The sequence below is a fragment of the Schistocerca piceifrons genome, chromosome 11, assembly GCF_021461385.2.
Source record: "Schistocerca piceifrons isolate TAMUIC-IGC-003096 chromosome 11, iqSchPice1.1, whole genome shotgun sequence".
Lineage (NCBI taxonomy): Eukaryota > Metazoa > Arthropoda > Insecta > Orthoptera > Acrididae > Schistocerca > Schistocerca piceifrons.
The window spans coordinates 41,141,686-42,146,322 of record NC_060148.1 but is presented as its reverse complement, the minus strand read 5'-3'; the positions used below and the strand labels follow the sequence as shown (position 1 = coordinate 42,146,322).

At 42.9% G+C, this 1,004,637-nt stretch overlaps 4 protein-coding genes, 4 long non-coding RNA genes, 1 other non-coding gene and 1 pseudogene across 13 annotated transcripts; 4 read left to right on the top strand and 6 right to left on the bottom strand.

The window, feature by feature from the left end:
• Positions 1–64,429: 64,429 nt before the first annotated feature.
• LOC124719648 lies at positions 64,430–111,048 on the bottom strand. The gene is made up of 5 exons (XM_047244861.1): positions 111,025–111,048; positions 95,147–95,260; positions 86,557–86,736; positions 81,653–81,841; positions 64,430–64,640 (listed from the first exon to the last, which is right to left on the bottom strand). Exons 1-5 carry the CDS (start codon positions 111,046–111,048, stop codon positions 64,473–64,475), a joined length of 675 nt encoding a protein of 224 aa, XP_047100817.1. The 3' UTR covers positions 64,430–64,472.
• A 19,915-nt stretch (positions 111,049–130,963) lies between these two features.
• On the top strand, positions 130,964–669,747 carry LOC124719941 (serine/threonine-protein kinase OSR1). 5 transcript variants are annotated; one of them, XM_047245141.1, is made up of 13 exons: positions 130,964–131,868; positions 315,831–315,944; positions 550,907–551,121; positions 552,037–552,149; positions 566,151–566,398; positions 581,997–582,162; positions 595,789–595,890; positions 601,463–601,596; positions 613,863–613,977; positions 639,244–639,348; positions 654,703–655,028; positions 662,048–662,261; positions 669,203–669,747. In XM_047245141.1, exons 1-13 carry the CDS (start codon positions 131,825–131,827, stop codon positions 669,278–669,280), a joined length of 1,974 nt encoding a protein of 657 aa, XP_047101097.1. In that variant the 5' UTR covers positions 130,964–131,824; the 3' UTR covers positions 669,281–669,747. The 5 variants fall into 5 exon arrangements, with proteins under 5 accessions (XP_047101097.1, XP_047101095.1, XP_047101098.1 ...); XM_047245139.1 differs by having other exon boundaries at positions 130,970–131,868; positions 566,148–566,398; XM_047245140.1 differs by lacking the exon at positions 130,964–131,868 and adding an exon at positions 265,051–265,249 and having other exon boundaries at positions 566,148–566,398.
• On the bottom strand, positions 189,235–189,353 carry LOC124720693 (annotated as a pseudogene).
• On the top strand, positions 400,055–400,126 carry Trnad-guc. The gene has a single exon. It is a non-coding gene; the product is annotated as a tRNA-Asp (tRNA).
• Positions 669,748–699,153: 29,406 nt separating the features above from the next.
• LOC124720455 lies at positions 699,154–700,533 on the top strand. Its single transcript, XR_007006161.1, has 2 exons — positions 699,154–700,169; positions 700,329–700,533. It is a non-coding gene; the product is annotated as an uncharacterized LOC124720455 (long non-coding RNA).
• Positions 700,534–757,267: 56,734 nt separating this feature from the next.
• On the top strand, positions 757,268–760,006 carry LOC124720456. The gene is made up of 2 exons (XR_007006162.1): positions 757,268–757,504; positions 757,575–760,006. It is a non-coding gene; the product is annotated as an uncharacterized LOC124720456 (long non-coding RNA).
• A 1,527-nt stretch (positions 760,007–761,533) lies between these two features.
• LOC124719646 (piggyBac transposable element-derived protein 2-like) lies at positions 761,534–764,299 on the bottom strand. The gene is made up of 2 exons (XM_047244860.1): positions 763,109–764,299; positions 761,534–761,656 (listed from the first exon to the last, which is right to left on the bottom strand). The coding sequence occupies exons 1-2, from the start codon at positions 764,297–764,299 to the stop codon at positions 761,534–761,536; spliced, it is 1,314 nt and encodes a 437-aa protein (XP_047100816.1).
• Positions 764,300–814,022: 49,723 nt separating this feature from the next.
• LOC124720261 lies at positions 814,023–824,977 on the bottom strand. Its single transcript, XR_007006099.1, has 3 exons — positions 824,821–824,977; positions 824,086–824,659; positions 814,023–814,049 (listed from the first exon to the last, which is right to left on the bottom strand). It is a non-coding gene; the product is annotated as an uncharacterized LOC124720261 (long non-coding RNA).
• A 17,303-nt stretch (positions 824,978–842,280) lies between these two features.
• On the bottom strand, positions 842,281–853,844 carry LOC124720487. Its single transcript, XR_007006172.1, has 3 exons — positions 853,682–853,844; positions 853,412–853,571; positions 842,281–842,846 (listed from the first exon to the last, which is right to left on the bottom strand). It is a non-coding gene; the product is annotated as an uncharacterized LOC124720487 (long non-coding RNA).
• Positions 853,845–958,484: 104,640 nt separating this feature from the next.
• LOC124719966 lies at positions 958,485–986,091 on the bottom strand. The gene is made up of 3 exons (XM_047245184.1): positions 985,854–986,091; positions 974,442–974,595; positions 958,485–959,541 (listed from the first exon to the last, which is right to left on the bottom strand). The coding sequence occupies exons 2-3, from the start codon at positions 974,449–974,451 to the stop codon at positions 959,135–959,137; spliced, it is 417 nt and encodes a 138-aa protein (XP_047101140.1). The 5' UTR covers positions 974,452–974,595; positions 985,854–986,091; the 3' UTR covers positions 958,485–959,134.
• Positions 986,092–1,004,637: the final 18,546 nt, after the last annotated feature.

Sequence of the window (1,004,637 nt, the reverse complement as noted above, 5' to 3'; positions counted from 1 at the left end):
TGAAATTTACATTAACGCCCAGGGCAGGTAACCGAAATGTTAATGGCCACAAGGCACAAGATTCCGCTGGTGCACTTCAGTTCAAACAACCAAATACAGTGAAACTCCAGCGGAGGTTGGCTAGAATTTTCCACCTTGAAAACCACGTTTTTGCTCGCGGGAATATCCCAACAGCCGACAACGAACTCCGAACGACACAATGTGAACAGTCGTGACTTGCTGGTAAGTTAAGTCAAAACTCAACTTTCGTGTCCAGAATCGGTGAGCCACGAACCTCGTAGCAATGGGAACAGCACCACACACTCCGACTCTGCGCAGAAGCCGCCAGCGGCCTCGGCCAAACTACGCGTCGGGGACATTTCCTCGCTGCTCGACGCCAACCGACCAACTGCCCAGGCCCGGAAACGGTGAAAGAACCCAATATATGTCGGCCGATGAGACGACCAACCAACAGTCGTCGCACTCTAGTCTTCCTCTGTTGGACACTTCATGTGTGTCGCCAGCGGTCGGCGAGCACTGGCTGTCGGCGCCTCGCCGGCGCTCCGTCCAAGACTTCACTGCTGCTGCATCCCTACTGCACAGCTGGTCCGTCCCGAACTGACTGCCAGACACACGACGACCCGGAAACACTATCGGTGACTCCAGAGATGTACCATCGGCACTGTTGTACCGACAGTGCACTTATCGATACGCGCTGCTGCTGCCACTCACGGGCAAGTAAGGCAGGAAGTTAGTGACGCCAGTAAATGGAATAAGAAAACGAGGTGGCACTACCGTAGTATAAGATGACAAACAATAAATGGCATACTAAAATGTAGACTTTCACGGCCGGAAATATCATGTGCATTATAATTATCCGAGCTGTTATGCCGTGGTCGGTTGATGAATTCTGTGTCAATTCCCAACGTTTCGTCTCCGACTGCGGGAGACATCTTCAAGGGGGTCCGTAGCTCGATAGAAGTCCAACACACCTACTGGCTCGCTACTGACTGCCGCTAAATTCCGTGTCCGCGCGCTCCCGCGCCGCGGCGTGACGTCACGTGTTTTGGAAACGTCAGTGCAATTGGCCGCTGTCCGTCGCCGTCGATCGCCGTTGCCATCAGCCAGTAGTGGACGGGTGGTACACATCTTCTGTAACACCGGCATCCGTATACCGTTTAATTTCACAGCCTCCTCCATTCGGTTGAAATTATTTGGGTGTCTGGCGATTTCGGTTGCCTCCCTGTAGAGCCTTTCGTAATATCCGCTTGTGGCCGCTAGTACTTGCGTCTCCTCGAAACGAATGTGGTGGTTCCCTGGCTGGAAAGCATGCTCCGCAACAGCTGAACGTTCCGTTTCTCCTCTTCTACAATTGCCCTTGTGCTCTTCCAAACGTTTAGAAACAGTTCTTTTAAGTGGTACCCACATAAACATCTCCACAGCTGCATGGGATCCTATACACTCCAGCTTTTTCCGCTTTTTCCAATGGTTTGCGAGCGTCCTTGGCAGGCTTAAGGAATGCCTGTATCTTCCCGGTGGGCTTGTAAATTACGGTAATATTCCGCTTCGTCAAGATCCTCCCTATTCTTTCCCTTACATTTTTAACAAACGGCAGGAAAACCTTAGATTTTGCAGTAGCCTGTACGTCACTATGGTTTCTGCGTGGCTGTCTCAACGCACGTTTTATTTCGGCGGACGAATATATTCATTAGTGCATTGTGGAGATGTTCCATCTCAGCGTCGAGCAACTCAGGTTCGCAAATATTTCTAGCTCTGACCGCTAACGTCTTGATAACCCCCCGCTTCTGTTGTGGGTGGTGGTTCGAATCCCGGTGCAAATAACGGTCCGTGTGCGTGGGTTTGCGGTATACTGAGTGACCCAGACTACCATTTTCGTTTCTAAAAGCAAGCACATCGAGGAAATGTAATTTGTCGTCTACCTCCTCCTCCACTGTAAACTGAAAATGGCTCGAATGGCTCTGAGTACTATGGGACTTAACTTCTGAGGTCATCAGTCCCCTAGAACTTAGAACTACTTAAACCTAACTAACCTAAGGACAGCCCACACATCCATGCGGGCAGGATTCGAACCTGCGACCGTAGCGGTCGCGCGGTTCCAGACTGTAGCACCTAGAACCGCTCGGCTACCCTGGCCGGCTTGTAAACTGAATTCTCGAGTTTATACTATTCAGATGTTTGTGGAACCGGCTCAGTTCCTCCCTTTGACGTCACGCCGCGGAGTGGGAGCGCGCGGACACGGAATTTGGTGGCAGTCAATAGCGAGCCAGTGGGTGTGTTGGACCTACCATCGAGCTACGGACTCCCTTGAAGATGTCTCCCGCAGTCAGAGACGAAACGATGGGAATTGAGACAAAATTCATCAATCGACCACGGCATAACAGCCCGGATAATTATAATGGACAATAAACGGGATAAACGTGAGCCGTGCTCGGCTCAGTTACAGTCTGGGACTCGATTTCGAATGGCGGCACAAGCACTCTTGTGCTTATCCCGTGCACCTTACTGCAGAACTGTATGTCAACTTGGTGATTCGGCCTGTTGTGCTGCTGTACATGAAAAACATTCCAGGGTGTTTTTTCTAGCAGGATGAAGCTTTCCCACATACCGCTGTTGAAACCCAATGTACTCCATAGAGTGACAACGTGTTGCCCTGGTCTGCTCGACCACCAGATCTGTCTCTGGTCAAGCAAATATGGGACATCATCGGGCAACACCTCCAGCATCATCCACAACCAGCGTTAACTGTCCCCGTATTGACCAACCGAATGCAACAGGCGGTGAACTCCATCCCACCAACTGACATCGGGCACCTGTACAACACAATATTTGCACGTTTGCATTCAACATTCAGGTAGTTAAAGTGGTTATTAATATACCAGCATTTCACATTTGGAATGGCTTATCTTGCACTTACACTACTGGCCATTAAAATTGCTACCCCAAGAAGAAATGCAGATGATAAACGGGTATTCATTAGACAAATATATTATACTAGAACTGACATGTGATTACATTTTCACGCAATTTGGGGGCGTAGATCCTGACAAATCAGTACCCAGAACAACCACCTCTGGCCGTAATAACGGCCTCGACACGCCTGGGCATTGAGTCAAACAGAGCTCGGATGGCGTGTACAGGTACAGCTGCCCGTGCAGCTTCAACACGACACCTCAGTTCATCAAGAGTAGTGACTGGCGTATTGTGACGAGCCAGTTGCTCAGCCACCATTAACCAGACGTTTTCAATTGGTGAGAGATCTGGAGAATGTGCTGGCCAGGGCACCAGTTGAACATTTTCTGTATCCAGAAAGGCCCGTACAGGACCTGCGACGTGCGGTCGTGCATTATCCTGCTGAAATGTAGAGTTTCGCGGGGATCAAATGAAGGGTAGATTGGTTCAAATGGCTCTGAGTACTATGGGACTTAACATCTATGGTCATCAGTCCCCTAGAACTTAGAACTACTTAAACCTAACTAACCTAAGGACATCATACAACACCCAGTCATCACGAGGCAGAGAAAATCCCTGACCCTGATGGCAATCGAACCCGGGATCCCGGGCGTGGGAAGCGAGAACGCTACCGCACGACCACAAGCTGCAGACGAATGAATGAAGGGTAGAGCGACGGGTCGTAACACATCTGAAATGTAACGTCCACTGTTCAAAGTGCCGTCAATGCGAACAAGAGGTGACCGAGACGTGTAACCGATGGCACCCCATATCATCACGCTGGGTGATACGCCAGTACGGCGATGACGAATACACGCTTCCAATGTGCGTTCACCGCGATGTCGCCAAACACGGATGCGACCATCGTGATGCTGTAAACAGAACCTGGATTCATCCGAAAAAATGACGTTTTGCCATTCGTGCACCCAGGTTCGTCGTCGAGTACACCATCGCAAGCGCTCCTGTCTGTGCTGCAGCGTCAAGGGTAACCGGATCCACGGTCTCCGGGCTGATAGTCCGTGCTGCTGCAAACGTCGTCGAACTGTTCGTGCAGATGGTTGTTGTCTTGCAAACGTCCCCATCTGTTGACTCAGGGATCGAGACGTGGCTGCACGATCCGTTACAGCCGTGCGGATAAGATGCCTGTCATCTCGACTGCTAGTGATACGTGGTGGTTGGGATCCAGCACGGCGTTCCGTATTACCCTCCTGAACCCACCGATTTTATATTCTGCTAACAGTCATTGCATCTCGACCAACGCGAGCAGCAATGTCGCGATACGATAAGCCGCAATCGCTATAGGCTACAATCCGACCTTTATCAAAGTCGGAAACTGGATGGTACGCGTTTCTCCCCGTTACACGAGGCATCACAACAACGTTTCACCAGGCAACGCCGGTCAACTGCTGTTTGTGTATGAGAAATCGGTTGGAAACTTTCCTCGTGTCAGCACGTTGTAGGTGTCGCCACCGGCGCCAACCTTGTGTGAATGCTCTGTAAAGCTAATTATTTGCATATCACAGCATCATCTTCCTGTCGGTTAAATTTCGCGTCTGTAGCACGTCATCTTCGTGGTGTAGCAATTTTAATGGCCAGTAGTGTACATTAAGCTGTGATCTTTTAATGTTGATCACTTAAATATGTTACCTAGACAAATGTATTCCTGAAATTACACTACATTAATTATTCTCTTTTTATTGGCATTTTTTTCTATCAGTGTAATACTGTCTCAGGTCTTCAGTAGTTGCTGTGCAGTTAGAACATATTTTACACACGATGTCCAGGGTCAGCGGTGCAAGTCTGAACCTGTTTATTTTTATTGGAAAACACTCCATGCAGATCTGATTGTAATATGCTTCTCACATTCACAGTTATTTCTGTTTTTCAGTCACAAGGCGTGTTTGCACGGTTGCAATACACTACAGATTTTGCTGCATCCCAAAGAACGAAGTCTGGTGGAGTAAGACCTGGCGAGCGAGGGGGCCGTAGCCTTTTGGAAGTGAGACTTTCCCCAAAAAACTCTCCCAGAAGATGCGTAGTGTTGTTATCTGTGTGTGCAGTAGAGCCGTCTTCTTGAAACCGTGATTCCTTCCGCCTTTAGCTGGCCAATGAGAGTGTGGAACATTAGACAATAACACTGACTGTTCATGGCTTCTTCAAAATAATAGAGATCCATTACTGAAAAATTTGGGAATTGCCACCCACCCACACTCCAGTTTTCTGATCACAAAGTGGCATTTTGAGAACAGCATGATGTTTCTCCGTTGATTGTAATCGTGTATCTTGTGTGTTAACATGACCAGATAGGTGAGAGCAGGCCTCATCTGTAAAGAAGATGGCATCAAGAGTAACAGTGGCATTCCTCCCACTAAAAGATGTAAACCATTTGCAGTAAACGGGTTCACTGTTCATGGTCCGCATCTTTCAATTTTTTCACAATTGCAGTGTTTGCCTAACCGCTGTATGTGCTTTTGGAAGCTCAATATCTTATCCTCGTGCCAGCTTGCATAGTGAATTTGCTGGGTTCTGTTGCATACAGTCAGAAATAGCCAACAACTTCTGTCTGTTTAGATAGTCTTCCACTTCATTCAGCATCTGACACTGATCCCATCTCTCAAAATGTCTCAATAAGTCGACGTTCGGCATTACAATAAGGTACAGCTGTTTTTGAGAATTTTTCAGCAAATGCCTGCTGCAGTAAATGTATGCATTTGTCGCCATGTCTAAATGCACGTTGACCAAGAAAAATACACTCCTCAGTTGATCATCATCATCATAAACTAAAGGCTACGCCTTGTCGATTTAGCCACGTCCCTCTCTCCACTGTCATCCTCTTCAATTCTTCATACGATTTTATCCCCATATCTTCATTGACTTTATTAAAATACATTGCTCTTGGCCTGCCTCTTTGTTTTTTCCCTAAAACTTTTCCTTCAAATACATTATTTAGGAACTGGTTGTGTCTCATTATGTGTCCTATCATTTTTGATTTTTTTCTTCCTACATAATTTAGCAGCGTTCTGTTCTCATTCACTTCTGTTAAGAGTTGATCATTACTTTTTCTATCTACCCAGCTTGTTTTCGTCATTCTCCTACATATCCACATTTCCATTGCTTCCAGTCTCTCTCTTCCTCTGCCTTTCCCAGAGTCCACGCTTCACATCCGTATGTTAAGACACTCCAGACAAAAGTTTTGACAAACTTTTTCCTACTTTCTAGGCTTACATTATTGTCTGTTCGTAAACTCCTTTTATTTTGGAAAGCTTGCTTTCTTCTCTTTATCTCTCTCATACATTTATTGTCGTCAGTGATTGTGCGCCTCAAATAACAGAAGTTCTCAACCTGCTCTAGAACCTCATCTTCTAGTTTAATATTAACTTCACCATTTTCTTTTGTCTTCACTACTACTATAGTTTGTGTTTTTTTCTTATTTATTTTTAGATTAAATTCTCTTAGGATTTTGGCAAATTTTAGCACCTTCATACTGTAGGTGACGTTACTGTCCTTCCAGCTATCTGTTGATATCGTCGCTATTGGCCATCGAATTTGGCTCCTCCACGCATGCGCACTTCCTGCCTAAAACTGGCATAAATAGGGGGCCCTGGTCCTACCTTAGCAGTGTGTTCGTCGCACCTGAAGATGTAGGCCAGTTGCGCTGACGAAATATTGTGGAGTTTTCACTATGACATCTGACATCTCGCCCGAGAACCATACATACAACATGTCCATCAGGAAAGCCTCAAGCAACACAACATAAAGTCCATTTTCTTTACTGAGTCAGCAAGTACTACTATATCATCTGCAAAACGGATACAGTATATTCGTTCCCCATTAATTTTAATTCCTGTGGTTATTCTTTTCAATTTTTCAATTTTTTTTAATTCTCAGTCGAAACTACCATAATTTAAAAACAAATTGAATGTGTAAATGCTACACATTGCATGCAATTGCTTTCATTGACTAAACCAAACAGTTAAATTGTACACAATAGTAGAACAAATTAAAAACAATATTGTATCTATGAAATAATAGTCCTGCCAGTTTTTGTTCTGATGGCTTTGTTTTTAACTTCCGTCGTAATTTTCGTCCATAGTTCAGCGTACAGTTGACTTTCCGAATGTACTGTATCTCCGTGGACATGTTCTGATAGTAGAGCCAAATAATGTTCACAAATATACACCACTGCCATCAGCACTCTTCTGGTTTGTATGTCGGAATTACAATTAATTTTTTTTTATTTATTGTGATTTCATTCCCCTGCCCCATATGGGCAGGGGAGGGCTGTCAATGGCACAATCCGCCGCTCTTCAGCCGAGTGACATGACAACTAAAACAAGAATAAAATAATACATACATAAGGAGGTAAAAAAGGGGAACATAAAACAGAGTAAGGGGAGAAAATGGAGGTAAAAATACACTGACATGTAGACATTCATGGGGGACAGTTAAAAAAGTCACCAGAAAGTTAAAAAACACAGTTGGCGATTCTTAAAACACAGAGAAGACACTGGATGCGCATGCACAGGTTAAAAGTTGGCCACAGTATTAAAAATACGCTGAAACAACACACTTAAAATCCACTCGGAGCACACGACGAAGAATAAAACTACCAGGTGGGACCTGCCGAGGGAAAGGTCAGAGAGGATAGAAAAGGAGGGGAGAGCATGGGGCAGCTGGGGAAGCGGCAGGATGAAGAGAGGAGGGGCAACTGCGGGTTCACGAAGAGGCAGGAGACACGTGGGGCGATAGACGAAGAGGGAAGGTAGGGCAGGAGGGAGCGCAGAGACACTGAAAGGAGGCACAAGAGAGGGAGGGGGAGTAGGAGGGGGAAGCCGCTCATGAGGAGGCAGCAAGATGGGGTTAGACTTGGTAGGAAGGGTAGACGTCAGGGTGAAGCTCATCATCCGGGAGGGGTAGATGGTGGAAGTTGTGTTGGGAAAGGAGGTGGATGGTGTGGAGATGGAGAGAGGGAGGGACACAACGGTAAAGGCGCGGCAACTGGTTGGGAGTGGAGAGGAAGGGAGACACCAGGGGGTGAGGGGGATCAAGGCGGCGGACTATATATAGTGTGCGGATGTGTTCAAGGAAAAGGAGAAGGTGGGGGAAGGGGATGAGGTCGTAGAGGATGCGCGTGGGGGACGGAAGGCGGATGCGGAAGGCGAGGCGGAGTGCATGGCGTTCGAGGATTTGGAGGGCGTTATAGAACCGGGGAGGGGCGGAAATCCAAGCGATGCTGGCATAACAAAGGATGGGACAGATCATGGATTTGTAGGTGTGAAGCATGGTGGAAGGATGCAGACCCCACGTCCGGCCGGACAGGAGTTTGAGGAGGTGGAGGCGGTTGTGAGCTTTGTTTTGGATGGTAAGGAGATGGGGAGTCCAGGTGAGGTGGCGGTCGAGTGTGAGGCCAAGGTATTTGAGGGTAGGAGTGAGGTGGATAGGACGGCCATAAATGGTGAGGTAGAAATCATGGAGGTGGAAGGAGCGGGTGGTGCGGCCTATGATGATCGCCTGGGTCTTGGAGGGAATAACACGGAGGAACCACTGGTTGCACCAAGCGGTGAATTACAATTAATTTAGAATACCTTATTATATGCTCTCAACCGACTCGTGATAATATCTGTACTAAAGCTGAGAAGCAGCCATAGTTGTATACTGATATAGCTTACACATCAATACTGTGGAAGCAGTACCTAAGGATAGTTTCACTCTCACATTGTGAAACCCTCTGTATCTAACAACACATCACATACGAGGGGGGACCCAAAAGTAGCCGGAATCGTAATGCTGCACTTCGTGTACTTGTAGTAGCAGGTTGCGCCGTCAGAGGGTTGTTGTAGGAGCTCTGCCGAGTCACTCTGCCACGCGGCGGCCAACAGTGAGAGGTGTGGTTTCTTTGGCAGTTCTTTGAGTGTGTGTACAGTGCAGACGTGAAACGAGGAAATGGCTCGTTCTTACGAACAACGTGCGGCAGTGGAGTTTTGTTTCTTGCTCGGCAAGAACGCAGCAGAAACTGTTGCGATGATTCGGACAGCCTACAAATACCGTGCTCTTAGTGAAACGCAAGTGTACGAATGGTTTAAAAAGTGAGAAATGGTGGTCGAAGATCAGCCCCGTTCTGGTCGACCTTCAACTTCTCGAAGCAAAGACGACGTCGACAAAATCCGTGATCTCATCGGTGTAGATCGACGCAGGACAATCGACCGACTCGAGAACTTGTCCGGGTTGTCCTGGAGCTCAGTTCAGCGCATCTCGACCGTCGATTTGGGGATGTGAAGAGTGGCAGCAAAATTCGTGCCGAAGCTTCTTACCAGAGATCAAAGGGATCGTCGTGTTCGAGCCTGTCTCAAAATGAAGAACGCGTTCAAAGATGATCCACATTTTTTCGATAAAATCATTACAGGTGACGAGTCACGGTGCTACGGGTACGATCCAGAAAGTAAACAACAGTCATCACAATGGAAGTCACCTGGCTCATCTCGACCAAAAAAAAGCTCGACAAGTGAAATCGAATGTGAAAACGATGTTGATCTGTTTTTTGACATCAATGGGATGGTACACTCCGAATTTGTCCCTAAAAACCAGACACTAAACCAACAATTCTATGTGGAGGTTATGAAACGGGTTCGCAGAAGTTTGTCGCAAAAACGTCCGGCTTTATAGGACTCTGGCATGTGGTTCCTGCATCACGACAACGCTACCGCGGACACGGCTCTCAGCGTTCGCCAGTTTTTGGCCTCAACGAAGACGACTATCTTGATCCACGCGCCCTATTCGCCGGATTTAGCACCCTCGGACTTCTTTCTGTTCCCGAGGATGAAAAGAGACTTCAGAGGGAAGCGTTTTGCGCATGTGCAAGACGTAAAATGCAATGTCACGAAAGTGCTAGCAGGTATCAAAGAGGACGAATTTAAAAGGTGCTTCGAACACTGGACTGAACGTTTGGACAAGTGTATTAATGCTAATGGAGAGTACTTCGAAGGAGATTAAGGCTGTATTTGAAAACAATAAAGTATATGCTTTTTAGAAAGAAATTCCAGTTATTTTTCGGTTCCTCCTCGTGTTAGATGTGTAAATAAAACAATGAGACTGATAGCATTGTGTTCGATACGGTGACACCAGACTTGTAAGGGAGGCAAGTGAACACGTGATCTGCCAGCAATGCCCGTTGGACTGTGCTATAGTCCGATCCACGAACGATGGCAGTTCGCGCAGGTCTAGACAAGTACAGGGATTGCATTGTTGCAGGTTCCAAGCGACTGTTGTGGTATGTGCATACATGTGCTTCACTCTTGGAGAAAGCATGTATCCCAAAAATTGCCCCTCCCTTGCTTGTGTAGAAATTGTCACTGACCACCGCCATCAGCTACGACAACTCACAACAAATGGATTATATGAGGCGTGTTTTTTGAGTAAGTACTGTTTTGAAATTAAAAAAATACGTGCTAAGATATCTTAATAATTTTATTTTTACATGAAAGCCTGTACCTTAATCTACGCACTGACGCCATTACAGTCTGACTCTTCCTTGTTTACGTTGTGTACTGAGTGTTTAAGGTGCCTCCGATTATCGTGAGTCCCGCCGACTGTGAAGTACGGGCTGTTATAAGATTTCTCAGTGGTAAAGGCCTAAAAGCGATCGATATTCATCGTGAGATCTATGCAATTTACGGACAAAGAAAATATGAGTGATGGAATGTTAAGAAAGTAGGTGAGAGCATTTAAAGATGGCCGCACAAATGTGCACGATGAACAACAGAGTGGACGACCTTCGGTCTTTAATGAAAGTTTGGTGCAGAAAGTGGACAATAAGGTGAGAGAAAACAGACGCTTTACGATTTTCTCCTTGCGGGATGACTTTCCTAATGTTTCTCGCAGTGTTTTGTATGGCAGTGTGACCGAACACTTGAATTATCGAAAATTGTGTGCACGTTGGGTACCGAAAATGTTGACGGATGTGCACAAAACCAAACGTTTAGACAGTGCATTGACTTTCCTTGAGCGGTACCACAACGGCGGTGATGATTTCTCAAGCCAAATCTCTACGGGCGATGAAACATGCGTGGCCTACGTCACACCGGAATCAAAGCAACAGTCCGTGGAAGTTGAGCAAGGACATCGTTTTGCTGCAAGACAATGCCCATCCGCATGTGGCGAATCAGGCCAAAGATGTCATCACATCTTTTCGATGGGAAACTCTAGATCATCCTCCGTACAGCCCCGATCTTGCGCCCAGTGCCTACCATCTGTTCCTGCACTTGAAGAAACACCTGGGCAGTCAGCGTCTTCGAGACGATGACGAAGTCAAAACAGTGGGGATGCAGTGGTAACAAGACAGGCGGCAGACTTCTATGAGGAGGATATTCAAAAACTGGGTCAACGTTATGACAAGTGCCTCAATATTGACGGAAATTATGTAGAAAAGTAGATTAAGGTACAAGGTTTCACGTAAAAATAAAATTGTTTAGATATCTTAGCACTTCTTTTTTTTTTAATTTCAAAACGGTAATTACTTAGAAAACACGTCTCGTAAATCCACTAAATAACTAACTACAATCACATACATTGCGTACGAAATTCACAGCACAGTGCTGAGAATACTACTGAATGGCCATTGGCTGTCGGAGAATGCGTGACGTAGGCATGTAGAACACGCCAAAACTCGACCGCCATGGTTCATGACTCCAGCTATAGAGCCACATTGGTTGACAGTAGCACTTTTTAGTGAAGAAGGTATTTGCTTGTGTGTTCAGACAATGAGCAACATGAATTTCAGGCAAAGGTGAGCAATCAGATTTCAGTTCACACTTGGACTCTGTGTAGTGAAACACGACAGGCAACAGACAGTATTTTGTCGAGGGCTCGAGTGTTTGGTGGTTTCAGGCATTTGCAGACAGCAGATGGACAGCTGAAAATGAACATTACAGTGGAAGGGGTTCAGTTTCCAAAAACTGATGGAAATGTTGAAAGAGACCAGGATGTTGTGCATGCAGATCATTCGTTGACAGAATGATTGGGGCAGAGTTGAATTTGAGTCATACCACTGTTCATCAGATACTGACCTGTGAATTGGAAACGAGAAAACTCAAAACTGGTTCTGAGAAACTTTACACTTGACCAACAGAATATGAGGAGGGACAGGTGTGTTGAATTTTTGGAAGCAATTCAAAATGGTGCCGTTGTTTGGATCATATAGGCCCAGTTGTGGGTAAAGCAGGTGGTGGACTTCAGTTTATTGATAGAATATTGGAGACATGCGATCAGTTTGCAGAGAAGATGCTTGCAAATCACTCGTGTGACCCAGTCTCAGAATATTGCTCAAGTGTGTGGGACCCATACCAGGTAGGGCTAACAGGGGATACTGAATGTATACAGAGAAGGGCAGCACGAATGGTCAGAGGTTGTTCAGACCATGGGAGAGTGTCACAGAGTATCAAATGGTTCAAATGGCTCTGAGCACTATGGGACTCAACTGCGAAGGTCATTAGTCCCCTAGAACTTAGAACTAGTTAAACCTAACTAACCTAAGGACATCACAAACATCCATGCCCGAGGCAGGATTCGAACCTGCGACCGTAGCGGTCTTGCGGTTCCAGACTGCAGCGCCTTTAACCGCACGGCCACTTCGGCCGGCCACAGAGTATCGAAGGAACTGAACTGGCAGACTTAAAGACAGACATAAGCTCTGGTGAGAAAGTCTATTAACAAAGTTTCAAGAACTAGCTTAAAATGGTGTCTCTAGGAATATACTACAACCCCTTGGTTACCACCATTTTGGGGTAACTCCACAACAGAGAAAAAAATTTTAGGGTGCAGAAGCGTATAATAAGAGTAACAAGTTGAGTAAATCCAAGAACACCATGTCGAAACCTATTCAAAGAATTGGGCATATTAACCACAGCTTCTCAGTATATTTATGCCTTAATGAAGTTTGTTGTAAATAATACATCTCTTTTTCCAACTAACTGCTTAGTACATAGTATCAATACTAGGAATAAGAACAATATACATAAAGATTTAAAATCACGTACTCTTGCCCAGAAAGGAGTCCAGTATTCAGCAACCATTAAGAGTTTAGTTTCAGACAAGGCCCAATTTAAACATAATTTAAAAGAATTTTTGGTGGCCAACTTCTTCTATTCCATCCATGAGTTTCTCAACAAATGCAGTAGACCATTTTAATGAAAATTTATTATACTTTAATTTTTGGTAATACTTGGTTGTAACAGCCAAGTAACTACCTACTGTGTGAATGATGGATGTATGGAAAGCAGATGTATGTCTTAAGTCTGTAAATAGTGGAAGTTTAATTTTAAATCTTGTACAAAATCTGACTGTTCCTAATTGAGGATCATCCAAATGAATCATTTACTTTAATTTTTGACAATACTTGGTTGTCATAGCCAAGAAACTAGCAAATGTCTGATTGATGGATTTAATGAAAGCAGATGTAAGTATTAAACCTGTAAATGTTAGAAGTTTAATTTTAATTCATGTACATAATTTTACTGTTTATTGACTGAGGATCATTAAAATTAATGAAACTTAAGTTTTTCTAATTACGTTTTTGTAATGTTTTTATCTGACACGTTCCACACCCAGGAGGATTCCCCCTTTTATGGGTCTATGGAATGAATAATTAATCTAATTTAATCTGATCTAATCTAACCAACATAGGGACAGTGAGGGCAAGATAAGAATAATTACAGCACGCACAGAAGCATTGAAACAACGATTCTTCACATGCTCCGTGCACGAACGGAACGGGAAGAAACCGTAGTACATGGTAGAGCTGGAGGTATCCACTGCAGTGCGCTTCATAGTGGTTTACAAAGTATGGATGATGTAGATCAAAAATTGTTGGTGGTTGTATGGTGAGTTCTTCGGTAACGAAGCAAGCCAAAGTGTTTGGTGTTTAAAGAGGCTATCGGAGATTTATACCGCAGACAGGTGATGCGGAAAAACATCATAGGCAAAGTCAGAACGCGGACGAAAATGCGTGTCGAGTTATCGAGACAGACGGTCACTGAAGAGGACTGTGACGAAAAATAAAAGGACGATAGCTGCAAAAGCCACTGCAGAAATGCATGTCGCGCTCGTGAATTCTGCCAGCACCAAAGCAACACGAAGGGACCTCCACAAGAATGGATATGGAGGAAAGTGATTCTGTCGGATTACAGTTTGATTTAAAGTAGTTGTCACTTGTTTGCGGCGTTGTCACGTCAAGTACTCAGCGCATGGCCACCCCCGGCGATAGAAAATCGTTTGAAAGCCTGCACCTTCTACAAAAAGTAAGTAAAAATTTCAAACCCACATATGATGTACATCTCTGCAATGTCTCTCAATCTGTCAAATATCTATTCTTAATTTTAATTAGGACAAGAGTTACGTTAATTTGTTTGAAACCATTTAAATTCTCGATTTCGGAAACAGCTTCTAACTTATCACGTCATTACTAAAAAACTATTCGTTTTTCGTAGTGCATTACGTTTCCTGTATATAAATTTCTGAGAACAGCGTTTTTAAGCAATCCTATCAGTACTAAACTCGAAACAAGTATGACGTTTAAAATCTCTATCTCCTATAAATATTTTGCCGCGCGGGATTAGCCGAGCGGTTTAAGGCGCTGCAGTCATGGACTGTGTGGCTGGTCCCGGCGGAGGTTCGAGTCCTCCCTCGGGCATGGGTGTGTGTGTTTGTCCGTAGGATAATTTAAGTTAAGTAGTGTGTAAGCTTAGGGACTGATAACCTTAGCAGTTACGTCCCATAACATTTCACACATATTTGAACTTTTTTTTTATAAATATTTTGTAAATATTTTGAAATTTACGTAGAGTATCGATCTCAGTGGTATCGATAAGCATATCAAATATCTTTTCTTAATTTTAATTAGGGCCGTTGTTACATTAACTATTGAAGTGTCAGAAATTTCCGCGTGCGGAAAAGTTTTCTTCTTTAGATTGCAAATCTCGAGAACTATTACACACATTGAATAACATCTTGGTGTATATACAAAATGAAATAGAATTAAAATTCATCTCTGCGTCGTAGTCGCAGATCTTATTTGAACTGAATAGCAGCAGACAATTTGAAATGAAACCTTTTGAATTTCCGGCATGTGCAACAATTACCCTTTTTCCTCTGCCGATCAAAGCTGCCATACTACCGCTGATGGGTCCGTCTGTCCAGCCTTTCTTTAAACTGTGTCTTGCATTTCATCTACATCTACATGATTACTCTGCAATTCACATTTAAGTGCTTGGCAGAGGATTCATCGAACCACAATCATACTATCTCTCTACCATTCCACTCCCGAACAGCGCGCGGGAAAAGCGAACACCTAAACCTTTCTGTTCGAGTTCTGATTTCTCTTATTTTATTTTGATGATCATTCCTACCTATGTAGGTTGGGTTCGACAAAATATTTTCGCATTCGGAAGAGAAAGTTGGTGACTGAAATTCCTAAATAGATCTCGCCGCGACGAAAAACGTCTTTGCTGTAATGACTTCCATCCCAACTCGCGTATCATATCTGCCACACTCTCTCCCCTATTGCGTGATAATACAAAAGGAGCTGCCCTTTTTTGCACCCTTTCGATGTCCTCCGTCAATCCCACCTGGTAAGGATCCCACACCGCGCAGCAATATTCTAACAGAGGACGAACGAGTGTAGTGTAAGCTGTCTCTTTAGTTGACTTGTTGGATCTTCTAAGTGTCCTGCCAATGAAACGCAACCTTTGGCTCGCCTTCCCCACAATATTATCTATGTGGTCTTTCCAACTGAAGTTGTTCGTAATTTTAACACCCAGGTACTTAGTTGAATTGACAGCCTCGAGAATTGTACTATTTATCGAGTAATCGAATTCCAACGGATTTCTTTTGGAACTCGTGTGGATCACCTCACACTTTTCGTTATTTAGCGTCAACTGTCACCTGCCACACCATACAGCAATCTTTTCTAAATCGCTTTGCAACTGATACTGGTTTTCGGATGACCTTACTAGACGGTAAATCACAGCATCATCTGCGAACAACCTAAGAGAACTGCTCAGATTGTCACCCAGGTCATTTATACAGACCGGGAACAGCAGAGGTCCCAGGACGCTTCCCTGGGGAACACCTGATATCACTTCAGTTTAACTCGATGATTTGCCGTCTACTACTACGAACTGCGACCTTCCTGACAGGAAATCACGAATCCAGTCGCACAACTGAGACGATACCCCGTAGGCACGCAGCTTGATTAGAAGTCGCTTGTGAGGAACGGTGTCTAAAGCTTTCCGGAAATCTAGAAATACGGAATCAACTTGAGATCCCACGTTTCATCAAGCCAAACGATATCATCAGAATTTCTTCCCACTAATTCTCTAAGAAAGCGGCAACGCCAGGCTGCAGTATCTTGGCGTTCCATTAGTAACTTTCCGCCAGAGATGGATTTACAGCGGAATCCTAACATTTTCACGACTCGTAACACAGACGATTTACTACCCTGAAACAGGTCAGCAGCTGTGAGGGTAGCATGTAGTTTTTTGAGTGTCGGATACTCCTTCCTCGAATAAAATGCGTATATTTGACGACGAATGGCATCTTCCTGAAAAGAGTCAAGTTTTGTGACCCTCTTCTCTAGTCGCCTCTTTTTCCCAGGTGTCTCCAATTTAGACGATTCACTTGAGCCTTCTTTCGCGAACTTCTCCTTGCAGATTCTTATTACTGATCGTTCGCTACCTTGCAGAGCAGCTGCAGTTCGCTCCACCACCTTATCCACAGGAACGAGAGGCCCTCCTGCATCCCCCCCTCTCTCAAAATACTCCTTCAAGAGACACACGTATTCACGCGCCTGGCTGCGTACAACGACGCCATGTCCGCCACTTTTTGGAGGTTTCCGAGGAGTGGTCAGCCTCGGCCTCCCTCTCTCGCGACTGCTTTCGTCAGACATCGTAAACACGCGAAGCTACAAGCCACTCAAATCTCTCACCCGCACGTCTACAACGGCTCGCTGACGACCGGCTGGCACAATGCCTCAGTCAGCTCAGCAGAGCCAGGGGGGGCCCAAATGGCCTGCGCAGATCGGCGAATATTTCGTCGTTCTGCGCATGACGTCAGCATAGAAGCACGTTGTGTCGAAACGCCAAAAGAGCTGTTTTACCGGTGTTGTTGTTTTGCTTTGGTGTGTGGTGTTGTTGCGGTGATTTGTAAAAGTGTTGCGTTAAAATGCCCGGGTGTGCTGTAACAGGGTGTCTGTCGTACAGCCGAAAGACAAAAGGCACGGATATAATTTATGATTCGTTCCCAAAAGACGTTAAAGTGCAGAAGGCCTGGCTTATGAAGTGCCACCGAAAAGATCGCTTCAACGTTGCGACGTCAACTGTTTGTTCATTGCATTTCACATCCGATGATTATCTACGTGACTTGCGAGCAGAACTTCTCAATCTACCGCCGAAGAAAACACTTAAACCAGACGCAGTGCCGAGTGTGAATATACCAGGAAGTGTTCCCAGTGTTAGTGGAAATTCAGGCCCTGATGGCACAGTTTCTCCGAATAGGGCAGACAGGTTGCAGGCAAGAAAGACTACGAAAAATGCAATTGAGCACCTGGTTAGTGTGTCTCCGAAAAAAAAGAAAAATAGACCAGTCAACAGCGACAGATGACTGTGGCACTGATAGTAAACAGATCAGCGAACTCTGTAAACGTGTAGAAGAATTAGAATACAGGAACCGCAGACTGACAGCTATGTGTGCAAATCTCAGGTGTTGTGAGAAGCGTTTGAAACTCAAAGTGAAAGCTTGTGGTGAGGAAATAAAATATCAACAAAAGTGTGAAAAGAAGCAAGTGCAGGAGAAGAGTGACTCAAATATTAGGCAAATGGTTTTCAAAAGCACAGATAAACTGTTTGTTGAGCGGAAAGAAACGAGCAAAATGGCAAAGGGAAGATATTTGTAAAGCGGTTACACTTCGTGCTGTGTCTAGGAAGTGTTATTTGTTTTTAAGAAATCAGGTCGGTTTCCCACTTCCAGGACTGTAAACACTCAAGAGATGGACGTCACGCTCTTTCAGATGCTTTCCTGGTGTGCTGACAGATGTTTTGCAACTAATGAAAGCCCGCTCGTCAGTATTGACAAAAACTGAACGTGTGTGTGTGTGTGTGTGTGCTATCATTCGACGAAATGAATGTAGACAGCAATATTATTTATGATCCTGTTGAAGATCGTGTTGTAGGGCCACACAGTACTATTTGTTATGGTACGTGGTTTGTTTTCTGGGTGGAAGCAACCCATTTACTATGATTTTGACACACAAATAACAGCTGATAGGTTAAACAGTATTATCTGCTCTGTACAAGATGTTGGTTACGATGTTGTTGCGGTAGTGTGCGACCTTGGAACAAAAAAATCGATCTGTGTGGAAAGATTTTAATGTGACAGAAACAAATTCCTGCTTTTCCAATCCGCAGTATGAAAATAAACGAATCTGGGTGTTTTCAGATGTTCCGCATTTGTTTAAATTAATGAGGAACCACTTTCTGGATGACGGACTAAAGCTTCCAAGTGGGAAAATTGTTAATAAATCTATTGTAGAAAGACTGCTCGCATTAGATAGGAGTGAAATGAAGTTGTGTCCTAAACTGTCACAGCTTCATCTCAGTGTCAAGGGGAGAGAGCGTCAAAGGGTTTATTTGGCAATGGAACTTCTTTCGAGTACCACAGCTAAAGCCATAAAGTACTTAATGCCTGAGGAAGAGGAAGCAGCAAATTTTTTTTCAGTTAGCAAACGACGCATTTGACATTCTGAATGCTCGGAGGTACAATAAGAATGTGTTATCATGTGGTTATGGGATACATAAGGATGTTCAAGAAAGAATATTGAGAGAACTGTATACGTGTGCCGAAAAAATGCTCGTAGGCAATGCAAATCACTTGCTCCCATTCCAGAAAGGCATTATGACAACTGTTCGGTCATTATTTGTACTGTTTTCAGATCGTCAGCCACTACAAATAACATATATTTTAACTGCAAGATTGAACCAGGATGCACCGGAAACTTTTTTCTCACAGATCAGAGGAATTGGTCATTTCCATTCGAACCCTTCTCCAACAGAAGTAAAATATCGATTACGGTTGTTACTGCTGGGACACAATGCTCATGACATTCCTCTGTCAAGTGACACATCAGTAGAGGCAGGTGAGTCTGACGGATTTTTGACGTCACATCTGTTCACAGGAATTTTGCCTGACATGAGCGAAGCACTGCAAATGATAGATGGTGAAAAAGAGCTACGAGATATTGACTTTCCTGTTCAACCTGCACCAGATGAATCTGCTGTCAAAGAGGGATGTGACTGCTCTGCAGAAGGATTCCGTTACCTGGCTGGCTACATTGCATATCGTGCAAAGAACTGTGACGAAACACTGGGAACGCCGTCTGCTGATATTTTAAGTCCTCCAACAAATGAAAATTATGCTTGGATTGAATTTCTATCTCGCGGTTGGCTTACAGTTCCAACAGATGAGTGGCTACATAAGGTGTCTCAGTTTGAACTAATTTTTAATGAATTTAATGGATTGGATAGTATTTCCAAGGGAAAAAATATAGTGAAAACAAACTAAATATCCGGCATTTTCGTCACACGTTATAAAACTATATGTCAGAACACGACTTTTCATTCGTATGCGGTACCTCAATAAGAAGCATAAAATGCAGAAAGCAGCAGCAGCACAGAAGCGGAAATCAAGACAGTGGCACTCTTCTTCTACTACAAAAATCTAAACAGGTAAATCAATTGCTTTAAATAATTTCCTGAGAACTTATTGGTATTATAAGTAGTTGCTTGTCCTTACAAGGGAACCTCCCATCGCACCCCCCTCAGATTTAGTAATAAGTTGGCACAGTGGATAGGCCTTGAAAAACTGAACACAGATCAATCGAGAAAACAGGAAGAAGTTGTGTGCAACTATGAAAAAAATAAGCAAAATATACAAACTGAGTAGTCCATGCGCAAGATAGGCAACATCAAGGATAGTGTGACATTAGGAGCACCGTCGTCCCGTGGTTAGCGTGAGCAGCTGCGGAACGAGAGATCCCTGATTCAAGTCTTCCCTCGAGTGAAAAGTTTACTTTGTTTATTTTCCCAAAGTTATGATCTGTCCGTTCGTTCATTGACGTCTCTGTTCACTGTAATAAGTTTAGTGTCTGTGTTTTGCGACCGCACCGCAAAACCGTGCGATTAGTAGACGAAAGGACGTGCCTCTCCAATGGGAACCGAAAACATTTGATCGCAAGGTCGTAGGTTAACCGATTCCTCCACAGGAAAACACGTCTGATATATTCTATACGACACTGGTGACGGCATGTGCGTCACATGACAGGAATATGTTGTCGACCCACCTAGCTTGTACACTTGGCGAATGGGTAAAAAGATTCTTCTACCTTGCCCGATTTAGATTTTCTTGTGGATGTGATAATCACCCCCAAAAAAGTGATGAAAACATAAGAGTTTGTCACATAAACTGCAACAAATGAATGCAACAGTTTCACAGTCGCGCGGTTTTCCCTGTGCTCTGTCAAAACATATGTTTTTACGTTTTCAAATTTTTCGGTGTGTAGATCGTCAAACCCTGCATATGTCCAAGCAAATCTGAACATGTCCTGGAATTTTCCAGAGCGGCTGCTCACGCTAACCACGGGACCATGGCGCTCCTGGGCTCGCATTATCTTTGATGTTGCCTATCTTGCCCATGGACTACTCAGTTTGTATATTTTGCTTATTTTTTTCATAGTTCCACACAACTTCTTCCTGTTTTCTCGACTCATCTGTGTTCAGTTTTTCAAGGCCTATCCACTGTGCCAACTTATAACTAAACCTGAGGGGGCTGCGATGGGGAGGTTCCCTTGTCAGTAAGAGTCGCTTGCTGCGCTAGCCGCTGCCTCGCTTTGCCCCTACAGTGACGTCACTGCGCCAGCCAATCACAGCCGACTTAGCTTCGGGCCCAACCTCCCTTTTAAATAACCTTGAGCAGAGCGAAGTGGCAACACAGTGGCAGCCGACAGGGTAGCATTCATCTCACGCTAGGTGAGGAGAACCTTACGTCATAATGACGAAACGCTACGTCATCGTGACGTAAATAATCTAAATCGGCTAAATGAGTACGTATATCGATCTTTGCAGTTGTACCGATAACGCCAAAGCTAAATGTAAATACGTGTGTACAATCGAAGTGGCAGGAGTTGTGTGACATGCTCATCCCAGCTGAATGAATTGTTAAATGTAATCCCAACAATTTGCGATGTTATTGTGTATTTCACGAACATAATTAATGTCTGAGCGCAGAAGCCATAACGAAATAAAAAAAAGGCTTGTCATTCTTTTTAAATTCGAGGAATCGTGCATAAAACGTGTGGACAGAAAAGTGAAGTAATTAATTATTAAGCTGCAATCCAAAGAATGTGGGATGTTATTGTGTGTTTCGTGAACGTAACGAATATCTGAATGAAGGAATCATAACCACAACGAAAGTTAAAAAAGTGTCTAGTCATTTTTTCAGTCCGATTAATATTGAATAAATCATGTCGATAAAAACGTGAAATAGGAAGAAATTAAAGTGTTTCGTATTTTTACAAAATCCAATGAATTGTACATAATTCATGTCGGCAGAACGTTAAACTTAGAAATTGAAGTGGTTCTAAAGATAATTCCGAATGTTGCTAGAAACATTAAACCATCTAGTTCCATTTAATTTTGACTTTGTGTTGTAAATCAACTAAGAAAGATAGTGAAATCTTCCAGACTATCTTCATGCATCTGCTCGAAAGTTATCTCATCTCCGTTAGAGCCCATGTTCAGAACGACGTACACGCTAGCAACACCGGAGAATAGGACAATGAAAGCACATAAACCAATAACAATGCAGATTCAAGACGCGCACAACAGTCGATATATATTCAGAATGCACACAACAGTCGATAGGACAACTCGTCAAACTCATGATGACGCGTGCGTACGTCACTATGACGTAGGACTTTCCTCAGCTGCCGTGAGATGAATGCTACCCCAGCCGACAGCGCCGGCTGCCATTGGTTTATTGGTGGCGGGAGCCCTGCAGCCCGTTGCCTGTCAAGTGACAGCTAAATAATAGTATAGTCTCGTTTCATACTGTTTCCGACTTCTGGCCGAATTTACTTACCAAGAGTGAAACACAGTGGGGGTTTGTGATATAACAGGGTGTATACGGCCCGGGAGATCCGGGAAAAACCCGGGAATTTTTTCATCCGGGACAAACCCGGGAATTTCTTACAATTCCGAGATTTTTCATTGTTTTCGATTTCAGTTAAAGTTTTGTAGGTTTGACGTGTAAGATCTGATACTCTGACAAAGAACTTGAGTCCAGTACTGCTGAATAATACTGCAGCAGTGAAACATAAATCAGGGAATAACACCAAAATAAAGGTTTAGTTGCATAGAAAATGGGTAATTTATAGAATGCACAGACCAGTTTGCCGACACCGTAAAGTGTCAAAGGCTTTAGATCGAAGATTATGCTGTACGTCCGTAACAACTAACGTGCATTCAATGTGCGTGACGTCACAATTGTTTACATTTCTAACAGATCACCAGAAAATATTACGAATAGTGGCTTGAGATGTGTTACTTTTGTAGAAATGCACTTTGCCGAGTTGAGCGAGTTCGGCCTACCTTCGTAACGTATGCGCCGCGGCCCGTCTTTCTCGTAGGCCTCGTGCTCTGGTTAACTGCCGTCATTCGCTAGCGAGATCACGTGACATGAACTATGACTGGCTGACAAAAGTGCATCGCTCAACGCAATCTCTATTTCAGAGTTTCCGAAGCTACCGTGCTGTAATTTGTGTAAATACTTTCGCAATACGAAAATAAACTCTGTGCATATTGTCTTGCATCAAACATCTTTCCAAACGTTATTGTTTTTCCTGGATTTCGTTTTCTTAAGTGCTGGGACGTCCTCCGCCGGTATAAGACCTTTACGATTCAAAGGACTGATAGGTTTTACAGCCCCGAGGGAAAGTATACTGTTGCTTAACACGGATGTATTTTCACCCGCTTTATACGTAATTTCATCCGGGAGAAATCGTGTTTTTAACCGGGAAATCCGGGTATTTTTTTTCTTGTCCACGTAGACACCCTGGTGATGATTTGGGCAGTCATTTCGTGGTAATACATCGGCCCCGTGGTTACCCTGCCCAGGATTCCGTGACCATTTTGGCTGAGCAGGTACATCCCATGCTAAAATGCTTGCTCCCTGAGTGGTGCTGTTGTGTTCCGAGACGGCAGGTGCCCCGTTCGCAAAGCTCGCGTTGTCCAGGCCTGCTTTCGTGAGTACGAGAACGAGCAGTCGCATTTCCCTTGGCAATCACAGTCACCAGGCCTCAGTATCATTGAGCCCTTGGAGAGGAGGGTATGTACTCACAACCCACCTGCCCCATCGTTGCCTGGACTGGCCAGTATTTTGTAGGAAGAACGGTAAAAGACTCCCTTGAAAACCAAGCAGGACCCATACTTATCCATTATGAAACGACTGAAAGTTGTTTGAATGCCATCAGGTTTCCTACACCGTATCAGGCACGGCAGTGTGTTTTGTTCAAATGGTGTTCCCATAGTTTTGTCCAATCCCTGTACTTCGCTATCAATGCTAGACGACAATTTTACCATTCTATTTCTCTTCCTCTAACATATCTACCTCTTCTATATCTCTTTCAACCCATTCTATCGTCTTATGTCTCTGCTTGATGAGAATAGCTCACAAGCTGCAAGAATATAACGAGAAAATTCCCAACTAGCAATAGGACTGACATTCATAGAAGAAAAATATGTTTACTTTCATATACATAGTCATTACTATTATTATTATTATTCTTGATTGTTATAATTATTTTTTGATTGTTATAATTATCTTTGTACTACTTTTATAATCTCTATTTTTTTCTTTAACATTAATACTGTATAACATGTTATATGTCCTTAATGTTCTGTAGAAACTGAAATTTGTTGGATCTGAGTATGCCTGGTTAGGTGTAAGAGAGGGCCTGAAGGCCCTAATCTTGCCGGGTAAAATAAATGCATAAATAAATAAATAAACGCGAACTACAAGTCAACACTGAATTAGAACTATACAGAGTGGTCCATTGATCGTGACCGGGCCAAATATCTCACGAAATAAGCGTCAAACGAGAAAACTACAAAGAACGAAACTTATGTAGCTTGAAGGGGGAAACCAGATGGTATTATGGTTGGCCCGCTAGATGGCGCTGCCATACGTCAAACAGGTATCAACTGCGTTTTTCTTTTAATATGAAGCACCATTTTTTATTACATATTCGTGCAGTACGTAAAGAAATATCAGTGTTTTAGTTGGACCACTTTTTTCGCTTTGTGATAGATGGCTGTATAATAGTCAGAAACATATGGCTCACAATTTTAGACGAACAGGTAAGTTTTTTAAATTAAAATACAGAACGTAGGTACGTTTGAACATTTTATTTCGGTTGTTCCAATGTGATACATGTACCTTTGTGCACTTATCATTCCTGAGAACGCATGCTGTTACAGTGCGATTGCCTGTAAATACCACATTAATGCAATAAATACTCAAAATTATGTCTGTCAACCTCAATGCATTTGGTAATACGTGTAACGACATTCCTCTTAACAGCGAGTAGTTCGCCTTCCGTAATGCATTCACAATGCGCTGACGCATGTTTTCAGGCGTTGTCGCTGGGTAACGATAGCAAATATCCTTCAACTTTCCCCACAGAAAGAAATCCGGGGACGTCAGATCCGGTGAACGTGCGGGCCACGGTATGGTGCTTCGACGACCAATCCACCTGTCATGAAGTATGCTATTCAATACCGCTACAACCGCACGCGAGCTATGTGCCGGACATCCATGATGTTGGAAGTACATCGCCATTCTGTCATGCAGTCAAACATCTTGTAATAACATCGGTATAACATTCGGTAGGAAATCAGCATACATTGCACCATGTAGATTGCCATCGATAAAATGGCGGCCAATTATCATTCCTCCCATAATGCCGCACCATACATTAACCCGCCAAGGTCGTTGATGTTCCACTTGTCGCAGCCATCGTGGATTTTCCGTTGCCCAATAGTGTATATTATGCCGGTTTACGTTACCGCTGATGGTGAATGACGCTTCGTCGCTAAAATCTGTCATCGTCCTGTAGTTTCTCTTGTGCCCAGTGGCAGAACTGTACACGACGTTCAAAGTCGTCGCCATGCAATTCCTGGTGCATACAAATACGGCACGGGTGCAATCGATGTTGATGTAGCATTCTCAACACCGACGTTTTTGAGATTCCCGATTCTCGCGCAATTTGTCTGCTACTGATGTGCGGATTAGCCGCGACAGCAACTAAAACGCCTACTTGGAGATCATCATTTGCTGCAGGTCGTGGTTGACGTTTCACAAGTGGCCTGAACACTTCCTGTTTGCTTAAATAACGTAACTATCCGGCGAACGGTCCGGACAAAAAATGGTTCAAATAGCTCTGAGCACTATGGGACTCAACTGCTGCGGTCATTAGTCCCCTAGAACTTAGAACTAGTTAAACCTAACTAACCTAAGGACATCACAAACATCCATGCCCGAGGCAGGATTCGAACCTGCGACCGTAGCGGTCTTGCGGTTCCAGACTGCAGCGCCTTTAACCGCACGGCCACTTCGGCCGGCCGGTCCGGACACTTGGATGATGTCGTCCAGGATACCGAGCAGCATACATAGCACATGCCGTTGGGCATTTTGATCACAATAGCCATACATCAACACGATGTCGACCTTTTTCCGCAATTGGTAAACGGTCCATTTTAACACGGGTATTGTATCACGAAGCAAATACCGTCCACACTGGCGGAATGTTACGTGATACCACGTACTTATACGTTTGTGACTATTACAGCGCCATGTATGACAAAGCAAAGGAAGTGGCCCAACTAAAACATTCATATTCCTTTACGTACTACACGAATACGTAATAAAAATGGGGGTTCCCATTTAAAATAACGCAGTTGATATCCGTTTGACCTATGGCAGCGCCATCTAGCGGGCCAACCATAGCGCCATCTGGTTTTCCCCTTCAAGCTAGACGAGTTTCGTTCTTTGTAGTTTTTCCGTTTGATGCTTAATTTGTGAGATATTTGGCCCGGTCACGATCAATGGACCGCCCTGTATAGTGCAGCGGGCTACGGCACAGGAGTCGGCATGGCTCCGTAGCCCTGTCGGTACCTACCACAACCTCTCTGATTCCCTTCCTGCTCGCCACGCGGGATTAGCCGAGCGGTCTGAGGCGCTGCAGTCGTGGACTGTGCGGCTGGTCCCGGCGGAGGTTCGAGTCCTTCCTCGGGCATAGGTGTGTGTGTGTTTGTCCGTAGGATAATTTAGGTTAAGTAGTGTGTAAGCTCAGAGACTGACGACCTTACCAGTTAAGTCTCATAAGATTTCACACACATTGTTTTGAGAATGTTTGGAGAATTACGGATCTATATCCAACGCGGGATTCTGATGATCTGACACGCCAGCTGTATAGAATTTGACACTATGTATCTGAGGAGGATGTCCAACAACTGTGTCAATCAGTGCCAACCTGCTTCCATAAGGGCCAGAGGTGGACCAATGCGTTATTGACTTGATCAATTTGTCAAGCTCTTTCTCTTGAATAACTCGTCCTATTTTCTGAAATTATAATCATTTGTTTGTATGTACATCACATCTACTGATTCCCGTCCCGTTTGGGGATACAGGGCAGGTTGTACTGAGACATAAACGTTAAGAAGGAAATTGGATACGTTGCTCCGTTTGCGAGTTATTTAGCACAGAATTCAGCCAATCGGGGCGCCGCTCGCTCACACTCAAGCGGCCTGCCAGGGGCGGTGTCGGCCAACGAGTGCTTAGTCTCGTTAGCTGGGACTTGAATTTACGCGCGCCACGATCTGATTGGCTAACTTCAATGCTAAATAACTCGGAAACGGCGCAACGTATCGAACTGCTTTCTTAACATTCACGTCTCAGTACAACCTACCCTGTAACATTCCTACAAGCATTTCACACATTTTCTGACCACCCTGTATTCGCTGAAGTACATGTTGTGCCCCGATTTGCGAGGGCATGCTAGAAAGAAATGCCTCCGAACTTTTTTGTTCTGTTCACAATGTCACCCGTAAAATTAAGTCGACTTTCTTGTTTCGCTGATGCAAGTTGAAACCCTCCGCCACTAGAGGGCTACGCTTTGCAGTGGCCAACATTGGTGGCCTGTACTGTAATTATGTCGTTGCGTGAGAAACAACGTGTTGTACTCGCGCCCACACTTGCAGCACCGTCTCCTTCCCTATGACTATGGGAGACCACATACACTCCTGGAAATTGAAATAAGAACACCGTGAATTCATTGTCCCAAGAAGCGGAAACTTTATTGACACATTCCTGGGGTCAGATACATCACATGATCACACTGACAGAACCACAGGCACACAGACACAGGCAACAGAGCATGCACAATGTCGGCACTAGTACAGTGTATATCCACCTTTCGCAGCAATGCAGGCTGCTATTCTCCCATGGAGACGATCGTAGAGATGCTGGATGTAGTCCTGTGGAACGGCTTGCCATGCCATTTCCACCTGGCGCCTCAGTTGGACCAGCGTTCGTGCTGGACGTGCAGACCGCGTGAGACGACGCTTCATCCAGTCCCAAACATGCTCAATGGGGGACAGATCCGGAGATCTTGCTGGCCAGGGTAGTTGACCTACACCTTCTAGAGCACGTTGGGTGGCACGGGATACATGCGGACGTGCATTGTCCTGTTGGAACAGCAAGTTCCCTTGCCGGTCTAGGAATGGTAGAACGATGGGTTCGATGACGGTTTGGATGTACCGTGCACTATTCAGTGTCCCCTCGACGATCACCAGTGGTGTACGGCCAGTGTAGGAGATCGCTCCCCACACCATGATGCCGGGTGTTGGCCCTGTGTGCCTCGGTCGTATGCAGTCCTGATTGTGGCGCTCACCTGCACGGCGCCAAACACGCATACGACCATCATTGGCACCAAGGCAGAAGCGACTCTCATCGCTGACGACGACATGTCTCCATTCGTCCCTCCATTCACGCCTGTCGCGACACCACTGGAGGCGGGCTGCACGATGTTGGGGCGTGAGCGGAAGACGGCCTAACGGTGTGCGGGACCGTAGCCCAGCTTCATGGAGACGGTTGCGAATGGTCCTCGCCGATACCCCAGGAGCAACAGTGTCCCTAATTTGCTGGGAAGTGGCGGTGCGGTCCCCTACGGCACTGCGTAGGATCCTACGGTCTTGGCGTGCATCCGTGCGTCGCTGCGGTCCGGTCCCAGGTCGACGGGCACGTGCACCTTCCGCCGACCACTGGCGACAACATCGATGTACTGTGGAGACCTCACGCCCCACGTGTTGAGCAATTCGGCGGTACGTCCACCCGGCCTCCCGCATGCCCACTATACGCCCTCGCTCAAAGTCCGTCAACTGCACATACGGTTCACGTCCACGCTGTCGCGGCATGCTACCAGTGTTAAAGACTGCGATGGAGCTCCGTATGCCACGGCAAACTGGCTGACACTGACGGCGGCGGTGCACAAATGCTGCGCAGCTAGCGCCATTCGACGGCCAACACCGCGGTTCCTGGTGTGTCCGCTGTGCCGTGCGTGTGATCATTGCTTGTACAGCCCTCTCGCAGTGTCCGGAGCAAGTATGGTGGGTCTGACACACCGGTGTCAATGTGTTCTTTTTTCCATTTCCAGGAGTGTATAAACACTGCGACGTCTGTAAGAATCCGACATCACTTTCATCGACTATTTTGCATACGACCGACTTGGCCCCATCTGATTTTCACATCTTTCCAAAAGTTAAAGAACACCTTCGAGGACTTCACCAGCATAGTGATGAAGCGGAGGTGAGGTATGGCTCCGTCAACAAACATTCTGCAGTGACGGTATCAACAAACTAGTCTCTTGTTGGGAGAAATATGTTCGTCACCAGTGTAACTATTTTGCGAAATAAATATGTAGGCATGTAGAATAAAGATGTAGAACGTTAATGAACTTCGTTTTATTTAAAAAGTTTTAATAGTTTTAACATAAAACTTTCGAAGGCATTAATTTTCAGCACGTCATCATACCTACACTCTTTCCTGATTACCGGCCGAAGTGGCCGAGCGGTTCTAGGCGCTACAGTCTGGACCCGCGCAGGTTCGAATCCTGCCTCGGGCATGGATGTGTGTGGTGTCCTTAGGTTAGTTAGGTTTAAGTAGTTCTAAGTTCTAGGGGACTGATGACCTCAGATGTTAAGTCCCATAGTGCTCAGAGCCATTTTTTTTCTTGATTAAAAAAAAAATTCTACAAGGTGTACAGCTTTGCTTCCGCGGCTTTTTCCCCAACATTTGAGGCCTTAATGAAACAAATTGGTTCCGCATGTATCATTCAAAGTATTTCCCATCGCTGGCCACTACTTTCTCCCTTCTTTCGGGCAGTGTACGAATCCCGCGTCGAAAAAATTGTTTATCTTTCGAAATGATCCACGAATCGATCCAATTTGTGACTTCTTCATGAGATCGAAAGTGTTGGTCAGCCAGGCCATGCGTCGTTGATCTAAACAGGTAATAGTCAGAGGGAGCAATCTCTGGAGAATACGGCGGTGGAGCAGCACTTCCCATCTTAACATTTCCAAGTACCTTTTGACCTCTTTTGCAACGTGCGGTCGAGCGTTGTCGTGCTGAAAAGTCACTTTATCCGGCCTGTCAGTATATTGCGGCCGTTTGTCTTTTAATGCTCCGCTCAAACGCATTGATTGCGTTCGATAACGAGAACCTGTGATTGTTTTACTCGGTTTCAACATCTCATAGTACACGACGCCGAGCTGGTCCCACCAATTGCAGAGCATGATCTCGGAGCCGTGAATATCCGGTTTGGACGCCGACGTGGAAGCATGGCCGGGATATCCCCATGATTTTTTGCCTTTAGGGTTATCGTAATGAACCCATTTTTCGTGCGCAGTCACAATGTGATGCAGAAATCGCTTCTGTTTTTGCCTCTCAAGCAACTGTTCAGCTTACACGGGACCCAAGCTCCTCCTTTCTGAATCATGCCCATAGCCTTGAGACGTTTTGAAATGGCTTGCTGTGTCACTCTCACTAATCGTGCCAATTCTTCTCGAGTTTGACGCGAGTGTTCACTTAGCAATGTCTCCAGTTCTTCAAAATGTTCAAATGTGTGTGAAATCATATGGGACTTAACTGCTAAGGTCATCAGTCCCTAAGCTTACACACTAGTTAAACTAAATTATCCTAAGGACTCAAACCTCCGCCGAGACCAGCCACACAGTCGATGACTGCAGCGCCTTACACCGTTTCCAGTTCTCCATCTTCAAAAACATTCTCTCTTCCACCACTATCCGGTCTATGACGTTAAAATCACCGATCCTGAAGCACTGAAAGCACTCACGGCACGTTCTTTCACTAATAGTGTCCTTACCGTACGTTCTTCAGAGCATTCGATGAGACTCAGCTGCTGTTTCCTTCATATTCAAACAAAACAGTAACACCTCCCGCAAATGACGAGAATTAGGCTCGTAAACTGGCATTTTCAATCAGGAGATGCAGACACATATCGAGTAACGTTTGAATGTGGTTATGTTGACCGAGGTCCAAGCTAACTGTCTGACGTCTGCGATCTGTTTCTTTCGACCGCTACTTACCGTCGTCGCCACCTATCGGCAAATGGCGGAAGCAAAGTTGTAAACCTTGTAGATTTATATAAATAATGTATTAAAAAGTTTTCACTTTCTATTTCATCCCCATAGGATTAAATTTCCAAAAATGCTGAAATACGTATTTCTGGCCCAGAAAGCATTTACCAATTTTAGCTGGCCTAGCTTCAAAATTGTCTTATTTCCAACATTTTCAAAAAATCATGCTCTATTTCACTCCCTTAGGGTTGGGATTTCGAAAAATCCCTTCTTAAACGATGCCTACAGGGTAAGGTCATCGCCCGCTGCAAAATTCAAGTTTCTGTCTCTGACGGTTTTGCCTGCACGATGATGAGTCAGTAAGTCAGGATGTTGCCGTTTATACATAGAGATTAATTAATTTCCGTAAAAGATGTTGGTGCTCCTTGTGGTGACTTAAACTTTTGTGGGATGACATTTTTAATGGATTGTCTTGCTACTTCAGCTGAACCATTCAATCCTACATTTGTTGCTACGTTTAGAAAGTGATTGTTAAAAGTACTTGCAACTGGTGGCTTGTCATTCACAGCTTTATCATTTAGTTTAATTGTTATGGAATGTTGTACACCGACTGGCTGGCCTTGTCTCGCCTCTCATAATTTCCAATATACACTACTGGCCATTAAAATTGCTACACCAAGAAGAAATGCAGATGATAAACGGGAATTCATTGGGCAAATATATTATAGTAGAACTGACATGTGATTACATTTTCACGCAATTTGGGTGCATAGAACCTGAGAAATCAGTACCCAGAACAACCACCTCTGGCCGTAACAACGGCCTTGATACGCCTGGGCATTGAGTCAAACAGAGCTTGGATGGCGTGCACAGGTACAGCTGCCCATGCAGCTTCAACACGATGCCACAGTTCATCGAGAGTAGTGACTGGCGTATTGTGACGAGCCAGTTGCTCGGCCACCATTGACCAGACGTCTTCAATTGGTGAGAGATCTGGAGAATGTGCTGGCCAGGGCAGCAGTCGAACATTTTCTGTATCCAGAAAGGCCCGTACAGGACCTGAAACATGCGGTCGTACATTATCCTGCCGAAATGTAGGGTTTCACAGGGATCGAATGAACGGTAGAGCCACGGGTCGTACACATCTGAAATGTAACGTCCACTGTTGAAAGTGCCGTCAATGCGAACAACAGGTGATCGAGACGTGTAACCAATGGCACCCCATACCATCACGCCAGGTGATACGCCAGTATGGCGATGACGATTACACGCTTCCAATGTGCGTTCACCGCGATGTCGTCAAACACGTATGCGACCATCATGATGCTGTAAACAGAACCTGGATTCATCCGAAAAAATGACGTTTTGCCATACGAACACCCAGGTTCGTCGTCGAGTACAGTATGGCAGGCGCTCCTGTCTGTGATGCAGTGTCAATGGTAACCGCAACCACGGTCTCCGAGCTGATAGTCCGTGCTGCTGCAAACGTCGTCCAACTGTTCTTTGTCTTGCAAACGTCCCCATCTGTTGACTCAGGGATCGAGACGTGGCTGCACGATCCGTTACAGCCATGCGGATAAGATACCTGTCATCTCGACTGCTAGTGATACGAGGCCGTTGGGATCCAGCATGGCGTTTCGTATTACCCTCCTGAACCCACCGATTCCATATTCTGCTAACAGTCATTGGATCTCGACGAACGCGGGCAGCAATGTCGCGATACGATAAACCGCAATCGCGACAGGCTACAATCCGACCTTTATCAAAGTCGGAAACGTGATGGTACGCATTTCTCCTCCTTACACGTGGCATCACAAACAACGTTTCACCAGGCAACGCCGGTCAACTGCTGTTTGTGTATGAGAAATCGGTTGGAAACTTTCCTCATGTCATCACGTTGTAGGTGTCGCCACCGGCGCCAACCTCGTGTGAATGCTCCGAAAATCTAATCATTTGCATATCACTGCATCTTCTTCCTTTCAGTTAAATTTCACTTCTGTAGCACGTCATCTTCGTGGTGTAGGATTTTTAATTGTCAGTAGTGTAGAAGAAGGAAACAAGTGACGACAGAAGAGTGGGAAATTAATGTTCTCATTGCTGTTGCAGTTGATCTGCACATTAGCTCTGTGCAACTGCACGACAAAGTGGCTCTGGCCGTACGTGGGCTCTGGACCCCTCCACCATCCTCCACACCTATAAATCCCTCATCCGCCCTATCCTTTGTTACGCCCATCTGGCCTGGATCTCTGCCCCCCCCCTACCTTTTATAAATCCCTCCAAATCCTTGAACGCCATGCTCTCCGCCTCGCCTATCGCATCCGTGTCCCCTCCCCCACGCGGATCCTGTACGATCTCATCCCCTTCCCCCACCTCCTCTTCTGCCTTGAAAGGATACGGATCCTGTACACCTCCCACAAACTCGATCCTCCTCACCCGCTCGTCTCACTTGTCCTCTCCCACCCCCGCCCCTCTGCCGCGCCTGTACTCCCACGTCCCACCCGGTCTCCATCTCTCCACCCTCCTTACCCTCTCCCAACGTGGCTTCCGCCAGCTCCCCCTCCCTGATGATGTCCTCCTCCCCTCCATCTACCCCTCCTACCAACTGATCCTCCCCCCCACTTCCTGTGTCCTTTCCTTTAGGCACCCTCCCTCCCTTCTCTTCCCTTCCCTTCTCTTTCCTTTTCCCCCGTCCCCTCCCTCCAGCCCTCTTGTCCCGGGCTTCCCCTCCCCCTTCCTCCCTCCCCCTATCTCCCCTGCCCATGGCATCTGCTCTCCCCTCTCGCTCTCCCACTCCCCTTCCCCCTCCTCCTCTCTTGGCCGGTCCCCAGACTTGCACACGCTCAGTGAACATTAGCGCGCCAGAGATCTTCGCCATCACTGTTTCCTGTGTGTGCCTTCGTTTGTGTTTAGTGTTTGTTCGCCATCACGCCACCACTGTTCACGTGTGCCGTCGCCGTCATCCGTGTTATGTGTGCCATGTCAACTAGTGTTAGTGATGTTTCTCGTCCAGCATGAACGGCTCCATGTTTTTTTGTTTTTTGTTTTTTTTAGTGTCTACATTTTTTTCTCCCGTCGTTTCGATTGTATTCTCTGTGCCACCTATATGTACTACTTATTGTCAACTCAAGGCTGAAGAGCGGCGTACTGTGCTGCTGACAGACCGCCTTTGTATAAGGTGTTTAAAATCACAATAAAGAGAAAAAAAAACGACAAAGTTGGATGAGTCAGGCAAACATCCTATGCATTCTCAATCGATATCTATACCGTCCCTATCACGTCTCTCTCTATCAAGAGCTGCACGGAAACAATTATGAGAATCATGTTAACTTGTCTATATGGGTATTAAATGCTGGATACGGTGTTTAGTGGTGAATCCATATTTGCTAATTATGGCCAGGTAAACAGTCGAAACGTGCACTATTGGTCTCTAGACAATCCCCACTGCCCTCATCAAGTGTAATGTCAGCATGCAAGGAGTGCAAACGTGTGGTGTTGCAAAGTGAACCATCAGCTCATGGGCCTGTTTTCCATAAATGGATCAGTGAACGTGCACAAGTATCGGTCTTCTAACAGACCATCTTCCACAGATGCCAGAAGACGATCCTCTGCAGACTAGGAGGAATGTGTGGTACCAACATGACGGCTGTCCAGCCCATAGTGCACAAAGTACTACAGCATGTATTCATGAACTATTTTCAGTTCGTTGTATTGGACGCAGAGGACCTGTATGTTGGCCATCCCATCCCCCATATTTGACGCCTGTAGACGATTTTCTGTGGGGAAGCTGAAACATGCTCTTTACAAGGATATGTCAACAACACCTGATGATATATAACGATGTTTTACTGCAGTCTGCTGGCAAATCTCCGCTGAATAGCTAGCTCGTGTCCAGCAGCCGTTGCACACCAGACTGGAAGCGCACACTGCTGCAGCCGTTGGTCATTTTGGACACAACCTGTGAGGGGCAGTTGTCTCGTTACTGTTCAAAATTCACGTTAACTAGTTTATGCACTTGTGGTGTTCTTTAGTGTGTGCTGCCAGAGGTCTTGTTCAAGTATCAGTGTGGGAACGTTTCAGGGTGTATCAAAAAGAATCATCTGATTTAAGAAAATCATAACTATTATTATGCTGGCCGGCCGAAGTGGCCGTGCGGTTAAAGGCGCTGCAGTCTGGAATCGCAAGACCGCTACGGTCGCAGGTTCGAATCCTGCCTCGGGCATGGATGTTTGTGATGTCCTTAGGTTAGTTAGGTTTAACTAGTTCTAAGTTCTAGGGGACTAATGACCTCAGCAGTTGAGTCCCATAGTGCTCAGAGCCATTTGAACCATTTTTTTTATTATTATGTTGTTTGGGATATGTGCACTGACCCGTGGTCGGCTCGTGTTAATGCCATTTTTCCTTTTGGGCATTTTGTCTCCATCGAGTGGTGTCTCATTCCTCCTTCAGTTACTACCTGAACGAGTTGCTCACTTGCCTCTGTCAGTGGCGGCAGCAGAGTTTATCTATACTGGTACTGCTGTAACTTCTTTGGTATGGCAGTTATATTTCTGTGTCACTGTGCGTGTGGGGGTTGGTCAGTTGCGACAGAGCAGCGAGGAAGTCTCTGCGGCATGTGATCGGGCTGGGGCTGCTGGCGGCGTGCAACAACGGTCGGAGTTTTGTGGCACCAGCTGCTAGAACTGCTGAGTTCGTCGCCCACCGCACCTGCATACTGGAGTTGAGTCATGAAAGCTCAACCGTTGTGACATCTCTCATCTCTTCCTTGATTCCTGGTTGTTGCATCCTGGGCTGTCCCCGCAAGCAGCAACGGGCCGGTGTGTTGGACTCGGCAAAATTTTGCAGCCGTCTTCCTGTATGGTGTTTAACCTTCCAAATGATTATAATTTACTAGTGAAGTGCACCAACGGTATCTTCTGTCTTGTGGCTGTTAACGTTCCAGTTACCTGCCCTGCCCATTAGCATGAGATAGTGTGCTTTCCTCGCCATGTTGATTGTTGTCCAGCACGGCGTGTATTTCAACAGCTTGGTGTTGTTCTCTTTCTCTCTTTGGGTGTTTATTCTGCCTTGACTGTGTTTATACGCCAATCCTACTGTGATCCTCGCCTTCGCTGGTACCTTTGGTTGTCGTTCTGTTGGTCGGGTGGAAGGGAATTGAGTAGGTAGTTGGTTGGTTCGTCAGCCATCCGCAGGTTGTGCTGCAACCCGATTCTTTAGTGTTATGCTTGGCGATCTGCCTCACCTACACTCTGGTTAGAGTTTCCTCCCCAGGCCGACCCTTGGAACACTTCTGATCACCACTGTTTGTTGTTTGTGTTGTCATTTTATTTGGTCACAGGTACTGTGCCAGGCCTTTAGCCTTTTAAATTAGGTCTTCAGCCGTGTCTCATTAACAATTCTTGTTGCTCTGTATTTAGGCCTTCAGCCGTGTCTGTTTTAGAATCTGTGGCTTTAATATGTAAAGTAAGGTTTCTCTTTAATTATTCTGAATTCTTGAAATGCCCTTCAGCCATGTTCTGTAAATTTTTATCTTAAGGTTTGTAAGGGGTCTGTAGGCCCTTACTATAAGTTTGCACTCGGCACAGGTCGATAGGGTCGTGTTGCGGGAGTGAGTGTGAGTTGAGCCAGTGCCATGTTGCGGGTAGAGATGTGTGGAGGTCGTTGTTGTAATGCAAGGCTTTAACGACAAAGGGAGTTGCCATCGCCGTGGTTTAACCCCTTTGTACTAGAATAATACCGGGAAAGTGAAGAAGTATAATTACGAGAGTGATTAGTGATATTCTAGGGTCGATATTTTGGTTTCGCGTCTACCACGCCGTCGTCTCTTTGGATTGCAGTGTTGGATTAACGTGTGACAATAATGAAAAATGAAGAAGCCTGTGCTGAGATTAGCCGTAATTAGATATGTATGACGAAGGCAGTGGCTCTCTCCTCCTTTTTGTGTTTTTGAGACGAATATAGGTTCGTAATTAGTGAAGCTGCGTTGGTGTTTTTCTTGTTACCAGACATTTCATTATTACAGCGTTTGAGAAGGACGAACTGGAAAGTAACAACTTCTGTAGCAGTCAATTCCGATTGCCAGCCCCATTAGGTACACGGTCACATTAATAATAACTATTGGGCTGCTATTCGACCAGATCAGATCAGGTCGGGATAAATAAACGGAGGTGTTACACCTTGGCTTACCGTGAAAGGACAAGTGCAATCTTTGGACGAATAGTAAGAACAATAGGTAATTTTATCTTGCTTAACTCGAGAAAATATTTTTCAATTTCGGATCAAGACGGAGCATAAACTTTAAAATCGCGACAAGAAACAGTGCATTTTGAACAATACGAAGTAATAGCATCTTATGATTGTGAATAAACTGTTTTTCCGCCATATTAGATGAGAGTAGCAGTGTCGATAAACTGTGTTATAATGTGCAAACGCGTAAATCCGCGCGAAAAACTGTGAAAAGTGAACACCAAAGAAAGACACGTGTGAACATTACCACAGCAAAATGAGCTAAGAATTCGTCACGGGAGCTTTTAAATAAGTGTTTAGTAGTAATATTATGACCGAAATTGCTTTTTGAGTAGTGAAAATCGAGCAACTTCATGTGGACCCATAAACTGTTATGCAGGCGACAATATATGTGGCGACGCAATTGTTGAGTGACGTCATGCACACCCGTGTAGCAGCTGCGCCAAAGAGCTTCGATCCACGAGGTGATTCCACACGTCATCCCAACTACCTGTGCAAGGAGTAGGTCAGGCGCAGACGCACTACACTGACACCGAGCGCCAACCCGGCATCTAGCGGCCGAACTACAAACTACGCCCGCCTGCAGCGCCACGGAGCGGCCGGCTGAGAACTACGATGACTCGCCACAAATCTTCAGCGCGACATCGAGACACCGAGCGCCAACCCGGCATCTAGCAGCCGAACTACAAACTACGCCCGCCTGCAGCGCCACGGAGCGGCCGACTGAGAACTACGACGACTCGCCACAGATCTTCAGCGCGACTTCACGTGGCTCCGGCGGCAGTACAGCGCCACGCCCACTTCAAACATCAAAACATCGCGAGTCGTGGTAATGTCAGTTGGTGAGTGAAGACAACTGGTTAGCATAACATTAAATTGCAGTGTACTGTTTTCAGGATAAATAAACAGTTTTGAACTGTGTTTTACCTTAGGACAAGTGCCCAATTACAGTAATTTCCAAAAAGTTTGCGAAACATACTCTGAAATATAGCATACTTATTGATGCATGCTGCGCTGTCTAAATGGTGATTATACAGATATGCTAATTGTTTTTGGGGATTTTACATTTATAGATTTAATGAATGGTGTGATTTATCTTATTTAAAACATTTTACATAAATTGTGTATGTGAAAATTGATATTTGAAACTATTAGGTTTTGAGGTTCGTTATGTTCAGTATTCATACGTATTGTATCAATTTTGGAATTAACTGAAGATACTGCAGTTACTGTTTGATTAGTTTCGCGGTAATTAGGATTGTTTTGGGTTACTAGAGGTTATTTTATATTACTTGCCTGTGCATTAAAAATAAACCAAACATGTCTACTGAAGATAAGCAGGTTTGTGAGGCAGTAGTTGAAAGGAAAGGGATAGGACAGGAAGACAGAGATGATTCAGGAATCAGTGATTATGGATTGTCATTAGAAAGCCCATTAGCACATTCAACTAGTTACCCCGAAACGCCGGGACAAACGACGAGAAATAAGTCAGCTTCAGAGGGTGCAGATATGTGGTCGATGTTGGCAGATTTGCTAAAGGAAACCACGGCAACATTAGAGAAAGGTTTACAAGAAACTAGAGAATCATTAAAGGAAGATTTACAAGAAACTAGAGAAAGGGAAGAAATATTCCGCAAATCAGTAGAGGAAGGTTTACAAGAAGCTAGAGAAAGGGAAGAAATATTCCGCAAATTAGTAGAGGAAGGTTTACAAGAAGCTAGAGAAAGGGAAGAAATATTCCGCAGATCAGTAGAGGAAGGTTTACAAGAAACTAGAGAAAGGGAAGAAATATTCCGCAAATCATTAAAGGAAGATTTACAAGAAACTAGAGAAAGGGATGAAATATTCCGCAAATCATTAAAGGAAGATTTACAAGAAACCAAAGAAAGCTTAGAAAAATCAGTTAAGGAAACTATAGCACAAGAGATCAAAACGTCGCAAATGAAGATAGAATGTAATCTGAAGAAGGAAATGCAGGAGTTACAAGAACGATTGAAGATGGACATCAACGAGAGAGAGAGTAAGCTACAGAAGAGCATAGACCAAGTCCAGGGAGACGTGGAGAAGGTGGAAAGAAAGTTAACAAAAAAGATAGAAGACGATATTGAAGAAACTAAAGCCGAATTGGGAGAAAGGATCACCGAGGTGGAAACAAATTGCAGTCATCGAATCGCCGAGGTGACGCAGATGCAGAAACAATGCAGTGATGCAGTTAGGGGGATAGGAGATAGGCAAAACCAACTGGCTGTCAATCTGAGAAATGCTATAGCCGTGCAACGAGAAGAGGATAACAACAGGGTTGCAATGGAGGTCAGGCAATTACAACAATTACAACAATTGGAGAGCAAGACAGAACAAATTGATAAACGAATTAGCAGTGCCACTTTAACCTTGGGGAAGGTAGAGTTGTTACCTTGATGACCGGTGATAATCGGTACGTCCAAAGTAATGCAGGGCAGAAATTTAAACCGAAAAGAGGGTTGCACCCAATGATATTTATGAAATGGTTAAAAAGGAGTTTTCCCAGCACATTTTAAAGACGCAGACAAGATTCAATTTGCAATAGGTAGGATGGAAGGTGAGGCCTTCACTTGGGGAGTCAGGAAGAAGGAAGAGACTACTAGTTATGATCAGTTTGAAGGGGAATTCTTGAAGAAATACTGGTCCAAAAGTCATCAGTGTGCAGCAATTGAGGACCTACTACACCGCAAGTCACTTACTACATGGAGAGGAACGTTGAGAGAGTTTGCCGAACATTTGTGGGAATTGAACGAGACCTTGGAACAACCCCTGAGTGATGACATAATGATATCAGCGATAAAAAGAAGATTGAGCCGGAGAATGCAAGAAACTGTATCCGGGAGCCTAATTAAAGATAGGGAGGCCTTGATGAAGGTACTATCAAGGTCAAAGGAATGGACAGAGATGCTAAATGAACACAAAATAGAGCAAATTGCCATTTCTAGATATAGGCCAGCTTCTAACCCTGCAGAACGAACAATGAAGGAATTGAACCGTTTATGCCGAACATACTGTCATAGGAAGCATGGTTCATGGAAATCTGGGAGAATTTGAGCAGGTCAGGAATCACCTCCCGCATGATTCTACAGGGTTTGCACCATGTGAAGTATTGCTCAATCAAGAACCCGACAGTATTTTTTGCGAGTTGCTAGTCTACCCACCAGGAAGTTCATTGACCTGCGAAAGGAAATTGGAGCTAGTGGAATTAAGTATGAAGGAGAAAGCTAGGAAAAGACAGGAGAGACACGACAAGCTAGTGAAACCGATAACTTACCGAGTGGGAGACTCGGTACTAGTAAAAGTTCAAGCAAAATCAAGGAAAATAAACTCTGAAATACACAAATTCAACCACGTTTATAAGGGACCATACAGGATTATACAAATTGGTCATCCTAACATGGTGGAGTTGGAATATGCACGGACAAAGAGAGTGCATGGTAAGGAGCATGTGGAAACATAAAGAGGGACTACTCACATGAGAACAGGGATAACCCAGATGAGGAAGAGGAACTCGATTAGGGCGAATGTCTGAAATGAGAGTGTTCAAGCTCCTTGATGTAGTTGGGTAAGACATGTTTAGAACATTTAGTTGTTAAACGGACATTTGAAAAAGGGGAATGTTCATTTGCATTGTATTCTCTGATGTCTTATAACTAGAACTTCATATTTCATATCGACGATTACCTGAGAATGGGTGTAAAACCTGTAACAACTAATTTGTAATATAATAATTCATATGTCCTGTGTTCATGTAATAATTTTTTGATTGTATATTGTGTGTTACATTCAATATGGACTATAGAGGATTATTGCTATTTGATAAAAAAATTGTGATTTGGACAATGCCATGTTTGTGAGATGTAATAACCTTTTGTAGAATATTATTGTGGAGGCAGCCCACTACCGGAGTCGAGGGATTATTTGGTGAATTGTAATTTCATTATTTACACTATGTGTTTTGTTCAGATGTAATGATATCTAATTTTCCTTGCTGATTCTTTCTCACCAAAGGCTCCAAAGAAGTTTTCGAGGGCGGGGATGTAAGGGGTCCGTAGGCCCTTACTATAAGTTTGCACTCGGCACAGGTCGATAGGGCGAACAATCGATTGTGTCGTGTTGCGGGAGTGAGTGTGAGTTGAGCCAGTGCCATGTTGCGGGTAGAGGTGTGCGGAGGTCAGTTGTTGTAATGCAAGGCTTTAACGACAAAGGGAGTTGCCATCGCCGTGGTTTAACCCCTTTGTACTAGAATAATACCGGGAAAGTGAAGAAGTATAATTACGAGAGTGATTAGTGATATTCTAGGGCCGATATTTTGGTTTCGCGTCTACCACGCCGGCGTCTCTTTGGATTGCAGTGTTGGATTGCAGTGTTGGATTAACGTGTGACGATAATGAAAAATGAAGAAGCCTGTGCTGAGATTAGCCGTAATTAGATATGTACGACGAAGGCAGTGGCTCTCTCCTCCTTTTTGTGTTTTTGAGACGAATATAGGTTCGTAATTAGTGAAACTGTGTTGGTGTTTTTCTTGTTACCAGACATTTCATTATTACAGTGTTTGAGAAGGACGAACTGGAAAGTAACAACTTCCATAGCAGTCAATTCCGATTGCCAGCCCCATTAGGTACACGGTCACATTAATAATAATTATTGGGCTGCTATTCGACCAGATCAGATCAGGTCGGGATAAATAAACGGAGGTGTTGCAGGTTGCCTTTAATTATTGTTGAGTAAGTGCTTGGGCCTTCAGCCGACAAGTTTTCTTACAATGTTTTTCGGTTGTACAGTGTAAAGGCTTATCTTTAAAGTCTCTCTTTTATTATGCAAAGAAAATTTTTTTAATTGGGCTTTCAGCCGAAGAATTAACTTGAATTTTGGCCTTTAGCCAGAATTTCTAGATGCTTTGCTTTTAAGGAATTTCCTTAGCTGAACTGAAATATTATTTCGATGGTTGGTTGGTTGTTTTGGGGAAGGAGACCAGACAGCGAGGTCATCGGTCTCATCGGATTAGGGAAGGACGAGGAAGGAAGTCGGCTGTGCCCTTTGAAAGGAACCATCCCGGCATTTGCCTGGAGCGATTTAGGGAAATTACGGAAAACCTAAATCAGGATGGCCGGACGCGGGATTGATCCGTCGTCCTCCCGAATGCGAGTCCAGTGTCTAACCACTGCGAAATATTATTTCGGTCTTTAGCCGAGAAGATATTGTGATTTTACTTATGTAAGGCCTTAAGCCGATACTCTAAATCCTGTTGTTTCAAAAGCAATCATTTACACTTATTCTGGAGATGTTACTTGGGCCCACATCTGTGAATTGATCTTTGTTGTTTTAAAGAGAAACCTGTGTATTTGTTTCGAGGAATAAAGTTGTGTGCGTTCTTGTGTAACTACCAGTAATTGACCTTGGCCCCTTTCCACAACCTGATCCGCTCTGTCCTGCGGCACCAGATTTCATGCATGAACAACACGCTGTTGGAAAGAGCCAGCTCTCGACTTTTACACGCTTCCCGCTAGGTAGCAGCAGTGTGCGCCACTTCAGTTGTAGTAAAAATGATGTCGGGACAACAGCGTGTTGTGGTCTACGTTTCGCGCAGTGCGGGTCAGTGATAACTGTTCAGGATGACTTTCGTACTACACTGCTGGCCATTAAAATTCCTACACCGACAAGAAATGCAGATGATAAACGGGTATTCATTGCACAAATATATTATATTAGAACTGACGTGTGATTACATTTCCAAGCAATTTGGGTGCACAGATCCTGAGAAATCAGTACCCAGAACAACAACCCTGGCGGTAATAACGGCCTCGATACGCCTGGGCATTGAGTCAAACAGGGCTTGGATAGCGTGTACAGGTACAGCTGCCCATGCAGCTTCAACACGGTACCACAGTTCATCGAGAGTAGTGACTGGCGTATTGGGACGAGCCAGTTGCTCGGCCACCATTGATCACGTTTTCAATTGGTGAGAGATCTGAAGAATGTGCTGGCCAGGGCAGCAGTCGAACATTTTCTGTATCCAGAAAGGCCCGTACAGGACCTGCAACATGTGGTCGTGCATTATCCTACTGAAATGTAGGGTTTCGCAGGGATAGAGTGAAGGGTAGAGCCACGTGTCGTAAGACATCTGAAATGTAACGTCCACTGTTCAAAGCGCCGTCAATGCGAACAAGAGGTGACCGAGACGTGTAATCGATGGCACCCCATACCATCTCGCCGGGTGATACGCCAGTATGGCGATGACGAATACACGCTTCCAATGTGCGTTCACCGCGACGGCGCCAAACACGGACGCGACCATCACCATGCTGTAAACAGAACCTGCATTCATCCGAAAAAATGACGTTTTGCCATTCATGCACCCAGCTTCGTCGTCGAGTACACCATCACAGGTGCTCCTGTCTGATGCAGCGTCAAGGGTAACCGCAGCCACGGTCTCCGAGCTGATAGTCCACGCTGCTGCAAACGTCGTCGAACTGTTCGTGCAGATGGTTGTTGTCTTGCAAACGTCCCCATCTGTTGACTCAGGGATCGAGACGTGGCTGCGCGGTGCGTTACAGCCGTGCGGATAAGATGCCTGTCATCTCGACTGCTAGTGATACGTGGCCGTTGGGATCCAGCACGGCGTTCCGTATTACCCTCCTGAACCCACCGATTACATATTCTGCTAACAGTCATTGGATCTCGACCGACGCGAGCAGCAATGTCGCGATACGATAAACCGCAATCGCGATAGGCTACAATCCGACCTTTATCAAAGTCGGAAACGTGATGGTACGCGTTTCTCCTCCTTACACGAGACATCACAACAACATTTCACCAGGCAACGCCGGTCAACTGCTGTTTGTGTATGAGAAATCGGTTGGAAACTTTTCTCATGTCAGCACGTTGTAGGTGCCGCCACCGGCGCCAACCTTGTGTGAATGCTCTGAAAAGCTAATCATTTCCATATCACAGCGTCTTCTTGCTGTCGGTTAAATTTTGTGTCTGTAGCACGTCATCTTCGTGATGTAGCAATTTTAATGGCCAGTAGTCTAATACACTCCTGGAAATTGAAATAAGAACACCGTGAATTCATTGTCCCAGGAAGGGGAAACTTTATTGACACATTCCTGGGGTCAGATACATCACATGATCACACTGACAGAACCACAGGCACATAGACACAGGCAACAGAGCATGCACAATGTCGGCACTAGTACAGTGTATATCCACCTTTCGCAGCAATGCAGGCTGCTATTCTCCCATAGAGACGATCGTAGAGATGCTGGATGTAGTCCTGTGGAACGGCTTGCCATGCCATTTCCACCTGGCGCCTCAGTTGGACCAGCGTTCGTGCTGGACGTGCAGACCGCGTGAGACGACGCTTCATCCAGTCCCAAACATGCTCAATGGGGGACAGACCCGGAGATCTTGCTGGCCAGGGTAGTTGACTTACACCTACTAGAGCACGTTGGGTGGCACGGGATACATGCGGACGTGCATTGTCCTGTTGGAACAGCAAGTTCCCTTGCCGGTCTAGGAATGGTAGAACGATGGGTTCGATGACGGTTTGGATGTACCGTGCACTATTCAGTGTCCCCTCGACGATCACCAGTGGTGTACGGCCAGTGTAGGAGATCGCTCCCCACACCATGATGCCGGGTGTTGGCCCTGTGTGCCTCGGTCGTATGCAGTCCTGATTGTGGCGCTCACCTGCACGGCGCCAAACACGCATACGACCATCATTGGCACCAAGGCAGAAGCGACTCTCATCGCTGAAGACGACACGTCTCCATTCGTCCCTCCATTCACGCCTGTCGCGACACCACTGGAGGCGGGCTGCACGATGTTGGGGCGTGAGCGGAAGACGGCCTAACGGTGTGCGGGACCGTAGCCCAGCTTCATGGAGACGGTTGCGAATGGTCCTCGCCGATACCCCAGGAGCAACAGTGTCCCTAATTTGCTGGGAAGTGGCGGTGCGGTCCCCTACGGCACTGCGTAGGATCCTACGGTCTTGGCGTGCATCCGTGCGTCGCTGCGGTCCGGTCCCAGGTCGACGGGCACGTGCACCTTCCACCGACCACTGGCGACAACATCGATGTACTGTGGAGACCTCACGCCCCACGTGTTGAGCAATTCGGCGGTACGTCCACCCGGCCTCCCGCATGCCCACTATACGCCCTCGCTCAAAGTCCGTCAACTGCACATACGGTTCACGTCCACGCTGTCGCGGCATGCTACCAGTGTTAAAGACTGCGATGGAGCTCCGTATGCCACGGCAAACTGGCTGACACTGACGGCGGCGGTGCACAAATGCTGCGCAGCTAGCGCCATTCGACGGCCAACACCGCGGTTCCTGGTGTGTCCGCTGTGCCGTGCGTGTGATCATTGCTTGTACAGCGCTCTCGCAGTGTCCGGAGCAAGTATGGTGGGTCTGACACACCGGTGTCAATGTGTTCTTTTTTCCATTTCCAGGAGTGTACATTACAACGTAACCCTGCGAAGAACAAAGATTTGGCCACAACTCTAGAAACACCAAATTTTCTGTCTTAATGATAAAGACATTTAATAACAGCTTGAAAATTCCAGATACACGAATTTTGTAGTTGGCGTTACTCCGACCAACCTGCCGGGCAAGTACTAATTTCATCTAATGAGGCAAAAAGTAAATGTTAGTTTTGGATAATAAGTCTATATGAACATATTTCCAGTGTTGAAATAAGAAGCTTTACAGAGATGCATTTGTTAAAATACCGGGTGACAATTACTGAACTATATGAAAAAAAGGAAATTAGTTACAATCTACGGCGCATGCACAATTTATTCAACATGTAAACGTCACTACACATATTCGGATTTCGGTTATGACATGTTCGATATGCCTCCCACTATTGGCGATGATGTGGCGCAAACGAGTAGCGATATTCTGCATGACCCGCTGAAGTGTCGGAGTATCGATGCTGTCGACGACATCCTGAATGGCTGTTTCCAGCTCAGCAATGCTTTTGGGTTTATTGCCGTACATCTTGTCTTTAGTATGGCTCCACGGAAAGAAGTCACAAGTGTTCAGATCCAGAGTATATGGCGGCCAATCGAGGCCCATGCCAGTGGCCTCTGGGTACCCCAGAGCCAGAATGCGGTCCCCAAAGTGCTCCTCCAGGACATCGAACACTCTCCTGCTTCGACGGGGTCGAGCTCCATCTTGCATGAACCACATATTGACGAAATCAGAGTCACTTTGGATGATGGAGGTGAAATCATCTTCCAAAACCTTCACGTACTGTTCGGTCACCGTGAGATTGAGGAATATTGAACAGATTATTCCGTGACTGGACACTGCACACCACGCAATCGCCCGTTGAGGATGAAGAGACTTCTCGATCTCCAAATGCGGATTCTCAGTCCCCCCCAAATGCGCCAATTTTGCTTATTGACGAACCCATCCAAATAAGAGAGGGCTGGTCCCGGCGGAGGTTCGAGTCCTCCCTCGGGCATGGGTGTGTGTGTTTGTTCTTAGGATAATGTAGGTTAAGTAGTGTGTAAGCTTAGGGACTGTTGACCTTAGCAGTTAAGTCCCATAACATTTCGCACACATCTGAACATTTTTTGAAAGTCGGCTTCATCGCTAAACCAAACCGTACATGCGCGTACTAATTCCCATCATGCACCGCAACCAACCGTGCAGTGTGAATGTGCTAACGCAAACCGTTCGGAACTTATGACGATTTTATTTCATGTATTTCAATAATTGTAACCCTGTATGTATTTTAAGATTAGAAAAGGACCGCCACTTCTGCAAGTGCCTATATACGGGCAAAAATTAATAAATAGGTACCGATTTTTTCTGTGTAACACCCATCTTTGAAGACACTGCTACCGAATTCTTCATTAAATACATATACATACACGAAAACTGTAACTGGCAGCCGGCCGGAGTGGCCGAGCGGCCCTAGGCGCTACAGTCTAGAACCGCGCGACCGCTAGGGTCTCAGGTTCGAATCCTGCCTCGGGTGTGGATGTGTGTGATCTCCTTAGGTTAGTTAGGTTTAAGTAGTTCTGAGTTCTAGGGGACTGATGACCTCAGATGTTAAGTCCCATAGTGCTCAGAGACTTTTTTTTTTTCCTTGTAACTGGCAGATGTCTGTACATAGGACATATTTAATAAAACTGTATAGGAGGGGTCGTTACAACAGCAATAGAGGTCAAAACAAATATTTTCAGAATTTTTATTAGTTTGTTTGTCTGTCTGTCCATTTGTATGAGCTTCACCCAAAATCTACTCCACGAAATTGAATATAGTTATCACAGCGGTGCTGTTGGAGGTCTAATATAAAATCTGGTACATGTTTTATCTTGATACGCCGCCTAGAAGGAGATTTATCTGTGTACATTGAAGCGTTAAAGAAACAGATATAGGTATACGTATTCAAATGCAGAGGTGTATAAACAGGCAGAATACGGTGCTGCGGTCGGCGCCGTCTATATAAGACACCAAGTGTCTGGCGCAGTTGTTAGATCGGTTACTGCAGCTACAATAGCAGGTTATCAAGATTTAAGTGAGTTTGAGCGTGGTGTTACAGTCGATGCACGAGCGATGGGACACAGAACCTCCAAGGCAGCGAGGAAGTGGGGATTTTCCCGTACCACCATTTTACGAGTGTTCCGTGAGTATCAGGAATCCGGAAAAATTTCAAATCTCCGATATAGCTGCGGCCGAAAAAAGATCCTGCAAGAACAGGACCGACGACGACTGACGAGAATCGTTCAGCGTGACAGAAGTGCAACCCTTCCGCAAATTGCTGCAGATTTCAGTACTGGCCCATCAACAAGTGTCAGCGTGCGAACGATTCAACGAAACATCATCGATATGGGCTTTCGAAGCCAAAGGCCCAGTTGTGTACCCATGATGACTATGAAACAAAGCGTTATGCCTCGCTAGGGTCCGTCAACACCGACATTGGACTGTTGATGATTGGAAACCTGTTTCCTGGTCAGACGAGTTTAGTTTCGTATTGTATCGAGCGGATGGACGTGTGCAGGTGTCGAGACAACGTCATGAATCCATGGACACTGCATGTCAGCAAGGGACTGATGAAGTTGGTAGAGGCTGTGTAATGGTGTGGGCCGATGCTGTTGGAGTACTATGGGACCCCTAATATGTCTAGATACGACTCTGAGAAGCGACAGGTGCGTAAGCATCCTGTCTGATCACCTGCATCCTTTCATGTCCATTGTGCATTCTGACGGACTTGGGCAGTTCCAGCAGGACAATGCGACACCCCACACATCCAAAATTGCTACAGAATTGCTCCAGGAACACTGTTCTGAGTTTAAACACTTCCGCTGGCCGTCAAACTTCCTAGACGTGAACATTATCGAGCAAATCTGACGCCGGCCGCTGTGGCCGAGCGGTTCTAGACGCTTCAGTCTGGAACTGCGTTGCTGCTACGGTCTCAGGTTCGAATACTGCCTTGAGCATGGATGTGTGTGATGTGCTTAGGTTAGTTAGGTTTAAGTTGTTCTAAGTCTAGGGGACTGATGACCTCAGATGTTACGGCTCATAATACTTAGAGCCATTAGAACCATTTTTGGGCAAATCTCAGAGGCCTTGCAACGTGCTGTTCAGAAGAGATCTCCACCCCACGTAGTGCTACAGACAGCCCTGCAGGATTCACGGCGTCAGTTCCCTTTAGCACTAGTTCAGACATTGGCAATTCCAGCAGGACAATGCAACACCCCACACATCCAAAACTGCTACAGAATTGCTCCAGGAACACTGTTCTGAGTTTAAACACTTCCGCTGGCCGTCAAACTTCCTAGACGTGAACATTATCGAGCAAATCTGACGCCGGCCGCTGTGGCCGAGCGTTTCTAGACGCTTCAGTCTGGAACTGCGTTGCTGCTACGGTCTCAGGTTCGAATACTGCCTTGAGCATGGATGTGTGTGATGTGCTTAGGTTAGTTAGGTTTAAGTTGTTCTAAGTCTAGGGGACTGATGACCTCAGATGTTACGGCTCATAATACTTACTTAGCACTAGTTCAGACATTGGCAATTCCAGCAGGACAATGCGACACCCCACACATCCAAAATTGCTACAGAGTTGCTCCAGGAACACTCTTCTCAGTTTAAACACTTCCGCTGGCCGTCAAACCTCCTAGACGTGAACATTATCGAGCAAATCTGACGCCGGCCGCTGTGGCCGAGCGTTTCTAGACGCTTCAGTCTGGAACTGCGTTGCTGCTACGGTCTCAGGTTCGAATACTTCCTTGGGCATGGATGTGTGTGATGTGCTTAGGTTAGTTAGGTTTAAGTTGTTCTAAGTCTAGGGGACTGATGACCTCAGATGTTACGGCTCATAATACTTAGAGTCATTAGAACCATTTTTGGGCAAATCTCAGAGGCCTTGCAACGTGCTGTTCAGAAGAGATCTCCACCCCACGTAGTGCTACAGACAGCCCTGCAGGATTCACGGCGTCAGTTCCCTTTAGCACTAGTTCAGACATTGGCAATTCCAGCAGGACAATGCGACACCCCACACATCCAAAATTGCTACAGAGTTGCTCCAGGAACACTCTTCTCAGTTTAAACACTTCCGCTGGCCGTCAAACCTCCTAGACGTGAACATTATCGAGCAAATCTGACGCCGGCCGCTGTGGCCGAGCGTTTCTAGACGCTTCAGTCTGGAACTGCGTTGCTGCTACGGTCTCAGGTTCGAATACTGCCTTGGGCATGGATGTGTGTGATGTGCTTAGGTTAGTTAGGTTTAAGTTGTTCTAAGTCTAGGGGACTGATGACCTCAGATGTTACGGCTCATAATACTTAGAGCCATTAGAACCATTTTTGGGCAAATCTCAGAGGCCTTGCAACGTGCTGTTCAGAAGAGATCTCCACCCCACATAGTGCTACAGACAGCCCTGCAGGATTCACGGCGTCAGTTCCCTTTAGCACTAGTTCAGACATTGGCAATTCCAGCAGGACAATGCAACACCCCACACATCCAAAACTGCTACAGAATTGCTCCAGGAACACTGTTCTGAGTTTAAACACTTCCGCTGGCCGTCAAACTTCCTAGACGTGAACATTATCGAGCAAATCTGACGCCGGCCGCTGTGGCCGAGCGTTTCTAGACGCTTCAGTCTGGAACTGCGTTGCTGCTACGGTCTCAGGTTCGAATACTGCCTTGAGCATGGATGTGTGTGATGTGCTTAGGTTAGTTAGGTTTAAGTTGTTCTAAGTCTAGGGGACTGATGACCTCAGATGTTACGGCTCATAATACTTAGAGCCATTAGAACCATTTTTGGGCAAATCTCAGAGGCCTTGCAACGTGCTGTTCAGAAGAGATCTCCACCCCACGTAGTGCTACAGACAGCCCTGCAGGATTCACGGCGTCAGTTCCCTTTAGCACTAGTTCAGACATTGGCAATTCCAGCAGGACAATGCGACACCCCACACATCCAAAATTGCTACAGAGTTGCTCCAGGAACACTCTTCTCAGTTTAAACACTTCCGCTGGCCGTCAAACCTCCTAGACGTGAACATTATCGAGCAAATCTGACGCCGGCCGCTGTGGCCGAGCGTTTCTAGACGCTTCAGTCTGGAACTGCGTTGCTGCTACGGTCTCAGGTTCGAATACTGCCTTGGGCATGGATGTGTGTGATGTGCTTAGGTTAGTTAGGTTTAAGTTGTTCTAAGTCTAGGGGACTGATGACCTCAGATGTTACGGCTCATAATACTTAGAGTCATTAGAACCATTTTTGGGCAAATCTCAGAGGCCTTGCAACGTGCTGTTCAGAAGAGATCTCCACCCCACGTAGTGCTACAGACAGCCCTGCAGGATTCACGGCGTCAGTTCCCTTTAGCACTAGTTCAGACATTGGCAATTCCAGCAGGACAATGCGACACCCCACACATCCAAAATTGCTACAGAGTTGCTCCAGGAACACTCTTCTCAGTTTAAACACTTCCGCTGGCCGTCAAACCTCCTAGACGTGAACATTATCGAGCAAATCTGACGCCGGCCGCTGTGGCCGAGCGTTTCTAGACGCTTCAGTCTGGAACTGCGTTGCTGCTACGGTCTCAGGTTCGAATACTGCCTTGGGCATGGATGTGTGTGATGTGCTTAGGTTAGTTAGGTTTAAGTTGTTCTAAGTCTAGGGGACTGATGACCTCAGATGTTACGGCTCATAATACTTAGAGCCATTAGAACCATTTTTGGGCAAATCTCAGAGGCCTTGCAACGTGCTGTTCAGAAGAGATCTCCACCCCACATAGTGCTACAGACAGCCCTGCAGGATTCACGGCGTCAGTTCCCTTTAGCACTAGTTCAGACATTGGCAATTCCAGCAGGACAATGCAACACCCCACACATCCAAAACTGCTACAGAATTGCTCCAGGAACACTGTTCTGAGTTTAAACACTTCCGCTGGCCGTCAAACTTCCTATACGTGAACATTATCGAGCAAATCTGACGCCGGCCGCTGTGGCCGAGCGTTTCTAGACGCTTCAGTCTGGAACTGCGTTGCTGCTACGGTCTCAGGTTCGAATACTGCCTTGAGCATGGATGTGTGTGATGTGCTTAGGTTAGTTAGGTTTAAGTTGTTCTAAGTCTAGGGGACTGATGACCTCAGATGTTACGGCTCATAATACTTAGAGCCATTAGAACCATTTTTGGGCAAATCTCAGAGGCCTTGCAACGTGCTGTTCAGAAGAGATCTCCACCCCACATAGTGCTACAGACAGCCCTGCAGGATTCACGGCGTCAGTTCCCTTTAGCACTAGTTCAGACATTGGCAATTCCAGCAGGACAATGCAACACCCCACACATCCAAAACTGCTACAGAATTGCTCCAGGAACACTGTTCTGAGTTTAAACACTTCCGCTGGCCGTCAAACTTCCTATACGTGAACATTATCGAGCAAATCTGACGCCGGCCGCTGTGGCCGAGCGTTTCTAGACGCTTCAGTCTGGAACTGCGTTGCTGCTACGGTCTCAGGTTCGAATACTGCCTTGAGCATGGATGTGTGTGATGTGCTTAGGTTAGTTAGGTTTAAGTTGTTCTAAGTCTAGGGGACTGATGACCTCAGATGTTACGGCTCATAATACTTAGAGCCATTAGAAGCATTTTTGGGCAAATCTCAGCGGCCTTGCAACGTGCTGTTCAGAAGAGATCTCCACCCCACGTAGTGCTACAGACAGCCCTGCAGGATTCACGGCGTCAGTTCCCTTTAGCACTAGTTCAGACATTGGCAATTCCAGCAGGACAATGCGACACCCCACACATCCAAAATTGCTACAGAGTTGCTCCAGGAACACTCTTCTCAGTTTAAACACTTCCGCTGGCCGTCAAACCTCCTAGACGTGAACATTATCGAGCAAATCTGACGCCGGCCGCTGTGGCCGAGCGTTTCTAGACGCTTCAGTCTGGAACTGCGTTGCTGCTACGGTCTCAGGTTCGAATACTGCCTTGGGCATGGATGTGTGTGATGTGCTTAGGTTAGTTAGGTTTAAGTTGTTCTAAGTCTAGGGGACTGATGACCTCAGATGTTACGGCTCATAATACTTAGAGCCATTAGAACCATTTTTGGGCAAATCTCAGAGGCCTTGCAACGTGCTGTTCAGAAGAGATCTCCACCCCACATAGTGCTACAGACAGCCCTGCAGGATTCACGGCGTCAGTTCCCTTTAGCACTAGTTCAGACATTGGCAATTCCAGCAGGACAATGCAACACCCCACACATCCAAAACTGCTACAGAATTGCTCCAGGAACACTGTTCTGAGTTTAAACACTTCCGCTGGCCGTCAAACTTCCTATACGTGAACATTATCGAGCAAATCTGACGCCGGCCGCTGTGGCCGAGCGTTTCTAGACGCTTCAGTCTGGAACTGCGTTGCTGCTACGGTCTCAGGTTCGAATACTGCCTTGAGCATGGATGTGTGTGATGTGCTTAGGTTAGTTAGGTTTAAGTTGTTCTAAGTCTAGGGGACTGATGACCTCAGATGTTACGGCTCATAATACTTAGAGCCATTAGAACCATTTTTGGGCAAATCTCAGAGGCCTTGCAACGTGCTGTTCAGAAGAGATCTCCACCCCACATAGTGCTACAGACAGCCCTGCAGGATTCACGGCGTCAGTTCCCTTTAGCACTAGTTCAGACATTGGCAATTCCAGCAGGACAATGCAACACCCCACACATCCAAAACTGCTACAGAATTGCTCCAGGAACACTGTTCTGAGTTTAAACACTTCCGCTGGCCGTCAAACTTCCTATACGTGAACATTATCGAGCAAATCTGACGCCGGCCGCTGTGGCCGAGCGTTTCTAGACGCTTCAGTCTGGAACTGCGTTGCTGCTACGGTCTCAGGTTCGAATACTGCCTTGAGCATGGATGTGTGTGATGTGCTTAGGTTAGTTAGGTTTAAGTTGTTCTAAGTCTAGGGGACTGATGACCTCAGATGTTACGGCTCATAATACTTAGAGCCATTAGAAGCATTTTTGGGCAAATCTCAGCGGCCTTGCAACGTGCTGTTCAGAAGAGATCTCCACCCCACGTAGTCCTACAGACAGCCCTGCAGGATTCACGGCGTCGGTTCCCTCCAGCACTACTTGAGACATTGGCAATTCCAGCAGGACAATGCAACACCCCACACATCCAAAATTGCTACAGAGTGGCTACACGGGTTGGAGCAGGAGTGAGGTTCGCACAGCCATGACTCGCCCGACCGTTGCTATCAGACCATGGCTCCAGTGGGGACGGTACACTATATTAGGCAGGCGTACCAGTTTCTTTGCTCTTCAGTGTGTAACAAAATTGTAACTGGCAGACGTCTGCACGTGGGAAATATTTAAGAAATCTTCATATGAGTGGTCGTTATAACAGCAGTGAGCTGTGCGTAGCTTGTGTTGGAGCCATCTCTTATTTAACATCCTGTATTTGCATACTGCCACCTCATTGTGCTAGTTTGAATTACTTGTGTCACTGAGTTGCTTCTTTGCCTCCCCGTGAGTGGCAGCAGCAGCGCTTATCGATATAAGCCATGCCTTATTATCTTTGCGGCAGTGCTATTACTTCCCGGTCGTCGTGTGTCACGACGTAAGTTGGAACGCGCCAGCAGTGGGATTCGGACCCGGCAGTCGGACAGTTGGGACGCGGCAGAAGTCGGTCGGGTTGGAGCGGCAGTGAGGTTTGGATAGCCGTGACTCCCCCGACCGTTGCTGGAGGACACGGCTTCAGTGGGGGCGGTCTCTGCTGAATGTCAGCAGGTCGTCTTCCCGGACAACATGAATTTGCTCGTTGATCACTTATGGGACGGCTGTGTGTGTCTCACCTCGTGGTTCGTTGTGCAGCCTCTTCTTTAGTATTGGTCACGTTCTGTGTCCAAGTGTTTGTCAAATTGTGTGTGGCCTGTGATGTCGAGTGCCCAGTTATTTTAGTGCTGTCTCCGTGCTTATGTACAGCAGTCGGTCGGTTGCCTTGGAGCAGTGAGGAATTCTCGGCGGGGCGTAATTTGGCTGGGCCCGCTGGTGGTCTCCACGCGGTGTCGGAGTGTGTTCCCATTGCTACGAGGTCCGTGGCTCACCGATCCTGGACACGAAAGTTCAGTTTTGATTTAACCTACCAGCAGGTCAAAACTGTTGACATTGTGTCGTTTGGAGTTCGTATGGCTGTTGGAGTATTCCCGCGAGCAATAACGTGGTTTTCAAGTTGGAAAATTCTAGCGACCCTCCGGTGGAGTTTCACTGTATTTGGTTGTTTGAACCGAAGTACACCAGCAGAATCTTCTACCTTGTGGCCGTTAACATTTCGGTTACCTGCCCTGGACGTTGACGTAAATTTCAGGCAGTGTAGTTTCCTGATCGTGTTGTTGCTGTCCAGCACGGTGAGTAGTTTGACAGCTCCGTGTATGGTTGGTTGTGGGCGCCAATATCTTCTACGTTGTTCCGTTGAACTCCCTGTTGTGCACTGTTCGGGTGCAGTGGAAGTTATCTTGTCGGTGGGTCCGCTGACTGTCGATCGGTTGGGTTGTCGTCAGATCGTGAATGGTTGGCCCGACTGCCTGCCTCACCTAAGCGAGCGTTAGTGTTTGAATTACAGGCCGGGCTGGCCGGGGTGGCCGACCGATTGTAGGCGCTACAGTCTGGAACCGCGCGACCGCTACGGTCGCAGGTTCGAATCCTGCCTCGGGCATGGATGTGTGTGATGTCCTTACGTCACTTAGGTTTAAGCAGTTCTAAGTTCTAGGGGGCTGATGACCTCAGAAGTTAAGACCCATAGTGCTCAGAGCCATTTGAACCATTTGAATTACAGGCCGACCCTCGAACATCTGAGCAGCCTTGGGTATACTCCCCTATTTTTTTAAATTTGTTCTTGTTGTTTGTACTTGTATGGCCTCTAGCCGATGTTTTTTTGAGTTGTTTTGCTCTTAAGGCCTTCAACCTAATTTAAAGTACTGTTTCACGTAAGCCCTTTGGCATTTTAAAAAATTTTAGTGTTGTTGAATTTTTAAGTCTTGGAGCCTTCAGACGATTTTGAGTTTGAGTTGCTGTGGTCTTAAGGCCTTCAGCCTAGTTCAAAGAACTGTCTCACATAAGGCATTAGGCATTTAAAAAATTTTAATGTTTTTGAATTTTAGGTCTTGGGCCTTCAGCCGATTTTGAGTTTGAGTTGTTGTGCTCTTAAGGCTTTCAGCCTAGTTCAAAGAACTGTTTCATGTAAGGCCTTTGGTGTTTAAAAAAATTAGTGTTATGCAGTTTTAAGTCTTAGGCCTTCAGCCGATTTGAATTTAACTTGTTTACTTCAGCCTAACTAAAGAAGTCTTTTAAGAGAAGGCTTGCCTTTTAAATTTCTGATTATGCTTGCGTTTTAGGTTATTGGCCTTCAGCCGTTTTTAAATTAAAAGGCTTCCAGCCGGTAATTAAGTACCAAAGATTAAAACTGTGTGTTTAAGAAAAAAAAATTTTTTTTGGGCTCCTGTAATGTTTGATCAAATAATAAAGTTGTTTGTTCGGTGTAACTGACAGTCCCTCACTTTGGCCCCTTTGCACAATTTATATTGTCTATCCTGTCCTGCGGGTTCAAAATGGTTCAAATGGCTCTGAGCACTATGGGACTTAACATCTGAGGTCATCAGTCCCATAGAACTTAGAATTACATAAAACTGTCTAACCTAAGGACATCACACACACCCATGCCCGAGGCAGGATTCGAACCTGCGACCGTAGCGGTCACGCGGTTCCAGACTGTAGCGCCTAGAACCGCTCGGTCACTGTCCTGCGGGGTTAGAGGGGCATCTCAAGCAGTAGAACTCAAAAGAATTATTTTTAAAGTTTTGTTAGTTTGTTTGTTTGTTTGTCCGTATGCGCATCACACAAAAAGTACTGCACGAAACTGTGCGTGATTATCACTGTGAGTGTGGCGGTTGCATTGTGGCCGGCCGAGCAGCCGAACTGGAGATGCTGCTGTGACTCGCTGTCAGAAAGTTCCTTCTGTTTACGAGTTCAACCTTCCTCACGCTGGTGTTACTCTGGCCATTACCTTATTAGCGGCATTTGCATTAATATTGTTAAAGGTGAGGTGTTAGTTTGGTGCTTCTTCATCTGGTGGAGGTACAGCGAGACTTGTTTCTGCCGTATTCTGGCTTGTGCTGCTGAGCAGTGAGTGTTCCCACGTCGCGTGTCGAAATACTGACTCGTGCCCAGGTTGATTTACGCATCAACTGGAGTGCTTATGTGGGCGTGTTTGTTTAAATTGTTGATGAAGTGTTTCACAATACCCTTACTCGAGTGTCTTTAAATTGCATTTCAGTTTGTTACTGAAGTTATGTCAGCTAACGGACGCCCAAATTGTCACGCTAGTCAAGTAAAGTTTAAGTCTACTGTGACACCACTGTTTACCTGTTGAATTAAAATTAGTTCAATCTTAACCACAGCCAGGAATAATTCAAGGGCAATTGTAAATGCCGTGTGTGTTTGTTTTTTGTCCTTTTCTCTTACTCACTACTGTTGAGTGTTAAACTGTTTTGGAAACCCCTTTGACGTCATTTCACGGTGTGGTTTTAGAAACAGTTCTGTGTGTACTGTTGTTAACGGCTCCTGTTGCAACGGGGTTTCTGGCCCACACATCTATCGCACGCCAGGGGTTTACTGCCAACCTCCAACAGTGCGGTAACTTGAAACTTCCTGGCAGATTAAAACTGTGTGCCAGACCGAGACTCGAACTCGGGACCTTTGCCTTTCGCGGGCAAGTGCTCTACCAACTGAGCTACCCAAGCACGACTCACGCCCCGTCCTCACAGCTTTACTTTTGCCAGTACCTCGTCTCCCACTCCGCTGCAGAGTGAAAATCTCATTCTGGAAATATCCCCCAGGCTGTGGCTAAGCCATGTCTCCGCAATATCCTTTCTTTCAGGAGCGCTAGTTCTGCAAGGTTCGCAGGAGAGCTTCTGTAAAGTTTGAAAGGTAGGAGACGAGGTACTGGCGGAATTAAAGCTGTGAGGACGAGGCGTGAGTCGTGCTTGGGTAGCTCAGTCGGTAGAGCACTTGCCCGCGAAAGGCAAAGGTCCCGAGTTTGAGTCTCGGTCTGGCACACAGTTTTAATCTGCCAGGAAGTTTCATATCAGCGCACACTCCGCTACAGAGCGAAAATCTCATTCTGTAGTGCGGTAACTTGTTATCGTCCCTCTTCGAATCACCGTCTGGCCTACGACTATTCATGGATTTCTGTGGTAAAACTCTTGTTAACTTGTCTGAACTGGATGTGCTTGCCTCGTAAAACCGTCCATTACTGATTCTGAGTAGTTTAACCAGTGGTAGGGCACTCGTTGCTCTGGACCAGACTGTACTTGGCATTAATTGTATTGTGTCATAATTATCTGGGCCGTTATGCCGTGGTCTGTTGATGAATTCTGTTGTCAATTTCCAACGTTTCGTCTCCGACTGCGGGAGACATCTTCAAGGGGGTGTGTAGTTCGATTGAAGGTCCAACACACCCACTCGCTCGCTACTGACTGCCGCTAAATTCCGTGTCCGCGCGCCCCCGCGCCGAGGCGTGACGTCACAGGGAGGAACTGACCCGGTTCCACAAACATCTGAATAGTATAAACTCGAGAATTCAGTTTACAAGCCGGCCAGGGTAGCCGAGCGGTTCTAGGTGCTACAGTCTGGAACCGCGCGACCGCTACGGTCGCAGGTTCGAATCCTGCCTCGGGCGTGGATGTGTGTGATGTTCTTAGGTTAGTTAGGTTTAAGTAGTTCTAAGTTCTAGGGGACTGATGACCTCAGAAGTTAAGTCCCATAGTACTCAGAGCCATTTGAGCCATTTTCAGTTTACAATGGAGGAGGAGGTAGACGACAAATTACATTTCCTCGATGTGCTTGTTTTTAGAAACGAAAATGGTAGTTTGGGCCACTCAGTATACCGCAGACCCACGCACACGGACCGTTATTTGCACCGGGATTCGAACCACCACCCACAACAGAAGCGGGGTGTTATCAAGACGTTAGCGGAAACAGCTAGAAATTTTTGTGAACCTGAGTTGCTCGACGCTGAGATGGAACATCTGCACAATGCACTTATGAAGAACGGATATTCGTCCGCCGAAATAAAACGTGCGTTGAGACAGCCACGCAGAAACCATAGTGACGTACAGGCTACTGCAAAATCTAAGGTTTTGGTTCAAAATGGCTCAAATGGCTCTGAGCACTATGCGACTTAACTTCTGAGGTCATCAGTCGCTTAGAACTAATTAAACCTAACTAACCTAAGGACAGCACACACATCCATGCCCGAGGCAGGATTCGAACCTGCGACCGTAGCGGTCGCTCGGTTCCAGACTGTAGACTTAGAACCGCTCGGCCACCCAGGTCGGCTCTAAGGTTTTCCTGCCGTTTGTTGATAATGTAACGGAAAGAATAGGGAGGATCTTGACGAAGCGGAATATTACCGTAATTTACAAGCCCACCAGGAAGATACAGGAATACCCTAAGCCTGCCAAGGACGCTCGCAAACCATTGGAAAAAGCTGGTGTGTATAGGATCCCATGCAGCTGTGGAGATGTTTATGTGGGTACCACCAAAAGAACTGTTTCGAAACGTTTGGAAGAGCACGAGGGCAATTGTAGAAGAGGAGAAACGGAACGATCAGCTGTTGCGGAGCATGCTTTCCAGCCAGGGAACCACCATATTCGTTTTGAGGAGACGCAAGTACTAGCGGCCACAAACGGATATTACGAAAGGCTCTACAGGGAGGCAATCGAAATAGCTAAACACCCAAATAATTTCAACCGAAAGGAGGGGGTCGTGAAATTAAACAGTATACGGATGCCGGTGTTACAGAAGATGTGTACCACCCGTCCACTACTGGGTGATGGCAACGGCGATCGACGGCGACGGACAGCGGCCAATTGTACTGACGTTTTCAAAACACGTGACGTCACGCCTCGGACACGGAATTTATCGGCAGTCAGTAGCGAGCCAGTGTGTGTGTTGGACCTTCCATCGAGCTACGGGCCCCCTTGAAGATGCCTCCCGCAGTCGGAGACGAAACGTTGGGAATCACCACAGAATTCAGCAACAGACCACGGCATAACAGCCCGGTTAATTTAATGGACATGATATTTCCGGCCGTGAAAGTCTACATTTTAGTATTAATTGCATTGTTTTACTAAATCGGTATGCTACGTAAGATTATAACGCAAGCGTCATTGTGGGTAATATTTACCGTCTATCTACATGAGTTGGCTCTGTGAATCATTGTGGCACACAAGGTCACGTAAGACACTGCTGTAGTGGGCAGATATTGCTATTCGTCTGTGACATTATTTCCCGTAACCCATTGTGTCCATTAGGTTACGTAAGGCTTAAATACAGTGACCAGTTTGGTAATTTTCTGTGTTTCGTAATAGTAATTTACAAGCATTAAAATGTTGGGAAAGGTTTAAATCTCACATTTGCAGATTGTTTGATGTTAGATAACTTGTTGATGATTCATGTTAAATCAGCGGATGTACCAGGTGATCAAAAAGTAGTATAAATATGAAAACTTAATAAACCACGGAATAATGTAGATAGAGAGGTAAAAATTGACACGCATGCTTGGAATGGCATGGGGTTTTATTAGAACAGAAAAAAAACATATTGCTAGACGCGTGAAAGAATTCTTGCGCATGTCGTTTCGTGATGCATGTGTGCTCAGCCGTCACTTTCGTCACGCTTGGCCTCCCAGGTCCCCAGACCTCAGTCCGTGCGATTATTGGCTTTGGGGTTACCTGAAGTCGCAAGTGTATCGTGATCGACCGACATCTCTAGGGATGCTGGAAGACAACATCCGACGCCAATGCCTCATCATAACTCCGGACATGCTTTACAGTGCTGTTCACAACATTATCCCTCGACTACAGCTATTGTCGAGGAATGATGGTGGACATATTGAGCATTTCCTGTAAAGAACATCATCTTTGCTTTGTCTTACTTTGTTATGCTAATTACTGCTATTCTGATCAGATGAAGCGCCATCTGTCGGACTTTGTTTGTACTTTTGTATTTGTTTGTTCTAATAAAGGCCCATGTCATTCGAAGCATGTGTGTCAATTTGTACCTCTCTATCTACATTATTCCGTGATTTAGTCAGTTTTCAAATTTATACTGACTTTTTGATCACACGGTACATTTAAAATGAACAAGTTATATGTCAATATGTTGTTACCAGTCCCTTGCATGAATTTCCTTGAGTAATCAATTAAATTTTCATATTCTATCCTCAATTTGTTGCTCAGCCCCTGTATCCTGCTGCCAACCATATCAATCAGAGTTGTGCTGTTGGAGGTCTGACTGAAAATCTGGTACATGTTTCATCTTCATATACCGCCTAGAAGCAGAGTTATACAGGGTGTTACAAAAAGGTACAGCCAAACTTTCAGGAAACATTCCTCACACACAAAGAAAAGATGTTATGTGGACATGTGTCCGGAAACGTTTAATTTCCATGTTAGAGCTCATTTTAGTTTCGTCAGTATGTACTGTACTTCCTCGATTCACCGCCATGATTTCATACGGGATACTCTACCTGTGCTGCTAGAATATGTGCCTTTACAAGTACGACACAACATGTGGTTCATGCACAACGGAGCTCCTGTACATTACAGTCGAAGTTTTCGTACGCTTCTCGACAGCAGATTCGGTGACCGATGGATTGGTAGAGGCGGACCAATTCCGTGGCCTCCACGCTCTCCTGACCTCAACCCTCTTGACTTTCATTTACGGGGGCATTTGAAAGCTCTCGTCTACGCAACCCCGGTACCAAATGTAGAGACTCTTCGTGCTCGTATTGTGGACGGCTGTGATACAATACGCCATTCTCCAGGGCTGCATCAGCGCATCAGGGATTCCATGCGACGGAGGGTGGATGCACGTATCCTCGCTAACGGAGGACATTTCGAACATTTCCTGTAACAAAGTGTTTGAAGTCACGCTGGTACGTTCCGTTGCTGTGTGTTTCCATTCCATGATTAATGTGATTTGAAGAGAAGTAATAAAATGAGCTGTAACATGGAAAGTAAGCGATTCCGGACACATGTCCACATAACATTCGAAAGTAAAATTCTGTGTACCGACTTGACAGAAAATCCTAGGAAGTTCTAGTCTTACGTTAAATCAGTAAGTGGCTCGAAACAGCATATCCAGACACTCCGGGATGATGATGGCATTGAAACAGAGGATGACACGCGTAAAGCTGAAATACTAAACATCTTTTTCCAAAGCTGTTTCACAGAGGAAGACCGCACTGCAGTTTCTTCTCTAAATCCTCGCACAAACTAAAAAATGGCTGACATCGAAATAAGTGTCCAAGGAATAGAAAAGCAACTGGAATCACTCAACAGAGGAAAGTCCACTGGACCTGACGGGATACCAATTCGATTCTACACAGAGTACGCGAAAAAACTTGCCCCCCTTCTAACAGCCGTGTACCGCAAGTCTGTAGAGAAACGGAAGGTTCCAAATGATTGGAAAAGAGCACAGGTAGTCCCAGTCTTCAAGAAGGGTCGTCGAGCAGATGCGCAAAACTATAGACCTATATCTCTGACGTCGATCTGTTGTAGAATTTTAGAACATGTTTTTTGCTCGAGTATCATGTCGTTTTTGGAAACCCAGAATCTACTCTGTAGGAATCAACACGGATTCCGGAAACAGCGATCGTGTGAGACCCAGCTCGCTTTATTTGTTCGTGAGACCCAGAAAATATTGGATACAGGCTCCCAGGTAGATGCTATTTTGCTTGACTTCCGGAAGGCGTTCGATACAGTTCCGCACTGTCGCCTGATAAACAAAGTAAGAGCCTACGGAATATCAGACCACCTGTGTGGCTGGATTGAAGAGTTTTTAGCAAACAGAACACAGCATGTTGTTATCAATGGAGAGACGTCTACAGACGTTAAAGTAACCTCTGGTGTGCCACAGGGGAGTGTTATGGGACCATTAATTTTCACAATATATATAAATGACCTAGTAGATAGTGTCGGAAGTTCCGTGCGGCTTTTCGCGGATGATGCTGTAGTATACAGAGAAGTTGCAGCATTAGAAAATTGTAGCGAAATGCAGGAAGATCTGCAGCGGATAGGCACTTGGTGCAGGGAGTGGCAACTGACCCTTAACATAGACAAATGTAATGTATTGCGAATACATAGAAAGAAGGATCCTTTATTGTATGATTATATGATAGCGGAACAAACACTGGTAGCAGTTACTTCTGTAAAATGTCTGGGAGTATGCGTGCGGAACGATTTGAAGTGGAATGATCATATAAAATTAATTGTTGGTAAGGCGGGTACCAGGTTGAGATTCATTGGGAGAGTGCTTAGAAAATGTAGTCCATCAACAAAGGAGGTGGCTTACAAAACACTCGGTCGACCTATACTTGAGTATTGCTCATCAGTGTGGGATCCGTACCAGATCGGGTTGACGGAGGAGATAGAGAAGATCCAAAGAAGAGCGGCGCGTTTCGTCACAGGGTTATTTGGAGAGCGTGATAGCGTCATGGAGATGTTTAGCAAACTCAAGTGGCAGACTCTGCAAGAGAGGTGCTCTGCATCACGGTGTAGCTTGCTGTCCAAGTTTCGATAGGGTGCGTTTCTGGATGAGGTATCGAATATATTGCTTCCCCCTACTTATACCTCCCGGGGAGGTCACGAATGTAAAATCAGAGAGATTCGAGCGCGCACGGAGGCTTTCCGGCAGTCGTTCTTCCCGCGAACCGTACGCGACTGGAACAGAAAAGGGAGGTAATGACAGTGGCACGTAAAGTGCCCTCCGCCACACACTGTTGGGTGGCTTGCGGAGTATAAATGTAGATGTAGATGTAGATATAGAAAATATTTTCTTTGAAACTTCCTGGCAGGTTAAAACTGTGTGCCCGACCGAGACTCGAACTCGGGACCTTTGCCTTTCGCGGGCAAGTGATCTACCATCTGAGCTACCGAAGCACGACTCACGCCCGGTCTCACAACTTTACTTCTGCCAGTATCTCGTCTCCTACCTTCCAAACTTTACAGAAGCTCTCCTGCGAATTGTAAATAGCCTTTCGCTCCCTGTATTTCGCAGAACACTTTCACACGAACTATATTATGCTATGCTGGAAAAGTGTCACTGTCAAAGTGTAAACTAATATAGTTCGTGTGAAAGTGTTCTGGACATCAAAACGGAGGCAGACAGATCCGAAGAAAGCTGCCTATACTGTCGCAGTAAGTAAAAACTAAATTTACATCCAGATCGACAGATGATCTATAGTCATGGCGATACATTAAAGTGTGACCCATCTGCAGTAATGGTTCGCAGGAGAGCTTCTGTAAAGTTTGGAAGGTAGGAGACGAGATACTGGCAGAAGTGAAGCTATGAGTAGCGGGCGTGAGTCGTGCTTGGGTAGCTCAGGTGGTAGAGCACTTGCCCGCGAAAGGCAAAGGTCCCGAGTTCGAGTCTCCGTCCGGCACACAGTTTTAATGTGCCAGGAAGTTTCATATCAGCGCACACTCCGCTGCAGAGTGAAAATCTCATTCTGGCATATTTTCTTTCTTTGTGTGTGAGGAATGTTTCCTGAAAGTTTGGCCGTACCTTTTTGTAACACCCCTGTATACAGTGTTTTGTTTAACTCGGTCGGTACGGGGAAATCGGAATCCGTAGGAGATACAGTGAAACTGTTTTAGGAACCCTCAGGTGGTTTCTTGTGGAAAGAATTCTGCCACAATCAAATTTTTGGTGAAGCACGATTTGTCCAGATTCGTGCCTCGTACCGCAACACGCTCCTTACCACTTACCGCGTCCCTCCGGTCTGCAGTCTGCGCCGAGGGAGTTTGTCTCGTACGAAACAGGACGTGAGGGAGTGGAGGGAGGTGGGGGAAGAGAGAGACTAGTCGCGCCCAGTTGAGCTTGCACGGAGTTTATTGAGACTAGCGGATACAGTGCAGCGGCGCTACGTGAGCAGAGTGTCCCGGGACACGCTCAGCGCCCGGCGAGTCCGGAGCGGCGTCCACGTCGGCGTCAGTAGTGGCGCGAGATGTCGCCGAAGCGGTTCTCGGGCCACATGCACTCGCAGCCGGAGGGCACGGTGCGCGTCACCATCTCCCAGCAGCTGGACTCGTAGCGGCGGCGCGTCAGCCACACCTTCTGGTAGCGCTGCACGCACGTGAAGCCCGGGTGCACGCACATCTGCAACACCGACCACAACAACCGCGTCACCTTCACCCTCGAGACCGGGGCCGTCGACAAAATACCTGCACTGGAGCGCCCAAGAAACTGGCATAGGCACGCGTATTCAGCGGGATGGACGTGTACAGCCTCATCAATCCGTGGACCCTGCATGTCAGCAGGGGACTGTTGGAGCTGGTGGAGGCTCTGTAATGGTGTGGGGCGTGTGCAGTTGGAGTGATATGGGACCCCTTATACATCTACACAAAACTCTACCATCTGGGCCGGCAGACTTGTTCAGCGGGATGGACGTGTACAGCCTCATCAATCTGTGGACCCTGCATGTCAGCAGGGGACTGTTGGAGCTGGTGGAGGCTCTGTAATGGTGTGGGGCGTGTGCAGTTGGAGTGATATGGGACCCCTTATACATCTACACAAAACTCTACCATCTGCGCCGGCAGACTTATTCAGTGGGATGGACGTGTACAGCCTCATCAATCCGTGGACCCTGCATGTCAGCACGGGACTGTTGGGGCTGGTGGAGGCTCTGTAATGGTGTGGGGCGTGTGCAGTTGGAGTGATATGGGACCCCTTATACATCTACACAAAACTCTACCATCTGGGCCGGCAGACTTATTCAGCGGGATGGACGTGTACAGCCTCATCAATCCGTGGACCCTGCATGTCAGCACGGGACTGTTGGAGCTGGTGGAGGCTCTGTAATGGTGTGGGGCGTGTGCAGTTGGACTGATATGGGACCCCTTATACATCTACACAAAACTCTACCATCTGGGCCGGCAGCCTTATTCAGCGGGATGGACGTGTACAACCTCATCAATCCGTGGACCCTGCATGTCAGCAGGGGACTGTTGGAGCTGGTGGAGGCTCTGTAATGGTGTGGGGCGTGTGCAGCTGGATTGATATGGGACCCCTTATACATCTACACAAAACTCTACCATCTGCGCCGGCCGGAGTGGCCGTGCGGTTATAGGCGCTACAGTCTGGAATCGCGTGACCGCTACGGTCGCAGGTTCGAATCCTGCCTCGGGCATGGATGTGTGTGATGTCCTTAGGTTAGTTAGGTTTAAAGTAGTTCTAAGTTCTAGGGGACTGATGACCACAGTAGTTAAGTCCCTTAGTACTCAAAGCCATTTGAACCTTTTTTTTTCTACCATCTGGTGAGAAAGATATATGAGTCAGGCGAAATACCCTCAGACTTCAAGAAGAATATAATATAATTGCGTAGGCTTCCGCGGCCAGAGTCAGTCGACATAAAAGTTTTCTGGGTTTGGTACCGCGTCATAATGTAAAAACTACTGCTGCTATAGAAAAGCCAACGTTTCGGCCACGATTGCAGCGGCCTTCTTCTGGGTCTAATGGTGCGTTCTAGCTATGCAGTGTCCTTTATATTTTGTTGTTAGTGTTCACTGCGCATGCCATTACGTCATAATTTTAAAAAGGTAGTTGGTTTATTGGTCACTTAAGGAAGAAGGAGAGGGAAGTTTATTTTAATAGGTTATTGCGGTGGAGGGAGAACATGACCTCTGTTGTCCATTGGCTCTTGTGTTATGTGCCATGATTGGTGGCCACCGTCGAATGAGAAGTTTGCTGTGTGTTTACCAGCTGCTGGACGTCGGCCGCGCGGCGGCAGTTACTCGCCGGTAGTGCTCGTGCCTCGTGTTGACAGTGCGGTCTGTTGGGCTCTGATTGCTGGCAGCCAAGATGGGGCAAGCCTGAGTCCATCCTCCCTGTTCATGTTGTTAGGGTGTTTGAGAATTTCGATGGCCTCTCTGATTTTGCGTTTCGTCTTAGTTGGCTGCTTGGCCAACACACAGGCTTCGCTGAATTTTATTTCTTTTCCGCAGTCAAGGTGATGTTCTGCCACTGCGGATTTATTGTGTTGCCCTAGACGAATGTAACGCTCGTGCTCCCGAATGCGCGTTGCTATTGGCCTACCAGTCTCGCCGATGTATGCCTCTCCACATTCGCATTCCACCTTGTAAACACCCAAAGAAAGCAGGTGTTGGCAGATGAGAAAATTACCGAACTATCAGTTTAATAAGTCACAGGCTGCAAAATACTAACGCGAATTCTTTACAGACGAATGGAAAAACTCATAGAAGCCGACCTCGGGGAAGATCAGTTTGGATTCCGTAGAAATGTTGGAACGCGTGAGGCAATACTGACCTTACGACTTATCTTAAAAGATAGATTAAGGAAAGGCAAACCTACGTTTCTAGCATTTGTAGACTTAGAGAAAGCTTTTGACAATGTTGACTGGAATACTCTCCTTCAAATTCTAAAGGTGGCAGGGGTAAAATACAGGGAGCGAAAGGCTATTTACAATTTGTACAGAAACCAGATGGCAGTTATAAGAGTCGAGGGGCACAAAAGGAATGCAGTGGTTGGGAAGGGAGTGAGGCAGGGTTGTAGCCTCTCCCTGATGTTATTCAATCTGTATATTGAGCAAGCAGTAAAGCAAACAAAACAAAAATTCGGATTAGGTATTAAAATCCGTGGAGAAGAAATAAAAACTTTCAGGTTCGCCGATGACATTGTAATTCTATCAGAGACAGCAAAGGACCTGGGAGAGCAGTTGAACGGAATGGACAGTGTCTTGAAAGGAGGATATAAGATGAACATCAACAAAAGCAAAACGAGGATAATGGAATGTAGTCGAATTAAGTCGGGTGATGCTGAGGGAATTAGATTAGGAAATGAGACACTTAAAGTAGTACAGGAGTTTTGCTATTTGGGGAGCAAAATAACTGATGATGATTGCAGTAGAGAGGATATAAAATGTAGACTGGCAATGGCAAGGAAAGCGTTTCTGAAGAAGATTAATTAGTTAACATCCAGTATTGATGTAAGTGTCAGGAAGTCGTTTCTGAAAGTATTTGTATGGAGTGTAGCCATGTATGGACAAGAAGAGAATAGAAGCTTTCGAAATGTGGTGCTACAGAAGAATGCTGAAGATTAGATGGATAGATCACATAACTAATGATTGAATAGAATTGGGGAGAAGAGCAGTTTGTGGCACAACTTGACAAGAAGAAGGGACCGGTTGGTAGGACATGCTCTGAGGCATCAAGGGATCACAAATTTAGCATTGGAGGGCAGCGTGGGGGGTAAAAATCGTAGAGGGAGACCAAGATATGAATACACTAAGCAGATTCAGAAGGATGTGGGTTGCAGTAAGTACTGGGAGATGAAGAAGCTTGCACAGGATAGGGTAGTATGGAGAGCTGCATCAAACCAGTCTCAGGACTAAAGACCACAACAACAAACATACTTCTACATGTGATAATGCTTATCCATTACGGATATTTCAGAACCATGACCGTATATTGAATGTAAATAAGTTATACACAACTGCAACCAGTCACTTTTTTGAATAATAATGCTTTATTCCATGAACCGGTTCTCGAACCTTTTCAGGTTCCTCTTCAGATGGTTTTGGGAGGATCAGGGAAGTTACATCATTACTGGTAGTAGCATAATGCTGGGTGCTGGTTCTATGGCAGAAAGATGGGTCATACTTTAATGTATCGCCATGACTATAGCTCATCTGTCGATCTGGATGTAAATTTAGTTTTTACTTACTGCGACAGTATAGGCGGCTTTCTTAGGATCTGTCTGCCTCCATTTTGATGTCCAGAACACTTTCACACAAACTATATTATGCTATGCTGGAAAAGTGTCACTGTCAAAGTGTGAACTAATATAGTTCGTGTGAAAGTGTTCTGGACATCAAAATGGAGGCAGACAGATCCTAAGAAAGCCGCCTATACTGTCGCAGTAAGTAAAAACTAAATTTACATCCAGATCGACAGATGAGCTAACTATTTGTAGTGTCGTTCCCAGAACCGATCGCGGTCCTCTGGTTTGGAGCCGAGTGGAAGGCTTAAACCAGAGGCTCAGACGATTCTGCGGAGATCTGGGGTGCAAATTTCTCGACCTCCGCTATCGGGTGGAGAAACGTAGGGTCCCCCTGAATAGGCCAGGCGTGGACTACACGCCGGAAGCGGCTACAAGGGTAGCGGAGTACGTGTGGAGTGCATATGTCGGTTTTTTAGGTTAGAGAATTCCCTCCCTAGGCCCGACAAGACACCTCCTGAGACGTGGCAAGGTAGTAGTAGGCAAAATGCAACAGGGAATAACAATATTAATGTGCTAATAGTAAACTGCAGGAGCGTCTATAGAAAGGTCCCAGAACTGCTCTCATTAATAAACGGTCACAACACGCATATAGTACTAGGGACAGAAAGTTGGCTGAAACCAGACGTAAACAGTAATGAAATCCTGAACTCAGATTGGAATGTATACCGCAGAGACAGGCTGGACAGTGAAGGGGGAGGCGTGTTTATAGCGATAAGAAATGCAATAGAACGGAAGGAAATTGACGGAGATCCGAAATGTGAAATGATTTGGGTGAAGGTCACGGTTAAAGCAGGCTCAGACATGGTAATTGGATGTCTCTATAGGCCCCCTGGCTCAGCAGCTGTTCTGGCTGAGCACCTGAAGGATAATTTGCAAAATATTTCGAGTAGATTTCCCGACCGTATTATAGTTCTGGGTGGAGATTTTAATTTGCCGGATATAGACTGGGAGACTCAAAGGTTCATAATGGGTGGCAGGGACAAAGAACCCAGTGAAATTTTTTGAAGTGCTTTATCTGAAAACTACCTTGAGCAGTTCAACAGAGAACCGACTCGTGGCGATAACATATTAGACCTTCTGGTGACAACCAGAACCGAACTATTTGAAACAGTTAACGCAGAACAGGGAATCAGCGATCATAAAGCGGTTACGGCATCGATGATTTCAGCCATAAATAGGAATATTAAAAAGGGTAGGAAGATTTTTCTGTTTAGAAAAAGTGACAAAAAGCAGATTTCAGAGTACCTGTTGGCTCAACACAAAAGTTTTGTCTCAAGCACAGATAGTGTTGAGAATCAGTGGACGAAGTTCAAAACCATCGTACAATATGCGTTAGATGAGTATGTGCCAAGCAAGATCGTAAGAGATGGAAAAGAGCCACCGTGGTACAACAACCGAGTTAGAAAACTGCTGCGGAAGCAAAGGGAACTTCACAGCAAACATAAACATAGCCAGAGCCTTGCAGACAAACAAAAATTACGCGAAGCCAAATGTAGTGTGAGGAGGGCTATGCGAGAGGCGTTCAATGAATTCGAAAGTAAAGTTCTATGTACTGACTTGGCAGAAAATCCTAAGAAATTTTGGTCTTATGTCAAAGCGGTAGGTGGATCAAAACAAAATGTCCAGACACTCTGTGACTAAAATGGTACTGAAACAGAGGATGACAGACTAAAGGCCGAAATACTAAATGTCTTTTTCCAAAGCTGTGCCACAGAGGAAGACTGCACTGTAGTTCCTTCTCTAGATTGTCGCACAGATGACAAACTGGTAGATATCGAAATAGACGACAGAGGGATAGAGAAACAATTAAAATCGCTCAAAAGAGGAAAGGCCGCTGGACTTGATGGGATACCAGTTCGATTTTACACAGAGTACGCGAAGGAACTTGCCCCCCTTCTTGCAGCGGTGTACCGTAGGTCTCTAGAAGAGCGTAGCGTTCCAAAGGCTTGGAAAAGGGCACAGGGCATCCCCGTTTTCAAGAAGGGACGTCGAACAGATGTGCCGAACTATAGACCTATATCTCTAACGTCGATCAGTTGTAGAATTTTGGAACACGTATTATGTTGGAGTGTAATGACTTTTCTGGAGACTACAAATCTACTCTGTAGCAATCAGCACGGGTTTCGAAAAAGACGGTCGTGTGAAACCCAGCTAGCGCTATTCGTCCACGAGACTCAGAGGGCCATAGACACGGGTTCCCAGGTAGATGCCGTGTTTCTTGACTTCCGCAAGGCGTTCGGTACAGTTCCCCACAGTCGTTTAATGAACAAAGTAAGAGCATATGGACTATCAGACCAATTGTGTGACTGGATTGAGGAGTTCCTAGATAACAGAACGCAGCATGTCATTCTCAATGGAGAGAAGTCTTCCGAAGTAAGAGTGATTTCAGGTGTGCCGCAGGGGAGTGTCATAGGACAGTTGCTATTCACAATATACATAAATGACCTTGTGGATGACATCGGAAGTTCACTGAGGCTTTTTGCGGATGATACTGTGGTATATCGAGAGGTTGTAACAATGGAAAATTGTACTGAAATGCAGGATGATCTGCAGCGAATTGACGCACGGTGCAGGGAATGGCAATTCAATATCAATGTAGACAAGTGTAATGTGCTGCGAATACATAGAAAGATAGATCCCTTATCATTTAGCTACAAAATAGCAGGTCAGCAACTGGAAGCAGTTAATTCCATAAATTATCTGGGAGAACGCATTAGGATCGATTTAAAATGGAATGATCATATAAAGTTGATCGTCGGTAAAGCAGATGCCAGACTGAGATTCATTGGAAGAATCCTAAGGAAATGCAATCCGAAAACAAAGGAAGTAGGTTACAGTACGCTTGTTCGCCCACTGCTTGAATACTGCTCAGCAGTGTGGGATCCGTACCAGATAGGGTTTATAGAAGAGATAGAGAAGATCCAACGGAGAGCAGCGCGCTTCGTTACAGGGTCATTTAGTAATCGCGAAAGCGTTACGGAGATGATAGATAAATTCCAGTGGAAGACTCTGCAAGAGAGACGCTCAGTAGCTCGGTACGGGCTTTTGTTGAAGTTTCGAGAACATACCTTCACCGAAGAGTCAAGCAGTATATTGCTCCCTCCTACGTATATCTCGCGAAGCGACCATGAGGATAAAATCAGAGAGATTAGAGCCCACACAGAAGCATACCGACAATCCTTCTTTCCACGAACAATACGAGACTGGAATAGAAGGGAGAACCGATAGAGGTACTCCGCCACACACCGTCAGGTGGCTTGCGGAGTATGGATGTAGATATAGATTTAGATGCAGATATTTTAGAACCGTGACTGTATATTGAATGTAAATAAGTTATACAAAAGTGCAACCAGTAACTTTTTTGAATAATAATGCTTTATTCCATGAACCGGTTTTCGAACCTTTTCAGGTTCATCTTCAGATGGTTTCGGAAGGATCCGGGAAGTTACATCATTACTGGTAGTAGCATAATGCTGGGTGCTGGTTTTATGGCAGAAAGATGCGTCACACTTTAATGTATCGCCATGACTATAGCTCATCTGTCGATCTGGATGTAAATTTAGTTTTTACTTACTGCGACAGTATAGGCGGCTTTTTTCGGATCTGTCTGCCTCCATTTTGATGTCCAGAACACTTTCACACAAACTATATTATGCTATGCTGGAAAAGTGTCACTGTCAAAGTGTAAACAGCATGTTAGCAGCGGACTGTTCAAACCGGTGAAGGCTCTCTAATGGTGTGGGGTACATCTACATCTACATCTACATGCCTACTCTGCAATTCACATTTAAGTGCTTGGCAGAGGGTTCATCGAACCACAATCATACTATCTCTCTACCATTCCACTCCCGAACAGCGCGCGGGAAAAACGAACACCTAAACCTTTCTGTTTGAACTCCGATTTCTCTTATTTTATTTTGATGGTCATTCTTACCTATGTATGTTGGGCTTGACAAAATATTTTCGCATTCGGAAGAGAAAGTTGGTGATCGAATTTCGTAAATAGATCTCGCCGCGACGAAAAACGTCCTTGCTTTAATGACTTCCATCCCAACTCGCGTATCGTATCTGACACACTCTCTCCCCTATTACATGATAATACAAAACGAGCTGCCCATTTTCGCACCCTTTCGATGTTTTCCGTCAATCCCACCTGACAAGGATCCCACACCGCGCAGCAATATTCTAACAGAGGACGAACGAGTGTAGTGTAAGCTGTCTCTTTAGTGGACTTGTTGCATCTTCCAAGTGTCCTGCCAATGAAACGCAACCTTTGGCTCGCCTTCCCCCACAATATTATCTATGTGGTCTTTCCAACTGAAGTTGTTCGTAATTTTAACACCCAGGTACTTAGTTGAACTGACAGACTCGAGAATTGTACTATTTATCGAGTAATCGAATTCCGACGGATTTCTTTCGGAACTCGTGTGGATCACCTCACACTTTTCGTTATTTAGCGTCAACTGCACCTGCCACACCATACAGCAATCTTTTCTAAATCGCTTTGCAACTGATACTGGTCTTCGGATGACCTTACTAGACGGTAAATTACAGCATCATCTGCGAACAACCTAAGAGAACTGCTCAGATTGTCACCCAGGTCATTTATATAGATCAGGAGCAGCAGAGGTCCCGGGACGCTTCCCTGGGGAACACCTGATATCACTTCAGTTTTACTCGATGATTTGCCGTCTATTACTACGAACTGCGACCTTCCAGACAGGAAATCACGAATCCAGTCGCACAACTGAGACGATACCCCATAGGCCCGCAGCTTGATTAGAAGTTGCTTGTGAGGAACGGTGTCAAAAGCTTTCCGGAAATCTAGAGATACGGAATCAACTTGAGATCCCCTGTCGATAGCTGCGTTGCACAGGAACGATGTTTTCTGAAACCGTGCTGATTTCGTATCAATAGATCGTTCCCTTCGAGGTGATTCATAATGTTTGAATACAGTATATGCTGCAAAACCCTACTGGAAACCGATGTCAATGTTATAGGTCTGTAGTTCGATGGATTACTCCTACTACCCTTCTTAAACACTGGTGCGACCTGCGCAATTTTCCAATCTGCAGGTACAGATCTATCGGTGAGGGAGCGGTTGTATATGATTGCTAAGTAGGGCGCTATTGTATCAGCGTAATCTGACCAGGGCCGTCGATAAAATATCTGCACTGGAGCGCCGAAGAAACTGGTATAGGCATACGTATTAAAATACAGAGATACGTAAACAGGCAGGATTCGGCGCTGCGGTCGACAAAGCCTATGTTTTACAGGAAGTGTCTGGTGCAGTTGTTGCATCAGTTACTACTGCTACAATGGCAGGTTATCAAGATTTAGGTGAGTCTGAACGTGGTGTTATATTCGGCGTCGCAGTGGTAGCGATGAAGTGGGGATTTTCCCTGTGCAACCATTTCACGAGCGTACTCTGAATACAAGGAATCTGGTAAAACATCAATCGCTGCGGCTGCAGATGGATCCAGGAAGAATGGGACTGACGACAACTGAAGAGAATCGTTGAGCGTGACAGAAGTGCAACCCTTCCTCAGATTGCTGCAGATTTCAATGCTGGGTCAGCAACAAGTGTCAGTGTGCGAACCATTCTACGAAAACTTTTAACATAGCTGCTAAGGTTCAGTGACCGTGTCAGAATTATATTGGAACAAATAAGGCCTCGGTCACAAATATTAAGTCAAAATTGACCTGGTTTCGACGCTGCTATGAGCGTCGTCTTCAGAATTAGACTAACTGTTGTAAAATATATTAGGTATATAGTACATTAATGAAATTAAAGTTTGTACTGAGTGGGAAAGATGCAGTACTTACAAGTCACATATTCAAAAAGATCTGAGCCGGAAAGGCGACGTCATGAACAGTTGTGAGTCTTGCTGTGCTTGTTCACAGTACGAGCAGCCCTTAGCGGCTCGCCATGCCACAATTCTGAAGACGACGCTCATAGTAGCTTCGAAACCAGGTCAATTTTGACTTAATATTTCTGACCGAGGGCTTATTTGTTCCAATAACATTCTACGAAACATCGTCGATATGGGCTTTTGGAGCCGAAGGCACCACTCGTGTACCCTTGATGACTGCACGACACGAAGCTTTACACCTCGCCTGTGCCTGTCAACACTGACATTGGACTGTTGACTGGAAACATGTTGCCTGGTCGGACGGTCTCGTTCGCTTTCGTAGTCCATTCTCGTATTCACAGGCCCTTCGCTTCTGTATCCGTAATGACATCATCATTCCATCTTGTCTGTGGCATTCCTCGGCCCATTCTGCCCTCCACGGATCCTGAGAGTGCTACTCAGGCATAGGTGAACTCAAAAATCAAAACAACCTTTGGTGAAATTCAAAGCAAACGTTGGTAACATTATGAGTCTCGTTTCAAATTGTATCGAGCGGCTGGGCATGTACGGGTGTGGAGAGGATCTCATGAATCCATGGACCCAGCATGTCAGCAGGGGTCTGTTCAAGCCGGTGAAGGCTTTGTAATGGTGTGGGGCGTGTGTAATTGGAGTGATATGGGGCATCTGATACGTCTAGATACGACTCTGACAGGTGACGCGTACGTAACCATCCTGTCTGATCACTGAGTCCATTCATGTCCATTGTGCATTCCAACAGGACGTGGGCAGCTCCAGCAGGACAATGTGACACTCCACACGTCCATTACTGCTACAGAGTGGCTCCAGCAACACTCTTCTGAGTTTAAACACTTCCGCTGGCCATGAACATTATTGAGCATATCTGGGGTGTCTCGGAATGTGCTGTTCAGAAGAGATCTCCACCCCTTCATACTCTTATGGGTTTATGGAGAGCCCTATGGCATTCATGGTGTCAGTTCCCTCCGGCACCACTTCAGACTTAGTCGAGTCCATGCCAGGTGCACTCGCGCTGCCCCTACACGATATTAGCCAGGTGTACCAGTTTCTTTGGCTCTTCTGTGTATGTAGGTGATGGTTTTTTTCACCGCTGTATCGATATCCGATTTCGAGATGGAAATATCGGTTGCCAATATTTTAAGTTTAATTTTGTTCTCAATTTAGACAAATATTTGAAACTGAGGTAGAACATGATTTTACTTTCACTGCAGGAAGGAGTCTTACCTCTTTTTGAGCTTGCATCACGTCCAATATTTCTCTTTGACTATATGATGCAAGTATAGGTGACACAGACAAGAAGTCCCCATAGCACTGAGGGGGCTGGTGGTGTCAATGAAATAACAAGGTTGCGGATCTGTAGAAACAGCACACCAGATGCGTTAAAAAAATTGGCTCAACCATTGAGCTATTTCTTCACATCGGCATTCTTAAAAAACAGTCGCTGAGACTGGTCAACAAAAATCTAAATGATAAGATTAGTCTTTCCAGTGGGTGGAGACTTGTGAGGGCAAATGCAGATGTAATCGGAGCTCCTACCTCCATGAACCATGGACGTTGCCGTCGGTGGGGAGGCTTGCGTGTCTCAGCGATACAGATGGCCGTACCGTAGGTGCAACCACAACAGAGGGGTATCTGTTGAGAGGCCAGACAAACGTGTGGTTCCTGAAGAGGGGCAGCAGCCTTTTCAGTAGTTGCAGGGGCAACAGTCTGGATGATTGACTAATCTGGCCTTGCAACACTAACCAAAACGGCCTTGCTGTGCTGGTACTGCGAACGGCTGAAAGCAAGGGGAAACTACGGCCGTAATTTTTCCCGAGGACATGCAGCATTACTGTATGGCATGGAGAGGTGCATGAAACCAGTCTCAGGACTGAAGACAACAACAACAATCGGAGCTCGGTGCTACCCACAAAAACAACAGGATTTCGACCAAACAGAAGCTGCACAGGGCAACTTCTGAATCTCACTCAGTTTATAGAGGATGGCTTTGAAACCCGACAAGTAATGGACGTGGTCCTCGTGGATGTCACAGCAGCGTATGATACTGTCCAGCATCGGTTACTCCGTGCAAAACTATACAATATGATCAAGAACGCCCACCTCGTAAATCAGCACCTTCCTCTAAAACCGCAGGTTTTTTGTTGAATTTCAAGGACAGCGCAGAAAAATATTCTGTCTCAGGGAAGCGTCTTGCCTCCACTTCTCTTCAACATTTATACCAACGACCAGCCACTCACCCTGATCAGAAAGAGATTCTTATATGCAGATGACCTAGCCCTTGCTACACAGAGCTCGTGCTTTGAAACAGTGTAGAGAAACCTGACAACTGCGCTTAGAACACTGTCACGCTGCTACAATCGGAACCAACAGACCAAACCCTTCAGAGAGCAAGTTTGTGCCTTTAATTTAAGGACCAGCGGGGCTAATTGTGAGCTACATATTCAATGGTCAGGCATCCAACTCCAGCATCATCATTTCCCTAAATACTTCAGAGTCACTCTCGACAGAGCTCTGATATTCAAAACTCACTGAAAGAACACCAAAATGAAATTCTCCACGCGAAACAACCTAATTCGCAAACTAGCGGGTACACAGTGGGGCTCATATCCACGAACTATTCGCTCCTCTTCAATGGCACTGTGCTTTTCTACTGCCGAATATGCTTCCCCAGTCTGGTGCAGGTCACCTCATGCCAGACAAGTAGACACTGCTCTCAACGAAACCTGCAGGTCGATCACAGGTTGCTTAAGACCTACCCCAACTGATAAGCTCTACCACCTGGCTGGAAAAGCTCCAGCAGAGCAGTGGCTGCCAACAAGGAGAGACTGAAAGTGGAACAGGACAGTGCCCACCCACTGCACGGACATGATCCACCATAGCAAAGGCTGAGCTCGCCAAAGAATTTCCTGAGGACATCCGAGAAGCTCACCATTTCACCAGAGAAGTTAAGGCTGGAGTTAAGGAAGAAGTCGACGCCTCACCAGTACAAATGGATGCCAGAAGCTGAAGAACTACCACCTGAGCACAATGAGAGCTGACTGGCGTGGAAACCTTTCTACAGATTACGATCAGGAGTTAGACGACCCAGAGACAGCCTGAAGAGATGGGACTTCATAGCAGAAGGTACGTCCTGTGATTGTGGACAAGGACAAACCACAAGCCACATGCTTCAGTGCCCATTGTGCCCTACATCCTGTACGAAGAATGATCTCCTGAAAGCCACTCCAAGCGCCTTGGAAGATGCAAAGTACCGGGCACATGTAATATAAATACAATTAGTGTATATATACGGGGTGGCCCATTGATCGTGACCAGCCGGCCGGAGTGGCTGCGCGGTTCTGGGCGCTACAGTCTGGAGCCGAGCGACCGCTACGGTCGCAGGTTCGAATCCTGCCTTGGGCATGGATGTGCGTGATGTCCGTAGGTTAGTTAGGTTTAATTAGTTCTAAGTTCTAGGCGACTGATGACCTCAGCAGTTAAGTCGCATAGTGCTCAGAGCCATTTGAACCATTTTTGATCGTGACCGGGCCAAATATCTCACAAAATACGCGTCAAACGAAAAACTACAAAGAACGAAACTTGTCTAACTTGAAGGGGGAAACCAGATGGCGCTACGGTTGGCCTGCTAGATGGCGCTGCCATAGGTCAAACGGATATCAACTGCGTTTTTTAAATAGGAACCCCCATTTTTTATTACATATTAGTGTAGTACGTAAAGAAATATGAATGTTTTAGTTGGACCACTTGTTTCGCTTTGTGATAGATGGCGCTATAATAGTCACAAACATATGGCTCACAATTTTAGACGAACAATTGCTAACACGTAGCTTTTTTAATTAAAACACAGAACGTACATTTGAACATTTTATTTCGGTTGTTCCAATGTGATACACGTACCATTGTGAACATATCATTTCTGAGAACGCATCGTGTTACAGCGTGATTACCTGTAAATACCACATTAATGCAATAAATGCTCAAAATGATGTCTATCAGCCTCAATGCATTTGGCAATACGTGTAACGGCATTCCTCTCAACAGCGAGTAGTTCGCCTTCTATATTGTTCGCACATGCATTGACAATGTGCTGTTGGTGAATGACGCTTCGTCGCTAAATAGAACGCGTGCAAAAAATCTGTCATCGTCCCGTAATTTCTCTTGTGCCCAGTGGCAGAACTGTACACGACGTTCAAAGTCGTCGCCATGCAATTCCTGGTGCATAGAAATGTGGTACGGGTGTTATCGATGTTGACGTAGCATTCTCAACACCGACGTTTTTGAGATTCCCGATTCTCGCGCAATTTGTCTGCCACTGATGTGCGGATTAGCCGCGACAGCAGCTAAAACACCTACTTGGGCATCATCATTTGTTGCAGGTCGTGGTTGATATTTCACACGTGGCTGAACACTTCCTGTTTCCTTAAATAACGTAACTATCCGGCGAACGGTCCGGACACTTGGATGATGTCGTCCAGGATACCGAACAGCATACATACCACACGCCCGTTGGGCATTTTGATCATATTAGCCATACATCAACACGAAATGGACCTTTTCCGCAATTAGTAAACGGTCCATTTTAATACAGGTAATGTATCACGAAGCAAATACCGTCCGCACTGGCGGAATGTTACGTGATACCACGTACTTATACATTTGTGACTATTACAGCGCCATCTATCACAAAGCTAAAAAAGGGGTCATACTAAAACATTCATATTTCCTTGCATATTACACGAATATGTAATAAAAATGGGGGTTCCTATTTTAAAAAGAAACGCAGTTGATATCCGTTTGTTCTATGGCAGCACGATCTAGCGGGCCAACCATAGCGCTATCTGGTTTCCCCCTTTGAAGTTAGGCGAGTTTCGTCCTGTGTAGTTTTTCCGTTGGACGCTTATTTCGTGAGATATTTGGCCCAGTCACTATCAATGGACCACCCTGTATATTAGGGATGGGAGGTGTTAGATTACAGAGAGATTTGAGACCCGAGGAATGTAAAGAAAACAACCTGTTGTCTGTCATGTTCCATCCTTGAGAATGTGAGAGCCAGACTGGCCCACAACCAGCTTGCTGACTGTAGAGCTGGATCACTGAAGAAGTCTACAGCCTGGTGGCGCCCCATTATGGAACCCATTTTAAGAATGGGAAAGTTCAGATCAGAGCAGTGTAGAGGTCCACTGGAGCACCACAGAAACTTGGCACCCGGTGCATTACCTGCTTGCTGACTGTGGAGCTGAGCCACTGAGGATGTCTACAGCCTGGTGGTCCCCCATTATGAAACCCACTTTAAGAATGGGAGAGTTCAGGTGAGAGCAGTGTAGAGGTCCACTGGAATGCCACAGAGACTTGGCGCCCGGTGCATTACCTGTTTACTGACTGTGGAGCTGGGCCACTGAGGATGTCTAAAACCTGGTGGTGCCCTGTTATGAAACCCACTTAAAGAATGGGAGGGTTCAGATGAGAGCAGTACAGATGCCCACTGGAACATGACAGAACCTTGATGCCTGGTGCATTGCCTTCTTGCTGACTATGGAGATGGACCTCTGAGGATGTCTACAGCCTGGTGGTGCCCTGTTACGAAAACCACTTTAAGGATGGGAAAGTTTAGATGAGAGCAGTGTGGACGTCCACTGGAACACCACAGAGACTTGGCACCCAATGCATTACCTGCTTGCTTACTGTGAGGATGAGTCATTGAGGATGTCTACAGCCTGGTGTTCACCCTTATGAAACCCACTTTAAAAATGGGAGAGTTCAGGTGAGAGCAGTGTAGAGGTTGACTGGAACACCCCAGAGACTTTGGGCCCAGTGCGTTGCCTGCTTGCTGACTGTGCAGCTGGGCCACTGAGAATGTCTAGAGCCCGGTGGTGCCCCCTTATGAAACCCGCTTAAAGAATGGGAGAGTTCAGATGAGAGCAGTGTAGAGGTCCACTGGAACACCACAGAAACTTGGCACCCAATGCATTACCTGCTTGCTGACTGTGGAGATAGGCCACTTAGGATGTCTACAGCCTGGTGGTGCCCCGTTATGAAATCCTCTTTAAGAATGGGAGGATTCAGATGAGAGCAGTGTAGATGCCCACTGGAACACCACAGAAACTTGGCACCTGGTGCATTACCTGCTTGCTGACTGTGGAGCTGAGCCATTGAAGATGCCTACAGCCTGGTGGTGCCCCATTATGAAACACACTTTAAGAATGGGGGAGTTCAGATGAGAGCAGTGTAGATGCCCACTGGAACACCACAGAAACTTGGCGCCCAGTGCATTACCTGTTTGCTGACTGTGGAGCTGCGCCACTGAGGATGTCTACAATCTGGTGGTGCCCCGTTATGAAACCCACTTTAAGAATGGGAGAGTTCAGATGAGAACAGTGTAGAGGTCCACTGGAAAACCACAGAGACTTGGCGCCCAGTGCATTACCTGCCTGCTGACTGTGGAGATGAGCCACTGAGGATGTCTACAGCCCAGTGTGTTGCCTGCTTGCTGACTATAGAGCTGGACCACTGAGCATGTCTACAACCTGATGGGCTCCTCATTATGAAACCCACTTTAAGAATGGGAGAGTTCAGATGAGAGCAGTGTAGATGTCCTCTGGAACACCCCAGAGACTTGGCACCCAGTGCATTGCCTGCTTGCTGACTGTGGAGCTGAGCCACTGAGGAAGTCTACAGTCCGTTGGTGCCACAATATGGAACCCACTTTAAGAATGGGAGAGTTCATATGAGAGCAGTGTAGATGCCCACTTGAACATCACAGACTTGGCACCCAGTGCATTACCTGTTTTCTGACTGGAGCTGACCCACTGAGGATGTCTACAGCCTGGTGTTCCCCCCCTTATGAAACCCACTTTAAGAATGGATGAGTTCAGATGAGAGCAGTGTAGAGGACCACTGGAACACTCCAGAGACTTGGCACCTAGTGCATTGCCTTCTTGCTGGCTGTGGAGCTGGACCACAGAGAATGTGTACAGTCTTATGAAACCCACATGGGAGAGTTCAAATGAGAACAGTGTAGAGGTCCCCTGGATCACCCCAGAGACTTGGTGCCCAGTGTGTTGCCTGCTTGGTGACTGTGGAGATGGACCACTGAGGATGTGTACAGCCTGGTGTTCCCTCCCTTATGAAACCCACTTTAAGAATGGATGAGTTCAAATGAGAGCAGTGTAGAGGTCGGCCGGGGCACCACAGAGACCCGGCTCCCAGTCCATTACCTGCCTGCTGTGGAGATGAGCCACTGAGAATGTCTACAGCATGGTGTGCCCCCATACGAAACCCACTTTAAGAATGGGAGAGTTCAGATGAGAGCAGTGTAGAGGTCCACTGGAACACCACAGAGACTCGGCGCCCAGTGCATTATCTGCTTGCTGACTGTGGAGCTGAGCCACTGAGGATGTCTAGAGCCCGATGGTGCCCCCTTATGGAACCCACTTTAAGAATGGGAGCAGTGTAGTGGCCACAGAGACTGGGCGGCCGGTGCGTTACCTGCTTGGTGACGACGGAGCTGGTGCGCAGGCTGAGCACGTCCGCGGCCTCGCGGTCCTGCTGCTGCTCCTGGCTGGCGGCCGCGGCCTGCCGGCACAGCACCTCGTGGTAGTGCGGCGGCCGGTACTCGTACACGCCGTCGTTCAGCTCCACCCGGTTCCTCTGCGTCTGGCAAAGCGGCTGGTAGCTCTGCAACACGCGACAGCGCACCGTACACATACTGTTGTGGGATGGCAGGCTAGCTTCACAAACAGACACTCCTTACTCAGTCAACATTACAATATGCATTCCACACTATGTGGACACCCCCTATTTAAAGTGAAATTGGCCACTAGATGTCATGAGCGGTGGACCCACAGGTATAAAATGGGTGGGGAGTATTGTGATCTCAATAGAGAAGCAGCAACAGCAGAATCGGTTAGAACAGCACAGTCACTTCAAATGTTGACTAGTCATGGGACGCCACCTGAGTAATAGATCCATCAGGGACATTCCATCCCTTCCAAACCTGCTGAAGTGACTGTGAACTGGAAATGTGAAGAAACAAGCACAGCTACACTATGTGATCAAAAGTATCCAAACACATGGCTGAAAATGACTTACAAGTTTGTGGCGCCCTCCATCGGTAATGCTAGAATTCAGCGTGGTGTTGGCCCATCCTTAGCCTTGATGACAGCTTCCACTCGCGCAGGCATACGTTCAATCTGGTCCTGGAAGGTTTCCTGGGGAACGGCAGCCCATTCTCCACGGAGTGCTGCACTGAGGAGAATTATCAATGTCGGTCGGTGAGGCCTAGCACGAAGTCGCCGTTCCAAAGCATCCCCAAGGGTTTGTATAGGATTCAGGTCAGGACTCTGTGCAGGCCAGTCCATTACATGGATGTTATTGTCGTGTAACCACTTCACCACTGGCCGTACATTACGAACAGGTGCTCGATCGTCTCGAAAGATGCAATCTCCAGCCCCAAATTGCTCTTCAACAGCAGAAAGCAAGAATGTGCGTAAACGATCAATGTATGCTTTGCTGTGATAGTGTCACGCAAAACAACAAGGGGTGCAAGCCCCCTCCACGAATTAAACGACCACACCGTAACACCACCGCCTCCGAATTTTACTGTTGGCACTACACACGCTGGCAGATGACGTTGACTGAGCATTCGCCATGCCCACACCCGACCCTCAGATCGCCACATTGTGTACCGTGATTCGTCAGTCCACACAATGTTTTTCCACTGTTCAGTCGTCCAATGTTTACGCTCCTTGCACCATGCGAGGCGTCGTTTGGCATTTACCGGTGTGATGTGTGACTTATGAGCAGCAGCTCAACCGTGAAATCCAAGTTTTCGCGCCTCCTGCCTAACTGTCATAGTACTTGCAGTGGATCGTTATGCAGTTTAGAATTCCTGTGTGATGGTCTGGATAGATGTCTGCCTATTACACATTACGACCCTCTTCAACTGTCGGCGGTCTCTGTCAGTCAACAGACAAGGTCAGCCTGTACGCTTTTGTGGCTGTACGTGTCCCTTCACGTTTCCACTGCAGTATCACATCGAAAACATTGGACATAGGGATGTTTATGAGTGTGGAAATCTCACGTACAGACGTATGACACAAGTGACACCCAATCACCTGACCACATTGGAAGTCTGTGTGTTCCACGTAGTGCCCCATTCTTCTCTCTCACGATTTCTAATGACTACCGAGGTCGCTGATATGGAGTACCTGGCAGTAGGTGGCAGCACAATGCACCTAATATGAAAAACGTGTGTTTTGGGGGGTGGTCGGATACTTTTGATCACATAGTGTAGGTCTCTCTAAGTCCATCTTTATATAGATGGTTGAAGGACCTCGGACGTTGAGTACAGAATGTCGAATCAAAACACCTTCCAGTTGTCAAAATTTTCAATTGTTATTTTATTCAGTAACCAGTTTCAGCGATATATTACGCCACCTTCAGGCCCCTAACCGACGTGTAGAAAGATTCCCACCTCTGGTCCAATCAAAACAGAGACCAGCATTCATTGCTTGGTATCCATAGATTTTTGCCGCAGAAATCTCTCGGATCCAAGGGATTGCTACGAATGTATATCTCCTTCCCCGCGATAACACACACGTGTCTCTGCGCCTGAGAGGAGAACACAAACTTGGTTGCACTGCTCTTCCTGATCCACCCTACACCCCAGATTTCGCACATACTGACTTGCATCACTGAAGTATGGATTCCACAAGAAGCACTACGGCAATAATGGCGGAGTTACTGATGCGGCAAGAATTTGGCTTTGACAGACACCTGCAAAGTGCTATCAAGCCAGTGTACAGGCTCTCACCTTAAGATGGTGAAAGGCTGCAGAAATTAAAGGAGATTTACGTAGAATAATCTCTGAATATAAAAGCCAATGACCCCACAGACAAAGTCACCTAGCCCAAACCGCCAAGGACAAGAAATTTGGTGAGGGTGTTGATCTTATACAGTAGGCATCGTTTAAGAAGGGACTCTCGAAATAGGGGAGGATAGGTGTTTTAAAAAAAATTAATGACTATTAAGGCAAATTTGAAGCTAGACCTACAAAAACTGGTATTTGTGTTCTCAATAAGAAATAAAGAAATATGTGTTTCAACAATTTTGAAAATTTAACCCCTATGGGGTGAAATAGTGGGTGAAAGCTTTTTTTTAAATGTAAATAATTATACAAGAACTGCTAAATAGTTTTTATTGCTACATCTTTGAATACTAGTGTTTGACTTACAAATAAAAAATATGTGATTCATTGTTTTGGAAATTCAACTCCTAAGAGGGGTGCGAAAGGGGATAAATCTTTTACAAAAATATTTCATTATGATAGCGTTTGTAAAAGCTAAATCTATGGAAATTTGAATTTGGCTTCTCAGTTGGAAATAAAAAAATGCGCGTTCCACTGTTTTGGAAATTCAACCCCTCACGTGGTGAAATATGGAATGGAAGTTTTTATGGGAATATTTCATTATGAAGCCTTTATGAAGTATATCTATGAAAATTTGTATTTGGCTTTTTTGTTAGAAGCGAAAAAATACACATTTAACTATTTTTTGAATGTCAACTCCAAAAGGTTTGAAACAGGGGTTGTAATGTATTATGAAAATATTTCATAGCTAAATCTTTGAAAACTCGTATTTCGCTTCTGAATTAGAAAGAAAAAAATACATGTTTCATACTTTTTGGAAATCGGACCCCTAAGGGGGTGATATGGAGCATGAAAATTTTCAAGAAAATATTTAAATTTTTAAAGCAATGAAAATTTTTATTTCACTTCTCGGTTACATACCAAGAAATGCGTGTTAGGGGATAAAATTTTCTATGGAAATATCGCCAAAAGAATGAAAAGGCATGATTAACAATAACACAAGATACCAGAATCGCTTTCTGGTCAGAATGCACCATGCTTCTGTGGATTAGTTTACGTGAGAAGCTTAGATACTGTTGCTGTTTGTCAATAACATAAGAATTGGATTAAATAAAAAATAATCTGCGCAGACCGTACAGTCTACGTGTGTAAAGCAGTGGTTTCTAAGCTTAAGGGTTCTGTATTCAAAGACTCGAGGAACGATACGGTGTATTCAGATTATGAATATACAAGGTGTCCGAAAAGTCTTTCCCTGATTACATAAATTGATAACTCAGGCTGGGAGATACAAATATGAAACTGGTTTCTAATTGTTTACAAATTACCAAAGTTTTTTTCACACAAGAGTAAACTTCCACATGAGCACCCTTGGTAGCACGTAGCACATCTAGGCGAAATTCAATTTCCTTCCATACATTAGCCAACATCACTGGAGGGATCGATTCAGCGACTGTGGTTATCTGTTGCCGCAGGGTTTCAAGGTCTGGTACACGTGTTCGGTAGAACTCGTCCTTGACATAACCCCATAAAAAGAAGTCTAATGGGGTTATGTCAGGAGAGCGTGGAGGTCATACCGTTGGCCCATCACGACCGATCCATCGCTCAGGAAAGGTCATATCAAGATGGGCTCGCACGTTCAAACTCCAATGAGGCGGTGCACCGTCTTGCTGAAACAAGACATCGGGGTGATACTGAAGCAGCCGAGGAACAGCATACAGCTGCAACATGTCCAGATACACAGCAGATGTGACGGTAGCCTCAGCGAAGAAGAATGGCCCGATAATTCGACCGTGCAATAGCGCGCATCAAACGTTCACCTTTGGACTGCCTATGGTGCACTCCATGACCTCGCCAGGGGGTTGTGAACCCCAAATGCGCACATTGTGGCGATTCACTACTCCACAGACAAAAAAAGGTCGCTTCGTCGGAAAAGGCAATTCGTCTGAGATAACCATCATTGTCCTCTATACGTGATAGCATTTTGACCGCAAAGTCATATCGACGTGTACTGTCATTGGGCAACAATGGAAGTGGAAGTTTACTGATGTGTGAAAAAAACTTTGATAGTTTATAAACAATTAGACACCAGTTTCATATTTGTATCTTACTTCTAGCCTGAGTTATCGATCTATGTAATCAGGGAAAGACTTTTCGGACACCCTGTAGTTGCCTGCTTTGAGGAAAGGATGTGTTCCATTACTTACTGAACTATCCTATAGCTGAGGAGACCAGAGAGGTGTCTCAGAGTTGATGAGTCAGGAACCAGAAGTGATGGTACGTTCTAATGGGACCAGACTGCTGAGATCATCAATTCCTAGGCTTACACACTACTTAATCTAACTTAAACGAACCTACGCGAAGGACGACACACACACCCACACCTGATGGAGGACTCGAACCTCCGACAGGGGAGCTGCGTGATCCGTGGCGAGGCACCTCAGACCACTCGGCTACCCTGTGTGGCTCGCGTGACAGGAGCAGCACGTCTGGCAGACAATGAGAGTAAGTGGCGGAGGGTACTCACGACGCCCGAGTCGCGGTCCTGGCGGGAGGTTCCTGCGACGGGCAGCCCACCGCCGTAGGGCTCGACCAGGTCGCCCTCCAGAGCCGAGTCGTCGGGGAGGAACAGCTCGTCCCACGGGAGCACCGCCGGCGGACCGCCGGGCTCCTCGTTCCTGAGGCTCCGGGCCGGCTGCAGCTGCAACTGCGCAGAGACAGAGCACGCTAAAGGTCAGCCCGGTCTGGGGACACCGACACTGGGCACCGCGTCAGGTCACGACAGGTCAGTCCAGTCTGAGGAAACGAATACTACACAACATGTCTCACTACAAGAGGTCAGCCCTGTCTGGGGATACCGACACCATATCATGTCACCATAAAAAAGGGGTCAACCCAGTCTGGGGACACCAAAACCGTGCCACATCATGTTACAAGATGTCATCCCAGTCTGGGGACACCAGAACCATGCAATGTCATGTTACACGAGGTCAGCCCAGTGGGCGAACACCAAAACCATGCAATGTCATGTTACAAGAGATCAGCCCAGTCTGGGGACACCAAAACCATGCTAAATCATGTTACGTCATCCCAGTCTGGGGACACCAGAACCATAGAGTGTCATGTTACAAGAGGTCAGCCCCCTCTGTGATCACCAAAACCATGCCAAATCATGTTAAAGACATCATCCCAGTGTGGGGACACCACAACCATGCAATGTCATGTTACAAGAGGTAATCCCAGTCTTTGAACACCAAAACCATGCCAAATCATGTTACAAGACATCATCCCAGTTGGGAACATCACAACCATGCAATGTCATGTTACAAGAGGTCAGCCCAGTCTGCTAACACCTAAATCATGCCAAATCATGTTACAAGACGTCATCCCAGTGTGGGGACACCAGAACCAAGCAATGTCATGTTACAAGAGATCAACCCAGTCTGGGGACACCAAAACCATGCTAAATCATGTTACGTCATCCCAGTCTGGGGACATCAGAACCATAGAGTGTCATGTTACAAGAGGCCAGCACAGTCTGCGATCACCAAAACCATGCCAAATCATGTTAAAGACGTCATCCCAGTGTGGGGACACCACAACCATGCAATGTCATGTTACAAGAGGTCAGCCCAGTGTGCGAACACCAAAACCATGCCAAATCATGTTACAAGACGTCATCCCAGTCTGGGGACACCAGAACCATGCAATGTCATGTTACACGAGGTCAGCCCATCCGGCGAACACCAAAACCATGCAATGTCATGTTACAAGAGATCAGCCCAGTCTGGAGACACCAAAACCATGCTAAATCATGTTACGTCATCCCAGTCTGGGGACATCAGAACCATAGAGTGTCATGTTACAAGAGGTCAGCCCAGTCTGCGATCACCAAAACCATGCCAAATCATGTTAAAGACGTCATCCCAGTGTGGGGACACCACAACCATGCAATGTCATGTTACAAGAGGTCAGCCCAGTCTGCGAACACCAAAACCATGCCAAATCATGTTACAAGACGTCATCCCAGTCTGGGGACACCAGAACCATGCAATGTCATGTTACCCGAGGTCAGCCCATCCGGCGAACACCAAAACCATGCAATGTCATGTTACAAGAGATCAGCCCAGTCTGGGGACACCAAAACCATGCTAAATCATGTTACGTCATCCCAGTCTGGGGACATCAGAACCATAGAATGTCATGTTACAAGAGGTCAGCCCAGTCTGCGATCACCAAAACCATGCCAAATCATGTTAAAGACATCATCCCAGTGTGGGGACACCACAACCATGCAATGTCATGTTACAAGAGGTCAGCCCAGTCTGCGAACACCAAAACCATGCCAAATCATGTTACAAGACGTCATCCCAGTCTCGGGACACCAGAACCATGCAATGTCGTGTTACACGAGGTCAGCCCAGTGTGCGAACACCAAAACCGTGCCACATCATGTTACAAGACGTCATCCCAGTCTGGGGACACCAGAACCATCCAATGTCATGTTACAAGAGGTCAGCCCAGTCTGCTAACACCAAAACCGTGCCACATCATGTTACAAGACGTCATCCCAGTCTGGGGACACCAGAACCATGCAATGTCATGTTACAAGAGGTCGGGCCAGTCTGGGAACACTAAAACCATGCCAAATCAAGTTACAAGACGTCATCCCAGTCTGGGGACACCAGAACCATGCAATGTCATGTTACACGAGGTCAGCCCAGTGTGCGAACACCAAAACCGTGCCACATCATGTTACAAGACGTCATCCCAGTCTGGGGACACCAGAACCATGCGATGTCATGTTACAAGAGATCAGCCCAGTCTGGGGACACCAGAACCATGCAATGTCATGTTACAAGAGGTCAGCCCAGTCTGGTGACACTAAAACCATGGCAAATCATGTAACAAGGCGTCATCCCAGTCTGGGGACACCAGAACAATGCAATGTCATGTTGCACGAGGTCAGCCCAGTATGGCGACACCAACACCGCACCATGTCATCTTCCAACAGGACAGCCTAGCCTGGGGACACCAACACCGCACTGTGTCACATCACAAACGGTCAGCGATGTTTGCAGACAAGTTAAACTGGCACCAACAGTACACTGTGTCACATCACATGCGGTCAGGCGAAACTGGACACTGATCAAGTTCTGAGAGTGGTGCCTCATTCCCTCACCACAAACGAATTCGAATATTTTCATTAATTTATTGATCTATTTACTTAATCTTGCAATATGCGCAACATCGCCACTGTTTGAAACGAGGCAAACGTCTATATTTGTGTACAGTTGCTGACAGGAATAGTACCTGACAAGTTGTGACAACAGCCCACTTTGAAAATTTGGCCATCACGAATTGGTGAACGCATGTGTGGGTGCATTTAAAATGCCTAGGTGCCTACATGACGTCCATCGGTGAACACTACATAATATTCTTACTGCTCGCTTTTGTGCAATCAATACTTTCTTGTCAAGTGACGAGTTACCCCAAAAAATTATTCCCCAAGACATTATTGAGTACAAATGTGCAAAATATGTCAGGAGGTTGATTCTTTTGTTTCCAGTATTAACAACTGTACGAAGAGCAGCACTAACTGATCTTAGTTGTTTGAGAAGCTCAGTAATATGCTTCTCCAATTCAAGTTTTCATCAATTTGTACACCCAAAAATTTGGAGCATTCTACCCTATTTACTGACTCCTGCTCGTGTGCTACATCAATGGTTGGTATGATCCTGCTTATTGTACAGAACTGTGTGTCTGTTTTCTAATTTAAGGGAGTCCATTTTCAGAGAACAACTTAATAATTCTTTGGAGAACATTATTTACCATCTCTTCTTTTGTTTTCCCTCTAAGGGGATTTATTATGGTAGTAGTATCGTCTGCAGAAAGTACCAACTTTGCTTGTTGAATGTTAAGTGGGAAGTCATTAGATAAAAACGGAATAGGTATGGTCCAAAAATTGAACCCTGTGAGACTCCTTTGGTGATTTATCTCCGCAGTCACTAACGTTTCCTACGTTTCCGACACTGTGTGACTTATTCAGCAAAACTTTTTGAATTCTGCTTGTTAAATATGACTCAAACCATCAGTTCCATAAAAGTTGAGTTTCTCCATGAAAGTTAATCAAACACTTTGGGAAGATCACAAAAATACTAACTGGCGATATACTATTATTTAAGGCTTGTACTCTTTGACGAGTGAACGTATAAATAGCATTCTCACTCGATCAGCTCTTCTGGAAGGGCATCACTTATTAAGTTTGAACAACTTTTCGGAATTCTGTTTGAAATTTCATCAGTCTCCCACAACCTTTTCCTTTTTAGAAAATTGGTAATTGTATTACTTTTAGTGAAGGATGTTGGTGCTACTTCTAGCTCCTTTGTTTTGTGGAATTACATTTTTTAATATATTCTCTCGCTTCTTCAACTGAACCATTTAATCTTTCCTGTATCTGCTGCTATGTCTAGAAAGTCACCATTAAAAGTGCTCGTAATTTGTGAATTATCAACCACAGTAGTGTCACTTACTTTAATTGTTGTGAAGTTTTGTATACTGACTGGCTGTCCTGTTCGACAATGTCCAAAATGGGCATTATTTATTTATTTCTAAACAAACATATTTTTGGATATTTTAATGACTTTCCCTAAAATACTACAGTAATCTTTTTAGAAAGCAACTTTCAAATACAGACACGAAATTTACTACGGAATAAACGGAATTTGACATTAGCACCCTTTCTACATATAGCTCACCCCATGCTACACTACTGGCCATTAAAATTGCTACACCACGAAGATGACGTGCTACAGACGCGAAATTTAACCGACAGGAAGAAGATGCTGTGATATGCAAATGATTAGCTTTTCAGAGCATTCACACAAGGCTGGCGCCGGTGGCGACACCTACAACGTGCTGACATGAGGAAAGTTTCCAACAGATTTCTCATACACAAACAGCAGTTGACCGGCGTTGCCTGGTGAAACGTTTTTGTGATGCCTCGTGTAAGGAGGAGAAATGCGTACCATCACGTTTCCGACTTTGATAAAGGTCGGATTGTAGCCTATCGCGATTGTGGTTTATCGTATCGCGACATTGCTGCTCGCGTTGGTCGAGATCCAATGACTGTTAGCAGAATATGGAATCGGTGGGTTCGGCAAGGTAATACGGAACGCCGTGCTGGATCCCAACGGCCTCGTATCACTAGCAGTCGAGATGACAGGCATCTTATCCGCATGGCTGTAACGGATCGTGCATCCACGTCTCAATCCCCGAATCAACAGATGGGGACGTTTGCAAGACAACAATCATCTGCACGAACGGTTCGACGACGTTTGCAGCAGCATGGACTATCAACTCGGAGACAATGGCTGTGGTTACCCTTGACGCTGCATCACAGACAGGAGCGCCTGCGATGCTGTACTCGACGACGAACCTGGGTGCCCGAATGGCAAAACGTCATTTTTTCGGATGAATCCAGGTTCTGTTTACAGCTTCATGATGGTCGCATCCGTGTTTGGCGACATCGCGGTGAACGCACATTGGAAGCGTGTATTCGTCATCGCCATACTGGCGTATCATCCGTCGTGATGGTACAGGGTGCTATTGGTTACACGTCTCGGTCACCTCTTGCTCGCATTGACGGCACTTTGAACAGTGGACGTTACATTTCAGATGTGTTACGACCCGTGGCTCTACCATTCATTCGATCCCTGCGAAACCCTACATTTCAGTAGGATAATGCACAACCGCATGTTGCAGATCCTGTGCGGGCCTTTCTGGATACAGAGAACGTTCGACTGCTGCCCTGGTCAGCACATTCTCCAGATCTCTCTTCAATTGAAATCATCTGGTCAATGTTGGCCGAGCAACTGGCTCGTCACAATACGCCAGTCACTACTCTTGATGAACTGTGGTACCGTGTTGAAGCTGCACGGGCAGCTGTACCTGTACACGCTGTCCAAGCTCTGTTTGACTCAATGCCCAGGCGTATTGAGGCCGTTATTACGGCCAGAGGTGGTTGTTCTGGGTACTGATTTCTCAGTATCTATGCATCCAAATTGCGTGAAAATGTAATCACATGTCAGTTGTAGTATAATAAATTTGTCCAATGAATACCCGTTTATCATCTGCATTTCTTCTTGGTGTAGCAATTGTAATGGCCAGTAGTGCAGTATTCCCAGCACACTCTTGACACTGTGAATCTCGGAATATTGAATCCCCTAACGACCTCCAGTATGGAATGTCCCACTCTTCTAGCTTCAACTACCATTCCGTGATCAAAGTCTGTTAATTACCAACGTGCAGCCATCATTTCGGAAGCCTTTTCACATGAATCACCTGAGCTCAAGTGACAACTCTGTCAATGCACTGCCCTTTTATACATTATGTTCGCGATACTACCGTCATCTGTACATGTGCATATCGCTGTCCCACGACTTTTGTCCCCTCACTGTACTACGTTTTACATAGAGCCGTGCAAAGGGCTGATCCTCCTTGGTTCACAAAACGGGTTAGAACACTGTTGCAGACACAACGAAACAAACATGCCAAATTTAAACAGACGCAAAATCCCCAAGATTGGCGATCTTTTACAGAAGCTCGAAATTTAGCGCGGGCTTCAAAAAAAATGGTTCAAATGGCTCTGAGCACTATGGGACTCAACTGCTGAGGTCATTAGTCCCCTAGAACTTAGAACTAGTTAAACCTAACTAACCTAAGGACATCACAAACATCCATGCCCGAGGCAGGATTCGAACCTGCGACCGTAGCGGGCTTGCGGTTCCAGACTGCAGCGCCTTTAACCGCACGGCCACTTCGGCCGGCGCGCGGGCTTCAATGCGAGACGCCTATAACAGTTTCCACAACGAAACTTTGTCTCGAAACCTGGCATAAAATCCAAAGAGATTCTGGTCGTATGTGAAGCATGTTAGCGGCAAGAAACAATCGATGCCTTCTGTGCACGATAGCAATGGAGATACTATCGAAGACAGTGCTCCTAAAGCAGAGTTACTAAACACAGCCTTCCGAAATGCCTTCACAAAGGAAGACGAAGTAAATATTCCAGAATTCGAATCGACAACAGCTGCCAACATGTGTAACGTAGAAGTAAATATCCTCGGAGTAGTGAAGCAACTTAAAAATCACTTGATAAAAGCAAGTCTTCTGCTCCAGACCGTATACCAATTAGGTTCCTTTCGGAGTACGCTGATGCATTAGCTCCATACTTAACAATCTTATACAACTGTTCGCTCGACGCAAGATCCGTATCAAAAAAATGGTTCAAACTGCTTAACATCTGAGGTCATCAGTCTCCTAGAACTTAGAACTACTTAAACCTAACTAACCTAAGGACATCACACACATCCATGCCCGAGGCAGGATTCGAACCTGCGACCGTAGCAGCAGCGTGGTTCCAGACTGAAGGGCCTAGAACCGCTCGGCTACAGAATCCGTATCCAAAGACTGGAAAGCTGCACAGGTCACACCAGTATTCAAGGAAGGTAATAGGAGTAATCCACTAAATTACAGACACATACCGTTAACGTCGATATGCAGCAGGATTTTAGAACATATATTGTGTTCGAACATAATGAATTACCTAGAAGAAATCGGTCTATTGACATACAGTCAACATGGATTTAGAAGACACCGTTCCTGTGAAACACAACAAGCTCTTTATTCACATGAAGTGTTGAGTGCTATTGACAAGGGATTTCGGATCGATTCCGTATTTATGGATTTCCGGAAGGCTTTTGACACTGTACCACACAAGCAGCTCGTAGTGAAATTGCGTGCTTATGGAATATCGTCTCAGTTATGTGACTGGATGTGTCATTTCCTGTCAGAGAGGTCACAGTAATTGACGGAAAGTCTTCGAGTAAAACAGAAGTGATTTCTGGAGTTCCCCAAGGTAGCGTGATAGGCCCTTTCTGATCCTTATCTATATAAATGATTTGGGAGACAATCTGAGCAGCCGTCTTCGGTTGTTCGCAGACGACGCTGTCGTTTATCGACTAATAAAGTCATCAGAAGATCACAACAAAATGCAAAACTATTTAGAAGAAATATCGGAATGGTGCGAAAATCTTAAATAACGAAAAGTGAGGTCATCCACATGAGTGCTAAAAGGAACTCGTTAAACTGCGGTTACACGATAAATCAGTCTAATCTAAAAGCCGTAAATTCAACTAGATACCTAGCAATTACAATTACGAACAATTTAAATTGGAAGGAACACATAGAAAATGTAGTGGGGAAGGCTAACCAAAGACTGCGTTTTCTTGGCAGGACATTTAGAAAATGTAACAGACCTACTAAGGAGACTGCCTACACTACGCTTGTCCGCCCTCTTTTTGAATACTGCTGCGCGGTGTTGGATCCTTACCAGATAGGACGGACGGAGTACATCGAAAAAGTTCAAAGAAAGGCAGCACGTTTTGTATTATCACGAAATATGCGAGAGAGTGTCACAGAAATGATACCGGATTTGCGATGGGCATCATTAAAAGAAAGGCGTTTTTTGTTGCGACACAATCTTCTCACGAAATTCCAATCTCCAGCTTTCTCCTCCGAACGCGAAAGAATTTTGTTGACACCGACCTAGATAGGGAGGAACGATGACCAATATAAAATAAGGGAAATCAGAGCTCGTACGGAAAAATATAGGTGTTCATTCTTTCAGCGCGCTGTACGAGATTGAAATAATAGAGAATTGTGAAGGCGATTCGATGAATCCTCTGCCCGGCACTTAAATGTGATTTGCAGAGTATCCATGTAGATGCAGATGTAGACGTAGATGAACAGGCTTGTACAAATTGTTTAAGGAAGGAAAGACGTTCTGCAATGAAACAACGAGAAAAAGGGACCAATATGCAACACAATGAAGAGACATCACGACTGGGCGATTATTACGACATGAGTCGTTGCTGAAGAATGTATTTCAAGAGATGGTACAGAGAAATAATGTTAGAGTACATAAGACTGATGGTTGATGTTGCGGTATCCAGCATTGAAATCAAGAGTATACCTGGCAAGTCATAGGAACGCAAAATTGTATCAAACCAACTGTAGCTTTCATGACCAATATAAGCACAGCGCAGGCGGGTACCTACCTGCGATCTGTTATAGCGGCGCAAGAATCCCAGCTCCATGGCATCTCCTCCTCCTCCCATGGTCATCATGGTCGCCACCGTCGAGAAGACGACGAACTTCCACAGCCGGCACCACTGCACACACAAGAAACGCAAAAAGTTAAAATGGCGTACGTCATGCAGAAAATGGAAATATTCACGTATATCCACGGAACAGAAACACTATGATGGCTTTCAAGACCAGTTGTTTCAGTCACTGCTGAATCTTGCAGATTTTATGGTAGTGTTCGGTGAAGCTTTTCCATTTTGTGACGTTTCATCCAGAACTGTACACGACGCATTTGGAGATTGCTCCTGGTTCGGCCGAGTTTTGCCGACTGGTGGATGTAGCATTAGAAAGGGAAATGTTGTTGTTCTGGTCTTCAGTCCTGAGACTGGTTTGATGCAGCTCTCCATGCTACTCTATCCTGTGCAAGCTTCTTCATCTCCCAGTACCTACTGCAACCTACATCCTTCTGAATCTGCTTAGTGTATTCATCTCTTGGTTTCCCCCTATGATTTTTACCCTCCACGCTGCCCTCCAATACTAAATTGGTGATCCCTTGATGCCTCAGAACATGTCCTACCAACCGATCCCTTCTTCTGGTCAAGTTGTGCCACAAACTTCTCTTCTCCCCAATCCTGTTCAATACTTCATCATTAGTTATGTGATCTACCCATCTAATCTTCAGCATTCTTCTGTAGCACCCCATTTCAAAAGCTTCTATTCTCTTCTTGTCCAAACTATTTACCGTCCATGTTTCACTTCCATACATGGCTACACTCCATACAAATACTTTCAGAAATAACTTCCTGACACTTAAATCTATACTCGATGTTAACAAATTTCTCTTCTTCAGAAACGCTTTCCTTGCCATTGCCAGTCTACATTTTATATCCTCTCTACTTCGTCCATCATCAGTTATTTTGCTCCCCAAATAGCAAAACTCCTTTACTACTTTAAGTGTCTCATTTCCTAATCTAATACCCTCAGCATCACCTGACTTAATTCGACTACATTCCATTATCCTCGTTTTGCTTTAGTTGATGTTCATCTTATATCCTCCCTTCAAGACACCATCCATTCCGTTCAACTGCTCTTCCAAGTCCTTTGCTGTCTCTGACAGAATTACAATGTCATCGGCGAACCTCAAACTTTTTATTTCTTCTCCATGGATTTTAATACCTACTCCGAATTTTTCTTTTGTTTCCTTTACTGCTTGCTCAATATAGAGATTGAATAACATCGGGGAGAGGCTACAACCGTGTCTTACTCCCTTCCCAACCACTGCTTCCCTTTCATGTCCCTCAACTCTTATAACTGCCATCTGGTTTCTGTACAAGTTGTAAATAGCCTTTCGCTCCCTGTATTTTACCCCTGCCACATTTAGAATTTGAAAGAGAGTATTCCAGTCAACATTGTCAAAAGCTTTCTCTAAGTCTACAAATGCTAAAAACGTAGGTTTGCCTTTCCTTAATCTTTCTTCTAAGATAAGTCGTAAGGTCAGTATTGCCTCACGTGTTCCAGTGTTTCTACGGAATCCAAACTGATCTTCCCCGAGGTTGGCTTCTACTAGTTTTTCCATTCCTCTGTAAAGAATAATAGGAAAGGGAAATAAATGCTGTGAAAAGAGGCATGGTAGGAGTTTATGTGTGATCAGCAGAAGTACAGGGATCAGCAGAAGTACAGGAGATAGGCAAAATAATATGAACAGCGGTAGTAATGGGATGCTTTTGTTTGCCGGTCAACAACGCAGGTAAGACACGTGTCGCACTGGACTGTGCGTGTTGCGTGTTCAGCATGGACTAGGAACCAGTGCAGCTTGTTCACGAGTAGTGCACGCTTCGTATTTGCATTCAGAGGCCGAGGTCGACGTGCAGTGAAAGACCTAACAAGAGTTCCAAAGAGGGCAGATTGTGGGAGCCCGATCAGCTGGAGGATCAGTAACCAAGACAGCCAACTTATTGAATGTTTCGAGAGCACCTGTTTCAATAGTCATGACAGCCTGGACAAAACATCATCGTGTAAAAGTAATAGTGGACTATATGACAGAGATCGTCGTACGCTAACATGAATTGTGTGAAAATAAAACAAAACTATGCCGGTAAAAGTGACTGCAGAGCTCAATAGCCATCTTCGAGGCCCAATATCTATCGACACTGTCCGCCGAGAACCCCATAAAGCGAATATTCGTGGACGAGCTGTCCGAAACCATTAGTGGCGAAAACCAACGCAAAGAAGCGTAATAAATGGTGTCTAGAGCACAAATCCTGTGCGGCTGATCATTGGAAACACATCAGACGGCCCAATGAGTCAGCGTTTTCGTCATTTCCAATATCGGGCCGGGTTTATGTCTGGAGAACGCCAAAAGAAACCTACAATCCTGGCTGCTTGGTTCTGACAGTTAAGCATGGAGGTGGAAGTGTGATGGTGTGGGCAGCCATATCATGGTATTCTGCTGGTCCCATCATGACTGTCAAAGGCCTAGTTAGAGCCAACGATTATATGAATATTTTAGGTGATCAGGTGCACCCCATGATTCAAATGTTGTTCCCCAACGATGGTGCCATATTTCAAGGCGACAATGGACCCATTCACACAGCCAGGACAGTACAGTCTTAGTATGAGGAGCATGCAGCTGAAGTGCAGCGTCTTCCCTGGCCAGCACAGCCCCCAGACTTAAACATTATCGAACCCTTGTTGGCAGTATTGGAGCACAGACTCCGGAGCAGATTTCCGCCTCCCTCGTCACTACAGGAGTTCTGATCGAAGAGTGGCATAACATTCCACAGGAGACAATACAATCATTACGTGCCAGTATTTGAAGAAGAATCGCAGCTGTATTATGGGCAAATGGGGGCCCAACCCCTTATTAATAAACCATTCCCAGGTAAGTACAGGTGTTCACATTATTTTGCTATCCCCTGTTGTTGTTGTTGTGGTCTTCAGTTCTGAGACTGGTTTGATGCGGCTCTCCATGCTACTCTATCCTGTGCAAGTACCTACTGCAACATACATCCTTCTGAATCTGCTTAGTGTATTCATCTCTTGGTCTCCCTCTACGTATTTTACCCACCACGCTGCCATCCAATGCTAAATTTGTGATCCCTTGATGCCTCAGAACATGCCCTACCAACCGGTCCCTTCTTCTAATCAAGTGCCACAAACTCCTCTTCTCCCCTATTCTATTTAATACCTCCTCAATAGTTACGTGATCTACCCATCTAATCTTCAGCATTCTTCTGTAGCACCACATTTCGAAAGCTTCTATTCTCTTCTTGTCCAAACTATTTATCGTCCACGTTTCACTTCCATACATGGCTACACTCCACACAAATACTTTCAGAAACGACTTCCTGACACTTAAATCTATACCCGATGTTAACAAATTCCTCTTCATCAGGAACGCTTTCCTTGCCATTGCCAGTCTATATTTTATATCCTACTTCGACCATCATCAGGCTCCTGGATAAAATATGACCTTGAACTCCCCACCTTGCTCCTTTGCTCTACCCCCTCCCATCCCCTTGTATGCCACACCACATTCTCAGAAATAGGTTAATCAGAGAATTAGCTGATCGAGGTACAGCACACCTCTTCTGGGATTCACTTCATACTGCCAGCCGGCCGATGCTGGCCGAGCGGTTCTAGGCGCTTCAGTCTGGAACCGCGCGACCGCTACGGTCGCAGGTTCGAGTCCTGCCTCGGGCAGGATGTGTGTGATGTCCTTAGGTTAGTTAGGTTTAAGTAGTTCTAAGTTCTAGGGGACTGATGACCTCAGATGTTAAGTCCCATAGTGCTCAGAGCCATTTGAACCATTTTTTTGACTCTGACAGGTGGACTGATGACGAGGGGCAGTCCGGTTTCTAGGCTGTTTCCCGCATCACAGTAGGTGACTACTGGACTGGTACCCAAGTCCCATCTCAGTTGCATGGGTTGGAAACATTTTGAAATATGCTCTATCACTTTCACATGGACAACACTAGACCCAAACAGCCTGGGTTCATAATTTCCATCCTAGGGGAATGGACGGTAGGGGTAGAGGGAAAATGAGGGGATGGTGACAGGAATGGTATCTGACCACCCCATACTACTAACATTGCCAAATCCAGGTTAACATGCTGATGGTGTCTAGATATAGGGTAAAGGTAAGGGAAAAAAGAAGAAGGCCAATCATAGAGTTTCTAAGGGAACACGCACATATTTCACTCTTTCAATAAGAATCTGTTATTTTACCACCATAAAAAATGAAACAACAAATCGGTACATAAGTTAGACCTGGCATCTTGTTCTTATCGATCGATCTCTGTCCCCCACCGGCTGCAAAACGTGACCAAAAGTGCACCAAAAGTAAAACAACACTTTTAAGAAACCAAGAATTGTCTCTATTACTTGTCAAAATATATAAAGATTTATTCAATAAGAGTACGAAAGACACGTGGCACTACTGATGTAAATTTCAGGATAAGATACACTTGGGGCCAATTATGGTACAGAGACCAAATTATGAGTACAATATGGCGGATCTAGGGTACATGCTGACTTGCTGCTTCATTTTTTGTGGCAGTATAACTCAGGGCCATGACTGGGAGAGCAAAATATGGGTGCATTGTCTTAGAATCTCTCTGATTGGCACATTTCCAAGAAAGTGGCGTCGCTTAAATGAGAGACAAGGAGTGCGGATGGCAGAGGTGGAGGTGACTTCGAGGCCATATTTTACCCAGAATGCCTATTGCACACCCACTGACACAGATAAAACCTTATCGGAGATGTAACTTTACTGACAAAGATATACCGAGCGAGGTGGCGCAGTGGTTAGCACACTGGACTCGCATTCGGGAGGACAACGGTTCAATCCCGCGTCCGGCCATCCTGATTTAGGTTTTCCGTGATTTCCCTAAATCTCTCCCGGCAAATGCCGGGATGGTTCCTTTGAAAGGGCACGGCCGACTTCCTTCCCCATCCTTCCCTAGTCCGATGAGACCGATGACCTCGCAGTTTGGTCTCTTCCCCCAAACAACCAACCAACCAACCAACTGACAAAGATAGAAATTATTCCTCGAGTCAGCAGAGTTACTACCAATATATCGACAAGTTTAAGTTAAAACCTAAAATTCCAGTTTAGCTTGGAAATGAGAAATGATAATGTAATATCCTTTCTGGATATTTTGATAGGAGACAGACTGATGGAGGGCTAGAACATAAGATTTTTGAAAGTCACTCATACAAATGATTGATCTAGCGTATCCCAAATAGGGTGAAACGAAAGAAGAACAAACTTCTAATACTTTACTGATCTGTAGAATTCGTTGTATACATATGAGCAGCACATCCTGCTGTAGCACGGAAATGAAGTGAACCAGTGAAGAAATGCTCCTGTCGGAGCACGAAAATGGCGAACATGTTCCTCTTTAAAAGACTCTGACAAAAATGTCGGGAACCAGCTTCGTAAATCTCAATCCGCCTCCTTCAGCAAAAATTTTGGCATGCGAACTTATTGGGGCTCTTTTACCACAGAACGTTCTAAATCCTTTTTCCGCTAGTATTTGTATCACTAAACAGCTAACACTCCACACAGCTCCGGTTGCAATTTGCACGTCTAACAGGTTCCAGAGCAACAAAATATTGATTTCCAATATTTAATCTAATTATTTACCAAACTTAAAGACTTAAAATGCTGTCATAATGTCATAATGCACTTGTTAAGAGGTAGAGTCTCACATTAAAGGTTTAACACATTAAAGCTGGAAACTGCGTATATGGGTCCAGACAGGGTGACTCGTATACATGGTGTTACAAAAAGGTACGGCCAACATTCCTCACACACAAATAAACAAAAGATGTTATGTGCACATGTGACCGGAAAGGCTTAATTTCCATGTTAGACCTCATTTTAGTTGCGTCCACCTACGCTCAATGGAGCACGTTATCACGATTTCATACGGGATACTCTACCTGTGCTGCTAGAACATGTGCCTTTACAAGTACGAAGCAACATGTGGTTCGTGCACGATGGAGCTCCTGCACATTTCAGTCGAAGTGTTCGTACGCTTCTCAGCAACAGATTCGGTGACCGACGGATTGGTAGAGGCGGACCAATTCCGTGGCCTCCACGCTCCCCTGACCTCAACCCTCTCGACTTTCATTTATGGGGGCATTTGAAAGCTCTCGTCTACGCAACCCCGGTACCAAATGTAGAGACTCTTCGTGCTCGTATTGTGGACGGCTGTGATACAATACGCCATTCTCCAGGGCTGCATCAGCGCATCAGGGATTCCGTGCGACGGAGGGTGGATGCACGTATCCTCGCTAACGGAGGACATTTTGAACATTTCCTGTAACAAAGTGTTTGAAGTCACGCTGGTACGTTCTGTTGCTGTGTGTTTCCATTCCACGATTAACGTGATTTGAAGAGAAGTAATGAAATGAGCTCTAACATGGAAAGTAAGCGTTTCCGGACACATGTCCACATAACATATTTTCTTTGTTTGTGTGTGAGGAATGTTTCCTGAAAGTTTGGCCGTACCTTTTTGTAACACCCTGTATATTCCACTGCATATTTGTATCAAGTACAAAGTCCAACTAGCATCCACAACAGGAGAGGGGTGTCAAAAGTCTTTGCCAACAGAGGCAAAGAATTTCCACACCAATACATCTGCATGCTGAAGTAAATTATCTGAGGAAGGCTTTCGAAAAAAAGAAATGGCTGTTTAACGAAAGAAGTAAATAAGAGTTCCACGACCAAATAATAGCAGTGCGAAAGGCAAGAATAAAACACAACAATGAAGGAACACAGTTCCTTTCTCTGTTATTTAAAAAGTAGCTCACCAGATCGGGTAGATTTTACAGAAACATCAGACCAGTTTTCAGACCAACAAAGAAAATATGTCAACTACTCCGTCGACGGTTGGCATGCGAGGTATTTAAAATTCCGTGTGTGTGTGTGTGTGTGTGTGTGTGTGTGTGTGTGTAGTGAAGGTCTATATTTAACTACCAGGAGAAGCATGAATACACGGCTGAAGGAACATAAAAGTCTATGCCGACTGGGGAAAATAGAAAAATCATTTGTAGCATAATGACTGTGGAAGTCATGAAGTGTTTCAGAACCATTATTTTTTTTAAAATGACGAACTCTTATCCACGATTACAGACAAAAGCCACAGAAATAGATAAACATGGGGATAGTTTTAAAACAAGAGAAGAAGCCATGGAATATGCCGACAAAAGTGCATATACAGGGTGAGTCACCTAACGTTACCGCTGGATATATTTCGTAAACCACATCAAATACTGACGAACCGATTCCACAGACCGAACGTGAGGAGAGGGGCTAGTGTTATTGCTTAATACAAACCATACAAAAATGCACCGAAGTATGTTTCTTAACACAAACCTACGTTTTTTAAATGTTTTGTTAGCACATCTGAAAAATAAACAAATACGTAATCAGTGCCGTTTGTTGCATTGTAAAATGTTAATTACATCCGGAGATATTGTAACCTAAAGTTGACGCTTGAGTACCACTCCTCCGCTGTTCGATCGTGTGTATCGGAGAGCACCGAATTACGTAGGGATCCAAAGGGAACGGTGATGGTCCTTAGGTACAGAACAGACTGGAACAGCACATTACGTCCACATGCTAACACCTTTTTATTGGTCTTTTTCACTGACGCGCATGTACATTACCATGAGGGGTGAGGTACATGTACACACGTGGTTTCCGTTTTCAATTACGGAGTGGAATAGAGTGTGTCCCGACATGTCAGGCCAATAGATGTTCAATTTGGTGGCCATCATTTGCTGCACACAATTGCAATCTCTGGCGTAATGAATGTCGTACACGCCGCAGTACATCTGGTGTAATGTCGCCGCAGGCTGCCACAATAGGTTGTTTCATATCCTCTGGGTTGTAGGCACATCACGGTACACATTCTCCTTTAACGTACCCCACAGAAAGAAGTCCAGAGGTGTAAGATCAGGAGAACGGGCTGGCCAATTTATGCGTCCTCCACGTCCTACGAAACGACCGTCGAACATCCTGTCAAGGGTCAGCCTAGTGTTAATTGCGGAATGTGCAGGTGCACCATCATGCTGATACCACATACGTCGACGCGTTTCCAGTGGGACATTTTCGAGCAACGTTGGCAGATCATTCTGTAGAAACGCGGTGTATGTTGCAGTGCTCTCCGATACACACGATCGGACAGCGGATGAGTGGTACTCAAGCGTCAACTTTAGGTTACAATATCTCCGGATGTAATTAACAGTTTACAATGCAACAAACGGCACTGATTACGTATTTGTTTATATGTTCAGATGTGTTAACAAAACTAACGTGGTTCCATTTAAAAAAACGTAAGTTTGTGTTAAGAAACTTACTTGCATGTATTTTTGTATGGTTTGTATTAAACAATTACACTAGCCCCTCTCCTCACGTTCGGTCTGTGGAATCGGTTCGTCAGTATTTGATGTGATTTACGAAATGTATCCAGCGGTAACGTTAGGTGACTCACCCTGTATATATGAAGACAGTAACTTGTTCTCGAAAGAACAGAATACTGTTGATGACCGTGCAGCTTTTCCCTGGAATAAATGATGACTAACTGACAACCTCAGCTGCCGACAGGTGTTGTTGATATACCTCGATGGGGACAGCCGAAAATGTGTGCCCCGACCAAGACTCGAACCCGGGATCACCTGCTTCATGGCAGACGCTCTATCCATCTGAACCACCGAGGACACAAGTGAATAGCGCGACTGCAGGGACTTATCCCTTGCACGCTTCCCGTGAGACTCACATTCCCAACTGTCCACAATTCTACATATGTAATGTACCTTATTTTCAGCTGTCCACATCGAGGTATATCAACAACACCTGTCGGCAGCTGAGGGTTTCAGTTAGTCAAAAGTACAATAGCTCTACAGAATCAACGGATAAGTTCTATGTAAGCATGGGTTTTCGTGGCCGTTATCACTGTCAATAAAATTCTTCAGGAATGCGACCGCATTGCCAATGTGTAAAATTCTGCGACGTTTCAGTCACTGTTGCAAATGGCCATCCTCATGGTGTTTGCCGACTCAGTCCGCCGCAATAGCCGAAACGTCGGTGAATTTTACATATTGGCAATGCTATCACATCCTGGAGGTAAAAAAAGAAGGAAGTTGTTTGTCACAAACTTAAAGCCGACGTCCGCCATATTAAGTAGCCCAAAAGTCCGCCCCCGGTAGCTGACTGACGCACGGTCGCTCAGCGTGTTCGGTCAGAGGGTTCGCTGCCTTCTGTAATAAAAAAAATACCTGAGTGACTGGATCAATAATGAACTTCAACGGGCGTCTTGCGACGTCCGCCCCGAGCAGATGCAACCAACAAAAATGAGATTAAAAAAGAAAAGAAAAAGTGGTTAGCGCAGTATAATGCAATCCTAAGGGCCCAGGTTCGATACCCGGTTGGGTCGGAGATTTTCTCCGCTCAGGGACTGGGTGTTGTGTTGTCCTAATCATCATCATTTCGTCCCCATCGACTGGCAAGTCGCCCAAATGGCGTCAACTCAAAAGACCTGCACCGGGCGGACGGTGTACCCGACGGGAGGCCCTAGTCACATGACATTTACATTTTGTTTTAGTAGCCCGCATTCACACCTCCTTGGTTTACCGCAATGATACCACACCTGCGCTTATTGCCAAAAGAACGATCATATGGGGCGTCAAGTGAAATGCCCTCTAGTGTTACGGGTAACTCTAAAATATTTCTGTTTGCTGATGACACTAGCTTGGTAGTAAAGGATGTTGTGTGCAACATTGACTCGGTTTCAAGCAGAGCAGTACATGACCTCGGTTCATGGCTTGTAGAAAATAAACTAACGTTAAGTCACAGTAAGATTCAGTTTTTAAAGTTTCTAACACACAATTCAACAAAACCTGAACGGGCATATGATTAGTGAAACTGAACAGTTCAAATTCCTAGGTGTTCAGATAGATAGTAAGCTGTCGTGGAAAGCCCACGTTCAGGATCTTGTTCAAAGACTTAATACTGCCATTTTCACTATTCGAACGGTATCGAATGTGAGTGATACTTCGACACGTAAATTAGTCTACTTTGCTTATTTTCATTCACTTATATCGTATGATGTATTGTTTTGGGGTAACTCTTCCCATTCTAGAAGGATATTTTTGGCTCAGAAACGGGCGGTTCGGGCAGTAAGTGGTGTGAATTCACGAACCTCTTGTCGACCTCTGTTCACGAGTCTGGGCATTTTGACATTGGCCTCTCAATACGTATATTCCTTATTGTCGTTTCTTGTTACCAATATTAGTTTATTTCCAACAATAAGCAGCTTTCACTCGGTTAATACTCGGCAGAAATCAAACTTGCATTTGGATAGCACTTCCTTAACTCTTGTGCAAAAAGGTGTGCAGTATACTGATGCATCCATTTTCAATAAGCTGCCACTCGAATTCAAAAATCTTAGCAGTAATCCACTCGCTTTCAAATCGAAACTGAAGAGTTTCCTCATGAGTCACTCCTTCTATTCTGTCGAGAAGTTCCTTGAACAATTAACCTGATTCTTATTGTATTGCTGATAGCGTTTGCTTAAACTTATGGACTGATTTTCTTTCAGGTTCATGAACATTTATTTTTATCTGTTATTACTTTTTATGTTGTAAGTTCATGTACTGACACGTTCCATGACCTTGGAGATTTGCTCCTCAATTTGGTCCTACGGAACTTGTTGTGTAAATAAAATAAAAATAAATGGAGTGAGGACTTTTTGGTAGGGACGACACAGCATGTTATCTTCGATGCAGTCATCGTCAGATGAAGTAAATTCAGTTGTGCCCCATAGAAGTGTGTTGGGACCCCCTTCTGTTCATGTTGTATATTAAATACCTTGCAGACAATATTAGTAGTAAAACCCTGCTTTTTGCAGCTGATGCAGTCACAGTTGAAATATGCCAACTCATACAAATAACTGGGTTTAACAGTTTATATGGATATGAAGTGGAACGATCTCATAGGTTCAGTCATGGGTAAAGCAGGTGGTAGAATTCGGTTGATTAGTAGAATACTGGGGAAGTACAATCAGTCTACAAAGGAGATTGTTTACAAATCACTCGTGTGATCCATCCTAGAATATTGCTCAAGTGTGTGGGACCCATACCACACAGGACTAACAACGGATATTGAACGCATACAGAGAGGGGCAGCACGAATGGTCACAGGTTTGTTTAATCCGTGCGAGAGTATCACAGAGATACTGAAGCAACTGAACTGGCAGACTCTTGAAGACACAGGTAAACTATCCCGAGAAAGTCTGTTAACGAAGTTTCAAGAACCGGCTTTAAATGTCTACTCTAGGGATATACTACAACCCTTTATGTAACATACTGTGCATACATAGGAAAAGGAATCCACTACCGCACAGCTACACTATTGATGACAAACAGCTGGAGACAGCGTCTGCCGTAAAATATCTAGGCGTAACTATCCAGAGTTCAAATGGCTCTGAGCGCTATGGGACTTAACTTCTGAGGTCATCAGTCCCCTCGAATTCAGAACTACTTAAACCTAACTAACCTAAGGACATCACACACAGCCATGCCCAAGGCAGGATTCGAACCTGCGACCGCAGCGGTCGCGCGGTTTCGGACTGCAGCGCCTAGAACCGCTCGGCCACTCCGGCCGGCGCGACCTCAAGTGGGAAAAGCAGATACCAGACTCAGATTCATAGGAAAAATCTTAAGCAAATGTAACTTATCCACGGAAGAAGTGACTTGTGAGGAGCTCGTTCGCTCGATTCTTGAGTACTGTTCATCTGTCTGGGATCTCTGTCACGTAGGACTGACGGAGGAGATAGAGAAGACCGAACGAAGAGCGGCGCGTTTCTTCATGGGATCGTTTAGCTGGGGAGAGAGCGCTACGGAGACCCTAAACAAACTCCACTGGCAGACGTTACAAGAGAGGTGTTGTGCATCACGGAGAGATTTACTATTGAAATTTCGGGACAGCACTTTTCAGGAGGAGTCGGACAACATATTACTTCCCGCAACATACATCTCGCACAAGCACGAGGAGAAAATGCGAGAAATAAGAGCCAACACAGTGGCTTACCGACAATCATTCTTCCCACGCACTCTTCGCGAGTGGGACAGGGTTAGAGGGATCAGTAGTGGAACCCGAACAACCCTCCTCCACATACCATTAGGTGGCTTGCGCAGTATGCTGTAGATGTAGATGTATCACACGGGGCTAAGTTTAGAATAATTACTGCTCACACAGTTGCATTTGAACAATCATTCTCCCCACGCTCCATACGTGAATGGAACAGGAAGAAACCCTAATAACTGATACAATGGGGCGTACCCTCACGGTGTATGCAGAGTATAGATGTAGATGCATATGTGGATGTAGACTTCCCCGTGACGTGTCTGTGACGTACCTGTGCCCAGTTTCCAAAGAGTTGGGTGCTTTGATTTTGTGGGGACGTAGTTGTTTCATCAAATATGCCAGCTTGCGTTGTTTACTGGTGTACTTACCGATCCGACCGTAATCTACAGGGTATCCGAACAGTCTTTCCCTGATTACATAGCCGGCTGGAGTGACCGAGCGGTTCTAGGCGCTACAGTCTGGAACCGCGCGGCCGCAGGTTCGAGTCCGGCCTCGGGCGTGGATGTGTGTGATGTCCTTAGGTTAGTTAGGTTTAAGTAGATCTAAGTTCTAGGGGACTGATGACCACAGATGTTAAGTCCCATAGTGCTCAGAGCCATTTGAACCTTTTTTGAGGAACAGCACACAGTGGCAACATGTCCAGATACACTGCAGATGCGACGGTAGCCTCAGCGAAGAAGAATGGCCCGATAATTCGATCGTGCAATAGCGCGCACCAAACATTCACCTTTGGACTGCCTCTGGTGCACTCCATGACCTCGCCAGTGGGTTGTGAATCCCAAATGCGCAAATTATGGCAATTCACTACTTCACTGACAAAAAAGGTCGCTTCGTCGAAAAAGGCAATACGTCTGAGATAACCATCATCGTCCTCCATACGTGATAGCATTTCGACCGCAAAGTCATATCACGTGTATTGTCACTGGGCAACAATGGAAGTGGAAGTTTACTGATATGTGAAAAAAACTTTGGTAGTCTGTAAACAATTAGACACCAGTTTCATATTTGTATCTTATTTCTAGCCTGAGTTATCAATTTATGTAATCAGGGAAAGACTTTTCGGACACCCTGTACAATTTAAAGGAATCACATTTCATTCGTAAATGGAGCCGTTCGAGCTATATTTTCTTTTGTATACACGAAATACGGTAGTACTGTTGACTTTTATTGTAGTGGTTTTATTTCTGTCATTTCACTTTACTCTTTCTCTTTTTTCCTGTGTTTTTCATTGCTTTGCAAATCGCAAACGTTCCGACATCCGGGTTACACTGTACCAACGGTCTCGTCCCCGTACAACACACGATCACGCAACAGCGCTAATTGTTGGTGCAACATCTCACGCCTTAAATTATTCTTTGTTCACATTTCCCCCACCCTACCGCAACAAAGGTCAGCATTTAATAACGATTGTGGTGTTGCTCACGCTGCTAAATACTGCATTTTCGGGCAACAACAAAGGTATTGTGTGGCAGGTGACATTAGAACACACTTAATAATCAAAAAACTAGGCACTCATCTTTTTGTGTTTCCCACACTGGTTTCGTCGTAAAATCATGGCTCAATCGTTGAAAATCTAGGTGGTTATGATTCCAAGCTCGGATGCAAAAAGGCCTAGGTTTTATTCTGCTATATTCAAAAGTTATGTAGATGCGCTTCTCAAACCATTCTTGGAGATTAAACCTTTCAAAGTTAGCACAATAGTGATGTACAAAAAAAAAAATAATCAGCACTCTGAATTTAAGTTATACTTCCTTCTAATTGCAATATCACGTAAACACAAAACATCACTTCACAATACAAAACATACTTGAAAACATCTTCGTCACATTTTATAAGCCAACTGCAATATGCATCTTTCCAACATGATGTCCAAGACTTGACTCTCTAACAAGTTAACAACTAACTAACTATCGCTTATGCGCCCAGAAATCAGAGTTACAAGTACGTCAAAGATCATAGTGACAAAAGAAATAATACACATAAGAATAATATCATTGCAATATAAACATATCGATGTATCAAAATACCACTACATTAATGAAATCAAATCTGAATGTTGTCTCAGAAATATGGTAAGTAGTTAACAGAAATACGGTAGAATATTGCTGGTATCGAGAGGTTCAGGTGAGGTGCCGTAATGGTTGCGTAATTCAAGTACCATTACAACCTTCAAGAAAGATTCTGACTAAAACAGCCGGAGACAGCGTTCATCTGAGTGTGAGTTTTGTGTACATAATTGTATGAATGAGTGTGTGTGCTCTTTGTTTCCTTTCTGAAGAAAGCTTTGGTTGAAAAATTACGGGATCACTCCTTTCGTCGTGCCTGCTACTGCTCGGCGCGTGAGTAGCAATCTATCCGTTTCAACGTATAGTTATTCCCCGATGAAGTTTGTTGTAAATAATCCACTGCACTTCAACAGGAACAATGATGCACATAATTACAATACCAGAAGAAAAATGACATTTGTTACGCTGCTTTAAGGTCGTCGGTAGTACAAACAGTGGTTCAGAATGCTGTAGCCAAAACTTTGGTCACGTACCCTTTGATATAAAATACCTGACAGACAGCAAAGTAAAATTTGAAACTAAACTGAAAACGTTTATCTCTGACAGCTCCTCCTATTCCGCAGAATATTATCTATTACTGTAATGTGTAAATGTTGATGGCTACGAGTTACTAACATCCGTCTGTCCTTAATTAAAAAACGAAAAAAGTAATAAATGATCAGCATGAAGGCATATTTGCAAAAAGAATGTTAATATACAGGGTCATTCAGAAGATACGCAAATATTTTAATATGTTATTCTGCAAGGAAACTAAAGAAAAAAGTTCATATAAACGTAGGTCCGCGAATGCTAGTTACGGATAACAAAAGATTTTGCGTGAAATTTAGCAACTTAGCTAATATGAAACCATCGCAAAACTGTAAGAGGGTAAAGTAAAGCACGATTTTCATTCATTTTGTTGTTATTGGTCTGGTGAATCTAATAAAACACGTCCCAGACCTATATCTGCATAGTTTTCCAGAACATCTAGAGAAGCAAAGAATTAATTTCGTAAAATTTTGAATTTATTAACTACTTGGCCCAATTTGTTTTTTAAATTCCAGACAATTGCACAAAGTTCTTAACATAAGTTGTAGAGAATTTAATTTTGGAAAAATGTTAGTAACAACGTAAACTGAAACTGTATGAATGTGTCAGATAATCTGCTTTTATTAATACAATAGCACACGTGAATTCACTTAAATACGGTGTTGTTATTATGTTATTTCACTGAACAATACAGAAAACTCGTTTCAAGGTTAGGAAGCGACTGAAATAACACACTAACTGTTGCCAACAATGACATAAAAGTTTCTACATTCTTAAAGGAAACAAAAGAAATTTACTTGTATCATAATCTTTGCTTCTCTGGATGTTCTGGAAAACTACTGCAGATACACGTCTGTGTCATGTTTTATTAGATTTGCCAGATCAATAACAACAAAATAAATGAAAATCATGCTTTACTTCAACCTCGTACAGTTTTGCGATGGCTTCATATTAGCAAAGTTGCTAATTTTCAGGCAAAATCTTTTATTAGTTGTAACTCCGTGACTAAACATTCGCGGACCTATGTTTATATGAACTTTTTCTTTAGTTTTACTTGTAGAATAACATATCAAAATGTTTGCATATCTTCCTGACTCACCTTGTATAATGACTCGTTCATCATTACGACTTCTGACGCAAACGAACATGGGACATGAAATCAACTAAGTATCTAACTACTGGTATATCACAATGCGGGGCATACGCTTATACAATTTGAAGACCTCAAAATGAAATTTAAAAGTAGAACAAAATAGACGATGAAGTAGACGTAAATTTCAGTTGTGCTATATTTGGTTACTCCTGAAAAACTGACGGAGTTACTGGCGAGAAATATTTCGGGGAAAGAAGCAAACAGGCTACTGTTGGAAAGGCAGCTCTACATCTTACACAGGTAAGGCTATAATTACTAAAAAAATTACTTACATACAACTTGAAGAAAATTCCCATTTTAGGGGTCTTCAGCGCTTGATACCATTCCTTATAGCATTCCACAATGCTGGAATTGTGGAATATATATATATATATATATATATATATATATATATATATATATATATATATATACGTAGCCTGTAAATTGCTATTATCATCACGCATCATAGGTCAGATTTCAAAGTGAGAAGATATGTAAACTATAGTGAGACTAATGCACTGACAATCTAAAAAAAAAAGAACTCTATTCCGCATGGAGGTATATTTCAGTGCATTTCCATTTCTATGACATTTCAATAATCGTTCACTTTGATCACATGCAGATGATGCAATAGCATGTTTTGCTTCTTTGCTCATTGAACACGTTTATGATTTAACAAAAGCACGCGTAGATCAGTTTTTTGCACATGTGGACAGTAAAAATGTTGTGCTTACGAGTTGAAAATGTGACGAACAAGAAGCGGTACCAATAAACAAACAAGCCTTGGTTTCAGGGTTACAGCTTCTTTTGCTATCGACACAAATACTGTAGAAATGGAAATAAGTGGATTATGAATCATGCTTTTGACATCACTTCCTTCTCTTCTTCGTTATTCGAAATATATCAGCATAAATCAGGTTACGTTAACGAGGACAAATGTGACGTATTACTACAGCAAATACGCATCAGAAAGAAAATCACGCGTACAGGCGACACATCAGTTGATCATTGATGCACGTCTTCTCGAAAGTGTGTGTGAATAAGCGATGAGGGGATCGAATCTGTAAAATGGAAGAAGGGTCACATGTCAGCCGCCCTTTTCACCGATGATCCAGGTGCGAGGGGAGTCGTTGAAAGCGCTCCGGAGAAAGTTCGAGAAATATTGTTGGTACTGCACAATGTCTGCCGTTAAGGTACAGCCAGAAATCGAGAGCCGATTTGTCACCGCCACCAAACAGGTATTGGGCTAGAATGAGATTTTTACTCTGCAGCGGAGTGTGCACTGATGTGAAACTTCCTGGCAGATTAAAACTGTGTGCCGGACCGAGACTCGAACTCGGGACCTATGCCTTTCGCAGGCAAGTGCTCTACCAACTCGGCTACCCAAGCGCAACTCACGCCCCGGCCTCACAACGTATTGGCAGAAGTAAAGCTGTGAGGACAGGGCGTGAGTCGTGCTTGGGTAGCTCAGTTGGTAGAGCACTTGCCCGCGAAAGGCATAGGTCCCGAGTTCGAGTCTCGGTCCGGCACACAGTTTTAATCTGCCAGGAAGTTACAGGTATTGGGCTGCATGCCCTCTAATCCAAGTCACTGAGGTCTTTGCACGCAGAAAATAGTCTACGTCTGGGAATAGAATGATTTTTGGGGTGATGCTGTCAGGAGTTACACCACTTGACCATTATGAACTCTAATGTCTAACACCTACACACAGGTACATCAGTTTCTTAATAGACGCGTAAAACTTCTCTTGCTGCTGTGTACATAGTTCCGCGTAGCCAGCGGGTTCACAACTTTCCCACTAGAGCGCGCCCCGCTAAGGACAACAGCGCAGGCGCTGCGCTCGACCATCTCCTCACTACGAGATGGCGCTGCCACAGAGACGGACCAAATTCTGTTTCCGCCGATCCGCATATTAATATGTAACGCAGCCAATGTAGATTGCTGCTAACGTAGAACCTTTTCTCCTCGCGGATCACACTCGGCAGTGATACCTGAACGCTCGAGGTATTATAACGAGTGTACAGACCTCCGATTAGTCAGTCTGCATTTGTCTGCGCCAGTCCGCCTTGGTCTGCATTAGTCTGTACCAGTCTATAGTCAAGTTTCAGTCTGCGCTTAATAAGCTTACCATATTCCTGCACATAGCCATGAAGAGAAATGTACAGATATGTTGTCAAGTATCAGAGATATGTGAGAATAAGATTAAGGTACCAAGACCAAAGGAACTTCAGATTGTCCATTGCAAACAGCATCCAGAATCAAGTTACGTAATATCTATGATTTTTATTATTTTAATAAATGTGTGTGAAAATTAATCAATTTCTGTTTAAAGTTGGTCACCGTCAATCTGCTACTCTAAGCGTGCAAGTGGCATTTCTATCGTCTGACCTAACGGCAGAAGATAAACACACCACGATAAGACCACGAGACATATTGCTGAGACTCGCCTACTTCGCTAGAGCAACAAGTGAAATAATCTGATGGTGTGTGTACCGAAGGTCTTACAGTACGCACACCGCACTTGCTATTTTTTTTCGGAATTGCCAGAGCAGTATACCTTAGTCCTTGCACATTGTGTTGTTTTAATCGCCTACGAAATGTGTACAAAGTTTGAAGCAAATCTTGTAAGTAGGCTGTTTAGGTTTTTTTATTGGTAAAGCCACGTAGCGCTCTGTACGAAAATCACTGGCTGTGCTGTGTGCAGTCTGTGGCTGGTTTGCATTGTTGTTGGCTATTGTAGTGTTGGGCAGTTGGCTGTTAACAGCGCGTAGCGTTGCGCAGTTGGAGGTGAGCCGCCAGCAGTGGTGGATGTGGGGAGAGAGATGGCGGAGTTTTGAGAGCGGATGATCTGGACGTGTGTCCATCACAGACAGTAAATTTGTAATATTGGATGTCATGAACTGCTATATATATTATGACTTATGAACACTATTAAGGTAAATACATTCTTTGTTCTCTATCACAATCTTTCTTTCGCTAACTATGCCTATCAGTAGTTGGTGCCTTCAGTAGTCTGAATCTTTTATTTAGCTGGCAGTAGTGGCGCTCGCTGTATTGCAGCAGTTCGAGTAATGAAGATTTTTGTGAGGTAAGTGATTTGTGAAAGGTATAGGTTAATGTTAGTCAGGGCCATTCTTTTGCAGGGATTTTTGAAAGTCAGATTGCGTTGCACTAAAAAAATATTGTGTGTCAGTTTAAGCCCAGTCACGTATAATTTTTCTAAGGGGATGTTTCAATGTGTGTTCAAAGAATCGCGGCCTTCCCCTGTTAGCTCCACAACGGACAGACGACGCAGACAGGTGAGTGCGCGATGGCGCGTCACATACTGTGCTACGTAAAAAGCGGCGACTGACACTGGCGTACGAGCTCTCCGTCCGAAACGTGCCACGCATCACACACTTGCTGCACGTTCTCGATAACGGCTCGTCTTTGAGCAAGCAGTCTGGAACGCTCTCCCGGAACTGGTTCGTAACCTCACAAGTCACTCCCTCGGACATACTGGGATGAAATTACAATGAAATGAACACCCTTAGCCGCTTACAGGCGTTGATGTACGTCAACGGGGACAGATGAAAATGTGTGCCCCGACTGGGACTCGAACCCAGGATCTCCTGCTTACAGGGTAGGCGCTCTATCCATTTTTTTTAAAGCCTAATGCTCTACCAACTTTTTTTTAAACTGTTTTTTTTGCTCTACCAACTTTTTTTTAGAAAGCCCCTTAATAAAAAAAAACCTAAGTGCCACCGCCACTTTTCATCCTATAACAAAAAAATCTGGTCCACTTCAGGCGTTGGCTCCTGGCTAAACCTACTCCAGAGAGCTGCCTATATACCAGGGGAAATCAAGGCTACGGCTATCCTTACAAACAACAAAACCTTCTTTTTTTTAATTTTATTTTTATTTTTTTATTTTGTTTTGTGTAGTTTTGTTGTGTATTTGATCAGAGGCCTTCTGCGCCCCGCTGGTAATATGTTCGAGTCACGTCTTCTCGAAATTGATGTGTTCCGTTAAATTGTTCAGAAATGTTCATTGGTTCAAACAGGAAACCTTCTTCTCTCTTGCCTTAACACATTCCAGCTGCGAGGTTCGAGAAAAATTGTCTGTATTTTGGGTGATGGACAACGACATAATGACGGTCATTGAAGTATGTCCAAAAATCGAGTGCAGAGTCTACAGTTTGTCCAACCAGGTAGTGAATGGCATGTCCGCGAATCCAATTCACAGCATTGGTCTTTGTCCGAGGAAAATAGTCACGTTCCGGAAATAATAATGAAAGGGGAGTAATCCGATCCGGAATGTCCCGCGTTAGAAGAGCCGCAATACGTCGAACCTAGTGCCAAACCTCCGCCGCCGGTCCGCAAACAAACCGATGTTCATCATTGTCTGGCACTCCACACGTGGAACATAGAGGTGATGTCCATGTGAGCCACCGAGCACACAGAGGATAGCGCGACTGCAGGGATTTATCTCTGGCGCGCCTCCCGCGAAACCCACATTCTCAACGTATTGTCCCGCACTACATGCTTAGTGCCCCCGCCCATTATACTCATTACTCGCGGCGCGTTGCCGATTCCCGTAAGTGTTCGGGCACTGTTCGTGCATTCGCACACAAGAAGAAGATGGTCAAGTGGCCGGTGAGCCTTAACTATATACATACTACGATGAGTCAAATGAAAAGCTTAAATATTTTTTTAAATATTATTTATTGTGCAGAAGTGGTACAAAGCTGTATCACTTTTCAACATAGATTTCCCCCACGCTCAATGCAAGTCCTCCAGCGCTTACAAAGTGCATAAATTCCTTTAGAAAAAAATTCTTCCGGTAGTCCGCGCAACCACTCGCGCACCGCGTGACGTACCTCTTCATCAGAACGGAACTTCTTCCCTCCCACTGCGTCTCTGAGTGGTCCAGACTCTAACAACCCCACCACAACAAAGGTCAAAATTTAATCATGATTGTGGTGTTGCTCACGCTGCTAAATACTGCATTTTCGGGCAACAACACTCATATTATGTGGCAGGTGACATTAGAGCACAGTTAATAAAGTCATTTCATGTAATAATGAATAAACTAGGCACTCATATTTTCGTGTTTCCCACGCTGGTCTCGTTGTAAAATCGTGGCTCAATCGTCGAAAATCTAAGTGGTGATGATTCCAAGCTCGGTTGCAAAGAGGCCTAGGTTTTATTCTGCTATATTCTAAAGTTTTCTAGATGCGCTTCACAAACCATTCTTCAAGATTAAACCTTTGAAAGTTAGCACAATGGTGATGTAAAAAATAATCAGCACTCCGAATTTAAGTTACACTTCCTTTTTATTGCTTTTGTTTGCAATATCGCATAACACACAAAACATCACTTCACAATACAAAACGTACTTGAAAATATCTTCTTTACTGTGAAAGTTCACATTTTATAAGCTGACGACAATATGCGTCTTTCCAACATGACGTCCAAGACTCAAGGTCCGACTCTCTAACTAACTAAAAATCGGTTACGCGCCCAAAAATCAAGAGTTACAAGTACGTCAAAGATCATAGTGATAAAAGAAAGAATATACAAAAGAATAATATCATTGCAACATAAACGTATCGATGTATCAAAATACCTCTACATTAATGAAATCAAATCTGAATGTTGTCTCATAAATATGTTAACTACTTTACAGAAAGTGAGGTGCCATAATGGTTGCGTAATTCAAGTACCATTACAAGATATATTGAAATCACTTGGGGCAAGGTCTGGTGAGTATGGTGGATGAGGAAGACACTCAAAATGCAGGTCTGTGATTGTTGTAACTGTTGTACGGGCAGTGTGGGGCCTTGCACTGTCATGTTGCAAAGGGACACCTGCTGACAGCAATCCACGTCGCTTTGAGTTGATTGCAGGCCGCAGATGATTTTTTTAGGAGATCTTTGTACGATGCACTGGTGACAATGGTCCCTCTAGGCATGTAATGCTCCAAAATGACGTCTCTTTCGTCCCAAAAGAGTCAGCATAACCTTCCCTGCTGATGGTTCTGTTCGAAACTTCTTTGGTTTTGGTGATGAGGAATGGCGCCATTCCTTGCTCGCTCTCTTCCTTTGCGGTTGGTGGAAGTGAATCCAGGTTTCGTCCCCAGTTGCAAGGAAGCCATCACCTTCTCGTTTAAAGCGCCGAAGAAATTCTTCACAAGCATCAACACGTCGTTCTCTCATTTCAGGAGCCAGCTGGCGTGGCACCCATCTTGCAGACACCTTGTGAAACTGCAGCACATCATCCACAATGTGGCGTGCTGACCCATGACTAAACTGTAAACATGCTGCAGTGTCATTCAGTGCCACTCGGCGGTTTTCCTTCACTATGGCTTCAACTGCTGCCATGTTCTGTGGAGTCACAACTCGTTGTGCCTGACCTGGACGAGGAGCATCTTCCACTGAAGTCTCACCATTTGCCAACTTCCTACTCCATTCGTAGACCTGCTGCCGTGACAAACATGCATCACCGTACTGAACCTTCATTCGTCGATGAATTTCAATAGGTTTCACACCTTCACTACGCAAAAGCCGAATAACAAAACGTTGTTCTTCCCTGGTGCAAGTCGCAAGTGGGGCGGCCATCTTTATACTGATATTGCCACGGTATGCGTGCATCTGCACTATGCTGCCACCTACAGGCCATACTGCAGTGTTTGTAGCACGCTTCCCAACTTACAGGATAACGGCACGAAATTTCGATTTGTTATTACAAATTTAAGATTTTCCTTTGAGTCACCCTCGTATGCACCTGCGGGGTGGCTCAAAAGGTCAGCTCCAGGATCTACATCTATATACACACACATATATATATATATATATATATATATATACTCTGCAAACCCCTGGAACTGCATGCCAGAGGGTACGTCCCATTGCAGCAATAGTTCGGCCTTTCCTATTCCATATCGACCTTGAGAAAAATTATTAACGTCTCCATGCGTGCTGCAGCTAATCCACGAGATGTGCAAGAAAGGCAGTGACGCTAATTTTTTATCTACCAAAGTTTTTATACACCAGCGGAATCTTTTTTTTGCCAATTATGGCAGTAGTGTTGATAGGCTTCAACTGGTAGGGCAACATTCTTATTAATTTTCTTCAGAGTCTCAAGATGATGTCTTCCTAAGATATTTTTCATCTTCGAGTAAACAAAACAGACACAATGACTCAGATCAGGTGAATGGGGGGGGGGGGGGGGCTTTGGAACAACGACGGGAATGCCTTCTGACAAGGGAACCTCCCCATCGCACCCCCTCAGATTTAGTTATAAGTTGGCACAGTGGATAGGCGTTGATAAGCTGAACACAGATCAATTGAGAAAACAGGAAGAAGTTGTGTGGAACTGTGAAAAAATAAGCAAAATATACAAACTGAGTAGTCCATGGGCGACATATGCAATATCATGGACAATGTACGCTCAGGAGCGCCGTGGTACGGTGGTAGCGTGAGCAGCTGCAGAACGAGAGGTCCTTGGTTCAAGTCTTCCCTCGAGTGAAAATTTTAGTTTCTTTATTTTTGCATAGTTATTATCTGTCCGCTCGTTCATTGACGTCTCTGTTCACTGTAATAAGTTTAGTTTCTGTGTTTTGCGACCGCATCGCAAAACCGTGCGATTAGTAGACGAAAGGACGTGCCTCTCCAATGGGAACCGAAAACATTTGATCGCAAGGTCATAGGTCAACCGATTCCTCCACAGGAAAACACGTCTGATATATTCTATACGACACTGGTGACGGCATGTGCGTCACATGACAGGAATATGTTGTCGACCCACCTAACTTGTACACTTGGCGAATGGGTAAAATGATTCTTCTACCTTGCCCGATTTAGGTTTTCTTGTGGATGTGATAATCACTCCCAAAAAAGTGATGAAAACATAAGAGTTTGTCACATAAACTGAAAATAAGAAGTTAAAGTTTTCACTCGATGGAGGATTTGAACTAAGGACCTTTCGTTCGGCAGCTGCTCACGTTACCACGAGACCACGGCGCTCCTGCGTTTTCAGTCTCCTTGATGTTGCGTATCTTCCCATAAACTACTCAGTTTGTATATTTTGTTTACTTTTTCACAGTTCCACACAACTTCTTCCTGTTTTCTCGATTGATCTGTGTTCAGTTTTTCAAGGCCTATCCACTGTGCCAACTTATAACTAAATCTGAGGGGGGTGCGATGGGGAGGTTCCGTTGTGAGGTCAAAAATACGTTGATGTAAATGGCCATGTAACATTGGGTGTTGTCATGTCCACACGTCTACAATGTCCAGTCTCACTTGATTCACGCTTTTCCTGAGACTTTCAGGGACATCTATGTAAAACACTTCAGTGACAGTTTGTCGTCGAGGAACAAATTCTTTGTGCACAATACCCCTACTGTTAAAAAAGCAAATCAGCATTGTTTTGATTTGCTTATTCGAGTTTTTTTCGGCCGAGAAAATGTATCAGTGTGCCAGCCCTCACTTTGACTTTTCCATCGGTTTTTGAAATCTCTGGCAGAGGTTCATTTTCAACGAGTTCTCGGCCTCTCGAAAACGATTTGTGCCAGGGAAAAAACTTGTGTCCTTGACAAAGGATGATCCCCACTGGCCATTCTCTCCGAGTTTAACACAAAAATTGATAGCCTAACGCTGCTCTAACTTCCGCTGTTACATTTTCGTAGCATACAACGAAAACTTCACTGATGACGCTCTCAAAAATCACGTGGTGGCTGTATGGAGCGTTAGAGACGATGAACCCACTGTCTACACAGGTAGAGAAACACAGCATTGCAAGATGCCTTGCAGTGTTGTCAGTCTCATTACTTTCCTCACACACATCCTAACCTTGTCCTCACGATCACTATGTGAGTGATGTTTAGGGTGTCGTATTATAGCCGGCCGAAGTGGCCGTGCGGTTAAAGGCGCAGCCGGCGCGGTATCTCAGCGTGTTCGGTCAGAGGGTTAGCAGCCCCCTGTAACAAAAAAACTGAGTTAATCGATCAACAACGAACTTAAAACGGATGTCGTACGACGTCCGCCCCGAGCAGACGCAACGAACGAAGTCGAACAAAATGAGATTTTAAAAAAAAAAAAAAAAAAAAGAAAAGGCGCTGCAGCCTGAAACCGCGAGACCGCTACGGTCGCAGGTTCGAATCCTGCCTGGGGCATGGATGTTTGTGATGTCCTTAGGTTAGTTAGGTTTAACTAGTTCTAAGTTCTAGGGGACTAATGACCTCAGCGGTTGAGTCCCATAGTGCTCAGAGCCATTTGAATTTTTTGTTGTATTATATTCCTGTTATCGTACAATGAAGAGCCAAAGAAACTGGTACATCTGCCTAACATCGTGTACGGCTCCCGCAAGTGCTGCAACACGACGTTGCATGGACTCAACTAATGTCTGAAGTAGTGCTGAAGGGAACTGACACCATGAATCCTGCAAAATGGTTCAAATGGCTCTGAGCTCTATGGGATTTAACATCTGAGGTCATCAGTCCCCTAGAACTTAGAACTACTTAAACCTAACTAACCTAAGGACATCACACTCATCCATTCCCGAGGCACGATTCGAACTTGCGACCGTAGCAGTCGCGCGGTTCCGGACTGAAGTACCTACAGCCGCTCGTCCACCGCGGCCGGCATGAATCCTGCGGGACTGTCCATAAATTCGTAAGAGTACGACGCGTGGAGACCTCTTCTGAACAGCACGTTGCAAGGCACTCTAGATATACTCAATAATGTCCATGTCTGGGGAGTCCGGAGGGCAGTGTTTAAACTCACAATTGAAAGAAAATCAGCTCTCGGTCACTATTTTTAACAAATTAACCTGGTTTCGACACTGCTAGGAGTGTCTTCCTCAGAATTTAAATCAAAGAATGGTCTAAATTCTATAACTTGGGCACAGAGTTATGACTAAAAACGTATGATAGAATGTAAGTAAGGAATCGTCGTCAAATACTGGCAGTTCGATTCCGTACTTATATTCTATCATACGTTTTTAGTCATAACTCTCTGACCCTGTTATAGAATATAGACCATTCTTTGATTTAAATTCTGAGGAAGACACTCCTAGCAGTGTCGAAACCAGGTTAATTTGTTGAAAATAGTGACCGAGGGCTGATTTTCTTTCAATTGTAACTATTCACGGTCTCTGAACGTGCAGCCATGTACAAGATTCCGTTTAAACTCAGAAGAGTGTTCCCGGAGCCACTCCGTAGCAATTCTGGTGTGTCCTGCTGAAATTACCCAAGTCCGCCGGAATGCACAATGGACACGAATGCATGCAGGTGATCAGACAGAATGCTGTCAGAGTCGTATCTAGACCTATCAGGGGTCCCCATAACTGCACACGCCCCACACCATTACAGAGCCTCCACCAGCTTGAACAGTCCGCTGCCCACATGCAGGGACCATGGATTTATGAGGTTGTCTCCATACCCGTACGCGTCCATCCGCTCCATACAATTTGAAACGAAGCTCGTCCGACCAGTCATGAACAATGTCAGTGTTGACGGGTCCAGGTGATGCGCAAAGCTTTGTGTCGTGCAGTCATAAAGGGTACACGAGTAGGCCTTCGGCTCCGAAAGCCCATATCGATGATGTTTCGTTGAATGGTTCGCTCACTGACACTTGCTGATTGCCCAGCACAGAAATCTGCAGCAGTTTGCGGAAGGGTTGCACTTCTGTCACGTTGAACGATTCTCTTCAGTCGTCGTTGGTCCCTTTCTTGCAGGATCCTTTTCCGGCCGCAGCGATGTCGGAGATTTGATGTTTTACCAGATTCCTGATATCTACGGTACACTCGTGAAATGGTCGTACGGGAAAATCCCCACTTCATCGCTACTTCGGAGATGCTGTGTCCCATCGGTCGTCCGCCGACTGTAACACCACGTTCAAAGTCAGCTACGTTAGGCCGCCCTGGCAGCTGAGTGGTTAGCGCAACAGAATGTCAAGCCTAAGGGCCTGGGTTCGATTCCCGGCTCAGCGACTGGGTGTTGTGTTGTCCCAATCATCATCATTTCATCCCCATCGACGCGCAACTCGCCGAAGTGGCGACAAATCGAAAGACTTGCACCTTGCGAACGGTCTACCCGACGGGAGGCCCTAGTCACTCGACATTTACTTATAGCTCACTTAAATCCTGATACCCTGCCATTGCAGGAGCAGAAAGCGATCTAACAACTGCGCCAGACACTTGTACACAGGCGTTGCCGACCGCAGCGCCGTATTCTGCCTGTTTACATATCTCTGTATTTGAATACACGCCTACACCAGTTTCTTTGTCGCCTCAGTGTAGAACGTGCATCCATTTCGGGAACCGACGATATTCCGGTAATCGAATACCCACATTTAGCCGGCCGGAGTGGCCGAGCGGTTCTACGCGCTTCAGTCTGGAACCGCGCGACCGCTACGGTCGCAGGTTCGAACCCTGCCTCGGGCATGGATGTGTCTGATGTCCTTAAGTTTAAGTTGTTGTAAGCGTAGGGGACTGATGACATCAGATGTTGAGTCCCATAGTGCTCAGAGCCATTATCCACATTTATTCTGGCGAGATATCGCTCCTAGGGATTGCAAAACTTTCGAGTATATTTTAATTTCAAGTGTGAAGTCGGACAACAAACGACAAAAGTATCTTTTTCGTGTGATTTAATTATAAATTAACACTTTTCAGACTTTTTTCTTTTTCATATACTGTGAAACCTTACTTCTTGCCAAATTTCATGATTCTTTGTCAAGGGGAAGTAGCCCATAGGTTTTAAATGAGTGTGTTTGCGAGTATCAAAACATGTGACATAAATGACCGTCTCTTTTGACTGACTTGTAAGCTTAACATTTTTACATCTCCAAAGACTTAGGTGCGTGACATAAATGTGAACTTGACACGTGTATCATTTCCTGAGAAAAAGGAGGCTTAAGGAGACCACCCTGTGGTTCAGGGCCAAAAAAATCGATTTTCTGATTTCATCATATTTCGATAAATTAAGGTTTTATTTAAGTACTCTGAAGAGGATTCTGATGCAAAAATTTTTTTAGTGCATTTAAAGAGCATTTTCCTACCCCGTGTGTTTATGTTCCACGCCCACTTTTCTGTCACCCACTTTTCTGCATATATTTTAGATCTTTATATCCCCTGGTGCTACAGAAGAGTGCTGAAGATTAGATGGGTCGATCACATAACTAATGAGGAGGTATTCAATAGAATTGGGTAGAAGAGGAGTTTGTGGCACAACTTGACTAGAAGAAGGGATCGGTTGGTAGGACATGTTTTGAGGCATCGAGGGATCACATATTTAGCATTGGAGGGCAGCGTGGAGGGTAAAAATCGTAGAGGGAGGTGAATACACTAAGCAGATTCAGGAGGATGTAGGCTGCAGTACGTACTGGGAGATGAAGAAGCTTGCACAGGATAGAGTAGCATGGAGAGCTGCATCAAACCAGTCTCAGGACTGAAGACCACAACAACAACAATCCCTGCATTCCACGTTAGGGATTTTATTTTTACTCCCGAGTGTGTTGGCTATCCTTGGAATTCAACGGTCGGCATTCTTTTGTTTCTGCTGTTCGTAAACAACACGCTTTCAAACACGCAGTTAGTTTTGTTCAAGTGTGATTGCGAGTAGTTGTTATAGAAAACTTGCAGATATACTATGGGCAGGCAATTAGGAGAAATTAAGAAAACCTGGAGGCAATGAACAGAGATGTTTGGGCCATATTCTTCCATAAGCCTGGTCATGGATTGTGTCCATCAGGAGAAAATTCGTGGTGCAAATACAATAGGGCTCAGGCAACTGGAGAATCTTATTCTCACCAGTATTCTCTTCCTGCTGCTGTTATTACAGCAATTAAACCTATTTTCAGAGACTTGGCTCGTCCTGCTCTTCTAAGGAAATGTCTGCATGGGCAGACACAGAACCCAAAATGAATGTTCCAACAGCATAATTGTAACTGCCTTACTAAAACTGTATTTGTAGGCATGCATACAATGAAGCTAGGAGTTCATGACGCTGTTATTACATTCAGTTGTGGTAATATTGGAAAATGTTGGGTACTGAGAAAGCTGGGAATTAATCCTAGTGAAAATATGATCACTGGGCTGCAACATTGCGATAAAATGATGATAGCCGATGCAGACAGGTCTGCATCTAATCTGGCCAATAAAGCAAGACAAACATCCAGGAAGGTGAAAAAGAAGCTGGAATATCTGCTAGAGGCCAAAGAAGGGCCATCATATGTAGCAGGACAGTTTTAATTAACTGTAACTAACAAATTTCAAAACCTTTTTCCTTTAAAGTCAATTTTCCGCAAACTAAAATTTTCAGTACATATGCCCCATTATATCAGAAACTATCTATGATAGTTTCTGAAATGAATGAAATTTTCAGAGATTCTGCAGAACATAAAAAGCCACCTCCGGCACAACATTACATACCCATTAGAAAGTTCACAAAAAAAAATTCTGCAGAAAACTTAATAATTTTTGTTGATAAATTTAAAAAAGTATTTCTTAAAAACTATAAAATGGATAAAGTAGATTTTAGTACAGTTGACTCTATTAGCTTCATGTAATATACAGTAAAAATATTAAGGTCCTGCATCAAATACCTTTTTCAGAAATGGGTAAAATACTTGCCTAGATTAACATGGGTTAGATAGGCAGGGTGTTGTCCCCTTAACAGACGGACGGACACTTGGTGACTCAGATAACAATTTTTTTCGTGTGATATAATTACAAATCAACAATTTCGTAGTTTTCCCTTTATTCGTACTGCAAAACCTTCTTGCCAAATTTCATGATTCTAGACCAACGAGAAGTGCACTGTACCTTTTGATGAGTGGGTTTGCGAGTATCAAGATATGTGACATAAGTGGCTATGTCTTTTGATTAGATTGACTTAAAGTTTCCCCCTTTTCTACATCCCCAAGGGATCGTAGACCTTAACATGTGGCATAAACTTCAACATATTTTTGAACAGTCGGAAAGGTAGACAGACGGACAGACAAACAGACATCAAAAGTGATCCTGTAACCTTTCCGTGTTTACCGACTGCGATGCGGAACCTTAAAACAGATACTATTGAGCGAAAATTTATTACTTGCAACTTTCATATTATGACAAGTGGAGCAGATTTCGAATATTTAAAATTTGTATCCTGCGTTGCATCTCGTACACTGGACGACATTACGGAAATATGTGAAGCAACAGATGAAACATTAACAAACAATATTACTTTTTCGAACTCTCGCTTGTACGAGGCGTGTTTTTTAAGTAAGCACCGTTTTGAAATTTAAAAAAGACGTGCTAAGATATCTCAATAATTTTATTTTTACATGAAAGCCTGTACCTCACCCTACTTTTCTACATAATTTCCGTCAATATTGAGGCACTTGTCACAACGTTGTACCAGTCTGCATAGAAGTCTGCCGCCTGACTTGTTAACCACTGCATCACCATCGTTTTGACTTCGTCATCGTCTCGAAGACGCTGACCGCCCAGGTGTTTCTTCAAGTGCAGGAACAGATGGTAGTCACTGGGCGCAAGATCGGGGCTGTACGGAGGATGATCTAGAGTTTCCCATCGGAAAGATGTGATGAGATCTTTGGTGTGATTGGCCACATGCGGACGGGCATTGTCTTGCAGCAAAACGATGTCCTTGCTCAACTGCCACGGACTATTGTTTTGATTCTGGTGTGGCGTAGCCACCCGTGTTTCATCGCCCGTAACAATTTGGCTTAAGAAATCGTCACCATCGTTGTGGTACCGCTCAAGGAAAGTCAAAGCAATGTCTCAACGTTTGGTTTTGTGCACATCCGTCAACATTTTCGGTATCCAACGTGCGCACAATTTTCGGTAATTCAAGTGCTCGGTCACAATGCCACACAAAACACTACGAGAAACATTAGGAAAGTCATCCCGCAAGGTGGAAATCGTATAGCGTCTGTTTTCTCTCACGTTATTGTCCACTTCCTGGACCAAACTTTCATTAACAACGGAAGGACGCCCACTCCGTTGTTCATTGTGCACATTTGTGCGGCCATCTTTAAGTGCTCTCACCCACATTCTTAACATTCCATCACTCATATTTTCTTTGTCCGTAAACTGCATAGATCTCACGATGAATATCGATTGCTTTTAGGCCTTTACCACTGAGAAATCTTATAACAGCCCGTACTTCACAGCCGGCAGGACTCACGATAATCGGAGGCACCTTAAACACTCAGTACACAAAGTAAACAAGGAAGAGTCAGACTGTAATGGTGTCAGTGTGTAGATTAAGGTACAGGCTTTCATGTAAAAATAAAATTATTAAGATATCTTAGCACGTCTTTTTTAAATTTCAAAACGGTGCTTACTTAAAAAACGCCTTGTACGTCGTACGTAGAATATTGATTTTATTGTTTGTATAGGAAAGACTAACACCCCTCTGATTTTGGCAATGGCTTGTGATCTTTTTTCTTTTTCTTTATATAATTCTTTTATCTTAGTTTCTACAATTGTGGAACCTCGCGATACGAATAGATAACTACAATAAGAAGTCGGTTTTCGTCATAATGTGGAGCGAAAGACTAACATTCGTAGAATCAGTCATCTTCCAAATTTGTCACGCTATTGATTTCTGTTTGTGACTCGCTTGCTGAAACGGACAAACGGTTTGTCAAATCGGCCGTCATTCTAAATTCTCTCAAACACCTCACACACGGCTTTAATTGACAAACGCGACAAACAGAGCTACATTCTATAAAATAATTTGACAAACACACGATGTTTGACAAACTGTATCATCATCTACGAGAATGTTTAGAATGCAGGTTGCTCAAGAGTCGCCAGATGAAGTTAAACAGGGTTCCAGAACTACTCAAACTTGTCACAACAGGTGATGAAATATGGGTTTTGGGGAAAGACAAGACAAAGACAAACTCCCGTGCGGTAAAAGGTAGGAACCTTCACTAGCAATAATAATCTCAGAAACACGTATAGTACGGTAAGCTAGGATTTCCCTAGTTTCAAAGGATTCCAAACCTGCTCTTCCTGCATTGTTACAAGCAACGAAAGCTACAGTTATCCATCCGTTACCCAAACTGGAAGAAGAAGAAACTTTCATTAAAGAAAAATTTAACTTGGCACCACAAAAGAAAGTAGGTCCATGAATAAGAACAAATTGAGTAGTTTTACCTACTCCTCCTACTTCATTCTTTTTACCCTTCGCAGAAGATGTCGAAGCACCAAGAGTGCCGTCCACATTGACAAGTGATTTGTAAACCAGCATTCGCCGGCGACGACGAAAACAACGTTTACGCGCATTCGCTCGGTTTGAGTGAATAGCCACTGAGGCACTGCTTCTTACAATGATGCGTTTGACGTCGAAACTAAGGCTCCACCGTCCAAGTAGAAGTATTCTGTATCGCCAGGTGCGGTCAAATGTGAAGGATACGCTCATTGTATTAAGTGATTTTAACGGTATAGTACACCAGGAGTTCTTGCCACATCGTCGAGCGATCAGTAAGAAGTACTGCATACAAACTCAATGCCGTTTGCGTGAAGCAATCAGAAGAAAAAGCCCGGATTCGTGGCGAAACAATTCATGGCTTTTGCAGAACGATAACACACCTACTGACATTTCGTTGCTTGTACGCGATGTTTCTGCCGAAAACAATTCTTTAATGATGCTCCAGCCTCCATATTCGCCAGACATCGTCCCATGTCATTTCTCACCTCCCATAAATAACGAAAATCTTAAAGAGCGTACACAACATTAAAAACTTATCACCGAGAGAGTTACAAATTATATAAAAGATGAAGTTCCGGAAGTTTTTCAGTATAAGAAAAGTGCTGGCCTCTAATGGGGACCGTTTTGAAGTGGGTGACACTGAGGTAGCCGAATAAATGAAGTTCTTTCCAAAAAACGCAGATATTTCCCTTATCTATCCAACACACCTCATTCGAAAGAGGACCCAACAACTAATGTAAACAACACCACTTATATAAATGGTGATTGACTCATGGTAACTTTGAGGCAGGACCTACGAAAATTGGTATTTGGTTCCTCGATCAGAATCAAAAAAAATCGTATTTCAGCATTTTTTTTAAATTTAATCCTTATGAGAGCGAAATAATGGGTGAAAGTTTTTTTAACATACCATTATTGCAGAACTGCTAAAATCTACATCTATGAAAATTGTTATTCGACTTTTCGGTTACAAATAAAAATAATACGTATTTCAGTGTTTTTGGAAATTCATCCGCTAAGGATGAACGTTTTTATGGAATTATTTCATTACGCAAGCAATTTTGAAGCTAAATCAATGAAAATTTGTGTTTGGCTTCTCTGTTAGAAATTCATTGTTCATGGAATTTCAATCCCTAAGGGGGTGAATCAGGACAAGAACGATTCATTGAATTATCATCGCCAAAGCCTAACCGCTAAGGACAGGAACTTGAAATCTGAAGAGGGTGCAGGCATCGTTTAAGAAGGATTTGTTCGAAATACCGCTCCCAAGAGAGTAAACAGGTTACATATAGAGAAACATATGTTAGCGGATGAAAGTTTATATGTAAATGTCGTCTCAAGAAGGCAAAAGACATGATTAACAAAAAAAGTTGGACTCATTCTATCAGAATCGCTTTTTTGGGCAGAAGTACATTCGGAGGAGACCATGCTTCTATGGCCATAATTAGCGTGAATAGTTTAGAAAGTGTTGTAATTTGTGAACGACATAAAAATTCCATTAAAGAAAAACAAAATAAGCCTGTGCTGAACATATACTGTATTCTACGAGCCTCAAGCATCAGGCGCTAAGCTAGTACAATATAAACGTGAATAACATTCTGAAGATGTGCCTTTCGGTTCGAAACCGATAACGGCGCTATTCGTGTGAATAAATATCATTATTGACTGTGGCCTTGCAAGAATCAGCTTGTGTTTTCTATACAACGGCGATGTCAAAAAGATCTATTTTCGACAGAATAGCGCGAAGACAGTTTTTGTTCAAAGCGCAATCAGTTCTTAGGTACTATATTTTATTTGTGAGAATAATGTACAGAAATACTGTATGAAGTTTTTAGTTAGTACAACTATAACCAACAAATACCGCTTCACGTATCTTTGAAATTTTGGAACTGTAGAGGTAAGCACGTCTGGGCACAAAGATCAAGCGCTATCTCCAAATGCATGTTTGAAAAGACTGGGTCAAGTCTAGGGACATGAAACAGAGTACCGAGAATGCAATGGCTCTGAAAAAGTGTTTCGTGAAAAAATGGCACTTACGTTTTTCTACTTCCACTCCTTAGTCCTTGTGCGCTCATAGTTACGTGTGTGTGTGTGTGTGAGTGAGTGTGTGTGTGTTTGTGGGTGTGTGTGTGTATGTTTGTGCGCGCACGAGGTTGTGTGTGTGTGAGAGAGAGAGTGAATGAGGTTGTGTATAATAATAACAAGTTAATAATATGCTGTTTAACAATATGTGTTTAGTAAGTTGTTAAAGAAAAAGAGTTACTCCTCAAGTGCCATTTAACACTGGCAATAAGAACGCATTTCCTATAACGAGTACTGCCAAGCGAGGAGGTGAGTACGTGGCGATCATAAAAAATTTTAAAAAGCAAATTTTACTAATTATTATGAATTTTTGTTAACAGAATCTTTTTTAAATAGTTACTTATGTATAAGAAGGGTCCTGCACCTGAAAATATCTTTTAGTATAATCTTAACTGTACTAACACATTCTCCGTAATGTGTACTCGATGACCACCATAAATAAATTTTAAAAAATACAAATTTCATTCACTGCAATTGATTTTTACTCACAACATACTTCTTAATGATATATAGATATGTAAGAAGGATCTTGAACATGATAACAAGAAAATGACATTTGTTGCAAAAAGTCACATTCACTACTAAGACCAAAGTTTTTGAGCTACGTTTTACCGAAAAATTCAAAACAGTAATGGAGACTGGTAGAACAAACAATTTTTTTTCAGAATTTGAAAATAATAAAACACATCACCAGATTACTACGTTTCCAAAAGGTGATCTTGCGAGGGTTAATATTCGGGAGAAAAAAAAAAAATCCACGAAGATAGCGAGGTGCAATTGTTCTCGCCGTGGCCTTGTGGAACTTACTAGATCTAAAAAGCCGTCGCCGAGGTGCCACACACGGCTTCCTCTACTTCAGGCAATTAACCGACGTTGACCCTGAAGGTCAGTTGAATGGGGCCCTCCGTCAGTGTATGTGCTCCGTAGCCAGTGCGAGGGGACCGGGCGGCCGTGGTGGGGGCAGACAAAACACTCACGCCGACCGGCGCGCCGTCAGTTGTCTTCCGTCCGCGGTTGTAGACAAGTGACGGTTTGCCTGAGCGTCTACTGCAGTTCGCGAACAATCACGTCGCTGTCTCCCCGAGGGTTCAAGTCATATGCGCGAAGCCGTGTGTGACAGAAGTCGTTCTAAACTTTTGCCTTCGTAGCTCCTACCGGAAAAAAAGTGCTGGAAATTCAGAATATATCTTAATTAAAATTGCCGCAGGATCAACTACAATAATCTCCCTCCTCATTTTTTATTTAAAAATTTAGACGATAATTTTTTTTCAGATATCTGTTTTAATACATTCAAAGTAAGACATTTTTGTTCATTTCCTCAGAGTGGACCGGCAAAGAAAAACATAGTGTGTAAACATACTGCCACAGATGTATCTTTTCCCACGACTTCAAGAAAATTTTCTCTTGCCCCACTTAAATACGAAAATTACGTGTGTGGATTTGCAACCTTCTTTTTTTATCTTTTTGTTTTAAAGATTCTTGTGCAACAGCACTGCCGGCAGAGTACGAGTTCTTTTTTTTTTTTTTTTTTTTTTTTGCGCGAACTAATTATCACCGCTTATAAAGTCGATCTCTGAAGAGAAAAACAGAGTAGAATTTATTCCTTGTTATCGCAAGGAGGAACTTACCGCATGGAAAGAGGAAAAACTTTTATAGTGAGGGCACTGAATTGCAGAAGTAGCTGTTTCAAACAGACAAACATTGCTTCTTCGTGCGCTTTCCTCTACACGCTCACGTGAATCCAGTGATCAGAGACGTATTTTTAGCATACGCTGACATATTTCCATAAATTCAGTAATATGCATTCAATAGAGTAATAATCTCCGCGGCTTTGTTAACGCTACCCACATTTATTCGCCAGGGCGTATATTTGACACAAACAATTTTACGTAGGTAAATTTCTTCTGTCTTGATTGAATAACGTTATTCAAACAGAGGAAACTGACATACGAATGACAATCTGGCGGCAGTAAAAGTGAATAACGATCGAAACGGTTTTGTAATTGCCGTTCCAAATTTCGGCCTCTTCTTAACGATAAAGTTGCAGTCGTTATTTTGTAGCTGCTCGGTTACTTCCCCACAGACATTAGCTTTTTAATAAGGCTCAAAGAGTTTACCAGTTCGCCGCTGCAGATATACAGGTGCGAACTATTAAGTTCCTTGACCTAATATCGCAGTCACAGGACACATCATTATCTCTGCTTCCCATCCCCTCCACGTGTGGACCAATCAGAGAGGAAACCTCTGGTGACAGAGGGGCCAAAGAATTTCTCGTGGGAGTTGCTTGCTGGACGTCATCTCAAGCGCATTGTCCCAGGACAGATTTTTATTTTTCGGTCTTCTGCTTTAGTTTCGGTAACAGTGCGGTTAACATTTGCTTCTCTGGGGGCACCCACTGGAAGGCAAACTGGTGTTATCTCTGGTTAATGTTATACCGAGAAAATTGGCGGAAAACGACAAGGAGAAGAAGAAAATGTCAACAACAGACATCGTGAAGATGCCCTTCCTCGCCACAAGGTAAGACAATGACAACAAAAATAAATATAGAAAATGAAAAACACTAATTTTTTTCTCCTGTATAGTATGCCAGCTTTATTTCCAGTTAGAAAGTTATTCGAGACCTACTAATTTTTCTAGTTTCTCTTATGTACCACTTGAGGAATGGAGCAGACACATATAAGACAAACATTAACGATTAACGAGATTGCCTTAATAATCTACTTAGTTTCTGTATAGTCAAAATGACACTTAAAATTTTTCTGGTAGATTTGAAAGCTTTTTTTTCTCCTCTAACATCTACCTTATACAGGTAAAATTGACAAAGTTATTTAGAAAAATTCATTTGCTTTCCAGAAACCATACAATTTTAGTCTCTTTCTGTCTCTCAATAATTTTCCAAACTTGTTTGACTATCCAGCTTTTACTCAGTCAGCGCTATTCCTTATCGTTTCTGCAAAGTGTGCATTAATATTGCAGCAGTTAAACTTCACGGATAGGGACTATCTCAAACACATTTCTGTTCAAATCAAACATTTTCCAGAAATATTGAACTAGTACATTATCTTTTCAGTTCTTTGAATTTATGCGAAAATCTGCACCAAAAATTAGTACAGTGCCAGATTTTAAAATCAGCTGTAATTTATTTGTTTATTCAATTCATAAACTTGAAGAAACGTGTGTATTCTATAGGGCTTCGTTTTGGTGAATAAATTGAGCTACATCTCACACTTGTAATATGTTTTTCTTCATTCTTTCCTCTCAGCTTATTTTTAGACAACTGAATGAAAAGATGTACCATATTGTCACTACCACAACTACAGTGTTCCATTTTATGTAGTTATGTTTCCTTCTGGTCGAATGTTAAGTGACTGATCAAAACTATATGGATACAGAAAGTGTGTGATTAGTTTAAAAAAAAAACACCTCTGGAGGTAAAACATAGAATGAGGGGAGTGACATACAGGCATGTTGAAAGAAATGTTTGATAATCTTATAATTCTTCTTTGAAAATGGCAGTCACAGATTTTAGGAGAACAATTGTAATATTACTTTTTCTTTTATCTTTGATTTAATAAATATTGCTATAATACACATATTACAGAAGGTAATTCGAAATTCTGCATAGACAAACTAGTACAAAAATCTGTTGTATGAGGATAAACATAAACTATAACAGCTAATAGTAAAATCAGCATCATAAAGTCGTGTAACAGTGGGTATAGCAGTAACTGTGTGTGACTGAAGTTAAAACACTCGCAATGTACGTTACGGCAGGGGTGAAACACAACTCAAACTGCCGTGAATATGTCATGTCTGATAGAATATTTAGTAACATCAGTCAGATTTACTAAATACCTCCAAATTCAAAGATGCTTATATGTGAATAATCGGAGGTAGTATCACATAGGATAATGATAAAATGCCCCATTTTGCAATATTGAGTTTGATAAAACAATAAATTTGATAAAACAGAATTGTTTGTCATCACTGTTTTAAGCTTCTAGTGCTAATATGTGGTTGCTTTTGTACTGTGGCCGAGATACGATACTCATATCCACCATAACGTACATCTACATATTTTTGTAACTTTGGGAATAGACTAGCACTTGCAAATGATAATACTACCATGAATATGTCACACCTGATTGAATATTTAGTAATATCAAAAGAAATCTTAAAAAATTCTCGTCTGACTGAAGACAAGCAGAGAAGTATAAAATTACGCTCTTACTGAATCGTAAAATGTCGTACCTTTTGACTGCTGGATTAATGAGCTACATCTAGAGTCAATTGTGGCATGCAAAAATTTTGGACCTACAGTGTGTACATATACAAAGTGGAATGACTACGTAGTCTCCATTGTAGGTCAAGAAAATAGCAGGCTGTGGTTCATCGGTGAGATATTGGCAAACTGGAATTTGCTATAAAAGCTATTACATGAAAAATACTTCCCTGGCCCATACTTAAATGCTGGTCAAGTGTATGTGAACTAAACCAGATCAAGTTAACAAGGGGCATTGGGTATGCACAACAAAGGATGGAGTGAATGCTGCTACTGTTGTTTGATTCTTAAGAATGCCATTATAATAAGTATAAGTGAAATTTATTTGTATTTGACGACTAGTTTCTTATGTTTTGCAAGCTGATTGTCATGTTGTTTCATTGATTTGCTCCAATAGTTCGTTAATTGCCATAATTTAAAGATTTTTTATGCGCCAAGAAATGAATTTGACGAGAGAACACATCCTGGCTGTGATTTTTTCGAGATTTTAAATCGTCATTAACGCATAAACAGTGCAAAGATAGGCTTTGAAATGCATTTGACGAAGAATTCCGACTAAGACAACGATATATAATTGGTACAGCGAATTTAAAAGAGATCGGTTTTTTCTTTGTGATGAATTTCGTGAATAATGTCCAATGACTGCTGTTATCGATGAAAATATTGCCTCTGTTTGAGCAATGCCTGAAGGGCATCGATGAAAATTTTATGAATTTATTAGGATCACATTGGAAATTGGCACGAGTCAAAACTAAGACAATAACGGAAATGAGCAAAATTTGTTGTCGATGGATTCCATATAAAGCAACTCTCATTCCGAAACAATGACGCGTTGACTGGTGGAGAATACTGGAAAAAATTCCAAGACGGCAATTCAGATTTGATTTGGTGATCATTCTTGGATTAATTGTTATGGTCCTGAAAAGAAAAGTCAACTGGTTCAATGAATTATTCGACAGAACCTAGGACTGCAAAAGTCCGACAAATTCGCAGAGCTGGCAAAAAGACGTTTGCTAGTTTTTTTTCTGAAACAGGCTAGATTGTTACTATAGCGTTAGAAGACAGACAGACCATTACAACCGATTAGTACACAGATGGGCGTTTACCGCTTACCGCAAGTTGTTGAAAAAGTTCGCAAAAAAATTATTTTCCATCACGACAACGCATCATCGCATACTGCAAAAATAACTGACTGTTTGGATGCTCTAGAGATCAACACCATGGTCCCTCCACCATACAGCCCTGACCTAGCACATATTTTCTTTTTTTCTGAAATTAATGAATAAATAGGTGGAATCACTTTTTCATCACCAGATGAAGCAGTGGAACATTATAGAAACCTGGTTTGTGAAGTGCGTCATGAATAGTGGCATCATTACTCTACGGACTGGTTTCATCAACTGCAAAAATGTGTTGACCTTGAAGTGTGATATTTTGAAAAAAAAAAAGTCCGCCCCAGTTAGCTGAGTGGTCAGCGCGATGGAATGCCACGCCAAGGGGCCCGGGTTCGATTCCCGGCTGGGGGGAGGAGATTTTCTCCGGTCTGGGACTGGGTATTGTGTTGACCTCATCATCATTTCATCTCCATCTCCGACACGTAAGTCGCCCAATGTGGCGTCGAATGCAATAAAGGTCAGGTCCTGCAGAAAGTGTCGTCACTTCTGTCTCTATGCTGGTCATTTTTGGAACACAACCTACGTCCAGCTTAGAGACAGAAATGATGACACTGTCTGCAGGACCTGACCATCATTTTGCAGGACAATGCTCAAGCACATACAGTGCAAAGCTGTTACTGATTTGTTTGGCTGACGGGGCTGCTAAGTGCACTCCCCTGACTTAAGCCCTCGTTGAGTTCAACTCGATTTCTACACTGAAGGAAACACTTCACGGCATTCGCTTCAGAACTGCTACAAATTCGTCGGGCAATAGACCGCGCCGCTCGAACTGTCAACACAATTGGCACTGCTAAGAGCATCCTACGACTTCCACATCGCCAGCAACGCGTTATACACAACGCTGGTGACTACTTTGAAGGTCGATGCACTTGAGGACAATATTATGGAAATGGCAGAGGATGTAGATGAAGATGAAATGGGAGATACGATACTGCGTGAAGAGTTTGACAGAGCACTGAAGGACCTGAGTCGAAACAAGGCCCCCGGAGTAGACAACATTCCATTGGAACTACTGACGGCCTTGGGAGAACCAGTCCTGACAAAACTCTACCATCTGGTGAGCAAGATGTATGAAACAGGCGAAATACCCTCAGACTTCAAGAAGAATGTAATAATTCCAATCCCAAAGAAAGCAGGTGTTGACAGATGTGAAAATTACCGAACAATCAGTTTAATAAGCCACAGCTGCAAAGTACTAACACGAATTCTTTACAGACGAATGGAAAAACTAGTAGAAGCCGACCTCGGGGAAGATCAGTTTGGATTCCGTAGAAATACTGGAACACGTGAGGCAATACTGACCATACAACTTATCTTAGAAGAAAGATTAAGGAAAGGCAAACCTACGTTTCTAGCATTTGTAGACTTAGAGAAAGCTTTTGACAATGTTGACTGGAATACTCTCTTTCAAATTCTAAAGGTGGCAGGGGTAAAATACAGGGAAAGAAAGGCTATTTACAACTAGTACAGAAACCAGATGGCAGTTATAAGAGTTGAGGGACATGAAAGGGAAGCAGTGGTTGGGAAGGGAGTAAGACAGGGTTGTAGCCTCTCCCCGATGTTATTCAATCTCTATATTGAGCAAGCAGTAGAGGAAACAAAAGAAAAATTTGGAGTAGGTATTAAAATACACGGAGAAGAAATAAAAACTTTGAGGTTCGACGATGACATTGTAATTCTGTCACAGACAGCAAAGGACTTGGAAGAGCAGTTGAACGGAATGGATGGTGTCTTGAAGGGAGGATATAAGATGAACATCAACAAAAGCAAAACGAGGGTAATGGAATGTAGTCGAATTAAGTCGGGTGATGCTGAGGGAATTAGATTAGGAAATGAGACACTTAAAGTAGTAAAGGAGTTTTGCTATTTGGGGAGCAAAATAACTGATGATGGTCGAAGTAGAGAGGATATAAAATGTAGACTGGCAATGGCAAGGAAAGCGTTTCTGAAGAAGAGGAATTTGTTAACATCGAGTATAGATTTAAGTGTCAGGAAGTCGTTTCTGAAAGTATTTGTATGGAGTGTAGCCATGTATGGAAGTGAAACATGGACGATAAATAGTTTGGACAAGAAGAGAATAGAAGCTTTCGAAATGTGGTGCGACAGAAGAATGCTGAAGATTAGATGGGTAGATCACATAAATAATGAGAAAGTATTGAATAGGATTGGGGAGAAGAAAAGTTTGTGGCACAACTTGACCAGAAGAAGGGATCGGTTGGTAGGACATGTTCTGAGGCATCAAGGGATCACCAATTTAGTATTGGAGGGCAGCGTGGAGGGTAAAAATCGTAGAGGGAGACCAAGAGATGAATACACTAAGCAGATTCAGAAGGATGTAGGTTGCAGTAGGTACTGGGAGATGAAGAAGCTTGCACAGGATAGAGTAGCATGGAGAGCTGCATCAAACCAGTCTCAGGACTGAAGACCACAACAACAACAACAACTTTGAAGGTCAGTAAAGCTTTGAAACACGTGTCTATTTTGTACGAGCTGTAAACAAGTAATTGCCACTATTGAAATTCCAACCCTCGTATACAGCCTCCCTCCATTTGCGTACACTGCACAGAACGTTGATAACCCTACTGCGGCATCCAGAATGAGATTTTCACTCTGCAGCGGAGTGTGCGCTGATATGAAACTTCCTGGCAGATTAAAACTGTGTGCCCGACCGAGACTCGAACTCGGGACCTTTGCCTTTCGCGTTCGCCGGAGAGCTTCTGTAAAGTTTGGAAGGTAGGAGACGAGGTACTGGCAGAAGTAAAGCTGTGAGGACCGGGTGTGAGTCGTGCTTCGGTAGCTCAGATGGTAGAGCACTTGCCCGCGAAAGGCAAAGGACCCGAGTTCGAGTCTCGGTCGGGCACGCAGTTTTAATCTCCCAGAAAGCTTCTACTGTGGCATGTTGTTCAACTCGAGCAGTACACACGTCCCTTCTCCCGCCTTGGCGAACAATGTGACATACATTCTGCACTTTGTCGTTTTGTGGTAGGCTCCTATTGACAACATCACCTCCTGCAATCCGAGTTGATTTTTTCCAAGAAGGAATTTTGCGCTTTTTTTCATTTCAATCAAGTCGCGGCAGTCGTCCTCGCGTAGTTGTTTTTGATCAAGTGTCAAGGTGTGCGGGACAAACATTGCACACACTTCCCTCTCCAGGGAATGTCTTCGACTCTTGACTTAGGCATGTTGCTCCATTGCAATTTGCGATACGCAATGTTGACGCACCAGGGCCGCACGTTGACTGCTTAAACGTTGTCTGCCTACAACTCACTGCACAAATGCACATCTTTTGTTTTTAGCTGTCGTTCAGGTAGCCAAGGAAGTTAACTGCGTGACGTCATTATTCGCAAGGAATAAAATCGCTCTCGGAATTTTTTGGGCGGTAGTGCGTGTATTGTGGAAAGTAAGTTACATCTACACGATTACTCTGCAATTCACAATTATATCACACCAAAACACACACACACACACACACAGCACAAAAAATAAAATAAAATTAATATCACACCAAAACACACACACACACACACACACACAGCCAAGAAAAAAAAATATTTATATCACACCAAAATACAGACAGACACACACACACACACACACACACAGCGCAAAAAAAATTATATCTCACCAAAACACACCCACCCACCCACACACACACACACACACACAGCACAAAAAAATTAATAACACACACACATACATACACAAACGCACACACAAATACATACACGAACAGACCAAGGATACTTCAGTAGTTACACTCGTAAGTTTGGCAATAACCTTCGATCTTTGGCAAAAACATTTGAAAGTCGGCAACAGAAACCGAAACATTGCATTAAAACAAGCGTTCAGTTCATAGTGCTGTGGAATGTGGGGAAAAAAACCGCAAATTGGCGTTCATAAGAAGAAGACCAACACCAAATATGCAACAGGAGCGTAACATGTAAGAAATTGTCCACGCGACCTGTAAGTACAGTTCAAAACGTTACTACTTAATAGGAAATACCAACCACCAGAACTGTTTATAACCTATAGGCACAGTGACAAATATGTAAATTAAATACCTAAGGTAAGTACATAGCCGGCCGCGGTGGTCTCGCGGTTCTAGGCGCTCAGTCCGGAATTGCGCGACTGCTACGGTCGCAGGTTCGAATCCTGCCTCGGGCATGGATGTGTGTGATGTCCTTAGGTTAGTTAGGTTTAAGTAGTTCTAAGTTCTAGGGGACTGATGACCACAGATGTTAAGTCCCATAGTGCTCAGAGCCATTTGAACCATTTTTTTTTTGTATGTACATATTCCAGGCCACAGATGATGCCTTGCAGAAAATAAAGGCGAAACGCGTGTGGCACTAAAATTGTGTTTTATTCAGTTGCTGTCAGACGGTCCATAAGTAAAAATTGTCAATAAACCGTAATATCACAATTAAGTGCCTGACAGAGGCTGCATCGAACCATCTTCAAACCATTTCTCTGGCGTTCCGCACTCGAACAGTGAGCGGGAAAAAGGAACACCTAAACCTTTCTCTTATTTTATTATGATGATCATTCGAGGTAACCGATTTGTAACAGTTCGTTGTGTCACTCCGGTGCCAACTGCTGCTCAAATTGCTGCTGCAGATGCAGAACTATGCGCCAGAACCATACCGTCCGAAGTCTGCAAGCGACCGAACATTATTGGCCGGCCGATGTGGCCGAGCGGTTCTAGGCGCTTCAGTCTGGAACCGCGGTGCTGCTACGGTCGCAGGTTCGAATCCTGCCTTGGGCATGGATATGTGTGATGTCCTTAGGTTAGTTAGGTTTAAGTAGTTCTAAGTTCTAGGGGACTGATGACCTCAGATGTTAAGTCCTATAGTGCTCAGAGCCATTTGAACCATTTTGAACGTTATCATGACCACCACGGCCAACTGATCGTGTACAGCGACTGCATTCCTACCAAGTCTTTCTGCAATAGGGGAGGAGGAGAATCCAGCTTCTCGTAGCCCGATTACACAGCCTCGTTCAAATTCAGTCAAGTGCTGACAACGGCGTTTTTGTCGCCCTAAAGGCATTCTTGACTAACATCAACTCACCACGTCCAATCTCAAAGACGACTAACACTCCTGAGTGTTACAGCGTGTTTTTAAAGCAAACCTTTTTTGCTTCCTCATAATGCCCACTCTTATACGACTGGCGCCAAATTTGAACAGATCTCCTCTTTCAGGTTGTAATGGTACTTGAATTACGTAACCATTACGGCAGCTCACCTGAACCTCTCGATACCAGTAATATTATACTGTTTCCGTAAAGTAGTTAACATATTTCTGACACAATCTTCACATTTGATTTCATTAATGTAGAGGTACTTTGATACATCGATATGTTTATGTTGCAATGATATTATTCTTATGTGAATTCTTTCTTTTGTCACTATGATCTTTGACGTACTTGTAACTCTTGATTTTTGGGCGCGTAAGCGATTATTAGTTAGTTAGAGAGTCGCACCTTGAGAAAGTCAAGTCTTGGACGTCATGTTGGAAAGACGCGTATTGTATCCAGTTTATAAAATGTGAACTTTAACAGTGAGGAAGATGTTTTCAAGTATGTTTTGTATTCTGAAGTGATGTTTTGTGTGTTACGTGATATTGCAATAAAAGCAATTAAAAGGAAGTGTAACTTAAATTCGGAGTGCTGATTATTACAACACCATTGTCCTGCCAAAGTGTAATCTTCAAGAATGGTTTGTGAAGCGCATCTAGAAAACTTTTGAATATAGCACAATAAAACCTAGGCATCTTTGCATCCGAGCTTGGAATCATCACCACCTAGATTTTCGACGATTGAGCCACGATTTTACAACGAGACCAGCGTGGGAAACACGAAAAGATGAGTGCCTAGTTTATTCATTATTACATGAAATGACTTTATTAACTGTGCTCTAATGTCACCTGCCACATAATAACTTTGTTGTTGCCTGAAAATGCAGTATTTAGCAGTGTGAGCAACACTACAACCATAATGATTGGCCTTTGTGTGATAGGGTTGTTAGAAGGTGCAGAAACACGCCTACCAACTTTTGTTTATGTCGCACGTCTCCTGCTTGGTGTTGCGATCTTTTTCCAGTAGTGTCTATTATACAGGGCTATTACAAATGTTTGAAGCGATTTCATAAATTCACTGTAGCTCCATTCATTGACATATGGTCACGACACACTACAGATACGCAGAAAAACTCATAAAGTTTTGTTCGGCTGAAGCCGCACTTCAGGTTTCTGCCGCCAGAGCGTTCGAGAGCGCAGTGAGACAAAATGGCGACAGGAGCCGAGAAAGCGTATGTCGTGTTTGAAATGCACTCACATCAGTCAGTCATAACAGTGCAACGACACTTCAGGACGAAGTTCAACAAAGATCCACCAACTGCTAACTCCATTCGGCGATGGTATGCGCAGTTTGAAGCTTCTGGATGCCTCTGTAAGGGGAAATCGACGGGTCGGCCTGCAGTGAGCGAAGAAACGGTTGAACGCGTGCGGGCAAGTTTCACGCGTAGCCCGCGGAGGTCGACGAATAAAGTAAGCAGGGAGCTAAACGTACCACAGCCGACGGTTTGGAAAATCTTACGGAAAAGGCTAAAGCAGAAGCCTTACCGTTTACAATTGCTACAAGCCCTGACACCCGATGACAAAGTCAAACGCTTTGAATTTTCGGCGCGGTTGCAACAGCTCGTGGGAGAGGATGCGTTCAGTGCGAAACTTGTTTTCCGTGATGAAGCAACATTTTTTCTTGATGGTGAACAGACACAATGTGCGAATCTGGGCGGTAGAGAATCCTCACGCATTCGTGCAGCAAATTCGCAATTCACCAAAAGTTAACGTGTTTTGTGCAATCTCACGGTTTAAAGTTTACGGCCCCTTTTTCTTCTGCGAAAAAAACGTTACAGGACACGTGTATCTGGACATGCTGGAAAATTGGCTCATGCCACAACTGAAGACCGACAGCGCCGACTTCATCTTTCAACAGGATGGTGCTCCACCGCACTTCCATCATGATGTTCGGCATTTCTTAAACAGGAGGTTGGAAAACCGATGGATCGGTCGTGGTGGAGATCACGATCAGCAATTCGTGTCACGGCCTCCACGCTCTCCCGACTTAACCCCATGCGATTTATTTCTGTGGGGTTATGTGAAAGATTCAGCGTTTAAACCTCCTCTACCGAGAAACGTGCCAGAACAGCGAGCTCGCATCAACGATGCTTTCGAACTCATTGATGGGGACATGCTGCGCCGAGTGTGGGAGGAACTAGATTATCGGCTTGATGTCTGCTGAATCACTAAAGGGGCACATATCGAACATTTGTGAATGCCAAAAAAAACTTTTTGAGTTTTTGTATGTGTGTGCAAAGCATTGTGAAAATATCTCAAATAATAAAGTTATTGTAGAGCTGTGAAATCGCTTCAATCATTTGTAATAACCCTGTATATATATATATTACAGATATATATATATTACAGATATTAAAAAAGAAACTTAGGTCTATATGAATGTTCATAATAGTATAGTGTAAAAATCTGAAGCAAATCGGTAAAGAACTTTTCAAGATTCTTCGTAACAACTTTTCGTCGTTATATGATGTATATATATTTGTATAACATATATATTAGGAAAAGATACAGCCTATATCCTTCTGAATCTCCTTTAGAGTGTTGTGTAATAATTAGAAGTAAATTCATAATAATTTTTGAGCCTTTGGTATATAGGGTGTAAATTTTAAGTTGACAAACCAGAATAACTCGAAAAATAAGCTTCACACGAAAAAATGTGTAGAATCCCAAGTTGATTATTTTCGAGGGGGACATCTGCTGGAGCTAAAATTAGCCCACCACCCTAGCCAGCCCCCTGGCGGTGGGGCGGGAGGCAACTTTAAAATTTCAAATGGGAACCCCCATTTTTTATTGCATAATCAGATTGTACATAAAAAACAACATACATCTTGTCGTAAACATATGTTTTGCTTCTCGGTAGTTGGCGCTGTAATTCTAGAAAATCCATGTTCTCATTTTTGCGTGGAAAATGGTTACGGATAAACAAAAAACACTTATTTACTTCGTAAATTTTGATTCGCTAAAACTAAAACTCTCCCTCTCTCCCCATAGGGTGGAGTTCGAGAGAGAGGAATTCGAGTTTTACAAATGTCGACTTATCCGAATCTGCGGAAAAAATTAATATTTGGGTCAACGACCTCAGGTCAAATGCACCGCATGGTTATGCCCCGAAGTGATTTAAACCCACAAACCGGCCACCAGAGCGTGTTTCATCACGTATCAGCACTACTCTTAATTTATGAGCATGAGTGTATGTGACCTGTGCATAGACATCAAACGCCACATACCACTGCAAGCCTACCAACAGGCTGTCGGATCCCACATCCGCAGAATCAGTGACTTATTTAGTTCCAAAGACGGACAAACAATCCATTAAGCAAGAGGTCATAATGTTTTGGCGCATTATTGTGTAAGGTTTACACAAAGCAGTTAGCTTTATATTTTTCTTGTGTGTGTGTGTGCTTTGCTCATGGATCGCAATCATCAAAAACGACCGAATATGATTTCTACCTGAAAAGAGCAAAACTGTTACTATAAATATTTTACTGAATTTGCAGTCTTTCCAGTTTCACATAATTTTTGGCAGTCAAATGGCTCTGAGCACTATGGGACTTACAATCTGAGGTCATCAGTCCCCAAGACTTAGAACTACTTAACCCTAACTAACCTAAGGACATCACTCACATCCGTGCCCGAGGCAGGATTCGAACCTGCGACCGTAGCAGCAGTGCGGTTTCGGACTGAAGTGCCTAAAACTGCTCGGCCACAACGGCCGGCCCATTGGCAGTCATTTGAAGTTCTTTTCAGGTATGTTAAGACACTTTTTAGTCCACTTTGATGTCACAGCAGTAGCAATTTGGACATCCCTGTACAGGTGCGAAGCACGCACTACACAGACACAGGGCTTCATAAAGTTTTATTGGAGAAAATAGCTGACTGACAACATGGTGTGGTAACCTCAGAACCGCTTCGATGAACCCAGAAATCTTACCATGTGGTCGCTTCGTCATTTAAAACCACATTTACGGCTCAAACCGGATTTTACGTGCATTAAGTACAGTATATTTGAACCCCTGGGCATCGGTAAAGGATAATGATATCGAAAAAATTTCCAAGGCTCCCCAAGAACATCATCTTATAATATACGGTAAAAATTTCGACGACTTGCCATGAATAAGCAACTGTAGAAGTGACCGTCGTCACAATCGGTGCTTTCGGTACCCAAAAATCGTGGTCTTTCGGGTGTGTCTTGATAACAACACGAAAATGGTGTTTCTAGATGAATGTCTAAAGAATGTACAGCTAAAATTTCAGCCATTTGTTGTGTTTATTTATTTAGATAATTGCGGCCTACGGTGCTAAAAAACACATTTTGCAGTTTTCTGCCCATGTATTGTAAATTTGAACCTCTGGATCTCGGCAAAGAGTAATTATACAGAAAAAAATTTGGAAGTTTCCCCGCGAGAATATTATTTCAAGAAAATACGGTAGAAATTTCGAGGATGTGACGTGAATAGAAATTATAGAAGTAACTGTTCCCACAGTCGGTACTTTTCGAACCCGAAAATCATGGTTTTTCCTTGTTTTCTAAATAACTGCTCATGAACAAATGGTGGTTTCGCAACCCAAACGAGGCCCATCGTAGACCACACCTCATGCTAAAGAACCAACCAATGTGATCAGTTTGCTTGGGCTGGAGGAAGTGTGTAATTTTGACCCTGTGCTGTAAACTTGAAGAACTGAAGAAAGCAATTCCTCTGGAACTCGTTCGGATTGACAGAGCAATGTTGGAGAGAGTGGAAGCCAACTTTCGAGAGTGGCTTGAGAAGTACGTAGCCGAAACGGCCGTCACCTGGGAGATGCTATTTTCACGCAATAAATTTGTACACTGTCAACACCGTTTGAGTATTACTCTGTAAATAAAAATTTTTTTGAAGCACAAGTAACGATATATTTTTTTAAAGCGTCCGTCCTATTCCAGTGACGTTACTTTCAAAACTTTTAGGAGTTTAATATTGAATTTTCCGTATACTGCAATTATTTTAATTTTTTTCTGTCATTAATAACATTCACTTTGAATATCTGCTAAAATTTTTAAGAACCATACCAATTTTTTAATTTTTGTAATTCAGTCGTATTTTGCCCAAGAACAATGCAATGAACAACAACATAAAGTTTTCATTGATAAAATCTAAGCTGAGGACCGAAGAGGACGCGTCAGCTACACGAGAGCCTCGCTCTCCTGTACAGCGGCGCAGGTCTGGGTAGCTGCTAGGCATACGACCTTCCTCCATCCTACTGCATCCCTTACAAGGGCGCCGGACCTGCCTGATACACGAGACGCAGACACTTGTGGTCGGTGGCCGGCTGTGGGGATCGTCCACCGCAGCTTCGCCGCAGAAACCTCGGGCACAAGTCCACAGTTATCACCCAGGTAGCGTGTCCTTGCTGGCTCACCGGATTCATGTTCACCTTGTCGGCTGTGCACGTAAGTACACAGCAGCTACGCACGAAAAAGCCGACTTTTTAGGAGGCCATATCTCAGGTTCTATTAATCACGCAGATAAGGGGCCAAGTGTTTTCGATAGCCCCTGGACTAACGACCATTTGTACACCTATCGGGACAAGGTGCATACTGTAGCTGTCCTACACGGTCAGTTAAAATTTCAGCCAATTGTTGCGTTTAATTATTTAGATAATTGTGGCCGACGGTGCTAAAAACCACATTTTGCAGTTTTCTGCGCATGTATCGTAAATTTGAGCGTCTGGACCTCGTTAACGAGTAATGACATAGAAAAAAATTTTAGAAGTTCCCCCTCGAGAATATTATTTCAAGAAAATACGGTAGAAATATCGAGGGTATGACGTGAATATAAATTACATAAGTGACTGTTCCGACAGTCGGTACTTTTTGTACCCAAAAATCATGGTTACGTTGTTCTTGGGAAAAATGAGACTGAATTACTAAAATTAAAAAATTGGTATGGTTCTTAAAAATTTCAGAACATATTCAGAGTGAATATTATTAATGATAGAAAAAAATTAGAATAATTGCAGTATACGGAAAATTCAATATTAAACTCCTAAAAGTTATGAAAGTAACGTCACTGGAATGTGGCGGACGCTTTAAAAAAAAATATCGTTACTTGTGCTTCAAAAAAATTTTTATTTACAGAATAATACTCAGATGGTGTTGACAGTTTACAAAATTATTGCGTAAAAATAGCATCTCCCAGGTGACGGCCGTTTCGGCAACGTACTTCTCAAGCCACTCTCGGAAGTTGACTTTCACTCTCTCCAACATTGCTCTGTCAATCCGAATGAATTCCACAGGAATTGCTTCCTTCAGTTCATCAAGTGTACTTGATTTATGCTCGTATACACATAATTTGAGGTAACACACGGGGTGGTGGTAAGTTCCTATGGGACCAAAAGCACTCCGTCTTCAGGCGACAAGTGGCCCATCGGGACCATCCGACCGCCGTGTCATCCTCAGCTGAGGATGCAGATAGGAGGGGCGTGTGGTCAGCACACCCAGTCGTTATGATGGTTTTCTTTGACCAGAGCCACTACTGTTCGGTCGAGTAGCTCCTCAATTGGCATCACGAGGCTGAGTGCACCCCGAAAATTGGCAACAGCGCATGGCGTGCCGCCCACGCCCGACAGCGCTTACATTCGGTGATCTGACGGGAACCGGTGTATCCACTGCGGCAAGGCCGTTGCCTATGGGATCAAACTGCTGAGGAAACTGTCCTAGGCTTACACACTACTTAATCTAACTTACACTAAGGCTAAGCACAACAGATACACCCATGCCCGAGGGAGGGCTCGAACCGTCGACGGGGCGGAGCCGCGCGAACCGTGACAAAGCGCCTAAGACCACGCGGCTGCCCCGGACGGCAGTCGTACATGGACAGGTCTAGGGAACGAAGAGACCAACTAATGTCACCAAACCGGGAAATAACCACGAGAAACAGTCCGAACAGCTTCCACTGGCATTTTTGCTGTGTGAGCTGTCGTCCCATCGTGCTGAAACCAAACTCGCCAAATAGGAATACGTTTTTTTTTTTCTTAGTTCAGCTAGGAAGAATTCTCTGATTGTCTGTTTATAGCATTCCGAGGTTACAGTCACAGTGGTCCCGTTGTCATCCTGGAACAAGTATGGACCAATAACATCTGTACTGTTTACAGCACACCGAACACTCACCTTGGGACTATGTAATGGTCTCTCGTGCATTAGTTTTGGATTTTTAGTGGCCCAATAACGACAGTTCAGCTGGTTTACCATGCCTTTCAAATCAAGATGAGCTTCATCACTCATAAACAAAATAACATTGTCATTTTGTTCAAGTTGTGTTGTTGTGGTCTTCAGTCCAGATACTGGTGTGATGCATCTCTCCAGGCTACTCTATGCTGTGCAAGCTTCTTCATCTCCCAGTACTTACTGCAACCTACATCCTTCTGAATCTGCTTAATGTATTCATCTCTTGGTCTCCCTCTACAATTTTTACCCTCCACGCTGCCTTCCAAAACTAAATTGGTGATCCCTTGATGGCTCAGAACATATCCTACCAACCGATCCCTTCTTCTAGTCATACTGTGCCACAAATTTCTCTTCTCCCCAATTCTATTCAATACCTCCTCTTTAGTTATGTGATCTACCCATCTAATCTTCAGCATTCTTCTGTAGCACCACATTTCGAAAGCTTCTATTCTCTTCAAGTATGTCGTCCATTTCTCGAGCAAAATTTAGCTGTTGTACATGATCTGCAGGGTTCAATTGTTGCACCATGGCCATTTTGTAGCTATGAAATCGTAGATAAATACGCAAAATACGCCTTACTCAACGATTACTGAGGCGCACTTCAGCAGAATGCCTCCTAGCATATTGACCAGGATTACGGAGTATGATTTTCCGAACTCTTTCAACAATCTCTGCAGTGCGTACTGTAATCTCCCGGCACCTTCCTAGTTGCAGCTATTCTCCACAATAAGCAAAGTCTTTTATGAAAAACTTGAGCGGAGTGAAGATTACGATACACTTTCTAGTTTATTTAGCTTTTCGTGTGGAGTTGGCTCCAGTTCTTCTTGTCTAGGGGTCTGTTTCTTGAAGCAGAAATTCTCACATTTTAGGTCCTCATTGTTCAATTGATCTAAATAAATTCGAAGATTGTTGTAGCAGAATATTTTTCTTACGTTAATATATCTTGTCACATTTTAGTATATCATAGAATCTTTCGAATTTGCACATTAACAAAGTCGAAATTGCATTGTTCGTCCAAAATACAGAAATACATCCGATCACATCAAAGGCATGCTTACTACTCCTTCACTCTTCGGTAATAACCATATTCCCAAGGGTTTACAATTTTTCTTGGCAAATGAATATCCATTAATTTCGATTACTATTTCATAAGTGAATCCAGAAATAAACATAGTAAACAGTACTAGATTGCGTAATTAATAATAGAAATTTTAAACATGGCAAATAATTCGTAATTTCAAATGTTTCAAAAAATATAATTTTTACTGTGCATTCAGTGCAGCACAAAGTAATTCCTTTTCATAAACTTCAACTTGAAATATAACATATTCTGAGTGAAATTATATGAAAGTTTTCAAAAATGCAGCTGAGATAGTACCGACCAGCCCAAAATTCGAAAAATAATACTGGTATCGACAACTGCTGTTGAGGAAAAACAGCGCTAGAGGAGGATGTCCCGTTACAATACTGAGAGAGGAGTCCCTGGCGGGTTTCCATTCATCACTGTTCCTCGTACGTGAAATGATTTGGTGCGATGTAAAATGGTGTTAGGAGTGGGAACGATTGGTTCAAATGGCTCTGAGCACTATGGGACTTAACATCTGAGGTCATCAGCCCCGTAGAACTTAGAACTAGTTAAAACTAACTAACCTAAGGACATCACACACATCCATGCCCGAGGCAAGATTCGAACCTGCGACCGTAGCGGTCGCGAACCGCTCAGCCACTGCTGGCGGCGCGCAAGATTGAAATGGTGACAAAACTGACGCTGAACTGCAACGATAAACTCATTATTATGCAAAAAAACTATCTTAAGGAATCACACGATGTTGCACAGTCTATGAGTAAACAAAACAGCAGGAGCTACAGAGCACGTGACCACATCAGTGCCCGCATCTCGTGGTCTTGCGGTAGCGTTCTCGCTTCCCACGCCCGGGTTCCCGGGTTCGATTCCCGGTGGGGGCAGGGATTTTCTCTGCCTCGTGATGGCTGGGTGTTGTGTGCTGTCCTTAGGTTAGTTAGGTTTAAGTAGTTCTAGGGGACTGATGACCATCGATGTTAAGTCCCATAGTGCTCAGAGCCATTTGAACCATTTGAACCACATCAGTCCCCCACTGAGCCTAAATACTATCTGTTCAAAATACGTTCTTCCTATCTGCCTGATCCTGTATAAGAAGTTGCCAAATGTGGTCCCAGTGCTACATCGAAAACAAAACATCGCTATGTTGTAGTGATGAAATTAACAATCACTTATTCGATAGTGTATGGTCTATTAGCACATTACAGCAGGGTCTAAACGCATTCTAGTACAAACTTAGTAAAAACAAACAGAAATTAGGTTTATTTTTCCAAGCTGTGCTGGCACCGCAATGAGCATCTTTTTTAAGCGTCGGTGCGAGCTACTGGGAACATGCAGAGAAGGAAATCAAGTAATGCAGCGAAATCACATGGTCTACAGTATATGTTACAATTAGGCGTAGCAGGTTTGTTTTATTCCCTGAGCTAGAAAGAAATAAAATTTCAATGTACCATATACGATACATAGGGACTGAAGAGGCTGTGTTGCCACTGCCCGCTGCTCTCTACATTCTAGTGTATCATGAAGGACACTAGGTGTAGTGACCACGAAGTCCTTGTAGCGAGACGAAATACCGTAACATCCAAACTCACCAAAAATAAACCCAAAGTACAGCTCTTTAAAAAAAGCAGGTAAGAATTCGCTTGACGTCTTCATAAGACACAGTCTCCATTCCTTCCAAACTACGAGTAACTAAATGAGCTGAACCAAATGTACGTTGTTGTTTTTGTTGTGGGCTTCAGTCCTGAGACTGGTTCGATGCAGCTCTCCATGCTACTTAATCCTGCTTTATCTCCCAGTATGTACTGCAGCCTACGTCCTTCTGAATCTGCTTAGTGTATTCATCTCTTGGTCTCCCTCTACGATTTTTACCCTCCACACCTCCCTCCAATACTAAACTGCTGATCCCTTGATGCCTCAGAACATGTCCTACCAACTGATCTCTTCTTCTTGTCATGTTGTGCCACAAACTCCTCTTCTCGCCAATCCTATTCAATACCTCCTCATTAGTTATGTGATCTACCCATCTAATCTTCAGCATTCTTCTGTAGCACCACATTTCGAAAGCTTCCATTCTATTCTTGTCCAACCTATTTATCGTCCATGTTTCACTTCCGTACATGGCTACACTCCATGCAAATACACTCCTGGAAATTGAAATAAGAACACCGTGAATTCATTGTCCCAGGAAGGGGAAACTTTATTGACACATTCCTGGGGTCAGATACATCACATGATCACACTGACAGAACCACAGGCACATAGACACAGGCAACAGAGCATGCACAATGTCGGCACTAGTACAGTGTATATCCACCTTTCGCAGCAATGCAGGCTGCTATTCTCCCATGGAGACGATCGTAGAGATGCTGGATGTAGTCCTGTGGAACGGCTTGCCATGCCATTTCCACCTGGCGCCTCAGTTGGACCAGCGTTCGTGCTGGACGTGCAGACCGCGTGAGACGACGCTTCATCCAGTCCCAAACATGCTCAATGGGGGACAGATCCGGAGATCTTGCTGGCCAGGGTAGTTGACTTACACCTTCTAGAGCACGTTGGGTGGCACGGGATACATGCGGACGTGCATTGTCCTGTTGGAACAGCAAGTTCCCTTGCCGGTCTGGGAATGGTAGAACGATGGGTTCGATGACGGTTTGGATGTACCGTGCACTATTCAGTGTGCCCTCGACGATCACCAGTGGTGTACGGCCAGTGTAGGAGATCGCTCCCCACACCATGATGCCGGGTGTTGGCCCTGTGTGTCTCGGTCGTATGCAGTCCTGATTGTGGCGCTCACCTGCACGGCGCCAAACACGCATACGACCATCATTGGCACCAAGGCAGAAGCGACTCTCATCGCTGCAGACGACACGTCTCCATTCGTCCCTCCATTCACGCCTGTCGCGACACCACTGGAGGCGGGCTGCACGATGTTGGGGCGTGAGCGGAAGACGGCCTAACGGTGTGCGGGACCGTAGCCCAGCTTCATGGAGACGGTTGCGAATGGTCCTCGCCGATACCCCAGGAGCAACAGTGTCCCTAATTTGCTGGGAAGTGGCGGTGCGGTCCCCTACGGCACTGCGTAGGATCCTACGGTCTTGGCGTGCATCCGTGCGTCGCTGCGGTCCGGTCCCAGGTCGACGGGCACGTGCACCTTCCGCCGACCACTGGCGACAACATCGATGTACTGTGGAGACCTCACGCCCCACGTGTTGAGCAATTCGGCGGTACGTCCACCCGGCCTCCCGCATGCCCACTATACGCCCTCGCTCAAAGTCCGTCAACTGCACATACGGTTCACGTCCACGCTGTCGCGGCATGCTACCAGTGTTAAAGACTGCGATGGAGCTCCGTATGCCACGGCAAACTGGCTGACACTGACGGCGGCGGTGCACAAATGCTGCGCAGTTAGCGCCATTCGACGGCCAACACCGCGGTTCCTGGTGTGTCCGCTGTGCCGTGCGTGTGATCATTGCTTGTACAGCCCTCTCGCAGTGTCCGGAGCAAGTATGGTGGGTCTGACACACCGGTGTCAATGTGTTCTTTTTTCCATTTCCAGGAGTGTACTTTCAGAAACGACTTCCTGACACTTAAATCTATACTCGATGTTAACAAATTTCTCTTCTTCAGAAACGCTTTCCTTGCCATTGCCAGTCTACATTTTATATCCTCTCTACTTCGACCATCATCAGTTATTTTGCTCCCCGAATAGCAAAATCCTTTACTACTTTAAGTGTCTCATTTCCTAATCTAATTCCCTCAGCATCATCCCACTTAATTCGACTACATTCCATTATCCTCGTTTGGCTTTTGTTGATGTTCATCTTATATCCTCCTTTCAAGACACTATCCATTCCGTTCAACTGCTCTTCCAAGTCCTTTGCTGTCTCTGACAAAATTACAATGTCATCGGCGAACCTCAAAGTTTTTATTTCTTCTCCATGGATTTTAATACCTACTACGAATTTTTCTTTTGTTTCCTTCACTGCTTGCTCAATATAGAGATTGAATAGCATCGGGGATAGACTACAACCCTGTCTCACTCCCTTCTCAACCACTGTTTCCCCTTCATGCCCCTGGACTCTTGTAACTGCTGTCTGCTTTCTGCACAAATTGTAAATAGCCTTTCGCTCCCTGTATTTTACCACTGCCACCTTCAGAATTTGAAAGAGAGTATTCCAGTCAACATTGTCAAAAACTTTCTCTACGTCTACAAATGCTAGAAACGTAGGATTGCACTTCCTTAATCTAGCTTCTAAGATGAGTCGTAGGGTCAGTATTGCCTCACGTGTTCCAACATTTCTACAGAATCCAAACTGATCTTCCCCGAGGTCAGCTTCTACTAGTTTTTCCATTCTTCTGTAAAGAATTCGCGTTAGCATTTTGCAGCTGTGACTTATTAAACTGATAGTTCGGTAATTTTCACATCTGTCAACACCTGCTTTCTTTGGGATTGGAATTATTATATTCTTCTTGAAGTCTGTGGGTATTTCGCCTGTCTCATACATCTTGCTCACCGGATGGTAGAGTTTTGTCTGGACTGGCTCTCCCGAGGCCGTCAGTAGTTCCAATGGAATGTTGTCTACTCCGGGGCCCTTGTTTCGACTCAGGTCTTTCAGTGCTCTGTCAAACTCTTCACGCAGTATTGTATCTCCCATTTCATCTTCATAAACATCCTCTTCCATTTCCATAATATTGTCCTCAAGTACATCGCCCTTGTATAGACCTTCTATATACTCCTTCCACCTTTCTGCTTTCCCTTCTTGGCTTAGAACTGGGTTTCCATCTGAGCTTTTAATATTCATACAAGTGGTTCTCTTATCTCCAAAGGCAGTGGTGTAGGCAGTATCTATCTTACCCCTAGTGAGACAAGCCTCTACATCCTTACATTTGTCTCCTAGCCATTCGTGCTTAGCCATTTTGCACTTCCTGTCGATCGCATTTTTGAGACGTTTGTATTCCATTTTGCCTGCTTCATTTACTGCATTTTTATATTTTCTCCTTTCATCAATTAAATTCAATATATCTTCTGTCACCCAAGGATTTCTACTAGCCCTCGTCTTTTTACCGACTTGATCCTCTGCTGCCTTCACTACTTCATCCCTCAAAGCTACCCATTCTTCTTCTACTGTATTTCTTTCCCCCATTCCTGTCAATTGTTTCCTTATGCTCTCCCTGAAACTCCGTACAACCTCTGGTTTAGTCAGTTTATCCAGGTCCCATCGCCTTAAATTCCCACCTTTTTGCAGTTTCTTCAGTTTTAATCTATAGGCCATAACCAATAGATTGTGGTCAGAGTCCACATCTGCCCCTGGAAATGTCTTACAATTTAAAACCTGGTTCCTAAATCTCTGTCTTACCATTAGATAATCTATCTGAAACCTGTCAGTATCTCCAGGCTTCTTGCATGTATACAACCTTCTTTTATTATTCTTGAACCAAGTGTTAGCTATGATTAAGTTATGCTCTGTGCAAAATTCTACCAGGCGGCTCCCTCTTTCATTTCTTCCCCCCAATCCATATTCACCTACTACGTTTCCTTCTCACCCTTTTCCTACTACCGAATTCCAGTCACCCATGACTATTAAATTTTCGTCCCCCGTCACTATCTGAATAATTTCTTTTATCTCACCATACATTTCTTCAATTTCTTCGTCATCTGCAGAGCTAGTTGGCATATAAACTTGTACTACTGTAGTAGGCGTGGGCTTCGTATCTATCTTAGCCACAATAATGCGTTCAGTATGCTGTTTGTAGTAGCTTATCCGCATTCCTATTTTCCTATTCGTTATTAAACCTACTCCTGCATTACCTCTATTTGATTTTGTGTTTATAACCCTGCTGTCACCTGACCAGAAGTCTTGTTCCTCCTGCCATCGAACTTCACTAATTCCTACTATATCTAACTTTAACCTATCCATTTCGCTTTTTAAATTTTCTAATCTACCTGCCCGATTAAGAGATCTGACATTCCACGCTCCGATCCGTAGAACGCCAGTTTTCTTTCTCCCGATAATGACATCGTCTTGAGTAGTCCCCGCTCGGAGATCCGAATAGGGGACTATTTTACCTCCGGAATATTTTACCCAAGAGGACGCCATCATCATTTAACCATACAGTAAAGCTGCATGCCCTCGGGAAAAATTACGGCTGTAGTTTCCCCTGGCTTTCAGCCGTTCGCAGTACCACAACAGCAAGGCTGTTTTGGTTAGTGTTACAAGGCCAGATCAGTCAATCATCAGACTGTTGCCCCTGCAACTACTGAAAAGGCTACTGCCCCTCTTCAGGAACCATACGTTTGTATGGCCTCTCAACAGATACCCCTCCGTTGTGGCTGTACCTACGGTACGGCTATCTGTATCGCTGAGGCACGCAAGCCTCCCCACCAACGGCAAGGTCCATGGTTCATGGGGGGGACATCATATATATACGTGAATAAAAGTAGTTATAAATGTGAAACAAGTTCTATGGGGTGTACCAAAAGTATCATCCGATCTGGCACATCTATATTTCTGAAGATAATAGACTTATACAACGAATTTTGTTTTATGATGAATGGCAAACTCAAAAGGTTTTCTTTCATACCTTTTCACACATCTTCAATAGGCCCCGCTTGAGATGCACAGCATACGTCGATGCGCTATTCAAATTGTTCCCACACTGCAGCGAGCATGTCTTGAGTTACAGCTTCCACAGCTGCTGTTATGCGATGTCTCAGTTCATTGATTGTGGTCGGTAATGCAGACACACAAAGAAAGTCTTTTATAACACCCACAAGAAATAACCACATACAGTCAGGTCCGGTGACATTGGAGGCCAGTAATGTAAGGCTGAACCATTTGGTCCAGAGCGACCGATTCATGGTTCAGTAATCTTCCGATTTAAAAGTTCCTGCACTTCCAGATCAAGTCTTTTGAATCAGTCTCCAACTGTAGGAAAACAAAGTTCTCCAGCATATCGAGATATTTGTTTCCTGTAGCAGTGTTCTCGGCAAAGAAAAATGGACGATACACCTTTTCCCGTGAAACTTCACAAAACAAATTAAATTTTGGAGAGACCCACTCAAGTTGTACAACTTTATGTGGTTGTTGGGTACCTCATATTCTCACATTATTACAGTTCAGCCGGCCGTGTTGGCCGAGCGGTTCTAGGCGCTACAGTCTGGAACTGCGCGACCGCTACGGTCGCAGGTTCGAATCCTGCCTCGGGCATGGATGTGTGTAATGTCCTTAGGTTAGTTAGGTTTAAGTAGTTCTAAGTTCTAGGGGACTGATGACCTTAGAAGTTAAGTCCCATAGTGCTCAGAGCCATTTGAACTTTTTTTTTTCTTTTTTTTTCTTTTTTTTTTTTTTTTTTTTTGACAGTTCACCTTTCCATTTAAATGCAACATTGCCTCGTCACTAAACAGTAAGTGTGGAAGAAAACTTTCGTCCTCCATCTTGCCAAGAACGAAATTACAGAACTCCACACGTTGTTTGTCACCTTCGCAAAGAGCTTGCAGTAGCTGAATTTTGTACGGTTTCGTGTGTAATCGTCGACGCAACACACGCCAGACGGACATTGGGGGCGTGTTGAACTGTCGAGCTGCACGGCGCAGGGATTTCTGTGGACTCCTCGTGAAACTATGGCGGATGCTCTGGCGATTTGCCTTTACACAAACAACCTGTTTCTCGGAATTGTTCATGGCTCGTCCAATGCTCTGTGCTGTAGACGGATCCACACCATACCTATTGCGGAAGTCAGGTTCAACAGTTATTACTGACCCGCACTGTGCAAAACGTAGAACTGCAGCCCGGTCCATTAACGATGGCAGTTGGCGCATGTCCAGGCACCACTGTTGACGATTTCAAGCGACAGTCACGGTATGCGCATGCGCGTGCTTCCCGCTTGAAGAAAGTGCATATTCTGTAACTTCTGTCTGTCGCTTGTTTTTGCAGAATTTATCACTTTTCGCCACAATCAGCGATGACAACGCGCAACAAATGAAACCGAAAGTCACAAAACAACTCGCTCCAGTCATGTTTAATGCTCTCATTAATTACGACATTCACAACACAGCGCTCAGAACACTACTGTACGCTCATTGGCTGTCGCAGAACACGTGACGTAGCTGCGCAAAACAAGCCTAAACTCAACCGCCATCGTTCGTGATTCCAACTACAGAACTAAAGTGGGTGCATACTGCTGCTACCTAGCGGAAACCGTGTAAAACTCGAGAGTTTGCTCTTTGTAACAGTACGTTGCTCACGGACATATCTCAAATAACATTATAGTTACGATTTTTAAAAACTGGATGGTTCTTTCTGATACGCCCAGTATAATGATCTCAAACCTTCCGTAAACTTTATCTCGCTTACATGCTAAAGGGTAAATGTGTAACAGATTAACTCATTTGGTAAAGTAATCGGATGTTTGGAGCTATTTTCTACATCTACATGGATACTCTGGAAATCACATTCAAGTGCCTGGCAGACGGTTCATCAAACCACCTTCACAATTCTCTATTATTCCAATCTCGTATAGCGCGCGAAAAGAAGGAACATTTATATCTTTCTGTGCGAGCTCTGATTTCCCTTATTTTATCGTGGTGATTGTTCCTCCCTATGTAGGTCGGCGTCAGCAAATTAATTTCCATTCGGACGAGAAAGATGGTAATTGGAATTTCGTGAGAAGATTCCGTAGCAACGAAAAACGCCTCTCTTTTAATGATGTCCAGCCCAAATCCCATATCATTTCAGTGACACTCTCTCCCATATTTCGCGATAATACAAAACGTGCTGCCTTTCTTTGAACTTTTTCGATGTACTCCGTCAGTCCTATCTGGTAAGGATCCCACACCGCGCAGCAGTATTATAAAAGAGGACGGACAAGCGTAGTGTAGGCAGTCTCCTTAGTAGGTCTGTTACATTTTCTAAATGTCCTACCAAAAAAACGCAGTCTTTGGTTAGCCTTCCCCACTACATTTTCTGTGTGTTCCTTCCAATTTAAATTGTTCGTAATTGTAATTGCTAGGTATTTAGTTGAATTTACGGCTTTTAGATTAGACTGATTTATCGTGTAACCGCAGTTTAACGGGTTCCTTTTAGCACTCATGTGGATGACCTCAGTCTTTTCGTTATTTAAGGTTTTCGCACCATTCCGATATTTCTTCTAAATCGTTTTGCAGTTTGTTTTGATCTTCTGATGACTTTATTAGTCGATAAACGACAGCGTCATCTGCAAACAACTGAAAACGGCTGCTCAGATAGTCTCCCAAATCATTTATATAGATAAGGATCAGAAAGGGCCTATAACGCTACCTTGGGAACGCCAGAAATCGCTTCTGTTTTACTCGATGACTTTCCGTCAATTACTGTGACCTCTCTGACAGGAAATCAAGAATCCGCTCACATGGCTGAGACGATATTCCACAAGCATGCAATTTCACCATAAGCCGCTTGTGTGGTACAGTGTCAAAAGCCTTCCAGAAATCCAGAAATACGGAATCCATTTGAAATGCCTTGTCAATAGCACTCGAAACTTCGTGCGAGTAAAGAGCTAGTTGTGTTTCAGAGCCGGCCGTTGTGGCCGAGCGGTTCTAGGCGCTTCAGTACGGAACCGCGCTGCTGCTACGGTCGCAGGTTCGAATCCTGCCTCGGGCATGGATGTGTGTGATGTCCTTAGGTAAGTTAGGTTTAAGTAGTTCTAAGTCTAGGGGACTGATGAACTAAGATGTTAAGTCCCATAGTGCTCAGAGCCATTTGAACCATTTGTGTTCCAGAAGAACGATGTTTTCTAAATCCGTGTTGACTACGTGTCAATAGACCATTTCCTTCGAGGTAATTTACAATGTTCGAACACATTATATGTTACAAAATCCTGCTGCATATAGACGTTACTGATACAGGCCTGTAATTTAGTGGATTAGTCCTATGACCTTTCTAGAATATTGGTGTGACCTGTGCAATTTTGCAGTCTTTGGGTACGTATCTTTCGTCGAGCGAACGGTTGCAGATGATTAAGTATGGAGCTAATACATCAGCATACTCTGAAAGGAACCTAACTGGTATACAGTCTGGACCAGAAGACTTGCTTTCATTAAGTAAATGTAAATGTCGTGTGACGACTGCCTGCCGTCAGGTAGACCGCTCGACTGGTGCAAGTCTTTCGATTTGACGCCACTTCGGCGACTTGCGCGTCGGTGGGGATGAAATGACGATGGTTAGGACAACACAACACCCAGAAAATCTCCGACCCAGCCGGTAATCGAACTCAGGCCCCCAGAATTGACATTCTGTCGCGCTGACCACTTTTTTTTTCCGGTATTGATCGTTGTGTTCGGTCGTTCCGGAAGTCACATGAATGACATCCGTTCATGTTCGTTTTGTTGAGCCTTCTACTCAGTTTTTTATTACAGAGGCAAAGCAACTCTGTGACCGATCACGCTGAGCTACCGTGCGGGCAAGCCAATCATCTACTGGGGGCGGACTTTTATTAAATGATTTAAGTTGCTTCACTACAGCGAGGTTATCTTCTTCTATGTTACACATGTTCGCAGCTGTTCTTGATTCGAATGTGAGCTCGAATGTTTAGAGAATCGATGGTGGGGCGCCGACCTTGTTGGCCGAGCGGTTCTAGGCGCTACAGTCTGGAACCGCGCGACTTCTACGGTCGCAGGTTCGAATCCTGCCTCGGGCATTGATGTGTGTGATATCCTTAGATTAGATAGGTTTAAGTAGTTCTAAGTCTAGGGCACTGATGACATCAGATGTTGAGCCGCATAGTGCTTAGAGCCATTTGAACCATTTGTGTTTCAGAAGAACGATGTTTTCTAAATCCGTGTTGACTACGTGTCAATAGACCGTTTCCTTCGAGGTAATTCACAATGTTCGAACACATTATATGTTACAAAATCCTGCTGCATATAGACGTTACTGATACGGGCCTGTAATTTAGTGGATTAGTCCTATGACCTTTCTAGAATATTGGTGTGACCTTTGCAATTTTGCAGTCTTTGGGTACGTATCTTTCGTGGAGCGAATGGTTCGATATGATTAAGTATGGAGCTAATGCATCAGCATACTCCGAGAGGGACCTAACTGGTATACAGTCTGGACCAGGAGACTTGCTTTTATTAAGTAAATGTAAATGTCGTGTGACTAGGGCCTGCCGTCAGGTAGACCGCTCGACTGGTGCAAGTCTTTCGATATGACGCCACTTCGGCGACTTGCGCGTCGATGGGGATGAAATGACGATGGTTAGGACAACACAACACCCAGAAAATCTCCGACCCAGCCGGTAATCGAACTCGGGCCCTCAGAATTGACATTCTGTCGCGCTGAACACTTTTTTTTCCGGTATTGATCGTTGTGTTCGGTCGTTCCGGAAGTCACATGAATGACATCCGTTCATGTTCGTTTTGTTGAGCCTTCCACTCAGTTTTTTGTTACAGAGGCAAAGCAACTCTGTGACCGATCACGCTGAGCTACCGTGCGGGCAAGCCAATCATCTACCGGGGGCGGACTTTTATTAAATGATTTAAGTTGCTTCACTACAGCAAGGTTATCTTCTTCTATGTTACTCATGTTGGCAGCTGTTCTTGATTCGAATGTGAGCTCGAATGTTTAGAGAATCGATGGTGGGGCGCCGACCTTGTTGGCCGAGCGGTTCTAGGCGCTACAGTCTGGAACCGCGCGACTTCTACGGTCGCAGGTTCGAATCCTGCCTCGGGTATGTATGTGTGTGATGTCCTTAGGTTAGTTAGGTTTGTTCTAAGTTGTAGGGGACTGATGACCTCAGAAGTTAAGTCCCATAGTGCTCAGGGCCATTTGAACCATTTTTTTGATGGTGGGGCTATATTCTGAGATTTTGCAGAGGACATGTTCGGTTGCAGAGGAGACAAGCAGAAGATCCTCTTGCCCCGTTCGGTTGCACAACGGCCAGCGTAGCTACTGCGAACTCGCCTAAACAGACGTGAGGACAGCATGTCGGTTCCGCCTCGTTCGTCTTGTAATGGACGGCCGTTTTGAGTCCTCACATACCGCACAGCGCACGGCTGGCTGGCTGTAACTCCGTCCGCTGCGTCGAGGTGACGGCCACAATCCACCACCCTTCAGGGCCAGCACTATATTTTCCTGCAGCAGTCGAAATAAGTTTAAAGGCAAGTTGCCTACGAAAGTGATAGTAGAATGTCTGAAGCGCACTGTATCGAATTTACTACGAAAGCAGTTGATACATTTTAGACGTAAACGATCATTATGGTACGAGGGGCGTTTGAAAAGTCCGTGCAAAGCCCGAGAGATGGCACCACCGGGGCGTATCGAGGTCGTGTTTAGTTAGTAGTAGAGATGGGCAAACTGAAACAGGTAACTGTTTCGAAACAAATGAAACAGTACAATGTAATGTTTAGATACGCTGTTTCGAAACAGTGAAACAGTTTGTGTTTTGTAATCTAATAAACCTACACATTTTATCATCTTTTTTTTTCCTTTATTGAGTTTCGATTCCCCCTAAAGGGGGCGGGCTGGCAGCAGCTTATTACGCCGCTCTTCAGCCTACAGAATCCCCCTCCCGGATGGTGCCCTCTCTCCCTCCATTTACCTCTCCTATCAACTCTGATCCTCACTCCCCCTCCTTTCCTCTGTCCTTTTCCCGGGCTCCTTCTCCTCCCCCTTCCATCCTCTTTCTTCCCCACCTCCCCTCTCTTTGCCCCCTTCTCTCCCCCGAGTCCTTTTACATTTCCCTCCTCAGTCCTTTTACATTTCCCTCCTCGGCCTCCTCTCATTCCCTCTCGCGTCTGCCCTTCTCCCCCTTTATTAGTCCTCTCCCTCCTTGGTTCCCCCCCCCCTTTTCGTTTTTTGCTCTCCTCCCTCCTTGTTTTTCCCCCTACTCCAGGTCCCCCCCACCATCTGCCTTGGATCGGGAGTGCCATCTTTGTGCCGCCTTTTTCGTGCAGTGTTTTACAGTGTGTTTTTCCAGTGCGTGCTACGTGTTGTGTCTTTTGGGAAGTGTAGCGAACAGCCATCATACTCCAGAATGAGATTTTCACTGGCAGAAGTAAAGCTGTGAGTACCGGGCGGGAGTCGTGCTTCGGTAGCTCAGTTGGTAGAGCACTTGCCCGCGAAAGGCAAAGGTCCCGAGTTCGAGTCTCGGTCGGGCACACAGTTTTAATCTGCCAGGAAGTTTCAGCCATCATACCGTCGCTGGGTGTGCTTTTTTTTTATCACTTGTGAACAGAAACCAGACTGTCGCCATGTTTTTTAATTGTGTGTCTACTATGTTACTTGTCTGATTCCTGTGTCTTTTATCTACATTGCCAACCCCTTTTGCTTTCTGTTTTAACTTTCCGCCATTTTACGCCCTTTTACACTTTAAATCGCCATTTTATCGCCTGTTTTTCCTTGTTTCTTTCTTCTTCCTTTATTTAAAAAAAGTCTGTAGGCTTTAGAGCAGCGTAGTAAGCTGCTGCCAGCCCGCCCCCTTCGAGGGGAGTTGAAAATCAATAAAGAAAAAAAACCTACATAATTTGTTTTAAAAAGATGAAGATAATAAAAAAATAATAAACGTTGGCGATAAAATCGGTGACTTAAAGGTAAAATGGCAGAAAATTCTGGAGCTTAAAACTTAAAACACACGGTGGATGATGCTAATAAAATACACAGGAAGCAGAAAAATAATAGACAGACAATTAAAAAACGCGGCGACAGTCTGGGTTCTGTTCGCAAGAGATATAAAAAGCACACCCAGCGACAGTATGATTTCTGTTCGCAACACTGTGGAAGGACGCACAACACTGAACACTCACTTAAACACTGCGCTAAGAGTTGGCACAAATATGGCATGCCACACCCGAGAGGAGGTGGGGGGAAACTGGTCAGATGACGGGAAAAAGGGGGGGGGGGGGGAAGGAGAGGAAAAGTGAAGGGGGAGTGGGGGAAAGGAGCCAATGGAAGAGGAGGATCCATAAGAGGGGTGGGGGTTTATCATCTTGAATGTCTACTGTATAAGTATGTCCATATAAACACAAATGAGGTGCGAGAGCGCTAATCATATCGCAGAAAGTATGAAACTATCACCTGGGCGTCTTGGCAGTTTCGTATTTCCTGCAGCAAATGCGCTGCTTTCGTGTCGTGTGGCTTTCATACTTTTCAATTGGCTGAAGACAGCCATAGCTGAAGACAGAAGAACCACCACGAACGGAACTGGAGGTGGGAGCAAACTGCAGAAACAACGGATATGCTACTGGGATTCCCACATTCCGTTAGTATGGGTAATATACCCATCCTGCTAATTTCCATGCACACAAAGGGAATCATTGTGGATAATAGGCACAGTGACTATAGACTCACAAATAACGCCAAATAATTCGAATAAATAACAAAATATAACAGAAAAAAATTTTGTCTTTCAAGATGTTTCGAACCGTTACTATAAATTCACCATGCTTCCCAGCCCTTCCCGTTCACCATGACACTATCAGTGTTTTGTGAAACAGATTGCTTGCAATTATACCTACATCAAATTTATGTCTCTGTCTAATAACTGTCACTCCACGCCTTTTTGTATTCAAAATGTTGTAGGCTTCCTTGCGTTTCTTAATATGATTACTGTACATGAACAGAGAAGCGTATGTTATAAAAAAGTGTAATTTAACTGAATGATTTTCACATATTTATTATTTTGAATGTGAATAGTATGCGTTGTTTTATTGCTTGGTTAGTGTTTACAAAGCAGATAATACGCCATTTCGGAATATGACAGTCAGCTAGAAACGAAGCTTTATTTTCGGATATCTTAAGCTTCATACTATTGTTTGTCACAAAGATTTTGACACTCTTGAAAGTGTTTCACGAAGTGTTATGCTGTGTTTCAGTACCTGCGCCGAGCCCGAATCTCGTCCGACACAGAGCGGAATGAAACATCACTGTTTCGATTCAATTAGTCGGTTCCAAGCACAGGTGGACTGAAACAGCCTTATTTTGAAGCAACGATACAGTTTCTGTGTCTGGCTCGAGATCGAATCTGGTCCGGTTATCCGAGACAGGGGCGGAATGAAACACCACTGTTTCGAAACAGTGAACCACAGCCGTTCCGAAACACTGAAACAGTTCCACGTATCGATACACTGTATCGAAACATAGAAACAGTGGCCAAGTCTAGTTAGTAGCACCTTTGGAAAGAACGCACACCAAGTTTCAGCCATATTGGTCTATTTCTTTGTGTTTGGCATTCGTGTGAATCAAGGAAGTAGAGTGATTGTCAAAAAATGGACGAAAAAGAATTTCGTACGGTGATTAAACATTACTTTATGAAAGGCAAAACGGCTCAGGACAGCTTGATAAACATTACGGTGATTCTGCACCTTCGGTTAGAACAGTTTATAAGTGAAACTTCCTGGCAAATTAAATCTGTGCGCCGGACCGAGACTCGAACTAGGGACCTTTGCCTATCGCGGGCAACTGCTCTGTGAGGACGGGGCGTGAGTCGTGCTTGGGTAGCTCAGATGGTAGAACACTTGCCCGCGAAAGCGACACAGCATCTCCGAGGTAGCGATGAGGTGTGGATTTTTCCCGTATGTCCGTTGCAAGAGTGTACAGCGAATATTAGGAATCCGGTAAAACACCAGATCTCCGACATCGCTGCGGCCGGAAAAAGATCCTGCAAGAACGGGACCAACGAGACTGAAGATAATCGTTAGACGTGACAGAAGTGCAACCCTTCCGCAAATCGCTGCAGATTTCAATGCTCGGCCATCAACGAACCATTCAACGAAACATCATCGATATGAAACTTCCTCGCAGATTGAAACTGTGTGCCCGACCGAGACTCGAACTCGGGACCTTCGCCTTTCGCGGGCAAGTGCTCTACCAACTGAGCTAACGAAGTACGACTCACGTCCGGTACTCACAGCTTTACTTCTGCCAGTACCTCGTCTCCTACCTTCCAAACTTCACAGAAGCTCTCCTGCGAACCCTGCAGAACTAGCACTCCTGAAGGAAGGGATATTGCGGAGACATGGCTTAGCCACAGCTTGGGGGATGTTTCCAGAATGAGATTTTCACTCTGCAGCGGAGTGTGCGCTGATATGAAACTTCCTAGCAGATTAAAACTGTGTGCTAGGCCGAGACTCGAACTCGGGACCTTTGCGTTTTGTGGGTAAGTGCTCTACCAACTGAGCTACCTAAGCACGACTCACGCCCGGTCTCACAGGTTTACTTCTGCCAGTACCTCGTCTCCTACCTTCCAAACTTTACAGAAGCTCTCCTGCGAATCTTGCAGAACACTCCGCTGCAGAGTGAAAATCTCATTCAGGAAACATCCCCCAGGCTGTGGCTAAGCCATATCTCCGCAATATCCTTTCTTTCAGGAGTGGTAGTTCTGCAAGGTTCGCAGGAGAGCTTCTGGCAAGTTTGGAAGGTAGGAGACGAGATACTGGCAGAAGTAAAGCTGTAAGTACCGGGCGTGAGTCGTGCTTCGGTAGCTCAGTTGGTTCAAATGGCTCTGAGCACTATGGGACTTAACATCTTAGGTCATCAGTCCCCTAGAACTTAGAACTACTTAAACCTAACTAACCTAAGGACATCACACAACACCCAGCCATCACGAGGCAGAGAAAATCCCTGGCCCCGCCGGGAATCGAACCCGGGAACCCGGGCGTGGGAAGCGAGAACGCTACCGCACGACCACGAGATACGGGCAGCTCAGTTGGTAGAGCACTTGCCCGCGAAAGGCAAAGGTCCCGAGTTCGAGTCTCGGTCAGGCACACAGTTTTAATCTGCCAAGAAGTTTCATATCAGCGCACACTCCGCTGCAGAGTGAAAATCTCATTCTGGATCATCGATATGGGCTTTCGAAGCCGAAGGCCCAGATGACAGCACGACACAAAGCTTTACACCATGCCTCGTCCGTCAACACCGACAATGGACTGTTGATGACTGGAAACATGTTCCCTAGTCGGCCGAGTCTCGTTTAAAATTGCCGCCCGCAGTGGCCGAGCGGTTCTAGGCGCTTCAGTCTGGAACCGCGCGACCGCTACGGTCGCAGGTTCGAATCCTGACTCGGGCATGGTTGTGTGTGATGTCCTTAGGTTAGTTAGGTTTAAGTAGTTCTAAGTTCTAGGGGACTGATGACCTCAGATGTTAAGTTCCTTAGTGCTCAGAGCCATTTGAACCACTTTTTTTTCGTTTCAAATGCTATCGATAGCGGATGGATGTGTATGGATATGGAGAGAACCTCGTGAATCCATGGACCTGCATATCAGCAGGTGACTGTTAGGTTGCGTGAAGGAAGGCTCTCTAATGGTGTGGGGCGTGTGCAGTTGGAGTGATATGGGACCGACGATCTGTCTAGATGCGACTCTGACAGGTGACACGTACGAGGCCTGTTCAGAAAGTAAGCTCCGATTGATTGCCAAATTGAAACCACAGTGAACATCAGAAATGTTTTACTTGTAACAATTAGCTACACCTTTCAGCTACTTCTCTACGTAGTCGCCGTTCTGACTTAGACTTTTGTCATAGCGTTGTACCAACTTTTCAATAGCCTCATCATAGTAGGCAGCCGCCAGTGCTTTCCGCCAATTCTCCACGCTGGCCTACACCTCGTTGTCTGTGTCAAAATGTTGTCTTCAAAGACAGCGGTTCATGTGACCAGAGATGAAACTCAGGGGGAGACAATTGCGGACTGTATTATGGGTAATCTAACATTTCCATTTGAAAACGATGCAGGAGCATCTTCATTGCCCCTGCAGAATGCGGCTGAGAATTGTCGTGAAGACGAAACAGCACGACAGTTATGTAATGTTAGCTGCATAGCTTCAGGCGAAATTTCTCACCAGGCCCTCGTACTCGGCGGCAGACACTATTTTCTAGACATCTTTACGCACTCACTGCGAGCTCCGAAATGAGAAGAGCGACGTGATGCTAACTGGGGTTATACTAGAGACACTACCCAACACATCTGTGCAAAGCTTTATCGGATTTTCATAGTCGTTTCCATTTCGCGACCGATCGGAGCTTACTTTCTGAACGCCCCTCGTACATATGCATCCTATCCGGTCGGCTGCATTCATTCATGTCCATTGTGCATTCCCATGGACTTGGGCAATTCCAGCAGGATAATGCGACACCCCACACGTCTAGAATTGCTACTGAGTGGCTCCAGGAACACTCTTCTGAGTTTAAACACTTCCGCTGGCCACCAAACTCCCCAGACATGAACATTATTGAGCATATCTGGGATGCCTTGCAGCGTGCTGTTCAGAAGAGATCTCCACCCCCTCTTACGGATTTATGGACAGCCCTGCAGGATTCCTGGAGTGATTTCCCTCCAGTACTACTTCACACATTAGTCCATACCACGCATACCACGTCGTGTTGCTGCAGTTTGGCGAGCTCGGGGCCTTTGACGATATTAGGCAGGTGTACCAGTTTCTTTGGCTCTTCAGGCAAGACAGCCAAGTCACAATGAGAGGAAGCCGAAAGGCACGCGCTTAAGCTCACGCAGGCTGGCGCGAGGTCTGGAACAGTTAAGGGAATTACATTCCTGGAAATTGAAATAAGAACACCGTGAATTCATTGTCCCAGGAAGGGGAAACTTTATTGACACATTCCTGGGGTCAGATACATCACATGATCACACTGACAGAACCACAGGCACATAGACACAGGCAACAGAGCATGCACAATGTCGGCACTAGTACAGTGTATATCCACCTTTCGCAGCAATGCAGGCTGCTATTCTCCCATGGAGACGATCGTAGAGATGCTGGATGTAGTCCTGTGGAACGGCTTGCCATGCCATTTCCACCTGGCGCCTCAGTTGGACCAGCGTTCGTGCTGGACGTGCAGACCGCGTGAGACGACGCTTCATCCAGTCCCAAACATGCTCAATGGGGGACAGATCCGGAGATCTTGCTGGCCAGGGTAGTTGACTTACACCTTCTAGAGCACGTTGGGTGGCACGGGATACATGCGGACGTGCATTGTCCTGTTGGAACAGCAAGTTCCCTTGCCGGTCTAGGAATGGTAGAACGACGGGTTCGATGACGGTTCGGATGTACCGTGCACTATTCAGTGTCCCCTCGACGATCACCAGTGGTGTACGGCCAGTGTAGGAGATCGCTCCCCACACCATGATGCCGGGTGTTGGCCCTGTGTGCCTCGGTCGTATGCAGTCCCGATTGTGGCGCTCACCTGCACGGCGCCAAACACGCATACGACCATCATTGGCACCAAGGCAGAAGCGACTCTCATCGCTGAAGACGACACGTCTCCATTCGTCCCTCCATTCACGCCTGTCGCGACACCACTGAAGGCGGGCTGCACGATGTTGGGGCGTGAGCGGAAGACGGCCTAACGGTGTGCGGGACCGTAGCCCAGCTTCATGGAGACGGTTGCGAATGGTCCTCGCCGATACCCCAGGAGCAACAGTGTCCCTAATTTGCTGGGAAGTGGCGGTGCGGTCCCCTACGGCACTGCGTAGGATCCTACGGTCTTGGCGTGCATCCGTGCGTCGCAGCGGTCCGGTCCCAGGTCGACGGGCACGTGCACCTTCCGCCGACCACTGGCGACAACATCGATGTACTGTGGAGACCTCACGCCCCACGTGTTGAGCAATTCGGCGGTACGTCCACCCGGCCTCCCGCCTGCCCACTATACGCCCCCGCTCAAAGTCCGTCAACTGCACATACGGTTCACGTCCACGCTGTCGCGGCATGCTACCAGTGTTAAAGACTGCGATGGAGCTCCGTATGCCACGGCAAACTGGCTGACACTGACGGCGGCGGTGCACAAATGCTGCGCAGCTAGCGCCATTCGACGGCCAACACCGCGGTTCCTGGTGTGTCCGCTACAAATTGGTAATGGCGCCTTGCTAGGTCGTAGCAAATGACGTAGCTGAAGGCTATGCTAACTAACGTCTCGGGCAATGAGAGCGTATTTGTCAGTGTAGCATCTGTAGCAAAGTCGGCTGTACAACTGGGGCGAGTGCTAGGACGTCTCTCTAGACCTGCCGTGTGGTGGCGCTCGGTCTGCAATCACTGACAGTGGCGACACGCGGGTCCGAAGTATACTAATGGACCGCGGCCGATTTAAAGGCTACCACCGAGCAAGTGTGGTGTCTGGCGGTGACACCACATATTTTATGTTTATTTATTCAATTTTTAGGGGCTCTTGGTGAAGTGCGCAATTCGCCGAGGCGCCATGCCGCGACCTCGGAATTCAGATCGGTTTTTACGTAACGGCTGGGAGTAACCGCAGGAGAGCAGGGAAGCGGCGGCACTGAGATCCAAGGCTGTCGCGTGAAATGTGATACTGGGGCGAGACCGCCAGCCTGTCTGCGGCGCGGTCGAGTTTAGCGCCGGGTATCGATACTAGGAAAGGCGATAGGCGAGCAAAACGGCGGCGTCACCTCGATCACGGCCCCAAGGGGACTCCCCGAACACTGACTCACAGGCCCACATTTGAGAGATCTGGAGAATGTGCTGGCCAGGGCAGCAGTCGAACATTTTCTGTATCCAGAATGGCGCGTACAGGACCTGCAACGTGCGGTCGTGCATTATCTACATCTACATCTACAGTTGTACTCCGCAGGCCACCCAACGGTGTGTGGCGGAGGGCACTTTACGTGCCACTGTCATTACCTCCCTTTCCTGTTCCAGTCGCGTATGGTTCGCGGGAAGAACGACTGTCTGAAAGCCTCCGTGCGCGCTCTAATCTCTCTAATTTTACATTCGTGATCTCCTCGGGAGGTATAAGTAGGGGGAAGCAATATATTCGATACCTCATCCAGAAACGCACCCTCTCGAAACCTGGACAGCAAGCTACACCGCGATGCAGAGCGCCTCTCTTGCAGAGTCTGCCACTCGAGTTTGCTAAACATCTCCGTAACGCTATCACGCTTACCAAATAACCCTGTGACGAAACCCGCCGCTCTTCTTTGGATCTTCTCTGTCTCCTCCGTCAGACCGATCTGGTACGGATCCCACACTGATGGGCAATACTCAAGTATAGGTCGAACGAGTGTTTTGTAAGCCACCTCCTTTGTTGATGGACTACATTTTCTAAGGACTCTCCCAATGAATCTCAACCTGGTACCCGCCTTACCAACAATTAATTTTATATGATCATTCCACTTCAAATCGTTCCGCACGCATACTCCCAGATATTTTACAGAAGTAATTGCTACCAGTGTTTGTTCCGCTATCATATAATCATACAATAAAGGATCCTTCTTTCTACGTATTCGCAATACATAGGGTTTCGCAGGGATCAAATGAAGGGTAGAGCCACGGGTCGTAACACGTCTGAAATGTAACGTCCACTGTTCAAAATGGCGTTAGTGCGAACAAGAGGTGACCGAGACGTGTAACCAATGTCACCCGATACCATCACGCCGGGTGATACGCCAGTATGGCGATGACGAATACACGCTTCCAATGTCGCCAAACACGGATGCCACCATCATGATGCTGTAAACAGAACCTGGATTCATCCGAAAAAAATGACGTTTTGCCATTCGTGCGCCCAGGTTCGTCGTCGAGTACACCATCGCAAGCGCTCCTGTCTGTGATGCAGCGTCAAGGGTAACCGCAGCCACGGTCGCCGAGCTGATAGTACGTGCTGCTGCAAACGTCGTCGAACTGTTCGTGCAGATGGTTGTTGTGTTGCAAACGTCCCCATATGTTGACTCAGGGATGGACACGTGGTTGCACGATCCGTTACAGCCACGCAGATAAGATGCCTGTCATCTCGACTGCTATTGATACGAGGCTGTTGGGATCCAGCACGGCGTTCCCTATTACCCTCCTGAACCCACCGATTCCATATTCTGCCAACAGTTATTGGATCTCGACCAACGCGAGCAGCAATGTCGCGATACGGTAAACCGCAATCGCGATAGGCTACAATCCGACCTTTATCAAAGTCGGAAACGTGATGGTACGCATTTCTCCTCCTTACACGAGGCATTACAACAACGTTTCACCAGGAAACGCCGGACAACTGCTGTTTGTGTATGAGAAATGGGTTGGAAACTTTCCTCATGTCAGCACGTTGTAGGTGTCGCCACCGGCGCCAACCTTGTGTGAATGCTCTGAAAAGCTAATCATTTGCATATCACAGCATCTTCTTCCTGTCGGTTAAATTCCGCGTCTGTAGCACGTCATCTTCGTGGTGTAGCAGTTTTAATGGCCAGTACTGTAAATGTCTTTTTCCAAAGCTCTTTCACAGAGGAAGACTGCACTGTAGTTCCTCATTCTCTAGATTCTCGCACAGACGACTACATGGTAGACATCGAAGTAGACGACAGAGAGATAGAGAAACAATTAAAATCGCTCAAAAGAGGAAAGGCCGCAGGACCTGATGGGATACCAGTTCGATTTTACACAGAGTACGCGAAGGAACTTGCCCCCCTTCTTGCAGCGGTGTCCCGTAGGTCTCTAGAAGAGCGTAGCGTTCCAAAGGATTGGAAAAGGGCACAGGTCATCCCCGTTTTCAAGAAGGGACGTCGAACAGATGTGCAGAACTATAGACCTATATCTCTAACGTCGATCAGTTGTAGAATTTTGGAACACGTATTATGTTCGAGTATAATGACTTTTCTGGAGACTAGAAATCTACTCTGTAGAAATTAGCACGGGTTTCGAAAAAGACGATCGTGTGAAACCCAGCTCGCGCTATTCGTCCACGAGACTCAGAGGGCCATAGACACGGGTTCACAGATAGATGCCGTGTTTCTTGACTTCCGCAAGGCGTTCGATACAGTTCCCCACAGTCGTTTAATGAACAATGTAAGAGCATATGGACTATCAGACCAATTGTGTGATTGGATTGAAGAGTTCCTAGATAACAGAACGCAGCATGTCATTCTCAATGGAGAGAAGTCTTCCGAAGTAAGAGTGATTTCAGGTGTGCCGCAGGGGAGTGTCGTAGGACCGTTGCTATTCACAATATACATAAATGACCTTGTGGATGACATCGGAAGTTCACTGAGGCTTTTTGCGGATGACACTGTGGTATATCGAGAGGTTGTAACAATGGAAAATTGTACTGAAGTGCAGGACGATCTGCAACGAATTGACGCATGGTGCAGGGAATGGCAAATGAATCTCAATGTAGACAAGTGTAATGTGCTGCGAATACATAGAAAGAAAGATCCCTTATCATTTAGCTACAAAATAGCAGGTCAGCAACTGGAAGCAGTTAATTCTATAAATTATCTGGGAGTAGGCAGTAGGAGTGATTTAAAATGGAATGACCATATAAAATTAATCGTCGGTAAAGCAGATGCCAGACTTAGATGTCATGTTGCAAAATACTAACGCGAATTCCTTACAGACGAATGGAAAAACTAGTAGAAGCCGACCTCGGGGAAGATCAGTTTGGATTCCGTAGAAATGTTGGAACACGTGAAACAATACTGACCCTACGACTTATCTTAGAAGAAAGATTAAGGAAAGGCAAACCTACGTTTCTAGCATTTGTAGACGTAGAGAAAGCTTTTGACAATGTTGACTGGAATATTCTCATTCAAAATCTGAAGGAGGCAGGGGTAAAATGCAGGGAGCGAAAGGCTATTTACAATTTCTACAGAAACCAGATGGCAGTTATAAGAGTCGAGGGGCACAAAAGGAATGCAGTGGTTGGGAAGGGAGTGAGACAGGGTTGTAGCCTATCCCCGATGTTATTCAATCTGTGTATTGAGGAAGCAGTGAAGGAAACCAAAGAAAAATTTGGAATAGGTATTAAAACCCTTGGAGAAGAAATAAAAACTTTGAGGTTCGCCGATGACATTGTAATTCTGTCAGAGACAGCAGAGGACCTGGAAGAGCAGTTGAACGGAATGGACAGTGTCTTGAAAGGATGATATAAGATGAACATCAACAAAAGCAAAACGAGGATAATGGAATGTAGTCGAATTAAGTCGGGTGATGCTGAGGGAATTAGATTAGGAAATGAGACACTTAAAGTAGTAAAGGAGTTTTGCTATTTAGGGACTAAAATAACTGATGATGGTCGAAGTAGAGAGGATATAAAATGTCGACTGGCAATGGCAAGGAAAGCGTTTCTGAAGAAGAGAAATTTGTTAACATCGAGTATAGATTTAAGCGTCAGGAAGTCGTTTCTGAAAGTATTTGTATGGAGTGTAGCCATGTATGGAAGTGAAACATGGACGATAAATAGTTTAGGCAAGAAGAGAATAGAAGCTTTCGAAATGTGGTGCTAGAGAAGAATACTGAAGATTAGATGGGTAGATCACATAACTAATGAGGAGATATTGAATAGAATTGGGGAGAAGAGGAGTTTGTGGCACAACTTGACCAGAAGAAGGGATCGGTTGGTAGGACATGTTCCGCGGCATCAAGGGATCACCAATATATTATTATTGGAGGGCAGCGCGGAGGGTAAAAATCGGAGGGGGACACCACGAGATGAATACCGATTTCCGTCCCGTTGTGGTGAGTCGCTTCCTTTGTCTCCGTGCTATTCTGCGAAATTTCGGGGTCCAGGTCGTACGATTGAGCTCTTAGCACTGTCCTAGTGTTCAGAAGTGGTAGCTGTTTCTTGATGCAGAGAACTGCAAACAAAGCTGTCGCCAGTAGCCGGCTGTAGACACAGGTTTGCGCCAGACCGACGTGGAGCCCCAGCGCGTGTTTGTGTTTGTCTGACCCCGTGTATCGACCGTCGCGTGCAGACGTTCCCCCGCTAAACCAGGCGTCACGACCGGCCGCCGTATGAGCGACACCAGGAGCCGAGACAAACTGAAACTCGGCTCCGGCGATATTCTCTGCCCGCGCCGTCAACACGGCGTGCTCCCGCGGTTAGCACTGCGCTGCCGGCTCCGCTGACACAAATAATCTCTCAGGCCGCAGCGCGCGAGGTCACGTGTCCACGCCGTCGGTGGCGTGCTGCAGACACGTAGCACGTACGGGCACCGACCTCAGCTACACAATAGAGATGGGTAGTTCGCGAACGAACGGGTGCAAAGGAGCGGTTCACCAAGATGAACGAAAGCACCGAAGAACGAATTCCAAGGAACGATCGGTTCACAGTTCACTTCGGTCGCGGCGGTCTACTTATAGTTCCCGGGAACGAGGAACGATCGGTTCATAGTTCACTAGTTCACTTCGGTCGCGGCGGTCACTTCGCCAGTTCTCGTTCCAGCCTCGGTCGCCTGCTCGTCTCAGTCTCACAAGGGGAGGCCGCCAATTGTGAAATTCAGATTCGATTCATACTGCGCATAATAAAAGCTCATGGCCAGAGGTGTAATGTGGCAAAGCACCAAGATGCACTTCTCAGCCGTTGTAGAGAAAATCGACTGTTAAAAGAAACCGTTTCGATGAAATACTCTCTACGATTAATAATTTTGCACAGCGTCGTGGCGCAGCGGTAAGCTGGCTGGCTGGCTCTGAGCACTATGGGACTCAACTGCTGTGGTCATAAGTCCCCTAGAACTTAGAACTACTTAAACCTAACTAACCTAAGGACATCACACACATCCATGCCCGAGGCAAGATTCGAACCTGCGACCGTAGCGGTCGTGCGGTTCCAGACTGTAGCGCCTTTAACCGCTCGGCCACTCTGGCCGGCGCAGCGGTAAGCGCTCGGGTTCGTAATGCGAAGGTTGCCGGATCGAATCTCGCGCCATGCAACCTTTTTTTTTTAGTATTTGTAGTATATATATATATAAAATTCCCGGCAATCAGTTGCAACAATTATGCATATAATAAGTTGTTGAAAGTCGTTTGTCGTGGAAAAACTGGCGACTTCGAACATCATTATGTTTTGCGTAAACAAAGTTGTATTTCACAAATGTTGTTAATTGTCTTCATAATGTTAACCACGTATAGTTAACGGAAGACGTAGAAACGATATTCCGAAACGAATACGTATAGCGTAAGTCAAACGTTCGAATTAGAATAGAGATCCCACGAACACAAATTTGCTGTGGCAGGTATGAAATATAAACTCCGTTACTCGCTCGTTGCACTTGAAGGACAGATGTTGAATGGGCCGAAAAGAGTCGCCGCATAACAGCGTAGTTGCCTGCTAACTTCGAAAGAAGGTAGATGCGGTCCCTAGCGCAACTTACAACATCGTCGAAATTTGTGATATTGTGTTTTATTTCAAGTATTATTTTTCCACGACAAACGACTTTCAACAACTTATTATATGCATAATTGTTGCAACTGATTGCCGAGAATTATATATATATATATATATATATATATATATATATATATATATATATATATATATATATATACTTAGGAAAATATTTGGCGCAACTAACAACAATGGAATACGGATCAAGAAACGTACAGAGGAACTGTACAAACATACAGTTGGCTCTGAGCACTATGGGACTTAACTGCTGTGGTCATCAGTCCCCTAGAACTTAGAACTACTTAAACCTAACTAACCTAAGGACATCACACACATCCATGCCCGAGGCAGGATTCGAACCTGCGTCCGTAGCAGTCGCGCGGTTCCGGACTGCGCGCCTAGGACCACGAGACCACCGCGGCCGGCAAACATACGGAGACAATCACAGAAAAGATTAGAAAACGCAGACTACAATTCTATGGACACCTATACAGAATGCCATCACACAGGCTGACCAAACAGATCTTTGACTGGGTAACCACTAGAAACAACAAATGGGTGGCAGAGGTAGAAAACGACCTGAACCAACTCAACATAACAGCAGACACAATAAACGACAGAATAAAATTCAGAACCATCATTAAGAAAAGTAAACTACATGAGATACAATGTGACAAACGAACAGGCATAAAATGGACCGAAGAACGCAAGCAAGATCACAGCCAGAAGATGAAAGAAATATGGGCAACCAAAAAGGCAATCAAGATGAAGCCGAAGACACAAAGCCGACAAAAAGCATGGACAGAGGACCGTAAACAGAAACACAGCGAGCGAATGAGGGACGTTTGGGCAGCAAGGAAGGCACCAAAAGGAACTGGACATGTAGTTTAGTCCAAATGCGCTCTTTAAGGGCAAAACACTATTTGAATTACAAAAAACAAATAATGAAAAAAAAAAGTTGCATAGCGCGAGATTCGATCCGGCGACCTTTGGATTATGTACCCGAGCGCATGCCGCTGCGCTACGACGCTGTAGGGAACTATTAATCGTAGAGAGTATTTCACCGCAACGGTTTCTTTTAACTGTCGATTTTTTCGACAACGGCTGAGAAGTGCATCTTGGTGCTTTGCCACATTACACCTCTGGCCATGAGCTTTTGTTATGCGCAGTATGAATCGAATCTGAATTTCACAATTGGCGGCCTCCCCTTGTCAATCTCTGTCTCCCTCGGCCGCCCTCGTCGTTCTTCGCATGACCGCCTGTCTCAGTTCCACTGCCGGCTGCTCCTAGTTAGTCCAGTATCCAGTTGCTCGTTTCGTTCACTGCGCTCGCCTGTTTCACATATGTTCCTAACTGTTCTTGCACCTGGCTCTGGCTATTCAGCGTCCACGGCCGTTAATCAAAAAGTATTTTATAGTTACGTAAATTACATAAAAATTACGTTGTATGTAATAGGCACATCTTTTCAGGTAACAAAACGGCATATCAGCTCACTTCATTATATCGATGAACAGGAGAAGACATACTTATAACAAGGCGTTTTTTTTTGTTATTCATATATTTTTTGGTTTCATCGACTTGATTTAGCAGCTAACTTTCAACAATTTGCTTCATTTTTAGTGTAAGAAAATTCATATAAGACGATTTTCGTGTTTCTTTCATATACGAAACATTGCATTTAGAAAGGCTCTAATTATTTTTAAGTTTGGTTGTTTCCAATTTGCATTACCTGCTAGTTTGGTTTCCTTGAAAAAAAATAAAAAATAAGGTGGTTGTGAATCATTTCGGCTCAGTAGGAAAAACGGTGCCTCTGTCTGAAAAGACATAGATTGCCATAAAATCGTATTTACTTAATATCTCAAAAACATTTGTTCAGAAGGAGCTTTCAGACCAAAAACTTTATTACTGCGAACTTATTATTATTATTATTATTATTGCTATCTTAACTTTAATAATGCAACATAACAACCTAATTTTTACTAAGCGTGTGACACAAGTATTAGAAAACCACATTTTATTTTATGCTTCCATAAAGTCTCTACTTCGCCTGCGAACTTACAGAGACAACGTGAAGTATATATAGGGTGTCAACGATTATTGTTTACAATGTAGCATAGCTATTTAGTGGAAGTCGAAACGAAGAATTTTATACAAGACACTTGTGGTCTATTAAGGTGGGAAACAGCCACCAACAGGTTTACAAGACTACATGAGCTATAGCCCATGCGCGTCGCGTGAGATTTTCATGATCTCTTCTCCAACTCTCTACACATCGTCATCGATTGTTTCGCAGTTGTTGCTTGCATTAGCTTGTTATTTCTTCGCTGCCTAATTATTACATGTCTGTCTGTTTGTTGTATCTGCTCGTAACGGGCAACACATCGTCCGTAATTGGCGAGCAGTCTGTACTCGGGGCCGGTTTTCCGTGCGACACCCTATATTATTTCCCTGCCATCAGCCACACAACGCTACGGCTGGCTGAACGAGAGGTTCTGCAGAATCACAGAAATTACTTCTAAAAGTGTGTAAGAATTCTGTAATGAATAAAAACTCTATACTCCAGGGGGGGAGGCAAGTGCCTCTTGGTGCCCTCCATCCTTCAGTCACCTACACTACTATAGTTCAACTCTTTTATCTTGGCGGCTCGCGCATGCCCGCCCACACGCGGGACATTCCTGCGTTGCCAGTTGTACGCGCCAAGAGAAGCAGCGCCATAGTATAGTATAGTTCGCAAACTTACGTTTAGGGGGGAGCGCGCAGTTTACGAAGTAAAGCCGCCACGGCCGCATTGACCCTTTCGCTGCTACAGAGACGTGCTCCCCGCATTCCGTGCTGTGTCATCACTGCACTGCTCGCCTGTGCAGACACATTGTGTTTCGACTGCTTCGACACACTTCATTCGATTTCATAACAACTATTTGGCCCAAAAATTTGATTTTTACACATCTTCTTGACTGATACCTTCCCCCCATAAATGACTTAATTTTGTTTCGATGTTCAACGCAGTTATTGTGCAGCATTAGATGTCGTAAACCGTTGCACGAAATTTTGAACAGTTTGCAGAGGTAAAAGTCCATAGCGTATACTTTCCATATGGTCGATTTTAGTTGCTACTAGAAATTTCAAAAAATTACATTCAAACGAAAAAAATTTATGAAGTACGACAAGTGTCTTGTTTTTAAATAAATAATTTTAAGCACTGACCAAGGTTTGAACTCGCAACCACTCGCTTAGCAGCCATACACTCTGCCGATTACGCTAACGTAACTCGTCGTTTGAGGCTTCTCCCAGATGACTTTAAAACATCACGCAAAATACCGACAAACACTGTTGATATGATTATGAATTACAACACGTTTCGTCGAAGTACAATAGGAAATAAACAATTACCGCTGTTCTTTATTGCTCAAAAGCGGTTATTGAGAATGATACAAACACGTTTCCTTGCTATCGCCTGAATTAGGAGGCTTATTGCTTGTTTGGTTTAATTAATTAATAGAATATGAAGCAATTGGTATAAAGAATGGTTTTTCCAAACTTTCTATAAGAGCAAGTCTGCTATCAAGACATTGCTTTTGTTCAATTCCTTTATTTATGACTGAACGTTTCTAAAACTGAAGACACTCGTCCGTGCTCTGCACTGCAGTCGAGTTCTGGCAACGTCGTTCTCTGTTCATTGGCTGCCTGTGTTTAATGACGTCAGATGCGCAGAACGAACCTAAACTCGGCCGCCGTCATAAATGACGCGCACTTTAGTTTTCAGTTTTTCATAAGAACCATATACCAAGCACAAATGAACGGTGAACGAGTAAAAATGAACGGTTCCCAAAAAAAGAACGATCAGCAGTGAACTAGTTCCCAAGGACGAACGAGTTTGCCCGTCTCTAGTACACAACGCCGTGTGGCATTCTACACCGAACAGCGAAATAAACTGGTACACCTGGTTAATATCGTGTAGGGCCCCCGCCACCAAGCAGAAGTGTCGCAACACGACGCGGCATGGACTCAACTGATGTGTGAAGTAGTGCTGGAGGGAACTGACACCATTAATCCTGCAGGGCTGTTCATAAATCCATAAGAGTACGAGGGGGTGGAGATCTCGTCTGAACAGCACTTTGCAAGGCATCCCAGATATGCCCGATAATGGTCATGTCTGGGGAGTTTGGTGCCCATCAGAAGTGTTTAAACTCAGAAGAGTGTTCCTGGAGCCACTCAGCAGCAATTCTGGACGTATAGGATGTCGCATTGTCCTGCTGGAATTGCCCAAGTCCGTCGTAATACACAATTGACATGAGTGGATGGCAGGTGATCAGACAGGATGCTTACGTATGAGTCACCTGTCAGAGTCGTATTTACACCTATCAGTGGTCCCGTATCATATCAACTGCGCACGACCCACACCAGTTTGAACAGCCCCCTACTGACATGCAGGGTCCATGGATTCATAAGGTTGTCTCCATACCCGTACACGTCCATCTGCTCGATGCAATTTGAAACGAAACCCGTCCGACCAGGCAACAAATGGTTCAAATGGCTCTAACAAGGGAACCTCCCTATCGCACCCCCCTCAGATTTAGTTATAAGTTGGCACAGTGGATAGGCCTTGAAAAACTGAACACAGATCAATCGAGAAAACAGGAAGAAGTTGTGTGGAACTATGAAAAAACAAGCAAAATATACAAACTGAGTAGTCCATGCGCAAGATAGGCAATATCAAGGATAGCGTGAGATCAGGAGCGCCGTGGTCCCGTGGTTAGCGTGAGCAGCTGCGGAGCGAGAAGTCCCTGGTTCAAATCTTCCCTCGAGTGAAAAGTTTAATTTTTTTTCAGACAATTATTATCTGACAAACTATTATGTTTTATAACTTTTTTGGGAGTGATTATCACATCCACAAGAAAACCTAAATCAGGCAAGGTAGAAGAATCTATTTACCCATTCGCCAAGTGTAAAAGGAAGGTGGGTCGACAGCATATTCCTGTCATGTGACGCACATGCCCCCACCAGTGTCGTATAGAATATATCAGACGTGTTTACCTGTGGAGGAATCGGTTGACCTATGACATTGCGATCAAATGTTTTCGGTTCCCATTGGAGAGGCACGTCCTTTCCTCTACTAATCGCACGGCGCTCTTGAGCTCACATTGTCCTTGATGTTGCCTATGTTGCGCATTGACTATTCAGTTTGTATATTTTGCTTATTTTTTTCATAGTTCCACACAACTTCTTCCTGTTTTCTCGATTGATCTGTGTTCAGTTTTTTAAGGCCTATCCACTGTGCCAACTTATAACTAAATCTGAGGGGGTGCGATGGGGAGGTTCCCTTGTAAGCACTATGGGACTTAACATCTGAGGTCATCAGTCCCCTAGAACTTAGAACTACTTAAACCTAACTAACCTAAGGACATCACACACATCCATGCGCGAGGCAGGATTCGAACCTGCGACCGTAGCAGTCGCGCGGCTCCGGACTGAAGCGCCTAGAACCGCTCGGCCACCCCGGCTGGCCTTCATGGATTATTTTGGTGCCTAAGTACAAGAATTCCTTAATTTCATCTGCTTCGAGACCATCAATCCTGATGTTAAGTTTCTCGCTGTTCTCATTTCCGCTACTTCTCATTAATTTCGTCTCTCTTCTATTTACTCTCAGTCCACATTCTGTACTCATTACATTGTTAATCCCATTCAGCAGGTCCTGGAACTCTTCTTCACTTTCATTCAGGACAGCAACGTCATCAGCGAATTGTATCACTGATATCTTTTCACCTTCAATTTTAATTCTATTTTTGATCCATTTTTTTTATTTCCGTCAATGCTTCTTCGATGTATAGGTTGAAAAGCAGGAGTGAAAGACTACATCCCTGACTTACACGCTTTTTAATCCGAGCTCTTCATTCTTTTTGTTGCAGTCTTATTGTTCCCTCTTGGCTCTTGTACATATTGAATATTACCCGTCTGTCCCTATAGCTTATCCCTATTTTTCTCAGAATTTCGAACATCTTCCACCATTTTACATTGTCGAACGCTTTCTCCCGGTCGACAAATCCAATGAACGTGTCTTGATTTTTATTTAGACTTGCTTCCATTATCAACCTTTACGTCGGAATTGCCTCTCTGGTGCCTGTTTACCTTTCCTAAAGCCAAACTGACCGTCCATCTTGTACATCCTCATTTTTTTCTTCTGTTCTTCTGCATACTTTTCTTGTTGGCAACTTGCATGCATAAGCTGTTACGTTGACTGTAGGTTAATGCCCTTGTCGGCTCTTGAGAATTGTGAGGATAAATTTTCTTCCGAAATATGTATGGCCAGACTCACACATACTGCACATCAAAGTGAATAGTCACCCCCTGATTTAGCATACTGTGATGGAATGTTATCTGTCCGTTTTGCCTTATTCGATTGTAAGCTCCAAACCTCTATCAAATTCTGATCCTAACACTGGATATCCTATTTCTCATAAATCGACTCGTTTTCCTTCTCTTATGACATCAGACAATTCTTCCTGCTGATAGACGCCTTCAGTGTCCTCTTATTACATATCCCTTCTCTCCTCTGCATTTAACAGTCGGGTTCGGATTGCACTCCTAATGTTACCGCCCTTGCTTTGAATTTCACCGAAGGTTGTTTTGATCGTTCAGTTGACCTATGCCTGAGTAGCACTCTCAGGATCCGTGGAGAGCAGAATGGGCCGAGGAATGCCACAGACAAGATGGAGTGATGATGTCATTACGGATGCGAAGGGCCTGCGAAAAGGAGAATGGGCTACGAAAGCCGGGAAAAGTAATGACTAGTGGAGGAATGTACGTCAGAGGAAAATGAGCTTCGTCTGTCCGTAGGATGGTCCAGGGCCAGCCATCGACAGGTTCAACCATTGCGACAAAGTGGAGAGCGAAGTCAACAGGTGGTTGTGCGTCCTGTGGTGCAGGCTGCTGTACCATTTGAGAATGGTTCGAAGCACCTCGCGCACTGCATGACGACCGAGAATTGCGCGCAGTGTTTACTGCCATGTTGTTGTGGTTGTTGTTGTTGTGCTCTTCAGTCCTGAGACTGCTTTGATGCAGCTCTCCATGCTACTCTATCCTGTGCAAGCTGCTTCATCTCCCACTACCTACTGCAGCCTACATCCTTCTGACTCTGTTTAGTGGCCGGCCGCGGTGGTCTAGCGGTTCTGGCGCTGCAGTCCGGAACCGCGGGACTGCTACGGTCGCAGGTTCGAATCCTGCCTCGGGCATGGGTGTGTGTGATGTCCTTAGGTTAGTTAGGTTTAAGTAGTTCTAAGTTCTAGGGGACTTATGACCTAAGATGTTGAGTCCCATAGTGCTCAGAGCCATTTGAACCATTTCTGTTTAGTGTATTCATCTCTTGGTCTCCCTCTACGATTTTTACCCTCCACGCTGCCCTCCAATACTAAATTGGTGCTCCATTGACGCCTCAGAACATGTCCTACCAACCGATCCCACAAACTCCTCTTCTCCCAATTCCATTCAACACCTCATCATTAGTTATGTGATCTACAAATCTAATCTTCAGCATTCTTCTGTAGCACCACATTTCGAAAACTTCTATGCTCTTCTTGTCTAAACTATTTATCGCCCACGTTTCACTTCCATACATGGCTACACTCCATACAAATACTTTCAGAAACGACTTCCTGACACTCAAATCTATACTCGATGATAACAAATTTCTCTTCTTCAGAAACGCTTTCCTTGCCATTGCCAGTCTACATTTTATATCCTCTCTACTTCGACCATCATCAGTTATTTTGCTCCCCAAATATCAATACTCCTTTACTACTTTAAGGGTCTCATTTCCTAATCTAATTCCCTCAGCATCACCTCATTTAATTCGACTACATTCCATTATCCTCGTTTTGCTTTTGTTGATGTTCATCTTATATCCTCCTTTCAAGACACTGTCCATTCCGTTCAACTGCTCTTCCAAGTCCTTTGCTGTCTCTGCCAGAATTACAATGTCATAGGCGAACCTCAAAGTTTTCATTTTTTCCATGGATTTTAATCCCTACTCCGAATTTTTCTTTTGTTTCCTTTACGGCTTGCTCAATATAACATCGGGAATAGGCAACAACCCTGTCTCACTCCCTTCCCAACCACTGCTTCCCTTTCATGTCCCTCGTCTCTTATAACTGCCATCTGTTTTCTGTACAAATTGTAAATAGCCTTTCGCTACCTGTATTTTACCCCTGCCAGCTTCCGAATTACACTATCATATTTCTTTGACAAAGAAATATGATCAAATATTCGTCAAATTTCTTTGAGAAAGCTTTTTCATGTGGCGCTAAAAAAGGGTATAACACTATCGTCATATTTTTCGTCAGATTTCAAGATGGCCGACAACTTGTTATTGTGCGGTGCTCTTGCTAGTACCACAATTGCGTTGTGTGTGTACTTGGAAGAAAAGCGGCGGAAAAAAGGAAACGTACTTGGATGAAGCCATAGGTATTAGTAGAGATAATAAAAACATTCATCAAAATTTGTTACAAGAGCTGCAAGTGGAGCAAGTCCAAGCTGAGTATATAAATTACTTACGAAGGGATGAGAATGTCTTTCAGTATTTTCTCGGTAAAGTGGCTTCTCATATTACAAAACACAATACTCTGTTGAGCAATGCTATATGTGCAGAATACAGGCCAACTCTGGCACTGTGATTTCTTGATAGGGGAGAGAGCTACTCTAGTTTACAACAGAGCACTCGAATGTTACATAGCACATTGACGAAAATACGTGTGAGGCGATTTATAAAGCACTGAAGGGGGAATATGTGAAGGTAAATAAATGTTTAATACCATATACGAGCAATAAAAACTAGTTCTAGTTTGAATAATTTAATTACTTGAATAAGTGTTCCAATGACTACACAATTAATAAAAAGTACGAAACAGGTGAAGCGCTTTTTAACTTGTTGCGTCCAGAATTCAAAAATTGGCAAAGTAGAATGGAAAGCTAAGAAAGAATTTTTTATTTTATTTTAGAGTGTGACCACATCGTCTGTTCCGTCTTGCTGAAAAGCTGCCTGGATGTTTCCACATGTAGAGGTGGATGGCTATAGCTGTGACTGTGGACGTGGAGTCGCCTGCAGCATATCCCACCCCCGTCAACACACTACTTAGCAGGCACTGTGCTCCCTCGCTCACCTCCCACCCAAGCCGAAACAAGTTTATTAAAAAAAGAAGAGTCGAAGGAAGACACCAACTTTGAAGCCATGTTTACAAGCACACTACAGTGACGCCAGCGCTCCAAGCGGTTACATTGCACATTGCGATCAACAGAAAACGAACGACTTTTATGATCAAATCTACGGTGAGGCCCTAGATTTGATCATACACTACTGGCCATTAAAATTGCTACACCAAGAAGAAATGCAGATGATAAACTGGTATTCATTGGACAAAATTATTATACTAGAACTGACATGTGATTACATTATCACGCAATTTGGGTGCATAGATCCTGAGAAATCAGTACCCAGAACAACCACCTCTGACCGTAATAACAGCCTCGATACGCCTGGGCATTGACTCAAACAGACCTTGGATGGCGTGTACAGGTACAGATGCCCATGCAGTTTCAACACGATACCAAAGTTCATCGAGAGTAGTGACTGGCGTATTGTGACGAGCCAGTTGCTCGGCCACCATTGACCAGACGTTTTCAGTTGGCGAGAGATCTGGAGAATGTGCTGGCCAGGGCAGCAGTCGAACATTTTCTGTTTCCAGAAAGGCCTGTACAGGACCTGCAACATGTGGTCGTGCATTATCCTGCTGAAATGTAGGGTTTCGCAGGGATCGAATGAAGGATAGAGTCACGGATCGTAACACGTCTGAAATGTAACGTCCACTGTTCAAAGTGCCGTCAATCCGAACAAGAGGTGACCGAGACGTGTAACCAATGGCACCCCATAACATCACGCCGGATGATACGCCAGTATGGCGATGACGAATACACGCTTCCGATGTGCGTTCACCGCGATGTCGCCAAACACGGATGCGACCATCACGATGCTGTAAACAGAACCTGGATTCATCCGAAAAAATGACGTTTTGGCATTCGTGCACCCAGGTTTGTCGTCGAATACACCATCGCTGGCGCTCCTGTCTGTGATGCAGCGTCGAGGGTAACCGCAGCCACAGTCTCCGAGCTGATAGTACGTGCTGCTGCAAACGTCGTCGAACTGTTCGTGCAGATGGTTGTTGTCTCTCAAACGTCCCCATCTGTTGACTCAGGGATCGAGACGTGGCTGCACGATCCGTTACAGCCATTCTGATGAGATTCCTGTCATCTCGACTGCTAGTGATACGTGGCCGTTGGGATCCAGCACGGCGTTCCGTATTACCCTCCTGAACCCATCGATTCCATATTCTGCTAACAGTCATTGGATGTCGACCAACGCGAGCAGCAATGTCGCGATACGATAAACCGCAATCGCGACAGGCTACAATCCGACGTTTATCAAAGTCGGATGGTACGCATTTCTCCTCCTTACACGAGGCATCACAACAACGTTTCACCAGGCAACGCCGGTCAACTGCTGTTTGTGTATGAGAAATCGGCTGGAGACTTTCCTCATGTCGGCACCAGCCTTGTGTGAATGCTCTGAAAAGCTAATCATTTGCATATCACAGCGTCTTCTTCCTGTTGGTTAAATTTCGTGTCTGCAACACGTCATCTTCGTGATGTAGCAATTTTAATGGCCAGTAGTGTATTTATTTGACGACAGGCGAAATTTGACAATGTTCCCCATTACATCGTCAAATTTCTTTGACACAAATATTTGACATATCAGCTTTGACAAAGAAGTATGACAGTGTAATTAATCAGAGCATATTAATGCCTACTAAATGGGGTCCGGATACTTCTGAGTAAATAATGTACATCAGACGGATTTTTCGCCAGTGTCACCTTGTATATGCAGCGCCGCCGCTGATACAGAAGGTGATATATATCGGTGGACGTGCGGGCAGCTGCTGGTAAACGCAGGCCAGATGCGGTCGCAGTCGTCAATACAGCTTGTTTAGGCCGATTTGCGCCTTGTGTATACACACCTCCTGCAGCGCCTTGACGTCACGCCTCGTGTGTAAGTGTGTGTGTGTGTGTGTGTGTGTGTGTGTGTCTTATAGACACAAGTGGCTGTCGCTTTGGCGCCTCCCAGCCTGTGTTTGCATTCCACAGGTGGCAGCAGCTCTGCGGCAACCTGTTGCATCGTCGATGTGCCAAAATGGTAGACCTAGCAATTCTAGAGCAGCACCAACATCCTCTTACCAACAAAAACCGCCATTTGAATCTGCTTTCAGTATTCATGGCTTGATCTCCCTCTACAACATCAACACCTGCCGCTGTCAACGATTTCTTCCTGCCTCAAGGTGTATCCTATCAATCAATGCCTTCTTTTGGTCAACAATTTTTCCTCCAATTCACTTCAGTAACTCCTCACTACTTACTCTATCTACCGAACTAGTCTCCGTCATTCTTTCGTAACACCACTTTTTCTCTATTTGCCTCAACTGTCTAGAGTCCATGTTGCATTTTCGTACAAGCAAATACCATCAGAAAATAATTCCCAATACCTAACATGTCTTGGGGATAGTCAAGGTTCAAAAAAGATGTTATATGGGATGATTAAAAAAAGTAAGAGGACGAACGGTACGAGACAGATTATGTTCGAATGGTGAACAAAAGTGGACAAGATGTAGAGAATAAGGAGGAACTGAAATTAAGTGGAAGGAGTATTTTGAACTACTCCTGAACCCGAATGGAGACCTGAATGAGGAGGAAAAAGCCGAGGAGAAGAAAAGAGGAACAGCAAATAGAAAAAGACCTTGGAAAAGTGGAAGAGGCATTGGGATGGTAAGAGCAACAGGAGAGGTGGGGATACAATGGCTATATCGAGTAATGAAAGTTGTGTGCAGACAGAAGATGATGGTTCAAATGGCTCTGAGCACTATGGGACTTAACATGTGAGGTCATCAGTCCCCTAGACTTAGAACTGCATAAACCTAACTAACCTAAGGACATCACAAACATTTATGCCTGAGGCAGGATTCGAACCTGCGACCGTAGCAGCAGTGCGGTTCCCGACTGAAGCGCCCAGAACCGCTCAGCCACAGCGACTGGCACAGAAGATGATCCCAGAAGACTGGAAGAAGGGAATAATTGTCCAGATCTTTAAGAAGGGATATAGAAGAGAGTGCAAGAACTATTGGGGGATAACACTGATGAGCCATTGTGCAAAGATTTTTGAGAAAATTTTGGAAGTACGAATTTGGGCAAAACTAGAAGGAAGAATGACAGATGAGCAACATGGCTTCAGAACAGGAAGGTCCAAGGTGGATCTAATTTTTGCTGTAAGACAAGTGCAGGAACAGGACTATGAATATGGAATAGATCTGCTAATGACCTTCCTGGACATTGAAAAAGCGTATAATGTGTACATAGAAGCAAAGTGTGGAAAGCCCTGGAGAACAGAGGAGTAGCAAAACAGATTATTTGGAGGATAAGGGAAATGTATCATGGAAGCTTGAGCTGTGAGAAAATGGGAGGGGAGAGATCAGCTTGGATTGAAGAGAGGAATGGCTTGAGACAGGGAAGTGCTCTTCCACCATTACTCTTCATTGTAGTGGTGGATGATATAATGAGTACAGTACAAAGTTATGGGATGAAATGTATTATAAGTAAGAGTGAGATGATTATCATAACGGAGTTGCCGAGCGGTTCTAGGCGCTACAGTCTGGAACCGCGCGACCGCTACGGTCGCAGGTTCGAATCCTGCTGCGGGCATGGATGTGTGTGATGTCCTTAGGTTAGTTAGGTTTAAGTAGTTCTAAGTTCTAGGGGACTGGTGACCTCAGAAGTTAAGTCCCATAGTGCTCAGACCCATTTGAACCATTTTGATTATCACAACAAGAAAGAAGGAGAGAGGAACAAATGGAATAACAATTGGTGGGGAACGATTAAGGAGAGTGGATGCCTGATGCAGTAAGATGGAAAAACGACAGAGAAACAAACGAGTGGAGGAGAAAAGCATAAGCATTTCGGAAGAGTGCCAGAAGCCTGATATGGAGCAAGGATGCACCCCCAAATCAGAAATAAAGGTTATATACCGGTCATACTATGTCCCGATCCTGACATAAGCATCAGAAACCTGGGTTATGAAAGGAAGAGAGAAAAGCAAAGTACAAGCTAGTGACGTGAAATTCTTGAGAAACAGTATTGGAGTGACAGGTTAAGAAATGAGAGGATCAGAGAGTTAATGAAGGTGGAACCATGACAGGAGAAACAGTATTGGAGTGACAGGTTAAGAAATGAGAGGATCAGACAGTTAATGAAGGTGGAACCATTACAGGAGAAATCAAGGCTGAGATGGTATGGACACGTTAAGAGAATGGCAGAGGATTCCCAGGAGGATACACGAGATGAAACTAGAAGGAAAGAGACGACGAGGAAGACCGAGAGACAGATGGCTGAAAGGAATAGAGGAATGCGTCCAGAGGAAAGGAGAAGATTGTGGCTAGACAGAGCACGATGGAGAGGCCTATGTTCCATACAGACCCAGCCAGAGGCTGGAAAGTGTCCAAGATGATGATGATGATGACCTAACACGTATTAGATGCTAACATTTTCCTCTTTCCCATATCTATGTTGTCGCTGTAGGCAATCTAAACTGTATACCAGAAACAATTATACTAACAGAAAAAAAATCACAACACCAAAAAGTAATTACTGTAGAGTAACGAAATTTCGGGAATACGTCTGTCTGCGTAACATATTTAAGTGTACCGAGCGAGGTGGCGCAGTGGCTAGCACACTGGACTGGCATTCGGGAGGACGACGGTTCAATCCCGCGTCCGGCCATCCTGATTTCCCTAAATCGCTCCAGGCAAATGCCGGGATGGTTCCTTTGAAAGGGCACGGCCGACTTCCTTCCCCGTCCTTCCCTAATCCGATGAGACCGTGACCTCGCTGTCTGGTCTTCTCCCCGAAACAACCCAACCCAACATATTTAAGTGATTAACAATCCAAGATGACAGGTTAATGTAAGTGCGAGATATACTATTGCAAATGTGAAGTGCTGGTACATTAATAAAAGGTTTAGCCCGGCAGAATGTTGTATGCAAGCATGCAAACGTGCATGCATTTTCTTGTACAGATGCCAGATGTCTGTCTATAAGGTGGAGTTGCACGCTTGTTGTGCTTGGTCGGTAAGTACACGGTCGGTTAATGTAGTTTGTGGGTGACGCTGGAGTTGTTGTCCGATGATGGCCCTCGATTGCAGACAGGTCTGGTGATGGAGCAGGCTGAGGCAACATGTCAGCACTCTGCAGAGCATGTTAGCTTACTGCAGCGATAGGTAGGCGAGTGTTATCCTGTTGGAAAATACCCCCTGTAATGTTGTTCACGAATGGCAGCACAACAGGTGGAATCGCCAGACTGACGTACAAATTTGTGCAGTCAGGGCATGCGTGATAACCGTGAGAGTGCTCCTGCTGTCATAGGAAATCCCACCCCAGAGCGTAACTCGGGGTGTATGTCCAGTCAGTCTAACACGCAGACAGGTCGGTTGCAGGGCCTCATCGTAACCACCGAGGGCCGGCCGGTGTGGCCGTGCGGTTCTAAGCGCGTCAGTTTGGAACCGCGTGACAGCTACGGTCGCAGGTTCGAATCCTGCCTCGGGCATGGATGTGTGTGATGTCCTTAGGTCAGTTAGGTTTAAAGCACTCCATCTCCAGGCCACAAGTGGCCCATCGGGACCATCCGACCGCCGTGTCATCCTCAGCTGAGGATGCGGATAGGAGGGGCATGTGGTCAGCACACCGCTCTCCTGGTCGTTACGATGGTTTTCTTCGACCGGAGCCGCTACTATTCGGTCGAGTAGCTCCTCAATTGGCATCACGAGGCTGAGTGCACCCCGAAAAATGGCAACAGCGCACGGCGGCCTGGGCGGTCACCCATCCAAGTACCGGCCATGCCCGACAGCGCCTTAACTACGGTGATCTGACGGGAACCGGTGTATCCACTGCGAAAAGGCCGTTGCCATAGTTAGGTTTAAGTAGTTCTAAGTTCTAGGGGACTGATGACCTCAGATGTTAAGTCCCATAATGCTTACGAGGGGACGTTCTGGGAGGTGCATCGAGCTATGAGTTCCCACTTCGCCTGCTTATAGTGTGGGTAGGCACCTATCAGACCCTAAAATTGTAGGTACCAATGCGGTCTCGTTTTTGAAATATATGCAGAAAAGTTTCACTATTGTGGCAAGTGAGCGAGTAGCCGAGTGGGGGAAAAAAATGGCAAGCGAGCGAGACCCCCGTCCAGGCGACCCTGGTTCAATACCTGTCTATGCTACTTTTGTTTTTTTTAATGCTTATTTTTATTTGTAATTACTCATGAAAATTTTGCAAGGAATTGATTAAAAAGGATTACAAGCCTCTATAAATCAAAATCACAAATTGAATGTCACACTTTGTTTCAATCTTTTGCGTTTATTTTTATTTTAACAGGAAATTAACCGTAACTAAAACGTTGGCATACATACATTTGCCTATTTACCTGAAAACTGAGAAAAGTTGTTAAAATATTTCTTCGAAAATAGTCATAAACCCGTCGTACAAATGTTGGGACAGGGTCCTAGAAAATTTTATAGCTGTCAGATCGTTGACGCGCCGTCGCGCCTAATCCAGTTCATTGCCTGTGACCGTTGGCGTTCCACTATTTGTACCTGCCGTTCCACGAATAAAGGGACTCTACTGTCTGTGTACGTGAGTAGCGACGGTTATAACTGGCGAATAAACGTTTCTCGTCAGTTGAAAGCTTGGCTTTGAAGTGTGCAGACGTTTATCCTTTAAAATGGAGCAAAGTGCAAGTTGTTCACGAGTTGTCGATGTGCGCAATTTTGACAACATTGAACATTTGGTGGAAGACCAAGGAGGTTCAAAAAATGTTCAAATGTGTCTGAGATCATATGCGACTTAACTGGTTAGGTCATCAGTCCCTAAGCTTACACACTACTTAACCCAAATTATCCTAAGGACAAACACACACACCCATGCCTGAGGGAGGACTCGAACCTCCGCCGGGACCAGCCGCACAGTCCGTGACTGAAGCGCCTGAGACCAAGCAGGTCTCTTGTGGGCTGCAGCTAACTATGAAGAACGGCAGGAGTTAACAAATTTTGACAAAATTTGACATTCAATGTGTAATTGTGATTCGTAGAGTCTTGTAATTCTTTTTAGTCAATTCCTTGCTGAATTTTGATGATAAATTATGAATTAAAAAAGGCATTTGAAATAAAAAAGGAAACAAAAGTAGCATAGACGGGTCTCGAACCAGGGTCGCCTGGACGGGAGTCTCGCTCCCTTGTCACTTTTTTTATTTATTTTTATTTATATAGATATCAATGTGCGAAGAGTCATAGTAAATGAAGCCTGGAAAACTAAAACAGAATTAAGACACCATCCAAGATAGTAAACATAAATAACATGAAAATAAAGCTACCACTTCGTAGTTAGGCTTCCCAGCGACTGCGCCCACTGATAAAGATAGTTCAATATGTGATCGTTTGCAGTTCGTTCTGACCTCATCTGCCACTGCCTGGAACATTCCAGCTGCACGGCGGGCTGTGAAAGGCACTCCAGAGGTGGTTTGCGAAGCATTGTCGATATCTGGTATGCCCGGAAATAGCGTGATGCCTTTCTTGCAAATAGAGCCAGAAGTCAAGGAAATTCTTGTGTCCGTCTCGATAGAGGTAATGGACCGCATGACCACGTATCAAAGTGACGGAGTTGGTCCGAGTCTTGGGGTAGAATGTCTCATCCGGAAACAATAACGTGCGTGCAGATGTATGCTCCGGCGTAACTCGCAAGAGACAAGCCAGCATCTGCCGCACTAGGTGCCAAACCGCTTCCGCCTCTGTACAGGAGAAGGGGTGCTCGTCAGAATCTACTGTATTGCAACCCACACAATTGGGAGATTCTGTCAAGTGGCTACTCGGCTACTCGCTCACTTGCCACAATAGTGAAACTTTTCTGTATATAAAGAGCTGCCCTAACTTTAACAGGCAATATTTGAAAAACGAGGCCGCATTGGCACCTATAGTTTTAGGGTCTGACAGGTGCCTACCCACACTGTAAGCAGCCGAACTGGGAGCTCGTAACGCGATGCACCGCTCACAAGTATTATTGTTCCCAATCGCTACAAACACAAAAACAGAACTAATTTCAAATCTATCGCAAAGACACGCGAATTAACTGTCTACACCATATCTACTTACGTTTTCAAAATAAAAAAGTAATTTTCAAACCCACAAATCCGTGCACAAACACCATAAAAACCTCTCTACTTTCCGCCAAAACACACGCGCGGCAGTACATCCATACGGCTGATTGTCGAACTGGTTCAGTTCATCCTGTCATTTACGATCGCTGTGAAGAACTACTACGAGCTTAACAGCAGCAGTAGAGTGTACACACTTAACTAAATAACAAATTTCGTACGAAATGTTGCTCAGTATAGGATACATCGAAGGAATGAAGTCTGTAGCTGATCAGCTGCACTATGCGTTAAAGGGTTAAGTACTTCTACACTACTGGTCATTAAAATTGCTACACCAAGAAGAAATGCAAATGATAAGCGGGTATTCTTTGGACAAATATATTATACTACAACTGACATGTTATTACATTTTCACGCAATTTGGGTGCATAGATCCTGAGAAATCAGTACCCAGAACAACCACCTCTGGCCGTAATAACGGTCTTGATACGCCTGGGCATTGAGTCAAACAGGTGTGTACAGGTACAGCTGCTCGTGCAGCTTCAACACGATACCACAGTTCAAGAGTAGTGACTGGCATATTGTGACAAGCCAGTTGCTCGGCCACCATTGACCAGACGTTTCCAATTGGTGAGAGACCTGGAGAATGTGCTAGCCGGGGCAGCAGTCGAACATTTTCTGTATCCAGAAAGGCCCGTACAGGACCTGCAACATGCGGTCGTGCATTATCCTGCTGAAATGTAGGGTTTAGCAGGGATCGAATGAAGGGTAGAACCACGGGTCGTAACACGTCTGAAATGTAACGTCCACTGTTCAAAGTGCCGTCAATGCGAACAAGAGGTGACCGAGACGTGTAATCAATGGCACCCCAAACCATCACGCCGGCTGATACGCCAGTATGGCAATGACGAATACACGCTTCCAATGTGCGTTCACCGCGATGTCGCCAAACACGGATGCTGTAAACAGATCCTCGATTCATCCGAAAAAATGACGTTTTGACATTCGTGCACCCAGGTTCGTCGCCGAGTGCACCATCGCAGGCGCTCCTGCCTGTGATGCAGCGTCAAGGGTAACCGCAGCCACGGTCTCCGAGCTGATAGTACGTGCTGCTGCAAACGTCGTCGAACTGTTCGTGCAGATGGTTGTTGTCTTGCAAACGTCTCAATCTGTTGACTCGGGGATCGAGACGTGGCTGCACGATCCGTTACAGCCGTGCGGATAAGATGCCTGTCATCTCGACTGCTAGTGATACGAGGCCGTCGGGATCCAGCACGGCGTTCCGTATTGCCCTCCTGAACCGACCGATTCCATATTCTGCCAACAGTCATTGGATCTCGACCAACGCCAGCAGCAATGTCGCGATACGGTAAACCGCAATCGCGATGGGCTACAATCGAACCTTTATCAAAGTCGGAAACGTGATGGTAGGCAATACTCCTCCTTACACGAGACATCACAACAACGTTTCACCAGGCAACGACAGTCATCTTCGTGGTGTAGCAATTTTAGTGGCCAGTTGTGTATATGTATGAGGCACTGTGAAGAATTAAGTCAGTGATTGGTGTATGGGTCGTGTTTGTTAACTGCTGTAATTGTCACAAATAAACAATTACCTCAATGAGTGACATTCTTCCTGTTGCACTGTAACGCAATAGGCTGCTCAACCTTCTTTCACTTGTCCACTGTAGAGTTAGACAATGTTTACATTGTTTGGCTAGAACCAATTTAGCCTCCGCCATACACCGTACGGAGCCTTGAACAAGAGATTGGATGGTACGCGGTGTTAATCACTGCACCACAGGGGGGCTTTTGATAAATTTGCGGATTTTACGACTGGACCTCGTACTGAGCCTTGCGGGATCTTCCCCTTTTCGCTGCCCCAGGCAGAACGCCAAATCCTCCGGCCGCCGAATCTCGCACGCAGCGGCCTGTGGTCCACTTAGGCCGCCCCACCTCCGCTTGGCTCTGCCCACACTTTATGTCCAGTGGCCGCCCACAAGCGGCTTCTCAGAATTCGCACATTAGACAACACAGGCGCTGCTCGTAGCGCGAGAGTGCCACCTCAACCACACGCATCACCGTCCCTGGAAACTGCCACACTGTGGAAGCAACTTACATGACATCCACCCCACGTTGCGACCACTACTGCTTCACCAAATCCTCTTGCACAGTTCTCCAGCATTCCAGTCTCCAGCGACATACATCCCTGTAGCTCCAGCACGTGTTCTGACGTCGCCGCCCCAACTCCAATCGGGGCACAGTCCAGCGGAGAGCTCCCGTGGCCCTTCTGCTCGCTCGATACCGAGCTGGTCCACCTTCAGAACGCAATACAAGAGAGATTCTGCATGCCACAGATTCTACCTCGGTAGGTTTCCAGAAGGAGGTGGCACGTGTCACACAATTCCCGTAAATTATGGGTCGGTGGTTTGGAGACGGAGGGCTGGCGCCAGACAGTGATCGAGATGTGTTCCATTGAATCCACATTAGAAGGCCTTTGTGGCCGAGACATCGACATGAGTCCACTAGAATGCCCCCCAAACCACTGTGGGCTAGTGCGTGCACATTGTCCTGCCGGAAGGTATCACCACTGTCGGCAACTACATCGAGCGTGAAAGGACGCAGGCGATCTGTAGTAATGTTTGTGCAGCTCACAGCTGTCATCCTGCCTTCGATTTATTTATTATTTACTAGCTGTATGAGGCCACACTTGCTGTTCCTCAGTCTGTTTAAATGGAAAAGAAACAAAAGAGAAAGCACACCTTTGTAATATGTATCGGAACTGGACATACTGTACATCCTAATCTGCTGCTCTCCCCCCTCACGCTTTCTTTGTGCATGTCCTCCTCCTTCCTTTGTCCATCACCTCCTACCCTTCACTCTGACCTTCTCCTCTCTCTCTCTCTCTCCATCCCCTCCTGTGACCTCTCTGTCACTCCGTTTCTGTCGATCACCTCCAACTACTCACTCTCTCCATCTTCTCCTCCCTCCCCTCTCTCGCCGCCTCCTTTTGCCGCATCTCAACCTCTCTTTGTCCTCACCTCCTCCCCCTTTCTCTGTCTAACTTGTCCTCCCTCCCCTCTCCATCATCTCCTGCCCCCCCCCCCCCGTGCTTCTCTTCCATCACCTAGTCCCCCCTTTCTCTATCCATCTTCCTCCCGCCCCCCCCCCCATCTTTCTCCATCTACTCCTGCCCCCCTCACTCTCTCCATCTCCTTTTTTTCCACTTCTGTGTTCATTTCCTCCCACCCCTTTGTGCGTTTCCTGTTCCCCATTCTGTCATGACCTTCAGCCTTATCTATTGTTATTGCAAATCCATATTCTGTAATACTTTTCTAGTCAACAATCGATAAGCCATAAAGGTAAATCTCCTAAGACACTGCGGGAAAAACGGTTTATGTCCATTTCATTCGGAGATTAGTTTATGGCACATTCTGATGGCCAGCTGTCGGTGTTCGAAGGCAGTTAAAACGACTATCAAATATCGTGGCAAGTCACCAAAATACAAAGAATTTTGAAGCCAGTCTTCTCACAGAAAGAGTGGTGCAAGTCCAAGGTCCCCTTACACTGTTTCCCTTACACCTGATGGGTCAGTTGGCTAGGTGATCGGTTGAATTTCTTACTCTGTGGTTCAAAATGGTTCAGATGGCTCTGAGCACTACGGTACTTAGCATCTGAGGTCATCATTCCCCTAGTCTTAGAACTACTTAAACCTAAATAACCTAAGGACAGCACACACATCCATGTCCGAGGCAGGATTCGAAACTGCGACCGTAGCAGCAGCGCGGTTCCGGACTGAAGCGCCTAGAACCGCTCGGCCACAGTGGCCGGCTTTACTTTCTGTTGTGTTCTTTAGCAACATTGTTTACTTTGAAGTGTGATTACTGTGTGATCCTCTTAGGATCTTTAAAATGTGTGGATCAACAAAAGATAAAGGTGAGAAGCTACCTATTAATCAGTCTGCTAAACAGAGACAACGTCGTGGCAGAGTGAGTAATAATTTTGGAAACTTTATGACAATGTCTCATGAGTTAGGCAGTGGCCGAAATTGCCCACTGAGTTTTTCAAAGAAATCAGACCTCATGAAAGGGAACAGATTCTCAGGATATATGAAGTCTTCACGAGTTGTCAGCCAAGTGGCGTCGCCGTCTCGTAGCAACGATTCGCTGGAATGCGTCTCCATCATCTTCAGGCGAGACGATGGAATTCGCCGAGAAACCATGCGCTCACATACATGTTCTCAGGAATTTTAATTTGTTAGGTAACTGTAATAATCCACGTTCTTATAGAGTGAAGCGCCAAAGAAACTGGTATAGCCATGCGTATTCGAATACAGAGATATGCAAACAGGCAGAATACGGCGCTGCGGTCGGCAACGCCTATATAAGACAGGAAGTGTCTGGCGCAGTTCTTAGATCGGCTACTGCTGCTACAATGGCAGCTTATCAAGATTTAAGTGAGTCTGAACGTGGTGTTACAGTCGGTGCAAGAGCGGTTGGACATAGCATCTCCGAAGTAGCGATGAAGTGGGCATTTTCCCGTACAACCATTTCACGACAGTACCGTGAATATCAGGAATCCGGTAAAACATCAAATCTCCGACATCGCTGCGGCCAAAAAAAGATCCTGCAAGAACGGGACCAACGACGACTGAAGAGACTCGTTCAACGTGACAAGAAGTGCAGTCCTTCCGCAAACTGCTGCAGATTTCGTTTTGCGGCACTTCTGCGTGCTCGCGGGGGCCCTAAACGATATTAGGCAGTTGTGCCAGTTTATTTGGCTCTTCAGTGTATTTGTGTACTACACATATTTAAAAAATATAGCCTACGTCCATCTGAAAGTTCATTAGAGTATCATGTAGAAACTTGAAGGAAGTTGGTCAAGCCCTTTTGAGATATTGGGTACTAACGTTTCCTTTTATAAACTGCAGATTCACTTATATATAACATATAAATATATTAGATATAAATATATTACATATAAATACACTCCTGGAAATGGAAAAAAGAACACATTGACACCGGTGTGTCAGACCCACCATACTTGCTCCGGACACTGCGAGAGGGCTGTACAAGCAATGATCACACGCACGGCACAGCGGACACACCAGGAACCGCGGTGTTGGCCGTCGAATGGCGCTAGCTGCGCAGCATTTGTGCACCGCCGCCGTCAGTGTCAGCCAGTTTGCCGTGGCATACGGAGCTCCATCGCAGTCTTTAACACCGGTAGCATGCCGCGACAGCGTGGACGTGAACCGTATGTGCAGTTGACGGACTTTGAGCGAGGGCGTATAGTGGGCATGCGGGAGGCCGGGTGGACGTACCGCCGAATTGCTCAACACGTGGGGCGTGAGGTCTCCACAGTACATCGATGTTGTCGCCAGTGGTCGGCGGAAGGTGCACGTGCCCGTCGACCTGGGACCGGACCGCAGCGACGCACGGATGCACGCCAAGACCGTAGGATCCTACGCAGTGCCGTAGGGGACCGCACCGCCACTTCCCAGCAAATTAGGGACACTGTTGCTCCTGGGGTATCGGCGAGGACCATTCGCAACCGTCTCCATGAAGCTGGGCTACGGTCCCGCACACCGTTAGGCCGTCTTCCGCTCACGCCCCAACATCGTGCAGCCCGCCTCCAGTGGTGTCGCGACAGGCGTGAATGGAGGGACGAATGGAGACGTGTCGTCTTCAGCGATGAGAGTCGCTTCTGCCTTGGTGCCAATGATGGTCGTATGCGTGTTTGGCGCCGTGCAGGTGAGCGCCACAATCAGGACTGCATACGACCGAGGCACACAGGGCCAACACCCGGCATCATGGTGTGGGGAGCGATCTCCTACACTGGCCGTACACCACTGGTGATCGTCGAGGGGACACTGAATAGTGCACGGTACATCCAAACCGTCATCGAACCCATCGTTCTACCATTCCTAGACCGGCAAGGGAACTTGCTGTTCCAACAGGACAATGCACGTCCGCATGTATCCCGTGCCACCCAACGTGTTCTAGAAGGTGTAAGTCAACTACCCTGGCCAGCAAGATCTCCGGATCTGTCCCCCATTGAGCATGTTTGGGACTGGATGAAGCGTCGTCTCACGCGGTCTGCACGTCCAGCACGAACGCTGGTCCAACTGAGGCGCCAGGTGGAAATGGCATGGCAAGCCGTTCCACAGGACTACATCCAGCATCTCTACGATCGTCTCCATGGGAGAATAGCAGCCTGCATTGCTGCGAAAGGTGGATATACACTGTACTAGTGCCGACATTGTGCATGCTCTGTTGCCTGTGTCTATGTGCCTGTGGTTCTGTCAGTGTGATCATGTGATGTATCTGACCCCAGGAATGTGTCAATAAAGTTTCCCCTTCCTGGGACAATGAATTCACGGTGTTCTTATTTCAATTTCCAGGAGTGTATAAATAGGTACGAAAACGTCGCGCGTATGCTAATATGACGTTGTGTCAAAATGTCAAGTCAAGTCAGTCAACTGACTGCTTTTCGAGTTTTGCCAGCTAAAAAGAAAATAAAAAAATAAAGGCTAAGTTATATATATATATATATATATACCTAAAGATTTTTTTCCAGTCTGTATTTTATACAGTCTCTGCTTCGCCCAGCGTGGGTTATATTGCTACTCCAGACAGGAAAACTCGTCTACTTATTCCAACACCTAATTTCTTAGGCTAGTGTTTCAGCATCGATTGATTTGATTCGACAATACTCCACCACCCATGTTTTACTCTCATTGACCGTCTTTTGAAGACACTACCCATACCGTTCAACTGCTCTTTAAAACCCCTTGCTGTCACCGATAGAACTGCAGCGTCATCAACAAATCTCACAGATTTTATTTCATTCCCCTGAATTTTAATTTTCCTTGGTTTTCTTTTACTGCCTGCACAGTGCAGAGACTGAATAATACCGGGGACAGGCTACAACGCTGTCTCATTCCCTTGTCAACCGCTGCTTTCCTGTCGTGTCTTTCGACTATTATGACAGCAACCTGCTCTCTGTACAAGTTGTAGGCAACTTTGACTACCTGTAATTTGTCACTGGAACTAAGCCGAAAAACAAATACCTTGGGTAGTCATAAAGGTCGAATTACCAGCACAAAAAAGTTACGTAACACATTTTATGTGGGGGAGTTTGTAATAGTCGGAATCGATATTTGTATTTTACGCCGCAGAAGTTCAATATATCAATATAACACGCACGTGTTACAAGAGCGATGTTCTTGAGGATAATATTATAGAAATGGAAGGGAATGTAGATGAAGATGAAATGGGAGATACGATACTGCGTGAAGAGTTTTACAGAGCACTGAAAGACCAGAGTCGAAACAAGGCCCCGGGAGAAGACAACATTCCATTAGAGCTACGCACAGCTTTGCGAGAACCAGTCCTGACAAAACTCTACCATCTGGTGAGCAAGATGTATGAGACAGGCGAAATACCCTCAGACTTCAAGAAGAATATAATAATTCCAATCCCAAAGAAAGCAGGTGTTCACAGATGTGAAAATTACCGAACTATCAGTTTAATAAGCCACGGCTGCAAAATACTAACGCGAATTCTTTACAGACGACTGGAAAAACTGGTAGAAGCCGACCCCGGGGAAGATCAGTTTGGATTCCGTAGAAATGTTGGAACACGTTAGGCAATACTGACCTTACGACTTATCTTAGAAGAAAGACTAAGGAAAGGCAAACCTACGTTTCTAGCATTTGCAGACTTAGAGAAAGCTTTTTACAGTGTTGACTGGAATACTCTCTTTCAAATTTTGAGGATGGCAGGAGTAAAGTACAAGGAGCGAAAGGCTATTTACAATTTGTGCAGAAACCAGATGGCAGTTATAAGAGTCGAGGGGCATGAATGGGAAGCAGTGGTTGGGAAGGGAGTGAGACAGGGTTGTAGCCTATCCCCGATGTTATTCAATGTGTATATTGAGCAAGCAGTAAAGGAAACAAAAGAAACATTCGGAGTAGGTATTAAAGTCCACGGAGAAGAAATAAAAACGTTGAGGTTCGCCGATGACATTGTAATTATGTCAGAGACAGCAAAGGACTTGGAAGAGCAGTTGAACGGAATGGACAGTCTCTTGAAAGTAGGATGTAAGGTGAACATCAACAAAAGCAAAACGAGGATAATGGAATGTAGTCGAGTTAACTATGGTGATGATGAGAGAATTAGATTAGGAAATGACACGCTTAAAGTAGTAAATGAGTTTTGCTATTTGGGGAGCAAAATAACTGACGATGGTCGAAGTAGAGAGGATATAAAATGTAGGCTGGCAATGGCAAGGAAAGCGTTTCTGAAGAAGAGAAATTTGTTAACGTCGAGTATAGATTTAAGTGTCAGGAAATCGTTTCTGAAAGTATTTCTATGGAGCGTAGCCACGTATGGAAGTGAAACATGGATGATAGATAGTTTAGACAAGAAGAGAATAGAAGCTTTCGAAATGTGGTGCTACAGAAGAATGCTGAAGATTGGATGGGTAGATCACATAACTAATGAGGAGGTATTGAATAGAATTGGGGAGAAATTTGTGGCACAACTTGACTAGAAGAAGGGACCGATTGGTAGGAATGTTCTGAGGCATCAAGGGATCACCAATTTAGTATTGGAGGGCAGCGTGGAGGGTAAAAATCGTAGAGGGAGAGCAAGAGATGAATACACTAAGTAGATTCAGAAGGATGTACGCTGCAGTAGGTACTGGGAGATGAAGAAGCTTGCACAGGATAGAGTAGCATGGAGAGCTGCATCAAACCAGTCTCAGGACTGAAGACCACAACAACAACACGCGCGTAGGTAACTTTGGCGCCTTCTGTACTGCCACGCGCGGGCCTTTCACCGTCGGAGGACGACTTCCAGCGTGCGTGACGTCACGATTGAGGGAGGAGCTATAAATAGCCTGTCCGCCCCCACAGGATGGTGTTAACAGGACAGGTCCGGGACACCAGAATGGACCGCCGCGGACCCGTGTCTGGCGAGGGAGCGGCCAGTTCCCGGAGCGGTAAATTCGACCGCGTGAGGTTGGTAATGGTCCAGTTCCTCATTAGGGCGACTCGCGCCCAGAGACGGGCCGCGATCAGAAACGCAGCCCGGCGCGCGACCTGCTGTTAACAGCCGAACATGTGTCTTCGTCTACGTCTACATGGATACTCTGCAAATCACACTTGGAGCATTATGAATCACCTCGAAGGGAACGATCTATTGATACGTAATCAGCACGGTTTCAGAAAACATCGTTCCTGTGTTATTCGCACGAAGTAATGGCCGCTATCGACAGGGGATCTCAAGTTGATTCCGTATTTCTAGATTTCCGGAAAGCTTTTGACACCGTTCCTCACAAGCGACTTTTAATCGAGCTGCGGGCCTACGGGGTATCGTCTCAGTTGTGCGACTGAATTCGTGATTTCCTGTCAGGAAGGTCGCAGTTCGTAGTAATAGACGGCAAATCATCGAGTAAAACTGAAGTGACATCAGTTGTTCCCCAGGGAAGCGTCCTGGGACCTCTGCTGTTCCTGATCTATATAAATGACCTGGGTGACAATCTGAGCAGTTCTCTTAGGTTGTTCGCAGATGATGCTGTAATTTACCGTCTAGTAAGGTCATCCGAAGACCAGTATCAGTTGCAAAGCGATTTAGAAAAGATTGCTGTATGGTGTGGCAGGTGGCAGTTGACGCTAAATAACGAAAAGTGTGAGGTGATCGACACGAGTTCCAAAAGAAATCCGTCGGAATTCGATTACTCGATAAATAGTACAATTTTCGAGCCTGTCAATTCAACTAAGTACCTGGGAGTTAAAATTGCGAACAACTTCAGTTGGAAAGACCACATAGATAATATTGTGGGGAAGGCGAGCCAAAGGTTGCGTTTCATTGACAGGACACTTGGAAGATGTAACAAGTCCACTAAAGAGACAGCTTACACTACACTCGTTCGTCCTCTGTTAGAATATTGCTGTGCGGTGTGGGATCCTTACCAAGTGGGATTGACGGAGGACATCGGAAGGGTGCAAAAAAGGGCAGCTCGTTTTGTATTATCAGGTAATAGGGGAGAGAGTGTGGCAGATATGATACGCGAGTTGGGATGGAAGTCATTAAAGCAAAGACGTTTTTCGTCGCGGCGGAATCTATTTACGAAATTTCAGTCACCAACTTTCTTTTCCGAATCCGAAAATATTTTGTTGAGCCCAACCTACATAGGTAGGAATGCTCATCATAATAAAATAAGAGCTCGAACAGAAAGGTTTAGGTGTTCGTTTTTCCCGCGCGTTGTTCGGGAGTGGAATGGTAGAGAGATAGTATGATTGTGGTTCGATGAACCCTCTGCCAAGCACTTAAATGTGAATTGCAGAGTTATCATGTAGATGTAGATGTAGATATAGAAGTGGCTGCCAGAGGGTTCATATAACTGCCTTCACACTAGTTGTGTATTATTCCAGACTCGAACAGCCAGCGGAAAAAACAAACACCAATATCTTTCCTTGCGAGCTCTGATTTCGCTTATTTTACTATGATGATCGTTTCTCCCTACGTAGGTCGGTGTCAACAAAATGTCTTCGCATTCGGAGGAGAAATTTGGTGATTGGAATTTCGTGAGAAGATTCCACCGCAACGAAAAACGCCTTTGTTTTAATGGTGTCCAGCCCAAATCCTGCATCATGTCCGTGACACTCTCTCCCATATTTCGCGATAATACAGAACGTTCTGCCCTTCTTTGAACTTTTTCGATGTACTCCGTCAGTCCTATCTGGTAAGGATCCCACACCGCGCAGCAGTATTCTAAAAGAGGGCGGACAAGCGTAGTGTAGGCAGTCTCCTTAGTAGGTCTGTTACATTTTCTAAATGTCCTGCCAAAAAAACGCAGTCTTTGGTTAGCCTTCCCCACTACATTTTCTATATGTTCCTTCCAATTTCAATTGTTCTTAACTACAATTCTTAGTATTTACTTGAATTTACAGCTTCAGATTTGACTGATTAATTGTGCAACCGAAGTTAACGGATTACTTTTAGCACTCGTGTGGGTTTCCTCACACTTTTCTTATTTGTGGTCAATTGCAATTTTTCCACCTTGCAGATATCTTTTCTAAGTCGTTTTGCAGTTTGTTTTGATCTTCTGATGACTTTACTAGTCGATAAACGACAGCATCATCTGCGAATGACCTAAGACGGCTGGTCAGATTGTCTCCCAAATCGTTTATATAGATAAGGAACAGCAAAGGGCCTATATCACTACCTTGGGGAACACCAGAAATCACCTCTGTTTTACTCTATGACTTTCCGTCAGTTACTACGAACTGTGACCTCTCTGACAGGATATCGCAAATCCAGTCACATAACTGAGACGATATTCCATAAGCACGCAAATTCACTACGAGCCGCTTCCGGAAATCCAAAAATACGGAATTGATCTGAAATCCCTTGTCAATAGCAGTCAACACTTCATGTGAATAAAGAGCTAGTTGTGTTTCACAGGAACGGTGTGTTCTAAAACCATGTTGACTGTGTGCCAATAGACCGTTCCTTCGACGTAATTCATAATGTTCGAGCGCAATATATGTTCTAAAATCCTGCTGCTTATCTGTGTGCCCTCGGTGTCTCATATGGATAGAGCGTCTGCCACGTAAGCAGGAGATCCCGGGTTGTAGTCCCGGTCGGGGCACACATTTTCACCTGTGCCCGTTGATATATATCAACGCCCGTCAGGAGCTGAAGGTATTTATACAGGGCTATTACAAATGACTGAAGCGATTTCATAAATTCACTGTACCTCCATTCATTGACATATGGTCACGACACACTACAGATACGTAGAAAAACTCATAAAGTTTTGTTCGTCTGAAGCCGCACTTCAGGTTTCTGCCGCCAGAGCGCTCGAGAGCGCAGTGAGACAAAATGGCGACAGGAGCCGAGAAAGCGTATGTCGTGCTTGAAATGCACTCACATCAGTCAGTCATAACAGTGCAACGACACTTCAGGACGAAGTTCAACAAAGATCCACCAACTGCTAACTCCATTCGGCGACGGTATGCGCAGTTTAAAGCTTCTGGATGCCTCTGTAAGGGGAAATCAACGGGTCGGCCTGCACTGAGCGAAGAAACGGTTGAACGCGTGCGGGCAAGTTTCACGCGCAGCCCGCGGAAAATTGTCTCATGCCGCAACTGGAGACCGACAGCGCCGACTCCATCTTTCAACAGGATGGTGCTCCACCGCACTTCCATCATGATGTTCGGCATTTCTTAAACAGGAGATTGGAAAACCGATGGATCGGTCGTGGTGGAGATCATGATCAGCAATTCGTGTCATGGCCTCCACACTCTCCCGACTTAACCTCACGCGATTTATTTCTGTGGGGTTATGTGAAAGATTCAGTGTTTAAACCTCCTCTACCAAGAAACGTGCCAGAACTGCGAACTCGCATCAACGATGCTTTCGAACTCATTGACGGGGACATGCTGCGCCGAGTGTGGGAGGAACTTGATTATCGGCTTGATGTCTGCCGAATCACTAAAGGGGCACATATCGAACATTTGTCAATGCCTAAAAAAACTTTTTGAGTTTTTGTATGTGTGTGCAAAGCATTGTGAAAATATCTCAAATAATAAAGTTATTGTAGAGCTGTGAAATCGCTTCAATCATTTGTAATAACCCTGTACATAATTCTAAGGACAACAAGTGTGTGGCGGAGTTGTTAGATCGCTTACTGCTGCTACAATGTCAGGTTATCAAGTTTGAACGTGGTGTTGTAGTTGGCACACGTGCGATGGGACACACCACCAGTGAGGAAGCGATTAAGTGGGGATTTTCCCGAACAACCATTTCACGAGTGTACCGTGAATATCAGGAATCTGGTAAAACATCAAATCTCTGACATCGCTGCGGCCGGAAAAAGATCGTGCGTGACCGACGACGATCATTCAGCGTGACAGAAGTCAACCCTTCCGCAAACTTCAGCAGATTTCAATCCTGGGCCAGCAACAATTGTCGGCGTGAGAACCATTCAAGGAAACATCATCGATATGGGCTTTCGGAGGCGATGGCCCACTCGTGTACCCTTGATGACTGCACGACACAAAGCTTGGGCCCATCAACACTGGCAGTGGACTGTTGATGACTGGAAACATGTTGCCTGGTCGGACGAGTCTCGTTTCTAATTGCATCGAGTGAATGAACGTGTACGGGTGTGGAGACAACCTCATGAATCCATGGACCCTGCACGTCAACAGGGGACTGTTCAAGCTGGTGGAGGCTCTGTAATGGTGTGCAGTTGGAGTGATGTGCGACCCCTGATACGTCTAGATACGACTCTGACAGGTGACATGTGGGTAACCATCCTTTCTGTACACCTGGATCCATTCGTGTCCAGCCGACCGCGGCGGCCGAGCGGCTCTAGGCGCTCAGTCCAGAACCGCGCTGCTGCTACGGTCGCAGGTTGAAATCCTGATTACTACGGATGTTAAGTCCCACAGTTCTCAGAGCCATTTGAACCATTCATGTCCATTGTGCATTCCGATGCACATGGGCAATTCCAACAGGACAACGCTACACCCACACAGTTCAAACTCTTCCGCTGGCCACCAAACTCCCCAGACAGATCATTATTGAGGATATCTGGGACGTGCTGTCCAGAAGAGATCTCCGCTCTTATAAATTTATGAGCAGCCCTGCAGGATTGATGGTGTCAGTTCCCTCCAGCACTACTTCAGACTTCAGTCGAGTTCACGCTACGTCTTGTTTCGGCACTTCTGCGCGGTCGCGGGGGCCCTACACGATATTAGACAGGTGCACCAGTTTCTTTGACTTTTCAGTGCATACTGGTTCCGAAGTCGCGGGACGAGCGTCAAGCTAGAGAGAGTCGAGATAACGTTGAGGCGTAGCGAAAACCGTCCTTCCCGCGAAGCATACCCGACTGGAACAGGAAAAGTGGAGGAGTGACACAGGTACGCTTAGTACCCTCCGCCCCACACCGTAAGGTGGCTTGCAGAATAAGACGTAAATGTGGATGTAAACGGTTATTGGACGTGCAAGCGGGAAGGGCGGAATTTTTAGACAACATAGTTGTGTGGAGATAATAGCGATTACTTGCTTGTAATCAATTATTCAAAATGACAGTCACAATCGCATTATTTATTTTGCCGCCAACCGGTTTCAACCCACGATGGGGTCATCTTCAGGGCAATTTAACTAGTTACAAACCGTGCACAGGTAGGGTGACGACTCCAGCGAGCGACCAAATTGGCCTGAAGATGACCCCATCGTGGGTTGAAACCGGTTGGCAGCAAAATAAATAATGCGATTGTGACTGTCACTTTGAATAATTGGGAAGGGCGGAATTCAAATCCCAGTCGGACAGTCTGCCGTGCGGGCATGGGTGTGTGTGTTTGTCCTTAGGATAATTTAGGTTAAGTAGTGTGTAAGCTTAGGGACTGATGACCTTAGCGGTGGACGAGCTGTTCTAGGCGCTCAGTCCGGAACCGCGCGACTGCTACGGTCGCAGATTCAAATCCTGCCTCGGGTATGGATGTGTGTGATGTCCTTAGGTTTAAGTAGTTCTAAGTTCTAGGGGACTGATGACCTCAGAAGTTAAGTCCCATAGTGCTCAGAGCCATTTGATGACATTAGCGGTTAAGTCCCATAAGATTTCACACACATTTGAACATTTTGATTCGGACAGTCTGGACTTCAGTGTTCCACCGTTTCCCTACAATCACGAAGGGTCAAGCTAAGAGCTGTTCTTTTTATAAAAACAAGGCCGGTTCGCAACCCGTTCGCTGTCCATAACGATGCGGCCGTCGACAGGGCGCCGAACGCTCACCTTCCTTCGTCCCTCGAATGGCGCGGATGCTTGCTCAAGTAGCGACCCGGACAGAACCGGTCGCTGTCGGTCAGCGAGGCAGTGTGTCGGGTCCATAAAGCCGTGTTTACGTCCCACAGTAAACAGGTGCAGCGTGCAGCTGAGCGGGCAGTACGTCCGGTTACGCAGCAGTCGTGCAGCAGACGGCAGCCACACTGTTTGAGGCAATGGCTGTTGCACGTTACAGTCGACGCGTCCCAAGCACACGTCTGTAGTTTGCACTACTTGTCAGAGAAGAACTGTCCCATGTTCTTACATCAGTTAGTACTGGTCGAAACTAGAACGAAACTCATGTAAACAAACGCCCAGAAACAATTTGTTAAGATACTATAGTACGCTGCTGGCCATTAAAATTGCTACATCACGAAGATGACGTGCTACAGACGCGAAATTTAAGCGACAGGAAGAAGATGCTGTGATATGCAAATGATTAGCTTTTCAGAGCATTCACACAAGGTTGGCGCCGGTGGCGACACCTACAACGTGCTGACATGAGGAAAGTTTCCAAACGATTTCTCATACACAAACAGCAGTTGTCCGGCGTTGTCTGGTGAAACGTTGTTGTGATGCCTCGTGTAAGGAGGAGAAATGCGTACCGTCACATCTCCGACTTTGATAAAGGTCGGATTGTAGCCTATCGCGATTGCGGTTTATCGTATCGCGACATTGCTGCTCGCGTTGGTCGAGATCCAATAACTGTTAGCAGAATATGGAATCGGTGGGTTCTGGAGGGTAATAGGGAACGCCGTGCTGGATCCCAACAGCCTCGTATCACTAGCAGTCGAGATGACAGGCATCTTATCTGCGTGGCTATAACGGATCTTGCAGCCACGTGTCCATCCCTGAGTCAACAGATGCGGACGTTTGCGAGACAACAACCATCTGCACGAACAGTTCGACGACGTTTGCAGCAGCACGGACTATCAGCTCGGAGACCGTGGCTGCGGTTACCCTTGACGCTGCATCACAGACAGGAGCACCTGCGATGGTGTACTCGACGACGAACCTGGGCGCACGAATGGCAAAACGTCATTTTTTCGGATGAACCCAGGTTCTGTTTACAGCATCATGATGGTCGCATCCCTGTTTGGCGACATCGCGGTGAACGCACATTGGAAGCGTGTATTCGTCATCGCCATACCGGCGTATCACCTGGCGTGATGGTATGGGGTGCCATTGGTTACACGTCTCGGTGACCTCTTGTTCCCATTGACGGCACTTTGAACAGTGGACGTTACATTTCAGATGTGTTACGACCCGTGGCTCTACCCTTCATTCGATCCCTGCGAAACCCTACATTTCAGCAGGATAATGCACGACCGCATGTTGCAGGTCCTGTACGGGCCTTTCCGGATACAGAAAATGTTCGACTGCTGCCCTGGCCAGCACATTCTCCAGATCTCTCACCAACTGAAAACGTCTGGTCAATGGTGGCCGAGCAACTGGCTCGTCACAATACGCCAGTCACTACACTTGATGAACTGTGGTATCGTGTTGAACCTGCATGGGCAGCTGTACCTGTACACGCCATCCAAGCTCTGTTTGACTCAATGCCCAGGCGTATCGAGGCCGTTATTACGGCCAGAGGTGGTTGTTCTGGGTACTGATTCCTCAGGATCTATGCACCCAAATTGCGTGAAAATGTAATCACATGTCAATTCTAGTATAATATATTTGTCCAATGAATGCCCGTTTATCATATGTATTTCTTCTTGGTGTAGCAATTTTAATGGCCAATAGTGTATAAATTATCTTTCAGAAAGCGTCGGATGCTCTTTAATGCTATTCGTTGATGACGCAGTTGTCTATGCCAAAGTAGCAACGCCGGAAGATAGTAAGAATTTGCAGAACGACCTGCAGGGAATTGATGAATGGTGCAGGCTCTCGCAGTTCACCCTGAACGTAAATAAATGCAACTTGTTTCGCATACACAGGAAAAGCAATTCACTACTGTACAGCTGCACTATTGATGACCAACAGCGTCTGCCGTAAAATATCTAGGCGTAAGTATGCGGAGTGATCTTAAGTGGAATGACCGTATAAAACAGATAGTGGGAAAAGCAGACACAAGACTCAGATTCATAGGAAGAGTGTTCAGGAAATGTAACTCATCCACAAAAGAGGTGACGTGTAAGGCGCTTGTTCGCCCGATTCTTGAGTATTGTTCGTCTATCTGGGATCCCTATCAAGTAGGACTGATAGAGGAGATAGAGAAGATCCAATGAAGAGCGGCGCGTTTCGTCACGGGATCGTTTAGCTGGCGAGAGAGCGCTACGGAGATGCTAAACAAACTCCACTGGCAGACGTTACAAGAGAGGCGTTGTGCGTTCGGAGAGATTTACTACTGAAATTTAGCGACAGATCTTTACAGGAGGAGCCGGACAATATATTACTTCCCACCCCCCTCTCCCATACACACACACACACACACACACACACACACAATTACGCCTATTGACCACGAGGAGAAATTTAGAGCCAATACAGAGGCTTACAGACAATCATTCATCCCACGCGCTATTCGCGAGTGGAACAAGGTTGGAGGGATCAGATAGTGGTACCGAAGTACCCTCCGCCACACACCATTAAGTGGCTTGCGGAGTAGGAGGAGCCGGACAATATATTACTTCCCACCCCCCTCTCCCATACACACACACACACACACACACACACACACACACACACACAATTACGCCTATTGACCACGAGGAGAAATTTAGAGCCAATACAGAGGCTTACAGACAATCATTCATCCCACGCGCTATTCGCGAGTGGAACAAGGTTGGAGGGATCAGATAGTGGTACCGAAGTACCCTCCGCCACACACCATTAAGTGGCTTGCGGAGTAAGATGTAGATGTAGAAAGTTTCACTAGCTGCGAGATCGTCGCGATTAAAACAGTGACCCGTACATACAATAAGTTTTCTTTAATTTAACGTCTATGGTCACAGACTTTTTATTAACAGGTTACCGGTTTCGGTGTATAATGATCATCATCAGATCTGTTTTATAAAAACAAAGTGCTAATGTATGGCTGCAGTACATTAGGACTTTGTTTTTATAGAACAGATCTGATGATGGTCATTATAGATCGAAACAGGTAATCTGTTAACAAAAAGTTTGTGAGCATAGACGTTAAATTAAAGAAAACTTATGTAGAAAGTTGATGCAATCGTCAGGTTCTGAGAGTAATATTTCCATTAGCGGATTTTAATCCATTCACTAGAGCAGCGTCTTTTTTTCTTGGTCTTCTACATCTACATCTACCTACATACTCCGCAATCCACCATACGGTGCGTGGCGGAGGGTACCTCGTACCACAACTAGCATCTTCTCTCCCTGTTCCACTCCCAAATAGAACGAGGAAAAATGCTTATATGCCTGTGTACGACCCCTAATCTCTCTTATCTGATCTTTTCGCTCTTTCCACGAAATATAAGTTGGCGGCAGTAAAATTGTACTGCAGTCAGCCTCAAATGCTGGTTCTCTGAATTTCCTCAGTAGCGATTCACGAAAAGAACGCCTCCTTTCCTCCAGAGACTCCCAGCCGGGTTCCTGAAGCATTTATGTAACACCCGCGGGATGATCAAACCTACCAGTAACAAACCTAGCAGCCCGCCTCTGAATTGCTTCTATGTCCTCCCTCAATCCGACCAGATAGGGATCCCAAACGCTCGAGCAGTGCTCGAGAACACGTCGTATTACTGTTTTATAAGCGGTCTCCTTCACAAATGAACCACATCTTCCCAAAATTCTACCAATGAACCGAAGACGACTATCCGCCTTCCCCACAACTGCCATTACATGCTTGTCCCACTTCATATTGCTCTCCAGTGTTACGCCCAAATATTTAATCGACGTGACTGTGTCAAGCGCTACACTACTAGTGGAGTATTCGAACATTACGGGATTCTTTTTCATATTCATCTGCATTAATTTACATTTATCTATATTTAGAGTTAGCTGCCATTCTTTGCACCAATCACAAATCCTGTCCAAGTCATCTCGTATCCTCCTACAGTCACTCAACGACGACACCTTCCCGTACACCACAGCATCGTCAGCAAACAGCCGCACATTGCTATCCACCCTATCCAAAAGGTCATTTATGTAGGTAGAGAACAACAGCGGACCTACCACACTTTCCTGGTGCACTCCAGATGATACCCTCACCTCCGATGAACACTCACCATCGAGGACAACGTACTGGGTTCTATTACTTAAGAAGTCTTCGAGCCACTGACATACTTGGGAACCAATCCCATATGCTCGTACCTTAGTCAGGAGTCTGCAGTGGGGCACCGAGTCAAACGCTTTCCGGAAGTCAGGGAATATGGCATCCGTCTGATACCCTTCATCCATGGTTCGCAAGATATCATGTGAAAAAAGGGCGAGTTGCGTTTCGCAGGAGCGATGCTTTCTACAGCCGTGCTGATGCATGGACAGCAACTTCTCTGTCTCAAGGAAATTCATTATATTCGAACTGAGAATATGTTCGAGAATCCTGCAACAAACCGATGTTAAGGATATTGGTCTGTAATTTTGAGGATCCGTCCTTCCACCCTTATTATACAAAGGCGTCACCTGCGCTTTTTTCCAGTCGCTCGGGACTTTACGTTGGGCAAGAGATTCGCGATAAATGCAAGCTAAGTAAGGAGCCAATGCAGTAGAGTACTCTCTGTAAAACCGAATTGGAATCCCATCAGGACCTGGCGATTTATTTATTTTCTTCTCTGAACACAGTGCCAGAAATGCTTTGTCTGCATTTGTGGCCGTTCTCAGTACTGTCAAAATACTCAACGCACACGAATAGCCGGCCGAAGTGGCCGTGCGGTTAAAGTCTGGAACCGCAAGACCGCTACGGTCGCAGGTTCGAATCCTGCCTCGGGCATGGATGTTTGTGATGTCCTTGGGTTAGTTAGGTTTAAGTAGTTCTAAGTTCTAGGGGACTAATGACCTCAGCAGTTGAGTCCCATAGTGCTCAGAACCATTTGAACCATTTGAACACGAATACCGTCTGCTTCTAATGGGGTTAAACCAACACCGACTCAAAGGAAGGCCTCGGCGCTTGCTGGTGACGTCACGTCAGCTAGGCACGGCGAACGACAGGTCTGTTGCAGGCAGAAACGCCTCGGCGTGGTCATCACTATAAATCTCTTATTTTTGGACAAAATGTTTGGTACTGTTTTGGATTCTGCAGTTTTTATTTGTATTGAGTGACTTGTGCAACCAGTGAAATCCATAATTCATCACACTTCTTAGCAAAGCATATACTGCTGTACTTGAATGTCAGTTAACTTTTAGTTTGTTGCACAGTCAGTGTATATTCTACAGTTCTTTTATCACTGAGTGATCTGAAAACGTGTTACATGCATTGCGGGTTTCATAACTACGCTTTCTTATTAGTGAAAGTGTTGTGGATTGGCAAGACAGCCAGCCCACTATGAGAGGAAGCCGAAAGGCACGCGTTTTAGCTCACGCAGGCTGGCGTGAGGTCTGGAACAGGCCAAGGAAATGAGACTAGCAAAAAAGGACGCAGCTGTGGAATACTTAACTTTAATCCATAATTGGTGAACATCGCTCTTGACGGTACATGTTTCACAGCATCAATAAACTGGTAATGGCGCCTTGCTAGGTCGTAGCAAATGACGTAGCTGAAGGCTATGCTATCGTCTCGGCAAATGAGAGCGTATGTAGACAGTGAACCATCGCTAGCAAAGTCGGCTGTACGACTGGGGCGAGTGCTAGGAAGTCTCTCTAGACCTGCCGTGTGGTGGCGCTCGGTCTGCAATCACTGACAGTGGCGACACGCAGGTCCGACGTATACTAATGGACCGCGGCCGATTTAAAGGCTACCACCTAGCAAGTGTGGTGTCTGGCGGTGACACCACAGAAAGAGATATATGTCAAAACTTTAAATGTGTATGGAGTGTTGGCACCGGGGACTATTTTTATTATACTCATAATGGTGGTGTCTCCGTGAAACAGGAAAATGTGAAACTATTAGCGGTACTTGTCCAACACACATTGTTCTGAGAGATTTCTGCAATCAATTAATTGTGCAGTTCATTACACTTCTTAACAAATAGTGTACTCCTGAACTTAAATTTCCACCTGTTTTAAGGATTGACATACAAAAGCAACTTCATGGTCCAGCTGCAACAGAATTCGTGTTTCCTTACCTTATTTGTAAATCTGAGGAAGTTACGTTTGTACTGGGTTGCTTTTACAAGAAACTGTGAACATATTGGTGCTCTTCTTTAGGTATCTCAGTTGACTATGGGGTGAGGAGCACTGAATGGTAATGAAATATCTTGCGATTTTACACGCTGGAGGAGGGGGTGGGGGACAGAAGAATAGGCAAGAGAGATACTTGTTTTATCAAATAAAATTTTTTTATCTTATAAAGTTTCTCCTTTCAGTTGCAAGAGGGGAATATTTATCTTTTGTAATGTGCATGTTTAAAAAAGTTTAAGCTCAGCAGTATTTTCGATGTATAAAGCTGTTTTGGTTCCTGTTTAGAATTCCTTTCGTTAAAAACGATTGTAATCTAATGACTGGCAACAGTTGGACATTTACACATGTAAATTAGTAAACATTTCCAGTGACGCTGTCAAACGAAAATAAATAAATAAAAGAAACGAATTCATTGTTAAGGGGGTTGGGGTAAGTTTCGATAGCAAAATGGATCAAGTAAATATAGTTACTTGAATGTAAAATTTCCGAAGCTTGCGATGGAGCAAAGCATCTTCTCATATTGATCTACGTTTGTTTCGACAGGATTCAGTAATACAGAACTATGGTCTTCATTTGTAGCTTTACGATAGTAAGAAAATCTTTCACCTAAATAAAACTGCAGAATCCAAAACAATACCAAACATTTTGTCCAAAAATAAGAGATTTATAGTGATAAGCACGGCCAGGCGTTTCTGCCTGCAACAGACCTGGCGTTCGCCGTGCCTAGCTGACGTGACGTCACCGACAAGCGCCGAGGCCTTCCTTTGAGTCGGTGTTGGTTAAACTGACGAACTTGTTCGGCAAATCTGGCTACAAGGTGGCGAATTTGACAAACACGTTTGTTCGCTTACGGCGGCCTCGGTGAGTAAACGTGGGGGCCAACCCGTGTCGCAGACCGTGGCTGGGCTTTCGGAAACTAGACCGTACAGTGTCCGAGATAAGCCGGGAGGTTGGAGGTTGCGCAACGCAGACATAGCAGCTGTGGCAGGAAGCGGACGATTATCCAATAGCGGCCCGCCGTACTCTGGGTAGCCAGTGGTGGGGGTAAGTAGAGAAGGCGCAAGGTGGGAGGGGGAGAAGGGGGGGGGGGGGAGCAGAGGTCTGCATACGACACGTCCCTCGCCGGCTCCGTCACCGGCTGTATCTAGCCCCGTGCAGTTCACCTCTCTCCATCTACACATCTGATCAAACTTAACCGGACACTATTTAGTGGACATTAACATCGTCTTTCGCATTTGCCATGGCCTGTATTCTGCTGGGGACTCTGTCAATTAGGTGTTTGGATGTCTGTGGACCTCAACACCAGAACCACGGCGTGGTAAGGTGCGGGGTCCAAAGGTTGTCACCTTAGTGCGAGGGAGCCTTGAAAAGTTCTCGAGACAGAACAGTAAACAAGTACTTGCATCACTGAAACTTTATTTATTTTTCAATGTAGGTTAATGCACGATGTTCCTGTGCCTTCATCCCATCTCGAAAATGAGTCTCCTCCAGGCCTACAAAATATCAACATCTACATCTAAATCCGTACTCCGCAAGCCACCCGACGGTGTGAGGCAGAGGGTACTTTGAGTACCTCTATCGCCTCTCCCTTCTATTCCAGTCTCGTATTGCTCGTGGAAAGAAGGATTGTCGGTATGCGTCTGTGTGGGCTCTAATCTCTCTGATTTTATCCTCATGGTCTCTTCGCGAGATATACGTAGGAGGGAACAATATACTGCTTCACTCCTAGGTGAAGGTATGTTCTCGAAACTGCAGCAAAAGCCCGTACCGAGCTATTGAGAGTCTCTCTTGCGCAGTCTTCCACTGGAGTTTATCTATCACCTCCGTAACGCTTTCGCGATTACTAAATGATCCTGTAACGAAGCGCGCTGCTCTCCGTTGGATCTTCTCTATCTCTTCTGTCAACCCTATCTGGTACGGATCCCACACTGCTGAGCAGTATTCAAGCAGTGGGCGAACAAGCGTACTGTAACCTACTTCCTTTATTTTCGGACTGCATTTCCTTAGGATTCTTCCAATGAATCTCAGTCTGGCATCTCCTTTACCGACGATTAATTTTATATGGTCATTCCATTTTAAATCACTCCTACTGCCTACTCCCAGATAATTTATGGAATTAACTGCTTCCAGTTGCTGACCTGCTATATTATAGCTAAATGATAACGGATCTTTCTTTCTACGTATTCGCAGAACATTACACTTGACTACATTGAGATTGCCATTCCCTGCACCAGGTGTTAATTCTCCGCAGATTCTTCTGCATTTCAGTACAATTTTCCATTGCTACAACCTCTCGATGTACTACAGCATCATCTGCAAAAAGCCTCAGTGAACTTCCGATGTCATCCACAAGGTCATTTATACATATTGTGAATAGCAACGGTCCTATGACACTCCCCTGCGGCACACCTGAAATCACTCTTACTTCGGAAGACTTCTCTCCATTGAGAATGACATGCTGCGTTCTGTTATCTAGGAACTCTTCAATCCAATCACACAATTGGTCTGATAGTCCATATGCTCTTACTTTGTTCATTAAACGACTGTGGGGATCTGTATCGAACGCGTTGCGGAAGTCAAGAAATACGGCATCTACCTGGGAACCCGTGTCTATGGCCCTCTGAGTCTCGTGGACGAATAGCGCGAGCTGGGTTTCACACGGTCGTCTATTTCGAAACGCATCCTGATTCCTACAGAGTAGATTTCTAGTTTCCAGAAAAGTCATTATACTCGAACATAGTATGTGTTCCAAAATTCTACAACTGATCGACGTTAGAGATATAGGTCTATAGTTCTGCACATCTGTTCGACGTCCCTTCTTGAAAACGGGGATGACCTCTGCCCTTATCAATCTCTTGTTGTCAACTCCGGCAGTCAGTTCTTCGTTTGAAGTGAATCTTCGTCCACCAAGAAAAATTTTCGGTTTTGCAAAGAGATGGAAGTCTGACGGAGCTGTATCAGGTGGATAAGGCGGGCGTGGCAACAATTCATACTTTAGTTTGTATAATTTTTCCATGGCGACGGCACACGTGTGCGGCTGCACATTGTCTTGATGGAAGATGACTCTCTTTCTTTCTAAACCTGGCCTATTTTCGCATAATTTTTGTTGCACTTTTGTGTAGGAGGTTAGTATAATATTCTCCAGTAATTGTTTGCCCAGTGGGAAGATAATCTAGAAACAGAATCCCCTTCGCATCCCAGAACACTGATGCCACGACCTTTCCCGCAGAAGGAATTGTGTTTGCTTTATTTGGTGGCGGACAACCAGCATGTTTCCACTGCATGGACCGTTGTTTTGTCTCCGGGGAATAGTAGCGCTCTCAAGTTTGATCTGCAGTCACAAACCGGCGCAAAAAATCTTGTTCTTTCCCCCTAAAACGGACCAAACATTTGCCCGCATCTCGTGGTCGTGCGTAGCGTTCTCGCTTCCCACACCCGGGTTCCCGGGTTCGATTCCCGGCGGGGTCAGGGATTTTCTCTGCCTCGTGATGGCTGGGTGTTGTGTGCTGTCCTTAGGTTAGTTAGGTTTAAGTAGTTCTAAGTTCTAGGGGACTGATGACCATAGATGTTAAGTCCCATAGTGCTCAGAGCCATTTGAACCATTTTTTTGGACCAAACATTTTTCTGATATGTCCGTTCTCACGCGTTTTTGATTCAGCGTCAGGATTCGCGTTACCCATCTTGCAGATAATTTTTTAATTTTTAATTTTTCAGTTAAAATGTGATACACCCTTCCAGGTGACATCTGGCAAGCGTGAGCAATTTCACGCACTTTCAATCGGCGATCCTCCGTGGCCGTTTTGTACACTTTTGCAATGATTTCTGGAGTAGTCACACATCTACATCTACATCTACATCTACGTCCATACTCCGCAAGCCACCTGACGGTGTGTGGCGGAGGGTACCTTCAGTACCTCTATCGGTTCTCCCTTCTATTCCAGTCTCGTATTGTTCGTGGAAAGAAGGACTGTCGGTATGCCTCTGTGTGGGCTCTAATCTCTCTGGTTTTATCCTCATGGTCTCTTCGCGAGATATACGTAGGAGGGAGCAATATACTGCTTGACTCTTCGGTGAAGGTATGTTCTCGAAACTTCAATAAAAGCCCGTACCGAGCTACTGAGCGTCTCTCCTGCAGAGTCTTCCACTGGAGTTTATCTATCATCTCCGTAACGCTTTCGCGATTACTAAATGATCCTGTAACGAAGCGCGCTGCTCTCCGTTGGATCTTCTCTATCTCTTCTATCAACCCTATCTGGTACGGATCCCACACTGCTGAGCAGTATTCAAGCAGTGGGCGAACAAGCGTACTGTAACCTACTTCCTTTGTTTTCGGATTGCATTTCCTTAGGATTCTTCCAATGAATCTCAGTCTGGCATCTGCTTTACCGACGATCAACATTATATGATCATTCCATTTTAAATCACTCCTAATGCGTACTCCCAGATAATTTATGGTATTAACTGCTTCCAGTTGCTGACCTGCTATTTTGTAGCTAAATGATAAGGGATCTTTCTTTCTGTGTATTCGCAGCACATTACACTTGTCTACATTGAGATTCAATTGCCATTCCCTGCACCATGCGTCAATTCGCTGCAGATCCTCCTGCATTTCAATACAATTTTCCATTGTTACAACCTCTCGGTACACCACAGCATCATCTGCAAAAAGCCTCAGTGAACTTCCGATGTCATCCACCAGGTCATTTATGTATATTGTGAATAGCAACGGTCCTATGACACTCCCCTGCGGCACACCTGAAATCACTCTTACTTCGGAAGACTTCTCTCCATTGAGAATAACATGCTGCGTCCTGTTATCTAGGAACTCCTCAATCCAATCACACAATTGGTCTGATAGTCCATATGCTCTTACTTTGTTCATTAAACGACTGTGGGGAACTGTATCGAACGCCTTGCGGAAGTCAAGAAACACGGCATCTACCTGGGAACCCGTGTCTACAGCCCTCTGAGTCTCGTGGACGAATAGCGCGAGCTGGGTTTCACACGACCGTCTTTTTCGAAACCCGTGCTGATTGCTACAGAGTAGATTTCTAGTCTCCAGAAAAGTCATTATACTCGAACACAATACGTGTTCCAAAATTCTGCAACTGATCGACGTTAGAGATATAGGTCTATAGTTCTGCACATCTGTTCGACGTCCCTTCTTGAAAACGGGGATGACCTGTGCCCTTTTCCAATCCTTTGGAACGCTACGCTCTTCTAGAGACCTACGGTACACCGCTGCATGAAGGGGGGCAAGTTCCTTCGCGTACTCTGTGTAAAATTGAACTGGTATCCCATCAGGTCCAGAGGCCTTTCCTCTTTTGAGCGATTTTAATTGTTTCTCTATCCCTCTGTCGTCTATTTCGATATCTACCATTTTGTCATCTGTGCGACAATCTAGAGAAGGAACTACAGTGCAATCTTCCTCTGTGAAACAACTTTGGAAAAAGACATTTAGTATTTCGGCCTTTAGTCTGTCATCCTCTGTTTCAGTACCATTTTGGTCACAGAGTGTCTGGACATTTTGTTTTGATCCACCTACCGCTTTGACATAAGACCAAAATTTCTTAGGATTTTCTGCCAAGTCAGTACATAGAACTTTACTTTCGAATTCATTGAACGCCTCTCGCATAGCCCTCCTCACACTACATTTCGCTTCGCGTAATTTTTGTTTGTCTGCAAGGCTTTGGGTATATTTTATGTTTGCTGTGAAGTTCCCTTTTCTTCCGCAGCTGTTTTCTAACTCGGTTGCTGTACCACGGTGGCTCTTTCCCATCTCTTACGATCTTGCTTGGCACATACTCATCTAATGCATATTGTACGACGGTTTTGAACTTTGTCTACTGATCCTCAACACTGTCTGTACTTGAGACAAAACTTTTGTGTTGAGCCAACAGGTACTCTGAAATCTGCTTTTTGTCACTTTTTCTAAACAGAAAAATCTTCCTACCCTTTTTAATATTCCTATTTACGGCTGAAATCATCGATGCCGTAACCGCTTTATGATCGCTGATTCCCTGTTCTGCGTTAACTTTTTCAAATAGTTCGGGTCTGTTTGTCACCAGAAGGTCTAATATGTTATCCCCACGAGTCGGTTCTCTGTTTAACTGCTCAAGGTACTTTTCAGATCAAGCACTTAAAAAAATTTCACAGGATTCTTTGTCCCTGCCACCCGTTATGAACGTTTGAGTCTCCCAGTCTATATCTGGCAAATTAAAATCTCCACCCAGAACTATAACATGGTGGGGAAATCTACTCGAAATATTTTCCAAATTATCCTTCAGGTGCTCAGCCAGAACAGCTGCTGAGCCAGGGGGCCTATAGAGACATCCAATTACCATGTCTGAGCCTGCTTTAAGCGTGACCTTCACCCAAATCATTTCACATTTCGGATCTCCGTCAATTTCCTTCCGTTCTATTGCACTTCTTATCGCTATAAACACGCCTCCCCCTTCACTGTCCAGCCTGTCTCTGCGGTATACATTCCAATCTGAGTTTAGGATTTCATTACTGTTTACGTCTGGTTTCAGCCAACTTTCTGTCCCTAGTACTATGTGGACATTGTGACCGTTTATTAATGAGAGCATTTCTGGGACCTTTCTATAGACGCTCCTGCAGTTTACTATTAACAGATTAATATTGTTATTCCCTGTTGCATTTTGCCTACTACTACCTTGCCACGTCTCAGGAGGCGTCTTGTCGGGCCTAGGGAGGGGATTCTCTAACCTAAAAAACCCCCATGTGCACTCCACACGTACTCCGCTACCCTTGTAGCCGCTTCCGGCGTGTAGTGCACGCCTGACCTATTCAGGGGGTCCCTACATTTCTCCACCCGATAGCGGAGGTCGGGAAATTTGCACCCCAGATCTCCGCAGAATCGTCTGAGCCTCTGGTTTAAGCCTTCCACTCGGCTCCAAACCAGAGGACCGCGATCGGTTCTGGGAACGATACTACAAATTGTTAGCTCTGATTCCACCCCGCGAGCGAGGCTTTCCGCCTTCACCAATTCCGCCAACCGCCTGTACGAACTGAGGATGACCTCTGAACCCAGACGGCAGGAGTCATTGGTGCCGACATGAGCAACAATTTGCAGTCGGGTGCACCCAGTGCTCTCTATCGCCGCCGGTAGGGCCTCCTCCACATCTCGGATGAGGCCCCCCGGCAAGCAGACAGAGTGAACACTGGCCTTCTTCCCCGACCTTCCCGCTATTTCCCTAAGGGGCTCCATCACCCGCCTAACGTTGGAGCTCCCAATAACTAATAAACCCCTCCCCCCCTGTGCCTGCTCGGACCTTGCTGAAGGAGCAGCCACAAGTCCACTCACAGGCAGAGCGGGCGATACCACACGGCCAGCCTCCACATTGACCCTCCGCCTCGTGCGCCGCGAACGCCGCTGAACCCGCCACTCCCCTTGGGGAGAGGGTGGCCCAACCGCGCGTACCTTCAGCTAATTCATTTGTCCACTTGGCAACAGTTGAATATGCAGGAGCAAAGTCCCCCAGTGTGTTCTGGAAATCGGCATGAATGTAGTTTGCTTTCATACCGTTGTTTGCTCTTGCCCGCGAAAGACTAAGGTCCCGAGTTCGAGTCTCGGTCCGCCACACAGTTTTAATGTGTCAGAAAGTTTCATATCAGCGCACACTCCGCTGCTAAGTGAAAATCTCATTCGGGAGACATTATCAAATGGTTGGCTCTGAGCACTATGGGACTCAACATCTCAGGTCCTAAGTCGCCTAGAACTTAGAACTACGTAAACCTAACTAACCTAAGGACATCACACACACCCCTGCCCGAGGCAGGATTCGAACCTGCGACCGTAGCAGTCCCGCGGTTCCGGACCGCAGCGCCAGAACCGCACGGCCACCGCGGCCGGCAGACATTATCACTGTATTCCTAATCATGCAATTACGCTCAAAAACAATTGTTTTCGCTGGCTACCGCTTCTTAAGGGGGATACGACGTCAAACGGGGCGACTTGGAGCGGGAGAGGAATCACAGCACATTTTAATTTCTACTGTCTATACTTTTACAAACAAATTCATAAAACTTTGTCATCATGACCAGGAAGGATTGAGGACTCACATTCATCGCAGGGGAAGTTCAAAAACGTAGCAAAATACGTTTTTTTACATGTGAAATGTCATCATTTTTTTCACTTATTTCTGGCTGCATTTGTTGCTATAGGCACACTTTTCTTCCTAAGTAAGAGAGATTCCTCGATGAATTTTGCATAGCATACAAACAGTAGTTACAGGTGTATGAAACTCTAGAATTTTCCAAATCTATTAAAAAACTGTGGAAAAAATTGAGATAATTAACTACAAAACTGGAGTTTTTTTCTAAACATTAAGTTTAAAATGTAACAGTTCATTCATTTTTTCATTCATTAAATAACTTCTAGAGTTTCATACACCTGAAACTATGGTTTGTATGCTGTGCAAAAGTCATCGAAGAATCTCTCTAACTTAGGAAGAAAAGTATACCTATTGCAACAAATGCAGCCAGTAGTAAATGAAAAAATGATGAAAGTTCACGTGTAAAAAAAAGTGTTTTGTTACGTTCTTGAGCTTTTACTGCGATGTGTGTGAGTCCTCAATTCTTCCTGGTCATGGTGACAAAGTTTTATGAATTTATTTGTAAAAGTAGAGACAATGGAAATGAAAATGTCCTGTGGTGCTTCTCCTGCTCCAAGTCGGCCCGTTTGACGTCCAACCCCCCCCCCCCCCCCTCCCCACCATTAAGTAGAAATTCGTCAATGGAATAGAAGGAAGTGACCAGGAAAAGATTTTAAATAGGATTTAAAACTTGCTTCGCTATCTGTCAGACATTTTATATTGTTGGACAAACGATTAAAAAATTTTATTGTTGCGTATTGATCTCCTCTGAGCCACTGACAACTTTAACCACAGGTAATAAAGGTCACTTAGTATTGTACGTATATACATCACTCTTCTTCTAAAATTATGGTGGATTACTTATGACGAGTTTTACTAGCGAAAATACGTACTGTGACGGCGCAGTTAAAATGCCTAGCTCCTTGAAGAGTACGTCCGTGGATGAACACCACATATTACTCTTACGGCTCTCATTTGTGCAATCAATACTTTCTTTGTAAGAGATGAGTTACCCCTGAAAATTATTTGGTGAGGCATTATTGAGTGGAAATATGCAAAATATGTCAAGAGGTTGACACGTTTGTTTGCAAGATTAGCAGTTATACGAAGAGTGAAAGTTCCAAGTTTTCATCAATATGTTCACTCAAAATTTGTAGCATTCTGCTCTACTTAGTCCTGCTCATGTCCTACATCAGTTGTTGATATGACTCTATTTGTTATACAGAACTAAATGTAATGTATATTTTTGAGAATTTAGGAAGAGTCCATTCCCACAAAACCAGTTATCAATGTTCTGGAAAATATCATTTACCAACTCTTCTGTTGCTTTCTCTCTATTGGGATTTATTGTAACACTGCAAAATGTTCCAAATTTGTTCGTTGCATGTTAAGTGGACGATCATTCGCATGTATAAGGAACAGACGTGGACCCAACACTGAACACTGTGCGACTCTTTTGTGATTTTTTTTATCCTAGCCACTAAAATTTTCTACGTTTCCGACAGTGTCTGAATTTTTCAGCACAACCTTTTACATTCTGTTTGTCAAGTGTGATTCAGAATAGGTGTGTGTAAAGCCGCCAATTCCATAAAACTTGAGTTTTTCTAAGAGGGTATCACGATCTATACAGTCGAACGACTCGGAGAGATCGCGAAAAATACCAACAGTCGATGTATTATTATTTAACTATTTGCTGAGTAAATTATAAATTGCATTCTCAGTGGAACAATCTTTCTAGAATTCAAACTGTGATATGCTAAGTAAATTGTTTCCACTTAAATGTGCGACTGACTACTCTTGATTACAGTACTTTTTCGACTGTTTTGGAGGAAGATGTAAGGAAACTGGTCGACAGTCGTCACTGAGGACATTACTTATTAATTGAAAGAAATTTTCAGAATTCTGTTTGAAATTCCATCAACTCCACTAGAGTTTTTGTTTTTCAAAATTTTTATTATGTGGAAATATAACTGTTGTTATGAAATGCCTTTGAACGTGATTTACACTACTGGCCGTTAAAATTGCTACACCAAGTAGAAATGCCGATGATAAACGGGTATTCATCGGACAAATACACTCCTGGAAATGGAAAAAAGAACACATTGACACCGGTGTGTCAGACCCACCATACTTGCTCCGGACACTGCGAGAGGGCTGTACAAGCAATGATCACACGCACGGCACAGCGGACACACCAGGAACCGCGGTGTTGGCCGTCGAATGGCGCTAGCTGCGCAGCATTTGTGCACCGCCGCCGTCAGTGTCAGCCAGTTTGCCGTGGCATACGGAGCTCCATCGCAGTCTTTAACACTGGTAGCATGCCGCGACAGCGTGGGCGTGAACCGTATGTGCAGTTGACGGACTTTGAGCGAGGGCGTATAGTGGGCATGCGGGAGGCCGGGTGGACGTACCGCCGAATTGCTCAACACGTGGGGCGTGAGGTCTCCACAGTACATCGATGTTGTCGCCAGTGGTCGGCGGAAGGTGCACGTGCCCGTCGACCTGGGACCGGACCGCAGCGACGCACGGATGCACGCCAAGACCGTAGGATCCTACGCAGTGCCGTAGGGGACCGCACCGCCACTTCCCAGCAAATTAGGGACACTGTTGCTCCTGGGGTATCGGCGAGGACCATTCGCAACCGTCTCCATGAAGCTGGGCTACGGTCCCGCACACGCCCCAACATCGTGCAGCCCGCCTCCAGTGGTGTCGCGACAGGCGTGAATGGAGGGACGAATGGAGACGTGTCGTCTTCAGCGATGAGAGTCGCTTCTGCCTTGGTGCCAATGATGGTCGTATGCGTGTTTGGCGCCGTGCAGGTGAGCGTCACAATCAGGACTGCATACGACCGAGGCACACAGGGCCAACACCCGGCATCATGGTGTGGGGAGCGATCTCCTACACTGGCCGTACACCACTGGTGATCGTCGAGGGGACACTGAATAGTGCACGGTACATCCAAACCGTCATCGAACCCATCGTTCTACCATTCCTAGACCGGCACGGGAACTTGCTGTTCCAACAGGACAATGCACGTCCGCATGTATCCCGTGCCACCCAACGTGCTCTAGAAGGTGTAAGTCAACTACCCCGGCCAGCAAGATCTCCGGATCTGTCCCCCATTGAGCATGTTTGGGACTGGATGAAGCGTCGTCTCACGCGGTCTGCACGTCCAGCACGAACGCTGGTCCAACTGAGGCGCCAGGTGGAAATGGCATGGCAAGCCGTTCCACAGGACTACATCCAGCATCTCTACGATCGTCTCCATGGGAGAATAGCAGCCTGCATTGCTGCGAAAGGTGGATATACACTGTACTAGTGCCGACATTGTGCATGCTCTGTTGCCTGTGTCTATGTGCCTGTGGTTCTGTCAGTGTGATCATGTGATGTATCTGACCCCAGGAATGTGTCAATAAAGTTTCCCCTTCCTGGGACAATGAATTCACGGTGTTCTTATTTCAATTTCCAGGAGTGTATATTATACTAGAACTGACATGTGATTACGTTTTCACGCAATTTGGGTGCATAGATCCTGAGAAATCAGTACCCAGAACAACCACCTCTGGCCGTAATAACGGCCTTGATACGCCTGGAGTGTACAGGTACAGCTGCCCATGCAGCTTCAACACGATACCACAGTTCATCAAGAGTAGTGACTGGCGTATTCTGAAGAGCCAGTTGCTCGACCACCATTGACCAGAAGTTTTCAATTGGTGAGAGACCTGGAGATTGTGCTGGCCAGGGAAGCAGTCGAACATTTTCTATAGCCAGAACGTACATTACCTCCAACATGCGGTCGTGCATTATCCTGCTGAAATGTAGGGTTTCGCAGGGATCGAATGAAGGGTAGAGCCACGGGTCGTAACACATCTGAAATGTAACGTGCACTGTTCAAAGTGCCGTCAGTGCGAACAAGAGGTGACCGAGACGTGTAACCAATGGCACCCCATACCATCACGCCGGGTGATACGCCAGTATGGCGCTGACGAATACACGCTTCCAATGTGTGTTCGACGCGATGTCGCCAAAAACGGATGCGACCATCATCATGCTGTAAGTAGAACCTGGATTCATCCGAAAAAAATGACGTTTTGCCATTCGTGCACCCAGGTACGTCGTCGAGTACACCATCGCAGGCGCTCCTGTCTGTGATGCAGCGTCAAGGGTAACCGCAGCCACGGTGTCCGAGCTGATAGTCCGTGCTGCTGCAGATGGTTGTTGTCTTGCAAACGTCCCCATCTGTTGACTCAGGGATCGAGACGTCGCTGCACGATCCGTTACAGCTGTGCGGATAAGATGCCTGTCATCTCGACTGCTAGTGATACGAGGCCGTTGGGATCCAGCACGGCGTTCCGATTACCTCCTGAACCGACCGATTCCATATTCTGCTAACAGTCATTGGATCTCGACCAACGCGAGCAGCAATGTCGCGATACGATAAACCGCAATCGCGATAGGCTACAATCCGACCTTTATCAAAGTCGGAAACCTGATGGTCCGCATTTCTCCTCCTTACACGAGGCATCACAACAGCGTTTCACCAGGCAACGCCGGTCAACTGCTAATTGTGTATGAGAAATCGGTTGGAAACTTTCCTCATATCAGCACGTTGTAGGTGTCGCCATCGGCGCCAACCTTATGTGAATGCTCTGAAAAGCTAATCATTTGCATATCACAGCATCTTCTTCCTGTCGGTTAAATTTCGCGTCTGTAGCACGTCATCTGCGTAGTGCGGCAATTTTAATGGGCAGTAGTGTAGGAGTTGAACAGTATCATCTGCTGATGTGACTGGGTGAGCTGCCTGATGTGTTACATCATGGTTTTCTAGTGCCCTTCTGATGAATTTACTGGTGGTAATTTAGTCAGTGATTTTATTAGCAACTGTATTTGATTTATTTTGCGAACGTGAAGTATTCCTCAATTTTCGTGAAATTTTCCTCGCTTGTGGTTAAAACGTTAAGTTTTCTTCTTTTGATTAGTCAGAATTAGTGAGGGCCTCTTCACGATTACCAAAAACTCGCTTACGTGAAGGGGATTGCATGCTTTTAGTAGCTTACCAGCGTAGCCCCTGATCTGTGTGGGTTCGCGTCACCCCCTCCCCCAAACCCCCCACCCCCCGAGGTAGTAGTCAATGAAGCCCTCAGGTTTCAAGAAATTCGAACGGTGGAGAAACACATACTCCCGAAGCAAAACAAAGACTGACTCATACGGGAATCGTCATAGCGCATTAGATGAAAGATTTCATTTTCGTTCTTGGTTTCCATTCTTAATGCCCCGCAAAACAGGGCTAATTTGAGTATTGCACTAGTATTGTTGCTCGGCCTACGATGTTTGTCATTTTACACTCAATTTGAGTATTGCACTAGTATTGTTGCTCGGCCTACGATGTTTGTCATTTTACACTCATGCTCATAAATTAAGGATAATGCTCATTGATACATGGTGAAACAATGCTCTGCCGGCCGGAGTGGCCGAGCGGTTCGAGGCGCTACAGTCTGGAACCGCGTGACTGCTACGGTCGCAGGTTGGAATCCTGCCTCGGGCATGGATGTGTGTGATGTCCTTAGCTTAGTTAGGTTTAAGTAGTTCTGAGTTCCAGGGGACTGATGACCTCAGAAGTCCCATAGTGATCAGAGCCATTTTAACCAAACAATGCTCTGGTGGGCTTAAATTACTCCGGTGTACGACCATGCGGTGCATTTGAACTGCAGTCGTCGCACGGTGGCGCTGGCAGCAGTCCACATACGCAGAGGTGTGTTGGTGCTGTCAGAGTACGGTGCAGCGAGTAAGTGTGCAGACGTTTCCAGACGTCCTAATGGTGACTGTGTGTTGAAAACGGCTCAAAGAACACATATTGATGACGCTATGAGGGGTAGAATACTAGGGCGACTGGAGGCTGGTCAAACACAGCAGGTCGTAGCACGGGCCCTCCGTGAGCCAGAAAGTGTGATATCCAGATTATGGCAACGATTCCAGCAGACAGGAAACGTGTCCAGGCGTTACAGTACGGGACGTCCACAGTGTACAGCACCAGAAGAAGACCGATATCTGACCATCAGTGCCCGCAGACGGCCACGGAGTACTGCAGGTAGCCTCGCTCGGGACCTTACCGCAGCCACTGGAACAGTTGTCTCCAGACACACAGTCTACAGACGACTCAACAGACATGCTGTATTCGCCCAGAGACCTGGAAGGTACATTCCACTGATCCCTGGTCACAGGAGAGCCCGTAAAGCCTGGTGTCGAGAACACAGTACACGGTCATTGGAACAGTGGTCCCAGGTTACGTTCACAGACGAGTCCAGGTATAGTCTCAACAAGTGATTCTCGGCGGGTTTTCATCTGGCGTGAACCAGGAACCAGATACCAACCCCTTAACGTCCTCGAAAGGGACCTGTATCTAGGTTGTGGTTTGATGGTGTGGGATGCGATTATGATTGGTGCACGTCTTTGACAGAGGAACTGTAACAGGTCAGGTGTATCGGGACGTCATTTTGCACCAGTATGTCCGCCTTTTCAGGGGTGCAGTGGGTCCCACCTTCCTCCTGGTGGATGATAACGCACAGCCCCACCGAGCTGCCATCGTGGAGGAGTACCTTGAAACAGAAGATATCAGGCGAATGGAGTGGCCTGCCTGTTCTCCAGACCTAAACCCCATCGAGCACGTCTGGGATGCTCTCGGTCGACGTATCGCTGCACGTCTTCAAACCCCTACCACACTTCAGGAGCTCCGACAGGCACTGGTGCAAGAATGGGAGGCTATACCCCAGCAGCTGCTCGACCACCTGATCCAGAGTATACCAACCTGTTGTGCGGCCTGTGTACGTGTGCACGGTGATCATATGCCGTACCGAGCGAGGTGGCGCAGTGGCTAGCACACTGGACTCGCATTCGGGAGGACAACGGTTCAATCCCGCGTCCGGCCATCCTGATTTACGTTTTCCGTGACTTCCCTAAATGGCCCCAGGCAAATGCCGGGACGGCTCCTTTGAAAGGGCACGGCCGACTTCCTTCCCCATCCTTCCCTAATCCGATGAGACCGATGACCACGCTGCCTAGTCTCCTTCCCCCCCCCCCAAAAAAAAAAAATAAAAGAAGTGAAAGAAGTGTTTCGGGACGGTTTTCTGAACTTATCACCAATACCGTGGACTTACAGATCTGTGTCGTGTGTGTTCCCTATGTGCCTATGCTGTTAGCGCCAGTTTTGTGTAGTGCCACGGTGTATGGCACCACATTCTGCAATTGTCCTCAATTTATTAGCATTAGTGCAGCATTACTCTTTTCCAGCACATTACAACTAACATTTGTACAAGTTTACACGTACTGTACTGTTTATTTACATGTACACTCTTCATTCCCTGGAAGGAAACAAGGAGGACAAGCCTGTTTACTGGGAAGTCATGATTACTGGGAAGTCACTACTCGTCCATAATGTGGCTCTGTTCTGTCATACTTACGTTGTCCCTGCTGGCTGTTCGTGAGACAGAGCACATCCTCACTTTAGTGTCGATGTCCTCAACCATCTCAATGCTATATTTCCTGGTCGCCGGATTGGAAGCGGAGGTCCTATTCCATGGCCTGCGACGTCATCTGACCTGATTCGCCTTGATCATTTCCTATGGGGATATCTAAAGCCACTTATGTTTGAGACCTCAGTGGAAACAGAGACGAAATTAGTTGCCAGAATTGTAGCTGCCTGCGATTCGAAACACACCAGGGATATTTGTCAGCGTGCGTCAGAATCTTGTTCGCCAATGTCATGCTTGCAATGAGGATGATGGCCGCAGTTTCAGCACATTTGGAAGATTCAGTATAAATGATAAGGTTTTTAACATGGCTGTCAGTTGGCGACTGCTGTATAATACAAAATTTTGAAAAACAGAGCCCTCAGTCGCGAACACAATCAGTTTGTAACCTAGGTTTCGGTGTCACAAGGGATACCTTCTTCGGACAAAATTAAAACTGAATGTTATACCATGACGTACCAAAAAAATACGAAAGCTGCGGTTATACCTGACAACGTCAGATAGAATTAAAATAAAATACAACAGCGGTGCAAGCCACTAGGGGCTGCCACGTGTCCTCTGCTACAGTCAACACATAACTGAAACATCGTGTGGCTTGTGCGCCACGGCAACTCAAGACAATACCGCCATCTGGTGGCTAATTGGTAAAACAAGCTATTTTGTAAACATCTCTCGTAACTGTAGAGGGGCAAATAAACAAACAGCTGAACGGTGTACGTGAAGTAATTACAATACCGGGATACTGCATGATTTTTTTAAATTTTTATTTATATGTCAAGTTTCGTAGGACCAAATTGAAGAGCAAATCTCCAAGGTCATAGAACGTGTCAGCACGTGAACGTACAACATAAAAGTAATAACAGATAAAAATAAATGTTCATAAACCTGAAAAAAAGTCAGTCCATATGTTTAAGTAAACGCTATCAGCAATACAATAAGAATCAGCTTAATTGTTCAAGGAACTCCTCGACAGAATAGAAGGAATGACCCATGAGGAAACTCTTCAGTTTCGATTTGAAAGCGCGTGGATTACTGCTGAGATTTTTGAATTCGAGTGGCAGCTTATTGAAAATGGATGCAGCAGTATACTGCACACCTTTTTGTAAAGGAAGTCCGATCGAAATGCAGGTTTGATTTCTGCCGAGTATTAACCGAGTGAAAGCTGCTTATTCTTTGGAATAAACTAGTATTGGTAACAAGAAAAGGAATATACGTATTGAGAGGCCAATGTCAAAATACCCAGACTCGTGGACAGAGGTCGACAAGAGGTTCGTAAACTTACACCACTTATTGCCCGAACCGCCCCTTTCTGAGTCAAAAATATTCTTCTAGAATGGGAAGAGTTACCCCAAAACATAATACCGTATGACATAAGTGATCGAAAATAAGCAAAGTAGTCTAATTTACGTCTCGAAGTATCACTCACTTTTGATACCGTTCGAATAGTAAAAATGGCAGTATTAAGTCTTTCAACAAGATCCTGAACGTGGGCTTTCCACGACAGCTTTCTATCTAACTGAACACCTAGAAATTTGAACTGTTCAGTTTCACTAATCATATCCCCGTTCTGTGAGATTAAAACGTCAGGTTTTGTTGAATTGTGTGTTAGAAACTGTAAAAACTGAGTCTTACTGTGATTTAACGTTAGTTTATTTTCTACAAGCCATGAACTGAGGTCATGTACTGCTCTACTTGAAAGCGAGTCAATGTTGCACACAACATCCTTTACTGCCAAGCTAGTGTCATCAGCAAGCAGATGTATTTTAGAGTTATCCGTAATACGAGGTGCATTCAAGTTCTAAGGCCTCCGATTTTTTTTTCTAATTAACTACTCACCCGAAAGCGATGAAACTGGCGTTACTTCTCGACGTAATCGCCCTGCAGACGTACACATTTTTCACAACGCTGACGCCATGATTCCATGGCAGCGGCGAAGGCTTCTTACGAGTCTGTTTTGACCACTGGAAAATCGCTGAAGCAATAGCAGCACGGCTGGTGAATGTGCGGCCACGGAGAATGTCTTTCATTGTTGGAAAAAGCCAAAAGTCACTAGGAGCCAGGTCAGGTGAGTAGGGAGCATGAGGAATCACTTCAAAGTTATCACAAAGAAACTGTTGCGTAACGTTAGCTCGATGTGCGGGTGCGTTGTCTCGGTGAAACAGCACACGCGCAGCCCTTCCCGGACGTTTTTGTTGCAGTGCAGGAAGGAATTTGTTCCTCAAAACATTTTCGTAGGATGCACCTGTTACCGTAGTGCCCTTTGGAACGCAATGGGTAAGGATTACGCTCGCTGTCCCAGAACATGGACACCATTATTTTTTCAGCACTGGCGGTTACCCGAAATTTTTTTGGTGGCGGTGAATCTGTGTGCTTCCATTGAGCTGACTGGCCCTTTGTTTCTGGATTGAAAAATGGCATCCACATCTCATCCATTGTCACAACCGACGAAAAGAAAGTCCCATTCGTGCTGTCATTGCGCGTCAACATTGCTCGGCAACGTGCCACACGAGCCGCCGTGTGGTCATCCGTCAGCATTCGTGGCACCCACCTGGATGACACTTTTCGCATTTTCAGGTCGTCATGCAGGATTGTGTGCACAGAACCCACAGAAATGCCAACTCTGGAGGCGATCTGTTCAACAGTCATTCGGCGATTCCCCAAAACAATTCTCTCCACTTTCTCGATCGTGTCGTCAGACCGGCTTGTGCGAGCCCGAGGTTGTTTCGGTTTGTTGTCACATGATGTTCTGCCTTCATTAAAATGTCGCACCCACGAACGCACTTTCGACACATCCGTAACTCCATCACCACATGTCTCCTTCAACTGTCGACGAATTTCAATTGGTTTCACACCACGCAAATTCAGAAAACGAATGATTGCACACTGTTCAAGTAAGGAAAACGTCGCCATTTTAAGTATTTAAGACAGTTCTCATTCTCGCCGCTGGTGGTAAAATTCCATCTGCCATACGGTGCTGCCATCTCTGGGACGTATTGACAATGAACGCGGCCTCATTTTAAAACAATGCGCACGTTTCTATCTCTTTCCAGACCAGAGAAAAAAAATCGGAGGCCTTAGAACTTGAATGCACCTCGTACTAGACGGCATATACCTTTTGTATAAATAAGGAACAGGAGCGGCCCCAACACTAATCCCTGGGGCACCCCCCACTTAACAGTACCCCACTCACATCCCACATCACAGCCGTTATCAACATTGTGAATAATGAGCTTTTCCTGCCTGTTGCTAAAGTAAGACGTGAACCAACTGTGAGCTATTCCCCTTATTCCGTAATGGTTCAGCTTCTGGAGCAATGTTGTGAGATCAACACAGTCAAATGCCTTAGTTAAATTAAAAATACGCCAAGCGTTCGAAACTTTTTGTTTAGCCCTTCCAGTACCTCACAGAGAAAAGAGAATATAGCATTTTCAGTTGTTAAACGATTTCTAAAGCCGAACTGTACGTTTGATAGCAAATCGTGTGATATAAAATGATCAATTAACCTTACATACACAGCCTTTTCGATAACTTTTGCAAACACTGATGGCATTGAAATAGGTCTAAAATTATCTACATTATCCCTTTCTCCCTTTCTATAAAGCGGCTTTACTACTGAGTACTTTCATCGCTCAGGAAACTGACTATTCCTAAAGGAAAAATCACAAATATGGCTAAATTCAGGGCTAGTATGTGCAGCACAGTACTTTAATATTCTTCTAGACACTCCATCATAACCATCAGAGTCCTTAGTCTTCAGTGATTTAATTATTGACTCAATCTCCCTCTTGTCTGTATCACAGACGAGTATTTCAGACATCAATCTTGGAAAGACGTTTGCTAAGAAATGCAAATGATTTCCTGTAGAAACTAAATCTTTATTTAATTCACCAGCAATGCTCAGAAAATGGTTGTTAAATACTGTACATATATCTGATTTATCAGTAACAGAAATATTATTACTGCGAACTGACTTTATATTGTCAACCTTGTGCTTCTGACCAGACGCTTCCTTCACAATTTACCATACGGCTTTAATTTTATCCTGTGAATTAGCTATTCTATTTGCATACCACATACTCTTTGCCTTGCTACTAACATTTTTAAGCACCTTACAATACTGTTTGTAATGGGCTCCTGTAGCTTGATTGTGGCTACTTCTAACATAAAATACAACTAATGCATGAGGGTTGTTCAGTATAAATGGTACGTTCAATGTGTCCATGACAGTATTTGCAGTTAACTGTCACTAACGTAAATTAAAAAGTAGACAGTAGTGTAATTTTATTCCTGTCATAAGATGGCTTCTCCGACCCCAGGTTCCCTGCCTCAAATTGGTCAACGGAGCATCCTCTATGTCCTGTTAAATTTTTTCATGTTCTTACCAAATCACGCTGTGGAGCGTTGTGACTATACCGCAATTTATCCTATGTTTGTAGTACATTTTTATGAATGAATATCGAGTTTTGAAATCGGGTTATTCTTTTTGAATTTGAAAATTGTCCTTATCCCACAGGTGTAAAAACAATCTACAGGGTATTTCAAAAATGACCGGTATATTTGAAACGGCAATAAAAACTAAACGAGCAGCGATAGAAATACACCGTTTGTTGCAATATGCTTGGGACAACAGTACATTTTCAGGCAGACGTTGGCGTCATTTGGACCGCAGCTGCAACACGGCGAACGGAAACCCGAGGCCGCTGTTGGATCGCCTGCTGCACTAGCTGCGCGTTGCCCTCTGTGGTTGCCGTATGCGGTCGCCCTACCTTTCCAGGACGTTCATCCGTCACGTTCCCAGTCCGTTGAAATTTTTCAAACAGATCCTTTATTGTATCGCTTTTCGGTCCTTTGGTTACATTAAACCTCCGTTGAAAACTTCGTCTTGTTGCAACAACACTGTGTTCTAGGCGGTGGAATTCCAACACCAGAAAAATTTTCTGTTCTAAGGAATAAACCATGTTGTCTACAGCACACTTGCACGCTGTGAACAGCACACGCTTACAGCAGAAAGACGACGTACAGAATGGCGCACCCACAGACTGCGTTGTCTTCTACATCTTTCACATCACTTGCAGCGCCATCTGTTGTTGAAAATTGTAACTACTGTAATTTCGAAAGTTTGTCCGCCTGAAAATGTACTGTTGTCCCAAGCATATTGCAACAAACGGTGTATTTCTATCGCTGCTTGTTTAGTTTTTATTGCCGTTTCAAATATACCGGTCATTTTTGAAACACCCTGTACTTTCGAATATTGACCGGTTAACTATCGAACGCGTGAGATAATTTAGTTCTGTATATTTCCTGTTACGATTGTCAAAAGTGGCAGTTTTGGAATCTTGCTGCGTCTAGGTACAATGTTTGCAGACGCCCATGTAAGCTTTCGCCTTTTCTAACTTGTCAGAATACTTTTAATCCACGCGCCTGTTTGCATCCTGATCCCAACTTTAGGGAGCCTGTATAGGCTCTCTACCCAACTTCAGTTTGCAATGCCATCTGTCGGTCGCTGCATGAACTGTCCAGTGCAAGCTAGCGCAGTTAGCGCTCTCGCCGCTAGGGTACACTACACGACGACAGCCGTCGACTATTGATGCTTTCGCATACAAAACGAAACGGGTCTAGGTTGTAGTCTGTTGGGCTCGTAATTTACATCTGCGCCGACATAAATACTTTGCAAACCACCGGAATGTGCCTGGCAGAGTGTACATCCTATTGTACCTGTTATTAGGTTTCTTCCAGTTCCTATCACGTGTGGAACGCGGAAAGGATGATTGTTTGAATGGTTCCGTGCGTGCCGTAATTATTCTAACCTTATCCGCACAATCCCTATGCAGTGGCTCCCGCAGGAAGAAGGGGGAGGGGGGGGGGTCAGGGGGGTGCGATTGCCCCTAGTGAGAATTCATTCAGTTTACGAATATAAAAAAATACCTGTAACTTCAGGGCTCAGTTATGTATGATTTAAAATACCTTTAAAATTACCACTAAAATAACCGGAATATATCAATGGAACTACGTAAAAATGATATTAAAACATATGTAAACAGAATTAAAGGATGAACTAGAGCAATGAAAAACTTTAAAGGAGAATCGAACTAAAATTAAAAAATGATGATAAATTTAAAAATTGAGTGTTTTTCTTTAAGAAATCTCGCTCGTTGAAAATGTGCAAAATTGTTATACAGGGTGTTACAAAAAGGTACGGCCAAACTTTCAGGAAACATTCCTCACACACATTTAAAGAAAAGATGTTATGTGGACATGTGTCCGGAAACGCTTAATTTCCATGTTAGAGCTCATTTTAGCTTCGTCAGTATGTACTGTACTTCCTCGATTCTGATGATCAAATTGTAAATTTTCAACAGCGGATTGTGCGCTGATATGAAACTTCCTGGCGGATTAAAACTGTGTGCTGGACCGAGACTCGAACTCGGGACCTTTGCCTTTTGCGGGCGGCACACAATTTTAATCTGCCAGGAAGTTTCAATCCTGTGACCTTTCGTGCAGTTAGACCTGTCTGGTACGGGTCCCACATACTTGAGCAATAATCTAGAATCGGTCGCATGAGTGATTTGTAAACAGTCTCCTTTGTAGACGTATCACACTTCCCCAGCATTCTACCCACAAACCGAAGTCTGCCACCTGCTTGATCCATGACTGAGCGTATGTGAACATTCCGCTTCATATCCTTACAAAGTGTTACCCCCAGGTGCGACTCACTGATATTATAGTCATTGGATACTACTTTTTTTCGTTTGTAAAGTGCACAATTTTACATTTCTAAACATTTAAAACAAGTTGCCAGTCTGTGCGCCACTTTGAAATCTTATCAACATCTGACTGCGCGTATGTGTACCAAGTTACATCGACTTTCGACCATGTCTGCTCGTTACTTTATTTCCTTGTCATGCGGTGTAGACCGCTGTGGCCGAGCGGTTCTAGGCGCTTCAGTCCGGAACCACGCGGCTGCTACGGTCGCAGGTTCGAATCCTGCCTCTGGCATGACAAAATGGTAGATATCGAAATAGACGACAGAGGGATAGAGAAACAATTAAAATCGCTCAAAAGAGAAAAGGCCGCTGGACCTGATGGGATACCAGTTCGATTTTACACAGAGTACGCGAAGGAACTTGCCCCCCTTCTTGCAGCGGTGTACCGTAGGTCTCTAGAAGAGCGTAGCGTTCCAAAGGATTGGAAAAGGGCACAGGTCATCCCCGTTCTCAAGAAGGGACGTCGAACAGATGTGCAGAACTATAGACCTATATTTGTAATATCGATTACTAGTACAATTTTGGAACATGTATTATGTTCGAGTATAATGACTTTTCTGGAGACTAGAAATATACTCTCCAGGAATCAGCATGGGTTTCGAAAAAGACGGTCGTGTGAAACCCAGCTCGCGCTATTCGACCAGCAGACTCAGAGCGCCATAGACACGGGTTCACAGGTAGATGCCGTGTTTCTTGACTTCCGCAAGGCGTTCGATACAGTTGCCCACAGTCGTTTAATGAACAAAGTAAGAGCATATGTACTATCAGACCAATTGTGTGACTGGATTGAAGAGTTCCTAGATAACAGAACGCAGCATGTCATTCTCAATGGAGAGAAGTCTTCCGAAGTAAGAGTGATTTCAGGTGTGCCGCAGGGGAGTGTCATAGGACCGTTGCTATTCACAATATACACTCCTGGAAATTGAAATAAGAACACCGTGAATTCATTGTCCCAGGAAGGGGAAACTTTATTGACACATTCCTGGGGTCAGATACATCACATGATCACACTGACAGAACCACAGGCACATAGACACAGGCAACAGAGCATGCACAATGTCGGCACTAGTACAGTGTATATCCACCTTTCGCAGCAATGCAGGCTGCTATTCTCCCATGGAGACGATCGTAGAGATGCTGGATGCAGTCCTGTGGAACGGCTTGCCATGCCATTTCCACCTGGCGCCTCAGTTGGACCAGCGTTCGTGCTGGACGTGCAGACCGCGTGAGACGACGCTTCATCCAGTCCCAAACATGCTCAATGGGGGACAGATCCGGAGATCTTGCTGGCCAGGGTAGTTGACTTACACCTTCTAGAGCACGTTGGGTGGCACGGGATACATGCGGACGTGCATTGTCCTGTTGGAACAGCAAGTTCCCTTGCCGGTCTGGGAATGGTAGAACGATGGGTTCGATGATGGTTTGGATGTACCGTGCACTATTCAGTGTCCCCTCGACGATCACCAGTGGTGTACGGCCAGTGTAGGAGATCGCTCCCCACACCATGATGCCGGGTGTTGGCCCTGTGTGCCTCGGTCGTATGCAGTCCTGATTGTGGCGCTCACCTGCACGGCGCCAAACACGCATACGACCATCATTGGCACCAAGGCAGAAGCGACTCTCATCGCTGAAGACGACACGTCTCCATTCGTCCCTCCATTCACGCCTGTCGCGACACCACTGGAGGCGGGCTGCACGATGTTGGGGCGTGAGCGGAAGACGGCCTAACGGTGTGCGGGACCGTAGCCCAGCTTCATGGAGACGGTTGCGAATGGTCCTCGCCGATATCCCAGGAGCAACAGTGTCCCTAATTTGCTGGGAAGTGGCGGTGCGGTCCCCTACGGCACTGCGTAGGATCCTACGGTCTTGGCGTGCATCCGTGCGTCGCTGCGGTCCGGTCCCAGGTCGACGGGCACGTGCACCTTCCGCCGACCACTGGCGACAACATCGATGTACTGTGGAGACCTCACGCCCCACGTGTTGAGCAATTCGGCGGTACGTCCACCCGGCCTCCCGCATGCCCACTATACGCCCTCGCTCAAAGTCCGTCAACTGCACATACGGTTCACGTCCACGCTGTCGCGGCATGCTACCAGTGTTAAAGACTGCGATGGAGCTCCGTATGCCACGGCAAACTGGCTGACACTGACGGCGGCGGTGCACAAATGCTGCGCAGCTAGCGCCATTCGACGGCCAACACCGCGGTTCCTGGTGTGTCCGCTGTGCCGTGCGTGTGATCAATGCTTGTACAGCCCTCTCGCAGTGTCCGGAGCAAGTATGGTGGGTCTGACACACCGGTGTCAATGTGTTCTTTTTTCCATTTCCAGGAGTGTACATAAATGACCTTGTGGATGATATCGGAAGTTCACTGAGGCTTTTTGCCGATGATGCTGTAGTATCTCGAGAGGTTGTAACAATGGAAAATTGTACTGAAATGCAGGAGAATCTGCAGCGAATTGACGCATGGTGCTGGGAATGGCAATTGAATCTCAATGTAGACAAGTGTAATGTGCTGCGAATACATAGAAAGAAAGATCCTTTATCATTTAGCTACAATATAGCAGGTCAGCAACTGGAAGGAGATGCAATCCGAAAACAAAGGAAGTAGGTTACAGTACGCTTGTTCGCCCACTGCTCGAATACTGCTCACCGGTGTGGGATCCGTACCAGATAGGGTCGATAGAAGAGAGAGAGAAGATCCAACGGAGAGCAGCGCGCTTCGTTACAGGATCATTTAGTAATCGCGAAAGCGTTACGGAGGTGATAGATAAACTCCAGTGGAAGACTCTGCAGGAGAGACGCTCAGTAGCTCGGTACGGGCTTTTGTTAAAGTTTCGAGAACATACCTTCACCGAAGAGTCAAGCAGTATATTACTCCCTCCCACGTATATCTCGCGAAGAGACCATGAGGATAAAATCAGAGAGATTAGAGCCCACACAGAAGCATACCGACAATCCTTCTTTCCACGAACAATACGAGACTGGAATAGAAGGGAGAACCGATAGAGGTACTCAAGGTACCCTCTGCCACACACCGTCGGGTGGCCTGCGGAGTATGGATGTAGATGTAGATGTAGATGGATGTATGTGATGTCCTTAGGTTAGTTAGTTCTAAGTGCTAAGGGCCTGATGACATCGGATGTTGAGTTCCATAGTGCTTAAAGGCATTTGAACCATTTTTTGGACCATGCGGTGTACAAAGATCCATCTGAGAATGTTCACTCCTTACCGGTACGGTGAATTAATAAGTTCTTCCTCTGTTACAGGTACGAATCGTCGTAATCGCGAAAGGTGACCTCGCAACTCGCCCACAGTGGCAGGTTTATTGGTAAGATGTGTTCTCTGTCAGTAGTCGCTGCCATATTGTTGTTCTCAGAATTGTATAAAGAAATATAATATATATGTTGCATTTCTTCAAGTGTACACACATCAGGCATTCATCAAGATGGTTCAAATGGCTCTGAGCACTATGGGACTTAACATCTGTGGTCATCAGTCCCCTAGAACTTAGAACTACTTAAACCTAACTAACCTAAAGACATCACACACATCCATTCCCGAGGCAGGATTCGAACCTGCGACCGCAGCAGTCGCGCGGTTTCGGACTGAGCGCCTAGAACCGCTAGACCAACGCGGCCGGCATTCATGAAAAAGAACTCACGCTTCCCAACAGGGTGGACAGTATGTACATAAGATACTTTACCACTTTGGCTAACTTCAAGGTAAATGTCATTTTCAAGCATATCTCCTAACCATAAAACATGGAGTGATTTGTGCCACGGCACTGTCTCATTTCCGTCCCTCCCTCTCACCAACTCAAATACGAGGGTGGTTTGAAAGGCCTGGTAAGAAAGCAAGAAAAATGTATATTTCGTAAACATGTTACATCTCCACACCGTCTTCTTTGAGGGATATACCCTCGGTCCAGCGATCCACCAGTTTTTTCATCCCATCGAAAAAACAGATTCTCTCAAACTCTGCCAAATAGCCGTTTGCTGCAGCTATCACTTCTTTGATGAAAATTTCTTCCCACAAAGCCAAAGTTTCAAGTTAGGGAACAGGGAGGAGTTACTTTGGGTTACGTCTGGTGAACACAGTAAATGAGGAACCAATTTAAAGCCCAGTTCATGCACTTTCGATATTTTTGTTGTTGTTGTGGTCTTCAGTCCTGAGACTGGTTTGATGCAGCTCTCCATGCTACTCTATCCTGTTCAAGCTTCTTCATCTCCCACTACCTACTGCAGCCTACATCCTTCTGACTCTGTTTAGTGTATTGATCTCTTGGTCTCCCTCTACGATTTTTACTCTCCACACTACCCTCCAATACTAAACTGGTGATCCCCTGATGCCTCAGAACATGTCCTACCAACCGATCCCTTCTTCTAGTCAAGTTGTGCCACAAACTCCTCTTCTCCCCAATTCTATTCATTACCTCCTCATTAGTTACGTCATCTACCCACCTAATCTTCAGCATTCTTCTGTAGCACCAAAGTTCGAAAGCTTCTATTCTCTTCTTGTCTAAACTATTTATCGTCCATGTTTCATTTCCATACATGGCTACACTCCATACAAATACTTTCAGAAACGACTTCCTGACGCTTAAATCTATACTCGATGTTAACAAATTTCTCTTCTTCAGAAACACTTTCCTTGCCATTGCCAGTCTACATTTTATATCCTCACTACTTCGACCATCATCAGTTATTTTGCTCCCCTAATACCAAAACCTCTTTACTACTTTAAGTGTCTCATTTCCTAATCTAATTCCCTCAGTATCAAACGATTTAATTCGACTACTTTCCATTATCCTCGTTTTGCTTTTGTTGATGTTCATCTTATATCCTCCTTTCAAGACACTGTCTATTCCGTTCAACTGCTCTTCCAAGTCCTTTGCTGTCTCTGACAGAATTACAATGTCATCGTCGAACCTCAAACTTTTTATTTCTTCTCCGTGTATTTTAATACCTACTCCGAATTTTTCTTTTGTTTCCTTTACTGCTTCCTCAATATACAGATTGAATAACATTGGGGATAGGCTACAACCCTGTCTCACTCCCTTCCCAACCACTGCTTCCCTTTCATGTCCCTCGACTCTTATAACTGCCATCTGGTTTCTGTACAAATTGTAAATAGCCTTTCGCTCCCTGTATTTTACCGCTGCCTCCTTCATAATTTGAAAGAGAGTATTCCAGTCAACATTGTCAAAAGCTTTCTCTAAGTCTACAAATGTTAGAAACGTAGGTTTGCCTTTCCTTAATCTATTTTCTAAGATAAGTCGTAGGGTCAGTACTGGCTCGTGTGTTCCAGCATTTTTAGAGAATACAAACTGATCTTCCCCGAGGTCCGCTTCTACCAGTTTTTCCATTTGTCTGTAAAGAATTCGTGTTAGTATTTTCCAATCATGACTTATTAAACTGATAGTTCGGCAATTTTAACACCTGTTGACACCTGATTTCTTTGGGATTGGAATTATTACATTCTTCTTGAAGTCTGAGGGTATTTCGCCTGTCTCATACATCTTGCTCACCAGATGGTAGAGTTTTGTCATGACTGGCTCTCCCAAGGCCGTCAGTAGTTCTAATGGAATCTTGTCTACTCCAGGGGCCTTGTTTCGACTTAGGTATTTTAGTTCTCTGTCAAACGCTTCACGCAGTATCGTATCTCCCATTTCATCTTCATCTACATCCTCTTCCATTTCCATAATATTGTCCTCAAGTACATCGCCCTTGTATAAACCCTCTATATACTCCTTCCACCTTTCTGCCTTCCCTTCTTTGCTTAGAACTGGGTTGCCGTCTGAGCTCTTGATATTCATACAAGTGGTTCTCTTCTCTCCAAAGGTCTCTTTAATTTTCCTGTAGGCAGTATCTATCTTACCCCTAGTGAGACAAGCCTCTACATCCTTACATTTGTCCTCTAGCCATCCCTGCTTAGCCATTTTGCACTTCCTGTCGATCTCATTTTTGAGACATTTGTATTCCTTTTTGCCTGCTTCATTTACTGCATTTTTATATTTTCTCCTTTCATCAATTAAATTCAATATTTCTTCTGTTACCCAAGGATTTCTATTAGCCCTCGTCTTTTTACCTACTTGATCCTCTGCTGCCTTCACTACTTCATCCCTCAGAGCTACCCATTCTTCTTCTACTGTATTTCTTTCCCCCACTCCTGTCAGTTGTTCCCTTATGCTCTCCCTGAAACTCTCTACAACCTCTGGTTCCTTCAGTTTATCCAGGTCCCATCTCCTTAAATTCCCGCCTTTTTGCAGTTTCTTCAGTTTTAATCTGCAGTTCATAACCAATAGATTGTGGTCAGAATCCACATCTGCCCCTGGAAATGTCTTACAATTTAAAACCTGGCTCCTAAATCTCTGTCTTACCATTACGTAATCTATCTGATACCTTTTAGTATCTCCAGGATTCTTCCAGGTATACAACCTTCTTTCATGATTCTTGAACCAAGTGTTAGCTATGATTAAGTTATGCTCTGTGCAAAATTCTACAAGACGGCTTCCTCTTTCATTTCTTCCCCCCAATCCATATTCACCTACTATGTTTCCTTCTCTCCCTTTTCCTACTGACGAATTCCAGTCACCCATGACTATTAAATTTTCGTCTCCCTTCACTACCTAAATAACTTCTTTTATCTCGTCATACATTTCATCAATTTCTTCATCATCTGCAGAGCTAGTTGGCATATAAACTTGTACTACTGTAGTAGACATGGGCTTTGTGTCTATCTTGGCCACAATAATGCGTTCACTATGCTGTTTGTAGTAGCTAACCCGCACTCCTATTTTTTTATTCATTATTAAACCTACTCCTGCATTACCCCTATTTGATTTTGTGTTTATAACCCTGCTGTCACCTGACCAGAAGTCTTGTTCCTCCTGCCATCGAACTTCACTAATTCCTACTATATCTAACTTTAACCTATCCATTTCGCTTTTTAAATTTTCTAATCTCCCTGCCCGATTAAGAGATCTGACATTCCACGCTCCGATCCGTAGAACGCCAGTTTTCTTTCTCCCGATAATGACATCGTCTTGAGTAGTCCCCGCCCGGAGATCCGAATAGGGGACTATTTTACCTCCGGAATATTTTACCCAAGAGGACGCCATCATCATTTAATCATACAGTAAAGCTGCATGTCCTCGGGAGAAATTACAGCTGTAGTTTCCCCTCGCTTTCAGCCGTTCGCAGTACCAGCACAGCAAGGCCGTTTTGGTTATTGTTAGAAAGCCAGATCAGTCAATCATCCAGACTGTTGCCCCTGCAACTACTGAAAAGGCTGCTGCCCCTCTTCAGGAACCACACGTTTGTCTGGCCTCTCAACAGATACCCCTCCGTTGTGGTTGCACCTACGGTACGGCTATCTGTATCGCTGAGGCACGCAATCTTCCCCATCAACGGCAAGGTCCATGGTTCATGGGTGGTGATAACTCATATGATCGTACTTTTGACAATAACAGTCGGTGGTACCGAGTGAAATGCCTTTAGGAAGTAAAGAGATACAGCATTCACCTGACCGCCCTGAAGCAAAGCGCACAGCATGTCACGTGAGAAAAGGGCGAGTTCGGCTTCGCATGGTCGATGCGTTCGAAAGACATTATGGTTGGCATTGTTCTGCCAACGCTTTTTTTGTGTTTATTAATGAAAAGAAGAGAATTGTATGTTACATTTTCGTGTCACACACGCCCTAGGGACAGGTGAGCAGTCTACTCTGCAGCCCGCACCTGCCATCTGTCGGTGACCGTCCGCACCACACCAGTCGGGCTATTCTCCACTGCAGGCAGCTGCTGCCCTCACGCGTCACTCCTCTACACTACTTACAGCTGGCTTGCTTGCCTGGATTTCCAACTCTGGACGCAGCGGACAGCATGACGCCGTAGACGAAAGAAAAATTTATTGTCATTTCAATACTGGAGCGAGGGAAGACTAATGCCGAACCAGTTGGTACGAAAGACGATATATTCATGGCATTTAACCAGCACTTTTCGTCATAATTCACGCGTTCCACTGGGTGAGACGAAATGCGGGATTAATTTTTACGTGAAGCACCTTGCTTTTTGGCTGACGGCATTTTGCTGTTTACATCTAGTCCACATAAACCCGGAGGACAGTCGATGAAAGAACCTAATGTAGCAAGTTTGAAATTATGCTTGGAATGCGATACAAAAAACTAAACTAACATACAACGAACAAATCGATAAAAGATACAGGTTGGGCCGAGAAGAAAGATAAACAGGAAAATAAAAGTTCAGCTGTTTCACTGTAAACTCAATATATGCTTTCCAAAACAAATTTTCCAACTTGTTTGAAAGACGAAGCTTGGAAATACAACCAGTTTTGACTTTTAGTACCGGAATTATCGCGTTGTGACTTGACCCTGATACGCGATGTCTAAATTGCACATTTTGACATAATTTATGGACTTGGAAGTATATCACTCAAGCCCTCCAAAAAATTTTCTATACTTTGTAACTGGTAATCATTTTGTAGGAAGTTACCATATGTAAGGAATACCTTACCAAGAAAGTTTGTGGGTATGAAACTCATTCTTCTCAGATAATAAAAAGACTTGGGCCTTTATTGCTATTTTTTAGCCAATTAGAAAAAAGCAATTGTTGTAGCAGCGGAGATGTTTGTTACTTCCAATATTTTCGTGCTAAACTTGAAGTAAAATAAACAACGCTTGAATACTTCAGTGTTGCTCGGTGGTGCCAACAGATGTCAGCTCGAGACGCTGCCTCAGAAATTATGGCGATCCTTTTAGCCCCGTCTTTTATCCGCGTCTACAGTTAGTGTTTGGCTGAACACGAATCGCATTGGCGGCGTAAGTTAGGTTCGTTTAAGCAGTTGCAGGCGGGCTCATGCGCAGAGCCGACGTTTCGTACGAGCAGCGCTTCCTGCCGCTCCCGACTGTTTGCGGTGTGCCTGTCACCTGTGCGAGCAGCGACAGCAAGCAGCCAGATTCGCGCATATGCAGAGTGGTCTCACTTGTCGTTCGGGCTGGTCTTCACGTCACCCTGTTTATGTTTCGTGAATTCGTTTTTGACTCGCTACCGCAATAACGGCAAATAAACAACTGCATCATAATGTATGTACAGGGTAATCCATTAATCGGGACCGGGCCAAATATCTCACGAAATAAGCGTCAAACGAAAAAACTACAAAGAACGAAACTTGTCTAGCTTGAAGGGGGAAACCAGATGGCGCTATGGTTGGCCCGCTAGATGGCGCTGCTATAGGTCAAACGGATATCAACTGCGTTTTGTTTTTGTTTTTTTTAAATAGGAACCCCCATTTTTTATTAGATATTCGTGTAGTACGTAAAGAAATATGAATGTTTCATTCAGTTGGACCACTTTTTTCGCTTTGTGATAGATGGTGCTGTAATAGTCACAGACATATGGCTCACAATCTTTGACGAACAGTTGCTAACATGTAGGTTTTTTAAACTACAATACAGAACTTTGGTACGTTTGAACATCTTTTTTCGGTTGTTCCAATGTGATACAGGAACCTTTGTGAACTTGTCATTTATGAAAACACATACTGTTACAGTGCGATTGCCTGTAAATACCACATTAATGCAATAAATGCTCAAAATGATGTCCGTCAACCTCAATGCATTTGGCAATACGTGTAACGACATTCCTCTCAACAGCGAGTAGTTCGCCTTCCGTAATGTTCGCACATGCATTGACAATGCGCTGACGCATGTTGTCAGGCGTTGTCGGTGGATCACCATAGCAAATATCCTTCAACTTTCCCCACAGAAAGAAATCCGGGGACTTCAGATCCGGTGAACGTGCGGGCCACGGTATGGTGCTTCGACGACCAGTCCACCTGTCATGAAATATGCTGTTCAATACCCCTACAACCGCACGCGAGCTATGTGCCGTTATCCATCATGTTGGAAGTACATCGCCATTCTGCCATGCAGTGACACATCTTGTACTATCATCGCTAGAAAATTACGTAGGAAATCAGCATACACTGCACCATTTAGATAAAATGGGGGGCCAATTATCCTTCCTCCCATAGTGCCGCAGCATTCATTAACCCGCCAAGGTCGCTGATGTTCCACTTGTCGCGACCATCGTGGATTTTCCGTTCCCCAATAGTGCATATTATGCCGGTTTACGTTACCGCTGTTAGTGAATGACGTATCGTCGACTAAATAGAACGCGTGCAAAAAATCTGTCATCGTCCTGTAATTTCTCTTGTGCCCAGTGGCAGAACTGTACACGACGTTCAAAGTCGTTGCCATGCAATTCCTGGCGCATAGAAATATGGCACGGGTGTTATCGATGTTGATGTAGCATTCTCAACACCGACGTTTTTGAGATTCCCGCTTCTCGTGCAGTTTGTCTGCTACTGATGTGCGGATTAGCCGAGACAGCAGGTAAAACACTTACTTGGGCATCATCATTTGTTGCAGGTCGTGGTTGACGTTTCACACGTGGCTGAACTTTTCCTGTTTCCTTAAATAACGTAAGTATCCGGCGAACGGTCCGGACACTTGGATGATGTCGTCCAGGATACCAAGCAGCATACACAGCACACGGCCGATGGGCAGTTTGATCACAATAACCATACATCAACACGATATCGACCTTTTCCGCAATTAGTAAACGGTCCATTTTAACACGGGTAATGTATTACGAAGCAAATACCGTCGGCACTGGCGGAATGTTACGTGATTTCACGTACTTTTACGTTTGTGACTATTACAGCGCCATCTATCACAAAGCGAAAAAAGTGGTCCAACTAAAACATCCATATTCCTTTACGTACTACACGAATATGTTATAAAAAAATGGGGGTTCCTATTTAAAAAAAACGCAGTTGATATCCGTTTTACCTATGGCAGCGCCATCTAGCGGGGCAACCATAGCGCCATCTGGTTTCCCCCTTCAAGCTAGACGAGTTTCGTTCTTTGTAGTTTTTTCGTTTGATGTTTATTTCGTGAGCTACTTGGCCCGGTCACTATCGATGGAACACCCGGTATAATATAACAGAGCACACGATTTCAATAACGGAGATTATTTTTATAAGCATTTGATGATGACCGATATCAAATGGCTCTGAGCACTATGGGATTTAACATCTATGGTCATCAGTCCCCTAGAACTTAGAACTACTTAAACCTAACTAACCTAAGGACAGCACACAACACCCAGCCATCACGAGGCAGAGAAAATCCCTGACCCCGCCGGGAATCGAACCCGGGAACCCGGGCGTGGGAAGCGAGAACGCTACCGCACGACCAGGAGATGCGGGCGTGACCGATATCGTGAACACAATACGGTAAACAGTTTACAACATAAGTTGTAACAGAAACTGTGACTTCTCGCTATACGTCTTATATAGAAGACGATGATGAAGCAATAAATAACTGATATTCGTACCTTTTCGCTCACCATTTTACGCCGACGATTGCGCAGTTCCATACAGCCCCCCATCATTACTGTGTCGGGCTCAGCACCAAAACCGTCTTCATGGTCGTCATCTCAAACACAAATCATGAGCCATAACAACACGCTCATTTTCCAACAGGACTCTGCTTTCGCCTAGCGCTTTGTAACGGTAATCTGTACTTTTCAGCACACTTTTTTGTTACGTTTTCCCAACCTTGAAAAGTTCACTCTCTTTTAGCGACACAATTAGCTTTGCCGCTCTAGGATGCTCATTCCTGCTGTTGTACGCATAAATATGCCTCTGAACGTCACCAGTCTTGAAATAATCCATGTCAGGCTGAAGCTGCTTTTTCTTCTTTCCAAGAGTCGCTAAAAATATAGTATCTGATCCAGACAGTTCCGAATTCTTGAAACTCACGTTTACATCTTTCAACTTTTGCAATAACACACTGTCCCTTACTACTGCTCTTGCACTAATTCCAAGAACTTTTGATATTCGCCCCACAACTTTATGTATGTGTCATACAATGCCGTAATTTTGCAGGTGCATTCAGTCATATATTCTTCTTCTTTCGTTTCACTCTCTTTGGGGTACGCTGGCTCCATCATTTCTTTGTGCGTTGTCCTTTTCTTAGGGCCCAGTATTTCTTCATTCTTTCTGATCTTCTTTTCCTCTCTTCTTCCGAGATGAAGGGTTTGGACTTTTGTATAGATTTGTCTCGGAACCTTATGTTTTCATCTTTAGTAATTAATTTAGCTGTTCGATCAATAAGTGAATTTTCTGAAATCTTTAATTCTGCTAGGTCCTTCTCAGTTTCTTTATACCAGGTATCTTTCGTTTTGCGGTTTCGCAAAAAGTCAAAGATTTGTTTAGTTAATCTGTTGGAATTCATTCTGAGAAGTTGACCATAAAAATTTATTCCCCTTTTTCGCATAGTATCTGAAAGTTTTTTATTTTTCTTGTAGACTGTTTCATTTTTTATGTATATAATCTTATTGTCTTGAAATTTTGGCCCTATGATTTTTCTTACAATTTTTCTGTCCTTTAGCTCAAGTTTCTGCATTTGGCCTTTGAAATTCTTGTTTCTCTTTCTGCTACATACAGTGCTTCTGGCTTAACCACTGTCTTGTAATGTGTGATTTTGGACCCCCATGAAAGGGATTTTTTGTTGTATGTATTTTTTGTTAGTTGGAAGCCCAATTCCAGTTTATTTTTTCTGGATTCCATTGCTTTGCTTTCCCCAGCATTCCAACTATGCCATTCTCCGACATATCTGAATTTTTTTACTATTTCAATCTTTTGTTCTTGAACTTTGAGGTATTTACACGAGTGCTTGATGTTTGTCAATATCTTAGTTTTTACAAAGGAGATGAGAAGACCTATTTTAGCTGCTTGTTTCTTTAGTTCAAGGATTCGCTCCCGTGCTTCTGTCATTGTTTCAACAAACAGGGCCATATCATCTGTAAAAGCAGTGCAATTTACTTTAAGGTTCATCTTACACCACTCTTAATATTTCTGTTCCATTCTCTGACTACTTTCTCAAGCGCACAATTGAAAAGCAACGGTGAGAGCCCATCCCTCTGTCGCACTCCCGTTTTTATTTCAAAGGGTTCCGATAATTCACCCGTAAATTTAACTTTTGAAAATGGGGGGTCGCTTTTACACTAGTGGCCATTAAAATTGCTACACCAAGAAGAAATGCAGATGATAAACGGATAGTCATTGGACAAATATATTACACTAGAACTGTCATTGGACTACATTATCATGCAATTTGGGTGCATAGATCCTGAGAAATCAGTACCCAGAACAACCACCTCTGGCCGTAATAACGGCTTTGATACGCCTGGGCATTGAGTCAAACAGAGCTTGGATGGCGTGTACAGGTACAGCTGCCCATGCAGCTTCAACACGATACCACAGTTCATCAAGAGTAGTGACTGGCGTATTGTGACGAGCCAGTTGCTCGGCCACCATTGACCAGACGTTTTCAATTGGTGAGAGATCTGGAGAATGTGGTGGCCAGGGCAGCAGTCGAACATTTTCTGTATCCAGAAAGGCCCGTACAGGACCTGCAACATGGGGTTGTGCATTATCCTGCTGAAATGTAGGGTTTCGCAGGGACTGAATGAAGGTAGAGCCACGGGTCGTAACACATCTGAAATGTAACGTCCACTGTTCAAAGTGCCGACAATGCGAACAAGAGGTGACCGAGACGTGTAACCAATGGCACCCCGTACCATCACGCCGGGTGATACGCCAGTATGGCGATGACGAATACACGCTTCCAGTGTGTGTTCGACGCGATGTCGCCAAAAACGGATGCGACTATCATCATGCTGTAAGTAGAACCTGGATTCATCCGAAAAAATGACGTTTTGCCAATCGTGCACCCAGGTTCGTCGTCGAGTAGACCATCGCAGGCGCTCCTGTCTGTCATGCAGCGTCAAAGGCAACCGCAGCCACGGTGTCCGAGCTGATAGTCCGTGCTGCTGCAGACGTCGTCGAACCGTTCGTGCAGATGGTTGTTGTCTTGCAAACGTCCCCATCTGTTGACTCAGGGATCGAGACGTGGCTGCACGATCCGTTACAGCTGTGCGGATAAGATGCCTGTCATCTCGACTGCTAGTGATACGAGGCCGTTGGGATCCAGCACTGCGTTCCGTATTATTCTCCTGAACCCATCGAGTCCATATTCTGCTAACAGTCATTGGATCTCGACTAACGCGAGCAGCAATGTCGCGATACGATAAATCGCAATCGCGATAGCCTACAATCCGACCTTTATCAAAGTCGGAAACCTGATGGTCCGCATTTCTCCTCCTTACACGAGGCATCACAACAACGTTTCACCAGGCAACGCCTGTCAACTGCTGTTTGTGTATGAGAAATCGGTTGGGAACTTTCCTCATTTCAGCACGTTGTAGGTGTCACCACCGGCGCCAACCTTGTGTGAATGCTCTGAAAAGCTAATCATTTGCATATCACAGCATCTTCTTCCTGTCGGTTAAATTTCGCGACTGTAGCACGTCATCTTCGTGGTGTGGCAATTTTAATGGCGAGTAGTTGTTTTCTTATCCAAACCCATTTCTTCCAGGACTAATAGTAGAGATTCTCTATCAATCGAATCATATCTTTTTTTTTAAATCAATGAAGGAGATTACGTACGTCTTTGCCCTCATTTTTACAATGCCATAATGTTTTTGAGGTTTAGTATTTGTTCCGAACATGATCTACCCTTTCTAAAACCTCCTGGTATTCCCCGATTTGATGGGTCCAATTGCGGCTCTGCCCTGTTTATTAAAGGAAAAGAAAAAAATCAAACACCCTCCGAATAGGCCTTGAAGTCCCGAGGGATACCGACCGGCCGCCGTGTCATCCTCATATATTGGCGTCAGTGGATGGGGATACGGAGGAGCATGTGGTCAGCACACCGCTCTCCCGGCCGTACGTCAGTTTCCGAGACCGGAGCCGCTACTTCTCAGTCAAGTAGCTCCTCAGTTTGCCTCAGAAGGGCTGAGAGCACCCCGCTTGCCAACACATCTCGGCCGACCCAGGCGGTCACCCATCCAAGTGCCAGCCAAGCCCAGCAGCGCTTAACTTTGGTGATCTGTCGGGGACCGGTGTCGCCCTGTGGTAAGGCTGTTGGCGGTATGTGCACATAATGTCTGCAGAGGGTAACGCCAGTATAATTAGTTACAAAAAAAGGAAAAAGTTTAAACATCGTGTCTGATGTTTTACGGTACGCCATTTTAATAAGAGGCAACTTACTACATCTACATTTACATCTACATGGGTACTCTGCAAATCACATTTAAGTGCCTGGCAGAGGGTTCATCTAACCACATTTCTCTATTATTCCAATCTCGTATAGCGCGCGGAAGGAATCAACACCTATATCTCTATGTACGAGCTCTGATTTCCCTTATTTCATCTTGGTTATCGTTCATCCCTATGTAGGTCGGTGTCAACAAAATATTTTCGCATTCGGCAGAGAAATATGGTGATTGGAATTTCTTGAGAAGATTCTGTCGCAACGAAAAACGCCTTTCTTTTAATGATGTCCAGTCCAAATCGTGTATCAGTTCCGTGACACTGTCTTCCATATTTCGCGATAACACAAAACGTGCTGCCTTTCTGTGAACTTTTTCGAAGTACTCCGTCAGTCCTAAGGATCCCACACCGCGCAGCAGTATTCTAAAAGAGGACGGACAAGCGTAGTGTAGGCAGTCTCCTTAGTAGGTCTGTTACATTTTCTGTGGGTCCTGGCAATAAAACGCAGTCTTTGGTTAGCCTTCCCCACAACATTTTCTATGTGTTCTTCCCAATTTAAGTTGTTCGTAATTGTAATACCTAGGTATTTAGTTGGATTTAGATTAGATTGATTTATCGTGTAACCGAAGTTTAACGAGTTCCTTGTAGCACTCATGTGGATGATCTCACACTTTTCGTTATTTAGGGTCAACTGCCAGTTTTCGCAGCATCAGATATCTTTTCTAAATCGTTTTGCAGTTTGTTTTGATCTTATAATGACTTTATTAGTCGATAAACGACAGCGTGTTCTGCAAACAACCGAACATGGCTGCTCAGATTGTCTCCCAAATCGTTTATATAGATAAGGAACAGCAAAGGGCCTATAGCACTACCTTGGGGAACGCCAGAAATCACTTCTGTTTTACTCGATGACTTTCCGTCAGTTAGTACGAACTGTGACCTCTCTGACAGGAAAGCACAAATCCAGTCACATAACTGAGACGATATTCCACAAGCACGCAATTTCACTACGAGCCGCTTGTGTGGTACAGTGTCAAAAGCCGTCCGGAAATCCAGAAATACGGAATCAATTTGAAACCCCTTGTCAACACTTCATGTGTATAAAGAGCTAGTTGTATTTCACATGAGCGATGTTTTCTAAACCCATCTTGACTCTGTAATTCATAATGTTCGAACACAATATATGTTCCAAAATCCTGCTACACATCGACGTTAACGATATGGGCCTGTAATTTAGTGGATTACTCCTACTACCTTTGTTGAAAATTGCTGTGACCTGTGCAACTTTCCAGTGTTTGAGTACGGATCTTTCCTCGAGCGAACGGTTGTAAATGATTGTTAAGTATGGAGCTAATGCATCAGCATGCTCCGAAAGGAACCTAATTGGTATACAGTCTGGACCAGAAAACTTGCTTTTATTAAGTGATCTGAGTTGCTTCACTACTCCGAGGATATCTACTTCTACAGTACTCATGTTGGCAGCTGTTCTCGATTCGAATTCTGGAATATTTACTTCATCTTCTTTTGTGAAGGCATTTCGGAAGGCTGCGTTTAGTAACTCTGCTTTGGCAGCACTGTCTTCGATAGTATCTCCATTTTTATCGCGCAGAGAAGGCATTGATTGTTTCTTGCCGCTAACATACTTCACATACGATCAGAATCTCTTTGGATTTTCTGCCAGGTTTCGAGACAAAGTTTCGTTGTGGAAATTATTATAGGCATCTCGGATTGAAGCCCGCGCTAAATTTCGAGCTTCTATAAAGGATCGAAAATCTTGGGGATTATGCGTCTGTTTGAATTTGGCATGTTTGTTTCGTTGTTTCTGCAACAGTGTTCTAACCCGTTCTGTGTGCCAAGGAGGATCAGCTTCGTCGTTTGCTAGTTTATTTGGTATAAACCCGTCAGTTGCTGCCGATACTATTTTTTTGAATTTAAGCCACATCTGGTCTACACTTGTATTTTAACCTGGAATGAGTGGAGATTGTCTCTCAGGAAGGCGTCAAGTGAATTTTTATCTGCCTTTTTGAATAGGTGCTTTTCACGTATATAAATACACTCCTGGAAATTGAAATAAGAACACCGTGAATTCATTGTCCCAGGAAGGGGAAACTTTATTGACACATTCCTGGGGTCAGATACATCACATGATCACACTGACAGAACCACAGGCACATAGACACAGGCAACAGAGCATGCACAATGTCGGCACTAGTACAGTGTATATCCACCTTTCGCAGCAATGCAGGCTGCTATTCTCCCATGGAGACGATCGTAGAGATGCTGGATGTAGTCCTGTGGAACGGCTTGCCATGCCATTTCCACCTGGCGCCTCAGTTGGACCAGCGTTCGTGCTGGACGTGCAGACCGCGTGAGACGACGCTTCATCCAGTCCCAAACATGCTCAATGGGGGACAGATCCGGAGATCTTGCTGGCCAGGGTAGTTGACTTACACCTTCTAGAGCACGTTGGGTGGCACGGGATACATGCGGACGTGCATTGTCCTGTTGGAACAGCAAGTTCCCTTGCCGGTCTGGGAATGGTAGAACGATGGGTTCGATGATGGTTTGGATGTACCGTGCACTATTCAGTGTCCCCTCGACGATCACCAGTGGTGTACGGCCAGTGTAGGAGATCGCTCCCCACACCATGATGCCGGGTGTTGGCCCTGTGTGCCTCGGTCGTATGCAGTCCTGATTGTGGCGCTCACCTGCACGGCGCCAAACACGCATACGACCATCATTGGCACCAAGGCAGAAGCGACTCTCATCGCTGAAGACGACACGTCTCCATTCGTCCCTCCATTCACGCCTGTCGCGACACCACTGGAGGCGGGCTGCACGATGTTGGGGCGTGAGCGGAAGACGGCCTAACGGTGTGCGGGACCGTAGCCCAGCTTCATGGAGACGGTTGCGAATGGTCCTCGCCGATACCCCAGGAGCAACAGTGTCCCTAATTTGCTGGGAAGTGGCGGTGCGGTCCCCTACGGCACTGCGTAGGATCCTACGGTCTTGGCGTGCATCCGTGCGTCGCTGCGGTCCGGTCCCAGGTCGACGGGCACGTGCACCTTCCGCCGACCACTGGCGACAACATCGATGTACTGTGGAGACCTCACGCCCCACGTGTTGAGCAATTCGGCGGTACGTCCACCCGGCCTCCCGCATGCCCACTATACGCCCTCGCTCAAAGTCCGTCAACTGCACATACGGTTCACGTCCACGCTGTTGCGGCATGCTACCAGTGTTAAAGACTGCGATGGAGCTCCGTATGCCACGGCAAACTGGCTGACACTGACGGCGGCGGTGCACAAATGCTGCGCAGCTAGCGCCATTCGACGGCCAACACCGCGGTTCCTGGTGTATCCGCTGTGCCGTGCGTGTGATCATTGCTTGTACAGCCCTCTCGCAGTGTCCGGAGCAAGTATGGTGGGTCTGACACACCGGTGTCAATGTGTTCTTTTTTCCATTTCCAGGAGTGTATTTATGGCGTCGTATGTGATGAGCTCTGTCGTACAAATTCTGCGGGTACCTCCACTGATATGTGTAGTAGAGGCGTGCATTAAGTAATGCAACGTAAGTTTTTCTACACTGCTGGCCACCGTAAATGCCACACCCTGAAGGAAGCATGCGAATCAAGTGAAATTTACACCATGGGTTTGCAGCGATGAGATATGCAACTGATTAGAATTTCAGCGCAGACGCACATCACGCACGCCTGTGGCGCCACCTCATAGCGCCATTTAAGGCTTGGCGATTTCGACGAGTGTACGTTCGGCACGTGTGTTTACCTTGTGGTTGTTTCACAAGACGATCAGTTATGCCTCGTAGACAACAGCGAACTTCGTTTGATCAAGTATCCGAGTTCGACAGAGGAAGGATAGTGGCTTACCGAGATTGTGGATTATCATACAGAGAAATCGCTAGTCGTGTTGGACGAAACCAAACAACTGTAATGCGGATATGTGACCGTTGGATGCAGGAGGGTACGACGGACCGACGTGGTCGATCGCATTCACCTCGGTGCACCACTGCACGTGCTGATAGGCAAATTGTGCGCATGGCAGTGACGGATCGCTCAGTGACATCCCGGACCATAGCACAGCACATTGCGTCTGTAACGCATCATCCAGTGTCTGCGCGTACCATTCGACGCCGTTTGCAGCAGAGTGGTCTGTCCGCAAGACGTCCATTGCTTCGTCTACCATTGACGCAGAACCACAGACGTCTCCGTCGCCAATGGTGTGATGACAGACGGATGTGGACGGCAGAATGGAATGACGTCGTCTTTACTGACGAGGCACGCTTCTGTCTGCAGCACCACGATGGTCGGATTCGAGTGTGGAGACACCGTGGAGAGAGGACGCTGAACAGCTGCATTATGCACCGCCACACTGGTCTTGCACCGGGTATTAAGGTATGGGGCGGTATTGGATATTACTATCGCACGCCTCTAGTACGCATTGCCGGCACTTTAAATAGCCGGCGCTACGTATCCGAGGTGCTGGAGCCAGTTGTCCTTCCTTACCTTCAGGGCTCGGCCACAGCCATATTTCAACAGGATAATGCGCGACCACACGTGGCACGCATTGTCCAAAGGTTCTTCGTCAATAACCAGATTGAAGTGCTTCCCTGGCCGGCTCGCTCTCCGGATCTTTCGCCGATAGAAAACATGTGGTCCACGGTTGCTCAACGAGTGACCCAGATTACATCCCCAGCTGCCACACCAGATGATCTTTGGCAACGTGTGGAAGCTGCTTGGGCTGCTGTACCCCAGGAACACATCCAACGTCTCTTTGACTCAATGCCGAGACGTGTGGCAGCGGTGATCTCCAACAATGGCGGCTACTCTGGCTACTGATTCTGGCAGGAACCACATGTCACAGACGTCTGTAAACGTAATCATTTGATACTTGGTCAACATGTTATCTACAAAATAAATCTTGTTGTGCTACCTCTTGTCTTTCTTGGTGTTGCATTTACGGTGGCCAGCAGTGTAGAATCACGTTGGTTTTCTTTAGGATTCCATTACTCCACACTATTCTTCATTCTTGTGGCAATGAAAACCCTACTTTTCAACATACTCTCCGTTCAACGCGACGGTCTTGCGCCCCTACCCATCACCCACGTGTTACTTCTCGCAGAGTGTATCCTTCATTGGGCCAAACCGATGGAAGTCGGAAGGTGCGAGATCCGGGCTGTAGGGTGGGTGAGGAAGAACAGTCCAGTGAAGTTTTGTTATCTCCTCTCCGGTGTGTAGACTTGTGCGAGGCCTTGCACTGTCATGGAGAGGGAGGAGTTCGTTTGCAATTTTGCGGCGATGATTATCTCGAATGAGAGTGTCCGCACGTTCCGACATTGCAGGATTCACAGTTGCGTGCAGCCGGTCGCTACGCGGGAGATACGAGAGGTTTGCGCGGCCTCGTTGCGATGATGACAGCCTGCTCGCACAACGACTTTTTGTTCACTGCCAGGCCCCGTAGACATTCTGCGAGCGCCTACGAATATCTATGATGCTCTCGTTTCCCGCCAAAAGAAACCCAATGACAGCCGTCTGCTTGGATCGTACATCTACATCTACATTTAAAGCCCGCAAGCCACCCAACGGTGTGTGGCCGAGGGCACTTTACGTGCCACTGTCGTTACCTCCCTTTCCTGTTCCAGTCGCGTACGGTTCGCGGGAAGAACGACTGCCGGACAGTCGATGTAAGAACCTGAAGTACAAATTTTGGAAGTATGCTTGGAACTCGATCCAAAAAAACTAAACTAACATGCAACGAACAAATCGATAAAACGTACAGGTTGGGCAGAGAGGAAAAATATACAGGAAAATAAAAGGTCACCTGCTTTACTGTAAACTCTATATAGACTTTCTAAAACAAAGTTAGGAACTTGTTCGAAAGACGAAGCTTGGAAACACTACCAGTTTTGATTTTTAATACCGACGTTATCACGTTTCTAACATAAAATGCACATTTTCACAAAATTTATGGACTCGGATTATATCATCCAAGCCCTTCAAAAATTTTCGGTTAGTTTGTATGAACAATTAGCAATTAAAGTGTAGGGAGTTACCGTATCTAAGGAACACCTTACCAAGAAAGTTTCTGGGTTAGAAACACGTTCTTTACAGATAATCAAAATACATGGGCTCTTATTGCTATTTTGCTAGCAAACTTGAAATAAGCAATTGTTGTAGCAGCGGAGATGTTGTCACTTTCAATATTTTCGTGCTAAACTTGTAAATACGAAATAAAATAAGCAGCGCTTGAATACTACGGCGTTGCTCGGTGTTGTCAACAGATGTCAGCTCGAGACGCTGCCTCAGAAAATATGGCGATCGTTTTAGCCCCGTCTTTTGTCCCCGTCCTCAGTTTGAGATTAGCTGAACACGAGCCGCATTGGCGGTGTAATGTTAGTTTCGTTTAAGCAGTTGCAGATGTATTCATGCGCATGCGCAGAGCCGACGTTTCGTACGAGCAGCGCTTTTTGCCGCTCCCGACTGTTTGCGGTGTGCGTGTCACGTATGCGAGCAGCGGCAGCAAGCAGCCAGATTCGCGCATGCGCGAATTGCTGTTTTCTCTTCGTTTACAGCTCTCCCGCCAAATGAAAACATCACGGATTTCTGTGACTAGATGCTGTCAACTGAATTAAAATATTTTTACACAATCACCGAAGACTGAAATATGCTATTATACATGCGGCGAAACATTGCAGTCGACATTTCGCATTGCGTCAAATTCGGTTGGCTACACTGCAATAACGATGTTACAACAGCAGCCTCTACACACATAGCAGACCGTAAGCTATGAGGAATAACTGTATATATAAGAATCCGTTTATGACTTGCTATCGCAATAACGGAAAATAAACAGTTGCATAACGATGTATATATAATCATAAGGAAGCACACGATTTCGATAACGGATATTACCTAAAGACTGGAAAGTTGCACAAGCCACACCAATATTCAAGAAAGGTAGTAGGAGTAATGCACTAAATTACAGGCCCATATCGTTAACGTCGATATGCAGCAGGATTTTGGAACATATATTGTGTTTGAACATTATCAATTATCTCGAAGGAAACGGTCTATTGACACACAGTCAACATGGGTTTAGAGAACATCGTTCCTGTGAAACACAACTAGCTTTTTATTCACGTGAAGTGTTGAGTGCTATTGACAAGGGATTTCAGATCAATTCCGTATTTTTGGATTTCCGGAATCGGCTCGTAGTGAATTTGCGTGCTTGTGGAATATCGTCTCAGTTATGTGACTGGATTTGGGATATCCTGTCAGAGAGGTCACAGTTCGTAGTGACTGAGGCAAAGCCATCGAGTAAAACAGAAGTGATTTCTGGCGTTCCCCAAGGTTGTGCTATAGGCTCTTTGCTGTTCCTTATCTATACAAACGATTTGGGAGACAATCTGAGCAGCCGTCTTCGGTTGTTTGCAGATGACGCTGTCGTTTATCGACTAATGAAGCCATTATAAGATCAAAACAAAGTGCAAAACGATTTAGAAAAGATATCTGAATGCTGCGAAAAGTGGCAGTTGGCCCTAAATACGGAAAAGTGTGAGGTCATCCACATGAGTGGTAAAAGGACCTTGTTAAAGTTCGGTTACACGATAAATCAGGCTAATCTAAAAGCCGTAAATTCAACTAGGTATTACGATTACGAACAACTTAAATTGGAAGGAACATATAGAAAATGTTGTGGGAAAGACTAACCAGAGACTGCGTTTTATTGGCAGGATACTTAGAAAATGTAACAGACCTACTAAGGAGACTGCCTACACTACGCTTGTCCGTCCTCTTAGAATACTGCTGCGCGGTGTTGGATCCTTACCAGGTAGGACAGACGGAGTACATCGAAAAAAGTCCAAAGAAAGGGAGCATGTTTTGTATTATCGCGAATTATGGGAGAGAGTGTCACAGAAATGATACAGCATTTGGGCTGGACATCATTAAAAGAAAGGCGTTTTTCGTTGCGACGGAATCTTTCTCACGAAACTCCAATCAGCAACTTTCACCTCCGAATGCGAAAATATTTTGTTGACACCGACCTACATAGGGCGCAACGATCACCACGACAAAATAAGGGAAGTCGGAGAGATATAGGTTTTAGTTCTTCCCGCGCGCTATACGAGAATGGAATAATGGAGAATTATGAATGTGGTTCGATGAACCCTCTGCCAGGCACTTAAATGTGATTTACAGAGTATCCATGTAGATGTAGATTATTTTCATAAGCATTTGATGATGACCAATATCGTGAACACAATACGGTAAACAGTTTACAACATAAGTTATAACAGAAACTGTGACTTCTCGCTCTACGTCTTATAATGATGATGATGAAGCAATAAATAGCTGATATTCGTACCTTTTCGCTCACCATTTTACGGCGACGTTTGCGCAGTTCCATACAGCCGCCCATTATTACTCTGTCGGGCTCAGCACCAAAACCGTCTCCATGGTCGTCATCACAAACACAAATCATGAGCCATAACAACACGTACATTTTTCAACAGGACTCTGCGTTCGTCCAGCGCTTTGTAACGGTAATTTGTACTTTTCAGCACAATTTTTAGTTACGTTTTCCCAGCCTTGAAAAGTTCACTTTCTTCTAGCGACAGAATTACCTTTGCCGCTCTAGGATGCTCTTTCCCGCTGTTGTACGCATAAATATGCCTCCGAGCGTCACCAGTCTTGAAATAATCCATGTCAGTGACAGACTGAAGCTGCTTTTACTTCTTTCCAAGAGTCGCTAATAATATATTATCTGATCCAGACGGCTCCGAATTGTTGCAACTGACGTTTACATCTTTCAACTTTTGTAATAACACTCCGTCGCTTACTACTGTTATTTACACTAATTGCAAGAACTTTTGATGTTCGTTCCACAACTTTATGTACACTACGTGAATTTTTGTTAGTTAATTAGTTTGTCTGTTTATGTGCACGTCACGCAAAAACTGCTGTACAAAACTGATTTTCATTATGAAAGTTGTGTTTTTGGAGATCTAACTTAAAATCTGGTACGTCTCATCTTGATACGCGGCCCAGAAGCAGAGTTATCTATGTACACTATGTGATCAAAAATACCCGGACACCTGGCTGAAAATGACTTACAAGTTCGTGGCGCCGTCCATCGGTAATGCTGGAATTCGATATAGTGTTGGCCCACCCTTAGCTTTGATGACAGCTTCGACTCTCTCGGGCTTACGTTCAATCAGGTGCTGGAACGTTTCTTGGCGAACGGCAACCCGTTCTTCAGGGACTGCTGCACTGAGGAGAGGTATTGAGGTCGGTCGGTGAGGCCTGGCACGAAGTCGGCGGTCACAAAACATCCCAGAGGTGTTCTATAGGATTCAGTCGGGACTCTGTGCAGGCCAGTCCATTACAGGGGTGTTACTGTCGTGTGACCACTCCGTCGCGGATCGCCATCCCGGAATTGCTCTTCAGCCAATGTATGCCTGTGCTATGATAGTGTCCCGCAAAACAAGGGGTGGAAGCCCCCTTCGCGAAACACACGACCACACCATAACACCACCGCCACCGAATTTTACTGTTGGCTCTACACACGCTGGAAGATGACTTTCAGCGGGCATTCGCCATAGCCACACCCTGCCATCGGATCGCCACATTGTGTACCGTGATTCGTCACTCCACACAACGTTTCTCCACTGTTCAGTCGTCCAATGTTTACGCTCCTTACACCAAGCGAGGCGTCGTTTGGCATTTACCGGCGTGATGTGTGGCTTATGAGCAGCCGCTCGACCACGAAATCCAAGTTTTCTCGCCTCCCGCCTGTCACAGTACTTGGAGTGGATCCTGGTGCAGTTTGGAATTCCTGTGTGATGGTCTGGATAGATGTCTGCCTCTTAACGCATTACGACCCTTTTCAACTGTCGGCGGTCTCTGTCAGTGGGGCTGTACGCTAATGTGCTGTACGTGTCCCTTCACGTTTCCATTTCACTATCACCTCGGAAATAGTGGACCTAGGGATGTTTAGGAGTGTGGAAATCTATGTCTACGAGTGTGGAAATCTCGCTACAGACGTATGACACATGTTGTTGTTGTTGGTGGTGGTGTTGTGGTCTTCAGTCCTGAGACTGGTCTGATGCAGCTCTCCATGCTACTCTATCCTGTGCAAGCTTCTTCATCTCCCAGTACCTACTGCAACCTACATCCTTCTGAATCTGGTTAGTGTATTCATCTCTTGGTCTCCATCTACAATTTTCACCCTCCACGCTGCCCTCCAATACTAAATTGGTCATCCCTTGATGACTCAGAATATGCCCTACCAACCGATCCCTTCTTCTAGTCAAGTTGTGCCACAAACTCCTCTTCTCCACAATTCTGTTCAGTACCTCCTCATTAGTTATGTGATCTACCCATCTAATCTTCAGCATTCTTCTGTACGACCACATTTCAAAAGCTTCTATTCTCTTATTGTCCAAACTATTTATCGTCCACGTTTCACTTCCATACATGGCTACACTCCATACAAATACTTTCAGAAACGACTTCCTGACACTTAAATCTATACTCGATGTTAACAAATTTCTATTCTTCAGCAACGCTTTCCTTGCCATTGCCAGTCTACATTTTATATCCTCCCTATTCGACCATCATCAGTTATTTTGTTCCACAAATAGCAAAACTCCTTTCCTACTTTAAGTGTCTCATTTCGTAATCTAATTCCCTCAGCATCACCCGAATTAATTCGACTACATTCCATTATCTTCGTTTGGCTTTTGTTGATGTTCATCTCATATCCTCCTTTCAAGACACTGCCCATTCCGTGCAACTGCTCTTCCAAGTCCTTTGCTGCCTCTGACAAAATTATAATGTCATCGGCGAACCTGAAAGTCTTTATTTCTCCTCCATAGATTTTAATCCCTACTCCGAACTTTTCTTTTGACTCCTTTATTGCCTGCTCAATATACAGATTGAATAGCATCGGGGAGAGGCTACAACCCTGTCTCACTCCCTTCCCAACCACTGCCTCCCTTTCATGCCCCTCGACTCTTATAACTGCCATCTGGTTTCTGTACAAGTTGTAAATAGCCTTTCGCTCCCTGTATTTTACCCCTGCCACCTTTAGAATTTGAAAGAGACACATGCGACACCGAATCACCTGACCACGTTCGAAGTCCGCAGAGCGCCCCATTCTGCTCTCTCGTGATGTCTAATGACTACTGAGATCGCTGATTCGGAGTACCTGGCAGTAGGTGGCAGCACAATGCACCTAATATGAAAAACGTATGTTTTTGGGGGTATCTGGATACTTTTGACGACATGGTGTACGTGTCATACAATGCCGTAATTTCGCAGGTGCGTTCAGTCATATATGTTGATAAATAGAAAAGAGAAAAAAACAAAGACCGTCTGAACTGGTCTTGAAGGCCCACCGGTACCGACCAACCGCTGTGTCATCCTGAGGCTGTTGACGTCTCCAGATGGGCATATGGAGGGTCATGTGGTCAGCACACCGCTCTCCCGGCCGTATGTCAGTTCAGGAGACCGGAGCCGCTTCTTCTCAGTCAAGCAGCTCCTCAGTTTGCCTCCTGAGGGCTGGGTGCATCCTGCTTGCCAACAGCGCTCGGCAGACCGGATGGTTACCCATCCAAGTGGCTGCCAAGCCAGCGCGTAATTTTGCTGATCTGCCGGGAACTGGTGTTGCCACTGCAGCAAGGGCGTTGGCGGTATGTGCACGTAATGTCCCCAAAGCATATGGCGAATAGAAATATTTATAAAAAAAAAGTAAAAAATTAATAATTTGTGTCTGATGTTGAATTTTTAGGGCACGCCATTTTAAAAAGAGGCGAGTTCACGTATCTACATACTTATACCGACCAACATCTCATGAACTGTGTCGTACAAACAATATAATATTGCGGATACCTTCAGTGATATACAGGGTTATTACAAATGATCCAAGCGATTTCACAGCTCTACAATAACTTTATTATTTGAGATATTTTCACGCTTTGTACACACATACAAAAACTCAACAAGTTGTTTTTAGGCATTCACAAATGTTCGATATGTGCCCCTTTAGTGATTCGGCAGACATCAAGCCGATAATCAAGTTCCTCCCACACTCGGCGCAGCATGTCCCCATCGATGAGTTCGAAAGCATCGTTGATGCGAGCTCGCAGTTCTGGCACGTTTCTCGGTAGAGGAGGTTTAAACACTGAATCATTCACATAACCTCACAGAAAGAAATTGCATGGGGTTAAGTCGGGAGAGCGTGGAGGCCATGACACGAATTGCTCATCATGATCTCCACCACGACCGATCCATCGGTTTTCCAATCTCCTGTTTAAGAAATACCGAACATCGTGATGGAAGTGCGGTGGAGCACCATCCTGTTGAAAGATGGAGTCGGCGCTGTCGGTCTCCAGTTGTGGCATGAGCCAATTTTCCGCGGGCTACGCGTGAAACTTGCCCGCATGCGTTCAACAGTTTCTTCGCTCACTGCAGGCCGACCCGTTGATTTCCCCTTACAGAGGCATCCAGAAGCTTTAAACTGCGCATACCATCGCCGAATGGAGTTAGCAGTTGGTGGATCTTTGTTGAACTTCGTCCTGAAGTGTCGTTGCACTGTTATGACTGACTGATGTGAGTGCATTTTTAGCACGACATACGCTTTCTCGGCTCCTGTCGCCATTTTGTCTCACTGCGCTCTCGAGCGCTCTGGCGGCAGAAACCTGAAGTGCGGCTTCAGCCGAACAAAACTTTATGAGTTTTTCTACGTATCTGTAGTGTGTCGTGACCATATGTCAATGAATGGAGCTACAGTGAATTTATGAAATCGCTTCAGTCATTTGTAATAGCCCTGTATATACGAGTGGCGAGCAATAAGTAATGCAATGCGTTTTTTTTTTCTACAATTAGGTTGGTTTTCTTCAGGATTCCAATACACATTATTCTTCATTCTTTTGGCTGCAAAACCCTATTTTTCAACATGCACTCCGTTCAATGCGACGGCCTTACGCCACCTTATTCAGCGAGCCTACGAGGGTTGATTGAAAAGTAATGCCTCCACCTTCGTTAATTGGGTTTGGATGGGAATTTTTTTAATAAATCAAACGCACGAATAATCCTTAGAGCGTGATGTTTAATTACCAATATTCACTTTTCCACATAATCACCAACCAGTTGGATACATATCTGCCAACGATGAACGACTTTTGTGAAGCTGTCACGGAAGAAATCGACACTCTGCTTCCGCATCCACAGTGTCACGTTTCGTCTCCGGGTCGTAAAGGTGTACCCACGTTTCTTCTCCTTTTACAGTTGAACGGAGGAAGGCGTCACCTTCATTCTCGTAACGCGAGAGCAGTTCCTGGCAAATTTCAAGTCTGTGCGCCTTCATTTCAGGAGTCAGCATCCGAGGTGCCCATTGTGCACAGATCTTCCGATAGCCAGGCAAAGCAATAATGTGACCCACGCGTTCTTGTGAAATGCCTATTGTGCTTGCAAATTCTCTCTGAGTGATACAACGATCGTCCTGAATCAATCTGTCAACATTTTGCTTGTGAAACTCGGTGGTTGCTGTCACAGGACGTCCAACTCTTTGTTTGTCACGCACCTTTTGAAAATATTGTAATCTAGCCAGTTACTTTACATTTGAAAATTTTGAAAAAAAAATATTAATTCTTTTTAATGAATTTTTCTACCGGATTCCATATATGTTTAAAATTTTTCATTTAAACGTAATATAAAAATTTAAGTCTCAGTAGCAGATGTCACTTGCCCAGCGAATGTCATATTCAGTACTGTCAGGTTCACGCCCTTACTTGCACATCAGTAGTTCTTTAAAAAGTGCGCTGAGAGTTAAAATCAACAGCAACGAAGGAAATTTGCATTTTTTTTTTTTTTTGTGGTGGTCATAAAGTCCGTAGCAGACGTTATTGGAACAGCGTTGATATTGATGAGAGTGTGTTAAAAAGTCATTTTCAGGTGCTACTCGCGCATCAGTAGCTTTTCAAAAAGTATGTTGTTAAAATGATTCTCGTACAACTAACGAATTTTGTATTTTTATTTTTGTATTGTGGGCGCAAAGTAATCCCTCCCTTCAGTAATGCGCGTTGTGGAAAATGCTGTGGTACTGATAGAATTACTGAGTAGCTTATGACAGAATCCAGGATTTTTGAATTACGTTCATAATTTCATGAGATACTGAAATCCAAAATTTTGATGCTGCTAGCAACGTTTAGATTGACAGCCTTCAAATGGGATCATGCTCTGTTTTAGTTCAGTAATACAGATTTCTTCATTCACAGGGAGACTACCCCTTGGTATCATCTTGGTACCGCAATTTGTGTGTATGTTTTATGTTTGTATGTATGTGTCAGAGGGGGGGAACGCCAACCTTGGAGTCCTGAGATTGCGAAGGCGCTGGCGCCAGCAGAGTTAGATTCCGCGAATTTGGAAGCGAACCGAAACGCACTCACAGCGAGACATGGCAGATTTCGCGACGCGGCGGAACAGATAAATTTGTAGACAAGCAAAGAAGTTGGGAAAACACAGGCGGTTGTGGCGCCACCGTGTTGCGTCACTCCCGATGAAACGGAAGCCGAAAATTTGTAGGAGCGGTGGCAAATAGGCGGTTTAATGGGGCAGTCAGCTAGTGGGAGCATTTGACTCTGGGCCTGCTCTGGACGTAGCATCTCTGGTAGGGATTGTTGGCTGCCGCGAGCCGCTCGATCATTATCTCTGTTCGCGTTGCTTAGTTGATTGTTGTCGTGGCTCTGTCGCTTTTTTCGTTGTGTGAAGGGACTGTTACAGATCTTTTGTTGTCGCGATTTCATTCATACGCTTTTTGAGAAATACGTGTACGCATTTTACAGAGACTCATTAAAACATAGTGTTGGTGGTACGGCTGCAGGACAGTTAGATCAGAAGAAATTATGTGTTTGTGTGGAATCGTCGCTGCTTACTTTCAGGAGAAAAGGTACGTTCAAGACAAATAGCATCCATTTGTAGACTTTGTACCAGATAATTTTTATTTGCCCACTAGTTTCCATCAACTGTGATTGTGAAAGCTTGACATGGTGCCAAGTGGAACTGAATCTGTGGGAAATGAATTAATATTGCTATTTTTTATAGCTATAAAGAGCTTCTCTTGGCCTGTATTTTCATTTTTGTTTTCTGACAATACTCCAAACCATTCGAGAAACTCGACAACATCGTGAAAATTAACAGACTAAACTTGCATTTAACACACAGTTCACTACCTTAAACAAATCACTTTCACTTTAAGGGGGGTAGGACGTCAGACAGGCCGACTTCGAGCAGGAGAGGCACCACAGGACATTTTAATTTCCACTGTCTATACTTTTACAAGTAAATTCATAAAACTTTGAAAGCATGACCAGGAAGGATTCAGGATTGATACTCATAGCAGTGGAAACTCAAAAACGTAACACAATACATTTTTTTTACATGTGAAATTTCATCATTTTTTCACTTACTACTGACTGCATTTGTTGCTATAGGTACACTTTTCCTCCTGAGTAAGAGAGACTGTTCGATGAACTTTGCACAGCATACAAACTATAGTTACATGTGCATGAAACTCTAGAGTTTATTTAATTTATGAAAAAAATGAATGAACTGTTACATTTGGAACTTCTTGTTTAGAAAAAACTAAAATTTTATAGTTAATCATCTCAATTTTTACCACAGTTTTTAATAGATTTGGAAAATTCTAGGGTTTCATACACCTGTAAGTACTGCTTGTATGCTGTGCAAAATTCATCGAAGAATCTCTCTTACTTACAGAAACAAATGCAGCCAGTAGTAAGTGAAAAAATGATGAAATTTCATATGTAAAAAAAAAGGTATTTTGCTACGTTTTTGAACTTTCACTGCAATGTGTGTGAGTCCTCAATCCTTCTTGGTCATGCTGACAAAGTTTTATGAATTTATTTGTAAAAGTATAGACAGTAGAAATTAAAATGTGCTGTGATTCCTCTCCCGCTCCAAGTCGGCCCGTTTGACGTCCTACCCCCCTTAATTTATTTCATTTTCTATAACATTAACCTTTCCTTGATGCTATCTAACTGATTTAGAATTGTATACCGACACATGCATCGGTAATTTACAAGAATGATTGCCTATCGAAGTCGCGGAGTCCAAACGATACATATCGAACGTTCGATCCTAAATCGATCACGCGATCTGGTGGCGGGCATTATGAGTATCTTTACGGTGGTCACTACAGGAGCGACAAAAGAAGAGCTTTACAAACATACTTGTAATTACAAAGGAGACGACTTACCTTACTCGTCGTCATGTGAAAGTCCGTGTAATGTGTACGCTACGGGAACAATTCCCTGTTTGGCATAGCGTGGGTAAACTCTGCCAATATCATGCAAACGCAAGTTGTGGAAATAGAGGTACTGAAACAAGTGTAGTCGGTCTCTATCTCCTGGACGACCTTCTCTTTTAAGCAAACAATTAAAATCGCTCAAAAGACTGGACGTGATCGGATACCAGTTCGATTTTACACAGAGTACGCGAAGGAACTTGCCCCCCCTGCTTGCAGCGGTGTACCCTAGGTCTCTAGAAGAGCGTAGCGTTCCAAAGGATTGGAAAAGGGCACACGTCATCCCCTTTTTCAAGAAGGGACATCGAACAGATGTGCAGACCTATAGACCTATATCTCTAACGTCGATCAGTTGTAGAATTTTGGAACGCGTATTATCTTCGAGTATAATGACTTTTCTGGAGACTAGAAATCTACTCTGTAGGAATCAGCACGGGTTTCGAAAAAGACGATCGTGTGAAATCCAGCTCGCGCTATTCGTCCCCGAGACTCACACGGCCATAGACACGGGTTCCCAGGAGGAATCGTTAGCGCTAGGATTTCACCCGGAACAAGTCCCGCCCACTCACTCCGGTTTTCCCAGTCTTTGTTCGGCGCCTGGGCATCGTTTCAGTTGACGCATGTCATTTACAGCGTTCGGCTGCACTTGGAGTGAATGTTAAATTAATATCTTGCTAGGTCTTAAATTTTGCCAGATAGTTAAGAGACACGTTACAAAAAACGTGCACAATTGGCTTCAGCTGTGCCAGGTACTTCCACAGCAAACATAAGAGATAACAGTTTAGCAGTAAATTCTTTAAATGCGAGAACTCAGTATTCAGATGAATAGCCTATGAAGAAACATACTTCTATGTGAGAAAAAGCACCCAAAGCTAAAACAGGATAAACCTCCCCTCAAAGAATAATTTGCTTGGAGAAAGAGGAACCACCAACACTTAAGTTTCAGAACTCAGACAGTATATGTGAAACAAGGACCAACATTCACTATACTTCCAGAGGGCATCAAAACTACTTTGTTCTTGCTAGATCGATCCAAGCTGTTTTTGCGTGTTATTCTCTGAATAGTTTGCTGAAAAGTTTAGGGGGTGGAAGAAGAACTAGCACAGCGTGAATGGCCGGCCGGAGTGGCCGTGCGGTTCTAGACGCTACAGTCTGGAACCGAGCGACCACTACTGTCGCAGGTTCGAATCCTGCCTCGGGCATGGATGTGTGTGATGTCCTTAGGTTAGTTAGGTTTAACTAGTTCTAAGTACTAGGCGACTGATGACCTCAGAAATTACGTCGCATAGTGCTCAGAGCCATTTGAACTATTTTGAACCAGCGTGAAGGACGTTTTACAGCCGTGAAACACTGCAGCATTTATTTCCTCCATAACTCCTCTATGACAAACATATACATCATCATTATTATTATTTTTAAAAAATGGTTTGAATGATATTTACGAAATTAATAAATCTTTTGGTTAAAAGCACAGGGCAAAGAATAACGACAGATTATTTTCCTGAGACGTTTGCAACAGCATATAGGACACTAATCACACAGAAACAGCCACAATTCTTTATAACCTCGTTTATAATGCGCAGGTATGGCATTGGAAGAATTTAGAAGTTAAAATTCACCCATTACCCATGCGAATTCTAACGAAATATGTCATATAAGCCAATACCTTACTGCTTTCATTAGGCGTTTCTACTTTATGGCATTCTTATATTCTTTAATTTTCTTGAGCTACTATGAGGGCCCACACAAACAAAACGACTTTCACTTATTTCTATATAACGTTGATTTTAGACAACAGAGTGAGTCGACTGGATCCGTGGTTTTACTACCGACATAACAGATTCAAGACCATTGTTTTCGCACTGTATGTTTGCTCTGCTGTTTCCCTCAAACGTATTATTATAAGTGAATTAGTTAATGAAAATTTGTCCTTATTACCCTTAAATAACATCACGTTATTTTTTGTTTTCTATTGTTGGCGATGCTTTCAATTCTCTATAAATACTTTTATTTTTTTAATAATGCACATTCATATTATATTACTGTCCAGAAAAACTTAATTTCTTATCAATACTGAATCTCATCACAGTGTAACATGTGTTGGACTGTGTCGATAACAACTTTGATGTAGCTTCCAGTTTGTCGAACTGGCGGCTGTTTAGAGGAGGGCCTTACACTATGGATAGGCGTGGAGGGGGGTGAATGGGCGGGACTTGTCCCGTGTGAAATCCTAGCGCTAAAGCACGTGTTCACAGGTAGATGCCGTGTTTCTTGACTTCCGCAAGGCGTTCGATACAGTTCCCCACAGTCGTTTAATGAACAAAGTAAGAGCATATGTACTATCAGACCAATTGTGTGACTGGATTGAAGAGTTCCTAGATAACAGAACGCAGCACGTCATTCTCAATGGAGAGAAGTCTTCCGAATTAAGAGTGATTTCAGGTGTGCCGCAGGGGAGTGTCGTAGGACCGTTGCTATTCACAATATACATAAATGACCTTGTGGATAACATCGGAAGTTCACTGAGGCTTTTTGCAGATGATGCTGTGGTGTATCGAGAGGTTGCAACAATGGGAAATTGTACTGAAATGCAGGAGGATCTGCAACGAATTGACGCATGGTGCAAGGACTGGCAATTCAATGTAGAAAAGTGCAATGTGCTGCGAATACATAGAGAAAGATGGTTCAAATGGCTCTGAGCACTATGGGACTTAGCTGCTGTGGTCACGAGTCCCCTAGAACTTAGAACTACTTAAACCTAACTAACCTAAGGACATCACACGCATCCATGCCCGAGGCAGGATTCGAACCTGCGACCGTAGCGGTTGCGCGGTTCCAAACTGTAGCGCCTAGAACCGCTCGGCCACTACATAGAAAGAAAGATCCCTTATCATTTAGCTGCAATATAACAGGTCAGCAACTGGAAGCACTTAATTCCATAAATTATCTAGGAGTAGGCATTAGGAGTGATTTAAAATGGAATGACCATATAAAATTAATCGTCGGTAAAGCAGATGCCAGACTGAGATTCATTGGAAGAATCCTAAGGAAATGCAGTTTAAAACAAAGGAAGTAGGTTACAGTACGCTTGTTCGCCCACTGTTCGAATACTGCTCACCGGTGTGGGATCCGTACCAGATAGGATTGATAGAAGAGATAGAGAAGATCCAACGGAGAGCAGCGCGCTTCGTTACAGGATCATTTAGTAATGGCGAAAGCGTTACGGAGATGATAGATAAACTCCAGTGGAAGACTCTGCAGGAGAGACGCTCAGTAGCTCGGTACGGTCGTTTGTTGAAGTTTCGAGAACATACCTTCACCGAAGAGTCCAGCAGTATATTGCTCCCTCCTACGTATATCTCGCGAAGAGACCATGAGGATAAAATCAGAGAGATTAGAGCCCACACAGAGGCATACCGACAATCCTTCTTTCCACGAACAATACGAGACTGGAATAGAAGGGAGAACCGATAGAGGAACTCAAGGCACCCTCCGCCACACACCGTCAGGTGGCTTGCCGAGTATCGATGTAGATGTAGATATAATGGAAGACTTCACACATTCCCACAGCCGCCCGATATTCTGCGTGTGCACACTGGGGCCATCCAAAGACACCAAGTCTACAGAGTGGTTGACGACCTCGTGGTGGAATCCTTCTGCTTTGAGTGTCATGTTGGACTGGAACCCGTCGGTAATGACTTTACTACCAGGCAATATAAAGTGCTGTATCAGAGCCACTAAAGTGACCTTGTCCGTGGACAATATTGTGGCAACGAAACACTTCCGGAACTCTCTTTCTATTCCACCAAATAGCCTAATATGTTCGAATTCACTCTTTGAAGGTCGTCCTCTATGGTTCTTCCTTCTTGCTATGTAAGATTCGTCCACTTCAACAACTTTACTCGGACCACCAATAGCTCCACTGTCGTTCGTGACTACCACATAACACACTTCTCTGCAAATCCGGTAATAGTAGCACACGGTAGCAGCAGAGAAGTCAGTTTCCGATGCTGTTGCTTGCGAGGTGTAATCTCGAATCCAGCAAGATAGAAGAATTACTTTGGTCTGGATGGATAATTGGTAAGAGTCGAACCATGTGTTCTTCCTGGTACTCAAATGGTTCAAATGGCTCTGAGCACTATGCGACTTAACTTCTGAGGTCATCAGTCGCCTAGAACTTAGAACTAATTAAAGCTAACTAACCTAAGGACATCACACACATCCATGTCCGAGGCAGGATTCGAACCTGCGACCGTAGCGGTCGCTCGGCTCCAGACTGTAGTGCCTAGCCGGCCGGGGTGGCCGAACAGATCTAGGCGCTACAGTCTGGAACCGCGCGACCTACTGCGGTCGCAGGTTCGAATCCTGCCTCGGACATGGATGTGTGTGATGTCCTTAGGTTAGTTAGGTTTAATTAGTTCTAAGTTCTAGGGAACTGATGACCTCAGAAGTTAAGTCCCATAGTGCTCAGAACATTTTATTTTATTTTATTTATTTATTTATTTTTTTTTTTTTTTTTGAACGATCAGATTACACAAGTAACGGGTAAGGCGATCTCTAGAGTGCGGTTTATTGGTAGAGTCCTGAAGCGATGCAGTCCTTCAACAAAGGAAATAGCTTACAATACGTTAGTTCGTCCAGTCTTGGAGTACTGTTCGTCTGTATGGGACCCTTACCAGTTGGGTCTGATTCTAGAGATTGAGAAGGTATAAAGAAGAGCGGCAAGGTTCGTGACTGGTACATTTAGCCATCGCGAGAACATCTCATAGAAAGTTTGAAGTGGGACACACTTGCAGATAGACGGCGCGCTAAATGGAAGGGGCCGATCACTAAATTCCGAAATCCGATCTTCGCCGAGGATGTAAAGCATATATTATTACCACCAACTTTCAAATCGCGCAATGATCACCATTCAAAGATAAGGGAAATAAGAGCTCGTACTGAGGCATTCAGACAGTCGTTTTTCCCTCGCGCGATCCGCGAGTGGAACAGTGGGGCGGGGGGGGGGGGGGGGGGGGGGCGGAGGGTGAGGGGGAGGGGGGAATATGACTTTGGCGCGAATTGCGCCCTCCGCCACGCACCGCTTGGTGGCTATCGGAGTATATATGTAGGTGTAGATATGTGGAACTATAAGGCGATCGTTCACGACTAGCGGAAAATCGAGTTCGAGTCCCAGTCCGACACTAACTTTTACTGTCGTCGTTCCATTATACAGTTGATGGTTGTCCATACACGCAACTGCGAATAGATTTCGTAACTGTCAACATATGCCGCTAAATGCACCTCCAAAATTATATCGTGGTGGCACACGCAGTTAAGGAGATATGACGTCATAAACACTAAGAAGTTTGAAAAGCTGCCGCATTGTACATGACGTTTAAATTTGTTACTTCGTTGCTACTAACTCTGTTCGCAACACATTTTATGGAAGGCATTCACATATGCCGCTGCCGGCCGGAGTGGCCGAGCGGTTCTAGGCGCTACAGTCTGGAACCGCGCGGCCGCTACGGTCGCAGGTTCGAATCCTGCCTCGGGCATGGATGTGTGTGATGTCCTTAGGTTAGTTAGGTTTAAGTAGTTCTAGGTTCTAAGGGACTGATGACCTCAGATGTTAAGTTCCATAGTGCTCAGAGCCATTTGAACCATTTTTCAGTTATTTTGCTCCTCAAATAGCAAAACTCCTTTACTACTTTAAGTGACTCATTTCCTAATCTGATTCCCTCAGCATCACCCGACTTAATTCGACTACATTCCATGATCCTCGTTTTGCTTTTGTTGGTGTTCATCTTATATCTTCCTTTCAAGACACTGTCCATTCCGTTCAACTGTTCTTCCAAGTCCTTTGCTGTCTCTGACAGAATTACAATGTCATCGGCGAACCCGAAAGTTTTTATTTCTTCTCCATGGATTTTAATACCTACTCCGAACTTTTCTTTTGTTTCCTTTATTGCCTGCTCAATATACAGATTGAATAACATCGGGGAAAGGCTACAACCCTGTCTCACTCCCTTCCCAACCACTACTTCCCTTTCATGTCCCTTGACTCTTGTAACTGCCATCTGCTTTCTGTACAAATTGTAAATAGCCTTTCGCTCCCTGTATTTTACCCCTGCCACCTTCAGAATTTGAAAGAGAGCATTGTCAAAAGCTTTCTCTAAGTCTACAAATGCTAGAAACGTAGGTTTGCCTTTCCTAGGAAAGGCGCAAAGCTATTTAATAGTATACAATAATTAGCGTCTATTGTCACATTGTCTTACAAAGATAACTGCATCCATTACTATTCTTAACATGTTCACATTTGTTAAAATAAGTAAGAGATGTTAGGTTTATCTACATAACTAGTCATGAACAAATATAATGATAAAATGTAGTACACCTACATCCACACCCACATGGATACTCTGAAAATAACACTTAAGTGTCTGGCAGAGGGGTCATCGAACTACCTTCACAACATTCTCTATTATTACAATCTCGAACAGTGAACAGCAAAAACTAGCATTCATATCTTCCCTTGCGATCCCTGTGTACATCAGCATCAACAAAATATTCGCATTCGGAGCAGAAAGTTGATGATTGAAATTTCGTGGGAAGATTCCTCCGCAATGAAAAACGCCTTTCTTTTAATGATATCCACCCCAAATCCAGTATTATATCAGTGACACTTTCTCCCCTATTTCGCGATAATATAAAACGTGCTGCCGTTCTTTGAACTCTCTCGATGTACTCCGTCAGTCCTATCTGGTAAGGAACCCACACCGCGCAGCAGTATTCTAAAAGAGGACGGACAAGCATAGTGTAGGCAGTCTCCTTAGTAGGTCTGTTACATTTTCTAAGTGTCCTGCCAATAGAACGCAGTCTTTGGTTAGCCTTCCCCACAACATTTTCTGTGTTCTTTCTAACGTAAGTTGTTCGTAATTGTAATTCCTAGGTACTTAGTGGAATTTATGATCTTTGGATTTGACTGATTTATCGTGTAACCGAAGTTTAACGGATTCCTTTTAGCTCTCATGTGGATGACCTCACACTTTTCATTATTTAGGACCAATTGCCAATTTTCGCACCATACAGATATCTTTTCTAAATCGTTTCGCAATTTGTTTCCATCTTCTAATAACTTTACTTGACGATAAACAAGAACATCATCTGTAAACAACCTAAGACTGCTGCTCAGATTGTCTCCCAAATCGTTTATATAGATAAGGAACAGCATTGGGCCTCGATGGAGCCAGAAATCACTTCTGTTTTACTCGATGACTTTCCGTCAATTTGTACGAACTGTGCCCTCACTGACAGGAAGTTACGAATCCAGTCACATAACATACGATATTCCATAAGCACGCAATTTTACTACGAGCCGCTTGGGTGGTACAGTGTCAAAAGTCTTCTGGAAATCTAGATATACGGAATTAATTTGAAATCCCTTGTCAATAGCACTCAACACTTCGTGTGAGTAAAGAGCTAGTTGTGTTTCACAAGAACGATGTTTTCTACATCCGTGTTGACTGTTTGTCAATAGACCGTTCCCTTCGAGGTATTTTATAATGTTCGGATACAATATGAGGGGCGTTTGACAAAATAAAAATTACTTATGTATTTGGGGTAAACCTTTTATTTATTTTTCGACATAGTCTCCTTATAGACTTACACACTTCATCCAACGCTGTTCTAGTTCGATGATCTCTTCCGAATAATAAGAATTGTCCAAGTCTGCAAAATAGCTATTAGCTGCTGCAATAACCTCCTCATCTGAATAAAATCTTTGTGCCGCTAGCCATTTATTCAAATTGGAAACAAATAGTAGTCCAAGGGAGCCACGTCTGGAGAATAGGGGGGATGTGAAACGAGTTGGAGTCCTATTTCCGTTAATTTTGCGACCACAACTGCTGAGGTGTGTGCTGGTGCATTGTCGTGATGTAAAATGACTTTTTTGCGGTCCAATCGCCGGGGCTTTTCTCGCAACTCGGTTTTCAAACGGTCCAATAACGATGAATAATATGCACCTGTAATAGTTTTACCCTTTTCCAGATAGTCGATGAGGATTATCCCTTGCAAATCCCAAAAGACAGTAGCCATAAGCTTGCCAGCGGAAGGAATGGTCTTCGCCTTTTTTGGTGCAGATTCTCCCTTGGTACCCATTGCTTAGATTGTTGTTTGGTCTCAGGAGTATAGTAATGCATCCATGTTTCATCCACTGTGGCGAAACGACGCTTAAAGTCCTGCGGATTCTTCCTGAACAGCTGAAAACCATCCTTGCAACACTTCACACGATTTAGTTTTTGGTCAGGCGTGAGTAATCGAGGAACCCATCTTGCGGTTAGCTTTCTCATGCCCAAATGTTTGTGCAAAATATTATGTACCCATTCATTCGAGATTCCCACAGCACTAGCAATCTCACGCACCTTAACTCTTCTGTCATCCATCACCGTATCATGGATTTTATCAATGATTTCTGGAGTCGTAACATCCACAGGGCGTCCAGAACATTCAACATCACTTGTGCCCATATGGCCCCTCCGAAAATTTTGAAACTACTTATAAACTGTTCTAATCGAAGGTGCAGAGTCAGCGTAATGTTTATCAAGCTTCTCTGTAGTCTCCTGAGGCGTTTTGCGTTTCATAAAGTAATGTTAAATCACCGCACGAAATTATCTTTCGTCCATTTTTTTTTACAATCACTCGACTTCCTTGATTCACACGAATGCCAAACACAAAGAAATAGACCATTATGGCTGAAACTTGGTGTGCGTTCTTTCCAAAGATGCTACTAACTGAAAATGACAGCGATACGCGCTGGTGGTGTCATCTCTCGGACTTTGCACGGACTTCTCAAATGCCCCTCGTATATGTTCCAAAATCCTGCTGCATAGTTGTGTATACTTGTCAGTTTTATGTGTTTTGTGCAGCCTCCATGAGTTACTCATGTACACCAGTTTTAATGTCGGGAATTATGAAGCCGTGTGGGCAAGCATATATGTCTCCATCTGTGTGTGGTACGACTGAATGACAAACACATATACTGGAAGAACTTGAAATTTATGCTCGTCACTTGAAAAAGCCACGCAGATTGCTCAGTGAAATTACACTACTGGCCATTAAAATTGCTACACCAAGAAGAAATGCAGATGATAAACGGGTATTCATTGGACACATATATTATACTAGAACTGACATGTGTTTTCACGCAGTTTGGGTGCATAGATCGTGTGAAATCAGTACCCAGAACAACCACCTCTGGCCGTAATAACGGCCTTGATACACCTGGGCATTGAGTCAAACAGAGCTCGGATGGCGTGTACAGGTACAGCTGCCCATGCAGCTTCAACACGATACCACACTTCATCAAGAGTAGTGACTGGCGTATTGTGACGAGCCAGTTGCTCGGCCACCGTTGACCAGACGTTTTCAATTGGTGAGATATCTGGAGAATGTGGTGGCCAGGGCAGCAGTCGAACATTTTCTGTATCCGGAAAGGCCCGCACAGGACCTGCAACATGCGGTCGTGCATTATCCTGCTGAAATGTAGGGTTTCGCAGGGATCGAATGAAGGGTAGAGCCACGGGTCGTAACACATCTGAAATGTAACGTCCACAGTTCAAAGTGCCGTCCATGCGAACAAGAGGTGACCGAGACGAGTAACCAATGGCACCCCATACCATCACGCCGGGTGATACGCCGGTTTGGCGATGACGAATACACGCTTCCACTGTGCGTTCGCCGCGATGTCGCCAAACACGGATGCGACCATCACGATGCTGTAAACAGAACCTGGAGTCATCCGAAAAAATGACGTTTTGCCATTCGTGCACCCAGGTTCGTCATCCAGTACGCCATCGCAGGCGCTCCCGTCTGTGATGCAGCGTCAAGGGTAACCGCAGCGACGGTCTCCGAGCTGATAGTCCACGCTGCTGCAAACGTCTTCGAACTGTTCGTGCAGATGGTTGTTGTCTTGCAAACGTCCCCATCTGCTGACTCAGGGATCGAGACGTGGCTGCAGTATCCGTTACAGCCATGCGGATAAGATGCCTGTCATCTCGACAGCTAGTGATTCGAGGCAGTCGGGATCCAGCACGGCGTTCCGTATTACCCTCCTGAACCCACCGATTCCATATTCTGCTAACAGTCATTGGATCTCGACCGACGCGAGCAGCAATGTCGCGATACGATAAACCGCAATCGCGATAGGCTACAATCCGACCTTTATCAAAGACGGAAACGTGATGGTACGCATTCCTCCTCCTTACACGAGGCATCACAACAACGTTTCACCAGGCAACGCCGGTCAACTGCTGTTTGTGTACGAGAAATCGGTTGGAAACTTTCCTCATGTCGGCACGTTGTAGGTGTCCAAACTTGTGTTAATGCTCTGAAAAGAAAATCATTTGCATATCACAGCACCTACTTCCTGTTGGTTAAATTTCGCGTCTCTAGCACGTCATCTTCGTGGTGTAGCAATTTTAATGGCCGGTAACGTACTTGATAACGGTGTCGTGTACGCGAAGTTGACGCTGTTGCACGATGATTGGAGAACATAGAATGACTTGATCAGAATTTCTATTTGGTATGAGGAATGGAAGGTTGCTCTTAATGTGGGAAAATGTACGTTAATGCAGACGAGTAGAGAAAAAAAACGTATAATGCTTGAATAAAGTATTAGCTGTGTGCTGCTAGACTCTATCACGTTGATTAAATGCACAGGCTTAACGTAGCAAAGCGATATGCAGCGAAAAATGCACGCAAGGCACTGGCGAAGAGGAATCGTTGACTTGAGTTTGATGGGAGAATTCTAGGAAAGTTTAGCTCGTCTATAAAGAAGACCGCGTATGAAAAAATTGTGCAACCAATGCACGAGCACTGCTGGAATGATCCGGATCCCCACCAGGTCGGACTAAAGGAAGACACAGATGCAATTTAGAAGCAGCAATTTAGAACCAGCAGTTTTTGCGACACATATTAGAACGGTTGTGGTACATCAAATGCCTCCATTACTTCCAAAGGAAGAGAATGTTTATGTGTAAATCCATGCAGGGTGCCAGAAAATTCAGCTTGCCTATATTTACGCCGAGTGTTTGGTGGCGGTGGACATAAAGCATGACATGGCGTTTCAGCGGTTGATATTCTATGAAAGAAAGTGCTCCACACAACTCTTTTCATCTTCTCTAAATTGTCACAGTTGTCTCTAATGGCCTTCCCATAATATTCCTGTAAGTCGACAAATCCTATGAAGACTGACGACACAAAAAAAGAAAAAAAAATACAAGAGAAGCGAAGGCTATTGTTTATTCGTAATGCCAACTTCTGTGACGTAGCAGTAGGCACAAAACAAAGCAATTAACAGCCTTCTAGACTGTGAAGTTCCCAAGACATGACTGCTCAACTGTGGCAGTATATGCGTGGCCGCGAAATTTGACAGTCACCCGTCAACATTCAAAATATTATTTGATGGTGTCACAATTGCCTCATTTTAATCTATTATATACCAAAATGTTAAGGAAAGTCCAAAGTACACTATGGAGTAGAAAAAACAAAATGTCAAATTTCAATGAATTTCACGTACAATGTCCCCATAAGGGTATCCTTAACATTTTTCAAAAAGTGGTAATTCAGATCTTAGTATGATAAACTGAACCAATTTGGACCTCCTAAATTTGTATTTTTTAGAAGTTTCACAGCACTGTTTCGTTAAGTCGCCCGGATGTAAACAGTGGTGACCAACTTATGCAATAAACATCGAAAAACCGTCGAAGTTGCAATGTTAAACTTTACATGTGTTTAAATAAAACGAACAAGCGTATGGCTGTCATAATTAATGGTGTTGCATAGCGTAGTGGATGATTTGATTATGAAAGCAGGGCTCGAAACTCGTCATCAATAAATTAAATTAATATTGCAACGTCGACGGTTTTTTGCAGTTTATTGTATAATTTGATAAACCATAGGTTCGTTGACGTAATATTTTCCAAAATCCTGAAATTAGTTAACAGTGGTGAGCCAGCGGCAATTGATGTTAACCACACTCAGCTTTGCAAAAAAGCAATGGTAAGTAACCATTTATTTTACAAGGTGTACAACTTTGGAATGGGGGAAATAAATACAGTAGAAGAAGAATGGGTAGCTTTGAGGGATGAAATAGTGAAGGCAGCAGAGGATGAAGTAGGTAAAAAGACGAGGGCTAGTAGAAATCCTTGGGAAACAGAAGAGATACTCAATTTAATTGATGAAAGGAGAAAATATAAAAATGCAGTAAATGAAGCAGGCAAAAAGGAATACAAACGTCTCAAAAATGAGATCGACAGGAAGTGCAAAATGGCTAAGCAGGGATGGCTAGAGGGCAAATGTAAGGATGTAGAGGCTTACCTCACTAGGGGTAAGATAGATACTGCCTACAGGAAAATTAAAGAGACCTTTGGAGAAAAGAGAACCACTCGTATGAATCTCAAGAGACAGGAGCGATGTTCTTCAGGACAATATTATGGAAATCGAAGAGGATGTAGATGAAGATGAAATGGGAGATACGATACTGCGTGAAGAGTTTGACAGAGCACTGAAAGACCTAAGTCGAAACAAGGCCCCGGGAGTAGACAACATTCCATTAGAACTACTGATGGCCTTGGGAGACCCAGTCCTGACAAAACTCTACCATCTGGTGAGCAAGATGTATGAGACAGGCGAAATACCCTCCGACTTCAAGAAGAATATAATAATTCCAGTCCCAAAGAAAGCAGGTGCTGACAGATGTGTAGATTACCGAACTATCAGTTTAATAAGTCACAGCTGCAAAATACTAACGTGAATTCTTTACAGACGAATGGAAAAACTGGTAGAAGCCGACCTCGGGGAAGATCAGTTTGGATTCCGTAGGAATATTGGAACACGTGAAGCAAAACTGACCATACGACTTATCTTAGAAGAAAGATTAAGGAAAGGAAACCTACGTTTCTATCATTTGTAGACTTATAGAAAGCTTTTGACAATGTTGACTGGAATACTCTCTTTCAAATTCTGAAGGTGGCCGCGATAAAATACAGGGAGCGAAAGGCTATTTACAATTTGTACAGAAAGCAGATGGCAGTTATAAGAGTCGAGGGACATGAAAGGGAAGCAGTGGTTGGGAAGGCAGTGAGACAGGGTTGTAGCCTCTCCCCGATGTAACCAGTCTCTATATTGAGCAAGTAGTAAAGGAAACAAAAGAAAAGTTCGGAGTAGGTATTAAAATCCATGGAGAAGAAATAAAAACTTTCAGGTTCGCCGATGACATTGTAATTCTGTCAGAGACAGCAAAGCACTTGGAAGAGCAGTTGAACGGAATGGACAGTGTCTTGAAAGGAGGATATAAGATGAACATCAACAAAAGCAAAACGAGGATAATGGAATGTAGTCAAATTAAATCGGGTGATGCTGAGGGGATTAAATTAGGAAATGAGACACTTAAAGTAGTAAATGAGTTTTGCTATTTGGGGAGCAAAATGACTGATGATGGTCGAAGTAGAGAAGATATAAAATGTAGACTGGCAATGGGAAGGAAAGCGTTTCTGAAGAAGAGAGATTTGTTAACATCGAGTATAGATTTAAGTGTCAGGAAGCCGTTTCTGAAAGTATTTGTATGGAGCGTAGCCATGTATGGAAGTGAAACGTGAATGATAAATAGTTTAGAGAAGAAGAGAATAGAAGCTTTCGAAATGTGGTGCTACAGAAGAATGCTGAAGAATAAATGGATAGATCACATAACTAATAGGAGGTATTGAATAGAATTGGGGAGAAGAGGAGTCTGTGGCACAACTTGACTAGAAGAAGGGACCGGTTGGTAGGACATGTTCTGAGGCATCAAGGGATCACCAATTTAGTATTGGAGGGCAGCGTGGAGGGTAAAAATCGTAGAGGGAGACCAAGAGATGAATACACTAAGCAGATTCAGAAGGATGTAGGTTGCAGTAGGTACTGGGAGATGAAGAAGTTAGCACAGGACAAAGTAGTATGAAGAGCTGCATCAAACCAGTCTCTGGACTGAAGACCACAACAACAACAACAACAACAACAACAACTTTGCTTCTACCGTTTGCCGATAGGTGGCGACAACGGTAAGTAGCCGTCGAAAGAAACAGATGGCAGACGTCAGTCAGTTAGCTTGGACCTCGGTCAACATAACCTCTTTCAAACATTATTCGGTTTGTGTCTGCATCATAAAGTTGTTCTTGAATGAAAATGTCAGTTTACGAGCCTAATTCTCGTCATTTGCGGGAGGTGTTACTGTATTGTTTCAGTACGACGAAAACAGCGGCTGAGTCTCATCGAATGCTCTTAAGTACGTACGGTAAGGATGCTGTTAGGGAAAGAACGTGTGGTGAGTGGTTTCAACGTTTCAGGAATGGTGATTTTAACGTCTTAGACCGCATAGCGGTGGAAGAGAGAGTGTTTTCGGAGATGCAAAATTTAAGAGATTACTGAGTGAAGACTCGAATCAAACTCGAGAAGAATTGGCACGATTAGTAGGAGTGACACAGCAAGCCATTTCAAAACGTCTCAAGGTGATTCAGAAAGAAGGAACTTGGTTCCTGTGTGAGATGAAACCGAGATACGTTGAACGGCGTTTGTGAACCGTTGCTTCAGAGGCAAAAGCGGAAGGGATTTCTGCATCGCATTGTGACCAGGGACGGAAAATGGGTTCATTACGATAACCCTGAACGCAAAAAATCGTGGTGATATCCCGGCCATGCTTCCGCGACGATGGCCAAACCGGATATTCACGGCTCCTAGATCGTGCTCTGCATTTGGTGGGACCAGCTCGGCGTCGTGTACTATGAGATGTTAAAACCGAGCGAAACAATCACAGGTGTTCGTTATCGAACGCCATTAATGCGTCTGAGCACAGCATTAAAAGACAAACGGCCGCAATACAGCGAGAGGCACGATACAGTGACTCTTCAGCACGACAACGCTCGACCCCACGTTGCAAAAGAGGTCAAAAGGTACTTGGGAACGTTAAAATGGGAAGTCCTACCCCAGCCGCCGCATTCTCCAGACATTGCTCCCTCTGACTATCACCTGTTTAGATCAATGGCGCATGGCCTGGCTGACCAACACTTCCGATCTCATGAAGAACTCACAAATTCGATCGATTCAAAAAATGGTTCAAATGGCTCTGAGCACTATGTGACTGAACATCTGAGGTCATCAGTCCCCTAGAACTTAGAACTACTTAAACCTAACTAACCTAAGGACATCGCACACATTCATGCCCGAGGCAGAATTCGAACCTGCGACCGCAGTAGTCGCACGGTTCCAGACTGTAGCGCCTAGAACCGCTCGGCCACTCCAGCCGGCCGATCAATTCGAGAATCGCTTCCAAAGACGAACAATTTTTTCGATGCGGGATCGAACACTGCCTGAAAGACGGGAGAAAGTAGTGGCCAGCGACGGAAAATACTTTGAATGATACATGTGTAACCAATTTGTTTCATTAAAGCCTCAAATGTTGGGCAAAAACGGCGGAAGCAAAGTTGTACACCTTGTAGGAATAAAATTTTACAATTTTGAAATTTTAAAAATACGTCTTTGCAGCAGATATATTTGAAAACGATGACTTACCTGAGTAAAAAAAATTACATTTTGTGTATGTGAAGTAACTCAATTGTGACATTTTATTAAAACTTCAATGCACATTTTTCAAACTAACATGTCTCTTACAATCGATAACAACCGACGTCTTCAGATGATTGTTGTTGTTGTGGTCTTCAGTCCTGAGACTGGTTTGATGCAGCTCTCCATGCTACTCTATCCTGTGCAAGCTTCTTCATCTCCCAGTACCTACTGCAACCTACATCCTTCTGAATCTGCTTAGTGTATTCATCCCTTGATCTCCCTCCACGCTGCCCTCCGATACTAAATTGGTGATCCCTTGATGCCTCAGCACATGTCCTACCAACCGATCCCTTCTTCTACTTAAGTTGTGCCACAAACTCCTCTTCTCCCCAATTCTGTTCAATACCTCCTCATTAGTTACGTGATCTAACCATCTAATCTTCAGCATTCTTCTGTAGCACCACATTTCGAAAGCTTATATTCTCTTCTTGTCTAAACTATTTATCGTCCACGTGTCACTTCCATACATGGCTACACTCCATACGAACACTTTCAGAAATGACTTCCTGACACTTAAATCAGCTGATTATGCGTTGCATAAATAACTAAGAACGTAGCGTATTACAGAATCAGAATTTTAAACCGAGTTCTTGGAGATCTCCTAGAGTCACTACGATCCTTCCAATTGGACGTTGGGACGGGAGATTTTTTTTTTTATTTGACAAAAGGTCATTCGGGGCTAATAATATCAGTTTCCAGATAGGGTGACTGTAAGGTCTTATTACGCTGAGGCCAAAATAGTGATTAAAATGCAGAAATAACAGCGACTGCGGACGTTTCGTGTCGAGGTCGCGGCCTTTACATTGAGCGTGTCCGCATGAATGGAGTGTGGCTATTGCATCAGCTGGAGTTGTTTGTAAACAAAACGGCATTGCGTGCCAGCTGCAACGGTTCGCTAATAATTGCCAGCGACCCTTGTAAAAGGCGAGCTGTCACTGCAACACACACACACACACACACACACACACACACACACACACACAAACGTCACTCGCCAGGGAGCGCCTCAAGGGCAGCTACACCCTGTTTCGCAAGTCTGGTGCCGGTTCAGTGTGAAACACAAATATTCGTCGTCAAACCAATTCGGTCGACTTCTGTTGATATTTTTGGGATCTATGCCTCACTCGGCAAGAAAGAAACCCGTATAGGATCACAGTGTTAATTGTCTGTCTGTCTGCCCGACTGTTAAAAATCCTTTTTCTCAGGAGTGGGTAGACATGTAGTTTTGAAATTTATGTGACATACTGACTTCTACTGTCCCTTAGCGGCGTAAAAAAACTGAAGCTTCTAATTCAATCGAGTAAAAAGATACGGGCATTTATGTCACATATTTTGATACTCACAGACTGACTCATCAAAACCTACTGTGTACATCCCGTTGACCTAGAATCATGACATTTGACAAGAAGCAAGGTTTCACTGTAAAACCACAGGCTAATCCGACAATTGTTAATTTGTCATTTTATTACACAAAAAAAAAATTTTTTCTCATTTGTCAACTGACTGTCTATTTGTCCGTCCATCTGTTAAGGGGACCACAAGGTGGTTCAGGTCGAAAAAAATTTTCGGTTTTCATCATATTTCGATAGATTAAGGTTTTATTTAAGTACTCTGAAAAGGATTTTGACGAAAAAAAATTTTTTCGAGCATGTGTTTATGTGCCACACCCACTTTTCTGTCACCCACTGCCAACTCTAAGCCATGTGGAGATGCCATTATTAACAAAACAGAATGTATAGGCCATGTTCAAAAACGTCTGGGAACAAGGCTGAGAAAACTAACTGCTGATATGAGAGGAAAAAAATTAGAACATGGAAAATTGTTGACCAGACAGGGACGGTTAACTAAAACTGAAATAGAAAACTTGCAGGTACACTATGGGCAGGCAAGTAGGACGAATAAAGAAAATCTGGAGGCAATGAAGAGAGATGTTTGGGCCATATTTTTCCACAAGTCCTCTACTGATGTCATGGATTGTGTCCATCAGGAGAAAATTCGTGGTGCAAATACAATAGGGCTCAGGCAACTGGAGAATCTTATTCTTACCAGCATTCTCTTCCTGCTGCTGTTATTACAGCAATTAAAGCTATTTTCAGAGACTTGGCTCGTCCTGCCCTTCTAAGGAAATGTCTTCATGGGCAGACACAGAACCCAAAATGAATGTTTCAACAGCATAATTGGAACTGCCTTCCTAAAACTGCATTTGTAGGGACGCATACAATGAACCTACGAGTTCATTATGCTGTTATTACATTCATTTGTGGTAATATTGGAAAGTGTTGGGTACTGAAAAAGTTGGAAATTAATGCTGGTAAAAATACGATCACTGCCTGCAACATTGCGATAAAATTAGGATAGCCGATGTAGACAGGTCTGCACCTAATATGGCCAAGAAACCAAGACAAACATCCAGGAAGGTGAAAAAGAAGCTGGAAGCCCTGGTAGAGGCCAAAGAAGGGCCATCACATGCAGCAGGACAGTTTTAATTAATTGTAAGATACAAATTTCAAAAATTTTTTCTTTAAAGTCAATTAACGACCAACTAAAATGTTCAGTACATATGCCCCATTATATATCAGAAACTATCATAGATAAATAAATGAAATTATCAGAGACTCTGCATAACATAAAAAGCCACCTCTGGTAATACATTCATTAATATTCCCCCATTAGGAAGTTCACAAAAAAATATTTTCTGCAGAAAAAAATTAATATTTTTCTTAATAAATTTAAAAAAGGATTTCTTAAAAACTATAACATGGATAAAGTAGATTTTCGTACAGTTGACTCCATTAGCATCATGTAATATACAGTAAAAATATTAAAGTCCTGCATCAAATAGTTTTTTTTCACAAATGGGTCAAATACTTGCCTAAATTAACATGGGTTACATGGGCAGGGTGTGGTCCCCTTAACACTCCATTTTCTCAGGAATGGGAGGACGTATTATGTTGAAATTTATGTCACATACTATGTCTATGGTCTCTGCTGAGACAATGCAATCAAAATATACGGGCATTTGTGTCAATTTTGATAGTCCCAAACTCACTCAGCAAAAGCTATAGGGTTCTTCCGGCAGATCTAGCATCATGAAATGTGGCTCGAAGCAAGGTTTCACAATACAAACAAAGGAGAAACCGAAAATTGTGAATTTGACATTACATCACACAAAAAAAGGTCATTTATTAACTGATTAACTGTCTGTCCGTCCATGTTTTAAGACTCCTTTTTGGCAAGAATGGGTTGACGTATCAACATAATGGGGTCTATAGTCCCGCAGTGGTGCAAGCTCCTAAGCTAATGCAATCAAAAGATAAGGCCATTTGTGTCACATACTTTGATATTCGTAAGCTCAGTCATTAAAATCTATAAGGTACTTCCCGTTCACCTAGAAACATGAAATGTGGAAGGAAGCAGCGTTTTACGGTACAACCAAAGGAAAAAGTCCGAAAATTGTGAATCTGTAATTGTTGTTGTTGTGGTCTTCAGTCCAGAGACTGGTTTGATGCAGCTCTCCATGCTACTCTATCCTGTGCAAGCTTCTTCATCTCCCAGTAGCTACTGCAGCCTACATCCTTCTGAATCTGCTTAGTGTATTCATCTCTTGGTCTCCCTCTACGATTTTTACTCTCCACGCTGCCCTCCAATGCTAAATTTGTGATCCCTTGATGCCTCAGAACATGTCCTACCAACCGATCCCTTCTTCTAGTCAAGTTGTGCCACAAACTCCTCTTCTCCCCGATTCTGTTCAACACCTCCTCATTAGTTATGTGATCTATCCATCTAATCTTCAACATTCTTGTGTAGCACCACATTTCAAAAGCTTCTATTCTCTTCTTGTCTAAACTATTTATCGTCCACATTTCACTTCCGTACATGGCTACACTCCATACAAATACTTTCAGAAAATACTTCTTTACACTTAAATCTATACTCCATATTAACAAGTTTCTCTTCTTCAGAAACGCTTTCCTTGCTATCGCCAGTTTACATTTTATATCCTCTCTAGTTCGACCATCATCAGTTATTTTGCTCCCCAAATAGCAAAACTCCTTTACTACTTTAAGTGTCTCATTTTCTAATCCAATTCCCTCAGCATCGCCTGACTTAATTCGACTACATTCCATTATCCTCGTTTTGCTTTTGTTGATGTTCATCTTATGTCCTCCTGTCAAGACACTGTCCATTCCGTTCAACTGCTCTTCCATGTCCTTTGCTGTCTCTGATAGAATTACAATGTCATCGGCAAACCTCAGACTTTATTTCTTCTCCATGGACTTTGATTCCTATTGCATATTTTTCCTTTTGTTTTCTCTACTCCTTGCTCAATATACAGATTGAACAACATCGGGGATAGGCTACAACCCTGTCTCACTCCCTTCCCAACCTCTGCTTCACTTTCGTACCCCTCGACTCTTATAACTGCCATCTGGTTTCTGTTCAAATTGTAAATAGCCTTTCGCGACCTTCATAATTTGAAAGAGAGTATTCCAGTCATCATTGTCAAAAGCTTTCTCTAAGTCTACACCTTTGAAATTAAAATTATTTGTGGTCACTAAAACAATCAGAAGCGTACATTCGCAGCGGGAGAGAAATTACATAACATTGATAATAATCGAAACATTTTAGATATTAAATTCCTATTGAGACATATTACCGTATATTGATAATTTTTACTTGTGGACCGTAATATTACGCGCAACTGAGGAATACAGGACTAGAAAAGTTGTAGATGTCCTATTGAGACAGTTTACTGTGTATAAAAATGCCTGTTGTGCACTGTGTACAACTACAATGCGGAAGAAAGATTTCATCTTCTTTAGCATTTCTTAAATAGAGCGCCATGCTAATTGCAGTTTACGCCTAAAGCCGGTTTCACACACGCAACGAAAGTATCGCCACAAGTCAAGTCATTCTGGAGTGGCGGTGTGAGCTACCGTTCACACAGGACGCCACAAATTCTTCGTCATTGCGCAGTTTGCAGCCGTCCCAGCTGATTAAACGGCTGTACATGTTACTAAATAAGATGTTTTGGAATCATAATAAATGTAAAATATTACTTACCCAAAGTGTTTCTCGTCTCGCTTGTCTCGACTGTATGTTTTAAGAACCGGTCTGCAGCTTCAAACCAAGCGAGGCTGGTTTATAAATACCGTCTGTAGACGCACCTCTCTTAAGTGATTTCAGTACTTTTTTATGTTCATTCACGTAAGCATTTCGAATGCTTCGAATTTTTAATTTTGTTGTAGTTACATCAATTCCAGGTACATATTCACGCATACTGTTTCCTATTTCAATTAATGCAGCATCTCTGAAATTTCTGTCTTTGTATGATTCGCTTTTGTGGTTCCAAAGGCATTCTCGTTCTTGATACACCTCCAAGAATCTCATAATTGTCGCTGTTGACCACTTTTTCGACATATTAATAGCAAAAGCACGAACAAAAGCACTATCTGCGAACGAATACGCACTAGATAGGTTTGAATCCAGCCGCGAGGTAGCAATCGAATGACGTTATTCGATTGTGGAGAAGGCAAAATGGCGCAACAAAGTAGAGCCAAGTTCAACTTTTTGTGGCGTGACAAAAGTTGCGCTTCTTAAATGGTGCCACCGAAAACTAGGAGTTCACAGATGCAACTACAAAGCGACTGCAGTTCGCCATTAGCAGTGGCGATACTTTAGTTGCCTGTGTGAACCCGGCTTAACAGAAGGCGCAGCCATAAGGCAGGTCAAGCAGTTTTCCTCTGTTCAAGTAGTTTTCCTCTGTTTCACAGTACGCTATCTGTCTGCGCAAATGTCTGCGCACATCACATCTGCGCAGAGAGATCGTTGCGTGTGGACAGAAGATTTTCACCGACCTGAGGTGTGTGCAAACCTGGAAGTTGGAGTTGGAGGTTTGAGCGAAACCTCTCAAATCTGTGGGTTCAAACCACATCTGCGCAGACAAGTTGGAGCGTGTGGACCGGAGATCGCCGCAAATCTGGCGCGAAACAGCTGTTTGCTCAGTCTAGTGTTTGTATTTGTGGCTGATACTCGTCAGTGTTCTCGAGAGTTTGTAAGTGAATTCATTGAAATATATAGAAACCACCCATGTCTGTGAAACACCTCCTGCAGTATGCCGATGACACCGCATTCCTTGCCCTCGCTCCTACCCTCCAACGGTCCCAAGTCTTCTCCAGAATCACCTTGACCTTTTTGCTGCACGGTGTAACCAGTGGCTCCTGAAAATCAATCCTTCCGACACCCAGGCAATCGTCGTAGTTCATACCACTCGCTCCTTCCGGCTCCTGGATTTCTCCCTTACCGTCGGTGTCTGTCCTGTCCGCCTCACCCCCACTCTCACCTACCTCGGCCTCACCATTGACCGTCACCTCACCTGGATACCTCATCTCCGCTCCATCCAGCCCAAAGCCCACAACCGCCTCCGTCTCCTCAAACTCCTCTCTGGCCGGACATGGGGGTTGCACCCCTCTACTATCCTCCACACCTACAAATCCTTAATCTGCCCCATCCTCTGTTATGCCAGTCCTGCCTGAATATCTGCCCCCCCAAATTCTATAAGTCCCTCCAGATCCTCAAGCGTCACGCACTCCGCCTCACGTTCCGTATACGCCTCCCGTCCTCCACGCGGATCCTCTACGATCTCATTCCTTTCCCCCATCTGCCCCTGTTCCTCGAACATATCCGCATCCTCTACACCTCCCGCCGTCTTGAACCCCCTCACACCCTGGTTGCTCCTCTCCTCTCCCATCCCCGCCCCCTGCCACGGCTTCACTGTTGTGTCCCCCCTACCCTCCACCTCTACACCCTTCATCTCCTTTCCCAAGGTGGCTTCCATCAACTCCCCCTCCCGGATGATGCCCTCTCTCCCTCCTTTCCTCTGTCCTTTTCCCGGGCTCCCTCTCCCCCCTTCCATCCTCTTTTTTCCCCACCTCCCCTCTCACTGCCCCCTTCTCTCCCCCAAGTCCTTTCGCATTTCCCTCCACTGCCTCCTCCCATTCCCTCTCGCGTCTGCCCTTCTCCCCCTTTATTAGTCCTCTCCCTCCTTGGTTCCCCCCCCTTTTTCGTTTTTTTCCTTCCTCCCTCCTTGTTCTTCCCCCTCCTGCAGGTCCCCCCCCCCCCATCTGCCTTTGGCTCGGGAGTGTCATCTTTGTGCTGCCACTTTCGTGCAGTGTTCTACAGTCAGTGTTCTACAGTGAGTGTCTTACAGTGGGTGTTCCGTGTTGTGTTTTTTGGGAAGTGTTGCGAACGGCCATCATACTGTCGCTGGGTGTGCTTTTTATCTCTTGCGAACAGAAACCAGTCTGTCGCCGTGTTTTTTTAATTGCGTGTGTGCTATATTACTTGTCTGATTCCTGTGTCTTTTATTAACGTTGCCAACACCTTTTGCTTTCTGTTTTAACTTTCCGCATTTTTCCGCCATTTTACAATTGACATCACCGTTTTATCGCCTGTTTTTCTTGTTTCTTTTCTTCATCCGTTTTTTAAAATAAAAGTCTGTAGGCTGTAGAGCAGCGTACTAAGCTGCTGCCAGCCCGCCCCCTTTGGGAGGAATTGAAAATCAATGAAGAAAAAAAAAAGTTTGTGGAAGACTAAAGTAAAGAATACAGTGACTGAGACAAAAAGACAGCAGCATACAATGCTCTAATTGAAAAATTGCGGGTATTATTTTACTCAACGCTTGTTTCGATATTGCAGTTGAAAATTCCAAATCCTTGTAGCTCCTCCCTGTTGCTAGGAATCTAAATGTTACCGCCAGCCGTTCGTGAGGAGAAATTGCCCTCCTCTATACAAGTATTTTTTCTCATAATATGAGGGGTTACAAGGATATGAGATGAACATCAACAAAAGTAAAACGAGGATAATGGAATGTAGTCGAAGTCGGGTGATGTTGAGGGAATTAGATTAGGAAATGAGACACTGAAAGTAGTAAAGGAGTTTTGCTATTTGGGGAGCAAAATAACTGATGATGGTCGAAGTAGAGAGGACATAAAATGTAGACTGGCAATGGCAAGGAAAGCGTTTCTGAAGAAGAGAAATTTGTTAACATCGAGTGTAGATTTAAGTGTCAGGAAGTCGTTTCTGATAGTATATGTATGGAGTGTAGCCATGTATGGAAATGAAACATGGACGATAACTAGTTTGGACAAGAAGAGAATAGAAGCTTCGAAATGTGGTGCTACAGAAGAATGCTGGAGAGTAGATGGGTAGATCACATAACTAATGACGAGGCATTGAATAGGATTGGGGAGAAGAGGTGTTTGTGGCACAACTTGACTAGAAGAAGGGATCGGTTGGTAGGACATGTTCTGAGGCATCAAGGGATCACCAATTTAGTATTGGAGGGCAGCGTGGAGGGTAAAAATCGTAGAGGGAGACCAAGAGATGAATACACTAAGCAGTTTCAGAAGGATGTAGGCTGCAGTATGTACTGAGAGATGAAGAAGCTTGCACAGTATAGAGTAGCATCAAAGCAGTCTCTGGACTGACGACCACCACAGCAACAAGCTTTAAGAGATAATTGTAAGTTTCGACATCCATCCACAAATAATTTCGCCAGTCATTAGGTTCGCCCTGGAACTCTCGCAGTAAATTTACGTGAGAAAACTGCTTTCGCTTTAGCAACCACTGTCTACACCATTTTGACCGCTTTCTCTATTTCCTGCGGTTGGTCTGAATGTTTTTTGCAACACAAGTTGCCAACACAGACCACAACAGAACTTCCTCCATTTCTATACTTAAAAATAACTGAATTAAATTTTTGACGTTTACAGGTAGTCGCTTGCCACTGATATTTCTTTGCTATACCGACAGATGGCGGGCAATTAGTAAATTGGGATTTGTGTCGTGTGAACACACCACATACGCAACGATCGTTTGCACGTACAGACATCTGAGCCGATGTCTGCGCAGACACATCGTTGCGTGTGGACCGTGCTTAAGAAATGGCAGAACGTGTCACGTGAACGGTATTTATCCACGCCGTCGTAGTTGCAGTGGCACCTCAATAGATGGCAGAGCTACGTCGAATGTCACTGCAGCACTGGCGTAGCCGCCCGGCCTTTTTAGTTTGAGCGGTAAGCCACCAGGTGGCAGGCTATGAAACATGAACAGCATCCTTCACCGTAGTTGCTGCGCGTGGCCCATAGATGGCAGAGCCACATCGAGAGGTGAGTCGTGCTGTTCCTCTGCCGCTAGATGGTACTGGCGTCGGTCTCTCTGTTTTTGTTTTCTTTATTGCATTCGGCTGCCGCGAGTTCACGTGTACTCTACAGCGCAGCGGGACAATAAAAGAAAAAGGAAGGCGAAGAAAGCATTTGTGTTCCTCCGTGAGGAGGCAATTCAAGTAGTCGGCGGCGCATATTAATGTCGGTAATTGAGGCAACGAGCTGGAAGCACGCGGACGAGTTTGTTGACGCGCTTCGGCCCTGTGAGCAAGAGGAGGGTCGCAGGAACGCCAGCTCTAGTGGAGAGGCTCAGAGGACCCTTCTTCCACCTCCAGCCCACTTCGCCGGCTCTGCCGCTCGCTGCGACGCAGTTCTGCCACGGGACGCGTGTGCAGCCAACAGTGTCTTTTTCTTCCCTGACTATGCAAATGTAGACGAGATGTGGCTCAAATTCAAAGATATAGTAGCAACAGCAATTGAGAGATTCATACCTCATAAACTGGTAAGAGATGGAACTGATCCCCCATGGTACACAAAACAGGTCCGAACGCTGTTGCAGAGGCAACGGAAAAAGCATGCGAAATTCAGAAGAACGCGAAATACCGAAGATTGGCTAAAATTTACAGACGCGCGAAATTCGGCACGGACTTCAATGCGAGATGCCTTTAATAGGTTCCACAACGAAACATTGTCTCGAAATTTGGTAGAAAATCCGAAGAAATTCTGCTCGTATGTAAAGTACACAAGCGGCAAGACGCAGTCAAATACCTTCGCTGCGCAGTGCCGATGGTACTGTTACCGACGACTGCGCCGCTAAAGCGGAGTTATTGAACGCAGTTTTCCGAAATTCCTTCACCAGGGAAGACGAATGGAATATTCCAGAATTTGAAACACGAACAGCTTCTAGCATGAGTTTCTTAGAAGTAGATACGTTAGGGGTTGCGAAGCAACTCAAATCGCTTGATACGAGCAAGTCTTCAGGTCCAGATTGTATACCGATTAGGTTCCTTTCAGATTACGCTGATACAATAGCTCCCTTCTTAGCAATCATATACAACCGCTCGCTCACCGATAGATCTGTACCTACAGATTGGAAAATTGCGCAGGTCGCACCAGTGTTTAAGAGGGGAAGTACGAGTAATCCATCGAACTACAGACCCATATCGAAGGGAACGATCTATTGATACGTAATCAGCACGGTTTCAGAAAACATCGTTCTTGTGCAACGCCGCTATCGACAGGGGATCTCAAGTTGATTCCGTATCTCTAGATTTCCGGAAAGCTTTTGACACCGTTCCTCACAAGCGACTTCTAATCAAGCTGCGGGCCTACGGGGTATCGTCTCAGTTGTGCGACTGGATTCGTGATTTCCTGTCAGGAAGGTCGCAGTTCGTAGCAATAGACGGCAAATCATCGAGTAAAACTGAAGTGATATCAGGTGTTCCCCAGGGAAGCGTCCTGGGACCTCTGCTGTTCCTGATCTATATAAATGACCTGGGTGACAATCTGAGCAGTTCTCTTAGGTTGTTCGCAGATGACGCTGTAATTTACCGTGTAGTAAGGTCATCCGAAGACCAGTATCAGTTGCAAAGCGATTTAGAAAAGATTGCTGTATGGTGTGGCAGGTGGCAGTTGACGCTAAATAACGAAAAGTGGGAGGTGATCCACACGAGTTCCAAAAGAAATCCGTTGGAATTCGATTACTCGATAAATAGTACAATTCTCCAGGCTGTCAATCAACTAAGTACCTGGGTGTTAAAATTACGAACAACTTTAGTTGGAAAGACCACATAGATAATATTGTGGAGAAGGCGAGCCAAAAGTTGCGTTTCATTGGCAGGACACTTAGAAGATGCAACAAGTCCATTAAAGAGACAGAATACACTACACTCGTTCGTCCCCTGTTAGAATATCGCTGCGCGGTGTGGGATCCTTGCCAGGTGGGATTGACGGAGGACATCGAAAGGGTGCAAAAAAGGGCAGCTCGTTTTGTATTGTCACGTAATAGGGGAGAGAGTGTGGCAGATACGATACGCGAGGTGGGATGGAAGTCATTAAAGCAAAGACGTTTTTCGTCGAGGCGAGATCTACACTCCTGGAAATTGAAATAAGAACACCGTGAATTCATTGTCCCAGGAAGGGGAAACTTTATTGACACATTCCTGGGGTCAGATACATCACATGATCACACTGACAGAACCACAGGCACATAGACACAGGCAACAGAGCATGCACAATGTCGGCAATAGTACAGTGTATATCCACCTTTCGCAGCAATGCAGGCTGCTATTCTCCCATGGAGACGATCGTAGAGATGCTGGATGTAGTCCTGTGGAACGGCTTGCCATGCCATTTCCACCTGGCGCCTCAGTTGGACCAGCGTTCGTGCTGGACGTGCAGACCGCGTGAGACGACGCTTCATCCAGTCCCAAACATGCTCAATGGGGGACAGATCCGGAGATCTTGCTGGCCAGGGCAGTTGACTTACACCTTCTAGAGCACGTTGGGTGGCACGGGATACATGCGGACGTGCATTGTCCTGTTGGAACAGCAAGTTCCCTTGCCGGTCTAGGAATGGTAGAACGATGGGTTCGATGACGGTTTGGATGTACCGTGCACTATTCAGTGTCCCCTCGACGATCACCAGTGGTGTACGGCCAGCGTAGGAGATCGCTCCCCACACCATGACACCGGGTGTTGGCCCTGTGTGCCTCGGTCGCATGCAGTCCTGATTGTGGCGCTCACCTGCACGGCGCCAAACACGCATACGACCATCATTGGCACCAAGGCAGAAGCGACTCTCATCGCTGAAGACGACACGTCTCCATTCGTCCCTCCATTCACGCCTGTCGCGACACCACTGGAGGCGGGCTGCACGATGATGGGGCGTGAGCGGAAGACGGCCTAACGGTGTGCGGGACCGTAGCCCAGCTTCATGGAGACGGTTGCGAATGGTCCTCGCCGATACCCCAGGAGCAACAGTGTCCCTAATTTGCTGGGAAGTGGCGGTGCGGTCCCCTACGGCACTGCGTAGGATCCTATGGTCTTGGCGTGCATCCGTGCGTCGCTGCGGTCCGGTCCCAGGTCGACGGGCACGTGCACCTTCCGCCGACCACTGGCGACAACATCGATGTACTGTGGAGACCTCACGCCCCACGTGTTGAGCAATTCGGCGGTACGTCCACCCGGCCTCCCGCATGCCCACTATACGCCCTCGCTCAAAGTCCGTCAACTGCACATACGGTTCACGTCCACGCTGTCGCGGCATGCTACCAGTGTTAAAGACTGCGATGGAGCTCCGTATGCCACGGCAAACTGGCTGACACTGACGGCGGCGGTGCACAAATGCTGCGCAGCTAGCGCCATTCGACGGCCAACACCGCGGTTCCTGGTGTGTCCGCTGTGCCGTGCGTGTGATCATTGCTTGTACAGCCCTCTCGCAGTGTCCGGAGCAAGTATGGTGGGTCTGACACACCGGTGTCAATGTGTTCTTTTTTCCATTTCCAGGAGTGTATTTACGAAATTTCAGTCACCAACTTTTTCTTCCGAATGCGAAAATATTTTGTTGAGCCCAACCTGCATAGGTAGGAATGATCATCAAAATAAAATAAGAGAAATCAGAGCTCGAACAGAAAGGTTTAGGTGTTCGTTTTTCCCGCGCGTTGTTCGGGAGTGGAATGGTAGAGACATAGTACGATTGTGGTTACATGAACCCTCTGCCAAGCACTTAAATGTGAATTGCAGAGTAGTCATGTAGATGGTTATTTCATTCAGCCTGCACCATTTGGGCACAGGGTGGGCTGTCAGAGGCAACAATTTACCGCTCTTCAGCCACAGGAGAGAAAAATTTTAAAAACTTAATATAAAAACTAGACATGGCGTTTTGTACAATTAAAAGACAGACTTCAGTTGGATAAGTTAATATATAAATTTAATAACTTGCATTCAACGTATTAATGTCCCACAATAATATTTATTAGTTCGTTATGTACCAGCTTTCGGCTTCTTAGCCCATCGTCAGATACATCTATACCACTGGCCATTAAAATTGCTTCACCAAGCGGAAATGCAGATGATAAACGGCTATTCATTGGACAAATATATACTAGAGCTGACATGTGATTACATATTGACGCAATTTGGGTGCATAGATCCTGAGAAATCAGTACCCAGAACAACCACCTATGGCCGTAATAACGGCCTCGATACGCCTGGGCATTGAGTCAAACACAGCTTGGATGGCGTGTACAGGTACAGCTGCCCATGCAGCTTCAACACGATACCGCAGTTCATCAAGAGTAGTGACTGGCGTATTGTGACGAGCCAGTTGCTCGGCCTCCATTGACCAGACGTTTTCAGTTGGTGAGAGATCTGGAGAATGTGCTGGTCAGGGCAGCAGTCGAACATTTTCTGTATCCAGAAAGGCCCGTGCAGGAGCTGCAACATGGGGTCGTGCATTATCCTGCTGAAATGTAGGGTTTCGTATTGAAGGGTAGAGCCACGGGTCGTAACACATCTGAAGTGTAACGTCCACTGTTCAAAGTAACGTCAGTGCGAACAAGAGGTGACCGAGACGAGTAACCAATGGCACCCCATACCATCACGCCGGGTGATACACCAGTATGGCGATGACGAATACACGCTTCCAATGTGCGTTCACCGCGATGTCGCCAAACATGGATGCGACCATCACGATGCTGTACACAGAACCTGGATTCATCCGAAAAAAATGACGTTTTGCCATCGTGCACCCAGGTTCGTCGTTAAGTGCACCATAGCAGGCGCTCCTGTCTGTGATGCAGCGTCAAGGGTAACCGCAGTTGTGGTCTCAGAGCTGATAGTCCGTGCTGCTGCAAACGTCGTCGAACTGTTCGTGCAGATGGTTGTTGTCTCGCAAACGTCCCCATCTGCTGACTCAGGGATCGAGACGTGGCTGCAGTATCCGTTACAGCCATGCGGATAATATGCCTGTCATCTCGACTGCTAGTGATACGTGGTGGTTGGGATCCAGCACGGCGTTCCGTATTACCCTCCTGAACCCACCGATTCTATATTCTGATAACAGTCATTGGATCTCCACCAAAGCGAGCAGCAATGTCGCGATATGATAAACCGGAATCGCGATTGGCTACAATCCGACCTTTATCAAAGTCGGAAACTTGATGGTACGCATTTCTCCTCCTTACACGAGGCATCACAACAACGTTTCACCAGGCAACGCCGGTCAACTGCTGTTTGTGTATGAGAAATCGGTTGGGAACTTTCCTCATCTCAACACGTTGTAGGTGTCTCCACCGGCGCCAACCTTGTGTGAATGCTCTGAAAAGCTAATCATTTGCATATCACAGCATCTTCTTCCTGTCGGTTAAATTTCGCGTGTGTAGCATGTCATCTTCGTGGTGTAGCAATTTTAATGGCCAGTAGTGTGCATCTACATGGTTACTCTGAAATTCACACTTAAGTGCCTGGCAGAGGGTTCGTCGATCCATTTTCATACAACTTCTCTTCCATTCCTCTCTCGAATGGCACGCGGGAAACAGGAACACCGAAATCTTTTCGTTCGATTTCTCTTATTTTATTATGATGATCATTTCTCCCTACGTAGGTGGGTGTCAACGAAGTATTTACGCTTTCAGAAGAGAAAGTTGGTGATTGAAATTTTGTAAACAGATCTCGCCGCAAAGAAAACCGCCTTTGTTTCTGTGACTGCCACCGCAACTCGCGTATCATATCAGTGATTCTCTCATCCCTATTGCGCGATGAGACGAAGCGAGCTGGCCTTCCTTGAACTTTTTCCATGTCCTCCGTCAGTCCTACCTGGTAAGGATCCCATAGCACGCAGCAATATTCCAGCAGAGGACGAACGTGTAATGGGTTTGTCGCATCTTCTAAGTGTTCAGCCGACAAAGCGCAGTCTTTGTTTCGCGCTCCCCTCAATATTATCTATGTGATCTTTCCAATTTAAGCTGCTCGTATTTGTAATTCCTACGTATTTAGTCGATTTGTGCGATTATCGTATACCCAAAATTTGTCGGATTTCTTTTATTACCCATGTGAATGGCCTCTCACTTTTCTTTGTTTAGTGCTAATTGCCACTTTTCGCACCGTAGAGAAATTCTCTGTAGATCATTTTATAATTGGAATTGACCGTCTGATGATTTTACTAGACGGTAAATTACAGCGTCACCAATCCAAGGGGACTGCTCAGATTATCACCTAGATCATTTATATAAATCAGGAACAGCAGAGGGCCTATGACACTACCTTGCGGAACGCCAGATATCACTTCTGTTCTACTCGATGACTTTCCGTCAATTTCTACGAACTGTGACCTCTCTGACAGGAAATCACGAATCCAGTCAACCAACTGAGACGATACTCCATATGCACACAATTTGATTAATAGTAGCTTGTGAGGAACGGTATCAAACGCCTTCTGGAACTCTAGGAATATGGAATCGATCTGAGATCCCTTGTCGACAACACTCATTACTTCATGGGAATAAAGAGCTAGCTGTGTTGCACAAGAAAGATATTTTCTGAATCCGTGTTGGTTATGCATCAATAAGTCATTTTCTTCAAGGTGATTCATAATGTTCGAGTACAGATATGCTCCAAAATCCTACTGCAAATTGAGGTCAGTGATATGGGTCTGTAATTCAATGGGTTACTCCTATTTTGTTTCTTGAATATTGGTGTGACCTGTGCTACTATCCAGTCTTTAAGAACAGACCCTTTCGTCAAGTGAGCGGTTGTATATGATTGCTAAGAAAGGCGCTATTGTGTCTGCATACTCTGAGAGGAACCTGTCTGGTATACCATCTGGATCGAAGACTTGCATTTCTTAAGTGATTTCAGTTGTTTCGCAACACCTGTGATATCTACTTTTATGTCACTCAAGCTAACAGCTGTTCTGGTTTCGAATTCTGGAATATTTACATCGTCTTCTTTCGTGAAGAAATTGCGGAAAACTGTATTCAGTAACTCCGCTTCAGTGGCACCATCATCGGTAACATTTCCATCACTATCGCGCAGTGGCGGTATTGACTGTTTCTTGCCACTGGTGTACTTTACATACGACCAGAATCTCTCTGGGTTTTCTACCATATTTTGAGACAATATTTGATTGTGGAAACTATTAGAAGCATCTCGCATTGACGTCCGCACTAAATTTCGAGTTTCCGTGAAACTTGGCCAGTATTGGCGATTTTGCGTTCTTTTGAATTTGGCATGCTTTTTTCGTTGATTCTGCAACAGTCTTCTGACGTGTTTTGTGTACCATGGTGGAGCAGTCCCGTCTCTTATTAACTTACGCGGTATGAATCTATCTGTTGCTGTCGTTACTGTATCTTTGAATCTTAGCCATATCTGGTCTACACTTACATAATTAACTTGGAAGGAATGGAGACTCTCTCTCTTAGGAAGGCATCAAGCGAATTTTTATATGCTGTTTTAAATAGATATATTTTGCGTTTATTTTTAGTGGTTTTGGTTGATACGGTTTTGAACTTAACGCTCAACAGATAGTCAATAAGGAAGGGCTATAACCACCAGACTGACTTAGAATGGAGACAATAACCGGTCCGGCACAAATTTTCATTGTCGTCATTCCACTCTACAGCTGATGGTAGTCATTAATCGCAATTGCGAATTCATCTGATATGAGCGCGATTGGAGTTGGTGACCAAGGAAGAAACTACTGAACATGCTCTGAATATACATCTATCTACATCTACATGGATACTCTGGAAATCACATTCAAGTGCTTAGCAGAGGGTTCATCTCTTTTATTCCAAATTCGTATAGGGCGCGGAAAGAATGAACACCTGTATCTTTCCGTACGAGCTCTGGTTTCCCTTATTTTATCGTGGTGATCGTTCCTCCCTATGCAGATCGGTGTCAACAAAATATTTTCGCATTCGGCGGAGAAAGTTGGTGACTGGAATTTCGTCAGAAGATTCTGTCGCAACGAAAAACGCCCTTCTTTTAATGATGCCCAGCCCAAATCCTGTATCATTTCAGTGACACTCTCTCCCATATTTCGCGATAATAACAAAACGTGCTGTCTTTCTTTGAACTTTTTCGATGTTCTCCGTCAGTCCTATCTGGTGAGGATCCCACACCGCGCAGTAGTATTCTAAAAGAGGACGGGCAAGCGTACTGTAGGCAGTCTTTTTAGTAGATCTGTTGCATTTTCTAAGTGTCCTGCCAATAAAACGCAGTCTTTGGTTAGGCTTTCCCACAACATTTTCTATGTGTTCCTTCCAATTTAAGTTGACCGTAATTGTAATTGACAGGTATTTACTTGAATTTCCGGCCTTTAGATTAGACTGATTTATCGTGGAACTTGTTTTGATCTTCTGATGACTTTATTAGTCGATAAACGACAGCGACATCTGCAAATAGCCTAAGACGGCTGCTCAGATAGTCTTCCAAATCGTTTATACAGATAAAGAACAGCAAAGGGCCTTTAACATTACCTTGGGGAGCGCCAGAAACCACTTCTGTTTTACTCGATGACTTTCCGTCAATTACTACGAACTGTGACCTCTCTGACAGGAAATCACAAATCCAGTCACATAACTGAGACGATATTCCATAAGCACGCAATTTCACTACGAGCCGCGTGTGTGGTGCAGTGTGAAAAGCCTTCCGGAAATCCAGAAATGCGGAATCGATCTGAAATCCCTTGTCAATAGCACTCAGCACTTCATGTGAATAAGGAGCTAATAGTTGCGTTTCACAGGAACGATGTTTTCTAAATCCGTGTTTACCGTATTTCATTATACCGTTTTGTTCGAGGTAGGTGATAATGTTCGAACACAATATACACTCCTGGAAATGGAAAGAAGAACACATTGACACCGGTGTGTCAGACCCACCATACTTGCTCCGGACACTGCGAGAGGGCTGCACAAGCAATGATCACACGCACGGCACAGCGGACACACCAGGAACCGCGGTGTTGGCCGTCGAATGGCGCTAGCTGCACAGCATTTGTGCACCGCCGCCGTCAGTGTCAGCCAGTTTGCCGTGGCATACGGAGCTCCATCGCAGTCTTTAACACTGGTAGCGTGCCGCGACAGCGTGGACGTGAACCGTATGTGCAGTTGACGGACTTTGAGCGAGGGCGTATAGTGGGCATGCGGGAGGCCGGGTGGACGTACCGCCGAGTTGCTCAACACGTGGGGCGTGAGGTCTCCACAGTACATCGATGTTGTCGCCAGTGGTCGGCGGAAGGTGCACGTGCCCGTCGACCTGGGACCGGACCGCAGCGACGCACGGATGCACGCCAAGACCGTAGGATCCTACGCAGTGCCGTAGGGGACCGCACCGCCACTTCCCAGCAAATTAGGGACACTGTTGCTCCTGGGGTATCGGCGAGGACCATTCGCAACCATCTCCATGAAGCTGGGCTACGGTCCCGCACACCGTTAGGCCGTCTTCCGCTCACGCCCCAACATCGTGCAGCCCGCCTCCAGTGGTGTCGCGACAGGCGTGAATGGAGGGACGAATGGAGACGTGTCGTCTTCAGCGATGAGAGTCGCTTCTGCCTTGGTGCCAATGATGGTCGTATGCGTGTTTGGCGCCGTGCAGGTGAGCGCCACAATCAGGACTGCATACGACCGAGGCACACAGGGCCAACACCCGGCATCATGGTGTGGGGAGCGATCTCCTACACTGGCCGTACACCACTGGTGATCGTCGAGGGGACACTGAATAGTGCACGGTACATCCAAACCGTCATCGAACCCATCGTTCTACCATTCCTAGACCGGCAAGGGAACTTGCTGTTCCAACAGGACAATGCACGTCCGCATGTATCCCGTGCCACCCAACGTGCTCTAGAAGGTGTAAGTCAACTACCCTGGCCAGCAAGATCTCCGGATCTGTCCCCCATTGAGCATGTTTGGGACTGGATGAAGCGTCGTCTCACGCGGTCTGCACGTCCAGCACGAACGCTGGTCCAACTGAGGCGCCAGGTGGAAATGGCATGGCAAGCCGTTCCACAGGACTACATCCAGCATCTCTACGATCGTCTCCATGGGAGAATAGCAGCCTGCATTGCTGCGAAAGGTGGATATACACTGTACTAGTGCCGACATTGTGCATGCTCTGTTGCCTGTGTCTATGTGCCTGTGGTTCTGTCAGTGTGGTCATGTGATGTATCTGACCCCAGGAATGTGTCAATAAAGTTTCCCCTTCCTGGGACAATGAATTCACGGTGTTCTTATTTCAATTTCCAGGAGTGTATATTCCAAAATCATGCTGAATATCGGCGTTAATGATATGGGCCTGCAATTTAGTGGATTACTCCTGCTACCTTTTTTGAATATTGGTGTGACCTGTGCAACTTTCCAGTCTTCGGGTACGGATCTTTCGTCGAGCGAACGTTTGTATATGATTGTAAAGAATGCATGAGCATACTCTGAAAGGAACCTAATTGGTATACAGTCTGGACCAGAAGATTTGCGTTTATTAAGTGATTTAAGTTGCTTCACTACTGTGAGGGTATTTACTTCTACGTTACTCATGTTGGCAGCTGTTCTTGTTTCGAATTCTGGAATATTTAGTTCGTCTTCTTTGGTGAAGGTATTTAGAAATCTGTGTTTAGTAACTCTGCTTTGGCAGCACTGTCTTCGAGAGTATCTCCATTGCTATCGCGCAGAGAAGGCATCGATTGTGTCTTGCCGCTAGCATACTTCACATACGTACAGAATCTCTTTGGCTTTTCTGCCAGGTTTCGAGACAAAGTTTCGTTGTAGAAACTATTATAAGCATCTCGCATTGAAGTTCGCGTTAAATTTAAGCTTCTGTGAAAGATGACCAATCTTGGAGATTTTGCGTCTGTTTCAGTTTGGTCCTTTTTTTTTCCGTGGGGGAGCCTAGCAGAATATGGGCCGGATTAGGGCTTTATTGATGTGGAGGGTTGTGGAAGGATGCGATCTCCATGTTCGGCCGGTTACTACTTTTAGTATTAACAGAGAGTTTCTATGTCTACGTTTATACTGCGCAAGTGTTTGGCGGAGGGTACTTCTTGTACCAGTGTCACCTCGCCGTTTGCTCTTCCAGTCGCGAAAGGTTCGCGCGAAGAAAGATTCTTGGTAAGTCTCTGTGTGAGCTGGGTTTCCTCTAATTTTATCTTTACGGTCTTCCGTGGGATATACGTCCCAGGAAGCAATACGTTGGTCGACACTTCTAGGAACCTACGTTCTCGGGAACTTCAGCAGTAGATGATACTGCGATGCAGAACGCCCCTCACAGATCGTTTGCCATTGGATTCAGGTGAGCAAGACTGACACGTACCCGCTTAGTTTTATTTATTTATTTATTTATCCGACTTCACTGAGGTGCTAAACGTCTTGGGATAGCGATGTATATAGGGTATCACAAAAAGGTACGGCCAAACTTTCAGGAAACATTCCTCACACACAAAGAAAGAAAATATGTTATGTGGACATGTGTCCGGAAACGCTTACTTTCCATGTTAGAGCTCATTTTATTACTTCTCTTCAAATCACATTAATCGTGGAACGGAAACACACAGCAACAGAACGTACCAGCGTGACTTCAAACACTTTGCTACAGGAAATGTTCAAAATGTTCTCCGTTAGCGAGGATATGTGCATCCACCCTCCGTAGCACGGAATCCCTGACGCGCTGATGCAGCCCTGGAGAATGGTGTATTGTATCACAGCCGTCCACAATACGAGCACGAAGAGTCTCTACATTTGGTACCGGGGTTGCGCAGACGAGAGCTCTCAAATGCCCCCATAAATGAAAGTCAAGAGGGTTGAGGTCAGGAGAGCGTGGAGGCCACGGAATTGGTCCGCCTCTACCAATCCGTCAGTCACCGAATCTGTTGTTGTTGAGAAGCGTACGAACACTTGGACTGAAATGTGCAGGAGCTCCATCGTGCACGAACCACATGTTGTGTCGTACTTGTAAAGGCACGTGTTCTAGCAGCACAGGTAGAGTATCCCGTATGAAATCCTGATAACGTGCTCCACTGAGTGTAGGTGGAAGAACATGGGGCCCAATCGAGACATCACCAACAATGCCTGCCCAAACGTTCACAGAAACTCTGTGTTGATGACGTGATTGCACAATTGCGTGCGGATTCTCGTCAGCCCACACGTGTTGATTGTCAAAATTTACAAGTACGTAATGTACATACTGAAGTACAGTACATACTGACGAAACTAAAATGAGCTCTAACATGGAAATTAAGTGTTTCCGGACACATGTCCACATAACATCTTTTCTTTATTTGTGTGTGAAGAATGTTTCCTGAAAGTTTGGCCGTACCTTTTTGTAACACCCTGTATATATATATAAATCGTCGAGTAAAATTGAAGTGATATCAGGGAAGCGTCCTGGGACCTCTGCTGTTCCTGATCTATATAAATGACCTGGGTGACAATCTGAGCAGTTCTCTTAGGTTGTTCGCAGATGATGCTGTTATTTACCGTCTAGTAAGGTCACCCGAAGACCAGTATCAGTCGCAAAGCGATTTAGAAAAGATTGCTGTACGGTGTGGCAAGTGGCAGTTGACGCTAAATAACGAAAAGTGTGAGGTGATCCACACGAGTTCCAAAAGACATCCGTCGGAATTCGATTACTCGATAAATAGTACAATTCTCAAGGCTGTCAATTCAACTAAGTACCTGGGTGTTAAAATTACGAACAACTTCAGTTGGAAAGGCCACATAGATAATATTGTGGGGAAGGCGAGCCAAAGGTTGCGTTTCATTGGCAGGACACTTGGAAGATGCAACAAGTCCACTAAAGAGACAGCTTACACTACACTCGTTCGTCCTCTGTTAGAATATTACTGCGCGGTGTGGGATCCTTACCAGGTGGGATTGACGGAGGACATCGAAAGGGTGCAGAAAAGGGCAGCTCGTTATGCATTATCACGTAATAGGGGAGAGAGTGTGGCAGATACGATACGCGATTTGGGATGGAAGTCATTAAAGCAAGGACGTTTTTCGTCGCGGCGAAATCTATCTACGAAACCTCAGTCACCAACTTTCTCTTCCAAATGCGAAAATATTTTGTTAAGCCCAACCTACATAGGTAGGAATGATCATCAGAATAAAATAAGGGAAATCGGAGCTCGAACAGAAAGGTTTAGGTGTTCGTTTTTCCCGCGCGCTGTTCGGGAGTGGAATGGTAGGGAGATAGTATGATTGTGGTTCGATGAACTCTCTGCCAAGCACTTAAATGTGAATTGCAGAGTAATCACGTAGATGTAGATGTAGACAGTAGTGGTGCCTGCATAGAGTTGTCAGTGCTAACAGACAAGCAAGACTGCGTGAAATAACCACAGAAACCAATGTGGGACATATGACTGACATATCCGCTGGGACAGTGCGACGAAATCTGCCTTAAATCGGCTACGGCAGCAGACGAGAGAAAAATGGTTCAAATGGCTCTGAGCACTATGGGACTTAACATCTGAGGTCATCAGTCCCCTAGAACTTAGAACTACTTAAACCTAACTAACCTAAGGACATCACACACATCCATGCCCGAGGCAGGACTCGAACCTGCGACCGTAGCAGCAGCAGCGTGGTTCCGGACTGAAGCGCGTAGAACCGCTCGGCCACAGCGGGCGGGCGTGCATTGCTAACAGCACGACTTCGCCTGCAGCGCCTCTTCTGGACCCTAGATGTCTCGAAAACCGTAGCCTGCTCAGATGAGTCCCGATTTCAGTTGGTAAGAGCTGATGGTGGTGTTCGCAGATCCCCCAAACACATGGTCCCAAGTCTCTGCATGTCCATCTTTTCACAGATGATAGCGGGACGTCCACTGTTCAGTACACAATGTGAGATCAAACACGTTTCAATCTCTACGTTTCGAGGCGAAATACCCTCAGATTTCGAGAAGAATATAATAATTGCAATTCCAAAGAAAACAGGTGGTGACAGGTGTGAAAACTACCAAACTATCAGTTCGATAAGTCACAGCTGCAAAATATGTACTAATACGAGTCCTTAGAATGGAAAACCCGGTCGAAGCCGACCTCGGGGAAGATCAGTTTGGATTCCGGAGAAATGTAGGAACACGTGAGGCAATACTGACCCTACGGCTTATCTTAGGAGCTAGATTAAGGCAAACCTACGTCTCTAGCATTTGTAGACTTAGAGAAAGCTTTTGACAATGTTGGCTGGAATACTCTCTTTCAAATTCTGCGGGTGGCAGGGGTAAAATACAGGGAACGAAAGGCTATTTACAATTTGTACACAAACTAGATGGCAGTTATAAGAATCGAGGGACATGAAAGGGAAGCAGTGGTTGGGAAGGGAGTGAGACAGGGTTGTAGCCTATCCCCGATGTTATTCACTCTGTATATTGAGCAAGCAGTAAAGGAAACAAAAGAAAAGTTCGGACTAGGGATTAAAATCCGTGGAGAAGAAATAAAATCTTTGAGGTTCGCCGATGTCATTGTAATTCTGTCAGAGACAGCAAAGGACCTGGAAGAGCAGTTGAACGGAATGGACAGTGTCTTCAAAGGAGGATATAAGATGAACATCAACAAAAGCAAAACGAGGATAATGGAATGTAGTCGAATTAAGTCGGGTGATGCTGATGGAATTAGATTAGGAAATGAGACACTTAAAGTAGTAAAGGAGTTTTGCTATTTGGGAGCAAAATAACTGATGATTGTCGAAGTAAAGAGAATATAAAATGTAAACTGACGATAGCAAGGAAAGCGCTTCTGAAGAAGAGAAACTTGTTGATATCGAATATAGATTTAAGTGTAAAGGAGTCTTTTCTGAAAGTATTTGTATGGAGTGTAGCTATGTATGGAAGTGAAGCATGGACTATAAACAATTTAGAAAACAAGAGAATAGAAGCATTCAAAATGTTGTGCTACAGGAAAATACTGAAGATTAGATGGGTAGAAAACAAACTAATGGGGGGGGTATTGAATGGAATTGGGGAGAAGAGGAGTTTGTGGCACGACTTGAGTAGAAGAAGGGATCGGTTGGTAGGACATGTTCAGAGATATCGGAGGATCACCAATTTAGTATTAGAGGGCAGCGTGGAGGGTAAAAATCGTAGAGAGAGACCAAGAGATGAATACACTAAACAGATTCAGAAGGATGTAGGCTGCAGTAGGTACTGGGAGATGAAGAAGCTTGCACAGGATAGAGTAGCATGGAGAGCTGCATCAAACCAGTCTCAGGACTGAAGACCACAACAACAACAACAACAACAGGTGATAATCTGAGTAGCTCCCTTAGATTGTTTGCAGATGACGCTGTAATCTACCGTCTGATGAGACGATCAATTCCAATTAGAAACTGATCTAGAGAGACGTTTTTATAATTTAGGATGTCATGATGTTGTCCCGTCGAAACAAGCAATAAAATGTTTATATAATAACTTTGAGGAGACTGGATCTGCCATCAAGAAGAAACGCAACAGGACGACCAAGAAATGTGCGTTCTGCATCTACATCTACATCTACATGGTTACAATTCACAGTTAAGTCCCTCGGAGAGGGTTCATCGAACCATTTTCATACAGCTTCTCTTCCGTTCCTCTCTCGAATGGAGCATGGGAAAAAGGGACACCTAAATCTTTCCGTTCGAGCTCTGATTTCTCTTATTTTATTATGATGATCATTTCTCCCTACTTAGGTGCGTGTCAACAAAATATTTTCGCATTCGGAAGAGAAATTTGGTGATTGAAATTTCGTAAATAGATCTCGCCGCAAAGAAAACCGCCTTTGTTTCCGTGACTGCCACCCCAACTCGCGTATCAGTGACACTCTCACCCCTATTGTGCGATAACAGGAAACGGGCTGTCCTTCTTTGCACTTTTTCGATGTCCTCCGTCAATGCTACGTGGTAAGGATCCCACACCGTTGAGCAATATTCCAGCAGAGGACGGACAAGTGTAATGTAGGCTGCCTCTTTAGTGGATTTGTCGCATCTTCTACGTGTTCTGCCAACAAAGCGTAGTATTTGTTTCGCCGTCCTCACAATGTATAAATGTCGCTGTAGATGTAGGATTCATGGTGTCAGGTCCCTCCAGCACTACGTCAGACATTAGTCGATCCCCTGCCACGTCGCGCTGCGGCACTTCTGTGTGCTGGCGGGGGCCCTTACGCGATATTAGGCAGGAGTACCAGTTTCTTTGGCTCTTCAGTGTCTCTCGTTGGCCCCATCGTAACTTGGGGCTGAGACGTACTCGCCGCAGCCTGTCTTCCTCGTGTGCCTCGCCGCAGCTACAGGCGAGACGGGCTTCGCTTAAAACGCGACACCGCCCGCCGTTATGGCTGAACAATGGGGCGTGACGGAATGCCGTCAGCTTTTGTGGCGCTTCGCTTCACAATGGCGCAGCCGAGTAGACTACCAGCCTCTGGAGCCAAATGCCAGTTGTAACTGCCCATCGCGCTGTGTGCGGCCGCAGCAGAGTGCACGGCGGAGGGCTCTTTGTACAAAAACAGAAGCCGTTCCCCGTCCCACTCCGGTCGACTTCTCTTACAGCACACTAAAACCCATCCGCCACTGTTTCTTTAACATTCTCAGTACAAGTGAGACAGAGGGATGCGTAAAACACATTACCAAGCCTGACACGGTGTAGGAAAACAGTTAGCATTCAAATAGGGCGACCAACATGAAGTTTTCACTCTGCAGCGGAGTGTGCGTATGAAACGTCCTCTCAGATTAAAACTGTGTGCCGGACCGTGACTCGAACTCGGGACCTTTGCCTTTCGCAGGCAAGTGCTCTACCAACTGGGCTACCCAAGCACGACTCACGCTCCGTCCTCACAGCTTTACTTCTGCCAGTACCTCGTCTCCTACCATCCAGACTTTAGAGAAGCTCTCCTGCGAACCTTGCAGAACTAGCACTCCTGAAAGAAAGGATACTGCAGAGACATGGCTTAGTCACAGCCTTGGGGATGTTTCCAGAATGAGATTTTCACTCTGCAGCGGAGTGTGCGCTAATTTGAAACTTCCTGGCAGATTAAAACTGTGTGTTCGACCGAGACTCGAACTCGGGAGTCGATACAGTACTTGCCCGCGAAAGGCAAAGGTCCCGAGTTTGAGTCTCGGTCCGGCACACTGTTTTAATCTGCCAGGAAGTTTCATATCAGCGCAGACTCCGCTGCAGAGTGAAAATTTCATTCTGGAAACATTCCCCAAGGCTGTGGCTAAGCCATGTGTCCATAATATCATTTCTTCCAGGACTGCTAGTTCTGCAGGACTGCTAGTTCTGCAAGGTTCGCAGGAGAGCTTCTGTGGCGTTTGTAAGGTAGGAGACGAAGTACTGGCAGAAGTAAAGCTGTGAGGACGGGGCGTGAGTCGTGCTTGGGTAGCCCAGGTGGCAGAGCACTTGCCCAGGAAAGCCAAAGGTCCCGAGTTCGAGTCTCGGTCCGGCACACCGTTTTAATCTGCCAGGAAGTTTCAGGGTGACCAACATTTGATCATGATTTTAAGGGCCTCCCATCGGGTAGACCGTTCGCCTGGTGCAAGTCTTTCGATTTGACGCCACTTCGGTGACGTGCGCGTCGATGGGGATGAAATGATGATGATTAGGACAACACAACACCCAGCCCCTGAGCGGAGATAATCTCCGACCCAGCCGGGAATCGAACCCGGGCTCTTAGGATTGACATTTTGTCGCGCTGACCACCCAGCTACTGGGGGTGGACACCATGATTTTAAGGGAGGTTTAAGAGAAGTCTGGTAGGAATAAATTTCAGCAGCACAACTACGCCACATTTTCTTGGAATGGGAGACAGTGGAGAATTCCTTGAAAAATTCAGCTAATGCCTGTCTTGCATTGTTGATTGCATCTATATAAATTTATCTCTTTAAGATTCATAAACATTTCATTTTATCTATCATTTCTCTTCTGTTATAATTTCATGTACTGACACGTCCTATGAGCGTTTTCTTGTTTGAACTGCACAGTAGAGTTGATTGTGATGTCTTTTAAATGTCCTTTTCAAATTTATAAACAGCAATGGATGTCACTTAAATCACTGCAAGAAGACAGGGATTGCATATGAACAAACTGAATGATCATTAAAAAAATTATATGTGAACAGCAGACTAACAAACAAAATAAATATTCTTTAATGTTACGTTAACCATCACATCCTCCACAGTACATGTGAATACTATAAAGAACATCCTTAACATCTGTACGTACTTTGGTTAAATGTTATTTCCATTACGACCTGAAGATGACGTTTCTGCCTGGAAACATGTTGTGTTATTAAATAATTTAAGTAAATCAACAGAAATGTGTGAGTGGCAACGTTATCTGCATTTCTTATTTTTGGAACAGTCATGCACAATTTTCACTGAATATGACTTTAAATGATATTACAGGATTGGAACTCATCTCAGACTTTCGCCTGTAGCCAGCCCTGCAGTAGAAGTTTAATACCTATACTTATTCTAGTTTGAAGTGATTGCATTCACTTTGTGTCTGCTACAGCCTTTTACGAAATTACGAAAATTACGCTAGAAATGTAAGGTTTTCCAAACGTGAAAAAATATTCCAAGGTACGAGATTCAAATTTAAAAGTGCTGACATCGAGAAAAATCTTGTCAAAACTGTATTTAATATTCTTGGTGTTACAGCATTATCCCTTCTACACACCAGTAATCAGCAATTGAAATCAAGTTAAGAAGAAGTATTATCAAAAACCAGCTATAAGTTAAGAACCTTTTTAAATAGAAGTTATTGTCATCTGACACAGATTTGCATTTTGAAGACAAGGAAAATTGTTAAGACTTTAAAGAAGCTCAGTTCACTTGCACATATCACGTGTTCTATGGTAGAAGACCTCATTGCCTTTCAAGGTACAAGATGGCGGATGGCCAAAAAAGTATCGCTCAACCTTTCACACGTTATGTAACTAATGTTAAAAATGTACAGAATTTTACCCCCAGCATAAGACACTGTAACTGAATGATTGAGAATATGCTCGAAATAGCTTCAATGCATTACACAGCACTTACATGGAGGGGTCCCTAGCAGTGGAACTGCCATTTTGAAGCTGTCGTGTATGGTGATGTAGGTTAAGGTTCCATATATGACACACTGCAGCCATTCACCATGCTGGACCCTCATTTGCAAGTAGTCGACAAAAAAATAATTCCGAAATTTCGCGTGATACTCTATCGCTTTAAAAAAGACACATTTTTGGAATATGACTGGCAACAGCCATTAAGTAATGTACAAAATACATATTTGAATTATCAGCTGTTATTATTTTAAACCCAAATTTCGGTTTCGGTCATGGATCATCTTCACAGATGAAGGGTTAAAATGTTTTAAGCCGCCATTACTTAAATTGTGTAGTGCAAGCCATGAATATAAATATATGATATAAGACTTTAAAAGCAAACATCCGAATTAGTATTCAGATGTTTACTTTTAAAGTCCTGTGTCATACATTTACATTCATATTCAGATGTTTACTTTTAAAGTCCTGTGTCATACATTTACATTCATGGCATGCTCTACACATTTTAAGTAATGACTAATGCTATATGGTTGCTAAACCATTTTAACGCTTCATCCATGAAGATGGTCCAAGACCAAAAGTGGTAGAATTTGGGCTTAAAATAAAAACAGCTGATGGTTCAAATATGCACTTTATACATTAAAAAAGAAAGATTACACAAGCTGCTTCTGTAGCGTAATAGTTCAAATGGCTCTCAGCACTATCTGATGTCATCAGTCCCCTAGACTTACAGGTACTTAAACCTACCTGACCTAAGGACATCAGACACGTCCATGCCCGAGGCAGGATTCGAACCTGCGACCGTAGCAGCAGCGCGGTTTCGGACTGAAGCGCCTAGAACCGCTCGGTCACAAAGACTGACTTAGCGTAATGGATATATTACAAGTCTGCTATGCAAGAGGTTGTTGTATTGGATCGCGTGAGATACTTTGCAATTCTTTATATTTAAATCGTTATGAAAATGTCTGTGATCATTGTTTTAATTCAGTTAATGAGTTTAAATGTATTTTTTTATTTCTGTTCCTTTGTCACATCATTTTTAATGAATATATTAAATTTTTCAATTGCTCTCTTTTTTTCCTTCCTGTCATTCTTTTTCTAGTTTGATTTTTATTTCTGTATCACAATATTTAAACATTTGGAAATGTCGGTCTATCAGTTAAATAAAAACGAAATAATGTATTTATATGTGCAATGGTGTGAAAAATGTAATTGTCGTTACAAAATGTAAGTTTTCTTGGATTGTGATCGTCATATAAACACGTAAAACATAAATTCTTATTGCACTAAGGACAAAAGAATATAGATGAAGGTTTAAGCGAAAGAAGAGGTTATATGCAAAATGAAATACAAACAAAATGAGGAATAGAAATGATGGATAATGAATGTTGTAACAAAAATACGGATGATGAAATGGAAGTAATTAAATCGACATTAATTCATGCAATAATGAAAGTCATGTATTCGAAGTTTTGTACTGGAAAAAGCATTAGGGGAAGAAAAATTAGAGGAACTGAAGAAGTTAATGCAGTGATTAAAAATTTCGTGACAAAGAAATAGAAATAAAAAATTACATTTGAACCCTTTAGTTGAAATAAAATAATTATTAAAGTAATTTTGATAAAGATTTAAAAATTAAAATTTTCAAAGAACCTAACGAGACTTGAACCCAAAATCTCTTGCATAGGAGAGTTATAATATATATATGACGCGATGCAACCATCCTGTAAATTGTTACCAGCTTTAAGTCTATAGAGCATCACGTGGAATTCCGAAACTACACTACTGGCCATTAAAATTGCTACACCACGAAGATGACGCGCTACAGATGCGAAATTTAACCGACAGGAAGAAGATGCTGTGATATGCAAATGATTAGCTTTTCAGAGCATTCACACAAGGCTGGCGCCGGTGGCGACACCTACAACGTGCTGACACGAGGAAATTTTCCATCCGATTTCTCATACACAAACAGCAGTTGACCGGCGTTGCCTGGTGAAACGTTTTTGTGATGCCTCGTGTAATGAGGAGAAATGTGTACCATCACGATTACGACTTTGATAAAGGTCGGATGGTAGCCAATCGCGTTTGCGGTTTATCGTATCGCAACATTGCTGCTCGCATTGGTCGAGATTCAGTGACTATTAGCAGAATATGGAATCGGTGGGTTCAGGAGGGTAATACGGAACACCGTGCTGGATCCCAACGGCCTCGTATCACTAGCAGTCGAGATGACAGGCATCTTATCTGAATGGCTGTAACGGATCGTGCAGCCACGTCTCGATCCCTGAGTCAGCAGATGGGGACGTTGGCAAGACAACAACCATCTGCAAGAACAGTTCGACGACGTTTGAATCAGCACGGACTATCAGCTCGGAGACCACGGCTGCGGTTAGCCTTGACGCTGCATCACAGACAGGAGCGCTTGCGATGGTGTACTCGACGACGAACCTGGGTGCACGAATGGCAAAACGTCATTTTTTCGGATTAATCCAGGTTCTGTTTACAGCATCGTGATGGTCGCATCCGTGTTTGGCGACATCGCGGTGAACGCACATTGGAAGCGTGTATTCGTCATCGCCATACTGGCGGTATCACCCGGCGTGACGGTATTGGGTGCCATTGGTTACACGTCTCGGACACCTCTTGTTCGCATTGACGGCACTTTGAACAGTGGACGTTACATATCAGATGTGTTACGACCCGTGGCTCTACCCTTCATTCGATTCCTGCGAAACTCTACATTTCAGCAGGATAATGCACGACCGCATGTTGCAGGTCCCGTACGGGCCTTTCTGGATACAGAACATGTTCGACTGCTGCCCTGGCCAGCACATTCTCCAGATCTCTCACCAACTGAACACGTCTGGTCAATGGTGGCCGATCAACTGGCTCGTCACAATACGCCAGTCACTACTCTTGATGAACTGTGGTATCGTGTTGAAGCCGCATGGGCAGCTGTACCTGTACACGCCATCCGAGCTCTGTTTGACTCGATGCCCAGGCGTATCGAGGCCATTATTACGGCCAGAGGTGGTTGTTCTGGGTACTGATTTCTCAGGATCTATGCACCCAAATTGCGTGAAAATGTAATCACATGTCAGTTCTAGTATAATATATTTGTCCAATGGATACCCATTTATCATCCGCATTTCTTCTTGGTATAGCAATTTTAATGGCCAGTAGTGTATTTTTCCGTAGATTACTTGCAAATGAGGGTTCATCAGGATGAATTGCTCCAGGAGACCTTAACATACCTCACCGTATAAATAGCTTCAAAATGTCGATCCCACTGCTGGGGGCGTCTGCTGGTTAAACATGTAGAACTTATAATATTTACAAATGCTGCAGGAATCACAGCCTTATGTCTAGAACAAAATAAAAATGCTGAAAGCGGTATATGGGTGTTTCTAGTCCACATTCCTTCATATCTAACAGCAACGAAAACAATATAAAATGCTGCAAGGTATTTATAGGGTTTCTAATGCACATTTCTTCGTGTGGCTCTAAAAGTGGCCGCTAGATTGAAAAACCAACATGGAAGCATCATGGCTTGTGCTCCTAGGTATACTATGCTCCAGATACGACACACTCCCTCCCACCGTAGATTCACTGCAGCCGACGGCCATCACAGACAAGCGTATACACCATAGAGTAAATATCTCTGGAGTGAGCATTGTGTTCTGGGCATGTTGTCAACATTAAACCAGGATTGTCACGTGTTTTCGGTACTTCGCTGTGCGTGTGTGCTTTCCTCAGAGTTTGAAGTTTATATTATCAAGAGTTTTCGTTGTGTTTTCACCGTTTGTTGATAGTGTAACAGCGATGCTGAATTACTGTTGTTGCTACGGATGCAAATAAAAATATGTGAAAGGAGGGATCGTAACTTTTCATGGGTACTATGTTTAAAAATTTCGAGACGCTTTATAATTAAGGCTCGATTCTGTAGACCTATTTTTCTACGATTTTATGACTTTATAAAAGATATTACGGCTCGTGCAAAAGCTTACAAACAATCGCTTCCTCTCGTAAATTTTCTAGTGGAACAGGAAAGGGAATGGCTAGTTGTTTAAGCAAATACTATCCTCCATGCATTTATCAGTGACTTGTCGATTATGTATATAGATTTGAAAGATGGGAGACAGATAAATTCAAAAGAGTGAGAGACTGTAATTGTCATCGTATAATATGTGTGGCCAAACCTATTTGTTTACTACAAGGTTACAGTAGGAGACCATGTTAAGTGTGTCAAGGACATGGAGAATGATTATGTGTGATTTATATTTTAGTTTCCCGAAGTATGAACAACGAGTAAAGATGTGGCTCCAGAAAATAAGGAGGAGTAATTTTGTCCCCACAAAATATTCCAAGGTATGTTCAAAACACTTTGAAGAGGAATGTCTAGACAGAGAAAAATTTGGACGTGTGTGGCTGAAGGTAGCTAATCAAAGTACACGTTCATCTTCTTTGGTGTATTTTGCCTTCAGTTTATTTTCTTCACCATTTGGTTAAGAAGCGTAAAATGTTAGTGAACATGTCCCCAAATTCTTTGATTTGTGTCACTTTCCACTTCCCTTAATGGTGTTATACGGGTTGACTGTTACATGACCAACTGTATTTGCTTTACCGTATATTTATTCTCCGATCGCTTTTTTCCCCCCTTCTTACTCAGTCTACTATTTATTTAATAAACTGGGAGCAAGTACGTAAAATGAGTTAAATAAACACTTCAAAGTGTTACCAGTAAGAAAAATTGTGCTTTAGGTAGCAAGAAACGAGAAAATAAATACGCAGAAATAGCAGAAAAAAGGACGAATTAGCAGGGATATAATGGCTAATATGTGGCAAATTCGATGTTTTTCGGACACTTGTAAAAGTACTAGCGTACTGTCAAGTCGTTTTGCAGGACTATCACCGCAAAAATGTACGTCAGGCTCTGTAATACTATAAAGTGCCGTATCAGACCGTAAACTACCAAAAATCGAGTGCATCTGAACTGTGACACCTATCGCAAAGAAGCAGAATGCAATATCACTTGCCCTTAAAAGTTACGTAGCTGGTTTATTCACGGTATCAAATGGATATTGTTAAAGTGTCTGCGCAACATATATAAATAATCCACGACACGTACGAAAAGAATCCGTCTGTAGTAGGGATGTAGTGACATTCGAAATATACAGGACGCTATACGGACAAACACACGACGTCCCGAAATCACGTGACCAGGCCGGCAATGTATGTTGGCAACACAAAATCTGTTCTGCACATGTGAATGCTCACTCCAGAGATATTTACTCTATGGTTTACACGTCAGTTCAAGACTGAAGCGTGAAGAAGAGAGCACGGAGACAGCGGATGTGTTGACACGTGATGGAGGTGCTGGATCTTTTTGCAGAACCGTGCCCGACGTTCGCCGCCGGAGAACTGGAGCTGTGATTGGGCCCGACGCGCCAATCATATTCCAGCACGACTCGGGCGGTTTCCTCGGTCACGTGATGGGCCGCTGCAGGTAAACATCCCCACCGTTCTCCAGCTGGTACCGTCAGCATGGCTTACCACCACCCAGCGCGGCTTGTGCACCACACACTGCTTCCGCTATGCAACCCGACAACTGTTGACACCATTTTCTTTATTTTAGGCCATCACTCGCCAGCCTGTCAAGGCTTCTTCTCCTGCGCCAGTGTCATCTTCTGACAACAGTGTTGCCACACGACGTCCTCAATTATTCCTTTCATACACGGCAACTTGATAATAAGATATCTCTGATTTCAGCACACTTCTGTAGCAACATATCCCAAACGCCTTGGTTCTCTTCTGTTCCAGTTTGCTCACAGTCCATGATTCACCACCATTATTTTGGGTCATCAGTCTTCTGACTGGTTTGACGTGGCCCACCAATAATTCCTCTCCTACACTAACCTCTTCTTCTCAGAGTGGCACTTGCAACCTCCATTGCCAATTATTTGCTGGATATTCTCTGTCTTCTTCTATAGTTTTTACTCTCTACAGCTCCCTCTAGTACCACAGAAGTTGTTCCTTGATCTCTTCAGAGATGTCCTATGATCGTGTCCCTTCTTCTTGTCTGTGTTTTCCGTATATTCTTTTCCTCCTCAATTCTGTGGAGAGTCCCTCTTTCTTACCTCATCAGTCCATACAATTTTAATTATTCTTCTGTAGCACCACATCTCAAATGCTTTGATTCTCTTCCATCCTAGTTTTCCCACTGACGATGTTTCACTACTATACAATGCTGTACTCCTAATCTACATTCTCAAAAATGTCTTCCTCAAATTAAGGCCGAACTCTGATACTAACAGACTTCTTTTTTCGAGAAATTTCCTTTTTGCCTTGTGCTATTTTGCCTTTTATATCTTCCTTTCTTCACCCATTACGTGTTAATTTGCTTCTGAGGTAGCACGATTTCTTAATTTTCTCTTTCATGGTCCCAAATTTTGATATTAAGCTTTCTTGTAATCTCATTTCTACCACTCCTCATTTCTTTCACCTTTCTTTGATTGGCTCTCAGTCCAAATTCAGTGCTCATCAGGCTGTTCATTCCATTCACCAGGTCCTTCAGTTCTCCCTCTCTTTCACTGAACAATTCATCAGTGATTCTTATTACTGATATCCTTTCACCCTGAATTTTAGTCCTAACCCTGAACCATTCCGCTATTTCCTCCGATCGATGCTCGATATGCAGGTTGAACAACACATGTCAAACACTGTATCGTAACCTTATGCCCTTTCTAATCAGCGCCCTTCAGTTCTTGGTCTTCCATTCTTCTTGATTCTCATACAGATTTACATTACCCCCATTTTCTATTTTTCTGATTATTTCAAAGATTCTTACTGTACTCTGTTGATTCTCGTGCAGATTTACATTACCCTTCCCACTTTCCTATTTTTCTGATTATTTCAGTCATCTTGCACGAGTTGCGTTTTCAGAACCCCTTTCGATTTCGACAAATCAGTATAAAATTTCAGCAAGTTGCGACAGTGAAGATCTCAGCACATTCACCCAGTGCATTGAATAGACCACTTGCATCCATACACTGATACTGCCTGCTAAACTTGCATGCATATTTTGGGCTCCATACTTTTTTTTCGCATTCTATCTGATTAATTTGAGGAACCACAAAACTTTTATTTTTGCACATTCTGCTTTATATCACGTTAGCACGTAGGAATCCATTTGCACATTTGGCGCAGACGATAGTAGCATATGGAACATACACCAATGCATGACTTTAATTTTAAGGAGACAGTTTCTTCTGGAAAACATAGTAAGCAGCCAGAGGAAAGCGACACAAAGTTTCTAGATTAGCGACTAATTTAATAATCAGAGTTGTTAAACACTCTGTCAATGATCTGTTTTCCTCCAATTCCTAATTTTTACAATCAAACAAAAAAATAATTTGCCTTTTATGAGCAACTTCTCTGATTTGTCAACAAACTAAACAACACTTGCAACAAACAGAGGACTGAATGAATTTTTGAAACAGCCTCCTGTGGGGTGTGTGGTTTCAAGAAACTGATTAAGGCAAATAAAACATGCTGCAGTGTGAGTGATTCCAGGTGATAATACAACGAACTTCTGAACGGCAAATAACAACGGAAATTCTTAAATTAATCTGCATCGACGTGGATACTCTGGAAATCGCATTTCATGTGTATCCTGGCGAACAATATACTCGAGCTTCGTCTCTCTATGGCATTTTTCATTTACTTGATCACATGGATGTTCCAACAAATCATTTTAAACATAGTAACAACGCATGTTGTTCTCTACACCTTCAGATGTGTAGTAGGTATATATGTAGGCACAGTGAATATATATACAGGGTGGTCCATTGATCTTGACTGGACCAAATATCTCACGAAATAAACGTCAAACGAAAAAACTAAAAAGAACGTAACTTATTTAGCTTGAAGGGGGAAACCAAATGGCGCTATGGTTGGCCCGCTAGATGGCGCTGCCATACGTCAAACGGTTATCAACTGCGTTTTTTAAAATAGGAACCCCCATTTTTATTACATATTCGTGTAGTACGTAAAGAAATATGAGTGTTTCAGTTGGACCACTTTTTTCGCTTTGTGATAGATGGCGCTGAATAGTCACAAACACATGGCCCACAATTCTAGAAGAAACAGTTGCTAACAGGTAGATTTTTTAAATTAAAATACAGAACGTAGGTACGTTTGAACATTTTATTTCGGTTGTTGCCATGTGATACGTGTACCTTTGTGAACTTATCATTTCTGAGAACGCATGCTGTTACAGCGTCATTACCTGTAAATATCACATTAATACAATAAATGCTCAAAATGATGTCCGTCAACCTCAATGCATTTGGCAATACGTGTAACGACATTCCTCTCAACACCGAGTAGTTCGCCTTCCGTAATGTTCGCACATGCATTGACAATGCGCTGACGCATGTTGTCAGGCGTTGTCGGTGGATCACGATAGCAAATATCCTTCAACTTTCCCCACAGAAAGAAATCCGGAGACGTCAGATCCGGTGAACGTGCGGGCCACGGTATGGTGCTTCGACGACCAATCCACCTGCCATGAAATATGCTATTCAATACCGCTTCAACCGCACGCGAGCTATGTGACGGACATGCATCATGTTGGAAGTACATCGCCATTCTGTCATGCTGCGAAACATCTTGTAGCAACATCGGTAGAACATTACGTAGGAAATCGGCATACACTGCGCCATTTAGATAAAATGGGGGCCAATTATCCTTCCTCCCATAATGCCGCACCATACATTAACCCGCCAATGTCGCTGCTGTTCCACTTGTCGCAGCCATCGTGGTTTTCCGTTGCCCAGTAGCGCATATTATGCCGTTTTACGTTACCGCTGTTGGTGAATGACGCTTCGTCGCAAAATAGAACGCGTGCAAAAAAATCTGTCATCGTCCCGTAATTTCTCTCGTGCCCAGTGGCAGAACTGTACACGACGTTCAAAGTCGTCGCCATGCAACTCCTGGTGCATAGAAACATGGTACGGGTGCAATCGATGTTGTTGTAGCATTCTCAACACCGACGTTTTTGAGATTCCCGATTCTCGCGCAATTTGTCTGTTACTGATGTGCGGATTAGCCGCGACAGCAGCTAAAACCCCTACTTGGGCATCATGATTTGCTGCAGGTCGTGGTTGACGTTTCACATGTGTCTGAACACTTCCTGTTTCCTTAAATAACGTAAGTATCCGGCGAAGGGTCCGGAAACTTGGATGATGTCGTCCAGGATACCGAGCAGCATACATAGCACACGCCCGTTGGGCATTTTGATCACAATAGCCGTACATCAACACGATACCGACCTTTTCCGCAATTGGTAAACGGTCCATTTTTACACGGGTAATACCGTCCGCACTGGCGGAATGTTACGTGATACCACGTACTTATACGTTTGTGGCTATTACAGCGCCATGTATCACAAAGCGAAAAAAGTGGTCCAACTAAAACATTCATATTTCTTTACGTACTATCCGGATATGTAATAAAAATGGGGGCTCCTATTTAAAAAAACGCAGTTGATATCCGTTTGACCTATGGCAGCGCCATCTAGCGGGACAGCCATAGCGCCATCTGGTTTCCCCCTTCAAGCTGGACGAGTTTCGTTCTTTGTAGTTTTTTCGTTTGACGCTTATTTCGTGAGATATTTGGCCCGGTCACAATCAATGGACCACCCCGTATATGGTGAAGCGAAATTCGTGCACTCGGGCATCGCTGCGCAACTTCCCACATGCCAGGGATAAAAAAAAAAATGTCTCTCGCAAAATTTCTTCTGGCGAGTTCACCCGCCAGAAAAAGGACGTTAAAGAGTGGCAATCCGGCAACACTGTAACCACATGTATGGTAAGTACTTCTGTCAGTACACAAGAGCTATGAGAACTTGTTCATCTTCGATACTGTGAAACCAAATTCTTTTACTGCAAGCGGTTTGCTTTCCATATTTTGGGAGGCGTTAGTACGGACCAAACCAACAAAAAACGTCCAGCTAAACATGGGTCTAAAATGCCAACTTTAAGATTTATGAGCACTTGTTGATTTTCGCTAGTGTGAAACGCATTTCTTCTACTGAACAAATGCTCATTGCTCTTAAGGTATGGATTTTAGGGCTCATGATCGCTATACTTTTTTTATTATTTTTGTGTAGGGGACCTGCCCCTAAAGCATTTTTTTGGGGGGGGGGGAAACCCTGTCGTATTTGTGTCTACACTAGAGGGTGACAATTACTACACTATACGAAAAAAAAGTAACTTAGTTACAAACTACGGCGTGCGCACACTTTATTCAACATGTAAACGTCACTACAGATACTTAGATTTAGGGACCGAGCGAGGTGGCGCGCAGTGGTTGCACACTGGACTCGTATTCGGAAGGACGACAGTTCAATCCCGCGTCCGGCCATCCTGATTTAGGTTTTCCGTGATTTCCCTAAATCGCTCCAGGCAAATACTGGGATGGTTCCTTTCAATGGGCACGGCCGACTTCCTTCCCCATCCTTCCCTAATGCGATGAGACCGATGACCTCGCTGTTTGGTCTCTTTCCCCAAACAGCCCAACCCAACCCAACTCAGATTTAGGTTATGACACTTTCGATGTGCCTACCATCATTGGCGATGATGTGGCACACATGAATAGCGAAATTCTGCATGACCCGCTGAAGTGTTGGAACATCGATGCTGTCGACGACATCCTGAATGGCTGTTTCCAGCTCAGCAATGGTTTTGGGCTTATTGCTGTACACCTTATCTTTAACATAGCCCCATAAAAGGCAGTCCCACGTGTTCAGGTCCGGAGAATATGGCGGCCAATCGAGGCCCAGGGCAGTGGCCTCTGGGTACCCCAGAGCCAGAATGCGGTCCCCAAAGTGCTCCTCCAGGACATCGAACACTCTCCTGCTTCGATGGGGCCGAGCTCCGTCTTGCATGAACCACATCTTTTAGAAATCAGGGTCACTTTGGATAATGGGGATGAAATCATTTTCCAAAACCTTCACGTACCGTTCGGAAGTCACAATGCCGTCGAGGAACATCGTACCGATTACTCAGTGACTGGACGTTGCCCTTCACACAGCCACCAGTTGAGGGTGAAGAGACTTCTCGATCACCAAATGCGGATTCTCAATCCCCCAAATGCGCCAATTTTGCTTACTGACCAACCCATCCAAATGAAAGTGGGCTTCGTCGCTAAACCAAAGCATATTCACATCAAAAGTTCCCATCATGCCTCGCGGTACAGTTTGAACGTCCTAACGCAAAATGTTCAGAAGTTATGACGATTCTATTATAAATAGTTCAATAATTGTCGCGCTATATTTTACTTTACACACTAAACACTGTACTTTCACGTTGGAAACGGTTCTGGAACTTTCCACTTTCTATATTACGTTACAGAAATTCAGAAACTGTTTCTAGCGCTGAACTACAGTGTCTGGCATGTAAAGCAAAGTAGTATACACGGAAATACCTATATACAGGGTGATTCAAAAAGAATACCACAACTTTAGGAATTCAAAACTCTGCAACGACAAAAGGCAGAGCTAAGCACTGTCTGTCGGCGAATTAAGGGCGCTATAAAGTTTCATTTAGTTGTACATTTGTTCGCTTGAGGCGCTGTTGACTAGGCGTCAGCGTCAGTTGATGCTAAGATGGCGACCGCTCAACAGAAAGCTTTTTGTGTTATTGAGTATGGCAGAAGTGAATCGACGACAGTTGTTCAGCGTGCATTTCGAACAAAGTATGGTGTTAAACCTCCTGATAGGTGGTGTATTAAACGTTGGTATAAACAGTTTACAGAGAATGGGTGTTTGTGCAAAGGAAAAAGTTCTGCACGGCCGAGAACGAGTGATGAAAATGTAGCACGCATCCAGCAAGCATTTGTTCGCAGCCCAGGAAAATCGACTCGCAGAGCTAGCAGAGAGCTGCAAATTCCACAATCAACTGTATGGAGAGTCCTACGAAAAAGGTTAGTTATGAAACCTTATCCCGAGGCGATGGATCGGCCGCCAGGCAGCCCGTGACAGAGCCCTTCATCACTGGCCTCCAAGAAGCCCTGATCTTACCCCCTGCGATTTTTTCTTATGGGGGTATGTTAAGGATATGGTGTTTCGGCCACCTCTCCCAGCCACCATTGATGATTTGAAACGAGAAATAACAGCAGCTATCCAAACTGTTACGCCTGATATGCTACAGAGAGTGTGGAACGAGTTGGAGTATCGGGTTGATATTGCTCGAGTGTCTGGAGGGGGCCATATTGAACATCTCTGAACTTGTTTTTGAGTGAAAAAAAAACCTTTTTAAATGCTCTTTGTAATGATGTATAACAGAAGGTTATATTATGTTTCTTTCATTAAATACACATTTTTAAAGTTGTGGTATTCTTTTTGAATCACCCTGTATTTCAGGTAATCGATGATGCTCTTCAAAAAATAAAGCCTAAACGCATTCAAAAAATAAAGCCTAAACGCATTCAAAAAACAAAGCCTAAACGCATTCAAAAAATAAAGCCTAAACGCATTCAAAAACTAAAGCCTAAACGCATTCAAAAAATAAAGCCTAAACGCATTCAAAAAATAAAGCCTAAACCAATTCAAAAAATAAAGCCTAAACGCATTCAAAAAATAAAGCCTAAACGCATTCAAAAAATAAAGCCTAAACGCATATGGTACAATATATCAGTGAAAAAGACCAATAAAAAGGTGTTAGCATGTGGACGTAATGTGCTGTTGCAGTCTCTTCTGTACCTAAGGTCCATCACCGTTCCCTTTGGATCCCTACGTAATTCGGTGCTCTCCGATACACACGATCGAACCGCGGAGGAGTGGTACTCAAGCGTCAACTTTAGGTTACAATATCTCCGGATGTAATTAACATTTTACAATGCAACAAACGGCACTGATTACGTATTTGTCTATATGTTCAGATGTGCTAACAAAACTAAAGCGGTTCCATTTAAAAAAACGTAGGTTTGTGTTAAAAAACATACTTCCGTGCATTTTTTTAATGGTTTGTATTAACCAGTTACACTAGCCCCTCTCCTCACGTTCGGTCTGTGGAATCGATTCGTCAGTATTTGATGTGGTTTACGAAATATATCCAGCGGTAATGTTAGGTGACTCACCCTGTATAGCAGTATCGCAATTAGTGAGAGCTCAAATGGGATCGCATGGAGAAACAAGCAAGGTGGACTTGTAGCAAAGCGAGCGCGCATGATGTTGAGGACTTGAGTATCAAATTGATAGGTCCTACAATGTCGGAGCAGCAAAATACCACACCAGACCTGAAATCTGCAGCACATCCTCGGTAGGTAACTTTCTGATGATGTAGGCGCCGATTTCTGCCATGCAGCAACTCTATATGTCAACCCCTGGCCTCGAAGGCTGTCCGAGAATTCTAAGTTCTGCGACCAAGCCGTAAGACCGTCCGACTCCGACGAAGATCAGAACCCGAATACCTACCGCCCGCGCAACGCAAGAGCGAAGCAAACATTGCTCAATTCCCTACTCTCCTCGAAAACCGCGAATCAGCATTCTGTTCTGACTCCAATATTCCCCCCACAGTGTCTCAGAACATCATTCGCGCCAATAAGCGACCGTTCCCTCCAATTCTGAGCAGGGCGTTATGACGTGAACTAGCCTCGGTTTAAGTTGACCAATCATGCCTCTGCTATTCAGCTGAGGGCACTGAACTTGCCGTTTGACCAGCTACAGAAACAACCTGCCTAGACCACCGGCCATCTGGTGCCGGACAGTTGCACCTAGCAGAGCACAGTCCACAAGTATTCTCAGAATCAAGAGGACAATGCAGTCAGTCGGCGTAAGGTATCTTCGTTCTGATCGCGCCAGAACGGTAAACACACTCAGACGTCTCGGAGGTTGTTTCCCCCTGCATACAATAGGCGAAACTCGACCGATGTCAGTCGTTCCGGCTGGCGCTTAACCCCATTGTACGAAACCCTCAGAACTCAGTAAAGTGCAGCCCGAAATGCAGTGTGCCGCGTCCTCCAATGCTAGTAGCCTCGCACAGACCAGGGAACTAACCCAATATGCATAGGAATCAAGTGAAAAGTATTTTTGAGCTCTCAGTACAAATACTCTCATTACAACAACCTAATTCGGTCTGTTACTACAGTGCAATGACACAGAACATTAATAAAATTCATCAAAATGAGAGGCGGCATGCGAAAGAGGGCTTGGAACCTCTCAGCCTATTAGCTGAGATAGAGCACTTTTCCTGAGCAGGAATTATTTTTGAACTGCAGGCACATAGCTAACGTTTCCAACAAACTGGATACATTTGGAATTTACTTCAGTGTACTATAAAGTAGCTGATCCGACGCTTTCGTCGGCTGTGTCGACAAAAGTTTATTCTCCGAGAAAAAAGTGGGAGGTCCTACCTGGTGCATGAAAGTCGGCCCTGAAGCCATTCTACAGTCGGTGTTGTCTTGCGACGTCGCTCGACACAAGTAACATCCCCGGCGCTGTCGCCGTTCCCTTATATAGCGCTCTCCCGCGCCTGTTAATCTCCCCCTTGCTGATACCACAATTTTGTTTTGCGAAATTCCATCTCCAAACAGATAAACGCCTCCATACTTTCTCCTACTTCCTAACCCTACCCTTTCTTCCTATTCCTCCCGCCTCCTCCTCCTCTCAAAAACAAAAAAAAAAAAAAATCAAAAAAAATTCGCGTCCTCGGGCGACCATAGTTACAAGAATATCACAGACAGAAAAGTAATTAAAGATTAGTCTGTTTCGCAGTATATTTCCACGAAGCCGGAATGAGCCGCCGCCATTTTGTCCCCGTCAGGGAGATTAAAACAATAGAAAGCGTGTGGGAGGAGTGGAGGAAGGGGGGAGAAAAAAAAAAAAAAAGCACCCAACGGTCGCGCAGACATTTGACGATCGTGTTCCGGTCTGGGCGCATTTTTTTTTGACCGCTGGTGCGCGAGCCACTCAGAGATAATTAAATGTTAGCGGTCGAGCGGCACGGCTTGCCCCATTTGACAGATGACAGTCGTGGCGACGAGGCTCCACCATTATTGAGCCAGCCGGGATGAATCACGGTGGTGCCGGCGTGCGATATTACAATTCTCTCGCGTAGGATTTGCCCGTCCGTGCCGTTCGACACGCTGCGATCCGAGTTATCGCCAATCAGGGCTGCGCTTAGCCAGGGATTTCGCCTCCGATTAGTTCGTCCTATTGCCGAGGTGTCAGTCTTGCGGCTGCGAAATCGCGGCGGTGTGACATGCAGAAATTAATCAGACTGCGTGAGTCAGCCTTAATGAAATGTGTCACATTAGTCCTGGGTTCTGCCTCAGGTAAAACACCCACACACAAATACATGTACAAATCTGTATTGCTAAATGGCTAAAACCGTTCAACACCCACGTTCCAGATTGTCTGTATAACGGTTTCCAAAGACAACGAAAATTTTATTTTCGGCACGTCATGTAATTACTGATTGAATTTAAAATTTTAAAATGCTGCCATAACCTATTCAATAAGAGGTACTAATATCGTCTGCGCTCGAAATTTGATCGCTAAATGGCTAAAACCGTTCAACACCCACGTTCCAGGTTGTCTGTCCAACGGTTTCCAAAGGCAACGAAAATTTTATTTCCAGTACTTCATGTAATTATTGATTGTATTAAAAATTTTAAAATGCTTTCATAATCTACTCATGAAGAGGTACTAGTATTGCTTGCCGTCGAAATTCGACCAGTTACGTCAGTGGACCTGATCTGTGATAGCAAATGTCACGTATCGTAGAATTGTCTGAAATTTTTGCCGCGGAACTGATCCGTGACAAATGCTGCATTATAGGTACGTGTATTCGTAAAATAATTCTTTGATTTTTCTTTAATTGCTCGATCATTTGAAGGGAGTTTTTGATATACTGCGTTGAAAAATAAATTTTGTGGAAATGTTGTCAAGCAAAGTTTTCCCTTTATGACAACACAATGTGAACGCCGTTGTATGGCGTAAATTCACCTCAGACGCGAAATGATTTGCATTACAAAAACTGCACTGTAAATTCATCAAACTGCAATTACAGTTCTCAAAATTGTTTAGAATTATGTTCAGCGCAAACTTAAATGTATCACAACGACAACAGAATGATAGCTATAAGATCTGCATTATTCCTATCACTTTCTCTGTACAAAAATTGTATCTCTCTAGCTCTTCGTCTTTCACTCCAACCTGTTAACGTTATTCTTTGAGGCATAGCTTAAAACAAATATGCGAGGAACATTCAATAATTAAAGAGACAAATTGGTCTGGGGGAAAAAGCGTTTATTTTTACAAAACAATACTTTTTCTACTTTTCAATATAATCCTCTTGAACATTTATGCACTTGATCCAACGGGCTACAAGCTACAAGCTTTTTTATTCCGGCTGCAAAGAACTCTTTATCTTGATGTTTGAACCAATTTCCCACAAACTTTTTCACGTCCTCGTTGTCCTGGAACCTCTTCCCATATAATGCCTCCGTCAGTTCACCAAACAAACGGAAATCACTAGGTGCTAAATCAGGGCTGTAAGGGGAATTAGCAGCACTTCCCAGCCCATTTTGTCGATGGTTTCACAGGTTACTTGAGCAATATGAGGACGTGCGTTGTCTTGCTGGAGAATGACACCTCTCCTCTGAGATCTACATCTACACCTACATTTATACTTCGCAAGCCACACAACGGTGTGTGGCGGAGGGCACTTTACGTGCCACTGTCATTACCTCCCTTTCCTGTTCCTGTCGCGTACGGTTCGCGAGAAGAACGACTGCCGGAAAGCCTCCGAGCGCGCTCGAATCTCTCTCATTTTACGTTCGTGATCTCCTCGGGTGGTATAAGCTAGGGGGAAGCAATATATTCGATACCTAATCCAGAAACGCACCCTCTCGAAACCTGGCGAGCAAGCTACACCGCGATGCAGAGCGCCTCTCTTGCAGAGTCTGCCACTCGAGTTTGCTAAACATCTCCGTAACGCTATCACGCTTACCAAATAACCCTGTGACGAAACGCGCCGCTGTTCTTTGGATCTTCTCTACTCCTCTGTCAACTCGACCTGATACGGATCCCACTCTGATGAGCAATACTCAAGTATAGATCGAACGAGTGTTTTGTAAGCCATCTCCTTCGTTTATGGACTACATTTTCTAAGGACTCTCCCAATGAATCTCAACCTGCTACCTGCCTTACCAACAATTAATTTTATACGATCATTCCACTTCAAATCGCTCCGTACGCATACTCCCAAATATTTTACAGAAGAAACTGCTACCAGTGTTTGTTCCGCTATCATATAATCGTACAATAAAGGATCCTTCTTTCTACGTATTCGCAATACATTACATTTGTCTGTGTTAAGGGTCAGTTGCCACTCCCTGCACCAAGTGCCTATCCGCTGCATTTCGTTTCTAATGCTGCAACTTCTCTGTAAACTACAGCATCATCCCCGAAAAGCCACATGGATCTTCCGACACTATCTACTAGGTCATTTATACATATTGTGAAAAGCAATGGTCCCATAACACTCTCCTGTGGCACACCAGAGGTTACTTTAACGTCTGTAGACGTCTCTCCATTGATAACAACATGCTGTGTTCTGTTTGCTAAAACCTCTTCAATCCAGCCACACAGCTGGTCTGATATTCCGTAGGCTCTTACTTTGTTTATCAGGCGACAGTACGGAACTGTATAGAACGCCTTCCGGAAGTCAAGGAAAATGGCATCTACATGGGAGCCTGTATCCAATATTTTCTGGGTCTCACGAACAAATACAGCAAGATGGGTCTCACACGATCGCTGTTTCCGGAATCCGTGTTGATTCCTACGGAGTAGATTCTGGGTTTCGAGAAATGACATGATACGCGAGCAAAAAAACGTGTTCTATAATTCTACAACAGATCGATGTATAGTTTTGCGCATCTGCTCGACGACCCTTCTTAAAATCTGGGACTACCTTTCCTCTTTTCCAATCATTTGGAACCTTCCGTTTCTCTAGAGACTTGCGGTACACGGCTGTTAGAAGCGGGGCAAGTTCTTTCGCGTACTCTGTGTAGAATCGAATTGGTATCCCGTCAGGTGCAGTGGACTTTCCTCTGTTGAGTGGTTTCAGTTGCTTTTCTATTCCTTGGCCACTTATTTCGATGTCAGCCATTTTTTCGTTCGTGCGAGGATTTAGAGAAGGAACTGCAGTGCGGTCTTCCTCTGTGAAACAGCTTTGGAAAAAGGTATTTAGTATTTCAGCTTTACGGCGTCTCTCTCCCATAGCTGGCTTGACCTTGTTTAAAAGCAAACGCGAGTAGTTCATTGTATGCTGCTCTCCGAGATAATCATACAAACTGGACCTTCAGCAACCCAAAACACCGTCAACATGACTTTTCCTGCTGATGCTTGGGTTTCGAATTTTTTCTTGACAGGTGGGCTGGTGTGCTTCCGATCCACGCTTTGTCTTTCTGATTTTGGCTCGTAACAGTGAACCCAAGTTTCATCACAAATTAAATTTTTGTTGAGGAAGTGCTCACCTTCTCTTGCATAACGTTCCTTTATCTCTGTGCACACTCTCAACCTTGTTTCCTTGTGTAGCCGCGTCAACTCCTTTGGGACTCATCTTGCACATGTTTCGCGGTACTTCAGCTTGTTACAGATAATGTTATGAACTGTACCATTACTAACTTGAACCTTAGCAACTATCATTTCCACAACAACACTGAGGTCTGCACGAATAATGTCATCAAATCGATTTTCAAGTGAGGGAGTTGAAACTGCAACTGGTCGGCCAGAACGGTGTTCATCAAGTCACTGAGCCGCGACCATTTTGAACTGCTCTACCCAATTGTAAAAATTTGCACGATTCACACAACCTTCACCATAAACTTCAGACATACTACAGTATATACAGTATTCACTGGTTTCTCGCCTTCAGCAAGTAAAAAACGAATAACAGAACGTTTCCAGAAAGAGATTTTCACTCTGCAGCGGAGTGTGCGCTGATATGAAACTTCCTGGCAGATTAAATCTGTGTGTCGAACCGAGACTCGAACTCGGGACCTTTGCCTTTCGCGGGCAAGTGCTCTACCATCTGAGCTACCGAAGCACGACTCACGGCCGGTACTCACAGCTTTACTTCTGGCAGTGTCTCGTCTCCTACCTTCCAAAGTTTACAAAAGCTCTCCTGCGAACCTTGCAGAACTAGCACTCCTGAAAGAAAGGATACTGCGGAGACATGGCTTAGCCACAGCCTGGGGGATGTTTCCAGAATGAGATTTTCATTCTGCACCGGAGTGTGCGCTGATATGAAACTTTCTGGCAGATTAAATCTGTGTGTCGGACCGAGACTCGAACTCGGGACCTTTGCCTTTCGCGGGCAAGTGCTCTACCACCTTATTTTGTTTTCTTTTTACTTTTTTATTTATTTTTTCGCTAACCACATTTTATTACACAGTAAATTAATTGACAAATAACGACAACATTGTTTCAACATAAATTGGAATAAACATTCGTAGATAATTCAGAGAGTGAGGGGGACAAAAAAAAAGAACAAACTTATTTTTTTACAAAGAAAATAAAAATCTCTGGTGTTCTAAAATAAATGACGGCCTTCGGCATAAAACAAAATAAAAATATTTCTTGAAAATGTAAATATACCCGAAGTGGCCATGCGGTTAAAGGCGCTACAGTCTGGAACCGCAGGACCGCTACGGTCGCAGGTTCGAATCCTGCCTCGGGCATGGATGTTTGTGATGTCCTTAGGTTAGTTAGGTTTAACTAGTTCTAAGTTCTAGGGGACTAATGACCTCAGCAGTTGAGTCCCATAGTGCTCAGAGCCATTTTTTTTGTAAATATACCTTTTCGATATCAGGTTTGTGTTTTCTGATAGTAACTGAGCTACCCAAGCACAACTCACGCCCCGTCCTCACAGTTTTACTTCTGCCAGTACCTCGCCTCCTACCTTCCAAACTTTACAAAAGCTCTCCTGCGAATCCAGCAGAACTAGCACACCTGAAACAAAGGATATTGCGGAGACATGGCTTAGCCACAGTCTTGTGGATGTTTCCAGAATGATATTTTCACTCTGTAGCGGAGTGTGCGCTGATATGAAACTTCCTGGCAGATTAAAACTGTGTGCAGGACCGAGACTCGAACTCGGGACCTTTGCCTTTGCGGGCAAGTGCTCCTCCAACTGGGCTACCCAAGCACGACTCACGGCCGGTCCTCAAGCTTTACTTCTGCCAGTATCTCGTCTCCTACCTTCCAAACTTCACAGAAGCTCTTCTGCGAACCTTGGAGAACTAGCACTCCTGCAAGAAAGGATATCTCGGGGACATGGCTTAGCCACAGCCACACAGTGGTAGAGCACTTGCCAGCGAAAGGCAAAGGTCCCGAGTTCGAGTCTCGCTCCGACACACAGTTTTAATCTGCCAGGAAGTTCCAACAGAACGTTGTTCAACTAATGTGGACGTTTCAAGCGAAGTCTCCATCTTGAAATGTATTTTTGAGGTTATAAACAAAATAATGTTGATACATCAGCTGATTTGGGCTCATACCAGTGATGCCAACTTAAAGCCATAAAAGCACCAAACTTGTCCTACTAACAGTTTTTCCCCATACAAATTTCTCTCTTTAAGTATTGACTTATCTTCGTAGTTTCCTTATATTAAAGGACGTTGTAGCTACTCAAACTGAAGATACGGAAAAATAGGTTCAAATGGCTCTAAGCACTATGGGACTTAACATCTGAGGTCATCAGTCCCCTAGACTTAGAACTGCTTAAACCTAACTAACCTGAGGACATCACACATGCCCGAAGCAGGACTCGAACCTGCGACCACAGCAGCTTGGCGGTTGCTGACTGAAGTGCCTAGAACCTCTCGGCCACAGCGGCCGGCCGGAAAATTAGGAACACTCTCAATTTTGTGGTGACGGAGGCAAACGAACACAAAGTTAGTTCCGTTTACTCTTAGGCCAAAGTAAGTGAGAACATGACGCTAATAAACGTTTGTTGTTGCCAAAGGCTTCGTTACTACCTTTCGTTTTCCACTGTTACCAACGTCAACAAATTGGCATTTGCGGCTTTTTAGCTGTCCGGTATGCATGTGTTACTTCAAATGAACTATCTGCAACAATGGAACGTGAACGTCACTAGAACGCAACTTCACGAAACGTTATTACCTTCGTGTGTCGTTTCTGCTATAGTACCCGATCGTTACGCGTGGCAGAAGTTGGTAGCAATGCCAGAGACGAAGGAAAACTTTTCTCATGTGTTTGTCTGCTTCCTTTTACCTCTCCTAACGGCTATGTATACATATGATTCTCTTCTGTTATGCACGTCAAAGCGAAGTTCCTTTTCATTGGCCTCATCGCATAATTAATTTTAAAAATCGGTACTTCAATTTTCGATTTTCACGTATTAATATTATGATCGTTAAATAAAAGATGCGCATTATCATTAAGAATATCCACATGGATAATACTTTCTCTTTGCAGAAATTGTGTCTCTCTAGCTCTGCGTCTTTCATTCTGACCCGCTGGATTTCTCCTTTTAGGCAACCCTAAAACAAATTTAGTTTCCGCATAACAAGGGAAGTTAGAAGTCGTAATTATTCAAAATGCACAAAATAAATATTAGGAACATCCTTCAAATTCCCTGGTAACGGCGGCAAATGACCACACATTTACTCTTACCAAAAAGTACAGACTTTGTTACAACGATATGTTAATTTTCACTGCTGACAACAACATCGACCAAGCACTTGTCTCATTGAAGGTGCATGTTGTAGTATTTCGTGCACTATGCCATGGAGAGCCATCATTTCAGTACCACAGGTTCCTCCTAATCTACAGAGGTACATCTTCTAACCATCCGTGGAAGATGGTCTGTTAGAAGGCTGGGATGCTTGTGCGCGTCCAGTTTTCCATCTATAAAAAACGGGCTTATGAGCTGATGGTTCACTATCCCACACCACACGTTTACACTCCATGGAGGCTAAAGTTCCATCTGACTAAGCCAATGGGAATCGTCAATAGACCAATAATGCATGCTTCGGTGTTTTACGTGACTACGATTGGTAAATATGGCTTCATCACTAAACAAGATACATGATGCATCTGGAGTATCCTGTGTTAATGCATATGCACAGAAGTTATCACGATTCTCATAACCGATAAAAAAAAATGGCTCCAATCACTATGGGACTTAACATCTTACCAGGTGTACCGGTATGAAATGAGCGTTTTTTTGTGAAAATGAAAGACAAATTTTGAATTGAAAAGCAAAAAAAAGTATTCAAAGTACTGACCATTGCTTTCTATAGATTTTGACCACCATTCTGGCAATTTGTGGACAGCACGCCAATAGAAATGTTCGTCGTTTGAAGAAAACCAATCAGACACCCAATTTTCGACTTCTTCGTAGGAATCGAAATGTTCCTCAGTCAAAGCGTGTCCCATTGATGAAAACAAATCGTAGTCGGAAGAGGCCAAGTCTGGTGAATACGGCGGGCGGGGTAGCAGCTCGCAGCCAAGTGTTTTGATTGTATCCTGAACCAGTTTTGCTTTGTGAGCAGGTGCATTGTCGTGTAAAAAAATTACTTTGCCATGTCTTCTGGCCCATTATGGTCTTTTTTCGATCAATGCGTAGTTCAAATTGATCATTTGTTGTCTGTAGCGATTAGTATTCACAGATTCACCGGGTTTTAGAAGCTCATGATACACCACACCTTTCTGATCCCACCAAACACAGAGCATTGCCTTTATGCCAAATTAATCTCGTTTCGCAGTCGATGTTGATGGTTGTGTCGGATTAACCACTGATTTTTCCCATTTAGGATTCTTAAAATAAATCCATTTTTCATCGCTAGTAACAATTCGATGCAAAATTGATTTTCTTTCGTGTCTTCGAAGCAAAATTTGACAAATGGTTTTTCGGTTTTCCATCTTTCATTCAATTCATTTTCCAACTTTTGGATCTTTCCCATAGCTTTCAAACGGTCAGAAATTGTTTGTTGTGCAACATTTAGCATTGCTGCCATTTGCTTCTGACTCAAAGTATCATCTTCATCCAATATTCCTTGCAATTCAGTGTCTTCGAACTTTTTTGGTGGTCTTCCACATTCTTCATTTCTTACATCAAAATCATCATTTCTGAACCGTTGAAACCATCTTTAGCATGTCGCTTCTGATAGAGCACGATCGCCATATGCCTCAACAAGCATTCGATGCGACTCTGCAGCACTTTTTTTTTTTTCAAATGAAAAAAAAAATTAATGCTTTCCGCAAATCGTCACTTTCTAGTACAAAATTCTACACTGTTAACACGATGAAAACATATGAAGTTGTTTGTCCCATGACTTGATGTATACCAAATATCTTTGACAGAAGATATACCAACCAAAAAAAAATTAAGGCTCGTTCACAACTACTGTTCCCTATCGACACATTTGTATCTTAACGTTCATTTCATACCGGTACACCTGGTAGGTCATCAGTCCCCTAGAACTTAGAACTACTTAAACCTAACTAACCTAAGGACATCACACACACCCATGCCCGAGGCAGGATTCGAACCTGCGACCGTAGCAGCAGCGCGGTTCCGGACTGAAGCGCCTGGAACCGCTCGGTCACAGCGGCCGGCTCATAATCGCTTCCATGCAGCTCTTGAAGGAGAGAGTTGCGAAAGAGATGGAACCTTTGTCAATGGAAAATGCGCAGGAGACCTGCGTGACTCATGCCACTTCCTGGTGCGATTGCGCGGGAACCAACTTGCGGATCAGTTGCAACTGCAGCAGGAAAATTAATTTCCCCCTTTCTGTCATCACGTGTTTCCTTCTGTTACGCTGTCTAAGTGTTACACTACCACTTTCACGTAACTGGTTGAAGACGTTGATAAATAACTGCCGAAATGGTTGATGTCTATTGGGATATCTTGCCAATACACTGTACGACAAGGAACTGCATTCTTCCTAGACTCTCCATACACCATGAACATGTCGTCCTTTTATGCACTGGTAAATCTCATCGTTCACTCCGAACCTATTGTTTGGACTGTCACACGCTAACTACACTACTGGCCATTAAAATTGCTACACCAAGAAGAAATGCAGATGATAAAAGGGTATTCATTGGATAAATATGTATATTACACTAGAACTGACATGTGATTATATTTCCACGCAATTTGGGTGCATAGATCCTGAGAAATCAGTACCCAGAACAACCACCTCTGGCCGTAATAACGGCCTTCATACGCCTGGGCATTGGGTCAAACAGAGCTCGGATGGCGTGTACAGGTACAGCTGCCCGTGCAGCTTCAACACGATACCACAGTTCATTGAGAGTAGTGACTGGCGTGTTGTGACGAGCCATTGAGCAGACGTTTCCAATTGGTGAGAGATCTGGAGAATGTGCTGGCCAGTCCAGCAGTCGAACATTTTCTGTATCCACAAAGGCCCGTACAGGACCTGCAACATGCGGTCGTGCATTATCCTGCTGAAATGTAGAGTTTCGCAGGAATCGAATGAAGGGTAGAGCCACGGGTCGTAACACATCTGATATGTAACGTCCACTGCTCAAAGTGCCGTCAGTTCGAACATTTATCAGGTGACCGAGACGTGTAACCAATGTCACCCCATACCATCACCCCGGGTGACACGCCAGTATGGCGATGACGAATACACACTTCCAATGTCCATTCACCGCGATGTCGCCAAACACGGATGTGACCATCGGGATGCTGTAAACAGAATCTGGACTCATCCGAAAAAATGACGTTTTGCCATTCGTGCACCCAGGTTCGTCGTCGAGTACACCATCGCAGGCGCTCCTGTCTGTGATGCAGCGTCAAGGGTAACCGCAGCCGTGGTCTCCGAGCTGATAGTCCGTGCTGCTGCAAGCGTCATCGAACTGTTCGTGCAGATGGTTGTTGTCTTCCCAACGTCCCCATCTGTTGACTCGGGGATCGAGACGTGGCTGCACGATCCGTTACAGCCATGTGGTTAAGATGCCTGTCATCTCGACTGCTAGTGATACGAGGCCATTGGGATCCAGCACCGCGTTCCGTATTACCCTCCTGAACCCACCGATTCCGTATTCTGCTAACAGTCATTGGATCTCGACCGACGCGAGCAGCAATGTCGCGATACGATAAACCGCAATCGCTATAGGCTACAATCCGTGTTTATCAAAGTCGGAAACGTGACGGTACGCATTTCTCCGCCTTACACGAGGCATCACAACAACGTTTCAGCAGGCAACGCCGGTCAACTGCTGTTTGTGTATGAGAAATCGGTTGGAAACTTTCCTCATGTGAGCACGTTGTAGGTGTCGGCACCGGCGCCAACCTTGTGTGCATGCTCTGAAAAGCTAATCATTTGAATATCACAGCATCTTCTTCCTGTCGGTTAAATTTCGCGTCTGTAGCACGTCATCTTCGTGATGTAGCAATTTTAATGGCCAGTAGTGTACGTGTGCAAAATACATTCCATTGACAAAAAGTTATGTCTTCAGTATGATGAATGAATATAAGTACATACTTCATTTTTTATTGAAAGTCATTGTTTATTTTTTAGTTTACTTAGATGATCATTACTAGATATCAAAATTTGCTTCTGAACGTTGTTGAAGTACATTTTCTTTTCTTTTTTTTTTTAGTTAATTCCAAAACCTCTGTTTACGTGGCCCTCGTATGTTGAAAAATAGGGTTTTGCAGCCAAAACAGTGTGAAGATGTTGTTCGAATGGAGATAGTGTAATGATCAGAGTGCTTTTCGTCAATATGTATGAAGGTAAAAAAAAAAATTCCTTTTTTTTATTATTTCAATGTCTTAAACAAAGCTTTGTCACAGGTTCAGTCAACAAAGCATCTGGCTCGTGTTCTTGTATTAGAGTGTAATTCTGGTTTTCTTGCGCAATTATAGTATTTCTAATTTTTTTTTTTTTTACCTTCATATATATGACGAAAAGCACTCTGATCATTACACATCTCCATTCGAACAACATCTGCTGTCTAGCCCATCAAACAACTGCATACAACATGGAACAAGCACTCCCTACTACAACATCTCAACACCGACTGACTACTGCTACTTCTCAACAAGCACTCTCTACTGCCACATCTCGACAAACACTTCCAGTGGAGGCGGCGCAATAAAACTCTTTGGCGCAATCTCTGGCGCTGTGGCTCAGTGTAGTCACCTTTCAGTAGTGCCAGGCTAAACTGCGGACGTTGAAGCGAAGCGACCACTACGTAGTGACCGTTGTATTTCAATAACCGGAAAATGCAGAGTGAATCGAGGAAACGGAGAAGTGGAGATTTGCTACCTTTTAAAAAGGAATGGGAGAATCATTTTTTCTCTGTGCAAAAACGTGAAAATTGGAAATGTATAATATGTGACAGTATTCTCGCTGGTCAGCGGAAGTTTAATATTGAACGCCATTATAATAAATTTCAGTATGTTGCCGTTCTTAGTGCAATAAAAGAGGAATTTCTCAAGCCATTTGGGGGTATATCTTACTTATCCCAAGGTTTTGAATAGTTCTCGAGACAATCTGCTGTTTCTGTAGATGATATTCATCCCAGTTTGCAAATGGAATTAATAGGTCTACAACGTAATTCTCGTCTGAGAGACAGGTTCCTTTTGGCAAGACGTGTGATAGATTTTTATCACGACTTCCCACAACAAGTATCCTCGTCTCCATCGTGAAGCCGCGAAGATAATGTCAATGTTTGGCTCGACATACGTTTGTGAGATATTTTTTTCTGTTATGTAAATTAATAAGTCTCGGTTAACAGCAAACATCAGTAATGAAAATTTACGTAACTGTTTGCATTTGTCTGTATGTAGAAATTTTGTTCCAGACATTAAACGTATTGTAAACTCCACCTGTGATAATTAAATAAAACGTATCGTAGGTAATAGGTACCCTTTCAAACGATGATTAGTTTCAAGCACTCCTACTAAACTTATTCCTTCATTCAAGGCCAGGAAACAAAACGCATTACAGAGGAAGAAGCGGAGAGACGGTATGGTGGGGAGGGGAGAGAAGCGGGTGGCCAGCTTGGCCCTGTGTGAACGGAGAACACCTGTTAACTGCACACGTGCATGTGCACCCCACACGTGCAGGATTCCTGCCTGCCCCTGACTTAGGTGATTATTTTTTGGTTGTGATCTTCCGCAAGCTGATCGATGTCATTGTTATCGACATGTAGTCCAGTGCTCTCAGTCAAAGACACAATGTCGTTGACTACAGGCTCCACACTACCGACTCAAGTGCCTCAGAGTCACATTTGATAACGCACTCCAGCCAAAAGCTTCTTCGCAACAGAAGCTTGTGTTCTCTTGCTAAGTCCTTCCCACGCCTTTTCGATGATCTTGACACAGGCAACGCTGTTGAAATGATATTTCCAAAACTCTGTGAGAGTGAGACTGGTAGCTTCAGTCAACTCAAAGCAAAACTCGCAGAGTGCTTTAGTGCAGAGCTTCGTAAAGTTAGAAATAGTCTGCTGGTCCATAGTCCGGAGTAACATACTGGTGTTGGGAGGCGGAAATGGGATCTTGATGAGCTGAAATTCTTCAAGGAGGTAGTCTTGTAGGCCTGGAGAATGGGCAGCAACACGTGGAGTGGCAGATTCAATCCGAGAAAGTGATTTTTCACTGAAGGACCAAATAGTTCATTGATCCAATCACAAAAAAGAGCACGTATCATCCAAGCCTTGTTGTTGGACCTCCACATCGTGTTTAACCTGCTCTTCTGGACTTTACACTCCTTTAAGGTTCGTGTACTTTCTGAATGGTAAACAAGCAGGGGCTTAAGTTTCAAACCGCTGCTTACATTTGTCAGAATACCAGAGTAAGATCATCTTTCATCTGCTTGTGGCCGGGAAATGCATTCTCCTCTGCTGTTACAGGTACGCTTCGGCATCTTTTTCCAGAATAGACCCGTCTCGTCGCAATTAAAAACCTGTTGCGGCAGATAATTCTCAGAAGCTTCGAGCATCTTGAAGTTGCGGATGAAGTCCTCTGCTGCCTTTGTGTCGGAGCTGGCTGCTTCGCCGTGCCTGACAATGCAGTGGATGTCGGCTCTCGTCTTAAACTTCTCGAACCACCCACAGCTTCCCTTAAACACTTCTTCGGGCGCTGACGATGTTGGCGTGTTCTTGACCATAATCCGTTCATCATAAGAATAAACCTGCTGTAAACATTGCACGATGTATTCTTCCGCGTTTGCTGGAACCTCATTGGATTTCCGTTTCACGCGGGACTGCTGCCAGCCTGCCTCGAGTACTATCAAGTACGATAATAACGGTACGCTTTGTGCTGTGCGTTACGCGCATATCGACTCACCCAAGGTTACTAAATAATAAGGTTGGGCAGTAAGCGCTCTGCTCTGCCTTTGGCTGGCCTAGTGACGTCAGCGTGGAAGCAAGCGCTCACAAGCAGACGAGACGGCATGCGCGGTTTACGTCAAGTTTTTGGCGGAAGATTTTGTTTATACCAGAATTGAGATGTCTAAACTGCTTTTCTGCTGCTAAAATATTACAGTAAAAACTGATGAGTTATATTCTTTCGCAGCTTATGCCTCACACATCGGTAAAATCTCAGATTACAACCACACTGACACACACTTGAAATTCGAAACCTCTGGTCAAATAAATCAGAAACTATTCATTTAATCGCATTGAAATGAATTTACTTAAGAAAATGGTTCAAATGGCTCTGAGCACTATGGGACTCAACATCTTAGGTCATCAGTCCCCTAGAACTACTTAAACCTAACTAACCTAAGGACATCACACACACCCATGCCCGAGGCAGGATTCGAACCTGCGACCGTAGCAGTCCCGCGGTTCCGGACTGCAGCGCCAGAACCGCACGGCCACCGCGGCCGGCAATATACTTAAGAGCTCGAAGTTGCAGACACTTGTTTGTAAGAACAGCATTCCTTCTTTCTAAAGCCACTATAGTATTCATCAAAGTAACTTTATCTGTGTCTGAAAAAAAAAAAACTGTCATCTGTACATGTGCTCTTATTATGATGTTTCTAATTTGGTGACAGCTTTTCCAGAGATCTTTTATGTAGTTCTCGTTCTTTATACCGTTTGGTTCTGTCTTCTGTTGCGGGTGACACATTGACAGTCGCACCACTGCACGGCAAATTGCACGAAGGAACTGCATCTGGCTTGAGCATTCTTTTTCGGGGAGAATTAAGCAATTCAGACTGTAAATCCCTTAAGTAATCTGTTTCTGCGAAATGGCGAGAGCATATTCGTGCATGCGCAACATTTACACTGTCTTTCCTACAACATTTCGACAGCCATAGTTTTTGTAATGTTTCATTACGCTGGAAACTGTGATACATTACGTCAGTTCCCTTTGTGCTCCGGTTGTAGGAAGAACAGCCCGTAACAGCACAGCGTGGCATTGTAAAAATTAATTTTCTCACTCACTTGTAGATTCTCCAATAAGAATTTCACAGGACGGACCATAAACTGTAGAGCTGGCGAACACAATGTTGATCCCGCTGTCCACTATCGCTAACTATTTCGGTTCCGAATCAAATATCACTTACAGCAAAAACCGTTAACACTCCCGAATTCCGAATGTTTCCGCTGTTGACTGGGTACCTCAGAAGAAAGAACCCAATCAAAATACTCCTTCAAACACAAAACAACACAAGAAAAACAATCACACACAATTCGAACTGTGTACTGTTTGGCACAGCTGCTTCTACCGTGACGTCATGCGCACAACTGAGAAAACACGTTGCTTTCTACGCATAGCTTTCTGCGCCCCCCTGGACTTAGCGGGGGTACGGGACAACAGCTTTAGCGGCGCATTTGACTTGGGACAGCTCTGGCCGGTCAGCTGGTACAGCTAGCCTGCAGTGGCGTGGTCAGCTGCAGTTCACACGTAAAAGTTGACGAGCAGAGGAGCAATACAGCTTCGCATGTAATGTTTAAGCAGAATGAAATAATACACTGCAAATCTCCCACAATACGCTCCTTAGACGACTAGACGAAAACCGCAACACGTTATGGTTTTTATCTAACTTACTATTATAATTAAAAACAAGAATGATGAAAATTCCTTACTTACCTACAGAGTAATTTTTCTGCATAAGCTGTGTGTGACGTAAGAGAGCACTGAAGGATTTCACCATATAGTTAAATATTGAAGCCGCCGAAGGTATTACTCACAGTCAGTCGTCTGGTAATCTCTTAGCTCCTTCCTTACCCGAATCCGATAAATACATTTCAGTTCTGGGAGTGTCACCTGCTGCGTTGATAACGAACCTATCATCATCAGAATCCAGGAAGCCAACCAGGCGCAGTATTTTCTCTTCTTCTTTTATGACGAGCCGTTCTATATCCCACCAGCGTGAAAAAGCATTGCGTAAGTCTTGGTACTTCTCGGACCAAATCCCGGAACTTGGCTCCAGATCAGTTCTGATGGGTTCATATCGTAACGGTACAGCAGCAAACGTAAAAATGCAGCATTTGTATGATGTGCTCGATGCGGTGAAAATGATCGTTTTTCGTGTTCCTACGATACTTATCTACTTCTGTGGTAGAAACCGGTGGACATAGTCCAAATATAGAGGATTTGATTTTTCGTTTTTCCCTTAAAAAATTAAATTCTTATGATTTCTAAAAAAAAAAAAAACTTTTATTAAGAGTCTTTCATAAAAAGAAAAATGGTTCAAATGGCTCTGAGCACTACGGGACTTAACATCTGTAACATCTGACGTCATCAGTCCCGTAGACGCACAACTGCTTAAACCTAACTAACCTAAGGACCTCACACACATCCATGCCCGGGGCAGGATTCGAACCTGCGACCGTAGCGGTCGCGCGGTTCCAGACTGAAGAGCCTAGAACCACTCGGCCACACCGGCCGGCATTTTTTCACAAAACATCGATAGTTAAGAATTTGTATTTGAAATGCAGACTGGACTATCGCGTCCAATATGTAATTAGAAACAAGAAGACGTGGATTATTCATAAAAAATAATGATGAGTTTTATAATTACGAGATGCAGGTAATTCAAATTGAACGAGAAAAAAAATGATAGAGGGGAGCTTTGAACCAACTCGTGCGTAACCGCATATTTTTGAGAGTTTATTAATTTACCAAATACGCTACACGTTTAACTTAAATCTTTTCATTAAGTGCAATATATACAGCACTGGGAAAACTTCAAAGCCGATTATCTCCGTAACTTTATGACAAACATTAAGAACAGTCTATTTCTCGGTACTTTTTAACCGTGTTCGACGCGCATGTTTCACTAGGAACAGAAAGCAGCCTCAGGCATTTTCATACAGTTCGATAATCAGAGCACAACCTGCAGAGATGTGACTGTACACGATTTTTGAAATAAAAACCACGTAGCTAAAGCGTGATTAAGAAAAACGTTGATGACTCTTAATACATGTGAATATCTTAAAGTTTCATTTAATGTAACTTAGTAATTATATACCGGGTGATCAAAAAGTCAGTATAAATTTGAAAACTTAATAAACCACGTAATAATGTAGATAGAGAGGTAAAAATTGACACACATGCTTGGAATGACATGGGGTTTTATTAGAACCGAAAAAAAAACAAAGTTCACAAAATGTCCGATAGATCTCTTGCGCGCGACGTTTGGTGCTGATCGTGTGCTCAGCCGTCACTTTCGTCATGCTTGGCCTCCCAGGTCCCCAGACCTCAGTCCGTGCGATTATTCGCTTTTGGGTTACCTGAAGTCGCAAGTGTATAGTGATCGACCGACATCTCTACGGATGCTGAAAGACAACATCCGACGCCAATACGTCACCACAACTCCGGACATGCTTTACAGTGCTGTTCACAACATTATTCCTCGACTACAGCTATTGTTGAGGAATGATGGTGGACATATTGAGCATTTCCTGTAAAGAACATCATCTTTGCTTTGTCTTACTTTGTTATGGTAATTATTGCTATTCTGATCAGATGAAGCGCCATCTGCCGGACATTTTTTGAATTTTTTTTTTCTCTCTCTAATGAAACCCGATGTCATTCCAAGCATGTGTGTCAATTTGTACCTCTCTATCTACATTATTCCGTGATTTATTTATTTTTCAAATTTATACCGACTTTTTGATCACCCAGTATATATAATACATAAGTGGGACCTACTTACAAGAGCGTAACAACACCAGTGTACGTGTGCTACGGCTTCTGACCAACCATTGCGTTTGTGTTTGTTTACATCAGGTTTATTCTTATGATGAACGCATTATAGGTCGGCGAAAATCATTCTCACTTCTCACAAATGATGTCCCGTTAATAGTGTCGTCTTGCAATTGCTTTTCATTTATGCATATAAGGAGCAATTTTTCCTACATCTTCCAGAATCCGAAACAGTTGTTCAGGTACGCCTGAAGCATCTATCTCTTAAATTTATCCCTGTTCATGAGGTCATTGCAAATAGTATATGTAGACCGATTTTATGTGCGTGCTAAATCAGCAACGCTTACACCACCTTCGTGTTTTTCAATGATTCTGTGTTTAATTTGTAAGGAGTTTTGTTTCTCTTATGGTTATCTTCTTGCGGCGTTATCTTCGGGGACGTATCAACGAAGATTATTACAATTTTACAACAAAAATACACTGCGTGACCACAAGTTTAGAAGAATGTGTGACCACAAGCTGCACTAAGATGGTAGCAGAAAGAGCGCTAAAACCCGACTGCAGTACGTACTAAACACATTTTCATATGCCGCTGCCGAAAACGAAAGGTGTTAATATTGTTGAACGTTTACGCCGGCGCGCACTAACAGCTGGTGACGTCACGCTAAACGGTCGTCACCTGTTACGCGAAACATCCTCGTTAAGCGAGTCATCTTTTTACAGTTCGTGTTACTCGTTATGTGAATTGCGTTTTACGGCAGGTACTCTTTAAGCGGCGTTGCGCTGTACCTTTAAAAAGGCACCAATCCGTTGTGTGGTGGTTTTGGGTTTGCCGTCTGCTTCAGATACTGCATACGTAACTGCACAGTACGGATGGCGATTGGCGCGAAGATGGCAAAAGTGAAGGAGACGGGCGCTGATAAGGCGAGAGTGGCAGATCGCAAGTTGATCACATTCCTTCATCCTTACTTTCGGATGCCATCAATTTTTCCAACTCGAGCAAACACAAAATTATGTGTTGTGCTCTACGAGGTGCATTCAAGTTATAAGGCCCCCGATTTTTTTTCTAATTAATTACTTACCCGAAATCGATGAAACTGGCGTTACTTCTCGACGTAATCGCCCTGCAGACGTACACATTTTTCACAACGCTGACGCCATGATTCCATGGCAGCGGCGAAGGCTTCGTTAGGAGTCTGTTTTGACCACTGGAAAATCGCTGAGGCAATAGCAGCATGGCTGGTGAATGTGCGGTCACGGAGAGTGTCTTTCATTGTTGGAAAAAGCCAAAAGTCACTAGGAGCCAGGTCAGGTGAGTAGGGAGCATGAGGAATCACTTCAAAGTTGTTAACACGAAGAAACTGTTGCGTAACGTTAGCTCGATGTGCGGGTGCGTTGTCTCGGTGAAACAGCACACGCGCAGCCCTTCCCGGACGTTTTTGTTGCAGTGCAGGAAGGAATTTGTTGTTCAAAACATTTTCGTAGGATGCACCTGTTACTGTAGTGTCCTTTGGAACGCAATGGGTAAGGATTACGCCCTCGCTGTCCCAGAACGTGGACACCATCATTTTTTCGGCACTGGCGGCTACCCGAAATTTTTTTGGTGGCGGTGAATCTGTGTGCTTCCATTGAGCTGACTGGCGCTTTGTTTCTGCATTGAAAAATGGCATCCACGTCTCATCCATTGTCACAACCGACGAAAAGAAAGTCCCATTCGTGCTGTCGTTGCACGTCAACATTGCTCGGCAACGTGCCACACGGGCAGCCGTGTGGTCGTCCGTCAGCATTCGTGGCACCCACCTGGATGACACTTTTCGCATTTTCAGGTCGTCATGCAGGATTGTGTGCACAGAACCCACAGAAATGCCAACTCTGGAGGCGATCTGTTCAACAGTCATTCGGCGATCCCCCAAAACAATTCTCTCCACTTTCTCGATCGTGTCGTCAGACCAGCTCGTGCGAGCCCGAGGTTGTTTCGGTTTGTCGTCACACGATGTTCTGCCTTCATTAGAATGTCGCACCCACGAACGCACTTTCGACACATCCGTAACACCATCACCGCATGTCTCCTTCAACTGTTGATGAATTTCAATTAGGTTTCACACCACGCAAATTCAGAAAACGAATGATTGCACGCTGTTCAAGTAAGGAAAACGTCGCCATTTTAAGTATTTAAAACAGTTCTCATTCTAGCCGCTGGCGGTAAAATTCCATGTGCCGTACGGTGCTGCATCTCTGGGACGTATTGACAATGAACGCGGCCTCATTTTAAGACAATGCACATGTTTCTATCTCATTCCAGTCCGGAGAAAAAAAATCGGAGGCCTTAGAAATTGAATGCACCTCGTACATCCACAAATGGTTCAAATGGGTCTGAGCACAATGGGACTTACTATCTGAGGTCATCAGTCCCCTAGAACTTGGAACTACTTACACCTAACAAACACAAGGACATCACATCATCCATGCCCGAGACAGGATTCGAACCTGCGACCACAGCGGTCTCGCGGTTCCAGACTGAAGCGCGTAGCCTAGAACCGCTTGGCCTCTACATCTATATCTACATGGTTACTCTGCAATTCACACTTAAGTGCCTGGCAGAGGGTTCATCAAACCATTTTCATACTACTTCTCTACCTTTCCACGCTCGAAAGGAGCGTGGGAAAAAGGGACACCTAAATCTTTTCGTTCGAACTCTGAATTCTCTTATATTACTGTGATGATGATTTCTCCCTACGTAGATGGATGTCAAAAAAGTATTTCCGCATTCGGAAGAGAAAGTTGGTGATTGAAATTTCGTAAATAGATCTCGCCGCAAAGAAAACTGCCTTTGATTCAGTGATTGCCACCCCAACTCGCGTATCATATCAGTGACACTCTCACCCGTATTGCGCGATAAGATGAAACGAGCTGCCCTTCTTTGCACTTTTTCCATGTCCTCCATCAATCCTACGTGATAAGGATCCCGTACCGCGCAGCAGTATTCCAGCAAAGGACGGAAAAGTCTAATGTAGGCTGTGTCTTCAGTGCGTTTCTCGCATCTTCTAAGTGTTCTGCCAACAAAGCGCAGTCTTTGTTTCGCCTTCCCCACAATGTTATCTATATGGTCTTTCCAATTTACACTACTGGCCATTAAAATTGCTACACCAAGAAGAAATACAGATGATAAATGGGTATTCATTGGACAAATATACTAGAACTGGCGTGTGATTACATTTTCACGCAATTTGGGTGGATAGATCCTGAGAAATCAGTACCCAGAACAACCACATCTGGCCGTAATAACGGCCTTGATACGCCTGGGCATTGAGTCAAACAGAGCTCGGATGCCGTGTACAGGTACAGTTGCCCGTTCAGCTTCAACACGATACCACAGTTCATCAAGAGTAGTGACTGGCGTATTGTGATGAGCCAGTTGCTCGGCCACCATTGACCAGACGTTTTCAATTGGTGAGAGGTCTGGAGAATGTGCTGGCCAGGGCAGCAGTCGAACATTTTCTGTGTCCAGAAAGGCCCGTACAGGACCTGCAACAGGCGGTCGTGCATTATCCTGCCGAAATGTAGGGTCGTAACACATCTGAAATGTAACGTCCACTGTTCAAAGTGCCGTCAATGCGAACAAGAGGTGACCGAGACGTGTAACCGATGGCACCCCGCACCATCACGCCGGGTGAGACGCCAGTATGGCGATGACGAATACACACTTCCAATGTCCATTCACCGCGATGTCGCCAAACACGGATGTGACCATCGGGATGCTGTAAACAGAATCTGGACTCATCCGAAAAAATGACGTTTTGCCATTCGTGCACCCAGGTTCGTCGTCGAGTACACCATTGCGGGCGCTCCTGTCTGTGATGCAGCGTCAAGGGTAACCGCAGCCGTGGTCTCCGAGCTGATAGTCCGTGCTGCTGCAGGCGTCATCGAACTGTTCGTGCAGATGGTTGTTGTCTTCCCAACGTCCCCATCTGTTGACTCGGGGATCGAGACGTGGCTGCACGATCCGTTACAGCCATGCGGTTAAGATGCCTGTCATCTCGACTGCTAGTGATACGAGGCCGTTGGGATCCAGCACCGCGTTCCGTATTACCCTCCTGAACCCACCGATTCCGTATTCTGCTAACAGTCATTGGATCTCGACCGACGCGAGCAGCAATGTCGCGATACGATAAACCGCAATCGCTATAGGCTACAATCCGAGTTTATCAAAGTCGGAAACGTGATGGTACGCATTTCTCCTCCTTACACGAGGCATCACAACGTTTCACCAGGCAACGCCGGTCAATTGCTGTTTCTGTATGAGAAATCTGTTGGAAACTTTCCTCATGTTAGCACGTTGTAGGTGTCGCCACCGGCGCCCGTCTTGTGTGAATTCTCGAAAAGCTAATAATTTGCATATCACAGCATCTTGTTCCTGTCGGTTAAATTTTGCGCCTGTAGCACGTCACCTTCGTGGTGTAGCAATTTTAATGGCCAGTAGTGTAAGTTGCTAGAAATTTTAATGCCTAGGTATTTGTGCGATTTATCGTATACTTAAAATTTCTTTTAGTACCCATGTGGATGACCTCGCACTTTTCTTTGTTTAGTGCTAATTGCCACTTTTCGCACCATACAGAAATTCTCTCTAGATCATTTTGTAATTGGAATTGATCGTTTGACGAGTTTACTGGATGGTAAATTACAGCGTCATCTGCAAACAACCTAAGGGGCTGCTCAGATTATCTCCTAGATCATTTATGTAAATCAGGAACAGCAGAGGGCCTATGACACTACTTTGCGGAATGCCAGAGGAAGTTGTGCTCGAAGATTTACCGTCCATCACTACGAACTGTGACCTCTCTGAGAGGAAATCACAAATCGTGTCTCATTCTCCCAAGTTTACAGCATGTCACGAAAACTATATGTATATCTGTCACATTTACCTTCTCTTCCAAGAAACATTTTGGATGTTTTCTCCTCGTATGACGTCGCAAGTTTGTTGTGAGTCGTCTCGTTTTTAATTTTTTAAACCAAATACAACACAGTGCTTGATCGCTACCGCGCATCGTAAAATACCTTAGGTTGGTGGATAAGGTCGTAGCGTTTTTGTTTCGCATGTTGGTAATCCGGTTGCTATAGATTTATTTATCGATTTATTTATAGATTTGTTTGTAGTTCACTGTTACTATTTGAGTTTACATAATGTCATTTTGTCATTTGGCGATAGTGAGAAGAGCTGTGGGCGCTGTAATATGGAGTGCCAAATGTTTGAGTTCAGTAGAAGGGGAACTGGAGCGGAGGCAGGCAGGCACATCTGCGCCGTGTGTGGGAATAATGCCACTGGACAGAGCACGGCAAGGAAATGGTTATGTCGTTATTTTTTTATTTATTGATTTATTTAACCGGCAAGATTAGGGCCATGAGGCCCTCTCTTACATCTAACCAGGCATTCTACTTATTTTACATTCATATGTTTTAGTAGGCATGTTAAACTACATCTAGTACAAAAAGTGAAACAAACAATTAGAAAGGTACACCTGGAAAAATACATACATATAGAGTTTATATTCGTAGATCATAAGTACTGTCATAATTAGACATTATTGAAGAGACGGATTTTAGATAGGAGTGCTAGCAGCAGGGAGTATGAGGGAGACTCATGGTGAATGGAGGAGAAGAATAGAGAGACATGATGAAACATAATCAAGGAAATTTAAAGGAAAAGAAGATTGCGTGGCTAATATAGATCTCGGGAGCAAGATAGGAGACGCCAGCTTTGCTATTTGACAGATGAGAGGATGGTTCAACTTCTTCTTAAAAGCAGCAGAAGATTGAATTTTGCGCAAGGTAAGGGGCAGTTTGTTCCAGAGGCGGACAGCGGCAACTGAGAAGGACTTTGCAAAAATTTTTGTTTTGTGAGTGGGCACAGTTAGGATACCAAATAAGAGTGACCTCGTGTTTCCATTATGATGGCATAACAGGTTTTTAATCTCTGAGACAAGGTACTGGGGTTCTTGCGCGACGAGGAGTCGGTGGAGTAGACATAGGGTGTGGTAGTCACGCAATTTGTCCGGCCGCAGCCACCCTAGCTGGGAGTATGAAGCACTAACGTGACCGTATCGGCGAATGTTGCAGGTGTGACGCACACAGGCAATCTTTTGTTTTCACTACTCGTGCCTTGTTGAATCACATCACAATAGTGAAGGATCGGTAGAACGAGTGCTTGCACGAGCTGGCGTTTCAAGTCCTGTGGAAATATGTTCCGAAACTTTTTTAGGAGAATCATTTTGACATTAGTGGCTCTGCACGTTCAGAAACATCTTCAGAGTTTAATGAGGATCGTTGAAAGGTATTAATCCGCAATGATGCACGCCAGTGTACTCGAGAACTGGTAAACGTGATGAACTGTGCACATTCCACCGGTGTGCAACCAGTGGGGAAAGTTCAAATGCCGTGTATATCGGTATCGCAGGCTCTACGGCAGAATGACAAAAATCACGCCATATGCGCATCTCTGGTTGCTCGTGAATAATTGCCTCGTGAACAAAACCGATCGTTCTATTCCTGTATGGTTACTGATGACGAGAAATGGTGTCTTTACGCTAATACGCTGAAGAGCCAAAGAAATAGGTACACCTGCGCAATATGTACATCTACATCTACATTTATACTCCGCAAGCCACCCAATGGTGTGTGGTGGAGGGCACTTTACGTGCCACTCTCATTACCTCCCTTTCCTGTTCCAGTCGCGTATGGTTCGCGGGAAGAACGACTGCCGGAAAGCCTCCGTGCGCCCTCCAATCTCTCTAATTTTACATTCGTGATCTCCTCGGGAGGTATAAGTACGGGGAAGCAATACATTCGATAACTCATCCAGAAACGCACCCTCTCGAAATCTGGACAGCAAGCTACACCGCGATGCAGAGCGCCTCTCTTGCAGAGTCTGCCACTCGAGTTTGCTAAACATCTCCGTAACGCTATCACGCTTACCAAATAACCGTGTGACGAAACGCGCCGCTCTTCTTTGGATCTTCTCTATCTCCTCCGTCAACCCGACCTGGTACGGATCCCACACTGACGAGCAGTACTCGAGTATAGATCGAACGTGTGTTTCGTAAGCCACCTTCTTTGTTGATGGACTACACTTTCTAAGGACTCTCCCAATGAATCTGAACCTGGCACCCGCCTTACCAACAATTAATTTTATACGATCATTCCACTTCAAATCGTTCCGCACGCATACTCCCAGATATTTTACAGAAGTAACTGCTACCAGTGTTTGTTCCGCTATCATATAATCATACAATAAAGGATCCTTCTTTCTATGTATTCGCGATACATTACATTTGTCTATGCTAACGGTCAGATGCCACTCCCTGCACCAAGTGCCTATCCGCTGCAGATCTTGCTGCTACGTAAACATCGCACAGGGCTCCCGCGAGCAAGCAGAAGTGCCGGAACACGATGTGGCATGGACTCGACTAATGTCTGGAGTAGGGCTGTAGGGAATTGAGACTACGAATCCTGCAGGCTGTCCATAAATCCGTAAAAGCACGAGAGGGTGGAGATATGTTCTGGACAGCACGTTGCGAGGCATAGTAGTATGCTGAATAATGTTCGTGTCTGGGGAGTCTGGTGGCCAGCGGAAGTGTTTAAACTCAGATGAGTGTTCCTGGAGCCACTCTGTACCAATTCTGGTCGTGTGGGGCGTCGCATTGTCTTGCTGGAATTGCCCAAGTCCATCGGAATGCGCAATGGACATGAATGGATGCATCTGATCAGACAGGAGTCTTATGTACGCGTCACCTCTCACAGTCGAATGTAGACGTATCAGCGGTTCCATGTTACTGCAACTGCACACGCTCCACACCATTACACTGCCTCCACCAGCTTGAACAGTCCCCTGCTGATACACAGGGTCCATGTATTCACGAGATTGTCTCCATACCTGCACACGTCCATTCTGTCGATACAATAGAAACTAGAAGGCAACATGTTTCCAGTCATCAACAGTGCAGTCTCGGTGTTGACGGGTCCAGGTCAGGCGTAAAGCTTTGTGTCGCGCAGTCATCAAGTGTACACGAGTGTGCCTTCAGCCCAAAGGTCCGTATCTATTGTGTTTAATTGAATTGTACTTCTGTCACGTTGAACCATTCTCCTAGTCGTCGTCTGTCTCGTTCTTGCAGTACCTTTTTCCAGCACCAGCGATGTGGGAGATTTGATGTTTTACCGGTACTCTCGTGAAATGGTCGTATGGAAAAATCCCCACGTCATCGTTACCTCAGAGATCCTGTGTTCCATCGCTCGTGAGCGAATTTTAACACCACGTTCAAACTCACTGAAATTTTGATAACCCGCCATTGCAGGAGCATCTAACAACTGCACGAGGCACTTGTTGTTCTGATACAGGCGTTGCCGACCGCAGCGCCTTATTCTGCCTGTTTACGTATCTCAGTACAGGGTTATTACAAATGATTGAAGCGATTTCACAGTTCTACAATAACTTTATTATTTGAGATATTTTCACAATGCTTTGTACACACATACAAAAACTCAAATAGTTTTTTGAGGCATTCACAAATGTTCGATATGTGCCCCTTTAGTGATTCGGCAGACACCGAGCCGAAAATCAAGTTCCTCCCACACTCGGCGCAGCATGTCCCCATCGATGAGTTCGAAAGCATCGTTGATGCGAGCTCGCTGTTCTGGCAAGTTTCTCGGTAGAGGAGGTTTAAACACTGAATCTTTCACATAACCCCACAGAAAGAAATTGCATGGGGTTAAGTCGGGAGAGCATGGTGGCCATGACACGAATTGCTGATCATGATCTCCACCACGACCGATCCATCGGTTTTCCAATCTCCTGTTTAGGAAATGCCGAACATCATGATGGAAGTGCGGTGGAGCACCATCCTGTTGAAAGATGAAGTTGGTGCTGTCGGTCTCCAGTTGTGGCATGAGCCAATTTTCCAGCATGTCCAGATACACGTGTCCTGTAACGTTTTTTTTGCAGAAGAAAAAGGGGCCGTAAACTTTAAACCGTGAGATTAACTTCTGGTGAATTGCGAATTTGCTGCACGAATGCGTGAGGATTCTCTACCGCCCAGATTCGCACATTGTGTCTGTTCACTTCACCATTAAGAAAAAATGTTGCTTCATCACTGAAAACAAGTTTCGCACTGAACGCATCCTCTTCCACGAGCTGTTGCAACCGCGCCAAAAATTCAAAGCGTGTGAATTTGTCATCGGGTGTCAGGGCTTGTAGCAATTGTAAACGGTAAGGCTTCTGCTTTAGCCTTTTCCGTAAGATTTTCCAAACCGTCGGCTGTGGTACGTTTAGCTCCCTGCTTGCTTTATTCGTCGACTTCCGCGGGCTACGCGTGAAACTTGCCCGCACGCGTTCAACCGTTTCTTCGCTCACTGCAGGCCGACCCGTTGATTTCCCCTTACAGAGGCATCCAGAAGCTTTAAACTGCGCATACCGTCGCCGAATGGAGTTAGCAGTTGGTGGATCTTTGTTGAACTTCGTCCTGAAGGGTCGTTGCACTGTTATGACTGACTGATGTGAGTGCGTTTGAAGCACGACATACGCTTTCTCGGCTCCTGTCGCCATTTTGTCTCACTGCGCTCTCGAGCGCTCTGGCGGCAGAAACCTGAAGTGCGGCTTCAGCCGAACAAAACTTTATAAGTTTTGCTACGTATCTGTAGTGTGTCGTGACCATATGTCAATGAATGGAGTTGCAGTGAATTTATAAAATCGCTTCAATCATTTGCAATAGCCCTCTATTTGAATACACACGCCTGTATCAGTTTCTCTGGCGCTTCGGCCGGCCGAAGTGGCCGTGCGGTTAAAGGCGCTGCAGTCTGGAACCGCAAGACCGCTACGGTCGCAGGTTCGAATCCTGCCTCGGGCATGGGTGTTTGTGATGTCCTTAGGTTAGTTAGGTTTAACTAGTTCTAAGTTCTAGGGGACTAATGACCTCAGCAGTTGAGTCCCATAGTGCTCAGAGCCATTTGAACCATTTTGAATCTGGCGCTTCAGTGTATATGCCGCTCGTTGCTGCCCTGAGTGTGTAATGCTTGCGTCGGTTTTTCATTGACAGGTAGCAGCGCTTGTGCATCAAATTTTGACAGAAATTTGGCGACAGCCAGGTGGAATCCGTTCGGAAGAATCAAACGGCTATTGGTGACGACGCTATTGGCACCACACCAGATTAAGGAGTGGTGCAGCTAGTTTAGAGATGCCTGCACATCGGTGGAGAGGGAACCACGCTCTGATGGGCCATCAACATGTACATTTACATCATACGCCGCTAGCTACCTAATGGTGTGTGGTCGAGGGTACTTTCGATACCACTATCTGATCCCTGCAACCCTGTTCCACTCGCGAATCGCGCTTGGGAGGAAGCCTCTGTATTGCCTCTAATTTCTCGTATTTTCTCCTCGCCGTCAATACGCGAAATGTACCTGGAGGGAAGTAATATGTTGTCCGACTCCTCCTTAAAAAGTGCTGTCCCGAAATTTCAATAGTAAACCTCTCCGTGATGTACAACGCGTCTCTTGTAACGTCTGGCAGTGGAGTTTGTTTAGCGACTCCGTGACGCTCTCTCGCCAGCTAAGCGTTCCCGTGACGAAGCGCGCCGCTCTTCGTTGGATCTTCTCTATCTCCTCTCTCAGCCTACCTGATAGGGATCTACATCTACATCTACATCTACATCTACATGATTACTCTGCAATTCACATTTAAGTGCTTGGCAGAGGGTTCATCGAACCACAATCATCTACCTGTGTAGGTTGGGCTCAACAAAATATTTTCGCATTCGGAAGAGAAAGTTGGTGACTGAAATTTCGTAAATAGATCTCGCCGCGACGAAAAACGTCTTTGCTTTAATGACTTCCATCCCGACTCGCGTACCATATCTGCCACACCCTCTCCCCTATTACGTGATAATACAAAACGAGCTACCCTTTTTTGCACCCTTTCGATGTCCTCCGTCAATCCCACCTGGTAAGGATCCCACACCGCGCAGCAATATTCTAACAGAGGACGAACGAGTGTAGTATAAGCTGTCTCTTTAGTGGACTTGTTGCATCTTCCAAGTGTCCTGCCAATGAAACGCAACCTTTGGCTCGCCTTCCCCACAATATTATCTATGAGGTCTTTCCGACTGAAGTTGTTCGTAATTTTAACACCCAGGTACTTAGTTGAATTGACAGCCTCGAGAATTGTACTATTTATCGAGTAATCGAATTCCAACGGATTTCTTTTGGAACTCGTGTGGATCACCTCACACTTTTCGTTAATTAGCGTCAACTGCCACCTGCCACACCGTACGGCAATCTTTTCTAAATCGCTTTGCAACTGATACTGGCCTTCGGATGACCTTACTCAACGGTATATTACAGCATCGTCTGCGAACAACCTAAGAGAACTGCTCAGATTGTCACCCAGGTCATCCCAGATGGATGAACAATACTCAAAAATCGGTCTAAGAAGCGCATTATAACCCACTTTTTCTGTGGATGAGTTACATTTCCTTAAGATTCTTCCCATGAATTTCTGGATAGTTACGCCTAGAAATTTTACAGCAGAAGATGTCTCCAGCTGTTTGTCATCAATTGTGTAGCTATGAGACCTTAACTTTTCCCGGCAGAATGAATGTTCAAACAAGTTACGGGTTTGCTGCCGGGTGACGTCGTCGACCATCGCCGATATTTCGACAGGAGCACACCCTGCCATTCTCGAGGCACAACTTCAGGGTGTGCTCCTGTCGAAATATCGGCGGTGGTCGGACGTCACCCGGCAGCAAACCCGTAACTTATTTGAACAATCGTGTAGCTGTACAGTAGTGGATTTCTTAGATTTATTTACGTCCAGGTCAACTAAAAATGGTTCAAATGGCTCTGAGCACTATGGGACTTAACATCTTAGGTCATCAGTCCCCTAGAACATAGAGCTAGTTAAACCTATCTAAGGACATCACACACATCCATGCCCTAGGCAGGATTCGAACCTGCGACCGTAGCAGTCGCGCGGTTCCGGACTGCGCGCCTAGAACCGCGAGACCACCGCGGCCGGCCCAGGTCAACTGATAGAGCCTACACCATTCATCAATTCTCTGAAGATCGTCCTGGAAATTCTTACTATCTTCTGGCGTTGCTACTGTGTTATAAACTGCATCATCTGCGAGTAGCCTTAAAGAGCATCCGACGCTTTTTACTATCGGACATGCCGAAATGACAGGGTCGCTGCTAAAGTGAATGTTGCGGGCAGTGGACTGTGTGTAACAGTCAGAGGAATTGCGGAAGAGGTGGGCATCAGCACTTTTTCGGCACACTCCACTGTGACCGAAGATTTGGCCGCGAAGAGTGTGTCGGCGAAATTCGAGCCGAAGCTGGTGACGGCGGAGCAGAAGTACGTCTCAGAGGAGATGCTGGACTCCACAAACAGTGACCCCGACTTCGTGAACACCGTAATCACTCGTGACGAGTCGTGGATGTACGGGTACAACCCGGAAACCAATTTTATAATTTAATAATAATAATTTAATAATAATTTAATAATAATAATTTAATAACTTTAATAATTTAATAAATTTAATAATAATAATTTTATAATTTTAAATTCCTTCCTTTTTCATTATTTTTATTTGCTTATAAGACTGGCATATAACTTGAGGAATAGCAATGCCTTTAAAAATTGTCACATGTAATCCACATACCAACTTCATAGACAATATTTCATATATACAGACAACTACTTCATATCGTATTTGTGCAGCATGTAGTGTACATGTCAACTACAGATAATTGCAGCCTACTCATTGAAAATCGTTTCAATAAAGACATGTTTCTGCTCAATAATACATCGTCTGACGCGACAGTCTTCGCAGTTTCACTTTCGCAACAACTTCGTTGGAAAGAAGCCTGCTGCCACATCCTTGCACTGGCGTTTGTCCTCGCCATGGTGACCACTAGTTCGCCTATCGACTTCACAACAACTTCAGCGGAAAGAAGGCTGCTGCCTCATCTTTGCAACGGCGTCCAACCTCACCATGGCAACCAGTGGTTCCAAATGGTTCACTGACAGGCCTAGAGAGGGCAACCCATGTACTGTCAAAACCGAAGTTCATTTTTCCTACATATTTAAATACTTTTAACGCATCTTAATTGACAATAGCTGTTTAATAAGCTAAGTTTAGTGTGTATTTATTTTTAATCCTTGATAATGTTCTTTTAACTAAGAAATTTTAAATTGTAATTCGACTTATAACTCATTGGTTAGTAATGACATCATGCAGTCATGAAGTGGGTGGAGCCTCCATTATATATAGTAAGACGTGCTCTGGTTTCTCCAGTAGTGATTCTCCAACAGAGAGAGGTTCCTACTCAATGGCAATTCATCGTTTTATAGCTTTATAACTTTATGTATTTTCTTTAATGTATCCTTACCCTCTCCCAAGGTGGCTTCCGCCAGCTCCCCCTCCCTGATGCTGCCCTCCTCCCCTCCATCTACCCATCAACTTTGATCCTCCCCTCCCGACTTCCTGTGTCCTTTCCTTTAGGCACCCTCCCTCCCTTCTCTTTCCTTTTCCCCCGTCCTCTCCCTCCACCCCTTTCCCCCCCGGGCTACCCCTCCCCCTTCCTCCCTGCCCGCTATCTCCTCAGCCCGTGGCATCTGCCCTCCCTGCTCCCTCTCCTACCCCCCCTCCTCCTCTCTTGGCAGGTCCCCAGACTCGTACACGGTTATTGAACATTCGCGCGCCAGAGGTCAATGCCTCGTGTTCTGTGTGTGCCGTCGTTTTGTGCTTAAGTGATTCAGTGTTATTCGTTTTGTGCACCTAAATTAACGTGTGACAATTTTCGTCTCTGTCTGTGTCCAAGTGTCTGAACAATTTTATCTTGGACTCTACGCCCGTGACCGGCACCTTGTATTTTAAAAAGTGTTTCTCTCCGTTTATATGTCCACCATCTTTTTTATCTGTAATTGTCTTCATTTGTATCTTTGCGTTTCTCTGCGGCCAAAGAGCGGCGTAGTATGCTGCTGCAGGCTTGCCTGTAAACAGGTTTCAAAATAACAATAAAGAAAGAAAAACTTTAATGTATGTAGCCCTCTAATTCAAGCTTTGTATACAACTTGTAGGTCTGAAGATGAGCACAGTAGTGGTCGAAACCGGTCACCTTGATAAATAAATCTTGATCAAGACTGTTTTTAATAATAAACAAATCTCAGTCGTCACACATACCGATCACTGCCATCTTGGATCGTCACTGGTGACGAGAATTGCTGATATAAAGGAGAGAAAGGAATGATTGAACCCAAACAAGGCAGCAACTCCCTGCACAAAGACCCACGCAGACCCAAAAAAGGTGATGTTGTGCATCTGGTGGAACAGTGACGCTGCGGTGTACTACGAATCGCTTCCTCGAGGAGTAACCATCACGGCTGACGTTTGTTGTCACCAACAGAGACGTCTTGCAGACGCAGTCCAAGAACAACGAGCAGGAAGATTGCGTGATGTGTTACCACTCCACGATAACTCCCGCCCGCATTATGATAGACTGACAAAAAACACTATATTGGAGTTGGTTTTTGGGAAGTCATTCTGCACCCACCTTACCCACCAGATCTTGCACCCTCAGATATTCACCTTGTCTGCTGTCTATCGAACGACCTTCACCGAATATCCTTTCCACATGAAAACGACCTCCGAACGTCTCTCGCCGAGTTCTTCGCCTCAGAATCATCATCTACACTTGGCAGAGTTTATCACTGAAGAATTTCATGTGTATCTGTTGTGTTTATTAAGCTTGTCCCCACGGTGCCTGCCTGCAACTTAAGGCCGGTATTGCACTATCAAATTTCTTTGTCAAAATTGATATGTCAAATATTTGTGTCACAGAAATTTGATAATGTAACAGGGAACTTTGTCAGATCTCGCCTGTCGTCAAATAAATACACTACTGGCCATTAGAATTGCTACACCACAAAGATGACGTGCTGCAGACGCGAAATTTAACCGACAGGAAGAAGATGCTGTGATATGCAAAGGATTAGCTTTTCAGACCATTCACACAAGGTTGGCGACGGTGGCGGCACCTACAACGTGATGACATGACGCAAGTTTCCAACCGATTTCTCATACACAAACAGCAGTTGACCGGCGTTGCCTGGTGAAACGTTGTTGTGATGCCTCGTGTAAGGAGGAGAAATGCATACCATCACATTTCCGACTTTGATAAAGGTCGGATTGTAGCCTATTGCGATTCCGGTTTATCGTATCGCGACATTGCTGCTCGCGTTGGTCGAGATCCAGTGACTGTTAGCAGAATATGGAATCGGTTGGTTCAGGAGAGTAATACGGAACGCCATGCTGGATCCTAACGGCCTCGTATCACTAGCAGTCGAGATGACAGGCATCTTATCAGCAAGGCTGTAGCGGATCGTGCAGCCACGTCTCGATCCCTGAGTCAACAGATGGGGACGTTGGCAAGACAACAACCATCTGCACGAACAGTTCGACGACGTTTGCAGCAGCACGGACTATCAGCCCGGAGACCGTGGCTGCGGTTACCCTTGACAGGAGCGCCTGCGATGGTGTACCCGACGACGAACCTGGGTGCACGAATAGCAAAACGTCATTTTTTCGGACGAATCAAGGTTCTGTTCATAGCATCCTGACGGTCGCGTCCGTGTTTGGCGACATCACGGTGAACGCACATTGGAAGCGTGTATTCGTCATCGCCATACTGCCGTATCACTCGGCGTGATGGTATGGGGTGCCATCGGTTATACGTCTCGATCAACTCTTGTTCGCATTGACGGCACTTTGAACAGTGGACGTTACATTTCAGATGTGTTACGACCCGTGGCTCTACCCTTCATTCGATCCTTGCGAAACCCTGCATTTCAGCAGGATAATGCACGACCGCATGATGCAGTTCCTGTACGGGCCTTTCTGGATGCAGAAAATGTTCGACTGCTGCCCTGGCCAGCGCATTCTCCAGATCTCTCACCAATTGAAAACGTCTGGTCAATGGTGGCCGAGAAACTGGCTCGTCACAATACACCAGTCACTACTCTTGATGAACTGTGGTATCGTGTTGAAGCTGCATGGGCAGCTGTACCTGTACACGCCATCCGAGCTGTGTTTGACTCAATGCCCAGGCACATCGAGGCCGTTATTACGGCCAGAGCTGGTTGGTCTGGCTAATGATTTGTCGGGATCTATGCACCCAAACTGCCTGAAAATGTAATCACATGTCAGTTTTAGTATAATATATTTCTTCTTGGAGTAGCAATTTTAATGGCCAGTAGTGTATGATCAAATCTAGGCCCTCGCTGTAGATTTGATCATAAAAGTCGTTTGTCTTCTGTTCACTGCGATGTGAAATGTAACCGCTTGGAGCGCTGGCGTCGCTACTGCTATTTGACGTCTCTGTAGTGTATATGTAAATATGGCTTCAAATTTGATGTGTTCCTTCGACTCTTTTTTTTATATTTTTAATAAACTTGCCTCGACAAGGTTGGGGGTGAGCAAGGGGCACGGTGCATGCTATTAATTGTGTGTTGATGAACTAGTGGAATATGCTGCAGGCGACTTCACGTCCACAATTACAGCTATAGCCATCCACCTCTACATCTGAAAACATCCAGGCCGCTTTTCAGCAAACCGGAATAGGGAATAGAAAATAATAATGTTGTTTCTTGACTTTCCATTCTCCTTTGTTTATCCTTGAACTCTAGATGCCACAAGTTAAAATGCGCTTCATCTCTTTCGTAATTTTTATTAATTTTGTAGTTTTTGGAACACTAATTCCATTATTCAAAAATAAAAATAGTTCTTATCATACAACGAAGGAATTAAATAACAAAAGAATTCCTCTCTATTTAAATAGCATAAACCAAAAAATCCAGTTTACCATGGAAATGGAGAAAGACAATGCAATATCCTTCTTGGATGTCTTCGTCACTAGACAGACTGATGGCAGCTTGAAACATAAAGTCTTTCGGAAGGTTACACATACCGACAGATACTTGCTATAAGGATTCCAATCATCATCCACAACAGAAAAGAGGCCTAGTGGATAGAGCTAAAAGGATTTGTACGCCGGAACACCTGGAAGCCGAGTTAAAATATCTAGAGCAGGCTTTTGAGAAGAATTCGTACTCTCGTAAGGAAATAAATAGAGAATAACAGGAGGCCTGAGGACAACGATAGGACACAGCGATGGAAGAACACGGTTTCTCTACCATTCATCAAAAAAGTAACGGATGAAATCGGCAAGATTGTAAGGAAACATGACGTTCGGCCGATTTTCAGACCAACTAAGAAAATAGGCCAAGCACTTCTTTCCGTTAAGAATAAACGTCCCCCTCTGTCTGCAAGTGGTGTATATAAGATTCCGTGTACGTGTGGCAAGATCTACATTGGAACTACAAAGTGAAGTATGAATACACGGTTGAAGAACATAACAGTCTTTGCCGACCTGGGGAAAACAGGCAAATCCGATGTAGCGGAATATGCTCTTCAGTCAGGTGATCACGTAGTGCAATTTTCAGAAACTGAAGTTTTATGTACTATGACGAACTATTATCCACGGCTATGTAGGAAGCCATCGGAATATATAAACATGGGGATAATTTTGAAAGCAAAAAAGAAGCCATGAAACTCAGTGATATATGGACTGTGGCGCTACAGAATCGATGAGACGTTTTTACCTTTGATGTGCTATAATCGATAGTTAAAAAATTTATCTTTGACAAGGTTTATCTGTGCTATCACGTGAAATCCCGACCACGCCCACTTTCCACAGTATTTAGGCCGCTCTTCGACGTCCGACTCGTCAGTCGGGAAGACTCAGCACAACCAGGGGCACCTCCGAAGATGTCCAACGTAGCTTGGGACGAAACGTCAGGGACTGAAGAGTTCCGTGGACCACGGCCATACAGCTCGGAAAAATTCTCAGCAGCCAATAATAGCTCTTATTGCCCATGTTGTTGTTGTTGTGGTCTTCAGTCCTGAGACTCGTTTGATGCAGCTCTCCATGCTACTCTATCCTGTGCAAGCTTCTTCATCTCCCAGTACCTACTGCAACCTACATCCTTCAGAATCTGCTTAATGTATTGATCTCTTGGTCTCCCTCTACGATTTTTACTCTCCACGCTGCCCTCCAATGCTAAATTTGTGATCCCTTGATGCCTCAAAACATGTCCTACCAACCGATCCCTTCTTCTAGTCAAGTTGTGCCACAAACTTCTCTTCTCCCCAATTCTATTCAATACCTCCTCATTAGTTATGTGATCTACCCACCTTATCTTCTGCATTCTTCTGTAGCACCACATTTCGAAAGCTTCTATTCTCTTCTTGTCCATACTATTTATCGTCCATGTTTCACTTCCATACATGGCTACACTCCATACAAATACTTTCAGAAATGACTTCCTGACACTTAAATCTATACTTGATGTTAACAAATTCCTCTTCTTCAGAAACGCTTTCCTTGCCACTGCCAGTCTACATTTTATATCCTCTCTACCTTGACCATCATCAGTTATTTTACTCCCTAAATAGCAAAACTCCTTTACTACTTTAAGTGTCTCATTTCCTAATCTAATTCCCTCAGCATCGCCCGACTTAATTCGACTACATTCCATTATCCTCGTTTTGCTTTTCTTGATGTTCATCTTATATCCTCCTTTGAAGACACTGTCCATTCCGTTCAACTGCTCTTCCAAGTCCTTTGCTGTCTCTGACAGAATTACAATGTCATCGGCGAACCTCAAAGTCTTTACTTCTTTTCCATGAATTTTAATACCTACTCCGAATTTTTCTTTTGTTTCCTTTACTGCTTGCTCAATATACAGATTGAATAACATCGGGGAGAGGCTACAACCCTGTCTCACTCCCTTCCCAACCACTGCTTCCCTTTCATGCCCCTCGACTCTTATAACTGCCATCTGGTTTCTGTACAAATTGTAAATAGCCTTTCGCTCCCTGTATTTTACCCCTGCCACCTTTAGAATGTGAAAGAGACTATTCCAGTCAACATTGTCAAAAGCTTTCTCTAAGTCTACAAATGCTAGAAACGTAGGTTTGCCTTTTCTTAATCTTTCTTCTGAGATAAGTCGTAAGGTTAGTATTGCCTCACGTGTTCCAACATTTCTACGGAATCCAAACTGATCTTCCCCGAGGTCCGCTTCTATCAGTTTTTCCATTCGTCTGTAAGAATTCACGTTAATATTTTGCAGCTGTGACTTATTAAACTGATAGTTCGGTAATTTTCACATCTGTCAACACCTACTTTCTTTGGCATTGGAATTATTATATTCTTCTTGAAGTCTGAGGGTATTTCGCCTGTTTCATACATCTTGCTCACCAGATGGTAGAGTTTTGTCAGGACTGGCTCTCCCACGGCCGTCAGTAGTTCTAATGGAATGTTGTCTACTCCCGGGGCCTTGTTTCGACTCAGGTCTTTCAGTGCTCTGTCAAACTCTTCACGCAGTATCGTATCTCCCATTTCATCTTCATCTGCATCCTCTTCCATTTCCATAATATTGTCCTCAAGTACATCGCCCTTGTATAGACCCTCTATATACTCCTTCCACCTTTCTGCTTTCCCTTCTTTGCTTAGAACTGGGTTTCCATCTGAGCTCTTGATATTCATACAAGTCGTTCTCTTATCTCCAAAGGTCTCTTTAATTTTCCTGTAGGCGGTTTCTATCTTACCCCTAGTGAGATAAGCCTCTACATCCTTACATTTGTCCTCTAGCCATCCCTGCTTAGCCGTTTTGCACTTCCTGTCGATCTCATTTTTGAGACGTTTGTATTCCTTTTTGCCTGCTTCATTTACTGCATTTTTATATTTTCTCCTTTCATCAATTAAATTCAATATTTCTTCTGTTACCCAAGGATTTCTATTAGTCCTCGTCTTTTTACCTACTTGATCGTCTGCTGCCTTCACTACTTCATCCCTCAGAGCTACCCATTCTTCTTCTACTGTATTTCTTTCCCCCACTCCTGTCAGTTGTTCCCTTATGCTTTCCCTGAAACTCTCTACAACCTCTGGTTCCTTCAGTTTATCCAGGTCCCATCTCCTTAAATTCCAACCTTTTTGCAGTTTCTTCAGTTTCAATCTGCAGTTCATAACCAAGAGATTGTGGTCAGAATCCATATCTGCCCCTGGAAATGTCTTACATTTTAAAACCTGGTTCCTAAATCTCTGTCTTACCATTATATAATCTATCTGATACCTTTTAGTATCTCCAGGATTCTTCCAGGTATACAACCTTCTTTTATGATTCTTGAACCAAGTGTTAGCTATGATTAAGTTATGCTCTGTGCAAAATTCTACAAGGCGGCTTCCTCTTTCATTTCTTCCCCCCAACCCATATTCACCTACTATGTTTCCTTCTCTCCCTTTTCCTACTGACGAATTCCAGTCACCCATGACTATTAAATTTTCGTCTCCCTTCACTACCTGAATAATTTCTTTTATCTCGTCATACATTTCATCAATTTCTTCATCATCTGCAGAGCTAGTTGGCATATAAACTTGTACTACTGTAGTAGGCATGGGCTTTGTGTCTATCTTGGCCACAGTAATGCGTTCACTATGCTGTTTGTAGTAGCTAACCCTCACTCCTATTTTTTTATTCATTATTAAACCTACTCCTGCATTACGTCTATTTGATTTTGTATTTAGAACCCTGTAATCACCTGACCAAAAGTCTTGTTCCTCCTGCCACCGAACTTCACTAATTCCCACTATATCTAACTTTAACCTATCCATTTCCCTTTTAAAATTTTCTAACCTACCTGCCCGATTAAGGGATCTGACATTCCACGCTCCGATCCGTAGAACGCCAGTTTTCTTTCTCCTGATAACGACGTCCTCTTGAGTAGTCCCCGCCCGGAGATCCGAATGGGGGACTATTTTACCTCCGGAATATTTTACCCAAGAGGACGCCATCATCATTTAATCATACAGTAAAGCTGCATGTCCTCGGGAAAAATTACAGCTGTAGTTTCCCCTTGCTTTCAGCCGTTCGCAGTACCAGCACAGCAAGGCCGTTTTGGTTAGTGTTACAAGGCCAGATCAGTCAATCATCCAGACTGTTGCCCCTGCAACTACTGAAAAGGCTGCTGCCCCTCTTCAGGAACCACACGTTTGTCTGGCCTCTCAACAGATACCCCTCCGCTGTGGTTGCACCTACGGTACGGCCATCTGTATCGCTGAGGCACGCAAGCCTCCCCACCAACGGCAAGGTCCATGGTTCATGGGGGGTATTGCCCATATAGTGTACTAAACTTATTGCTCCTTCAGTGCTTTATAAATCGGTTCACACCTTTCTGGAATAATTTTGGTTGTTGTGCAATGTGATATTCGAGTGCTGTGTTGTAAACTAGAGTAGCTCTCTCCTGTGTCAAGAAATCCCAGTGTCACAGTTTGCCTGTCTTCTGCACGTGAAGCATTTCTGAAATGAGTATTCTCTTTTGTAATATGAGAAGGCACTTTACTGAGCAACTACTGAAATACACTCTCACCCATTCGTAAGTAATTTACGTCCACCATTGGCAACTGTCGTAACACATTTTCCTGAATGTTTTTAGTGTCTCGACATAATACCAATGGCTTCATCCAAGTATGCTTTTTTTTTTCGCCGCTTTTCTTCCAAATACACACACAATGCAATTGTGGTACTAGCAACTGCAGCGCATAATAAGAGGTTGTTGTCTACCGTCTTGAAATTTGATGAGAAATATGATGACAGTGTAATATCCCTCTCCAGGGCGACGTCAAATGTCTTTGTCAAACAGCTTTGACGAATATTTGATCATATATTTGATCAAACCTTTGCCACAGAAATATGATAACGTAATACCGGCCTAACCGACGTCGTGGGACAGAAGTTAGAATGTACCCTACATAAGACGTGGCGGGCAGTCTTACACACGTACCGTCTAATGGGCCACGCCACAAGGCAACAGTTACGTCACTGCCTCTGCAGTGCTATACCGCTTCCTGTCAGGAAGGTCGCAGTTCGTAGTAATAGACGGCAAATCGTCGAGTAAAACTGAAGTGATGTCAGGCGTTCCCCAGGGAAGCGTCCTGGGACCTCTGCTGTTCCTGATCAATATAAATGACCTGGGTGACAATCTGAGCAGTTCTCTTAGGTTGTTCGAAGATGATGCTAGTAAGGTTATCCGAAACCAGTATCAGTTGCAAAGCGATTTAGAAAAGATTGCTGTACGGTGTGGCAGGTGGCAGTTGACGCTAAATAACGAAAAGTGTGAGGTGATCCACACGACTTCCAAAAGAAATCCGTTGGAATTCGATTACTCGATAAATAGTACAATTCTCGAGGCTGTCAATTCAACTAAGTACCTGGGTGTTAAAATTACGAACAACTTCAGTTGGAAAGACCACATAGATAATATTGTGGAGAAGGCGAGCCAAAAGTTGCGTTTCATTGGCAGGACACTTAGAAGATACAACAAGTCCATTAAAGAGACAGAATACACTACACTCGTTCGTCCTCTGTTAGAATATTGCTGCGCGGTGTGGGATCCTTGCCAGGTGGGATTGACGGAGGACATCGAAAGGGTGCAAAAAAGGGCAGCTCGTTTTGTATTATCACGTAATATGGGAGAGAGTGTGGCAGATATGACACGCGAGGTGGGATGGAAGTCATTAAAGCAAAGACGTTTTTCGTCGAGGCGAGATCTATTTACGAAATTTCAGTCACCAACTTTTTCTTCCGAATGCGAAAATATTTTGTTGAGCCCAACCTGCATAGGTAGGAATGATCATCAAAATAAAATAAGAGAAATCGGAGCTCGAACAGAAAGGTTTAGGTGTTCGTTTTTCCCGCGCGGTGTTCGGGAGTGGAATGGTAGAGAGATAGTATGATTGTGGTTCGATGAACCCTCTGCCAAGCACTTAAATGTGAATTGCAGAGTAGTCATGTAGATGTAGGTGTCACGTCTTTCTTGTTCCTAACTGTCGTCGTTGTTATTAAAATAGCACAGATCGCTTTTCGCAGTATTAAAAAAAAAATGGAAATTTACGAATAAACATTACTCGTCGTTTAAGAAAAGTTCATTTAAGAACGAATAATTTTAGCGGTGATGCCTGTGGCAGTTTGGTATGCCAATTTTCTTTAGCCAGTTATTAGTAAAAAATGAAAAAAGCCTCTTATAACCTAGACGAAACAAATGCCGAAAGACACCAATTACTCAGAAGTATCGCTTTTAAGCGGTTGGTTTTTTTTTCTATTCGTACTGCACAAACTGACACCAAATTGATACCTGTCGGTCAGTATACGTTCTGTAGGGTTCCGAAAAACAATGTTATTTTTATAGACCCATCAGTCAACGACTCATCCCCGTTTTAAATGTAGAGAAGCATCAGTCGTGACTCGTGCAGCTTCGAAAATAAAAGTTGGTGGAGCTCTCTGTGTATGTAACGTAGAAGTAAATACCCTCTGAGTAATGAAGCAACTTAAATCGCTTAATAAAAGCAAGTCTTCTGGTCCAGACTGTACACGAATTAGGTTCCTTTTGGAGTACGCTGATGCAATAGCTCCACACTTAACAATCATATACAACCTTTCGCTCGGCGAAAGATCCGTACCCAAAGACTGTAAACTTGCACAGGTCACACCAATATTCAAGAAAGGAGTAGGAGTAATCCACTAAATTACAGGCACATATCGTTAACGTCGATATGCAGCAGGATTTTAGAACATAAATTGTGTTCGAACATTATGAATTACCTCGAAGCAAACGGTCTATTGACACACAGTCAACATGGGTTTAGAAAACATCGTTTCTGTGATACACAACTAGCTCTTTATTCAGATGAGTGCTATTTCAGATCGATTCCGTATTTATGGATTTTCAGAAGCCTTTTGACACTATGCCACACAAGCGGCTCGTAGTGAAATTGCGTGCTTATGGAATATCGTCTCAGTTATGTGACTGGATTTGTGATTTCCTGTCAGAGAGGTCACAGTTCGTAGTAACTGACGGAAAGTCATCAAGTAAAACAGAAGTGATTTCTGGCGTTCCGCAAGGTAGTGTTATAGGGCCTCTGCTGTTCCTTATCTATATAAAAGATTTGGGAGACAATCTGAGCAGCCGTCTTCGGTTGTTTGCAGATGACGCTGTCGTTTATCGACTAATAAAGTCATCAGAAGACCAAAACAAACTGCAAAACGATTTAGGAAATATATCTGAATGGTGTGAATAGTGGCAGTTGACCCTAAATAACAAAAAGTGTGAGGTCATCCACAGGAGTGCTAAAAGGAACTCGTTAAAGTTCGGCTAAACGATAAAACAGTCTAATCTAAAAGCCGTAAATTCAACTAAATACCTAGGTATTACAATTACGAACAACTTAAATTGGAAGGAACACATAGAAAATGTTGTGGGGAAGGCTAACCAAAGGCTGCGTTTTATTGGCATGACACTTAGAAAATGTAACAGATCTACTAAGGAGACTGCCTACACTACGCTTGTCCGTCCTCTTTTTGAATACTGCTGCGTGGTGTGGGATCCTTACCAGATAGGACTGACGGAGTACATCGAAAAAGTTCAAAGAAAGGCAGCACGTTTTGCATTATCGGGAAATATGGGAGAGAGTGTCACAAAAATGACAAAGGATTTGGGCTGTAAATCATTAAAAAAGGCGTTTTCCGTTGCGACAGAATCTTCTCACGAGATTCCAGTCACCAACTTTCTCCTCCGAATGCGAAAATATTTTGTTGACATATAAGATATAGGTGTTCATTCCTTCCGCGCGCTATACGAGATTGGAATAATAGAGAATTGTGATGGTGATTCGATGAACACTCTGCCAGGCACTTAAATGTGATTTGCAGTGTCCATGTAGATGTAGATGTAGATTATCAGTGAAAGGGTAGAACAGGCGTGGAAAATCAGTATCAATACTTAGAGAGAGAGGAGAAGGGGGAAAGAGGGAAGGTAAGACAGGTTCTAAGCTGCTTACTCTCTATCCACACACCGAGCTGATGACACGTGCATTCTGGTGGTGGAAGATTTGTTTTCTTTCGATAGCTGTGCGATGTTATTACTGTGTTTTGCTTCCCGTAGAACCAGGGCTGGGATGCACTTGCAGCATAACATAGACGGTGCCATTGCTATTTTTTTTTAAAATGTAGTTGTTCTAGTTGTTTGGAGTAGGAATTAAAATCCATGGAGAAAGAATGAAATCTTTGAGGTTTGCCGACGACATTGTAATTCTGTCAGGGACAGCAAAGGACCTGGAAGAGCAGCTGAACGGAATGGATATAGTAAGATGAACGTACAACAAAACAAAACAAGGATAGACCGCGCCGGGTAGCCGCCCGTTCTTAGGCGTCTTGTCATGGACAGCGCGGCTCTTCCCCCCCCCCCCCCCCCGTCCCTCCCTCGGGCATGGGTATGTGTGTAGTTTAAGTTAAGAGTAAGTAGCGTGTAAGCTTAGGGACCGATGACAAATTATAATTAATTAAAACAAGGATAATGGAATGTAGTTGAATGAAATCAGGTGATGCTGAGGGAATTAGATTAGGAAATGAGACACTTAATGTAGTTAATGAGTTCTGCTATTTGCGAAGCAAAATAACTGATGATGGTCCGATTAGGGAGGATATAAAATGAAGACTGGCTGCAGCAAGGAAAGCGTTTCTGAAGAAGAGAAATTTGTCACCATCGATTATAGATTTAAGTGTTAGGAAGTCTTTTCTGAAAGTATTTGTATGGAATGTAGCCATGTATGGAAGTGAGACGTGGACGATAAATAGTTTATACAAGAAGAGAATAGAAGCTTTCGAAATGTGTTGCTACAGAAGAATGCTGAAGATTAGATGATTAGATCACATAGCTAATGAGGAGGTATTGAATAGAATTGGGGAGAAGAGAAGTTTGTGGCTCAACTTGACTAGAAGAAGGGATCGGTTGGTAGGACACGTTCTGAGACATCAAGGGATCACCAATTTAGTATTTGAGGGGAGCGTGGAGGGTAAGAATCGTAGAGGGAGACCAAGAGATGAATACACTAAGCAGATTCAGAAGGATGTAGGTTGCAGTGGGTACTGGGAGATGAAGAAGCTTGCACAAGATAGAGTAGCATGGAGAGCTGCATCAACCCAGACTTTGGACTGAAGACCATAACAACAGTTGTTATCTCCTCCCTAGACACACTGGTACCACTCACAAGAAACATGTTTGACCATCCCGGAATGTTCGCTCAATATTGATTATCGTGTTGTTTGGTCCTACCAGCATTATGTTATTGGTGAAGTCTTCTACTCACCATAGTATGTCGGACTTGTTAACTGAATGTATGTTTACCGGCAGTTGGATTGTGTTAAGTGCTTATTTTGTAGTATACTAAACGAAGATTCAACATTCTCGGTTTATATACACGCTATTTACAATTTTGCCGCCACAGTATTCGTTTCAAAGGCGTAATTCTACTCCCTTTACACGAAGTGAGGTGAAGCCTGTCGGTACAGTATTCGTTGTAGCAAGCATAAGAATCATACCAGGAGAATGCACGGTGCTGATAGTTCAGTCTGTGGGAAGCCCCTAGAAGCGTCACAGAAACATCTGTAATGGTTACCCGGCGAGTGTTACCCGACTGCAGGAAAAAAATTACTCACCATGCAAAGGGACACTCATGAACAATGTAATTAATTAGTCAATCAGTTTGATATCGGTGACTGGCGCCGCGTGGGTGGAAGCGAGGGCGAGAGAACCACAGATATGATTCGCGAGTTGGAGTGGTAATCAGACGTTTTTTCGTCGCGGCGCGGCGAGATCTTTTAATGAAATTTAAGTCTCCCACCTGAAAAGGCAGAGACGGTCGTCCTAATAAAATAAGCTATATCATCGAATTTATAACGTGATACGAGGTATAAACCTGATTCTTACAACTCCACTGTGCTGCTAACTTAAGAGAAATTTTAGGTGCAGAGTCATGTGGCTATCTTGTGGACCACACCGTGTTTCAGGTCGAAAAAAATCGATTTCCGGTTTTCATCATATTTCGATAGATTAAGTGCTCTGAAAAGGATTTTGCTGGAAAAAATGTTTTTCGAGCATTTAAAGAGCATTTTCCTACCACGTGTGTTTATGTGCCACGCCCACTTTTCTGTCACCCACTTTTCTGCATATATTTTAGATCTTTACGTCTCCTACATTGCATGTTAGCGATTTTTATTACTCCCGAGTGTGTTGACTATCCTTGGAATGCAACGATTGGTATTCTTTTGTTTCTGCTGTTCGTAAACAACACGCTTTCAAACCATAGAGTAAATATCTCTGGAGTGAGCATTCAAATGGGCAGAACAGATTTTGTGTTGTCAACATACATTGCCGGCCTGGTCAGGTGATCTCAGGACGTCGTGTGTATGTCCGCATAGCGCCCTGTATATTTAGAATGTCACTACATCCCTAGTACAGACGGATTCTTTTCGTACGTGTCGTGGATTATTTATATATGTTGTGCAGACATTTTAACAGAATCCATTTGATACCGGGAATAAACCAGCTACGTAACTTTTAAGGGCAAGTGATATTGCATTCTGCTTCTTTGCGATAGGTGTCACAGTTCAGATGCACTCGATTTTTGATATTTTTCGGTATGGTACGGCACTTTATAATATTACAGAGCCTGACGTACATTTTTGCAGTGATAGTCTTGAAAAACGACTTGACAGTACGCTAGTACTCTTGCAAGTGTCCGAAAAACACCGAATATGCCACACATTAGCGATTATATCCCTGCTAATTCGTCCTTTGTTCGGCTATTTCTGCGTATTTATTTTCTCGTTTTTACGACCTAAAGCACAATTTTTCCTACTGGTGGCACTTTGAAGTATTTATTTAACGCATTTTACGTACTTGCTCCCAGTTTCTTAAATAAATACTAGACTGAGTAAGAAGGGGGAAAAAAAGGCGATCGGAGAATAAATGTACTGTAAAGCAAATACAGTTGGTCATGTAACAGTCAACCCATATAACACCATTAAGGGAAGTGGAAAGTGACACAAGTGAAAGCGTTTGGGGACATGTTAACTAATATTTTATGCTTCTTAATCAAATGGTGACTCCCACTCTATTGAATTTATCTGTCTCCCGTCTTTCAAATCTATATAGATAATCGACAAGTCACTGATAAATGCATGGAGGATAGTATTTGCTGAAACAACTAACCATTCCCTTTCCTGTTCCACTAGCAAATTTACGAGAGGAAGCAATTTTTTGTAAGCTTTTGTACGAGCCGTAATATCTATTATATAGTTATAAAATCGTAGAAAAATAGGTCCGCTATTACACTATCAACAAACGGTGAAAACACAACAAAAACTCTTGGTATTATAAACTTCAAACGTTGCAGAAAGCACACACGCACAGCGAAGTCCCGAAAACACGTGACAATCCTGGTTTAATGATGACAACATGGGCAGAACGCAATGCTCACTCCAGAGATATTTACTCTATGTTTCAAACACGTGGTTAGTTTTGTTCAAGTGTGATTGCGATTAGTTGTTATAGTTACTTTTGCAGTGCTTGTTTACTTGTGTTTTGTTGTCTTTATTGATGATGACGAAACGTAACGTATTTTCAAGAAACGACAATTTAGAGGAAATAGGTTTAGAAAGCTTTCTGTACAAGAGGTTATGTCGCCCGGCAACGATGTTTCTGACTGTAATTCTTCAACAAGTGCATCATCGAAGAAGCTCTCACCATTTCAAGAGAGTTACAACGAATTTACTGTAAGTGACAAGGGGTGCAGTAACATTATTATAAATTTGAGAATATATCAGATGTAATTTCTAAATTAGTACAATGTAGACAGTGTGGTGAGTCACAGAGTGTGAAAATTTTTGAGAGTGCCAGTGGGAGAAAAGGCCTAGCAATTGCTTTGGATTTAATTTGCACTAAATACTCAGCTGTGATTTCGTTTATGAGTTCTTCAAAGATGCAAGTGGCCCTTATGAAATCGATACTAGCTTAGTCTACGCCTTACGATCCATTGGCAAGGGCATGGCTGCAGGGAGAACATTTTGTTCAGTAATGAACTTACATCAACCACCAAATAAATTTGAAAAACTGACTGCAATATTAGAGAAAGCTGTATGTGAGGTCAGTGAGGAAATCATGAAACATACTGCTAGGGAAGCAGTGGAAGAAAATGATGGATGTTCGGATATTGCAGTTGCAGTTGATGGAAGTTGGCAGAAAAGAGGACATACTTCTCTGAATGGAGTAGTGACTGCCACGAGTGCAGACACCGGTAAAGTGTTAGATGTGGAGATAATGTCTAAATATTGCAAATGTTGTAAAGTCAGTGAACATAAAGAACACAACTGTGAGGCTAAGTTTAGAGGAACAAGTGGTGGTATGGGAGTTCATGGAGTACAACAAATATTTCATCACTCCGTAGAAACAAGAGGTGTACGGTACACCAAATATTTGGGCGATGGTGACAGTAAGGCATATAACAATGTGGTGAACTCTAAGCCATATGTAGATGCCATTATTAGCAAAATAGAATGTGCAGGCCATGTTCAAAAACGTTTGGGAACAAGGCTGAGAAAACTAACTGTTGATACGAGAGGGAAAAAATTAGAAGATGGAAAATTGTTGACCGGACAGGGTCGGTTAATTAAAACTGAAGTAGAAAACATGCAGGTATACTATGGGCAGGCAATTAGGAGGAATAAAGAAAACCTGGAGGCAATGAAGACAGATGTTTGGGCCATATTCTTTCATAAGTCCTCTACTGATAACAAGTCATGTCATGGATTGCGTCCATCAGGAGAAAATTCGTGGTGCAAGGGCTCAGGCAGAATCTTTTTCTCACCAGCATTCTCTTCCTGCTGCTGTTATTACAGCAATTTAACCTATCTTCAGAGACTTGGCTCATCCTGACCTTCTTAGATGTCTGCATGGGCAGGCACAGAACCCAAATGAATATTTCAACAGCATAATTTGGAACCGCCTTCCTAAAACTGTATTTGTAGGCATGCATACAATGAAACTAGGAGTTCGTGATGCTGTTATTACATTCAATTGTGGTAATATTGGAAAGTGTTGGGTACTGAAAAAGCTGGGAATTAATCCTGGTGAAAATATGACCACTGGGCTGCAACATTGCGATAAAATGAGGCGAGCCGATGCAGACAGGTCTGCATCTAATATGGCCAAGAAAGCAAGACAAACATGCAGGAAGGTGAAAAAGAAGCTGGAATACCTGATAGAGGCCAAAGAAGGGTCATCATTTGCAGCAGGACAGTTTTAATTAACTGTAAGTAACAAATTTCGAAATTTTTTTCTTTAAAGTCGATTCCCCGCAAACTAAAATTTTCAGTACATATTCCCCATTATATCAGAAACTATCACAGATAAATTAATGATATTTTCAGAGACTCTGCACAACATAAAAAGCCACCTCTGGTACTACATTCATTAATATTCCCCCATTAGGAAGTTCACAAAAAAATATTTTCTGCAGAAAAAACTTAATATTTTTCTTAAGAAATTTAAAAAAGTATTTCTTAAAAACTATAAAATGGATAAAGTAGATTTTAGTACAGTTGACTCTATTAGCATCATCTAACATACAGTACAAATATTAAGGTCCTGCATCAAATATTTTTTTCAGAAATGGGTCAAATACTAGCCTAAATTAACGTGGGTTTGATAGGCAGGGTGTGGTCCCCTTAAGAAAGTGCGAAGTTGAGGAATGTGATAAACCTTTTGCTTTTCTTTCATGTTTTCGTCTTCTTTAAAGGCAAAGAGACAAGATGAAACGGTAGCCCATCACAGAACCTATGCCTACCGTCAGGTATTTTTGATTTTCATTTGTTAAAAAAGAGAGGAGTTTCTCTTGTACCAGTATGAGGAAGGGAGGATTCGCGCTCAGCTAGTGAACGAGTGAGAACCACGCCATTTTAAGCGAGTAATTGTAGACCGCCATTTTGGGGCCGCTATGAATAAGTTAGGAGGATGTATTTCAAATGTGCACCGTTTAGAAAAATAGAGTATTGTTTTATTAACAGAAAGTTCGTGTGAGTTTTTATTTCAAATAGTACGATAATTACAAGAACTGAAGCCCACCTGTATACTTTGGAAAATTACGAACATCCGAAAAGCTTAATGGGAACACGGTCAAGACCTCAAAGGTGAAAACGGCGACCAAACGTAGAATGGTAAGCACAAATCTACAGCGGAGAAAGAAACTACTTCGCCCTCCAAAATAGTGTGAACCAATACGAACTTATTTCCAGGCATAGCTCAGCTTATTGTGCTTGTCATTCATGCCGAAAAATTAATCTCATTAATTCAATACATTTTAAAAAGCTACGCATTTCAACATTTTATTATCATCTATTCCATTATTTATTATATTATAGGAGGCATCCCGTGACAGAGATGGAGTATGCTCTTAGCACTTCTTCATGAGCCAAAAATGAGTTGAATATGTTACTCTTATGATGTAGAATGTAACAGTTATTAATCTGATGAGAGAATACTTGGAGGAAATACAGCCAATGTTATACTGTTGTACAGGATTTGCACAATAAGTAACTATACCTTACCGATGTGAAAATGCATGTATGCTCCGATTTTTTCTGTCTTCGAAAATAACTCGTATAAAAGGGAGGTATTTAAATTTCGCGTGGTAAATTCGAGGTGTATTGATAAGAACATCTACGTTTCAGATTCGATAAAGTGGACTTTCTAAACTGGGCAGAATCTATGATGGTGGTGGAATTGCAGTTAGGCCCTAAGTATGGGCTAAACTGCGATTTTTTGATATCAGTGATTTCTGTGTATGCTACTTTTCTGTAACTGCGATTTGTCGCAGTTAAGAATCGCAGTTTACCGAATTCACAACTTGTTTCCCTCTGCGATTTTTGCTACTCCTTCGATTTACCCGATTTCTGCGGCTTACGCGATTTCTGTGACTTCTGCGATTTCTGCGTTTTACGCGATTTCTGCGATTTATCACCGTAAATGGTACACTGTCATTAGGCGCAAGTAAGAAACGGACTGTGTTGATGCAACCGAGAAATACGTTCTGCCTGTAAAGGCGATTATTTATGAGGGCCTAATGTAACATCCAGTAACCCAGCTGACAAAAGGTTACCTGAAATGGTTTTACTAATATTTCCAACGATTCTTCCTCAATTATACGATATACGAAAGGTACGCTTGCCCACAGAAAAAATTTCGTCTCAACAAAACAGTCAATATTAAGAATGTTTTACTTATCTTCTTCCTTTGGCTTTAGTTTTATATTAATGGAACAAGTGTGAAAATATTGATAGTGTGGTGTTGAGACTCATAACACAAATGCCACATAGTACGACAGGAGTGCTTGTTTAGAGTAAGGATTCCACCAGTGTTGTTATGTTCACAAGTATCTGAACCACATTGCCGGTCCAATATAGCGATAATTCAGAATATCAGTGACGGCAGAACTGGAAAAGTTGCCACAGTGTTTTTATACCGTCTTCGTCAGAAGTAAGGTCAGTTTCTGAAAAATGGTTCAGTGGCTTTGAGCACTATGGGACTTAACATCTGAGGTCATCAGTCCCCTACACTTAGAACAATTCAAACCTAACTAACCTAAGGACATCACACACATCCATGTCCGAGGCAGGATTCGAACCTGCGACCGTAGCAGCAGCGCGGTTCCGGACGGTTAGCTTCTGAGTTTGTGAATGAACGTAGGGGCATCGTTTATGCGAAGTGTGAAACCTCCCCATACTCAAGTGCTTTCGTTACCAGAAATATTAGCAGTTGTGTAATATGAATTATATCGCTAGTAATTAGCAGCAGTATAAAAGTTTAACAATCCTCGTGATTTTCCAGACACAGTTCTCATTTCGATTACTGGCAGCTCTATGTACCCATCCACATCTAGAAGAGACAATCGTAAAGATTCAAAACTACTCTTGAAAGATTCCCAGCCCAAAAGAGCCATAATTGAAAACTTAAGTGTGCAAAATCAGTGTTGGTACAGTGCGTCATTGAAGTCAGTATGTGATTTGAAGAGGATAATAAGTAAATCTGAAGTTCACTGTGCGTGAACTGTGAAAATTCTATTCTCACCTTTCATCCCATACCGCAAAATTTTCTGCCGCGTACTCACAAGGGAACCTCCCCATCGCACCCCCCTCAGATTTAGTTATAAGTTGGCACAGTGGATAGGCCTTGAAAAACTGAACACAGATCAATCGAGAAAACAGGAAGAAGTTGTGTGGAAGTATGAAAAAAAATGAGCAAAATATACAAAGTGAGTAGTCCATGCGTGACATAGGCAACATCAAGGATAAAGTGACCCAAAGAGCGCCGTGGTTCCGTGGTTAGCGTGAGCAGCTGCGGAACGAGAGGTACTTGGTTCAAGTCTTCCCTCAAGTGAAAAGTTTAATTCTTTATTTTCAGACAATTATCAAAGTTCATGCACTCAAACATAATCAATTTAGCTCTCCAAAATACCAGGACATGTTCAGATTTGCTTGGACATATGCAGGATTTGACTGTCTACACACGGAAAAATTTGAAAACGTTAAAAACATATGTTTTGACTGAGCACGGGGAAAACTGAGACTGTGAAACTGTTGTATTCATTTGTTGCAGTTTATGTGACAAACTCTTATGTTTTCATCAATTTTTTGGGAGTGATTATCACATCCACAAGAAAACCTAAATCGGGCAAGGTAGAAGAACCATTTTACCCATTCGCCAAGTGTGGAAGTTAGGTGGGTCGACAACATATTCCTGTCATGTGACGCACATGCCGTCACCAGTGTCGTATAGAATATATCAGACGTGTTTTCCTGTGAAGGAATCGGTTGACCTATGACCTTGCGATCAAATGTTTTCGGTTCCCATTGGAGAGGCACGTCCTTTCGTCTACAAATAGCACGGTTTTGCGGTGCAGTCGCAAAACAAGGGCACTAAACTTATTATAATGAACAGAGACGTCCAAGGACCTCTCATTCCGCAGCTGCCCACGCTAACCACGGGACCACGGCATTCCTGAGCTTACACTATCCTTGATGTGGCTTACATTACGCATGGACTACTCAGTTTGTATATTTTGCTTTTTTTTTTCACAGTTCCACACAACTTCTTCCTGTTTTCTCGATTGATCTGTGTTCAGTTTTCCAAGGCCTATCCACTGTGTCAACTTATAACTAAATCTGAGGGGGGTGCGATGGGGGGGTTCCCTTGTCAGTAATAAAGACTTGCTAGAGTGTGACACAGATCCGTCCATCCCTCGCGCCTTGAATGTTAGTTCTGATAACAAGACTGACCTGCAGCGTAGCCCAGGGTCTAGGTTAGGATGGAAGGTTGCGTGTTACAGGGTTGATGATGTGCAAGTGAAAACAGTGGAAAGTACTGATCTCACAGGCAAAAGTTGACAGTGGGAATATTATTAATGTAATATTTGAAAATCAGGCAAAAGTTTAACTGCGTATTGTACTGTCGGAAAAAATATCCATCTTGTGAATACAGTAGCTAAACATTTGGTAAAACTTACGTTAGTAGACACCCGATTGCATTTTTAGTACTTTATGTGCTATACAGGGTGTTACAAAAAGGTGCGGCCAAACTTTCAGCAAGCATTCCTCACACATAAATAAAGAAAAGATGTTACGTGGACATGTGTCCGGAAACTCTTAATTTCCATGTTAGAGCTCACTTTAGTTTCCTTCTTCCACCTACGCTCAATGGAGCACGTTATCACGATTTCATACAGGATACTCTACCTGAGCTGCTAGAACATGTGCCTTTACAAGCACGACACAACATGTGGTTCATGCACGATGGAGCTCCTGCACATTTCAGTCGAAGTGTTCGTACGCTTCTCAACAACAGATTCGGTGACCGACGGATTGGTAGAGGCGGACCAATTCCGTGGCCTCCACGCTCTCCTGACCTCAACCCTCTCGATTTTCATTTATGGGGGCATTTGAAAGCTCTGGTCTACGCAACCCCGGTACCAAATGTAGAGACTGTTCGTGCTCGTATTGTGGACGGCTGTGATACAATACGCCATTCTCCAGGGCTGCATCAGCGCGTCAGGGATTCCGTGCGACGGAGGGTGGATGCACGTATCCTCGCTAACGGAGGACATTTTGAACATTTCCTGTAACAAAGTGTTTGAAGTCACGCTGGTACGTTCTGCTGCTGTGTGTTGCCATTCCATGATTAATGTGATTTGAAGAGAAGTAATAAAATGAGCTCTAACATGGAAAGTAAGCGTTTCCGGACACATGTCCACATACCATATTTTCTTTCTTTGTGTGTGAGGAATGTTTCCTGAAAGTTTAGCCGTACCTTTTTGTAACACCCTGTATATGTGTGTAATATGCATCAAAATTCTCAGCGGGGCCTTATCCACAATATTTTTCTTGAAATTACCCTATTGTTTTAGGTTTTATGATCAGTGTGCTTAAATATGCCACGAAAATTTCAGCCTACGCTATAGGTCGACTATTTAGCACGACTTATATTCCGCCTTCGCATTCCTCGACTCCACCAGTTCTTAACCGAGTATAAAGTTTTTTTCAAAATAAATTGGCATAGATCGCATGGGGCATTATATGTTACCTGCGGTTTTTAGTTGCTACTTGCGACTTCTAGTTGTGACTTGTCATAGAAATCGCAGCTAGACTCGATAACGTGTCACAAGGAAAAACAGTAGTACGAACTTAGGCCGTCAGATGGCACTCGGCGTTCATTGTTAAGTGCGCTTTTTAGTTGAGACTTGTCACTGAATTAACAAATAGACAAGAGGTTAACAGGAAGAAGTACGAAATTCTGCCAACTGATGGCACACACCGTTGAATGTTAACTGCGCATTTTAGTTGCTACTTGTGACTTGTCATTGAAATCGCAGCTCAGATAAAAGGTTCAAAGGAAGAAGTACGAAACGCTGCCAACAGATGGCACACAACGTTGAATGTTAACTGCGCATTTTAGTTGCTACTTGTGACTTGTCACTGAAATCGCAGCTAGACAGAAGGTTAACAGGAAGAAGTACGAAATTCGACCAACAGATGGCAAACGGCGTTGCATGTTAAATGCTACTTGCGACTCCTACTTGTGACTGAAATCGCAGTCAGATTTTGTAAAGTTGTTATTGTGATGTCTGTGACTTCTCAGTCACTGTGATTTGTATTGTTGTTGTTGTTGTGGTCGTCAGTCCTGAGACTGGTTTGATGCAGCTCTCCATACTACTCTAGCCTGTGCAAGCTGAATCATCTCCCAGTACCTACTGCAACCTACATCCTTTTGAATCTGCTTAGAGTATTCATCTCTTGGTCACTCTCTACGATTTGTACCCTCCACGCTGCCCTCCAATGCTAAATTTGTGATCTCTTGATGCCTCAGGACATGTCCTACCAATCGATCCCTTCTTCTAGTCAAGTTGTGCCACAAACTTCTCCCCAATCCTATTCAATACCTCCTCATTAGTTATGTGATCTACCCATCTAATCTTCAGCATTCTTCTGTAGCACCACATTTCGAAAGCTTCTATTCTCTTCTTGTCCAAACTATTTATCGTCCATGTTTCACTTCCATACATGGCCAAACTCCATACAAATACTTTCACAAACGACTTCCTGACGCTTAAATCTATATTCGATGTTAACAAATTTCTCTTCTTCAGAAACGCTTTCCTTGCCATTGCCAGTCTACATTTTATATCCTCTCTACTTCGACCATCGTCAGTTATTTTTCTCCCCAAATAGCAAAACTCCTTTACTACTTTAAGTGTCTCATTTCCTAATCTAATTCCCTCAGCATCACCTGACTTAATTCGACTACAGACCATTATCCTCGTTTTGGTTCTGTTGATGTTCATCTTATATCATCCTTTCAAGACACTATCCATTTCGTTCAACTGCTCTTCCAAGTCCTTTGCTGTCTCTGACAGAATTACAATGTCATCGGCAAACCTCAAAGTTTTTATTACTTCTCCTTGGATTTTATTACCTACACCGAATTTTTCTTTTGTTTCTTTCACTGCTTGCTCAATATAAAGATTAAGTAACATTGGGGATAGGCTACAACCCTGTCTCACTCCCTTCCCAACCATTGCTTCCCTTTCATGCCCCTCGACTCTTATAACTGCCATTTGGTTTTTGTACAAATTGTAAATAGCCTTTCGCTCCCTGTATTTTACCCCTGCCACCTTCAGAATTTGAAAGAGAGTATTCCACTCAACATTGTCAAACGCTTTCTCTAAGTCTATAAATGCTAGAAACGTAGGTTTGCCTTTTCTTAATCTTTCTTCTAAGATAAGTTGTAAGGTCAGTATTGCCTCACGTGTTCCAACATTTCTACGGAATCCAAACTGATCTTCCCCGAGGTCGGCTTCTACTAGTTTTACCATTCGTCTGTAAAGAATTCGCGTTAGTATTTTGCAGCTGTGGCTTATTAAACAGATTGTTCGGTAATTTTCACATCTGTCTACACCTGCCTTCTTTGGGATTGGAATTATTATATTCTTCTTGAAGTCTGGAGGTATTTCGCCTGTTTCATACATCTTGTTCACCAGATGGTAGAGTTTTGTCAGGACCGGCTCTCCCAAGGCCGTCAGTAGTTCTAATAGAATTTTGTCTACTCCTGGGGCCTTGTTTCGACTCAGATCTTTCAGTGCTCTGTCAAACTCTTCACGCAGTATCATATCTCCCATTTCATCTTCATCTACATCCTCTTCCATTTCCATAATATTGTCCTCAAGTACATCGCACTTGTATAGACCCTCTATATATATATATATATATATATATATATATATATATATGTGTGTGTGTGTGTGTGTGTGTGTGTCATTTGTAATCGATACGCTATTTCTTGCTCACCCCATTGCGCCCAAAATGCCGGGCCGCTAGATGCGCAGTCGGCTGGGGAAGCGTGGGGAGAGCGGCTCGCTCACAGGGCTTTAGGGAAAATAAGTGCCGCTCTGAACTAAAGCCTACGCTCACATACTTTGTAAATATTAAGTGCGGCCCCTCCACGCCCACCATGGTGACCATTCAAAAAGATCTACTGTCACCTCTGCTTTCATTAGTATTTAGAAAGAATTCCGCCGAAAATGCAGCGATTTATTTTCGCCTGGCGCGTTAACCATTTGTAACTTTCAGAGAAGCGTCATGAGTGGCGAATATTGAATAAAACCTACACATTTATCTGGTTGCTAAGTCAACACTTGCTTCTTTCGCCAAAACACAGTGCTGTTTACACTGTCTCACCTCACTAATATTTTGTGTAGGCGCAAGTGCGAGAGAATTCTGAAACAGAAGTTTATTGAGTTTATTAAGCGAAGAACTGAGGAAAAAAGTCAGTAGCATACGAAAAAGCACATCATCGGCACAGAAAAAACGTGTAATGTGTTCACTTGCGTTGTTCCAAAACCCATAGCAATTCTCGTTTCACCAGCTATCGATGGCCCTTAAAAATTACGTTTTTTCACCGAAAAAGTCTGTAGTTATTAGAATAAAACGGTAGATAGTGAGGTTTTACACAATAACAATATAGTAAAATACTCTCCTCTTTGCTTGCTATTATTTCCTAAAATCTCATTTCGATATCTGAAACAGTTTATGAAATATGAGCAATGCTGCGGATATTTCACCTGGCTTTATCGCTGGCGCGGCGCGATCGCAAATGAGTGTGTTACGTCAGATCAATTTTCTCGAGGTTGTTGACAGATAGAGACCTCTACTCAAGTCTAAAGAAAAATCCCAACATGTTAGCTAAATTTCTTACGCAACATTATGTAATTCGCAGCAAACGCAAAATCATAGTGACCTTTATTTTTCATTGCACACTTTTCCGAAATCATGTAGTGTCTTACGAAATGAAGGGCACATCATCCCGAACCTGACATATAAAGCTGTAAGTAAAGCAAAAATGAATTTCTTTTTTTTTGCCGAATAGTTTCTGTGAAAGTAGGTAAAAAGACGAGGGCCAGTAGAAATCCTTGCCTGACAGAAGAAATATTGAATTTAATTGATGATAGGAGAAAATATAAAAATGAAATAAATGAAGCAGCCAAAAGGGAACCCCTCAAAAATGAGATCGACAGGAAGTGCAAAATGGCTAAGCAGCCATGGCTAGAGGACAAATGTAAGGATGTAGAGGCTTATCTCACAAGGGTTAAGATAGATACTGCCTACAGGAAAATTAAAGAGACCTTTGGAGAAAAGAGAGCCACTTGTATGAATATCAAGAGCTCAGATGGAAACCCAGTTCTAAGCAAAGAAGGCAAAGCAGAAAGGTGGAAGGAGTATATAGAGGGTCTATACAAGGGCGATGTACTTGAGGACAATATTATGGAAATGGAAGAGGATGTAGATGAAGATGAAATGGGAGATATGATACTGCGTGAAGAGTTTGACAGAGCACTGAAAGACCTGAGTGGAAACAAGGCCCAGGGAGTCGACAACATTCCATTAGAACCACTGACAGCCTTGGGAGAGCCAGCCCTGACAAAACTCTACCATCTGGTGAGCAAGATGTATGAGACAGGCGAAATACCCTCAGACTTCGAGAAAAATATAATAATTCCAGTCCCAAAGAAAGGAGGCGTTGACAGATGTGAAAATTACCGAACTATCACTTCTTTACAGACGAATGGAAAAACTGGTAGAAGCCGACCTCGGGGAAGATTAGTTTGGATCCCGTAGAAATATTGGAACACGTGAGGGTCACCCTACGACTTATCTTAGAAGCTAGATTAAGGAAAGGCAAGCCTACATTTCTAGCATCTGTAGAGAAAGCTTTTGACAATGTTGACTGGAATACTCTCTTTCAAATTCTGAAGGTGGCAGGCGTAAAATACAGGGGGCGAAAGGGTATTTACAATTTGTACAGAAACCAGATGTCAGTTATAAGAGTCGAGGGACATGAAAGGGAAGCAGTGGTTGGGAAGGGAGTGATACAGGGTTGTAGCCTCTCCCCGATGTTATTCCATCTGTGTATTGACCAAGCAGTAAAGGAAACAAAAGAAAAATTCGGAGGAGGTATTAAACTGCATGGAGAAGAAATAGAAACTTTGAGGTTCGCCGATGACATTGTAATTATGTCAGAGACAGCAAAAGACTTGGAAGAGCAGTTGAACGGAATGGATAGTGTCTTGCAAGAAGGATATAAGATGAACATCAACAAAAGCATAACGAGGATAATGGAATGTAGTCGAATTAAGTCGGGTGATGCTGAGGGAATTGGATTAGGAAATGAGACACTTAAAGTAGTAAAGGAGTTTTGCTATTTGGGGAGCAAAATAACTGATGATGGTCGAAGTAGAGAGGATATAAAGTGTAGACTGGCAATGGCATGGTATGCGTTTCTGAAGATGAGAAATTTGTTAGCATCGAGTATAGATTTAAGGTTCAGGAAGTCGTTTCTGAAAGTATTTGTATGGAGTGTAGCCATGTATGGAAGTGAAACGTGGACGATACATAGTTTGGACGAGAAGAGAATAGAAGCTTTCGAAATGTGGTGCTACAGAAGAATGCTGAGGATTAGATGGGTAGATCACATAACTAATGAGGAGGTATTGAACAGGATTGGAGACATGAGAAATTTGTGGCACAGCTTGACTAGAAGAAGGGATCGGTTGCTAGGACATGTTCTGAGACATCGAGGGATCACCAGTTTAGTACTGGAGGGCAGCGTGGAGCGTAAAAATCGTAGAGGGAGACCAAGGGATGAATACACTAAGCAGATTCAGAAGGATGTAGGTTGCAGTAGGTACTGGGAGATGAAGAAGCTTGCACAGGATAGAGTAACATGGAGAGCTGCATCAAACCAGTCTCAGGACTGAAGTCCACAACAACAACAGTTTCTGTAAAATCGTTTGGGGAAGATTGCAGTGTGTGCGCCTCGATTCTGCCCTCGTTGACCGTTTCCGTAACAGTTGCCACTCACAGTGACGACAGCTCTCTCATCATTTTCAAAAAAGGACCGGCCGATCTCTCGGCCCCCCCCAGAACCCACATCACAGAGTCGTGAGTTGTGGACGCATCTCGTCTTCCTCAGTCAATCGCGGATTTTCACTATCCCAAATTCTGCAGTTCTCCGTATTGACGTACTCACCATGGAGGTTGAACGGCTCATCTGAGAAAATTATTCTTTTTGTGAAGTTCTCGTTCTCCGATTGTCGAGCCAAAACGCACCGAGCAGATCGATGTCTCTTTCCATGATCTGAAGCCTTCTACAAGTTAAATCTCGTACGCATGAATTTTCAGATCTTTCGAAAGGATTTCATGCAGTGAACATGGTGCTAAATTCAACTGTTGAGCTCGTCGGCGAACCGATTTTCTGGCCCTTACGGTCAGAATGTCAAGGACAACAACGATGTTTTCTTGTGTTGGAACAGAACGCCGTCGTCCTGGTTTCTTAACGTGTGAAACAGAACCCGTGGTCTCAACTTCCGGATCAACTTCGGAACTCATGATTCGGTTGGACCTGGTGGGACTTTCACTGTTTTTGTAATAACGTTTTATCTCTCGGGTACGTTGCTCAGTTGTTATATACTCCGGCCGGCCGGTGTGGCCGAGTGGTTCTAGGCGCTTCAGTCTGGAACCGCGCGACCACTACGGTCGCAGGTTCGAATCCTGCCTCGGGCATGGATGTGTGTGATGTCCCTAGGTTAGTTAGCTTTAAGTAGTTCTAAGTTCTAGGGGATTGATGACATCAGAAGTTAAGTCCCATAGTGCTCAGTCATTTGAACCATTTCTTATATACTCCATGATGAAAATGAACATCAAACAACAATGCTCGACACGCAAAAGATATTAGGCTACCAGTGGCAAAGATCGCAGATAACACTGCAAGTTTATAAAGAGAGAGTGAGAGGGAGAGATTGAGAAGGCGGTAAGGGGTGTTCAAAAAGTCTCTCCGCAGTGCCGTATGATTGTTCGCCTGCCTGGGTTACTTCCCTTCGAGTGGACTCTCCCAACATTCCACTGTTTCCTTTATCTCTGCCAGCGTCAGTAGTATCGTTGGTGTGTGTGTGTGTGTGTGTGTGTGTGTGTGTGTGTGTGTGTGTGTTGACGTCAACGTTTAACTTTAGTTCCTTTGTTCGTTTGGTTCGTTTTCGTCACTGTTAAAATGCCAACCATTAAAGAACGTGTGTTTTTAGTCGAATAAGTGTTCAAAGCTGTCGGTAAATACACAGTTTGTCCGTCAAACATTTAATTCAGTTTTCCCGTAGACAACACTCCCACATCGCGATACTGTGCGAGATCTGATTAGCAAATTTCGAAGTACGGGTTCAGTGACAGATGCACCGAGAAGTGGTCGGCCTAGCGTTTTCTCCGAGGATAAACTACTCTATATATCCGATAAAATTTCCACGAGTCCGAACAAGTCCGTAAGAAAAACCGCCCAGGAAATCGATGTTAGTGTCGGAACGGCCCACACAGCTGTAAGGAAAAAATTTGAACTTTTCCCATACAAAGTGACAGTCGTGCAAGAACTGAAAAATACTGATCAAGGCAAGAGACTGCATTATTGCCAAAGGTTCAAAAATTTCGTTCAACAAAATGGAAAGGATATTCTTAATGAAACGTTTTTCACTGATGAGGTGTGGTTTCATTTATCTGGGTACATGAACTCGCAAAATTCTCGTGTGTGGAGTGCTGCAAATCCATTGTGTATTCATGAGGAACCACTTCATTCTGTGAAAATAGGGGTTCGGATTGCAATTTCCAGACGTCGTATTGTCGGTCCCATATTTTTCAGCGAAACAATAAACGCGCAAAGATACTGCAGTGACATTCTGTACCCATTCATAGGAGAACTCGTGTTAAGTGAAAGACTGAACGGTTACTTTCAACAAGATGGTGCAACTGCGGATACAGCTCGCGTTTCAATGTCACTGCTTGCTGATGTTTTTGGTGATCGCATAACTTCACAGGGACTTTGGCCTCCACTATCGCCTGACCTAACACCACCTGGCTTTTTCTTCTGGGGTGCAGCGAAAGCAACTGTCTATAAAAACCGTCCAAAATCCATCTACGAAGTGAAAACTGCAATCTCCACTTTCACTGCTTCTGTTAGAGAAGAAATGTTACAGCTTGTGTTTGTAAACATGACTAGACGAATTGAATTGTGTATTCAACAACAGGGGGGACACTTTCAACATTTAATGTGAAAATTTGTAAGTAAAAATGAATATTGAATTAATTAGTAACTTGTATTTCACTGCGTTTCATTTCGGTATATTCACTGCGACATACGGGACGCGCGCCTAACAAGCATACGGCACTGCGGAGAGACATTTTGAATACCCCGTTCATGCGTGCGTATGAAAACCCCTTCTCTCAAAAAGAAAACTTCCCTCTCCTTCATACCTCCTCTGTGTTACCACAGATGACGTGTCACTGATCTCATTTGTACACAGATTGCAGCACAAGCAAGATGGCTCTGCGCTTCCAACGTCCTCAGGGGACGCTACAGTTCTAATAAGTGTTCACCAACCTGCAATCTTCTCTATCTGCTGTTCCCTGCGCAGAAAACATCACGTACGTCGTGAATCCGTTATGTTGGGGCTGTACGAAATTCTTGTCGAGAAACTGTTATTTTAGAAATAATGAAATTTCAAATCACTTTGATTATATGGAATGCCACACCCATTTTATTACACTACTGGCCATTAAAACTGCTACACCACGAAGATGATGTAATACGGACGCGAAATTTAACCGACAGGAAGAAGATGCTGTGATATGCAAATGATTAGCTTTTCAGAGCATTCACACAAGGTTGGCGCCGGTGGCGACACCTACAACGTGCTGACATGAGGAAAGTTTCCAACCGATTTCTCATACACAAACAGCAGTTGACCGGCGTTGTCTAATCAAACGTTGTTGTAATGCCTCGTGTAAGGAGGAGAAATGCGTACCATCACGTTACCGACTTTGATAAAGGTCGGATTGTAGCCAATCGCGATTGCGGTTTATCGTATCGCGACATTGCTGCTCGCGCTGGTCGAGATCCAATAACTGTTAGCAGAATATGGAATCGGTGGGTTCAGGAGGGTAATACGGAACGCCGTGCTGGATCCCAACGGCCTCGTATCACTAGCAGTCGAGATGACAGGCATCTTATCCGCATGGCTGTAACGGATCGTGCAGCCACGTCTCGTTCCCTGAGTCAACAGATGGGGGCGTTGGCAAGACAACAACCATCTGCACGAACAGTTCGACGACGTTTGAATCAGCATGGACTATCAGCTCGGAGATCACGGCTGCGGTTACCCTTGACGCTGCATCACAGACAGGAGCGCCTGTGATGGTGTACTCGACGACGAACCTTGGTGCACGAATGGCAAAACGTCATTTTTTTGGATGAATCCAGGTTCTGTTTACAGCATCATGATGGTCGCATCCGTGTTTGGCGACATCGCGGTGAACGCACATTGGAAGCGTGTATTCGCCATCGCCATACTGGCGTATCATCCGGCGTGATGGTATGGGGTGCCATTGGTTACACGTCTCGGTCACCTCTTGTTCACATTGACGGCACTTTAAACAGTGGACGTTACATTTCAGATGTGTTACGACCCGTGGCTCTACCCTTCATTCGATCCCTGCGAAACCCTACATTTCAGCAGGATAATGCACGACCGCGTGTTGCAGGTCCTGTACGGGCCTTTCTGAATACAGAAAATGTTCTACTACTGCCAGCACAATCTCCAGATCTCTCACCAATTGGAAACGTCTGGTCAATGGTGGCCGAGCAACTGGCTCGTCACAAAACGCCAGTCGCTACTCTTGATGAACTGTGGTATTGTGTTAAAGCTGCACGGGCAGCTGTACCTGTACACGCCATCCAAGCTCTGTTTGACTCAATGCCCAGGCGTATCGAGGCCGTTCTGGGTAGTGATTTCTCAGGATCTATGCACCCAAACTGCGTGAAAATGTAATCACATGTCAGTTCTAGTATAATATATTTGTCCAATGAATACCCGTGTATAATCTGGATCTATTCATGGTGTAGCAATTTTAATGGCCAGTAGTGTACATATACACCCAATTCGTGAAGATTCGTTTCGCTGTCTACTTCCTGCGTGCTTCGCTGTCTTGTCGGGGTGTGTACGTTTGCACATTTCCCGCGTTATGATAACCGTCCAAGTGCCAAATCGTGAAGATAAGTTAAAGCTGTGAACGAAGGCGAGCAGAAGCACACGGTGTGTCTACGCCGCTGGTTTCACGACTTCCTGGAAGGTCTGGCACGGCAGATAAGGACAGCGGCCGGGGTTTCCAGGAAGAAGTCTTTTCCCGGCGCTCCGTGGCTACCTGCAGGGTATAATTAAGCAGGCGTGATGCAGAGAGCTTCTGCTGCGGCAGCACTGCCGAGGTGCGGCCGGCAGACTCCACCGATAAGCCGGCCCCTTCTCGGCTCCCCGGCGTGGGCGGCCATTACTGCTGATTGCCACGGCCCAGGCGCCAAGTCTGCCGCGCAGCGCATGAATACACTGCAGAGCCGAACAAACTGCCACCTACATCTACATCTACGTGATTACTCTGCTATTCACAATAAAGAGCCTGGCAGAGGGTGGAATGAACCACCCGCCTGCCTCCCTGGTTGCTCCAGAGGCCCAGCGTCCTTTTAGACTTGTCAGAGTACCGGAGGAGCTGCACTCGTGCGTTTGTTTGTACCTCCTTATTTTACGATATTTTAAACCAGCATCCCGGCCGCGTACCAGTATTTACGGATGGCTCTAAACTGGGGGACCGAGCGGGGTGGCGCAGTGGTTAGACGCTGGACTCGCATTCGGGAGGACGACGGTTCAATCCCGCGTCCGGCCATCCTGATTTAGGTTTTCCGTGATTTGCCTAAATCGCTTCAGGCAAATGCCGGGATGGTTCCTTTCAAAAGGGCACGGCCGATTTCCTTCCCACTCCTTCCCTAACCCGAGCTTGCGCTCCGTCTCTAATGATCTCGTTGTCTACATCTACATCTACATCTGTACTCCGCAACCCATCCAACGGTGTGTGGCGGAGGGCACTTTACGTGCCACTGTCATTACCTCCCTTTTCTGTTCCAGTCGCGTATGGTTCGCGGAAAGAACGACTGTCTGAAAGCCTCCGTGCGCGCTCGAATCTCTCTAATTTTACATTCGTGATGTCCTCGGGAGGAAGCAATATATTCGATACCTCATCCAGAAACGCACCCTCTCGAAACCTGGCGAGCAAACTACACCCGATACGAGCACGAAGAATCTCTACATTTGGTACCGGGGTTGCGTAGACGAGAACTTTCAAATGTCCCCATAAATGAAAGTCAAGAGGGTTGAGGTCAGGAGAGCGTGGAGGCCACGGAATTGGTCCGCCTCTACCAATCCGTCGGTCACCTAATCTGTTGTTAAGAAGCGTACGAACACTTGGAGTGAAATGTGCAGGAGCTCCATCGTGCACGAACCACATGTTGTGTCGTACTTGTAAAGGCACATGTTCTAGCAGCACAGGTAGAGTATCCCGTAATAAATCGTGATAACGTGCTCCATTGAGCGTAGGTGGAAGAACATGGGGCCCAATCGAGACATCAGCAACAAACCGCGACGCAGAGCCCGCTGACGCCGTTTCCATGGCAACCACGCCGCTGACGCGCGGTTTTGACGCGCGGCAGCCCTAGTGGGAACCGGCCTTAAGTCAGAGGTTGCACATTAAGCGGAAGAAAAAACGAGCGGTAAATCTGACGTGAGGAGAGGAAAAAGTACAAACTGGATCAGACTAGAGAAAGGAGTAAGACAAGGATGCTGTTTATCACCTACTCTTTTCAACCTGTTCTTGGAAAATATGATTGACCAATGCTCATTAGATGACAAAGGAGTAGAAATTGGAGGAAGAAGAGTAGGGTGCTTGAGATTTGATGATGACACGGTTCTTCTAGCCACAGTGGAAAAAGAATTACAGGATTTGGTGGACACCATTGCAACTAACGGAAAAAGATATGGAATGAAATGGTTCAAATGGCTCTGAGCACTATGGGACTCAACTGCTGAGGTCATTAGTCCCCTAGAACTTAGAACTAGTTAAACCTAACTAACCTAAGGACATCACAAACATCCATGCCCGAGGCAGGATTCGAACCTGCGACCGTAGCGGTCTTGCGGTTCCAGACTGCAGCGCCTTTAACCGCACGGCCACTTCGGCCGGCATATGGAATGAAAATTAACACAAATAAAACAAAAGTATTGGCAATAGGAGGATATAAGGAAATAAAAATTGTCCTGAATGGAGAAACACTAGAACAGATGCAAAATTTTAAGTATCTTGGAAGCAGGATAGACACCGACTGGAAGTGCACCATAGAAATTAAAACAAGGATAGCAATGGCAAAAGAGGCGTTTTATACGAAAAGGAGAATCTTCTGCAGCGGTCTGGACAGAGAACTCAGAAAGAGACTCATACAGTGTCTTGTATGGAGTGTTCTTCTATATGGCGCTGAAACATGGACTATTAGGAAAAAAGACAGAGAAAGGCTGGAGGCTTTTGAGATCTGGACATGGCGGAAGATGGAAAGAATAAGTTGGATGGACAGAGTAAAAAATGAAGAGGTACTGAGAAGAGTGGGAGAGAAAAGACAGTTACTAGATGCAATAAAGAGAAGAAAAAGAAATTGGATTGGGCATATATTAAGAAAGAATGACGGACTGATAAAAACAGTTTTAGAAGGTTATGTAGAAGGGAAAAGGAAGCGAGGAAGGAAGAGATTCCAGATACTGGATGACATGATGGACGGTATAACATACAGCAGCCTTAAGAAGGAAGCAATGGGTCGCAGAAAATGGATAGGCAAAGGACCTGCTAATATAGCAGATAACGGATGATGGTGAAATCTGACGTCGGCGGTAGGTGTGTGACCGCCGGCTGTCACTGGCGCCGACGGCAACTCTACCTCCACGGTCAAAGTAGTGGAACACTTGACCAAATGCACGCTTACACACGTAGCGGTTTTTCTACCATCGACAGCGGTTTTGTACAGTGTGAACAGAGTCGAGTCGTGATGGTCACAGTTGTTAACTGGTCTCTTCTTTCAGACATGAGTAAGCTAGACATAGATAATGAATTCGTCGACTACAATGGACATCAATTTCTAATACTACACTCCTGGAAATTGAAATAAGAACACCGTGAATTCATTGTCCCAGGAAGGGGAAACTTTATTGACACATTCCTGGGGTCAGATACATCACATGATCACACTGACAGAACCACAGGCACATAGACACAGGCAACAGAGCATGCACAATGTCGGCACTAGTACAGTGTATATCCACCTTTCGCAGCAATGCAGGCTGCTATTCTCCCATGGAGACGATCGTAGAGATGCTGGATGTAGTCCTGTGGAACGGCTTGCCATGCCATTTCCACCTGGCGCCTCAGTTGGACCAGCGTTCGTGCTGGACGTGCAGACCGCGTGAGACGACGCTTCATCCAGTCCCAAACATGCTCAATGGGGGACAGATCCGGAGATCTTGCTGGCCAGGGTAGTTGACTTACACCTTCTAGAGCACGTTGGGTGGCACGGGATACATGCGGACGTGCATTGTCCTGTTGGAACAGCAAGTTCCCTTGCCGGTCTAGGAATGGTAGAACGATGGGTTCGATGACGGTTTGGATGTACCGTGCACTATTCAGTGTCCTCTCGACGATCACCAGTGGTGTACGGCCAGTGTAGGAGATCGCTCCCCACACCATGATGCCGGGTGTTGGCCCTGTGTGCCTCGGTCGTATGCAGTCCTGATTGTGGCGCTCACCTGCACGGCGCCAAACACGCATACGACCATCATTGGCACCAAGGCAGAAGCGACTCTCATCGCTGAAGACGACACGTCTCCATTCGTCCCTCCATTCACGCCTGTCGCGACACCACTGGAGGCGGGCTGCACGATGTTGGGGCGTGTGCGGGACCGTAGCCCAGCTTCATGGAGACGGTTGCGAATGGTCCTCGCCGATACCCCAGGAGCAACAGTGTCCCTAATTTGCTGGGAAGTGGCGGTGCGGTCCCCTACGGCACTGCGTAGGATCCTACGGTCTTGGCGTGCATCCGTGCGTCGCTGCGGTCCGGTCCCAGGTCGACGGGCACGTGCACCTTCCGCCGACCACTGGCGACAACATCGATGTACTGTGGAGACCTCACGCCCCACGTGTTGAGCAATTCGGCGGTACGTCCACCCGGCCTCCCGCATGCCCACTATACGACCTCGCTCAAAGTCCGTCAACTGCACATACGGTTCACGTCCACGCTGTCGCGGCATGCTACCAGTGTTAAAGACTGCGATGGAGCTCCGTATGCCACGGCAAACTGGCTGACACTGACGGCGGCGGTGCACAAATGCTGCGCAGCTAGCGCCATTCGACGGCCAACACCGCGGTTCCTGGTGTGTCCGCTGTGCCGTGCGTGTGATCATTGCTTGTACAGCCCTCTCGCAGTGTCCTGAGCAAGTATGGTGGGTCTGACACACCGGTGTCAATGTGTTCTTTTTTCCATTTCCAGGAGTGTATATTGTGTACTAATGTGTGTTTGTTTATTTAAAGTTTTGGTAATGTAGATATTTTGTATCTTTCTTCGGAATTTTATCATTAAATACCGTTACTTTAAAACTACTTTGAAAATGATTATCCCAAACTTACCTCAGTGTTGTTGCCAGCATTTCTACAGCCTGAATACAATTCCTCATTTTGGTATTTTTCCGCTGAATAGTATCTTTCAGCCGCCCATGGAGCCTATCAAAGGTAGACACCGACATTCTGAAATAATTGAAGAATTTCGCGCCGTCCTGCCTCAACTCTTCAAACAACGTGCAGAAAGCTCCAGCCTCCCTTCATCTTTCATTAATTGGATGCACCCAAATTAATCGATTATTTCTTCTCCTTTTCATTCGTCGACGTAATAACAATAAACTTATAATTCGCACTCTGTTCCTTTCAGACGACACCGTGTGCTTAAAAGCAACAAATACTTCAAATAAAGTAGTAAACTTGTGTCAACTGGTTTGATCATGAACGAGCACTGCCAGTAAAAAACTGCCTGTCTCGTTTAGGCCGGTATTACACTATCAAACTTCTTTGTCAAACATTTGATCAAAGATGTGATCATATATGCCGTCAAATATATTTGACAAAGATCTTTGACGTAGTGCTAGAAGCTACACTGTCATCAAATTTATCGTCAAAGTTCAATATGGCTGACAACAACTTGTTATTAACCGCAGCAGTTCCACGTACCGCAATTGCATTGTGTGCACAGGCGGAAAAGACGTGGGGGAAAAAAAGGAACCATACATACGAGGTTGACACTCTTAAATTCCTGGGATTACAACTTGATAATAAATTCAGTTGGGAGGAGCACACCACAGAACTGCAGAAACGCCTTAACAAATCTGTATTTGCAATTCGAGTGTTAGCAGACATAGGCAACATAAAAATGAAAAAGCTTGCATACTTTGCCTGCTTTCATTCCATAATGTCATGTGGTATAATATTTTGGGGTAACGCTTCAAGTCAAACAAAAGTTTTCGAGTCCAAAAGCGTGTAATACGTATTATTTGTGGAGTGAATTCACGGACGTCCTACAGAAACCTCTTCAAAGAACTGGATATATTAACTATTGCCTCTCAGTATATTTACTTCTTAATGAAATTTGTCGTAAATAATATATCTCTTTTTCCAACAAACAACTCAGTTCATACATACAATACCAGGAACAAAAATGATCTGCACAAGGACTTAAAAGCACTTACTTTAGTTCAAAAAGGGGTCCACTACTCAGGAACACTCAGCTTCAATAATTTGCCAGCAAACATAAAAAAATGTAGTTACAAATAAAGATCAGTTTAAAAGGAGCCTGAAAGACTTACTACTGGCCAACTCCTCCTACTCCATTGACGAAATTTTTAATATAAACAAATGATGTATTTATTCATACTATTAGTATTGTTATTTCAGCTTTAAAAAAAATTGACATGTTCCACATCCACGAGGATCTCCTCAGCACGGATCTATGGAATGAAAAACTAATCTAATCTGGGTGAAGCCGTGGGTTTCACGACGACACGATAAAAGCATTCAACAAAAGTTGTTACGTGAGCTTACAATGGAAGACGTCAAGTCATATATCGGTTACTTAAGAACGGATGAGCATACATTTCTGTATGTGTTCAGTGAGGTGTATCCTCGTATCACAAAGCACAATATTCACTTAAGAACTGCTACATGTGCAGAAGACAGGCTCACTGTAACACTCCGATTCCTTGCTACAGGAGAGGGTTAGGTTAGGTTAGGTTAGGTCAGGTCTGCAATCTTCTTAATCTATTTTTGTATTCGGGGTGCCTCACGTTGTAAAGCGCCTCGTCAGCTTCATACATCTCTATTAATTTTGTAGTTGTCGGCACACACCGATTGTATTTACCGGCAATGCTTATAAAAACACTACAGACGACAGAACGCTGCAGCGATGCTAGCGCTCCATGTGGTAACATGTCACATTGCAGTGAACAGAAGACAAGCGACTTCTTTGAACAGATCTACAGCGAGGCCTTAGATTTGATCAAATATTGGACGACATTTGACAAAGTTCCTATTACACCATCAAATATCTTTGACAAAGATATTGGACAAAGAAATTTGATAGTGTAATACTGGCCTTAGATGCCCAGGCGCACCGCAAAGCAACACGTGACCTGCTGACGACGGAGTTTTTACCGCCGTGTGTGTAGACGCCAGAGTTCTGCGAGTGGCGGCGGTCAACTGACCGCGGCGGAAAAAATCCGCCGTGTGTGCAGCCGGCCGTACTGTGCTACACGCGCAATTTGGCTGAGCGGTAATACAGGACAACAGCTTCAGCGGCGCATTTAACTACGGAGCAAAAAAGGCAACCAGCTGGTCCCACTGACCTGCATGGTCTGGGCAGTTGCAGTTCACACGTAAAAAGAGACGATGCGAGAAACAATATAGTTTCGAATGTCATTTAATTTTTAAAGAGAGTGAAGTAATATTCGGAAAAACTCCTGCACTACCTCACGCTTCTTATGTGACCAGACGGAAAGCGTAAAATTCTCTACTCCTCACTAAACATAGTACTATAATTACAAACAAGAGTGGTGAAAATTCGTAACTTAAACAGAGGGTAATTTATCTGAGGGAGCCGTGTGTGACTCAGAAGCGTATTTCAGGGATTTCACCGTATTGTTGAGTACCGACGCCACTGAAGGTATTAATTACAGTCAGTCGTCTGGTAATCTCTTAGGTCCTTCCTTATCTGAATCCTAGAAATACGTTTCAGTTCTGGAACTGTCATCTACTACGTTGATAAGGAGTCGAAAAACAACACAGTCCACGAAGCCACACAGCCGTCCCATTTTCCCCGCTTTTTTCGTCACATGCCGTTCTATGACCCGCCAGCGTTCGGCAGTGACGTGTGAAGAAGCTGCGTGCGTTGGTTCCAGTGCGTCTGACAGCTTAACAGTATCGTCATTTCTCGCGACAAATTCCGGAACGCGGCTCTAGATCAGTTCTGTTGGATTTATATATAATCGTACACTGACAAACGTAAAAATGCAGCATTTGTATGGTGTGATCAATGCTGTGAAAATAACTGTTTGTCATGTTTATACGACACTTTATCACTCTCCTTCGTGTGAGACTACATCTGAGGTATGAAACAATGGACAAAGGCAAAGTTTTTTCATTTTTGTCCTAAAAAATTAAACTGTTTTGTTTTCTTAATTTGTTGTTCTTGTTGTGGTCTTCAGTCCAGAGACTCGTTTCACGCAGCTCTCCATGCTACTCTGTCCTATGCAAGTTTCTTCATCTCCCAGTACCTGCTGCAACCTACATCCTTCTGAATCTGCTTAGTGTATTCATCTCTTGGTCTCCCTCTACGATTTTTTTCAATACTATATTGGTCACCCCTTGATGCCTCAGAACATGTCCTACCAACCAATCTCTTCTTCTAGTGAAGCTGTGCCACAAATTTCTCTTCTCTCCAATTCTATTCAATACCTCCTCATTAGTTATGTGATCTACCCATCTAATCTTCAGCATTCTTCTGTAGCACCACATTTCCAAAGCTTCTATTCTCTTCTTGTCCAAAGTATTTATCGTCCATGTTTCACTTCCATCTTAGAGGAAGCTTTTGACAATGTTGCCTGGAATACTCTCTTTCAAATTCTGAGGGTGGTAGGGGTCAAATACAGGGAGCGAAAGGCTATTTACAATTTGTACAGAAAACAGATGGCAGTTATAAGAGACGAGGGACATGAAAAGGAAGCAGTGGTTGGGAAGGGAGTGAGCCTCCCTGTTATTCAATCTGTATATTGAGCAAGCAGTAAAGGAAACAAAAGGAAAATTCGGAGTAGGTATTAAAATCCATGGAGAAGAAATAAAAACTTTGGGTTTTGCCGATGACATTGTAATTCTGTCAGAGACAGCAAAGGACTTGGAAGAGCATTTGCATGGAATGGACAGTGTCTTGAAAGGAGGATATAAGATGAACATCAACAAAAGGAAAATGAGGATAATGGAATGTAGTCGAATTAAGTCGGGTGATGCTGCGGGAATTAGATTAGGAAATGAGACACTTAAAGTAGTAAAGGAGTTTTGCTATTTGGGGAGCAAAATAACTCATGCTGGTCGAAGTAGAGAGGATATAAAATGTAGACTGGCAATGGCAAGGAAAGCGTTTCTGAAGAAGAGAAATTTGTAAACATCGAGTATATATTTAAGTGTCAGGAAGTCGTTTCTGAAAGTATTTGTATGGAATGTAGCCATGTATGGAAGTGAAACATGGACGATAAATAGTTTGGACAAGAAGAGAATAGAAGCTTTCGAAATGTTGCGCTACAGGAGAATGCTGAAGATTAGATGGGTAGATCACATAACTAATGAGGAGGTATGAATAGAATTGGGGAGAAGAGGAGTTTGTGACACAACTTGACTAGAAGAAGGGATCGGTTGGTATGACATGTTCTGAGGCATCAAGGGATCACCAATTTAGTATTGGAGGGCAGTGTGGAGGGTAAAAATCGTAGAGGGAGACCAAGAGATGAATACACCAAGCAGATTCAGAAGGATGTAGGCTGCAGTAGGTAGTGGGAGATGATGAAGCTTGCACAGGATAGAGTAGCGTGGAGAGCTGCATCAAACCAGTCTCAGGACTGAAGACCACAACAACAACAACAGATTCAAGATACATGGAATCAAAATATTGAATAAAAGGAAACTTGGTCCGTCCACTGTTCGCTGCTCTTCTCGAAGAGTGAGAAGTGGTTGAAAATATTACAAAAGTTGTATACTACGTAAAATCAACGGCGTTCTCCTATTGATTCTAGTTTTTTGATACTCTGCACGAAAATCATGTTGTAATGGGGGATGATACCACTATTTGAGCATTACGAACAATCAGTGCGAAGAGTTGAAATCTGACGTTGAAGGACTCTGTTTTTCGTGTTAATTTGTCCGTTTTTAAGGGCTATAAGCAGACAAAAGTATGTTAGGTACACAGAGACAGCATGTCAGCTACTTTCTAGTTTTATTGCATGCTGTCAATGAACACGTGTTCAATTATTTTAGTTTATTACTGTTAGCACCATCTCCTTCGTCTTTTATTATTTCATAGAAACGGCAGGCAAATCTTTAATTTCTTGAAACAAATCAACAAGTATAATTGCGTAGGCTTCCGCGGCCAGAGTCAGTGGACATAAAAGTTTACTGGAGGGGGGGGGGGGGGGGGGGATTGGGCTGGGTTGTTTAGGGGAGACCAGACAGCGAGGTCATCGGTCTCATAAGGGAAGGAAGGGTAAGGAAGTCGGCCGTGCCCTTTGAAAGGAACCATCCCGGCATTCGCCTGGAGCGATTTAGGGAAATCACGGGAAACCTAAATCAGGATGGCCGGATGCGGGATTGAACCATCGTCCTCCCGGATGCGAGTCCAGTGTCTTAAGTTTTCTGGATATGGTACCGCGTCGTAATGTATAAAACTATAGACCCCAAAGAAGGTCGCTGCAACCGTGGCCGAAACGTTGTTTTTTATTTTTTTTTATTTCTCCAGCAGGAGTAGTTTTATACATTATGACGCGATACCGTACCCAGAAAACTTTTATGTCGAAATCAAGAAGTGTATTTCACTGCTACGCCATTTCTTAAAAATATTTCCAGACTAGGTTTGGTGCCATTCTGCAATGTACAATGTCCGGCAAACTCAGCGAGAAACCCACGTACAGAACAGGTGGCGGTAAGTCTGGCGTCATCGTACGTCACGCCCATAGAGTAAATATCTCTGGAGTGAGCATTCACATGCGCAGAACAGATTTTGTGTTTTCAACATACATTGGTCACGTGTTCTCGGGACGTCGTGTGTTTGTCCGTATAGCGTCCTGTATATTTCGAATGTCACTACATCCCTAGTACAGACGGATTCTTTTCGTACGTGTCGTGGATTATTTATATATGTTGCGCAGCCATTTTAACAGTATCCATTTGATACCGGGAATAAACCAGCTACGTAACTTTTAAGGGCAAGTGATATTGCATTCTGCTTCTTTGCGATAGGTGTCACAGTTCAGATGCACTCGATTTTTGGTAGTTTTCGGTATAATACGACACTTTGTAGTATTACAGAGCCTTTTGCGGTGATAGTCTTGAAAAACGACTTGACAGTACGCTAGTACTTTTGCAAGTGTCCGAAAAACACCGAATGGCCACACATTAGCGATTATATCCCTGCTAATTCGTCCTCTTTTCTGCTATTTCTGCGTATTTATTTCCTCGTTTTTGCGACCTAAAGCACAATTTTTTCCTACTGGTGACACTTTGAAGTAGGCTATTTATTTAAGGCATTTTACGTACTTGCTCCCAGTTTATTAAATAAATACTAGACTGAGTAAGAAGGGGTGGAGGGGGGGGGGGGGGGAAGGCGATAGGAGAATAAATATAAATGTACTGTAAAGCAAATACAGTTGCTCACGTAACAGTCAATTCATATAACACCATTAAGGGAAGTGGAAAGTGACACAACTGAAAGAGTTTGGGGACATGTTTACTAATATTTTAGGCTTCTTAACCAAATGGTGAAGAAAATAAACTGAAGGCAAAATACACCAAAGAAGATGAATGTGTACTTTGATTAGCTACCTTCAGCCACACACGTCCAAATTTTTCTCTGTCTAAACATTCCTCTTCAAAGTGTTTTGAACATACCTTGGAATATTTTGTGGGGACAAAATTACTCCTCCTTATTTTCGGGAGCCACATCTTTACTCGTTGTTCATCCTTCGGGAAACTAAAATATAAATCACACATAATCATTCTCCGTGTCCTAGACACACTTAACATGGTCTCCTACTGTAACCTTATAGTAAACAAAAAGGTTTGGGCTCACATATTATACGAAGACAATTACAAACTCCCATTCTATTCAATTTATCTGTCTCCCGTCTTTCAAGTCTATATAAATAATCGACAAGTCACTGATAAATGCATGAAGGATAGTATTTGCTGAAACAACTAACCATTCCCTTTCCTGTTCCACTAGCAAATTTACGAGAGGAAGCAATTTTTTGTAAGCTTTTGTACGAGTAGTTATATCTATTATATAGTTATAAAATCGTAGAAAAATAGGTCTACAGAATCAAGTCTTAATTATAATACGTCTCGAAATTTTTAAACATGTACAGTGTCTCTTACTAATATGATAACTATAATTAGAGCTACATGGTATGTACCCATAAAAGTTACTACCACTCCTTTCACATATTTGTCTTTACACCCTTAGCAACAACAGTAATTCACCATCGCTATTACACTACCAACAAACGGTGAAAACACAACAAAAACTCTTGATATTATAAACCTCAAACTCTGCGGAAAGCACACACGCACAGCGAAGTCCCGAAAACACGTGACAATCCTGGTTTAATGTTGACAACATGCGCATTACGCAATGCTCACTCGAGAGATATGTACTTTATGGTCACGCCACATGATGACAGGGACATTATTGTCGCAGCATGCCATCTGTTTGTTGCTGTTGTAATGGAGACCAAACAGATACCAATAAATATCTGTTATTCAGAACTAAAATGCCGGTATCGCCTTTAATCGGTCGGTTCTTCCCATCCTTATCTTGTAGAAAATTGTATGTGCGACTATCCACAGAGGTGCATTGCCGCATCAGCTCGCGAAAGTTCCTACAGCGTGCCTTCGTCTTATTAATGACGATTAGCCGCTGACTGAGAAAATTGCACCCTTCCCGCGCTGACCCACAAACATATCTCCGCGTGAGTGAGTCGAGATTCCGCATTTGTGGCAGCCGATTGTTACTGTAACGAATATCAATGGTTATCGTCTTATCACTAGTCGAATTTACTCTTTTTGTATGTAGGAGAAAGCATTGGATACAGCGCATCCTCGGTAGTATAGTGGTCAGTATCCCCGCCTGTCACGCGGGAGACCGGGGTTCGATTCCCCGCCGGGGAGATGCGATTTTTATACCGCAAGATTTCCCTGGTATTACAGGAATGACACGATTGCTGCACGATCTTAAGTGGATGCGGCTTTTTTGCACTTAAATTGTTGTTTGTTTAACATTTTGTTGGTCTGGCAAGTTTCGGATTTTAAGTCATCGTCCACTGTTTTTAGCTCTAAGCAACAGCATACCACATTACAGCTGTTACCATAACACGGGAAGAACTGCGAAATTATAGTAATATACTAAACTAAAGAGACAAAACTTTTTTAAATAAAAAATCAGTATTGGATTTTTCACTGAAGACCATGTATTAAATCTATTGTAATAACTATACAAGGGTGAGACAGCAGGAAAGCTACAGGCTTTGATAGGTGATAGTATTAGTGATTCTGAGCAAAAAAACTTCATATGGACGTATGACCTATTCCGAATGGCTACCGAGATAGAACACATTTTATATCACTTTTATACGTTTTTCTTGAATAACTCGACAACCGCAACCACCAGCGAAAACGTGTCCCAGTACAAAATTAAACTATATTAAATTTCTTTGCAAAAAAGGTCCTACTCATTTTTTTCTCTAGAACCAATGGGGTGTGCGAAGAGAGAGCGAGAATGTTGAAAAACTCGCTCGACGCGCATGCGCTGTAGCTTACGTAGTTTTCGTAGGACAATTTGAGGTAGCGTATCGAGGTACCAAGTTGAACAGTTTGATACGGGACACCTGTGGTCTATCAAGTCGGGAAACTACCTCAAATTGGCCTGTTCTACTGATTTTTGTTCATTTCGAGCTATTTTTCGGCTTATTAGGCCATCTTCAACTGGCTCTGAGCACTATGGGACTTAGCATCTTAGGTCATCAGTCCCCTAGAACTTAGAACTAGTTAAACCTAACTTACCTAAGGACATCACACACATCCATGCCCGAGGCAGGATTCGAACCTGCGACCGTAGCAGTCGCGCGGTTCCGGACTGCGCGCCTAGAACCGCGAGACCACCGCGGCCGGCCCATCTTCAGCAAACAACTGAAGATAGCCAAATAATTCGAAAACTAGTTCGAAATAACGAAAACTCAGCACAACAAAAATTGTGTACCTGCTACTTAACTGCAAATATTAAACTGTTCTACCAAGAAGTAGCTGTAGAATCCATAAATAATATTCTAATGCATTAACAGCCATCAACGTTTTTCTTAATAATACTTTAGCTATCTAACTTTTATTTCAAAAATCATGTACAGTCGTAGTCTCTGTACTCACTACGTTTGCGTCTTCCGAAAGACGAAAACCGAATTTCGTAAACCGTTTTTAGTTGTCGTTCTTACATGGTAAGGTCGAAGCTGATTTTTGTAAGCCAGTTAAATATTGCGCCTGGGAAGGACGTGTTCCAGTTTCTGATACAGTCAGCACAATTGCTGTATCTCTTCACTTAAATATTAACCCATTAACTACCAGTGTCCTATTTTGAGGGCAGAGCACATATCTATTTATAAATACACAATAAATTATTAATTTGCAACTATTACTGTTATACGTCATTTGTTGATGCCTTTTATAACAAATGTATGCTTACAGGAAATTAAAAGCAATAAATCCTACCATTAATTGATTATTGAATACTAAGGCACACTTTTCGTTATTACAGGTATTTACTTCATCGACAATTTAGTAATATTTGAAATATTTTGCAAAGATCTTTTTCTGATTATTTATAGTCAACAATGTGTCTTTTAAACTACTTGCATTGTTAGCTCAATTGGAGCTATATTCATTTTTTTTTCCATTGTTATAAAATTTGGTGTACTCGAAATAGGACACAGGGACTTGGTGTTATCATTTCTGTTATTTGTATTTCTGCACGTTCGAATATGAAACTCTGCTACTGCGGATGTATTTTCTATTTAGAACGTGGTAATTTTACCAGATTTTGTTGCTGGGGTAAGTAACGACCCCTCTTTTATAAATATATATTACAGGATATGAAGTTACTCTGAAATTTACAGCGTATTATGTAAGTATATTTATGAATTCGTTACCCATTAGTAAATAATACAGTTCCAGATGGACAGAGGTATTTACACATCCCCTTTTCGGTAGTTTGTGATAATGTATTATTCTTTCATTTCACTTTATTTTATTACATTTTATTTCATTTCATTTTATATAAATTATAATGGCCTCCAGACGAAATTGATACCTCACTAACGAAGAAATAGAAGAAATAATAAACAGTGACGCATTCTATAATGTGGTGTCAGATGATCAGGACCATATTGATATCACCGTATGTCCTCCTGAAGTAGACTATATGACCAGCGAAGAAGAAGGTCCAGACGATGTTACTGGAACCGGGAAAGTCTCAGATGTGACAGGGGCTATTGAATTACATTATGTTGCATCAGAGAATAATGAAGAAACTGTATGTAAAACTTCACTGCCAAGCACATCCCAAGTTTCCAGAAGTAAATCGAAGAATGGCCCTCGTAAATGTCTGGCTCTTTTACAGACTAGTACGTGGGAAAAATTCACTGGATTTACTTGATTTCAGACGTGCTGTTACAGTTACATACCTGAAATTGGACACTGGAAGACCGAATATTGGATGTCCAATGGAATACCCATCAAGTCATTTGAGAGTGATACCAGACATCAGGTTTGGTGGAACTGATCATATGATTGACAAAAGAAGCATGCAAAGATGATGTGTAAGACGTAAATGCAACGGGAAACCAAAAACATATTGTGTTAAATGCCGTGTAACACTGTGTGTGAAGTGTTGTGTAACATTTCACAAGAAATAAATAGTTAAGACTTGAATAAAGTTTAGTATGCTATATGATACTGTTAGATCCCAGTGTCCTATTTTGAGGACGGCCATTATATCAGAATGTATAATTATTATTAGGCTACTTTTGTACTTATTGTGGTTCATACACTATGTACATTATAATTCAGGAATAAAAATTCAGTTTTGAAAAGAAATTAATTTGGACTTATTGGGTTAAAGGCAGACAGTTTCATTCTCAGTGTAATATGTGTGCATCTCCTTCGTTGCACAGTAAGGTCACTCCGTCCATATTAGGCGAATATTTTGAAAACAAGACATAATTTGATTCCCAAACACGTTTCAGAAACGGTTGTGTGTTCAATTCGTAGCGAAGAGCTATTGCAGAAGTAGAAAACTGGCAACCATATGCGGAATTTCAGAATCGATTTTGGAGTGTTTAGATGACAACCAGAAGCGGTATTGGTAAATCGGTTTACGAAATCCGGTTTTGAGAGCGCATGCAAACATAGTGACTGTTGTGCTCTGATTGTCACGCTGTTGATTTATTAGTGTGAAAATGGCTTCCGCTGCTCCCTGGAACGCTGTTAAAAAGTGGCAACAAATAGATTGTTTTTCGCAAGTCTACAGAAAAAATTCGGTTTTCAAGTAATCCAAGTACATTATCTACGAAATCTACTCTGTAGGAATCAGCATGGGTTTCGAAAAAGACGGTCATGTGAAACCCAGCTCGCGCTATTCGTCCACGAGACTCAGAGGGCCATAGGTACGGGTTCCCAGGTAGATGCCGTGTTTCTTGACTTCCGCAAGGCGTTCGATACAGTTCCCCACAGTCGTTTAATGAACAAAGTAAGAGCATATGGACTATCAGACCAATTGTGTGATTGGATTGAGGAGTTCCTAGATAACAGGACGCAGCATGTCATTCTCAATGGAGAGAAGTCTTCCGAAGTAAGAATGATTTCAGGTGTGCCGCAGGGGAGTGTCATAGGACCGCTGCTATTCACAATATACATAAATGACCTTGTGGATGACATCGGAAGTTCACTGAGGCTTTTTGCGGATGATGCTGTGGTGTATCGAGAGGTTGTAACAATGGAAAATTGTACTGAAATGCAGGAGGATCTGCAGCGAATTGACGCATGGTGCAGGGAATGGCAATTGAATCTCAATGTAGACAAGTGTAATGTGCTGCGAATACACAGAAAGATAGATTCTTTATCATTTAGCTACAAAATAGCAGGTCAGCAACTGGAAGCAGTTAATACCATAAATTATCTGGGAGTAGGCATTAGGAGTGATTTAAAATGGAATGATCATATAATGTTGATCGTCGGTAAAGCAGATGCCAGACTGAGATTCATTGGAAGAATCCTAAGGAAATGCAATCCGAAAACAAAGGAAGTAGGGTACAGTACGCTTGTTCGCCCACTGCTTGAATACTGCTCAGCAGTGTGCGATCCGTACCAGATAGGGTTGATAGAAGATATAGAGAAGATCCAACGGAGAGCAGCGCGCTTCGTCACAGGATCATTTAGTAATCGCGAAAGCGTTACGGAGATGATAGATAAACTCCAGTGAAAGACTCTGCAGGAGAGACGCTCAGTAGCTCGGTACGGGCTTTGGTCAAAGTTTCGAGAACATACCTTCACCGAAGAGTCAAGCAGTATATTGCTCCCTCCTACGTATATCTCGCGAAGAGACCATGTGGATAAAATCAGAGAGATTAGAGCCCACACAGAGGCATACCGACAATCCTTCTTTCCACGAACAATACGAGAATGGAATAGAAGGGAGAACCGATAGAGGTACTCAAGGTACCCTCCGCCACACACCGTCAGGTGGCTTGCGGAGTAAGGATGTAGATGTAGATGTAGAATTTGTAAATGGGGTGCGTAGTTGAATTGGGGCGTTGTAGAACTTCGATTTTCTGTTTTTCGTTCAATTTGAAATACCTACATATTTTAAATATTAAAGTCATCAAATATATGTTAATTAACACATATTGAATGATCTTTTCTACGAAAAATGCATGTATTCTTTTTTCTAATGACATATTACATAAAAAGTTCCAGTTTTCATCGCAAAAATAAATTCTTAACTATCCAAGATCGTATAAATTAAGAAGACTCATCATCATCATCATCGTCATTTAAGCCTGATTATGCCTTTTAGCGTTCAGTCTGGAGCATAGCCCCCCTTATAAAATTCCTCCATGATCCCTTATTCAGTGCTAACATTGGTGCCTCTTCTGATGACTTCAAAGTCATTCTCAACCGAATCCAGGTACCTTCTCCTCGGTCTGCCCCGACTCCTCCTACCCTCTACTGCTGAACCCATGAGTCTCTTGGGTAACCTTGCTTCTCCCATGCGTGTAACATGGCCCTACCATCTAAGCCTGTTCGCCCTGACTGCTACATCTATAGAGTTCATTCCCAGTTTTTCTTTGAGTTCCTCATTGTGGACACCTAGCAAATTAAATTATAGGACAAAAATGAAATGTATCAAACACTCTTAACTTGGATTATAGCCGTTGTTTTATATCACAGATGTGCTATGACATGAGCCAGAGTGATAACCGTCGTGGAAACATGGAGCACACTAATTTTCACAGCATCGAGCGCACGGTGCAAATGCTGCATATTTACATTTGCCACCGCACCACTGCAATATCACCAAAACAGAGCTGATGTGGAGCCAAGTTAAGGGACTTGCCGCGATAAATAACGAGGCATTTAACCCACCAGACGTACTGAAACTAAAGAACGCAGCTTCGTCACACGTTAGTGCCAAAACCTGGTGGGATACGGAAGGGCAGGTCGTAAAAGAAGAGGAGAAAATGTGGCGCTTCGCTAGCTCCCTGGATTCTGTAGTTGGTCGACTCTTCATCAACGTAGCAGATGGCCGTTTCAGTACTGAACTGTATTTCTCGGATTCGTCAACCTTCAGAGGCTTCAGTACTTAACTATACGGTCAAATCCCGTCAAAAACGCCTTTGAGTCACACATAGGTCGAGCTGAAAAATTCCGAGATTAAGTTAGAAATTTTCAACACTCTTGTTTTTAATTTCAAAACTGTGGTATCTGAGAACGAGAGAATGTTACACTCTCCTTCTGGTTGCAGGAATTTTCCCGACCATTACTTCATTCTGTTCAAAAATTAAATGACATTCGATGCTCTATTGTTTCTCTGCTCGCCTCTTTTCACGTCTTACCTGCAGCTACAAACATTAGTGCAGGTTAACTGTATGAAACGTCCCATTAGAAAAATTAATGAATTACTGTGCCGATAAACCTCTTACATTATTTGATTTCCAAACAGCTGAGCAGAACTCAACGTACTCAGACATTTCGCTCTTTACCTATTCTGATCAACACTAAACTGACACACAATATTTTTTTAGCGCAACGCAGTCTGACTTTCAATAATCCCTAAAAAACAATGGCCCTGACTAACATTAACCTATACCTTTCACAAATCACTTACCTCACAAAAATCCTCGTTACTCGAACTATTGCAATACAGCGAGCGCCACTACTGCCAGCTAAATAAAAGATTCTAACTACTGAAGGCACTAACTACTGATAGGCATAGTTAGCAAATGAAAGATTTTGATAGAGAACAAACAAGGTATTTACCTTAATAGTGTTCAAAAGTCATAATATATATAGCAGTTCATGATATACAGTATTACAAATTTACTCTTCCTGATGGACCCACGTCCAGATCATCCGCTCTCAAAACTCCGCCATCTCTCTCCCGACATCCACCACTGCTGGCGGCTCACCTCCAACTGCACAACGCTAAGCGCTGTTAACATCCAGCTGCCCAACACTACAATGGCGATATTACTCCAAGAATGCAAACCAGCCACAGACTGCACACAGCCAGTGATTTTCATACAGAGCGTTAGGTGACGTTACCAACATAAAAACCTAAACAGCCTACTTACAACTGGACCAGCTGGTTCATTTTTTTGCTTCATAGTTAAATGGGCCGGTGAAGCTGTTGCCCCGTATTACCGCTCAGACGGCGTGCGCATCACGCACAGCATACAGCGTATCCGTATTATCGTGCTTGACTGTACTCTAGACACCTTGGTTTCCGCTCTGCGTGGAACGAAATCCAATTACACTCCTGGCCATTAAAATTGCTACACCAAGAAGATGACGTGCTACAGACGCGAAATTTAACCGACAGCAAGAGGATGCTGAGATACGTAAATGATTAGGTTTTCAGAGCATTCACACAAGGCTGGCGCCGGTGGTTACACCTACAACGTGCTGACATGAGGAAAGTTCCCAACCGATTTCTCATACACAAACAGCAGTTAACCGGCGTTGCCTGGTGAAACGTTGTTGTGATGTCTCGTGTAAGGAGGAGAAATGCGTACCATCACGTTTCCGACTCTGATAAAGAACGGATTGTAGCCTATCGCGATTGCGGTTTGTCGTATCGCGACATTGCTGCTCGCGTTGGTCGAGATCCAATGACTGTTAGCAGAATACGGAATCGGTGGGTTCAGGGGGGTAGTACGGAACGCCGTGCTGGATCCCAACGGCCTCGTGTCACTACCAGTCGAGATGACAGGCATCTTATCCGCACGGCTGTAACGGATCGTGCAGCCACGTCTCGATCCCCGAGTCAACAGATGGGGACGTTTGCAAGACAACAACCATCTGCACGAACAGTTCGACGACGTTTGCAGCAGCACGGACTATCAGCTCGGAGACCGTGGCTGCGGTTACCCTTGACAGGAGCGCCTGCGATGGTGTACTCGACGACGAACCTGGGTGCACGAATAGCAAAACGTCATTTTTTTGGATGAATCCATGTTCTGTTTACAGCATCACAATGGTCGCATCCGTGTTAGCCGACATCACGGTGAACGCACATTGGAAATGTGTATTCGTCATCGCCATACTGGCGTATCACCCGCCGTGATGGTATGGGGTGCCAGTGGTTACAGGTCTCGGTCACCTCTTGTTCGCATTGATGGCACTTTGAACAGTAGACGTTACATTTCAGATGCGTTACGACCCGTAGCTCTACCCTTCGTTCGATGCCTGCGAAACCCTACATTTCAGCAGGATAATGCACGACCGCATGTTGCAGGTCCTGTACGGGCCTTTGTGGATACAGAAAATGTTCGACTGCTGCACTGGCCAATATATTCTCCAAAGCTCTCACCGATTGAAAACGTCTGGTCAATGGTGGCCGAGCGACTGGCTCGTCACAATACTTGGTGAACTGTGGTATCGTGTTGAAGCTGCACGGGCAGCTGTACCTGTACACGCCATCCGAGCTCTGTTTGACTCAATTCCCAGGCATATCAAGGCCGTTATTATGGCCAGAGGTGGTTGTTCTGGGTACTGGTTTCTCAGGATCTATGCACCCAAATTGCGTGAAAATGTAATCACATGTCAGTTCTAGTATATTTGGCTAATTAATATCCGTTTATCGTCTGCATTTCTTCTTGGTGTAGAAATTTTAATGGTCAGTAGTGTAGGTTCCAGCAAACTGGGGAGAATACATACGGTGATGTTGCCATCAGGTTCATTCTTACGATGAACACAAGTTAGAGTGTCTCGCAGTGGGGCATGTTGACGAGCGCCTTTTTTAGCCGAGACGGCCGGAAGAATGCGGCGCACCTCTGCCACAAGAATTCCAGCGCCGCCTGCCGTTGCTGCGACACGTCACCGCCATTCCAGCTCCAGTCCGGCTCCAGAGTTTACAGGTTCCCTTCGAGAATTGTGATTGGAGGAATTCTGATAATGAGGCAGCAAATGTCGCTCCATCTACAGAGCTTGTGGAGTTTTTATTAATGGCTCACGACTGCTGTATTTAGTTGGTGTGGCGATGTTTTGCCTGCTTGGGCAACGTCTGACCTATTACTCCATGCAACTACACCTAACACCGCCGCCTTAAAAATCCCTTAACAGATTCGTGTAAAGATTCAGCCTTGCAACTTTTGTGACTTATCTCAGGGTCCAGCTGTGCTGTTCCCTGTCGTAATTGGCATCTAACTTCTTTCTTCCGTGCCGATTTCTGTAAGTGAAGTGGCTATAAAACAAAACAGTGCTTCTTTGCTTAAACAAAGTGTACATTGGTTCTAATTCTCTCTGTATATTGTCACACACTTTCATATGTGCTTACACGGTACATGGGAATTTACCATTCCGTGAACGAACTAACAATTTTTTATGTAGCTGAGCAACAGTCGTACAGTATTCTTTGAAGGAACATACCGCCATTTCACTGTTTTATTGTTTATTTAACCACAGTTCAGCTTTTATGCCATTTTCAAGTATTGATTTTGCATCTTCAACATATTGCCAAGCTCAAAGTTGGCCATTGTTGTTGTTGTTGGTATTGTTGAGACTGGTTTGATGCAGCTCTCCATTCTACTCTATCCTGTGCAAGTTTCTTCATCTCCCAGTACCTACTGCAACCTACATCCTTTTGAATCTGTGTAGTGTATTCATCTCTTCGTCTCCCTCTACGATTTTTACCCTCCACGCTGCCCTCCAATACCAAATTTGTGATCCCCTGATGCCTCAGAACATGCCCTACCAACCGATCCCTTTTTCTAGTCAAGTTGTGCCACAAACTCCTCTTCTCCCCAATTCCATTCAATACCTCCTCATTAGTTATGTGATCTACCCATTTAATCTTCAGCATTCTCCTGTAGCACCACATTTCGAAAGCTTCTATTTTCTTCTTGTCTATACTATTTTTCGTCCACGTTTCACTTCCATACATGGCTACATTCCATACAAATATTTTCAGAAACGACTTCCTGACGCTTAAATCTATACTCGATGTTAACAAATTTCTCTTCTTCAGAAACGCTTTCCTTGCCATCGCCATTCTACATTTTATATCCTCTCTCATCATCAGTAATTTTGCTCCCCAAATAACAAACCTCCTTTACTACTTGAAGTGTCTCATTTCCTAATCTAATTCCCGCAGCCTCACTCGATTTAAATCGACTACATTCCATTATTCTCGTTTTGCTTTTTTTGATGTTCGTCTTATATCCTCCTTTCAAGACACTGTCCATTCCGTTCAGCTGCTCTTCCAGGTCCTTTGCTGTCTCTGACAGAATTACAATGTCATCGGCGAAAAGAAAAATATTGGCACCGCACGAAATGCGAGATGTAAACTCGCCATCTTGTAACAAATCAGTAAATAACCGTGGGATCGCTTCGAATTTAGTGAAAACAGGCTTACGCTGGTTGATGAAAGATGAGCACATGTCTTTAAAACAATGATAGTCATTACGTTTCTAAGGACATTTGCCTATCTTTCAAAGCAAAGTGATGTTGTTCGGACATGGAGGAGATACAGAGAGACAGGAGCTGCCGAAGACATGCCTCGCTCAGGCCGCGCAGGGGCTACTACTGCAGTGGATGACCGCTACCTACTGTGACGTCCCGTCTCTCCTTTTGTTGTCGCTGCTGATGTTGAGCCGCTACTACTACAGGTCGGTCGGTGGAATGGAGACGCGACACGCAATGATGGTCGTCCCCGTCGGATAACGTGGAACAGCACCTAAAAGTCTCTAACGAAAATCGTTCATCGCGTAATGTATGAAAGTCCGTTTGCAGGACCGCACAGTCTTCTCAGCGATGCTAGCTGCTGCTGTTGATTGTCTGCTATGGTTTTGTGATGATTTGCTATGCCCGGTTAGTTAGTTATTGCAGTATTGACTGAACCATTCATCACCGGCGTCGTTTCACGCCACTGAAGAGAGGAAAAATTCATTTCCGGTTCACTATGAGTAGTTGCTAGGCAGAATTGTTCACTACGGACGACGCAAATCCAGAGACAATTTATAATGCGAGCTTGCTTTCGTGCGTCGTGATATTATTTCGGCAAAACACTCTTTCCAATGCTCAATGTTCATCAAGTCACTCTTTCAATTAAAATGTTCACAGTTAATTAATTTTGATTATCAACTATCACACATCCAATTAATGATGGAGCCAACACGTGAGAGTTCCATTATTAATTTTGTTGTTCCTTCTTAGCAATTAGTTTATAATCATCACTCCACACGCACACCGATGGATCAGATCAATCACGATTCTTTTCAGTTCGGTGATCGTGACAATTACGAAACTTTTACAATCGGCGTGTTTGTATTATCTTCGTGTGGTCGTATTAATGTTTCCTACTCCGGGCTAATCAGGTATTGCAGTCTTCGACACTATGTCCATTCTCCGTTGTAACTGTTCACTTTGAAGAAGGTTGAGTCCAACAATAATACCTCCTATAATTAAGGTTCATTAACTCGTGGTACACTATCAGAATATCACTTCAGTTCAAGTCCTCAAGTCAGAATAACTGAGAACAAAGTCCGCGCATCTCTATCACGCGATAGTACTTTTTTTTTTTTTTTTTTAAGAAACAATCTCGTAGCGTTCCGTTTGTAGTACTATAACAAACGGTGCTCTCTCTCGACTTGATACCAAGCAAGCTAGCAAGCGACTAACATTTCCACGATGTAGCGTTGTAGACGCATTGAATTTCCTATTCGCGGCATTTGCAACTCTCTCTCACAATAAATGTTATCTCTGACCGACATATTACTTTGGACTTAACTTTCGTCGTACTGATTTGCAGTTATTACTGAGATATTTGACAGCTAATTAAAAATAACCTTACTTTCTTTCCAGCTTTATATCATGACAGACTTAGTAATTATTGAAATTGGTGTTCATCAAAACTTTAAGGTGTTATATTGTTGTCAAAGTTGTCGCACCTGTCAGGCTAACACTATTCCCTACTTTAATTATGATGGCATTCTTATTTGGGTTTTCGGGTTTCTTAGGGTGTTACGCTACGGATTATGGCTCGGAGGAACCCCGACAGGTACGCCACCATGTTCAATAATGCTTTTCGTACAGCCACAGGACGTCGTGTTGCGACTCAAAGTGTGCGCAATAGGTTGCATGATGCGCAACATCACTCCCGACATCCGTGGCGATGTCCATCTTTGCAACGAGGACACCGTGCAGCGCGGTACAGATGGGCCCAGCAACATGCCGAATGGACCGCTCAGGATTGGCATCACGTTCTCTTCACCGATGAGTGTCGCATATGCCTTCAGCCAGATAATCGTCTGAGAGGTGTTTGGAGGCAACCCGGTCAGGTTGAACGCCTTAGACACACAGTCCAGCGAGTGCAGCAAGGTGGAGGTACCCTTCTGTTTTGGGGAGGCATTATGTGGGGCCGACGTCCGCCGCTGTTGGTCTGGAAGGCACCGTAACGCCTGTACGATACCTGAATGCCATCCACCGACCGACAGTGCAACAATATCGGCGGCATATTGGGGAGTCATTCGTCTTCGTGGACGACAATTCGCGCCCCCATCGTACACATCTCGTGAATGACTCCCTTCAGCATAACGACATCGCTCGACTAGAGTGGCCAGCATGTTCTCCAGACATGAACCCTATCGAACATGTCTGGGATAAATTGAAAAGGACTGTTTATGGACGACGTGGCCCACCAACCACTCTGAGGGATCTACGCCGAATCGCCGTTGACGAGTTGGACAATCTGGACCGACAGCGCCTTGACGAACTTGTGGACAGTATGCCACGATGAATACAGGCATGCATCAATGCAAGAGGACGTGCTACTGCGTATTAGAGGTACCGGTGTGTACAGCAGTCTGGACCACGACCTCTGAAGATCTCGCTGTATGGTGGTACAACATGCAATGTTTGCTTCTCATGAGCAATAAAAAGGGCGAAATGATGTTTATGTTGACCTCTATTCCAATTTCTGTACAGGTTCCAGAACTCTTGGAACCGAGGTCATGCAAAACTTTTTTTGATATGTGTAAATTGTTTTTTAAACCCCGAAGGATATCGCTATCTATCGCCAATGTAGCGAAAATGGAATGTATCTAAAGAGATCTGTCACGAACGTAGTCGCCAGTGAAAAAGCCAGAATGAAATAATCATTAATCTCTCGTATCTCATATAAGGTCTGAGGTATCGAAACAAGATTTATGCTAATTATAGCACGCAAAAGGAACGGTATTTTGCCATATGATTTATATGCGGAACTTCCATATCTACGGCGATCTCCAAGCAACTAAATATTTTTGTAAATGAAATAATGTAATTTTTAAGGACCATCAATAGACTGTGAAACGAGAATTGCTGCGGGTTTTTGCAATAATATAAGTGAAGAAGCAGCACATTTATTTTTATACTGACAACGAGCTTTCTCATAACTATTGATAAGTCTCGCCTTTAGTTACCAGTTCAATAATACGCTATTTTAAGATTCTGCAACAATTTCAATTGCATTACATTGTTAGTGGGATGTACACCTATAAACGCTGCTGCCTTTAGGCAACAGAAACAGATGTTAAGACAGCAGCAAGAAAAGTAACGTATTACTCAAAACTCGACACAGTCCTTCATGAATCCCTGTCTCCTCAACTACAATCTTGGTATGGCTGACAACTTGAGACCAGCCCTGTGTCATAACATATGCAATCGCTTCTTTTGCCAGCATTTCAGTCTCGCTGAGCGTAAATTTCTTGATGTTTTTTGCCATATTACTTTTCAACTATGCCCCGGCTTTAATGAACATGATGCGGTGGAAACGTGTTTAAACTATGCTCTTTAGGGTAAACCATTTCCACGACCTGATAGCTTGGAGTATTTAGCTTGTACTGTAGTACAAGTTCCATTAACTTCACCTTACACAAGCTAGGTTCAACATTATCCCGTCGAACATTTCTTTTTACCCTAAAAAAAATAACCGCTTTCCTCCGCTGCATTGTTGGAGCTTAATCCATCACAATTCACAGCCGAGTGGTATTGCGCATTTTCTATTATTATTGCCGAATTCGGACGAATGTTTTGCAACGGAACATTATCTTCCTAGCCCGTGAACGTGTTCTCGGACACCCACTTATACTGCGAATCTCGTGTTCATATATGCTGCAACGAATACCTCACGACTGTAGGAGACTTCAACGCCAGAAAATATCACTTTACAACGAGAGTTAATGAACGTAGTGCCCCTAATGCGTGACACCACATGGTACTGTTTAGACATGGGGGATCCGCTCTTGAACTAATTCATAGAGTTAAATCTTTCAAAGGAGTGAACAATCAGTGATTCAGAAAAAAAGAACGGTAGCTCCAAACGTTTCCCACGGCAGAGAGAGAGAGAGAGAGAGAGAGAGAGAGAGAGCATATCAGCAGCGCCTCTGCTGGTCACAGCACAGTGCACGCCACACAACACACCCAGCGCCGGCCTCTGCCCTGCTTCTACCTTGGCTGCCTGCATTGTGCAGTGCCCCATTGGATTTTGTGTTTCACATATGCCGTGCCGTCTCTGTGCGTCGTCTGGCGCAGCTTAACTTCGCATCGCACTCTGTCGGCGATCGTTTCAGTCGCAAGTCCTGCCCTCTGGGCAGTTGATGTGAGCAACAGGACAGAGAGCCACCTAGCGGATAACATAGGAACTACTTGCAACAACCTGCTGGCAAGGGAACGGACGATTTGTCTCGGAGCGGGTGAGTTCACCGCTCCCCCCACCCTCGGAACTCGCCCGCTCAACGCTCACCCCACCGTCTCGACTCTAGCCAGAGCGCTGAGCAAAGCGACTCAGGTGTCACTCTGGTCTCTGCGGTCTCGGCTCACGCAGTAATACAGCTCGCGGCTCGACCTGCTCGACTCAGCGCCTCTGCATCAGAGTTCGTCCCTACTGGATATTGTTCTTCGTAGTAATACCGCTATGTATATTACATTATTATGTTATGTATACATCAATTGTTTTTATTTTATTTTTATTTGTTTAAACTGATTAGATTAGGTTCCTGATGACTCCTCTTACTATAGGATTTTTATTATGGACACTTGAATTTACGCTTTAATTACGAGCGAAACGATAAACGTATCACAAAATGTGAAACACCAATATTTTCCTTGTTTTATTCTGTGTAAGGCTATATGCAGCACTTTCGTTTTACAGTCAAATTTATATTTTTTTTTCTTATTCTGGTACAGATTTTGCGATTTTAGGCGTCTTCGGAAAGAAACGTTCACTTTAAAAATATATGGCTTGCGATGTATTTGTATGAGGTTAATGAAATTTTAATACATTATAGCCAAATATATTGTTAATGTAAATCTCAAGTTACAACATTTCCCGATCACCCAAAAAATCACGATAGTGCAAAATAAATCAATAATCAAAAACTTTGTCATATCGTGGAAATTTCAATAAACAATATAAAATTCTTACTCATTATCTGTGTTACTTCAAAATAGGATCAAATAAGATCAAAATACAGGTATAGTACTGGAATAAACCAAGTTTAAAGTGCAATGTGCCTTCCATTTATTTTCTATTGTAAATGAGTGGTGAGTCATGAAAAAGAGCTAATTCATTTCAGGGAGTGAACAGATCTGATCCAATCTCTGAAAGGAACGGTTTTGCCCATCTCTAGTACTGTTTATCCACGGCGTGGCAACAGGGCCGCTTTACCTAGCGAACCGCTAGGGTAAGCTGGCTCGCCATTGACGTTACCCGGGCAATGGCGACATGCCACCTACGCTGAGCCAAACGTCAAAAGTCGCAACTAATTTTAAACGCACTATAGTCGAAGAGAGTTTATTAAAAAAAAAAGGAACAAACCAAGTTTTAAGCCTTGTTTGCAAACACACTACAGGGACGTCTAATATCTGTAGCGACGCCAGCGCTCGAAGCGGTTACGTTTCATATTGCAGTGAACAGAAGACGAACGCCGTTTGTGATCGAATATAGGGCGAGACTTCCCTCTTACACCATGAAATTTCTATGACATAAATATTTGACAGGAATCGTATCGAAGATTTACCTGCATACCAAGCACTCTGTCTTCAGGCCACAAGTGACCCATAGGGACCATCCGACCGCCGTGTCGTCCTCAGCTGAGGATGCGGATAGGAGGGGCGTGTGGTCAGCACACCGCTCTCCCGGTCGTTATTAGGGTTTTATTTGACGGGTCGAGTGGCTCCTTAATTGGCATCACGAGGCTGAGTGCAGCCCAAAAAATGGCAACAGCGCATGGCGGGCAGGATGGTCACCCATCCAAGTGACGGCCACGCCCGACAGCGCTTAACTTCGGTGATCTCACGGGAACCGGTGTATCCACTGCAGCGGCAAGGCCGTTGCTACAGGGATACCAGGAAAGCGGAAAAGCAGCATCCACTAATACACAACACGGACATAAGTGTGTGTTCCTGATCTATATAAATGACCTGGGTGACAATCTGAGCAGTTCTCTTACGTTGTTCGCAGATGATGCTGTAATTTACCGTCTAGTAAGGTCATCCGAAGACCAGTATCAGTTGCAAAGCGATTTAGAAAAGATTGCTGTACGCTGTGGCAGGTGGCAGTTGACGCTAAATAAGGAAAAGTGTCAGGTGATCCACACGAGTTCCAAAAGAAATCCGTTGGAATTCGATTACCCGATAAATAGTACAATTCTCAAGGCTGTCAATTCAACTAAGTACCTGGGTGTTAAAATTACGAACAACTTCAGTTGGAAAGACCACACAGATAATATTGTGGGGAAGGCGAGCCAAAGGTTGCGATTCATTGGCACATGCAACAAGTCCACTAAAGAGACAGCTTACACTACACTCGTTCGTCCTCTGTTAGAATATTGCTGCGCGGTGTGGGATCCTTACCAGGTGGGATTGACGGAGGACATCGAAAGGGTGCAGAAAAGGGCAGCTCGTTTTGTATTATCACGTAATAGGGGAGAGAGTGTGGCAGATATGGTACGCGAGTTGGGATGGAAGTCATTAAAGCAAAGACGTTTTTCGTCGCGGCGAGATCTTTTTACGAAATTTCAGTCACCAACTTTCTCTTCCGAATGCGAAAATATTTTGTTGAGCCCAACCTGCATAGGTAGGAATGATCATCAAAATAAAACAAGAGAAATCAGAGCTCGAACAGAAAGGTTTAGGTGTTCGTTTTTCCCGCGCGCTGTTCGGGAGTGGAATGGTAAAGAGATAGTATGATTGTGGTTCGATGAACCCTCTGCCAAGCACTTAAATGTGAATTGCAGAGTAATCATGTAGATGTAGATGTAGATGTTGATGTTGAGTCATCGTGCCGGCCGCGGTGACCGAGCGCTTCAAGGCGCTTCAGTCCGGAACTGCACTGCTGCTACGGTCGCAGGTTCGAATCCTGCCTCGGGCAAGGATGTGTGTGATGTCCTCAGTTTAGGTGAGGTTTCGGTAGTTCTAAGTTCTAGGGGACTGATGACAGATCTTAAGGCCCATAGTGCTCAGAGTCATTTGAGCCATGTAGGGGGCCTGATGACCTCCATTGTTAAGTCCCATTGTGTTCAGAGCCATTTGAACCAGTCTGTATTTGAGTACGCATACCTATAACAGTTTCTTTGGCGGTTCAGTGTAAATAGATGTTTGGTTCGGACTGTATCGACTCACAACTTTTGTATTGATAAGAGTGTCTGACATCTGGTTCAAAAATGGCACTGAGCACTATGGGACTTAACATCTGAGGTCATCAGTCCCCTAGAACTTAGAACTACTTAAACCTAACTAACCTAAGGACATCACACACATCCATGCCCCAAGCAGGATTCGAATTTGCGACCGTAGTAGTAGGGCGGTGCCGAACTGAAGCGCCAAGAACCGCTCGGCCACCGCGGCCGGCTCTGACATCTGCACGTGAGAATGCAGGGACAAGATGAGATGAGACAAATCAGGTCTCGTACGAGGGCTTTCAGACAGTCGTTTTTACCTCGGTCTATTTGCGAGTGGAGTAGGAAGTAACTAGCCGTGGTATAAGATCCTCCCTCCGCTATACACCACTAGATGAGTGGAGGAGTATCTACATACATGCACAGTGAGGTGACAAAAGACGTGGGACACCAGCTAATATTGTGTCTGATATTCTTGTGGCCTATGTAGCGCGTCGTTGAAAGTCCCCTGCAAAAATACTGAAGCATGAAGCCTCTAGCCTGCCGGTGTGGCCGAGCGGTTCGAGGCGCTTCAGTCTGGAACCGCGTGACTGCTACGGTCGCAGGTTCGACTCCTGCCTCGGGAATGGATGTGAGTGATGTCTGTAGGTAAGTTAGGTTTAAGTAGCTCTAAGTTCTAGGGAACTGATGAGCTCAGAAGTGCCGTAGTGCTCAGAGCCATCTTTTTTTATGCCTCTACAGCCGCCTGTAACTGCGAAGGTGTTGCCGATGCAGAATTTTGTGCACGAACGTACCTCTCGACTGCAGAATGAGATTTTCACTCTGCAGCGGAGTGTGCGCTGATATGAAACGTCGTGTCAGATTAAAACTGTGTGCCGGACCGAGACTTGAACTCGGGACCTTTGCCTTTCGCTAGCACGTCTCACGCCCGGCACTCACAGCTTTACTTCTGCCAGTATCTCGTCTCCTACCTTCCAAACTTTACAGAAGCTCTCCTGCGAAACTTGCAGAACTAGCACTCCTGAAAGAAAGGATATTGTGGAGACATGGCTTAGCCACAGCCTTGGGGGATGTTTCCAGAATGAGATTCTCACTCTGCAGCGGAGTGTGCGCTGATATGAAGCTTCTGTGAAGTTTGGAATGTAGGAGACGAGGTACTGGCAGAAGTAAAGCTGTGAGGACGGGGCGTGAGTCGTGCTTGGGTAGCTCAGTTGGTAGAGCACTTGCCCGCGAAAGGCAAAGGTCCCGAGCCCAAGTCTCGGTCCGGCACACAGTTTTAATCTGCCAGGAAGTTTGGTACCTGTCGATTACGTCTCGTAAATGATCGATGGGATTCATGTCGGGCGATCTTGGTGACCAAATCATTGCTCGAATTGTCCAGAACGTTCTAACACGGCGCATTGTCGTCCATAAAAATTCCATCGTTGTTTGAGGACATGAAGTCCGTGAATGGCTGCAAATGGTCTCCCTGTAGCCGAACATAACCATTTGCAGTCAATGGTTTTTTCAATTGGACAGAGGACCCAGTCCACTCCATACAGACGCAGCCCACGCCATTAAGGACCCACCACCAGCTTGCACAGAGCCTCGCTGACAACTTGGATCCACGGCTTTGAGGGTTTTGTGCCGCACTCAAACCTCGGCATCAGATCTTACCATCTGAAACCGGGACTCATGTGAGCACGGTTTTTCAGTCGTCTGGGGTCCAACCGATACGGTCACGAGCCCACAACAGGCGCTACACGCGATGTCGAGCTGTTAGCAAAGGGCCTCACATCGGTCGTCTGATGCCATGGCCCATTAACGCCAAATTTCGCCGCGCTGTCCTAAGGAATACGTTCGTTGCACGTCCCACACTGATTTCTGCGCTTACTTCGCAGACTGTTGCTTGTCTGTTAGCACCGACAATTCTACGCAAACGCTGCTGCCTCTGTCGTTAAGTGAAGGCTGTCGGCCACTACTTTGTCCGGGGGAGGGGGGTTACGCCGGCATTACATTATCACACTTCTTTTTGACAAAAAATATGATCACATATTCGTCAGATTTCTTCGACAAGGATATTTTGATGTGGCGCTAAAAATGGGTACTACATTATCTCATATTTTTCGTCAAATCCCAAGATGGCCGACAACAACTTGTTATTATGCGCTCCAGTTGCTAGAACCACAACATTGTGTGTGTACACTACTGGCCATTAAAATTCCTACACCAAGAAGAAATGCAGATGATAGATGGGCATTCATTGCACATATTTGTGCAATATATATTATACTAGAACTGTCATTTTCATGCCGTTTGGGTGCAAAGATCCTGACAAATCAGTACCCAGAACAACCACCTCTGGCCGTAATAACGGCCTCGATACGCCTGGGCATTGAGTCAGACAGAGCTCGGACGGCGTGTACAGGTACAGCTGCCCATTCAGCTTCAACACGATACCACAGTTCATCGAGAGTAGTGGCTGGCGTATTGTGACGAGCCAGTTGCTCGGCCACCATTGACCAGACGTTTTCAATTGGTGAGAGATCTGGAGAATGTGCTGGCCAGGGCAGCAGTCGAACATTTTCTGTATCCACAAAGGCCCGTACAGGACCTGCAACATGCGGTCGTGCATTGCCCTAGTGAAATGTAAGGTTTCGCAAGGATCGAATGAAGGGTAGTGCCACGGATCGTAACATATCTGAAATGTAACGTCCACTGTTCAAAGTGCCGTCCATGCGAACAAGAGGTGACCGAGACGTGTAACCAATGGCACCCCGTACCATCACGCCGGGTGATACACCAGTATGGCGATGACGAATACACGCTTCCAATGTGCGTTCACCGCGATGTCGCCAAACACGGATGCGACCATCGTGATGCTGTAAACAGAACCTGGATTCATCCGAAAAAATGACGTTTTGCCATTCGTGCACCCAGGTTTTTCGTGGAGTACACCATCGCAGGCGCTCCTGTCTGTGTTGCAGTGTCAAGGGTAACCGCAGCCACGGTCTCCGAGCTGATAGTCCGCGCTACTGCCAACGTCGTCGAACAGTTCGTGCAGATGGTTGTTCTCTTGCAAACGTCCCCATCTGGTGACTCAGGGATCGAGACGTGGCTGCACGATCCATTACAGCCGTGCGGATAAGATGCCTGTCATCTCGACTGCTAGTGATACGAGGCCGTTGGGATCCAGCACGGCGTTCCGTATTACCCTCCTGAACCCACCGATTCCATATTCTGCTAACAGTCATTGGATCTCGACCAACGCGAGCTGCAATGTCGCGATACGATAAAGCGCAATCTCGATAGGCTACAATGCGACCTTTATGAAAGTCGGAAACGTGATGGTACGGATTTCTCCTCCTTACACGAGGCATCACAACAACGTTTCACCAGGCAACGCCGGTCAACTGCTGTTTGTGTATGAGAAATCGGTTGGAAACTTTCCTCATGTCAGTACGTTGTAGGTGTCGCCACCAGCGCCAACCTTGTGTGAATGCTCTGAAAACCTAATCATTTGCATATCACAGCATCTTCTACTTGTCGGTTAAATTTCGCGTCTGTGCACGCCTTCTTGGTGGTGTAGCAATTTTAATGGCCCTTAGTGTATTTTTCGTCAAATCTCAAGACGGCCGACAACAACTTGTTATTATGCGCTCCAGTTGCTGGTACCACAACATTGTGTGTGTATGTGGGACGATGCGGTGGGGAGAAAGGAAACATACTTGGATGAAGCCAAAGTTACCACAAATGACAGTAAAAGCATTCAGCAAAATTTGTTACGAGAGCTGCAAGTGGAGGAAGTCAGCTCGAAATGTACAAATTACTTACAATTGGAGGACAGTGTATTTCAGTATTTTCTCAGTAAAGTGGCTTCTTATATTACAAAGGGAGTACTCTCTTGAGAAATGAGAAATGCTATTTGTGCAGAAGACAGGCAAACTGCGACATTGGTATTTCTTGATAGGGGAGAGAGCTACTCTAGTTTGCAACAGAGCACTCGAATAGCACGTTGCCCATTAACCAAAATAATTGTAGAAACGGATGAAGCGATTTATAAAGCACTGAAGGGGGAATATGTGAAGATAAATTAAGGTTTAGAACACTATACGAACAATAAGAACTATTTCTATTTTTGAATAATTTAATTCATGGAATTAGTGTTGCAAAAAATACAAAATTAATAAAAAGTACGGAACAGATGAAGCGCGTTTTAACTGGTAGCATCCAGAGTTAGAAACAGAGAAAGTAGAATGTAGAGCTAAGAAATAATTTTTTTTATTTTAGAGTGTGGCCACATCCTCTATTCCGGCTCGCTGAAAAGCTGCCTGGATGTTTCCACATGTAGAGGTGGATAGCTGTAGTGGTGACTGTGGACATGGAGTCGCCTGCAGCATACTCCACCTGCCCGTCAACACACAATATCATTTTCTTGCTCACTCCCAACCCCGGACGGTGCAAGTTTATTATATATAACAAAAGGAGAGTCGGAAGAACCATGTTTACAAACACACTTCAGAGTGAACAGACGACGAACGACTTTTATGATCAAAACTGCGTCGAGGCCCTAGATTTGATCATATTTATTTGACGACAGGCGGGATTTTATAAACTTCCCTACTACACCATCAAATTTCTTTGACATAAGTATTTGACATACCTTGACAAACAAATATGATACTGTAGCACCGGTCTTATATGTGAAACTTGGCATTCTCGACACGCTATTGACTCTGTGCATCTCGGAATACTGATTTCGCTAACGATTTCAGAAATGAAATGTCCCATGCTCCAAACTCCAACTACCATTTCGCGTTCAAAATCTGTTAATTGCTATCGTGTGTCTACAATCATGTAGGAAACCTCATGCACTGCCCTTTTTACACCTTGTGTTCGCGATGCTGCTGCCATCTGTGTGCATATACGTATCCTTTAACTCAGCGCAGATGGCAGAACTGCTTCGCCGGTGCCTTTACATCTACACGGATACTCTGCAAATCGCATTTAAGTGTCTGGCAGAGAGTTCGTCGAACCACCTTCACAATTCTCTATTATTCCAATCTCGTATACCGCATGAAAAAAATGAACCCCTATAGCTTTCCGTACAAACTCTGATTTCCCTTATTTTATCGTGGTGATCGTTCCTCCCTATCTAAGTCGGTGTCAACAAAATATTTTCGCATTCGGAGGAGAAAGCTGGTGATTGGAATTTCGTAAGAAGATACCGTCGCAACGAAAAACGCCTTTCTTTTAATGATTTCCAGCCCAAATCCTGTTTCATTTCTGTGACACTCTCTCCCATATTTCGCGATAATACAAAACGTGCTGCCTTTCTGTGGACTTTTCTCGATGTACTCCGTCAGTCCTATCTGGTAAGGATCCCACACCGCGCAGCAGTATTCTAAAACAGGACAGACAAGCGTAGTGTAGGCAGTCTCCTTAGTAGGTCTGTTACATTTTCTAAGTGTCATGCCAATAAAACGCAGTCTTTGGTTAGCCTTCCCCTCAACATTTTCTATGTGTTCCTCCCTATTTAAGTTGTTCGTAATTGTAATACCTAGGTATTTAGTTGAATTTACGGCTTTTACATTAGACTGATTTATCGTGTAACCGAAGTTTAACGAATTCCTTTTAGCACTCATGTGGATGACCTCACACTTTTCGTTATTTAGGGCCAACTGCCACTTTTCGCACCATTCCGATATTTCTTCTAAATCGTTTTGCACTTTGTTTTGATCTTCTGATGACTTTATAAACGACAGCGTCATCTGCAAACAACCGAAGAAGTCTGCTCAGATTGTCTCCCAAATTGTTTATATGATAAGGAAGAGCAAAGGGCCTATAGCGCTACCTTGAGGAGCGCCAGAAATCACTTCTGTTTTACTCTATGACTTTCCGTCAATTTCTACGAACTGTGACCTCTCTGACACGAAAGCACAAATCCAGTCACATAACTGGGACGATATTCCATAAGCACGCAATTTTACTACGAGCCACTTGTGTGGTACAGTGTCAAAAGCCTTCCGGAAATCCAGAAATACGCAATCGATCTGAAATCCGTTGTAATAGCACTCAACACTTCATGTGAATAAAGACCCAGTTGTGTTTCACAGGAATGATGTTTTCTAAACTCATGTTGACTGTGTGTCAATAGACTGTTTTCTTCGAGGTAATTCATGATGTTCGAACACAATATATGTTCTAAAATCCTGCTGCATATCGACGTTACCGATATGGGCCTGTAATTTAGTGGATTACTCCTACTACCTTTCTTGAATATTCGTGTGACCTGTGCAACTTTCCAGTGTTTGAGTACGGATCTTTGGTCGAGCGAACGGTTGTATATGATTGTTAAGTATGGAGCTAATGCAACAGCATACTGCGAAAGGAACCTAACTGGTATACAGTCTGGACCAGAAAACTTGCTTTTATTAAGTGATTTGAGTTGCTTCACTACTCCGAGGATATCTACTTCTACAGTACTCATGTTGGCAGCTGTTCTCGATTCGAATTCTGGAATATTTACTTCATCTTCTTTTGTGAAGGCATTTCGGAAGGCTGCGTTTAGTAACTCTGCTTTGGCAGCACTGTCTTCGATAGTATCTCCATTGCTATCGCGCAGAGAAGGCATTGATTGTTTCTTGCCGCTAACATGCTTCACATACGATCAGAATCTCTTTGGATTTTCTGCCAAGTTTCGCGACAAAGTTTCGTTGTGGAAACTGTTATAGGCGTCTCGCATTGAAGTTCGCGCTAAATTTCGAGCTTCTGTAAAAGATTGCCAATCTTGGGGATTTTGCGTCTCTTTAAATTTGGCATGTTTGTTTCGTTGTTTCTGTAACAGTGTTCTGACCCGTTTTGTGTACCAAGGAGGACCAACTCCGTCGTTTGTTAATTTATTTGGTGTAAATCTCTCAATCGATGTCGTACCATTTCTTTGAATTTAAGCCACATGTGGTCTACTCTTATATTATTAATTTGGAATGAGTGGAGATTGTCTGTCAGGAAGGCGCAAGTGAATTTTTATCTGCTTTTTTGAATAGGTACATTTTTCGTTTATTTTTTGAGGATTTGGGGATTACAATATTCAATCTTGCTATGACAGCCCTGTGTTCACTAATCCCTGAATCGGTTTTGATGCTCGTTATTAACTCAGGATTATTTGTTGCTAAGAGGTCAAGTGTGTTTTCACAACCGTTTACTATTCGCGTGGGCTCATGAACTAACTGCTCGAAATAATTTTCAGAGAATGCGTTTAGAACAATTTCGGATGGTATTTTATGCGTACCTACGGAAGTAAACATGTATTTTCGCCAACATATCGAGTGTAAATTAAAGTCACCACCAACTATTATCGTATGAGTCGGGTACGTGTTCGAAATCAAACTCCAGTTTTCTTTGAACCTTTCAGCAACTGAATCATCTGAATTGGGAGGTTCGGAAAGCCGAACTACCAGATCTTTTCCACACTTTCATGTACTATTCTTGCGCCTTCTTAGCCGTCCTTCCTTATCTGCCCCATCTGTGACGCACGCTTTGTTCTTCAGTCTGGCAATATTTGCGCCAGTTCCGGAGATAGTATATTGTGTGGGGAGCAACACGCAGCGTGGCGTTTGCCTAGTGCGCTCACACTGACCTATGGCTACAGCGCAAACTCCACGCGGGGTGTATCTCGTCTTATCTCACGTAGCAGAGCGAGATTTGGGATCCTAACAGAAGGCTGGCAAAACAGCAACCACAGGGAGAAAAAAGGTGGCAAAATTCAAACTTTACACGGATCTGAGTACATTTACATTCGCAGTCGGTCAATCAGTGTGAAGCGCATGGGGCAGAAAGTACTCGTACACATGGGCTATGGAGGCTTTAGCCCCCCCCCCCCCCCCCCGGTGGAGTATCATATTACACTGGATAAAATGACTACAGAAATCAGGGAATATATTACTACAACAGATTCAATCATTTTTTTATATTTATGTAGCAATATAGGTTTGAGTGTATTTCTAACACATTTTAACAAAATAGTAAGAGTATTTCTAAACCAGTTAATATGATTTAATCTTAGTATTTACTAATACACATTTTTGTCCCGAACTCCAAAACAGTTACCAAAAACTATTTTGAGTAACACCAAATTTTACCAATTTGTCGGTAGAGGCCCCCAACTCTCCTTTTGTTAAGCGATGTTTCAGTCCCTCAACCCCCCCCCCCCCCCCATTATCCCCCACCCCCCTTGACCGACTTCTAGAATCGCGCCTGACTCAGTAGGCAGTACAGTTGAAGAGGAATGCACATCTCTAAAAACGGCACTCGCTGAAGTTGGAAAGAAAAAGATAAGTACAAAAGTAACTGTGAAAAAACCCTGCTTAACAAAAGAAATACTTCAGGTGACCGATGAAAGGAGGAAGTGCAAAAATGTTCAGGGAAATTCAGGAATATAGAAATACAAGTCGCTGAGGAATGAAATAAATACGAAGTGCAAGGAAGCTGAGACGACATGGCTGCATGAAAAATGTGAAGAAATCGAAAAAGAAATGATTGTCGGTAGGACTGACTCATCGTATGGGAAAGTGCAACGGGAATCCCACTGTTAAATGCAGAAGAGAGACCGGATAGGTGGAAAGAATACATTGAAAGCCTCTATGAGGGGGAAGATTTGTCTGATGTGATAGAAGAAGGCACAAGATAGAGTTGCATGGAGTAGCATGGAGAGCTGCATCAAACCAGTCTCTGGACTGAAGACTACAACAACAACAACGATAGAAAAAGAAACAAGAGACGATCTAAAAAAGATAGGGATGCAGTATTGGAATCGGAGGACTGAAGATCAAATAAGGTAGAAGGGGTAGATAACATTCCATCAGAATTTATAAAATCATTGGGGGAAGTGGCAACAAAAGAATTAATCACGTTGGTTTGTAGAATATATGAGTCTGGCGTCATACCATCTGACTTTCGGAAAAGCATCAGCCACACAATTCCGAAGACGGCAAGAGCTGACAAGTGCGAGAATTATCGCACAATCAGCTTAACAGCTCATGCGTCCAACTTACTTACAATATATAGAAGAATGGAAAATAAAATTGAGGATGCACTAGATGACGATCAGTTTGGCTTTAGAAAAGGTAAAGGCACCCGAGAGGCAATTCTGACGCTTCGTTTGATAACAGAAACAAGATTAAAGAAAAATCAAGACAGTTTCTTAGGATTTGTCGCCCTGGAAAAAGCGTTTGGCAATCTAAAATGGTGCAAGATGTTCGAAATTCTGAGAAAAATAGGGTAAGCTATAGGGAGAGACGAGTAATTTACAATACGTAGAAGAGGCAAGAGGGAATAATAAGAGTGGACGACCAAGAACGAAGCACTCGGATTAAAAAGGGTGTAAGACAGGGATGTAGTCTGTCACCCCCACTGTTCAATCTGTACAACGGAAAAGTAATGAAAAATGTTGAAATGTGTGTGAAATCTTATGGGACTTAACTGCTAAGGTCATCAGTCGCCTGGAACGTAGAACTACTTAAACCTAACTAACCTAAAGACAAACACACACACCCATGCCCGAGGGAGGACTCGAACCTCCGCCGGGACCAGCCGCACAGTCCATGACTGCAGCGCCCAAGACCGCTCGGCTAATCCCGCGCGGCAAAAGTAATGACGGAAATAAAAGAAAGGTTCAGGAGTGGAATTAAAATACATGGTGAAAGAATATCAATGATACGATTCGCTGATGACATTGCTATCCTGAGTGAAAGTTAAGAAGAATTACATGATCTGCTGAACGGAATGAACAGACTAATGAGTACACAGTATGGTTTGAGAGTAAATCGGAGAAAGACGAAGGTAATGAGACGTAGTGGAAATGATAACAGCGACAAACTTAATATCAGGATCGATGGTCACGAAGTAGAGGAAGCTAAGAAATTCTGCTACCTAGGCAGTAAAATAATCAATGACAGACGGAGCAAGGAGGACATCAAAAGCAGACTAGAAATGGCAAAAAGGGCATTCCTGGCCGAGAAAGTCTACTAATATCAAATATCAGCCTTAATTTGAAAAAGACATTTCTGAGAATGTACGTCTGGGGTGCAGCATTGGATAATAGTGAAACGAGGACTGTGGGGAAAACGGGAACAGAAGAGAATCGAAGCATTTGAGATGTGGTGCTACAGACGAATGTTGAAAACTAGGTGGACTGATAAGGTAAGGAATGAGGAGGTTCTACGCAGAATCGGAGAGGAAAGGAATATGTGGAAAACACTGATAAGGAGAAGGGACAGGATGATAGGACATCTGCTAAGACATGAGGGAATGACTTCTATGGTACTAGAGGGAGCCGTAGAGGGCAAAAACTGTAGAGGAAGACAGAGACTGGAATACGTCAAGCAAATAATTGAGGACGTAGGTTGCAAATGTGAGATGAGGAGGTTGGCACGGGGGACAAATTCGTGGCTGGCCGCATCAAGTCAGCCAGAAAAAAAGAACGAATTTAAAAATTTAAAACGCTATCATAATCTACTCATCAAGAAGTACAATAACGCAATAAGGCAGTTACTACAGTTAGAAACTGTGTATATCTATTGCGGCAGCATACCTCACTGCGCGGAAATTGCACAGACTGCATACATTCAGTATCCAAGAATGAGAGCAGTTAGCGACTTCCAACAATCCTTACACGTAATTTGAAAAAATTCGGAACTCTTTCTCGCTGACAACCCCCCAACAAAATAATGAAAGGAACAAATAATTATCGCTTATTACACTACTGACCATTAACATTGCTACACCAAGAAGAAATTGAACAAATATATTATACTAGAAACGACATGTGATTACATTTTCAAGCAATTTGGGTGCATAGATCCTGAGAAATCAGTACCCTGAACAACAACCTCTGGCCGTAATAACGGCCTTGATACGTCTGGGCATTGAGTCAAACAGAGCTCGGATGGCGTGTACAGGTACAGCTGCCCATGCAGCTTCAACACGATACACCAGTTCATCAAGAGTACTGACTGGCCTATTGTGACGAGCCAGTTGATCGGCCACCATTGACCAGACGTGTTCAGTTGGTGAGAGATCTGGAGAATGTGCTGGCCAGGGCAGCAGTCGAACATTTTCTGTATCCAGAAAGGCCCGTACAGGACCTGCAACATACGGTCGTGCATTATCCTTCTGAAATGTAGAGTTTCGCAGGGATCGAACGGAGGGTAGAGCCACGGGTCGTAACATATCTGAAATGCAACGTCCACTGTTCAAAGTGCCGACAATGCGGACAAGAGGTAACCGAGACGTGTAACCAATGGCACCCCATACCACCACGCCGGGTGATACGCCAGTATGGCGATGACGAATACACGCTTCCAATGTGCGTTGACCGCGATGTCGCCAAACACGGATGCGACCATCGTGATGCTGTAAACAGAACCTGGATTCATCCGAAAAAATGACGTTTAGCCATCCGTGCACCCAGGTTCGTCGTTGAGTACACCATCGCAGGCGCTCCTGTATGTGATGCAGCGTCAAGGGTAACCGGATCCACGGTCTCCGAGCTGATAGTCCGTGCTGCTGCAAACGTCGTCGAACTGTTCGTGCATATGGTTGTTGTCTTGCAAACGTCCGCATCTATTGACTCAGGGATGGAGACGTGGCTGCACGATCCGTTACAGCCGTGCGGATAAGATGCCTGTCATCTCGACTGCTAGTGATACGAGGCCGTTGGGATCCAGCACGGCGTTCCGTATTACCCTCCTGAACCCACCGATTCCATATTCTGCTAACAGTCATTGGATCTCGACCGACGCGAGCAGCAATGTCACGAGACGATAAACCACAATCGCGATAGGCTACAATCCGACCTTTATCAACGTCGGAAACGTGATGGTACGCATTTCTCCTGCTTACACTAGGCATCACAACAACGTTTCACCAGGCAACGCCGGTCAACTGCTGTTTGTGTATGAGAAATCGGCTGGGAACTTTCCTCATGTCAGCACATTGTAGGTGTCGCCACCGGCGCCAACCTTGTGTGAATGCTCTGAAAAGCTAATCATTTGCATATCACAGCATCTTCTTCCTGTCGGTTAAATTTCGCTTCTGTAGCACGTCATCTTCGTGGTGTAGCAATTTTAATGGGCAGTAGTGTACATTTCCGCTGTTTGTTAAGGGAAACTTCACCATCAGGCATGAGGTTTTCATCTGTTACTTCTTCACTGCAAAGTGTATTCGCAACACATTTTGCAGGCGGTATACACGTATTGGTATATAGCTGCAAAATTATTCCGTTGTGTGGGACATAGGAGAGGAAATGTGACGTCATAAACACTGAGGCGACTCAAAAGTTAAAACGGAGCAGTTTTATACACGGGAATCAGGTTCTTTAAGGTATAGGGAATGGAGATTGGACGTTACTGGTTGAACTCTTAACTTTCCAGAAACACAGATTTATCGAGATGTTCGAATCGGTTGAGCGAAGATCGTGTTCCGAAGATTCGTGTTTAAAAACATTCAACTGCCGCATTTCTAAGACAGTTTAGCGGGCAGCTATCTGCTCTTTCTCTATGAACAACAATTTTGTGGAACAATCTTTAGGGCAAAATACACGACAGGTTCAATCGAATACTGTATTCATCGTACCAATAAACCTGATGTAAACATTACAGCTTGTATTCTTTCGCGTTTACTGGAATCTCATTGCATATCTTTTCACGTGGAGTGGAAGCCAAGCTGTCTCGAGTACACTCAAGTACGATAACAGAGTTACGTTTTACGCTATGCTTTCCGCGCACATCGACTCAGCGATAATGCGGGACAACAGCTTTACCGGCGCATTTGACTAGGAAGCAAAAACTCAACCAGCTGGTCCAACTAACCTGCAGCGATGTGAACTGTTGCACTCAAGACGTAAAAAAGAGACAAGCGGAGAAACAACGTAGTGTCGAGTGTCATTTAATTTTTGAACAGAACGAAATAATATTCGGCAAAATTCCGGTAATACTGCACGCTTCTTAGGCGACAAGACGGAAAGTCTAACACGCTCTCGGTTAGACACTGGACTCGCATTCGGGAGGACGACGGTTCAATCCCGCGTCCGGCCATCCTGATTTAGGTTTTCCGTGATTTCCCTAAGTCGCTCCAGGCAAATGCCGGGATGGTTCCCGTCAAAGGGCACGGCCGACTTCCTTCCCTAATCCGATGAGACCGATGACCACGCTGTCTGGTCTCCTTCCCCAAAACAACCAACCAACCATCTAACACGCTCTCGTCATGCGCGCCGGCTATGGGGAAGCGCCGGGGTTCCAGCGCCCACATACATATTCTTGTGGATGCGCTGCACGCGCAAAATTTTTAGTTCGATAAAATCAAAATAAAATAGTTCTTACTTGCCTTTATTAAAAAAAAGTGATCAACTATTGAAATGAAATGATCGTATGGCATTGTTGGCCGTATTATCAAGTCCTTTTTACTTGACGCCACTTCGGCGACTTGCGAGTCAATGATGACACACATCATCACCCAGTCATCACGAGGCAGAGAAAATCCCTGACCCCGCCGGGAATCGAACCCGGCACCCAGAGCGCGAGAAGCGAGAACGCTACCGCAACACCACCAGCTCCGTACAATCAACTAGCAAAAAATGAGATAGAAGTTAAAATTTTTGAGTTCTAACACACATCTGTTTGTTCTCGATGTCTTTGTGCAAAGGCAACCAAGCAATACGCTACCCCCGTTCTTTGCCTTTCTCTGGCCAAGTCAAAAGCAGTCGCATTATACTATGAACGGAATCACGTTTTTTTTTTTTTTTTGCCTGCTTTAATTCTTTTTTTTTCTAGAGATCCGCTACAGTGCGCCCACGCCATACGTCAACAATTGTTTTAATGTATCTGCTTGCAAATACTGAGCAATAATAAAGAGTAATTCAAGATACATGAACGCCGATTATTAAAGACGACGTCAACAGCATTTTTTAAACATAACAGCGGAGTGATTTAAGATTTCAGTGAAACTGTTTTCGCGTAATCTGGATTGTTCTAGTTTTGTTTGTTGAGAGAATGGCTTTGGGATTTGCGGGACCTTATATTGTACACTGAGGGGACAGTAGATGAAAATGCATTTTCTGGCATATTAGCGAAGTTTCGACATGCGGGAAACTTTTTTGTTACTGAACCTAGGTGGGCACATTATGCGGCGAAATCTTGAGAATGAATCATATTTTCATCTACTCCAAACCGGAATCTGTCAAGAGTTTTCTATTACGTGATAATTTTCGTTATATGTGACCCATAATGTTCCACTCGCTAGTCAAGTACTTTGAACGGCCGCCCGCGCGGTTTCGTTACGAGAAACAGATCGCTAAGTTTGTAGTAATGAAAGAACAGGGGCCAAACTTTCAGGCGAACCGAAAATGAAAATATTTTTGTGCTATACAGCAGACGCAGGTATTCAGTCTGGTGTAGAAGACTCAGGACTTAGATACACTGCAGCCAACTGTGTTACTAACATTTTTAGATGCTTATCAATCATCATTATGTTTCCTCACAGCATATATCTTAGATTTTGCTACGTTAGAAATAGGCGGATCGGAAAATATAATACTTTGAATATAGTAAACGAATGGTGTCTTTGATTATATCACATTCGATTTTGCAACACACTCCATTAAACTTCTGCTTCTACCCGCTGTAATGAAAGTTGCGTTAGGTAATTATAGGTTATACATTTTTGTTTTTTCGTGCGTACGTGATGCCTCAGGGTCTGTGGGTTCGTCCAAGTACGTTTGAGCCCGACCTTGACCTCATTTCTGTTGCTTTTAAGTCAGCTGTATTACCACCTGAGCTAAGGCAGTCTCAACGTACGCTTATAGTAGCGGCATATTTTTTGGAAATTTGTGGTAAGTTCCTGTGGGACTAAACTGCTGAGGTCGCTGGTCCGTAGACTTACTCACTACTACTTGATCTAACTTAACCTTAAGTTACGCTAAGGACGACGACACACACACACACACACCCATGCCCAAGAAAGGGCTCAAACCTCCGACGGAGAGGGTGGGGGGGAGGGGAACGCGCGAACTTTGGCAAGGAGTCCTGGACCACGCGGCGGTATATTTTATTTTTATCACAGCACAGTTCTTCATGACACAGGCAGTGTTCATAACATATTATGAATGAAAGACAATCTTTATATAAAAAAAAAAAAATGCCGAGAGTCCTCAGAAAACATATACTACATTCCGCCATCGATATGAACCCACAGAAATTTTGACAAGTCGTTGGCCTATGCTTTCGTTGTTAGATAACACAGCTTTGTAATTAAATAAGAAACATATATATGTTTGCAGGTACATTCGTCGGTGTACGTGGATATTGTCTCCAGAACGTATTGCCACTGGAGTTGTTAGTACAGAAGTGGTAAACCAAAACGTCGTGTCTGATGTCGAAGTTTTACTGCGGGAAGAGCGAAAATCTAAGTGGAAAATCAAAGGTACTTTAGTCCTTTTCTTTTAGGAAGTCAGTTAATTTTTCCAGATATCGTCTGTGTTTTAATTCCGTCTGTTCGTACGAAGATCGTGACAAAGTTTAGATCGGGAAACAGGTAGGAACTTCGCAGTTAGGTTGATGGGACACACATGAATAGGTCAAAGAACGGACGCAAAATTGTGGAAGCAATGAAACTTACGTTTCGTATACACTTACGCAACCAAAAACACAAAGCAGAAGGAACAGAAACTGCAATGAAAGTTCTACAACGTCCACCCAAAGGGTCGGCCGTTGTGACCGGGCGGTTCTAGGCGCTTCAGTCCGGAACCGCGCTGCGGCTACGGTCGCGGGTTCGAATCCTGCCTCGGGCATGGATGTGTGTGATCCCCTTAAGTTAGTTAAGTTCAAGTAGTTGTAAGTCTAAGTGACTAATGACCTCACATGTTAAGTCCCGTGGCACTTAGAGTCATTTGAACCATTTGAACGACCCAAAGGAACTCCAAAGGATTCCCTGGAAGAACTTGAAACCTAAATGGTAATGTGGTGAAAATGTTACAAACTTTCAGGTTTGATGACGAAGGGTAGATGTATCAATTTGATATGACAGACGCTGATCCAGAAACGACAGAATCGAGAGTTAAAAGCGAAAATTGTTCTAATACCTCTCACAGTCGAATACATGTACCGGTACTGTTGTTGCTAAGATTGTAGGGTAGGCAACTTTCAGAGGAGGCAGTATGGACCAAAACAAGGAAAAGAGTCCAGTAAACACGCGCATTAGAATGCATAGCTTAAGGACTACGAGCAGTTGTTCATCTTCGATACTGTCAAACACACGTTTTCCGCTGCAAGCTTTCTGCTTTCCACAATTTCGAACGGGATGGTATGCAGCAAAACAAGAAATATCTGTCTAGTATACACGAACAAGGAGCGAAAGGCTATTTACAATTTGCACAGAAACGAGATGGCAGTTATAAGAGCTGAGGGGCATGAAAGGGAAGCAGCGGTTGGAAAGGGAGTGAGACAGGGTTGTAGCCTCTCCCCGATGTTATTCAATCTGTGTATTGAGCAAGCAGTAAAGGAAACAAAACAAAAATTCGGAGTACGTATTAAAATCCATGGAGAAGAAATAAAAACTTTGAGGTTCGCGGATGACATTGTAATTCTGTCAGAGACAGCAAAGGACTTGGAAGAGCAGTTGAACGGAATGGATAGTGTCTTGAAAGGAAGATATAAGATGAACATCAACAAAAGCAAAACGAGGATAACGGAATGTAGCCGAATTAAGTCGGGTGATGCTGAGGGAATTAGATTAGGAAATGAGACACTTAAAGTAGTAAAGGAGTTTTGCTATTTGGGGAGCAAAATAACTTATGGTGGTCGAAGTAGAGAGGATATAAAATGTAGACTGGCAATGGCAAGGAAAGCGATTCTGAAGAAGAGAAATTTGTTAACATCGAGTATAGATTTAAGTGTCAGGAAGTCGTTTCTGAAAGTAATTATATGGAGTGTAGCCATGTATGGAAGTGAAACATGGACGATAAATAGTTTGGACAAGAAGAGAATAGAAGCTTTCGAAATGTGGTGCTTCAGAAGAATGCTGAATATTAGATGGGTAGATCACATAACTAATGAGGAGGTATTGAATAGAATTGGCGAGAAGAGGAGTTTGTGGCACAACTTGACTAGAAGAAGGGATCGGTTGGTAGGACATGTTCTGAGGCATCAAGAGATCACCAATTTAGTATTGGAGGGCAGCGTGGAGGGTAAAAATCGTAGAGGGAGACAGAGAGATGAATACACTAAGCAGATTCAGAAGGATGTAGGCTGCAGTAGGTACTGGGAGATGAAGCAGCTTGCACAGGATAGAGTAGCATGGAGAGCTGCATCAAACCAGTCTCAGGACTGAACAACAACATCAGTAAGGAATGAGATTTTCACTCTGCAGCGGAGTGTGCGCTGATATGAAACTTCCTGGCAGATTAAAACTGTGTGCCCGACCGAGACTCGAACTCGGGACCTTTGCCTTTCTCGGGCGAGTGCTCTACCAACTCAGCTACCCAAGCACGACTCACGCCCGCTCCTCACTGCTTTACTTATGCCAGTATCTCGTCTCCTACCTTCCAAACTTTACGGAAGCTCTCCTCAGATGGTAGAGCACTTGCCCGCGAAAGGCAAAGGTCCCGAGTTCGAGTCTCGGTCGGGCACACAGTTTTAATCTGCCAGGAAGTTTCATATCAGTAAGGAAGCCTGTCGTATTTTTTTGGTTAACTTTAAATTACGTCTGCGCATTGAATTCACATGAGAACGAATTAGCTTGACTTTAATACATCGTACCTGAGAACAGATCAAGATTATTGGCTAAAAAACTTATTTTTTACTTTTATCCAGTTATCTACTACCTTCGTGCCAAAGTTTGAGCTGATTCGAACACTATACTTTATAGAAGGGGTGCACGGTAAAGACCTCCCAGAAAAACGTGCTATTTTGGATGTAAAATCCAAACGCAGCAAGATTTAGTGAAACGGTTAGAAGTCCTCTTAGTCCAGGGTCCTATACACCGGTGAGCCAAATTTGAAGCATCATTGTCGCTCTAGTCATGAGATTTAAAGGTGACTGTCATTACACGTAAACGAGGGTGAGTCTTTTGCACGTAAAATATGAACGGTGCCCATACAAATGGTGTCATTTGCTGAACAATAATTTCAGCTCAATTAAAATCTTTCACAAAAGGAATTAATCGATTTGCACAATTTGCCTTGGCGCCAAAAATGTTCAAATGTATGTGAAATCTTATGGGACTTAACTGCTAAGTTAAGCTTACACACTACTTAACCTAAATTGTCGTAAGGACAAACACACAAACCCCCATGCCCGAGGGAGGACTCGAACCTCCGCCGGGACCAGCTGGACAGTCCATGACTGCAGCGCCCAAGACCGCTCGGCTAATCCCACGCGGCTTGGCGCAAATTCCGGTTTGTCGTTCAAACATTGTAACGTAGCTACAGTAAGACTGATGTCCGAATGGCTGTACCGGTGGCCCCTGGTTTGCGTTCCGAACACCGAGACCTCTCTCGCCGTCGAACAACGATTTTGCGCGCAGTCTTCCGCGCTGTAACGATACTAAAAGCCATAGAACATTAGAAATGCTAAGTCAGGCCGTGGAGATAATACCAGTAAAGTCTTTAGATCGGCGGCCTATCGAGATATAGGGCAGGACGAGAAGTTTGTCGAGCTCTGACGTAGACAGCTGGCGGCGCGGCGCGACTTGCGGGGCCCCCTGTGCCGTGGCGCCTCGTCGCGCCGTGACGTCACGCGCGGCACGTGACTCCCGGCATGCAGTGCGTCAGCCGCCGGCGTTCCACAGGTGGCAGTCTGGCTGCTGCAGTGCTGAGCGTTTGTAACAAGCACAGCTCAGCCGCGCTCACGCGGAGCCACGAAAATACGGCAGGACGTTCGATGGACTCGCGTGGCCTGCGATAAATACAGGCCCGAGCGCACGTCCGTGTGACGTCAGTAATGTGTGTTAGTGCTGGCCGACACTAACACATGAAGCCTGAGGCGCGTATTAAACTGTAGAAGATCTTTTGCATCGATCTTTGTCAAAGCTTTCACTGAGGCCGGTATTACACTATCAAATTTCTTTGTCAAAGATTTGATCAAAGATGTGATCAAATATTCCGTCAAATATATTTGACAAAGATCTTTGACGTATCGCTAGAAGGGGTATTACACTGTCAACATATTTTTTGTCAAAGTTCAAGATGGCTGACAACAACAACTTGTTATTAACCGTAGCAGTTGCATGTACCAAGTGCACTGTGTGCACATGCGGAAGACAAGCGGGAAAAAAAAGAAACATACCTGGGTGAAGCCGTGGGTTTTACGACGACACGATAAAAGATGTCAACAAAACTTGTTACGTGAGCTTACACCGTCAAGGGCGTACCCAGGATCTGAACTGGGGGGAGGGGGCGGGGGCAGGTCATACTAGTCTCAGGAAACAAGGACTCGAGACAACATACAGCACTTCTTATTAAATAAAACAGTAAACCAGTGAAAACTGCTTTTAATAAACGTTTTAAATACAAGAATGCACTTGTACAATCCGAGAAAACATGCAGCATTTCTTATCAAATAAAACAGTAAACTAGAGAAAAACTGCGAATATCTTCTAGGGGGGGGTGGCAGTTGCCCCCCCCCCCCCCCCCGTGTCCCTCGCTGGGTACGCCCATGGAGGACGTCAAGTCGTACATCAATTACTTAACAATGGATGAGCATACATTTCTGTATGTGCTCAATGAAGTGTATCCTCACATCACAAAGCACAATATTCACTTAAGAACTGCTACACCTGCAGAAGACAGGCTCACTGTAACACTCCGATTCCTTGCTACAGGAGAGGGTTAGGTTAGGTTAGGTCAGGTCTCCAATCTTCTTAATCTATTTTTGTATTCAGCGTGCCTCACGTTGTAAAGCGCCTCATCAGCTTCAGACATCTCTATTAATTTTGTAGTTGTCGGCACACACCAATTGCATTTACCCGCAATGTTTATAAAAATTCTACGGACGGCACTATGCAGCGATGCATGTGGTGACATGTCACATTGCAGTGAACAGAAAAGCGATTTCTTTGATCAAATCTACAGCGAGGCCCTAGACTTGATCAAATATTGGACGACATTTGACAAAGTTCCCTATTACACCATCAAATATCATTGACAAACATATTGGACAAAGATATTTGACAAAGAAATTTGATAGTGTAATACCGGCCTTAGCGAGGTGGCGCAGTGGTTAGCACACTGGACTGGCATTCGCGAGGGAAACAGTTCAAACCCGTGTCCGGCCATACAGATTTAGGCGAAAGAGTACTGATAACTGGTCCAGTATTTCATTATTTACATCGTGAATGCTACCGGTACTGCTCCTACAGATGCTTTCGTGGTAAGGTGAAGACTCTTAGCAACAGGGGAAAGGCATTCCAGCTCGCAATGAATTCACTGCACTCAAATTCCACAGTGTACCAGTTTACATATTATTTCAGAAGCGTGCGAACCAATGTGTACAAATCACCTAGGCAGAATTTATGAAGGCTAAGTTGAGTTATTTAGATATACAATTATGTAATTTACGTACAGTTTGAACACGCTGCGCTTCTCACATCTCCATCTACTTCCACATCGTTTGTTTTTATAACTATGTAAGCTTAACATCATTCACAGAGCAGCCACTTCGAATGCAAAAAATTGGTGCAGCTATTCCAACCGCTTATTACGGTTTTTGTAGTTAGCATGGTTTGTGTTTCGAATAATTTCGTATTCTCCACGCTTCCCAATGATCACTGTGGTAGCTTAAATGCGCTAAAGCAAGCGAATCGACATGTAATCAATGGCAAACTTTGTTTGTTGTAGAGTTGTGGCGATTCGTGAATGAGTCGTTCATTTGAACGACTCTAAATAAAGAATCGTAAGAATCGAATCGTCATACGGACGAATCGTCGTTCAAAAGAATCGTAAGAACGATTACGTGTTTCCGAGTCGTGACGATTCCAAGTTTCTTCGATTCTTGGTATGCTATGCTTCGAAGGGAACTTCCGAATCATGCCGAGTCGTGCCGAATGATTACGACCGCCAGATGGCAGTTAAGTGGAGGATACGCGTGAACAGAGGAAGCTCGGAACGAACAAACCAAGCTGACACTTGGCGGTGGCTGACGGGAACGAGCGTAAAGGCATTTCCCATTTACTGTCGCTACCATCAGCCACCGCGCCGACGTCAGCTTAGTTTTCGCGAGTAGTACACGAACTAGTGATGACAGAAACGATATACAGCGAGTACACAGCTCCCAATACACACGATTAAAGTCAAGAAATCCAAGTATGATGAATAAATACGTACCTCTAATTGTTGCAGATGCAATGCAAAACACACACACCTTCTTTACACACGAGCTATAGCACTTGGATTATGTATTATATTTCGCGTATCTCGAAAACGGCCCTAACGATTTGGATGAAATTTTGTACTTAGATTGGTTTTTGCTTTTTGAGTTCACCTACATAGTTCCATTCTTTCGTAAAAAGTCAATTTTACAATATATATATCCTACATTGTTAGTACGTATTGAATGTAGTTAAGGTTTTGGTTTTCATGTTTATCTGTATATAGGTGTCTTTCCTTACAGCATGCGATTTTACACAAAAGAGTTTTTTAAACAAAAACGCGAATTTCGTGTTTCTTGGGAACAGCTTTAACAGTTTGGATGAAATTTTATATTTAGATACGGATTTTGATTTTTAAGTTTATCTATATTGGCGTGTTTCCTGAAAAACTAGATTTTACGCAATAAGTATTTTATACCGCAATTCCGTAAATCTTTGTTACTGTTGGGTGTTACAGTAGAGGTGTATCAAAATTTTGTGAGATGGCGGTATAACATTATCCGAATACGAACACGTTGGACTTACCGTACATCCAATAGTAACAATCATCCTAGATATGTTTTAGGTTAGACATGGTGTCCTTTCATCCATTAAGGCATTACACGTATAAATCGAGAATCACACTTGTAACGTCATATGCATGTTTACTTATAAATAAACTATTTATGGCATATCTCGTCATGACACAGTTCGATTCTAACCCCATTGACAATTTCAGACATGTGCTGCCATCTGTGAGTAAGATGTAGAACTTTTTGCATTCCGTAAGAATCGTGCCATCGCAGACTAGAATGAATCGTGAAAGAATCGTGAACGAATCGTAGGAATCGATTCGCTATGTGAGATTGAATCGTAGGAATCGAATCGGGAAAAAGAATCGTGTTGCCCAACCCTAGTTTGTTGCGTTGGTTAGACCCTCGCTTTAACTTTTATCAAAGATCTTGGCTAACAGCTTGCCTTCTACACTGTCAAAGATTTGACCTAAGGGCTTTGATAAATATTAATCGTTGACCACGGAAACGATATTGCTATTGTCACACAGACGTGCGCTTAGGGCAGGGTATAGTGTTCGTGCCCAACGATTAATACTAGCCAAAGACCAAAGTTGTCAGTATGTCTGCGGGAAAACCCTTATATCAGTTATGTGACAGTGTAGCAGCGCAGCTTTTAGCAAAGATCGTTGATAAAAGTTACATGTCGTTTCGCTTGCTTTCGTTAGTTTAAGCTATAAAATGGCAAAGTATAATTTGGTGCTTGGCTGGCACCACAGTGATCGTTGCAAAGTATGAAAACTACGAAATTCTTCAGACCAAATAGCAGGCTGGTTAGAAAAAACCGTAATAAGCGGTTGGAATAGCTGCAGCAATCAGCTGATTCTGAATTTGCTGCACTGTGGATGATATCAAGCTTACATATTTAAACGAATGAAATAGAAGGAGACAGATGTGTGAAAAGCCAATTATGTTCAAAGTGTACGTAAGTGGAACGAATGTGTTTTTATACACTCCAAATAACGTAACGTAACCTTCATAAATTCCTCATTGGGTGATTTATATATTGGTTTACAGGTTTCTGGAATAATACGTAAAATGGTACATTCTGGGATTCGTGTACTATATTGAAAGCTGGAATAGCTTTCGCCTGTTACTATAAACCTTAAATTAGACATGAGACCATCTTTAGCAGATGTAACATTCATGATTTAAACAATGGAACACTCTATCAATTATGTACTTGTTTCAAGATTTGCACAATGCTTTGCGAGAATTTATTCTCATGATCAAGTACAAATATTTACAAAGGTATTTTATGTGATGTTTCGAAGAAACGTCAAAAAAAAAATTTGGTCGATTGGAGTTGATCATAATAACTGAAGGCGAGAGAGGCAGAACAAAACACATACAAACACTACATAAAATATCTATGTAGATATTACCTTTTGATTACGAGAATAAATGCTCGAAAAGCGTCATATTAAACATGAAAAAATACGTAACTAGTGTAGCGTTTCATAATTTAAATTATGAATGATACTGTTGCACGCTTTCGAAAAACATCGATTGTTGTTGTTGTGGTCTTCAGTCCTGAGACCGGTTTGATGCAGCTCTCCATGTTACTCTATCCTGTGCAAGCTTCTTCATCTCCCAACACGAACTGCAACCTACATCCTTCTGAATCTGTTTAGTGTATTCACCTCTTGGTCTCCCTCTACGATTTTTACCCTCTGCGCTGCCATCGAATACTAAATTGCTGATCCCTTGATGCCTCAGAACATGTCCTACCAACCGATCCCTTCTTCTGGTCAAGTTGTGCCACAAACTCCTCTTCTCCCCAATCCTATTCAATACTTCCTCATTAGTTATGTGATCTACCCATCTAATCTTCAACATTCTTCTGTAGCACCACATTTCCAAAGCTTCTATTCTCTTCTTGTCTAAACTATTTATCGTCCATGTTTCACTTCCATACATGGCTACACTCCATACAAATACTTTCAGAAACGACTTCCTGACACTTACATCAATACTGGATGTTAACAAATTAATCTTCTTCAGAAACGCTTTCCTTGCCATTGCCAGTCTACATTTTATATCCTCTCTACTGCAATCATCATCAGTTATTTTGCTCCCCAAATAGCAAAACTCCTGTACTACTTTAAGTGTCTCATTTCCTAATCTAATTCCCTCAGCATCACCCGACTTAATTCGACTACATTCCATTATCCTCGTTTTGCTTTTGTTGATGTTCATCTTATATCCTCCTTTCAAGACACTGTCCATTCCGTTCAACTGCTCTTCCAAGTCCTTTGCTGTCTCTGACAGAATTACAATGTCATCCGCGAACCTCAAAGTTTTTACTTCTTCTCCATGAATTTTAATACCTACTCCGAATTTTTCTTTTGTTTCCTTTACAGCTTGCTCAATATGAAGATTGAATAACATCGGGGAGAGGCTGCAACCCTGTCTCACTCGCTTTCCAACCGCTGCTTCCCTTTCATGGCCCTCAGCTCTTATAACTGCCATCTCGTTTCTGTGCAAATTGTAAATAGCCTTTCGCTCCCTGTATTTTACCCCTGCCACCTTCAGAATTTGAAAGAGAGTATTCCAGTCAACATTGTCAAACGCTTTCTCTAAGTCTACAAATGCTAGAAACGTAGGTTTGCCTTTCCTTAATCTTTCTTCTAAGATAAGTCGTAGGGTCAGTATTGCCTCACGTGTTCCAGTATTTCTACGGAATCCAAACGTATCTCCCCCGAGGTCGGCTTCTACCAGTTTTCCACTCATCTTTAAAGAATTCGCGTTAATGTTCTATTGAAGTGATATGGTCGAAGTAGCTGCACGAAACCTTCGAGAAAGCACGGGTTTGTGTCGGCCGGCTGTTAACGCTACCTTGCTGACGTCACATAGACGTGAGGTTAGGCCTGTATTTATCGTAGCCCACCCTTACTGGGGAGGCGCACGAGAAAGACACGGCGTGGTGCGTACGTCACAGCACGTGACACTGCTCGCGTGACGAGTGCCAGAAACCGTCTCTGGCGGCGGGTGAGTGACTATTTCAGACGAGTTTAATAACTCTTGACGGCGCGTTTAAATGCATACAAGCTATTGACGGCATACGAAAAAATCAAGGCCTTGCCGTAGATAGGCTACCTTCTCGGTTACATATCGATATCCCGTGGGCCCTGCAAGGAGCCGAGCGTTCGCGAAGTGTGACGTCACAAGTTCGTTGCGAGGCCCGTATTTCTCGTGGGTCCCGCCTATTCGGAAGTGACGTCAGAATGAGTTGTCTGTCGCTGCGACCACCAAACTCGACATGAGTATTGTAGAAGTAGATATCATCGGAATAGTGAAGCAACTTAAATCACTTAATAAAAGTAAGCCTTCTGGACCATACTGTACACCAATTAGGTTCCTTTCGGAGTATGCTGTTGCATTAGCTCTATACTTAACAATCATATACAACCTTTCGCTCGGCGAAAGATCCGTACCCCAAGACTGGAAAGTTGCGCAGTTCACACCAATATTCAAGAAAGGCAGTAGGAGTAATCCACTAAATTACAGGCCCATATCGTTAACGTCGATATGCGACAGGATTTTAGAACATATATTGTGTTCGAACATTATGAATTACCTCGAAGCAAACGGTCTATTGACACACAGTCAATACGTATTTACAAAACATTGTTCTTGTGAAACACAACTGTCTCTTCACTCGCATGAAATGTTGAGTGCAATTGACAAGAGATTTCAGACTTATTTCGTATTTCTGCATTTCCTGAAGGCTTTGGACACTGCACCACACAAGCGGCTCGTACTGATATTGCGTGCTTATGGAATATGGTCTCAGTTATGTGACTGGATTTGTGATTTCCTGCGAGTGAGTTCACAGTTCGTAGTAATTGACGGAAAGTCATCGAGTAAAACAGAAGTGATTTCTGGCGTTCCGCAAGGTAGTGTTATAGGGCCGTTGCTGTTCCTATATAAACGATTTGGGAGACAATATGAGCAGCCGTCTTAGCTTGTTTACAGATGACGCTGTCGTTTATCGACCTGTGGTCATCAGAAGATCAAAAGAAACGGCAAAACTATTTAGAAAAGAAATCTGTATCGTGCGAAAATTGGCAATTCTCCCTAAATAACGGTCGGCCACTGTGACAGACCGGTTCTAGGCGCTTCAGTCCGGAACCGCGGGACCGCTACGGTCGTAGGTTCGAATCCTGCCTTGGGGTCCGCAGCTCGTGGTCGTGTGGTAGCGTTCTCGCTTCCCACGACCGGGTTCCCGGATTCGATTCCCGGCGGTGTCAGGGATTTTCTCTGCCTCGTGATGACTGGGTGTTGTGTGATGTCCTTAGGTTAGGTTAGGTTTAAGTAGTTCTAAGTTCTAGGGGACTGATGACCTCAGACGTTAAGTCTCATAGTGCTCAGAGCCATTTGAACCATTTTTTTTTTTTTTTATGAAGGCAGATTGTAATGTTTGTTCCGCCACAGAGCCAAAGCAAATTTTGGTGAACACTCTGGTCTTCTCTTCTCGCTATTTCACCCACAAAAACTGTTCGACATCCATTTCCGTACAACTATGACGAAATATTTTACGATCGTGTAACAGCTCCAGGGCTGTAGTCTGATCAAAGAAGTTCGACGAAAGCTTTGGAAGAATGAAGGAAGGAAGACTGGGTTTCATGGCCCGTCGACATCGAGGTCATTAGCGACGGAGGGGCCCACCGCTGTGGCCGTGCGGTTCTAGGCGCTTCAGTCCGGAACTGCGCTGCTGCTACGGTCGCAGCTTCGAATCCTGCCTGGATGTATGTGATGTCCTTAGGTTAGTTGGGTTTAAGTAGTTCTAAGTACTAGGGGACTGATGACCTCCCATAGTGCTTAGAGCCATTTTTATACGTCAATAATAGAATTTATGTTACGAAACAACTACTGATTTCACCCTATAACAAAAGATAACTAGGCATAGTCAAATTGTTGTTGTTGTTGTGGTCTTCAGTCCTGAGACTGGTTTGATGCAGCTCTCCATGCTACTCTATCCTGTGCAAGCTTCTTCATCTCCCAGTACCTACTGCAGCCTACATCCTTCTGAATCTGTTTAGTGTATTCATATCTTGGTCTCCCACTACGATTTTTACCCTCCGCGCTGCCCTCCAGCACTAAATTGGCGATCCGTTGATGCCTCAGAACATGTCCTACCAACCGATCCCTTCTTCTAGTCAAGTTGTGCCACAAACTCCTCTTCTCCCCAATTCTATTCAATACCTCCTCATTAGTTATGTGATCTACCCATCTAATCTTCAGCATTCTTCTGTAGCACCACATTTCGAAAGCTTCTATTCTCTTCTTGTCTAAACTATTTATCGTCCATGTTTCACTTTCATACATGGCTACACTCCATACAAATACTTTCAGAAACGACTTCCTAACACTGAACTCTATACTCGATGTTAACAAATTTCTCTTCTTCAGAAACGCTTTCCTTGCCATTGCCAGTCTACATTTTGAATGATTGTCGGTAAGCCTCTGTACAGGCTGCAATTTGTTGAATTTTCTCGTCGTGGTTCCGCGAGACGTAAACTGCTCTACCAGAACATTACGACCACCTTCCTAATAGCCGGTATGTCCACCATTGGCAGGGGTGACAGCAGGGACGTGTCGTGCCATGGAAGCACTGAGCCATTTACCGGCGTGATGTGTGGCTTACGAGCAGCTGCTCGACCATGAAATGCAAGTTTTCTAACCTCCAGCCTAACTGTCACAGTATTTGCATAGTACCGATGTAATTTGAAATTCCTGTGTGATGGTCTGGATAGATGCCTGCCTATTACACGTTAAGACACTCTTCAACTGTCGGCGCTCTCTGTCAGTCAACAGACGAGGTCGGCCTGTACGCTTTTGTGCTGTACGTGTCCATTCACGTTTCCGTTTCACAATCACATCGGAAACAGTGGACATAGGGATGTTTAGGAGTGTGGAAATTTCTCGTACAAACGTATGACACAAGTGACACCCAGTCACCTGACCACGTTCGAAGTCCTTGAGTTCCACGCAGAGCCCCATTCTGCTCTCTCACGATGTCTAATGACTACTGAGGTCGCTGATCTGGCAGTAGGTGGCAGCACAGTGCACCTAATATGAAATACCTATGGTTTTTGGGGTGTCCGGATACGTTTAATGAACGAAGTAAGAGCATATGGACTATCAGACCAATTGTGTGATGGGTTTGAGGAGTTCCTAGATAACAGGACGCAGCATGTCATTCTCAATGGAGAGAAGTCTTCCGAAGTAAGAGTGATTTCAGGTGTGCCGCAGGGGAGTGTCGTAGGACCGTTGCTATTCACAATATATATAAATGACCTTGTGGATAACATCGAAAGTTCACTGAGCCTTTTTGCGGATGATGCTGTGGTATATCGAGAGGTTGTAACAATGGAAAATTGTACTGAAATGCAGGAGGATCTGCAGCGAATTGACGCATGGTGCAGGGAATGGCAATTGAATCTCAATGTAGACAAGTGTAATGTGCTGCCGATACATAGAAAGATAGATCCCTTATCATTTAGCTACAAAATAGCAGGTCAGCAACTGGAGGCAGTTAATTCCATAAATTATCTGGGAGTAGGCATTAAGAGTGATTTAAAATGGAATGATCGTATAAAATTAATCATCGGTAAAGCAGATGCCAGACTGAGATTCATTGGAAGACTCCTAAGGAAGTGCAATCCGAAAACAAAGGAAGTTGGTTACAGTACACTTGTTCGCCCACTGCTTGAATACTGCTCAGCAGTGTGGGATCCGTACCAGATAGGGTTGATAGAAGAGATAGGGAAGATCCAAGGGAGAGCAGCGCGCTTCGTTACAGGATCATTTAGTAATCGCGAAAGCGTTACGGAGATGATAGATAAACTCCAGTGGAAGACTCTGCAGGAGAGACGCTCAGTAGCTCGGTACGGGCTTTTGTCAAAGTTTCGAGAACATACCTTCACCGAAGAGTCAAGCAGTATATTACTCCCTCCTACGTATATCTCGCGAAGAGACCATGAGGATAAAATGAGAGAAGCATACAGACAATCCTTCTTTCCACTAACAATACGAGACTGGAATAGAAGGCAGAACCTACAGAGGTACTCATGGTACCCTCCGCCACACAGCGTCAGGTGGCTTGCGGAGTATGCATGTAGATGTAGATGTAGATAGTGTACGTATTCTGCTACAGACGATAATCTTTCTGTAAATTGCTCTTGCACTACTATTCAGACTATATAATAAAATTTTTTGATCACAGGATGCCCTGAATGTGGTACTGAGTACCCAAACCGGTAGGCGGCCGGTAAAAGAAGCTGCAACTATAGACTAGAAGATGCACTTTTTCATTATAGTTATTGATAGTATAAACAGTAATGGTAAAGCGAGCTAGCACTATGTAGGAGATAATAATGAACACTGCAACTATAGACTAGAAGATGCACTTTTTCATTATAGTTATTGATAGTATAAACAGTAATGGTAAAGCGAGCTAGCACTATGTAGGAGATAATAATGAACACTGCATAATTTGGGTAAGAATCTGTGCGACAACTAGTAGAGCCTGCTTGTAAATTATAGGTACCAAACTAGACGGAAACAATTCCATAGAACATCGACGCCGCCGAGGGCGCACAGCCTGGAGCGACCTGTACCCGTTAACAAGTGACGCAGCTCGCTTCATTGATCCAACGACACACGGCTGTCTGACGCTACATCTACATCTACATCTACATGCCTACCCTGCAATTCACATTTAAGTGCTTGGCAGGGGGTTCATCGAACCACAATCATACTATCTCTCTACCATTCCACTCCCGAACAGCGTGCGGGAAAAACGAACACCTAAACCTTTCTGTTCGAGCTATGACTTCTCTTATTTTATTTTTATGATCATTCCTACCTATGTAGGTTGGGCTCGACAAAATATTTTCGCATTCGGAAGAGAAAGTTGGTGACTGAAATTTCGTAAATAGATCTCGCCGCGACGAAAAACGTCTTTGCTTTAATGACTTCCATCCCAACTCGCGTACCATATCTGCCACACTCTCTCTCCTATTACGTGATAATACAAAACGAGTTACCCTTTTTTTGCACCCTTTCGATGTCCTCCGTCAATCCCACCTGGTAAGGATCCCACACCGCGCAGCAATATTCTAACAGAGGACGAACGAGTGTAGTGTAAGCTGTCTCTTTAGTGGACTTGTTGCATCTTCTAAGTGTCCTGTCAATGAAACGCAACCTTTGGCTCGCCTTCCACACAATATTATCTATGTGGTCTTTCCAACTGAAGATGTTCGTAATTTTAACACCCAGGTACTTAGTTGAATTGACAGCCTCGAGAATTGTACTATTTATCGAGTAATCGAATTCCGACGGATTTCTTTTGGAACTCGTGTGGATCATCTAACACTTTTGGTTATTTAGCGTCAACTGCCACCTGCCACACCGTACAGCAATCTTTTCTAAATCACTTTGCAACTGATACTGGTCTTCGGATGACCTTACTAGACGGTAAATTACAGCATCATCTGCGAACAACCTAAGAGAACTGCTCAGATTGTCACCCAGGTCATTTATATAGATCAGGAACAGCAGAGGTCCCAGGACGCTTCCCTGGGGAACACCTGATATCACTTCAGTTTTACTCGATGATTTGCCGTCTATTACTACGAACTGCGACCTTCCTGACAGGAAATCACGAATCCAGTCGCACAACTGAGACGATACCCCGTAGGCCCGCAGCTCGATTAGAAGTCGCTTGTGAGGAACGGTGTCAAAAGCTTTCCGGAAATCCAGAAACACGGAATCAACCTGAGATCCCCTGTCGGTAGCGGCCATTACTTCGTGCGAATAAAGAGCTAGCTGCGTTGCAAAAGAACGATGTTTTCTGAAACCGTGCTGATTACGTATCAATAGATCGTTCCCTTCGAGGTGATTCAAACACTGGTGCGACCTGCGCAATTTTCCAATCTGTAGGTACAGATCTATCGGTGAGCGAGCGGTTGTATATGATTGCTAAGTAGGGAGCTATTGTATCAGCGTAATCTGAAAGGAAGCTAATCGGTATAAAATCTGGAGGGACAGTTGCTCCCCATATTCGGTTTTACAAAACTACCGTCCAATATCCTCGACATCGATTTGTCACAGGACCTTGGGACATATTCTGAGCTCAAACCTAATGAGGCATGTTGAACAGAATGACCTCCTCCATGCCAACCAGCATGCATTCCGTAAAACATCGATCAGCTGAAACTCAGTTCACGCTTTCCTCATATGACATACTCAAACCTTTGGATCAAGGCAACCAGATAGATGCAGTGTTTCTTGATTTCCGAAAAGCATTTGACTCAGTACTGAACCTACGCCTATTGTCATACTATCATATGGGTTCATATGGGGTATCAAGTGAAATCTGTGGCTGGACTGAGGACTTTTGGTAGGGAGGACACAGCATGTTATCTCGGATGGAGAGTCATCGTCAGATGTAGAAGTAAGTTCAGGTGTGGCCCAGGGAAGTGTGTTGAGACCCTCGCTGTTCATGTTGTATATTAATGGCCTTGCAGACAGTGTTAAAAGTAACGTCAGGTTTTTTTGCCGTTATCTACACACTGCATCTCCTCGGTTCAAAGAGTTCCGGAACCTGTACATAAAATTGGAATAGAGATCAACATAAACATCATTTCCACCCTTTTTATTGTTCATGAAAACCACAGAATGCATGTTGTACCACCACTTTGTATACAGGGTGTTACAAAAAGGTACGGCCAAACTTTCAGGAAACATTCCTCACACACAAAGAAAGAAAAGATGTTATGTGGACATGTGTCCGGAAACGCTTACTTTCCATGTTAGAGCTCATTTTATTACTTCTCTTCAAATCACATTAATCGTGGAATGGAAACACACAGCAACAGAACGTACCAGCGTGACTTCAAACACTTCGTTACAGGAAATGTTCGAAATGTCCTCCGTTAGCGAGGATACGTGCATCCACCCTCCGTCGCATGGAATCCCTGATGCGCTGATGCAGCCCTGGAGAATGGCGTATTGTATCACAGCCGTCCACAATACGAGCACGAAGAGTCTCTACATTTGGTACCGGGGTTGCGTAGACGAGAGCTTTCAAATGCCCCCATAAATGAAAGTCGAGAGGGTTGAGGGCAGGAGAGCGTGGAGGCCACGGAATTGGTCCGCCTCTACCAATCCGTCGGTGACCGAATCTGTTGTCGAGAAGCGTACGAACACTTCGACTGAAATGTGCAGGAGCTCCATCGTGCATGAACCACATGTTGTGTCGTACTTGTAAAGGCACATGTTCTACCAGCACAGGTAGAGTATCCCGTGTGAAATCATGGCGGTGAATCGAGGAAGTACGGTAGATACTGACGAAACTAAAATGAGCTCCAACAAGGAAATTAAGCGTTTCCGGACACATGTCCACATAACATCTTTATTTGTGTGTGAGGAATGTTTCCTGAAAGTTTGGCCGTACCTTTTTGTAACACCCTGTATTAATGACCCTGCTGGCAATATTAACAGTAAAGTCAGTCTTTATCCAGATGATGCAGTTATCTATAGTGAAGTACCGACTGAAAGAAGCTGCATAAATACTCAGTCAGATCTTGATAAGATTTCAAAGTGGTGCAGAAATTGGCAACTTGCTGTAAATGTTCAGAAATGTAAAGTTGTGAGCTTCAGAAAATGAAAAAGAAAAAAAAAAAAAGAAAGTTTTGTGTCCTATTACTCACACAAACACCTGGGCGTAACACTTTGTGGGGATATGGAATGGAATGATCACAAAGGCTGACTCGTTGGTAAAGCAGGTGAGAGACTTTGGTTTAGTGGTAGAATACTAGGATACGCAATCCGTCTTCAAAGAAGATTGCTTAAAAGATAACTCATGTGACCAGTTCTAGAATATTGCTCAAGTGTGTTGGGTCCATACCAGATAGGACTAACAGGGGATATTGAACGTATACAGAGAAGGGCAGTACGAATGGCCACAGGTTTTTTTTATCCGTGGGAGAGTGTCACAGAGATACTGAAGAAAAAAAATGGTTCAAATGGCTCTGAGCACTACGGGACTTAATATCTGAGGTCATCAGTCCCCTAGACTTAGAACTACTTAAACCTAACTAACCTAAGGATATCACACACATCCATGCCCGAGGCAGGATTCGAACCTGCGACCGCAGCGGTCGCTCGGTTCCAGGCTGTAGCGCCTAGAACCGCACGGCCACTCAGGTCTGCGATACTGAAGAAACTGAACTGCAAGACTATTGGACGTACATGTAAAGTATCCCGCGAAAGTCTGTTAACAAACTTAAAACATATTATTTACATAAGCTTTTAAAAATGAAAAACGTCTTAGCCCATGGGCTACGTCACAATCAATAAAATAAAATAAGTCCAACAGACATTTTATTTTATTGATTGTGACGCTGGGCAAACACATTTTTCATTTTTAAAAGCTTATGTAAGTAATATGTTATCACATACGCAATTTTAGTAGTTTACATATAGATTGTATTACTAGTCTACATGTTATTTTGATCATTTTTTAGGACTTCTGAAGAAGGCTATATTATTATACTTGAAACCATGATCAAGATGTTGTTGTTGTTGTTGTTGTGGTCTTCAGTCCTGAGACTGGTTTGATGCAGCTCTCGATGCTACTCTATCCTGTGCAAGCTTCTTCATCTCCCAGTACCTACTGCAACCTACATCCTTCTGAATCTGCTCAGTGTATTCATCTCTTGGTCTCCCTCTACGATTTTTACCCTCCACGCTGCCCTCCAATACTAAACTGGTGATCCCTTGATGCCTCAGAACATGTCCTGCCAACCGATCCCTTCTTCTAGTCATGTTGTGCCACAAACTCCTCTTCTCCCCAATCCTATTCAATACCTCCTCATTAGTTATGTGATCTACCCATCTAATCTTCAGCATTCTTCTGTAGCACCACATTTCGAAAGCTTCTATTCTCTTCTTATCTAAACTATTTATCGTCCATATTTCTCTTCCATACATGGCTACACTCCATACAAATACTTTCAGAAACGACTTCCTGACACTTAAATCTATACTCGATGTTAACAAATTTCTCTTCTTCAGAAACGTTTGCCTTGCCATTGCCAGTCTACATTTTATATCCTCTCTACTTCGACCATCATCAGTTATTTTGATCCCCAAATATCAAAACTCCTTTACTACTTTAAGTGTCTCATTTCATAATCTAATTCCCTCAGCATCACCCGACTTAATTCGACTATATTCCATTATCCTCGTTTTGCTTTTGTTGATGTTCATCTTATATCTTCCTTTCAAGACACTATCCATTCCGTTCAACTGCTCTTCCAAGTCCTTTGCTGTCTCTGACAGAATTACAATGTCATCGGCGAACCTCAAAGTTTTTATTTCTTCTCCATGGATTTTAATACCTACTCCGAATTTTTCTTTTGTTTCCTTCACTGCTTGCTCAATATACAGATTGAATAACATTGGGGATAGGCTACAACCCTGTCTCACTCCCTCCCCAACCACTGCTTCCCTTTCATGTCCCTCGACTCTTTATAACTGCCATCTGCTTTCTGTACAAATTGTAAATAGCCTTTCGCTCCCTGTATTTTACCCCTGCCACCTTTAGAATTCGGAAGAGAGTATTCCAGTCAACATTGTCAAAAGCTTTCTCTAAGTCTACTGATGCTAGAAATGTAGGTTTGCCTTTCCTTAATCTAGCTTCTAAGATATGTGGTAGGGTCAGTATTGCCTCACGTGTTCCAACATTTCTACGGAATCCAAACTGATCTTCCCCGATGTCAGCTTCTACTAGTTTTTCCATTCGTCTGTAAAGAATTCGCGTTAGTATTTTGCAGCCGTGATGTAGCCAAGATGTAGTATAAACATAATTAGTGCAACTGTGGGGTGTTTTTCGTTCGAAACAGTATGGGTCTGCCTTTCTTAAAAACTTTTTTCCAGTCGTTAGGTATATTTCGTTGCTCAAGCGATGTACGATAATTTACTGCTGGAAGGGAGAAAGTTCTTTCGCGTAATGTTTATAGGATTTTGTAGGTATCTCATGTGGTCGTGACGCGTTTCCACTACTAACAAGGGGAGGCCGCCAATTGTAAAATTCAGGTTCGATTCATACTGCGCATAATAAAAGCTCATGGCCAGAGGCAAAGCACCAAGATGCACTTCTCAGCCGTTGTCGAGAAAATCGACAGTTAAAAGAAATCGTTTCGATGAAATACCTTCTACGATTTATAATTTTGCTCAGCGTCGTGGCGCAGCGGTAAGCGCTGGGGTTTGTAATCCAAAGGTTGCCAGATCGAATCTCTCGCTATGCACCTTTTTTTTATTATTTGTTTTCTGTAATTCATATATATATATATATATATATATATATATATATATATATATATATATATATATAATTCTCGGCAATCAGTTGCAACAATTATGCATATAATAAGTTGTTGAAAGTCGTTTGTCGTGGAAAAATAATACTTGAAATAAAACACAATATCACAAATTTCGACGATGTTATAAATTGCGCTAGGGACCGCATCTAACTTCTTTCGAAGTTAGCAGGCAACTACGCTGTTATGCAGCGGCTCGTTTCGGCCCATTCAACATTTGTCCTTCAAGTGTAACGAGCGAGTAAGGGAGTTTATATTTCATACCTGCCACAGCAAATTTGTGTTCGTGGGGTCTCTGTTCTAATTCGAACGTTTGACTTACACTACACGTATTCGTTTCGGAATATCGTTTCTACGTCTTCCGTTAACTATACGTGGTAAACATTATGAAGACAATTAATAACATTTGTGAAATACAACTTTGTTTGCGGAAAACATAATGATCTTCGAAGTCGCCAGTTTTTCCACGACAAACGACTTTCAACAACTTATTATACGCATAATTGTTGCAAATGATTGCCGAGAATTATATATATATAATAGTACAAATACTAAAAAAAAGGTTGCATGGCGCGAGATTCGATCCAGCAACCTTCGCATTACGAACCCGAGGGCTTACCGCTGCGCCACGACGCTGTGCAAAATTGTAAATCGTAGAGAGTATTTCATCGAAACGATTTCTTTTAACTGTCCATTTTCTCGACAACGGCTGAGAAGTGCATCTTGGTGCTTTGCCACATTACACCTCTTTCCATGAGCTTTTATTATGCGCAGTATGAATCGAATCTGAATTTCACAATTGGCGGCCTCCCCTTGTAAGCGATTGTAGCTGCTTTTCAATTCCGCGATTAGTGATCTCAATATCTGCTATTTCGACGTTCGCACGACGATTGAAAGGAGGGACAGTACTACGATCTTCTGCGGTGACGCAACTTCGGAAGACCGAATTCAGCATTTCAGCCTTCTCTCTGTTATCTTCCGTTTCGGTGGCGGTGTGGTCGCTGAGACAATGAATAGATGATGGTGACCCACCTACTGATTTTTACATACGACCAAGATTTCTTAAGGTTTTTACTCAGGTCGGTTGACAACGTCTTACTTTCAAAATCATTCAACGCTTCTCTCATTGCTCTCCTTACGCCAGGGTGCGATGTGTGCTTTTACCAGTGGGGGGGGATGTCTTAGGGGGCTAGTAGAACTATATATGTTACTAGCTTGGACCGTGGCGTTACGCATAGTTAAACAGTTATTTATAAATAGATGTTAATGCTGAAACTCACTATTGGCGCATATACACTGTCAGAAAATCCATCCCTTGTTATATCTTTAAAAGTAAATTATAGGTAAAGCTTATTTACAAAATCATCTACATACGGGTAGAGATATACGAGGGGAATTCAAAAAGCAGACGCACATTTGTGAAAAGTTGTACTTATTCTGATGATAGAAAACTGAAACATATTAATAGTATTAATACTAAGACTTAGTAAAAACTTCCAATGTTCGGCTCCACAAATTTAAATTATATGTAAAGTTTTGCTCCAGTGCGTGGGAAATAAACATCCCAGGTTGGCATGCATAAACTAAAACCAGAGGAGGCGGAGGTCTGATGCAGAGGGGGGGGGGGGGGGGGGAAATCCCCCCCTTCCTCCCCTGCAAATCGCACACTACCTTACGCTCACTTTCACTTCGTTCAGGTCTTCTGTCTGCCTCTCTCGCACCTACGTGTGAGTCGGCTGTAGAAATTGCGGTCGCTATTTTTTTGGCAGAAGCAGCTCCGAAAATATTTCCACGTACATTGTGTCATCTTCAGTTTCGGGCCCAACCGGTTTCAGGATTTCTTCACGAGTCAGCAGCTGAGCTCACGCTTGCGACTCACTAAACACTTCTCACATACCTCTGCTTGTGCTCCATCACATTGATTTTATTTTTTTCGATTGAACGTATTATGTAGCTCTGAAAATATCGACGTCTGCAGGAAATAGGTTGACGATGATGATCTGAGGTGAGGGACGCTCAACACCGTTGTCATCGGCGCCCTGACGAAAAGTCAGCACACCAGTCTCACAGGTGGGGACGGAGGCTGCCGCCACATGCGGAGCACTTGGTAACGCATTTAAGTCTGCCTCCCTTCCCCGCCAGTTGAGGTGTAAGGCCTCACGGTTCACAACATGTCGCCACTCTTGTAATGCTGGGATCAGTAACGGCAAGGATGGTGGCTGAGACTGAGAGCTGCCCTAATATCAGTATACAGGGTGATTCAAAAACAATACCACAACTTTAGGAATTTAAAACTCTGCAACGACAAAAGGCAGAGCTAAGCACTATCTGTCGGTGAATTAAGGGAGCTATAAAGTTTCATTTAGTTGTACATTTGTTCGCTTGAGGCGCTGTTGACTAGGCGTCAGCGTCAGTTGATGCTAAGATGGCGACCGCTCAACAGAAAGCTTTTTGTGTTATTGAGTATGGCAGAAGTGAATCGACGACAGTTGCTCAGCGTGCATTTCGAACGAAGTATGGTGTTAAACCTCCTGATAGGTGGTGTATTAAACGTTGGTATAAACAGTTTACAGAGAATGGGTGTTTGTGCAAAGGGAAAAGTTTCAGCCAATAAAGTTTTTGGTCCCTTTTTCTTCGAAGGTGCTACTGTAACTGGACTACAGTATCTGGAGATGTTAGAGAATTGGCTGTTCCCTCAGCTCGAACAAGAAGCACAACAATTCATATTTCAGCAGGATCGAGCGCCACCACATTGGCACTTATCTGTCCGTAACTACCTGAACGTCAACTACCCGAGGCGATGGATCGGCCGCCAGGCAGCCCGTGACAGAGCACTTCATCACTGGCCTCCAAGAAGCCCTGGGATTTTTTCTTATGGGGGTATCTTAAGGATATGGTGTTTCGGCCACCTCTCCCAGCCACCATTGATGATTTGAAACGAGAAATAACAGCAGCTATCCAAACTGTTACGCCTGATATGCTACAGAGAGTGTGGAACGAGTTGGAGTATCGGGTTGGTATTGCTCGAGTGTCTGGAGGGGGCCATATTGAACATCTCTGAACTTGTTTTTGAGTGAAAAAAAACCTTTTTAAATACTCTTTGTAATGATGTATAACAGAAGGTTATATTATGTTTCTTTCATTAAATACACATTTTTAAAGTTGTGGTATTCTTTTTGGATCACCCTGTATAACAGGTCACACGTTGCCAAAATATGCTGAACTGGGAGTGGCACAGCACAAACTTCGCAGAGTGGTGGATCCTCCCGCCGGAGGAGGAAACCGTGTGTTAAAAGGGCTGTGTCCGAGGCGCAGCACCTTCCGACGGTGAGGCTCACACGAATTCCGCCATGCCTGTGTTGTCAACCGCAGTTTGTTTTCTGTTACGTTGATTTCTCAAACTCGTGCAATTATTCTGCTGCTTTCCATACAGCGATACATGTGGCGTCGTTCCGCACCCATATCCAATTGCGAAACAAAACGACACAAGTGCTTTTGTTAACAACACATTGCCAAAGTACAGGGCTATTACAAATGATTGAAGCGATTTCATAAATTCACTGTAGCTCCATTCATTGACATATGGTCACGACACACTACAGATACGTAGAAAAACTTATAAAGTTTTGTTCGGCTGAAGCCGCACTTCAGGTTTCTGCCGCCAGAGCGCTCGAGAGCGCAGTGAGACAAAATGGCGGCAGGAGCCGAGAAAGCGTATGTCGTGCTTCAAACGCACTCACATCAGTCAGTCATAACAGTGCAACGACACTTCAGGACGAAGTTCAACAAAGATCCACCAACTGCTAACTCCATTCGGCGATGGTGTGCGCAGTTTAAAGCTTCTGGATGCCTCTGTAAGGGGAAATCGACGGGTCGGCCTGCAGTGAGCGAAGAAACGGTTGAACGCGTGCGGGCAAGTTTCACGCGTAGCCCGCGGAAGTCGACGAATAAAGCGAGCAGGGAGCTAAACGTACCACAGCCGACGGTTTGGAAAATCTTACGGAAAAGGCTAAAGCAGAAGCCTTACCGTTTACAATTGCTACAAGCCCTGACACCCGATGACAAAGTCAAACGCTTTGAATTTTCGGCGCGGTTGCAACAGCTCAAGGAAGAGGATGCGTTCAGTGCGAAACTTGTTTTCAGTGATGAAGCAACATTTTTTCTTAATGGTGAAGTGAACAGACACAATGTGCGAATCTGGGCGGTAGAGAATCCTCACGCATTCGTGCAGCAAATTCGCAATTCACCAAAAGTTAACGTGTTTTGTGCAATCTCACGGTTTAAAGTTTACGGCCCCTTTTTCTTCTGCGAAAAAAACGTTACAGGACACGTGTATCTGGACATGCTGGAAAATTGGCTCCTGCCACAACTGGAGACCGACAGCGCCGACTTCATCTTTCAACAGGATGGTGCTCCACCGCACTTCCATCGTGATGTTCGGCATTTCTTAAACAGGAAATTGGAAAACCGATGGATCGGTCGTGGTGGAGATCACGATCAGCAATTCATGTCATGGCCTCCACGCTCTCCCGACTTAACCCCATGCGATTTCTTTCTGTGGGGTTATATGAAAGATTCAGTGTTTAAGCCTCCTCTACCAATAAACGTGTCAGAACTGCGAGCTCGCATCAATGATGCTTTCGAACTCATCGATGGGGACATGCTGCGCCGAGTGTGGGAGGAACTTGATGATCGGCTTGATGTCTGCCGAATCACTAAAGGGGCACATATCGAACATTTGTGAATGCCTAAAAAAACTTTTTGAGTTTTTGTATGTGTGTGCAAACCATTGTGAAAATATCTCAAATAATAAAGTTATTGTAGAGCTGTGAAATCGCTTCAATCATTTGTAATAACCCTGTACATACTTGTAAAGCGACTACTATACTTTACTACTGCCCGGTGAGTTTCAGACTTCCTTTCTAATACCACACCTACAGGAAAATATGTAGATGTAGAAATTGATTTTGAGAATTCTGACTGGGCAAGTGTTTGAAATTCTGAATGTAGCTAGAATAAACTACGGGGAGCCCAAGGCTATTCACAACGTATACAGAAACTAGACTGCAGCGATAACAGTCGAAGGGCATGAAGGGGAAGCGGTAGTTGAGAAGGAAGTGAGACAGGTTTGTTGTGTATCCGTGACGTTATTCATTCTGGAGTGTGCGAGTAGAACAAAATGTGAAACAAACTATAGAGATTTTTGCGAAGGAATTAAGATTCAAGGAGAAGAAATAAATACTTTGATTTTGGCCGATGACACTGTAATAATGTCAGAGACGGAAAAGATAAAAAAATGGAGAAAGTGACCATCAACAAATGTAAAACAAGGTAATGGAATGTACACTACTGGCCATTAAAATTGCTACACCACGAAGATGACGTGCTACAGACGCGAAATTTAACCGACAGGAAGATGATGCTGTGATATGCAAATGATTTGCTTTTCAGAGCATTCACACAAAGTTGGCACCGATGGCGACACCTTCAACGTGCTGAAATGCGGAAAGTTTCCAACCGATTTCTCATGCACAAACAGCAGGTAACCGGCGTTGCCTGGTGAAACGTTGTTGTGACAATCGTGTAAGGAGGAGAAATGCGTACCATCACGATTCCGACTTTGATAAAGGTCGCATTGTAGCCTATCGAGATTGCGCTTTATCGTATCGCGACATTGCAGCTCGCGTTGGTCGAGATCCAATGACTGTTAGCAGAATATGGAATCGGTGGGTTCAGGAGGGTAATACGGAACGCCGTGCTGGATCCCAACGGCCTCGTATCACTAGCAGTCGAGATGACAGGCATCTTATCCCCACGGCTGTAACGGATCGTGCAGCCACGTCTCGATCCCTGAGTCAACAGATGGGGACGTTTGCAAGACAACAACCATCTGCACGAACACTTCGACGACGTTTGCTGCAGCACGAACCATCAGCTTGGAGACCACGGCTGCGGTTACCCTTGACGCTGCATCACAGACAGGAGCGCCTGCGATGGTGTTCTCGACGACGAACCTGGGTGCACGAATGGCAAAACGTCATTTTTTCGGATGAATCCAGGTTCTGTTTACAGCATCACGATGGTCGCATCCGTGTTTGGCGACATCGCGGTGAACGCACATTGGAAGCGTGTATTCTTCATCGCCATACTGGTGTATCACCCGGCGTGATGGTACGGGGTGCCATTGGTTACACGTCTCGGTCACCTCTTGTCCGCATTGTCGGCACTTTGAACAGTGGACGTTACATTTCAGATGTGTTACGACCGGGGCTCTACCCCTCATTCGATCCCTGCGAAACCCTATATTTCAGCAGGATAATGCACGACCGCGTGTTGCAGGTCCTGTACGGGCCTTTCTGGGTACAGAAAATGTTCGACTGCTGCCCTGGCCAGCACATTCTTCAGATCTCTAACCAACTGAAAACGTCTGGTCAATGGTGGCCGATCAACTGTCTCGTCACAATACGCCAGTCAGTACTCTTGATGAACTGTGGTGTCGTGTTGAAGCTGCTTGGGCAGCTGTACCTGTACACGCCATCCAAGCTCTGTTTGAGTCAATGCCCAGGCGAATCAAGGCCAGAGGTGGTTGTTCTTGGTACTGATTTCTCAGGATCTATGCACCCAAATTGCGTGAAAATGTAATCACGTCAGTTCTAGTATAATATATATGTCCAATGAATACCCGTTTATCATCTGCATTTCTTCTTGGTGTAGCAATTTTAATGGCCAGTAGCGTAGTTGAATTAAATCATGTGATGGTGAGGGAATGAGACTAGGAAATAAGACGCTATACCTAGCAGATGAGATTTGCTATTTGTGCAGAAAAATAACTAGTGATGGCTGAAGTAGAGAGGATATAAAATGCAGACTGGCCAAGGTTAAAAAAGTCGTTTCTGAAGGAGAGGAGTTTGTTATTATCGTATTTGGATTTAAGGGCTTGGACTACTTTTTTTTTTTTTTTTTTTTAAGTATTTGTCTGGAGCGTAGCCATGTATGGAAGTGAAACATTAGCAGTAAACGGTTTAGACTTGAAGAGAATAGAAGAATGCTGAAGATTAGATGGATAGATCACGAAGCAAATGAGGAGGTACTGAACAGAATCGAGCAGACAAGAAATTTGTGGCAGAACTTTATAAAAGAAGGAATCGGGTCACAGGACATTCTGAGGCATCACCAGTTTAGTATTGGATGGAAGCGTGGGAGGGAAAATCGTTGAGGGAGACCAAGGAATCAATAAAGTAAGCTGGTAGCAGGTTCAGAGGATGTAGTTTTGCAGAGATCAAGAGGCTTTCACAGGACAGACTAACATGAAGGGCTGCAGCGGACCAGTCTACCAGTTAATGAGCACATCAGCATTGTGAAGACTTGTAATATTGTTCTAACATGGACTGTGGGAAAACAAGAACAGAAGAGAATCGAAGTATTTGAGATGTGGTGCTGCAGACGAATGTTGAGAATTAGGTGGTCTGATAAGGTACGGAATGAGGAGGTTCTACGCAGAATCGGAGAGGAAAGGAATATGTGGAAAACACTGACAAGGAGAAGGGACGGCTAGATAGAACATCTGTCAAGAGATGAGGGAATTACTTGCATGGTACTAGAGGGAGCTGCAGAGGGCAAAAACTACAGAGGAAGACAGACTGGGATACATCCAGCGAATAATGTTGAGGACGTAGGTTGCAAATGTGAGATGAAGAGGTTGGCACGGGAGAGGAATTCGTGGCGGGCCTCATCAAACCAGTCAGAAGACTGATGGCACAAAAAAAAATTGTCTTAACTTTTCCGCAAAAGGAGAAGGCCGAGTAGAGTTAAACGCCATCGACATCGATGTCATTAGAAATCCGAGGAGCAGGCGCCAAGGGAGCGAGGGGGGGGGGGCAACGAGGATGGGGGGGGGGGGGGAGGATGGAGGATGAGAGATGAAATTGACGATGTCCTTTTAAAGGAATCATCCCAGGATTTCCCTTTCGTGAGCTGGGGAAATCACAGAAAACCTTAATCTGGTAGGCCAGACACGCTTTGAACGTGCCGAATACACTCGAGTCCAGGGATTGTCGATAGTATTGCCTTATACACAGAAGAGCCAAAGAAACTGGTAGACCTGCCTAATATTGTGAATGCACAATAGACGTGAATGGATGCAGGTGATCAGACAGGGGGCTTACAGACGTGTGACCTGTCAGTCGTATCTAGGCGTATCAGCGTTCCCATATTACTCCAACTGCACACGCTCCACACCATTACAGAGCCTCCTGCAGCTTGAACAGTCCCCTGTTGACATTCAGGGTCCATGGATTCATGAGATTGTCTCCATACCCGTACACGTCCATTCTGTCGATACAATAGAAACCAGAAGGCAACATGTTTCCAGTCATCAACAGTCCAATGTCGGTGTTGACGGTCCCAGGCGAGCCAGTAAAGCTTTGTGTTGTGCAGTCATCAAGGGTACACGACTGGACCTTGGAAAGCCCGTATCGATGATGTTTTGTTGAATGGTTCGCACGCTGCCACTTGCTGATGGCCCAGCATTGTAATCTGCAGCAATTTGGTGAAGGGTTGTACTTCTGTCACGCTGAACTGTTCTCTTCAGTCGCCGTTGGTCTTGTTCTTGCAGAATCTTTTTCCGGCGGCTGCGATGTCGGAGATATTCACTGTACACTCGTGAAATGGTCGTACGGGAAAATCCCCACTTCATCGCTACCTCCGAGATGCAGTGTCCTATACAGGGTGGTCCATTGATCGTGACCGGGCCAAATATCTCACGAAATAAGCGTCAAACGAAAAAACTGCAAAGAACGAAACTTGTCTAGCTTGAAGGAGGAAACCATATGATGTCGTCCAGGATGCCGAGCAGCACACATAGCACACGCCCGTTGGGCATTTTGATCACAATAGCCATACATCAACACGATATCGACCTTTTCCGCAATTGGTGAACGGTCCATTTTAACACGGGTAATGTATCACGAAGCAAATACCGTCCGCACTGGCGGAATGTTACGCGATACCACGTACTTATACGTTTGTGACTATTACAGCGCCATCTATCACAAAGCGAAAAAAGTGGTCCAACTAGAACATTCATATTTCTTTACGTACTATACGAATATGTAATAAAAATGGGGGTTCGCATTTAAAAAAAAACACACAGTTGACATCCGTTTGACCTATGGCAGCGCCATCTAGCGGGCCAACCATAGCGCCATCTGCTTTCCCCCTTCAAGCTAGACGAGTTTCGTTCTTTGTAGTTTTTTCGTTTGTTGCTTATTTCGTGAGATATTTGGCCCGGTCACGATCAATGGACCACCCTGTATAGGCGTCGTCGGCCGCAGCCCGGTATTCTGCCTGTTTACATATCTCTGTATTTGAATACGCCTGCGTACACCAGTTCTTTGGCGCTTCAGTGTAGAAACGTACTGTCCCTGTACGCTGGCGAGGAGGGGGATGTTGTCTGAGGCGCGCTCAACATCGTGGTCATCAGCGCCCATACACGTTCCAAATCTTTCCATTTCCAGTCTCGGCACTCCCCGAATGATGATATGGTGAGGACAACACAAACACGCAGTCCCCTGGCGGAGAAAATCCCCGCTCCGGCCGGCAATCGAACCCGGGACCCTGTGATCCAGAGGCAGCAACGCTAGCCACTAGACCAGGAGCTGCGGGCCGTGTACGCTGGGTGCAGATCCTTCAGCTGTCTACAACGCGATTTCGCAACGGGGCTGTGGCAACGCCTCTTCACAGCTCTATAGACTGCTGTCGTTTTTGCCTTCGGGCGTTTACGCTTTGCGGTTGAAAGCTGTCAAAATCGCTACTATGCGTCAGAGATTTTTCTTACGTTGACTCATCGGTACGAGTGTGTTAGTAATAAAGAACAAATGCATCAAATCTTCGCGCTTGATGCGGCATTTTCTCGCTGCTCTCAGTGTTTATTGTGTCATATCTCTGTGTCGTACTATGATGTATTTGTCTAGGTACATTCAGCGGCATATTGGGTACTGCCTGCGAAATTTAGTACGAATAGAGTTAATATCACTGAAGTAATACAATTAAACATCATGCATGAGACGGCAGTTTTTCACACATCTTATTGGTTATAGCATCAACACCGACATTGGACTGTTGATGACTGGAAGCATGTTGCCTGGTGGGGCGAGTCTCGTTTCAAATTGTATGTAGCGGATGGACGTGTACGGGTATGGAGACAACCTCATGAATCTATGTACTGTGCTTGTCAGCAGGGGACTGTTCAAGCTGGTGGAGGCTCTGTAATGGTGTGGGGCGTGTGTAGTTGGAGTGATATGGGGCATCTGATACGCCTAGATAAGATTCTGACAGGTGACACGGACGTAAGCATGCTGTCTGATGACCCGAATCCATCCATGTCCGTTGCGCATTTTGATTGACATGGACAATTCCAGCAGGACAATGCGACACGCCACACTCCCAGAATTGCTATAGAGTGGCTCCAGGAACGCTCTTCTGAGTTTAAACACTTCCGCTTCTCACCAAAATCCCCAGACATGAACATTATCGAGCATATCGGGATTCCTCGCAACGTGCTGTTCATAAGAGATCTACATCTACATCCACATCTACACATCTACATGATTACTCTGCAATTCACATTTAAGTGCTTGGCAGAGGGTTCATCGAACTACAATCATACTATCTCTCTACCATTCCACTCCCGAACAGCGCGCGGGAAAAACGAACACCTAAACCTTTCTGTTCGAGCTCTGATTTCTCTTATTTTATTTTGATGATCATTCCTACCTATGTAGGTTGGGCTCAACAAAATATTTTCGCATTCGGAAGAGAAAGTTGGTGACTGAAATTTCGTAAAGAGATCTCGCCACGACGAAAAACGTCTTCGCTTTAATGACTTCAATCCCAACTCGCGTATCGTATCTGCCACACTCTCTCCCCTATTACGTGATAATACAAAACGAGCTGCCCTTTTTTGCACCCTTTCGATGTCCTCCGTCAATCCCACCTGGTAAGGATCCCACACCGCGCAGCAATATTCTAACAGAGGACGAACGAGTGTAGTGTAAGCTGTCTCTTTAGTGGACTTGTTGCATCTTCTAAGTGTCCTGTCAATGAAACGCAACCTTTGGCTCGCCTTCCCCACAATATTATCTATGTGGTCTTTCCAACTGAAGTTGTTCGTAATTTTAACACCCAGGTACTTAGTTGAATTGACAGCCTCGAGAATTGTACTATTTATCGAGTAATCGAATTCCGACGGATTTCTTTCGGAACTCGTGTGGATCACCTCACACTTTTCGTTATTTAGCGTCAACTGCACCTGCCACACCATACAGCAATCTTTTCTAAATCGCTTTGCAACTGATACTGGTCTTCGGATGACCTTACTAGACGGTAAATTACAGCATCATCTGCGAACAACCTAAGAGAACTGCTCAGATTGTCACCCAGGTCATTTATATAGATCAGGAACAGCAGAGGTCCCAGGACGCTTCCCTGGGGAACACCTGATATCACTTCAATTTTACTCGATGATTTGCCATCTATTAGTACGAACTGCGACCTTCCTGACAGGAAATCACGAATCCAGTCGCACAACTGAGACGATACCCCATAGACCCGCAGCTCGATTAGAAGTCGCTTGTGAGGAACGGTGTCAAAAGCTTTCCGGAAATCTTGAAATACGGAATCAACCCCCTCGTAATCTTACGGATTTATGGACAGGCCTATAGGATTCATGATATCAGTTCCCTACAGCACTATTTCAGACATTATTCGAGTCCATACCAGGAAAGTGTTGCGGCACGCCGGCCGAAGTGGCCGCGCGGTTCTGGCGCTGCAGTCTGGAACCGCGAGACCGCTACGGTCGCAGGTTCGAATCCTGCCTCGGGCATGGATGTGTGTGATGTCCTTAGGTTAGTTAGGTTTAACTAGTTCTAAGTTCTAGGGGACTAATGACCTCAGCAGTTGAGTCCCATACTGCTCAGAGCCATTTTTTTTGTTGCGGCACTTCTGCGTGCTCGCGGAGGCCCTACGTGATATTAGGCAGGTGTTCCAGTTTCTTTGGCTCTTCAGTGTATTTCACAAAGCGTAAATACGAATTATCACGCCATATGTTCACTGTCAGGCCACTTGGCCTATTACTATCAGTCCCTGCTTCCATATCGTGACACGGGCCTTGTACTTCTGATTATTTTGGTGTTCTGTGGCTTCCATACAGAGAACGCAATACGCTCTGGCTCCTTTTATAGTGGCGTGGCCACCTCCTGCGACAATTCTGCATTATTGTTGATAATTCTTCCGGGTTATATGGCCGTGGTCCATGAAATTCTTCTAACGTTTCGTCCAATACTACGTTGGACATCTTCAGAGGTATGGGTGGTCCTGCTGAGTCCTGCCGACTGACATACGTCTGAAGATGTCCAACGTAGTATTGGACGAAACGTTAGGAATAGAAGAATTCCATGGACCGCGGCCATATAACCCGGAAGAATCATCAACACCAGTACCATCCGGTCGTGAAAGCCTTCATTGTATAATTCTGAATTACATAGGGCTGTCCGCATCCTTATGATCGGGTAGATTACGTGCCGTCTGTGGTGACGCAGATAAGGACGGCCGATTCTCTTCATATTCGGTGGTGACCAATGTAAGGTGTCAGGCAAATCGAACACCTTCCGTGAAAACCTATGTAAGGTGTCAGGCAAATCCAACACCTTCCATGAAAACCCTGACATGATAAGCAAATCCAGCAATATGTCACATAGCTCCGAATAAATCGTGACATTAAATTAACCAAAGTAATACGAGTAACGAGTGAGCAAATGGAATACCACAGACTAACACAAGAATGCCTAAATGCATGTCATACCTTCTCATCGTGAGACAGACGCAGTTCCGAGGGGAGAAACGAGAACAGAAGCCGAGAGGAGAACCGTGTTAAGCTGGAAGGCCCTGCGATAAGGGACGGACACCCACGTGGCCAGCTAACCGCTAGGACCACCCCCCAGCCCATGTTAAAAGATAGAGCCCTCCAGAAGAACAGTATAGATCTTACGATAACACTAAAAGGACCACACCAGCTGCAAGTTTTAGCGTGAGACTCTGTTACGTTGCAAACTTTAAAAACATTGCCCCACCACGAAATGTATAACGTTTCTCATTGGATAGACAGAATTTTTGTAGGTGGAGCTTAAGGTTAACATTGAGACCCTGATTGGTCAGATGAAAACACAGCCAGATAGTTTTTTTAAACCAGCTTCGGTAAATTGTAGTAAGGAGAAGTTAGGAGAGAGTTGCTTCCGAGACGGCGAGGTGCGTGGAGCTGTGCTGGCTGCCACCCCCTGACGAACACCGACAAGGTAATGAACGCACGCGATGCCGCATAACAGCGCATAAAGCTTCACTCAGAACTGCAGAAGTATCATCTGTTACACCCCCTTTTTGCGTAATACTAGTGTCGATCGTCAATTAAAGCTCATGGTGTTCACATTTGCCACTTGAAGTAAAAATCTGAAACGCGATGATTTTTCTGTTATATAGTTATTGAGAAGCCACATCAGCCACTGTAATTTACGACAAGTTAAATAAATAAATATAATTGAGGGTCACTGTAGACCATCTTGATAGTTTTCTCTTATGTGAAACTTATTTAAACCTAGATTATAGATGTGATATGGCATGGGTCATCCTTCGATGAATTATAGAACTTGGAAACCAATTCAGGGAATATTCGTTCACATTTTTGTTGAACGTAGTTGGTTTTTACCATCCTGTATTAAAACATTTCCTTTTATCAATAGTGCAATTTATAAACAATGTTTTGTGAGTAGAATAAAATTTCCAATGGTAAACTTAACTGCTTTTTCGACGTTATTTTACCAGCTAACTAAAAATAGGAAAGCCTTGAACCCCTTCCACTAAATTTAGTTAGTATTAAGATTCTTTTACAGGGAGTGCAGTGGAGCTGACGCTGAAATCATTAAGTATTTGGTTATATCATCGTTAGTCTCACTGAACTCTTCTGAATTCTACATGCCATGTGTGGTCTGGCGTCTCCTTACAAGCAACAGGTCCCACGTTCAAACTAGTCAATTCCCTAAAAAACACGCTTAGAGCGTCGTTGCGCGAAAGTGGTAGGGAGACAGGATGTAGAACAGTCGCAGAAACCACGCAGAATGTTAGACCAATTTCTTTTTACTGAGGATCGCCGCAGAAGAGGGACGAGAGAAGTGGAGTCTGGTTTCACGGTCCAGTGAGCGGACGCTAGACAGACGGGTAGTCGGGTGCAGCCGGCGCCATAGTAAACCTCGGCGATTTACGAGGTGCATTCAAGTTCTAAGGCCTCCGATTTTTTTTCTAATTAACTACTCACCCGAAATCGATGAAACTGGCGTTACTTCTCGACGTAATCGCCCTGCAGACGCACACATTTTTTACAACGCTGACGCCATGATTCCATGGCAGCGGCGAAGGCTTCTTTAGGAGTCTGTTTTGACCACTGGAAAATCTCTGAGGCAATAGCAGCACGGCTGGTGAATGTGCGGCCACGGAGAGTGTCTTTCATTGTTGGAAAAAGCCAAAAGTCACTAGGAGCAAGGTCAGGTGAGTAGGGAGCATGAGGAATCACTTCAAAGTTGTTATCACGAAGAAACTGTTGTGTAACGTTAGCTCGATGTGCGGGTGCGTTGTCTCGGTGAAACAGCACACGCGCAGCCCTTCCCGGACGTTTTTGTTGCAGTGCAGGAAGGAATTTGTTCTTCAAAACATTTTCGTAGGATGCACCTGTTACCGTAGTGCCCTTTGGAACGCAATGGGTAAGGATTACGCCCTCGCTGTCCCAGAACGTGGACACCATCATTTTGTCAGCACTGGCGGTTACCCGAAATTTTTTTGGTGGCGGTGAATCTGTGTGCTTCCATTTAGCTGACTTGCGCTTTGTTTCTGGATTGAAAAATGGCATCCACGTCTCATCCATTGTCACAACCGACGAAAAGAAAGTCTCATTCGTGCTGTCATTGCGCGTCAACATTGCTCGGCAACGTGCCTCACGGGCAGCCGTGTGGTCGTCCGTCAGCATTCGTGGAACCCACCTGGATGACATTTTTCGCATTTTCAGGTCGTCATGCAGGATTGTGTGCACAGAACCCACAGAAGTGCCAACTCTGGAGGCGATCTGTTCGACAGTCATTCGGCGATCCCGGAAAACAATTCTCTCCACTTTCTCGATCGTGTCGTCAGACCGGCTCGTGCGAGCCCGAGGTTGTTTCGGTTTGTCGTCACACGATGTTCTGCCTTCATTAAACTGCCGCACCCACGAACGCACTTTCGACACATCCATAACTCCGTCACCACATGTCTCCTTCAACTGTCGATGAATTTCAATTGGTTTCACACCACGCAAATTCAGAAAACGAATGAGTGCACGCTGTTCAAGTCAGTAAAACGTCGCCATTTTAAGTATTTAAAACAGTTCTCATTCTCGCCGCTGGCGGTAAAATTCCATCTGCCGTACGGTGCTGCCGTCTCTGGGACGTATTGACAATAAACGCGGCCTCATTTTAAAACAATGCGCATGTTTCTATCTCTTTCCAGTCCGGAGAAAAAAAATCGGTGGCCTTAGAACTTGAATGCTCCTCGTACGGCAGCTTACGGCCGCGCGCCGCGGAACAGTACCGCAGTCATGCAGGGCTGTGAAGGTCGCGACAGAAACGACGGGGAAAAACGGCGGACTCGCGGAAATGTGGCGCAACGGCGCTGCAAACTGCCCAGAGGCGACGTTCTTCCTTACCTGAGCAGCGAACCACACAGCAGGAATGCCTGTCCGCGGAACACAGCGTCCTGATAACTATTTTCGCTAACAAATTGGTTTGCGTTCCCATCATCGGCAGCGTCCGCACCACCCAACCCCAATCCACCCACTTGTCCATGAACCCTTGCATAAAGCATTTAAGTCATATCAGCTCAACATCGAGACTTTCAGCCTGTCTCTCACAGCTATTACACTCATATTCAACATTCCATACTTCGCACTGAATAACCAGCCGACACACACTACCCACTGACACACACACACACACACACACACACACACACACTAAAAAAATGTGTATACTCTCTCTCTCTCTCTCCCTTACACACACACAAAATACTAATACATACGTATATACGCTCTCTCTATATATACACTATGTGATCAAAAGTATCCGGACAGCTAGCTGAAAATGACTTATGATTTCGTAGCGCCCTCCATCGGTAATACTGGAATTCAGTATGGCGTTGGCCCACCCTTAGCCCTAATGATAACTTCCACTCTCGCAGGCATACGTTCAATCAGGTGCTGATAGGTTTCTTGGGGAATGGCAGCCCATTCTTCACGGAGTGCTGCACTGAGGAGAGGTATCGATGTCGGTCGGTGATGCCTGGCACGAAGTCGGCGTTCCAAAACATCCCAAAGGACTTCTATAGGATTCAGGTCAGGATTCCGTGCAGGCCAGTCCATTACAGGGATGTTATTGTCGTGTAACCACTCCGACACAGGCCGTGCATTATGAACAGGTGCTCGATCGCGTTGAAAGATGGAATCGTCAGCCCCGAATTGCTCTTCAACAGTAGGAAACAAGAAGATGCTTGAAACATCAATGTAGGCCTGAGCTGTGATAGTGCCACAGGAAACAACAAAGGGTACAAGCCCCCTCCATTAAAAACACGGTCACACCGCAACACCACCGCCTCCGAATTTTACTGTTGGCACTACATACGGTGGCAGATGACGTTCACCGGGCAATCGCCATACCCACACCCTGCCAGCGGATCGCCACATTGTGTACCGTGATTCGTCACTCCACAGAACGTTTTTCCACTGTTCAATCGTCCAATGTTTACGCTCCTTACACCAAGCGAGGCGTGGTTTGGCATATACCGGCATGATGTTTGGCTTATGAGCAGCCGCTCGACCATGAAATCCAAGTTTTCTCAACTCCCGCCTGACTTAGTACTTGCAGTGGATCCTGATGCAGTTTGGAATTCCTGTGTGATGGTCTGGATAGATGTCTGCCTTTTACACGTTACGATCCTCTTCAACTGTCGGCGCTCTCTGTCAGTTAACAGTGGAGGTCGGCCTGTACGCTTTTGTGCTATACGTGTCCCTTCACGTTTCCGTTTCACTATCATTTCGGAAACAGTGGACCTAGTGATGTTTAGGAGTGTGGAAATCTCGCGCACAGACGTATGACACAAGTGACACGCAGTCACCTTACTACGTTCGAAGTCCTTGAGTTCCACGTAGAGCCCCATTTTGCTCTCTCACGATGTCTAATGACTACTGAGGTCGCTGATATGGAGTACCTGGCAGTAGGTGGCAGCACAATGCACCTAATATGAGAATCGTAAGTTTTTGGGGGTTTCGGGTACTTTTTATTGCGTAGCGTGTATAGGGATTAGTGTTGAAAAGTAGGGTTTTGCAGCCAAATGAGTGTGAAATAATATGGTGTACAGGAATCGTGAATAAGTCAGCTTGCTTCCAGAAAAAAAGTGTTGCATTAGTTATTCCACTCCCCACGTAGATCCAGATGCGAGTGTGCAACGTAGCGACTGAGGCGCTGCAGCCGGCAGTGAGGTAAGTTTCCACCGGCTGTTATCAGCAGGGTGCAATGGCTGACCCTGCAGGCGGCTCCACACGGACGCAGAATTAGGAGAGCGTAAACACGGCACAGGCGGTCGACAGCGCGCTTAATTTACGGCGCGTCGCCCGCACATCCCGGCTTAACGCGTCGCAGAGATGCGATGCGGGGCAGTCTACACAGCAGGCGCCCAACAACTCGGCCCGACTACAGACTTCTTTGCGAGCGGGCATCTAGGGCAAGCGTAAGCGCACTGCAGCAAAAACAGTTATCACCACTGTCCCGTGCGGGTTGAATGGCGCCGGGCGGCGTGGTGGGCCAAGCACGCTGCAAGAAAAGGGTACACCGAGATGACAATAGTCTTGGGATAAGTTTCCATATATTTACGTCTATGGTCACAAACTTTTTGTTAACAGGTTACCGGTTTCGGTCTATAATGACCATCATCAGATCTGCAGCAAAAAATGAAAAAACATAAATACACTCGCAGACTGTCTACAGCTTAAAAACAATACATAGACCATAATGAAAAGTACTACTGACAATATATGCATTTGTGCGCTTTAAGTATGAAGAACCATACCTGTTCGATAAAAACAAACTCCTAATGTACTGCAGCCATAGTGGCATCGTCAAATGTTAAATGCAGAATCAGCTCCAGCATCGTCAAATATATATAAATAACACTACTGTTTAAAACAAGCTACCGTACAGTAGCCACAAGATGTTTGTGTTGTAAGCTCACCAGATGTCGCTAATGTCGGCATACACTAGTTTTCAGTATTTAACTGAACAGCGAAAATAAAGGGGGATACAATAGTTGAAGTCTGGAATAAACTTATAACGTATAAAAGGCATTACAGTAATAAAAAGCAATAAAAAGAATACGGCAAAAGTAATATTGTTAAAAAGAGGAAGAGTTAAGAAACAGTAGTTGACATACGCTCTAGTGCCAATATTCTAGACAATGACGTAAAGATTGAACACCTTTGATAGAGCAGCGGATAATATTAAACAACCATAAAACAAATCGCTAAAGAAGCCACAAATGAAAGAAAACATAGTGCTGCACATAATCAGCGGCCTCTGTTAGCGCTAACGCTTGAATTCCGTTATACAGGGCTATTACAAATGATTGAAGCGATTTCATAAATTCACTGCAACTCCATTCATTGACATATGGTCACGACACACTACAGATACGTAGCAAAACTTATAAAGTTTTGTTCGGCTGAAGCCGCACTTCAGGTTTCTGCCGCCAGAGCACTGGAGAGCGCAGTGAGACAAAATGGCGACAGGAGCCGAGAAAGCGTATGTCGTGCTTGAAATGCACTCACATCAGTCAGTCATAACAGTGCAACGACACTTCAGGACGAACTTCAGCAAAGATCCACCAACTGCTAACTCCATTCGGCGATGGTATGCGCAGTTTAAAGCTTCTGGATGCCTCTGTAAGGGGAAATCAACGGGTCGGCCTGCAGTGAGCGAAGAAACGGTTGAACGCGTGCGGGCAAGTTTCACGCGTAGCCCGCGGAAGTCGACGAATAAAGCGAGCAGGGAGCTAAACGTACCACAGCCGACGGTTTGGAAAATCTTACGGAAAAGGCTAAAGCAGAAGCCTTACCGTTTACAACTGCTACAAGCCCTGACACCCGATGACAAAGTCAAACGCTTTGAATTTTCGGCGCGGTTGCAACAGCTCAAGGAAGAGGATGCGTTCAGTGCGAAACTTGTTTTCAGTGATGAAGCAACATTTTTTCTTAATGGTGAAGTGAACAGACACAATGTGCGAATCTGGGCGGTAGAGAATCCTCACGCATTCGTGCAGCAAATTCGCAATTCACCAAAAGTTAACGTGTTTTGTGCAATCTCACGGTTTAAAGTTTACGGCCCCTTTTTCTTCTGCGAAAAAAACGTTACACGACACGTGTATCTGGACATGCTGGAAAATTGGCTCATGCCACAACTGGAGACCGACAGCGCCGACTTCATCTTTCACCAGGATGGTGCTCCACCGCACTTCCATCACGATGTTCGGCATTTCTTAAACAGGAGATTGGAAAACCGATGGATCGGTCGTGGTGGAGATCATGATCAGCAATTCATGTCATGGCCTCCACGCTCTCCCGACTTAACCCCATGCGATTTCTTTCTGTGGGGTTATGTGAAAGATTCAGTGTTTAAACCTCCTCTACCAAGAAACGTGCCAGAACTGCAAGCTCGCATCAAGGATGCTTTCGAACTCATTGATGGGGACATGCTGCGCCGAGTGTGGCAGGAACTTGATTATTGGCTTGATGTCTGCCGAATCACTAAAGGGGCACATATCGAACATTTGTGAATTCCTGAAAAAACTTTTTGAGTTTTTGTATGTGTGTGTGTAAAGCATTGTGAAAATATCTCAAATAATAAAGTTATTGTAGAGCTGTGAAATCGCTTCAATCATTTGTAATAACCCTATATATATATATATATATATATATATATATATATATATATATATAGGGTTATATATATATATATATATATATATATATATATAGGGTTATTACAAATGATATATATTGTTGATTGTGTTTATTTATGGATTGATATATATGACGATGCTGGAGCAGATTCTGTGTTTAACATTTGACGATGCCACTGTGGCTGCAGTACATTTGGAGTTTGTTTTTATCGAACAGGTATGCTTCTTCATACTTAAAGCGCACAAATGCATATATTGTCAGTAGTACATTTCAATATGGCCGATGTATTGTTTTTAAGCTGTAGACAATCTGCGAGTGTATTTATGTTTCTCCCATTTTTTTGCTGCAGATCTGTTGATGGTCATTATAGACCGAAACCGGTAATATCTTAACAAAAAATTTGTGACCATAGACGTAAATTAAAGGAAACTTATTGTATATACGGGTCACCCTTTTATTCGCGACAATGGTACAGCTTGTGAAAATAGTCTTGCGATTGCGAAATGCACACACACAAATGGTGACAGCACCGCGTACACAAGGTGTAATAGGGCAGCACAGTGGCGGAGCTGTCATTTGTCATCTGGTGATTCACGTGGAAAGGTTTCCGACGTGACTGCTCACACGACGGGAATAAACAGACTTTCAAAGCTGAATGGTTTGTTTATTTATTTACACATCAAGTTCCATAGGACCAAACTGAGGAGCAAATCTCCAAGGTCATGGAACGTGTCAGTACATGAAATTACAACATAAAAGTAATAACTGATGAAAACAAAATGTTTATGAACCCAGAAAAAATCAATCCATAAATAAACACAATCAACAATATAACATAAGAATGAGCTTAATTTTTCAAGGAACTCTTCAACAGAATAGAAGCAGTGACCCATGAAGAAACTTCAGTTTCGATTTGAAAGCGCGTGGACTACTGCTAAGATTTTTTGAATTCTTGTGGTAGCTTATTAAAAGTGAATTTGAAGCCATTTTGACTATTTTCGACCGTGACTGTCTCAAGAAATATGCAAAGGTTTTTTAAATTACCGATACTAGTCACAAACTTCGTCAACTATTGTATTATTTATTTATTTAGCGACATGGTTCGAGGTTTGAACCTCATCTTCAGGCTAAATGGCATTACAAAAACAACTTTGCAATAAGGCCATAGTGATGTTGCATTGTCTTTTCGTAAATGCTGTGGTCATCTTTCTTCTTCTGGCGTGGCAGTCTCATTGTGATGTGTTGCGGTGCTTCCATTTCCGTGGCTCTCTTGACTACTGTTCACAAATTGTCACTAACGTAGCAGTTAACTTGGAAACACCTGTTCAGAATGCACGGCCTGTGGCGGAGTAGTTACACGACAGTATGTAACCTCCCCCTCACTTATCGACCTTAATGACAGTGAAAGATTAAACCGTGTGTACCTAATGGAAATTGGGAAAAGCAATCGTCACCGAAGATAATCTGTCGGTAAAGAGGGAGGAAAGGGTTACATCTAAATGAAAGGAAAAATGCAAATGAAACTGGTGGATATTAATTTTGAAAAGGGGTAAAGTTAATAAAGAAAGTAAATGTGCGGCCGACAATTAACTAGCGGTAATTAGATATTAGAGATTTGGGGGAAATTACGGTTCCAGTCCTATGGACAATTACTATAGTAACTGAAAAAGAAAGGTTATTACACATATAATTAGCACTAGAAGTGTGGCAACTGATGGTTGACACGTGTAGTGTGAAAACTGAAAGATTGTCAGAAGTAATAAATTTCGCTACACTCTGACTTAATTTAACAAAAGAATTAATAAAACCGGAAAATTGAAAGTTAATTTAGTGACTGAAATTAATAGTGAGCTATGTTTCTGAAGCACATCGAAATTCAGTAAAATACGGTTAGTCTTGGGCTACCTCAACAATCATTTCAAAAGCTACTTGAATCTACGCAATTTAGAAATAAGAGATTTAACTTTGAACTTGAATTAAATGATTCTGAACAATTAACAATAGTAAAATTTAGTACGTACCAAGCTGAGCTGCAGTCACAGGTAAGATAAAATACGGTAACAAAACTCGCACTCCTAATTTGTGCTTGAGTAATCTAAATATTGCAGCCAGCTATGAATACTTTAACTGAACTTTGAAATTAAAGCAGTGAAATGGAATGATATTACTTTAATGCTGGCGTTTGAATTTCAACGACACTCGGGATCATATCGGAAAAGGAAGGGACCCTGCTTGGTAATGCAATTGGGACAATGAGCAACAAAGGTTCATGCTAAGTTGCTGTAATTTTGTGATGCAACAATTTTAAAAGTTTGAAAAGCTGAGGTCTGCCATACTTTTCTAAAACTTTACGTGCTTTTAGTATTCCTTGTTGGTTGATTGAAGGTTTGCAGTCGTCGATCGGGGAGGTGGCGACAGTCACTCATTGTCGGCCGTCGCTGTTGCAGAAGCTGGATGTTGGCGCGCCTTCTTCTCGACACGGTCACCAGGCGAAACGGGCTCTTGATGTGCGCCAGCTGATGGTCCCCGTCCGCGACACCGTGTCAGAAACTACCATAGCAAGTCGAGCGCAATGACATGCTGCCAAACCCCGAAAGCGCGGCAACTCGCGGGAGCGTCACACAACACAACTGCTCCACCGCCCTACTCCAGCCAGACTCTGCTCTGCCCGCGCTCCATGCGCCAGAGTTAACACTACCCAAGATCCTAAACACTTTGGATCTCCACACGACCTATCGATGTAATCGTTCAATAGCATAGTTTTCCCTAGGCAAGACCCAGCGTAAAAATGCAAATACTATTTACAGACAAATCAATTATACATCGACATAAATGCATATATACATATACAAGTAGTAAAACAATTACAATGTATAAAGACACAGAAATGTCATAAAAAATGGCTCTGAGCACTATGCGACTTAACTTCTGAGGTCACCAGTCGCCTAGAACTTAGAACTAATTAAACCTAACCAACCTAAGGACACCACACACATCCATGCCCGAGGCAGGATTCGAACCCGCGGCCGTAGCAGTCGCTCGGTTCCAGACTGTAGCGGCTAGAACCGCACGGCCACTGCGGCCGGCAGAAATGTCATATCTTCAGGTAACAAAATAAGGAAAAAAATTTATAGTACAATAGATGGAAATAGGAGGATATGCATTTCCGGCGTTACAAGTAACATCTCTGCAATGGACTGGCCTGCACAGAGTCCTGACCTGAATCCTATAGAACACCTTTGGGATGTTTTGGAACGCTGACTTCGTGCGAGGCATCACCGACCGACATCGATACCTCTCCTTAGTGCAGCGGTCCTTAAAGAATGGACTGCCATTCCCCAGCACCCTGATTGACCGTATGCCTTCGAGAGTGGAAGCTGTCATCAAGGCTAAGAGTGGGCAAACACCATATTGAATTCCAGCATTACCGACGGACGGCACCACAAACTTGTAAGCCATTGTCAGCCAGGTGTCGGATACTTTTGATCACATAGTGTATTACGAGGACATGAGCTGTGCGTGTCTGACTAGCAGTCATTCCACCCCAGGTGACGCTGCTATCGCCTGGGCGGGTTCATATCGTAATTAGGTCTGTGATTATAATGTTCTGGTTAATCAGCGTATATTCTCCACTGCTAGTCGTACCACTGGCTGTCTGTGAGTGTTTATCGCACGTTGGCATTGAACTTAGTTGTTGGTCTCGTTAATCTGACTGGAGCGCGTACATTTATCCGACCGTGAAACAGGACGTCAATGCCTTCATGGAAAAATGTTTGTGGTTGCCTACGGAACTATGATTGTACCCTAACGTGGACATCTTCGTCCCAAGGAATCGGCTGCCACAAACAATATGGAAATCTCATGTGGAGAGGTCGTCACTGTATGGACTATATATAAGGGCTTAGAAACTTTTGCAGCGTTGTCGACACAACCTTCGCAACATGTAGCCCGTAACATGATGCCATCAGTCAATATTCCTGGGCGTTTGGACTTGATGGCTCGCTCGCGAACTGTCCACGTAGCGTTGTGAGTTAATTGTGGCACTGTGTACCAGAAAGTCAAAGAGCAGCGTGTTTAAGCAACACCGACTCAAAGGAAGGCCTCGGCGCTTGCCCGCATCTCGTGGTCGTGCGGTAGCGTTCTCGGTTCCCACGCCCGGGTTCGATTCCCGGCGGGGTCAGGGATTTTCTCTGCCTCGTGATGGCAGGGTGTTGTGTGATGTCCTTAGGTTAGTTAGGTTTAAGTAGTTCTAAGTTCTAGGGGACTGATGACCATGGATGTTAAGTCCCATAGTGCTCAGAGCTATTTGAACCAGCCTCGGTGCTTGTTGGTGACGTCACGTCAGCTAGGCACGGCGAACGCCAGGTCTGTTGCAGGCAGAAACGCCTGGGCGTGCCTCTTATTTTTGGACAAAATGTTGGGTATTGTTTTGGATTCTGCAGTTTTATTTAGATGAAAGTTTTCCTTACTATCGTAAAGCTACATATGAAGATCATAGTTCTGTATTACTGAAGCCTGTAGAAAAAAACGTAGATCAATATGAGTAGATGCTTCGCCCCATTGCAAACTTCGGAAATTTTACATTCAAGTAACTATATTTACTTGATCCATTTTGCTATCGAAACTTACCCCAACCCCCTTACAATGAACTCGTTTCTTTTATTTATTTATTTATTTTCGTTTGACATCGTCACTGGAAATGTGAACTAATTTACATGTGTAAATGTCCATCTGTTGCCAGTCATTAGATTACAGTCGTTTTCAACGAAAGGAATTCTAAACAGGAAACAAAATAGCTTCATACATGGAAAATACTGCTGAGCTTAAACTTTTTTAAACATGCACATTACAAAAGATAAATATTCCCCTCTTGCAACTGAAAGGAGAAACTTTATAAGATAAAAAAATTTTATTTGATAAAACAAGTATCTCTCTTGCCTCTTCTTCTGTCCCCCACCCCCTCCTCCAGCGTGTAAAATCGCAAGATATTTCATTACCATTCAGTGCTCCTCACCCCATAGTCAACTGAGATACCTAAAGAAGAGCACCAATATGTTCACAGTTTCGTGTAAAAGCAACCCAGTACAAACGTAACTTCCTCAGATTTACAAATAAGGTAAGGAAACACGAATTCTGTTGCAGCTGGACCATGAAGTTGCTTTTGTATGTCAATCCTTAAAACAAGTGGAAATTTAAGTTCAGGAGTACACTATTTGTTAAGAAGTGTAATGAATTGCACAATTAATTGATTGCAGAAATCTCTCAGAACAATGTGTGTTGGTCAGCTACCGGCAACAGTTTCACATTTTCCTGTGTCAGAGAGGGAGACACCACCATTATGAGTATGCCTGCAACAGACCTGGCGTTCGCCGTGCCTAGCTGACGTGACGTCACCAACAAGCGCCGAGGCCTTCCTTTGAGTCGGTGTTGGTTGAAGGCGCCTTCGTTCTCCTGCTTCTTAGTGCTCGCCCATATGTTGTCAAGGCTGTTTCGACTACGCTGAAGAAATTTCCAAGTCATTAGATGTACTCCATACAGTGCCGACCTATGCGCATGCGATTTCCATATTTTTGGAAACCTGAAGAAAGACATTAGCGGCCATCGGTTTGCTTCAAACGAAGAGGGCACGCTTGCTTACAATCATAGCTCCACAGGCAAGCCAGAAGATATTTCATTTTATTCTCGCTTATGGATGCATTAATTGATATTCCGACACCAAGCGTGCCTCTAAATTACGTAAACATGCATGTAATGAAACGTCCCCTTAGAAATATTATACATGACTGTGTTTAAACTGACACACAATATTTTTAGCGCAACGCAATCTGACTTTCAAAAATCCCTACAAGAGAATGGCCCTGACTAACATTAACCTATCCCTTTCACAAATCACTTACCTCACAAAAATCTTCATTACTCGAACTACTGCAATACAGCGAGCGCCACTACTGCCAGCTAAATAAAAGATTCAGACTACTGAAGGCACTAACTACTGATAGGCATAGTTAGCAAATGAAAGATTTTGATAGAGAACAAACAATGTATTTACCTTACTAGTGTTCAACAGTCATAATATATATAGCAGTTCATGACATCCAGTCTTACAAATTTCAAAACTCCGCCATTTGTCTCCCCACATCCACCACCGTTGGCGGCTCACCTCCAACTGCGCAACGCTACGCGCTGTTAACATCCAGCTGCCTAACACTACAATGGCAGACAACAATGCAAACTAGCCACAGACTGCACACAGCACAGCCAGTAATTTTCATACAGAGCACTACGTGGCGTTACCAATATAAAAACCTAAACAGCCTACTTACAGTAATAAAGGTCAGACTTCCGTAGGCAAGTCAGTGAAACAAGAATATGTAAAGAGAATAAAATACTGTGTCTGCAATTACCTTCTGTTGATGGGTTCACTTTTATCATACAAGGCGCCTAAACAGTTTATATATCTTAATATTCTTTTATTCGTAGTCAAGGCCAAAACTGCTGTATCTGCCTTAGATCTAATATTTTGTAGATACTGACACTGTAATAAAATAAACCATAAACTATGCAAGCTGTTATTAAGTGAGATAGTTTGAACCGGTTTGTGGGTGCTACTGTGGAAAAAGACAAGAAATATTTTGTGATGTTAGAAATCGCCGCGTAATGGCGGAAAATTGTTGCACACCAGCAGTGTTCTGTTTCCTGCCGGCGCGGCAGCTACAAATTGTTAGAAATTGTTTTAACATTCAAAACATTGATACAAGAGATCGGAAGGTTACTTTCAATAATAACAAGGCTAACATTTCATACACTGCAAAACCAAAGAAACTGGTACACCTGCCAAATATGGTGTAGCGCCCCCGCGACCACGCAAAAGTGCCGCAACAGGACGTGGCATGGACTGGACTAATGTCTGGAGTAGTGCTGGAGGGAGCTGACACCATGAATCCTGCACGGCTGTCCATAAATCCGTGAGAGTACGAGGGGTGGAGATCTCTTCTGAACAGCACGTTGTAAGGCATCCCAGATATGCTCAACAATGTTCATCAGTGGTGAGTTTTGTGGCCAGCAGAAGTGTTTAAACTCGGAAGAGTGTTCCTGGAGCCACCCTGTAGCAGTTCAGGATATGTGGGATGTCGCATTGTCCTGCTGGATCTGTTCAAGTCCATCGGAATGTACAATGGACATGAACAGATGCAGGTGAGCAGACAGGATGCTTACGTACGTGTCACGCGTCAGAGTCGTATCTCGAAGTGTCAGTGGTCCCATATCACTCCAACTGCACCCGCACCACACAATTACAGAGCCTTCACCAGCTTGAACAGTCCCCTGATGGCATGCAGGGTCCATGGATTCGTGAGGTTGTCTCCATACCCGCACACGTCCATCCACTAGATGCAATTTGAAACGAGACTCGCCCGACCAGGCAACATGTTTCCAGCCATCAACAGTCCAAAGTGTTGACGGGCCCAGGGGATGCGTGAAGCTTTGTGTCATGCAGTCATCCAGGGTACACGACTGGGCCTTCGGCTCCGAAAGCCCGTACTGATGATATTTCATTGAATAGTTCGCACGCTGACACTCGTTGACGGCCCAGCATTGAAATCTGCAGCAGTTTGCGGAAGTCCTGCACCTCTGTCACGTTGAAGGATTTTCTTCAGTCGTCGTTGGTCTCGTTCTTGCAGGAAGATTTTCCGGCCGCAGCGATGTCGGAGATTTGTTGCTTTACCGGACTCCTGATATTCACGGTACACTCGTGAAAGCCCGCATCTCGTGGTCGTGCGGTAGCATTCTCGCTTCCCACGCCCGGGTTCCCGGGTTCGATTCCCGGCGGGGTCAGGGATTTTCTCTGCCTCGTGATGGCTGGGTGTTGTGTGCTGTCCTTAGGTTAGTTAGGTTTAATTAGTTCTAAGTTCTAGGGGACTGATGACCATAGATGTTAAGTCCCATAGTGCTCAGAGCCATTTGAACCATTTGAACACTCGTGAAATGACCGTACTGAAAAATCCCCACTTCATCGCTACCTCGGCGATGCTGTATCCCATCGCTCGTGCGCCGACTATAACGCCACGTTCAAACTCACTTAAATCTTGATAACCTGCTATTGTAGCAGCAGCAACCGATCTAACAACTGCCCCAGGCACTTGTCTTCTATAGGCGTTTCCGACCGCAGCGCCGTATTCTGCCTGTCTACATATCTCTGTATTTGAATTCGCATGCCTATACCAGTGTCTTTGGCGCTCCAGTGTAACTGATTCCAAATTCCTCAAATATATTTTAGCAAACGCGCAATTCGTTCTTCTTATTATGATAATCTAAAGAGTGCATTGCTGAAATAAGAAGTTTAGCTGGCCGCTGTGGCCGTGCGGTTCTAGGCACCTCAGTCGGGAACCGCGCTGCTGCTACAGTCGCAGGTTCGAATCCTGCCTCGGGCATGGATGTCTGTGATGTCCTTAGGTTAGTTAGGTTTAAGTAGTTCTAAGTTCTAGGCGACTGATGACCTCAGATGTTGAGTCCCATAGCGCTCAGAGCCATTTAGAGCCAATAAGAAGTTTTTGTTTCATACTGCATACCATCAGAATCTGATTTTCGAAATCCACAGAGCCATATTTTTTTGCTATTTCATTTAATGTTTGCCCTAAATTTAGGAAGCCTGTATCTGCTAAGTGATCTCAAGTCATTAGCACTTGTTTACAGACAATTGTAAGCCAGTAAGACTTTGTCCTCTTTCAAAATGTTAAGGGAGTGAGGAAGCTGCTGGTCAGATTTACAAACATGTAGTAACATACTCCAGGACCCGGAATGAGTGTTCAGTAACTTTTTAACTAGTTCGCGTTGCGAGACACCTACTTATATTTTTGAAGCTGCCTCATAAACAGACTAAAACGTTTCGCTTGTCGGAGCTGGGCTCATTTTCGTAACTAAAGTGCGCGTCATTTACGACGGCGACCGAGTTTAGGTTCGTTCTGCGCATCTGACGTCACAAACCACAGCCAGCCAATCAACAGAGAGCGACGTTGCCAGAGCTCGACTGCAGTGCAGAGCACGGACGAGTGTCTTCAGTTTTAGAAACGTTCAGTCATAAATAAAGTGATTGAACGAAAGCAATTTCTTGATAGCAGACTTTCTTTTATAGAGAGTTTGGCAAAAGCATTCATTATACTAATTGCTTCATATTCTACTAATTAACTAAACCAAAAAGCAATAAGCTTCCTAATTCAGGCGATAGCAAGGAAAGGTGTTTGTATCATTCTCACTAACCGCTTTTTCGGGATAAAGAACAGCGGTAATTATTATTTCCTATTGTACTTCGACGAAACGTGAATAATTCATGCCGGCCGCGGTGGTCTAGCGGTTCTAGGCGTTTCAATCTGGAACCGCGCTGCAGCTACTGTCGCAGGTTCGAATCCTGCCTCGGGCATGGATGTGTGTGATGTCCTTAGGTTAGTTAGGTTTAAGTAGTTCTAAGTTCTAGGGGACTGATGACCACCGATGTTAAGTCCCATAGTGCTCAGAGCCATTTGAATAATTCATAGTCATACCAACAGTGTTTGTCGGTATTTTGCGTGATATTTTAAAGTCCTCCGTTAGATGCATCGAATGACGAGCTGCGTTAGTGTAATGGTTAAAGTGTAAGGCTGCTTAGTGAGAAGTTCTGAGTTCAAACCTTGTTCGGTGCTTAATATTTTCTTTATTTAAAAACAATATCGAAGTGTCTTACTTCATGAATTTTATTCGTTTGAATGTAATTTTTTGAAATTTCTAGTGGCAACTAAAATCGACCATATGGAAAGTATACGCTACCTCTGCAAACTCTTCAAAATTTCGTGCAATGGTTTACTACATCTAATGCTGCACAATAACTGCTTTGAATATCGAAAGAAAATTAAGTCATTTATGGGGGGAAGGTATCAGTCAAGAAGATGTGTAAAAATCAAATTTTTGGGCCAAATAGTTTTTATGAAATCGAATGTTAAAGTATGTCAAAGCAGTCGAAACACAATGTGTCTGCACAGGCGAGCAGTGCAGTGATGACAAAATCGCGCACAGCGCGGAATGCGGGGAGCACGTCTCTGTATCAGCGAAAGGCTTAATGCGGCCGTGCCGGCTTTGCTTCATAAACTGCTCGCTCCCTCCTAAATGTAAGTTTGTTGCGAACTATACTGTACTATGGCGCTGCTTCTCTTGGCGCGTACAACTGGCAACGCAGCAATCTCCCGCGTCTGGGTGGGCATGCGCGAACCCGCCAAGATAAAAGAATTGAACTATAGTGTACATTCCTCAATTCTTAATTTGTCCTCAGTCGCCTTTAAGTTCGGTTAGTTCATTTTGCCGCTCCCGACTTTGAGAGAAATGAGCTGCAGTGAAACTGCCTACGAAAACGTGTACCTGGCTATTCTCTAGTCACTTTTGATTGAGAGCGCAGGTGCAGTGGTTGAACAGGCCCAGTGGAGCTTGCCAGGCCTGTGGGAACCCCAGGTGGCCCGCTTTGACCGCCGTCGTTCACTGCACGCGCGCGCGCTCTCGTTGGCTCCATTGCGGCAGGTTGAGCTGCTGCAGTGGTTGCGGCGGAGATGGGGGCAGGCAAGCTGGAAGGAGGACCTGTACTGTACCCCATTCACCGAAACAAGAGACGTACTGTAAACACGGCAAGGCGCGTGACCACAGCGCTGCCGCCGAGGGGTGTACAAGGCAGGGGCGTCAGAAATTAAAAAATTAAAGTCGTGTTTTTCTACAATTTGGCGCCTGAACATGATAAAGTGATCCGAGAACTACCTTCCGACACCTTTTTTACATTACATTAAAATTTATTGTCACTGAAAAAGAGAAATATTTCAGCTTTCGGGAAAAGTTGTTTCTTCGCGTTATTTATCACACCGTATCTCCTAAACTGTGTGTCGCACAGCAAAATAATTTTGTAATTGCGTTCAGTAGTATATGTTGATGACATCTGCAAATACGAGAGCTATCCACAAAGTACATTACGTTTTCGTTTGTGTCCGTTAGGGGCGGGGCTAGCGCGGCCATCTTGGTGTCATGGCATTCCGCCGCTCAGTCGGCATCCTGCCGTGCCAGTGAGAGGTTCGTGCTGTACTCCGTCGAGTTACTGTCACAGTTTGAAATGTCAGCGTTAATTGAAAATGCCGCGAAGTGCGTGCTGTAATAAGGTTTATGACTGCAAAAAACTGTACACCGACAGAAATCTATCGGCAGCTTTGTGAAGTGTATGGGGACAACATAATCACTGAAGGTGGAGTGCGTCAATGGGTCATAAAATTTAAAAACGGCCGAACTGACGTTCACGACGAAGAGCGAAGTGGAAGACTCAGCATAGTGACTGCCGAACTTGTCGAAAAAGTCGATGCCGCGGTCCGTGAAAACCGTAATTTCACAATAACGGAACTCTCTACGAGTTTTCCACAAATTTCACGAAGTTTGTTGCACGAAATCATTACCGAAAAGCTCGGTTACCACAAGTTTTGTGCAAGATGGATACCAAAAATCTCGACAGAGATTCACAAAAATCAGCGAATGGCTGCAGCGTTAACGTTTTTGGACGCTTACGAGAAAGATGGCGACTCATTACTGGATCGCATCGTTACTGGTGACGAAAAGTGGGTAAACATGTGAACTGCGAGACAAAATTGCAGTCAATGCAGTGGGGGCACACAAATTACCCCCCCCCCCCCCCAAAAAAAAAAACCCAAGAGACGCATGCAGACAATGTCGGCAAGGAAGGTGATGGCGACTGTCTTTTGGGACAGAAAAGGTGTGATTTTTGTGGATTTCCTGGAAAGAGGCACTACAATAAACTCTCAAAGGTATTGCCAAACTCTGCACAACCTCAGAAGAGCAATACAAAACGAGCGCAGGGGAAAGTTGGGCTCAAAGATCTTGCCAATTCACGACAACGCATGGGCCCACACAGCAAATGCCACTCGTGAAGTTCTCGAATCTTTTAAGTGGGAGTCGTTTCCTCATTCGCCGTACAGTCCCGACCTGGCACCGAGCGACTTCCACTTATTCCCAGCAATGAAGAAGTGGTTGGCTGTGCAGCGTTTTGATGACGACGCACAGCTTCGAGAAGAGGTAGCCACGTGGTTGAAGGCGCAGGCGGTCGAATTTTACGACGAAGGAATTTCCGAGCTCGTCCATCGCTACGATAAGTGCCTTAATTTAAATGGCAACTATGTAGAAAAGTATTATTTAAGTGTGGCTTTCATCTGTATATAATTAAAAAATTTCCAATACTTTATTTATTTTTAATTCCAAAACGTAATGCACTTTGTGGATAGCCCTCATATTCTGCCCAATAGTCAGTAAGAGTGAAGTAATAAATTAAAACCTCACGTCTGATGCAGAACTTTTACCAAATCATCATCTGAAATTTTTTTGTGCGGGTGTAAGCGAGAAAAGTTTCAGAAAGGTTTGAATTTAATTTTGTAGTTTTTTCGAATGCGATGGGTGCAACCGTTTGTCCTTTATGGGCGATGCATTGTGCGGTTCGCAGGCGCGGCGCTCTGTCAGTGTGGCCGTCTCAGTTGCAGGTGTGAGCTCGTTAGCGGGTGTTGTACAGCGGCGATTTCAGGATATCTTAAGTTCGTCTGTAAAGACGCCTAAAAGATTAATTGCTGATTATTAGAGTAAGTATATCTGTTTGTAGTCACGCTGAGCATTCACTGTTTATGTGCGCATCCAATAGCATCACATGGTTTCTTATTTTATATATTCACTTATTTCATTAGCATCACATACAGCTGTCCTCATTATGTCATCCAGGGATTCAGCGAGCGAGGTCGACGTGTCAGTTCTGAGTCTACCAAAGAAGCGAGCAAAGAAGAAATCATTAAGTTCTCCTGAGAAGCACATGGTGCTTAGTGTGTATAAAACGGAACTGTTACATCCAGACCAGTCGATGAGTGACATTGTTTCGAAAACAGCTGCAGCTACAGGTGCTGGCCGTTCTTCAGTGTATCGTGTGATAAGCGAGTACAAGGCCACACACTCTTCGAAGTCTTCCAAGAAAGGAAAATTACGACAGAAACTTTCTGAAAGTGTTGATGACTTCGATAGAAATGCGATACGAAGGAAAGTACACGAATTTTTTTTTCGTAACAAATTGCCAACAACTGATAAAGTGCTTACAGTCGTGAACGAAGATGCAGATCTGGGCAATTTTCGGAGAACTACATTTTATAAGTTATTGAGAGAAATGAATTTCAAATATGTCCGGCGTGGGCGCGAAAGCATGCTAATAGACAGGGATGACGTCATTTTATGGGGGCGGCGTTATCTTCGAACCATTAAACGGTTGAGAGATGAAGGCAGACCCACTTACTATTTGGACGAGACGTGGGTGAACGCAGGACATACCCGAAGTTACGTCTGGGTAGATGACACAATAAATTCCCCAAAACAAACGTTTCTGTCCGGATTACCCACCGGAAGCAAGGTCCCATCAGGTAAAGGGAAATGTCTGATTATCGCACACATTGGCAGCAAAGCAGGGTTCGTTGAAGGATGTTTGTGGACTTTCGAATCCAAGAAAAGTGGGGAGTATCATGAGGAGATGTGCGCCGAAACCTTCGAGAAGTTGTTTCAAGATGTTCTTCCTCGGCTTCAGGAAAATGTAGTTATTGTTCTCGATAACGCGCCATACCATTCTCGGAGAAAAGAAAAAGTTCCCAATGCGAATTCCAATAAGCACGAAATATCAGAGTGGCTAAAATCTAAAAACAGCGATTTCGAAGACGTTATGTTGAAGAAAGAACTTTTAGATATAGTTAAAAATCACAGAACAGCGCACAGCAAATACCCAATAGATGAAATGGCGAAGAATGCAGGGAAAACTGTTCTCCGAATTCCTCCGTACCACTGTGAATTAAACGCCATCGAGTTAGTCTGGGCCAGAATCAAAGACTATGTTGCAGCGAAAAACAAAACATTCAAAATGCCAGAGGTTAAAGTACTGCTAAAAGAAGCAGTAAGAACAGTGACTGCAGAGGAATGGAACAAGTGCGTCCTCCATGTCGTAGAAAAAGTGGAAACTCAAATGTGGAAATTAGACTGCATTTTAGAGGAGAGAGAGGAGCGATTTGTAGCCGGCCGGTGTGGCCGTGCGGTTATAGGCGCTTCAGTCTGAAACCGCGTGACCGCTACGATCGCAGGTTCGAATCCTGCCTAGGGCATGGATGTGTGTGATGTCCTTAGGTTAGTTAGGTTTAAGTAATTCTGAGTTCTAGAGGACTGATGACCACAGATGTTAAGTCCCATAGTGCTCAGAGCCATTTGAGGAGCGATTTGTGATAAACCTCAATGTAAACAGTTCAAGTTCGACTGAGTGAACCTTGTTTCGTCCTTTATCATTATTATTACTGGCATTGTTAATAAAATTAACAATTAATTGTGTTTGAATGGAGCGTTTTGTTAGCAACCTGAATGAAAATGAATCTGCTTCGACAGAATGAACTCAGTTTAACGTTATTGTTAAATTTATTTCGTACACTGTTGCCCAGGTTACTCACGGTTCGCTGTGACTGCTCGGCAGCCAGCCGAACGCCGCCAGCTGCAAAGCGTGCGCCAAGGATTTTCCACACTCCTACGTATCACGTGAACACCGAAAGCTTTCTCTGGAACGAGCGTAGTCGCTCACGTGACACTGTTTATGTTTCGTCCGAGCTCTCGGTGAATACACTTTAGAGCTGTCGAAAAAACATAAGTATATCGATAGTTTGCATTAAATATTGATATCTATCGGCGTTATTTTTGTCATCGATATCGAAATGACAGTACCGAGTGCCGATATTTTTATTTTATATAACATTTTATCGCAATTTTGTAGTAGAACATAATTTTACTTTCAATGTGTGAAGGAGTCTTGCTAGTTTTTGAGCTTTCATCCCGTCCAGGAATTTTTAGATATAAATTAAGAAAAAAAAGAAAAAAAGAAACACAAAAATATTAAAAAAATAAAAAAATTAAAATAAAAATAAAAAATAAAGAAAACAAGAAAACACAAAAAAATAAAGTTGTTATATTAACTCAAGTATGTTGTTAAATTAACCTAATTATGTCATGTATTGGAAAAGTCGACTCGTTCCACATCATTACGAAATATCGTATTCATGATCCATGGAACTAGTATTAATCTAATCTAATCTAATCTAATCCTCTTTGGCTGTGTGGAGCAAGTATAGCTGGCACAAAGATAGGGTTGCCATAATCGAAGTACGAAAATCAAGGACAAAATTCGGTGATTATAAAGATGTGGTTGAAACACGGACCGATATGTTGTGCAAGTGACCATTGGTTTGCATTTCAGTCGAATCTTCATCATTAGTTTACAGTCGTAATTGTGAAGACGTGGTTGAAACCTGGAATCACACAATGTCCTTTCACCTTTCTGCACGTCAGCCAAATCTTCATAATTACCATAATTCAAACAGTAATTCTGTCAGCAAAGAAGTTGTAACTAACAAGGAAAATTATTCCAAGCATTAATGGTGTTTATGAAGGAGTGGTCAATGACGAAGAAAATTAATTGCAATTGACATTAAATAACTTTTTAATTAAAGCTCTGAACACAAATTATTAACATGTATACAATCATGCTCCTACAATTGATATATATCTTTCACTTTATGCTTTAAACCAGTCATATTTCTCTGAGCCCTGGACAGAAGAAAGAAACTCGCTCCGATTCTGAATCAGTCTATGAAAATCTGTGCAATTTGTGTTTTTCATGTTATATTGGATGTGGAGCATTGCATTTACTGATGTTAAAGCTAGCCTGTTTCTTTCTTCTGTCCATTGTGCATTCGCTAGGGAAAATACTCTCTCCACATTGGCATTATGTCCTGGAATGGAGAAATAGTACTGCACAATAGCAAGCAGTTCTGAATACTGCTCTTTAGAAACACAATCCTCAAAAAATTTCACCCACTTTTTATGAGGCACCATCCCCAAATTCTGGTTATCTTCATGTGTAAGAAAACATTTCAGTTTCACTATCTCGTCAAATAGCAAACTCTCATCCACTTTCCATCAATATATTCTTCTCGAAAATGTACTTTTCGTTTCGACATTTTAAATTTCAAATTCTGAGCAATAACAACACCAGAAGTACACTTCGCACAGCTGAATGTTAACTTTACACGACCAAAGAATATCAGACACCGACAGCAGAGACGTTGTAAACCAACAGCGGACAACTGAAACAATCGCAAACAATCGATTATTGCACTGCTTCCACAGTCTGTTCTGAAAACAGCCGAGCGATTCTGAAGTGACACGGAATATCAGCACAGGTTTCAACGGCTACCGTCAAGTCTGCACGAGTTATGGAAACACTTGATCGGTGGCCAGTGGCAAAAGTGACGTAAATTTTTTTTTCTTAATAGCCACTTTTTTCGCGAACATTTTCCTCTTCGTCCAGGACACCCGTCTTCGAGCATAATATCGCGGACTGTCCGCGAAATCCGTGACGTATGGCAACCCTACACAGAGAAGTCCGATTGGGGGTGGCAGAATGAATAGAATAACACGATATCCGATGTGAAGAAATAGCACACCAGCTGCGTTAGAAGACAATTTTTAACGCAACTAGTATGCTACGTATTTCTTCACGTCGGCATTCGTCAGAAAAAGTGGGTGAAGCTGATGAACAAAAATCTAAATGACAGGATCGGTCTTTGTGGTGGGCGGAGAGGTGTGAGGGGAAATGGTGACGTAATCGGCGCTCGGCGCTAACAACACAAACTGCTGCGTTTAACTTCACCACTCAATTTTGACACAACTGCTAATTCGCTGGCGATTCCAGAAATGAAAAAAAACAGGGAAGTCGACATGAAGCGTTTCAGACAAATCCGATATGTGACGAAACCGAACGACAGACCTTTTATTGTGCAGTCAGCATTGTTAGTAAAGCGTTAACGTGCGGCGTGTTTCTTTCAATTATTGTTCTAAAGGGGATAAGCACGCTGCTGCGTACAGAATATCCAATAATAAATCACTAATAAATATACAGATCTAAAATTGGCAGTATATTTACAATGTGCAGCCGATATATTTTTTGACCGGTACGTCGTTATTTTTCCGTCCAAATATCCACAATATACAGGGGGTCCAAAAAATGTATCCACTGTTTAAAAGACCATAACTTGCAAAGTAATTGACGGAGCTGTCTCATTTTTGGTGAAAGTGTAGCTTAAAGTCCAACTTAAAGACATCACTGTAGGTGTTCGAAATGGTCACCATTAACATCCACACACAAACGATGCCGCCGAAATGCAGCACGAACTACTGACTGCAACGTGTTCAGTTGGATATTTGCACATGAATGTACGATGGATTCTCGAAGTTCATCCCATGTGCGTGGCTTTTGTCGATAATCGACGTCCTTTAGTGTTCCCCACAGGTAAAAGTCCAGAGGAGTGAGGTCTGGGGACCGTGGCGGATACTCCACAGCACCTCTACGGCCTATCCATCTTCCTGGTAGATTTTCGTCGAGATACGCCTTAACACGATTTTGGTAGTGGGTTGGGGCACCATCTTGTTGAAAGTAAGCTCTTCCGTCTCCATACAAGTCTCGGATGGCAGGTAAAATGGATGTCTGAAGCTTCTGAAGGTACACCTCACCGGTAACTGTGCCGTCGAAGAAGAATGGCCCCATCGAGCACCGGTAAGACAACCCACACCACACATTTACTCCTGGCAAATTCACGGCCTTGTCTACATGGACGTTCGGATTTTCTGCGGCCCAGTGGATGCAATTGTGGCGATTTACTGTACCATGGAGTTTGAACTGTGCCTCATCAGACCACACAAACATTTCTGCAAACTCTTCATCGTTGCGCACCATGTTAGTAAACCACTCGCAATACTGCATTCTACGATCTGGGTCGTCCTCATTCATTGTGTGTAGCAGTCGTGGGATGTGGCACTTCCACTTTGCTTTCTTCAAAATTCGCCGAACACTTGAGCGACTCACTCCAGTTTCACGGGCACATTTCTGTGGCGAGCGAGTGAGTTGTTCTTAACACACGACAAGAGTTAGCTGGACTTGTTACTGTTACAGGTTGTCCAGATCACAGTTTGTGTATATCTTTAACACAGCCTTCGGCTTCAAATTTGTCTCGAATGGGACGAATCGTTAAACGTTTGATACTCATTTCGCCACTGCCATTGAACCTCATTAATGTTTTCGTACTTGAAATACCATTTCAAAACTGACTTCGTTTCATCGAATGTAAGCCTCGCGCCAGCCGTGTTTACTCGAATAACTAGGCGCAACTAAGAACAAAACAGTGACTATGTGGCGACTGTCATCTGACAAAACAAAACAACGCAATACAACACTTGTGTGGCGATTGCCGGAACTACAAACTATTACACTACCAAAGATAAGACAGTTCTGTCAGTTAGTTTGCTAGTTATGGACTCTTAAACAGTGAATACATTTTTTGGACCCCTCTGTATTTCGGTACATCGAGGGCCGATATAGATATTTTTTAAATATCGGTATATTGGATTCCCGATATTTTTAAAAATAGCAACAGTCATAATTCGTATACCTCCATGTGGACACAACTTTTAGCGATCCCTAACTTTGGTCGTGGATGTAATGCATTTACGAAATTCATAGCTCTGTCACTGCGCTGGCGGACCACACTTAAATATTGACACAAACATTCCATTGTTATTTCAGACTAATTTAATGAATTAATGTAATGAAACCTCTGGTACCACCGGCATTGACACTCTGGTGCAAAACTTAGGCACGAAAATAACTTCCCCTTGTCGCGTCACTGCCAAGTTACATAGCTCGGTGAAACTTGGACCACACATACAAAGAACCGCTATAGTATGGTACAGAAAGTAACTGCAGGAAACTGGCAGAGAGACGAAGAGAAATGATACTTTTATTTAACGAGAATAATTCCAATGACCTACCCCCATGAACCATGGACCTTGCCGTTGGTGGGGAGGCTTGCGTGCCTCAGCGATACAGATGGCCGTACCGTAGGTGCAACCACAACGGAGGGATATCTGTTGAGAGGCCAGACAAACGTGTGGTTCCTGAAGAGGGGCAGCAGCTTTTTCAGTAGTTGCAGGGGCAACAGTCTGGATGATTGACTGATCTGGCCTTGCAACACTAACCAAAACAGCCTTGCTGTGCTGGTACTGCGAACGGCTGAAAGCAAGGGGAAACTACGGCCGTAATTTTTCCTGAGGGCATGAAGCTTAGCTTTATTGTATGGTTAAACATCAACAAAAGCAAAACGAGGATAATGGAATGTAGTCGAATTAAGTCGGGTGATGCTGAGGGAATTAGATTAGGAAATGAGACACTTAAAGTAGTAAAGGAGTTTTGCTATTTGGGGAGCAAAATAACTGATGATCGTCGCAGTAGAGAGGATATAAAATGTAGACTGGGAATGGCAAGGAAAGCGTTTCTGAAGAAGAGGAATTTGTTAACATCGAGTGTAGATTTAAGTGTCAGGAAGTCTTTTCTGAAAGTATTTGTATGGAGTGTAGCCATGTATGGAAGTGAAACATGGACGGTAAATAGTTTAGACAAGAAGAGAATAGAAGCTTTCGAAATGTGGTGCTTCAGAAGAATGCTGAAGATTAGATGGGTAGATGACATAACTAATGAGGAGGTATTGAATAGAATTGGGGAGAAGAGGAGTTTGTGGCACAACTTGACAAGGAGAAGGAATCGGTTGGTAGGGCATACTCTGAGGCATCAAGGGATCACAAATTTAGCTTTGGAGGGCTGCGTGGAGGGTAAAAATCGTAGAGGGAGACCAAGAGATGAATACACTAAGCAGATTCAGAAGGATGTCGGTTGCAGTAGGTACTGGGAGATGAAGAAGCTTGCACAGGATAGAGTAGCATGGAGAGCTGCATCAAACCAGTCTCAGGACTGAAGACAATGACAACAACAATTCGAATGAAGTCACTGCGATTTACCAGGGCGCCCAGTACGATACAAAAGGTGGTACGTAGTTCTTAATAGGGTGTACGATCACCAAGAACGGTAAAGCGTGCTACGCCATTCCTGCACCAGTGCGAATGATAGCTGCTTCGTGGTTGTTGGTGCGTGTGGACGCGTTGCGGTACGTCTCCCGATCACATACCAAACGTGCTCTATGCGATTTAAGTCGGGGGAGCAGGTAGGTCAATCGATTCGCCAAACATCCTCTACATCTACATCTACACCGAACCGCTAAATAATCTTGTATCGGCATGTGTATTCGAATACAGAGATACGTAAACAGGCAGAATACGGCGGTGCGGTCGGAAACGCCTATATAAGACTACAAGTGTCTGGCGCAGTTGTTAGATCGGCTGCTGCTGCTACAACGGCAGGTTATCAAGATTTGAGTGAGTTTGAACGTGGTGCTATAGTCGGCGCACGAGCGATGGGATATACCATCTTCGAGATAGCGACGAAGTGGGGATTTTCCCTTTCGAGCATTTCAAGAGTGTAACGTGAATATCAGTAAGAATCTCAAATCTCCAACATCGCTGCGACCGGAAAAACATCCTGCAAGAACGAGACCAACGACGACTGAAGAGAATCTATCAACGTGACAGAAGTGCAACCCTTCCGCAAATTGCTGCAGACTTCATTACTGGGCCGTCAACAAGTGTCTGCGTGCGAACCACTCAACGAAACATCATCGATATGGGCTTTCGGAGCCGAAAGTCCTCTCGTGAAACCTTGCATGATCTGTTTCCAGCCGCAGCGATGTCGGAGATTTGATGTTTTACCGGATTCCTGATATTCACAGTAGACTCGTGAGATGGCCGTACCGGAAAATCCTCACTTCATCGCTACCTGGGAGATGCTGTGTCCCATCGATCCTGCGCCGACTATAGCACCACGTTCAAATTCACTTAAATCTTGGTAACCTGCCATCGTAGCAGCAGTAACCGATCTAACAACTGCGGCAGACACCTGTTGTCCTATATAGTGGCCGAGCGGTTCTAGGCGCTACAGTCTGGAACCGCGCGACCGCTACGGTCGCCTGCCTCGGACTTGGTTGTGTGTGATGTCCTTAGGTTAGTTAGGTTTAAGTAGTTCTAGGGGACTGATGTCCTTCGAAGTTAAGTCCCATAGTGCTCAGAGCCATTTGAACCATTTGTCCTATATAGGCGTTAACAAAAGTGAAAATTTGTACCGTACCGGCGGTGCGTCGTAGTTTGAATAACAGGCACTGCAATATCGTATTTGTGTGCCGATGCGAGCCATGCCACCTTCAAGTATAGCGTTTCATCTGTTTGGGAATACACATATTGGATATGCGAGTTCAGATCGTAGACATGTTGTTGACGGAAAGGGGAAGTTTGGGTGTGGCCGTGAGTTCTGCATGGATAGCCAAATGGTGAGGGGACCCCTCGCTATAAGCTTGAATTGCGGGTTCGAGTCCCGGTGCGGCACAACTTTTCACTGTCGTCACTCCATATCACAGCCGATGGTAGCCATCATTTGCAATTGCGAATTCATCTGATGTGCCAGTTATAACTGTATGAGTCGGGTACGTGTTCGAAATTAAACTTAACTTATATTTCAGCAATTGTATCATCTGAGTTGGTAGGACGGTAAAAGGATCAAATTATTATTTTATTTCGCCTGGATTCATCCGAAAAAAATGACGTTTTGTCATTCGTGCACCCAGGTTCGTCGTCGAGTTCACCGTCGCAGGCACTCCTGTCTGTGTCGCTGCGTCAAGGGTAACCACAGCCATTGTCTCCGAGTTGATAGTCCATGCTGCTGCAAACGTCGTCGAACTGTTCGTGCAGATGGTTGTTGTCTTGCAAACGTCCCCATCTGTTGACTCAGGGATCGACACGTGGCTGCACTATCTGTTACATCGATGTGCATAAGATGCTTGTCATCTCGACTGCTAGTGATACGAGGCCGTCGGGATCCAGCACTGCGTTCCGTATTACCCTCCTGAACCCACCGATTCCATATTCTGCTAACAGTTCATTGGATCTCGACGAACGCGAGCAGCAATGTCGCGATTCGATAAACCGCAATCGCGATAGGCTACAATCCGACCTTTATCAAAGTCGGAATCGTGATGGTACGCATTTCTCCTCCTTACACGAGGCATCACAACAACGTTTCACCAGGCAACGCCGGTCAACTGCTGTTTGTGTATGAGAAATCGGTTGGAAACTTTCCTCATGTCAGCACGTTGTAGGTGTCGCCACCGGCGCCAACCTCGTGTGAATGCTCTGAAAAGCTAATCATTTGCATATCACACCATCTTCTTCCTGTCGGTTAAATTTCGCTTCTGTAGCACGTCATCTTGGTGGTGTAGCAATTTTAATGGCCAGTAGTGTATTTCTGACAGCAACAAACACGCCACCGCGAACTGTGTTTAGCCTATCCTTTCAGAACACCGTTGACTTCTTCGCAAAAATTTCGGGCGATGTTATCACCGGCTTTAGCCAGCTTTCACTGCCTATAACGATTTGAGCATCAGTGCTTTCTATTAGCGCCCTGGTACTTTCCCAACACAGCTATGACAATTAACAACTGTTTTACCGATTGTTCCTGTATCTAAATTCTTCCCGTGTTCGGCCTGCCCCATTGAGACTGAAACCCTTTTTGTGTTTTCCGGAGACCCTCTAAACTAAATTCTAAAAGACCGCCCGGTCCACGCCACACAGCCCCTGCTACCAGTGTAGCCGCTTCCTGCGTGTTGTGGACTCTGACACGACAGGTAAGGGGTACGACCATCAACATTTTGGATGCGTAGCACTTGAAAGCCTCTATGAGGGTGAAGATTTGTTTGATGTGATAGAAGAAGAAACAGGAGTCGATTTAGAAGAGATTGGGGATCCAGTATTAGAATCGGAATTTAAAAGAGCTTTGGAGGACATACGGTCAAGTAAAGCAGAAGGGATAGATAACATTCCATCAGAATTTCTAAAATCATTGGGGGAAGTGGCAACAAAACGACTATTCACGTTGGTGTGTAGAATACATGAGTCTGGCGATATACCATCTGACTTTCGGAAAAGCATCATCCACACAATTCCGAAGACGGCAAGAGCTGACAAGTGCGAGAATTATCGCACAATCAGCTTAACAGCTCATACATCGAAGCTGCTTACAAGAATAATATACAGAAGAATGGAAAAGAAAATTGAGAATGCGCTAGGTGACGATCAGTTTGGCTTTAGGAAAAGTAAAGGGACGAGAGAGGCAATTCTGACGTTACGGCTAATAATGGAAGCAAGGCTAAAGAAAAATCAAGACACTTTCATAGGATCTGTCGACCTGGAAAAACCGTTCGACAATATAAAATGGTGCAAGCTGTTCGAGATTCTGAAAAAAGTAGGGGTAAGCTATAGGGAGAGACGGGTCATATACAATACGTACAACAACCAAGAGGGAATAATAAGAGTGGACGATCAAGAACGAAGTGCTCGTATTAAGAAGGGTGTAAGACAAGGCTGTAGCCTTTCGCCCCTACTCTTCAATCTGTACATCGAGGAAGCAATGATGAAAATAAAAGAAAGGTTCAGGAGTGGAATTAAAATACAAGGTGAAAGGATATCAATGATACGATTCGCTGATGACATTGTTATCCTGAGTGAAAGTGAAGAAGAATTAAATGATCTGCTGAACGGAATGAACAGTCTAATGAGTACACAGTATGGTTTGAGAGTAAATCGGAGAAAGACGAAGGTAATGAGAAGTAGTAGAAATGAGAACAGCGAGAAACTTAACATCAGGATTGATGGTCACGAAGTGAATGAAGTTAAGGAATTCTGCTACCTAGGCAGTAAAATAACCAATGACGGACGGAGCAAGGAGGACATCAAAAGCAGACTCGCTATGGCAAGAAAGGCATTTATGGCCAAGAGAAGTCTACTAATATCAAATACCGGCCTTAATTTGAGGAAGAAATTTCTGAGGATGTACGTCTGGAGTACAGCATTGTATGGTAGTGAAACATGGACTGTGGGAAAACCGGAACAGAAGAGAATCGAAGCATTTGAGATGTGGTGCTATAGACGAATGTTGAAAATTAGGTGGACTGATAAGGTAAGGAATGAGGAGGTTCTACACAGAATCGGAGAGGAAAGGAATATGTGGAAAACACTGATAAGGAGAAGGGACAGGATGATAGGACATCTGCTAAGACATGAGGGAATGACTCCCATGGTACTAGAGGGAGCTGAAGAGGGCAAAAACTGTAGAGGAAGACAGAGATTGGAATACGTCAAGCAAATAATTGAGGACGTAGGTTGCGAGTGCTACTCTGAGATGAAGAGGTTAGCACAGGAAAGGAATTCGTGGCGGGCCGCATCAAACCAGTCAGTAGACTGATGACCAAAAAAAAAAAAAGCACTTTAACATGGAAGTAAAATGGCATATTAAAAGTGACCTCAGAAGAGTGACCGCAGTTATCCATAATGAAGAGCTGTCTGAAAGAAGTGCGCAAATATTCAGTCTCGTCTTGTTACGGCTTTAAAGTGGTGCAAAGAGTGGCAACTTGCTTTCAATATTCAGAAGTGTGAAGATACATGTAAAGTATCCCAAGAAAGTCTACGAACAAACTTGCAAGAATCGGCTTCGTATCATGACTCTAGATCTGCAATCCCCTATGTATCGCTCACATGGAGATCGTGAGGATAAATATACAATAATCACTGCACGCACTGAGGAATCAATCATTCTTCCCGCACTCCACACATGTATGGAACGGGAAGAAACCCTAATAACTGGTACAATGGGGCATACCCTTCGCCATGCACTTCACAGTGGATTGCAGAGCGTAGATGTTCAGGTAGATAATAATTGACACTGACTAGAAAGTGATTTCGCATTTGTCTCGTAATTCTTAAGGATCCTGGGAAGTATGAAACGATACATGGCAGGACAGTTTTCATTAATGTATTGGCTTTCGTGCCGTGCCCCTTTAGTCATCTCACTAGTGTAAAGTCAACGCAACAGCCAGTGCATAAGCGGAGATTTCCGACCCAGCCTGGAATCGAACCCGCGCCCCTTCTCTTAGCAGTTTGCCACTCTGAGCAAGCAACTACCGAGGCGGACAGGACACTTTATTTAGGATTATGTTGTAACCAACTGGTATTAAATAAAGAGTTTCGTTTTCTTTAAGAACAAAACACTGGCTAGTAAACAGCAGTAGACCCTATATTTTGCAGAAAGACATCGTATATGACTATATGTAGTAAATATTGGGAAGTTTTCTTCACTACGCTTTGAGTGAAATTAGTGAAAGCGGAACGTACGAAACTTGTATGGAATGTGAGGTCTACATTATTTAACGTACGAAATAAGGTATTAAAATTGTAGCTGAAGGGAAAACCACACAGACGTGGTAATAAAACATCAAAAGGACAACAGAGCAGAAAGCCGAGCGGTTCTAGGCGCTTCAGTCCGGAACCTCTCGACCGCTACGGTCGCAGGTTCGAGTCCTGCCTCGGGCATGGATGTGTGTGATATCCTTAGGTGAGTTAGGTTTACGTAGTTTTAAGTCTAGGGGACTGATGAGCTCAGATATTAAGTCTCATAGTGCTTAGAGCCTTTTGAACGATTTTGTTGTCCCGTTATTATTGCTCAGTCGTAACGCCCGTTACGGAGAGCATTGAACGTATGACTTGTTATGGTACCTGACTGTACTTGAAACAGCTTCGTTTCGGCTCCACGTGAAACGAAACCCAATGAGATTGCAACAAACGCGGAGGAATACATGAAAAAGGATTATTCTTATGATGGAGACAGTACACACGCCATGGAATGCGTTTCCAGCGCCTGCGAGTAGACTCATATATGTGTGTGTGTGTGTATGTGTGTGTGTTAAACAGCTGCGCGTGGCACGGCGCGACACAAGGACACACACACACACACACACACACACACACACACACACACGGCGAGGCGTTAACCTGGCCCACTTAGAACGACGTAGCTCGCTGGGGCCTTTCCGGAAGCGTGACACCTCCGCGCAAAACAGCTCGCTGTCACAACAGCAACAGAAGTATATGCACCGACCCAGTGGTGGGTTCTGGAGGTCCGTGGGCGGCAGGTATAGGCGGAAAGGGGTGGGATTCGGGGGGGGGGGGGCGGAAGAGTGTCACGGGTTGGAACGATCACATAGATAATATTGTGGGTAGAGCAAATCAAAGACTGCGCTTCATTGGCAGCACACTTAGAAGGTGTAACAGTGCAACTTACACCACGTTTTCCGCCCTATTCTGGAGTACTGCTGTCTGCTGTGGGATCCACATCAGGTGGGACTGACAGATGACATTGAAAAAGTACAAAGAAGGGCAGCTCGTTTTGTATTGTCTCGAAATAGGGGGGATGGTGTCACAGACGTGACACGTTAATTAGAGTGGCAATCATTAAAATGAAGGCGTTTTTCGTTGCGACGGGATCTTGTCACGAAATTTCAATCACTAGATTTCTCCCCCGAGTACGAAAACATTCTGTTGGCACCCACCTACATAGGGAGAAATGATGATCACGATAAAATGAGAGAAATCAGGGCTCGCACAGAGAAAATTAAGTGCTCGTTTTTCCTGCGTGCCATTGGAGAGTGGAACGGCAGAGAGACAGCATGAAGGTGGTTCATTGAACCCTCTGCCAGGCACTTTATTGGGAATAGCAGAGTAATCACGTAGATGTAGATGTTTATTGGTTTCGATAGTAAGCTGTTTGCCGCTCTTATTCTTTTGTTAAAATGTGTTTGAAATGCACCGAAACCTATATTGCTAGATAATTATTAAAAACGGGTTGACTCTGTTGAAGTAATATATTCGCTGATTTCTGTAGTCATTTTATCCAGTGTAATATGATACTCCACGGGGTGGGGTGGGGGGGGGGGGGGCTAAAGCCTCCATAGCCCATGTGTACGAGTACTTTCTGCCCCATGCGCTTCACACTGATTGACCGACTGCGAATGTAAATGTACTCAGATCCACGTAAAGTTTGAATTTTGCCACCTTTTTTCTCCCTGTGGTTGCTGTTTTGCCAGCCTTCTGTTAGGATCCCAAATCTCGCTCTGCTACGTGAGATAAGACGAGATACACCATGCGTGGAGTTTGCGCTGTAGCCATAGGACAGTGTGAGCTCACTAGGCAAACGCCACGCTGCGCGTTGGTCCCCACACAACATACTATCTCCGCAACTGGCGCAAATATTGCCAGACTGAAGAACAAAGCGTGCGTCACAGATGGGGCAGATAACGAAGAACGGCTAAGTCGACACAAGAATAATATGCAGAAGTATCGAAAAGACAACTGACAAGGGAACCTCCCCATGGTACCCCCCTCAGATTTAGTTTTAAGTTGCACAGTGGATAGGCCTTGGAAAACTGAACACAGATCAATCGAGAAAACAGGAAGAAGTTGTGTGGAACTATGAAAAAAAATAAGCAAAACATACAAACTGAGTAGTCCATGGGCAAGATAGGCAACATCAAGGATAGCGTAAGCTCGGGGGCGCCGTGATCCCGTGGTTAGCGTGAGCAGCTATGGAACGAGATGTCCTTGGTTCAAGTCTTCCCTCGAGTGAAAAGTTTAATTTTTTTATTTCCGCAACGTTATGATCTGTCCGTTCGTTCATTGACGTCTCTGTTCACTGTAATAAGTTTAGTGCCTGTGTTTTGCGACCGCACCGCAAAACCGTGCGATTGTTATTGAAGTCGCGAGCTATCTTTGCTGGATTCATATTGCCCACGGAATACATCTCACGTATTTAATGCACTCTCGTCCAAAGCAGCGAACAGTCAACTGCCAGCCAGGGAGCCTCGTTAGCAGGAATACTCTCTCTTCCCTGCGCTGTAGTCGACTGACGTCGTGTGTTTCGATGTTAGTTTAGGTGTAGCGTCCCCATACTACGGCGCAGTTACCTCGCATCGGACGGACGGACGGACAGATAATAATTGTCTGAAAATAAAAAATTAAACTTTTCACTCCAGGGAACATTTGAACCACGGACCTCTCGTTCCGCAGCTGCTCACGCTAACTGCGGGACCACACGGCTTGTGGGAGAACATCATCCTTGATGTTGCCTATCTTGCGCATGGACTACTCAGTTTGTTTATTTTGCTTATTTTTTTCGTAGTTCCACACAACTTCTTCCTGTTTTCTTGATTGATCTGTGTTCAGTTTTTCAAGGCCTATCCACTGTGCCAACTTATAACTAAATCTGAGGGGGGTGCGATGGGGAGGTTCCCTTGTGAGAATCTATTAAGTGACGATAAGTTTGGTTTTCGGAAAGGTAAGGAGAACGGAGAGGCAGTTCTCACGTCTACGTCTGTGTACACTACGTGATCAAAGTATCCTGAAACCCCCAAAAAACATACGTTTTTCATATTAGGTGCATTGCGCTGCCACCTACTGCCTCCATATCACCGACCTCAATAGTCATTAGACATCGTGAGAGAGCAGAATGGGGCGCTCCGCGGAACTCACGGACTTCGAACGTGGTCAGGTGATTGGGTGTCACTTGTGTCATACGTCTGTACGCGAGATTTCCACACTCCTAAACATTCCGAGGTTGACTGTTTCCGAGGTGATAGTAATGTGGAAAGGTGAAGGGACACGTACAACACAAAAGCGTACAGGCCGACCTCGTCTGTTGACTGACAGAGACCGCCGACAGTTGAAGAGGGTCGTAGTGTGTCATTGACAGCCGGCCGCGATGACCGAGCGGTTGTAGACGCTTCAGTCTGGAACAGCGCAGCTGCTACGGTCGCAGGTTCGAATCCTGCCTCGGGCATGGATGTGTGTGATGTCCTTAGGTTAGTAAGGTTTAAGTAGTTCTAATTCCAGGAGACTGATAACCTCAGATGTTAAGTCCCATAGTGCTCAGAGCCATTTGAACGATTTTTTGTAATTGGCAGACATGTATCCAGACCCTCACACAGGAATTCCAGACTACATGAGAATCCACTGCAAGTACTGTCACAGTTAGGCGGGAGGCGAGAAAACTTGGATTTCATGGTCGAGTGGCTGCTCATAAGCCAAAGATCATGCCGGTAAATGCCAAACGACGCCTCGCTTGGTGTAAGGAGCGTAAACATTGGACGATTGAACAGTGGAAAAACGTCGTGTGGAGTGAGGAATCACGGTACACAATGTGGCGATCCGATGGCGGGGTGTGGGTATGGCGAATGCCCGGTGAACGTCATCTGCCAGCGTGTGTAGTGCCTACAGTAAAATTCGGAGTCGGTGGTGTTTTGGTATGGTCGTGTTTTTCGTGGAGGGAATTGTACCCTAGGTTGTTTTGCGTGGCACTGTCACAGCACAGTCCTACATTGATGTTTTAAGCACTTTATTGCTTCCCACTATTGAACAGCATTTCGGGGATGGCGACTGAATCTTTGATCACGGTCGAGCATCTGTTGATAATGCACGGCCTGTGGCGGAGTGGTTACTCGACAGTAACATCCTTGTAATTGACTGGCCTGCACAGAGTCCTGACCTGAATCATAAACAACACCTCTGGGATGTTTTGGAACGCCGTGCCAGGCCTCACCGACCGACATCGATACCTCTCCTCAGTGCAACACTCTGTGAAGAATGGGCTGCCATTCCCCAAGAAGACACCCTAATACCTGATACAGTGGGACGTACCCTCTGCCATGCGCTTCGCGCTGACTGACCGACAAATTCACATAGAGTTGGCCACCTGTCAGAGATTTTTTCTCCCTGTAGTTGCTGTTTCGCCCACTTTCTCTTAGGATTCCAAATCTCACTCTGGTGCGTGAGATAAGATGAGCGCAGAGCGCGCGTGGAGTTTACGCTTTAGCCATAGGTCAGTGTGAGCTCACTCGGCAAACCCACGGTGCGTGTTGGTCCCCACACAACATACTATCTCTGGAACTGGCGCAAATATTGTCATACTGAAAAACACAGTGTGCGTCAGAGATGGGGCAGATACCGAAGGTCGGCTAAGAAGACCCAAGAGTAGAACATGAACGTATGGAAAAGATCTGCCACTTCGGCTTTCCGAAAGGTAAAGGGCTCAGGGAAGACTTCTGACATCTTCGTTGAGTTGACGATAGTTGCAGGGCAGCGATATGTACACAGATGGCGCTAGTGTCACGAGCACAAAGTATATAAAGGACAGTGCATAGGCTAAATTTGTACTCAGGTGATTCGTGTCAGGGGGTTTCCGACATGGTTGTGTCCCCCAGATGGGAATTAACACACTTTGAACGCGGAGTGGTAATTGGAGCTAGACGCATGGGACATTTCACTTCTGAAATCTCTAACGAAATCAGTATTCCGAGATGCACAGAGTCAATAGCGTGCCGAGAATGGTATAGGGCCTGTACTTCATTATCATATTTCTTTGTCAAAGTTGATATGTCAAATACTTATGTCAAAGAAATTTGATGATGTAGTAGGGAACTTTATCAAATCCCGCCTGTCGTCAAATAAATATGATCAAATCCAGGGCATCGCCGTAGTTTTGATGGCTCTGAGCACTGTGGGACTTAACTTCTGAAGTCATCAGTCCCCTAGAACTTTAGAACTACTTAAACCTAACTAACCTAAGGACATCACACACATCCATGCCCAAGGCAGGATTGGAGCCTGCGACCGTTGCAGGTCGCGCGGTTCCAGACTATAGCGCCTAGAACTGCTCGGCCACTATGGCCGGCGTAGTTTTGATCATAATAGTCGTTCGTCATCTGAAGTGTGTTTGTAAACATGGAGTTTTGATCATAGTAGTCGTTCGTCATCTGAAGTGTGTTTGTAAACATGGAGTTTTGATCATAATAGTCGTTCGTCATCTGAAGTGTGTTTGTAAACATGGTTCTTCCGACTCTTCTTTTGTCATATATAATAAACTTGTACGGACTGGGTTTGGGGGTGAGCAAGGGGCACAGAAAATGATAATGTGTGTTGACGGGCAGGTGGAGTATGCTGCAGGCGACTCCATGTCGACAATCACAGCTACAGCCATCCACCTCTACATCTGGAAACATAAAGGCAGCTTTTCAGCGAGCCGGAATATAGGATGTGGCCACACTCTAAAATAAAAAAATTATTTCTTACCTCTACATTCTACTTTCTCTGTTTCTGACTCTGGATGCTATCAGTTAAAAAGCGCTTCATCTGTTCCGTACTTTTTATTAATTTTGTATTTGTTGGAACACTAATTCCTTGAATTAAAGTATTCGAAAATAGAAGTAGTTCTTATTGCTCATATAGTGTTCTAAACATTTATTTACCTTCACATATTCTCCCTTCAGTGCTTTATAAATCGCTTCACGCGTTTCTGGAATTATTTTGGTTAATGTGCAACGTGATATTCGAGTGCTGTGTCGTAACCTAGAGTAGCTCTCTCCCGTATCAAGAAATACCAATGTCACAGCTTGCCTGTGTTCTGCACAAATAGCGTTTTTCAAGAGAGCACTGTCTTTGTAATATGAGAAACCGCTTCACTGACAAAATACTGAAATGAACTCTCATCCATCAGTAAGTAATTTATATATTTCGAGCTGACTTCCTCCACTTGCAGCTCTCGTAACAAATTTTGCTGAATGCTTTTACTGTCATTTGTGGTAACTTTGGCTTCATCCAAGTATGTTTCCTTTCTCCCCACCGCATCGTCCCACATACACACACAATGTTGTGGTACCAGCAACTGGAGCGCATAATAACAAGTTGTTGTCGGCCATCTTGGGATTTGACGAAAAATATGAGATAATGTAGTACCCATTTTTAGCGCCACATCAAAATATCCTTGTCGAAGAAATCTGACGAATATGTGATCATATTTTTTGTCAAAAAGAAGTGTGATAATGTAATGCCGGCCTAACCCCCCTTCCCCGGGCAAAGTAGTGGCCGACAGCCTTCACTTAACGACAGAGGCAGCAGCGTTTGCGTAGAATTGTCGGTGCTAACAGACAAGCAACAGTCTGCGAAGTAAGCGCAGAAATCGATGTGGGACGTGCAACGAACGTATTCCTTAGGACAGTGCGGCGAAATTTGGCGTTAATGGGCCATGGCATCAGACGACCGATGTGAGGGCCTTTGCTAACAGCTCGACATCGCGTGTAGCGCCTGTTGTGGGCTCGTGACCGTATCGGTTAGACCCCAGACGACTGAAAAACCGTGCTCACATGAGTCCCGGTTTCAGATGGTAAGATCTGATGCCGAGGTTTGAGTGCGGCACAGAACCCTCAAAGCCGTGGACCCAAGTTATCAGCGAGGCACTGTGCAAGCTGGTGGTGGGTCCTTAATGGCGTGGGCTGCGTCTATATTGAGTGGACTGGGTCCTCTGTCCAATTGAAAAAAAACCTTGACTGCAAATGGTTATCTTGGGCTACTCGGAGACCATTTGCAGCCATTCGCGGACTTCATGTCCTCAAACAACGATGGAATTTTTTTGGAAGGCAATGCGCCATGTTAGAACGTTCTGGACAATTCCAGCAATGATTTGGTCACCAAGATCGCCCGACATGAATCCCATCGATCATTTACGATATATAATCGAGACTTCCAGGCAGATTAAAACTGTGTGCCGGACCGAGACTCGAACTCGGGACCTTTGCCTTTCGCGGGCAAGTGCTCCTCCAACTGGGCTACCCAAGCACGACTCACGCACCGTCCTTACAGCTTTAATTCCGCCAGTACCTCGTCTCTTACCTTCCAAACTCCACAGAAGTTCTCCTGCGGACCTTGCTGAACTAGCACTCCTGAAAGAAAGGATATTGCGGAGACATGGCTTAGCCACAGCCTGGGGGATGTTTCTAGAATGAGATTTTCACTCTGCAGCGGAGTGTGCGCTGATATGAAGCTTCTGTGAAGTTTGGAATGTAGGAGACGAGGTACTGGCAGAAGTAAAGCTGTGAGGACGGGGCGTGAGTTGTGCTTGGGTAGCTCAGGTGGTAGAGCACTTGCCCGCGAAAGGCAAAGGTCCCGAGTTCGAGTCTCGGTCGGGCACACAGTTTTAATCTGCCAGGAAGTTTCATATCAGCGCACACTCCGATGCAGAGTGAAAATCTCATTCTGGAATCGAGAGGTACGTTCGTCCACAAAATCCTGCACCGGCAACACCTTCGCAGTTACAGGCGTCAGTAGAGGCATCATGGTCCAATATTTCTGCATTGGACTTTGAACGACTTGTTCAGTCCATGCCGCGTCGAGACGCCGCGAAATTTGAATAGACAGCATCTTTGAGATGTAGAAACACGTCTACCTCTTTCGTTTATGTCGCACAACTCTTTCTTGATTTTCCGTCAGTGTATGCAGACAGTAAGAGCGGCCCTATCACAGTTCACTGGGGCACTCCTGACGGTACCCTTGCCTCTGACGAACTATGGCCGTCGAGGACAATGTACTGGCTTCTACAGGGTGTCCGAAAAGTCTTTCCCTGATTACATAAATTGATAACTCAGGCTAGAAGTAAGATACAAATATGAAACTGGTGTCTAATTGTTTAAAAACTATCAAAGTTTTTTTCACACATCAGTAAACTTCCACATGAACACCCTTGGTAGCACGTAGCATATCTAGGCGATATTCAGTTTCCTTCCACACATTAGCCAACATCACTGGAGGGATCGATTCAACAACTGTGGTTATCCATTGCCGCAGGGTTTCAAGATCTGGTACACGTGTTCGGTAGACCTCGTCCTTCACATAACCCCATAAAAAGAAGTCTAATGGTGTTATGTCAGGAGAGCGTGGGGACCAAACCGTTGGTCCATGACGACCAATCCATCGCCCAGGAAAGGTCATATCGAGATACGCACGGACGTCCAAACCTCAATGAGGCGGTGCACCGTCTTGCTAAAACAAGACATCGGGGTGATACTAAAGCAGCTGAGGATGTAGTGTAACGACGTAAGTTTTGTATAAATGATTTTCTTTTGACATATGACCATGTGCAGACTTCGTCACCTACGTCAGTTACAACACACTTCAAAATTATTTAAATTCTTTTTAAAATTGTCTCTGAATGGTTCTTGAGCGAAACTGTAATTAAAATATCATCATTTGAGTCGTATGCGCAGAATTACGTCACTCAGTCCAATTGGTTTGCGTAAACTTTTTCAATTTAGATGTCGTTTGTTTCTCCTCAGAAATTATATTAACTCAAGTGATCAGCTTTAATAAATATTAGAACCACATTGAATAAACTTTCAAGAATCACACTCGCGATGAACGCTGTCACAAATTAAGAATCTTGTCAGATAAATTGCGTAACATAATTCTTCATAAATAAATTCTCGGAACACGTATCTAAACTTTAGTAGCATCCACTACTTTATTATCTTCCTACATATAGACGTGAACCTGAGCCTTGACACGGTAGAACTGAACATTTACAACATGATTAAACTTTCTATGACGTCATTGTTGTAGAAACATTACAAATTCTCAATTTTTTCAGTTTTTAGAAGCACGACGCAACAACTCGGTTTCAGAATCTTCTGTTGCTCTCTGGCTGTCGACCCGCGACGTATAGTGGTCAGCAGTTTTCTCTCTGGCCCCGGCAGTGAAGATGCTGTCTCCGTTCGTTGCGCCGCCCTCTCCGTACATGAAACATAAAAAATAAATACAAAAACTTGAGACAATTCACAGCCATTACAAATATTACAAAAAATACATAAACAAAAACTAAATTAAACTTATATTCACCTGCAAACTGGGCTGACACTGGCGGATGGGTGACGCTTCAATTTCACGTCCCACTACAAGGAACAGAATACAGTTGCAACATGTCCAGATACACTGCAGATGTGATGGTAGTCTCAGCGCAGAAGAATGGCCCGATAACCCGATCGTGCTATAGCGCGCACCAAACATTCACCTTTGGACTGCCTCTGGTGCACTTCATGGCGTTGACCTCGCCAGGGGGTTGTGAACCCCAAATTATGGCGATTCGCTACTCCACTGACAAAAAAGGTCGCTTCGTCGGAAAAGGCAATTCGTCTGAGATAACCATCATCGTCCTCAATACGTGATATCATATCGACCGCAAAGTCATATCGACGTGTACTGTCACTGGGCAACAATGGAAGTGGAAGTTTACTGACGTGTGAAAAAAAACTTTGATAGTTTGTAAACAATTAGACACCAGTTTCATATTTGTATCTTACTTCTAGCCTGAGTTATCAATTTATGTAATCAGGGAAAGACTTTTCGGACACCCTGTATAACTAAGATGCCGGCCGAAGTGGCCGTGCGGTTCTAGGCGCTGCAGTCTGGAACCGCGCGACCGCTACGGTCACAGGTTCGAATCCTGCCTCGGGCATGGATATGTGTGATGTCCTTAGTTAGGTTTAAGTAGTTCTAAGTTCTAGGGGTCTGATGACCACAGCAGTTAAGTCCCATAGTGCTCACAAGGGAACCTCCCCATCGCACCCCCCTCAGATTTAGTTATAAGTTGGCACAGTGGGTAGGCCTTGAAAAACTGAACACAGATCAATCGAGAAAACAGGAAGAAGTTGTGTGGAACTATGAAAAAAATAAACAAAATATACAAACTGAGTAGTCCATGCGCAAGATGGCAACATTAAGGATCATGTGAGCTCAGGAGCGCCGTGGTCCCGTGGTTAGCGTGAGCAGCTGGGGAACGAGAGGTCCTTGGTTCAAGTCGTCCCTCGAGTGAAAAGTTTACTTTCTTTATTTTCGCAAAGTTATGATCTGCCCGTTCGTTCATTGGCGTCTCTGTTCACTCTAATAAGTTTAGTGTCTGTGTTTTACGACCGCACCGCAAAACCGTGCGATTAGTAGACGAAAGGACGTGCCTCTCCAATGGGAACCGAAAACATTTGATCGCAAGGTCATAGGTCAACCGATTCCTCCACAGGAAAACACGTCTGATATATTCTATACGACACTGGTGACGGCATATGCGTGACATGACAGGAATATGTTGTCGACCCACCTAACTTGTACACTTGGCGAAAGGGTAAAAAGATTCTTCTACCTTGCCCGATTTAGGTTTTCTTGTGGATGTGATAATCACCCCCAAAAAAGTGATGGAAACATAAGAGTTTGTCACATAAACTGAAAATAAAAAGTTAAATTTTTCACTCGAGGGAAGATTTGAACCAAGGACCTCTCGTTCCGCACCTGCTCACGCTAACCACGTGACCACGGCGCTTCTGAGCTCAGAGTAATCTGATTGTTGCTTATCTTGCACATGGACTACTCAGTTTGTATATTTTGCTTATTTTTTCATAGTTCCACACAATTTCTCGATTAATCTGTGTTCAGTTTTTCAAGGCCTATCCACTGTGTCAACTTATAACTAAATCTGAGGGGGGTGCGATGGGGAGCTTCCCTTGTCAGAGCCATTTGAACCATTTTCTATAACTAAGATGTCTTCAAACCAGTCACATATGTGGAAACCTATTCGGTATTAGAATTCTAGAGTTATGGAATCTGCCTGTTGCCCTTCGCTGGATACCATGTGAGAAAAAGCGAAGCTGTGTTTCGCAGGAGGGATGCTTTCTAAATCGGTGCTTATTTTGTGGACAAAAGCTTTCCAGCTCAAGTTAATTTATTATATTTGCTCTCAAAATCGGTTGCATTGCTCAAGTAACTGGCGTCGTAACACCACTCAAAGTGTACCTTACTTACACTATGTGATCGAAAGTATCCAGAGACACCCCAAAAACATGCCTTTTTCATATTAGGTGCATTGCGCTGCCACCTACTGCCAGGTACTCCGTATCAGCGACCTCAGTAGTCATTAGACATCGTCAGGGAGCAGAATGGGGCGCGCCGCCGAACTTAAGGACTTCGAACGTGGTCAGGTGATTGGCTGTCACTTGTGTCATACGTCTGTATGCGAGATTTCCACACCTCCTAAACATCCCTAGGTCCACTGTTTCCGATGTGATAGTGAAGTGGAAACGTGAAGGGGCACGTACAGCACGAAAGCGTACAGGCCGACATTGTCTGTTGACTGACAGAGACAGTCGACAGTTGAAGAGGGTCGTAGTGTGTAATTGACAGCCGGCCGCGATGACCGAGCGGTTGTAAACGCTTCAGTCTGGAACCGCGCAACTGCTACGGTCGCAGGTTCCAATCCTGCCTCGGGCATGGATGTGTGTGATGTCCTTAGGTTAGTAAAGTTTAAGTAGTTCTAATTCCAGGGGACTGATAACCTCAGATGTTAAGTCGCATAGAGCCATTTGAACCATTTTTTGTAATTGGCAGACATGTATCCAGACCCTCACACAGGAATTCCAAATTACATGAGAATCCACTGCAAGTACTATGACAGTTAGGCGGGAGGCGAGAATACTTGGATTTTATGGTCGAGCGGCTGCTCATAAGCCACACATCACGCCGGTAAATGCCAAACGACGCCTCGCTTGGTGTAAGGAGCGTAAACATTATACGAATGAACAGTGGAAAAACGTTGTGTGTAGTGACGAATCACGGTACACAGTGTGGCGATCCGATGGCAGGGTGTGGGTATGGCGAATGCCCGGTGAACGTAATCTGCCAGCGTGTGTAGAGCCAGCAGTAAAATTCGGAGGCTGTGGTGTTCTGGTGTGGTCGTGTTTTTCGTGGAGGGGGCTTGCTCGCCCTGTTGTTTTGTGTGGCACTATCACAGCACAGGCCTACATTGATGTTTTAAGCACCTTCTTGCTTCCCACTGTTGAAGAGCAGTTTGGGGACGGCGATTGCATCTTTCAACACGCTCGAGCATCTGTTCATAATGCACGGCCTGTGGCGGAGTGGTTACAAGACAATAACATCCATGTAATGGACTGGCCTGCACAGAGTCCTCACCTGAATCCTATAGAACACCTTTTGGATGTTTTGGAACGCCGACTTCGTGCCAGCCCTCACCGACCGACATCGATACCTCTCCTCAGTGCAGCACTCCGTGAAGAATGGGCTGCCATTCCCCAAGAAACCTTCCAGCACCTGATTGAACGTATGCCTGCGAGAGTGGAAGTTATCATTAGGGCTAAGGGTGGGCCAACGCCATACTGAATTCCAGTATTACCAATGGAGGGCGCTACGAAATCATAAGTCATTTTCAGCTAGGTGTCCGGATACTTTTGATCGCATAGTGTATACTGTATCTCAGCCTCAGTTGTCGCTGAGCCTGACAACGGTACTTACATGGGCGTGTCGTTTGTATACGTGCATACGAGCGTAGGAGAAATGTAGAATGGTAGTTCTATGTGGGTGGGAAGTCCTGTCGACGCAGCTTTGTCCTGGCGACGCAGTATGACATCGCTATGGCTCTGTGAAAAATCTTTGTGTTTGGTCGAATGCTTGAGTGGACCATAAACGCCGGTCCCTGGGAATTACATAGTGGTTTTTGGTCCAGATTTTCATAGATTGGGAAATGGACAGATGAGGTTCAAATTGAGACCAGCGTGATTCCTAGTTTTGCAAAAGCAGATTTAATTGCTTGAAAGTAAACAGGATAGTTAAGAAAATGCCGACCGGAGTGGCCGTGCGGTTCTAGGCGCTACAGTCTGGAGCCGAACGACCGCTACGGTCGCAGGTTCGAACCCTGCCTTGGGCATGGATGTGTGTGATGTCCTTAGGTTAGTTAGGTTTAATTAGTTCTAAGTTCTAGGCGACTGATGACCTCAGAAGTTAAGTCGCATAGTGCTCAGAGCCATTTGAACCATTTTTGAGTTAAGAAAATCTTGCACACTTCCAGCATGCTGGGGTAGGTTTGGTCAGCAACTTCTATGAATCAGTAGAACGAACAACCAGTAAAAGTTGTAAATTTTTACTTTTTATTCATTTGATGGTTAGTTTCGGGCGGTGATCCATTCTCAAATCGTCATAACCAAGTTACACAGTGCATACAGTTATCCGTATGCACTGTAAATAACGAACATTATTTTGGAAATCTTCGGAAATGCCATTTTCGGCTTGGCTATGAAGATTTAAAAATGGGTCTCGTCACGAAAACAGTCATCGAAAGAATAAAAAGTAAAAATTTGCAACTTGGACTGGTTTTTCGGTCTGTTGAAGAAAAATTTCATTAGTTGCTTGAGGGGAAAATTCCACGATGGATTTCTGTCCGAATTTTCGTGGCCAAACGAAGATTGAGAAATGGGCTAATGGGATATGAAACTGACCAGTGTGAGCTCTAGCCTTGCAGTACAAAGTGAATATACAGCTTTGACAAAGTTGTCAAGTACATCAAAAGTGACAAAAGTTTTACAGTTCCACTTTATATCTTACGTCCTAAATAACTTGTTGCGTTATGGTGCTTTAGTATGGGAGCGCCACTTATACACGTGTGTAATTTTACATGATTGTAACAAAAATATATTTGTCATCAAATCATCTAAAGACAAGCAGAGCCCGAAACGCAAGTGAATTAAAAACGGATCCAGAAACATCCTGTAACTATTATTTCGCGACCAACCAGCTGTTTTAAAACCATTTTAATTTTTGTGAGTACAATGGTCGCAGCCTCTACCACGACTTTTAGTCACGTCAGCGATCGACGACGACATGCCACAGACATCACAGACAGGTCAGACACATTTCAACATGCACCTGAGAATGGCTACAAAGCCGAAATCGCAATTGTGTAAAATAAACCAACAATTAATAGTCAAATTGTGAAATTTTCTTCCAAAAAATTCTAATCAGAATCTTAGAGTTTTAAAGGGTGGTAGACTACAGATTTGTGGTGAGTTTCATTCAGTGGTCTGCTTACGTCACTGGTGTGAGAGCATCTATGCCGCTTACACGATTTATAGCGTTATTCAAAGGCGAGTCAAATGCTTATCCAGTGATTTTATTTCTTACTTTTAGAGAAGTGATTTCACAAAACACTTGACCGTTCTATTTTCCAACTGTTTTATGGACCTAATCTCGAGGTTGGCAACGCGAGGCAATCCATTACGCAACTGCAGTCAGTGCAGAGGCGGCCGTGTGTGCATAGCCCGCTGCCGGTGCCGGTCAAACGGGGCGCGCGGACAAGTGACGGTCGGTCAAATGGGGCCTTGTTTATGCGGTCCGCGTACCGCGCGAACCCGTCGAAACCTGCCTGTCGTTAAGAGCTGACGTCAGTAGAGGACGGAAGGAAGGAAGGAAGGAAGGAATAAGGGAGGAGCGCGGCACGGAATAAGAAGAGGAGCCAAGGCCAGGCGGCAGACGTGAACCTGACGGACCTATCGCCCCACTCGCCGCGATTTATTGCTGCTATTATTGAAGCGGCCGAGTGTGCAATGCAGTGCTGCCAACTGCCCCACCGCCGCGATCAGCTGAAGTGAACGTTCCAAAAACGTTTGCTCCGCTTTCCCATGAGAGTTTTCCTTATATTTTTAGTTTTTATTTTTCTGCCGAGGCCACAACCGTAGTAGCAGCTTTACACTGATGAGCTAAAACATAAAGAGCACGTACTTAAAAGTGTGTTGGTCCACCTTTGGAACGCAATTCAGCAGTGATTCTGCGTGCCACGGATTCAACAAGCACTTGATAGGTTTTCGACTTCGCCGCACAGGTCAAAAACTTCCCGCAATTTGCGTGCGGTTGGTTTGTGGGCGCGGGACTAGCAACTGACAAGTGTCCCAGTACGGTTTCATCGTATTCAGATAGGTTTGCGGACATTTGCCACGCAGGACATTTGCCACGCTGGACATTTGCCACTATTTTACTTGTTCCGAAGGGTTGGGTCCCTTGTCTCCTCCTCATCGCTGTCACGCAGTAAAGGTTTACTTAACATAGGACCAGAATCTCTTTAGATTTTCCGCCACATTTCTAGAGAGACTTTCGTTGTGGAAACTATTAAATGCATCTCGCATTGAAATCCGCACCAAATTTCGAGCCTCAGTAAAACGTCGCCAATCTTGGAGATTTTGCTTTCGTCTAAATTATACGTGCCTTTTTCGGTGCTCCTGCAGCAGCTTTCTGTCGTGTTTTGTGTAACATGGAGGATCAGTTCCGTATCTTATTAATTTATTTGGTACGAATCTCTCGAGTGCTATTGATACTATTTCTTTGAACTTAAGCCACATATTGTCTTCACTTATATAGTTTGGAAGAATTGGAGACTGTCTCTTACAAAGACATCAACCGAATTTTTAGCTGCTTTTATAAATAGATATATAACTCGTGTTTAGTTTTGGTGAATTTCTTTTTACGGAATTGAGCCTCGCTACGACTGTGTGTTCATTAATTCCTGTATCCGTCGTGATGCTTAGGATTATTTGTGGCTAAGAGGTCAAGTGTGTTTTCGTAACCATTTACAATTTGAATGGCCTCGTGAACTAATTGTTCAAAATAATTAAAAAAAGCATTTAGAACTATTATAGAAGTTGTTTTCTATCTACAATAGGGTCTGAAAATGTATTTTTGTCAACATACGGAAGGTTGATTGAAGTTCAAAATGGCTCTGAGCACTATGGGACTTAACATCTATGGTCATCAGTCCCCTAGAACTTAGAACTACTTAAACCTAACTAACCTAAGGACATCACACAACACGCAGTCATCAAGAGGCAGAGAAAAACCTTGACCCCGCCGGGAATCGAACCCGGGAACGTGGGCGCGAGAAGCGAGAACGCTACCGCACGACCACGAGCTGCGGACGTAGGTTGAAGTCACTGCCAACTATAATCGTATGGGTAGCGTACCTATTTGTGATGAGACTTCTTTCTTTGAACTGTTTCATCTGAGACCGGGGGTCGGTAAAAGGAGCCAGTTATTAACTTATTCCGGTTGTCGAATATAACCTCTGCCCATACTAAGTCACGTGAACTATCTGCTTCAATGTCGCTTGTGAACTCAAACACACATTACATTATTTTTCCTTAAGTTGCGCTTCTTGTTTCTGTTGTAGTGCAGATCATTACAATTACGGCTTTTCCCGCCAAAACCTAGGATGCTTTCTCTGTGACCCTGTAAATACCAGAGCTGAACAATGTAGAACAACAACGTACGTTACAAGCATAGCATTCTGTATTACTTCATTTCCTTATTTCTAACATTTTAAAATTGTACGTTGACTTTAGATGACATGTCAATCATAGATGTTCTTATCTCTATTTAGTGAACGTATTTTCAGTCATGTTTTGAACACTGTCCCGCTACACTTTGTTAACTAATGTTTCACCGCAAGGGATATCGGATTTTAGAGAGTAAATTAATATGGAGTATGTCGTTCTTCTTTTCAAACACTCACATTCTCATTTCTTCTTTCCTCATTGTCTTTAAGGCATGCAGTCGTAGTAATTAAAGTAGGCACAAATGCAGTGCTCAGAAAGAAATGATTAGCGTACATTCGCATTCTCTTTACATCGTTCCTTTCGTGTTGCTCCCCTGCCGATGGAGTGTTTCTATCGCGGTCAGTAAGCGTGAAAGGGAGCTACCGTACAGGCAGAGGGATCTATATTTATACTTGGCAGAACTAATTAAAAAATGGTTCAAATGGCTCTGAGCACTATGGGACTCAACTGCTGTGGTCATAAGTCCCCTAGAGCTTAGAACTACTTAAACCTAACAAACCTAAGGACAGCCCACAACACCCAGCCATCACGAGGCAGAGAAAATCCCTGACCCCGCCGGGAATCGAACCCGGGAACCCGGGCGTGGGAAACAAGAACGGTACCGCACGACCACGAGATGCGGGCGCAGAACTAATTACATACTGACATAATCGTCGGTATTGCTTTCGTTTCCCAAAAGTTATAAATATTTCGATTTCGGAAAAGAAGCTCTGTATTCCGCCAAGATGTCGAAGAAGAAGGTCCCTTAAGTGCTGGTTGTATCGAGTAAGATATGGAGAAGGCCGTTTGAAAGCGGCCAGAAGAAGTACGAGGAAGGGCATCCCTTCCGTTAGGCGCAAATTAAGACGCGTACAGCACGTGTGACGTGACACGACACTACAGCACGATTCGCGCGTACACCGTACTTCGCCGGCCGCGGTGGTCTAGCGGTTATAGGCGCTCAGTCCGCAACCGCGCGACTGCTACGGTCGCAGGTTCGAATGCTGCCTCGGGCATGGATGCGTGTGATGTCCTTAGGTTAGTTAGGTTTAAGTAGTTCTAAGTTCTAGGGTCTGATGACCTCAGCTGTTAAGTCCCATAGTGCTCAGAGCCATTTGAACCATTTTTTTTACACCGTACTTCGCACGCGGCGACTGGCGACGCTCTGCGCTGAGAGAACCGAAGCGCGCGCAACCTGTTATCTTACTCAAACGATTTTACAGAAACTATTCACTCAAAATATTTGATTTTTGCCATACTTGTAGCGTTATATGTCAGCTTCGTGGCGAAGCTAATGACCATTCTTATTGTGATGTACACATTTTAGTAAGACACTACGAGAAATTCAAAAAGTTTGCAACGAAAATGAAAGGTCGCTATGATTTTGCGTTTGTTTACACCATATGCTGCTGCGTATGAAATTTAGCTAACATGTTGAAATTTTGTTTAGACTTGGGAGGAGGTCTCTATCTGCCTCCGATCTCGACAAAATGGATCCTATGTAGCGCGCTCACTTCCGATCTCACGCCCGCGAGAATGAAATACTCGCAACATCTCTCGTATCTCCTAAACCGCTCGAGACATCGAAACGAAAGTTTGATGAACGATAGCACACAAGGAGGAGAGTGTTTTGCCAATTCTTAAACACACGGAACTTTTTTTATCTATGGCGATATGTCAGTACTTATACTTCCCTTTCTATTTATTTCACTCCAGTTACTGTAATTTTTTCAGAGTTATCGACAGCCAGCTAAACAAGAGCTTCCTAGTGAAATTTCTTCTTTTATGTTACTGCAAACCGACACTATGAGGTTTTTCGTAAGCTATTGAGCTCTGTGATTGCCAGTTACTAATTTAACCAGGCACTCCGTTTCGGAATTGTGTCTCAATAGCTGCTGTGAGATGAGTTTGGCAAATTACACTGTGACAAAGGAAGTACAAATAAACCATTCACCAAGAGAAATGTAGCCGTTACTCACAAACGGTGATGCTTCTCCGAATGAGAAAAGATTAACAACTCAGACAAAAATAGATTGCCAATTCCATTGGAATTTTGGTGGAAGACACGTAACCCATCGATTTTTATCACTGAGCGACTGGAATGGAATCTTACCAAAGGATTTTATTCCTTCTCTCGATCTGAGCAGTATTAAAATAATGACGAGCGTTCCTGTTTACTCACCTAGGGCTTACCAAACTGACAATGCGTGATCGCGAATGAAATAGTTGTTATTGAGAAAAATAAACAATTGATCTGTCGCACAACACAATGGTCAGTGTATAGTCAGCAGCGGAGGATATGCGCGCGACAGGATTGCACAAGTTAGCCATGTGTGCCTTGTGAGTTGGAGTTCGAAAAACATTGTCATGAAAGTGGATCTGCCTTTGTTAGCAGTACATTGCAACAAATTAAATATATGTAATCATAACACTCTTTTAGGATATTCCTACTTTCGTGATAATACCGATCATTTTCTTCATTTGTGTAGCCTGTTGTATAATTAGTTTATTAATGCTGATAATGTGCATGCAACAATTGAAATGCTTTTTCTCATCACTGCGAACCAATTAAAACATTGTTATTTGTGGCTGCTTTTCGACTGTTTCTAGCCTGCAGTGGAAATGTGATGTTCACATGCATGTAGTGCAGTGTGTCGTATTACATTATTACATCCATATCAGAGTAATCACAGTGAAACTTCTATACTTCAGATCTTGGACGCTTTTTACCAGGAGCACAAAGGGATCACACCTGTGGAGATTATCCCTTTCAAAATTTTCTGTAACAGGTCGTACAGATACGCCACCATACTAGGCAGCGTGAAGATAACCTTGTTTTACTTTCCTACCTTGCTTCTTAATCACATGATTTTATAATATTCCTTGCTTCCTTATTCACTACCCTCTGTCCCTTCTTGCGATCTGAAAACATCACGGAGGCATATGGTGCAAATCCAGCGGCCAATGGCTCATCAGTTACTGAAGTATGCATTTCTCTTGACAGAAGAGAAACAAAACAAAACAAAACCATACAGATAAAAAAAATGGCTCTGAGCACTCAACTTCTGAGGTCATTAGTCCCCTAGAACTTAGAACTAGTTAAACCTAACTAACCTAAGGACATCACATACATCCATGCCCGAGGCAGGATTCGAACCTGCGACCGTAGCAGTCGCGCGGTTCCGGACTGAGCGCCTAGAACCACTAGACCACCGCGGCCGGCACCATACAGATATAAATAACAGAAAAGTATAATGTACTAACGAAGAAAGCTGGAGCGTTTAAATGCCGAAAAACGAAACACCCAAAGGCAATAAAATGTAGTACACAGTAAGGCAAAATTTATCGTACGGACAATGCTACCACCGCTCATATGCGCCGTTCCGATGTGAGCATATGGCCGGACTACTTTTCCGCTCCCCGCCTCAAATTTCCCACGGTGCTAGCGAGGCAAGCGCGACGCGCAGCGCGAGAAACTGTGACGCAACCACAACGCCGCGCGACCTGGCGCAGGCGCGCGTCGCGTCCCAGTCGCGTCCCAGTCGCGTGCCCGTCGCGTCCCAATTTGCGCGGCCCCATTTGAACCTGTGGAGTTACGAAAAATGCGGGCTGCGCTGCGTCGCTCCACATGCGCTATACGCGTCTCAATTTGCGCCTAGCCTTACGTGAGGGATCGCTACCTCGCGAAGGGGCAAGTGTGGCAAATCTCCAGCGTGGCAAATGGCCGGCGTGGCAAAAGTCCGCCATTCATTCAGATAAGCCGAATTTGGTTTCCAAGACATGAACGTGAGTTCACTATAGTCTTCCTCCAACCATTGCAGCACGACTCTCGACTTGTGACTCGGACAGTTACCTTGTCGGAAGATGCCATAGCTGTTGGGGAACGCATCAAGCATAAGGACTTACAGGTGGTCCTTAATAATGTACACGTGGTCCAAAGCTGTCATGGTGCGTTCGATTACTACTGCAGGTCCCATGGAAGCCAAGTGAGTGTCCCCCACAACATGCGAGGTGCCGGGGCTAGCAGTGTATTTAACACTAAATTCTTCTAGAACCTACATATGTAAATGATGCTCTAAGCCCCCCCTATTCTAACTTCGACTTTTGCTGTTGCACATGGATTAAAAAAAAATACGCGAACTGACTGTAATCAACCCTGCCAGTGGAGTAGAAAAGAGTTTGGCACCTGCAATAATTTAATTTGATAAATAAGTTAAATAAACGAAGGTTTCATTAACGTATTGAGAAATGATAGGGTTGCTCTACCGATTAACAGAATGAAAGTTCTGTCCAAAATAACAATATGATTTATTAAGACTAAACACAAAATAATAAACAAAAACACATGAAACATTTACAATACATCAAATTGGCTCAAATTGGATACTCAAACAAACGCTGTGAAGGTGAAGTTGTCCCTAAACTAGATTGTGAGGATTATGACAAAGTGGTATGTGGAGCCAATTCCTTGCCACTCAAATCTTAAGAGAGACACACAGCTAACCCAACATTAATTGCTGCTACATTAGTGAGAACTCAGACGATGAACATCCAAGAGAGAACAAAGCTAGAGAAAGACGAACAGGCGCGCTCTGCTTAGCTCTGATTATCACCAAGGAAAATCCCTATCTGCCGGTGCTGCGGACATACATTACCAAACTGTCTTCTTAACTGCAAGAACACGATCTGGCGTACCGGAGGCGATGGCTGGTTGCTTCGACATCCCGTCGTGGTGATGATAATGTCGCAAGTATAGCCCGAAGCTAATTATCCTGGTCTGGTTGTTCCAGACTAAAGACTTCCTAGCAATAGAAATGCGCCTCTGAGGGAGACGAAGAAGGCTCGCCACACAATCACTGACGGTACAGTGATTGATTTTAACAAGTGAAGTCACACTGTAACTCCGATACAGTCAACTTTAGCCAAAACTGCTCAAGACAGACAACATAGGCCTCTTGTACGCAGAACGCTCAATTGCCAACTGTACTCGGAAAGTTATGTTGAAGTCGAAACTTCAGCAACTTCGTCAAACAGTTACAATTATATAAAAGTATATTAGACAGCCAACGGAAGGCCGGCTGTCCAGAGCGGCGAGAGCTCAATCTTGTAACCTACTCCGACCGAAAGGGGAGAACCGACTACTCACAAGAGCACCCGTACAAACCTAACCCAGAACATTCCCGCCCCCACGACAGTGGTCGTGGTTAACCGTTCCAATCAGCAACTCGAAAACCGGCGGAAAATTCCACTCTATTGCCGGAGCACTACCATTCCACCAATGGAGATTCTTGGCGCCAATTTCTGCGCCGATTTAGCTACGTCACGGAGCTATGCCCTGAGCAAGCCAATCACAGTTACTATACGGCAGAAAACGCGGGAATTTGCGCGCCAAGGCTGCTTGGGAACACAAGTCATTCCCACGCCTCGCTGGTAGCCCGCCAGAAAGTGTTTTCGCTAAGTTTCTGCGAAGTAACGGAACCTCTAGCCCAGCCGCTACTTCAGGCCCCTCCCCTCTTTTGACAATGTCGGCGTCTGGAAAGCATTCACTCGACTCCCTCACACCCGTCGGCTTACACTTTCAATATCAGCAGAGCCCGCCTGTCACCGGGCCACCCGGGTGACGAGAGACGCTGCGTGGGAAGTCCACGTATGAAGGAATAGCAACTTTTCACCGCATGCAATTAGAGAGGAAAATCGTAAGATAGAAATATGAGAGGGGGCTCATGCCACCTCTCAAACATAATAGCAGCCTGCTTCCGTGGCGCGCTACATACGAGGTGCATTCAAGTTCTAAGGCCTCCAATTTTTTTTCTCTGGACTGGAAAGAGATAGAAACATGCGCATTGTTTTAAAATGAGGCCGCGTTCATTGTCAATACGTCCCAGAGATGGCAGCACCATACGGCAGATGGAATTTTATCGCCAGCGGCGAGAATGAGAACTGTTTTAAATACTTAAAATGGCGACGTTATACTTACTTGAACAGCGTGCAATCATTCGTTTTCTGAATTTGCGTGGTGTGAAACCAATTGAAATTCATCGACAGTTGAAGGAGACATGTGGTGATGGAGTTACAGATGTGTCGAAAGTGCGTTCGTGGGTGCGACAGTTTAATGAAGGCAGAACATCGTGTGACAACAAACCGAAACAACCTCGGGCTCGCACAAGTCGGTCTGACGACATGATCGAGAAAGTGGAGAGAATTGTTTTGGGGGATCGCCGAATGACTGTTGAACAGATCCCCTCCAGAGCTGGCATTTCTGTGGGTTCTGTGCACACAATCCTGCACGATGACCTGAAAATGCGAAAAGTGTCATCCAGGTGGGTGCCACGAATGCTGACGGACAACCACACGGCTGCCCGTGTGGCACAGCACGAATGGGACTTTCTTTTCTTCGGTTGTGACAATGGATGAGTCGTGGATGCCATTTTTCAATCCAGAAACAAAGCGCCAGTCAGCTCAATGGAAGCACACAGATTCACCGCCACCAAAAAAATTTCGGGTAACCGCCAGTGCTGAAAAAATAATGGTGTCCATGTTCTGGGACAGCGAGCGTAATCCGTACCCATTGCGTTCCAAAGGGCACTACGGTAACAGGTGCATCCTACGAAAATGTTTTGAAGAACAAATTCCTTCCTGCACTGCAACAAAAACGTCCGGGAAGGGCTGCGCGTGTGCTGTTTCACCGAGACAACGCACCCGCACATCGAGCTAACGTTACGCAACAGTTTCTTCGTGATAACAACTTTGAAATGATTGCTCATGCTCCCTACTCACCTGACTTGGCTCCTAGTGACTTTTAGCTTTTTCCAACAATTAAAGACACTCTCCGTGGCCGCACATTCACCAGCCGTGCTGCTATGGCCTCAGCGATTTTCCAGTGGTCAAAACAGACTCCTAACGAAGCCTTCGCCGCTGCCACGGAATCATGGCGTCAGCGTTGTGAAAAATGTGTACGTCTGCAGGGCAATTACGTCGAGAAGTAACGCCAGTTTCATCGATTTCGGGTGAGCAGTTAATTAGAAAAAAAATCAGAGGCCTTAGAACTTGAATGCACCTCGTATTTCGAGTAGCTGTTCGCCGCGACCATCGTCCTGATGTAACAATAAACGGGATCCGTCCGACCACGCGACACGATTCTGTTGGTCCGTGGTGCAATCTCGATGATCCCACGCCCACCCTAATCATACACTCAGACGCCGAAGAAACTGGTATAGGCATGCGAATTCAAATACAGAGATATGTGAACGGGCAGAGTACGTCGCTGCGATCAGCGACTCCTATATAAAACAACAAGTGTCTGGCGCAGTTCTTAACTCGGTTACTGCAGCCACAATGGCAGGTTATCAAGATTTAAGTGAGTTTGAACGGGGTGTTACAGTCGGCGCGCGAGCGATGGGACACAGCATCGAGTTAGCGTTGAAGTGGGGATTTTTCCCGTACGACCACTTCACGTGAGTACTGTGACTATCAAGAATCTGGCAAAACATCAGATCTCCGACATCGCTGCGGCCGGAAAAGGATCCTGCAAGAACGGGTCCAACGACGTCTGGAGAGGATCGTTCAACGTCAGGTCACACCAATATTCAAGAAAGGTAGCAGGAGTAATGCACTAAATCACAGGGCCATATCGCTAACGTGGATATGCAGCAGGATTTTAGAACATGTATTGTGTTCGAACATTATGAATTGCCTCGAAGAAAACGGTCTTTTGGCACACAGTCAACATGGGCTTAGATAACATCGTTCGTGTGAAACACAACTTGCTCTTTATTCATATGAGGTGTTGAGTGCTATTGACAAGGGATTTCAGATCGATTCCGTATTCCTGGATTTCCGGAAGGCTTTTGACACTGTACTTATAAAAAAAATAGGACACCTTACTTTTGAGACTACCCTCGTACATGCAGTAGTCCAGAAACTGGTTGATTACTCGCTTCGAAACAGATAAATGAATTAATTGACAGCACAACACAGCAGTAACTACATAAGAGCTACTATAGTGCTGTAGACAGTATTATTATTAGACACAAAGCATTAACAACATGAAGTCTTCCAATTTCTGCCAGTTCAGAGGCAAGGAGTGCACAATGGAGGGATGTACGAACAGTAAGTATAGCGCACACATCTGAACTTGTTTGATTTTAAATGGGGTTGCAGTGTGTAGGTCAAGCAAATTCCTCAATGGAGAGGAGTAATAAAGGATAAGTATGTTTTGTAACAAGAGTCTGCTCTCACTGTGGAGAGTTAGCTTTCTTACCTGAGAAGGAATTGTGGACAGCAGCCGGCCGGTGTGACCGAGCTGTTCTAGGCACTTCAGTCTGGAACCGCGCGACCCCTACGGTCGCAGGTTCGAATCCTGCCTCGGGCATGGATGTGTGTGAAGCCCTTAGGTTAGTTATGTTTAAATAGTTCTAAGTTCTAGGGGACTGATGACCTCAGATGTTAAGCCCCATAGTGCTCAGAGCCATTTGAACCGTTTTGTACAGCTATCTGGATCACCACCTCTGAAGGTCTCGCTGTATGGTGGTACAACATGCATTGTGTGATTTTTATGAGCAATAAAAAGGGCTGCAATCTTGTTATGTTGATCTGTATTCCAGTTTTCTGTACAGGTTCCGGAACTCTCGGAACGGAGTTGGTGCAAAACTTTTTTTGGTGTGTGTGTATGTTAACTACCTAGGAGACAATCTAACAAGGGAACCTCCCCATCGCACCCCCTCAGATTTAGTCATAAGTTGGCACAGTGGATAGGCCTTGAAAAATTGGACACAGATCAATTGAGGAAACAGGAAGACGTTGTGTGGAACTGTGAAAAAATAAGCAAAATATACAAACTGAGTAGTTCATGGGAAGATAGGCAACATCAAGGACAATGTGAGCTCACGAGCGCCGTGGTCTCGTGGTAACGTGAGCGGCTGCGGAACGAAAGGTCCTTGGTTCAAATTTTCCATCGAGTGAAAAGTTTAGTTTTTTATTTTCAGTTTATGTGACAAACTCTTATGTTTTAATCACTTTTTTGGGAGTGATTATCACATCCACAAGAAAACCTAAATCTGGCAAGGTAGAAGAATCTTTTTACCCATTCGCCAAGTGTACAAGTTAGGTGGGTCGACAACATATGTGACGCACATGCCGTCACCAGTGTCGTATAGAATAAATCAGATGTGTTTTTATGTGGAGGAATCGGCTGCCCTATGACCTTGCGATCAAATGTTTTCGGTTCCCATTGGAGAGGCACGTCCTTTCGTCTACTAATCGCACGGTTTTGCGGTGCGGTCGCAAAACACAGACACTAAACTTATTACAGTGAACAGAGACGTCAATGAACGAACGGACAGATAATAACTATGCAAAAATAAAGAAAGTAAAATTCTCATTCGAGGGAAGACTTGAACCAAAGACTCTCGTTCTGCAGCTGCTCACGCTACCACGGGACCACGGCGCGCCTGAGCTCACATTGTCCTTGATGTTGCCTATGTTGCCATGGACTACTCAGTTTATATATTTTGCTTATTTTTTCAGTTCCACACAACTTCTTCCTGTTTTCTCAATTGATCTGTCTTCAGTTTATCAAGGCCTATCCACTGTGCCAACTTATAACTAAATCTGGGGGAGGGGGGGGGGTGCGATGGGGAGGTTCCCTTGTGAGTAGCCCTCGATGTTTGCAGATGCTGCTGTTATTTACCGTCTTGTAAAGTCCCGTAGTGCTCAGAGCCATTTGAACCATTTTTTTGTGAGCAGCACTGACGAGGCACCACGAATCTCTTCATCATTCGTTCTAACACATACACACACACACACACACACACACACACAAACTATATATCATTCATCTTGTGCAGCGCGCCTTGTGGGAAAAAAAAAGCCATTTACAGCTCAGTTGGACTTCTCTTTGATATGTGCCAAGTGCTAAATAGGCCAGAGAAACTACGCGCGAGTTTAGTTTCCCAGATGCTGTAGGTAACCCGCACACGGGGACGCAGTTTGTCTCCCGGTTGCGCATTGCAGCACCGATCGATCTGACGAAAGTAATTTCGCAGATGCAGCCTGGTGCCTCGCTCGTCTCCACGTGTCTGCATCTACATCTACATCTATACTGCCGCGAAACACTGTAAAATGCGTGGAAGAGGGTGCTTCCCACTGTACCGTGTGTTAGTGTTAGTGGAACGTGGGAAGAGTCAGTTGTTTTACACCTCTGTATCACCTATAATTTGTCTAATATTAGCGGCACTAGATAGATGGCAAAGCCAGTCCTGACAAAACTCTACCATCTGGTGAGCAAGATGTATGAGACAGGCAAAATACCCTCAGACTTCCAGAAGAATATAATAATTCCAATCCCAAAGAAAGCAGGTGTTCACAGATGTGAAAATTACCGAATTATCAGTTTAATAAGTCACGGCTGCAAAATACTAACGCGAATTCTTTACAGAAGAATGGAAAAACTAGTGGAAGCCGACCTCGGGGAAGATCAATTTGGATTCCGTAGAAATGTTGGAACACGTGAGGCAATACTGACCCTACGACTTACCTTAGAAGAAAGATTAGGGAAAGGCAAACCTACGTTTCTAGCATTTGTAGACTTAGAGAAAGCTTTTGACAATGTTGACTGGAATACTCTCATTCAAATTCTGAAAGTGGCAGGGGTAAAATACAGAGAGTGAAAGGCTATTTAAAATTTGTACAGAAACCAGATGGCAGTTATAAGAGTCGAGGGGTATGAAAGGGAAGCAGTGGTTGGGAAGGGAGTGAGACAGTGTTGTAGCCTATCCCCGATGTCATTCAATCTGTACATTGAGCAAGCAGTAAAGGAAACAAAAGAAAAGTTCGGAGTAGGTATTAAAATCCATGGAGAAGAAATAAAAACTTTGAGGTTCGCCGATGACATTGTAATTCTGTCAGAGACAGCAAAGGACTTGGAAGAGCAGTTGAACGGAATGGACAGTGTCTTGAAGGGAGGATATAGGATGAACATCAACAAAAGCCAAACGAGGATAGTGGAATGTAGTCGAATTAAGTCGGGTGATGCTGAGGGAATTAAATTAGGAAATGAGACAGTTAAAGTAGTAAAGGAGTTTTGCTATTTGGGGAGCAAAATAACTGAAGATGGTCGAAGTAGAGAGGATATAAAATGTAGACGGGCAATGGCAAGGAAAACGTTTCTGAAGAAGAGAAATTTGTTAACACCGAGTATAGATTTAAATGTCGGGAAGTCATTTCTGAAAGTATTTGTAGGGAGTGTAGCCATGTAGGGAAGTGAAACGTGAACGATAAATAAGTTTGGACAAGAAGAGAGTAGAAGCTTTCGAAATGTGGTGCTACAGAAGTATGCTGAAGATTAGATGGGTAGATCACGTAAGTAATGAGGAGGTATTGAATAGAATAGGGGAGAAGAGGAGTTTGTGGCACAACTTGACCAGAAGAAGGGATCGGTTGGTAGGACATGTTCTGAGATATCGAGGGATCACGAATTTGGTATTGGAGGGCAGCGTGGAGGGTAAAAATCGTAGAGGGAGACCAAGAGATGAATACACTAAGCAAATTCAGAAGGATGTAGGTTGCAGTAGGTACTGGGAGATGAAGAAGCTTGCACAGGATAGAGTAGCGTGGAGAGCTTCGTCAAACCAGTGTGAGGACTGAAGACCACCACCACAACAACAACAGATAGATACGTAGCTGGCTCAAGAAAGCTTCTGCTCTGAAAGACAGTTCTTGATTTTTTTTATTTATCTGTGTAATTAATCTTTTTTTCGCCCGCGGACGCATATGTCACATTTTCATACATTTACTGCATAAAGGGTGATTCCGTGGTAATGTTAACAGTTTCATGGATGATGGAGAAGGGTAAATTATCAGTTTTGAACCCTGGACGGGATACGACCGACTCGAAACAAGCGAAAATCGTTCTGACACCTCTGACCCTCGACCTCTTCTACTGCTTTTCACCTTCCACATTTTGAGAGCTGGAGGTATGGAACAAATCAAGGAATAAAATCTTCAGTAAACATGTGCTCTCAGGCACATACCTTAAGAGCTACGAGTACTTTTTCATCTTCGTTACTGTGAAACGCATCTCTTCTACTCAACGAATGCTCACTGCTCTTAATCTAGAAGCCGTAAGTCGGCCGGTGTGGCCGAGCGGTGTAGGTGCTTCAATCTGGAACCGAGCGACCGCTACGGTCGCAGGTTCGAATACTGCCTCGGGCATGGATGTGTGTGATGTCCTTAGGTTAGTTAGGTTTAAGTAGTTCTAAGTTCAACGGGACTGATGACCTCAGATCTTAAGTCCCATAGTGCTCAGAGCCATTTGAACCATTTTTGAAAAGCCGTAAATTCAACTAAATACCTAGGTATTAAAATTACGAACAACTTTAATTGGAAGGGACACACAGAAGATATTGTGGGGAAGGCTAACCAAACGCTGCGTTTTATTGGCAGGACACTTAGAAAATGTGACAGACCTACTAAGGAGACTGCCTACACTACGCTTGTCCGTCCTCTTTTAGAATACTGCTGCGCGGTGTGGGATCCTTACCAGATAGGACTGACGGAGTACATCGAAAAACGTCAAAGAAAGGCAGCACGTTTTGTATTATGGCGAAATATGGGAGAGAGTGTCACTGAAATGATACAGGATTTGGGCTGGAAATCATTAAAAGAAAGGCCTTTTTCGTTGCGACGGAATCTTCTCAAGAAATTCCAATCACCAGCTTTCTCCTCCGAATGCGAATTGTTGACACCGACCTACATAGGGAGGAACGATCACCACGATAAAATAAGGGAAATCAGAGCTCGTACGGAGGGATATAGGTGTTCATTCCTTCCACGCATTATACGAGATTGGGATAACAGAGAATTGTGAAGGTGGTTCGATGAACCCTCTGCCAGGCACTTAAATGTGATTTGCAGAGTATCCATGTAGATGTAGATGTGGATCCTTTCAGACTCTCTGGCTATAATTGTGTAAATTAACTTTAACTGTGCCTTAGCGGCCGGCCGCGGTGGTCTAGCGGTTCTAGGCGCTCAGTCCGGAACCGCGCGACTGCTACGGTCGCAGGTTCGAATCCTGCCCCGGGCATGGATGTGTGTGATGTCCTTGGGTTAGTTAGGTTTAAGTAGTTCTAAGTTCTAGGGGACTGATGACCATAGATGTTAAGTCCCATAGTGCTCAGAGCCATTTTTTTGTGCCTTAGCTGCGACAGAAGTATTTTCGTCCCAGTGGAAACCCGAGCTACACATTTGTGAATGTTCAACCTTTCCGTAATGCGCAAGTGCTACCAACTGTTGGGCATCACTATCAAAACATCGGCAAGCCAGTGCACGAACAGACAGCAGGTCATGACCACCAGAACACACGGATGTGGTTGGTTCGCTCTATTCCACTTGTAATCTCTCCCCTCCTTCCATCTTCCTTCTATAGTCCACATTAAACAATGACCAGGCCAAGTAATTAATAAGCAAAGTCTTTTATGAAGATTTGCGAGGAGCGAAGATTACAATAAACATTCATGCTTACGTACATAACGTTGAAATGACTGCAGTTCTTCTTGTCTAGGGGTCTGATTCTTGAAGCTGAAAATCTCAAATCAGGTTTGAACTAAATAAATCTGAAGACTGTTGTTGCAGCATTATTTTAACGTAAATATATTTTCTCACATCGTACAGTATTTTGATTTTTCACATTAACAAAACAGAAGTTACATTGTTCGCACCTATTATACAAAAATGCGTCCGAACACATCAGATGCAAGCTTACAACTCTGACACACTGCGGAAATAAGAATATTACAAAGGATTTACATTTTTTCTTAACAAATGAATTTCTATTAGTTTTCGATTATTATTTCATAAATGAATCCAGAAATAAACATTCTAAACACTACAGTATTGCGCAATTAATAACTGAAATTTTAAGTGTGCAGATAATTCGTGATTTCAGACGCGAAAAAAAATAATTTTGACTGTACATTCAGAGCTAGTACTTTTCGATTATAACATTTCTTTTCATAAATTTTAGATTGAAATACGACATACTGTGTATAAAATTATATGAAAGTTTTGAGAAAAGCAACTGAGATAATCCTGACCTGTCCAAAATTCGAAAAATAATAGTGGAAGGGTAAATTGGGGTAAATCCGACCGGGTGTGTAAACCCGACCGCCCTCTAATTGCGAGAAACGGCAAAGCGGAGCGATTTCGCATTAGTGTTACCATACAGAGCATTCGGAATGTAGAAAATCTCACCGTGACAGCTTTGCCGCATTTGACAATTAGACACCCAAATGACAACAAGTGTGTTTTCGAGTTTCAATTAAATTTTTGTGTAAAATTCCACCACTAGGTTTACCTTATTAAATAGAACGATCGCAAAGAAAACGGTTAGTGATTTTGTAGTGCATTTAGTGACCTATACAGTGTATTTATCGTTCTTGTTGGAAATTTCGTGTAAATTGTTTCTATGTGTGTTAAATGAAAAATGGCGTGGTGGGATAAATCCGACCGCATGTTTTTTACCGTTTATTTGTATGGAATTATTTATTTATGGAAACAAAGTCAATTTTTGTTTATTTTTAGGAAAATGGTACGAAATTACGAACGAAAAACGACAAAACGCAATCAAAACGATATTCGCCGAGCAGTTGCTGCAGTGCAGATGGGAATGTCTTTACGAGCTGTCGCTCATGATTTTAACATTCCGAGATCGACATTGCTGTTGCACCGCCGTGCAATGAAATCATCTTTTTTTCAATTAAAATTTACATTCATTTGCCTTTGAGTACATTTAGTAAACTAAACATTATTATTTTTTAATACATTTTGTTCATTTATGTAAAAAACATAATTGCTTATAATTATTTCCCAAAAAAAACGTTCATTTAGAACTATTTCTGCGCAAAATCAGCCAAACAAATAGGGGGTCGGATTTACCCCACCATTTTTGCAAATGGAAAAAAATGGACGTTTCTTAAAATACGGACATCTCAAAAACTATTGATAGTATAGCAAAAATATTTTGCAAACAGTTGCTCCTTTATATTACCTATAATTTAACGTATATAACGTTAAGATCCCACCTCCGAAAATCGTTTTATAGCCACAGGAAATTACTAGGGCGGATTTACGCCACCTTACCCTATCGACAACTACTGTTGAGGAAAAGTAATGCTAGAGGAGGATGTCCCGTCACACATTGTATAACTGAATCGTTCTTGTTATTTTGCATGGTTATTATTGATTGATCATTTTACTATTTGTTACAATAGAGAATATTACGTAATTATTTATTTTAGCCCATAAAATGAAGCAAAATGTACAAAGTATGTTTTGAAAACGCGTACATAATTTTGTCTAAATCTTGTATCTAAAACAGGGTGTATACGGCCCGGGACATCCGGGAATTCCAGGAAAAACCCGGGAATTTTTTCATCCGGGACAAATCCGGGAAAAACCCGAGAGTTTTTTAGAATTCCGGGATTTTTCGTTGTTTTAGATTTCAGTTAAAGTTTTGTAGGTGTGACGTGTAAGATCTGATACGCTGACAAAGAACTTGAGTCCAGTACTGCTGAATAATACTGCAGCAGTGAAACATAAATCAGGGAATAACACCAAAATAAAGGTTTAGTTGCATAGAAAATGGGTAATTTATAGAATGCACAGACCAGTTTGCCGACACCGTAAAGTGTCAAAGGCTTTAGGTCGAAGATTGTGCAGTACGTCCGTAACAACTAACGTGCATTCAATGTGCGTGACGTCACAATTGTTTACATTTCTAACAGATCACCAGAAAATATTACGAATTGTGGCTTGAGATGCGTTACTTTCAAAGGAAATTTCCACGCAAGATGATTTATGTTACGTGTGAGAATGTGCAGTGAATTTCTTAAATCACAGGGCGTTATAACTCTCATTCAAAACGGAACACTTTGAGGATCAGCCATTTGAAAAATGTCGGGCCGAGAAGATGTCATTTATGCCACTATTTAAAATTTTACCGACACATTTGTATTTGATATTACTTAACGCGTAACACACGCTAAAAAACGACAGAGCTTCACGTTAGTTTTCATATTTAATGTTGTTTTTACATAGATAAAAAATTATGCGATCGATGGCAAAAAGTGTAATTGACCTTCAAAAAAATGTGCATAATGTGTTACTGAGGAATGTCACAAGGCTCTTCATGCCAGAACACTTCGACTTTTCCACGCAACTGATAATCATTTTGGCACGACTTTAATTGCCAAATTAGAGCCTGTTACTAGGCCTACGGACTTCCTATCATTGTAGGACTAATATCAGTGAATGCCAATAGACGATGCAATTCTCGTTCGTACATACACGTCTACTTACGAGTTAACCACTGTAGAAACGCACTTTGCTGAGTTGAGCGAGCTCGGCCCACGTTCGTAACGTACGCGCCGCGGCCCGTCTTTCTCGTAGGCCTCGTGCTCTGGTTAACTGCCGTCATTCACTAGCGAGATCACGTGACATGAACTATGACTCGCTGACAAAAGTGCATCGCTCAACGCAATCTCTATTTTAGAGTTTCGGAAGCTACCGTGCTGTAATTTGTGGAATGTGTGTATGTACTTTAGCAATACGAAAATAAACTCTGTGCATATTGTCTTGCATCAAACATCTTTCCAAACGCATTGTTTTTCCTGGATTTCGTTTCCTAAAGTGCTGGGACGTCCTCCGCCGGTATAAGACCTTTACGATTCAAAGGACTGATAGGTTTTACAGCTCCGAGGGAAAGTATACTGTTACTTAACACGGATGTATTTTCACCCGCTTTATACGTAATTTCATCCGGGAGAAATTGTGTTTTTAACCGGGAAATCCGGGGAAAATCTGGGAATTTTTTTTTCTTGTCCACGTAGACACCCTGTAAAATCATCAAAACATCGCCTAGGAATATTACCACTGAACTGAAAATTTTTCTTCCTCCAGAAAAATTTCTGGTCTGAAATGGCTATGGTGTTCATTTCAGAGCCCATGTTTACTGGACAGTTTTTTCTAGTTTTCTTGTTTGACCTCCCAAACTGCTGAAAGCAAAGAAATTGCAGCAGAAGAGCTGCCCTGTCAGAGGCATCAGAACGGTTGTCCCTTATAATTTTACTCGACTGCTTCTGGGCAAGGTCCCTTACCTCAAATTGGTACGTTTACCATTTTCCGTCGACACTCAAAGTTTGTAACATCATCATGGAATCACCCAGCGTATTTCACATACTTCACACATATTTGTACGCACATTTCATTCGTATCTCTAGCGAATTTCGCCCTGCAGTTTCATCTGAATGCCAGTAACTGACTGTCACTTCGAGAATAACGCTGTCGCTGGCAATGTCTGATTTCAAATCAACTATTTGTTGCTGTTGGCCGGCCGCTGAGGCCGAGCGGTTCTAGGGGCTTCAGTCCGGAACCGCGGGACTGCTACGATCGCAGTTTCGTATCCTGCCTCTGGCATGGATGTGTGTGATGTCCTTACGTTAGTTAAGTTTAAGTAGTTCCAAGTCCAGGGGACTGATAACCTCAGATGTTAAGTGCCATTGTGCTCAGAGCCATTTGAACCATTTTGTTGTTGTTGTTGTTGTCTTCAGTCCAAAGACTGGATTGATGCAGCACTCCATGCAACTCTATCCTGTGTGAACCTCGTCATCTCCGAGTAACTACTGCAACCTACAGCCTTCTGAATCTGCTTTCTCTATTCATCTTTTGGTCTCCCTCTACGATTTTTACCCTCCACGCTGCCCGCCAATACTAAATTGGTGATCCCTCGATGCCTCAGAATATGCCCTACCAACCGATCCCTTCTTCTAGTCAAGTTGTGCCACAAATTCCTCTTCTCCCCAATTCTATTCCGTACCTACTCATTAGTTACATGATCTACTCATCTAATCTTCAGCATCCTTCCGTAGCACCACATTTCAAAATCTTATATTCTCTTCTTGTCTAAACTGTTTATCGTCCGTGTTTCACTTCCACACATGGCTACACTCCATACAAATAATTTCAGAAACGACTTCCTGACACTTAAATCAGTTATTTTGCTCCCCAAATAGCAAAACTCCTTTACTACTTTAAGTGTCTCATTTCCTAATCCAGTTCCCTCAGCATCAGCTGATTCACTTCGACTACATTCCATTATCCTCGTTTTCCTTTTGTTGGTGTTCATCTGATATCCCCCTTTCAAGACACTGTCCATTACATTCAACTGCTCTTCCATGTCCTTTTCTGTCTGTGACTACTTACACGAAAGAAATACCAACTGATCGTTTTCAGACGTTTTTACACTGATAATCCAAAACATTATGACCACCTGTTTGCCAGCTTGTTTGTCCATAAGAAATACACCACTGATCCTGCTTATCGGGGATCCCACAGTTTGTTGGTAGGTTCGTGGAGATATGTGGCATTAGATGTCCACGCACAGGTCATGTCTATATCTATATCCGAATCCCGCTCCAACTACTGCCGGGTCTGGGTGCTGACGAGTCCTCTCCACGTGGCTCGGTCCTCCCACCACTTTTCTTCCTCCACTTGCTGCCAGGTCACACCTCTCCTTTCTACAGATATTCTCACTTCCGTTTTCCACCGTGTTCTTGGGCGCCCTCTAGGTCTTTTCCCATCCCTCTTTAGTTCTTCCATAATTTTGGGGAGTCTCTGCCCATGCATCCTTTAACATGCCCATACCATCGTAATTTTTTTTTCAATTTCTTCTCGTGTACTTTCTTGTTTAAGGTCCTTTCTAATCTCTGCATTCCTTACTCTGTCCATTCTTGTTTTTCCCTTAACTGCTCTAAGAAATTTCATTTCCCCTGCTTGGAGTCTGCTCCAGTCCCTTTGTGTCATTGTCCACGTTTGTCCACCATAGGTGACAATACGGATGTAATAATTCTTATACTTAAGGAGTTTCGCTCTTTCTGAAACTTCATTATTCCAAATCAGGTGTTTTATTGTTTGGTAAAAATTGCCTCCCTTCTGTAACCTCCTATTAATTTCGTTAGTTATTCTTCCATCCCTAGATATTTTACTCCCTAAATAAGTGAAACTTTCTACTACTTTGAGGGGTCAAGTATCTGGGCGTGACTATTCGAAATTATCTCAAATGGCTCAAATGGAACGATCAGATTCGACCGCTACGGTCGCAGGTTCGAATCCTACCTCGGGCATGGACGTATATGATGTGCTTAGGTTAGATAGGTTTAAGTAGTTCTAAGTTCTACGGGACTGATGACCTCAGAAGTCAAGTCCCATAGTGCTCAGAGCCAATTGAACAATTTTGTACAGCTATCTGGATCACCACCTCTGAAGGTCTCGCTGTAGGGTGGTACAACATGCATTGTGTGGTTTTTATGAGCAATACAAAGGGCTGTAATCTTGTTATGTTGATCTGTATTCCAGTTTTCTGTACAGGTTACGGAACTCTCGAAACGGAGTTGGTGCAAAACGTTTTTTGGTGTGTGTATGTTAACTACCTAGGAGACAATCTGAGTAACCCTCGATGTTTGCAGATGCTGCTGTTATTTACCGTCTTGTAAAGTCATCAGATGACCAAAACGAATTGCAAAATGATGTAGATAAGATATCTGTATGCTGGGAAAAATGGCAGTTTACCATGAATAAAGAAAAGTGTGAAGTTATTCACGTGAGTGGTAAAAGAAATCTGCTAATTTTCGAATACGCGATAAGTCACACAAATCTGAATGCTGTAAATCCAACTAAATACTTAGGGATTACAATTACAAGTAGCCTAAATGGGAACAATCACATAGATAATGTTGTGGGTAGAGCAGACCAAAGACTGCGACTTATTGGCAGAACACTTAGAAGGTGCAACAGGTCTACTAAAGAGACTGCTTTCACCACGCTTGTCCGTCCTGTTCTGGAATACTAGTGTGCGGTGTGGGATCCGCGTCAGGTGCCCTCTGCCAGTCACTTGAATGTGATCTACAGATTATCCATGGAGATGTAGATGTAGACTGACGGATCACATCGAGAAAGTTCAGAGAAGGGCAGCTCGTTTTGTATTGTCGCGAAATGGGGGAGATAGTGACACAGACATGATACTTGAATAGTAGTGGCAATCATTAAAACAGAGGTGGGTTTCGTTGCGACGGGATCTTCTCATGAAATTTCAATCACCAGTTTTCTCCTCCGATTGCAGAAACATTCTGTTGGCACCCACCTACATAGGGAGAAAAGATCATCACGATAAAATAAGAGAAGTCAGGGCTCGCACAGAAAAATTTAAGTGCTCGTTTTTCCCGCGCACCGTTCGAGGGTAGAACGGTAGAGAGACAGCTTGAAGGTGCCAGAATGAGATCTTCACTCCGCAGCGGAGTGTGCGCTGCTATGAAAGTTCCTGGCAGATTAAAACTGTGTGCCCGACCGAGACTCGAACTCGGGACCTTTGCCTTTCGTGGGCAAGTGCTCTACCATCTGAGCTACCGAAGCACCACTCACGCCCGGTACTCACAGCTTTACTTCTGCCAGTACCTCTCCTACCTTCCAAACTTTACAGAAGCTCTCCTGCGAAACTTCACCATGCAGCGGTATCCTTTCTTTCAGGAGTGCTAGTTCTGCAAGTTTCGCAGGAGAGCTTCTGTTAAGTTTGGAAGGTAGGAGACGAGGTACTGGCAGAAGTAAGGCTGTGAATACGGGCCGTGAGTGGTGCTTCGGTAGCTCAGATGGTAGAGCACATGCCCGCGAAAGGCAAAGGTCCCGAGTTCGAGTCTCGGTCGGGCACACAGTTTTAATCTGCCAGGCAGTTTCAGTTTGAAGGTGGTTCATTGAATCCGATGCCTGGCACTTTATTGTGAACAGCAGAGTAATAATGTAGATGTAGATGTCAGCATCTATGGAAAGTGGTTGAAGGGTGGTGAAATAACGAGTAGGCCAGATGATTTTGGACGATCACGGCCCATCACAAAACGAAGAGGTCTTAGGATGCCTCGCTGTGTAATCAGACCTGACGACAAAGTGCAGTGCTGGTGCAGGCGCAAGTGTTTGGAGTGCACCGTTCAGAGGCTATTGTGGAACGTGGAGCTCCACATCACACGACCCCTGTGTGTTCCTGTATTGGCCCGACGAGATCGTAGCTACGATTGCAGTGGACACAGCATCACCGAGTTTGCTTATATTCCATCAGAACTGCTGCGAATAACTGCTGATCATATCGTTTTACAGATGAGCATAGCGTCGACGTCTCCGGCGCTCATATTGGATAAATCAATAGAGACGTGTCGTCTGTCGAATGAATCGCATTTCTACACACATCAAAAAAAGTTTTGCATCACCTCGGCTCCGAGAGTTCCGGAACCTGTTCTCGCTTCCCACGCCCGGGTTCCCGGGTTCGATTCCCCGCGGGGTCAGGGATTTTCTCTGCCTCGTGATGGCTGGGTGTTGTGTGATGTCCTTAGGTTAGTTAGGTTTAAGTAGTTCTAAGTTCTAGGGGATTGATGACCATAGATGTTAAGTCCCATAGTGCTCAGAGCCATTTGAACCAACCGGAACCTGTACAGAAAACTGGAATAGAGATCAACATAAACATCATTTCCGCCCTTCGTATTGCTCACGAACACAACACATTGTATGTTGTACCACCATACAGCGAGACCTTCAGAGGTGGTGGTCCAGATTGCTGTACACACCGGTACCTCTAATACCCAGTAGCACATCCTGTTGCATTCGTGCATGCCTGTATTCATCGTGGCATTCTATCCACAAGTTCATCAAGGCACTGTTGGTCCAAACTGTCCCATTTCCTCAACGGCTATTCGGCGTAGATACATCAGAGTGGTTGGTGGGTCACATCGTCCCTAAACGGCCTCCACTCTCCGCACCTCTGCTTTAGCAATTGTATTCTCGACTGCCGAATACTGTGCTCCGATTTGGCTAAACAGCCCACATGTAAAAAAGGTGGATGTCCAGTTGCATAACACTCTAAGGATGATTTCTGGAGTAATTAAACCCACTCCAATGCAATGGCTCCCAATATTAGGCCACATCCCGCCGCCACACCTGCGACATACTGACGCCCTTGTGCGTGAATACAAAAACATCACGGGAAATCGAAGCCTGCCAATCCACCAAGACACTGAGGCAGCAAACACTAATAGGCTTCGATCTAGGAACCCGCCAACAAGAACAGCAAGGACCTGTGTACAAGAAGGTTTCAGTATCACAAACGCACGGTCTCAAAAATGGAATGCATGGAAAAATCATAACATGCCTCGCATCACACAAAACCCACCTGGTTTTGAGCTACCACGCAAAACGTTGTCCACTCTAAATAGGATTAGAACTCGTCATGGCACATGTGCTTACTCCCTGCATAAATGGGGTCAAATACCATCCCCTCAGCGTGACTGCGGAGAAAGACCATCAGCCACATTGTTGAAGTGTTCCAGAAGAGCCTATAATGGGAGCCCCGACGTCTTCCTGCTCGCAACTCCAAGAGTCGATAGATTATATTAATAGACTTGATGTTTGTTTGTAATCCGTAAACTTTGTTATATTATAGTTCAATTCTTTTATCTTGGCGGTTCGCGCACGCCCGCCCAGACGCGGGAGATTGCTGTGTTGCCAGTTGTACGCGCCAAGAGAAGCAGCGCCATAGTATGTAGTTCGCAAACTTACGTTTAGGGGGGAGCGCGCAGTGTATGAGATAAAGCTACCACGGCCGCATTAACCCTTTTGCTGCTACGGACACGTGCTCCCTGCATTCCGCGATGTGAGCGATTTTGTCTTCACTGCATTGCTCGCCTGTGCAGACACATGGTATTTCGACTGCTTTGACACACTTTATCATTCGATTTCACAAAAAGTATTTGGCCCAAAAATTTGATTTTCACGCATCTTATTGACTGATACCTTCTCCCCATAAATGACTTAATTTTCTTTCGACGTTCAACGCAGTTATTGTGCAGCATTGGATGTAGTAAACCATTGCACGAAATTTTGAAGAGTTTGCAGAGGTAAAAGTCCATAACGTATACTTTCCGTATGGTCGGTTTTAGTTGCCACTAGAAATTTCAAATAATTACATTCAAACGAATAAAATTCATGAAGTAAGACACTTCGATATTGTTTTTAAAATAAAGAAAATATTAAGCACCTATCAAGGTTTGAACTCAAAACCTTTCGCACAGTAGCCATACACCTTTTTTTTGTTTTTGTTTTTTTTTTTCATTTTGTTCGTTATTGATCGTTGTGTTTGGTTGTTGCGGACGTCGCAAGACATCCTGTGCAAGTTCGGCGGTTGATCCTTCCACTCAGGTTTTTATTACAGAGGCCAACCGGCTCTCTGATCGAACACGCTGAGCTACCGTGCCAGCGAGCACTTTAACCATTACGCTTACACAGCTCGTCATTCAATATATTTCCTGGAGGACTTTAAAATATGACGCAAAATACCGACAAATACTGTTGGTATGATTATGAATTTCTCACGTTTCGTCGAAGTACAATAGGAAATAAACAATTACCACTGTTCTTTACCACGAAAAAGCGGTTATTGAGAATGATACAAACACCTTTCCTTGCTGTCGCCTTAATTAGGAGGCTTTTTGCTTGTTTGGTTTAATTAATTAATAGAATATGAAGCAATTGGTATAAAGAATGCTTTTTCCAAACTTTCTATAAAAGAAAGTCAGCTATCAAGACATTGCTTTTGTTCAATTACTTTATTTATGACTGAACGTTTCTAAAACTGAAGACACTCATCTGTGCTCTGCACTTAAGTCGAGCTCTGGCAACGTCGTTCTCTGTTCATTGGCTGACTGTGTTTTGTGACGTCAGATGCGCAGATCGAACCTAAACTCGGCCGCTGTCGTAAATGACGCGCACTTTAGTAATGTTGGTTTGCAGTTATTGACGTTTGTTATATTAGTGATTTGTCTGTTTGTTTCTTATGTGTCTGTATTGCCATACGATAAATAAATAAATAAATAAGCCCTTTTCAAACTATCCCAGGTGTATTCGGTAGGATTCATGTCTGGAGAACAGGTTGGCCACTCCAGTCGTTATCGTGAAGGAACTCATTCGCAAGATGTGCACGATGGGGGCGCGAATTGTCGTCACCTATATGCTGCCGATATTGTTGCACTGTCGGTCGGAGGATGGCATTCACGTATCGTACAGCCGTTACGGCACCTTCCGTGACCACCAGCGGCGTATGTCGGCCCCATATAATGCCACCCAAAACACCACGGAACCTCCACCTTGCTGCACTCGCTGGACAGTGTGTCTGAGGCCTTTAGCCTGACCGGGTTGCCTCCAGACACGTCTCCGAGGATTATCTGGTTGAAGGCATATGCGACACTCATCGGTGAAGAGAACGTGATGCCAGTCCTGAGCGGTCCATTCGGCATGTTGTTGGGCCCATCTGTACTGCGCTACCTGGTGTCGTGGTTAGTTAGTTAGTTACGCGTTCCATTGATCAATAGCACGGAAAAACCGTTATGATGTGGAACGTGTCAAATGCACAAGAAATGCGCACGGAAACAATTTCTTTTTGTTTACATTATACTGTTATACCTAAATATTTCTATTATCTATCCCATTCCCGTAAATGACACAAAATGCATATATTATATCACCAGATTTATGTATCCATATTCAAGAATTCATCTATGGTATAGAAGGAGTTGTCAAGGAGGTATGATTTCAATTTGTTTTTGAAACTATTGCTGCTGTCTGTCAGACATTTTATTTCACCTGGTAATTTATCAAAAAGTTTTATAGCAGCATATTGTACCCCTTTCTGTGCCAAAGATAGGTTAAGTAAAGGATAGTGTAGGTCTTTCTTTTTTTATGTTAAACTGGTCCATGTTGTTGAGAAAAAATTTCATTACTGACAAGGAAACCTCCCCATCGCACCCCCATTAGGTTTAGTTATAAGTTGGCACAGTGGATAGGTCTTGAAAAACTGAACACAGATCAATCGAGAAAACAGGAAGAAGTTGTGTGGAGCTATGAAAAAAATAAGCAAAATATACAAACTGAGTTGTCCACGTGCAAGATAGGCAACATCAAGGACAATGTGAGCTCAGGAGCGCCCCGGTCCCGTGGTTAGCGTGAGCAACTACCGAACGAGAGGTCCGTGGTTCAAGTCTTCCCTCGAGTGAAAAGTTTATTTTCCTAAAGTTAAGATCTGTCCGTTCGTCCATTGACGTCTCTGTTCACTGTAATAATTTTAGTGTCTGTGTTTTGCGACCGCACCGCAAAACCGTGCGATTAGTAGACGAAAGGACGTGCCTCTCCAATGGGAACCAAAAACATTTCGTCGCAAAGTCATTGGTCAACCGATTCCTCCACAGAAAAACACGTCTGATATATTCTATACGACACTGATGACGGCATATGCGTCACATGACAGGAATATGTTGTCGACCCACCTAGCTTGTACACTTGGCGAATGGGTAAAAAGATTGTTCTACCTTGCCCGATTTAGGTTTTCTTGTGGATGTGATAACCACTCCCAAAAATGTGATGAAAATATAAGAGTTTGTCACATAAACTGCAACAAATGAATGCAACAGTTTCACAGTCGCATCGGACGGACGGACGGACAGATAATAATTGTCTGAAAAAAAAAAAAATGAACTTTTCACTCGAGGGACGACTTGAACCAAGGATCTCTCGTTCAGCAGCTGCTCACGATAACCACGGGACCATGGCGCTCCTGATCTGACATTATCCTTGATGGTGCCTATGTGCGCATGGACTACTCAGTTTGTATATTTTGCTTATTTTTTCACAGTTCCACACAACTTCTTCCTGTTTTCTCGATTGATCTGTGTTCAGTTTTTCAAGGCCTGTCGACTGTGCCAACTTATAACTAAATCTGAGGGGGGTGCGATGCGGAGGTTCCCTTGTGAGTAAATGTACTGTGAAGCAGTGGTTGCAAAGATGGACGTCGGGAGTGAAGTTGCGCATCGTGCAGCCTATTGCACAGGGTTTGAGTCCTAACACGACGTCCTGTGGCTGCAAGAAAAGCTTTATTCAACATGGTGGCGTTGCTGCCAGGTTTCCTCCGAGCCATAATCCGTAGGCAGCGGTCATCCACTGCAGTAGTAGCCCTCGGGCGGCCTGAGCGAGGCATGTCATAGACAGTTCCTGTCTCTCTGTATCTCCTCCATGTCCGAACAACATCTACATCTACATCTACATCTACATCCATGCTCCGCAAGCCACCTGACGATGTGTGGCGGAGGATACCTTGAGTACCTCCATCGGTTCTCCCTTCTATTCTAGTCTCGTATTGCTCCTGGAAAGAAGGATTGTCGGTATGCTTCTGTGTAGGCTCTAATCTCTCTGATTTTATCCTCACGGTCTCTTCGCGAGATATACGTAGGAGGGAGCAATATACTGCTTGACTCTTCGATGAAGGTATGTTCTCTAAACTTTAACAAAAGCCCGTACCGAGCTACTGAGCGTCTCTCCTGCAGAGTCTTCCACTGGAGTTTATCTATCATCTCCGTAACGCTTTCGCGATTACTAAATGATCCTGTAACGAAGCGCGCTGCTCTCCGTTCGATCTTCTCTATCTCTTCTATCAACCCTATCTGGTACGGATCCCACACTGCTGAGCAGTATTCGAGCAGTGGGCAAACAAGCGTACTGTATCCTACTTCCTTTGTTTTCGGATTGCATTTCCCTAGGATTCTTCCAGTGAGTCAGTCTGGCATCTGCTTTACCGACGATCAACTTTATATGATCATTCCATTTTAAATCACTCCTAATGCTTCCTCCCAGATAATTTATGGAATTAACTGCTTCCAGTTGCTGACCTGTTATATTGTAGCTAAATGATAAGGGATCTTTCTTTCTATGTATTCGCAGCACATTACACTTGTCTACATTGAGTTTCAATTGCCATTCCCTGCACCATGCGTCAATTCGCTGCAGATTCTCCTGCATTTCAGTACAATGTTCCATTGTTACAACCTCTCGATATGCCACAGCATCATCCGCAAAAAGCCTCAGTGAACTTCCGATGTCGTCCACATGGTCATTTATGTACACTCCTGGAAATTGAAATAAGAACACCGTGAATTCATTGTCCCAGGAAGGGGAAACTTTATTGACACATTCCTGGGGTCAGATACATCACATGATCACACTGACAGAACCACAGGCACATAGACACAGGCAACAGAGCATGCACAATGTCGGCACTAGTACAGTGTATATCCACCTTTCGCAGCAATGCAGGCTGCTGTTCTCCCATGGAGACGATCGTAGAGATGCTGGATGTAGTCCTGTGGAACGGCTTGCCATGCCATTTCCACCTGGCGCCTCAGTTGGACCAGCGTTCGTGCTGGACGTGCAGACCGCGTGAGACGGCGCTTCATCCAGTCCCAAACATGCTCAATGGGCGACAGATCCGGAGATCTTGCTGGCCAGGGTAGTTGACTTACACCTTCTAGAGCACGTTGGGTGGCACGGGATACATGCGGACGTGCACTGTCCTGTTGGAACAGCAAGTTCCCTTGCCGGTCTAGGAATGGTAGAACGATGGGTTCGATGACGGTTTGGATGTACCGTGCACTATTCAGTGTCCCCTCGACGATCACCAGTGGTGTACGGCCAGTGTAGGAGATCGCTCCCCACACCATGATGCCGGGTGTTGGCCCTGTGTGCCTCGGTCGTATGCAGTCCTGATTGTGGCGCTCACCTGCACGGCGCCAAACACGCATACGACCATCATTGGCACCAAGGCAGAAGCGACTCTCATCGCTGAAGACGACACGTCTCCATTCGTCCCTCCATTCACGCCTGTCGCGGCACCACTGGAGGCGGGCTGCACGATGTTGGGGCGTGAGCGGAAGACGGCCTAACGGTGTGCGGGACCGTAGCCCAGCTTCATGGAGACGGTTGCGAATGGTCCTCGCCGATACCCCAGGAGCAACAGTGTCCCTAATTTGCTGGGAAGTGGCGGTGCGGTCCCCTACGGCACTGCGTAGGATCCTACGGTCTTGGCGTGCATCCGTGCGTCGCTGCGGTCCGGTCCCAGGTCGACGGGCACGTGCACCTTCCGCCGACCACTGGCGACAACATCGATGTACTGTGGAGACCTCACGCCCCACGTGTTGAGCAATTCGGCGGTACGTCCACCCGGCCTCCCGCATGCCCACTATACGCCCTCGCTCAAAGTCCGTCAACTGCACATACGGTTCACGTCCACGCTGTCGCGGCATGCTACCAGTGTTAAAGACTGCGATGGAGCTCCGTATGCCACGGCAAACTGGCTGACACTGACGGCGGCGGTGCACAAATGCTGCGCAGCTAGCGCCATTCGACGGCCAACACCGCGGTTCCTGGTGTGTCCGCTGTGCCGTGCGTGTGATCATTGCTTGTACAGCCCTCTCGCAGTGTCCGGAGCAAGTATGGTGGGTCTGACACACCGGTGTCAATGTGTTCTTTTTTCCATTTCCAGGAGTGTATATTGTGAATAGCAACGGCCCTACGACACTCCCCTGCGGCACACCTGAAATCACTCTTACTTTGGAAGACTTCTCTCCATTGAGAATGACATGCTGCGTTCTGTTATCTGTGAAACAGCTTTGGAAAAAGACATTTAGTATTTCGGCCTTTAGTCTGTCATCCTCTGTTTCAGTACCATTTTGGTCACAGAGTGTCTGGACATTTTGTTTTGATCCAACTACGGCTTTGACGTAAGACCAAAATTTCTTAGGATTTTCAGCCAAGTCAGTACATAGAACTTTACTTTCGAATTCATTGAACGCCTCTCGCATAGCCCTGCTCACACTACATTTCGCTTCGCGTAATTTTTGTTTGTCTGCAAGGCTCTGGCTATGTTTATGTTTGCTGTGAGGGCATCGCTTTAGTTCTCTCCGAGACACCTGAACACTTCCCTGGTAGTGAGCCGTTCCTGGCGCAAAGTAACATTGCGGACGCGGTACTGACCGTCTAGGCATGAACTACAGACAACACGAACCGTGTACCTCCTCCCTGGAGGAATGACTGGAACTGATCGGCTGTCGGACCGCCTCCATCTAATAGGCGCTGCTCATGCGTGGTTACTTACATCTTTGGGTGGGTTTAGTGACATCTCTGACCAGTCAGTGTCTGTGATGCTATATCCACAGTCAATGTCTGTCTTCAGGAGTTCTGGGAATCAGGCGGATTGCTACACGAAATATGCACCACGCCCCAGATGGCAGGCCGGTGGGAGCAGAATTACACTATGGGGTGCACTGAGTTGGGCTTCTATGGGAGCTGGGGTGGTGATCTACATCTACATGATGTAGATCACCACCTACATCTACATCTACATAATAACTCTGCAATTCACATTTAAGTGCTTGGCAGAGGGTTCATCGAACCACAATCATACTATCTCTCTACCATTCCACTCCCGAACAGCGCGCGAGAAAAACGAACACCTAAACCTTTCTGTCCGAGCTCTGATTTCTCTTATTTTATTTTTATGATCATTCCTACCTATGTAGGTTTGGCTCGACAAAATATTTTCGCATTCGGAAGAGAAAGTTGGTGACTGAAATTTCGTGAATAGATCTCGCCGCGACGAAAAACGTCTTTGCTGTAATGACTTCCATCCCAATTCGCGTATCATATCTGCCACACTCTCTCCCCTATTACGTGATAATACAAAACGAGCTGCCCTTTTTTGCACCCTTTCGATGTCCTCCGTCAATCCCACCTGGTAAGGATCCCACACCGCGCAGCAATATTCTAACAGAGGACGAACGAGTGTAGTGTAAGCTGTCTCTTTAGTGGACTTGTTGCATCTTCTAAGTGTCCTGGCAATGAAATGCAATCTTTGGCTCGCCTTCCCCTCAATATTTTCTATGTGGTCTTTCCAACTGAAGTTGTTCGTAATTTTAACACCCAGGTACTTAGTTGAATTGACAGCCTCGAGAATTGTACTATTTATCGAGTAATCGAATTCCACCTGATTTCTTTTGGAACTCGTGTGGATCATCTCACACTTTTGGTTATTTAGCGTCAACTGCCATCTGCCACACCATACAGCAATCTTTTCTAAATCGCTTTGCAATTGATACTGGTCTTCGGATGACCTTACTAGACGGTAAATTACAGCATCATCTGCGAACAACCTAAGAGAACTGCTCAGATTGTCACCCAGGTCATTTATATAGATCAGGAACAGCAGAGGTCCCAGGACGCTTCCCTGGGGAACACCTGATATCACTTCAGTTTTACTCGACGATTTGCCGTCTATTACTACGAACTGCGACCTTCCTGACAGGAAATCACGAATCCGGTCGCACAACTGAGACGATACCCCATAGGCCCGCAGCTTGATTAGAAGTCGCTTGTGAGGAACGGTGTCAAAAGCTTTCCGGAAATCTAGAAATACGGAATCAACTTGAGACCCCCTGTCGATAGCGGCCATTACTTCGTGCACAAGAACGATGTTTTCTGAAACCGTGCTGATTACGTATCAACAGATCGAAGGCATCATGACAGGAATGAACATTACGGACCACATGCATTGCTTCATGCTTGAAGTCTCCCACTACTGCCATGATATCTTCCAGCAGGATAACTGTCCGTGTTGCAGGGCCAAAACCGTGCTGCAGTGGTTTGAGGGACATTATAGTGACCTCACATTCATGTCTTGCCCAGTGAATGTTTTTGGTCTGTACCGGCTGCGGGAATTGCTTGACCTGTGCTTACAAATCTGGCGACACACACTTCTGGAATTCTGTGAAGGACCTGTAGAATCCATGCCAAGCAGAAACCGTTGTACTGCGTTTGAAAAGTGCAACAACAGGCTGCTAAGCAGGTGATATTTTGGCTCATATGTATACAGGATGGTCCATTGAAAGTGGCCGGGCCAAATATCTCACGAAATAAACATCAAACGAAAAAACTACAAAGAACGAAACTCGTCTAGCTTGAAGGGGGAAAGCAGATGGCGCTATGGTTGGCCCGCTAGATGGCGCTGCCATAGGTCAAACGGATAAATTGCGTTTTTTTTAAAATAGGGGCTCTCATTTTTATTACATATTCGTGTAGTACGTAAAGAAATATGAAAGTTTTATTTGGACCACTTTTTTCGCTTTGTGGTGGATGGCGCTGTAATAGTCACAAGCGTATAAGTACGTGGTTATCACGTAACATTCCGCCAGTGCGGACGGTATTTGCTTCGTGATACATTACCCGTGTTAAAATGGACCGTTTACCAATTGCGGCAAAGGTCGATATCGTGTTGATGTACGGCTATTGTGATAAAAATGCCCAACGGGCGTGTGCTATGTATGCTGCTCGGTATCCTGGACGACATCATCCAAGTGTCCGGACCGTTCGCCGGATAGTTACGTTATTTAAGGAAACAGTAAGTGTTCAGCCACGTGTGAAACGTCAACCACGACCTGCAACAAATGATGATGCCCAAGTAGGTATTTTAGCTTCTGTCGTGGCTAATCCGCACATCAGTAGCAGACAAATTGCGCGAGAATCGGGAATCTCAAAAACGTCGGTGTTGAGAATGCTACATCGACATCGATTGCACCCGTACCATATTTCTGTGCACCAGGAATTGCATGGCGACGACTTTGAACGTCGTGTACAGTTCTGCCACTGGGCACAAGAGAAATTACAGGACGATGACAGACTTTTGCACTCGTTCTATTTAGCGATGAAGCGTCTTTCACCAACGTTAACCGGCATAATATGCACTATTGGGCAACGGAAAATCCACGATGACTGCGACAAGTGGAACATCAGCGACCTTGGCGGGTTAATGTATGGTGCGGCATTATGGGAGCAAGGATAATTATCCCCCATTTTATCTAAATGGTGCAATGTATGCTGATTTCCTACGTAATGTTCTACTCGATGTTACTACAAGATGTTTCACTGCATGACAGAATGGCGATGTACTTCCAACATGATGGATGACCGGCACACAGCTCACGTGCAGTTGAAGCGGTATTGAATAGCATATTTCATGACAGGTGGATTGGTCGTCGAAGCACCATACCGTGGCCCGCATGTTCTCCGGATCTGACGTCCCCGGATTTCTTTCTGTGGGGAAAGTTGAAGGATATTTGCTGCCGTGATCCACCGACAACGCCTGACAACATGCGTCAGCGCATAGTCAATGCATGTGCGAACGTTACGGAAGGCGAACTACTCGCTGTTGAGAGGAATGTCGTTACACGTATTGCCAAATGCATTGAGGTTGACGGACATCATTTTGAGCATTTATTGCATTAATGTGGTATTTACAGGTAATCACGCTGTTCCAGCATCCGTTCTCAGAAATGACAAGTTTACAAAGGCACTTGTATCACACTGGAACAACCGAAATAAAATGTCCAAATGTACCTACGTTCTGTATTTTAATTTTAAAAAACCTACTTGTTATCAACTGTTGGTCTAAAATTGTGAGCCATATGTTTGTGACTATTACAACGCAAAGCGAAAAAAGTGGCCCGAATAAAACATTAATATTTCTTTACGTATTACACGAATATGTAATAAAAATAGGGGCTCCTATTTAAAAAAAAACGCAGTTGATGTCCGTTTGACCTATGGCAGCGCCATCTAGCGGGCCAAGCATAGCCCCATCTGGTTTCCCCCTTCACGCTAGACAAGTTTCGTTCGTTGTAGTTTTTTCGTTTGACGCTTATTTCGTGAGATATTTGGCCCGGTCACTATCACTGGACCACCCTGTATACACCGAAGCGCCAAAGAAACTGTTATAGGTGTGCGTATTCAAGTACACAGATATGTAAACAGGCAGAATACGGCGCTGCGGTCGGCAACGACTATATAAGACAGCAAGTGTCTGGCGCAGTTGTTAGATCGGTTACTGCTGCTACTATGGCAGGTTATCAAGATTTAAGTGAGTTAGAATGTGGTGTTATAGTCGGCGCACTAGCGATGTGACACAGTATCGAGCTAGCGATTAAGTGGGGATTTTCCCGTACGACCATTTCACGAGTGTACAGTGAATATCTCCGACATCGCAGCCGCCGGAAAAAGATCCTGCAAGAGCGGGACCAACGCCGACTGGAGAGAATCGTTGAATGTGACAGAAATGCAACCCTTCCGCAAATTGCTGCAGATTTCAATGCTGGGCCATCAGCAAGTGTTGGCGTGCGAACCATTCAACGAAACATTATCGATGTGGACTTTCGGAGTCGAAGGCCCACTCGTGTACCCTTGATGACTGCACGACACAAAGCTTTACGCCTCGCCAGGGCCCGTCAGCACCGACATTCGACTGTTGATGGCGGGAAACACGTTACCTGGTCAGACGAGTCTCGTTTCAAATTGTATCGAGCGAGTGGACGTGTACGGGTGTGGAGACAACCTCATGGATCCATGGAACCTTCATATCAGCAGGGGGGCATTCAAGCTGTTGAAGGCTCTGTAATGGTGTGGGGCGTGTGCAGTTGGAGTGATATTGGACCACTGATACGTCTAGATGCGACTCTGACAGGTGACACTGATCACCGACGTCCATTCACGTCCATTGTGAATTCCGACGGACTTGGGCAATTCCAGTAGGACAATGCGACACCCCAAACGTCCAGAACTCTTCTGAGTTTAAACACTCCCTTTGGCCACCAATCGTCTCAGACATGATCATTATCGAGCGTATCTGGGATTCCTTGCAACGTGCTGTCCAGAAGAGATCTCCACATCCTCGTACTCTTACGGATTTATGGACAGCCCTGCAGGATTCATGGTGTCGATTCCCTCCAGCACTACTTCAGACATTAGTCGAGTCCATGACACGTCGTGTTGCGGCACCTCTGCGTGCTCCCGGGGCCCTACATGATATTAGGTAAGTGTCCCAGTTTCTTTGGCTTTCCAGTGTATTACACTGGTACCCGTACAAGATCCAAACAGTGCAGGACCTAAACAACCTCTTGATCCGCAGCAATGTTCTGAATTTGCTCTCTGGTGTCCGGCACGGATCGAAGTTGATAAGATGGAGTGACGAGGCACATTTTACACTCAGGGTGCAGTAAGTACGAATTGCCGGCCGCTGTGGCCGAGCGGTTCTAGGCGCTTCAGTCCGGAACCGCGCTGCTGCTACGGTCGCAGGCTCGAATCCTGCCTCGGGCATGGATGTGTGTGATGTCCTTAGTTTAGTAAGGTTTAAGTAGTTCTAAGTCTAGGGGACTGATGCTCTCAGATGTTAAGTCCTATAGTGCATAGAGCCATTTGAATTTGAACTCACGATTTTGGGTTGCTGTGCGCGAAGAAGCTTTGCACTTGCCTCATGTGACCATGTGCTGTGGATTCACAACGCTGTCCGTTCTTCTTTTAAGAGAATTCACGAAGAGGGCCTGTCAGGTGTACCGTGACGTATGCAAGTTATCGAGACCACTTTTTACAGCGTGTGATTCCTGCTTTGCGTGGTCGCAACTGTGTGGAAACCACTATTTTCATTTCGCACGCAAGACGAGGCAACACCTCATGGCGATCGTCTAGAGAAATATCTGCTTGATACAACTTTCCACGAACGTGTTATCTGCACAGGTGTTCCACATGCATGGCCTGCGAGACGATCTCATCCGAATAGTTTTTACTTTTGGCTCTGGGACTATATAAAAGAACGCTTTTACCACGGATACGCTCGGTCTGTACCTGATCTGACGGAGAGTGTAATATGAACGCGTTGCTCAGATTCCACCTAAACTGCTGCGAGCAACTGTTTATCACATCGTTTTATGGATGCAGCATCTCGTCGGCCTCTCCAGTGCTCACATTCATTGAACAAATCCTGTAGTAATCGGTTAATAATAACATCATCAGCATAACGCCTTCCTCGCTTTTTTGACCTTTTCTGTCCACATTCCGTTCCTCAGCCATTACACGTGGAAATAGTTCCGTACGCCTTGCACCTTGTGCCAAAATCGGAACTATTTTTATCCACGTTAATCGGTTCTGTATTAACACATTAGAATATCTATCAAGTTTCGCTGCCATACAGCCCACACTGTGAGTAGCTGCATTTTATTTACAGTCACTCGGTACATATTTTTGTAGAGCTTGGTCGGCGGCTATTTGATGATCACAAATCATGAAGAAAGGAAGAATGGTGATCATGACAATAGGGGATCAATCATGAGCGTTGATATGCAGGACAACACCCAGAAACGTAAGCTTGCTTCCAGCAGGCGGGGATCCTCCTCCCCTCCCCCCCCCCCCCCCAAAAAATCACCAAAAAGGCAAAACCACTGTACTAAAAACTGATGTTAACAAATGATTATGATCATGAAATATTGTATATATTTTACTGTTATTTTTATTAAAATTCTGAGCATATGTAGCGCATTTCGTGGGGGAGAGAGACTGAAGAACTCTGACCCTCCTTCCCTCCGCATCTTTTCTTAACCCTGTATCCGTGCCTTGTGCCTGTCTTCCAAACAGCACTTGGTTGCTGTTATTGAAGCACGCAGTCGGGCAGAGGGAGATCCGATTACGTAAAAAGGATTGGCTGCCAAGAAAAGCTCGTTTACCTTGATTTGTCAGAAATGAATATTGATCTGACTGCGGCAAACACTCACTACTGTTGCGGAAAAGAAATCTCCGATCACAACCTTCTGTGTTCAGTCTATTGATTGTAACAGCAACGCCACAGCCACTTTGTACACTTTTACGCAAACAAATGAAGCTAAGTAAACAGCCGCCGTGTCAGATGCAGTCTCACCTCAACAAAGTGCTATGAGGCATCCTTCTCTGCTATTAGGAATAAATAAGGTGCATGCAATATCTGTACACTGTAAAGACTGTATTTGTTGCATTTTACTAAACTATATCGCTCTTTCTAGAAGAAAATACAGTGCCGTTATGAGGCGAGCCAAGAAGTCCGGTTTACTCGGTTAATGAACCGATTGGGCGATCGCAAATATGACCTTTGTTCGTGTAGTCTACAAGAGCGATAGTCGCTTGCTGCGTGCTGTCGTCACCACGTGTGGACCCGCCCCCTTCTTACGCGTACAGTCTTTTGTTTCTCCTGCTTACGTTGTCCTATTTGCTTTATTGCGCTCAGAGTTATCTTTTAATAACTTTCGTTCCTCACGCTTTTCCTTGCTGCCAGTGTACTAAATATTGAGAAAGTGTCTTTTACAATAAGAATGCTGAATTACATGTGTTTGTGTCCCCTCCTTTCAGGAAAATCTCTCCCGGGCTCATGCCGCCTGGCTCGCCCGGTATTTTCCGGCGGAAAACATCCAACTGCACAGGCCCGGACGGCTTAGGTCCGCATTTGGCCGCCAGAGCTTCCATCGGAGATATTCTCGCTCACAAAATGGCGACGACTGGTGCCGGCTCGACGACGCAAGGCTGGCCCAACTCTAAGGATGACTACGAACTGAAGGAAGTTATCGGTCAGTAAAATAACTGTCTATAACGTGACGGCGAAATCTGCCTGGTGTCGTTCAGCGTTTGTATTATTTGCAATATGAAGTTCGTGTGATCATTTGGAGTGTGTGTATACATTTTCTCTCTTTTTATTGGAAGTCGAATGAAGTTTGTACCGCAGCTTGCTATTTTACGTGGCCTTTGTTTTTCATTTTTTGTGGAGTAAGACTGTATGACTGCATCATGCAGTCCCTAGACAGTTGTTAGTTGAATGACAGTGCGAGAAAGAAGCGGAAAACGTGACGTACCGGGAGTGAAACCAGTGTTTTATTGAATGTTTTGTTAAAAGTAAGAGTTTTTAATGAAATGTTGTGAACTTGACATAGTTTTCTAACAGTTATTCTAAACACAGGTAATGCTCCTAAGATAACATTCTGCTGAACTGCAAAAAATGAATGTTTTTGTGGATTTTTTACGTCGTGGCATGACTGCAGTTGAATTCTGGGCGTTATGCTATGGTGTTCTTGTAACTTAAAGGCAATGGAGACGTAACATATTAGTAGACGAACAGTTGGGTGGTTAACTTATAATAAAATACTGTTTCTGTTTAGGTGATAGTGCACAGTAAATTTTGCACGTAATGACATATGACAGCCTTTGACATTTAGACTCCGTGTATTTCACTCGTTTCTTCTTCCCTTCGTACAGTCACACTTATCTTGTAGATAGTTGTTTCCATCCCGGAGTGTTTTATCATACTTTTACCTCGAATAAAGAAAAATAATGGCGATTTTTGCAGACTAGTGTACAAAACATGTCGCAAACTTCACAATATAAACGACTAATGTCAATAGTTAGTTACTTAATGTTAAAATCACTATAAATATGAATATTTCTGCAGAATATGTGCCAACGTATTGAAGTTCTACTTTTATTTCTAGGTGTCGGAGCAACAGCAGTTGTTCACGGCGCTTTTTGCAAACCACGGCAAGAAAAATGTGCCATCAAACGAATAAATCTGGAAAAATGGAACACGAGCATGGACGAATTGCTGGTAATTATTTAAGATAGAGCAAGACTTGTTCTCTCCAGCCCATCGCCCTTCCCAGACCTCACTGTAACACTTTTTCGAACATTTTTACAAGTAGGAAGTAGTAAGATTTTTTTGCAATTGTTTTTCAGTGTGTTGATACTTGCACATTAATGAAACGTTTCAGGTACGTAACAGCAATATTGTAGCTTCAGTATGTTTGTGAAACAAAACACACATTTTAACTAAATCTTCAGCAGAAAGTTTCCCATTTATTTTGGGGAAAAACAGGAAAAGAAAATGAGCAATATGGTGTGAAGAATCACTGCTGTTACATTGGAAGAACTAGCTTTGAAGTACTATATGAAATAAGGATGTCCATGGTGGATTTGACAGCAAGTTTTGTCCAAGGTGCTTATGTGACTAGATAATGTGTTGCCTGTGAGAAAGTGTATTTTATTTTTTTCTATCTTGAAGCACTTACAGTGAATCTTTCATCTTTGTATTATAAACTGTTATAATAAATGTTACTGGAATAGTTGCCCTACCTTAAAATTTCTGAAATAGATAAAGAGGAGTAAATGTTACGGATGTGATCAGAGATTCACTGTAAGAGAAATTTGCATGTTAGCTGTAAGCAGATTGATGATTTCACCTGGCATTGATTGTTGTCCAGATTGAGTTACTGTCCACAGGCATAATTTCAAAGTGGTGAGGCTTTTTTCCTTGTTTGATAACTTTGATTTTTTTTTCTTTTAATTAAGTAAATAAAGCCTTTTATGTGTGCCGTTTGAAAATCCTGTCTAGCATATGTATTACTTAAAATGATAGATGGCTAGAGGCTGTTAACATAAGATTTTGTTGAAAGGGAATATGCCAAGCCTTTTTCAGCAAAGAAAAATGCGGAACATATATTTCTTATATTGTTACCACGACGTATTAAAATTGTTTTTGGAGAATAGTATTCATTTCTGTCTCTTTACTTGCTTTTAGAAATCTTGTTATAAAATTACTAATGTTCCTTTCAGTGTTTAATTGCATCAAGTGTCATGCATGAGCCATTAAGTGGGATTCTATGTCAGGATATGTATATTAAGACTGTTGGTAATTAATATTATACTTTGCTCACAACCACAGGAGATGAGTGATCTGCATCCATGGTTTCATTGCTGAACACACTGCTATTGAGACAGATTTTAAGGGAAAATGTCTTATTTACAATAATTGCTCTCTGTGATCGTGAAAAAAAGTAAATTATTTATAGTATATTTTATGAAGAGGGTGCTCACAGCTCATAAATATTTAAAGAATGGCATAGCATTATTTATTCAAAATATGCAAATTATCTTTTGATACATGATCTGTGCATTTGGAACAGATTGGTAAATAATTGTTGAATTAGCAGCTCATTATGGTGAATTAGACATTCTTTAAATGTTTGTTTATATTTCATTCATTGTTGGACAGTGGCATTATGAGAAAAGTGTCTGCAATGCATTAAGAATTTTTATTGTTTTTACTGCCTAATTGAGTGTGTTATGAGAGAGACCGTTTTGTCCTCCATGAAACTGTTTGTGAGGTAACAAGCAGCTGATGGTTAGTTTTAAAGGTACACTTTGTGTTAACAAATAGCAAGTGTATTGCTGATTGTATTTCACTTCAACTTTGTTAGTTCTCAAAACAATAGACTGATAGCAATTTGTGGACCGACAGTGTGGTTCCCTTTTCATTCTACTAACATTACCTACATCACTAGTGGTTGTAAGACCCATTTGGGCAGTATCTGCTTTGTAATTAGCTTGTTTTTACACATTTATCCTATTCTAAATATTTTTCCTCATCTCCTATCATTGACTCGGAGTTCAGCCATCTTATTAAATTGTGGAATCATATCTGATCAATTCTATATATCAGTGTGTTGATGTTTGGTCTGCTTATACTGCACCAGCTCTGTATTTACCCATGAGCAATGGGAATGCCGATTCTCATTACCATTGAAATGTAGTGACTAGAGAAATTGGGCTATAAAGGTATACCATTTCTGAAAACAGCAGTATTGGCTGGAAGATCAGTATATCATATGAAAACACAACTTGTCACTTTTTGCAGACGATTGCTGGGAGCAAAAGTCCTCTGTCTGAAATGTTACTACTATGAATTACAAATAAATATGACAAGGTTTACAATTTCAAGTGGACAGACTTACAGAATATGAGCTAAAGCACTTCTTAATCAAACAATAATGAAATAAACTTTCACTAGACCACTCTGTTGCCACGGATAGATGTTACCGCACAGTAATGACCCACTCGAAGCAATAAACAGTGCAGTTGCATCAGATCCCAGATGACTGCCTATTTGATTACTAATTATATCATAGACAATAGCTTGCTGTGTGTGTTGTTTTACGGCTGATCACTTGGACATACAAGAACACAGTCTATCATTGTTAGCTGAAGCAAAAATAAAGTAATAGCTATGGGCCCACAATTCCAAAAAAACAATGGAATGGGGCAGAACAATTTTTTTTGTCACACTTTCTATGTAGGTGCATCTGCTCAAGGTTTAAATAATTTTTTTAAACTGTTACTGTGGCTGGTTACTGTTTTATAATTTAAAATCTTAAAATTGTGCTACATCCACAGTTCTCGCGTCAATTTCTACTAGATAGTGTACAAAGTTATTGTGAGTCACCAACCGAACGGTAGGTTAGCTGCAGTTCATTTAAGCTTAACTGCTGTATCTGACATTGAGAATGATCCATATTCATAATCATGTCTAAGCCATCCTTTGTGTCTTTTATTCCATCGTACCTTAAACTAAAATTTTTAGCAGTTACTCATGTTGCAGTACGTGTCGAACCATTTTATATTTTTGATTAATTATGTTATGGGTCGACAGAAGCGTCCGATCCCACGTGTCGGCTTTGACCCGTGACGTAAGGGTGTTGTCGTGTGTGACGTCATGACGGCGCGGAGTTTGGTTTGAGTGTGGCTGTCTCCAGTTCTGTTTCATCTTATTTTATTTACTTTTCTGATCTGTTCGTTCTATCTCGTGAGATTTTTTAAATTTAAAAACACTTATTACTTATTTTAATTATCTGTTTCCTCGAATATCTGTTTTAGTTTATTATATTTATCTTTCTGATCTGTTCGTTCTATCCCATGAGATTTTTTTTTTTAAAAAAGACAAAAAACACTAATCAGCTACTGAAGCATCTTTATCTTCTATGGGTTGCAGGAGTTACGACCCCTGGGGAGGTGGGTGGGTATTCATGCATGGCTGTCTTCACTTACACGTTGTAGCTACGCTAGGCGTCTAAATTTGTTTATATTTAGTTTGCCCCCCCCCCACCCCCACCCAAAACACCCCATTTCCTGCGCGTGTCCCGTTAGTGTCATTAGGCTTCTTGTGGAAAGTGTGTGTGTGTTTTTTGTTTCCGCCATATTTGTGACGTCATGGGTCAAAGCAGACAGGTGGGATCGGACGCTTCCGTATTTCCTATGTTGTTTATTTTACATTTTTTTCTGATTATGCAAAGGGCTGTCAGATGAGCTGCACTTGTTCAAAGATGAGGCAATGTTGACAAGAAGTTTCTATGTGGAGAAAGGTGGTAGCCAACGAAAGGAAAGTGTGTGTTACCCAGTCAGCAGCTGTTGACTAGATAAATCTTTATATGGCAAATATACTAATTAATCATATTTTGTGGATGGCCTTTCCTTCACATTCTGCTTTTGACACTGAAATGTTATTAATCATTTCATCTGGAATACGAATCTCGGTTGGAGTATTAATGACTTTATCTGCATAGTGGTGACACTAATTGGTAGTGTAGCCTGAGGTCTATGTTAGGTTAGCTTCATTTCACTTTTCATAATTTTTAGTTTAGTTGCGGTACGAGTCCTGCTGTATACACTCCAGTAACAGAAATAGTGACGGACTGTTAAATTATTACATGATGTGTGTGTGTGTGTGTGTGTGTGTGTGTGTGTGTGTGTGTGTGTGTGTGTGTGTGTGTGTGTGTGCCAAGTGTTTTTCTCCAAAATTTGTTTGATAGTACTCTAGCACCTAGTGTGTTAAGGTTGTTGGCACTTTAAATACTTAACATGTCTCGTGCAATCGAAACAAAAATGTATTCAAAAATGTGTGAGAATTTCTAAGGGACCAAACTGCTTAGGTCATCGGTCCCTAACGTATGGTTACGTCAATGGCTACCCAAATAGCTCTTCTGTCATCATAACTTTCCACTCCCGCTTGTGACCGGCATTACTGACACACAATTAGAGGTTGGAGCTTGGATAGTCCCTTGTAAAGTTTAATCTTTTATCTCTTATTGCTTGCTTGATCAGTCCTGTAGTTCTGCAGCAGTCACCTGTGACATCACATTCCAAAGGCTTGCAACTTACTCCATTTCTGTCTTCCCAGTTGTCTGTCTGCTTCTGTTGTCCTTCTCAAATGCTAGCACCATTGTGTTGCTTTGCAGTAATTTTCCTACTATTTGTTTCTTAAAATCATTATTATTCTGTTGTGGTACACACAGCCCTACAGCATACACTCCCTGCCACCTGCCTATTACATGTGATACGATTGTTGCTCTTATTTTTGCCTCTTATGTTGTGGATTTAACAATAGTAATACCAGTGCATTTTTCATAAAGCCTGTTACTAGGAGAGGCGGAGTACTTTATGCCACCCAAAAAAACTTTTTAAAAAATCATTAATTATTGTTGAAGTATATGAAAATGTGCTTTTTGAAGAGGTACCCACATGTAAGTATGGTACAGAACCTGAAAATACCTTTTAGGGCACTTTTGGCAAGCAGTCCAATGCCCCTTCAACAATGTGTGCTGGCAACATTTACAACCAGACATTACAAAAATACTGATTTTGTTCATTGTTGTTGACTTTTACTCTCAAAACAGTTTTTAGAGAGATTGTGTAACTAAAGCCTTCACCCTGGAAGTACTGAATGTGACATAATTGAGGAAGTGACATGGAGGGGAATAGGAATTGGATAAATCCTGGAACTTGGCAGTTTTTGTTTAGGATGTGTAGAATGGAGGAAAGTTGTTTGTCTTTGCTGAAATAAGATATGTGGCTTGTGATTATATTTGTCATGTTTGTTTTGGACGTGTGGTGATAGTTTTGTAGATTACAAAAGTTTGATCTGAGTAGAGTGAAGAGAGAAACCTCCCATCTCATCGTTACTTGGTATAATGGAATGTGTAACAGTGATAACACTTTTCTTGGAAATACTATGTCTTCTGTCATAAAATTCCTCTCCCTCTCCCCCCTCCCTCTCCCCCCTCCCTCTCCCCCCTCCCTCTCCCCCCTCCCTCTCCCCCCTCCCTCTCCCCCCTCCCTCTCCCCACTCCCTCTCCCCCCCCTCCCTCCCGGTCCCCCCCTCCCTCCCGGTCCCCACCCCCTTGTGACAACTTCAACTCAAAGCAGCACTTGCACCCTATGTCCTCAATTGCTTGATGGATTTATAAGGTGCGCCCACATGAAAAGCAGATTCAGTTATATGTAAGGAAATTTTAATAACAATATTGTGATTACAGTTGGTGTGGGGCTGTAAAACTACACATGGGAAGGGAGTGGATTGGTTCAGTGTAGAAAGTCATGGGATAGTAACAGATCCAGTTTTCCACAGTGCCGTGCACTTCCTTGTCACTGTTGAACCTGTTACCTTTTAAAGATTATTTTAAGGGGCAGAAGATATTAGTCATGTGGGGAGAGAGATCGGGGATGTAAGAACATCCCATTAAAATTTTTGAAGGTCTTCTTGGCTACATGTGGCTTTGTGCTGTTCTGGAGAAGTGCTGTCCCATTTAAGGCTTGTTCTTTATGGTCTGTCCAATGTTAATTTTTGGGGGGGGGGGGATGGTTGAGCTAAGGTTATTAGTCATGTGGGGAGAGATCATAAAGCGTTTACTGCATCGATAATTTCGGCCGTAAATAGAAATATTAAAAAAGGTCGGAAGATTTTTCTGTTTAGCAAAAGTGACAAAAAGCAGATTTCAGAGTACCTGACGGCTCAACCCAAAAGTTTTGTCTCAAGTACAGATAGTGTTGAGGATCAGTGGACAAAGTTCAAAACCATCGTACAATATGCGTTAGATGAGCATGTGCGAAGCAAGATCATAAGAGATGGAAAAGAGCCACCGTGGTACAACAACAGAGTAAAAAACTGCTGCGGAAGCAAAGGGAACTTCACAGCAAACATAAACATAACCAAAGCCTTGCAGACAAACAAAAATTACGCTAAGCGAAATGTAGTGTGAGGAGGGCTATGCGAGAGGCGTTCAATGAATTCGAAAGTTAAATTCTGTGTACTGACTTTGCATAAAATCCTAAGAAATTTTGGTCTTATGTCAAAGCCGTACGTAGATCAAAACAAAATTCCCAGACACTCTGTGACCGAAATGGTACTGAAACAGAGGATGACAAACTAAAGGCCGAAATACTAAATGTCTTATTTTCCAAAGCTTTTTCAGAGAGGAAGACTGCACTGTAGTTCCTTCTCTAGATTGTCGCACAGATGACAAAATTGTAGATATCGAAATAGACGACAGAGGGATAGAGAAACAATTAAAATCGCTCAAAAGAGGAAAGACCACTGGACCTGGTGGGATACCAGTTCGATTTTACACAGAGTATGTGAAGGAACTTGGTCCCCTTGTTGCAGCGGTGTACCGTAGGTCTCTAGAAGAGCGTAGCGTTCCAAAGGATTGGAAAAGGGCACAGGTCACCCCCGTTTTGAAGAAGGGACGTCGAACAGATGTGCAGAACTGTAGACCAATATCTGTATATCGATCAGTTGTAGAATTTTGGAACACGTATTGTGTTACAGTATAATGACTTTTCTGGAGACTAAAAATCTACTGTGTAGGAATCAGCAGGGGTTTCGAAAAAGACGGTCGTGTGAAACCCAGCTCGCGCTATTCCTCCACGAGACTCAGAGGGCCATAGACACGGGTTCCCAGGTAGATGCCGTGTTTCTTGACTTACACAAGGCGTTCGATACAGTTCCCCACAGTCGTTTAATGAACAAAGTGAGAGCATATGGACTATCAGACCAATTGTGTGATTGGATTGAAGAGTTCCTAGATAACAGAACGCAGCATGTCATTCTCAGTGGAGAGAAGTCTTCCGAAGTAAGAGTGATTTCAGGTGTGCCGCAAGGGAGTGTCGTAGGACCGTTGCTATTCACAATATACATAAATGACCTTGTGGATGACATTGGAAGTTCACTGAGGCTTTTTGCGGATGATGCTGTGGTATATCGAGCGGTTGTAACAATGGAACATTGTACTTAAATGCAGGAGGATCTGCAGCGAATTGACGCATGGTGCAGGAAATGGCAATTGAATCTCAATGTAGACAAGTGTAATGTGCTGTGAATTCATAGAAAGAAAGGTCCCTTATCATTTAGCTACAATATAGCAGGTCAGCAACTGGAAGCAGTTAATTCCATAAATTATCTGTGAGTAGGCATTAGGAGTGATTTAAACTGGAATGATCATATAAAGTTGATCATTGGTAAAGGAGATGCCAGACTGAGATTCATTGGAAGAATCCTAAGGAAATGCAATCCGAAAACAAAGGAAGTAGGATACAGTACGCTTGTTCGCCCACTGTTTGAATACTGCTCAGCAGTGTGGGATCCGTACCAGATAGGGTTGATAGAGATAGAGAAGATCCAACGGAGAGCAGCACGCTTTGTTATAGGAAGTTGAAGTTTTGAGAACATACCTTCACCGAGGAGTCAAGCAGTATATTGCTCCCTCCTACGTATATCTCGCGAAGAGACCATAAGGATAAAATCGGAGAGATTAGAGCCCACACAGAGGCATACCGACAATCCTTCTTTCCGCGAACAATACGAGACTGGAATAGAATGGAGTGCTGATAGAGGTACTCAAGGTACCCTCCGCCACACACAGTCAGGTGGCTCGCGGAGTATGGATGTGGATGTAGATGTAGAAGGTGCTGCTGCTCCTCCTTGTTCATCCGTTTGTAGGCAATGTCAAAGTGGTGACAGCACATTTCATCTTGTGCCACAGTCTGAGTAATGAAATCTGTTCCTTGGTCTGCATATCTCAACAGATGGGTCAAGCAAACATCCATTCTTGCTGCCTTCTGATTCTGTGATATATGCTTGGGCACAAATGTGCACAAACTTTGCTACAACAAAGCTACTCATCGGTTACGTGATACACAACTCGGCGACATCAGGAAGTAATTTCACCTTGGTTTTGTCACATGTTGAAGACTCTCACCACAGCACTCCTCGAACACCTAACAAGTCGTGGAGTTTCGGAGATGCTTATGCTGAGCCTTTGGGGCATCACAGTCTGTCCTCGATCAAACTCGGATTGCGTGCCTTCCCCATTCTACACGCGGACAATCCGCCCGCTGATACTTCATCCACTGCGCAACTGTCTGATTAACAGTTATTCCTTGCCAGGTGACACTGCTGTCACCTGGACAGATTTATATGGAAAGGTCAGTGGTGATAATGTTTTGGCTGATCGGTGTGCATCAGTTTGAAGAAAGGCTGAAAATGTAATTGATACTAGTGGCAAGTGTACACAGCATTATTTCTCATGGAATGTGAAAACTATATCACCTTCAACCGCAAAACTAGTGACTGCTGCCCATCTGTCTTTTCCTCTCCCTCAGTTTCATGTCCAGGTTGAGTGTTATTGATACATTTTATTCATTGTGGAAATGCAGGTTTGGCCAGCAGTTTTCAGCTCTTGCAATTCATTTTTGTTCCGTGTAAACACACTCCTACATTTGGGTCGCAGATGACTTCTCAGGTTGCTTCTTGCTTTTTTGCTTTTTTTAAGTGTTGGTTAATGTTGGAGAAAAGAGGTGTGTGTGTGTGTGTGTGTGTGTGTGTGTGTGTGTGTGTGTGTAAGGGGAGGGGCACGAATTGTCAAGGAAGCTGTGCATTTCCATTTTGTAATTTCTTTCTTTCTTTTGTTGTTCTTCTTCTTCTTTTTTTTCTTTTAAATCTTCATTAGATGGAAACTGATACAAAACTGCTGACTTTTCTGAGTTAGTGAAATTAAACTGATTGCTAACAACCTTATTTCCTTTGCAGCTGGCTTGTAAATTGCTATACTCACTTGATCTTTTAGTGGCAAAGACTTTTGTACACAATCTTTGGAGTGTGGTGAAACATCCTCTAATTGGGCACAGAAAAAGTAATGTGTGTTTACTCATACTAGAGCTTTTGTAGTCAAACCTTTCACCGACAATCCCTTTGAAATTTTTTTTCCACAAGACATTCGATCTAAGTTGATTTAATAAAGAAGTTTGTTTGTGTTAATTTGCGTGGATCTTTTAAACATCTCTTCTTGACCAATCACTTGTTTCTTTTTAGTTCACTGACATCCAGAAGTAAATCACATTTTCTATGTACTAAGGATAATACCAATATACTTCAATTTCAATGCACCTTGGTGACTAAACTAGAACATTTGTGATTTGTAGACACAGTTTGTGTATATAACTGACACTCGAGGTAACTAATATTGGATCAGGGCAACAAAATCAGTTGGCCCTAATGTGTAATAAGACAGTGAAAAAAAGTTTTTGAAATGTTAGTTGGATTTCTTGGGAGTTGTCACAGGGTCTTTAAAGAAAGTGTCACATAATCCCACAGGGGGTAGTGTTGTTCCAAGTTCCTATGTCTGGAAGCAAATGCCTGTTCAGATATGGAGCCAACATGTCCTCTCATTCCGATCTGTCTTGTTACGCAGGAGGAGGCAGGCAGGCTGGTTTTCAAAGATCCTGACACATACACTAGACCTTTGCTACAAATTGCACTCTTTCAAATACTTCTGTCTGTATTCGAATAGTGCCACACTCTTGTGTAACGTCTGAACATTGTTAGTGGGTTGGGCATCCATCATTGCCTTTAAATGTCTCTGTTACCAGAAATCCAATGGATTCAGGTCTTGTGAATGGGAGGACCTGGCTGCTGGACCTCTTCGACCAAAGTCTTGTCCCCGCAACATTGCGGTGAGGTACTGGTGCACCAACCACAGGAATGGGGTGGTGCTCTGTCACGGATAAAGCACAATAGTGTCCTTCCTGCAAGGTAATGTTCCTATGTAGCTCAGGCAATTCATCGCGCAGAAATCGGCGGCACTTAGCACCTCTTAACCTGTTTGGTAATGAGTTATTCGGTGCCAGATGGTCTAGACTCTAGAGGTTCCCGCACAACCGTAGCGGATTTTGATGAAATTTTGTATGAATGATTGCACGTGTTCCCAATGAACATCACAACTGTTAATTCAATACTTCCAGAGATATAGTCATTTGTTTGATCTTGTAGTGCAACTCTTGACAGTGCACCTGTGAGTTTTCAGCAGTTTTGAGACATCTCATCTCTGGCAGTATTTTCTTGAACGAAACAAAAACTAGGCCATCTTATACAACTTTCTGCACTTTCTTTAGTGAAACAATAAAAAGTTTTCGATGGTTATTTGTGTAAGAATAATTTAATCCAAAGTTGGCCAGAAGAATAGATACCCAAAAAAAAAGTGAAGTTTCACTTTTTATTTCTCTGAAAGTAACACGAGAAACCTTGCACCTAAAACTTTCATATGCAGGGTCTTGGAATGTAAAATTTCATTCTCCTATGGCGTTCTAATAGTTTGCAAATTCTGGGCAAAGTTGACGATTTTTCTCAAAATGTCAAAAATGGCTGTTTTTGGCACACTTTTACAAAAAGTGTTCTGCAAACTTATTTTCATTAGAAAGACCATATTCTAAACCATCTGAAATCCATATTTGGTTTTTTAATGCGAATGTGTAAGGCCCTAAAAAGTCAGTGTGGAGGTGCATTGAAAATAGGCCCATATTCTGCTGTCAGTCAAATTAAATCTCACATCTTTTATTATGTTCTACAATTGTTTAGCATTCTGTGGGAAAGGCAGTATCAAGTCTTGATGACTGGGAAGTGAGATAGTCTGAATAACTTGAAACACTTCAAAAAAGTGTGTGTTTTGTCACGACTCGCCATTACATTTACCTGTTTCTCTGCTGTAACTGCAGAATAAAACTTGTTTTAAACTTCACAGCTTAACTGTGCATTAACAGGGCAGTAAAATTATTGCAAAACAACTGCAGCACTCATCGTATAAATAGGCTGTGGGTTTTACACCACTGTCAAATTGTATAAATTTATCACATTGTGTACATTTTGAAGAAGATCACAGCAGTCTTCCTGACATTTTTTGGAATTGATTAATGTTACAGAGAATTATTAGTATATGTCTTTAATGGATAATGCTATTGATCTGCTAGTTTAATCCTGGTTTAAGTATAGCATATTTTGTGTCAGCGTTATTTGCCATTAATGTGGAATGTCGGTGTACACACGAAAAATTGTATAAGTGTGTTGGTTTCATCTGTGGTGGCTTAACCACTGCTAGTTCCTTTTAAAGTGAGGAAAAGAGGTTCCCATCACGATAGGGGCCATGCCTGATATCTGTGCAGCAGCATCAGCATGGGTGAGTTTCTTATCACAGATTCTCAACCTGATAAGGGTTTCCTTACACAGGATCCCAAGCTGATGATCCATTTCTAGAAGTGTCAGAGGCCAAAGCTAGAAATCTCTTTTAGGATCCTGAGCTTATATTTACTTCAAGCTAATTGAATTTTTAACAGGTTTCATTGATTTGCTGTAGTGTGTCACTAGGAAAACTACTGATGGCCAAGAGATATCACTGTTGGGATTGTTTAGGAAGAAATTTTGGCAAGACACAATCCAAAAAAATACTTTTCAAATGTTTTTACATCAAATTACCAATTACCAGAGCTACAAGAAAGAGAACTATTCTTTTTATTGTGTTCCTTACTCCATTTCACTTTCTATAAAAAGAATGCTGCAGAGACATAAAAAAAGGGGGAGGGAGACAGTTTTTCTGAGTCAAGCTCATTTCCTAGTCATTGGGACTTCTTATATTATGTACCATAGAGAGCACTAAACAATTGTAGAACATAATAAAAAAGTCAGATTTAATTAGAGTATCAGTTGAATATGGCCCCATTTTCAGTGTGTCTCCACCTTCTCGTACTCTTTTAGTGCCATATATGCTCCATTGCAAAAATAAATATAGTTCCTTAGGTAGTGTAGAATATAGTATTTCTAATGAAAATGGTTCAGTAGAATGTGTAGAAGACACTTTTGCAAATGTGGGCCAAAAATAGCAATTTTTGGGGTTTTTAGAAAAATTGCCGACTTTGCCCTCAATTTGTAAACTACTGAAAATCAGTAGGAAAATGAAATTTTGTTTTGTAAGACTTTTTGTACTGGTAAGTTATTAGTGCAAAGCTTAATGTTTATCTTGCTGTTACTTTTGGAGATATAAATAGCTAAACTTTTTTTAGAGTTTCTTTTTTTTTTTTGCCAACTTTGCTTCAAATTATCTGTATGCAGACCTCTCAGAAATCTTTTTTCTTTATTATTATTATTATTATTATTATTATTATTATTATTATTATTATTATTCATGTAAGAGAGGGTTAAAAGGTGCAGAAGAGTGCCTAGTTTTGTTTCATTCGAAAAAATATTGCTGGAGGTGTTGCACGTCAGCTGCTGAAAACTTGCGGGTGCATAATTGGTAGCTGTTCTATGGGGTCACTTGATTATATCCTCACAAGCATTAGATTGCTGAAAATAAAACTTTACCAATGTTCATTAGGAATACGTGTGAATGTTCACGCAAATTTTCAGCAAAATCTATGACTCTCATCTGGAAACTATCTCTGAAATTGGACCACTTGGCACGGAATGGCCGTAAAGTGTAGGGCCCTACGAGTCGGTCAAGAGTTCCCGCACACACATTGATGCTGAAGTGATCCTGGTGCCCCACATCCACAATGACTTGAGAATTTACATCTGCCCACAGCAGCAGTCTTTCGATAATTTAGTAAACTGCCTCTTCTTGCGAACAGTAAGGTAGCCTGCTCACAGTCCGAACAGGCCTCGGAAGGTCCAACAGTGCCAACTGGCCGCTGTGTCACCCTCTCAGCCCAGGGGCAGTATTAGATGCGGATACGGAGGTGCACGTGGTCAGTACACCACTTTCCTGACCGTTGTCAGTTTTTGTGGCCAGAGCCGCTACTTCTCACTCGAGTAGCTCCTCAGTTTGACTCGTAAGGGCAAAGTGCGCCCCGCTTGCAACAGTGCTCGGCAGTCCAGACTGTTTGGCCCGGTTACGAATTGGACACTGCCGGTTCAGCCATTGCCATCTGCTGACGGCTGCGCCGGCGCCATTCTGCCCGTGTGGGCACTTGCTGACGGTCCGCCACATTTTAACGTCCTGTCCGGATTTTACTACACTGCGTCTTGATCTTGGCCTGCCGTGTACTCTCGATGCCATTTTAGCGGATGACCCAGGAGCAGCTGCTCGCGTTCTTCGTTTTATCAAATTGACCAACCTGTCTAAGGACATTTAATTATGCTGTTTTTTTTAATCCTATGCCTGTCGATCTTTTATCGTGTTTTCCCTTTTAGTTGCTGTTTTAAACTTGTGCCTCGCGGTGCATTCCTAACGTAGTCCGGGCGCTAATGACCATTGAAGTTGTGCGCCCTAAAACCACAAAAAAAAAGTCCAGACGGTCACTCGTCAGAGTGCTAGCCCAGCCCGACAGCGTTTAACTTCGGTGATTTGGCGGGAACCGGTGTCACCACTGCGGCAAGAGCGTTGGCTGCTCGGCTGACTGTTACGCTAATTATTTGTCACAAGTAAACGGCCTTTATCTGAGCAGATACTGATTTCTTGGCATGTAATTATAGGAACTTTTCTTCCAATTTTGTCCAGTACTACGTCTTGTAGAAATATGTAACTCTTCCTTTTAAACATCCTGTACGGTGTACGTATCTCGTAATGCCACTGTCAGTTTTAGTTTAGAGTGAAACTGCAGATTTTTTTGACATTAAGTGCTCGCATAACCTGTGGAGAGTGGTACTGAGGTGCGGTGGCGCGCGTGCCCTCAGAAGGAGATCCAGGCGATGTCGTCGTGCAACCACGAGAACGTGGTGACGTACTACACGTCGTTCGTGGTGCGCGAGGAGCTGTGGCTGGTGCTGCGTCTGCTGGAGGGAGGCTCGCTGCTCGACATCATCAAGCACAAGATGCGCGTCGCAGACTGCCGCCACGGCGTCTTCGACGAGGCCACCATCGCCACGGTGCTGCGCGAGGTGCTCAAGGGGCTCGAGTACTTCCACAGCAATGGCCAGATACACAGGTAGTGTAGTGTAATGTGGTTAATGGCTAAAGTGTACTCAGTGTCTGTGGCTAGTGGGTTCGTTGGCGTCAGTCGTGGCAAATCGGGTGGTACAAAGTGTCCCACATAAAACCGGTATGTCTGTTGCTCAAGTTTCGAGTAACCGTGAACTGAGTAAAAAAAGAGTATGTAATAGTAATGTTGAAAAACATGTAGGTACCTATTTATAAGAGATAGTGGAAGTGGTGGTGGTCACAGGCATCGCTGACTTTATGTAAAGACATTATCGGCATAACATTGTAATTCTGCAGGTGTGACGACAATAATTTCTCTAGTAATGTTCTGTTGTAAGGTCTTCTGTTGTGTGAGGATTGTCAGCACACATTAGTGTTCCCCATCAATAAAAATCAGTGCTAAGCCTGAGGACCTTGAGGGGTAAGAGGCCTGTGGCACTGTTGTTAGTTCGTGTGCCCAGATCAATCTGTGAACATGGTGTAGTCCTTGCTCCAGTGAGCAGTGACTAACAGAGCTAGTAGAATGTCACGTCGCATGTTCTGGGCAGCAATTGTATAGAAGTTGTGAGGCTGTCATGAGGAACGGTGCTGAAACTGTCAAACTGACTGACGGTGCATTCTGAGTAGAGCCGTGCATCCACATATATTGACGTTCGGCAGAGGATGTCCACTTGGCACTGCCTGTGTGTCATAAGGCTGGAGGAAAATACAGGGTGTCCCAGCTATCTTGTCCACCCAAAATATCTCTGGAACAATAACAGCTATTGGAAAAAGACTTTCACCGGTATCAATGTAGGTCTGGGGCCCATGAATGTACATATTTGGAAACATTCTAAAACGAAAGCATATGTGTTTTTTAATGCAAACTTATGTTTTTTAAATGTACCTCCTATATTTTTTCTTCAGCAATCCATAGCATAACAAAGCACATACACAATGGCGTTGATTGCATCGCAATATTCCCATTACATCCCGAGGTATTGAGACGTGAAGTTGACTCTTGAAACACCCGACATGCGCTGCCAGCGCACGTCCTGAGGCTCAGGCGTGAACCCCATGCTGCCCGTAATCGCAGCAGGATGGCAGCAGACCGTATTATTCGTCTCGGACCTCTTGATAAGTATGGAAGTGTGATTACGCATGTCAATCATATCGCGATTACGGTCAGCATGGGGTTCACGCCTGAGCCTCAGGACGTGCGCTACCAGCGCATGTCGGGGGTGAAAGTCGTTTTCCAATAGCTGTTATTGTTCCAGAGTTATTTTGGGTGGACAAGATAGCTGGGACACCCTGTATAGTCTGTGTTATGTGCGCCATCTACAGTGTGTGACCGTAACTGTATTTCACCTCTCAGGAGCATAGTGTTTTCGTGTCGTGCCCTCTCTGTGTGTGGCTGCATGTTGTATCTTCTGGCGGAAACAGCAGGTAAATTTGTTGTCGATATGGAGAGCGGGAAGAAAACGAGGTGTGCTGAAATTGGCCTGTCGTGTAGCTCGAGGCCTAGGTTGGTGTGGAATGCGACAGTTTGCTTGTGAGATGGCAAAGCTGCCAAATCTTAACTAAAAAATACAATAACTGTAATATATTGATGATGTGTAGCGTAGACAGAGATCAGTTTTTCGTTGCAGTAACCTACTTGTGTGCAATTTGAGTTCTTTGAAAATTCTGACTGGTCATCACACTCAAGTTATCGACAATGGCATACAATGCAATACCAGTGTATATTGTAAGTACATGTTTACTACGGGATGCTGCATATGTGTGATACGAGGGCATTTCGAAAAGTAAAGATACAATGGCTCGCAGTCCTTAAATAGAACATTTAGAAAACGTCAGTTACAACTTGTTAACTGGATTATTTGCTATTTTTCGACATAATCACCCCTGCTATCCAAACATTTAAGTCGGTGCACAAGCTTTTGTATCCCACAGACATAGAAGGTTGCCGCCTGTTGTCGGAACCACATTTGAACTTCATCTTTGATCTCTTAATCGTTGTGGAATGGTTTCCCACCAAAATGTGACTTCAGGTAACGGAAGACATGGAAGTTGGCGGGCGCAAGGTCCGGGCTGTATGGCGTATGGTCCAATACGTCCCATTTGAATTGTTTGAGTAGTGCTTTGGTTACGAGCGCTGTGTTAGGCCGAACGTTGTTATGAAGCAAGCTGACTCCACTTGTCAGCATTCCCCTGAGTTTGTTTCGAATTGCCCTTCAAAGACGTTTCAAAGTCTGGCAATATGCAGCAGCATTAATTGTCGTTCCAGGAGGCATAAATTCCATCAGAAGAATGCCTTGTCTGTCCCAAAAAACAGAAGCCATGATTTTCTTGGCTGAAATAGACGTTCTGCGTTTTTTGGCTTTTGGTGAATTCGCAATTCTTTCAATGTGAGACATCTATTAGCACAAATTGCTTCCTCCGTTCTCCGAAGAAGGGCATCAGAGATCACAGATGGCCAGCCTGTTCTTTGTTTGTCATGAACATCTGTCCTACCTTCAGAGAAATGACGACACCATTTCGTTACATTTTGTTGATTCGTAATGTTCCCATAAACAGAAACAATTTCTTTTGTGAATATCTGCTGGTCGTTGACCTTTTGCATGAAGAAAATGTATGACGGAGCGCACTTTGCATTGGGCGGGATTCTGAATCGGCGCAGCCATTTTAACACGACCTACTCCAACCAAAAGCAACGTTCAACTGCCGAACGACCGTGAGGAGAAAGCTAACGGTTCAAGGTTAACACCAGTGTTTCCAACTTGCTCATCAAAATTCTGCTGTTCCTCTGGCGTACGGTGTATCTTTACTTTCTGAAATACCCTCGTAGATAAGTCAAGTCTAGAGCTGGGGCATAGTTAGACAGCCTATCCAGTTCACTAAACCAGTCGGGTCAAGGAGGGACAAAAAAAATAGGTTGTGATGTATTTTTGAGTGCTGAAATTTAAACTGTTAGATACAATTTACGGTTATGGATTGAGGAACACTGTAACAGTGTCATATATTACTGAGTAAGAAACTGCAGCGATCACCCACCATTGTGTGGTACACATCTGTTTGTTAGCTTGATATGTCAAGCTAATGTAAAAACAAGTGTTATTGCACATTTTACAGTATATTCAACAGTCATCTGTCAGTGCTACACACACAGACAAGGCCATGTGCATAAGATGCTTTTTGATTGTAAACTTTTTGTTCTGACAAAACTTTGCATGATGTGCTACATTTTATTTGCTAACATGACAACTTGGCATGAGGTTCCAAGTCACAGTGAAAACATACTGTAACATAATTTTTGATGACTAGATGATGACAGCAAAGCCTGTTGAAACCAGTTGTCAAAAATAAGTATGTGAGTATTTATGCAAATTTGGTTGTAGAAATGTTAGTAGATAAAATGTAACACATTTTGCAAAGTTTTGTCAGAAATAAAAAATGAAAGATCGCTCATTCTCGTTTTTGACAGAGAAATTTCAACGAAATACGGTACATAAATAACCATGGAAAAAATTCTAATTTACATTTGAATTATTTAATTACCTAATTACTAATCTTGGACAGGTACTGAGAAAGTTGTTATAGACAGATATTTCATGAAGAAGGGGGGAAAAAAAAATTTAAGGTGATGTCACGTTCTAGACCATTCCAAACAGCACTTTTTTGTATAAAATAATGATGTCGTCCAACAGTATATGTTACATACAACAATAATGTTACCAATAACTATAATTGTGAACTAGTGAAACATCAAAACCTTGAATGTTGAAGTTAACAAGAACTACAAAAGGAAATGTATTCACGACCTGTGGATAGCGTTGTTGTGGCATGTCTAAGTTCAATTTAGTATTTCTTTTTCTGTCGCATTACAACGGCAGTGTTAATTTGTGGGTTTCCCCCTCAAATTTTTCATATTTTGGTACTGTACCAACCCTGATTGGAATGGTAGGCCATTAGATGTTTGATTGCGATGATAAATTTTGTCTCACTTTTACTGTCATTCATGTTTGTGGCATGCAACTAATGACGCTGCTGTATTCGTTCTCGTCGCCGATTTGATGCAGTCCGCCACGAATTCTTCTCGTGTGATAAACTCTTCATCTGGAATTAGTGCTTGCACCCTAAAGCCTCAGTTGCTTGCTGAATGTTTTGCCATCTCTGTCTTTCCCTTTGGTTTTTACCGTCTACAGCTCCCTCAAGTTCCATTGAGTTATTCCTCGATATCTTCCCAACACATCCTGTCCCTTCAAGTTGCTGTTTCAACATGTTCCTTATATTGCCAGTTCTGCACAGAACTACCAAATTTCTTATTTGAGCTTACAAGAAAATAATCAATTTTGTGTGACTTTCATATCTGTGACGTGCGTGGGCTTAAATTCGTGGGAATAGGGAATGAAAGAGTAAGCCTTACCAAACTAAAATGGTAGCTTTACTTTAAATTAAAAACAAAGCAATAACTAAAATGAAGCCAATTGTTTCAGAGAGCATTTATTTGTACATTTGTGGAATCAAAATCTGCCAAGTAACATTCAGTATCCTGTTGGTTGCCTCACCTCGTGTGTTGCAGCCCTCTTGGTATGCTGTACACAAGATGATGGAGGAGAACGTCCCTGTAGCTCGTCCCACTCTTATATGTGATCTTAGGTTTTCCTGGTGTATTTCTAACTTTCAGAATTCTTGAGTGCCCGCCCCAGATCACATTGTAACTTCTCCACGATATTTCAGTTAACAGCCTTGTTACCACATTCAGGCAGTTCCCCATGACTGCTGCTCACCTCTGATGAGCTCATGGCCGATAGGTGTGATCAGAGGGTAAAGGGAATTATTGTTTTTCTTAAAGAACCATTATTTATTCATCATCATCATGAAGAACATAAACTTTGCCCCCCTTCAAAGTAATCCTCCTCAGATCTAATGCACTTTTCCAATCTTGGAAGCACATCTGGAACTTGTGTTTTGTTGTTGTGTTCAGCTCCTTGTCAGTCTGTTACTTTTATCTGATGAATGGTGGCAAAATGTCATTTCAGGGTTCTCTTCAGTCTCAGGGATAGAAAGTCGTCACAGGTGGCTATGTCCAGCAAATACAGAATCTGTGGCAACATAAGTTTTGTGTTTTTGCCAAAACATCACGAACAAGCATTGAGGTGTGAGGGAGAGCATTATTGTGATGCATTTTCCGTGAGTGATTTTTTCCACGCATCTAGTCACTTTCTTCAGATTGCTTCACGCAATCTGCGCATAATTTCGAGTTAGTATTTCTTACTGACTGTATGACTGTAAGGCAGGAACTCGTGACACATTGTCCCATTGTAATCTAAGAAAACCATGAAGGATTCACGTGTGATCGAGCTTGTCAAATATATACTGCTTTTGGCTCTTCAAGGCAGTTTTGGTGGGGAAAATGGTTTCAGCATCATACCCATATGCCCATGTTTTGTCTGTATTACAGCCTTCTATAGAAATACCAGTTCATTATTGACTTCATTCAGCAATTTCTGTACAGTGTCTATGTGATATTGTTTTTGACGTAAATTCAACAGTTTATACCAAAACTTTGCTGCTGCAAATTTTGTACTCAAAACATCTGAAAAAATTGCTTGTCATGAGCCAAATGATATGCCTATATGATCAGCAAACTCTCTGAGGGTGATTCAGTGATTTTTCAGAAAAATTTTGTTTCCTTCTTCCGTATCGTCAGTCAGTCATTGATGTGCTACGACACAAAATGCGGTCAATGTCTTCAACGTCTTCTCGACAATCTTTCAAACATTTATACCACTGGTAAACACATGACTTAACCATATTGATTTAGCCAAAAGCCACGCTCAACATTTCAAATGTATGGCTGCACTTTCTTCAGTTTTTCAAGCAAAATTGAATACAGGTTCTATGATTCATCTTTTTCAAAAGTAAAAATTCACCGAGCACTTGAAAACGCACAAAATGTAGTGTTAGGAGAGCTATGCGAGAGACGTTCAATGAATTCGAAAGTAAAATTCTCTGTACTGACTTGGCAGAAAATCCTAAGAAATTTTGGTCTTGTGTCAAAGCAGTAGGTGGATCAAAACAAAATGTCCAGACACTCTGTGACCAAAATGGTACTGAAACAGAGGAGGACAGACTAAAGGCCGAAATACTAAATGTCTTATTTTCCAAAGCTGTTTCATAGAGGAAGACTGCACTGTAGTTCCTTCTCTAGATTGTCGCACAGATGACAAAATGGTAGATATCGAAATAGGTGACAGAGGGATAGAGAAACAATTAAAATCGCTCAAAAGAGGAAAGGCCGCTGGACCTGATGGGATACCAGTTCGATTGTACACAGAGTACGCGAAGGAACTTGCCCCCTTCTTGCAGCGGTGTACTGTAGGTCTCTAGAAGAGCGTAATGTTCCGAAAGATTGGAAAAGGGCACAGGTCATCCCCGTTTTCAAGAAGGGACGTCGAACAGATGTGCAGAACTATAGACCTATATCTCTAACGTCGATCAGTTGTAGAATTTTGGAACACGTATTGTGTTAGAGTATAATGACTTTTCTGGAGATTAGAAATCTACTCTGTAGGAATCAGGAGTGCTTTCAAAAAGGACGATCGTGTGAAACTCAGCTCGCGCTATTCGTCCACGAGACTCGGAGGGCCGTAGACACGGGTTCACAGGTAGATGCCGTGTTTCCTGACTTCTGCAAGGCATTTGATATAGTTCCCCACAGTCGTTTAATGAACAAAGTAAGGGCATATGGACTATCAGACCAATTGTGTGATTGGATTGAAGAGTTCCTAGATAACAGAATGCAGCATGTCATTCTCAATGGAGAGAAGTCTTCCGAAGTAAGAGTGATTTCAGGTGTGTCGCAGGGGAGTGTCGTAGGACCGTTGCTATTCACAATATACATAAATGACCATGTGGATGACATCGGAAGTTCACTGAGGCTTTTTGCGGATGATGCTGTGGCATATCGAGAGGTTGTAACAATGTAAAATTGTACTGAAATGCAGGAGAATCTGCAACGAATTGACGCATGGTGCAGGGAATGGCTATTGAATCTCAATGTAGACTAGTGTAATGTGCTGCGAATACATAGAAAGAAAGATCATGAAATATCCCTTATCATTTAGCTACAATATAGCAGGTCAGCAACTGGAAGATGTTAATTCCATAAATTATCTGGGAGTACGCATTATGAGTGATTTAAAATGGAATGATCATATAAAGTTGATCGTCGGTAAAGCAGATGCCAGACTGAGATTCATTGGAAGAATCCTAAGGAAATGCAGTCTGAAAACAAAGGATGTAGGTTACAGTACGCTTGTTCGCCCACTGCTCGAATACTGCTCACCGGCGTGGAATCTGTACCAGATAGGGTCGATAGAAGAGATAGAGAAGATTCGAGGGAGAGAAGCGCGCTTCGTTACAGGATCGTTTAGTAATCGCAAAAGCGTTACGGAGATGATAGATAAACTCCAGTGGAAGACTCTGCAGGAGAGACGCTCAGTAGATCGGTACGGTCTTTTGTTGAAGTTTCGAGAACGTACCTTCACCGATGAGTCGAACAGTATATTGCTCCCTCCTACGTATATCTAGCGAAGAGACCATTAGTATAAAATCGGGGAGACCAGAGCACACACAGTGGCATACTGACAATCCTTCTTTCCACGAACAATACGAGACTGGAGTAGAAGGGAGAACCGATAAAGGTACTCTAGGCACCCTCCGCCACACACCGTCAGGTGGCTTGCGGAGTATGGCTGTAGATGTAGACTGTCGGCACTAGACTAAATATTCAAAACAGCTGAAAATGCAGTCAAACATCAGGAACTTGTCCACCAATCACATAAAAACTTCTTATTGAGAGTGGGATTTATAAAACCCACAAAATTAAAAAATTCTCATCACTTTTTGGGTCACACCTCATACACGTTGGCTGTTACCATGTCCATCACTAGACTCCCGTTGCTTTCTGTGCAGCCACCGTGGTGTTCAGGGACAGCACTGCCAAATCTGCCGTGGCCGATCAAAGTTTAAAAACGGGCTGTGCCGTAGATTACAACAAACCTAGTTACTTGGGCAGTCTTCCTCTTCCTACAGTTCAGTGATTAAAGTGGCTGTTCGAATTAGAGTCGATGTGATTAACAAAGATAGTGGTCTACAACTAACAAGGGAACCTCCCCATCGCACCCTCTCAGATTTAGTTATAAGTTGGCACATTGGATAGGCCTCGAAAAACTGAACACAGATCAATAGAGAAAACAGGAAGAAGTTGTGTGGAACTATGAAAAAAATAAGCAAAATATTGTGAGTAGTCCGTGCACAAGATAGGCAACATCAAGGATAGTATCAGCTCAGGAGTGCCGTGGTCCCGTGATTAGTGTGAGCAGCTGCGAAACGAGAGGTCCTCGGTTCAGGTCTTCCCTCGAGTGAAAAGTTCAATTTTTTATATAATCAACTTCGCTCTCCAAAATTCCAGGCCATGTTCAGATTTGCTTGGATATATGCAGGATTTGACAGTCTACACACGGAAAAATTTGAAAACGTTAAAAACATATGTTTTGACTGAGCACAGGGAAAACTGTGCGACTGTGAAACTGTCACATTCATTTATTGCAGTTTGTGACAAACTCTTATGTTTTCATCACTTTTTTGGGAGAAAACCTAAATCGGGCAAGGTAGAAGAATCTTTTTACCCATTCGCCAAGTGTACAAGTTAGGTGGGTCGACAACATATTCCTGTCATGTGACGCACATGCCGTCACCAGTGTCGTATAGAATATATCAGACGTGCTTTCCTGTGGAGGAATCGGTTGACCTATGACCTTGCGATCAAATGTTTTCGGTTCCCATTGGAGAGGCACGTCCTTTCGTCTACTAATCGCACGGTTTTGCGGTGCGGTCGCAAAATACAGACACTAAACTTATTACAGTTAACAGAGACGTCAATGAACGAATGGACAGACCATAACTTTGCGGTAATAAAGAAAGTAAACTTATCACTCGAGTGAAGACTTGAACCGAGGACCTCTCGTTCCGCAGCCGCTCACGCTAACCACGGGACCACGGTGCTCCTGAGCTCAGACTCTCCTCGATGTTGCCTATCTTGCGCATGGACTACTCAGAGTGTATATTTTGCTTATTTTTTTCATAGTTCCATACAACTTCTTCCTGTTTTCTCAATTGATCTGTGTTCAGTTTTTCAAGGCCTATCCACTGTGCCAACTTATAACTAAATCTGCGGGGGGTGCGATGGGGAGGTTCCCTTGAGAGTCGGGTGTGGAATCCTGCACTGAGCTGAGAAGAAGCAAAGTGTTCCCAAACCGTAAGGTCTGCTTCCAGTGGTGGTGGCAGAGAATGGGAATAACAATTGGCCGCCAGGCATAGCTACTGCTACCACGCACTGTGGTGGACGCGCTGACAGTGAAAGGAACGGAGTGATGCAGGAGGCGACGGCCGATGTACGAGGGCCGTACTGAAAGTAACTGGAGCGGGTGTCGCGTATCTTGGCGGGTGGTGGGGGAGTTCTGCGCAGCCAGCAGTTAGTGGTGGGGGAGCCAGCTGCGGCAGTGTAGCCACACTGTGCGTTACCTCTCCGTTCGACTGTCTGCTTCTGATCGCTGCGCATTGAAGTATGTGCGCGTGCAGGAAAGTGAAGAGCGCAATAATACCTGTACGTCTTTGTGAGACAGGCGTTGTCATCGAATCGTCTGCCTTTAAAATATGGAGTTGTATAAAATGTGTAAAAATAAAAAAGCTGTGATCATTGGCAAGGATAATGGACAGACTTGCATTGTTTATTCTGTTGTCGATCAACACAAGAATACTGTGTTCAGTAACTGGGAAAACTGCTGCGCATTTATCTATCTTTGCTATTCTAATTCAGGAAATACAATCTTCTTGTGCTGCCTTGAAAAATAAAATTTGAAAAGTAGAAGAAACCTTGCGAAAAGATGTATTCCTACTGATACTCACATGATTTTTGTAAAACACACGAAATGTTTTGCAATACGTGTGAGTACTGGGAAAAATCGTGGCACATACAGGAGTATTTCTGTCTCTTTCGAACCCAGAGAATACATTCACCCTGTGATGGCTTGCCATCCATAGTCAAAATTGTTTATTTGGATTGCAGGGGAAATATTTGCACATGTGAAATTTTTACATGCCAGTTTTTTAAGTGACCTAAGCAAACTTCTGAGCAGTTTATACGTAGAGCATCTTTTCGGCACATAACTGAAAGAGTCATATTTCAGAAAATATAAAAAGAGCCTGTCATACATTAAAAATAGTTATTAGAAGATCCAAAGGCACTTTGTTTCTAGACATCTCACTTACAACAAATCATTTATAGTTGTTTATATTGTGTCTATTGTACATAGTTGCTGTCATACATAATATAAAACAAGTTTCCATGTGCTGTTTGTTGGGACTAATTTTCGGGAAAGCAAGAACAATTACTTTTCAAAAATGAAGAGAGCAGTCCGACTAGCATAAATACAAACGAAATTTTACATTTTTTGATGGATATAGATGGAAAGTAGATGAGTGTAATCACTAAAGGCAAGCTTTAAACAGTCCACAACAAAATTGTGTAAGAAACTAAAATCTTTTTATAATTACTTTACCAGCCAGGCAAACCTAGACTCAAGTTACATAATATAGGCTTATGATTTACGATGTATGTTTAAATGCTTACCGCATCATTGCAGTACTGTCACAGGTATCCCAAAATGTTGTCTTCATCCTCGCTGTCTGAAGACGAATCCAAATGAAAGGCTCCATCACAGTGTGTCTGTCAATTTTCTTTTTAAAATCATCTTCCTGGAGTATTTTTGCTTACGTTGTCCGCTGCTTCATGTGAGAGTCTTTCCACATCAGCAATTTGGAAGGTGCTGTTTCTTCCTGAGATACTGCTTTTAACTAGGCCCATACCAGCTCAGTAGGATTGTAGTGGCAGTGATATGGTGGTAACCTGATCACTCGGTGACCATGCTGTCTTGCCAGTTCATCTGTCTTGTAAGTGTGGTATTTAGGCTTGTACGCATTTAGAGCATGAGTAACTCTGCCCCGGTCTGTGACGCTGTGTGAGGAATTCCATTAGGCGACAACCGTGAAATAATTTAATCCGTCCTGGTATTTGAAGTAGGAGCCTTATTCACTTGTACAGAGTGCACACTTGCATTGTCCATGACAATAACAGAATTCTGTCATTTACAGAAGTAGCTGTTATACAAACCGCCACTGAAAGACAGTGTAGGTCATTTCAGAGTGATAGTCATCCGATTCCTTCATCTTTGGTGCCTTAAATATTAATTTTTTCTCTGGTATGAAGCCTGTCTCAGCAAACCCGCGTGAAGCACAACAGGGTGTCTGTTTTCCCACAGGAACCTTCAGGCCGCCAACATCGTCACTTATCTTCCAGCGCGTTGGTCTAGAATGGTTCTGGTGGACGTATGTTTCATCGAGATAATAAATATGTGATTTTCCGGCTTGTTTTATGTCTTGAATTTCTCTCAAGAACACAATTATTGCTGCTACAATGCCACTTCTCTCTAAGAGTAGTTTTGTTCCGTCATTGCTCTATCTGTATTTAAATCCCATCTCCCTTAATAATCTCAACATGGTAGATTTGCTGTCATTGAAGCTTTCAGCTTCTTTCATGTAGGAACATGATTTATCTGCCGTAGGATATTCACCTTGCCTATACATATCAAATATGTTGTGCCGTAACACGTTCTTGCTGAAATCGTCGATCTCACTTACGAATTTCTTTCGATTTCAGCACTTACCAGGCGACTTAAAAATATGTGATTCGTTCTCTTCAGTAGATGTTTTTTCACTGGTGATCTTTTGTACAGTTCTAAAACGGATACCACACGCCTCAGCTGTTTATTGGCACTTGGCAACACTGGGCAATGCTATTTTGTCATCTGTGGCTGCCGCTTCCAGCTCTCGTCTAAAGAATTGAGATGCAAAACATTATTTCTCTCACCTGCCTGTGTAATACTGGGTGAGATTTGCTGTTGCCACTCACATTACCACAATGCCTTGCTATAACTTCCGAAAAAGCACCATACACAATGCTAAAACCAGTTGTAAACTTGCTCCGCACAGAACGACATTAAATCGGGCGCTCGCTACGGCTGACTGACTCCTATTGGTCGGCATGTCATGTGACTTCCATGCTAATGCGCATCCAGTCCTCACCCGCCAAATTACATGACGCCCGCTCTAGCAATAGTTTTTAAAATTTTTAATCTTTGTTTTTTAGACACACCAAATACATCCTAATCTGGAGTGTTGGCACTGTAATATTTATTTATACAAAAAGATACACGTTTCAATGTTTTGCTGCCCGTGAGTAGTCACAAACGTTGTGGGTGTCATTGTGTTGACGGTCAAGAATGGATCTGCCTATTGTCCGACAAATCTCTGCGACAGTTCTGAAGGGAGTGCTGTGCATCACTTTCTGCCATTTAGGACTCAAGTTGCAATGACAGGGGTTCAAGTCCAGGGAATTGTGGTAGCTGGTAGAAAACCTCCCAGGCCCGTCAATCGAATAGATTGGTTACAGTACGCGCCATAAGTGCTTGAGCGTTGTCCTGCAAAATTACGAACAGGTCCAGCAGAAAGTATTACTGTTTCTTTGTCTAAGCTGTTCACAGGCAGTGCTTTAAAAACATGCATGTGGGTTTGATTGAAAGGAAGCAGAAAGCTGAAAATTCAGTAATGTGCTTTGCTGCTTAAAAAATTCTTTATGTAAAGGTATTAGATGTGTCCCTTGCTGGAGTAGTTTTTTGGAAAATGTAATTTTCGCATAAAAAATTAAAAACCACAGATTTTGGCTTTGCATGTTTTCTTGCTAGACAGTTATGATTAAAACTGAAGTAACTCACTGCCAGTTTTTCAAAGAATGTGCAATGTGTCATGAGTGCAAATTGGGATTGCACATATGACACAAGCAGAAATTGACAGTCTTAAATGGTAGTCAAAATGGGTCCCCCAACCATCTGTAGAAGTGTTTCGAAATTTCTGTAGTCATCTACTAGTTTTTAAATGACATTACATCCTCTGTTTCTAAGGTGTCAAGAAGATCCTGTCCATGTCTGATTCCTTCTTTAAGATCATCACAAATTGGCCAATGTTTGCATGCAATACATCTGCTTTTGGCTGTTCTGCTTATTGAATGGTTCGCAAGAAATGTACCTTAATTTCAAAGTGTCCAAACGAATATTATCTGAACACAAGTCCCTGCCAGACTGACTGCTCAACACCAAACACATTCCTTTTGTTATTGGTGTATCACAGGAAGCAGAGCAACTGTATCCATAGTTTGGCCATGGCTACGTTGTGCTGTGCAGAGTTACACATCCAGAGTTCTACCGTTCACTGCTAGGTGGCAGTGGCATTGTTTTCACAGCGACAGTTGACGAATTCATCGCATTTCACCCAATCTGTGAAATTTTTAGTGTATATACACAAACCTTTATCATAAATCAGTCTATTAGTAAAACTGTATTAAAGGCCCTACAGTACTTCCTGAGATAAGCCTGAATATACGGAGAGAAGCGAGTAGGGGAAGTGAATTTGTATATATAGGTTTGTGATGAATGGTGTGTATAGATTGTTGACAAACTCTGTGGAATGTGTGGTCAGTGTAATAATGTAGATTGGTACTTACTGTAAAGAAGACAGGTTACATTGCAAACATGCACAATTAAGATGCTGTGCCTGTCTGCTACTTAATGTGTCTTCTTTATGGTAAGTAGCAGTCTATCTTTTACACATTGTTGATGTTCCTACGTGGAGTTTGCATTTTTTTAATGCACTAGGCAAGTAGACAGTGATGAGAGCAATAGCTAAATTTGAGAAAATTGACTGAGTTGTGGACGTTAAACCCCTGGCGTGTCCTCGTCTTAACCATCCTGTGGAAGACATCGCCTTCATGAGTGTTAATGTTGTTGCAAATTCGGTGAAATCTGTTTGCTCACATTCACAGCAGGTGGGATGTTTCCAGAACCAGCATGCAAGGAATTCTGAAATACAAAGTGAACCTCGGTGCATTTAGAATCGAACTGACATGAGAACTGAAGCCAATCACGAAAGGTACTGAGCATTTGGCTGTCGGGCCCTTGCGAAACAAAGAACAGACAATAATGTCACCGAGAAAATGATGTTCGTTGGTGAAGCACGCTTCATCTACTTCTGTATGTACCGGATACTCTGCAAATTGCATTTAAGTGCCTAGCCCAGGGCTCATCTAACCACCTTCACAATAATTCTCTATTTCACTCTCAAACAATGTACGGAAAAAACTAGCACCCATATCTTTCTGTGCAAGCTGTGACTTCCCTTATTGTATTATGACGGTTTATCCCTACTAGGTCGGCAGTCGACAAAATATTTTGGCATTCGGATGAGAAAGCTAGTGATTGAAATTTCGTGAGAAGATCGTACAGCAGTGAGAAACATGTTTGTTTTAATGATGTCCACCCCAAATCCTGTATCGTGTCCTCTATTTCTCAGTAAAACAAAATGTGCTGTCCTGCTTTGAACTTCCTAACTGTCCTATTTGATGTACGTCCCGAACTGCACAGCAATACTCCAGAAGACTGTGGTCAAGTGTAGTGTAAGTCTCTTTAGCACACCTGTTGCATCTTTTACATGTTCTGCTAATAAAATGCAATCTTTGGTTCCCATTCCCCACAACATTTTGTACGTGTTCTTTCCAATTTAAGCTGTTCGTAATTATGATTCGTAGATATTTAGTTGAATTTACGGCCTTTAGATTTGATTGGTTTATTGTGTAACCAATGTTTAATGGTTTCCTTTAAGCACTTGTGTGGATGACCTCACACTTTCCATTATTTAGGGTCAATTGACATATTTGCACCGTACAGATATCTTTCCTAAATTGTTTCGCAATTTGTTTTAATCTTCTAGACGATAAATGACAGCATCATCTGCAAACAACCTAAGGCAGCTGCTCACATAGTCCCCTAAATCATTTGTACAGATAAGCAACAGCAGAGGGCCTATAACACTACCTTGGGTAACCCAGAAATCGTTCCTGTTTTACGTGATAACTTTCCATAAATTAGTAAAAACTGTGACTTCTCTAACAGGAAATCATATATCACATAACTGAGATGATATTCCATAAGCACACAATTTGATTACAAGCTGCTTGTGAGGTACGGTGTCAAAAGCCTTCAGGAAATCTAGAAAAACTGAATCAGTTTAAAATCTCTTGTCTGTAGCACTTCCTGTGGAATGGCTTCGTGAACTAGCAAAATGGCAGCATAGGGGCACAGAAAACTGTTGAGTGATTAGGGAGAATCCATTACATCTATAAGTTACTGGGGGTGTAGCATTTCAGACGAGGGTATAATCGAGATGTACTGCTTCGAAGATAGCGTGATGCTGCAGACTCGTAGAGGCCATTTGTATAATATTGTATTTCGTACATAATCACGTGTACCGTACACAGCAACAATATGTAAATTACTGAATTTCACCAATTAACTTGTTTGTAGTTCTGCGTTTTTATGGGGCGCGCTTTAAGTTCCATTTCGGGAACAGTTAGTTCTCTATGTCACAGTGTGGTACACTTTTTGTTTCAGGGATATAAAAGCCGGTAACATCCTTCTGGGTGAGGACGGCACAGTGCAGATAGCAGACTTCGGCGTGTCGGCGTGGCTGGCGACTGGCAGAGACCTTTCGCGGCAGAAGGTGCGCCACACTTTTGTCGGCACCCCCTGCTGGATGGCGCCAGAGGTCATGGAACAGGTACAGTCCCACTTTCCCTTACCATTTGTCTGTGGATACTTGACGTAATTTGGCAGTATTTATTGTGCAGTGTGTGGTGATCATTAGGAAAACTGTTTGGCTGTAGGTGCTTCGTACAGGTCTCTGTATAAAAACTTTGTTGTGATATGAAAAAGTCTTCCTGAAATATTAGATTTACGAGTGCTGTTGATTACAAAACATTTGAACATTGACACTGTAGCCAGTAGTTCAGTGTGTTGCAGAAAAGTCCACACTCGGAGTTACTTGTTCAAATATCACTGGTTGCAACTTTTTTTTAACTTTTATTTCAATTCTATATTTATCATCAAATCGATTTGTTAATTAACAAATTTTGAATTTTAATTATTTAATAAAAATAACATATTTTTATTTTAATTACTGATCTCGCAGAAATGCAAATAAATGAAAATATGACATCTTGGGTTGTCGGGTGTTCTGCCGGATATCAGCGTCGTACTTGCACGATATTTCGGTCACGTAGCTCGTGACCTTCATCAGGTGCGACCTGAGACTGCTCCTCGAGTGGACCTGGTCCAGTATTTATGCCTATGGCCTTCCCCCTCCTCCAACGGCTGCAGGCGCTTCCTCTGTGGTCCGCGCCCATTCCCTGCGACCTGCTGGAGCGTTGCTGCTCCGTTTTCCGTCCGCTGCGGTTCTAGGTGTTCCCTCTGCGGTCCGCACCCACCAAACCCACTCCTGGGGGTTTCATCAACGGTCTGGGGTACCAAGCGTTCCCCCTGTGGTCCGCACCCGCTCACCACGACCTGTTGGAGCGTTGCCGCTCCGTTTTTCGTCCGCTGCGGCTCTGGAACCAGCGACCAACAGGTCGTGGTGAGCGGGCGCGGACCGCAGGGGGAACGCTTGGTACCCCAGACCGTTGATGAAACCCCCAGGAGCGGGTTTGGTGGGTGCGGACCGCAGAGGGAACACCTAGAACCGCAGCGGATGGAAAACGGAGCAGCAACGCTCCAGCAGGTCGCAGGGAATGGGCGCGGACCACAGAGGAAGTGCCTGCAGCCGTTGGTGGAGGGGGAAGGCCATAGGCATAAATACTGGACCAGGTCCACTCGAGGAGCAGTCTCAGGTCGCACCTGATGAAGGTCACGAGCTACGTGACCGAAATATCGTGCAAGTACGACACTGATATCCGGCAGAACACCCGACAACCCGAGATGTCATTAGATCGCCGGGAAAGCCTGAAGAGTTACAAATGAAAATATGATAAAAGTGCAAAACGTGAAATAGGAAATAAAATAAATTGCAGTAGTTTAAAAGAATAACACATTCTGCGTGTGACATATTAAGTTTTTTATTTAATTTGCACATCCAGATGTGTTTCATCGTATTTACGAGGCATCTTCAATGGGTTTTCTGAAATATTACACGATCTTTTCGTTGGAAAATATAGGCGATTGTTTATACGTGTAGGTTATAGATTTAAGACAGTTCGTAAAATACCTTTTTACTTCTAGATACTGAATAGTTATTTGATGTATATAATTTTAACAGCAAACTGTTTCACCTCTGTGTATCAAATTTTAATAAATTTTTGTAAATGAGTAATTAAAAGAATTGTACTAGATTCTGTTTCAGCATTTGTTAATTACCATTTGCTTTTGTTAATAAATATGGAATTTAAATGAAAGTAAAGAAGAAGTTGCTGTTAGTTAATTTGAACCAGTGACCGCAAGACTACTAGACTTTTATGCTACTGCCGGCTGCGGTGGTCTAGCGGTTCTAGGCACTCAGTCCGGAACCGCGCGACTGCTACGGTCGCAGGTTCGAATCCTGCCTCGGACATGAATGTGTGTGATGTCCTTAGGTTAGTTAGGTTTAAGTAGTTCTAAGTTCTAGGGGACTGATGACCACAGATGTTTAGTCCCATAGTGCTCAGAGCCATTTTTTTATGCTACCCTCTCAGCTAACAGGAACTGTGAACAGCAGAGTATTCATCTCATGACATACATTAGCAGTCCATATGGGTTGCATACAGACGTGTCAAAAATTTACATTATAGTTGTAATGATTATTTGACAGTAGTAAATAGCGACACTGAAATTATGTTTATATGGACAAGTATTTGCGTGTATATGTAACAAGTTGTATACAGGTCAAATTACCATTTCGTCCTACAAGATTCATCCACTGAGTAACAGCATTTCAGTATCACTGCTATGTATATAGCTTCCTTTTGAGTGGACCTAAGTTCATTTGCATTATCATGTCCTCTTATAGTTTATAATTAATTTCATTCTCATGTATGGTAGAGCCTGGGTGTATGGGAAGCGTAAAGTGTCTTGTATTGTATGTGAACAGAATGGTTACTCTCAGATAGTGGAAGAGTTACTGTTTGATAATGGCTGACATGGTTCTTTATGCTGTACAGTGCACAATTACTAAATGATTTTTTCCCCTGTATCTGCAGTGTCCACACTGTTAGCTGAATTTCCCCAAAAACAATACCATTGCATGCCTACGGGGTATTGCCTCGGTTGTGCAACTGGGTTCATGATTTTTTGCCAGAAAGGTCACAGTTTGTAGTAAATTTATGGAATGTCATTAAATAAAAAGGAAGTAATATGTGTTTCCGAAGGAAGTAGTACAGGTCATCTGCTGTTAAGTCTACATAATTGATTCAGGTGACAATCTGACCAGCCCTCTGTAGGTTGTTTGCAGAAGACTCTTGTCATTTACCTTCTAGTAAAGTCCTCAGAAGATAAAACCCAATTGCCCAGAACTATGGAACACACTTAACGTTCGCGAATTACACTGTGGTATCCAAAGTATCCGGACAACTGGTTGAAAATGACGTAAAAATTCGTGGCGCCCTCCATCGGTAATGCTGGAATTCAGTATGGTGTTGGCCCACACTTAGCCTTGATGACAGCTTCTACTCCCTCAGGCATACGTTTAATCAGGTGCTTTAAGGTTTGTTGGGGAATGACAGCCCATTCTTCACGGAGTGCTGCACTGAGGAGAAGTATCGATGTCGGCCGGTGAGGCCTGGCACGAAGTCGGTGTTCCAAAAGATCGCAAAGGTGTTCTATAGGATTCAGGTGAGCTCTGTGCAGGCCAGTCCACTACAGGGATGTTATTGTCGTGTAACCATTCTGCAACAGGCCGTGCATTATGAACAGGTGCCCGATCGTGTTAAAAGCTGCAGTCGCCATCCTCCGATTGCTCTTCAAGAGTGGGAAGTGAGAAGGTGCTTAAAACATCAACGGAGGCCTGTGCTGTGATAGTGTCTCTCAAAACAAGGGATGCAAGCCCCCTCCAAGAAAAACATGACCACACCATAACACCACCGCCTCCGAATTTTACTGTTGGCACTACATACACTGGCAGATAACGTTCACCAGGCATTCGCCATACGCACACCCTGCCATTGGATTGCCACATTGTGTACCGTTATTCGTCACTCCAAACTGTTCTATCGGCCAATGTTTATGCTTTTTCCACCGAGCAAGGTGTCATTTGGCATTTACCAGCGTGATGTGTGACTTAACGAGCAGCCACTCAACTGTGAAATCACTTTTTGAGCTCCTGCCAGACTGTCTTATACTTGCAGTGGACCCTGATGCAGTTTGGAATTTCTGTGTGATGGCCTGGATGGATGTCTGCCTACACGGATGTCTGCCTATTACACATCATGACCCTCTTCAACTGTCAGAGGTCTGTGTCAGTCAACCGATGAGGTCGGCCTGTACGCTATTGTGCTGTACGTGTCCCTTCACGTTTCCACTTCACTATCACATCGGAAACAGTGCACGTAGGGATGCTTAGGAGTGTGGAAATCTCGCGTACCGACGTATGACACGAGTAACATCCGGTCACCTGACCATGTTTGAAGCCCGTGAGTTCTGCGGAGCATCCCATTCTGCTCTCTCATGATGTCTAATGGCTACTGAGGTCGCTGATACGGAGTACCTGGCAGCAGGTGGCAGCACAGTGCACCTAATATGAAAAACGTATGTTTTTTGGTGTGTCCAGATACTTTCGATCACATAGTGTATCTGTATGGTTGGAAAATACTCTAAAGACTCTAAATTCAACTAAATACCTATGAATTATAGTTACAAACAAATTAAGCCATGTAGGTATTGTCATGGGCAACATGAAACAAAAAGTGCTTGTTTTTGGCAGGACACTTACAAAAGTATATGCAACAGATCCACTAGAGACTGCTACATTAGACTCGTCCATTCTTTTCTGGGGTAAGAGATTGTCAGCAGGTAGAATTTTTCGGAGTACATCGAAAATGCTCAAAGTAGTTTAACTCGTCCTGTGTTTTTGTGAAATACAGAAGAGTCACAGATGCAATAAGCGACTTGGGCTAGCAGTCATTAAAACGAAGGCATTTTTTTCGTGGTGAGGTCTTTGCACAAAATTTCAATCAATTCTTTCTCCACTGAATGCTCCTACACCGGGAGTAATGATAAAAAGAAGAGAAATCAGTGTGCAGGGAAAGATTTGAGTGTTTTTGTGTACACACCGTCCAACCCCAAAGAAAGCAGGTGTTGACAGATGTGAAAATTACCGAACTATCAGTTTAATAAGTCACAGCTGCAAAATACTAACATGAATACTTTACAGACGAATGGAAAAATTTGTAGAAGCCGACCTCGGGGAAGATCAGTTTGCATTCCGTAGAAATGTTGGAACACGTGAGGCAATACTGACCTTACGACTTACCTTAGAAGAAAGATTAAGGAAAGGCAAACCTACGTTTCTAGCATTTGTAGACTTAGAGAAAGCTTTTGACAACGTTAACTGGAATACTCTCTTCCAAATTCTGAAGGTGGCAGGGGTAAAATACAGGGAGCGAAAGGCTATTTACAATTTGTACAGAAACCAGATGGCAGTTATGAGTCGAGGGGCATGAAAGGGAAGCAGTGGTTGGGAAGGGAGTGAGACAGGGTTGTAGCCTCTCCCCAATGTTATTCAATCTGTATATTGAGCAAGCAGTAAAGGAAACAAAAGAAAAATTCAGAGTAGGTATTAAAATCCACGGAGAAGAAATAAAAACTTTGAGGTTCGCCGATGACATTGTAATTCTATCAGAGACAGCAAAGGACTTGGAAGAGCAGTTGAACGGAATGGACAGTGTCTTGAAAGGAGGCTATAATATCAACCTAAAAAAAAGCAAAGCGAGGATAATGGAATGTAGTCGAATTAAATCGGGTGATGCTGAGGGAATTAGATTAGGAAATGAGACGCTTAAAGTAGTAAATGAGTTTTGCTGTTTGGGGAACAAAATAACTGATGATGGTCGAAGTAGAGAGGATATAAAATGTAGACTGGCAATGGCAAGGAAAGAGTTTCTGAAGAAGAGAAATTTGTTAACATCGAGTATAGATTTAAGTGTCAGGAAGTCGTTTCTGAAAGTATTTGGAGTGTAGCCATGTATGGAAGTGAAACGTGGACAATAAATAGTTTGGACAAGAAGAGAATAGAAGCTTTCGAAATGTGGTGCTACAGAAGAATGCTGAAGATTGGATGGGGAGATCACATAACTAATGAGGAAGTATTGAATAGAATTGGGGAGAAGAGAAGTTTGTGGCACAACTTGACAAAAAGAAGGGACTGGTTAGTGGGATATGTTCTGAGGCATCAAGGGATCACAAATTTAGTACTGGAGAGCAGCGTGGAGGGTAAAAATCGTAGAGGGAGACCAAGAGATGAATACACTAAGCAGATTCAGAAGGATGTAGGTTGCAGTAGGTACTGCGAGATAAAGAAGCTTGCACAGGATAGAGTAGCATGGAGAGCTGCATCAAACCAGTCTCTGGACTGAAGACAACAACAACAACAACAACAACAACAACAACAACCACAACCGTTCAAGAGTGGAACGGTACAGAAATTCAGTGAATTCTATGCCAAACACTTAACTATAAATTGCAGAGTAGATCTTTAGATGTACAGGGGGTGGAGAAAGTAATGTGAACATCACATACATAATATTTATTTATTAATAAGGTGTTGGTCCACCATTGGCTTTGGGAACAGCTTCAGTTCTTCACAGAATAGTTGCGTGGAGTGTCAGAATAGTTACTGACGGAGTGTTCTCCCAGTTTTGTACAGAAACATCTGCCTATTGCTTCAGTGATGTCGGAGCTTTTGCCTTCTATTCCTGTTCGCCAATGGTGTCTTACAGAGTTTTGTGTGTGTGCTGTTATTACTGTCGATACTGTTGCTTGTGAAATGTTAAATGGTTCGGCCATTTGTCACAAACAAGTTGACCTGTCTTGAAGTCTGATCTTTCACCGAGTGCTTGTATCGAGTCGCAGAAAAAATGTAAAATACACTGAAAGATAACCTCCTAGAGGAAAAAGATAACCTCAAAGATTTGGCATGTCAACTGGGCACTTCAGCCGCGTCAGTGTTTATATGTTCACAGTGGTGCCAACTTGCAACAAGATGTACTATATTGCATGGTGTTTGTATTAGTTTGTCCACCCTCTGTTGATACCTAATAATAGATTCAAACCAACTTTTAAATTGTTAATAATTTCGAAATTTTTAAATGAGAGTTATAGCAAAAGTAAGGTTCCCATATTTTTTACAAATAGAAGACATCAAAATCTTACACTTTTGTCTATTTTTCTAGTCTCCTTCTTTCTCTCTCTGTCTCTCTCTCTCTTTTTTTTAACTCACTTTTGAAGACGGTGCTCCAGTTTTTGTATTACTAAGTCGAGGTAGTCTCCCGCCAACCCATTGAGGAAGCATGTGACCTTTGATCGGACATCGTTGCTCTTGAAGTGTTTGCCACCTAAGTGTTTCTTTATCTTTGAGCTAAGTCTTGGCTGTATGCGGAATGGGGCATACCAGTCCTCCCAAATATCTTCAAAATCTCACGCATTTGACGAGCGAATGGGGTCGAGTGTTGTCGTGAAGAAGCACTACTACCTCCGTCAGTAGTCCTCTCCGGTGATTCGGGATTGGTCAGTGTCTCACAATATCTGTCTCGAGTTTATCATCATTCTAAGTTGCACGAAATTGATGAGGAGTACCCCCTTCCGATCCCAAAACAGTCGCCATAACCTTTCCTGCCGACTGCGTTTGTTTGAATTTCTTTGGTGGCGGTGAATCGGAGTGACACCACTGACATTGTTGTTTTGTTTCGGGGGTGTAATGAAATACCCACATTTCATCTCCCGTGATGATAGTCCAGCTACTTTTCCTTGTTGCCTGCCCCCTCACTTCATTGAAGGAACTTGCGAGCACTGTCGAGGTGTCGCTCGTCGTGTTTGTCAGTCAGCACCCGGGGGGACCCAACGAGCACACGCCTTGCAGTAGTCCAATGTTTCTGTTAAAAGTTCTTTCAGTTGTGCAATGGGAAGCTTCAGGAATTGCATCTACAAGTTCACGGACAGTGACCGTCCGATCTTTGAGCAGCTCGCTGTCGATCTTCGGGACAATCACATCCGAAACCGATGGTCTTCCACTCCGTTCGTCGTGAACTTCTGTGCGACCCCCGGCAAAAGCCCTGCACCATTCGCGGAAGTGCTGAACGGACATGCACTCTTCGCCATAAAACTGTCAGTTGCCGACGAATCTCCACAGGCGGTAACTTCCTCGCGTGGAGAAACCGGAGTACCGCTCGAACCTCACACTAGGTGGGAGCGGCGATCGACTCTTCCACCTCTGACGGCTGCCGAGCAGACCCTGAGCGACGTAGAGAATTGTGGACGGTGGGCTCGAGAGCAGGGGAACTGCTGCGCATGACACCGTTGTCGAATTTAGCGTAGTACCTTCCCTCGAAGCTGTAGCTTGTCGGAAACCTTACGTTTGGTGCAACCCTCATACTTAACGGCTCTAGACGGTGGTTGAATTCGAGTATTTTTGAGAATTGCTGTGTAATGCCGTAGGGAACTGATGTTGAATGCTGACATACGGAGCCTATAGGTTTAAGGGGTGGTCCAAAAGTTTCCTTTTGAGAGCATTGCTGTTGTGTATATGCAGTGTATGCAATGTTGGGTGGCTCTGATCTTGGTACATTAGCACTGTCATATAGGCAACGGATCGGAGTGGCATTCGTTACTTTCCGACACGTGCACAGTACGTGCACTAACGTGAACTGCGATTACATAATTACCAAATATGTCCAGACAGGAGCAGAGTGCTGTCATCCTGTTCTATGCTGCCGAAGTAAACGTGCATCTGCAAATGAAGCGTGTAGGCGGGTCAGCAGGTCTGTCAAAACCGGGAGGACTGCGAGAGGGGTTTCTGCTGTCGCACGATAATGCGTTTCCCCGTATTATGTATGTCGTAACTCAGAAATTACGCCAACTCGTGCAGGAGAAACCCTAGCACTCCACACCTTTAGTCCCGATACCTTCCCACATAGTCATCGCACCTTCGGTTACTTAAAGGTCTCGCAGGTGACGATTTCTGTCAGATGAGGGTGTGCAGCACGCAGTAAGCAACTTCTTCTCGCAGCAGGACGTGGTGTTTCATCAGATAGTTGTTTTCCACCTGGTGACTCAGTGGGGTGCTTCTCATGATTTTGCCCAATTGGCATACGAATTCAGGACTGTATGGCATTCAAACGGAAACTTTTGGATAGCTCCTTATGTAATGTGAATTGAAGTGGGCAAGTGCGTAAGCTCCCCTTGTTAGTGCAGTGGCTAGATGTCGGGGTTTAATTACACCACAGACAGATAAGTTTTTGAAACTTGCTGGCAGATTAAAACTGTGTGCCCGATCGAGACTCGAACTCGGGACATTTGCCTTTCGTGGGCAAGTGCTCTACCATCTGAGCTACCGAAGCACGACTCACGCCCGGTACTCACAGCTTTACTTCTGCCAGTATCTCATCTCCTACCTTCCAAACTTTACAGAAGCTCTCCTGTGAACCTTCGTAGGAGAGCTTCTGTAAAGTTTGGAAGGTAGGAGATGAGATACTGGCAGAAGTAAAGCTGTGAGACCGGGCGTGAGTGGTGCTTCGGTAGCTCAGATGGTAGAGCACTTGCCCGCGAAAGGCAAAGGTCCCGAGTTTGAGTCTCGATCGGGCACACAGTTTTAATCTGCCGGGAAGTTTCATATCAGCGCACACTCTGCTGCAGAGTGAAAATCTCATTCTGGAGATAAGTTTTTGTCTGCAATGCTGGTAGCAATTGAAATACTACCACATCAGTACTCTAGTACACCAGTAGGAGAGCCAATTGCTTTGAGAATCACCAAGCTTTTGACAAAATATAATGCAGTATCTTTGCTCCACACATTCAGTTATCTCGAGAGAATCGGTAATCTGACAAACACATTGTAGCATCTCACTCGGCGACCGACAGGCGGCGACTGACGTGCTGGAAGGCGAGGACAAAATCTTCCTGACTTAAAACAATTCATCTGTCTCTTGGTCTTAATCTAGATCTCTTGCTTTCTATTGTCATTTTCTGGGCCTGTCTGTGTCCTGCCAATTCTCCATATAGTGGAGATGCTGAGTTGCTGAAAGGCACAACAAAAGGCTTTTGGAAAGTTTGCTTTCAGCCAAGGGCAAGGCCTTTGTCAAAAATAGACAGCCCCCCCCCCCCCCCACACACTTTCCCATTATTTATCCTGCTAATTCTTATTCTTTTAACATGCACTTACCATTGTAGTCTTGTCTTTTCCATTATCTCTTCCAAAGGCTTCTTTAATTATTTCTCTCACTTTCTCATTCATGCTCTTACTCAGTCTTATCCTGCGTCTAGCAAGCCAGTGTCCTGCTCTCCTTCCTTTTCTTCGTTACCCACATTTCTGGTGCACACAAGTACTGGAGCACAATACGTGCGTTGTAACATTTGCATGCTTTTGGTGGTACATCCTTGATCCAGATTTGGCTTGTTGCTCTGCAAGAAAGTGTTGTTGTCTTTCCCTTTCACTTATCTCCGGCTGTCTTCTATTGTGCTCCCCAGTTACTTCAGACATTCCACTTTAGTACTTGCACTGTAAAACTTGCATCCATTCTTATTCTACTCGTACTCCTCGTTCAGTCATTTCATATTTCTTCGCACTAAATTTGAATACACGTAGTCGCACCACTTGCTTCAGTACATTTCAGTTTTCGAACCTCTCCTTCCCAATTTCCCTACACAACAATCATCTGCAAGCACCACTGCTTTCATATTTTCCTCTCCTATTCACACTGCTACCAGTATCATCTTCTTATGCGTAAGGGAGATAAAAAGTAGATGGGATTTAGGGTTGTGTAGTTCTTAACTCTGGCAAACATTTATCTGAATCTAGCCCTCTTATTCTGGAACCATAAGACTAGTCCCCTCTTTCTCATTGCACTTGTAATGTGGTGTAATTGTTTCTAGTTCTCTGTTGTGTCCAGTTCTTTATGCTCTCATCTCTTTTCGTGGGATCCACAATTTTTCTCAGGATTTTTAACCCTTTAATTCTAAAGAGTTCACCATTTCTGACCGTGTTAAATTCTGGGGCATACAGTATGGGAGGTATTGCTGTGGTGTCGTAGCATCACAGTTTAAGATTGAGGGAAAAGGTTTTCGATCTGGAAATGTCTTGTTTCTATAATATTTTTACATTCCATCCTGGTTTTCCCATAGTTTGATTAGCTCTGGTATCTAAGCTCATTGACAGTTTCTCTCTGAATTTTGCTTTTGGTAGCATATTTGTAACTATCTCCTTCACAAATTTTCAGGTCTTTTTCTCTAGTCCCCATTTGGTTACGTCTGGAAGAGAAAAGTCTGTCCATTGACTTGTAGCCCATTTGGAAGTTGACAGACATTGCTTGTACGGCAAGGCTCTGTAAATCATTGTATGTGAGAATGTTTTTGAGTCTCAGCATATGTTCTGCACATGAACTTGACTTCCTGAGTCCAGCTTAGTATTCTTCTCAATATTTTAGAAACTTATTTCTGGACGGTGATTGTCGTAACTTTATTTGGCTAAAATGGAATTCAGTGATGATTCTCAGGAACTGTTGGTTAGATGGCATTCTTAGGTTTCAGCTTAGGTGGGTTTGGATTTTCACAATTTGTTGGTAGTTTCATTGCTTCAGTTGGCTAGAAGAGATACTTTGTTAGAACAGGTACCAACACCTCAGCTGACATACAGATTGAATTGAGGCACTGTTTTAAATATCAGACTTGCTCTCGAGAGGTGCTGGGTTCGTATCCCTGTCCGGTGATACAAATTTGCGATTTCTGTGGTTTCCTTAGATTGTGTAAAGTGAATGCCAGTATCTAGTCTTGGATGAGGACACAGCCGAATTCTGATTTCCTTCCTTCCCCATCCTGTTGTATTCAAGTGTGTGGTCATAGTCAAGATTGTGCCCCATCTCTAATGACTCGTCATTGAAAGGACATTACATCCTAATCTTCCTTCACCTAACACAGTTGCAAAATCTCACTTAAAGCTGTGGATGATATCACGAGGGAAGGTCTCACCTATACAGTGGTGTAGGTTACCGTCCCAGGCATCACACATTGCAGCTGTTCATTCTAGTGAACCCTAAAATAAGTAAATAAATATATAAATAAATACTTCCTTGTTAATCAATAACCCCTTGAAATAACTATAATTTTTGTCTAGCATAGCGTAGCAGAAAAGTTATTTTACTGGTGTGCTAAAAGTTGCAGATTAAAGTCCCATTGGGTGTCAAGAGTGTTTATCATGCATCTTTATTGAAGTGGCTGGCGTTATTATTTCTATTCAGTTAATTGGTGTGTGTGTCTGTTTCTTTATTTGTAGTCGTTCACCACATAATTGCAATAATGTCTTAGGTTTTTTTAGTAGCTCTCATTTTTTGTCCTTCACTCGTTTTTCATTTGGAAACTATGCCCATTTGATTTTAATTATTTTTATGTATTTACTTTGATTTATTTCTTCCTTCTCATCATTTATTTTCACCCTTACTGCAATCATCATTTCTATTACTCATTTTGCTTGACTTTTATTTTTGTTTATAAAACCTTCTTTCATTTAAATCTTCTTCTATTTTACTATGCCCATGGTGTGAGAAGAATTTATGCTTTTAATCTTTTGTAAAATGGTTCCCATTTTATAAAAATTTACATGTTACAACAAGAATTAAATGTGACACCATTGTGTAGCCAATATAAATAGATTTTCTCCTCTGGTTTTTAACCATTACATCATTATTTTTTAACCTTTAAATAGTTAGATAGATAGATAAAAATAATTAAAATTGTGTGGACAAAGATTCCAGATGAAAAAAGAATAAAAGGAATGATTTAAATGATAGCAAATAAAAATATATTAATATGACTATTAAAATCAAGTGCCTAAGTGTTACAAGTAAAAAAAATATATATTTATATAATGCTCCATCACTTATGTTTCCAGTATAAAGAATAGATGAAATCCACCAGAAGCTCTCAATGTATCCTTAATTGTCCATCAGTTGTCCTTTTCTCAGCTCCTGATAGGTTGGAATCATGGTAAATGATCTGTATCATTTCGCCAAAGAGGAAATATTATTGTGGAATAATGCGCTTGAAAATGACAGTGATAACTTATCACTTATTTGTGTTAACATTTTTTGCAAACTCCTACTATATGTTATCCGAGTAATCCTTTAAACCTCTCTAATCAACTTGGCGACTTAGTGTACAGTTTAATTCCTCGGTAGAAAATGCTGCATTGAGATTCGTGTTTGTACTTTGTTGGTAGGTGAGAGTTAGTCTAACTCTCACTCCACGGTTATGGACAGAGCTGTTTGTGCAGTACTTATCAACACTCTTTTTTGCCTACATGCACTTACTTGTGGTTAGAAACCCCCAAGGTTCTGAATAGATCTTTACAGTGAGCTAGATCACTCTTGCGGCTCTTTTGTGTATGTTTATATTTTCTATGGTTGTCTCCTCACCCTCAATGTGACTCCCAACAAAAAAAAAAAGATAATACAAAAGCTGTTACAAAGAAATAAGTGTATATATGAATAATATATAAATGAAATGTATTGGCTGTTACTGACAACAAATACTACTATGCATGTAACATGCTAATAGGCATATTGCATTATCCGATCGAGTGTCCGGACACCCCTCTAATGCACAATGGATCACTGGATTTCTTAAGAGGTGGACTCTCCAGTGTAGGAGGATGGAGAGAGTATTGTGTTTCTTGTAGACAATGATAGATTGTATGAGCATGACAGTGCACCTTGTCATAAAGTGGCATGTGTGAGGAAATATTTGGCAGACAATAACTTTCCTGAATTGGACTGCCCTCCCCAAAGTCATGACCTGAACCCTGTGGAACACCTTTGGGGTGAGTTAGAATGTCAGATTCGCTCCCGTCCCTAGCAATCAAAATCATTATCTTCTCTGGTTTTGGCTCTTGGGCTGGCACACCTTCAGTCATTGACACTTCATTGAAACTCACCAGTAGAGTCGAAGCTATATTTAAGGTGAAGGGTGGACACATCCCATATTAATGTTCACTAATAATTGTTCGGATATTTTGTATCAGATCGAGTACTGCAGTTGGTCGAGCTAATTGCTTGTTTTGTTACGTGTACTATCGTTATAAACGCTGTCAATACAGTTATGCGTGTTTTGAAGTATCAGAGAAATATTTGTTCTAGTTTGAAAATAGAAATGATATCTGGAATAATAAAATTGTTGTTTGCAGGACCACGGGTATGACTTCAAAGCTGACATATGGTCTTTCGGCATTACAGCCATAGAGATGGCCACAGGAACCGCACCGTACCACAAATACCCTCCCATGAAGGTGAGTCAGTCTTGAATTCTGCAGTCCATATAAGACAAAGAATAAATTTTGAGATCAACAATACTTGTTGAGTGTGTTGTAAATTCTCTCTCTCTCACACACACACACACACACACACATTACCATGTTGGCGGATTGTAACTATTAAATCTATGCATTTTCATCTGCATTTAATGGTCTGGGTAGTGGAGATCATTTTCTAGTGACTTTCCTGCAATTAAGTTATTGTGTTGTTGTTGTTGTTGTTGTTGTTGCGGTCTTCAGTCCTGAGACTGGTTTGATGCAGCTCTCCATGCTACTCTATCCTGTGCAAGCTTCATCATCTCCCAGTACCTACTGCAACCTACATCCTTCTGAATCTGCTTAGTGTATTCATCTCTTGGTCTCCCCGTACGATTTTTACCCTCCACGCTTCCCTCCAATACTAAATTGGTGATCCTTTGATGCCCCAGAACGTGTCCTACCAACCGATCCCTTCTTCTGGTCAAGTTGTGCCACAAACTTCTCTTCTCCCCAATCCTATTCAATACTTGCTCATTAGTTATGTGATCTACCCATCTAATCTTCAGCATTCTTCTGTAGCACCACATTTCGAAAGCTTCTATTCTCTTCTTGTCCAAACTATTTACTGTCCATGTTTCACTTCCATACATGGCTACACTCCATACAAATACTTTCAGAAATGACTTCCTGACACTTAAATCTATACTCGATGTTAACAAATTTCTCTTCTTCAGAAACGCTTTCCTTGCCATTGCCAGTCTACATTTTATATCCTCTGTACTTCGACCATCATCAGTTCTTTTGCTCCCCAAATAGCAAAACTCCTTTACTACTTTAAGTGTCTCATTTCCTAATCTAATACCCTCAACATCACCCGACTTAATTCGACTACATTCCATTATCCTCGTTTTGCTTTTGTTGATGTTCATCTTATATCCTCCCTTCAAGACACCATTCATTCCGTTCAACTGCTCTTCCAAGTCCTTTGCTGTCTCTGACAGAATTACGATGTCATTAAGTTATTAAGAAGTGATATATTTGGATGTTATATGGCAAAGTGTATATCATCCTTTAACTATGCCAATTTTGGGACCCAGTGTGAACTTGGTTTAACATTTCGTGGTGTACTTGAGTTTACTTCTAGGTTTTTGTGTCTCCCCTGTGATTTATACGGAACAGTTTGCATCTGGTTTGGTTGAGCACTACTCCGTATATAAAATCCACTGTGAGATAGTTTAGTAGCTTTTTCCCCTTCCCTACAACTTCCGATAACGAGACTACTGCCAATGATGATCTTTCCATAGATACTCCTCAGAGGTATGATGATAGGAATTTTCTGCCCAAAAATTGATGTTGTTTTCTCATCTCATAAATAGTGTTCTTTCAATAGGTGATATAATAACCTTGCTGGTACTGTTGTAAAAGGTGTGCTTTTTAAAAGCTTAATGTATGCAATATCCACTTCTCGTTTTTGGTTTCCTTCATCTTATTACATGGGTGGGCACACAGTTTTACATTTTAGTCGTCATCCTAGTATTATTATGGTTCCTCCTTACTGAGTGTTGTCTAATAACCATTGAGAAAATCTGTGGTGTTCCAATAGCTGTAATTCCTCTTTTGTCATTCCTTTTTGTTTACTTACTGTGCAGATTATCATAACTTACAGTGAACCCCCTTCACTGTACATGATATATGATACTTTTATCTTACTTTGCATACGATGAGTCGGTCCCTTTGCCCACCTCTTTTACTTTTTGACAAAAACCGATAGTCTTACCACGCATAATCGTACATATTTGCAGACAATGGGTATACAGGTTGCATTGCTTTGACACTTCTGTTTCATGATTACTTCCATTAGGTTACTGATGTTTTCGCAGTATGCAGGAATAACTGGTTAATTTCTGATAGTACAAATTACGTTTTAAAATGTAGATTTTAATTAAGACTGTTTTCTTTTACTTATGTAAATTAACATGTAAGACTTGCTTCACTTAGACAATACTCTCTGCCTTTTTACCATGTACGTATTACTCTCTCCCTTAAAACCCACATCCTTTCATCTTTCCCTCTCCTTCCCTCTTTCCTGACGAAGCAACCGTGGGTTGTGAAAGCTTGAAATTTTGTGTGTGTGTTTGTGTGTTTTTTTATTGTGCCTATCCATCAGTGCTTTCCCATTTGGTAAGTCATGGAATCTTTGTTTTTAATATATTTTTCCCATGTGGAGTGTTTCTTTCTATTTTATTTACTCTTTTGTAACCTTCACTGTACAGGCCTGAAGATGACATAATGAAATGTTGAAACTGGTTGCCTAACAAATAAAACAGAAATAATGCCTGTTGGTGTTCTATTATTGGAAATCGACCAGCCGAAGTCCCACAGGCCAAACGTAGGATGGAGCTACATTTATTTAGTAAATGTCGGCAGTGATGGTGACACCTCAGGAAAGCTATTTATAGTGCAACATACCATCACTGTTCCACCAGATGTGTAACTCTATCTTTTGTGGATTTGTGCAGGTCTTTGTACGGGGAGCTGCTGCTTTGTTTGGGCTCAAGCTTTCCCTTCTTCTCCTTATGTTAGTATAAAGACACCATTTCTTGTCAGCGGTAATGATACGAATTTCGAGTAGTCGGTGTCATTCACGGGCTGTTCGATGACAAGTGAGAAGAGATGCACATACAGCTTCCCACTGATGTTTGTGATTTTGCTTGGAGCATGCAGTACCTGTAAATCTTATTTTTGAACCTTCGCCATTGAATGCGAGTGTCACACAATCGTGGAATGATCAGTGTTCATCACATTTGGCAGTTCTCGACTACACTGATGTGGATCACGGTGGACTAATGCGTTCAAGCAATCGTCCAACCCCAAAGGTCTTTTTGAATGTGGAGAGTCACTAATGTCAAAATGATCCTCCTTAAAACAAGAAAACAATTTCCTTGCTGTGCTCTGTCAAATGGCTTTACTCTCCCACATGGTGCAAATGTTTTTGGCTGTCACCGATGCTGCTGCCACCCCTGTATTGAACTCGGACAGAAGGAAATGTCAGAAAGTTCAGATTTCTCCTCTTGGCATCCAGTTTTCAAGCATCCACAGCTCGACTTCCTAACTTCAAATGATGAAATGGCAATATGTAAACTGAAATAACAACATTGAACTACAAATAGAAAATAGCTATTGATAAATAAACCCATAGCAACTAGAAAACCAGTATGCAAAACAAAAATGCTAGTAATTCATGCATCGATTGATTGTTTCATCGGTTATTGGCAGAATAGTTTGTACATTATCAATGAAACACACACAACACTGGTGTAATATTCTACAATGTTCATTATTTGTTCCACAGACCAGTTTTCATCTGTTATGCAATCATTGGGTACAAAGATAAGTGTGTGGTGCAGTGAAATTTTGTTGGATCGAAGATTTTAAACTAGTGCATGTACAGAGTATCTCCATTTCCAGAGATGTATTACATCACACCCACAAATGAAGGGAAATCATGGAAATTAATGAATACATGACCATCAACCCAAGTCTAGTACTGAACGACCATACACAGTTCCCTTACTCACCTCCTCTAACAGCAAATACTAACTCATAATGCCATGCAGGCCAGGTTGTTAATTATCCCACTTATTCACATGCTCCAATTCCTTTATTTCAGTTAGTACAATTTCTCTCGTGACTCAGACGTAATGTTAAGAGTACCAAACTTGACACGACGCTGTCTTGCAGCTCGCCCTCAATTCTGCCATTTCCGTCTGAACTGGCAACTTGTCACTGGCTAAATGTGTCATCCTCACAAATTTCTGAAATTCTGTGGTGCTGTGGGGAGGCTTTAGTGTTAACACCGCTACGGACTGTGTCGTCGTCCACGATATACTTACCACCGAGCAGTACATTGAACAGACCCTGTTGGACTGTGTGGTGGCTGCTGCATATGGTGGTGACTCTGAATTCGTTCTAATGCCTGCACCCATGTGGCAGGTGTCAGCAGGGATGTCTTGCGAAGCCTTGACATTTAAGTGATGAAATTTTCAGTGGTAAGTCCTAACCTAAACCCCGTCACGCATGTGTGGGGCGTGCTTCACAGTTCTGTTCGTGGTTGTGCTGTTCCACCACACTCTCTGAGAACTCGTCGAATCTCAGTGAAGAACGAGAACAGATACCACAATGTGGTCTCTGTACATTCACGCGGAGCCTGCCACACCATTGTCAGGCAGTGATAAACTCTCACGGAGGGCACACACGTTACTGAACATCTCAAAGTATGATGAAAAGCATCCAGAATGACACACTGAATGATGGTTTGCAGTTCGTTCCTGGCACGTGTCAGATATTTTGGTTCTTTTTATGTAAACGATTGGACGTGTAATGATGATATTTGGTTGTATACTTGAATTGTGAAAGATAAAGATATAATTCGGTAGCATACCAGTTCTAAGTTATTGTTCAGTGAACTATGATAGATGGCCATAGTCTTGTTCCCATAGTTCTTTAGAGCAGTGTATATACAGGGTGTATATGAAGTGTGGCAACACTTTCAATTATTTATTGCACAAGAACTAAACATTGTACAGATGTCATACATATTGCATTATGAAGAGAAATTCTGAAGGTTTTTTTTTACAAACATTCAACACGTGAACCGTGAGTGACCCGGCAGATGTCAATACGGTAATCGAATTCTTGCCGTACCCACCCCAGTACGATATTGTCGACTGTGGCAGTCACTTCCTGTATTCTCTCCTGGAGCTCTGCTACATCACTTGGTAGAGGCAGTACACACATGAGATCTTTAAGGTGTCCCCACAGAGAAAAATCACACGGAGTGAGATCTGGTGATCAGTAAGGTCATTTCGTGAAACAGCTGTCCCATTCTGTAACATGGCCGATCCACCGATGTGGCAACTCAGTGTTCAGGTACCCGTGAACTTCACGATGGAAACGGGGTGGACCCCCATCCTGCTGAAAGATGAACGGACAGTCAGATTGCATTTGGGGTATCAGCCATCGCTGCAACATGTCCGAGTAGGAATATCTAGTGACAGTGCTCTCAGCGAAGAAGAATGGCCCGTACAGTTTTGGACATGAGGTGTCACTAAAAACATTTATCTTTGGGGAATCGCACTCAAATTCAGTGCATTTGTGTGGATACTTTGTACCCGAGATTCAACAATTATACCTGTTCACTTTTCTGTTGAACAGCTGTATCACACTTGTTTCTGTTGAACTCCAATACACAGACAGCTTGCTCCGCACATGAACTTGCCATGTTTGCGACTAGTGCTGACTATCGGCAAATTACTAAACTACGTTGAGGCGGTATACAACTTTCAGGATTTCTCTTCTAAATGACATATGTATGATCTCTACAATGTTTGGTTCTTGTGTAGTAAATAATTAATAGTGTTCCTGTATTTTAAAAATAGGATATTGATTGCTCATGAGACCACACAGTCGTAAGTAGTGGAACATGTACATTGTGTGTGTGTGTGTGTGTGTGTGTGTGTGTGTGTGTGTGTGTGTGTTTGTTGTCTTAGTTAATGTGTGCTTTTGGCAGGTTCTGATGCTGACACTGCAGAACGATCCGCCGACACTGGACACGGGGGCAGAAGAGAAGGACCAGTACAAGGCATACGGCAAAACATTCCGCAAGATGATTGTCGATTGTCTGCAGAAGGACCCCTCCAAGAGGTATGTACTGCATTGTGACAGTCGTGTAGGCCAGTGGGTCGATGGGTGAATACTTGGCATGTAATTACTCGGAACTGATAAATTGTTCCACAGTATTAGGTATGTTGTGACCACACATATTCTGCTGCAGAGTGGAATATGGACTCTAGAAACAACTGCTCTACAACTGCTTTTCAGTGCCACAGGCACAACTTGAAGTTATTTTCTTCCACTTCAGCAGAGAATTGAAATACCTGCCTGTGACGGTTCCCGTTCAGTTAAGAATTGGCCAGAATCTCGTCTGGCAATTGAGCCGAGTGGATCTGTCGATATGCACGGCATCTCAAGTTGTTCGTTCGTAGCATTAGGCAGCTTTGTGTGAGTGTGCAGGATAAGGGCCATTCAAATACAACCAAACACCTGCCATTGTGCGCAGTTTGTGGAACAGGTGGCCCCACGGTTGTCAAGTTTCTATTCTGTCACTGCTGTGATGGGAATGAGTTTGTGCCACGTAACAAGTGTACGCAGTTACTGGGATGTACCACATTTGTTGGTGGACTGGTCTAGTGCGTTCATCCAGCTGTAAACGTGGAGGCGAGCAAAGAGGAGCACAGGTGTGTGGTTTGTTTTGTGGTTGCCGAGGGTGCTGGAGAATGCGAAATTCCTTATTGCGTGTCCACTCTGTATGGTGAAAAGTGCGTGTCTGTAACGTGTGTGCACAAGTGACAGGAGATTCTGGGAAGGGCCCACATTGCCGTGAGACTATCTTCACGCCGGACGAGCCCGATGAGCCATTATCCCTGATCCCAGATTTGATGGCCTTATCTGAAGAGACTGACGAATCACGAAAGATGAAATTCGTGTTTGGGTAGGCGTGCCGTCGTCAAAGACCACTTGCATTACTGCAAAATTTGCACGCAGTGGGTGTCACGTCAGCTAATGGAGGGACAAAATAGGAATAGAATGGTGTCAAGTCTGACTCATCTGCTGTGCTCCCACGAGGAAGAGGATGCATTTCAGACGTGTATCGTCACGAACCGAATGTGGTGCCACCTTTTCGAGCCTGAGGGCAAATGGCCCCGTCAAAAAAATCGGAAGCTGTTCACACGAGTCACGATGACCTCCTCCTTTGAAAGTAGGGGCTCACTACTCGTCGAGTTCCTCGAGTGTGGAGCCACAGTTCATATGCAGTGCTGTGAAGACACTTTGCAGAAACTGCAATGCGTCCTGAAGAAGTCAAAACGCCCCCCCCCCCCCCCCCCCTCCCGGTAGATCTGTTGTCACTGGTAGGCGCAGTGAAAGAAGATTCAAAAGTAGTTGTTTATTTCCATAAGTTACAAGCAGTTGCTCGACTCGCCGTTGACATTGGCCGTCGATGTCCGCCGAAGAACCGCCTCGTAAGCGGCAGTCGGTCTGCTAGAGGTAGTTGACGCCACATGTCCGTTCCTCGCCGGCAACTGCTGCGACGGCTGCACCCGCGGTGGCTTCGTTGCTGGCTGTACGGCAATGCCACGGCAGTGACAGGAGGTGTGTGTTGGACTTACTCGACAATTTTGGATGTGCCGAATGCTCTGTCCCTCCTGCTGATTGCTGTTCTTCTTCGTCTGTTGAACTGTGATTATTTCTGTCGTGTAGCCTTGTAGTAGGACGATCCTGGCCTGCCGATTAGATAGCCCCTGGTCCGTCCGCTAAAGTATGAGGAATGCTGTCGTACTGGAGCGGGATGATAAGGGAGACACCCAAATCCGCACATTTGCGGCAGTGGCAGGCGGTAATGTTGAAGTCTGTGTTTGGAGATCGTGGCGAGGTAGCCCTCTCTCCCAGTAGCGGCTGCCGTCGCCCAGTAGTATGCGAGAAATCTACGAGGAGGCTTGTGCCGAGTGCGACCTTACTGTAATCGGGGAACCGAGTGCTGTTAACCTGTCTGCATTACAAGCTAAAATGCTGGTGTATTTTTATGGGGCAAAGTAGTGGCTAATGTCTACCCGACATCACTTTTCATTACTGCATATGTTTCGCTATTACAAAGGTGTCGGCAGTTCTCATTCTGCTCAGTGCGTTTGTTATAGTAGAATACTGCTACGTAAAAGCTCTTGGCACGTGTGGTTGCATTATGAGTAGCGTTTCTTTTGTCACGTAATGAAGATCTTGTCCACCTGCTCTGCCTACTGCAGTCTGCTGAGGGCCATGTGTGGCTCCCTAGAAGCACCGATGTTCTGTCTTTCCCTGACCCACTCTCAGAGGTGAAGTATTATTCTTTGCACTCGTCTCGTGTCGACACCACCCTAATGCGAGCGAGGTATCTTCGCTCGGGGAGTTAGGAAATGTTAACGGTTTGCTGCCTTCGTACGAGGTTGGCATGCGACAGGATGATGGGTACACTTCAGCAGTTTGGTTGGGAAACACTGCAACATCCTTTGTACAGCCAGGATCTATCACCATTCGATTTTCACACTTTTGGTGACCTGAAGAAAGACAAACGTTCAAGTCGGACGAGGAAGTGCAAGAGTGGGTGCAGTTGTGAATCTGTCAGGTGCTTACTGTGTTCTGCGAAACAGGAACTGGGTGTCTCGTCTCTCAGTTGGATAAATGTCTCAATGTGTGTGGTGGTTACTTTTTAACGGAACCATTCCGTAGTCCCATTGTGTCAGGTGTTTGGTTTTCATTTGACTGCCTCTAATATTATTATTATTATTATTATTATTATTATTATTATTATTATTATTATTATTAATGCCCTTACCAGTTTGCAGTTCACAGGGGTGGATGACGAAAGTGAAGCCTTGCTTTGGTTACGGTTGAAATGTTTCAGTAGATAGGAAGGTGAGCATCTTGCTGTAGGTTTTTGTACTTCCATATAAGTTCTCTTTCTTGCCACAGAGATGGTACTAGTATGTAGCTAAACATGGGTAGTCAGAAAGTAGGTGTTGGTTTGATTGTGTTAGTTACAATATGCTCAGTACGGTTAAGCTGTGTGTCAACAAGTCTTGTGCGAGTACTATCCGTCAGAGCTGGGAGCAATAGTCCGCAAGAGCGTAAGTCGATCCTACAGTTGAAGAACAGTGTGTCAGTGCATAGGATACCTATTTTGCAGATATTTTGGGAACTTCTTGGTGGATTAAAACTGCATGCCAGGTGGAAATTAGAATGTGGAATTTTGCCTGCTACAGGTGTGCTCTGCTGACTGACTGTCCAAACTAGATTCGTAACGTACTCTTAGAGCTATGCTTCCGTCAGTATGTCTTGTTCTACCTCCTATACTTAACGAAAGTTCTCCCACACAGCTTGAGGGACTAGTACTCCTAGAAGAAAGGACATTGTGGAAGTGTGTTTTAGACACAGCCTGGTGGTTTGTTTCCAGAATGAATGACCACTCTGCAGTAGAGAGTGTGCTGTTTCGAAACTTCCTGGCAGGTTCCTGTTTGGAGTTCAGGTCAGACACACAGTTTTATCTGTCAGGAAGTTTCAAACCATTTTATCTGTCAGGAAGTTTCAAAACTGTGCACAGTCCACTACAAATTGGCAGTAGTCATTCAGAATAAGGTGAGTAGCATGGTATTGCAGAGCCAGTTGAAAATATGTTGCTGAAATTGCTTTCAGAATAAAATTGTCTGCTAGTCCATGAAAACTATGCTGAATTATTCCATTTTGTAGAGTGTTTGACAGCATACAAGCTTTCATTTAGATTGGAGGAGGGACACTTAATCTACATACCCTAGTGTAAGATGATCCCATTGTTTATAAGAGGCTCCTAGAGAATTTTTTTAAACATATTCTGACTGAGCAAAATTACATACCATTTTAATGATATAAACTATATGCCTTAAAATATTAACATTGTACCCATTCTAAACTTATGCCATTTGTCGATTGTCTATATTTTGGTAATACAAGGAGAAATATAATAATTAAAAAGAAATAGTTTATCATTATCTTTTTTGCTTACTATATAAGCCAGTCACAATTGCTGAAGTAGTGGGACCTAATAGCACAGCTTAAATTGCTGCAAACGAAACAGGCGTTGACAGAACTTGATTTTGGTTTGGTATTTGGCTGTTTCTTCCGAATATTCTGTGATTTTCAGTGTTGTGGTTACAGTGGCACCTGGGGAACACAGCTTTTTCTGAATATATAGTGAATTGTGCACGTATATCGACACGAGACAATATTCCTACTATCTTGCTTCCAAACATGTCTACCTGCTGCCCCCCTCATTGGCTGTGTTGAACACTGGGTGTTTATGCCCTGGGACATCTGGGAAAAAGCCGGTAATTTTTTCGTCTGGCAGAAAACTGGGAAAAGCCAGAGAATTTTAGAATGCCGGAAATTTTTCATTGTTTCAGTTTTCAGTTAAATTTTGTTATTTTGACTGGTGGTTAGAACTGGTATTCTAACAAAGAATATTAATATATCCCACTACAGCTGAATAGTACAGAAATGAGACACCACCACCAAAATAAAACTGAAGTTACAAGGAAAATGCACCATTTACAACAACAAAACACAGTGTAACACAAGCGTCCTCCAACAGCACGATGTATCAAAGGCCTTGTGACGAAGACTGTGCAAGACTTCATAGCAACAAACTGCTTCCGCTGAGCGTGACATCACAACTATTTACATTAGTTGCATTTGAGCAGTTGTAAACAGGCTCATGCACATGTGCATGTGCAGAGCTGAAGTCGCATGTGGGCAGCACGGCGCCCCCACTTCCCTCCAAATTTAGTCATTTTTTGGGTTTGGCTTACATTCAGGTTCCTTACTTTTTTATTGAATTTTGAGTACCATTTTCCAGGTGTGGCTTTGAATCGGGTGAATACAATATGGCGATTGTGGGCGGAGGAATAGTGAGCAGGCACCAAATTACGTCATGTCACCAACTGTGGGAAACTATACTGTGTACTTTGGCTTCTTACGTACGTCTATCATGTTTAAACTGCAATTTGCCTGTTTGTCCAATTTTGAAGTCTATACAAACACACAACTAGGGTATACATTTCCGCAGGAGATGGTAAAAGTCTAGAAAGGCCTGTGGCATACTTACATGTTTCCTGCAACAATGTTGACAGTGCTCACTGTGACGTATGCTGGGAAAGAAAGGGTGTGGGTCGGCTGCTCGTTCTCTGCAGCCAGTGGGAAAGTGCTGGGCGGATGATATGTTTGGAAGTGAGACATTGTAACATTCTCACGTCAGCATAGAAGAAAATCCAATATGTATTCAGTAAAAAACAGCTGCGTTCTCGGGTTCCATCTTAACTACAACCTCAGGTATTGCAACGTATTCAGAAGAAATGGCGAATATTTGTGACAGTGAAGATATGAATTCCACAATTGTGCTATGAGGATGATGATGCTGGTAGTGATACCACATATGACAGGCGTAGTATGCAGAAAAGGTAGTAAAGATGAAAATTAATGTAACCATGTCTTTTATTTTTCTTGTATTATCAAAATGTAGATAATCAGTAAAAGGCCTAATTTTGAAATAGGTGTAATGCTAATGTTTTGGGCAGATACTAAATGTCTGTAAACCAGTGTGTAATTTTGATTAGTAAGAATATGTTAAAAATAAATTTTTCACAAGAGCCATCTTAAAAAAAAAGGTCATCTTATATTAGGGTCCTCTTATACTCGGGTGAATATGGTGTACCACTAAATCACTAAATGAGCCTCCAAAATGATATAATCATGTGATATGAAGTTCAGGAGACATGACACCCGAAACACTTAGATGCATGAAAAACTTGTTTTTGCCTAAAATGGAGTGCAAATGACCCACTTTTATATATGTGTTACATAGTGAGACAATTCACCACTTCCAACAAACTTTAAGCATAATTTGAAATGTTTCCTAAACTTCTCCCCATTTTTGAAGACAAATATTCAACACATTAATTCATTTGTAATGTAATCAGACATTTGAAGCTGTTTTATACTAAAGAATTCAGTTCTTCAAGGAATCAGAGGTTTACTAATATTAATCTATTGCAGAGCATAAAAATGTTGAATTTGGCAACAATAGTTTAATATGCGAGTGTAATAAAACTCTGCATTTTTTAATGATTAATTTGGAAAAAATATCAGGTACATACTCAGTCACTGTATGGTGCAATGCAGAAAGTACTCTTCCTGATATTAACAATCCTCTGCCTTATTCCAGTCACATACAAGCTAAACCTGAAAATTTTGGTGAATCATCTCAGAAAATAAAGGAAACAAAAGTTTCAAATAAAATACCTTTACTCGCTATCAAAGTAATCACCATCAGTCACATCACACTTCTGAAATCAGTTGTAAAGCTGTTGGAAATTGTCAGCAAACACTTATTGTGTAATTGCTCGAAGTGCTGTTGTTGTACATTGTTAGATATAGGCTATGTCTGTAGAGCATACACCTTTCATGCCTTATTTAAGGGAGGGGAAACAAAATGAAGTCTACTGTGGGCAAATCTGTAGAATAGGAAGGGTGTTGAACAGCCTTACAACTGATACCACTTGTGTGTTGTGGCTAATGGTGATTGCTTTGAAGGCCATGAAAGGTGTTTTGTTTGTAACTCTCATTTCCTTTGTTTTCTGAGACCATTAAACCGAATAATTTCAGACATGCCTTCTATTAAGCAAGATGGGGAAATCCATCTGCATCTCTCTGTAAGTGCCCTAATTTCTTATATATTATTTTCGTTATCTGTACAGGATATATGATGGTCGTTGCACAATGATTGCACAGTCTTCATTGTCTACAGTTTCTTTAAATCTCTAAGACTAGAGTTTTGTGAAAATTTGTGGTAGAACTATTCAACCCATTGCACTTTTCATAAATTGGAGATCACTTCCAAAACGGTTGCTTCAAGTGACAACTCTTCTGTTCATCCCAACCTATATTATACACAATAAAAGGTATTTCTGTTGTAATATGCTTTGAGCCACTTCACAAAATTGCTTGGAATTATCTGACCCTTTCTGTATCACTAGTTTTACTTACTCAGTCACGAGCTATTTTCATGTGTTCCAAATTTACATGTTTGCCTTGTCCGTTAGAAATTATCCCCAGCTTTACTGACACTTCTCGAAATCGGAACCAATTCTTATAAATAATGATTTAACAGCTTTTGTGGGGAGTTGCTTCCATCACCTAGTCCTACAAACCCCGGTATGAGAACTCGGCACATCTCAATCCATTAACTGCGAAATGTTTGTCTTCAGTCTACACACATTTCTGGATTGCCTTTTGGAAATAGAGATTGGAAAAACAAAGAAATAACCTTGAAATAAATGTTAAACAGTAAATCCCATTTGTAATGAACCACTGGGGACCCATTTTCCTGAAATAGGGGTTTTTCTTAATTGGGGCTTTTGCCTAGGCACACGGAAGGTGTTACCCAGAATCATAATTCAAGCAGCTTTAGGTGATGTAAGACCTATTTAATCACAAACTTAGCAATAATCTGCTACAAATTTAAATGCACCACACACACAGATCTCACTTTGCATTCAGTGTGCATTCTTTACTTTTTAAAAAATCAAGAAGAGTTGTTTGGTCTCTGCTTCCAGTATATTCCAGTTGGTTGTTGTTTCTTATAATTGACTCATCTCCATCAAACGATGAAAAGTAGTTGGAGACCGTAAATGGCCCTTTTACAGCATACAGCAGCCTCCCCTCCCCCCCCCCCCCCACCTCCTCTTCTTCGTAATCATTGCCACCACCACTTCCTACGTCACACTGTTCTTTTATTAGAATTTCAGGCATCTCACTCCTTAATCTCAGGCATAGAAGTAAAAACTTAAGTCATCACAAAAACAGTCCTGGAATGTCACATTTTCAGGATCATCTATGATTCTACTCAATTCTTCTTCAGGAACTGTGTCATTTTCTTCAGCAGCCAATATACTACAACCAGCCTTTGCAAAACAGTAACACAGTCTGTTGTATTACATGATTCTGTGCAGAAACAAACATGCATGGCCTATAAAACGTCAAGTCTCATCACTTCCTTCATCTCAAGGAATGTAATTGATTTGTGGATGACGTCCACCCTCGAAACAGTGTATTATGCCCCAGTCCAAAGGCTGCAGACGAGGTGTACAGTTTGATGGAAGAAACATGACGTTACTATTTCTCAGAAATGATGTTTCCTGTGGATGTGCAAGGTATCGGTCAATTGTAAGTAATATTTTCCTAGCTGCTCCACCCATTTTGTCATCTAAACACTTGAGAAAGCTTGTAAAGTTTTCTGGATGTCATCAGGCCTTTCTGTCATACTCATAACTACAAGGTAGTGTCTTAATGTTTTCAAAACACCTGGGAGTTTTAAATTTTCATATATACTGTGGCGGTAACTTTTCGGTCCCGTCACAGTTAACAATGGTGCAGTAATTCTTTCATTACTTTTCGTACCTCCGTGGCATTTTTCTCCCTTAACAGAATAAGTTTTTTGCAGGAAATAAATTGTAAAACATGCCTGTTTCATCTGTGTTAAAAATGTTTCTAGGCTCGTAACACTGTATTAATCGCAGCAGTGTAGTGTTCTTACGGTGGTTACCTCTTTCTACATCCACAGCCTCACTCTCTCCAATTCCACTGTGAAACGAAAGATTGTGACGTTTCCTGAAACAGTCTAACCATCCGTTTGATGCACTGACATTTATGATGCCGATCTTCAGAAAGATTTCTCGAGCTTTCTGTTGCAAATTGTTCTGCTTATAGGAATGGTGCCTCTTCACATTCCTTTAAACCATTTTGAAATCATAGATTCCATATCACTGAACATTGATGTGTGGATGTTTTTCTTTTGCAGCCAGAGGAATCACAAGCTTTGTCTTTTAACAACGCTTCCTTGTTTTTGAGAATATTGTGCATTGAAGACTGTGCCAAACCGTAGTTTTTCGCTGTCTCTGAAAGTTTTATGTTAAGATTTTCGTCTCCGTCTTGGATGATTGTCAGCTTTTGCTCATTCGTAAACTTTCTACATTCACATGCCAGAATTCCATAAAACTGTAAAACTTTTAAATTCGACTACAGCAAAGACAACACTTCATGGTTCATGTTTCGTGTGACTGTGATGTCAGATCGTGTAACCAGAATCGCATGGTAGACAGGACAAAAATTGTTTTCAGATTTGTTTGTTTTCTCCGGTGTCGCTACAATGGAATTTGATCTAGATAAGCATTGGCTGAAAGAATCGATTATCATATACTGCCATCACACGACTTGAAGTACAGCCAGTGTAAAACTGAAATAAATTTATCCCTGAAAGAGCAGACTTTTTCTTAAAGCCCAATTTGTTAAAAGCGGCGGAGAATAACATTGTTCTTAGGGGAGTTTCACGTGGACCGACAGAAGTATTCCATAAAAGTGGGTTTGTTAATTCGGGTTTTTACTTATTTTAGTCCATCACCAAATGGAGTTCATAACCTATGCCACTCTTTTCACATTTTCTTTAATTTTTTTTGTGCCAGGCAACAAAGAATTCAGTGTGGATGCCCACAATACACACAAAGCACTGCTTCCTTGTATTTTTTTCTTTGTTTCCCCAATGTCGTGGGTTCAATCACATGTCCGATTCCAGAAGTCCTGAGTTCAACTGGGACATGTGAAATGGCTGCCTCAGGATATGGAGGACATCCTGCCCTTCTTGGTTCAGAAGAAGCAGACGATCGAAACAAAATACACACTTGCCCCCACCCTTCTGAAATGGAGCAGCGGAATATTTTAATTTGTGAGGCAGCTAGATGTGGGGATTGACTAGCGGTACATCTGTTGCATTGGTGAACAATGGAAAGTAGTGTTTCTCAGACGGTACTTATGCGCATTCCAGTCCATTGTGTCCACACCTCCCATATGCTTATTGTATATTGCCGTTGTTTGCTATGGAACTTGTGTTTTTTGATTCTCAGCTTTGCTCCATCTCTTTGCTTGACTTACTGTGTGCACTGTCTCATGTTTTGACGAGAGTTTTACATGATTTTTATCTTTCCACATTATTGCCACAATCTCCATGTTCTTATCAAAGTTATAGTCATTCCATTGTTTCTTTTTTTCATGGTGTTCTCAGTTTCTATGTGCCAGTTATTCATTCAGTTCATTTGGGCAGTTCCAGTCATCCTTAGTTGTTACTGAGAGCTCTTTCATCCAATGGAATCTTGTGGAAAAGTTGTCAAAATAGATTTTGTGAAGTTTAGGAGATTCCAAAACAGAAATGTTCAGTGCAACTGATCTGTGAAGTCCCAAAACTGTAATGTCACTCCAATCCTTCAATTTTACTTCATATACTGACATACAACAAAATTAACTGCTTTGGGAACAGCACACAGCCCACCCTTTGAACCCAAATCTCGAAGATTTTCCGCAGATGAATTGTTTTAGATAATGGCATCGGTAATATAAAACCGTTTGCTCATCAGTCCTGACGCTGTCAGAAAGAAACTTGTAAGAAATTTTTGTTTGGCAAGTCCATGAAGGTACAGACTTTGAAAAGTTCATCCCTTTAATCGGCTGCGATTCTGTTCAGATCTTAATCATCGAAGTAAAGGTGGCGCTCGATTTCCAGGTATCTGTTGAGTTTGTACACTGTTGTATGCATTTTGTATTGACGTCCTCATCTTCATTCCAATATAACTGTTCATGTGGGGAAAACATGGTATCCAGTGAAGAGCAGTAAATCTAACCCCTCTTTTGTGTGTTCGTTGGATAAATCAAGGCTAAATTTTCTTCTGAGTGGCATATCAGACCCTTTCACTGGCTAACAGTGTAAGCTGCGTCTTCTTTTGTCCAGTTTGAACTGATATCAACTTTGATTTTCTTCTTACAGTGGCTCGCAATTTCCTCGTCCTTCCATTCTTCATTGTAATGAACTTCCAAGGTACCTGGCACATCAGCCAGAAGAATGTCTTCCAATACATTTTCGTCAATATCGTCACAGTCGAATGTGTCGTCTACGAGATCTGTAGGTAGCTCGACAGTGTCTGTGGTCTCATTAATTTCACCCTGATCACCAGAAGCAGCCTTGGAGTCGGGGGTCTTTCAAAATCTCGTCAATTTCCCTTACAGAAAGTGCTTTATAATGTCTCGATTGTGTCTGGGAGAAAAGAAAAACAAAATGGGGATAGAAGTTCAGAAAGTCCTTGCAGGAAAGTAAGTCTTGGAAATAAATAGATAAACGTGTAATAAAACCATTAAGGAATATGCCAGTATAGTTGCTGCAGAATAACATAGCTGGTAGATGTGCAATCAGCAGGGCATGGGTGGGGAGTGGTGGAGGTTGCAGACGAGCACTGCAGGGGAAATGACGAGCACTGGAGAGGGAGGTGCCATTATAAACTGAAGCCTATGCTCACATTTTTTGTAAATATTAAGTGGGGCCCTTCCACATCCACACTTGCATGGTGACATTGAAAAAGATCTTTCACCTCTTCTTTGGTTAGTATCTAAAAAGAGTTCCCCCAAAAATGCAGAGATTTATTTTTACCTGGCTTGTTAAGCATTTGTGACTTTCAGAGAAACCACAATTAATAAAATATTCTGGGCTGTTATGCCGTGTCTTAGGGATTTCACTTCAAAACCTGACTTTTCGTTCCCATCTGCGGGGGACATTTTAGAGGGGGATCGTAGCTTTATTGTACATCAGATTCACGTCCTGGCTCACTACTGACTACAGCGAAATTCCTCTTCTGCGCAGTGGCGTGACGTCACGTGTTTTGAATACGCGAGTACAATTGGTTGTTGTCAACTGCAGTCGTTCGCTGTTACTGTCGTCCTGTGGTGGAAGATTGGTACACATCTTCAGCACCGGAATCCAAATTTCATTCAGTTTCACCCCCTCCTCCTTCGTATTAAAATTTCCGGGGTGTTGCACAATCTCTATGAACTCTCTGTATAGCCTTTGGCACGTGCGCAATGTACCTCACTCGGGCAAATTATGTGTACGAACACCGCGTGCAAGTTTTTTCAGAGTAAAAACTGGACTCGGTAAAACATGTTGTATATCTGCTAGTTTTGATCTTCTGTAATGAGATTTTTAAAAATAGGTAAAACCGGGGTTCATAGTTTCAAAGAAATATCACACAAATTTATTGCCTTCAGTTACAAAGCTATGATTTTTCAAAAATGGTTTAAAACAGCAGTTCAGGTGCCCCATCCAGGGTAACTGAGGCCAGTCTTGAATGTGTTAACCCTTTGCAATCCAACTTTTCTACTCAGTGCATTGTCCCCGACTCTTGTTTATAGTACAGTAGAGGAGTAATACACACACTGTATTGAGGAGATTGTAATGTTGTCCTCTTTTCTTATAGACCAACAGCGAGTGAGCTGCTGAAGCACCCATTCTTCAAAAAGGCCAAGGACAGGAAATATTTGCAGTCCACTTTGGTTGCTATCGGTCCCAGCCTGGAGACGAGGGTGCAGAAGGTAAGGCTAGCGGCAAACGTAAACGCTTTTCTAGTTCTCGGTATAGGGTAAACACTGTGAAGAGCAGGGCTTAAATACCACAAATTTATTTCTATGATCGTGTTTTGTGACTAAGATCTGAACTACCGTATTTACTCGAATCTAAGCCGCACTTTTTTTCCGGTTTTTGTAATCCAAAAAACCGCCTGCGGCTTAGAATCGAGTGCAAAGTAAGCGGAAGTTCTGAAAAATGTTGGTAGGTGCCGCCACGACTAACTTCTGCCGTCGAATATATGTAGCGCTACACAGGCACGCTTTGCAGGCACAAAAATAAATACTGGCGCCAAAAACTCTGAGTCAGTAAATAAATTTTAAAAAAAGGAGGAAGACGAGCTTATTTTCTCCGTCCAGAGTTTCGACCACTGCATTTTCATACGTTATCCAACGAAGTAAATGCAAATTCCGTATTGTTCATCTTCAAATGTAGCAACATTTCAATGTACTACGAAAATCCGACTGGCAAGACTGTTTGGGATGTTTGTCAATATGGCCAATTCTATGTTCTGAATTTTTTCCCACCTGTGAGAAGAGACGGTTGCTAATAGGAACTTCTATGAATTGTGAATCACATGCAGTATTCTCTTCACCATAAGAATAATCCAAATATAAATATTTTGCCATGTATTCCTTTGTGTTTGCTGCTATCTCATTTAAATCCTGTCTGCCTGATAAAATATGAAACTAGAGTGAGACAACAGCAAACGCGGAAGAATATACATATTATGTCATGTTTATATTCGTGTTATTCTTATGCCTAATAGTGATACAGTTAGAAATGAAGCATGGCAACTGACTAGATTTTTAAATCTAAGATGACTAATTTCTGTGCAGAATGTAATGTACTAAAGAGGCGCCTGCAAAGATTTTCAAACAAAGAAAAATTTTCACCAAACTCTTGTTCAGAACATCTTCTATCATACGCAGTCTATTATTTGGTTCTTGTTGATCATTATCAAAGAAAGCAGCAGTGTAAGTAACACCATTGTTTCGCTAATGAGAGCCATGCCGCGAGCGGCAACAGGTCGTAAACACTCAATATCAGAATACGACAAACAATGGATGACACAGTACAGTAATGCATTTTCAGCTTGGAGTGACGTAAACACCTATAACAAAGAGAATGGCACTTATCTGATCAAAGAAAAATAAGCAATCAATTCAAACCAGATGAAGCACGTGAAAAAGGAAGGGTACCCGTATGAATAGGGACGGAGCGAATGACGCATAGCAATGGCTACCTGGTAAAGCTTAACTGCTAAGCTTACGACTCGAACCAAACTACTGTAGCTGTATCATCATTCATTTGACCTAAATTGTTTCTCATATTACTGTGGACCAACTTTGTTTCGATGTGGAGGTGCGGCCTAAAACTTCTCTCACCTCGAATTTAGAGTCTCAAATTTCAGGTGCGGCTTAGATTCGGGAAAATTTATTTCCGTCGATTTCGAGTCTCCAATTTCAGGTGCGGCTTAGATTCGAGTAAATACGGTACTCTATCAAAAATGGTTTCAGTAGTATTCTGTATGAGAATGTGTACTCCAGTACTTTTATAACAACTTCCATAAAGGTGTGTTCGTGCAGTCTATACACTGATGTGTGACCACAGTGTTGTCAACATTGTTGCAATATGGTGGCAATGCAGATGCAGGATGATGTCGGAGGTACTTTCCGATGTACGGTCGAAGTGTTGTCCGTTTTGCCCTGTGAGGTTGGAGAATGTTTTGTGTGTCTGAGCTGTATTTGCATCTGTCGTGATTTGTAAATGCTTCCTTCTCACTTTTAACCGTGCTTCCTCTTTGTCGCACTGACAGCTCTGCAGTGCCAGGTTGTGTAATCTGAGTGGGGAGTTCGGAGTTCAGCATGTGTACACGTGTCGATCGTCTACAGGAATTTATGAGTCAGCAAAAAGTGAGGACTTTTGAGCACAAAAAGTAATATATGAAAGGTGCAGTCAAGTTATAACACCTCCATTGCCCTCACCCCCCCCCCCCCCCTTTTCCCTGCCCACACCATCACAAACTGATAGCACAGAAAATGTGGAATTTGAATCACTTCTTGGCATAATTTCTCTGCCACTGTACACATTTTTGAGAAAGTTGATGCTGGAATTTGTGGCTGGTGCGAATGTTTCTGTAGGAGTCCGGTTACACCAATGGAAACATCACCTCTCTCTCGCTATCGTCACACATAAGTATTGCCTGGCAACATGTGCCATGTGCACAGCCTTGTAGTCGTCTACCAATGTTTGTGGCACCCACTTGGAGGACACTGTATGGCGTTTTTAAGTATAAAAAACAATCCTCTTACCTCGCCACTGCTGGTAGAATTCTGCGTGCCGTTCAGTGCTGTAATGTCTGTCATTGTCGCAAGTGCACACACATTTCTCTCTTGTTTCCAATCCTGAGAGAAAAATCAGAGGTTTATAACTTCAGTGCACCTCGTACAAGAGTGGCAATCTGAAAAAGGGCACTCCCAGTGGTATCATCATATTGTATTCTCCTTAGATTCTTAAACCTTCTGAACTGTTTTGAAACTTCATCACATGTTTTCGTGTTCATGGGTGGCTATTTGCCAACTGTGTATTTTTTTATTATTGTCTTCATATACGTATTTTCCGTGTTCCGTTATTGTGGTTGTAGGTGTATTTCATGTGCGAAATTCAGTTCTCTCTTACTGTGCTGGTGAACTGCAGTAATGTATTAATATGAATGTTTGACTGTTATTTCACATTTTCTTAGATAGTTCCTTGAGACCTTCTGCCATAGCATTGGAGGCTCATGCTGTCAAGAGGTTTATCACTGAGAAGTTTACTTTAAATAAAGTAAATCTACTGAAGGGTGACTCTGTATATGCCCAGAACAAGTACGAAATCTGGGAAAAATGCAGGACTTTTTTCGTCGATGAAAGAACCGGAGAACTTAAATTATTTTGTTTTATTGCACTCCTGTGTGTAAGTTGTGTGTAGAATATTTACTTTCTTCTCACCATTTCCCATGTAATATATGGCTGGGAGAGAAGCAATGTCACTATGAATTTTGTCTTTGCTGGTGCCGTTTTGTTTTTGTCCTCGATTGTAGTTTCCATTGTTGTGGAAACTCGGAGTACAGTAAGATAAAAAAAAAACATCTTTTATACTAAACATATGGCACAGACCAACAACACAACGTCTGCCATCTTGTCAGATTTTCCGTCAGCGAAAATTTGTGTCCAATGCATCAGATGTGCTCTATGTTTGACAAACATGCACTAGAGTGTGGAAATGCATAGAGAATGTGCATTTCACGGTATATCAGTGTGGGCTCTGAAAAACAAGAGCATCAAAAGGTGTAACGGGAATTGAGAACTGAACTTAAAGTAAACTGTAAATAGTAGCATGAGAGTAACCATAGTTGACAGCCTGGTTGGAATGCAGGCAGCGAAAACACACAACAGTCCACGTTTCACTTCCATATTATTATTATTATTATTATTATTATTATTATTATTGTTGTTGTTGTTGTTGTTGTTGTTGTTGTCTTCGGTCCTGAGACTGGTTTGATGCAGCTCTCCATGCTACTCTATCCTGTGCAAGCTTCATCATCTCCCAGTACTTATTGCAACCTATGTCCTTCTGAATCTGCAAGGCTACACTAAAGACTACTATCTTCAGAAGACTTCCTAACACCTAAATTTATATTTGATGTTAAATTTCAGTACTTCTGAAACAATTTTCTTGCCATTGCCTGTCTAAATTTTGCAAGCTATCTACCTTGGCCGTCATCTGTTATTTTACTGCCTAAATATCAATACTCATCTACTGTGTGTCTCGTTTCCCAGTGTAACTGTGTCAGCATTGCTTTTGTTGAAGTTCATTGTGTCTCCTCTGCCAGAGACACTGTCCATTTCATTAAACTGCGTGTCTGACAATATTACAATGTCATCAGCAAAATCTCGGACTTTTTATTTCTTCTCCCTGAGCTTTAATTGCTTCTACAAAGTTTTCTTTGCTACTTGCTCAACATACAGGTTGAATAACATCAAGGATAGGCTGCAACAGTCCTGTCTCAATCCCTTCTTTACCAGTGCTTTCTTTCGTGCCCCTTGACTCTTGTAAGTGGTGTCTGTTGTGTCTGACATCTGATTATTGCTTGCAGGCACCTACTGTCACCTTCATATGTGTACTCAGAGTGACAGTTACTCTTGTTCACTGGTGGTTGGCCATAATAATGCGATCCTGACGTATAAATCATTTGGTTCAATGGTCGATCATTGAAAGAATTTAGTTTGTTCAATTTACACTGTATGTGATACATTTTGGGAAACAAATCCATTTAATAATGTTTGTCTTCATCTATGTCTACATCTGCACAATTACTCTGCAATTCATAATTAAGTGCCTGACAGATTTCACGAGGTGGTCCTGCCGCAGCAGAATAGACTGTTTTGATGACTGCCACCCCAATTCATGTACTGTATCCGTTGGACTCTCCCATATTTTGCAATAATACGAAATATGCTACCCTTCTTCAGACTTTTTCAATGACCTCCGTTAAACCTTTCTGATGTGTATTCCACACTGCACAGCAGTATTCCAGAAGAGGGTGGACAACCATAGTGTTAGCAGTCTCTATTGTAGAGTTGTTGCACATTCCCAGTGTTCTGCCAATAAATCAGTCTTTGGTTTGCTTTCCTCTGAACACTATCTGTGTGATTGTTAGTTTAATTTATTTGTAATTGTAATTCCTAAGTATTCAATTGAGTTTACTGATTTTAGATTTGTGTGATTTGTTATGCAACTAAAATTTTGTGGATCCTTTTAAGTGTTTGTGTGGACGACTTCACACTTTTCACGATTTAGAGCCCATTTTTGCACCATACAGATCTTGACTAAATCATTTTGCAATTTGTTTTGGTCATATGATGACTTTACAAGACCATAAATGGCAGCATCATCTGCAGACAGTCAGAGGGGTTCTCAGATTTTTTTCCTAAAACGTTTATGAAGATCAGGAACAACTGTGGGCCTGTAATACTTCCTTGGGGAATGCCAGATATTACTTCTGTTTTACTCAATGACTTTCTGTCCATTACTATGTACTGTCATCTTCCTGACATGAAGTCACGAATCCAGTCACACATCTGAGACGGTACTCCATAGGTGCGCAATTTAATTGGAAATTACTTGTGAGAAACTTTGTCAAAAGCCTTCTCGAAGTCTAAAAATATATACCGTCTTTACTCGAATCTAAGCCGCACTTGAATCTAAGCCGCACCTGAAAAATGAGACTCGAAATCAAGGAAAAAAAAAATTCCCGAATCTAAGCCGCACCTGAAATTTGAGACTCGAAATTCAAGGGGAGAGAGAAGTTTTAGGCCGCACGTTCAAATCGAAACAAAGTTGGTCCATTGTAATATGAGCCACAATTTAGGTCGAATGAAAGACGATACAGCTACAATAGTTTGGTTCGAGTCGTAAGCTTAGCAGTTAAGCTTTACCAGGTAGCCATTGCTATGCGTCAGGCGCTCCGTCCGTATTTATACGGGTACCCTTCCTTTTTCACGTGCTTCGTCTGGTTTGAATCGATTGCTTATTTTGCTTTGATCTGATAAGTGCCGTTTTCTTTGTTATAGGTGATTACGTCACTCTAAGCTGAAAATGCATTACTGTACTGTGTCATGCATTGTTTGTCGCATTCTGATAGTGCGTGTTTATGGCCTGTCGCCGCCCGCGGCATGGCTTGCTTTTGTGCGTGCTACCGCCGCTTACGATTAAAAAAAGAGAGGAATTGTCTCATTAGTGAAACAATGGCAAGTGACTGTTACTTGTTGTTACTTACACTGCTGCTTTCTTTGATAATGATCAACAAGAACAAAATAATAGGCTGCGTATGATAGAACATGTTCTGAACGAGTTAGGCGAAAATTTTTCTGCGTTTGAAAATCTTTGCGGCTGCTTCTTTAGTACATCAAATTCTGCACAGAAATTAGTCATTTTAGATTTAAAAATGTAGTCAGTTGACTGTATTACTATTAGGCATAAAAATAATACGAATATAAATAGGACACGATACGTATTTTCTTCCGCGTTTGCTGTTGTCTCACTCTAGTTTCGTAGTTTATTAGGCAGACAGGATTTAAATGAGATAGCAACAAACACGAAAGAATACATGGCAAAATGGTTATATTCGTATTATTCTTATGGTGAAGAGAATACTGCATGTGATTCACATTTCATCAGGTTCCTATTAGCAACAGTCTTGCCAGTCGGATTTTCGTAGTACATTGAAATTCTGCTACTTTCGAAGATGAACAATACGGAATTTGTATTTACTTCGTTGGATAATGTATGAAAATGCAGTGGTTGAAACTCGGGGCGGAGAGAAAAAAGCTCGTCTTCCACCTTTTTTTTAATTTACTGACGCAGAGGTTTTGGCGCCAGTATTTATCTCGTTGCCTATAAAGCATGCCTGTGTAGCGCTACATATATTTGACGGCAAAAGTTAGTTGTGGCGGCACCTACCAACATTTTTCAGAACTTCCGCTTGCTTTTCACTCGATTCTAAGCCGCAGGCGATTTTTTTTTTTTTTTTTTTTGGATTACAAAAACCGGAAAAAAAGTGCGGCTTGGATTCGAGTAAATACGGTAATCAATTTGACATCCCCTGTCAATAGCACTGATTATTTCATGAGAATAAACAACTAGTTGTTTCAGAATTCATAATTTTAAAGCACAGTATACAAGGTGTGACAATAAAGTAATGAGACTGATGTGAAAAAAAAAGTTGCTTACCGTTTTTGTCAAGTTTAGTGTTGTCTCCTTCAAAGTAGTTCCCTTCTGATTGCACACATTTTTTCCAGCGCTTCTGCCATTGATGGTAACATTCCTGGAACTCATCTTCTGTAATATCTTCAAAGATCCTTGTCACAGCTTTTTGGAAATCTTGTGTTGTTTGAAAATGGTGTCCCTTGAGCGTCGTTTTGAAAGGTAGCTGTGGTAGTACTGAAATTTGTTTTGTGGTTAAAAATTGCTGTTGTGGGTGTCAGATTTTTGGACACCATTTTTGCACAAATCTTTCTCATACCAAGATCTCCAGTTATTATTAGACGAACCATTTCTTGATTGATGTTCAGTTCTTCTGCAGTCATTTTCACGGATATTCTTCAATCAGATCATGCGTTGTTCACGCACCCTGGCCAAGTTGACATCCATCCATGAGGTCGATGGTCATCCACTGAGGTCTTCATCTTCAACATTCTTTCTGCCTTCACTAAACATTTTATGCCAACGAAAGACCTGAGCTCTTGACATAATCTCCTCTCCAAAAGCCTTCTGAATCTTATCGTAAATTGTTGTCGCATTTTCACCCAATTTAACACAAAAAGAAATGGCATACCGTTGCACAATATTATGCGGTTCCATTTCCGTGACGAGAGACATGGACACGTCTTAACTTATTACAGCACAACTCACGACTGAGCAGTTGCATCGATGTGCCACTTGGACTAGAAGCAGCTTATAGACTGAGGTCAAAGATATTGTGCCTACGCGAGCCTGCGGGGTTGCCACATCTTGCAAAGAAAATGTCTCATTACTTTGTCACACCTCATATGTTCCAAAATCCTACTGCGAATCAACATCAGTGATATGGGTCTGTAAGTCAGAGGATTACTCTCATATCCTGTCTTGGCCATTTGTTTGACTTTTTGCAACTTTAACGTCGTTGGGTATGGATCTGAGCTGTCAGGATATGGATCTTTCTACAAATGAGCTGTCGTATATGATTGCTAAGTATGGAGCTGTTGTATCAGCATACCCTAAAAGGAATGTGATTGGTACACAGTCTGGACCAAAAGTCTTGCCTCGCCTTTAAGTGTTTTAAGCTACTTTGCTACACTGTAAATATCTACTGCTAAGGTACTCATGTTGGCAGTTGCTCTTGATTCAAATTTTAGAAAATTTCCTTTGTCGTCTTTTATGAAAACGGTGCTTAATTACTCTGCTTTAGTGGCACTGTCGTCAATAAAATCATTATTGTTATTGCGCGGTGAGGGTATTGATTGCACCTTGCCACTGGTGTATTTTATGTACAACCAGAATCTCTTTGGGTTATCTGCCAGTTTTCGAGACGGAGTTCCATTGTGGAAACTATTTCGAGCATCTCGCATTGAAGTTTGTGCTAAACTTCAATCTTCTGTATAACTTTCAGAATTTTGGGGATTTTGTGTACTTTCAAATTTGGCATGCTTTTTTCTTTGCTACTGCAATAGTGTTCTGGGCTGTTTAGTGTACCGATATTGGTACTATTTCTTTGAATTCAAACCACATCTGCTCTTTGCGTACATAGTCAAAGTGGAAGGACTGGAGACTGTCTCTTAGGAAGGTCTCGAGCAGAATTTTTACCTGTTTTTTTTTTTTTTTTTTTTTTTTAAATAGATGTATTTTGCATTTGGATGTCACGGGAGTCAGTCTTGGTACAACCACCATTATGGTCACAGATCCCTGTATCTGTCATGATGATCCTTATTTGGTCAAGCTTATTTGTTAGTAAGAGCTCAAGTATATTTTTGCAACCATTTACACTTTGAGTGGGCTTTTGAATTAGTTGTTCAAAATAGTTTACTGAGAAGGCATTCAGGCGTTTTGGGGATCTTTAATGCCTATCACCGGCTTTAAACTTGTATTGCTGCCAGCATATTGAGGGCAGCTTGAAATTACTATGAACTAAAACTGTGTCAATTATGTGAGGTGGGGTACGTATTTGAAATGAGAATCAAGTTTCTTTGAACTGTTAGGAAACTGTATCATTGGAGCCAGGGGGCTGGGGCATTGGTAAAAGGGGTCTAGTGAAGCAGGGGATACAACCTGTTGGCTTTGACCAATGACGTCAGAATTAGCCAGAGAGCATTTATTACACTGATGAAAGAGCTGACAAGACTGTTCAGAAACAAAGGAATATGAGGGACGAAAGTATAGTTGACGTACATCAAGTCAAGTAATATTTTCACATTCAGGATATCGGGTGTTTGTATCGTATTAGTTCTGTGGAAAATGAAGGGGAAAAAATGGATGGAAATGTTGGTAGCATAGAATACCTCACATCACGTATATATGGGTTGTATCTCGAACCTTATTCCAACTGTGTTGGTTAACTGCAGTATGGGATAAAAGTATAGTGTGTGTCGATTTCTTCGTTTTTGTTAGCATTAATATCCTGTTGTTCAGTTGAACTATATAGATCAACTGAAGTATGGGATACAGATTTCTTTCGCCTCCGCTACCACTAATGGTCTGTTCTTACGTAGATAGTAGTACTATCGATGGCAGAAGGAGCTATGTATATAATATTTGTATCCCATACTTCCGTTGACCTATATACATTACATTGCTAACAAAGACGTGGAAATGGCGTAAGTTACATTTGTAACCTGTACCTCAGTTGAACTACGCGAAGAGGCAATAAAACGACATATATATACAATTTGTATCCCATTCTACACTATGGGGTACAGCTTGCCCCCCCCCCCCCCCCCCAACCCTTGATGCTAATAGTATCGACTGAAAGTTATAGTTTTGATCACATCAGTGACAATAATATCCCATTCTTTAGTTGAGCTATATATCTGTACACAACATTTGTATCCTGCCCTCCAGTTGACATACATAGGTAAATCTTATCAATGATATGAATATAATAGAGGGAAACATTCCACGTGGGAAAAATATATCTAAAAACAAAGATGATGTGACTTACCAAACGAAAGCGCTGGCACGTCGATGGACACACAAACACACACACAAAATTCTAGCTTTCGCAACCAATGGTTGCTTCATCGGGAAAGAGGGAAGGAGAGGGAAAGATGAAAGAATGTGGGTTTTAAGGGAGAGGGTAAGGAGTCATTCCAATCCCGGGAGCGGAAAGACTTACCTTAGGGGGGAAAAAGGGACGGGTATACACTCGCTTGCTCGCGCGCGCGCGCGCGCGCACAAACACACACACACACACACACACACACACACACACACACACACACACAAGCAGACATATTAAAAGGCAAAAAGCTCTTTCCTGACGAAGCAACCGTTGGTTGTAAAAGCTAGAATTTTGTGTGTATATTTGTTTGTTTGTGTGTCTATCAACGTGCCAGCGCTTTTGTTTGGTAAGTCACATCATCTTTGTTTTTAGATATAAATCTCATCAATGTTACATATGTTGTTCTTTTCAAATAGGTGGTGTCAGTGTAAAGATCAGCTGAAGGATGGGACACAAATTTTAGTTGTCTGGCGTTTGGCCTTCAGTATTGCTCGTACAGGTCTGAAAATATCGGTCCTGATACCAGTGCTGAGAAACAAAAGAATGAAAGCTGCAAAATTTCTATTACATAGTGGAGTACACGAAAACATATGTAATGGTGTAATACAACAATTAAATACGTCAAAATAGTCAAATACAGTAAAAGAAAAAAAATGGGAAACTGAACTTACCACACGGGAACTTCTTAAAAGAACCGAAGATTGCCTAGAAAGCCATCAACAAAAATAACACACACACACACACACACACACACACACACACACACACACACACACACACACACAAAATCCTAATGTGAAATTAGCTAACATATTTCGGGTGGTAAATTTGCCCAACACATTTAACGAAACATTTAAACGGGCAATATGGGGAATACTGCACCTCCACGAGTATTCGTCCAAGTGACTTTGAAGTGTGGAAATTCGGCGTTTCCCCTTCCCTACAAGAGGTTTCACAGCTGACCAGTAATCCTCTTTGCTATTTGTGCAAGCCCTTGTAGATAATGATCTGAACTCAGTATTGTGATTAACTATGAGATGCTGATAAGCCCTTTTCCCTAAATCCCTATATGAAGAAAAACTGTCTGAAATTAAAGTGGAACCCTCTGCAAAGTGATCTTCAATTAAGCTGAGCAAAACTTACTTCCTTCGATTGGGTACTACATTGTCACACTCTTGACCTGAAACTACAGCCCCCCAGACCCATAATCCCATAAGAGGTTCCCCCCTGTTGCGACTCGTCAATTTCGACCATAACACCTGCCCCCTCCCCCCCCTTCCCCCCCCCCCCCTCCCCCCCCGCCCACACACACACACACACACACACACACACACACACACACACACACACACACACACACACCAATCCACAACTGTAGACTTATTCACCCGACTTTCATGGACACAGAGCTATACAGGCCGAGCTTAGATTTTTTGAATCACATCCCACGTCTAATGGACCGCCACAACCGATCTTTGCTGCAGCGCCATTCGAATAAGTTGTGAGTACGGCGACGAGATACACTTGTGAGGTGCATATGGTCGCCGCACTCACATCGGACATACTCAGCAATGAGACCACACATTTGTAAAAAAAAACAAATTGTGGCCAACATTCTGCGCCCATAGCCTCTCTCGAATCATCCAGATTCATCAGAACAGATAAATCCGTACCTACAAACTAAAATGAGATACTAAAAATTGTCGTAAAATAAGAAACTAATAGTCCATATTACCTAACTATCACTAAGAATGAAATTAAGTACCGAATGAATTGCAAACAACCAATTATTTAAATAAATGCACATGAAGAATGTTTAGAGTTATATGTAGTGATCCCTTTTAACATCACATTCAGTTATTTTAATGTACAATGATAGCACTTACCGGGAATACAGAACTGTTTTATTATCTATGGCTGAAAGTGAAGACATTATCTACGAGTAATGTATGACGTCATTGGTCAAAGCCGACGGGTTGTATCCCCTGCTTCACTAGACCCGGTAAAAGGAACCAATTATTATTTTTAGCATTAACTGTTGAAATTGTGAATTCATTGTTCCAGATGTAAGATGTTCTCTCTTTTTCGAAAGTTTGTGTTAATGTGAAAACACGCAAATTTATCAGTACTTAGGTTCCTTGTCATATAGACTGGAGTGTGTGTGTTTTTGGGCTTCAATCCACTTGCATTGGAGTTCTTAAATTATGCCCTGTAATACCACCCCCTCCAAGGAACATGAGAGAAAAATGTACACTGTCATATTCTGATTTCCATGGAATACCAGAGTAAGTACAGATATGACTGTAGTATTCTTTGGAGTTGTTGAAAAAAGTTGAATGTAAGTGTTGCTCAGAGTAACGTTTTGTGGGCATTTTATGTGAGTATGTTGAACTATAGTTTTCCAGCAAATCTATCAGATACACTGCACAAATAGAATATTAATCTGTTAATATTAATCTGTTCAAACATTTGAACTCTTACCAAGATTTTACTGATTGAGAATATTTCCATAATTACGAGAAAATATTAGTGTACTAAGATTTGAGTGTGGAAATGATTGAATAGTGCTTGCTCACATTCAAATACCATTTGTAATAGGGAGAGTGCTTGTTCAGTGATGCTCATTTGCTTTTTGTGTGTGAAAAATTGAGTGCTCATTAACTGGTGTTAAACATGATGTGGGTGGTTGGGCTAGAAAGGTTTTTGAAATGCTGAAGGAACTTCCACAACTCCCCATTTTATGGTTTCTTATCTGCATCTGGCTGCTAATACTTGATAGATATTCAGATTCAAATGATGTGAGTAATTCTGAAATTCTAGAGGTTGTTGCACCCTAAAAACTGTTCACTGAATTTTCTCTAAATGTGGTATTGTATTATTTCCTTTCATTTATTGGTAATGATGCATCAAAAATATTAGGTGCATAGTGTAACAATAAATTGAACTCTAAATCAAATTAAAAAGAAAACCCAGGGCACTCAGATAGTTTCTTGGAAATAGGAAAAATAAATTGTGTAACAAAATACTTGAAATTTTGCAACTGAAATTACTTCACTGTATTTCGGCATGTGTAGGGCTAGACATACAGGGTTACGATTATTGAACTACATTAAATAAAATTGTCATAACTTCTGAACGGTTTGTTAGGACGTTCAAACTGCACGGTTGGCCACAGGGCATAACGGGAATTAGTATGCAGACACGCACGAGCCTTTGTCCATTTGCACGGGAAAATGTCTTGGTACAGCGTGCCTGAGCGTATAGCACTTGTAAAGGCCAATTATACGAGCAATAACAGCCCAATGTGGTTCAAAGTAAGTTTGCGACCAAGTTCGAGCTGCAGACAACTGATCCAAGTGTGCTAGTAATCAAGAATTTGTTTTGTAATTTTGTGAGAACAGGTAGTGTTTGTGATGACAGTGTTGCCAATGTTGGTCATCCCAAACAGGGTGAAACCACCTGAAAACATTGAGAAGACACACGCTGCATTTCAAACCGTCCCCAGAAAATGTCAGATGAGCTGCACAGCAGGGAGACAGTGTGACAAAATTTAAACCCATCAGCTGTGAAAGCCCGGGGCACGGAACAGCGGTTTTGTTTCGCCAACACTGTTGTTCACAGAACAGACAAACAGAACTTCGATGTGAATATGGTTTGGTCTTGTGGCGAAGCCCACTTTCATTTGGATGGGTTTGTCAGTAAGCAAAATGTGCCCATTTGGGGAACTGAGAATCCACATTTTGTGATCAAGAAATATCTTCACCCTTATCAGGTGACAGTGTGGTGTGCAATATCCAGCCACAGAACAATCTGTGCAGTATTCTTTGATGGCACGGTGACTACCGAATGGAACGTGAAGATTTTGGAAGATCATTTCATCCCCGTTACCCAAAGTGACCTTGATTTTGACAAGAGGTGGTTTATGCAAGATGGAGCTCGACCTTTCAGGAGTGTGTTTGATGTCGTGGAGTAATACTTTGGGGGACCGCATTCTGCCTCTGGGGTAGCCAGAGGAGACTGGAATGGGCCTCGATTGGCCACCATATTCTGCAGATCTGAACGCATGTGACTCCTTTTTGTGGGGGCTATATTAAAGACGAGGTGTACAGTAATAACCCCAAAACAATTGTTAAGCTGAAAACAGCCATTCAGTAGGTCATGGGCAGCATCTATGTTCAGACACTACAGTGGATTGTGCAAGATTTCACTATTCATCTGCACCACATCATCGCCAATGATAGCACGCATATCGAGCGTGTCGTAACCTAAACTCAAATATCTATAGTGATGTTTACACGTTAAATAAAGTGTGTGCACGCCGTAGTTTGTAACTAATTTACGTACGTTTTTTCCCTTATAGGTCAATAATTCTCACCTCGTATGAGGAACAATACATTTTAAAATTCTTGCGTTACAGGGAAATATCCAGAATAAATCAGCAGCTTTACCAATTGTGTATAATGGTCTCCACTATGGCTGCAGTGCTTTTTTTACGATACTTGATTCGTTTTCTTTCACAAAAAGTTGAAAAGCTTTTCTTATTCAAACCTTTTAAGAGCTGAAATCACAAGTGAAACATTGATGACTGGTTTCAGCTGATGATACAGCGATCTTAAAAATCCGCATTGAAGTATTGTATTTTGCACGCTAAACAGTTTCACCAGTTAGTTGAAACCCAAACTTTATATACAGGAATGCTAGCGGTCCAGTAGCGTGTTGCCCCATTCTGAATTGTGAGCAGAATCTGATGCTGTATCTGTATATAATGTTTTGGTGGACAAGTTACTGGTGTTACTATTTAGTGTGCAAAATATATCATTGTGGACTTGTATGATGGGTCTTATATACCTAATGTTTAATCTCAATGGTATTTGCCATTATTTTACTGAGATCTGGTTTTCACCTGAGTGTCCACTGAGAAGCTGATGGTTTCCTGGCCTCATTTTATGAGCAGGCACTGTACGTGTTTTTTTGTTTTTGTTTTTGTTTTTTTATAATCAATCTGAAGATGACTGTATAATCAGCTGAAACTAGTCATAACTTAATTTCTTAATTACAATCTTGGTTGTTAAATGATTTTATTAATTTTATAACTTTTTGTAAATGATTAGATTGTCTCCACCCTGTCAGGAACTGGACCTGACAAGTTTGCTTTCAGATTAGTGATAACGTTTGATTCTACCAACTTTGCACTTTCCACCATTTTAGAAAAAGAAACCTTATCAGAAATAATTAATTTTGGAGAGATCATCAGTGTGTGACTCCAATTCTTGGCTCTGAGCAACATCATCATGTATGACATCAAGAGTTCATGATATTAAATGATTTGGCAGACAATGAATGTTACCTACGGTTGCCTCAGTAATTCGTGTAAATTATGATTCTAGCCTAGTTTATTTCACATATGTGTGTTTTCTTTCCTTTTAGTGATATATTCATTTCTTTTAATTTGTGTGCTACATATATATTTAATGCTCAAATGTTGTGGCAAGGTGTGAGGTTTCTTGAGTCTTGTATAAATTGGTCCAGAAATTAGGATTTATCAGTGATTACTACAAATGCCACATACGTGGGAATAACGTGAAACTGGGGAAGGCCCCTCTTTTGAGATAATCATGTGGCATTGCCAAAGTGATAATTTGTGATGATCCATCAGCTGTTGACTGTAATTTCAAAGATAGAGGCTGACTTTCATCATCATCATCATAATGTTTACTTACTCCTTTTTTTTTATTATGAGTCATCTGTCCGTTACGTTGTGTAGTTGCTGTTGATCGCTTTTTGTTTTACAGACAGGTTTCTGCAGAATTTATCAAGCGTAGGTGCTTGTAGTGGGGGGGGGGGGGGGGGGTCTGGTTGAACTACGTAGCTCAATTTTGGTTGTTGTTTCCATGGTTGTTTTCCTGAATTTTCATTAGGTAGGTGTTGTGATTTATTTTAGAATTTATTTTGACTGCTTGAGCTATAGAGCTCAATTCTAGTTGTTTGTTCCATGCTTCATTACTTTTTTTAGCTTATCTTGTTCCTGTCTCTGTTTAGATTCCCATATTGTACTATTACTGTGATTGTTAGGTTCATTACGCTGCATGTTATTTTCTTCCCATCCAGAACCCCATTTTACTGTAATGTTAGTTTCTATATTTATTATTAAGAATTCCCCATGATCTATAATTTGTGAATACATTTTGGTCCCATTGGAAATGTTTGAGCATTGTTGCCATTATGGAATCTTTCGTGTGTTGCATCTTAGAGTTTGGTATGATGTCACTGGTCGAAGCTAAGTGGAACTGTGTGCTAGAATTTATCCAAGACACTCAAAATTTTGCAAATGAAATTACTATATTTCAGTATGTACAGGACTAGACATATTTGCAATGATACATTTTTACATTCTTACAATACAGGGAAGTTTCCAGAAAAATGCTGCTTTTTTTCTGATACTTCATTTGTTTTCTTTCAGATTAACAGTAATGCTACCCTATACGGGTTTCACACTTCTCACCATTTTAGAAAACGAAATTTCACCAAAAATAATGTGTGTTGGAGAGATATTTAATGCAGTTTTTCATTGAAATTGCATTTAAAAAATAAAAATAAAAAATAAGCAAGTGTAAATACGAAATCCAGCAAATACAGTATGTTAGCTCCACAGGCATGTTGCACAAACATAGAAACACCAAAAAAACATTAAGCATGATTTATGAATAAAACAGGAATGGTTGATGCCTCAAAGTAATATATAAACTATATAGTAACAAGAAAAGTAGGCTTTAACCATCCTTTAATTGTGAAGAAAAGGAATGTGCTTGTTTCCCCGAAAGGCACAGAATTGTAGTTGCTAGTTGTGCTTGTAACATTCTTAGAAAGAATTATTGCATCACAGCCCCACTGGGAGTGTAAAGTTTACCTGCCTCAATGAGAAAGTGATGTAATCTCTCTTTTGAGTGATAGCTTAATGGAACGTGTACTAAGCTAGATGACCCATGGAATGCTCAGTGGAATGGCACTTTGGACATCTCACCACATTCTGTGTGTGAATGATTGGAACGAACTGGTGAATCTACTATGTTGACCCTGTGGTTCACTCTTAACAAGGAAACCTCACCAACTTGATCTCATATGTTAAGAAGAAAAGAACTCACATCAGCCACAGAAATCATCCCACATAAAAATATGGGCCACAATTCTCATAGTAAGAAATTACGATGTTCTAAATGTTCAGCTTTTAATCGAGCATGCTCACCAGCTGTCACTCGCTTCGCTCCGCTGCAGCTGTTTAATGTGAAAAGTACTAACAAAGGAAGTCTCTCGGCTTGAACAGAAATTCAGTATTTCAGATATATTTAGAACTGTACACACCACTTTGATTAGAATGGTGAAAGCATTCAGTTGTTTTACTCTTAGTTTGCCCTCTATCACATTTTGAAAATATACATAAGGGGTCTCAACAAAATGCGCGGATCAATGTGCAGAATCACAATAGGTATGTTTGGCAACAGCGGTATCTGAACTAACATCAGAACCACGGCTTGAGCTGCAGAACCACATTCTTGAATTCAGCAACATGTGTGCATGTGTGGGAGTTTTGCACCCCACTGCTTGCCAGGAATATTGAAGCATTGACTGATAAACTGGAGATGTTTACAAACAATACGAGGTCTGTTCAAAAAATTCTGGAACTTTGTTCCTCAAAATTTTTGTGTGCTTACCTTTTACTTATTGTGTGTGGTCTCCTTCAAAATACTCTCTTCAATTGATACACTACTACCAACACTGTTTCCACTGCTTCCACTTCTAGAAGCAGTCTTTGTACGCCTCTTGCCAGATTGCGGGAAGTGCTGTCTGTGAATTTTCTTTTATGCCAATTTTCTTTTATGCCATTTGTTGTTGCAGATCTTAATACTTTCAACGGGGGTTTCAACTTTGGAAATAAAAGGTCTGCTGGGACCAGGTCAGGAGAGTGCAGCAGATGAGACAGCACAGTGATTTAATTTTTTGTGCAATAATCATGCACCAATAGGGATGAATGTGCAGTTGTGTTACCGTGATGCAAGAGCCATGAACTGTCTCGCCACATTTCAAGTTGTTTCCTTGTCACATTTTCTCACGGACATTGCAACACGTCCCAGTAGTAACATTAACAGCTTGTCCTTGTGGCATGAATTCATAATGAACTAATCGTTCAGTCAGTGAAAACTGTCAGCATGGTGTTGACATTTGACCTGACCTGACAAGCTTTTGTTGGTCTTGAAGAACCTTTCCTGACCCATTGTGGAGATTGAACCTTAATCTCAAACATCATAACCATAGACCCATGTCTCATCACGAGTTAAGATTCTCTTAGGAACATCTCATTCTCATGTGCACAATCCAAAAGCTCTTCACAAATTGTGACAGTGAGAGACAAAGGTCTTTCTGGTCTCAGCTCATGCCGTTGGACCAACTTCACGGCAGCATGATGCATTCCAAGATACTGTCAGATTTTTCATGACATGATGCAACAGAAATGTTACATTTTGCTGCAGTCTCTAGGAGAGTCAGTCGTCGATTGGCACACACTATTTTGTTGACATTGCTGACAAGTGTGTTGTCGGTAGATACCAAAGGCTTCCTGAATGAGGGTTATGTTTAACTTCCGTCCAACCATTTTCAAACTACAGAATCTGTTATCTGTCGTGCATATACATTAACTTGGATTTCACAATATTCAAAATGTTGCAAACATTAATGGTTTCGTTTATTGTTACTGTATATGTATAAAAATATTGAAACACACATACTAAACGTGTCAGCTACTTGCTGAGGTAACTGATTGACTGGCATGTTAAACCCCATCCCACCTCCTAAGATTGCAAGTGCTGTTGTGTACATACTGAGAGAGATGGAACAGTGTACAAATGTTTAAATAGAAATTCCTGTTAAAGCAAAGAGATGTCCCTTGTACGTATTGTACAGTCGAGTAAGAGGTATGTGAAATACTCTTTTGACACTGATAGAATGCCATGTTCGTTGCGCTAAAGTGTGTGGTTTCTAACTTGTACCTGGTGCCAATGAGCTCTTCACTTCAAAAATTTTCATGTTGCGATTCAGAAATGCAGTACAAAGGAATGAAAGCAATGAGAGTGTCATTAAAAAAGTAGCATAGTGCTGTTTGATTATTGGCATTGCTGATTTGTGATATTTTCTTTTTTTTTCGGTTGGCACTTTTAAATTGAAGTACATTTGCAACGGATGCACATGAGTGGCAGGATCAAATTGTCAACAAAAATTAACTTCATTTCACAATAATTCTTCAGTTGCTTAGGTTTATTAATTTTGATTTTGAGGCATATATAGCGCAAAAAGGTGGGAATTTAAGGAGATGTGACTTGGATAAACTGACAGAAACAGAGGTTGTAGAGTGTTTCAGGGAGAGCATTAGGGAATGATTGAAAAGAATAGAGGAAAGAAATACAGAAGAAAAAGAATGGGTAGCTTTGAGAGATGAATTAATGAAGGCAGCAAAGGATCAAGTAGGTAAAAAGACGAGGGCTAATAGAAATCCTTGCGTAACAGAAGAGATATTGAATTTAATTGATGAAAGGAGATAATATAAAAATGCAGTAAATGAAGCAGGCAAAAAGGAATACAAATGTCTCAAAAATGAGATAGACAGGAAGTGCAAAATGGCTAAGCAGGGATGGCTAGAGGACAAATGTAAGGATGTAGAGGCGTATATCACTAGGGGTAAGATAGATACTGCCTATAGGAAAATTAAAGAGACCTTTGGAGAAAAGAGAGCGACTTGTATCAATATCAAGAGCTCAGATGGAACCCCGGTCCTAAGCAAAGAAGGGAAAGCAGAACGGTGGGAGCAGTATGTAGAGGGTCTATACAAGGGCGATGTTCTTGAGGACAATATTATGGAAATGGAAGAGGGTGTAGATGAAGATGAAATGGGAGCTGCAATACTGCGTGAAGAGTTTGACAGAGTACTGAAAGACCTGAGTTGAAACAAGGCCCCGGGAGTAGACAACATTCCATTACAACTACTGACAACCTTTGGAGGGCCAGTCCTGACAAAACTCTACCATCTGGTGAGAAAGATGTATGAGACAGGTGAAGTACCCCTTCAAGAAGAATGTAATAATTCCAACCCCAAAGGAAACGGGTGTTTACAGATGTGAAAATTACTGAACTATCAGTTTAATAAGCCACAGCTGCAAAATACTAATGCGAATTCTTTACAGACGAATGGAAAAACTGGTAGAAGCGGACCTCGAGGAAGATCAGTTTGGATTGTTGGAACACGTGAAGCATGACTTATCTTAGAAGATAGATTAAGGAAAGGCAAACCTACGTTTCTAGCATTTGTAGACTTAGAGAAAGCTTTTGACAATGTTGACTCAAATACTCTCTTTCAAATTCTGAAGGTGGCAGGGGTAAAATACAAGGAGTGAAAGGCTATTTACAATTTGTACAGAAATCAGGTGGCTGTTATAAGAGTCGAGGGGCATGAAAGGGAAGCAGTGGTTGGGAAGGGAGTGAGACAGGCTTGTAGCCTGTCCCCAATGTTATTCAATCTGTACATTGAGCAACCAGTAAAGAAAACAAAAGTAAAGTTCGCAGTAGGAATTAAAATCCATGGAGAAGAAATAAAAACTTTGAGGCTCGCCGATTGCAGCAAAATGAGGATAATGGAATGTAGTCGAATTAAGTTGGGTGATGCTGCGGGAATTAGATTAGGAAATGAGACACTTAAAGTAGTAAAGGAGTTTTGCTATTTGGGGAGCAAAATAACTGATGATGGTCGAAGTAGAGAGGATATAAAATTTAGACTGGCCAATGGCGAGGAAAGCGATTCTGAAGAAGAAAAATATGTCAACATAGAGTATAGATGTAAGTATCAGGAAGTTGTTTCTGAAGGTATTTGTATGGAGTGTGGCCATGTATGGAAGTGAAGCATGGATGGTAAATACTTTAGACAGGAAGAGAGTAGAGGCTTTCGAAATGAGGCGCTACAGAAGAATGCTGAAGATTAGATGGGTAGATCACGTAACTAATGAGGAAGTATTGAATAGGATTGGGGAGAAGAGAAGTTTGTGGCACAATGTGACTATAAGAAGGGATCGGTTGGTAAGACATGTTCTGAGGCATCAAGGGATCACCAATTTAGTATTGGAGGGCAGTGTGGAGGGTAAAAATCGTAGAGGGAGACCAAGAGATGAATACACTAAGCAGATTCAGAAGGATGTAGGTTGCAGTAGGTACTGGGAGGTGAAGAAGCTTGCACAGGATAGAGTAGCATGGAGATCTGCATCAAACCAGTCTCAGGACTGAAGATGACGACCACAACAACATATATAGCTGCAAAATTTCAGAATGATAAGGTTGTTAAATTAATATTGAACGTATACACTGAGAAACCGGGCACGTGACATGGTAAGAGTAGTATACGAGCAGAGCAGAGATTAACAGGAAATCCTTCTAGCGACAATAAGTGAAGCAAAAGTGGAAATCCACCGATTTGAGTGACTTTGACAAAAGAAAGGTTGTTGTGGCCCAGTACCTGGCTGCGAACATCTCAGAAATTGTGAAGCTGGTCGGCTGTTTGTGTACTATAGTTCTGAGCATCTATGGAAAATGGTTAAAGAACGCTGAAACCACAGGTGAGTGACAAGAAGTTTGATTCCCGTACCTCATCACAGAACATAGCGATCGGAGACTTTCCTTCTGTATAATGCAGGGTAAGCAGTGGTCTGTGGCAGATCTCATGACACAGTACAGTGCCGGTGCAGCACAAGTGTTTCAGAGCACACCGTACGGCGCACAGTGTCGAACGTGTTTCGCAGCAGAGGACCCTTACGTGTTCCCGTGTTGAACCGGGATCGTCACCAGTTACAATTACGTCAGGCACGGGGGTCGTCGAGGTTGGATCGCAGATCGTCGGAATCGTGTCACCTGGTCCCATTTATTGTTACACTGGGTCGACGCTCGTGTCGGGATCCGCCGTCATCTGGGTGAACGGCTGCTAGAAACGTGCAGTGTGTCACGTATGCAGGATGGTGGGAGCAGTATTATGTTATGAGGGACACTCACCCGCTCTTCCCTGCAACCTGAGTTAGTAATCGAAGACACCGTGACAGCTGTGGACTGTTTGAACATAATTGAGGGCCACCCGTAACCCCTCGTTCTCGATGTCTTTCCCGACGGGGGTGGCATGTTCCAGCAGGATAACAGTCCCTTTCACGTGGCCAGAATTATGCTAGAGAGGTTTGAGAAGCGTAATAATTAACTCGGGTTGCTGTCTCGGCCATGAAATTCGGTGTACCCGAATCAGACGAAATCCGAGAGGGACGCTGTCGGGCACCAGCTCTGTGCCCACAAACTGACTGCTCGTAAATTACGGAAAGTGTGTAACTGGTACGAGAGCATCTGAAGCCACAAACCTCTGGAAACCTATTAACTACTTGTCGAATCTGTAATGTGCAGAATCACTGCTGGATTGCGTTTCAGAAGTGGACAGATGTGCTTTTTAAGTAGGTGGTCATAATGTTTTGGCTCATGAGTACACGTATTTGAGGTTGACATATTATGTACTTACTATTTTTTGTATAGAATAATGTATTTTCAAACAAGATTTCAAAACACGTCGGGCAGATGTGTCCACCTCCCCTCTATTCTTCTGGCGCTCTCTACGTTCTGCGAAGAGGAGGGCTCCAGTTACCACTTTGGTGCTCAGTAGGCTACTTCGTGGTTAGGCATTAGGTGGCTGCAGTGGTTTGGAATGAACGACAGACAGCTTCCTGACAGATTAAAACTGTGTGCCGGACCGAGACTCGAACTCGGGACCTTTCCCTTTTGCGGGCAAGTGCTCTACCGTCTGAGCTACCCGAGCACGACTCACGCCCCGTCCTCACAGCTTTACTTCTGCCAGTACCTCGTCTCCTACCTTCCAAACTTTACAGAATCTCTCCTGCTTTTGTCCACATGAAAAAAACATGATGTTTCGCAGGATTTGTCCAAAAGGTTGCAAGTTTTCATTCTTTTTCATATGCCTGCAAACAACTCAGTGTTACTACTATTTGGCGAGTGGTGTCCTTTGTTCCTAAATTGTTACATTCTACCAGAACTTTCCTCCATATCACGACAGTATAATTTTGATGAAAACTAAAGTGCAATTCTATCAGGTTTAACTCCATTGGGAAGTAGTTGTGCTCAGTGACTACATTTATTTATAGTAGTAAAGGGTACAGCAATTAGTCACAAATAATATTTACTGCAAATATGAGTCAGTCAGTCACAAACAACATTTATTGCATATGTGCAATGAACATGCAATGAACATTATTTGCAACTGATTGCTGTGCCCATTGCTACTTAAAGTGCAATTGTTCAAAATTGAAGTTTTATGTTGTCTGTAGTTTAACCCTTAAAGTAGCTCTGGTAAATATATACAGGGTGGCATATTTTCTCTTGTGTTTCAGCAGATATATGCAGTTTCCTTTCCAAATTGTGTAACTGGAGTCGGATAGAGCTCCTCGTCTCTCTTATGAGACACCCACTGTCAACAAAGCATAAGTTTTTTTCCCATTACAAACAAAATGAAGTGGAATTTTTTGTGCTTATTTGATAGTGTGGTTCCGGGTTAGTCTAGTCTGATATTCCTTTTAGCGAGGAACAGTAAAATGTAAAGAATAACTAGTACTCCTGCAGCGACAGTACTGCCCTGTCCTGCACTGACTACTAGCACTAAGCACCCGGCACTACTGAGTCACTTACTTTCGTGTTTTACTGGTTATACATATTGACAAAATGAATATTTGACTAGACTAAATTTGGAGCGCTCTGTTGAATGGGGATGTAAAATTCTGATTTAAATAATTTTGTTTGTTAAGGGTAACAAACCAATACTTTTTGTTGTCACTGGGCATCGCGTGAAAGACGGTGAGCAGTAACTGTTGGGTTGACTCTAGCTATGCAGTGCAAAAAAGAAGTTGCAAGTATCTACCAAAACACCAGAGAAAAAGCATGTGATGATTCCTACGAGGTGTATCCAGTATACCACTGGCAAACAATTCGAATTACCGTGTATAATTGCTTTGTTCCTAATTCACCGGTGTGAATATTTACCGCCCCATACTTCGTGGTAGACTCTGGAGTAGGTAATAAATTGAACAGGTTAAATCACCATCCTGTCTGTTGTGCAGTTTCCAGGTTTTGTTTCCTCATGAGCTGTTCAGATTCTGTGGTCTTAACAGATGTAATTATGAGGAAAATAGCTGAAAACAAAATATCATTGCAGATTGGTACGTTAACAAACAGTTACTAGATGATGATCGGAGTGGTCTGGAAGTGTGAGAAGTTACTGTGAATCGTGGAAATATTAGGTGCTACCCAAAAGCTCACAGAATGTACATATAGCTTGTCAAGTCCAGCTGGTACGACGAAACGCCATCAGGCTCTATCCCGAACGTGCTTTGTGAGTCGGTGTCTCGATCAGGTTTGTGCTAAGTGGTGGTGTTTAGTTTTTATGGAGTTTCCATTGCCGTGTGTTGCACGTCTTGCGAAATTGACAATTGTGGGGGTCTGGGAGCGAGGTGTGTGCATTAACTTTTGTTTTGTCCGACGAACTGCAATGTGACGGATTGCCACAAAGTTTGCGCGACGGATTGTCAGCGATGAGCAGAAACGGCATTGTGTGCAAGTTTCCAGAGAACTTCAGGAAAGGCTTGAAACTGAACCAGACTTTCTTTCGACAGATATTAATCGTGATGGAAGCTGGGTTTGAGTGCAATCCCAAAACTGAGCAGCAATCGTGAAGATGGAAGAGACGTTTGTCACTCCGTCTCGAGAAAGCTCGGCAAATGAAGAGTGATGTGAAAAGTGCTCATCTGTTTGACACAGAACCTCGAGTTAATACACTTCTCAGTCTGTCACTGTAGTGTTCTCCCGCAATGTCCTTATGCAGTTGAAGGAGAGCAGAAGACACCTGGAAAAGTGGAACAAAGGCAACAGGTTCCTCCATTGTGACAGTCTGAAGTTATAATCTGTGTCAGTCACCTCTCCTGCACAAGTGACTTTCGTTTAATTCTCCAGAATGAAAGTAAAGTTAAAAGTTTAAAGATTTGACACAATTGAGGAGACTAACATAATCACAAGTGGCACTAAACTGTATCGTGAAAAATGCATTTCAGGGAACTTTCAGTTCATGGAAAAACTGCTGGAAATGATGTATTTACTTGCAAGGGAACTTCTTTGATGGTGGTGGTGGTGGATATTTTAAATGATAGGTTCCAATGACACTATATAACAGTTTGCGATAAGTGTAATGTTTCTGGTAACTTCACTAATTTCTTGTATTGTGTGTAAGTGATGAGAAATTGTGCTTACACCTTACAAAATTAGTATTTTAGTGATGCGGATATATAATTGCATGCTACGGACATAATTTCAGGCATCCAAAAGGCAGCCCGGAGCATCGGGGCGGCTTCACCGCACAGTGACTGGCGAGTGGGTGTGGTCTTCAGAGGACGAGGAGGGCGACTCGTCAGACGAAGACGTGAGTTCTGTTTTTTGTTACTCTCCCTCCTGCTTCACCTCGAGGCATGTTCTTTCCAACAGCACATTAACTCAAACCAGTTCTGTTTAATCTCGTTGTATGGTTGTCACTATGCACCTACAGAGTTCGTAGTTTCTTTTTATTTTCCTACTTCTTCCTTTATTTTCCTACCTGTGCTGTTTACACAAATAGACTTCAGCAAAAAACAAACAATAGAAAATCCTGGATGGATTGTAGAAAGGGTAGATTGCTAGTCACCGTATAGTGGAGCAGTTGAGTTAGGGGCAGGCACAACAAAAAGATTGCTAAACAAACATTTGGCTGAAAGACCTTCTGAAATAGACAGTGCAGAATAAATCCTTTTGTCCGTAAACTTACATGTTTAGCAGTATTTTTGCCGTGCCTGTCTGCGATTCGGCATCTCCATTATACAGTGGGTAGCGATCTATCCTTTCCGTAATATTTACTAAAAGTAAGTAATTTGTTACCCTTGGATTCAGTACAGCATATTTAAACTGTGTGTGTTCAGTATACTGACCTAAGGTTAACTCTCAGCTTGTCTTGGATCTAACTAACATCATAGGTGCCAACAGTGACAGTGTAATGTACATTTTAAATTTTAAGAGTGGGGAATTTACGAGTAGCACACTAACTACTGACATGAAGAAAGACAGGGATTTTTGCTCCTAGCACACTGAGACAGCTATGTTAGCAATTGTTTCACATTTCTGTATCTAATTTACCTCTTATACTTTCTGATGTCTGGAGTGACATGTGATCTACTCGAGGATCTTACTAAAATATGGTGTAATTTTCCGCTTTTACTGCATTAATTTTCTTTGTTCACAACTAGTTCCATCCTTCTAGACCATTATATTATATTATATTATATTATGTTATATTATATTATTATTTCATTTTTTACTATCCCTCCCCCCTTCCGCCCGCTCCCCCCTTCCGCCCGCTCCCCCCTCTTCGCAAATTGGTTCTCTGATTAACTGCTCGAGGTAATTTTTGGATAACACCCACACCAACTCGATACTAGCTGTTTTTGCATCTTCCGAAATGTGGTCTATCAACCAAAGCACTCACAAAGTTCCAATTTTGGTCTCGGGGTCACAGCTTCATGCTTTTTTTAGCATTCAGGAAGCTTTTTCTGAGTGAATCACAGAGAAGAGTGTCAACCTATTTTGCAAAATAAAGGCACAGAAATTTGTTACAGATATATTTGGTCATCAGTGAGTTCTGAAAGAACTACTAGAGCTTCGTTTTCAGCTGGAACAATAACTTGACCCTGCTCCAAAACTCCACTTCCCTTCGAATTTCTATAGTGTACCACACATTGAAATGTTAATATAGGGCACTTAAAACTAAGTTAATGTAAGCACATTCCAACTTGGAATATCAACTATGTAAGGAAAATATTATGAAAATGAAAGTTGCTACTCACCATATTGGGGACCGGGTTCGATTCCCTGGGCGGGGGGGTGAGGGATTTTCACCTGCCTCGAGATGACTGGGTGTTTCTGTTGTCCTCGTCATTTCATCATCATCATCCAGCACAGTGACGAAATTGGGCTGAGCAAAGGTTGGGAAATTGTACAGGTGCTGTGATAACCTCGCAGTTGAGTGCCCCAAAAACCAATCATCATCTCACCATATAGGGGAGTTGCTGAGTCGCAGATAGGCACAACAAAGTGACTGTCACAAATAAACAAAGCTTTCGGCCATCAATGCATTCGTCAACAATAGACGTGTAGAACACACACACACACACACACACACACACACACGAGACTGCCAGTTCCACAACTCCAGTGGCTCAGACAATGCCACTAGTTATGTGAATAGTGAGGAAGAATCAACACTTCCTTGAACTTTGAAGGTACAGCAGACACCATAGTACATACACTTCTAAATACACTGAAGGGAAAAAAGTTAGTACACCCTTTTTACGTATCCAAATTGTTCAAAATTCATTGTTCCAACAGTGCATATGGGTACATGAAATGACCACCTCTACAAATCTGTAGCACATATGGCTCTGAGATACCAGATACTGACGTACACTGAAACACCATATTAGTATGTGGCGTAGCCTCCACAGGCAGCAATGCAGGTGCCGACTCTGGCAACCAGTCGATCATACAGATGACGAATAGTGTTCTGAGGTACATTATGCTACACCAGCTCGACCTGTTCATGTAGTTCTGTGAGTTGTCGGTTGACGAGTTGCACGAGACTTCTTGTGCCGTCGTATCCTACATGTGCTCAATTGAAGACAAGTCTGGAGATTGTGCTGGCGAGAGAAGTTACTCCGGTTGTAGTTGCTCCGCGGTTGTAGTTGCTCCGGTTGTAGTTGCTCCGGGGGGGGGGGGGGGGGGGGCAGTTGCTTATCACAGCACAGACTGTACGGCCTGGGATGGGGCCACTGTGTCTTGGACAAATGCACTCTACCAGAAAGAAAGTGTTCACTGGGTCTAGGTCATACGCACAAACGACTGTCACTTGCGTGCGGGCAGAATCTGCTTTCGTTGTTGAAGACCACGACGTGCCATTCCCTCTTCCAAGTGATCCTCTGACAGCACCAGTCGATCTGTGCACGTCGAAGGTGTGGGTGGATGGAAGACGGGCTAAAGGTGTGCGTGTCCGTGGTCTCACTGCTAATAACCGGTTTGCAACAGTTCCTGTTGATGGGTCTGGACTAACGAGGTCCCTTATCAGTGCTGTGGTAGCTGTCACAGCTGCCCTTGTTGCCCAAGTGATGCAGCACATACAACTTACTTGGCAATTATCTGAGAGGAGCGTTCCACCACTTGGAAGACCACAATTTCATCCCTTTCAAACTGGCTCGGTTGGCTGTAGGAAGCACGTGTGCATCTCTGTCCTGGTTGCCTGCTTTTTTTCACTCATTTGCATCCCACTGAGGCTTCTGGCTGTGAGCATCCCTTATTTAAGGGTAGACACAGGTGGTGCTGTGTAAGCTGTGCCACAATGCTATCTTTCAGCATATGATGTTGACACCATTATCACTCTCCCCTAGGCAGCACATACCATCATTGGGTCAGAGTTGGCTGTATCGATCCAGGTGTCCTAAATTTTTTCCCCAGCATCATATTTCAGTAACTTCATTGATATTTGTACACAAACATGGCAATTAAAAACTGCTAGAGAAGTTACAGTATGTTATTGTGGTCTCCGAATACTGGAATGATGAAGCTCTCCATGCTACTATCTTGTGCAAGCCTCTCCCATCTCAGTAGCAGCTCACATTCACTGGAGCATGCTTACTGTAGTGAAGTCTCGGTTAACCACCTCTCCCCCTACCGTCCCTCCCACTCCCCTCACTTTCCACCATTGCTAAATTAACTATTCCATGATGATTCAAGATGTCTCACATTAACTAATCCCTTTTTTAGTCTAGTTATGCCACAAACCTTTTTTTCTTTAATTCAGTACCTTCTCATTTATTATTTGATCGAATCATTATAGCACTATACTTCAAAAGCTTCTGTTATCTTCATATCTAAAGTCAGTTTCAATTCTGTACAGATCTACACTCTTGACAAACTCCTTCAGAAAAGACTTCCCAGCATGTAAAGTGTGTGTTTCAGAAACGCTTTCTCCACTTTTACCAATCTGCATTTTATATCCTCTCTACTTTGGCCACCATCATTTATTGCGCTGCCTAAATACAGATACGCATCTATCACTTTTTCTCTCACTTCCTAACCTTATTCTCTCAGCTTTGGCTGATTTGACTACATTCCATTGTGTTTGTTTTACTTTTGTTTGTTTTACTTTTGTTGATGTTCATCTTATCTCTTGTTGAGATACTGTCCATTCCGTTCATATGTTCTTCCAAGTCCTTTACTGTCTGACAGAATTGTAATGTCTTGGAACTTTAATTCCCTTTCCAAATTTGTCTTCAGTTTCTTTCGTAGCTTACTCCGTGTGTTCATAATGAACATCGGGGATAAGCTACAATCCCGTCACACTGCCATCTCAACCACCACTTCCCTTTCGTGTTCTTCAACTTTTATAATTACAGTCTGCTTTTTTCACAAATTGTAAATAATCTGTATTGTACTCCTGCTACCTTCAGAATTTGAGAGAGAGAGAGAGAGAGAGAGAGAGAGAGAGAGAGAGTGTAGTCCACTCAACATTGTCAAAAGCTTTCTCTGAATTGACAGATGCTATAACATAGTTCCTCCTTGTCACTCTTCAAGCTTTCCTGGCATGTGTGTTGTAAATAGTCTTCATGGGTTTGCTGCCGGATCACGTTGTGCAAATTCTACAATATTTCCTCAGAGCAACTGTCAAACATTGTCATGTGGTTTCGCCTTTCTTCAACTTATTTTCTAGGATAAGTCTTAGGGCCAGTATTGCTTCACATGCTTCTACATATCTCCAGAACTTGAACTGATGTTTCATAATATAAGATTTTTATTCTCCTTTGCATAATTTTTTGTATTCACAGCTGTCAGCACATACCCTCTGTGAAATTGGAATTTTTGCATTCTTATTACAGGGTGTGTAGAGACTCCTTGTACTTCTTAGAAACACTTCAATTGTCAAAGTTCTAAATAGTGCTCAAAATTTTGTACGCAAAGAACTTGTTAGAAACTCCTTATATTATCGTGATGTGAAAAGTGTGTGACTTCAAATGCATATTACCACCATGAAAATAATTTGAACATATTGTGATCTCAAAGTGAAGAGCAATGCTCTTAGCATGTCATTCAGCTCGAGCACAGTATGGTTTGGGTCACCTTCATAACTACACCTAGTCTTCTACAGTCAGAAGAGGAAGGTGGTTAATCAAGAGACTCCCTTTCCTCCGCCACCCTCTCTTGCAAAGCTCCAAAAAGTCGGTCATGACGGTATTGCCAGATTGCAGTTAATTACCTGGAATTCGGATGTTTCGGGGCTTTACATAAGTTACTTAATACGACACGAGATGGCACTAGGTAATTCTAAACTTGTAAAATGAAAATGATGCATGTGAAAAGGTTCAAGTGATTGATGTTTTAAACTAACAAATTTGGAAATTGTCACCAATTTTTCGTCTATGAAGTGCTTTTGTTTTCCTTTGCACAATTTACTAACAAATTCGATGTGCACATGACAAAGAGCAAGAGTGTTTAGGGTTTATTTGGTCAGCCTATATGACCATTTATCATGTTCAAATACCATTGTTTGCCATTCTGTATTTAGGCTTAGCAACCAATAAGCAATATTGTGAATACCTTGCAGTTTTAGCAATAACTGTTAGATTCTAATAGAATAAAATTTGCTTGAAATCTTTCTTCCCCAAATTACTGTGCGCGCTTGTGCTGTGAATATGAAATAATACATGGTGGATACTCCTTAGATTTTTTTGTCAACTCTGTACATACCTGATTCTAAAATCTGAGGATATTTTGCCTATGTTGTATATCTTGTGCACCGGTGGAATAATTTTGTCATAGCTAGCTGTCCCAAACATCTCGGTATGTATGAGGGAATGTTGTCTACTCCAGGGGCCTTGTTTCCACTTAGGTCTTTCAGTGCTCTGCCACATTCTTCTCACAGTATCATATCTATCTCATCTCACCTACATCTTCGCTTTCTATAATATTGTCCCCAAAGTTTGTTTCATTCTATAGTCCCTCTACATAGTCCTGCCACATCTTTGCATTCTGTTCTTTACCCAGTACTGGCTTGTCGTTTGAGCTGTTTGACAACCATATAGCTGCTTCTCTATCCTCCAAAGGTCTCCTTAATTTTAAGGGTCTCTCTAATTTTCCTGTAGGGAGCATCTGTCTTTGTCCTTAGTTATGCATACTTATATACCCATGCTTTTGTACTCCATTTCTGCTAAGCCACATTGCACTTTCTGTCGATCTCATTTTTTGTGTGTCTGAACCCGCTTTCACTTGCTTACAAGAGAAAATTTGCTGCATACAAATGTATCAGTATGTGCATTGTACATAGAATAAGTGTTGGGTAGAACTAATACAAACAAATTAAAGAAATTACACAGGATTTTCAGTGAAAACATGACCCCCAAGAAATTTCTGCTGCAAAGGATGAGGGTGAACATTTTATAAGCCATGTTTAATTTCAATCGTGAGCAGTAGCTTGTAACTCCTTTTACTTTCCTGTAAGAATCAGCTTGTAAATATACCTATCATCACTGTTTGTGGTAATTGAGAGTCTATTAATACTTGATGTGGTCTTTCATTGCACTATGGCACCATGGCACCATATTGCCGCAGTTCTGTCATATATTCTTTCTGTAATGCAAAAGCAGATCCCTGACAGTTACAGTGTGCTATGCTCATCTGCTTGGAGTGATGATGTTAATTGATTTTATATACAGGGGATCTGATACGTCATCCCCATTTTTAAACGGTTAAGAAAATTGGTTCATAAATAAATTATAAAACTACTTTTGATAGAAACAGCACTCCTTGAGGTTGTGTTAAACATCATTTTAAACCTCCACATAAGCCCTACCAATCTCTGTACATTTTTGAAAATGAACTGGTATGCATCATTTGCACAATGTGCAGGTGTTCCATCCTACATGAAGTGAAGTGAAGCTGTGGGTTGTTCTGTTGTGAAATTACTGGCTGTACGCGATCTTGCAACATTTCCATTTATCTTTCACCATTCGTTGTGTTCCGCAGAAAGAATGGACCGACAACTTTGGATGACATGATACCACACCGTACTGTCACATGTGGATGGCCCTGTGCTTTTTTTGACACATTCGTCTGGGTTTTTGGCTGCCATGTGAAGACAGTTACACCTGTTTACAATTCCTCCAATGTGGAAAACTGTCTCATCAGTTCACAGAATGTTCTCAAAAAGTTTAGGCCAATCATCATTCCAGCCCAAGGAAATTTCTCCAGATTCCATTCTTCTCTCACAGTCATCAGGGAACAATTGCTGCACGTATGTGGCTTCCATGGTATAAAAGCAAGAACTGTTGCAACTGCATAACGTGAAACATCAGTTTCACGAGATCCTTGTTACCTTGATTTCTTAGGTGCCCTCGCGGCTGTCACGAACTCTGTAAACATTCTCATACTGAGATAACTAGATTGCATACACCCTTCTCACACCTGCTCAGAAGACTGACAGTCAGCGAGATCAGTGAAAAAAGTCAAATGAGGTACATAAAATAATTGCTATTTTTGTTCTTAAATTTTCTGTCAGCTGAGATATAATCGTACATTCCTACAATATCTTTGCCATACTGGGACGGCGTGTATGTTTATCTACATGTGTAGGCCATTTCAAGAACTTTCACTCTTTCCGGCTCTATTTATATAAGATTGTAGCAGACGGTCGAACGAAACATCTGCTACCAACTGCTCTAGGCACAGGTAGCAGCATCTAAATGGCCCCTTTCTCACACACATTAATTCATATCTCTGTTGTGTAACAGTTTACAATCTTCTTGATGAGTAGCAGAAACGACATGAGCGGAAGCGAGGAGAACATGCAAAACAGACTAGTGTAGGCAAAGGGGGACGTCAAACATTGGCCAGACGTTCCCCTCGTTGGCTGCGCCATGGGAGGGATGCCGATCTAGTGCGAAGCGGGAGCCTTACGTACCGCAATACCTTGTCTGCAGCAGGACTGATGGTGACTCCTTTCTTCCGACGAAGCCTATGGTTTTTGTGGAACACCTGGAGGATAAGTTTGGGGAAGTGGCGGGGTTGTCAAAAATGAGGAATGGGTCCATCCTCCTCAAGACGTCCTTCCCAGCCCAGTCACGAGCGTTGCTCTCGTGTGATAAGCTGGCTGACGTCCCTGTTACCGTCACTCCCCACAGTAGCTTAAATATGGTCCAGGGGATTATTTACCATCGTGACCTCTTGTTGCAATCCGATGACGAGCTGAGAGCCGACTTGGAACGACGCGGTGTGCATTTTGTCCGTCGTGTCCATCGAGGACCCAAGACAAACAGGGTGGCCACCGGTGCCTTTATCTTGGCCTTTGAGGGTGATGTCTTGCCCGAGAAGGTCAAGGTAATGGTTTACCGTTGCGACGTGAAGCCATACGTCCCTCCCCCGATGCGGTGCTTCCAGTGCTGGAAGTTTGGGCATATGTCCTCCCGTTGTCCATCTAGCGCTACATGTCGAGATTGCGGACGCCCCTCTCATCCCGATTCTCCATGTGCGCCTCCGCCTGTATGTGTCAACTGTGGGGAGCACCACTCTCCATGCTCGCCGGATTGCCCCGTTCTTCATAAGGAGCGGAAGATCATGGAATTTAAGACCCTGGACCGGCTTACTTATCGAGAGGCTAAACAGAAATATGAAAGGTTGTATCCTGCTTCCCTTCGAACATCTTATGCTGCAGCCACGTTATCGTCGCCCGCACGAGCGACGGTTGTCGCTTCATCTGTGCCGCCTTCAGTGGGCCCTCGGGGCCGTGTATCTCTGTCTGCCCCCCTCGTGCCTGGGGGCAAGCCTTCCTCTCTTGCCCCCTTAGCAGTTGGGGGCAAACCCTCTTCTGTCGCTCCCCCCAAGCTTACTTCGGGAGTGACATCTGCTCCACAACCGGGAGGCTCGATTCCTCCCCCTCCTTCTCCGACGGCGTTGCCTCCGCCGGTTCCTCTCTCGCGGAAGGGGTCCCTCGGGGCTCTCCCTTCCTCCGATTCTTCTCCTTCCCAGCCAGATGTCAGCCAGTGGCTGAAGGTTCCGCCACCTGCTGGTCGTAGGGCTTCTGCGTCGTCGTCAGCCTCCGACGCTCCTTCAGAGAAGCTCTCCCAGCCCTCTCACCCTAAGGGCAGACGCGAGAAGAAGGAACGGAATGTGTCCAAGAAGAAGGACGTTCCGGCGGTTTCAGCACCGCCTGCTGTACATCGTCCTGGCTCCGGGGATGAGGTGGAGATCCTCGCCTCTGCCGCGGATCTCGCCCTCACGGAACCCTTGGGGGCCTCTCCTATGGACTCAGCTGACTCTCCCCCAGTGGCGGCGGTTGGCTCTGAAGCGCTGTCTGCCTCTTAGTCGCATTCACGCCCTCCCAGTCCCTTCCTGCTTCCATTCTTCAATGGAACTGCGGCGGTTATTTCCGCCACCTGCCAGAGCTCCGGATGCTTCTGAGTGATTCCCCTGTTCTCTGCATTGCTCTGCAGGAAACTTGGTTTCCTGCACTGCGGACCCCCGCCCTTCGCGGTTATCGGGGATACTATAAGAACCGTGCTGCCTGTCAACGAGCGTCAGGTGGGGTTTGCCTCTTTGTTCACCACTCTGTCTGTAGCTCGCCAGTACCCCTTCAGACGCCTTTAGAGGCAGTTGCTGCCAGGGTTGAGCTCTCGCCGGCTATTACTGTTTGCTCTGTTTACATTCCTCCGGATGGGGAGCTCCCCCGCCATGTCTTGGCTGCGCTGCTGGCTCAACTCCCGCCACCATTGCTGCTTCTGGGCGATTTCAATGCCCACAATCCTCTATGGGGTGGGACTGTCTCCGATGATTGCGGTCGGGCCGTGGAGCATGTGTTGGCTCAGCTCGACTTTAGCCTCTTGAACACCGGTGCTCCCACGCATTTCAGTATGGCCCATGGCTCGTTCTCGGCCATCGATCTCTCTATTTGCAGCCCTGGACTTGTCCCATCCCTCCACTGGAGGGTGCATCCTGACCTGTGTGGCAGTGACCATTTTCCCATCTATTTGTCACTGCCACAGTGTCATTCTTCTGCGCACTTGCCCCGCTGGGCTCTCCACAGGGCTGACTGGCCAGCTTTTACTTCCGCTGTAACCATTGCGTCTCCCCCACAGGGTGACATTGACGAGGTCGTCCGTGTTTTCACCACGTCCATCATTTCGGCGGCCGAGGCTGCCATCCCCCGTTCCTCTGGCCTCCCTCGGCGGAAGGCTGTCCCCTGGTGGTCGCCGGAGATTGCTGAGGCTATTCGCAACCGTAGGCGGGCTCTCCAGCATCATAGGCGGCACCCGTCTCTGGAGACCCTCATCGCCTTTAAGAGGCTCCGTGCCTTCGCCCCTTCGTCTTATTGCACGGCGTAAGCAGGAGTGCTGGGAGAGGTATGTCTCCTCCCTGGGCTCCCGTGTCTCGTCCTCGCACGTGTGGTCCCGGATCCGGCGGATTTATGGCTCCCAGACCCCTGTGGGTGTCCCTGGGCTCTCCTTGGACGGCGCTGTCTGCACGGACGCTGCCGCCATTGCTGAACGGCTAGCCGCGCACTTTGCTCAGAGCTCTGCGACTGCATCCTATCCCCCCGCCTTTCGCTCTCTAAAGGAGCGAGCCGAGCGGACGCCGTTCTCATTCCACACGCGTCGTTCTGAAACATACAATGCTCCTTTCAGCGAGAGGGAATTCCTCGCCGCCCTCGCCGATTGCCCTGATACAGCACCAGGCCCAGACTGCATCCACGCGCAGATGCTGAAGCATCTCTCCAGGGACTGCCAGAGACACATTCTCGCGATATTTAATCGCATTTGGAGCGAAGGCGTGTTCCCGTCGCAATGGCAGGAGGGCGTTATTGTCCCCATCTTGAAACCCGGTGCGGACCCACTGGCGGTGGACAGCTATCGTCCCATTACCCTCACCAACGTTTTGTGCAAATTGCTCGAACGTATGGTGGGGCGGCGTTTGTGTTGGGTCCTTGAGACGCGCGGTCTCCTCGCTCCATCCCAGGGTGGCTTCCGTCGGGGCCGGTCTGCAGTGGACAATTTGGTGCGGCTGGAATCTGCTGTCCGTACGGCTTTTGCCCGACGTCAGCATCTTGTTGCTGTATTTTTCGATCTGCGGAAGGCGTATGACACCACATGGAGGCATCACATCCTTGCCACGTTGCATGGGTGGGGTCTTTGTGGTCGGCTCCCGGCTTTTCTTCAAAACTTTTTATTGCGCCGCTCTTTCCGGGTGCAAGTCGGTGCCACCTCTAGTTCCTCTTATATACAGGAAAATGGGGTCCCGCAGGGCTCGGTGTTGAGCGTCTCCTTATTTTTAGTGGCCATTAATGGTCTGGCAGCAGCAGTGGGGTCGTCGGTGTCTCCTTCTTTGTATGCCGACGACTTCTGCATCTCATTTAGCTCCACGACTACGGGAGTCGCCGAACGCACGCTGAAAGTCGCCGTTCGCAAGGCAGCATCATGGGCACTGACTCATGGCTTTCAGTTCTCTGCTGCCAAGACTCGAGTAATGCACTTCTGCAGGCGTCGGACGGTCCACCCTCATCCTGCACTTTACCTCGACGGCCACCTGCTTGAAGTGGTGGACACTTGCCGCTTCTTGGGACTCGTGTTTGATGCCCGGCTCACATGGGTTCCTCATGTTACTCAGCTGAAGCAAAAATGCTGGGGGCACCTCAACGCCCTCCGCTGCCTTAGCCACACGTTTTGTGGTGCAGATCGCTGCACGCTGCTGCGGTTGTACAGAGCCCTTGTGCAGTCCCGGCTTGATTATGGGAGCCTGGCCTATGGGTCTGCGTCCCCCTCAGTGTTAAAGTTGTTAGACCCCATACACCACTGTGGGGTTAGGCTTGCCACTGGCGCTTTTCGCACCAGCCCCGTGGATAGTCTACTGGTGGAGGCCGGGGTTCCCCCACTGCGGATTCGCCGCCATCGTCTGCTTGTCGACTATGCTGTCCACGTTCATTGCTCGCCAGATCATCCCAATCGTCGCCTGCTTTTCCCTGCTATGGTCCTCCATCTGCCCGAACGGCGCCCTAGGTCTGGGCTTTCCATAGCTGTCCGTGTCCAGTCCCTGCTGTCAGAACTGGGGTCATTCCCTCTTCTGCCTCCCTTCCGGGTCCGTACACCTACGCCTCCCTGGTGTTTGTCCCGGCCGTCCATCCGTCTGGACTTGGCACAGGGACCCAAGGACTCGGTTCCGCCTGTGGCCCTCCGTCGCCGTTTTCTTGCTCTCCTCGCCTCATTTTCGGACTGTGAGACTGTCTACACTGATGGTTCCCTGGTTGATGGTCGCACTGCCTACTCTTTTGCTCATGGTACCCATGTTGAGCAGCGCTCCTTGCCGGCTGGCTGCAGTATTTTTACTGCAGAGCTGGTGGCCATATTTCGCGCTCTTGAGCATATGCGTTTCTGCTCAGGTAGGTCCGTCGTCATCTGCAGTGACTCCCTGAGCAGCCTTCAGGCCATCGACCGCTGCTATCCCTTCTCTCCTCTGGTGTCCTCCATTCAGGAATCTGTTTCCGCCATTGCCCGATCTGGTCGTTCGGTGGTCCTGGTTTGGACGCCCGGTCATGTTGGCATCCCAGGGAACGAACGTGTAGACAGGCTGGCCAAAGGGGCGATCGACGCCCCGGCTTTGGAGATCGGCCTTACGGCTCGCGACCAGCAGCTGGTGTTGCGCCGTAAGCTGAGTGGAATGTGGGCTGCTGAGTGGCGTGGCATGACAGCCCCGAATAAACTGCGGGCTGTCAAGGAGACGACCGATGTGTGGCGTTCCTCCCTGCGGGCTTCTCGCAGGGACTCGGTAGTCCTGTGTCGGCTGCGCATCGGCCATACCTACCTGACGCACGGCCATCTGTTGCGTCAGGAGGATCCCCCCTTGTGTCGGTGTGGGTCCCGGCTGACGGTCGGCCACATTTTGCTGGAGTGTCCTCGACTGCGCACACTCCGGCACTCTTTTAATCTCCCGGGCACTTTGGCTTTGGTTTTATCTGACGATGCCTCCATGGCTGATGACGTTTTAAATTTTATCCGTGGTAGTCCGTTTTATGGTTCGATTTAGGGAGGTCCTGCGCCTTTCCCTTTCTGTGTCTTTTGTCCTTGTGTCTGTTGCTGTTCTGGTGTGCCGTGAGATGGTTGGCTCTTTCCCATTTTTGTTCTCGTGGTCAGTCAACCAGTCTCCGGCCATCTTCCTTTCTTCTGTTTCTTTCTGTCTGGTGTTCCTCTGTCCTGTTCTTGTCTGTAGTGTTTGTTGCTGCATTTGTGTTCTTTTAGCGCCTGGGGGGACGTCTCCTCCCCCTTTGGTTTTTATCTGCTCCTTAGCTTTTCGGCTCGCCTGATTTTGGAATGGGGGACTGATGACCTTCGCTGTTTAGTCCCCCCTTAAACATACCAACAACCAACAACCAACCAAACATTGGCCATAATCTGAGGAATAACATGCTAAGAATGTACCTCTGGGGCGTGGCATTGTATGTTATTGAATTGTGGACTGTGGGAAAACTGGAACAGAATAAAATTGAAATGTTTGTGATGTGGTGCTGTGTAAGGGTGTTGACAATTAGGTGGAGTGATACCAGGAATTAGGAGGTTCTCTGAAGAACTGTCAAAGAAAGGAATGTAAAACAAAACCTGGAGTAAGTGGAATAAATAGTCATGTTGTAGGTTGCAAGTGCTGCTCTTGATGAAGAGCGTGACACAATAGAGGAATTAGTGGTGGGCCATTTCAAACCAGTTAGAAAACGGGTGATTCAAAAAAAGTAAATGCTAGTATAGGGTTTGAAGACTGCCAGTGACTGTGGATACTTGTAATTGTTTTTCGAAATTTTATGGGTGTGTGTCAGATAATCCACAAATTTCAAGATTGGTAAGCTACATTAGTACAATATTTGTATGCTCTTACTACCGTTATTTTCTACTACAGAATGTACACAACTTTTAACCGTGATCACAATTTGCTCCAAAACAGCGAGATTGTTGCAGCACATTTATAGTCATTAGAGAGCAGCAAGTGAAACTTCTTGGCAGATTGAAATTATGTGCTGGACCGAGATTCTAAGTCACGATGTTTGCCTTTCTCAGGCAATCGCTCTATCAGATGAGCTACTTGAGCACAACTTGTGACCTGTCCTCGCAATGTTACTTCGAGCAGTACCTCGTCTCCTACATTCCTAACTTCACAGAAGTGTGGAGATGTGGCCTAGCCACAGCCTGGGGGATGTTTCCAGAATGAAATTATCACTCTGCAGCAGAGTATGCGCTGATTTGAAACTTCCTGGAAGATTACCTCAGTTGGTGGAGCAATTGTCCACAAAAGGCAAAGGTCAGTTTTAATCTGGCAGGAAGTTTCGTATCAGCGCACACTCTGCTGCAGAGTGAACATTTCATTCTAGAAGCAGGGAGATAAACAAAAATTTTATCTTTGTGGATTAATCTCTGAGTGATTGTTGTTGTAGTAGTTCCATTTAGGTGACTAGATTCCTTAGATTTTCCATATGTGTGGAACACACTACCTTTTTAAAAAAAAAAAACTCGTTTTGAATAATTTTTCCATTTATTCTTAATTCCTTGGTCAAAAAATATAAATAAAAAAATTGGACAGCACACTATTTGTCAGCCACAGCTGTGTTACAGCCATTCCTGCCATAACTCTCGATACAAAGTTGATTGAAGCTAGAACGTAACAAAAAAAAGTAGTGAAATATCTTTTCTGTGAGTCAGCAAATAATAATTTTCATTTTAAGTTTTCTTTATATAATTTTTACAGAAACTTCGTTTCATAGAAATGAATTTTATAAAATGAAATAATTATTTTGAAACAGTTTAGTTTTATATTGAAACTTCAGTAATTAAATAAAAAACATTTCTATTAGTTGATTTCGCGTGTGGCAGGATTGCGTGCGTCTCGTTATATGTGCAGTCTGAAATCCGAAAGGTAAAACGGAGAGAGCAGTACCTGTATAGGTGAACACATGTACCTGGAATATATCGCAGTGCCAGATACATTGCGTCCTGAAATGTTTTTGACCCTTTTCTTATGTGTTTGAAGCTGAATCAGAACACTTTAAACTGTCACCTGATGTATTGTGCGTTAATTTACCTTTAATGTAACTCGTTCACCGTTAGTTATCTTCTTTATGCGGAGGTCCTGCAAAGCAATATCTCCGTAGAAATATGCTCAGACCTGGAAAGACTTGAACTTTTCTCCTTTTTGTTACGAAATGACATCAGCATTTCATCACTTAGTGCCTCGTATTTGTTTCAGTGGGTGTAAAGGTCACAATTACTTAACTCGGAGCAGATACAATATAAATGTAAGAGAAGGTACATCCCGTAGGCTCGACAAGAAGTGACATTTCATTTTAGAGCTTCCTCCGTCCATTGCAGTGTACGTTCTCGGAGAGGGTGTCCGCTGCTCGACAGTCGAGACGCCGCCGAGTTGTGACGTCGACACGTAAAAGGTCCCGCCCACAGCAGGTGGAGACGTTTACTTGCAACCGCACCTTGCCGGTTACTCGAACTGCGCACCTCTGTATTCGACTGTGTACAAATGTGAAAGGAAACGACCGCACACAGTACGCGTTCGGCGACATATTGCCTAACTGATACTATTTTGCCACGATCGTCTTTCCTCATTTCAAACTGGGAGTGGGAAATGTCGTTCACCCGAATGGCACTCGACACTCGTCTCCGCATTTCAGCGCGTGAAACCCATGAACAACATCGACACGGTGGGCTCGTCGGGCAGCGAGAGCGACAAACACGAGGAAGGGGGAGGCAGCAGCAGCGCGGGGGGTGGCAGCGGAGGCAGCACGGCGTCCGGACACTCGCAGCAGGCAGGCGGCGCGGCGGCGCAGCAGGCGCTGGCGGGCGCTGCGGCGGTGCAGGGTGCCGGCGAGCGGCTGGCGGCGATGAGCCTCGGCATGGGCGTGCCGCCGGTGCCCCCGCAGCAGCAACAGCAGCAGACGCTGGCCGCCATGCAGCACGTCATGGAGCCCGTGCCTATCAATCTGGTGCTGCGCATGAGGTGAGCTGCTGCTTCAGCTGCATTAGTAGTAGTAGATCTACACCTACTGTGCAAGGCGAACGAGAAGAATTATTGTTCAAATGCCTCTGTGTGCTGTGATTATTCTTATCCTTAGGATATGTCTGTGAATGATACATAAGGCATTGTTGTACACGCATAGAATCATCATTGAAAGCCAGTTCCTTAAACTTTGGGGTTGTTTTTTTTCCCATATTTTACATGACACCTTTAGGGAAATGATTCCCATTTTCTAGCGTGGTTTCTCTTTATACTATGCCATTTTGACATAATGTTTTCGATGTGTGAGACTATTGTATTGACTTTACTGCTGTACATAAAAAATACACAATTTCTAGTTACCTACTGATTTTTACATTTAGTTAGTGGTGAAATTGGAAAGAATCTGTATTACAGTTTTCTTATGATCCATTTGTGCAGAGACCCACACATCTTAAACATCACACACAACTTTCAGTGAACAGAATAAGTAGAGAATAACATACATAAACAAACAGTTGCAAAGATGTTTTTAGATGTAGTTGACACAAATAATGTTACAGGTTTCCCACAGACACGTTTTTGTACAGAAGGTATTTATTTTGACAATATTGATTATAATTTGCCTACATTTAGTTTACAGTAGATATTGTTTCTGTGTGTTTCTACTTATTTTAGTACATTGTTGAAATATCTGAAGAAATTTATCGATTACTTTAAGTTTTTCGTTTAAGATTTTAGTTTCGTATTTTTTGTAATGTGTGTTTATCTCCAATTCTTGTAACTAATCCATTTTCTACATTTTCAAAAATCACAAAGTAAAAGTTTGGTTTTCTACATCATATAAATTGCAATGAAAACTAATACATAATATAAAGTGCAATAATGACCCACACTGAGACTCTGGAATATACCGGGTGAGCGAACAAACAAACCAAAATTTCAGTATAGGTACACAGAGCACGTTAACGTTTACCCACACAAGAGATAAGTCAGTATAAATTTGAAAACTGAATAAATCAGGGAATAATGTAGATAGAGAGGTAAAAGTTAACACACATGCTTGGAATGGCATTTGGTTTTTATTAGAACCAAAAAAACACAAACATTCAAAAAATGTCTTGACAGATGGCGGGTGCTTCATCTGATCAGAATAGCAATAATTAGCATAACAAAGTAAGACAAAGCAAAGATGATGATCTTTACAGGAAATGCTCAATATGTCCACCATCATTCCTGAACAATAGCTGTAGTCGAGGAATAATGTTGTGAACAGCACTGTAAAGCATGTCCGGAGTTATGGTGAGGCATTGGCGTCGGATGTTGTCTTTCAGCATCCCTAGAAATGTCGGTCGATCACGATACACTTGCGACTTCAGGTAACCCCAAAGCCAATAACCGCACGGACTGAGGTCTGGGGACCTGGGAGGCCAAGCATGACGAAAGTGGCGGCTGAGCACACGCTCATCACCAAACGATGCACGCAAGAGGTCTTTCACGCGTCTAGCAATATGGTCCCCCCCACCCCATGTCATTCCAAGCATGTGTGTCAATTTTTACCCCTCTATCTACATTATTCCGTGGTTTATTAAGTTTTCAAAATTATACTGACTTTTTGATCATCCGGTACAAAGTAAACTGCCAGGAATGCTCCATGTTCTACGTAGGACAAACAAACCAAAATTTCAGTATAGGTACACAGAGCACATTAACATTTACCCACACAAGAGATAAGTCGTCAGCTATGGCTACACATATACAAAATACAGGATATCCATTTGGAAAAGTACTGCAATATATCAAAGTACTCCACTGACTAAATGAAGGGTGTAAAATGGAATTGTTAGAACAACTGGATATGTATATACATTACAAAAAATTTGAAGACAAAATGTTTAATGAAAGACTTTGAAATGAAATGGTGATTTTTTTTTTTTTTTTCAGATGCTTCAACAGTATACTTAAATAATAGTAGTATCATACAGAAACAAACACTATTGTAAACTAGATGAAAGCAAGTTGTAAACCATATTGTTAAGTTAAATACCATCTATCCAAAAGCTTATCTATGGAAGACCTGTAACATTATCTCTGTCAACCACATCTAAAAGCACCTTTGTAACCGTTTTATGTAAGTTATTCTCGATGTATACTGTGCACTGAAAGCTGTACGTAATGTTTACATGTGTGAGACTCTGCACAAATGGACCAATGGACCATAAGAAAACTGAAAGCACACGTTCTTCTAAACTTTTACCACTAACTACATTCAGAAATCAATAACTAACTAGAAATTGTGTGTTTTTTAATTTATTGCAGTAAAATCTAGAAAACAAAGCTTTAACAGTTGCAGGCTTTCAAAAAATCCTGAAACTTCATTAGTAGATTTTCTTGGGATGCTTTACGGCTATTTTACAGATTCTGCCAGTTCAGTTGCTTAAGCTCTCCCAGGGATCAAACAAACCTGTGATCATTTGTGCTGCCATTCTCTGTATATGTTCCATTGAGAATAGATGCAAAGCACACTGCCCAACACACTAGCACAATTTGAGCATATTTCAGGATGATGTCACTAACTACAAATAGACTGGCCCATGAACTGCTTAATCCCTTAATGTCCAACAGAAGAGGAGTAAGGGTACAGCAGGTAAAGGAATTTGTTTTCTGACACAACATGCTATTTAACTATAACTTGTGGCAATATGCTGAATTGCTTCCTATCTTCTTGTCGTATTAAAAGATATTTAGGTCCACATACAACTTTTGATCCACCGTTTTGCAGTAGAAGGAGGTAGTTGCAAATGGTAGGTCACGTCGTACGATAAGCTTAGGCATTGGTAAACATAGCACCACCAAAATATTGATTGATTTGTGATTGCCCCCATAAAGTTATTCTCAATTGAATATGTCAACTTAGGAGCTCAGTCGTAATCATTTGTCGGAAGTTTTTGATTTTCTGTTTTAACATGAAGAAATCTGCAGTTGAGGCTCATAAAATGCTGGGTAAGAGCTACGGTTACTAAGCTATTTGTGAAAGAACATTCAGAGAATGGTTTCAATGCTTCAAGAATGGTGATTTTTGATGTCAAAGATAGGTGTGGATGTGAAAGAGACAAGGTTTTCAAAACTATTGAAACGGAAACAACTGCAGGAGATCATTATCAAATGCAATTGATTTGTTTGAGCTGAGGACTGAAGGATAAATGACCACCATACAGCAACAGATATGAAGATGATTTTACAGCATGGAAATTGTGGTCCCATATCCCAAAACCTGTCAAAATGTACTTTGAAACATTAAAATGGGAAGTCCTACCCACCCATCATATTCTCTAGACATTGCTTCCTCTGACAATCTGCTTTTCCTATCAGTGGCACTCGGTGTGACTGACCATCACTTCTGGTCATATGGATGATTGCAAAATTCCTAGAGACTACCCAGTTCTTCTGCCCTGGGATTTGTATGCTGCCCAAAAGATAAGACAAAGCAGTGACTAGTGAGGACCAATACTTCCAATTGTAAATCATTTATCTTTTTCACAATAAAGCCTCAGACTTTGAGACAGAGGAGGGAAGCAAAGTTGTAGACTTTATATATTACTAACTTAAGAATGCCCGATCTGAAGGTGAGCCTGAGAAGACACACAACCTAGTTTATTGGAATAAACAAATGTTTGTATCTTTATGTGTGACTGCTGGGCCCTTCAAGTTTTTCAAACTTTTTCTCTAGTTATCATTGCTTTAAAGTACGGAATTAAAACTCGACATTTCCGAAACAACTTGTGACAATCCCATTAACGACTTGTATCTTCTCTTCACCGATATGTAGTTTAACCAGATTACATAAACACTGTCTTGCTTCACTACTCGAGCTATGAGTGAAAACAAGTGCATTTCACGTTCTAAGAAAGTTCCATTGTTAATATACCTACACGTTGGAAGTCTGCACATATTGGTGATCGCCAGATTGGCAATCTGTGGTGTATATTTTTTTTTTTTTACTGCATCTGAGCAGGCATTTTTTTTCTTGCAAAGTTGCTGCGATTACCGTCCAGTGTCGAAGACACGTGTTGTTCTGTGATAATGCTAACAACGTACAGAATAAAAGTAACTCCCACTGTGAACATCTGAATTTCTACATTTGTCATATTCTGTTACAAATTTTAGTTGTGAATATTATTCGTAGGTAAGATAATGTAGGACTATGCGTCACTCCTCTGGAATGGTATTTATCACTACAGAAGTTATACAGGTTGCCCCCACATAATACTGGTATACCTCACTCCCGAGATTCCAGTAACAGTCAACTAACTAAAAAAATAGATAATAGTGGTGATAAAAAAAAGTAGATGTGCTCTAAATGGTTGCATTGGGCATTAAGGCATTGCCGACTTTGTGTGATGATTGTTACCAGCAGTACTCCGTAATTCTGCAGGTGTGATGTTTTTAATTTCTGTAGTAATTTCCAGTTTAAGATCGTCTGTTGGGTGAAGATTGTCAGCATACACTTTGCGTTTAATGAGCCCCATAAATAAAAATCACACAATGCTCAAGTGCAAGGACCTATGGGGCCAGAGGCCTCTGCTGACGAGTCTGTCTTCAGGGAACACATTCCTCCTGTGGGCCACGGATGTGTGAGCGGTTGCTCCATCTTGTTTGAACGCTGTGTTCAGCTTCTCTGCATCTGTGAATTGTGCATACAAGGTCGAAGATCATCTGATGTGAAGTAGACCAAGGGGTCCGAGTAATCATTAGCAGTCGATGTTAACAACCAGTTTTCCTGATGACCAGATTTCAGCTCTTGCATCAGACTTGGCCTTTAACTTTGTATCTTTCAGTACACAATGACACACTGTAAGATATCTACCAACCTGCTGTGATAACCTCTACAGGGTGTTACAAAAACGTACGGCCAAACTTTCAGGAAACATTCCTCACACACAAAGAAAGAAAATATGTTATGTGGACATGTGTCCGGAAACGCTTACTTTCCATGTTAGAGCTCATTTTATTACTTCTCTTCAAATCACATTAATCATGGAATGGAAACACACAGCAACAGAACGTACCAGCGTGACTTCAAACACTTTGTTAGAGGAAATGTTCAAAATGTCCTCCGTTAGCGAGGATACGTGCATCCACCCTCCGTCGCACGGAATCCCTGTTGGGCTGATGTAGCCCTGGAGAATGGCGTATTGTATCACAGCCGTCCACAATACGAGCACAAAGGGTCTCTACATTTGGTACCGGGGTTGCGTAGACAAGAGCTTTCAAATGCCCCCATAAATGAAAGTCAAGAGGTTTGAGGTCAGGAGAGCGTGGAGGCCACGAAATTGGTCCGCCTCTACCAATCAGTCGGTCACCGAATCTGTTGTTGAGAAGCGTACGAACACTTCGACTGAAATGTGCAGGAGCTCCATCGTGCATGAACCACATGTTGTGTCGTACTTGTAAAGGCACATGTTCTAGCAGCACAGGTAGAGTATCCCGTATGAAATCGTGATAACGTGCTCCATTGAGCGTAGGTGGAAGAACGTGGGACCCAATTGAGACATCACCAACAATGCGTGCCCAAACATTCACAGAAAATCTGTGTTGATGACGTGATTGCACAATTGCGTGCGGATTCTCGTCAGCCCACACATGTTGATTGTGAAAATTTACATTCTGATCACGTCGGAATGAAGCCTCATCCGTAAAGAGAACATTTGCACTGAAATGAGGATTGACACATTGTCGGATGAACCATTCGCAGAAGTGTACCCGTGGAGGCCAATCGGCTGCTGATAGTGCCTGCACACGCTGTACACGGTACGGAAAAAACTGGTTCTCCCGTAGCATTCTCCATACAGTGACGTGGTCAACGTTACCTTGTACAGCAGCAACTTCTCTGACGCTGACATTAGGGATATCGTCAACTGCACGAAGAATTGCCTCGTCCATTGCAGGTGTCCTCGTCGTTCTAGGTCTTCCCCAGTCGCGAGTCGTAGGCTGGAATGTTCCGTGCTCCCTAAGACGCCGATCAATTGCTTCGAATGTCTTCCTGTCGGGACACCTCCGTTCTGGAAATTGTCTCGATACAAACGTACCGCGACACAGCTATTGTCCCGTGCTAATCCATACTTCAAATGGGCATCTGCCAACTCCTCATTTGTAAACATTGCACTGACCGCAAAACCACGTTCGTGATGAACACTAACCTGTTGATGCTACGTACTGATGTGCTCGATACTAGTACTGTAGAGCAATGAGTCGCATGTCAACACGAGCACCAAAGTCAACATTACCTTCCTTCAATTGGGCCAACTGTCGGTGAATCGAGGAAGTACAGTACATACTGACGAAACTAAAATGAGCTCTAACATGGAAATTAAGCGTTTCCGGACACATGTCCACGTAACATCTTTTCTTTCTTTGTGTGTGAGGAATGTTTCCTGAGAGTTTGGCCGTACCTTTTTGTAACACCCTGTATACCTACTTGCAGGGACTTCTCATAATGTGTGTGTGAATTCTGTTTATAATTTGAGGTCCTCACTGTCAGTCGCCTACTTCTCTGCACATTCTGAATGGATCCTACAGCCTACCATCTCTTTTTCAGATCTCGAATAGTACTGCTCGTGCGAAGTTTCTTACCGGGATACTTCGCTTGAAACATTTCTTTACGTTCCTTGATGGAGCCTATCTTTGTGTACCACTCCACAATATTGATTCACTGTTTGATGCAAATTGCTCCACATTTCTAACAACTCAGCAATACGAGCTTCTCTCTGTGTTTCCACTTCACAAGCAATTCAACTAGGAATTATTAATCAGTATGTTCGGCATACCAGTGGGACACCACGAGTTTCATTTTACGCTATGTATGTGTTTGTCTACACACCTGTAATGATTCTAACACAAATAAAATAAATGAACCTGTGAAAATAAATGTGTAAGGTCATAACATACCTCGTCTAATTATTTCATGTTTTAGATGCACTGGTTACACCGCACACGGTGACTTATTTCTCGTGGAATTACAGGAACCCACGCGGCGAGCTGAACGACATCCGGTTCGAATTCGCCCTGGGCAAGGACACTGCGGACGGGATAGCCGGGGAACTGGTGGGTGCGGGGCTGGTGGACGGCCGCGACGTGACGGTCATCGCCCTCAACCTCCACCGTCTCATCCAGCTGGCCGTCCAGCCGCCCAACCCTGCCATGCCGCACATCGCCAGGACCGTCACCTTCATGCTGGTGAGTGCCGGTTGTCGCACAAAATGCAAGACTCGGTTGAGGGTTTTGTGATACGTGGGACCGGCAGATGTAGAAGTAACCTAATCGTTGACAAACGGGCAGCCTGGTGATTTATCGTGTCACAGGGAACAACCTGTCTCGACAAAGTTCGTGTGCCGAGAGTAAATTGTAGGCCTGCTCGGAGTTTTTTTTAGTGTATTCGGTGCAAAGTTTATACCAAACAGTTTTTGCAGAGTTCACTTCACGAAACTGGAATACACAGCAAGCATGCTATGTACCAGTGAAAGTAGCCATTTTAACTGTGCACTGCACTGGCGATCCTGGTGGTGGAATGGGGTACTGATGCACTATGTGAATCAAACTTTTGATTGTTTGCTAAAAAGTGACACATCTACAGATTGTATAAGTTATCTCAACAGATCTGTATGTCATTCCAAAGTTGTAAAGTTTTTTTGACCTGCCCTATACGCTGTATATTAACGACCTGGCAATCGTTATTGATAGTAGTAACTTGAGACTTCCTGCAGATGATAGTTATCTGTAATGTACAGTCTGAAAAAATTGCACAAAGGTTTGATTAGAGAGTTATAGGATTTCAGTGTGTTGCAAATATTTTGATAGCTTGCTTTCAATGGTCAGAAATGTAAAACTGTGTTTACAGAAAAGTTGAAAATCCTGAACTGATGAACTCTTTAATTTAAATTCTAATTATCTCATGAAAACCTAGTTAAAATTTTTGAGAACAAGTACTAACAAAGAGAGATTCCTGAAGGTAGGATTGTCTTTTTGAAACCATACGACGATGTAGCTTAAATTCCCAGATATCACAACCATTCACCCTGGTGGGCCCTCAAAAAAGAATTGTGTGGTCCTCAATAGCATTGAAGAAGCACCATTGAATGGACTGGTTGTGTGGTGTAATGGATAAGGTAAGACGTTTATTTTTAAATGTTTATTGAAACAACTCTGATCATTATTTTTATTCAATTAATTGGTTTAAATGTAATTTTTTATTTCCTTTGTCATATTTTAACCATCATACCAACTACATCTGCTCTCATTTTTCCTGCTATCATTCTTTTTCTGCTTGAAGTCTTTGTTCATGTGATTTTAATTAATTTTATGTATTTTGATTTCTCTCTTTTTTATCATTCTATTTTTCATCCATGTATTATTGTATTATTCCTATTCCTCATTTTGCTTGAATTTCGTTTTGCTTATAATCGCTTCTTTCATTAAAATCATCTGCGTTATTTTTGTCAATAGTGGAATAGGAATTTAAGTATGGTTTAAACATTTGTATGTCAGCTACCATAAAAATCCACGCCTTATAACAAATGCATTTCTGAGACCATTGTGTAGTCAGTATGGGTAGATTTCATCTTTTGTTTTTTAACTGATCATCATTTTCAAATATTTAATTATTATAATAAATAAATATAATTAAATTCACATTCACAAAAATTTCAAATGGAAAAAGAATGATATAAAGAAAAAAATGAGTGAAGGAAAAAGTTCCATACGATATTAAAATGGTGTGACAAAGGAATAGAAATAAAAATTTACATTTAAACCAGTTAATTGAATAAGTAATTTTGATAAAGATTTAAAAATAAAAAAATTGTTGCACTTGGCAAGATTCAAAGCCACAACCGCCTGCACAGGAAGGCTATACCCTATCCATTACACCACAGAACCAATCAACACAATACTACTCTATTCTTTAATAGTATTGAGCATCGCATAAAATTTCAAAAATTAAAAATTTTTTTTTTTGTCGATTACTTGCAAGCGAGGGCCCACTCGGTGAATGACTGTACGATTTGATACCTGAGATCTTAACCTACGTGACCCATATAGATTTTCCTTCTCATCCCGTACGGTAAAGTCTCCCCTAACCTGCAGTTGTGGGTGACTTTCCTGAAATCTACCCCTTTTCCTAGACCTCTCCAGTCCTTTCCTTCCACCCCTCTTCCTTCCCCTTCAACCCTTCTGGATGGAGGAGGAGCCACTGGCTCGAAAAGCTTGCCAGTCACAATTGTCTTTTATGTGTGTGTGTGTGTTCTGCCACCGCTTGGCAAGTAGATTTTTTATCTACTACTTGTTATGTATTATTATAGATGCTAGTGGGTATTATACATGCGACAATTTGTCCATAAGAAATGCTATTGCTGCACAGTGTAACAGATGATTGAAACATAGCACAGGAGCACTATAAACAAGAGTTAACGCTTATTTATTTTTTCAGTTTATGAGGCAATCGCATGCTGATACTTCTTCACAAAAAGATGTTGAAGTGCAAAATGAGTCTACTAGGCTACATTAGACATTAAATATAATATTAGACAGAGACATTAAATATGAAACAAAGCAATAGAATACTTAAACCAACTACCTAACACATATTGTACCCAGAAAACTCAACAGTAAGAACAAACTTATTCCTCAATCCAGGTGTTGTATTTACCTGAGTATAAGACGACCCTGAATGTAAGATGACACCCTCCCCATTTATTTTTTAGATGTAAGGGATCTGTCTAAAAAGTTTCAGTGCACTTATTCTAAATTTATGCTATTTATTGATTGACGACAGTTTGATAATGCAAAGAGAAATAAAATAAACAAAAGAAAATATTTACAGCAATTTTGATCTTCACTGCCATTCTTTTTAACTTAGCCTGTCATCTCTGGTATCACTATTTTTAATCATCATCATCTTAACATTAAGCTCCGTTGTCACCAATATTTGGCTACTTTTCCCGAATATGTTGCGATTTATGAGGTCTCGGGTACTGTGGGAACAAGAACACAGCTGTTTCTTTTTTCCCTTCCGAACACACGGCAGATCTCGTGAGAACGTTCCCGTGTGTCTTGCTGATAAACGTATCGTCTGCCAGTTGCTCTCTCGTCGGCTGTGTAGAACCAGAAGCTGACACACCCCCTTGAGTGTTGACAACATTGGTGCCCAGAACACGTAAGTATGCCACTGGCCTCCATCTGGTCTTTTACTGTCTCCTGTGGAAGTGTATGCTGTTGTTGAGTATTTGTCCATTGTAAAGTCAGTTCGATTCAGAGTGCAAATGGATTGAGGCAAGCTGCATTTAAATGTGTTCGTAGAAAGCCAAAGTACGTTGTGTGCATTCCCACGGTTGACTGCACAATGAAATTTTTGCATGCTCATCTCTCCCCTTCCTGCATTCACTGGGGGTATCACTGCCCTCCTCCCAACTTTTCATAATGCCGTGCTTGAGCAACAGTGAAACATGGATGGCAGTGCCTTCTAGGGTACAGGTCACATGTAACAACAGCAACTAATACATAAATAAAAGATCGCAATCACTATTCGGTAGAGTTATCAAACTTTTTTTCATCCTGCATCTAGTGACCACTGTTTGCATTATCTTCATGTCGAGTCTTGCCACTGTAATTTATTCCCTTAACAATTGCAGTCAATTTGATACATTTCATTTGCTAGACATTTTATTCTGGACTAATTTTCTCTCTCTTTCGATCGGAGTGTTACCTCAATCTGAAGCTGATTTAAAGCTGGTGATGTTTTTCTCTGATATTCTAATACATTTACAGTGACCGAATTTCTTATTTGCAACTCACACGGTAAATAAAGAGTTTCTCATAACAAAATAAGTTATTGACTTAGATTCAGAATCGAGTAGTGGTTTTTGAAGGACAATATTTTTGCCTTTGAATGTTACCTTTACTTAAAAGGCAGCACAAATGTGTGTATGCGGCAACTGTACATTCGTGAAAACTTTGTGAGTCTGTTTAAATATGACAAAAGTTTGTGAGTTAAGTTTTAATTTTATTTCCTACTGTATTTCACAAAATTTTCAATTTTTAAGCAGAACATTAGATTGTTGCAGTTGCTAATTAAGTTTCTTGCGTATCCCTTGCACTAGCGCTGCATGTCAAATGTCAGTCGAGCGAGCTTGATACTGTATTGTGCACTTCAGTGTATTAGGAAATCTTGAGCATATTAGAGTGCAAGCAAAATAAAGTGTTGTTTAATATGCCCTATCCTTCGGGATTGTTCAAAATAAATTGATACGAAATGTAAATAGCCAAACTTTATCTGTAAGTGTAGGATGACCCCTGTATTACTCTATTAAACAATATAAAAACATTGACATCATTAATCTGTGAATATAAGACAACCTTGTATTTTTCGAATGACTAATTTGGGAAAAAAAACTTCGTCTTATAATAGAGTAAATAAGGTATTCGTCCTTGTCATCCGATGACACAAAGGTGGCATTAGTTTTACAAAATTGGCCTCTTCAGTCCCCTACATTTGGCATAACAGAAATATGTAGGCCTACAGCAGACTAAGAATTGATAAGTGCTAATATCACGGACATAGGAAACTGTAATCACATCACAGATATTATATCCAGTGGTATCAGATCTCTCCGTGCATGATGTTGCCTCAACAGCTATGTCTTTAGAACGAGATTTTCACTCTGCAGCGGAGTGCGCGCTGATATGAAACTTCTGGCAGATTAAAACTGTGTGCCGGACCGAGACTCGAACTCGGGACCTTAGCCTTTCGTAGGTAAGTGCTCTACCAACAGAGCTACCCAAGCACGACTCACGCCCCATCCTCACAGCTTTACTCCTGCCAGTATCTCGTCTCCTACCTCCCAAACTTTACAGAAGCTCTCCTGGTAGAGCAATTGCCCGCGAAAGGCAAAGGTCCCGAGTTCGTGTCTCGGTCCGGCACACAATTTTAATCAGCCAGGAAGTTTCAGCTATGTCTTTGTTTGGTTAGTGACAATTTGTAGTAAATTTGCTGTTGAATTACTGCCTGTTTATTGGGTGACTTTGGCAGTTCTTTCTTAGCCTTGCATACTGCTTTTCCCAATGTCTAAGGCAAAATTGTATGAACATTCTTGTCTCGTTGCTTATTTTTAAGTTTTTCTCAGTCTCGCTGACAGTTTCTTTCTACAGCCATTTTACGTTGCTCTTCCTTTTCTGCCAGTGCTGCACTACTTTCCTGTTGGTGGTACTCTCTGCCTCTCTCTCTTACTACTTCACTTTCAGGTGTTTTTCTTCTCCCCCTGCTAGGTGCTTCTTCCAGTTTTGCCAGTTTCCTTTTCTAGGTATACGAGACCTGGCCACTAAAATGTAGCCAATATTCTGGAGTAAGAACAGGATTCTCACATGCCTAACAAAATAAAACTTACAGCTCATATTTTTACACAAAATTGTTAAATGAGAACTGATTGTTCGGATAGACTTATTTGATGACTGAATTAGAGCACAGAAGTTCTCAGTCCAGAAGCCACTGTTTAAACAGCTTCAGCAAAGAAAACCTAGCTTACAACAAGAGGTGACTTTCTGAAACCGTCTATACAGTGATGTAGGTTAAGGTCCCCCGGATCTCACCTTGCAGCTATTCACCATCGTGGGCCCCCGTTTGCAAGTAATTGATGGGGGGGGGGGGGGGGGGGGAACCTTGGAATTTTACGCAACACTCGGTAGCCTTAAAAAAGTAGTATATTATGGACTGGCTGTGTGGTGTGGTGGATAAGGCAAGACTGTCATGGGCAGAATGTTGTTGTGGGTTCAGATCTTGTCAAATGCTGTTTTTTTTTTCCTTTTTAAATCTTTATTTAATATACTTTGATCATTTTTATTTAATTAATTGGTTGAAATGTAATTTTTTATTTCTGTTCCTTTGTAACATCATTTTAAGCACCCTATGAAATTTTTCAATTGTTGTAATTTTTTTCTTTATATCATTCTTTTGCCACTCATAATTTGAGTGAATGTAACAATATTTATCTATTGTAATGGTTAAATACTTGAAAATTTTGGTGTGTAATTTAAAAACAAAAGACGGAATAATCTATTTATACTGAGTGTGCAGTTTTTATTTTTTATTTTTTTACTGCAGTCGCCAAACAAACATTTAAAACATAGCCTAAATTCTCATTGCACTATTGAAAAAATACTGCAGATGATGATTTGAACAAAAGAAGGTATTATAAATAAACTAAATTCAAGCAAAATGAGGAGTAGAAGTAATGAACGCAGTAACATGGATAAAAAATAGTGATAAAATGAAAAAATTGAATTGAAATTAATACATAAAATCAATTAAAATCACATGAACGAAGATTTCATGGGGAAAAAGCATGATAGCAAGAAAATGAGAGCAAATGAAGTTTATATGCCAGTTAAAATGTGGTAAAGGAATAGAAATAGAAAAATTACACCTACACCAATTAACTGAATAAAAATAATGATCAGCCATTTCGAAAAAATTAAAACATTTAAAGCACCTGACAAGATTCAAACTCATGACGTTCTGCACATGAAGGTCTTGCTCTCTACATTACACCACACAACAAATCTGTAAAATTATACCTTCTTAATGCTATTGAGTGTTGCATAAAATTACGAATTTTTTGGTAGATTATATGCAACCAAGGGGCCCAGCAGGGTGAATGGCTGAAGTGTGTGATACCTGACACCTCACTTCATAAAGTTGATCCCATTGCTGGAAACCGTTCCTTGTTACAGTGTTTGCCATGTGTCAGAAAAGGCCATTGGAAGCTGTTTTGAATAATTTGGGCAGTGTTGCCAGAGATGATTCACAGACGCTAGGTGCAACTATCAGTGGTACTAAGTTTGGAATGTACTTTGTTCTGCTCTGGGAAGAAAAAAAATTGTCACATACTTAACAGAAATTTTACAGTTTTCATCTTCACTGTTTACACCAGTCTTGAGACAAGAGTTTGTGGTGGTTAATTTTGTTATATTTGGAAAGTACATATAATTATCTTTCTTTTCATATGCTACTTTCATTAGTTCTGTGAAATGTTAAATACATGTATCTTGCCCAAAATATTGTGAATTGTCCCCTGTGCACGATTTCACAGAATTTTCTTTATGCAAATTGTGCAATTTGTGTGTTGCAGACATCCAGCCAAGCCATGAATGAGCCACTGGACGAGAAGGCCCTGATCGGCTTTGCGCAGATCTCGATAACGGACTGAGAAGTGCCGGGGGAGTGTGATTGAGGGGTGGACGGACACTGGTGGATAGTGAGTCGAGTGTACAGGGTATCACACCCTCTCTGCCGTCCTGTGGGGGAGAGGCTACAGACTGTTCAGTGTGTGGCACTTTTGTGCGATTTGTGGAGGCGGAGGTTGTAAAAACTGGCCGGTTTGAGCTCCCGGCTCGTGGCAACGTATACTACATTGGGAATGGCAGACACACATTTTATGGAGAGCTCGAGTGTTTTAAATGAGACAATGAAATATGGTGCATGCAAATTGTAATTCTTTCCTTCTTTGTAGTTGGAAGAGGAGTGAGGATATTGTTATTAACTCTGCTCTATCTGTTACTGTGGTTCCTCTAAACAAGAGTGCAAAGGAATTTCTGGCCAATGTTGTCTTTAATTTAATCACATTTACTTTTTTCCCTCCTCGTGTAAATAAATGATTTTATTTCAGTTACAGCATATTGTTGTTTCCACAGTTTTTTTTGCTTCTTGTCTTTCTGTTGTTTTTGTAGTTGTAAGTGTATGGCAATATTTGACAGGTTGAAGCAGAGCCTGGTGGTATTATTAGTGCTTAAATACTGTTCATTAGTGACTTTGGTTACAAATGTATAGAAAGGGAAAGTATTTCCATGATACTACTGTGGAATATTTCCTTGGTTCTTACCTTGCTATTTCCATTTTATTCTGATAACTGTTTTATTGCGGAGTTTACTGCCCTGTCACATAAGGAGTAGGGACACAGATATTTCATTTTGACGATAATGGGGAAATTACACACAATCGGCACGTCAAGTCACATAATGCAAAGATGGGGGGTATTTACTACTATGGAATTTCCTGTGCAGTCGAGTAAAAATGTTGTATATCTAAGGGCAACAGTTGATTGATGTTGATTACGTCCTTCATACACTGTGACTAACACTGATTTGTATCATTTATACTTATTTCGTCCGTGGGCAACATGTCAAATAAAACTAGTTATTCACAAGTAACGCATTTATTGACATTCTCAGAGGGATAGTGTTTTCTCATGTTTCTTTTTGCTCACCGCAGCTATTTGTTTTCAGTACATTTTTATTTATCAACAAAAATAATCAGTTTTTGGGAATATACAGTAATGGAATTGATAAAAAAATTCAGTCACCAAGTAGTGGCAGGTGAACACACTTATAAAGGCATTGACATTTGCAAGCTTTCGGAGTCACTTCTTCTTGTGTAATTGTTGAAGAGAAAGGAACAGGAGTGAAGGAAAAGGGCTGGTGAGGTTTGGGAAAAGGAGTAGAGTACGGAAAAGTTGCCCAGAACCCTGATTCAGGGGAGACTTAGTGGATGGGATGAGAAAAAATGACTGACTGTTGGGGACTGTACCGGCTAAGACTTAAAAACCTGAGAGCTTCAAGGTGGGAGATAAGGGAATATAAAAGACAGAGGTTATTGCTGAAACATTGTGGACGATTTAATAAGAGCATAAAGCTAAGTGTGTTGTACATGATAGGGGTGGGAGGGGGATGGCAGGTCAGAAAATGAAAGATGTGGAAAACTAATGTAAATAGTCTGCATCTGACGTGGAAAGGATAGCTGCTGACGAAATGTGAGTACTGTTGTTTGTTAGTGGGTTTTATACGAACGGAAGTGTGTAGCTGGCCTTCGATGAGGACGAGATCGACATAAAGGAAAGTGGCATGGGATTCTGAACAGGACCGTGAGAAATTTAATTGGAAGAATGTATCTAGAGATTCTAGGAATTTTAACAGTTCAGCCTCATCTTATGTACATTACTTTTGTCAGTCTCGCCATTTACTCACAAACTGTTCCTTTTTTTACCTCTACATAGTTATTTTCTGACCTGTCTATTTTTCGCTATCACCCTCCCATTTCTATCATATAAAATTCATTTAGTTTTTCGCTCTTAGCAACACGTGCGTGATGTTTTAGCAATAATCTCTGTCTTGCACATTACCTTATCTTCCACCTCAAAGCTCTCAGGTTGTCAAATCTCACCTGGTGCTGTCCCCAACAGTCACTCTTTTGTCCCATCTGGTAAGTATCCTCGGACCTGGGGTTCTGGATGACTTTTGCAAATCCTACCCCCTTTTCCCTAAACCTCACCAGTCCTTTTCTTTCAACCCGTCTGCCTGGAGGAGGAGGAGCTACCCGCTCTGAAAGCTTGCAAACTTTAATACCTTTATACGTGTGTTCTGCTGCCACTGCTTGGTGAGTAGAATTTTTATCCATCCTTATGTTTTTATTTTGGTCTTGTTCCTGCATACAGCAGGGTATTAATACATACTTTGTACGAGTGATCAAAGATCAAAGTAGGAGACTACTTTACCTAGGAAGAATATTTTTTCTTACAAGTAAGGAATCCTGGGACAGCCTTTGGTATGGATGTTAAGAAGATCGATGATTGATTGATGGATTGATTGGATGATGATGATGATGATGATGATATGAAATGGCAGGAGTGCAGGTGTCTGATATGAAGAGGATAATTGGCAATGAACTGGGGTAAAAAACTGCACATCGTAATTTGCATCTGACCAAAACACCTGTAGCTAAATTTATATTAAGGGCAGGAAGACCCAAGGGGCGTAATAGTTAACTGACACAGTATCTCTCTATATATTGTAAAATCACTTATGAAGTTTGGCAAGGTATGTTCACTTGCAGTGTACATGAACTAAATACTATCTGTGAGTTTCGACCCATCCAGTAATTCTTCTAGAACCCACTGAAGAGACAGGGTAGGATGTCCAGATCTGTGGGAAATAGGCCAACAGGGCCGCTAGGAACTATGAAAATTAATAGACAAAGTCTCTCTCTCTCTCTCTCTCTCTCTCTCTCTCTCTCTCTCTCTCTCTCTCTCTCTCTCTCTCTCACACACACACACACACACACACACACACACACACACACACACACACACACACACACATTAGGAGACTAGGTACTGACGGAAGAAAAGCTGTGCGGACGGGGCGTGAGTCCTGCTTGGGTAGCTCAGATGGTAGAGCACTTGCCTGTGAAAGGCAAAGATCCCGAGTTTGAGTCTCAGTCCAGCACACAGTTTTAATCTGCCAGGAAGTTCCAAATAAATTAGTGATTTTGCATTGCTAACTAGATATTTGTATTGTAATTAGTGAACCATACACAAAACCCTGGTCTTTGTTACCACTGATACAGGACTGACTTCTAAGTGTGGTAAATGCTCTGCAAGAACTGCCTTACTTTATTATTACCCCTGTAGATGTGGTGGAATTTTTTTCTGTATAGAAGCTAGATGGGTTACACCGAATAAATTTGCTTATACTTAATTTGCTTCTACCCAGTATTATCCAAACAAAAACTTTTTGTTTTTCATTTTCTATTATTTTACATGTGTCGTTTTGTATTATTGAGGAATGAGTTGTTTGCCCTGTACATATTTCTTGGCACTCTTGTTAAGAAGCAGTCAGTGATTGTACTGGAAGTTGTATTGATGAGCTAGAAATTGCACACGGAGATTGTTTACCTGTGTGACTTCTGTGCCTTTACACATTTTCAATTATCACTTGATGTTAAATTCAAAACTGCACTGTTACAGTTGCAAAAATGTACGTTATTGTCTGTGTTGCGGGAGTCCACCTTAATGGCAAATGCAGGTCTGTGTAACGGAGTTCTTCCTTCGTCATCTGTGTAGATGAGGCAGGAGGTGATTAGTAATATGACACAGCAATGTCGAAGACTGAGGTAGGTGGAGTTAAAACTGATGGAGCATGCAGAAGAAGAGATACCTCACTTCTTCATATGGATTCCCTCTCTACCGTATCTTCCTTCGCCGGCGGCGTTGTCGTTGTTACTGTGAGACACCGTTATACCAAGAGGAAAGGCGCGTCGATCTTAGAGCATGAGATAAGATGACCTTAAGCCATTGACAACACACAACGGTCACGGTAGCACTTGATTCCAGAATAGCTGCAGTAGTTACAATCTACGAACTATCCCCTCTTGACCAGGTCCCCAAAACTTAACTCGTAACGAGATCCCTTCAAAGCAAATTGTCATAACGATCGTCTATAAAGGCTTCGTACAACGAGAAGAAATGTTACGGTTTATGGAATAATAAAAGATACGACCAAACTGTCTTGTCTCTTCTGCTTTATTTAACATAACTTCGTTCACAGTTTCATTTCGCATTCACCACTCATTCACCGAAACCCTTTGATGAACAGTTTTGGTTGCTTAACACCAACAGTCAATGATAATGATACAGCTTTTGTCCTTTTTATAAATTGAAGCCCGCCCTCCGCGATATAATTAAAAAAAAAGGTCTCAATACCGCGTCCCTCGTGAGATGTGAATAGACTTATCCCGGAATTGACCGCCCTGTAGGTGTACTCAATTTAATGACCACACTTCGCTGTCCGCTATTTTGTGTAACTGAATGTCCATTTGTTAGTCTGATTATACACTGTAACTATTTAAAATTCGCCCCTATATTTTTCACAACGCACAATTAGCACTTCGTTACTTGTTTTTTTTTCTAAGAGTAAATGGAAAAAAAGACGCCATATTATCGGCTTAGTCGACATAAAGCAAAACACCTTAATATACCCAATTTCACCTCTTCTTATAGGATCGGCTACCTTATTCATTAATTTACTACATATTATTTCCAATAACACTAAACAGGTATCGTCGTTATATTTTAATTGCATTCAAAACCATGTTACTACTATTATGACCAACCAAATCGTCACAAATCGCGCGGCGTGCGTTTTTAATGATAACTTTACGCTATTCAATTTCCGTTACAGCTATCTTGACTCGTAATGTTACATCTCTACTTTACAGTACTTGATTTGATTCGTAAAAGGTTCCAAACATTCATCCCTGAGTGAGTGAGGTTTAATGTCAGCCAATACCCCGACAAAGTTGAGCATCTAATTAAAATACAGGGTGAATCAAAAAGGACTCGACAACAACTTTGGAATGATACAGAAATTTGTTGAGATAGCCCCTAGAATAAGAAGTAGTGACATTTTGCTTCCATGCGACTACCATTTGTGATGCGGCAAACATCCCACTGGTAATAAGTTTCTTCCCACACTAGTTGCAGCAAATTGGGCATAACTTGTGCAATGACACTTTAGAATACATTTTTCAGGTTGGCTAAATTATTTTGGTAGTGGAGGAACGTAAACACGGTCTTTAATGAAACTGTACAGAATAAAATCCAGTGGTGCTAAGTCTGGGGAGAGAGGTGGCCATGCGATTGGCCCTTCAGTCAATCCACCAGCCTGGGAAGCAATTATCGAGGAAACCTCAAACTATCATGAGGAAATGAGATACTGCACCATTTTGCCGGACTTAAACCATTTTTTCTCGGTCATCTTCATTGGTCTTTGAAATTAAGCATTTTCAAGTATATCCAGATACACAATACCAGTGACAAGTTTTCTCCATGAAGAAGAAAGGGCTGTAAACTTTGTTTCCAGAGGGCACAAAATATATTAACTTTGAGGCTGTCACAAACATGTTCCAGGGTTGCATGTGTATATTTGCTGCCCCATATTCGCAGTTGTGGGTGCTCACCATGCCACTGATAAGAAACGTTGACTGACTGATGAAGATTATTGTGTTCAGCAATGTCTTGTCATCCTCCAACTGTTGTAACATTTCCGCACCAAATCCCCCACGAGCAAACTTACCTGCATCAGTAGTCTGCTGTGCCGTTGTGAAAGTGTACGGTTCAGAGTGTAGACGCCTACACAGTACTTGCCAGACAGTCTCTTGTGGAATGCCAGTCTCACGAGATGCACATCATGTTGTTTTTTATGGACTACAGACAAAGCTGTCCCTAACCTCTTTGACATAATCATCAATATGCGGGTGACTTGGTGATTTGTTGTGTTGCAGTTAGCAACCTGTCTTGACGAAGTTCTTCTGCCGAGAGTACGTTGTAGACCTGCTCGGGTCTTCTTTTGCGTATTCGGTGCAAAATTTATACTCAACAGTTGTTGCAGATTTTGTTTCGTGATTCAAAAACACACAGCAAGCACGCTTTCCACCACTGAAAGTAGCCATTTTAATTGTGCACTATGATGCCGCTCCTGGTGGCAGAATGGGGTACTGATACGCTACATGAATCAAACTTGAGGTCGTTTGCTGCAAAACGACACATTACTGATTCTGTAAGCTATGAAGTTGTAAAGCCCTTTTTGATTGATGAAATTAGCCACATTTTTAAAATGACAAAAGATACATAATTTTTAGTTAACATTAAAAAAAAAACTAAAGCTTTTTTAGACTTTTCATTAAGCTGATGCCACTATTTCAGTTGGATGCCACTTCGCTGACGTGTCCATAACCTGCTACAGTAAGCTGACCAGAAAAATGGGACCGGCAATTTAACATAGAATCTGAACCATATATGGTTTCTGGTGACTCCGCACATCATTGAGAGGTGAAGGGTAGGTTAAAAGACAGACTAAAACCTTGACGATCAGATTGTCCTGCGGCCTCTGTTTCCGGGCACATACATAGATGTTCAGGCCTGACAAACTGATAATGATGCGATGAGATGGTTGTTATCCTCAGTTTTCTTCAATATATTTTTTATTCAGTTCCTCATTTTTCTTATCAGTCAAAATCCAGTTTCAGATATGTAATTTGGGCCAAATGAAGTCGGAAGTCTTAAGTAGGCTAAAATTATTTCTCACTGTTCTTGGTCATTTTTAAATACATCGAGTCTCTTTTCTGCAGACCTCAGGAAATCTCATTAATCATATTCGACATTCTCCATCCACATTTTGAACCACACAGCAAAACTGGTGCAGCTATTGATGTATAATGTGTAATTCTTGTTGTATTTTCTCTGGATTGTTCCACTTAAGTCCTAGTACTTGCCCAGCTTGTGATCGATAATGAGATTGGTGTCATAAGTTGTCGCAGCTGAGACATTGAAAGTGACACACTTCCTCAACAAGCGTGTTACCTAACAGTTGTTTTTTTTTTTTTTCATTCTGTGCAGTGTGTTACATGGTGGGTTGGTCTGTGAAGGCCCCTCAGTTTGTTGAATAACAACTGGGGTGTCATAGAATGTAGTCTTCCGTTAGTTATTGTTCTGTATACTTTACAAGTAGCTTTTAGTACACTTATTCCTCTGCAGTTTATTGTCAAATATTAAAAAAAAAATGTTAATGGGTTTTGGTTATTACATAGTCCTTTTCAGTGTGTCTGGTGCAGTCTACAAGCTTGCATATAACACCCACTTGTCCCAACCATTTATATAGCACCTTTCTTTCCCATTGCCCATTAAAAAAATTGCAAACATCAAAAAGCATCTTTGACTAGCACAAAGACTTGACAGAGAGGCCTGTATTGTAGATTTGCAGACGTTGTAAAACCCATTATGGTCATTCTGATCATAACTGCTTGTTGTCTTCCGTACAAGTATGTGCTAACCGCCTATATATGGCCTTCTGACACCCATCTAAATCGTACAGAAATCAAAATTGTCTTTTGAACGATTATTAGCCCTCGACCATTTCTGTGTAGCTTCTTGGGTCTTCTCATCAGTGTTAAACAGTACTTAAACCTTTCAATGCAATGGTGTGGCACTATTATACAGTACAATATTGTTTTCATTCTGTGATAAATTTGAGTCTGTGACACACATTCCGAGCACGGGATGGGAAAACTCATTTTTGCTCCTTCTCTTTGCTAAAAGATAATGGACTGGTGATGATGTTTGTTGCCATAGCAGCAAGCAAACTTACATGGGCTGAGGCTAACTTAATGTAACCATCTGTAAGCACGCTAGAGTACGAGACAGTATAACTGACATCCACATGTTGCAGTGGGCCGACCTAATCGTAGAGACTTCCCTGTGTGCTCCACCACAACCCGTTCTGTTTTGCTCAGTAAATCCATACACCACTGGACTTTGATCACATTTGCAATTTCTTAATCTTACCATTACACAATATGCAGTCTTTGTTCAAATTTCCAGTTCAATTTTTTATGAACTATTAGATAATTGGTGTCGATCTTGTCATATTAACTTGCATGCAGTGTTGCAGTTCAGGAATACTTTTGTACTTAAACTTTCCTTAATATTTCGTCTTCCCACAAATGCAGTGTACCATCACAATGTTGTTTCTTCATTAGCCATGAAAATAACTTAGGAAAAAAAAATTCTTTTGACTTTCACAGACAGCTAAAAAAACATGAACCACTGTTTATTGTTAACGTGACATACAACACACTACTTCAGTAATATAAAATGTATGTATTGGAAAATGTTGATTTTCCAAGACGAGCCAAACATAGACTCTCTTCTTCCAGCCATGTTCTTCTTAACCATAAAAATACTTGATTTGTTTAGAAACACTTTTGTTCACTTTGTTGGGTTCATTCTAACCTCTGCTTTTGATCAACTGGTTGTCCCCAGCGGTAGTTACATTCATTTAGTGAAATGGTAATTGGCCCTAATGAAATTGTCATGCTGGCACCTCCTCCACAGATTGCCAAGTACACGAGGTAGAAAATATAACAATGATTAATCCTCCTTATTACTGCCAAAATGAATAAAAATTAAAATGTAGTTGATTGAGAGGATATTACCCAAGATTTTATTTTTCCTTTGCCATAATTCTCATTTTTGGTGATCTAGAGGGGCCGCCATTTTACAACAGGTGGGCTTTAAAAAGTGTCAGAGTGACAACTTGAGAGAGATAAACATTTTGACAATGATGGATGTGTGGAAAAACTTTCTAGTGAAAGGGTAGGAAGCAAAAGTGAGCCCTGGAGCAAAATGTGGGAATAATCTTGCATTCATTATAACATATTTTGTTAAATAAAAGAAATCCATTCATATTTATTTTTTCCGTAAGACTAACACTTCATAAGCAACTCTCCCTAACGAAATAAATTAACTTTTATTTAAATCCCTGTCCTCCACACGTGTGTGAAATGTCGACCGAGGATGTAGTTACATTGCCGAAACAGGTCCGTGTCGAGGGGAAGAAGTGAGATTGTCGACTGTATTAAGGTGGTCACCCACAGCATCATACAAATGTTTTTATTGTATTCTAAAGAATCTGCATCAAGCGCAACGAATTTAAAGTGAGGCTGTGATTAACAATACTCACTGTGGAATTGAGAGAAGTGACATAATATGTACGTCTCGAGAGGCCGATGATATTTTTGACCTGCTGCTGTTGTGATGTGCAGTAGACAGTGAAATTTATGGAAGGCACAAAAAAGAATGTGGCAAACTAGTTTTAGAAAGGGGAAAATAAAGCACAAAGTCTTGCCTTGTCTTACAGTATTAGCATTAGCATACTAGCTGTTTTGTGTTAAACAAAGAAGCGTTGGTGCCAGAAATTGAAATAGAGCAAGACTGAGACTTGAACCTAGTCCTTAGCACAGACAACCAGTTCCTGAAATATCCCATGTGGCTCAGTTGGAATGAACCTACCATCAGGCTGTGGGTTTGAGACCCATTGTGGCTTGCAGTTGTGATTGTTCCTTACACTTCTGTAAGAAATTCACAATAGCAGCTGTGTACTGAGGTGGGTGTGTATATCTAAAGTTTTCCCAGTTCTTTTGAGTGTATGTTCTGTGCTATGAACGTATGAATGATCCTCTGAGTGTGTGTGCACAACATGGCAGTTCAGGCTGAACACTGTGGTATTTGTTTGGAGGATAGCTTAGTTTCGTACCTATTGTCGACTCCTTCCTCAGAATAGCAGACAGTATGTAAGCTGTGCAAATGCCTGTCCACTATAACTGTTAAGTGCTCCTTTTCCATGAGGTACAGTGTTAAAACGGTTCATTCGAATATGGAACCTGGTGAGGTGCTTGTGTATAATGGAAACTAATGTGTTCCCAGAGGGTAAAGCCGTCCTCACACGGGACACGGATGTCCAGCACGATGATATTTGTGACTTACGAATTCTTCTGGTTCAGATGTTGTGCCACAAGAATTAAATTTTATAGGTGACACAAAAAGCTTACTGTATCCCAGAATATTGATAGTTATCCATTCAGTATCCTCAGTGCCTATAACTGAAGTGCAACTACTCACTGAGATCAGAGTTGGCTGTCATTATCATATGGCAGCAAAACTTGGTAGATATTCTGATATGTCAATGTGGAACTGATTTACACTGGAAAAAAAATTGGGTCCAGCTCTGGCCTCCACGTGTAAATCTGGTGCTTTAAATGCAAGAAAGACACACAGAACTGTTTCCATAAGTAATGGATTACGAACAGCACTTGGACAGAAGAGGTCAAACAAGTGAGAAAGACAGTGTCGATTTTTTTTTATTAATTTGTTCAATACGAGCACTGGAAACATCTATAAGATACTGTACGGCGCCCGATTTGGACCTGGTGGCCAAAATAAGAACTATTTTTCTTTTGAGCATAAATTGGTTCGGCATTAACGCAGTCATATCTACCAAGTTTCGCTGCCGTACGATAATTGTAGCTCGCACTGGACCTCCGTGAGTCACTAATTCAGTTATAACGACCTTTTAGATCACTTTGATACTTAGGTGAGCAAGATTTCACAATTATCTTCAAAGTACATCTTTTTGTATTATTAAAAATATTTTTTTAAGTTTGTCTGAAATTATATCGTTATAGGCTGTGATTAAGTCTGACAACAAGCACACTTCCTGTTCAACACGGCTGCATTCTTCAGGATTCTGCCCTGTGTGTAAAACTAAATGTGGTCTCAGCAAGCTGCCACAGGGTCAGTTACTGCACGGGCAAAAGGTCAAGTCGTGTGTGGTGCGAGAGAGTGTAGGTGACCTGAAAACTGGTTGCGGATGCTGGCCTCGTGTGTGACTACAATCTTGAGGTTGTGCAGCAGTGTATATGGGGCAGGAGTCACCTTCCGAATTTGTTGCAGCCTGCCGACATGTTCGATCGGTCCTTTCTGTACCCCAACAAAACTGCAGACAACGAATTAATAGGAAATAGTGATGCTCAGTTTCAACACTGGGCTACAAAGGTCAGCATAAATATGCAGCTGTGCGACTGGAAGTAATGTAATTTTTGATGAACAGTGTGACAATCTAACAAATATAAGTTAACAGCAATTTACTGAGTGCATAGTATTGTCTCAGTGCGTTCAGTTATACAGGGGTTTCAAAACTCAAGTTGGAGACGGGTAAATGTATCAATTTGAAGTAATGGACCTCGATCTGGAAATAATGGAGCCGAAAGGTATAAGTGAAAATAGTTCTGATACCTCTGACAGTGGACCTATTCTACTGCAAGCTCTTTGCTTTCTGTATTTTCAGAGCCAGTGGTATGGTCCCAAAACAAGGGAAAAAGTCCAGTAAATGTGGGCTCCAAAAAGCATATCTTTGGAGCTGTGAGTACCTTTTCATCTTTGCTACTGTGAAACACACATCTTCTACTGAGCAAGTCCTCATAGCTGTTAGGTACATATTTTAGAGCCCACGTTTGCTACACATTTTTTCCTTGTTTTGGTCCACACTACCTCCTCCCAAAATATGGAAAGCAAAGAGCTTACATTAGAAGAGGTCCTCTGTCAAGGTATCAGAACAATTTCTGCTTATAACTTTAGACTTGGTCTTTACTGGACTGCGATCCCTTGCATGAAATTAATACATTTATCCTTCTCTGTCATCGCTGAATGTTTGTATTATCACGGGATCGTTATGTTTATCTACATCTATATAATTTGTCAGCACACACTGCGTAACAGTAACATCCTCGATAACTTGTAACTGTACATTTCTGGATCCGTGTTAATACAGCCTTTTTCTTCTTGCTATATGAGGAATCCATTCCTCAAATTTAACTGTCTAGTTTTGAACACCTTATACAATTTTGTCATCTGATTGGTTTGGTGTGGTTGCTACAACTTCCTCTCCCGTGTCAATCTCTTCATCTAATGACCTTAATTATTTGTTGGATGTATTCAAATCTCTGTTATCCATTTCAGTTTTTACACTCTGTAATGTACTCTAGTACCATGGAGGTTACTCTCAGATGTTTTTACACCCATCCTGCCATTCTGTCCTTTCTTCTTATCAGTGTTTCGCACATGTTGGTCTCCTCACCAATCCTGGGGAGAATCTCCTCATTCCTTATCCGTCTAGTTAATTTTCAGCAACCCTCTACAATGCCACATGTTAAATGCTTCAACTTCTTTTTCTCTGTCTCCCCACGCAACCCCACCCCCCATCTTTCCTCCAGTCCACTATTCACTTCCACATAGTGCTGCACTTGAGACATGCTCTCAGAAAGATCTTCCTCGAATAAGACGAAGTTCCATACTGCTAGATTTCTTTTGGACTGGAGTGTCCTTATTGCTTGTGCGAGTCTGATGCTTATGTCCGTGCTTTGTCCATCATACATTAATTTCCAGAATGAGATTTTCACTCTGCAGCGGAGTGTGCACTGATATGAAACTTCCTGGCAGATTAAAACTGTGTGCCCAACCGAGACTCGAACTCGGAGTCTTTCAGGAGTGCTAGTTCTGCAAGGTTCGCAGGAGAGCTTCTGTAAAGTTTGGAAGGTAGGAGACGAGATACTGGCAGAAGTAAAGCTGTGAGGACCAGGCGTGAGTTGTGCTTCGGTAGCTCAGTTGGTAGAGCACTTGTCCACGAAAGGCAAAGGTCCCCGAGATCGAGCAATAAGCGCCCCTCTTGCATTTACCTGGTTTCTTCAGAAAGAGAAAATGTTGCCCCCAAGTATCACTAAAGAGCTGATATCTCGAAGAATCCTTCAACAATTGCTGGCTAAAGTATTGCAGACATTCCATCAATGTACATTTTCGGAGGAGAGAGGTGGATGTCGCCAGCAGCTGTTGCCCGTGTGTGCTACTGTCACAGTTCTCGGCAAGTGTGTACTGTGTTTTTTGAGCGCTCGGCGACCTTGTGGAAAACTGCGTCTGCATTCGTGTCCTGTTTGAGGATGGCTTAAGGATAGACTTTCTAATTTTTGCCATGTACAAAAATAAGTTGACTATGCTGGTAAGACAACAGAAATAATGAAATTCTTATTTCTGGGTACGCAGCTGAGTTAGTCATCTTTTTCGTTTCACAACATGTCGACATTTTCGTTCAACAATATGTTGGAAATTGCAGTTTTTGCTGAGGAACCTAGTAATGTAACTGTTTATTGGGATTGTCAGGCTGTCAAAATGACCAAGGTGGACATTTATGAGTGTAGCAGAAACTTTTTCTTTTGTCCCCTCTATTTTTTCCATATACTACATAATGGAGTCTGGTGAATGTGCAAATACTGCTGTTAAACGTACAAGGTGGTGCAGAGGAAAAGGATATCTCTTATCTCAAGTGAGTTGTATGTTTAAAGGGGCAATTAATTGTTTCTTTATCTGTGGGTCCTCTGATGTTAGAGCGATGATTCCTGATGAGACTTTCAGTCCCATTGTATGGAACTGCTGTAGAAGCTGGTGTGTATGTAGTATCTTACAAATAAAGGCAGTTATGTTTACTCCAAACAATCCATTTCCTCTTCCCCACCCTGTACTTAGTGTTGTTCTGAACTATTTTTTTTTTTTGTCAGTGCCAGAAAATCGTACGATATTTATCAAAATGTACAAGCAGAATGACTGAGGTTCCTTTCTGTCAAGCAGTTGTAACAGACATTTTCACTAAATAAGGCATTTTGTTACAATCATTTCCTTTTTTAATGAAGAAAAGTCCTCTTATTAAGACATAATATACACATTGTAATAAGTAAGCTGTGGTAAAATTGAAGATAGTTTTAAAATGAGGCTTGTTAATCATAGGAAAGTAAGCTTTTAGAAAAGTTTTAAAGAACTCTTGACTTTTCTCCTGAGATCGTTCTTTCTGTGTAAAGGTGCTATGTTCCTTTCTTGAATAAAGTGTCATTGCTGAGTACAACTTAATAGTTCTTTCTGAGGATGTTTACAGAGTGGGACTGAAAAAAAGGGACTGTTGTATTATTTTAACTGTACACTTCAGTATCCTAGTTCTTGTATAAAGAAAGAATTTGTCAATTTCACACTTTAGATGTTAAAAATTTTATTATAGCTGAATGCAGTGAAGCAAAACATGAAAGTTAGTAACAAGCAACTGGTGTCTTTTTTGATACAACTGGTGTCTAGTTTGAGACAATTCTCAAAAGAATGTAATTTGCAGAGTCTGCATTTTCTGAATATAATATTTTGTTATTTTCCAGAAACCCATAGACCGTGGTGGGACATGCAGACTGTAGAGTGTGTAGGTGGCACTTGTGATGACATGTCTGGCGTTAGGAACTTGCTTATTCTGTATAAGAAATAGTAGTAAATAATAATAATAGTGGTGCTGTCGCTGTTGGTTGGTAATATTTGCTGGCAAAATGCAACCTAACACTAGATTGCGTACTTACAGCTATCGTGTGTGGCCGTTTTCAGTACAACTTGAAAAGAGAAAGAGATTATTAATTGATCAGCTATTCGTCGGTTCCCGATTGTGTTCAGGAGGCGTACGGATTGATTACGCGAAGGGGTTTTCTTAATTGACCTTTTGACCCAGATTGCCTTCATGCAATCAGAATCTTCGATGAAAATACCAATTTGAATATGAAAATGAAAGCAAATTAGTGGAATTTTGTAAGAGAAAGATTAACAGATCGGAAGTTGAACACATTAGTGGTCTCCCAAATACAAATGAGACACCGCTATAGAGCGAACCTATAACAAAGCTGATATACAATTTGAACATCATTTTTGGTTAGACAAGGAAAAGAATAAGAAGACAATTAAATCATAAAATATTAATATATTTTGAACAAATTGGCTTTAAACTTCTAGACATTGACAAATATACAATAAAGACATGACTTACATCTGATATTTCTTTTGTACATGATGCAGTCCAATAATTGCTGCTTTGTCAGTCCATTCCTTCCTAAAATTAAATGTCCTTGCATGTGCGTAAGTATATTGTATCTTCACCCAAGTTATCTAAACTTTTGTTAATCTTTTCACATAGTTTTTAATACAAGTTGTAGCAATGTTATGTAGTACGTTTCAACATGTCGGCAACCAAAAGTACAAAGGTAATCAAGTCTCTAGAGTATTTCTTAACAAAAGATTAGATAGTTCTTACTTCTGTTTCGCAGCTTCTTGCTATCAAATGCTGCGGCAATAATTTTAAATATCTGCGCCCAGCTGGTCATAGTGTTTAAAGTATTTAAACGCTGGATGCATGTCTTGGTATAGGCGCACATTTAAAAAATATTTCATCTCTTTCGCACTGTGATGCCTAGCTTTTTTACGAACTACAGCTCGTTGGCTGTCCTTTACTTCAATGATAAATATCTCATATGCAAAGAATCTGAAATCCAATAATATTACACATGCCAACTACCAGCATAACAAGGATAACAACTCCCAACAGGTACTGCGGGGCCTGCTCTAACTTGGCATCTTCTTTACAGGACTGTATAGACTGCTATCTTAATGTACAGAGAAACTGTAAGCTGCTGAATCTTGTCACTGCGTGGAATAGATACCAGTTTATGGTTGATTCTACATCAGCATAGACTGATGAGCAAAACATTATGACCACTTGCATAATAGCTTCTTTGTCTGTCTTCAGAACGAAATACATCACTGATTCTGCATATATGGGGGACCCGACAGTTCGTTGGTACGAGGGTCACTCCAAAAGAAATGCACGCTATTTTTTTAAAAATACAGTTCTCATTCTGTATGTGTGAAAGTTTTACAGTGTGTAGATACATTCTTCTTGCTTGTTTTCAAACTTAGTTCAACCTGTTCCCGTGAGTGGTGCCGTCACAGCATGTCTTCAAGTTGGCTGCTACACTTGACGTTCATCAGAAGCAACCTGCTGTCATAGAATTCCTGTGCTGTGAAAATGAGACAGTGGGAGACATCCACAAGAGGTGCTGCTGACGATCGCAGTAGAGTTAGTCAGTCGGGCAAGCAGATTACGTGATGAAAGTGGGCACGGCAATATTGAGAATTGTCTTCGCACCGGTAGGCCTCGTACTGCACACTCTCCACACATTGTGCAGAGAGTTAACGAATTTGTGACTGCTGACAGACGCATCACAGTGAACGAATTGTCACGCTACGTTGGGATAGGTGCTGGTGTTAAAAAAGGTTTGTACCAAGTGGGTTCCCAGGATGTTGACAGTGGCTCACAAAGAAACAAGAAAAACAGTATGCAGCGAACTTTTGGAACGGTACGAGAATGGTGAAGATGAATTTCTTGGAAGAACTGTGACAGGTGATGAACCGTGGCTCCATCACTTTTCACCAGAGACTAAGAGGCAATCAATGGAGTGGCATCATGGGAATTCACCCAAGAAAAAAAAAATTCAAGACCACACCTGCTGGAAAAGTTATGGCTACGGTGTTTTTTGATTCCGAAGGATTCTCGCTTGTGGACATCGTACCGAGTGGAACCACCATAAATTCTGAAGAAACTTCGAGCTCGACTGAGTCATGTTCGACCACATCGGCAAAACCACGATGTTTTGCTGTTGCACGACAATGCACGGCCACACGTCAGTCAAAAAACCGTGGAAGCGATCACAAAACTCGGATGGACAACACTGAAACACCCGCCTTACGGTCCTGACCTGGCTCCGTGTGACTATCATCTCTTTGGGAAACTGAAAGACACTCTTTGTGGAACAAGGTTTGAAGATGATGACTCCCTTGTGCACGCTGCCAAACAGTGCCTCCAACAGGTTGGTCCAGAATTTTACCTTGCGGGTATACAGGTGCTGGTTCCAAGATGGCATAAGGCAGTTGAGAGGGATGGAAATTATGTGGAGAAATGAAAATATTTTTCCTAAAGGATGTATCTACACACTGTAAAACTTTCAACCATGTAGAATAAAAGATGGATTTTTAAAAAAATAGTGTGCATTTCTTTTCAAGTGACCCTTGTATGTTTGTAGAGGTATGTGGCATCAGATGTCTATCCACAGGTTGTGTAATTTGTATAAATAACGGGCAGCTGATTTTTGTATAGGGTGATGGTGCCCGATAACAACCCAGATGGAGTCCATAGGATTTACATCAAGTGGATTTCGGCACAGACACATAGTGAGTTCACTAAAATGCTCCTCTAACACTATCACACGGTTCTGGCTCCAAGACAAAGGCAATCATATTGGTGAAAGATGAAATCGCTGTTGGGGAAGACATTAAGCGTGAAGTGATGCAGGTGGTCTGCAGCTGTCAGCATGTCTTAGATTACCACCACAGGTCCCATGCGAGTGCAGGAGACTGTCTCGCATAGCGTAATTACTGTTCCTGCCAGCCTGCGTCCGTGGTGTGCTGCACGTTTCGAGCCACCGTTCACCTTGATGCTGGCGTTTGTGGAGATGACCGTCAAACTAGTGAAGCAAAACTGTGATTCACCTGAAGAGCTGACAAGTTGCCCACTACAGTCATAATTGATGACGACGCGTGTCAACCCTTTGAATAAATAGGGGTGGTCTGCTACCGAACTCCACGTTCGACAATGTGCGATGGACAGTGTGCTCTGAAACACTTGTGTGTGACCCAGCATTCTGCTCGTTTGGCAGAGATGCCACAGATCACCATCTATGCCACCTTAAAGGGCAGACAAGCCTCTGTGCCCCAAGTTTTGTGAAGAGTCATAGATGTCCGACCATTTAGTGCCTTGTGGTACTTTCATTGTCCTCCTACCTCTTCCCGTAGATGCTCGTGACAGTAGCTTGTGAGAGTTTGATTAGGTTCGCCGTTTTCAAGATACTTATTCACAGGCTCTGTGTTCTAGAGATCTGACCTTCGCCATTGTCGCTTATCTCGATGTATTTCCCCACATGCAACCCATATCTGGGGTGATCCCCTGTCTGTGTCTGCTCCACTTTTGTTATTTGTAGATTCTTACTTACATTGTGTGTGAGTTTCGTATAGGAGGTGTAATTTCGAGTTTTAGTTACTGTAAATTCAGGCAGATTGTAGCGCAGTCATTAGGCATTTGTACAGGTTAGTTCATACATTCTTTGCACGTTTCCCTTGCGTTATCTAAGCACGGACCCGTGTTTCAGTAACTGCTGTTCAACATCGATTAGACTGTGATTGCTGTGTTCGGATGAGAGCCGAGTTGCCATCCCTTCGCTCACAGCTGCAGGTGGCGCTGACTTCGGTTGCGCCTTTTGAGGCTGTTGCCAATGGGCACCACTGTGGGGAGCCGAACTTGGGTATCACGGGGATGTCAACCTCGTCCCGTCTGTCCCCAGATCGGTCTGCCGCTTTGGTTGCCCCGGTTGCTGCCCGCAGTGGGGCTGAGCCCTCGCCTGTGGTCGATTGGGAGGTCGTTCTGAGGCGTGGCAGGCAGCGAAAGACGTCCCCGGAGGCTGATAGGAAAGCCTCCCTGGTGTGTCTGACAAACAGGTTTCAGGTACTGTCTCTGGCTGAGCCAGATGCAGCTGCCTGCCCTGTTTCAGAGGATGATTCTCAGCCTTCAAGGTCTGGGTAATCACAGAGGGTGGGCTTATTGGTAGTTGGGAGCTCCAATGTTAGGCGCGTAATGGGGCCCCTTAGGGATACGGCGGCTAAGGAGGGGAAGAAATCCAGTGTGCATTCCAGATGGAGTCATTCCTGATGTGGAAAGGGTCCTTCCGGATGCCATGAAGAGCACAGGGTGCAGCCAGCTTCAGGTGGTGGCACATGTCGGCACTAATGACGTGTGTCACTTTGGATCTGAGGAAATTCTCTCTGGATTCCAGTGGCTATCTGATTTGGTGAAGGCTGCCGGTCTTGCTTATGAGATGAAGGCAGAGCTCACCATCTGCAGCATCGTTGACAGAACCGACTGCGGACGTTTGGTGGAGAGCTGGGTGGAGGGTTTGAATCAGAGACTCAGACGGTTTTGCGACCGTTTTGGCTGCAGATTCCTTGATTTGCGCCATAGGGTGGTGGGGTTTCGGGTTCCGCAGAATAGGTCAGGAGTTCACTACACTCAGCTGGCGGCTACACGGGTAGCGGAGGCTGTGTGGCGTGGACTGGGCGGTTTTTTAGGTTAGAAGGCCTCGGGAAAGTACGGGGTGGGCTGCAATCTCAAAGGGTGCATGGCAAATACAGGACGTGCTTGGATCAAGGAACAGTCTGAATTGTAGTTGTTAATTGTTGTAGTTGTGCTGGGAAAGTCCCTGAGCTTCAAGCGCTAATAGAAAGCACAGAAGCTGAAATCTTTATAGGTACAGCCTGAAATAAGTTCTGCAGAAACTTTTACAAAGTCTCAGATGGTGTTCAGGAAAGATAGATTATGCAGAATTGGTGGTGGAGTGTTTGTATCTATCAGTAGTGGTTTATCTTGTAGTGAAGTCGAAGTAGATACTGCGTGCGAATTGGTATGGGTGGAAGTTATACTTAACAGCCGAACTAAGTTAATAATTGGTTCCTTCTACCGACCCCCAGACTCCGACGATATTGTTTCTGAACAATTCAGAGAAAATTTGAGTCTCGTAATAAATAAGTACCCCCATTCATACGGTTATAGTTGGTGGGGACTTCAACCTTCCCTCAATATGTTGGCAAAAATACTTGTTCAAAACCAGTGGTAGGCAGAAGACATCTTCCGAGATTGTCCTAAATGCTTTCTCCGAAAATTATTCCTAGCAGTTAGTCTACGAACCCACGCGAATTGTAAATGGTTGCGAAAACACACTTGACCTCTTAGCCACAAACAATCCAGAGCTAATAGAGAGCATCATGACTGATTCAGGGATTAGTGAAGGTCGTTGTAGCTAGACTCAATACCGTTTCTTCCAAATCCACCAGAAACAAACTCAAAATAATTTTATTTAAAAAGCGGATAAAGTGTCACTAGAAGCCTTCCTAAGAGACAATCTCCATTCCTTCCGACATCTATTTACGAAATTCCGACATCTATTTACGAAATTTCAGTCGCCAACTTTCTCTTCCGAATGCGAAAATATTTTGTTGAGCCCAACCTACACAGGTAGGAATGATCATCAACGTAAAATAAGAGAAACCAGAGCTCGAACAGAAAGGTTTAGGTGTTCGTTTTTCCTGCGCGCTGTTCGGGAGGGGAGTGGTAGAGAGGTAGTATGATTCTGGTTCGATGAACCCTCTGCCAAGCCCTTAAATGTGAATTGCAGAGTAATCATGTAGATGTAGATGTATTGCGTCACGTGACCGCAATGTCACCAGCTGGCATGCAACGTTACCGTGCGTGGTGTGCGTACTGCAAGACCTTCGGTACACACACTATCAGATTGTGAATCTTCAGGTTTTCGCGGCGCAAAGACTGCTCCATTAAATTTCGGGAATGCAGCCGCGTAAATTCTGCTTCTTCTTCTAATATTTCGGCTGTATATCTTTGAGCCGTACGGCTCTCTCTGAAGATGGCTCAAAGATATACAGCCGAAATATTAGAAGAAGAAGCAGAATTTATGCGGCTGCATTCCCGAAATTTAATGGAGCACACTATCAGATTGTTTGACTTGTCGCTCTAACGAAGTAGGCGAGTGTCAGCAATACGTCTCGTGGTCTTATCGTGGCGTGTTTATCTTCTGCCGTTAGGTCAGACGATAGAAATGCCACTTGCATGCTTGGAATAGCTGATTGACGGTGACCAACTTTAAACATAACTTGATTAATTTTCACACACATTTATTAAAAGAATAAAAAGCATAGATATTACGTAACTTGATTCTGGATGCTGTTTACAATTGACAATCTGAAGTTCCTTTTGTCTTGGTATGTTAATCTTATTCTCACATATCTCTGATACTTGACAAAGTGTCTAGTCATTTATCTTCATGGCTATGTACAGGTATATGGCAATCTTATTAGGCGCAGACTGAAACTTAACTATATAGACAAATGCAGACTGACTAATCGGAGGTCTGTACACTCGTTATAATACCTCGCGCATTCAGGTATCGCTGCGCGAGTGTGATCTGTGAGGAGAAAAGGTTCTACGTTAGCAGCAATCTCATTGGCTGCGTTACATATTAATACGTGGATCGGCGGAAGCAGAATTTGGTCCGTCTCTAAGGCAGCGCCATCTCGTAGTGCGGAGATGGACGAGCGCTGCGCCTGCGCTGTTGTGCTTAGCGGGGCGCGCTCTAGTGGGAAAGTTGCGTACGTGATGACTACGTGGAAATATGTACACAACACCGTGGGTAGTGACCATAATGTTCTGGCTTATCGGTGTACAAACTCCACAGACCAAAGTGAAGTGCATAGCACAGTCTGCTTTCCATTGTACCAGTTGTTAGGGCTTATGCCCACTCCATCCACATATGGAGTGTGGGAGGAATGTTTAAGCACCTCTGTGTGTATGTAGTTTAATCTTTTCCTTGTGGTTCCTACGGGATCCGTACATAGGTGGTTATAGCGTATTCTTAGACACATCCCTTAAAGTTGCTGCTTGAAATTGTAAGCAGTCTTTCTCAGGATAGACAGAAAAGCCAACATTGTATGAGGTGCGCTCAACTATCAAGCGAACCAATAGATATTGCTGTGGTCACGGAGCCATTATCCTTTGCGAGTCCATGTTGCCTGTTCACCTGTGCTCAGCTAACACTGAAAGTGTCTTCTGGAAGTCATTTTACTAGTATTATGTTAAACACAATGAAGATGTTTATTATGCCACATCACAAATGTCACAGATACAATTGCTTAATTTCCCAATATCAAATCAACCATGTTCTTATGAACACAGCTGTATTATTGAGATTATGGATTACAACATTCTCATCACGTTATTGTATTTGCATCTTAAATTCTTTCTTTGACATAATTAAGCTGTGGCGTGTGGCATATGTGCGCAATTTACTCATATGTTTTTATAGGTTTTGACAGATGTGTAAAATAGCCTGAAGTCTAGCTTAGCTTAAAGATGGCAGTCTTATGGTAAGTTGCCTTGAGAATAACTCTAATTATTGTTATGGTTACGCATGTTGCATTCAAAGAGTCGTTTATGACCGCTATTTTGATGTGGTGGTGCTGAATGCTTCAATTAGCCTGGCGAAATGATGAGCATTTAATTTTTGAAAATTAGAGTGACATACCTATTCCACCTACGTGCGCAAGGCCTCAATGCAGAATACAACACAGCAATCGAAACAAGTTTCTGAGAAGGAAGAGTATTCAACACAGCAGTTTACCGCCACCAGTGATTTTAAAGTATAGATACAAAAAACGTCATTGAGGTGTTTAAATTAGAAATAAATCTGAATGACTTTCGCCCGGAAATTCGTTTAAGATCCCCAGACACAGTTTTCGAAACAAATAAGGTACCTTCTCAAAACATGCCCCTTATTAAAGACACAAAATACATGAATATTTCCGTGTACATTACGCTCTTCGGTTTTAACATTTACTTTCACGGTAAAAGTCGCGTTGTAGACCCCACTCTCATTTTTTATAGTTCATGCTGCTTCAAAATACTCACCTGACACATGCCCACGATCTAATACAGGTTCTCTGAATTTACCATGCAATTTTAGTTTTCATGACGAAAGGTTCGTCAAATGAGGCATAATGCGTTGTACAGGGTGATTATAAATAAACTTTCAAGCCGCTGTACGAATAACATCACTGGTCAGAATGACGTGAAATTGCAACGGAATATTATCGGAGAAAGGGAAAACGTACGGCAGCACTACAGAGGGGTGTAAGCATCAATTTAATAGTGGTCAATTACAAATAACAAATGAATCGTACAACAATGCCCAAGGTGTACGTTTGACGTTAAGCAAACTGTACTATTCAGTGTGGATGGATGTACAGGTGTCATAACTGATAGTTACGTAAGCCCATCCACTACGGCAAGGTCATATCACATCAGATGGGAAAAATCGGTTTTTAATTGTCCTGTGGCCAAAAACCGCATAAAAAGCATCAGTCACACCGGTTTTTAATTTTCCTGACGCCAAAAACCGCATAAAAATCATCAATCAAAATCAAATCGGATAATTAATTTCGTGTGACTGGCACAAAACATGTTCAATACGCTGTCCACCGTTTCCTGCAGCAAGTTGAAGTCTTGAAACAGCATGTTCCCCAACTGCGGGTCGGGGGGTTGGAATAGGCCCGCGGTATTCCTGCCTGTCGTAAGGAGTTTCACACGTTTTGGCCTTTGTGATGGTACCCTGTAGGGTTTGACCTCCATATCTCAATTTTTCCGAAGAGCGAACCAACTGGGGAAGAACGCCTTACACGGTGCATTGTGTCCATCATGGATTGAGAACTTTATCCTGCTTACTCGTCGTCGCATTGCAGTCCTGCATGTACTCCATCTCTTATGCGTGGAAACGTTCCTGGGTGCGTTTTCCGTCACGCACTGTGCAGAGTCGCTTTCTGCAGAGACAACGACCGTGGACTTACTTGCACCTAATATTCTACATCTACATCCATACTCCGCAAGCCACCTGACGGTGTGTGGCGGAGGGTACCTTGAGTACCTCTATCGGTTCTCCCTTCTATTCCAGTCTCGTATTGTTCGTGGAAAGAAGGATTGTCGGTATGCCTCTGTGTGGGCTCTAATCTCTCTGATTTTATCCTCATGGTCTCTTCGCGAGATATACGTAGGAGGGAGCAATATACTGCTCGACTCTTCGGTGGAGGTATGTTCTCGAAACTTTGACAAAAGCTCGTACCGAGCTACTGAGCGTCTCTCCTGCACAGTCTTCCACTGGAGTTTATCTATCATCTCCGTAACGCTTTCACGATTACTAAATGATCCTGTAACGAAGCGCACTGCTCTCCGTTGGATCTTCTCTATATCTTCTATCAACCCTATCTGGTACGGATCCCACACTGGTGAGCAGTATTCAAGCAGTGGGCGAACAAGCGTACTGTAACCTACTTCCTTTGTTTTCGGATTGCATTTCCTTAGGATTCTTCCAATGAATCTCAGTCTGGCATCTGCTTTACCGACGATCAACATTATATGATCATTCCATTTTAAATCACTCCTAATGCGTACTCCCAGATAATTTATGGTATTAACTGCTTCCAGTTGCTGACTTGCTATTTTGTAGCTAAATGATAAAGGATCTATCTTTCTGTGTATTCGCAGCACATTACACTTGTCTACATTGAGATTCAATTGCCATTCCCTGCACCATGCGTCAATTCGCTGCAGATCCTCCTGCATTTCAGTATAATTTTCCATTGTTACAACCTCTCAATACACCACAGCATCATCTGCAAAAATCCTCAGTGAACTTCCGATGTCATCCACAAGGTCATTTATGCATATTGTGAATAGCAACGGTCCTATGACGGTCCCCTGCGGCACACCTGAAATCACTCTTACTTCGGAAGACTTCTCTCCATTGAGAATGACATGCTGCGTCCTGTTATCTAGGAACTCCTCAATCCAATCACGCAATTGGTCTGATAGTCCATATGCTCTTACTTTGTTCATTAAACGACTGTGGGGAACTGTATCGAACGCCTTGCAGAAGTCAAGAAACACGACATCTACCTGTGAACCCGTGTCTGTGGCCCTCTGAGTCTCGTGGACGAATAGCGCAAGCTGGGTTTCACATGACCGTCTTTTTCGAAACCCATGCTGATTCCTACAGAGTATATTTCTAGTCTCCAGAAAAGTCATTATACAAGAACACAATTCAGCACGGTATCCATTCTGTTGTGGTGGGGCCGCCATGTACCCTGTGGTAGCCCTGTGACAACACAGGGATCACTCTGCTGATGCCTGCACCATTAACTCCCCACCTATGCTAAGGAGTAGATGCCTATCTCCCTGGGGCATCGGGACTCCCAGCAATGGCCATCCTGCCAGGTGGCCCTTGCTGAGGCTGGGTGGCGCCCGTCGGAAGGGCCCTTGGTTGGAGTGGGTGGCATCAGTGCGGATGACCTGCAATGAAGCGTGGTACATCGTCTCTCGCTGGTGGGCCTCCACCAGCAGTCTCTAAGCGATCGAGGTGTAACCTCAATGGAAGAAAAAGCGACCCGAGAGTGTTCCCCTCCCTGGTCACTCCATGGGAGGAAGACAGCGAAGGTTAGTCACCCTGGTACCTCATCTGTACACGAGTTGATTCATGTCAACGAAGCCTCAGTTTTTTGTGGAGCATTTAGAGGACAAGTTTGGGGAGGTGGAGGGGTTGTCGAAAATGCACTCTGGGGCAGTTTTGAGCAAAACAGCATCCTCTGCCGAGTCATGAAGGTTACTAGCTTGTGACAAGTTGGGGGATGTTTCAGTTACCATCACACCCCATAAGAGTTAAAATATGGTCCAGGGTATTATATTCCACAGGGATCATCTTTTGCAGTCTGACGATGAATTGCGCGCCAACCTAGAACGACCAGCCGTTCACTTCATCCGACGCGTCCATCGGTGCCTTCATCTTGGCCTTCGAGTGTGACGCATTACCCGTAAAGGTCAAGGTGATCGTTTACCACTGTGATGTGAAACCATTTATCCCTCCACCAAAGCGGTGTTTTAAGTGTTGAATGTTGAATGTTTGGGTATATAACATCCCAGTGCACTTCCAGCGTCACGTGTCGAGTTTGTCGACGTCCTTCGCATCCCAGTACTCCGTATGCCCCGCTTCCCATCTGTGTTAACTGTGGAGAGCACCATTCCCCTTGCTCGACGGACTGTAGGAATCTACAGAAAGAACAAAAGATAATGGAATATAAGACCCTGGACTGCCTGACCGACACTGAGGCTAAGCAGAAATATGAGACACTCCATGCTCTGCAGATGACATCTACCTATGCCACCGCTGTGACAACGGTTCGGCCCTCTCCCATTTCGGCGTGTACAGTAAGCTCTCCGAGCAGTTAGACTCCACCTGCCCCCTTGATGGTGGGGGCATTCCCCTCCCTGTTGCTCCTGCACCACCTACTTGGGGAGCAACACCCCCCAACCATCGGGGACACCAGTCCCCACTTCTCACCAGACGAAGAGTACATCATCTTCGGCTCATCTCGCCAGGAAGGAGTCCCTTAGCCCTTCCCGGGTGCTAACTGGTGTAAAAGCAGATGCCCGCCAGTGGCTGAAGGAACCACAGGTGGCTAGTCATAGGGATTCACGGTATTCCTCAGTCCCTGAGACTGACACAGTGAAGCCCTCCCAGCCAGAACCACCGAAGGAACAGTGGGAAAAACCGAAAAAGAAGGTGACACCCAAGAATCCCGACCTTGCGGTACACCCGTACCACCGCTCCCTACAAGCTCTGTATCTGAGGATGAGGTGGAGATTCTTGCGTCTGCTGAGGACCTAGATCTTGCCAGACCCGATTTTTATTTGGAACTTTCTCTCCCTCCGTACCTTCCATGTTCAAGTTGGAGGCTCCTTTAGCTCCTCCCATATCCAAGAAAATGGGGTCCTGAAGGGCTCTGTATTGAGTGTTCCACTGTTTTTAGTCACTATAAATGGCCTGGTAGCAGCTGTAGGGCCGTCAGTATCACCCTCCTTTTATTCTGACGATTTCAGCATTTTCTTCAGTTCCTTCACCATTGGTATTGTTGACACTCTACAGGGAGCCATTCGGAATGCGCAGTCATGGGCTCTCGCCCACGGGTTTCACTTCTCTGCCGACAAGACCTGCGTTTTGCACTTCTGTCGGTGATGGACAGTCCATCCTGACCCTGCACCTTTTCTTGATGGCCATCCACTAAGGGTAGTCGAAACATATCGCCTATTAGGACTGGTTTTCGACGCCCGGCTAACATGGATCCCCCACATTCGTCAGCTCAAGCGACAGTGCTAGCGGCATTTTAACGCCCTCCACTGCCCGAGCAACACCATTTGGGGGGCAGATCGCTCTACACTGCTGTTGCTCTACAAAGCCCTAGTTCAGTCACGACTCAATTATGGTAGTGTAAAGTATGGTTCGTCAGCGCCCTCAGCATTGAAATTGCTTGATCCTGTGCACCACTGCAGGGTCCATCTAGTGACGGGCGCTTTTAGAACGAGTCAAGGGCCAGTCTACTAGTGGAGGCTGGAGTCTCTCCATTGCACATCAGGCTCCGCCAACTGCTCGCCCACTACGTAGCGCACATCCGTAGCTTGCCTCAGCATCTGAATTACCATCTTTTGTCCCCAAACACAGTAGTTCATCTCCACGAACGGCGGCCTCAGTCAGCGATAACGACCGCCGTACGTGTCCGATCCCTGTTGTCTGAACTCGAGTCATTTCTTTTACAGCGTTTCATGCGGGTCCGTACACATATATCTCCTTATATGCCTTGGCCAAAACTGCGACTGGACCTTTCGCAATTCCCTAAGGACTCCGTTCCTCCTGAGGTACTCCGTGGTCACTTTTTATCGATCCTTGACGCGTCCCAGGTTTCTGAAGTCATCTACACCAACGGTCACATAGGCTTTGCCTATGCACACTCGGCGCATATTGAACAGTGCTCCTTGCCGGATGGCTGCAGTGTCTTCACTGCAAAGCTGGTGGCCATCCCTCGTGCCCTTGAGCACATTCGTCCCTGCCCCGGTGTGTCCTACCTGGTTTGCAGTGATTCGCTGAGTGACTTACAGGCCACCAATCAGTGCTACCCACGCCATCATCTGGTAGCAGCTGTCCAGGAATCGGTTTATGCCCTCAAACGATCTGGTCTGTCAGTAGTTTTTGTATGGACGCCGGGGCATGTTGGAATCCCGGAAAATGAGCTCGCTGACAGGCTGACCAAACAGGCCACACCTAAGCCACTTCTAGAGATTGGAATACCCGAACCTGACCTCCAGTCGGTGTTATGCCGCTAGGGATTTGGGATGCTGAATGGCGCAGCTTAGTTACACCCAGTAAACTCCGCGTGATCAACGAGAGCACAACTGAGTGGACGTCTTCTCTGCAGGCTTCTCGCAGGGACTCTGTGGTCCTCTGCTGCCTTCACATTGGCCACACTTTGGTGAAGCGTGGATATTTATTACACCGCGAGGACCCACCTCTCTGTTGATGTGGTTCAGTATTGACGGTGGTCCACATATTGTTGGACTGTCCTTTTTAACTCCGCTCAGGCAGGCATTTGTGCTGCCTGATGCGCTCCCTGCACTTTTATCAGATGATGATACAATGGCAAACTTAGTTTTGCGTTTTATTCGTGCAGGGGGCTTTTATTGCTCGATCTAAGTGTTTGTCTCTTTTTTTTGTGTTGAGTCCGGCCTTTGGCCTACGATTTTAGATTTGGGTTTTTAGTGGGTTTCTTGGTGGTTGGCTTTTCCTTCTTTTTCTATGGTCAGCCAACCACTGTGTTACTCCGTGCTTTTATTTCCTTGCTTTCTGGTCTTTGTCTGTGTCTTTCTTGTTCTGTGTCATCCCTTGTTACCTCTTTCACTTGGTTTTACTCCTCGTCTTTTCTTATGGTCGTGGAACAAGGGACTGACGAGCCTGTAGTGTGGTCCTTTTATCCCTCAAACCAACCAACCAACCAACTGATCGAAGTGTTTCTGGGGTCACATTCAGAATGCAAAGTGTGTCTTCAATGGAGCCAAGTTTGCAACCGGAACACTGAACACGTTTTTTTTTAGATAGTCCCCCAGCCACAAGTCACACCGATTATGATCAGGTAATTGGGACAGCCAGGTTGTAGGAAAATGGCGGCTGATAATTCTAGCATTTCCGAAATGGCGCTTCAGCAGCTGCTTAACTGGATTTGCGAAGTGCGGAGGTGCGCCATCTTGCATAAAAATGATCCTATCCACACATCCACACTGTTGGAGAGCTGGAATGACGTGGTTGCTCAAAAGACACTCATAGTGCTTATCAGTAACGGTACAGGTAACAGGACCAGAAGCACCTGTCTCTCCAAAAAGATATGGCCCTATGATAAATGATGCCATAAACCCACGTGCACCACACAGTAACCTTTTCAGGATAAACTGGTACTGGTCGATTTGCGTGTGGATTTTCCATTGCCTGTAACCTCCCCCTCACTTATCGACCTTAATGACAGTGAAAAATTAAACCGCGTGTACCTAATGAAAATTTGGGAAAAGCAATCGTCACCGAAGTTAATCTGTCGGTAAAGAGGGAGGAAAGGGTTACATCTAAATGAAAGGAAAAATGCAAATGAAACTGGTGGAAATTAATTTTGAAAAGGGGTAAAGTTAATAAAGAAAGTAAATGTGCGGCCGTTACGTTAACAATTAGCTAGCGGTAATTAGATATTTGAGATTTGGGGGAAATTATGGTCGCCAGTCCTAAGGACAATTACTATAGTAACTGAAAAAGAAAGGTTATTACACATATAATTAGCACTAGAAGCGTGGCAACTGAAGGTTGACACGTGTAGTGTGAAAACTGAAAGTTTGTCACAAGTAATAAATTTCGCTACACTCTGACTTAATTTAGCAAAAGAATTAATAAAACCGGAAAATCGAAAGTTAATTTAGCGACTGAAGTTAATAGTGAGCTTTCTTTCTGAAGCACATCGAAATTCAGTAAAATACGGTTAGTCTTGGACTACCTCAACAATCATTTCAAAAGCTAATGCTTCCCGTCCGCGACACCGTGTCAGAAACTACATAGCAAGTCGAGCGTAATTACATGCTGCCCAACCCCGAAAGCGCGGCAACTCGCGGGAGCGTCACACAACACCCTCCTCCACTGCACCACCCCAGCCAGACCCTCTCTGCACGCGCTCCATGACAGGCGTCTAAAGCTAGCGAAATGAGGGATGCTCAACTACCGGACCTACCGATAGATGGCTCTACCAGCTGATCACTATCGTCTGTGTGGCACACTGACGATGACCAAAACAGAGGATCTGCCAGGCGCTAGGAGACGAGGGAGACCCGAAGAAGGGAGGGAGTAGAAGAGATGGGGGAGGGGAGCAGGGGGCGCACGGGAGAGGGCCAGGTAGGGTGATAATATCTCGTTATTTTATAGCTGTTTTAATACTACAGTAAAATGTGTCATGTGCAAATAGTAGTACAACACGCATGTACAATGTTCATGAAACTTATCAAAATGCATCACATCTCCTATTTTAAACAAGCGAAGTATAAGACTTATGCGGCTATAAATATTCGGTAACTGCCGATTGCTGACTGTGTTATTAAAAGCAAATGAGAACCGCTACACTTTCTCAGCCAGTGTATCAGGGTGCCATCTGTCGGTGACGTCTGGCAACACTGCTGTCCGGAGCTTCTCACTAAATGATTTGAATTCTTCATATTTGATTTCAGTTAGTAGTTAGAAGCCCTAAAGGCAGATGTTGGATAAGCAGTTTATTCGTTTCAGCTGTTTTTGTTCTGCTCTTATAAACGCATGTATCTTCCAATTCTTTATGACGAGAATCATCATACTTTGCAATATTTGTGGTAAAATGTTCTACATAGTCAACCATTCGAAGCGCTCGGTATGACATTTCAGGATTAGATCTATATGACGTCAATTTTTGAATGGTGCGGGCGTTGTTGCCCGCGCTACCATATTAAATGAACGTCAAGGTTAAGTTGTAAATTGGTAATCAGTAATTAGTTTACTGATTGGTGTCGCAGTTAACGAATTCGTTAGCAACTGTTGTCCCTCTCCTATTTCGGCGATTTCTGCTATTAATCACCGTACATGTTACACGGGCATTCGTCGCAAATGAGACTTGCCCACAGGCAAAATTTCAACTAAAGAATCAGTATGAAGTATATATTACCTACGTTCTTCCTTTGGCTTTAATTTAAATTGTCAGTTTAGTTTACATTAATAGTGTTATGTCGAGAATCATAACAGAAATTACCACACAGTACCATAGGAGTTCATGTTTAGAATATGGATTCTAAACACTTTTTTTACGCCTTCACAAGTATCTGAACCACAATGTAAGTCAGTCGATGTAGCGATAATTCGAAATATCAGTGAAAAGGGAACTGGAAAAGTTGTCACATCGTCTTTACACAGTCTTCGTCAGAAGTAAGGTTAGTTTCTATGTTTGTAAATGAACGTACATCATTTGTGCAAAGTGTGAAACCTTCCCACACTAACGTGCTTTCATTACCAGAAATATTAGCAGTTGTATAATGTGAAATATATTGCTAGTAATTAGTAGAAGTTTAATAATCCTCGTGATTTTCCAGACACAGTTCCCATTTGGATTAGTGGATGCTGCATGTACCCGGCCACATCTAGAAGAGATAATCGCGAAGATTCAAAATGACTCTTGAAGAATTCCCAGAGCCATAGTTGATAATAAAGTGTGCAAAATGAGTATTGGTACAGTGCGTAACTGAAGACATTATGTAATTAGAAAGGGATGATAAATAAATGTGAACTATACTGTAATTGAATAACGAAAATTCCATTCTGATCTTTCATCCTATTCCCCAAAATTTTCTGCCATATATTTAATGATAAAGGCCTGCTAGATTCTCGTACTCATCACTGTATCCCTCCCACCTTTAATGTTGGTTGTGATGACAGACTGACCTGTAGCTAAGCCCAAGGTCTAGGTTAGGTCGGAAACTTGCGTGTTTTAAGATTGATGATGTGCACGTCAAAACAGTGGAATGTACTGATCTTACTGTTACAGGTTGAAATTGGAAATTGTACTAACGGAAAATTTTGAGATACAGACAAAAGTTTAGCTGAGTATTGTACTGTTGCAAAAAATATCCGCCTTTTGAATAGAGCTGTTAAACGTACTAGACACCAGATTGAATTTTTTGTAGTTTATGGATGACATATGTGTGTAATACGGTACTCATGAAAATACTCATAAGAGGCATGTCTATAATCTGTTTTCGAAATGACCATGCAATTTTAGTCTTTATCAATGAGTGTGTTTAAATATCTGTCTATTACCACAACCTTTGTATTTTTCTGTTATTCGGTTTCAAATCCCCCTGGTACGGGTCAGGCTGGCAGTAGCTTTGTACGCTGCTCTACAACCTATAGAATTTGTAAAACATAATAAGAAGATAATAAGTAATAAAAGCAGGCAATTCAAACAAGTGACTTTTCAATTGTAAAATGGCAGAAAGTTGTGGAAGTTAAAATATAAAACAAAGAGTTGGTGCTGCTAATTAAATACACAGGAAGAAGACAGGTGCACTAGTAGACAGAAAATTGAGAAACACTGTGACAGTCTGGTTTCTGTTCGCAAGAGAGAAAAATTACACCCATCAACAGTACAACAAATACCACACATTTAAAACACTGCACTAAAAATTTCGCACAAAGAAGACACTTCACAGAGTAGGGCGGATGGGGGTGGCATGGACAGATGAGGGGGGGGAAGGGGGGGAGCAGCCAGTGGAGGGAGAGTACTCATAAGGGGTGGGGCGGCAATGTCTTTGCAGAACTAGCTAATCATATTAATTGTAAATATATTCTTAGACAACTTACATGCGAGTGTGTCAACATGTGTGTCCCACTTTAGATTGCTTTGAATTGTTAAATCAAGGAATTTTACACTAAAGTCTTTTTTACTAATTCATTCCCTTTGTATACTTTAATTTCATCATTAAAACTACTGTTGTTAAACTCCATGAGTCATGTTTTACTATCACTTACATTTGATGGCTTTCGTTAAAGTACTGTGCAATTTCATTTGTCACGTTATTACAATGGGCCTCTAGTTCATTAAATGATTCCTTTTTCCACATGATGGATGTATAAGCTGCACTCAGAACTATTTTGGAATTCTCAGTGCAACATCTTACATCATTTACATAAATTAAAAACAGCAGAGGACCCAATACCGAGCTCTGGGCACTCCATTTTTTATATTAGTTATTTTGGATTTGTGAACACCTGTTTCAGCTTTGAGCAGTACAAACTGTTTTCGATTACTCACGTAAGATTTTATTATGTAATGAGAAGTGCTTCTGATTCCAATATTCTGCGCTTTTCTAACAGGATTGTGGCGCTCACACAGTTGAAAGCTTTCTCCAGGTAGAGGTATACACCTGCAACATGTTGCTTGTTCTCGGTGTCACTTGTTATCTCTTCAATTAGTTGAGCAGGTGCTCTGCTGGTTGATTTACATATTAAGAAACAATTTTGATTTTCAAACATTAGGTAGTGCATCTGGAGAGAGCTCATAATTCTGCTGTATATTTCAACTATTTTGGAAAAGACTGGAAGTATTGAGGTGGGTCTGTAGTTTTGAATTTTGAGTTTGTCCCCTTTTTTAAAGATTTGTGTTACTTGAGCTATTTTTAGTCTTTCTGGGAAGGTGCCTGATTCTATTACATTATTTACTGCTACAGACACAGTTTGTCTGCATGCTTTTAATACATTAATACTGAGGCCATCATGCCTGTGAATTGGGAAGATTTTAGAGAGCTAATGATGTTAATTATTTCTTTGCAGGTTGTGGGGCTGGATGTATGTTATGCTCAGATGGATTTCCTTTAAAATTATACTGCAGATTATTATGTTTGTCATTGATAGCTTCCCCCACTGAAGAAGTATGTTCATTGAATATGTTAGCAATTTCAAGTTCATCTTTTGTTACCATCCCATTGTGGTCAATATTAAAGTCTATACATCTTTTGCCCTGCCTGTTATAAAATAGTTTGTCACTCCCAAGACACCAGTGGTAACACTGTGTGAAGTCTGGAGCTTGTTTGCAACATAGCTGCTCCTGGTCTGTATCAATAAATCTTTATAGTATTCTTGGTAAGTTTTGAAAGCTTCCTTTAGCTTGAAATTTAGTCTGTTATTCAACATTGCACTATGGAATAATTTTAATATTTCCCTTGCTTCAATGACATCATTATTTTTCCATATACTTCTGTTTATATTTTTAGTTTGTTCAACTTCTGTGGCTGCAAGGGGGCATGTGGCATCAAAACAATAGTTTTCTTCTGGTGGAGTGTCGTCATCTATGGAGTCACTACTATTGTCGATATTGAAGCCATTTCCGATATTTCTCGACGAGTAAGATTTACACTAAACATTTTACTTATCTTTTTTTCTCACAGAGTTTGCTCCAGTTCTTCATGTCTAGGATTCTGATTCCTGAAGCAGAATTTTTCACATTTTAGGTTCTCATGGTTCCAATTGATGTAACTAATTTAGAAAAATGCCTGCACAGAATTTTGTTTCTTTTTGGAATTTATTTGCTCCACATTTTACTATATCACACTGTCTTTTGAATTTTAACATTAACAAAGCTGAAATTACATTGTTCCTCCAAAATACAGAAACACGTCTGATCACATTAGAGGCATGCCCACTACTCCCTACTCACTCTGTGTTAATAACAATACTCCAAATGGTTTATAAATTTTCTTGACAAATGAATTTCTATTAATTTATAAATGAATCATGAAACAGACATAATAAACGGTACTAAATTGTGTAATTAACAATAGAAATTTTAACTGAGCCAAATATTTCATATGTTCCTAAAAAAATAATTTTAACTTTAAATACAGAGCTAGTACATATTGATTGTAACAATGAACAGAATTTTACATGGAGGAACTCAACATTCTCAGAAATAAATTAGGGCTGGTCTAGTATTAAATATGATTTCAAATTGTGAAAAACCTGTTGAAGAATGTTGTAAGCTCTTCATAATATCCCCAAAATCACTGACATAATTTATGCAACTGATATGATTCTTACAACAATACGTTCTAAACTGTCTACCAATTTCTCTGGTGTATCTTTCTGCAAGATTACTCGACGGACGGTACACTAAGGTTAGAATATGGCTTACTTTTGTGTGATCAATAGAATCTTTCCAAGCTTGTGATGTAAACTGTGAACTGTTGTCAGATAAAATTGTTTTAGGAATACCCAACTGAAGAAAACATGTTTTCAAACTTAGAGATGATTTGCTTACTTGTAGCTTTCTTAAGAGGAAATGCCTTTATGAACTTTGAAAATACATCAACCACCACAAAGACAAAACAAAATCCATTTTTAGAATTAGGCAAAGGTCCATAAATGTCCACAGACACGGTATAACATAAGATACTGTATTGTCACATAACATGTTTTAATACAGTCATTCGATTGAGAACATTGGTGACTTGTCAGTCTTTAACCTCAGTTGTTACAGTATTTTATATACTACAGGAAATACATAATACATTCATTGCTTATTATAATAACAATACAACATTAAAATTTAAATCTTTTCGTAACTCATCGAAACACTCCCATAGCCTTCACACACCTATATGACGTATGGATGTACTGGACGGACTACAAAACACCATTCAAACTATAATTCTATTTATAAACATGAATATACAGTGAATGTGTATACTTTGTATCTATAAGGCTTTGAAAGTATACCATTTGTACTTGTATCCTTACTCCCTATTTCCATTTATAAATTCTTCTAAATTATAATATTTGATTTTTATTCATATAGAAAGTCTTCTAGACTATAACAACATTTGCTTTTTAGGTTTGTGCCAATGGTCTCCATTGTGGATTCCCCAGATGTTGACCTTACCTTATTTCTGACCTTCAGAGCCATGTAATATGGAGTATTTTCATATAATGTGAGTCTGTGACAAGGTAGCATGTATTTCAATTTATGTGTAGTTTCATAGGCATGTGTGAATGGATTTCCTTCAGACAGATGCAAGTTTTTCTGATCAAAGAGAAGTATTTCATAGATGGAGATGGAAGGGATTGTCATGAAGTCCAGGCTTTCGAATAGTGGTTTGCATGAATTTCTACTATTAGTTATTGTCATTGCTCTTTTTTTTTTTTTTAGAAGATTCGAAGGAAGTTTGTCTTTTCAACACCCCAAAAAGTTGTTCCATATCTTATAACTGTTATGAAATACGTGTGGTATACAATTTTCTTCACCGTTAAATCTATTACTTTGTGTAGTACCCTCATTATATAAACTAAATTATTTAATCTCTTCAGTAAACTGTCCACATGGTTGGTCCACTGCAAGTTTTTATTTAAAGTTATCCCAAGAAATTGTACAGAATCAATGTGGTCAGTTCTTTACCTCAATATTCTATTTGCGATATACATTCAGTAGTTCGTTTGGTCCTCTAGTGTATTATTTGGGTTTTTTCACGATTTAATTTCACAGCATTATTTTTTATCCATTGTTAAATTTCTTGTAGAGTTTGTTTCGTGGTCCATACTAATTATTCAGTGTTTTTACAACAGGCTACAGCAGTTGAGTCATCTGCATAAAGTATTGTATCTGTATTTACTTTGATAGGCGTGTCATTTATGTAATATAAGAACAGAAGTGATCCTAATATTGAGCCCTTGGGCACGCCTGCTTGTATTTTTCTCCAGCTAGAGCAAGTTTTCTCTCCCTTTTGATGTATAACCCCCCTTTGGTGCCTTTTTTGAGATAAGATGAAAACCATCTTATAGATTTTCCATGGAAGCCATAGGTACCCAATTTTTGGAGCAGTAGCTTATGGTGACCTTTGAGAGGTCACAAAAAATACCAGATACACTTTGTTTCTTGTTGAGGCATTTACTTACTTTAGAGATTAGTTCATTTACAGCTTGTAAAGTGTTTTGTCACTTCCAAAACCCATATTAGTTATTGAGAATAATATTACCTTCTTTATTGTATTTTTCTAATTGATTACTTACTATTCGTTCAACTACACTCCTGGAAATTGAAATAAGAACACCGTGAATTCATTGTCCCAGGAAGGGGAAACTTTATTGACACATTCCTGGGGTCAGATACATCACATGATCACACTGACAGAACCACAGGCACATAGACACAGGCAACAGAGCATGCACAATGTCGGCACTAGTACAGTGTATATCCACCTTTCGCAGCAATGCAGGCTGCTATTCTCCCATGGAGACGATCGTAGAGATGCTGGATGTAGTCCTGTGGAACGGCTTGCCATGCCATTTCCACCTGGCACCTCAGTTGGACCAGCGTTCGTGCTGGACGTGCAGACCGCGTGAGACGACGCTTCATCCAGTCCCAAACATGCTCAATGGGGGACAGATCCGGAGATCTTGCTGGCCAGGGTAGTTGACTTACACCTTCTAGAGCACGTTGGGTGGCACGGGATACATGCGGACGTGCATTGTCCTGTTGGAACAGCAAGTTCCTTTGCCGGTCTAGGAATGGTAGAACGATGGGTTCGATGACGGTTTGGATGTACCGTGCACTATTCAGTGTCCCCTCGACGATCACCAGTGGTGTACGGCCAGTGTAGGAGATCGCTCCCCACACCATGATGCCGGGTGTTGGCCCTGTGTGCCTCGGTCGTATGCAGTCCTGATTGTGGCGCTCACCTGCACGGCGCCAAACACGCATACGACCATCATTGGCACCAAGGCAGAAGCGACTCTCATCGCTGAAGACGACACGTCTCCATTCGTCCCTCCATTCATGCCTGTCTCGACACCACTGGAGGCGGGCTGCACGATGTTGGGGCGTGAGCGGAAGACGGCCTAACGGTGTGCGGGACCGTAGCCCAGCTTCATGGAGACGGTTGCGAATGGTCCTCGCCGATACCCCAGGAGCAACGGTGTCCCTAATTTGCTGGGAAGTGGCGGTGCGGTCCCCTACGGCACTGCGTAGGATCCTACGGTCTTGGCGTACATCCGTGCGTCGCTGCGGTCCGGTCCCAGGTCGACGGGCACGTGCACCTTCCGCCGACCACTGGCGACAACATCGATGTACTGTGGAGACCTCACGCCCCACGTGTTGAGCAATTCGGTGGTACGTCCACCCGGCCTCCCGCATGCCCACTATACGCCCTCGCTCAAAGTCCGTCAACTGCACATACGGTTCACGTCCACGCTGTCGCGGCATGCTACCAGTGTTAAAGACTGCGATGGAGCTCCGTATGCCACGGCAAACTGGCTGACACTGACGGCGGCGGTGCACAAATGTTGTGCAGCTAGCGCCATTCGACGGCCAACACCGCGGTTCCTGGTGTGTCTGCTGTGCCGTGCGTGTGATCATTGCTTGTACAGCCCTCTCGCAGTGTCCGGAGCAAGTATGGTGGGTCTGACACACCGGTGTCAATGTGTTCTTTTTTCCATTTCCAGGAGTGTATTTTAAAGAAAACTGGGAGTATAGACACTGGGTGGAAATTTACTAAATCATCTTGTTTTTCCCTTTTTGTAGATTGGACAAACTTCAGCATATTTCAGTCTGTCTGGAGTTGAGGTGCAATGCTGTCACTTCCTGCCTTTATGATATTTGTTGGAATTTCATCCCAGCCCACAGATTTAAGATTTTTTAGGGATTGTATGATATTAGCTACTTCCTGACACGATACTGCAGTAAATTTAAACTCTCTTGATTCCTGCAGTACTGCATCAGGTCTTATTTGTGAAAACAAGAAGCTATGAATTTTGTTTGTGGTTATGATGTACTTATTAAATTCTTCACAGATGTGCCGAGCGTTAGTAACAGTATTCCCACCAATTTCTAGTTTGTAATTAAAATGTTTGGTTTCTTCAGTACCTGTTTCTTTCTTGACAACCTGCCATACTACTTTTGATTTATTTGAGGCATTAGCTATATATTTACTGTTTGCCATTTGTTTTGCTTGTTTGACAACCCGATCAAATATTTTTTGTACTTGATTTTGTACCCAATAAATTCAGCATCATGGTTTGTTTTCGCTTCCTTATGCATTTCCCTCTTTTTAATACTAGAGATCCTGATACCTTCTGTAATCCATGTCTTACTTTTATTGTATTTATCATGGGTTGATACGAGGGGAAAGCATTTGTTGAAAATGTTCTTGAATTCAGATATGAAAGGGTTGTAATTATTGTTTACTGACCACTGGTTGCTGAAGGTCCAGTGGGTTTCCTTTAATTTCAAGATAAATGTGTTTATATTTGGCTGGCTGAAATTTCTGACCAATTTTACTGTGGGCCTATATGTTTTGTCTATGTATGGCAATGACATAAAAAGTGCTGAGTGATCAGATATTCCTAATTCTAATACATATTTTTCTGTATTTCCATAATTTTTCCTGCTCCCTATATTATCAATGATTGTGGCAGAAGTGGCTATTACCCTGGTGTACTCAGTAAAATTTAGTGTTAAGCCATTTGTAGCCAACAAATCCTTCAGAGTGGTAACAAATCTGTTTTCGTCTCTTATATCTATATTAAAATCAGAACAAATTACAATCTTTTTATATAGTTTCCCTGCCTGCAACCTACTTAGCAGTGTTTCAAATTTCTCTAGAAATGCCCTAGTAGCCCAATATTCCGGGATGTGATATATGCTTGTGATTAGTAAACCGTATTCAGACAGCTCAATGCAACAGCTTTTGAGTACCTGTTCCTTATTTAAACAATCAAAAGTTGTTTTGGCTTCGAAGTTTTGTGTCTGTTCAACTAATATAAATGATCCCCCAAACCCCTTTTTTCTGCAAAAACTCGATGCTAACTTGTATCCTGAGAGTGAATTTAGTAGCTTGACATTGTCCCATTTAAGCCAATGTTCATTCTAACATATGACTTTTACAGAGTTTATTTGCCTAAGAGTATTTCTAAGTTATATAGTTTGTTCTTCATTTCTCCTGACACACCACCTATATTTATGTGCATTATGAAGCTATTTTTACTGACTAAAGGACTTACGGTATCTGTTAAACTGTCAGAAAAGTTGACACCTATGTGAATTTTTACTGCAAATTTACGGTCCCTTGCTTCGTTAGTTCTTTCGGACCTAATTCCATAGGAATTGGTCCACTGTCTTAGTTTCCTGTGAAGGCGCTTCCATTGCAATAACAGGTCTGTTATCGTTATCGTGAGATTTCTGTTCACGTACATCGTTAACGTTCACAGCTAATCTTTGCCTACCCTGTTTGTTGTGATGCATTCCATGGCGTGTAAAACAGTTTCTTTCGTAAGTATCAATATCCATGAGCTTTACATTTACAAATTTGGCACAAAAGCTTTTTAACTTATAATTCGTTCATTGAATTTATTTGTTAATGCACGACCAGTTCGGAAGATCGTACCTTTATGGGAGTGTTGTTACAATTACATTTGTGAAATGCAGGAACCGCAGCACTGCGATCAGCTTCTCAACAAAAGCAGTGGCTTCATTTCTGTAAACATTGTTTGCACTTCCTATTATCACCACACTGTCTTTTCTTTGTGAGTTCTGAGCAATCTTCGTTAACACTTTTAATCAAGAGGAAGCCATCATCATTTATCTATACAGTAAAGCTGCATGCCCTCGGGGAAAAATTAATGCCGTAGTTTCCCCTCGCTTTCAGCCGTTCGCCGTAACGGCACAGAAAGGCCGCTTTGGTTAGTGTTGCAAGGCCAGATCAGTCAATCGTCCAGACTGTTGACCCTGCAACTACTGAAAAGGCTGCTGCGCCTCTTCAGGAACCGCACGTTTGTCTGGCCTCTCAACAGATACCCCTCCGTTGTGGTTGCACCTACGGTACGGCTATCTGTATCACTGAGGGACACAACCCTCCCCACCAATGGCAAGATCCATAGTTCACGGTGGGGTGAGTAGTATTAACAAAAGCAAATGACGTGTGGCATTATCACTAACTGGATATTGCGAACACACTGTAAATGAAGTGACATAAGTTTTCCACATGTAACAATTGCTGGTGAGCCATTGATATTTACAGAAAGCTGCTGTGTGGATAGTAGGACTACACTGAACTGTTTCAACAATGTGTTGTGGATTACTGAACTGCACAATCAGAAGAAAAATGGGAATTTGGAAGAATACCTGTTTTGCACAGTTTCCTGAAAACTCTGGAACACACACTATACAATCGGGAATTTGAAGTGTCAGAGAGCCACAATTGTATCCTTGAACTGCAGCAGGAGCACAACAATTGCAGAAGCTGTAAATATATACCACATCTGTGCATTCATTGTCTGTGTAGATACATTGCATTTTAGCCAGCGTGTGACCGAAGATTGCCCCTCACACTACTTCACACACATCACACCATGGATAATTGCATTGTTTAACGCTTTGTTTAATGGCAGAAAGACATCGTGTGCAGAGAGGTTGAAAGCAGTGAGATACATTGGGCTAGAATGTAATGTCAAGGAGGTTGGGTGGGTAAGGCATGTATGTGCGCACAACTCACCTAAAAACAAAGGTACATTAAATGTGCTATTCTGAGTAGAGAAAATGCCTGTATGATGTTTTTTGTTTCAAATAAACATTGCTGTCATATCCCTGAAAACTGACACTCTTCTTCATAGGACACAGTCTACATATTAGGCTATTGAAGATGTTTCTATAAATTGATGCCACAACCTTATAGCATTTCAGGTGTTTTCAATGTAACTGTTTCTTCAAACTTGGGGTTATTATATGTGTATAGTAGCAAACTGACCGTGTACTTTCTATGTTAATCTTCCAGACCTCGAAACCAAAACTGTAAGAACTCTCTTAATTCCAAAAAATATTATCTCATTTACATCACATTTTAGAAATACATTTGCACATCATTTACTATTGGTTGTGTGATATATTAAATTCTTCTCTCAATACTTCAGTAATTAAAAATAATTTGCTGTGTCAAGCTTCCATATACAACATCAATATGCATCTCAAAAATTCATCACCCTTCAATTCCACCACTTTTCTTTTACTGTTACAACTGTTCTTCTGCACATGGCCAGGGCAGCACGGTGAATGCTCAGAATACTTTTTGTCACGCCCAAGCAGGTATTTCCTCTCGCTAAGTCACTGGACCAGAGTCCTGTGGTAGACGTGTATATCATTGTTCAGTACACTTCACCACAAGCACAGCATAAATAAGACCACGACGTAGAACCTGCCGATTCACATTAGGCATATTATTTTATATTATTATTTACTCACTATATGAATTACTTTCATTGCAAGTATCGTTTGTCAGTAAGGAGAGGTAGGTATACCCACCACTCACCTGGAGTGGTACGTGTGTTCTTATGTATTGCTCTTATGTAACCAGTTTACAAAGATTCAATGACTGTAACCACAATGGACGTTGTTGATGGGAGACAAAACACAGCAAATCATCTGTTGGAAAATGGAGGGTGTAAATATTAAGGCTGCGGGCAATGACATAACTAAACGCGACAGTTTTCTTGATTATGCCTGTCTGAATTACAAGAAAATGAAATGTAAAAAGTAAATATGTAGTACATGGAACACTGATACATTTGGAATTTCAAGTAGTAGTTCAATTAGTTTGGCACAAAACTCTGTACCAAGCAAAGTGGCTTATTGTTTAGGACACTGTGTTCATATTGTGAAGGTCAACAGTTCAAATCTGTCTCTGGCCATCCCTGTTTAGGTATTTTGCGATTTTCCTAAACTGCTCCGACAAGTGCTGCGATGCTTCCTTCGAAAGGACACAGCTGATTTCTTTTCCATAGTTCAAATGAGCTCAACTTACGCTCTGTCTCTACTGATCACATTACTGATGGGACACTAAAACTAAATTTTCCTTCCTCTTTAACTTTTACGAAACACCATAGATGAGACATCGAACGCCAATGAGAAACGAAACAGACAATTGGGAATAACAGTGTGTCTGGCTGTGTGGAAGTTATAAATGTCATGTAAATGCTTTCTTGTGTGGTTGATCAGAGCTTATAATGATATGCAGATTGAAATTTGAGACATAAAACTATTAGCGATCTCTACCTAAACTACAGTCGAGAAAGCACTGGAGCTGACATTGGCTCACATTTGAAAACATACAGCCATCATGTTGTTTATGAGCAGCAGTTACCTATTAGGTCCCTCCACTGAGCACATGAGCAAATGCTGTAGCACAGTGGTCAAAATGTGCACAAAAGTGGAATTGTCAAGTGGGTAAGATACCTGCTAACACACTGAGACTTGTATGTGTTTTTATCACTACACATCTGTAACTAGAACGTTTGCCAGACAAAATTGAGAATTATGGAATATTATGAATTCCATGTTATTCAACTAAAATCTGTACAGGATTTTTACTCTGTGACTTGAGGGGTTCATATTATACTTGGCCCATCATTTCCCTCCGTGCAGTCATTTTACAAATGTCATTGTTTTTATGCCTTGCTTTTACCACCTTCTGTTGTAGATTATTGCTGAAATTCTGTCTCAAAGTAAGTTCATGGGGCTACTGTATATCTACCCTTTCACATTATATCTGGAATGGACTTTCAGATTGAGCTGGAACTGTTACTTTACTCATCCACAGGAGTATTTTCTATTATCACATCAGTTAATGCATTAAAACCGCACGAGTGGTGCTTCCCGAACTGTTCCAACTTACTGCCCTTTTGTCTGATGGAACACTGCTCAGTACCAGTTGTGAGTAGGATATCGAGTTTTAAAGGGGATACATGTGTTGAAAATAATAACCTTCTCATAACAACTGAACCTTGTAAATTTAGCATTTTTCCCCATATGAAAAGCACACTTTCTAAATCACTTTAGACCAGAGTGATCAGACTGAATGTTAGGGAAAAAGGATCTGTATTCTAGTGCTCACATTTTCAGACTATGTTTCTCATGTGGAGCACATCATGTTTTATTATTATTATTATTATTTCTTTCTATTCTCAGACGTTCTGTCTGGTCAAAAATGGACAGTGACGCAGACCTTGATCAAGTGTGACTTCCTTTTAACTGTACGGTATATGTTATATTGCATTTAGGAACTTTCGGGTCATTGAACATGTATCAATAATTACAGATTTTTGTAGTTGTATATATGTGTTTGGATGTAGCTGTATTGCGTTGATGTACTGGTGCATATTGTGTGGTATGACTCCTGTAGTTGATAGTATAATTGGTATAATGTCAACTTTATCCTGATGCCACATGTCCTTGACTTCCTCAGCCAGTTGGATGTATTTTTCAATTTTTTCTCCTGTTTTCTTCTGTATATTTGTTGTATTGGGTATGGATATTTCAATTAGTTGTGTTAATTTCTTCTTTTTATTGGTGAGTATGATGTCAGGTTTGTTATATGGTGTTGTTTTATCTGTTATAATGGTTCTGTTCCAGTATAATTTGTATTCATCATTCTCCAGTACATTTTGTGGTGTATACTTGTATGTGGGAACGTGTTGTTTTATTAGTTTATGTTGTATGGCAAGCTGTTGATGTATTATTTTTGCTACATTGTCACGTCTTCTGGGGTATTCTGTATTTGCTAGTATTGTACATCCACTTGTAATGTGATCTACTGTTTCTGTTTGTTGTTTGCAAAGTCTGCATTTATCTGTTGTGGTATTGGGATCTTTAATAATATGCTTGCTGTAATATCTGGTGTTTATTGTTTGATCATGTATTGCAATCATGAATCCTTCCGTCTCACTGTATATACTGCCTTTTATTAGCCATGTGTTGGATGCGTTTTGATCGATGTGTGGCTGTGTTAGATGATACGGGTGCTTGCCATGTAATGTTTTCTTTTTCCAATTTACTTTCTTCGTATCTGTTGATGTTATGTGATCTAAAGGGTTGTAAGAGTGGTTATGAAATTGCAATGGTGTAGCCGATGTATTTATATGAGTGATCGCTTTGTGTATTTTGCTAGTTTCTGCTCGTTCTATAAAGAATTTTCTTAAATTGTCTACCTGTCCATGATGTAGGTTTTCTATATCTATAAATCCCCTTCCACCTTCCTTTCTGCTTAATGTGAATCTTTCTGTTGCTGAATGTATGTGATGTATTCTATATTTGTGGCATTGTGATCGTGTAAGTGTATTGAGTGCTTCTAGGTCTGTGTTACTCCATTTCACTACTCCAAATGAGTAGGTCAATATTGGTATAGCATAAGTATTTATAGCTTTTGTCTTGTTTCTTGCTGTCAATTCTGTTTTCAGTATTTTTGTTAGTCTTTGCCTATATTTTTCTATTAGTTCTTCTTTAATATTTGTATTATCTATTCCTATTTTTTGTCTGTATCCTAGATATTTATATGCATCTGTTTTTTCCATCGCTTCTATGCAGTCACTGTGGTTATCCAATATGTAATCTTCTTGTTTAGTGTGTTTTCCCTTGACTATGCTATTTTTCTTACATTTGTCTGTTCCAAAAACCATATTTATATCATTGCTGAATACTTCTGTTATCTTTAGTAATTGGTTAAGTTGCTGATTTGTTGCTGCCAGTAGTTTTAGATCATCCATGTATAGCAAATGTGTTATTTTGTGTGGGTATGTTCCAGTAATATTATATCCATAATTTGTACTATGTAGCTTGTTGGATAGTGGGTTCAGAGCAAGGCAGAACCAGAAAGGACTTAATGAAAGGACTTATTGTTATTATTATTATTGACTTTTTTTTTCTCAGACTTAAATCTGGTTAAAAATGGAACGTGACGCGGACCTCGGTCAAGCGTGACTTCCTTTTAACTGTACGGTATATGTTACATTGCATTTAGGAACTTTCGGGTAATTGAACATGTATCAATAATTACAGATTTTTGTAGTTGTATGTTTGGATGTAGCTGTATTGCGTTGATGTACTGGTGGATATTGTGTGGTATGACTCCTGTAGTTGATAGTATAATTGGTATAATGTCAACTTTATCCTGATGCCACATGTCCTTGACTTCCTCAGCCAGTTGGATGTATTTTTCAATTTTTTCTCCTGTTTTCTTCTGTATATTTGTTGTATTGGGTATGGATATTTCGATTAGTTGTGTTAATTTCTTCTTTTTATTGGTGAGTATGATGTCAGGTTTGTTATGTGGCGTTGTTTTATCTGTTATAATGGTTCTGTTCCAGTATAATTTGTATTCATCATTCTCCAGTACATTTTGTGGTGTGTACTTGTATGTGGGAACGTGTTGTTTTATTAGTTTATGTTTTATGGCAAGTTGTTGATGTATTATTTTTGCTGCATTGTCATGTCTTCTGGGGTATTCTGTATTTGCTAGTATTGTACATCCGCTTGTGATGTGATCTACTGTTTCTATTTGTTGTTTGCAAAGTCTGCATTTATCTGTTGTGGTATTGGGATCTTTAATAATATGCTTGCTGTAATATCTGGTGTTTATTGTTTGATCCTGTATTGCGATCATGAATCCTTCCGTCTCACTGTATATATTGCCTTTTCTTAGCCATGTGTTGGATGCGTCTTGATCGATGTGTGGCTGTGTTAGATGATACGGGTGCTTGCCATGAAGTGTTTTCTTTTTCCAATTTACTTTCTTTGTATCTGTTGATGTTATGTGATCTAAAGGGTTGTAGAAGTGGTTATGAAATTGCAATGGTGTAGCTGATGTATTTATATGAGTGATTGCTTTGTGTATTTTGCTAGTTTCTGCTCGTTCTAGAAAGAATTTTCTTAAATTGTCTACCTGTCCATAATGTAGGTTTTTTATATCTATAAATCCCCTTCCACCTTCCTTTCTGCTTAATGTGAATCTTTCTGTTGCTGAATGTATGTGATGTATTCTATATTTGTGGCATTGTGATCGTGTAAGTGTATTGAGTGCTTCTAGGTCTGTGTCACTCCATTTCACTACTCCAAATGAGTAGGTCAATACTGGTATAGCATAAGTATTTATAGCTTTTGTCTTGTTTCTTGCTGTCAATTCTGTTTTCAGTATTTTTGTTAGTCTTTGTCTATATTTTTCTTTTAGTTCTTCTTTAATATTTGTATTATCTATTCCTATTTTTTGTCTGTATCCTAGGTATTTATAGGCATCTGTTTTTTCCATCGCTTCTATGCAGTCGCTGTGGTTATCCAATATGTAATCTTCTTGTTTAGTGTGTTTTCCCTTGACTATGCTATTTTTCTTACATTTGTCTGTTCCAAAAGCCATTATTATTATTATTATTATTATTATTATTATTATTACTAGCTTAGCGCCGCTGCTTTGCCCATGTAGACTGTATGGCCTGCAGAGAATTTTAGTTTTTATTTAATCCGATTTTTGTATTGTTCAGAAATTGCAACAATTTCTAAGCTTTCTTTCCACACTAATGAAGGCCATATAAGCATGCTCTTTTCTGAATGTAATGGTGACCAAAAAGTGATTCTGGTAGCTGGAGTCCAAAGTTTTTGTTAATTATGCCTTTTACTTTGTTGTGGACATATGTCTGTAGCATTTATAATTTGCTAGCCAATATTTACTGACATCTAACTGAGAATTGAAGTACCAATTTTCATAAAACTGACTTTGTATTTTTTTTATTGTAACAAAATATTTTCTTAAAAATATTCACCCACTGTTGCATTCCCTAAGGAGTTAAATTTCCAGAAACACTGAAAAATTTATTTTTTATATTTCTAACCAGTTGTCATAGATGTAGCCTTAAAAATCTGTTAGTAGTTATTTATTTTCAAAAATAACTTTCACCCACTATTTTACCCCCGTAGTGGTTGAATTCCCAAAGAGTTGAAACACGAGTTTTTTATTTTCCAACAGATAAATCAATGTCAGTTTTCATAGTCTTAGCTTCAAAAATCCCTTGTTGTTGTTGTGGTCTTCAGTCCTGAGACTGATTTGATGCAGCTCTTCACGCTACTCTATCCTGTGCAAGCTTCTTCATCTCCCAGTACCTACTGCAACCTACATCCTTCTGAATCTGCTTATTGTATTCATCTCTTGGTCTCCTTCTATGATTTTTACCCTCCACGCTGCCCTCCAATGCTAAATTTGTGATCCCCTGATGCCTCAGAACATGTCCTACTAACCGGTCTCTTCTTCTTGTCAAGTTGTGCCACAAACTCCTCTTCTCCCCAATTCTATTCAATACCTCCTAATTAGTTATGTGATCTACCCATCTAATCTTCAGCATTCTTCTGTAGCACCACATTTCGAAAGCTTCTATTCTCTTCTTGTCCAAACCATTTATTGTCCATGTTTCACTTCCATACATGGCTACTTTCAGAAACGACTTCCTGATACTTAAATCTATACTCAATGTTAACAAATTTCTCTTCTTCAGAAACGCTTTCCTTGCCATTGCCAGTCTACATTTTATATCCTCTCTACTTCAACCATCATCAGTTATTTTGCTTCCCAAATAGCAAAACTCATTTACTACTTTAAGTGTCTCATTTCCTAATCTAATTTCCTCAGCATCACCCGACTTAATTCGACTACATTCCATCATCCTCGTTTTGCTTTTGTTGATGTTCATCTTATATCCTCCTTTCAAGACACCGTCCATTCCATTCAACTGCTCTTGCAAGTCCTTTGCTGCCTCTGACAGAATTACAATGTCATCGGCGAACCTCAAGGTTTTTATTTCTTCTCCATGGATTTTAATACCTACTCTGAATTTTTCTTTTGTTTCCTTTACTGCTTGCTCAGTATACAGATTGAATAACATTGGCGAGAGGCTACAACCCTGTCTCAGTCCCTTCCCAACCACTGCTTCCCTTTCATCCCCCTCGACTCTTATAATTGCCATCTGCTTTCTGTACAAATGGTAAATAGCCTTTCACTCCCTGTATTTTACCCCTGACACCTTCAGAATTTGAAAGAGAGTATTCCAGTCAACATTGTCAAAAGCTTTCTCTAAGTCCACAAATGCTAGAAACGTAGGTTTGCCTTTCATTAATCCTTCTTCTAAGATAAGTCGTAAGGTCAGTATTGCCTCACGTGTTCCAATATTTCTATGGAATCCAAACTGATCTTCCCCAAGGTTGGCTTTTACTAGTCTTTCCATTCGTCTGTAAAGAATTTGCGTTAGTATTTTGCAGCTGTGGCTTATTAAACTGATTGTTTGGTAATTTTCACATCTGTCAACACCTGCTTTCTTTGGGATTGGAATTATTATATTCTTCTTGAAGTCTGAGGGTATTTCGCCTGTCTCATACATCTTGCTCACCAGATGGTAGAGTTTTGTCAGGACTGGCTCTCCCAAGGCCGTCAGTAGTTCTAATGGAATGTTGTCTACTCCCAGGGCCTTGTTTCGACTCTCTCTGTTTCAGTGCTCTGTCAAACTCTTCACGCAGTATCGTATCTCCCATTTCGTCTTCTTCTACATTCTCTTCCATTTCCAGAATATTGTCCTCAAGTACGTCGCCCTTGTATAGACCCTCTTTATACTCCTTCCACCTTTCTGCTTTCCCTTCTTTGCTTAGAACTGGGTTTCCATCTGAGCTCTTGGTATTGATACAAGTGGTTCTCTTTTCTCCAAAGGTCTCTTTAATTTTCCTGTAGGCAGTATCTATCTCGCCCCTAGTGAGATAAGCCTCTACATCCTTACATTTGTCCTCTAGCCATCCCTGCTTAGCCATTTTGCACTTCCCGTCGATCTCATTTTTGAGATGTTTGTATTCCTTTTTGCCTGCTTCATTTACTGCATTTTTATATTTTCTCCTTTCATCAATTAAATTCAATATTTCTTCTTTTACCCAAGGATTTCTACTAGCCCTCATCTTTTTACCTACTTGATCCTCTGCTGCCTTCACTACTTCATCCCTCCGAGCTACCCATTCTTCTTCTACTGTATTTCTTTCCCCCATTTGTGACAATTGTTCCCTTATACTCTCCCTGAAACTCTGTACAACCTCTGGTTTAATCAGTTTGTCCAGATCTCATCTCCTTAAATTCTCACCTTTTTGCAGTTTCTTCAGTTTTAATCTACAGCTCATAACCAATAGATTGTGGTCAGAGTCCACATCTGCCCCTGGAAATGTCTTACAATTTAATACCTGGTTCCTAAATCTGTCTTACCATTATATAATCTATCTGATACCTTGTAGTATTTCCAGGATTCTTCCATGTGTACAACCTTATTTTATGATTCTTGAACCAAGTGTTAGCTATGATTGAGTTATGCTCTGTGCAAAAGTCTACCAGACGACTTCCTCTTTCATTTCTTTCCCCCAATGCATATTCACCTACTATGTTTCCTTCTCTCCCTTTCCCTACTCTCGAATTCCAATCACCCATGACTATTAAATTTTCGTCTCCCTTCACTACCTGAATAATTTCTTTTATCTCAGGATACATATCATCAATTTCTTCATCATCTGCAGAGCTAGTTGGCATATAAACTTGTACTGTTGTAGTAGGTGTGGCCTTTGTGTCTATCTTTGCCACAATAATGCGTTCACTATGCTGTTTGTAGTAGCTTACCCGCACTCCTATTTTTTTTATTCATTGTTAAACCTACTCCTGCATTACCCCTACTTGATTTTGTATTTATAACCCTGTATTCACCTGACCAAAAGTCTTGTTCCTCCTGCCACTGAACTTCACTACCTACTATATCTTACTTTAACCTATCCATTTCTCTTTTTAAGTTTTCTAACCTACCTGCCCGATTAAGGGATCTGACATTCCACGCTACGATCCGCAGAACGCCAGTTTTCTTTCTCCTGATAACGAAGTCCTCTTGAGTAGTCCCTGCCCGGAAATCCAAATGGGGGAGTATTTCACCTCCGGAATACTTTGCCCAAAAGGACGCCATCATCATTTAATCATACAGTAAAGCTGCATGCCGTCGGGAAAAAATTACGGCCTTAGTTGCCCCTTGCTTTCAGCCATTCGCAGTACCAGCACAGCGAGGCCATTTTGGTTAGTGTTACAAGGCCAGATCAGTTAATCATCCAGACTGTTGCCCTTGCAACTACGAAAAGGCTGCTGCCCTTCTTCAGGAACCACACGTTTGTCTGGCCTCTCATCAGATACCCCTCTGTTTTGGTCGCACCTATGGTACGGCTATCTGTATCGTCGAGGCATGCAAGCCTCCCCACCAATGGCCAGTTCCATGGTTCATGGGGGGGGGAGGGGGAATCCCTTAATAGTGATGTACTTTAAAAATGCTTTCATCCCCCATTTCACCTCCTTAGAGTGGAATTTTGGACAGACCCTTCTTAAACGGTGCCTACAGTAAAAGATCAACATCCTCTTCACTTTTCTACCCTTAGCAGTTTGGGCTGGGCAATGAGTAGTTAGTTAGTTAGTCATGACATTGTCTTTTGTATATAGAGATTATTATTAATTGAATGAATCTTGTTAGCATTCTTTAACAAACTTTATTATTATTGTATGACCTAGGTTTTGGCTTATAACCCATTTTTTAGTGCACAGTTGATCATACTTTGGAATCAGTGGTGTACCATAAGGGACATCCAATAAGTAAGTTTCCCTGTTTTATATAAAAAAACCTTATTAATTCCGTCATGTTGAAACAATTTTACTGACATAATGGAAAGCATCTGCAGCTTTTCTACATAAGTGTCATTTTTCTATCAGCATTTTTGGTAACGTGACACGAACCAGTGGTATGCTGGGTCAAGTCCTGTGCTCGTAACTAGCTGTTAAGTGGTGTTGTGACTTCATACTTCAGTGTTGGCTCCAAAGGGCTTCCCTCCAAAATGACCTTTGAAGGGGTGGAACACGTAAAACTCACTTGGGACAATATCTGGTGAATATGGAGACTGCAGGAAGACTTCACAGCTGCATTTTCCAAGCCAGCATTGAACCATTTGAATGCTCATTCAGCTTTCCCCATAGATAGAGGCGAACTCCTGGTGGACATCAACAGTAGACGGCTCTTTTGGTGCAAAAGGATGGATGTGAGAGCCGAACCTGCAAGTGAACACACTTTGAAGCAGTAACACTGTGCTAGCTGGCAGTAGTGTGAATTCCACTGACCCTAAACCACCACCAATTTTGACAAAAGTTGTGTCGAGTGAAAACTCGCCGGAGGGTGTGGTGGAGCACTGCCGCGCCTGTATTCCCACTTCCCTCCCGGTCTCCATCTCTCCACCCTCGTTACCCTCTCCCAAGGTGGCTTCCGCCAGCTCCCCCTCCGTGATGATGCCCTCCTCCCCTCCATCTACCCCTCCTATCAACTTTGACCCTCCCTCCCTCTTCCTCTGTTTGTTCCTTTCGGCACCCTCCCTCCCTTCTCTCCCTCTTCCACCCCTCCTCCATTTCTCCCCACTCCTCCCTCGGGCTTCCCCTCCCCTGTCCCTCTCCTCTTCCCCCCATCTCCTCAGCCATTGGCATCTTTGTTCTCCCCCCCCCCCCCCCCGCCCTTCTTCCCCTCTTGGCAGGTCCCCGGACTCGCACATGCTCAGTGGACATTCCCGCGCCGGAGATCATCGCCATCAGTGTCTCGTGTGTGCCGTCGTGTTTAGTGTTCAGTGTTCACCGTCGCACTCCATCGTTCACTTGTGCCATTGACACCTTCAGTGTTTGTGCATCGTGTCATCAGTTTGTAATGTGGCTTATCGTTGAGTGTGAACGGCTCCGTGTTTGTCTTTATGTGTCTACTGTTTTATTACCCACCGTTATGTCTATGTGTATTCTTTCTGTTGTTTATTTATCTATTCTATGGCTGGAGAGCGGCGTAAGATGCTGCTGACAGCGTGCCTGTTTGTACGGGTTTGAAAATAACAATAAAGAAAAAGAAAATCAATTTTTTTTATTTGATTTGATTTAATTTATTGATCCATTAGCATCTGCAGATGCACAATGTGCAAGAGATATTTGGATTTTTTTTTTTTTTGTTAATATTAACAGTTTTACGTAAAATATACCTTTTTACATAATAACACACATTAACATATCAATTAATGATGAATAGTTAAATAAATGTTGTTACACTATATTCAGAGAGATAAAATACAATGTCCTTCTGAATGAGACTACAGTGGGTAACCACACAAAAATTTAACTTTGTAGGTATTCATTTACTGTGTAAAGGTAGTGATCAACTAAGTATGACTTCAGTTTAGATTTGAAGTGACGAATGTTTTGTATGTGTTCAATGGTATCTGGTATGGCATTGTATAGTTTGATACTAGGATGGATAAGGCTGTTTTGAAATAACTTTGTGTTGGCACTTTGAACATGTACATCCAATTTTTGTCTTGTATCATAGCTGTGTATTGTGTGATTTTGAGTGATGAGTGGTCTTTTTGTATGTAAGTTTTGCTTTAAATACATTACATTTTCAAGTATATATATGCAAGGAAGTGGCAGGATCAAATCTTTTTGGAAACAATGGTCTACATGATTTGCGATTATCTACCCCTTCCATTATTCTTATAAATTTTTTTTTTTTTTGAATTTTGAATGTTTTGATGGCATCTCCAGAATTTCCCCAGAACATAATCCCATACTGCAGGTGAGAGTGTACAATTGCATAATACACACACTGAATGGTGTTGTAGCTGGTACAATTTTTTAATGTACGCAGCACAAAACAAGAAGTACTTCATTTTTTGTTCATTTGCTCAATATATGCTTTCCATTTCAAGTTGTCTTGTAGATGAAGTCCAAGAAATATGGTACAGGCTGTTTTGGCAATTGTCTGTCCGTATAGCTCTAGATTTGGTGATATCAGATTTTTTGTTTGTGCTGTGTGTATATCCATAGCTACAGTTTTTTCAGTGTTTATTATTAAGTCATTGTCATCAAAGTAACATGTTAGCCTGTCAATGGTTTCTTTTATGTTTTTTACAACAGTTTCTCCTGAATTTCCTGTAATTATAACACTTGTATCATCAGCAAATTGAAATATTTTGCTGCTGTCATTGCTTATGTTTAGGTCATTTACATAGAGTAAGAACAGAACAGGACCCATTACTGATCCTTGTGGCACTCCATATTTAAAAGTCAGTAGCTTGGAATTATATTTCCTAATGACATTGTCTCGTTCTTCATCTATTTCCACACATTGTTCCCTGTTTTTAAGATAAGAGCTGAGCCAGTTGTTAGATGTTCCCCTAATGCCAAGATTTTCTAGCTTGTGTAGCAATTTATCATGATTTATGGTGTCAAACGCCTTTGACAAATCTAAAAATATGCCCATGGTAAGTTTTTTGTTGTCTAATGCTATCAGTGCCTCTAATAGACAGGAGTGAACTGCAGATACGGTTGAGTGGTTTGCTCTAAATCCATGCTGAGATTCTGACAGAATGCCATTTACCTCTAAGAACTCTGTTAGCCTCTTATTGAAAAGTCTTTCTAATATTTTTGAGAAAACAGAAAGAAGTGCCAGTGGTCTGTAGTTGGAAACATCATCTTTGTTTCCTTTCTTGTATATTGGCTTTACTTTTGCTATTTTCAAACATGAAGGAAAAGTTCCTGTAGCAAAAGATAGGTCACATAGGTGGGTTAAGGGCTCAGTAATCAAGTCCCCACACTTCTTTATAATGAAATCAGGTATATCATCTATAGCTGCAGAGTATTTCATTTTGAGACTTTTTATTGTAACATGTACTTCTTCTACATTTGTTGGGTACAGAAACGTTGATCTGCTTGAGACTTTTTTCCCTGTTTCTGTATGCTGTTTTCTATTAGAAGTCTGTTGTAGTAGTTTCTCTGTTACATTTATAAAATAATTATTAAACGTATTAGCTACTTCCTGTGGGTTATTAATGTTTTCCAAGCCAGCCTTTAATACTATATTATTAACTGTACTTTTGTAAGATTTGGTTTCTTTTTTTTTTTTGCAACTTGCCAGATTGCTTTGGTTCTGTTTGAAGCATCTTCTACGTATTTGTCATTGTCTCGTTTCTTTGCCTCCTTTATTATTTTATTTAAGACAGATTTAAATTTTTTAAAGTAACTATCAATTTTTTTCCTTGATTTCGAGTCTCATTTTTCAGGTGCGGCTTAATTACTTTAATTACTATATCTTTGTCGTTTACCAGCCACGGCTGGACAGACTGCGTCACAAATACAATGTTTATCAACTAACATTTATACAACACCATATACAAAATTTATATTACAAATAAAAGAAAATATTTATACAGTGCACAAAAACACACAGAACCTAGAGAAAATGAAATATAACTAAACAGGAAAGTAAAACTTCATAGGAGCAAATGAAAATACCATAAAGCAAAATGTTTACAAGACCATGTAGATCACAAGCATAAAGTTTCATTTTGGCAACATATGTACTTTAAGTAAAACACAAAATTAAATGTGCAGTTAACTGAGAACATAAAAATAAGATTAAATTTAGGGAAAATTATATATAAAACATAACAATATTTATTATTTTGTCCATTCACTAGAACCACTGTTTCAAGTCCCGAGCAATTTTTTTCCGAAATAATTCAGGTGGCAGGGATTTCACTTCTGGAGGCAGTTGACTGTACATTTTTAGGGCGACTGTCGGAAAGCTGTCTCGTGTACTCGATAGGCGACACCTCGGCACTTCAACGTTCGTCTTACAGCGAGTGTCACGATTATGTATTTCTTGTCTTATGCTAAAATTCCTTTGATTTTCTTTTGTATAAATGAAGCAGTAAAACACATACTGGCTAAAAACAGTCATTATGCCTATCCTGGTGAAAATAGGCTTACATTCGTCCAGTCTTTTGCTAGAGGGTATGAGCGCCTGAGGAGTCCCCCCACAACAACAGTCCATAGCTAATGTGGCTGTGGAAGAGTGCACGGTAGACGATTGACAGAAACTGGTCAGTTATTACCCTCTTCAGCTTCCTCAGGAGGTATATCACACGAGAAAGTTTGGTGCATACATACGCAGTGTGATCATTCGTGGACAGTTTGCCGTCAATCTTGAAGCCCGGCAGTGTGACAGTCTCCATGTTTTTTTGGTCTTCAATGTTGGTTGGACTGCATATCAAATGTTGGATTTTTTCCTCATTGATCTTCATTTTGTTTGTGACGAACCATTCTTTTATTTCTTCAAACATCAAATTTGTTGCACCAAGAGCTTCTGCAGCTGTATGTCCTTTGGCAATAAGGGTAGTGTCATCTGCAAACTGCAACATAAGACTATTACAGCTCATATCATTGACATATATGAGGAATAGGAGAGGTCCTAAGACTGATCCTCGGGGCTCTCCATGTTCCAGTTTTTGTTCAAGAGAAGTTGCTCCGTGCACTGATACTACCTGCTTTCGGTTTTCCAAATAAGATTGGAGTGTCGATAGAACAACACCTCCAACACCGTACCGTCTTACGTTGGCTATTAGTGTTGTGTGTGAGATGCAGTCAAAGGCTTTGCTGAGGTCACAACGTGTCAGTGCCACACACTCTCTCTCTTCAAAACTCTGTCGAATTGTTTTTAATAAGACCAGTGTGGCTGTCACTGTTGATCTCCCTTTGCAGAATCCGTGCTGTGTGTTTTGGAATAAGTTGTTTTCCTCAAAGTAATTCAGTACCTGGCAGTGCATCACAGACTCAGTAGCTTTGGCTAGTACTGGTACCACTGAGATTGGTCTGAAGCTGGACACCTCACACCGATCCCCCTTCTTATATATTGATACTGTGCGCGCCACTTTAAGGAAGTCTGGGAAGATACCAGAAGATAGACATTTGTTTATTGCTATGGCTAGTGGCTGAGCTAATTCTGCAATAATTTTCTTTAGCAGTGTGCAGGAGATGCCATAGATGTCTACAATTTCTGAGTGTTTGTAGGAGTTCACAATTTTTATCATGTCTTCAGGGTTTACTTCCTTCCAGTTCCGAATACTGCAACTGTCTACATTTCTTATGTTTGCCGTCAGATCTAGGTCAGAGTGTGGAATTTCACTCACTGTCTTTTCCACTATTCTGACAAAATATTCATTGAAGTGATCAGGGCTACATGAATGTAAGCAGGAGGTAGTCTTCTTTCTGTTAACGTTTACAAGACTCCGCGCAGCTTGACAAGGATTTTGGGCCTCTTTAATGTATGTATCATTATGTTTCTTTTTTCCTTCCTCTACTGCCTTCCTATAAGCTTTTTTGGCTTTTAGGGAGTTGCGGTGATGTAATTCTTTGGCTGGAATGTCTAAAGCTGATTTCATTCGGTCCTTGCACATTGTTACAATACACTTCAATTTATTGAGCTCGGGGGTGTACCATTGTTTCACATTGATAACTTTCTGCCTGCCTTGTGATTTGTCCACGGAATTCTTCACTGGTCTTACCGGAAACATGTCACCAAATATTGCTTTTAAGGTTTGGAACAGACGTAAGAAAGAATCACTGCTTACTAACTCTGCATTTTTCTGCTGCCAGTTTACACAAGACAGAGCTGCTTTGAGATCATTTAGTCTCTCTTCTTTAACAAATCTTCTTTTGAATGTGTAGTTTGAATGCCATGTGCTTATCTGCAGTTTGCTCCTCATACTGGTTTCCATTACTAGTGCACAGTGATCTGCTATCATAGGTTCAACTGCACTGAGTTTATAATCCCAGATGTTGAGGTTGGTGATTATGGTGTCCAGGCATGCACCACCCCTTGTTGGGAGCTTATTTGCAATAAACAACCCATAACTGGTAATTAATCTCATAAAGACCCTCTCTCTGGCATCTCCATCACCTATGTGTATGTTAAAATCTCCACACAGTGCGATTTTTGATTTTAGGCGTGTTAGGTAACACAAACAGTTCTCCATATGCGCAATAAAATTCTCAAAGTTACCATCTGGTGAATGGTACACAGCAACAACAAGTAAATCATTATTAGTTAATAACAGTGCAGCTAATTCAAGACCAAAATCCACACAAAAACTGCTTAAATCAATTTCCTTGATGCTATGGTCTCTGTTGGCATACACAGAGACCCCACCGTGGGTTGCAGTTCTTTGAAACCGAGCACTGGCCGTGTCTAAGTATCAACAGATTTATAGAAATCATCTTCTGCTTCAGCTAGCCAGTGTTCACAAATACATAAAGCATCTTATTTAATTTCTTCTATAAAAATGATAGGAGATCCATTTTGGTTCTTATGCACTGCACATTTACACTTGCAATGACTACAGGTGTATGGTTTTCAGTACTAGCAACATTCTTGTACAGTGATCCTTGATCCTTGTTTTTAACTTCATAATCAATTTTATTGGCATAATGGTTGGTCTCCAGAACAAAAAACGACTAATTTCAACATTTTTGGGCCATACAGCAGTGTCCATTAGCTTGTCTTTTAGATGAAAGTCTACACCAATCTTAAAACTACTATTTACACCCTTAGATTCCAATTTTTCTACATGAAAGTTGCTATGACCTGGTAGGAGTTTCAAGAAGTTAATTACGTTTTCTGCTGTCGTTCCACTTTTCACCTTTCGTAAATGAAACCATGCTCTCTTTTCCCCATACAGCATTCCTTAGTCATCACCAGTGCCTTTTATTTTATTTTTCCTGTCATTAACACTTGAATTTCCAACTACTGAGATGGCATTGGTTGGAGGAGTTGATCTGATAGTCACTGTCTGTGGCAGTTTGCATGGTATAGCTGTATTTAGTGCTATGTTATTTGTTTGTTGTTCTGCAGAAGTTGTTGGGGTTTTCTTGTCCCTATGGCGAACACTTCTTTTCCTAGAACTTACTACACGCCACACTGTATTGGGCGTAAATATGGTAGTTTCATTTTGCAGCATGCTGTTCCATAAGCATCATTTCCTCATTTGCTTACATGCATTCTGTGTGTCTTTACAGGGAATGAGGTATTGACCAAAATTATAAAGGCTTAAGAAACATGAAAACGCAAATATTATGGCAATAGTAGGCCTATAGACTTTTTTTTAATTTCTCGATGTTTTATAGCTCTTTCTATACGGCACTAACGTAAGCAACATTTTCTTTCATTGAACTTAGTTTAGACATGTTACGTAAGTAAATTAGTAGGCCTACATATGTAATATATGGGTAAGGAGTCATAGTGGATTATTCAGACACATAATGTACATTGTATGTTAAGATATTATCAGTCATATGTACAAATGTTTTTTGTTCTACAAATTAATAAAATTTTCCTTATAAATATTATAGCAATGGACAGTTGAAAAGATTCTGTGCTTCTCACGGCAACAATCATAATGAGATTCACTGCTTGTAATTTGACTGATATCCAGAATTATTTGACTCCAGACCAAGATGATACCAACAGAAGAGTGATGCACAGCCATTGTTATCACCATAAAAAACCATTTGTGTTCTATGTTATGCTATTGAGATTGTCTCCTTTATTGTTATTTCATAGCCCAGCCCCATGTGGGGAATACATAAAAAATGGGGATAAAAGATGTTTACACATGAGAAGGGGAACAATGGAAGTCAAAATTCACAAAAAGGGGGTGTTTTCACAAGGCACATTTACATAAATTACATCTATAATTAAAATGACACTCGACGAAGACGTAGCACAAACACTGGTGGCACGAAGAGCACAATTAAAAATGGAGTTTTCAGTAATGTGAACCACACGGGATGACGACACTCGACACACACTGCACTTATGTTACATACATGGCGAGGATCATTACACGACAAAGTAACTGGATTAAAATTGGAAGGAGCTGCCAAGAGAGGAGAGATCAGTGAGGTGGGAGAGAGGAAAGAAAGGCATGGGTCGGTGAGGAAGGGGAGTGGGGGGCAAGAAAGAGGGATGGGGGAAGCTGGCAGCACAGCAAGGGGCTGGAGGTGGAGAGGGTGGGGAGAGAGCAGCCGAGGAAGGAGGGGCAAAGGACAGGGGGGCAGGGGGGAGAAACAGAGGATGGTGTGGGGAAGGAGAGAGAGCACGAGGGAGGAGGGGAGGGTAAAATAATGGTCAGAGGTAGAAGGAAGGGTAAATATCAGGACGAAGCACCTTATCCAGAACAGAGAGATGATGTAAGTTTCTTTAGGAGAGAAGGTGGAGGGTGTGGAGGTGGACAGAAGGTGGAACACGCAGGTAGAGGTGTGGCAGCGGGTGGGGAGTGGAGAGGAAGGGAGACGTCAGGAGCAGACGGCGAGCGAGGTGGTGGTCGGTGTAGGGGATACGGATGTGTTCGAGGAATAGAAGGAGATTGGGAAGGGTATGAGTTCGTAGAAGATCCTCATGGGGGACAGGAGACGGATACGGAAAGTGAGGCGGAGAGCATGGCGTTCAATGATTTGGATTGCTTTTTAGAATTTTGGAGCGATGGAAATCCAGGCAACACTGGTGTAACAAAGGATGGGACGGACCGGGGGTTTGTAGGTATGAAGGCTGGTAGAAGTGTGCAATCCCCAGGTCCAGCTAGTCAGGAGTTGCAGTAGGTGGAGTCTACTGTGGGTTTTTCGTTGGATGCTAAAGAGATGGGGAGTCGGATGTGACAGTCAAGTGTGAGACCCAGATATTTCAAGGTGGGGTAAGTTATATAGGGCGGTTGTAGATGTTCAGGTAGAAATCATGGAGCCAGAAGAAGTGGGTGGTATGTCCTATAATGATTGCCTCGGTTTTGGAAGGATTGATTGAAATGAGTCACTGCTTTTACCAAGGAGTGACTGGTTTTGGTTCGTTTGGAGGGAGCACTGAGACTTGAAGGGTAGGACAGAGAGCAAGGAAGGCAGTGTCCTCAGAATATTGAAGAATATGGACTGGTGGGGGTGGTTTGGGCATGCCAGCGGAGTACAGAAGATATAGGAGAGCAGAAAGGACGGAGCGCTGGGGCACACCTGTGGTACGGTAGAAGATTCAGGAATTGGTATTATGAATTGTGACATAGGAAGGACGATGGGAGAGGAAGGGGCAATGAGATGAACGAAATTGGTAGGAAGGGCATAGGTCTGGAGCCCGGATTGCCACTGACTTGTGGTGTGATAGCAGAGTTCAATTCTGAGTGCAGTAACTCATCCAAGTAATGGATGTTGGGTGCAAGTGGTGGACAGTGGTATTGCAGTGGCCACGACATAGGGGAAGAGGGAGTAATCCAAGTGAGGGTCATTGGGTATGGAGAAGTGTTTGTAGGGTTGGAAACAAAATGATTAACTTTACAGATGATGATAGGGATGGGGCGGTTGTCATGGAGGAGTAGGTAATGCATGCGGGGGGGGGGATGTTCAGCCCCAGATCTACGATACTTTTGAATGAGGGCAATATGTTGATAGTGACGCTGCTCCTACCCCCAGCATCACAAATGTTTGAAATAGGATATAAAATATTTTAGAAAAAAAGGGTTTTTCAGAAATAGGGTCAGTTTGCAGTGCACATCTGTCTGAAGTGTTTGGTACACATAAAATGTATATGCTTGAGGAAATGTAAGATATGTTACTTGCACTTAAGTGCAACAAAGTGCAGTGCCATACCTCTTCACACAGCATTCATCTATAGCATGTCACTGTATTTTGCTCTGTGGAATGCAAATCAGCATATTTTGTAATGAAAGATATCAAACCTATATCCACGACAGTAGGAATTGAGATTTTCAGTGGACCGTGCAGCAGAGGTAGTCACTCATTGTGATGTTTCTGAGTTTCTATTCCATCCAATGATAGACTATTAAATAAAATTACTATTCACTATAGAACCTAATGCATTCTGTGATTACTATCACCTTTTACAAATGTTTCATCCAGAAATCGTACATTAGTTCATCAGATATGATATGGAAGTTAATCTTTGGTTCTCTTCTGAAATATATTTGTTAACTTAATGAGACGGAATTATGTTTTTCTACTTTTAAGGTGGCACTTGGGTCAAGATTCTGGGTTTCTCCTGCAAAGTGAGCTGGTCACGTGATTGGTCCTTCACAGAAAATCCACCGACCTGGAAAGCAATTTTTGAGGAAGCCTTGCTGTTGTTAAACCATCCCATCTCTGTCATCTTCATCAAAGTGGGGAATTAAAGTTTTCAAGCAGATCCAGGTACACAATACCAGTGACAACTGTCTCCACGAAGAAGAAATGGTCGTACGCTTTCAGTCTGCTAAGGGCACAAAACGCAATAACAAAGCGCATTAACTATGGGGTTGTCATGAACATGTTCCAGGGTCGCATATGTATCTTTGCTTCCTCGTATCCTGCACCTGGGTGTTTTCACCGTGCCATTGATATGAAATGTTGACCGAAGAGTATTGTTTTCACGACTGTCTCGTTATCCTCTATCTGATGCAACTTTTTAACTGTGCCCTATACTGGCATTCCTAGTGGCAGAATGGGGTACTGATGCACTACGTGAATCTAACTTGAGGTTGGTTGCCATTTTGGTGGCATAAGCAAAAACAGTACAAAGCAGTATACTGATAGTTTATTTTGAGCCTTCTGTTGGTTTTATACACCTAGAGTCATGCTTTGGCCACCTTTTTACCACACGTGAGTTCCACACAGTAATGACATGGCCAACTTTGTGATCAGGCAGCAATTCTTTAGTAAGAAGAATATGAGTTACACTTAGCAACAGTGGTGTCATGGCCAACATTATACTTATTTTTAGGTAGGCACGACATCAGAATTGTTATTAGTCAACCGAACCCAGAAATTGGTGAAATGTAATTACCTTTTATTACAATCAATACTAATAATTTTTATCAAGTAATAAAGATTGCTGATCTCCTTCACCTGATGATGACCATTCTTACAAATACTGCAACTTCACTGTTACTAAGGTTTCTAAGAGTCCCTTGACTGGTTCCTATAGTGTTCTTATGACATTTAAAAGTAAGAGCTTCTACTTACTTCTGTCAGCAGGGATTGAATACCATTCTGGTTTTTCTTCTTAGATGAAGGTGGCCTTTGCTGCAGTATCCAGGACTTCTGCTTATAATGCTATATATCCTGGAAGGCAATGACATAGAACAATTTCTGTTTTCTTCAATAAGGGAATATAAATTTTTCGTAGATCTCTCGTGTATTCTTCAAAGTGATTTACAGTTTTCTTCAATATTCAAAGCCAGAAAGACTACTTACAAACACAGAGTACACAATGAAAATTGACAGTTCAATTAATTTGCTTTTTTTTTTTATTGTCATCAGTCTACTACTGGTTTGATGCGGCCCGCCACGAATTCCTTTCCTGTGCTAACCTCTTCATCTCAGAGTAGCACTAGCAACCTACGTCCTCAATTATTTGCTTGACGTATTCCAATCTCTGTCTTCCTCTACAGTTTTTGCCCTCTACAGCTCCCTCTAGTACCACGGAAGTCATTCCCTCATGTCTTAGCAGATGTCCTATCATCCTGACCCTTCTCCCTATCAGTGTTTTCCACATATTCCTTTCCTCTCCGATTCTGCGTAGAACCTCCTCATTCCTTACCTTATCAGTCCACCTAATTTTCAACATTCGTCTATAGCACCACATCTGAAATGCTTCGATTCTCTTCTGTTCCGGTTTTCCCACAGTCCATGTTTCACTACCATACAATGCTGTACTCCAGACCTACATCCTCAGAAATTTCTTCCTCAAATTAAGGCCAGTATTTGATATTAGTAGACTTCTCTTGGCCAGAAATGCCTTTTTTGCCATAGCGAGTCTGCTTTTGATGTCCTCCTTGCTCTGTCCGTCATTGGTTATTTTACTGCCTAGGTAGCAGAATTCCTTAACTTCATTGACATTGTGACCATCAATCCTGATGTTAAGTTTCTCGCTGTTCTCATTTCTACTACTTCTCATTACCTTCGTCTTTCTCCGATTTACTCTCAAACCATGCTGTGTACTCATTAGACTGTTCATTCCGTTTAGCAGATCATTTAATTCTTCTTCACTTTCACTCAGGATAGCAATGTCATCAGCGAATTGTATCATTGATATCCTTTCACTTTGTATTTTAATTCCACTCCTGAACCTTTCTATTATTTCAATCATTGCTTCCTTGATGTACAGATTGAAGAGTAGGGGGGAAAGGCTACAGCCTTGTCTTATACCCTTCTTAATATGAGCACTTCGTTCTTGAAAGTCCACTCTTATTATTCCCTCTTGGTTGTTGTACATATTGTATGTGACCCATCTCTCCCTATAGCTTACCCCTACTTTTTTCAGAATCTCGAACAACTTGCATCATTTTATGTTGTCGAATGCTTTTTCCAGGTCGACAAATCCTATGAAAGTGTCTTGATTTTTCTTTAGCCTTGCTTCCCTTATTAGCCGTAACGTCAGAATTGCCTCTCTCATCCCTTTACTTTTCCTAAAGCCAAACTGATCGTCAATTAGTGCATTCTCAATTTTCTTTTCCATTTTTCTGTATATTATTCTTGTAAGCAGCTTCGATGCATGAGCTGTTAAGCTGATTGTGCGATAATTCTCGCACTTGTCAGCTCTTGCCATCTTCGGAATTGTGTGGATGATGCTTTTCCGAAAGTCATATGGTATATCGCCAGACTCATATATTCTACACACCAACATGAATAGTCGTTTTTTTGCCACTTCCCCCAATGATTTTAGAAATTCTGATGGAATGTTATCTATCCCTTCTGCCTTATTTGACTGTAAGTCCTCCAAAGCTCTTTTAAATTCCGATTCTAATACTGGATCCCCTATCTCTTCTAAATCGACTCCTGTTTCTTCTTCTATCACATCAGACAAACCTTCACCCTCATACAGGCTTTCAATGTATTCTTTCTACCTATCTGCTCTCTCCTCTGCATTTAACAGTGGAATTCCCATTGCACTCTTAATGTTACCACCGTTGCTTATAATGTCACCAAAGGTTGTTTTGACTTTCCTGTATGCTGAGTCTGTCCTTCCGACAATCATATCTTTTTCGATGTCTTCACATTTTTCCTGCAGCCATTTCATCTTAGCTTCCCTGCACTTCCTATTTATTTCATTCCTCAGCGACTTGTATTTCTGTATTCCTGATTTTCCAGAACATATTTGTACTTCCTCCTTTCATCAATCAACTGAAGTATTTCTTCTGTTACCCATGGTTTTTTCACAGCTACCTTCTTTGTACCTATGTTTTCCTTCCCAACTTCTGTGATGGCCCTTTTTAGAGATGTCCATTCCTCTTCAACTGTACTGCCTACTGCGCTATTCCTTATTGCTGTATCTATAGCGTTTGAGAACTTCAAACGTATCTCGTCATTCCCTAGTACTTCCGTATCCCAGTTCTTTGCGTATTGATTCTTCCTGGCTAATGTCTTGAACTTCAGCCTACTCTTCATCACTACTATATTGTGATCTGAGTCTATATCTGCTCCTGGGTATGCCTTACAATCCAGTATCTAATTTCGGAATCTCTGTCTGACCATGATGTAATCTAATTGAAATCTTTCCGTATGTCCCGGCCTTTTCCAAGTATACCTCCTCCTCTTGTGATTCTTGAACAGGGTATTGCTATTACTAGCTGAAACTTGTTACAGAACTTAATATGTCTTTCTCCTCTTTCATTCCTTGTCCCAAGCCCATATTCTCCTGTAATCTTTTCTTCATCTCCTTCCCCTACAACTGCATTCCAGTCACTCATGACTATTAGATTTTCGTCCCCCTTTACATACTGCATTACCCTTTCAATATCCTCATACACTTTCTCTATCTGTTCATCTTCAGTTGGCGACGTCGGCATGTATACCTGAACTATTGTTGTCAGTGTTGGTCTGCTGTCGATTTTGATTAGAACAACCCGGTCACTGAACTGTTCACAGTAACACACCCTCTGCCCTACCTTACTATTCATAACGAATCCTACACCTGTTATACCATTTTCTGCTGCTGTTGATATTACCCGATACTCATCTGACCAGAAATCCATGTCTTCCTTCCACTTCACTTAACTGACCCCTACTATATCTAGATTGAGCCTTTGCATTTCCCTTTTCAGATTTTCTAGTTTCCCTACCACGTTCAAGCTGCTGACATTCCACGCCCTGACTCGTAGAACATTATCCTTTCGCTGATTATTATATCTTTTCTCATGGTAACCTCCCCCTTGGCAGTCCCCTCCCGGAGATCCGAATGGGGGACTATTCCGGAATCTTTTGCCAATGGAGAGATCATCATGACACTTCTTCAATTACAGGCCACATGTCCTGTGGATACACGTTACGTGTCTTTAATGCAGAGGTTTCCATTGCCTTCTGCATCCTCATGTCATTGATCACTGCTGATTCTTCCGCCTTTAGGCGCAATTTCCCACCCCTAGCACAAGAGAATGCCCTGAACCTCTATCTGCTCCTCCACCCTCTTTGACAAGGCCGTTGATAGAATAAGGGTGACTTTTTATGCCGGAAGTCTTCGGCCGCCAATGCTGATTATTTATCAAAATTTAGGCAGTGGCGGGGATCGAACCCGGGGCCGAAGACGTTTAGATTGTGAATCAAAGACGCTACCCCTACACCACGGGTACGATTTTTTAATTTGCTTTACGGAGATTATTTCTATTGTTCTCTAAGGGCATTTATTCTTCAGACAACACAATGCTTCAACACAAGCCAGTGATGAACAGAAATTGTATGCTCAGTGTCCTAGCACGCAGTTCCTCTCGCAAAGTTATTGCAGTCACTGTTCCACCTCGAACACACGCACGGACACTCGATATGACACGACAATGCAAATAAGAAAAACAACCCCACACAACACATGTAACCTTACATTCAACACCTTATTTTGTAACTTTCATAAAGTTTCAAGCATCATTCATTAGTAAGGTATATGGAGGGACACGCGGCACTGTTCTGGAGCTATGTGTAACACCATATACTGCAGCACTAAAGGTTCTTCATTATCGGGTCTACAAAACACGATTGATAAATAAATAAATGAAGGCCTCCTTTCCCAGTGAGTTGTCTTCCTCGGTATCCAGATTGCAGCACGACCTCAGAACTGGCACTAACTGGTCCACAGGCTTCTGGATTTCATCTAAAAGTCCACATTGTCAATCCAATGTGAAGAATGAAAATGTGTTGCTGAAGATGAATGTTTGTGTCTTTTCAGCAAGATATTCAAATAATTGCATTTTTAAGGAATTCTCTGCAATCACAATTCATGATTCATGTACAGCAAGACTTCAAGTAATGAAGATGGAGGTGGTTGTGCTTACTGAAATACCAGCAGTCGTATTGAAATGAAATTTAATCTCCCCGAGGAAGTCACGATTATGATGGCTGAGCTTTTGTCTATTCGACCCCTTCAATACATAAAGTAATGCTTGGGCCCCTTCTAGTTTCAGATTAGTGCTGCAACTATTAAGTCATCTGCACAACACAAGATACAACCTCATAACAGAAAATGACATTATGAGCCTGATGTTGTTGTCGTTGTTGTGGTCTTCAGTCCTGTAACTGATTTGATGCAGCTCTCCATGCTACTCTATCCTGTGCAAGCTTCTTCATCTCCCAGTACCTACTGCAGCCTACATCCTTCTGAATCTGCATAGTGTATTCATCTCTTGGTCTCCCTCTATGATTTTTACCCTCCACACTGCCCTCCAATACTAAATTGGTGATTCCTTGATGCCTCAGAACATGTCCTACCAACCGATCCCTTCCTCTAGTCAAGTTGTGCCACAAACTCCTCTTCTCCCCAATTCTATTCAAAACCTCTTCATTAGTTATGTGATCTAACCATCTAATCTTCAGCATTCTTCAGTAGCACCAAATTTCAAAAGCTTCTATTCTCTTCCTGTCCAAACTATTTATCATCCTTGATTCACTTCTGTACATGGCTGCACTCCATACAAATACTTTCAGAAACGACTTCCTGACACTTAAATCTATACTTGATGTTAACAAATTTCTCTTCTTCAGAAATGCTTTCCTTGCCATTGCCAGTCTACATTTTATATACTCCCTACTTCGACCATCATCAGTTATTTTGCTCTCTAAATAGCAAAACTCCATTACTACTTTAAGTCTCTCATTTCCTAATCTAATTCCCTCAGCATCACTCGAATTAACTTGACTACATTCCATTATCCTCATTCTGCTTTTGTTGATGTTCATCTTATATCCTCCTTTCAAGACACTGTCCTTCCCGCTCAACTGCTCTTCCAAGTCCTTTTCTGTCCCTGACAGAATTACAATGTCATCAGCGAACCTTAAAGTTTTTACTTCATCTCCATGGATTTTAATACCTTTTCCAAATTTTTCTTTCGTTTACTTTACTGCTTGCTTAATATACAGATTGAATAACATCGGGGAGAGGCTACAACCCTGTCTCACTCCCTTCCCAACCACTGCTCCCCTTTCATGTCCCTCAACTCTTATAACTGCCATCTGGTTTCTGTACAAATTGTAAATAGCCTTTCACTCCCATTATTTTACCCCTGCCACCTTCAGAATTTGAAAGAGATTATTCCAATCAACATTGTCAAGAACTTTCTCTAAGTCTACAAATGCTAGAAACGTAGGTTTGCCTTTTCTTAATCTAGCTTCTAAGATAAGCCGTAGGGTCAGTATTGCCTCACGTGTTCCAACATTTCTGCAGAATCCAAACTGATCTTCCCTGAGGTTGGCTTCTACATTTTTCCATTCGTCTGTAAAGAATTCGCGTTAGTATTTTGCAGCTGTGACTTATTAAACTGATAGTTCAATAATTTTCATATCTGTCAACACCTGCTTTCTTTGGGGTTGGAATTATTATATTCTTCTTGAAGTCTGAGGGTATTTTGCCTGTCTCATACATTTAGCTCAACAGATGGTAGAGTTTTGTCAGGACTGGCTCTCCCAAGGCCATCAGCAGTTCTAATGGAATGTTGTCTACTCCCGGGGCCTTGTTTCGACTCAGGTCTTTCAGTGCTCTGTCATACTCTTCATGCAGTGTCATATCTCCCATTTCATCTTCATCTACTTCCTCTTCCATTTCCATAATATTGCCCTCAAGTACATCACCCTTGTATAGACCCTCTATATACTCCTTCCACCTTTCCGCTTTCCCTTCTTTGCTTAGAACTGGGTTTCCATCTTATCTCCAAAGGTCTCTTTAATTTTCCTGTAGGCAGTATCTATCTTACCCCTAGTGAGATAAGCCTCTACATCCTTACATTTGTCCTCTAGCCATGCCTGCTTAGCCATTTTGCACTTCCTGTCGATCTCATTTTTGAGACGTTTGTATACCTTTTTGCCTCCTTCATTTACTGCATTTTTGTATTTCCTCCTTTCATCAATTAAATTCCATATCTCTTCTGTTACCCAAGGATTTCTACTAGCCCTTGTCTTTTTACCTACTTGGTCCTCTGCTGCCTTCAGTACTTCATCCCTCAAAGCTACCCATTCTTCTTCTACTGTATTTCCTTCCCCCATCCTTTTCAATTGTTTCCTTGTGCTCTCCCTGAAACTCTGTACAACCTCTGGTTTAGTCAGCTTATCCAGGTCCCATCTCCTTAAATTGCCACCTTATTGCAGTTTCTTCAGTTTTAATCTACAGTTCATAACCAATAGATTGTGGTCAGAGTCCACATCCGCCCTTGGAAATGTCTTACAGTTTAAAACCTGGTTCCTAAATCTCTGTCTTACCATTACAGAATCTATCTGAAACCTGTCACTATCTCCAGGTTTCTACCATGTGTACAACCTTCTTTTATGATTCTTGAACCAAGTGTTAGCTATGATTAAGTTATACTCTGTGCAAAATTCTACAAGACGGCTTCCTCTTTCATTTCTTCCCCCCAATCCATATTCACCTATTACGTTTCCTTCTCTTCCTTTTCCCACTGTCGAGTTGCAGTCACCCATGACTATTAAATTTTCGTCTCCCTTCACTATCTGAATAATTTCTTTTATCTCATCATACATTTCTTCAATTTCTTCGTCATCTGCAGAGCTAGTTGGCATATAAACTTTTACTACTGTAGTGGGCCTGATGTTACAGGTGACAAATAAGAATCATGAAGTTACCACATGCTGGGTTAAAGCATACTGTGGAATATCTGGGAAAGAAAATGTAGAAGAGCTCACAAAATCAGCCCTCTATGACAGAGTGATGTCTTCACACCTTTCTCAGCTGCACGAACAGATACAACGCTACAAGGCACCCCTTGCAGTATCTGTTCACCATCACTAGGAATTTGCCAATGTGTACCACCATATGGCTCTGCTTGAGACTTCAGAATATATCGCCCTTTATATGCCTTTGCATTGGAAGACAAGTCCACTTCCAATTTTGTGATATGTAATGTATGAAATTGAACGTCCATACTTCTCTTTAATGTGTTAAATCTTGTATGTATGCTGACAGCTGTGAGGCCAGCTCAGATGCCAAAACAAATAAAAAATTATAACAGATTAAACTGTGGGTTTTTAGTGAAACACTGCATATATTGTTAACCAAACAAAACATTTTTTTCAGCCCTGTTTCACCAACTTTATTATTATTGTATGACTAGGTTTCAGTTTATAAGCCCACTTCATACAAGGGTCATTCAATAATATTGGGGGACAAACCAGAAGCCTTTACATATACGAGGATCAGAATAACAAAGTTACTGAGCCGACATAAAAATAACCATCCGCGAACAAGATTGGCTGTGCTTCCAATTTGTTCACAGTTGTTGCATTGCTTCTCGAGCACAACAGTCATGGCCAGAAACACAACTGTCATGATTTGTTTTTGTTATGTTGTTCCTTCTTTAGGGTGCTCAACATTGCAGTCAACCTTGCCCATAAACTGGCTGTAAGAGACAAATAGGGCTCGATCACAAAGCATGATGCCACCCTAAAATGCAAACTAAGGTCACATATGCTCCCTTCTACTCCTCCTAATATGAACACATTTGATACCTCTGAATGGTACAATGGAGGAAGTGAGTGAATACAGACCATTACAAATATTGATATCAGATCTGACCAGCCGCTAAGAGTCAAGCCCAGAGCTGAACACTGGCTGATCATGAAGATGATACATCTACATCTACACCTACATCTAAATCTATACTCTGCAAACAACACTGAGGTGCATGGCAGAGGTATGTCCCATTGTGCCAGTTATTATGGTCTCTACCAGTTACATCCACATATGGAGTGCAGGAAGAATGATTGTTTAAATGGCTCTGTGTGTGCAGTAATTGTTCTGATCTTATCTTCACAGTCCCTATGTAAGCGATAAGCAGGGGATTCCTGTATATTCCTAGAGTCATCATTTAAAGCCCATTCTTGAAACATTGTTAATATACTTTCTCAGGATAGTTTGTGTCTACCTTCAAGAGTCTTCCAGGTCAGTTCCTTCAGTATCTCTGTGACACTCTCCCACAGAATAAACAAACCATTCATGCTGCCCTTCTCTGTATATGTCTAGTATCCTCCGTTAGTCCCATCTGGTGTGGGTCCCACACACTTGAGCAATAGTCTATAACTGCTTGCATAAGTGATTTGCTTGTTTTTTTTTTTCTTTTTTTGTTTTAGGGTGCAGAAACAACTGGGCCACACACATCCAATTCAAAGCTATAGAACACAAAGACAGAGAGGAGTTAAAAATGATTAATGTAAGAGAAGACAGCTAAAAACAGAGATGTGGAGAAAGGGCTATGAAAGACACCGTACAGAAACGGAGGTCCAGAACTAAAATTTAAATGGCCTTCAACATATTGTTATGACAGATAAAAAGTAAAATGTGGTCAACAGCCCATGCATTGTTCACTAAAACGGCCGATAACTTAGACAGCAAACCCAGGTGGGAACGTATGTGGTTAAAAACGAGCATTCTGTCAGGAAATGGTGGACAGTTAAAACTTGTGTACAATGTGTACAACGTGGTGGGGAAGCGCCACTTAAGAAATGATTATGGCTAAAAAGGCAGTGCCCAATACGCAACCTAGTTAAAATTACTCTCTTGGAGGGTGGGTCGAGAAGAAAGGCTTCATAAGGTCAGGAGGAAAGGCTTAATAATCTGCAGTTTATTCCCACAAAGAGAGGACCAATGGCGATGCCAAAGTGACGCCACCTCCCGACAGACAGCAACAAAGAGATCACGAAAGGGAATACAGGAACTAGTGGTCTGAGGTACGAGGACTACAGCTGTGGCAGCTGCATCAGCAACCTCATTTCCTAGCAAACAGACGTGACCAGGAACCTATATAAACATCACAGTGGCACCAGTAAGAGTGAGCAAGTGACAGTTTTCCCGGACCTGGTGCACTAAGGGACAGGCAGTGTACAGCGCACATAGATTATGAAGGGCACGGAGTGAGTCTGAGCAGAGGATACAATTGAAAAGGCTGCGCCACCAGATGTACTGTGTGGACTGATAAGGGCAAAGAGCTCGGCTGTAAATACCGAGCAGTGTACCGGAAGCCGATATCGAAAGACACGGGTGGCAATAGCGAAGGCAATCCGAGAGCCGTCAGTGTACACAAAGGTACTATTGCGAAGTTCCGTGTGAAGGTCGTGAAACTGAAAGTGACAGGTCGAGGCAGGAGTAGTGTCCTTAGGAAGTGAATGAAGGCCAAGGTTAACACAGGTCGTTTCATGAGGCCAATGTGGTGAAGGGTTCACACCCACTGGGAAAGTTGCAGGTAGTGTGAATTTAAGCTACTGTAGCAAGTGCCAAAAGCAGACTCCAGGAGGTAACAGAGAAGAGGGATGCACCCCATACTGGTGATAAAAGGAATCGTCGAAGAAGGAGGCATAGGCTGGGTCGTTACACGTGGAATGCATACCTGCTGAGGGGAAAGTCACAGCAGTAGGACAGTGGCAGTTCAGCAACTTCAGCATACAGACTCTCAACCTGGCTAGTGTAAATGGCACCCGTGGCCATACGGATGCCACAGTGGTGGATAGTGTTGAGATGGCGTAAGAGGGATGGATGTGCAGATGCGTAGACGAAGCACCATTAGTCGAATTTCGAACGTACAAACGACCAGTACAACCAGAGGATGGTCGTCCGATTGGCACCCGGGAAGTACCATTGAGGACATGTAGGGCTTTAAGGAACTGCATACAGCGGGCTTCCAGGTAAGAAACCAGGGAGGACCAAGAGATTTTCCTATAGAGCACGAGCTTCAGGAATTTCGTACTTCAAGTGAATGGTAGGGCAACACCCCAGGATGTGAAGGTGGTGCGAGAAACCAATTGCGCCACCAGAAATTCGTACAGATGTTTTCGTCAGTGGGAAATGAAAGCCATTGTCAAAGCTCAGGGAGTAGAGATGATCAACAAATTGCTGAAGACGCCGCTCAGTGAGACAGGTCCGTGGAGAACTGCAATAGACGGCAAAATCGTCAACAAAAAGGGAGCCGGAGATGCGGCGGGATACAGGCCATTATAGGGTTAATGGCGACAGTGAAAAGGATGACGCTCAGGATGGAATCCCGAGACACACCATTGTCCAGGATAACGGTATCCGACAAGGCAGAACCCACAAGCACCTCTGAAACTAGGTATTTTAAAAATTCCTGAAGGAAATGGGGCAGGTGGCCACGGAAGCCCCACATGTAGATGGTACGGAGGATACCAGTTCTCCAGCTGGTGTCGTAGGCCTTCTCCAAATCAAAAAACGTGAACACAGTCCGAGATTTCTGCAGAAAACCATCTGTGACGTGGGTGGACATAGTGACGAGATGGTAAACTGCAGAACAGCGTGCTCGAAATCCACACTGTACAGTCGTTAGTAAATTTCGAGACTTGAGCCACCATACTTACTGGGCTTGAATCGTATGTTTCATGACCATGTGAACACAGCTGGTGAGAGAAATGGGGCAGTTGCTAGAAGGAAGGTGTTTGTCCTTACTGGGCTTAGGTACGGGTACAATGGCGGCTTCACACCAGCTTCTGAGAAACGTGCCCTCTGCTCAGATGAAGTTGTACCTATTACACAGAAAGTGGTTGCCTGCAAGAGAAAGGTGCTGAAACATCTAAATGTGGCAGTGGCTGGCCCTGGGGTGGAGGATCAGGAGGAACTGAGAGCACTCTCATAGCAAAGGCGGCATTGTAGCACTCACGATTCTGAGAACACGAGGGTATGACTCGAGCCTCCTCTGCTCATTTACGATGGAGGAAGGCAGGGTAATAGTGGGAAGAGCTCAAAATTTCCTAAAAATGGCCACCCAGGGTGATGGAGATAGCAATAGGGCCCACGATGACACTGTCTGCTACTGTCAGGCTGGAAATTGGGGTACGGACCTCGGTCCCACTGAACTGTCAGAGGCTGGCCCACGTGACAGAGGAACGAGTGGAACTGTTAAAAGAACTAGTGAATGAAATCCAGCTAGTGTTCTTGCCAACCCGAAGAACACAACGACACTGTGCACGCATGTGTTTATAACAAATGCAGTTTGCCATCGTAGGATGATTGTTAAAAATGCAGAGAGCATGTCTGCATGCACAAATTATGTTGTGGCATGCCTCAGTCCAGCAAGGGACTGGGACATGGTGTGGTAAAGAAAAAGTGCAAGGAATGGAATGTTCTGCAGCAGAAAGTACACATTTGTAAGATATTCCACCCGGTCATGAAAACTGGAGATATCTTGTTCTCCGAAGGTCGCCACAGAGGAGTAAAGCCACCGGTCAGGCTTAGTAAGCTGCCATTTGGGTGTGCACGCAGGTGGGGTAGGAGTCAGCAGACGGTTAGCACATGGAAAATGGATGCTCGAGTAGGTGTCAGAAAGAAAAGAGTACTCGAGGCGATGAGCAAGCTGGGCAGTGCAGAAGGAGAGGTCTAAAGGGGAATAGCTGTGCGAGGAGTCAGAAAGGTACGTGGGGGCTCCTGTGTTAAGGCAGAAGAGGTTAAGGTGGCTAAGCAGATCTGTCAGATCCGGGGAGAGCCCAAAAGGAGATGATGCATATTAAAGTCATCGAGTAGCAGAAATGGGTGAGGTATCTGTCCAATAAATTGAAGGAACTCTGTCCTGGTGACAGCGAATGTCAGAGAGACCTAAATGGTACAAAGGGAAAAAGTCAGGTGAGGAAGGAATAGGTGAACTGCAACAGCTTGAAGTCAGGGAGACTGGTCGACTCTGAACGTCGTCCCGTATGAGCAGTATGACACCCCAGTGAGATGGGATGCCGACCTCAGGGGGAAGGTCAAAACAGACCGGAAAGAAATGCGCAAGCTCAAAGTGGTCACGAAGATGCATTTTTAGTTCCTGAAGGGAACGTACCATTGGAGGAGAATCGTGACGAAGAAAAAATTAAGAGTTGTCATCTCGGCAGCAGCCGAGTGCCGAACTGCAAAGACTCACTGCTACAGGGCACAGAAGCAAGAGGATCCTACTCCGTGAGGTCCACAGAAGCAATGGCTTTCTCGTGCTGTCAGTCTGTGGAGTCCGACGCAGAAAAACAGTCGGTGGTGTGCACTGGCGAAACGGAGGCCGGCTGGGTGTAGGTATCTCGTGGTGACACCGTCGAAGGGGATCTTCGAGTCGGTGAAGGAACAGACCGTTTGCTTCTGTAGGACTTTTTCGAGTCTTTCCTGTTAGCAGCAGAAGACTCAGGTGTCGGTCGGCTGGAGAGACGGAGCAAGTCTTCATGGGAGTACTCCTTCTGTGCTTGCCAGCCTGACAGTTGTGTAGCTAGGGGCTTCGCCCCTTGAGGCGAGGGTTTGGTGGCTTTTTGCACAGCTGGTCAAGGGGACGGTGATGCTACCTGGGCGCTGGGCATTTCACAACCTCATAGATGAATTTGAAGCCTCATCTCTGCATGTCCACGTCCTTCGTGGAGCAAAATGTAGCAAGAACAGCACTGTTAGTGCGAGACGTTAGAACTCAGGGTTCACAACTAGCCAATAACTTGCAAGCGCACATTTTCCTTTACCGGATCTCCTGGACAGCCCGCTCATCGAGATACACAGGACAATCTCGAGAGAAGATGGCACGGCTGCCATTGCAGTTGATACAGTGGGTAGAAGGAGGTGAACAATCGCCCTCGTGTGCATCCCTACCACAGGTTAGACATTTGACCGAGTGTCGATAACATGTTCTAGTGTGACACTGGGAACAGTGCATTGCGTTCAGAATGTACAGTCAAACTGTGATAATTTCATACCCTGCTTTGATTTTGAAAGGAAGCACCACTCTATCAAAAGTGAGAAAAGAGTTGTCTGGCTACTAAGGAGGAATCGATCTTTCTCATCACCCGATGGACAGCAATGACAGCTACTGATAACAACTTAACACACAATTTACATAATGTGTTTGAATAACACACTGTGAATCCGTCTCCATCTATCGCGTATGTACTAATTTACTTACGTAACCGCTCGAAAGTAAGCTGAAAAAAAGTGACGTACATATGCCACTCTTTGGCCAAAAGAAAAACAGATAGTAAACATGGAGTTAGAAAAACAAATATACATGAATGGTAAAAACAGGAGATCTACAGAAGAAATGAAATGAAGGCGTTTGTGGAAGCCACTGATTTTACAAGCAAGTTCTACAGTGCACATAAACACAGACAAACAGTTTTACATTCGAACGAAGGAGCACACAGGAGAAAGCACTGATGGACATAGATTAAGAGTGACGATCTTTGGCACACTGAACACACTGGGTGCAGGGGAAGGGCAGGGGGTAGGAGGGGGGGGGGTGAAGAAGCCACTGTGAGAAGGGAAGTGTGAGGGTAGGGGAGAGGGTAGAGTCAGGTGTGGAAACCCAAGGGGGGGAGGGAGTGGAGGGGGAGAACTAGAAGAGGGGAGGGGGAGGGAGAAAGGTAGCTCTGGAGAAAAAGGGGAAGGCAGGAAAGGGAGGGGAGGGTTAAAGCTGATAGGAGGGGTATATGGAAGGAACGAGGACATCATCAGAAAGGGGGAGTTGGCGGAAGCCATCTTGGGCAAGAGTGTGGGGAATGTGAAGATGGAGAGCAGGTGCGATGCAAGATTATGGGCGCGGCAGCAGGATGGGGTGGGAGAAGATGGGAGAGACAAGTGGGTGGGGAGGATCGAACTTGTGGGAGCCGTATCTGGTCGAAGGAAAGGAGGAGGTGCGGGAAAGGGATCAAGTCGTAAAGGATCTGCACGGGGGATGGGAGGCAGATGTGGTAGATGAGGCGGAGTGCGTGGCGTTCAAGGATTTGAAACAGCCTAAAATTGGTGGGGGGGGGGGGAGATATCCAGGAAGGGTGGGCATAACAAAGGAGGGGGTGGATGAGGGACTTACAAGTGTGGAGGATTGTGGAGGGGTCCAGACCCCATGTTCGGCCAGAGAGGAGTTTCAGGAGGTGGAGACGCGTTTGTGCCTCAGCTTGGACTGTCCGGAGATGGGGGGGTTCAGAAAAGGCGGCGGTCGAGGGCGACGCCGATGTACTTGAGGGTGGGGTCAAAGGAAATGGGGTGGCCATAGATTGTAAGGTAGAAATCCCGGAGAAAGAAGGAAGGGGTAGTGTGGCATACGATGATTGCCTGGGTTTTGGAAGGACTGACATGGAGCAGCCACTGGTTGCACCAAGTGGTGAACACGCCAAGATGGCATTGGAGAAGGCATTGGGAGCGTTGAAGGGTGAGGGTAAGGGCAAGGAAGGCGATGTCATCGACATATTGGAGGAGGTGGATGGGGGGTTGGGGTGACGGCATGTCCGCCATATACAGAAGGTAGAGAACAGGGAAGACGACGAAACCTTGGGGCACACTGGTGAAGGGGTAGAAGGTGCAGAATCGGTGTTGTGGATGGTAACATAAGAAGGGCGATGAGTAAGGAAGGAGGCGATGAGATGGACGTAATTAATACGAAGGGCGAAGGTTTGGAGCTTGAAGAGGAGACCGGAATGCCATACACAGTCATAGGCACATTCAAGATCGGGGGAGAAGAAGATGGCAGAGCGATGGGAACTGAATTGTTCGGAGAGGAGGTGAGGTGAGTGAGCTTCAGGAGAAGGTCATCGGCAGAGGAGGGGGGTCAGAAGCCACAATGGGTGGGGAGGAGGATGTGGTGCAGGTGGAGATGCTGGTGGATTCGTCGCATGAGGATGGATTCCAAGACCTTGCGGAAGACCGAGGTGACACTGATAGGACGGTAGGAGGAGACGTTAGAGGGTGGTTTGGTGGGATTGCAGAACATCAGGATCCGGGAGGTTTTCCACAGGTCAGGTTAGTAGCCGCAGGACAGGACCACATTATAGATGGTAGCCAGGATGGTGAGGAAGGAAATGCGAGCTTTGTGGAGATGATGGTAGGTGACATGGAAAAGACCGGGAGTGGTGTTGCATTTTGAGTGAAGCATGGCTATGATGTCTTGAGTGGTGATGGGGTTGTTAAGATCCATGTGTGGGATGTTGTCTTAGTATCGGAAGCTAGGAGCGAGTGGAGGGGCAGAGGTGTCAGTCCGATCACGGACGTCGGGGAAGAGGGAGTAATCGAATAGAGGATCATCGGGGATTGTAAGGAAATTGGAAAGGTAGGATGCAAAATGATTGGAGGTTGTTGGGAAAGCGTTGTTCATTATGAAGATGGAGATACTGTGGAGAGGGTTTAGATCCAGTAAGGCGGTGGAAGGCTGACCAGTACTTAAATGAGTTTATAGGTAGGGTAGCATTTAGGTAGGTGGAGGTCTGATGCCAATCCAGGCGTTTTTGGCCACAAGCAAATTCCAAATGTGTCTCTGGAGTTGCCAGTGGTGTCGGAGTGTATCCCAGTCCCGTGTATGGAGGAAGGATGGTAGAGACGATGGGATTCTTGCAGGAGGAGGATGGCATGTGGGGGTAAAGTGGGACAGTGTGGGTAAAGGGCGGTAGTGGGAATGTGAGCCTCAGTCAAGGTCTGCTGGAGAAAGGAGGCGGCATGAGTGATGTCATCAGGGTGGTGGTAGGTGACGGGGAAGCTTTCAACCCGGGTATTGAGGGTGTCCCCCCGGAAGGCATTCCAGTTGGCACGGGAGTAGTTGTGGACATACTTCGGGGCAGGGTCATTGCGAGGAGGTTACGTCCGTCTGACACAGTAAGGAGGATGGATAGATGGTCACTACCGATGGGGTCGAGGACGTCCACTGTAATGCGTCCAAGGAGGTTGGGGGAGGCCAGGGCTACATCGAGAGAGGTATGAGATTCAGGGTGGGTGTGCTGTGGAAGGGGGAGGAGATCACCTTGCAGGGAGGCAAGGAACCGATGCCACCGACAGAGCTGGGCGTGGGTCGAGTACGGATGTTGAGGCCGGTGGCAATCACGAAGGAGGAGAAGGTAGGGTCAATGAGGGAAATGAAGTCAAATGGGATGGGGGCTGCAGGACAGACATAGACGGTGGTGCAGGTAATGGTAAGGCTGGAGAAGAAGAGGGTAAGGATTAGGTGTTCAGTGGGGTTGGGTCGAACAGGGAAACTGGTGAAGAAAAGGAAGAATGGAACTAACAATACCACTTACCTTCATACATATACTGAAAGAGGAAGACGGAATTGTCCGAAATAAATCTCTCTCAGTACAGAAAAGGGTGAGTTCCTGGAGGATTAACACTGTGTGCCAGACAGGGACTCGAACCCAGAGCTTTTGCCTTTTGCTCCACCGACTGAGCTACCTGAGCACGACTCACGACCTGCCCTCACAGCTTTATTCCTGCCAGTACCTTATCTCCTACCTTCGAAACATGACAGAAGTTCTGCATACCTTGGGCATTAGCACTCCTGGGAGAAGGGATATTGCAGAGGAATAGCTCAGGCACAAGCAAGGAGAGTGATGGAAATGAGATCTGCCCCACTCATGGGTGTGTCCCTGTTCGAGTTCAGTGCAAGCACAACTTCTCACAGGAAAGGTTTCCTGGCATCTGCAGCCATACTGTTCATCACAAATGGAAAAAGTGCATATACTTCAGCACACACATTTAGTGCAGTCAGTTTCAAAACACTGTAATATATTTTTAATTTCAAAATTACAAATAGAAAAAACACAAATTAACAAGTAAAGAATTTCTGATGTTCATTAGTAATCTACATCTACGTCTCCATCCACATTCCGCAAACCACTGTAAGGTGCACCAAAGGGGTACATAATATTGTGCCAGTTATTAGGGTTTCTTCCTGTTCCATTCACATATGGAGTGCAGGGAGAATAATCCATTCAATGCCTCTGAGCATCCAGTGATTATTCTAATCTTATCTTCACGATTCCTATGTGAGTGATACATAGGGAGTTGCTGTGTAATCCTTGAGACATCATTCAAAGCCAGTTTTGAAAGTCTGTTAATAGACTTTCTCGGGATAGTTTAAGTCTATCTTCAAGAGCCTTCAAGTTCAGTTCCTACAGTATCTCCGTGATATTCTCCCATGGATTAAACAAACCTGTGGCCATCCGTGCTGCCCTTCTCTGTCTACGTTCAGTATACCCTGTTAGTCCTATTTGGAATAGATCCCACACACTTGAGCAATAATCTAGAACCAGTCACATGAGTGATCTTTTAAGCAATCTCCTTTGGAGACTGATTGCATTTCCCAGTATTCTACCAATAAACCAAAGTCTCCCACCTGCTATGCCTACAACTGAGCATATGTGATCATTGCACTTCATATCCCTACAAAGTGTTACACCCAGGTGTTTGTACCAGTTGGCTGATTCCAACGGAGACTCATTGATATTACAGTTCTTTTACTTTGTGAAGTGCACAATTTTAAATTTTTGAGCATAAAAGAAAATTGCCAAATCTTTGCACCACTTTGAAACCTTAGCAAGATCTGACTAAACATCTGTGCAGCTTCTTTCAGACAATACTTCATTACACATAACTGCATCCTCTGCAAAAAATCTGAGGTTACAAATAATATCATCTGGGTGGTCATTATTATACAATGTGAACAGCAAGTCGTCCTAACACACATACCTGTGGCACTCCTGAATTTACTTCTACATCTGATGATGACTCTCCCTGCCAAAAGCCCTCAATCCAGTCACACATGTCACTTGATACCTCATATGATTGTACTTTTAACAAAAGTGTAGGTTCAATATTGAGTCAAAACTTTTTGGAAATCAAGAAACACTTCATCTACCTGGTTGCCTTGATCTAATGCTTTCAGTACATCATGTCAGAAAAGTGTGAACTGGGTTTTACGTGGTCAACGTTCTCAAAATCCATCATGGCTGGCATTGAGGAGACCATTCTGTTCAGATGCCTCATTAGCTTTGAGCCCAGAATATGTTCTAAGATTCTACACAAATTGATGTCAAGGACATTCGACAGTAGTTTTGTGGATCACTTCTACTACCCTTTTTGTAGGCAGGTGTGATCTGTGTTTTTTTTTCAAAAACTGTGCAGTTTTTTATTAAAAGGACCAATGACAAATTATAGTTAGAAAAGGAGCTTACACAGCACAGATTCAGTATAGAATATGACAGGAATTCCATTGGGTCCTGGAGCTTTGATCAATTTTAACAATTTCAGCTATTTCTCAACACCACTGACACTAGCACTTATTTCATCACCTTTCCAGTGGTATGAGGATTAAACTGGGGAAATTCCCCTAGGTATCCTTTGTCAATGAACATTTGAAAATGGAGTTAACCATTTCAGCTTTTGTTTTGCTGCCCTCAATTTCAGTTTCTGTCTCATTCACTATTGAATGGACACTAACTTTGGTGCCACTAACACCATTTACGTTTGTCCAGATTCTTTTGGGTTCTGTGAAAGATCATTTGACAATATTCTGCTACAGTAAACACTGAAAGCAACATGTAACATCCGTTACATTATCAAAAGAAGTCAAACACAAAAAAGCCTTTATTGCTATCTCAACTGTGTTACCACATCAATCACCATTTCTTCAATATGTCCGTAAAGTTTTCACCCCAGAATAAGAGCTGTTCCAAAAAGAGGAATTTCTGGAGATGTATTGAAGATGAATATGCTAAATGACAGTTAAGAACTATTCTCCACGTCTAAGGAGGAATGAAAGGAATTTCTCCTTCAGTGATTCAGAGCTTTGTCAAAAGCCACCCCTGAAAATTATTCACTGCAGTTTTAAAGATTACTCACTGATGATCTAATGTGAAAAATTACTTGTGTAAATACTCCATTCTGAAGTCATCCTTTAAATATGGGCTGTACAGAAGTACATTCCTCAAGTATTTAAAGCAAAAAGCTGTAATTACTCACCCAAAAGCCCATTCTGTCCAAGCAATTTACATGAGCTGCACAGAGATATTCTCCTACTCAACTTTCGGTCACCACACAAGAATCAAATCAATGTTTGAGATATGCGCATTGGATGTCAATGAAATGGTGGAAATTTGTGGCACCTGTTACAGTTCCAGTATTTTCAAACAATATGCATAAAATTAAAGACAATGTTTAAAACAAACAATGGAAAATCCAGGATGGAACAATGACAATATTTTGAAAAGGACAGACTGCTACTAACCATACAGTGGAAATGATGGATCACACACAGGCACAACAAAAATACTTTCAGAAAGTAAGCTTTTGGCCAAAAAGACCTTCATAATGATTCCATAATTTGAGGTTCAACAGCTGTAAAGTATTTCATACAATAGATTTTAACCATCAGCTGTTTATTAGGTAAAACCCTGTAATGTCTGTCTATTTGACATGAGATATGATTGTCAATGTACTAAGACAACTTATGTCAGGTGTTTGTATAATTTCACTTGATAATTTTTATATTGCTTAACTTCAAATGGATATGGGATGCTTTTACTAGTCTGTTGTACCCTACAACCTGGATGATGGATAATAACTGAAAGTGATAGATGACTAATGGGACAAATAAACAGCTGGTGGTTCAAATGCATTTTAGTAGAAAAAGACCTTTGTCAGAATAAGTCAACACATGTTTGATTCTTTTCCTTGTGCCAGTCTGTGACTCAACATCTTCGCTATAGGGTCAGTATCAACCTATTCTTTTCATAAAACTTTTTTGAAGACAATGTTTGTAATACGAAATCACAAGCAGAAAAATACACAGTCAAGTGACAAAGGTACTTTGTTTTTGATTGCCTTCACATTCCATTCATACTACACTGCACCTTTTCATTTGTCCTAGGGTCCTGACCGACATTCCTTCCTTATTCTTGACCAGGTCTTTTCCCTTCACTCCCTTTTCCTATCCAAAGTTCTGTGCACTGAAAAGACTAAATGAGCAGTACACAATTATTTTTGTTACTAACCTCATTTGATCCAAATATGTACAAATGTAACAGAACTGAATGTCAGGAATAACTGATTGAGGTATTGCATTTGTCAAGACACGAACCTCAAATTCAGGAGGCTGGAGGCTTGTGCACTCTCATTCATCCTAACTTATGTTTTCTTATATCACTTATTGCCAAAGTATTTGTATTTATTTATTGGTTCCATAATGATATGGTATGTCGTTTCCACATATAATATAAGATCCATCAGGTTTGAGGCAATAAATACAATTTATACATACCACCACTATGAATTTTAAATAGATCTTACAGGCCAATAAATGTTGCATATTGGTACCACAATTAGAAAACAAACAAGATTATTGAAAGCAATAAGTATAGTTAAAATATGTGAACAATTACAATAATTTTAATGGCATTGCAGAAACTCAAACAGAATATCAGTAGTGGCCAAAGGAGAATTGTTCCTGTTTGACTTCAAACATGTATAAATTTGATATCTGTTTTAAGTGTGATGGTATATTATACAGCATAATGTTCATATCATATACTCCTCCCCCTACAAATGTTTGTACTTTTGTGTCAATGTGTTCTACCTAATATCATAAAGGTGCAAAGTAAAGTTATGCTTGAAGATGCTTACTTATTTTAAAGCACTTCCTTTTGTAAATATCTGGCTTCATAGATGTGTAAAAGAGGCAGGGGTATTAAACTGAGAGTTTTTAATATTGGTTTAAGGGAATCTCTATATTTGGTTTGTTTTATTTTTCTAACAATTTTTGTATGTGGGTTAAAAGTTTTTCTGCCAATTACGGACTTCCCACAATAGATAATCAGTCGTGGTCAGATACCGCAATGGTACACTGCTCGGGTACATGGGTTGTATTGCATGAGGATTCTTACAGTGGTTGTGAATGTATTTTAATTTTCATTTAGATTATTCAGGTGCATCTGCTCCATGCATTAGAGTTTTTTTACCGTCTATTTACTAACTCTCTCAACTTTTGCAATATTATTCTTTAAAGTTAGTTTACAGAGAAATTCTAAGAATATTACCGCTTCAACCTGAGCACGTGATAACAATATGACATATGACTGTTAACAATACTATGAACATAACATAAAGGAAATTCATAAACTATGGTAAACCTGTATCTGTGTGGGGTATACGATGTATATTCTCCTGAAGACAAACCCAGAATCTTGACCCAAGTGCCACCTTAAAAGTAGAAAAAACATATTTCTGTTTAATTAAGATAACAAATGTAATTCAGAACAGAACCAAAGATTAACTTCCATATCATATCCCACAAACTAATGTATGATTTCTGGATGAAACATTCGTAAAAGGTGATAGTAATTACAGAATGCATTAGGTTCTATAATGAACAGTAGTTTTATTTAATAGTCTATCATAGGATGGAACAGAAACTCAGAAACATCACAATGAGTGACTACCTCTGCTGTACGGTGCACTGAAAATCTCAGTTTCTACTGTCCAGGATATAGGTTTGATATCTTTCATTACAAAATACGCTGATATGCATTCCACAGAGCGAAATACAGTGACATGCTATAGATGAATGCTGTGTGAAGAGGTATAGCACTGCACTTTGGTACACTTAAGTGCAAGTAACATATCTTACATTTCCTCAAACATATTTTTTTATATGTACCAAACTCTTCAGACAGATGTGTGCTGCTGCAAACTGACCGTTTTTTCTAAAATATTTTATATCCTATTTCAAACAGTTGCGATGAGGGGGAAGGGGGGGGGGGGGGAGGGCAATCACTATCAACTTTTTCCCTCATTCGGAAGTATCCTAGATCCGATACTGGACATCCCCGCCCCAACCCCCCGCATTAACTACTCCACCATAACAACCCCTTCCCTATCAACCTTTGTAAAGTTAACCATTTTGCTTTCCAGCTCTCCAAAGACTTTTCCATACCACATGACCCTCACTTTGATTACTCCCTATTCTCCTATGCCGTGACCACTCTGATACCACTGTCCACCACTTGACCCAACATCCACTACTTGGATGAGTTACTGTCCTCAAAATTGAACACTCCTTAATCACACCACAAGTCATTGGCAATCCGTGCTCCTTTTCAAGCTCCAGACCTCAGCCCTTCCTCTCCCATCGTCCATCTCATTGCCCCTTCCTCTCCCATCGTCCTTCCTATGTCACAATTCATAATACCTATTCCTGAACCTTCTACGCTACCACAGGTGTGCCCCAGGGCTCCGTCCTTTCTCCTCTCCTATACCTCCTGTACTCCACTGACATGCCCAAACCACCCCCACCAGTCCATCTTCTTCAATATGCTGAGAACACTGCCTTTCTTGCTCTCTATCCTCCTGTTCAACAGCCTCAGGGCTCCCTCCAAACCAACCTAAACCAGTCGCTGCTTGGTGAAACCAGTGACTCATTTCAATCAATCCTTCCAAAATCGAGTCAATCATTATAGGACATACCACCCACTTCTTCCGGCTCCATGATTTCTACCTGAACATCTACAACCGCGCTATATAACTTACCCCATCTTGAAATATCTGGGTCTCACACTTGACTGTCACACCTGACTCCCCATCTCTTTAGCATCCAACGAAAAGCCCACAGTAGACTCCACCTCCTGCAACTCCTGACCACCTGGACCTGGGGATTGCACACTTCTACCAGCCTTCATACCTACAAACCCCCGGTCCGTCCCATCTTGTATTACACCAGTGTTGCCTGGATTTCCATCGCTCCAAAATTCTAAACAGCAATCCAAATCATTGAACCCCATGCTCTCCGCCTCACTTTCCGCATCCGTCTCCTGTCCCCCATGAGGATCTTCTACGAACTCATACCCTTCCCAATCTCCTCCTATTCCTCGAACACATCCGTATCCCCTACACCGACCACCACCTCACTCTCCGTCTGCTCCTGACGTCTCCCTTCCTCTCCACTCCCCACCTGTGGCCACACCTCTACCTGTGTGTTCCACCTTCTATCTGTCTCCACACCCTCCACCTTCTCTCCCAAAGAGACTTACATCATCTCTCTGTTCTGGATAATGTGCTTCGTCCTGATATTTACCCTTCCTTCCACCTCCGACCATTATTTTACCCACCCCTCCTCCCTAGTGTTCTCTCTCCTTCCCCACACCATCCTCTGTTTCCTCCCTCCTCCCCCCTGTCCTTTGCCCCTCCTTCCTCGGCTGCTCTCTCCCCACCCTCTCCACCTCCAGCCCCTTGCTGTGCTACCAGCTTCCCCCATCCATCATTGTAACCCCCCCCCCCCCTCTTCCTTTCCTCACTGACCCACACCTTTCTTTCCTCTCTCCCTCCTCACTGATCTTCCTTCTGTTTGGCAGCTCCTTCCAATTTTAATCCAGTTACTTTGTCGTGTAATGATGCTCGCCGTGTATGTAACGTAAGTGAAGTGTGTGTAGAGTGTCGTCATCCCATGTGGTTCACATTACTGTAAACGACCATTTTTAATTGTGCTCTTAGTGCCACCAGTGTTTGTGCTACGTCTTTGTCGAATGTCATTTTAATTATAGCTGTAATTTATGTAAATGTGTCTTGTGAAACTACCCCCTTTTTTTGTAAATTTTGATTTCTGTTGTTCCCCTTCTCATATCTAAATACACTCCTGGAAATTGAAATAAGAACACCGTGAATTCATTGTCCCAGGAAGGGGAAACTTTATTGACACATTCCTGGGATACATCACATGATCACACTGACAGAACCACAGGCACATAGACACAGGCAACAGAGCATGCACAATGTCGGCACTAGTACAGTGTATATACACCTTTCGCAGCAATGCAGGCTGCTATTCTCCCATGGAGACGATCGTAGAGATGCTGGATGTAGTCCTGTGGAACGGCTTGCCATGCCATTTCCACCTGGCGCCTCAGTTGGACCAGCGTTCGTGCTGGACGTGCAGACCGCGTGGGACGACGGTTCATCCAGTCCAAAACATCCTCAATGGGGGACAGATCCAGAGATCTTGCTTGCCAGGGTAGTTGACTTACACCTTCTAGAGCACGTTGGGTGGCACGGGATACATGCGGACGTGCATTGTCCTGTTGGAACACCAAGTTCCCTTGCCGGTCTAGGAATGGTAGAACGATGGGTTCGATGACGGTTTGGATGTACCGTGCACTATTCAGTGTCCCCTCGACGATCACCAGTGGTGTACGGCCAGTGTAGGAGATCGCTCCCCACACCATGATGCCGGGTGTTGGCCCTGTGTGCCTCAGTCGTATGCAGTCCTGATTGTGGCGCTCACCTGCACGGCGCCAAACACGCATATGACCATCATTGGCACCAAGGTAGAAGCGACTCTCATCGCTGAAGACGACACGTCTCCATTCGTCCCTCCATTCACGCCTGTCGCGACACCACTGGAGGCGGGCTGCACGATGTTGGGGCGTGAGCGGAAGACGGCCTAACGGTGTGCGGGACCGTAGCCCAGCTTCATGGAGACGGTTGCGAATGGTCCTCGCCGATACCCCAGGAGCAACAGTGTCCCTAATTTGCTGGGAAGTGGCGGTGCGGTCCCCTACGGCACTGCGTAGGATCCTACGGTCTTGGCGTGCATCCGTGCGTCGCTGCAGTCCGGTCCCAGGTCGACGGGCACGTGCACCTTCCGCCGACCACTGGCGACAACATCGATGTACTGTGGAGACCTCACGCCCCACATGTTGAGCAATTCGGTGGTACGTCCACCCGGCCTCCCGCATGCCCACTATACGCCCTCGCTCAAAGTCCGTCAACTGCACATACGGTTCACGTCCACGCTGTCGCGGCATGCTACCAGTGTTAAAGACTGCGATGGAGCTCCGTATGCCACGGCAAACTGGCTGACACTGACGGCGGCGGTGCACAAATGCTGTGCACCTAGCGCCATTCGACGGCCAACACCGCGGTTCCTGGTGTGTCCGCTGTGCCGTGCGTGTGATCATTGCTTGTACAACCCTCTCGCAGTGTCCGGAGCAAGTATGGTGGGTCTGACACACCGGTGTCAATGTGTTCTTTTTTCCATTTCCAGGAGTGTATCTTTTATCCCCATTTATTATGTATTCCCACAATGGTCTGGGCTATGAAATAACAATAAAGGAGACAAAATCTCAATAACATAACACAGGACACAAATGGTTTTTTATGGTGATAACAATGGCTGTGCAACACTGGGTGTAAGATATGCTAATCCACCTCTTCTGTTGGTATCATCTTGGTCTGGAGTCAAATATTTCTGGATATCAGTCAAATTACAAGCAGGGTATCTCATTATGATTGTTGTCGTGAGAAGCGCAAAATCTTTTCAACTGTCTATTTCTACAACATAAGAAAAATTTATGTTAATTTGTAGAGCAAAAAAAAAAATACATACGACTGATAATATCGTAACATACCATGCACATTATGTGTCTGAATAATACACTATGACTCCTTACCCATATATCACGTATATAGCCCTACTAATTTTCTTACATAACAGCTCTAAATTAAGTTCAAGAAAAGAAAATGTTGCTTACGTTAGTACTGTATATAAAGAGCTATAAAACACAGAGAAAATAAAAAAAAGTCTGTAGGTCTACTATTGCCATTATATTTGCATTTCCATGCCTTTATAATCTCATTTCCTGTAACGATGGCAGTCAGTAACACACAGAACTTTGTTCCAGTTATAGCTCCAGAAGTCAGTCACCAGCAGCAGATGTCACATGGTTATAAAATGGGAAACTTGAAGAATAAGCTACTAGTGGTTTGGATACACACTTGGCAAATTTCACCTTTCACTTAAAATGTAGGTACAGTTACAGTCCTTAAGAGTATACTGGCAAATGGTAACTCAAAGCTCTTTGTTCCTGTTACAGCTCCAGAAGTCAGTCGGAGCAGCAGCAGCAGACGTCACACAGCCATAATGCGAGAAGCTTGAAGAATAATGTGGTAGTGGTTTGGATACATATGACATATTTCACCTTCAGTTTAGAATTGAAGTTTGTTTATATTGGCAGGTGGTAACTCGGAGCTCTTTGTTCCAGTTATGGCTCCGATAGTCTTCCAGCAGCAGCAAATGTTACACAGTCCTATAGAGGCAAACTTGAAGTATGAGGTAATAGCGTTTTGCATACAATAGCAAACTTGACCTTTCACTCAAAATGGAGGTACATTTGCAGTGAGTTTAATGTTATGACACATAAATGGATTACCAGTGATGTATAGGTAAATTTCAACTTAATTTCAGTATCGGCTCTGAAATTTGGTCACTGGATACAGCTATATTATTTTTCATGTTGATAGCAGCAATCATCAGATTGCAATCCAGTTAAGTACCTGTGAGGCATGAGATGTCAAAAATACTTGTGGGTTATTGGTAGCCTGTGTCAAGGCATGTGGCACCTCAAAGTTGTAAGTACAGTAGCATTTTGTTTTCTGCTTTACTTAAAAATTGTTAGCTGTAGCGCCCATTCTGACATTCAATTATTTTGAATTTCAAGTTTCTTAAAATGATACTGACATCAGTTTCATGTGTGTTAACACTAATCCGTATATTATTGTTAATATATGCTGCTATTTTCCTCAGATGTTAACTGAAATTGTTTTATTGTAATGATAACAACACTTCAGCCTATGCAAACTTGCAGTATAGGCTACCTGCTGAGAAATATTTACTGGAAGAAATGGTTTCTTGAATAGGACAAAAAGGAATACCACTGAAAATGCCAAACGTGAATTGGTGAAACATCTTGTGCTGAATAATAAATTTCATTTGCAAAACATGGAAGTTTTCCTATCTTTGTGGTGGAACACAACAAATTCTCATAATTTTGCTAGTTTGTATTCTAGAAAGGGTGCCAGAAATGGAAGAGTATAATTTTTTTAAATCAGGCATTAAATGTAAGGTTGGACTACAGAAAGGGTGCGACTGGCCTTCCCCACTGAGGTGCTCCAACATGCATTTGTACTGATGTGCAGGTGGTTATAACACTAGTATCAAACTGCACAGTACCCACTTACTAATGTGACCTACCCTTGCATGATCTGCTGCAGACAGCAAGAAATCTGCTACTGCTCTTACTACCTGTCCAACTGTTGCGGAGGATTTTTTTCCCTTGGTGCTTGCCATGACATGTTTTGCCCTCTGCTCTTAAAATCTCAATTCTTGTTACATTTTTCATCCATTTTTCTATCTCCTGATGGACCTGTATTGATTAAAAAACTAACCAATGCAGAGGTGATTGTAGAACTTTCGTTATGGTCGCCATGCTAGTGGCAGTGTGGAGGGACTCCACTCTTTAAAAAATACAATTACCTTGTGGGACATGGAATTATTTATTATTAGAGGCTTTCATGGACATTTTGTTTACTGAAAAAGTCAGTCATTATCTGAGGTATTTAAATGTTAACTTCAAATCTAAAACTGCATCAAAAGATAAATTTCAGTAAGTCTTAAACAAGTTTCAGTATCTTGCTTCACATGCTCGACCCTCCAACTATAAAAAACAGTGTTTTGCAGAGAACAGCTATTCAGATGTTAACATCCCAGAATTTGTGTAGAAGGCATCCCTTACATTGTTAGTTTCATTGTGGTCACACTCTATAGTGTAGTGTTATCAGCATACATATAGAAGTTTGAAGAACATATTAAATTAATTGCTAGAGACATGCCTTAAGTGAATATGTTTACTACTAATGTGAGTCAGCTAAGTAGTTGCTGCAAGTTTTTTTGTTGTTTCTAAAGTGTCTTTAGACAAGGATATTTCTGCTGTTTGTTTCCTGTTCTTCTGTTTCGGATAACTACTCATATATGCAGCAACTGCTGAAGCAGCCTCTGGTGGTTTATTGAAGTTCCGTGAACAAAGTGTTGTGTGGTCTGTTTGTGTAAAGTGATAAAGAAAAATGTTAAAGTGTAATTGCATATGTAATTGTGCATATATTTAATCATTATTTTTGCTAGTTGTAAGATCTATTTTCATGTAAATCAGAACATTGTATAATAGGTAACAACCGAATGAGGCAGTGTAGCTATTAACAACACTGACCTCATATTCGGGAGGATGGGGTTCGCTCTGTCTGGCCATCCTGATTCGGGTTTTCCGTGGTTTTCCTGGATCACTAAGGCAAATGCCGGGATGGTTCCTTCATCGAGGCCACGGCTGACCACCTGTCCTGCCCTTAAAGAGATCCTTTAAACATTCTGTGTATACCCATATTTTGAATTATTGATGTTTGTTGTATTGCTGTGACAACTGTTGCATTATGTTGAGATATTCTTGGATGAAATAAAAAAGTTTATATATTTGTATTTGTGGTCACACGTTAAAGTACTGAGAAAATTGCAGAATGGTTATGGCACCGAATTTCCATTCGGGTGCATTGGGATCCTTCGCCTGTTTGAACATCCTCATTTACATTTTATGTGGCTTCCCTAAATTCCTTTAAGGCAAATACTTTTGTTGGTTCCACTGAATAGGCCATGGCAGAGTACCTGCCATTTCCAGTCTGAGTTTCTGCTCAGTCTCTGACATGTTAATTATTTATTCATTCTTTTTATAATGCTGTAATATGTTTTAAGTGTTCCATATCATTGTGGAAAAGTCAGAATAAAATTGATCACCTCACATGTACATACATTTGTGTTGGTTACCATTTTTTATTTTAACTTATCTTCCTTTTGTTCCCTGTACTCCTAAGTAATTTGTTGAAAACCCATGAGCTCAAAGACGAGCACTTACTACCATTTTAGGATATATTTTACATACAAATATGGTAATCTCTCATATGGCATGGTAATGTGTCTTTGTTGAGGTGATATTACTGTCTCATGAACATAGGTGTCTTACATAGAACATACAGAAATTAAACAGCTGTGCAGTAATCTTGTAAGAATATATTTTGTTAATTTTGGGGCAGGATAGGAAACTCATCTCAAGTGATACATGTATCATATCTCCTACCTTCTCAAGAAATGTCTCAAAATTTGTGGCACTACTGCGAACACAAACACTTGCTGTCTCATACATAGTATGGAAAGCTATGAAATATAGTAGTGTGTATGCAACATGTTAATACTTTCTAGGGATTTTAAACTTACTGAAATGCCTTGAGTATTGGAGGTGATCTAAAAATGGAACATAGTTGAGTATCTTCTCCAAGTATACCCCATCACTAATGCTTGGTAGCATCATGATGGAAAAGTGGCAGTGATGTATCAGGTCAACTTGAATACAAAGAAACTTAATGTAATTTGGTGAAACTTAGCTTTGTGGCGTTAGCGAGAGAAAAATGAGTTTTCTCAATTTGTACACATCCATTGAAAATAGGCTTTTTTTCGTTTAATTAGTTTTTGGCCATTGACTTTGAAACATTTTATACATAGTTTTGAGCATATCACTTATGCAGGAAAATTGTCCAGTGTACACTTCAAACATATGTATTGCAATTGAAGCACTTCACGGAGGTATATTTGGCATGAATACAATATGATTACAACAATAATCATGTCGGATACTTTGTCAGTGTATTTAAATAAAAGTATATGAATGGAAACATTCCACGTGGGAAAAATATATCTAAAAACACACGCTCTCCTTCCCTCTTTCCTGATGAGGCAACAGTTTGTTTCGAAAGCTTGAATTTCGTGTGTATGTTTGTGTGTCTATCGACCTGCCAGCACTTTCGTTCGGTAAGTCACATCATCTGTGTTTTTAGATAAATAAAAGTATAGATTTACTTACATTTGGGCCTATTAGAACTTGTGCATACTGCATGAACGTTTTTGAATAAAATATGCTTTTTTGTTTTCAAAGAGCTCAAGTCAGTTCATTTTCTATTATGTTAAGCAACACTGAAAAACTCTGTTAGGTGCACTCATTGCTATGTTGAGGTTGTTATATGCAAGACTTAGCCCATCATTTTGAGTGCTCATCTTGTCTTGTTCATTAATTGGCCCTACCTATTCAGACAGTTAACTGTCATGATATTAAACTGCAAAAAGATCAAAGTAGGCAGCTGGCATTGACAGATGAAGTGTTTTGAAAGGATTCATATTATTGCAAAGCGTGGAATCCACAGGTAAAGCATTCCCCAGGAAAGGAAATTTTGTCCAAGGTAAGTGATCTTAGATCTTTATGTAGATTGCTGTTCTTATTCCTAGTATTGATACTATGTATTGTGCTATTGGTTGGAAATACTTGCAACAAATTTAATTACGGAATAAATATACTATAAAGCAGTGATTAGAATATGAAATTCCTTGAACAGGTGTCTACATAGTGTTCTTGAATTTATACCACAAACGATTTTTATTAGACCTACACGCTTTTACATGCCAAAAACTTTTGCTCCGTTGATGAGTTACCCCAGAATATGATCCCTCATGACATAACAATAAAAGTATGTAAACTTTTTTACATTTGTCTCTCCTACATCTGACACCATTCTAACTGCAATTACAGACCTGTTTAGGAGCTTTAGCAATTCTGTGGTAAGCCCTTCCCAACTGAATTTATTATCGAGTTATAATCCCAGAAATTTATCACTGTCGATCTCTTCGATCTGCATGTCTTTATATCTTATGGGATTACAGAACCTTACGTCACGGGTCAAAGCAGACAGGTGGAATCGGACACTTCCATTCATCCTATGTTATACACATGCTGCAGCTGGAGAAATCGAGCAGTTTTCCAATTAGAGTACTCACACTTTCAACCATATTACTATCTTGTAGAGGAGTAAACGAATCTGTCGCATTACGTATATTTTTGTGTTGTATTACGAGGCAGTACACTTATTCCATTAAGTAAACAACACAAGAAATTAAGCATCGAATTTAACCTAAAGTATTCAGTTTACATATTTCTTCAAACTTAAAAAAGCACGTTGTTAACCCTTAAATGCATGATTTTTTATTTCAAGCTGTAAAAATTACCATGTTTAGTTTATAGTGCCTACATTTCGAAAAAAATATTGAAAAATTTTTTAAATTAAATTAACAAAGCACTATTGTTGAAAATCGCTTTGTAGCTGATCAGCTGCATTTTGAGTTAACACCTTACGAGCCACAATAAATGTGCTTATTTTGCTCCCTCAATTTTGACCAAATCTCTCGTAATTTAATTGTTGATTATGATTAAATACTTTGTATAGGAAGGGAAAAATCCTAAAATAATAAATAGGACATTAATGTTGTAAATATTGAGCATTTATTGTATATTTTATACACTTTTGTATATGAACAATAAGGTATCTAGTTCCAACAGGTTTGTACCCAAGCATGTGATAATCACTTTACATGAAAAGTTTGAAAACAGTTCTTTTGTTTGTGCAAACACAATGCAACTGCACATTTATTACACTGAACCCAGGAAAATCCCTTGCATCCTGCCATTTTGCACCTCTGTCTCACTTGCAAGTACGAAGGCGGGTGACCTACTTGATCCAGCCTTACATCTTGTGGAGGTGCATGTGCTGTGGGCCCCTTTGTCTTCTTAGCTTGTATTTGGTTTTCGAGTTCATTACTTGGCCTTCCACGTTTTGCTGAAGTTTGACCTGAGCGACACAAACAGTGAGCAATTTCCATTCGAAATTCGGAGAGTTTCATAGTTCTCCTAATCCCTTTGGTTTCTGCTACTCTCCTATACAACAGCCAGGAATTGACTACTCCCATGTCCAGGAGATGGTAAAACAATCTTATATACCATTTTCGACTTTTCACAAGAATTTTATGTCGACCCATTATGCTGTCAAGGTCAACACCTCCCATATGTTTATTGTAGAGCTTAATTATTTGTGGACAAGGTATTGTTATTCTTGACTTTGCTTTTTTGTCATACCTCCCTGCTTCATGAATAGGCTGCTGTCCAGCAAGTGTAGAAAGCAACATTACACTCTTGTTATCTTTCCACACTACATTTGATATGTCGACACCATCCACTGTTGTGACGCGCTCTACTGATGCACCTCGGGCCATTTTCTTCAGCTCAGCTTCTGAAGGGAGCTTGCAGTCTGGCACTCTGTTTCTTCTGACTGTCCCAAGTGAGTAAATTCCTTGTTTATGTAACCATACAAGCAGTGGCAGACTTGTGTAATAATTGTCACAGTACAGTTTGAGGTTCATATTTCTTGGTAGTATCCTACTGAGTCGAACTACAACATTTGCACTTGCTCCCAAGTCTTCCTCCCCAGTCACTCTTTTTTCTGGTTCATTTTCATCTCCAGTGAAAATCTCAAAATCGTAGGCATAACCAGATATGCCACTAATAACAAATAATTTGTATCCATATTTATGAGGCTTGTTTGGCATGTATTGTTTCAAATAACTTCTAGCCTTTGTTGAACATATCCGTTCATCAACAGAAACACACTCCTCAACAGGTATTGTTTGAAACCGAGATCTCATCAATTCTATTATGGGTCTTATCTTGAAGAGTCTATCATGACCTTTTTCACCCCTGGGTATCATTGCACTGTTGTCATTGAAGTGAAGAAACTTATGTATTTGCTCATACTGATTCACTGTCATTGTTGTCTTGATCAGATGAGTACCAGTATCTTCTCCCCAGTAATCCCTCGTATTAGGTACATGAACTATTGACATTACGAGACAGATGCCTATAAATTTTTTTATGTCATCGCAGGATAAATCTATTGGTCTATCAGGATTACACTGCACACTGTATCTATGAGACTCTTCGACAATTAGATCAAACAATTTAGACGGAAATATATGTTTGAAGAATTGGTATGAAGTATTTAAGTTTATTACTTCTTCTGGTAACGAAGTATTGCCATGAAATTTTGACTGCAGTTCGGGAATAATCAACTGTTTATCTTTCCAAACCACACTCGTGCTGTTTTTGGTAACATTTTTGCTGCTGCATGGCAGCTTCAGAGCATTATCAGACAACTGTGACGTCGATTCCTTCATTATAACATCAGATTATCTTGTTCCAGAAACATCTTCAGTCCTAATTACTGGTACTTGACTTTCTTCGTCACTACTGTCACTATCACAATCAACAGATTCTGGAGCAACATATGTCTCATCTTGAATGGAATAGTCAGAGAAACACTCAAGATCGTCATCACTGCTTAGTGGAATCTCTAACCATTCCATCCATAAGCATTTCTTCTTGACTCTTTCGAGACATTTTTACGTCAGCGCCTGAAATGCAGTAAATGAAAAATGTAGCTGATAAGCTACATACACAAAAACAGGCCTCATTTCAAATCTATCGCAAAGACACTCGAATTAACTGTTTACACCATATCTACTTACGTTTTCAAAATGAAAAAGTAATTTTCAAACCCAGAAATCAGTGCACAAACACCAAAAACACACCTCAACTTTCCGCCAAAACACACACTTGGCAGTATGTCCACACAGCTCACTGTCGAACTGCTTCAGCTCGTCCTGCCATCTATGAACTACTAGAAACTGCAGCGGAGTGTATACACTTAGCTACATAACGAATTTGATCGAAAATGTTTCTCCATATGGAATAAATCGAAGAAATGAGGTCTGTAGCTTATCAGCTACAGTATGCATTAAAGGGTTAACATTTTACTTAAACAGTGCTGTGGCGAAGTTCCGTGTACTTTCTGTTGCAGCTGCGAGGATAATATTTCTAATAGCGACCGATAACCTACATACATATAATATGAAACACTAATAATCGTTCTAACATCAACTAAAATACACCCGGAGTTAATTAGCTAAGGTTATGACACGATTCATACGACATTCCTGCCATTTCACACTACTCGGTACTCGCAGTTATACTGATAAGTTATCAGTGATAACTATTAACTGGATTCCAACTATGTCGTTATTTAACTGTAGCCACGTCGGAGTATTCGGTATTCGCTAGCGAAAAATAACTTGATAGTTACTAATAACCGTTAAAAGCAGCGGTTATCAAAGAATAACTGGAACTGTGATAACGGTCACTCCATAATAACCGTTTGGCCCACCTCTATACGACTCGATTTCTACCTATTACGAACTTCAGACAGCAACAAGAGTCGAGGGGTTTCGCCAAGCGGTGATTCGTGCCGGCATCTGTTGGCGACGCCAAGCAACACTGGTGCTTTGCTAACGTTTATTTTATTACACAACAATACGTGTACAAGGAAAATGGTGTTAACAACAACATTTCCTTAGCTATATCAATTACTTATTTCTACTTCGTTAATAAAAAGCTATAAGCGCCCCCATTTCGTGATATTTTATGAAGGGAATATTTCATACCCAGCAATTCTTGTGGTACATGTGTTGGTTACATATAGCACCAGGAATAGTCACATTGTAATTTAGTGTGAAAATGAAACAGCAATTTTTGGAGGGCGAGGATCATGTGATCCATGCCAATAATTAAACTAAACGTGATGTTAGCAAGTGCGTGTTAAATTAGAAAACATTCATCATCTTCAGTTACCATAAATAAATAAAAATGGCCTTATCCTCTATGACATCCATCAATTTGAGCATTGTACATTGCTTTTGGTCTCAGTGAAACTGCATTACAAGCATACTTTCAAACTTAGTACCTTAGATTCATACCTCGATTTCCATGGTTTTTTTGTGCTCTAGATTGCAAACAACACAGTGGAAAGGAAGCTGCTTGGCATAAAATTATTTCACCTGTTTCGTCTCACCGAATGAAACTCGCTGTCAGCTAATGATGTCAAGTGCAATTAATTTCTATTTTCACTCGAACTGGTTGGAGTCAGTCTTCCCTCGCTCCTGCTATGATGACAAGAAGGTAATTTTTATATTATTATTATTATTTATTATTCACAGTCATAGCAGTGCGGCCGTCGCGTTTAGCAGTGAAGACCCAGGCGGGAAGAACAGCGCAGGAGGTGTAAAGACCGGTTCCCACTAGGGCTGCCGCGGCGAGTACTGACTTGACCCAGGGTCTACCCATCTCCCCTCCACACTGTCTGAGCACTGTAGCTAGCGACCAATAAGGAGCCACCAGACGACTACTAATGTAAAAGTGCTGTGCATCAGGCGCGCGCGAAATTTTGTTAGTCACTACTGACTATTGTGTTTGTATGTGTATGCGTGTCCTGCGTCAACGTGTCCTCGTACTGTATTTTCGAAATGATTTCGTTCGTAGATAGTGTTGTGGACGAGCGAAAGGCTGAAGTATTTGTAAGTACCATATTTAGTATGAATTTTCTGCACATTTTTTTTGTTTTTTTTAGCGTTGAAATTCATTGCTTTCAATGATAATGCTGTCGGTGAACGAAAGGAAGAGTGAAATAGTTAATACTATTTCTCAAGTGGGTGTATTCTCTGCTTGCTTTTTGAAGCTATTAATCCAGACTGCTCACCTGCCAGTTGTTATTGGCAACTTGGTAATGCTGGCTACTTAAGATTATAGAATTACGGGGATCGCAGCAGCGGCATGGTTGCCATGGAAACGTCGTCAGCGGCGTGGCGCGACGGGCTCTGCGTCGCGGTTTGCCCATGTCGAACCACTTCCGCTGGCGCGCGCCGCGCTCCAGGTGCGCGCCGCCAATCACAGAACGCGCTGAGCGTGACGTCAGGAACGGAACCCCGGGCCACACCAACTTTCGCCGAACCGCTGGCGCGGCGGCAGCTATGAAATACTTATCATCCGATTCCGAGGAAACTATTCGGTAGAAAAACTTGATTTTTGGGTATGTTACAGCCTGATATCTTCTCTCGATAAAGGACCGAATTTCATTTCGTTATTCGTCGTGGTTACTTGCTGTATCGCATTTACGTAAATCTTTACACTAAATTTTAATTAGTGTGCAGAGGTAAAAACGCATTGCCTGGACTTTGCGTACAGTTCACTTTAGGCAATACATGATTGCGTATGAAATTTAGTCGACATATCGAAATTGTTTTTAAAGCTGAAAGCAGAACGATAGCTATCACCGTTCTCGAGATACTGAACGATATGTCGGCGGACGATACTTTCGTCCTGCTCGTCGTAAACCGTGTGCAAATTTCGCAAACGGTTCAAGAAATCGAAACGTGTTTTTTTGCTAACGATAACTTGAAAAAAGTCATGTATTTCGTCGCATGATAAATATCCAAAATCCGTTTATCTACCGAGATATGAAAGAAACTACAGTTTTTCGGAAGGGATAGATGAATCTTTTTAAACGGCATTTAACAGCGTGTGGAATGAGAAGTTAAACCGAGACTAATTTGCTGGTATGTCATAAGATTTAATTTGCTAAGTATCTACAGCTATTGACTACTTCCTTTGGAAGTAACAAACGTTTTTTTCTTTATCCACTGTACTTTATTGTTTCAAGACGCGTTTCGCCTTTTACTTTAAGGCATCGTCGGTGGAATCTTCAATGATTCAGTTTTGTTTTGATATGTGATACTTGCAGATTATAAAACAGTTCACATCTTTTTTTACGTGAATAACTGATTACTTACAGTGAATCGAGTTTTTGGCGGACATCTGCATTTCCCCTCACCTGGTCACATGCTGGAGGTTGAACTAAAACTTAGATTATGGAACATAAGAACAATTTCATACTCGCTCTTTTTTCTTTTGTCACTAGCTGTAGACATTTTACCGAAAACACTGATTCGAAGTCGTAACTACAGTGTGTTCACCTCATGTTCCTTCCTGTTTGGTTTGTTTCTGTACATGTTGCCAACCTAAAGAATTATGTGCTGAAAACTAATGTTTGTTTATTTCTGTTCTCCTTATATCTGTATGTGTGTGTGGCTAGCCATTGATAGTTATAGAAAGTTGAAAGTGAATGCAGTAGTAGTCAGACAGTGGTTCAAAGATTTGGTGTTCAGCTGATTTCAGTTTTAGTTTAAATGTTCTGTGGAGGATTGCATGGAAGAGTAAATTCACTGCTTACATTAATAGATAAAATAGTAGAATAGCATTTCAACAGATGATTATTATCAGAATACTATCACCCAACCCCTTTGCCCTCACTCTTTCACGCCTCATAGTATGTCCTTTCAACTTACCCCTCTTGTAGTCAAAGTTGTGCCGTAATTTGCTCTTCCTCTATTTAATTCCGTTCCTCTTCTTTAGTTACACGATCCTCATATCTAATCTTCAGCATTCTTATTGATCACCACGTTTTAAAAGTGTCCATTGTCTTCTTGACAGAACTGTTCATCGCCAACATTTCACTTACATACAAGGCTGCACTCCACACAAATACCTTTGTAAAATAGTACCCAATCATTAGAATTTATATTCGATGTGAACAAATTTTCTTTTTCAGAACGATTTTCTTGCTATTCACATTCTTCATTTTATATCCTCTCTACTTCTGCCTTCTCAATTATTGCTTCCCTTTCAAGTCATTGAAGTCTTAGAAATGCAGTTTGGTTTCCGTACAAGTTGTAGATAATCTTATGGCTCTGTGTTTTATGGATGACATCTCCAGAGCTTCAAAGAATGTTTTAATGAAGATTGTCAAAACCTTTCTCTAAACATGGAAATTCTATGAACACATTTTCGCAGTTCTTCAGTGTGTCTACTTAGCTAAGTGGTAGGATCAGTATTGCCTTGAGTGTTCAGACATCTCATAGGAATCTAACATTGTGCTTATGTTAGTTTGTACAACCCCTCCCCCTCTACATATTCCTTCCACTTTCTAGCCTTCTCTTATTTGCTTAGTTCTGGCTTGCCAAATGAGTTTTTGACCGTTGCTTCTCCTTTGAGCAAAGTTTTCTTTGTTCTTTCTCATTTTCATTCCCCTACGTTTTCCAAGTGCAAAATCGCGTTGCAGTTTTCGACTTTCTGTCAACGTCATGTTTAAACATTTCTATTTCCCATGTCCTACTTTATTTGCTGCATTTTTATATTTTTCCCCGTTGTCAAATTTAATATATCACGTTTCATCTAACGATTTCTACTCTACCTTCTTCCCGTTCACATACTTTGCTGCATTCACCACATCTTCTCTCAAAGATATCCATTCGTATTCTAGCGGATTCCTTCCTCTGTTTCAATCAGTCATTGCATTACGGTAACTTTAAGATTATCGAAACACTGTGGGTCTTGACTTATTCAAGTTCCATTTCCTTAATTTGCTACCGTTTACTGTCTCTTCAGTTGTAAACTGCAGCTCGTAACCAATAAGGTATTGTAGGTTTGTGTCTGCACTGGGAAATGTCTTATAATTTAAAATCTGGTTTCGAAAACTTTGTTCCAAATATGTATTATTCTTTCATGATTCTTAAGCAAGGTGCTGGCGATGATTACATTATGCTCTGTGCGAAATTCTATCAGGTGACTTCCACTTTCTTCACTTCCCCCCCAAGCCTTTGCGTTCTTACTGTTTTCCTGTACCTGCTACCGAATCACATTTTAAATTTTTGTCTCGCTTAACTATCTGAATAATCTCTTTTGTCGTACATTGTTTCAGTTTGTTAGGAGATAGTGAACAATCACGAATGGTAGTCGTGAAATCTGTTTATGATGAAATGAGAAAACACGATAATGAAATATGTGAAAAAGTACATTTTACAGAAAATGATTTTTTTTTCTTTTCCTTTATTGTGATTTTGATACCCATACTACAACAGGTAGACTGGGAGCAGCACCTTATGCCGCTCTTCAGCCCAAGAATGAACAATGATAAAACATATAGAAGACACATGAGTTTGAACAATCGGCAGGTAAACAGTAGACACAGGAACATAAAAAACAGGAAGCTGTTCACACTCGACGACAATCTACACTACAAACTGTTGACATGACGCACAAACACGGACGATGTCAATGGCACATGTGAACGATGGAGCGGAACGGTGAACACTAAACACAAAACACGACGGCACACACTAGAAACGGATGGCGATGATCTCCGGCGCGCGAATTTCCATGTAACGTGTGCAAGTCCGGGGACCTGCCAAGAGGGGGAGGGAGAGGGGAGAGCAAAGATGCCAAATGGCAGAGGAGATGGAAGAAGGAGTGGAGGGACAGGGGTAGGGAAAGCCCGGGGGAGGGGTGGGGAGAAAGGGAGGAGGGAGGGAAGGGGGAGAGAAGGGAGGGAGGGTGCCCAAAGGGACAAATACAGGAATAGGGAGGGAGGATCAAAGTTGGTAGGAGGGGTAGATGGAGGGGAGGAGGGCATCATCAGGAAGGGGCAGCTGGCGGAAGCCACCTTGGGAGAGCGTAAGGAGGGTGGAGAGATGGAGCGCAGGTGGGATGTGGAGATACAGGTACGGCTGCGGGCAGGGTTGGGAGAGGATGGGTGAGACAAGCGGGTGAGGAGGATCGAGTTTACAGGAGGTGTAGAGGATCCGTATCAGTTCGAGGAAAAGAGGGAGGTGGGGGAACGGAATGAGGTCATACAGGATCCATGTGGGGGAGGGGAGACGGATGCGATAGGTGAGGCAGAGAGGATGGCGTTCAAGGATCTGAAGGGATTTGTAAAAGGTAGGGGGGGCGGAGGTCCAGGCAGGATGGGTGTAACAGAGGATAGGGCAGATGAGGGATTTATAGGTGTGGAGTATGGTGGAGGGGTCCAGGCCCCACGTACGGCCGGAAAGGAGCTTGAGGAGACGGAGTCGGAAGCTCGCCTTGGCTCGGATTGTCCGGAGATGGGGGGTCCAGGAGAGGCGATGGTCGAGGGTGACGCTAAGGTACTTAAGGGTGGGGGTGAGGGCGATAGGATGGTTAGATAGATGGTTAGATAGAAATCGAGGAGGTGGAAGGAAGGGGTTGTTTTGCCTACAATGATCGCCTGGGTTTTGGAGGGATTGACCTTAAGCAACCACTGGTTGCACCAAGCGGTGAACTGGTCAAGATGGGATTGGAGAAGGTGTTGGGAACACTGCAGGGTGGGGGCGAGGGCAAGGAAGGCTGTGTCATCGGCAAACTGGAGGAGGTGGACGGGGGGTGATGGCGGCGGCATGTCAGACGTATATAAAAGGTGCAGAAGGGGGGAAGAGGACGGAGCCTTGGGGCACACTGTCGAAGGGAAAAAAGGTGTAGGAAGGACGTTAGGAGAGAAAGGAGTCGATCAGACGGACATAGTTAATAGGAAGGGCGAAGGTTTGGAGCTTGAAGAGGAGACTGGAATGCCATATGCGGTCATAGGCACTTTCGAGGTCCAGGGAGAGGAAGATAGCGGAGCGACGGGAATTAAGCTGTTTGGAACGGAGATGAGTGATGTGAAGGAGAAGGTCATCGGAAGAGAAGGACAGCCGAAAGCCACACTGGGTAACGGGAAGGAGGTGGTGGTGGTGGTGGAGATGCTGGTGCATGCGGCGGGTGAGTATGGATTCCAGGACCTTGCTGAAGATCAAGGTAAGGCTGATGGGATGGTAGGAGGAGACGGCGGACGGCGGTTTACTGGGTTTAAGGAACATCAGGATACAGGAGGTTTCCCGTAGGTCGGGGTAGTAGCCGGTGGGCAGGACGACATTGGTGAGCCTGGCCAGGGTGGAGAGGAAAGAGACAGGAGCTTCACAAAGGTGGCGGTAGGTGACTTGATCGTGACCAGGAGTGGTGTTGCGGTTTGTGTGGAGTGTAGCAATGAGATCCTGTGTAGTGATAGGGGCATTGAGTTCTGTGTGTACCATGTTGTCCAAGTACTGGAAACTAGGTGCAAGGGGGGGGGGGGGGGGGACAGAGGTGTCAGTTTGATCGCAAACATCCGGGAAGAGGGCGTAATCGAACTGGGGATCGTCAGGAATGGTAAGGACATTGGAGAGGTAGGAGGCAAAGTGATTGGCCTTACTAAGGTTGTCAGGGAAGGGGTGATCATCATGGAGAAGAGGATAGTAGGGGGAGGGTTTAGTTCCGGTAAGGCGACAGAAGGCTGACCAGAACTTGGACGTGTTTATAGGTAGGGTAGCATTTAAACGGGTGCACGTCTGTCGCCAGTCCTGGCGTTTCTTAGCCGTGAGCGAGTTTCGGATGTGTCGCTGGAGTTGCCGGAGGCGTCGTAGTGTGTCCGGGTCACGCGTGTGGAGGAAGGCACGGTAAAGACGGCGGGATTCACGGAAGAGGACGACGGCCTGTGGGGGCAAGGCAGGACGGTGGGGGTGGATGGCAATAGTAGGGGCATGGGCCTCCACGGCCTCAGACAAGGTCTGCTGGAGAAAGCAGGCGGCATGGGTAATATCTTCAGGGTGGTGGTAGGTGAAGGGGTGGCTATCAACCTGTGTGGAGAGGATATCTCTGTAGGCATTCCTGTCAGCACGGGAATAATCATGGACATACTTCGGGGGAGGGTCATTACAAGGGTCAGGGCGGGCCGACGACCGTCTGAAATGGTGAGGAGGACAGGGAGGTGGTCGCTACCAATGCGGTTCAGGACATCCACCGCTATGCCGCCAAGGAGGTTAGGGGAGGCGAGTATGACATCGGGAGTGGAGTTGGATTCGGGGCGGGTGTGCTGCGGAATGGGAATGAGGTCGCCTCGGAGGGAGGAGAGGAACCGATGCCACCGCCATAACTGGGCGGCGGAACGACTAAGGATGTTGAGGTCGGCAGCGATCACATAGGAGGAGAAGGTACGGTCAATGTGGGAGAGGAAGTCGAAAGGAATAGGGGCGTTAGGGATGGACATAGATGGTGGCGCAGGTGACGGTAAGGCCGGGGAAGAAGATACTAAGGATCAGGTGTTCGGTGGGGTCGGGAAGGAGAGGTTGGCGCTGAACCGGGATCTGGCGGTGGTGACCAATGGCAACTCTGCCACGTGCGATCGGGAAGGGATTATCAGAGTTGTGAAGGAAGTAGGGCGAAGTGTGGACGGTGTGGTGGGGTTGGAGGAAGGTTTCATTTAGGAGGAAGGCATCCATGCAATGGGTGGCAAGGGTGTGCAGGAAGAGGGTCTTGTTGGCGGGGAGGGAGCGGATGTTGTTGAATAGGATCCGGTGCTGTCGCGCCATGACAAGGATTTAAACGATTGTGTCGAGATGGGAAAAGGTGAAATGGGCCTGGTTGTGGGAGTAGGTGGCATACATTTTAAGGTGGAAGACGGAACGGGCGACGAGGGATATCTGTTATAGGGTGTGGGGGCGCTGGAAAGGGTGAACATTTTGGAGTACGATGGTAAGGAATCTGATGGTGTCCTCAGCGGTAGGGGGGAAGGGGGGGGACGAAGGGAATTGCCAGGAGGGGTGGGAGCGTCAAGAGGGCAGACAGGGAACTCACAGTTCAGGAGTGGTAGGAGGGGGTCGGGCCTTACATTTCTGGGAGTACATAGGATGAGGGAGGTTACAGGTATTACAGGAGGGGGGGGGGGGACTGGAGATTGGGGCACTGCCGTAAAAAGTGGGATTGCCTACAGTGCGGGCAGGTGGGGGCCTCGCGGCACTCAGATGTTGGGTGTGCGTTGTACTGCAAACACCTCTGGCAGCAGAAGTATTGAGGAGGGGAACAGGAGGGGTAAACCTTGTAACATCAGTTAAAGTGGTGGGCACCTTCCTCCAGGAGGCGGTCTATGGAGGGGGAGTGTTCGGAAAAAACCCACATAAGGAAGGTGGGGTTGGCGGAGTTTTGAATGCGGCGAACTGCACGCACCTCCAGATAGGGATGCGCCTCGAGCTCCGCCAACACCTCCCCCTCCATGATCGTCGGACTGAGCTGAGTGATAACGGCAGTGAGGGCTGGCAGGCGAGGCGGGGGCTGGGGTTGGCAGGAGGGAGGCGGGGAAGGGGCAGGGGTGAGGGAGGCGTTAGGGCCAAAGCGGTGTGACGGGGATGCGGGAAAGGACATCGGTGTGAAGGGTAGGGCTGGTGGAAGAGAGAAGGACCGAGTCACGGCAAGGAGTGAGGAGGGAGATGGGGACACCAGGAAAATGCTGGCAAATGAAGAGGGTGAGGTTCCGGGCCTCGAGAAGGGAGGGATCAGGACGGGAGAGGAGGTAGAGGCAGGAAGAGGGGGGGGAGGAGGAGGGGGCAGGGACAGGCGGGGAGACATCCGTGACATCCTGGGCAGTGGAAGGGGGACGAGGCGGAGCCTTTTTAGGTGCAGAGGGGGCACGGGTGCCACTGGGGCGTTTGACGATGGCGGAGGAGGTGTGGGGGATGGGAGCAACTAGAAGGTGGCGTGGAGTGGCAGGTTCCGGTGCTGGAGTCGGAGCCGGAGACGGCGAGGGTGAGGGTGAGGGTGGTGGCGACGACGTAGACGACAAAGAGGGCGAAGGTGAAAGTGGAGCGTGTGCCGTGGGCCGCGGAAACGGAAGGAGCGGAGGGGGGGAGTGGAGGGAAGGGATCAGAGGGGGCGCGGCAGGGAGGAGCCGGGGATGGGGCAAAAAAAGTGAGGGAGACGGGAGAGTCAGGAGTGGGTGGATGGACTGAGGAGTGGGGGTGATTGGGCACACCACGTGATAGTGGTGGCAGCGGGGAGCGAGATGTGTAGATGATCATGGTGGGGGTCGACATTGTGACAAGGAGAAAGACACAGGACAGGACAAAAGGACAGAGGCAAAAGAGAGATGGGCAAGCAGACGAAAAACAGAAGAAAAAGTATGTAGAGCAACAAAGAAGACTGGGGCTGAAGCCCCACTCTGCTGCTGCTGGCGGGGGGTGACCCGCCTGGCTGGCAGGCAGGAACACTGGCTGGCTGGCTGGCTGGCTGGCTGGCACCTGCAAAAACCTATCGCTTTGATTAGTGACCAAATGTCACAATTGAAGGGTGGTATTCTTGTGAATTACTGCCAGAGATGACAGAAAATGAAAAATTGGTATGTCTTTACCCAGATTCGTCTTTCCTTCATGTAGTTGTAAGATATAGTTAATCAAACACACCGGGCATTTCAGTTGGTCCTGCCTCGTACCTCAGTGGCTGTCCGTCATTGGCTACTGCGAGGGTCTGCCGCTTCCAGATGGCAACGCCAATTCCGGGAGCTGCCGCGTCAAAGCGGAAAACGCTTGCCACTGCCGTTGCCGCGCTCTACTGTGAACCAGCTTTAATGGTGGGGACACTCCACCATCTCCACGTAGTGAAAGAGAGTGACATGAGAGGGCAGCAGCTGCTAACAGTGGTGAGCACCGTAGCCGCACGTAGTAAGGGCAGTGGCCGACAGAGGGCAAGTGCAAGGTGCAGAGCGGACTCGTCTCAGTCCTGCACGTTCCTACTAGTTTGGTCCTCCACTGCACAGTGCACGATTGTCTTGCACTGGTGCCATATGTCAGTTTGTGCCTGTTGCACTCGGTCGGTCAGTACAGGGATGGTTAACGATGTTTGTGGACGATGCCGGAATTGTCGTCATAAATGTGCTCAACTGCAGACAGATCTTGTCATCGAGAATGTTGCGTTACCACACCAGTATGTGGGCAAGTGTTATACTGTTGGAAAACATGTCCTGGAATGCAGTCCACCGATGGCAGCACAACAGATGGAATCACTAGGCTGACATAATATTTTGCAGCCATGGTGCCCGGGATAAGAGAGAGAGTGCTCCTGCTGTCACAAGAAATCTGGGTCTAGCACACAGACACACTGGTTGCAGACGCCCGACTGTCCTCATAACAAACAAGTGGCTATCGCTGGCCCCGAAGCACAGCCGGCCTCCATCGAGAACACAACAGTGATTCACCCCGCCCTCCAGCGAGTTTTCACTCGACACCACTCGCGTCAAAATTGGCGGTGGTTTAGGGTCAGTCGAATACACACTATTGCCAGCTAGCACGGTGATACTGCTACAAAATGTGTCCACTTGCGGGTTCAGCTCTCACATCCATCTTTTTGCACCAAAAGAGCTGTCTACTGCTGATGTCCACCAGGAGTTCACCTCTGTCTATGCGGAAGGCTGAATGAGCATTCAGATGGTTCAATGCTGGCTTGGAAAATTCAGCTGTGAAGTCTTCCTGCATTCTCCATATTCACCAAATATTGTCCCAAGTGAGTTTTACTTGTTCCACCCCTTCAAATGTCATTTTGGAGCTAAGTCCTTCAGAGCCAACACTGAAATCTGAAGTCACATCACCAGTGAACAGCTACTTACGAGCACAGGACTCGACCCAGCATCCACTGGTTTGTGTCACGTTACCAAGAATGCTTATAGAAAAATGGCAATTATGTAGAAAAGTTGCAAATGCTTTCCATTTTGTCACTAAAATTGTTTCAACATGACAAAATCAGTAAGGTTTTTTTAATATAAAACAAGGAAACTTACTTATTGGATGCCCCTTGTGGTACCCCACTGATTCCAAAGTGTGATTAATTGTGCACTAAAAAAATGCATTATAAGCCAAAACCTAAGTCATACAATAACAATAAAGTTTGTTAAAGAATGCTAAAAAGCTTCTTTCAATTAATAGTAATCTCTATACACAAAAGGCAATGTCATGACTAACTACTCATTGCCCAACCCAAACTGCCAAGAGTAGAAAAGGGAAGAGGATGTGGATCTTTTACTGTTGACACCGTTGAAGAATGGACTGTCCAAAATTCGACTCTAAGGAGGTGAAATGGGGGATGAAAGCATTTTTGAAAGTACGTCACTATTAAGGGACTATGAAAACTGACATTTGATTTCTCTGTTGCAAAAAAAAAAAATCATGTTTCAACTCTATGGGAATTCAACCACTATGGGGGTAATATAGTGGGTGAAAGTTATTTTTGAAAATAAATAACTACTAACAGATTTTTAAGGCTATATCTGTGACAACTGGTTAGAAATTAAAAAAAATAAAGTTTTCATTGTTTCTGGAAATTTAACTCCTTAGGGAATACAACAGGGGGTGAATATTTTTAAGAAAATATGTTTTTACAATAAAAAAAATATGAAGTCAGTTTTACGAAAATTGGTGTTTCACTTCTCGGTTAGATGTAAGTAAATATCTGTTAGGGGATTATAAATGCTACAGACATACGTCCACAACAAAGTAAAAGGCACGATTAACAAAAAATTTGGACTCCAGCTACCAGAATCACGTTTTCGTCACCATTACATTTGGAAAAGAGCATGCTTATATGGTCTTCATTAGTGTGGAAAGAAAGCTTAGAAATTGTTGCAATTTCTGAACAACATAAAAATTTGATTAAATAAAAACTAAAATTCTCTGCAGGCCATACAGTCTACATGGGCAAAGCAGCGGCGCTAAGCTAGTAGTAGTAGTAGTAGTAGTAATAATAATAATAATAACAACAATAACAATAATCCCCGTGGAGGCCCGGGAAAAGAATAGGCCTCCGGTGTGTTCTGCCAGTCGTAAAAGGCGACGAAAAGAACAAACCACTAATAGGGCTAACCCCCCTTTTAGTGTGATTAGTTGGTTCAGGACAGAACTAAAGAAGCCTCGGACAAGTGCCGTCATGGTCGGGGACGACGCTTGAACCCTATGCCCGCCCACAATCGTAATGACACTGCTAGCCAACTGGAAAATGATTTAAATCCAAATAGAGGTGTTTTGCAACCACCCTAGAAGGAAAACAAAGACAGAGGATGAGATGGTCAGATGAAGTTAATCGACACCTCATGTTCTGTTATTACCAAGCAACAAACCTAGGAACCAACACAACTGGATACAGATCACAAGTATACACAACATTTATTACCAGATACCCAGAATTAAAATTTTTAACAGAACAACGACTAGCTGATCAGATCCGTGTAATAATAAAAAATAACAGGATACCGCAGTCAGAATTAGAAAACATCAAACAACAAGTACAACAAATACTGGAACAAAATAATGCGCAATCAGAAGAAGAAGAAAATACAGTAATGGAGCAAACAAACAAAGAACAACACGCACCAATTAAACAATCAGAGGAAAACGAAATCTTAAGACAGCCACCAGAACAAGCACAAATAGAACACGAAGTGACACAGATGTTAGATATAGAAGAAAAATTTCAGCTAACATATATAGAATACAAAGACACAAATACAGACATTAGACCATTCTTGCATAGACCACCAAATAACCCACAAGTCGAAACAACAATAAAAAGTATCAACAAAATCATACACAACAAAATAAATGAAAACACAACTATGGAAGAGTTACAACTACTGGTTTATGTAGGAGCACTCACTACACTAAATATACACACTAGGCAGAGATCAGAACCAACCAACACACAGAAGAAACCCACAAAACCAGCATGGCAACACAGGCTACAGATCAAAATAGAAAAACTGAGAAAAGACATCGGACAGCTAACACAATTTATAAGAAATGAAATCTCGGAAAAAAAAAACGAAAAAGGTTAGGTAAAATCTCACAACAAGAAGCGACAGAGCAATTAGACGAAAAGAAGCAGAAATTACAAGCATTAGCCAAACGACTCAGAAGATACAAAAAAAAGTGAAAATAGAAGGAAATAAAACCAAACATTCAACACAAACCAAAAGAAATTTTACCAGACGATAGATAACACACATATTAAAATAAACAATCCACCAAAAATTACAGACATGGAACATTTCTGGAGCAACATATGGTCAAACCCGGTACAACATAACAGGCATGCACAGTGGATACAAGCAGAAACAGACACATACAAGATGATACCACAAATGCCTGAAGTGATAATTTTGCAACATGAAATCACCCAAGCAATTAATTCTACTCACAATTGGAAAGCCCCTGGAAATGATAAAACAGCAAATTTCTGGTTAAAGAAATTCACCTCAACACATTCACATCTAACTAAATTACACTCCTGGAAATGGAAAAAGAACACATTGACACCGGTGTGTCAGACCCACCATACTTGCTCTGGACACTGCGAGAGGGCTGTACAAGCAATGATCACACGCACGGCACAGCGGACACACCAGGACCCGCGGTGTTGGCCATCGAATGGCGCTAGCTGCGCAGCATTTGTGCACCGCTGCCGTCAATGTCAGCCAGTTTGCCGTGGCATACGGAGCTCCATCGCAGACTTTAACACTGGTAGCATGCCACGACAGCGTGGACGTGAACCGTATGTGCAGTTGACGGACTTTGAGCGAGGGCGTACAGTGGGCATGCGGGAGGCCGGGTGGACGTACCGCCGAATTGCTCAACACGTGGGGCGTGAGGTCTCCACAGTACATCGATGTTGTCGCCAGTGGTCAGCGGAAGGTGCACGTGCCCGTCGACCTGGGACCGGACCGCAGCGACGCACGGATGCACGCCAAGACCGTAGGATCCTACGCAGTGCCGTAGGGGACCGCACCGCCACTTCCCAGCAAATTAGGGACACTGTTGCTCCTGGGGTATCGGCGAGGACCATTCGCAACCGTCTCCATGAAGCTGGGCTACGGTCCCGCACACCGTTAGGCCGTCTTCCGCTCACGCCCCAACATCGTGCAGCCCGCCTCCAGTGGTGTCGCGACAGGCGTGAATGGAGGGACGAATGAAGACGTGTCGTCTTCAGCGATGAGAGTCGCTTCTGCCTTGGTGCCAATGATGGTCGTATGCGTGTTTGGCGCCGTGCAGGTGAGCGCCACAATCAGGACTGCATACGACCGAGGCACACAGGGCCAACACCCGGCATCATGGTGTGGGGAGCGATCTCCTACACTGGCCGTACACCACTGGTGATCGTCGAGGGGACACTGAATAGTGCACGGTACATCCAAACCGTCATCGAACCCATCGTTCTACCATTCCTAGACCGGCAAGGGAACTTGCTGTTCCAACAGGACAATGCACGTCCGCATGTATCCCGTGCCACCCAACGTGCTCTAGAAGGTGTAAGTCAACTACCCTGGCCAGCAAGATCTCCGGATCTGTCCCCCATTGAGCATGTTTGGGACTGGATGAAGCGTCGTCTCAGGTGGTCTGCACGTCCAGCACGAACGCTGGTCCAACTGAGGCGCCAGGTGGAAATGGCATGGCAAGCCGTTCCACAGGACTACATCCAGCATCTCTACGATCGTCTCCATGGGAGAATAGCAGCCTGCATTGCTGCGAAAGGTGGATATACACTGTACTAGTGCCGACATTGTGCATGCTCTGTTGCCTGTGTCTATGTGCCTGTGGTTCTGTCAGTGTGATCATGTGATGTATCTGACCCCAGGAATGTGTCAATAAAGTTTCCCCTTCCTGGGACAGTGAATTCACGGTGTTCTTATTTCAATTTCCAGGAGTGTATTTAACAGTTACATTGCAGACCCATACACATTCCCTGATACACTTACACACGGAATAACATATCTGAAACCTAAAGATCAAGCAGACACAGCGAACCCAGCTAAATATCGCCCCATAACATGCCTACCAACAATATACAAAATATTAACTTCAGTCATTAAACAGAAATTAATGACACATACAACACAGAACAAAATTATAAATGAAGAACAAAAAGGCTGTTGCAAAGGAGCACGAGGATGTAAAGAGCAACTGATTATAGATGCAGAGGTGACATATCAAGCTAAAACTAAACAAAGGTCGCTACACTAAACATACATTGATTACCAAAAAGCTTTTGATAGTGTACCCCACTCATGGTTACTACAAATATTGGAAATATACAAAGTAGATCCTAAATTGATACAGTTCCTAAACATAGTAATGAAAAATTGGAAAACCACACTTAATATCCAAACAAATTCAAATAATATCACATCACAGCCAATACAGATTAAGCGTGGAATATACCAAGGAGACTCATTAAGTCCTTTCTGGTTCTGCCTTGCTCTGAACCCACTGTCCAACATGCTAAATAATACAAATTATGGATACAATATTACTGGAACATACCCACACAAAATCACACATTTGCTATACATGGATGATCTAAAACTACTGGCAGCAACAAATCAACAACTCAACCAACTACTAAAGATAACAGAAGGATTCAGCAATGATAAGTATGGCTTTTGGAACAGACAAATGTAAGAAAAATAGCATAGTCAAGGGAAAACACACTAAACAAGAAGATCACATATTGGATAACCACAGCGACTGCATAGAAGCGATGGAAAAAACGGATGCCTATAAATATCTAGGATACAGACAAAAAATAGGAATAGATAATACAAATATTAAAGAAGAACTAAAAGAAAAATATAGACAAAGACTAACAAAAATACTGAAAACAGAATTGACAGCAAGAAACAAGACAAAAGCTATAAATACTTATGCCATACCAATACTGACCTACTCATTTGGAGTAGTGAAATGGAGTAACACAGACCTAGAAGCACTCAATACACTTACACGATCACAATGCCACAAATATAGAATACATCACATACATTCAGCAACAGAAAGATTCACATTAAGCAGAAAGGAAGGAGGAAGGGGATTTATCGACATAAAAAAACCTACATTATGGACAGGTAGACAATTTAAGAAAATTCTTTCTAGAACGAGCAGAAACTAGCAAAATACACAAGGCAATCACTCATATAAATACATCGGCTACACCACTGCAATTTCATAACCACTTCTACAACCCTTTAGATCACATAACATCAACAGATACGAAGATAGTAAATTGGAAAAAGAAAACACTTCATGGCAAGCACCCGTATCATCTAACACAGCCACACATCGATCAAGACGCATCCAACACATGGCTAAGAAAAGGCAATATATACAGTGAGACAGAAGGATTCATGATTGCAAAACAGGATCAAACAATAAACACCAGGTATTACAGCAAGCACATTATTAAAGATCCCAATACCACAACGGATAAATGCAGACTTTGTAAACAACAAATAGAAACAGTAGATCACATCACAAGCGGATGTACAATACTAGCAAATACAGAATACCCCAGAAGACATGACAATGTCGCAAAAATAATACATCAACAGCTTGCCTTACAACATAAACTTTTAAAACAACACGTTCCTACATACAAGTATACACCACAAAATGTACTGGAGAATGATGAATACAAATTATACTGGAACAGAACCATTATAACAGATAAAACAACGCCACATAACAAACCTGACATCATACTCACCAATAAAAAGAAGAAATTAACACAACTAATCGAAATATCCATACCCAATACAACAAATATACAAAAGAAAACAGGAGAAAAAATTGAAAAATACATCCAACTGGCTGAGGAAGTCAAGGACATGTGGCATTATACCAATTATACTATCAACTACAGGAGTCATACCACACAATATCCACCAGTACATCAATGCAATACAGCTACATCCAAACATATATATACAACTACAGAAATCCGTAATTATTGATACATGTTCAATTACCCGAAAGTTCCTAAATGCAATATAACACATACTGTACAGTTAAAAGGAAGTCACGCTTCATCAAGGTCCGCGTCACTCCATTTTTAACCGGACTTAACGTCTGAGAAAGTGAAGGAAATAATAATAATAACAATAATAATAATAAAACATGATGTGCTCCGCGTGAGAAACATAGTCTGAAAATGTGACCACTAGAATACAGATCCTTTTTCCTTAACATTCAATCTGATCACTCTAGTGTAAAGTGATTTAGAAAGTGTGCTTTTCATATGGAGAAAAATGCTAAATTTACAAGGTTCAGTTGTTATGAGAAGGTTATTATTTTCAACAAATGTATCCCCTTTAAAACTCTGTATCCTACTCCCAACTGGTGCTGAGCAGTTTTCCGTCAGACAAAAGGGCAGTAAGTTGGAGCAGTTCAGGAAGCACCACAAGTATGGTCTTAATGCATTAACTGAAGTGATAACAAAAAATACTCCTGTGGATGAGTAAAGTAACAGTTCCAGCTCAATCTGAAAGTCCATTCCAGACATAATGTGAAAGGGTAGATATACAGTAGCCCCATGAACTTACTTTGAGACAGAATTTCAGCAATAATCTACACAGAATGTGGTAAAAGCAAGGCATAAAAACAATGACATTTGTAAAATGACTGCGCGGAGGGAAATGATGGGCCAAGTATAATATGAACCCCTCAAGTCAGAGTAAAAATCCTGCACAGATTTCAGTTGTATGACATGGAATTCATAATATTCCATAATTCTCAATTTTGTCTGGCAAACGTTCTAGTTACAGGTGTTTAGTGATAAAAACACATACAAGTCTCCGTGTGTTACCGGGTGACTTACCCACTTGACAATTCCACTTTTGTGCACATTTCGACCACTGCCCTACAGCATTTGCTCATGTGCTCAGTGGAGTGACCTAATGGGTAACTGCTGCTCATAAACAACATGATGGCTGTACGTTTTCAAATGTGAGCCAATGTCAGCTCCAGTGCTTTCTCGACTGTAGTTTAGGTAGAGATTGCTAATAGTTTTATGTCTCAAATTTCAATCTGCATATCATTATAAGCTCTGATTGGCCATACAAGAAAGCATTTACACGACATTTATAACTTCCACACAGCCAGACACACTGTTATTCCCAATTGTCTGTTTCATTTCTGATTGGCGTTCGATGTCTCATCTACAGTGTTTCGTAAAAGTTAAAGAGGAAGGAAGATTTAGTTTTAGTGTCCCATCAGTAATGAGATCAGTAGAGACAGAGCGTAAGTTGAGCTCATTTGAACTACGGAAAAGAAATCAGCTGTGTCCTTTCGAAGGAAGCATCGCAGCACTTGTCGGAGCAGTTTAGGAAAATCGCAAAATACCTAAACAGGGAAGGCCAGACACAGATTTGAACTGTTGACATTCAGAATATGAACACAGTGTCCTAAACAATAAGCCACCTTGCTTGGTACAGAGTTTTGTGCCAAACTAATTGAACTACTACTTGAAATTCCAAATGTATCAGTGTTCCATGTACTACATATTTACTTTTTACATTTCATTTTCTTGTAATTCAGACAGGCATCATCAAGAAAACTGTTGCGTTTAGTTATGTCATTGCCCGCAGCCTTAATATTTACACCCTCCATTTTCCAACCGATGATTTGCCGAGTTTTGTCTCCCATCAACAATGTCCATTGTGGTTACAGTCATTGAATCTTTGTAAACTGGTTACATAAGAGCACACGTACCACTCCAGGTGAGTGGTGGGTATACCTACCTCTCCTTACTGACGAATGATACTTGCAACGAAAGTAATTCATATAGTGAGTAAATAATAATATCAAATAATATGCCTAATGTGAATCGGCAGGTTCTATGTGGTGGTTTTATTTCTGCTGTGCGTGTGGTGAAGTGTACTGAAGAATGATACACATATCTACCACAGGACACTGATCCGGTGACTTAGCGAGAGGAAATACCTGGTTGGATGTGACAATAAGTATTCAGAGCATTCACCGTACTGCCCTCTCCGTGCACAGAACAGTTGTAACAATAAAAGAAAAGTGGTGGAATTGAAGCTAATGAATTTTTAAGATGCATATTGATATTGCATGTGGAAGCTTGACACAGTAAATTAGTTTTAATTACTGAAGTGTTGAGAGAAGAAGTAAATATATCACAAAACCAATAGTAAATGATGTGCAAATCTATTTCTAAAATGTGATGTAAATGAGATAATATCTTTTGAATTAAGAGAGTTCTTACAGTTTTGGTGACAAAGTCTAGAATAGTAGCATAGAAAGTACATGGTCAGTTTTCATACAGATATAATAACCCCACGTTTGAAGAAACAGTTACATTGAAAACACCTGAAATGCTATAAGGTTGTGGCATCAATTTATAGAAACATCTTCAATAGCCTAATATGTATAGTGTGTCTCATGAGGAAGAGTGTCAGTTTTCAGGGATATGACAGCAATGTTTATTTGAAACAAAAAACTTCATACTGGCATTTTCTATACTCAGAATAGCACATTTAATGTACCTTTGTTTTTAGGCGAGTTGTGTGCACATACATGTCTTACCCAGCTGTCCTCCTTGACATTACATTCTAGCCCAATGTATCTCACTGCTTTCAACCTCTCTGCACACGATGTCTTTCTGCCATTAAACAAAGCATCGAACAATGCAATTATCCACGGTGCGATGTGTGTGAAGTAGTGTGAGGGACAATCGTCGGTCACACGCTTGCTAAAATACAACGTATCTACACAGACAATGAATGCACAGATGTGGTATATATTTACAGCTTCTGCGATTGTAGTGCTCCTGCTGCAGTCGAAGGATACAATTGTGGCTTTCCGACACTTCAAATTCCCGATTGTACAGTGTGTGTGCCAGAGTTTTCAGGAAACTGTGCAAAAACAGGTATTCTTCCAGATTCCCATTTTTCTTCTGATTGTGCAGTTCAGTAACCCACAACACATTGTTGAAAGAGTTCCATGTAGTCCTACTATCCACACAGCAGCTTTCTGTAAATATGAATGGCTCACCAGCAATTGTTACATGTGGAAAACTTATGTCACTTCATTTACAGTGTGTTCGCAATATCCAGTTAGTGATAATGCCACACGTCATTTGCTTTTGTTAATACTACTCACCCCCCCCCCCCCCCCCATCAACCATGGACCTTGCCATTGGTGGGGAGGGTTGTGTGCCTCAGTGATACAGATAGCCATACCGTAGGTCCAACCACAACGGAGGGATATCTGTTGACAGGCATGGTTCCTGAAGAGGGTCAGCAGCCTTTTCAGTAGCTGCAGGGGCCACTGTCTACATGATTGACTGATCTGGACTTTTAACACTAACCAAAATGGCCTTTCTGTGCCGGTACTGCAAACGGCTGAAAGCAAGGGGAAACTACGGCATTAATTTTTCCCCGAGGGCATGCAGCTTTACTGTATGGTTAAATGATGATGGCGTCCTCCCGGTTAAAAGTGTTAACGACAGTATAGTGATAATAGGAAGTGCAAACAATGTTTACAGAAATGAAGCCACTGCTTTTGTTAAGAAGCTGATCGCAGTGCTGCAGTTCCTGCATTTCACAAACGTAATTGTAATAACACTTTCACAAAGGTATGATCTTCCAGACTGGTCATGCGTTAACAGAGAAATTAGATGAATGAATTATAAGTTAAACAGCTTTTGTGCCAAATTTGTAAATGTAAAGCTCATGGATATTGATACATGTGAAAGAAACTATTTTACACACCGTGGAATGCATCACAACAAACATGGTAGGAAAAGATTAGCTGCGAGCATTAACGATGTAGGTGAACAGATATCTCACGATAACGGAAACAGACCTGTTATCGCAATGGAAGCTCCTTCACAGGGAAAGTAATATGGAGGACCAAGTCCTATGGAATTAGGTCCCAAAGAACTAACAAAGTGAGGGACTGTAAATTAGCAGTACAGACACACAAAGGTGTAACCTTTGCCAACAGTTTAATAGGTACTGTAAGTTCTTTAGTTAGTAAAAATAGCTTCATAATGCAATTAAATATAGGTGGTGTGTTGGGAGAAATTATGAACAAACTATATGACTTATAAATACTCTTAGGGCAAATAAACTCTGTAAAAGTCATATGTTAGAATGAACATTGGCTTAAATCGGACAATGTCAAGCTACTACATTCACTCTCAGGATACAAGTTAGCATCGAGCTTTTGCAGAAAAATGGGCATGGGAGATCATGTATATTAGTTGAACAGACACAAAACTTTGAAGCCAAAACAACTTTTGATGGTTTAAATTAGGAACAGGTATTTGAATGCTGTTGCTTTGAGCTGTCTGAATACGGTTTACTAATCACAAGCACATATCATATCCCTGAATATTGGGCTACTTGGGTATTTCTAGAGAAATTTGAAACTCTGCTAAGTAGGTTGCAGGTAGGGAAACCATATAAAAAGATTGTAATTTGTTCTGATTTTAATATAGATATGAGAGACAAAAACAGATTTGTTACCACTCTGAAGGATTTGTTGGCTACAAATGGCTTAATACTAAATTTCACTGAGTACACCAGGGTAATAGCCACTTCTGCCACAAGCATTGATAATATAGTGAGCAGCACTTTTTATGTCATTGCCATACATAGACAAAATATATAGGCCCATAGTATAATTGGTCAGAAATTTCAGCCAGCCAAATATAAAAACATTTATCTTGAAATTAAAGGAAACCCACTGGACCTTCAGCAACCAGTGTTCAGTAAACAATAATTACAACCCTTTCATATCTGAATTCAAGAACATTTTCAACAAATTCTTTCCCCTCGTATTAACACATGATAAATACAATAAAAGTAAGACATAGATTACAGAAGGTATCAGGATCTCTAGTATTAGAAAGAGAGAAATGCATAAGGAAGCGAAAACTAACCATGATGCTGACTTTATTAGATACAAAATCAAATACAAAAAATATTTGATCGGGTAGTTAAACAAGCAAAACAAATGGCAAACAGTAAATATATAGCTAATGCCTCAAATAAATCAAAAGCAGTATGGCAGGTTGTCAAGAAAGGAACAGGTACTGAAGAAACAAAACATTTTAATTACAAACTAGAAATTGGTGGGAATACTGTTACTAACGCTCGGCACATCTGTGAAGAATTTAATAAGTACATCATAACCACAAACAAAATTCATAGGAAGTAGCTAATATCCTACAATCCCTACAAAATCTTAAATCTGAGGGCTGGGATGAAATTCCAACAAATATCATAAAGGCAGGAAGCGACACCATTGCACCTCAACTCTGTAAAATAATAAACCAATCATTTGCTGGGGGCTGCTTTCCAGATGACTTAACTGCTGTAGTCTGCTGCAAAAACAGTGAAGAATTAGTATGGACCACGAAACAAACTCTACAGGAACTTGAACAATGGATAAAAAATAATGCTATGAAATTAAATCTTGAAATAACCCAAATCATGCACTTGAGGACTAAACAAACTACTGAATGTATGAAACTTCCTGGCAGATTAAAACTGTGTGCCCGACCGAGACTCGAACTCGGGACCTTTGCCTTTCGCGGGCAAGTGCTCTACCAACTGAGCTACCGAAGCACGACTCACGCCCGGTACTCACAGCTTTACTTCTGCCAGTATACTGAATGTATATCACAAATAGAATATTCGGGTAAAGAACTGACCATAGTTGATTCTGTAAAATTTCTTGGGATAGCTTTAAATAAAAACTTGCAATGGAATGCCCATGTGGACAGTTTTCTGAAGAGATTAAATAGTTTAGTTTATGCAATGAGGGTGCTACACAAAGTAACGGATTTAACGGTGAAGAAATTTGTATACCACGCATATTTCATAACAGTTATAAGATATGGAATATTTTTTGGGGTGCTGAAAAGACAAATCTCCTTCGAATCTTCTAAAAAAAAACAGGGCAATGACAGGAACTAATAGTAGACATTCATGCAAACCACTATTTGAAAGCCTGGCCTGGACTTCATGACAATCCCTTCCATTTCCATATATGAAATACTTCTCTTTGAACATAAAAACTCGCATCTGTCTGAAGGAAATACATTCACACATGCCTATGAAACTAGACATAAATTGAAATAAATGCTACCTTGTCACAGACTCACACTATATGAAAATACTCCATGTTACATGGCTCTGAAGATCAGAAATAAGATAAGGTCAATATTTGGGGAATCCACATTGGAGACCATTGGCACTTACCCAAAAAGCAAATGTTATTATAGTCTAGAAGACTTTCTAAATGAATAAAAAGCAAATGTTATAGTTTAGAAGAATTTATAAATAGGAATAGGGAGTAAGGATACAGGTACAAATGGTATACTTTTGAAGCCATGTTGATACAAAGTATACACGTTCACTGTATATTCATGTTTATATATAGAATTATAGTTTGAATGGCGGTTTGTGTTCCGTTCAGTACATCCATACTTCATATAGGTGTGTGAAGTCTATGGTAATGATTCGATGAGTTACGAAAAGATTGAGATTATAATGTTGTATTTTTATTATAATAAGCAATGAATGTATTACATATTTCCTGTAGCATATAAAATACTGTAACAACTTAGGTTAAAGACTGACAAGTCACCAATGTTCTAAATCGAATGACTGTATTAAAACATGTTATGTGACATTACAGTATTTTATCTTCGATATCGTATCTGTGGACACTTATGGACCTTTGTCTAAATCTAAAAATGGATTTTGTTGTGGCTGATATACTTTCAAAGTTCAGAAAGCCGTTTCCTCTTAAGAAAGCTACCAGTAAGAAAATCATCTTTAAGTTTAAAAAGATGTTTTCTTCACTTGGGTATTCCTAAAACAATTTTATCTGACAATAGTTCACAATTTACATCACAAGCTTGGAAAGATTTTGTTGATCACACAAAAGTAAGCCATATTCTAAATTCAGTGTACCATCCATCGAGTAATCTTGCAGAAAGATATACCAGAGAGATTGGTGGACAGTTTAGAACATGTTGTAAGAATCATACCAGTTGCATAAGTTATGACAGTGATTTTGGGGATATTATGAAGAGCTTACAAAATTCTTCAACAGGTTTTTCACAATTTGAAATCATGTTTAATACTAGACCAACCTTACTTTATTTCTGAGAATGTTGAGTTTCCTCCGTATAAAACGCTGTTCATTGTTACAATCAGTATGTAATAGCTCTGTATTTAAAGTTAAATTTTTTTTAGAAACATTTGAAATTATGAAAAATTTGGCTCAGTTAAAATTTCTATTGTTAATTACGCAATTTAGTACTGTTTATTGTGTTTATTTCAGGATTCATCTATACATTAATAGAAATTCATTTGCCAAGAAAATTTATAAACCATATGGAGTATTGTTATTACCGCAGAGTGAGGAGGCAGTAGTGGGCATGCCTCTAATGTGATCGGACGTGTTTCTGCATTTTGGAGGAATAACGTAATTTCAGCTTTGTTAATGTTACAATTCAAAAGACAGTGTGATATAGTAAAATGTGAAGCAAATAAACCCCAAAAAGAAACAAAATTCTGTGCAGGCATTTTTCAAAATTAGTTACATCAATTGGAACCATGAGAACCTAAAATGTGAAAATTTCTGCTTCAAGAATCAGAACCCTAGACATGAAGAACTGGAGCAAACTGTGTGAGAAAAGAAGGTAAGTAAAAAATTTAGTGTAAATTTTACTCGTCTAGAATTATCTGAAATGGCTTTAATATTGACGATAGTAGTGACTCCATGGATGACGACGTTCCACCAGAGGAAGCCAACAGGGAATGTCAAGAGGCAAATAAGGCATGTTTTGGTGGTTTATCTGGATACTGATTCCATTACCGTTACGTGGAATGACATTAACTTTCATTACACCTGCATTGAATTACTTTCCAAATGTTCAAGATGCCTGGTTTCAACAGGACGGAGTGACATCACACATTGCACGGCAATCAATGGCATATGGGCAAGAATTGTTTGGCAACCGTGTGATCTTACGATTTGGTAACATTCTCTGGCCACCTAGATGGCCAGATTTACCGATTTGTGATTTTTTTCTTTTGTGGCTACCTCAAGAACAACGTCTATACAACTTGACCAAGAGCCCTGGTGAGTTAAAACAGAATTTTCGGGATGCTATTCACAGTATCCCAGCTGTGATATTGCAGCAGTCAATGAGTAATCTCAACAGCAGATTTCACGAACGTATTTGTATGGAATGACACGATCTAAAAGATATAATTTCTAAAAAAATGATAAATGCCATCAATGTTTTGTAAATGGCAAAGTTGTAAGGTTTCAATTACTATGAATGCAATTCCTTTCCTTCACCACTTCTTGTTTTATTGGAATGTGGAAATGTTCCCATTTTTCTGTGTCACCCTGTACATTCTGCGCAAAAGTAATTGCAGAATTTGCTGCAATAAATCTAAAATGGGGTGGCAGAGAAAATACAGCAATTGTCAGTGTGTATACTTCACCCAGGGCATGTATGGATACATCTTTCAAAAATCTCTCTAACTTGCTGGTATATACAGACTGTACATTTTTTGTATTAAATGGCCATGTAGATACTATAATATAAGGGGATATAAACACAGACTTATAACTAATGATGCCAACACCAAAAAGCTACACCTCCTACTCGACAGATTCAGTTTGACACGAGTTATCCATGAGCCAACTAGAGAGATTAGCAACACCAAAACATGTCTGGTTAATACACTACTGGCCATTAAAATAGCTACACCACGAATATGACGTTCTACAGACGCGAAACTTAACCGACAGGAAGAAGATGCAGTGATATGCAAATGAGCTTTTCAGAGCATGCACATAAGTTTGGTGCTGGTCGCGACACCTACAATGTGCTGACATTTCTCATACACAAACAGCAGTTGACAGGCATTGCCTGGTGAAACATTGCTGTGATGCCTCGTTTAAAGAAGAGAAATGCGTACCATCACGTTTCCGACTTTGTAGCCTATCGCGATTGCAGTTTATCATATCGCTACATTGCTGCTCACGATGGTTGAGATCCAATGACTGTTAGCAGAATATGGAATCTGTGGGTTCGGGAGGGTAATACAGAATGCCGTGCTGGATCCCAAAGGCCTCGTATCACTAGCAGTCGGGATGACAGGCATCTTATCCACATGGTTGTAATGGATCATGCAGCCACATCTCGATTCCTGAATCAATAGATGGGGAAGTTTGCAAGACAACAACCATCTGTACGAACAGTTTGACGATGCTTGCAGCAGCACGGACTATCAGCTCGGAGACCGTGGCTGCGGTTACCCTTGATGCTGCATCACATACAGGAGTGCCTATGATGGTGTACTCGACGACGAACCTGGGTGCACGAATAGCAAAACGTCATTTTTTCGGATGAATCCAGGTTCTGTTTACAGCATCATGATTGCCGCAACCATGTTTGTTGGCATTGCCGTGAACTCACACTGGAAGCGTGTAGTCGTCATCGCCATACTAGGGTATCACCCTGGCGTGATGGTATGAGGTGGCATTGGTTACACGTCTCGGTCACCTCTTGTTCGCATTGACGGCACTTTGAACAGTGGACACTACATTTCAGATGTGTTACGACCTGTGGCTCTACCCTTCATTCGATCCCTGGGAAACGCTACATATCAGCAGGACAATGCACGACCACATGCTGCAGGTCCTGTACAGGCCTTTCTGGATACAGAAAATGTTCGACTGCTGCCCTGGCCAGCACATTCTCCAGATCTCTCACCAATTGAAAACATCTGGTCAATGGTGGCTGAGCAACTGGCTCGTTACAATATGCCAGTCACTACTCTTGATGAACTGTGGTATCGTGTTGAAGCTGCATGCACAGCTGTACCTGTACACACCATCCAAGCTCTGTTTGACTCAATGCCCAGGCATATCAAGGCCTTTATTATGGCCAGAGGTGGTTGTTCTGGGTACTGATTTCTCAGGATCTATGCACCCAAATTGTGTGAAAATGTAATCACACATCAGTTCTAATATAATATGTTTGTGCAATGAATACCTGTTTATAATCTGCATTTCTTCTTGGCGTAGCAATTTTAATGGCCAGTAGTGTATAATAATAAACATGACCCATCTTACCTACAGAACAGCTGTTCTAAAACTAGCCATCTATGATCAAAATGCAGTACAGCTTCAATTGGAGGCAAATGAGATGCCCTTTGCCACTAAAAAGAAACTATATGTAAGAAAAAGAAATATGTATAATGAAAACACCAATAGACTGACCTGCATGTTAGCACACATATCATGATTTTTAGAACAATAGGTTTCCCTACGAGAGCTTTGTTTCTCACTTCTACTGTTGTTTTGGTGCCACATGCCCCCCTGCAGCCACAGAAGTTGAACAAACTAAAACTATAAACAGAAGTACATGGGAAAATAATGATGTCATTGAAGCAAGGGAAAAATTAAAATTATTCCATAGAGCAATGTTGAATAACAGACTAAATTTCAAGCTAAAGGAGGCTTTCAAAACTTATCAAGAATACTATAAAGACTTATTGATACAGACCAGGAGCAGCTATGTTGCAAACAAGCTTCAGGCTTCACACAATGTTACTACTGGTGTCTTGGGAGTGACAAACTATTTTATAACAGGCAGGGCAAAAGCTGCATAGACTTTAATATTGACCACAATGGGATGGTAACAAAAGACGAACTTGGAATTGCTAACATATTCTATGAACATACTTCTTCAGTGGGGGCAGCTATCAATGACAAACATAATAACCTGCAGTATAATTTTAAAGGAAATCCATCTGAGCATAACACACATCTAGCCCCACAAACTGCAAAGAAATAATTAACATCATTAGCTCTCCAAAATCTTCCCATTTCACAGGCATGATGGCCTTAGTATTAATGTATTAAAAGCATGCAGACAAACTGTGTCTGTAGCAGTAAATAATGTAATAGAATCAGGCACCTTCCCAGACAGACTAAAAATAGCTCAAGTAACACAAATCTTTAAAAAGGGGACAAACTCAAAATTCAAAACTACAGACCCACCTCAATACTTCCAGTCTTTTCCAAAATAGTTGAAATATACAGCAGAATTATGAGCTCTCTCCGGATGCACTACCCAATGTTTGTAAATCAAAATTGTTTCTTAATATGTAAATCAACTACCACAGCAGCTGCTCAATTAATTGAAGACATAACAAGTGACACCGAGAACAAGCAACATGTTGCAGGTATATACCTCTACGTTGAGAAAGCTTTCAACTGTGTGAGCACCACAATCCTGTTAGAAAAGCGTGGAATATTGGAATCAGAGGCACTTCTCATTACATAGTAAAATCTTGCATGAGTAACCCAAAAAATGTTTGTACTGCTTAAAGTTGAAAGAGATGTTCAAAAATCCAAAATAACTAATATAAAAATGAAGTGCCCGGGGCTCAGTATGGGATCCTCTTCTGTTTTTAATTTAAGTAAATGACACAAGATATTGCACTCAGAATTCCAAAATAGTTCTGTATGCAGCTTATACATCCATTGTGTGGAAAAAGGAATCATTTAATGAACTAGAGACCCATTGTAACAACGTGACAAATGAAATTGCACAGTACTTTAACGAAAGCCATCAAATGTAAGTGGTAGTAAAACATGACTCACGTAGTTTAACAACATTAGTTTTAATGATGAAATTAAACAATACATATGCAATGAATTGGTAAAAAAGACTGTAGTGTAAAATTCCTTGATTTAACAATTCAAAGCAATCTAAAGTGGGACACACATGTTGACACACTCGCATGTAAGTTGTCTAAGAATATATTTACAATTAATGTGATTAGCTAGTTCTGCAAAGACATTGCCGCCCCACCCCTTATGAGTACTCTCCCTCCATCAGATGCTTCATCCCCCCCACCCCTCCCCTCTTCTGTCCATGCCAACCCCATCTGCCCGAGACTGTGCAGTGTCTTCTTCGTGCCTAATTTTTAGTGCAGTGTTTTAAACGGGTGATAACTGTTGTGTGTCTTTTCCGAAGTGTTGCGAACAGAAACCGTACTGTTGCTGGGTGTGATTTTTCTCTCTCTTGAGAACAGAAACCAGACTGTCACAGTGTTTCTCAAATGTCTGTCTACTAGTGTACCTGTCTTCTTCCAGTGTATTTAATTAGCAGCACCAACCCTTTGTTTTATATTTTAACTTCCACAACTTCCTGCCATTTTACAATTGAAAAGTCACCTGTTTTAATCGCCTGCTTTTATTACTTATTATCTTCTTATTATGTTTTACAAATTCTGTAGGTTGTAGAGCAGCGTACAAAGCTACTGCCAGCCCGACCCATTCCGGGGGATTTGAAACCGAATAAAAGAAAAATAAAAAGGTTGTGGTTATAGACAGATATTTAGGGACTAGTGTAGCAGGGGATACAACCCGTCGGCTTTGGACATTGACGTCACAAGTCGCCAATCGAGAAGCGATTCTTCTTAGTGTTGTAGCTCCCTTTAGTGGCTGATAAGTGTTTTTTGGCTTTTTTAAAAAAAATCTCACGAGATAGAATAAACAGATCCACTTTATTAAGCAATCAGTAAAAAAACGAAACTGAAACATAACGGCAAAAGCGAAAATGGTAAACTGCTATCTGGCGACTTGTGACGTCATTGTCCAAAGCCGACGGGTTGTATCCCCTGCTACACTAGACCCAAAATACTCATAAGAGGCTTATCTATAATCTGTTTTCGAAATGACCGTGCAATTTTAGCCTTTATGATGGAGTGTGTTTAAATATCGGGTCTAGTGTAGCAGGGGATACAACCCGTCGGCTTTGGACAATGACGTCACAAGTCGCCAGATAGCAGTTTACCATTTTCGCTTTTGCCGTTATGTTTCAGTTTCGTTTTTTTACTGATTGCTTAATAAAGTGGATCTGTTTATTCTATCTCGTGAGATTTTTTTTAAAAAAGCCAAAAAACACTTATCAGCCACTAAAGGGAGCTACAACACTAAGAAGAATCGCTTCTCGATTGGCGACTTGTGACGTCAATGTCCAAAGCCGACGGGTTGTATCCCCTGCTACACTAGACCCAAAGCACTTTAGTGTGGGGAGTTTTCACACTTTGCACAAATGATGTGTAGGTTCATTCACAAACACAGAAACTAACCTTACTTCTGTCGAAGATGGTGTAAAGCCGACGTGACAACTTTTCCAGTTCTGTTATCACTGATATTTTGAATTACCGCTACATCGACTGACTTACATTGTGGTTCAGGTACTTGTGAAGGCGTAAAAACGTGTTCAGAACACATTCTAAACATGAACTCCTATGGACCAGTGTGGTAATTGCTGTTATGATTCTCGACATAACACTATTAATTTAAATTAAACTAACAATTTAAAGTAAAGCCAAAGGAAGGACGTAAGTAATACATACTTCATAATGATTGTTTCGTTGAAATTTTGCCTGTGGGCGAGTCTCATTGGCGGCAAATGACCGTGTAACATCTACCGTGATTAATAGCAGAAATCGCCGAAATAGGACAGGGATAAATGTTGTTAGCGAATTCGTGAACTGCGACACCAATCATTGAATAACTTACTGAATATCAATCAATCAATCAATGTAACCTAAACTTATATTAAATACGGTAGTGCGGGCAACAAGGCCCGCACCATCCACAAATTGATCTACAACTATTTAATGACATACGAAACAAGAACTCCGAATGGTTGACTATGTAGAACATTTTACCACAAATATTGTTAAGTATGATGATTCTCGTCATAAATAATTGGAAGATAAATGCGTTTATAAGAGCAGAATAAAAACAGATGAAACGAGTTAATTGCTTATCCAACACTTGCCTGTAGAGCTTCTAATTGTGAACTGAAATCAAATACGAAGAATTCAAATGATTTAGAGTGAAGCTCTCGACAGCAGTGTTGCTAGACACCACCGACAGATGGCACCCTAATACGCTGGCTGAGAAAGTGTGGCGGTTCTCATTTGCTTTACTAACACAGCAATCGGCTGTTACCTAATATTTGTAGCCGCACAAGTCTTATACTTCGCTTGTTTAAAATAGAAGATGTGATCCATTTTGATAAGTTTCATGAACATTGTACATGCGTGTTGCACTACTATTTGCACTTGACACATTTTACTGTAGTATGAAAACAGCTATAAAATAACGAGAAATAAAAAAAAAAAAAAAGGTCGATAATATTATTTACATTACATTTGCACGTCTGTTATAGTTTTCATGTCTTGTTACAATTCCACGTGTCCTGTAATAATACAGTACACGCAAATAAACAGATAATAAAAGCATATTTCAGGGACTAGATACTTTACCATGTGTTGGTCCAGTCACATGCGTTACTGTAGTATCATTCCAACAACTTCTCGCGACTAAATGCGACGACTCATCAACACAACACTATGCGGATATTTCATCACATGTTAGTTCAAGTTAAAAATTCTTCGTTGATGCAGCTTCTGTTGTATGTTCCCCGTATTTACGTTTTTTTTATTTTTTTATTTTTCTTTATTTGATTTTGATTTACCCCCAAAGGGGGGGGGGGGGACTGGCAGCAGCGTAATATGGCGCTTTGCTGCCTGCAGAAGAGTCTTAAAAACATAATGAGTACAGAGTACAGTATAAACAATAAAAACAGGCGATAAACCGGCTGTTTAAACCACATAGTAATTAGACAGGCACAATTCAAAAACCTGGTGACAGTCTTGTTTCTGTTCGCAAGAGTTAAAAAACACATCTAGTGACAGTATGGTATCTATCTGTTCACAGCACATAAAAAAAAAAAGCGGCACGTACAACACTTAAACACTGCACTATAAAGCAGACACGAAGGCTGATTGGGGGGGGGGGGGGGGGTGGACCCTTTCAAAAGAGAAGGCAGAAGGAGAGGAATAGCAAAAAGGGAGGAGCCAATGGAGGGAGAGGACACAGTAAAAGAGGGGGGGAAGGGGGCATGGCGAATGCGAGAAGGAGTGGGGAAAGCAGTGAAGGGGAAAGCAAAAGTACTCGGGGGAGAGAAAGGAGTCAAAGAGGGGGTAGGTGGGCAGAAGGGAACAGGATGGAAGGGGAGGGGGTGAAGGAGACAAGGAAAAGGACAGTGGGAGGGGACAGCCAGAGTTGATAGGAGGGACAAATGGAGGGAGAGAGAGCATCATCCAGGAGGGGGAGTTTACAGAAGCCACTTGGGGAAAAAAGATGTAGGGGTGAAGGGTAGGGGCAACACAAGGGTGGAGGCGCAGCAGCGGGCAGAGGTTGGAGAGGAGAGGAGCAACCAGGGGATGGGGGACATCAAGTCAGTGGGAGGTAAAGAGGCCTTGGATATGGTCAAGTAAAAGCAGCAGATGGGGGAAAAGAATCAAGTCATAGGGGATCCACGTGGAGGATGGGAGGCGTATACGGAAGGCGAGGCAAAGTGCATGGTGCTCGAGGTTTTTTTTTTGGGGGGGGGGGGGGGGATTATTCAGGCGGGACTGGCATAACAGAGAATGGGACGGATTAAGGATTTGTACGTGTGGAGGGTGGTAGAGGGGTTCAATGCCCACGTCCAACCAGAGAGGAGTTTAAGGCTGTTGTGGGCTTTGGATTGGATAGGGCAGAGATGAGGGATCCAGGTAAGATGATGGTCAATGGTGAGTCCAAGGTAGGTGAGTGGGGGGGTTAAGAGACAGACAGGATGGGCAGAGATGGTAAGGGGAAAATCAAGGAGCCGGAAGGAGTGAGCGGTTTGACCTACAATGATTGCCTAGGCCATGCAAGGATTGATTTAGAGGAGCCACTGGCTACACTATGTGGCAAAAAGGTCAAGGTGATTCTGGAGAAGATGTTTGGACAGTTGAAGTAGGAGGGGCGGCAGGAGAGGAAGGAGGCATTCAGATGGATACAGATGATAGGAAGGGTGCAGGTCTGGAGTTTAAATGGGAGAGTGGGAGGCCAAACAGGGTCGTAGGCATTTTCGAGCTCTGGAGAGACAGAAATGACAGTGCGACGCGAATTAAACTGGAGGGAGAGGTGACGAGTGAGACGTAGAACTCGGTCGTCGGCAGAGGTGGAAGGTCGAAAGACAAACTGGGTGTTGGGAAGTAGGTGATGTTGGTGGAGGTGGTGACGGCTGTGCTGGGTGAGGATGGATTCCGAGAGCTTGCTGACAACGGAGGTGACACATTTAGGGTGATAGGAAAAGGCATCAGATAAAGGCTTTTTGGGTTTGGAGAACATAAGGATACGGGAGGTTTTCCACAGGTCGGGGTAGAAGCTGGTGGCAAGGATTACGTTGTAGAGTGTGGCGAGGACTGCAAGGATGGAGGGAGGGCAGTGTTTGACATGGCAGTAGGTAATGTGGTCACGGCCAGGGGTGGTGTTGCATTTAGTGTGGAGTGTGAGGCTGATGTCCAGTGTAGTGATGGGGTGTTAAGTTCTGATGGTGGTGTGTGTCCCAAGTAATGGAAGGTAGGAGCACGGGGAGGAGCGGTGGTATCCAGACATTTGATGATGTTGGGGAGGAGGGAAAACCAAATTGTGGAACAACAGGAACCGAAAATCATTCGGATACGTGAGAGGCAAAGTGGTTGGCCTTACTGAGGTTGTCAGGAAAGGGACGGTCATCACGGAGGAGAAGGTAGTGCGGGGTAGAGCGGTTCCCAGTAAGGCAGTGGAAATCAGAACAGTACTTGGAAGAGATTATTGAGAGCACGGCATTGAGTTGTAGACAGGTCTGTCGCCAGGCACGGCGTTTCTTCGCAGTGAGCACGTTGCAGATACGTCATAATTGCCAGTGGCGGGTGAGTGTGTCTCGGTCACGAGTGTGCGGAGGAAGGATCGGTAGAGGCGACGAGATTTACAAAGGAGAAGGATGGTCTGTGAGGGCAGGGCTGGCCGGTGAGTTTGAATGGCTCTGGTAGGGATACAGGTGGTTACAGCGTCAGACGAGGTCCAGTGGAGGACAGCAGATCGTGAGATGTCATCGGGAGATTGGAGGGTAGGGTCATCGCGTTTGACCTGGGTGTGTACGGAGTATCGGTAGGCATCCCAGCTGGTGTGGGAGTAATCGTGGACAAGTTTAGATGGAACGTCAGGGGAGGAACAGGACGGGGACGGCGATCGTCACAGATAGTGAGGAGGACCGGGGCGTGGTTGCTGCCAGTTATGTCAGGGACTTCCGCAGTGATGTACCCAAGGAGGTTGGGAGAAACTAGGATCACGTCAGCAGGGGTGTGGGACTCTGGTCGGGTGTGATGGGGAGGGTAACCAGGTGTCCCTGTAGGGTGGTGAGAAAACGATGGAACCGCTGAAGTTCGTCAGGAACGCGGCTGTGGATATTGAGGTCTGCAGCAATCACACAGGTGGAAAGGTGCGGTCAATGTGGGCCAGGAAATCGTGTGTGTGTGGGGGGCGGGGGGGGGGGGTACAAGGGCGGATGTAGATGGTGGCACATGTGACGGTAAGGGTGGGGAAGAAGGGGCTGAGGGTGAGATGCTCTGCAGGATTGTTGAGGAGAGGCATATTTCTGTCGGCCAGACTGTAACTTAAGGCATTTCTCACTTTCAGAGAGCTGAGGCATATAGTGTCAAAAGCGCAGTTCCTTTGGTTTAGCGAACATGAAACTTACCAAAATACTTCACATCGCTGAGTTTTAAACAAGCAAAGTATAAGACTCGCGTGGCTAGAAATATTGGGGTGCTGCCGACTGCTGCGTGCTGTAAGCAAAACAAATGAGAGACCCGCCACACTTCCTCAGGAATAGTATCTTGCTACCATATGTCGGTGACATCTTGCAACACTGTGTTGCAGAGCTGCATGCTAAAAAATTCAATTTCTGTTTGCAATTCGTTCTGCAGGCAGACGCTGCAAGTAATAAACAATACCTTCGCTCCAAGTGTTTTTGGTCTGCTGCTATAAATGCATATTTCTTCCAATTATTTATGACGAGAATACTTCAGAGCTAGCAGTATTTGTGGTAGAGTCTTCTATATATAGGACTATTTATCACATTTCCTTACGGCTAGGTATGACATCCACCCCAGACTTATGCCCTGCCTATCAATTTTGTTTGTCTGGTCACTGCCTTCCTCTCATGCCATCCTGCCTATGTCACCCTCCATGATACCAACACCCGTATCTTTTACCCCACTGCTGGCATCCCCCACGGCTCAGTCCTCTCCCCTCTCCTCTATCTCTAGCACACCGCAGATATGCCCAAGCCACCCCCACCTGTTCACCTGCTGATGACACCACCTTCCTGGCTCTCTATCCCACCCTTCAATGGTAACAACACACCCTCCAAACCCACACTGACCACTTCACCACCTGGTGCAACCAGTGTTTCCATTGTATCAACCCCTCCAAAACCCAGGCCGCACCACTCGCTACTTCCATCTCCACAATTTCAACCTAATCGTTCATGGTCATCTCATCCAGCTCAGCCTCACCCTGAGATAGCTTGGCCTCACCTTGACCACCACCTCACCTAGACCCCCCATCTCCCGAACATCCAGCAGAAAGCCCATTCCCACCTCTGTCTTCTGAAACTCCTGTCTGGCCGGAAATGGGGTTTCACCCTTCCACCATCCCCCACACCTACAAATCCCTCATCCGTGCTATCCCCTGTCATCCCAGCGCTACCTGGATCTCCTATCCTCCCACTTTTGTAAGGCTCTCCAAATTCTAGAACACCACACGCTCCGCATTGCCTTCCGTATCTGCCTTCTGTCCCCACACAACTCCTGTATGACTTCATCCCCTTCCCACACCTCCTCCTTTTCCTCCAACATCTCTGCATCCTTTACACTGTCCGCAGGCTCGATGCTCCCTACCCCCTGGTGTCCTCTGTCCCCTCCACCCCCCGCGCATTGCCGCACCTCTTTTGCTATATCCCTACCTCTCTTCACCTCCACACACTCCGGCTTGGTGAGGATGTGTGGAAGGGGAAGAAGGGGGTAGGAGAAGTATGAGAAAGGGAGGAGAGGAAGCCTTGATGATGTGGAATGGGTAGGGTGGGTTTAAAGTTGGTAGGAGGGGTAACTATCTGGATACAGTTCATAATTTGGGAGGGTAAAACAGTTGAAGTTACTCTGGGGAAGTATGTGGAGGGTGTGTAGGGTAGGGTTGGTGGGATGTGTTGGTAGAGGTGCAGCAGCACACTATGGTTGGAAAGTGTATGAGAAACTATAGGATTATTTGAGTCAAGTTTGCAGATGGTGTAGTTTGTTCAGGGTTGATCTGTGTGAGTGAGAAGAGGTGGGAATTTGATGAGTTGGTAAGGGATCCGTGTCAGAGAAGGTAGAAAGAAGCAAGGTTGAGGGCACGGAGTTCGAGGATATGAAGGAACTTACAGAACTCGGGCAGCAAGTATCTGTGTAACATTTGCTTGGTAAAGGATAGGTTGGATTAGGGTTTTGTATGCGTGAAGGACAGTGGAGGGCTGCAATCTCCATGTTTGGCCAATTAGTACTCTCAGTCTATCGCACACTTTCTGTTGGATGGTTAGTAGATAAGATTTCCACAGTAAAATAATGGAGCTGACAGACATTATTGATTAATGAAAAAGATAACTGTATAAAAACGAATGTGTGTAACTATATTGACAATCTAATTTTGAACTAGGCAACATAGGGAACTGCGTATATTGTGAAATTCATGATGCTGCAGCTGGCAATGAGAGCTTAGCAGAAAGAGCAGTATTTCAGTGAGGTTCAGTTCATATAACGCTGCATTATTGGGTCTGTATGTTATCTGAAAACTTATATTTGTGTTCTGAGGAATTATGAGCTTAAAGAGGTAATACTGGAATGAAGAAAAGTAATTTTGCTGGTTAGCTGATTACTGTGGTGCTAGAGTGATGTGAATATCCTGACGGGCCAACTATTTGGTAACAATTTGTGAGGATTTATTTTTCTGGTTGAATGAGAGTAGTTCTCATAGTTGAGTGGAGAAGTAGGGCAAGGATTTGGTACAACTTCTGTTCCCTTAATTTTGAATTGAGTAGTAATTAAGTTACGTGATGGTGACTATTTTTTTCCATAATGTAATGATTAGTAAATCTACACTACTGCAAATCTTGAGTTTTAGCTAGAGGTAATGTCCATATTTTGGAGATTAAGGTGATAGGAGTCCACAAGTGAAGTGAATTTCAAACCAGGACTTGGCATTTAAGTGATTTTGCAAATGGGAAAGAAACCCAAAGCTTTCAAGTTTAACCAGTTTCAGACAGAGTTACAAACTAGAGTAACATTTTGCAGTGTAATGTATACTTGATTTTAAAATTTTTACTAGTCCCCACCTTTTGTACTACAGTCAATTTAATGCCAGTATTTATTTACAAAGTAATGAGCATTATTTTCTATAAGTGTGAAACATTTTTTCCTTATACTTAATTAGAAGTAAAAGTGAGTGTACTAAAATATGGTAATTTGTCTTACTTTTTTGTGTACTGTGGCTGAGAAGAACCACCTCCAAGGAAACTGATAGCAGTGCATTTCCTTAATAAGTGCCACTTGGACCTGTTGAAGGAATGAACATCTTGGTGAAAAAATGTGTTACAACTCTGTAAAAGAGTGAAAGTGCTTTTGCAAAATACTAAACATTGAAATTTTCTGTCTGAAAATTAACTGCAATGTGCAGTGCAATTTAACTTTTGGCAACCCATGATGATTTATTGTTTGAAGCAGGACTGAACTTGTACAAAGTGATATGTGTTTTAGAATGTAAACTTTGTTTATCCAAAAAGGACATTACTTACAATGAAGACCTCTAATTTTTATTAAAAATATAACTAATGGATATTTTGTGCCATTGTATAACACTGTATGTAAATATTATATATAAAAACAAAGATGAGGTGACTTACCGAACAAAAGCGCTGGCAGGTCGATAGACACACAAACAAACACAAACATACACACAAAATTCAAGCTTTCGCAACAAACTGTTGCCTCATCAGGAAAGAGGGAAGGAGAGGGGAAGACGAAAGGAAGTGGGTTTTTCCAATCCCGGGAGCGGAAAGACTTACCTTAGGGGGAAAAAAGGACAAGTATACACTCGCACACACACACATATCCATCCACACATACACTTCCTTTTGTCTTCCCCTCTCCTTCCCTCTTTCCTGATGAGGCAACAGTTTGTTGCAAAAGCTTGAATTTTGTGTGTATGTTTGTGTTTGTTTGTGTGTCTATCGACCTGCCAGCGCTTTTGTACGGTAAGTCACCTCATCTTTGTTTTTATTTATAATTTTTCGCATGTGGAATGTTTCCTTCCATTATACTGTATGTAAATATTTTGTTTGGGGATTTTCAAATGGCCAGTTCATATAACTACAAATTTGAAAAACATATGTATTGTAATTTTGATAAGGAGATTTCTGATGTAATATTCTTTTGTGTGTCGATTGTTAGACCCACTTTCTGAGGTCAGTTGCGGTTATTGAACTGCCCAGTTAGCTCCTTCATGTCTCAAAGAATTGGTGAATTTTGGAACACCTTATATACGTTGAAAAGACATTGTTCATATAACAATCGGATTTCGTTTTCCACAATGCTTGAATAGTCTATAATATAATCCTGAAAAAGAGGGGGACACATTATTGTACAGCCGTGCTCCTCAAATGTGGCCTGTGGTTCTCAGTCGTATTTTATATTAATATGTGTATAGCAGTTAACAGCCCAATCCTACAACGTCAACAAGTGCTATGATCTAATTAACAGTGCAATGTTCTCTCTGTAACAAATAAAAATACTTAGAGAGAGAGTGTGTTATTTTAAGATGTGCTTAATTTTAATTAATGTTTGTAAATTCGAACACGGGCTTAGTAAAGGTGGCCTCTTACCTCAGGGGAAGATGAGAGAGGGAGAATGTTTTATTGCCAGCCAGTACTCAAAGCTCAAGGATGTGTGCAGCTCATACCAATGAGTTGCTATGGTATAATTTTCAAATGGAAGAAACATGGATTTGTAAATGTGTACATAATTGTAACTATGAATATGAAAGTAAATGAAGGCTTTTGCAATGCAATGCAATGCAGTGAGAAGAAAGAAAATTAATTCAAAGAACAGTACACACAAAGTTTTCCAAATGGTGCTGGCTTTCAACAGTAAGCCGTCAGCCCCCAACTTGCTGCAGCTAGTCTACTGGGAGCTCGTGACATACTAATTTTTGTAGGTTACCAGTTAATAATAAGATTGGTACATATGCAGCCCTGATGATTGCTCCACAGTACCTACACTGGCTCTCGAGCAGCTAAGTTCGATTGCCGCTGTCACAGAGGATCAGTACCGTAAGCCGTGCTGTTATTTATTTCGGCAGTATACAGGATGGACAATAATAAAACTGACGAACTGCACGGGTGGATTCCTGACTGGAATTGGAGGAAAAAAGGTTCTACGAACGTGTGTCCTGAAATGGACAGTGTGCCTGTAATGACAAGAAATCCTTCTGGAACACAGTGCAGAGCTGCACAACATCCACATCACAACAGATGTTCAAAATGGCCTCCACGGGATGCAGGGGACGAATTCACATGTCGCACTGTGTACTGCCACACCCTTTCGCGCGTTCCGGCCTCTCTCCAAATCGTGTCACGAGCATCGTGAACGTGCTGTCAAAGGGTCTGTTCGACAGGAACTGGTGCAGCAAACACAATGGTTTTCAGATACCCCCAGGGGTAAAAATCCAGGAGGTTTAAGTCCAGTGATAAAGTAGGAAATGCTACGAGGCCTCCGTGTCCCATTCCCATTCAGTGTCTGGGGAGGATGCTGTGCAGATGTGAGCAAACTGTAATGCGGAAGTATGGCGGTACTCCATCGTGCAGAAACTACAGAACCTGTCGTACAGTTAAAGGCACATTCTCAAGCAGTCCATCCAGAGCATTTTTGAGAAAGTCCAGGTACATTCCTCTGTTGAGGCATTGAGAAATAAAAACTGGTCCAAGTATGTGGTCACCAAGAATCAATTCTCAAATGATGATTCTCAATCATTGCTGTTGAACCACTTCAACAATTCACCGAGAATTTTCTGTAGCCCACACATGGTGACTATGTAGATTAATTAATGATGCCACTTTTGATAAAGGTTGCTTCGTCAGTAAAGAAGACTGCTGAAGGAAATCCCATAATTGCGGTGATCTGACGCAACAACCATCAACCAAATCCTTCCCACAGGGGGAAATCCACTGTTGACAATCCTTTCACTCACTGCAGGTGATAGGGATAATAGGGGTTGTCATGCAGGATACACATAATTGTACTTTGGTTTAAACGGTGTTGGTGGGCCACTTGCCTGGAGCTTGTATTACGGTTTGTCTCAGTATCCCGTAGAACCCAGTCATCCAAATCTGATGAACACACATGCCACTACCTCCCTGTATGTTAATCTGTCTGAGAGGGCCCATCATCACACAAATTCCCAAAAAGGTCTTGAAATGTTGTGTGATGTGGTTGGTGTCTGTGAGGACACTTTGTTTGGTACAGTCATGCTGCCTCTGGACCACCTCAGCTTGTTCTCGACATAAATACCAAACTACTCTGCTGCTTACAGTTCTCTGCATCAATCGTGCTGCCTGGAACACACAAGGAACACATGGCATGTGGACACAGGAACTTTCATTCATCAGCACAATTTATCATGTCAATAATGCATTTCCAGACACATGTTCATATGACCTCTCTTCCTCCATTTCAGTCAGGAACCTGTCCCTGCAGTGTATCAGTTTTAGAAGTGTTCAACCTGTATAATACAAGTTTGTGAAATGAATGCACAAGCAGCTGCAGTGTTATTTCCCTGCATTTACATACTTTTATCTAGTTTCAACAGTTAATTGCTGAATAAGCATTAAATATCTAATAAAACTACTGTCCTGAATATACTTGAGCGGATGATTGCTGTCATCTGTCTTTGCTGATGTATTCACTCACATGGCAATGTTGTATTGGTTGTCTGCATATCACCAAGACCCGGCAGAAACTGCTTAACACAGTATCACCTTTACATGGTACAATATATTCCGAAGTATACTGCGATACTGAGCAAGAGTCAATATTACTAAAGCTCTGCCAACTCCTTCAATACTCAAATATTGTGCAAAGTGTCAAAACCACTCTCAGGTGGTCAATAGAAGTATTGCATAATAAATATTGACTGTGTGAGAGCATTTATCAGTGAAAAATTCACACCTACTGAAGGGAAAAAAAACTGTTGTCATTTTTGGCATTATTGGGTATTTAGAAAGAAAAGCCTCAATATATCAGGTAAATAGGCTCTATACAGTGTGTTTCACAAGTCCTGTTATATACTTCCAGGTGCTCTGGAGGAGACAAGTAGATGAAGTTTTGACAAATAACCCATGCTGAGAAATGTACCATTTGGACACAAAGTAAGTTTGCTGGTCCTAACTTACTTTGAATGAGATATGATTGGTGTATTATGGGGCTAAATGGTGAGATCATAAGCACCCTTACTTTTTCAAGCCTCTACTTAACATATGTAGGCTACATCACTCCACTGTTACAGAGAAACTGATTGTATTTCAGGGATAATCTGGAGACAGACATAAGAATTCCAGATGTGATGGTTAATATTTGTGGCATCCATACAATGTAGGAAAAATGAAACTATAAACCATTTGTGTTTATTTATTTAGCTGATATGTGGATCAGATCCAAGTACATATTTCATATGCCAGTTATACACAATAACAATCACATATTCTAGCTAATTATCACAGGAGTGACTTTATACACTATAGCTTCATACATAATTACATATTTTTTACCTACTCTGCAGTCTATTTACACACATTGTATTTCAATTCACAATACATAAGAACATATCTTGAATTTACTGCCCATCTCAATATGCACATTTTAGTTTTATCTGGGAAGTTTTCCTGTAAAAAGTTCTTTGGCTGAGATCAAGTACTTAACCCATGTTATCTGCTGCAAAGAGTTGATCCGCTGTAGAAAACAAGAATAAACAAAGGCTCTGGTGTTACAAATACTGACAAGTAGGTAGTAATGCCCACATTAATTCATGCCACACACAGTCTTGAGTTTCTGTCTTACTTATTTCCATGTAAACTGTACAAAGTTGGCACAATGTGTGCCTTTTAGAATTGATTTACTAAACTGATCAGCACAGGTGCCACATAGATACTTCAAGCACAACTGGGAGTACAACAGTGATTCCTCAAGGGTCTTATGTACACTTTGCAACAATAACACAATAGTGAAAAACAGAAAATTAAAGAATTGCAATGAATTTTGTACATTAAATAACATATTAATTTTGTTGCAGAGTAGTCTCATTCACAATGAAAATAGACGTGTAAATATAACAACCCAGAACATAGTGGAAGAATGGCTAGTTCGAGCTCACGAGCGAACCTTCATCGACTTCCTTGCTGCAACAGAGGAGGCTATCAATTATATTCAATGCCTGGATGCCAATTTGTGATTAAATTGTATAAGAATACCAATGTATGCCATACAATAGAGAAATAAACAGTCACTTAAGGTATAAGGAATATATTCTGTAGCTTTACATCATGATCACATTTTCCAAAGTGTATCATTACTGATATTGCCCATATTTGGCAATCCTTAGGATTGTTGTTGACTTGCTATTAGCTGTTCTATTAATTAATGTGACTGAAACTGCTGGTAACAAACCTTAATGAACCAGTAACGGCATAGCTGTTATGTTTCATACTACGCTGTGTGCCTATTTCCAATTTCTTTTTGCGTATGGTATGTATTCATTGACAAAATAGAAAGGTATCCTTACAAGGAATGGTTTTATTTTTGTTTACACTTCGCTCACAAGCTGGTATTTGGAACATGAAATGAACTGTACAGTTTTATTGGCTTCTTCTGAAGCTAAGCCATGTTATGTGAAAGAAACCTTAAATTTATGCAGTTTCTGCTAGGATGGTTATGTATAACTTCATTTTTATTGAACTTGTTTCTATGTTCCTATGCAAACAATAGTATTTTGAGTACATAAATATTGCAGAAAGTTGAAATTTTAATTTTTTCAACTGTTGCCTACAGCTGTTTGATCTTCTTGCATTGGTGGTCATTCTAATGGTTACATTTTTCAGTTTGAATATTTCTTTTGCATCACTTGACTGACCTCATATTTCAATTCCATAGGTCACGATAACATCAACAGCATTCACATAGCATCATCAGTTACTAGCTGTTTATTGTTCTCAAGAACAAATATAGCTGAACTCAGTTTGCTTGTTATGATACCGATTAAGTCTTTCCACAGTAAACTGTTATCCATGGTGAGGCCTAAGAATTTTGTTTTTTGAAGCATACTTGTTACTGAGATGACTCCGGTAGTCTTCTTCTGTTGTCCTCAAACATTGTTTTAGTTTTCTCTTTACTGAGAATTAGTCTATTGATTCCAAGTCACTGCGTTATAGAATCAAATATCATTTTGCTTTTTGTTATGGCATCAACTAAAATGCGGCACTGGTTATGCTGGTGGTACCACCTGCAAATACAATAATGTCACTTTCAGTATTAAGAGCTAAGTATGTTTATCTCTGCATATTTATCTCAGAAACATTAGGGATCCTAACACGCTGCCTTGTGGTACGGAATGACTCATTTGTTAAAATCCAAGTAATTATTGTTATTGTTCTAATTGTGTTTCTACTGTTTTCTATTTTGCAGGTATCACTTAACAGTACTAAGAGCTGTTCCTCTAATCCCAAATTAATGAAGTCTCCTTACTGAAACATTGTGATCAAATAGATCAAAAGCTTTCCGCAAGTCACACAGTAGTCATAAAATATATCATGAGGATTTTGCCAATGATTTAATCCCTGTGAATGATTTACACATTCAAATACACAGAAACTATTGATTTTCCTTTCTGCCGTTCAAATCATCTGCTATTTATGATGCCATTCTTTTCTTCTTCAAAATATGGCATAAATCTGAAGTACTTTATTTTCTCAGGAACTTTTGAGAAAATGGTCTGCGGTTGACACAGCACATTGGATCTCTATTTTTGTATAGTGGCAAGTCTATGGCTAATATCATTCTATCCAGAAAACTGCCTTTTATCAGAGATGAATAAACTATGTGGCAATGCTTTAAATCTCTTGATCTGTCGTAGGATAGAAATCACACGAGTTCATTGAGGAGTGCTTTAATTCCTGCAGGGGATCAATTTTGTCATTTTGTGTACATCTGTCATATGTTCGTAAAACATGTATTGACAATGCTACTAACAGCTATGAGACCTTCTGATACTCTGTTAATTACTTTTAGCTAAGATCCTACAGACCCCAGCGTATTTTTTATTGTGTATTACAAAGAGTATGTTAGCAACAGTTTATTGAAAATAGTGTATATTAAGTTGGTAACACTGCCTACACATATGCGATGTTAACTCAAACATTTGCATTGTTGTTGTGGCAGTGTAAAGCTGTAAAGATTGTTGAATGTCCGTAGGGTCTACATTACAGAGTAAAGCTATAAAGATTTTTGAATGTCCATAGTGTTTACATTACCCCAGAGTGCATTCCGTGTAGCTCATTCATGCATATTGAAAATAATAAATTGGTAAGTATACAATATTGAAATATATATTGAATGTAACTTATAACTGTTTCCTTTCAATGTTGCCCTATTTTTTTTTTCAGTTACAATGAGTAAATGGACTCGTTACAGATGACGATCTACATAATACATTTATGGACGAGTTGGACCACGAAGATGATTCATTTGGAGGCATAGATTCTGATGAAGATCCTGATTTTGTCAAAATACAGGAACTATTAGGTACGGAAGAGGCTGGAGAAGGGGGCGATGATACCCATGCTAGTTCTTCCAACGCAAACATCGTTCCATCCTTCTAGGTAAGAATGGCTGTAAGTGGTCTTCAACTGTACCACCTAAAACAGGAAGAATTAAATCTAGAAATTTAGTTACTCACCTCCCAAGACCAAAGGATCAAACAAGATCTATTTCTAGTCCAATTGAAGCATGGCAGTTATTAGTGACAGATGAAATGCTAGACAAGATTGTCACTTACACAAACACCAAAATTACTTGCAAATGTTCTTCAACTGGAAATGCGGAAAGTTATCATAACACTACAAAAATTCTGTAGAGCTAAGAGCTGCCATTGGACTCTCGTATCTCTGTGGCGTAAACAAGGCAGCTCACACCAGTGTAGAAGAACTCTGGTCTGCTAAATTTGGCAATGCCGTTTCACGATACAACATCACCAAGGGGATTTCAGTCTTCGACTAGTTGCCTAAGATTTGATGACAAAGCAACCAGCATGCAAAGAAAACAAGAAGAAATATTTTCACCCATTTGGTACATCTGGACTAAATTTATTGACAACTGCAAGTCCCTATAGACCCCTTTCGATTACTGCACAACAGACAAGCAGCTAATGGGCTTCCATGGCAGATGCCCATTCAGAATATACATGTCTTCGAAATCGGCAAATATGGAATTAAGATTTTGATGTTCAATGATTGCAAGTCTTAGTACATGCTAAACGCTATTCCAAGCATTGGCAAAGAAGTAACAGAAAAAATGAAGCTGTCCCATCTTATTATGTGAGAAAGTTATCAAAACCCATTCATTCATAGTATTAATAGGAACCTAACTGTTGACAACTGGTTTTTGTCAGTTCCTCTTTATCAGACAATGACTGAAAACTTTCGTTTGACGATGTTGGGAACTGTAAGAAAAAATAAACCCGTAATACCACAATCATTTTTAAGTTCTTAAAATGTAAGAAAACCACAATTTGCTTTTGATGTGAATAAGTCGCTACTGTCAAATGTCCCAAAGAGGAATAAAGTTGCTCTCTTGCTGTATACCATGCTCTACTCAAACAACATCAACAAAACAACAGGAAAACCTGAAATGATAATTTCATACAATAAAACAAAAGGTGTTACTGACACTTTTGATCAGCTATACAAAACTTACACCACTGCACATGCAACAAGAAGATGGCCTATGTGGGTTTTCTGTGGCATTCTCAGTCAAAGTGGGAGAAACGCCATGATTCTCTTTACCCTTTCCAGCACTGACGTAAAGAAGCCACGAAGGAAATTTCTGCATGAACTGGCATGGAACTTAATTGCACCTCACCTAAGGGCTACATGGGATTATACCTACACAATGAAGGAATGTGAAGAGAACTCTAGAAGAAATACTGAAAATAGATACTGTGGCACCAGACGGACCAGAACCTCTAACCAGAAACTGAGATGTTCACTACTTTCAAAGAAAAGGAACAGAAAAACAAAAATGTTGCTAAGATTGTAAAAGGGAAATTAACTAAATAAAGTCAAGTAAGACATTGTGTTGCATTATACACATTCAGATATGAGAAAGTTAAACATAAAGAAATACAAAATGTTATTTATTAACAATACTACACTCATTTTATATACATCATGTGTTACTCGTTGTTGTAATAATAAAAAAACACTAAAGGTAACTAAATAGTATTTACAACGTCCCATATACATAAGACAGTCCAATATATATATTAATGAGCTTCAAATGCATGGTATATGATAACATTTTACTGGGGCCTGTGGACCCCAGTGTGAGGTGCAAGGTAATTCAATTCAAGTGCGCAGTGCAAGGGTTAATTATCTTTCACATACTCCTGACTTGTTTGAAGACAGTAATCTGGTTCCCCACATTTTTTGCAGCTTTTAGCTTCTTAGCCGGCCGAAATGGCCGTGCGGTTAAAGGCGCTGCAGTCTGGAACCGCAAGACCGCTACGGTCGCAGGTTCGAATCCTGCCTCGGGCATGGATGTTTGTGATGTCCTTTGGTTAGTTAGGTTTAACTAGTTCTAAGTTCTAGGAGACTAATGACTTCAGCAGTTGAGTCCCATAGTGCTCAGAGCCATTTGAACCATTTTTTTAGTTTCTTATTTTGTCTTCTTGTAACCTTTATAGTATTAAAGGGATAGGCCGGTATTACAATATCAAATTACTTTGTCAAAGATTTGATCAAAGAGGTGATCAAATATTCGTCAAATATATTTGACAAAGATCTTTGACATGGCACTAAAAAAAAGTTACTACGCTGTCGTCACATTTTTTGTCAAAGTTCAAGATGGCTGACAACAACAACAACTTGTTATTAACCGCAACAGTTGCACGTACCACAATTGCACTGTGTGCACACGTGATACAGATGTGGGTGAAAAAAAGGAAACGTACCTGGGTGAAGCCGTGTGTTTCACGGCGAGACGATAGAAGCATTCGACAAAACTTGTTATTTGAGCTTATAGTGGAGGATGTCAAGTCGTACATCAATTACTTAAGAATGGTTGAGCATACATTTCAGTATGTGCTCAGTGAAGTGATTCCTCATATCTGAAAGTGCAATACTCACTTAAGAACTGCTATATCTGCAGAAGACAGGCTCACTGTAACACTCCGATTCCTTGCTACAGGAGACAGTTACTCTAGCTTACAGTACAGCACTCGAATTCCACAGTGCACATTAAGTAAAATAATAACTGAAACGTGTGAAGCAACATATAAAGCACTAAAGGGCCAAGCTCTGAAGGCAAATAAATGTTCAATACACTTTATGTTCATTAAGATCAATTTTTATTTCATTTTATTTTATTAACACAGCATGTACCAATTGGTGTCCGAAACTACAAAATTAATAGAGATGTATGAGGCCGATTAGGTGTTTTACAACATGAGGCATCCTGAGTACAAAAATAAATTAAGAAGATTGGAGAGCTACAAAAAAATTATACGGTATTCTCTTCTATACCAGCCTGCTGCAAGGCAGCCTGGATATACCCAGAGGTGGATGGTCGTGCTTCTTGTGTTGTCAAATGCAGCAAATCCCACCCGTCCATCAAATACCACTGCAAACCGTGACTTCCGGCAGTTGTAAATATCTTACTACCCACATTATCCATCTCACGCAGTTCAGCTGCGATGTGGGTGGCAAGGGCACTGTATTGGTCTCCTCGGACAGGCTGGGGCAGAGTTCCGGCCATATCAGCCACAGCCTTCATGTCCTGGTAGCCTCCACAATGACGTCTGTTGTGCCATTCCTTCTTTTTGTGGGAGGCCGCTCTTGATGCTGGGGCTGTGGCTGTGGCTCACAGCATGCAACAGAAGGCTCTCGCATCTCGTGCTATAAAATAAGACATGAAAGCCATTAGCTACATACTTGCTTGCACATACATAAATCTTATTTACAGGTACCCACAAGCAGAGAAAGGTGGGGGCAAATGGCAGAGGATTTTGAGACAAATTGGAACTGTTATAATACTATAGGAGCAATGGATGGAAAGCATATTCGTACTAAATGCCCACAAGCTACTGGATCTCACTTTTTCAATTACAAATCCTTCAACAGTATCGTTTTATTTGCCATGGTAGATGCTTCCTACAAATTTTTCTATGTTGATGTAGGAACTAATGGGCACGTTGGTGATGCCAGAGTGTTTTCAAAAAGCAAACTACGGGAGTCTCTCATTGACCGATCTATTCAAAACATTCCTGAAGGCAGGAAGCTTGCAAACACACACATTACAACTCCAATGGTTGTACTGGCAGACGATGCTTCTCTGAGTATGCTTCAAGGTGCTGCAGTGAACAAATTAACGCTAATCATTTGTATAACATGTGAACTTTACTTGCATAAATAAAAAGAAAGAAATACGTCGAGACGTACTTTTGATTTCTCGTAGGAGTAACTTGTGCTGAGGCCATTAATTTTCTTTTTATTGTAGTCAGCTGTACACGCAGGCCGTATGTCACGGCTAATAACCTCCGCAATATTTTTGTAGATCTCCAATCTTCGTAATCTATTTTTATATTCAGGGTGCCTCACATTGTAAATCACCTTATCAGCTTCATGTTGTTGTTGTGGTCTTCAGTCCTGAGACTGGTTTGATGCAGCTCTCCATGCTACTCTGTCCTGTGCAAGCTTCTTCACCTCCCAGTACCTACTGCAACCTACATCCTTTTGAAACTGCTTAGTGTATTCATCTCTCGGTCTCCCTCTACGATTTTTACCCTCCACGCTGCCCTCCAGTACTAAATTGGTGATCCCTTGATGCCTCAGAACATGTCCTACCAACTGGTCCCTTCTTGTGGTCAAGTTGTGCCACAAACTTCTCTTCTCCCCAATCCTATTCAATATTTCCTCATTAGTTATGTGATCTACCCATTTAATCTTCAGCATTCATCTGTAGCACCACATTTCGAAAGCTTCTATTCTCTTCTTGTCCAAACTATTTATCGTCCACGTTTCATTCCATACATGGCTACACTCCATACAAATACTTTCAGAAACGACTTCCTGACACTTAAATCTATACTCGATGTTAACGAATTTCTCTTCTTCAGAAACGCTTTCCTTGCCATTGCCAGTCTACATTTTATACCCTCCCTACTTCAACCATCATCAGTTATTTTGCTCCCCAAATAGCAAAATTACTTTAAGTGTCTCATTCCTAATCTAATTCCCTCAGCTTCATACATCTCTCTTAATTCTGTGGTAGATGCCACACACCAATTGTATTTTCCCGTCATGTTTACAAACGCACTACAGATGACAGAACGCTGCACCGATGCTAGGCGCTCCACGTGGTAACATATCACATTGCAGTGAACAGAAGACAAGCGACTTCTTTGATCAAATCTATAGTGAGGCCCTAGATTTGATCAAATATTTGACAACATTTGACAAAGTTTCCTATTACACCATCAAATTTCGTTTACAAAGATATTTGACAAAGATATTGTAATACCAGCCTGTGTGGAGCTGTGCTAATACCACAAAGATGTTTTAGCTTTTAAATAAATATGAAATCCATGACTGAGTATTCTTGCTTATGCTAGCAAAACCCTTAACAATATTATGTAAACCATGTGTTCTAAGAAGTAACCACAACACAAGTATCAACAAATGGAGAATAAATGATTGTAGTTTTCGGCCTGAATGAGGTTCTGGCACAGCTCTCCACACTTGTCTGCTCCGTGGAAGCCCCTTCATCACCACAAAACTACTGCAACCTCCATCCATTTGAACCTGCTTACTGCAGTAAAGCCTCAGTCTCTCCCTCTCCCTACAATTTTTACTTCCGACACTTCCTCGAATAACCGAATGTCTTACTGTGTGTCCCATTAACTAATTGTTTCTTCTAGTCAGGTTTTGCCAAAAGTTTCTTTCTTTTCCCTAGTTCGTTTCAGTATCTCCTCATTAGTTGTTCGGTATACCCACCAAATCTTCAGTATTCTTTTGTATCACGACATTTAAAATGCTTATGTTCCATCATCCACATTACACATCTGTAAAAAGGAACAACCTAGACAATCAGAAAAGACTTCGTGACATTTAAATTTACATAAAATATTAACAAATGCATCATTTTGAAAAATTCTTGCATTGCTAAATCCAGTGAGCATTTTATATCCCCTCCACCTTGGTCTGCACAAATAATAGAACTTGTCTAATATTTTTAGTGCCTCAAACAATGGAACAATTGTTATTTTTAGTGCCTCAGTTTCTAATCAAATTCCCTCAGCACCGCCTAATTTAATTCAACTACATGCCAATACACTTGCTTTACTTTTGATGACATTCATCTTATAATGTCTTTTTAATACACTATTTGTTCTGTATAACTTCTAAGGGCACTGCTAGCTTTTATGTTATGATGTAGTGATATTGTACTCTTTTCTTACAGCTGGCTCTGGAATTTTTGAGGCTGAAAGCCTATTTTTTTCCTGGAAGTGGTGGTGTTTTGCTGTATAATGTCAAAAATGCTGCAGCACTACTGCTTATATACTAAGTCAGAGTGGATGTAAGGCCCTTGTAGGACTTCAGCACAGAGCAGACAACCACAGTTGTGTTGCTGAGAAAATAGTATGCAGAATTTGCTAGAAACGATGATTAAGAGTCGAAAGTGTTACTTCAGTTCATAGGAGATAAGTGTGAGTAATTCAGTTAATTCATGTAAAGGTGTGTGGGATTACTTTTGATATTTACTGTACTGTGTTTCTGAATCAGTAACTTTTGTGCATAGTGAAAATGAACAGTATATGAAGATTACCATCTTCATGTGTCCTTTCGCACATGTCTGAAAGAACAGATACCATTTTCGTATAGTTAAGGCTAACCGGCCATTGACCTCCTCCTCCTGTGCTGGATGCACACGCACTGCCCGAACTCTTTCGGGACTCGGTAAGATTGTATGCCACGAGTAATGAGTGTAATGGGCAAGGGCACTACAAATGAAGTGTGTGGACGTTAAGCTGGGAATGTGGGTCTCACGGGGAATGTGCGAGGGATAAATCCCTGCAGTCGCACTATCCTCTGTGCCTTCGATGGCTCAGATGGATAGAGCATCTGCCATGTCAGCAAAAGTTCCCTGTTTCGAGTCCCGGTTGCGGCACACATTTTCACCTGTCCCCGCTGGTGTATATCAACGCCTGTCGACAGCTTAGGGTCTCGATTTAGTTATTATTTCAAAATGAACAGTTTTCAATTATCAGTAATTGGAAGTTACATTAAGGTGCAAAGACTGTTGTAATGGATAATTCTGAATGTAGATGAAATAAGCTTCACTGTTTAACACAGGACTGGACGAGTTTAGCCATTGTTACAGAAGCATGTTAAATGCTAAAGTCACAATATGACAATGAAATATGACTTCTACTGTTTTTATTTCAAAGTAACATGTTCAATTTTTCAACTGAATAAGTCATATATGAAATGATATCTGTAAATGTCCTTGTCACCGTTACTGTTCTCGCAAGAGTTACTGTCGTGGCAAGAGTCACATTCAATTTAGGGGAGCCTTCTTATGGCTGCGCATATAACTGATCCCCAGATGCACATCTTTTGTGTGTTCACATTTCCACTTAGGTGAAATGTCAATTCATCACTGAAGAAGTCACAATCCGGAAAATTCTCACCATCATGGAACAGCATTTTGTTTGCAATGTTAGCATATAAACCCCAGTCTGAGGAGTATAGAGCTTGTAACAACTGCAAATGATAAGGCTATAGTTGTAAGTGTCTCGTTAGAAGTTTCCACACAGACTTCACTGGAACTGTTAATTCAACACCAGCCTTCCACACTGACGTTTTGGGGCTACATCTACATCTACATTTATACTTCCCAAGCCACCCAACGGTGTGTGGCGGAGGGCACTTAACGTGCCACTGTCATTACTTACCTTTCCTGTTCCAGTCGCGTATGGTTCGCGGGAAGAATGACTGCAGGAAAGCCTCTGTGCGCGCTCTAATCTCTCTAATTTTACATTCGTGATCTCCTCGGGAGGTATAAGTAGGGGGAAGCAATATATTCGATACCTCATCCAGAAACGCACCCTCTCGAAACCTGGGCAGCAAGCTACACCACGATGCAGAGCGCCTCTCTTGCAGAGTCTGCCACTTGAGTTTGTTAAACATCTCTGTATGGAAGACTCTCTCACTGATTCACATTGTTCCGCAGTCACTCTTCGTTGTCCCACACTCTTCCCTTTGCAAAGACATTTGCTGTCTTCAAACTAATGCCATCTACAGATATCATCTGGAGGATTACAATAGAACTTACACCATATGATCAAAAGTACCAGGACACCTGGCTGAAAATGACTTATAAGTTCGTGGTGCCCTCTATCGGTAATGCTGGAATCCAATATGGCGATGGCCCACCTTTAGCCTTGATGACAGCTTCCATTCTTACAGGCATATATTTAAAATGGAGATTGGTTCACTGAAAATATTGCTCTTTACTCTTCTGGTGGAAAAGTGTTATTATTCTGTCGATGAATTCATTGAGGACAGCTTCACAATCTGAACACAGGGATTGTATTACATGTATTATTTTATGTACATGTGTAGCTGTAACTTAGAAATGTAAAATATAATGTAAACTTTTGTATTTCTCTTAAAAAAAAACCTTGACATGTCTCCTGTACATCAAATCAAATGATTTGAAAATTGTACGTAATGAGATGAATAAAACACATACCACATATGTTCAATCAGGTGCTGAAAGGTTTCCAGGGGAATGGCTGCCCATTCTTCACGGAGTGCTGCACTGAGGAGGGGTACTGATGAACGTTGCTTCTGGTTGGAGTAGGTCACGTTTAAAATGGCTGCGCCAATTCAGAATCCCGCCAAATGCGACGTGCGCTCCGTCAAATGTTTTCTTCGTGCAAAAGGTCAGCGACCAGCAGATATTCACAAAGAAATTGTTTCTGTTTATGGGAACATTATGAATCTACAAAATGTAATGAAATGGTGTCACCATTTCTCTGAAGGTAGGACCGATGTTCGTGATGAACAAAGAACAGGTCGGCCATCTGTGATCTCTGATGCCCTTCTTCGGAGAACGGAGGAAGCAATTCCTGCGAATAGACTTCTCACATTGAAAGAATTGCTTCAGATTGTACCGGACGTGTCAATGACAACTGTTTATGATGTTGTTACTGTCGAGTTAGGGTACAGGAAATTGTGTGCACACTGGGTTCCAAAACTGTTAGCAGAAGAACACAAAAAGAAAAGGATAGGCTTTGCACGCTACTTCCTCACACGCTATGCTGAAGCAGGTGATGAGTTCCTCGATAACATTGTGACAGATGACGAGACGTGGATTTATCACCATACACCTAAATCCAAGCAACAATCGATGCAATGGCGCCATTCGAATTCACCAAAAGCTAAGTAATGCAAAACGTCGATATCAGTGAAGAAAATCATGGCTTCTGTTTTTTGGGACAGACAAGGCATTTTTCTGTTGGAATTTATGCCTCCTGGAACGACAATTAATGCTGCTGCATATTGCCAGACTTTGAAATGTCTTCGAAGGGCAACGCAGGGGAATGCTGACAAGTGGAGTCCGCTTGCTTCATGGCAATGCTCGGCCTCACACAGCGCTCCTAACCAAAACACTACTCAAACAATTCAAATGGGACGTATTGGACCATCCGCCATACAGCCCGGACATTGCGCCCACCGACTTCCGTGTCTTCCGTTACCTGAAGTCACATCTTGCTGGAAAATCAAAGATGAAGTTGAAATGTGGTTCTGATAACAGGCGGCAACCTTCTACGACTGTGGGATACAAAAGCTTGACTTAACTAATGTTTGGATAACGGGGGAGATTATGTCTAAAAATAACAAATAATTCAGTTAAAAAGATGTAACTGACGTTTTCTAAATGAATGTTCTATTCAAGGACTGCGAGCCATTGTATCTTTACTTTTTGAAATGCCCTCGTATGAAATATTTGGCACAGTTAAAATTTCTATTGTTAATTACTCAATTTAGAACTGTTTATTATGTTTATTTCAGGATTCATTTATAAATTAGTAGAAATTCATTTGTCAAAAAAATTTATAAACCATTTGGAATATTGTTATTACCACAGGGTGAGAAGATAGTAGTGGGCATTCCTCTCATGTGATCAGACGGGTTTCTGTATTTTGGAGGAACAATGTAATTCGGCTTTGTTAACGTGAAAATTCAAAAGACAGTGTGATATAGTAAAATGTGACACCAATAAATTCCAAAAAGAAAGAAAATTCTGTGCAGGCATTTTTCAAAATTATTTACATCAATTGGAACCATGAGAACCTAAAATGTGAAAATTTCTGCTTCAAGAATCAGAACCCTAGACAAGAAGAACTCAAGCAAACTGTGTGAGAAAAGAAGGTAAGTAAAAAGTTTAGTGTAAATCTTACTCGTCTAGAATTATCTGAAATGGCTTTAATATCGACGTTAGTAGTGACTCCATGGATGACGACGTTCCTCCAGAGGAAGCCAACAGGGAATGTCAAGAGGCAAATAAGGCATGTTTTGGTGGTTTATCTGGCCACTGATTCCATTACTGTTACGTGGAATGTCATGAACTTTCGTTACGCCTGCACTGAACTACTTTCCTGGTTTCAACAGGACGGAGTGACATCACACATTGCACGGCAATCAATGGCATATGGGCGAGAATTGTTTGGCAACCGTGTGATCTATCTCACGATTCGGTAACATTCCCTGGCCACCTAGATGGCCAAATTTAGCTGTTTGTGATTTTTTCTTGTGAGGTTACCTCGAGAGCAAAGTCTACATGACTCGACCAAGAACCCAGGATGAGTTAAAACAGAGTATTCGGTATGCAGTTCACAGTATCTCGGCTGTGATATTGCAGCGGTCAATGAGTAATCCCAACAGCAGATTTCACGAATGTATTCGTACATAATGACGCAATCTAAAGGATATAATTTCTAAAAAATGAGAAATGCCATCTATTTTTTGTAAATGGCAAAGTTGTAAGATTTCAATTACTATGAATGCAATTTCTTTCCTTCATCGCTTCTTGTTTTATTGGAATGTGGAAATGTTCCGATTTTTCTGTGTCACCCTGTACATTCTGTGCAAAAGGAATCACAGAATTTGCTGCAATAAATCTAAAATGGGGTGGCAGAGAAAATACAGCAATTGTCGGTGTGTATAGGCCACCTGGGGCATGTATGGATACAGTTTTCAAAAATCTCTCTGACTTGCTGATATACACAGACTGTACATTTTTTGTATCACACAGCCATGTAAATGCTATAATAGAAGGGGATACAAATACAGATTGATGCCAACACCAAAAAGCTACACCTTCTATACGATAGATTCAGTCTGACGGGAGTTATCCATGAGACAACTAGTGAGATTAGCAACAGCAAAACATGTCTGGATAATATAATAATAAATGTGACCCATCTTACCTACAGAACAGCTGTTCTAAAACTAGCCATCTATGATCAAAATGCAGCACAGCTTCAACTGAGGGCAAATGAGATGCCCTTTGCCACTAAAAGAAACTGTATGTAAGAAAAAGAATTATGTATAATGAAAACATCAACAGACTGACCTGCACGTTAGCACACATATCATGATTTTTAGAACAATAGGTTTCCCTATGATAGCTTTGCTTCTGACTTCTACTATTGTTTTGATGCTACATGCCCCCTTGCAGCCACAAAAGTTGAACGAACTAAAACTATAAACAGAAGTATCTGGAAAAATAATGATGTCATTGAAGCAAGGGAAAATTTAAAATTATTCCATAGTGCGATGTTGAATAATAGACTGAATCTCAAGCTAAACGACGTTTTCAAAACTTATCATGAATATTATAAACCTTTATTGATACAGATCAGGAGCAGCTATGTTGCAAACAAGCTCCAGGCTTCACACAGTGTTACCACTGGTGTCTTGGGAGTGACAAACTATTTTATAGCAGGCAGGGCAAATGCCGTATAGAATTTAATATTGACCACAATGGGATGATAGTAAAAGATGAACTTGAAATTGCTGACATATTCAATGAATATATTTCTTCAGTGGGGGAAGCTATCAATGACAAAAATAACAACCCGCAGTATAATTTTAAAGGAAATCCATCTGAGCATAACATACATCCAGCCCCCACAAACTGCAAAGAAATAATCAACATCATTAGCTCTCTAAAGTCTTCCCATTTCACAGGCATGATGGCCTCAGTATTAATGTATTAAAAGCATGCAGACAAACTGTGTCTGTAGCAGTAAATAATGTAATAGAATCAGGCACCTTCCCAGACAGACTAAAAATAGCTCAAGTAACACCAATCTTTAAAAAAGGGGACAAACTCAAAATTTAAAACTACAGACCCACCTCAATACTTCCAGTCTTTTCCAAATAGTTGAAAAAGTCATATACAGCAGAATTATAAGCTCTCTCTGGATGCACTACCTATTGTTTGAAAATCAAAATTGTCTCTTAATATGTAAATCAACCACCACAGCAGCTGCTCAATTAATTGAAGACATAACAAGTGACACCGAGAACAAGCAACATGTTGCAGGTATATACCTCTACGTTGAGAAAGCTTTCAACTGTGTGAGCACCACAATCCTGTTAGAAAAGCGTGGAATATTGGAATCAGAGGCACTTCTCATTACATAGTAAAATCTTGCATGAGTAACCGAAAACAGTTTGTACTGCTTAAAGTTGAAAGAGATGTTCAAAAATCCAAAATAACTAATATAAAAATGAAGTGCCCGGGGCTCAGTATGGGATCCTCTTCTGTTTTTAATTTAAGTAAATGACACAAGATATTGCACTCAGAATTCCAAAATAGTTCTGTATGCAGCTTATACATCCATTGTGTGGAAAAAGGAATCATTTAATGAACTAGAGACCCATTGTAACAACGTGACAAATGAAATTGCACAGTACTTTAACGAAAGCCATCAAATTTAAGTGGTAGTAAAACATGACTCACGTAGTTTAACAACATTAGTTTTAATGATGAAATTAAACAATACATATGCAATGAATTGGTAAAAAAGACTGTAGTGTAAAATTCCTTGATTTAACAATTCAAAGCAATCTAAAGTGGGACACGCATGTTGACACACTCGCATGTAAGTTGTCTAAGAATATATTTACAATTAATATGATTAGCTAGTTCTGCAAAGACATTGCCGCCCCACCCCTTATGAGTACTCTCCCTCCATCAGATGCTTCATCCCCCCCCCCCCTTCCCCTCTACTCCATGCCAACCCCATCTGCCCGAGACTGTGCAGTGTCTTCTTCGTGCCTAATTTTTAGTGCAGTGTTTTAAACGGGTGATAACTGTTGTGTGTCTTTTCCGAAGTGTTGCGAACAGAAACCGTACTGTTGCTGGGTGTGATTTTTCTCTCTCTTGCGAACAGAAACCAGACTGTCACAGTGTTTCTCAACTGTCTGTCTACTAGTGTACCTGTCTTCTTCCAGTGTATTTAATTAGCAGCACCAACCCTTTGTTTTATATTTTAACTTCCACAACTTTCTGCCATTTTACAATTGAAAAGTCACCTGTTTTAATCGCCTGCTTTTATTACTCATTATCTTCTTATTATGTTTTACATATTCTGTAGGTTGTAGAGCAGCGTACAAAGCTACTGCCAGCCCGACCCATTCCGGGGGGATTTGAAACCGAATAAAAGAAAAATAAAAAGGTTGTGGTTATAGACAGATATTTAAACACACTCCATCATAAAGGCTAAAATTGCACGGTCATTTCGAAAACAGATTATAGATAAGCCTCTTATGAGTATTTTCATGCATATTACACACATATACCATCCATTAACTACAAAAATATTCAATCTGGTGTCTACTATGTAACTTTTACCAAATGTTTAACAGCTGTATTCAAAAGGCGGATATTTTTTGCAACAGTACAATACTCAGCTAAACTTTTGTCTGTATCTCAAAATTTTCCGTTAGTACAATTTCCAATTTCAACCTGTAACAGTAAGATCAGTACATTCCACTGTTTTGACGTGCACATCATCAATCTTAAAACACGCAAGTTTTCGACCTAACCTAGACCTTGGGCTTAGCTACAGGTCAGTCTGTCATCACAACCAACATTAAAGGTGGGAGGGATACAGTGATGAGTACGAGAATCTAGCAGGCCTTTATCATTAAATATATGGCAGAAAATTTTGGGGAATAGGATGAAAGATCAGAATGGAATTTTCGTTATTCAATTACAGTATAGTTCACATTTATTTAGCATCCCTTTCTTATCACATAACGTCTTCAGTTACGCACTGTACCAATACTCATTTTGCACAGTTTATTATCAACTATGGCTCTTTTAGGCTGGGAATTCTTGACGAGTCATTTTGAATCTTCGTGATTATCTCTTTTAGATGTGGCTGGGTACATAGAGCATCCACTAATCGAAATGGGAACTGTGTCTGGAAATCCACGAGGATTATTAAACTTCTACTAATCACTAGCAATATAATTCACATTATACAACTGCTAATATTTCTGGTAATGAAAGCACTTTAGTGTGGGGAGGTTTCACACTTTGCACAAATGATGTGTAAGTTCATTCACAAACACAGAAACTAACCTTACTTCTGTCGAAGATGGTGTAAAGCCGACGTGACAACTTTTCCAGTTCTGTTATCACTGATATTTTGAATTATCGCTACATCGACTGACTTACTTGTGGTTCAGGTACTTGTGAAGGCGTAAAAACGTGTTCAGAACACATTCTAAACATGAACTCCTATGGACCAGTGTGGTAATTGCTGTTATGATTCTCGACATAACACTATTAATTTAAATTAAACTAACAATTTAAAGTAAAGCCAAAGGAAGGACGTAAGTAATACATACTTCATAATGACTGTTTCGTTGAAATTTTGCCTGTGGGCAAGTCTCATTGGCGGCAAATGACCGTGTAACATCTACCGTGATTAATAGCAGAAATCGCCGAAATAGGACAGGGATAAAAGTTGTTAGCGAATTCGTGAACTGCGACACCAATCATTAAATAACTTACTGAATATCAATCAATCAATGTAACCTAAACTTATATTAAATACGGTAGTGCGGGCAACAAGGCCCGCACCATCCAAAAATTGATCTACAACTATTTAATGACATACGAAAGAAGGACTCCGAATGGTTGACTATGTAGAACATTTTACCACAAATATTGTTAAGTATGATGATTCTCGTCATAAAGAATTGGAAGATAAATGCGTTTATAAGAGCAGAATAAAAACAGACGAAACGAGTTAATTGCTTATCCAACACTTGCCTGTAGAGCTTCTAATTGTGAACTGAAATCAAATATGAAGAATTCAAATGATTTAGAGTGAAGCTCTCGACAGCAGTGTTGCTAGACACCACCGACGGATGGCACCCTGATACGCTGGCTGAGAAAGTGTGGCGGTTCTCATTTGCTTTACTAACACAGCAATCGGCAGTTACCTAATATTTGTAGCCGCACAAGTCTTATACTTCGCTTGTTTAAAATAGGAGATGTGATCCATTTTGATAAGTTTCATGAACATTGTACATGCGTGTTGCACTACTATTTGCACTTGACACATTTTACTGTAGTATGAAAACAGCTATAAAATAACGAGAAATTAAAAAAAAAATCGATAATATTATTTACATTACATTTGCACGTCTGTTATAGTTTTCATGTCTTGTTACAATTCCACGTGTCCTGTAATAATACAGTACACGCAAATAAACAGATAATAAAAGCATATTTCAGGGACTAGGTACTTTACCATGTGTTGGTCCAGTCACATGCGTTACTGTTAGTATCATTCCAACAACTTCTCGCGACTAAATGCGACAACTCATCAACACAACACTATGCGGCAATTTTCATCACTTGTTAGTTCAAGTTAAAAATTCTTCGTTGATGCAGCTTCTGTTGTATGTTCCCCGTATTTACGTTTTTTTTTATTTTTTTCTTTTTCTTTATTTGATTTTGATTTACCCCCAAAGGGGGGGGGGGGGGGGGGGACTGGCAGCAGCGTAATATGCCGCTTTGCTGCCTGCAGAAGAGTCTTAAAAACATAATGAGTACAGAGTACAGTATAAACAATAAAAACAGGCGATAAACCGGCTGTTTAAACCACATAGTAATTAGACAGGCACAATTCAAAAACCTGGTGACAGTCTTGTTTCTGTTCGCAAGAGTTAAAAAACACATCTAGTGACAGTATGGTATCTATCTGTTCACAGCACATAAAAAAAAAAAGCGGCACGTACAACACTTAAACACTGCACTATAAAGCAGACACGAAGGCTGATTGGGGGGGGGGGGGGGGGAGTGGACCCTTTCAAAAGAGAAGGCAGAAGGAGAGGAATAGCAAAAAGGGAGGAGCCAATGGAGGGAGAGGACACAGTAAAAGAGGGGGGGAAGGGGGCATGGCGAATGCGAGAAGGAGTGGGGAAAGCAGTGAAGGGGAAAGCAAAAGTACTCGGGGGAGAGAAAAGAGTCAAAGAGGGGGTAGGTGGGCAGAAGGGAACAGGATGGAAGGGGAGGGGGTGAAGGAGACAAGGAAAAGGACAGTGGGAGGGGACAGCCAGAGTTGATAGGAGGGACAAATGGAGGGAGAGAGAGCATCATTCAGGAGGGGGAGTTTACAGAAGCCACTTGGGGAAAAAAGATGTAGGGGTGAAGGGTAGGGGCAACACAAGGGTGGAGGCGCAGCAGCGGGCAGAGGTTGGAGAGGAGAGGAGCAACCAGGGGATGGGGGACATCAAGTCAGTGGGAGGTAAAGAGGCCTTGGATATGGTCAAGTAAAAGCAGCAGATGGGGGAAAAGAATCAAGTCATAGGGGATCCACGTGGAGGATGGGAGGCGTATACGGAAGGCGAGGCAAAGTGCATGGTGCTCGAGTTTTTTTTGTTTTTTTAGGGGGGGGGGGGGGTTATTCAGGTGGGACTGGCATAACAGAGAATGGGACGGATTAAGGATTTGTACGTGTGGAGGGTGGTAGAGGGGTTCAATGCCCACGTCCAACCAGAGAGGAGTTTAAGGCTGTTGTGGGCTTTGGATTGGATAGGGCAGAGATGAGGGATCCAGGTAAGATGATGGTCAATGGTGAGTCCAAGGTAGGTGAGTGGGGGGGTTAAGAGACAGACAGGATGGGCAGAGATGGTAAGGGGAAAATCAAGGAGCCGGAAGGAGTGAGCGGTTTGACCTACAATGATTGCCTAGGCCATGCAAGGATTGATTTAGAGGAGCCACTGGCTACACTATGTGGCAAAAAGGTCAAGGTGATTCTGGAGAAGATGTTTGGACAGTTGAAGTAGGAGGGGCGGCAGGAGAGGAAGGAGGCATTCAGATGGATACAGATGATAGGAAGGGTGTAGGTCTGGAGTTCAAATGGGAGAGTGGGAGGCCAAACAGGGTCGTAGGCATTTTCGAGCTCTGGAGAGACAGAAATGACAGTGCGACGCGAATTAAACTGGAGGGAGAGGTGACGAGTGAGACGTAGAACTCGGTCGTCGGCAGAGGTGGAAGGTCGAAAGACAAACTGGGTGTTGGGAAGTAGGTGATGTTGGTGGAGGTGGTGACGGCTGTGCTGGGTGAGGATGGATTCCGAGAGCTTGCTGACAACGGAGGTGACACATTTAGGGTGATAGGAAAAGGCATCAGATAAAGGCTTTTTGGGTTTGGAGAACATAAGGATACGGGAGGTTTTCCACAGGTCGGGGTAGAAGCTGGTGGCAAGGATTACGTTGTAGAGTGTGGCGAGGACTGCAAGGATGGAGGGAGGGCAGTGTTTGACATGGCAGTAGGTAATGTGGTCACGGCCAGGGGTGGTGTTGCATTTAGTGTGGAGTGTGAGGCTGATGTCCAGTGTAGTGATGGGGTGTTAAGTTCTGATGGTGGTGTGTGTCCCAAGTAATGGAAGGTAGGAGCACGGGGAGGAGCGGTGGTATCCAGACATTTGATGATGTTGGGGAGGAGGGAAAACCAAATTGTGGAACAACAGGAACCAAAAATCATTCGGATACGTGAGAGGCAAAGTGGTTGGCCTTACTGAGGTTGTCAGGAAAGGGACGGTCATCACGGAGGAGAAGGTAGTGCGGGGTAGAGCGGTTCCCAGTAAGGCAGTGGAAATCAGAACAGTACTTGGAAGAGATTATTGAGAGCACGGCATTGAGTTGTACACAGGTCTGTCGCCAGGCACGGCGTTTCTTCGCAGTGAGCACGTTGCAGATACGTCATAATTGCCAGTGGCGGGTGAGTGTGTCTCGGTCACGAGTGTGCGGAGGAAGGATCGGTAGAGGCGACGAGATTTACAAAGGAGAAGGATGGTCTGTGAGGGCAGGGCTGGCCGGTGAGTTTGAATGGCTCTGGTAGGGATACAGGTGGTTACAGCGTCAGACGAGGTCCAGTGGAGGACAGCAGATCGTGAGATGTCATCGGGAGATTGGAGGGTAGGGTCATCGCGTTTGACCTGGGTGTGTACGGAGTATCGGTAGGCATCCCAGCTGGTGTGGGAGTAATCGTGGACAAGTTTAGATGGAACGTCAGGGGAGGAACAGGACGGGGACGGCGATCGTCACAGATAGTGAGGAGGACCGGGGCGTCGTTGCTGCCAGTTATGTCAGGGACTTCCGCAGTGATGTACCCAAGGAGGTTGGGAGAAACTAGGATCACGTCAGCAGGGGTGTGGGACTCTGGTCGGGTGTGATGGGGAGGGTAACCAGGTGTCCCTGTAGGGTGGTGAGAAAACGATGGAACCGCTGAAGTTCGTCAGGAACGCGGCTGTGGATATTGAGGTCTGCAGCAATCACACAGGTGGAAAGGTGCGGTCAATGTGGGCCAGGAAATCGTGTGTGTGTAGGGGGCGGGGGGGGGGGGGGGGGGTACAAGGGCGGATGTAGATGGTGGCACATGTGACGGTAAGGGTGGGGAAGAAGGGGCTGAGGGTGAGATGCTCTGCAGGATTGTTGAGGAGAGGCATATTTCTGTCGGCCAGACTGTAACTTAAGGCATTTCTCACTTTCAGAGAGCTGAGGCATATAGTGTCAAAAGCGCACTTCCTTTGGTTTAGCGAACATGAAACTTACCAAAATACTTCACATCGCTGAGTTTTAAACAAGCAAAGTATAAGACTCGCGTGGCTAGAAATATTGGGGTGCTGCCGACTGCTGCGTGCTGTAAGCAAAACAAATGAGAGACCCGCCACACTTCCTCAGGAATAGTATCTTGCTACCATATGTCGGTGACATCTTGCAACACTGTGTTGCAGAGCTGCATGCTAAAAAATTCAATTTCTGTTTGCAATTCGTTCTGCAGGCAGACGCTGCAAGTAATAAACAATACCTTCGCTCCAAGTGTTTTTGGTCTGCTGCTATAAATGCATATTTCTTCCAATTATTTATGACGAGAATACTTCAGAGCTAGCAGTATTTGTGGTAGAGTCTTCTATATATAGGACTATTTATCACATTTCCTTTCGGCTGGGTATGACATCCACCCCAGACCTATGCCCTGCCTATCAATTTTGTTTGTCTGGTCACTGCCTTCCTCTCATGCCATCCTGCCTATGTCACCCTCCATGATACCAACACTGCTGGCATCCCCCACGGCTCAGTCCACTCCCCTCTCCTCTATCTCTAGCACACCGCAGATATGCCCAAGCCACCCCCACCTGTTCACCTGCTGATGACACCACCTTCCTGGCTCTCTATCCCACCCTTCAATGGTAACAACACACCCTCCAAACCCACACTGACCAGTTCACCACCTGGTGCAACCAGTGTTTCCATTGTATCAACCCCTCCAAAACCCAGGCCGCACCACTCGCTACTTCCATCTCCACAATTTCAACCTAATCGTTCATGGTCATCTCATCCAGCTCAGCCTCACCCTGAGATAGCTTGGCCTCACCTTGACCACCACCTCACCTAGACCCCCCATCTCCCGAACATCCAGCAGAAAGCCCATTCCCACCTCTGTCTTCTGAAACTCCTGTCTGGCCGGAAATGGGGTTTCACCCTTCCACCATCCCCCACACCTACAAATCCCTCATCCGTGCTATCCCCTGTCATCCCAGCACTACCTGGATCTCCTATCCTCCCACTTTTGTAAGGCTCTCCAAATTCTAGAACACCACACGCTCCGCATTGCCTTCCGTATCTGCCTTCTGTCCCCACACAACTCCTGTATGACTTCATCCCCTTCCCACACCTCCTCCTTTTCCTCCAACATCTCTGCATCCTTTACACTGTCCGCAGGCTCGATGCTCCCTACCCCCTGGTGTCCTCTGTCCCCTCCACCCCCCGCGCATTGCCGCACCTCTGTTGCTATATCCCTACCTCTCTTCACCTCCACACACTCCGGCTTGGTGAGGATGGGTGGAAGGGGAAGAAGGGGGTAGGAGAAGTATGAGAAAGGGAGGAGAGGAAGCCTTGATGATGTGGAATGGGTAGGGTGGGTTTAAAGTTGGTAGGAGGGGTAACTATCTGGATACAGTTCATAATTTGGGAGGGTAAAACAGTTGAAGTTACTCTGGGGAAGTATGTGGAGGGTGTGTAGGGTAGGGTTGGTGGGATGTGTTGGTAGAGGTGCAGCAGCACACTATGGTTGGAAAGTGTATGAGAAACTATAGGATTATTTGAGTCAAGTTTGCAGATGGTGTAGTTTGTTCAGGGTTGATCTGTGTGAGTGAGAAGAGGTGGGAATTTGATGAGTTGGTAAGGGATCCGTGTCAGAGAAGGTAGAAAGAAGCAAGGTTGAGGGCACGGAGTTCGAGGATATGAAGGAACTTACAGAACTCGGGCAGCAAGTATCTGTGTAACATTTGCTTGGTAAAGGATAGGTTGGATTAGGGTTTTGTATGCGTGAAGGACGGTGGAGGGCTGCAATCTCCATGTTTGGCCAATTAGTACTCTCAGTCTATCGCACACTTTCTGTTGGATGGTTAGTAGATAAGATTTCCACAGTAAAATAATGGAGCTGACAGACATTATTGATTAATGAAAAAGATAACTGTATAAAAACGAATGTGTGTAACTATATTGACAATCTAATTTTGAACTAGGCAACATAGGGAACTGCGTATATTGTGAAATTCATGATGCTGCAGCTGGCAATGAGAGCTTAGCAGAAAGAGCAGTATTTCAGTGAGGTTCAGTTCATATAACGCTGCATTATTGGGTCTGTATGTTATCTGAAAACTTATATTTGTGTTCTGAGGAATTATGAGCTTAAAGAGGTAATACTGGAATGAAGAAAAGTAATTTTGCTGGTTAGCTGATTACTGTGGTGCTAGAGTGATGTGAATATCCTGACGGGCCAACTATTTGGTAACAATTTGTGAGGATTTATTTTTCTGGTTGAATGAGAGTAGTTCTCATAGTTGAGTGGAGAAGTAGGGCAAGGATTTGGTACAACTTCTATTCTCTTAATTTTGAATTGAGTAGTAATTAAGTTACGTGATGGTGACTATTTTTTTTTTCATAATGTAATGATTAGTAAATCTACACTACTGCAAATCTTGAGTTTTAGCTAGAGGTAATGTCCATATTTTGGAGATTAAGGTGATAGGAGTCCACAAGTGAAGTGAATTTCAAACCAGGACTTGGCATTTAAGTGATTTTGCAAATGGGAAAGAAACCCAAAGCTTTCAAGTTTAACCAGTTTCAGACAGAGGTATAAACTAGAGTAACATTTTGCAGTGTAATGTATACTTGATTTTAAAATTTTTACTAGTCCCCACCTTTTGTACTACAGTCAATTTAATGCCAGTATTTATTTACAAAGTAATGAGCATTATTTTCTATAAGTGTGAAACATTTTTTCCTTATACTTAATTAGAAGTAAAAGTGAGTGTACTAAAATATGGTAATTTGTCTTACTTTTTTGTGTACTGTGGCTGAGAAGAACCACCTCCAAGGAAACTGATAGCAGTGCATTTCCTTAATAAGTGCCACTTGGACCTGTTGAAGGAATGAACATCTTGGTGAAAAAATGTGTTACAACTCTGTAAAAGAGTGAAAGTGCTTTTGCAAAATACTAAACATTGAAATTTTCTGTCTGAAAATTAACTGCAATGTGCAGTGCAATTTAAATTTTGGCAACCCATGATGATTTATTGTTTGAATCAGGACTGAACTTGTACAAAGTGATATGTGTTTTAGAATGTAAACTTTGTTTATCCAAAAAGGACATTACTTACAATGAAGACCTCTAATTTTTATTAAAAATATAACTAATGGATATTTTGTGCCATTGTATAACACTGTATGTAAATATTATATATAAAAACAAAGATGAGGTGACTTACCGAACAAAAGCGCTGGCAGGTCGATAGACACACAAACAAACACAAACATACACACAAAATTGAAGCTTTCGCAACAAACTGTTGCCTCATCAGGAAAGAGGGAAGGAGAGGGGGAGACGAAAGGAAGTGGGTTTTTCCAATCCCGGGAGCGGAAAGACTTACCTTAGGGGGAAAAAAGGACAGGTATACACTCGCACACACACACATATCCATCCACACATACACTTCCTTTCGTCTTCCCCTCTCCTTCCCTCTTTCCTGATGAGGCAACAGTTTGTTGCGAAAGCTTGAATTTTGTGTGTATGTTTGTGTTTGTTTGTGTGTCTATCGACCTGCCAGCGCTTTTGTTCGGTAAGTCACCTCATCTTTGTTTTTATATATAATTTTTCCCATGTGGAATGTTTCCTTCCATTATACTGTATGTAAATATTTTGTTTGGGGATTTTCAAATGGCCAGTTCATATAACTACAAATTTGAAAAACATATGTATTGTAATTTTGATAAGGAGATTTCTGATGTAATATTCTTTTGTGTGTCGATTGTTAAACCCACTTTCTGAGGTCAGTTGCGGTTATTGAACTGCCCAGTTAGCTCCTTCATGTCTCAAAGAATTGGTGAATTTTTGAACACCTTATATACGTTGAAAAGTCATTGTTCATATAACAATCGGATTTCATTTTCCACAGTGCTTGAATAGTCTATAATATAATCCTGAAAAAGAGGGGGACACATTATTGTACAGCCGTGCTCCTCAAATGTGGCCTGTGGTTCTCAGTCGTATTTTATATTAATATGTGTATAGCAGTTAACAGCCCAATGCTACAATGTCAACAAGTGCTATGATCTAATTAACAGTGCAATGTTCTCTCTGTAACAAATAAAAATACTTAGAGAGAGAGTGTGTTATTTTAAGATGTGCTTAATTTTAATTAATGTTTGTAAATTCGAGCACGGGCTTAGTAAAGGTGGCCTCTTACCTCAGGGGAAGATGAGAGAGGGAGAATGTTTTATTGCCAGCCAGTACTCAAAGCTCAAGGATGTGTGCAGCTCATACCAATGAGTTGCTATGGTATAATTTTCAAATGGAAGAAACATGGATTTGTAAATGTGTACATAATTGTAACTACGAATATGAAAGTAAATGAAGGCTTTTGCAATGCAATGCAATGCAGTGAGAAGAAAGAAAATTAATTCAAAGAACAGTACACACAAAGTTTTCCAAATGGTGCTGGCTTTCAACAGTAAGCCGTCAGCCCCCAACCTGCTGCAGCTAGTCTACTGGGAGCTCGTGCCATACTAATTTTTGTAGGTTACCAGTTAATAATAAGATTGGTACATATGCAGCCCTGATGATTGCTCCACAGTACCTACACTGGCTCTCGAGCAGCTAAGTTCGATTGCCGCTGTCACAGAGGATAAGTACCATAAGCCGTGCTGTTATTTATTTCGGCAGTATACAGGATGGACAATAATAAAACTGACGAACTGCACGGGTGGATTCCTGACTGGAATTGGAGGAAAAAAGGTTCTACGAATGTGTGTCCTGAAATGGACAGTGTGCCTGTAATGACAAGAAATCCTTCTGGAACACAGTGCAGAGCTGCACAACATCCACATCACAACAGATGTTCAAAATGGCCTCCACGGGGTGCAGGGGACGAATTCACATGTCGCACTGTGTACTGCCACACCCTTTCGCGCGTTCCGGCCTCTCTCCGAATCGTGTCACGAGCATCGTGAACGTGCTGTCAAAGGGTCTGTTCGACAGGAACTGGTGCAGCATACACAATGGTTTTCAGATACCCCCAGGGGTAAAAATCCAGGAGGTTTAAGTCCAGTGATAAAGTAGGAAATGCTACGAGGCCTCCGTGTCCCATTCCCATTCAGTGTCTGGGGAGGATGCTGTGCAGATGTGAGCAAACTGTAATGCGGAAGTATGGCGGTACTCCATCGTGCAGAAACTACAGAACCTGTCATACAGTTAAAGGCACATTCTCAAGCAGTCCATCCAGAGCATTTTTGAGAAAGTCCAGGTACATTCCTCTGTTGAGGCATTGAGAAATAAAAACTGGTCCAAGTATGTGGTCACCAAGAATCAATTCTCAAATGATGATTCTCAATCATTGCTGTTGAACCACTTCAACAATTCACCGAGAATTTTCTGTAGCCCACACATGGTGACTATGTAGATTAATTAATGATGCCACTTTTGATAAAGGTTGCTTCGTCAGTAAAGAAGACTGCTGAAGGAAATCCCATAATTGCGGTGATCTGACGCAACAACCATCAACCAAATCCTTCCCACAGGGGGAAATCCACTGTTGACAATCCTTTCACTCACTGCAGGTGATAGGGATAATAGGGGTTGTCATGCAGGATACACATAATTGTACTTTGGTTTAAACGGTGTTGGTGGGCCACTTGCCTGGAGCTTGTATTACGGTTTGTCTCAGTATCCCGTAGAACCCAGTCATCCAAATCTGATGAACACACATGCCACTACCTCCCTGTATGTTAATCTGTCTGAGAGGGCCCATCATCACACAAATTCCCAAAAAGGTCTTGAAATGTTGTGTGATGTGGTTGGTGTCTGTGAGGACACTTTGTTTGGTACAGTCGTGCTGCCTCTGGACCACCTCAGCTTGTTCTCGACATAAATACCAAACTACTCTGCTGCTTACAGTTCTCTGCATCAATCGTGCTGCCTGGAACACACAAGGAACACATGGCATGTGGACACAGGAACTTTCATTCATCAGCACAATTTATCATGTCAATAATGCATTTCCAGACACATGTTCATATGACCTCTCTTCCTCCATTTCAGTCAGGAACCTGTCCCTGCAGTGTATCAGTTTTAGAAGTGTTCAACCTGTATAATACAAGTTTGTGAAATGAATGCACAAGCAGCTGCAGTGTTATTTCCCTGCATTTACATACTTTTATCTAGTTTCAACAGTTAATTGCTGAATAAGCATTAAATATCTAATAAACCTACTGTCCTGAATATACTTGAGCGGATGATTGCTGTCATCTGTCTTTGCTGATGTATTCACTCACATGGCAATGTTGTATTGGTTGTCTGCATATCACCAAGACCCGGCAGAAACTGCTTAACACAGTATCACCTTTACATGGTACAATATATTCCGAAGTATACTGAGATACTGAGCAAGAGTCAATATTACTAAAGCTCTGCCAACTCCTTCAATACTCAAATATTGTGCAAAGTGTCAAAACCACTCTCAGGTGGTCAATACAAGTATTGCATAATAAATATTGACTGTGTGAGAGCATTTATCAGTGAAAAATTCACACCTACTGAAGGGAAAAAAAACTGTTGTCATTTTTGGCATTATTGGGTATTTAGAAAGAAAAGCCTCAATATATCAGGTAAATAGGCTCTATACAGTGTGTTTCACAAGTCCTGTTATATACTTCCAGGTGCTCTGGAGGAGACAAGTAGATGAAGTTTTGACAAATAACCCATGCTGAGAAATGTACCATTTGGACACAAAGTAAGTTTGCTGGTCCTAACTTACTTTGAATGAGATATGATTGGTGTATTATGGGGCTAAATGGTGAGATCATAAGCACCCTTACTTTTTCAAGCCTCTACTTAACATATGTAGGCTACATCACTCCACTGTTACAGAGAAACTGATTGTATTTCAGGGATAATCTGGAGACAGACATAAGAATTCCAGATGTGATGGTTAATATTTGTGGCATCCATACAATGTAGGAAAAATGAAACTATAAACCATTTGTGTTTATTTATTTAGCTGATATGTGGATCAGATCCAAGTACATATTTCATATGCCAGTTATACACAATAACAATCACATATTCTAGCTAATTATCACAGGAGTGACTTTATACACTATAGCTTCATACATAATTACATATTTTTTACCTACTCTGCAGTCTATTTACACACATTGTATTTCAATTCACAATACATAAGAACATATCTTGAATTTACTGCCCATCTCAATATGCACATTTTAGTTTTATCTGGGAAGTTTTCCTGTAAAAAGTTCTTTGGCTGAGATCAAGTACTTAACCCATGTTATCTGCTGCAAAGAGTTGATCCGCTGTAGAAAACAAGAATAAACAAAGGCTCTGGTGTTACAAATACTGACAAGTAGGTAGTAATGCCCACATTAATTCATGCCACACACAGTCTTGAGTTTCTGTCTTACTTATTTCCATGTAAACTGTACAAAGTTGGCACAATGTGTGCCTTTTAGAATTGATTTACTAAACTGATCAGCACAGGTGCCACATAGATACTTCAAGCACAACTGGGAGTACAACAGTGATTCCTCAAGGGTCTTATGTACACTTTGCAACAATAACACAATAGTGAAAAACAGAAAATTAAAGAATTGCAATGAATTTTGTACATTAAATAACATATTAATTTTGTTGCAGAGTAGTCTCATTCACAATGAAAATAGACGTGTAAATATAACAACCCAGAACATAGTGGAAGAATGGCTAGTTCGAGCTCACGAGCGAACCTTCATCGACTTCCTTGCTGCAACAGAGGAGGCTATCAATTATATTCAATGCCTGGATGCCAATTTGTGATTAAATTGTATAAGAATACCAATGTATGCCATACAATAGAGAAATAAACAGTCACTTAAGGTATAAGGAATATATTCTGTAGCTTTACATCATGATCACATTTTCCAAAGTGTATCATTACTGATATTGCCCATATTTGGCAATCCTTAGGATTGTTGTTGACTTGCTATTAGCTGTTCTATTAATTAATGTGACTGAAACTGCTGGTAACAAACCTTAATGAACCAGTAACGGCATAGCTGTTATGTTTCATACTACGCTGTGTGCCTATTTCCAATTTCTTTTTGCGTATGGTATGTATTCATTGACAAAATAGAAAGGTATCCTTACAAGGAATGGTTTTATTTTTGTTTACACTTCGCTCACAAGCTGGTATTTGGAACATGAAATGAACTGTACAGTTTTATTGGCTTCTTCTGAAGCTAAGCCATGTTATGTGAAAGAAACCTTAAATTTATGCAGTTTCTGCTAGGATGGTTATGTATAACTTCATTTTTATTGAACTTGTTTCTATGTTCCTATGCAAACAATAGTATTTTGAGTACATAAATATTGCAGAAAGTTGAAATTTTAATTTTTTCAACTGTTGCCTACAGCTGTTTGATCTTCTTGCATTGGTGGTCATTCTAATGGTTACATTTTTCAGTTTGAATATTTCTTTTGCATCACTTGACTGACCTCATATTTCAATTCCATAGGTCACGATAACATCAACAGCATTCACATAGCATCATCAGTTACTAGCTGTTTATTGTTCTCAAGAACAAATATAGCTGAACTCAGTTTGCTTGTTATGATACCGATTAAGTCTTTCCACAGTAAACTGTTATCCATGGTGAGGCCTAAGAATTTTGTTTTTTGAAACATACTTGTTACTGAGATGACTCCGGTAGTCTTCTTCTGTTGTCCTCAAACATTGTTTTAGTTTTCTCTTTACTGAGAATTAGTCTATTGATTCCAAGTCACTGCGTTATAGAATCAAATATCATTTTGCTTTTTGTTATGGCATCAACTAAAATGCGGCACTGGTTATGCTGGTGGTACCACCTGCAAATACAATAATGTCACTTTCAGTATTAAGAGCTAAGTATGTTTATCTCTGCATATTTATCTCAGAAACATTAGGGATCCTAACACGCTGCCTTGTGGTACGGAATGACTCATTTGTTAAAATCCAAGTAATTATTGTTATTGTTCTAATTGTGTTTCTACTGTTTTCTATTTTGCAGGTATCACTTAACAGTACTAAGAGCTGTTCCTCTAATCCCAAATTAATGAAGTCTCCTTACTGAAACATTGTGATCAAATAGATCAAAAGCTTTCCGCAAGTCACACAGTAGTCATAAAATATATCATGAGGATTTTGCCAATGATTTAATCCCTGTGAATGATTTACACATTCAAATACACAGAAACTATTGATTTTCCTTTCTGCCGTTCAAATCATCTGCTATTTATGATGCCATTCTTTTCTTCTTCAAAATATGGCATAAATCTGAAGTACTTTATTTTCTCAGGAACTTTTGAGAAAATGGTCTGCGGTTGACACAGCACATTGGATCTCTATTTTTGTATAGTGGCAAGTCTATGGCTAATATCATTCTATCCAGAAAACTGCCTTTTATCAGAGATGAATAAACTATGTGGCAATGCTTTAAATCTCTTGATCTGTCGTAGGATAGAAATCACACGAGTTCATTGAGGAGTGCTTTAATTCCTGCAGGGGATCAATTTTGTCATTTTGTGTACATCTGTCATATGTTCGTAAAACATGTATTGACAATGCTACTAACAGCTATGAGACCTTCTGATACTCTGTTAATTACTTTTAGCTAAGATCCTACAGACCCCAGCGTATTTTTTATTGTGTATTACAAAGAGTATGTTAGCAACAGTTTATTGAAAATAGTGTATATTAAGTTGGTAACACTGCCTACACATATGCGATGTTAACTCAAACATTTGCATTGTTGTTGTGGCAGTGTAAAGCTGTAAAGATTGTTGAATGTCCGTAGGGTCTACATTACAGTGTAAAGCTATAAAGATTTTTGAATGTCCATAGTGTTTACATTACCCCAGAGTGCATTCCGTGTAGCTCATTCATGCATATTGAAAATAATAAATTGGTAAGTATACAATATTGAAATATATATTGAATGTAACTTATAACTGTTTCCTTTCAATGTTGCCCTATTTTTTTTTTTTCAGTTACAATGAGTAAATGGACTCGTTACAGATGACGATCTACATAATACATTTATGGACGAGTTGGACCACGAAGACGATTCATTTGGAGGCATAGATTCTGATGAAGATCCTGATTTTGTCAAAATACAGGAACTATTAGGTACGGAAGAGGCTGGAGAAGGGGGCGATGATACCCATGCTAGTTCTTCCAACGCAAACATCGTTCCATCCTTCTAGGTAAGAATGGCTGTAAGTGGTCTTCAACTGTACCATCTAAAACAGGAAGAATTAAATCCAGAAATTTAGTTACTCACCTCCCAAGACCAAAGGATCAAACAAGATCTATTTCTAGTCCAATTGAAGCATGGCAGTTATTAGTGACAGATGAAATGCTAGACAAGATTGTCACTTACACAAACACCAAAATTACTTGCAAATGTTCTTCAACTGGAAATGCGGAAAGTTATCATAACACTACAAAAATTCTGTAGAGCTAAGAGCTGCCATTGGACTCTCGTATCTCTGTGCCATAAACAAGGCAGCTCACACCAGTGTAGAAGAACTCTGGTCTGCTAAATTTGGCAATGCCGTTTCACGATACAACATCACCAAGGGGATTTCAGTCTTCGACTAGTTGCCTAAGATTTGATGACAAAGCAACCAGCATGCAAAGAAAACAAGAAGAAATATTTTCACCCATTTGGTACATCTGGACTAAATTTATTGACAACTGCAAGTCCCTATAGACCCCTTTCGATTACTGCACAACAGACAAGCAGCTAATGGGCTTCCATGGCAGATGCCCATTCAGAATATACATGTCTTCGAAATCGGCAAATATGGAATTAAGATTTTGATGTTCAATGATTGCAAGTCTTAGTACATGCTAAACGCTATTCCAAGCATTGGCAAAGAAGTAACAGAAAAAATGAAGCTGTCCCATCTTATTATGTGAGAAAGTTATCAAAACCCATTCATTCATAGTATTAATAGGAACCTAACTGTTGACAACTGGTTTTTGTCAGTTCCTCTTTATCAGACAATGACTGAAAACTTTCGTTTGACGATGTTGGGAACTGTAAGAAAAAATAAACCCGTAATACCACAATCATTTTTAAGTTCTTAAAATGTAAGAAAACCACAATTTGCTTTTGATGTGAATAAGTCGCTACTGTCATATGTCCCAAAGAGGAATAAAGTTGTTCTCTTGCTGTATACCATGCTCTACTCAAACAACATCAACAAAACAACAGGAAAACCTGAAATGATAATTTCATACAATAAAACAAAAGGTGTTACTGACACTTTTGATCAGCTATACAAAACTTACACCACTGCACATGCAACAAGAAGATGGCCTATGTGGGTTTTCTGTGGCATTCTCAGTCAAAGTGGGAGAAACGCCATGATTCTCTTTACCCTTTCCAGCACTGACATAAAGAAGCCACGAAGGAAATTTCTGCATGAACTGGCATGGAACTTAATTGCACCTCACCTAAGGGCTACATTGGATTATACCTACACAATGAAGGAATGTGAAGAGAACTCTAGAAGAAATACTGAAAATAGATACTGTGGCACCAGACGGACCAGAACCTCTAACCAGCAAACTGAGATGTTCACTACTTTCAAAGAAAAGGAACAGAAAAACAAAAATGTTGCTAAGATTGTAAAAGGGAAATTAACTAAATAAAGTCAAGTAAGACATTGTGTTGCATTATACACATTCAGATATGAGAAAGTTAAACATAAAGAAATACAAAATGTTATTTATTAACAATACTACACTCATTTTATATACATCATGTGTTACTCGTTGTTGTAATAATAAAAAAACACTAAAGGTAACTAAATAGTATTTACAACGTCCCATATACATAAGACAGTCCAATATATATATTAATGAGCTTCAAATGCATGGTATATGATAACATTTTACTGGGGTCCTGTGGACCCCAGTGTGAGGTGCAAGGTAATTCAATTCAAGTGCGCAGTGCAAGGGTTAATTATCTTTCACATACTCCTGACTTGTTTGAAGACAGTAATCTGGTTCCCCACATTTTTTGCAGCTTTTAGCTTCTTAGCCGGCCGAAATGGCCGTGCGGTTAAAGGCGCTGCAGTCTGGAACCGCAAGACCGCTATGGTCGCAGGTTCGAATCCTGCCTCGGGCATGGATGTTTGTGATGTCCTTTGGTTAGTTAGGTTTAACTAGTTCTAAGTTCTAGGAGACTAATGACTTCAGCAGTTGAGTCCCATAGTGCTCAGAGCCATTTGAACCATTTTTTTAGTTTCTTATTTTGTCTTCTTGTAACCTTTATAGTATTAAAGGGATAGGCCGGTATTACAATATCAAATTACTTTGTCAAAGATTTGATCAAAGAGGTGATCAAATATTCGTCAAATATATTTGACAAAGATCTTTGACACGGCACTAAAAAAAAGTTACTACGCTGTCGTCACATTTTTTGTCAAAGTTCAAGATGGCTGACAACAACAACAACTTGTTATTAACCGCAACAGTTGCACGTACCACAATTGCACTGTGTGCACACGTGATACAGATGTGGGTGAAAAAAAGGAAACGTACCTGGGTGAAGCCGTGTGTTTCACGGCGAGACGATAGAAGCATTCGACAAAACTTGTTATTTGAGCTTATAGTGGAGGATGTCAAGTCGTACATCAATTACTTAAGAATGGTTGAGCATACATTTCAGTATGTGCTCAGTGAAGTGATTCCTCATATCTGAAAGTGCAATACTCACTTAAGAACTGCTATATCTGCAGAAGACAGGCTCACTGTAACACTCCGATTCCTTGCTACAGGAGACAGTTACTCTAGCTTACAGTACAGCACTCGAATTCCACAGTGCACATTAAGTAAAATAATAACTGAAACGTGTGAAGCAACATATAAAGCACTAAAGGGCCAAGCTCTGAAGGCAAATAAATGTTCAATACACTTTATGTTCATTAAGATCAATTTTTATTTCATTTTATTTTATTAACACAGCATGTACCAATTGGTGTCCGAAACTACAAAATTAATAGAGATGTATGAGGCCGATTAGGTGTTTTACAACATGAGGCATCCTGAGTACAAAAATAAATTAAGAAGATTGGAGAGCTACAAAAAAATTATACGGTATTCTCTTCTATACCAGCCTGCTGCAAGGCAGCCTGGATACACCCAGAGGTGGATGGTCGTGCTTCTTGTGTTGTCAAATGCAGCAAATCCCACCTGTCCATCAGATACCACTGCAAACCGTGACTTCCGGCAGTTGTAAATATCTTACTACCCACATTATCCATCTCACGCAGTTCAGCTGCGATGTGGGTGGCAAGGGCACTGTATTGGTCTCCTCGGACAGGCTGGGGCAGAGTTCCGGCCATATCAGCCACAGCCTTCATGTCCTGGTAGCCTCCACAATGACGTCTGTTGTGCCATTCCTTCTTTTTGTGGGAGGCCGCTCTTGATGCTGGGGCTGTGGCTGTGGCTCACGGCATGCAACAGAAGGCTCTCGCATCTCGTGCTATAAAATAAGACATGAAAGCCATTAGCTACATACTTGCTTGCACATACATAAATCTTATTTACAGGTACCCACAAGCAGAGAAAGGTGGGGGCAAATGGCAGAGGATTTTGAGACAAATTGGAACCGTTATAATACTATAGGAGCAATGGATGGAAAGCATATTCGTACTAAATGCCCACAAGCTACTGGATCTCACTTTTTCAATTACAAATCCTTCAACAGTATCGTTTTATTTGCCATGGTAGATGCTTCCTACAAATTTTTCTATGTTGATGTAGGAACTAATGGGCACGTTGGTGATGCCAGAGTGTTTTCAAAAAGCAAACTACGGGAGTCTCTCATTGACCGATCTATTCAAAACATTCCTGAAGGCAGGAAGCTTGCAAACACACACATTACAACTCCAATGGTTGTACTGGCAGACGATGCTTCTCTGAGTATGCTTCAAGGTGCTGCAGTGAACAAATTAACGCTAATCATTTGTATAACATGTGAACTTTACTTGCATAAATAAAAAGAAAGAAATACGTCGAGACGTACTTTTGATTTCTCGTAGGAGTAACTTGTGCTGAGGCCATTAATTTTCTTTTTATTGTAGTCAGCTGTACACCCAGGCCGTATGTCACGGCTAATAACCTCCGCAATATTTTTGTAGATCTCCAATCTTCGTAATCTATTTTTATATTCAGGGTGCCTCACATTGTAAATCACCTTATCAGCTTCATGTTGTTGTTGTGGTCTTCAGTCCTGAGACTGGTTTGATGCAGCTCTCCATGCTACTCTGTCCTGTGCAAGCTTCTTCACCTCCCAGTACCTACTGCAACCTACATCCTTTTGAAACTGCTTAGTGTATTCATCTCTCGGTCTCCCTCTACGATTTTTACCCTCCACGCTGCCCTCCAGTACTAAATTGGTGATCCCTTGATGCCTCAGAACATGTCCTACCAACTGGTCCCTTCTTGTGGTCAAGTTGTGCCACAAACTTCTCTTCTCCCCAATCCTATTCAATATTTCCTCATTAGTTATGTGATCTACCCATTTAATCTTCAGCATTCATCTGTAGCACCACATTTCGAAAGCTTCTATTCTCTTCTTGTCCAAACTATTTATCGTCCACGTTTCATTCCATACATGGCTACACTCCATACATATACTTTCAGAAACGACTTCCTGACACTTAAATCTATACTCGATGTTAACGAATTTCTCTTCTTCAGAAACGCTTTCCTTGCCATTGCCAGTCTACATTTTATACCCTCCCTACTTCAACCATCATCAGTTATTTTGCTCCCCAAATAGCAAAATTACTTTAAGTGTCTCATTCCTAATCTAATTCCCTCAGCTTCATACATCTCTCTTAATTCTGTGGTAGATGCCACACACCAATTGTATTTTCCCGTCATGTTTACAAACGCACTACAGATGACAGAACGCTGCACCGATGCTAGGCGCTCCACGTGGTAACATATCACATTGCAGTGAACAGAAGACAAGCGACTTCTTTGATCAAATCTATAGTGAGGCCCTAGATTTGATCAAATATTTGACAACATTTGACAAAGTTTCCTATTACACCATCAAATTTCGTTTACAAAGATATTTGACAAAGATATTGTAATACCAGCCTGTGTGGAGCTGTGCTAATACCACAAAGATGTTTTAGCTTTTAAATAAATATGAAATCCATGACTGAGTATTCTTGCTTATGCTAGCAAAACCCTTAACAATATTATGTAAACCATGTGTTCTAAGAAGTAACCACAACACAAGTATCAACAAATGGAGAATAAATGATTGTAGTTTTCGGCCTGAATGAGGTTCTGGCACAGCTCTCCACACTTGTCTGCTCCGTGGAAGCCCCTTCATCACCACAAAACTACTGCAACCTCCATCCATTTGAACCTGCTTACTGCAGTAAAGCCTCAGTCTCTCCCTCTCCCTACAATTTTTACTTCCGACACTTCCTCGAATAACCGAATGTCTTACTGTGTGTCCCATTAACTAATTGTTTCTTCTAGTCAGGTTTTGCCAAAAGTTTCTTTCTTTTCCCTAGTTCGTTTCAGTATCTCCTCATTAGTTGTTCGGTATACCCACCAAATCTTCAGTATTCTTTTGTATCACGACATTTAAAATGCTTATGTTCCATCATCCACATTACACATCTGTAAAAAGGAACAACCCAGACAATCAGAAAAGACTTCTTGACATTTAAATTTACATAAAATATTAACAAATGCATCATTTTGAAAAATTCTTGCATTGCTAAATCCAGTAAGCATTTTATATCCCCTCCACCTTGGTCTGCACAAATAATAGAACTTGTCTAATATTTTTAGTGCCTCAAACAATGGAACAATTGTTATTTTTAGTGCCTCAGTTTCTAATCAAATTCCCTCAGCACCGCCTAATTTAATTCAACTACAAGCCAATACACTTGCTTTACTTTTGCTGACATTCATCTTATAATGTCTTTTTAATACACTATTTGTTCTGTATAACTTCTAAGGGCACTGCTAGCTTTTATGTTATGATGTAGTGCTATTGTACTCTTTTCTTACAGCTGGCTCTGGAATTTTTGAGGCTGAAAGCCTATTTTTTTCCTGGAAGTGGTGGTGTTTTGCTGTATAATGTCAAAAATGCTGCAGCACTACTGCTTATATACTAAGTCAGAGTGGATGTAAGGCCATTGTTGGACTTCAGCACAACGCAGACAACCACAGTTGTGTTGCTGAGAAAATAGTATGCAGAATTTGCTAGAAACGATGATTAAGAGTCGAAAGTGTTACTTCAGTTCATAGGAGATAAGTGTTTGAGTAATTCAGTTAATTCATGTAGAGGTGTGTGGGATTACTTTTGATATTTACTGTACTGTGTTTCTGAATCAGTAACTTTTGTGCATAGTGAAAATGAACAGTATATGAAGATTACCATCTTCATGTGTCCTTTCGGACATGTCTGAAAGAACAGATACCATTTTCGTATAGTTAAGGCTAACCAGCCATTGACCTCCTCCTCCTGTGCTGGATGCACACTCGGTAAGATTGTATGCCACGAGTAATGAGTGTAATGGGCAAGGGCACTACAAATGAAGTGTGTGGACGTTAAGCTGGGAATGTGGGTCTCACGGGGAATGTGCGAGGGATAAATCCCTGCAGTCGCACTATCCTCTGTGCCTTCGATGGCTCAGATGGATAGAGCATCTGCCATGTCAGCAAAAGTTCCCTGTTTCGAGTCCCGGTTGCGGCACACATTTTCACCTGTCCCCGCTGGTGTATATCAACGCCTGTCGACAGCTTAGGGTCTCGATTTAGTTATTATTTCAAAATGAACAGTTTTCAATTATCAGTAATTCGAAGTTACATTAAGGTGCAAAGACTGTTGTAATGGATAATTCTGAATGTAGATGAAATAAGCTTCACTGTTTAACACAGGACTGGACGAGTTTAGCCATTGTTACAGAAGCATGTTAAATGCTAAAGTCACAATATGACAAAGAAATATGACTTCTACTGTTTTTATTTCAAAGTAACATGTTCAATTTTTCAACTGAATAAGTCATATATGAAATGATATCTGTAAATGTCCTTGTCACCGTTACTGTTCTCGCAAGAGTTACTGTCGTGGCAAGAGTCACATTCAATTTAGGGGAGCCTTCTTATGGCTGCACAATCTCGTGCACATATAACTGATCCCCAGATGCACATCTTCTGTGTGTTCACATTTCCACTTAGGTGAAATGTCAATTCATCACTGAAGAAGTCACAATCCGGAAAATTCTCACCATCATGGAACAGCATTTTGTTTGCAATGTTAGCATATAAACCCCAGTCTGAGGAGTATACAGCTTGTAACAACTGCAAATGATAAGGCTATAGTTGTAAGTGTCTCGTTAGAAGTTTCCACACAGACTTCACTGGAACTGTTAATTCAACACCAGCCTTCCACACTGATGTTTTGGGGCTACATCTACATCTACATTTATACTTCCCAAGCCACCCAACGGTGTGTGGCGGAGGGCACTTAACGTGCCACTGTCATTACTTACCTTTCCTGTTCCAGTCGCGTATGGTTCGCGGGAAGAATGACTGCAGGAAAGCCTCCGTGCGCGCTCTAATCTCTCTAATTTTACATTCGTGATCTCCTCGGGAGATATAAGTAGGGGGAAGCAATATATTCGATACCTCATCCAGAAACGCACCCTCTCGAAACCTGGGCAGCAAGCTACACCACGATGCAGAGCGCCTCTCTTGCAGAGTCTGCCACTTGAGTTTGTTAAACATCTCTGTATGGAAGACTCTCTCACTGATTCACATTGTTCCGCAGTCACTCTTCGTTGTCCCACACTCTTCCCTTTGCAAAGACATTTGCTGTCTTCAAACTAATGCCATCTACAGATATCATCTGGAGGATTACAATAGAACTTACACCATATGATCAAAAGTACCAGGACACCTGGCTGAAAATGACTTGTAAGTTCGTGGTGCCCTCTATCGGTAATGCTGGAATCCAATATGGCGTGGCCCACCTTTAGCCATGATGACAGCTTCCATTCTTACAGGCATATATTTAAAATGGAGATTGGTTCACTGAAAATATTGCTCTTTACTCTTCTGGTGGAAAAGTGTTATTATTCTGTCGATGAATTCATTGAGGACAGCTTCACAATCTGAACACAGGGATTGTATTACATGTATTATTTTATGTACATGTGTAGCTGTAACTTAGAAATGTAAAATATAATGTAAACTTTTGTATTTCTCTTAAAAAAAACCTTGACATGTCTCCTGTACATCAAATCAAATGATTTGAAAATTGTACGTAATGAGATGAATAAAACACATACCACATATGTTCAATCAGGTGCTGAAAGGTTTCCAGGGGAATGGCTGCCCATTCTTCACGGAGTGCTGCACTGAGGAGGGGTACTGATGAACGTTGCTTCTGGTTGGAGTAGGTCACGTTTAAAATGGCTGCGCCGATTCAGAATCCCGCCAAATGCGACGTGCGCTCCGTCAAACGTTTTCTTCGTGCAAAAGGTCAGCGACCAGCGGATATTCACAAAGAAATTGTTTCTGTTTATGGGAACATTATGAATCTACAAAATGTAATGAAATGGTGTCACCATTTCTCTGAAGGTAGGACCGATGTTCGTGATGAACAAAGAACAGGTCGGCCATCTGTGATCTCTGATGCCCTTCTTCGGAGAACGGAGGAAGCAATTCCTGCGAATAGACTTCTCACATTGAAAGAATTGCTTCAGATCGTACCGGACGTGTCAATGACAACTGTTTATGATGTTGTTACTGTCAAGTTAGGGTACAGGAAATTGTGTGCACACTGGGTTCCAAAACTGTTAGCAGAAGAACACAAAAAGAAAAGGATAGGCTTTGCACTCTACTTCCTCACACGCTATGCTGAAGCAGGTGATGAGTTCCTCGATAACATTGTGACAGATGACGAGACGTGGATTTATCACCATACACCTAAATCCAAGCAACAATTGATGCAATGGCGCCATTCGAATTCACCAAAAGCTAAGTAATGCAAAACGTCGATATCAGTGAAGAAAATCATGGCTTCTGTTTTTTGGGACAGACAAGGCATTTTTCTGTTGGAATTTATGCCTCCTGGAACGACAATTAATGCTGCTGCATATTGCCAGACTTTGAAATGTCTTCGAAGGGCAACGCAGGGGAATGCTGACAAGTGGAGTCCGCTTGCTCCATGGCAATGCTCGGCCTCACACAGCGCTCCTAACCAAAACACTACTCAAACAATTCAAATGGGACGTATTGGACCATCCGCCATACAGCCCGGACATTGCGCCCACCGACTTCCGTGTCTTCCGTTACCTGAAGTCACATCTTGCTGGAAAATCAAAGATGAAGTTGAAATGTGGTTCTGATAACAGGCGGCAACCTTCTACGACTGTGGGATACAAAAGCTTGACTTAACTAATGTTTGGATAACGGGGGAGATTATGTCTAAAAATAACAAATAATCCAGTTAAAAAGATGTAACTGACGTTTTCTAAATGAATGTTCTATTCAAGGACTGCGAGCCATTGTATCTTTACTTTTTGAAATGCCCTCGTATGAAATATTTGGCACAGTTAAAATTTCTATTGTTAATTACTCAATTTAGAACTGTTTATTATGTTTATTTCAGGATTCATTTATAAATCAGTAGAAATTCATTTGTCAAAAAAATTTATAAACCATTTGGAATATTGTTATTACCACAGGGTGAGAAGATAGTAGTGGGCATGCCTCTCATGTGATCAGACGGGTTTCTGTATTTTGGAGGAACAATGTAATTCGGCTTTGTTAACGTGAAAATTCAAAAGACAGTGTGATATAGTAAAATGTGACGCCAATAAATTCCAAAAAGAAAGAAAATTCTGTGCAGGCATTTTTCAAAATTATTTACATCAATTGGAACCATGAGAACCTAAAATGTGAAAATTTCTTCTTCAAGAATCAGAACCCTAGACAAGAAGAACTCAAGCAAACTGTGTGAGAAAAGAAGGTAAGTAAAAAGTTTAGTGAAAATCTTACTCGTCTAGAATTATCTGAAATGGCTTTAATATCGACGTTAGTAGTGACTCCATGGATGACGACGTTCCTCCAGAGGAAGCCAACAGGGAATGTCAAGAGGCAAATAAGGCATGTTTTGGTGGTTTATCTGGCCACTGATTCCATTACTGTTACGTGGAATGTCATGAACTTTCGTTACGCCTGCACTGAACTACTTTCCTGGTTTCAACAGGACGGAGTGACATCACACATTGCACGGCAATCAATGGCATATGGGCGAGAATTGTTTGGCAACCGTGTGATCTCACGATTCGGTAACATTCCCTGGCCACCTAGATGGCCAAATTTAGCTGTTTGTGATTTTTTCTTGTGAGGTTACCTCGAGAGCAAAGTCTACATGACTCGACCAAGAACCCAGGATGAGTTAAAACAGAGTATTCGGTATGCAGTTCACAGTATCTCGGCTGTGATATTGCAGCGGTCAATGAGTAATCTCAACAGCAGATTTCACGAATGTATTCGTACATAATGACGCAATCTAAAGGATATAATTTCTAAAAAATGAGAAATGCCATCTATTTTTCGTAAATGGCAAAGTTGTAAGATTTCAATTACTATGAATGCAATTTCTTTCCTTCATCGCTTCTTGTTTCACAGACTGTACATTTTTTGTATCACACAGCCATGTAAATGCTATAATAGAAGGGGATACAAATACAGATTGATGCCAACACCAAAAAGCTACACCTTCTATACGATAGATTCAGTCTGACGGGAGTTATCCATGAGACAACTAGTGAGATTAGCAACAGCAAAACATGTCTGGATAATATAATAATAAATGTGACCCATCTTACCTACAGAACAGCTGTTCTAAAACTAGCAATCTATGATCAAAATGCAGCACAGCTTCAACTGGGGGCAAATGAGATGCCCTTTGCCACTAAAAGAAACTGTATGTAAGAAAAAGAATTATGTATAATGAAAACATCAACAGACTGACCTGCACGTTAGCACACATATCATGATTTTTAGAACAATAGGTTTCCCTATGATAGCTTTGCTTCTGACTTCTACTATTGTTTTGATGCTACATGCCCCCTTGCAGCCACAAAAGTTGAACGAACTAAAACTATAAACAGAAGTATCTGGAAAAATAATGATGTCATTGAAGCAAGGGAAAATTTAAAATTATTCCATAGTGCGATGTTGAATAATAGACTGAATCTCAAGCTAAACGACGTTTTCAAAACTTATCATGAATATTATAAACCTTTATTGATACAGATCAGGAGCAGCTATGTTGCAAACAAGCTCCAGGCTTCACACAGTGTTACCACTGGTGTCTTGGGAGTGACAAACTATTTTATAGCAGGCAGGGCAAATGCCGTATAGAATTTAATATTGACCACAATGGGATGGTAGTAAAAGATGAACTTGAAATTGCTGGCATATTCAATGAATATATTTCTTCAGTGGGGGAAGCTATCAATGACAAAAATAACAACCTGCAGTATAATTTTAAATGAAATCCATCTGAGCATAACATACATCCAGCCCCCACAAACTGCAAAGAAATAATCAACATCATTAGCTCTCTAAAGTCTTCCCATTTCACAGGCATGATGGCCTCAGTATTAATGTATTAAAAGCATGCAGACAAACTGTGTCTGTAGCAGTAAATAATGTAATAGAATCAGGCACCTTCCCAGACAGACTAAAAATAGCTCAAGTAACACCAATCTTTAAAAAAGGGGACAAACTCAAAATTTAAAACTACAGACCCACCTCAATACTTCCAGTCTTTTCCAAATAGTTGAAAAAGTCATATACAGCAGAATTATAAGCTCTCTCTGGATGCACTACCTATTGTTTGAAAATCAAAATTGTCTCTTAATATGTAAATCAACCACCACAGCAGCTGCTCAATTAATTGAAGACATAACAAGTGACACCGAGAACAAGCAACATGTTGCAGGTATATACCTCTACGTTGAGAAAGCTTTCAACTGTGTGAGCACCACAATCCTGTTAGAAAAGCGTGGAATATTGGAATCAGAGGCACTTCTCATTACATAGTAAAATCTTGCATGAGTAACCGAAAACAGTTTGTACTGCTTAAAGTTGAAAGAGATGTTCAAAAATCCAAAATAACTAATATAAAAATGAAGTGCCCGGGGCTCAGTATGGGATCCTCTTCTGTTTTTAATTTAAGTAAATGACACAAGATATTGCACTCAGAATTCCAAAATAGTTCTGTATGCAGCTTATACATCCATTGTGTGGAAAAAGGAATCATTTAATGAACTAGAGACCCATTGTAACAACGTGACAAATGAAATTGCACAGTACTTTAACGAAAGCCATCAAATTTAAGTGGTAGTAAAACATGACTCACGTAGTTTAACAACATTAGTTTTAATGATGAAATTAAACAATACATATGCAATGAATTGGTAAAAAAGACTGTAGTGTAAAATTCCTTGATTTAACAATTCAAAGCAATCTAAAGTGGGACACACATGTTGACACACTCGCATGTAAGTTGTCTAAGAATATATTTACAATTAATATGATTAGCTAGTTCTGCAAAGACATTGCCGCCCCACCCCTTATGATTACTCTCCCTCCATCAGATGCTTCATCCCCCCCCCCCTCCCCTCTTCTGTCCATGCCAACCCCATCTGCCCGAGACTGTGCAGTGTCTTCTTCGTGCCTAATTTTTAGTGCAGTGTTTTAAACGGGTGATAACTGTTGTGTGTCTTTTCCGAAGTGTTGCGAACAGAAACCGTACTGTTGCTGGGTGTGATTTTTCTCTCTCTTGCGAACAGAAACCAGACTGTCACAGTGTTTCTCAACTGTCTGTCTACTAGTGTACCTGTCTTCTTCCAGTGTATTTAATTAGCAGCACCAACCCTTTGTTTTATATTTTAACTTCCACAACTTTCTGCCATTTTACAATTGAAAAGTCACCTGTTTTAATCGCCTGCTTTTATTACTCATTATCTTCTTATTATGTTTTACATATTCTGTAGGTTGTAGAGCAGCGTACAAAGCTACTGCCAGCCCGACCCATTCCGGGGGGATTTGAAACCGAATAAAAGAAAAATAAAAAGGTTGTGGTTATAGACATATTTAAACACACTCCATCATAAAGGCTAAAATTGCACGGTCATTTCGAAATCAGATTATAGATAAGCCTCTTATGAGTATTTTCATGCGTATTACACACATATACCATCCATTAACTACAAAAATATTCAATCTGGTGTCTACTATGTAACTTTTACCAAATGTTTAACAGCTGTATTCAAAAGGCGGATATTTTTTGCAACAGTACAATACTCAGCTAAACTTTTGTCTGTATCCCAAAATTTTCAGTTAGTACAATTTCCAATTTCAACCTGTAACAGTAAGATCAGTACATTCCACTGTTTTGACGTGCACATCATCAATCTTAAAACACGCAAGTTTCCGACCTAACCTAGACCTTGGGCTTAGCTACAGGTCAGTCTTGTCATCACAACCAACATTAAAGGTGGGAGGGATACAGTGATGAGTACGAGAATCTAGCAGGCCTTTATCATTAAATATATGGCAGAAAATTTTGGGGAATAGGATGAAAGATCAGAATGGAATTTTCGTTATTCAATTACAGTATAGTTCACATTTATTTAGCATCCCTTTCTTATCACATAACGTCTTCAGTTACGCACTGTACCAATACTCATTTTGCACAGTTTATTATCAACTATGGCTCTTTTAGGCTGGGAATTCTTGACGAGTCATTTTGAATCTTCGTGATTATCTCTTTTAGATGTGGCTGGGTACATAGAGCATCCACTAATCGAAATGGGAACTGTGTCTGGAAATCCACGAGGATTATTAAACTTCTACTAATCACTAGCAATATAATTCACATTATACAACTGCTAATATTTCTGGTAATGAAAGCACTTTAGTGTGGGGAGGTTTCACACTTTGCACAAATGATGTGTAAGTTCATTCACAAACACAGAAACTAACCTTACTTCTGTCGAAGATGGTGTAAAGCCGACGTGACAACTTTTCCAGTTCTGTTATCACTGATATTTTGAATTATCGCTACATCGACTGACTTACATTGTGGTTCAGGTACTTGTGAAGGCGTAAAAACGTGTTCAGAACACATTCTAAACATGAACTCCTATGGACCAGTGTGGTAATTGCTGTTATGATTCTCCACATAACACTATTAATTTAAATTAAACTAACAATTTAAAGTAAAGCCAAATGAAGGACGTAAGTGATACATACTTCATAATGATTGTTTCGTTGAAATTTTGCCTGTGGGCAAGTCTCATTGGCGGCAAATGACCGTGCAACATGTACCGTGATTAATAGCAGAAATCGCCGAAATAGGACAGGGATAAAAGTTGTTAGCGAATTCGTGAACTGCGACACCAATCATTAATTTAAATAACTTACTGAATATCAATCAATCAATCTAACCTAAACTTATATTAAATACGGTAGTGCAGGCAACAAGGCCCGCACCATTCAAGAATTGATCTACAACTATTTAATGACATACGAAACAAGTACTCCGAATGGTTGACTATGTAGAACATTTTACCACAAATATTGTTAAGTATGATGATTCTCGTCATAAAGAATTGGAAGTTAAATGCGTTTATAAGAGCAGAATAAAAACAGATGAAACGAGTTAATTGCTTATCCAACACTCGCCTGTAGAGCTTCTAATTGTGAACTGAAATCAAATATGAAGAATTCAAATGATTTAGAGTGAAGCTCTCGACACCAGTGTTGCTAGACACCACCGACAGATGGCACCCTGATACGCTGGCTGAGAAAGTGTGGCGGTTCTCATTTGCTTTACTAACACAGCAATCGGCAGTTACCTAATATTTGTAGCCGCACAAGTCTTATACTTCGCTTGTTTAAAATAGGAGACGTGATCCATTTTGATAAGTTTCATGAACATTGTACATGCGTGTTGCACTACTATTTGCACTTGACACATTTTACTTTTAGTATGAAAACAGCTATAAAATAACGAGAAATTAAAAAAAAAATCGATAATATTATTTACATTACATTTGCACGTCTGTTATAGTTTTCATGTCTTGTTACAATTCCACGTGTCCTGTAATAATACAGTACACGCAAATAAACAGATAATAAAAGCATATTTCAGGGACTAGATACTTTACCATGTGTTGGTCCAGTCACATGCGTTACTGTTAGTATCATTCCAACAACTTCTCGCGACTAAATGCGACGACTCATCAACACAACACTATGCGGCAATTTTCATCACATGTTAGTTCAAGTTAAAAATTCTTCGTTGATGCAGCTTCTGTTGTATGTTCCCAGTATTTACGTTTTTTTTATTTTTTTCTTTATTTGATTTTGATTTCCCCCAAAGGGGGGGGGGGGACTGGCAGCAGCGTAATATGCCGCTTTGCTGCCTGCAGAAGAGTCTAAAAAACATAATGAGTACAGAGTACAGTATAAACAATAAAAACAGGCGATAAACCGGCTGTTTAAACCAATAGTAATTAGACAGGCACAATTCAAAAACCTGGTGACAGTGTTGTTTCTGTTTGCAAGAGTTAAAAAACACATCTAGTGACAGTATGGTATCTATCTGTTCACAGCACATAAAAAAAAAAGCGGCACGTACAACACTTAAACACTGCACTATAAAGCAGACACGAAGGCTGATTGGGGGGGGGGGGGGGGTGGACCCTTTCAAAAGAGAAGGCAGAAGGAGAGGAATAGCAAAAAGGGAGGAGCCAATGGAGGGAGAGGACACAGTAAAAGAGGGGGGGAAGGGGGCATGGCGAATGCGAGAAGGAGTGGGGAAAGCAGTGAAGGGGAAAGCAAAAGTACTCGGGGGAGAGAAAGGAGTCAAAGAGAGGGTAGGTGGGCAAAAGGGAACAGGATGGAAGGGGAGGGGGTGAAGGAGACAAGGAAAAGGACAGTGGGAGGGGGGGAGGGGACAGCCAGAGTTGATAGGAGGGACAAATGGAGGGAGAGAGAGCATCATCCAGGAGGGGGAGTTTACAGAAGCCACTTGGGGAAAAAAGATGTAGGGGTGAAGGGTAGGGGCAACACAAGGGTGGAGGCGCAGCAGCGGGCAGAGGTTGGAGAGGAGAGGAGCAACCAGGGGATGGGGGACATCAAGTCAGTGGGAGGTAAAGAGGCCTTGGATATGGTCAAGTAAAAGCAGCAGATGGGGGAAAAGAATCAAGTCATAGGGGATCCACGTGGAGGATGGGAGGCGTATACGGAAGGCGAGGCAAAGTGCATGGTGCTCGAGTTTTTTTTTTTTTTGGGGGGGGGGGGGGGGTTATTCAGGCGGGACTGGAATAACAGAGAATGGGACGGATTATGGATTTGTACGTGTGGAGGGTGGTAGAGGGGTTCAATGCCCACGTCCAACCAGAGAGGAGTTGTTTAAGGCTGTTGTGGGCTTTGGATTGGATAGGGCAGAGATGAGGGATCCAGGTAAGATGATGGTCAATGGTGAGTCCAAGGTAGGTGAGTGGGGGGGGTTAAGAGACGGACAGGATGGCCAGAGATGGTAAGGGGAAAATCAAGGAGCCGGAAGGAGTGAGCGGTTTGACCTACAATGATTGCCTAGGCCATGCAAGGATTGATTTAGAGGAGCCACTGGCTACACTATGTGGCAAAAAGGTCAAGGTGATTCTGGAGAAGATGTTTGGACAGTTGAAGTAGGTAGGGCGGCAGGAGAGGAAGGAGGCATTCAGATGGATACAGATGATAGGAAGGGTGTAGGTCTGGAGTTTAAATGGGAGAGTGGGAGGCCAAACAGGGTCGTAGGCATTTTCGAGCTCTGGAGAGACAGAAATGACAGTGCGACGCGAATTAAACTGGAGGGAGAGGTGACGAGTGAGACGTAGAACTCGGTCGTTGGCAGAGGTGGAACGTCGAAAGACAAACTGGGTGTTGGGAAGGAGGTGATGTTGGTGGAGGTGGTGACGGCTGTGCTGGGTAAGGATGGATTCTGAGAGCTTGCTGACTACGGAGGTGACACATTTAGGGTGATAGGAAAAGGCATCAGATAAAGGCTTTTTGGGTTTGGAGAACATAAGGATACGGGAGGTTTTCCACGGGTCGGGGTAGAAGCTGGTGGCAAGGATTACGTTGTAGAGTGTGGCGAGGACTGCAAGGATGGAGGGAGGGCAGTGTTTGACATGGCAGTAGGTAATGTGGTCACGGCCAGGGGTGGTGTTGCATTTAGTGTTGAGTGTGAGGCTGATGTCCAGTGTAGTGATGGGGTGTTAAGTTCTGATGGTGGTGTGTGTCCCAAGTAATGGAAGGTAGGAGCACGGGGAGGAGCGGTGGTATCCAGACATTTGATGATGTTGGGGAGGAGGGAAAACCAAATTGTGGAACAACAGGAACCGAAAATCATTCGGATACGTGAGAGGCAAAGTGGTTGGCCTTACTGAGGTTGTCAGGAAAGGGACGGTCATCACGGAGGAGAAGGTAGTGCGGGGTAGAGCGGTTCCCAGTAAGGCAGTGGAAATCAGACCAGTACTTGGAAGAGATTATTGAGAGCACGGCATTGAGTTGTAGACAGGTCTGTCGCCAGGCACGGCGTTTCTTCGCAGTGAGCACGTTGCAGATACGTCATAATTGCCAGTGGCGGGTGAGTGTGTCTCGGTCACGAGTGTGCGGAGGAAGGATCGGTAGAGGCGACGAGATTTACAAAGGAGAAGGATGGTCTGTGAGGGCAGGGCTGGCCGGTGAGTTTGAATGGCTCTGGTAGGGATACAGGTGGTTACAGCGTCAGACGAGGTCCAGTGGAGGACAGCAGATCGTGAGATGTCATTGGGAGATTGGAGGGTAGGGTCATCGCGTTTGACCTGGGTGTGTACGGAGTATCGGTAGGCATCCCAGCTGGTGTGGGAATAATCGTGGACAAGTTTAGATGGAACGTCAGGGGAGGAACAGGACGGGGACGGCGATCGTCACAGATAGTGAGGAGGACCGGGGCGTCGTTGCTGCCAGTTATGTCAGGGACTTCCGCAGTGATGTACCCAAGGAGGTTGGGAGAAACTAGGATCACGTCAGCAGGGGTGTGGGACTCTGGTCGGGTGTGATGGGGAGGGTAACCAGGTGTCCCTGTAGGGTGGTGAGAAAACGATGGAACCGCTGAAGTTCGTCAGGAACGCGACTGTGGATATTGAGGTCTGCAGCAATCACACAGGTGGAAAGGTGCGGTCAATGTGGGCCAGGAAATCGTGTGTGTGTGGGGGGCGGGGGGGGGGGGGGGGAGGGGGGTACAAGGGCGGATGTAGATGGTGGCACATGTGACGGTAAGGGTGGGGAAGAAGGGGCTGAGGGTGAGATGCTCTGCAGGATTGTTGAGGAGAGGCATATTTCTGTCGGCCAGACTGTAACTTAAGGCATTTCTCACTTTCAGAGAGCTGAGGCATATAGTGTCAAAAGCGCAGTTCCTTTGGTTTAGCGAACATGAAACTTACCAAAATACTTCACATCACTGAGTTTTAAACAAGCAAAGTATAAGACTCGCGTGGCTAGAAATATTGGGGTGCTGCCGACTGCTGCGTGCTGTAAGCAAAACAAATGAGAGACCCGCCACACTTCCTCAGGAATAGTATCTTGCTACCATATGTCGGTGACATCTTGCAACACTGTGTTGCAGAGCTGCATGCTAAAAAATTCAATTTCTGTTTGCAATTCGTTCTGCAGGCAGACGCTGCAAGTAATAAACAATACCTTCGCTCCAAGTGTTTTTGGTCTGCTGCTATAAATGCATATTTCTTCCAATTATTTATGACGAGAATACTTCAGAGCTAGCAGTATTTGTGGTAGAGTCTTCTATATATAGGACTATTTATCACATTTCCTTACGGCTGGGTATGACATCCACCCCAGACCTATGCCCTGCCTATCAATTTTGTTTGTCTGGTCACTGCCTTCCTCTCATGCCATCCTGCCTATGTCACCCTCCATGATACCAACACCCGTATCTTTTACCCCACTGCTGGCATCCCCCACGGCTCAGTCCTCTCCCCTCTCCTCTATCTCTAGCACACCGCAGATATGCCCAAGCCACCCCCACCTGTTCACCTGCTCCAATATGCTGATGACACCACCTTCCTGGCTCTCTATCCCACCCTTCAATGGTAACAACACACCCTCCAAACCCACACTGACCAGCTCACCACCTGGTGCAACCAGTGTTTCCATTGTATCAATCCCTCCAAAACCCAGGCCGCACCACTCGCTACTTCCATCTCCACAATTTCAACCTAATCGTTCATGGTCATCTCATCCAGCTCAGCCTCACCCTGAGATAGCTTGGCCTCACCTTGACCACCACCTCACCTAGACCCTCCCATCTCCCGAACATCCAGCAGAAAGCCCATTCCCACCTCTGTCTTCTGAAACTCCTGTCTGGCCGGAAATGGGGTTTCACCCTTCCACCATCCCCCACACCTACAAATCCCTCATCCGTGCTATCCCCTGTCATCCCAGCGCTACCTGGATCTCCTATCCTCCCACTTTTGTAAGGCTCTCCAAATTCTAGAACACCACACGCTCCGCATTGCCTTCCGTATCTGCCTTCTGTCCCCACACAACTCCTGTATGACTTCATCCCCTTCCCACACCTCCTCCTTTTCCTCCAACATCTCTGCATCCTTTACACTGTCCGCAGGCTCGATGCTCCCTACCCCCTGGTGTCCTCTGTCCCCTCCACCCCCCGCGCATTGCCGTACCTCTGTTGCTATATCCCTACCTCTCTTCACCTCCACACACTCCGGCTTGGTGAGGATGGGTGGAAGGGGAAGAAGGGGGTAGGAGAAGTATGAGAAAGGGAGGAGAGGAAGCCTTGATGATGTGGAATGGGTAGGGTGGGTTTAAAGTTGGTAGGAGGGGTAACTATCTGGATACAGTTCATAATTTGGGAGGGTAAAACAGTTGAAGTTACTCTGGGGAAGTATGTGGAGGGTGTGTAGGGTAGGGTTGGTGGGATGTGTTGGTAGAGGTGCAGCAGCACACTATGGTTGGAAAGTGTATGAGAAACTATAGGATTATTTGAGTAAAGTTTGCAGATGGTGTAGTTTGTTCAGGGTTGATCTGTGTGAGTGAGAAGAGGAGGGAATTTGATGAGTTGGTAAGGGATCCATGTCAGAGAACGTAGAAAGAAGCAAGGTTGAGGGCACGGAGTTCGAGGATATGAAGGAACTTACAGAACTCGGGCAGCAAGTATCTGTGTAACATTTGCTTGGTAAAGAATAGGTTGGATTAGGGTTTTGTATGCGTGAAGGACAGTGGAGGGCTGCAATCTCCATGTTTGGCCAATTAGTACTCTCAGTCTATCGCACACTTTCTGTTGGATGGTTAGTAGATAAGATTTCCACAGTAAAATAATGGAGCTGACAGACATTATTGATTAATGAAAAAGATAACTGTATAAAAACGAATGCGTGTAACTATATTGACAATCTAATTTTGAACTAGGCAACATAGGGAACTGTGTATATTGTGAAATTCATGATGCTGCAGCTGGCAATGAGAGCTTAGCAGAAAGAGCAGTATTTCAGTGAGGTTCAGTTCATATAACGCTGCATTATTGGGTCTGTATGTTATCTGAAAACTTATATTTGTGTTCTGAGGAATTATGAGCTTAAAGAGGTAATACTGGAATGAAGAAAAGTAATTTTGCTGGTTAGCTGATTACTGTGGTGCTAGAGTGATGTGAATATCCTGACGGGCCAACTATTTGGTAACAATTTGTGAGGATTTATTTTTCTGGTTGAATGAGAGTAGTTCTCATAGTTGAGTGGAGAAGTAGGGCAAGGATTTGGTACAACTTCTATTCTCTTAATTTTGAATTGAGTAGTAATTAAGTTACGTGATGGTGACTATTTTTTTTCATAATGTAATGATTAGTAAATCTAAACTACTGCAAATCTTGAGTTTTAGCTAGAGGTAATGTCCATATTTTGGAGATTAAGGTGATAGGAGTCCACAAGTGAAGTGAATTTCAAACCAGGACTTGGCATTTAAGTGATTTTGCAAATGGGAAAGAAACCCAAAGCTTTCAAGTTTAACCAGTTTCAGACAGAGTTATAAACTAGAGTAACATTTTGCAGTGTAATGTATACTTGATTTTAAAATTTTTACTAGTCCCCACCTTTTGTACTACAGTCAATTTAATGCCAGTATTTATTTACAAAGTAATGAGCATTATTTTCTATAAGTGTGAAACATTTTTTCCTTATACTTAATTAGAAGTAAAAGTGAGTGTACTAAAATATGGTAATTTGTTTTACTTTTTTGTGTACTGTGGCTGAGAAGAACCACCTCCAAGGAAACTGATAGCAGTGCATTTCCTTAATAAGTGCCACTTGGACCTGTTGAAGGAATGAACATCTTGGTGAAAAAATGTGTTACAACTCTGTAAAAGAGTGAAAGTGCTTTTGCAAAATACTAAACATTGAAATTTTCTGTCTGAAAATTAACTGCAATGTGCAGTGCAATTTAACTTTTGGCAACCCATGATGATTTATTGTTTGAAGCAGGACTGAACTTGTACAAAGTGATATGTGTTTTAGAATGTAAACTTTGTTTATCCAAAAAGGACATTACTTACAATGAAGACCTCTAATTTTTATTAAAAATATAACTAATGGATATTTTGTGCCATTGTATAACACTGTATGTAAATATTATATATAAAAACAAAGATGAGGTGACTTACCGAACAAAAGCGCTGGCAGGTCGATAGACACACAAACAAACACAAACATACACACAAAATTCAAGCTTTCGCAACAAACTGTTGCCTCATCAGGAAAGAGGGAAGGAGAGGGGAAGACGAAAGGAAGTGGGTTTTTCCAATCCCGGGAGCGGAAAAACTTACCTTAGGGGGAAAAAAGGACAGGTATACACTCGCACACACACACATATCCATCCACACATACACTTCCTTTCGTCTTCCCCTCTCCTTCCCTCTTTCCTGATGAGGCAACAGTTTGTTGCGAAAGCTTGAATTTTGTGTGTATGTTTGTGTTTGTTTGTGTGTCTATAGACCTGCCAGCGCTTTTGTTCGGTAAGTCACCTCATCTTTGTTTTTATATATAATTTTTCCCATGTGGAATGTTTCCTTCCATTATACTGTATGTAAATATTTTGTTTGGGGATTTTCAAATGGCCAGTTCATATAACTACAAATTTGAAAAACATATGTATTGTAATTTTGATAAGGAGATTTCTGATGTAATATTCTTTTGTGTGTCGATTGTTAAACCCACTTTCTGAGGTCAGTTGCGGTTATTGAACTGCCCAGTTAGCTCCTTCATGTCTCAAAGAATTGGTGAATTTTTGAACACCTTATATACGTTGAAAAGTCATTGTTCATATAACAATCGGATTTCATTTTCCACAGTGCTTGAATAGTCTATAATATAATCCTGAAAAAGAGGGGGACACATTATTGTACAGCCGTGCTCCTCAAATGTGGCCTGTGGTTCTCAGTCGTATTTTATATTAATATGTGTATAGCAGTTAACAGCCCAATGCTACAATGTCAACAAGTGCTATGATCTAATTAACAGTGCAATGTTCTCTCTGTAACAAATAAAAATACTTAGAGAGAGAGTGTGTTATTTTAAGATGTGCTTAATTTTAATTAATGTTTGTAAATTCGAGCACGGGCTTAGTAAAGGTGGCCTCTTACCTCAGGGGAAGATGAGAGAGGGAGAATGTTTTATTGCCAGCCAGTACTCAAAGCTCAAGGATGTGTGCAGCTCATACCAATGAGTTGCTATGGTATAATTTTCAAATGGAAGAAACATGGATTTGTAAATGTGTACATAATTGTAACTACGAATATGAAAGTAAATGAAGGCTTTTGCAATGCAATGCAATGCAGTGAGAAGAAAGAAAATTAATTCAAAGAACAGTACACACAAAGTTTTCCAAATGGTGCTGGCTTTCAACAGTAAGCCGTCAGCCCCCAACCTGCTGCAGCTAGTCTACTGGGAGCTCGTGCCATACTAATTTTTGTAGGTTACCAGTTAATAATAAGATTGGTACATATGCAGCCCTGATGATTGCTCCACAGTACCTACACTGGCTCTCGAGCAGCTAAGTTCGATTGCCGCTGTCACAGAGGATCAGTACCATAAGCCGTGCTGTTATATATTTCGGCAGTATACAGGATGGACAATAATAAAACTGACGAACTGCACGGGTGGATTCCTGACTGGAATTGGAGGAAAAAAGGTTCTACGAACGTGTGTCCTGAAATGGACAGTGTGCCTGTAATGACAAGAAATCCTTCTGCAACACAGTGCAGAGCTGCACAACATCCACATCACAACAGATGTTCAAAATGGCCTCCACGGGGTGCAGGGGACGAATTCACATGTCGCACTGTGTACTGCCACACCCTTTCGCGCGTTCCGGCCTCTCTCCGAATCGTGTCACGAGCATCGTGAACGTGCTGTCAAAGGGTCTGTTCGACAGGAACTGGTGCAGCATACACAATGGTTTTCAGATACCCCCAGGGGTAAAAATCCAGGAGGTTTAAGTCCAGTGATAAAGTAGGAAATGCTACGAGGCCTCCGTGTCCCATTCCCATTCAGTGTCTGGGGAGGATGCTGTGCAGATGTGAGCAAACTGTAATGCGGAAGTATGGCGGTACTCCATCGTGCAGAAACTACAGAACCTGTCATACAGTTAAAGGCACATTCTCAAGCAGTCCATCCAGAGCATTTTTGAGAAAGTCCAGGTACATTCCTCTGTTGAGGCATTGAGAAATAAAAACTGGTCCAAGTATGTGGTCACCAAGAATCAATTCTCAAATGATGATTCTCAATCATTGCTGTTGAACCACTTCAACAATTCACCGAGAATTTTCTGTAGCCCACACATGGTGACTATGTAGATTAATTAATGATGCCACTTTTGATAAAGGTTGCTTCGTCAGTAAAGAAGACTGCTGAAGGAAATCCCATAATTGCGGTGATCTGACGCAACAACCATCAACCAAATCCTTCCCACAGGGGGAAATCCACTGTTGACAATCCTTTCACTCACTGCAGGTGATAGGGATAATAGGGGTTGTCATGCAGGATACACATAATTGTACTTTGGTTTAAACGGTGTTGGTGGGCCACTTGCCTGGAGCTTGTATTACGGTTTGTCTCAGTATCCCGTAGAACCCAGTCATCCAAATCTGATGAACACACATGCCACTACCTCCCTGTATGTTAATCTGTCTGAGAGGGCCCATCATCACACAAATTCCCAAAAAGGTCTTGAAATGTTGTGTGATGTGGTTGGTGTCTGTGAGGACACTTTGTTTGGTACAGTCGTGCTGCCTCTGGACCACCTCAGCTTGTTCTCGACATAAATACCAAACTACTCTGCTGCTTACAGTTCTCTGCATCAATCGTGCTGCCTGGAACACACAAGGAACACATGGCATGTGGACACAGGAACTTTCATTCATCAGCACAATTTATCATGTCAATAATGCATTTCCAGACACATGTTCATATGACCTCTCTTCCTCCATTTCAGTCAGGAACCTGTCCCTGCAGTGTATCAGTTTTAGAAGTGTTCAACCTGTATAATACAAGTTTGTGAAATGAATGCACAAGCAGCTGCAGTGTTATTTCCCTGCATTTACATACTTTTATCTAGTTTCAACAGTTAATTGCTGAATAAGCATTAAATATCTAATAAACCTACTGTCCTGAATATACTTGAGCGGATGATTGCTGTCATCTGTCTTTGCTGATGTATTCACTCACATGGCAATGTTGTATTGGTTGTCTGCATATCACCAAGACCCGGCAGAAACTGCTTAACACAGTATCACCTTTACATGGTACAATATATTCCGAAGTATACTGAGATACTGAGCAAGAGTCAATATTACTAAAGCTCTGCCAACTCCTTCAATACTCAAATATTGTGCAAAGTGTCAAAACCACTCTCAGGTGGTCAATACAAGTATTGCATAATAAATATTGACTGTGTGAGAGCATTTATCAGTGAAAAATTCACACCTACTGAAGGAAAAAAAAACTGTTGTCATTTTTGGCATTATTGGGTATTTAGAAAGAAAAGCCTCAATATATCAGGTAAATAGGCTCTATACAGTGTGTTTCACAAGTCCTGTTATATACTTCCAGGTGCTCTGGAGGAGACAAGTAGATGAAGTTTTGACAAATAACCCATGCTGAGAAATGTACCATTTGGACACAAAGTAAGTTTGCTGGTCCTAACTTACTTTGAATGAGATATGATTGGTGTATTATGGGGCTAAATGGTGAGATCATAAGCACCCTTACTTTTTCAAGCCTCTACTTAACATATGTAGGCTACATCACTCCACTGTTACAGAGAAACTGATTGTATTTCAGGGATAATCTGGAGACAGACATAAGAATTCCAGATGTGATGGTTAATATTTGTGGCATCCATACAATGTAGGAAAAATGAAACTATAAACCATTTGTGTTTATTTATTTAGCTGATATGTGGATCAGATCCAAGTACATATTTCATATGCCAGTTATACACAATAACAATCACATATTCTATCTAATTATCACAGGAGTGACTTTATACACTATAGCTTCATACATAATTACATATTTTTTACCTACTCTGCAGTCTATTTACACACATTGTAATTCAATTCACAATACATAAGAACATATCTTGAATTTACTGCCCATCTCAATATGCACATTTTAGTTTTATCTGGGAAGTTTTCCTGTAAAAAGTTCTTTGGCTGAGATCAAGTACTTAACCCATGTTATCTGCTGCAAAGAGTTGATCCGCTGTAGAAAACAAGAATAAACAAAGGCTCTGGTGTTACAAATACTGACAAGTAGGTAGTAATGCCCACATTAATTCATGCCACACACAGTCTAGAGTTTCTGTCTTACTTATTTCCATGTAAACTGTACAAAGTTGGCACAATGTGTGCCTTTTAGAATTGATTTACTAAACTGATCAGCACAGGTGCCACATAGATACTTCAAGCACAACTGGGAGTACAACAGTGATTCCTCAAGGGTCTTATGTACACTTTGCAACAATAACACAATAGTGAAAAACAGAAAATTAAAGAATTGCAATGAATTTTGTACATTAAATAACATATTAATTTTGTTGCAGAGTAGTCTCATTCACAATGAAAATAGACGTGTAAATATAACAACCCAGAACATAGTGGAAGAATGGCTAGTTCGAGCTCACGAGCGAACCTTCATCGACTTCCTTGCTGCAACAGAGGAGGCTATCAATTATATTCAATGCCTGGATGCCAATTTGTGATTAAATTGTATAAGAATACCAATGTATGCCATACAATAGAGAAATAAACAGTCACTTAAGGTATAAGGAATATATTCTGTAGCTTTACATCATGATCACATTTTCCAAAGTGTATCATTACTGATATTGCCCATATTTGGCAATCCTTAGGATTGTTGTTGACTTGCTATTAGCTGTTCTATTAATTAATGTGACTGAAACTGCTGGTAACAAACCTTAATGAACCAGTAACGGCATAGCTGTTATGTTTCATACTACGCTGTGTGCCTATTTCCAATTTCTTTTTGCGTATGGTATGTATTCATTGACAAAATAGAAAGGTATCCTTACAAGGAATGGTTTTATTTTTGTTTACACTTCGCTCACAAGCTGGTATTTGGAACATGAAATGAACTGTACAGTTTTATTGGCTTCTTCTGAAGCTAAGCCATGTTATGTGAAAGAAACCTTAAATTTATGCAGTTTCTGCTAGGATGGTTATGTATAACTTCATTTTTATTGAACTTGTTTCTATGTTCCTATGCAAACAATAGTATTTTGAGTACATAAATATTGCAGAAAGTTGAAATTTTAATTTTTTCAACTGTTGCCTACAGCTGTTTGATCTTCTTGCATTGGTGGTCATTCTAATGGTTACATTTTTCAGTTTGAATATTTCTTTTGCATCACTTGACTGACCTCATATTTCAATTCCATAGGTCACGATAACATCAACAGCATTCACATAGCATCATCAGTTACTAGCTGTTTATTGTTCTCAAGAACAAATATAGCTGAACTCAGTTTGCTTGTTATGATACCGATTAAGTCTTTCCACAGTAAACTGTTATCCATGGTGAGGCCTAAGAATTTTGTTTTTTGAAGCATACTTGTTACTGAGATGACTCCGGTAGTCTTCTTCTGTTGTCCTCAAACATTGTTTTAGTTTTCTCTTTACTGAGAATTAGTCTATTGATTCCAAGTCACTGCGTTATAGAATCAAATATCATTTTGCTTTTTGTTATGGCATCAACTAAAATGCGGCACTGGTTATGCTGGTGGTACCACCTGCAAATACAATAATGTCACTTTCAGTATTAAGAGCTAAGTATGTTTATCTCTGCATATTTATCTCAGAAACATTAGGGATCCTAACACGCTGCCTTGTGGTACGGAATGACTCATTTGTTAAAATCCAAGTAATTATTGTTATTGTTCTAATTGTGTTTCTACTGTTTTCTATTTTGCAGGTATCACTTAACAGTACTAAGAGCTGTTCCTCTAATCCCAAATTAATGAAGTCTCCTTACTGAAACATTGTGATCAAATAGATCAAAAGCTTTCCGCAAGTCACACAGTAGTCATAAAATATATCATGAGGATTTTGCCAATGATTTAATCCCTGTGAATGATTTACACATTCAAATACACAGAAACTATTGATTTTCCTTTCTGCCGTTCAAATCATCTGCTATTTATGATGCCATTCTTTTCTTCTTCAAAATATGGCATAAATCTGAAGTACTTTATTTTCTCAGGAACTTTTGAGAAAATGGTCTGCGGTTGACACAGCACATTGGATCTCTATTTTTGTATAGTGGCAAGTCTATGGCTAATATCATTCTATCCAGAAAACTGCCTTTTATCAGAGATGAATAAACTATGTGGCAATGCTTTAAATCTCTTGATCTGTCGTAGGATAGAAATCACACGAGTTCATTGAGGAGTGCTTTAATTCCTGCAGGGGATCAATTTTGTCATTTTGTGTACATCTGTCATATGTTCGTAAAACATGTATTGACAACGCTACTAACAGCTATGAGACCTTCTGATACTCTGTTAATTACTTTTAGCTAAGTTCCTACAGACCCCCGCGTATTTTTTATTGTGTATTACAAAGAGTATGTTAGCAACAGTTTATTGAAAATAGTGTATATTAAGTTGGTAACACTGCCTACACATATGCGATGTTAACTCAAACATTTGCATTGTTGTTGTGGCAGTGTAAAGCTGTAAAGATTGTTGAATGTCCGTAGGGTCTACATTACAGTGTAAAGCTATAAAGATTTTTGAATGTCCATAGTGTTTACATTACCCCAGAGTGCATTCCGTGTAGCTCATTCATGCATATTGAAAATAATAAATTGGTAAGTATACAATATTGAAATATATATTGAATGTAACTTATAACTGTTTCCTTTCAATGTTGCCCTATTTTTTTTTCAGTTACAATGAGTAAATGGACTCGTTACAGACGACGATCTACATAATACATTTATGGACGAGTTGGACCACGAAGACGATTCATTTGGAGGCATAGATTCTGATGAAGATCCTGATTTTGTCAAAATACAGGAACTATTAGGTACGGAAGAGGCTGGAGAAGGGGGCGATGATACCCATGCTAGTTCTTCCAACGCAAACATCGTTCCATCCTTCTAGGTAAGAATGGCTGTAAGTGGTCTTCAACTGTACCATCTAAAACAGGAAGAATTAAATCCAGAAATTTAGTTACTCACCTCCCAAGACCAAAGGATCAAACAAGATCTATTTCTAGTCCAATTGAAGCATGGCAGTTATTAGTGACAGATGAAATGCTAGACAAGATTGTCACTTACACAAACACCAAAATTACTTGCAAATGTTCTTCAACTGGAAATGCGGAAAGTTATCATAACACTAAAAAAATTCTGTAGAGCTAAGAGCTGCCATTGGACTCTCGTATCTCTGTGGCGTAAACAAGGCAGCTCACACCAGTGTAGAAGAACTCTGGTCTGTTAAATTTGGCAATGCCGTTTCGCGATACAACGTCACAAAGGGAATTTCAGTCTTCGACTAGTTGCCTAAGATTTGATGACAAAGCAACCAGCACGCAAAGAAAACAAGAAGAAATATTTTCACCCATTTGGTACATCTGGACTAAATTTATTGACAACTGCAAGTCCCTATAGACCCCTTTCGATTACTGCACAACAGACAAGCAGCTAATGGGCTTCCATGGCAGATGCCCATTCAGAATATACATGTCTTCGAAACTGGCAAATATGGAATTATGATTTTGATGTTCAATGATTGCAAGTCTTAGTACATGCTAAACACTATTCCAAGCATTGGCAAAGAAGTAACAGAAAAAATGAAGCTGTCCCATCTTATTATGTGAGAAAGTTATCAAAACCCATTCATTCATAGTATTAATAGGAACCTAACTGTTGACAACTGGTTTTTGTCAGTTCCTCTTTATCAGACAATGACTGAAAACTTTGGTTTGACGATGTTGGGAACTGTAATAAAAAATAAACTCGTTATACCACAATCATTTTTAAGTTCTTAAAATGTAAGAAAACCACAATTTGCTTTTGATGTGAATAAGATGCTACTGTCATACGTCCCAAAGAGGAATAAAGTTGTTCTCTTGCTGTATACCATGCTCTACTCAAACAACATCCACAAAACAACAGGAAAACCTGAAATTATAATTTCATACAATAAAACAAAAGGTGGTACTGACACTTTTGATCAGCTATGCAAAACTTACACCACTGCACATGCAACAAGAAGATGGCCTATGTGGGTTTTCTGTGGCATTCTCAGTCAAAGTGGGAGAAATGCCATGATTCTCTTTACCCTTTCCAGCACTGACGTAAAGAAGCCACGAAGGAAATTTCTGCATGAACTGGCATGGAACTTAATTGCACATCACCTAAGGGCTACATTGGACTATACCTACACAATGAAGGAATGTGAAGAGAACTCTAGAAGAAATACTGAAAATAGATACTGTGGCACCAGACAGACCAGAACCTCTAACCAGCAAACTGAGATGTTCACTACTTTCAAAGAAAAGGAACAGAAAAACAAAAATGTTGCTAAGATTGTAAAAGGGAAATTAACTAAATAAAGTCAAGTAAGACATTGTGTTGCATTATACACATTCAGATATGAGAAAGTTAAACATAAAGAAATACAAAATGTTATTTATTAATAGTACTACACTCATTTTATATACATTATGTGTTACTCATTGTTGTAATAATAAAAAAACACTAAAGGTAACTAAATAGTATTTACAACGTCCCATATACATAAGACAGTCCAATGTATATTAATGAGCTTCAAACGCATGGTATATGATAACATTTAACTGGGGTCCTGTGGACCCCAGTGTGAGGTGCAAGGTAATTTAATTCAAGTGTGCAGTGCAAGGGTTAATTATCTTTCACATACTCCTGACTTTGTTTGAAGACAGTAATCTGGTTTCCCACATTTTTTGCAGCTTTTAGTTTCTTATTTTGTCTTCTTGTAACCTTTATAGTATTAAAGGGATAGGCTGGTATTACAATATCAAATTACTTTGTCAAAGATCTGATCTTTGACACGGCACTAAAAATGTTACTACGCTGTCATCATATTTTTTGTCAAAGTTCAAGATGGCTGACAACAACAACAACTTGTTATTAACCGCAACAGTTGCACGTACCACAATTGCACTGCGTTCACACGTGATACAGATGTGGGTGAAAAAAAGGAAACGTACCTGGGTGAAGCCGTGTGTGTCACGGCGAGGCAATAGAAGCATTCAATAAAACTTGTTATTTGAGCTTATGGTGGAGGATGTCAAGTAGTACATCAATTACTTAAGAATGGATGAGCATACATTTCAGTATGTGCTCAGTGAAGTGATTCCTCATATCTCAAAGCACAATACTCACTTAAGAACTGCTATATCTGAAGAAGACAGGCTCACTGTAACACTCCGATTCCTTGCTACAGGAGACAGTTACTCTAGCTTACAGTACAGCACTCGAATTCCACAGTGCACATTAAGTAAAATAATAACTGAAACGTGTGAAGCAACATATAAAGCACTAAATGGCCAAGCTCTGAAGGTAAATAAATGTTCAATACACTTTATGTTCATTAAGATCAATTTTTATTTCATTTTATTTTATTAACACAGCATGTACCAATTGGTGTCCGAAACTACAAAATTAATAGACATGTATGAGGCCGATTAGGTGTTTTACAACATGAGGCATCCTGAGTACAAAAATAAATTAAGAAGATTGGAGAGCTACAAAAAAATTATACGGTATTCTCTTCTATACCAGCCTGCTGCAAGGCAGCCTGGATATACCCAGAGGTGGATGGTCGTGCTTGTTGTGTTGTCAAATGCAGCAAATCCCACCCGTCCATCAAATACCACTGCAAACCGTGACTTCCGGCAGTTGTAAATTTCTTACTACCCACATTATCCATCTCACACAGTTCAGCTGCGATGTGGGTGGCAAGGGCACTGTATTGGTCTCCTTGGACAGGCTGGGGCAGAGTTCCGGCCGTATCAGCCACAGCCTTCAGTGTCCTGGTGGCCTCCACAATGACATCTGTTGTACCTTTCCTTCTTTTTGTGGGAGGCCGCTCTTGATGATTGTGCTGTGGCTGTGGCTCACGGCATGCAACAGAAGGCTCTCGCATCTCGTGCTATAAAATAAGACATGAAAGCCATTAGTTACATACTTGCTTGCACATACATAAATCTTATTTACAGGTACCCACAAGCAGAGAAAGGTGGGGGCAAATGGCAGAGGATTTTGAGATGAAGTGGAACTGTTATAATACTATAGGAGCAATGGATGGAAAGCATATTCGTACTAAATGCCCACAAGCTACTGGATCTCACTTTTTCAATTACAAATCCTTCAACAGTATCGTTTTATTTGCCATGGTAGATGCTTCCTACAAATTTTTCTATGTTGATGTAGGAACTAATGGGCACGTTGGTGATGCCGGAGTGTTTTCAAAAAGCAAACTACGGGAGTCTCTCATTGACCGATCTATTCAAAACATTCCTGAAGGCAGGAAGCTTGCGAACACACACATTACAACTCCAATGGTTGTACTGGCAGACGATGCTTCTCTGAGTATGCTTCAAGGTGCTGCAGTGAACAAATTAACGCTAATCATTTGTATGACATGTGAACTTTACTTGCATAAATAAAAAGAAAGAAATACGTCGAGACGTACTTTTGATTTCTCGTAGGAGTAACTTGTGCTGAGGCCATTAATTTTCTTTTTATTGTAGTCAGCTGTACACCCAGGCCGTATGTCACGGCTAATAACCTCCGCAATAGTTTTGTAGATCTCCAATCTTCGTAATCTATTTTTATATTCAGGGTGCCTCACATTGTAAATCACCTTATCAGCTTCATGTTGCTGTTGTGGTCTTCAGTCCTGAGACTGGTTTGATGCAGCTCTCCATGCTACTCTGTCCTGTGCAAGCTTCTTCACCTCCCAGTACCTACTGCAACCTACATCCTTTTGAAACAGCTTAGTGTATTCATCTCTCGGTCTCCCTCTACGATTTTTACCCTCCACACTGCCCTCCAGTACTAAATTGGTGATCCCTTGATGCCTCAGAACACGTCCTACCAACTGGTCCCATCTTGTGGTCAAGTTGTGCCACAAAATTCTCTTCTCCCCAATCCTATTCAATATTTCCTCATTAGTTATGTAATCTACCCATTTAATCTTCAGCATTCTTCTGTAGCACCACATTTCGAAAGCTTCTATTCTCTTTTTGTCCAAACTATTTATTGTCCATGTTTCATTCCATACATGGCTACACTCCATACAAATACTTTCAGAAACGACTTCCTGACACTTAAATCTATACTCGATGTTAACGAATTTCTCTTCTTCAGAAACGCTTTCCTTGCCATTGCCAGTCTACATTTTATACCCTCCCTACTTCAACCATCATCAGTTATTTTGCTCCCCAAATAGCAAAATTACTTTAAGTGCCTCATTCCTAATCTAATTCCCTCAGCTTCATACATCTCTCTTAATTCTGTGGTAGATGCCACACACCAATTGTATTTTCCCGTCATGTTTACAAACGCACTACAGATGACAGAACGCTGCACCGATGCTAGGCGCTCCACGTGGTAACATATCACATTGCAGTGAACAGAAGACAAGCGACTTCTTTGATCAAATCTATAGTGAGGCCCTAGATTTGATCAAATATTTGACAACATTTGACAAAGTTTCCTATTACACCATCAAATTTCGTTTACAAAGATATTTGACAAAGATATTGTAATACCAGCCTGTGTGGAGCTGTGCTAATACCACAAAGATGTTTTAGCTTTTAAATAAATATGAAATCCATGACTGAGTATTCTTGCTTATGCTAGCAAAACCCTTAACAATATTATGTAAACCATGTGTTCTAAGAAGTAACCACAACACAAGTATCAACAAATGGAGAATAAATGATTGTAGTTTTCGGCCTGAATGAGGTTCTGGCACAGCTCTCCACACTTGTCTGCTCCGTGGAAGCCCCTTCATCACCACAAAACTACTGCAACCTCCATCCATTTGAACCTGCTTACTGCAGTAAAGCCTCAGTCTCTCCCTCTCCCTACAATTTTTACTTCCGACACTTCCTCGAATAACCGAATGTCTTACTGTGTGTCCCATTAACTAATTGTTTCTTCTAGTCAGGTTTTGCCAAAAGTTTCTTTCTTTTCCCTAGTTCGTTTCAGTATCTCCTCATTAGTTGTTCGGTATACCCACCAAATCTTCAGTATTCTTTTGTATCACGACATTTAAAATGCTTATGTTCCATCATCCACATTACACATCTGTAAAAAGGAACAACCCAGACAATCAGAAAAGACTTCTTGACATTTAAATTTACATAAAATATTAACAAATGCATCATTTTGAAAAATTCTTGCATTGCTAAATCCAGTGAGCATTTTATATCCCCTCCACCTTGGTCTGCACAAATAATAGAACTTGTCTAATATTTTTAGTGCCTCAAACAATGGAACAATTGTTATTTTTAGTGCCTCAGTTTCTAATCAAATTCCCTCAGCACCGCCTAATTTAATTCAACTACAAGCCAATACACTTGCTTTACTTTTGCTGACATTCATCTTATAATGTCTTTTTAATACACTATTTGTTCTGTATAACTTCTAAGGGCACTGCTAGCTTTTATGTTATGATGTAGTGCTATTGTACTCTTTTCTTACAGCTGGCTCTGGAATTTTTGAGGCTGAAAGCCTATTTTTTTCCTGGAAGTGGTGGTGTTTTGCTGTATAATGTCAAAAATGCTGCAGCACTACTGCTTATATACTAAGTCAGAGTGGATGTAAGGCCATTGTTGGACTTCAGCACAACGCAGACAACCACAGTTGTGTTGCTGAGAAAATAGTATGCAGAATTTGCTAGAAACGATGATTAAGAGTCGAAAGTGTTACTTCAGTTCATAGGAGATAAGTGTTTGAGTAATTCAGTTAATTCATGTAGAGGTGTGTGGGATTACTTTTGATATTTACTGTACTGTGTTTCTGAATCAGTAACTTTTGTGCATAATGAAAATGAACAGTATATGAAGATTACCATCTTCATGTGTCCTTTCGGACATGTCTGAAAGAACAGATACCATTTTCGTATAGTTAAGGCTAACCAGCCATTGACCTCCTCCTCCTGTGCTGGATGCACACTCGGTAAGATTGTATGCCACGAGTAATGAGTGTAATGGGCAAGGGCACTACAAATGAAGTGTGTGGACGTTAAGCTGGGAATGTGGGTCTCACGGGGAATGTGCGAGGGATAAATCCCTGCAGTCGCACTATCCTCTGTGCCTTCGATGGCTCAGATGGATAGAGCATCTGCCATGTCAGCAAAAGTTCCCTGTTTCGAGTCCCGGTTGCGACACACATTTTCACCTGTCCCCACTGTTGTATATCAACGCCTGTCGACAGCTTAGGGTCTCGATTTAATTATTATTTCAAAATGAACAGTTTTCAATTATCAGTAATTGGAAGTTACATTAAGGTGCAAAGACTGTTGTAATGGATAATTCTGAATGTAGATGAAATAAGCTTCACTGTTTAACACAGGACTGGACGAGTTTAGCCATTGTTACAGAAGCATGTTAAATGCTAAAGTCACAATATGACAAAGAAATATGACTTCTACTGTTTTTATTTCAAAGTAACATGTTCAATTTTTCAACTGAATAAGTCATATATGAAGTGATATCTGTAACTGTCCTTGTCACAGTTACTGTTCTCGCAAGAGTTACTGTCGTGGCAAGAGTCACATTCAATTTAGGGGAGCCTTCTTATGGCTGCACAATCTCGTGCACATATAACTGATCCCCAGATGCACATCTTCTGTGTGTTCACATTTCCACTTAGGTGAAGTGTCAATTCATCACTGAAGAAGTCACAATCCGGAAAATTCTCACCATCATGAAACAGCATTTTGTTTGCAATGTTAGCATATAAACCCCAGTCTGAGGAGTATAGAGCTTGTAACAATTGCAAATGATAAGGCTATAGTTGTAAGTGTCTCGTTAGAAGTTTCCACACAGACTTCACTGGAACTGTTAATTCAACACCAGCCTTCCACACTGACGTTTCGGGGCTACATCTACATCTACATTTATACTTCCCAAGCCACCCAACGGTGTGTGGCGGAGGGCACTTAACGTGCCACTGTCATTACTTACCTTTCCTGTTCCAGTCGCGTATGGTTCGCGGGAAGAACGACTGCAGGAAAGCCTCCGTGCGCGCTCTAATCTCTCTAATTTTACATTCGTGATCTCCTCGGGAGGTATAAGTAGGGGGAAGCAATATATTCGATACCTCATCCAGAAACGCACCCTCTCGAAACCTGGACAGCAAGCTACACCACGATGCAGAGCGCTTCTCTTGCAGAGTCTGCCACTTGAGTTTGTTAAACATCTCTGTATGGAAGACTCTCTCACTGATTCACATTGTTCCGCAGTCACTCTTCGTTGTCCCACACTCTTCCCTTTGCAAAGACATTTGCTGTCTTCAAACTAATGCCATCTACAGATATCATCTGGAGGATTACAATAGAACTTACACCATATGATCAAAAGTACCAGGACACCTGGCTGAAAATGACTTATAAGTTCGTGGTGCCCTCTATCAGTAATGCTGGAATCCAATATGGCGATGGCCCACCTTTAGCCTTGATGACAGCTTCCATTCTTACAGGCATATATTTAAAATGGAGATTGGTTCATTGAAAATATTGCTCTTTACTCTTCTGGTGGAAAAGTGTTATTATTCTGTCGATGAATTCATTGAGGATAGCTTCACAATCTGAACACAGGGATTGTATTACATGTATTATTTTATGTACATGTGTAGCTGTAACTTAGAAATGTAAAATATAATGTAAACTTTTGTATTTCTCTTAAAAAAACCTTGACATGTCTCCTGTACATCAAATCAAATGATTTGAAAATTGTACGTAATGAGATGAATAAAACACATACCACGTATGTTCAATCAGGTGCTGAAAGGTTTCCAGGGGAATGGCTGCCCATTCTTCACGGAGTGCTGCATTGAGGAGGGGTACTGATGGACGTTGCTTCTGGTTGGAGTAGGTCACGTTTAAAATGGCTGCGCCGATTCAGAATCCCGCCAAATGCGAAGTGCGCTCCGTCAAACATTTTCTTCGTGCAAAAGGTCAGCGACCAGCGGATATTCACAAAGAAATTGTTTCTGTTAATGGGAACATTATGAATCTACATAATGTAATGAAATGGTGTGGTCATTTCTCTGAAGGTAGGACCGATGTTCGTGACGAACAAAGAACAGGTCGGCCATCTGTGATCTCTGATGCCCTTCTTCGGAGAACGGAGGAAGCAATTTCTGCGGATAGACTTCTCACATTGAAAGAATTGCTTCAGATCATACCGGACGTGTCAATGACAACTGTTTATGACGTTGTTACTGTCAAGTTAGGGTACAGGAAACTGTGTGCGCACTGGGTTCCAAAACTGTTAGCGGAAGAACACAAAAAGAAAAGGATGGGCTTTGCACTCGACTTCCTCACACGCTATGCTGAAGCAGGTGATGAGTTCCTTGATAACATCGTGACAGATGGCGAGACATGGGTTTATCACCATACACCTAAATCCAAGCAACAATCGATGCAATGGCGCCATTCGAATTCACCAAAAGCTAAGTAATGCAAAACATCGATATCAGGGAAGAAAATCATGGCTTCTGTTTTTTGGGACAGACAAGGCATTTTTCTGTTGGAATTTATGCCTCCTGGAACGACAATTAATGCTGCTGCATATTGCCAGACTTTGAAACGTCCTCAAAGGGCAACGCAGGAGAATGCTCGGCCTCACACAGCGCTCCTAACCAAAACACTACTCAAACAATTCAAAGGGGACGTATTGGACCATCCGCCATACAGCCCGGACATTGCGCCCACCGACTTCCGTGTCTTCCGTTACCTGAAGTCACATCTTGGTGGAAAATCATTCCACGTCGAAGAGATCAAAGATGAAGTTGAAATGTGGTTCCGATAACAGGCGGCAACCTTCTATGACTGTGGGATACAAAAGATTGACTTAACTAATGTTTGGATAACAGGGGTGATTATGTCGAAAAATAACAAATAATCCAGTTAAAAAGATGTAACTGACGTTTTCTAAATAAATGTTCTATTTAAGGACTGCGAGCCATTGTATCTTTACTTTTTGAAATGCCCTCGTATGAAATATTTGGCACAGTTAAAATTCCTATTGTTAATTACTCAATTTAGAACTGTTTATTATGTTTATTTCAGGATTCATTTATAAATTAATAGAAATTCATTTGTCAAAAAAATTTATAAACCATTTGGAATATTGTTATTACCACAGGGTGAGAAGATAGTAGTGGGCATGCCTCTCATGTGATCAGACGTGTTTCTGTATTTTGGAGGAACAATGTAATTTCGGCTTTGTTAACGTGAAAATTCAAAAGACAGTGTGATATAGTAAAATGTGAAGCAAATAAATTCCAAAAAGAAAGAAAATTCTGTGCAGGCATTTTTCAACATTTTTTACATCAATGAGAACCTAAAATGTGAAAATTTCTGCTTCAAGAATCAGAACCTTAGACAAGAAGAATGCAAGCAAACTGTGTGAGAAAAGAAGGTAAGTAAAAAATTTAGTGTAAATCTTACTCGTCTAGAATTATCTGAAATGGCTTTAATATCGACGTTAGTAGTGACTCCATGGATGACGACGTTCCACCATAGGAAGCCAACAGGGAATGTCAAGAGGCAAATAAGGCATGTTTTGGTGGTTTATCTGGCCACTGATTCCATTACTGTTACGTGGAATGTCATGAACTTTCGTTACGCCTGCACTGAACTACTTTCCTGGTTTCAACAGGACGGAGTGACATCACACACTGCACGGTAATCAATGGCATATGGGCGAGAATTGTTTGGCAACCGTGTGATCGCACAATTCAGTAACATTCCCTGGCGACCTACATGACCAGATTTACCCGTTTGTGATTTTTTCTTGTGAGGTTACGTCGAGAGCAAAGTCTACACGACTCGACCAAGAACCCAGGATGAGTTAAAACAGAGTGTTTGGGATGCAATTCACAGTATCCCAGCTGTGATATTGCAGCAGTCAATGAGTAATCTCAACAGCAGATTTCTCGAATGTATTCGTACATAATGACGCAATCTAAAGGATATAATTTCTAAAAAATGAGAAATGCCATCTATTTTTCGTAACTGGCAAAGTTGTAAGATTTCAATTACTATGAATGCAATTTCTTTCCTTCATCGCTTCTTGTTTTATTGGAATGTGGAAATGTTCCCAATTTTCTGTGTCACCCTGTACATTCTGCGCAAAAGGAATCACAGAATTTGCTGCAATAAATCTAAAATGGGGCAGCAGAGAAAATACGGCAATTGTCAGTGTGTATACGTCACCCGGGCCATGTATGGATACATTTTTCAAAAATCTCTCTGACTTGCTGATATATACGGACTGTACATTTTTTGTATTAAACACCCATGTAAATACTATAATAGAAGGGGATATAAATACAGATTGATGCCAACACCAAAAAGCTACACCTTCTATTCCATAGATTCAGTCTGACGTGAGTTATCCATGAGACAACTAGTGAGATTAGTAACAGCAAAACATGTCTGGATGATATAATAATAAATGTGACCCATCTTACCTACAGAGCAGCTATTCTAAAACTAGCCATCTCTGATCAAAATGCAGTACAGCTTCAATTGGAGGCAAATGAGATGCCCTTTGCCACTAAAAAGAAACTATATGTAAGAAAAAGAATTATGTATAATGACAACATCAACAGACTGACCTGCACGTTAGCACACATATCATGATTTTTAGAACAATAGGTTTCCCTACGAGAGCTTCGTTTCTGACTTCTACTATTGTTTTGATGCCACATGCCCCCTTACAGCCACAAAACTTGAATGAACTAAAAATATAAACAGAAGTATCTGGAAAAATAATGATGTCATTGAAGCAAGGGAAAATTTAAAATTATTCCATAGTGCGATGTTGAATAATAGACTGAATCTCAAGCTAAACGACGTTTTCAAAACTTATCATGAATATTATAAACCTTTATTGATACAGGCTTCACACAGTGTTACCACTGGTGTCTTGGGAGTGACAAACTATTTTATAACAGACAGGGAATATGCTGTATAGAATTTAATACTGACCACAATGGGATGGTAGTAAAAGATGAACTTGAAATTGCTAACATATTCAATGAATATATTTCTTCAGTGGGGGAAGCTATCAATGACAAAAATAACAACCTGCAGTATAATTTTAAAGGAAGTCCATCTGAGCATAACATACATCCAGCCCCCACAAACTGCAAAGAAATAATCAACATCATTAGCTCTCTAAAGTCTTCCCATTTCACAGGCATGATGGCCTCAGTATTAATGTATTAAAAGCATGCAGACAAACTGTGTCTGTAGCAGTAAATAATGTAATAGAAACAGGCACCTTCCCAGACAGACTAAAAAGCTTAAGTAACACCAATCTTTAAAAAAGGGGACAAACTCAAAATTTAAAACTACAGACCCACCTCAATACTTCCAGTCTTTTCCAAATAGTTGAAAAAGTCATATACAGCAGAATTATAAGCTCTCTCTGGATGCACTACCTAATGCTTGAAAATCAAAATTGTCTCTTAATATGTAAATCAACCAGCACAGCAGCTGCTCAATTAATTGAAGAGATAACAAGTGACGCCGAGGACAAGCAACATGTTGCAGGTATATACCTCTACGTTGAGAAAGCTTTCAACTGTGTGAGCGTCACAATCCTGTTAGAAAAGCGTGGAATATTGGAATCAGAAGCACTTCTCATTACATAATAAAATCTTGCATGAGTAACCCAAAAAAGTTTGTACTGCTTAAAGTTGAAAGAGATGTTCACAAATCCAAAATAACTTATATAAAAATGGAGTGCCCAGGGCTCAGTATAGGGTCCTCATCTGTTTTTAATTTATGTAAATGACATAAAATATTGCACTCAGAATTCCAAAATAGTTCTGTATGCAGATTATACGTCCATTGTGTGTAAAAGGAAATACTTTAATGAACTAGAGACCCATTGTAATAAAATGACAAATGAAATTGTACAGTACTTTAATGAAAGCCACTTAAATGTAAGCAGCAGTAAAACATGACGCATGGAGTTTACCGATAGTAGTTTTAATGATGAAATTTCTATACATAGGCAATGAATTGGTAAACGAAAGGAGCCTTCATGAAGATTGCAACGATTTCCGACCAAGACAAGACTTGCAATCAGGTGTACCCTGGGCGTCAGGTTTCTCTGGCGGCTGATCCTTTCACCAGAAACATCATCTTTGTCCTTTTCAGGACCATAGTTGACCATCATATCGATGAATATAGATACATATTTATTTATGTGTATGGCTACTGTAAATTTGTATGTTTCTGACTCGAGAATAAATAAATAAATTGGTAAAAAAAGACTTTAGTGCAAAATTCCTTAATTTAACAATTCAAAGCAATCTAAAGCGGGACACACATGTTGATACTCTAGCAGGTAAGTTGCCTAAGAATATATTCACAATAAATATAATTAGCAAGTTCTTCAAAGACTGTTTCCTAAAGACTGCATATCATGCCCTATTTTCCGCTCACCTAAATTACAGAATAGATATATGGGGAGCAACAACCAAAGGAAATCTAAATATAACCTATCGCTACTTCAGAAAACGGCTGTAAGAATCATCTGTGGTGCATACAACATCAGAAATAAAGAAAAAAAAATTACATCAGCAGCTACAGAACAACACTGTATGAAAAGGGTGCATTACATGCAGGTTTAAAGTTACTCAATGCATTACCCAGTGAAGTTATGGCCCTATCCACAATGAAGCTTAAATTTCAACTACAGAAATTCCTGTTACAAAATCCATTTTACACATTAAAAGCACGCCATACTTCCATGCAAAATAAGAAGTGCTTCGAAAAAATATGTAAATAGTGTTAAGCAAACCATTTTATTTGCAATTTCTTTTGTTAATCAATGCTGTATTCAGAAGAATGTATTATTGTGCTATGTATCAAAAACTGTAACCTGCAATGAATCATTCAATGTTGAATAAAGTATACTTGTAGAAACGATCGGTGTTGTAGTTGCTAATTGTCATGGCTGTGTTGGGGAAGAACCAGAGCTTCAAGCCCTAATAGAAAGCACTGAAGCTCAAGCATGAGGGTGGCAATTATTTATTCACAACCGATACAAAAGAGTTGCATGTTTGCACCTGCTACTGTCCTTCAAAGTAGCCACCAGCGTTGTGTTGAACCTGTTGCCAGTGATGTGGAAGGTGTAGTATACCATTAGCAGAGCCTGTTCTGCAATGGTGCGGTCTAAAATTATAGTGATTCTCAGGTACGACTGTGATGGTGTTATCCTAACGCGTTACATTCCTTCATGACAGACCGTCAACACACAGTATTACTGTTCCTTTTTGGAGCATCACCCGCGACCAGCTTTGCAAAAGAAGCAATCCATCCATCATTTTGCACGACAATGTGCGGGTGCATACAGCGCAAGCTGTGGCTGCTCTGTTCGGTCGATGGGACTGGGAAGTACTGTACCATCCACCATATTTCCCGGACTTAAGGCCTTGCAGCTTTGATTTGATTCCAAAGAAGAAGGAACCACTTCATGACATTAGCTTCAGAACTGTTCCAGAGATTTGACAGGCAGTAGACCGCTCCATTCACACCATCACAGAACAGGCTCTGCTAACAGTATACTACACCTTCCACATCGCTGGCAATGGGTCCTACACAACACTGGTGACTACTTTAAAGGGCAGTAACAGATGCAAACATGTAACTTTCTTGTATCGGTCGTGAATAAATAGTTGCCACTACTTCAGCTTCAACCCCCGTAGTTATAGATACAGAAAGCTGGGTAAAGCTGGAACTAAGTTCAGCATAATTTTTTTCTAACAATCTAACAGTGTTCAGAAAGGATAGATTCAATACAATTGGTGCTGTGGTATTTACTGCTGCCAGAAGTAGTTTGCCTAGTAGTGAAATTGAAGTAGATAGTTCCTGCGAAATAGATTGAGTAGAGGTTATACTTTACAATCGGACTGAACTATTAATTGGGTCATTTTACCAGCCCCCGACTCAGAAGATATAGTTGCTGAACTGTTCAAAGAAAACTTGAGCCTCATTTCAAATAGGTACCCGACTCATACAATTGTAGTTGGTGGTGACTTTAATCTACCCCGATACGCTGGAAAAATTATACTTTTAAAGCTGGTAGCAGGCATATAACGTCATCTGAAATTGTACTGAATGCTTTCTCAGAAAATTATTTTGAACAATTAGTTCATGAGGCTGCTCGAAGTGTAAATGCTTGCGAAAGCATACTTGACCTCTTAGCAACAAATAATCCTGGGCAAACAGTGAGTATCGTGACGAATACAGGGATTAGTGACCACAAGGCAGTAGCTGCTACGCTGAATACCGTAACACACACACACACACAAAAAAAAAAAAAAAAAAAAAAAAAAAAAAAAAAAAAAAAAAAAAAAAAAAAAACGAAGTGTATCTATTTAAAAAACCTGACAAAATGCTCTTAATGCCTTGATAAGACAGTCTGCATTTCTTCTGATCTTATCAAGTAAGAGTAGAAAAGATGTGGAATGATTTCAAAAAAATAGTATCGACAACAATTGAGAGATATATGTTGTTGTTGTTGTTGTTGTTGTTGTTGTTATCTTCAGTCCAGAGGCTGATTTGTTACAGCTCTCCATGCTGCTCTGTCCTGTGCAAGCTTCTTCATTTCCCGGTACCAACTGCAACCTACATCCTTCTGAATCTGTTTAGTACATTCATCTCTTGGTCTACACCTCTATGATTTTTACCCTCCACTCTGCATTCCAATACTAAATTGGCGATCCCTTGACGCCTCAGAATATGTCCAACCAAGCGATTCCTTCTTCTAGTCGAGCTTTGCCACAAATTTCTCTTCTCCCCAATTCTATTCAACAACTCCTCATTAGTTAAGTGATCTACCCATATAATCTTCAATATTCTTCTGAAGCACCACATTTCGAAAGTTTCTATTCTCTTCTTGTCTAAACTATTTATCGTCCATGTTTCACTTCCATACATGGCTACACTCCATACAAGTACTTTCAGAAACGACTTTCTGACATTTAAATCTATACTCGATCCTAACAAATTTCTCATCTTCAGAAACACTTTCCTCGCCATTGCCAGTCCATATTTTATATCCTCTCTACTTCGACCATCATCAATTATTTTGCTCCCCAAATAGCAAAACTCCTTTACTGCTTCAAGTGTCTCATTTCCTAATCTAATTCCCTCAGCATCACCCGACTTAATTCGACAACATTCCATTATCCTCGTTTTGCTTTTGTTGATGTTCATCTTATATCCTCCTTTCAAGACACTGCCCATTCCGTTCAACTGCTCTTGCAAGTCCTTTGCTGTCTCTGACAGAATTGCAATGTCATCAGAGAACCTCAACGTTTTTATTTCTTCTCCATGGACTTTAATACCCACTCCGAATTTTTCTTTTGTTTCCTTTACTGCTTGCTCAATATAAACATTGAATAACGTCGGGTAGAGGCTACAACCCTGTCTCACTCCCTTCCCAACCATTGCTTCCCTTTCATACCCCTCAACTCTTATAACGGGCATCTGCTTTCTGTACAAATTGTAAATAGCCTTTTGCTCCCTGCATTTTACCCCTGCCACCTTTAGAATTTGAAAGAGAGTGTTCCAGTCAACATGGTCAAAAGCTTTCTCTAAGTGTACAAATGCTAGAAATGTAGGTTTGCCTTTCCTTAATCTATTTTCTAAGATAAGTCGTTGCCTCACGTGTTCCAACATTTCTGCAGAATCCAAACTGATCTTTGCCGAGGTTGGCTTCTACCAGTTTTTCCATTCGTCTGTAAAGAACTCGCATTACTATTTTGCAGCTGTGACTTATTAAACTGATAGTTCGGTAATTTTCACATCTGTCAACAACCGCTTTCTTTGGGATTGGAATTATTACATTCTTCTTGAAGTCTGAGGGTATTTCGCCTGTTTCATACATCTTGCTCATCAGATTGTAGAGTTTTGTCAGGACTGGCTCTCCCCTAAGGCCGTCAGTAGCTCTGATGTAATGTTGTCTACTCCCGGGGCCTTATTTCGACTCAGGTCTTTCAGTGCTCTGTCAAACTCTTCACGCAGTATCATATCTCCCATTTCATCTTCATCTACATCCTCTTCCATTTCCATAATATTGTCCGCAAGTGTATTGTCCTTGTATAAGCCCTCTATATAGTCCTTCCACCTTTCTGCTTTCCCTTCTTTGCTTACAACTGGGTTTCCATCTGAGCTCTTGATATTCATACAAGTGGTTCTCTTTTCTCCAATGGACTCTTTAATTTTCCTGTAGGCAGTGTCTATCTTACCCCTAGTTGTATACTCTTCATCCTTACATTTGTACTTTGGCCATCCCTGCTTAGCTAATTTGCACTTCCTGTTAATCTCATTTTTTGAGACATTTGTATTTCTTTTTGCCTGCTTCATTTACTGCATTTTTGTATTTCCTCCTTTTATCAATTAAATTCCATATCTCTTCTGTTACCCAAGGATTTCTATCAGACCTCGTCTTTTTACCTACTTGATCCTCTGCTACCATCACTATTTCATCTCTCAAAGCTACCCATTCTTCTTCTACTGTATTTCTTTCCCCCGTTCCTGTCAATTGTTCCCTAATGCTCTCCCTGAAACTCTCTACAACCTCTGGTTCTGTCAGTTTATCCAGGTCCCTTCTCCTTGGATTCCCACCTTTTTGCAGTTTCTTCGGTTTTAATCTACAGTTCATAACCAATAGATTGTGGTCGGGGTCCACATCTGCTCCAGGAAATGTTTTACAATTTAAAACCTAGTTCCTAAATCTCTGTCTTACCCTCATATAATCTATCTGAAGCCTTTCAGCATCTCCAGGTTTCTTCCATGTATACAACCTTCTTTCATAATTCTTGAACCAAGTGTTAGCTATAATTAAGTTATGTTCTGTGCAAAATTCTACCAGGCAGCTTCCTCTTTCATTCCTTACCCCCATTCCATATTAACCAACTACGTTTCCTTCTCATCCTTTTACTACTGTCAAATTTCAGTCACCCATGACTATTAAATTTTCGTTTCTCTTCACTATCTGAATAATTTCTATTATCTCATCATACATTTCATGAATCTCAACGTCATCTGCAGAGCTAGTTGGCATATTAACTTGTACTATTGTGGTAGGTGTGGGCTTCATATCTATCTTGGCCAAAATAATGCGTTCTCTATGCTGTTTGTAGTTGCTTACCCACATTCCTATTTTTTTATTCATTACCAAACCTACTCCTGAAGTACCCCTATTTGATTTAGTATTTTTGATCCTGTATTCACCTGACCAAATGCCTTGTTCCTCCTGCCACCAAACTTCACTAATTCCCACTATATCTAACTTTAACCTATCCGTTTCTCTTTTTACATTTTCTAACCTACCTGCCCGATTAAGGGATTTTACATTCCATGCTGTGACCCGTGGAACGCCAGTTTTCTTTCTCTTGATAACAACGTCCTACCACATAAATTAGTAAGTGATGGTACTGATCCCATATTGTACACAAATGGGTCAGATCAGTGTTGCAGAAGCAGTGAAAAAAGCATGCCAAATTCAAAAGAATGCAAAATTCCCAAGTTTTGCTAAAGTTTGAAATACAGCGCGTACTTCAATGCAAGATGCTTTCAGTAATTTCCACAATGAAACTGTCTCTAAATCTGGCAGCAAACCCAAAGAGATTCTTGTCACACATAAAGCACACCAGTGGCAAGATGTAATACCTTCACTGAACGGTAACAACAGTGAAGTCATTGATGACAGTGCCACTAAAGCAGAGTTATTAAACACGATTTTCCAAAATTCCTGCAGCAAAGAAGACCAAGTAAATATTCCTGAATTCCAATCAATAACAACTGCCAAGATAAGAAACATTGAAATAGATATCCTCAGTGTCGCAAAGCAGCTTATATCACTTAATAAAAGCAAGGCTTCCAGTTCAGATTGTATACCAGTCAGGTTCCTCTCAGAGCACGCTGATACAATAGCTCCATGTTTAGTAATTATATACAACCGCTCGCTCACAGAAAGATCCATACCTAAAGACTAGAAAATTGCTCAAGTCACACCAATAACCAAAAAGGGAAGTAAGAGTAATCTGTTGAATTACAGGCCCATATCACTAACATCTATTTCAAAAAATGGCTCTGAGCACTATGGGACTCAACATCTGAGGTCATCAGTCCCCTAGAACTTAGAACTACTTAAACCTAACTAAACTAAGGAAATCACACACATCCATGCCCAAGGCAGGATTCGAACCTGCGACCATAGCGGTCGCGGGTTTCCAGACTGAAGCACCTAGAACTACTCGGCCACAGTGGCCGGCACGTCTATTTGAAGTCGGATTTTGCAACATATACTGCATTCGAACATTATGAAGAACCTCGAAGAAAACAATTTATTGACACGTAGTCAGCACGGATTCAGAAAATATCGTTTTCGCAAAACATAACTAGCTCTTTATACTCGTGAAGTAATGAATGCTATCTACAGGGGATGTCAAATTGATTCCATATTTTTAAATTTCCAGAATGCTTTTGACATCATTCCTCACAAGCGTCTTCTAACCAAACTACGTGTCTCAGTTGTGCGACTGGATTTCTGATTTCCTGTCAGATAGGTCACAGTTCATAATAACAAACGGAAAGTCGTACAGTAAAATAGAAATAATATCGGGCATTCTCCAAGGAAGTGTTATAGGTCCTCTATTGTTCGTGATCTATACTTCTGACATAGGAGACAATCTCAGTAGCTGTCTTACACTGTTTGCAGATGGTGCTGTCATTTACCATCTTGTAAAGTCTTCAGATGACCAAAACAAATTGCAAAATGATTTAGATAAGATATCTGTATTGTGGAAAACGTGGCAATTGACCCTGAATAAAGAAAAGTGTGAAGTTATTCACACGAGTACTAAAAGAAATCTGCTAAATTCCGATTATGCGATAAGTCACACAAATATGAAGGCTGTAAATTCAACTAAATACTTAGAGATTACAATTACAAATACGGTAAGTTGGAACGATCGCATAGATAATGTTGTGGGTAGAGCCAACCAAAGTCAGCGATTCATTGGCAGAACAATTAGAAGGTACAACAGGTCTACTAAATAGACTGCTTACACCATGCTTGTCCGCCCTATTCTGGAGTATTATTATGTGGTGTGGGATCCGCATCAGATGGGACTGACAGATGACATCAAAAAAGTACAAAAAAGGGAAGCTCGTTTTGTATTATCAGGAAGTAGGGGAGATAGTGCCACAGACATGACATGAGAATTGGAGTGGCAATCATTAAAACAAAGGCGTTTTTCTTTGCAACGGGTCCTTCTCATGAAATTTCAATCACCAGTTTTCTCTTCCGATTGTGAAAACATTCTGCTGGCACCCATCTACATAGGGAGAAATGATCATCACGATAAAATAAGAGAAATCAGGGCTCACACAGAAAAATTTAAGTGCTCATTTTTCACGCGCAACGTTCAAGAGTGGAACGGTAGAGAGACAGCTTGAAGGTGGTTCATTGAACCCTCTGCCAGGCACTTTATTGTGAATATCAGAGTAATCATGTATACATAGATGTATTATTATTATTATTCTAAATTGGTCAATGCACACAAACGTAAACCAACAGAACCATAAACTGTGACAGTCTATTCATCAATATGATACAACTACAATGGCAGACTGACATCCCAGCTGCCAGACTTTAAAAAATTCAAGCCAGTTACGAAACACTTGGGTTTACAATTACTGGTTTGACAAATTGCCAACATGAGCACAAGATGTGGCACTTACAGTGTTCAGAAAGACCACTTGAAACTGGCTGTACCATAATTAAATATAGTGGCCCAATGTGAGTGGACTTGTTTGTACTTGGATATGAGAATGTGCCAATTATCCACAAACAGATTGCTGATTGCAGTACTTTATAAGTCTGCTGCACTTTGTATGACAAGATGCCTCTGTCTTATCATTTCTGGGCCTTGTAAATGGTGACAAAAATAGAAATTCATTATTTGAGGTAAAATATTAAGGCCTGTAACTGGAATAAAGAAATTAATTGTTGTAACTGCGACCGAAGGTCGCGGGGTTGAAGTGACGGAAAGCGCGGCGGGACCCGCGAACAACAATACAACGGGAGAGGACAGACACGACCAACGAAGGACAGAACAAACAACAACAAGATCGAAACAACGGAGTCACAAGGAAACCTAAGAACCATGTCCACTTGTACACAGAACAGGAAAGTAAGTAAGCCGTCTAACACAAGGTGATATGTCCAAAGACGAATGCAAGATTAGACTGTCTGGCTGAGCGAGAGGCAGGCGCTTAAGTACTCTATCTGGGGGGCCGCTATTGGCCGCTGGAACCACGTGTTCCACTATGGCGCCCTCACACTGAAAACGGGCGAGGTGTCTTCGACGTCCGTGACGTCTGGCAGGGATTCAAATTACCAGATTAATGTTTCCTGGATGACTGAAAGATCCTGTGACTTTCTCAATACTCGTGAAATCATGTATCGACAAGCTTTAAATGCAGACATGGATAAAAAAAGCCATTAAAACTTTGTGGCATTAGCTGTTACAGTGCATATAATTATATCAATAGAGCTAAATGTGAGTGCTGTGAAGTTTTCCTGATGACAGAGAATAATTTCACAGAGAGAATCAATTTTATAGGTGCTACTAACTGGGTGACTAACGTCATTCTTCCACTGATGCTGTATGTGTAGCTCACACTCATTCTTTTTCCGTAACAAGATAATGAAAGACACATCCTGGTGCATAACAGCCTGTAGACCATGTCAAATGAAATTTAAACAATAGTATAAACTTTTTGCACAAGCATTTTGTATGCTGTTCTGTGAACATATTGCTGAACAAGGAAGTGAATGACACAAATGCAAATAAAAAAGATTTAAAAGCACTATAAAGTAAAATGAAAAATAATTTTTTTCTTTTAATCTTTGTCATCAATAAAATGGAATGCTTCTCACATAACTTTCTTCATCAAAGCTAATCGGATAGATAAAAAAATCCATTCATCAAGATGCAGCAAGAGAACACACATATAAAAGGTATTAAAGTTTTCTAGTTTTTGGAGCCAGTGGCTCCTTCTTCTTGCAAAAGGGTTGAAGAGGAAGGATGAAGGGTGAAGGAAAAGGACCGGTGAGGTTTACGAGAAAGGGTAGAATTTGGAAAAGTCACAAAGAACCACAGGTCAGGGCAGACATGCCAGACTGGATGAGAAGGAAAGATTGATTGTCGGGGACAGTAACGGGCAAGATTTGAAAACCTGAGAGTTTAAAGGTGGAAGATACGGTAATATGCAAGACAAAGATTTCTGCTAAAACATCCTGTATGAGTTAATAAGGGCAAAATTCTCAATGCACTGTATGTGGTAGACATGTGAAGGAGATGGCGAAAAATAGACAGGTCAGAAAATGAAAGATGTGCAAAACCAAAAGGGAGTGAAGAAAGGAATAGTTACTGTGCAAAAATGCTGAGGCCGAAGAAGTTTACATAAATTATGGCCAGGTGGGTGGTAAGAGTGAAGGGTGTGTTGTAATGACAGTGCCTACCTGTGAGGTTCTGAGAAAGTGGTGTTTAGGGGAACAATAGAAAAGTTACGTGTGGTGAAACAGGCACCGAGGTCACGAACGCCATGTTGTAGAGCACACTCTGCAACACGATATTCTGTGTTGCCAATACGCTCCTTCCATCTAAAATCATTCATCCTAACTAATAACTTGGTGGTAGTCAATACATAAAATGTATTTAGAGCTGTGAATGTGGACAAACATCAACTGTATAATGGAATGACAAGAATGGAAATTTGTGCCAGACTGGGACTCGAACACGGATTTCCCGTCTATCGTGAGCGGTCGCCTTGCCATTATGTTATCAGAGCACGACTCACAGCCAGACCCAAGCTTCCATATGTTGTCTATGGCGTGTATTCATACATCCGTTACATGCCTACCCATACAGGCGAGACATTTAACTTGTAAGCAGCTCGCTGTACGGATAAATACGATATTGCAGTGCCTGCATTATGCCAAATTATGATGCAGTGTTCCTCTGGACATCCGTGCACGTCCAAAGCAACGGGCACTGTGGCGACTGCAGCCGTTACGATAGAACGACCAATTCTAATCCTGCAAGTATTACGGTAGTTCAACAAATAATGGGTGACACACAGTGTAGCCATTAATAAGCCTGGATGAGTGGCTACACTTTGAAATAAAATAGAAGGTAATATTACAATTTTTTTCCCTCTTTTCCTTTATTTGATGTTTAAAAGATTAAAAGTGTAGTCTTCCACACTTAGGTGTAAATTGAAGTGGAGAGGATAAGTAAGGAAAGGAAAGGGAGGGGATCACTACTGTTGGCTGCATCAGCACATTATGCAGAATCAGCAGCAGCAAGTGGAAATGTGTATTGGATCTGGATTTGAACCTGAGATCTCCTCTTACTTGACAGGTGCATTAATCACTGCACCTTCTGGGACACAGCGTTATCGCCGCAGTGCAGATTATCTCGCTAAGCATCACGGTCGGTTCACATTCCCACCGAGTGCAACATACCCGCAGTCCCTGTCCATTTTTGCAATGTTTGCTGTCTGAGATTCCCAGAGGAGCTCAGACGTATTTACGCATATACACTGAAGAAGATGGACCCACTGCCCAGCTAGGCCAATCAAATTATGTGAATGTAAGACCTCTGTTCTTTCGGACACGTTAGAATGAACAGACGCCACACATCCATACAATCCCAGATTTAGCCTACATAGGGCCTGCACATACTATCAGAGAATTTTTTTTCCAATATAGTCAGATCTCTTAATCAGGCAGGTAGGTTAGAAAACTTAAAAAGGGAAATGGATAGATTAAAGTTAGATATAGTGTGAATTAGTGAAGTTCAGTGGCAGGAGGAACAAGACTTCTGATTAGGTGAATACAGGGTTATAAATACAAAATCAAATACGGGTAATGCAAGAGTAAGTTTAATAATGAATAAAAAAAATAGAAATGCGGGTAAGCTACTACAAACAGCATAGCGAACGCATTATTGTGGCCGAGATAGATACGAAGCCCATGCCTACCACAGTAGTACAAGTTTATATGACAACTAGCTCTGTAGATGACGAAGAGATTGAAGAAATGTATGATGAGACAAAAGAAATTATTCAGATAGTGAGGGGAGACAAAAATTTAATGGTCACGGGTGACTGGAATTTGATGGTAGGAAAAGGAAGAGAAGGAAACGTAGTAGGTGAATATGGAGTAGGAGTAAGGAATGAAACAGGAAGCCGCCTGGTAGAATTTTGCACAGAGCAAAACATAATCATAGCTAACACTTGGTTCAACAATCATGAAAGAAGGTTGTATACATGGAAGAAACCTGGAGATGCTGGAAGGTTTCAGATAGATTATATGACGGTAAGACAGAGATTTAGGAACTAGGTTTTAAATTGTAAGACATTTCCAGGGGCAGATGCAGACTCTGACCACAATCTACTGGTTATGAACTGTAGATTAAAACTGAAGAAACTTCAAAAAGGTGGGAATTTAAGGAGATGGAACCTGGATAAACTGACTAAACCAGAGGTTGTACAGAGTTTCAGGGAGAGCATAAGGGAACAATTGACAGGAATGGGAGAAAGAAGTACAGTAGAAGAAGAATGGGTAGCTCTGAGGGGTGAAGTAGTGAAGGCAGCAGAGGATCAAGTAGATAAAAAGACGAGGGCTAGTAGAAATCCTTGGGTAACAGAAGAAATATTGAATTTAATTGATTAAAGGAGAAAATATAAAAATGCAGTAAATGAGGTACGCAAAAAGGAATACAAACGTCTCAAAAATGAGGTCGACAGGAAGTGCAAAATGGCTAAGCAGGCATGGCTAGAGGATAAATGTAAGGATGTAGAGGCTTATCTCACTAGGGGTAACATAGATACTGCCTACAGGAAAATTAAAGAGACCTTTGGAGAAAAGAGAATCATTTGTATGAATATCAAGAGCTCAGATGGAAACCCAGTTCAAAGCAAAGAAGGGAAAGCAGAAAGGTGGAAGGAGTATATAGAGGGTCTATACAAGGGCGATGTACTTGAGGACAATATTATGGAAATGAAAGAGGATGTAGATGAAGATGAAATGGGAGATGGGAGATACGATACTGCGCGAAGAGGTTGACAGAGCCCTGAAAGACCTAAGTTGAATCAAGGTCCCGGGAGTAGACAACATTCCATTATAACTACTGATAGCCTTGACAAAACTGTACCATCTGGCGAGCAAGATGTATGAGACAGGTGAAATACACTCAGACTTCAAGAAGAATACAGAAATTCCAATCCCAAAGAAAGGAGGTGTTGACAGATGTGAAAATTACCGAACTATCAGTTCAATAAGCCACGGCTGCAAAATACTAACATGAATTCTTTACAGACGAATGGGAAAACTGGTACAAGATGACCTCGGGGAAGATCAGTTTGGATTCCATAGAAATGTTGGAATACGGGAAGCACTAATGACTCTACGACTTATATTAGAAGAAAGATTAAGGAAAGGCAAACCTACTTTTCTAGCATATGTAGACTTAGGGAAAGCTTTTGACAATGTTGACTGGAATACTCTCTTTTAAATTCTAAAAGTGACAGGGATAAAATACAAGGAGCGAAAGGCTATTTACAATTTGTACAGAAACCAGATGCCAGTCCTAAAAGTCGAGGGACATGAAAGGGTAGCAGTGGTTGGGAATGGAGTGAGACAGGGTTGTAGCTTCTCCCCGATGCAATTCAATCTGTATATTGAGCAAGCATTAAAGGAAACGAAAGAAAAGTTCAGAGTAGGTATTAAAATCCATGGAGAAGAAATAAAAACTTTGAGGTTCGCCGATGACATTGTAATCCTGTCAGAGACAGCAAAGGACTTGGAAGAGCAGTTGAACGGAATGGACAGTGTCTTGAAAGGAGGGTATAACATGAACATCAACAAAAGCAAAATGAGGATAATGGAATGTAGTCGAATTAAGTCGGGTGATGCTGAGGGAATTCGATTAGGAAATGAGGAGTTTTGCTATTTTGGGAGCAAAATAACTGATGATGGTCGAAGTAGAAAGGATATAAAATGTAGACTGGCAGTGACAACAAAGCATTTCTAAAGAAGAGAAATTTGTTAATATCGAGTACAGACTTAAGTGTCAGGAAGTCGTTTCTGAAAGTATTTGTATGGAGTGTAGCCATGTGTGGAAGTGTAATGTGGATGATAAATAGTTTAGACAAGAAGAGAATACAAGCTTTCGAAATGTGGTGTTACAGAAAAATGCTGAAGATTAGATGGGTAGATCACATAACTAATGAGGAGATGCTGAACAGAATTGGGGAGAAGAGGAGTTTGTGGCACAACTTGACAAGAAGAAGGGATTGCTTAGTAGGACATATTCGGAGGTGCCAAGGAATCACCAATTTAGTATTGGAGGGCTGCGTGGAGGGTAAAAATCGTACATGGAGACCAAGAGATGAATACACTAAACAGATTCAGAAGGATGTAGGTTGCAGTAGGTACTGGGAGATGAAGCTTGCGCAGGATAGAATAGCATGGAGAGCTGCATCAAACCAGTCTCTGGACTGAAGACAACAACAACAAAAACAACAACAGCAAGTCATGCTTTTGATTCAGATGATACTAGCCTTCAATGTGAACGTTTCAATTTTCTTTTTTCTTTTTATTTTAATGTACCTGAAAGTATAAAATTATACTGCGCACGCATAACTTCCGTACTTGCAGGCTACGGCAGGCAGTCTGCTCTGTTGCTCGTCCTGCCCTCTGTCTTCAAAGCTGCGTACTAGAGATGAGCAGCAGCTGCTGCCCCCTTTCAGCATCACTCTCTGGCCCTAAGTTACTCCAATTTATGAAATATGAAGAACGTTTTGGATATTTCGCTACGGCTTTATCCCTGGTGCAATGCGATTGCAAACGAGTACACTACACCAGATAAATTTTCTCAAGATTGGTGCCAGATAGACCTCCACCCAAGTCTAATGAAAGTTCAGCATCTTAGATAAATTTCATGTGCAGCAACACATTATGTAATATGCCCCAAACAAAAATTATACCGTCCTCCGTTTGTCATTGAAAACTTTTTGAATTTTGCACGGTGTCTTACTTTAATGTAAATATCACAATAACTATGACCTTAAAGAAATGACGGGCACATTATCACGAGCCTGTCATATAAAACTGTAAGCAACGCAGAAATCAATAATCAATTTTTTTTACTGAAAACTTTCTGTAAAATAGTCTGAGAAATACTGAAGCGCGTATGTCTCGATTGTATCACCACCGGCCAGCTGGAAGGTGAAAAACTGGTAACTGTGCATCGGGGTAGTTTATCCTGCACACACTCTACCTCTGTTACTAATAAAATGGACTTCGTCATTCTTCACAAAGAGATTTCGCCAATTTGTGGAGATATAAAATACTGAGAAAAATTATGTTTGAAACTAGGCATAAGATTCAAAATATAATAAGACTGAAGTAGCTCAAGAGCAACAAATTGATAAATATTGCAGAACCTAAGAATGAGTTTTTATATTTATGGAAATTGAAGATGATATTTGGCTGGTCAATGAAGTAAATAAACAGGAAAGTAAAAATAATGTAGGCTACTTTACTGTAAACTCAGTACGGTTTGTAACACTGAACTTCCTAACTGTCCAAAAGGGGAAGTTTAGAAATAAGAGGATTACCACCAGCTTCGACTTTAAGCAACGAGATTTGTCGTGGACTCCATTTAAGAACGGAAACTATTCTAAAGCTGAGGTTTCTTCGGACAGCAATGCTGAAAATGCGTGTTGGAAGTTTTTGTGGGTATACAGGAAAACACACAGAGGGTGAGGGCACAAACTGGAGTTGCAGATGTAATTGTGGCTATAATGGAAATGTATGGGATGCAGGCAAGACACAAAGCCAAGGAGATCATATGGTCAGTCGACCGAGAAAAATCCTTGCTGCCTCTATTCAGAGATGTAGAAAAAGAATTTAACAATAAATCCACAGAGAGTACAAAATATTTTAAAATAAATACACAGGGATAACAGACTTAGTCTCTTTGTATTTGTTACTTATAACCACAAACAGTTAGATTCAGCTACCAATTGAGTATTTATTAGGAGTGGGCAATACCTTGTGTATCTATTATAAATCTCAGTGACTGAGAAGTCACATTAACTTTACACAATCTGGCTGCGATTTCAGTCACAACTAGGAGTCGCAAGTAGCTTTTAACATTCAAGCCGTGTGCCATCTGTTGGGTGACTTTCATACTTCTTACTGTGAACCTGTTCTTCTTCTCCTTCTTCTTCTTCTTTTTTCAATCCCCCCCGGCGAAGGGGTCGGGCTGATAGCAGCTTAGCATACCGCTCTTCAGCCTACACAAGTCCTAAAAGTATAGTGCGAGGAAAATAAATAATAAAAGCAGGTGATAAAAACGGCAAAGTTTAAATTATAAAATAGCGGAAATTTGTTAAAGTTAAAATGTAAAATGAAGGATTGGTGGCTATTCTAATTAAGACACACAGTAAATTGACAGGTACAATACTAGATAGACAATTTAAAAAAAGACGGCAACAGAATGGTTACTGTTCACAAGAGATAAAAAAATCACACTTTGCGATAGTATGGAGTCTGTTCGCAACACTTCATAACAGACACACAACACTTGACACTCTCTTAAAACACTGGACTACGAAGTTGACATGGAGATGACACACCACAGCCTAAGGCAGATGTGGGGGGAAGAGAGATAGATGAGGAGAAAAAAGGGGGGAAGGAGAGGAAGAAGCAGAAGGAGCAGATGGAGGGAGAGGTTTCTTAAGGGAGAGGATTCATTACGGAGGCCAGGGCGGACAAGAGAGGGAACAGGGAAAGGCAGAGGAGGGGAATGCAAAAGTACTCGGGGGAGAGAAGGGTGTCATAGAGAGGGTAGGCTGGGAAGTGGGAAAAACAGGATGGGAGTGGGGGGAGGGGGGGGGGAAGAGGTAGCCCAGGAAAAGGGCAGAGATAGAGAGGGGGAGGTGAGGATCAGAGTTGATAGGAGGGATAAATGGAGGGAGAGAGGGCATCACCCAGGAGGGGGAGTTGACGAAAGCTAGCTTGGGAAAGGAGATGAAGGGTGTAGAGGTGGGATACAATGGTGAAGGCACGGCAATGGGTGGTGGTTGGAGAGGAGAGGAGAGGAGAGGAGAGGAGCAACCAGGGGATGGGGGATCAAGTCTGCAGGAGGTGTAGAGGACTTGGATATGCTCGAGCAAATGAGCAGATGAGGAAAGGAGTCAGGTCATAGAGAATCTGTGTGCGGGACAGGACACATATGTGGAAGGGGAGGCCGAGACATGGTGCTTGAGGAACTGGAGGGACTTACAGAATTTGGGGGGGGAGTCCGGAAATCCAGGCTGGACTAGCATAGCAGAGGATGGAACAGACCAAGGATTTGTAGTTGTGGAGGATGGTAGAGGAGTTCAAACCCCATGTCTGGCCAGAGATGAGTTTAAAGAGACGGAGGCGGTTGTGGGCTTCGGATTGGATAGAGCGGAGATGAGTGGTCCAGGTCCGGTGACGGTAAATGGTGAGTCGAAGGTAGGTAGGGTGGGGGAGAGGCAGACAGGATGGGACAACCTATGATGAATGCCTGCGTCTTGGAAGGATTGCTTTTTAGGAGCCACCGGTTAGACCGTGTGGCAAATAGATCATGGCGATTCTCGAGAAGGCATTGGGATCGTTCAAAGGTAGGAGTGAGGACAAGGAAGGTGGTGTCATCTGCATACTGCAGGAGGTGGACTGGAACGGGGTGTGTGTGTGTTGGGGTATATCTGCTGTGTACAGGAGGTAGAGGAGAGGGGAGAGGGCAGAGCCCTTGGGCACACCTGTGGAGGGGCAGAAGGTGCGGGAATCGGTGTTACGGACATTGACGTAGGAGGGCTGGAGGGAGAGGACGGAGGCAATTAGACGGACATAGTTCATAGGAACAGCGTAGGTCTGGAGTTTAAACAGGAACCCGGGATGCCATACACGATCGTACGCCTTTTCGAGGTCTGGAGAGACAAAAATGGCAGAGCGATGGAAGTTCAGCTGGAGGGAGAGGTGATGGGTGAGGCATAGGAGTTGTGTTTAGTGCGGAGTGTGAGGATGATGTCCTGTGTACTGATGGTGGTGTGAGGCCCACGTACTGGAAGATAGGAGCAAGGGGAGGAGCGGTGGTATCCGTACGTTTGATGATGACGGGGAGGAGGGAATAACCAAATAGGGGGTCATCTGGAATTAAAAGGGCTTCGGATAGTTGGGAGGCAAAGTGGTTGGCCTTACTGAGATTGTCTGGAAAGAGATAGTCATCAGGGAGGAGAGGGTAATAGTAGGTAAGACGGTTCAAAGTAAGGCGGTGGAAAGTTGACCGGTACTCGGAAGAGATTATTGGGAGCGTGGCACTGAGTTGTATGCACATCTGTCGCCAGGCTCAGCATTTCTTCACAGTAAGCACGTTGTGGACGTGTCATTGCAATTGCCGGTAGCGAGTGTGTGTGTGTACCGGTCACGAGCACAGAGGACGGATCTGTACAGTCGATGGGATTGATGAAGGATAAGGACGGCCTGTGGGACAGGGCTGGGCAGATAAGGAGGACAGCTCTGGTAGGGATAAGAGTGGCTACAACGTCAGTCAAGAGCTGGTGGAGGAAGGTAGCAGTTCGGGAGCTGTCGTCAGAAGATTGGAGGGTAGGGCTGTGGTGTCCGACCTGGGTGTGTGTGGAGACCCGGTAGGCATCCCAGATGGCGTAGGAGTAATCGTGGACAAGTTTAGGAGGAACGTTAGGATGAGGAAAGGGGCGGGGATGGCGACCGTCAGAGATAGTGAGGAGGACAGGGGTGTGGTCAATACCGATGAGGCGAATGCTTTCCTCAATTATGCGCCCGAGGAGGTCGGAAGAGGCCAGGATCACGTCAGGAGTGGTATTGGATTCTGGTCAGGTGTATTGGGGGAGGGAAACCAGGTCTCCACGGAGGGTGGTGATAAGCCGATGCCACCACTGGAGGTCAGCAACAGCATGGCTGTAGATACTGAGGTCTGCAGCAATCACATAGGTGCGGCCAATATGGGCCAGGAAGTCTTACAGGATGGGGTGTGGCAGTAGCTGTAGACGATGGCACATGTGATGGTAAGGGTGGGGAAGGAGAGGCTGAGGATGAGATGGTTGGCAGGATTATTGAGAAGAGGTTGGAGCCAAACAGGGAGGTGTTTAAGGTAGCTGATAGCAATCCACCACACACCGAGGGGTACGGGTTATCAGTGCAGTGGAGGTGTAAGGGGCTGTGGAGATGGAAAGACGGGGTTGGAGGATAGTTTCACTGAGTACGAATTCATCCACACGGTGATGATTGAGGGTGTGCAGGAAGAGGTGTTTTTAGGTGGGCAGAGAGCGGATCTTATGGTAAAGGATACTGTAATGTTGTTGCGGCGTTGTAGGGGAGATTTAGACAAGAACGGTAGGAAGGTGAAGCAGAAGTGGGCCTGGTTGTCGGAGTAGGTGGCATAGGTGGTGAGGTGAAAGACGGAAAGGGCAGTGAGGGCGATTTGGGAAATGGTGTGGGGGCGATGGAAGGGTGAATGTTTCGTAGGACTATGGTGACGAATTGGAGGATGTCCTCTGCAGTAAGAGGAGGGCAGAGGGAGTTGCTGGGGTGGATGGGACCACCTACTGGCTTACATTTATACAAGGATGGGATTCAGTGCAGGTATTACAAGAGGTGGAGAGGCGAGTTTGGTGCAGTTATTGAGGAAGAGTGAATCTTTGCAGTGGGGACAGGTAATGGGACTCTTACAATCAGCAGTGACATGCACATTATGTTTAAGGCATCGTTGGCAGCGGTAGGATTGTAGGGGGGGGGGGGGGGAGGGGACAACTTTATGGCATCTGTTAAAGATAAGTGCTCCCTGTGAAAGGAGGCGGTCAATGGAGGAGGAGGAGGAGGAGGATTCGGTGAAGATTATTACAAGATAAGTTGGCTCGGCATCATTAAAGATGTGACGAGCCGAGCAGATTTCAGTGTCAGGGTGGGAACTGAGTCGGGGAGGTTGAGGCTGGCAGGGAGAGAGGAGGGTGTGGTAGGGATTAAGGGTGGCTCACAGGCCAACGTGGACATGTGGGATTTTTCACAGGAGATCGGTGCAGAAGGCTGCATTGAGGGATTTGATGAGGACGGAGTCCTTGGGAGGAATGAGAAGGGAGATTGGGACATTGGGGAAGTATTTAGGGATGGCCAGGGTGAGAGTGTGGGCATTGAGAAATTGAGGGTCAGGATTTGAGAGGATGCAGCTGTGGGGCAAATTAGATGTAGGGGTGGGGGATGGGTCGTGTCCACGGGGATGGGCGGGTCGTGGGGATCAGGGGTGGTCTTGGAGGACAGGGTGGGGCAGGTTTTACATTAAGGTGTTTGGTAGGTTTCTTGAATAGGACAGGTTGGGAAATGGGCTGGGGGATGGTTTACAGGGGTAGGTGTCAGGGGACAGGTCCTCCCTGAAGGGCAGGTGATGCAGGGTTGGGGGTGTGGGGCAGTAGAGACTGTGGCACCGCGTAGTGAGATTTGTGCGGGCCGGAAGCCCGATGTAGGTGGCGTAGAGAGTGGTGGGAAGTCCGAAGATGACGAGGCAGTGGCAGCTAAGGGTGAGGGAGAGTGGGGGGGGAAGTGTCTGCTGAAAACAGCACAGGAGTAGGGCAGAGAGGGAGGGAAGTGGAAATGGGGATGGCGTCTGCTGACGAACTCCACGTGATGGCGGTTGGAGCAGTGGAAGGGGAGGTGAAAATAATGGAGGCGGTAGTGTGCACCACATTGATGGTGAGCATGTGGGGGGGGGGGTGAAGATGGTGACAGTGGCAATGACGGCAGCAGGGACGAGAAACGACAGCATCGGCAAAGAACTGCAGTGATGGGGGCAGCAGCAGTCGTAACGAGGTAGCCCCGAGCGAAGTGGCTGGATGATGAGGGCAACAGGGGCAGCTCAGGATCCCTAGCTAGGGACGGTGTCCACGGCAGGAACTGGGGCGGAGCAGAGCCCCACCGGGGCGGCTAGCACTGGGCGGCAACGGCAGCAGTGAGCACTGGAGCTGCAGATGTGAGCACCGGGCAGCGGTGACGAGCACTAAGCAGTAGCAAGTAGCAACTAAAATCCGCAGTTAACATTAGACGCCGTATGCGAGCTGTTGCCCTACCTCCGTACTTCATTTCGAGAACCTAGTGTCTCACAATATGAATGTACTACGTGCTTATAGTCGAAGAAATGAACGAAGAAGCTGATTTGTTCTACAAAAAATTATATACTCCATCGAGAATTGGGGCAGCCGAGTAATGTGAAGGCCGAATAGAGGTTGTGGTAGCCTTCCGGATATGCCTCCCGTCCCCCACATGGATCCTCTATGACCTGATTCCTTCCCCCTCCCCCCCCTACTCCTTTTCCTTTAACATATCCGAGTCTTCTGCACCTCCCATACACTTGATCCCCCCTCCCCTCTATTCTCTGGTTGCTCCTCTCCTTTCCAACCCTCACCTGCTGCCACGCCTTCACCATTGTATCCCACCTACCGTCCACCTCTACACCCTTCATCTCCTTTCCCAAGGTGGCTTCTGTCAAATCCCCCTACATTTATCCCTCCTATCAACTCTGATCCTAACCTCCCTCTCCCTACTGCTGTCCTTTTTCCAGGCTCTCTCTTCCCACCCCCCACCCCAACCCATCCTGTTTTTCCCTCTTCCCCGCCTACCATCACTTTGATTGCATTCTCTCCCCTGAGGCCTTTTGAATTCCGCTCCTCAGCCTTTCCCCACTCCATCTCACCTCTGCTCTGCCCCCCCCCCCCCCTCTTATGAGTACTCTTCCTCCATTGGCTCCTCCCACCCATTTGGCTTCTTCCTATCCTCCCCCCTTTTTTTCCCTCATCTGCCCACACTGCCCCCATCTGCTGTAGACTGTCATCTTTGTGGCAACTTTTTAGTGCAGTGTTTTAAATGGGTGATAAGTGTTGCGTGTCTTTTCCGAAGTGTTGCTAACAGAAACCATACTGTTGCTGGGTGTGATTTTTCTCTCTCTTGCGAACAGATACCAGACTGTCACTGTGTTTCTTAATTGTCTGTCTACTAGTGTACCTGTCTTCTTCCAGTGTATTTAGTTATCAACGCCAATCCTTTGCTTTATATTTTAACTTCCACATCTTTCCGCCATTTTACAATTGAAAAGTCACCTTTTTTTTATCGCCTGCTTTTATTACTTATTCTCTTCGTATTATGTTTCATAAATTCTGTAGGTTGAAGAGCAGCGTATTAAGCTACTGCCAGCCTGCCTCTTTGGAAGGGGGGGGGGGGATCTAAACTCAATAAAGGAAAAAAAAAGTTGTGGTAATAGAAAGTTATGTAAACACACTTTTCATCTAAAACGCTAAAATTGCACAGCAATTTCAAAAACAGATAATGGATAAGTCTCCGATGAGTATTTTAAAGTGTATTACATAAATGTATCATACATAAACTACAAAAAATTCAGTCTGGTGCCTACTATGTAACTTTTACCCAATGTTTAACAGCTGTATTCAGAAGACTGATATTTTTTCCAACAGTCCAATACGCATCTAAACTTTTGTCTGAATTTTAAAATATTACATTAGTAATATTCCCAGTTTCAACTTTTAACAGGAAGATCAGTACATTCCACTGTTTTGACATGCACATCATCAATATTAAAACACGCAAGTTTCCGACCTAACCTAGACCTTGGGCTACGCTACAGGTCAGTCTGTCATCGCAACCAACATTCAAGGTGAGAGGCACAGACTGATCAGTATCAAACTCTAGTGAGTCTTTATCATTAAATACACTACAGAAAATTTTGGGGAATGGGATGAGAGATGAGAGTGGATGGTTCAAATGGCTCTGAGCACTATGGGACTCAACTGCTGAGGTCATTAGTCCCCTAGAACTAAGAACTAGTTAAACCTAACTAACCTAAGGACATCACAAACAACCATGCCCGAGGCAGGATTCGAACCTGCGACCGTAGCGGTCTTGCGGTTCCAGACTGCAGCGCCTTTAACCGCACGGCCACTTCGGCCGGCTATGAGAGTGGAATTTTCATTATTTAATCACAGTATAGTTCAAATTTATTTATCATCCCTTTCAAATCACATAATGACTTCAGTGATGCACTGTACCAATACTCATTTCGCACACTTTATTATCAGCTATGGCTCTTTTATGCTGCGAATTCAAGAGTCGTTTTGAATCTTCACGATTATCTCTTCTAGATGTAGATGTGTACATAGAGCATAAGTAATAGAAATGGGAACTGTGTCTGGAAAAATCATGAGGATTATTAAAGGTTTGTATTGCTACTAATTACTAGCAATATAATTCACATTATACAACTGCTAATACTTCTGGAAATGAAAGCACTTGAGTGAGGGGAGGTTTCACACTTTGCACAAACGATGGCCTTATGTTCATTCTCAAACTTAGGAACTAACCTTACTTCTGACAAAGACGGTGTTATGACACTACGGAAACTTTCAGATATTTTGAATTATCGCTATATCTAGTGACTTATAATGGGGTTCAGATACTTGTGAACATAACAACATGGTTAGAATCCATATTCTAAACATGAGCTCCTATGGTACTGTGTGATAATTTGTGTTATGAAGCTCAACATCACACTGTCAATACTTTCATACTTGTTCCATTAATTTAAACTAAAGCCAAAGGAAGAAGATATGTAAAACATTCTTAATACTGATTGTTTCATTGAGATGACATTTTGTCTGTGGGCAAGCATATGTTACGTGTATGATGTAACAATTGAGGAATAATTGTTGGAACTAATAATAATACCAAGTCTGAATAATTCTTGTCCGTTAAGTTACTGAAACTGTTACATTAAGCCCTCACAAACAATCGTCTGTACAGGCAAAAACATGTTTCTGGGTTGCACTGACACGACACAGTTCACTTCTCATTTGCGACTAAGACAATGTAACATCTACGGCGATAAATCGCAGATATCGCATCAAGTGCAGAAGTCACAGGAGTAAAAAAAAATCGCAAAAATAGTGGAGGGATACAAGCTGTGAATTCATTAACTGCAATTCTTAATTGCGACAAATCGCAAAAGAATTGCGGTTACCGAAAGGGAGCATTCACAGGAATCACTGATATTTTCTCTACGTAGTTTTAGCACAGACAACATCCGTGCCACCCAAAAATTAACAAATTAACCTCATGCAATTTGTCAACAGTTTTCGAATAGTTGTATATGTAGAATACTCTACAACAAATATCGCTACGTATGAAGTATTCTTGTCATAAATAATTCAAAGATACATGTGTATAGCAGCAGACTAAAAACAGTTGAAGTGAGGGACTTGTTTATTGCATCCACCATCTGCCTGCAGAAATTCTAATTGCAAACTGAAATCAAATATGAAGAATTCAAATCATTGAGAGTGAAGTTCCAGACTGCAGTGCAGCTAGACATAACCGACAGATTGTAACATTCCCTACGGTTCATGTATTACTTGTAACATCCCCTCCTCGGAATGACAAACCCTATCTTATAACGTACTGGACCCCTCGGTACGGTAAGCGGTAGATTGACAGGGGTGTGTGGCTGGTCCTCTTTGCGACTTACCTGCACGGTGGCAGCGTAGTGAGCCTCCGCATCCCTCGACCTGTAATCTTACCTGCCCTCACCTGCAGTTCAGCCGTTCGTACGTTATTCGGCACCCTGTGGATTCTGGACTCAGTAAATACGCAAAACTAGGGTTTTGGAGAAGAATTCTGGTGCTACTAAATAATGCAATGCATCTCTCACAAAAGCAATTATATTGGCCTCAAAATCCTCTGGTACAATTTATTACAAACTAGTTGCAAAATTGCAGATTTCACACCAGAATCCAGTTGGGTAGCGGTCACATGGATACGTCCTTCTAACAAGGGAACCTCCCCATCGCACCCCCCTCAGATTTAGTTATAAGTTGGCACAGTGGACAGGCCTTGATAAACTGAACACAGATCAATTGAGAAAACAGGAAGAAGTTGTGTGGAACTGTGAAAAAAATAAGCAAAATATACAAACTGAGTAGTCCATGGGCCACATAGGCAACATAATGGACAATCTGGGCACAGGAGCGGAGTGGTCCCGTGGTAGCGTGAGCTGCTGCGGAATGAGAGGTCCTTGGTTCAAGTCTTCCCTCGAGTGAAAATTTTACTTTCTTTATTTTTGCATAGTTATTATCTGTCCGTTCGTTGATTGACGTCTCTGTTCACTGTAATAAGTTTAGTGTGTGTGTTTTGCACCCGCACCGCAGAACCGTGCGATTACTAGATGAAAGGACGTGCCTCTCCAATGGGAACCGAAAAAATTTGATCGCAAGGTCATAGGTCAACCGATTCCTCCACAGGAAAACACGTCTGATATATTCTATACGACGCTGGTGATGGCATGTGCGTCACACGACAGGAATATGTTGTCGACCCACCTAACTTGTACACTTGGCGAATGGGTAAAAAGATTCTTCTACCTTGCCCGATTTAGGTTTTCTCGTGGATGTGATAATCACTCCCAAAAAAGTGATGAAAACATAAGAGTTTGCCACATAAACTGAAAATAAAAAATTAAACTTTTCACTCAATGGAAGATTTGAACCAAGGACCTTTCGTTCTGCAGTTGCTCATATTACCACGAGACCACGGCGCTCCTGCAATCCCAATGTCCTTGATATTGCCTATCTTCCCATGAACTACTCAGTTTGTATATTTTGCTTATTTTTTCACAGTTCCACACAACTTCTTCCTGTTTTCTCAATTGATGTGTGTTCAGTTTTTCAAGGCCTGTCCACTGTGCCAACTTATAACTAAATCTGAGTGGGGTGCGATGGGGAGGTTCCCTTCTAAGTGGGTTTCAGGCCACTGTCCGACACCGATTGCATTCTGTGGTTGTCGCAGTCAGGCAAATCCTAATAGGGATTGTATTAATATAAATCATTCAGCTTCCACGCGAGTCTTTTAGTTCGCGAGGCCAGGATCTTGTATTACCGGATGCCACGGAACTCAGTCTTTACTTACGCTCGATACCCCCACACGAAAGTAAGCGTGATCGTAACCAATTGTCCATGCCGATTATTATCGGAAAACAAAATCAGAATTAGCAATGGCAGGAGCAAGCACAGCTGCTGACTTACGACTGTTCGATGCCTTTCGTGTTGTTGCACACAATAAGCTTTGCTGAATTAACTATTTGCGTCTATACCTCAGTAACTGTCACCTATTGAGATAAACATTCATTCACAGCCAAAATAACTTCACCACTTATGTGAACGTTACTTTGTTACGATCTTCAGCAGCTTAAGACACAAAGCAAAGCTCCGTTGGAAATCTTACAGGAGCACAACTACCGGCCATCCGTACTGCTCGCCGGTCTAGCCGCTAGCCCCCAACAATGGCGTGCTCTGCACTCCTTCTCCCCCACTAAATTACTCGTGACATCAGCCACCATCTCTGAATTAAAACAGATACATTTTACTTTATACTTTCCCTTTTGCTTTCTACGCAAATACACTTTTGAATTTCACTCTTCTGGAAATTTTACTCTGGCCGTCTGCTCTAATATAAAGTTTGTACAAACAAACTACTTTTCTAAACTTCGGCAGCCTCCGGTCGGACCGATCCACCTTCTCCTTCACCGAGAGGTGCCCGCCTGTGGATGCTGCATCGTATTTTTAAACTGCCACTCGCTTTTTTGTGTCCTCCTGCATTCACGTTCTCGCAAGTAACCGTGCTGGCCTACCACACCCGTCTCGGTTCTTATTGTAACCCTCTGGCACGCTACCTCCGCTCTGGCCGGCCGTCCGTCTGCCATCCCACTGCACTGTAATCGGTGCTCGCTCAATTTAAATAGTTTAAAACTATTGCGTGTCTGCAGCGTGGTCATTTGTGCACAGCGAACTGCCACATTTCATGGTGGCATCCTGATACAATGGCTGAGAAAGTGTGGTGGTTCTCCCGTTCGCTTTGCTAACAGCAGTCGGCAATCTGCAGTTACCAAATATTTCTAGCCACACGAGTCTTATACTTCGCTTCTTTAAAATAGGAGAAGTGATGCATTTTGATAAGTTTCATGATCATTGTACACACGTACTATTTGCACTTGACACATTTTACAGTAGTATAAAAATTGCTAAAATATACCGAGAAATTAAAAAGAAGTTTATATTATTCAAATTACATTTTAATGTCTGTTATAGTTTTCATGTCTAGTTACAATTCCACATGTCCTGTAATACTACAGTACAAGCAAGTAAACAAATAATAAAAGCGTATTTCAGGGCCTAAATACCTTACTATAAATAGACATGACAGTCTGTTTTGTTGCTTCAGTCATATGTCTTGCTTCTATTATCATTCCAACGACATTTCGCGACCAAATACGACGATTCATCAACTCTTTAACCTCACGACACTATGCGGCAATTTTCATCACATATTAGTTGAAGATAAAATACTGCGTGTGATGTAGCTTCTGTTCTCTGTTCCACATATATCCATAGGCCAGACTGTTACTTACAGCGTCTCTCACTTCCGGAGGGCTGAGGAACATAGTGTCCAAAACCCAGCACTTTTGGTTTAGAGGACACAAAATACATCATATAGCCTACATAAAAGCAAAGTATAAGACTCATGTGGCTACAAATATTCAGGTACTGCCCACTGCCAAATGCTGTAAGCAAAGCGAAGAAGAGAACCACTGTCAGCCTATCAGGCTGACGTCTAGCAACACTGCGTTCCGGGGCTTTGCCCTAAACAGTTCGATTTCAGTATGCAATTAGTTGGAAGCAATAAACACCTCCTTCACTCCAACTGTTTATAGCGCGCTGCTATAAATGCAAATATCTTCCAATTATTTATGACGAGAATACTTCACAGCTAGCAATATTTGCAATAGAGTCTTCTACATATATATGACTATTTATCACATTTCCTTTCGTATATTCACTTAACCTAATTTTATCTCCATTTTTTTTACTCTAATCCTCACCTCCCCCTCCCCCCTTCACTCCTGTTTTTCCAAGCCTCCACCCTGTTTGACTCCAGTCTCTCCCAAGTCCTTTTGCTTTACCCTCCACTGCCTTCACCCCTCCTTCTCTGTCCGCCCTGCCCCTCACTTTTTGTTTCCCCTCTCCATCCATCAGCCACCCCCCTTTTGCCTTTTCCTCTCCTCCCCCCACTTTTTTTCCTCCCATCTGTCTGGGTCTTCTCTCCTAATTCCCCCCTCCCCCCCTCTGCCTTAGGCTGTGATGTGGGATCTTCATGTCTATTGTATATTATTATTGAGCTTTTCCTCATTACAGAGGCTTATCTCCAACATAGTAATTTACTCAGAAATTACTATACAAAATGTTCTTAAACTACATTTTCAAAATATTCCTCCAGGTGTTTCGATGTTGCATGTCCTCTTCCTCTGTGCCCGTTCTCCTCGTTATGTGCTGTACATTTTGGAGCCAGGTGTTTATAGGTCATCGTCTTCTTCTTCTCCCCTCCGGTTCCCACTCCAGTATCAATTTTGGTATTCTGGCTTCTTCCATTCGTTGTACATGCCTGTACCACCGTAATTTCTTCCTATCCATTACATCATATATTCTTCTTTTATTTCCATTCTCCTTAATATTCCAGTTTTCCTCAGCTTCTCTTTCCTGGAGAGTCTTGCCGATCTTCTCCAGAAGTCCATTTCTAGAGCTTGTAATTTTTTAATGTGCTTCAAGTTAATTATCCAGGTCTCCGTTCCGAACAGAACCAGACTAATGTAGATTTGTATATTAATTTTTTGTTCTATTCATTACATTACTGCTCCGTAAGACAGAGTTAAGCATCCCAATGACCTTCCATCCGCTACTAATTCTTTTATTGATTTTTGACTCTGATTTTCCCAGATAACAGAAAGTGTTTATCTTTTTTATTTTCTTTCCTTCAATGTATAGCTCATCTGAATTATTAGTCAAGTATTCTCTTTTTTGGTAATTTATCTTCAAACCCCAAGTTTTGTATGCAACTGCTAGTTGATTGCACATATAGTTAGCATCCTCCCCATCTTAATAACATATTTAAGAAAGAGGATCGTAAATTTTTTTCGAACTATTGAGGAATTTGTGTTACAAACACACTAATGGGAATTTTTGCGAAAGAAATTAAAAAGAAACTGGAAAAAAAATTTTAGAACCCAAGAAGAACAATGTGGTTTCATGGCTGGGAGATCATGTGTAGACCGCATTTTCACATTATGACAGATTTTGGAGAAACATAGGGAAAAATCAAAAAATATAGGATTAATTTTCATACATCTAGAAAAAGCGTATGGTACTGTTCCAAGAAAACTACTTTGGAGAGCACTACATATGGCAAAACATAAACCCTTCCTTGATTAAAATAACATAACAGATGTATAAAGATAACATTTGCGAAATGAAAGTTGGTAATAAACTTTCACAGAAATTTAGAACAAGCAAAGGCCTTTTACAGGACTGTCCCATGTCACCATTATTATTGAAAATCTATATAGATATTAGCCTTAGAACATGGTCTCGTAAATGTAGTAGTATGGGATTAGAAATAAGAGATGGAGTTTACCTACATCATTCATTGTTTGCTGATGATCAAGTGTCTACTCTCTATACTGCAGTGTTTACGTGAGTGTTCAGTGTTGTGCATCCTCTTTTTTAAGTGTTGCAAACAGAAACCATACTGTCGCCGTGTTTTTTTTAATTGTGCCTGTCTACTTACTGTGTGTCTTCATTAGTATCGTCAACCCCAAGTTCTTGTATTTTAACTTCCACACCTTCACAGTTTTTTAAAAAGTAACCGTTTTATCGCCTGTTTTTATTGTTTGTTATCTTTCCATTCTGTTCTTCAACTCTTCTGTAGGCCGTAGAGCAGCATATTAAGCTGTCGAGATTTGCACCGTTTAACCACAGTAATAGAATCTCGAAGGGTGAAGCCCCTTACATCCAAATCGAAGGATTACTCTGCCTGGGCTCCACTCAGGGTGCAAGCGACACTTTCGGAAGAGCCCCTGCCGTTGCGGTCTGTCCGTCTGCGTGGCTGCAGTCTGTACATCCACCCGCCGTCGCCGTTGCCAGCCGTCCGACCGTCGGGTGCTGCCCGCCGGCCAGTGTTTTCCATCGGCCTACATCACCGTACAGATGGCTTCAAAAAGTCAATCCCACTGATGGGAACCTCTCCTTGTTAGACGCAACCAATGAGCCGCACTCTACACGGTCACGACCTCTGAACTAGTTGTCTGTCTACACAGACGACCACTGCCAAACTGTTCCTGAGATACATCCAGACCACCTGACACTGTGTGTTGAACTTCTAGAACTGCTTCACAGCCTGTGCCATCTGCATCCTTCTGACCAACACCTACTTTTCTGAACCGTGCAGGTGGGAACTTTCCCTGCAACGTATTTTGCAACCCCGTAGCCCCCTTGCTCAACTTGCTAACTCCCTTCCCCACTCGCACTGCAGGCTTATATGCGGCTCGTATCCCACCATCGCACCTACGTAGTCTTTTCCCCTTCTTTGCTCCTCCACCCCCGGCAGCTCCCGATGCTGCACCTACCAGCCCCTTATCCTGCCACTACAACTCCCTGCTCACTCCTACAGGCAGCTCTAGCACCTCCCCCCCACCCATAACCTGCTAACCTTCCCCATCCCCACCCCACAGCTCTTCTGCAACCCCACTATCCACGCCAGCAAAAACTGTTGCAGTCACAGTCATTTCTTAGCACTCAGAGATGAGTGGTTATGTCTCTGAGTCATACAACTGAATGTGGTACATCTTGTCTACGTCTGATGAAAGACTCGACAGCTAAATTATATACAGCAGTCTTTACTCGAGGTGCCCATCGACCGTGTAATGCCTTCCTTATGTAGAGAGTTGGTATCTATCCTTTTCATAATTTAATGGCTTAATCAAACCAATTTACAAGCTCTTCCTACAGGATATAATTACAAACACCAGACACTTTTCAGAGAACCACAAATACACTACCACAGGCCTATCATGAAGGTGTGACTCAAGCTCTCAGCAAATAGACTGTGCACTTGAACGTCTATCAAGCCGAGTTCCTGATATCGTAGTGTGGAAAAAGCATCGTGGGGAGTCTCTCAGTGGTATTTCAACTGAACCCCATATGCATATACATCATTCTAAGTATCAGCAAATAAAAGGTCTCCCTAAAACCTATCATTAACGGTAGGAATTGTTGCGATAAAATGACTGGAAACATCACATCGGTGGTTAATGAATTATTGTAGCTCGAATATTATGAAAGTATGCCACAACAACGGCACACTGAGGATCCATTAGAAACACAATGGTCTTGGTAAAATTTGTTATAATTACATGCCAGTTAATAACACACCTATGTTTAACACTCTCAGGAGATGTTAAGATGCAAATTAAGGTCATAACACTCATAGCTGGTATAGCACAATGAGCAGTGCCTCAGAATTCTAATGTGTACGTCAATATGTCGTCGGTCCGCACCTCCCTGGACACAAACACTTTTTTACTAACTGGCACTTTTCTAGCAGATTCTGATACTTTCTTATTAGTTTAATAAAAGTATATTCTCCAATATTCCATGTCATGTAAATGCACGTACATTTTCTGAGGAGTCCATTTGCTTGATTGGTTTCAGCTACAAGACAGCTCACACTACTTGCACTTTCTTGTTCTGCGTTTATTTCACGTGTTGTACTGATTCTTGCTGAATAAACAGTGATCAAGTAAGAATGACCTTAGGATTTTACTAAAAAGTGAGAATAACAAAATCACTTCAATCTTACATGGAGAACTATTATCAATTTTTATTGCACTATTTGCAATGGAATTTTTGTACGCCACTCTTCTTACTGACTCAACATGGTACATTCCTTTTTGCCTTACAATATTTCCATGGCTATTAAAGTTTTTATTTATGTATACTACAGACAAAACAACAGACTAGCCTACGGACATGAGAGTAAATGCCCATTTTAACAGAGCCAACATACGAATTTTATGCCCATCCATTTTACAAACAATAAGACGTGTGAGCGGAACGCAGTCGGCAACAGTCACGGAGTAATCTGCAATCGCATAAACCACATAGAGGGACATGTGTCATACGCATAAGTCATATTGTTTCTAAGTGTTCAGCAGCCAGTTGAACATGGCACACTCAATGTTGACATTCGAAACACACAGTGTGTGTGAACAGCTTTAACACTACGCCACTGGTCAGTGTGGGACAATACTGATCCGAACAAGTTATGTCCATAAAAAGATATAAAAAACTAATATTTCCACAAAGTATATTACTGTCAACCAGAACACTAATGCACACATGGCAGCATATTAAACAACTGGTTAACAAAATAAATTGAAAATATTACAGCTTATTTACACTTGGAAACCTTGTTGGCTCTGGCAATTTTTCTCGGAAGCAGTTTGTCGTCCATATTAGTGTGTGAAAGAAAAGCATCACATTAGGAGACAGAGGCCAGTAATTTTAATTACAACTCTAGCTACTGAATCAATGTGAGGTAAGACATACAAGTGACTTTCACATGTGTGTGCATGCGCCTCTGCTCTATCTCTCTACCACAAACAAACAGTTCAATAATCAAGGCAGTTACCTCATTTAGCATTATCAGTATATGCAGGAACAACACAGTGAAACTTGTTAGAATACTGTAAGACATAAATAAAAAAATAAAAAATCATGACTAAAATAACTTCTGTGATCTTAGTCACTTCTTGAAATAAAAAACAACCACTATTTATTTCACAAGTTTTAAGAAATGAATGAGCAATGCAGATATTAACAATTCCAACTGACATATGATGAATGCTGACTTAATTAACTGCCTCTCAGTACGGCTATCATAAATAGCTCTCCAAAGAGAAATCAATACGAGGCCTCAAAAATGAAGATCTGGCAAGATAAACAAGAAAAATTAGGCTGTTGGCACATACTGTTGCTCCAAAAAAGCCTTACAACCGGGGAAGGGAGGGGAGGGGACTGGGGACAGATGGGGGAGGAGCAGGAGTGGTGGTGCAATGTAGCTGAACAAAGGATTTATTCTGAAAGCTAGCAAGTTTTCCTGGGTCGACCGAGGCGTCAGATCCAACCCGTCGGCTTTGACCCGTGACGTAAGGCCGTTTTGCTGTGTGACGTCACGACGGCGAGGAGTTTGGTTTGTGAGTGTGGCACGTTTGTAGGTGTCATCGTGTTGCGGTTCGTGGTGCTCTCTGGTGGTGTGTTTAGGGGTTTCGTGTTGTGTGGTGTATTGGGTTCAGTTAGGTGTTACTCATTCAAGTGGCTTGTTCTTGTTTTGTCTGTGTTTGGAGCAGAATTGGCTTCAGTGAGTTAACGATTTAGTGGTTCTGTGTGAAAGTTACTGTAGTGCTGTTCACTGTAGGTCGTGTGTTAATGTGACTAAATTAATTTGTTGTTGCTCTTGTTAGGTATGGATATGACCGATAAAATAAATAGTGCGTGACTCCATGCTACGATGGATGTGACTCAGTTGGGACTGATCAAATTTCTACAGCTTTTTTGGCTGATTGCGGAGGTGGTTAAGTGAGCTGTCTGCTGGAATGAAATGACATTGGCGAAAGTTCCGACGTCTCCGACCAGGGACGATTATATGTGGCGGTGCCGTAGGGATAATCTATGGCTCTCCGTACGTCGTCGTTCCTGGTTCGAGAAGTCTAGGTTGGGCATGCGCGAGATTGTGTTGTTGACTTATTACTTTTGTTATAGACCCTCTCGAAGTTTTTGCGTGCATGAGACTAGCGTGACTGTTAGGAGTGTGCTTGACTGGTTTTCGTTTTGGTATGAAGTACGTTGTGAGTTTATTAAGTACAGGGGTAGGGTTGTGGTGGAGGCGGACGAGTCGCAGTTTGGGAAAAGGAAGTATGGGAGGGGTAAGTCTGTGGTTGTTCTCTGGGTGTGAGGGGCTGTTGTACCAGGAGGGGCAGGGGGGTGTTTGGAATGTGTTTTTAGGGTTGTGGAGGGGTGGATTAAGGCGGAATTAGTGGGATTAATTGAGAAGTTTATAGAACCGGGTTCCACTGTAGTTTCCAATGATTTTTCTTCTTATTGGGGGTTGGGTGAGAGGGGCACAATCATTTAGTTGTTAACCATAGTTTAGAGTTTAAAAATTATGAGACGGGAGCTTGCACAAATACTATAGAGGGGATGTGGAGGGGCCCTTAAGTCAGTTCTTGGGAGTGGGGGGGGGGAAGAGGATCTCTTCTGACCTTCAGTCTCATTTAGATGAGTACTGTTGGCGGAAGAGCGTCCCTGAGGGCTACTGTTTTTTTTCGGTTTTTTAAGGGTTATTAGTAAGATGAACAGGCTGAAAGTGGTTAGTTAGGGTGGTTTGGGTGGGTGGCTGCGGTTTGAGGGGGGGGGGGGGGGGGAGGTTTTAGTTGTTGGTACTGTTTGTGTAGAGGGGGGGGAGGGGGGGGGGGGAGTGTGTTGGTTTGTGATTTAGATGTGGAGGATCTATTTTGTTGCAGTTTTTGTTGAGTTGTAGTGTGTGATTGTATTTTGTTTTTGTTTATGGGTATTTTATTTTGGGGTGTTTGTGGCTGGGTGTGTGCCTGCGTGTAATTGTGGTGGTCGACCTAGGTTGCAGTGCCAAAACTTTGTTGTGGTAAGTTTTTATTTTTCTTGTTCTCAGTGTATTTGTTGTGTGTTGGGGTCGAGGGAAGTGTTCCATTGCAAAGTGTGATTGTGGCTGTTCCGGTATCATGAGTTGCTGTTGCGATATATACGTCAAGGGAAGTGTTCCAATTCCAATTTGTGGTTGCTGTGGGTGTTCTGGGATCGGGAGTTGCTGTTGAGCTATATCTGTCAAGGAAAGTGTTCGATTCCAATTTGTGATATCGGGAGCTGCTGTTGAGCTATATAGCTCACGGGAAGTATCCGATTCCAGACAATATTGTGTTTAGTGGAATTTGGGGAGTTCTGTGTTGTAGGTTTTTTACGTGTTCTGTGTGGTTTGGTAAGGTGGTGTGTGTCTAAATTTGTTTATATTTACTCTGTCCTCATCCAAAAACACCCAATTTCCCACGATTGTCCCGTTAGTTTCATTAGGTCTTTTTGTGGAACGTATGTGTGTTGGTTTTTCGATGTATTTTCGTGTTTGTTGTCATGTTTACGTAATGACGTCATGGCCGCCATAATGGAGACGTGGTGTGTGGTCGTCTCCGCCATATTTGTGACGTCATGGGTCAAAGCAGACGGGTGGAATCGGACACCTCTGTATTTCCGCTGATGAGCTATATAAGTCAAGGGAAGTGTCCGATTACAGATGTTATTGTATTTAGTGAAATTTGGGGAGGTTTTGATGTCTTTTTTTTCGTCGTTTTGCGTAATTTTGTATGGGGGCGGGTGTCTAAATTTGTTTATATTTAGTTTGTCCCCAGCCAAAAACCCCCAATTTCACGCTCTTGTCCCGTTAGTGTCATAAGGCTTTTTGTGGAACGTGTGTGTGTGTGTGTGTGTGTTTTTCGATGTATTTTCGTCTTTATAATGTGTACGTAACGACTTTATATGCGCCATATTGGAATCATGGTGTATGGTCGTTTCCGCCATATTTGTAACGTCATGGGTCAAAGCAGACGGGCAGGATCGGACACTTCCATATTTCCTCATCAGCAGCTCCCGATCCCATCAATTAAGATCAAACACTGCCCTTGGCCGATATCGTTCAAAAACATCTCCCAATACCACTAGCAACATTCACAGCCACACATTGCAATAAAACAGTTCCGTCGACCCCAACACACAACACATACACTAAAAACAAAAAATAAAAACTTACCACAAAAAAGTTCCGGCACCACAAACTAGGTTGGCCACCACAATCACACACAGGCGCACATATAACCGTCCCTGGTCCGAGACGCCGGAACTTCAGCCAACTTCATTTCTTCACCACAAAAAGAGCATTTCACGATCTCAGCAATTAAACCAAACAGCTGCAAAAACTTTATCAGTTCAAAAACGGTGTTTCCCATCATTTCCCGCAGATGCGCGGCATTAATTTTATCCTTCGTATCCATTCCTGAACAAAAACAACCGATTATTTTAGCAAATTATCATACGACCTACAGCGAATGACAAATCAACCTTCACACAAATCCACTAAAATGTAAACTCGCTGAAACGAATTCCACTACAAACACAGTCAACACTCGAACAATTCTGGATAATGAGCAAGACCAAACTGAGTCAATTACACCACACAAACGAAAGCCCTGAAAGCACCACCAGAGTCACAACAAACCACAACACGACGACATCTACAAACACGCGACACTCACAAACCAAACTCCGCGCCATCATGACGTCACACACCACACACCCTTGCGTCATGGGTAAAAGCCGACGCGTGGGATGGGACACTTCTGTCGACCTGTTTTCCTGTGCACTTGCTATATATTCTGAGGGAACATACCTACAGTAATTGAGCAAAATGTTTGTACGAAAGCAGAAAGTAGTACAACTATTAAATAAACTAGATAACTGTACATCTTACACAAGGCTTTTTAAGGATATTTGAATTCTTACACTCTGTTCCCAATATATTTACTGCAAAATGGGTGTTGTTGCTGACAATAAAAATCAGATTTAGCTGAAATGTTTCTTACACGGTCACAATAAAGACACAACAACAATTTTCATCTAGACTTTTCCTGCTTGTGTACTCTGATGGCAAGATATTGAACAAACTTCCCATCCAACATAAAGCAAGAAATTGGAAATCCCTGCGAATTCAAAAGAAAATTAAAAACACACCTCATTAACAACTCTTTCTACAAACTGTCTGAATATCTAGGTTCAGTGATTTAAATGTCCTTTTAGCCACATAGTAAGTATTAGTATTTGTGATAAAGCTGTATAACAAATAATAATGTACTATAAATAGCACTCCGTATTTATGGATGTAAAAATATTTTCTTTGAAAAATGCAATTGTAATAAAATGAATAGTAAGCTGCCAATACACGATAAACAAAAGCAATATAGTAAAAATTAGGAAGCAGCAGCTGCTTTCAAAATAGCAGCTTTCTTTCCAGTTTCTTGGATTAAATTCAGATGGTATTAATGTGAAAAGCCTTAAGTGGTATTGGAACGATTTACTGTTAGCAGAGTATACATATTAAGTATCTTTGATTCATCTTCATTTTATTAATATACTGGTATGCCTTGACACGTTTCTCATTCCTGAAGATTCTCTTTTTCAGCGATGATGATGATTGGTATGTGGGGCGCTCAACTGCGCGGTCAGCAGTGCCCGTATCAGTTCCCAACCTTTGCTCAGCCCAGTCTCGCCACATTCATGAATGATGATGAAATGATGAGGACAACACAAACATCCAGTCATCTCGAGGCAAGTGAAAATCCCCGACCACGCCAGGAATCGAATCCGGGACCCTCTTTCTCAACGAGATCTGCAGAATGTAACCAACTGATGCAAACGTTTCATTTCGTACTAGTTTCAAAAAACCATATTTAGATCAGTGAAAGTACTACAGAATATGTTCACTCTTCCATTTACTCCTTTGACTGTCTTCAACTATCGTTAACTACAAATCATCACAGACAGAAAGTGTGACTTCATTTTAAATTCGTACAGTTAACTACTCAATGAGTGGATTTCGCATCACATATTACTCCTGTCTCATTATTACCGACACACTGTCTAAATGTTTTCAGGTTTGCTCTATTACCTGCACTAGAGGCAGAGTGCACAGTGTCACAGCTAGCTAAGAAATAAAAGCACCTACCAGCTCTCATGTAAGCCACAAATGGCATGAGGTTTCACCTATGGCAGTGACAGATTTATACACATTCAATGCACACACACAGGTTCTCAAGTATTCGACAACCTACAAGGGCACTTTAAACGTCGTGTAGATAATGTGATGGAGTATAAAATGAATTTTCTATTGGCCAACTCCTCATACTGCACTGAAGAGATGTGTCACAGAAACCATCAACTACAATATTTTTGATTATTTGAGAACTGGCATTGTAAACTACAGACTCGCCTCTCCACAGAATCTGTGGTCTACAAGTAATGTAATGGATTACCCCGAAAGAGAATATCACCCAAGATCATAGTACCTGAGGCCTCTTGTCCCGTCTTTGCTGAGTACGACTTGCACTCAGGCAGCCACTACAGGGCACGAAGGCTTCACAGCCAACATATTCCACTTGCTGCAGTGGCAGAGCTGCTGTCCAGTCCTAAGCAGATCCGTGTATCCTCACACCAGGAATTCTAAGACATTCAGCACCTTTTTTTTAGACACCTCTGGACACCTTAAAAGTACAACTAGCCTATATTATAACATCATTTACAAACATTGCACAAAACGATACATAATGGCTTGAGTATGATACTTCTCCCCCTCAAAACCTTGCCTCTGATGACAGACAGGCCTGTCATGCGGCCTGAGATTCAGGTTGGGTTAGAAAGTAACAGTCAGGTTGGAACAAAAATAACTGCAGGCTGCAACTGGATAGTGTGCAGAACTTTCTCATTTCTGGACTAATTCTTACTGTCAGTTACACAGATGAGACAACCATGAAATTCTTTAGCCCAATGCAGCTGCAAAAGCACAAAGGCCATGGCACCAATATATTAACATGTTATTCTCAATAACATAAGGTTTCTCCTTGACAACTTCTTGTACTATGTAAAAGTATCTCTGTCACCATAATTTTTAGAAGGTGGAAAAAAAACCCTTTACAAATGTTCACCATATAGCCACATTTAAAGATTAAGTTAGGCATGCCTGTAAAATTATTCATTCCACATCATTATGATTTATGGTACAAATATGCCAGGGACCAGAACCCAACAAACAAACAAATAACTAACACAACTCAAAGTACACATCCATTAGAGTAATTTGCAAAAATTTCTTGAAAGTAAGGGTAGTTTTCGAGCAAATGCCTATTTATGATTCTTAAGCAACAAATACCTCCTTTGTATCATTTGCGAGGAGTGGTACCAGGAAAATTCACATAACGGTAATATTACACATACTATTTTCGTCCCATATTCAGTCATTTGAACTAAGAAGTAGCAATACTGCAATATGCTCCGAGGAAATTTTAAAATAATCAAGGTAGGTAGGTTCCCGAAATTTGCATTAATTGTTACATTATACTTTAAACTTAAATACAAAGTGTTGAGCGCTGATGACTTCCCTGTCTGTGGAACTTAAAAGTAAAGGGAAGGCAATTTGCACCATGAAACTAACTGTTTACATAGAATCCAAGTGCTCCTGTGTATAATAAACTAGTTAGGAGAATTTGGTAACATCACTACTATCCTCTCACATAAAAAAAAAAAATTATAGCAATTTGAAATAATTACTGTCTTCCAACAGCTTCAAACAACTATAAACATGCGAAATTTCATAGTTCCCCATTCTTACGTGGGGCTTCTTATAATGCTATATTCTATATACAATACTAATACAGATTTATCTGTTTTCAACACACTTCTAGAACGATAGACGGATGTTGAACAACCGCAGGTCATGTGAGAATAGTTGTTCTTGCAGCACATCGATTATTTTATTACGATTACCATAAACGTGCTCTCTTGCTACGTGTTACTAAAGACAGCTCCGATATTTTTTTAATAATCAAAATTCAAAGCAAATTCAAACACTAATATTCCCGCGCCAAACATGTTCACATTCCACAGTACACCTGTACCACCATTCCATTGCCAACACAAAAGAGTTTGGAAATGAGAAGTCCGTAAAATATATTCAGTGTAAACATTCAGGTGTTGATTATTATACAGAATAGCAGCTAGAGAAACTTATATCGGAGAAATTTAAGTCATATGGAGAAAGGCATACATACATATGTCCCAACTAATCAAAAAAATAAAAAATAATAATAATTTATCGTCAGTATATTACACCATTAATTGATATTAACAGAAAATTTAACGAGTTTATCAACTCAAACATTCCAGAATGCTAATTATTAGATTCCAATATGGAATATTCCAACTTTTATCGTTTCTCTGAAAGTTTTAGATTTTTCACTGTTGGTAGTTTACTGACAAAACAGCGTTTTCGAGGATTCGCCCATTCGCGGAGCTTCGTGGGTTGGAGTGGGGGTAGATTCCACGACCCACGTGCATACAAGACCAAGTTTATTCTCTTGGAAGCTGTTGTGGCAGTAGGTGTGGGGTACTGCTGTTTACGCTTCATCGTCGTTTATTTTAAGGTAAGCAGTTCATTTATTTTAATATGAAGTCACCTTTACTAGGAGTGCGAAGAAATTACATGTGGTTGAAACGTGAAATTTATTAATATTATTTATTCCAGATGCCCAGCGAAACTGAATAAGATTTTCTATGGAGCGATGAGAAGCTGGAAATGTTCCAACCGCAAAAGAGACAAAGAATCTAGAGCTGTGTAAGGAGTGTGGTGCTATACTATAGTGACAATGAATTTGTAGAACATTTTCGGGTGCGGCGTCACGTGGCAGTTGACTTTAGAGAAAGATTGAGAAATTCAAGGTTCTGCAATTATCAGGCAGGGGGAAATGGGGAAACTGCTCCCACTGCAGCAAATACTGGTATTTTTGTAGTTCGCCGGCCATGAAGCTGCAGGTTTCATGGATGTCGCAGATAGGTTTAATATCTGTATTTCTTCTCTGCGTTGTTATACAGAGGGTTACTAACTTCATCAGTGATTTAGGAAGATAAGTTATGAAGTGGCAACCTTGGAAGTGGCCGTCCATCGAAGAAAGAGCAGAGATTGAGGCTCATTTCCGGGGAAACGGATTGCCTGGTGGGGTTAGGGCAATCGACGGTACACACATTACAATTGATAGTCCTCAGAAAGATCCCCAGTCATATATGAATAGGAAGAATTATTTTTCCATTCAGCTGCGAGTAGTTTGATCATAACCGACGGATTAGTAACTTGGTCGGCTATCCGGGCTCTGTGCATGACGGGAGTGTGTTCAGGACGTCCACACTCTACCAAACGCTCGAAGAAAAGTGTGGAGATTTTCATCTTTTGTTTGACAGTGCCTATCCCTTCACCAGAAATTTATTAACACCGTTCAGAAATACAGGGCATTTCTCCAGTGCAATGTGACTTCAATATGGCACTCTCGAAAAACAGGTGTGTTGTAGAACATTGTTTTGGCCTGTTGAAGCAGCGTTTTAGACAATTAAACCAGCTGAAATTGAAGAGTGTTAAAGAGATGGCTCACTTCATCCAACGTGCTGTGCTCCACAATCTCGCCGTGGAAGATAACTTGGAGTTAGATGACGAAGGTACATACTTGCTACATTTATAATTTTGTAAACGCTACTGACATAAGCTTAATATACAAATAACTTGTAATTGTTTTGAGTCTATTTAAGTTTCTGATCCACGCAGGTGAAGATGATGATGCACCATCTGAAGAACCAACATTGATGACAGAAGTGGCATTGCAAAGAGGAACATGATTGGAGCGCAGTTGCAAATGTACTAGCAGCACCAGATGCCCCATCACCAACATTTGGCAACAAATGTAAGTAAAACCCCATTGGATGACATTATACAGTCTGATTAGTAACTTTAGTTACTACAAATTTGAAGGTTTAATGTTCAGTGTCTAATAATTTCATTCATTCTTTATTGATTCATGAACACATTTTGTGTACAGGGAGTACATGATATGGGATAAGTCATTATACTAGTGAAACATTAAAAAAATACATAACACCATATTAAATACACCTAGACTTACACAGTTCTATCATAGAGATTACGGGATATAGTATTAGTATATTCAAAAGTTGTTGAAAATTAAGGTCAACAAGGCACAAATTAAAATCTGTGAATACATTTTAAATCAAATTAAGTACAGATAAGCATTGTGTAATTTATACAATAGTTAAGGTTTACTGGATAAATAGAAGTAAATACAAGTAGATAAATTTTTAAGTTGGTTAGGCCTTACTGAAATTTGTTTTGAAGGTAAATTATAGTAGAGGAAGATGTGTGCAAATATATTACATAGAAGAATCGCATTAAATATATTCATGTAAGTTACAAAAACAGTATTTTAATAATATTGATTTAAGCCTCATTTTAAAATGTGCTGGGTTGTTTTTTATTCTTAGTGGTAGATTATGATAAGGTTTAATCCCCATACATTTTACACCATCAGCATATAATTTGGTGGAAAGGGGAAACTGTGTCAGCAAGTATTTCTCTCTAGTGTTGTGCTGGTGGTAGTCCAGATTTTGCTTCAGGCTGCCAATATTTAGCTTGATAAAGCTTAGTATCTCCAATATGCACTGGCATGGAAGTGGAGCAATACATAGTTTTTGGAATACTTTTTTACATGTCTCTTTGGTTTTTAAATAACACCATTCTGACATTAGGATTGAGTGAAAGAGCATGGTACACTGATGTTGAGATATTTCTACTCATCAGTTCCTTGGCTGACAAAAGCATAAAACATACTTTACTGAGGTAGCAGTACATTTGATTCTTATTGTTTGTTTTTCCTCTCTAGATCGTATTATTGAAGTGGATGTTAGGGTGTGCTGTCACGAACTACACACCAGAGCTCAAGGTGAAGGAAGCCAACTGCAGGCTATGGAGGAAGAATAGAGGGCTGTCCCAGAATAATCAACAGCTAAGACATGTAAAGGGAAGTAAGAGACACATCAAAGGATTTCCACATAAGCTGCTTTAAGAAACAATGTTAAAGAATGGAATACTGTAACTCCTTAAGTATTTGGTTTCAGCACAGCTATTCAATTATAGGAATACTGTCAGGCAGTGTTATCTACAGGTCCTGAGTCTCTGAAAGACTTTTAAAAAATTTTAAGTTGTGAATGTTCTGCAGATCAGTCACTGCAGTGTCATAATTTTGTTTAGTTTTTAATGTAGACCATATTAGTTTTTAAATTGTATTGGTTTTTTCTTGCCAAACAGGTTTCCTGTTCATGTTGTATGTTATAATTTCTCCTAGATATGGTATTCAAATTGCTTCACTATTTTCACCTGTTTCTTATTTTACTAGTGTCTGTTACCACCATTCTAGGTGCTTCAGTCTGGAATCGCGTGACCGCTACGGTCGCAGGTTCGAATCCTGCCTTGGGCATGGATGTGTGTGATGTCCTTAGGTTAGTTAGGTTTTAGTTCTAAGTTCTAGGGCACTGATGACCTCAGATGTTAAGACCCATAGTGCTCAGAGCCATTTTGTTAGCACCATATTCTTCTCCAGTGATATCTTGGATCCTGATTTTGTGCTATATTTTTTTTGTCTGGACTTCATATTAATAGCAAGTTAATGCTAAATAGTCTGTAAATCCCAAGCAATTTAAGTGCTTGATCTTTCTTCATTCCAATTTTTTTCTCAAGGTTTTCATTGTATTATTCCCTAAGTATTACAAATGGCTGAAGAGTAATGGTAATAGACCATCACCCTGTTTTAATCATAAATGGCTCATTGTTCCCACCTATCCGTAGGTACATTTCTTAGGCTGTTGTCATTTGTCCTTTTTAACTCTCAAAAAATTAGAGTAGTTGCAGAAACATGACCCAATAATTTTTCCTTCCTCAACATAAACTAATTGAATACTTTCTGCGGGGAAACTCTGCAAATGCTGGTATATAAATAAATTCAATATAGCTTTCATATGAACAACTTCCTTTGTAGTCTACTGCAAAAGAATCTCCCAAAATAACAATTTTTTTAAATTTAGTTAGTGAAATATTTGAGGCATGTATCTTCTGTATCAGTTTCTCATTAATTCTTCTCCATAACATTTTTTCTGGAAATAGCTGAGTTATTGTATTATGAGACCACTATATATCAAAGTATTTTCCACACAATGATTACAAGAAAGGAACATAAACAATTACAAAAAATTGTTTATGTTGACAATACAGTTAACTTGTTGTATAATGGTACTTGGTCTTCATCCTCAAAGTGAAAAAAATCACTCATTCCATTACTCGTGGAACTGCCCTAGGTTCAGAATTGATGCTCACATTGTGTGTATCCATCTAGAAGGCAAGACAAAAATGTGCAGTAACAGTTGCTTAATGTCTTGTTCATTCATAATCACGTACCCACTAGCTGAAAAACAGCAGTCATCAATCTGAATGTTGTTTTGAATGTAACTATACTGTACTTGGCATGGTCATGTTTATGACAAGCCGTTGCCTTCCTCCAACATTTGAACTGACAAGAGGACCTACAGTTTACAATGGCCTGGGGATTGAGCCTGAGACCTTTGGATTTTTAGTCTCGCCAAAAGAATTTTCTATTTCGTAGTATCAATCTTTGAGAGTCGATTGTCGACAAAAACAAATTTCCAGTAAATATAAAGCTACACTTCTGTTGTCATGTCCCAAAAATTTGTCATTTGTAATTCTCATGTGATTATCAATAATGAAACTGACTGTAGAGAATAACAAGAAGCTATTTATCCCCATTGTCAAAATCTGCAATCTTTGTTCTTAATTATGACTAAACATTGTTACTTTACTACAGAAAACAGTTTATATATAAATCCTGAGAAACAATTTCAAGTACAAAATTCATGCCAGTACTAATTTGGATTATTTCCTGTTCCATAAGGGGCTAGAACCAGGGTTTGTAACATTTTGCTCAGTGTCAGTGTTCACATAGAGCAGATTTAGTGTCCAGAGTTTGGTCTGGTATAAGTTGCAATGTGATCAGTTACACTCCTTGTATGGTTCAAGTAAGTTGCACATTGTACTTTTGAGAAAATGTTTGGGATGGCCCAATCAGGAAAACAAATGCCAATAGACATTAAGGTTAAATGATTTGTAAAATATACAGATTATAAACATAAAATGAGGTAATTTATGGTAGTGGTAAATGACAGGAATTGAAAAAAGCTTTCATTTTTTATCACTTTAATTGTTCCAATATTATAAGCGCACAAAGGGTATTCAAACAACTGCCATGGATTTAGGGACCCATCCTGGCATTTGCCTGACATGATCTGGGAAAACTGTGGAAGACCCGAATCAGGATGCTAGAGGAGGGTGGGATATTACAATATACAATTACAATTTATAATCTAACCACATATACAGTTCACAATTACAATTTAACTACAATCACATAGACAAGTCACAATTAAAATTTAACTATAATCACCAAATACAGTTTACAATTACAGCTTAACCATAGCGAGTTGAAGAAAGTGTGCCATCTCCGCAAGTTCACAGGTTCCGCCACCAGATGTCAATTGCTCCACTTGTGACCCACAGAAATACACGCTGCACACGAAGTTATTGATTCATAAAATTTATGTAATCGTATGAAAGGTCGATGGATTTGATTAACTTGCCTCAGTAGACATCAGTTGTCAGCTAGTTTGGATAGTTTCCGGGCGGTCTTGGAAGTTTTTGAAGACTTACTCATTCCGAATGTTTAATGCGAGTGAAAAGCTGGCGTTTCATATAATGGAGAATCAGCTTGGAAACTGCCCATCACATGATGTTCGCAGCATCCGTTAGATATTTCAACACTTAGGTCTTCCAAACCATTGAGGCAGTCATAAATGTCTCCCCATAAACTGTCCTCACGGAGTTTTACCACGGCTATTTTCCACCTGCATAAGAACATAGAAGAAATCTTTTGATGGCTGTGTGAGCAATGTCTTTCCTGTAGAAGAGCCGTAATCTCTAATAGATGTAAGTAAAGAGAATGGGATGTCAGACGAATTTCCACTTAGGCACAGTGCTTTCAAGACTCTCTGGAATATGTTGTGGATTGGGATGAGCCTCTGTGAAGTTATGTGGAACACAGAGCATTTTTTAATTATGTCTTCAATTTCCAGAACTGTCTGTTCTATTGCTGCAAATGTCTGGCTAACGTCTGCATTTGGCATACATATATGAAAATTCACGTTTATGTTCGCAGCTTCCGCCGGGAGATAGGGCTAGTTTTACAGGAATGTAAACGCACTGTAACATGTGTAAGCTCAAGAAGTCTGTTACTGACAGGTGATCATTTGCAGCTCAGGGACCTTAAGATACCAAAATGACGTTCAAGTGGGTCCTGATCAAATTTTGCACTCAAGACATAGCTGAAACCTTTTTCCCACAAATATTCACATATCTCCAATGTACTTTCAATGGTTACTCTTAGAGGCTGGAGAGTTCTTTCGGAAGCAAAGCTGTTATTTTTATCGGCGAGAATGGTTTTCCATTTCATTAATGTTTTCTGACCCTCTGCGTTTTTGTACAATGCATCCTTAGGAAATGAAGAATTGTGTCCATGATGTTGGTCATATATCTAGTGAAAGATTCTGTTGATTCAGTGCCTTTGAATCCTGTTGCTTTACTGTCCCTGAAGAATTTTATGCCTTAGGCTACTGTGTTACTGAATAACTGCAGGGCTAATCTTACATTCATTTGTTGAAATGACGTCGGGTTGAAGATGGTGGAAGTTAACTTGTGGCAAACTTTTAATCCGCCAAATCCTGGGAAATTATCTTCTTGATAGACTCTGCGATAAAAATTATAGTTGACGATCTCATCGTTAAAAAGTACTTGAGTTTTATCACAGAAATCATTTCTTACACACCTTACTGTGTGAACAGCGTCTGAAAATGCCCAATCTCTTCTGGTTTTGTCAACAGGATTTGATATAGAGCCAGTTACTTTATTTTTTTGGCACTAGTTCAGACATTGCCAGACCTTTTATTCGGTTGACTGCCATCAAAAGTGAATGCAGTAATTCTTGTTCCAGCTGGATAATCACTTGAATTAATATCTGCAAGACGACATCGCCTGGAGTTGCATTGCAACTTGCATACACAGCAACAGGTTGGATCCAGTTATGCAATACAGGAGCAAACATAAACATGAGAGCATGATTGGCAAGTTACTCTTACAGGTGTCAGGAGTATACTCTCGTAAATTGACAAAACCATCAACTTTCAGGGAATTGTTATTAAATTGCAGTTCTTCTTGGAGCTTAATTTCATCAAAAATCAGCACACCTAAGCATTTGTTTTCATCTTGTTCTTCCTGAAAATAATTCTTAATTGCCTCCACAGCATGTGTATTTATCCCATATGAGCATTTGAGACCCTTTACTAAATTTCGAAGGTGTGTATCAGAAAGAAGTGGCAACAAACCATGCTTCAAATAATGTCTGTATCCTTTGGGTGACTTCATTTGTAAGAAACTTGTCATACCACATTCCCTTAGTGCTTTTTAATTGACATTGATCATAGTGTCAATCATTTTCTGTTTCTTACTCAGTTTGGAATGATCTAAGATTTGATTGAGCTGTCTTACGCTTTTCATCTGAGAGCTGCTTTTGCAGTAGATGGATTTCTGTATTCGCTGTTCTTAGTTTATTGCGTAACTGCCCAACTTCCAGCTTCTTAAACTTTGTTCTCTTTAGTGAAGTGAGCGCTGCAACTGTTACCTTTCATACGTTTTCCTCGATGGATGAAACACTGGGAAACATTGGAACTTCTTGTTGACCATTTTCTTCACAGCAGCTACTCTCTTGAGTGTTTTACTGGTGGTGGTTTTCTTTTGTGTAATATTTTTGATAGCTATTTCTGTATACTTTGAAGTAAATGAGGAACCGTTATAAACTAGAAGTCTTTTAAAGTAGTTCATGTGATGAATGTATGAAGTATTGAATGTAGCTTAGTTGCACCATCAACCCAGCCCTCAGGGTAAATGTTGCTCATCTTCTGAAAGATCTCGTCCATTTCTCTCATGTACATGAAATGTTTTCGACCTCTACCTGATTTCTTCTTGTTGTCCACTACACCCTTATAAGTATGTAGCAAACATAGCCATTTGTTCTCACACTGCGCTTGCGAAAACGTCTTTCCCGAAGCTTCCATGATAGAAATGGACATTGCGTTCCAGAATTGCTGCTTCCGCTTCAGGTCTCGGCTCTTAACGAACCATTCATTATGAATTCTATAGAATTCAACAACTTTCAAGGTAGCTTCCCTGTCCTGCAACGGTTCTGGTGTGGGGCATTAACGATACGGTTCTTGGGTGCGAGGTGAATGGAAAACAAAGAACTCTTCCATTACCTCGTAGTCTTTTGTGTAATATTTTTGATAGCTATTTCTGTATATTTTGAAGTGAATGAGGAACTGCTCTTATTTTAGAGACCAACTTTGTCTTTAAATTTTAACTTGTTTACCCTCGATGACGAACATGTCAGCTTTTATAAGTTCCTCACAGAAATGTGAATCACACATGAAACAATTGACAGTTACAATTCTGTGTTTCTGAGGAATTGCTCCGACCCATTTTGCAAATTCTACTTCTTGTTGTGGAGGCCTAAAAAAATGATTACCTTTACTTTCTCGGTAGCCACATTTGCACGTTGGCATTTTTATCCTTTTTTCTTCAAATATAAGTAACTATATCCCTAAACAAAACACACTGCAGACTTCAGCTATTCAACATTCCCTCACACCATAAATACACTCAAAAAATAAGCACAGAAAATAGCGAAACACACCTTTGGATAAAGCAAAATTGCGGGAACTTGTCTAAAGCGACAGTGCTGCTCATCGTTCACAGGCATGCCACCCATCCTATGCTGCCTGTGTTAACTTAACGGGGGGCGGGGTCGGTACACTTTCTCTTCTACTCGTTATAGTTTAACTATAACCACCAAATACACAGTTCACAATTACAGATTATAATCACTAATCCTTCATTGCTGTTCACAGATAGCATCTGATGCCCTCAGCTTCCACCTGTAAAAACAATGAGCTAACGCCCTATCGTGTGTATGACAAGATGTTGAGCTCATAAGGACTTTAGTACGGAAACAGGACAAAGCTATGTGGTTCCTGAAATCATTTAGAATAAAGTCAAACGATTACTGCATCAGCTAATTTTGGTGCAAGTAAATTTAAATCCATAACATACTGTAGTTATATCTGTGTGATTTTTTTTGTTATGGTTTGGAAGTGGGTGAGGTATTGTTGAGTATATATAGGCGGGATAAAATTGTATAGTAGATTACGGTAAAAAGAAGGTGAATACAAAGTGAAACTACTGGGAAAAACAAAAAGAGAAAGTAAGACGACAGAAAAGATTTCGAAATGCAACAGTGACAATAACAAACGTAATTGTTGGGTTCAAATTAATGATATTAATGATAAATACTGTAGTTAGTCACACCAGTTATTGAATTCCCTGTTTCAGAAGGAAACAAAATTGGTAAATCTAAAACATGGAACAGTTGCAAAAGCACAGTTTATGGATGACATGTCCTAGGTCCTTAATAATAAATATGTGGAACGATGGCCAAAGTGTGACAGTCCCAGGCCCTCTTTGTAGCATTGTAGGCAGTGACCACACAGAAAATGTTGGGGATGCAAACCAGAGACTGTATCTGATTGGCAGAACACTCAAGATTTAACAGCACTACAAGAGGATGCTTACAGTACACCTGTCCATCCTTTGCCACCGTACTGCTCCACAATATGGGATCCTTACAAGATTGGAGGCCCCAAAAAAGTTTAAAGGGCGCTTGTTTTGTATTGTCACAAAATAGAGGGTTGTCATATGCAAGTTTGGGTGGCAGCAATGAAAACAAATGTACTTTACTTTGTGGTATGAGGATGTCATGAAATGACATTTCTCCTGTAAATGTGAAAATATTATGTGCAACTACAGGGAAATGGATACGAGAAATCTGAAGCCAAACCAGTTGATTCAAGTGAATTTTTCCCCACATGCTTGGAGTGGAACAGTAGAGGAAGTGGTTCAGTGAACTGGCTTCAAGGCACTGGAGTGGGAATTGCATATGTCATGGAGCTGTAAATCAGTCGCATGGCTTATCTGGATGGGAAGATAATGAACTTTAAATTACCTAGCATTTGCACCTAATTTTGCTGTACCATGTGGAGAAATCTCTGAACAGAAACCACTGAATCCCACAGAACCATCTCTGAAAATAAGTTAATTTACACTTAATATAGACACCCAAAAATTTTAATGACTGGTCAAATAGGTGAAAGTTCAAGTAACTCTAAAGACATTTCAAGAAATGAATTAGAACAATACGACAATTGATACACAAAACAGGACAGAATGAATGCAAAGGTAATTTTACAGGAGCAACTGTGCTTCACTGTGAATGGCACTTACAAATTAATGTCTAGCAGTTCATTGTAATCTAACATAGCTATCAAGAAACTGAAAGAATAAAATTTCTTAGGGCCAATAACATGCAAAGCATTTTTGTAAATCAAATGACAAAATATAAAAAATGAGTAATGGAATTAATTTTTTGGGAGTTAAACAGGGCAAATGACAACAGCCTAAGAAACGTGTCTACGGATAGGTGGGAACAAATGAACAAGCAATATCTTAGCATTTAATTATAAATAAGTGGCTCTCCTCCCCCCTCCCCATCCCCACACTAAGGTTTCAAATTTAGGATTCCAAAGGCATAAGCATTAATTGGTGTGAGCTGTTCTGAAGGGAAGACATGTTGGGGAGAAAATATTGGAGGAAAAATAGAGCAATGAAAGAACAAATAGCCACACAGTCCCGAATTGACCAAAGTATCTATTTGGGGACAGACATTGCAAACATCAGATTTTGGTTTATTGGTAGAATACAGGGGAAATGCAGTCAGTCTACAAAGAAGATTGCTTATAAATCACTTTGCCACCTGCCCTAGAGTTCTGCTCAAGTGTGAGAGACCCATACCAAACAGAAAGAGGTATACAGAGTATACATAGACAGTCTGAACAAATGGTCACATGTTAGATCCATGAAAGTTTCACAGATGCTTTAAATAACTGGTAGACTAATAGTCAGAAAGTGTCCCAAGAAACCCTACTTACAAAGATTTAAGACCAGCTTTAAAAGACTGTATTAGTCCCCTACGTATAACTCCTGCAGGGATTGGGACAACAAGATTAGACAAATTACAGCTCACATTTAAACATACATGAACATAATGGGAAAATATAACAACTGGTACAATGCCATGCATTTTATCAGCAATAGAAAGAGTGGTAAATACCTATCAAATTCCCACGCTTACCACTAACAAACCCCTATTTAAAGTTGAAGTATCTAGCAGAGAGTTCAAGAGGTAATTAGCAAAATTGGCCATATATAAATTATAAAAATAGAAAGGGCACAATATGAAGGAAAAATTAGAAATGAAATGTTGGAGGATAACACATCCGAGCCTCGAAATACTTCCTGAGGAGCATATTACGCTCTGCATGTTGCTTACTGGCTGCCAATGTTGCCTCCAGCAAAGCATGTTTCAGTTCCAGGCTTGCCCGTTTCAGCTCCAGCTTCTCATTTCCCCTCTGGTCTCGCTTTTCCTGTCTTCCGCACTCCATCTCAAGCCACTCCTTTAAATAATTGTTCCTCCCTTCTTGGGTATCTCTTTGTGTACAACTCTTGACTTTAAGCTTCTTGTGGGGGAGGCGGGGGGGGATGTACTTGCAGAGTCCTTTCTTGTGCATAAAAATTGTCTACATGCTCATACAGAAGTGTGGCACAGAAAAGTATTCCATCATAGCCATGTTAGAATTTACCCAGTGATAAAAATAATGTAGCACTTGAAAGAAGGCACTAAAAATACAGAGTAAAATCAGATTTCCTTGGATAAAGAGAATGAACTTGGTGAAATAGCAATACTTTTAGGCACAATTAATTTAAATGTCTCTAGAAGGAATAATCAAAAACTGGAAGATGGTGCAATACTTATCAAGGATAAAATGCATATTAAGCAATGCAAAAATAAAGAAATGACTTACAGTGCCTCTAACCAAGTAGATTATTGGCATTACTAGTTTACAAAGCAAACTGGGGTCTTACTTGCTTGGCAGATTACTGCCTATAAAGAAATTTGAATTGAACTATCAATGAATGAGTACACTTAAAAATGAATAAAGTTCACATAAACATCCACTATACTCCCACAGTTACCACTGAGAGAACTGGCGACCTACAAAACTTTCGACCGAGATCTCGCAAATATGAATCGAAAAAAGATTTTTTATATTTACACATAGTGGTAAAACAAAATTGTGATGCATCCAGCTACCTTAGAGGATGAATGTAAAAATAACCTATGCACTTAAACCATAAATTAAAGGATACAGAAATAGGAACGACATATACAAGAAGTCTATGAAACTACAATGCTCACACCCACATGGACTCTTAGCATTTACTAGTTAACACCTAGGTCAGACAGTACAAATGAAACTATCAGAAATTATTTGCTTGGAAAATACTCCATACAAAGCACTTAAACATGCTTCAGTAGCTTTGTATGAATGTCATAAAAGGCACAGTCAGCAATCATGTAGGCATATTTCGATCAAAGAATTAAACTTTCCCTGGAGCAGCCCGGTCGCTTGGTTGTTCGTTGGTCGCTGCCTCCACCACATCTAAAGAAATGCACATCAAAAACCGTTATAAACTATCGAAGTATTTTAAAATAGTTCATGTGATGAATGTATGAAGTATTGAATGTAGCTTAGTTGCACCATCAACCCAGCCCTCAGGGTAAATGTTGCTCATCTTCTGAAAGATCTCGTCCATTTCTTTCATGTACACGAAATGTTTTCGACCTCTGCCTGATTTCTTGTTGTCCACTACACCTTATAAGTATGTAGCAAATGTAACCATTTGTTCTCACACTGTGCTGGCGAAAACGTCTTTCCCAAAGCTTCCATGATAGAAATGGACATTGCGTTCCAGAATTGCTGCTTCCGCTTCAGGTCTCGGCTCTTAACGAACCGTTCATTATGAATTCTATAGAATTCAACAACTTTCAAGGTAGCTTCCCTGTCCTGCTACGGTTCTGGTGTGGGGCATTAACGATATGGTTCTTGTGTGCGAGGTGAATGGAAAACAAAGAACTCTTCCATTACCTCATAGTCTGAAAATAACAGATATATAATAGAATTTCCATATTCTCAAACATAATTAATATCCACAGAACACTTTCACAATTAACAAATAATCTTACTTTGCATCACCTCGTCCCCATAAAAGTCATTGCTGTTGCTACTGCACAGTCGACGTTTTACAGTAACAACTGAAGATCAGCTACGTCACATGTGACTCCAACCAGAAATGGGCTGAGAAGTGTACGAGCAGCACAAGTATCAAGTGCGGAAATTCTATGTCATCGTAGCTGTGCATACGCAGTAGCACCTTATTTCTCACACTGGAAAACTCCTCTCTGGCTACTGCTCAAATGAATTATTCAGCCGCGGCAGTGCGTCTGCTGCATTTAGTAGTGAAGGTCCAGTGCAGTGGGTGAAATGGTGGTGGACCCTCCACCTAGTGAAAAGAAGTGACGCGAGAGGGCAGCAGCTGCCAACAGTGGCGAGCACTGTGCCCCTGTGTAGTACCGACAGAGGGATAGTGCGAGGTGCAGAGGGGGCAGGAAATGTTTTAGCGAAAGCCCCGGACATTGCACAAGCCCTGCCCATTAACCACCTCTCCCCACTTCCAACCAACCGAGTGCGAGTGTAGTCTTTGCCCTTGCCAATTAATGATCTTTGGACGTCGTCAAGCGTAGCGCATCAATGTGTGTGTCGCTATTTGTAGAGTGAGAATTTGCTTGTTCCCTCTTTTTTGTAGTCCACGTGTTTTACTGCAGTTGATTATAGTAGCAGTGTTGTGTTGTTAGAAGTTCTTCTTAGCAGTTTGTGTAATTAACCCTTTGACTGCTGGAGGCGCACGATCTGCTTGGCACGCTGAGGTGCTGCGGCCTGCACTGTCATCCGTATACCTGCGCTAATGCGGCTGACCCTCGATCTGCCGCCTGGGGCGGAGCGCCCCTCGCTGCCCCACCCGTCCTGTGTTGAATATTTCTGCAGTGACTGTGACTCCACGCGAAATATTGTCTCATCACGGCTGATACAGTATACTCGTAAATGCTCTCACTACGTAGTTCCCCTGCAGGTGAATTACTACAGAATAAAACTGTCTGGGAAATCTATTTTCCATCACCAAAAATGATACCTTGCTCGTAGTTTTCTTGCCCTATTTTTGTAGATTTTCAAAAGTGACGTGATTCGTTAGCTTTACATCTATAGTTTACTGTTCTTTCTTGGATACCCGTTTATAATGTCCGTGCGTTCCTCATCGTACTAACTCGAGAACGAATAAAGTAAGCCATAGATTATAGATTACTGTATGTTATTTTTGTTGTGCAGAACATTTATAGGAGATAGCGACATACAGATCATCTTTCATATCGCACTACATCAGAATTTGTGAGCAACGGTAAGAACAATTCTATTTCATGTCGTTAAATTCGTATTCTGGTGTGATAAGAAATTTTACATGGCCTACTGTTTGTATTGCTGAATTGCCCCAATATTTGTTGTGCTTTGTAATTACCCGATAATGCGTAATTTTGTTTCTTTGATGAAATTTGTACAATACTTGTGATTGTTGCACATAAGTATTCCACTGATTTGCCAACATTTGAAAGCTGTGAAATCTCTTTTGTTAGCACATCAAATTCACAAGTTAAAAACATTTTTATTTTGTTGTTCCCTTTTTATAATTTTTTGTTTTCGAAGTTTTTTTGTAATAGCATTATTGTATTCGTTCTATGCTGCTATTAGTAATTCTGTTTTGTGTGGTATTTTTCAAAACAGGGTACAACACACAATGGTACCTTGCAAGTTTTACATTCGTACCTGCTTTCTCGGCACACTTTTTGTTTCCAGCAAACAATGCATCTACGCATTAGTGCACTTTTCTTGGATTGCTCACTTATAATGTATGGAAAAAGAGGATTATCAGAACACCTTCCTCTGCCAGCTTTTCTAAGCTCTAATGCATACGTTTCTGTAAGTTCCCTTACCAGTGATAGATGAGACTCTATCATCGTCTTACGACCTGTTAGTGATCTGTATAGGACATGAGCATTTAAAACACACAGATCTAGAATGTGAAAAAAGAACTATTTATACCACTTATTGTTCTCCGTATACATCCGACACAGCTAAGCAGCAAATCAGAACGGTCAACTGCTCCCATATTACAGTTCTAATCTGCAATGCTTTGTGGTTTCTTAATTTTTTTCTCCAGTATTCCTGTCAATCTTTCCTGTGTCAAGCATTTCTGTGGTGTTACATGTGGCCAACATCCACACTTCCCTTTGGTCACACCACTTTATAGCAAGCATTTTATCAGTACACATAAATTGAATATCTCCACGTTCCAGTTTCTTCTGAAGTTTCGGCATGTTGTGTCTGTTCTTACAGGTGGTACCACATGTGTTTGTCCCATGACTGTGAAGCCACGCTAACAAGTCTGGGCTTGCGTACCAGTTATCGACGTAGAGGGTATGTCCACGTTCTAAATAGGGCTTCATAAGTGTAGCCACTATGTCACCACTTCTCCTAAATTATGGAACTCTGTTTCTGTTGATGCCCCTGTATAAACAATGAAATCCAAGACATAGCCAGTCTTACAATCACATAACACAAATGTTTTTATACCGAATCTACTCCGTTTCGATGAAATGAATTGTCTGAAAGATAAGCATCCTTCGAATAATAACAAACTTTCATCAATGCAGAGTTTCTAATGTGGATTAAATGCACAACGGAAAGCTGCACGAATTTTATTGACAGTGTTCCTAATTTTGAATAATCTGTCTCCTCCAGTATTGGCAGAGTTGTCACTGAAATGTAACATTCTAATAAGTAACAAAAAGCACTCTCTTGACATGAGTTCACTAAAAATTGGCATAGTTAGAACATCATTTCTGGTCCAGTATTCACTAATTTTCAGTTTTTTCACGTGAGCCATCAGAAGACAAACAGCTATGAAACAATACATTTCTTCATATCTAGCATCTTTCCACTTTGAGATTCGAGAATGCACTGATTCGGGAGTATTCTCCTTGGTGAATATATAAAACAGATTTGCTTCGTCAGCCATATATTTCATCAGTTCTTGTGTAAAGAACAACATGAAAACTGACAGAATACTTGACTCATTCCCTATTTGACACAAATGTCCTGACAGCGTATCATCAAATGCGTGATTAACTGGCTGAAAGACATTTTTTCCAGTCAAATATATCACTAAGACGTGCTTTCTTCATAGGTGTTTCACTATTACTTTCTGATTCTTCAGATCAACAACTAACATCTCTTGTTGAAACATGACTGTTTTGACACCTCTGCTGACCTGGACAGTTTATGAATAGAGCTTTCGGACTCTGGAAGAGCTATCACTTTTGTCAAAATCAGTTAGTTCAACCTCACTGTCGCTCCTCGTAAGAATGTCCGTGATTTCTTCCTCAGTGCAACCACAACGTCTCGCCATTTTCTTTGTAAAATACACGACTTGAAGAACACTGATGTAAATTCCGATGAACAGTGAACTGTAGTGCAAAGCCGAGGCTCACAACAGACAAGCTAGCGGCCAGAATTGTGAAAGGCTACTGAGACATGGGACGGGAAGTCCGCTGTCAGTTATCTCGTCATCAGCACTCGGGTAGTGGTGCGCCTATACTCTTGATCAGCGCTCAGGGACCGGCAAGCGGGCGCGACTTAACTCGTCAACAGTGCTCAGGTGAAAACCGGCGGCCGCGACTATACTTGTCATTAGCACCCAGGGAGCGGCACGCAGTGTAATGGGTAAACTTGTCAACAGCAGTCAAAAGGTTAAAGGATACAGAAATTAGGAAGGTCATATACAACAAAAAGCTATGAAACTACAATGCTCACACCCACACGGACTCTAAGCATTTAGAAATCAACAGCTAGGACAGTACAAATGAAACTATCACATCATCTGCTTGGTAAATACTCCATACAATGCACTTCGACATACTTCAGTAGCTTTGTATGAATGTCATAAACTGCACACTTAGCAGGCATGTAGGCATATTTCAATCAAAGAATTAAACTTTCCCTGGAGCAGCCTGGTCGCTAGGTTGATCATTGGTTGCTGCTTCCACCACGTCTAAAGAAATGTACATCAAAAACCGTTGTAAACTAGAAGTCTTTTAAAGTAGTTCATGTGATGAATGTATGAAGTATTGAATGTAGCTTATTTGCACCATGAACCCAGCCCTCAGGGTAAATGTTGCTCTTCTTCTGAAAGATCTCGTCCATTTCTCTCATGTACACGAAATGTTTTCGACCTCTACCCAATCTCTTGTTGTCCACTACACCCTTATAAGTATGTAGCAAACATAGCCATTTGTTCTCACACTGCGCTGGCGAAAACATCTTTCCCAAAGCTTCCATGGTAGAAACGGACATTGTGTCCCAGAATTGCTGCTTCCGCTTCAGGTCTCGGCTCTTAACGAACCGTTCATTATGAATTCTATAGAATTCAACTACTTTCAAGGTAGCTTCCCTGTCCTGCAACAGTTCCGGTGTGGGGCATTAACGATAGGGTTCTTGGGTGCGAGGTGAATGAAAAACAAAGAACTCTTCCATTGCTTCATAGTCTAAAAATAACATACATATAATAGAATTTCCATATTCTCAAACATAATTAATATTCACAGGACACTTTCACAATTAACGAATCTTGCTTTGCATCACCTCGTCCCCATAAGTCGTTGCTGTTGCTACTGCACACGGTAGATGTTTTACGGTAACGGTAACAACTGAAGATCAACTACCTCACACGTGACTACAACCAGAAATGGGCCGAGAAGTGTAAGAGCAGCACAAATAGCAAGTGCGGAAGTTCTAGGTCATCGTAGCTGCGCATGTGCAGTAGCGCCTTATTTCTCGCACTGGAAAACTGCTCTCTGGCTACTGCTCAAATGAATTATTCAGTCGTGGCAGTGCGTCTGCTTCATTTAGTAGTGAAGGTCCAGGCCCAAAAAACAGTGCAGGGGGTGAAATGGTGGTGGACCCTCCACCTAGTGAAAAGAAGTGACGCGAGAGGGCAGCAGCTGCCAACAGGGGTGAGCACTGTGCCCCCGTGTAGTACCGACAGAGGGATAGTGCGAGGTGCAGAGAGGGGCAGGAAATGTTTTAGCGAAAGCCCCGGAAATTGCACAAGCCCTGCCCATTTACCCCCCCTCCACGCCAACCGAGTGAGTGTAAAGGCTTTGCCCATGTTTCACACCACTATTAATAGGGAATGCTTCTGTTGTTTTACCATTGAAGCAGATTGTTGCTTGTGTTTTCTCATGGAAAGAGAATTACTTCTAGTGGTTTAGGTGGGCATACAATCTTCTGCAACAGTTTGAAAAGCCTATTTCTGCTCACTAAATCTAACGCTTTAACAAGGTCAATGCAAGCAATATAAAGTGGCCTCTGCTGCTCACGACATTTCTCTTGTAGCTGTCTTAAGGAGAAGATAATTACTATGGTTGATTGGCCAGGCCTGCAGCCACACTGAGATTCTGGAAGCTGAGATTTGTAATCGTATTAGGATGGCTCTTGCATAAGCTTTTCAGGCTACACTTAGTAATGAAATGCCTTGGTAATTGTTGCAGTCACTTCTGCTCCCTTTCTGTTTATATAGAGTAACTATCCTCAAATTCTGCATACTCACTGGGACATAATCTTCTTCCCAGCTGGTTGCGATAAGTGAATATAAATGTTTGAGAAGAACAGGCTTCTTATACTTAATAACCTCTGCAGGGATCCCATCTTCACCTGGGGCTTTCCGTTAGCAAGAGAATCTATTTTTCTACTGAGTTCTTCCATAGTCGGCATTTCATCTAGTTCTTCCATAACTGGCATTCGTTTGATGGCATTACATGCATCCTTGCTAACTTCATTCTCGGCTGCATACAACTTGGTAGTGTTCAACCCAGCGTTCCATTTATTTGCCTTTATCAGTAATGACTTCACCCGTCTTTGACTTCAGAGGAGCTCTTTTTCTGACAGTTGGTCCAACTGCTTTCTTAATATCATTGTACATTGCCTTAGCATCCCCAGAATCGCCCGCTTTCTATATACCTGCACATAAATTCAGGCAGTAGTTATTTGCGCATCTCCTGGATGTTTGCTGTGCCCTGTTCTTTGCTTTTCGTAGATCATTTCGAGGTCTTTCATTTGGGTTTCTTTTGTAAGCAAGCATGGCTTTCTGTTTAGCCTCAGTGACTGGTTCCATTTCTTCCAAATTTTGCTCATACCAGTCCTTACTTATTTTTCCTTTTATTCCATAGGCCAATACTGATGAGTTGTAAATTGCACCCATGAGTTTTGCCCATTTCGTATCCACACACAAACCATAAATTAAAGGATACAGAAAAAAGGACATACACAACAAAAAGCTATGAAACTACAATGCTCACACTCACATGGACTGTTAGCATTTAGTAATTAAGATAGTACAGCACAAATGAAACAATCAGAAATCATTTGCTTGGAAAATGCTCCTTAAAATGCACTTCAACATACTTCAGTAGCTTTGTATGAATGTCATAAAATGCACCCTCAGCAAGCATTTCAATCAAAGAATTAAACTTTCCAGAATCAGAGTGAGAATTAGAAAAAACTAACCTTCAAGTATCCTGATAGCCCGGGAACAACCTGGTCACTTGGTTGTTTGCTGGACGTTGCCTCCGCCGCAACGTTTAAAGAATGTACATCAAAAACCGTTATGAACTAGAAGTCTTTTAAAGTAGCTGACGTGATGAATGTACAAAGTATTGAATGTAACTTCCTTGCACCATCAAGCAAGACCTCAGGGTAAATTATGCTCTTCTTCTGAAATATCTCGTCCATTTCTTTCAGGTACACGAAATCTTCTCAACCTCTCCCCAATTTCTTATTGTTGTCCACTATGCCCTTATGAGTACATAGCAAACATCACCATTTGTTCTCACACTGCGCTGGCGAAAACGTCTTTCCCGAAGCTTCCCTGATAAAAATGGACATCGCGTCCCAGAATTGCTGCTTCTGCTTCAGGTCTTGGCTCTTACCGAACCATTCTTTATGAATTCTATAGAATTCAATAACTTACCTGTCCTACAATGGTTCAGGTGTGGGGCATTAAGGGGTTCTTGGGTGCGAGGTGAATGGAAAACAAAGAACTCTTCCATTACCTTGTGGTCTGAAAACAACATATTATAATGGAATTTCCATATTCTCAAACATAATTAATATCCACAGAACACTTTCACAATTAACAAATAATCTTACTTTGCATCACCTCGTCCCCATAAAAGTTTTTGCTGTTGCTACTGCACACAGTCGACGGTCAGCGTTAACGGTAACAACTGAAGATCAGTTACCTCACATGTTACTACAACCAGAAATGGGCCGAGAAATGTAGGAGCAGCGCAAGTAGCAAGCGCATAAGTTCTACATCATCGTAGCCATGTATGCACAGTAGCACTTTGTTTCTCGCGCTGGCAAACTGCTCTCTGGCAACTGCTCAAACGAATTATTCAGTCAAGGCAGTGCGTCTGTCGCATTTAGTAGTGAAGGTCCAGGCCCGAAAAACAGTGCAGGGGGTGAAATGGTGGTGGACCCTCCATGTAGTGAAGAGGGGTGACGCGAGAGGGCAGCAGCTGCCAACAGTGGCGAGCACCGTTTCCCACGTAGTACTGACAGGTGCCGAAGGAGGAAAAGAGCGAGATGCAGAGCGGGCAGGAAATGTTTTAGCGAAAGCCCGGGAAGTTGCACAAGCCCCGCCCATTTACCCCCCCCCCCCCCCCCCCCCTCCACGCCAACCGAGTGAGTGTAAAGGCTTTGCCTGTGTCGAGTAATGATCTTTGCACGTTGTCACTTGTAGCGCATCAATATGTTTGTCGCTTTTTGTAGAGTGAGAATTTGCTTGTTCCCTCTTTTTTTGTAGTCCACGTGTTTTACCGCTGTTGATTATAGTAGCAGTGTTGTGTTGTTAGTACTTCTTAGCGGTTTGTGTAATTAACCCTTTGACTGCTGGAGGCGCACGGTCCGCTTTGCACGCTGAGGCCCTGCGGCCTGCACTCTAATCCGTATACCTGCGCTAATGTGGTATCTAGCAGAGAGTTCGAGGTAATTAGCAAAATTGGCCATATTTAAATTATAAAAATAGAAAGGGCACAATATGAAGGAAAAATTAGAAATGAAATTTCGGAGGATATATACTAACAAAGAGATAGAGGGGCTGGCCAGTACTTACCTCAGCTCAGTACAGCCGATAGGTACACAAAAACAGAACCAAAAATTTACGTTCCTAGCTTTTGGAAGAAATGTTCCTTCATCGTGGAGGGGAGAGGGGAAAGAAAGGGAAGAAGGGAAAGGAGATTGTTACTCACAACCCAGGTTATGAAGCAACAGGGAAAGGAAAATAGGGAGGGTAGCAAGGATGGAGGCATGGTTGTCAGAGGGAAGCCAAAGATATTCTACTGTAAGTACTGTGCCAGCTTCAAACCAAAGAGGATGCATACAGAAGTAAAGAGGTATATAGTATAAAGATAAACGCAACTATGTTGAATGAAAAGATGCGTGAATGGCTAAAGAGGAAAGGGAAAGAGTAGAAGACTGAAGAGTAAATGGGAGTGAGGTTGTTTAACGTAGGTTCAGTCCAGGGGGATGGCGGGATGAAAGGATGTGTTGGAGTGCAAGTTCCCATCTCCGCAGTTCGGAGGGACTGGTGTTGGGTGGGAGAAGCCAAATGGCACATACGGTGTAGCAGGTTCCTAGGGCCCTAGAATTATGCTGGAGGGCATGCTCCACTACTGGGTATTGGACATCTCCTAGGCGGACAGTTAGTCTGTGTCCGTTCATGCGCTCAGCCAGTTTAGTTGTTGTCATGCCGATGTAAAAGGCTGTGCAGTGCAGGGATGTCAGTTGATAAATGAGATGTGTAGTTTCACAAGTAGCCCTGCCTCGAATTGTGTGCGTTTTACCAGTAGCGGGGCTGGAGTAGGTGGTTGTGGGGGGGATGCACAGGGCAGGTTTTGCAGCGGGGTCGGTTACAGGGGTGGAACCGCTGGGTAGAGAAGGTAGTCTGGGAATATTGTAGGGTTTAACAAGGATGTTACGGAGGTTAGGGGAGCGACGAAAGGCAACAATTACACCAATAACCTTACCAGTGCTTTCCTCTCCCGCAACTATCCTGCAGACCTTGTCCACACAGACTACCCGAGCAATACATTCCTCCCCGTCCAACAATATTCCTACCCCCAGACCACACAGAAGCATCCCCCTTGTCACCCAATATTATCCTGGCCTCCGCCAGGGATATGACTTTATCAAGTCAACCCCTGAAATGAGATCATCCTGTGACAAAATTCTCCCCACACCACCCAGAGTTGCCTTTCGTCGCCCCCCTAACCTCCGTAACATCCTTGTTAAACCCTGGCGACCTACAAAACATTCGACCGAGATCTTGCAAATATGAATCGAAAAAAGATTTTTTATATTTACACGTAGTGGTAAAACAAAATTGTGATACATCCAGCTACCTTAGAGGATGAATGTAAAAATAACCTATGCACTTAAACCATAAATTAAAGGATACAGAAATAGGAAGGACATATACAAGAAGTCTATGAAACTACAATGCTCACACCCACATGGACTCTTAGCATTTACTAGTTAACACCTAGGTCAGACAGTACAAATGAAACTATCAGAAATCATTTGCTCGGAAAATACTCCATACAAAGCACTTAAACATACTTCTGTAGCTTTGTATGAATGTCATAAAAGGCGCAGTCAGCAAGCATTTAGGCATATTTCAATCAAAGAAGTAAACTTTCCCTGGAGCAGCCTGGTCGCTAGGTTGATCGTTGGTTGCTGCTTCCACCACGTCTAAAGAAATGTACATCAAAAACCGTTGTAAACTAGAAGTCTTTTAAAGTAGTTCATGTGATGAATGTATGAAGTATTGAATGTAGCTTAGTTGCACCATCAACCCAGCCCTCAGGGTAAATGTTGCTCTTCTTCTGAAAGATCTCGTCCATTTCTCTCATGTACACGAAATGTTTTCGACCTCCACCTGATTTCTTGTTGTTGTCCACTACACCCTTATAAGTATGTAACAAACATAGCCATTTGTTCTCACACTGCGCTGGTGAAAACATCTTTCCCAAAGCTTCTGTGGTAGAAACGGACATTGCGTCCCAGAATTGCTGCTTCCGCTTCAGGTCTCGGTTCTTACCGAACCGTTCATTATGAATTCTATAGAATTCAACAACTTTCAAGGTAGCTTCCCTGTCCTGCAACGGTTCCGGTGTGGGGCATTAATGATAGGGTTCTTGTGTGCGAGGTGAATGGAAAACAAAGAACTCTTCCATTACCTCATAGTCTGAAAATAAGATGTATATAATGGAATTCCATATTCTCAAACATAATTAATATTCACAGGACACTTTCACAATTAACAAATAATCTTACTTTGCATCACCGTGTCCCCATAAAAGTCGTTGCTGTTGCTACTGCTGAGTCGACGTTTTACAGTAACAATTGAAGATCAGCTACCTCACACGTGACTCCAACCAGAAATTGGCCGAGAAGTGTACGAGCAGCACAAGAAGCATGTGCGGAAGTTCTACGTCATCGTAGCTGCGCATGTGCAGTATCGCCTTATTTCTTGCACTGGAAAACTGCTCACTGGCAACTGCTCAAATGAATTATTCAGTCGTGGCAGTGTGTCTGCTTCATTTAGTAGTGAAGGTCCAGGCCCAAAAAACAGTGCAGGGGGTGAAATGGTGGTGGACCCTCCACCTAGTGAAAAGAAGTGACGCGAGAGGGCAGCAGCTGCCAACAGGGGTGAGCACTGTGCCCCCGTGTAGTACCGACAGAGGGATAGTGCGAGGTGCAGAGGGGGGCAGGAAATGTTTTAGCGAAAGCCCCGGAAATTGCACAAGCCCCGCCCATTTACCCCCCCTCCACGCCAACCGAGTGAGTGTAAAGGCTTTGCCCATGTTTCACACCACTATTAATAGGGAATGCTTCTGTTGTTTTACCATTGAAGCAGATTGTTGCTTGTGTTTTCTCATGGAAAGAGAGAATTACTTCTAGTGGTTTAGGTGGGCATACAATCTTCTGCAACAGTTTGAAAAGCCTATTTCTGCTCACTAAATCTAACGCTTTAACAAGGTCAATGCAAGCAATATAAAGTGGCCTCTGCTGCTCACGACATTTCTCTTGTAGCTGTCTTAAGGAGAAGATAATTACTATGGTTGATTGGCCAGGCCTGCAGCCACACTGAGATTCTGGAAGCTGAGATTTGTAATCGTATTAGGATGGCTCTTGCATAAGCTTTTCAGGCTACACTTAGTAATGAAATGCCTTGGTAATTGTTGCAGTCACTTCTGCTCCCTTTCTGTTTATATAGAGCAACTATCCTCAAATTCTGCATACTCACCGGGACATAATCTTCTTCCCAGCTGGTTGCGATAAGTGAATATAAATGTTTGAGAAGAACAGGCTTCTTATACTTAATAACCTCTGCAGGGATCCCATCTTCACCTGGGGCTTTCCGTTAGCAAGAGAATCTATTTTTCTACTGAGTTCTTCCATAGTCGGCATTTCATCTAGTTCTTCCATAACTGGCATTCGTTTGATGGCATTACATGCATCCTTGCTAACTTCATTCTCGGCTGCATACAACTTGGTAGTGTTCAACCCAGTGTTCCATTTATTTGCCTTTATCAGTAATGACTTCACCCGTCTTTGACTTCAGAGGAGCTCTTTTTCTGACAGTTGGTCCAACTGCTTTCTTAATATCATTGTACATTGCCTTAGCATCCCCAGAATCGCCCGCTTTCTATATACCTGCACATAAATTCAGGCAGTAGTTATTTGCGCATCTCCTGGATGTTTGCTGTGCCCTGTTCTTTGCTTTTCGTAGATCATTTCGAGGTCTTTCATTTGGGTTTCTTTTGTAAGCAAGCATGGCTTTCTGTTTAGCCTCAGTGACTGGTTCCATTATTTTCCAAATTTTGCTCATACCAGTCCTTACTTATTTTTCCTTTTATTCCATAGGCCAATACTGATGAGTTGTAAATTGCACCCATGAGTTTTGCCCATTTCGTATCCACACACAAACCATAAATTAAAGGATACAGAAAAAAGGACATACACAACAAAAAGCTATGAAACTACAATGCTCACACTCACATGGACTGTTAGCATTTAGTAATTAACAGTTAGTACAGCACAAATGAAACAATCAGAAATCATTTGCTTGGAAAATGCTCCTTAAAATGCACTTCAACATACTTCAGTAGCTTTGTATGAATGTCATAAAATGCACCCTCAGCAAGCATTTCAATCAAAGAATTAAACTTTCCAGAATCAGAGTGAGAATTAGAAAAACTAACCTTCAAGTATCCTGATAGCCCGGGAACAACCTGGTCACTTGGTTGTTTGCTGGACGTTGCCTCCGCCGCAACGTTTAAAGAATGTACATCAAAAACCGTTATGAACTAGAAGTCTTTTAAAGTAGCTGACGTGATGAATGTACAAAGTATTGAATGTAACTTCCTTGCACCATCAAGCAAGACCTCAGGGTAAATATTGCTCTTCTGAAATATCTCGTCCATTTCTTTCAGGTACACGAAATCTTCTCAACCTCTCCCCAATTTCTTATTGTTGTCCACTATGCCCTTATGAGTACATAGCAAACATCACCATTTGTTCTCACACTGCGCTGGCGAAAACGTCTTTCCCGAAGCTTCCCTGATAAAAATGGACATCGTGTCCCAGAATTGCTGCTTCCGCTTCAGGTCTTGGCTCTTACCGATCAATTCGTTATGAATTCTATAGAATTCAATAACTTCCTAGGTACCTTCCCTGTCCTACAATGGTTCAGGTGTGGGGCATTAACGAAAGGGTTCTTGGGTGCGAGGTGAATGGAAAACAAAGAACTCTTCCATTACCTCGTGGTCTGAAAACAACATATTATAATAGAATTTCCATATTCTTAAACATAATTAATATTCACAGTACAGTTTTACAATTAACAAATAATCTTACTTTGCATCACCTCGTCCCCATAAAAGTGGTTGCTGTTGCTACTGCACACGGTCGACGTTCAACGGTAATGGTAGCAACTGAAGATCAGCTACCTCACATGTGACTACAACCAGAAATGGGCCGAGAAATGTAGGAGCACTGCAAGTAGCAAGCGCAAAAGTTCTACATCATCGTAGCCATGTATGCGTAGTAGCACCTTTTTTCTCATGCTGGCAAACTGCTCTCTGGCAACTGCTCAAACGAATTATTCAGTCAAGGCAGTGCGTCTGTCACATTTAGTAGTTAAGGTCCAGGCCCGAAAAACAGTGCAGGGGGTGAAATGGTAGTGGACCCTCCATGTAGTGAAGAGGGGTGACGCAAGAGGGCAGCAGCTGCCAACAGTGGCGAGCACCGTGTCCCCACGTAGTACTGACAGGTGCCGACAAAGGGCAAGTGCGGGGTGCAGAGCAGACAGGAAACGTTTTAGCGAAAGCCCTGGACTTTGCAGCACAAGCCCTGCCCATTGACCCCCCTCCGTGCCAACCGAGTGCACGTGTAAAGGCTTTGTGCCGAGTAATGATCTTTGGACGTCGTCACGTGTAGTCCATTGATGTGTTTGTTGCTTTTTGTAGAGTGATAATTTGCTTGTTTCCTCTTTTTTGTAGCCCACGTGTTTTACCATGGTCGATTGTAGAAGCAGTGTTGTGTTGTTAGAAGTACTTCTTAGCAGTTTGTGTAACTAAAACATTTAACCCTAGAGAAACAAGGTGCTAATCCCAAGACATAAATAACGAGGTGTGGTAAAAATTTACCCAACGTTTTTCTGATATATTTTTTCACAAAAGAGGTTCTGGAGGAACATTAGGTGATAATCACACAATATGAAACATTTATTACAAAGTATAGTTATGTTTCATAATTTGACAAAGCAAATCATAACTATATCAATGCATTTTATTGTATCATGGTTGTCATATGCAGAAATATGACACTGCACTTATTTTTTGCATTCAGTTACTCTTAGTTATGAAATTGCAAAACAATAGAATAAATCAAAACGCATAAGAATCATTGAAGGAAATAACATAAATTGGTAAAAAGTATAAAGCAAACAACTACAAAAAATAGTTCCTCATGTGAAAGGAAACACAGATTTCATAAATTATTTTCAAAATTTGATGATACTTTGAATATACCAAATATTTTCAAACTGAACTATTATGGCAACTTTGACAAATATTTTTCTGCTGGTCCTTGCACACTGGTTTCGAACACACACTTCATTCAAAGGAACTTTTCCAGTGTTCTTTTCGACTGCAAAGAAAGCATTGTCCACTTTTTTAGATTGTTTCTGGTTGTGCTGCTGATCTTGGAATATCGCTCCCAATATGTGTCAAAATCTGTTCCACTGTTATGCGAAGTTCTTTGGGTAAATTTCTTCTCGTGATTCTGTCCTCCATTTTTGCTTCAATCAGCCCGAATGCCAATGACTTGAGAAAATTGCTTAGGCTGTTTGTGCCGCCATTATCCTTAAAGACGTGGGTATTTATTCCCGATGCATCTAAAAGCCCTTACGTGTATCGCATTGTCCAGCGCCTGGTTTTTCATGCTGTGGTCTTTTTGTGGCATAGTAAATCAAATACATGAACTCCCCCTTTATCATTGTAGCAAAGTATTATGTTAGATTTCTTCGTCTTCTCACCTATTTCACCTATGTCGTGCATCGTTGACAAAAGAATGTTTTTATTTTTCTTCGGATTGTATGACTCAAACATTTTTTCTCTCCTGTATATGAATACAGATGAAGACACTGGCCTACTCTTGGTTTGAAGCAGGGATTCAGGTATTTCTGGTTTATTCTTGCGTAAGGTGGCAACCATTGTCAACTTTTTGTCAGCCAGTTTGTCGGCTACTTCACAAGATGCAAACCAGTTATCCATTGTAATGTTCCGGTTCGTTCCGTATACAGGTTCACATAATTTCATCACATATGTAGGAAATGAAACACATTTGTCCCTAGTCTCTTTTCCCAAATATGGAATTCCTGCATAAAAATAAGTCTTCACGTCACATAATGAAATTATCTTCAGCCCGTATTTGTCCGGCTTGCTTGGCAGGTACATTTTGAATGGGCACCTGCCTCTGAAGTTAAGGCGTGCCTTGTCAATGGTTAGGAGGGCAGAGGGAGTGTAAAATTCTTGACTACATTTGACAAACATACACCATAAATCACAAAATGCAGCAAACTTATCTGCCGTTCTTCTTTGCAATCTGGTATGTTGGTCATCAAATCTTAGATTATCTATCAAAAACTCTAATCGGTTTTCCGCATAACTCCTCGGAAAAATGGGGACCTGTATACTACAGACCATGCATCAGTAAAATTCAGATGCACATTTTTTAGAGCTCCACTCATAAGTATACCAAATAAAGCTTTTATATTGTTTTGGTTGGTATCTCCAATTAACCGTTGGGGTGACATGAATTTTTCCCTTGAATTAGCAATTTTTTGGTTTGTGTATGTAACTGTTAGTGAAACCGTGTCGCTAGTAAACATCATTTCAAATAATTTCAGGGGAGAAGTTTCGTTTATTGCCTTGTCTAGTGCACCAAGTGCATGTACCACTATATTCTTTGCTAGCACTCTCACACTTTTTGTGGAAGGGATGCGCGTTCCAACAATACCCATTTCTGCCATATAAAATTTTCCTTACATGGCTATCTCCTTCGCCTGATGAATCGACCTCAAATGGCGGTACATCGAATTCGTCATCCTCCTGGTCGTCTGTGATACTACCGTCTTCAGGTTCACTCACATCGTCTGACTCACTCTAATATACGTTTTCAGCCTCTTGACACTCAAATTCTCGTATTATTCTGGGCTGATAAGAGAGCCACCACTATGGGTTGTAACAGCGCCTACATTCACCTTCAACATTGTCACAGTTTTTTTTTTTTGCTAGCTTAATTTCAGCTGTGAGTTCTGAAAGCATTGAGACAACCTTTTTCTTTTCAATTGACACTGCTTCTTGGTTCTTGCAAGTAGCATTTGTGCTTACTTGTGCAAAAACTGCTTCCCTCTCATCAATCATCATTAATCTCATATCATCAATCACGTCACCTCTGCTCTTCTTTTCTGTTTAACGTCATTGTCCTTCACAGAGCAGACATCATTAGATTTTGAAGGATGTTCTTCCCAACCACTGTCTACCTGTGTAATGAAGTCATCCATTAAAACAGACTTGTGCCTAGTACGAATGTCTTTTATTGTACTAGTTGCCTTTCCCTTCACTATCACAGTAAGCCTATCAAACAGCTTTGCAGCTACAATGTCGGTGCTGATATACCTTTTTTGAGCCGTTTCACTTCGTTCACATTAGCACGTACATATTTCAAAGCCTTGTGCATACTCTCCAGGTGCATGTTGGTATTGAGTCCAGCTTGCATCCTGTGACAATATGCCCAACAGTTGGCATTTTTTTCGTAGTTGTTGTTGTTGTTGTTGTTGTTGTTGTTGTGGTCTTCAGTCCTGAGACTGGTTTGATGCAGCTCTCCATGCTACTCTATCCTGTGCAAGCTTCATCTCTCAGTACCTACTGCAACCTACATCCTTCTCAATCTGCTTAGTGTATTCATCTCTTGGTCTCCCTCTACGATTTTTACCCTCCACGCTGCTCTCCAATGCTAAATTGGTGATCCCTTGATGCCTCAGAACATGTCCTACCAACCGATCCCTTCTTCTGGTCAAGTTGTGCCACAAACTTCTCTCCTCCCCAATCCTATTCAATACTTCCTCATTAGTTATGTGATCTACCCATCTAATCTTCAGCATTCTTCTGTAGCACCACATTTCAAAAGCTTCTATTCTCTTCTTGTCCAAACTATTTATCGTTCATGTTTCACTTCCGTACGTGGCTACACTCCATACAAATACCTTCAGAAATGACTTCCTGACACTTAAATCTATACTCGATGTTAACAAATTTCTCTTCTTCAGTAACGATTTCCTTGCCATTGCCAGTCTACATTTTATACCCTCTCTACTTTGACCATCAGTTATTTTGCTCCCCAAAAAGCAAAACTCCTTTACTACTTTAAGTGTCTCATTTCCTAATCTAATTCCCTCAGCATCACCCGACTTAATTCGGCTACATTCCATTATCCTCGTTTTGCTTTTGTTGATGTTCATCTTCTATCCTCCTTTAAAGACACTGTCCATTCCATTCAACTGCTCTTCCAAGTCCTTTGCTGTCTCTGACAGAATTACAATGTCATCGGCGAACCTCAAAGTTTTTATTTCTTCTCCATTGATTTTAATACCTACTCCAAATTTTTCTTTTGTTTCCTTTACTGCTTGCTCAATATACAGATTGAACAACATCGGGGAGAGGCTACAACCCTGTCTTACTCCCTTCCCAACCACTGCTTCCCTTTCATGTCCCTCGACTCTTATAACTGCCATCTGGTTTCTGTACAAATTGTAAATAGCCTTTTGCTCCCTGTATTTTACCCCTGCCACCTTTAGGATTTGAAACAGAGTATTGCAGTCAACATTGTCAAAAGATTTCTCTAAGTCTACAAATGCTAGAAATGTAGGTTTGCCTTTCCTTAATCTTTCTTCTAAAATAAGTCGTAAGGTCAGTATTGCCTCACGTGTTCCAGTGTTTCTACGGAATCCAAACTGATCTTCCCCGATAGATTTTCATAGTAGGTCGTGTAATAATGATGAAATTCGGATGTATCTGGATCACTATAGAGCTTCTGGAGTGCTTTTTGCAGTGATTTTTCAGATATGGCAATGTCTCTTACCTGCATTAATGTCTTGATGAGCTTGTACACCCCAGTTCTCTTGTCCTTATGCAGAGCTTTATTGTTAATGTTGTTCCTCCGTGCTCTATCCACATGCCAGGTGCCGTTCGAGTATCTTTTTAGGATGCCCCATTGCTCTGTTCCAAGTGATTCTGCCAGATCTGACATGAATACTTTGGGCAGATCTGTCCAATCTGAGTCTTTACATAGTTGAAAAATATATTTAATACCTCAATCATTTCTGTTAGAAATGAGGAATGTACATGGAAATCCTTGCCTCATATCATCCAGTACTAGTATTGTGGTAAGTTCTAAATTGTAGCCATTTATACCATCTGTCCCATTGACACACATACAATCATTTCCATATTTTGCCAATAATTCACTTTGTGATGTGTTCATTATTACTAACATGAAATCCTCGCTTGTCAATTCTGGATGTTAGTCAGTGATTATTTCTTGAAGCTTATAAAACAATGCACACGGATTATCACTTTCCTTAACTTCTTGCACCCAAGCTTAAACACTGATGGCATTATTTTGATGTCCGGCTGCCTTTGAAGCCAAATTATAAGAAGCTGCAAGGTTATGCAAGTCCTGCAATTTTGTGAGATGTACTCTCTTCGAATTTGAACGCTGCACTGTCGATCAAATTTGGTCAAGAACAATGGGAAACAGGATTGCTACAGCAATGTCTGCAGCTATGCTCTTATGGTGTCAGATTCAGATGACTTAAGTCTAGATTGTGTCCAACACATGTGGACACAAATTTGACAAGTCACTTTCTTTCCTTATAGAGGACTTTCATCTCTGCAGGGCACTTTCCATTAAATGTTACTACCTGCCATTTTGAGGTGTCTCATCCCTTCACCTTTGGAAACAAACTGACCTGAATAATGGCAAACATACTTACAGGTTGAGCAATTGTCGACAGGCTTTGTAACGGTGTTTGATGAATCTGGATTGTGTAGTATGTTCAATTTCCTCTTTCCACTTCAAAAATTCACCTTCACTAGTGAACTTCAGATTTCACACGTATTTGATGAGTGGCTTGCAAATGATCAATCCAACACTTTTTTGACTCTGCTTCAAATGTGCATGTCATACACTTCAACCTCTTATGCAGCTTCATTATGCCACGAATGTCTTGTTGGTCGAGTTTTAAACGTCTTTTACAAGTAAAACTCTTTCGCATATCTAGCACTGATAGGAATTTGAAGGTTCATTATTTGTAACATGAGGAACGATATTGTTCAACTGCTGTGGGTATGCTCTGGAAATATGCCGTCTCAGTCTTCCGATAATTGTATTTGTTTCCACGAACTTCACACTTAAAAGCACTCTTTTTTAAATGTTTTAATTACACACACACACACACACACACACACACACACACACTGCTAAGAAGTACAAGATGGCAGTGGCTCTATTTCTGAGTGGAACAGGAAAGGAAACAGCAAGTACTGGTGGAGAGTACCCTCTCCATGTACCGTACGCTGGCTTGCAGACTACCTATGTAGATGTAGAATAGCATTTTACCAGGAAAAACTCGGGGAATTTCAGGAATGTTATAAAATTCCAAGGAATTCTGTGATCTATTGTAGCATTGAAATTGAGTTTTGCAAATTGTAAAATACCTAATATTTGAAAGAGTGTTACTTACATTGATATTATTCCACATAAATTTGTGGTTGTTAAAAATTAGTAAAACCACTGCTTATGGCTGGTATATAGTACAGCTGAGATAAAGGAAAAGTCATTATTGTGGTACTCCGCCCATGCTGCTGCTGTCCCCCCCCCCCCCCCCCTCCTCCCACCCACACCCACCTTTCCCTCTTAGCATTACTTTGTCAGCAATGTATTGACGCATTCATCATCCTCAAACCTGGAATTGTCAGGAAATTTTTTTCCAAGTTTGAGTAGCTTAGCACTACAAAATTATTAATACTGCTGTTTATTTTCTTTGCACTGAAGAGGTGATGCTGTTAAACTGAAATAAATTTGCAGGCGTTGCACTATTCTTCAATGTAATTTGCAATACAGCATGCGGAATAATGCCCTCCTTCAGATTTATTGAGGCTGCTGTGACAGTACAAAAGAAATTATCTATGTATTTGTTATCTGCAGTTACCTACATCTGAGTTTCTGCTCACTATATGTAAATACAGCATGTGTTCCATAAGTAATGTGACCAATTTTTTTCTGGCACAACGGTTAAAAGCAGTCCTGAAAGGAAAACATTGTGACACGATTGAAAGGATCCAGGCACATGTTACATCAGCTCTAAAGGATATTCCGGAAAAGGCATTCCAGGATGCCTTCCAGGCATGGAAACACCACCTCCAGAAGTGTATTGACACAGGAGGGTGCTATTTTGAAAATTTTTGAATGAATATATTCAGTAAATGATTTTTTATGAATCTGGTCGCATTACTTATGGAACGCACCTTGTATATGGAACTAAAACGATGTACCTACTCTGATCACTGTGAGAGCTTAGAGCTTGTATGTGTATGTGTTTCAGTGCAAATGATTGAATGTTTATATAACAACTCACAGCTCATGCTTCGTTTTATTTTTGGTGTACAATATTTTGATTTAATTTACATAATGCCCACGTGATGTCATATCACTGTACTAATTTATTACATTTTGACACCCAGTGTAGGGCATAATTTAATGTACACAGTACATTCCTTTTTAATTTTTTGCGTTTACCAGATACTGTGTTGTTTTGTGTGACCTTTACTAAGCTAAGCAAATGCTGTTTTCAAGTTTTAGATCATTTTAGCCACAAATGTTGTAATATATTTCAACCACACTATCTGTGTTTCATAAACTAACTCGGTTCCCTGAAACTGTAAACATACTGAATTGTCTTATTTGGTTCAAAGCTCTAGAGAAAGATTTAAATTTTGGATTCACTGAGAAAAATGTTATTGTTTTCTTGAAGCAATTTTCGGAGTTTAATATTTTATTTAGTAAGCATTATTTGAACTACAGATATGATAGTCACTTACAACTTATTCCCACATTTGTTTTATTCAGGTGTCTGTAATAGTTATAAGAATTTTACTGAGTTAATAAAAGTATATCTGTACAGAATTTGCTTCTTATTGACTACCCTGCCCATTTTACATAACTAAAATTACCCATTGGAAACATGAAGGGGTACCATTGAAAGCTGATCACTTGATAAGTAATTGTTAATGAACTGGTCATCCTAGCAGAGCTATACATGTTACAAATGGTGTTGCATTGCTTGTCAGTAAAAGTGCACAGTGCATGGTCCCAGCTCTCACCCATCGCAAAAATCCGACTTTTATAATGTGCTGCCTGTATCCTCAGTACCAGTGGCTGCCAGAGTTCTGAACTGGTGTTGTCATGAGGTCTATACTGTACATAGTTCTTAATGTGTAGTTCTACACTGAACACCCAAGATGATTTCATCACAAGGATTCTTTCTGGCTCGTCAAAAATTCTCTGCAGTGTGAAAGCACACACTAAATTGAAACCAAACAATGGATAATCCAAGATGGAATAATAGTTATATTAAGAAAAGGATAGTGGTACTATATACATGAGCTGTTGAGTCCCAGCTAGGCATAACAAAAAGGCTGCTATACATGGGTTTTTTGGCCAAAGGGTCTTCTTTGAATGTATAAAATACACACATTCATGCAACCACAACTGTCTCACAAATGAGCACTGTCTGGCCATGAACTTTTGTCCAAAAGCACTCACATGTATAGCAGTCTTTTGTTGGGCCTGTGTGCAACTCAGTATCTGGCTGTGATGGAACACGCATATCTCACAACTGACTACTAGTGTTACACATACGGTTACTGCAACAAGTATAAGCCTGAAGATTTAACAACATCGAAACTAGTTGCCAATAAAACCACCACAATACAGCTGGAGGAATTGTCATTTTTTAACATATATTATACCAGCTGATGTCCCAAGTTGTCAGTTTTAATTATGGATATACAAAGCTATAATTTTTGGATTTAAGAGATTTGGTGATGACGTCTGGAAGATTAACATAGAAAGTACATGGTCAGTTTGCTGCTATACACATATAACCCCAAGTTTGCAGAAACAGTTACATTGAAAACATCTGCAATGCTATAGGATTTTAGCATCAATTTCTTGAAACATCTTCAGTACCCTAATATATACAGAGTATCCCATGAGGAAAAGTGTTTTCAGGGATATGACAGCAATGCTTATTGGAACTAAAAACCCTCATGCAGACATTTTCTCTCCTCAGAGTAGCACATTTAATGTACCTTTGTTTATATGCTAGTTGTGTTCACATATATGCCTTACCCATCCAACCTCTTTGACATTACATTCTAGCCCAACATACCTCATTGCTTTCAACCTCTTTGCTCGAGATGTCTTTCTGCCACGAAACAAACTGTCTAACAATGCAATTATCCACGGTGTGTTGAGTGAAGTAGCGTTAAGGACAATTATCGGTCATGTGCTGGCTGAAATGCAACATATCTACACAGACGAATGTGCAGATGCAGTGTAGATTTACAGCTTCTGTGATTGTAGTGCCCCTGCTGCAGTCGAAGGATACAGTTATGGCTTTCTGGCACTTCAAATTCCTGATCGTATAGTGTGTGTACCATAGTTTTCAGGACTTTGTGCAAAACAGGTATTCTTCCAAATTCCCATTTCTTTCTGATTGTGCAGTTCAGAACCTGTAATTCAGTGTAGTCCTATCCACACAGTGGCTTTCTGCACATATCAATAGCCCCTCCAGCAATAGTTACATGTGGCAAACTTTTGCCCACTTCACGTACAGTGTGTTCACAATATCCAATTAGCGATAATGCCACACGTCATTTGCTTCCATTAAAGGTAATCACGGACGGTGCCAAACACAAAATAGAATCGACAAAGCACAGAACAATCATCCAGGATCACAAAATCCATACGCCACAGTGGAAATAGATTTCCAATTCATTTTTCAATCAGTTTCTGATGTGGCATAATCAGGAATACGTCGACAGGTCCAATCATTTTAGAAAAGTGAATGACAGTACAGAATTACTCGCATTTCTTGGAAAATCTGGTCACCACGCGGACTGCAATGTACTTCCAGCATGATGGATGACCACATTTTACCACACGTGTGAGGGGACACCTCTACCGCACTACCATAATCTCTGGACGGATCGTGAAGCACAATTAAGTGGCCACCAAAGATGCAGACCTTGTGCCATTAGATTTTTATTTGTCTGGATGAGGTCTCAGGTGTACAAAAGAAATGTGAATAAATGGGATGAACCACTCATTCAATACGTGAGATGAATCAGTCACATCGTGGACATGCTGCCCTCTTTAGGGAATATGCAGAATCACTCAAACAGCACAACATGTTCTCCAAAGAGTGGATAAACACACTGAAGTTCAGTGAGATATTCATACATACATACATTGTGAGCTGTACAATAGCTGTAATGTGATATGTATGATAATGCTTCAGAGGTGAGTGTAACCTTACAATGCGATTAAGACAATAAGTAACAATGTACATTAAATGCGTTCTGCCTCTGAAACTGTTCAGAATAAGGCATACACCCATTTGAAGACACTTGCTTCAATCATATACATAATACTTATATAAAATACATACTTGCTGTCGTTTAGATGTAGCACTTTAAATACACTTTCTACCCGTATACTTGAATTTCAAACAGTTCTGGCCTTGGTACTTTCTGGCTGAGTAGATGTATTACTTAAAGTGTGTTTTGGTATTGAAATAGATGGGTTTTCATTTTTCTGCAGGTGAAGCTGATCACATACTAACTAAAAAACCACAAGTGCTGACAAATAAGTTTCACATATACAAGTTAATTATCTCATAGAGCCAACTGCTGTCTATCAAATGTTCAACTAAAAGGAAAAGGTTACAGTCCACTGGCACAAATTAACACAATTCAACAGACCGTCTCATGCTGAGTGCCAATTATCACATTAGACTTTTTATAAAAGTGTGAAGTACACGGTAGCTGCATCCAGAAAGGAAAGGAAATGAACTGTCTCAAAGTAATAGGACGTGATAAAGATGCCACTATTTGCACAGACTTGGTACTTAATGGTCAGACACAGTTCCCTTACCATTCATAACAGCAGATATTGCAGATAAACTCATCCAGGCTAGTTTATAAATTACCATCCTAATTATGTGCACCATATCATACTTTATTTCATTTAATACAGTTTCACTTGCCCAATTCTCTCTCTTTGTACAATACAATTTTTCTCATTTACCACTTTTGTCTTAGCATTTGTCTCACAACACAAGAGAATGTTAGCTCATTCAGCCATGCCCTTGAAATATGGCACCAAAATATACAGTATTTTGCCCAATTTATTTTTCTTCTCTGAAAAATTTGTGACATGCAGTTCACAAACCCAATGTCTCATATTTTGTACAGTTTAAACAGCTTTTAATTCAAATTTTAATGAAATAATTCTTCTCAGTTTAGTCTTACATGGAATGTTAGTAATTGTCATCTATGACAGCCTGTTGACACTGTTTGGATGCAAAGAGTTTAAAACCTTTGACATCACAAAATTCAAAACTGCACACATTTATCTTTGTAAATGATGCCAGAGTAACAGCCAAAAAAACCGTTGGTTAAATAATATTATGATGAGGGCAGATTGCTGCTCACCATAAAAACAACAAAATTGAAAAGCCTGTTATGTGAGACCTTTCAGCCAGAGCCTTCTTCAGAAAAGAAAATCACACACACACACACACACACACACACACACACACACACACACACACACGGCCGAACTGGACACAATACATTGCAGGCTGTTAAACAAGGAATAGGTTCACAGACACGCAAATGGCTCGAAGACTTCTTAAGCTACAGAACCCAGTAGGTTGCCCTCGACGGCAAGTGTCCATCAGAGATGAGGGTATTGTCAGGAAATGAAATGATCGTACGGCATTGTTGGCCGGGAAGCCCCATGTGGGGAAGTTCGGCTGCCATATTGCAAGTCCTTTTTAGCTGACGCCACTTCGGCGACTTGCGAGTCAATGGCGATGAAATGATGATGGACACACAACACCCAGTCATCACGAGGCAGAGAAAATCCCTGACCCCGCCGGGAATCGAACCCGGGACAGAAGTGCCCCTGGGATGTGTGATAGGACTGCTATTATTCTCTTTATACATAAATGATGTGGTGGACAGGGTGGGGAGTAATATGTGGCTGTTTGCTGATGATGCTTGGGTGTAGGGTGAGCTTTCAAAGCTGAGTCACTGTAGGAGGATACAAGACGATGAAGACAAAACTTCTACTTGTGTGGTGAATGTAGAAAAATGTAAGTTAATGCGGACAAGAAAGAAAAACAAACCTGTAATGTTTCGATAAGTATTAGTAGCATCCTGCGTGACAGTCACGCCATTTAAATGCCTGCACCTAACATTGCAAAGCAATATGAAATAGTGAGAATTGTGGCAGGAAAGATGAAAGGTCAACTTAAGTTTCTTGGTCAAATTCTAGGAAAGTGTGGTACATCAGTAAAGACGACTGCGTATAGGTTGTAGTACAATCTATTCTAGAATACTGCTCGACTGTTTGGGATCCCTACCACATCGAATTAAAGTAAGACATTGAAACATTTCAGTGGCGGGCTGCTAGACTCCTTACTGGTAGGTTCGAACAATGTGCAAGTGTTAGAGATGCTTCGGGAACTCGAATGAGAATCCCTGGAGGGAAGGAGACATTGTTTTCGAGAAACACTATTGAGAACATTTAGAGAATTTTCATTTGGAGCCGACTGCAGAAAAATTCTGTTGCCTCCAACATATACTGCGCATAAGGATCACGAAGACAAGATACGAGAAATTAGGGTTCATGTGGAGGCATGAAGACAGTTTTTACATTGTTCTATTTGCGAGTGGAAAAAAACGGAAATATCTAGTAGTGGAACGGGATACCCTCTTATGTGCGTCGTAAGGGGATTGTGGAGTATCAGTGTAGATGGGGATGTAGAAATGCATCAAACGGGAGCAATAATATGGAGTGGGGCACGGAAGGTTTAGGGACAGCAGGGTGCAGCTGGGGACTCTGCGCTGTCTGGTGGAGTGTTCTGGGAGTAGAGGAGGCTGCCACGAGCAGCATCGGGAGACGGGAAGGGGTTGTGGGTGAGGGTGGAAGATAATACTTTCCTTACGAGACTTTCCATTTTTTCACAGTTAAGTAATAAGAACTACAGCGTTTTTACACAAGCATTAAATATTATACATCCATAATCTATACAGTCATATGCACAACAAGAAAAGCAGAATTAAAACTAACACTTTACTTTATTTCCATCACAACTAATTCCACGATTGCTTGCAGAGTAAAAGCCACAAGCAGCACGTGTACCATCTCCACCGAACTCTTTATTTTTTCTTACATTCTAAGACTAGTGATGAATGCTCACTTTAGTTGTTCTTAATAAACTACAATTATTACATCTATTAGTATTGGAAAATTATATGCAGTGTAAGACTACATTAATGTCCACAGCTTCCAGTAGAGAGGACTGAACTGCACATATAGCATTCAGATAGACATCATAAAAATTGATTACCACAACTAGGCCTACTATGAATCTATTTTAAAATATGGAATGCCTTTTGAGGGATGGAAGCAGCACAAATACTACTTTATAAATGTTGCAAAAAGCACCAACACCAATTTTGAGAGATCTAACTTTGTAATCTTACATAGCAAAAGGGTCATCAAAAATGTGGAACAGTACGATGCTAAAAACGTATTCAATTAATTATTGTTAGCTACATTTTAGGAGCAGAGCTCTGAGGGAAGGAACGGGAGCACAGCGGGAAGTTGTCAACTAGAAAAGAGCAGCGAAAGTGTGCGAAGGTGGGGCAGGTCTGCCGTAAGGTCCCCCGTCACCGACTCCCACGGATCTCGTTCGGGTACTCCGAACTACTCTCCGCTGTGATCCGGCTCGCCACTCACCACCAGACTTTCGGTGTCGAAGGAACGCAAGTAAGGCTCCAGCAGGAAGGGAGTGGCAACACAGAGGTGGAGCGTCACTTCTGGCCAGGCGACCCGGATCCTGTATTCGCTGTCGTAGAGCAGCCGGAGGGTCCGCAGGCGGGGAATGCCGCTGCCGGCCGCCAGGAACTCTTGCATCGCGTCCACGCTGTTGCTACTCCACACCTTACGCCTCCACAGCTGCTCCTCCTGTTTCAGTATGCCGTGCCACTTCACGCACACCTGCGTGCTCCGCGCCATGTCGTCCGGCGACAGGTAAGAAAAGATTTCCAGTAAGATCTCGTCCGGCAGGTCGTAAATTCTGGCAGCTCTTTTCGTTCCCGGTGCCGTGCCGCCTGAAAAAATAAACGAGCGATCGGTACCTCTACGTCGAACGTGGCAGGTTAGGCTCTGCACCACTCTGTCCTCTTCGATTCCGTTCGTACTTTTAGAAGTTGGAGGTTAGAGCCCGGACGTCAATTTTCTAAACCACTACTACACAATTCTCGTAACTTTCAGAAAAAAATTAGTTAAAAATGCCAGTGTGCTGAAGTGCATAAAATGTAAACCACTTCAAGTTTTTTTTCTAAGAGATCTATCAGTGTCTGCGTGCATAGCATTCTAGCCTTAGACTCGTGCAACTGCATATTTGATCATAGCTGCTAAGGTTCAGTGACCGTTTCAGATCTTTGATTCAGATTTCCTCATGCAGTTTACCGAAATGTTGTTTTCCTGTCACATATTTGCTGTTTTCTTGTATGTCATAACAAACGTTTTTACGTTACAAAATGTATCTCTATTTAAAGCAGATAAATATGTAACTTCATCCTGTTATTATTAAAGCTTACGTTATGTCTGACTCAGCTGCATCACAATTTCATGTGTCTAATTTTGAATGCACAGTAGCCTAGTTGTTTCTGCGGCTACTAGATGGCGCTCGTAGCCGCGCCGTGTTTACTTGCCCACACTTTCTAATGTGGGCACCTCAGTCTCGTTGCAACCCTTGTTCACAGTACGAGCAGCCCTTAGCGGCTCGCCATCTCACAAGTGTTCGTGACACCGCCTTTCCGGCTTAGGTCTTTTTTAATATGTGACTTGTAAGTACTGCATCTTTTCGAGTCAGTACAAACTTTAATTTTATTAATGTACTATATACCTAATGTTTTAGTACAGTTAGTCTAATTCTGAAGACTACGCTCATAGTAGCGTCGAAACCAGGACAATTTTGACTTAATATTTGTGACCGAGGGCTTGTTTGTTACAATATGCATATTTGATCCTTGTTATGAGCAACTGTATTTAACCCCTACTTTAACTCTGTATTTCTAATCAGATGCAAATACCAATAACAAATACAGAATGACAAAATTAAATTTAGTGAGAGCAGGGGCGGGGGGGAACAGCACTAACATTAGATCAAAAAAATTTCTGAACGTGCTCACATACAATGAACGGGAATAGAAATTTTGAAGCTTAAACTCCTAAAATATGTGTGAATTTATCACACAAAAATTTCTGCTTCCTTGAGAAAATATATTAATGAGTAAATGGGTAGAGTTATAGCATTATTTCTGGCACTGATTTATGTAATGTGATGTTATTCAGTGTATTCACATTTCACTTACGAATTGCAGATACTTGTGTCTGTTCATTTTTGACCACATTCTACCTTAGGTGCTCTTTGGGCTGGTGGTGGCGTAGGTGTGCAGGGCTATCTCACTGTCAACTGCAGCCCCAAGGAATATGCCAGTCAGAAGATTCCTCGAACCCTAATCAACAATGCCGAAGAAGAAAACATTGAGCTGGGGTGTATTTTTTAAGCAGTCTCTTGTCTGAAGTCTCTGGCTAGAGTTCTCTAGTTCTCTTATCAGAGTATCACAAGGGCATTGTATGTTATGTGACAGTGTCCGTAAACAAAGATATTTGTTAATGAAAACTCCAGTCGACCTATTTAAATAGAATGGGTACATAACAGTGTTACATACTGTAGTTCGACAAGGTCACGGGAGCACTAGATGAGTGTCACAGTTTACTGGAATATCTCTAACAAATTCGTAAGGCACCCCCTGCTATGACGAGCAAAACTAGTAATAAAGGAAAGTTATGACTTGTGGCTGCACGACAATTTCATTTATAAAATAAAACACCTCATTATCTTTAGTGTTTATTCATACACACAGAGTATTAAAGGTAGTATTATTACAGACAGTTTTTTTCCATTTAATATCTAGCAAGTACCTCACTTGCATTTCAGTGCCACTTAAAGGAGAAAAAGTGTTTTTGTTTGAATTCAGTTTGTTGAAGTGCTTTTGGATATGCATTATTTTTTGTTTTTTCGTCTGGTGGATACAGGTTGTCCGACCCGTGAACTGACTCCGTCCAGCCAGCTGAGTGAGAAGCACTGATTTGCCACATGTACTCTACACATTTCTAGCAACTGGTGCTTTCTCGACAACCACTGGAAATGCGACTCCCTCCAGAATCGTCTGAATTCTGATAGCTTATCTGTTGGAATTGTTTGATTGTAACTGCACTCAGAGTCAATAAAGACTCTGGAGAAATCACCAGCACTGATAGATGAAAACTTAGGCAGAGAATTGTAGCTTGGACCACGTCCTATGGCCCATACGAAAATTACAACCGACGGCAAACATACTTTGTGTATTTCATGTAAAAATTAAACCAACTGGCAACTTCATTATCGAATATACTTATAATAAAACTGAAAAAGTGGTGTGTCTGTATACTGAAAATATTTCCCAAAACCTGGTTGCATGTGAGGTGTGGGGTTTAACAGAATACGATAAGACTATTTTTAAACATGCTAAACCCAAAAACTATGATACAAATCATTCCATGTAGGCTTTCACGGCCGGCGTCTTTATCAGTAAACTCTTCCGGGCTAAGTTGCCGTGGTCGATCTGTAGAACTTCTTCTCCCTGACGTTTCGTTCTCAACTACGGAGAACATCTTCCGAGGTGAGTCGAAAGATGTTCTCCGTAGTTGAGAACGAAACGTCAGGGAGAAGAAGTTCTACAGATCGACCACGGCAACTTAGCCTGGAAGAGTTTACTGATATGATACAAATTTTCACAGGTAACTTGAGCATAGGTTGGGGCAAAATTTTGGCTTTATTTCATCAAAATCCTACCACGGGAAAAAGAAGGGAGCCTGTTCAGTTTAGTAGTTCAGATGCTTACCTAAGTGACACGATCATCACGGCATGGTACACAAAATAACCATTTTTCAGAGGTTTACATCAGAGACAGAATTAAGATCTGCAATCTTATCTCTACAAATACACACTAACATTGAATTTACTTTGTAAGAATATACTAATCTTCTGATTTCACTTTGCATGTTAAGAACTTAATGAAATAGAGTTGATCTTTGCAACAGGTTTATTTATATTTGACTTCTTGACTAGGAAAATGAATTTATTGAGTTTGCTGCATCATTTGTGTGCCTACTTATTACGTTTTGACTGTTTTGTTTCCAAATAGAACATCCAGCAAACGGTTGAATCTTTCTTAGTAACCTAGAATGGCTTGGAGACCAAGAATCTGATGAAGATCATGTGGCATGTCATGTTGCAGCTTGAGAACACCAGGCTTTAACTCATTCTTTGGAAACTCGTCCTGAAAGCGAAGTGTGTTGTAACTGATTGAGAGCATCATGCATTACCTCGCTCCTCTGTATAAGTTATCCAACAATAGATAATTATAGCTAACCGCACGAAGTGAGAGCGGGTACCTTCTGTATTTACTAGAATATAAGCCGCACTTTTTTTCCGGTTTTTGTAATCCAAAAAACCGCCTGCGGATTAGAATCGAGTGAGAAGGAAGCAGAAGTTCTGAAAAATGTTGGTAGGTGCCGCCACACTAACTTCTGCCGTCGAATATATGTAGCGCTACACAGGCATGCTTTGCAGGCACAAAGATAAATACTGGCAGCAAAACCTCTGTGTCAGCAAATAAATTAAAAGAAAAGGTAGAAGAATGTAAACATTATGCCATGTATTCTTTCGTGTTTGCTGCTATCTCATTTAAATCCTGTCTGCGTAATAAACTACGAAGCTAGAGTGAGACAACAGCAACCACGGAAGAATATACATCATATGTCATGTTTATATTTGTATTATTCTTATGCTGAACAGTGATACAGTCAGAAATGAAGCACGGCAACTGACTAGATTTTTATATCTACTATGACTAATTTCTGTGCATAATGTAATGTACTAAAGAGACATCTGCAAAGATTTTGAAACAGAGAAAATTTTTCGCTAAACTCTCGTTCAGAACATCATCTATCATACGCAGTCTATTATTTGGTTCTTGTTGATCATTATCAAAGAAAGCAGCAGTGTAAGTAACAACAAATAGCAGTCTCTTGCCATTGTTTCACTTGTAAGACAATTCCTCTCTTTTTTTTTTTATATTGTAAACGGCGGTAGCGCGCACAAAAGCGAGCTATGCCGCGAGTGGCTACAGGTCGTAAACACTCATTATCAGAATGCAAAAGAAGGGTACCCGTATAAATACGGACGGAGCGCCTGACACATAGCAATGGCTACTTGGTAAATCTTAACTGTTAAGCTTACGACTCGAACCAAACTACTGTAGCTGTATCTTCATCCATTCAACCTAAATTGTGTCTCGTGTTACAATGGACATCTTTGTTCCGATTTGGAGGTGTGGTCTAAAACTTTTCTCTCCCCTTGAATTTCGAGTCTCAAATTCCAGGTGCGGCTTAGAATCGGGAAATTTTTTTTTCCTTCATTTAGACTCTCATTTTTCAGGTGCGGCTTAGATTAGAGTGCGGCTTACATTCGAGTAAATACGGTAGTCACCAAACAGTGCCACTTCTGCAGAAACCAATTCATCCACCATACAATAGGACCCAGTGTTTCTACAACATAAAAGTTGTTCATTTAGTCCACCATACTTTTGTGGAAAATGCTTTTCCTGTAGAACTAAGAGCTGTGTAGTTCTTTCACTGCTAGGAATAAATTAATCCAATTCAACAATCAAAAACCATTAATCACATCCCTGAAAATGTTGCTGCACATTCAGAATCCTTTCTGCTTAACTGAAAAATAAAATATTGGCTGGGGTCACCATCTTACAAATAAAAATAGCACTACCTGTCTCCTTATTTGCAACTGAATCAGTAAAAGACACCTCCACAATTACAGAGAACACATGTTGTTGTGGTCTTCAGTCCTGAGACTGGTTTGATGCAGCCCTCCATGCTACTCTATCCTGTGCAAGTTTCTTCATCTCCCAGTACCTACTGCAACCTACATCCTTCTGAATCTGCTTAGTGTATTCATCTCTTGGTCTCCCTCTATGATTTTTACCATCCACACTGCCCTCCAAGGCTAAATTTGTGATCCCCTGATGCCTCAGAACATGTCCTATCAACCGGTCCCTTCTTCTAATCAAGTTGTGCCACAAACTCCTATTCTCCCCAATTCTATTCAATACCTCCTCATTAGTTATGTGATCTACCCATCTAATCTTCAGCATTGTTCTGTAGCACCACATTTCGAAATCTTCTATCCTCTTCTTGTCTAAACTATTTATCATCCACATTTCACTTCCATACATGGCTACACTCCATACAAATACTTTCAGAAAAGACTTCCTGACACTTAAATCTATACTCGATGTTAACAAATTTCTCTTGTTCAGAAACACTTTCCTTGCCATTGCCAGTCTACATTTTATATCCTCTCTACTTTGACCATCATCAGTTATTTTGCTCCCCAAATAGCAAAACTCCTTTACTACTTTAAGTGTCTCATTTCCTAATCTAATTCCCTCAGCATCACCCGATTTAATTCGACTACATTCCATTATCCTCGTTTGGCTTTAGTTGATGTTCATCTCATATCCTCCTTTCAAGACACTGTCCATTCTGTTCAACTGCTCTTCCAAGTCCTTTGCTGTCTCTGACAGAATTACAATGTCATCGGTGAACCTCAAAGTTTTTATTTCTTCTCCATGGATTTTAATACCTACTCCGAATTTTTCTCTTGTTTCCTTTACTGCTTGCTCAATATACAGATTGAATAACATTGGGGATAGGCTACAACCCAGTCTCACTCCCTGTATTTTACCCCTGCCACCTTTAGAATTTGAAAGAGAGTATTCCAGTCAACTTTGTCAAAAGCTTTCTCTAAGTCTACAAATGCTAGGAACGTAGGTTTGCCTTTCCTTAATCTTTCTTCTAGCCACAGAAAACATTTGCTCGCGTAGCATTGTAACAGAGGAGAATTAAAATGTCCTTTCATATTCTTGTAGCAACCTAGCTGTCACTTACATCATCATTTGAGTAGCTGACAACTCCCATTATTACACAGCATATCTTCTGTTACACATTGTACATACAAAGGTCTGTGTCGTGATCTACGGTGGCAAGACAATGAAGCTTGCACACTGCTGTACTTCTCATCTAAGCAATTACAGGCGAGAGGAGTTAGTGGTAATGCAATAGACACTGATGGAAAAAAAAAAATCTCAACACCAAGAAAGAGTTGTGCAACATAAATGGAAGCTCACACGAGTGTGTTTCAACATCTGAAAGATGACGCCTGTTCAAAAGTTCGCACCTGTCACATTAAGGCAGTAGCGGTCAGAAGTGTCTGACAGTGAGTGACTTCCGGATATGCGACATTCAGGCAACAAGCGGCAGCATCGGGTGATCCACTCTGGTCCCCTGCGTGCGAGCAACCACCTCTCGTTACAAGACTGCTACTAGAGCTGACCAGCTGTTTCTACAAAAAGGCACCACAGAATATTGTAGCTCAAGAGTAAGGCAACTAAATTAGCTTCACTTAGGAAAATAAGGTGATAAAGGAGAACTGTTCATGAAATTTATGAAGGAAGAAATGTTCATGGAGAATTTCATAATTTATATCATCAACTACAAATATCACCAGACAAATTCTTCGAATATAGGTAGATGAGCAGAGAGATGTTTGACTATCTCAAAACAAAGACAAATGCTTCTCATATGACAGATAACTTTAAACAGCTGATAGGTGCGGAAGAATGACTGACTACGTAAATACAAAATTATGAGTGATGTTCCACAGGTGGTGTCTGTTGCATAACAGTAGTGTATGAATATCAAGAGCTCAGATGGAAACCCAGTTCTAAGCAAACAAGGGAAAGCAGAAAGGTGGAAGGAGTATATAGAGGGTCTATACAAGGGCGATGTACTTGAGGGCAATGTTATAGAAATGGAAGAGGATGTAGATGAAGATAAAATGGGAGATATCATACTGTGTGAAGAGTTTGACAGGGCACTGAAAGACCTAAGTCGAAACAAGGCCCCGGGAGTAGACAACATTCCATTAGAACTACTGACGGCCTCGGGAGAGCCAGTCCTGACAAAACTCTACCATCTGGTGAGCAAAATTTATGAGACAGGCGAAATACCCTCAGACTTCAAGAAGAATATAATAATTCCAATCTCAAAGAAAGCAGGCGTTGACAGATGTGAAAATTACCGAACTATCAGTTTAATAAGTCACAGCTGCAAAATACTAACGCGAATTCTTTACAGACAAATGGAAAAACTGGTAGAAGCGGACCTCGGGGAAGATCAGTTTGGATTTCGTAGAAATATTGGAACACGTGAGGCAATACTGACCCTACAACTTATCTTAGAAGCTAGATTAAGGAAAGGCAAACCTACGTTTCTAGCATTTGTAGACTTAGAGAAAGCTTTTGACAATGTTGACTCAAATACTCTCTTTCAAATTCTGAAGGTGGCAGGGGTAAAATACAGGGAGTGAAAGGCTATTTACAATTTGTACAGAAATCAGGTGGCTGTTATAAGAGTCGAGGGACATGAAAGGGAAGCAGTGGTTGGGAAGGGAGTGAGACAGGGTTGTAGCCTGTCCCTGATATTCAATCTGTATATTGAGCAAGCAGTAAAAGAAACAAAAGAAAAATTCGGAGTAGGTATTAAAATCCATGAGAAGAAATAAAAACTTTAAGGTTCACCGATGACATTGTAATTCTGTCAGAGACGGCAAAGGACTAGGAAGAGCAGTTGAACGGAATGGACAGTGTCTCGAAAGGAGGATATAAGATGAACATCAACAAAAGCAAAACGAGGATAATGGAATGTAGTCGAATTAAGTCGGGTGATGCTGAGGGAATTAGATTAAGTTTCTCATTTCCTAAAGTAGTAAAGGAGTTTTGCTATTTGGGGAGCAAAATAACTGATGATGGTCGAAGTAGAGAGGATATAAAATATAGACTGGCAATGGCAAGGAAAGGATTTCTGAAGAAGAGAAATTTGTTAACATCGAGTATAGATTTAAGGGTCAGGAAGTCGTTTCTGAAAGTATTTGTATGGAGTGTAGCCATGTATGGAAGTGAAACATGGACGATAAATAGTTTAGACAAGAAGAGAATAGAAGCTTTCGAAATGTGGTGCTACAGAACAATGCTGAAGATTAGATGGGTAGATCACATAAATAATGAGGAGGTACTGAACAGAATTGGGGAGAAAAGGAGTTTGTGGCACAACTTGACTAGAAGAAGGGATCGGTTGGTAGGACATGTTCTGAGGCATCGAGGGATCACCAGTTTAGTATTGGAGGGCAGAGTGGAGGGTAAAAATCGTAGAGGGAGACCAAGAGATGAATACACTAAGCAGATTCAGAAGGATGTAGGCTGCAGTAGGTACTGGGAGATGAAGAAGCTTGCACAGGATAGAGTAGCATGGAGAGCTGCATCAAACCAGTCTCAGGACTGAAGACAACAACAACAACAACAACAACAGTGTCTTAAGTTAGGAATTGGGATCATAATCTGGTCCTGCATTAGGCCCCACCACACTCACTGAAAGAAGAAAGTTTGCAGTGAAAGTGAACAAGGGCAACAGAAAAGAAAAAACTCCAGCTGCATCCACAAACAGCATTAACCGTCCCTGTATTGACCGATCGAGTGCGACAGTCACGGACCGCCATCCCACAAACTGATATCCGGTAACTGTACACCACAGTTAATGCATGTCCGCATTCAACAGTCTGGTATAACACAAGTGTTCACGGAGAGTATTTCGGAAGTCACAAAGAGCAAGTCATTTGTGATCGACCAAGTGTATGATTGCCGTACAAAAAACTGTAATAACCGAATACACAGGGTGTTACAAAAAGGTACGGCCAAACTTTCAGGAAACATTCCTCACACACAAAGAAAGAACATATGTTATGTGGACATGTGTCCGGAAACGCTTACTTTCCATGTTAGGGCTCATTTTATTACTTATCTTCAAATAACATTAATCGTGGAATGGAAACACACAGCAACAGAACGTACCAGCGTGACTTCAAACACTTTGTTACAGGAAATGTTCAAAATGTCCTCCGTTAGCGAGGATACGTGCATCCGCCCTCCGTCGCCTGGAATCCCTGATGCGCTGATGCAGCCCTGGAGAATGGCGTATTGTATCACAGCCGTCCACAATACGAGCACGAAGAGTCTCTACATTTGGTACCGGGGTTGCGTAGACGAGAGCTTTCAAATGACCCCATAAATGAAAGTCAAGAGGGTTGAGGTCAGGAGAGCGTGGAGGCCACGGAATTGGTCCGCCTCTACCAATCCGTCTGTCACCAAATCTGTTGTTGAGAAGTGTACGAACACTTCGACTGACATGTGCAGGAGCTCCATCGTGCACGAACCACATGTTGTGTCGTACTTGTAAAGGCACATGTTCAAGCAGCACAGGTAGAGTGTCCCGTAAGAAATCGTGATAACGTGCTCCATTGAGCGTAGGTGGAAGAACGTTGGGCCCAATCGAGACATCACCAACAATGCTTGCCCAAACGTTTACAGAAAATCTGTGTCGATGACGTGATTGCACGATTGCGTGCGGATTCACGTCAGCCCACACATGTTGATCGTGAAAATTTACAATTTGATCACGTCGGAATGAAGCCTCATCCGTAAAGAGAACATTTGCACTGAAATGAGGATTGACACATTGTCGGATGAACCGTTCGCAGAAGTGTACCCGTGGAGGCCAATCAGCTGCCGATAGTGCCTGCACACGCTGTAAGCGGTACGGAAACAACTGGTTCTCCCGTAGCACTCTCCATACAGTGACGTGGTCAACGTTACCTTGTACAGCAGCAACTTCTCTGACGCCGACATTAGGGTTATCGTCAACTGCACGAAGAATTGCCTCGTCCATTGCAGGTGTCCTCGTCGTTCTAGGTCTTCCCCAGTCGCGAGTCATAGGCTGGAATGTTCCGTGCTCCCTAAGACGCCGATCGATTGCTTCGAACGTCTTCCTGTCGGGACACCTTCGTTCTGGAAATCTGTCTCGATACAATTGTACCGCGCCACAGCTATTGCCCCGTGCTAATCCGTACGTCAAATGGGCATCTGCCAACTCCGCATTTGTAAACATTGCACTGATTGCAAAACCACATTCGTGATGTACACTAACCTGTTGATGCTACGTACAGATGTGCTCGATGCTAGTACTGTAGAGCAATGAGTCGCATGTCAACACACGCACCGAAGTCAACATAACCTTCCTTCAATGGGGCCAACTGGCGGTGAATCGAGGAAGTACAGTACATACTGACGAAACTATAATGAGCTCTAACATGGAAATCAAGCGTTTCCGGACACATGTCCACATAACATCTTTTCTTTATTTGTGTGTGAGGAATGTTTCCTGAAAGTTTGGCTGTACCTTTTTGTAACACCCTGTATGTTCCTGGGTACGGGTATCCTGTTTTTCTCAGTGAGTGTTCAATGTTGGTGAGTGTGGATTCACTGGCAGAAAGGAAGACCTCGGAGAATAGCATGGAGCCAGTAACTAGCTGGGTAGTACTATTTCAGTGGACAAAATGGTGTTGGCTAGTGTTAATTCACTGCAATAAATTTCATCGCCTTTCCTATATATTTGAGAGCGGAGTCTTTGTGTGACTCTTTCCCTATTGACTCTTTGAAGTGTATTCCTTTTTGGTCATTGTGGGGATTAATGGTGGGAGTTTGCTAGTGTCCAGTCGGAGGTGATGTGTTGAACTGTAACAGTGTACGTATCCCACTACATTGATAGGACCTGAGTATCTTTCTTGAAAGTAGTCAGACAGCTACAGGGCTTTTAATTATTGACTTTTGAGTTGCCGGAATTTTAATCCCGTAATGTTGGGCAAAGCAAGGCTAGCAATCTTTATTTTTACATGTGTAGCAATGCAGGGAATTAATTGGGTGTTACTACGAATGTTTTTGACTAAGTCCACATAGTAGCACCACACATATTTTGTCTCTCACAAAGCACATCGCATGTCGATTTCAGCCTCCACAACTAATGTGTTTTTTGTGCAGCAGCGTGCAAACTCCGAAGAATGAATGAAAGGAATGTTTCAAACCTTAGGAGAAACAAAAGAGTGATGGTAAATTACATTAAAAAGAAAACTTTCAGAACCAATGTATAAAAGTCTCAAGGACAATCCCTGCAAAATTGTAAAAACACATTATCAAAGAGTAAAATAAAATCAATAAGACAGAACTGGATCCTCTTTATTCTGCAAATGATGTAATTATACTGCAAAAGTAGTTGATGTAATATATTTTTTTAATTATTTCAAACCAAGAGAATTAGTGCAACCTGCATTCCGTAGGAATGTTACTGTTCCAAGCATGGCCATAGTACACAAATAAAATTTCTGGAGATCCAAGCACAGCATTTTACTGCATGTATACATGCAGTTTTGTTTGTGTTTTTGATGGAGGGGCACGGGGGGAGTGCAATTTTTTTTTTTCATTTTTTTCCTTGCCTCCATTTATCAGTCAGAAGCCAATTTTTAAAAGTTTTCACAGAAAAAAAAATCAAAAAATTTTATGCATATCATCATTTCTCAAAATATTTGCTTTTCAAAGTTACACTCTTCTGTATGCGTCCAAATTAGCAAAGGAAATGTTTTGTTCACTCTGATGCTGATACCTCAAAACTGTGCTTTCAGAAGGGTGCAACAGTGTTCTTTTAATGACGAAAATCTCCATCCGTGTGCATTCCTCATTTAATAGGAGGGCAACACAAAGCCGTTAGGTGATAAATCGTGGCAACGGGACAGTAATTCGATATTTCCCTCTGCCATATAGTCAGCCGTTTGACATGCTGTGGGACAGCTGGCACTCTCATTGTCAAGAATGATGCAACGTGTCAGCTGTTTCACCTGATTTCATTGCTGGCCTGTGGCAAACAAACTGTTGTGTACCTTTTGGCACTGTTCTTCAATCACAATCGGTGCTCAATCTCTGACTCACATTTTGTCTCCCGTTTAGCAGTTCCGTATCGAGTTTGCATTTTCTCCGCCACACGTTTGGAGCATTTTCTTACTCCAAGTTTTTGAGTATCTTGCAATATGGAACAAATCTTTTTCTCACCTAATTGTCCACGCAAAAGGTATTTCAGTCTCTGATATGCTTAAGGATGCTTACCACTCGGCAATTCCCGTAAATTTTTTTATTGACAGCATCCACCCTTTTGTAGTAACTACCAATTTTCACTGACATTCAAAATATTATTACTGGTGGAAGCACGACTGTGAAGAAAACTCTACAAACCAACTGCAAACAGTCATTTTTTAAGGTGATCTTCTACGATTGCAGAACAGGAGACATTGTTCCCATCTTCAAGAAAAGCAAAAAAAGACTTTGTAAAAACTACAGAGCAATAACCCTTATGAGTCATACAGCCAAGATTTTTGAAAGAATTTTACTGAATCGAATAAGTGAAAAGATAGAAAAGGAGCAGAGTGAAGAACAGCATGGGTTTAGGAAAGGAAGAAGCACGATCGACCTGATATTTTCTATCCGTCAACTGATGGAAAAAAGTTGGGAGTGTAACAAAAGGGTGATAATGGTTTTTATAGACATAGAAAAGGCATATGACTCAGTTAACAGGGAAAGACTCGGGGGAAGAAACGAAGAAGATAGATATAGAAGATGGTTACATTAATGTAATAAAGACAATGTATGGAGGACATAATTGTAGAATTAGGACACTACGGGGAACTCTGAATGCTTTGAAATAAGACAAGGACTTAAGCAATGAAGTATTCTATCTCCTGCATTTTTTAATGTTGTGATGGAGGGAATGAACAGGGCAGTTAAAGATATAGTAAAAGAAAAAGACAAAAAGATGATTTTTGCAGATGATATGGTATATGGGGTGATAAAGAGGTAGATGTACAGTTACAGCTTGATGCGTGGAAGGAAATAATGAAAAGGTATGGATTAAAAATAAATAAAGATAAGAGTGAAATAATGGTATTTGGAAGAGAGAAAGGGATCAACGGAAATATTACCTTGAATGGAGAACCCCTCAAAGTGGTAGAAAGTTTCACTTATATAAGGAGTGAAATATCCAGGGATGGAAGAATAACTAACGAAATTAATAGGAGGTTACAGAAGGGAGGCAATTTCTACCAAACAATAAAACACCTGATTTGGAATACGTAAGTTTCAGAAAAAGCAAAACTCCTTATGTATAAGAATTATTACTTCCCTATTGTCACCTATGGTGGGGAAACATGGACAATGACAGAAAGGAACTGGAGCAGACAGCAGGCAGGGGAAATGAAATTTCTTAGAGCAGTTAAGGGAAAAACAAAAATGGACAGAGTAAGGAATGCAGAGATTAGAAAGGACCTTAAACAAGAAAGTATGAGAGAAGAAATTGAAAAAAAGAGATTAAGATGGTATGGGCATGTTAAAAGGATGCATGGGCAGACTCTCCCCAAAATTATGGAAGAACTAAAGATGGATGGGAAAAGACCTAGAGGGTGCCCAAGAACACGGTGGAAAATGGGAGTGAGAATATCTGTAGAAAGGAGAGGTGTGACCTGGCAGCAAGAGGAGGAAGAAAAGTGGTGGGAGGACCGAGCCAAATGGAGAGGACTCATCAGCACCCAGACCCAGCAGTAACTGGAGCGGGATTCGTATATAGACGGATAGATAGATCTACTACTGGCAGTTGAAAAAAGCATTTTGAGGTCTGTTGTTGTTCTGCTTGCCACAATCACATCAACTATCAATCCGTAACACTGCAAAGGGACACGAAGTGGAATGGGCGCATAAGCTCGGTTGTGGTTCTGGTGTATGGTCGACTTGGATTTATGGAAATAATTCTGGGAAAGTGTAGCTCGTGTATAAAAGAGACCGTGTAGAGAACAATTGTGGGACTCATTCTCCAGTACTGCTCAAGTGTTTGGGATCAGTAGCAGCAGTTCATATTAATGCCTTACCATAAAATTCCGAGTTATCTTGTTTTCATTATTTTGACAGAAACTTACAATTCGGAGTATACTCGGGAAACTTAAGAGTAGACCTCTGAAAACATAAAATCCTGCTAGTATCCATTTCAGCACTGATAGTTAAGTGTTTGGCCACTAGAGAGCATCCGGTCCTGCATTTGTAGCCTGGCCGTCGCGTTTCAGTTGAGGTGCTCACCGCTAGATGTCGTCTTTACTGCATGCAGCTGTGGATACTCGAAAACAAAACATATCCTTTCAACCTCTCTCCTGTATTATTGTTTACACAGTGCTTTCAGAAAAGAATCACAATAGTGATCCTGAGTTGATAATGAATTTAACAGCTCAGAAAACGAATAAGAATGTCATGTCACTTCATCGGAGACTGTAACTGATGACAGTTCGTCAGTCGAGTGATAAGTACTCGCCAGCTGTATGAGATAAATACTTCCACTGAACTACAGCTATCTCTTCCGAGATTTATGTTCGTAGGAAACAATTTTGAAATACATGATTGGACTTCATAGCTACACAGAAACTAAAAATGACTTCAAGTTACCTGATATTTTGCTCAAAGCCCAGTGCACGAGTATACTTGGGATTTTATTATTGGTGATGTTCAAAATTTTGTAACTCAATATTTTGAGCTTTAAAACCTGTCTTTAAATGTTTATATGCAATATCATTCATTATAGGAGGTTTTTCATTAATTAAAAAATATTTTCTGGAACATGATTTGAGGAAACAACTGTTAAGTTAACGGGTCAAAAGAAGATGTGGACACGTACTGCTATATTCTTTGCAGGTAGGTTCAATCCACACACGAGTATTACGGAAACGCAGTGCACCATACAATGGCTAGTGGAAAATGTAGATACAGATGAAAGAGTGAATGGAAGGGTCAATTAGTGATGACCCTCCAGAAATAAATCATAAGAAATTAATATTTGCGATTAAACTTACCTGATGCCATGTTTCCAGAAAGTATTAAGAGACACAGTTAAATTCCGCAAGAATTCTGGTTTGACGTGCTCACATTTCGCACTTTTCTGTCGACTTTTTATTCCAAATTGCTAGTGCCATATGTATCGACACTTTCATCCTCGTAGCGCCTTCACTGAAAAATTTATGTTTTCAAATTAATTTCACAAATAGATTTGGGTCAAATAACTTTCATTAATAACATGAAAATAAAGGATTTTTGGACATATGTTTATACAAAAAATTTTGTCTTGGTGTAAGAAACCATTTCCCAAACTCTGTAAAAGTATATCCTAATCTTGCCAGGTAAAATAAATTCATAAAGAAAATACACTATCAATGGAGTATCTAATATTTCAGCAAAGTGTTTTAGTGTTGGGAGCAGCATAAAATTCCTGGTTGTTCATATTCAAACCATATACTGTAATGTGGCAGACCAAGAAACACTACATTGATGTGATCGACATCAGAAACGATGGCTTTCCACAGGCAGTGAAACAACAAATGTTTTTTAATTACTATTAACTTCACCATTCTTAACTGTAATAAACAGAAGTCTACCAGTGTCATTATACTTTAAAAGCACACACGTGGGTAGCATAATATCATTATTTTATAGCGGGGATATTTGAGAACACAACATGAGAACAACTTAGAAATTTGTATGAGGTATTTATCAAATGTTTAACTGTAATGAATTGTTCAGCTTTGATCCTTATTATGCAAAACAGTCATACAAGCAATAATTTAATTTAAATTTAGGCTAAATTAATTTATTGCAACTTTAATCACACTGAGATTTAGTCTCACAGTTAATGACTGTAGCATATCATTTGTGTCTGTATGATTATGTATATAAGGAAAATGCCCCCCCCCCTAAAAAAAACAATTATTAAAGTGATTAACTTATTAAAAAACTTCATCCGGGGCACAGAACATTTTGGGTGTGAAACATGGAGCCTAGGGAAGAAGTAAATGAAATCAAGATAAAAAGAATACACAGGCCTACCAATCGTGAAATCTCCCAAAGAAGTGGCGATGAGACAACACTGTGGAAAACAACAGAGAAAAAAATGACATAAGGGTAGCTGTCACGTAACATGTCACAAACATTCTAAAAGGAGCCAAAAAAAGACACAGAAATGGCAAGCAAGACTCCAATCAGCATTTTTAAAACAGACCATAAATAAAAGAATAGAAACTCTCTGTAGGATTATTAACAATGTAGGGAAATACACACTGTTACTTACTGTAAATATGACATGATAAGTTTCAGACAGGCACAATTATAAGACACTTAGAAAAGCTTATGGCCACAGTGTTCATAAGCAAAATAGAAACACACACCATTCATTTTCATAAGCAAGCACACCTCACGCACCCACGACTGCCAATTCTGTCAGCTCGGACCTGAATGCAACTATCACGTGCGGTGGAAACAGCAGCCTGGAGGGGGCGGGGAAGGTGAAGTTATAGTTGTGCATGGGTGTGAGGACAGAGGAACAGGTGCAGTGTCAGGAAGTTCTGAAGCAGGAATGTGGGGAAAAAAATGTGAAAGAGGAGAGGAGTGGCAGAAGATGGGTGGGTGTATTCACAGAGGGCAGCACACCGACAGGGCGAGAGACAAGAATGGGGAGGAGATGAGAGATTAGGGGGGATGGAAACTGTTGGACGGAGTGTGTGGAGACAGTAGGTTACTGTAGGTTGAGGCCGGGATAATTACGGGAGCGGAGAATGTGCTGCAAGAATAACTTCCATCTGCGCAGTTCAGGTGAGCTGATGTCTGAAGGGAGAATCCACAAGGCTCGGGTAATGAAGCAGCCACTGAAATTGAGGATGTTATGTGCAGATGCTTGTTGTCCACAGGGTGTCAGCTTTCATCTCTGCCACAGATTGGCAGTGGCTGTTCATCACGGTGTACAGCTGGTCGTAGCCGTACCGATATAAAAAGCAGAGCTGGCAAATGACGTGGCTGCTTTCATAGGTGGCACAGCCCCTGATGGGGTACAATAAACCTGTGACAGGATTGGAGTAGGAAGTGACGCGTGGAGCGGCAAAGTGATGAACTAGGATGTTGTGGAGGTCAGATTGGTGACAGAACATCATTTTAGGAGGGTGGGAAGAATTTGGCCCAGTTGTTCCTCAGTGAGGACATGATGACATGTATTTGAAGCCCTGGCGAAGGATGTGGTTGATTTGTTCCGGTCTAGGGTGGTATACTGCGATATGATACAGGAGTCAGTAAGTATGCTGAAATGGAGTCGGCTTGTAACAAGTCTAGATTGAGATCTGCTAACACGACTGAAAGCAACCAGCCTAGAAACTGGAAGAACGGAAGTAGCAATACCACTTACCTTCATACGTATATTAAAAGAGGAAGAAGGTATTGCCCCGAATAAATCTCTCAGTACAGCAAAGAGCGAGTTCCAATATGAAACTTCCTGGAGGATTAAAACAGCCGGCCATAGTGGCCGAGTGGTTCTAGGCGCTTCAGTCGGGAACCGCGCTGCTGCTGCGGTCGCAGGTTCGAATCCTGCCTCGTGGGTGGATTTGTGTGATGTCCTTAGGTTAAGTTAGGTTCAAGTAGTTCTAAGTCTATGGGGCTGATGACCTCAGATGTTAAGTCCCATAGTGCTTAGAGCCATTTGAACCATTTTGATTAAAACTGTGTGCCAGACATGGACTCGAACCCAGAGCTTTTGCCTTTTGCGCCACCGACTAAGCTATCTGAGCATGACTCACGATCTGCCCTCACAGCTTTTTTCCTGACAGTACCTTATCTCCTACCTCCAAAATACCTTGGGCATTAGCACTCCTGGCAGAAGGGATATTGCAGTTAATTAGCTCAGCCACAAGCAAGGAGAGTGGTGGAAACGACATCTGCCCCCTGGCGGGTGTGTCCCTGTCCGAGTGCAGTGCAAGCAGAGCTTCTCTACGGGAAAAGTTTCCTGGCATTTGCAGCCATACTGTTCATCACAAATGGAAAAAGTGCACATACTTTGGCACGCACATTTAGTACAGTGAGTTTCAAAAGATTGTAATATTTTTTTAATTTTGAGGTTACAAATAGAAAATACACAAATTAACAAGCAAAGACTTTCTGCTATTTATTAATAATCTACATCTCCATCTATACTCTGCAAACCACAGAGAGGTGCATGGCAGGGGTAAGTACATCACCATTGTGCCAGTTTTAGTGTTTCTTGCTGTTCCATTCACATACAGAGGGCAGGAAGAAAGAATGATTTGAATGCCTCTGTGCATGCAGTAATCATTCTAATCTTATCTTCCCGATCGCAATGTGAGTGATACGTAGGAAAGTTTGTTAACGGACTTTCTCGGGATATGATTCTCGAGTTTCTCCCGGCGTATTTGATAGTCAAAATATCCACGGGTGTACTGCCGGTCTACAGTGTCCAATGGGCACAATATTTCGGCGATCATACATGTCGCCATCATCAGGTGAACTGACGGACTGAGCTCCTGTGAACGTGCCGGCACGGAGATCCATACACTATGGCTGCTCAGGGGGAACAGTTATTAAAGTGATTAACTTATTAAAAAACTTCATCCGGGGCACAGAACATTTTGGGTGTGAAACATGGAGCCTAGGGAAGCAGTAAATGAAATCGAGATAAAAAGAATACGCAGGCCTACCAATTGTGAAATCTCCCCCAGAGCCGCCATAGTGTACGGCTCTCCGTGCCGGCACGTTCACAGGAGCTCAGTCCGTCAGTTCACCTGATGATGGCGACATGTATGATCGCCGAAATATTGTGCCCGTTGGACACTGTAGACCGGCAGTACACCCGTGGATATTTTGGTTTCTCAGGATAGTTTATGTCTGTCTTCAAGAGCCTTCGAGTTCAGTTCCTACAGTATCTCTGTGACACTGATCCATGGATTAAACAAACCTGTGACAATTCGTGTTGCCTTTCTCTGTATACGTTCAATATCCCCAGTTAGTCCTATCTGGTATGGATCCTACACACTTGAGCAGTATTCTAGAACTGGTCACACAAGTTATCTTTTAAGCAATCTCCTTTGCAGACTGATTACATTTACCCATATTTTACAAATAAACCAAAGTCTCCCACCTGCTTTGCCCACAACTGATCCTATGTGATCATTCCATTTCATATCCCTACAAAGTGTTGCACCCAGGTGTTTTGTACGAGTTGGCCAATTCCACTCACTTATAGTATAGTTTTTGTTTTGTGAAGTACACAATTTTATATTTTTGATCATAAAAGAAAACTGCCAAATCTTTGCACCACTTTGAAATCTTACCAAGATCTGACTGAACATTTATGCAGCTTCTTTCGGAAAGTACTTGCATCATCTGCAAGCAAATCTGAGGTTACTAATAGTATCATCTGCGAGGTCATTAATATACAATGTGAACGGCAAGGGTCCTAACACACTTGCCTGGGACACACCAAAAGTTACTTCTACATCTGATGATTACTCTCCATCCAAGATAACATGCTGTGTTCTCCCTACCAAAAGTCCTCAATCCAGTCACAAATGTCACTTGATACCTCATATGATTGTACTTTTGACAATAAGTGCAGGTTCGGCACTGAGTCAAATGCTTTTTGGAAATCAAGCAGCATTTCATCTGCCTGGTTGCTTTGATCTAAGGCTTTCAATATGTCGTGTGAGAAAGTGTGAACTGGCTTTCATGTGGTCAATATTTTCAAAATCCATACTGCTTAGCATTGAGGTGGTCATTCTGTTCAAAATACCTCATTATGTTTGAGCTCATAATACGTTCTGAGATTCTGTAACAAATCAATGTCAAGGACATTTGACAGTAGTTTTGTGTGTCACTTCTACCACCCTTCTTGTAGACAGGCTCGATCTGAGCTTTTTTCCAGTTTTTTATTTGAGAGATTGACGATAGATTATAGTTAGAAGGGGGGCCTACTCAGCCCCAAATTCAGTGTAGAATCAGACAGCGATTCCATTGGGGCCTGCACCTTTGTTCAATTTTAACAATTTCAGCTATTTCTCAACATCCCTGACACTAATACTTATTTCATTCACGTTTTCAGTGGTACGAGGATTAAATTCAGGGAAATTCACTTGTGTTTCCTTTGTAAAGGAACATTTGAAAATGTAGTTAAGCAATTCAGCTTTTGTTTTGTTATCCTCAATTTCAGTTTCTGTCTCACTCACTATGGACTGGACACTAACTTTGGTGCCACTAACAGCAGTAACTTATGGCCAGAATTTTTTGGGTTCTGTGAAAGATCATTTGACAATATTCTGCTACAGTAATCACTGAAGGCAACATGTAACATCCATTACATTATCAAAAGGAGTCAAATACAAAAAACCTTTATTGCTATCTCAATTGTGTTACCACATCAATCACCATTTCTTCAATATGTCCACAACGTTTCCTCCCCAAAATAAGAGCTGTTTCAAAAATTGAAGACCAATATGCTAAATGACAGTTAAGAACTATTCTCCATGCCCAAGGAGGAATGAAATGAAATTTCTCCTTCAGTGCATCGAACTTTGTCAAAAGCCACCCCTGAAAATTATACACTGCAGTTTTAAAGATTACTCACTGATGACCTAATGTGAAAAGTTACTTGTGCAAATACTCCTTTCTGAATTCATTCTTCAAATATGGACTGTACAGAAGAACATTCCTCAAGTCTTTCAAGCATAAGCTGGAATTACTCACCCAAAAGCCCATTCTGTACACAGAATTTACACAAGCTGCATGGAGAAATTCTCCCACTCGTCTTTGTGTCACCTTACAAGAATCAAATTAATGCGTGAGATGTGCACATCGGGTGTCACTGAAATGGTGTAAATTTGTGGCACCTGTTACAGTTACAGTGCGCAACACTGAAATTTTCAAAGAATACATATAAAATTAATGAAAATGTTTACAACAAACAATGGAAAATCCAACATGGAATAATGACAATATTATGAAATGGATAGATTGCTACTAACCATACAGCAGAGATGATGAATTGCAGACAGGCACAACAAAACGACTGTCAGAAAGTAAGCTTTCGACCAAAAAGGCCATCGTAAAGGTTCCGTAATGTGAGGTACAACAGCCGTAAGTGTTTTATACAGTGGATTTTAACCATCAGCTGTTTATTAGGAAAAAACCTGTGATGCCTGTCTGTCTGATATGAGATATGACTGTCAGTATTGTAGGACAAATTATGTCAGGTGTTTGTACAATTTCACTTGATAATGTTGATACCGTTTAACTTGAAAGAAATATGGGAAGCTTTCAACTAGTCTGTTGTGCCATACATCCAGGATGATGGTTAATAACCGAAACTGATGAAAGCTTTTTTTAAAAAAAAAAAAGCTTACTTGTTTGACAGTCTACTTCTTGTGCCAGTCTGCGAATCAGCATCTTCGCTATATGGAAAGTAGCAATCTATCCTTTTCGTAACATTTCCGTGAACGACAATGTTTCTAATAAGAAACCGCATGCAGATACAAACACAATCAAGTGACAGAAGTACTCTGTTTCCGATAGCCTTCATATTCCATTCGTACTGCTCTGCCCCTTTCCATTAGTTCTAGGGTCCTGATTGACTTTCCTTCCTTATCCTTGACCAGATCTTTTTCCTTCCCTCTCTTTTCCCATTCGAAGTTCTGTGCAGTGAAAATACTAAATGGGCAGTGCATAATTATTTTTCTCACTCTCCTTGATCAGGTATGTGTAAACATGGACAAGTGTACATCAGAAAACTTTGATACCGGCTATAGTGACCACCTTTCGCAATTACTAATCATACCTGTAAATCACATTTCGACCAGTATAGAAAACGTCACCCATAAAAGAATTTATAGTAGGGAAAATATTGAACACTTCCAGTACCTAATCAGCGAACAATCTTGGAGAGAAGTATATGATACCTGTAGTACCAACGAAAAGATGGAAAATTTTTTGAACATTTTCAAGTATAACTTTGACATAGCCTTTCCACAAAGGAAAGTGATTTCCAAAAGCACAGACAGATTCAAAAACTGGATTACATCAGGCATTAGAGCACCTCGAAAAAGGAAGCGGGAACTTTTTCTGCAGTCAAAAACTCACAGCAATCCAGAATTTATTAATTATTTCAAAAAATAAAAGTTAGTTTTTAAACGGGTCATAAAAAAGGCAAAAATTCAGGAAAATGACAAATATATTATGAAGTCATCCAATAAAACTAAGTCCATGTGGAAAGCTGTGCAGGATCTTACAGGGAAGAAGACAGCTCACAAAAATATTGTGATATCATATGATGGCAAGAATGTCACTAACCCTAGGGCAGTTGCAAACAGTTTCAATTCTTATTATGCAACTGTTGCTGGAAAATTAGTGAAGGAAAAATTTGGAAATCCACCTAATACAACATGTAAAGAACTTTCATCTATACAAATAAATAATATATCCATGTTCCTCAGTCCAATAAGCCCAACAGAGCTCCTAAATACCATTAATTCACTGAAGAGTAAGTATTCAGCTGGTACTGATGATATTCCAGATTATATTATAAAAATAACAGCCCGACAAATACATTCGCCTTTATTGGACATATGCAATTCATCCTTATCTACATCCATACTCCGCAAGCCACCTGACGGTGTGTGGCGGAGGGTACCCTGAGTACCTCTATCGGTTCTGCCTTCTATTCCAGTCTCATATTGTTCGTGGAAAGAAGGATTGTCTGTATGCTTCTGTGTGGGCTCTAATCTCTCTTGATTTTATCCTCACGGTCTCTTCGCGAGATACATGTAGGAGGGAGCAATATACTGCTGGACTCTTCGGTGAAGGTATGTTCTCGAAACTTTAACAAAAGCCCGTACCGAGCTACTGAGCATCTCCCCTGCAAAGTCTTCCACTGGAGTTTATCTATCATCTCCGTAATGCTTTCGCGATTACTAAATAATCCTGTAACAAAGAGTGCTGCCCTGTGTTGGATCTTCTCTATCTCTTCTATCAACCCTATCTGGTACGGATCCCACACCGCTGAGCAGTATTCGAGCAGTGGGCGAACGAGTGTACTGTAACCTACTTCCTTTGTTTTCGGACTGCATTTCCTTAGGATTCTTCCAATGAATCTCAGTGTGGCATCTGCTTTACCAACGATTAACTTTATATGATAATTCCATTTTAAATCACTCCTAATGCCTACTCCCAGATAATTTATGGAATTAACTGCTTCCAGTTGCTGACCTGCTATTTTGTAGCTAAATGATAAGGGATCTATCTTCCTATGTATTTGCAGCACATTACACTTGTCTACATTGAGATTCAAGTGCCATTCCCTGCACCATGCGTCAATTCGGTGCAGATACTCCTGCATTTCAGTACAATTTTCCATTGTTACAACCTCTCAATATAGCACAGCATCATCTGCAAAAAGCCTCAGTGAACTTCCGATGTCAGCCACCAGGTCATTTATGTATATTGTGAACAGCAACGGTCCCATGACACTCCCCTGTGGCACACCAGAAATCACTCTTACTTCGGAAGACTTCTCTCCATTGAGAATGACATGCTGCGTTCTGTTATCTAGGAACTCCTCAATCCAATCACACAATTGGTTTGATAGTCCATACGCTCTTACTTTGTTCATTACTGACTGTACCTGCAAAACACATTTCGACCAGTATAGAAAACGTCACCCATAAAAGAATTTATAGTAGGGAAAATATTGAATACTTCCAGTACCTAATCAGTGAACAATCTTGTGGTGTCTTCCCTCAGCAACTGAAAATGGCAAAAGTAATACCCCTATATAAAAAGGTGGTCATCAATGTATGGGTAACTATAGGCCTGTGTCTCTATCGCCAGGGTTTTCGAAAATTATTGAAACAGTGTTCCTTTCAAAACTAATTACACTCTTCGACAAGAATAATATTATTTCTGGATGTCAACATGGCTTCTGACCACAGCAATCAATTGAAACAGACACTTTCAATCTGATAAACCATGTCTTAAATGCACCACAGAAATATCTCAGGTTTATTCTTGGATCTAACAAAAGCTTTTGATGTGATTGATCATTCTATACTCCTGAGGAAACTTGAATGGTATGGTGTAAGAGTGTGCCAAATCAGTGGATTGAATCATATTTGGAATATCACTCTCAGGTAACTGAAATTAAGTACATGGAAGGAAATGAACTCCAGGTACACCTTCCAGAACCATGTGGACTAAGTCATGTTGTTCCACAGGGCTCCATTTTAGGTCCCTTTCTTCTTTTGTTCTACATTAATGATTTCCCATCACACATTAGGGATTCTGAACCAGTACTGTTTGCAGATGACACCAGTAAATTGATTGATGGGAATAAATAAGAAAATCTTACCGCATCTGCAAAAGATACTACAAAAAGTGTGTCTGAATAGTTTACCAGAAACAGGCTAATAGTTAATCCCCAAAAAACGGTACTCATGAATTTCCACACTGATCAAAATAAAAATCCAGCACAACCTGTAATATGTATAGGTAACCAAAACATTAGTGCTGTCAATGAAACTAAATTTCTTGGGATTCATATCCAAGAGAATCTTAAATGGAGCACTCATATCACATCCCTAAATTCAAAACTAGCAAAAATGAGCTATGTAGTAAGAATTCTCTGCAACAATACTGAAGTAGGGTATCATTTTCTGGGGAAATGTACACCAGGCCATAACAGTTTTCAGGAAACAAAAGGCTATTATAAGAATAATAAAACGAGTGAGCAGCAGAAAACCATGCAAACCTTTCTTTAAAGATCCTACCCTTTCCCTCCATTTATATACTGGAAGTAGTCATGCATGTCAAAAAACGCATACTGAGAAAAGAAAACCTTTTTCCTCAAAACAAAAGTGTCCATGATTACAGTACCAGGTCAGACAGTGACATACATGTTAATCATTGTAACACCACATTATGCCAAAAAGATGTATATCATGCTGGAACAAAACTTTACAACTGATTACCAAGCCATATAAAATTTCTTCCTGAACTACAAAGCTTTAAAAAGTCTGTGACAGCCTACCTTCTGAAAAACTGCTACTATTAAATCTCACAGTATCTTATGCAAGAAAAAAATGTAATTTGTATCTTTAATTGTAGAAAAAAGTTATAAATATACGGTATTTCAGAAATTTGTAATTATTAACTGTATAGATCCAATTTGTCATAAAAATTTTAATCATGTATGTTTAACGTTTGAAAAATCAATAGCTAAAAAAGGTTTTCTGTCCAACATCCTGTGTACAATATATGTACTGAAAAAGAGATTTATATGGACAAATAAATAAATAAGGTATTGCATGAGGATTCTTAAAGCAAATGTGAATGTATTTAAATTTTTATTTACATTATTTAGTTCATCTGTCATTTCAGGTTTCCCTGAATATGTATGTGCATAAAAAGTTTTTCTATTAATGCAAGGAGGATTTTCCATGCAGTGAATTTATTGCAAGCCTGTTAGTTCTCAAACATCATTTAATCGTGGTTACGACGACTCCGCCATCTAATTAGGTCGGAACGGACCCTTCAACAAGGTCACACACCTATACTATCTTCTCCTCATTAAAATCGCGTTGGATTAACTGTAACGTTCTCTAACGCCTGCGGTATTTATATGGTTGACTTTATTATATTAAGCTGTCGTATCCTGTAATATTGTAAAATGATCCTTGGGCAAAATAATTCCTGGCACTGAACGTACTCTATACTTGCAATTTACACAATTTTCATTTCTGTATACATTTGCTCCGCGCAATAGAGTTTTTTTTTTACTGTCTCTACTTACTGACTCTACTTTTGCAATATTATTCTTTAAAGGTAGTTTACAGACAAATTCTGACTAAGAAGTTGAGTTTCAACCCGAGCATGTTATAACAATTTGGCATACGACGGTAAACGATAATTTGAAACCAACAGAAAGGAAATTCGTTAATTAAAGAAAACTTGTATCTGTGTGGGGGATTCGAACGTATATGCTCCTGGGGAGAAAACCAGTCTCGACCAAACTGCTACATGCAATAAACAGATTTTTCATCTTATTAAGGTAAGAAATGTTTCTCAGGAGAGAGCCAAAGATTAACTTCCATATCGTATTCCATGAACATATGTACGATTTCTGGATGAATCATTCGTAAAAGGTGAAAGTAATTACGGATTGCATTAGGCTCTACAGGGAATATGGATTTTATTTAATATTCTATCATAGGATGGAACGGAAACTCAGAAACATCACAATGAACAACTACCTCTGCTGTAAGGTCCACGGAAATCTGGAATATCAGCATTTAGAACCCAAACAATCTTAAAATGTTTGTATCACAAGGCTCTTACAAATGATACGACAAACATTATTAGCAGAGTATATTTGAAATGTACATTGCTTCCCCTACCTTTACTTTATCAACCACAAGACGATTGCAAAACATTTCTGTTTCGAATGCTTCACTTCATAAACATTAGATTACGTCTAATTCACGAGTGATGCCTTCCGATAAACACTTAATGACAGTGCCCATTTACAGAAAATCATGCACTTTAGGGTACATATACAGAGAGTAACATATGTCTACAGACAGCAAATCCTCCCGGTACGTTGCGCTCTGCGTATCTCGGGTTTGCAGGTCCTAGCGCTTCCCGGCGGCAGACATCGAAAGCTTCAGCGGCCCTTACACGATCAATAATACAGGACGGTCTCCCTAGACCGCCCAATAATATTGTGGTTCAACGAAAAAAAAAAAAAGAAAAGAAATATATGATGGGATACTGAATAATGGGATGCGAACCCTCAGCTTTGCGAAATGACGTCAAAGCTGCAACAGATGATGCATTTCAAAGACATGGACGAAAGTTGAGAAACAAAAGTGATGTAGCACATAGAAAACAGATCGTGGACATACACCACCTATATCTATATTTCGAATGCTTTTTTCGCAGTAGAAAGTCCTAGTACCCTATTTTTCAGTTGGTCAAAGTAGGTAAACTGATGGATGGGACATTAGTGTAGCAAAAAACATACGTAAAATTGGCATGGGAATACTTCAGGTGATGTACTGGGTGATTCACGAAGAAATGCAAATATTTCAATATGTTATTCTACAAGTAAGACTAAGGAGAACAGTTCCTATAAACATAGGTCCGCAAATGTTTAGACACACAGTTACAGCTAATAAAAGATTTTGCCTGAAATTTAGCAACTTAGCTAATGTGAATCCATCGCAAAACTATACGAGGTTAAAGCAAAGCACGATTTCCATTTATTTTGTTGTTATTGATCTAGTGAATCTAATAAAACATGTCCCAGACATGTACATGCAGTAGTTTTCCAGAACATCCAGAGAAGCAAAGAAATAATTTCGTAAAATTTTTAATTTATTAACTATTTGGCCCAATTTGTTTTTTAAATTCCAGCCAATTGCACAAAGTTCTCGGGTCTAGTGATACAGGGGGATACAACACGTCGGCTTTGACCAATGACGTCAGAATTGGCCAGAGAGAATTTATTACACAGATGAAGGAGCAGACAAGAATGTTCAGAAACAAAGGAATACAAGAGACGAAAAATATAGTTGACATACATAAAGGCTAGTAGTATTTTCACGTTAAGGATATCGCGTGGTTGTATCGTATTATTTCTCTGGAAAATGAAAGGGGAAAAATTGATGGAAAATATTGGTAGCATAGAGTACATCACGTCACATATATATTCATTCGAACTGTATTACTTAAGTACAACGGGATACAAGATTCGCGTACGTCGATTTATTCGTTTTCACTAGCATTGGTGTCCTGTTGTTCAGTTGCACTATGTATCCCGTGCTTCACTAAACCCTGTTCTTACGTAGATATTAGTACTATCGATGGACGAACGAGCTACGTACATAATATTTGTATCCCATACTTCCGCTGACCTTTATATTTGTACACTGCTAACGGAAACGTGGAAATGGTACGTACGTTACATTTGCAACCTGTACCTCAGTTGAACTACGCGAAGAGGCAATAAGACGACACATATACAATTTGTATCCCGTACTGCACTATGGGGTACATTTTCTTTTCTTTTTTTTTTTTTTTTTTTTTTTTGTCTTCGATGCTAATAGTATCCCATTCTGTACCTGAGCTATATAGCCATACACAACATTTGTATCCTGCTCTCCAGTTGACATATATTGGTAAACATATCTCATCAATTTTACATATGTCGTTCTTTTAGAATACGTAGTGTCAGTGTGAAGGTCAGCTGAAGGACGGGATACAAATTTTAGTTGTGTCGGCCGTTTCGCCTTCAATATTGCTAGTACAGATACGAAAAAATCGTATTGATACTAGTGCTGAGAAACGAAATAAGAACGACAGCTGCGAAATTTCTGTTACGTACTGGACTACACGAAAACATACGTATTGGTGTAATATAATAATGAAATATGAAAAAATAGACAAATGCAGTAAAAGAAGAAAATGGAAAAGTGAACTTACCAGACAGGAACTTCCTAAAAGAACCGAAGCTCGCCTAGAAAGACATCAACAAAAATCACATACCCACATAGACAACAAACACAACATTACGAAAACACACACACACACACGCATACATACCAACACATTCACTCCCACCCACCATCCTAATGTGAAATTAGCTAACATATTTCAGACGGTACATTTGACCAGCATGTTTAACAACTCATTTAAACGGGCAATATGTTTGGGGAATACTGTGTCTCCATGAAAATTCGTCTATGTGACTTTGAAGTGTGAAATTCTGGCGTTTCCCCTCCCTACAAGAGATTTCACAGCTGACCAATAACCCTCTATGCTATTTGTGCAAGCCCCTACGCTTGTGGACAATGATCTGAACTCAATATTTTGATTAACTATGAGATGCTGATAACCCCTTTCCCCTAAATCCTATATGAAGAAAACCCGTCTGAAATTACAATGGAACCCTCTGCAACGCGATCTTCAGTTAAGCTGACCAAAACTCCCGTCTTTCGATTGGGTACTACTTTAAACACTACATCCTCACACTCTTGACCTTAAACCAAATCCCCCCCCCCCTTTACACATAATCCCACCGGAGGTTACCCCCTATTGTACTTCCTTTTGCCAAAATGCGACCCATCAGTTTCGACCATAACACCTCCACCTCCCCCCTATATTTCATGTACTCCTCACACACTTCCTTACAAAAAGAATACCAATCCACAACTGTACGCTTACTCACACGACGTTCATGCACACACAGCCAGACGGGATATCTCAAACATCAACAGTAAGTGATTTTTAAATGTCTCTCAAGGCGAGCTTAGATTTTTCGAACCACGTCCCTCTTCTAATGGGTCGCCACAACCTATCTCTTGCTGCAGCGCCGTAAGAATAAGTCGTGAGTACGGCGACGAGATACACTTGTGAGGCTCATATCTTCGCTGCACTCACGACATCGAACATAGTTAGCAACGAGACCACACATTTGCAAAAAACAAATCGTGTCTTCGCCACAGGTTCATCGGAACAGATAAATCCATACCTACAAACGAAAATGAGGTACTAACAGTTGTTCTAAAATAAGAAACTAATAGTCCAGATTACCTCAATATCGTTAAGAATGTTATTAAGTACCGAATGAATTGGAAACAACCAATAAATTTAATAATTGCATACGAAGAATATTTTCAGCAACATGTAGCGATCTCTTTTAAAATCACATTCAATTATTTTAATGTACAATGATAGCGCTTATCCGGAACACAGAACTGTTTTATTATCTATGACGTAATTGGTCAAAGCCGACGGGTTGTATCCCCTGCTTCACTAGACACAAGTTTTCAATAGAAGTTGTAGTGAATTTAATTTTGGAAAAATTATGGTAATAACGCTAACTGAAACTGTACTATTGTGTCAGATAATCTGCTTTTATTAATACCATAGCTCACGTGAATACATGTTAAACCGAGAAAACAAAGTTCAAGGTTAAGGAAGTTGTACAGTGTACATACAATTTCACAATACATTCACAATAAATGTTCAAAAATGTCTCCACCGAGTTCAATGCATTTAGCTGCACGTGTATAAACAGATTTAATGACATAAAATTTCTATGTTCTTAATAGAAAGTAAACAAATTTACACTACTGGCCATTAAAATTGCTACACCAAGAAGACATGCAGATGATAAACCGGTATTCATTGGACAAATATCTTATACTTGAACTGACATGTGATTACATATTCACACAATTTGGGTGCATAGATCCTGAGAAATCAGTACCCAGAACAACCACCTCTGACCGTAATTACGGCCTCGATACGCCTGGGCATTGAGTCAAACAGAGCTTGGATGGCGTGTACAGGTACAGCTGCCCATGCAGCTTCAACACGATACCACAGTTCATCAAGAGTAGTGACTGGCGTATTGTGACGAGCCAGTTGCGCGGCCACCATTGACCAGACATTTTCAGTTCGTGAGAGATCTAGAGAATGTGCTGGCCAGGGCAGCAGTCGAACATTTTCTGTATCCAGAAAGGCCCGTACAGGACCTGCAACACGCGGTCGGGCATTATCCTGCCGAAATGTAGGGTGTCGCAGGGATCGAATGAAAGGTAGAGCCACGGGTCGTAACACATCTGAAATGTAACGTCCACTGTTCAAATTGCCGTCAATGCGAACAAGAGGTGACCGAGACGTGTAACCGATGGCACCCCATACCATCACGCCGGGTGATACGCCAGTATGGCGATGACGAATACAGGCTTGCAATGTGCGTTCTCCGCGATGTCGCCAATCATAGATGCGACCATCGTGATGCTGTAAACAGAACCTGGATCCATCCGAAAAAATGACGTTTTGCCATTCGTGCATCCAGGTTCGTCATCGAGTACACCATCGCCGGCGCTCCTGTCTGTGATGCAGCGTCAAGGGTAACCACAGCCGTGGTCTCCGAGCTGATAGTCTACTGATAGTCTACGCTGCTGCAAACGTCGTCGAACTGTTCGTGCAGATGGTTGTTGTCTTGCAAACGTCCCCATCTCTTGACTCAGGGATCGAGACGTGGCTGCACGATCCGTTACAGCTGTGCGGATAAGATGCATGTCATCTCGACTGCTAGTGACACGAGGCCGTTAGGATCCAGCACGGCGTTCCGTATTACCCTCCTGAACCCACCGATTCCATATTCTGCTAACAGTCATTGGATCTAGACCAACACGAGCAGCAATGTCGCGATACGATAAACCGCAATCGCGATAGGCTGCAATCCGACCTTTAGCAAAGTCGGAAACGTGATGGTACGCATTTCTCCTCCTTACACGAGGCATCACAACAACGTTTCACCAGGCAACGCCGGTCAACTGCTGTTTGTGTATGAGAAATCGGTTGGAAACTTTGCTCATGTCAGCACGTTGTAGGTGTCGCCACCGGCGCCAACCTTGTGTGAATGCTGTGAAAAGCTAATCATTTGCATATCACAGCATCTTCTTCCTGTCAGTTAAATTTCGCATCTGTAGCACGTCATCTTCGTAGCAATTTTAATGGCCGGTAGTGTACTTATATAACAATCCTTGCTTCTCTGGACGTTCTGGAAACTACTGCAGATACACGTCTAGGACATGTTTTATTAGATTCTCCAGACCAATAACAACAAATTAAGTAGAAATCGTATTTTACTTCAACATCGTACTGTTTTGCGATGGCTTCATATTAGCGAAGTTCCTAAATTTCAGGAAAAATCTTTTACTGGCCCAACTCTGTATCTAAACGTTTGCAGACCTATGTTTATATGAACTTTTTTCTTTAATTTTACTTGTAGAATTACGTATTAAAATATTTGCATATATTCGTGAATCACCCTGTATGTATACGTTGTTTCCTGTACTTCAGTTGACCTATATATGAAGGGCTTATTTCAATAGTGGTACAAGTCCATTTTTGTTCAAATTGAGATACAGAGCCCTAAAGTTAAATGAGCGCTGAAAAATCTGCAGTTGAGATACCAGAAATATTCAAGCGTATGGCTTCTTGCTGGAGATGAACCTTCCTTTCTGTTTGTTTGGCTCATTAATTTCAGAAGCGTTATAGACCGAAAAGTGGAGGTAATGGACTTGTACCACTATTGAAATAAGCCCTTCATATGTGAACTGAAGTACAAGATACAATTTTAATGTATGTCGATGTTTTGGCTAGTACTAGTATCAACTGGAGAATAGGATGCGAAGCCAAAAAAAGCGAGAAACGTAAAATTTGTATCCCATACTTCAGTTGACGTACATATTTCAATTGAAGAATAGGACACTAGTATTAGCGAAGACGAAAAAAGCGACATACGTAAAATTTGTATCCTGTACTTCACTTGACCTATATAAGTCACTGAAGAATACGTACGATACGATCTGAAGTACAAATGCCAGTGTTATGCATGCTTTTTTGCTTTCGGTGGTAGTTCAGTTGATCTACATAGTACAGGATACGAATCAGTTGCAAAGAAAACAGCAGTCGAAAGCCTTATTATCAGACAAAGGTATAATTCAAATTGTGAGGACAAATGATTTTAAAGTTACCAGAAGTGACAAGAAGCATACACAGTATCCATCTCTTAACAACACATTAACTTATTTTTATTTACGATTATAGCCGATTTATTCAAATGGTTCTAATGGCTCTGAGCATATGGGACTTAATTTCTGAGGTCATCAGTCCTCTAGAACTTAGAATTACTTAAACCTAACTAACCTAAGGACATCACACACACCCATGCCTGAGGCAGGATTACAACCTGCGACCGTGGCGGTCGCGCGGTTCCAGACTGAAGCGCCTAGAACCGCTCAGCCACACCGGCCGGCCCGCCGATTTATTACACTACTGGCCATTAAAATTGCTACACCAAGAAGAAATGCAGATGATTAACGGGTATTCATTGGACAAATATATTATACTAGAACTGACATGTGATTACATTTTCACGCAATTTGGGTGCATAGATCCTGAGAAATCAGTACCCAGAACAACCACCTCTGGCCGTAACGGCCTTGATACGCCTGGCCATTGAGTCAAACAGAGCTTGGATGGCGTGTACAGGTACAGCTGCCCATGCAGCTTCAACACGATACCACAGTGCATCAAGAGTAGTGACTGGCGTATTGTGACGAGCCAGTTGCTCGGCCACCATTGACCAGATCTGGAGAATGTGCTGGCCAGGGCAGCAGTCGAACATTTTCTGTATCCAGAAAGGCCCGTACAACACCTACAACATGAAGTCAAGCATTATTCTGCTGAAACTTAGGGTTTCACAGGGATCAAATGAAGGGTAGAACCACGGCTCGTAACACATCTGAAATGTAACGTCGACTGTTCAAACTGCCGTCAATGCGAACAAGAGGTGACCGAGACGTGTAACCGATGGCACCCCATACCATCACGCCGGGTGATACGCCAGTATGGCGATGACGAATACATGCTTCCAATGTGCGTTCACTGCGATGTCGCCAAACACGGATGCGACCATCATGATGCTGTAAACAGAACCTGGATTCATCCGAGAAAGTGACGTTATGCCATTCGTGCACCCAGGTTCATCGTCGAGTACACCATTGCAGGCACTCCTGTCTGTGATGCAGCGTCAAGGGTAACCGCAGCCACGGTCTCCAAGCTGATAGTCCGTGCTGCTGCAAACATCGTCGAACTGTTCGTGTAGATGGTTGTTGTCTTGCAAACGTCCGCCTCTGTTGACTCATGGATCGAAACGTGGCTGCACGATCCGTTACAGCCATGCGGATAAGATGCCTGTCATCTCGACTGCTAGTGATACGAGGCCGTTGGGATCCAGCACGGCGTTATGTATTACCCTCCTGAACCCACTGATTCCATATTCTGCTAACAGTCATTGGATCTCGACCAATGTCGTGATACGATAAACTGTAATTGCGATATACTACAATCCAACCTTTATCAAAGTCGGAAACATGATGGTGCACATATCTCTTCCTTACACGAGGCAGCACAATAACGTTTCACCAGGCAACGCCGGTCAACTGCTGTTTGTGTATGAGAAATCGGTTGTAAACTTTCCTCATGTCAGCACGTTGTAGGTGTTGCCACCGGCGCCAGCCTTGTGTGAATGCTCTGAAAAGCTAATCATTTGCGTCTCACTGCATCTTCTTCCTGTCTGTTAAATTTCGAGTCTGTAGCACGTCATCTTCGTGGTGTAGCAATTTTAATGCCCAGTAGTGTACTTTGGGGATCACTCATGTGGGCGTCCACGGGTCCAGTGCAGCTTATGCAAGGCACTGTGACAGCCAACGAGTATTATACACCAGTTGCAGAGGCATTCTTCAGCAGGATAATGCGTCTTGTTCCAAGGCCGGGAGTGTGATGGAGTGGTTTGAGAAACATGGTGGCCAGCTCCAATTCATGTGCTGGCCCCCAACTCGCCAGATCTGAACCTGATCGAACACATTCAGGATGTGATCAAATCTGGTATCAGAGCTCATCGCCCCCTTCCGGGGATTAGGCGACTTGTGTGGGCAGAAATGTTGCCAACTGTCTCCTATGTCCCCGTGCTTCTATGCCACGACGCTTTGCCACTGTATCCGTGCCAAAGGTGGACACTCTGGCTATTAGGTAGGTGATCATAAAGTGTGGGTACAAAATGTTCTTGTATAGCTCGTGCATGGAGGCTATAATGGGGTAGCAGCTTATTCTTAGCTTGTGATGCAAAAACAAACAGTCAGAGTTGTAACTATAATTGATGTTTATTTAGTCAGTGACTGTTCTCAGGCCACACCCATTCTCAAATCGATTAATGTTTGCCAATCAAAATATCCGTCAATATAGCAGGAAAGAGAGGGTGTTTCATCCCAACATTGGAGGCTTTGAGAACTGGGCGTAGCCCGAACCGGTCACCGATTAAATAAACATCCATTTTATTTGCAGCTCTTGGCTGTCTCTGTTTCTATCACAAAATGTCCTATTTTACATCATATACTGACTATATTAAGTCGGGTGATGCTGAGGGAATTAGATTAGGAAATGAGACACTTAAAGTAGTAAAGGAATTTTGCTATTTGGGGAGCAAAATAACTGATGATGGTCGAAGGAGAGAAGATATAAAATGTAGACTGGCAATGGCAAGGAAAGCGTTTCTGAAGAAGAGAAATTATTTAACATCGAGTATAGATTTAAGTGTCAGGAAGTCATTTCTGAAAGTATTTGTATGGAGCTTGTGGTACAATTTGACTAGGAGAATGGATCGGTTGGTAGGACATGTGTTGAGACATCAAGGGATCACCAATTTAGTATTGGAGGGCAGCGTGGAGGGTAAAAATCGTAGAGGGAGACCAAGATATGAATACACTATAAGCAGATTCAGAAGGATGTAGGTTGCAGTAGGTACTGGGAGATGAAGAAGCTTGTACAGGATAGAGTAGCATGGAGAGCTACATCAAACCAGTCTCAGGACTGAAGACCACAACAACAACAACAACAACAACTGACTATACCAGGTTAGTGGGAACTGTAAATTGGTACCAACTGGAATCGTAAATTTTATGAGGGTTTAGTAATCTGGAGTTATAATGCTTGAGACATAGTGATGGAAACATCATGCAATAATACATATACTGAACGATTATATTCGGGTTAGTATGTATACACGCACATCAATATCTATAAATACTTTTATTCATAATTTTATGGTAACTAATTTTTTAAAACGTCTTCGAGCAAGGAACCATACTATTCATTCGTAACACTTCTATTTTTGTACTCGTCGGCGCTAACGTCCCACTATTCCAGCAATTATTTATACATTTCACTGCATTCCAATATTAACGCTCTTTTGTATTGTTTTGAACTCGTTTTCAAAGCCACAACAAAACGAACATAGTTACGTCCACAGTTTACAATAGGCGAGAGACTGGCAAGGATAAATTGTCAATACATCTACATCTACGGGAGTGTCTCGTCGTGCCAATAAAACGAGCGGCTGCAATTACGTTTCAGACCGGAAACCGGCATCTTGTGACTAGCTGCTGTATACGCATGGTTGCAAAGACAGTTGAATGGCTGACGCGGAACTCTATGCTCGAGTGGAATATGATTGTATACTCGTGGCTACTTTTCTTCATTTTGATCCCTCAGTTATCTATATGCACTAAAACAATTAGCAAGTATACTAAAATAGCTGACGGCTTTTAAAGGGAAAATATGATGCTAATTACTAGAGACCGGATTATATGTGTCATAAAAACCTTAAAATATGCATGAAAAATGCGTGGAAAGTGTCGAAATATGCAAGATCAAATAATAAAAAAACATGGTAGTTAATGCGTGCATTATATCTCAAAGTCGAACCTGTGCATTTCAGTTACGACGCAGAGCGCCGGTCAGTACATTTAGAACGCTGATATCATTTTCTGAATACTTTCTGGTAGAGGTTAGGAAGGGGGCCTTTCAGGGATTCTTTTCTAAAAATTTCAAAAATGGGGACGCATACTGTGTCTCAAGAATTGTTCCTTCTGTGCCATTGTTGTCGGTAACAAGTGGATGCGATGAGAATGAGTCGCAGTGAAACAATCGATATGTACAAGACCAACTTCTAAATATATCACAAGCAGAGAGGGCACGTTCAAAAACTACGCAATATTTTATTTAAAAAAAACAACACACAATCTAGAATTGTTTGAACAGTATGAATTTTTAATTAATACTATTGGACCAAAGCATCATTTACAATTTATTTTAGGCGTTTCTACTACTCTAAACATAAACGATGTTCAGTAGTAAAATTGTGTCTTCGATCACTCAAAACATTTTTATAAGCAGAAAAGGAACATTCTACGTCAACTGAGTTAACTGAACAGTGTTTGAATTTGGGTGCTATGTTGGCGCTTATTGTTTCCCGTAAACGTTCACCCACCCCATTAATAAAACTACCAATTTGGCACAAGAGTTCAAAGCATGGGTTATTGTTTAAAATGTTTTCAAGCTTTTCTTTAAGTTTTCTTGGGAAACCTCTGGCAATGAGAAGGTCACTAGAATAATTTTATTCATTAAATGAACTAATTCATTCAACGTCAAACCTTGAGTTTCAAGCTTTTTAAATACTTGCAGGTATGTGGGAAAAATGAGAGCTGATCACAGCAATGTCTTTTTTAATATCGGACTCATTAAAAGCTTCCTTGCATTGGCAAACAATCAAAGCCTCCGTACTATCGAAGTCGTTTAGGCTACTACCCCACTAATGGCCTCAGAATGTTCATTGTAAAACAACACAGCTTCGACCCACGTACCCCAATGGGTTCCCACTGGTTCGGGAGGTAAAGGCACGTTTGGTATTTCTTCTTTGTACGTCTTGTTGCGAGCAGGAGCCTTTAGAAACACTTTCTTTCTGGATGAAATCAGTACTTATTCAGCAAGGTTATGTACTCCATGAGCAAAGCACGTCACATGAATCAAATTGGGATAAAGTACTCTGAGGGTTTTTCCTGCTTTGATCATATAGGGAGCAGCATCTGAAATAAAGACAAACATCCTTTCATCTGCAGAAGATTCTTGAAATATTTTTCTAATACCATATTCAAAAATCTGGCGATCCTAGAATGATTTACTTTTTCAAGTTCTTTGCAGGTATCTAAATAGGAAGAAGAAGGCTCTTCTTTTAAAGCACCAACAATTAAATTTGCAATGTAACGGCCACAAGTTCCTGTAGTTTCGTCAACTGAATTCCAGATAATGCTGTCCTTGAGTTCATTGCGTCTTTCTTCCAAAACATTTACGTAAAGTGTCAGTATGTAATTTTAACGCAATGTTGATGCATCTGGTATGTTTCGATTCAAGCAATATTTGCGCAGAAAGCCTTTGAGGATGAGGTTTGTAAGTTTGTGAAGAGGAATATTGCTGGCAATGAATCCTTCACATAGGTCCACGTTAAATCGATCTTTTTGGTTACCTTTGGACGAATCGCTGCAGCTGCAACTTGCTGTTGTCAGAAGTCGTTGTCGTGGTCCTTTCTTCTGCATTCCTTGACGTGTTGGTCTATCTGAAACTTATTTTTTGCACGAAACATTTTTCTCGCAAACTCTACAATAAAAAACAATTCCGTCTTATGTAAATGTTCAAGATGGTCAGCTATCCACGAAACTACGTTTCTTTTTTCGGGCGGCATGGCGCACAACACGTTACACACTATACATCGTAAACACGTTCAACTGTGAACAAGTAAACAGAAGGCTAAGCTGAAAGGATGGACATGCGAATAAAGGCTTGCGTAGTTGAGTTGAATTGTTGCCGACGCGTACGGTGTGACAGTGGAGGGGATTAACTAGGGGTGCGGGCCCACGACCCAGGCCCCCATTACCGCACGAGTGGTAGACTGTGAAGAGCGGACAAACTGAACAGCTGGCCGGCGGCCATTAGAGTGGTAAACTGACGCGCGGAGTTCGAATATTTATATATCGCTTTTGGTCAAAAAATGAGGTAGGCCACAAACATAATGCCTCATTTCAATACGTTACTACAACATACTTTTTAATTTATGAACAAACAGCAACTAGTTACTGTTTATGCATTTATCTTACGTACTACGAGGTGCATTCAAGTTCTAAGGCCTCCGATTTTTTTTCTAATTAACTACTCACCCGAAATCGATGAAACTGCCGTTACTTCTCGACGTAATCGCCCTGCAGACGTACACATTTTTCAAATCGCTGACGCCATGATTCCATGGCAGCGGCGAAGGCATCTTTAGGAGTCTGTTTTGACCACTGGAAAATCGCTGAGGCAATAGCACCACAGCTGGTGAATGTGCGGCCACGGAGAGTGTCTTTCGTTGTTGGAAAAAGCCAAAAGTCACTAGGAGCCAGGTCAGGTGAGTAGGGAGCATGAGGAATCACTTCAAAGTTGTTATCACGAAGAAACTGTTGCGTAACGTTAGCTCGATGTGCGGGTGCGTTGTCTCGGTGAAACAGCACACGCGCAGCCCTTCCCGGACGTTTTTGTTGCAGTGCAGGAAGGAATTTGTTCTTCAAAACATTTTCGTAGGATGCACCTGTTACCGTAGTGCCCTTTGGAGCGCAATGGGTAAGGATTACGCCCTCGCTGTCCCAGAACATGGACACCATCATTTTTTCAGCACTGGCGGTTACCCGAAATTTTTTTGGTGGTGATGAATCTGCGTGCTTCCATTGAGCTGACTGGCGCTTTGTTTCTGGATTGAAAAATGGCATCCACGTCTCATCCATTGTCACAACCGATGAAAAGAAAGTCCCATCCGTGCTGTCGTTGCGCGTCAACATTGCTCGGCAACGTGCCACACGGGCAGCCGTGTGGTCGTCCGTCAGCATTCGTGGCACCCACCTGGATGACACTTTTCGCATTTTCAGGTCGTCATGCAGGATTGTGTGCACAGAACCCACAGAAATGCCAACTCTGGAGGCAATGTGTTCGACAGTCATTTGGCGATCCCGCAAAACAATTCTCTCCACTTTCTCGATCCTGTCGTCAGACCGGCTTGTGCGAGCCTGAGGTTGTTTCGGTTTGTTGTCACATGATGTTCTGCCTTCATTAAACTGTCGCATCTGTGAACGCACTTTCGACACATCCATAACTCCATCACCACATGTCTCCTTCAACTGTCGATGAATTTCAATTGGTTTCACACCACGCAAATTCAGAAAACGAATGACTGCACGCTGATCAAGTAAGGAAAACGTCGCCATTTTAAGTATTTAAAACAGTTCTCATTCTCGCTGCTGGCAGTAAAATTCCATCTGCCATACGGTGCTGCCATCTCTGGGATGTATTGACAATGAACGCGGCCTTATTTTTAAAAAAATGCGCATGTTTCTATCTCTTTCCAGTCCGGAGAAAAAAAATCGGAGGCCTTAGAACTTGAATGCACCTCGTACATGGAGTCTGCCGTAGCTAAATGTTATATACTGGACCCCTAGCATTTTTCGTAGTTCATTTACGATGGATGTACACAAAATGCATCACAATACTGGAAGGTTTGCCCACTATGTTAATAGATATTTTCCGACTCTACCTTGCTTTATGACGAGAAGTGCGTTATACACTCCTGGAAATTGAAATAAGAACACCGTGAATTCATTGTCCCGGGAAGGGGAAACTTTATTGACACATTCCTGGGGTCAGATACATCACATGATCACACTGACAGAACCACAGGCACATAGACACAGGCAACAGAGCATGCACAATGTCGGCACTAGTACAGTGTATATCCACCTTTCGCAGCAATGCAGGCTGCTATTCTCCCATGGAGACGATCGTAGAGATGCTGGATGTAGTCCTGTGGAACGGCTTGCCATGCCATTTCCACCTGGCGCCTCAGTTGGACCAGCGTTCGTGCTGGACGTGCAGACCGCGTGAGACGACGCTTCATCCAGTCCCAAACATGCTCAATGGGGGACAGATCCGGAGATCTTGCTGGCCAGGGTAGTTGACTTACACCTTCTAGAGCACGTTGGGTGGCACGGGATACATGCGGACGTGCATTGTCCTGTTGGAACAGCAAGTTCCCTTGCCGGTCTAGGAATGGTAGAACGATGGGTTCGATGACGGTTTGGATGTACCGTGCACTATTCAGTGTCCCCTCGACGATCACCAGTGGTGTACGGCCAGTGTAGGAGATCGCTCCCCACACCATGATGCCGGGTGTTGGCCCTGTGTGCCTCGGTCGTATGCAGTCCTGATTGTGGCGCTCACCTGCACGGCGCCAAACACGCATACGACCATCATTGGCACCAAGGCAGAAGCGACTCTCATCGCTGAAGACGACACGTCTCCATTCGTCCCTCCATTCACGCCTGTCGCGACACCACTGGAGGCGGGCTGCACGATGTTGGGGCGTGAGCGGAAGACGGCCTAACGGTGTGCGGGACCGTAGCCCAGCTTCATGGAGACGGTTGCGAATGGTCCTCGCCGATACCCCAGGAGCAACAGTGTCCCTAATTTGCTGGGAAGTGGCGGTGCGGTCCCCTACGGCACTGCGTAGGATCCTACGGTCTTGGCGTGCATCCGTGCGTCGCTGCGGTCCGGTCCCAGGTCGACGGGCACGTGCACCTTCCGCCGACCACTGGCGACAACATCGATGTACTGATGAGACCTCACGCCCCACGTGTTGAGCAATTCGGCGGTACGTCCACCCGGCCTCCCGCATGCCCACTATACGCCCTCGCTCAAAGTCCGTCAACTGCACATACGGTTCACGTCCACGCTGTCGCGGCATGCTACCAGTGTTAAAGACTGCGATGGAGCTCCGTATGCCACGGCAAACTGGCTGACACTAACGGCGGCGGTGCACAAATGCTGCGCAGCTAGCGCCATTCGACGGCCAACACCGCGGTTCCTGGTGTGTCCGCTGTGCCGTGCGTGTGATCATTGCTTGTACAGCCCTCTCGCAGTGTCCGGAGCAAGTATGGTGGGTCTGACACACCGGTGTCAATGTGTTCTTTTTTCCATTTCCAGGAGTGTATATGGCGTAGTGCTTTGTCAACTCACGACCATATTATCGAGTTTCAACCTAACTTAGACCATGGAAACACTACCGATCAGCCAGCTACAATAAACACGACTTCAGGCTGGCACCCAGTATTGCACTAGTCACAATTTTTACTTTGGAAGATGTACACCTCAGTTTGTATGTGTGGTCTTTTCATCAGTTTCTGAGCAACTTCATAGTCCCACAGAATGGAACATGTGAAATAAATAAACATTTGCACAAGTAAAATTTACGTAATTTGCAAGGAAACAACTTTCTTCAAAATGATCGGAACATATAAAATGGTATTCTGTCGGTCGGAAATCTTGCCTCCTGACTGCGTGTAACCATTCTTGTAACAGCTGTGGTTTTGAGAAAGGAAACCTGCAAATAGACGCACGGACATTATGCTAATACCGTGTTACAAAAACATTTATTAAGCAAGTGCACTGACATACAAAACAACTTAAAATATCCACATATATGTGAAATGTAATATTCGTTCCTTTCTCGAATTTATTTGTACAATTAATCGCTGCACAACTCTTCACCATTGTACTTCTTTTGATTGGAATGAACAGACAGTAGAATTCCGAGTAACAAGTACTGTATGTACGCCCCAACAAATATACAACGTTGAATCAGGGTCTTCATAAACAACAATACTACACAGCATACCAGACTACAACCACTATAATGGCGCCCAGCCGAAGGTTCAAATTATCCCACGACTGCAGCGCCATAAGTGAGTCTAGTTATCTTTTACAAGGTCTTTGGCACGAGCATTGACTCTGTCTGCCTGTTCCTGTTCCTTTTCCATAATGATTTCGCTAGGCAGTGGGGTCTCGGTTAGCGATTGCACGCAGTTCTAGGTCGCGGTCAATCTGTGAGATATCTAAACTAGATCGAGCTAGAGTCCGCCCATCTAAATGTTTAAAACGGAGCAAAAATATGCACCGTTACTAGTTTGTAGTTAAAATATGCAATAACCTGTGAAAAATAGCCAAATATGCAAATGCGTATGCAATGTGTAGAAGCATATAATCCAGTCTCTACTAATTACATTTCAGTAGTGCTTAAGAAAGAAAGAGCATGATTGCTATTTTTGTAACACGTGTCTGACCCAGTTGTAGAAGTAGAGTCAACGTTAAACAGTAGGCAACATCTGCTGCAAACTAAATGGGTAAGTTAACTATCATTGTGCATTAAACATTGAGAAGTGTATTGTGGTATTGAAGCTTTTCTCCCAAAATTAATAAAAGCTAATACCGTACATTACTGGCCCATTAGAAATTACTTTAAATAGAGTTATTGAGATATTATCACCTATACCAATAAACTACTTAACACTGTTCAAATGGCTCTGAGCACTATGGGACTCAACATCTGTGGTCATAAGTCCCCTAGAACTTAGAACTACTTAAACCTAACTAACCTAAGGACATCACACACATCCATGCCTGTGGCAGGATTCGAACCTGCGACCGTAGCAGTCACGCGGTTCCTGACTGAGCGCCTAGAACCACTAGACCACCGCGGCCGGCCACTTAACACTGTATAGCTGTTTGTCTAAAACAAGTAAAAATCTTGAAATTTCATATACATTTCTTTGTTAGTGCCTGATGTATGACAGGAAACAATCATATTTTTCTAGGCAGCTGTATAACTGGCAAAGATAGTTCTTTGATATCTCACAACCAGTGAAGTTAAAAATACTGAGATTTATTCAGTCTAAAAGCGTGATCTAGATTACTGCCATATGTAGGGTCATGTCAATGTACATCACACCTTTGTGGAAACGACTCACTCAACTTCCGTTTGTTTCTGGAAGAAGACTTTTTTTTAGCATACAATAGTAATACAATTAATGTTGTAAATCACTGAGAAGGGTGGCCTGTATCATTCAGTCACGTATTTAATATTTCTTTGATAGCTCTGATTGTTCTCTTTTCCCATGAGAATACTGTTAGTCTACAGTATATTTCCACAGAAATTAATACAAAGAAGAAAATTCTAACAGAAGAAAATGTACACATGTAAGCAACTGTTTTTCACTTACAGTTGTTTCTAATTTGTTAATGGTAAAACCATTTTTAATAGCATGTTATATAACTGCTGAATGCATGCCTAACATGTCAGTTTGAGATCCAGCCCTCTGATAAGAGCATACTTATTAACTTCGTCACTGAGTTTGTGATGCAAAATGTAAAGAGCACCAGCTTCAATGTTTTTGAAAATATAGATGTCGTGTGAAAAAATAATGAATACTTGCTGTGCCTAATTACTTTCTCACCTTAAATATGGGGTCATATTCTGGGATAATTTGCCCATAGCTGAACAAGTTTTCACAATACAAAAAGAAACCATTAGAATCATAGAATACGGTACCAGGTCAGACACTGACATACATGTTAGCAATTGTAAGACCAAAATTGTGTACATCATGTAATAACAAAATTGCACAACAGATTGCCAACTGATCTACAAAACTTTAAAAAGTCTGTGACAACCTACCTACTGTAAACTTGCTACTATTCAAACTCACAGTGTCTTACGCAAAAAAAATGTAATTCAAACCTTTACTTATAACAATATGTTAAAATATACAGTATTTAATCAAATTTGTTATTATTAACTGCACAGATCGAACTATATAAAACTTTAAATGATGTTTGTTTGATGGCTGTAAAGCCAACAGCTAACGAGGTTTTCTGTCCAGTATCTTGTGTATGATATATGTACTGAAAAAGAGATTTATAAGGACAAATAAATAAATGAATAAATAAAAGGATGTAACCCAAGAATCTCCCGTGAGCCCCTGTTTAAGAGTTTAGGTATTCTACCTTCACTGTACATTTACATTATGGAGACACTTGTTTTTTTTTTTTTTTTTAACTAACGTAATGAGCAATGAACAACATACTACACTGAAGAGCCAAAGAAACTGGTACACTTGCTTAATATTGTGTAGGGCCCCAGCGAGCACGCAGAAGTGCCGCAACACGACGTGGCATGGACTCGACTGTCTGAAGTAGTGCTGGAGGGAACTGAAACCATGAATCCTGCAGGGCTGTCCATAAGTCCGTAAGAGAACGAGGGGGTGGAGATCTCTTATGAACAGCACATACCAAGGTATCCCAGATATGTTCAATAATGTTCATGTCTAGGGCGTCTGGTGGCCATCGGAAGTGTTTAAAATCAGAAGAGTGTTTCTGGAGCCACTCTGTAGCAATTCTGGACGTCTGAGGTGTCGCATTGTCCTGCTGAAATTGCCCAAGTCCGTCGGAATGCACAATGGGCATTCATAAACAGGTGATTAGACAGGATGCTTACATGTGTGTCACCCGTCAGAGTCGTATCTAGACATAGTCCCGTATCACTCCAATTGCACACGCCCCACAACCTTACAAATCCACCACCAGCTTGAACAGTCCACTGTTGACATGCAGGGTCCTTGAATTTATGAAGTTGTCTCCATATCTGTACATGTCCATCCACTCGATACAATTTTAAACCAGATGCATCCGACCAAGCAACATGTTTCCAGTCATCAACAGTCCAATGTCGGTATTGACGGGCCCAGACGAGGTGTAAAGCTTTGTGTCGTGCAGTCATCAAGGGTACATGAGTGGGCCTTTGCCTCCAAAAGTTCTTATCAATAATGTTTCGTGGAATGGTTCGGATGC

Coding starts and splice junctions, on each gene's coding strand:
- LOC124719646 (XM_047244860.1), bottom strand. CDS start 764,299: ATGTCAATAGTTCATGTACCTAATACGAGGGATTACTGGGGAGAAGAT. Junction 761,657..763,108: donor ACCCGCCTTCGTACTTGCAA/GTGAGACAGAGG, acceptor CTGTCTGAATAG/GTAGGGCCAATTAATGAACA.
- LOC124719941 (XM_047245139.1), top strand. CDS start 131,825: ATGTCAACAACAGACATCGTGAAGATGCCCTTCCTCGCCACAAG. Junction 315,945..550,906: donor CACGTGATGGGCCGCTGCAG/GTAAACATCCCC, acceptor CCCTCCTTTCAG/GAAAATCTCTCCCGGGCTCA. Junction 582,163..595,788: donor CGCCAGAGGTCATGGAACAG/GTACAGTCCCAC, acceptor TGTTGTTTGCAG/GACCACGGGTATGACTTCAA.
- LOC124719648 (XM_047244861.1), bottom strand. CDS start 111,048: ATGATGAACGAGTCATTATACAAG. Junction 95,261..111,024: donor TGAACGAGTCATTATACAAG/GTGAGTCAGGAA, acceptor TTGTGTGTGCAG/TGGTGCCGGCTGTGGAAGTT. Junction 81,842..86,556: donor AGGACCGCGACTCGGGCGTC/GTGAGTACCCTC, acceptor CGCGTGTTGCAG/AGCTACCAGCCGCTTTGCCA.